This window comes from Aulonocara stuartgranti (genome assembly GCF_965226115.1).
Source record: "Aulonocara stuartgranti genome assembly, chromosome: 20".
In the NCBI taxonomy this organism is placed as follows: domain Eukaryota; kingdom Metazoa; phylum Chordata; class Actinopteri; order Cichliformes; family Cichlidae; genus Aulonocara; species Aulonocara stuartgranti.
The window spans coordinates 18,387,272-19,348,348 of record NC_138956.1 but is presented as its reverse complement, the minus strand read 5'-3'; the positions used below and the strand labels follow the sequence as shown (position 1 = coordinate 19,348,348).

Sequence of the window (961,077 nt, the reverse complement as noted above, 5' to 3'; positions counted from 1 at the left end):
CACCTGCGACGCATCGGACGTCATCAGTGAGCGCTTTTAGGGAGCAGAGTAACGGACGTCTGGTGTCGGAGTATTGTCGCTGTCACAAGTGGTAATGAGTCAGCACAGGCTGCATCTGTTGATTTTACGCTGTGGAGCTGTATGTTTTAAAGGATCCACGTTTCACCTGCTTCTCTTTGTCTTAGCCTGTTCCATCGCCTGCCCGCCTACCTAGGATTTTGTGTTGGCTATTGTGGATCCGCGACGGAGTGCTACGTACCATCAGGCGGCGATCACCGCAGCGGCTGTGGTTTGGGTGGTCAAGTAAGCTCTCCAACTCTCTCCGTCCACTTGTGTTTAACGTTCGGCTATCAACGGTACGCCATAAGCTGTGTTTTGTTCCCTGTTGTCAGGTAGCTCCGGTGCATCTGCTGCCTACCTGCATACTTCGGCTCCGTCTCATCTCCTCGGTGTTTATCTCCTGGCACATTTTTATCCATCACTGTATATAGCCCCTTCCCTTGTAAATATTCCCCCACTCGTGTATATATAAAGCTTGCATCACAAACTATTTTGCGTCCGTGTGTGTTTCTGCCACGTAATCCATCTGTGTAATCCAGCAGACCTAACAAACGCCACCCTATGGTGGTGGAGCAAGAGAGAGACTCTGCCCCTGCTGTCAGCACTGGCTGAAAGGTTTCTGTGTGTGCAGGCATCCTCCACCCCGTCTGAGAGGGTGTTCTCCACAGCTGGAGAGTCCAGAAAGATCACATAGCCTTCCTGACAAAGCAGATATGCTTATATTTCTGCAAAAGAATCTTTAATTCTCCATAGTTGATGAATTGCACAGTGCGCAGTTCCATTGGACTTGAGCTGATTGTATTTTTTGCTGGCTGGTATAGTTTTATTTTTGAGTGTTTAGCTCATATATACTTTTAAAAAGGAGAGTGTAAATGTTACTGGACATTCTTGTATAACAGCCACAGAATAATTTATGTTATACTTTGTTATTGCTACAGAAGAATAATTATTTTACTATTATTTTACATTTACAACTTTTTTTCTGGGGACCTCGTGGCACCCCATCGAGGAGCCATAGGCTGTGGACCTCTTAAGATCTCACTGTTGGGTTTGTAAGGTCATGTTACTCATAAATTTCTATCTTGTTCAAAGATAAGATATAAAACAAAATTCCAAGCTAATCGACCTGTGTGTTCTCCTTTTTTAAAAATAAGAATCGATAAAGAATCAAATTGTTAAACAGAATGGAAAATGGAATCGGAATCATGAAAATCTTATCAATTCCCATCCCTACTTGTGGCCATAGCTCAATGCAGCAGCTTCGGCAATGGAAGTGCTGAACATGGTCTATTTGGACTCAGTGTCCAAAGTCTCCCTCAGAATGCTGTTGAAGCTCTGCCGGAGGTGTGAGTTAAAGATCTTGTGGACCAGGGCCTTGCCAGGTGTTCTTAGTGCATCCTTAATATAATTAATAACTTACCACCAGGTGGTGATCAGTTGGGGGCAAGGAATGCTGTTTGTATAGTCACTCATTAAGACCATGTTGAACACTAATTAAACGCTAACTGTTAATTCTCTCCTCCCTGTCAGCATTGTAGTTGTAAGAGCAGTACCAAAGCTTTGGTTTCCTTCTCCTGCAGTACAGTGTCATTTCACTGAGACCCAACATTTTAGGACATATTTCTTGCATATTTCATTATGGCAGAATGCACAAGCACATACATTGTTGTTGCTATCATGGTGCTTTCTGTCTGGTTTGCCCTTTTGTATAACTACTCAATTTGCATTTAAATTTAGATTTTATTGAATAAAAAAAACAAAAAAACAAAAACATCATCATGCCATGCTTTCACTTTCAGAAACATTATTCATCAATAACTATAGAATGCCAGCATCACTTTTTGTTTTATTGCTTTATCTTGCTTGTTCTCTCATGACCTGGGTGGCCAAGACAGGGAAGAGGACACAGGAAAGAGGATGCAGACACCACACTGAGCCTCGTAGGCACAGTGAACACAAGATTTTATTTTGGCATGCGAGGGTGACACACAGGGATTAATTGTAAAACACTAAACATGAACTAAAGGTGAGAGGAAAGAAACCTAACCTCTGGAGTTGGTCAAACTGAAATACTTGCGCAATACTACAAACCTAAGAAACTGAGAATTAACTCATTCTATGGCAGGCAAGAAACTCAGAGTTATTAGATACAACACTAGTGAATTACTATGGGACACTATGAACAAAAACAGAAATATGAAGCACTAACTATACTAGAAGAATCTCAGCAATTCACTAAACAGTCACAAAACATGAAACAAGAGTCACACTACAAGTGCGGTAAGAGAGCCCACAGGAAAAAGTCTGTTTAGCTGGCTGGAGAGGCAGCCAGGGAACCCGACACTGGGTATTTTCCAGAACAGGCACCCTAAGTTGCAGGGCAGGTGGAGGATTACGGAGCTACGCTCACAAAGTCATTTTACAGGTGGAGGCGAGGCTTGGGGGAAGTAAGGTCTGTGTGATGCTAAACCAGTCCAGATTAACTAACTGTGGAAAACTGGACAGGGAGGCAGACAGGTGAGTAAATGCCGAAAACAGCGAGCAGACCAGCAGCTGCGTGTAGGGAAGGTAAATGACAGCGGGATCCATCCGTGAGGCTGATATGAATAGAAAGACAAGATTAGCTCAAAAACTACTATGACGATAAGTATTTAACTGTGGCTTTCAGTAACAAGGGTTAGCTGACGTTCCGGCAAGGAATGTTTGTGAGTCTTAAAAGTCTGTCTGCTGATTACTCACAGGTGGAGCAAAGACAGGAGGTGTGGCAACTCTGCCCAGTGGTGGACTCACTGGCACGGTGGAAAACCCAGCACTCACCTGGACTAGGACATGTTCAATGTGTACAACCTCTGTTATATTTATAGAAACCCTAATCGTGCATGGATATATGTGTAAAAAAAAGTGAATGAATTTCCATTAGCTGCTCATCACTGTGTTTGATGTGGAGTTCTGGGAAGAGAAGAACATGCTCCACTCTGAGCTTCTGCAAGGCGCCAAGAACTTTTTGAATTTTCTTCACCTCTGAAGACTAGTCAAGGGAGATGAGGACCCTGTTACCTTTGTAGGTGAGTTGCTGGGTTTTTGACAGATGCAGTATTAATTCCCTATTTAGCGTGAACTAGTAAGGACCCGAGACGAGTGGTGAAGTTCATTTTATTATGTCTTTCACAAGTGTTATTGTTGATTTCCCCTGGTAGCTTTGCCAGATCCTACGCCGCACTCCTCGTGACCGGTGGACTTCCTTATTGCAACTGACTCTGGTTTTCTCATCATCCTCGTTCTTCTCAATCTGAATGTGACCTTTAATACAATTTCTCACTCTATCCTCTTTGTATCCTGTAGACTTGTATCCATTGGCATTAGTCATAACCAGTGTTAGGACTAACGCATTATTAAGTAACGCGTTACAGTAACTACGTTATTATTGTGGTAACGAGCATGGTAACTAGTTATTATGCCAAAACCAGGAACGCGTTACTCGTTACTGGGATTTAAATAGGCTCATTATTCGTTACTTCGTGTGGTGGCTATCGCGGAGTTTCCACAGATTCAATAACATTAGCAAGTGGTGGAGGCCAGCAGGTGGATGAAGGAAAAGGGAGGCAGGAGGAGCAGAGACCCGAAGCGGCTGCCAGTCTGAGTATCAGGTGAACTGAACTTCAGGTAAGAAGTTATGACCTGCAGTCTGAGTCAGATATAAACAAAGTTTAGGTGGAGTTTATTATCGTTGTGCTGACTTTTTCGTACCGCGTACTAGCTAGCATGACGGAGTTTCTATACAGCTGGGTGGGTGCTATGTTACTGATGTTGAACTTTATTTTGTTCATATGGTTAATTATTAGATTTGCCAACTGTCCCGTAAAAAACAGAATCGTCTTGCATTCAGAGAAAATATTACGCGTTTCGTATTGAGGCGAAAAGGAACATTTTGTCCCGTACTTCAGCTACAATGAAAAAGAGACAAAGCTGGAGTTATTCTGTGTTTATGCTGCACAGCTGCCTCTTCTTCTCTCATCCTCTCCCCTCCCTCTCCTGTTTCTACTTCAATCATGAAACTGATCAGTGATCAGCTGATTGGCTTTTCTCTCTTGTTTATTAATCGCCCACTTTGTGCCAGAAAGAGGAAACCAGCGGATGTCGCGCTAACGTTTAAGCTTGATCAGCTGATGTTAGAATTTATTTAATATTACTTTCTAGTATCAGCTGATGTTTGTTGAACAGGTGATGGAGAAACAGGTTTACCTTTTAGGTGACATGAATGAGTTGAAGGGAAGTTATGAACTGTTTCTGAGAGACAAATAACACCAGGATCCTTTTCTAAGTAGCCAACAGCTTGTAACTGTGCAGGGGCGGGTCTAGCAAAGTTTTGTCAGGGGCCCAGGTGGGGCATTAACAGGGAGAGGGGGGCACAAAGAAATACTTTTCTTTCTTATTCTCATTTAAAATGTCTAGCTTTTAAAAAAATAATTATCTGAGTCTTACAACAAACAATTGATTGATTGATACATATATACCATCAGAACAGTGTACATCACTGTCACAACAGTGTTTGTTTTCATTCAAAGTCTGTATGATTTTTCCTATAATGGTGGGCCGGTCTCTAGTCAAATTCCCCGGGACGATTTTTTTTTTGTCCCAGTCCAGCCCTGTATGCAGTTCATCTGCAGTCTGGTGTTACCTACTGAAGGAAATTGCCGTCCCGGGTTCCCTCCGTGGCGTGAGCGATAAGCAGAGTTTTTCCCTTTCCTTATAAGATTCCTAATTATTCAAAGTAACACTCAGGTATGCCGTTCAGCGGGTTAGTTACAGCGCCGGGAGCAGTTAGGAGAACAAAGTGACACATAGACTGTTTCAGTTTGCTCTCCCACAATCAACTCAAGGTTTATTAAGTACACAACAGCTTATATAGAGGAAAAAGGTTCGTGTGTCAGCATGTTCTCAGTTCAAACCGGTACAGACCAAATAAGGAAACGTCTTCCTGCCTTGTGAGCAAAGAAGTATCCTTTGTGTAGTTTATCTCTTCAGTTACAATTTATGGTCATCCCAGCAAAATACACTCCTAGACATAGAATACAGAGTTCTTTCATTAGTGAATTCTGAAACAAACCACCTGGCTTTTTAACAAGCTCTTTTCTAAAAGATAAGGAAGGGAGGATGGGAGTAAGGAAGTGGTCTCGTCTCTGTGGTATTTTCGACCTTGGGGTACCAGCCTGTGATTCTTACACATCAATTCTTGGGTCACAGAGAAAGAGAAAAACAACTAGTAAATGGGCCTTATTGAGTAACTCTTTTCTGTATAATATCACTACAAAACAATATCCTGTAAATGCTACCATGGTATCAAAATATCACAACACCTACATCTTCCTATTCAGAAAGCAGAATTTCCGAGTTCTGAGTAGGGGAGACCGGGGATAGTTGTAACATTTTTGACATTTCTGTCTGTAAATTGGAGCTCGTTTAAGGTAGTGGATTCAAAATGTAATGCAAAAGTATTTACATGTCTCTGCTATTAAATAGTGCAGCTATTTTCTCTGCAGCACAATTACCCATTGCATGGTATGGCCTCAAACACAAAGAGTGAAATGTTACAATTAACCCCATAGTCTGGGTTAGTTGTAACATATCCTGGGGTGAAATGTAACACAATGAAATAAGGGTATACTGATAAAATATTAACATGTAATCTTTGTTTATTCAACACATGAATGCACTTACATCCATTTATGTAGCTATGTGTGTGTGTGACAGAATGCAGAAATCTAGCTTTTGAACACATTCCAACCCCCCAAAAAAGACAAATTATGGAATTTTCTGCAACTGAATATTTCATTAATTTTGGTTGGTCTTCCTAGAGTTTGGCCTCATTGGCTCAGTGGGCATTATAACCTACAACTCTTGCACCAATTTTGAACATAACAATGAAGCTGAAAAAATTTCGTTGTGCACCAGCATCGCAATTCCATTACTTTTTATCATGGCTTACCTTGGTGTGGTTTGCAAAGTGCTTCAGAAAGATGAGGAAATCTGTTTCTTGCATCCATCCTGATTTATTTCCACTACCAGTACTTCCTACTGGTCCATCTCTGACACAGTGGTCTGCATAATGTATGTGTGGGAACACAAACAGTGGAGGAATTGTGTTGCCAATGGCCTTAACCGCATATACAAATGCGACCAGTGAACCTCTCTCTGCTGATGTCGTTGCCCCAACTTGTTTAATATAAGTTAAAGTAATAGTGTGGTAAGTTGTAACATCTGCATTATTGTTACAACTAACCCAGACTGTTGCTGTTACAACTGACCCAGACTCCTACAGCCATGAACTAGCTAACATTACAGCCAACGGCTAAAACATTAGCACTAAAGACCTACACAGAATAGACATACAAATAACATAATTTAAGTTTGATGAGTTTAACTGCAAAGCAAATAATGCTATTAAACATTGAAATAAAGTTGAAAAACTTACTTTTTGGCATACAAATTACTTTTTTTCATGTTAAATTATCTGTGTTTGACAAAATGTGCTGATTTTTCACATGTGATAGCAGAACTGAGTTGGGCATGCACAGGATGAGTCACATCATGTGAAACTTAGCCCTGATTGGAGAAATTGGAAGCGTTACAACTGACCCGCGTTACAACTATCCCCGGTCTCCCCTACAATCGAAAGCACCACGACTGCAGTTTTTGTGTTGGATGTAAAAAGCAGTCTAGAATCATGTGGCGGTCAACGACAGTCCAGGCGTGGGATTTCTCTCGTGGAAATATGCACATTATTTTTTTCCTATTGGTAGGTGGCACAGTGCACTTGTGGCAATAAGCAAGCTAGAAGACTGGCAAAGTTATGGAAGCAAGAGAATTCTGAGTAAAACCAAAGTTACTTTCCCTAGGAAGTAGTTACTCTGAAAGTAACGAGTAACTTGAAGTAACTGAGTTACTTTTGATAGAAGTAACTAGTAATGTAACTAAGTTACTAATTTAAAGTAACTTACCCAACACTGGTCATAACCCCCTTGCCTAGTTCACCTCATGTCTCTCAAATCACACTTAGTTTGTTCAACTTAAATCTCACTCTTTAAATAATTTTTTTTTCTGTGCTCCAGGGTTCAGTACTTTTATTCATTATTTGCATGCTTTCTCTCGCGCTCCCTTAGGTCTTCCCACACCACTCACTTTATTGTCCCCCCTGCCCATCTCACCACTATGGGGAACAGAGCTTTCAGCCACTCTGCTCCCCGACTCTGGAATTCACTTCCTCCTGATATTAGGAATACAGCATCTCTTCCCTTATTTAATTAATTATTATAGCCTTAAGATTTTCTTTAGTGAGACAGCACCCTCACCCTGAGAGCCACCCCACCCTTACATGCAAATGCAGTGCTTAAATATGATTAATTTTACACATTGATGTTGATGGTATAATCTATAGCTGTATTATTAGTGTTGTTGTTTATTTAAATTAGGCCAATTGGAGATCTGGCAGGCCAAGTAAGCATTCCTTTTAAGCCAGTTATACTTTCTGGTCTACAAGTCTGCTAGAGCCCACTCAGGTCCGAGTGACATAAATAGAATCCCCAGCTGGTGAGTGTGAGGGTCTGTGCAGACATGTGCCTGCCTGCCTTTCTTATTGTCGTCTGTGGATAATTCACATTAAAATGCACTAACTACACATGTGCCGCAGGCGGTGGTTTTTAAAGAAATATAACAGGAATGACTATTTTGCTGTTGGGTCTCAAGCTGTCCATGTCTGCAGCAGAGTGTAATCAATGCTTTATACTTCTTTGAAGTTCAGTTGAAGTCTTCTGCCCATGGCACATGTAGCTGGTGGAAGGTAATGTAAAGTCTCTGCAGAAAAGTCACATGGTCAAAAAACCATTGCGGATGTCCACAATGACCTGTACAGTCTGTGTTGATGAAATTTAGATGACTTTCATCGCAGACCCCAGTAGACTCATGAACATGTGAACTAAATTTGAGGCTTTAGTGAATCGGCCCAAAACACAATAGTAGAGTATATATACTAAGATAAAAATGGGGAAAGGATACAGGAAAAACTTCCTCTCATGCTGTTCTATTTTACAAAAATGGAATCAATTTACTAAAATCATGTAATCATGAACTTATTAGACATTTAATCTCTAATAGAAAAAATGTTTTGTAATTGCATGATAAAAGTCAAAACTTACACAAATCCAATGTGTTTATGTGAAAAACAAATGTGTTATAGCAAGACAGAGAAATTCTCATCTTTGTCATAGAAAAAAAAATGACTGTATAGCGGCTATGAAATTGAATATCTTATATTTAAATATTTAAGTGAGCAATGCATTTTCTAATGAGAAACACCATTATCCTAATGCTAGTCCACTAAGTAATTCTCCTATCAGCTGACATAACTGATAGTCACCTTTACATGTAGGTGACCATCAATGATAGTAAATTAAAGCATTTGTTTTCTACTAACTACCAAAAAAAAAGTAGCTATCGCTCTTCAGATGAAATTTGAAGACTACATGAATACTGCAATATGAATCACTAACTCAAGGACATGGCTGTAGAAGTTCAACCCCCCACCCAAGCCGGACCAAGTATATTGTGCACAAGGCATACCGCTGTGTCAAACACACAACACTGTCACAATGAAAGTCCTTACAAAGCGTAATACATCCTTAAATCGCATAATTATTCTAGGAAACATTATGTACCTGGGCTCCAGCTCTCTGATCATGACAGTAAGGGGATTTCTACAATCAGCTTACTGAAGACAGATCATTGTGATTGGCTAATAATATATACATGTAAGTAGTGTGATTAAGCAGTATGAAACCGAATAATAAGCGTGAAATAAATTGCAGGATTCCTCTCCCCCTCCTTTGCACCTGGTGTTTGTTGGCCACTATTGTTTCCTCTGTCCAGTGTTTCATTTAGCTCAAAGATTTCATTTTCACTAACAGCAAAAGAAAGTGACATAATATCTTATTGTAACCAGGTTTTCCACACTTGTGCTGCTATCACCTTCCTCATATTCCATTTAGTGTAATTTCATGTTTTCTCTTAAGTCTGGTGTCTTTTATATGTTATCTCAGGGGTCTCCTAAATATATGATTACAGTGCTTTATAGCATCTTCTGTTGTTTCAGGCCTTGCTCTTGTTCCCTACCCCTTCATTCACAACACCCATGCCTAATCTTTTCACTCTGTTAGCACTTTCAAATTAAGCTTGGAGGAAATCAGGTGTCTTAATAATCTTGCTGCTCTAGACCCTCAATCAGCTTCATTTTGGAAAAAGACTTTAACACAACTAAGTCAACATATCTCAGCTGACAGCTACTCTATAAACATAGGTTTTCAAATGTGACAGAACACACACTCCAACTTGCTGCATAAAGTAAAAAAAAAGGTGCAGATAAATATAACATACTCCTTTATGTAATATATTAAATGCTGCTGCTACAACATAATTAGACAGCAGTGATCTTTTGTTAAGCATGCACTGGCATTTTTAATAACCCCATTTAGTCTTATGCATTCTTATTTTAAAACGTGGAATGTGTCACAGTCTGCGGGGGCAGACAGTTTGGAGTGTGTGTGGATGAGACATGTGCAGACACAGGCGAAGAGAGAATTAATTCCAACAAAAGGCGAGCCTTTATTTTGGCTGATATACGTGGAACATAAATCAAAGCAAAAAACAAACTAGACTGTGAAACTATGACTTAACAAAGAAAACTAAGCATCAGCTAAGATGACCATGAACTGACTATGATTTCTATGACGAGGGGAAGTTACACAGACGACGTGACAAGGAATGAATGGAAACACACAGACTAAATACACAGTGGTGATGAGGGGAAGGGAAACAAATAGCTGATACAAATTAACATGATGACACCACAGGAGAAAGTGAAACTAAAATAATAAACACAGAACTTTACCTTGGTCTGCAAATGAGCTATTCAATTAAGGGCCTCTGCGCAACAAAAATCATCCAAAAGGTACAGAACCAGCTCCTCAATGAACAGGTGAGACAAACAAATTTTACCATTGATGTGCTAAAATCAACAGAGGAGTGATCGGAGACAGACAATGCTTCTAGATGGGAATACTCTTCAAAAGATGTTTTAATTAACTGAGAAGGCTCATCTAGCACAGACTGAAAAGTCTTAGGCCAGGCAAAAAAGAAATGACAAAGGAATCAGATATGACTTACTTGTTGTCCATCGGAAACCACAGTAAAATACGGAGACTGTCCTCAGCATCCAGAAAAGAGAAGGATGCCACACTATGGACAAGTGGGTGAACAACCTGTCTGACAGACAACTCACACAAGCAGAGTAAAATATAATTGTAAAATGGTTGAACTTCTCTGTGACACCAAGACAAAACCCGCTAGTGGTAAAAACATTGAAACCACATCTCGTCTCTAGATGCAGAAAAAATATTTGATAGCGTTGATAGAGTAGCAACTTTACACAAATTTGATTTTGGAAACTTGTTCACAAGTTGGTTATTATATAATTATTATATAATTTCCCAACAGTCTCATAACAAATGACCAAACATGTTTCAGCGTCTCTCTCCAGAGGAGCACCAGGCAGGGATGCCCACTCTCCTCCTCACTGTATGCAGTTTTTATAAAACCACTAGCAACAGCAATTAGACAGGCTATGGTGAATAAGGCATAAAATGCAATAATGTAGATTATAAAATCAGTTTTTATGCAAATGATGTGTTACTTTTTCTCCAACACTCACAAACCATTCTCTCTGAGGTAATTACATTAATAAACTTGTTCTCAAGAGTTTCAGATTATTCAATAAACTGGCTAAAATCTACAGTTCTTGGGATTAATTGCTACTTTCGTAATTCCTTTGATTGTTGCTGATTGTTTTTCTTCGATTGTCCAGATTGCCACTGCAATCTGGAAATATTAAATACAGTGGAACCTCAACTTACGAAATTAAATCGTTCCCAAGGGTCTTTCGTAAGTCGAACATTTTCGTAAGTCGAAACACCCACTGCGCGTTTTGAGTGAGGCGATGCTGATTTATTTGAAATGTAGTTTTTTTTTTTTTACCTTCGGGGCCTTATAAGCCTATACTGATGGCATTACTGGTGGTAATGCCATCCAGAGTAAGAATCTAGTTAGATACCATATTTCTAAGATTTTCAGGGCCGAGTACAATAACCTCAGTTTGATCTGAATTAAGGAGCAGAAAGTTAGAGGCGATCCAGGTCTTTATGTCTTTAAGACATTCCTGTAGTTTAACTATTTGGTGTGTATTATCTGGCTTCATAGAGCTGGGTGACATCAGCACATTTGAGCTACTCACTCCCTCCTTTCCTGTGCTGAATCGTAGCACAAACGAATCACTCAGGACTCACTAACCCCCTCCCTCCTGGCTCACAGCTTCTTCCTCCTTCTTCTTCTTGGTTGGCAACAAATGTTCAATGAGTCACTCACTTTGGTGAGTGACTCATTAAAACTCGATTCAATAAGAAGAATTGAATTTACCATCACTAGTCCAAAGCCATTTTAAGAAGTGCAAAATCAACTTCCTTACCACCTGTGAAAGGTAATGCTGGTACAAGTTGGCAATTAGCAGTTCCATCAAGTTGTTGCCTGGCAAGGATCCACTGTCAGTAGGTAGAATCCCTGACTGTAAAGGTGGCTCCATGGGCCCACAGCCAGTTTGTCCAACTTTATACCACAGGTGGAAATGTATATTAGGAGGTGGCAAAGACTGACTGGGTGATGTGTATGGTCCTGGCTGAGATGATCCCTGAGGCTTCAGCTTTTCAGGAGGCTGTGATTATCTGCTGGGAATGTTAGAGCTGTCCACCTCTGTTGCAGGTGGACAAGGCTGAGTTGAGTAGGTGGTAGGAGAGGGATTTACACCTAGCTGCAGACCATATTGATGATCAGCTGAGGGAGAATCCATAACAGGACTAACATGCTGTGTCGGACAGCGATTGGAACATGCTGTAGGTATATCTATTATATATATCAGATATATATATATATATATATATATATATATATATATATATCAGATATATATATATATATCAGATATATATATATATATCAGATATATATATATATATCAGATATATATATATCAGATATCTATTCATATTAATGTACAGAATTCACCTGCTTGCTGCTACTACTGCACATTCACCCAGTGTATATACTATATGTGTATATATATATATATATATATATATATATATATATATATATATATATATATATATATATATATATATATATATATATATGTATATATAATGTTCTTCCTCTACACCCCCCCCACACACACACACACACAATTTTTGCACATGTCGAGGAGCATGTCAGGCTACATTTCACTGTGTGTTATGCTTGTATAACTATGCATGTGACAAATAATAAAGAACCTTGAACCTTGAACCTGGATCCTGGACTTTCTGACCGGAAGGCCTCAGTCAGTACGGATCGGGAACTGCACCTCCAGCACCACCACACTGAGCACTGGGGCCCCACAAGGCTGTGTGCTCAGTCCTCTGCTGTTCACACTGCTGACTCATGACTGTGTAGCAACACACAGTTCAAATCACATCATTAAATTCGCTGATGACACGACCGTGGTGGGTCTCATTAGCAAGAACGACGAGTCAGCGTACAGAGAGGAAGTGCAGAGACTAACGGACTGGTGTAAGGACAACAACCTGTCTCTGAATGTTGACAAGACAAAAGAGATGGTTGTTGACTTTAGGAGGACACGAGGCGACCACTCACCGCTGAGCATCAACGGCTCCTCTGTGGAGATCGTTGACAGCACCAAATTCCTGGGCGTACACCTGGAGAAGGACCTCGGCTGGTCCCTCAACACCAGCTCCCTGCACAAGAAAGCCCAACAGCGTCTCTTCTTTCTGAGAAGACTGAGAAAGGCCCGGCTTCCACCACCGATCCTGACCACCTTCTATAGAGGAACTATTGAGAGCATCCTGAGCGGCTGCATCACTGTCTGGTTTGGGAGCTGTGCCATATCAGACCGCAAGACCCTACAGCGGATAGTGGGAACAGCAGAGAAGATCATCGGGGTCTCTCTACCCTCTATTGAGGACATCTACACCACACGCTGCATTCGCAAAGCCACCAGCATTGTGGCTGATCGGACACACCCCTCTCACACACTCTTTACACTCCTGCCATCTGGAAAAAGGTACCGAAGCATTCGGGCACGCACATCCAGACTGTGCAACAGCTTTTTTCCACAAGCCATCTGTCTCCTCAGCAAAAAGGGACTGACTGATAAACACGCACACACACACATACACTAACATTATCACTCAGCTTAACTCAAATACCTCAAAACATTGAGACTGGACTGACTAACCAACACAAGCGCAAACACACTGACCTACACCACCAAACCATCGCACACACCAACCTGTAAATGCTCTTTTGCACAATATTATTACTAGATATATTATATATTATTATTTTTTTTGCACTAACTTGTCTTGTAGCACCTTGGTTCCTGGAGGAACGTTGTTTCGCCTCACTGTGTATTTTTAAACTGTATATGGTTGAAGTGACAATAAAGTTGAACTTGACTTGACTTGACTTGAACCCTTGAAAGGTATTAAAGGTAGTGCGCTGCAGCGGTTTGTATCATATATATCTAATACAATCCAATTTATTCATGTAAATGGATAGTCCTCTTTATACACTGAGGTTAATTATGGAGTTCCACAGGGTTCAGTGCTAGGATCAATTCTGTTTACATTATACATGCTTCCCTTAGGCAGTATCACCAGAAGACATAGTATACATTAACATGCTAACATGCTAACATGCTAGCATGTTAGCATGTTAGCAGAGCGATGCTACTGTGAACTGAGGAGCTGTTGTCTTGATGTGAGTTTTTTCTTCCAGTTCAGAGTAGAAATTTTTCTGTTAAGATACTGGATGTTGTTTCTCCACAATTTTAATTATAAGCTAGCTATATTTCTACTAATGAAATTAGTTTGCTAACAGCAACAGGGATGAGTCAGTGAGTCAGTCGGGCTTGTAAATCATGATTCACGAGTCAGTAAAGTGATTCTCGAGTACTGAACGATTCGTTCATGATTCGCACATCACTACTTTGGACCCCCTGCTTGGTAGTCATAATAATCTCATAGAGCAGTTCAAATATCAAATCCTTCTGGAGCAGTTAAAAATATGAAGTGCTTACGAAGTAGCTCAATCAATCAATCAATTAATCTCCTGCCATATACTGCAGCACTCCAGGCTCTCCAAGATAAATATAGTCAACCTCGCCAGCTCGTACAAAGTGAGCTAGGTTCTATTCTGAACTCTTTACAAATGTCCCCAAGTGGGGGACCCAGAAGCCTTTGACACTGTTGCTCTGTATGTGAAGGGTTTAGTAGGCATGCTTCACTGGAAGGTGAAAGTGGCTATGAACTACAATATGTGGTTCTCATGTTGATAAGCTACTGAGCATGCTCCCAACAAGCTATAGAGATGGATTTATTGAGCCATGCGATACTGAGAACTGGAACTGACAAAGTTTATACCCCGCCAGATTTCTCTGCCTGGCTCCAAGTGATATCACAGGCCAAATGCACATCCAGTAGAGGAGCTGACATGTTTCAAGACCAGACCAAACAAGTTCATACAGTGGGGCAAAAAAGTATTTAGTCAGCCACCGATTGTGCAAGTTCCCCCACTTAAAATGATGACAGAGGTCAGTAATTTGCACCAGAGGTACACTTCAACTGTGAGAGACAGAATGAAAAAAATCCATGAATTCACATGGTAGGATTTGTAAAGAATTTATTCGTAAATTAGGGTGGAAAATAAGTATTTGGTCACCTCAAACAAGGAAAATCTCTGGCTCTCACAGACCTGTAACGTCTTCTGTAAGAAGCTTTTCTGTCCCCCACTCGTTACCTGTATGAATGGCACCTGTTTGAACTCATCATCTGTATAAAAGACACCTGTCCACAGCCTCAAACAGTCAGACTCCAAACTCTGCCATGGCCAAGACCAAAGAGCTTTCGAAGGACACCAGGAAAAGTATTGTAGACCTGCACCAGACTGGAAGTAGTGAATCTACAATAGGCAAGCAGCTTGGTGTGAAAAAATCAACTGTGGGAGCAATCATCAGAAAATGGAAGACATACAAGACCACTGATAATCTCCCTCAATCTGGGGCTCCACGCAAGATCTCATCCCGTGGGGTCAAAATGATCATGAGAACGGTGAGCAAAGATCCCAGAACCACATGGGGGGACCTGGTGAATGACCTGCAGAGAGCTGGGACCAAAGTAACAAAGGTCACCATCAGTAACACACTACAACGGTAGGGAATCAAATCCCGCAGTGCCAGACGTGTTCCGCTGCTGAAGCCAGTGCATGTCCAGGCCCGTCTGAAGTTTGCCAGAGAGCACATGGATGATACAGCAGAGGATTGGGAGAATGTCATGTGGTCAGATGAAACCAAAGTAGAACTTTTTGGTATAAACTCAACTCGTCGTGTTTGGAGGAAGAAGAATACTGAGTTGCATCCCAAGAACACCATACCTACTGTGAAGCATGGGGGTGGAAACATCATGCTATGGGGCTGTTTTTCTGCCAAGGGGACAGGACGACTGATCCGTGTTAAGGACAGAATGAATGGGGCCATGTATCGTGAGATTTTGAGCCAAAACCTCCTTCCATCAGTGAGAACTTTGAAGATGAAACGAGGCTGGGTCTTCCAACATGACAATGATCCAAAACACACCGCCCGGGCAACAAAGGAGTGGCTCCGTAAGAAGCATTTGAAAGTCCTGGAGTGGCCTAGCCAGTCTCCAGACCTCAACCCCATAGAAAATCTGTGGCAGGAGTTGAAAGTCCGTGTTGCTCGGCGACAGCCCCAAAACATCACTGCTCTCGAGAAGATCTGCATGGAGGAATGGGCCAAAATACCAGCTACTGTGTGTGCAAACCTGGTAAAGACCTATTAAACGTTTGACCTCTGTTATTGCCAACAAAGGTTATGTTACAAAGTATTGAGTTGTATTTTTGTTATTGACCAAATACTTATTTTCCACCCTGATTTACGAATAAATTCTTTACAAATCCTACCATGTGGATTCATGGATTTTTTTTTCACATTCTGTCTCTCACAGTTGAAGTGTACCTCTGGTGCAAATTACTGACCTCTGTCATCATTTTAAGTGGGGGAACTTGCACAATCGGTGGCTGACTAAGTACTTTTTTGCCCCACTGTATAGGCAAGAAAAGCCAAAGACAACCTCCAACCTAGTGATATCACCCTATGGAGTGGCTCAACAACAGTTTTGACTTGGATCCAATCTGATTCATGCATCTACAAGGTCTTCGTTGGTACTCAAGTTGCCGTAATAGAAGATCATACTGAGGTGTCAAATTGGAGGCACCTTAGTCCATTGGTTTGGTTGACCCAGTTCAAAGAGGGTTTTGCCCTGATGCGGGGCAAAACCCTCTTTGAACTGGGTCAACCAAACCAATGGACTAAAGGCCCACCTTTCCTTTTAATGAACCCTGATACTTGGCCAACTCTCTATGAGAGTGAGGCCAAGAGAAAAATTAGGAGGTAAGTGGAAAAACACTTTATGGAACCACGAATACATGCAGTCCACATACAACAGTGCCAATTTCCAGTTTTGTCAAATGGTTGTTAAGGCTACCCATGAGATCCTTCATGGGACGGCCACTGATCACAACAACTATGCCATGACTACTGCTGATGCATTAGCTGCTGAACTGCATCACCTGAAACAGGCTCAAATTGATCGTTTCCCAGAGAAATTACAGGCCCTAGCTGCTTGTAAGGCAATTCATAAGCAGACTCTTGGGCTGATAAGAGTCGGGGGAAGGCTCCGAAGAGCAGAAGGTCTGGACTTGGATGCCATGCACCCCATAGTTCTTGAGCCACACCATCCGGTCACCAAACTGCTGATCAGAGAATATGACGATCGGCTCCTGCACCCTGGACTTAAATGAGTGTTTGGGGAGCGGCACCAGCACAGCTGTGGAGAGTGTCAGAGGTTCTAAGTAAACAAATAAATAATAAACGAATGCTAATAAAAATCTAATAAACTATGATAATCAAGTGGACCAGTAAAATAAAAGGTCCACTGGGGAAAATCAATCTGGACCTCAGATAATAATTCTGATTGTTAAACCGCTGGACAGGACAGGTTAAAAGAAAAAAAAAAGACCCAAACAAAACAGTTTCACCCAGTTACATTAACATTGTACATAAACATTGTATCACACACATTAAAGTTTTAATGCCTGTGGTGCTCTTTGTTTGGTCTCCTGCGGAAATGAAGAGAACTAATTTTGAACTGCTTAGCAAATTATAAAATTGAGAAAATGTACTTTGACTTTACAGAGTCTCCTCTAAAAAAACAAACCAAAAAAAACCAAAAACAAACAAACAAAAAAATCCTGACAAAATGGAGGAATAAATTGATTGGCTTCAAGAGAAGAAGGCAACTGGAAAACAGGGCCGGACTCGATGGCGGATTGAGCATCAACGGATCTTCTGTACCAACCAATTGATCACTTGCAAGAGAAAATGGGTCCAGACTAAAAATTAGGCACGATCTGCAGCTATGAAAATATAGTTCTACAATTTGGTTAAAAACTCTATCGTGAACAAAGGTTTGGTGGGTATCAGAAAATTCTTATAAGCTGATGTTTTATGAATTCTAAATCTTTTGACTGTAAAGGTTGAGTTTTTCTAGTTATAAAAGGAGAAATGAATAAATATATTGTGGCATGCAGAGGAATCTTTACAAAGAAGCTCACAGAGAGAGATGGAGCTTGTTATTCAACCCCAAGCTGGTAGGGGAAGCTCTTTACACATTGTGCACATTGTAGCACAAGCAAGTGTTTTACACTTGCTTGTGCTACAATGTGCCTCAAGGTTCAACAACAGCACAACAGAAGTCACTCATGGTACAGCACTCTCTCTACAAAACAACAACTGTCAGTGACTCTGCACCACAGCGTAAACACAACATTCAAGATAACAGTTAAAAGTAACGTAACCATAAACAAAACAAGAACATCTAAACAGCAGCATATGTCCCAAGGCATGATGGGAGAGAACTAGCTGTTCCCCCAACACGCCAGAAAATTTTATATTTTCATTAATTTCACCTCTGTATTTGTAAGAAAGTCCAATCTAAAGTGTTTTTGAGATATATGGGGGGGAGGGGGGGGGGGGGGTCTTTAGTTTTTTTTTATTTTCATCTCTGCTTTGGAATGTCCAAGCAACAATTTTTTAAGATATAGCGTTTTTAAAAAATGATTTGTGCCATGATTAAAGGCATAAAGTTGATTGTTGAGTATTTTAGGAAAAGTTTTTGGAAATTTAAGGTTAAAGTATGTTTTTTTATTTGAGAAGCGTTTGCTTCTCCACAGCCCTTTGTTGTCTGTGTTTTAGTTTGAAAACGGTTTGTTTTGTTTTTTAAAAAAGGTGTACAGCCTCATGTGAAACCTGCAGTGAAGTGACAGAGCACTGAGGAAAAGTGAAGAAGAGGAAAGAGGAAGAAGGTCTGTTCAGCAGAGTGCGACAACATGTGTGCAAAAGAGGGTTTTACAGATAAAAAGTTTTAAAATGGTGAATGGCCTGTATTTATATAGCGCTTTACTAGTCCCTAAGGACCCCAAAGCGCTTTACATATCCAGTCATCCACCCATTGGTGATGGCAAGCTACATTGTAGCCACAGCCACCCTGGGGCGCACTGACAGAGGCGAGGCTGCCGGACACTGGTGCCACCGGGCCCTCTGACCACCACCAGTAGACAACGGGTGAAGTGTCTTGCCCAAGGACACAACGACCGAGACTGTCCAAGCCGGGGCTCGAACCGGCAACCTTCCGATTACAAGGCAAACTCCCAACTCTTGAGCCACGATCGCCCCACGATCGATTTTAAAGATAAAAAGAGCAAATTAGTGCCAACCTATATGGAATGCCAGGAGTGCCGTTGTAGAGAGCCGCGGCCCATTCCTGAGCCTGGCCAGACAAGAGAGAGGTTAACATTGCAACTTTTGCACGGGCGGTGGCGTATTTAGTGGGTTGACATTCAAACAGCATGTCTAAGGTGGCGAGCAACCCATCAGGCCGGCCATCTACTCCGTTCCACTTATCTGGTAGTCCGATCCGGGGCTCCGCGCTCACCGGTGCTGGCTGACGTTGCAGCAAGGTGACGGAAGAGGAAAGTTGGAGGACAGTTTCAGTGAGAGACTCCATCTTTGTGCTCATCCGATTTACCACACCGCGAAGATATAATACTTCGGCTTTCAGCCGTTCGAATTCCGCTGGGTCTATATGGGGCTCAGACATCCTGTCACGATCGGGTGGAAAAACACTCACAGTTGCTGAATCAGGCGGCGACTGACGTCGGCGAGGTTTCGGAGCTCCTGACATGAAGAGAACGATGTCTGAGCGGCGAACAGGTGGGTGACGTCTCTCTTTTAAACCCGGCCCCGTGATCAGCTGATCACTGGCTGACACGATAACATCACAGAAAAAATCCAGAAGATTTTTAATTCTGTTTTTAAATGGTCAACATTACAGTGTGCTTAAAGAGTAAAATAGCTGCTCGGACTCCAAAAGTCCAGAAGAATCGTTAAAGAAAATTAGAGAACAGGAGTCAACCAGACGGCTTACTTAAGGTTGTAATGCAATGGGTAATGGCTGAATGTAAACCAATCAAGCAAATTTGATTTGATAACTTTCCCTTAAGGTGCTTATTCGATTTAGATGGATTCTATTAAAAGTAAATCTGTAGAAGTTATAGTTGATGGCAGTGACCCTCTTTTGTGTTGTGCACTGGTATTTTAGCAGGTGATGGACATCATTCCAGGCAAATGAGGACCACTACTGTTTCCCGCTCTCTGAGATCTTCATCTGCCATTCATCTTGCTGTTCCTTCTGCTCGTCTCACTACAATAGGGAAAAGAGCTTTCAGTCGCTCTGCTTCGTGTTTTGTGTGTGTGTTTGTGTGTTGTGTATACTAAGCTGCGACCTATCTGCTTATGCTTATGCGCCTATGTGTAATTTGATGATTGCAATGGGAATGGTCAAAAACAAGTATTGTTTATGGTACATAGACGCAGGCGCTTTATTGATGACTCTGTCATTTTTAAGTTTTCTTCTCTTTTTAATTTTAAACCTTCTTCTGATGATGTTGACATCCTTATTAATTCTTTTAATGAACACTGTCTTGCCATTCTTAATCAGGTTGCTCCTTTCAAAACTAGTCATTGCACTGTTAGTTCCTGCACACCATGGTTAAATAATCAAACCCGTGGTCTTCGACAGTGCAGAGCATCTCTGGAAGTCCAATGGGCTGGTTGTCCATCGGGAACACTTCAAAGAACTTCTTTACTTATATAATGAGTCAGTTAAAGAGGCCAGATCCTCTTACTTCAATAATCTCATAAATCGTCATAAAAATAACCCAAGAATTCTATTTGATACTATCAACAGTATTGTTTCTCCTTCAACTCAGCACGCTGTGTTACTTCCTGACGAAGATTGTAGCACTTTCCTCAATTACTTTGTAAATAAGGTGATGGACTTGAGATCCAAAATCTCCTCAAGTGCCTCCCCTTATGAAGATGCCCCTTGTTGTCCCAGGTCATTTACTTCTTTTTCTCCAATCACACTCAATAACTTAATTGCAGTAATAGGTAAAATGAAATCCTCATCATGCTCCTTAGATATATTACCTCCCTCTGTCCTGTCTGGGACTCTCACCAGCATTGGTCCCACACTACTATCCATCATCAACAATTCACTGAGGGAGGCAAGGCTGTGTTCCGTCCTATTTTAAACATGCTGAGGTAACCCCTCTGTTAAAAAAACAGAATCTCAATCCTACCTCCCCTAGTAGTTATTGTCCTTTTTCATGATTGCCATTTATAAGTAAATTACTAGAAAAAACTGTAGAAAATCAGTTCAGGTCCTTACTATGCTGATTGCAGATTTTCAGTCTGGCTTTCAAAAGCAGCACTCTACGGATACTGCTCTCTTAAGGGTCTATAATGATCTACTAATGGCATCTGATGCAGTAAATTGTTCCGTGATCATTTTGCTAGATCTTAGCGCAGCCATCGATACCGTTGACCACAAAATCCTACTCAACAGGCTGAAGGTTCTGGCTGGTATATCTGGCACCGCCTTAGACTGGTTTTCTTCCTACTCATCAGACAGGACCTTTTCTGTTAGGACTGATAGGTTCTCCTCTAACACTGCTGCCCTAACCTGTGGGGTTCCACAGGGTTCAGTATTGGGTCCATTATTATTTTCTTTTTATATGCTTCCTTTAGCTGGCATTATTCAGTCTTTTAGTGACCTGTCTTATCATTTCTATGCCGATGACATTCAGCTGTATATGTCCTAAGCCTCATCAGCCGGATAGGCTGTCCACCCTACTCCAGGCTTTAACTCAAATCTCTGATTGGCTTTCTAACAATTACCTTGTTTTAAACATGAACAAGACAGAGACCATGATCATAGCTCCTCCTGATCTATATTCTAAAATCAGTCAGGTTCTTGCCCCTTTCCGTTCTTCTGCTAAGCCAAATATTCGAAATCTTGGAGTAATATTTGACTCTTCTTTGGGCCTTGACTCACACGTAAAATCTCGTTCCTGTTTCTTTCATTTAAGGAATATTTCTAAACTGCAACATATGGTCTCCTCAGCTGAACTGGAAAAAATTGTCCATGCATTTGTGTCATCGCGTTTAGATTATTGTAATTCCCTGTCTACCAGCTTGGATAAATCATCTCTTTCTCACCTCCAAGCTATACAAAACGCAGAAGCCAAACTACTAACTCGCTCTAGCAAGCGAGCTCACATCACTCCTATTTTATGTTCTTTACATTGGCTCCCAATAGATTTTAGAATTCATTTTAAAATTATTGTTTTAACATACAGAGCACTAAATGGCCAAGCCCCAGATTATTTATCCAAGCTTCTCACAAAATACACTACTGCTTGCCGTCTCCGTTCACAAACTCAGAGTTTGTTGGTTGCTCCCAGAACACGTCTGAAGATGAAAGGGGACACAGCATTTCAGTCTGTGGCACCAAGTCTGTGGAACAGTCTACCTCTACAACTACGTTTGGTTGACTCTGTGGAATCCTTTAAAAAACAGTTAAAAACTTTACTGTTTAAACAAGCTTTCTGTTGACCAATGCTTTTTACATTTTTATGTTTTTAATTTACATTTAAACTCTATATTGTGTATATCGTGCATTTTGCTATTTATGGTACTGTTTATTTTAATCTCTGTGTGCAGCGCTTTGTGACTACCTGTCTATGAAAAGCGCTTAATAAATAAACTTTACTTACTTACTTACATGTACATCAAAGTCCTAGGCTTAACCCTAGGACCCTAAGACTCTTTCAATTTAGTCTCGTCTCCAAGTCGTGAATTTGAGTCCCTACTCAGCAACCACATAGCCCTTCCATGAAACCTTTTCAGGATGGTTTTCTTGTCATTATTTAGTGATTTTACAATCACTAAATAATGAGGCATGAGGCATGACTTGATAGTTGTTTGCATGCACAGATGATTGCTATGTTGTAAACTCTTTATCATTGTGTAGTGTTTGTCAGTGTCCTGGGTCTGAGCGACCCAGGACCCTGAGCAGTTATGGACTAGTATGCTTTATTATATGTATTTTGGTATTGCTGTCCCTCGTTCTCCCTGCTTGTAGATATATGTGTGTATGTAGGGTGTGGGTGTGGCCCTGGCAGGCAATTGGCCACACCTGAAGACCGTGACACACCTGCAGCTGATCAGGCCTCGTCATAGGAGCTACTTGAGAGTGTGGTGGAGCTCTCTCCGATGCTGGATCATTGCGTGGCTTCACGTTAGTCTCTCAACCAGCTAGTTTAAGTCTGCTGCATTATAGTGTGTCTGATAGCTGCCTTTCTCTTATGTTCCCAGGAGTAGCAAGGAGATGAGAGGACAGCGAGCACGGGGTGCTCATCACGGAGAAGCGGAGACAGGAACGCAAGCACTGGGAAGAGGACACGACACGGGGATTTACTGTTATTGTTCCACTCACTGTAAATAAACGCACTGCTTATACACAAAGTACTGCGCCTGGGTCCTCCTTCCCTACATCCCCACGGTTTGCCCTGCCAAACCGTGACAGTGTTTCTGTCTTATCATTAATTGGTTATTACTTTTAAACATATTTCAGGCTCTTAAGGTAGTATTTGCTTCACAAAATCTGGACATTTTTAGTACTAATATAATGTTTGTCCATTCTTTTTTTCAAACATCCCTCAGAGATTCGAGAGACCAATAAAATATAACATGAGATGCAGTGACCTCCTTTACCAGCGCAGTGATGCACCAATCACATTTCTTCCATTTCAAATATGATACCATTACCTTAGCTTCAGGTTATCTGTAGATATGAGCACAGATCAAAAACCTGCCTTGATCTAATAAACTAGCCCAACAGAGTGGGAACCTTTCCAAGGTGTACCCTGCCTCTAACCCTATGGTACCTGGGATAGGCTCCAACCCCTCCACCTCACCGCCCTGATAAGGATAAAGTGCAGAGGGATGAATGGAAATTGATAAGCTCTGTTCATCAGAGATGGAGAATAAATATTTTATGAGTAAGGTAAATAAGTCTTGAACATTGCTGTCTTAACTTCTATTTAAATATGCTCTGCATTGTTCTCTTAACTGAAAATTCTCTTCCAGCATGTTTTCCTTCTAAAACTGTAACGTCGGACCCAAGAAACATAAGCTGGAGCGAATATTACGACAGCAGAACTTTTATTTAATATTGTGGTTTTGTACTGGGACACAGACACTCCCGCTCTCTCTCACTGCTGTCACGTCCGCTCTCCCCCTCCGACTGTCACTGCCAACATATAAAGAGAGACAATCACTGACAGATCCCCAGCACACCTGTTCACCCCGCCCCTGCGTCGCCCCGGGAGCTCACTGCATCACCCCTCCTCTGCAACTAGCCAGAGACCACACCCACGCCACAAACTTATTTTTAATTTTCGTGTTAAACTGTTGTTCTGACATAGTTTTATTGTTAGAGCATACATAATCAGATTTCCAAAACACCTACACTAAAACATTCAGTTTGTGAGGGGATCTACAAGAATTAAATCTGACATGACCTTGTCCTTTTGATTTGTCTTGAGAATATATTAGCTCTACACTGATAAAAGCTATTTTGGAGAGAGGTATATATCATCTATGCAAATCATATGAAATTTACTCTATTATTGCACTCAGCCAAGGAATTATGAAGTAATGGGTTTATTATACCCTTTTCTGAAGAGTAACAACATTACATTAAAAAATGCAGTAAAATATACCCCCAAACCGTGAGTCTTATGTCCCTAATTGCACATGCGCCAGACCGCGCTTTTTGACTGAGCGGGACTGCAAGAAAATTCTGGGTCTTTTTTTCGGCTTCCATCGAACCCGATCGAACCACAGAAGTGAAGGTAAGCTATTTACATAGGGTGTGTAAGGAAGAGGACTCCCTTACTGCATTTATTTATATTGTATTGTCTGTATAGCACTTTAGAGCACACCTTTCACTTTATTAAAAGCACCTTATCAAGCACTTTATGTAGCATTGCACTTTAAGCATGGATTTGCACACAAGAAGTTTAAATATTTATTGACTATTTATTGGGAATTTTAAAATCAGTTGGTGGCCTTGTTTCAGATCCTGCACAGCTGCTCCTCATCAAGGAATGTGGTGGTTGTCTGTCAGGAGAGAAGAATGGTGATTGAGATTGTGATTAAGGTTTACCAATAAGGAAAACTAGTGATGTGACGTTCTGTATCGAGGCTTCGAAGCGTGTGTCGAGTAATGGAGGGGGCGTTTCCGCGAAGCGCGTATCGAGGCTTGCTTCATTTATGGGAGGAGCTGAAAATGATGACGTCCGAAGCCTCGCTGCCCGGTTGTACCACGTGACTGGTTCAGGAAGCGGTTCGAACTTTGCCGCAAATAATCATTTTCCATACTGCCAGCATAAATATACACAGTATACTGCATCACTACAATATAGATGTTTTACATACTCCTGTTGTTGTTGACATTTACAGGCTGTGTGCAAAAGGCCACACTCTTCAAATTCATGCCAACTAATATTTTTACGTCCAGTAGGTGTCCTACTAGAGCAAATGAAGCTTCAAGAAGCTTCGCGTTGGGGTGAACCAATTGGATGGAAAGCTTCAGTGCTTCATGAAGCTTCATCTGCCCATCACTAAGGAAAACTAATGCAAATGTGTGTGTGGAATCTAGGGAAAAGTGTTGCAAATAAGTGTTTGTAAGTTAATGATTACTCACCTTTCTTGCCTGTGTCCTCTTCAAGGTGTTTGGGCAAATGTTTCCCCGGGGGTCCAGACACCATTTAAAGGTTCCGGGAGAGACCATTGGTAAAGGGAGTGTGGTGAATCTTTTTGTGCTTGGGTTTCTGGGTTTTTATAATATTGGGTTTGGTGTAACATTAAAGTGTGAAGTATTTATTAATATGTAAATGTGAAAATGTATTTATGTATTTATTTATTCTTATTGATATATTGTATACTGTGGTGGAAGGTTGGGATTTAAGAATTTACCTGAGAGTGGAATAATGGTTAAGTCTGTGACAGCTGAACATATTTAAGGCTGCCAGTTGTCATTAGGGATTTTTTGTGCTGTGAAGAAGCTCGACAAGTTAATTGTTTTAAGGAGAGCCATATAGCAAATAAATACTTTGTTCCACTACACTTGCCTTGGTCTGTCTCACTGTGTTTCCAGCCGCTAAGGGCTGCCCTGTTACAAGTGGTGTCAGGAGTGTGTCACTCATGCCACAGTGAGAAGATGATGACAAGAGGTGGAAGAAAGCCAGGCCAAGAGGAGCAGCCTGATGAAGGAGTTGGAGCTTCATCTGAGCTAGAGGCCATGGCAGCAACAAGCCCTGAGAACAAATTGGAGGAGTTAACAGGGTTGGTGAAATCTCTTATGTGGTCTCAAGCAGCCAGAGACCAAAAGTGGGAGAAGGATTTGTCACGTCAGGAGCAAAGGTGGAAAGGCATGCAGCATCAATTTCAGCAAATCCAGCTACAAGTTAACGCTGTAACTGATAAGCCTGACCCACCAGAGGCGCCAGCGCCCCCTACAACATCTGAAGAACAAGAACTTGGATTCAATGGTGAAGACATTCCAGTGGCCAGTGGGTCCAGGTCTTTAATTGAACCAAAACTTTTTCCTCTGTCACCAGAAGATGACATTGAACATTTTCTGACTACGTTTGAAAGAATGGCAAACGTGTGTCGATGGCCCAGAGATGAGTGGGCTATTCGTCTGGTTCCCCTGTTGACAGGTAGAGCCCGCACAGCCTACATTCTTATGGATTTAACAGACTCTGAGAATTATGATAAGGTGAAAGAGGCAATTCTGGCAAAATATGAGATCACTGCTGACACCTACAGACGCCGCTTCAGATCTCTGAAAGTTGAGCCAGGTGAGACGCCACGTGAACTTTATGTAAGATTGAAAGACCTGTTTTCAAGATGGATTAAACCTGAAAAATCAACTGTAGAAGAAATATCTGAGCAGATAATTCTGGAGCAGTTTTTGAGAATGGTTAATCCAGAGCTGGAGATTTGGATACGTGAGCATGACCCGAAGACTGCAAAGGAAGCAGCTAGCCTCGCAGAGGTTTTCACTTCAGCCAGAAAAGGAAGCAAGAGCACCTACTTCAGCCGGGAGACCCACTACGCCCAACCAAGTAAGTCCACTGGGGGTGAACAGGGTTCTGGTCAAGTTCAGGCTAGAAATCTTTCTAGTTCTAGGCAGCTCCCTTCCCATAGACCTCACAATGTGAAGAAATCCTTTAAATCTTCAGTTCAGGATATTAAATGTTATCACTGTCATAACTTTGGCCATACACAACAATTTTGCCCTGCACTTAAGTCAAAACCATCTCTTTTATGTGCAGTTCCAAGACCAGCCACAGAGCCAGTAGGAAAGAAAGCTTGTACTGTCCCTGTTTTAATTAATGGGCGTAAAGAGGAAGCTTTGCTTGACTCTGGGTGCTTTCAGACTCTTGTACACTCTAGCATAATTTCAGGAGAAAAGCTAAGTGGGGTTGGGGCTACAATAAGTTGTGTGCATGGAGACGAACACAGGTACCCCACTGCTGAGGTTTACCTGACAGTAGGAGGTCAAACCTACTTGTTAGTGGTAGCTGTTGTTCCCAGTTTGCCATATTCAGTGATACTTGGTAATGACATCCCCACCCTTTTTGATCTAATACACCAGTCAGATTATGACCCTCAAGTGAGTGCTGAGAAAGACATTCAAGGCTTAGGTGATGAATCTGGAAGCTCACTTCCTCTAGATATGACAGTTGAACCATTTAAACCCTGTCATGTAGTCACAAGAGCACAAAGTGCAAAGGAAAGGATGCAAGAACTGCCCTTTTTTGAGGAGTCTCTCGAAACGGAGCCAGGGAAGATTAGGAAGTCTAGGGCTCAGAAAAGAAGAGAAAAGTTCAAAGGCTCAGAGGAAAAAGGTACAGCATTGTTCCCTAAGCCAAATAACCAACTTGAGTTTGATGTTCCCTCAGATTTAGGTGCACTCCAAAGAAGCGACCCTACTCTAAAACCCTGGTTTGAGAAGGTAACAGAGGTAGAGGGGGCTAGTCAAGGTCAGGTAAGCTGTCTTGCAGACACTGTTTACTTGATTAAAGGAGGCATCTTGTACCAGAGAAAGGGGAAGTGCGAAGCTGTGGCACTCCCACAACAGTTCAGAGACAAAGTTATGGATTTGGGTCATTCAATTCCATGGGCAGGTCATATGGCTTTTCACAAAACACTGAATAGGATCAGCAGCCGTTTTGTTTGGCCAGGGATGTATGTCCAGGTTTCTGAGTTTTGCCGTTCCTGTGAAAAATGTCAGTTGACCTCAGGCAAAGGAGTAGCGCGAGCCCAGTTGCAACCACTGCCAATTATTGAAACACCATTTGAGAGGCTAGGCATGGATATTGTGGGCCCTTTAGAGAGGAGCTCCACAGGTCATCGCTACATATTAGTCATATGTGACTATGCAACACGGTTTCCTGAGGCCTTCCCACTCAGATCAATTAAAGCTCGTCACATTGCTAATTGTCTTCTGCAGCTTTTCTCTAGGGTAGGCATACCAAGAGAAATTCTGACGGATTGTGGAACGAACTTTCTATCCAAGTTGTTGCAGCAGGTTTATAAGTTGTTAGGGATAAAGGGACTTAAGACCACCCCTTATCACCCCCAAACGGACGGGCTAGTGGAGAGATACAACCAGACTCTCAAAAGTATGCTGCGCAAGTTTGTCTCTGACACAGGTGCTGACTGGGATCAATGGCTGCCCTACCTTCTGTTCGCCTACCGGGAGGTCCCGCAGGTTTCCACTGGCTTCTCGCCTTTTGAACTTTTATACGGTCGCCAAGTGAGAGGCCCTCTGGATCTGCTTAAGGACTGCTGGGAGGAATCCAAAGCAGAGGGCGAAAACATCGCAGCCTACGTCATCACCATGAGAGAGAGGTTGGAGAAAATGGCATCATTGATGCAAGACAACATGAAAGCTGCACAAAAACATCAAAAGACTTGGTATGATCAGAAGGCCAGGGATAGGGTCTTCCTTCCAGGTCAGAAAGTACTGTTATTGCTTCCCACTAGCGATAACAAGTTGCTGACAAAATGGCATGGACCATACGAGATCATCAGACAAGTGAGTAAAGTCACTTATGAGCTGAATATGCCAGAAAGAGTTAAAAAATATCAGACATTTCACGTGAACTTGTTGAAGGCATTCCACAGCCGACAAGAGCCGGTCTATCAGTTACTGGTGCGTTTAGTTAAGGATGAGGAGGTGACTGAGAAGTTCTTTTCAACTAACATTCAAGTTTGTGCTTCAGTTGACCTTTCTCATTTGTCTCCTACTGAGCAGGCTGATATAAAACCACTCGTGGACCCACAGCTCTTTCGAGAGACACCAGGTTTCACATCACTGGTTCAGCATAAGATACGGGTGAAGGAGGATGCACCCGTTCGACAAAAGAGCTACAGAATTCCAGAACGGTTGGTGCCAGTGCTGCAGAAAGAAATAAAACTGATGTTGGACCTGGGAATCATTGAGGTGTCAAGTAGTGAGTGGTGCAGCCCGATTGTTTTGGTACCAAAGAAAGATGACACCCTGAGATTCTGTATTGATTTCAGATATTTGAATGCAGTATCCAAGTTTGATCCCTACCCAATGCCCAGGGTGGATGACCTGCTGGAGAGAGTTGGATCAGCAAGGTACATTACAACACTTGATCTGTGTAAAGGATACTGGCAAGTGGCTTTGGCGCCAGAAGCGAGAGAGCTGACAGCCTTCAAAACTCCTTTTGGTATGTACCAATTTAAAGTCATGCCATTTGGGCTTCAAGGTGCACCAGCGACATTCCAACGATTAATGGACCATGTACTGAGAGATGTGTCAGCATTCTCTGCAGCATATCTGGATGACGTGGTGGTGTACAGCCAGTCCTGGGAAGAGCATGTCATTCACCTACAGAAGGTGCTACACTCCATCAGAATGGCTGGACTGACTATCAATCCCAAGAAGTGCTCCATAGCCAAGAGAGAAGTGGAGTACTTGGGCTTTGTAGTTGGCTCTGGGAAGATAAAGCCGCAGGTTGGAAAGATTGAAGCAATTCAGTCCTTCCCAGTTCCGACAACAAAAAGGAAGGTGAGAGGTTTTCTGGGTCTAGTAGGCTGGTACCGGAAATTCATACCTTCTTTTGCAGAGCGATCCACTGTACTTAATAACCTCACAAAAGGCTCAGCCCCTAACAAAGTGCGTTGGACGGAAGACTGTGAGCAAGCATTCAGAGACCTCAAGGAAGCAGTTTGCACACATCCAGTTCTACACAGTCCAGACTTCAACAAGCCATTCATCTTGCAAACTGATGCTTCGGGAGTTGGCCTTGGTGCTGTCCTTCAGCAAGAGGTGGATGGTGAAAGAAGGCCTGTGGTGTTTCTGAGTCGGAAACTACTCGACAGGGAGAGGAGGTACTCGACGGTGGAGAAAGAGTGCTTGGCCATGAAATGGGCTATTGAGGCCTTGAGGTATTATCTTCTGGGACGTCACTTCACTCTGGAGACTGATCATCGTGCCCTCCAGTGGTTGAACCGCATGAGGGATGCGAATGCCCGCATTGCAGGATGGTACCTGTCTCTGCAGCCTTATGACTTTACGGTCCAGTATAGGCTGGGGAAGTCAAATGTGGTTGCTGATTGTTTATCTAGGATGACAGAGGACTGAAGCACTTCGTGCTTAAGAGAGGGAGGAGGAAATGTAAGGAAGAGGACTCCCTTACTGCATTTATTTATATTGTATTGTCTGTATAGCACTTTAGAGCACACCTTTCACTTTATTAAAAGCACCTTATCAAGCACTTTATGTAGCATTGCACTTTAAGCATGGATTTGCACACAAGAAGTTTAAATATTTATTGACTATTTATTGGGAATTTTAAAATCAGTTGGTGGCCTTGTTTCAGATCCTGCACAGCTGCTCCTCATCAAGGAATGTGGTGGTTGTCTGTCAGGAGAGAAGAATGGTGATTGAGATTGTGATTAAGGTTTACCAATAAGGAAAACTAATGCAAATGTGTGTGTGGAATCTAGGGAAAAGTGTTGCAAATAAGTGTTTGTAAGTTAATGATTACTCACCTTTCTTGCCTGTGTCCTCTTCAAGGTGTTTGGGCAAATGTTTCCCCGGGGGTCCAGACACCATTTAAAGGTTCCGGGAGAGACCATTGGTAAAGAGAGTGTGGTGAATCTTTTTGTGCTTGGGTTTCTGGGTTTTTATAATATTGGGTTTGGTGTAACATTAAAGTGTGAAGTATTTATTAATATGTAAATGTGAAAATGTATTTATGTATTTATTTATTCTTATTGATATATTGTATACTGTGGTGGAAGGTTGGGATTTAAGAATTTACCTGAGAGTGGAATAATGGTTAAGTCTGTGACAGCTGAACATATTTAAGGCTGCCAGTTGTCATTAGGGATTTTTTGTGCTGTGAAGAAGCTTGACAAGTTAATTGTTTTAAGGAGAGCCATATAGCAAATAAATACTTTGTTCCACTACACTTGCCTTCGTCTGTCTCACTGTGTTTCCAGCCGCTAAGGGCTGCCCTGTTACAGGGTGAATAATATATAATAGCGCATGCAAATGCTAATTTTTGAAGTGATGAGCTATTACACTTTACTTGTATTGCTTAGGTCTGTGTAATGCACCATTACTTGAAATGAAACTTTGAATCTGTTGCTCTCTGTTAACCGTCTAGACAACTGCCAGTAAGTTGCAATGAAATGTGTTCGTGGTGCGCTTTTTATCAGTCAGCATGCATGACCAGTCCCGGACTGGTAATCGGAACACTGAGGTCATGTCCAAATTCATGGGCTGAATCCTCCTGAGGACCCGGCCTTCGCGGGCTATGTGGGCCGGGTCCTCAGAAGGTCGGGTAGGCTGGATGTAAACCTACGTTTAACCTGAGTAGTGAAAGACAGCGGTGATCTGAAAATGATGTGCCGGGAGTTGTGCCGTTCTCGGTGGCTCTAGTGACCCTCGAGCTCTCGGCTAGCTATCGAGCTGTTGGGTAACAGACGTCTCCAAAAACGTTGAAGCACTTTTGCAAATATGTGATATTTTGATAAACCGAGCAGATATTTGAAGTTTACACACCCACATTCTCGCATGAAAATATGTTAAAAGTTTATTATATGACCCAGAAAGAATAATAAGAGTAATTTCAAAACTTAGTAGCGGCCGCCATTGCCGGAAACTGGAGTTTGGCTGAGCCGCGCTATGAATTCTGGGATATGGTGGGCCACGAGTGACACACCCAACCCATCCTTCAAATTCGGGGAAAAGGAGGACGCATTGGTCAGCCTTCGGCACGTTGCTGTGACGTAATCAGTCTACAAATGCGTCCCCGGGAGGATACAGCCCATGAATTTGGACACCCCCAATAATTACAATCACGGTCTTTGCAAACTACTTTCCTGCCTTGATGGAAAAGAAAATGGACATCAGACGATTTTTTATTTTTTATTTTTTTTGAGAAATGAGAGCGGCAATCCGTAAGTTGTGGTGGCTCTGCTTCTGGGTCAACACATAAAGCAGGTAAACAAACTTAAATCCGGTATGTCTTTGAGATTCTATGAACACTGGTAAATGGACTGATTCTTATGTAGCGCTTTTCTACTCTCCCGGAGTACTCAAAGCACTCTGTACAACATGCCTCATTGCCATCAAACACGACTGTTGGGCAGATTATTCCCAACAGTCGTGTTTTAAAACTCTTAAAAAACAGCTGTTGCATCCGTCTGCGTCTCCCCATTAATCTTCACTGTAGCTCATCATCCCGGAGAGCTCACTGAAAGCTTTCTCCCAGCTGTAACGGGCGGCTTTGTTTTAGCAGCACCAGAACTTTCTGAAAAAGCTCTGAAGCATGTTTTCTTGTATTTAAAAATGTGCGCGGCAGTAGTCGCTTGTTCTGTCATGCAGATACAGCTTTGCTCCCGTATCTGCTTCATAATCCGCTCAGCTGTTCGCACTGCGGGGAAACACTGGGACAAAGCAGCATCACGAACTCCAGCTATAGGGAGATTTTTCAGCAGCAAAACAAATAAAGCCAATGCAAAACGATCAGTAAAAAACAAAGACTGCTCTGAGAGTTTGAATTATTAACTGTATTTATTGATGTGTTGTTAAAGAGTATCTTACTCATCAGTAAGTAGGGGCAGGTCCCGCCTTCCTCACCACTGATTGGATAGAAAGTGTCTCCTACTTACTGATGATTAAGATACTCGCTCACGGGGACAAGTATGTCTGAGAGAGGGAGGGCGTCTCATGAGACCATCAGTGCTGCCAATGGTCTCTGACAGAAAGTAGCTGAAGTTCCCTAGGGTGTCACACCAAAATAAAAGCAGGGGGGGTAAAGCTCTCAGCCTGAAATGTTGTCCCAGTCCAGGCCTGTGCATGACTGTCTGACTGCTTGTTTTAAGTTTAAAAATTAGTCAATGCTAGCTTTTTCTAAAACATTGAATCTGGTCCCGTCATTAAAGAAATAATTCTGAGCACTTTGAGAAAACATGGCTGTACATTGGAAGACTCAGTGATTTCAGAACTGGTCAAAGACCTTTGCCGGCTAAGCCCTGTCTGTGCTGCTTTAAGAGTGGAAGGGTCTTTATGCAGTCAGTTCAGGAGAGAGCAATTTAGAAAGGAGCATCTCTCATTGACAGAACCTGTTGAGTACATACTTGATAGTACAGATAATAAAACATTTCAGTATATACCAATCCTCCCATTATTATCTCAACTTGTGGACAACAGAGACATTCAAAACACAATATTACAAAACAAAAGGCCATCTGATGTCTCTTTGGAATACAAATCATTTAATGATGGATCTTTACTAAGAGAAAACAGCTTTTTATGTGAAGACGAACTTAAACTCCCACTCATCCTTTATATAGATGACTTTGAGATATGCAACCCTCTGGGAACATCCCGCAAGAAGCATAAAGTCACAGCTGTGTATTGGGTATTGCCACATTGAGATCTACACTGACTTCCATTTACTTAACCATTTTATGCAAGGCAAATGATGTCAACCAGTTTGGCTATGCAAAAGTTTTGGACCCACTGCTCAAAGATTAGAAGTCCTTTGAAAATAATGGTATTTTTGTTTCAAGTCTGGGCAAAGTGGTCAAGGGCACTGTACTTGCTGTAGTCGCTGACAATCTTGGCGCTCACTCAATAGGCGGGTTTGTTGAAAGCTTTTCAGCTTCACATTTCTGTCGCTTTTGCATTGGCGAAAGGTCACAAACCCAGGAGCATGAAGTAGGAGAAGGACTGTTTCCTCTACGGACTAAGTCCAACTATGCCATCCATGTCAAAGCAGCACTGTCTGATCCTGCAGAAGCTCACCACTGTGGAGTTAAAAGACAGTGTCCAATCTCAGACAGACTCAGTCACTTTCATGCTACATCAGGTTATCCCCCAGATGCTTTGCATGATTTGCTTGAAGGGATTGTACCTGTTGAAATTTCACTCTGTCTTGATGTGTTAATCAGGAAGAAATACATATCTCTTGAGCAGCTCAACCATTCCATCCGTTGCTTTCCTTACAAATGGAGTGACAAAACAAACTGTCCGCAACCCATTGCCCCAAATTTCACAGCGCGAAAAAGTGTAGGAGGTAATGCATACATGGGGAAAAGAGACAAACAGAAAAGCTCAGCAGAAGAACGTGTAAACGAAGGGCCTATGGCAGCGGCATCGCCATCTCGACATGAAGTCAATACTAGGGCCAATATGGATGAAGGCTCGGGCTTGACCATGATACTGGAAGAATTACGGGACTTTCGAAGAGAGTTCCAAGAATTTAAATCCGACTTGGTCAGAGCCAATAACAGGATAACCGAAGCAGAAACCCGCATTGCAAAGCTGGAAGACCGGGTCCAAAACGCGGAACAGGTGATGCTAAAGATGTTAAAAATTATCAACGAGCAAGAAAACAAAATTGTGGATCAGGAAAGCCGGGCCCGGCGAAAGAATCTGAGGCTGTATAATGTCCCTGAAGGAGTGGAGGGGTCTTCGATGACAGTTTTTGTGGAAAAAGTATTGACGGAATGCCTCGACCTCCCCCAGGGCACAGAGCTTGGTATTGAGAGATCACACCGGGCCCCGGGAGCAGTGAGGAACCGAGAGGGAACCCCACGTTCGATATTGATTTGTTTTGCACGTTACAACACCAAGGAAGAAGTTTTGCGTAAAGCGTGGGCCAAGAGGACTGTTCTGTTGAACGGTCAGAAAATATATTTTGATCAGGATTATGCACCAGCTATTCTGCGAAAACGTAAAGGCTACGCTGAAGCTAAAAGAGCTCTGAAACAACAGAACATAAGGTTCCAGACTCCTTATCCTGCTAAATTAAGGGTCTTCTATCAAGAGGGAACCATGCTTTATGCGACGGCGGAGGAAGCAACCGCGGACATGCGGACAAGGGGATTTCAGATTGATAAAGTTGCCCAGAAGCAGACCTTAACGGAACAGCTGTCAAATTTGACGTGGGCGAAGATTGGAAAGTCGCAGCGGTGTGACTCGGAGGGACATAGAGAAAGTCCCAATAGTGAGCAGCTTCAGCTATCTAGAAGGTGCTCTCCCTCTACGACAGGAGACTAATGGAGATATACTGTGCGGCCGCAATGGGTGAGATAACAAATACTTTTCCCTTATTAGATGATTAAGATTGCAGAGAGACTGTGGAGAAATGCACCTTAAAGGAGCTAGCAGGGGCCCTTGCCCTCCAGTCAGGGGAGGTTTCCCCCTGTCTATGGGATATACGTGCCAGGGTCTGTTAGGACTGACCCCAACCTTGGAATCACATATTATTTTTGTTTTTTTTGTCTTGTTTTGTTTTTTCTTTGTCCGATTCTGGACGATTGTGGTTGTTTATTATTTGGGTTGTTAAAGGGAGTTTACCAGTTGATAAATTAATTAAGTCTGGATATTTTATTTCGGATAAATGACTACTAGAGGAATTAAGGTTATATCTTTTAATGTGAATGGGCTCACGAATCCCATTAAACGAAGTCGAATCTTGAATAAAATGAAGAAAGATCGAGCACAGATAGTATATTTACAAGAGACACACTTGAATAATAATGAACATGAAAAACTCAGGAGGATGGGTTTTACAAATATGTTCTCCTCAGCGTATGAATCAGGCCGCAGACGGGGCGTGGTAATCTTGATTTCCAGGGCACTGAACTTTGAAAAGTCATTTGAACTTAAAGATAAGGATGGGAGATTTATACTGGTACGGGGAACAGTTGATGGTAATCAGGTTACTCTAATGAATGTGTACGCCCCACCAGGAAGTGACCTAAGTTTTTTTAAGTACATTGTTAACATAATGGTGACAGAAACTCAAGGCCCTTTAATTTGCGGCGGTGATCTGAATATACGCCTACAACCGGACCTAGATAGCTCTAAAAGAAAGAAGCCGGGATCGAGTACATTATATAAAAGAATCTCAGCACTGTTCGATGAGGTGGGTTTAATTGATGTATGGAGAAATCGCTTTCCTACAAGGAGGGATTACTCTCATTTTTCAGCCCCACACTCACTTTACATGAGGATAGATTATTTTTTAATGTTTGGAAGAGATAGGGATAAAATCTTAACATGCGAGATGGGCTTGATAGATATAAGTGATCACGCACCGCTGTACCTAACGATTGATATGAATGTACACCCAAAAGTTTCAATTTGGAGATTGAATTCATCCCTGCTTAAAGATGTAGAATTTAGGAAAGTAATAAAGGCAGAGCTCAAAGATTACCTTGAAATTAATGATAATGGGGAGGTTTTACCCCCGATACTATGGGACGCATTAAAAGCTGTTATAAGGGGGAAGATTATAGCATTTGCCTCCTTCCAAAAAAAAGCAAGAGAGAAAAAAATGGAAGATTTACAAGCGATTCAAAAACAATTAGAAAGTGAGCACAAACATAAGCCTTTAGCGGGCACCTTGCAGAAACTAACAATGATTAGAAATGAAATAAATACGCAGAGTATACAGACGATAAAGAGAAAATTGTTATATTTGAAACAGAAACATTATGATGGAGGATCGCAATCAATGAAAATTTTAGCATGGAAACTTAAGAAGAAGATAGCGGAGAATACTGTAACTAAAATCAAACACCCAGAGACGGGGAATATAATGACTCATCCTTGCAAGATACAAAACGCCTTTGAGTCATTTTATAAAACATTATATGCGGGAGTCCCAGGGGGGGCTGAACAGGAAATGGACAACTTCCTGAACTCTTTATGCCTACCAAGCTTTAACGAGGAACAAAATAAAACGATGATAGCGGAGGTGACGGAAGCTGAACTTATGAATGCCATCAATAGGCTGAAATCAAATAAGTCACCAGGCTCCGATGGTTACACCGCGGAGTGGTATCGGGAATTCAAACAGGACTTGATCCCTACACTACTTACTACTTTTAACTGTGTGTTAAAAACAGCGCAAATTCCACCGAGTTGGAAGGAGGCAATTATTTCGGCTATTCCGAAAGAAGGGAAAGACAAAATGGAGTGTGGCTCATATAGACCTATTTCTGTCCTTAACATAGATTATAGATTGTTTACTTCGATAATGGCCAGGAGAATGGAAGAATTTTTACCTGACTTAATTAGCAATGATCAAACGGGGTTTATAAGACGACGACAGACCCAGGATAATATACGTAGAACTCTTCATGTAATACATCAGATACAGACATCTAAGAGTACAGCCATGCTTATGAGTATTGATGCAGAAAAAGCCTTTGATTCTGTAAATTGGGACTTTCTATATAAAGTCCTGGATAAATTCGGCTTACATAAGGGAATTGTTGATACGGTGAGGGCACTATACACTAACCCCACCGCAAGAATTAAAGTTAATGGTTCTCTCTCAAATAGCTTCGTTCTGCAGAGAGGAAATAAACAAGGCTGTGCTTGGTCCCCGCTCCTGTTTGCATTGTACTTAGAACCCTTGGCACAATCAATTAGACAAAATAAAGACATTAAGGGGATCACTATTGCAGGACAGGAACACAAGCTCGCTTGTTATGCGGACGACATATTGATCTATTTAGATCAGCCCACTAACTCCTTGCCTTCGCTGATGAATCTGTGTCAAAAATTTGGGAAACTCTCTGGATATAAAATTAATATGTCTAAAACTCAAATTCTCAGCTATAACTACAACCCCCCAGCTCACATGGTTGTTCAATATCCAATGAATTGGCAAGCACAATCATTGAAATATCTAGGAGTTGTTATTCCCAAGGATTTAACTAAACTATCTGAGGAGAATTTTGGTTCACTACAAAGGAGAATAGTGGGTGATATTAGGCGATGGAACATGATCCCCTTTCTTTCTTTACACTCACGAGTTGAATCTATTAAAATGAACATCTTGCCAAGAATATTATATTTATTCCAAACACTACCAATATCCATTGATCCAAGTCGTTTCAATGAATGGGATAAAATAATATCGCGGTTTATATGGGGGGGGAAGCGGCCGAGGGTTTGTTTTAAAACTTTACAATTACATAAGAAGGTGGGAGGATGGGGGTTGCCATCACTAAAAAATTATTATCGGGCTGCTCAGTTGAAAACGGTGGTTAATTGGTGTGATACAAGCTACCAAGCACACTGGAAGACTATAGAGGAGAATATGTTTTCCTCCCCAATACAAGCTGTCCTGATGGACTCGAATATTCGAAAATATACTGACAAGATTCATAACCCCTGGGTGTCGTGCACACTTAATATATGGAGAAAAGTCGTGAAAGAATTCAAACTTGAACAGGATTTGGCTTTATTCAAATGGTATGCATATGATTCTGATTTTGCCCCGAATAAATTGGACTCACGTTTTAAAAGCTGGCCTGCTAAAGGGTTATCTACATATGATAGTTTGATAAAGGATGGGAACCTTATTAGTTTTGACACGCTGAAACAGAGACACAATCTAGAAAAACAGGATTTTTTTCGATACTTGCAAATAAGACACTATATAAAGACAACAATCGGTCAGATGTCAAATACTAACGTGGAATTGGTAACTTTATTTAGACAGGCGTACAGTGGGGATGTTGACACAAGACTCATTTTTTTTTGGTACAATTTTTTTATGAATAAGCTTCCACACTCAACTGATTATGTGAAGATGTTATGGGAAAAGGAGGGAGGGATGTGTATTTCTAGGGAAGAATGGACTCAGATGTGGGAATGGCAATGGAGGAGTACTTCCTCCAAAAGCTGGAGGGAGTTCGGATGGAAAACTCTGATAAGGTTCTTTATCACTCCATGTCAAAAGGCTCACTATGATGGGAATCCTCCCGTGTGCTGGCGAAACTGTGGATACCAAGGAGCCCATCACACCCATATTATGTGGGACTGTCCTGTGCTACGGACTTACTGGAAAGACATTCATGGTATATTACAAGGCATTTTTAACTGTACATTCCCTCAGGATATGAAGACAATTTTTTTTGGCTGTATACTGCAGAACTGGTCCAAAAATGACATATGTCTGTTAAGAGCTTTATTGGTTGCAAGTAAGAAATGTATAACAAAGAAATGGTCCTCGCAAGACATACCGACTTTGTCATTATGGTGGGAAATTACGTTAGAGATATATAGGATGGAGGAAGTAACAGCTCATGTTAATGACAGGATGGCCTGGTTCCATCTGTGCTGGGATAAGTGGGTCCAATACGTTAATACCTATAAACCGAATTTTCTCTTTAAAGCTTGAAACCACCAATTTAGTTAATTGTTTACTCCCGACAGAGCTTTCTCCTTTTATTTTATATATATATAATTTTTTTTCCTTTTTTTTTTTCTTTCTCTTTCTTTCTATCTGTCTTTCTTCTCGTTTTGTTTCGTTTTTCTCTTGTAAACTGTGTTAATTAATGCCTGTAATCATCTTTATGAGGTAATATTGTAGAAATAAAGAATATAAAAAAAAAAGGAGGTAATGCATACGAAAACTGGTTTGTTGAGAATGATACCACTCATGATTGGTGACAAAGTACCAGAAGATGAGCCTGCTTGGGAGGTTTTGATGACCCTGAAAGATGTTGTTGAGCTTGTCATGGCTCCTCTCCACACAGATCACACAATAGGATACATGCAAAGTAAGATCTCAGAACACCGTTACAGATATTTAGAAGTGAGCCCAGAGGAGAAACTGAGACCAAAACATCACTTTCTCGAGCACTATCCTTTGCTTACAACTGTTTACGGGCCACTTGTACATTTCTGGACTATGCGATTTGAAGCCAAACATCGATTCTTTAAAAGGATTGTGAGGCAGATTGGGTGTTTTAGAAACATCCTCATGACAATGGCAAGAAAACACCAATTGATGATTGCGTATCATACCCACGATTACAACCACCAAAGGCCAGCACTGTCAGTGTTCCAGAAGACTCAAGTGGCAGTCGATGTTCTAAAAGACAGCATTAAGGAGTCCTTTGCAAGGAAGTTCCCCAGGGAAGACTTTGTGAACATAACAAATAAAGCAACCATTTTAGGCACAGACTATAATATTGGCATGATGCTGCCGTTTGGCTCAACAGGAGGTCTACCTGACTTTGCAGAAATCCATCAAATAATCATTGTGCACGGAACTCCTGTCTTTGTTCTGAAGTTGCTTAGAGGCTGGTACTGTGAACACCTGAGGAGTTTCAAAGTAGAGCCCACAGGAGAGACAGAAATCCTTAAACATTCTGAACTGAAAGAAACATACCCCATGGCTGCATACAATACAGCAGATGGCCGTATGGTGTCCCTTAAACACTTCACTTGCACATTATTTTATTATTATTTTTTTTGTGTCTGTTTGGATCTTTAGCCATCAGAATTGTTCTCTTAAGGCCAAGAAAGATGCCAAGCGGATTTATTTTACCAAGTGGATCATCATGGCCTTGCCATATTGGTCCATTTGATTGACCTTTATTATAATTATGAATTTATTTTATTTTCAGTTGCTACAAACGGGACAGACATGACTGGGGGGTAGGACAGGGAGAAAGAATGAAAGAAAGAGAGGGAGAGAAAGAAAACCAAAGGGGAGAAGAGACGGTGAGAAGGGGGGGGGGAGAAAGAAAAAAAAAAAAAAAAAAAAACAAAACAAAACACCTGGGTCACCTGTATGGAGAAAAAAAACAGAAGAGAAAGCAAACAACAAAGAGCAACATAATAAAAAAAAAACGGCACCATCACAATAAACTAGCTAGCAGTAGATATCAGTAGATACTAAATAATAAACGATATTGTGCAGCACGCAAGATAGACAGCGCACAATGTGCTTTGAGGCAGCAGCCAAGAAAGCTGTAGTCCACATCTGTGAATACCCGTGTGTACACCTGTGTGCATACCTGTGTGGATCAGCATAAGATAAGATAAGATAAGATAAGATAAGATAAGATAAGATAACCTTTATTATTCCCACACGTGAGAAATTTGTTTTGTCACAGCAGGAAGTGGACAGTGCAAAAGTTATGAGGCAAAAATTAGAATACAATAAGAATAAATACAGTACACAACTGTACAGAATAGAATAAAATAAAATACTATATACAGTAGAATAAAATAAAATAAATATACAATAAGATAAAAAATAGAATACAAATACAAATACTATATACAACTGAGTAAAAATACAACGATGACAGAAAGGATTATTGCATGCTTGCATTCCAGAGGTTTCTCCATGTAACGATCTGCTAGGGAGTGTGGGGAGCCACAGCCCCGTCCTTCAGGGTATGAAGCAGGTGTGGAGGAGATCAAAACTCCAGACATCCAGAGGCCCCCAGAACACAAGAGACCAAGGAAGACCAACAGAGGGGCAGCCGCGCCACTGTCCCAGTAAGAGCTGAGGAGAGTCCCAGATGAGGGCTCACTCAGCAGCCGCGGAGCAGAAGCCAGGGGGAGTTGCAGTGACGCGCCCGTGAGCTCCGCCGGCAGCCAGCTGTGCCTGAGTGACCGAGCCCCAGGCCGAGAGGCTGGGGGCACCCCACCTCCGAAGTGGCCCGAGCGAGCCCCAGGCTCCAGGCCCCGATAAGCGGCCGCCAAGGAGTGAGCCGGTGTGTACCCGGACGCCCACCCCCAGACACAAAGAACCACCAACGCACCGACACCTGAGGGAGTCCGCCACTGGCAGGGGAAGTGGTGGTGGGTGGAGATAGGCCTCCAAACCTTGGAGGGCTTGAGATGTCCCCAGAGAGGTGGCGTCTGATACCCAACCTGACATATAGACACAGACATACAGGCACACACAGACACAAACATCCATTCCCACCCTCATGCTCTCATATACACTTACTCCACACTCAACCAACGTGGAGACAGACATAAAGAGACGCTGTACACAGGATCACACTCCCCAAGCGTACTCTACGAACCGGGTCTAGGTACCCTTGCCCCTGGAGGGGGGGAACTGCACCCAGACCCAGGTGGTGTTACCCTTTTCCCTGCGGTGGGGAGAGGCAGACCGCCCCGACTCCGCAGCAGCAGGGAGGCCCCACACTCCAGACCGCAGTCGGACGGCCAACTCCTCCTAGCCCCCCCGCTCCAGCAGGCCGCAGAGAACGGGAGTGAGAGAAGACTCCAAACCTCCCTCCACCCGCTCATTGTAGTGTTGATGCATGTGTGTTCTAAGGTGCAATTAAAACCCAGGAGGGCATGGAGCTACCTGCCAGAGAGCAGCAGGTAAGCGCATAGTCCCTCCTGCTAGCCCTCAATGTCTACGTGTATTCAAAATTGAGAGGTGGGCAACGACGCCAGGGGTGAGGTGTACACCCTGATGGTAATTTGGACTCTGTGTATCGTGCCCACCCCCAAGATCCTATATGTATGTGTAATGAGAGTGTGAGTCACTTGCACATTAGAGTAAGTGTAATGGGTTGATTATTTCTGTTATATCAAATGTTTGTGCACTTATTGAAATTATTGAAAAAATATATTATTTTACCAACAACTATATGGCTAGGCGTCCTGTCTTATTTGTTTATTGTAATGTTTATTTAACAGGAACAATACATATAACATTGAAAAAGAAAATGGAAACATGTGATGCATACTTAACCCTCTATTCCAGGGGTGTCAAACTCAAATACACAGTGGGCCAAAATTCAAATCTGGAACAAAGTCGCGGCAGGGCCGTGCAGAGAGGTTTAAAGGGGCGGGCGCTCAAAGTTCAAAAGGGGCACATTGAACCAGGTTGAATAACAACAACACACATTCATCAAGAATCTAATATGGGAAGGGCAGGGCTGTGTTGATCTGAGACTGTAGACATTAAAAAGTCCATAGGAGAGATGGTAGCTGATTAAACAAGTGTCATGAGTAATAACAAAATGCAAAGATTGGTGACAGCGCTTGGAACCATAAGGCAACAAAAAACTGTGAGAAATAATTTAGGCTCTGCCTGTGAATCACTCTTTGCTTCTCTTCTTCCTTCCATCCCATCATTTCCAGTGTTGGGAAGGTTACTTTTAAAATGTATTCCATTACAGAATACAGAATACATGCCCCAAAATGTATTCTGTAACGTATTCCGTTACGTTACTCAATGACAGTAACGTATTTTGAATACTTTGGATTACTTAACATATTATCATGCTCTTTACAACAACGTGAATGTACTATTGCTGTGTGATTTATTACTATTACTGAAGGTCCGCGACTCCGAACCGTAGTAAAGGGACCTCTGACTAATACGGCGGGGTCCCTGTCGGCCCGTAGCCGAAAAATAGCTTTACTTTGTTGTGTGGGTCAACTTTGCTAGCAGAGACAGAGAGAGGCGTTGAAAGGCTGCTCCAACGGAGCTTATTGTTTTTGGAGGAAAACACGAACACGGTGTACAGTCGAGTCTTAATAGCTTACTTACAACTGGGCTCGTCAGGCTCTCTTCTTGGCTGAAGTGGTTATTATTATATTTACATGCTTCCAGCTCCCGTTTTTCCTCGATGACAACTCGTACCTTTCCACTCCCCTTTTTCTCCCTCCTCGCGCTCACAGACACATAACGTGTATGGCAGTGCATTCTCCCTGCAACACGGACTACACTGCCCATGATGCTACATTCTTTAGAGCTATGCTTGTAGCGTTCTGCCTGTTAGCTTAGCACAACAACAACAACAACGAAAAGGCGCTCTCTCACCCAGGAAACACACAGTCGGAGAGAGAGAGCGTCGCCCTGTAACCATGGCAACCGTAACGCTGCCGCCTGGAACAAAAGAACGTAGCTGTCAAACAAAACCCAAACAGTCCTGACCCGCGACAATATGAAACAGGAAAGTACCGCAGTGTAATCCATTTATTTCAACAAAGTAACTGTATTCTAAATACCACCTTTTTAAACGGTAACTGTAACGGAATACAGTTACTCATATTTTGTATTTTAAATACGTAACGGCGGTACATGTATTCCGTTACTCCCCAACACTGATCATTTCATATATCACTCTCCACTTGCTGTCCATCTGAGAACAAGGCACAACTTGCTATTGCAATAAACTATAATCTAATTATCCACACCTAACAACTCTTGCACTTAATCTATAATAAAATGATGACAGAAAAATGTTATAGCACTGCCTTTAGTAGCCTCACACAGCTCCTACTGTTTCCTCCTCATGTCCTTACCAGGCACGTCTGGACAATGTTATATCATGAGTAATAATTTAAAAAAATCTATATACATAAAACACACACATGCACGCACACACAGTGACATTTTAGACCTTCTTCAGAATACTGTATATACTATGGGCATCACGGTGCTGATCCAGAATCCTTACATATTTTTTACTAGAGCTACAATAATAAAGCAATGAGGAGGGGGAAGTAATAAATATGAAATAATGTCATTATGATGATTCCATTTGGGGCCAGAGTTTGACACCTATGCTCTATTCTATTGCCCTTATCTCCCTCTTCTTTAAATGACAATCAAAAATTATTTATTCAAAATTCTACTGAACTAAATCTCTGCTTTTATTTCTCTGGCAGAAGATAATGAAGAAAATATATGCATGTAAGCTTATCAACTATTAATAACCTGTCTCAATTTCTTTTCTTTCTCTGTCTCTACAGCTGAGGAAACACAAACCAAACAACAATGGCAGTCCAGTTAAGAGTCATTTTAGAAGAACACAGCATTCAAAAGTTGACACTTCCAATAGGAATTCCTAATACAGTGGAAGATCTTGTTTCCATAATTACTGAAACTTTCCAGTTGCTTGGGGAATTTGGACTGCTATACCAAGACAAAGACTTTGACAATCAGTTTTTCAGTGTCATCTCAACTGCTGACTTGTATGACAAGGCCACTGTTAAAGTGATCCTTAAAGAGCCAGTAATCACCCTTGACTTACAACCAGTATGTGAATCAGGATTATGGTCTACATTGAACTCTTCGACTTCAGTGAGCACTCATCCTGCAAGTACTACTGAAATGGACATCTGCCCCGCCAATCATGATGCACCCTCACAGGTGTCCGACTGCGCATCATCAAGTTCCAGTGACACCATCATTCTCCCTGATTCATGTCACCCTGCTGAATGGCCAGGGCCATTTCAAGTACCGGAGTTTTCCCGAGACATACAACTAATCCTCGCTGAGGCAAACAACTCATATCACAACACTGGAAGACCTTTCATGGATGCCAGTGTTAAATCAGCAATAATGCAAAGATAATTGCAGAAAAAATGAATAAAATGTTCTCTAGCCGAAGAGTTGAAGTGGTCAGCCTCTGCCCCTCTGTGGGTGAGTTAAAGGAAAGGTTGCCAGCATTATTCACTGAGGCTCAGGTGAGTATGTGCGATAACTATTCCTATCCACCAAAAATCAAATGTCAAACAAATGTCAACAAATTGAAATGTCTTTTTTTTTTTGTCCACTTACTTCTTAGCTCATCGAAGAGTTCAGACGCATCACCACAGTTTCTTTGGTGGAGACATTCATGCTGAAACTTGATGAGTACACATCAGGTCTTTTGCAGCTTATGCGTGCCAAAGGAGGAGCCGCTGGTTCCAAGATGAGACCTCTGCTGGACACTTTGAATGACATATGTTATTTGACTTTTTTCACAAATATGTAATTATGGAGGGCTGCAGTGGGTAGCAAGAAGGTCCTGGGTTCAAATCCCGGCCCAGGGTCTTTATGCATGGAGTTTGCATGTTCTCCCTGTGCATGTGTGGGTTCCCCCCGGGTACTCCAGCTTCCTCCCACAGTCAGAAAGCATGGCTGTTAGGTTAATTGGTCTCTCCAAATTGTCCTTAGGTTTGAGTGTGTGCGTGCATGGTTGTTTATTCTATGTTTCCTTGTCATTGACTGTCCAGGGTGTACCCAGCCTCTCACCTGTTGAAAGCTGGAGATAGGCATCAGCCATGTTTTTGTTTTTAAGTAATTCAGTCTTGTCACTAAATTGTATCTCCCTACAGGCACAGAGCATTTAGAAGGTAGCTAATGCTGCCTCATTAGCTACCTCGGGGAAAGACAAGATCTTTTTCATGACTGCCAGGTATGTCATATTCATAACAGTTTACTTATTAACTCAAGGGATCCTAATGTTCTTCTCTCCTGTCCTCTCCTATCCCCTGTTCTCCCCTTCTCCATTCATCTTCTGTCCACTCCCCTCTTTAGATCAACTGAAATGTATTGAAAAAGCATCTTAAATAAAATAAAACATGTGCATGGTTTTTGTTTCTTTCTTTTTAACACGTAGGAATGTGAGGATTACACAGACAATATGATGAAGGTGATCGTGATCCACAACATCATGGCTGAGGAGGATCCATCAGATGTGTCCATTGTGATTGAGGGAAACCAAGTGATGGAGGGATGTGGAAGCCCAACAAAGGCATGTGTACTGCTGATGGGACTGATATATGCCCTCAACCTCGAATATCCGAAGGAGCTTAAGAACACATTTGACACTTTTCAAAAACTGTTTTTGGAACTTGACGGGGCCAAACTACTGAAAAGGGTCCACGGCCTCAAAAATAAGCTTATGCAATGCACACACATTTCCCCTCTTGTTCCCAGAGGACATAGCTTGATGGAGCTGTAATTTTTCTTCTGACAGCAAGCACAGAAACTATTGAATGTTGGTGTTAGTGTTCTGTTCTATCTATCCATATGTTTGATAACGTACATGCACAGAAACAACCTTGTAGAGTTTCTGTATGTGCTTTTGGCTTTTAAAATGGACTAAGTGGCCTTTGAAAGTGTTGTCTGCATTAGCCGTTGTGTAGCACTTTATTCTGTATTTTTATGGAATACTGGCGACCTGTCCAGGGTGTACCCTGCCTCTCGCCCTATGACAGCTGGGATAGGCTCCAGCGCCCCCCGCGACCCTGAAAAAGGATAAGCGGAAGCGAATGGATGGATGGATGGATTTTATGGAATAAAAACATTGAGATGAGGAACCATTTGAATATCTTTTTTTGGGGGGTACATTTTACCTTATATGAATAGGTAATGTTTATCAACTGATAATAATTACATTTTATTACTAATTATCAGGTATTACCAACTAGCAAACAAGAGATAATTTTACCTAATTTCAATGAGTAAGTAGCTGTTGAATGTATACATAAATATGGGGTAAATTTTACCCAATTTAATTAAGTATTTCATAGCTTTTTATTGAAGTTATTTTATACACAATATATTAAACTAAATCTACCCCAAAAAAGTCAATGCAAATTGTTACCTCAGATTTATTGGGTAAATTCTATAGATGACTTCTTACAGTGTACCCAACCTGCCTTTAGGAAGGAAGGTAATTACACTGGGATTTAATGTACACCACAGTTTAGGATTACAAAAGCCTTGTATCAGAAATAGTGTGACCCCACCCCCCATTGTAGTTCCATCGTAGGTACCCGCCATGCTCAGTTGGGATGAGGATATAGCAGACTTGAAAAGTAAATGTAATTTTTAAATATCAAAAGACTTATGATAATTGCTTCCATTGAAGCAATGGACTGTGGGAGATTTCAAGAAACAGGATTACCAGGTTTCACAACTTATCTATACTCATGGCCCTGTTGACACACTGCAAAACTATATATTTCTGTTGCCAGTATAGTTCATTAAACTAATGTTTACTGATAATCTAGAAAGCTAAACAAATTCCAACATTGTGTGGGCTCACAATGTTGTCTATGGCATCCTTTGACAATTATTTGGTCTTAATTGATTTCTATATTCTATTTGGCTCAAAATACAAATAACATGCACTTTTTTGGGTGATGGTGGTTGGGTTGGGCGGTCATTTTATGTCTCTAATCTTTATGGTAGTTTCATGTCTATTAGACTAATAGACAATTCATTCATCAGTGTGTGAGCAAATGTACAAAGTCAATAGGGGATCAAATAATTATTTCCCCCACACAGAGGAAAATAAATTTAAAAATGTGTAGCTGTTTTAATATGTCCAAGATTCAAGAGCTTTATTGTCAATACAGTAGTATACACAATATACAGTGTACCGAAATGCTATTTCACCCTAAGCCCCCCATGGTGCATTTATAAATATATAAAGGATATATCTCCAAGAGATATAAAACTAGGAATTACAAATAAATAACATGCTAAGTTTCGGTAAAAATTAAGAGATAAAAAGGTACTAATTACTAACTATACAATTCTATACAATACTATAATGGTAACTATACAATTCTATGCAATACTATAATGGTAACTATCAGTGATGGGAAGGTTACTTTTAAAATGTATTCCATTACAGAATACAGAATACATGCCCCAAAATGTATTCTGTAACGTATTCCGTTACGTTACTCAATGAGAGTAACGTATTTTGAATACTTTGGATTACTTAATATATTATCATGCTTTTTACAACAACGTGAATGTACTATTGCCGTGTGATTTATTACTATTACTGAAGGTCCGCGACTCCGAACTGTAGTAAAGGGACCTCTGGCTAATACGGCGGGGTCCCTGTCGGCTCGTAGCCGAAAAATAGCTTTACTTTGTTGTGTGGGTCAACTTTTCTTGCGAGAGACAGAGAGAGGCGTTGAAAGACTGCTCCAACGGAGCTTATTGTTTTCGGAGGAAAACACGAACACAGTGTACAGTCGAGTCTTAATAGCTTACTTACAACTGGGCTTGTCAGGCACTCTTCTTGGCTGCAGTGGTTATTATTATATTTACAAATCAAATCAAATCAAATCACTTTTATTGTCACATCACATGTGCAGGTACATTGGTACAGCACATGTGAGTGAAATTCTTGTGTGCGAGCTTCACAAGCAACAGAGTTGTGCAAAATACAATAATGTAAACAAGCGAAATACAAGAATGGCTACATCTGAAACTAATAAATATATGTACAATATATAATAGTATATGCATTTCTGGATGTGTATACTAAATATTTTTCTACGTGTGTGTGTGTGTGTGTGTGTGTGTGTGTGTGTGTGTGTGTGTGTGTGTACACATATTTTACAAATTAAATAGAGTAAACAATGAATAGAATATATAAAATATATAAAATAAAATATACAGAGTGAGACATGTGCAAAACAGTGGCATTACTGTACAGTATGGAGTGCATAATGTTAAAGTTCCAGTAGTGAAGCTGAGGTGTCTATGAAGTGTTCAGCAGTCTGATGGCCTGATGGAAAAAGCTGTCTCTCAGTCTGCTGGTACGGGACCGGATGCTGCAGAACCTCCTTCCTGATGGAAGTAGTCTGAACAGTTTATGGCTGGGGTGACTGGAGTCCTTGATGATCCTCCCCGCTTTCCTCAGGCACCGCTTCCTGTAGATGTCTTGGAGGGAGGGAAGCTCACCTCCAATTATCTGTTCAGAGCACCGCACTACTCGCTGGAGAGCTTTGCAGTTGTAGGCAGTGCTGTTGCCATACCAGGTGGTGATGCATCCAGTGAGGATGCTCTCAATGGCACAGTGATAGAAGGTCCTGAGGATGCGGGGGCTCATGCCGAATCTTTTCAGTCTCCTGAGAAAGAAGAGGCGCTGCTGCGCCTTCTTCACTGTTTTGTTTGTGTGTACTGACCACGTAAGATCCTCAGCCAGGTGTACACCAAGGAACCGGAAGCTGCTCACTCTTTCCACAGCAGCGCCGTTGATGGTGATGGGGGTGTGTACTTCTCTGCACCTCCGGAAGTCCACTATCAACTCCTTTGTCTTTGCGACGTTGAGGGTGAGATGGTTGTCTTGACACCAGTGGGTCAGGGCGCTGACCTCCTCCCTGTAAGCTGTCTCATCACTGTTGGTGATAAGACCCACCACTGTAGTGTCGTCCGCAAACTTCACAATGATGTTGGAGTTGTTAGTAGCCGTGCAGTCGTAGGTGTAGAGTGAGTACAGGAGAGGGCTCAGTACACACCCCTGTGGAGCACCAGTGTTCAGTGTGACGGGGGATGAGGTGATGCTGCCCAGTCTGACCACTTGGCGTCTGTCAGACAGGAAGCTAAGGATCCAGCTGCAGAGGGAGCTGCTCAGTCCTAGATCCTGCAGTTTCCTGTCCAGCTTCGAGGGAACGATGGTATTGAATGTTGAGCTGTAATCTACAAACAGCATTCTCACATACGTGTCTCTCTTCTCCAGGTGTGACAGGGCAGTGTGTAGTGTCAGGGCTATGGCATCATCAGTGGACCTGTTGTGGCGGTATGCGAACTGTAGAGGGTCCAGTGAGTCGGGTAGTGCAGAGCAGATGAAGTCCCTGACCAGCTTCTCGAAGCATTTGCTTACGATGGGGGTCAGGGCTAAAGGTCGCCAGTCGTTCAATGAGGAGATGGTGGAGGATTTGGGTACAGGGACGATGGTGGCCATTTTGAAGCAGGCTGGGGCTACAGACAGAGAGAGGGAAAGGTTGAAGATGTGCGTGAACACTCCAGCCAGCCGCGCATGACTTGAGGACGCGGCCGGGAATCCCGTCCGGACCAGTAGCTTTGCGTGCGTTCACCTTCCTGAAGCACCTCCGCACATCCTCCTCAGACACAGTGTGCGCACTGACGTCATCCGCGGTACGCACACTGTCCGGTCTCATGGTGTTCGCTGTGTCGAATCTAGCGTAGAATACGTTTAGATCCTCACACAGAGAGGCCGTGGTCTGCGGTGTGCTGGTTTTCCCTCTAAAGTCTGTGATCGTGTTTAGTCCCTGCCACATACTCCGAGGGTTGTCAAACTGTTGCTCCACCCTGTCCCTATACTCACGTTTGGCTGCTTTGATCGTCTTCCGGAGTTGGTAATGTGCGTGTTTGTAGTCCGATGTGTTCGCGGAGGCAAAGGCGGGGCTCCGTGCCGCGCGAACATCTCCGTTAATCCAGGGTTTTTGATTTGGGAAGGATTTAACTGTTCTGGATGGGACGACATCTTCCACGCATTTCCTGATAAATCCGCAGACTGAGTCTGTGTATTCATCAATGTCCCTAGCAGCCACGTGAAACATTTCCCAGTCCGTGTGATCAAAACAGTCCTGCAGCGCAGACTTCAATTGGTCCGTCCAACAGTGCACCGCCCTCCGGGTTGGAGCTTCCTGTTTCAGCTTCTGCCTGTAGGCGGGCAGGAGCAGGATGGAGCGGTGATCTGATTGGCCGAATGGGGCGCGGGGGAGGGCTTTGTATGCATCCCGGAAAGAGGTGTAGCAGTGGTCGAGTAGCCGATTTCCACGAGTGTTAAAGTGGATGTGTTGGTGGAGTTTGGGTGAGACTTTCTTCAGGTTTCCCTTATTAAAGTCTCCGGCTGTGATAAACGCCGCCTCTGGGTGTGCGGTTTCCTCGCTGCTGATCGCGCTGTACAGTTCCCTGAGTGCTCGGTCAGTGTCGGCTTGTGGGGGAATGTAAACAGCCGTAATAATCACTGCTGTAAATTCCCTCGGTAGCCAGAATAGCCGGCACTTAATCATCAGGTACTCCAGGTCCGGTGAGCAGAAGGATTTGACCGGGTGCACGTTCGCATAATCACACCAGCTGTTGTTGATCATGAAACACACACCACCGCCTCTGCTTTTCCCAGTAAGATCCTGTGACCTGTCCGCGCGATGCACGGAGAACCCCGGTAGTTGTATTGCGGAGTCCGGTACCTTGTCCGATAGCCAGGTTTCTGTGAGGCAGATCACGCAGCAGTCCCGCATCTCTCGCTGGAATGAGATCCGTGCCCGAAGCTCGCACAGCTTGTTCTCCAGAGACTGCACATTAGCCAGTAATAAACTGGGTAACGGTGGTCTGTTAGTGCGCCGTCTCAGTCGAACCAGAACGCCAGATCTTCTCCCTCTGCCTCGGCGTTTGCGGCCTCCAGGGCCAGAGAACAAAGGCGTCTCAGGTGAGATGAATGGGGGGTCTGCAAACGGAGCGTCCGTGTTGCAAAACTTGAACTCTGGAAAGTTATAAGAAAGACCGTCTTTTATGTCCAGTAAGGTTTGTCGGTCGTACACAAGGAGACATGTGCTACTCGCGAAAAAATGAAGGAAAAGTAAAATTAAACACAGAAAAAAGCTGTTGCTTGGGGGAGCTCGCGACAAGGCTGCCATGCTCGGCGTCATCTTGAATCATAACATTACATGCTTCCAGCTCACGTTTTTCCTCGATGACAACTCGTACCTTTCCACTCCCCTTTTTCTCCCTCCTCGCTCACAGACCCATAACTTGTATGGCAGTCCATTCTCCCTGCAACACGGACTACACTGCCCATGATGCTACATTCTTTAGAGCTTTGCTTGTACCGTTCTGCCTGTTAGCTTAGCACAACAACAACAACAACGAAAAGGCGCTCTCTCTCCCAGGAAACACACAGTCGCAGAGAGAGAGAGCGTCGCCCTGTAACCATGGCAACCGTAACGCTGCCGCCTGGAACAAAAGAACGTAGCTGTCAAACAAAACCCAAACAGTCCTGACCCGCGACAAAATGAAACAGGGAAGTAATCCATTTATTTCAACAAAGTAACTGTATTCTGAATACCACCCTTTTAAACGGTAACTGTAACGGAATACAGTTACTCATATTTTGTATTTTAAATATGTAACGGCGGTACATGTATTCCGTTACTCCCCAACACTGGTAACTATACAATATTAACTGTACGATAAATAAAGATAAACAAAGACAGGACAGAGACAATACAAAGTGGAATGTGCAGTAGGTATTGAATACCAGTTTCAAGTTATAGTCAGGATATTATTGACGAGACATAACAAAGACATGTGCAAAATGCAAAATGTGCAAATATAATATAATTTAGGTGTGTGTTCAGAACTATGTGACGGAGTGTGCAAATAAGAATATTGCTCCAACGTCCAGTTTGTAGTGGATTTGTGGTAGTTTTTGTTGATTATTGTAAGGTGTTTGTAGAGGTGTAAATAGGCTGCGAATGGTCTGCATTTGTATAGCGCTTTACTTAGTCCCTAATGACAGTCAATCATTCACACACTGGTGATGGCAAGCTACATTGTAGCCACAACTGCACTGGGGCGCACTGACAGAGGTGAGGCTGCCGGACACTGGTGCCACCGGGCCCTCTGACCACCACCAGTAGGCAAACATCGGGTTAGTAGTAAAACATAATGATATTATTTCAATGAAGTAAGTAATTTGCCTTAGTTAAAAGTAGGCAAAAGGTTGAAAATGGATAGGATGATAGGATGTGGCTGGACATTGGGTGATTATACTTAGAACAAGGACTGGATAGGATAGACAGAAGGAGAGGAAGGGGTAGGCAAAAGAGCATAAAAGAGGGTGCCTGAACATTTGAGGTTGCTTTTCCCTCTAGTTGTTGCGATGAGCAGAAGACATCATCTGAAGATTCTGTCCTGAGGGTCCACAATTAGAAAATGCAGCAAGTAATGCCAGAGGAACCACTACTACACGGCAAACACGGTGAACCGACAAAGTGGTTTTATGATTTTTTTTTACTTGTGCAAGAGGATTTGTATTTGGAACATAGAGATGAGATATCACTGGCCAAGGCATGCCAATTTCTCTCTCTAATCTCTTCCCTTTCCAAAGATTAGAAAAAGAATCTGTGAAAATACCAAATGTACAGTGACAGGGTTAGACTGGCCATGAAGCAGCAACATTAGGGTGATCATATTTTGATTTCCAAAAAAGAGGACACTTGGCCCAGTCATGAAGAACTTTAATAATATAGTTTGCTTAATCATAATGTTTCAGGAGACTCTTTTAGACTCGAGTTCAGAATATTCTGAAGCTAGGTATGTAGAAGGATGCAGAGGTAACCATGAAGAAATCCTTGCTAATTCACTTTATTCTAAAGCAGTGAAGGACCTTATGGGTGAATGGATGGTCAAAATAATAACAACCACTCAGGATTCTACACCCCATTTTCTAACTTCACCTGCTGTCTGCAGCTCACCATCTTCACCAGTATAGCAATTCTGCTCACCAGCTGATTCTCCTTCGCTTGAGGGTGGATTGGCCACCCACTCGCCAGCTCCATCACCAGCCTGTCACCCACCACTGCAGCCTGCTTCTCATGCAAACAAATTTGGTTCTCGGCAGCAGAATCAGGGTCAACAGCCAATAACCTTCTATCATCTTAAATGTTCCTGAACATTTAAGGTCCTTGGACTTGGCTTTGGGGCTCATAGACTGTCTGTTGCTCAGCCTTCCAGTTTCAGACCAACTCTAGGGTGACCAACTGTCCTCTTTTTTTGCACTTGATGACTTGTAAAAACCTGCATGACCTTTTTTTTCCCAGCATTCATTAACCTCACAAGGAAGGCATCATCATGTTAAAGTTTCTTTAACTCACAGTCAGAATACAACCATGACCATTTTCAGAAAATTTGTTTTTTTTCCCTAAGCCTCTAAACACTGATCTATGAATCATTCAAGCATCATAAAATGACCTAATTCAAAGGATGAACCACTGCTGCTGTTAACAGACAACAGCAAAGTACCAGTTTTAAACTACATCTTTAGATACTAGCAACCTGTCACAAAAACACATAATTCTTTCACATTTCTTTAGTCCACAAAAACTGCCAGCGATGACATTGTTTGACACCTACAAAATGGTATTTTTGCACAGTGTATTGGAATCTGAGCATTTCATTCTTCTCTATTCCCTGTGGCACCATCTAGTGGTGAATGTGACCAGCAAAACTGGTGAAAAAGTGAGCTTGGGGTTTCATAAAACACTTTAAATGCATTGTTTATCTCTAATGGGTCTACTATGATATTTTCATTTGAAGTTTCAAGTTTTGTAATTGCCTTTTCAGATTCCCGCTGTTTTATACGCCAAGCCAGGAGTTTGCTGGGTTTTTCACCTTGGACAAAGAATTGTTGCTTTAATCTCAATAGATTTATAGCAGCTTTTTCGCTTGTAATTTCGTTATATTGCGTTCTCAATAACAATAATTATTTTACATTGTTCTCATTATTTTGGCCTGATTGAAAGCTGGTCTTTTATAACATTTTTATTTTTTCTTCCAGATATTTTATCTTTTGGTTTCTTTCTCTTGTTTTCTTACTAGAATAGCTTATGATATGCCCTATTAAGTATGCCTTGAAGGCTTCCCATCTCACATTTGCCAAAGTTTGATTTGAATTGTGCTCAAAGTATTCATTAATTTGCTTAAAAACTCAAGAAACTGTTTGTCCTGCATCCACTTCAGTTGAAACCTCCATTCAATTCAAGTTTTGATTAGTTTTGGCTCTATGAAAGTCAAAGTAACGGCTGCATGGTCAGATATTATTATTTCCTTATACTGGCAATCTTTTATATAATGAGCCAGCTCAGTTGATACCAAAAAGTAATCTATTCTGGAATACACTTTGTGTGTACCTGACCAGCAAGAATATTGTAATTTGGTTGGATTTTGATCTCGCCATATATCAGTTATATTTAACTCCTTCATAAATTGTTTGATCACCTTTTGTGTTCTATTATGAGTGTTATCCATGCCTGATGATTTATCCTTCTGTGAATTCAAAGCACAATTTAAGTCCCCAGCAATTATACATTTACCTTGTAAATCTGAAATTTTAAGAAATAAATTGCTATAAAAGTTTGGGTTAATAATAATGGATTGCATTTACATAGCGCTTTTCAAGACCCTCAAAGCGCTTTACAATTCCACTATTCATTCACTCTCACATTCACACACTGGTGGAAGCAAGCTACAGTTGCAGTCACAGCTGCCCTGGGGCAGACTGACAGAAGCGAGGCTGCCATATTGCGCCATCGGCCCCTCTGGCCAACACCAGTAGGCAGTAGGTGAAGTGTCTTGCCCAAGGACACAACAACCAAGACCGTCCAAGCCGGGGCTCGAACCGGCAACCTTCTGATTACAAGGCAAACTGCGAACTCTTGAGCCACGATCGCCCCATAATGGTGTTTGGGCCATAAATATTAATTAAATTTAGTCTGGTAGATAGTAAGTTACCTTGTAGTATTAATAAACGCCCATTAGAATCCTTAAGCACATGCTCAACATGAAAGGGTATAGATTTGTGAATCATTATCATAACGCCCCTGGAATTGGAGGAGTAAGGCGCTGAAAAGATTTGACCTGGCCATCTATGTTTCATTCTATTTGTCTCACTGCCTAGCATATGAGTTTCTTGTAGAAACACAATTTTGGCTTTTAATTTCTTAGTCCTACTAATGACTTGTTTTATTTTTGCTAACTTACGCAGACCTCTACAGTTCCAAGAAACAAAGTCAATCAAGACTTCTGCTATATATATTCACTTATGTTAAAGCTGTACTAGTAAATAAATACATATATTAAAAAAAACAAAAAAAAAACAAAAACAAAAAGCATTGGACCATGTTGAGAATTTACCGATTTGAGAGAACAACCCTTCCCACACCCCAGCCTGTGTAAGAACATACAGGCATCCCTTGACCCCAAAAATACTTCCGCCCTCTTCTTGGAACAGGTCCACCCTAAACCGAGGAACTATTCACCCGCGTTTCAGCAACAGTTGTTAGAGTAACTACAATTGAATAAAAGAATTGAATTAAAGAAAAGAATAATAATAACAATAATAACTAGAAAGCGAAAATTTCTGAAGAAATTTTAAGTGTGCCTATGCCGCCGCTAATCAGTGTAGTTTGCCATTCAAACGGCTACAGAGAGCAAAACTCAGCAGAGCAGCCATTCTCCACCATGAACTATGGTAAAACCAAACACCGCTCGCGCCTCACAGATGACAGCTTACAGTTTTGTGTAAAGATGAGGTGACTTCATACAGCCCCGATTTGCAGATGCTGTGCGCAGAGGTTCATAAGCAGACCCGACAATGTTTGCATGAACACGCTTTGAAGCATTACGTTATGGACCACTTTTCACAAATAGTTGCTGTACCCACACAGCCGGCTGTAGCTTTTAATCTCACAGCTCGACACATACAAAAAAACAGCCGAGAGAGCACAGACTTTACGCCTGAGAGGCGTGATTGCAGATGCCGCTGAGGTGGGTCCACCTCCCCTGCAGCGGCACTGCAGACCACGCCCTGCCACACACATCAAACGCGTAAAATAAATATTTATGCACTTTTGCATTCACTTTTTGTTTTTTGTTATTTTTACACAGTGTTCTGAATGATTAACAATGGTCTACAGCCAATCTTGTGTATTATTATACAAACTTTGGTTGTAAGATTCAGATAACTATTTAATAAAAGCTAAATATTTTATATGAGAGTAAGAAAGAAAAGTATATCTTTGTGTCCCCCTCTCCCTGTTAATGCCCTACCTGGCCCCCTGGCAAAAGCTGTGCTAGATCCGCCCCTGCACAGTTGCCAGCTGTCAGCTACACAAAAAAAGGAGCTTGGTGTTAGTTGTCTCTCAGAAACAGTTCATAACTTCCCTTCAACTCATTCATGTCACCTAAAAGGTAAACCTGTTTCTCCATCACCAATTCAGCTCTGATGATTCAGTAAGGACATCTCCTGGTTTCGACCAGCCCTTTTTTACAGCTGTGGCTCCAGCAAACATCAGCTGATACTAGAAATTAAAATCAAATGAATTCTAACAACAGCTGATCAAGCTTAAACTGCTGCTGTTGTTTAGCGCAATAAACACACGAGAGAAAAGCCGATCATTGATCAGTTTCACGATTGAAGTTGCAACAGGCGAGAGAATGACAGGGGAGGCTTAGTAACGACAGAATAAATCCAGCTTTGTGTCTTCTTCCATTCTACCTGAAGTACGGGACCAACTGTGTTCCTTTTCAGCTCAATTCAATTCAATCTTTATTGGCAGACTTCATGTCCATAAAAACAAGACAAGAAACACACACACAACTCCCCCCCCCCCCCACACACACACACACACACACACACACACACACACACACACACACACAACACAAGGTATAAACCATTAAATATATGTATATAAATAAGTATATAAAACATTAGTAAAAATATAAAACCATAATATACATAAAACACAATTACTTAAAATAAATCAATAAGTACACAAACACTTTAACCAGTGCTTTCTGAGACTGGATGAGTAACGGGAACCACTCACTGTCAGATCTGTAAGTGCTAAAATTATACTGTTACTCGAACCATCCAGTCGTTCTCTAAAATTGAACATTAACTTTCTTAAAAGTGCTTTAAAAGTCCAGACACCCACAGCTACAAACATCTGGCTGGCACTACCACTTCTAGGTATCCTGCAAAGGATTCTCATTGCATCATTATATGCAACATGCAGCTTCTGCATGCTACATTGTTTGTAAGATGATCACACGGGGGCAGTATATAGCGGTGTGCAATACGCTTTAAACAAAGCCACTTTAACTGGAAGTGAACAAAAGCTGAATTTGCGTGCAATAGTATTTGCCTGCACATAGAGCTTACATCGTTGTCTGTATATGTCATCATCATCATTCATTTGCTCAGTAATAAAGTGACCGAGGTATTTCACCTTTTTATGAACTTCAAGAGTTTTTTGTGCCAGTTTAAACAAAGTGAAATTTAGCTGTTTATCCTGCTTGGTTCTACATATCAAAACAGCACTTTTAGCAGCATTGTACTCAATGTCATATTGCACACCATATTCAACGCTAAGAAACGCGTAATATTTTCTCTGAATGCGGGACGATTCCGTTTGCACGGGGCGGTTGGCAACCCAATAATTAACCTTATGAATACAATAAAGTTTTCACCATCAGTAACACAGCACCCACCCAGCTGTATGACTTATTGTAACTGATGTAAAAAGTCAGCACAACGGAAATATACATAACGTCTTACCTGACATTCAGTTCACCGGACACTCGTACCGGCGGCGTGAGGGTGAGGGGGGTGAAACCAGACAGAGAACCGCTCTCGGTGTAAGCCAGGGCCAGTCGCTTGGCGGCCGCCTCGCGTCTCTCTTTTTCCCCATCTCCTTTCTGTCATTTTTTCCACATCGAACAGCATCTGGACAATCCACCACCTTTCACTGTTTTTACCGTTACTAAAATGAATAAATGAATCACCAGCCCACATAAATGAAAAATAAATCCAGCAGCCAACCCAAGAGTCATCAAGAAAGACTAGGGGGTGGAACGAGAGCGTGAGCCGGCCTGGGTGTCAGCCGGCCTGGGTGTCAGCCGGCCCGGCCTGGGTGTCACACAAGCCGCGCTAGCCAGCTAGCCGGCTAGCTGCCATCCGGCGCTAGCAGTAACATCGTGAGAGAACTAATATGGGACTTCTTGATAAAACGAGCAGATATTTGAAGTTTACACACCTACATCCTCGCCTGAAAATGGCTTAAAAGTTTATTTTGCGACCTAGAAACACTAATAAAACACATATAAAACGAAATGGTGGCCGCCATTGCTTCACTCGGTAGAGGCGTGCTATGCATTGTGGGATATTGAGTTTTAAGGCAAAGCATTGTGGGATGTGGAGTTTTAAGGCAAATTTGCACTAAAATGTAATTATTTACAAAACTATAAAAGTTATGAACACCAAAAGTCATAGCATAGTAGTCCAGACCCAGCCGCACAAAATGATATAACATATGTAACCCTTGTGTCAAAACTGTGCGGTACATGAGTGTGGGAAAATTTTCACTAAAATATTCATATTTAAAAAACTATAGAAGTAATAAACACCAAAAGTCATAGCACACCATTCCTGATCCAGCCGCACAAAATGATATAACATATGTGAACCTTGTCTCAAAACTGTGGGGCGAGTTACGCGCGGAAATTTCAGGCTGAAAAAGGAAAATAATAATAATAATAATAAGAATAATAAATCCGAGCAATAGTAATAAGTGTGCCTTTTGGCATAGGCACACTTAATAATAATAATAACTAGAAAGCGAAAATTTCAGAAGAAATTTTAAGTGTGCCTATGCCGCTGCCAATGAGTGTAGTTTGCCATTTATACGGCTACAAAAAAAAAATCCAAATAAGGGTAGACAGGCCGTACTACTGCTGGCATACCACTAGAGTGAGCCAACACACCACAAATTAAGTGAGTGAGCCAACACACCACAAATTAAGTTTCACTTTCGTTTCAAGTTAAGTTTCACTTTCCTTCCCATTCATTTCAATGGGCAAAAACTTGCATTAAAATATTCATTTTAAAAAACTATAGAAGTAATAAACACCAAAACTCATAGCACACCATTCCTGATGCAGCCGCACAAAATGATATAACATATCTGAAGCTTGTGTCAAAACTGTGGGATGAGTTACGCTGCAAAATTTCAGGCGGAAAAAGGAAAATAACTAGAACTAGAAAAATTTGCAATTCCTACGAAAATGCTGTGTGGATGCCTTAATGCTGAAGATGTCGGCTGAAAAAAGCTGAAAAAGTTGAATGAAGAAAAAAACAAACAAAAAAAAGTTGCCCTGAGCAGGATTCGAACCTGGCCCTCCTGAGCTAATGTCAGCTATTTAGCTTATTTAGCTCGCTGAGCCAAACTCATTCTCACAAAGAAGGAGTGGAGAGACTGACAATTGTGCTGAAATGAGCAGAAGAGGCAGAGAATTGTGCTGATAAGAGGTGAAAAGGCTAAAAACGTTGCAGAAAAGAGGTGAATCAGCAGAATTTCTGCTGAAAAGAGGTGAATCAGCAGAATTTCTGCTGAAAAGAGGTGAATGAGCAGAATTCTGCTGAAAAGAGCAGAAGCTGCTGAGAATTATGCTGATAAGAGTTGAAATGGTTGAAAATTTGTCAGAAAAGAGGTAAATCAGCAGAATTTCATCTCAAACTCATCTCATTGAGCCAAACTGGTTCTCATATAACTGAAAAAAGGTGAAAAAGCTGAAATTTCTTATTAAAAACAGCAGAAGAGGTTGAGAAAACACTGAACTTTCTAGTGAAAAAAGGCAGAACAACCTGGTTCTGCTCAATTTCAGTCCACCAATCAGAGGTAGTGCTTCTGTCTGCTTCATCAGGCTGTGTACTTGTATGTATTTCTGCCATGGAGCGTTAACAAGAATCTGAGGTCCATATTAGAAAAGCTGCCAAAATCATAAAACGTTGCCGAATTGTAATAAATTATCAATATGAATTACTGGTCTGTGATAGTGTATCAATTTGTAGTGAAAAAAACATGTGGGCCAAGGTGGAATTGAACCCATGAACTTTGGTCGGAAGATCTGTTTCATTTCATTGCCACTGGCAAAGAGAGCAAGCGGCTGGAAAAAAGGGTGATGAGCAGTCAGAATTAGATCGCGGTGAGAGGCGAAAAACGCCGTTTTTTGGAGTTACAAAACGTCGTGTAACTCAAAAACTAGGTGGGATAGAAGCATAATTCTTGCACTGGGTGAATCAGCGGACTTTGGTGAACTTTGACTGCGATTTACATAGTTCTTTGTAACTCCGTCATGGAGATATGACGAGAGAAGAAACGGCTTCATTTTCGGAGTTTGAAAACTGAGAGGAGGACAGATTTCCACCCCTCAAACAAACGTAATTTATGGCTCAACGGTAAGATGACTGCAAAAACTGCTTAGACCGTGAGTGTCAGCAGTGTCTGAAGATGAATTGGCACAAGCCTCGTGTCTTAACTTTGCTTCGTTAATTAGAGATGACGATTTGAAAATGCCTCTCATTTTAGAGTTCCAGCTGTGATTTTGAACAAAGTCCCCATTCACTTTCTATTGAGAGTTTTCAGACATTGTGTTATCTGAAAGCCAGCAAAAATACCTACGTTTTGATGTATAATTTGAGGAAGTTGAGTGGAAATTGAGCGAGTAGCAAGAAGTTGTTTGGACATGAAGAGAAAATTCGCAAAGTTTCACTGTCCACTCTGAGTTAATTGCATAGTAACCATAGCAACACATGTATTTTCTGAAAAATCACAAAGCTGCAACTGAGAACTTAAAGAGGCATTAAATGAAAACGGTAACAGATATGAAAAAGCTGAATCACACAGGAATAGCCCAATCATTTGAGAACGTTTTAAAGTTTGAATGGAGTTTCAAATCAAATCAAATCAAATCACTTTTATTGTCACATCACATGTGCAGGTACATTGGTACAGCACATGTGAGTGAAATTCTTGTGTGCGAGCTTCACAAGCAACAGAGTTGTGCAAAATACAATAATGTAAACAAGCGAAATACAAGAATGGCTACATCTGAAACTAATAAATATATGTACAATATATAATAGTATATGCATTTCTGGATGTGTATACTAAATATTTTTCTACGTGTGTGTGTGTGTGTGTGTGTGTGTGTGTACACATATTTTACAAATTAAATAGAGTAAACAATAAATAAAATATATAAAATAAAATATACAGAGTGAGACATGTGCAAAACAGTGGCATTACTGTACAGTATGGAGTGCATAATGTTAAAGTTCCAGTAGTGAAGCTGAGGTGTCTATGAAGTGTTCAGCAGTCTGATGGCCTGATGGAAAAAGCTGTCTCTCAGTCTGCTGGTTCGGGACCGGATGCTGCAGAACCTCCTTCCTGATGGAAGTAGTCTGAACAGTTTATGGCTGGGGTGACTGGAGTCCTTGATGATCCTCCCCGCTTTCCTCAGGCACCGCTTCCTGTAGATGTCTTGGAGGGAGGGAAGCTCACCTCCAATTATCCGTTCAGAGCACCGCACTACTCGCTGGAGAGCTTTGCAGTTGTAGGCAGTGCTGTTGCCATACCAGGTGGTGATGCATCCAGTGAGGATGCTCTCAATGGCACAGTGATAGAAGGTCCTGAGGATGCGGGGGCTCATGCTGAATCTTTTCAGTCTCCTGAGAAAGAAGAGGCGCTGCTGCGCCTTCTTCACTGTTTTGTTTGTGTGTACTGACCACGTAAGATCCTCAGCCAGATGTACGCCAAGGAACCGGAAGCTGCTCACTCTTTCCACAGCAGCGCCGTTGATGGTGATGGGGGTGTGTACTTCTCTGCACCTCCGGAAGTCCACTATCAACTCCTTTGTCTTTGCGACGTTGAGGGTGAGATGGTTGTCTTGACACCAGTGGGTCAGGGCGCTGACCTCCTCCCTGTAAGCTGTCTCATCACTGTTGGTGATAAGACCCACCACTGTAGTGTCGTCCGCAAACTTCACAATGATGTTGGAGTTGTTAGTAGCCGTGCAGTCGTAGGTGTAGAGTGAGTACAGGAGAGGGCTCAGTACACACCCCTGTGGAGCACCAGTGTTCAGTGTGACGGGGGATGAGGTGATGCTGCCCAGTCTGACCACTTGGCGTCTGTCAGACAGGAAGCTAAGGATCCAGCTGCAGAGGGAGCTGCTCAGTCCTAGATCCTGCAGTTTCCTGTCCAGCTTTGAGGGAACGATGGTATTGAATGCTGAGCTGTAATCTACAAACAGCATTCTCACATACGTGTCTCTCTTCTCCAGGTGTGACAGGGCAGTATGTAGTGTCAGGGCTATGGCATCATCAGTGGACCTGTTGTGGCGGTATGCGAACTGTAGAGGGTCCAGTGAGTCGGGTAGCGCAGAGCAGATGAAGTCCCTGACCAGCTTCTCGAAGCATTTGCTTACGATGGGGGTCAGGGCTAAAGGTCGCCAGTCGTTCAATGAGGAGATGGTGGAGGATTTGGGTACAGGGACGATGGTGGCCATTTTGAGGCAGGCTGGGACTACAGACAGAGAGAGGGAAAGGTTGAAGATGTGCGTGAACACTCCAGCCAGCTGAGCTGCGCATGACTTGAGGACGCGGCCGGGAATCCCGTCCGGACCAGTAGCTTTGCGTGCGTTCACCTTCCTGAAGAACCTCCGCACATCCTCCTCAGACACAGTGTGCGCACTGACGTCATCCGCGGTGCGCACACTGTCCGGTCTCATGGTGTTCGCTGTGTCGAATCTAGCGTAGAATACGTTTAGATCCTCACACAGAGAGGCCGTGGTCTGCGGTGTGCTGGTTTTCCCTCTAAAGTCTGTGATCGTGTTTAGTCCCTGCCACATACTCCGAGGGTTGTCAAACTGTTGCTCCACCCTGTCCCTGTACTCACGTTTGGCTGCTTTGATCGTCTTCAGGAGTTGGTAATGTGCGTGTTTGTAGTCCGATGTGTTCGCGGAGGCAAAGGCGGTGCTCCGTGCCGCGCGAACATCTCCGTTAATCCAGGGTTTTTGATTTGGGAAGGATTTAACTGTTCTGGATGGGACGACATCTTCCACGCATTTCCTGATAAATCCGCAGACTGAGTCTGTGTATTCATCAATGTCCCTAGCAGCCACGTGAAACATTTCCCAGTCCGCGTGATCAAAACAGTCCCGCAGCGCAGACTCCGATTGGTCCGTCCAACAGTGCACCGCCCTCCGGGTTGGAGCTTCCTGTTTCAGCTTCTGCCTGTAGGCGGGCAGGAGCAGGATGGAGCGGTGATCTGATTGGCCGAATGGGGCGCGGGGGAGGGCTTTGTACGCATCCCGGAAAGAGGTGTAGCAGTGGTCGAGTAGCCGATCTCCACGAGTGTTAAAATGGATGTGTTGGTGGAGTTTGGGTGAGACTTTCTTCAGGTTTCCCTTATTAAAGTCTCCGGCTGTGATAAACGCTGCCTCTGGGTGTGCGGTTTCCTCGCTGCTGATCGCGCTGTACAGTTCCCTGAGTGCTCGGTCAGTGTCGGCTTGTGGGGGAATGTAAACAGCCGTAATAATCACTACTGTAAATTCCCTCGGTAGCCAGAATGGCCGGCACTTAATCATCAGGTACTCCAGGTCCGGTGAGCAGAAGGATTTGACCGGGTGCACGTTCGCATAATCACACCAGCTGTTGTTGATCATGAAACACACACCACCGCCTCTGCTTTTCCCAGTAAGATCCTGTGACCTGTCCGCGCGATGCACGGAGAACCCCGGTAGTTGTATTGCGGAGTCCGGTACCTTGTCCGATAGCCAGGTTTCTGTGAGGCAGATCACACAGCAGTCCCGCATCTCTCGCTGGAATGAGATCCGTACCCGAAGCTCGCACAGCTTGTTCTCCAGAGACTGCACATTAGCCAGTAATAAACTGGGTAACGGTGGTCTGTTAGTGCGCCGTCTCAGTCGAACAAGAACGCCAGATCTTCTCCCTCTGCGTCGGCGTTTGCAGCCTCCAGGGCCAGAGAACAAAGGGGTCTCAGGTGAGATGAATGGGGGGTCTGCAAACGGAGCGTCCGTGTTGCAAAACTTGAACTCCGGAAAGTTATAAGAAAGACCGTCTTTTATGTCCAGTAAGGTTTGTCGGTTGTACACAAGGAGACATGTGCTACTCGCGAAAAAATGAAGGAAAAGTAAAATTAAACACAGAAAAAAGCTGTTGCTTGGGGGAGCTCGCGACGAGGCTGCCATACTCGGCGCCATCTTGTTTCTAGGTGAAAGTATGAGGAAGTAGTTAAGTTTCAAAGACAAGCAAGTTTTAGCAGAATTGTGGAAGTTTCCCATTCATTTCAATGGGACAAATTAAAGGAAAAAGTGTAATATTTTAAAAAGTATAATAGTAATAAGTACCAAAAGATATAGCAGTCAAAAGCAGAAATAGCAGAACAGTTTAGAGTTTGAACGGTGAAAATCGGCTGAAAACTGAGGGAGTAGTTAAGCGGCAAAGAAATGGAGCAACTAGAATAATAAAGGATAAAGAATAAAGAGAAACAGGATCTCAATAGAGATTGAAAATGTGACGTCACTCAGGGGTAAAACCGCAAAGAATTCTGGGAACTCGTGGCAAGAGGTACTAGCGCACGCAGGCTTTCAATTGAAATCAGTTATACAGCGATAAAAAGAAACACAAAAAATGGCAAGAAGCTGTTGTATTATTAACTGCAATAGCCGATCGCATGACAGCCACGGGAAGCCGACGGGTAAAGAGATCGGTTGTTATCGGATTACGTCGCTGAAGAGAAATTGTTCGAGCCATGTTTCCGAAGTAACAAAGAGGCGACGGGTGGCCTGGATTGCAGCCATTCAAAGACAAAATATAACGTCCCAGAACACTCCAGCTCACAGGTTAGTCTGCTCCAAGCATTTCCACAAAGATCAGTCTGCTGTTATAGTTAATGCGTCATTTTTCTTAACATAATTGGTGATATAGGTTACAAGCAAGTCTGGCGCTGAACAGAAATTGTCGTGCTATGCTCCTTTGTTTATTGTGCATGAATAGTGAATTGTCCTGACACAATATTGTGTTTCGCTTCTGTTATTACCATGGTACACTGACAAAAACATATACTTTTATTCACAGGATAAAACAGTTGTTTTGTATCACTAATTGCCCAGTGCGATTACAGCATACAATATTATTGTCACTGCTACATTTCTGTGATGCGTACCAGAAATTATTTCTACTACTAATTAATTACCATTGAGCTCAAAGGTCCTATCAATAAACGGTTAACGAATGTGTATTTATGAAGACGATTTGTGAGACTGGTAAACTTATGATACGTACGATGGTCTTTACTTTCTACACGGTGCATTTCAAGGTCCTGTACCCATCCGTCGGTAAACTGTACCTGGGCTTGTTGCAGTGACCTGAAGTTACTAAACTTCACAAGTGTATGCACTCACTCCAAGAACCGTATGATTATAAATATGAGCGTGGTGAAGTTGGGCAGCACGCTAACGTATTTTGTCCCTCTGTGTGCTCGTAAGGATCTAACACTTTCACTGGTTTGATTTTAAATTAATACTATGTTTTAGCACAAATACTATCATTTGGCAGAAATACTATCATTTGGCAGAAATACTATGATACAGCACAAATACTCTGGTTTAGCACAAATATTATAACATAGCAGAAATACAATTATATAGCAGAAGTGCTGTATTTAGAAAGAAAAATATAATATAGTAGAAATAGTATGATTTAGCAGAAATACTGTAATCAGCACATATACTGTAACATGACAGAAATTCCTCCACTTAGTAGTAATACTTTAACATAACACAAATGTTATGATTTGGCACAAAAATCATGATTTGTCAGAAATACTTTAGCAGAAATACTATGATTGAGCAGAAGTACTAAGATGTAGTAAAAGTACTTTGATTTAACAGAAATACAATTATGGAGGAGTAATACTTTAAAATGGGAGAAATATTGATACACACAGACATACACAGAGCCTAAAGGGAGTATTTGTGCCATGGAGTGTTAACAAGAATGTGAGGTCCATATTAGAAAAGCTGGTAAAATCATAAAAGTTTGCAGAATTGTAATAAATAATGAATATGAATTACTGGTCTGTGATAGTGTATTAATTTGTAGTGAAAAAAACATGTTGACCAAGGTGGAATCGAACCCACGACCTTTGGTTTGCAGACCCGTGTCATTACCGCAGTTGGTAATGACACGGGTCACTGGGAAAGAGAGCAGGCACCTTGAAAAACAGGGTGATGAGCAGTCAGAATTAGATCGCGGTGAGAGGCGAAAAATGCCGTTTTTTGGAGTTACAAAACGTTGTGTAACTTAAAAACTAGGTGGACTAGAAGCATAATTCTTGTACTGGGTGAATCAGCGGACTTTGGTGTACTTTGACCGTATTTTCATTGCTCTTTGTACAACCGTCGCTGAGATATGACGAGAGAAGAAACAGCAGACCTCAGATATGATTGGCTGGCTGGGAAGCCGTGCAGGCCCTGATATGTGCATTTGAATGTCTGAGTCCTCACAGCGGATTGGCTGCCTGGCAGAAATATATATAAATAGTATGATTAAGCATAAATACTACATTTAGCAGAAATACTATATTACGCACAAATCCTATAAAAAGCAGAAACAGTATATTAAGCACAAATCCTACAAAAAGCAGAAATACTATATTAAGCACAAATCCTACAAAAAGCAGAAATACTATATTAAGCACAAATCCTATAAAAAAGCAAAAATACTGTAATATGATTTGGTAGAAAAACTATAATTAATCAGAAATACTATATTTGGCAGAAATACTATATTACGCACAAATCCTATAAAAAGCAGAAACAGTATATTAAGCACAAATCCTACAAAAAGCAGAAATACTATGTTAAGCACAAATCCTATAAAAAAGCAAAAATACTGTAATATGATTTGGTAGAAAAACTATAATTAATCAGAAATACTATATTTGGCAGAAATACTATATTTAGCACAAATCTTATAAAATAGCAGAAATAGTATGATTTAGCACAATAGTAATAAGTTAAACAGAAAAATTGGAAAACCAAAATGAACAAATGCTGAACATGCTGAGGGTCCCTCAAATATACTTGTTAAATGAAAAAAATCAGCAAAAAATATATATAACAGCCACACAATCACAAATATGTACACATAAGGAAACACACATGCACAGAGAGACACACACACAAGATCCAATTCAGTCAACCAGTCTAAATATATTGAATTTGAATCTTACAATGAGATCATCCCATTAAAAGGCGCTCTTTCTCTCTCGCTCTCTCTCTCTCTGTCTCACACACACACACACACACACACACACACACACACACACACACACACACACACGGAGAGAGAAGTAAGTTTCTAGCTCAGTCAAGTAGCCTGAGAGCTGCTGAATTTGAATCCACCAATCAGAGAGGCTGTGTACTTTTTCCCGCCAAAACAGGTGCACGCAGCACAGAGAGACACAGGATTTTTGCAGTCTATTTCTCATAGTGACGACTCCCCTCAAACAAATGACCATAATTTCCTAACCGTAGGGGCTAGGCCGGTCATTCTTACACCGTTTTGTTCAGAAGAGATGGGGGAATCTTAAAGTGTTAACAATTTATCATTAAAATATGAATTATTAAAGATATTTGACTTCTAATGCACCATAACTGAGTAGAGCGAAGCAAAAACTGCCTTGACTTGCCCTAAAACAACGCTTTGTAACTCTAAATCTATTTGGAGTATCGATATCATTCTTTCACCGTAAGAGACAGCAGGCTTTGGTGAACAGTCATGGAAATTTTCAGGTCTCTGTGGAAATCCAACAAAAAGTTATGATGAGAGAAAAAAGTGGTTCATTTTCAGAGTTTGAAATCTGAAGAAATCTGAACGAAGGACGAATTTCCTACCTTCAAACAAGTCCAACTCATTTCAGAACGGTACTAGGTGAGAAAGAAATTCTTTGAATTGTGAGCGTCAGGAGTGTCTGAAGATATACTGGGACAAGCCTCATGTCTTAACTTTGCTTCGTTAAGGAGATATGACGATTCGAATATGCCTCTCATTACAGAAATCAAGCGGTGATTTTGAACAAACTCTCCATCGACTTTCTATGGAGAGTTTTGCGACTTTGTGTTGGTCTGAGGAGATTTGCCAAAATTCTATAAATTCCACAACAATGATAGTGACATTTCCTGAAAGCCAGCAAAAATACCTACCTTTTATTGTATAATTTGTGGAAGTTGAGTGAAAATTGAGCAAGTAGCAAACAGTTGTTCGGACATGAAGAGAAGACTGCAAAACCTTCAGTGGCACACTGGAAGCCAAGAGCATAGCAACCATAACAACGCATGTATTTTGTGAAAAATCACAATTTTGCAACTCAAAACTTTAAGAGGCATAAAAGTAAAACGGTAAAAGATTTGAAAAAGCTGATTTATACCTGAATAGCCCAATAATTTGAGAACATTTTAAAGTTTGAATGGTTGTTCTAGGTGAAAATATGAGGAAGTAGTTAAGTTTCAAAAACAAGCAAATTTTAGCAGAATTGCAGAAGTTTCCCATTCATTTCAAATTAAAGGAAAAAAGCTTAATATTTTAAAAAGTATAATAGTGAAAAATACCAAAAGACATAGCCGTCATTAGCAGAAATAGCAGAATAGTTTAAAATTTGAACGGTGAAAATAGCACAAAAATTGTGGAAGTAGATCCACGGCGAAAAGTGTACGGAAACATCAAGAAGGAACTCAATAGTGTGGATGCTTAAAGCGAAAATTTTAGAAGAAATTTTAAGTGTGCCTATGCCGCCGCTAATCAAAACCTTTCACTGTTTTTACCGTTACTAAAATGAATAAATGAATCACCAGCCCATATAAATGAAAAATAAGTCCAGCAGCCAACCAAGAGTCATCACGAAAGACTAGGGGGTGAAACGAGAGCGTGAGCCAGCCTGGGTGTCAGCCAAGCCGCGCTAGCCAGCTAGCTGCCATGCGGCGCTAGCAGTAACATCGTGAGAGAACTGTTGCTAATATGGGACTTCTTGATAAAACGAGCAGATATTTGAAGTTTACACACCTACATTCTCGCCTGAAAATAGGGGAGGCTGTCAAAAAGTTCAACATTAGTAACTTAGCGCGCACAGCTGTATAGAAACTCTGTCGTGCTAGCTAGCACGCAGTACGAGTTATTGTAACTGTCAGCACAACGAAAATAAACTACACCTAAACTCGGTTTATATCTGACCCAAATAGAGTGCAGTTCATAACTTCTTACCTGAAATTCAGTTCACCTCACGCTCCGACCGGCAGCCGCCTGCTTCTCCTGCCTTCGGTTTCCCTTATCCACAATTGAGCTCCGCGTTAGCCACCACCGGTCGATCGGCGGCCGCCTCGCATGTTTCTTTCCCCGCATACGAGGGGGAAGAGACATACACCGGTGGCTAGCTGCCCTCTGTTGTAGCTCTGCGTCAGCCACCACCTCACGCTCCTGCCTTCGGTTTCCTTTATCCACGATTGAGCTCCACGTTAGCCACCACTGGTCGATCGGCGGCCGCCTCACATGTTTCTTTCCCCACATACGAGGGGAAAGAGACATACACCGGTGGCTAGCTGCCCTCTGTTGTAGCTCCCCGTCAGCCACCACCTCACGCTCCTGCCTTTGGTTTCCCTTATCCACGATTGAGCTCCGCGTTAGCCACCACCAAACAACTCAGGTATTTTTCCCACATCGACCAGCATCTGGACAACCACCTTTCACTGTTTATACCGTTACTAAAATGAATAAATGAATTATCGGCCCATATGAACGAAAAATAAGTCCAGTGTGAAACAATCGCTTGGCGAGCGATCGGGTGGTGAAGCGAGTGTCAGCCGCTTAACTTTAAGACAAGGCCGGCTGCTTTTGAGCGAAGCGGCGCTAGCCACGCTAGCTAGCCGGCTAGCAGCAACATCGTGAGAAAACTGTTGCTAATATGGGATGTTTTGACAAAACGAGCAGATATTTGACGTTTACACACCTACATTCTCACCTGAAAATATCTTAAAAGTTTATTTTGTGACCTAGAAACACGAATAAGAGGAATATATTAAACGAAGTGGCAGCCGCCATTGTTTGACTCAGTAGAGGTGTGCTATGAATTGTGGGATATGGAGTTTTCCACCAAGCATACACCCTTGCGGTTACCGTAACTATTCAATGGTTCGCGCAACCTTAAAAGTTCCAATGGCTCCTGAAAGCAGCGACGCTGTGCGCACCGTTGATATTGTCGTCATTACGGTAATCCAAATACGGGTAAACAGGTTGTACTACTCCCGACATACCACTAGAGAGAGCCAGCACACCACAAATGAAGTTTGAAATCTGTTTCTAGGGGGCCAAAAGTTGAATCTTTCTCATGGGCCTAGAAATGGGCCAAAATTTGCACTAAAATCTAAATATTTAAAAAACTATAAAAGTTATAAACACCAAAAGTCATAGCATACTAGTCCAGACCCAGCCGCACAAAATGATATGTAACCCTTGTGTCAAAACTGTGCGGCACATAAGCGCGGGAAAATTTTCACTAAAATATTAATAATTAGTTACGTGGCGAAATTTCAGGCGGAAGATGGAGAATAATAATAATAAGAAGAAGAATAAATCCGAGAAACAGTAATAAGTGTGCCTTTTGGCATAGGCACACTTAACTAGAAAGCGAAAATTTCAGAAGTTGTTTTTCCCATAACCGCTAATCAGTGTAGTTTGCCATTCAAACGGCTACAGAGAGCAAAACTCAGCAGAGCAGCCATTCTCCACCATGAACTATGGTAAAACCAAACACCGCTCGTGCCTCACAGATGACAGCTTACAGTTTTGTGTAAAGGTGAGGTGACTTCGTACAGCCCCGATTTGCAGACGCTGTGCGCAGAGGTTCATAAGCAGACCCGACAATGTTTGCATGAACACGCTCTGAAGCATTACGTTATGGACCACTTTTCACACATAGTTGCTGTACCCACACAGCCGGCTGTAGCTTTTCATCTCACAGCCCGACACATACAAAAAAAAAAAAACAGCCGAGAGAGCACAGACTTTACGCCTGAGAGGCGTGATTGCAGATGCCGCTGAGGTGGGTCCACCTCCCCTGCAGCGGCACTGCAGACCACGCCCTGCCACACACATCAAACACGTAAAATAAATATTTATGCACTTTTGCATTCACTTTTTGTTTTTTGTTATTTTTACACAGTGTTCTGAATGATTAACAATGGTCTACAGCCAATCTTGTGTATTATTATACAAACTTTGGTTGTAAGATTCAGATAACTATTTAATAAAAGCTAAATATTCTATATGAGAATAAGAAAGAAAAGTATATCTTTGTGTCCCCCTCTCCCTGTTAATGCCCTGCCTGGCCCCCTGGCAAAAGCTGTGCTAGATCCGCCCCTGCACAGTTACCAGCTGTCAGCTACACAAAAAAAGGAGTTTGGTGTTAGTTGTCTCTCAGAAACAGTTCATAACTTCCCTTCAACTCATCCATGTCACCTAAAAGGTAAACCTGTTTCTCCACCACCAGTTCAGCTCTGATGATTCAGTAAGGACATCTCCTGGTTTCGACCAGCCCTTTTTTACAGCTGTGGCTCCAGCAAACATCAGCTGATACTAGAAATTAAAATCAAATGAATTCTAACAACAGCTGATCAAGCTTAAACTGCTGCTGTTGTTTAGCGCAATAAACAAACGAGAGAAAAGCCGATCATTGATCAGTTTCATGATTGAAGTTTCAACAAGGCAAGGCAAGGCAAGTTTATTTGTATAGCACAATTCAACAACAAGGTGATTCAAAGTGCTTTACAGAGACATTACAAACAAAAACAAATAAAAAGCATGATTTAAAATTGATCAAAACAAGCAAACAAACAAACTAATTAACAAACAAACAAAAGAGTATATAAAATCAAAACAGATAAAATCAGAACAATAGATAAAATCAGTAGTTAAATGTAAGTTTCGAAATTTAAGCTTAAAAGTGTGGATTTGGTGCTTTATTCAAATGCAGCTGAGAATAGGTGAGTCTTCAACCTGGATTTAAATAAACTGTTTCAGCTGAGTTTTTCAGCTGATCTGAGGCTTTCTGGGAGTTTGTTCCAGATATAAGGAGCATAAAAGCTGAATGCAGCTTCTCCGTGTCTGGTTCTGACTCTGGGAACTGATAAAAGACCAGATCCAGATGACCTGAGGGATCTGGAAGGTTCATACTGGGTCAGGAGGTCACTGATGTATTTTGGTCCTAAACCATTCAGAGCTTTATAGACCAGCATCAGAACTTTAAAGTCTATCCTCTGACGGACAGGCAGCCAGTGTAAAGACCTCAGAGCTGGACTGATGTGGTCCACTTTTTTGGTCTTAGTGAGGACTCGAGTAGCCGAGTTCTGATTGAGCTGTAGTTGTCTGACTGATTTTTTAGGTAGACCTGTAAAGATGCTGTTACAGTAATCAAGCCTACTAAAGATGAATGCATGGACTAGTTTTTCCAGGTCCTGTTGAGACATCAGATCTTTTATCCTTGAAATATTCTTGAGGTGATAGTAAGCTGACTTTGTTATTGTCTTAATGTTTTTTCTAAGTTTAGGTCTGCATCCATCACTACACCCAAATTTCTCGCCTGGTTTGTGGTTTTTAGGTGTATAGATTGAAGTTCTCTGGTGACCTGTGATTGTTTTTCTTTGGCGCCAAAGACTATTACCTCAGTTTTGTTTTTGTTTAGCTGGAGAAAATTGTGGCACAGCCAGTCATTAATTTCCTCAATGCATTTACCAAGAGCCTGTACAGGGCCTTGGTCTCCTGGTGACACTGTGATATATATTTGTGTGTCATCTGCATAGCTGTGGTAGTTTATTTTGTTGTTCTTTATAATCTGTGCCAGTGGGAGCATGTAAATGTTAAACAGAAGGGGTCCCAAGATGGAACCTTGGGGAACTCCACATGTGATACTTGTCTGCTCAGATGTGAAGTTACCTATTGATACAAAGTATTTCCTGTTTTCTAAGTATGTTTTGAACCAGTTTAGTACAGTTCCTGAAAGACCTGCCCAGTTCTCCAGTCATTTGAGTAATATGTTGTGGTCAACTGTATCAAATGCTGCACTGAGATCCAGTAAAACTAAGACTGACATTTTTCCACTGTCTGTATTCAGACATATGTCATTAAACACTTTGGTGAGAGCGGTTTCAGTGCTGTGGTTCTGTCTAAAACCTGACTGGAAGGCATCGTAGCAGTTATTCTGTTTTAAGAAGTAACTGAGCTGTTGAGAAACTGCTTTTTCAATGATCTTACTTAAAAATGGGAGATTTGAGATCGGCCTGTAGTTGTTCATTTGTGTCTTGTCAAGATTGTCCTTTTTCAGTATAGGTTTTATTACAGCAGTTTTTAGTGGTCCTGAAAACACGCCTAATATTAAAGAAAAGTTGACGATCTGTAACAGGTCTGACTCTAAAGTCTTTGAGACCTTTTTGAAAAAACTTGTTGGCAGGACATCTAAACAGCAGGAGGAGGAGTTCAGTTGACCTAAGATGTCCTCCAGGTCTTTGCTGTTAATAGGGTGAAACTGTTTCATGGTGTTTAAACAGTTTTTCGGTGGACACAGTACATATTCTGTCATGAACCGGCTGTGTGGAGGCAGATGAGGACCCAAACGCAAAACTCACGGAGGCAGGAACTGAACTCAAAATCATTGCTTTATTGCAGGTTTCACAAAGGAACAGAACTAAACTGGGAATACTAACAGAAAACCGTGGGAACACAGAAAGACACACAGGTTCGGGGAGAAGACATTGACGACGCGACACTGACCTGATGGAGACATGCACATAAATACACAGAGGGTTAACGAGGGAAGTGGGAGCACACGGGGAACACAACTGACACAGATAATCATAACGAGACAGGGCAGGAGTGAACACAACATGACGCATACTGACGAGAGACTGTCAAAGTAAAACAGGAAGTACACAGAGGTTCAGACAGGAGGAGAGAGAGCACGGGGAGAACACAGACATGACAGGCTGGGGGAAACATGGAATAAAACACAAGGAGAGACGAGGGCTCATAAATACACAGAGGGGCACACAGGAGGTAACCAAATAAGGAACATCTTAATTAAATAACCTAGGAACCAAGGCATAAATAGGGAACAAAATACAAAAACACACAAAAACTAAGAATACTGGGCCAACATGGCCCAGGACCATGACATATTCTGGATCTGCTGTTGATGTACCAATTGCTTGTCTAATTTTTTGGATTTTTTCTGTGAAGAATTTGGCAAAGTTATTGCAGGCCATGGTCGAATGAAGTTCAGCTGTCACTGACACAGGAGGGTTTGTTAGCCTGTCAACTGTAGAAAATAAGACCCGAGCATTATGGCTGTTTTTAGTGATGATGTCAGAGAAGTAGGACCTCCTTGCACTCCTCAGTTGTAAATTATAATTGTGAAGTTTCTCTTTATAGATGTCATAAGGAACCTGGAGGTTTGTTTTTCTCCATCTGCGCTCAGCTTTCCTACACTCTCTTTTTTCATTTTTCACTAGTGTGGAGTTTCTCCATGGAGACTTTTTCCTTCCAGAGATAACCTTCACCTTAATGGGAGCAATAGTGTCCATTACATTTAACATGTTAGCATTGAAGCTATTGACGAGCTCATTGACTGACCCTCTGGACAGGTCAGGTGTTAATGGGAAGACCTGGTTAAAAATTGTACTATTGTGTTCAGTTATGCACCGTTTTGTGATCACTGTTGTTGATATATTTATGTGGGCTGAGATTTTACTTTCAAAGAAAACACAGTAATGATCAGACACGCCCACATCAGACACAGTAACCTTTGAAATGCTCAGGCCCTTGGAGATCAGTAGGTCAAGAGTGTGTCCTCTATTATGTGTGGCCTCTGTTACATGCTGAGTCAGCCCAAAGTTGCCCAGAGTGTTACTCAGGTCTTTAGTCCCTTTGTCCTGAGGGTTGTCTACATGGATGTTAAAATCCCCAACAATAATTACACAGTCGAAATCAACACAGATCACAGACAGCAGTTCACTGAGGTCATTAAAAAAGTCTGTGCAGTATTTGGGAGGCCTGTAAACATTAAGAAACACAACTTTGGATGGGGCCTTCAGCTGTAAAGCCACATATTCAAAAGACTGAAAACGTCCAGGAGATAGCTGCTTACATTGAAATGATTCATTAAATAAGACAGCAACCCCTCCTCCTCTCCTGCTCACCCTGGCCTCACTGATAAAACTGTAGTTAGGAGGAGTTGTCTCGATGAGAACAGCTCCACTGTTACTTTGGTCCAACCAAGTTTCAGTTAAAAACATAAAATCAAGGCTGTGCTCAGTGATTAAATCATTAATTAAAAATGTTTTCCCAGCTAAAGATCTAACGTTTAATAAAGCCAACTTAAGTGTTTTAGAGGTATTACTTGTCCCCTCGTGTTTGGGAGCAGTCTGTGGCACACAAGGTATGTTTACTATGTTTAAAGATCTTTTAGAGTGCAGCTCTCTGTGTTTTGACCAGGCCACGTGTCTCCTGTCACCTAAAAGTACAGAAATTTTAAAACCTTCTAGTAAACAGGGTCCCAGCTTCTCCTGGGAAAAGTCACCACTGTCATAATCCTCGCAGCCCGGACCCTCCACACATCACACATCAGACTGCGGAGACAGGGCATGAAGGTGGTAAGGAGGAACTAAGGGGGGCGAGGCTGGGCAATGTGACTTCGATTGCTCTGTTGAGGGTGGGGCTCGATGGCGAACCTTTGGCTGCTCTGGTGGGGGGTTTATGGGGGACAAAAAGGGATTGGGACAAAAAGGGACAGGCGAGAGAATGACAGGGGAGGCTGTCAAAGTTCAACATCAGTAACTTAGCGCACACAGCTGTATAGAAACTCCGTTGTGCTAGCTAGCACGCAGTACGAGTTATTGTAACTGTCAGCACAACGAAAATAAACTACACCTAAACTCGGTTTATATCTGACCTAAATAGAGTGCAGTTCATAACTTCTTACCTGAAATTTTTGCTTTCAACTAGAAAGCAAAAATTTCAGAAGAAATTTTAAGTGTGCCTATGCCGCTGCCAATGAGTGTAGTTTGCCATTCAAACGGCTACAAAAAAAAAATCCAAATAAGGGTAGACAGGCCGTACTACTGCTGGCATACCACTAGAGTGAGCCAACACACCACAAGAAGAAGAAGAAGAAAGTGTGTACATTATTGTACTTTATTGAGCCCCGTGGGGAAATTGCTCTCTGCATTTAACCCATTCACTCAGTGAAGCAGTGGGCAGCCATTACAAAGCCATTACTCACAAATTAAGTGAGTGAGCCAACACACCACAAATTAAGTGAGTGAGCCAACACACCACAAATTAAGTTTCACTTTCCTTCCCATTCATTTCAATGGGCAAAAACTTGCATTTAAATATTCATATTTAAAAAACCATAGAAGTAATAAACACCAAAAGTCATAGCACACCATTCCTGATCCAGCCGCACAAAATGATATAACATATATGAAGCTTGTGTCAAAACTGTGGGATGGTGGTGGTCAGAGGGCCCGGTGGCGCCTGTGTCCGGCAGCCTCGCCTCTGTCAGTGCGCCCCAGGGCAGCTGTGGCTACAATGTAGCTTGCTATCGCCAGTGTGTGAATGTGTGTGTGAATGGGTGGATGACTGAATGTAGTGTAAAGCGCTTTGGGGTCCTATGGACTAGAAAAGCGCTATACAAATGCAGGCCATTTACCATTTACCATGAGTTGTCAAAGGAGCTTGCAAAGAAAAGCGTCTGGACTTCTTTAAGTTGCTTGAAGACGTTTCACCTCTCATCCGAGAAGCTTCTTCAGTTCTAAGGTCAAATGGTGGAGAGTCCCAGATATAAACCTAGTGGGAGTGACCCCCCACAGAGGGACTGTTACGACCCCCTCTGCTAGGCGTCAGGGAGGGAGTAACATACACGAGCCCCCCAACACAAAACTGAGTAAAGCAAAAGGTTTTAATTACAAACTTTAAACAGAAAACCGACAGGGCTGTGCAACAGACCACTGGGCAGACAATTATTACATAAAGAAAGAACAGTCACAAGTAAAAGTTAAAGGGTAACTAAGGCAGGCTGGCCGCACACAAAATAAAAGCTAAGGTTTTAACTAAGGCAAGCCAGCTTCACAAAATCCTACTCACAGCCCGCTAGCAGCTCAAAACTCTAATCAGGCTAAGTTTAAAGCATGCACCAAGGTTCGACAAAGTTCAGCAATATGAATAAGTTCAAAAAAGATCGACGAGGGAGGCACGAAGGGCAAACTGCATGTTCAGTCCTAAGCAGCAGCCACTGAGTGAAGGACCTCCAGCCTTTTGTAGCCACAGGTGGGTACGATCAGCCACTGATTGCCTCTTGGAGCATCATGGGATCCCGGGGCAGCCAATCGTCCGTGTGGTCTGGCACACTTCATTCTGCATAAGAGAGGGTTGGCACGGGTCTCCCAGTAACCAATCACACACAAGTCCTGGAACACATTGATTTACCTAGAGGAAGGCGGGGCCACCTGAGGCCGGAGGCCGTAACACCCCTCCCCTTAAAACACCAACTATGTCGGGCAGAAGCGGACGTTGCAGAGTGTGAACAACAACAAAGAACAAACACAGTAAAACATGTTTACAAGCGGGACAGACCATCAGCTAAAACATTTTCAGACCCCCTTTTATGGCGAATACTTAAGTTGTATTCCTGCAACAACAGAGCCCAGCGCATAAGGCGCTGGTTATGATTAAACATACGAGCAAGGAACACAAGTGGGTTGTGGTCGGTGTACACAACAAGAGGCAACATGCTGGACCCCAGGTACACGTGAAAGTGCTGAAGAGCCAACAACAAAGCCAGGGTCTCCTTTTCAATGGTGGAGTAGTTTAACTGATTTTTATTGAACTTGCGGGAAAAGTAACAAACGGGGTGGTTCAAACCCTGCAAGTCTTCTTGCAACAGCACTGCCCCAGCCCCGACAGCACTGGCATCAACCTCAAGTTTGAATGGTCGCGTCAAATCAGGTGCAGCTAACACAGGAGTATGGCAGAGGAGGGCTTTTGCACTCTCAAAAGCATCCTGACACTCACTTGACCAGCCAAACTCAACCTTTGGGCTGAGTAGGTCAGTCAATGGCTTGACTACAGAGGAGAAATTCTTACAAAAGTTTCTGTAGTAGCCCACCATCCCTAGAAACCTACGCAACTCATGCCTGGTGGTAGGTGTGGGAAACTCTTTAATCACTGCCACTTTGGCATCTATGGGCCGGACCTGTCCACGTCCCACCTCCCTGCCTAAGTACGTCACTGTAGCTTTGGCAAACTCACTCTTAGCTAAGTTGAGAGTTAGAGTAGCTTGAGCCAAACGGTGAAATACCTGCTGTAACATTTCCAAATGATCTTGCCATGTTTCAGTGTAAACTACTAGATCATCTAGGTAGGCACTGCAGTTGGACAGGCCACGGAGGACTTTATTTACTAGCCTCTGGAAGGTGGCAGGAGCGTTACACATGCCGAACGCCATGACTGTGTATTGTAGAAAATCATCAGGTGTAACAAAGGCAGAGATGTTAGAGGCACGTTCAGTTAAAGGGACCTGCCAGTAACCTTTAAGAAGATCTAACTTTGAGACATACTGAGCAGTCCCAATACTGTCCACACAATCCTCAACTCTTGGGAGAGGATGTGAGTCAGCCACAGTCACAGAGTTCACCTTCCGGAAGTCTGTAATAAAACGGGGCGAGCCATCTGGCTTAGATTCCACTATACAAGGCGAGCTCCAGGGGCTTTGACTGGGCTTCGCTAAGCCATGTTGCAGCAGATAGTCAGCCTCCTGTTTCATGAGCAAGCACTTATGGGGACTGGCTCGATAAGGATGCTGCTTAATAGGTTTAGCTCCCTGGACATCGATGTCATGCTCTAGCACCGTAGTGGAAGTTGGCACATCCCCGAATAAACAGGTGTGTTCCCTAATCAAGGCAATTATGTCTTCTTGCTGCTCTGAAAACAGATGCTCAAGCAAACTCGGCAATGCCTTTAGCATTTCAGAGTTAGGCAGACGGGGTCTAGAACAGGTGGGATAATGTAGTTTTAACCCATCAACCTCGTCCACCCCTCCTTCCTCTAGGTGGCTTGAGGCTACAATAGGAGCACAGAACCCAGCAGGCTCTGGCGTTGACCGAGGATGGTACAGTTTCAACATGTTTATGTGACAGACGCGTGTTTTGCGTCTGCGGTCGGGAGTGCAAATTACATAATCTGTCTCCCCTCTCTTTTCACAAACTTTAAAGGGGCCACTATACCTAGCAGACAAGGTTGAGCCTGGAACAGGCAAGAGCACAAGAACCTGGTCCCCCACCTGAAAGGTTCTTTTAACAGAAGCCTTATCCATAATGGCGTTTCATCTTTCCCTGTGAAGCGGCAAGGTGCTGTTTAGCCAGAGCGTTGGCTTGATTCAAACGCTCACGGAAGTGCTTTACATAACTGCTGACATTCACTTTGAAAACCCCATGTGGGCTCAAAAACGCCTCTTTCAGAGCTTTGAGGGGTCCCCGTGGCCTATGGCCAAATACCAGCTCAGAAGGACTAAAACCAAGTGACTCCTGAACGGCATCACGGGCAGCAAATAACACAAATGGAACACCCTCATCCCAGCTCTTTTCACTCTCCAGGCAGTATTTGCGTAGCATCGTCTTTAAGGTCTGGTGCCACCGCTCTAATGCACCCTGCGATTCAGGATGATACGCAGAGGACACGACATGCTTGACACCTAGAGTGCTAGCCACTTGGTTGAACAACTTAGACTGAAAGTTTGAGCCCTGGTCGGTCTGTATGACCTTTGGCAAGCCAAACACTGAAAAGAATGTTGTCAACGCCTTAATGACTGCTTTTGCTGTAACCTTATGTAACGGGACAGCCTCGGGGAAACGGGTAGCTGCACACATGATTGTGAGAAGGTATTGCTTTCCTGATTTTGTTCTAGGTAGTGGACCCACACAGTCTACTATGACATGGTCAAATGGCTGATCCACTACAGGAATGGGACACAACGGAGCCAGGGGTATGACCTGATTAGGTTTACCTGCAACCTGACATACATGGCAACTGTTGCAAAATTTAGAAACATCACGCTTCATACCAGGCCAAAAGAAATGTTTTAATAGTAGCTGGTATGTTTTCGTGATGCCCAAGTGTCCCGACCACTGGCTTTCATGAGAAAGGGCCAGGATCTTTTGCCGGTACACAGAGGGAACTACAATCTGCTTGACCTTACTCCAATCTGCACCTTCTGCACCTGGTGGAGACCACTGACGCATTAGAACATCATGTTCTACAAAATAGGCTTGTTGCTCTTTCTCGACTTGCTCAGCACTTACCGTACGTTTGAAACAGCTCTGTAGTGTTTCATCAGCTAATTGAGCTGCTGATAGCTGGTCTCTAGTCAAGGGCAGCAAAGAGACCTTAGGAAATGGATCAGGCTCCTCAGGTTTCACAGAGTCTGGGGGTGACAGAACATTGTTTCTGTTAGTGGGCACATCATTCTCCCCGGAAAATGTGGACATCAACACAGAATCAGAGAGGGCAATATCAGTATCTTTACGAGCTTGTGCTCGAGTAATTGCACAGGCTGGATACAGCCCAGGGGGCATAGAAACATCAGAGGCTTTCTGATTCAGGGGGTTGTCTAAAACCTCCAGACGAGGGAGCACTACCCCTCCTGTGATATCATTGCCCAACAGCATGGCCACACCCTCTATTGGCAAGGCCGGGCAAACAGCAACAGGGAAAAATCCTGTAGCAAGGTTTGATTTAATAAAAATTCTGTGAACTGGTCTGGGAGCGTAACCCATCTCTATCCCCCGTAGAACAGAATTAAAACCACATTCACTTTCAGCAGAAAATGGTAATACACTTGAGAGGATGACAGTTTGAGAACCTCCAGTGTCCCTTAAAATACGCACAGGTTTTAACTCAGATGGATTCTCTGTTAGCGATACTGAGCCATCAAAAATGAATGGTTTGAAACAGGGGTCTGGCACCCTACCACCACAACCATGGACCTCATGACGGGCCTCAGCTTTTACAAAACCCACCCCTTTGGGTTGCTGAGCATTTGATGTTTTGCGTTTTAAGGCTAAACAGTCAGCAATCACATGTCCAGTTTTATGACAGTAAAAACATTCACGGTTTTCCCTAGACCCAGACACTTTAGCTGTGTGGCGCTGTTGCACAGGGCTAACCCGTGGCTTCTCACTGTCAGTAAACGAGGCTTTATGAGTGAGTACAAACTCATCAGCAAGAACAGCAGCAGATGCGAGTGACGTCACTTTCTGTTCATTCAAATATAGCACAATACGCTCAGGAATGCACTTCTTAAAATCCTCTAACAAAACTAATTCGCGCAGAGCGTCATAGTCACTCGCTTTTGAAGCAACACACCACTTATCAAAGAGAACCCCCTTTTCTCTTGCAAACTCCACATAAGTTTGAGTTGGCAATTTCTTTTGCTGGCGAAACCTTTGCCTATAGGCCTCGGGAACTAGCTCATATGCCTGCAAGACAGCTGTTTTAACGCACGCGTAATCTAAACTGTCCTTTAAAGAAAGTGCAGCCACCACCTCTTGGGCTTTGCCGGACAGTTTGCACTGTAGCAAAAGAGGCCAAATCTCACTAGGCCACTGCAGCGCGCCAGCGATACGTTCAAATGCTGCAAAGTATGTATCAACCTCAGTTTCTCTAAAAGTGGGCACTAAAGAAATGCACTTATTAATTTTAAAAGCAGAAGCGGACGAGGAGGTGGGACCGGAATTGTCAGCAGAGACAGATGAGGCTTGAGACTGAGACTCCAGCTCAAGCTTTCGGAGCCTAACGGCTTTGTCTGCCTCTATTTCCAGCCTTCTTATTTCGAGCTGAACCCGCCTGTTCTGAGACTTCTCCTCAGCCTCCAATTGGAGACGTGCCAGCCGCACCTTCAGCCGAGCTCCGTCTCTGCCTTCTGAACTCCCAGAAGAGAGTGGGTCATAGCGAGGAAGCGTGCGCGGCGTTTTTCCCCGCTCATCCCCCTCACCATCCCCACTAGAACCATTTTGGCCCTCTTCAACTACGGCAGCTTGGCTTGGCACACCAGAGACCACAGGTGAAACAGGCACTTGAAGCACACCAGCTCCCACCAACTTGTCCACCACTAAGGCTTTTATATCACACTTACGGAGGGTTTTTGAAACCTGCAGCTGAAAGTGATCCACAATTTGCAGCAAATCATTTTTGCGACAGCTATTAATAACCTCAAGAGATGGGGCAGCTATAAAGTGCTGTAAACAAAACGCAGCCGACATAGTGCTTAATCTCTAGTGATAAAACAAACACCCCCCCCCCTTTTCTTCTTTTTTTTAATTTTTTAATTTTTTATTTTTTTAACCCCCACTCCCAGGAACAAAGACCCCCTATGAGGGATCCCGGACGAGCCCCCACTTATGTTACGACCCCCTCTGCTAGGCGTCAGGGAGGGAGTAACATACACGAGCCCCCCAACACAAAACTGAGTAAAGCAAAAGGTTTTAATTACAAACTTTAAACAGAAAACCGACAGGGCTGTGCAACAGACCACTGGGCAGACAATTATTACATAAAGAAAGAACAGTCACGAGTAAAAGTTAAAGGGTAACTAAGGCAGGCTGGCCGCACACAAAATAAAAGCTAGGGTTTTAACTAAGGCAAGCCAGCTTCACAAAATCCTACTCACAGCCCGCTAGCAGCTCAAAACTCTAATCAGGCTAAGTTTAAAGCATGCACCAAGGTTCGACAAAGTTCAGCAATATGAATAAGTTCAAAAAAGATCGACGAGGGAGGCACGAAGGGCAAACTGCATGTTCAGTCCTAAGCAGCAGCCACTGAGTGAAGGACCTCCAGCCTTTTGTAGCCACAGGTGGGTACGATCAGCCACTGATTGCCTCTTGGAGCATCATGGGATCCCGGGGCAGCCAATCGTCCGTGTGGTCTGGCACACTTGGCACGGGTCTGGGGCCGGAGGCCGGAGGCCGGAGGCCGTAACAGGGACAAAAGGACCCCCTGATGATCCTCTAATCGTCTGAGCCAAGGTGGGAAACTGGGCGTGGGTCCCAATCAGCCAGAGTTTCGGGTGTGTTCATTGTGAAACCTGGCCCCAACTTACCCTGGATCCAGATGAAACCATGGTGTCCTTTGATGTAGTCTCTCTCTTCACTTGCATACCCACCACGGAGGCCATGGAGACTGTCAGAAAACGACTACAAGAAGACAGCTCCTTGGAGGACAGGACCAACTTCACACCCGATCAGATTTGCACCCTGTTAGACCTCTGCCTCACCACTACATATTTCAAATACAACGAAGGCTTTTACAGACAAAAACATGGCTGTGCCATGGGCTCCCCCGTGTCACCTATTGTAGCCAACCTTTACATGGAGGAAGTGGAAAGGAAGGCCCTTGGCTCTTTCAAAGGAAGAGTACCTAGCCACTGGTACAGATATGTGGACGACACCTGGGTCAAAATCAAGACACAAGAAGTGGAATCCTTCACTGCGCACATTAACGCTGTGGATAAAAACATCAAGTTCACCAGGGAAGACACAAAGGACAACTGTCTGCCTTTCCTGGACTGCGCTGTGCACATTGAAGAGAACGGTAAACTCAACATCGAAGTTTACCGGAAGCCCACACACACGGACCAGTACCTCCTGTTCGACTCCCATCACCCTCTGGAACACAAACTTGGAGTAATTAGGACCCTACACCACCGGGCAGAACATGTTCCCTCTAAGCCTGAAGGGAACAAGAAGGAACACACACATGTAAAGGAAGCACTCAAAATGTGCGGCTATCCTAAATGGGCGTTCTTAAAGTCAGCAAAGAGGCACAGAAAAGAAGACCAGACACCAGCGAGGGAGGATAAGAAGGACAGACGCAACAACATTGTCATCCCCTATGTAGCCGGTGTATCAGAGAAACTCAGGAGAGTTTTCTCCAAGCATGACATCCCAGTGTATTTCAGACCCAGCAACACACTCAGACAGAAACTGGTTCACCCGAAAGACAAAACGCCAAAACACAAACTTAACAATGTGGTGTATGCTGTACAGTGCAGCGAGGAATGCTCAGACCTCTACATTGGAGAGACCAAACAGCCACTTCACAAGCGCATGGCACAACACAGAAGAGCCACCTCCACAGGACAAGACTCAGCAGTCCATCTGCGTCTTAAGGATAAAGGACACTCTTTCGAGGATGCCAATGTTCACATTTTGGACAGAGAGGACAGATGGTTTGAAAGAGGAGTGAAAGAAGCCATCTATGTCCACTGTGAGCGACCATCTTTGAACAGAGGCGGTGGTTTACGACACCAACTCTCTGCCATCTATAATCCAGTTTTGAGATCCCTTCCCAGACGCCTTAACGCCCACTCACATCCTGGGCCATCTGACCTCAGGAATTCGCATGATAAGGTGGGGCCAGGTTTCACAATGAACACACCCGAAACTCTGGCTGATTGGGACCCACGCCCAGTTTCCCACCTTGGCTCAGACGATTAGAGGATCATCAGGGGGTCCTTTTGTCCCTCTGTGGGGGGTCACTCCCACTAGGTTTATATCTGGGACTCTCCACCATTTGACCTTAGAACTGAAGAAGCTTCTCGGATGAGAGGTGAAACGTCTTCAAGCAACTTAAAGAAGTCCAGACGCTTTTCTTTGCAAGCTCCTTTGACTACGATGACCTGGATGACTGAGAACCTTCACAGACATGTGGGATGAGTTACACTCCAAAATTTCAGGCGGAAAAAGGAAAATAACTAGAAAAAATTGCATTTCCTGCGAAAATGCTGTGTGGATGCCTTAACGCTGAAATTGTCTGCTGAAAAGAGTTGAAAAAGTTGAAAGTTGAAAAAAAAAATGTTGCCCTGAGCAGGATTCGAACCTGGACCTTTTGGTTTCAAGGTAGCTACACATCTCACTGAGCCAAAGTCATGCTCACAAAGAAGAGGTGGAGATGCTGACAATTGCGCTGAAATGAGCAGAAGCGGCTTAGAATTGTGCTGATAAGAGGTGAAAAGGCTGAAAACTTTGCAGAAAAGAGGTGAATCAGCAGAATTTCTGCTGAAAGAGTTTTTTTTTTAAAAAGGCCGAAAAAACTGAAAATTTTGCTGAAAAGAGTTGAATGAGCAGAATTTCTGCTGAAAAAAGTTGAATGAGCAGAATTTCTGCTGAAAAGAGTTAAATTGGCAGAATTTCTGCTGAAAAGGGGTGAAAAAGCTGAAATTTGTGTTGAAAAGAGTTAAAAAGGTTTAACTGTTAACTGAAAAAATTGTTGCCATAAGCGGGATTTGAACCCGGGCCTCCCAGTCCGAGAACGGATGCTCATCTCACTGAGCTAAAACACAGGTCAACCCGGCAAGGAAAATCAGTGAGGCCACTGATAATATGGCAGAAATGGGCAAAAAAAATTGCAAAAAAAATTCAATATCTCAAAAAGTATAGAAGTTATGAGCACCAAAAGTCATAGCACGCATTAGCAGAAAGAGCAGAATTTTTTAAGATTTGAACAGTGAAAATAGCACAAAAACTGTGGGAGTAGTTAAGCGCCAAAAAGTGTATGGAAGCAACTAGAATAAAATAGTGGATTAAAGAATAAAGAGAAACAGGAACTCAATAGTGTGCCTGAGGCATCCACACAATAACTAGAAAGCAAAAATTTCAGAAGAAATTTTAAGTGTGCCTATGCCGCTGCCAATGAGTGTAGTTTGCCATTCATACGGCTACAAAAAAAAAATCCAAATAAGGGTAGACAGGCCGTACTACTGTTGGCATACCACTAGAGTGAGCCAACACACCACAAATTAAGTGAGTGAGCCAACACACCACAAATTAAGTTTCACTTTCCTTCAGATTCATTTCAATGGGCAAAAACTAGCATTAAAATATCCATCCATCCATCCATTCGCTTCCGCTTATCCTTTTCAGGGTCGCGGGGGGCGCTGGAGCCTATCCCAGCTGTCATAGGGCGAAAGGCGGGGTACACCCTGGACAGGTCGCCAGTCTGTCGCAGGGCATTAAAATATTCATATTTAAAAAACCAAAGAAGTAATAAACACCAAAAGTCATAGCACACAATTCCTGATCCAGCCGCACAAAATGATATAACATATGTGAAGCTTGTGTCAAAACTGTGGGATGAGTTACCCTCCAAAATTTCAGGCGGAAAAAGGAAGATAATAATAAAAATAGTAATAAGTGTGCCTTTTGGCATAGGCACACTTAATAAAAATAATAAATCCGAGAAATAGTAATAAGTGTGCCTTTTGGCATAGGCACACTTAATAATAACAAGAAGAAGACGAATAATAAATCCGAGAAATAGTAATAAGTGTGCCTTTTGGCATAGGCACACTTAATAAGAATAATAAATCCGAGAAATAGTAATAAATGTGCCTTTTGGCATAGGCACACTTAATAATAAATCCGAGAAATAGTAATAAGTGTGCCTTTTGGCATCGGCACACTTAATAATAATAATAATAATAATAATAATAATAATAATAGAAATAAATCCACCTTGTCAAATACTTACTCTGACACATTTGACACAATAAGTGAAATTACTAGTGAACCTTATTAAGAGAACAAAACAAACAATGTCTAACCCAGCATTGTATAACAACCCTTTGGCAATAAAACAAATTGTTCTGTCCAGTATGGTTCATGAATACAGTTAGAACAGAATTAGTAATCTACCATCATATACCTTATCAAACATCTTGTACTTGTTTGAGGCTCTTAATGTAGGCGTCCACGTCCGCTGATGTATCGAATACATGTGTACATTCCTCGTTGGTCAAAAGCAGCCTCGCTGGATAGATGATCCGATGTTTCGACAGTCCGAACTCTAGCAGCTTCTTCCACACACCATCGTACTGACGCTGCTGTCTATACGCCTCTGCAGGCAGGTCCGGCAGGAAGCTTATCTTGTTGTCCTTGTACGTCAGTTCTTTTGTCATCCTAGTGGCTTTCATGATGCGTTCACGGTCTCTGTAACTTAAGCACTTAATTCGAAAAGTTCTCGATCGGTTTGCAATAGAGCTTTGACTTGTGATTATCCGGTGCGCTCTCTCAAGGACAGGAGGGAGGATTTTCAAAATGTCCGCTAAAAACTACTCCATGAAAGTATGTGCATCTGTATCTTCTTCTTTTTCAGGGATGCCGAGGATTCAGATGTTATTACGCCAACTTCTTCCTTCCAAGTCCTCCACCTTTTTAGTCAGAAGGACTGTCTTTCAAGGCATTCCAAATAATTTTTTAGTAAGGTGATTTCATCCTCCGCATTGGAGATTCTTTTTTCAGCCTCACCCAAGGACACAACAACAGAGACTGTCCAAGCCGGGACTCGAACCGGCAACCTTCCGATTACAAGGCGAACTCCCAACTCTTAAGCCACAATAGCTCTGTCCTAGTACTGACACACCTCCCATTAATCACACAGCTGCTGGTGATGACCTCATAGGGCCGCTTCTAAACAATTTAACATGACTTTCTACTCCCTCCTGAATATAAAATAAGCAGCAGTCAGTTCTTACTGGGTTGTTGTTAGAGAAACAGTTAGTTCAGCCTGTCTCCCAATCTTGTTGTTGTGTCTGCCTGTCTTTGTGCCCAGATTTACTTGGGGATTTCACAACATGGGGTGGTGAGATGACTTTTGTGTTTATTTGAGAGATGATTGGATTCTCTTTGGATTTTGAGGAAGCCTTCAAGGAAATTGGATTGTTAATACTGTTAGATATGGTGGTCCTGACAGGCCAAACAGACTGCAACTTAAGAACACAACGGAAATAGGAAAAGCGACAATGGAAATAGGAAAAAGGAAAACAGAAATAGGAAGAACGAAAACAGAAATAGGAAAAAACACAAGGGAAGTGTTTCCTGGGGAGAGAATAACCCGACGGCCAGATGCAGGAACCCGAAATATGGTAGGCATGTTTTATCATGATTCATATAATACTGATGATGGATTTTTAGGCTAACAGTTAGGCTAACACACTTACCTCTCATCTTTTCTTTTGTCGAGCCCTGCGTCTCCTTGTCAACAATAAAATGACATTTAAAAGAAAAATCGTCTCTGTTATTGAATCCAAGCACAACACATAAACGTGCTCAGACATGCCATCACACATTCTGTTAACTTTGTCTAATATTAAAATTTGTTTTAACAAACAACTACAACTGAACAACTACACCGCACTGTTGTTCCTTATATTCTTACAGTGTCTTATTTCTTGGTCTTTATGTTATCCTTTATTGCCCCTCATTGGGGAAATTCAAATGTTCCAGCAGCAAAGTTCCAGGCAGATGGAGCATCTAGATTCACACTAAAGTAAAGAATATATTTCTATTCTATTCTATTCTATTCTATTCTCAGAAGTAGAAGTATAATTGTATTCCTAAATAGCAGCTAAATCTTTAGGTTTTTCAGTTTCTAATTTTAATACTTGTGTTACCCTTCTTTAAATATTCTCATTCGCATGCTTTTATAAATATAATATGATCTGAGCTGACAGAAAATTAAATTACAAAACCCATAGCTATGCAACCAATTGTTTTTTAAAAACGTGCACAAAGGTGAATAGCAACTTGCACCTATTGTTAGTTTGAAAATAATAATAATACGGTAAGTGACGAGTAAGGTAAGCGACCCATGTTGTAGGTGACGTCAGACGCCGGAGAATTGGCGGAAAAAAAGCAAATGGTAGCATAGAGTTTAAGAAAGGTTTTTCAAGCTTCAGTATTACCAAATATACTAATCAATTGTCATATAACTAACAACATCTGTTTTATCATCTCTAACACACTGGAGGACAACGGGGAGAGTTTAGACGCTCTCCAAGATTACATCGACCGCTGTTTTCAAGATTTAGTAATGAAGAAGGCTCAGAGTGCATCCTCCCCGGCCAAAATTGAGACACCATCATCGAAGAGATGTCGCCCGGCAGACTCCCCCGGTACAACATCGCCTGCCGGCAAAGACATCGCAGACATCCTGGAGTCAATCGACAAGCGATTGTCCAGTTTCGATGCGAGGCTGTCCCTGGTGGAGATTTTACACCGGGAATTTAAATCTCTGAGAGAATCCCTGGAATTCAGCCAGCAGCAGGTGGAAACGCTTGCCGCTGAAAATACCACGCTACAGGAGTCGGTCAAATCTCTCACCGATAACGTGACCCAGCTAAACATTGAAAATAAAAAAATAAAAGAGTCCGTTATCGATCTACAAGCCCGTAGCATGAGAGATAATCTTGTGTTTTCTGGTATTCCAGAATCTGCCGGAGAGGACGCGGAGGCAACGGTGAAAAGCTTCATCAAAATCCACCTGAAGCTGCCGGAGGACACCGTAAAGAACATAGACTTTGATAGAGTACATCGCTTGGGGGGCGTGAGGTCGCGGACCGGGAGACCACGGCCTATTGTGGCCAAATTCGGTCAATTCAAACAGAAGGAATAGGTGAAGAGTCGCGGCAGAGAGCTGAAAGGAACGGACTTCAGCGTGAACGACCAGTTCCCCAAAGAGATCCTGGAATGACGCAAGGTCCTGTTCCCAGTTTGACGTAGCTTCATCCAGAAAGGCTCCCGTGCTGTCATCGCCGTCTATGTGGACGGACAGCTCTACCGCGACCCTGGCACCACACCGTGGTTATATTGACTGCACTCCAGATAAGAACCCGCTACACTCTTTTCTTATTCATTCACACTTTCTCCTTGAACATGGGTTTAACCTAGTAATATCAATATGATGTCATAGCAGATATAGGGGCAGGGATAGCTCAGTAGGTAAAGTGGTCGCCCCATGATTGGAAGGTCGGCGGTTCGAATCCACTTAACGGCTACCCTGAGGTACCCCTGAGCAAGGTACCGTCCCTACACACTGCTCCCCGGGCGCCTGCTTAGTGGGCTGCCCACTGCTTCACTGAGTGAATGGGTCAAATGCAGAGAAAAAACAAGTAATTTCCCCATGGGGATCAATAAAGTATCCATTATTATTATTATTATTATATAACACCGTCACCCTCCGTCATTACTTTAATTGGAATGTTTCCGTTTCGTTTCTTTTTTTGTTGTTGTTGCTCACAGTTCATGTGGTTTCTTTCTTTCTCTTGTCTTTCACTACTGCGATCACCTACTTCCCCGCTCACCTACAAACAACACCCTCTATTTCTCCATATTTTCACACCATGATCACGCAAACACATCCGCTCAACGGCAGCACATTCACAACAGCCTCACAGCACGCACAGACTTGCAGGACACATAACACAAGCCACGCTTGTTCATATTAGTGAATATTCACACACATAGTCAGACTTATGGAGCCTCTCACCACACTTTTTTTCTCTCTCTCTCTTTCTATTTACAAACAAGGGATGTTTCCACATTATCTCCACCTGTCTAAACGAAACACCCAGCGTACATCATTAGACATACACACACAATTATGGGCATGCTGAGGTTTGTTACATGGAATGTAAATGGAGCTGGCACCAGAGGAAAGAGGTTAAAGATATTTAACCAGCTTAAAAAACTACAGGCAGATGTTGTTTTATTACAAGAAACTCACAGACCTGTCACAGGTTTAAACGAACTTAAAACACCTGAGTTTCCTAACGTGTTTGCAGCCTGTTATAATTCTAGACAACGGGGAGTAGCAATTTTAATACATAAAAATGTTAAGTTTACAGTACTCGATACAGTTATAGATCCAGAGGGTAGATTTCTAATTATTAAACTATCAATATTGAACAAAAAACTATGTATTGTAAGTATATATGGTCCAAATGTTGATGAACCCTCATTCTTCCACGGATTTTTTAGTGCACTCTCTGAACACCGCGATTGCACACTCATTCTTGGCGGTGACCTCAACCTTGGACTAAATGAAGAAATGGATAGGCTAAACACAACAGGAACTCAGCGCAACTGGCAATCCACAAATATAATCAAACAGTATATGAGCGACTTTGGCCTTCGCGATGCATGGCGCTCCCTTCACCCCAACAGTAAGGAATATACTTTTTTCTCGCATGTTCATCACTCTTACTCTCGTCTGGATTATTTTCTGGTCAGCAGCTCACTGCTGAGTGACATTTCAGACACTGAGATAATAATAATAATAATAATAATAATAATAATAATAATACATTTTATTTAAATAGCGCCTTTCAAAGCACCCAAGGACACTGTACAACAGATAAAAACTGGAAATATACACAATGATAAAAATAGAAGATAAAAGTTAAAACATACAGAAATTTAAGAATAGGCAATTTTAAACAGATGAGTTTTGAGGGTGGACTTAAAAAGAGAGAATGAACTAATATTTCTGAGGTCCGGGGATAGGGAATTCCAAAGTCGAGGGGCAGAGCAGCTAAAGGCCCTCCCTCCCATTGTGATCAGACGAGCAGAGGGAACAGAGAGAGAAAGAGAAGATGAAGATCTGAGGCAGCGGGATGGGAGCTTCATCTGTAATAAGTCAGAGAGGTACGGTGGAGAGAGAGAATGAATAGCCTTGAATGTATACAGAATTATTTTAAAATGGATGCGAAATTTGACCGGGAGCCAGTGAAGTTGCTTCAGGATTGGGGAGATGTGGTGGGTAGAAGAAGTCCTAGTAATAATACGGGCAGCAGAGTTCTGGACACGTTGGAGCTTGTTGATAGATTTTTGTGTAAGGCCAAATAATAATGAGTTGCAGTAGTCAATTCTAGAGATAACAAGATTATGGATGAGAATGGCAGTGGCGTGAGGTGTGAGGAAGGGGCGGAGGCGATTAATGTTACGGAGTTGGAAATATGCTGCACGTGTAATATTATTGATATGTGAGTTAAAAGATAATGTGCTATCGAGAATGACACCCAAGCTTTTCACAGAGGGAGAGATAGGGACCAGCGAGTTATTGATGGTGAGAGAGAAATTGTTAATTCTGGATGGCAGTCGTTTAGTGCCAACCAGAAGAAGTTCCGATTTATTGCTGTTGAGTTTAAGAAAGTTGGAGGAGAACCAAGAATTAAGTTCAGCTAGACAGAGGATGAGGGAGGGTGGAGGAAGAGTAGAGTCAGGTTTGGTAGAGAGATAGAGCTGGGTGTCATCGGCGTAGCAGTGGAACTGAATATTATATTTACGAAAAATATGTCCGAGTGGAAGAAGGTAGATGATGAAAAGAAGGGGCCCGAGGACAGATCCCTGGGGCACCCCAGTGGATAAAGGAGAAAGCTGAGAAGTGAAGGATTTTAATTGAATGAACTGAGTGCGGTCAGATAGGTATGATTTAAACCAGGCTAGTGGAGTGTGAGAGAGACCAATAGAAGCTAATCTGCTAAGGAGAATGGGATGAGAGATGGTGTCAAAAGCTGCACTCAGATCAAGAAGGATAAGGATGGAGAGGAGACCAGAATCAGCTGCTATAAGAAGGTCGTTTGTTATTTTTATAAGAGCAGTTTCAGTGCTATGTAGAGGACGAAAGCCAGACTGGAACTGTTCGTAAAGGTTATTATCAGTTAGGTGAAGATGGACTTGTGAAGCAACTATTTTTTCAAGGATTTTTGAGAGAAATGGTAGATTGGAGATAGGACCAAAATTATTAAAGTTGTTGGGATCTAGACCAGTTTTTTTCAGAATTGGGGTAATAGCAGCAACTTTGAAGGAAGCAGGAACAGTTCCAGTGGTGAGTGAAGAGTGAATAATAGCAGATATGAGGGGAAGGAGAGGGAGTAAGCAGGCTTTGACGAGGACAGTGGGGATAGGATCGAGCTGGCAGGTAGAAGGCTTTGATTTATGGATGAGATCAGCAATATCAGCTAAGGATGGAAGTTGAAAAACAGAGAGGAAGTGAGAAGGGGGAGAAGTTAGGACAGAGAAGCTACATTGAGCATTAGGGTCCAGGTCTAAGTGTATTTTATGAATTTTATCAATAAAGAATAGCATTAGAGCATCACAGAAGTTAGATGAATAGAGATGAGCAGGGAGAGAATCAGGTGGCCTGTTAAAAGAGTTGAATAGTGAGAAAAGGGTCTTGGTAGAGTTCTCACTTGAGCAGACAATAGCAGAGTAATAAGCAGATTTGGTTTGACTAATACATTCCTGGTAAAACAGAACGTGGTTATTAAACATATCCTTATGAATAGTAAGGCCAGTTTTCTTATAGAGACGTTCAAGCTGTCGGCCTTTAGCTTTCAGTAGCCGGAGTTCAGGGGTGTACCAGGGTGCAGAGCGAGAAAAAAGTACAGTTCTGGTTTTTTGTGGAGCCAGGGAATTTAGAATACTACTAAGGCTATGATTATAAAAAAGTACCAGGTCCTCTTGAATAGCTAAGTTGTTAGAAGACAAGCAGCTAGAAAAAGCAGAGGAAAGGATATCAAGATTTATATTCTTGATATTCCGGAAAGAAATAATACGGGGATTGTTAATTACAGAGAGGGTCATGTGAACATTAAAGGAGAGAAGTAGATGGTCCGAAATTAGCAGTTCGTCAGCTGTACAGATGGAGGGGGTAAGTCCAGAACAGCAGACTAGGTCCAAAGTGTGGCCCTTAATGTGGGTATAGATTCATCCTATAGCTGTCAGCGATCATGCTCCTGTATCTTTAACACTAATGCACAAGAATAATACTACGCCAAGTAAAAACTGGAGATTTAATACATCATTGCTTAAAGATGAAGACTTTATTAAATATTTTAAAAAGGAATGGACTTCATATTTAGACTTTAATGAAACTCCCGGAATATCTGCTTCTGTTCTATGGGAAGCAGGGAAAGCTGTGATGAGAGGTAAAATAATTTCTTTCTCATCACACAAAAAGAAAGAAGAAAACAAAAATATTCAGGAATTAGAAAAAACCATCAAATCACTAGAAGAAGCTTACGCGTGCGACCAAGATCAGGAAACATTGAACAAAATACGCAAGACAAAACTAGAATTAAATGAAACTATTAATTAAAAAACACAATTCCTTATACAAAGACTTCACTTGCAGAATTTTGAACACAGTAACAAATCAGGTCGATTTCTAGCTAACCAGTTAAAAATAAATAAAGAAAAAACAACTATATGTGCTGCTAAAGATTTATCGGGGAACAAAATATATGACCCTGGAAGAATAAACAACATTTTTAGGGATTTCTATGAAAGTTTATACTCACCACAAATAAACCCATCTAAAAATGAAATTGATCTGTTTCTTGACAACGTAACTCTTCCAAAATTACTAGACAGTCAAGCAATGGAACTGGATTCGCCACTGACGCCAAGTGAACTCCAGGAAGCCCTGATAAGTATGCCCAATAATAAGGCTCCAGGTCCAGACGGCTTCCCTGCAGAATTCTACAAAGAATTCTGGACAATTCTGGCACCAGTATTCCACGGAATGTTGCTGGAAATCGAGGAAAATGGCAGACTACCACCAAATATGAATTCTGCCAACATTAGTCTCCTGCTAAAACCAGGCAAAGACCCTTTATTTCCCTCAAGCTATCGTCCAATTTCTCTTTTAAATGTAGACCTTAAAATAATCTGCAAAGCTCTATCAAAGAGATTAGAGAAAATAACCCCCCTCTTAATTCATCCTGACCAAACTGGTTTCATAAAAGGTCGGCACTCCTCAACAAACACTCGTAGATTACTTAATTTAACAGACTACTCATACACTAAAAACATCGAAACCATAATATTATCTCTAGATGCAGAAAAAGCATTTGACAGAGTTAACTGGAAATTTTTATTCGCAACTTTACACAAATTTGGTTTTGGAAACTCTTTCATAAACTGGATAAGAATATTATGCAATTCCCCAACAGCTCGTATCAGAACAAATGACCAGACATCCTCCAGCTTCTGTCTCCTGAGGGGCACCAGACAGGGATGCCCACTCTCCCCTTCACTTTTTGCAATTTTTATCGAACCTCTAGCAGCAGCATTTAGACAGGCTACAACAATTAAGGGCATAAAATGTAAGAACATAGAACATAAAATCAGTCTCTATGCGGATGATGTGTTGCTTTTTCTGCAAAACACACAAACCAACCTCTCTGAGGTAATTACTCTAATAAACTGGTTTTCAAGAGTTTCAGATTATTCAATTAACTGGCCAAAATCTACAGTTCTCCCCATTAACTGCTCCTTCCATAATTCTTCCTCTGCCCCACTGCAATCCGGAAATATTAAATATTTAGGTATTAATGTTTCTCCTAAGCTCTCAGACTTAACTAAATTAAACCACATCCCACTTCTAAAGAAAGTAGAAGGCGATCTGACTAGATGGAAATCTTTACCCATATCACTCATGGGAAGGGTCGCCACTATAAAAATGATGATCTTGCCAAAAATAAATTACTTATTTTTGATGATCCCTAACAAACCATCACAAGATTGGTTCAGATCTCTGGATTCATATATTTCCAAATTCCTTTGGAAAGATAAACCCCCGCGTATCAGCTTAAAAACGCTACAAAGAACCAAGGATAGAGGAGGATTAGATCTGCCTAATTTTCACCAATACTTCTTAGCCAACAGGCTTCAGTTCATCTCAGAATGGTCAAAACATACCTTCTTAGATGAGCCTTGGCTAGATGTTGAACAGGCACTATGCAAGGATCTAGAGATTTCAGACCTACCATTTATTAGCTCAAACATCAAAAGATATGAATGCTTTAAAAGTATCAACATCAGCTTCTCTCTGACAGCATGGTGGGAGTTTCTAAAATTGACGGAGTCTTCATTAATCCCATGCAAACGTACACCTATCTGGAACAACCCTGACATATTACAAAACAATAATATGATTAATTTCCCAGAATGGAGTTGTAAAGGAATTAAATACTTAGAACATATATTAGAGGGAACAGAATTTATTCCATTTGACAGACTAGTTGCACAATATGGGATCAACAAGAAAAGATTTTTTAGAATATCAACAAATTAAATCCATAGTAAAAAGGAAATTTAACCTCAGTCAAGTTGAATTACAAACACCACCAAGTGCGGCACATTTCCTTACTCTTAAATCCCCCAAATTATTATCTAAAATATACAGAACACTTTCTAAATTAGATGAATCAATATCCCTTCCTATTGCAAAGTGGGAAGCAGATTTATCAGTCAGCTTAGACCAAAACTTCTGGTCTCAGGTATGCTTAAAAACCTTTAAATTGATTAAAAATCCCAGTCTGCAATTAATACAATACAAAATACTACATAGAGTGCACTATACAGGTCATCGGATGTTCAAGATGGGCTTTACATCTTCCAACAACTGCTCACACTGTCAAGGCAATACACCAGACAATTACATTCACGCTCTTTGGTTCTGTCCACCAGTGCAGAAGTTTTGGCGCGAGATATGTGAGGACTTATCAAAGTGTCTGAAATGTAACATTCCAACTTCCCCCTTAGTGTGTTTGTTGGGCAGCTTAGATAATGTCACTTCAGAAAAGAATATAGCCCATATGGTTTTCACTGCCCTATGCATAGCCAAGAAAACTGTCCCCATGAACTGGAAAAATAAAAACAATCTTAATTCTAACCAATATAGAAATTATCTATTAGATTGCATTAATCTTGATACAGCCTCTGCCACCACATCAGATCAATTGCTCTGGGCTCCTTTGATCAGCTCCATCACCTAGTGGGGGTGGGGGGTCATAGTTTGGTCCCGCCTTCACTGTTGTGATTGGTGTGGGGGTAGGGACAGGCTTAGGGCGTCGAGGGGTTCCCCGGAGGCATCTTCCTTGGGGGGCTCATCCCGGGGTAGCGGTCATGTCCGGTTGGGGGCTCTTTTGGCTCTCGGGTGACTGTTTCCTCGTGGCTGCGTGTAGCGGGGCTAGGGGAGGGTCTGTGCTGATGGACGTGGGTTACTGACCTGGTAGCCTGTCTGCCCCTGGGTGGGTCCGGGATGGGCGTGAGGTTCTGGGGGTGCTCCGTCTCTGGGCTGGGGCCCTGGCCGGGCCTCGGGGCCTTGGGTCCTGGTTTGTGTGTTGCCGGGGTTGTGGGCGGGTGGGTGCATGGGGGCCCATCCCTGGCGCTGGGTGCCGCCGGTGCATCGAGCCGCCTGGGGGACTCTTCAACTGGTGGGGGAGATTGTCACACCTTGCAGGAGCTTTCCTCTCCTCAGGAACTCTCTGCTGGAGGAGGAGATACAGGAGAGGTGGAGGAAGATCTCAGCCTGGGCGTCTATTGTCTCATGTAGTCTGGAAGCTGAGTGGATGGTGGGGTGGGTGCAGTTTTTTCTGTGGTGGGGTTGGGTGGACTGTCCCGGGCTCTGTGGGGCTGGGGGGCGCTGCTGCGCTGGGCCCCGGTCTGGATGGGCCTGGGCCCCCTTTCCCTGGCGGGTCGCGGAGTATGGGAGTGCCTACTGGGGTCAGCGGGGGAGCTGGCCCCAGGGAGGGGTCACCTGCCCCTCCCTTCTTCCCTCCCCATCTCCAGCTGCCTCCCTCTCCCCGCTCCACCACAACCACCCACACATGCAGGGCCTTGGAGTAGGGGTATGTCACCAGGGTGCAGAGGAGGTTCCCCCCCCCCCCCCCCTGTCCCCTTCTGGCTGCCTCTGCCTCAATTTTATCCCACAACTTAGACATTCACATTACTCACACTCTCATTACACATACATATAGGATCTTGGGGGTGGGCACGATACACGGAGTCCAAATTACCGTCAGGGTGTACACCTCACCCCTGGCGTCGTTGCCCACCTCTCAATTTTGAATACATGTAGACATTGAGGGGTAGCAGGAGGAACTATGCGCTTACCTGCTGCTCTCTGGCAGGTAGCTCCATGCCCTCCTGGGTTTTAATTGCACCTTAGAACACACATGCATCAACACTACAATGAGCGGGTGGAGGGAGGTTTGGAGTCTTCTCTCACCCTCGTTCTCTGCGGCCTGCTGGAGCGGGGGGGCTAGGAGGAGTTGGCCGTCCGACTGCGGTCCTCTGGGTGTGGGGCCTCCCTGCTGCTGCGGAGTCGGGGCGGTCTGCCTCTCCCCACCGCAGGGAAAAGGGTAACACCACCTGGGTCTGGGTGCAGTCCCCCCCTCCAGGGGCAAGGGTACCTAGACCCGGTTCGTAGAGTACGCTTGGGGAGTGTGATCATGTGTACAGCGTCTCTTTATGTCTGTCTCCACGTTGGTTGAGTGTGGAGTAAGTGTATATGAGAGCATGAGGGTGGGAATGGATGTTTGTGTCTGTGTGTGCCTGTATGTCTGTGTCTATATGTCAGGTTGGGTATCAGACGCCACCTCTCTGGGGACATCTCAGGCCCTCCAAGGTTTGGAGGCCTATCTCCACCCACCACCACTTCCCCTGCCAGTGGCGGACTCCCTCAGGTGTCGGTGCATTGGTGGTTCTTTGTGTCTGGGGGTGGGCGTCCGGGTACACACCGGCTCACTCCTTGGCGGCCGCTTATCGGGGCCTGGAGCCTGGGGCTCGCTCGGGCCACTTCGGAGGTGGGGTGCCCCCGGCCTCTCGGCCTGGGGCTCGGTCACTCAGGCACAGCTGGCTGCCGGCGGAGCTCACGGACACGTCACTGCAACTCCCCCTGGCTTCTGCTCCGCGGCTGCTGAGTGAGCCCTCATCTGGGACTCTCCTCAGCTCTTACTGGGACAGTGGCGCGGCTGCCCCTCTGTTGGTCTTCCTTGGTCTCTTGTGTTCTGGGGGCCTCTGGATGTCTGGAGTTTTGATCTCCTCCATACCTGCTTCATACCCTGGATGACGGGGCTGTGGCTCCCCACACTCCCTAGCAGATCGTTACATGGAGAAACCTTTGGAATGCAAGCATGCTGATCCACACAGGTATGCACACAGGTGTACACACGGGTATTCACAGACGCGGACTACAGCTTTCTTGGCTGCTGCCTCAAAGCACATTGTGCGCTGTCTATCTTGCGTGCTGCACAATATCGTTTATTATTTAGTATCTACTGATATCTACTGCTAGCTAGTTTATTGTGATGGTGCCGTTTTTTTTTATTATGTTACTCTTTGTTGTTTGCTTTCTCTTCTGTTTTTTTTCTCCATACAGGTGACCCAGGTGTTTGTTTTTTTTTTTCTTTCTTCCCCCCTTCTCACCGTCTCTTCTCCCCTTTGGTTTTCTTTCTCTCCCTCTCTTTCTTTCATTCTTTCTCCCTGTCCTATCCCCCAGTCATGTCTGTCCCGTTTGTAGCAACTGAAAATAAAATAAATTCATAATTATAATAAAGGTCAATCAAATGGACCAATATGGCAAGGCCATGATGATCCACTTGGTAAAATAAATCCGCTTGGCATCTTTCTTGGCCTTAAGACAACAATTCTGATGGCTAAAGATCCAAACGGGACACAAAAAAAATAAAAAATAAAAAATAATAATAATAATTAAAAAAACCAGACACATTACTGTAGAGACAAGCAAAATTTCAGGGCCTTAGTATGCTTTCCTGTTAGGCAATCACAAGCTTTTAGTGTAGATGCTTGTTTTAGTGCTATTAAATAATTTACTTGTGAGATTATTTTTTGCCCACTGCAGTGCAGACAGGCTTGGTTATAGGGCTCTGTGTGCCACGTGACCAAGTAGGAGGGAGTAGATAAGCCATATTAACTTGTTCAGTAACTACTTTTAAAGCAGTCCAGAAACTGCTAGCATTAGGCTGACTACAACATACTGCTATATCTGCTAATCACAATCTCTACCATGAGCAGCGTAGTCCAGAATCCCTATATCAGCCGAACACCAACATCTCGGGTAAGTATTGTTTTGGATACACTGATAATGAGAGGGAGAGAAAAAAACTTACGCTCCACAATGTTGCATTATGTAGCCTCTACAATAAAATACAATAGCCTCTACGTGTTCCATCATCATTACCATGAGGAGAGAGGCTTTTAAATTATTGAGTGACTGAGGATTTTCTGATGTAGGTCAGAGGTTTTTAAAAAATTGAGAGGGCAAAGATGATACTGTTTCTTTTATTTGTATGGTATGTATATTGTAAAGGTTGGATTGAGTTGTACTCAAGTATTGTACAGCTAAATTTTACTTTGTGTGGGTTCATGAAGTTAACAGTTGCAAGCTTGATACCCTCTCTTTGAGTAAAATTTGATTTCTAGAGCTTGGAAATATATCATGATAAAACACTCCTCATTTATGAGTTACATCTTTTTTGAATAGTGTCTTCTTTTGGCGTGGTCACTCTGGAGTCTCAGCAGCACAAGGAATATGCCGAACAGTTTGTTGTCAGCTTGTCTTTGTGTTTCTTGGTTTCACATTTACAAAACAACATGATTATCTTAGCTGCAATCCCAATTTTGGGAGTGGGGTGCTGTGTAAATATAAATAAAAATCTCAGAAACATAATTTTAATTAAAAAGGATAACTAGTTGAGGGGGGCAACTGGGAGCCCAGTGGTGGTTATGAAGTGCTGTGAGGGCCAGCAAGGAGGCCAGTCACAAAACCCTCCAGTGCTTTAGCTTGAAGTCAGCTTGAGTGGAGTGAAAGGATACCTGAAGAGACTTTGAAGAAGGAGTGAAACTGGACAGAAAATTGAAAGCAAGACGAATTGAAAGTAGAAACTGCACAGCAATATAAATGAAATATAATTGGGGAAAACTGTAGACAGTGTTTTTGATGGAACTAAAAGAAATGGGCTGAATGAAACAGGGTTTGGATACAGAAAAGCAAAAGCAAAAAGAGTGCTAACACCTAAATGGAAGAAAACAAGCTTACAGTAGGTTAAATTTTGTTCAGCGATGGATCACAAATGTCTATTTGTGCAGTGCCATTCCAGTGAAACCACAAATATATCTGCCTACAAAACATAGTAAATTTCCCCAGTCATTTATAATATGAGAATTTTTCTGGGAAAATGGCAGTTATTAGTGCCTTGAAACGCCTTTTGTTGTGATTTGGTGCTATATAAATAAAATAGAAATATAAATTTATTGACCTCAACAGTTAATACACACATTCTGAACTCCATATTTCAACACTTGAAACACTGCATGAAACTGACTGAGAAAAACTGGCTGACATAGGTTTTTCTTTCTTTCTTTTTTTTTTCAAATCCAACACACCTTTATCCCCACTCACCCATGAATTATTCAGTTTTAGCACTTGAATATTGAAAGCAGCATAGATTGAGTAGATACCAAGAAAAAAAAGCTGTGATTGTATTACAAACTTATATGCATGTGGGTGTGCTACAGTTTACTAAATGTATGATGATGTACTTAATACAAGGTTTTTGGACTCTTGTTTAATTTTTAAAAAAGTTGTCCTCTTACTTCTAGATGCCCAAACCTGGGACCAGTGGAGGGGTGGCACCTGGAGGTCGAGACAGTAATGGAATTTATCGAAGCGGTAGCATCAGCAGTGGAACTGGAGTGTCTGGCAAGATACTTTCCCTGTCATCAATGAGTGAGAGTGTGCACAGTGGCCTAAGCTGTTTGTTGTCAGAGCAAGCAATGGAGCAGGAAGAAAAGCAACAGCGCAGTCGCCATGTAGCAGATTATCAGCGCCTGAGAGAAGTTCGTGCAGCTGCTCAGCTCAAAAATCTCGAGGACTTCCTTAGGATGAACCACATTTCACTTAGGGACAGTGTGTCTTACACCACTGGCATGATTTACAGGTAAGATACACTTACAGATAATTTAGAAGAGATACTGTTAGTTTCTTATACTACCACTATAAAGGTAGACAATAAACTTATTATTGATCACCGGATTATTGTAAAGGTTGTTTAACATTATTCAATTATTGTAAACTGTTTTGGTGAGCAGGTATACTTTACATACAAGTACACATATGTTGTAATATTATTTGGCCTATTCTTGCTGTTGGTAAATTGATATACCTAATCAAGTTGAGAAAAATAAGAAAATAGGGACGCCAGATGTTATCTATATAAACAGAAGATAAATACCAATTCATTTCAATTCAGTTTTATTTATATAGTGCTAAATCACAACAACAGTTGCCTCAAGGCGCTTACATATGGAACTCCTTGTATGTTTATATAGCAACATGTATTCACATGTATGTATATTAAAGTTGTTAACCATCCATTGTCTAAAAAATAAGTGCACACTCAACACTCTTTGACCCGATGCTGTCCACTTCCCATTAGGGGATAAACCTTTTCTAATAAAAACTTTGTATACGAGAACATATAGTACCTGCATCATAGTAGAGGATTTCACAAGTTCCTTTCTAATATCATTACTATATATTTTTCATTATATGTTCCAAAATTTTCACTCACTAAAGTGTGTTTTGTGTATATGTTTTATATGCCAAACAAAGACTCACAACTTGGCTAGCCGCTTGAATAGGTATACCTGAGAAAGAGAAGGCAGGAGAATAAACCAGCTGTTCTCCACAGAACCATCCAAGGTGTACTTGGATGGCTCTCTTCCACAGCATGTCTTTTATCCTGTCTTCCTTCTCTCACCCCAACCGGTCACGGCAGATGGCTGCCTCTCCCTGAGCCTGGTTCTGTCGGAGGTTTCTTCTTGTTAAAAGGGAGTATTTCCTTCCCACTCTCGCCAATGTGCTTGCTGATAGGGGGTCATTTAATTGTTGTTTTTTTCTCTGCATGCATTATTGTAGGGCCTACCTCACCATAAAAGCGCCTTGAGGCAACTGTTGTTATGATTTGGTGCTGTACAATTAAAATTGAATTGAAATGAATTAAATAAGCTGACAACATGAGAACAGCACCACCAAGGCTGGATACTGAGCAATACTGGAACAGCATATGGGAGAAGGACCCAATCCATATTGGCAATGCTCAGTGGCTAGAGGACCTAAGAGCAGACAACAGCAACCTCCCCGAACAGGGTCCAGTAACCATCACAGTGGCAGATATCCAAGAGAGGGTCTCATAGCATGAGTTGGTCAGCACCAGGCCCCAACATGATTCATGCCTACTGGCTGAAGAAGCTGACTGCAATCCATGAGCATCTGGCAGGACAAATGAACCCACTGTTAGTCAATGAGAGACAGCGAGAATGGCTAACCAAAGGCTGGACAGTCCTGATCCTCAAGGATCCCCAGAGAGACTAGTCCCATCTAACTACCGGCCAATAACCTGCCTCAGTACCACATGGAAGCTCCTGTCAGGCATCATAGCAGCTAAGATTAACAGGCACATGGCCAAATACATGAGCGGAGCACAGAAAGGAATTTGTAGGAATACCAGTGAAGCAAACACCAGCTACACCTGAGACTACAAGAAGCCCTATGACTTGATGCCCCACACCTGAATCCTGGAATGCCTCAATCTGTACAAGATCAATAGAACCTTAAGAGCCTTAATCAGGAACTCGATGGGGATGTGGTATAGAACACTGGAGGCTAAGTTCAACCCAATATCACAAGATAGCATCAAGCGAGGGATCTACTAAGGAGATGCTCTGTTTCCACTGTTGTTCTACATAGGCCTGAACCCCCTCAGTGAGATCCTTTACAAAACAGGCTACAAATACCAAGTACGGAATGGACCTAAGGAGCTTGCAAAGAAAAGCGTCTGGACTTGTTTAAGTTGCTTGAAGACGTTTCACCTCTCATCCGAGAAGCTTCTTCAGTTCTAAGGTCAAATGGTGGAGAGTCCCAGATTTAAGCTCTGTGGGAGTAACCCACCAAGAGGGACAATGGACCCCCTAATGATCCTCTACCTAATCACATGAGCCAAGGTGTGAAAATGGGTGTAGGTCACAATCAGCCAAGGTTTCAGGTAAGCTCATTGTCAAACCTAGCCCCACCCTATCATGTGATTTCCTGAGGTCAGATGGCCCAGGATGTGAGTGGGCGTTAAGGCATCCTGGGCTAGGTTTCACAATGAGCTCACCTGGGACTCTCCACCATTTGACCCTAGAACTGAAGAAGCTTCCCAGATGAGAGGTGAAATGTCTTCAAGCAACTTAAAGAAGTCCAGACGCTTTTCTTTCCAAGCTCCTTAGACTACTATGACCTGGATGACTGAGAACCTTCACAGACATACGGAATGGACCAATTGTCAGCAAACTCCTGTACATGGATGACATCAAGCTGTATGCCAAGAGTAAATGAGACATTGATTCACTGATCCACACCACAAAGATCTACAGCAATGACACTGGAATGTCATTCGGACTGGAGAAGTGTAGTCAGATGGTAACGAGAGAGGGAAGGTAGTCAGAACTGAGGGGATCGAACTACTAGAAGCAACATTGCATACACTGAGGACAGTTACAAGTATCTGGGAATCACACAGGCAAATGGGAACCATTAGGAGGCCGCTAGGAAAGCTGCAGCCACCGAGTACCGGCACATACTTAGACAAGTCCTGAGGAGTAAGCTGAATGAAACGAAAGAGATCCGGGCTATCAACACCTACGCCCTGCCTGTGACCAGGTACCCTGTTGGGATAATAAGCTGGTGAGGAGATGGAAGCCACTGACATCAAGACAAGGAAGCTCCTGACCATGCATGGAGGGTTTCACCCCAAGTCCACCACCCTGAGACTGTACGCTAAGTGGAAGAAAGGAGACCAGGACTAGTCAGTGTCAGTACCACGGTCCAGACTGAGACAACAAACATCCATGAATCCACTAGGAAGATGGCAGCTGACCTCAGCAGCACAGAGGCGCTAATCATGGCAACACAAGATCCATTGAGAATGGGGTCTACAGCACCAGACAAGAGCCCAAGTGCAGGCTGTGTAAAGATGCCTCTGAGACAATCCAGCACATAATAGCATTGTGCCAGGTGCTAGCAAGTGTTACTGGCCCCACTATGGTGGGCGTCAGCCAGAATACAATCCTGTAAAACAAGAGAGAAAGTGAACACAGGAGACATGCTGTCATTTGCCTGGTCAGTCTTGCCAGAATTTATTCATACAACACAAGCATATGTTCTCCACTCTTTTTGTAACTCAATTTCACCAGAACTGCTCATTCCCTCAAATAGCTCGTTTTCCACCAGTGCATTTCAATATTAAGCCACACTACTGGCATAAAACAACAAAAGCTTGAAATGAATGAAACAAATGACAAATGCACCTCTTTCCCCTTAAAACTGATAAATAAAATAATTCACATCATCAACGTTGTGTCTTATCATAGAAAGGAAACTTTACCTTCAACATTACTGCACTTCTTGTCCTTGCCAGCATTTTTGTTAGCTGTAGCTCTTTTGCTTTATATGTATTTTTCAGGCTAGTTAGATTCTAACATTGAAACAGCAAGTTTCCACATGACTTCAGGCTGGCCCGGAACACTTTACAGACACGTTATACAAAACATTTGTCATGGACACAAAACTACAAGTTTATCAGGAACTGTAAACCCAGCCGGATTGGTGCGTCTTATTATTATATGGAGACGAGCGCAGTTGCAACAGCTTGCTAGCATTACCCAGGCATACAGCTTAGCTATTACATTCCACAGAGCTAAAGTAGTTTGCATAGCGAAAGTGACATATATCACATATCACACAGCCGTCCTATGTCATGAAAGAATAAGTATCACAGTGTCCAGCTGTGTATTTCTTTATGGTTTTGACCACATTACTGACCTGTAAAACAGGAGAGAAAGTGAACACAGGAGACACGCTGCTGTTGGCCTGGTCAGTCTAGCCAGAATGATAAGCTTATGGCAGCTATGCACCCGACTCAGTTCCCAATAGTGGTGTGTGGATCGATACTGAAATATCGATTCTTCCGATACCAGTAATTTATGTTCTAGAATCGATTCTCATATTAAAATATCAATATTTTAGTACTTTGGGGTAAATTTGTAGTTTATAATTAACAGGAGCCCAATGGAAAGAAACTATATCATTTGGATCGTCTAAATTGGAAGGAACTACTTCCTCTTACGCCTTTCATAGTCATACATATACAGCTGTATAAATGTGTTGCAGGCAGCCCCTGGCGTGCACACTCACAACAATGACTGAGCGTGAACGGAGTCCTGTGTGGACGTATTTTACCTCCACAAACAGTCAAAACGCAGTTTGCGATACATGTGGCAAGACAGTGAGGTGTTGTGGCAACACCACTAACCTTGTTAAACACCTCACAGTAAATCATATCACAGAATATGATGAGCGTATGTTGAGGCCAACTGAAGAGGAGGAGAGGGATAGGAGAGGGTGCTGCAATATTAAGCAATAAGAACAAGTAGTCTGATGTCCTGTAATCATTATGAAGCTATATTATTATTACAATTACATAATACAATTATATATGAAATACAATGAAACATTAAGTTTTTTGTACAAAGTATCTGTATCGGATCAGTATCGTTGATACCACCCTGAATTTTTCTTGGTATCGTATCGGAAAAGAAATCAGTGGTATCGCACATCGCTAGTTCCCAAAGCACACTGCTGCCCCCTACTGTCCAAAGTGTTATAGACTCTCCTGGCAACAGAGTACTTGCATGACATTGTGGACTTAAATTCCACCAATAAACCAGCAACATAAAACATGCATAATAATCTCCATATATCACACCACTTAACTCAAAATTGTGACCACATATTTGTGTGGATCACACAAGCAGGGCATACATTGAATGCCATGTATGGATTCCACGTATGACCACATCCTGGGAACATCTGTGCCGAGTATAGCCTGGAAGTCCCTAGATCAAAATGGGAGACACCGCCTAGGGTAGTCAAGAATGCATGAAATGGACAAACTGGTGATTGCTAACCAAACGGACATAGTAGTGGTGGACAAGCAGAGGAAAACATCCATAGTTAAAATAGAGTAGTGATACAGAATGACAGAAACTTCAGGAAGAAGGAACATGGGAAGCTGGAGAAGTACCAAGGACTCAGAAAAGAGCTTAAGAAGATGTGGGGGGTAAAGGAAACAGTTGTGCCAGTGGTAGTTATCGCACTCGTGCAGTGACCCCCAAGATAGACTAGTAACTCCAGTAGATCTCAGGGACAACATCTGAGATCTTTTTTCAAAAGTAGAACTGATCACGTCTAGTCCTCTCTCCATATTTACAATAATAATAGTCATCTTATTTCATGACAACCTTACCTTTATATAACCTTAGCTTTTATAACTACTGTACGTATGATTAGTTAAGCTAATGTTAGGTACTCAACTGCTGTTAGCTATTCTAGCATTAGTGGTGTAAGTTGATAGTATGTGGCATAAGTTAATGACTACCAGAGAAACTGTCCTAAATATAACTTAAGGAATAAAAACGTTTTTTTCTTACCTTGCATTCATACAACAGTATGTAGAATGTGGGTTTGATTCCAAATTTAGAGTTATAATCGATTGGTTTATACAAGCAGATGGTGCCCCACTTCTTTTTTGTCTTTATCCAGAGATAAAATAGAAAGTCCAGACTCCCAGAAGGCAGCAGTCTGCCATCTAGGTCTGGCTATCATCGATTTTATTATGGTGGAAGCAAAACAACAAACGTAAGAGGGAATTAATGAGGATGTTTATCAAATGTGAAGCACAGTTTTGATCTTCATTTGTTGCTGGTTCAGTGAATTTTGATTGGAGACTGACAAAATAGTGATGTGTCGGTCGCAAACAAAATGGCTCTTAGAGCCGGGTCTTTGACGTGAACGACGTGAGTCGGCTCCTTATCGTGAGCCGTGGGGTTTTTTTCTTATTCCTTCTCTCATCCTCTCTCGCACTTTTTTCCGCTTCACTCCACACGCGAGTCTTGTGTTTTGTGCTGGGAAGAGGGGGAGGGGCGGTAGTTACACTGGCAGTAGCACAGGAACAGAGCGGGAGGGAAAGAGAGAGAAAGAGAGCCAGGGACACCAACGTCACATTAGAAAGGTATAGTAATCATCCACAACTATTTTCAGTTGCAGATGATAAAGGATTCAGAAAGTTTATTCATGCAGGCTCATATGACAGAGAATATGCATGTTCTTTTTGTTTTCATATTTTAATTTATATTTAATTGTGTTGTGGTTTGCAGCATTTTGTGTTTTGTGTTTCACTTTAAATTTGTTTAAAAGGAAAAAGCTGAAAATGTAAATAGTTAAAAGTTGAAATGTGAATAGTTGGTTTTTGTATTATATGATTTATTTATTACATTTTATGTGGAGTGAATAAATAAAAGTATATTTACGGTGGCCCCTAGAGACAAAGCACTTACAAACACGTACGCACTTCGAAGCACGTACAAACTCAAAAACACGTAAAAACTCAGAAGCACATAAAAACTCAAAACACGTGCAAAACACAAAAGAAGTGCTCCAGGATGCTAGGCGCAGTGTTGAGCTTTTGTTACCTAGTGGCTACACAAGCCAGCAAGTACCAACGACCGGATTTGGTGTGTGGTAGTAACAGGTAAATGAACATTTTTTAAAAATTATTTGAATATATATGAGTGCTTGTGTATAAATACACAAACAATACACATATGCTTTCAATTGTGTAATTTAAGTCAGCGGTCCCCAACCTTTTTTGCGCCACGGACCGGTTTATGCCCGACAATATTTTCACGGACCGACCTTTAAGGTGTCGTGGATAAATACAACAAAATAAAACTAGTACCGGTACCGAAAAAAAGCCGACCCTCGTCAGTGTAACCCCAGCTCTGAAGTGTTTTCACAGCGATTTACCTTACTATCCCTTCGTGTCTCTGTGTACAGATTCCCTGGACCTACCCCTGTGTTACCCGAGTGAGTGGAGTGTGAAGAGGAATGGACGGAGTGTGTGTGTGTGTGTGTGTGTGTGTGTGTGTGTGTGTGTGTGTGTGTGAGACTATCGGCGTCTTTCCCGTTCGTGTGTGGACCCCCGGAGCCCGGCTTTCCCCTCACTTTTGTAAATAATCACCTGGTGTATCATAATAAAGACTCTTGTGCTTTCAAGACCTAGAGCCTGCGCGTGAGTCCGTTCAGTCCCGTTGTGACAATAACGCTGAAAACCGATAAAAACCCTGAAAACCATACATTTCACACCTGAGCCTCAACTCTCGCGGCCTGGTACCAAACGACTCACGGACCAGAACCGGTCCGAGGCCCGGGGGTTGGGGACTGCTCATTTAAGTGATCTAGGTAGCTCTGTTTTGGAAGTTCAGTTAATGCTAGAAATGTGTTTTGGAGTTTGTTAGTGTTTTGGAATTTGTACGTGCTTTGTCTCTAGGGGCCACCGCATATATATAAACATATATAAATAAAACCACTTTTTTTTTACATTAGTAATTACTTTTGTGCATAATTTTATATTATTGTTAATAATAAATTAATTAAAGCAACAAGACAACCTGAAGAGCCGGTTCTGAGCCGAAAGACCCGGCTCTTTTTAGTGAGCCGAGCCGAAAGAGCCGGTTCTCTAATAAGAGCCGGAAATCCCATCACTATGACCAAACATGCAGCATCAGAATCTGTGAGATGTCAGCTTTCAGACCTGATGGCAGGTCTGCGTACGTGCCATCAGGTGAATGATCCACGCTTTGTGTTTACATCTTTGTGCGAAATCCATTTACCTGCTCTCATTTGCTGTTTTAGCTGTTTGGTTGTTGCTGAAATAGTTTTGTGAGCTTTAACCTGAGATTGTTGGGTTTCTGGCAAAATATATTTATATTTAAAAATCGATTCAGGATTTAATTAATCAATATTGCGTTATTTAAGCTAAAATCGATTTGAATTGGAAAACTGATTTTCTAAACCCACCCCTACTGCCAATTACTGGCAGCCGGCTCTTTGCAGGCTGTTTCCAACTATGCTGATTAAAGAGAAACTACCACAGGTTTTTTATAGGTAATAATGCACACTTTTTAGGTTGCTTCAATAAATATTAGAGATGGCACGATACCACTTTTTTATGTCCGATACCGATATCATAAATTTGGATATCTGCCGATACCAATATGAATCCGATATAGTGTGTTTGAATCAACAAAACTGTTTTTTAAAATATCTTGCTGCATTTTGTATAAGTTCATACTCAAGTTTAAAACAACAACTACACTAAAGCTATTCTGTTATACCTGTATGCAAAAAAAAATATTTCATAGTTCAGCAATACTGATCAATCTAATAAACTTAAACCTACACCATCTTCCCTATTCTGGTATTTTAAAGAGTACTTAGCGTAAATATTAAGCAACCTAACTAATAGGGTTCCAACTCCCAGCAACAACAAAAATAAATAAATAAAAAATAGGGAACCACCCTCTACCTCATGATGCTTAATCGACGTAATCAACCTTAATTTGATGCAGTGTGGAAAAAAATGCACAGAAATAAATTATTTTTCAATATATTAAAATATTAAATAGATTCAACATCTTTCTTCAACAAAATTGCAGACTGCACAGATGGTACCTTCCCAAAGGAAAAAGTACTATAGCTTACTAGGGTATATATATTAGACTTAATAGTTACTATATACAGTAATGGACTTCTATTCATTTTGCATCAAATTAAAACTTTGGGTGTCAGATAATTATTTATTAAAAGCTAGACATTTTAAATGAGAATAAGAAAGAAAAGTATGTCTTTGTGCCTCCTTTTCCCTGTTAATGCCCTATCGGCCCCCCTGGCTAAACTGTGTATCCACAGATACACAGTTTAGATCCGCCCCTGCACAGTTACCAGCGTCAGCTACGTAGAAAAAGATCCTGGTGTAGAAAGTAATATTAAACAAATTCTAACAACAGCTTAAACGTGCTGCTGTTGTTTATCCGCTGGTTTCCTCTTTCTGGTGCAAAGTGGGCCAAAAACAAACAAGACAGACGGACTCGCAACAGAAAAGCCGATCAGCTGATCATTAAGCAATTTCATGATTGAAGTAGCAGCAAGAAGAGGCAGTCGCTCCATATATCGTTTGTTAAGCTTAACGCAGGAATACTTTACAAACATTCAGAGATGGACTTACACACTTGCTTTACTTCTCTTGGGATAACTTTGTCGGAGATGAAATGCCGGGTTGCTAGCGAAGCTCCACATGCTATCCAGACCACCGACAGGTCCCGCATGCCACAGCCGCTCTATCACGTGATGCATACTGCTCCGACGTGCTAACGTTCTGAGGCGAGTTACGGCGTGTTGCAAGTTTTGTGAGGAGCTTTCGTGATATTTAATGGATCGGATTACATTTTTTATTTTTCTCCGATATCCGATCCAGTAATTTAGGTCAGTATCGGACCAATACCGATACGTAATATCGGATCGGTCCATCTCTAATAAATATTAATATGTTATTAAATAGAAACCGTCAGTTTTGCATTTTGCAGCTCTGTTTTCCACTTATTACACAGAAACTACCAGGTAATTGAGTGGTAATAATTTAGAAACTACCAGATTATGACATTCTTGTGCATTGTGTGTGTGTGTGTGTGTGTGTGTGTGTGTGTGTGTGTGTGTGTGTGTGTGTGTGTACTATTGCCACTTTATTATTGAGCTGTAATAGGAAATGTTACCAAACTTTTTTTATATACATAAAATATACATTTTTTTTCTCATGCACTTGGTCAGTGATCACCACTCTCATGCTTTCAATAGAATAAGTTGCTCATTTAACATGAGTGAAACTGTGACAGAGCATATTGGCACAGCTCAGACAGTATCCAACTGGACAGCTTCATACCCTGTTCTAAGGTAACAGATGCTGTCTTTTCTGTATTCTCAGTATTTTTGCTTCTTTGGGAACTTTTAAAATAACACTTTAAAATAATGGAAATTCAACAGACATTTCCTGTAATTAAAAGAGTTCAAGAGATAGGAAGCTCAAGTTAGAAGCTTGAGATAGAAGTTCAAGCTCCTCTTGAGCTTCTATCACACACACACACACACACACACACACACACACACGCCCTCTTACAGCATCCATAAGTGACTGAGACTCTCTTCTAGACACCCACAGGCACAATGTACATTTCATATTTTTAATTTAAATAGTTCAGATTGTCTATTTTATTTAATTCATTTAATGTACATAATTCACCCACTTGCTGCACTCAATGCCACTTACTGCACATAGTGCCCCCCATGTATATATTCACTTAATGTATATAATGTTCTTCTCTCCCCTTTTGCACAGTCGAGGAGTGTGTCAGGATACATTTCACTGCATGTTGTACTTGTATAACTATGCATGTGACAAATAAAGAATCTTGAATCTATCTTGAATCTTGAGTTTCAAAGTGTTCATGTATGTATTTTGTTACAGTTTTTATGGTAAATAAATCTATTCCTACTGCTTATTATTTCTTCTTTGTTAACAGAAATCTTGGTAAATCAGGGCTCAGAGTATCCTGCCTTGGATTAGGTAAGTATGGTATATATGGAACATATACAAATTTAAGGTGTATTCTGTATTCAGTTTTCTTTAAAATGACAAAATACCCGGTATTCCCTTGATACTGTGTGATAAGTCATAAAAATGTGAATCATTTTAAAAGAAATGTTTTACCATGTTAATTATGACGGTTCAGTATGTCCATTTTCAATTTATAAACTATGGCTGTAGTGATGCTAGCACATTTTAGCAGCTCTGGTAACCTTATTGATGTGATAAATATGAACAGATATTCTTTCTCTGACTTTTTGGATCAACAACAAGTACTGTAGAAGTTTTGTCTCGTCTCTATCTTGTATCTACTTACTTTTAAGAAGTGTTGAGACATCCAGCAGTTGATGTCATTAGTGCAGCTTATTAATTTGTGGATGGATTTTTTATCATCAGAGGAAAGTGATAAGTAATACTGTGTAATGTAATGGACCGAGGACTGACACAACTGATTGAATTTTTCATTTGTGCAGAACTAAAATTGCGAATTGAAAAATAAAAACTGTTGAGCTGTTGAAATTATTTTTAAAACAGTGAAATACAGATGGGGATGGGGTTGAGTAAAGAGGTATAAGACTTGATGAATGACTGCTTCTTTAGGATTTACAGGTTAGAATGTGAGCATTGAGCCTGTGGCAGTAATTAGATCATTATGTGAGGGAGTGCTAGATAGATTACTATGAGAGGCTAAGATATTACACAAGACACCAATTCATCACACCTATTTGTTGAAAGAAATTCAGTTGGTATGTTTTTGGAGGCATTAAACAGTTTATCAGTGGATGAAGACAAAAAAATGGAATAGACTGGATTTTATTGATCAATTGGGAGATGTAGGATTGTCTGGCTGATTTGATTCCATTGTTGGAGAAGTAAAGTGCATTATTTCTTTTTTTTATTAATTTATGATGATGATGATGATGATGATTATTGCATCATTCTGTAGGATCTCCAGCAGTGTCTGTTTACCACGTTTACCTTTACATTGTTTCTCTAGGGTGCTTTTGATGAACCACATTCATTAATAGTTTTGACAGGGGCAATGTGGTCAATCATTTGATAAATGGTACTACAGAATGTGTCCATCATTTCATCACATAATTACAGTAGTGTACACTTTGAAAACTCACTGATGAATAAATTCAGCTTTGCTGTCATTGATATGATGCTTATTGACAAATCAATTTGTATTTGTTTTTGACAGATGAATAAAATATTTATGAAAAGAGAAAAATAGCTCACCAATTTCTTCCAGGAAGCCGTGTCTCAGTCTGGGAGGATGATATATAGTAAGCAGTAATACAGCAGGAGAAACTGACGTTATAGAATAAATCGACGAAATAGAATTATTAAATCTACATAACTAAATATTTAAAACTCAGATAATTTTCAAGTAGCAAAGTTTTACAATAAAAAAATTTGTTGTTATAAATCACATTGCCCCTCTTGTTTTTATGGATGCAATGTTCAAAAGTGTAATTGGTGGGTGATGCTTCAATCAGCTCTATATTTCCAGTGTCATGAAGCCAGGTTTCAGTAAGAAGCAGTCTGGTCCTGGGCCGGGACCACCTGATCATCTTGCATAACATGTGCAGGCTTAAGTCTGTCAACAGAGACACCCTCCTGCCAACCGCCAAAGTCCAAAAAGAAATGTTTTTCGCCCAGTTTAAGAACGCTGTGTGGCCCGTCATATGGTGGACACAGTCCTATGGGCATCATGCCTGACGAAAACGAAACGAGCAAAGTCCAACGACCTCGGAACAAAAGTGTCAGGCAGGCAGTGGTGCACAGGACCAGGAACAGGAAATGAGTGTCTTGGGGGGCGAAAAGGCAACATAGAGGTATCGAAACACGGGGGGGGGGGCTCTCATGTAGTGATGTTCGATTCGTGAACGAATCGTTCAATACTTGAGAATCACTTTACTGACTCGTGAATCATGATTCACAAGCCCAACTGACTCACTGACTCATCCCTGTTGCTGTTAGCAAACTAATTCCATTAGTAGAAATATATCTAGCTTATAATTAAAATTGTGGGGGAAAAACAACAGCCAGTTTCGTAACAAAAGCATTTCTGCTCTGAACTGGAAGAAAAAACCCTGAGTAGAAGCTCACATCAAGAAAATAGCTCCTCGGTTCAGAGTAGCATCGCGCTGCTAACATGCTAACAACACATTTGAGCTACTCACCCCCTCGCTTCCTGTGCTGAATCGTAAGCATAAGCGAATCACTCAGGACGCGCTCACCCCCTCCCTCCTGTGTTGAATCAAAGAGCGAGCGAACGAATCACTCACTCACTCACTCACTAACCCCCTCCCTCCTGTGCTGAATCAATGAGCGAACCAATCACTCAGGACTCACTAACCCCCTTCCTCATGTGCTGAATCAAAGAGCGAGCGAACGAATCACTCACTCACCCCCTCCCTCCTGTGCTGAATCATAGAGCGAGCGAACGAATCACTCACTCACCCCCTCCCTCCTGGCTCACAGCTTCTTATTCTTCTTGGTTGGCAAACAATGTTAAGGCGCATTACCGCCCCCTGGCTCACAGCGCAGTGGACATTTAGATGAGAAAATATATATTTGACACACTTAAGGAAAATACTAATAAAATACAAATAAACAAAATAAATGTTTATTAAGCAATTTTGATAGGAAGTTGCTTAATGTCAAAGGAGCTTGCAAAGAAAAGCGTCCAGACGCTTTCCTTTGCAAGCTCCTTTGACTACGATGACCTGGATGACTGAGAACCTTCACAGACGTAGAAGTTGCTTAATTTTAGAAATGTTTTTGCTCTTTTTTCTCTATAAAATAGTTTTGGTTTTTTTTTTAATCATTCATCTTAGCAGTGGGATTTACATGAAAAGCGAAACAAATTAAGTTTGAGTGAAAATGTAAAATTTTGGCACTCTCTGGTCAACTGACTCAGTGAATCAAATGACTCAAAAATCTGATTCACTTTGGTGAGTGACTCATTAATACTCGATTCAGTAAAAAGAATCAAATTTACCATCACTACTCTCAGGTAAGAATTTCCCGGGGACCCGGAGGGGCTGGCCGAGGGAGACCCCGAGGTCTTCTTTAACCGCACTACTCAATCCCAGTAAAACCCACGGAAGACGGTCGACCCAGTCGCCACCTGTTAAGGAAGCCCAGAGCACGGCCTTCCCGTTAGCTTGCGGGTGGTATGCTGTGGTGCGGTGGACCTTGACCCCCAGGCCATCAGCCATGGCAGACCAAAGCTCAGAAACAAACTGGGGGGCCCTGTCTGAGGTAATGTCAGCAGGGGGACCGAAACGCGAAACCCACGTTGACAAAAATGCTCTGGCCACTGTCACCGCTGTCGTGGACACAGGGGTACCGCCTCCGGCCACCTGGTCGTGCGGTCCACCACAGTCAAAAGGTGCGTGAAACCCTGTGACTGCAGCAAGGGACCAACCAGGTCCACATGAACGTGATCGAAACGCCTACCGGGGACACGGAATAGTTCGAGGGGTGCCTGCGTGTGCCGGTTGATTTTCGAGTGTTGGGATGGGATACAAGCTGCCGGCCATTATTTCACCATTTTGCGAAGGCCCGGCCAAACAAACCTGGCGCTGACCAGCTTGACTGAGGCCCGGACGCTGGGATGAGAGAGGGCGTGCACCGAGTCAAAAACACGACAACGCCATGAAAGGGGAACCACCGAGCGGGGGCGGCTGGTGGAGACATCGCAAAGCAGGTGTGGACCGCCGTCCCACACAGAGGTGTCCTCCAGCAAGAGGCCCGTTTTCGTTGACTGAAGGGCAAGGATGTCCGGGTCAGCACGTTGTTCAGCGGACATGGCAGCGTAGTCGATGCCGACATACACCAGAGAAACCAACACGCGTGGGAGACAGTCAGCGACTGGATTGGACTTACCAGTCACATGCTGAATGTTTGTGGTAAACTCTGAAATGGCCACCAACTGGCACTGCTGACATGCGCTCCATGGGTCAGAGACCTTGGACATGGCAAAAGTCAAAGGTTTGTGGTCAACGTACGCAGTAAAGTTGCGACCCTCGAGGAAAAAACAAAAATGTTGTGTTGCGAGGTGCAGGGCCAGCAACTCCCTGTCAAAAACACTGTACTTGCGTTCGGCATCCCGGAGCGTACGACTGAAAAAGGCCAGCGGTTGCCAGAGACCTGAAACCAGCTGCTCCAACAAGGCAACCCAAATGGGCAACATCAATATATCATCCAGGTAAACAAAAACGAACGGCAGCCCGCGCAAAACGGAGTCCATCAGCCGCTGAAAGGTCTGGGTGGCACCTTTCAGGCCAAATGGCATGCGCAAAACCTGGTGATACCCCCGCACCAAGTCAATTTAAGAAAAAAATCGAGGTTCCGGCGAGATTGGCCGAAAAATCCTGAATGTGGGGGATGGGGTAACGGTCATTCTCCGTGGCATTATTTCAACGCCGGAAATCTCCGCATGGCCGCCACCGAGCGACCGATTTGGGCACTATGTGAAGCGGAGAGGCCCATGCACTGTTCGAACGCTGTACAATGCCAAGGCGCTCCATGGCTGCAAACTCTTCCTGAGCGACGGACAGTTTCGCGGGGTTGAGCCGGCGCCTCAACCCTGTGCTTCGTTACCGTTAGGGTAAGACAGCGATGGAAACTCTAAAAGCAAACGCTGAAAAGCAACCCCGGAGGTCACTACATTAGCCCGAATGAGGGGCTCGGCGGCCCGAGTAAAACAGGGTAGCGAAGAAAACGAGAGAGCACAAACATACTGTGGATGCAGGGGCGGAGGACAGAAGAGGGAGACAGTGAGACGGTGGTGGCCTAAAGAGAGAAGGAGGTATAAGCTGTGTCTCCCATCTATTATATTGGGGAACGTTCTGTCACTAGCAAACAAGATAGATGAGCTAACAGTGCTAGCATGGAGTCAAAGGGAATATAAGGAGTGTAGCTTGATGTGCTTCACTTAATCAAGGACGCACCAGGATACTCCTGATGAAAACTTATCCTTGAAAGACTTCCACACTGATCAGACCAGGGGGTTTGTGATTCTTGTTAACAACAGAGAGTGTAACCTTGCTCATATAACAATCAAGGAGCGGATTTATTTTGTCTGCCTTTCTTTGCTGTCAAATAAATTAGTTTAAGGACTTTAAAAAGTCTGTGTTTTGTGTCTGCCTTTGGGCCCATCCTCACTTCGCTCATGACAGTACAACCTGGCCAGTCATGGACCCAGCAGATCCAATATTTGCAGCCATTAGGTCACACGGGGTGCTTTGTCGGGCTCACACAAGCAAGTGTTGCAGTATTTAGACAAACAATGCCAAGGAATCAGCGACACACAAGACAAGATGTGTTTGGTAGTTTGTGACATTCATCCTAGTGTAACTGCTTAGGCACCAAATCTTGAGTGCTAGCGCGGCCTGAGTCTTACTATATATTTTGACCTATTGCGGCGTGCCTTAATTTGTTCACGCCGTTTTTGAAGACAGTTCCACATAGTGACTATTAAATATCCATCAGGGCAGTTGCTGTGAGGCTGATTTTGCAACTATAAAATCAGCCACACATCAACTGTTCCCTGACTTTAAGACAGAGGCAGCTGAGACATGCTGGCCTGAATATGTGCTACTGGGGTTTTAAATAAAAGACCAATTTGTCTCTCATGATGAGCCTCCTTGGTTTGAAAAATTTGTTTCCCTCATGCTCTGTATTGACATTAATGATAGGTTTGTAGCTTAAACCTATTCAATATAATTTAATTACACAGCAAAGCAAGACACGAATAGGCAAAGTTCTTTATGTTTCTTGTGCACGGGAGAGAACTGGACAAACGCCGTTCCTTCGCTCGACCCCATTTGCTCTCGTCTGCTCCCCCGTAACACTGCTCTTTTATTGAGGTTACATGAATATACATAGGTTCATTAACATATGACGTCTACATACACACAAAGAGTACCTTGCCTGTGCGTTGTGTAAGTGTGTGTGTGTGTGTGTGTGTGTGTGTGTGGTCAGTGTATGACCCCATAAAGACTTCCCTAAATCTGCTGGTCTGGAAGTCCAGCAGTTCATCTAAACAAAAGGCACTTAGCCTAAAACAGATATAGATAGGTTTATCCTACCATAAAACAATAAGACAAGGTACGACCTCTTCCCATGCTCCCAGGATGTAGGTGTGAATGCCAGAACACTCTGGAATGCACACCAAGCCTTTGCAGACTATTAAGGATCACACATCCTATCACTACACAATCGATTATACACCTCTAAGCATATATGGAAACAAGATGGCGCCGAGTATGGCAGCCTCGTCGCGAGCTCCCCCAAGCAACAGCTGTTTTCTGTGTTTAATTTTACTTTTCCTTTATTTTTTCACGACTAGTACATGTCTCCTTGTGTACGACCAACAAACCTTACTGGACATAAAAGACGGACTTTCTTATAACTAACAAGTTTTGCAACACGGACGCTCCGTTTGCAGACCCCCCATTCATCTCACCTGAGACGCCTTTGTTCTCTGGCCCTGGAGGCCGCAAACGCCGACGCAGAGGGAGAAGATCTGGCGTTCTGGTTCGACTGAGACGGCGCACTAACAGACCACCAGACCAGTTTATTACTGGCTAATGTGCAGTCTCTGGAGAACAAGCTATGCGAGCTTCGGGCACGGATCTCATTCCAGCGAGAGATGCGGGACTGCTGCGTGATCTGCCTCACAGAAACCTGGCTATCGGACAAGGTACCGGACTCCGCAATACAACTACCGGGGTTCTCCGTGCATTGCGCGGACAGGTCACAGGATCTTACTGGGAAAAGCAGAGGCGGTGGTGTATGTTTCATGATCAACAACAGCTGGTGTGATTATGCGAACGTGCACCCGGTCAAATCCTTCTGCTCACCGGACCTGGAGTACCTGATGATTAAGTGCAGGCCATTCTGGCTACCGAGGGAATTTACAGCAGTGATTATTACGGCTGTTTACATTCCCCCACAAGCCGACACTGACCGAGCACTCAGGGAACTGTACAGCGCGATCAGCAGTGAGGAAACCGCACACCCAGAGGCAGCATTTATCGCAGCCGGCGACTTTAATAAGGGAAACCTGAAGAAAGTCTCACCCAAACTCCACCAACACATCCATTTTAACACTCGTGGAAATCGGCTACTCGACCACTGCTACACCTCTTTCGGACCCTCTTTGCCTGAGTGGCCGCCGTTGCCTTCCGCACGGCCGGCCCCGGACCCTCTTTGCCTGAGTGGCCGCCGTTGCCTTCCGCGCGGCCGGCCCCGGACCAGCGCTGTCGCCGTTGCCTTCCGCACGGTCGGCCTCCCGAACTGTGTCCACGACGCCGCCGTTGCCTTCCGCACGGTCGGCCCCCTGAACTGTTTGGACTCCTGTGCTGTCGGCCCCCGGGCCGGCCCCCTGAACTCTTCTGTTTTGGATTCCATTTTTCTTGGGCTGTGGTGTGTTTTGTTTCATTGGTTTTTTTGGGTTGGGACTCGTGTTTTGTTTTTCTTTTTGTCTTTTGGCCTTCTGGTGCTCCTGTTTTGTTTTGCCTCGATACGTGTGTTTGCTATACCATATATCAGTAAGAGCAGATATAACCTCTCTCCTAAGTTGTGTGTGCATGCCAGAGTGCTCTGGGAGGCACACAGAGTCTCCACAGACGGAGTCCACACCGAGACAGCACCGGTGGGCGGCCACGTGGTCCGCGGCCGAGACGAGACAGTTCAGGCGGGCGGCCACGTGGCCCGCGGCCGAGACGAGACAGTTCAAGCGGGCGGCCGAGTGGAAGGTGGTGGCGACCACTGAGCCGGTCCGGTGGGCGGCCGCAAGGAAGGCAGCGGCGGCCACTGAGCAGGTCCGGTGGGCGGCCGCGAGGAAAGCGGCGGCGGCCACTGAGCAGGTCCGGTGGGCGGCCGCGAGGAAGGCGGCGGCGGCCACTGAGCAGGTCCGGTGGGCGGCCGCGAGGAAGGCGGCGGCGGCCACTGAGCAGGTCCGGTGGGCGGCCGCGAGGAAGGCGGCGGCGGCCACTGAGCAGGTCCGGTGGGCGGCCGCGAGGAAGGCGGCGGCGGCCACTGAGCAGGTCCGGTGGGCGGCCGCGAGGAAGGCGGCGGCGGCCACTGAGCAGGTCCGGTGGGCGGCCGCGAGGAAGGCGGCGGCGGCCACTGAGCAGGTCCGGTGGGCGGCCGCGAGGAAGGCGGCGGCGGCCACTGAGCAGGTCCGGTGGGCGGCCGCGAGGAAAGCGGCGGCGGCCACTGAGCAGGTCCGGTGGGCAGCCGCGAGGAAAGCGGCGGCGGCCACTGAGCAGGTCCGGTGGGCGGCCGCAAGGAAGGCGGCGGCGGCCACTGAGCAGGTCCGGTGGGCGGCCGCGAGGAAGGCGGCCGCAATGACGACGTCCAGAACATGGCTGACGTGACGACGCGGCAGCCGCAGGACCAGGCGAAGCAGAAGCTGAGGCCGAGGCCTGACCAGGCGAAGCAGAAGCAGAGGCCGAGGCTGGACCAGGCGAAGCAGAAGCAGAGGCCGAGGCTGGACCAGGCGAAGCTGAGGCAGAGGCCGAACCAGGCGAAGCAGACGCTGAGTCTGAGGCCGGACTAGGCGAAACAGCCGCTGAGGCTGAGGCCGGACCAGGCGAAGCAGACGCTGAGGCCGAGGCCGGACCAGGCGAAGCAGACGCTGAGGCCGAGGCCGGACCAGGCGAAGCAGACGCTGAGGCCGAGGCCGGACCAGTCGAAGCAGAGGCCGAGGCCGGACCAGGCGAGGCAGCGACTGAGTCCGATGCCGGACCAGGCGGCGCGGAAGCCTCTGGCTGGAGACAGGCAGGGCCAGTAGGCGCGGAAGCCTCTGGCTGGAGACAGGTAGGGCCAGGCGGCGCGGAAGCCTCTGGCTGGAGACAGGCAGGGCCAGTAGGCGCGGAAGCCTCTGGCTGGAGACAGGCAGGGCCAGTAGGCGCGGAAGCCTCTGGCTGGAGACAGGCAGGGCCAGTAGGCGCGGAAGCCTCTGGCTGGAGACAGGCAGGGCCAGTAGGCGCGGAAGCCTCTGGCTGAGGAGCGGCCGGGCCAGCGGGTGCGGAAACCCCTGGCTGAGGAGCGGCCGGGCCAGCGGGTGCGGAAACCCCTGGCTGAGGAGCGGGAGAGCTCACAGCTGGCTCTGGGTGCTGTGGCTGCAGGTCTGGGAACTGAACAGGATGGTAGACGGGCGACTGGGAGACAGGAGGCGACTGGACTACAGACTGAGCAGGAGCAGACTGGACTGACTGGACTACAGACTGGACCGGAGCAGACTGGACTGACTGGACTACAGACTGGACCGGGGCAGACTGGACTGACTGGACTATAGACTGGACCGGGGCAGACTGGACTGACTGGACTACAGACTGGACCGGGGAAGACTGGACTGACTGGACTACAGACTGGACAGGGGCAGACTGGACTGACTGGACTACAGACTGGACAGGGGCAGACTGGACTGACTGGACTACGGACTGACTGGAGGGGACTGGAGGACAGGAGACGGAAGTACAGGGGGCTGGAGTGAAGGCTGAACAGCAGGTGAGGGAACTGACTGGAGTGGAGGCTGAACAGCAGGTGAGGGTACTGACTGGAGTGGAAGCTGAACAGCAGGTGAGGGAACTGACTGGAGTGGAAGCTGAACAGCAGGTGAGGGAACTGACTGGAGTGGAAGCTGAACAGCAGGTGAGGGATCTGACTGGAGTGGAAGCTGAACAGCAGGTGAGGGAACTGACTGGAGTGGAGATGCTAAGGGATGAACAGAGGTAGGCGAGGCTGACGACGGAGCTGAGGTTGGTGTGGCTAATGGCTGAGCTACAGACTGAGCTAGTGACGGAGATAAAATTACAGCTTGGGCTAGTAAGGCTGGTGCCTGGGCAGGGGACAGTTCAGCTAATCTAACTAGGGATAGTGCGAGGGTGTGAAAGGCTGGGTCAGGAGGTGGATGAAGTGGTGAGGTAGCAGGTGAACCGGTTAGCTCTTCCAAGCCTCTAGGGAGGTCTGGCTGGGTTCTGGCTGCCCTCAGCCTGGGCGCTGGGACAGGCACCCCCACCCGAGAAACAGAAGCAGGTGTGGAGGTAGACTGGGTCACAGCTGCCCTCGTCCTGGGAGCTGGCACAGGTTTGGGTGTAGGCTGACTGATAGGGGTGGAAATAATGACTGGGTGGGTGAATCTGCCAAGTTTCTCAGGGATTATGCTGGTCCTTCTGCCACCACTATTTACAGTCTTTGGGGGAGCAGAGCAGAACAAATCTTCCCAGTCCACAGAATCCTCCAGGAGGGAAACATCCCATGAATGAGAGATGGGTTTATGATTGGTTTTAAGTGGAGAGTCAAATGAGGGTGGAAAACAGTCACTGGAACTCACCACCGGGAATTGCTGGAAATAGTCCATTTTATGGCGGCGTGTGCGCCGCTTTCTCCGGGAGGAGGAAGCGGGCCGGGTACACGTCCGAGCCTCTGGCACGGGAACCTCTGTTGAGCCGAGGTGGGAGGCGGAGCCGCTGTGCCGTGGCGAGGTTGAAGGTCCGGTGAATGAGGCAGGTGACGTGTGAGCGAGGAGCGGACTCGCGAGAGAGGGAGCCGCCGAAGCGCGGCGCGAAACGCCCACTCTCCGCGGCAGATGCTCCGGTGCAGGTGAGGCAGCAGGTGGGAGAACGCGGTGTCTCCGAGGTCCGCCCAGAGCCAGGCGAGTACCCTCGAAGATGTGCTCTCGCTCCGTGAAGAGCCGCTGTTTCTCCTTGAGCTTTTCCGCACACAAGGAGAGCGCTACCTCCTGCCCCTCGTAGAGGTCCGAGTCCACTGGGTTCCAATCGTGTCTTCGTGGCACGGGTCGTGTCATTCTGTCAGGCGTTGTGTGGAGGCGAGGAAGAAGGAACCCAAACGCAGGACTGGCAGGTAGGTAAAGGTTTATTATAGGGAGTGGGTGAACAGAGGGTGAACGGACACTGACTGGCTGGACAACTGAACGGCTGACTGAAGTGAGGGAACACACGGGAAGGACAACGTAACATCAATGACACGACAGTAAACGGGTAGAAACAGAGTGCTTAAATACACAGACTGATGAGGATGATAATGAGAGGCCGGTGGGTACACAGCTGAACATAATCTGGCTAATGACACAGGAAAAGCAGGAAGTGAGCACATGGAAGTGGCAAAATAAACTGAACATTAACAAAACTGAAAACACTGGGTCACCGACCCAGGAACCCTGACAGGACCCTTTTAAATTTTAGTTGAACACCCCTGTCTGCTAGTTTGGTGTGGCATGTTTAATGTTTACTGACACCAAACAAAATTCTACAACAAATATTTGTATCTTAAGGAAGACCCATTGTATATATGAACAAACTGGGAGCCATTGGATCAAAATATAAAATATCAAAATTTTATTGTCTTAGGAGGACAAGTCATCTTCTTTTATACACTCTGTTTTTATGTAAAAATGTTTCAAAGTTGTAGTAATATTTACAGCCTAAACATGTTCCCCCAATCAGAATTTTGTCCAATGTTTAGAGCAAATAAAAGGTATTACATAATGTCTGCTAAAACATGTGTTTGCACACACACACACACAGAAATTTTGATATTTTATTTTTATGTTACTGGAACTTTGGAGGCCAGGTCTGCTACAACATGTGCCACACACACACACACACACACACACACACACACACACACACACACACACACACACACACACAAACAAAGAAAGTGTAAAGTTTTTATTCTTTTGCAGGAACTTGGGTTACCTTTGGAGGTCAGGTCACAGATGAGGTAAGAGACAACAAATACCTTTTACTTCCGCATGTAAATTCAATCTCATTGTGAAATGAATGGACCCCATGTAGCCTCAGGTGACAGTTTTGTTGTGCTCTATTTGCACAATACATCCTTTTTTTTCTTTATGTTGGGAGATCAGCTTTTCAGCTGCTTCTCCACTCAACTCTGTACTCAGCCACTCTCTCGAGCCTCTGCGTCACTGAAAATAGGGAGAGTCTACGGCGTTATTTTTGTGCCACTATTCTGAGCGCACATAAAAAAATTTTGCAGGTGTTGCATTTTGAGGAGAAATTTATTTTGAGCGAAGAAAAGCTAAATTTGAGTGAAAAAATTCATTGCTGTGTGCAAAAAATGTATTTCAGTGTTTGCTGTTATCCATACACACACACACACACACACACAATAGCAGCTCCTCTCGCTCAGTTTTTGCATTTGCGCTTGCTCGCATTGTGTTGCTTGCAGTCTCAACATTTCTGCCCATGCGCGTTCAACTTTGATTATTCTATTCTATTCTATTCTATTCTATATATTTGTATGGCTCCTCCACTTTAATCAGGTCCAACATCCCCCGTGGAGAAAATTCTGTGAAGGCCTGGGGCACCTCTTGCACTCCAAAACAACAGAGGGTCTAACCAGCAATCCCAATTGCATTCATCCTCATGAATGAAATTTCGAATTTTAAAGTCTTATCCAGCCGCTTCACCACCCTATCAGTCTGAGAGTGGTAGATGCTGGTCCGAATAGATTTAATGCCCAGTAATTCATACAGCTCTTCCAGTGTGCGAGACATGAACGACATGCCCTGGTCAGTCATTATCACAAGATTACCTGAAACAGCGCTTGCGCTACATTCATTGCAGAAATGGTGAGCAGCAGCACTGCTTCCAGGTATCCCCTTGCATAATCCATCAGAACTAATACAAAGCAATAGCCGTGTGCACTCCGGTAAAATAGCCTGATGAAAACCATTCCAATGCACCACCCCTCCACTGCAGCAGAGCCACAGACCAGACCCCTGCCACACTCATGTTTAAGATGGTGTTCCTATGATTCAGATGAATATGCAATTTCTGAGACAATCATGAAATGACAGCAAATAAGAATGATCTGGTACTAACTGTGACTTTGCAAAAATTATAGTTGTTGTCAACAAGCATGTGCTCCCTTAAGCATATTACTAAAAATCTAGATTTAAAATTATCCATCGCTTAAAGGAGAGGTTTAAGAAGTATGCATTTCCAGTTTGTCATTTTAATATTTTGTTTTGTGTCATAAAGAAGTATAATTGAGGAAGAACAGAATAAACAATGTCAGAGCCCCACAAAATGACTTCCAGTTGACCACTGTTATAATTTTCTCTGATAAAAACAATCAGAAACAGACTTCATGAGGGTGACCTGAGGGCCTGATGAAATGGCCCCTTGGCTCACTGGCCAGATTGTGGGACCCAATTGGCATTTCCCATAGAATACCAGAACTGGCAGGCCCTCCACTGGCACCCTGTGCTTTTCACAGATCAGTGAAAGCAAGTACCAGTACCAAGATCTAGCTGGACAAGCACAAGCACAAGAGCACTGTCAGAAGCCATAAGAAGGTTAAGGTCAAGGTCAAATTTATTTATAGAAGTAGACGACATAGGTCAATATAAACAACTTAAACAACAACTACAACTGTTAAAACCAAAATGTTTTGGTCAAAGCGTGTTAAAAGCCAGACCATGAGACTTCCGGTCTGTCGGGCCGAGTGATGGCTGTGTAGAGTAAACACTCCCAACTTTATTACTCTTTTCCCCAACTTATCTAACTTGAAACCTAAAAAACTTGGACTGTAAGTGCTGGATACCTTTTTCCAAAACAAAAATGCCCAGAAAACTCAAGAAAAAGAACATAAGTGAACGTAGAGAAGTGGGATAAGACGCCTCATCCCAAGCTAGTAGTAATATGGAAGAAGAGCAGCAACCTGATGCAAATGCTAATGTGAAAGACCTCCCCCCCTACTAGGGATATGATATTAAAAGAACTGCGTGCTTTCAGAAAAGACACAAATGAGTAGTTTAATGCCATAAGGGAGGATGTGAATGACATCGGCAAAAGACTTGATGAAGCAGATGGATGCATAGTGGAGAACTTGAATCTAGGTTTTGGAGGAGTTGCTAATGGAATTAGCGATATGAGACAAAGCTGATGGATCTAGAGTAATGTTCATTTCGCAAGAATCTCAGAATATACGTCGTGAAGGAAGGGGAAGGACACATTTCCATCGGAGACTTTTTTGGAAAAGACATTGGGTCTCTCTTCTCCCCCCGCGCTGGGGATTGAAAGAGCTCCCAGTACTGTTGCTGAGACAGTACTGGGACGGAACCCTGCCACGCTCATTTGTTGTGAAATTCGCAAGTTATCGTACCAAGGAGGATATTCTCAAGAAGGCTTGGCAGGCTAGGGTGCTTTATTTTCCAAGCCCCAGGATACATTTAGACAATGACTATGCTCCGGAGATACAATGAAGAAGAAGAGAATATGTGGCAACGAAGAAGGTGCTTTGGGACAATAACATCCGCTTTCAGTCCCCTTTCCCGGCCAGGCTGAGAGTGTACTACAGTGATGGAGCAGTGATGTACAACACGGCGCATGAAGAGACTACAAATATAATGAAGAGAGGATTATCGGTAGACGTGAAAGACAGGGCTACACTCTTGGACCAAATAAGACAGCAGACTTGGCAAACAAGTGCGAAGAAGAAACAGTGAAATATGATCCAAAAGCAGGGCTTCAAGGAGCGTCTTCAGGCATTTAGGCACCAGTGTGACTGTGGGTAATTAGGCTACTTGAGATGGAGCATCATATTGGAGGTAAATTTAGGACTATAGAGATTTAAGAGTAACTGAGATCACAGACTATATTGATAAAGATGTTTTAGTTATATATTTTGATAATTTCATAACATGAGCATATAAAAGTAGATTAAAGTTGGGTCACTCATATGCGTAGTGAGCTGGACTCTACAGACCATTGTGCTTTTGGCCTTTGGGCTAAAGAGGGCACTCTTCCACAAGTGGATAGAAGAGCTTTTCCCTCACCAATTACAACTAATATAATGTTTTTGTTCTTGGGAGTCAATGTGATTGTATGTTTTTGCCTTATAGTGTTCTTTTTCACACGTGTTGTTTGTTTGGGTTGTTTTTCTCCCCAGGAGTGTACTTTTCGATTTCTTGTTATTTACAGAGCTTAAAATCACATAATGTTGTAAAATACAGTCTCGTAAGCAAAGTAGTGTCATACAATGTAAATGTCTTGGGGAAACACATTAAAAGAAGCAAAATCATGTCAAAATTAAAAAGAGAAGGAAAAGAAGTTGGCATTTCACAGGAACCCTACCTATCACAGCTAGAGCATGAAAAACTTAGGAAATGGAAATTTAATTAGTATTCACCTTCTTGTCCTCGGGGCTCCAAAAGGGGTGTGGCAATTCTAATATCAAGCAGGAGGGGAGGTTTGTGCTAGTAAAGGGATACCTGGAGGGTACACTGATTACTTTTATTAATATATATGCTCCCCCAGGATCAGAGTTAAAATTCTTTAACCTCCTAAGACCTGAACTCTTTCACGGCATGCATTTTTAATTTCTCTTTGATATTTGGGCTGATTGGGACCCGATGAATGTAAAAACAAAGAATTACCAGATTTTTTTACCTGATTTTTGTTCCTAAGAAAAATGAGAACCACATACAGGGAGTGCAGAATTATCAGGCAAGTTGTATTTTTGAGGAATAATTTTATTATTGAACAACAACCATGTTCTCAATGAACCCAAAAAAACTCATTAATATCAAAGCTGAATGTTTTTGGCAGCCTGGGATCGAACCACCGACCTTCTGATTAGTGGCTGACCTGCTCTGCCACCTGAGCTACAGCCACCCATAAATCAGGTGAACAAGGTGGCCATGTCATTAGTTTTTCTTCTTTTATACCCTTTCTTGCCAGCCATGCTGTGGAATACTTGGACGCGTGTGATGGAGCATTGTCCTGCATGAAAATCATGTTTTTCTTGAAGGATGCAGACTTCTTCCTGTACCACTGCTTGAAGAAGGTGTCTTCCAGAAACTGGCAGTAGGACTGGGAGTTGAGCTTGACTCCATCCTCAACCCGAAAAGGCCCCACAAGCTCATCTTTGATGATACCAGCCCAAACCAGTACTCCACCTCCACCTTGCTGGCGTCTGAGTCGGACTGGAGCTCTCTGCCCTTTACCAATCCAGCCACGGGCCCATCCATCTGGCCCATCAAGACTCACTCTCATTTCATCAGTCCATAAAACCTTAGAAAAATCAGTCTTGAGATATTTCTTGGCCCAGTCTTGACGTTTCAGCTTGTGTGTCTTGTTCAGCGGTGGTCGTCTTTCAGCCTTTCTTACCTTGGCCATGTCTCTGAGTATTGCACACCTTGTGCTTTTGGGCACTCCAGTGATGTTGCAGCTCTGAAATATGGCCAAACTGGTGGCAAGTGCCATCTTGGTAGCTGCACGCTTGACTTTTCTCAGTTCATGGGCAGTTATTTTGGTTTTTCCACACGCTTCTTGCGACCCTGTTGACTATTTTGAATGAAACGCTTTGCAATTTTGAGACTGCTGCATCCCTCTGCAAGATATCTCACTATTTTTGACTTTTCTGAGCCTGTCAAGTTCTTCTTTTGACCCATTTTGCCAAAGGAAAGGACGTTGCCTAATAATTATGCACACCTGATATAGGGTGTTGATGTCATTAGACCACACCCCTTCTCATTACAGAGATGCACATCACCTAATATGCTTAATTGGTAGTAGGCTTTCGAGCCTATACAGCTTGGAGTAAGACAACATGCATGAAGAGGATGATGTGGACAAAATACTGATTTGCCTAATAATTCTGCAATCCCTGTATGAGGATATTCGTTGAAAATTTTGATAGAACAGTAGCAGTATAATGTCCTTGTAAGTGGGTATCAGGCCCTTGTAGAGCAAAATTAAATATTTTGGTCTAAATAACCCAAAATGTGATGTCCACATATGTGGACGCCAGGTCTTAGGAATTGAATTGATTGAACTGATTGTTGTTGTCACAATCAGTGGGCGCAGACCGTGTGGAGGGTGTTTGGAGGACCCAGTTGCGGCAAAACCTTTATTGAACTCAAAGTGAGCCTTTATTGGGGCCAGTAAACAGTAAAGCAAAAATAACCAAACATAAACTATGGCAATGACCTTAACAAAGAGCCTAAACTGGGAAACAGCTAAAGACTAAGACAAACTAAGACTCTAACTTGAACTGTACCTATGAGCTATGAACACGACATGAAAAAGCAAAGAACAGAATTCTGGACTGGCACATGAAAGACTATGAAAACATGACAGGAGCAGATTACTATGAACATGACCAGAACAGAGACTGAAAAACTATGAATCAGTACATATAGCTAGAGTGACAGGAATGGTAACAGACGACGCGACACAAACTGAATGAAACACAGGGACTAAATACCCACAGGGATGATCAGGAGAAGTGGAAAGGAAGAAGAACAGGTGACACATGAACCTAATGACAGGACAGGGGAAGTGAAACTAGATACAATGAACAAAGAACACCAGACTCTTTTAAAATAAACAGGAAACATGGAGACATAGACATGACACGAACTTGACAACAAGGACAGGTAGACACATGGACCAAGGAGACTTAGTATAGGGGAGATGACAAAAACAACTAAGAAACAAAGGTCTAAACTGCAACCTAGAAATTAACTAGATGAGCTAAACTGGAACACAAATGAATACAAAACATACATAAAAACTCAAACACAAGACATTTTAATTTTGGGAGGGGATTTCAATGTTCGACTCAATCTATCCTTAGAATCTTCAAACCTACATGACCCAGGACTAAACAAAATAACCAAAAATGTTAAATTAATTTTAAAGGATTTAGGGCTTATAGATGTTTGGAGAGATTTAAATCCCATAAAACAGGATTATACTTTTCTCTCTAACCTGCATTCATTCTATTCTAGATTGGACTATTTTTTTATGTTCAAAAAAGACCTTAACAGTGTGGATAACTGTAGTATAGGAGTGATGGATTTATCGGACCGTTTATAGCATCCTTCCATGCAATTGCGTTTGTCCCTAACCACCGGAAACCCTCACGTTAACTTTTATCGAGTGGAAAAAAGTTAGCGTTCATCCTTCAGCTGCACTGTGCTAATGTTATGCTAACATAGCTGTTTTGCTAGCGATCACATAGGACATCATTATATACCAGTTAGTCCAACTTCAGTAACCCTACAAAAGTCACTGCTGTTTAGTTTTCTGTCTTAATTTATTTTGGAAGTGATAGCGTTTTAATTTTTTCAGAAATCTCTCAGTCAGAACATGGCATATGATGTTTAGGTGGAAACTAGCGAGCTAACTTCCTGCTAACTTCTAACTCAGTTGAATTTAATATATTCTGTTTTCATGGATGCCTGGATGTTAAACTTAATTGTTACACCTGGTAAAGCAGCAACACTGATCATTTTATTAAAGATGAAAGAATTTAGACGGTTTTTAACTCTCAGTGATGCCGCAGTGTTCCTTTGACTTTGGGACCTGAAGCAGACATAGTTTTAGACCCAGCTTACTCCGCAAGGCTCCTGACTACGGCAGCCGTAGTGCTCCGGCAATCCATTAAGCGGTGCGCCTTCATAGCTTACCAAAGTCGTACTAAAACATTTTCTAAAACATTTTTTGACAGATTTCTGTCGAGGTCAGTAAGCACAACCAGAATTCATACACTGTTGATTTTTCAGGAAATTAAAGGATTTTAAGTGTGCCTTATAGTGTGTAAAATACGTTATACAGAAGAAAAGAATATATCGCGATATATATTGTTACCGCGCATGCTTCAAATTATACCGTGATATGGATTATAGGCCATATCACCCAGCCCTACTATGAGACAAGAGGGCAATCAGCAAAACTATTAGCCTATAAGTAAAAAAAAAAAAAACAATTAGAAAAGATAATTTACAAAATGAAAGAACCTCAAATGAACAGTATACTGTATAAATTGGAAGACATCCAGCTAGCTTTTCTAACATTCTACAAAGAACTATATGCACAATCTAGAGTAGATGATAAATGTATGATATCCTTCTTGGACTCACTCAACTTACCAAAGGTGACTGAAAATCAAAATGCAAACTTAATCAACAAAATATTCGAAATTGAAATTAAGAAGGCTATCTCAAACTCAAAAACAAATAAATCACCAGGACCGGATGGATTTCCAACATTACATATAATTGACTATGTAGTTAAACATAAAAATCAGAGGGTTCTTATTAGTTTAGATGCCAAAAAGGCTTTTGATCAGTTTAATTGGGAATTTTTATATACAGTTCTGGGGAAGTTCGGGTTTCTTCAGTCATGGTCATTCACGCATTATATAACTGCCCAAGGGCAAGAATTAAAGTTAATGGGGCACTTCAAAATCTTTTGATCTACAGCAGGGGTAGGCAACCTTTTTGATGATGAGTGCCATCTAAAATTTCCTCTGAAGTCAATGTGCCATATAATTGCATTAGCAATAAATTTAATAATGCTCTATATTAACAGTTACACACTATATAGAACAACTTTATAGAATTATATTTTTTCGCAGATGTTGGCAGCTATCAGCAAATAGTTATCAGCTATTTTGAAACAAAAAAAGACACTTTTTATCCAGTGTCCAGCGTTCAGACTACCTGATGACACTCATGTGAGAGAAAATCTGCTCACACAGACATGTAGAGCCAAATACTATCAATAAAGGCCTCTGCAATGTTCTGAAGACAGTTAAACTTGTCAGGTAGTGATGTCCAGCAGGAGAAAATGCAAGCTCCATGAACATGCACAGCTGTGGATTCCAGCTGCATCTGTAGTACTGCAAAATTTGACCCCCACAGAGTCGAGCTTTTCAGTTCAATCAGCTGCATTTCGATGTCCTCTGTGTCCAGGCGGTTAATGCGAGACAAACCCAGTTGTTCATTAAACCTTTCTGGTTTGATTAGAAATTAAAACATTGGCTTCATGTCACAAGTTAAATTTTCCGGATAGGCAATGAGAGGGTGAAGACGCGTATGCCAGCAGCTCCTGCACCTGATTTGATGAAATTGCGATAATCATCAAAGGAATACATTTTTCTCCTACAAAGTAATACAGGGGTTGTGAAGAGTTCATTCTTCTCCAAATGCCACCAAAAAAACCAAATCCAAAGCAAGCAGCAACCGAAACGGCCGACTTTGGCGTGGCCTCGGCTGAAAATGACAGTATTAAAACCGGCACACCAGCCATCTCCGCATTTGAGGAGTATACACAAGGTAACAACAAGTGCTGTCAACGATTGCTTCTTTGGACACCAAGATAACTCAAATGAAAGCAGACATTTGTGATACCCTACGCGGGGAAATTGCGGGCTGAGGGCTGAAAATGATGAGACCATCTCAGCTTTGAGAACCGTAATGGAAAACCATAATGTCCAGCTGAAAGATTTATCAGAATCGGCGACAAATACTTCGAACTCCGTGGTGAAATTAGAAGAAAAAGTCAAACAACTTTCTAACAAAGTGGAACAATTGTCTGAAAAATGCATTGACCTGGAAGGGCGTTCAAAGAGGAACAATATAAGGTTAGCCGGGGTACCTGAAGGCAGAGAAAATGGACAGCATGTTAGAGATTTTGTGGCAAAGCTGTTACGAGATCTATTGGACCTGGATGAAACTCCGCTGTTGGACCGAGCACACAGAGCCCTGCGAGCGACCCCAGAAGATGAAGCCCCGCCACGACACTTGATTGCAAGGATACATTACTACCACACCATGGAAGAAATACTACGAAAAGTTTCTACCAGAAAGAATCTGGGTAGGGCGGTGGGGGGGGCGAGGGTTGGGGCCCATATCTTGACTGCATAAGTATGGAAAGTAATAGAATTAAGCCGCCTTAATTTATTCAAATGCAAGACAATGGAAATGTAAAGAATGTGGATTTAACCTTTTGTACATGGAATGTGAAAGGTGTAAATGAGCCTATTAAGAGAGGCAAAGTGTTATCACACTTGAAACCTCTTAAAGCGGATATTATTTTTTTACAAGAAACTCATCTGAAAAATGCAGCTCACAATAAACTTATTGTGTAGATGGATGAAACAGGTGTATTATTCAACATTTTCTGCTAAAACTAGAGGGGTAGCTATATTAATTAAGAAAGATACCCCGTTCAAGCATACTTCCACCATAGCTGACAAGAATGGTAGATATGTATTAGTGACCGGGGAGCTGCACGCTACTCCGATTACCCTACTGAACATTAATGGGCCTAACCATGATGATCCAGAGTTCTACAGAAAGGTGTTCAGCTTAATTTCGGATATACCTAATGGTAATTTAATAATTGGAGGTGATTTCAACTTAGTGTTAGACCCATACTTAGATAAATCCCTCTCCAAAAGAACTACATCGTGTAAAGGTAGCAACTTTATCAAAACATACATGAACAATATGAATATCTGTGATGTGTGGAGAACTTTAAATCCATCAGGCAGAGAGTATTCCTTCCACTCTCCTGCACATAACAGTTATTCAAGGATTGACTATTTTTTGGTGGATGGAAAAATGCTCTCCCTAGTTCGTAATGTAACCTACCACAATATTATTATTTCTGATTAATTGCCCTGCCACCTGCTCCTTTGCACTTAGTGATCTCACTAAAGCATGCAGGACTTGGAGATTCGACCCACAACTACTGAGTGATTTAAAATTTCAACAGTATATAAGTTCTCAGACCTCTTTATTCTTTGATATAAACGATAATGCCGAGACCTCACCAGGCATATTATGGGAAACGTCTAAAGCTTATATTAGGGGGTCTGTGACAAAGTGGGTGAGAAGACCATTTGTCTATATTCTATATTCTTGTTTTGATTTAACCATATTTCACATGTAATCTGCAATAGGTAGTGATGGGACGTTCTGTATCGAGGCTTCGGAGCGTGTGTCGAGTAATGGAGGGGGCGTTTCCGCGAAGCGCGTATCGAGGCTTGCTTCATTTATGGGAGGAACTGAAAATGATGACGTCCGAAGCCTCGCTGCCCGGCTGTACCACGTGACTGGTTCATGAAGTGGTTCGAACTTTGCCGCGAGATATGACAGCGATATAAACCCCTCAGACTTCATTCAAAAATGTGGGTGTTTGATGGAGAGTTGCGGTTAGTGAGAGTTTGGAGACCGTTTGGAGGTTTATGAGAGTGAGGAAAGTCAGGAGAGAATGGAGCCAGCTAAGAAGAGGAGGATGTCCTCCCCTGTGTGGGAACATTTTGATCTTATTCCTCCCAACAAGGTATGTAAATTTCTACAGAAGATGTATTTTCATGATACTGATGGTGCAATACAATTTATGTTGAGCTGTCTTGACTTTTGTACAAGGTGAAGTGTTTGCTATGTGCCAGGGAGCTGGGATATGACAACAACAACACCTCATCCATGCTTAGGCACTACAGAGCTTTGCATGAGAATAAGGGGAACACCGATTGTGGAGCAAGACCAGGTGAGCCATCAAATGCAATGATAATATAGGATGCAGTAATGTTACTAAATGATATAACAATATTATACAACTGTTATAAGTTACGTGTGTGATATTTATATTTGTGCTTTATCTTTATTGTCTTTCCTCAGGAGAACAATCTCAAATAGATGAAGACCTGGTCAGCATGGTGATTGAGGACTCCCAGCTATTTAGCATTGTGGAGGACAAAGGATTCAAAAGATTTGTTAAATCATTAAATCCTAGCTATGTTCTCCCCACTAAAAAGGTCATAAAAGCAGTGAAAATTTAGTTTTTACAGAATAAAATGTGAACAGGCAGGACTGAGGCTCAAAGCCTCAGTGTGTAGCTGTCCATACCTCAACGTTACAAAAGCACAACTACTGTCCACACCCCAACCACACCTCACCTCACAGTAAATGATCATTTCCATTTCAAGCATTTCCAAATAATCATTTCCCATACTGCCACTATAAATATACACAGTATACTGCCATCACTACAATATACATGTTTTACACACTCCTTTTGTTGTTGACATTTACAGGCTGTGTGCAAAATGCCACACTCTTCAAATTCATGCCAGCTATTATTTTTACGTCCAGTAGGTGTCCTGCTAGAGCAAATGAAGCTTCATGAAGCTTCGCGTTGGGGTGAACCAATTGGATGAAAAGCTTCAGTGCTTCATGGGGCTTCATCTGCCCATCACTAGCAATAGGCAAACCTCTACTATCCCGGGTTTGTTTATGTTCTGCACTTTTACAGATTATATAATATAACATCTTGGTTTAAATCAATTCATACAAGTTTGTTAAGTTAACATGTTATTTATTTCAACTGTTAATTTGTATTGTTTAGAACTTACCTTACCTACCTGTCTTGCAGAAGCAAAAGGAGGAAATGTAGTTTTACTTCCTGCTTTATACCTTCTGGGTTCATCTGAGGTCACAGGAAGAGACCAAGTGCAGAAGGGGAAGAATTCTTGTAATTTAATAAAGTTGATTTTAGAGGGTTTATAAAGAAATAGATTTACTGTTGTGATATGTATTGATTACACCACAGAGTTTATGTTGCCAGTCAAGAGGAGTAGTAGAGGATTGAATATAATCATGTTCATCTTACCTACCTACTGAATGGAATAGTCCAGAGGAGAAATTGTTTGATTAAGTGGACTATTTAAGCAGACGAACTCAGGTGTTTCGAGAGAAAGGTTCAGGTCAGTGTAGCTGTGTGCAGTTTGACCTTAATTTCCGTTGATGTAAGTTCAGTTATGTTTATTTGAATTGAGTTAATTATAGAGTTGAGTTTCTTATTTGTTTCTTTGTAAAAATTGTTTGGGCCACAAAATGGTGAATAAATCACTTGCTACACTGGACAGTAGTGATGGGCAGATGAAGCTTCATGAAGCACTGAAGCTTTTCATCCAATTGGTTCACCCCAGCACAAAGCTTCTTGAAGCTTCATTTGCTCTAGTAGGACACCTACTGGACGTAAAAATATTAGTTGGCATGAATTTGAAGAGTGTGGCCTTTTGCACACAGCCTGTAAATGTCAACAACAAAAGGAGTGTGTAAAACATGTATATTGTAGTGATGGCAGTATACTGTGTATATTTATACTGGCAGTATGGAAAATGATTATTTGGAAATGCTTAAAATGGAAATGATCATTTACTGTGAGGTGAGGTGTGGTTGGGTGTGGACAGTGGTTGTGCTCTTTAACGTTGAGGTATGGACAGCTACACACTGAGGCCTCAGTCCTGCCCATATTTTATTCAGTAAAAACTAAATATTCACTGCTTTTATAACCTTTAGTGGGGAGAACATAGCTAGGATTTAATGATTTAACAAATCTTTTGAATCCTCTCCTCCACAATGCTAAATGGCTGGGAGTCCTCAATCACCATGCTAACCAGGTCTTCATCTATTTGAGATTGTTCTCCTGAGGAAAGACAATAAAGACAAAGCACAAATATAAATATCACACACGTAACTTATTACAGCTGTATAATATTGTTATATCATTTAGTAACATTACTGCATGCTATATTACCATGGCATTTGATGGCTCACCTGGTCTTGCTCCACAATCGGTGTCCCCCTTATTCTCATGCAAAGCTCTGTAGTGCCTAAGCATGGATGAGGTGTTGTTGTTATATCCCAGCTCCCTGGCACATAGCAAACACTTCACCTTGTACAAAAGTAAAGCCGCGTAACATAAATTGTATTGCACCATCAGTGTTATGAAAATACATCTTCTGTAGAAATTTACATACCTTGTTGGGAGGAATAAAATCAAAATGTTCCCACACAGGGGAGGACATCCTCCTCTTCTTAGCTGGCTCCATTCTCTCCTGACTTTCCTCACTCTCATAAACCTCCAAACTGTCTCCAAACTCTCACTAACCGCAACTCTCCATCAAACACACTCACATTTTGATTGAAGTCTGAGGGGTTTGTATCGCTGTCATAGCTCGCGGCAAAGTTTGAACCGCTTCATGAACCAGTCACGTGGTACAGCCGGGCAGCGAGGCTTCGGACGTCATCATTTTCAGCTCCTCCCATAAATGAAGCAAGCCTCGATACGCGCATCACGGAAACGCCCCCTCAATTACTCGACACACGCTTCGAAGCCTCGATACAGAACGTCACATCACTACTGGACAGCATCAGTCTCCTGCACTTCTTTGACTGCTTAAGTCGAGTCCTACCACAGGGTCCATAATATCATATCAAGCTTCACGGAATAAAAATAATAAACTAGAACAGTTAAAATTAGAAAAAATAATCCATGATTTGGATAACAATGCAAAGGCTCCCTCTTTAGATAAGTACAACACTATTTGTGCATTAAAATATAAACTAAACCAGATATTAACTAGCAATATTAATAGAGCGTTCATTTTTGTAAGACAGAAGTATTTTGAATTTGGGGATAAACCACACAAGTTGTTAGCTAGACAACTAAAGAAGTTAGAAAATGACAGAACGATTCACAAAATTAGATCACGTAATGGAAACCTGGTCACATCGCATAGAGATATTAATGATAACTTTAGACAGATTTATGAATCTCTTTTTACCTCTCATCCCACTGCAGGGCCTAAAGATATGCAGGATTTTTTAGATAAGTGTGATCTTCCTGTGTTAGATCAGGTGAATCGCAATATTTTGAATGCCAAGATTAGAACTGAAGAAATCACTAAATCTATTGGTTTATTAAAAAATGACAAGAGTCCAGGTCCAGATGGGTTAGGGAATGAATTCTACAAACACTTCAAGATTAAACTTGTTCCATATCTATCTAAACTGTACAACCATGCATACAAAGAGGGCACCCTAGCACCAACTTTGAATGAAGCAATTATTATAGTACTCCCAAAAAAGGTAAAGTCTTGGAGGAAGTGGGATCATACAGACCTATTTCTTTATTAAACTCAGATCAAAAAATCCTGGCTAAAATACTAGCGAGTAGACTTAATACGGTAATAGATAAACTGGTACATCCAGACCAAACAGGCTTCTGTCAGCGGTGTGTGTGGAGGCGTGGAAGAGATTACCCAAACGCTGGACTCACGGTGCAGAAATGAAGAGGATTTATTGGAGGGTGAAAGAATAAAGCAGGAACGATGGAGTAGCTGGCTGGCTGACTGACTAACTGAACATACTGGCGGAGAGACACATTACCATCAGACGTACATCAATGACACGACAGAGAACTGGTGAAACCGAGGAACTTAAATACACAGGTTGAACGATGACAATGATTGGAAGCAGGTGAGTACAGGGCTGAACATAATCTGACTAATGACACGGGAGACAAGCTGACACGGGGAAAAAACAGGAAGTGAGAACATTAAAGTGGCGAACTAAACTGAACATGAACAAACTGAAATGACTGGGTCAACGACCCAGGAACCCTGACAGTACCCCCCTACAAAGGCCGGCACCCGACGGCCAAAAGAAAAAAAACCAGAACAGGGCGGGCGGAGGGGGCCCAGGACGGAGGGACGGAGTCCACACAGAGACAGTTCAGGCGGGCGGCCACGCGGCCCGAGGCCAAAACGAGACAGTTCAGGTGGGCGGCCACGTGGAAGGCAGCAGCGACCACTGAGCCGGTCCGGTGGGCGGCTGCAGCGGCCGAGATGAGACAGTTCCGGTGGCCGGCCACGTGGTCTGTGGCCGAGATGAGAAAGTTCAGGGGGCCGACCGTGCGGAAGGCAACGGCGGCCACTCAGGCGAAGGCGGTCCGGGGCGGTCCGGTGGTCGACCACGCCGGTGACGAGGAGAAGGCGGCCGAGGAGCAGCTGCAGGAGGCGGCACGGGAGCCGGCGGAGGCTGAGGAGCAGCTGTAGGACCAGGTGAAGCAGAAGCCGAAGCCGAGTCTGAGGCCGGACCAGGCGAAGCAGAAGCCGAAGCCGAGTCTGAGGCCGGACCAGGCGAAGCAGAGGCCGAGGCTGGACCAGGCGAAGCAGAGGCCGAGGCCGGACCAAGCGAAGCAGAGGCCAAGGCTGGACCAGGCGAGGCAGAAGCAGAGGCCGAGGCCGGACCAGGCAAAGCAGAGGCCGAGGCCGGACCAAGCGAAGCAGAGGCCAAGGCTGGACCAGGCGAGGCAGAAGCAGAGGCCGGGCCAGGCGAGCAGAAGCAGAGGCCGGACCAGGCGAGGCAGAAGCAAAGGCCGGACCAGGCGAGGCAGAAGCAGAGGCCGGACCAGGCGAGGCACAGGCCAAAGCTGGACCAGGCGAAGCAGAAGCAGAGCTAGGTGACAGCGAGGCAGCCGCAGCGGGCTCCTCGGGCCCTCCAGCTGATGAGGCATGAGGCTGGTGCGGTTCTCCTGAACCCCCAGCTGACGAGGAAGGTTGCTGGACGGGCTCCTCGGGCCCTCCAGCTGACGAGGCATGAGGCCGGACGGGCTCCTCGGGCCCTCCAGCTGACGAGGCATGAGGCCGAACGGGCTCCTCGGGCCCTCCAGCTGACGAGGCATGAGGCCGGACGGGCTCCTCGGGCCCTCCAGCTGACGAGGCAGGTTGCCGGACGGGCTCCTCGGGCCCTCCAGCGAAAACGGTCTCAGAACCAGTGGGCACTGGAGCCCCTGGCACACACAGGACAGAACCAGCAGGCTCTGGGTGCTGTGGCTGCAGGTACGGGAACCGAACAGGATGGTGGACGGGCGACTGGACTACTGACTGGACAGGAGCAGACTGAGCTACAGGTGACTGGACAGGAGCAGACTGAGCTACAGGTGACTGGACAGGAGCAGACTGAGCTACAGATGAGTGAACTGACGGGGCAGGAGCAGACTGAGCTACAGGTGAGTGAACTGACGGGGCTGGAAGCTGAACAGCAGGTGAGTGAACTGACGGGGCTGGAAGCTGAACAGCAGGTGAGTGAACTGACGGGGCTGGAAGCTGAACAGCAGGTGAGTGAACTGATTAGGCTGGAAGCTGAACAGCAGGTGAGTGAACTGATTGGACTGAAAGCTGAACAGCAGGTGAGGGAACTGACTGAATTGAAAGCTGAACAGCAGGTGAGGGAACTGACTGAATTGAAAGCTGAACAGCAGGTGAGGGAACTGACTGGAGTGGAGATGCTAAAGGAGGAACAGAGGTAGGCGAGGCTGACGACGGAGCTGAGGTTGGTGTGGCTGATGGCTGAGCTAATGACGGAGATAAAATTACGGCTTGGGCTAGTAAGGCTGGTGCCTGGGCAGGGGACAGTTCAGCTAATCTAACGAGGGATAGTGCGAGGGCGTGAAAGGCTGGGTCAGGAGGTGGATGAAGTGGGTTCAGCTGGTCGCTGATCAGCTGTCTCCCCCTCTTTCTCTCTTCTCCTCTCTCTCGCCACGGCTGAACTCATTATGGGTTCACGCCCTTGGCCCACGCCCTCGGAGGAAGAAACACCTGCGCCTCATCAGTGTGGTATTTAAGACGGGAAGCAACGGCTGGTCTTCGCTGGATCGTTGTGAGAATCGCGTCAGTGAAAGTCGAGCGCCCCAGCAAGTATTTTCCCATGCAGTGTGTGTTTAGCATTTAACAAGCGTCTCTTTGTGTACAGATTCCCTGGACTGTTTACCTGGTGTGCGAGTGGATTCGTGTCTGGATTGTGTGGAGAGAAACGAGCGTGTTCCCCTGGATTTTCCCCGGACCCCTGCCCCCCTCACCTTTTGTACATAGGACTGCCCCGCACCCTTGTAAATAGCACTGCCCCGTATCTGTGTATATACACTCATTGGACATTGTTCTGTAATAAATTCTCTTGTGTACATCATCCCCGGAGTCCTACGCGTGAGTCCACCTTGTACGTCGTGACAGTCAGGCATCATATCGGCTAAGATGAACAGGCACATGGGTCAATACATGAGTGGGGCACGGAAAGGGATTGGCAAGAATACCAGAGGCGCAAAACACCAGCTACTGGTAGACAGACTGCAAGACCAGACTGACCAACCTGTGCACTGCCTGGATTGATTACAAAAAGGCCTATGACTCAATGCCCCACAGCTGGATACTGGAATGCCTAGAATTGTACAAGATCAACAGGACCCTAAGAGCCTTCATCAGGAACTCAATGGGGATGTGGCGTACAACACTAGAGGCCAACTCCAAGCCCATAGCACAAGTCACCATCAAGTGCGGGATCTACCAAGGAGATGCTCTGTCCCCACTGCTGTTCTGCATAGGCCTGAACCCCCTCAGTGAGATCATTAACAAGACTGGCTACGGATACCGACTACGGAATGGAGCAGTTGTCAGCCACCTCCTGTACATGGATGACCTTATGCTGTATGCCAAGAGTGAACGAGACATTGATTCACTGATCCACACTACCAGGCTATACAGCAATGACATTGGAATGTCGTTCGGACTGGAGAAGTGTAGTCGAATGGTAACAAAGAGAGGGAAGGTAGTCAGAACTGAGGGGATTGAACTACCAGAAGGCAACACTGGAGACATAGAGGACAGTTACAAGTACCTGGGGATCCCGCAGGCGAATGGGAACCATGAAGAGGCCGCTAGAAAGGCTGCAACCACCAAGTACCTGCAGAGGGTCAGGCAAGTCCTGAGGAGTCAGCTGAATGGTAAGAACAAGATCCGGGCCATCAACACCTACGCCCTGCCCGTGATCAGGTACCCTGCTGGGGTAATAGGCTGGCCAAAGGAGGAGATAGAAGCCACTGACATAAAGGCAAGAAAGCTCCTTACCATGCATGGAGGGTTTCACCCCAAGTCCAGCACCCTGAGGCTGTACGCTAAGCGGAAGGAAGGGGGGCCGGGCACTGGTGAGTGTCAGCACCACAGTCCAGGATGAGACAACAAACATCCAAGAATACATTGGGAAGATGGCCCCAACTGACCGAGTGCTCAGTGAATACCTCAGGCAGCAGAAACCCAAGAAAGAGGAGGGAGACGAGGAACCATCATGGAAGGACAGGCCCCTGCACGGTATGTACCACCGGCAGATAGAGGAGGTGGCTGATATCCAGAAATCCTACTAGTGGCTGGACAATCATTACCTTCTGGAATGTTTTAAGCCAGGCACCCACACCTCCACTCCGCTGCATCTCAGCCACTATCGCTCTGGCAGCAACGGCGCTAGAGCCAGAGCAGGGGAGAACAAACCATTTTGGGAGGGGGGTAGGGGTTATCTATACTTTTGTTGTTAAAATGTTCCATCTCAATTAAGTACTGTATGCTTTTTATATTTTTAGTAGTGTGTCCCACAAACAGCAAATATTGTCAAAAAAAGTAAGAAATCTTGGGTGGTTCTTTGATTCCCGACTATGTTTGCTACCCTACAATCCGTCCTGCTTCCTTGGAGAGGAGGTTCGTACACCACAGAATTCTTCAGGGCAATGAAGGATTAGGCTAAGTGCAGTGAGATTGTATCATATATATATCCTTGATCATAATTGATCAGTGGTCCATTGTGGTATCAATCAGACCACTGGTCTTTGATAATTATGATTGACATGGCAGCACTGAATGCACATGTGCTGTATCAAGCATGCACCGGGACAAAGGAAAGACGGGTGGACTTCCTGGTGGAGCTGGATTCATCATTGCTGGGAAGAAGGCAAGAAAAGAACAGTTGCTTCGGACACAACCCTCCACACCTAGCCCTGGAAAAAGAGCCATGTGTCAGGTCAAACACAAATGCAAGAACAATCATGCCACTGTGCGATGTATTCACTGCTACAGATACACATGTGGTAAATGCAGACTACAGATACCATGGCAGTGCCAGGATTGTGAGCGATTGCTGAAGATGTTGAAATGTACTCACTCACTTTTTATTATTATTTGTAAATATGTGTACAAATGGTTGGGGTTTTTTTGTACTGTTTTTATCAATAAATCTCAGCAACAAAGGAAATACACCCATGTCTGTTGATTTCTCCCTAAGATGGCAAACTGAAACACAAGTTTCCTTGTGGCTCAGGAAACTAACCACTCCAAGTTGGTGACTTTTGGGGATTTATTTTCCTGGATGATTGAGAATGCATCAAGACGAACACAAAAGGAAGTTCACCGCTTTTAGCAGCTCCCCCCCCCCCCTTCACACACCCCCACTCCCCTCCAGAATTCTCAGGTAACAACCTAATTTACATATGAATGACTAGCCAATTTAGCTTCCACTTGGCTGAACCAGCCATTTGGCTTGTTGGGTCTAAAGTCAGACCCCGCTGATCCCAGAACTTATTCCCGTGAAAGAAAAACAAGGCAAACGGCGATCGATCGTTTTACTCGCAAGGGAGGCCTTGTCGGTATCTCAGCTCATCACAAATGACGACGGCCCCCTCTCGCTCCCTTTTATTGACAACGTTCACACAATAAACAATAGTTTACAACACATACCTTCCCCACGTAACCCCCCTTGGTTACAAAAGACAAGGCACTGGGTGTGTGTGTGTGTGTGTGTGTGTGTGTGTGTGTGTGTGTGTGTGTGTGTGTGTGTGTGTGTGTGTGTGTGTGTGTGACCCTGCTGATCAAAGGGTCATATAACATATGACGCACAGCAGGAACATCCTTGGTCATAAAGAGGGTAGTCTCCCCCACACCCTAGATGGTTCACCCTAGATAACACAGTGAAGCCATACAAAGGGGAGGAAGTTTGCCAACATCAAACAAGGGTGTTCCTGTGATAAAAAAACACTACCACCCCCCTCCCAGAATCTTAAGGATCTGGGGAGGGGAGGACTAAAAGAATACTTTAAAACTATGTACAAATGATAAACATAAAAATGACAAACATTTAACATTTCAACTTAATATGGCTGGTGGCGGGTTTTAAAGGTAGAAGCCTGGGACTTCCAGTAAGGGGGGAAAAGGGGGCACAGAGTTGCTAGATTGCAAATCTCTCATCTGCTAAGCGCCGCAGCAAACATCGGCACCGAGTTGCCAGGTTCTCGGCTACTCATCCCTCCTCTGCTAAACTCCACAGCAAACGTTGGCACCAGGTCGTCAGGTTCTCAGCCACCTATCCCTCCTTCACAAAATTCTGCCGAAAACCTTGGCACCGAGTTGCCAGGTTTCCAGCCTCTCACGCCTCCTCGGCTAAACTCTGCAGCAAACCTGAGTTGCCAGGTTCCTTTATCCCTCATTCGCAAAAGCAGCAGCAGCTTTTCTACCATCAGGTTGGCAGTTCTCTGCATAGACAAAATAAATTGTAAGGTTCACATAATTGAGGAAGGAGAGTACAAACAACCAGGTCCAGAAGATCTTGGTCAAACAATTGATTTTAATGAATACACGCGTGGGAAGATGACTCTGTACGCAGACAGGAATTAATCTTCGACTTAATCAAAGCATACACAGATTTTTATAGCATCAGGGTTTGAATTAATGACGCCCCTTCATACGTCACAGACAGAATATATACATACGTCAAATCAAAACCCCAATGACTTTTAACACAGTTTAAAAGAACATTGTCTTCTATCTTCATGGCCGGTACTTCCTGTCACTGCCGGATGCTCTCTTGTCGTCTTGACACCTCAGCAGCAGTTCTGCGACAAACTGCTCTTTTTGCAACCCCAAGCAAAACATGATTAAACTTCCACCTATAAATGATTCTCTCTAACTGAGTGTGTGTGTGTGTGTGTCGTCCTCAAATGCTCTCTCATCTCACCCGTTGCACTTCTGACCTTTTACCAGACCAGAGGCTCATCCTTATGTGTAATAACCTAACTGAAACTACATGTACTATGTTGAATAAATGTTTTAATCAAGAACCTCTACTAAGAGCTTAATAAAAGAATATAAAAGTATAACAGACAATTTGAATAACCTAATAATTCAAATAGCCTCGTCTAACCTGCTCCTCAGAATAACTTAAACTCTGCTTTCACTTCTGCAAACTCTCTGCAACTTCCTGTCAACTCCTGCAACTTAGTCTTTCTGAAAGACACACACTGTTTAAACCTCCGAATGCAATATCAATACTGTAAATTATATTATTAATACAATGGTAATGATGATGATTATTTAACAATAGCAGTAAAATAATTTCCCTGCTCCACAAAATAAATAAGCAAAAAAGCACCAGGTTGCCAGGTTTTCCTTCATCCCTCATTTGCATGCAGCATCTAGCTTCCCTACTACTGAACTGCCAGTTTCTCTGCATCTATAATTGCAAGCAGCAGCAAACCCTTCTAGCACCATGGTGTCAGGTTCTTGCCATATCTGCCATGTGCAAATCATAGCGACAAGCTTCTTACCCCTGAGTTGCCAGTTCCTGTCCATTCATCATGGCTAAAGCAGCAGAGAATTCTTCTACGTGGTTCTTTCTATATCCATCATTCTTAATCGCAGCAGCAAACTTCTTCCACCACGTTGCCAGTTTCTCTGCATCCATTATTGCAAAGCAGTAGTAAAGCCCTCTGGCACCGGGATGCCAGCTTCTCTTCCTCTGTCCCTCCTTTACGAATGCAACATCAAGCTTGGCACCGAGATGCCTGGTTCTTCTTTATCCCTCATTCGCAAATACAGCAGCACACTTTCTAATATAGAGTTGCCAGTTTCTCTGCATTTATCACAGCAACGCAGCAGTGAATCCTTCTACCGCTGGGATGCCAGCTTCTCTGCATCTACCCCTCACATGCTAAGCAGCAGACGTTCCTTTCGGCCCCAAAATGGCAGGTTCCATGTCTCTATTCCCCATTTGCAATGCAGAAAAAGCTCTTTGCCCCGAGATGCCAGGTTCCATTCTTTAAGCAGCTTACCCTTCTGGTACTGGATTGGCAGCTTCTGCCATCAATCACTTGAGCAAAAAAAAAATCCTCTCTCCAGAATGCCAATTTCTCTGTTTCGTCCAGTCTTCCACAAGATGTAGCAGCAAACTGCTCCAGCACCGAGATGCCAGTTTCGCTGCCATCTTGCCTGACTTCGCAAAGCACTGGCGAACCTTCGTGGCACCGGGATGCCAGGTTCTGTCCTCTATCGCTCCTTTTAAGGCATCCAAACTTCGCCATGTGCATAATTCTTCATTGCGTCCCTTCACTTCTCATGTGCTTTCACTAGCATCATCAGGCATCCACCCTCGACACAATCATTCAAGACGGCTCTCTAAGTCGAAACGCGTCTAAACGGCTTATCATCTCCCACAAAGTCCAGTGGGCTCACACTATGCTCTTGAACAATTTTTGGGGGTTATTATTATAGAGATTATTTTCCTCTAATCAGTCTTTCAATTCATCAACTCTTCCCAAGCTGCTGCTGTCACTTCTGTTCATTCAGAAATCCGCTGGTCGTGGCAGATGGCTGCCCCTCCCTGAGCCTGGTTCTGCTGTAGGCTTCTTCCTGTTAAAAGGGAGGTTTTCCTTCCCACTGTCTCCAAAGTGCTTACTCATAGGGGGTCATATGATTGTTTCCTCAAGACATCATTGTAGGGTCTCGAGGCGTCTGTCACTGTGGCTTGGTGCTGTATAAATATGTCGAATCAAAAATCAAATTATTCCGCTGACATCTTCGATCTTCGTATTGCACTGTTATTACTGCTTTTAGGGGATGCCTTCTTAGGGGATCTGCCATGCCCGGGAACCGTCGCCAGTCCCCTTTGAGGCCTTCCCCAAACCGCAGCTCAATTCATGTCCAGGCATTCACCTTTACCTACTAAAACGCTGTCAAACCTAAAATGAGGACGTGGGCCCAGCTAGTGAATTGGAGATTACATATTGGAATTTCAGGAGCGGGACTACGCCTCCAAACACGCTCCTTCCTGTTGTTATCTATGTAGGTTCCCCCAGTTCTGCAAGCTGCTCATTCTTGTTTATGTGCCCCACCCTCCTTCCCTCCTTGTTCTCAATTCTTTAAGTTCTTCACTCCTATTTATTACATGGGGATCTGCAAGGCCTGGTAGCTGTTGCCAGTCCCCTTCGAGGCCTTCCCCCTATCGAAGCTCAATTCATTTCCAAGCATTCTCCTTTACCTACTAAAACGCTGTCAAACCTAAAATGAGGACATGGGCCAAGATAGTGAATTTACATATACAGGCCAGTGGACACTCTGATGAGGACATACACATCCTGGACAGGGAGGAACGCTGGTTTGAACGCGGAGTCAAGGAGGCCATTTACATGAAAAGGGAACGACCATCTCTGAATCGAGGAGGACTAAGGGTAAATCCTTCCCCATTTTACAATGCTGTGATTGCAACCATTCCCCAACTCTCTGTGAGTGGTACTCATAGCCATTGATCAGTGGGCCTTGATCAGTGGTTGTTGATCAATGGTCATGAGAATTTGCATAATTTTGATGAAGGTGACCTCCCAGCCCATTGTTCCTTCAGTGGGCTGGTTTCAGTCATTATGCAAATGTACTCTTTGTAAGACTGGGGAAACCTGCAGTCAGCTGAGACTGAAGAAGTCACTTGGATGAGTGACAAAATGTTTCTCCCACTGAGAACGCTACGTCCAGATGAACAGAATCAACTTTTGTTAGTTATGAATAATTTTCTTTTTTCTTCTGGTTAAAATTTCATTTAAAAAAATCATGAAGTCATTACTAGAAAAGTTTAAAAGAATGCTTGGCTAACCAGGCTCTGACTCTTTGACAGCTTGGCTACAGTGCTGTAAATAAACCAAGCGTTTTTCTTATTTTCTTCAATCAATGATGAATTGTTAGATGTTGTAGAGGTCCGTTGTTTTTTTTTTTGTTTTTTTTTTTTTAAATGACATCAGAAACAGCAGTATGCGACATTACGTGATGGCAGAGCTTCAGTTCATCCTTTGTCATTTTTTTTTTTTTTTTTTTTTTTTTTAATAAATAGGACAGGGGGAATGAATGAGAGAGAGAGGGGGAGAGAAAGAAAGAAAACCCAAGGGGAGAAGAGACGGTGAGAAGGGGGGGAAGAGAGACAAAAAAAAAAACTCCTGGGTCACCTGTATGGAGAAAAAACAAACAAACAAACAAACAAACAGAGGAGACAGCAAACAACAAAGAGCAACATAATAATAGAGAAAACAAAGCACCATCACAATAAACTAGCTAGTCATAGATATCAGTATTTACTAAGTAATAAACGATATTGTGCAGCACGCAAGATAGACAGCGCACAGTGTGCTTTGAGGCAGCAGCCAAGAAAGCTTTAGTACGCGTCTGTGAATACCCATGTGTGCATACCTGTGTGGATCAGCATGCTTGCATTCCAAAGGTTTCTCCATGTAATGATCTGCTAGGGAGTGTGGGGGGGCCACAGCCCCGTCCTCCAGGGTGTGAAGCGGGTATGGAGGAGATCAAAACTCCAGACATCCAGAGGCCCCCAGAACACAAGAGACCATGGAAGACCAACAGAGGGGCAGCCGCGCCACTGTTCCAGTAAGAGCTGAGGAGAGTCCCAGATGAGGGCTCACTCAGCAGTAGAGGTCCGTTGTTAATAAACCCTCAGACAGGATGGAATACTGGTGGTCATGAAAGGGAACAGATGATGGAAAAAAGGCATCAACAGACTTCAGCAGTTTTTCAGGGCTCTGAATATAATTCTTTTAAGTAGAAAAAGGTTCAACAATCTCACCAGTGGTACATCTTAACGTTAGCCACAGCTTATGTCAACCTTGTCAAATCCCCTTATCAAGCTTAAATCTTCCTTAAATAGACACAGACCATGCCACCAACAAAATTAAGAGATCCGCCTCAACACTCCACCTACAAATAAGCATATACAGTGAAATACTGCTGTCATTTTAATACACTACACATAAATCTGACTACAAAACTAATGGCAATTAAATAATATACAAACAAACTAAATAAAATCAAAGTAAACATTCAGTCCTCTCCCACCCTCAGCTCTCAAACCCTCAATGGTTTACCCCACTGAAGGTGGACAATTAGGGAATTCCCTTCAGATGAACATAATTAGCCTATGGACATGCAAACACTCCATGAATCTGGCCTTCAGGAAGTTGAGCTCAAAAGCGAGACTGGTTAGTGGACTTTAAAATAAAAGCTAACAAAACCAAAACAATATTTCTATCAGAGATTGTGAGACAATAATGACAAATAAAATTGTTTTTTTTAGTTTTCCAATTAAGGTGGACAAGGCTAAGAGTCAGGCTTTGAAATGAGCTAAAACTCTGTCTGGTTCTATGGTTGATTATTAATTTCGAGTACAAGATTATCACTACTCCTCATCCTCGTCCAAGAATTCTGACAGTTAATATGACTGTGGTGCTTATTCTTTTATTCTATCACTCTTCGTTACCCCCAGCTGGTTGAGTCAAATGCCTGCCCTTACCAGAGACTTGCTCCTTTCTGTTAAAAGGGAGTTTTTCCTTCTCATTGTCATCAAGTGCTTGCTTAAAAATCCAAAGTAGAAAAAACTTATATATTTTACTGTAACAACGACAAACGTTTAATGAATCATTTTCATAATTTGAAACGAAAATAGACAGCTGGGATATTCAGCATGATTGTTTTCTCATTGAAATCTGAAATGTTTTCTAATTATTCCTGTACTTGTTCTGAGCAGAGTATATGTACAAAAAGTGCATGACTGCAAGTCAGAAAGGCTGAGGAAAGTATGAAAAATATCTTAAATATCTTACTTTGGCTACAGTCAGGTGTATGCTTGGACAAAACTAGCAGCACTTAATATAAAACGCTCATATTACCACCTAGTCAGCTTCAGCAAGTTGCTGGGTCAAAACCTTTGCATTTAGCCATAGTTACGACTTGTGTCCGTAGTGGCATCGGGTGTTTTCTTATTTAAAGTTAAAGTAACTGTCAGAAAAACTGACTTGTAATTTAGGTCAAGATTTGCAGTGCAAATGTGAAATATCAACTGGCTGGAATCAAATTGTGGCTATGTATATGTGTTTTCTCACTCTGGTTAAATTTCTACGGTTTGAGATCTTCTCAAACACAGACCTGTGTTTTGTGTTCTCAGGCCATCTGATGTTGAGGATGAGTCGCAAGCACTTGTTGATGAAAATGCTGGTAGGGGTCTTGGTCACCCGCCACGTCTCGGACCCAAACAGAAGGACTGCTTTCACATTGCTGTTGAAGATGCAGATCTTGCTGTGCTGAGATAAGGCTTTGGAGTTCCGGATGGGTCGCAGGGTGTTGAATGCAAGCCTTGCTTTGTTGTTCCAGCTCCTAACGTCTTCATCTGCGTCGCTGTTGACTATGCTTCCTAGGTAGACAAAGCGGTTGGTTTCCACCAAGCCTTCTCCCTGTAGTTGCAGTGGATATTCTTGTCGGTTGTTCAACCGCATCACCATCGTTTTTCTGACATTGATCCTGAAGATCTTTTCTGCCTCTTCAGCGAGCCGGGTAAGCTTGTACTGTGCATGTTGCTGCTTATGGGACAGAAGATTGATGTTGTCTGCAAAATCCAGGTCCTCCAGCTGTTTGGTGAGGGTCCACTGGATACCGGTGTTGCTGCCCTCTGTGGGTTCTTCTCATGATCCAGTCCATGACAATCAGGTGTGGTTCTCTATTGTCTCTTTGTCCCCCAACGCCTCGAAACTGTTCCTGACTTCCCAGTTGAACTCTTTTGCTTTCTTGACGTCTTTCAAAAACTGTATGTTGAACTTATGGTGTGGTCTTCCAGAAGAGTCACAGATGGATCTCAGCTTGGTCTTCAGTGTTGCCACTAGCAGCTGATGGTGTGAGGCTGCATCTGCGCCACGCCTTACTCTGACGTCCAGCATACTTTGTCTCCACTTGCCGTCGATGGTGTAGTGGTCGATCTGGTTGTCAGTATTCCCATCTGGTGAAGTCCAAGTGGTCTTATGGATCTTCCTGTGTGGGTAGATGGTGCCACCTATGACTAGGTCATTGAAGCAACAGAAGTCTGTTAACAGCTCTCCGTTCTCGTTGCAGGTGCCTATGCCTTGTCTGCCCATGATGAGTTCTCTGTCTATGTTGTCGCCTCCCACCTTCGCATTCAATTCGCCCATGACAATCTTTATGTCTCTTCGTGGAGTCCGGTCAAAAAGGGATTGCAAGGAACTGTAAAAATCTTCTTTTTCTTCTGCTTGTGCTGCGTTAGTGGGTGAATAGCATTGAATGATGATGATCCTTCCTGCCCTTGGAGTTGAACCTGGCTATCATAAGTCTTGGTGAGATGGGTTCCCATGCCATCAGCACCCTCGTAGCCTCTGGTGCCAACAGTAGCACAACTCCTTGGGTGTGATTGTGGTCCGCGTTCTCGTGCCCGGAGTAGATTATGGTTTCCCCTGAAGACAGTCTGGTCTGGCCGCTTCCATTCCATCGGGTCTCACATAGTCCGAGAACCTTGATGCTGTATCTTCTCATCTCACTGGCCACCTGTGCTGACTTGCCACTTTCATACAGGGTTCTGATGTTCCAGGTCCCTATCCTGGTCTTGGCCGTAAGAAGACTTGTCGGCGAGCTGGCTTCCCGAAGGCTTTCACCGGCATGCGTCATGAGCCCCACTGAAGAGGAGTCTTCCCGTCCAGGCAGTTGTTGGGATGTATTTGTTGTTGTTGCAGTTTCTGTAGCATGGCTTATTTTTAAAATGTGGGGTTACTAGCCCCACGCCCAACCCTCCTCCTTTCTCATCCTGGACTTGGGACCAGGCAATGGCGGAGTTAAAAAACCACAACACAATTAAATATAAATTAAAATATGAAAACAAAAAGAAGATGCACATTCTCTGCCATATGCATGAATAAACTTTCTAAATCCTTTATCATCTGCAACTGAAAATAGTTGTGGATGATTACGACATTGTTGTCCCTGGCTCTCTTTCTCTCTCTCCCTCCTGCTCTGTTCCTGTGCTACTGCGAGTGTAACTACCGCCACTCCTCTCTCTTCCCAGCACAATGCACAAGGCTCGCATGCGGAGTGAAACGGAAAAAAGTGCGGGAGAGAGGGTGAGAGAAGGAAAAAAAAGAAAAAACACGGCTGGCGATTAGGAGCCGGCTCGCGTCGTTCACGTCAAAGACCCGGCTCTAAGAGCCGTTTCGTTCGCGACCAACACATCACTACAAGATACAGCCAGAGGTTGGCCATAAGATAGACTTCTTCTCTTCTGCTGCCCAAAAAACGGCTCTCGATCAAAACATAAACAGATCATCCATATTGAAAGGTAAAAGGAGCCGTCCTCAAAAAAGAAAAATCCCACCTGCTACTGTGGAGGAGTTGTCATTGCTATTGGATACTTTGCTGGAACACAGTAAAGCTGTGGGTTGTGGGAATGACCCATAATGTTTTATCTAGGGGTCTAGATTTATGGCTGAAGTGCACTGCCATGTAAATAATTTGCCTTTACTGAATATGTACTGACTGAGTACCACTGTTCAAAAGTTGAATAAAAAAACAAACTAATTTTTGCCTTTTTTATTTTTATTAAAACCACTTTATAGAACATCACATCAGTTACAATGTAGAATCCATGTCATTTATAGTTTACAAATGACAAAATGTTTACACAAAATCATGACAGCATATACATGATGTCACCCACTACTAACACTAATTAATTTACTGTATCTTTTGAAAAATTACCACTATTTATACAGCACAAGACTTAAGAATATTTAACAAGAGCAAGTTTAATTTTTCCCTTGTTTTACTACCACACTGTTCACCAAAACCCAGCAAACCTTCACCATCTTATCCAGAAGGGTCACCTCTTCACCCTCACATGAAATAAGTAATCTGATTGGCATGGTGGTATGTTTGAAGCAGGGATTTCGGAGTGCCCCTTGTGTAGTGCTGGAACCCAGTCACGATGTGTTTTATCCATTTCATAGGCTGGTTTTCTTGCAATAATGCCAAATAATTAGCAACTCTATAAATAGAACATAGTTCTGCAAAATTACTCATTAGGATGTTTGTTCTAATTTGCTATGACCTCAGAGTGCATCGAAAATAAAACAAATGGGCTATCCGGTCTTTAAGTGGTGGCGTGAGGAATCCTGCTTCTGGGCCTAAAGTAGTCTGCATTTAATATGGCTTTTGTGTTGTTAACATGTTTAATGTTTTGTATTTTATTCTATTTAATCTAAAAAAGCTCCTAAAAACAGTCAGTGATCACTGTTGGCCTCCCTTGGCTTTTATTACCGCTAATCATTATTTATATATGTGTGTGTGTTTGTGTGTGTGTGTGTGTGTGTGTGTGTATATATATATATATAACAGTTCTGTAACTGTAACTGCGGTCGTTGCTGTGCTTTTTTTGGAAGTCGAATTTCCCAGAGGAACCCACCCGAGGGATTAATAAAGTTCTATCTTATCTTATCTTATCTTATCATTTTAAAGCTCAGTTTTGAAAACCTTACGATGTAGCTACAGCCCAGCCCATGCAGCAGTATATGATTGACTAACCTATTCATCCTTGTGGATGAATTATCTCAGTTGTTCTCCTGGCTGAAGTTTGGTCGGTTTACAGCAGCGGTCCCCAACCCCTGGGCCTCGGACCAGTACCGGTCCGTGAATCATTTGGTACCGGGCCGCGAGAGTTGAGGCTCAGGTGTGAAATGTATAGTTTTCAGGGTTTTTATTGGTTTTCAGCATTATTTTGTTATCGTTTTTATCGTTTACTCTGTTTTCCTTGGTCTTTTCACATGTGTTATGAATAAATTTTCTTTTTTTCGGTACCGGTACTAGTTTTATTTTGTTGTATTTATCCGCGACACCTTAAAGGCCGGTCCGTGAAAATATTGTTGAGCATAAACCGGTCCGTGGCGCAAAAAAGGTTGGGGACCGCTGGTTTACAGCATTCTGCCATAAGATTACATTTGTTCCTGACCACCGAGAATCCTCACTTTAACTTTCATCAAGTGGAAAAAAGTTAGCATGTTTATATTATGCTCACACAGCTGTGTTGCTAGCGGTCACGTAGCACATCATTATATACCAGCTAGCCAAACTTCAGTAACCCTACAAACGTCACTGCTGTTTAGTTTTCTGTCTTCATTTATGTTGGAAGTGAGAGCAGAGGTGTACGTTTGAATTTGTTTCCAAAACTTCCTGCTAATTTCTAACTCCGTTAAATGTCATGAATTCTGTTTAGTTTTCATGGATGCCTGGATGATAAACTCAATTGTTACACCTGGTAGAGCAGAACGCTGATCATTTTATTACAAATGAAAGACTTTAGATCGTTTTTCAACTCTCAGTGATGCCACAGTGATCGTTAGATTTTTGGACCTGCAGCGGAATTTGAGCCCAAACACGGCTAGTGACGTCAGACTTAAAGACCGGATAAAGAGTGATATGAACATATGTAGAGCTTACCGGAATGAAAATTTCTGGAGCACACCAACAGATATTTGGAGATGGAAGAGAACTGGATATCAGCTCGTCTCACAGCTGCTATCCAGACTAGACGCCTTCTTTTGGTAACATCCGATACATGAGCGGCCTCATATTGCTTCCAGGTGGGGAAAGAATGAAAAGATAAACCTTTTTCAAGCTTATTCCCTTGCCGGTGTTGTGCGGTCTAACATTACAACCGACCGCACAGCAAGTACGAACCATAGCTGGTGTTATCCATGTCCTTTGGCTCCTCTTTCACTAGCGCTTTGTTTGGCCCAGAAACATGGCACCTCAACCAAAAATCCTGCCCATGCCCTCTTTCGTGACATACACAGGGGAATAATGTTTACAAGTGTCACAAGCAAAAGTAAGTGTACTGGAGAAAGTAAGAAAGTAGCGCCACTGGAGATTCAGTTCAGTGATTAAATTTGGAGATAATATTTGGAAGAACTGAACATGATTTATTGACATAGAAAAATTAATACTCAGGAAAGTGATGGTGAAGCAAAGAATAAATTAGCATCAAAAACCCAGGAAAGCAGGCAGATGAATGCATAGGTGTCCTTATTGAACCTATGCATAAACCTAATTTATACAGTGCCAAATCAGAACAGCAGTCACTGCAAGACCCTAAAATATTGTGAAGTTTGCGGACGACACTACAGTGGTGGGTCTTATCACCAACGGTGATGAGACGGCCTACAGGGAGGAGGTCAGCGCCCTGACCCACTGGTGTCAAGACAACCATCTCACACTCAACGTCGCAAAGACAAAGGAGTTGATAGTGGACTTCCGGAGGTGCAGAGAAGTACACACCCCCATCACCATCAACAGCGCTGCTGTGGAGAGAGTGAGCAGCTTCCGGTTCCTTGGGGTACATCTGGCTGAGGATCTTACGTGGTCAGTAAATGGCCTGTATTTATATAGCGCTTTACTAGTCCCTAAGGACCCCAAAGCGCTTTACATATCCAGTCATCCACCCATTCACACACACATTCACACACTGGTGATGGCAAGCTACATTGTAGCCACACCCACCCTGGGGCGCACTGACAGTACACATAAACAAAACAGTGAAGAAGGCGCAACAGCGCCTCTTCTTTCTCAGGAGACTGAAAAGATTTGGCATGAATCCCCGCATCCTCAGGACCTTCTATCACTGTGCCATTGAGAGCATCCTCACTGGATGCATCACCACCTGGTATGGCAACAGCACCGCCTACAACTGCAAAGCTCTCCAGCGAGTAGTGCGGTGCTCTGAACGGATAATTGGAGGTGAGCTTCCCTCCCTCCAAGACATCTACAGAATCAGAATCAGAATCAGAATGGGTTTATTGCCAGATGTTGAGGTTTACAACATTAGGAAATTGCTGCGGTGCTTCAGTGCAGACAATAAGAATTAAAGTGCTATGTAGAAAGAAAGATATGTGCATGAGATATACATGAGATATATACATGAGAATATGAATTATGAGTGCTACGTAGAAAGATATATACATGAGTGCAGGTGGTGATCAGTGCCAAACATATATACATGAGAATAAGAATTATGAGTGCTACGTAGAAAGATATATACATGAGTGCAGGTGGTGATCAGTGCCAGACATGAAATGATGCAGTGACACAGCGTAGGGTCATGTGTTAGTGGCGGGGACAGTCATGTGGTTATTGTTCATGTGTCCAACAGCAGAGGGGAAGAAACTGTTCTTGTGGCGAGAGGTTCTGTTGCGAATGGACCGGAGCCTCCTGCCTGAGGGGAGCAGGTCAAACAGACTGTGTCCAGGGTGAGAAGGGTCAGCTGAGATCCGGGCTGCACGCCGCAGTGTCCTGGAGGTGTACAGGTCCTGCAGAGATGGGAGTCTGCAGCCAATCACCTTCTCAGCAGAGCGCACAACACGCTGCAGTCTCTGTTTGTCCCTGATAGTGGCTCCAGCGTACCACACGGTGATGGAGGAGGTGAGGATGGACTCGATGATTGCAGTGTAGAATTGCATCATCGTCCATGTTGGCAGGTTGAATTTCTTCAGCTGCCTCAGGAAGTACATCCTCTGCTGGGCTTTCTTGATGACGGAGGTGATGGTGGGCTCCCACTTCAGGTCCTGGGTGATGGTGGTACCCAGGAAGCGGAATGAGTCCACAGAGGTGATGGGGGTGTCAGTCAGGATGATGGGGGGGAGTGGGGCTGTGTGCTTCCTGAAGTCCACAATAATCTCCACTGTCTTCTGGGCATTCAGCACCAGGTTGTTGTGGCTGCACCAAGACACCAGACGTTCAACCTCCCTCCTGTAGGCAGACTCATCCCCGTCAGAGATGAGCCCAATGACGGTGGTGTCATCTGCGAACTTGATTAGCTTGACAGACTGGTGGGTGGAGGTGCAGCAGTTGGTGTACAGGGAGAAGAGCAGAGGAGAAAGAACACAGCCCTGAGGGGAGCCGGTGCTGATGGTCCGGGAGTCCGAGACATTCTTCCCCAGCCTCACGTGCTGCTTCCTGTCCGTCAGGAAGTCAGTGATCCACCGGCAGATGGGATCAGGCACATTCATCTGGGAAAGCTTGCCTCGGAGATGGTCTGGAAGGATGGTGTTGAAGGCAGAGCTGAAGTCCACAAACAGGATCCTGGCGTAGGTTCCTGGGGAGTCCAGATGCTGCAGGATGAAGTGTAGGGCCATGTTGATGGCGTCGTCTACAGACCTGTTGGCTCTATATGCAAACTGCAGGGGGTCCAGGAGGGGGGCCGTGAGGGTCTTGAGATGGGAGAGAACTAGGCGCTCAAATGACTTCATGACCACAGATGTCAGAGCCACGGGTCTGTAGTCATTTAGTCCAGTGATCCTAGGTTTCTTGGGGACAGGGATTATGGTAGAGGACTTGAAGCAGGCAGGCACATGACATGCCTGCAGTGAGGAGTTGAAGATGCCAGAAAACACTGGGGCCAGCTCGTTTGCACAGTGTCTGAGGGTGGCAGGAGACACACCGTCTGGGCCGGGAGCTTTCCGAGCATTCAGACTCCTAAACTGCTTCCTCACATCTGCTTCATGAATATGAAGAGTTGTGGTCGGAGGAGGTGGTGTGAAATCCTCTTTTGTGTGGGGTGAGGGGGCGGGTGTTGCAGGTGAACAGTTTGAAGGTGGTGATGGCTCTATGGAGGGGGGAGAGGTGGGGGAATGAGTGTCCAAAGTGCCTCTATTGTTGGGGTCGTTGGAGGTGTGAAGGCTGCCTGATGGCTCGTCAAAACGACAGTAGAAGTCGTTAAGGGTGTTGGCTAAGAGCAAGTCATCAGTGGAGTGGGGGGTTTTAGGCTTGTAGTTTGTAATATTCCTAAAACCTTTCCACACAGAGGCCGAGTCATTCTCTGAGATCTGCTGCTGCATCTTCTAAGAGTGCTGATGTTTGGCAATGTCCACTTCCTTAGTGAACCTGTACTTGGCCTCTCTGTAGCAGTCCCTGTCTCCGCTTCTGAACGCCTTACTCTTTTCCAGCCACAGCTTTTTGAGTTTAGGGGTAAACCAGGGTTTGTCATTGTTATAACTCACCCTGGTGCGTGATGGCACAATGCTGTCCTCACAGAAGTGGATATAGGAGGTGACAGTGTCCGTAAACTCGTCCAAGCTGTTAGAAGCAGCCTTCATTGTGTCCCAGTCTGTGGTCTCCAAACACGTGCGAAGCTCCTCCACAGCCTCGTTGCTCCACAGTTTTTTGGTCCTCACGACAGGTTTGGAGAGCTTCAGCCTCTGTCTGTACGCGGGGATTAGGTGGATCATGACGTGATCAGAAAGTCCGAGTGAAGCGCGCGGCACCGCGCGATAGGCCCCGCTGATCGTACAGGAAGCGCTGCCTGAGGAAAGTGGGGAGGATCATCAAGGACTCCAGTCACCCCAGCCATAAACTGTTCAGACTACTTCCCTCAGGAAGGAGGTTCTGCAGCATCCGGTCCCGAACCAGCAGACTGAGAGACAGCTTCTTCCACCAGGCCATCAGACTGCTGAACACGTCATAGACACCTCACCTTCACTACTAGAACTTCAACATTATGCACTCCATACTGTACAGTAATGCCACTGTTTTGCACATGTCTCAACTCTGTATATTTTTTAGGGGTGCAACGATATTCGTATCGATATTGAACCGTTCGATACAGTGCTTTCGGTTCGGTATGCATATGTATCGAACAATACAAAATTTGTAATTTATTTTATCAACTTTCCTTCTGACGATGCTGTCTGTGTTGAGCGCTCAGTGAATCTGCGTTCGACTACTCCGCCTAGGCTCGACAGTGCAGCCTAGGCGGAGTAGTCGAACGCAGATTCACTGAGTGCTCAACACAGACAGCATAGTCAGAAGGAAGAGCGCAGGGCACCTCCCCCACTCTCATTCAGATCTGGCGTTTGGAATTATTTTGGTTTTCATGTGACGTATGACCCTGAAGGTAAGCGAGTCATGGACTAAAGTAAAACAGTATGTTGGATGTGCCATGCAATGCTCAATTACATGGGTGGGAACTAGTGTGTTAGCGCAGTTAGCTCGTTAACGTGTTGGCCGTCTAGCCCCATGCACGGGGCGATCGGCGGTAGCTCGTTAACGGAGATTTGCCGTGTTGTGGCGTTAAGGTCATTTCAACGAGATTAACCTGAAAGCACTAGTGGGAACACAACGAATATGACTGCACATTTACGCCGACATCATCCTAGTGCAAAGACAAGTGGAAGCAGACAAAAAAAAGCAAGCATGCTACTAACTTTAGCCGAGTCATTTAGACAGCCGTTAGCACATGATTCTCCTTATGCTGCTGAGAATATAGCCCAGAAGAAGTGGATAGTATAACTTTTATTTTGGAAAGAGACATTTCTCTGTAATAAACTCTCTTTTCCAAAGATGAGTGATTCCTCAATCAGATACAGGGCTCGCAATATCGCTAGCCCGACGTCCCGGGGCTAGCGATTTTTCCAGTCGGGGTACCAAAATCTATCTCTGCCCTGCCCGTCGGGCTATTGTAGGAAGGAAAAATATATGTCAATGCTTTTGCATTCTTTCGGAAATGTAGCTGGGTTATTATGTCATTGGCATCGGTGAGCCACTGTCAATATGTGACATATTGAAATCGCGTTTGAATTTGCGCTTGTTTTTTGCTTTCACTTTGCAATACCGCGAACTGTGTATAGAGAGCGACAGCACTGATCTGTGAGTGATGATAATTTGTGCACCAATTCCTCTGACATCGTCTTATTAATCTTTAGCTTACTATGCAAACATGACAAGTGAAATCTCCCGCAGCTTAAACATGTGAGAGGTTGATCGCGCAGAGAATCGCTGAGCTTATGTGAGTGCGTGTGTAAAAGCAGCAGGATATATATTTTAGTTCTGCTGAGCCAAATCAGGGTGAAGAAGTGACAGCCAAAGAAAAGCTTACCACAAAACGGAGAAGTTATGACAAATCAGACTATAAGGCAAAAAGAAAGTGCAGCTTTATGGTTTCATGGACAAAATAATTTCTGTGGCTGCAATATGACGAGCTAAATAACCAGGGCTGCACATAAGTGGTCCGCAGGTGCGCATTCGCTGTCAAAATAAAAAACACGCACAAGGGTTAGCGTTAAATTTAAAAACTGTACTTTTGAGTTAAAATATATATTTATAATTTTAATAAATGACAAATTAAAAAGGCATGAACATTTTTTTTGTATCGAAAAAATATCGAACCGTGACACCAAAGTATCGAACCGAACCGAACCGTGAATTTTGTGTATCGTTGCACCCCTAATATTTTTATATATTTTATTTTATTGTTTACTCTATTTAATTTGTAAAATATGTGTATACACACACACACACACGTAGAAAAAAATTTAGTATACACATCCAGAAATGCATATACTATTATATATTGTACATATATTTATTAGTTTCAGATTTAGCCATTCTTGTATTTTGCTTGTTTACGTTATTGTATTTTGCACAACTCTGTTGCTTGTGAAGCTCGCACACAAGAATTTTACTCACATGTACTGTACCAATGTACCTGCACATGTGATGTGACAATAAAAGTGATTTGATTTGATTTGAAATAATACAGAGAAAAATCCTAACAATCTGAGGAGACAAGAGAAAAGATACACTGTGGAAGAGAGACACAGATTAATAATAGCTAATGATTAAATTCAAATTAACAGTTGGTAAATAACGAAGAAATGCTCAGTCCATCCTGGTAACCCCGCAGCAGCCTAGGCCTACTGCAGCATAACTAAGGGAGGATTCAGGGTCACCCAATTCAGTGTCTGTCTCCCGAATCCAAAGTAGGAGTTGGCTGAGGAATAATTCTTTGGAGGATAAACTTGTGGTTAGCAGGAGCCTAGTAAACATAGCACAGAGAGAAGCTTTTTCTGAAGCATCCGAAAAACTGTTTTAGGAGGTACTTGAGGTTCTTTTGTTTTTCATAGAGAGGGTGTACTAGGAACCAAGAGAGATACTAATACCTCACAATAAGGCTGATAAATAGTACAGAAATTACAATAGACACACCAAAGCTGAACTGATTTTTAAATGAGTTAACTTTACAATCTGTTTTCAGATTGTTCTTCAATCTTCTGAAAAAGGCACTAATAGGTTTGCTACAGTTGCAAACTTGCAAAATATGGTGGTAGTAATCTAATACATTTTCGTTTATTATTATTTTTTCTTTCAAATAATGTAAGTCATCATTTTTAAGCAAGGGATTATGTAGTGTAAGCTAATATTTATCAAACGTTGACTAAGGTAAAAATGTTCCTAAATATAATTGTGCAGCAGCTGCTTATCTTTATAGTTATTATGTTTTTCTTCTGAAGGTGGCAGAAGAACTCATGACAATAGCATACGAGAATGGAATCAACTTGTTTGACACAGCTGAAGTCTATAACTCTGGAAAGTAAGTATTACTATATTTCAATTTGTTTGAATAAAAAGTGACTGGACAAATGTTTTGTTTATGCAAAGTTACATACATGCATCCAAGTAGTTGTATTGCATTGGATGCTGCCTAGTTATTTTAGAGATATGAGACAGAACAACTAACTTTGCAAGACAGTAACTGTAGGTTTGAACTACTGATCCATCAGTTCATTCATTTCCTTAAGGGTTAGGATTAATTCAAGGTCACAGGGGGACTGGAGCCTAGCTGGATGTCATAGGGCAAAAGAATAACTTTTTGGTGTATAACATTTATTAATTTAATTGAGTTTTTTTTAATAGCCACATTTTAAAAAATCTCTCTCTCTCTCTTTCATTAATTCTTTTCCAAGAGCTGAAGCTGTCTTGGGAAGTATCCTAAAAAAGAAAGGATGGAGGTAGAGTTCTTCTGGGCCTTGTTTGTGATTGCTTGCAATTTGTGATATTAAAAGTAGATTTACATTATTACTTTGAAATGTGTACCCATCTTTTGGGATTTTTTTTTGTTTTCAGATGATTGGATAGCACTCTATTACAGCTCAGTAATAATATGGTAGTAGTGGAATACCAAGGGGGCAATAATAAGGTAATAATTTGGAAATTTCCAAGTTACTACTACTACTCAGTTACCAGAAAAAGGAGTTGGTAATAGGGAGCTGGTAATAATCTCATTATTCAATAGTAAGTTAATTTTGGCTGATGTTTTAGCATAATATCATAGTTTTACCATTTGATAATTCTTTATATAATCCTAACTTGGGTTTCCAGCATTCAACTTTTCTTAAAAATAATAATAGATTAAATATAGTGTTCAATGTTCTGGCTTATTAAAAGGAAACATGTATGGAAATTTCTGTGTAATAAGCATGAATCAGGGCAGCAAAATACAAAGTTGCCTGTTTCCATTTATTATCTTGTCAGTCACTGATTAAACGGGTGAACAGGAAAAAAAAAAAAAAGTAAAATCCAAAAGCTAGTGGTAAAAATATCAATGCACCCATCCATCTTCATCCGCTTTATCCGAGGCTGGGTCGCGGGGGCAGCAGCCTAAGCAGAGAGGCCCAGACCTCCCTCTCCCCAGCCACCTCCTCCAGCTTATCTGGGGGAACACCCAGGCGCTCCCAGGCCAGCCGAGAGATATAATCTTTCCAGTGTGTCCTGGGACCTCCTCCAGCTTATCCAGGGGAACACCAAGGCGTTCCCAGGCCGAGAGATATAATCTCTCCAGCGTGTCCTGGGTCTGCCCCGGGGCCTCCTCCCAATGCACGTTATGCGATTATTGATTACAATATACATTTTATTTTACAATGTTCATTTATTATAAATAGTATTTCAAAAACCTTCAAGAATAATACATATGAATACATATGTAGATATATCTCAGAAGTAAACTGAATAAAAATTCTTGCAAGGGAGCAAAAGCACCAAATACAAGGTTTCATGCAAGTGCTCAAAGGGGGAAGGTACCAGTGAGCTTTTTATTACATTTTATCACTTCCACCCTCCTTTGCCTTAAAACTGTCACACAGTACCATTTTTCCTTCTATGGGCTTCTCACAAGAACAGTTATGAGTGTGTGTACTTTAACGAGCATATATTACCTTTTTTTTGCAACCTGGGCATTCTTCCAGGCACTAAGTGTACTGAGTGTGTCCTTGAAGGCACTCAGTACACTTGTGCCAAATAAAGGTTATTTCCTATTTCAATACTTTCTTTTTCTTTTTCACAGAGTTAAAAAACAGACAATCAATCAAAAGACACTACAGGCAACACTGCGCGTTATGATTCGGACTTGTTAACAGTTCCCTGTTCATATTTTCTTTCTAATACAGTTCAGTGTTATGTGAGTAACAGCTCACACAAATTTTGTCAAATCGCATGCCAAAACATTTGGGGGTTATATTTGACAGCAATTTCACCTTTGAAAAAAAATTTAGCTCAGTCGTACAGCGGTCCTTCTTCAAACTGAGGCTTTTATCTAAGGTGAGATCATTTTCATCTTTTAAAAACTTAGAACGGGCGATTCATGCTTTTATTATATCCCAGCTGGACTACTGTAACTCCTTATACTGTAGTCAGACCTGCCTGGCAAGGCTGCAGTTGGTCCAGAATGCTGCAGCTCGTCTTCTGACACGTACTAAAGGATGTGAACACATTTCCCCAGTGCTCGCCTCTCTTCATTGGCTCCCTGTCCGCTTCAGAATTAACTTTAAAAATTTATTGTTGACCTACAAAGCCCTGAATGGACATCCTCCTGTGTATTTGTCTGACGTCTTGCAGACTTATACCCCCTTTAGATCTCTTAGATCAAGTGATCTTTTGCTTTTAGCTGTATCAAGGTTGAGGCTGGTTCATAGAGGTGATCGAGCATTTGCAGTCGTAGCGCCTAAGCTGTGGAATAATTTACCCCTATACATCAGACAGGCTCCCACTGTCAATCTTTTTAAATCTTATCTTAAAACGCATTTTTATTTATTGGCTTTTAATACAGCATGAGAGTTATTTGTTATTTTATTAGGTATGTTGTATTGCTGTACAGTTTTTTTATTATGTATGTTGTATTCTTGTACAGCACTTTGGTCAACGCTCCTGTTGTAATTAAATGTGCTATATAAATAATTAAACCATTAACCATTAAACCATTAGTACATTGCATAATATATTTTTCCCATAAATATATAAATATAAAATATAATAAAATGGCCAAAGAAAATCAAATACTAAATACATGAAAATACTAAAACTGAAAACATGTGTGGTGTGGGGTGAAATTATTGTAAAGAATGTAAGGCTTTTATATCCTTTAACAAATCACTATGGGCTCCATTTCTGTCTTTACAGAAATGTTTACCCAGTCAGGAATTCCATTCAATAAAGTGTAACATCTCTCTCAGTAATTTCAAATTGATGTTAACTCTAAAATGGTATACCTCTCACTTAAAGATCCTCCAGGCTATCTGCTTCTGTTCTGAGTGAACAACCTCAAGAAAATGACTCGGATGTGTACATACCCATGTCTCATAATCAGCCACTGGTCTGTAAATGTTTTTTCCTTTACTGTTGAGATGTGCAGCAGAGATACTCTGCCACTGTGGAGTAGAGTCTTTCTGGTTTCTGAGCAGACCACCTGCGATCCATCAGCCACAGTTCAAAAGGAACAGCGTTGCCATTCAGATGTGATCAGATTATCAGCTTAGTGTGATAAACAGGTCGGCTATTTGTGCTCTTCCCTCATGTGCTAACTTCTTATTCTTTTGGCAAGTAGAGAGGTGAGTATTTCCATGGTCACCTGCCTACGCGCTTTCTGGTGGCTCCCATGAATCCTTTTTATACTCACCTGCCTGCTCGACGCCTTCTTGCTCCCTCGGACCTCTGTCAAACTCTTCTGTCTGCCCACTCTTCTTTGGCTTCTACAACCTACCTTGAACCAGTCACACTTTTGGCCATTCCCCAAGGCATCTCAATAATTTCCTACTTCAAGTAAGCCAAGACTCTGAGCTCTTTAGCATACTAGTTGGAGCTCAACACATTCTCATCACTTAACACTTTTATTGAGTTTATTGATACTAAGGTTTCTTCTCTTTCCTCCACAGATGAGACAGTCATGGCCTCCCCCATGGCAGCTCCATATGCGGACAGCAACATTGGTTACACCAGCTATCCATCTGGTGGCATTAGAAGCAATTTGTCATAAGAAGCAGAGCTGACCAATGGAAAACACACCCCTTGGTCACTTCAAGTACCTAGTACCTAGTTATGCCACTCACTCGCACAATATATTCCACAAACTTGTTAATGATGCTTTAAGGGATTTCCTGAATGTGTTCATGTCTTTAGATCAGGGGTGTCCAAACTTTTTTCACTGAGGGCCACATACATAAAAATATAGGAGGGCCTGGGCTGGGCCACTTACTAGAAATTAGATAATAATTAATAATTAAAAAGTTAGAAAAATCAATTAAAAGTGGTCAAATATGTTATATTGTTGGATATAATTAAAGAAAAAACTGCCTTCATCACAGCTTTCCATAAATGGATCTTTATTGATTTATTCAGAAAAAGCTTTGGTAGTTCATTCTCACAACAGCAGCCTCAGATTTCTTCTTAGACAGAATTTACAATACAGAGAAAAAACAATAACGAGTAAATTTCAAGCCTGTTATTTGAATTATTAGGCTTAGGCAACACACCTATTAACGTTCGTATCAGCATTAGCAGACTGAACTGGACTTAATAACAGGAGTGCATATAATTTTAGTAAATTACTCTGGTTAATATCAGCTGGGCTGGGTATGAAAATCGGGCGATCCACCTGCGGTGCTGATCCGATGCCACTCGTGCCAAAAATCCGGACAAATGTCACTTGATCAAGGAGCAAATCTGCATCGGATGAGATCAGCTGACTTTGCGTGTGCAATGTGTGCTCTGTGTGTTAACAAGAAAAACGCATATAAGAAAGTGGTGTGCAAAAGCAGGGTAGTGACTAGTGATGTGTCGGTCGCGAACAAAATGGCTCTTAGACACGGCTCTTTAAAGTGAACGACGGAGCCGTGTTGTTTTTTTTCTTTCTCTTAACCTCTCTCTTGCACTTTTTTTCCGCTTCACTCCGCACGCGAGCCTTGTGCTTTGCGCTGGGAAGAGGGGGGAGGGGCGGTAGTTGCACTCGCAGTAGCACAGAAACAGAGCCGGAGGGAAAGAGAGAGAAAGAGAGCCAGAGACAACAACAAGAGACAACATTGTCACATTAGAATAGTGATGGTAAATTTGATTATTTTTACTGAATTGAGTTTCAATGAGTCACTCACCAAAGTGAATCGTGTTTTTTGAATCATTTGAATCACTGAGTCAGTTGCCCAGAGAGTGCAAAAAATACATTTTCATTTAAACTTAATTTTTTTCTCTTTTCATGTATATCCTACTGCTAAGATGAGTGATTGAAAAAGAAAAACAACAATTTTTATAGAGCAAAAAAAATTTCTAAAGTGCACATTTATTTTATTTATTTTTATTTCATTTTATTTGTATTTTCCTCAAATGTATCAAATATATATTTTTATATATATTTAAATGTCCACTGAGCCAGGGGGCAGTAATGCGCCTTAACATTGGTTGCCAACCAAGAAGAAGAAGAAGCTGTGAGCCAGGAGGGAGGGCATGAGTGAGTCCTGAGTGAGTCCTGAGTGATTCGTTGCTACTGTCACTACCCGATCCGTACCGGAAACCCGATCAGTACCCCGCATGCGCAAATCTTACGTCACTTCCTCTCTTTGCCAACATTGCGACATTCAATATATTTGAATGATACGGTTAGCGCCCAGTTAGCTCCTAGCATTTCTCAACAGCTCTGCCTACTTTTCGACTGCCCGGGACATTTAAACAATGGATAATCCGTACACAAAGAAATTCATGCTTTTCTCCTCAACAGAGAGCGTCCCCCGATTGAGCAACAGCGCCGTAAAATAAGAAGAATGGCGCCTAATTACAGAGTTAATAATGCAGACTTTGTAATATCTCACGTGTAGATTCATCAACCAGATTAAGTGTTTACTGACAATTGACAGTGATAGCGCACATCATCATCACTATTCCAACAATCCTCTCCTCACAGACAAGCATAAACACACTCGACTATCGCTAAATCAGATTTAACACACGTTTGTAATGACGATAATTCAGTTTATAATAGGGTTTATTCGCTCAGTCAGCAGGTGGCGGTATCCTCATACACTGGGGAGTAAACTGCCATTAAACGAACAGAAGAAGAAGAAAACATCTGCACATGCGCGGTACAGATCGGGTAGACCCGATTTGTACGGTCAGACTTTACACATGCGCAGTAAGGATCGGAGAGTCCTGATCCGTAACTTTCTTTTTATTTTTCGTTTTTGTCTACATTGTACTGAAATGCTTCATTATTGCAAACATTTTAAGATATACTTGTTATTCATCTTAACAGATACTCTGACCCATAACTATCGTAAAACGCTACGACCGGAAGTAGAAACCTTTCGCGCATGCGGGGTACCGATCGGGTTTCCGGTACGGATCGGGTAGTGACAGCTACGATTCAGCACAGAAAGGGAGGGGGTGAGTAACTCAAATGTGCTGTTAGCATGTTAGCTGAATGATGCTACTGTGAACCGAGGAGCTTTTAGCTGTGTCCCAAAACGTAGGCTGCATCCTTCGGAGGACCCAGCCTTCGCGATCTACGATCTACGGGCTGGGTCCTTCGAAGACCGAGAAGGCCGGAAGTGCGAGGCTTTGAGATTGGATGGTCTAGCCTTCAGATTTGCATCACTGCTGTGTCGGTGGAGTTTCATAAACTCAGCCGTCTGCTCCTTGCCATCTAAAATACAACAGGACACTGCCGTAAATTCTCGACCATCTCACACTTCTGTTTAAACAGTTTTCTGTTTGATGTTTATTCAGCTGTGTGAAAATCCCGGAGGAACCCACCCGATGGATTAATACAGTTTTATTTAATCTAATAATCTAATAACTTTGATCTCAGCCAAACCGATTTGCTCCGGAATGAATAAAACCCCGAAAAAAGCCAAACAATTACATTTTTAAGTTATCCGAGTGACTTATGTATCATGCTTAACCTGAGTAGTAGCAGCGGGGTCTGAAAACAATGAAGCCGGGTGTCCGCTGCTCTCGCCGGCTCGAGTGACCATTGAACCCCTGGCTAGCTATTGAGCGGGTGGGTAACATATGTCTCCGAAAATGTTGGCGCAGTTTTGCAAATATGCCATGTCTTGATAAACCAAGCAGAGACTTGAAGTTTACACAGCTATTTTCTCGCCTGAAAATATATTGAAAGTTTATTTTGTGACCCAGAAAGATTGGTAAGAGTAATTTTAAAACTTAGAAGCGGCCACCATTGTTGGAAACTGAAATTGGCTGGGCCGCGCTATGAATTCTGGGATATGGTGGGTCACAAAGGACACACCTGACCCATCCTTCAAATTCGGGGAAATGAAGGACGCATTTGTCAGCCGCATTTGAAGGAGTCGACGAATTGGGACAGCCTTCGTTGCCTAATCGGCAGAGGTGTGGACTCGAGTCACATGACTTGGACTCGAGTCAGACTCGAGTCATTAATTTTATGACTTTAGACTTGACTTGAAAAAATGTTCTAAGACTTGTGACTTGACTTGGACTTTTACACCAATGACTTGGGACTTGAATTGGACTTGAACCGGTTTACTTGAAAAGACTTTATATTTTACCCCAAATATAAAATTTAACATGCATATTATATAGAGATTGAAAATGTGACGTCATTCACGGGTAGAACCGCAAAGGATTCTGGGAACTCGTGGCAAGCGGTACTAGCGCACGCAGGCTTTCAATTAAAATCAGTTATACAGCGATAAAAAGAAACACAAAAATGTCAAGAAGCTGTTGTATTATTAACTGCAATAGCCGGTCGCATGACAGCCACGGGAAGCCGACGGGTAAAGACATCGGTTGTTATCGGATTACGTCGTTGAAGAGAAATTGTTCAAGCCATGTTTCCGAAGTAACAAAGAGGCGACTGGATTGCAGCCATTCAAAGACCAAATATAACGTCCCAGAACACTCCAGCTCACAGGTTAGTCTGCTCCAAGCATTTCCACAAAGGTCAGTCTGCTGTTGTAGTTAATACGTCATTTTTCTTAACATAATTGGTGATATAGGTTACAAGCAAGTCTGGCGCTGAACAGAAATTGTCGCGCTATGCTCCTTTATTTATTGTGTTTATTGTGCATAAACAGTGAATTGTCCTGACACAATATTGCGTTTCGCTTCTGTTATTATGGTACATTGACAAAAACATATACTTTTGTTCACAGGATAAAACGGTTGTTTTGTATCACTAATTGTCCAGTACGATTACAGCATACAATATTATTGTCACTGCTACATTTCTGTGATGCTACCAGAAATTATTTCCACTGCTAATTAATTACCATTGAGCTCAAAGGTCCTATTAATAAACGGTTAACGAATGTGTATTTATGACGACGATTTGTGAGACTGGTAAACTTATGATACGTACGATGGTCTTTACTTTCTACACGGTGCATTTCAAGGTCCTGCACCCATCCGTCGGTAAACTGTACCTGGGCTTGTTGCAGTGACCGGAAGTTACTAAACTTCATGAGTGTATGCACTCACTCCAAGAAGCGTATAATTATAAATATGCATATAAATATGCTACGATGAGATAGCTGACTTCATCTAACTAGCAAATGTTTTCCAGGCTACGTTGGTGATGCAGTTTTTTTTTTTATGATATTTTTAAAAAAATATCATTTATTTATGTATGATATTTTTGTCATGCGATTTTAAAGCCAGTCCTACAACCGCATCCAAGAATAACATGCAGCTTATCTCAGAACTGTCGGTGAAAATTATTCTTGGAGCTAGGTTTAATTGAGCTGCATTTTAAAGAGGTGCAATTTCACAATTTGTGTATATTTTCTAAGTTCACTATTTTGTCATGTGTTGAGAAAAACACAGATTTAAAAATTACATGGTCTAATATTTACATTTAGCATATAACTGCAACATGCTTTTTTTCGGGGGTTTTTTAAAGACTCGAAAGGACTTGAAATTCAAAATTTCAGACTTGTGACTTTACTTGGACTTTTACACCAGTGACTTGAGACTCGACTCTGACTTGCCTGACATTACTTGAGACTTGACTTGAGACTTGAGGATAAAGACTTGAGACTTACTTGAGACTTGCAAAACAATGACTTGGTCCCACCTCTGCTAATGGGCCTTCAAATGTGGCCTCCAAAGGATGCAGCCGACGTTTTGGGACACAGCTATTGTCTTGATGTGAACTTTCTACTCAGGGTTTTTTCTTTCAGTTCAGAGCAGAAATGTTTTTGTTAAGAAACTGGCTGTTGTTCTTTTTCCCACAATTTTAATTTTAAGCTAGATATATTTCTACTAATGAAATTAGTTTGCTAACCGCAGGGGTGAGTCAGTGAGTCAGTTGGGCTTGTGAATCATGATTCACGAGTCAGTAAAGTGATTCTCGAGCATTGAACGATTTGTTCATGATTCTCACATCACTACATTAGAAAGGTATAGTAATTATCCACAACTATTTTCAGTTGTGGATGATAAAGGATTCAGAAAGTTTATTCATGCAGGCCTATATGACAGAGAATGTGCATCTTCTTTTTGTTTTTCACATTTTAATTTATATTTAATTGTGTTGTGGTTTGCAATGTTTTGTGTTGTTTCACTTTAAATTTGTTTAAAATTTAAATAGTTTAAAGTTGAAATGTAAATAGTTGTTTTTTGTATTATATGATTTATTTATTACATCTTATGTCAAGTAAATAAATAAGTTTATTTACGGTGGCCCCTAGAGACAAAACACGTACAAACTCCGAAGCACGTACAAACTCCAAAACACATACAAACTCAGAAGCACGTAAAAACTCCAAAACACGTAAAATCTCAGAAGCGCCTACAAACTCCAAAACACGTGCAAACTCCAAAGCGCGTAAAAACTCAGAAGCGCGTACAAACTCCAAAACACAAGAGAAGTGCTCCAGGATGCTAGGGGCAGTGTTGAGCTTTTGTTACCTAGTGGCTACACAAGCCAAGAAGTACCAACGACCAGATTTGGTATGTGGTAGTAACAGGTAAATTAACTTTTTTTATTTTATTTGAATATATATGAGTGCCTGTGTATAAATACACAAACAATACAATATGCTTTCAATCGTGTAATTTATATGATCTAGGTAGCTCTGTTTTGGAAGGTTAGTTAACACTAGTAATGTGTTTTGGAGTTTGTACGTGCTTTGTCTCTAGGGCCACCGTATATATTTATATGGAAACAGATAAATAAAACCATGTTTTTTTTACATTAGTAATTTCTTTTGTGCATTATTTTATATTGTTGTTGATAATAAATTAATTAAAGCAACAAAACAACCTGAAGAGCCGGTTGGAAGCTGAAAGAGCCGGCTGTTTTTAGTGAGCCGAGCCGAAAGAGCCGGTTCTCTAAAAAGAGCTGGAATTCCCATCTCTAGTAGTGACAGAATGGATGCACATTATTGATAATTGATGCATGTGTACCAGCACATTAACACACGGGTACTGTGGAAGATATATTTTCACTCATCTAAAGTGAGCACAAGCTTTATCAGACAGTTGCAGTTTAGTGTTGGCTGACAAGTTTTCAATGCATTAGTGATGGTAAATTTGATTCTTTTTACTGAATCGAGTGTTAATGAGTCACTCACCAAAGTGAATCGGGTTTTTTGAGTCATTTGATTCACTGAGTCAGTTGACCAGAGAGTGCAAAAATTTTACATTTTCACTCAAACTTAATTTGTTTCCCCTTTCATGTAAATCCCACTGCTAAGATGAATGATTCAAAAAAACAAAACAAAACAATTTTATAGAGAAAAAAGAGCAAAAACATTTCTAAAATTAAGCAACTTCCTATCAAAATTGCTTAATAAACATTTATTTTATTTATTTGCATTTTATTAGTATTTTCGTTAAGTGTGTCAAATATATTTTCTCATCTAAATGTCCACTGCGCTGTGAGCCAGGGGGCGGTAATGCGCCTTAACATTGGTGGCCAACCAAGAAGAAGAAGAAGCTGTGAGCCAGGAGGGAGGGGGTTAGTGAGTCCTGAGTGATTCGTTAGCTTGCTCTTTGATTCAGCACAGGAGGGAGGGGGTGAGTGAGTGAGTGATTCGTTCGCTCGCTCTTTGATTCAGCACAGGAGGGAGGGGGTTAGTGATTCCTGAGTGATTCTGTCGCTCGCTCTTTGATTCAGCACAGGCGGGAGGGGGTTAGTGAGTGACTGAGTGATTCGTTCGCTCTATGATTCAGCACAGTAGGGATGGGGTGAGCGAGTCCTGAGTGATTCACTTATGATTCAGCACAGGAAGCGAGGGGGTGAGTAGCTCAAATGTGTTGTTAGCATGTTAGCAGCGCGATGCTACTCTGAACCGAGGAGCTATTTTCTTGATTTGAGCTTCTACTCAGGGTTTTTTCTTCCAGTTCAGAGCAGAAATGCTTTTGTTACGAAACTGGCTGTTGTTTTCCCCCCACAATTTTAATTATAAGCTAGATATATTTCTACTAATGGAATTAGTTTGCTAACAGCAACAGGGATGAGTCAGTGAGTCAGTTGGGCTTGTGAATCATGATTCACGAGTCAGTAAAGTGATTCTCGAGTACTGAACGATTTGTTCACGAATCGAACATCACTACAATGCATCGCACAACTGTATTACTGGACATGCTGACGTTGTTGAGGTCCTGCACTTTTTCCGGGCACATTATGTCGGCGACTTTAAAGAAGCAGCGTTTTATGAGGTCTCCATCTGAAAAAGGCTTGCCATGTCTTGCGATGAGTTGGGTGACCTCATAGCTGGCTGTAGCCTTTTCCTGGACTTTCTGAGCACGAAAAAAAAATACTGTTGCTGACCCTGCAGGAGAGCTACCATTTGCTTTAATTTCTGCTCTCACTCAGCACCAGTGTAGTATGCATAGGCCTGATGTTTGGTTTCATAATGACGTCGTACATTATACTCTTTCATAACTACCACAGTTTCAGTGCAGATCAAACAGACACACGTCCCCTTGAATTCTTTAAAGAAATATTCACTCTCCCACCATGTCTTTAATTTTCTGCACTCACTTTCTACCTTTCGCTTCTTTGGTTCTGCCATGTTCAGTAACTTGGGGTAAATTTCTCGTGTGATTGTCCTTTTTGGTGGAGTAACTGCCTTCATCAACAGTAGCTCCCCCTGGTGTTAAAACTAAGAAGTGCAATACACTCAAGCAAAAGTTGAAGTGCAGGCCATACTCTATTCTATTTAGAAAATTTCTTACAGGCCAATTAAAAATAGACCGCGGGCCGCAGTTTAACCACAAGAGTTGCTTGTGGTTAAACTAGCAGTGGAAGAGTGGTGTCATTGGTTGGAAGGAGCCAAAATCTTATTAGTAGTAGGACAGATCTTAAAACCCCCTCTTATCTTAAGATTGCCAAACACTTAAAATCCTGTGAGGTTCAATGTTCATTGTTTTTCAGTTGTATCAAAGTCTCTTTTTCATAATACCCATGGCGTTGTTTTTGTGCCACTATTCTGCCAAAAATTTGTTTTGTACTGTTCAGTCTATACTGCTGCTCATTCCTGCCACTGTGCTATATCCCATTTGCCCCCCCCCCCCCCTCGCATTCCTATTTAAGATTTTCTTTATTTAATCACTAGTGTGTACATATATTTATATATACATATATATATCTAGTCTGTTAACTGTTAATCTTTTTTCTTTTACTATATTTTATTAATATTTTGCTCTTTACTATTTTTTCTACTGTACCATTCTGCTGAGTGACTGTCTTCTGCTCGTCAAATACATTTCATTACGATTTTGACCCTGTACTAAATTGCATATGACAAATAAAACTGAAAACATATATACTAACAAGACAGTGTACATCACTGTCACAATAGCATTTCTTTTCATTGAAAGGCTTTATGTTTTTCCTATAAAACCGGGTGGGCCGGTCTGTAGTCAAAATTAGAGATGGACCGATCCGATATTACGTATCGGTATCGGTCCGATACTGACCTAAATTACTGGATCGGATATCGGAGAAAAATAAAAAATGTAATCCGATCCATTAAATATCATGAAAGCACCTCACAAAACTTGCAACACGCCGTAACTCACCTCAGAACGTTAGCACGTCGGAGCAGTGTGCATCACGTGATAGAGCGGCTGTGGCATGCAGGACCTGTCGATGGTCTGGATAGCATGTGGAGCTTCGCTAGCAACCCGGCATTTCATCTCCGACAAAGTTATCCCCGAGAGAAGTAAAGCAAGTGTGTAAGTCCATCTCTGAATGTAAAGCATTCCTGCGTTAAGCTTAACAAGCGACTGCCTCTTCTTGCTGCTACTTCAATCATGAAACTGCTTATAATGATCAGGTGATCGGCTTTTCTGTCGCGAGTCCGTCTGTCTTGTTTGTTTTTGGCCCACTTTGCACCAGAAAGAGGAAACCAGCGGCTGAACAACAGCAGCACGTTTAAGCTTGATAAGCTGTTGTTAGAATGTATTTAATATTACTTTCTACTCGAGGATCTTTTTCTACGTAGCTGACGGCTGGTAACTGAGCAGGGGCGGATCTAGCAAAGTTTAGCCAGGGGGGCCGATAGGGCATTAACAGGGAAAAGGGGGCACAAAGACATACTTTTCTTTCTTATTCTCATTTAAAATGTCTAATAAATAAAAGCTTTTAATAAATAATTATCTGACACCCAAAGTTTTAATTTGATGTAAAATGAATAGAAGTCCATTACTGTATATAGTGACTATTAAGTCTAATATATATACCCTAGTAAGCTATAGCACTTTTTCCTTTGGGAAGGTACCATCTGTGCAGTCTGCAATTTTGTTGAAGAAAGATGTTGAATCTATTTAATATTTCTTGAAAAATAATTGATTTCTGTGCATTTTTTTTTCACACTGCATCAAATTAAGGTTGATTACGTCGATTAAGCATCATAAGGTGGAGCGTGAGGGGTGGTTCCCTATTTTTTATTTATTTATTTTTGTTGCTGGGAGTTGGAACCCTATTAGTTAGGTTGCTTAATATTTACGCTAAGTACTCTTTAAAATACCAGAATAGGGAGGATGGTGCAGGTTTAAGTTTATTAGATTGATCAGTATTGCTGAACTATGAAACTTTTTTTTTTGCATACAGGTATAACAGAATAGCTTTAGTGTAGTTGTTGTTTTAAACTTGAGTATGAACTTATACAAAATGCAGCAAGATATTAAAAAAAAAAAGATTTGTTGATTAAAAAACACTATATCGGATTCATATTGGTATCGGCAGATATCCAAATTTATGATATCGGTATCGGACATAAAAAAGTGGTATCGTGCCATCTCTAGTCAAAATACCCGGGCCGATTTTTTGTCCCAGTCCAGTCCTGTCAGCCGGTGATCGGCTGTGATCAGCTGATCACGAGGCCGGGGTTAAAAGAGAGACGCCACCCACCTGTTCGCCGCTCAGACATCAGTCTCTTCGTGTCAGGAGCTCCGAAACTCTGCCGACGGCAAGGCAGACGCCCTCTCCAGGCAGTTCGCCCAGGACGACTTCACGTCAGACCCTGGACCTATCCTACCGTCTCATTGTTTCGCTGCCCCCCTTCGGTGGCCCTTGGAGGACTCTATCCGGGATGCCCTGACCGCCGAACCGCCTCCGCCGGAGACCCCAGCTGGGAGGCTCTATGTGCCATCCCGGTGCCGTCAGGAGGCCTTGCTCTGGGCTCACTCCTCCCCGCTCTCTGGTCACCCAGGGCCCGACAGAACCCTCCAGCTCCTCCGTCGTGCCTTCTGGTGGCCCTCCATGACTCGGGACGTCCGTGACTTCGTTTCCGCCTGTGACACCTGTGCTCGGGCCAAGTCCTCCACCCAGCCGCCCGCTGGCGACCTTCACCCTCTCCCGGTGCCGAGACGTCCCTGGTCCCATGTCGGCCTTGACTTTGTTACCGGCCTCCCATCTGTGGACGGTCTTGACACCATCCTCACCTTTGTGGACCGGTTTTCTAAGGCGGTGCACCTGGTCGCCCTGGCCGGCCTCCCCTCCGCCAAACGGACGGCCGAGCTCCTCCTGGACCATGTCGTCCGGCTTCACGGATTCCCCAAGGACATAGTCTCCGATCGGGGGCCACAGTTCACCGCCAGGTTCTGGAAGGCCTTCTGCCGCCTGATTGGAGCGTCTCCCAGCCTCTCGTCCGGCTATCACCCTCAGACCAATGGGCAGGTTGAACGGACCAATCAACAGTTGGGGCGCTTCTTACGGTGCTTCGTCTCCGCCCAACCGTCGCTATGGCCTCGTTACCTGGTGTGGGCTGAGTTGTCTCATAACCGTCACATCTCTTCCGCCACCGGTCTCTCGCCCTTTGAGGTCTGTCATGGATTTCAACCTCCTATCTTCAGCCATCAGGAAGCGGAGGTCGACGTGCCGGCTGCTGAACGGATGGTCTGCCGCTGTCGCCAGGCCTGGATCAAGGCGCGGGCTGCCATTTCCCGGGCCAACGCTCTGTACACCCGGCAGCATCATCGCCGCCACCGCCCGGGTCACCCCTTCCGGCCGGGGGACCGCGTCTGGCTCTCCACAAAGCACCTACGGCTGCGCAGTGAGTCCAAGAAGCTCGCTCCCCGGTTCGTCGGCCCGTACGAAGTCACTGCCCGGCTCAACCCCGTGGCTTACCGTCTCCGGCTTCCCCCCGCCATGAAGGTCCATCCGGTTTTCCACGTCTCGCAGCTTAAGCGGCACGTCGCTTCCCCACTGGCGCCCCCCTCCCGGGCCCCGCCCCCGCCCAGGATCGTCGATGGGGGTCCTGTCTACACTGTCCGTCGGATCTTGGACTCCCGTCCCCGGGGCCGGGGGGTCCAGTATTTGGTGGACTGGGCTGGCTACGGCCCTGATGAGCGCTCCTGGGTGCCGTCCCGCTTCATCTTGGATCCTTCCCTCATCTCGGATTTCCGTCGCCGCCGTCCTGGCCCGTCGGGTGCCGGTCCTCGGGGGGGGGGGGGTCCTGTCAGCCGGTGATCGGCTGTGATCAGCTGATCACGGGGCCGGGGTTAAAAGAGAGACGCCACCCACCTGTTCGCCGCTCAGACATCAGTCTCTTCGTGTCAGGAGCTCCGAAACTCTGCCGATGTCAGTCTCCGCCTGATTCAGCAACCGTGAGTGACAATCCCTTTCAATCCTTTTTCTCTTCCCGGCTCCGCTCGCTCTCTGTCTGTAACGACAGTTCCGAAGCCACGCTTCGTGCACTGATCATTACTAGAATAACTGCGTGTCTGCTCCAAACCCACCGCTAGCCTTCGCCGCGCTTGGGTCTAGCCAGCACGCCACACGGGCACGCCGAATTACTGTGTGTGATCCGCCCGCCCGTGACAAGTCCTGGCTGACCAGGTGGCCAAGGCGTGGACTCCCAGCATAATGAATTAATTAAATACACCATTAAATAATTAATTAAATATGTCAATATTTAATTAACTAAATGTGCCATAAATATTAAATAATTATTTCCAATTTTAATTAATATTTGATGGTGTATTTAATTAATTTATTATGTCAGTCCTGGGGTTCCATAGTCTTTTGCTACTGGGGTTAAACATGATATATAAATCACTTAGATAACTTCTAAATGTTAATTTCAGTTAATTTCAGGTTTATTTCAGTGTTTGATATTCCTGAGTAAATGGGTTTGGCTGAGATTAAATTTTAACTTCATAACTGGACCGTTTTATTTAATACTGAAGTCTTACTTGGAGAGCTGTCAGTCTATTTTTAATTTCACCCGTCATATTATGAAAATGTTTCCTCCTGAATGTAAATATTATTTTATGTTAGATTTAACTCAGAGTCAGCTGTTTAAATGAGAACAGAACAGGGGATATGACGTGAAAATATCTTAAAATTTATTTTGTGATCCACTGCCTCGTTTGAGTTTTGGACGAAATGCAGTCTGGGATATTTGCCTGGCTGTGGCTACAGTAGCTAACAAGCTGATTGGAGACCAAAACAGCCAATCAGATTTTTTTGCATCCAAGTCTGTGATTGGTTGGCTTTTTGGCAACAATATAACGGTGTACAGAAAGAGTTGAACGCGCAGGGGCAGAAATGTTGAGAGCGCGATTGACACACTGCAAGCAGGTCCGCAGAGATCTGCGCAAGAGCAAATGCAAAAGATCTGAGTGAGAGGGGCTGCTATTGTGTGTGTATATGGATAATAGCAAATAGGGATGCAACGATACCAATTTTTTCAAACCGATACGATACCGATACTTGGATCTGAGTACTTGCCGATACAGAGTACAAAAACCAATACTTCTACCACACACACACACACACACACAAATGCAATGAATTGGAAGACAGGTTTTATTTTATTCTCTGCTGATAATAAATAATATCTTAATAAAAAATGACCACAAAAAATTTTCAAGTGAAAAATAAGCACTTCTGTTAAATTATTGCAGAGTCTCCACATTGTAATTTAACAAAATATCACTGAACTATTGGCACTGTCTCGAGCTTTCGGAATAATAAATAAACACTTCTGTTTGGAATAAAATAAATACAAATTAGGTTTGAGAATAAAATAAACTTTTCAATTGTTGCAGAGTGTCCATATTGTAAACAAACAAACAAAATAACGAAAGTATTTGGCATTAACGAACGAACTCCCCATCTGCCCGTGGATCATCAGTCCACTTTGCCGTTATACCAAGGACTGACATCGTGCGCACACTACTTGTCTTTACCTCTTTAGAAAGTTTTGGCACCATTATCTCCCTGATGTGTGGGTGGCTGGGAATTTCATATCGCGGCTCAAGTATGCTGAGAAGAATCCTATGTTTTCCACGACTGGCATTGGCTGGTCATCCAGAGCGATAAAATGAGTCAGAGCCTCTGTTATTTTAACTGCCCGTGGATTTTCTCTGGACATTTTTCATCGCTTTTCCAAAACCTGAGTTAAAGTTGGCTGTTCTGTCCACACTGCTGACATTTTGTTTAGCCTAGCTACAGCATCCTCCAGTTTCTCTTTTTTTATCTGGAGCAGCCAGTCTGACTCGTCTAACCCTGTGCCTGTTTAGCACGGGATGTCCCCCTAGTGGCCAATCTAAAAAACTACAACAAAAATGACAAGCCACCCTCTGATTACCGTATTTTCACGACCATAAGACGCACTGTACTAAAAGGCGCAGTCTCAGTTATGTGTGCCATTACTGTATTTAACACACACATAAGGCGCACTGGATCATAGGGCGCATACAAGTACCGTATGCGTATTTAAAAATAAAGCGGGAGCAAACCTGAGTTCGGTACCTTACTCACATTTTTATTACCAGTAATCGTCATCATCAACAACATACAAGCATACAAGTGTGCATATTTAAAAATAAAGCAGGAGCAAAACAAAGTTTGGTACTCACATTTTTATCATCAATCAAACCCATCGAAGTCCTCATCCTCTGTGTCTGAATTGAACAGCTGCGCTAAATCTCCATCAAACATGCCAGGTTCACTTTCTTCACTGTCAGAGTCACTTTCCGTGCCGTGCGGCTCCTCGGAAATGATGCCGGCTTTTGCGAAAGCTCGAACAACAGTGCCAGCAGACATGTTAGCCCAAGCATCTACAATCCATTGGCAAATTGTGGCGTAACTCGCCCTGCGCTGCCTTCCACTCTTGGTGAAACTGTGGTCTCCATCGGTCATCCATCGCTCCCAGGCCGCTCGCAGCCTTACTTTGAACGGGCGGTTCACACCGATGTCCAGCGGTTGGAGTTCCTTTGTCAGGCCTCCCGGAATGACAGCAAGCTCACAGTTCATTTGTTTCACTAGTTTTTTCACATCGGCTGTGAGATGGGCACGCATAGAGTCACAGATTAAGAGCGATGGTGATGCGTGGAAAAAACCACCTGGTCTCCTTACATACACCTCCCTCAGCCACTCTTTCATCATTTCCTCATCCATCCAGCCCTTTTCATTTGCCTTAATGATGATTCCTGCTGGAAACTTCTCTTTAGGCAAAGTCTTTCGCTTAAAAATCACCATAGGCGGCAGTTTCTGTCCATTAGCATGGCAGCCAAGCACAACAGTAAAAGAAGACTTTTCATACCCCGTTGTGCGTATCGCTACCGTGCTGGTCCCCTTCTTCTCCACAGTGTGACTCACCGGGATGTCAAAAGTGAGCGGGACCTCGTCCATGTTTGTGATGTGGCTGGGCTGGATGTTTTTGTCGCCGATGTGTTTGCTGCAGTAGGAGCGGAAGATGGCCAGCTTTTCATTATAATCCGCTGGAAGTTGCTGCGCTACCGTAGTCCTGGTCCGGATGGAAAAATGGCACCGTTTCATAAAATGAAAGCACCAAGACGGACCTCCTTGGAAATGTTCAATGTTCATCTCTTCAGCTAGTGAAACTGCATTTAGCCGAATGGTGACCGTCGAAACGCTTCTCCCACTCGTTCTTTGCTCAATGATCCACCGCTCGAGTCTTTCCTCCAACTCGGGCCACCTCGCCTTATGTCCGCGGAAACTCAGCTGCGTTTTCTTGACCTACCGGAGCTTGTTTTCTAGCTTCCTCCATTCCTCCAATCATCGATTCGTTAATCTTAAATTCTCTTGCCGCTGCTCGATTTCCATGTTCCTCCGCGTAGCTGATGGCCTTCAGTTTAAACTGTGCTTCGTAAGCGTGTCTCTTTGCCATTTTCAGGGTTGTTAAAACAACGATGTCCTGCATAATGCACATACCTGTTCTTTTATACAGGTATGTGCGATAAAGTCAACGCATACACTTCACCCTTTAGCGTTCTCATGGTGTTTTCTACTACGTCCTCATTACAACACACAGGGCGCACTGCGCTATAGGGCGCGCCGTACTTTTTGAAGAAAATCTAAGACTTTTAAGTGCGCCTTATGGTTGTGAAAATACGGTAATGAAATAAGTTAGTATCGGTTCATGATATCGGTTAACTTTTACGAGTATGAGTACACACACATTTTACAGTATCGGCCCCGATATCAGTATCGGTATCGGTGCATCCCTAATAGCAAACAGTGAAATACATTTTTGCACACAGCAATGAATTTTGTTCACCCAAATTTAGCTTTTCTTCACTCAAAATAAAATTCTCCTCAAGATGCAACACTTGTACTTGCAAAATTCTTTTGACGTGCGCTCAGAATAGTGGCATGAAAATATCGCTATAAATACTCACCTTAAAGCAGATCACTCTTAAGCTGTAGAGGAAATGGTGTCTCGCTAATTTTGAAGCTCATCATTTAACCTGAAAAAATTGTTTTCAGAAAAATAAATTTGATAAAAAATTATTCCTAACCATCTCATAGGTGTAAAATTATGTATAGCTACTTTTAATATCACTGATATTTATTTTGACTCTTTTTTCCAATTGATCTTTCTGTAATTGCTTCCTCAAACCATGAACATGTCTTTTAGACCCTTCCTACAAGACTGCTCAAAGAAGAACTACCATTATTAATGTGTCGATCTAAATATGACCAATCTATCTCTATTATTGGTCTCTTGTACCACAAGTGTTCGCAATACCACCACTACTTAGAAAGAACTTGACTATACTACTTTGTTACAGGGATTAGAGCACTTGGTAGGTAATAAAGGTACTGAGCTCCAGTGGTTTGAAACATATCTGTCTAGCAGACTCCATTTTGTTCATGTAATTTGGGAGTCCTCTTCATACACTAAGATTAATATAGGAATTCCACAGGGTACCATGCTAGAACCAACTATTTTTATATACATGCTTCCTTTAGGCAGTATAATTAGAAGGCAAATCATACATTTTGACTGTTATGCAGATGGTATTAAACCATGAAGCCAGATAACACACACCAGTTTGGTAAAGAAAAGTCTTAAAGACACAGAGAGCCCTTTTCTGTGGAACCAGCTTACAGTTTGGATTCGGGAAACACATTCTACTTTCAAGATCAGGCTTAAAACTTTTCTTTTTGTATGGTTAGGGCTGGATCAGGTGTCCCTGAAATTGTCTTAAAATACAATAGGCCCAGGCTGCTGGAGGTTTCCCATGATGCGCTGAGTTTCTTCTTCCATCACCTTTTTCACTGTGTGTTTATACACCACGATGCATTTAATTATTACCTATTCATCATCTCTGGCTCTCTTCTATAGTGTGTCTTTGTCCCTACCCCAACCAGTTGCCGCAGATGACACATACTGAAAAAAAAGTAAAATTTTGAAACAAGGACAATGTTAAAGAAAGCATGATTTGGACAACCTTTGATCAAATTTCATAGATATTGATGTATTTTTGTATGCACCATTATAATTGGTTTATAAAGTAAGATAATTAATCCTTATTTTTCCTTTTCTGCGTAAATTAATATAATTGAAACACATTGGAATATTCACTTAATTTCATTATTAATTAGTAATAATGTCATAAAATATTCTTAAAAACAGAAATGCACAGAAAATTTCATATAGAGAAAACTTGTTAAACCTTTATGGTCCTAATTAATTAATTAATTAATCAGTTAATTAAAAAAAAAACTTCAGGTTACCTACATATTAGTTGTAGTGACAACAGACTGACTAAAAGTCTGTACACAAAGTTAATGTTAAGAATTTCAGTTTTGTTTTGATTGGTTGGAGGATTTGTATAAAACTTATAAAAGTCACAATTAGTTAATTCCTAAGTATTCCTTATTCCTTCTTATTCTTCTGTTCCCACAATTCATTTTAAACGGGTGTAGCCTGGAAGTGTGAAATTCACTGAGGGGTGAATAACTGTAATCTGACTAGTCCACACCTGCAACCACCTCACCCAAACTGCTGGTGCTTAATTTTTAGGTGAATACTTTAAATAACATTAGCCACATTATATAAGTGTTATTTTACAGTCTAGCTAACCATAGCTACCAATACCAAATATATTTATGATGCTACATCTATAGCATTGTGCTGTGTGATCAAACTGCTTATTTCAGAGTGGCCTTTTGTTGTGGTTAGTCTAAGGCCCACCTGTGCAATATTCATTCTGTCTAATCAGCACCTTGACATGCCACACCTGTGAGGTCGGATGGACTAACACAGATCTAGACAGATTTGTGAACAATATTTGAGAGTAATGGGTCTTTTGTGTATGAAGAAAATGTTTCAGGTCTTTGAGTTCAGGTCTTGAAAAACAAAAGTGTTTAGTTTTTATATTTTTGTTCAGTGTACATACCCAGAATAAAGAAAGGTCATTCATTTCTTTTTGGGGCAAAAAAGTGGTCTGGTGATTAGCAGCATGGCAATGATTTCCAGGGTGTACCAATGACAGCTGGGACGATAAACCTCTCTTGTCCCACATAACCTTGAATTGCAGGGGAAAGAATATGTATGGCATATTTTTGCTTACTGGGCATTTAAAGTATGAATTCAATTAAGATTTTTTTTTAGATATAAAATATGCTGTGATAGAAGATCCCCTACACTCCAATGACAACACTTATGTATTTATATGTATAATTCCGTTCAGCTTTTCAAAGACAGTTTTAAGTAGACCTCTTTCTCATATATATAATAATATCAGCCATGATAAAATAAATCTGGTATTTTCTGGCTAGCTTTTGATTTCTTTATACATGTTTAAGATTTTTGCATTCAAACGGGTAGTTTAGGATTTTGTTAAACCCCTGTTTCAATTTCAATTAAAAAAAATTCCTTTAAGCAAAGCGGAACTTAAGGTAGGATTAACAGCATTTTCACATGTAATATTATCTCGATATGCTAAAACATCAGCCATTATTCTTATCTTATTTTTTATGACGTTATTACCATTTGAAGCCTGTCTAAAACAAACAAAAAACAAAATTTAAAAATTCAAATACACAGAAACACACAGAAAAACACAAGTTATTATATTGTTAGCATGGTATCAGGCTACTATTACTAATTGGTTTTGCTTCATGGGCATATCTTTAATCCACATCATTACCCTTGGTTTTGGCCCCCTTTTTTATCCAATTACATATATTTTAGTGTAATATTGCTCAGCTGTAACTATTATGCCACCATTGTAGTACTTGGAAATTAACTGGATACTACTCTGATATAATTAAGTTGTAATAACTTGCAAACATCCACATTATTACCTTCTTATTTCCACCTTGTTACCACTCCATTTTTACACAGCTGTATTAGAAAGTGCTACTGATCACGGTCCAGTGCACTCTGTTGCATTTGTTTTAGTTGCACTGGTATTTAGTGTTATCACTGGTACATATTCTTCCAAACACCTGGACAATAAACTCTCGTATACACAGGTCATCTGTGGGAACAAAGTAGAATGGGATTTGAAGGAGCAGGAAGGATAACCTAAACATAACCTAAACATATACTGTAGGTAACTGTATGAAAATGACTAGTGTTGAAGTGGTTTATTGAAAAATTAAAATATAGAACCTTACAGACAGGAAGACCGCTTATGAGACAGAACAAAAAAGGTGTCACGGTTCTGGGTCCGTTGGACCCAGTATTTTGAGTTTATTGTGTTTTGATTTAAGTTTGCATCAGGGATTGTGTTCTTGTTCTCTTGTCGTGTTATGGTAATGTTTATGTCTATTATTAGAGTTCCATGTTTCTGTTTATGTGGGTTTAGTTTCATATGTCATTTCAAGTCTGTCTCTGTCTAGTCTGTCTTAGTAAAGTGTGTTTTGTTTCCTGTTTTATTGTGAAGGTCTGCGTCTCATGTGAGTGTGTTCAGTTTTACCTTTGTCTCGTCTTGTTGATTATTCCCAGCTGTGTCCACCACCTGTGTGTAATTCCCCTGTGGTTCTCTGTGTATTTAAGTCATGTCTTCCGTCATTGTTGTTGCTGGTCCGTCTGTGTTTCCACCCTGCCTCATCTGTGTGTTTCCCTGCAGTCAACCATCATCTGTTTCCGCCCGCTCTCATTCAGGTTTGTGCTTTGTAGTTTTAGTTGTTTCCCAGTATAGTTTAGTTCTCCGTGTTGCCGTTTGCCTCTCCTTTTGTGTTCAATAAATCACCTTTTACACCTTCACGACTGCCTGCGTGTGGATCCTCCTTTTCCTCCTCCACACGGCTCCTCTCACTCGCGGTGACAGTACGGACCAGCCAGATATGGATCCAGCGGCAGTCACCCCACCCAGGGAGCTTCAGGAGGCCGTTATCCGCTCCGCCTCTAAGTTGGTTTACCGGCTGCTTGAGCATGAGGGAGGGGCGCCTCTTCACTCCGTGGAAGCCGATCTACAACACCTCCTTACCTGTTATCCCTGGCTACTGGACTCTTTGCATCCGCTCGTGCAGGATTACGTTCTCCACGAACTTCACCTCCATCCTCCAGCCGCTACCGCTTCCCAACCCAGCCGGGCGGTGAAGGTTTTGCCCGGCCCGCCGGAGGTTTTGCCCGGCCCGCCGGAGGTTTTGCCCGGGAGGAAGCGACGATCACGCCGCCGGCGCGTCACCCCACAGCCGGAGATTAGGACTCCTGAGTTGCCAGCTGTGGTGAGTGGAAAAGACACACTGTCTTTTTCGCCAGATCTTGTGACTGTTTATACCGGGGCTGGGTTTGTTGAGTTAGCTTCCCAGCCAGAAGCTCAGTTAGCTGCCCAGCCGTCACCTCCATCACATTCAGCCTCACTACCCATAGCCCAGTTACAGTCTCAGCCAGACTTAGTAGACACTATGTTACAATCCATAGCCCAGTCAATAGCTCAGTTGGTATTAGACTCATCAGCCTTATTATCAGCTCAGCCACCTATTCAGCCATCATCTTCACCAACTCCTCCTGCACAACAAGTTAAGTCCATTCAACCCGAAAAGAACTGTTTTTCATCTGTTCATTACAAGCAGGGAACACACTCCACCACAACATCTGCTGGTTCTCTTACGCTGGCCATGTCAGAGACAGTTGCTCCCTCTAGGGCCTCCCCAGAGGCTGGGTGTCAGTCACCAGCCAACTCTGAACCCCTAGAGGTCAAGACGCCAGTGCCAGCAGCCTCACCGGAGAACTCACCTGACCAGTCTCAGCTCTCAGCACCCCCTGAGAGTTCAAGTGAGTTCACCCGTCCGCCTCAGTCCTCTGCTGAGCGTATTGGGGAACACTTTCAGCCCTCTGAGGACTGCATCCCACTGTTGCTGCCTGAGTTTAGCCACTGTGCTGCTCAGTCCCAGCCAGTGTCCACACTGGCAGAGGTCTCTGTACCTGCTGCTTCAGTGTCTGTTCCAACTGGAGGGCCCGAGGAGCCCGTCCAGCCTCATGCCACGTCTGCTGGAGGGCCCGAGGAGCCCGTCCAGCCTCATGCCACGTCAGCTGGAGGGCCCGAGGAGCCCGTCCAGCCTCATGCCACGTCAGCTGGGGGTTCAGGAGAACCGCACCAGCCTCATGCCACGTCAGCTGGAGGGTCCGAGGGGCCCGTCCAGCCTCCCGTCTCCGCTGGAGGGTCCGAGGGGCCCATTCAGCTGCCTGCTGCTCCATCAGCATCTTCATCAGCCTCGTCTGGTCCGGCCTCCGTGCCTTCATCAGCCTCGTCTGGTCCGGCCTCCGTGCCTTCATCAGCCACGCCTGGTCCGGCCTCCGTGCCTTCATCAGCCACGCCTGGTCCGGCCTCCGTGCCTTCATCCACGCGTGGTCCTGCCTCCGTGCCTTCATCCACGCCTGGTCCTGCCTCGTCTGGTCCTGTGGTTGCCACGCCGCCGTCAGAGCCAGCTCGACCTGTTCCGCCTAGCCTCTGCCGGCCGTTTTCCAGGCCTATAAGGTGGCATCATGGCCTTCGGGGACGGCCTCCGGAAAAGGTTTGTCACCGCCGCTGGAATCGTGGCCGCCCTCCGGACTTTTGTTGCCACCCCCGCCTTCTGCGTGGACGACCTCCTACGCACCGCCACTGCCTTCCGCATTGCCGGCCTCCAGAACTGCATTCGCGCCGCCGTTGCCGTCCGCACGGTTGGCCCCCGGACCTGCTTCCTCGCCGCCGTTGCTGCACGCACGGTCGGCCTCCAGAACTGTTTGCCCGTCGCCGCCGTTGCCGTGTGCACGGTCGGCCTCCAGAACTGTTTGCCCGTCGCCGCCGTTGCCGTGTGCACGGTCGACCCCCGTGCTTTGCTGTGGACTCGTGAATAGTCTTGTTTTGTGTTGACCTGTTTTTGGGTTGTTCTGGTCTCTTGTGCTCCTTGTTTTTTGTTTCGGACCTTCCTTCCTGGACCCCCTCCGCCCGCCCTGGCTTGGTGCTTTGTGCTTTTTTTGTTCGGGGCTGTCGGGAGCCAGCCCTTGGAGGGGGGGTACTGTCACGGTTCTGGGTCCGTTGGACCCAGTATTTTGAGTTTATTGTGTTTTGATTTAAGTTTGCATCAGGGATTGTGTTCTTGTTCTCTTGTCGTGTTATGGTAATGTTTATGTCTATTATTAGAGTTCCATGTTTCTGTTTATGTGGGTTTAGTTTCATATGTCATTTCAAGTCTGTCTCTGTCTAGTCTGTCTTAGTAAAGTGTGTTTTGTTTCCTGTTTTATTGTGAAGGTCTGCGTCTCATGTGAGTGTGTTCAGTTTTACCTTTGTCTCGTCTTGTTGATTATTCCCAGCTGTGTCCACCACCTGTGTGTAATTCCCCTGTGGTTCTCTGTGTATTTAAGTCATGTCTTCCGTCATTGTTGTTGCTGGTCCGTCTGTGTTTCCACCCTGCCTCATCTGTGTGTTTCCCTGCAGTCAACCATCATCTGTTTCCGCCCGCTCTCATTCAGGTTTGTGCTTTGTAGTTTTAGTTGTTTCCCAGTATAGTTTAGTTCTCCGTGTTGCCGTTTGCCTCTCCTTTTGTGTTCAATAAATCACCTTTTACACCTTCACGACTGCCTGCGTGTGGATCCTCCTTTTCCTCCTCCACACGGCTCCTCTCACTCGCCGTGACAAAAGGTCTATGAGAGCCACTGAAGGCATAAAAAAATGAGAAAGTATAAAGTATTTTTTGCAAAATTTTCAAGTAGTTCATTATCATTAATAGGGATGGGTATCGTTTAGGTTTTATCCGATACCGGTGCCAAACCGGTACTTTTGAAACGGTGCCGGTGCTTAAACGGTGCTCAAACCGGTGCTTAAAGAATGGAGAACACAAAATTGGTCCAAAAACCTCTCATGTTCAGCTGTTTTTTTTTTTTTTTTTTTTTTTGTAAAAAGATAACAATGTTAGCCTTTTCTGCAGCTATGGGGCATATATGGTATTGCTCTTGGCTGGAAGCAGTGCTTAAACAATGGAAAAAACACAAACTTTGTCCAAAAACCTCTCATGTTTAACTGTTTTCCACTTTTTCTTTGGTCATTTTAGCCTTTTTGGGGGAGTATCTGCCCTCAAACAAGAAGACAGCCGCATGTAGCTATGATGATGTTTGCTAGTTCACCTTACATGCATTAATGTAATAACGTGGTTAGCCTACTAAACGTAAATTACACACGAACAACATTAAGCTACTCACGCAGAGAAGAACGGCTGCTGCTGCCATCAAATACGGTGCATTTCTCGGCTTTTAAAAAAAAATGCTATGCGTCGCCAGGTGTTTCATCAGATTCGAGGTGTTAGCTCCTTTGCACAGTATCACCTTAAAGGACTTGTTGCAGGCTGCTGTGTTTGCATCTTTTGCTGTGAAATACAGCCAGACTTTTGACTGCTTCGCCTTGGGCATTTTTAATCTGTTGCTCTGCTCTAAAAGAACACACGTACCTGGACCCGCCTACTATCCTCGGAAACGTAAAATGATTGGCTAGAATCTAAAGTGTATCACAGCTCAGGAAAAAAAAAAAGCACCGAAATGTGCGCTGCTTTTCGGTCTGGTTACTACCGTTTATGTCAGAACTGTTGCCATCATGGCACCGGATACCGGTACCCATCCCTAATCATTCATGAAAAAGACCACAATTGTGGTGCTGCCACACCAGCAGGTCCTTAGCAGGTCTTAAAATTAGGTAAATGTAACCTGAATGATAAATTAGTAAACATGACATATCATGCTATGTTATTATTATTATTATTATTATTATTATTTGTATTATTATTATTATTATTATTATTATATATGTAATAAATACATTGAATTGAAAACTACAGGCAAATGAAAAATGGGGTGTATTTAGTTTTGCACAGATTGTTTCTTCTTTTTGGCATTCACCCTTTCTAATTATGTAATTGGAAAGATGTGTTAGGTCCATTTGATCACATTTTTACATTTTTATGGTCTTAAAAAGCTTGAAAATAGAAGGCAACTGGACTTCTTTAAGTTTGTGGAGATGTTTCACCTTTCATGTTAGAAGCTTCTTCAGTTCTAAAAATAAAAGATGGAGAATCACAAGTATTTAACACCCGGTTTTGCTTGTCCCCTTTGGAGGCGGTCCAAGTAAGTAAAATTTCATTTATATAGTATCTTTTAAGACATACAAAGTGAATAACTTAGTTGGACTCAAGTCCAGGACTCGGGGAAGAAGCAGCAAGATGCAGAAAAAGCTTTGTGATACTTTACTGACTTCAACACAAACTGAGGAAAACAATAATTTCTTAAATATGTGCAAAAGGAAATTAAGAGTCACTTGGAACACAGAGTTTAACTGGGTGAGAGACCAGCAAGCATATGGGCAGGCTGGATCTAGGGAAGGAGAGGTTAGATCAGGCAGAGCAGGGAACTCAAGAAGAAAATGTTATCCCGAGTGAGATTGTGAGATGCCTTACTTGGATTCTGAGCGAGAGGGAACCAGGGACGTATTGAGAGGAGAAGCCTTGGTTGAGTCTCTAGAGATTGGAGGAGAAACAGAATTATCCACTTGGCATGGAATCATTCAATGAAAGTAAGACTAACAACTAGCCCATTTACCACTCTAAGAGAGCTGATAATCTGGTGAAGTGTGGATGGACGCACTGGTCCTCAAGTATGGCAGTTCATTGGAGATGAGTAGCAGGTGAACAGAAGAGGAGAGAAGGATGCCCCAGCTCCGCCCAGGTAAGGCAGGGATAGTCGCTGCCTCTTACCCACTGGAAACTTCAAAAGGTGAGAGACCATTGGCTGAGCAGGTCAGTGTGTTGTACGCTACTACTCTATCTACTCCGAGTAGCTGATCACTCTAAGAAGCCACATTCTGTGATGCCACAGCAAAGAGCTGCCTCCAGCTCTTGATTCAGGCGTTCAGTCTCTCAATTGTTCTGAGGATGACATCCTGAACTTAAGTGCACTTTATCTCCTACAGCAGAACAGAAAGCCTTTCACACCTGAGACAGAAACTGGGGACTCCTGTCTGAAACTATTTCTACAAGGAGACTGTGCAGTTTGAAAACATGGTCTATGAGCAGTTTAGCAGTGAGCATGGCACTCAAGTGCAACAAAAATGGGTCGACTTTGACGGATGTAATAGACCAGATGGAGGCTTAATGCTGCTCTTCCTTCTGGAGAAAAAGTAAAGGCTGACACATACTCCTTGGCCGCAGCCCTAGCATGGGCCTCAACCCGAATGACGACTACTTGAAGTGGCACCTGGGACCTGTAGTTAATTATCAAACCTCAAAATGAGGGAAACGAGATCCTCAAAGGAGCACATCTCATCCTGGGATTTTAGCTGGTCCTTCATGGAGTCATTGAGGAAATTCAAGAACGCTCCATGGAGTATGTCAGCGGGCCAACTGGAACTAGCCCCAAGTGTGCGGAACTTAAAGACATGCTCGTCGACACATTTGTTTCCCTGCCGAAGGGCCAGTAGGCGCCTTTGCACTGTGCCCCCACTGAGAGGGTGAGCAAAGGATTCCTTAAGCTTCTAAACAAACTCTTAGAATGAACATATAGAAATGGCTCACGACAGTAAATAAGCCTCTGCCCACATTAGACCCTTATCTTGTAAGTAGCCGACCTCAAAGGAATTACAAAGGCATCATCAGAAAAAGAGCGATGCGACGCACAAAGGCCAGCTAGCACTGGAGCAGGAAACTGACCTCCCCCAAGAAAGGCTTGTGAGAGAATGGGTTTCCATGGCTAAGCAGCTGCATCAAAAGTTCAAAGTGTTGAATGCAATGGTGTAAAGTACGTCACTGCTGGACTCTAGAGAAACCAAGACGTGGAGTGATGAATTACACTTCCCTGTCTGGCAATCCGATGGAATAGTCTGGGTTTCACAGTTGCCATAAGAAAAGCACTTATCTGATTGCACTGTGCCAAGGGTAAAGTTTGGTATAGAGAGGATTATGGTGTGGGGTTTTTTTTTTCAGGAATTGGTGTTGAACTCTTAAATGCTTTGGCATACCGAGACTTTTTGGATAATTTCATGCCCTCAACTTTGTGGAAACAATTTGGGGATGGCCATTCCTTTTCTGACATGACTGTGCACCGTAGCAAAAAGCGCGGTCTATAAAGCTTGGTGTAGAAGAACTTGACTAACCTGCACAGAGTCCTGATCTCAACCTGTTAGAACCAGATTGTGATGAATTAGAGCAAAGACTGAGAGTCAGGCCTTCTTGTCCAATGACAGTTTCAGATATCATAAATGTGCTTTCAGGAAGAATGGTCAAAACTTTCCGTAAATACAGTGTCAAGGCAGACACATATTTACTTCAGGCAAAATAGTGTATATTTGAGAGTGTGCAAATGAAGACCGAAGCCAAAAAGCTAAAGAAAGTCATTGAGTTTCCTATTTCAAACTTTCAAACTCATAATAAAGCATGAGGTGGATGCTTCAGAACTTTATGGTGGGGATATTCTTTCACCTTCTTTTCTCATTGCTTATCCTCACCTGAAAGGTGTCATGACTTTTCTGAGGTGAGGTGAGGTGAGGTGACGTGAGGTGAGGTGAGGTGAGGTGAGAAGGAGCAGCTCTTGTGGTGGCCAGCAGGCTGTCCCTATCCTATCACTCAGTGTCATCCAATTTATGTGTTGTTGCTGAGTAGACATGCTGCAAATCAATTTCCTATTGGGGACAATAAAGTCACCAATTAACCATAAGTTACCATGAGCTGCTGGTTAAAGAGAGTTAGAAGCACTGGTTAATGGGGGGTGAGCACCCTTTTAAGGTCTGGACCAACCACAAAAACCTGTCCGCCTACAATATGCTAAAAGTTTAAATTCAAGATGAGTGAAGTGGTCTCTATTTTTGGGTTAGTTTTGGGTTGAAAAGTGTAATAAAATGCCCTTAATGGAATGACAGAGGAGGGTGTGAGATGCGGGACGCTTGAAAGAAGAGGTCAATCAAACATCTCCAGTTTCTTCCTCTTGTTAGTTGGAAATTATTATTTTATGTCACGTCAATTAAATACTGAATTATCTGTGGAGTGAGAAATTGTGACTCAAGATCGACCGAGCTGCGTGAGCTGGCCCCAAATCTCGGGAGTCTGATCCATGATTCCACCTTGAGAACCGTTTGCCTAGTGTACCAAGAGCTGTCCAATTAAAGCCACACGTCTTCCCATACCTGGCTGCACCCACCTCGAAAAGTGTCAGGGTTCCTGGGTCGTTGACCCAGTGTTTTTGGTTTTGTCAGGTTCAGTTTATTTCTCACTCATTTATGTTGCCTGTGTGTTGTGTTCTAGTTATTTCCATGTATCATTAGTGAGATTATGTTCAGCTTTGTACTCACCGGTCTCTCATCATTACCATCAGCCTGTGTATTTAAGTCCTCAGTTACCTTCTGTTTGTTCTTGTGTCATTGTTGATGATGTTAATTCCGTGTGTTCAGTTCAGTCAGTCAGCTAGTCATTTCAGTCAGCCATCTTATGTTCTGCTCATCCCACTCACTATAATAAACTCCATCAACTCTCACCATGAGTCCTACATTTGGGTCCCTTCTTCTTTTCCTCTCATCGACACACAAAGCTATTAATTCCTAAATAAATTATGTATGATTGAAGGAAAGCTATTAAAACAGACAAAAGCACAAAGTAAGAACAAGGAAATAAGTAAGAAAAAAGTTGAACTAAAGAGAATGGTAAATGGCCTGTATTTGTATAGCGCTTTACTTAGTTCCTAAGGACCCCAAAGCGCTTTACACTACATTCAGTCATTCACACATTCACACACACATTCACACACTGGTGATGGCAAGCTATATTGTACCCACAGCTGCCCTGGGGCGCACTGACAGAGGCGAGGCTGCCGGACACTGGCCCCACCGGGCCCTCTGACCACCACCAGTGGGCAAACATGGGGTTAATATCTTGCCCAAGGATATTTGGCATGTAGACAGGAGGAGCCTGGGATCGAACCACCGACCTTCCGGTGACCCGCTCTACCACCTGAGCTAAAGCCACCCCAGTTTTGTTGAGAAAATCCCCAAATTTTGTTGAGAAAATCAACACACACCGAAGTACCAGGTCCTGGACACAGAGAACCACCAATCTGGAAGCAAACTAAGGCTTATCATCTGAGAACCCAGTCCTGCAATCCACACCTGGTCACACATTTGGACATAACGTTTTCAGTGGGAGAAACGTTTCGTAACTCATCTAAATGACTTTTTCATTCTCAGCTATCTCCAAGTTTCCCCAACCTTAGAAACACTTCCTTTGCACAATGACTGAAACTAGCACCACTGACAAATGCATATGCAAATTGTCATGACTACTGACCAATGACCACTGATCACTGGAGCACAAACTGGATATCATCAGGATGCTACAACACAGGGCAAACACCATCCCCACATTAACAGCGGCCAGGGAAGCAGAAAAACATCAAGAAGGCCCTGATTAAATGTGATTATCCCAGCTGGACATTTTTCAAAGCTGGGCACCTAAAGAAAGCTCCAGGTGATCCAGGAGAGAAGAAGGACGACTGCTATCTAAGCGAAAACCCTTAATGATCCTCATTTGATCTCAGTGAGTCACATGATAGGGTGGGTAAGTTTCACGATGGGTTCACCTGAAACCTTGCCTGATAGTGACCGACACCCGTTTTTAAACCAAGACTAATCATACTAGATCAGAGATTCTTCCACACTCTCCTCTGTCCCAGATAATTTTTCCTTTTCTCTTTCACAGATTTTTTTGTTCAGTTTCTGCAGTCAGTTTTGCCACGCTAGCCTCTCAGGAAACTATTTTTCATTTGTAAATACATTTTCTAAAGTTTCTCCCGTTGTGCTGAGTTTGAATTTAGCAGTGTTGTTTGAGTTGTTTTTTTAAAAACAGCTACTGAGTCCACAGTTCTTAATGCTTGGGGGAGAGAGTTCCACAGTCTAGGGGCCACAGTGGCAAAAGCTCTATCCCCCTTAGTCCTCCTCTTAGTATTTTTATAGCAAGTAAGCCCTGATCAGATGACCTCAAAGACCTGCTAGGGACATAGGGCTGTAGCAGATCAAAGATGTAGGCAGGTTCCAGTCCATGCACAGCTCTGTAGGTCAAGACCAGGATCTTAAAATCAACTCTAAATTTAACAGGAAGCCAGTGTAACTGAGATAATAACAGTGTCACATGTGAGTACTTGGAGGATTTTGTCAAAAGCCTAGCTACAGCATTTTGCACAACCTGCAGACGATCCAGAGAACCTTTGCTTAGACACATAAACAGCGAATTACAATAATCCAAGCGTGACTCCTCCCAGCAGAAGGGAACCTTGAGTGAAGTGAGACGGGTTAGTGGCAGAGCAAGCTTACTATAGTCACGAATGAAACGTCAGTAAAAATGTGCAAAACCCAAGAAACTTTGGAGCTGCTTACGGTTTAATGGGGCAGGCTAGTTAATGACAGCTTGAGCCTTAGCTGGGTCGGCCCTGAGATTACCTTTTTCGATGATGTAGCCCAAAAAGGAAACAATAGTTACAAGAAACTCACACATCTCTCCTTTCACGAATAGACGATTATCGAGGTGGCATTGCAAAACCAGTCTGACGTGACATTCATATTCGGGGACTGAACGTGAAAAGATGAGGATGTCATCAAGATAGACGAAGACAAAGTGATTTATGAAATCCCAGAGCACGTGGTTGACTAAGGCCTGAAACACAGCTGGGACATTGGTGAGGCCGAATGGCATGACAAGATACTCAAAATGGCCTAAATGTGTGTTGAAGGCTGTCTTCCACTCATCCCCCTCCCTTCTTCTAACCAAGTGGTAAGCATCCGCAGATCCAGCTTAGTAAAGATTGTGGCTCCCTGGAGAAGTTCATATACTGAGGTCAATAGCGGCAGCGGGTACTTTTTCTTTGATTGTTATGTGAGACCCCGATAGTCAATGCACAGTCATAGGCTTTTGTCTTTCTTAGTAACAAAAAAGAAACCCGCAGCAACAGGGGATGATGACAGGCGAATTAGACCTGCGGCGAGAGACTTGTTAATGTTTTCTTCCATGCTTTCTCGTTCTGGCTGTAAAAGACTGTATAATTGGCTGGTTGGGAGTGGTGCACCCAGGAGAAGTTTCAGAGTGATTACCAGAGAGGGTTAAGGATATTGGCTCCGTAATGTGGGTGATTGGTTTCTCTCAAAATGTAAAAGAACCCACCCACCACTTTAATCACATTCTAGATCTTGTTTTAACATATGGCATAGAAACTGAACATTTAACAGTGTTTCCTGAAAACCCTCTCCTGTCTGATCATTTCCTGATAACATTTTCATTTACAATAATTGATTGCACAGCGGTGGAGAGTAGACTTTATCACAGTAGATGTCTTTCTGAAAGCGCTGTAACTAAGTTTAAGAATATAATCCACCCACTGCTATCATCTTCAATGCCCTGTACCAACATAGAGCAGAGCAGCTATCTGAACGCTACCCCAACAGAGGTCGATTATCTTGTTAATAATTTCACCTCCTCACTACGTACGACTCTGGATACTGTGGCTCCTGTGAAAACTAAGGTCTCTAATCAGAAGTACCTGACTCCGTGGTATAATTCTCAAACACGTACCCTAAAGCAGATGACTCGTAATCTGGAGAGGAAATGGCGTGTCACAAATTTAGAGGATCATCATTTAGCCTGGAGAAATAGTTTGCTGCTTTATAAGAAAGCCCTCCGCAAAGCCAGAACATCTTACTATTCATCACTGATTGAAGAAAATAAGAACAACCCCAGGTTTCTCTTCAGCACTGTAGCCAGGCTGACAAAAAGTCAGAGCTCTTTTGAGCCAACAATCCCTTTAACGTTAACTAGTAATGACTTCATGAACTTCTTCACAAATAAAATTTTAATCATTAGAGAAAAAATTACCAGTAATCATCCCACAGATGTAATATTATCTACAGCTACTCTTAGTACCATTGATGTTAAGTTAGACTCTTTTTCTCTAATTGATCTTTCTGAGTTAACTTCAATAATTACTTCCTCCAAGCCATCAACGTGTCTTTTAGACCCCATTCCAAAAAACTGCTCAAAGAAGTCCTGCCATTAATTAATTCTTCGATCTTAAATATGATCAACCTATCTCTAATGATCGGCTATGTACCACGGGCCTTCAAGCTGGCTGTAGTTAAACCTTTACTCAAAAAGCCATCTCTAGACCCAGCAGTCTTAGCTAATTATAGGCCAATCTCCAACCTTCCTTTCATATCAAAAATCCTTGAAAGAGTAGTTGTCAAACAGCTAACAGATCATCTGCAGAGGAATGGTTTATTTGAAGAGTTTCAGTCAGGTTTCAGAGCTCATCACAGCACAGAAACAGCTTTAGTGAAGGTTACAAATGATCTTCTTATGGCCTCTGACAGTGGACTCATCTCTGTGCTTGTCCTGCTAGACCTTAGTGCAGCATTCGATACTGTCGACCATAATATCCTATTAGAGCGATTAGAACATGCTGTAGGTATTACAGGTACTGCACTGCAGTGGTTTGTATCATATCTATCTAATAGACTCCAGTTTGTTCATGTAAATGGAGAGTCCTCTTCACACACTGAGGTTAATTATGGAGTTCCACAGGGTTCAGTGCTAGGACCAATTCTGTTTACATTATACATGCTTCCCTTAGGCAGTATCATTAGAAGACATAGCATACATTTTCACTGCTATGCAGATGACACCCAGCTCTATCTGTCCATGAAGCCAGATAACACACACCAATTAGTTAAACTGCAGGAATGTCTTAAAGACATAAAGACCTGGATGGCCGCTAACTTTCTGCTTCTTAATTCAGATAAAACTGAGGTTATTGTACTCGGCCCTGAAAAGCCTAGAAATATGGTATCTAACCAGATTCTTACTCTGGATGGCATTACCTTGGCCTCCAGTAAGACTGTGAGGAACCTTGGAGTCATTTTTGACCAGGACATGTCCTTCAATGCACATATTAAACAAATATGTAAGACTGCGTTCTTCCATTTGCGCAACATCTCTAAAATTAGAAATATCCTGTCTCAGAGTGACGCTGAAAAACTAGTTCATGCATTTATTACTTCCAGGCTGGACTACTGTAATTCATTATTATCAGGATGTCCAAAAAACTCACTGAAAAGCCTTCAGCTAATCCAAAATGCTGCAGCAAGAGTACTGACAGGGACTAGAAAGAGAGAGCATATTTCTCCTGTTTTGGCTTCCCTTCATTGGCTTCCTGTTAAATCCAGAATTCAATTCAAAATCCTGCTCCTCACATACAAGGTCTTAAATAATCAGGCCCCATCTTATCTCAATGACCTTGTAGTACCATATCACCCTATTAGAGCACTTCGCTCTTGCTCTGCAGGCCTACTTGTTGTTCCTAGAGTATTTAAAAGTAGAATGGGAGGGAGAGCCTTCAGTTTTCAGGCCCCTCTTCTGTGGAACCAGCTTCCAGTTTGGATTCGGGAGACAGACACTATCTCTACTTTTAAGATTAGGCTTAAAACTTTCCTTTTTGCTAAAGCATATAGTTAGGGCTGGACCAGGTGACCCTGAATCCTCCCTTAGTTATGCTGCAATAGACATAGGCTGCCGGGGGATTCCCATGATGCATTGAGTTTTTCCTTTCCAGTCACCTTTCTCACTCACTATGTATTAACAGACCTCTCTGCATTGAATCATATCTGTTATTAACCTCTGTCTCTCTTCCACAGCATGTCTTTTATCCTGTCTTCCTTCTCTCACCCCAACCGGTCGCAGCAGATGGCCGCCCCTCCCTGAGCCTGGTTCTGCCGGAGGTTTCTTCCTGTTAAAAGGGAGTTTTTCCTTCCCACTGTTGCCAAAGTGCTTGCTCATAGGGGGTCATATGATTGTTGGGGTTTTTTCTCTGTATCTATGAAGCGCCTTGAGGCGACTTATGTTGTGATTTGGCGCTATATAAATAAAATTGAATTGAATTGAATTGAATTGAATTGAATTGAATTGAATTTCCGGGAGACGCTGACCACTGAGGGCGGTGAATTGGAGTGAGTAAGCAACCGAGGCGTCAATGAAATTTTGCTCTGCCACAGAATCAATTAGTGCATGGAGCTGGTAGGAAACCGAGTGAACAGTTAGCTTAGCCGCAAGCATTAAACGTGGAGGGGACCATAAATAGGAAACCTCGCCAACCCGTACTCTCCTCTCTACTGGCGGGTGCAATCTTTTGGCTGTGCTGGACAAGAGATGGCAATATGGACTCTGCGGCCGCAGTAGAAGCACTCATCGGCCCTCCACCAACGTTGTCGCTCCTCAGGAGATGATCTGGAACGCCCATTTTGCATGGGTTGCTCACCCTCGTCCTCAGAATTCCTGTCCCGTTTTCCCACGCCACTGCCTGCGTGTCATTTTCCCGCATCCTAGAGGCCTCTGGGAGTTGTAGTCTCTTGCTCCGCGACACGTGTTCATCCACCTTTACACACAAATTCATAATAGCAGAAAGAGTCACAGGCAATTCTCACAGTAGAAGCTCCCTTTTTAGCATAGGTTATTCAGTAGAGTACTTATCAACGCTGGCTGACCCCACCTGGTCTCCTCAGGCAAGGTCCAAAATTCAACCGAGTAGTCGGCCATGCTCCTTCCCAACACTGGAATTTAGAGTCCCATTTGTGTCAAAACATGACACAGAGCTCTTGTCTAAATCTCGATCATGGTCAGCTTTGCTCACTAATGCAATTGGTATATCGGTACGTTAGCATGGTGCTTTGTTACCAATAGGAGGCTTGTCTGCTATGATGATCAATAAATGAATGTTATTTATTTACTAATACCAGCTGTGTTTCTACACAAAGCAAAAATAATAACTGATCGCATAAAGCATTGAAAGCAGAACCAGCTGCATCTTGCCTCATAAGCTTTGTCTCCGATAACTTTACTGAGAAAGGCCCGAGGTTCATCTGCAATGTGCATATGTAAGCCACCAGAAAACAGTCTGAGATGAAAAGACAGATATCCCTTTGTTTTAATCTATGTCTATTTTTAGATTTGATGAGGTAAGCACTACTTGCCTTCCTTGTCAGAGCAGAACCCTGCAGGTAATGACCAAAATTCATTGAGGTCAGGTGACCTCAACAGGCCACCTTAGCTTACATGATGACTCACATGAACAATAGTTGGTCAGCAACCCTCAGGACCACCACCAAAGGGGACAATAGTTGTCAGTGAACAGGAGGGAGGACAAACACATAGGGATTTGCGTTCCTTTTATATGTATATATAATAAAAATAATTCCCCTCTTACCCCTTCAGATGGTCTATCCTCAAAGCTCGGGTCCTCTACCACAGGCCCGACGGCTTGAGGGTCCTGCACAGTATCTTAGCTGGATCCTAGGACTGCGCTCTTCTGGACAGAGATCTCCGATGTTGTTTGCCACACCTAGTGCTCCAATTACCATTGGGACCACTCTTACCTTCACCCTCAACATTTTCTCAAGCTCTTCTTTGAGCCCTTGGTATTTCTCTAGGTTCTCATGTTCCTTCTTCCTGATGCTGATGTTATTGGGAACTGCTACATCTATCACTACGGCCATCTTCTTCTGTTTGTCTACCGCCACTATGTCCGGTTGGTTAGCCATCACCATTTTGTCTCTCTGTGTCTACAAGCCCCACAGGATCTTAGCTCGGTCATTCTCCACCCCTCTTGGAGGTGTCTCCCATTTTGATCTCATGACTTCCAGGCCATATTTAGCACAGATGTTTCTGTATACTATGCCGGCCACTTGGTTGTGGAGTTCCATGTATGCCCTGCCAGCTAGCATCTTACACCCTGCTGTTATGTGCTGAATTGTCTGGGGCTTCTTTACACAGCCTGCACCTGGGGTTTTGCCTGGTGTGGTAGAGCCTCAGGGTGCTGGACTTGGGGTGAACCCTCCATGCATTGTCAGGAGCTTCCTTGTCTTGATGTCAGTGGCTTCTATCTCCTCCTTTGGCCAGCTTATTATTCCAGCAGGGTACCTGATCACGAGCAGGGCGTAGATGTTGATAGCCTCAGTCAGCTGAGACTGCAAGACCAGGTTGACCAATCTGTGCACTGCCTGTATTGATTACAAGAAGGCCTATGACTCAATGCCTCACACCTGGATACTGGAATGCCTAGACCTATACAAGACCAACAGGGCCCTAAGAGCCTTCATCAGGAAGTCAATGGGGATGTGGTGGAGAACATTAAGCCCATAGCACAAGTCACCATCAAGTGCGGGATCTTCCAAGGAGATGCTCTGTCCCCACTGCTGTTCTGCATAGGCCTGAACACCCTCAGTGAGATAATTGACAAGACTGTCTACGGATACCAACTACAGAATAAGACAAAATAAGATAAGATAAGATGTCTGAAGGTTCTCAGTCATCCAGGTCATCGTAGTCAAAGGAGCTTGCAAAGAAAAGCGTCTGGACTTCTTTAAGTTGCTTGAAGACGTTTTACCTCTCATCTGAGAAGCTTCTTCAGTTCAAAGGTCAAATGGTGGGGAGTCCCAGATTTAAACCTAGTGGGAGTATCCCCCCGCAGAGGGACAAAAGGACCCCCTGATGATGCTCTAATCGCCTGAGCCAAGGTGTGAAATTAGGTGTGGGTCCCAATCAGCCAGGGTTTTGGGTGTGCTCATTGTAAAACCTGGCCCCACCTTATCATGCAAATTCCTGAGGTCAGATGGCCCAGGATGTGAGTGGGTGTTAAGGCGTCTGGGGAGGGAACTCAAAACTGGATTATAGATGGCAGACAGTTGGTGTCGTAAACCACCGCCTCTGTTCAAAGATGGTCGCTCACAGTGGCATCCTCGAAAGAGTGACCTTTGTCCTTAAGATGCAGATGGACTGCTTCACAGACTTAACAATATCGTGTATGCTGTACAGTGCAGCGAGGAATGCCCAGACCTCTACATTGGAGAGACCAAACAGCCACTTCACAAGCACATGGCACAACATGGCTCAGGCGATTAGAGGATCATCAGGGGGTCCTTTTGTCCCTCTGCGGGGGGATACTCCCACTAGGTTTAAATCTGGGACTCTCCATCATTTGACCTTTGAACTGAAGAAGCTTCTCTGATGAGAGGTGAAACGTCTTCAAGCAGCTTAAAGAAGTCCAGACACTTTTCTTTGCAAGCTCCTTTGACTAAGATAAGATAACCTTTATTAGTCCCACACATGGGAAATTTGTTTTGTCACAGCAGAAAATGGACAGTGCAAAAGTTATATAGCAAAAATTAGAATACAATACAAATAATATACTGTACACAACTGTACAGAATAGAATAAAATACTATATACAGTAGAATAAAATATGCAATAGGATAAAAATAGAATACAAATGCTATATATAACTGAGTAAAAATACAACTTTGTCAGAAAAGAGTATTGCACTTAGTCTTATTGCACATGTGTGGATGTGTGTGTTTGATCAGCTGCAAAAGTCTTTGTTGTGGAGTCTGACAGCAGTGGGGAGGAAAGACCTGCAAAATCTCTCCGTCCCATATCGTGGGTGCCGCAGCCTGCCACTGAAGGAGCTGCTCAGTGCTGTCAGAGTCTCCTGCATGGGGTGGGATATGTTTTCCAACAGGAATGAAAACTTAGCCACCATTCTCCTGTCACTCACCACCTCCACTGGGTCCAGAGGGCATCCTAGAACAGAGCTGGCCCTGTGCATCAGCCTGTTCAGTCTCTTCCTGTCCCCGGCAGAGATGTTGCCGCTCCAGCAGACCATACCATAAAAGATGGCTGAGGCCACCACAGAGTCATAGAAGGTCTTCAGGAGTGGGCCCTTCACTCCAAAAGACCTGTGTCTCCGCAGCAGGTACAGCCTGCTCTGCCCTTTCCTGTAGAGGGCGTCTGAATTATGAGTCCAGTCCAGTTTGTTGATCAGATGAACACCAAGGTACCTGGAGCTGTCTACAGCCTCAATGTCCATACCTTGGATGTTCAGTGGTTGCAGTGGAGGATGCTTGTGCCTGCGGAAGTTTACCACCAGCTCCTTGGTTTTACTAGTGTTGATCTGGAGGTAGTTCAGCTGGCACCAGTCCACAAAATCCTGGTTCAGTCCTCTGTACTCCTTGTCGTCCCCATCAGTGATGAGGCCGACTATTGCAGAGTCATCAGAGAACTTCTGCAGGAAGCACTGGATGGAGTTGTGGGAGAAGTCTGCATTGTAGATGGTGAAGAGGAATGGGGCCAGAACCGTTCCCTGTGGGGCCCCCGTACTGCAGACAACCCCGTCTGACACACAGCCCTGAGTTATTACATACTGTGGTCGGTTGGTGAGGTAGTCCAAAATCCAGGTAGTATGGTGATGGTCCACTCCTGAGTTCTCCAGCTTGTCCTTCAGGACTGTGGGAAGAATGGTGTTGAATGGAGCAGTTGTCATCCAATTACATAAAATTTAGTATAACTAACTGTGACCACTGTTGCTATCACGATATTACTTGGATATTAACCGGTTATTATTTTGGTAATTGAGTGGCAATAATTTTATTACATACTTGTTTCTACCTTGTCACCCTTACCTAGAACTTTATTACTAAGCTGTATAAGAAAGTGCAACCAATAACGCTACTGAATTAGGGTAGACTGTGGGACTCCTGTGTCAGCTGTTGGTTACTGATAGGGCCAGCAGAATGCAGCTTTGACAATCATCTTTGCAAAAACACATATTCCATATTCCAGTCTACATGGTGACATGGTGATGTCATGAAAACTGTCAGACAGTGAGGTAAAAGCAATTTTCCATGCACAAAGAGTGCACAGTTGGGATAAGATGTTGTTGACTTTAACTGAGGACAAAACTGCATGGTACCGACTACAGAATGGAGCAGTTGTCAGCCACCTCCTGTACATGGATGACATCAAGCTGTATGCTAAGAGTAAACGAGACATCGATTCACTGAACCATACCACCAGGATATACAGCAATGATATCGGAATGTCATTCAAACTGGAGAAATGTAGTCGGATGATAACAAAGAGAGGGAAGGTAGTAAGAACTGAGGGGATCAAACTACCAGAAAGCAACATTGCAGACATTGGGGACAGCTACAAGTACCTGGGGGAAGAGGCGCTAGAAAAGCTGCAACCACCAAGTACCTGCAGAGGGCAAGGCAAGTCATGAGAAGTCAGCTGAATGGTAAGAACAAGATCTGGGCAATCGACAACTATGCCCTGCCCGTCAGGTACCCTGTTGGAATAATAAGCTGGCCAAAGGAGGAGATAGAAGCCACTGACATCAAGACAAGGAAGCCCCTGACCATGCATGGCAGGTTTCACCCCAAGTCCAGCACCCTGAGGCTGTACGCTAAGCGGAAGGAAGGAGGCCAGGAACTAGTGAGTGTCAGCACCATAGTCCAGGATGAGACAACAAACATCCACGAATACATCACGAAGAGCTTGTGCTCAGTGAATACCTCAGGCAGCAGAAACCCAAGAAAGGGGAGGAAGGCAAGGAACCATCATGGAAGGACAGACAACTGCACGGTCTGCACCACCGGCAGATAGTGGAGGTGGCTGATATCCAGAAATCCTACCAGTGGCCGGACAAAGCTAGACCGAAAGACAGCACGGAAGCACTAATCATGGCAGCACAGGAACAAGCACTAAGCACAAGATCCATTGAGGCTGGGGTCTATCACACCAGGCAAGACCCCAGGTGCAGGCTGTGTAAAGATGCTCCAGAGACAATCCAGCACATAACAGCAGGGTGTAAGATGCTAGCAGGCAAGGCATACATGGAACGCCATAACCAAGTGGCTGGCATAGAATACAGGAACATCTGTGCCAAGTATAACTTGGAAGTCATGAGATCAAAATGGGAGACGCCCCCACAGGGTGGAGAATGACCGAGCTAAGATCCTGTGGGACGTCCAGGACATGGACAAAATGGTGATGGCTAACCAACCGGACATAGTGGTGGTAGACAAACATAAGAAGACGGCTGTAGTGATAGATGTAGTGGTTCCCAATGACAGCAACATCAGAGAGAAGGAACACAAGAAGCTCGAGAAATAGTAAGGACTCAGAGAAGAGCTCGAGAAAATGTGGAGGGTGAAGGTAACAGTGGTTCCGTTGGTAATCGGAGCAATAGGTGCAGTGACTCCCAAACTAGACGAGTGGCTCCAGCAGATCCCAGGGACAACATTGGAGATCTCTATAGAGTGCAGTCCTAGGAACAGCTAAGGTACTGCGCAGGACCCTCAAGCTCCCAGAGGACCCAAGCTTGAAGGATAGACCGCCCGCAGAAGCGGGGATATATATACACCCTCCACATTATTTTTTTTTCAGTAATTATATTTGAGATGACTGGAATCCAGCAGTCTGATTTTTGTGTTTATTTGTCTTTTCTCAAGGCGCTCCAGTTTAGTTATCACCACCAAAATCTTCTGGGGTGGAAAGTAAGTATTCATTGTCTTTTCTAAAAGTATGCATGTTTTCTCTCTCAGGTTGCCCACTCATCTCACTTTCTATGATGATGATGATTAATTATAAGAGAATGGTGCTGACAGATAGATACAACTATCTAGACCTTGAAGGCAATTATCAGAATCAAAATCAAAATCCTTAATAATCCCTAAGGAAATGGTGTGGTTACAATTGCTCCAAGACAACAAGAACAGCAACAGACTGAAATAACTTAATTGATACAACATGTAACAAAGTTCCAAGTATGAGAAATAGCTCTAATATGTGCAAGTAGCTTGATTATAAATTTCCAGAATATTACAGCAACTACATATATATGATTGACATTTTAAGATAAGATAAGATAAGATAAGATAGGGTAAGATAAGATAAGATAAGATAAGATAAGATAATAAACAAGATAATCTTCTTGTTGAGAACCGGTTCCCACTGTTTCAATTCCTTGGAATTGTTTGCCAGTTTTGCAAACGATTCCCTTATCGATTCCAGTCGCCCCGAATGACGTCACCACATTGCGGAGTGTCATTTACCTGGCAGGAAACACGGCGCCTAAGCGGCTCAAACGCTCAAAAGTTTGGTTATACTTTACGACAGGGGTGTCAAACTCAAATACACAGTGGGCCAAAATTCAAAACTGGAACAAAGTCGCGGGCTAACATTAATATTTATTGAAATATATTTATTCCTCCAGATATAAGAATGAATCATATCTTATGGACTCAAACACGTTTTGCTGAAAAACTGAATATGGAACAAGCAAAGCTTAATACTAAACCTAAACAATATATATATTAGCTGTATAATACCAGTAGGCCAGCTCTGATAGTAATTTGGTATGGCTTCGCGGGCCAAATGTAAGTAGGCTGCGGGCCAAATTTGGCCCGCGGGCCAGAGTTTGACACCTATGCTTTACGAGAACGGATGACAACAGGGCAACTTGCAGTACTTGAAAAGTAGAGATTTCATTTAAGGGAGGAAACACTACGAATATGCAAAAGCATTTGCTCACAAAACACGCAATAACCTTAAATGAATGTCGTGTTTTTAATTCCGCTCTGGACTCGTGAATCTCAACCCAGCAGCAGCGGAAACGTTTGCACGTCCTCTCCCGTTAATGCGGCAGGTAAATAATCAACTAACAGTGCATATTATGTTAGCGCGATCTGCCTTATTACAAAACCTGCCATTACTGTGCGCTGCATTTAGGTGACCATGATGAGAGAGACAGACAGAGTCTGGCTGGCTCAGATGCTGGCAGTTCTCGCTGCAGTCTACCGGTAGCGTCTCCTTTCAGGCCAGGATAGACGAATGTCACCGAGCAGTGACTAAGTTTGTGGTCAAAGGCTTGCACCCATTTGCCACAGCAGATGCCCTGGACCTTGGATGTTCAGTGGTTGCAGTGGAGGATGTTTGTGCCTGTGGAAGTCTACCTCCAGCTCCTTGGTTTTACTAGTGTTGATCTGGAGGTAGTTCAGCTGGCACCAGTCCACAAAGCCTTGTGTCAGTTCTCTGTACTCCTTGTCGTCCCCATCAGTGATGAGGCTGACTATTGCAGAGTAATCAGAGAACTTCTGCAGGAAGCACTGGGTGGAGTTGTGGGAGAAGTCTGCAGTGTAGATGGTGAAGAGGAACGAGCCAGAACTGTTCCCTGTGGGGCCCCCGTGCTGCAGACGACCCTGTCCGACACACAGCCCTGAGTTCTCACATACTGTGGTCGGTCGGTGAGGGAGTCCAGAATCCATGTAGTGATGTGATTGTCCACTCCTGAGTAGGGATGGGTATCGTTTAGGTTTTATCCGATACCAGTACCAAACTTTTGAAATGGTGCTGGTGCTTAAACGGTGCTCGAACCGGTGCTTAAAGAATGGAAGACACAAACTTGTCCTAAAACCTCTCATATTTAGCTATTTTTTTGTAAACAGATAACAATGTTAGCCTTTTCTGCAGCTATAGGGGATTTATGGTATCACTCTTGGCTGGAAGCAGTGCTTAATCAATGGAAAAAAACACAAACTTTGTCCAAAAACCTCTCATGTTTAGCTGTTTTCCACTGTTTTCTTTGGTCATTTTAGCCTTTTTGGCCAGGGCGAAGGGAGTATCTGCCATCAAACAAGAAGATAGCCGCATGTAACTATGACGTGTTTGCTAGTTCACCTTACATGCATTAATGTAATAACGTGGTTAGCCTACTCAGCGTAAATTACACACGAACAACATTAAGTTACTCACGCAGAGAAGAACGGCTGCTGCTGCCATCATCATCCGTCATCAGTTCTGCTACACTGGCAGGGCTAGGGGCCAGGACTCTCCTCTTCGGGTTTTCGGGGGATGTTGCTAACTCCGGGTCAGATACCAGGCACCACACCCGCAGTAGACGTGCTCGGTGTGAGGTCTCGCAGCAAGCTATCAAATACAGTGCATTTCTCGGCTTTTAAAAAACGCTATGCGTCGCCAGGTGTTTCATCAGATTTGAGGTGTTCCCTCCTTTGCACAGTATCACCTTAAAGCACTTGTTGCAGGCTGCTGAGTTTGCATCTTTTACTGTGAAGTACAGCCAGACTTTGACCACTTCGCCTTGGGCATTTTTAATCTGTAGCTCTGCTCTAAAAGAAAGTACGTACCTGGGCCCGCCTACTACGCTTGCAAAGGTAAAATGATTGGCTAGAATCCAAAGTGTATGACATCACAGGAAAAAAAAAGCACCGAAATGTGCGTTGCTTTTCGGTCTGGTTACTACCGTTTATGTCAGAACCGGTGCCATCGTGGCACCGGATACCAGTACCCATCCCTACTCCTGAGTTCTCCAGCTTGTCCTTCAGGACCGTGGGAAGAATGGTGTTGAAGGCACTGGAGAAATCAAAGAACATGATTCTCACAGTGCTCCCAGCAATGTCCAGGTGAGAGAGGGAACGATGTAGGAGGTGGATGATGGCATCATCCGCTCCAATGCCAGGTTGGTAGGCAAACTGAAGTGGGTCCAGTGATGAGCTCACCAGGTGCCGAAGCTGAGCCAGGACCAGCTGCTCCAGGGTCTTCATCATTCGTTTTACTCTAAACTGTAAAACTTTATTTGTTATTTTCACAGTAAATGCAACTATTACACTGTGTACGGTGCATCAGATAAAATTGTAGCAGGAATGACTTCCTGTGTTGTTCAGTTGTGCATTTGCCTAATCTCAGTCTCTCACTGAACATGCTCCAATGACTGGCTAATAGTTATTGACTGGGTGGAAGGTATTGTCCAACATTGTCTTTATCTTGGACAACGTCTGCCTCTCCGACACCACACAGTAATGGAGGCTGGAGTCCAGTTCTATCTCCACAAGATTTGTAGCTAAACGGATCAGTTTATGGAGTCTGTTGATATCTGCAAACTTTAACCAGCTACCCCAGCATGCAACAGCATGGGAAAAAGGCAAATACTTTTCCAAGGCTATCTAATCTATCTGTAGTGTTGTTAAAAAGTACTATTTTAAATTTTGAATTTAATTTATTATGTTTTTTTTTCAGAGCAGAAATGGAGAGAGGATTATCTAGAAAACATATACTTGAAGGTAAGATTATTAGCTACAACTGTGAATTTGAAATCTTTTCCCCCAGTATGCAAACATTGATCGTTTGCATACTGGGGACCAGTGTTGGTCAAGTTACTTGAAAAAAGTAATCAGTAACTAATTACTGATTACTTCCCCAAAAAAGTAATCCCGTTACTTTACTCATTACTTATTTTCAAAAGTAATTAGTTACTTAGTTACTTTTTAAAAACACGATTTACAACCTGAATAGGTGATAAAGCAATAGATCTTTCAGCCCAATTCTACTTTTTCTACATAATCCATCATATAAAATGTAATCAAATGGAAAAGTCTCTTTTTTTAACTTGTTTTATCAGTTTTAATCTTTTAACTTTATGCATCAAGCAAAAATTTAATTATATGCAACATTCTCTGACTTGAATAAATTAGTTTGACATTTAAACCTATTTTCTACACATTCCAGCACATAAAATAAAATATTATTTTGTGTTTACACTCACTCTTTCAAATAGATGCAAGTAAAACACAGCAGAAAATGAATAAAGTCAAAGACTCAGCGGTCCTGTTGCTCTATTTTCACCTGTAAAGCAGGACTGCGGTAGGCGGAGGTTTACCCAGGTGCAGGTGTGCCACGGTCAGTTGAAGAATCCGCGAGTTTCTCTGTGAATTTGTGCTTGCTTGGACGTTTAGGGGGGTTTTTTTTGCTGTAAAAAGAAGTTTTCTTCCCACGCACGATGGACGCTAATGTTTTTGTCACTTTTTATGGAATCAAACTCAAAGTAAGGTCAGTACTTCCATGCTTTAAACGCTGCACGCTCATACTCTCTCCCACAATCGATATGTGATCCATTGTTGATCTGCACACAGGTGTTGTCACTGACGGCGCACTCGCTTACGTCACTGTCGTGAGACATTCTCGCAAAAAATCACGGTTTTAGTAACGCAGTAACGCAGCGTTCCTACGGGAAAGTAACGGTAATCTAATTACCATTTTTGCAATAGTAATCCCTTACTTTACTTGTTACTTGAAAAAAGTAATCAGATTACAGTAACGCGTTACAAGTAACGCGTTACTGCCCATCTCTGCTGGGGACATAGTTTTGTTTTCTTCTTTATCACCAATTACGTTTTTAGTGTGTTTTTCAAAGAAAAGCAATTCATAATTACGTGAGAATTAGATGCTTGAAAATGAGGGAAAACAATTTTCTAAGCATGGAAAATAAAAATATTGGTTTGTTGAATGTCTCCAGCACCAGACCTGGGTTTAATTGCATTTTAGAAAATAGCAGAAACTATTTTTAAACATATGTTTTAAATTTTTAAATAAATGATTTAGTTAGCATTTTAGCTGTGATTGTGTTAGATTATCCAGTTGTACATAACAGTGGGAATAGGTTTGTCTACAATTTTTGTACATAGACCCATAAATGCTTGTGAAATTGTTTTATTTAATCCACTGAAATCGAGCAGACAGTGTACACTTGATTTGTATCTTTACTGATTAATTTAAAATCTCTTGTCAAAACATGCCTTGACCTAAATATTAGAATAGTTTCTTAGCAGGATAGACTTAAAATGACGTCTGATGATTTGAAAAGATACGTAATGTCTGAAAGCTAGTATCAACTAGTCAGATGTTTCTGTCTGATGTCAGACTAGCAAAAATATATCTATACAATTAATACACCCATTGCATAAGCTTGTTCCACATTGTTGGCAATAACTTGTTCCTTGTAGGAATATATATATATATACAGTGGGGCAAAAAAGTATTTAGTCAGCCACCGATTGTTTAAGTTTCCCCACCTAAAATGAGGACAGAGGTCAGTAATTTGCACCAGAGGTACACTTCAACTGTGAGAGACAGAATGTGAAAAAAAAAATCCATGAATCCACATGGTAGGATTTGTAAAGAATTTATTCGTAAATTAGGGTGGAAAATAAGTATTTGGTCAATAACAAAAATACAACTCAATACTTTGTAACATAACCTTTGTTGGCAATAACAGAGGTCAAACGTTTACTATAGGTCTTTACCAGGTTTGCACACACAGTAGCTGGTATTTTGGCCCATTCCTCCATGCAGATCTTCTCGAGAGCAGTGATGTTTTGGGGCTGTCGCCGAGCAACACGGACTTTCAACTCCCGCCACAGATTTTCTATGGGGTTGAGGTCTGGAGACTGGCTAGGCCACTCCAGGACTTTCAAATGCTTCTTACGGAGCCACTCCTTTGTTGCCCAGGCGGTGTGTTTTGGATCATTGTCATGTTGGAAGACCCAGCCTCGTTTCATCTTGTCACGGTTTGCCGGGGCAAGCCGTGTGGAATATTTAACGGACCCAAGATGCAGACTGCTTAAGTGGAGGATGAGCTTTATTTACAATCGGATAAGAACAACAAAAGGGGTGGCGAGAAACAGAACGGTAAAAACTCTAAACTGGGAAAACTAAACTAAACACAAAACCAGAACACTAACGAGGGTACCTTGCGGGGAGAATGACCAGGAAGCTGGAGGAATAAACACAGAATGGCGGCGAGGAAAATAACGCAGACGAACCAGCAACTACCATGACAGAAGACACAACTTAAATACACCCAGAGAACACAGGGAGATTACACGCAGGTGGGGAACACAGCTGGGAGTGATTATCGTGACGAGACTAGGGAGGCAAACTGAAAACACTCACATAAGACGCAGACCTTCACAATAAAACAGGAAACACATACACGCAATGACATAACACACCAACTTAACACAGACTGGGGGACACAGAACATAGGAACATGAACAGAAGAATACAAACACCCAAGGTAACCAAAACCACAGAATACTAATAGACTAAACATAAACACGGAGTCGCAGACTCCGGACCATGACACATCTTCAAAGTTCTCACTGATGGAAGGAGGTTTTGGCTCAAAATCTCACGATACATGGCCCCATTCGTTCTGTCCTTAACACGGATCAGTCGTCCTGTCCCCTTGGCAGAAAAACAGCCCCATAGCATGATGTTTCCACCCCCATGCTTCACAGTAGGTATGGTGTTCTTGGGATGCAACTCAGTATTCTTCTTCCTCCAAACACGACGAGTTGAGTTTATACCAAAAAGTTCTACTTTGGTTTCATCTGACCACATGACATTCTCCCAATCCTCTGCTGTATCATCCATGTGCTCTCTGGCAAACTTCAGATGGGCCTGGACATGCACTGGCTTCAGCAGCGGAACACGTCTGGCACTGCGGGATTTGATTCCCTGCCGTTGTAGTGTGTTACTGATGGTGACCTTTGTTACTTTGGTCCCAGCTCTCTGCAGGTCATTCACCAGGTCCCCCCGTGTGGTTCTGGGATCTTTGCTCACCGTTCTCATGATCATTTTGACCCCACGGGATGAGATCTTGCGTGGAGCCCCAGATCGAGGGAGATTATCAGTGGTCTTGTATGTCTTCCATTTTCTGATGATTGCTCCCACAGTTGATTTTTTCACACCAAGCTGCTTGCCTATTGTAGATTCACTCTTCCCAGTCTGGTGCAGGTCTACAATACTTTTCCTGGTGTCCTTCGAAAGCTCTTTGGTCTTGGCCATGGCGGAGTTTGGAGTCTGACTGTTTGAGGCTGTGGACAGGTGTCTTTTATACAGATGATGAGTTCAAACAGGTGCCATTCATACAGGTAACGAGTGGGGGACAGAAAAGCTTACAGAAGACGTTACAGGTCTGTGAGAGCCAGAGATTTTCCTTGTTTGAGGTGACCAAATACTTATTTTCCACCCTAATTTACGAATAAATTCTTTACAAATCCTACCATGTGGATTCATGGATGTTTTTTTTCACATTCTGGTTCTCACAGTTGAAGTGTACCTCTGGTGCAAATTACTGACCTCTGTCATCATTTTAAGTGGGGGAACTTGCACAATCGGTGGCTGACTAAATACTTTTTTGCCCCACTGTAGCTGATGACAGTGACGGGGGGAGAAAACTGTTATGCGGGGGAAGAAACCGTTCCGGATCCGAGTGAAGGATCTAGAGCTGGTGCATGACTTCTGGCTCGCCGACATTCAAGACCAGTGCATCATTGGCCTGGATCTGCTGAGCCGCTGGGGGGCCTGCGTCAACACCGCAAAGCTGGCTATCAGTCTTGGCGGAGAGACTTTTGCTCTCCAACGCGGCCAAAAGCAGGGAGCGGGGACCAGACGAGACAGGCGTTGGGCAGCTGCCGCTCAGCAGATTTCGAATGCCGGTGGTCATCTCCACTCGCCTCAGCCTCTCAGCCTGACAAACCTCCTTCGACTGAGACCATCGAGGCTGTTGATGACCTTTGGCAGCGCAGCAGCGTAGGCCTCAACGTCGACCAGCGCCAGCGGTTGAGGTGCCTCCTGGACGAGAATGTGGACATCTTTGCCGCCAGTGACAAAGACTGCAGGCAGACGAGTCTGGTCCAGCACACCTTCGACACCGGCTCTGCTCAGCCCATCCGTCTGCGCCCACACCGGCTGCCCCTCTCGAAACGGCAGGTAGCGGAAGAGAAGATCCGTGAGATGGCTGCGGCTGGGGTGATCGAGCCATCCAATAGCCCATGGGCGGCACCCGTGGTTCTGGTGGGGAAGAAGGATGGCAGTCCGAGGTTCTGCGTGGACTTTTGCCGTCTCAATGCAGTCACCAAGAAGGACTCGTACCCGCTGCCGTGGATCGACGAGGCCCTAGATTACGTTACCGGCTCCAGTTGGTTCAGCTCCCTCGACCTACGCAGCGGTTACTGACAGGTGGAGCTAGCCCCCGACGCAAGGCCTAAGACTGCATTCACCATTGGATAGGGGCTGTGGCAGTTCAGGGTCATGCCATTTGGGCTCTGCAATGTGCCAGCGACGTTTGAGAGGCTGATGGAGAGGGTGCTCGTGGATATCCCTCGTAGCCGCTGCGTTGTGAGCCTGGATGACCTGTTGGTGCACGGTGGCGACTTCGACAGTGCACTGTCTCACCTGAGCGAGGTCTTGAGTGCCATCCGATGAGCTGGGCTGTGGCTCAACCCTGCGAAATGCCGCCTGTTGGTGAGAGAGACCACGTTCTTGGGCCATGTGATCAGCGCTCGAGGTGTCGCCACTGACCCCGCAAAAGTGGCTGCGGTCCAGGACTGGCCGACTCCCTCGAACGTCCAAGAACTGCGGAGCTTCCTGGGCCTAGCCTCCTACTACCGTCGGTTCATCAAAGGGTTCGCGACAATGGCCAGCCCCCTCCACCGCCTGGCTGACAAGGGACAGGTGTTTGGCTGGGGGGATGCCTGTGCTGCGGCTTTTGCACAGCTGAAGGAGGCCCTCACCAGAGCCCCAGTTCTGGCCTACCCCGACGCAACCTTTCATTGTGGACACTGATGTGGGGTCGGGGCGGTCGGGGTGGTCCTCTCCCAGCAAGACGAGGCTGGAGAACGGGTGGTGGCGTACTTCAGTTGTGACTTGGGGCGAGCCGAGAGGAACTACTGCATGACCCGGCGGGAGCTGCTGGCCGTAGTGCTAGCGGTGCGGCACTTCCAGCCATATCTGCACGGCTGTTGGTTCCTCCTGCGCACTGACCATGCATCTCTGACTTGGCTCCTGAACTTCAAACACCCAGAAGGGCAGGTGGCCCGCTGGCTGGAGGTCCTTCAGGGCTATGACTTCGAGATCCAGCATCGGCCAGGTCGACAGCATGGCAAGGCTGATGCCCTCTCCAGACGGCCCTGCATAGCCGTCGAGTGCCGCTACTGCCTGCGACAGGAAGAGCGGGACCAGGAGGTGCTGGGGGTGGCTACTGCTCAGGCCACAGCCGGCGGAGGGGGGTGGCTCCTGTACCGGAGATGGCGGGCCCCCGGTCAGGGCAGAGATCTCCTGCAGCTGTTGGTGCCTCGGTCGCTGCGGTCGCAGGTGCTTGAGCTAGTCCACGGCTCGGTGGGGGCAGGACACTATGGGAACGCCAAAACTCTCCGCCGCCTCAGGGGACGGTTCCACTGGCCTGGCTGTCGACGGGATGTGGAACTTCATGTGCACTGCTGTGACACCTGCACGGCACAGAAGGGCCGCTCCACTGCCCCCCTTCAGCAGTACCTGGTGGAGGCCCCAATGGAAAGAGTGGGAGTGGACGTCCTAGGGCCTTTCCCCGTCACAGAGTCAGGGAACCGGTATGTGTTGGTGGCTATGGACTATTTCACGAAGTGGCCAGAGGCCTACGCGGTGCCGGACCAGAGCGCAACGACGACGGCCGAGAAGCTGGTGGAGGAGATGTTCACCCGTTTTGGGGTCCCGGCTGAGCTCCACAGTGACCAGGGGCGTAACTTTGAATTGAAGGTCTTCGGGGAGATCTGCCGGCGACTGGGGGTGGAGAAAACAAGAACCACATCGCTCCACCCACAAAGCGATGGCTTGGTTGAGCGCTTCAGCCGCACGCTGGCCACCCAGCTCGCCATTCTCACCAGCCGCCACCAGCAAGATTGGGACCGACATCTGCCCCTGGTCCTTTGGTCGTATCGGACTGCGGTGCAGGAGTCCAGCCAGTGCACACCTGCCACTCTGATGTTTGGATGGGAGCTCCGGACGCCTGTGGATCTGGTGTTCGGGTCCCCTCCCGAGCCGGAGATTGATGGTGGGTCAGAGATGGACTACTACAGGAGGCTCAGGGAGCGGCTGCAGGTGGTTCATGACTACACCCGCCAGGCGCAGGCCAGCGCCGGAGTATGACAGAAAAGAGCCTACGGCACCAAGTGCCGAGGGGGGGTTTTCATGCATGGCGACAAGGTTTGGGTGTACTGCCCGGTTCGCAAGAGAGGATTGTCCCCCAAACTCTGCAGTCACTGGCAAGGGCCGGCAGAGGTTGTGGAGCGGCTAACAGACGTGGTGTACCGTATCCGCATGCTGGGCATGGCGCATGGTGGTGTTGCACCGGGACAGGCTCTCACCGTACTGACCGCTCGCTCCAACAGACGCCGGAGCAGGGGATGATGGTGGTACCGCATGTTCTGACCCAAGTGACTTTTCCCCCGCCGGTCGTGACCGTCCGGTGCACCAAAAGAAGGTACCTGGACATTTGCAGGACTTTGTGTGGGGTAATGGGGTCGTCGGGGATGACTGACCCCTTAGGTGGGGGCTATGTAGCGGGTCAGGGCTGTTCGGGGTTCTGTTTGTACAGTTATGTTTTGTTTATGTTGCCATAGTGACAGGTGACGCCCTCTCGCTGCGACGGTGTGTCCTTCCAGGGTCAGAGGGCGGCCTGTGTTGTTGTTGTTGTTGCCACGCTGAGCAGTTAGCTAGCGGCAGTGTTCTTCTGAAATTGTGAATAAACGGTTGTGCTCCCTGGCTAGCTCACGGGAAGCAAGACCAAACGATACCTCCGTCTCCTCCTTGTCTGAGCTCGCCATATATATATATATATATATATATATATATATATATATATATATATATATATATATATATGTACAGAAACATCTGTGCCGAGTATAACCTGGAAGTCCCGCGGTCAAAATGGGAGACGCCCCCACAGGGTGGTGGTGAATTACTGAGCTAAGATCCTGTGTGACTTCCAGTTACAGACGGACAAAATGGTGGTGGCTAACCAACCGGACATAGTGGTGGTAGACAAACATGAGAAGACGGCCGTAGTGATCAATGTACTGGTTCCGAATGACAGCAACATCAGGAAGAAGGAACACAAGAAGCTCGAGAAATACCAAGGGCTCAGAGAAGAGCTCGAGAAGATGTGGAGGATGAAGGTGGTCCCAGTGGTAATCAGAGCACTAGGTGCAGTGACTCCCAAGCTAGGCGAGTGGCTCCAGCAGATCCCGGGAAAAACAGCAGAGATCTCTGTCCAGAAGAGCGCAGTCCTGGGAACAGCTAAGATACTGCGCAGGACCCTCAAGCTCCCAGGCCTCTGGTAGAGGACCCGAGCTTGAAGGACTGACCACCCACAGGAGCGAGTGGGGATTTTTATTTTTTATATATATTAGTGGTGTCAAAATTAACACGTTAACGCAAATTAATCCGCCATCACGGTCAATGTGATTAAAATTTTAAATGCAATTAACACATCTGGAGTGCAGAATGACTCAAAATCCCTGAAAAGTCTCTGTCAACGCATTTCGGGGGGTTTATCCAAGTAGGGTTACCTTCGCACATGCACAAATGGGCAGTTGATCTTGTAGTGACAGGCAGCTGAACCAACAGACTCAATATGAAAGATGATAAATGCACATCGGCCCTCTTGAAAGGGAATTTGAGTATCAAAAAAATAACAAGATGGCACAGTCGACTGACGTAAAGTATTATGCACATTGTGCAAGAAGGAATTTTCTTTTCACCAAAGCACTTCCAGCGTACAATATCATATTGACACGAAGCATACGTTAGCCGGGGATGCTGCTAGGACTTTGGCTAATGCGTCAACCAGCTAGCGACAAACCTCTCCCGGGGACTCAGTAAGTGTACCTCAGAAATATTGACTGATACAATTGCCAAGTGGATTGCAACAAACTGCAGACCTATTAATATCATTGAGAACACGTGAAAAAAGTAATAGTACACCTTGTGTCAAAATTTGATTGATGACCCTAGCCTTGACCTTTTGACATTGCTGGAAGTACTCCAAAAATGACTAATCGAATCCAGATGTGACTAATTTGATCCATATGCGTGACGAATTGCATCCAGTGGGGGAGGTACTCCGCAAGTGACTAATTTGACGTGATGAACTGCATCCGGTGGGAAAAAAAAATTCTGTTTTGTCCAGAGAGGGAGGGGGTCGGTGGAGGGATGGTTGAGGAAAAGTTCAGGGACAATTCTGATCAGAGAGGGAGGGGGGTCATTCCAGGGGCATGAAAAGTCAGGGGGGTAACACAGCAGATTTCTGATGAGTCAGTGGAGATCAGAGCGCATGCTGCATAGAGAGACAGAATGGTCGCAGCAGTTAGTTTTTCACAGACAAGAGTTGAACTCATAGTTTGAATTCTGTTTAGTACATTGTTTAAATGATTCAGTCTCTATTATTAGCATCAATATTATGGCAAAGATCTTGATAACCATTTTCACCTACAAATGTAACCACTTTCTTGGTAAAGACTGAGGGCTATTTCTTTTTACAATAGCAGCTTTAGATGTATTTTACTTTCTTATATTAACCTTATTACAGATGCAATAAAATAAATACCTTTCAGATTATCAGACTAATAATGGATTAAATTTATATAGCGCCTCAAATTCATTCACTCTCACATCCACACACTGGTGGAGGCAAGCTACACCAGTGCTTGTAATGAAAAAAGAAGGACTTTCTATTGCTTGTAACCTACAGAGTACCATGCAAAGAATTTCATAGAGACCTCCCACTCATCTCCTTGTATGTGTAAAAATAACCCTTAGTTAAAAAAAGCACCGCGCCCATATTCAGAACTCGATCCTATTTAGCATCCCAAATAATTTTATTGAAGCTATTTTACCCCTCTGTGGTAAAGAGTTTTCTTTTTTTAAGAGTCACTTTTACGACAGGTTTATTATTTTTTAAGAGATTGAGAGAAGGAGAGAGAGAGAGAATCGATCAAATTTTTCTACAACACGTTATACCACTCCGGGTCTGGAAGGGTGATATAGCATGGACCAGTCGGATGACTACGTCAGATGGAAGCATGACCAGAAGCGTGGCAGGGACTTTCCCAGTAACCGGAAGCTTACCGGGACTTTCCCTTTGACCTTCATCCTGCTCCATTATCAACCATTAAATGTTTCCTAAATATTGCTGTAATGTAACAACAAAGTTAGTTTGTTAAGATCAGACATTCCTTACACATTCCCGCAGACTTGAGTTGTCACCAAATTAGCTTCTGTGGGACAAATAAGCTTCAGGGACTGACTTGTTTTTTAGAACTGAACTTTAGAGACCTTTGACACTTGGATGTTAGCTTTATTTTTACCCAAAGAGAAATTTGACCCTCCGAAACTAATATCAGATAAAAACAAAACAAACAAACAAAAAAAACCCCACAATGCTGTTTAGTTGTGGCAAACAGTAACCACTTACCTCAACTTTGACATTTTTTTTTCTCAGCCATTTATTCTGAAAAGAAATAAACATGTTACAAGGACAGATATGGACAGTTTCGAGACAATGCACATTGCAGAGTACATGAATGAGAAGTAGGAATTACTCCTCTCTATACTTACACTCCTTCCTAACAAATGCCAAGTCATCATCTCCATATTGTGTGTATGTGTGTGTGTGTATTTTTCCCACTTTTCGAGTTTCATTGGAGTGTACTCAAGTGCACAAGATGGAAAACAGTGTATTAGTTTTTTAAGCCATTCACCGAGTCCCCGGTCTAGCTACGTCAAGATGCCATTCATTTAAGAGACTAATTTTTTTAATTTAAATTGTGCTAAATCACTTTGTTCAACACAGCCCGGAGTAACATTAAAAATAAAACATATTAGAACTCATTTTTGTTGGACACAAGAACAACTCGAGCATCTTTTTTGGGAGCCGAACTAGGGCTTACAAGTTTGCCGTTCAAGGGTCCAGACACTCCCACAGCGCAGACTTTGCTATCCGCACAGAGCATTTCTGGTGTGGCTTATGCTGGGCTTACACTGTGCGATTTTTGAGCCGATTTTTGAGTCGTGCGACCGTTTTGGCGATCGGCCCGATTTTGGCCTTCATCGTGCGTCGTGCATCGTGTAGTATACGTGGGGTAACGAGACGCGATTAACACCTCACGACCAGCTCCCGATCATCAATCGCTTGGTCGGGAGGATTTCAAACCTGCTTGAAATCCTCGCGACCGTCGTGAGGGTGTCACCGCAGTTTGTCACACTGCGCACGCGCAAACACAAATGTCAGCGAAAAAGACGGCGCAGCACGGCAGTGCAGCGTGTGATCTGGACACAAGCGATGGAGGTACAACTTGTAGAACTTTGGAAAGCTCATCCGAGCCTTTTCGATGTGGCCTCACAAAATTATCACGACCACAACAACCGTGAAAATAGTTGGATCTACATTGCTGCTCAATCACAGCTGCCTGATCAATGTTTTTCATTAGCAATTTAGCAAAGTTGATGGTGGTGGTGTGCGTGTCTGTGTGAGTGAAAGACAGAGAGAGAGAGCGAGCGACAGAATTTCTGTTATAACCTTCATTTTATGGACGCACAGTGTGAGCACTCAGGTCGCATCAGAGCATCGGGTCGTATAGTGTGAGACCCTGCATCGTGACCTATGAACTTCTAACCCCTGCGAGTCAATCGTACAGTTTGAGCAGGAGCTGAATCGCGCGACTGAAAAAATCGCACAGTGTAAGCCCAGCATTAGGCCAAAGAGACATTACAGCGTGTTTCTCTGCATCTGACGATGCATGTCTGTTATAGCCTGCGCTTTAAAATGCCTCTTTGATTATTCAAACAGTGTTTTAAAATGTGACTCATTTGTTATCCAAAATATTTTATCTATGTTACTGATTTAAAATATACATATACATATCTCTCTCTCTCTCTCTCTCTCTCTCTCTATATATATATATATATATATATATATATATATATATATATATATATATATATATATATATTAGGGGTGCAACGATATTCGTATTGATATTGAACCGTTCAATACAGTGCTGGTGCGCATATCTATCGAACAATACAAATTTTTAAATTTATTTTATTAACTTTTCTTCTGACGATGCTGTCTGTGTTGAGAGCTCAGTGGATCTGCGTTCGACTACTCCACCTAGGCTGCACTGTCGAGCGCAGATCCACTGAGCACAGCGGAAGCTAGCAAGACAGAAGCTGAGCTCGTTGCAACATGGCAAATTTACCCTCCCCCACCCTCATTCAGATCTGGCCTTTGGAACTATTTTGGTCTTCATGTGAAGTATGACCCTGAAGGTAAGCACGTCATGTCGGATGTGCCACCCAATGCTCAATTACATGGGTGGGAACCAGTGGCGGTCCTAGCCTGTTTGGCGCCCTGGGCGAACACTCCCTCTGGCGCCCCCCCCCCCCCCCCCCCCCACACACACACACAAAAAGCATATTAAGGATTGTACATTAACATAAAACTCTTGTATACACACACACACACACACACACTAACACACACACTAACACACACACGAAGAGAGAGAGATTATGCATAGTATGCAAATGGCTATCAAACAGCCATCATAATTCGTCATACAATGAGAACAGGAAGAATCAACAATTGACAATGACTAATTGATATTAAAATCTGTAACATAATGGATTGTTTGGAGTTTAGTCTGTTACTGTTGCTATTTTTACCATTTTTTCTTGGAGCAACTGTAATCCACATAATTTCCTTAGGGATTAATAAAGTATTCTGATTCTGATTGTTTCAGGATGACCTGCCATTATCCAATGACACATCTGCTTCACTTTGTCTAGGGTGCATTTCTGAGATTTTACACAACCCAATGAATACATAATGGGCTTGGATTTACAACATTATAAATGAAATGTGCTCTATTTGGAAGCAGCAGGGCCCCTCCCCTTTCGATGGCTTGTGTGTGAGACTTTAAATCATCAAACTGTAAATTTTAAATTGTTATCGATCCCTTTACCCCGAGTCCTAAAGTGTATATTTATTTTCTTACTCTTCTTATTGTTTGTTTACTTGCACTGCTGTAACTGGAGCCTCGTCGTCTCGTCTCTCTATATACTGGACTGTATGTAGCGGAGATGACAATAAAGTTTACTTTGACTTTAGCAGCGAGCAGGCGCACTGAGGGCTCTCGCGCTCACTTTTCGTGTACAGAATTTTGAAAAAACATCGGTGCAAATTATAAGTCTCTATTATAATGTCTGGTGTTTTCGTGTTTGTTGGTTTGTTTTTATTTTGTTTTACTTTGTGAGTTGGTTATTAGATGCTGCTCCAGCCGGTCAGAAAATCCCCCGCCGCCCCGCCCTCTCTTCTCTGCGCCGCAAGCAGCAGGCGCACCTCGCAAACGGAGGGCGCCCTCCAGCAAATGGGCGATAGAAAACCGATCAGTGCATATGCCATTCCCAATATGCGCTGTCATGACGTCGGGGCAGTTGGCCGTCCAGCCCCATGCACGGGGCGATCCACGGTAGCTCGTTAACGGAGATTTGCCGTGTTGTGGCGTTAACGTCATTTCAGATTAACGCTGACAGCACTAGTGGGAACAAAATGAATATGACTGCACATTTACACCGACATCATCCTAGTGCAAAGACAAGTGGAAGCAGACAAAAACAACAAGCACGCATGCTACAAACTTTATCCGAGTCATTTAGACAGCCGTTAGCACATGATTCTTCTTATGGGGACCTGATATGTTTAATATGCTGCTGAGAGGATAGCCCAGAAGAAGCGTATAGTATAGCTTTTATTTTGGAAAGAGATATTTCTCTGTAATAAACTCTCTTTTCCAAACATGAGTGATTTCTCGATCAGATATATTTATTATTTTATCCCTTTGTTGTTTCAGCAACATTAAATTTTAAAACTGTACGTTTGAGTTAAAATATATATTTATAATTTTAATAAATGACAAATTAAAAAAGCATGAACATTTTCTTGTATTGAAAAAATATCGAACCGTGACACCAAAGTATCGAACCGAATCGTGAATTTTGTGTATCGTTGCACCCCTAATATATATATATATATAACAACACACCCAGAACGCCCCTGCGGGCGGTTTTATCCTTCAAGCTCGGGTCCTCTACCAGAGGCCTGGGAGCTTGAGGGTCCTGCGCAGTATCTTAGCTGTTCCCAGGACTGTGCTCTTCTGGACAGAGATCTCCGATGTTGTTCCCGGGATCTGCTGGAGCCACTCGCCTAGCTTGGGAGTCACCGCACCTAGTGCTCCGATTACCTTTGCAGGTGGCATCCAGATACATATATATATATATATATATATATATATATATATATAGCACTATATGTCACGTTTTTAGCTCAAACAGACTCTTGAGCATATTCATATAGCAAAATCCACAATTGGCATAACCAGTCTGCACCCTAACGCACATCTTTGAACTGTATGTTAATCAGTACATGAAGTGTACCTCTGAAAAGCGTCTTTATCCATCATTTGTCAATCTACTGATTTGTTTTTTAATGTGACACCTGCAGTTTTCACAAACTGCGGATGATGAAATCCTCTTTATTTTAGAAAATGTCTTTAAACTATCGCTGTTCCTACTTACTGAGTTCCCTAGCTACTTCTTTACTATGTTAATAAACTATTTGAACAAGACAGGTATCGTAGATTTAAAGACACATCTTAATTGAAGCAAACACAAAAAATCTGGAATGAAATTTATGTGACTGTTCATTTAAAATCCAACAGAGAGTGAAAATCCAAGAGCTGCTGCAATCCTCTGCATTAATGATCTCTCTGTTTCTCTCTTGCTGTGTGTGTGTGTGTGTGTGTGTGTGTGTGTGTGTGTGTGTGCGCGCTCATAGAGGGGAGGTCATGACAGGAGCTTCCTGAGTTGACTCGTATGAACCATAAAGTCAGTTTGGACTGAGGACTTCCCGAGCAGTTGTAAACATAGAAGTACATCAAGTCTTGACAAAATTATTTTTTATCTACTTCATGCACATTGCATGCACAACAATCCAAATCTCTGCATCACAATGAGTGCATTAAAATCATATTGCTTTATGGGGGCAATATCACAAATCTTTATTAATTACCGTAGTTTAATACTAGGGAACAAAAAAAGGAGGAAAGAAGTGTCACTTCAGCAATGCTACTGGGAGACAGAGGTCTTAACATGTCCTTATAACAAAAGACTTAAAACACAAAAAAACTCTAATATCAGTTACAGCTGGTAAGATTTATTTTAAAAACCAGACTTTCACAGTCTGCATCTTTTACAGGGTTTTTTCTGCTTTCATTCACTCCTAGTGTGATTAAAAAACAACAACCCACAGACACCCACAGACACAGAACCCACTAACTAAATAACTATTAGCTGCTTCCCCCCCCCCAAACAGTCAGCCAGTTGAATGAGAGAAATGCAATCCACTCAGGTCATCGTGAACGTTGAAGGAGATGTGCTCCATAGTCAAACTTAAACTTATATTTCTTTCACTTATATCCTATGTTCTATTTAAATCCGGCTTCCTTTTATGGTTTCATGGAAAATTAGTTAAACCATTGCTCAACTTATATCTGGATGACGGCAGATAATTCTGATGAAACTGACCTAACTAATTGTAAGCACTTTGCAGCTGAGTCGTGGGCTAGTGGACCATGAGGTGTCCAGCATGAGTACGCGTGCGGCCGGACATTCCATTTGGGACATCTGACAGACTTAGTAGTGTAACTCAGGGTGTGAGCAGCAACTCCTGTATAGTAGACATAAAAAAAGTAATGTGTAGTGGTTAGTGTTTCTTTTTTTTAAAACCGAGATTCCAGGGCTTGTATTCCTCATGCTTATATGGTTTTCTTTTATCCAAAAACAGGTTACTTTAGCAATCGTGTAACTGTGTTCTTGACCTTTTTTACTGGTCTGAGGAGTTGGTTCCTAATGCTGTCTGGTCCAGATATTTAGGATGGGACAAATGCCGAGTCTCTATATGGAATCAACAGGATATTTTCCATGTTATTTCTTAAATTCGTATAAAAGGGATTGGATGATGTCCGATAAAAGTAATGAACAATAAATGTAAATCTCTTTTTTAACCTTGCAGACTTCATTTACCCACTGCAGTGAAAGCGATAAAAAAAGATAATGGCTTTAAAGAGATTAAGAGATCCGGGCCATCAACACGTACGCCCTGCCCGTGATCAGGTACCCTGCTGGAGTAATAGGCTGGCAAAAGGAGGAGATAGAAGCCACTGACATAAAGACAAGAAAGCTTCTTAACATGCATGGAGGGTTTCACCCCAAGTCCAGCACCCAGAGGCTGTACGCTAAGCGGAAGGAAGGGGGCCGAGGACTGGTGAGTGTCAGCACCACAGTCCAGGATGAGACAAGGAACATCCAAGAATGCATTGGGAAGATGGCCCCAACTGATCGAGTGCTCAGTGAACACCTCAGGCAGCAGAAACCCAAGAAAGAGGAGGGAGACGAGGAACCATCATGGAAGGACAGGCCCCTGCACGGTATGTACCACCGGCAGATAGAGGAGGTGGCTGATATCCAGAAATCCTACCAGTGGCTGGACAAAGCTGGACTGAAAAACAGCACAGAGGCACTAATCATGGCAGCACAAGAACAAGCTCTGAGTACAAGATCCATCGAGGCTGGGGTCTATCACACCAGGCAAGACCCCAGGTGCAGGCTGTGTAAAGATGCCCCAGAGACAATCCAGCACATACAGTGGGGCAAAAAAGTATTTAGTCAGCCACCGATTGTGCAAGTTCCCCCACTTAAAATGATGACAGAGGTCAGTAATTTGCACCAGAGGTACACTTCAACTGTGAGAGACAGAATGTGAAAAAAAAATCCATGAATTCACATGGTAGGATTTGTAAAGAATTTATTCGTAAATTAGGGTGGAAAATAAGCATTTGGTCACCTCAAACAAGGAAAATCTCTGGCTCTCACAGACCTGTAACGTCCTCTGTAAGAAGCTTTTCTGTCCCCCACTCGTTACCTGTATGAATGGCACCTGTTTGAACTCATCATCTGTATAAAAGACACCTGTCCACAGCCTCAAACAGTCAGACTCCAAACTCTGCCATGGCCAAGACCAAAGAGCTTTCGAAGGACACCAGGAAAAGTATTGTAGACCTGCACCAGACTGGGAAGAGTGAATCTACAATAGGCAAGCAGCTTGGTGTGAAAAAATCAACTGTGGGAGCAATCATCGGAAAATGGAAGACATACAAGACCACTGATAATCTCCCTCGATCTGGGGCTCCACGCAAGATCTCATCCCGTGGGGTCAAAATGATCATGAGAACGGTGAGCAAAGATCCCAGAACCACACGGGGGGACCTGGTGAATGACCTGCAGAGAGCTGGGACCAAAGTAACAAAGGTCACCATCAGTAACACACTACAACGGCAGGGAATCAAATCCCGCAGTGCCAGACGTGTTCCGCTGCTGAAGCCAGTGCATGTCCAGGCCCATCTGAAGTTTGCCAGAGAGCACATGGATGATACAGCAGAGGATTGGGAGAATGTCATGTGGTCAGATGAAACCAAAGTAGAACTTTTTGGTATAAACTCAACTCGTCGTGTTTGGAGGAAGAAGAATACTGAGTTGCATCCCAAGAACACCATACCTACTGTGAAGCATGGGGGTGGAAACATCATGCTATGGGGCTGTTTTTCTGCCAAGGGGACAGGACGACTGATCCGTGTTAAGGACAGAATGAATGGGGCCATGTATCGTGAGATTTTGAGCCAAAACCTCCTTCCATCAGTGAGAACTTTGAAGATGAAACGAGGCTGGGTCTTCCAACATGACAATGATCCAAAACACACCGCCCGGGCAACAAAGGAGTGGCTCCGTAAGAAGCATTTGAAAGTCCTGGAGTGGCCTAGCCAGTCTCCAGACCTCAACCCCATAGAAAATCTGTGGCGGGAGTTGAAAGTCCGTGGTGCTCAGCGACAGCCCCAAAACATCACTGCTCTCGAGAAGATCTGCATGGAGGAATGGGCCAAAATACCAGCTACTGTGTGTGCAAACCTGGTAAAGACCTATAGTAAACGTTTGACCTCTGTCATTGCCAACAAAGGTTATGTTACAAAGTATTGAGTTGTATTTTTGTTATTGACCAAATACTTATTTTCCACCCTGATTTACGAATAAATTCTTTACAAATCCTACCATGTGGATTCATGGATTTTTTTTTCACATTCTGTCTCTCACAGTTGAAGTGTACCTCTGGTGCAAATTACTGACCTCTGTCATCATTTTAAGTGGGGGAACTTGCACAATCGGTGGCTGAATAATACTGTAACAGCAGGGTGCAAGATGCTAGCAGGCAAGGCATACATAGAACGCCATAACCAAGTGGCTGGCATAGTGTACAGGAACATCTGTGCCGAGTATAACCTGGAAGTCCCGAGGTCAAAATGGGAGATGCCCCCAAGGGTGGTGGAGAATGACCGAGCTAAGATCTTGTGGGGCTTCCAGATACAGACAGACAAAATGGTGGTGGCTAACCAACCGGACATAGTGGTGGTAGACAAAAAGAAGAAGACGGCCGTAGTGATCGATGTAGCGGTTCCAAATGACAGCAATATCAGGAAGAAGGAACACGAGAAGCTGGAGAAATACCAAGGGCTCAGAGAAGAGCTCGAGAGGATGTGGAGGGTGAAGGTAACGGTGGTCCCCGTGGTAATCGGAGCACTAGGTGCGGTGACTCCCAAGCTAGGCGAGTGGCTCCAACAGATCCCGGGAACAACAGCAGAGATCTCTGTCCAGAAGAGCGCAGTCCTGGGAACAGCTAAGATACTGCGCAGGACCCTGAAGCTCCTAGGCCTCTGGTAGAGGACCCGAGCTTGAAGGATAAACCGCCCGCATAATGCGTGCTGGGTGTATATATACACCCAGCATGGGGCTGGACGGCCAACTGCCCCGACGTCATGACAGCGCATATTGGGAATGGCATATGCACCGATCGGTTTTCTATCGCCCATTTGCTGGAGGGCGCCCTCCGTTTGCGAGGTGCGCCACACACACACACACACACACACACACACACACACACACACACACAGCAAGAGAGAAACAGAGAGATCATTAATGCAGAGGATTGCAGCAGCTCTTGGATTTTCACTCTCTGTTGGATTTTAAATGAACAGTCACATAAATTTCATTCCAGATTTTTTGTGTTTGCTTCAATTAAGATGTGTCTTTAAATCTACGATACCTGTCTTGTTCAAATAGTTTATTAACATAGTAAAGAAGTAGCTAGGGAACTCAGTAAGTAGGAACAGCGATAGTTTAAAGACATTTTCTAAAATAAAGAGGATTTCATCATCCGCAGTTTGTGAAAACTGCAGGTGTCACATTAAAAAACAAATCAGTAGATTGACAAATGATGGATAAAGACGCTTTTCAGAGGTACACTTCATGTACTGATTAACATACAGTTCAAAGATGTGCGTTAGGGTGCAGACTGGTTATGCCAATTGTGGATTTTGCTATATGAATATGCTCAAGAGTCTGTTTGAGCTAAAAACGTGACATATAGTGCTATATATATATATATAGGATGCCACCTGGATGCCACCTGCAAAGGTAATCGGAGCACTAGGTGCGGTGACTCCCAAGCTAGGCGAGTGGCTCCAGCAGATCCCGGGAACAACATCGGAGATCTCTGTCCAGAAGAGCACAGTCCTGGGAACAGCTAAGATACTGCGCAGGACCCTCAAGCTCCCAGGCCTCTGGTAGAGGACCCGAGCTTGAAGGATAAAACCGCCCGCAGGGGCGTTCTGGGTGTGTTGTTATATATATATATATATTAGGGGTGCAACGATACACAAAATTCACGATTCGGTTCGATACTTTGGTGTCACGGTTCGATATTTTTTCAATACAAGAAAATGTTCATGCTTTTTTAATTTGTCATTTATTAAAATTATAAATATATATTTTAACTCAAACGTACAGTTTTAAAATTTAATGTTGCTGAAACAACAAAGGGATAAAATAATAAATATATCTGATCGAGAAATCACTCATGTTTGGAAAAGAGAGTTTATTACAGAGAAATATCTCTTTCCAAAATAAAAGCTATACTATACGCTTCTTCTGGGCTATCCTCTCAGCAGCATATTAAACATATCAGGTCCCCATAAGAAGAATCATGTGCTAACGGCTGTCTAAATGACTCGGATAAAGTTTGTAGCATGCGTGCTTGTTGTTTTTGTCTGCTTCCACTTGTCTTTGCACTAGGATGATGTCGGTGTAAATGTGCAGTCATATTCATTTTGTTCCCACTAGTGCTGTCAGCGTTAATCTGAAATGACGTTAACGCCACAACACGGCAAATCTCCGTTAACGAGCTACCGTGGATCGCCCCGTGCATGGGGCTGGACGGCCAACTGCCCCGACGTCATGACAGCGCATATTGGGAATGGCATATGCACCGATCGGTTTTCTATCGCCCATTTGCTGGAGGGCGCCCTCCGTTTGCGAGGTGCGCCTGCTGCTTGCGGCGCAGAGAAGAGAGGGCGGGGCGGCGGGGGATTTTCTGACCGGCTGGAGCAGCATCTAATAACCAACTCACAAAGTAAAACAAAATAAAAACAAACCAACAAACACGAAAACACCAGACATTATAATACAGACTTATAATTTGCACCGATGTTTTTTCAAAATTCTGTACACGAAAAGTGAGCGCGAGAGCCCTCAGTGCGCCTGCTCGCTGCTAAAGTCAAAGTAAACTTTATTGTCATCTCCGCTACATACAGTCCAGTATATAGAGAGACGAGACGACGAGGCTCCAGTTACAGCAGTGCAAGTAAACAAACAATAAGAAGAGTAAGAAAATAAATATACACTTTAGGACTCGGGGTAAAGGGATCGATAACAATTTAAAATTTACAGTTTGATGATTTAAAGTCTCACACACAAGCCATCGAAAGGGGAGGGGCCCTGCTGCTTCCAAATAGAGCACATTTCATTTATAATGTTGTAAATCCAAGCCCATTATGTATTCATTGGGTTGTGTAAAATCTCAGAAATGCACCCTAGACAAAGTGAAGCAGATGTGTCATTGGATGATGGCAGGTCATCCTGAAACAATCAGAATCAGAATACTTTATTAATCCCTAAGGAAATTATGTGGATTACAGTTGCTATCAATTAGTCATTGTCAATTGTTGATTCTTCCTGTTCTCATTGTATGACGAAGTATGATGGCTGTTTGATAGCCGTTTGCATACTATGCATAATCTCTCTCTCTTCGTGTGTGTGTTAGTGTGTGTGTGTGTGTGTGTATACAAGAGTTTTATGTTAATGTACAATCCTTAATATGCTTTTTGTGTGTGTGTGTGTGTGTGTGGGGGGGGGGGGGGGGGGGGGGGGGGCGCCAGAGGGAGTGTTCGCCCAGGGCGCCAAACAGGCTAGGACCGCCACTGGTTCCCACCCATACGACCCGATGCTCTGATGCGACCTGAGTGCTCACACTGTGCGTCCATAAAATGAAGGTTATAACAGAAATTCTGTCGCTCGCTCTCTCTCTCTGTCTTTCACTCACACAGACACGCACACCACCACCATCAACTTTGCTAAATTGCTAATGAAAAACATTGATCAGGCAGCTGTGATTGAGCAGCAATGTAGATCCAACTATTTTCACGGTTGTTGTGGTCGTGATAATTTTGTGAGGCCACATCGAAAAGGCTCGGATGAGCTTTCCAAAGTTCTACAAGTTGTACCTCCATCGCTTGTGTCCAGATCACACGCTGCACTGCCGTGCTGCGCCGTCTTTTTCGCTGACATTTGTGTTTGCGCGTGCGCAGTGTGACAAACTGCGGTGACACCCTCACGACGGTCGCGAGGATTTCAAGCAGGTTTGAAATCCTCCCGACCAAGCGATTGATGATCGGGAGCTGGTCGTGAGGTGTTAATCGCGTCTCGTTACCCCACGTATACTACACGATGCACGACGCACGATGAAGGCCAAAATCGGGCCGATCGCCAAAACGGTCGCACGACTCAAAAATCGGCTCAAAAATCGCACAGTGTAAGCCCAGCATAAGCCACACCAGAAATGCTCTGTGCGGATAGCAAAGTCTGCGCTGTGGGAGTGTCTGGACCCTTGAACGGCAAACTTGTAAGCCCTAGTTCGGCTCCCAAAAAAGATGCTCGAGTTGTTCTTGTGTCCAACAAAAATGAGTTCTAATATGTTTTATTTTTAATGTTACTCTGGGCTGTGTTGAACAAAGTGATTTAGCACAATTTAAATTAAAAAAATTAGTCTCTTAAATGAATGGCATCTTGACGTAGCTAGACCGGGGACTCGGTGAATGGCTTAAAAAACTAATACACTGTTTTCCATCTTGTGCACTTGAGTACACTCCAATGAAACTCGAAAAGTGGGAAAAATACACACACACACATACACACAATATGGAGATGATGACTTGGCATTTGTTAGGAAGGAGTGTAAGTATAGAGAGGAGTAATTCCTACTTCTCATTCATGTACTCTGCAATGTGCATTGTCTCGAAACTGTCCATATCTGTCCTTGTAACATGTGTATTTCTTTTCAGAATAAATGGCTGAGAAAAAAAAAATGTCAAAGTTGAGGTAAGTGGTTACTGTTTGCCATAACTAAACAGCATTGTGGGATTTTTTTTGTTTGTTTGTTTTATTTTTATCTGATATTAGTTTCGGAGGGTCAAATTTCTCTTTGGGACCAAGTGTCAAACGTCTGTAAAGGTCAGCTCTAATAAACAAGTCAGTCCCTGAAGCTTATTTGTCCCACAGAAGCTAATTTGGTGACAACTCAAGTCTGCGGGAATGTGTAAGGAATGTCTGATCTTAACAAACTAACTTTGTTGTTACATTACAGCAATATTTAGGAAACATTTAATGGTTGATAATGGAGCAGGATGAAGGTCAAAGGGAAAGTCCCGGTAAGCTTCCGGTTACTGGGAAAGTCCCTGCCACGCTTCTGGTCATGCTTCCATCTGACGTAGTCATCCGACTGGTCCATGCTATATCACCCTTCCAGACCCGGAGTGGTATAACGTGTTGTAGAAAAATTTGATCGATTCTCTCTCTCTCTCCTTCTCTCAATCTCTTAAAAAATAATAAACCTGTCGTAAAAGTGACTCTTAAAAAAAGAAAACTCTTTACCACAGAGGGGTAAAATAGCTTCAATAAAATTATTTGGGATGCTAAATAGGATCGAGTTCTGAATATGGGCGCGGTGCTTTTTTTAACTAAGGGTTATTTTTACACATACAAGGAGATGAGTGGGAGGTCTCTATGAAATTCTTTGCACGGTACTCTGTAGGTTACAAGCAATAGAAAGTCCTTCTTTTTTCATTACAAGCACTGGTGTAGCTTGCCTCCACCAGTGTGTGGATGTGAGAGTGAATGAATTTGAGGCGCTATATAAAGTTAATCCATTATTAGTCAGATAATCTGAAAGGTATTTATTTTATTGCATCTGTAATAAGGTTAATATAAGAAAGTAAAATACATCTAAAGCTGCTATTGTAAAAAGAAATAGCCCTCAGTCTTTACCAAGAAAGTGGTTACATTTGTAGGTGAAAATGGTTATCAAGATCTTTGCCATAATATTGATGCTAATAATAGAGACTGAATCATTTAAACAATGTACTAAACAGAATTCAAACTATGAGTTCAACTCTTGTCTGTGAAAAACTAACTGCTGCGACCATTCTGTCTCTCTATGCAGCATGCGCTCTGATCTCCACTGACTCATCAGAAATCTGCTGTGTTACCCCCCTGACTTCTCATGCCCCTGGAATGACCCCCCTCCCTCTCTGATCAGAATTGTCCCTGAACTTTTCCTCAACCATCCCTCCACCGACCCCCTCCCTCTCTGGAAAAAACATAAATGTTTTTTTCTTGTCGGATTGAATTCGTCACATCAAATTAGTCACTTGCGGAGTACTTCCCCGACCGGATGCAGTTCATCACGCATACGGATCAAATTAGTCACACATCTGGATTCGATTAGTCACTTCCAGAGTACTTCCGATAAGGTCAAAAGGTCAAGGCTAGGGTCATCAATCAAATTTTGACACAAGGTGTACTGTTACTTTTTTCACGTGCTGTATATGGCTTTGGTTCCTCATTTGAAGGAATTGAAGTGCATCCCCAAGAATGACAAATAGATTGTGGATAAATGTTTACAGAGTTTTTTGTTAGCATGAATGTTCAAGATGTTCAATAAACATGCTAAGTGCGTATATTTTCCCTTTTTTCTCGAGTCTGTTTGTTCATGCAAAATGAAATGTGATTAATATAGAATAAAACTGAATGATATTTAATTGTGAATAATCAAAATTAATCCACAGTAACCCTGTGATGAATAAAATTAAACATTTTAATTGTTTGATAGCACTAATATACATGGTGGGCCATTTATATGGATACACCGTAATAACATGGGAATGGTTGGTGATATTAAAGTCCTGTTTGTGGCACATTAGTATATGTGAGGGGGCAGACTCTTCAAGATGGGTGGTGACCATGTTGGCCATTTAGAAGTCGGCCATCTTGGACACAACTTTTGTTTTTTCAATAGGAAGAGGGCCATGTGACACATCAAACTTATTGGTAATGTCTCAAGAAAAACAATAGTGTGCTTGGTTTCAACATAACTTTATTCTTTCATGAGTTATTTACAAGTTTCTGACTACTTATAAAATGTGTTCAATGTGCTGCCCATTGTGTTGGATTGTCAATGCAACCCTCTTCTCCCACTCTTCACACACCGATAGCAACACCGCAGGAGAAATGCCAGCACAGGCATCCAGTATCCGTAGTTTCAGGTGCTGTTATGACAAATGCAGATGGACACAGTGAGCAGAACGCACGGAGGCAGAGTTGCGGTGAAGAAAGTTTATTTACAGTGAAGGGGAGGCTTTACAAGGACAGAGAATGTACAACAGCATATGAATGGGGACGCGGAGCCAGGACGTGCAGGAGACGAAAACACACACAGGAAGTGCACTCGATCTAAAAGGAGAGGGACGTGAGAATTAGGAGGGTCTTGCCCGATAACCAAGAAAAGCTTAAAGGAGATTTTACAAAGAGTTGGAGAGCTTACTTGGTACTGGTTGTTGCCAAAACCTGATGGAAACAAACCAGACAAGGTGAAATCCTGGGGAGGAAACAAAACTCCTTACAGTCACCAGAAATAAACCAAAGGCTCCAGCAGGCAGGGGCAGAATTACAGACTCTCCAAAAAACGTCAATACTCCGACACTAGTTGTCAGCTGGTGATCAGCTGATCACGGGGTCGGGTTTAAAAGAGAGACACCACCCACCTGTTCGCCACTCAGACATCATTCTCTTCATGTCAGGAGCTCCGAAACTCTGCCGACGTCAGTCTCCGCCTGATTCAGCAACCGTGAATGTTTTTCCCTTCGATCCTCTTTTTCATCCCGGCTCCGCTCGCTGTCTGTCTGTAACGATAGTTCCGAAGCCACGCTTCGTGCACTGATCGTTACTAGAATAACTGCGTGTCTGTTCCAACCCACCGCTAACCTAGCCGCGTTTGGGTCTAGGCAGCACGCCACACGGGCACGCCGACCTACTGTGTGCAACTCGCCCCGTTGTGACAGGATGTCTGAGCCGACTATAGACCCAGCGGAATTCGAACGGCTGAAAGCCGAAGTGCTATATCTTCGCGGTGTGGTAGATCGGATGTGCACAAAAATGGAGTCCCTCACCGAAACTGTCCTCCAACTTTCCACTTCCGTCACCTCGCTGCAACGTCAGCCAGCGCCGGTGAGCGCGGAGCCCCGGATCGGACTGCCAGACAAGTGGAACGGAGTTGATGGCCGGCCTGATGGTTTGCTTGCCACTTTAGACATGCTGTTCGAGTGTCAGCCCACTAAATACACCACTGCCCGTGCAAAGGTACTGCTAACCTCTCTCTTGTCTGGCCAGGCTCAGGAATGGGCCGCGGCTCTCTACTACAACAAATCGGCAGCTTGCAATGACTATTCCCTGTTTGTGGAGGAATTAACTTCCACTTCGCTCCCCCGAGCAGCGAAGTGGAAGTGGAGTCACAGCTGCTTCATCTACGCCAAGGCAGTCGACCCGTCTGCCACTTTGCCTCTCAATTCCGTACCCTGGCCGCTAAGCTACAATGGGGAGATGCTTCTCTGCGCTCTATTTTTCTGGAGGGACTGGCTGATTACATCCGAGATGAGATGACCGGCCGTGAGCCCCCAAAAACCTTGGATGAGGCCGTGGACTTCGCCCTGAAGATCGACCAATGAGTCGCCACACCCCTCGGGCCTTCAAACCCTTCCAGCCTCAGAGGACCACGTCTTTGCGGCCACCTCCCCCCTCTGATGGAGCCACTGCTAGCCCAAGCAGTACATCCAGCGAGGAGCCCATGCAGCTGGGTGGACTCCCCAAAGAGGAGAAAGAGAGACGCTGGCGTGAGGGTCTCTGCGCCTACTGTGGATCAGCTCGACACCGTCGTCCCCAGTGCCCGCTACATCCGGGAAACGACGACGCCAGGTAGACTGCGGGGGAGTCCCACCTGGCCCTTCCCACTCCTCTGACCCCTCTCGTTTCCTGTTACCAGTAATATTTCACCTGACACACCAACAGTTCTCATCTGAAGCCCTCCTGGACACCGGAGCCGCTGAGAACTTCATCGATCAAAAACTAGCCATTCGACTTCGCATTCCGTTGACTTCCGTCGATCGATTTCTCCCGGTGACCTCAATAGATGGGCGACCACTCCAACCCTACCCGATCCAGTTCCAGACCCAGCCAATCCGCATGTCTATCGGGGATCATCAGGAGGAGATCCGGTTTCTAGTAGTCTCGGCCACTTCCTCTCCTCTCATCCTCGGATACCCCTGGTTCCGTCAACATGACCCCCACGTCTCCTGGTCTTCCTGCCAGATCCTGGACTGGGGTCCCCGGTGTCCACGCCGCTGCCTTCTCTTCCGGACTGAAAAGGACTCTAAGTCAGAAGAGGCGTCACCCCCGGAGCCCATTGATCTGGATAAGATCCCTCCGGCTTACCATGACCTATCTGAGGTCTTCAGTAAGAGGCGAGCCTCTACTCTCCCTCCACATCGTTCCTACGACATGGCCATCGAGCTCCTCCCGGGAGCGGTCCCCCCTCGTGGTCGTCTGTTCTCGCTGTCACCCGCAGAGGATAAAGCCATGGAGGAGTACGTTGCTGAGGCTCTCCAACAGGGCTTCATTCACCCTTCTACCTCCCCTGCAGCTGCGGGATTCTTCTCTGTCAAAAAGAAAGATGGCGGGCTCCGCCCCTGTATAGACTACCGGGGCTTGAATAAAATCACTGTCAAGAACCGCCATCCTCTCCCTCTGCTATCCACCGCACTCGATTCCCTCTCCCAGGCCTGCATCTTCACCAAACTAGACCTACGCAGCGCCTACAATTTGGTGCGGATTAGGGAAGGGGACGAATGGAAGACAGCCTTCATCACCCCTAACGGGCACTGGGAGTATCTGGTGATGCCCTTCGGCCTCTGCAACAGCCCTGCTGTCTTCCAACATCTGATCAACGATGTCTTGCGGGATATGCTAGGCCGGTGGGTGTTTGCTTATCTAGATGACATCTTGATCTACTCCCGCACCGAAGTGGACCATATTCGCCATGTGCGGGCCGTGCTGAGCAGGCAGCTCGAGTACCAGCTGTTCTGCAAACTGGAGAAGTGTGCTTTCCATCAGCGGTCCACCACCTTCCTGGGCTTCACCATCTCCTCCAATGGCCTGACCATGGACCCGCAAAAGGTCCAAGCCATGACCCAGTGGCCTCAGCCCTCCAGCCTTAAGCAGCTACAGAGCTTCCTGGGCTTTGCCAATTTCTATCGGTGCTTTATCCGCAATTTCAGCACCATTGTCGCCCCACTGACATCCCTCACCAAACCAGCTAACCTGCCCAAGCCCTTCTGCCTCTCCCCAGGTGCAAAACAGGCATTCCGAGACCTTATCCGCTGGTTCACTACGGCTCCCGTCCTGCTCCACCCTGATCCTGCCAGAGATTTTGTGGTGGAGGTGGATGCCTCCAATGTTGGCGCGGGCTGGGAGGCTCTATGTACCATCCCGGTGCCATCAGGAGGCCTTGCTCTGGGCTCACTCCTCCCCGCTCTCTGGTCACCCGGGGTCCGACAGGACCCTCCAGCTCCTCCGTCGTGCCTTCTGGTGGCCCTTCATGACTCGGGACGTCCGTGACTTCGTTTCCGCCTGCGACACCTGTGCTCGGGCCAAGTCCTCCACTCAGCCGCCCGCTGGCGACCTTCACCTTCTCCCTGTGCCGAGACGTCCCTGGTCCCATGTCGGCCTTGACTTTGTTACCGGCCTCCCATCCGTGGATGGTCTTGACACCATCCTCACCTTTGTGGACCGGTTTTCTAAGGCGGTGCACTTGGTCGCTCTGGCCGGCCTCCCTTCCGCCAAACGGACGGCCGAGCTCCTCCTGGACCATGTCGTCCGGCTTCACTTATTCCCCAAGGACATAGTCTCCGATCGGGGGCCCCAGTTCACCGCCAGGTTCTGGAAAGCCTTTTGCCGCCTGATTGGAGCATCTCCCAGCCTCTCGTCCGGTTATCACCCTCAGACCAATGGGCAGGTTGAACGGACCAATCAACAGTTGGGGCGCTTCTTAAGGTGCTTCGTCTCCGCCCAACCGTCGCTTTGGCCTCGTTACCTGGTGTGGGCTGAGCTGTCTCATAACCTTCACGTCTCTTCAGCCACCAGTCTCTCGCCCTTTGAGGTCTATCATGGTTTTCATCCTCTTATCTTCAGCCATCAGGAGGCGGGGGTTGACGTACCTGCTGCTGAACGGATGTTCCGCCACTGCCGTCAGGCCTGGATCAAGGCGCGGGCTGCCATTTCCCGGGCCAACGCTCTGTACACCCGGCAGCATCGTCGCCACCACCGCCCGGGTCATCCCTTCCGGCCGGGGGATCGCTTCTGGCTCTCCACAAGGCACCTGCGGCTGCGCACCGAGTCCAAGAAGCTCACTCCCAGGTTCGTCGGCCCGTACGAAGTCGCTGCCTGGCTCAACCCCGTGACTTACCGTCTCCGGCTTCCGCCCGCCATGAAGGTCCATCCGGTTTTCCACGTCTCGCAGCTTAAACAGCATGTCACTTCCTCGCTGGCGCCCCCCTCCCGGGCCCCGCCCCCGCCCAGGTTCGTCGATGGGGGTCCTGTCTACGCTGTCCGGCGGATCTTGGACTCCCGTCCCCGGGATCAGGGGGTCCAGTATTTGGTGGACTGGGCTGGCTATGGTCCTGATGAGCGCTCCTGGGTGCTGTCCCGCTTCATCTTGGATCCTTCCCTGATCTCGGATTTCCGTCGCCGCTGTCCTGGCCCGTCGGGTGCCAGTCCTCGGAGGGGGGGGGTTCCTGTCAGCCGGTGATCAGCTGATCACGGGGTCGGGTTTAAAAGAGAGACACCACCCACCTGTTCGCCGCTCAGACATCATTCTCTTCATGTCAGGAGCTCCGAAACTCTGCTGACGTCAGTCTCCGCCTGATTCAGCAACCGTGAGTGTTTTTCCCTTCAATCCTCTTTTTCATCCCGGCTCCGCTCGCTGTCTGTCTGTAACGACAGTTCCGAAGCCACGCTTCGTGCACTGATCGTTACTAGAATAACTGCGTGTCTGTTCCAACCCACTGCTAGCCTAACCGCGTTTGGGTCTAGCCAGCACGCCACACGGGCATGCCGACCTACTGTGTGCAACTCGCCCCGTTGTGACACTAGTCTTCTGTCAGGTAGCTCCTAAAGAACATTTCTGAAGAATGCATCTGATGAGTAACAGGTGTGCCAGGTTCAGTGACTCACTGCCCCGCCTACCTATACAAAGAGGGAGGCACCAAAAAACACACACAGACAAAAACACCACACAACCAGCTCCTAACAGGTGCTGCACATCTCATATCTTCACACCATAGACAATTGCCTTCAGATGACCCCAAAGATAAATGTCTAAGGGGGTCAGATCGGGAGACCTTGGAGGCCATTCAATTGGCCCACGACGACCAATCCACTTTCCAGGAAACTGTTCATCTAGGAATGCTCGGACCTGGCACCCATAATGTTGTGGTGCACCATCTTACTGGAAAAACTCAGGGAACGTGCCAGCAGGGCCGGCCTGTGGCATAGGCCGTATAGGCAAATGCTAAGGGCGCCGTCCATCAGGGGGCGCCACGCCAGTGCCACAAATGTTGAAAAAAAAAAATTGGTACTATTATTTCTAATTACAAAAAATAATCCCACGTTGATTAAAATGCAAAGTAAAGCTTATTTAATAGAAATATTATTTGTTACAACATTACGCCCCCCCCTCCCCGCACGGTGCGCCCCCTCCCTTCCCGTATCATGGTTCCTTTTGGACGTCACCACATCAAAAAATCAACACAAGATGTCAAAACGGCCAAACTGTCAGGTGCCCAGGGAAGAAAAAAGAGAAAAGAAGAGGAGGAGAAACGAGAAAAAGACAGAGGTAGGTAGCGTTAGCCTACATGAAATTATTTGTCTGAATGTGATAGTAACCTAAATTTTTAGCATTAAGCTAATGTTACATGATTCGCTAATTGCTAATCAATAAATAGCTAGTTAACTGTTTTAACGTCAGTTAATATTGTGGAGGGGGCTAAATTGTTATGGAAAATAATAATGTAACGTTAGGTAATTACAGCACTCCCACCTTTCCCACCATTCCTCATTTGTATTAATCTTTTAAGCAGGTGTTTTTTGTTTACATTGTTATTGCCTTCTGGTTAGCTAACGTTTACCCTGCAGGTAATAGTCACTTTTCCACCCCTGTATATATTATAGTTGTAAGCCTAGTTGTTAAAGTGCACATCATTAATGTTAATTAAGCAATATCACATGAGAGGGAATGCTGTTTTTTAATATGAGCACTGCTGTGATTCGGTCAAAGATAATCATAACATAACATTCTCATATGATATTATACTGTTACTTTGCATTCTGCTATTCAGCATTTCACTGTAATGATGACAATAAATTGAATCTAATCTAATTTGCATATCAGTTAACATCATACATATATCTCTTTGGTTTTTCATTTTATTCCTGGAATCCTATTTTATTCCTATGTTTTTATTATTAGACTTTAATACTCAGTGGTGTCACATACTCCTCTCTTCAGATGCACTGTTGAAGTTTCTAAATCCCACCCCTGGGCCATCTACCACATCTACCGCTGCTGCCTCCACTTCAGCAGCACAACCCACCAGTGATGCAGCAGCATCAAGCGGTGTTATTGTATTTCATATATTCATTTTTTATTTTTTGTATTCATTTATTTATTCATATTTTTTTTTATCTTGTTAATTATTCTGATTGTGAATTTGCTTTCTTTAAGTAAAAAAAAAAAGGTCAAAGACAAAGCTATTCGGTTTCTTGTGAGTACATACACTACACTGCCGATGTAGGGGGGCACCACCTAAAATCTTGCCTAGGGCGCCAGATTGGTTAGGGCCGGGCCTGCGTGCCAGCTTCAGTGCATAAAGAGGGAAACACATCATCATGTAGCAATTTCAATGGCCTTGACGTTTCCATTGATGAAGAATGGACCCACTATCATTGTACCCCATATACCACACCAAACCATCACTTTTGTTGTTCCAACAGTCTTGGAGGGATCCATCCAATGTGGGTTAGTGTCAGACCAATAGCGGTGGTTTTGTTTGTTAACTTCACCATTCACATAAACGTTTGCCTCATCACTCAACAAAATATTCTGTGTGAACTGAGGGTCCTGTTCCAATTTTTGTTTTGCCCATTCTGCAAATTCTGTGCGCCGATCTGGGTCATCCTCGTTGAGATGCTGCAGTAGCTGGAGTTTGTAAGTGTGCCATTTGTGAGTAGCTAATATCCGCCGAAGGGATGTTCGACTATTGCCACTCTCCAGTGACATGCGGCGAGTGCTACACTGTGGGCTCTCGCTAGGACAGCCACTGATGTTTCTTCATTAGTGACAGTTTTCTTGCGTCCATATTTTGGCAAATCCAACACTGAACCAGTTTCACGGAACTTAGCAAGCAGTTTGCTAACTGTAGCATGGAAGATGGGTGGTCTCGTAGGGTGTCTTGCATCAGTGTTGGGTGTAATGCGTTACTAAGTAACGCGTTACTGTAATTAAATTACTTTTTCACTGAAAAAGTAGAGTAACTAATTACTGTTCATTTTTAGGTATTTTAATTACAGTTTACTTACAATGTACTTGTGTTACATTGTAACATAATTAAACTTGCTGAATATCATTATTTAATTTCAATGATTTATCTTCTAAACGTAGAAGTAAACTCTGCCGCTTTAACATCGTTGTAGTGCAGGTGCACGTCATTTCGCGCCAGTTTGCTGCATAGTTGTATTCTAAAGCGGAAGATGTCGGACTCGGCTGAAGCGTGTGGCTGTTTTATGAAACTGACATATTCCTGTCTCTTCACTTTTCTGAAATGAGAGCATAGACGAACACTTCTGAGTGATCCTTGTTCATCATCCATGGATAACACCGCGGCAACTCCAGCTAAGCAGGCAAAACTTGATTTTACTTCAGCAGCACAGAAAGCGTCTGAAGGTGAGCTTGAAAAAGTTTGCAGGCTACATTGTGGAAGACATGCTACTGCTGCATACTGTAGAGTCTCCATCTTTAAAAAAATGTATAACTTACCCAACACTGCTTGCATTGAAATCTGCTGCAATGACCCAGTTACTGCGTTCACCAGATATCAACACAATTTCCATCCGCTCCTCACATTTTATCCTCTTCGACATGTCAATGGCTGTGAACAAAGAGAAACTTGTAAATATCTCATGGAAGAATAAAGTTATGTTGAAACCAAGCACACCATTGTTTTTCTGGTGACATTACCAATAAGTTTGATGTGTCACATGGCCCTCTTCCTATTGAAAAAAACAAAAGTTATGTCCAAGATGGCCGACTTCTAAATGGCCACCATGGTCACCACCCATCTTAAGAAGTTTTCCCCCTCACATATACTAATGTGCCACAAACAGGACTTTAATATCACCAACCATTCCCATGTTATTACGGTGTTTCCATATAAATGGCCTACCCTGTATATTATATATGAGTGTATACTTACCTATTAGTACAGTATATAGGTTTTGTATTTCACAGGAGAGAACCTGTGTTAAAAGCCTGAAGAAAACTATTCAAATTCTCTTTGAATTTAAGCATACATTCATTGTGTTTATTCTGCATTTACTTCATTATATTGCATGAATGTCTGTTACAAGCTTAAACATACAGTTAAAAAATGTCATTGCAACCAGGCTATTGATCGTGGCTCAAGAGTTGGCAGTTCGTCTTGTAATCGGAAGGTTGCCGGTTCGAGCCCTGGCTCCGACAGTCTCGGTTATTGTGTCCTTGGGCAAGACACTTCACCCTTTGCCTACTGGTGGTGGTCAGAGGGCCCGACAGCCTCGCCTCTGTCAGTGCACCCCAAGGCAGCTGTGGCTACAATGTAGCTTGCCATCACCAGTGTGTGAATGGGTGGATGACTGGATGTAGTGTAAAGCGCTTTGGGGTTCATAGGGACTAAGTAAAGCAATATACTAATACAGGCCATTTACCATTTATATACACAAACTTCTCTTTATAAAACAGGTCTGAAAGCATCACTTGACAGGCTTCAGCTGGAGTATGTAGACATCGTTTTTGCGAATCGACCAGATCCCAATACACCTATTGAAGGTATGTGGATACTAATCCTCCTACCCACTACAGGGCTAGTGTTATAGCCCTTATTTAAATAAACGTCATCATTGTTTGTCTGCTTGCCCATATAGCATTTTATACCATTCTTTTGATATTCACTTACAAAGGTCAGATATAGAGCGCATGCTTTGCATGTATGAGGTCCTGGGTTCAATCCCCAGCATCTCCAGTTTTATAGGGTCAAGGATAGCTCGGTAGGTAGAGTGGTGGCCCCATGATCAGAAGGTCAAGGGTTCAAATCCACTGACTGGCTACCTTGAGCAAGGTACCGTCCCTACACACTGCTCCCCGGGTGCCCAGTGGCTGCCAGTGCTTCACCCACGGGGATCAATGAAGTATACATTAAAAGAGACAAGGCAAAAATAGAAATTGGATAAATAATGTGTTGATAAAATAAATACATTCAAAATAATTTTCTAAGTAAATGAATAAATAAACTGTTATAAAATGTAAATAAAGTGCAAATGAATTATAGCCTTATAATCTGTGAGTGAATCTAAAAGATGCTTCAGCAGTACACCTTTTTTTCATTGGCAGAACCAGAAGTTACTCTTTATATTTGAGACAAATGAACAACAATAAACATTCACAACAGTCCATTTTTTGACAAGCTGTAACTGCTCTTTAATATTCACCTCCTAAAGAAACATTTGAGCCTGCCTCTGAGACACGATAAGTAGTGATGTGCGATACCACTGATTTCCTTTCCGATACCAAGTAATATTCAGGGTGGTATCGACAATACTGATCCGATACCGATACTTTGTACAAAAACTAATTTTATTTATTGTATCTCAAATTATAGCATCATAATGATTACAGGACATCAGATTACTTGTTCTTATCACTTAATAATGCAGAGTTCATCATATAGAAATAAAAAAACGGAAGTTGTGCGCATTTTGAACACCTTGCCTGCCTGCACCACTAAAGAACTCCGTGAGAGACGTCTGTCTCGCCCTAGCAGCACCTGTCCCTGTCCTCCTCTTCAGTTCGCCTCAACATACGCTCGTCATATTCTGTGATATGATTTACTGTGAGGTGTTTGACAAGGTTAGTGATGTTGCCACAACCATACATGCCAACCCTGCTGATTTTTCCAGGAGAATCCCGAATTTCAGTGTCCCCCCCCGAAAATCTCCCGGAGCCACCATTCTCCCAAATTTCTCCTGATTTTCCACCTGGACAACAAAGTTGAAAAACCATGTTGCAGAATTCATAGCGCGGCCCAGCCAATTCCAGTTTCCACCAATGGCGGCAGCTACTTAGTTTTAATATTACTCTTATTTCTCTTTCTGGGTCGCAAAAAAACTTTTAACATATTTTCAAGTGAGAATGTAGCTGTGTAAACTTCAAATATCTGAGGCGATCGACACATCGTTTTCAAACCCCCGTGGTCTTTCATTACTCGGGTTAAACATGATATATAAGTCACTAAACACTAAATTGTAAGTGTTGTTGCCATTGCACATTGCACTTTTTTCGATGGAATATCTAGGTTGTTTTATCAGGCTTATATTATATTATAGTATTTTTTTAATGAGTGTACGTGATGTGTTGGTTGTATGTTTGTTGTTTGTTTTGACATACTGCGAATCAATTTCCCATCAGGGACAATAAAGTTACCATTGACTATTGACCATTGACTTTGATAACTTCAAAATGTTATTGTTTGGCCTTTTCAGTGTTTTATTTGTTCGTGAGTAAATCGGTTTGGCTGCGTTATTAGATTAGATTCAATTAAATTAAACTTTATTAAATTACATTTAATACATTTAGGATGGTTCCTCCGAGGTTTTCACACAGCTGAATAAACGTCAAACAGAAAACTAATTAAACGTAAAAGTGTGAGATGGTCGAGAGTTTACGTCAGCGCCCTGTTATATTTTAGATAGCAAGGAGCAGACGGCAGAGTTTCACTCCACCGAGGGAGCTTGTGACGTACTACCCGGCTTTCTTTAGACCGCGAAGGCCGGGTCATCAGGTGGAAGCAGCCTCTGAATTTGGACACCCGCGCTGTTTCCAGGTCGGCCAATAATAACGGTGACATTTAACATATTTTACCCGATAAATAAACACTGTAAAATGTATTTTGAACGTCTCTCTAATTCTGAGGTCTCAAGGTTGGCAAGTAGGGCCACAACACCTCACTTTTTTGCCACATGTATTGCAAACTACGTCTCAGCTGTTTGTGGAGGTAAAATACGTCCGCACATGACTCCAATTACGCTCAGCCATTGTTGTGAGTGTGCACGCTAAGGGGCTGCGAGACTTTTATACAGCCGTATTTCGCACATGACTATGAAAGGCGGAAGAAGGAGTAGTTCCTTTGAATGTAGACAATCTGAATGTTATAGTTTCTTTCCACTGTGTTCCTGTTAATGATAAACTACAAATTTACCCTAAATTACTAAAATATCGATATTTTAATGTGAGAATCAATTCTAGAACATAAATGATTGGTATCAGAGGAATCAATATTTCAGGATCGATCCGCACATCACTAACGATCAGATCTAGTCTGGGTGAAGCTCAGAGTACCTTCTAGTGTTACTCTGAGTCTGCTCCGGGCTTTGATCTTGGTTGTGGCCACAATGAAAAATTTTGATTCACACAGATATGTAGTTGTGAATGGAAAAACAAGTTTTATGAGCTCTCAGTGTCAGACATAGGTACTTCTTTAAGACAGCAATCCAGAAGGAGCCCAGGTTTAGTTCGCCCCAATGGAACTTTAAAGTGCTGTCAGTGGGAACTTCCTGAAGCTGGAATTCCATAATTTTCAGTGGGATCCACAGAAAATTCATCCGTCACCTCATGCAACTCTGGTGACATCTTCTTTTTTGCTGCAAGGCTTTTACGAGGGGTGGGTTTTGATTATCGATTTATCGATTAAAATCAATTCTAGCTTGGATAACATGATATCGATTCATTAAAATCCTGAATCGTTTTTTTAATATAAATTTATTTTGCCCGAAACGCCAGAATCTCAGGTTAAACCTCACAAAATTTTAACAACCACCAAACAGCTAAAACAGTAAATGAGAGCAGACACGGATTCTGCACAAAGACGTTAACACAAAACGCGGACCTGCCGACGGATCAGAATCAGTGAGATGTCGCCTTTCTGTCCCGACGGCACGGACAGGGTCGGGGCTGAAAGCCAACAGCTCACTGATTCTGATGTTTCGGCGGGTCCGCGCTATGTGTTTACATCCTTTTGGCACTAGATTCTGAAGCTGCAGGTTTTATCTCTCTCCAAACAATATTGACTGAACCAGCAGCAAAAGAAGATCCAAACTACGCTTCACATAAATATCATCATCAATTCCCTTTTACTTTTGCTGTGTTGCTTTCACCACGATAAAAACCACACTTCTTGCAGAGCTCTCTCTCTCTCTCTCTCTCTCTCTCTCTCTCTGTACTTCAAGAACAGTTTCCCGTCTAAAATCTCTTTTTTCTGTATTATTCGCTTTCTTATTACGCACAAGTTGTTTACAGCGCTGTCGGCCGCTGTTTTTTTCCTTTCACTTACTTCCAAAAGAAAGCCTCATTTCTGCTGTTCAATAGGCTACTGAACAAATTCAAACTTTTTAAAATTATGCAAAATTGCAAAACGCTTAGCTGTGTCTCTAATAAAACCTCTGTGACTTTGATCTGCAGCACTTCAGCAGCATCAGGTAATGTTCATATGTTGACTAATGGTTTTTATTTCGTTTTTGATCTACTGCAGAATATTTTTAAGGTTATCTGCTATAAAATCCCAGGCCAGGAAAATTTCCTTCATGTTTTTCTGTGTTTTATCCTCAGTTACTTTGACACAAAGGCATCTGCTGTGATGCTTACACCTTTGATAAAGTCTTGCAAGTGTTAGCTTTCTTTTTATAGATATAAAAATATGGAAATGTACTGATGCGTGATTAGAATTATAATACTTCTGACTGTCTGAGGCAAAATTTCCCTGATTCAAATAGAATTGAATCGAATCGTGGATCAAATCAATTTGGGACCATATGAATCGGAATTGAATCCATTCTAGAAATCAGTGACGATACCCAGCCCTACTTTCACGGTGGAGAAAACAGTGGGTCCATTTAGCTTCTGGTGCAATATCAAGAATCTATTCAATTCAATTCAATTTTATTTATATAGTGCCAAATCACAACAAAGGTCGCCTCAAGACGCTTCATATTGTACAGTAGATACAGAGACAAACCCAACAATCATATGACCCCCTATGAGCAAGCACTTTGGTGACAGTGGGAAGGAAACACTCCCTTTTAACAGGAAGAAACCTCCGGCAGAACCAGGCTCAGGGAGGGGCGGCCATCTGCTGCGACCGGTTGGGGTGAGAGAAGGAAAACAGGATAAAAACATGCAGACATAGATTAATAACAGATATGATTCAATGCAGAGAGGTCTATTAATACATAGTGAGTGAGAAAGGTGACTGGAAAGGAAAAAGTCAATGCATCATGGGAATCCCCAGCAGCCTACGTCTATCACAGAATAACTAAGGGAGGATTCAGGGCCACCTGGTCCAGCCCTAACTATATGCTTTAGCAAAAAGGAAAGTTTTAAGCCTAATCTTAAAAGTAGAGATAGTGTCTGTCTCCCGAATCCAATCTGCCTTGTGATGCCATGATGCCTGCCAGTCATTGAAGCTGCACCATTACTGACAGCCCACCACAGTTCTGCCAGTCCAGGTCATTGTTAGAGAAGTAGTTGTCAATGCAGCGGAAACATTCCTGAGCCGTAGCTCGTGTTGGTAGCTCTCAAAAAAACAGCTCTCCCAGCGATAAGGAAGAAACTCCCAACAGCAATGCACCATTCGGAAAAATTGAGAAAAAAATTGAAAAATTGACTACTTTTTATTCTTTCCAGAAGCTAATGCTGTATGTCTAACGGTGTGTTCACACCGAACGCGATGGATGCGAACAAAACGCCCCAAACGCCCCTAATTTGACGCGTGCACATTCGCACCTCTATGCGTGTCCAAGAAAAATCCAATCGCGCCTCAAAATTGCATATTTTGACGCGTGTGAACCGGAAATGTGGGAGGGATGTGAGAGGAAGTTGTGCCAGACCGGTATGTTTGCTAGATGGCAGCTGTCGAGCTAGCGTTTGAAGAGAGAGTCTCCCTTCTCTATTTACTTTCCCTCGCCCAGTTTGAGGACCTGCTGTCCCGCGTTGGTCCAAGCATCGCCCGCCTAGACACCAACTACAGGCGCTCAATCCCACCTGCAGAGCGCCTGTCCGTCTGCCTGAGGTCAGTAAAAGTGTTTAATACGGTAGTCCTTTATTGATACCTGTGCTAATATGCTAAACTATCGTTTATAGACTGCTAACATGGATGTGCTATGCTATCAATGAATGCCGTCGGTGTTTACTGATAGCGAACTGTGGTACGGAGACGACTCAGAAGGTCTCATCAAGTGCTGATTTAATTCGATTTATGCTGTTATCAGTGTTTGCAATGATAGCATGGCTGTGGTGTCCTATCAATGTATGCACTCGGTGTTTGCTGATATCAAACTGTAGCATTAGGACCACTGAGTTAACCTTTGTAGTAATACTCACTCCTTTTTATTTAGACCTGGTTTAATTCTGGGATAGTTGAATATTTGTATATAATCCCTGCAGCTGTCAGACTCTATAACAGGGGTCACCAGCCTTTATTAAAACAGAGTTAGATAAAACTGAACAGTTTGGTTCATCTTTAGTTACATGGTTCTATCTTGATAAGCTATGTCTTATCACAGATTAATTTTTCAAAAATATTAATGATTTAAGCAAGGAAAGGGCTACATGTCAACATACAACTCTTTATTTCTATTAATGTCTTACTTCATTCCTACCTGATTGACATGTTTAGGAATTATGAGTGATTGGCACACTGTAGTTGTAAAAGTTGCTACCAATCAAATTATGATATGTTAAAGTTAAAACAAAACACAACTGTTTTAGATATTATCTAATAAACATTTTGTAATTATCCTTATAATTACAAAATGTTTTATGTAAGTTTTAAGTTTTGTGATTTAAATCTGACATCACAAAAGTATTTTGGAATTTGAATAATGTATTTTGTAACTGCAGTACACATAATACTAATTTTGAACAATTTTGTCCAGGTTCCTTGTCACCGGGGACTCCTTCAGGACCAAGCATTCAGTTACAGAGTCGGTGTGTCCACGGTGACCCAGATCACTCCCCAGGTAGCGGCGGCCATCTGGGACTGTCTAGTGGACGACTTCATGGCTGTGCCATCACCTGGAGACTGGCGGTCCATCACAGAGGGATTCCAGGAGCGCTGGAACTTCCCTGTGTGCTGTGCAGCTCTGGATGGGAAGCACGTCCAGACAAAGGCACCCCATATATCATATAGGAGACACACATTGATATACACTAAATATTTATTTCATTTCTTTTTTGTCGTGCGCAAATTTATGCACCTGCTTGATTTTGTTTAAACAATTATTGCACACTTTTTGTAAATCCAGTAAACTTCTTTTCACTTCTCAAATATCACTGTGTGTCTCCTGTATGATATATTTAACTGACATTTTTTATTGTAACAACCAACGATTTATACAGGAAAATAATGTCTATTAACAAGGTTGCCCAAACTTTTGCATCCCACTGTATTAGTATATTTTGTCATTAGTATAATATGAAATAAATTCTACATGTGTCAAGTCGTGTGCCAACATTTGCTGTGTAGTAGAACTGAGACATTAGTCATTATAAAAATTTATTTGAAATAATATTAGAATTCTCAAACAGAAAAACATTAAACATAAATATATAAAATATAAGTATTTACAGAGAGACAGGAATAAAAAGGACCCAGCTGCTCTCGAAAGCAGGAACAAGGCTGAGGAGGAAATGCTCCATTGGAGACTGGTGTGGCCTCTTCAGGGACTCCAGGATGGCCAGCTCCACCGCCGATGGACCGTCCTGGGACCCGTCCCCCTCTGTGGGCCTGTAAAACAGCACAAAACACAAAGAAATGAGAAGGCTGCTACTAGATTTTAATTTCAACATTGAAAAACAAAAACAGGATATAATCAGATTGGTTGTAGATATTTAGTAAAGGTGATCACAAGGGAATCCCACCGACTAAAAAGGTATCAGTGCTTGCTGTACATACCTGTGGTGCAGCAGCAGGAGCTCAGGGAGCCAGGAGAAGCAACTGCTCTGCTGCAGAATCAGTTGGCTCTATCAATACAGTATTAAATGTTAACAGGTTGAATACAATAATCATAGAGAAAGTGTATACAGTGGTCCCTCATTTATTGCAGCAGGGGTTCTCAGAATAACTAGCCCCTGGTCACGCACTTTATACACCGTTTTCCCCACACACATGAACATTGGTCACAGTTCTCACAATTGATTCTCAAAGTGCGAACCTCTGTAGATTGCAAAACGTAAAAGTATTTTTATGCCGCGGTTTGTCTTCATCTGCCTGCCACTTTCGTGCGCCTTTTTCCCTCGCCGTGCAGGTGTCTATTTCCGAATGAGGCTCATAGTTATGGGTATTTTTGTGCTGTTTTTTCTATTGGACGTGATAGTTATCAAAACCAAACATGATAAATTTGGCAAGCGCAGGAGACACGACACGGAGGAGATTTGTCAATCAGGCTGCAGAATGCAATGCTGTACGGTGCAAAAAAAGAAAAGAAAAAGAAAATCAGCGAAAAAGCGAAGCAGTGACGGATGAACAGGGGGACCACTGTGTGCTGTTTATTAATAAACAAAATATATTCCCAGAGGTGGGACCAAGTCATTGTTTTGCAAGTCTCAAGTAAGTCTCAAGTCTTTATCCTCAAGTCTCAAGTCAAGTCTCAAGTAATGTCAGGCAAGTCAGAGTCGAGTCTCAAGTCACTGGTGTAAAAGTCCGAGTAAAGTCACAAGTCTGAAATTTTGAATTTCAAGTCCTTTCGAATCTTAAAAAAAAAAAAAAAAAAAAAAAAAAAAAAAAACGAAAAAAAGCATGTTGCAGTTATATGCTAAATGTAAATATTAGACCATGTAATTTTTAAATCTGTGTTTTTCTCAACACATGACAAAATAGTGAACTTAGAAAATATACACAAATTGTGAAATTGCACCTCTTTAAAATGCAGCTCAATTAAACCTAGCTCCAAGAATAATTTTCACCGACAGTTCTGAGATAAGCTGCATGTTATTCTTGGATGCGGTTGTAGGACCGGCTTTAAAAGCGCATGACAAAAATATCATACACATTAAAAAAAACTGCATCACCAACGTAGCCTGGACAACATTTGTGTCAGGGCTCTGTGTGCGGGCAGGCAGAGATGAGGATCCAAATGCAGGACTCGGAAAATGGAATGTAACTCAAAAAACCTCAGCTTTATTGCTGGCAGGAAAACAAACATGAAGTGAGGACGGAACACTGAGACCAAGAACACACAGGCATAAACTGATGGTACCACGCGACACTGAGCATGGGAAAACACAGGGCTTATATACACAGGGTAGTGACGGGGAAATCGGCAACAGGAGGGAGACACAGCTGGGAGAGATCAGGGCTAACGAGACAGGGGGAACAAAGCTGCACATACTAACATCAGACAGGAACAAGAACCTTCAAAGTAAAACAGGAAACAAAACACACTTTACTAAGACACAGACTAGACAGAGACAGACTTGACACTGACCAAAGGCTACTAAATGATAATCATAATCACAACAGCATCAGATCATAAATCATAATATAGAAAAACACCAAGATAACTGAAACACCAAGTACCAGAGAAACATAAAGGAAAATCCATGATGCAAAAGTACCAAAACATAATGAACTCAAAATACTGGGTCCAACGGACCCAGAACCGTGACAGTACCCCCCCTCTAAGGGCTGACTCCCAACAGCCCCAAACAAAAAAAAAGCACAACAAAGCACCAGGCCAGGGCGGGCGGAGGGGGTCCAGGATGGAGGGACAGAGCCCAAGCAAAAAAACAAGGAGCACCAGAGTCCAAAAAACGCAGGAAAGCATATCAAAAACAAAACGAAACCAGAGCTCACCAAGAGTCTACAAAAAGTCCAGGGGGCCGACCGTGCACACGGCAACGGTGGCGACGTGCGAACAGTTCTGGAGGCAGACCATGCACACGGCGACGGCGGGCAAACTCTTCTGGAGGCCGACCGTGCGGACGGCAACGGCGGCGAGGAAGCAGTTCTGGGGGCCGACCGTGCGGACGGCAACGGCGGCGAGGAAGCAGTTCTGGGGGCCGACCGTGCGGACGGCAACGGCGGCGAGGAAGCAGTTCTGGGGGCCGACCGTGCGGACGGCAACAGCGGCGAGGAAGCAGTTCTGGGGGCCGACCGTGCGGACGGCAACGGCGGCGGGAATGCAAGCCTGGAGGCCGGCCACGCGGAAGGCAGTGGCGGAAACAGAAGTCCGGATGATGCCCAACAAGCGGCCTGGCAGATGACCGACAATGTGGAGGCGGTAGGAGGGGACCCGAAGGCTGCGTGGCCCCTGCAGCCCCAGGCGAAGCGGAGGTTGGATCAGATGAGGCAGAGGCTGGGCCAAACGAAGCTGGTGATGCGGGAGCTGGACCAGACGAGGATGAGGACGCGGGAGCTGGACCAGACGACGCTGAAGCGGATGCGGAGGCTGGACCCGGCGAAGCAAATAAAGCCGAAGCCGGACCCGGCGAAGCAAATGAAGCTGAGGCCGAAGCCGGACCCGGCGAAGCAAATGAAGCTGAGGCCGGAGCCGGACCAGGCGAAGATGAAGCCGGAGCCGGACCAGGCGAAGATGAAGCCGGAGCCGGCGTGGGTGATGCTGAAGCCGGAGCCGGACCAGGCGTGGGTGATGCTGAAGCCGGAGCCGGACCAGGCGTGGGTGATGCTGAAGCCGAAGCCGAGCCAGGCGACGGCATGGGTGGAGACACGGAGGCTGCAGCTGGCGTGGATGAAGACACGGAGGCTGCTGCAGCTGGCGTGGATGAAGACACGGAGGCTGCAGCTGGCGTGGATGAAGACACGGAGGCTGCAGCTAGCGGCGGCGTGGAAGCTGGAGACGGAGGCGCTGCAGCAGGCGCCGGCATGGATGAAACTGCTGCTGCAAGCGTGGATGAGGCTGCTGGTGGAGCAGCTGGTGGCTGGACGGGCTCCTCGGGCCCCCCAGCTGACGAGGAAGGAGGCTGGACGGGCTCCTCGGGCCCCCCAGCTGACGAGGAAGGAGGCTGGACGGGCTCCTCGGGCCCTCCAGCGAGAACAGTCTCAGGACCAGTGGGCACAGGGGCCCCTGGAACACACAGGACAAAACCAGCAGGCGCACGGGCCTCTGGCAGGGACAGAACAGGACCAGCAGGCGCACGGGCCTCTGGCAGGGACAGAACAGGACCAGCAGGCGCACGGGCCTCTGGCAAACACATAGCAGACTTCAGCCGCCCAGAGCATTGACTCTGCTCAGGCAGTGACAGCCGGGTGCAGTCCTCAGCTGGGTTCCTAGCCTCCAGGGGTCCAGAGTAGGCTGAGGGCTGAAACTCAGTCTCTGGGGAGGCCCTGGAGCGCGTCACAGTCTCTGAACTGGCCAGCTTTTTAGGAATGATTACATTATCATGAGGTTTGTTGCTCTGCTTAGAACAAACTGATGAAACACAGTTCCTTTTAGATTGATTTGACTGAGCTTGTTGTACCGGGGTAGCAAGTGACACAGGGTGCAGGGCTAGCGGCTGCTGAACAGGAGGCTGAACTGAGGGTGACTGAAACAATGGTTGGGATGACGACGGTGGTGGAATTGGAGACTGAGCTTGAGGCCGGGCGGCTAACTGAGCTTGAGGCCGGGCGGCTAACTGAGCTTGAGGCGAAAGTGGTGGTGGTGGAGTTGGTGACTGGGCTACAGGCGGCTTCCGAGCAGGTGACACTGGAGACTGAGCTACAGGTGGCTGCCGAGCAGGGGACACTGGAGACTGAGCTACAGGTGGCTGCCGAGCAGGGGACACTGGAGACTGAGCTACAGACGGCTGCTGAGCAGGGGACACTGGAGACTGAGCTACAGATGGCTGCTGAGCAGGGGACTGAGCTGAAAGCGGATGGGCAGCTGACTGAATAAACATAGCTCCAGAATAAACAGATCCAGACGGAACAGTCTTAACTCCTGGATCTGAAAAAACATCAGGCGCACAGTCTTCTGAACCAATGGGAAAATAGTCATTCTTAAAACGAAAACTTTTATTTTCCCGAACCGGAGAAACATGAGCTGTAGTGTTCATGTAGCTGGCGTTCGCAGCTTTGGGGGAAACAGTCTGTCTATCCCTTGACAAAAAAGGCGAATGAAGGGAGACTCTGTCACTCACCCTAGGCGGTTGTTTGAGCTGAATCCCAGGCTCCTGCTGGAGCTGTGAGTGCTGGCTGCGTGTTCGCTGCCTCCCTGTTGAAGAGGGAGCGGCGCTGGCGGAATGTGACGAGGGAGGACTCTGCTGTGGCTGCTCCTGCTGTGATGTGGAAATGCTGGGTGAGTCAGGTGGCACGATAATAATCCCTAACATCTTGTAAAAGGCTTGTGCAGGCGTGAGCTGATTGCTTGCAGGCTCGTAGTAATCCTCCCGGGACCGGCTGGAGCGTTTTCTGCGAGACCTGGGCGTCTGCGGGGAGGAAGCAGACGAGTGGGCCGAAGGGTAGGCTGCCAGCGAGGAACGGCAGCACGGAGGCCCTCCAAGCGCTAGCCGAGTCCCGTCAAAACGGGAGCTGCGCTTCCACGGTGAGTCCGCTGGATCCATTACTGGTCGCGTCGTTCTGTCAGGGCTCTGTGTGTGGGCAGGCAGAGATGAGGATCCAAATGCAGGACTCGGAAAATGGAATGTAACTCAAAAAACCTCAGCTTTATTGCTGGCAGGAAAACAAACATGAAGTGAGGACGGAACACTGAGACCAAGAACACACAGGCATAAACTGATGGTACCACGCGACACTGAGCATGGGAAAACACAGGGCTTATATACACAGGGTAGTAACGGGGAAATCGGCAACAGGAGGGAGACACAGCTGGGAGAGATCAGGGCTAACGAGACAGGGGGAACAAAGCTGCACATACTAACATCAGACAGGAACAAGAACCTTCAAAGTAAAACAGGAAACAAAACACACTTTACTAAGACACAGACTAGACAGAGACAGACTTGACACTGACCAAAGGCTACTAAATGATAATCATAATCACAACAGCATCAGATCATAAATCATAATATAGAAAAACACCAAGATAACTGAAACACCAAGTACCAGAGAAACATAAAGGAAAATCCATGATGCAAAAGTACCAAAACATAATGAACTCAAAATACTGGGTCCAACGGACCCAGAACCATGACAATATGCTAGTTAGATGAAGTCAGCTATCTCATCGTAGCATATTTATATGCATATTTATAATTATACGCTTCTTGGAGTGTGTGCATATACTCATGAAGTTTAGTAACTTCCGGTCACTGCAACAAGCCCAGGTACAGTTTACCGACGGATGGGTGCAGGACCTTGAAACGCACCGTGTAGAACGAAAGACCATCGTACCTATCATAAGTTTACCAGTCTCACAAATTGTCTTCATAAATACACATTCGTTAACAGTTTATTAATATAACCTTTGAGCTCAATGGTAATTAATTAGTAGTGGAAATGATTTCTGGTAGCATCACAGAAATGTAGCAGTGACAATAATATTGTATGCTGTAATCGTACTGGGCAATTGGTGATACAAAAAAACTGTTTTATCCTGTGAATAAAAGTATGTGTTTTTGTCAATGTACCATAATAACAGAAGCGAAACGCAATATTGTGTCAGGACAATTCACTATTTATGCACAATAAACAAAGGAGCATAGCGCTACAATTTCTGTTCAGCGTCAGACGTGCTTGTAACCTGTATCACCAATTATGTTATGAAAATGACGTATTAACTACAACAGAAGACTTGCCTTTGTGGAAATGCTTGGAGCAGACTAACCTGTGAGCTGGAGTGTTCTGGGACGTTATATTTGATCTTTGAATGGCTGCAATCCAGGCCATCCGTTACCTGTTTGTTACTTTGGAAACATGGCTCGAAAAATTTCTCTTCAACGACGTGATCCGATAACAACCGATCTCTTTACCTGTCGGCTTCCCGTGGCTGTCATGCGACCGGCTATTGCAGTTAATAATACAACAGCTTCTTGACATTTTTGTGTTTCTTTTTATCGCTGTGTGACTGATTTCAATTGAAAGCCTGCGTGCGCTAGTACCTCTTGCCACGAGTTCCCAGAATCCTTTGCGGTTTTACCCCTGAATGACGTCACATTTTCAATCTCTATATAATATGCATGTTAAATTTTATATTTGGGGTGAAATATCAAGTCTTTTCAAGTAAACCGGTTCAAGTCCAATTCAAGTCCCAGGTCATTGGTGTAAAAGTCCAAGTCAAGTCACAAGTCTTAGAACATTTTTTCAAGTCAAGTCTAAAGTCATAAAATTAATGACTCGAGTCTGACTCGAGTCCAAGTCATGTGACTCGAGTCCACACCTCTGTATATTCCTATATGACAACATGCATAAAAGCAGAACGGTATTTGTACGTCAGTGGGAAAATAGCGGTAGCTTGCCAGCTTTTGTGCGGCTTCCCCGGGTCAGCGAAAACTTTCAAAAGAGAAATGAATGAACTTACCAGGTTGCCCGATCTCTTTACATATCTTCCTCCAAGCTCGTCCTTTATATTCCTGTCTCGGTACAGAAAGCAGCTGGTGTCGTACGGCTCCGGGTTGTTTGCTACAGCGTTGATTAGCCTTCCCTCCATTGAAGAATGGGCACGGGCTTTGGCTGGATCTGCCCCTTTGACCTAGTAAGTAACAGCCACGTCACCAGGCTCCTGATTGGTTGTCGCGGCGCGATTTGACGCTGGAGTTCAGATTTTCCCAACTCCAGCAGTAGACGCGTAACGCGCGTATGCACAAAATGCAACACAAAAACTCACGCGCTTGGTTTTTTTCGCGAGTCAAACGCTCCAAACGCGCTAGACTGACGCGCTTTTCGGGCGTTTTCGCGACGCAAATCTGCTTCCGAATTTTCACGGGAGCCGCAATCGCGGGTCATCGCGCTTTTCCATTTACTTTACGTGTAAACCTGACGCTCTATTCGCCTCCATCGCATTCGGTAAGGTCATGTCCATGATATGGTGGCTCACAGTGTCGTCTGAGAGTGGGATGGTCAATAGGTTCTTTGTAGCAGCCTCTCCGATCATCTTACGACACATTTGTACAGCAGCAGGCAAAATCAGCTCCTCTGCTATAATGAAAGACTTTTTACTCTGTGCCACAAGTCTGGATTTGAGGTAGCTAGCTTTTAAAGCAGTGAGTGAGTGACACAACAGACCGTTTCTGTATCTGCAGTCCTTACAATATAAAGTGCCTTGAGGTGATTGTTGTTATGATTTGGCGCTAAATAAATGAAACTGAATTTAGTTGCATTTTCTTTTCTCTTGAAATATTCCACTGGCTTTCTTGAGAGCGTGGGATGTTTGGTTTTGAGATGCCATTTTAATTTTGAAGACTTCAGTGCTTTGTTGGATAGCATTAGTCTACACTCCACACATTGGGCTCATGGGTACGCCGCGTTTCCTCTCTTCACAAACCCATACTTCAGGAAGTCAGGGTTGTACTTGGGAAAAAGTTTTGACTTTTGGGAGGGGAAGTTGTCCCTTTTATCTTCATTTTTGCATTTTAAGAACTCCATATATTTTTCTAACTGCAACCAGCAGGCAGAGTGTCTTCTTCTGTTTGCTTATTGAGTCCAGAGATCTTCTGCAAAGGAAACAAAACACCTTTTCCTGCACCTCCCTAACTTATCCTATTTGGGACTCTTTAATCAAAAGCATGATCCTAATTATGTTCTTAACTTATTGACTTGTATTTATATATATTCTTCAGCGTTACTCATCACTTTAAAACTCTTAAACGTCCGGTTGCTCGCTCTATTTTCCCTTATCTGATCATCACATCCTGTACACAAACTGTCGCTGCTGCAAGTTCCTCTATTCTAATCTAAAGTCACCTTTTTAACAAGAAAATCATTATAAACGCCTATTCTACTAAAAGATCCAAAAGAAAACAACCACTTTAATCAATTAAGTTTAAGCATATAAGCAATTACTCCTGCATGCATTTCATCATAGCTAAATGCTGCCTAGAAACCACTCCTGTGTATTAACACTAACTTCATTTTAAAACCTCACATTTCCTATGTTATAACCTGTTTTTGGTATAGCCTTTTTATTTCATTTTGCTCATTTTAATGTAACAATACCTTCTAATTCTAGTTTATCAGACGTAACCAAAATATATGCTTTCCTTCCTCTTTGGTCCGTCTTTAAGTTCAGCTAAATGAATTTGAGGCCTTTTGCCTGGAATCAATACTGTCATGTGTGTTTCTGGACTCTGTGTCTGTAAGCGTGTGCAATCCTTCAATAACTCATATCATCCTCACAGTAGATTGGCTAATCATAGCGCTAGCCAAAGGCTCGTGACCCTCAAGAGACGAATTGAGCCACAACTCCTTTAAAGGCACAAAATGCAATATGTATAAAAAATCATTTCTACTTATAAGCTCTCCCCTTTATCCTAAAAATAAATCTATGTAATATCTGTATGTAAGCCTACATTATAACCACTACTTCTAGAAATCAAAAAAGAAATCAAACCTGTTCTACTCCTACAACCCTCACTAATTTTCCCCAAAGCATATCTTTTTGTCAACGTGTCCCACAATTTCCCTTTAAGATTTGTATACAGCTTTAAAAACACTGGCATTGTATCTACTAAACAGGATTCAGTTCACTTTAATCCTTTAACCTTAACATAAAAATAACAGTTTCAGTTTTACCATATCCAAATGATCAAAAACCCCAAAAAGTCCTAAAATGATCCTAAATTATTAAACAATTAAATTATTAAATTCCCCCTTTATTTCGACACAAAACTAAAAATACTCAGTTTTCCCCACTCATGATTCAATCTATGTCATAAAAATAAACTTAAAACAGAAGAGTTTATCAGTCATGTGTTTCTTCAATTAATGGTAACATGAGTTACATCAAAAAACATTTCCCCTTTAGCATTTGGCATTCTCCCAACAATATACTATAATCCCATAATCTAACCCCAGTCAATAAAACAGAAATTTTCTCTGGTAAAAGCAAATTGTTTGTCCACATTTATTCATCCCCACCTTCATCCAGTCACACATTCACTCACATGCATTCACACCATATTTTTTGCTAATAGTGGAGCCTCCCGCGCAAGTGATCAGATTCTCCACCCTCAGCAAAATGAGCTCATTTATGTGTTCTATTTTCCATAGGAAAATATTTCTTATGCTTTTGGACTGGATTGACTCGCTACAATCCTTTTAGACAGGGACTTACGACCTCATCAGGTCCCCACAGGTAGCTTTCTCCTCAGCCAGTTGTAATCTGGAAAGCCCACCTTATATTTGCTCTTCCCGAGAATTTGTCAGCGCTGTTATTCACTGTTGCAGGCCTGCTTAGAACAAAAATGAGAAAAAGAGAGCTGATTATTAGCTCATGAAAACACAAACAAAATCACCTGACAGGTTTTCTCTAAGTGCACTGTTACAAAAATAATAGGCCCCTCTTAGACATGTCCATGTTTACTAAAACTCCCTCTATTAAAAACAAAAACAACAACAACCCGAACCTCACTCACAGAATCAACCCATCACCACAACAACCTCAAAAACCTTAAACACACAAGTATTGTCACCACATAATTTCACCTCCTCAATACACCGAAAGTCTTGTTAAAACCACACAATTTGCACACAACAATCACCCCCTTTATGCACTTTAGCATACTTAGATTCAACATAAGACATAACCCCCTTACAACAACATATAATCACTAAACTATAAATTTCCTATCCAAATCTGCACTCCTCTTCTGTCTGCTATGCTTCCTCTCCTGAAAGCCTCAGTCACACACACAGGAAACTCCTTCGTCACCACTCACTCCAGCTAATTTGCATACTGAGTCATATCTCAAGAAGTTGCCGTAACAAAAGAAACATATGTTTAAACATTACCAACTTATTAAATTATTTTATTTCTTTCTACAGTGATCACTAGTGTTGATCACTCAGTACCAGGGCACTCCTAAGTCACTTTTTTAAAACTACTTTAATCACTTTTTCTTTTTCCATAACTCACTCCCTTTGTCATATAGCTTCTTTGAGTTATTCCTCAACTTCAAACTCAAATGTATTTTATTAAACATTCACACCATTCTATCACTCATACAAATAGCAAGCTGTTCTTCATTGCGTATGTTTGTGTTCTCAGCCAGGTTTAATCAATGTCTATGCATTAATCTCCACGAGCTTGTCCTTGTAAGGTTAATGCATTTTCTGCTTGTGTATGTGAATTTGCATATGTTGCTTTTGCAGTGTTTCAGACTCCTGCACAATTCGCCGCTTAAGCAGTCAGTTTTCTTTCCCAAATTTGCTAACCCAAATTTTAAGTTCCCACCTTATTAACAGCATTCCTGGTCCTCAGACACAAGTTAGGGCCCACTTGTCAGGTTTATGGAGACATGGCGCTGTGAACAATTCAACCAGAAACTTGCCTTGACATATCCAGTCATGTTGACCTATAACTTTCTTCCGACCGCTGCACGTGGAAAATTGATCCAGGTCTGTTTCGCCCCTGAAGAAACACAACTAAGACATTTTCATTATTATCATGAGTACTTAAACTACCCGTTTCCCCCTCTCTGGTCAGAAATACCAACTTATGTTATGTGTATAAGTGTAAGCAGGTCTTCATTGCTTTTCCTATGTATGTTAATGTTCAGTGAGTGTAAGCTGCTTTCTTCATTGCCTCTGTATGTTATAATCAGGTTTAATTCATGCATCTTTTCACTGATTTCTTAATTCAAAACTATCTCACTTCTGATTCTTTCCAGAAATAATTTCACATGTAACACTTTGTGTATGTGTGTTTTCTATTCATTGATGTAATTGTCAGTTGTTTTCACTCTTTATTTTACCTTCTTTTTGTTTACCTCTTTAGTTTTCTGGTGGACATCTCTAAACACCATCATGAGTTCAGGCTTCAATTTCAGTCCAATTATACCCTGTGTTCTCACAGTCGAACTCGTCCGGCTTCACCTCTCACTGGTCCCCGTCCTCTTCTCTCAGTGTCCTTTTGTTGTCTTGAATTCTCCAGCAAACACAGTCCGTTTCCTCTCTGTTTCTCTTCAGTATTTTCCTTTTGGATTAAGTTCCAGCCTGGCAAAATATCACAGTCCACCGTGCATGTTTCATCACGCGGTTTCTTCTTCTCTGTTGATCCTTTCAGTCGTCGCTTTCAAGATTACTCCAAGCATGGCAAATCTGACAATCAATGTCCAGTGCTTTCCACAGTTCATTATCCCACTGTCCAACTGCCCAGCCTGTAATTTACAGTGCATGTTTCCATCTCGTGGTTCCTTCCATGCTGCTGGTCCCGTCAGTTTGGTTTCAGTGTTAACAGTTGCACTGTCTTTTGGCTGCTTGTAAATTCTTATCAAGTCCACGATGTTCTGTTGGTCTTCATCAGGAAATTAACTGTCCTTTGAGCTTCTTCTCAGGATGGTGATGGGAAGGTCAAGCTATAAAATTTTAAGCCAAAATCTGGCCTGTTTTCTCCCAATTATGCTACTCTACTGGTTTTGGTTTTGGAATGAAGACACAGTTCCAAAAGCAAATACACTTGGTCGATGCTGAGAGTGGTCCTGTTGCTGAGGTTGGTGTCATCCTGTAATCCTCCAACGCTTCTGTGACTGGGATGCAAGTGAAGAGAGATGTAACGTCGTATGAGACCATGGTTTCATCTGCCTCCATAATGACATCTCTCACCTTCTCAACAAAATCCAGGGTGTTCTGGATGTGGTGTTCAGAGCTGCCCACCAGCGAGTTGAGGATCGAAGCCAGAAACTTTTCATTTACGTGAAAAGGGAAAGACCATCTCTGAATCGAGGAGGGGGCCTAAGGGTACATCTTTCGCCATCTTACAATGCTGTGATTGCAGCCATTCCCCAACTCTCTGTGGATGGTATGGCCATTGATCAGTGGTCTTTGATCAGTGGGTTTTGGTCAGTGGTTGTTGATCAATGGTCATGAGAATTTTCATAATTATGATTAAGGAACTGATCTCCCAGTCCATTGTTCCTTCAGTGGCCTCGTTTCAGTCATTATGCAAATTTACTGTTTATAAGATTTGGGGAAACCTGCAGTCAGCTGAGACTGAAGAAGTCACTTGGATGAGTGACGAAACGTTTCTCCCACGAAACGCTACGTCCAGATGAACAGAATCAACTTTTGGAGATATTATTATTATTATTATTATTATTATTATTATTATTATCATCATCATTTCTGACTATGGATTGATTGTTCTTGTGATAGGATACAGCTTTGTGATTTTATTGAATGTTGCTTTATACCTTGGGGCGTAGGTGGGTAGGAGAAATTTGAAAAATTGTTTTGCTCCACCTGGGTTTATCCAGTAGAATGATCTATTTTATACTTGGGCAGCTGTGGTTCCAGAGGTAGAGTGAATTGGATGGTTGTTGGCTCAGTACTCTACTTGTCTACATGTCAAAGTGTCCTTTCGCAAGATACTGAATCCTGAAAAATGCCTCCAGTATAATTTTCTATTTGATATGAATAAGTGCTGGATAAGTGAACAATCTAGCCTGGTATGTCAGTAGGTTGATGTAGCAGCTTACTAAATCCTAGGCCTTAATAAATATAGACAAGGACAAGCATAAATACTATTTCATCTTACCTGAGCTTTGTTTGCTCTGTTTTCTTCAAAAAGCAATCTTAAAGTTTGTTGTTGAAACTTTACATATTTTTGTTTTGGTAGAGACAGTAAGAGCAATGACCTATGTGATCAACCAAGGCATGTCCATGTACTGGGGTACATCACGATGGACCTCAATGGAGATCACGGTAAGTTTTAAACTTAGCTGTGAATCTATCCATAGTCTGAATTATGTGAATACTGTAGATTTATTGTTGTTTTCATGTGGCTAGTGTTGGTCTGAATTAGGACTAAATAGAACAAGTTCTTAGTGTTCATTTCATAAATACATGAAATAAATCATGAAATCAGTGCAGGTGGCAAAAGTATAGACACTGTTTACTGACATAGAACACCAGATACTTGTTAAAAATACTCAGGTAAAAGTAAAAGTACTTATTGAACCTATTGACTCAAATAAAAGTGAACGTACAGGCTCAGAAAAGCATTCAAAGAATGAAAGTAAAAAGCAGGACCTGTATTAATATAATGAAATAAATTAGTGCATGGTGATACAAAAACTGCTTTTGACCTCCAAACCTAAGTAGAGCTCTGAGGTTTATTGGTCTACCCTCTACATTGGTGGGGAGGAGGTAGAAAGGGTAGAAAGCTTTAAGTTCCTCAGAGTCCACATCTCGGCTGACCTTACCTGGTCCACAAACATTTCCACCAGGTAGGGAAAGCACAACAAAGGCTGTTACCCCAGAGACTGCTAGTAAACTTCTACCCCTCCACCATCGAGAGCCTGACTTACTGCTGCACTCTCTGGTTGAACTGCTGCACGGCGGAGGCACAAGAGGAAACTGCAGCGGGTGGTGAGGGCAGCAGGGCGGGCAACTCACTAAACCCCCCTCAAAGACATTTATACTGGCAGACTTCAACAAAAAGCCAGCATCATCATCAAGGACCCCTCGCACCCTGGAGACTCACTTTTCCCCCCCTTCCCTCTGGTAAACGCTACAGGTCCATCAAGACGAAGACAAACAGACTTAATAGAAGTTTTTACCCACAAGCTTTCAAACATGCCCTACCTCAACCCTGATTGGAGGATAACTGCACTGCCAACACCCATGGACCCTATTTATAAACTGTATTTCTATGTACACTTTAAGGAGGTAGGAATGTTGGTTGCATTAAACTGTATTTATTATAACACTATTTAATATAGTTGCAACAATGTGCAATATCAACCCCCCCCCCCCACACACACACACACACACACACACACACACTCAATATGCAATATCACTGATGTGTGTGTATATATATGCAAGCGTGTATGTGGAAATATAAAGTACGCATGCATATATGTATGTATATATTTATATATGTATGTATGCATGGATGTATCTGTATATATACAGGTGTATGTATAACTTGTACATATCTTTCTTGTGTAAATGTAAATTTGTTTGTGTTATTGTGTAAATACTTATGCTATTGTGTACTTAACACACACACACAGATGCCAAACTGCTTTCCATTGTTTTTGTAACAATGACAATAAAGAGCTATTCTATTCTATTCCGAACGCGCGGCAGTGATGGCGACAGAGCACGTCCGGAGGCCGGCCACACGGAAGGCAGATGTGGCGACAGAGCACGTCCGGAGGCCGGCCACACGGAAGGCTCCTTCAGGGGGCCGGCCTCGATGGCGATCACGTCCAGCTAGAGGCCAGGAAAGCGGCCGGTGAAGGCGAGGTGGTACAGGCCGAGCTGGATCAGACGGTGGTGTAGCAACCGTAGAGGCCCCTGGGACCCTCCAGCTGAGACAGACTGCTGAACGGGCCCCTGGACCCTCCAGCAAAGACAGACACAGGACCAGCAGGCACAGAGACCTCTAGCGAGGACGGATGAGAACTAGCAGGCGCAGAGACCCCTATCAAAGACAGATCAGAACCAGCAGGTGCGGGGACCTCTGGCTGACACAAAGGTAACTTGAGCTGCGCAGGGGCCTGGCTCAGCCCAGGCAGCGCTGACATGGTGCAGTTCTTAGGGGACTGCTTAACCTCCAGGAGGCCAGAATCAGCTGGGGACTGAGACCTAGCCTCTGGGGAGACCCTGGAGTGAATAACTGCACCTAAAGCAGCTAAGTTACGAGAAACACCCTGGTTGGGAATGAGATTATCTCCCTGAATAGAGATGATGGATTGTTAAGTGGCTGACAGAACCAAAGACTGAGCTACAGGTAGCGGGGACACTGGAGACTGAGCTACAGGTAGCGGGGACACTGGAGACTGAGCTACAGGTAGTGGGGACACTGGAGACTGAGCTACAGGTAGCGGGACACTGGAGACTGAGATAGTGGCAGCTGGGCAGGTGACTCGGGCAATGCTGACTTTTTAGTCTCTAGGGGTCCACAGGCAACTGAGGGAGGAAACTCAGCCTCTGGGGAGGCCCTGGAGAACATTTCAATTACTGCAACATTACCACTTAATGTCTTTGAATGAGTGTCAGTAGTCCAAGAAATGAAACATTCGGGTGCACACTGAACAGTCTCTTGAGGTGGCAGCTTGGAAAACAAAACAGTCTTAGTATCATCAGAGCTGGGGTTAATTGTCTCTGGGTTGAAAGCCACAGCTTTAGCACACTCTGGGATAGCTGATACGGGGTTAACAGACTCAGAGAGAGTTAATCCAGGCTCAGAAGAAGCAGAAGAAACACAGCCCTTTGTTTTCTCAGAAGTCTTAAAAATACCAACCTGGGAGAGGTCACATACTATGAAGGTAGATAAGCTACGCATATTAGCTCTCATCAACACACCCCGAACAACCCCAGAAGAAAAAGTCCCAAAGGTCAAACCAGTAATATTGTCCTCTTTAATCACCACAGTCGGCCGCTCTGATATCCCGAGGTCCGACTGTGGTCAGGGGCGTTGACGGCGTAAGCACCGTTTCCCTTTCAAAGGCTGGGCCGATGGGCCGGGCAGCGAAGCATTAGTTGCTGGGTGGGTGGTAGCAGCCGGGGGTGAAGGTGAAGCTTGATCAGAAGAAATTCGGTGCGAGCAGGTGAAGTGAGCCAGGGGAGACCAGAAACCAATCGCTGTAGCCGGTTAGCCACAGCTTAGCGAAATTCTTTCCCCTCATGCTCCAATAACAAATTAATTAATTTGTCCACAGAGCTAAACACCATATAACGCAGACAAACCAGCAACTAACAGAGGCAGACGCAAGGCTTAAATACACAGAAGGATACCAAGGGAATGAAACATAGAAGGAGGGCACAGTTGGGAGTAATTAGACATGACGGGACAGGGGAAACAAAAACTAAACACACTAACATCAGCCACGGACCTTCAAAGTAAAACAGGAACTCACACATGCAAAGACACAGACTTAGAAACACTGACTTTACACAGAGGAATACACATGCAGAAATGACTAAACACTAAACTGAAGAAGAACAGAACCAAAAACCAAAGAGCAAGAAAACCAGAACCAAAATACATCACAATAATAGAAAGCACAAAACGCTGGGTCAACAGACCCAGGATCATGATTATTCTGTTCTATTCTGTTCTATTCTATTCTATTCTTTGTGAATTTACACAGCTGAATTCAGCAAGATGTAAGCAGATGTTTCGTATCTATTTTCATTCTTTACACTGACAGTATAGTGTTAACACTATCTTTATACCGGACAGTATACAATTGGTATAAAGGTGGAATTCAGTCTAATCTAAGCATCATCAGTTATAATTCAAAGTATTAATTCATCTCTGTGTGGCTGGGTGTGGTTTGTGGCTCAGCTGCAGAGGATGGATGGAACAGTGGGTTCTGGGTGTGTTGGAAGGCTAACTCACACACTTGATATCGATCATACAATCATGTCCCCCCCTTTTGAGGATGTTGCTGGGACCGGAGAGGAGATCTGTGCATGGTGTGAACCCAGATGAGGACATCTGGAAAGCTTTTGCAGGGAATGCAAATAAAACAAACTGTGTGGGTCCCAACCCAAGCCGCCAGTAATATGGACCTGTGACAGATCCAGCCAGCTGAGGTCCTGGCCCATATGGTGGGTGAGCTGGCGGCCATGCAACAGGAGCAGGCAGTGGTGTTTTACCGCCAGTTGTAACAGTGGCAGGATCAGTCTGAACCCTGGATAAAGGTGTTAGAGAGTCTGATTGCTTGGGCTGGTTCCCTGCTGACACTGCCACCAGGAGGTCTTTCAGGTCATGGCAGAGCCATGCCATTGGAGGAGGAGTGGGCACTGAGGTTGCTCCCACTGAGGTCCAACGAAGCCCAGGCAGCGCCTCTCAGCTTGCCCTTGCCCTAGGTCTCACGGCAAAAGATTATCATTAGCGTTTCCGGGAGGGCTGGATGGAGCCAGAGGACTGGCTTTTCACCTGGCATAGGCAAACAACCGGCAGCAGTCGCAATTGGCCACGAACCTCCTTCGCTCTGCCGTTGCTCCACAGGTCCCAGGTAGTGGGACTGGTGTTCTGTGTCGCTGGCCCTCCAACACCTTCCCTCTTAATGATACACTGTATGTCTCTCTAAGGTGCTGAGGGGGTATACACCAGGCTATGGTGGATGCAGATCCTGGTCCAGCAAACCCTTGTTTGGCCCAGGGCATTGTTGGAAGAAAAATTAAGTTGTGCATGGGGATGTACACATATATCCCATAGTTCTGCTGCAAATAAAATACAAGGGCAAAATGCATAGTGTAAAGGCTATAGTTAGTACATGCCTGACTAACTATAACTATATGTTATATCTGGGGACAGTTTCGCCTAGGTTTAATAATTGCATGTTTACGACCTTTAGCAGCATGTAGTGTGTGCGCTGCACTGACTGTTGAGGTGACTTTGGAACTTTATTTTTTACAATAATTATAGATGTTTTAAGGCTGTAAAACCCCTCACTACACACTTTATACACTTTTCTCAGACAGGCATCAATAGTGAGGAACCACTGTAAGCTAAATTCGAATTTGAATTGCTCAGATTGAATCTCAATTGCTCAACTCAAATAAAATTGAAAAAATAAAATTGAACTCCATCCATCCATCCATTCGCTTCCGCTTATCCTTTTCAGGGTCGCGGGGGGCGCTGGAGCCTATCCCAGCTGTCATAGGGCGAAAGGCGGGGTACACCCTGGACAGGTCGCCAGTCTGTCGCAGGGCTAACACACAGGGACAGACAACCATTCACACTCACATTCACTCGCACATTCACACCTAGTGACAATTTGGATTAATCAATTAACCTATCCCCACAAGCTGCATGTCTTTGGACGGTGGGAGGAAGCCGGAGTACCCGGAGAGAACCCACGCAAACACGGGGAGAACATGCAAACTCCACACAGAAAGACCCCAGCCTGATGGTGTAATTGAACTCAGGACCTTCTTGCTGTGCGGCAACAGTGCTAACCACCGTGCCACCGTGCTGCCTTATAATATATAAAATTGAACTCAAATTCTAAAATTGAATTTGAATTAGCCTAATTTGAAATCCAATGTACTGGTTTGAAAATGATTGTCACTAAATGAAGAAATTTATTTAAAATTGTATTCCAGTACATTCTGGTACATGTATTCCGTTACTCCCCAACACTTCATGCATCTATAGTAACATTAAATGACCAGTGGGTTGCACAGTATGGAGTGACACAGCAGTATCCAGTGTAGTGGTTTATGTGCAAACATACCATTAACACTGACACAAATACAAGAAAACAGCCTTTGAGTAGCTGTCCACTATAGTGACTACTATGCATGAAAGGGTTAAAACACTCAAACTTCAATGAAAGAGGTGATCAACACTTTTATATGCTCAAGTGCATAGTGTGGAGGACCTCATAAGGCCTTAGGGCAATCAGATGTAAAATACAACATTTATGTGTGTTTTAAATTGTAAGTCCATCACATTTGACTCCTTCTGGGGGGTGGGGGGGCCCTTGGACCTTGGGCCTCTGGGCCTGGGGCTCGGTCCACTTTGGCATGGCTAGCTGCTGGCAGAGCCCACAGGCATGTCACTGCAGCTCCCTGTGGCTTCTGCATGGTGACTGCTGGCTGACCCCACACCTAAGGCTCCTTTCAGCTCTTTCCCTGAGGGTGGCACCGTTGCCCTTCTGATGGTCCTTCTTGGGCTTTTATGCTCTGGGAACCTCTGGATGTCTGGGCCTGGATCTCCTCCATGCCTGTTTCATGCGCCGGGGACATGGCTATGGCTTCCCACAGCAGATCATTACATGGAGAAACCTTTTGAATACAAGTGTTCACACAGGTGTCCTGTGGTCCTCACAGACACAAACTATATCTTCCTTGGCTGCTACCTCAAAGCACATTGTGTGCTTGTGTGGTCTTGCATGCTGCACAATACATTCAATATTTAGTATTTACTGTTGCTTACAATTATCTACGTACTTGCAATGTTGTTGTGTTTATTGTATTGCTCTTTTTTTGCTTTTTTTTTCTCTTTTTTCGTTTTTGCTTTTCTCTCAACAGGTGATCAGGGGATTTTTACCTTTTTTTTTTTAAATGTTTTCTCTCACTGTCTCTTTCTTTCTTTCTTTCTTTCTTTCTTTCTTTCTTTCTTTCTTTCTTGTCCCCCAGTCATATGTGTCCCATCTGCAAAAATTTAAAAATTAATTAATTAATTAATTTAAAAAATCGAGAAACAAGGTTGTGCCTACATTACATGCTTCCACTTAAATGGATTGGATTACTCAGTACTTACTGAAACAGGGTCAGTTTCTTGGTGAAAATCATGGACCAATAAAAATGTTTGGTGCTTTTTCCTCTATTATTTGTAGGAGGCATACTCCGTGGCACGACAGTTCAACATGATCCCTCCAATTTGTGAACAGGCAGAGTACCACATGTTCCAAAGAGAAAAGGTTGAAGTGCACCTTCCTGAACTCTTCCACAAGATAGGTAAGCAAGCCACCACTGATGTGTACAGCATCATGTCCCGAAAATTATGACTGTTCATTCTTAACTCTAGAACACTTAATGGAGTTTGTAATCCTATCAATATTACTTGCACATGGAGAAAAATTACCTGACCTTGGTGTTCTAAATTTAATTAGTATGTTAATGCATTTTCTAAGATATTCAATCAGCAACGCTAATATCTGATCCTTGTTTATCCAAATGTTCTCTATTACATCAAAACTATCTCCACTTGTGTTGAGCACGTGTGGAGGAATGTACCTATGTGAAGTGTCGGGAAGGTTACTTTTAAAATATATTCTATTACAGATTACAAAATACATGCCTCTAAATGTATTGTGTAGTGTATTCCGTAACTTTACTCAATGAGAATAATGTATTCTGAATACTTTGGATTACTTAATATATTATCAAGCTTTTTACAACTACATGGATCTACTATTGCTATGTGATTTATTACTATTACTGAGGGTTACTCACCATACCAATACCAACTAGATCTTTAAATCTTAATATCAAATGAGTAACAGTAGGGTGGACATTAGGTAAGGCTGCGATTTTTTGCAGTGATCTTGTATAGAAAATTATTCAGCACATACACTCAACAAAAATATAAACGCAACACCTTTGTTACTGCTCCCATTCCCCATGGGATGGACGTAGAGACCTAAAATTCATTCCAGATACACAATATAACCATCCCTCCCAAACAGTGGTCACAAATCAGTCCAAATGTGTGGTAGTGGGCACATCTGCTATATTGAGATAATCCCTCCCACCTCACAGGTGTGCCACATCAGGATGCTGATCTGACATCATGAGTAGTGCACAGGTGTACCTCAGACTGCCCACAACAAAAGGCCACCCTGGAATGTGCAGTTTTTTGTGCTATTGGGGGTCTGGGGACCCAGAACCGGTCAGTATCTGGTGTGACCACCATTTGCCTCATGCAGTGCAACACATCGTCGCATGGAGTCTATCAGATTGTCAATTGTAGCCTGTGGAATGTTGGTCCACTCCACTTCAATGGCTGTGCGAGGTTGTTGGATATTCGTGGGAACTGGTACACGCTGTCGTATACGCCGGTCAAGCACATCCCGAACATGCTCAATGAGTGACATGTCCGGTGAGTATGCTGGCCATGCAAGAACTGGGACATTCTCAGCTGCCATCTGCCCTGAACAATGTGAACCATGATTCATCCGTGAAGCGCACACCTCTCCAACGTGCCAGACGCCATCGAATGTGAGCATTTGCCCACACAAGTCTGTTACGGCGACGAGCTGGAGTCAGGTCAAGACCCCGATGAGGACGATGGGCATGCAGTTGAGCGTCCCTGAGACGGTTTCTGACAGTTTGTGCAGAAATTGTTTGGTTGTGCAAACCAATTGTTCCAGCAGCTGTCTGGGTGGCTGGTCTCAGACGATCTTGGAGGTGAACCTGCTGGATGTGGAGGTCCTGGGCTGGTGTGGTTACACGAGGTCTGCGGTTGTGAGGCGGTTGGATGTGCTGCCATATTCTCTGAAACGCCTGTGGAGACGGCTTATGGTTGAGAAATGAACATTCAATGCACGGGCGACAGATCTGGTTGACATTCCTGCTGTCAGCATGCCAATTGCATGCTCCCTCATTGCTTGTGGCATCTGTGGCATTTTGCTGTGAGACAAAACTGCACATTCCAGGGTGGCCTTTTGTTGTGGGCAGTCTGAGGTACACCTGTGCACTACTCATGATGTCAGATCAGCATCCTGATGTGGCACATCTGTGAGGTGGGATGGATTATCTCAATATAGCAGATGTGCCCACTACCACACATTTGGACTGATTTGTGACCACTGTTTGGGAGGGATGGTTATATTGTGTATCTGGAATGAATTTTAGGTCTCTACGTCCATCCCATGGGGAATGGGAGCAGTAACAAAGGTGTTGCGTTTATATTTTTGTTGAGTGTATATAAAACAGGTCTGTTGCTCCGAACCGTAGTAAAGGGACCTCTGGCTAATATGTTTGATTCCGTGTCGACCTTGTAGCCGAAAGATTACAAAAGCTCATTACAAAACAAAGACAGCTTCTTCGTTAGCACTTGTCTGGGACAACTTTGCTAGCGAGAGACAGAGAGAGGCATTGAAAGGTTGCTTATTGTTTCGGAGGAAAACACGAACACAGTGTACAGTCAAGTCTTTTTGGCTGCAGTGGTTGTTATTATATTTACATGCTTCCATCTCCCGTCTCTGCTCAGTGATAACTCGTACTTTTCAACTCTCCTATTTTTGCACATAACGGGTATAGGGCAATGCTTGGAACACTCTGCTCATATCACTTTCATATTAAATAACTTTTTGAATAATAATTTTAAACAATATTTCTTCATGTGGGCCACAAGTAGGGGTGACATGGACCGCGAAATTGACACACAGGCATTAGAGCCTCTTAATGCGTGTTTTGTTTGGGATTCCACCAGTGTGGAATTACCAAAAACAGAGAGAGCAAAGCCTAACATATGAAACAGGAAAAGACCGCCATGTAATCCATTTATTTCAACAAAGTTGATAGGTTTGTAGCTTGAACCTATTCGCTGGAACGTTGAGGACAATATAATTACACAGCAAAGCAAGACACGAGTAGGCAAAGTTCTTCATGTTACTCATGCATGAGGGAGACCACTCCTTTTATTGTGGTTACATGAATATGCATAGGGTCATTAACATATGACGTCTACATACACACAAAGAGTACTTTGCCTGTGTGTGTGTGTGTGTGTGTGTGTGTGTGTGTGTGTGTGTGTGTGTGTGTGTGTGTGTGTGTGTGGTGAGGTCAAGATGTGACCCTGTGAAGAGTCTAGCGGGTCCATCTGAACAAAAGGCTCTTATACTTAAACAGATATACGTGTGTTTGCTAAACCATATATCAGAAAGAGAAGATACGATCTCTCCTAGGAGGTGTGTGATCTATGCCAGAACACTCTAGAGAGGAGTGAACGCACTCCCCTCTTCATGCTACACAGAGTTGTTACAGACCTCCTAGGATGAGACATTATTTCAATCTACAAATGATTATACACCTCTAAGCATATATGGTTAAATATTTCTAAGCATAAATGACAATCAACAAGACAAAACCTAACATTCCCCCCTTTTTGACCTTTATGCTTGAAAAGCTCCCAGTTATGATCACCTCATGTCTGACAGTGTCAATGCAAACATTTTTATATTCAGCATATGTCAAATCACCCTAAATTACCGAAAAAGTACACAGTTTAATAAATGTATTAGCAGTTATCCCATTCCTCATTGATCTCATCCAATGGCAAACTACATCCTACGAGCAAACAAAGAAATTGTTAATTTAATAGTTAAAATAAAAAAGTAACATTTTCAAAAACATCTCAGCTTGGTGGTGCTTCCTCCGGGTGTGCAAATCACATGTCTCTCTGCAGAGTGGTTTGAGTTCTGCAGGGCGTCATGAATGTCTCTTCCAGTTGTTTCCATCAGTGTCCATAGGACCAGAGTCCAAATGTATGTAGAATAGACATTCAAACATACCAGTTGGTTTTGTTGTTTGTCAACATGGGTCTCAGCTATTTCCAATGCTGCAGACCTCATAGGAAACTGCTGTTATCACCACCATAGCTTCTGGTTCCTGTGCTTTTCACAGAATCATGATGTCATCCTTAGACTCCCTCTGCGTCGTCGATGGAGCTTGGCACGCTCCCCTCATCCCTCGAGTTTTCATGTCCCAACGCTGCTGAAGATTTAAGGCAGAGCACGTCGTACACCTTAATTGTCTTCCTCAGCGTCAATATTGAATCTTTCATTTTATTTAAATCTTGCTGTGGGAAGTCTCCTCTTGATCTCCTGGAAGCTCAGTAGCACAGCTCTCTGTGTGATGTCTGCTGTGCTGAAGATGATCTCTGATCCTCCTGAAGTCTCCCTCCTGGCCTCAGCTCCCATCTTGTGGACGATCCTCTCAGGCACTCCTTCTCGTCACGCATAGTCCTGATTTTGGGCCTGCTGGACCTGTCTCAAAACACTCAGCTTCTCTGCCTTCCTCCTGGTTCAGCTGATTCAGCCGTCACGCCTCGCACTTGGTTGCCCTAGAGTTGATCAGAGGCTGGAGGTTGAAGTGCGAGCTTACCCTACAGGGGCTCAATCAGCACTCCCCCCTCACCACTGAAACAACCAAGTGTGAGATTTCTCTATTGTGCTGTCTTGAGGGTGCTGGGGTTTCCTGGGACCTCGACCTCTTTGCAATGGCTCTGATAAATCCAGGAGGGTCTCTCCGCTATTTTACAGGCAGTTGAAATGGTCAGAAGCACTTGAATTGGCCTCTGGAACTCCCCCTTGGTACAGCCCTCATTCCAACGCAGTTTCATGGTCCTTGCTGTGGCTCCAAGGTCTGATTTCATGATGGGCCCCAACCAGCTTGACCTTTGACCTCAGCCACTGCCTGGGCTGTCAGCTATGCGCTTCTCACTGGGCCTCTGAAGATTTCTCAGGAGATTACTGCTGCACCTGTATTTCCTTGCTAGGAAGACAAACTATTTGGAGAGCATGTCAACAATCATCAAACCACATTCTTTAGTTCAGTGAACTTCACTTATAGGCCATCAAAGCCTCATCTGAACATGGATGCACCACTTGCATAGGTTTAATACCCGTAAATAAACGGCTAATCACACAAATCACTGCAACAATAATAAAAAACATTGTTTAATGTTAATTCTGGACCCCACCTCTTGATTCATGGACACTCCCACGAGTCAACTCATCAAACCTGGATCCCTATCTTAAAGAAAAAAGGTTAGCTAGATCATATCCCAGGCAACATCAGAGCATCTCCTCCCCAGGAGCAGCACCACCCTGGACCTATAATCCTGCAATGAAAATCTTAGTGTGTTTTGCATATTAAGTCTGCTTAACACCTGGCTCTCCCAGGAGCCTGCATACACACCATCATGGCCTGGAAAGCAAGATTTGGAAGTAAAATCAAACTTCACACTTATAAAAAATTGTATCATAAGAACAATAAGCATTCAGCACGGGCAAGACAAGTGTCATGTGCAGGTTTTCTCAAATCATTAAATCACTATTATTACCATAATTCGCCTCAAACATGGATCATCCCATGTGCTCAGTTAACATTAATGTAATCAGTGACTTCTCTTAAGCAAAGTCACTCAACTCAACAATCACTATGAGCTCAATAGCCCATCTTCAACTATACCATAAACACTGCATCCCTTATTCGGTTTTCTCATGTCACTTGTCCACTTCAGCTGAATCCTCCACATGCACTTTTAGAAAAACAAACATTAGCAACACACATGGATTATCCTGGTGGGCAGGCGTCGGCCATCCACATTCCAGAGGTGCCATAAAAACACCATAAAGTTAGCCATCCCTAGCCGTGGAAAGAATGTCATTCACATATAAACCCAGAAATCCTGTAGTAGGAAAAACATCAACTAATCCTCTTATAAATCACATGATCAAACACATGATTAACCATCTGCTGTAAAAAGAAATGTAAATGTTAGCGCTGCGCAGGTGTATACACTTTCTCACAGTAATCTCTGTGAGCAACACAAGGTAGTGAATGACACACACACATAGTAAATTCACAGACAGAGAAAATGGCATTTAAAAGGTTAAATCGTCATGCAACCTCGAATGTTGCTGTCATCTTTCTGCTCCTGTAACAAAAAACACATAAATTCATCCACCCTTTTGTCCTGTCTAGGTGGAGGTTAACCTTGAGTCGTGGTCAAGTCCTGTCAGCTTTTACCAGTCAGTCAGTTTGTTTTTTATTTCCATTCATTCATTCATTCATTCTTTCTTTGCTGATAGTGGAGCTTGTCGTCGCATTTAGTTTCCACTTCCAGCAAAATGACGTCATTTCAAAAGAAAAAGAAGAACTTTTAGATCGGATTACATCGCTGAATCCTTTTTGGACAGGAACTTGTCCCAATAAGTGGCTTTCTCCAGAGCCCATTTTAATGTGGAAAAACCCACCCGCAACGTCCCTCTTGACAGGTCATAAAGCACTTTCAATTCCCGACGTGCAGATCTTCTTAAAGAAAAGAAATAGACAAACAAAATCAGTGCCTGTTCAAAAATGAAAAATGAAAAATAACAGAGATTATCAAACCAAACTTTCAGTGCACTGTGAAAGTATCAAAATAAAAAGGCCTTGTTAAGTCATGACACAAACTCCTCATCAACTTCACAACAGGAGAAGAATCATCAGCTAAATTCACTCCAAACCAACCATCAGCTGCACAACACACAACATAACCCTAATGTCATATTAGCTATGAGTTTAATCACCAGGTATGTGCTCTTCACTCATTTAGGCCACAGATCTATTCACTTTTCCTTTTCCCTTCATCATAAAACATGTGACATGGTGTCATGCACTTCACAAAAAAAAAGTTTGTTCTGACGTATTCAGAGTTGTGTATCTAAATACAGGATTCACTCGCACATCAAAACAGGAAACTCAGTGTTTTAGAGTCTCCACTCAACACACAACAAACTCCAACACATCCCATTCATTCGTGCTAGAATTCAGTCACCTTTCATTAATCTAAAACCGATCAACTAATTTGCATATCAGCTATTAACCCACTAAGTTGACAGGACAACAGAAATGCATGTTCAAAATAGTATCACAAAAGACAATTTCCCTCATACAGTAAATTACTTGTGCTGCATCAATCAAGCAGGAAGCTTCTCCCAATTTACTATATTAACAACTAAATTTATTGTCAGATCACTGGTTGCTCAAACCAGAATCTTTTTTCCCACAAGTTTAAATTGTTGTCCTGCAACCTAGAGAGTCAATTTTTTGCATTGGATAAATTCAGTATTTAATAACAAGTGTCTGCTAAATTGACACTATTTTAACACTGATGAAAGATAACAAGCTAATTTTCATTGCATGTGTGTTTGTGTTATTAGGCAGGTCTAATGCATGTCTGTGGAGCTGCATCTCCAGCAGGGCATGTTCTTAAAGCTGCCTTTCCTACACATTTCTCTACTATTATTTGATCATTTCTTAACTAATGTGCTATGAGTCCACTGGTTTTTGCATCACACGAGGTGACTTGGACAAGATGATAAACAGACTCACACGCTTAAGATGTTGTCTAATCTTCATGAGTTATTTTGTGTTTGGAATTGTTAGTAGGGTTAATGCATGTTCTGCTTGTTTGTGTGATTTTGTATGTTTCTATTTTCGCAGTGTTTCAGACTCCTTCACAATTTTCCAACTTAACCAGTCAGTTTTGTTTTTCCCAGGTTTGCTAACCCAAATTTTGATTTCCCACATTTAATAACAAAATTTGTGTTCTCACCACTCTCACTCTATTGTCCTCTCCCACTTCAATAGTCCAATAGCCGGCAGTTCTCCTTCAGCTTTGTCCTGTGTTCCACTGTCTCTTCTTGCCATTTTACTCCACAGGTGGCAAATGTCAAACTCCAACTGTTCAGTTCTCCTCAAACGTTTTCTTCACATGCACAGTGAAGTTTCAGCTTGTTGTAAACACAGTGCCATTCATCCGATCAGTCAGGATGATGGGTTTGCTCTTCTTCTCTGATGCTGTTTGTCCACATTGCTGCTGCTTTGCTGGGACTCTGCTCAGGACTTGCTGCTGTCTCTTTATCATGTTATTGCTTTGGAGCTGCATTCCTTGTCTTCAGGGAGGAGTGAGAGCTTGCTTGCTTGAGAGGTTGAGAGACACATGGCGCTGTAAATAAGTCAGCCAGAAACTTGGCCTGCATGTTTCCAATGATGTTAAACTATAACTTTCTTCCGACTGCTGCATGTGGAAAATTGATTCAGGTCTGCTTTTCACCTGAAAGTGACAAACTAAGACATTTTTATTATTATCATCACTGCTTAATCAACACACATCTCTCTCTCTCTGTGTGTGTGTTTTTGTGAACAATCCTTTCTTAAAAGCAGAAAATGAAATTGTAGTTGTTTTTTAGCTGATCAACACAAAACCTTCTCCCTATGATTATTTTTCATCTACAATATAAATTCTTTCTCTTTTTCACTCTCTTTTTTTTCTTTACTATAGCTGGTGACCTGCAGAATCACCGCTCTTCACAATCAGAGGCAATTACTTTTACACAGCGCACAGAAACACTGTGATGTCAGACACATTCACACTCACTTTTTCATCTGCATAAATAAATCACATGGCTGATGATACCATGGTGATCCATAAATATGATCACCAGTTTATTTAATCATTTTTAACCCAACAAAACAAATAAACAAAAACATGATGCTGATGCTACACACACACGAGTCAAGGTGCAGGAAAACTGCTCATGGAAACGCTGCACACTCCAGTTATCACAGTTATCAGAGCTCTGTTTCCCTCTCTTTGAGTAGTTCTCAGACAGCTCTTGATCTGATAATGTGTAGCTTGCTCATCAGCTCAGAAGAAAAAAACCGCAATGCAACATCACACAGTAGTTGCATTCCCTGCCCACAGTGGCAAAGTCTTACACTTTCATATTAAATACAGCTTCTCCATCATGTACTTTTAGATGTTTCATACAGGGTTCAGCATATTAGTTGTTTTCACAGGTGTGCTCTATATCTCAACAATGGCTCATAATAAGACAACAGTCTTTCACACAGGTCAAGTGCCTCTATGCACTTCATTAGTTTAAATATTTGCCTATATCACTTCACCTCATATGTCATTGTACTGAATTTGAGCAACCACAAGCTTAATGTAGATTACTTTTAACAACTATCCACCTCAATTAAATCTATGGTCTGGCACACAGGCTGTTGTCGATCAGGGCAAGCTAAAGAATAAACATTTTGTGTCAGCAAGGGGGTGGGGGAAAGCCATTCACCACAGCACATCTCAAGTGCTGCTGATGTGGCAGGCCTTCTCCACACGCTCTCCAAGGCTGGTGTGTTTTCTGAAAACTTCTAACATTTGAATCTCTTCCATTTATAAGCCTGCGATTAACCGCACGGCTCAGGTCCACGTGAAACCCGCGTGAACGCGCTCGCGTGAACCCGCGCAGCTGTTGAGCCGCCGCTCTCTCACATTTTTATTTAAATACTTTGTGCTGCCAGGAGCAAAGTCCTGCACAAACGTCTGTCTCCCTCCGACTCACCCTTGGTTGCTTAGAAACCCATGATAACAACAACAGTCGGTGTCACAGACCACGTGTTCTGCTCCGCACACACTCACACAACAACAACAACAACAACGATGACAACAACGACAACAACACAAAATAGGCCTATTGTCCAGCACATTCTGGACCCCGCGGAACTTCTCAACTCCCCACAAAGCGGCGGAGAACCACCTCTCGCTCCACAAAGCAGCGAGGAACCTCTCACTCCACAAAGTAGCGAGGAACCTCTCAACGCCCCCCAAAGTGGCGGAGAACTCACCTCTCGCTGCACAAAGTAGCGAGGAACCTCTCAACGCCTCACACAGTGGCGGAGAACTCACCTCTCGCTGCACAAAGTAGCGAGGAACCTCTCAACGCCTCACACAGTGGCGGAGAACTCACCTCTCGCTGCACAAAGTAGCGAGGAACTCACTTATTGCTCCACAAAGTAGCGAACTTCTCAACGCCTCACACAGTGGCGGAGACTGCACAACCACACGGTTATAGAGTTGGGCTCTTCAAACTTACTTGGTGTTGCTTAGCGTGTAATATCAGCCTCGGATCCCGCCGATCGTCATTCATCGAGGAGAAAAGACAGACAGTTAATCCACAGGAACTTCCTGGCTGACGTCAGTCTTTCAGCGTGTCCCTCCTCCCCTCGGTGAATGCCAATTCCAGGGCTCCAGCTCTCGAAGGACCAATTAATGATAGGTTTGTAGCTTGAACCTATTCGCTGGAACGTTGAGGACAATATAATTACACAGCAAAGCAAGACACGAGTAGGCAAAGTTCTTCATGTTACTCATGCATGAGGGAGACCTGCCTGGAGCCAAGTGTCGTTCCACCACTTGACCTCCGTCAGACTCTCAGCCAGGTCCCCCATAGCACTCCTTTTATTGTGGTTACATGAATATGCATAGGGTCATTAACATATGACGTCTACATACACACAAAGAGTACTTTGCCTGTGTGTGTGTGTGTGTGTGTGTGTGTGTGTGTGTGGTGAGGTCAAGATGTGACCCTGTGAAGAGTCTAGCGGGTCCATCTGAACAAAAGGCTCTTATACTTAAACAGATATACGTGTGTTTGCTAAACCATATATCAGAAAGAGAAGATACGATCTCTCCTAGGAGGTGTGTGATCTATGCCAGAACACTCTAGAGAGGAGTGAACGCACTCCCCTCTTCATGCTACACAGAGTTGTTACAGACCTCCTAGGATGAGACATTCTTTCAATCTACAAATGATTATACACCTCTAAGCATATATGGTTAAATATTTCTAAGCATAAATGACAATCAACAATACAAAACCTAACAAAGTAACTGTAGAGGCTAAGCCTACGCTTGAAGCCACTGAGGTGGTCGCTAACAGGGGTGACGCGATGTCATTGGTATGCATGAATTAAGTAAACAGTCCAATAAATCCAGCAGTATGTATCTTGTCCTTTTTGGTCTTTATTCCGTATCAACTTAACATAACACCGCAACGGTCACAAACTGTTTGCCTTCTTACAATTAATGACACTCCTTTTTTCTTTTTTTTTTTTTTTGCCTGTCCCGTTTGGCTCTTTTGCCATCAGAATTGTTGTCTAAAGGCAAAGAAAGATGCCCAACGGATTTACTTTACCAAATTGACCATCCCAGCCTTGCCATAATGGTCCATTTGATTCACCTTTTATTGTTTATTTTATTTTCACTTGCTGAATACGGGACAGACTTGACTGGGGGAAAGAAGGGGAGAAAGAAAGAGGGAAAGAGAAACAGCTGAGAAGAGGGACGGGGGAGAAGGGCAAAAAACAAAAACCAACAGAATGGGCAGGGGAAAAAAAGAAACAGAAAATGCATATGTCGATCACCTGGATCACCTGTTGAAAAAGAAAAAAGAAAACAAGCAGAAGAGAACAAGAGTAATAGAATAAACAACATCACAATGATATATGGGAATATGACAGTAAATACTAAATATTAAACATTATTGTGCAGCACATAAGATCAACAGAACACAGTGTGCTTTGAGGTAGAAGCCAAAAAGGGTGTAGTTTGTGGGTGCGATCACCCGTGTGTACACCTGTGAGCATGGACGCGCTTGTTTTTTTAAAAGGCTCCTTCATGTAATGATCTGCTAGAGGGTGTGGGGGGGCCACAGCCCCGTCCTCAAGGGCATGAAGCAGGTATGGAGGAGATCAAAACTCCAGACATCCAGAGGCCCCCAGAACACAAGAGACCAAGGTAGACTAACAGAGGGGCAGCCGCGCCACTGTCCCAGAAAGAGCTGAGGAGAGTCCCAGATGAGGGCTCACTCAGCAGCCGCGGAGCAGAAGCCAAGGGGAGTTGCAGTGACGCGCCCGTGAGCTCTGCCGGCAGCCAGCTGTGCCTGAGTGACCGAGCCCCAGGCCGAGAGGCTGGGGCCACCCCACCTCCGAAGTGGCCCGAGCGAGCCCCAGGCTCCAGGCCCCGATAAGCGGCTGCCAAGGAGTGAGCCGGTGTGTACCTGGACGCCCATCCCCAGACACAAAGAACCACCAACGCACCGATGTCTGACGGAGTCCGCCACTGGCAGGGGAAGTGGTGGTGGGGGGAGATAGGCCTCCAAACCTTGGCGGGCCTGAGATGTCCCCAGAGAGGTGGCGTCTGATACCCAATCTGACATATACAGGGAGTGCAGAATTATTAGGCAAGTTGTATTTTTGAGGAATAATTTTATTATTGAACAACAACCATGTTCTCAGTGAACCCAAAAAGCTCATTAATATCAAAGCTGAATGTTTTTGGAAGTAGTTTTTAGTTTGTTTTTAGTGTTAGCTATTTTAAGGGGATATCTGTGTGTGCAGGTGACTATTACTGTGCATAATTATTAGGCAACTTAACAAAAATATACCCATTTGAATTATTTATTTTTTACCAGTGAAACCAATATAACATCTCCACATTCACAAATATACATTTCTGACATTCAAAAACAAAACAAAAACAAATCAGCGACCAATATAGCCACCTTTCTTTGCAAGGACACTCAAAAGCCTGCCATCCATGGATTCTGTCAGTGCTTTGATCTGTTCACCATCAACATTGCGTGCAGCAGCAACCACAGCCTCCCAGACACTGTTCAGAGAGGTGTACTGTTTTCCCTCCTTGTAAATCTCACATTTGATGATGGACCACAGGTTCTCAATGGGGTTCATATCAGGTGAACAAGGTGGCCATGTCATTAGTTTTTCTTCTTTCTTGCCAGGCACGCTGTGGAGTACTTGGACGCGAGTGATGGAGCATTGTCCTGCATGAAAATCATGTTTTTCTTGAAGGATGCAGACTTCTTCCTGTACCACTGCTTGAAGAAGGTGTCTTCCAGAAACTGGCAGTAGGACTGGGAGTTGAGCTTGACTCCATCCTCAACCCGAAAAGGCCCCACAAGCTCATCTTTGATGATACCAGCCCAAACCAGTACTCCACCTCCACCTTGCTGGCGTCTGAGTCGGACTGGAGCTCTCTGCCCTTTACCAATCCAGCCACAGGCCCATCCATCTGGCCCATCAAGACTCACTCTCATTTCATCAGTCCATAAAACCTTAGAAAAATCAGTCTTGAGATATTTCTTGGCTCAGTCTTGACGTTTCAGCTTGTGTGTCTTGTTCAGTGGTGGTCTGCTGCATCCCTCTGCAAGATATCTCACTATTTTTGACTTTTCTGAGCCTGTCAAGTCCTTCTTTTGAGCCGCAGAGAATGGGGGTGAGAGAAGACTTCAAACATCCCTCCACCCGCTCATTGTAGTGTTGATGCATGTGTGTTCTAAGGTGCATTTAAAACCCAGGAGGGCATGGAGCTACCTGCCAGAGAGCAGCAGGTATGCGCATAGTCCCTCCTGCTAGCCCTCAATGTCTACGTGTATTTAAAATTGAGAGGTGGGCAACGATGCCAGGGGTGAGGTGTACACCCTGATGGTAATTTGGATTCCGTGTATCGTGCCCACCCCCAAGATCCTATATGTATGTGTAATGAGAGTGTGAGTAATGTGAATGTCTAAGTTATGGGATAAAATTGAGGCAGAGGCAGCCAGAAGGGGACAGAGGGGGGAGTAGCCTCCTCTGCACCCTGGTGACATACCCCTACTCCAAGGCCCTGCATGTGTGGGTGGTTGTGGTGGAGCGGGAAGAGGGAAGAGGGAGGCAGCTGGAGATGGGGAGGGAAGGAAGGGAGGGGCAAGTGACCCCTCCCTGGGGCCAGCTCCCCCGCTGACCCCAGTAGGCACCCCCACACTCCGCGACCCGCCAGGGAAAGGGGGCCCAGGCCAATCCAGACCGGGGCCCAGTGCAGCAGCGCCTCCCGGCCCCACAGAGCCCGGGACAGTCCACCCAACCCCACCACAGAGAAAACTGCACCCACCCCACCATCCACTCATCTTCCAGACTACATAAGACAATAGACACCCAGGCTGAGATCTTCCTCCACCTCTCCTGTATCTCCCCCTCCTGCAGAGAGAGTTCCTGAAGAGAGGAAAGCTCCTGCATGATGTGACAATCTCCCCCACCAGTTGAAGAGCCCCCCAGGTGGCTCGACGCACCGGCGGCACCCTGCGCCAGGGCTGGGCCCCCATGCACCCACCCGCCCACAACCCCGGCAACACACCAACCAGGACCCAAGCCCCCGAGGCCTGGCCAGGGCCCCAGCCCAGAGACGGAGCACCCCCAGAACCTCACGCCCATCCCGGACCCACCCAGGGGCAGCCAGGCTACCAGGTCAGTAACCCACGTCCGTCAGCACAGACCCTCCCCTAGCCCCGCTGCACGCAGCCACGGGGAAACAGTCACCTGAGAGCCAACAGAGCCCCTAACCGGACATGACCGCTACCCCGGGTTTAGCCCCCCAAGGAAGATGCCTCCGGGGAACCCCCTGACCCCCTAATCCTGTCCCTACCCCCACACCAATCACAACAGTGAAGGCGGGACCAAACTATGACCCCCCACCCCCACTAGGTGATGAAACTGATCAAAGGAGCCCAGAGCAATTGATCTGATGTGGTGGCAGAGGCTGTATCAAGACTAATGTAATCTAATAGATAATTTCTATATTGGTTAGAATTAAGATTATTTTTATTTTTCCAGTTCATGAGGACTGTTTTCCTGGCTATGCATAGGGCAGTGAAAACCATATGGGCTATATTCTTTTCTGAAGTGACATTATCTAACTTGCCCAACAAACACACTAAGGGGGAAGTTGGAATGTTACATTTCAGACACTTTGATAAGTCTTCACATATCTCGCGCCAAAACTTCTGAAATAGTGGACAGAACCAAAGAGCGTGGATATAATTGTCCGGTGAATTGGTTTGGCAGTCTGAGCAGTTGTTGGTAGACGTAAAGCCCATCTTGAACATCCAATGACCTGGGGTCCGTTCTTCGTACCTCGCTAAGTAAGTTAGCTGGATTTGATTGTTGACAATTTCGCGTGATCTTGGATCGTTCGGTTCCCCGAAGCTCATCCGGGACTTGCTGTCATAGCAACAGATCCGTAAGCGTAAACCTGCTCGGGAGCAGGCTTACTTTATGTAAACAAGATTAGATCGCGGCCACTCAGGTATGTCCGCTTCATGTATACGAAATCAACAGCGATATTTTACCACTGTTTTTCCATAAATAAATATTATCAATGTAACTAAAGTTAATGCAGTACTTGATCCTTTTATTGATTCCATACAGATACATACAGGTCATTTCCTAAAAAAAGGGAAATGTACTATTAATCATTCTATTTCATGTATTTGATTATTTCAGATGTACTTCATATTTTAGAGTTGTAATTGTAAATTAATTCGTGTAATCAAGATGAGAGACCACGGCTATAAAAGCGAAGGTGGATTTGGGAAGTCTGTCGCAGCCATGTCCTGTCCGTATACGCGAGCCACCCATTGCGGAAGGTGCAAGATTGATAAGGAGAGTTTTCAGAATTCAGAGTATATTGCGGGATAGACAGGATCCTTTAACTCAGCGCGACAGTGTGCTCATAGAGAGATATCGATTTTCCCGTGAGGGTATTATTTACTTAACCAACTTGTTGACGAGGGGGTGCAGGACCACCACCTGTCTTTTTTTGCTCTGCCCTTTTCTTGGTTGCTGTTATAAACAAACAAACAGATTATTTCAGGGTCTCTTTTCAAGAGACTAAAAGCAATATAAGTGATAAATATTACCATTCTGTAGAATATTCTTATATTTCACTTTTACTTGTTCCCATGTTCTAGTGGGTCCTGTCTTGGCTCTAATGTGAAAGAGGATATAATGTAATATAATATAATATAATATAATATAATATAATATAATATAATATAATATAATATAATATAATATAGTGTAATATAATAAATTTACCCTACCGCCTACTGGTGATGGCCAGAGGGGCCGATGGCGCGATATGGCAGCCTGGCTTCTGTCAGTCTGCCCCACGGCAGCTGTGGCTACAACCGTAGCTTGCCTCCACCAGTGTGTGAATGTGAGAGTGAATGAATAGTGGCATTGTAAAGCGCTTTGGGTGCCTTGAAAAGCGCTATATAAATCCAATCCATTATTATTATTATTATTAAATTACTTACAAGTTTAATTTGTCAGCAACTTTCTGCCAGCCATCTCTCCTTGCTTTTGCAGCCTTTGCAGTGTTCCCTTGCGTTTTAATTAAACTCTGAAACTCCTGAAATCCCTCAATCACGAGTTCTTGCTCTGCTGCCGAAAAATACCGAGCGCGCTCCTTCGACATTTTCGCCAACCAATCAAAGGGTTGCCGATCAATGTTTCTACTATCGATGCGTAGCCCCTGTTAAGCCACCCAGTGATCTCACATTACTTCATCCAGCTATACTAATCGTCAACAACAGGTGTGTTCGGAGAACCGGAATAGCGAGCTCAAAGTTAGCGCGATGATTTGATCTTGGATGTGTCATTTGATCTTGGATGTAGTAAGCGAGGTACGAAGAACGGACCCCTGTATAGTGCACTCTATGTAATATTTTGTATTGAATTAATTGAAGACTGGGATTTCTAATTAGATGAAAGGTTTTTAAGCAAATCTGAGACCAGAAGTTTAGGTCTAAGTTAACTGATAAATCCGCTTCCCATTTTGCAATAGGAAGTGATATTGATTCATCTGTTTTAGAAAGCATTCTGTATATTTTGGATAGTAATTTGGGGGTTTTAAGAGTAAGAAATTGAACCACACTTGGTGGTGTTTGTAGTTCAACTTGACCCGGTTTAAATTTCTTTTTTACTATGGATTTAATTTGTTGGTATTCTAAAAATCTTTTCTTGTTGATCCCATATTGTGTAACTAGTCCGTCAAATGAAATAAATTCTGTTCCTTCTAGTATATGTTCTAAATATTTGATTCCTTTACCACTCCAATCTGAAAAGTTTATCATATTATTGTTTTGTAATATGTCAGGGTTGTTCCAGATAGGTGTATGTTTGCATGGGATTAATGAAGACGCCGTCAATTTTAGCAACTCCCACCATGCTGTCAGAGAAGAGCTGATGTTGATGCTTTTAAAGCATTCATGTCGTTGGATGTTTGAGCTGGAGGATGTCTGGTCATTTGTTCTGACACAAGCTGTTGGGGAATTATATAATATTTTTAACCAGTTTATGAAAGAGGATCCACAACCAAATTTCTGTAAAGTTGCAAATAGAAATTTCCAGTTAACTCTGTCAAATGCTTTTTCTGCGTCTAAAGAGAATATTGTAGTTTCTAGGTTTTTACTGTATGAGTAGTCTATCAAATTAAGTAATCTACGAGTATTTGTTGATGAGTGCCTAACTTTTATGAAACCAGTTTGGTCAGGATGAGTTAAGAGGGGGGTTAAAGGAGCTTGCAAAGAAAACGTCTGGACTTCTTTAAGTTACTTGAAGACGTTTCACCTCTCATCCGAGAAGCTTCTTCAGTTCTAAGGTCAAATGGTGGAGAGTCCCAGATATAAACCTAGTGGGAGTATCCCCCCACAGAGGGACAAAAGGATCCCCTGATGATCCTCTAATCGCATGAGCCAAGGTGTGAAACTGGGTGTGGGTCCCAATCAGCCAGAGTTTCGGGTGAGTTCATTGTGAAACCTGGCCCCACCTTATCATGCGAATTCCTGAGGTCAGATTGTGTCAGGATGTGAGTGGGCGTTAAGGCGTCTGGGAAGGGATCTCAAAACTGGATTATAGATGGCAGAGAGTTGGTGTCGTAAACCCCCGCCTCTGTTCAAAGATGGTCGCTCACAGTGGACATAGATGGCTTCTTTCACTCCTCTTTCAAACCATCTGTCCTCTCTGTCCAAAATGTGGACATTGGCATCCTCGAAAGAGTGTCCTTTATCCTTAAGATGCAGAAACTAGCGGATTATAGGAACCATCTCCGTTTCAACCTAAGATGTAGACAAAGCAGAGTTGTTCCTAAGAGCCTGCGCCTTGGATCCACTGTCAGGGGATACAGAGCAGACTTGATTCTACAGAGAGCACAAAATCACCTTTTAAGTGAAAGGATAAGACAGGTCCATTTCACCATAGATGCCCTCCAGATCAAGATCAGCCAGACCCTTCAGGAACTGGAAATCCTTCTACCCTCTCCAATCTTAGAAGAGGTTTACAAGTTTGTGGCCAAGGCTCAGCGGGCCCAACACTCTAAAGGAAAAGAAAGACAACGCAGAAAATTTCACACCTTGCTTTCAAAAACACACACTCCTCCTCCTGAACCTACACAACCCAGAGAAGAAAACACACCCGAAGTCAGTCAGGAGAAATGGGTTAAGAACTTTTCAGACAGGATTCTCACTGAACCTGAAAAGAGAGTATTAGCCAAAGGACTCAATTTTGCCATTTCTCCACAACAGTTGCCCATAGTGGACCTCATCACAGCCACAGAATCTGCCATACGGATTAATAAATTATCACAGACATTATCACAGACAGAAGCAGAGCAAATCAGGATGAAAGTCTCAATTAAAGAGTTTTATTAAAGTCTCAATTCATACTAACTAAAAGAGACGGACAAGCCGCTATCACCATTTAAGAAAACAAACAAAACTCAGGCGTTGGTCAATAAAGTAAAACGTAAGCCAAAAAGAAAGAGAGCACCTCACTAGCTGAAAACCACCAAAAACACAGCTCACTAGCTGAAAACCACCAAAAACACAGCTCACTAGCTGCAAACACAACACCCACTCAGCTCACAAGCTGTAACCACACTACTGGCACTCTGGCCCAGAGCTCACCTTTCCCTGGGCTTAAATACTTTTAATTACTGATGTGAGTCAGCTGTGTAACAGGGAAAGGTGGCACCTCAGGCAAAAGAGATGGTGGGACACGCCCACACAGGCACCTTCAGGAGGAGGCCCTGCTAGGGCCGTAACAACTGAGCGTGTTTCCATCTTCTCTTCAGATACATATCCTGAGGGTCAAATAGTCCGGGTGGTAAAGATGGTTTTCCTTTCATCAGGAGGATGTGATTTGGTGTAAGTGGCTCTAGGTCTTTTGGATGGGTCTCTCATTTAAAATTGCTTCAATTTCACATAGAACCATATTTAATCCATTGTCGTTCAACTGTTGTTGCTGAAGAACGGATCTCAGAATCTTTCTGATCATACGAATTATCCGTTCCCAAATTCCACCATGATGTGATGCTCCAGGCGGATTAAAACTCCATCCTATTCCAATGTGTCGCAAAGCATCTGCTATTTGGGTATGTTTCAGCAATTCAAGAGCCTCCCTTAACTCTCTGTCTGCTCCGACAAAGTTGGTTCCATTGTCCGATTGGATGTGAGCGACTTGACCTCTTCGACTCACAAAACGGCGCAAAGCATTAATGCAGGCATCTGTGCTTAGAGAGCTAGCCACTTCCAAGTGCACTGCTCGGCTGGCTAAACAGGTGAAAATGACTCCATAGCGTTTAGCTGTACCTCATCCTCTTTTCACTTCAATAGGTCCGAAGTAATCAACTCCGACATTGGTGAATGGTGGGTTATCTGGAAAAATTCTTTCCTTGGGTAAATCTGCCATCTTTTGCTCCAAGGCTTTTCCATGATATTTTCTGCAAAAATTACATTCTGCGATAACCTTCCTTACAGCTGAGTTGGCCTTTGTGATCCAGTATTTTCTCCTTAGTGTGGATAAGGTGTGGTTACGACCGCTATGACCAAGCTGTTGATGAATGTGCTTTAGGATGAGACTTGCTACATGTTGATCCTTTGCAAGAACAAAGGGATGCTTCATTTCTTCTGGTAAGGAGCCCTTTGTCAGTCGTCCCCCAACTCTTAAGAGGCCTTCATCGTCAAGATAAGGATCTAATCTATAAATTGAGCTGTGCCTGCTCACAGAACCTTTCCCACTTGACAACGTAGCAATCTCCTCTCCAAATCTTTGTTGCTGGCAAAATCTAATAATGGCAAGCTTCAGCTTCCAGAAGATCCTTTGAAGATAGTCTGTACAGTTGCATTTTCTTTACTTTCTCCTTTGTAGTACCCTTAAAAATTGGGTTATCTGAGTAAGGTTGCGGTCTTCTTTTCCTGTCTCTCATTGAACGAAGGATTGCCTTCAGTCTAAGGAAAAAAGCAACAGCAACCTTGAGCCTTCTCCAGTCTGAGAAGTACACCATCAATTGACATGTAGCATCAAGCAAGTCTTTTACTTGTGTAACATTTACCGTGGCCTCACCTTTGACTTCAGGGTCCTCTGGTTCTAAGGAGCATTCCATTAGATTGGTTGGCCAATCACTTTCTGGCTTCTGCAGAAAGCTTGGTCCTTCGATCCAGCAGCTGCTATGAACAACGTTCCCAGCCTTGAGCCCTCTTGTAGCATCATCTGCTGGATTTTCCTTTGAGCTTACATATCTCCATTGTGATTGTTTAGTTCCAGTTGTAATGAATGAGACTCTGTTTGCCACAAAGGTAAGGAATCGTTTATCCTCATTCATTATATATTTGAGTACAGATGTACTATCTGTCCAAAATACAGATTGCTCGAGTTTCATTCTCAACTGAGCCCTTAACATGAGATCCACTCGGACGGCAACTACAGCAGCTGTTAGTTCCAGACGTGGAATAGTGACAGGTTTTAGAGGTGTTACTCTTGCCTTGCCCATCAAGAATGCTACGTGGATGGATTTCCTATTGTCTTGCATGCGCAGATAAGACACAGTTCCATATCCAGATTCACCAGCATCTGAAAAATGGTGTAGCTGTGCATGTGAGAGAGGTCCAAACTCTCTTGGTTGTATACACCTTTTAACCTTGAAATGGGAAAGCATTTGCAAATCACTGAGCCAACTTTTCCACTTTTGCAACATGGTTTGGGGTATTGGTTCATCCCATCTCAGTTTCCTTTTGCAAAGCTCCTGCTGCATTCCTTTGGCAGGCAGCAGGACTGGTGCAAGAAATCCCATGGATCGCAAATAGAACTTAATATTGATAACATTCCACGCCTAGTACAGGATTTTTGAGGAACATCCATTTTGAAGTTGAATGTATCAGTTTCCACACACCACTGCAAGCCCAGAGCTCTTTCTACCGGAAGTTTGTCTCTGTCAAGATTTAATTCTTTCAAGTCTTTAGCCCTTTGATCCTCTAAGATACTTTGCAACAGGGTGCGATTGTTATTGACCCACTTGCCCCACAGTCAAATACAATTCTTATAGATCGTTTTCTGGGATGGTAAACTGCATGATGAGGAATGTACCACTTCTTTCCATTTTCGCAAGACAGCTGCTGTGAAGGTATTTGCTCTGCATATCCATTACTTATCATCTCGTCCATAAAATTTTTATATTCTTTATGCAACTGTTCATTGTTGAGAAGTTTTCGTTGTAGACTTTGCCATTTTTGTTTAACTATGGAGAAATTGTTTTGGCATCTTTATGTTATCCTTTTTAAAAGGTAACTTTAAACAGTAGTGTCCATTTTCCATTGTTGCAGATTTTTCCATGATCTTCATGAACTTAAGGTCCTCCCTTGACAAACCCTTTTCCTCTGTAACCCTTTCATTAAAGTCATAGTTATATTGACTTTTCAACATTTCCTCCAGCTTACAAACAGATATCCTATGTACAACTGTTGGTGGGTGCTCGCTGTCCAAGTTGCTTTTACCATCTTCCATGGGCCCATTTATGACCCAACCCAATGCTGTTCTTATAGCATATGGGCCATTTCCCTGGCTATGAATGACCTCCCATGGTTCCAATAACTTGGGAGCGTTGCATCCAATCAACAAGTCCACATTAGCCATTATGTGGGGAATTTGAACCTTTGACAGATGTGGCCATCTGATCAGATCTTCTTCCTTTACAAAGTAATCCTTGGTGACAGACATCCTTTCCTGTGTTGGGATTTCTGGAAGTTCATAGAAGGCATTGCTGCCTAAACCAGAAACTTCAAGACCAGTAAGTGAGTGGGCAGAGACGACCTTTTCTTGACCCATCGTTTGTAACAGGAAGTGAGTTCTTTTGCCCACAAGATTTAGCTTTTGCATGAGGTGCTCTGAACAGAAGCTAGCTGAACTGCCAGGATCTAAAAAAGCATATGTCTGTATGACATGACTACCTTTAACAGACTTTATTTGAACTGGCAGAATGGAAAGCAAACCGCTTTCTCTTCCGGCCCCTGTATGACCACAAGTTTTCATAGGAGTTACATTCTTTGAAGAGGAGGGCTCTCCATAGCATTCAGGGCTTACACCATTGTTATCAATATGGAGGACAGTGGGATGACCTTTACCACACATTCTACATATCAAACGCTTAGCACAGTCCTTGCTTATGTGCCCAGCACCTAAGCAACCAAAACACAGCCCTTTCTCCTTTAGAAAAAGCATTTTGTCTCTGTGCTTCTTCCGCTGAAACTGTTGACACTTCTCCAGTGTGTGTCGTTGAGTACAGCAGACACAAGATGGCTTTACTGTAAAGTCATGGCTTGTTGTAGTAATCAGCCTTTCTGTGCTGTAGGTTTTATTCATGTTCATGGGTGTGACTGTAGCAGCAAAGCTGTTCCCTTTAATTTGTTTGCTTGGTTGCGACTTCAGTCTGTTGTCAACCTTTGAGACAGGGATTGTTGACGTTACATTCTGAATGTCCCCAAATAAAGGATCCGAAAGAATTTTCACCTGCTTTTCAATAAATGCAACCAAATCTTGAAACCGAGCTCTATGTTTAGAGGTTTCCAATATATATATTGTGGGCGAGCGTGGCTCAAGAGTTGGGAGTTCTCCTTGTAATCGGAAGGTTGCCGGTTCGAGCCCCAGCTTGGACAGTCTCGGCCGTTGTGTCCTTGGGCAAGACACTTCACCCGTTGCCTACTGGTGGTGGTCAGAGGGCCCGGTGGCGCCAGTGTCCGGCAGCCTCGCCTCTGTCAGTGTGCCCCCAGGGTGGCTGTGGCTACAATGTACTGTAGCTTGCCATCACCAGTGTGTGAATGGGTGGATGACTGGATATGTAAAGCGCTTTGGGGTCCTTAGGGACAAGTAAAGCGCTATAAAAATACAGGCCATTTACCATATCATATGCAACGGCTCCCCATTTCTCTCTCATTTTATATGGCAACTTGCACAAAATGATTTTCATGTTCACTGGCATAGGGTTAGGGTCATAGGTTTTCATGACATTACAACTCCCACGTAAGAAAAGAGAATATGCTTGCAATGATTTCACATCTTCATTTTTAATTGCAGGCCAAGATAATGCCTTGTCAATGTAAGCAGTTGCAATTTTATATTCATTTCCGAAGTGTTCTTTGAGCAGTTGCTTTGCTTGTATATAGCCTTGTCCTGCAGCCATATGTTGACAACTGCGTACCAGCTCTCTCGGCTGTCCTGTTGTAAACTGCTCCAAATAATACAAGCAGTCCTTCTTATTGGCCTTTTCTTCCACTCCTTGTTCAAACGCATTAATGAAAGAGATGTACTGAAGAGGATCACATCGAATACAGGTATTTTCCTGGATGGTAATGACGATGAACGCTGATGGTGAACAAGGGTTGCAGTTATTTCATTTTGTCTTTGTAAAATGGTACAAATGTCCTCCGACCGTCTTTCTCCCGCTGTAGGAATTGACCTGGGCGATGGAGGATCCACATTCTGAAATTGCGTTTTGATGACCGTTTGAGCTTGTGGCTCACTTTCAATTTCCGTTCCTGACGGGATCATTGCAGATATGTTGCTTTCAGTCTGTACTATTTGCATTGCAGGTTTATCTTCATTGACTGGTGTACTAGGCTTGACTGCGGCTGAAGCAGCTGTTTTCCTGATTTCCCTTTCATAATATGAATTCATAGCATTGAATTCATATTATGAATTCAATACAAGTTCAAAGTATGTTAGATATACTTTGAACTTCAGCAGCTTGGAAAACAGCTAACTTTGCAGAAGAGGCAGAAAGCAACGCTTCAAGCTCAAGCTGTTCACGTTTCCTCCTTAGCTTAAGCTCTTGCTCCTCCAAAGCATGCTTCTCTTTTAGGACTGCCATACGAGCGAGTAATGCTGCCTTTTCTGCTTTTGCTTTGATTTTGGCAGAAGAAGTTGTGCTCACTTTACCACTAGATGACATATCACCCTTTAAATGTAAATGTTCGCAACCTGATAACCATTCTTTCACTTCATAAGTGAACTCATCATAATGCATTGTTTTTGCTTTAAACCATGTTTCATGCTTTTCTTTTTCATCATCTGGTAACAAACACATCAATGAACCATGAACTGTTTTTGCTTCATTACACAAACCAACAAAATCATTGAATGATGCTTGAACCATAGAAGTTTCATTTTTTTTCCATTGAGACCCTTATACTCTCTTTTAAATTATTAGCTTTATTTAATTTAGCTTTTCTATCACGTTGCAGTCTGTCTAGTCTCTCTGCAAGTGCCTTAGCAGTCAATTTCACCACTCGTTTTTCCTTTTCTGGATGTGTCCCAGCCTTGCTGGCGTTCCTACTTTGCACAGCTGATTCTGCAGCAGGCTCCGGGAGCCTGTCAGCAGCTTTATTTGTGTCCATAGTTCAAATGTTCCAAAACTCAAATATTTATCAAGTATTGAGGGTTGCGAAAGTTTGTTTATAAATCAGATTCATTATGTTTGACCACCAATGCATTGGAATTACGTCTTCTTAAATAAGTGTGCACACTTTTATAAATGGCCATTTATTAGTAGCGCTACTCATACCTTGCGTTGGGTGCCGTACTGATTCCGATGAAGAATTCTGAGTCCTCTCCAACATCCACGGAACAGTCGCCAAGCATTCCATGTCGTCAGCTGACAGACCAATAGTCCAGCTGTCCGCTCCTCGTGAACCCTCCACGGTAACTTTTTCCAAACACCATTCAGCTCTCCGTGGCGATCGATCACTCAGACTTTAATTGTCCTGTTTGCGCCGAGTCCCAAAAAAGTTGGCACAAACTTTTCCCCAAAGAAAAGCAAGTTTGTGACTCTAATGTAGAGGCTAAGCCTACGCTTGAAGCCACTGAGGTGGTCGTTAACGGGGGTGACACGATGTCACTGATATGCATGAATTAAGTAAACAGTCCAATAAATCCAGTAGTATGTATCTTGTCCTATTTGGTCTTTATTCCGTATCAAATTAACATAACAGCGCAACGGTCACAAACTGTTTGCCTTCTTACAATTAATGACATACATGACGCCGATTACGTGCATCTATCTTAAATACGTTTACATGATCAAAACAGAAAAAGGTGACATCTAGCGACCACATAAGGTATTAACACAAGAATGGCTCCTACAGTAACTGTATTCTGAATACTACCTTTTAAACGGTAACTGTAATGGAATACAGTTACTCATATTTTGTATTTTAAATACATAACACGGTATATGTATTCCATTTCTCCCCAACTCCCCAACACTGCCTACTGTTGTGAAATCAGTTACACCCAGGTTCTTTTATTCCTTGGGCATCCAGAGACGGCACCGGAACTCATTAATCATTTTCACAAAAACCTTTATTCATCTTCATTCATCTTCATTTAAGCATGCATCTTCTAGAAGGGAAGATGTGCAAGGCCTATGTCCCTCTGCAAATCTTCTACTCCTCTGTCTGTGAAACACAGTTTTGTAGAAGTGACCCCATCATAAAACCCCCATGGTGTGCTGCAAACTCTGTGTCTGTGTGTATGCACGAGCACGTGAGTGCCTGTGTGTGTGGGTGTGTGAGTGTAACAGTTTAAGCACTGTGTGTGTGTCTCTGCGTACGTGACTTCCTGGGGGTCATAAAAGTAATCTCACCCAAGCTACACCAAATTCCTCTATACAACATAGAAAACAGAGTTAACATATTACAAACACTGAGACCTCCACTCTGCATCCACTGGGCCATTGGCCTCTTGTCTTACATTTACAGATAAGGTGGAGAGTCTCCTGCAAACCTACTTCTAAGTTATAACAATTATGAGTTTTATTAAAGGTACAAGCATCAGCATCAACAACCCCCAACTGTAGCTTCCTGTCTCCTTTTATGGCAGTGCCAGTGTCCATAAATTCCTTTCTACGTACGTGTGTGTGTGTGTGTGTGTGTGTGTGTGTGTGTGTGTGTGTGTGTGTGTGTGTGTGTGTGTACACATATTTTACAAATTAAATAGAGTAAACAATATATAAAATATATAAAAATATACAGAGTTGAGACATGTGCAAAACAGTGGCATTACTGTACAGTATGGAGTGCATAATGTTGAAGTTCCAGTAGTGAAGCTGAGGTGTCTATGACGTGTTCAGCAGTCTGATGGCCTGGTGGAAGAAGCTGTCTCTCAGTCTGCTGGTTCGGGACCGGATGCTGCAGAACCTCCTTCCTGATGGAAGTAATCTGAACAGTTTATGGCTGGGGTGACTGGAGTCCTTAATGATCCTCCCCGCTTTCCTCAGGCACCGCTTCCTGTAGATGTCTTGGAGGGAGGGAAGCTCACCTCCAATTATCCGTTCAGAGCACCGCACTACTCGCTGGAGAGCTTTGCAGTTGTAGGCGGTGCTGTTGCCATACCAGGTGGTGATGCATCCAGTGAGGATGCTCTCAATGGCACAGTGATAGAAGGTCCTGAGGATGCGGGGGCTCATGCCGAATCTTTTCAGTCTCCTGAGAAAGAAGAGGCGCTGCTGCGCCTTCTTCACTGTTTTGTTTGTGTGTACTGACCACGTAAGATCCTCAGCCAGATGTACACCAAGGAACCGGAAGCTGCTCACTCTCTCCACAGCAGCGCCGTTGATGGTGATGGGGGTGTGTACTTCTCTGCACCTCCAGAAGTCCACTATCAACTCCTTTCTCTTTGCGACGTTGAGGGTGAGATGGTTGTCTTGACACCAGTGGGTCAGGGCGCTGACCTCCTCCCTGTAAGCCGTCTCATCACTGTTGGTGATAAGACCCACCACTGTAGTGTCGTCCGCAAACTTCACAATGATGTTGGAGTTGTTAGTGGCTGTGCAGTCGTAGGTGTAGAGTGAGTACAGGAGAGGGCTCAGTACACACCCCTGTGGAGCACCAGTGTTCAGTGTGATGGGGGATGAGGTGATGCTGCCCAGTCTGACCACTTGGCGTCTGTCAGACAGGAAGCTAAGGATCCAGCTGCAGAGGGAGCTGCTCAGTCCTAGATCCTGCAGTTTCCTGTCCAGCTTCGAGGGAACGATGGTATTGAATGCTGAGCTGTAATCTACAAACAGCATTCTCACATACGTGTCTCTCTTCTCCAGGTGTGACAGGGCAGTATGTAGTGTCAGGGCTATGGCATCATCAGTGGACCTGTTGTGGCGGTATGCGAACTGTAGAGGGTCCAGTGAGTCGGGTAGTGCAGAGCAGATGAAGTCCCTGACCAGCTTCTCGAAGCATTTGCTCACGATGGGGGTCAGGGCTACAGGTCGCCAGTCGTTCAATGAGGAGATGGTGGAGGATTTGGGTACAGGGACGATGGTGGCCATTTTGAAGCAGGCTGGGACTACAGACAGAGAGAGGGAAAGGTTGAAGATGTGTGTGAACACTCCAGCCAGCTGAGCCGCGCATGACTTGAGGACGCGGCCGGGAATCCCGTCCGGACCTGTAGCTTTGCGTGCGTTCACCTTCCTGAAGCACTTCCGCACATCCTCCTCAGACACAGTGTGCGCACTGACGTCATCCGCGGTGCGCACACTGTCCAGTCTCATGGTGTTCGCTGTGTCGAATCTAGCGTAGAATACGTTTAGATCCTCACACAGAGAGGCCGTGGTCTGCGGTGTGCTGGGTTTCCCTCTAAAGTCTGCGATCGTGTTTAGTCCCTGCCACATACTCCGAGGGTTGTCAAACTGTTGCTCCACCCTGTCCCTGTACTCATGTTTGGCTGCTTTGATCGTCTTCCGGAGTTGGTAATGTGCGTGTTTGTAGTCCGATGTGTTCGCGGAGGCAAAGGCGGTGCTCCGTGCCGCGCGAACATCTCCGTTAATCCAGGGTTTTTGATTTGGGAAGGATTTAACTGTTCTGGATGGGACGACATCTTCCACGCATTTCCTGATAAATCCGCAGACTGAGTCTGTGTACTCATCAATGTCCCTAGCAGCCACGTGAAACATTTCCCAGTCCGCGTGATCAAAACAGTCCCGCAGCGCAGACTCCGATTGGTCCGTCCAACAGTGCACCGCCCTCCGGGTTGGAGCTTCCTGTTTCAGCTTCTGCCTGTAGGCGGGCAGGAGCAGGATGGAGCGGTGATCTGATTGGCCGAATGGGGCGCGGGGGAGGGCTTTGTATGCATCCCGGAAAGAGGTGCAGCAGTGGTCAAGTAGCCGGTCTCCACGAGTGTTGAAGTGGATGTGTTGGTGGAGTTTCGGTGAGACTTTCTTCAGGTTTCCCTTATTAAAGTCCCCGGTCGTGATAAACGCTGCCTCTGGGTGTGCGGTTTCCTCGCTGCTGATCGCGCTGTACAGTTCCCTGAGTGCTCGGTCAGTGTCGGCTTGTGGGGGAATGTAAACAGCCATAATAATCACTGCTGTAAATTCCCTCGGTAGCCAGAATGGCCGGCACTTAATCATCAGGTACTCCAGGTCCGGTGAGCAGAAGGATTTGACCGGGTGCACGTTCGCATAATCACACCAGCTGTTGTTGATCATGAAACATACACCACCGCCTCTGCTTTTCCCAGTAAGATCCTGTGACCTGTCCGCGCGATGCACGGAGAACCCCGGTAGTTGTATTGTACCTTGTCCGATAGCCAGGTTTCTGTGAGGCAGATCACGCACCAGTCCCGCATCTCTTGCTGGAATGAGATCCGTGCCCGAAGCTCGCACAGCTTGTTCTCCAGAGACTGCACATTAGCCAGTAATAAACTAGATAACGGTGGTCTGTTAGTGCGCCGTCTCAGTCGAACCAGAACGCCAGATCTTCTCCCTCTGCGTCGGCGTTTGCGGCCTCCAGGGCCAGAGAACAAAAGCGTCTCAGGTGAGATGAATGAGGGTCTGCAAACGGAGCGTCCGTGTTGCAAAACTTGAACTCCGGAAAGTTATAAGAAAGACCGTCTTTTATGTCCAGTAAGGTTTGTCGGTCGTACACAAGGAGACGTGCTACTCGCGAAAAAATAAAGGAAAAGTAAAATTAAACACAGAAAAACAGCTGTTGCTTGGGGGAGCTCGCGGCGAGGCTGTCATACTCGGCGCCATCTTGTTTATGAACTTCTGATCTAAACAAATTTAACACATCATATTATAATAATTATTTTCTTGTACTCACACTACCTGTGGTTAGGGATGGGTATCGTTTAGGTTTTATCCGATACTGGTGCCAAACTGGTACTTTTGAAATGGTGCTGGTGCTTAAACGGTGCTCGAACCGGAGCTTAGAGAAATGCGAACACAAACTTTGTCCAAAAACCTCTTATGTTTTTATTTTTAGCAGTCTCTTTTTTTCTGCAAAATGATAACCAAGTTAGCCTTTTCTGTTGATACAACATACCTCCTTTGGTTGGAACCGGTGGCTAGGGCTAGGACTCTCCTATTTGGGTTCTTGGGGGATGTTGCTAACTCCAGGTTCGATAACAGGCACCACTCCCGCAATATATGTGCTTGGTGTGAGGTCTTGCAGCAAGCTATCAAATATGGTGCTCTTCTGGGGTTTTAAAAATACGCTATGCGTGTTTCATCAGATTCGAGGTGTTACCTCCTTTGCACAGTATCACCTTAGGCTGCTGAGTTTGCATCTTTTGCTGTGAAGTACAGCCAGACTTTTGACCACTTTGCCTTGAGCATTTTTAATCTGTAGCTCTGCTCTAAAAGAACGCACATACCTGGGCCTGCCTACTATCCCTGGAAAGGTAAAATGATTGGCTAGAATCGAAAATGTATGACATCTCAGGAAAAAAAAGCACCGAAATAAAGCACCAAAATGCACTGGGTGCCATAATGGCACCGGATATCGGTACCCATCCCGACCTGTGGTACTATGTGACTGTGTGCGTGGGTTGTGTAAAATGTAATTATTGACAAGAGTCAACAAGCACTGATAGTGTAATCTACAGCTGTGGCCAAACGTTTAGAGAATGAGAAGTCTTGGGGTTTTTTTTGTTTGTTAAAGTTTCTTTTTACAAACTTTGCTGTTTCAATAATAGTTGTATACCATATTATATCACTTCAAACAGAGGTGATCCAGTAATGCTGCACTAATGAATTAAACTATTCACTTTAGCTAACGTTATGTTGTGCAAGACATTAATAAACCTAAAATACAATGTTTTGGACATTCATTTGTATATTTCCCTACTGTAGGGGGCTCTGAGAGGGTACAATATGACAACTGTGGAATTCTATAAGAAACAGTCAATCATATTTGTTTGTCAAAGCTGAACCAAGGGCAAACTACGCCAAATTATAAGCATAAAAGTTACTGTACAACTATCATTTTTTAACATGACGCTTGTTCTTATACATGTGATACATTTATTACCAACCAGAGAGTTTATCTGCTGACTTTTGAAGTCTTAATCCAGCTCCAGCTCAAGATAATGTAGATTCCCATCAGTAACAGCTTCGTTCCACTGATAAAATGTAGTTCTATTAATCTGCGCTCAATTACCCTGGAAGCGGAACTGGATGCAAGTAACAAAAAAAAAGAATTTTGGAACTGAAATTCCAACTGAAACTGAATGGTGATAAATGAAACTGAAATTATTCAAGAGCTACATTTTTAAAGGACAAAATACAGTTTCAAAGCAAATTAATTAACTTCAAATTCAGTTTCTGATGGCACAAAGGTCTGCCCATAGTACTGGCCATGTTCCTGGCACTTCGGCACTTCCTGTCTCGATTGTGTGGTTGTCTAGACAGACAGCACAGTTGCCGCAGCCTATATCAACCAGCAGGAGGAGCTGGGCTCTCCTCCCCTCTGCAAACTGGCCGCCCAGCTGTGGCAGTGGGCTCACTGCCAATTCCTCTCCCTCTGGGCAGTTCATGTGCCAAGTTCCCTGAACATGGCAGCAGACATTATGTCCAGGGGCAGTCCATGCCCAGGGGAGTAAAGGGCAGAGGTTGACTTCTTTGCCTCCAGGAAATTGACACACTTGCCCTCTGTACTTCTCCCTGAAGTCCGACGACACCCCTCTAGGGTGAGGTGCCCTTGTGCATCCCTGGCCCCAGGCACTCCTTTACACCTTCCCCCCTTTCTTCCTCCTCCACTCGGTCCTCCGCCCTGGTTTTAAGTAATCCCACCCCTCCTGGATGGCATGCCCTGGGACCTCCTGCCCCAGGCCGGAGGGTCGCTCTTCCATCCTTTCCCCGCAAGGCTGCGGCTGATGGCCTGGCCCCTGAGGAGGAGAGGCTGCGCTCCTTACGACTTCCTGCCCCTGTTGTGAACACCATGCAGGAAACTTGTGCACCATCCACAAGGGCTTCCTACTGCTATCACTGGGGAGTGTTTGCTTCCTGGTGCGTGGTCCACAGGCTGGACCCCATGGTGTAACAGTTGATGCCATGGTGGTCCATGGACTGGACACCCAAATTGCCACAGTCAATACCATCCTGCAGTCCCAGCTAGAGGCAGGCAGAGCTGCTGTTATCCTTCATGGGTTAGTGGCTGTGATTAAGGCTGTTCACCTTGGTCGCTCAGTGCTCAGCAACTGAGCACTGAGCGACCAAGGTGAACAGCCAACTGCAAAATCAAAGCAGCGTCAGCGTTGCGCTAACGCTGCTTTGATTTCGCGTTTGCTAGGGGTGTCCAGGACCTAACAGCTCGGTTTCCCCTTGGGACCTGGAACTGGTCCTTAGTGCCCTCCAGTGCCCTCCATTTGAGCCCCTGGAAGATGCTAAGTTGAAGTGGCTATCGCTTAAGACCACCTTCTGGCCATAACTTCCACCAGAAGAATAAGTGAGCTCCATGCACTGTCGGCCACAGTGACTGCTTGATGGGAAGGGGGTGGTCCTCGGACCCAACCCTGCATTCTTGCCTTCTTGCCACAAGTCCTCTCGGACTTTTACTTTTCTCAGACGGTTGAGCAGCACTCAGCTCCCACTGAAGGGTTGGAATGAGAGGCAGCTCTGCGTCTGCAGGCTCTGTGACCTATCCGAGCTCTGGTTCTGTATGTTGCACGTACCCCGTCACTTTGGACAATGGACTAGTGGTCTAAGTCCCAGTTAATCCTGCAGGCTTATGCTTCAGTAGGAGCTCCTCTTCCCTCAGGTGTTCAGGCCCACTTGACCTGCAGGGTGGACTTCTTGGGCCATATGGAGGGGCGCTGCCCTCTTGGCCATTTGTACATTGATGACTTTGTCCTCGGCCACCACCTTTACGCAAATTTTCCGCTTGAACGTGGCAGCCTGCTCATCTCTTGAGAGCAGATGCTGGGTGCCCATTGGTGGTAGCCATCGTTCCCCGGTCAGCCTAGCATCTTGTGGGCTGACCTAGAGTGGCCGCTCAGTTGCAGTCCTTACGTCTTTTGGGACCAGTTCAGGCCAGTCTTGCGTCTGGCGAAGCCCTGACCGGGGTGGCATATGTATATGTACATTTGTAAATAGTTTGTAAATACATTCTGGGATTTGGTTGCACTGTCTTCTTGTGGGGTGTCTTACAGAGTTACCCCGTACATATGGAATATATAGCAAACTGGAGAGTCTCGATATGATAGAGAATGTAAGGTTACATTGTAACCTTTGTTCTCTGGGTCATACCCCATACATATGGAATATGTAATGGAGTGGAGAGATATTATCTCACTCAGAGAACCAAGGTTACAATGTAACCATATGTTAAGTGGCCTTCTGAACACCGATTCATAATCTGGAAATTAAAGAAATAATTTTTTAAAATATTCTGTATGTATTCCTTTTGGACATGCAGGCATTGGAGCTATGACATGGTGTCCACTGGCTTGTGGGATCATCTCAGGGAAATATAACAATGGAATCCCTCCTTATTCACGTGCTTCACTTAAGGTAATATCCCAATATTTAATATCCATCTGGTATTAAACAAAGGAACTGTAATGGTCCTGGGTTGTTTGACCCAGTTTTTTGTGTTTCATTGTATTTTGATATTCATTGTTTATGTTTTGGCTCATTGAGTCTTTTTTGAGTCTGTGTTCCGTCATGCTACCTGTTCCAAGGTTGCCTAGTTTCAGCTCTTTATTCATTTAGACTCCTTATGTCATCTTCCCTTGTGTTGAAGTTCCCCTTGTTGTTGTGTGTGTCTTACCTCTTATGTTATGCCTGCGTGGTTTATGTTGTCAAGTTCGGGTCACGTCTGTGTTCCGTCATGCTACCTGTTTTATGTTGAAAGTTGTTGGGTCTGTGTTTCCACAAGCCCCGCTAATTCTAGAAGAAAACAAGACAGTCGATCGATTATTTGCGCAAGGGAGGCCTCGTCTGTGTCCACCACGAAAATGACCCTCAGATCTGACCTCCTCCTGCTACCTTTTATTGAGAGACAGTTCACACAAAACACGTCAGAACAAAGCCACGCCCCCTTAGTTCTAAGACAAAGCATTGTATGTATATGTGTGAACTTCTGTAAGAATGTGTGTGTGTGTGTGTGTGTGTGTGTGTGTGTGTGTGTGTGTGTGTGTGTGTCAGACCTCCTGCTGACCAAAGGGTCGTAAACGCAGGAAGCTTACATCAAAAGAAGCAGATCTTCCAGATAGGATGTATCTGCAATAAAACATTACAGCCCCCCACCAGAACCTCAAGAATCTGGGGGGAAGGACAGTGGAATTTCTTTCATCAGAGCTGGCAAGCATAGAAATGACAACATTTAACAATTCACTCTAATAAAAGTCCTTGTGTTTCTTTGCTCATTGTATTTAGTCTTACTCTCCCCTGTGTTGTCATTGTTTCATTGTAGTCAGAGCTGTGCCCTCCTGTGTCTCCACTTTCCCTGATTACCTCATGCGTGCGTTTAGTCCTATATATATATATATATATATATATATATATATATACTAGGGGTGCAACGATATTCGTATCGATATTGAACCGTTCGATACAGTGCTTTCGGTTCGGTACGCATATGTATCGAACAATACAACATTTGTAATTTATTTTATCAACTTTCCTTCTGACGATGCTGTCTGTGTTGAGCGCTCAGTGAATCTGCGTTCGACTACTCCGCCTAGGCTGCACTGTCGAGCGCAGATCCACTGAGCGCTCAACACAGACAGCATAGTCAGAAGGAAGAGCGCAGGGCAAGCTAGCGAGACAGAAGTTAAGCTCCCCTTGCAACATGGACCTCCCCCACCCTCATTCAGATCTGGCGTTTGGAATTATTTTGGTTTTCATGTGACGTATGACCCTGAAAGTAAGCGAGTCATGGACTAAAGTAAAACAGTATGTTGGATGTGCCATGCAATGCTCAATTACATGGGTGGGAACTAGTGTGTTAGCGCAGTTAGCTCGTTAACGTGTTGGCCGTCTAGCCCCATGCACGGGGCGATCGGCGGTAGCTCGTTAACGGAGATTTGCCGTGTTGTGGCGTTAAGATCATTTCAACGAGATTAACCTGAAAGCACTAGTGGGAACACAACGAATATGACTGCACGTTTACGCCGACATCATCCTAGTGCAAAGACAAAAACAACAAGCATGCTACTGACTTTAGCCGAGTCATTTAGACAGCTGTTAGCACATGATTCTCCTTATGCTGCTGAGAATATAGCCCAGAAGAAGCGTATAATATAGCTTTTATTTTGGAAAGAGACATTTCTCTGTAATAAACTCTCTTTTCCAAAGATGAGTGATTCCTCAATCAGATACAGACAGGTCTTGCAATATCGCTAGCCCGACGTCCTGGGGCTAGCGATTTTTTTCAGCCGGGCTACCAAAATCTATCTCTTCCCTGCCCGTTGGGCTATTGTAGGAAGGAAAAATATATGTCAATGCTTTTGCATTCTTTCAGAAATGTAGCTGGGTAATTATGTCATTGGCATCGGTGAGCCACTGTCAATATGTGACATATTGAAATCGCGTTTGAATTTGCGCTTGTTTTTTTGCTTTCACTTTGCAATCGTGCGAACTGTGTATAGAGAGCGACAGCACTGATCTGTGAGTGATGATAATTTGTGCACCAATTCCTCTGACATCGTCTTATTAATCGTTAGCTTACTATGCAAACATGACAAGTGAAATCTCCCGCAGCAAGCTTAAACATGTGAGAGCTTGATCGCGCAGAGAATCGCTGAGCTTATGTGAGTGCGTGTGTAAAAGCAGCAGGATATATATTTTAGTTCTGCTGAGCCAAATAAGACAGGTCAGGGTGAAGAAGTGACAGCCAAAGAAAAGCTTACCACAAAACGGTGAAGTTATGACAAATCAGACTATAAGGCAAAAAGAAAGTGCAGCTTTATGGTTTCATGGACAAAATAATTTCTGTGGCTGCAATATGATGAGCTAAATAACCAGGGCTGCACATAAGTGGTCCGCAGGTGTGCATTTGCTGTCAAAATAAAAAACACGCACAAGGGTTAGGGTTAAATTTAAAAACTGTACTTTTGAGTTAAAATATATATTTATAATTTTAATAAATGACAAATTAAAAAGGCATGAACATTTTTTTGTATCGAAAAAATATCGAACCGTGACACCAAAGTATCGAACCGAACCGAACCGTGAATTTTGTGTATCGTTGCACCCCTAATATATATATATATATATATATATATATATATGTGTGTGTGTGTGTGTGTGTCTGTGTGTGTGTGTGTGTGTGTGTGTTAGAAGTCATTATTTTCCTGTATAAATCGTTGGTTGTTACGATAAAAAATGTCAGTTAAATATATCATATAGGAGACACACACAGTAATATTTGAGAAGTGGAATGAAGTTTATCGGATTTACAGAAAGTGTGCAATATATATATATATATATATATATATATATATATATATATATACACAGTGTATATATATATATATATATATATATATATATATATATATATATATATATATATATATAAATATAAACAGTGGGATGCAAAGTTACATATATATTAGGGGTGCAACGATACTCATATCGATATTGAACCGTTCGATACAGTGCTTTCGGTTCATTACGATCTGCGTTCGACTACTCTGCCTAGGCTGTACTGTCGAATGCAGATCCACTGAGCGCAGCGCAAACTAGCAAGACAGAAGCTAAGCTCGTTGCAACATGGCAACTACCTCAGTGCTACCCAAAATTGAACCTCCCCCACCCTCATTCAGATCTGGCGTTTGGAACTATCTTGGTTTTCATGTGAAGCGAGACCCTGATGGTAAGTGTGCCATGGACAAAAGTAAAACAGTATGTTGGATGTGCCACGCAATGCTCAATTTTTGGGAACTAGTGCAATAGCGCAGTTAGCTTGTTAACGTGTTGACGCCATCCAGCCCCAAGCACGGGGCAATCCGCGGTAACTTGTTAACGGAGATTTGCTGCGTTATGGCGTTAATGTCATTTTAACGAGATTAACGCTGACAACACTGGTGGGAACACAACAAATATGACTGCACATTTATGCCGACATCATCCTAGTGCAAAGACAAGTGGAAGCAGACAAAAACAACAAGCACGCATGCTACACACTTTACCCGAGTCATTTAGACAGCCGTTAGCACATGATTCTCCTTACCTGATACGTTTAATATGCTGCTGAGAGTATACCTCAGAAGAAGCGTATAGTATAGCTTTTATTTTGGAAAGAGCCATTTCTCTGTAATAAATTCTCTTTTCCAAAGATAAGTGATTTCTCGATTAGATAGATTTATTTTTATTTTGTTGTTTCAGCAACATTAAATTTAAAAACTGTACTTTTGAGTTAAAATATATATTTCTAATTTTAATAAATGATAAATTAAAAAGGCATGAACATTTGTTTTTGTATCGAAAAAATATCGAACCGTGACACCAAAGTATCGAACCGAATCGAACCGTGAATTTTGTGTATTGTTGCACCCCTAATATATATATATACACTCAACAAAAATATAAACGCAACACCTTTGTTACTGCTCCCATTCCCCATGGGATGGACGTAGAGACCTAAAATTCATTCCAGATACACAATATAACCATCCCTCCCAAACAGTGGTCACAAATCAGTCCAAATGTGTGGTAGTGGGCACATCTGCTATATTGAGATAATCCATCCCACCTCACAGGTGTGCCACATCAGGATGCTGATCTGACATCATGAGTAGTGCACAGGTGTACCTCAGACTGCCCACAACAAAAGGCCACCCTGGAATGTGCAGTTTTGTCTCACAGCAAAATGCCACAGATGCCACAAGCAATGAGGGAGCGTGCAATTGGCATGCTGACAGCATGAATGTCAACCAGATCTGTCGCCCGTGCATTGAATGTTCATTTCTCAACCATAAGCCGTCTCCACAGGCGTTTCAGAGAATATGGCAGCACATCCAACCGGCCTCACAACCGCAGACCTCGTGTAACCACACCAGCCCAGGACCTCCACATCCAGCAGGTTCACCTCCAAGATCGTCTGAGACCAGCCACCCAGACAGCTGCTGGAACAATTGGTTTGCACAACCAAACAATTTCTGCACAAACTGTGAGAAACCGTCTCAGGGACGCTCAACTGCATGCCCGTCGTCCTCATCGGGGTCTTGACCTGACTCCAGCTCGTCGCCGTAACAGACTTGTGTGGGCAAATGCTCACATTCGATGGCGTCTGGCACGTTGGAGAGGTGTGCGCTTCACGGATTAATCATGGTTCACATTGTTCAGGGCAGATGGCAGCTGAGAATGTCCCAGTTCTTGCATGGCCAGAATACTCACCGGACATGTCACCCATTGAGCATGTTCGGGATGTGCTTGACCGGCGTATACGACAGCGTGTACCAGTTCCCACGAATATCCAACAACCTTGCACAGCCATTGAAGTGGAGTGGACCAACATTCCACAGGCCACAATTGACAATCTGATAGACTCCATGCGACGATGTGTTGCACTGCATGAGGCAAATGGTGGTCACACCAGATACTGACCGGTTCTGGGTCCCCAGACCCCCAATAGCGCAAAAAACTGCACATTCCAGGGTGGCCTTTTGTTGTGGGCAGTCTGAGGTACACCTGTGCACTACTCATGATGTCAGATCAGCATCCTGATGTGGCACACCTGTGAGGTGGGAGGGATTATCTCAATATAGCAGATGTGCCCACTACCACACATTTGGACTGATTTGTGACCACTGTTTGGGAGGGATGGTTATATTGTGTATCTGGAATGAATTTTAGGTCTCTACGTCCATCCCATGGGGAATGGGAGCAGTAACAAAGGTGTTGCGTTTATATTTTTGTTGAGTGTATATATAAGATAAAAGTAAATCATAAAATTCAATTGTCTAGGAGTGTTAAGCTGGGAGGTGTATCCTGGACACAAGCAAGGTTGTAAGGTTGTATTTTTTCTGTTTTTTAAATTTCTATTACAAAAGGGCCATTATAGGTTTTCCAATTTAGTTTGTAATTGAGTATTTTTCTAAGACAGCTAAACTTTCTGACCCAGAGCGCAATTAGGGGTCAGGGTCCAGTGACGATCTTCCCATCTCTTGTTTTCGTCCGGCCTCTTGAGGAGAGACACCTTGGCCATTCACCATATCTGACACTGGCGATGAAGGTGGTATTGAACTGAGGAGACCGACAGTTCATTTTCCTGAATGGGGAACAGGCATGGTTAATACCCCAATAAGACTTCAAATGGGGACAAACTGGCAGCAGAGGAGGTCAAGGAGTTGTGGGTGTACTCAGCTCAAGCCAAATGCAAGCTTCAGGTTGACTGAGATTGGACCATGCAACGAAGAGCAGCCTCCTGCTCCTGGTTAGACCTCTCTGCCATTTTTATGTCTGTGAAATCCAGAAGAGATTCTAACCTTGGCTGTCACAGTCCTGGGTGATCCAGTGGTTTGAGTTTATTGTGTTTTTTTTGTCATTTTTGTACTTTGTTAAGTCTAGTTTGTTGTTTCTAAGGATCATTCCATATTACCTGGGTTGTTTTGATTAGGTTTAGTTGTTAGATTTCCCCTTGTGTCTTTACCCCCTGTGTCTCCCTCCGTGTGTCTGTGTTAATATTGTGGTATGAGTTCTTGTGCCATTTTTCCCGTCGTGTTTTATTCTGTTATGTTTATCTATGTTCCCCAGTTCCTTCTCTCTCTCCAGTCTGTGCCTCTATGTACTTCTTGTTTTACTTTGATAGTCTCCCACCAGCTTGCCCTTCCCTGTCTCATCTGTGTATTTTGTGCCTGCCGTGCCTTCCAGCTGATTCTTCTTTGCCCTGTATCCCTCTGTGTATTTATGTCAGCGTATCCCTCAGTCACGTGTCGTAATCTCCTCATACATGGCTGTGTGTTTCCCTATGTGTCTCTCCATGTGTTTAATTTATATTTTCCCAGTGTAGTTTTTCTAAAGTTTTCACTGTCAGCAATAAAGCTGCTTTTTAAGTTTACATTTTCGCCTCCGTGAAGTCTGCATTTAGGTCCTATTCTGCCTGCACACAGCTGTTTTGTGACATCCCAAACTCGAGAGGTGAACTGAGGTCCACACTCCGAGACAATGTCTGGTAATAGAGCCAAAAAACATGGTTCCTGAGGAACTGAGCCATTTCTGAAGCTTAAGGGAGTTGTGGAAGGTGACAGAGTGCATAGCCTTGGAGAACTGTCTATAGATGTTAGTATAGAGTTATTACCCACTGATAGAGCCAGTAATGAAATCAATGGTGATGTAGGACCACGGCTGTCCTGGGACCATCAATGGACACATGTGGCCAGCAGGCAGAGAGTGAGCTGATTTACTCTGGTCACAGATTTAAAAAGCCACAACTCTACAGCTGCCAATGAATCAGAGTGATTCATCTCATCCCAAGAGGACTTCTTGGGTGAAATCTCTAAGAGAATGGCAGTGCTTAGTTTTTTATTTTTAGCTTATTCTTCTCTTTGTAATTTCGGTAAACTAGTTAACAATCAGATTTTCTTACAGTCTGTTTAACTATCTGTAACAGGGTTATCAATGGCTAAAAGACAAGATCCTAAACGAGGAGGGGCACCGCCAGCAGGTGAAGCTAAAGGAGTTGCAGGCAGTTGCTGAAAGAATAGACTGCACTCTTCCCCAACTGGCTATTGGTAAATGAATAACATTACTATATGTATAATAATACACTGGCTTCCCTACATTAAATATTGTTGTATGTTATATTCTCTGCAAATGACTGTAGAAGTAAAAGAAAAAATATAATAAACATAATACAAAACACATTTGTCCTGTGAAAATACAATGCAGTTTTCTAGAAAACATTGTATTTAACTTGATTTGATATCATTGACATTAACATTTTCTCTCTGTGCTGTAAACCCCCACAGCCTGGTGCCTTAGAAATGAAAGGGTAAATTCTGTCCTGTTGGGAGCTTCCAGAACTGACCAACTGATGGAGAATATCAGAGCAATACAGGTATAAATATCTATCAGTTAGTACACAGAACTATAATTGTTCTCAACATAAAATAATACCAAACATGTTCCATTCAGTGTTTGGAGTGCTTTACATAATTTCTGAGTATCCTCTGTGGCAGTGCCCCTGGTGTATTCACTGCTGTTGATAAACAAATTATCGGCAAACCATCCATCATTGTGTGTGAGAGAGTTTGTGTGTAATGAAAGTGGTTAAAGTTCATAGATCAGAGACCTGTATCATTTGCGTCTGTTATGAGGACTAAGACTAGAAAGGTTCTATAATGAAAACACTATTGTCACCATTTATCATTTGATTACTGTTGTATGGTAAATGATAAATAGCCTGTATTTGTATAGCGCTTTACTTAGTCCTTAAGGACCCCAAAGCGCTTTACACTACATTCAGTCATTCACCCATTCACACACACATTCACACACTGGTGATGGCAAGCTACACTGTAGCCACAGCTGCCCTAGGGAGCACTGACAGAGACGAGACTGCTGGGCACTGGAGTAAGTGAATCACCCCTATTTCGACAAATAAACTTAGGGTTATGCCGGTGTCACGTCGGCCATGACGTGGGGCAGCAGAGGGTTACGAAATCTGAAGAAAGTTAAACAAGTCATGAACAGAATAAAATTTTTGCAGTCTAACATTGTGTTTCTTCAGGAAACACATCTGATGCATAATGAGGACTTGAAAATTAAGAGGAGGTGGAGAGGCAAGATCTGGTCTGCATCGTTTAACTCTCAAGCGAGAGGGGTGCATAAATCCATACCACTCCAGGGTTGAGTCAAACGATGATTTTAATGATCACACACGTGGGAGATGGACACCGTACGCAGACAGCATCAGATCTCAAAATGGTGGAGCATTGATCAAACTCTTATAGCCTCTAGTGGCCCCCACCTAATCATAAAAGCCTAAACATTCACATTCTTTCTCTCACACAGTGCCTAAGCTACGACCTTGGCTCCCTGTTTATCTGCTCCTGCTGAGATGGGGCAGAAAACTCCAGTATGTTCTGTTCTCTTCTAATCAGACAAATAAGGCGATGACTTTCTGCGAACAGTATTTCTTATAACTCAGCAGTATAATGCATCATAAAACAATATCATTCATTCACAATCAATCAGCAGTCTAATGTAATGCAAATCAGTTTAACAAATGCAATAGTTATCACCTTCTTCTAATTCAGGAGAATAATGCAAACTAAAATTACATAATAATTCACAATCTTTAATTAAGGGTCTAACATGGCATAAAATAATATTATAATCCCACACTATACAGCGCTTTATGAAGGAATTGAACTTAATAGCTATCTGGAGGGAAGAAAATCCGGACTTTCTAAAGTTCTCATGTTATTCTGGTGCACACAAGTCCTATTCAAGAATTTACTTATTTTTGATATCTGCAGAGTTGGGACTAAAATCAAGGAATGCTCCAATGAGGCTATTCTAATCTCAGATCATGCTCCCAATTCATTGGTATATCAGGACTTGTGAAAGATGCTAGGATTTGGCGTTGCAAACAAAAATGGTTGGCGGACCCTGGTTTTGTCTTGCTTTTGGATGAACAAATTAGCCTCTATTTTGAAATGAATAAAACAGAAACTTTTGCAAGCATAAGATGGGAGGCTTTTAAGGCTTTTATTAGGGGCCAAATAATTAGATCCAATCCAATCCAAAAGGCAAAAAAGTTAGAGACAAACATAAAGGAATTAGACAATGAATACTATCACACAAGGTCCCCTGAAATACAGCAAAATGTATTGCTGCTTTGGGCCTAATGGAATGAACTCTCTGCCTCAAAAGCTGTGGCCAGTCTGCTGCAACTTAAACAGTTCTTCTACAATCAGGGTGAAAAACCTGGGAAGGTTCTTGCATGACGTCTCAAGCAGCTCCAGAGTGAAAGGGCTATTATCTCACTGCAAAAATGAGCTAGGAGAAATTATTGTGGATCCGGCAGGAGCCTTCAGGAAATATTATGAAGATCTTTACAGTTCAGAAATATCTAATGACCACTCAGAACTAAAAAAGTTTTTAGATAAGATAAATATACCCAATATACCAGAAGACCTTAGGGCTATTTTGGAGAAAGATATCACTGTCGAGGAATTATCTGCTGCAATCGATAGTATTGAATCGGGGAAAAACCCCGGACACGATGGCCTCCCAATTGAAATTTATAAAAAGTTTAAATATAAACTGTTGACTTCCAATTTTAGAAATGTTAACAGAATCCTTTCAAAAGGGCACCTTACCACAGTCCTTGAAAGGAGCACTAGTTAGTCTGCTCCCAAAGGCTGGTAAACCACACAATAAATGTGAAAACTGGAGACCCATCAGTCTGCTTAATGCAGATTTAAAAATACTTTGTAAAATCTTAGCCAAGAGAATCGAAGAAATACTACCTAAAATAATTGGGAGGGATCAGAACGGATTCATTAGGGGCAGACAAGGATTCCACAATGTCCGAAGGATTCTGAACATTCTTTATGACCAAAAGGGGGGCTCTTGACACTGCTTTACTGTCACTTGACACTGAAAAGGCATTCGACAGAGTGGAATGGCCTTTATTTGTTTGAGACTCTGGCGCGCTTTGGTCTGGGAGAGGATTTTTGTTATTGGGTAAGATTACTTTATAAGGAATCATATGCACAGATCCTGACTAACAATAATATCTCAAAAACCATAAAAATAAATCGAGGGTGTAGACAAGGGGACCCTTTGTCCCCACCGTTGTTCATTATTGATTGATTGATTGATTGATTGATCATATATTATGGCAATTGAGCCTTTGGCTATTGCAGCGAGATGATAGTATGATATTATTTCTGGTATAACAATAGGACAGACAGAATATCGCTTAGCCTTGTATGCTGATGATTTAATTATTTTTCTTAAAAATTTTAACAAATCTATCCCGGTGTCACGGTTCTGGGTCAGTTTCGACCCAGTATTTTGAGTTTTGATTGATTAGTTTATTTTTGAATGTTTGTTGTGGTTTTGGGCGTTATGAGTATTATTATTAGAATTCTATGTTTCTGTTTATTCATGTTTAAGGATTTGTTCTCGGTTGTATCTCACGTTTAGTTTAGTTCAGGTTCCATGTGTCATTCTGTCTGTCTGTCTCAGTGTCAGGTCTGCGTCTTGGTGCAGTGTTCTCTTTTCCTGTTTTATTGGGAAGGTCTGCGTCTCATGTGAGTGTGTTCAGTTTTACCTGTGTCTCGTCTTGTTGATTATTCCCAGCTGTGTCCACCACCTGTGTGTAATTCCCCTGTGTTTCTCTGTGTGTATTTAAGTCGTGTCCTCTGTCATTGTAGTTGCTGGTCCGTCTGTGTATTCCACCCTGCTTCATCTGTGTGGAAACACCGCCAGGTGTTTCTGCTCACTTTCATTCATGTTCAGGTTCAGGTTCGTGTTCTGTAGTCAGTTTGTTCCCAGTCTAGTTTAGTCCTTGTTCGGTTCGCCTTTTGTCCATTTTTATTTTGTGTTTAATAAACCACCATCACACCTTTACAAGTGCCTGCGTTTGGATCCTCCTTTATTTTCCACGCGGCTCATCTCACTCGCCGTGACAGTACAGACCAGCCAGATATGGATCCAGCGGCATTCACCCCACCCACGGAGCTTCGGGACCTCATAACGAACTCTGCTTCAAAATTAATCAACCTGTGGCTAGAGCATGAGGGAGAAGCATTTCTCTACCTTCTGGAAGCCAGGCTACAACAGCTTATTTCCGATTATCCCTGGCTATTGGACTCACTGCACCCTCTGGTACAAAACTTCATTCTCCACGAACTCCACCTTCCCCCCCCCCCCCCCCCCGCCGCTACCGCTCGCCCGCTCGTTTCAGTGGAGCACGTGCCGTCCGAACTGCGTACCCGGCCCGTCGGAGCCGACTCCAAGGAGGAAGCGACATTCGCGGCACCGGCGCGGCACCCCACAGCCAGACTTCAGGATGTCAAAACAGCCGGCTGTGGTGGGTGAAACAGACACTCTTTCTGTTCCTTCTGACCCAGATACTAGGTCTATTTCTTCTGGAGCTATTTTTTGTGTCTCCTCTAAAAATAATAAGGATTTCTCTGTCTCACCCATGACCATTGCTCCTAAGACTGCCTTTGTTGAGCCGACTTTTCGTGTTAATTACTATATTCACGCTGTTGTTCCCATGCCCGGAGTAGCTGAGCCTAGCACTACGAACATAGGGAATTTAAGTGTCAGGGAAGCTTTCTTGTCTCCGTCAGTTCCTTCAGGGAAAGCAATAAACCTTTCTGAAACTGGTTTTTCTGGCCGTATTGTCCCATCCTCACTTTCACCCCAGTCAGCAGCCCAGCTGCCCTCAGTTCAGTCAGCAGCCCAGCTGCCCTCAGTTCAGTCAGCAGCCCAGCTGCCCTCAGTTCAGTCAGACACTCCACAATTTATTACGCCTCCACTACAACCGTCTCCGCTACTGGTAGGTCAGTCTGTAGCCGCTTCGCTGCCTATAGCTCTGTTGCCACCAGTTCAACTGTCTGCCCACTCATTTACCCAGCCACCATCCTCACCTTCTCATCCAAAGCAGGAAACACACTTCACCACAATATCTGCTGGTTCTCTTAAGCTGGCCATCTCAGAGACAGTTGCTCCCTCTAGGGCCTCCCCAGAGGCTGGGTGTCAGTCACCAGCCAACTCTGGACCCCTAGAGGTCAAGACGCCAGCACCAGCAGCTCACCAGGAGAACTCACCAGAACGGTCTCGGCTCTCAGCACCCCTGAGAGTTCAAGTGAATTCACCCGTCCGCCTCTGTCCTCTGCTGAGTGTATTGGGGAACACTTACAGCCCTCCGAGGACTGCATCCCACTGTTGCTGCCTGAGTCAAGCCACTGTGCTGCTCAGCCCCAGCCAGTGTCCACACTGCCAGAGGTCTCCGTACCTGCTGCTTCAGTGTCTGTCTCCACTGGAGGGCCCGAGGAGCCCGTCCAGTCTCAAGCCACATTAGCTGGGGGTTCAAGTGAACCCAGCCAGCGTCCTGCCTCATCGGCTGGAGGGCCTGAGGAGCCCGTCCAGCCTCAGGTCTCGTCGGCTGGGGGTTCGGGAGAACCCAGCCGGCCTCAAGTCTTGTTAGCTGGAGGTTCCGAGGAGCCCGTCCGGCCTCATGCCACGTCTGCTGGAGGGCCCGAGTCGCCCGTCCAGCTTCAAGCCACGTCTGCTTGAGGGCCTGAGCCGCCCGTCCAGCTTCAAGGCACGTCTGCTGGAGGGCCCAAGCCGCCCGTCCAGCCTCAAATGTCGTCTGCTGAAGGTCCCGAGTCGCCCGTCCAGCTTCAAGCCAAGTCAGCTGGTGGGTCCGAGGAGCCCATCCAGCATCACGCCTCGTCTGCTGGGGGTCCTGGAGGACCCAGCAAGCACATCCTCACATCTGCTGACGTTCCGGGGAAGTTTGTTCAGCCACCACCTGCTGAATCATCCCCTGTGACTTCTACACCGTTGCCTGCGTCCACATCACCTCCTGCAGTATCACCACTGTCTGGTTCCGCAGCCGTCCCGCTGCCGTCAGGTTCCGCAGCCGTCCCGCTGCCGCCTGGTCCAGCCTCTGTGCCTTCATCCACGCCTGGTCCAGCCTCCGTGCCTTCGTCTGGTCCTGCCTCGTCTGGTCATGCCTCCGTGCCTTCATCTGGTCCTGCCTCGTCTGGTCCTGCGGTTGCCACACCGCCGTCAGAGCCAGCTCGACCTGTTCCGCTTCGCCTCTGCCGGCCGTTTTCCAGGCCTCTAAGTTGGCATCATAGCCTTCGGGGACAGCCTCCGGAAAGAGTTCATCGCCGCCGCTGGCATTGCGGCCGACCTCCGGACCTGCTTAGTGGCCGCCACTGCCTTCCGAGTGGTCGGCGTCCTGATTGGTTTTGCCTGCGCCGCCGCCGTTGCTGTGTGCCCGGCCGGCCCCCAGAACTGTCTTGGTCCTTGTGTTGTTGACCCCCGGGTCAACCCCCTGAACTTTTCTTGGACTCTTGTTGAGCTCTAGTTTGGTTTTGTTTTTGATCTGTTTTCTTGTGTTCGTGGACTGTTTTCTTGTGTTTTTGGACTGGTTTTGGACTCTTGTGCCCCTTGGTTTTGGTTGGCTCTGCTAGAATTGATTAAGGAGTTTAAGGAATTTCTGGTTACAAGATCAATATGTCTAAAACATCCATTATGTTAATAAACCAATTAGATAGAGAAAACCCAACCTCTGTTGTTACTCAATTTAGGTTGTTAATAGCTTTACCTATTTGGGCATCCAAATTCTTCCTTTGCTTAAGGATATCATAGAAATTAACTATAATTCAGTTATGCAAGATGTCTCAAAATCTCTGGATAGATGGACTGCTCTACCAATGTCATTAATGGGGAAATTAAATATTCTCAAAATGAATATACTCCCTGAACTGCTGTACTTATTTCAAAACTTGCCTCTGCCACCACCAAGCAATTTATTTTCTCAACTGAGGACACTCTTCATCAAGTTTTTATGGAAGAACAGACGCCCCAGGTTGTGCCTATCTCTATTGTATCTGCCTTACGACATCAAGTTAAGACTCACCTCAATGAAGTTAATTCACTCTCAGTATTCAGCCCGATATGGGGGAATGATCATTTCCCCCCAGGACAGGGTGAAGGGGGATTTAAAATATGGGCCGAAAGGGGGTTACAAAAAATAGTAAATCTTTACAACCCAGATAATAAACACTTACTGTCCTTTGATGAAATGGTTTTCAAGCATGACATAGCCTGCAGCCAGTTCTTTAGCTATTTACAGCTGAGAGACTTTATTAGAACACAGCAAAACCAGTCCTTGTCCATTCCTGGCCTATCAACCCTTGAAAAAATGATGGTGAAAGATTGCCAGGGAAGGGGCTTGATTTCTAAAATCTATAATAAACTGGTGGCCGCCTCTACAAAAACGTCCGTAAAGAAGCTTGAATCCTGGAGAGAAGACTTACTCCCTTGAAGAGTGGGAGAGGGCTTGCGCCAGGGCACAATCACAAACAGTGAACACTTATTTAAATCTCTTGCAGTACAACTGGTTAATGACTCCAGTCAAACTTAATGCTTTCTACAGTACCATCCCGGATGTTTGTATAAAATGTGACGAGGAAAAGGGAACACTTCTCCATTGTTTGTGGCAGTGTGCTGAAATTAGGAAATTCTGGGAAGAAGTGAAACAATGCACTGAAGAAATTTTAGAAATAAAACTGCATTTAGAACCAAACGTTTTTTGCTGGGCATCAATCCATCTAACTGTAATACAACAAGGAAACATCGCTTATTTTTAGACATAGGGCTGCTGATGGCTAAGAGAGTGATTGCCATTACTTGGAAAGAGGTGGATAGACTGAGAAGAAGTAAATGGATTTCAGAGTTAACATCTACCCTGCCCTTAGAAAAGATCACCTACGCAATCAGGGGTAAGCAGCAATGCTTTGATAGCATCTGGGGCCCCTTCAAAAACTTCCTTGCTAATAAAAACTTGCCCCACTTGGTGGAAATTTTTGGGGACGATTCATAGGTGGCCCTCTGCAGTCCACTTGGGAATATGTTTATTGCTTGACATTGAACAACTACTTTCTAATTTACATTTGACATATACCTGTGAGGGTGCATAATTTGTGGGAGATGCACACAGTTGTTCCCCCATTTTCCCTTTTTTTGTCCTTGTTTGTTTGTTTTGCTTTTGTGTGTTGTTTTTGTTGTTTTGTCATTGCTGTTTTTTTCTCATCCTTTCCTATATGGTGTATATGTATAAAGGCAGTATGTCTATCTTGTAGTTTATGTAAGTTCAGCTACTTATTTTGTTACGCTTCATAGATGTGTACATTGCTATGTTCAAAATAAATAAAGACATTGTTGGAAAAAAAATGGTTGTGAAGATAGTGTCAGTGCCTTTGTCTATAGATTTCACATTTTTCTGTGCCTTCATGGGTTTTTGTCATCTATACTTGTTTCTTCCCAGCCCTAACAACACACATCACATAGCTCTGTGATGTGTGGTGAGCGCAACCTCTCAGGATTGCATTACAGCTAGATGGACCCTAAGTCAGGCTCAGGGAGGAAAAGCCATCTGCCATGAGCAGTTGGGGGTGATGTGTGGAAGAGAGAAAAAGATTAACAATAACTAATGATTATGGTTGTGTATGAACACATAGTGAATGAAAAAAGTAAGTGAAGAATATTCAGTGCATAATGGGAAGCCTAAGCATAAGGGAGAGTTCATGTGATCCAGCCCTAACTATATGCTTTATCAAAAAGGAAAGCTTTAAGCCTAATCTTAAAAATATCTTTTTTACCGCAATGTTAATTAGGAGGTTCAATGCAAAGAAACAACCATCAATTAGTTGTGGTCTATCTCAAATCAAATCAAATCAAATCAAATCACTTTTATTGTCACATCACATGTGCAGATACATTGGTACAGCACATGTGAGTGAAATTCTTGTGTGCGAGCTTCACAAGCAACAGAGTTGTGCAAAATACAATAATGTAAACAAGCAAAATACAAGAATGGCTACATCTGAAACTAATAAATATATGTACAATATATAATAGTATATGCATTTCTGGATGTGTATACTAAATATTTTTCTACGTGTGTGTGTGTGTGTGTGTGTGTGTGTGTGTGTGTACACATATTTTACAAATTAAATAGAGTAAACAATAAATAAAATATATAAAATAAAATATACAGAGTGAGACATGTGCAAAACAGTGGCGTTACTGTACAGTATCTCGGTTTATCTCTGAGGATGTTTTACCAGTCAGTGGTTGCTTGAGTACTTTTCTATGCTGTGGTGTGCTGGGGGAGCAGCACAGCAAAGAAGGACTCATCCAGGCTGGAGAAACTGATCAGGAAGGCTAGCTCTGTGGTCGGCATGAAGCTGGACACTCTGGTGACAGTGGCAGAGAAAAGGACACTAAAATAACTGCTGGACATTATGGACAATGCTGGGCATCCTCTGCACATGGCCATTAACAACCAGAAGAGTCTGTTCAGTGACAGGTTGCTTCTCCCCAAGACAAGAACTAACAGACTTAAAAACTCCTTTGTCCCACACGCCATCAAACTGTTTAACTCCTCTCTGGAGGAGGGAGGGGAAACAGGAGGACAAAGGAGGGGGGAACAACTAAGCTGTAGTGCCTCTTCACTTCACTGTGCAATACCTTTTGTGCAATACTTTTGTTAATAGTCAATGGTGCAATAGACCTCAATACTTGAAATGTGCAATTCACTTGTATTTTTATTTTTATTCCTATTTATTCTATTTATCGTATATTTTATTTATACTTGTCTCTGTATTTATGTGTGTGTGTGTGTGTGTGTGTGTGTGTGTGTGTGTGTGTGTGTGTGTGTGTGTGTGTGTGTGTGTGTGTGTATATATAATATTCTGTAACTCTGTAACTTCTGTCGGTGCTGTGCTTTTGGAAACTGAATTTCCCAGAGGAACCCACCCGAGGGATTAATAAAGTTTTATCTTATCTTATCTTATCTTATCTCTTATCTTATCTCTTATCTTATTTAATAACTTAAGTGATAACTTAAAGGAAGGCACACATTGCTAAAATCTGAAAGAGAAAACAAGGTTGGACTGTAAGTCACTAACTTCAGAATAAAGGTTTAAACTCAGAAGAACAAATCAAACTCACCTCAGCTGCCACCCAATGTGGCAGTGAAAATAGTGAGCTGACGCTGAGTGCAGTCCTTATATAATGTGTGCCATGTAAGTTCAATTAAGGAACAAACTCCTGAGCCAATCAGTGATGAGAAAGTAAAATAGGAAACAAGGTAAGTCTGGTGAGGTGAGGGAGATTGAGGAAAAGGGTAAATAGAATAAGAATCTTTACAACAACATTGTTTCTAAGGTTTTTAGGACCAAGTACAATAACCTCAGTTTTATTAGAAATTAGAAGCAGGAAATCAAAGGTAATCCAGATCTCCAGGTTTTTATATTTAGGGTCCGTGCCCTGATAGCGTCGCGGTTTCGGCAACGTCCGGTAAGCTTTTACTGGCCCTTGAAAATCCAAGGGAGAAGGTGTAAGTCTCATGCCATACCGTACCCATATCCACAGCAGGCATGTTAGAACCAGGCAGAACAGGAAGTCAACAAGTCAGATGCATAACTTTGGGAAAAGGATTGCCTCTAAGGGCTGGTCAGTCGGGCTGGGGTGCGAAGCGTGGCTTGAGGAGCAGTCGCTCCATCGTACTCCTCTCTCAGCTGCCGGAAGCACGGTGAATGGCCCACCTGACGGAGCTCCATCTGTGTGCGCCTCGCACATCACACAGTGTGGGTTTTTGCAGGGCAGTGTCTGCCACCTTGACTCTCCTGGAAAGGTGCATCACTCACTCACGCTTTTTGTCTGGAGTACCAGGGGCGTGCCAGGGCCAAAACAGCAGTTGTTGTACCTATATTCACAAGGAGTCTGTAGACAGGGCGCGTGGCAAAGTTTTTCGATCGTGTGGTGGAGGGCAAGTGCAAGAGGGCAGGCTACTGAGGGACTAGAGCAGGGCATGATGTGCACGAGGGAGAGAACTGTGACGAGCACCGCTCCTTCCGCTCGAACCCTAGTCGCTCTCCTCTGCTCCCTCGTAGCACTGCTCTTTATTTTGGTTACATGAATTTGCATAAGTTTATTAACATGACATCTTACATAGGCATACATGTGAACAAAGAGTACCTTGTCTGTCTGTCGTGTGTGTGTGTGTGTGTGTGTGTGTGTGTGTGTGTGTGTGTGTGTGTGTGTGTGTGTGTGTGTGTGTAGGGTCAAGATGTGACCCTGTGAACGACTGCCCAAAGCTGGTACCAGGAGTCCAGCGGTCCACCTAAACAAAAGGCACTTATACTTAAGCAGGTACAGAGTAGGTGTCCTCCTATACCATAAATCAGTAAGAGAAGATACGACGCTCTCATGACCTTAAGATGTGTGTGTATGCCAAAGTGCTCTGAGAGGCACACAGAGTCTTTGCAGACTGCTAAGGATTAGACAACCTATCAATATGCAATCGATTATAAAACTCTAAGCATATATGAGTATATATTTCTAAGCATAAATGGTAATCCACAATATAAACCTAACAAGAACTTTGACTCCCCCATTGTTATCGATCGAGCTCACTAAAACAGAAACTCCGTAGCGCCGGCATCCAATACAGCCTGTATTCCATCCATCCATCTTCATCCGCTTTATCCGAGGCCGGGTCGCGGGGGCAGCAGCCTAAGCAAAGAGGCCCAGACCTCCCTCTCCCCAGCCACCTCCTCCAGCTTATCCGGGGGAATGCCAAGGCGTGCCCAGGCCAGCCGAGAGATATAATCTCTCCAGCGTGTCCTGGGTCTGCCCCGGGGCCTCCTCCCGGTGGGACATGCCTGGAACACCTCACCCAGGAGGCGCCTAGGGGGCATCCTTGTCAGCTGGCTCCTTCCGATGTGGAGCAGCAGCTGCTCTACTCTGAGCCCCTCCCGGATGGCCGAACTTCTCACCCTATCTCTAAGGGAGAGGCCAGCCACCCTTCGGAGGAAGCTCATTTCTGCCGCTTGTATCCGCGATCTCATTCTTTCGGTCACTACCCACAGCTCGTGGCCATAGGTGAGGGTAGGGACGTAGATCGACCGGTAAATTGAGAGCTTCGCTTTTACACTCAGCTCCCTCTTCACCACGACGGACCGGTGCAGCGTCTGCATTACTGCAGCTGCAGCCCCAATCCGTCTGTCGATCTCCGGCTCCCTTCTCCCATCACTCGCGAACAAGACCCCGAGATACTTGAACTCCTCCACTTGGGGCAGGAACTCATCCCCGACCCGGAGTGGGCACTCCACCCTTTTCCGGCTGAGAACCATGGCCTCAGATTTGGAGGTGCTGATCCTCATTCCCGCTGCTTCACACTCGGCTGCGAACCGTTCGAGTGCGAGCTGGAGGCCCTCACCGAATGAAGCCAACAGAACCACATCATCCGCAAAAATCAGAGATGAGATTCTGAGGCCACAAAAGCGAAAGCCCTCCGCCACTTGGCTGCGCCTAGAAATCCTGTCCATAAAAATTATGAACAGAACCGGAGACAAAGGGCAGCCCTGGCGGAGCCCATCACCCACCGGGAACAAGTCTGACTTATTGCCGGCGATGCGAACCAAGCTCTTGCAACGGTTGTATAGGGATCGAATGGCCCGTAGCAATGGGCCAGACACCCCATACTCCCGCAACACCTCCCACAGGACACTCCGAGGGACACGGTCGAATGCCTTCTCCAAGTCCACAAAACACATGTAGACTGGTTGGGCAAACTCCCATGCACCCTCAAGTATCCTCGAGAGGATAAAGAGCTGGTCCAGTGTTCCGCGACCAGGACGAAAACCGCATTGTTCCTCCTGTATCCGAGGTTCGACTAGCGGAAGAACTCTCCTTTCCAGCACCCTGGCATAGACTTTCCCAGGGAGGCTGAGGAGTGTGATCCCCCTGTAGTTGGAACACACCCTCCAGTCCCCCTTCTTAAAGATGGGGACCACCACCCCGGTCTGCCAGTCCATAGGTACTGCCCCTGATCTCCACGCAACATTGCAGAGGCGTGTGAACCAGGACAGCCCTACAACGTCCAGAGCCTTCAGGAACTCGGGGCGGACCTCATCAACACCAGGGGCTCTGCCACCAAGGAGTTGTTTAACTGCCTCAGTGACCTCGCCCCCGGAAATTGGTGGGTCATTCCCCTCATCCCCAGACTCTGCTTCCTCCTCGGAAGACGTGTCAGTGGGATTAAGGAGGTCCTCAAAGTATTCCTTCCACCGCCTGACAATTTTCTCAGTCGACGTCAGCAGCGCTCCGCCAGCACTATACACAGTGCAGGTAGAGCACCGCTTTCCCCTCCTGAGACGCCTGACGGTTTGCCAGAATCTCTTCGAGGCAGTCCGAAAGTCTTTTTCCATGGCCTCTCCGAACTCCTCCCACACCCGAGTTTTTGCTTCAGCCACTGCCCGAGCCGCATTCCGCTTGGCCTGTCGATACCTGTCGGCTGCCTCCGGAGTCGCACAGGCTAACCAAGCCCAATAGGACTCCTTCTTCAGCCTGGTGGCTCCCTTCACCTCTGGTGTCCACCATTTGGTTCGGGGATTACCACCACGGCAGGCACCAACCACCTTGCGGCCGCAGCTCAATGCAGCAGCTTCGGCAATGGAGACGCTGAACATGGTCCATTCGGACTCAATGTCCCCAGTCTCCCTCGGAATGCTGTTGAAGCTCTGCCGGAGGTGTGCGTTGAAGATCTCGTGGACTGGGGCCTCTGCTAGATGTTCCCAGCACACCCTCACTACGCGTTTAGGTGCACCAGGTCTGTCCAGCGTCCTCCCCGGCCACCTGATCCAACTCACCACCAGGTGGTGATCAGTTGACAGCCTGTATTGTCCAGCCAAACTGGTGATCACAGCAAACGGTTCCAGGTACACGTTCACCGACGCACAAGCGACGCACAAGAGCCCATTTTTTATGAAAGGGGAGGAGGGCGGGGAGAGGAGAGAAAAGAAAAGAGAAAAAATCCCATGGGTTGCAAATCTTTATCCACAAGTTAAGTAATGGTTATTGATAAGTATAAAAACCCAGTAAATTTTGTCTCATGGAATTGTAAAGGGCTCAATGGTGCTGGTAAGCAGGGTAACATTCTAGTACAACTTAAAAACTGGGAACAGATATAGGGTACTTGCAGGAAACTCATTTGAGAAATCACCAGAAGTTGCGGGGCAGATGGATCAAGCAGGTGTTTCACTCTAACTTCACAGCTAAGAATAGAGGTGCAGCCATTATTATCAGAAAAGAGATCCCTTTTACAGCGCCAAAAGTGTTATCGGACCCTCGAGGACGTTATATCATAGTTACAGGGAAACTTTATAATAAGCAGGTTATACTAGCAAATATTTACGCCGCTAATGTTGATGATGCAGGCTTTATATAATCTTTTATATCCTCTTTACCTGATATGGTGGAGATTTTAAATTCATTTTGAATTTAAAACCAAAATGAGGCGTGGCCTGGCCGAGCAAAGTCTACGACAGCAGATCACTTGTAAACATTGGTGACAAGGTTGCACATTTAATCTTGGATATTTTAAACCCAAGCCGTCCTGGCCGCCAGACATACTACGCGGCATGAATAACGACAAAGGACGGGCCGCTCACCTGAGGCATAGAACAAAGAAGCAGACGGCAGCAGCTTAAACACCTGGTGCCATTTTGATGACCCTCTGGAGTGCCTTTCTGTGTGCTGTGATGCAGCTGGAGAACCACACACCAATGCAATATGTCAGCACACTTTCAATGGAGCAGCGGTAGATGGTCAGCAGCTCCTTCTTCAGGTCTATTTTTCTGAGGATTCTCAGAAAGTGGATAAGCTGTTGGGCCTTCTTTAAAACCACAGAGATGTTAGAGCTCCATTGGAGGTCTGTGTCTAGGTGCACACCCAGAAACTTGAAACTGGAGACCCTTTCCACACACTCCCCGTTGATGCTGACAGGCTGCAGCTCAGACTTCCTTCTTCTGAAGTCAACTACCAGTTCTTTTGTTTTGGGGATATTGAGGTCCAGGTTGTTATCTACACACCAATCTGACAGCTTCTGAACTTCAGCTCTGTACACCGTCTCATCTCCCCTAGAGATGAGCCCCACCACGGTGGTATCATCTGCAAACTTGATGACTGCATTGTCTGGGTGGGTACTAACACAGTCATGTGTGTACAGAGTGTACAGTAGGGGACTCAGTACACAGCCTTGTGGAGAGCCGGTGTTAAGGCTGAGGGCCGGCTGAGGAAAGATGAGGCCCCACTCTAACTCTTTGTACACAGTCTGAGAGGAAGTCTCTGATCCAGCGGCAGGTGGTAGAAGGAAGTCCGATTTCCAGCAGTTTAACTATTAGTCAACAAAGAGCAGCCTGGCGTAACGGCGAGAGATGGTGGTGTGGAGCAATGGCATCTTCAGTTGATCTGTTAGCTCTGTATGCGAACTGGAGCGGGTCGAGTGTGGGTGGCAGGCAGGACATGATCTGACGTCGGACCAGTTTCTCGAAGCAATTCATTATAACAGGTGTTAGAGCAACTGGTCGGTAGTCGTTGAGGCTGCTAATGTTGGCAGTGGGACAATTGTGGCTTACTTTAGGCACGGCGGGATGCAGGACTGGGACAGTGAAGTGTTGAAGATTTTAGTGAAGACCCCATCCAGCTGGTCTGCACACTCTTTTAGGACCCTTGCGGTTACCCCATCTGGTCCGGCGGCCTTCCTGGGGTTCACTGCCCTCAGTGTGCGCCTCACCTCATATTCCTGCACCATGAGGCTTGGGCTGCTGCTGCTGCTGTCCGATGTTTTTGCTGCTGCCGCCTCTGGTCCCTTCACCTCAACGCGTGCGAAGATGTGGTTCAGCTCCTCCTTATGCACCGCGTTACCCTCAGTCAGCGTGGTATTGCAAGGTTTGTAGTTGGTTAAGTGCTGAACTCCCTGCCATAACTGTTGTGAGTTGTTGCTGTAGTGGTCTTCGATTCTTTTCTTGTATACTGCCTTGGCTTCTCTGATGCCTCTTTTCAACTCAGATCTGGCTGCAGTGTAATGCATACCATCACCGGATCTAAAAGCGGTGTCACGTTGCCTCAGCAGGACCTGGACCTCTTTAGTCATCCAGGGTTTCTGGTTGGAATACACCCAGAGACGTTTGTCTACAGTGACAGAAGTTAATATATGAGAGCACTGATGTTGTGTGCTCTTCAAGGTCCTGATGTTCGAACACGCTCCAGTCGGTGTTTTCAAAACAGTCCTGCAGCTGATGTGATGCACCTTCTGGCCAGGTTTTCACAGTTTTTGTGACTGGTGGGCTCTTCTCCTAATGGGACTGTATGCAGGGATCAGCAGCACGGACATGTGGTCTGACAAATCTAGATGTGGTAGAGGGGTTGCTCTGTAGCCTTTTTGGATGTTGCTGTAGGCTTTATCCAGTGTGTGTTTCCCCTTCGTTGCACATTTAATATGCTGTTCAAATCTGGGGAATACTGACCTTAAATCAACATGGTTGAAGTCCCCAGCTATAATGTGCACTGCGTTTGGATGGGAATTCTGCTGATTGCTTATTGTCTTGTGCAGCTCCTCCATGGCCGAGTTAGCATTAGCATCGGGTTAGTGTCATGACGGTGGACCATGCGGCCTGCTAGCTCAATCCGGTTGTTCAGTCTGACGTCACTAGCCGTGTGTGGACCTAAACTCCGCTGCAGGTCCATATGTCAAACGATCACTATGGAATTACTGAGAGTTGAAAAACTGTCTAAAGTCTTTCATCTTTAATAAAATGATCAGCGTTCTGCTCTACCAGGTGTAACAATTGAGTTTAACATCCAGGCATCCATGAAAACGGAATTTATGACATTTAACGGAGTTAGAAGTTAGCAGGGAGTTAGCTCGCTAGCTTCTATCTAAATACAATATAGCATGTCCTGACTGCGGGGTTTTGGAAACAAATTAAAACGTACACCTCTGTTATCACTTCCAACATAAATGAAGACAGAAAACTAAACAGCAGTGACATTTGTAGGGTTACTGAAGTTTGGGTAGCTGGGTATATAATGATGTGCTACGTGACCGCTAGCGACACAGCTATGTTAGCATAATATAAACAAGCTAACTTTTTTCCACTCGATAAAAGTTAACGTGAGGGTTCTTGGTGGTCAGGAACAAATGTAATCGCATGGCAGGATGCTGTAAAAGGCCCAAACTTCAGCCAGGAGAACAACTGAGAAAATCCATCCACAATATGAGGTTAGTCATTCATATACTGCTGCATGGGCTGGGCTGTAGTTACATCCTAAGGTTTTAAAAACTGAGCTAAATGATTAGCGGTAATAAAAGCCGAGGGAGGTCAACAGTGATCACTGACTGTTTTAGGAGCTTTTTGAGATTAAATAGAAGAAAGTACATAACATTAAACATGTTAACAACACAAAAGCCATATTAAACGCAGACTACTTTAGGCCCGGAAGTAGGATTCGTCACGTCATCACTTAACAATCGGATAGCCGAGTCCGGAATTGATGGCTGCAGCCAAGTCTCTGTGATTAATATTATATATATAATGCTGCTGTCCCTTACACACTCGTTGAATGCAATTTGTAATCTCAGTTCGGCGATTTTGTTGGTAATGGACCTGACGTTGGAGAGGAAAATCCTCGGAAGCGGTAGCTTAAATGGCTGTTTCTTTAGCCGTGCTAGTGGGCCCGCCCTGCAACCGCGCTTTGGCCTCCTTTCTTTACGTTTCCTCTTTGTCTTGCTGCTGGGAAGAACCAACCATGGAGACCCTGGAGCTCTTATTATGTCCTCCGGAATGCTGTGAAAGTGGTGGTAGTCCGACGTAATGCTCCTTGCACAGCGTAATCCCAAACTCAGAAGGTCCTGACGACTGTAGATGGACTCTACTCAATGTATAATAATAAAAAATACACCCATCCACACAGATACATGTAGAAGAAGTAAAAAACAAAACACCGAACATGAGGAGCAGTGAGCCGCTACGTCTGTGTGCGCCGCCATCTTCTCCTCCTCCATCCCAGACACCAAAGATCTGCTCCAGTTTGCCTACTGACCCAACAGATCCACAGAGGACACCATCGCTCACGTCCGGCACACCACCCTCAGCCACGTGGACACGAAACAGGGTAACTATGTGAGAATGCTGTTTGTTGATTACATTTCAGCATTTAACACAATAGTGCCCAGCAGACTGTTCACAAAGCTGATGGATCTAGGACTCAACACCCGTCTGTGTGCATGGGTGTTGGACTTCCTCACTGGCAGATCTCAGGAGGTGAGGGTGGGTAGATGCGCCTCTAACAGCATCACCATCAACACAGGAGCACCACAGGGATGTCCTCTCGCCACTGCTCTACTCCCTCTACACTTCAGACTGCTGACAACACAGTGGTGTTGGGTGCCATCTCCAACAATGATGAGACGGCCTACATGGATGAAGTAAATAGTAAATGGCCTGTATTTGTATCGCGCTTTACATAGGACTCCAAAGTGCTTTACACGTTCAGTCATCCACCCATCCACACACACATTCACACACTAGTGATGGCATGCCAGATTTTTCTAGTGAAGAATCTGGCATCATGGTGCCATGATAACCATCTCCAGCTAAACGCTGGCAAGACCAAGGAGCTGGTGGTGGACTTCAGAAGGAGTCAGCACAGAGACTAGAAGCCCATTATCATCAATGGCGCTCCAGTGGAGAGGGTGCAGTCCTTCAAGTATCCGTCGGTGTCCACATCTCCTCAGACCTGACATGGTCTTCCCACATTCAGGTGCAGACCAAAAAGGCTAGGCAGCGCCTGTACCACCTACGACAACTGAGGAAGTTCAGGGTATCTCCAGAGATCCTCAGGACTTTCTATACAGGTGCTGTGGAGAGCATCCTCACACAGAACATCACGTCCTGGTTTGGGAGCAGCTGTGTTAAGGACTGTGGTGGGGCGTGGTCTGCGGGGCCGTGCGGACGCACCTGCACGGCATCCGCAATCACGCCCGCCGTGTTAAAACACGGGGACTCAGGGGTTGGTGGTGGTGTGGTGTGACGTGAATCAAATAAAGTTGGCTCTGAACGTCGCTCCGTGGTCCCGCCGTGCCTTATTCATGCCACATTGGTGCCGAAACCCAGGAGGCGGCATGGCGGGTACCTACCAGAGCCAGGAAAGGAAAGAGCTGGCCGAGAGGGTGGCCGAAATAGCGGCCACCCAGCGGAAGCAGGCGGCGGAGGTGCGTCGCCAACAGGAAGAACTGCGGAAGGAGAGCGAACGCCACCTGGGGAAGATGGCAGAGCTGGCAGCGCTGCTCTGGGCCTGGGCGCCACCCCCACAAGTGTGTCCCGAGGACAGTGAAGCGGTGGAGGAGCCGTGTGGGTCACCTCGGCAGCCGGAGGTGGTGGACGAGCCACGCGGGGGTCCGAGCCTGCCGGAGGAGGAGGAGCAGCCGGGTGAAGGGCTGCTCCTGCCGGGAGCGGTGGAGGAGCCGCTCCAATCGGAGGCCGAGGACGAGGCGGGCGAGGGTCTACACCTGCCGGAGGCAGAGGAGTCGCTCCACCCAGAGGTGGGCGAGGGGCTGTGCCTGCTGGGGGCGGAGGCGCAGTGCGCGGAGCCGCTCCAAACGGGAGTGGCGGAGGTGGTGGCGGAGCAGCTGTGCGGGGAGACGGAGGTCCCTGCTCCAGGGCAGCCTGTGCAGCCGGAGTTGGAGGCAGAGGAGCGGGACAGCCCCGCTAGGCCGGGGATCGGCGGGCTGGCTAGTCCAGCCTCGCTGCCACCAGTCGATTCTGCGCGCCTGACGTCTGCCCAGCCGCCTGTGTGCAGGAGCTCACGGCCATGCCTGTGGGGCCGTGTCCGCTTGCTACGCGGCCGACCTCCGGACCAGCTTCGCCGTTGCCGCTGGATGCGCGGGCGGCCACCAGAACGGACGCTTCCCCGTCGCTTGGTCAGGGGCTGGGGCGCCGATGTGTAGGGGCCGAGTCTCGCCCCAGTTCGCGGGGGGGGAGTAGGTTCGGCCAGATTGCTCCCCGGCCTCAATCGGGCGATGGGGGTATGTGGTGGGGCGTGGTCTGCGGGGCCGTGCGGACGCACCTGCACGGCATCCGCAATCACGCCCGCCGTGTTAAAACACGGGGACTCAGGGGTTGGTGGTGGTGTGGTGTGACGTGAATCAAATAAAGTTGGCTCTGAACGTCGCTCCGTGGTCCCGCCGTGCCTTATTCATGCCACAAGGACCAAAAAAGCTCTTCAGAGGGTGATCCGTACAGCAGAACGTTGCTACAGGATTGCTCTCCCCCCGCTTCAGGACACCTTACACCAGGAGATGCCAGACTAGAGCAGCGCAGATACTGAAGGACCCGTCCCATCCTGGCAACAAACTGTTTGAACTTCTGCAATCCGGTAGAAGGTTCCGCATTATCCAGGCAAGGACAGAGAGACTCAAGAGGAACTTCTATCCCCAAGCCATCTGGGCCCTAAACCCCCCCCCCCCCCCCCCCCCCCCCATCTCCTACACACAAACACACACACGCCCTCTCACATCATCCATAAGTGACTGAGACAGGACTCTATTCTAGACACTCTAAACCCACCAGCACAATGTGCATTTCAAACTCCTTTAATTTTAAATATGTTCATATTGTCTATTTTGTAAAATGTTCAGATCGTCTATTCTTATTTAATTCGCTTAATGTACAGAATTCCCCTGCTTGCTGCATACAATGCTACTTCACCTAATGTATATAATATATAATGCTGTTCCTCCCCCCTCCCCTTTTTTTTTTGCACAAGTCGGGGAGCGTGTCAGGTTAGATTTCACTGTGTGTTATATTTGTATAACTATGCACGACTAAAAGAACTTGAACTTGAGCAAAGATTGGCATCTAGGTCAAAATCAAAATCTGCGAAAGTCATTCAGGAGTTTATGAAGTCATATAAAGTGATTTAGAGCTTTTTCCCCTTTTTCCCCTTTTTCCCCCTCGACTTTTTCTTAATAGATAATAGATTTCTTGCACAGACCCAAAGTTGGGACTATAAGGCAAAAGTTTTATCTGACCATAGTCCAGTATTGCTACAATTAGCAATAGGAGATAGAGCTAATATACCAAAATAGCGATTTATAAATGTTTTGTTGTCAGATAATATTTTGGTAAATGAAATAAAGGATCAAATCAAACTATTTATTTCAATAAATGATATACCTGATGTTATATTTCCACTGTAGTGTGAATACACTATTAGAGCTTATGCCGAGTCAGACTGCACACACAATCGTTTGTTTACAAGTTGACTTCTTCTTTATTGGGATCACACAGGATGGTATGGCGCGGAGCGGATGTGTTTGACTCCATTAGCTTTCAGGAACACCCTGAATTCCTCAGAACAGAACTGCGGTCCGTTATCACTCACCAGGACGTGGGGAATGCCATGGCGACTAAAGAGACCCCGTAGCACTTGTATGGTTTTACCAGCTGTGGTGCTATCCATAATATGCACTTCAGGCCACTTGGAATGTGCATCTACCACCACCAGGTACATGTGACTTTCAAATGGACCCGCAAAATCCACATGGATCCGTTCCCACGGACAGGAAGGCCACAGCCAAGGGTGTAAAGGTGCTAACCCAGGCTCTTTTTGCATACGCTTACAAGAGTGGCAGGCTTTAGCTTGAAGCTCAATTTGAGAATCAATGCCAGGCCACCAAACATAGCTGCGAGCTAAGCTCTTCATCCTCACCATCCCTGGATGTGCAGTGTGGAGCTCTTTCAGGACATGAGAGCGCAGCTTAGGTGGCACAACCACCCTCACGCCCCACATAAGGCATCCCTGCTGTATTGTGAGTTTATGTCTGCGCATCAGATAGGGTGACAGCTCTTGATCTGTGTCCTTTGTTGCTGGAAAACGTCCAGTTATTACCATTTCCAGCACACGAGACAAAGTGACATCAGACAAAGTGTCACGTCTGATCTCGGCGACACTGACTGGTAATGTGTCCAGCTGAGATGCGTAGAATACCTCAACTGCTCCCTGTTTCTCTTTCTGTGCAAGGGGCAGAGGTAAACGTGACAGACCGTCAGCATTGGCGTGATGTGCCCCCTTCCGATACTGTAAGGTGTGTGTGCTGACAGAAGGAGCGCCCAACGCTGCATTCGCGCAGCTGCCATTGATGGTGTACCTTTTACTGGACTCAGAATTGAGGTCAGTGGGCGATGATCAGTGAGCAAGGTGAACTTGTTACCATGGAGATACTGGTGAAACACTCCAAAAACAATTGCCAACGCCTCCCTCTCGATCTGAGCATAGTTTCGTTCAGCTTTGCTGAGGGTTCGTGAAGCATAAGCAATTGGCCGTTCTTGGCCATCAGGCATGACATGTGAGAGCACGGCTCCAACGCCATATGGTGAAGCGTCACATGCCAAACGGAGAGGCAGTTCAGGATTGTAGTGGGTGAGTATTTTTGGTGAGGCCAGACGTTCTTTAGCTTTCTGGAAAGCTGACTCGCAGGCTGATGTCCACTGCCATTTCTTCTCTTTACTGAGTAGCTCATTCAGCGGCTTCAGGACTGTAGCTAAATCAGGTATGAAACGTCCATAATAGTTGAGCATTCCCAGAAAAGAACGTAACTGGCTGACATCAGCTGGTGCTGGAGCTTCCATAACGGCACGCACCTTTTCTGGTGATTTGTGTAACCCTGCCGCATCAATTATGTGGCCCAGGTATTCCACCGATTCTTGGAAAAACAGGCACTTCTCCTGTTTGAGGAGGCCATAGTCCTCCAGCCTGCCCAAAACTGCCTTAAGGGTTCTCAGGTGTGTCTGTTTATCTGGACCACTGACGAGGATGTCATCCAGATAACAATGGGTGTATGGTAGGCCGAGAAGCACTTGATCCATAGCCTTCTGAAACAATGCAGGTGAAGACGCCACTCCAAAAGGCAAGCGATTGAAACGGAACAGCCCTTTTTGTGTCGAAATAGTCAGCAGCTTCTTAGACTCCTCTTCTACCTCCATCTGTAGGTAGGCATTTGCTAAGTCTAGCTTACTGAAATGCTGACCTCCTGCTAGAGAAGCAAACAAGTCCTCAATGCGTGGAAGTGGGTACTTATCCACACAGAGCTGCGAATTAAGAGTGACCTTGAAATCACCACAGAGTCTCACTGAGCCATCCTTCTTGTTGACAGGGACCACGGGCGTAGCCCAATCACTATGCTCCACTGGTGTGATCACCCCAAGCTCAGTCAGGCGTTTCAGTTCTGCCTCCACCCGAGGGCGGAGAGCATAAGGCACGTTATGTGGTGGATAGAATTTGGGGACACTATCATGCCTAAGAGTCAATCTGGCTTTAATTCCTTTCATTGTGCCCAGCTCCTTAGAGAAAACGGCTGAGTGTTTCTTTAGCACAGCCTCCAGATTGTCATTTCCGCTTTGTTCTCTGGCATGGACCATCTTTAAGTCTTTCCAGTTCAGCTTAATCACTCTCAGCCACTCCCTACCAAACAGTGGTGGAGCATCCACCTTTACCACGTACAAGGGTAGAGTTGCGCGCTGCTTATTCAGTTCAACTTGCACCTTGATGACCCCTTCTGGTGCCAGCGGCTCCCCAGTGTACGTTTTCAGCATGATGTCAGTGGGTTGCAGCGGCAACTGACTCAGCATACTTTTATATTGTTCCCATGGAATCAAAGACACAGCAGCCCCTGTATCCAGCTCCATCTCCATTTTCTTCCCGTTAACTACAGGCATTAGGGAGATACGTGAATATTTCTCTTTTCGTGACAAAGAATACAGCTCCAATTCACTATCAGTGTCGGGTCTGGTTCCTTCACTTTCACTCTCCTCTGCAGCAACATGATGAATTCTCCTCTTTTTGTCCTTTGCTCTGTTTTTAACTGCATTGCCTTTCAGCTCAGGCTTCCCCTCTTTCTCTTTCCTGTTCCAATCTTGGCTGCTTCTGGCTCTACCTTTACACATGCGTTTCGTGTGGCCCTTCCTTCCACACTGGTGACAGTCACGGTCTTTGTACCAGCAGTCATCATCAGTATGATTAATTTTCCCGCAGCGGCGGCATTTATCACCTTTATGTGACAGCACCGCATTCACTTTAAGGGAACCACTCAACTGCTGCACTTCACGTGTTGCTGTCTCTGCCGACACAGCATAATCAACTGCTTTGCGAAACATCAGATCATTTTCAGTCAAAAGACGCTTCTGCACAGTTTCACACTTTAATCCACACACAAATCTGTCTCGTAGAGCATCTTCCAGATACGCACCAAACTCGCAATGTTCTGACAGTCTTTTCAGCACCGCCACATACTGTGCGACCGTTTCTTCTTCCCCCTGATTCCTCTTGTGAAACTGGAACCTTTCAGCTATTACCAGCGGTTTGGGAGCAAAATGAGCTTGCAAAACACCCACAATATTGTCATACTGCATTGTCCCAGGCTTGCTTGGCGCCACTAGATTACGCAGCAGACCGTACGTCTTGGGACCCATCACACTCAGCAGCACCGGGACCCGTTTCTCAGGCTGAATGTCATTAGCAAGGATGTAATGCTCAAAACGTTCAATATACATCGCCCATTGCTCACCAGCATCATCAAAGGGGTCCATCTGCCCAATCATTCCAGCCATGATGTATCCGCTGTCCACAGCCAACACTGTCGTTTCTGACTCGTCTGCGAAAAAGCAGCTAGTAGCTAGCTCTGATGCTAATTCACCACGCGATCGTCCGTTTTCCGTCCAAACTCGGCCACGCAGTCAGTTCATGCTCAGTAGACGGCCAAGTCTTCCAGACGTCACAACTCGTCGCCAATTTATGTTATATTTCCACTGTAGTGTGAATACACTATTAGAGCTTATGCCGAGTCAGACTACACACACAATAGTTTGTTTACAAGTTGACTTCTTCTTTATTGGGATCACACAGAAGTAACACACACACATAACTGGGCGTGGTGCCCCCTACTGGCGATGGCTTGCATAGCACACAATAATTCTTGGTTCATACATAACACCTGAAATTACGAGATCCACATCATGGGACACATTAAAAGCCTACTTGAGAGGCCAAAACATCTCACTGAGTTGTCATAGACACTAGCAATGAAAAGAAAGAGAGTCAAACATAACAATGGAACTTTTAGAAATAGATCAAGAATATGCCATCTCCAAACTTTATAAAAAAGGTCTCACTGCAGACAGAACTTAAATTGCTTTACACAAACGACACAACAAGATTACACTTTACCCTACCGCCTACTGGTGTTGGCCAGAGGGGCCGATGGCGCGATATGGCAGCCTCGCTTCTGTGTGTCTGCCCCAGGGCAGCTGTGGCTACAAGTGTACAAGTGTTGCCTCCACCAGTGTGTGAATGTGAGAGTGAATAGTGGAATTGTAAAGCGCTTTGGGTGCCTTGAAAAGCGCTATATAAATGCAATCCATTATTACTTACACAATTTTGTCATAAGCACTATGAACACGGAGAAAAAAACAGGTAGTTTACTAGCAAGGAAAATTAAAGAAGTTACAGTATCCAGATTGATCACAGAAATAAGAACTAGTACAGGGCAAATAACAACTGATCCAAAGATAATTAATGATATATTCCGAGAATATTACGCAGCACTTTACTCCTCAGACTCACAAAAAGATCCAGACATAATTGAAAGTTTTTTCGATTCTATCCAAGTTCCATCTATCAATATAGAACAGGGGTAGGCAACCTTTCTGATGAGGAGTGCCATTTAAAGTTTCCTCAGAAGTCAGTGTGCCATACGATTGCATTAGCAATAAATTTAATAACGCTCTATATTAACGGTTACACACTATATAGAACCACTTTATAGAATTATATTTGTTCGCAGATGTTGGCAGCTATCAGCAAATAATTATCAGCTATTTTGAAACAAAAAAAAGACACTTTTTATCCAAAACAAGAACTCTATAACAGCAAATGAACTGTACAACAGAAAATACAAATGCTATTTATGGTGTCCTCACAACAATGATAAGAAAAATAAACTGGGCCAATATGGCATGTTTGTTAATACACTCTGATCTCTGGTCTCCCACTCAGAGACATAGGTCTCCAAGTGTCCAGCATTCAGATGGCTACCTGAGGACATTCATGTGAGAGAAAATCTGCTCACACAGATATGTAGAGCCAAATACTGTCAATAAGGCCTCTGCAATGTACTTGTCAGGTAGTGATGTCCAGCAGTTGAAAATGCACGCTCCATGAACACGCACAGCTATGGATTCCAGCTGCTTCGATGTTATATGTATGATTTCTATACATTTTACGTCAGATAAAAACTTTGGTTGTAAGATTCAGATAATTATTTAATAAAAGCGAGACATTTTAAATGAGAATAAGAAAGTATTTCTTTGTGTCCCCTACCTGGCCCCCTGGCAAAACTTTGCTAGACCCGCCCCTGCATAGTTACCAGCTGTCAGCTACATAAAAAAAAAGGATCCTGGTGTTATTTGTCTCTCAAAAACAGTTCTTAACTTCCATTCAACTCATTCACTTAAAAGATAAACCTGTTTCTCCATCACCTGTTCAGCTCTGATGATTCAGTAAGGACATCTACTCGTTCCATCTTCATGTTTCCCTCTCACCAGATATACAAACCGATATCATGACCAGCAGCTTTTATAGCTGTAGCTCCAGCAAACATCAGCTAATACTAGAAAGTAATATTAAATACATTCTAACAACAGCTAATCAAGATTAAATGTGCTGCTGCTGTTTAGCGCGACATCCGCCGATTTCCCCTTACTGGCGCAAAGTGGGAGATAAACAAGCAAGAGAGAAAAGCTGATCAGCTGATCATTGATCCGTTTCATGATTGAAGAAGAAACAGGAGAGGGAGGGGGAGAGAATGAGAGAAGAAGAGGCAGCTGTGCAGCGTAACGACAGAATAACTCCAGTTTTGTGTCTTTTTCCATTCTAGCTGAAGTATGGGACAAACTGTCCCTTTTCACCTCAACACGAAACGCGTAATATTTTCTCTCAATGTGTAATATTTTCTCTCAATGCAGGACGATTCCATCTTTTTACGGGATGGTTGGCAACTCTACTAACTAACCTTATGAATTAAATAAAGTTCAACATCAGTAACATCAATGCACCCACCCAGCTGTATAGAAACTCCGTCATGTTAGCTAGTACGCAGTACGAGTTATTGTAACTGACTGTAAAAAGTCAGCACAACGAAAATAAACTACACCTAAACTTGGTTTATATCTGACCCAGATAGACTGCAGGTCATAACTTCTTACCTGAAGTTCAGTTCACCTGACGCTCGGACCGGCGGCTGCCTTGGGGCTCTCCTCCTGCCTCTCTCATCCACCTGTTGGCCTCCACCCCTTGCTAATTTTACTGAATCTGAGGAAGCACCACCATAGCCACCATAGTGGCTGTAGCTCAGGAGGTAGAGCAGGTCATCTACTGATCGGAAGGTTGGTGGTTTGATCCTTGGCTCCTCCAGTCTGCATGTCAAGTATTCTTGGGCAAGATACTAACCCCAAGTTGCTCTCCGATGCGTTCCTCGGAGAATGTAGTTAGAAAGCACTAAGTATAGATGAAGTGCTTGTGAGAATGGGTGTGATTGGGTGAATGTGGCATGTTGTATAGAGCGCTTTGAGTACTCCGAGAGAGTAGAAAAGCGCTATATAAGAATCAGTCCATTTACCAAACAACTGAGTTATTTTTACACACTGACCAGCATCTGGCCAATCCACCGCCTTTTATTGTTTATACCGTTACAAAGAAAGAAAGAAAAAGTCACTGGGCCACCCAACAAAGGCCCAGTATGTCGGATGGCCAGTCCAGCTATGGTCGTGCCATCAGTTAACCCTCCGCGTGCCAACTGTGGCACGCGTGCTTAGGGTTGCCGACCCCTGGTATAGACCAATAAGTCTATTGAATGTAGATAACAAAATATTGGCAAAAAGTTTGGCTATGTGATTGGAGATAGTTCTCCCAACAGTTGTGTCGCAGGACCAAACGGGATTTGTTAAAAATAGACAGTTATTTTTTAATATTAGAAGGCTGTTTAATGTTATATACACACATAATACTTACGATCAATCTGAAATACTACTCTCACTAGATGCGGAGAAGGCCTTTGACAGGGTCGAGTGGGATTTCCTCTGTCAAAGTTTGGCATAGGCCCTAATTATATCTCACTTGTTAAGCTGCTTTATACAAAGCCCCGGTTAACACAAATAATATAATTTCTAGTCCTTTCCTCCCTCCATCGCTCTATGAGACAAGGGTGCCTTCTGTCCCCATTGCTTATTTGCACTTGTTATAAAACCTCTTGCCATTCAATTATGCTTCCTATATAAAGGAATAAGGAGATTTGGTGTAGAACATAAGGTGTCTCTCTCTATGCAGACAATTTGTTGCTATATATCACGGAACCTACTAAATCATTGCCAAAAATTATGACAATTTTAGCAGAATTTGGAAAAATCTCTGGATAAAAAATCAACCTAAAAAAAAGCATATTGTTTCCTAATTGTTCTTCAGAAAAGTTAGATAGCACTACATTGACTTTGTTTCCTTTTACTACCTCAAATACTTATATCTTGGAGTAACGATAACCCGTGAATTCTCTGGCCTCTTCAAACATAATTTCATTCATTTGTACCATCAAACTGAGGAGAACTTTGAGAGACTGTCTAAATTGCCCATCTCGCTTGCTGGCCGAATAAATGTCATTAGGATCGACACTTTACCCAAAGTTTTATTTCTGTTTCAATGCATCCCAATATTGATCACAAAAACATTTTTTTAAGAAATTAGACCAATTAATTTCTCAGTTTACCTGGAACAGGAAGATGCACAGAATAAAAAAGACATTTCTCCAAAGACCCAATATTGTAGGAGGTATGGGGTTGCCCTGCTTTCAGCTCTATCATTGGGCCTGTAACATACATTGTTTTTTGGGTGGGAGAACATGGACCTGATTGGGAACGGATGGAAAGTATGACTTTTTCCCCTAATACTCTTAAATCGTTGGTTCATTCAAATTCAGATCTGGGTAAGCATAAATGTAAAAATCCGGTAGTGCCCAACTCACTAAAAATTTGGTCTCAGATTAGGAGGCATTTTCATTGGTGCCAATGTTCAATCTTTACTCCATTAATTCATAATCAAGGACACACATTGTTCTCAAGATCCACATTCCAGCTATGGACTTCCAAAGGGATAGACACAATTAAAGGATCTGTTTATTGATAATAATTTTCCTTCGTTTCAACACCTTCAGCAAAAATTCTCCATAGAAAACAGAGATTTTTTTCAAGTACTTACAAATATGTCACTTTATTAAAGAAACGTTTCCATCCTTTCCCAATGAACCACAAAGGCTCGCTTCAGATGACCTGTTCCTGGTGAACCCGCTAAAGACAGGAGCTATTTCCAAGATCTACAATCAATTTTCATAAATCGAAAACACAACTACATTGGAACATTTGAGGAATGCTTGGAGCGAGGAACTGGGTATTGATATCACTGAAGATCAATGGACTAAAGCACAAGAGCTGGTTCACTGCTGCAGACACTGTCATGAACCAAAGTTCCACGCACAAGCTGGACCCAGGCGCAGAACACACACACAGTGGTACGAGAGAACAAAAAATAAACTTTATTATAACTGAGGGTGTCCGAGGCTTGCATTGTTATGAATCACGGTTCGGTTCGGTTTGATACTTTGGTGTCATGGTTCGATATTTTTTCGATACAAAAAAATGTTCATGCCTTTTTAATTTGTCATTTATTAAAAATATAAATATATATATTTAACTCAAAAGTACAGTTTCTGATTGAGAAATCACTCATCTTTGGAAAAGAGAGTTTATTACAGAGAAATGGCTCTTTCCAAAATAAAAGCTCTACTATACCCTTCTTCTGGGCTATATTCTCAGCAGCATATTAAACATATCAGGTCCCCATGAGGAGAATCATGTGCTAACGGCTGTCTAAATGACTCAGGTAAAGTTTGTAGCATGCCTGCTTGTTGTTTTTGTCTGCTTCCACTTGTCTTTGCACTAGGATGATGTCGGCGTAAATGTGCAGTCCTATTCATTGTGTTCCCACTAGTGTTGTCAGCGTTAATCCTGTTAAAATGACATTAACGCCATAACGCTGCAAATCTCCGTTAATGAGTTACCGTCCCATGTGTGGGGCTGGACGGGGTCAACACATTAACGAGCTAACTGCGCTAACGCACTAGTTCCCACCAATGTAATTGAGCATTGCGTGGCACATCCGACATACTGTTTTACTTTTGTCCATGACGCGCTTACCATCAGGGTCATACTTCACATGAAAACTAAAATAGTTCCAAACACCAGATCTAAATGAGGGTGGGGGAGGTTGAATTTCGGCTAGTGTTGAGGCAGTTGCCATGTTGCAATGAGCTTAACTTCTGTCTCGCTAGCTTGCGCTGCGCTCAGTTGATCTGCGCTCGACAGTGCAGCCTAGGCGGAGTAGTCGAACGCAGATCCACTGAGCTGTCAACACAGACAGCATCGTCAGAAGAAAAGTTGATAAAATAAATTAAAAATTTTGTATTGTTCGATACATATGCGTACCGAACCGAAAGCACTGTATCGAACGGTTCAATACCGATACGAGTATTGTTGCACCCCTACTATGTCACGGTCCTGGGTCGTTGACCCAGCGTTTTCTGTTTAGTATGATGATTGTCTTCTGTTCTAGTTTATTCTGTTTTTGGTATTCTGTGTCCTCCCTGTGCCCTGTTTGTGTCCCTGAGTTCGTGTTGTGGATTTCATGTTTTACTTTGAAGGTCTGTGTCTGTTGTCACTGTGTTCGGCTTGTATCCTCCGGTTGTCTTGTGTATTAGGATCAGCTGTGCTTCCCACCTGTGTGTCATTACCTGGTCTCCTTGTGTGTGTGTATATATAGTGGGTGTCGGTCTGCGTTCCTTGTCGGCTCGTCTGCGTTTCATGGTGTTCTGTTCCTTAGTCTGCGTCTCTCTGCCCCTAACCCCGTTTCGTATGATCTCAGTCATTGCCTGTATTTTGGGTCCTTTTCCTCCAACACCACGCAGCTCGCCCCGGCAGCTGTGACAATAGACTAATAAGTAATCTGGGAGAGATGGCCTCCTCCTATATCTCCCATATCTGCTCTAAACTTGTACATATATTGTACTGTTCTGTTCTGTTCTGTGATTGTTTATGTAATGATACTTATGTTTTATGTATGTTTGATGTTAATAAGAAAACCAATAAAAAAGATTTTGGAAAAAAAACAACAACAAATGAACGTTACTAGGGGGTGGCTGTAGCTCAGGTGGCAGAGCGGATCAGCCACTAACCAGAAAGTCGGTGGTTCGATCCCAGGCTGCTCCAGTCTGCATGCCAAATATCCTTGGGCAAGATATTAATCCCATGTTGCTCTCCGATGCATCCATCGGAGTGTAAATGTGTACTAGATACTTAGCACTTAAGTCTGTGAAGGTTCTCGGTCATCGTAGTCAAAGGAGCTTGCAAAGAAAAGCGTCTGGACTTCTTTAAGTTACTTGAAGACGTTTCACCTCTCATCCGAGAAGCTTCTTCAGTTCTAAGGTCAAATGGTGGGGAGTCCCAGATTTAAACCTAGTGGGAGTATCCCCCCACAGAGGGACAAAAGGACCCCCTGATGATCCTCTAATCGCCTGAGCCAAGGTGTGAAACTGGGTGTGGGTCCCAATCAGCTAGAGTTTCGGGTGAGCTCATTGTGAAACCATGTGAATTCCTGAGGTCAGATTGTGTCAGGATGTGAGTGGGCGTTAAGGCGTCTGGGGAGGGAACTCAAAATTAGGACCCTACAACACCGGGCAGAACATTTTCCCTCTAAGCCTGAAGGAAAAAAGAAGGAACACACACATGTAAAGGAAACACTCAAAACGTGCGGCTATCCTAAATGGGCGTTCTTAAAGTCAGCAAAGAGGCACAGAAAAGAAGATCAGACACAAGCGAGTAGGGATGGGTACCGGTATCATGGCACCGGTTCTGACATAAACGGTAGTAACCAGACCGAAAAGCAGCGCACATTTCGGTGCTTTATTTCGGTGCTTTTTTTTCCTCAGATGTCACATACTTTGAATTCTAGCCAATCATTTTACGTTTCCGAGGATAGTAGGTGGGTCCAGGTACGTACGTTCTTTTAGAGCAGAGCTACAGATTAAAAATGCCCAAGGCGAAGCGGTCAAAACTCTGGCTGTACTTCACAGCAAAATATGCAAACGCCTGCAACAAGTGTTTTAAGGTGATACTGTGCAAAGGAGGTAACACCTAGAATCTGATGAAAAAGCCAAAAAATGCGCCGTATTTGATAGCTTGCTGCAAGACCACACCGAGCACATCTACTGCGGGTGTGGTGCCTGTTATCGGACCCGGAGTTAGCAACATCCCCCAAAAATCCGAAGAGTAGAGTCCTGGCCCCTAGCCCTGCCAGTGTAGCTGAAATGATGATGGATGATGATGGCAGCAGCAGCCGTTCTTCTCTGCGTGAGTAGCTTAATGTTGTTCGTGTGTAATTTACGTTGAGTAGGCTAACCACGGTATTAAATTAATGCATGTAAGGTGACCTAGCAAACACCGTCGTAGTTACATGCAGCTGTCTTCTTGTTTGATGGCAGATACTCCCTTCACCCTGGCCAAAAAGGCTAAAATGACCAAAGAAAAAGTGGAAAACAGTTAAACATGAGAGGTTTTTGGACAAAGTTTGTGTTTTTTCCATTGTTTAAGCACTGCTTCCAGCCAAGAGTGATACCATATATGCCCTATAGCTGCAGAAAAGGCTAACATTGTTATCTTTTTACAAAAAAAACAGCTGAACGTGAGAGGTTTTTCGACCAATTTTGTGTTCTCCATTCTTTAAGCACCGGTTTGAGCACCGTTTAAGCACCGGCACCGTTTCAAAAGTACCGGTTTTGCACCGGTATTGGATAAAACCTAAACGATACCCATCCCTACCAGCGAGGGAGGATAAGAAAGACAGACGCAACAACATTGTCATCCCCTATGTAGCCGGTGTATCAGAAAAACTCAGGAGAGTTTTCTCCAAGCATGACATCCTGGTGCATTTCAGACCCAGCAACACGCTCAGACAAAAACTGGTTCACCCGAAAGACAAAACGCCAAAACACAGACTTAACAATGATGTACAGTGCAGCGAGGAATGCCCAGACCTCTACATTGGAGAGACCAAACAGCCACTTCACAAGCGGATGGCACAACACAGAAGAACCACCTCCACAGGACAAGACTCAGCAGTCCATCTGCATCTTAACACTCTTTCGAGGATGCCAATGTTCACATTTTTGACAGAGAGGACAGATGGTTTGAAAGAGGAGTGAAAGAAGCCATCTGTGTCCACTGTGAGCGACCATCTTTGAACAGAGGCGGTGGTTTACGACTCCAACTGTCTGCCATCTATAATCCAGTTTTGAGTTCCCTCCCCAGACGCCTTAACGCCCACTCACATCCTGGGCCAGGTTTCACAATGAGCTCATCCGAAACTCTGTCTGATTGGGACCCACACCCAGTTTCACACCTTGGCTCAGGCGATTAGAGGACCATCAGGGGGTCCTTTTGTCCCTCTGTGGGGGGATACTCCCACTAGGTTTAAATCTGGGACTCCCCACCATTTGACCTTAGAACTGAAGAAGCTTCTCTGATGAGAGGTGAAACGTCTTCAAGTAACTTAAAGAAGTCCAGACGCTTTTCTTTGCAAGCTCCCTTGACCTTAGCACTTAAGCTTAGAAGTGCTTGTGTGAATGGGTGTGATTGGGTGAATGAATTAGCTGTATAAAGCGCTTTGAGTGCTCGGACAGAGTAGAAAAAGAGTAGAAAAGTAGAAAAGCGCTATGTCAGAACCAGTCCATTTACCATTTATTACAGCAAGTGAAAAACCTCAATACACACTAGTTCAGTGGCTAAGTGAAGGCAGTGATTATGACGTGGGGATATCTACACAAGTACACTTGGACTGATTAAAACAGTATATACAAAGGGTGGGGCTGATACACACACTGACAGCTGGAACTACTATGACTGGCACCTGGCGAAGAAGTAGGCAATGAAGGGCTTATAAAGTGAACTAGGAGTAGACTGTAACTATGAACAGACGCTGTAAACAGGAAGCCAAATCGCTGCCTTGGTTATGGCCTTTTTTTTCTCCCCTCTCTGGATGAGCAGTTTAAGGGTAAGGACTAGCAAAGGTGGCCCCCATCATTTATGGGGGCCACCTTTTTAAGCATACACCCGTAGCCGGGTTTCGATGGCACTGGGATGGCAAGGGGAGAGCGACAGGCTGCCACGGCAGCCTCCTCTTCCAGCCTACCTCCCTACCGGCCTTCCCTCCCACTCAGATTGACTGGCAAACGTGGCCTGTCATCGGAGGGCCGTCCCCAGTGCACTGGTGCCGGTGCCTTCGGCAGTCCATTCCAACGGTCCGCAGGCTTGCCTCTAGTGCCGATCAGGAGGTCCAGCACAACGGTTGGAGGGGGTGGTGATCCCCTCTGGGGCACCCCGGCCGCTTTGTTTACTCTAGAGCACAGGTGTCGAACTCCGGGCCTCGAAGGCCAGTGTCCTGCAGGTTTTAGATGTGTCCTTGATCCAACACAGCTGATTTAAATGGCTAAATTACTTCCAGTTCTCCAGAGGCCTGGTAATGTACTAATCATTTGATTCAGGTGTGTTAACCCAGGGTGAGATCTAAAACCTGCAGGACACCGGCCCTCGAGGCCTGGAGTTTGACACATCCTGCTCTAGATAACCTGGAGCAAATTGCTGGCCCTCCACTCATTTGAATTAGAGTGTTCAAATGAGACATTAATTTGAATGTCTGCCCTAGCAAGTGGTACTTTATGTGCCTTTAATGGTGACCACGGGTAACGGGGAATCAGGGTTCAATTCTGAAGAGGGAGCCTGAAAAACAGCTACCACATCCAAGGAAGGCAGCAGAGTGCAAATTACCCACTCCCGACTTGGGGATGTAGTGACGAAAAATAACAATACAGGACTTTTTCAAGGCCTGTAATTGGAATGAGTACACTTTAAATCCTTTAACAAGGATCCACTGGAGGGCAATCTGGTGCCAGTAGCCGCGGTAATTGCAGCTCTAATGGCGTATCTTAAAGTTTCTGCAGTTAAAAAGCTCGTAGTTGGATCTTGGGAATGAGCTGACGGTCTGCCACATCTGTCCCAGCCCCTGCCACCTCGGTGCTCTTGGTTGAGTGTCCCGTGGGGTCCGAATCGTTTACTCTGGAAAATTTAGAGTGTTCAAAGCAGGCCCGTTCAGCTGAATACCTCCGCTAGGAATAATGGAATAGGACACTATTCTATTTCTATTCTGTGGGTTTTCTCTCTGATCTGGGGTCATGATTAATGTAGCGCTGAATTAGCTCCATGGCTAACTTTAGCATTAGCGTGCAGTGGCACTTAAACTGCTATTATTGTTATCACTGTGAGCTCTCTTGGCAACTAGAAGGCTCTACACTGTACCATCATATATTCTCTGTTCAGACAGCAGTGGACAACTTTAACTGTGGTGTTGGTATTGTTCACATACACCAGCAGACCTCCTCTGTGCTTCTTACTCTTTGTTCCTGTCCTCTCTGAGCGTAGCGTGGCCGTCTAATTCAATCGCAGTGTCTGGGGTAAAAGAGTCCAGCCAAGTCTCTGTGATGATCATAACACAGTAATCCCAACGGTGTGAGGTGATCCGCAGTTGTTGTATAGTGACCGTGAATTGGTGAGGAAGAGAGTCAGAATAGTCAGTCTGTGTGAGTTAGCTCTTAGCTTAGTCCTCAGCCCCTGCTCTCTTCCCCCTCTTCTGTTTCCTGTGCCTCTGTCGCCTACGCCAGCGGTCCCCAACCTTTTTTGCCCGACAATAATTTCACGCCTTTAAGGTGTCGCGGATAAATACAACAAAATAAAAGTAGTACCTGTACCGAATAAAAGAAAATTTATTCATAACACACGTGAAAAGACCCAGGAAAACTGAGTAAACGATAAAAACGATAACAAAATAACGCTGAAAACCGATAAAACCCCTGAAAACTATACATTTCACACCTGAGCCTCAACTCTCGCGGCCCGGTACCAAATGACTCACGGACCGGTACCGGTCCGAGGCCCGGGGGTTGGGGATCGCTGGCCTACGCCACTTCAGCGGTGGTATAATGAAGATGGAGTCCGTGTTCCTCTGGATGTTAGGGGGCATTGAGTCCTGGTCTTTGTCAGCAAGGGTGAACAGTTTTCTGTGGTTTAGAACCACAAGCAGTTCAGCTTTACTGTACTGGATATGTGCTCCTGTATGTCAGAGGAAAAGTGAAATAAAAATTATATATTATAATGTTATATTAATATATACAAGTATGATTCTTCTTTTTTTTTTTTTTTTTTTTGCCTGTCCCGTTTGGTTCTTTTGCCATTAGAATTGTTGTCTAAAGGCAAAGAAAGATGCCCAACGGATTTACTTTACCAAATGGACCGTCCCAGCCTTGCCGTATTGGTCTACTTGATTCACCTTTGCTTTTATTGTTTATTTTATTTTCATTTGCTGAACACGGGACAGACTTGACTGGGGAAAAGAAAAGGGAGAAAGAAAGAGGGAAAGAAAAAGAGCGGGGAAGAGGGACAGTGATAAAGAGCAAAAACCAAAAACCAACCAAACAAACAAACAAAAAATACATATATCAATCACCTGGATCACCTGTTGAGAAGGAAAAAAGAGAAAACAAGCAAAGAAAAAGAGAGCAATACAATAAACAACATCATCGCGATGATCTATGTGAATATAACAGTAAATACTAAATATTAAATATTATTGTGCAGCACGTAAGATCGACAGCGCACAGTGTTCTTTGAGGTAGCAGCCAAAAAGGGTGTAGTTTGTTTGCAAGTATGATTCAAAAAGAATAATTAACAACACTTCTTGTAAGGCATTAAAATCAGTCAGTTCAATTCAATTCAGTTTTATCTATATAGCGCCAAATCACAACAACAGTTGCCTCAAGGCATTTTATATTGTACAGTAGATCGTATAATAGTAGATACAGAGAAAAACCCAACAATCATATGACCCCCTATGAGCAAGCACTTTGGTTCTGCTGGAGGTTTCTTCCTGTTAAAAGGGAGTTTTTCCTTCCCACTGTCGCCAGAGGGTAGCAAACATTAACAACACAACAGAGGGCAAAGGCAAGCAAGGGGCTTAAATACACAGTTGAGTAATCAGAAAATGGGAAACAGGAGGGAAACACACCTGGGAGAAATTAGGGCTAACAAGACAGAGGGAAGTAACACCGAATACACTGACATAAGTCATGGACCTTCAAAGTAAAACAGGAAACAAGAAACAATTTACAAAGACGCAGACTTGACACTGAGAGACAGACTGAAAGAATAATAATAATCAAAACAGCGCAACTAAAGAATCTGAACATAAATTATGACACCGAAAAATACCAAAATACAAGAAACTTAAAATGCTGAGTCAAAATGACCCAAAACCTTGACAAGACCCCAATTTAGACAATCGCAGGCTCCCTCCCCACTGGAGAGGTGACATTCAATGTCACAAAGTCAGTCTGGATAGCCCTTACCACCACCCGACACATAATAATGTCATGACTGGATATTATTAAAATGGGCTATGCAAACATGGCCAATAACTTTTCATTTTGATGATTCAGGATAATTTGGGCACAAAACAAATTTCATTGTTTAAAAACTTGCAGACTTCACTTTATACAGTGTAGACAATGTGGACTCTCTAAACTAAATTTGTGGGATATGATCTTTCAAGTGATGCAGACCCAAACTGTTGTTGTTTGTATTTACTTAAACAGCATGCCTGTAGAATTAGCTGGAGTCATCAGCAACAGCATAGAACAGTCGTAACACAAAGAAGACAGGAACAGATCAGTAAAGAAACAACTTTCCTGATTAATATAAATGACAATTACTAATATATTGGAAAACCAAAATACATATCACTCAGTTGATGTTTTTCTGTCCAACAGTTCCTTTTCTAGACTTGTAAGGATGCAATGTGGGGAGTGCTGGTCCCAAGCCTCAAAGACAGTAAGAAGCAAGCAGAGGGAGAAAAAACTCTAAAATTATTTAGAAGCTGATTTGATTCTTAATGGCTGTGCAACTGTTACAACTTATAACACAAAAGGTCAATGTAGACCTCATGCAACCAAATTAGACTAGCTTATATAGTACTTATTAATGTTTTTAAAAAGTCATTTAAAAACACCATCTACTACTGTGTCTAAATGTGTAGTGTTTGTTTTTCTTAAACAACCTAATTTAAATATAATCATTACATGCTTGTTAAAAGCTAACTTCAAATATATAAAGTTTCTAAGTACAATGACCAGATAAAACATATGGCAGTGTTTTTATGTAACCGCAAAATGTTTCTGACGACTCAACTGTGGAATTAAATTAATTCTTTAGAAGGACAAGCTAAATTATTTTCAACTATAAAGCCAACATAGACTTTAACCATTTAACAGGCCACTAATCTGGTTTATGGCTCTGGACTTTCACAACAAAACTTGTGTCTAAACACATTTTTTAACAAAACAAATACTATTGTTAATAATATTAATATTACTATCATTTACAATGTAATTAAAGAGAAATCTTCATTAAATATAAAAGCAGTTTACCTATGTTGCTGAAGAAAGGCTAGATTTGACATTAATAGATGCCACAGATGCACTGAAACTATCATAAAGCATTAAAAAAAAGCTACGATTAAAAGCATTAAAAAAGCTACCATTAAGCATTAAAGTTTTTTTTTAAAAAATACAGGGGTTAAGAATATACAGGTCATAAACGTTTATATGGATTAAAGAAGAGAAGCAAAAGAAGCAAAATTTGCAGCTTAGTTTTTCTTTCTTAAGACAACTCAAATAAACTGAGATAATTCGTGTTTTTTTTTAAATAAAAAACTCTTAACTTACTTAACAAATTAATAAAAACTGAGTTCAGTCTACTTAATATTTTTAATTAAACACAACATTGGATTTTACAGTGTACAAAGAAGGAATAGATCAACTAGGTATTAACTCCCTCATTTCCAAACACTCCAGACAGATGGCTGCCCCTTCCTGAGCCTAGTTCTGCCAGATGTTTATGTTTTGTCCCCTTAAAAGCAAGTGTTTCTTTCCTACTATTCCTAATTTCTTAGTTGCCGAGTGGTAGTGATTTGAGTGTTGGAGTTCTTGCTATTATTGTACTGTATTTATATCACAATACAAAATTTTACCACCTAATTTTGCCAAAGCTCTTTATTTAAAAAGCTAATAAAAAATAATAAAAGATTTTAAGTCATGGTAATGCTTTGTGTTTGTTTTACAGGTTCTTCCAAAGATGACCCTTTCCATCGTGTCTGAGATGGATTGCATCTTGGGAAACAAGCCATATAATAAATAGGAACTGAGGTCCTAGAAGTCCCTGAGATAAACTGAAAAGTTATACTCACATGTTGAAAGAGCTGGCAATAATATTAAAAAATAAATAAATCTGGAAACTGTTTTCAAAAAGATATAAGCAAGTAAAATGTTGTGCCAACTTAATCACTATTTGCACTTGTTTCCACTTAATAAAATGAACTTGAGCAGTATGGAATGCCTACTAAAATAGATACACTGTTTTGAACTAAGACACTAATACATGAAAAAAATCACCTGCAATGTAAGTTCGGGTTGATTCGTACTAAGGAACTGTTTTAAATGTCATCATCTAACTGAGCATGTAAAAAAAATTGCTTAATTTGCAAAATGGATTACATTTGTATCAAAAACATAAACTCCTTGCCTGAAAAGAAACTGAACACAATACATGTAATGACTGTTTATTGGCATGATTCCTTTGACTAGTTCCCACTCACATTTGAATTTCAATTTATTGATATTACTTGATATTACTTGATACTCATCTTAATGATATTAAGATGAGTGAGGTTTAATATGGGCCTGATGGATTTCTGACGCAATTCATAAATTGAGTTCACGCTAATTAAATATTACAGTTTTCTACTTATAGTAATTCATGTTTAATGTAGTTGTTAAGATTTTCTGTTTAATAAAACCTTTAACTTTACCAGCTTTTAAAGTCTCTTTTGTAATTACATTTAATTTGATTAATTATGAAACTTGAACTGAACCGAAATTTTACATGTGAGTTATCTTTTTTAGCCATCTTAATAGCTTGGGTGGCTGAGAGTTAGGATTAGAAAAGTAACACAATGATTCCCCCGCATGATCCACTGACAGCATACATGCCAACCCTCCCGATATTTCCGGGAGAATCCCAAATTTCAGTGTCCCTCCCAAAAATATCCCGGAGACACCATTCTCCCGAATTTCTCCTGATTTTCCACCTGAACAACAAAATTGAAAGACCATATGCCAGAATTCATAGCGCGGACCAGCCAATTCCAGTTTCCAACAATGGTGGCATCTAAGTTTTAATATTACACTTATTACTCTTTCTGAGTCGCAAAATAAACTTGTTTTCAGGCGAGAATGTAGCTATGTAAACTTCAAATATCTGAGCAGGGGAGAAGAGCAAAGTCCCGGCACATCGTTTTCAACCCCATACAGTCTTTCGCTACTCAGGTTTAACGTAATATATAAGTCACTCAGATAACTTAAAAATGTTATTGTTTGACTTTTTTCAATGTTTTATTTGTTCATGAGTACATTGGTTTCGCTGCAATTACAGTTATTAGATTAGACTTATTTATTAATCCCTCAGAAAATTAACTGATGAAAACAGCACAAAGTACCACATGTGCTGTCAGTGAAAGCTGCAGCTGTTTTATTGATAAAGTTAAAGACAAAAAGTCAAAAGGATTAATCACCCATGTAACTGTGTCACTATATGCCAGCATTAACAAGACCTGAGTATGGTGTTTCAGAGAGCTGCTGATGTCAGACCTGCAAAGCTTCCGTTTTAAACACTTGATGTACTCAGCTGCATGAAGAGCACATTTGATTTTCTCTGACACAATTAAATAAAACCTGATGAAAGTCAAAGGTCGTCACTTGTATGTCGAACTACAAACTTGTGATCTGGAATTCTTTCACAGTTTGATGATTCAGAGGTATTCATACCAGAGTAACCAGAGAGGATAATATATTTTTTAATATATAACTTTCTACAGGACTGAATATAATATCTTTATGTAACAGCCTCTGGGGAGTATCTGAGTATTTATAACATTACACAAACCAAAGGTCTCATCACAGTGTTCATGAAATGCTGGCTTTATCCATCTTCTGAGCTGGGCCTACGATGGAGCTCTAAAGATTTCTGTGTGAGGGAGCTGCTGGTGAAGATCAAGAGTCCTGCTTGATCAATGCGGTAAGCTTCAGTCTTCCTGGTGTTTCTTAAATGAAGCCTTCTAAATTATACCAGGTCCTGTGGTGCTGGCTGAGGCCATCTACATTACACCATGGCCTGTGCTGCTGCTTGAGGCGTTCTTCACAACATCAGGGGCTGGGTTTCTGTTGGTAGAGGTCATCTACAGCACAACAGGGCCTGTGCTGCTGGCTGAGGCCATCTACAAAACATCAGGGCCTGTGCTGCTAGCTAAGACCATCAACATTGCAACAGGGCCTGTGGTGCTTTCTTGGGCCATTTAAATCACAACAGGGCCTGAGCTTCTGTTGGTAGAAGCCATCTGCATCACACCAGGGCATGTGCTGTTGGCTGAGGCCATCTATACAACATCAGGGCCTGTGCTGCTGGTTGAGGCCATCTTAATTGCACCAGGAGCTGTGTTGATGACTGATGCCATAAACACCATAGCAGGGCCTGTGCTGATAGCCAAGGCCATCTAGAGCACACCAGGGTGTGTGATGCTGGCTGAGGCCATCTACATTACACCAGGGCCTGTGCTGCTATCTTAGGCCATCTAGAGCACACCAGGGCATGTGCTGCTCGCTGAGGCCATCTGCATTACACCAGGGCCTGTGCTGCTAGCTAAGACCATCAACATCACACCAGGGCCTTTGTTGCTAGGTAAGGCCATCTACATTACACTAGGGCCTGTGCTGCAGGCTGATGCCATCTACATTACACCAGGGCCTATGCTCATGGCTGAGGCCACATACATTACAGCAGGGCCGGTGATGCTAGCTAAGGCCATCAACATCATAGCAGGGCCTGTGCTGATAGCCAAGGCCATCTACATTACACCAGGGTGTGTGATGCTGGCTGAGGCCATCTACACAACATCAGGGCCTGTGATGCTTGCTTAGGTCATCTAGATTACATGAGGGCCTGTGCTGCTAGCGAAGACCATCAACATCACACCAGGGCCTGTGCTGCTCGCTGAGGCCATCTACACATCATCAGGGCCTGTGCTGCTTGCTTAGGCCATCTACATTGCATGAGGGCCTTTGATGCTAGCTAAGGCCATCAACATTGCAACAGGGACTGTGCTGCTTTCCTAGGCCCTTTACATCACACCAGGGCCTGATCTTCTGTTGGTAGAGGCAATCTGCAGCACACAATGGCATGTACTGCTGGCTGAGGCCATCGACACAACATTAGGTCCTGTGCTGAGGCCACCTACATTACATCAGGGCCTGGGCTGCTGTTGGTAGAGTGCAGCCTGTTTTGCTGCTTGATCTGCAAAATTATTTCCTTTTGTGACAATATAATTGTCTTTTTGATGTCCTGCACATGTGCAAAGTGCCAATTGTTTTGGCAAGGTGATCACTTCCAGCAAGATTTTTTTTTCTTCTCTATAGATGCAACATTACATTCTCACTTGAGGCATTTTTAGATAATTTCTAGTTTTTCAAAGAATTCACACATCTCACACATCTTACATATTTCAAACTTTGAAATTAGGGTTTTATATATATATTTTTTTTTTTTTTAAACTTTGAATTGCTCACAATTCTAAAACTGGGCATTTGTAAATCTGTCACGGAGGAGCAGGGAGGACTCGGCGCAGACTGAAATCTCAGAAAAACAGGTTTATTTACACACTCCAGGTGCACTATATACAGGTGAAGGAGAAGGGGGCCAGGGTTCCCAGGGGTGCAGAGCGGGGTCGGGAAAAGCGTCCAGAGTCTCCAAACCAAACACGAGAAATCTGCATACAGAGAACAAGGGTTAGCACGGAACTTTCACGGACAGAGCTCAAAACTGGCTGAGGCTAAAGTAGCTAAAGTATTACTGACGAGCGTTATTCAATAGTCCAGCGGCGAGGTGCTCTCAGTCACTGCCTTAAGTAGCGGGAGCAAACAAGGTGAGGAGCCACAGGTGATTGCCTACAGGTGGTGGAGGCCGGGAGCTCACAATGAGCTCCGCCCAGGCAGCGAGCAGAGAGAGAGGAGAGAGAGAAAAGACAAAACATAACATGTAGCCACACAGGGCCAGCCGAGCAGGCACGGGGACCATGACAGTACCCCCCCCCCCCCCCCCCCCCCCCCCCCTCAACGGGAGCCTCCCGGCGACCCACCAGGCTTACCCAGATACCGACGATGGAAGTCCCGGATCAACTCCTTGGCCAGGACAGCCGACCGGGGCACCCAGGATCGTTCCTCCGGCCCGTAGCCCTCCCAATCCACCAGGTACTGGAAACCCCGTCCCCGGCGCCGAGAGTCCATAATACGAGTGATGGCGTACACCTCCTGACCATCCACAAGCTGGGCGGGCGGAGGGGCCCTAAGAGGGGGGCACAGCGGGCTGGAGAGCACGGGCTTGACCTGAGAGACATGGAAGACGTTGTGTATGCGCATATTGCGCGGCAGCTTCAGGCGAACAGACACCGGGTTGACAACAGAGTCAATTTCAAAAGGCCCAAGGAAGGTGGGCGCCAGTTTCTTAGACTCAGCGCGAATAGGCACAAAGCGAGTGGACAGCCATACCTTCTGACCCGCGGCGTATGCAGGGGCAGGGGTCCAACGGCGATCAGCGAGGGCCTTGTTTCGCTCCTTAGTTCGGAGCAGGGCCGCTCTGGTAGTACGCCAGGCCCGACGGCACCTTCGGAGGTGGTGTTGCAGAGAGGGGACCGCATGCTCGCCTTCAAGAGCAGGAAACAGCGGCGGTTGGTACCCCAGAGAAGCCTCGAACGGCGACATTCCCGTGGCGGACGACGTGAGGCTGTTATGAGCGTACTCAATCCACGGTAACTGGTCGCTCCAGGTGCCTTGATTGTGGGAGACAACACAGCGAAGGGCAGCTTCCAGCTCCTGGTTGGCACGCTCCGTCTGTCCGTTGGTCTGAGGGTGAAAACCAGATGAAAGACTAACCTTTGCGCCCAGGGTCGTGCAGAACTCTTTCCAAACCCGCGAGGTGAACTGAGGGCCTCTGTCGGACACGATGTCGTCAGGGATGCCGTGCAGCCTAAACACATGTGCCGTGAGCAGTTGAGCAGTCTCCAGTGCGGTCGGGAGCTTTGTGAGGGCAACAAAATGTGCAGCCTTAGAAACACGGTCCACAATGGTTAGTATTACTGTGTTACCTGAAGAGGACGGCAGCCCCGTGACGAAGTCCAGGGCGATGTGGGACCAGGGCCGGCCAGGAGTGGGGAGAGGCTGGAGCAACCCGGACGGCGGTTGGTTGGGACGCTTGTTTTGAGCGCACGTGGGACAGGCGGTCACATAGTCTCTAGTGTCTTTTATCAGGGAGGGCCACCAGAAGTAACGTTGCAAGAAGGAGATCGTGCGATGAAGTCCAGGGTGGCAGGAAAAGCGGGCGGTGTGACCCCACTGGAGAACACGTGACCTGACGGACGTGGGAACATAAAGCCGCCCTGGTGGGCCCGTCCCTGGGTCGGGTTCGGTGACTTGCGCCTCGAGGATTTGGGATTCAATCGCCCAAGTGACTGCTCCGAACACGCAGGAGGAGGGGAGGATGGGCTCAGGGTCAGGGTCTTTCTCCGTAACGGTGAACAGCCGGGAAAGGGCGTCAGGTTTTACGTTTCGTGACCCGGGCCTGTAGGTGAGAGAAAAGTCAAACCGTGAGAAAAACAGAGCCCACCTGGCCTGCCGGGAGTTGAGACGCTTCGCTGACCGGATGTACTCCAGGTTTTTGTGGTCTGTCCATACAATAAAGGGATGCTCAGCACCCTCTAGCCAGTGCCTCCATTCCTCTAGTGAGAGTTTCACAGCCAGCAGCTCCCGGTCCCCGATGTCGTAATTCCGCTCCGCTGGTGTGAGGCGGCGAGAGAAGAAGGCACACGGGTGGAGTTTACCTTTAAAGCGCTGAGACAGGACTGCCCCAACCCCCGTCTCCGACGCATCCACCTCCACCACGAACTGTTGGTTGAGGTCAGGCTGTTGAAGGATAGGAGCGGTGGCAAACCTTTCCTTTAGGCAGGCGAACACCTCCTGGGCTGGCGGGTCCCACTGAAACGACACCTTCGGGGAAGTAAGTCTTGTGAGAGGCAATGCGATCTTACTATAATCTTTAATGAAGCGCCTGTAGAAATTGGCAAAGCCCAAAAAACGCTGGAGCTGCAGGCGATTTGGGGGCTTGGGCCAGTCTAGGACTGTTTGGACCTTTGCCGGGTCAGGCTTCAGATTACCTTGAGCGATGATGTACCCCAAGAACGCCACTGAGTCTACGTGGAAGTCACATTTCTCCGCCTTCACAAAGAGTCTGTTCTCCAACAGGCGCTGGAGAATCTGTCTCACATGGACTTCGTGCTCCTTCACAGTCTTTGAAAAAACAAGAATGTCATCAAGGTAGACAAAAGCACAGCGGTTAATAAAATCCCTGAGGACATCATTGACTAGCGCTTGGAAAACAGCAGGGGCGTTCGTCAGACCGAAGGGCATTACCAAATACTCAAAATGACCAAGATGTGTATTGAATGCCGTCTTCCACTCGTCTCCCTTTCGAATCCTCACTAGGTGGTAAGCGTTTCTCAGATCGAGTTTGGTGAACACTGTAGCCCCTTGAAGTAGTTCAAAGGCAGAGGAGAGAAGGGGCAGCGGGTATTTGTTTTTGATCGTGATTCTGTTGAGGCCACGATAGTCTATACACGGCCGGAGGGTTTTTTTCTTTCTTGCTGACAAAAAAACCCCCCGCACCCACAGGAGAAGAAGAGGACCGCATAATGCCCGCGGCCAGCGAGTCGGTGATGTATTTCTCCATTGTCTCTCTCTCAGGTTGGGTGAGACTATACAAGCGGCCAGAGGGAAGTGGCGCCCCCGGGAGGAGGTCAATGGCACAGTCGTAGGGCCTGTGGGGGGGAGCATTTTTGCTTTGTCCTTGCTGAATACTGCTGCCAGGTCGTGATAGACAAAGGGAACAGCAGACAAATCGCACTCCTCTGTGGGCTCAACTGTGGTTAGCCGAGTGACTGGGGGGGGTGGCAGTTTTAAGACAGTTCATGTGGCATTCCACACTCCACCCCGTAACACGCTCTTTCTTCCAGTCTATCTGGGGGTTATGTTGCACCAACCAGGGGTAACCTAACACAAGTGGTGCAAACGGTGTCTTGAACACGAAGAAGCTAATCCTTTCAGTATGGTTACCGGAGAGTGTGAGAGACAAGGGTTCAGTAATATGAGTGATGTCTGGCAAACGTTGGCCTGATAAAGCAGACACACGGAGCGGATTAGGCAAAGCTGTGGTAGCAACGTTCAGCTTTGTGGCTAGTGAGATATCAATGAAGCTCTGCTCAGCACCAGAGTCTATTAATGCAGAAAGAGGGTGAATCGCTGTCTGTATCATGAGCTTTGCGGGCAATGTTAAACGTGGATGGGAGTGTTTACCAGACAGGTCGCCCACCAGTACCCTCTCCATTACTGGTGGGCGCGCTCTTTTGCCAGAGCCAGGCAGGTGGAGATAAAGTGACCCTTACGGCCGCAATACAGGCACTCACCAGCAGAGAACCGACGCTGACGTTCCGCGGGTGAAAGGCGGGAGCGTCCTATCTGCATCGGCTGCTCTCCTTCCTCGCCCCCGCTGTACTCACGGGCTCCTCGTGACTTGGGGGAAGGGTCTCTTGTTGCCCGCGGCTCCCGCGGTGCGTGCCTCCGCACGCTCCGGCGCGCCTCCGCACGCTCCGGCGCGCACGCAGCCGATCATCCACCTGAATACACAGCGACATAACAGCCTCCAGAGATTGAGGGAGTTCACGCATCATTAATTCGTCCTTTAGGTCGTCGTTGATGTTGTTTAGTAACGTGGTCCTTAATGCCTCCTGCCCCCACTTTGTTTGCGCTGCCAGGGTCCAAAAATCAACAGAATAATCAGCCATGCTGCGCTTACCTTGTTTAAGGTTGAGTAAGCGGTGACCGGCGGCTTCTGTGCTGGAGCCCTTATCAAACACAGCCTTAAACTTGGAAAGGAAGTCAGCATACGTAATTACAGGGTTTGCTTGAAGTTGAGCCTGCGCCCAGGTCAAAGCACGGTCACGTAACAGCTGAACGAAATAGGCGATCTTGACCTCATCGCTAGAAAAGACATGTGGCAATTGGCGAAAATGCATAGCGCACTGCATCAAAAACTCCTCAGGAGCTCCCTCTGCAGGAGGGGGAGATACAGGAGAGGTGGAGGAAGATCTCAGCCTGGGTGTTTATTGTCTTATGTAGTCTGGAAGATGAGTGGATGGTGGGGTGGGTGCAGTTTTCTCTGTGGTGGGGTTGGGTGGACTGTCCCGGGCTCTGTGGGGCCGGGCGGCGCTGCTGCACTGGGCCCGGTCTGGATGGGCCTGGGCCCCCTTTCCCTGGCGGGTCGCGGAGTATGGGGGTGCCTACTGGGGTCAGCGGGGGAGCTGGCCCCAGGGAGGGGTCACTTGCCCCTCCCTCCCTTCCCTCCCCATCTCCAGCTGCCTCCCTCTTCCCGCTCCACCACAACCACCCACACATGCAGGGCCTTGGAGTAGGGGTATGTCACCAGGGTGCAGAGGAGGCTACCCCCCCCCCCCCCCCCCTGTCCCCTTCTGGCTGCCTCTGCCTCAATTTTATCCCACAACTTAGACATTCACATTACTCACACTCTCATTACACATACATATAGGATCTTGGGGGTGGGCACGATACACGGAGTCCAAAGTACCATCAGGGTGTACACCCCACCCCTGGCATCGTTGCCCACCTCTCAATTTTAAATACACGTAGACATTGAGGGCTAGCAGGAGGGACCATGCGCTTACCTGCTGCTCTCTGGCAGGTAGCTCCAAGCCCTCCTGGGTTTTAAATGCACCTTAGAACACACATGCATCAACATTACAATGAGCGGGTGGAGGGAGGTTTGGAGTCTTCTCTCACCCCCATTCTCTGCGACCTGCTGGAGCAGGGGGGCTAGGACTAGGAGGAGGAGTTGGCCGTCCGACTGCGGTCTGGAGTGTGGAGCCTTCCTGCTGCTGCGGAGTCGGGGCGGTCTGCCTCCCCCCACCGCAGGGAAAAGGGAAACACCACCTGGGTCTGGGTGCAGTTCCCCCCTCTAGGGGCGGGGGCACCTAGACCCGGTTTGTAGAGTACGCTTGGGGAGTGTGATCGTGTGTACAACGTCTCTTTATGTCTGTCTCCACGTTGGGTGAGTGTGGAGTAAGTGCATATGAGAGCATGAGGGTGGGAATGGATGTTTGTATCTGTGTGTGCCTGTATGTCTGTGTCTATATGTCAGGTTGGGTGTCAGGCGCCACCTCTCTGGGGACATCTCAGGCCCTCCAAGGTTTGGAGGCCTATCTCCCCCTACCACCACTTCCCCTGCCAGTGGCGGACCCCCTCAGACATCGGTGCGTTGGTGGTTCTTTGTGTCCGGGGATGGGCGTCCAGGTACACACCGGCTCACTCCTTGGCGGCCGCTTATCGGGGCCTGGAGCCTGGGGCTCGCTCGGGCCACTTCGGAGGTGGGGTGCCCCCGGCCTCTCGGCCTGGGGCTCGGTCACTCAGGCGCAGCTGGCTGCCGGCGGAGCTCACGGGCGCGTCACTGCAACTCCCCCTGGCTTCTGCTCCGCGGCTGCTGAGTGAGCCCTCATCTGGGACTCTCCTCAGCTCTTTCCGGGACAGTGGCGCAGCTGCCCCTCTGTTGGTCTTCCTTGGTCTCTTGTGTTCTGGGGGCCTCTGGATGTCTGGAGTTTTGATCTCCTCCACACCTGCTTCACGCCCTGGAGGACGGGGCTGTGGCCCCCCCACACCCTCTAGCAGATTATTACATGAAGGAACCTTTTAAAAAACAAAAAACAAGCGCGTCCATGCTCACAGGTGTACACACGGGTGATCACACCCACAAACTACACCCTTTTTGGCTCCTACCTCAAAGCACACTGTGTTCTGTTGATCTTATGTCCTGCACAATAATGTTTAACATTTAGTATTTACTGTCATATTCCCATATATCATTGTGATGTTGTTTATTCTATTACTCTTGTTCTCTTCTGCTTGCTTTCTTTTTTCTTTCTCAGCAGGTGATCCAGGTGATTGATATATGCATTTTTTTTCTCTGCCCGTTCTGTTGGTTTTTGTCTTTTGCCCTTCTCCCCCGTCCCTCTTCTCAGCTGTTTCTCTTTCCCTCTTTCTTTCTCCCCTTCTTTCCCCCAGTCAAGTCTGTCCCGTATTCAGTAAGTGAAAATAAAATAAACAATAAAAGGTGAATCAAATGGACCATTACGGCAAGGCTGGGATGGTCAATTTGGTAAAGTAAATCCGTTGGGCATCTTTCTTTGCCTTTAGACAACAATTCTGATGGCAAAAGAGCCAAACGGGACAGGCCAAAAAAAAAAAAAAACCCGCGCACTTCCCCAGCTCCCCCGTGAATGCCTCAGGTGTGGGCAACAGCTTATCCAAAGACACAGAGGAGAGAGGTGGTGCAGCAGCGCTTGCAGCAAAGCCTGATGTTACCTGAGGAGATGAGGCAGAGGCTGGGCGCTCCGGGGGGCTCGCCTCGGGGGGGCTCGCCTCTAGTGGTGTTCGTTGGGCGACGGCCAGAGCCAAGGCGGCCACCTCTCCACTGAGCCGGACTAACATCTGCTCGTGCCGGTGTAGTAGCTCCTCCAAGGTAATCGGAGCTGGGGCCGAGGAAGCAGAGTCCGCTGAGTCCATGGTTGGCTGGACTATTCTGTCACGGAGGAGCAGGGAGGACTCGGCGCAGACTGAAATCTCAGAAAAACAGGTTTATTTACACACTCCAGGTGCACTATATACAGGTGAAGGAGAAGGGGGCCAGGGTTCCCAGGGGTGCAGAGCGGGGTCGGGAAAAGCGTCCAGAGTCTCCAAACCAAACACGAGAAATCTGCATACAGAGAACAAGGGTTAGCACGGAACTTTCACGGACAGAGCTCAAAACTGGCTGAGGCTAAAGTAGAACTGACGAGCGTTATTCAATAGTCCAGCGGCGAGGTGCTCTCAGTCACTGCCTTAAGTAGCGGGAGCAAACAAGGTGAGGAGCCACAGGTGATTGCCTACAGGTGGTGGAGGCCGGGAGCTCACAATGAGCTCCGCCCAGGCAGCGAGCAGAGAGAGAGGAGAGAGAGAAAAGACAAAACATAACATGTAGCCACACAGGGCCAGCCGAGCAGGCACGGGGACCATGACAAAATCATATGCCTAATCACTATGTGTCACTGTGATCCATAAGTATGGTCACAAATTTGTTTCCAAATCAACAAAATAAAATAATCAAACAAAACAGAAAACATACATGAGTCAGGACCCAAAAAGAAAAATGCTGCTACTGAAACAGAGCAGACGTGTGAGGGAAAACTGAGCTCACAGACAGCTGCATGTGTTGGCTTTTATGCAGCTTCTGCTCTAAAAACAAATAAATAAAAAGTAAAAGAAAATGTGTAACATGCTCATCAACTTAGCGGTGTCCACATGGTAAATGGTAAATGGCCTGTATTTGTATAGCGCTTTTCTAGTCCCTAAGGACCCCAAAGCGCTTTACATATCCAGTCATCCACCCATTCACACACACATTCACACACTGGTGATGGCAAGCTATTTAATTCAGCTTCACAATCCTGTAACTTTAGCTGTTGTCAACAGGGTTTGGCTTATTAGTTGTTACTATAGATGTGCTCTATATCTCAGTAATATTTTATCCAGGGTAAATGACAGGTTTTCAAGCATGTCAAGTGCCTCTATGCACCTAATTAGTTTAGATATTTCCTTTATTTTCTTCATCTCCTATGTCATTATACTGAGTTTGAGCAAGCCTTAAGCTTGATGCAGACTACTTCATAACAATTGTCCATCTCACATCATAACTGACTAGGTTACTTCTTATTATTATCATCTTTTTCTTTCTATATAATAACATTAGTATATTACAATATTTTATTAGTGTATATCACTATACTACTACTGAGCCAATTTAATAGTTAGGATCATCTTACTCAGCAGACAGATAACTTAGAATTCATCCAATCTGTACAAATTTGCTTCTTCTCTGAACAGGTTTGTGTCTACTTTTTAGACTGGTCTTCTGTTTGCCTCATCTCAGATCCAACGTTCGGTCACTTTCATTCTCTCTGTTGCATGTCGAACCAAGCAATTTATTATTATATATTTTATATTTTATTTTGTGTCCATCAAGGGTTTCGGGTGATCTGCAGCTTCACCTTTAGAATCAGAATCAGAAACTTTATTGTCATTGTCACGAGAACAACGAAATGAAGAATGGTCCCCGATCATTGCATCATCCCTAGCAATATCAAAATATAAATAAAACAATAAAATTCAATAAATAATATAGATAGAATACTTAAAATACTAATAAGATGTAACAGTAAAACATTCACATGCAGTGGGGCAAAAAAGTATTTAGTCAGCCACCGATTGTGCAAGTTCCCCCACCTAAAATGATGACAGAGGTCAGTAATTTGCACCAGAGGTACACTTCAACTGTGAGAGACAGAATGTGAAAGAAAAATCCATGAATCCACATGGTAGGATTTGTAAAGAATTTATTCGTAAATTAGGGTGGAAAATAAGTATTTGGTCACCTCAAACATGGAAAATCTCTGGCTCTCACAGACCTGCTAGCGCTACACTACATTTGGGCTGAAAACAGAGCTTTGCTATTGCAATGGAGTCCCCTCCAAAATCATTTGGAAACTCACGTGCAGCAAGTCCACGTTAGCAAACCTTTACCGGGCAAAACCCTGCCTGTACTCTTTTCTTAGTAGCACTTGCGACATTAACTGACGTGTGAACATATATATGTAGACGGGCTTTACAAGAAAAATGACTTCTTCAGACGTTACAGGTCTGTTTGGCAACATTTAACTGCCATTTGTGTTCCTGCTGCAACATAGCTTCAGAGCAGGAGTATTTTTCTCACATTAACAACCATCTAAAATGTAACGAGACTGTGCATTGCATGTTTGAGGGTTGTTCTTTCAAAACAAATATCTATGGTACATTCAAGTCTCATCGAAATAGGAAACACAATCCTTATACCTTAAAGTTGGTCATCAATTCTCTCAAAAGAAGAGGGAACAGTAATGTGCATCCCAATCAAGTCAAGAAACCCAGGAGAGCGGAGGTGAATTTCTGCCCTGATTATCCAGCTGGAGAAACCCGAAAGAGTCAGGAAGAAGAAAGGTTGGTGCTGCTTTCAGAGTTCAAGAAGAAGAACAATGATGAAACCATCAAAGCAAAAATGGCCCAAACCTTTCCTCACCGGAGGCAAGAAATTCTTCAGGACATGCCCTTCGTAGCTGACTTTAAAAGCCGATGGCCAGCTCTTTTTTCTCCACGTGAGGTAACTGAATCAGTTGATCTGCAAATGCACTCCACATGCAATATTTTAAACCCATCACGCTAAACATTTGTTTATTTTACAGATAAATGCTGAATTCCAGCGCATCACTACGGTCCCGCTAACATCCACATTTATGGCACAGCTGGACAACAACACAACCAAACTGACCAAAGTCTTCAGAAACAAGGGAGGAACATCTGGATGCAAGATCACAGAAATCATGGCTGCAATTGATGAGGTTTGGAATTAATTTTTTTGAATGCTTCATTCCCTCTTTTAATACATATGATTTTGTTGTCTCCTTCTATTGTAAGGTAAAGTTTAATGTTGGTATTATGGGATTGTTTATTCTTTGTCCTTTTCATGATAGTGTTGTCACAGTAATAAAGTTTTAAGTTGATTTGGATACTTCATAAAAAAAATTGCCAGAATTAAAAGCTGTTTTTACAGGACCGTAGCGTTTCCAAAACGGGATTTGCCGCGGCTCCCTGGGGAGAATTTTGGCATTTATAGTAGAAAAGCTGAAGCTAGAATAAACTGCCATCAGTTGAAAGTCCGTGTTGCTCAGCGACAGCCCCAAAACATCACTGCTCTCGAGAAGATCTGCATGGAGGAATGGGCCAAAATACCAGCTACTGTGTGTGCAAACCTGGTAAAGACCTATAGTAAACGTTTGACCTCTGTTATTGCCAACAAAGGTTATGTTACAAAGTATTGAGTTGTATTTTTGTTGTTGACCAAATACTTATTTTCCACCCTGATTTACGAATAAATTCTCTACAAATCCTACCATGTGGATTCATGGATTTTTTTTTCACATTCTGTCTCTCACAGTTGAAGTGTACCTCTGTTGCAAATTACTGACCTCTGTCATCATTTTAGGTGGGGGAACTTGCACAATCGGTGGCTGACTAAATACTTTTTTGCCCCACTGTACATTCCCACACACATGCTTCAGGCCGTGCATAGATTAACACAAGAGTGGCGTGATGGACATTTTTTTGTAGTATTCAGATGTGTTATTGCAGTTGGATAACAGCTGTGTTTGAGTCTATTAGTCCTTGCTCTGATTGCCCTGTACCGTCTGCCTGAGGGCAACAGTTCGAACAGGGAGTGGCCAGGATGTGGCCAGGATGTGAGGTGTCTTTTATGATGTTTTGGGCCTTTTTAAAACAGTGGGCATTGTGTAGAACTTCCAGTGTGGGGAGAGGGCAGCCAGTGATCTTTTGGGTTAATGTTAATGATCCCTTGGAGTGCTTTCCTCTGAGCCCCTGTGCAGCTAGTGTACCAAATACATATGCAGTAAGTTAGAACACTCTCAATGGTGGCTCTGTAGAAGGACACCAGCAGTTTCTGTGTGATGTTATTCCTCCTGAGAATTCTCAGGAAGTACAGTCTCTGTTGGGCCTTTTTCAGCAGCTCGGAGGTGTTCACACTCCAGGAAAGGTTCTCCTCTATATTGACTCCCAGGAAGCGGAAGCTTGCCACCCTTTCTACACAGTCCCCATTTATGAATAGTGGTTGGATCTCTGCCTTTTTCCTTCTGAAATCTATTATGAGTTCTTTGGTTTTTGAAGTGTTGAGGAGGAGGTTATTGGCCTTACACCATGACGTCAGCTGCTCCACCTCGTCTCTGTACGTAGACTCGTCTCCCTTGGAAATGAGCCCCACCACTGTGGTGTCATCTGCAAATTTCACAAAGATGTTGCTGTGGTGGCGAGGAGTGCAGTCGTGTGTGTAGAGAGAGTAGAGCAGTGGACTGAGCACACAGCCCTGGGGTGAGCCAGTGCTGAGACTCAGGGCTGAGGATGTGTGATGGCCAACTCTGACTCTCTGTCTACGGCCCGAGAGGAAGCTGTTGATCCACATGCAGGTGCTGTATGGAAGCCCCAGGTCTTGTAGCTTGGCCACCAGTTTGTGTGGAAGGATGGTGTTAAAAGCTGAGCAGTAATCCACGAAGAGCATCCGCACATAGCTACCATGCTCTTCCAGGTGAGTTAATGCAGCATGGAGTGCTGTGGCTACAGCGTCTTCCGTGGACCGGTTTGCTCTGTAAGCAAACTGGTGTGGATCCAGGCTGCGGGGCAGGGCTGCTGTGATGTGTCTGCGGACCAGCTTCTCAAAGCATTTCATTACAACTGGGGTGAGTGCCACCGGTCTGTAGTCATTCAGGCCGGTGATGTGGGGCTTCTTAGGCAAGGGGACTATGGTGGAGGACTTCAGGCAGAGTGGGACAGTCGCCTGTGCGAGGGATTTGTTGAAGATCCTGGTGAAGATCCCAGCCAGCTGTTCTGCACAATCCCTCAATATTCGACCTGGCACACCATCAGGACCCGCCGCCTTCCTCGGGTTAACAGCCTGCAGCATGCGCCTCACCTCGTGCTCTTCCAGGGTGAGGGTGGTGCTGCTATGGGTGGCGTGTTCCTGCTGTGGCTCCAATACCTCCGGTACCCTGGTCTCAAAGCGGGCGAAGAAGATATTCAGCTCTTTTTATTTATTTTATACATTCTGGGCATGAACGTCTTGCCAACTATGTTTCATTGTTAATATAAGTTTACAGGTTGTTATCCTTCCTATTATTAGTTTCAATACATTAAAAATAAGTTCTAATGTAATTTTGTGTTTATTTATTTTATTTTTGTACTTCTTATATTTATATCTATTCATTGGGGTCTGTTTCCAACCTTTTTAAACTACTTTGATCTCTAGTTTTCACTTAATGGGTTTCTCCATCTATTTGCACTAATTTGTCCGGCGCCTGGACATTTTTTCTCTAGCCACTGCTTGTCAGCAGTGAGTTTTGTTGATTTATTACCCTTTTTTTTCTTTCTCTATTTTTTTTTTAATTAGCTCATAGATATATTTACGTTTACACACACACACACACACACCCGTGGTGCTTTCTCTGGCACGAGGAATGGGAGAGGCTATTAACACAGCCTTCTACTTTCAAGCTAATCTTGAAAGCGGTGTTAATTTTATGTGATGAAGCACAACCTTCTTCCCGTTCCACCAGTACTTGAGCAACCAACGGTAAACAATTTGGTGGAGTAGTTCAGCCTTCTTAATGTGCTGTAAAATCAACTTACTCCACCAACAAAACAGTAAAACAAAAGATCATACGCGTAATGAGTATTATTCTGGGCAACTCTGTGTCTTTCTACATTTATTTGCTCCGAGCCCTTTTTCAGGCGAGCCACGTAATACTTGCTCCAAGCCCTTTTTCAGGCGAGCCACGTAACCTTCTACCAGTCCTTTTTCAGACGAGAATGTTACTAACAGGTGAGCTACATAACCTCTACCAGTCCTTTTTCAGACGAGAATGTTACTAACCTGTCGTATTTTGACGTGAAACTATTTTATGTACAGACCACAGGTTGCCTCAGTCGTTTTTCGCAAAATGTGGGTGAGTGTTAAATATTCACCTGAGTTATTGTGTGGTTGTTTTGGTTTCCTCCCTCAACCCCCGAAGTCGTGGAGCTCTTATAAAAACGCTGGCCAGAACCCGAATTTCACGTCTCTGGACTTTTTTCCTCTGCCTGGAGAGGAGTTGTTGACAGCGTGGGCTTCTCACGACGTCAGGACTTGATGAAGGTTTCCTATTGGAGCATGAAAAAAAATATCAATGTCCCTCCGGCTCGAAGGACCAATTAAATGTTAGAGATTCTTTTATCAAGCACTCAGATGTAATGAAATAACACTCAGACACTTCAGCAGTTTAACGTGCACGGGTGAAACCTCAAAAGAGATTCACACCGTGGAGCAGCTTTCTGCCTTTATTTATACATGCAGGAAGCATACAAAAAAGGAAATATCATGGTTATCTTGTCAAGCAAGCAGGTGGGATTTCTCAAGAACTTTGTATTCTCTACAAGGTTGTTTCTTGCTCTTGGGTGGCGGTTTCCTGCTGCTGACAATTAATGTGAAGGCAAACAGTTTCCGTTACAGAGTAGAGAGCCAGCAATTGAAATATGCAGCTGGTTGAGTACAAGAATATGCAGCTGTTTGAGTACTAGACAGAAATATAAACACTCTTAGCTGATTATTATATGAATAATAAAACCTTTAAAAACAAAAATCCTCTGACAACAAGGGACAGTGCTTCCTGTGAGGCCATCTTAACGACACCAGGGCCTGTGCTGTTGGCTGAGGCCATCCACATTTCAAAAGGGCCAGTGGTGTTGGCTAAGGCAATTCACATTACACCAAGGTCTGAGGTGCTGACCAATACCATCCACATTTCACCAAGGCCAGTGTTGTTGGCTGATGCCATCCACAATACACAAGGGCTTGTGCTACTGACTGCGGCCAGCTAAATTTCACCAGGTCGTGTGTTGCTGTCTGAGGCCAACTACATTTCACCAGGGCCTGTGTTGCTGGCTGAGGCCAACTACAATACACAAGGGCCTCTGCTAGTTGCTGATGCATCCACATTCCACCACGGCCAGTGCTCCCTGTGAGGCCACACCAGGGCCTGTGCTACTGGCTGATTCCATTCACAATACACAAGTGGCTTTGCTACTTGCTTATGCCATTATCACCATACCAGGGCCTGTGGTGCTGGTTGAGGCCATCCACATTACACCAGGGCCTGTGATACTGGCTTATACCATCCACATTACACCAGGACCATTGCTTCCTGTGAGGCCAGCTAAATTTCACCAGGGCCTATGCTGTTGGCTGAGGCCATTTACATTTCACCAGAGCCTTCGTTGCTGGCTGATGCCATCCACATCACACTAGGGCCTGTGCTACTGACTGAGGCCAGCTAAATTTCACCAGGTCGTGTTGCTGTCTGAGGCCATCCACATTACACCAAGGTCTCTGGTGCTGGCCATTACCATCCACATTTCGCCAGGGCCTGTGCTGTTGGCTGAGGCTATCCACATTACACCAGGACCTGTGCTGCTGGCTGATACCATCCATATTTCACCAGGGCTTGTGTTGATAGCTGATGTGATCCACAATACACAAGGGCCTGTGCTACTTGCTGATACCATCCACACTACACCAGGGCCAGTGGTGTTGGCTGAGGACATTCACATTTCACCAGAGCCTGCGTTGCTGGCTGATGCCAACCACATTTCACCAGGGCTGGGGCCATACACATTACAACAGGGACAGTGCTTCCTGTGAGGCCATATTCACCCCACCAGGGCCTCTGCTGCTTATTGATGCCATCCACATTACACCTGGGCCTATGGTGCTGAGCGATATCATGCACATTTCACCAGGGGTTGTGTTGCTGGCTGATGCGATCCACAATACACAAGGGCCTGTGCTACTGGCTTATGCCATCCACATTACACCAGGGCAAGTGGTGTTGGCTGAGGGCATTCACATTACACCAGGGCCTGTGGTGCTGGCCAATACTAGAGATGGCACGATATCACTTTTTTATGTCCGATACCGATACCGATATCATAAATTTGGATATCTGCCGATACCGATATGAATCCGATATAGTATTTTTTTAATCAACAAAACTGTTTTTTTCAAATATCTTGCTGCATTTTGTATAAGTTCATACTCAAGTTTAAAACAACAACTACACTAAAGCTATTCTGTTATACCTGTATGCAAAAAAAAAATATTTCATAGTTCAGCAATACTGATCAATCTAATAAACTTAAACCTACACCATCCTCCCTATTTTGGTATTTTAAAGAGTACTTAGCGTAAATATTAAGCAACCTAACTAATAGGGTTCCAACTCCCAGCAACAACAAAAATAAATAAATTAAAAATAGGGAACCACCCTCACGCTCCACCTCATGATGCTTAATCGACGTAATCAACCTTAATTTGATGCAGTGTGAAAAAAAATGCACAGAAATCAATTATTTTTCAAGAAATATTAAATAGATTCAACATCTTTCTTTCTATGAAGTTGTACAAAAACGCTTTCTTTCGCCAAGACAGTGCATTTCTCACTGTTACATGCATTTGAATGGGGAACTCGACTGAAACAAAGTATAGGTTTTCATTATGTGAATAACTTGGAAATCTTAGCTCAAACAGCTGCAAAACCTGTTTTCCCAGCACGGAGACCTTGAGTTCTATAATATAAGGCCATAAACATGTTTGTCTGAGTCTTCTATCAAAAGTTACAGCTATTCATATGAAGTTGTACAAAAACGCTTTCTTTCGCCAAGACAGTGCGTTTCTCACTGTTACATGCATTTGAATGGGGAACTCGACCGAAACAAAGTATAGGTTTTCATTATGTGAATAACTTGGAAATCTTAGCTCAAACAGCTGCAAAACCTGTTTTCCCAGCACGGAGACCTTGAGTTCTATAATATAAGGCCATAAACATGTTTGTCTGAGTCTTCTATCAAAAGTTACAGCTATTTCTATGAAGTTGTACAAAAACGCTTTCTTTTGCCAAGACAGTGCGTTTCTCACTGTTACATGCATTTGAATGGGGAACTCGACCGAAACAAAGTATAGGTTTTCATTATGTGAATAATTTGGAAATCTTAGCTCAAACAGCTGCAAAACCTGTTTTCCCAGCACGGAGACCTTGAGTTCTATAATATAAGGCCATAAACATGTTTGTCTGAGTCTTCTATCAAAAGTTACAGCTATTTCTATGAAGTTGTACAAAAACGCTTTCTTTCGCCAAGACAGTGCGTTTCTCACTGTTACATGCATTTGAATGGGGAACTCGACCGAAACAAAGTATAGGTTTTCATTATGTGAATAACTTGGAAATCTTAGCTCAAACAGCTGCAAAACCTGTTTGCCCAGCACGGGAACCTTGAGTTCTATAAGATAAAGCCATAAACATGTGTATCCGAGGCTTCTATCAAAAGTTACAGCTATTCATATGAAGTTGTACAAAAACGCTTTCTTTCGCCAAGACAGTGCGTTTCTCACTGTTACATGCATTTGAATGGGGAACTCGACCGAAACAAAGTATAGGTTTTCATTATGTGAATAACTTGGAAATCTTAGCTCAAACAGCTGCAAAACCTGTTTTCCCAGCACGGAGACCTTGAGTTCTATAATATAAGGTCATAAACATGTTTGTCTGAGTCTTCTATCAAAAGTTACAGCTATTTCTATGAAGTTGTACAAAAACGCTTTCTTTCGCCAAGACAGTGCATTTCTCACTGTTACATGCATTTGAATGGGGAACTCGACTGAAACAAAGTATAGGTTTTCATTATGTGAATAACTTGGAAATCTTAGCTCAAATAGCTGCAAAACCTGTTTGCCCAGCACGGGAACCTTGAGTTCTATAAGATAAAGCCATAAACATGTGTATCCGAGGCTTCTATCAAAAGTTACAGCTATTCATATGAAGTTGTACAAAAACGCTTTCTTTCGCCAAGACAGTGCGTTTCTCACTGTTACATGCATTTGAATGGGGAACTCGACCGAAACAAAGTATAGGTTTTCATTATGTGAATAACTTGGAAATCTTAGCTCAAACAGCTGCAAAACCTGTTTGCCCAGCACGGTAACCTTGAGTTCTATAAGATAAAGCCATAAACATGTGTATCCGAGTCTTCTATCAAAAGTTACAGCTATTCATATGAAGTTGTACAAAAACGCTTTCTTTCACCAAGACAGTGCGTTTCTCACTGTTACATGCATTTGAATGGGGAACTCGACCGAAACAAAGTATAGGTTTTCATTATGTGAATAACTTGGAAATCTTAGCTCAAACAGCTGCAAAACCTGTTTTCCCAGCACGGAGACCTTGAGTTCTATAATATAAGGCCATAAACATGTTTGTCTGAGTCTTCTATCAAAAGTTACAGCTATTCATATGAAGTTGTACAAAAACGCTTTCTTTCGCCAAGACAGTGCGTTTCTCACTGTTACATGCATTTGAATGGGGAACTCGACCGAAACAAAGTATAGGTTTTCATTATGTGAATAACTTGGAAATCTTAGCTCAAACAGCTGCAAAACCTGTTTTCCCAGCACGGAGACCTTGAGTTCTATAATATAAGGCCATAAACATGTTTGTCTGAGTCTTCTATCAAAAGTTACAGCTATTTCTATGAAGTTGTACAAAAACGCTTTCTTTCGCCAAGACAGTGCGTTTCTCACTGTTACATGCATTTGAATGGGGAACTCGACCGAAACAAAGTATAGGTTATCATTATGTGAATAACTTGGAAATCTTAGCTCAAACAGCTGCAAAACCTGTTTTCCCAGCACGGGAACCTTGAGTTCTATAAGATAAAGCCATAAACATGTGTATCCGAGGCTTCTATCAAAAGTTACAGCTATTCATATGAAGTTGTACAAAAACGCTTTCTTTCGCCAAGACAGTGCGTTTCTCACTGTTACATGCATTTGAATGGGGAACTCGACCGAAACAAAGTATAGGTTTTCATTATGTGAATAACTTGGAAATCTTAGCTCAAACAGCTGCAAAACCTGTTTTCCCAGCACGGGGACCTTGAGTTCTATAAGATGAAGCCATAAACATGTTTGTCTGAGTCTTCTATCAAAAGTTACAGCGATTTATATGAAGTTGTTCAAAAATGCTTTCTTTCGCCAAGACAGTGCGTTTCTCACTGTTACATGGATTTGAATGGGGAACTAGACCGAATCAAAGTATAGGTTTTCATTATGTGAATAACTTGGAAATGTTAGCTCAAACAACTGCAAAACCTGTTTTCCCAGCACGGGGACCTTGAGGTCTATAAGATAAAGCCATAAACATGTTTGTCTGAGTCTTCTATCAAAAGTTACAGCTATTTATATGAAGTTGTACAAAAACGGTTTCTTTCACCAAGACAGTGCGTTTCTCACTGTTACATGCATTTAAATGGGGAACTCGCCTGAAAAAAAGTATAGGTTTTCATTATGTGAATAATTTGGAAATCTTAGCTCAAACAGCTGCAAAACCTGTTTTCCCAGCACGGGGACCTTGAGTTCTATAAGATGAAGCCATAAACATGTTTGTCTGAGTCTTCTATCAAAGGTTACAGCTATTTATATGAAGTTGTACAAAAACGCTTTCTTTCGCCAAGACAGTGCATTTCTGTCTATTACATGCATTTGAATAGAGTTCTCGCACGAAACAAAGTATAGGTTTTCATTATGTGAATAACTTGGAAATGTTAGCTCAAACAGCTGCAAAACCTGTTTTCCCAGCACGGGGACCTTGAGTTCTATAAGATAAAGCCATAAACATGTTTGTCTGAGTCTTCTATCAAAAGTTACAGCTATTTATATGAAGTTGTACGAAAATGCTTTCTTTCGCCAAGACAGTGCGTTTCTCACTGTTACATGCATTTGAATGGGGAACTCGCCTGAAACAAAGTATAGGTTTTCATTATGTGAATAATTTGGAAATGTTAGCTCAAACAGCTGCAAAACCTGTTTTCCCAGCACGGGGACCTTGAGTTCTATAAGATGAAGCCATAAACATGTTTGTCTGAGTCTTCTATCAAAAGTTACAGCTATTTATATGAAGTTGTACAAAAACGCTTTCTTTCGCCAAGACAGTGCGTTTCTCACTGTTACATGGATTTGAATGGGGAACTAGACCGAATCAAAGTATAGGTTTTCATTATGTGAATAACTTGGAAATCTTAGCTCAAACAGCTGCAAAACCTGTTTTCCCAGCACGGGGACCTTGAGTTCTATAAGATGAAGCCATAAACATGTTTGTCTGAGTCTTCTATCAAAAGTTACAGCGATTTATATGAAGTTGTTCAAAAACGCTTTCTTTCGCCAAGACAGTGCGTTTCTCACTGTTACATGCATTTGAATGGGGAACTAGACCGAATCAAAGTATAGGTTTTCATTATGTGAATAACTTGGAAATCTTAGCTCAAACAGCTGCAAAACCTGTTTTCCCAGCACGGGGACCTTGAGTTCTATAAGATGAAGCCAAAAACATGTTTGTCTGAGTCTTCTATCAAAAGTTACAGCTATTTATATGAAGTTGTACAAAAACGCTTTCTTTCGCCAAGACAGTGCGTTTCTCACTGTTACATGCATTTGAATGGGGAACTAGACCGAATCAAAGTATAGGTTTTCATTATGTGAATAATTTGGAAATCTTAGCTCAAACAGCTGCAAAACCTGTTTTCCCAGCACGGGGACCTTGAGTTCTATAAGATGAAGCCATAAACATGTTTGTCTGAGTCTTCTATCAAAAGTTACAGCGATTTATATGAAGTTGTTCAAAAACGCTTTCTTTCGCCAAGACAGTGCGTTTCTCACTGTTACATGCATTTGAATGGGGAACTCGCCTGAAACAAAGTATAGGTTTTCATTATGTGAATAACTTGGAAATGTTAGCTCAAACAGCTGCAAAACCTGTTTTCCCAGCACGGGGACCTTGAGTTCTATAAGATGAAGCCATAAACATGTTTGTCTGCGTCTTCTATCAAAAGTTACAGCGATTTATATGAAGTTGTTCAAAAACGCTTTCTTTCGCCAAGACAGTGCGTTTCTCACTGTTACATGCATTTGAATGGGGAACTAGACCGAATCAAAGTATAGGTTTTCATTATGTGAATAATTTGGAAATCTTAGCTCAAACAGCTGCAAAACCTGTTTTCCCAGCACGGGGACCTTGAGTTCTATAAGATGAAGCCATAAACATGTTTGTCTGAGTCTTCTATCAAAAGTTACAGCTATTTATATGAAGTTGTACAAAAACGCTTTCTTTCGCCAAGACAGTGCGTTTCTCACTGTTACATGGATTTGAATGGGGAACTAGACCGAATCAAAGTATAGGTTTTCATTATGTGAATAACTTGGAAATCTTAGCTCAAACAGCTGCAAAACCTGTGTTCCCAGCACGGGGACCTTGAGTTCTATAAGATGAAGCCATAAACATGTTTGTCTGAGTCTTCTATCAAAAGTTACAGCGATTTATATGAAGTTGTTCAAAAACGCTTTCTTTCGCCAAGACAGTGCGTTTCTCACTGTTACATGCATTTGAATGGGGAACTAGACCGAATCAAAGTATAGGTTTTCATTATGTGAATAACTTGGAAATCTTAGCTCAAACAGCTGCAAAACCTGTTTTCCCAGCACGGGGACCTTGAGTTCTATAAGATGAAGCCAAAAACATGTTTGTCTGAGTCTTCTATCAAAAGTTACAGCTATTTATATGAAGTTGTACAAAAACGCTTTCTTTCGCCAAGACAGTGCGTTTCTCACTGTTACATGCATTTGAATGGGGAACTAGACCGAATCAAAGTATAGGTTTTCATTATGTGAATAATTTGGAAATCTTAGCTCAAACAGCTGCAAAACCTGTTTTCCCAGCACGGGGACCTTGAGTTCTATAAGATGAAGCCATAAACATGTTTGTCTGAGTCTTCTATCAAAAGTTACAGCGATTTATATGAAGTTGTTCAAAAACGCTTTCTTTCGCCAAGACAGTGCGTTTCTCACTGTTACATGCATTTGAATGGGGAACTCGCCTGAAACAAAGTATAGGTTTTCATTATGTGAATAACTTGGAAATGTTAGCTCAAACAGCTGCAAAACCTGTTTTCCCAGCACGGGGACCTTGAGTTCTATAAGATGAAGCCATAAACATGTTTGTCTGCGTCTTCTATCAAAAGTTACAGCGATTTATATGAAGTTGTTCAAAAACGCTTTCTTTCGCCAAGACAGTGCGTTTCTCACTGTTACATGCATTTGAATGGGGAACTAGACCGAATCAAAGTATAGGTTTTCATTATGTGAATAATTTGGAAATCTTAGCTCAAACAGCTGCAAAACCTGTTTTCCCAGCACGGGGACCTTGAGTTCTATAAGATGAAGCCATAAACATGTTTGTCTGAGTCTTCTATCAAAAGTTACAGCTATTTATATGAAGTTGTACAAAAACGCTTTCTTTCGCCAAGACAGTGCGTTTCTCACTGTTACATGGATTTGAATGGGGAACTAGACCGAATCAAAGTATAGGTTTTCATTATGTGAATAACTTGGAAATCTTAGCTCAAACAGCTGCAAAACCTGTTTTCCCAGCACGGAGACCTTGAGTTCTATAATATAAGGCCATAAACATGTTTGTCTGAGTCTTCTATCAAAAGTTACAGCTATTTCTATGAAGTTGTACAAAAACGCTTTCTTTCGCCAAGACAGTGCGTTTCTCACTGTTACATGCATTTGAATGGGGAACTCGACCGAAACAAAGTATAGGTTATCATTATGTGAATAACTTGGAAATCTTAGCTCAAACAGCTGCAAAACCTGTTTTCCCAGCACGGGAACCTTGAGTTCTATAAGATAAAGCCATAAACATGTGTATCCGAGGCTTCTATCAAAAGTTACAGCTATTCATATGAAGTTGTACAAAAACGCTTTCTTTCGCCAAGACAGTGCGTTTCTCACTGTTACATGCATTTGAATGGGGAACTCGACCGAAACAAAGTATAGGTTTTCATTATGTGAATAACTTGGAAATCTTAGCTCAAACAGCTGCAAAACCTGTTTTCCCAGCACGGGGACCTTGAGTTCTATAAGATGAAGCCATAAACATGTTTGTCTGAGTCTTCTATCAAAAGTTACAGCGATTTATATGAAGTTGTTCAAAAATGCTTTCTTTCGCCAAGACAGTGCGTTTCTCACTGTTACATGGATTTGAATGGGGAACTAGACCGAATCAAAGTATAGGTTTTCATTATGTGAATAACTTGGAAATGTTAGCTCAAACAACTGCAAAACCTGTTTTCCCAGCACGGGGACCTTGAGGTCTATAAGATAAAGCCATAAACATGTTTGTCTGAGTCTTCTATCAAAAGTTACAGCTATTTATATGAAGTTGTACAAAAACGGTTTCTTTCACCAAGACAGTGCGTTTCTCACTGTTACATGCATTTAAATGGGGAACTCGCCTGAAAAAAAGTATAGGTTTTCATTATGTGAATAATTTGGAAATCTTAGCTCAAACAGCTGCAAAACCTGTTTTCCCAGCACGGGGACCTTGAGTTCTATAAGATGAAGCCATAAACATGTTTGTCTGAGTCTTCTATCAAAGGTTACAGCTATTTATATGAAGTTGTACAAAAACGCTTTCTTTCGCCAAGACAGTGCATTTCTGTCTATTACATGCATTTGAATAGAGTTCTCGCACGAAACAAAGTATAGGTTTTCATTATGTGAATAACTTGGAAATGTTAGCTCAAACAGCTGCAAAACCTGTTTTCCCAGCACGGGGACCTTGAGTTCTATAAGATAAAGCCATAAACATGTTTGTCTGAGTCTTCTATCAAAAGTTACAGCTATTTATATGAAGTTGTACGAAAATGCTTTCTTTCGCCAAGACAGTGCGTTTCTCACTGTTACATGCATTTGAATGGGGAACTCGCCTGAAACAAAGTATAGGTTTTCATTATGTGAATAATTTGGAAATGTTAGCTCAAACAGCTGCAAAACCTGTTTTCCCAGCACGGGGACCTTGAGTTCTATAAGATGAAGCCATAAACATGTTTGTCTGAGTCTTCTATCAAAAGTTACAGCTATTTATATGAAGTTGTACAAAAACGCTTTCTTTCGCCAAGACAGTGCGTTTCTCACTGTTACATGGATTTGAATGGGGAACTAGACCGAATCAAAGTATAGGTTTTCATTATGTGAATAACTTGGAAATCTTAGCTCAAACAGCTGCAAAACCTGTTTTCCCAGCACGGGGACCTTGAGTTCTATAAGATGAAGCCATAAACATGTTTGTCTGAGTCTTCTATCAAAAGTTACAGCGATTTATATGAAGTTGTTCAAAAACGCTTTCTTTCGCCAAGACAGTGCGTTTCTCACTGTTACATGCATTTGAATGGGGAACTAGACCGAATCAAAGTATAGGTTTTCATTATGTGAATAACTTGGAAATCTTAGCTCAAACAGCTGCAAAACCTGTTTTCCCAGCACGGGGACCTTGAGTTCTATAAGATGAAGCCAAAAACATGTTTGTCTGAGTCTTCTATCAAAAGTTACAGCTATTTATATGAAGTTGTACAAAAACGCTTTCTTTCGCCAAGACAGTGCGTTTCTCACTGTTACATGCATTTGAATGGGGAACTAGACCGAATCAAAGTATAGGTTTTCATTATGTGAATAATTTGGAAATCTTAGCTCAAACAGCTGCAAAACCTGTTTTCCCAGCACGGGGACCTTGAGTTCTATAAGATGAAGCCATAAACATGTTTGTCTGAGTCTTCTATCAAAAGTTACAGCGATTTATATGAAGTTGTTCAAAAACGCTTTCTTTCGCCAAGACAGTGCGTTTCTCACTGTTACATGCATTTGAATGGGGAACTCGCCTGAAACAAAGTATAGGTTTTCATTATGTGAATAACTTGGAAATGTTAGCTCAAACAGCTGCAAAACCTGTTTTCCCAGCACGGGGACCTTGAGTTCTATAAGATGAAGCCATAAACATGTTTGTCTGCGTCTTCTATCAAAAGTTACAGCGATTTATATGAAGTTGTTCAAAAACGCTTTCTTTCGCCAAGACAGTGCGTTTCTCACTGTTACATGCATTTGAATGGGGAACTAGACCGAATCAAAGTATAGGTTTTCATTATGTGAATAATTTGGAAATCTTAGCTCAAACAGCTGCAAAACCTGTTTTCCCAGCACGGGGACCTTGAGTTCTATAAGATGAAGCCATAAACATGTTTGTCTGAGTCTTCTATCAAAAGTTACAGCTATTTATATGAAGTTGTACAAAAACGCTTTCTTTCGCCAAGACAGTGCGTTTCTCACTGTTACATGGATTTGAATGGGGAACTAGACCGAATCAAAGTATAGGTTTTCATTATGTGAATAACTTGGAAATCTTAGCTCAAACAGCTGCAAAACCTGTGTTCCCAGCACGGGGACCTTGAGTTCTATAAGATGAAGCCATAAACATGTTTGTCTGAGTCTTCTATCAAAAGTTACAGCGATTTATATGAAGTTGTTCAAAAACGCTTTCTTTCGCCAAGACAGTGCGTTTCTCACTGTTACATGCATTTGAATGGGGAACTAGACCGAATCAAAGTATAGGTTTTCATTATGTGAATAACTTGGAAATCTTAGCTCAAACAGCTGCAAAACCTGTTTTCCCAGCACGGGGACCTTGAGTTCTATAAGATGAAGCCAAAAACATGTTTGTCTGAGTCTTCTATCAAAAGTTACAGCTATTTATATGAAGTTGTACAAAAACGCTTTCTTTCGCCAAGACAGTGCGTTTCTCACTGTTACATGCATTTGAATGGGGAACTAGACCGAATCAAAGTATAGGTTTTCATTATGTGAATAATTTGGAAATCTTAGCTCAAACAGCTGCAAAACCTGTTTTCCCAGCACGGGGACCTTGAGTTCTATAAGATGAAGCCATAAACATGTTTGTCTGAGTCTTCTATCAAAAGTTACAGCGATTTATATGAAGTTGTTCAAAAACGCTTTCTTTCGCCAAGACAGTGCGTTTCTCACTGTTACATGCATTTGAATGGGGAACTCGCCTGAAACAAAGTATAGGTTTTCATTATGTGAATAACTTGGAAATGTTAGCTCAAACAGCTGCAAAACCTGTTTTCCCAGCACGGGGACCTTGAGTTCTATAAGATGAAGCCATAAACATGTTTGTCTGCGTCTTCTATCAAAAGTTACAGCGATTTATATGAAGTTGTTCAAAAACGCTTTCTTTCGCCAAGACAGTGCGTTTCTCACTGTTACATGCATTTGAATGGGGAACTAGACCGAATCAAAGTATAGGTTTTCATTATGTGAATAATTTGGAAATCTTAGCTCAAACAGCTGCAAAACCTGTTTTCCCAGCACGGGGACCTTGAGTTCTATAAGATGAAGCCATAAACATGTTTGTCTGAGTCTTCTATCAAAAGTTACAGCTATTTATATGAAGTTGTACAAAAACGCTTTCTTTCGCCAAGACAGTGCGTTTCTCACTGTTACATGGATTTGAATGGGGAACTAGACCGAATCAAAGTATAGGTTTTCATTATGTGAATAACTTGGAAATCTTAGCTCAAACAGCTGCAAAACCTGTGTTCCCAGCACGGGGACCTTGAGTTCTATAAGATGAAGCCATAAACATGTTTGTCTGAGTCTTCTATCAAAAGTTACAGCGATTTATATGAAGTTGTTCAAAAACGCTTTCTTTCGCCAAGACAGTGCGTTTCTCACTGTTACATGCATTTGAATGGGGAACTAGACCGAATCAAAGTATAGGTTTTCATTATGTGAATAACTTGGAAATCTTAGCTCAAACAGCTGCAAAACCTGTTTTCCCAGCACGGGGACCTTGAGTTCTTTAAGATGAAGCCATAAACATGTTTGTCTGAGTCTTCTATCAAAAGTTACAGCTATTTATATGAAGTTGTACAAAAACGCTTTCTTTCGCCAAGACAGTGCATTTCTGTCTATTACATGCATTTGAATAGAGTTCTCGCACGAAACAAAGTATAGGTTTTCATTATGTGAATAACTTGAAAATCTTAGCTCAAACAGCTGCAAAACCTGTTTCCTCAACACGGGGATATTGAATTCTATAAGATAAAGCAATAAATACGCATATCTGAGTTTTCTATCAAATGGAAGAGCTGTCTTTATGAAGTTGTAAGCGCTTTATTTCGCCGAGACAGTTCGTTTCTGACTGTTACATGCATTTGAATGGAGTTCTCGCACGAAACAAAGTATAGGTTTGCATCTTGTGAATAACTTGAAAATCTTAGCTCAAACAGCTGCAAAACCTGTTTCCTCATCACAGGGTGTCTGAGCGCTCTATCAAAAGTTACAGTAACTTCATGAAGTTGTACAAAAAGGCTTTATTTCGCCAAGACAGTGCGTTTCTGACTATTACATGCATTTGAATGGGGAACTCGCCTGAGACAAAGTATAGGTTTTCATTATGTGAATAACTTGAAAGTCTTACTCACACAGCTGCAAAACCTGTTTGCCCAGCACGGGGATATTGAATTCTATAATTATCTTATAGAATTCAATGTATAAATATAAATGTGTATTTTTGAATCTTCTATCAAAAGTTACAGCTGTCTTCATGAAGACCATTAAAAACGCTTTATTTCACCACGTTAGTGCGTTTCTTTCTATTACATGCATTTGAATGGAGTTCTCGCCCAAAACAAAGTATAGGTTTTCATTATGTGAATAACTTGGAAATCTTAGCTCAAACAGCTGCAAAACCTGTTTTCCCAGCACGGGGACCTTGAGTTCTATAAGATAAAGCCATAAACATGTTTGTCTGAGTCTTCTATCAAAAGTTACACCTATTTATATGAAGTTGTACAAAAACGCTTTCTTTCGCCAAGACAGTGCGTTTCTCACTGTTACATGCATTTGAATGGGGAACTCGACCGAAACAAAGTATGGGTTTTCATTATGTGAATAACTTGAAAATCTTAGCTCAAACAGCTGCAAAACCTGTTTGCTCAACACGGGGATATCGAACTTTATAAGATAAAGCCATAAATATGTGTATATGCGTCTTCTATCAAAAGTTACAGCTGTCTTGAATGAAAGCATTATAGCAGCTTACCTCGATCATGTGGTAGAACAGACACATGGGCCACCTACGTGTCCTCCTACGGCAGGAGTAGTTGCCACAAACCTGCAAAACAAAAAGAAATGATCAGATGACATGAACAGATTTATACAGCCATAAGCAAGAGATTCTTCCTGCCTGTGGGCGTCAAACTGGACCCCCCCCCCCCCTCTCTCCTTACTGTAGCTATCAAAACTATCATAGTCTAAAACTATCATCTCATATCAAAACTATTATAATCACATTATCTGACTTTATCAGTTATAACAATGAGAAACGGTAAACAATTTGGCAAATAAATGACTTATAATTGTGCTTACCTGGTCCAGATGATCCACAGTCCCTTTGCATTTGTTATAATCCAGGATGATGTGGGGCTTTCTCTTCCCAGAGTCCTGGACTTGTAGCTCACGGTGCCTGGTGCTCAATAAGACAACCTTTTTTCTTTGCTTGGGGATGTAGGAAACCACAGCCTTGCCCCCCCTGTAGCGACCTGGACGGGAGAGACAATCATCGAATCTTACTGCCCGATTAATTTGCTCAAATCTTTTTTTTTTTGACATGGTAGCAGGAAACAGAAGAGCCCTGTCTCCCCATTTCACAGGCTTGTTGTCGTTTCATGTTGAGACCTGTACAGGCTAACCAGCATCACAAGCCCCATGTAAGCCTGCAACTCCTCATCTATGTCCTTCCAGTCTTTTACTGACCTGTTGCCCCTGCGGGTTGGTGAAATGCAGGATTAGCTGCATAATGTCCTCTGCAAAAAAAAGATGGAAAGTGCTCACAGGGCTGCTGATCCTATACGAATTGCATAATGGGTTGGTCCTGGGGTTAAAATGGGGGGAGGAAAAAATGGCAGGACCTCTTCGTGTGTGGGTTGCCACATGATTTCTCCATTTTTAGATCTCCACTGGCCATCCTCCAGTCTTGTCTCTTCCTCCTGCTCTTCTTCCTCCTTCTCCTTCTCCTTCTCCTCCTCCTCACATGAGCTGCAAAGCTCCTCGGTGCCTGGCAAAAATTCTTCTTCGCTGTCAGAAGTATCTCCACTGCTTGTGGAGAGTGCAAAACTGCAGCAACAGCCTCCTCTAAACTGAGTGCACGCTTCATTGTGTCTGTGCAGAAATGACCACTCAGACCAGGCTGCAAAGTATTCTCATAGACTTCAAAGGTGCACCTGAATAAACATGCTATACCATACATCCAATAAGAGAGAGGAGGCACACTCATGATCAAGAAAAAACATAAACGCACGCCTTTGATCTCTCTCCCCCCCCCCCCCCCCCCCCCCCCCCTCTGTCTTTCTCTCTCTCTCTTACACACGCACACATACATACACACACAATACCATTTTATGGTGGTTAGCTGTTTTATTGTCATGCATTTTACAAGGTAAGATAACCATGTCCTGCATTCAAAACCACTGAAAATGTCTATGGTGGTGCTGTGCCTAATATTGTGCTGGTGTATGCTGGGTAATGGCACAGCTAGCGACTGGGTGACTTTATTCACCCGCTTCGGCTGTTATCACTCCATACAATGGGCGTTATTAGCACAAATCAATCCCATAGATATGGACCAGCTCCTGCTAGATTGTTCAGAAGGTTGTTATCATCCATCCAGATGGAGGATCACTAACAGGAGCGTGGGAAGACTCCAGAATCCACTCTGGCTGCAATCCGGTGGATACAGCAGTGTTTACAGGTAATACCATTTAAACGGACAGCATTTATAGAATGACTATTAAAAATCAGCGAGTGTCAATAATGTTAATGTGGTTATGTTAGTAATACACCGAGTGCTAATATAACAGCTTTAAGATGCATTTGTAGATGTTATTACGTGTTTTACTGTCTTTATGGTGCTAGCTTAAAGTTACGGTGTAAACGTTAGCTTATATTGGAGTAAAGCTGTTACTGTTTAAATGATGTTAGCACAGAAATATTAGCTTCTGTCATGACTGACGAAGTTACTAGTTAATAAAGTTTCCAGTAAAGTGTTTAATCGCAGCCACAGACTGACAGCAAATATCTCGATTAGCTTCAGTGCATCTGTAATAAATATGTGCAAGTTTCAGTGCTTCGTTTAAACTGTATGATACTTATACTGACCCAGGGTCAGTGTAAAATACAATCCTAGCTGTGTGAACAAAGCCTGGCTCCTTTAATCCTGCATGAAAAACCTCAGGATGCAGGCTATTATTACGCTTTCCTGCTGGCACACCTGTCACACCTGAGAGTCAGCTAGAAACTTACAGTGACGTGGACATCATGCAAAGACTGCCAGACTCTGTAATACTGCAAATGATCAGTGACTCAAGTTAACACTAAACTTTAAACGGTGCCTCTGTGTCTCTGTGTGCTGAACATTTAGGATTGAGTCAGGCTGCATCTGTGTTAGTCCTCTGACAGACTGGTGACCTGTCCAGGTGTGCTCTACCTATGACTACTGGGACAGGCTCTAGCTCCTGTAATAGAAATTTTATGTTATTCTCATTTAAAGCATTTAAGTGCTTATGCATATGCTTAGTTGTGACACTGTTATAGACTGTTCAATGAAAGTTTCTAAAACTAGATGAACTTACTTCAGCAGTTTGAGAAAACAACTCCCTTTACAGGTGCTGATAACGTCAAGGGCACAAAACAGCATAACCATTGATCCGTTAGGTTTCATAGCGAGACACGTGAAGTGGCAGAGCTGACATGACTGAACTGTGATGTTTGATGTGTGTTTGCTCTCCTGTGCATAGTAATAAATAGCATGATCACAGCTCTTTCTGTGTTGCAGACTTTATTAAAAAAATTCCATGACATCTACTATAACTGAACCAACCTGGTGCTCTTCATTTATGGAGGCTGTTGAGTCTGAATGTTGGATGTTGTGTATCTCGTGTTCTCTGGGCTTTGTTGTCCTCAGTCTTTTTGCAGGATCAGAAAACAAAACCGGGAGGCGCGTAAATGTTTCTTCTCCATGATGTTTCTTCAAATGTTTCTTCTGGATGATGATATGACCGTGACACGGGATGCCACCTTTGGTCTTGTGACGAAGCAAAGCTCAGGAAGAAGTGTGATTAAATGGTACCCACATGTTGAGAAGGATGTACAGGGCACCTGCAGCCAAATCCAAGCTTCAGCTTAGTTGTAGTTGCAGAATGCTATAGGACTGAGACATCTAAGGCATCAAATGTTTGATTAAATGGATGAAAAAGAGAAGTTTTTTCCCTATAATTATCACTTCTTAAAATCTGTAGCAACTTCAAGTCTGTCAGCATGCTGAGCATGCTCAGAATGTGACAATATATTTTTGTTCAATATTTAATTTCTTTCAGTTGCAATTGTTAAATGAAAAAATATATATTCTTATAATTTAGCAAATGAATTTATCAAAAAAAAAACAACATATATCTGTATTAGTTTTAGTAAATTAATTTGACACCTGTATTGAAAATACCATATTGTATTCATACAGAATCAGTATGGTATCATTGTTTGTCTGTTCACTGATTGTTGAAGCTAAGAGCTACTTTGATCTGTTTAGATCTAAAGTATCCAAAGTTGAGTTCTAATGTTTCTTCACCCCTGTGTGTGTGATATGTGATTTCCTACATGCTGGCAGAGCAGAGCAGCAGTTTGTGCTCACAGATGGTGACGGTGTGGAGAGACGGTGGTATTTCCTCAGAAGAACCAGCAGAGTCACAAAGGACACCAGTCCATCTCACCACCTTGACTTGCTGACTGATGTTCGTCTGCACTGCACAGAGGAAATCAACTGACCGAGGTTTGTCCAGTGACGTGTTATGAAATGTATATTTGTTTTATGCTTACAGATATGTTTTTCTTGACAGGCTCTGCAGAGGTTAGACAAAGCAGAGAAAACATGTGCTTTACATTTTACTGTGATTTATTGAGATATTTGTTGCCTGATGTTCAGCAGGAATGGAGAAATAGAATCAAAGGGAGATGTTTTTCCTGTTTTTGTAATGATGTAAGTAAATCTTCAATATTATTTATTTGCTTGGTTATATTAGGAGCGTTTCTGAGTGAGGGAGAGAGGAGTCATCATCCAGGTAAAGTGACGTGGATCAGTGGATACACTTGTCTCCCCTTTAAAGGAGACGATCCAAGTCATCCTTAAATGTTAGCGCTTTCAAATACACAAACATTTTTAAAGGACAAAAATGAACATCCAACTTTGACTGTAATACAAAATAAATCTTTGCATGTGTGTTTTCAAACTCTCAGATGGGCAGTATATCAGTCTTGGACTGTCTAACCTGCCGGAGCAGCACTGAATGACCACCGCACGAGCATGTTCCTGCAACATTCAGCATCTGATCCTTCATCTGTGTGCTTCTGCTTTTGGTAAGTAGAGTTACCCAACTCCAGTAACTCTAAACACATGCCATCCATTTCTAACGGCCTGGTTACTTCCTGTCAGTTACTTTAGAAACCATGTGGTCACCTGACCTAACACTGTTTCTTCTTCTTCCCCTTAATGTTGAAGTGTCAAATGTCAAACAGCTGGAGAGGAAACTACACCAGTGTACTGGGATGTTTCAGCAACACGTGCCAGATGCTGTTCCTTCATGGTGACATCACCAGAGACAGTCCCGCCCACCTCAGGACCCATTGATTATGATGATCTGATCCATCAAACCCCCAGCAGGTGAACTTTATTCATGACATAACACCGCAACAATGTAAAAAATTAAACAGCAACAGTCTAAATGTAAAGTGCATTCTAAAGTCCTCTTCAATAAATTGTATGCAAAGAGTCATTCAGGTCACTACAGAACCCAGAGTCTTCATCATTAAATCTCTGGTTGCTTCATTTTTCTATCCTATATCAGATATTTTAAAGGTTATCTTAGGTAAAGTTCCATTCTCATGGTGAGGCAAAGTGCTTTATGTGTGTGTGTGCCCGTGTCATGAACGGCTATAAAAGGCCTATAATTAAAGAACAAAGCGGGGTTTGAGTTCGAGTTGCGGCAGACTGTCACTACTTGTAAATGGAATGCAGCCTTCCTACGGCGGACAGCTAATAACAGGAATCGGACGCGGTCCAGCCAAGTCCACAGCAACCACCATAGCAACCGCCTAGCATGACCTTAAAAACATATTCTGTCTTCATAACTATCAAAATCGTGAAATGATTTGCAAAGTGTGAAAGTGTTACAGCTGCAGAGAGCTATGGCGGTATCTATGGAAGCTGTTTACATAGCTAATAATATACGATGTAACCATGGAGACAGTCAGTCACTTGAGCTAGCGGTGCATGTTTACTACAGTGAATAAGGTGATTGAGTGCACAGCGTCCACACTCTGCAGGGGGTAAAGACATTACTTCAATATTATTTTATATTGATATATATTAGCCTTCTGTTGACCATCACCTCAGGTTCACCATTACAGTTTCAGATTACAGATGCACACTGTCTAAACACATTCAAAAACTCATGTCTCAGAAATAAGCACAGCTGTTCATGTTTGTCATTAGAGTTTTATTTGTAAGAAAATTATGAACTTCATATTGTGCATTAAATAAAAGAACATTTCACAACTCTGAGTCAACAGAAACAGGTAACAGAAATGTCTCTAATGTGTACAGTGTAGTGTAAGCATTAAAAGATCATAAAGGAAAAACTAACATTTATGTGAAACTAATTGTAATAAAAAATGAGCAGGTGCTTTATAGATTTAAAAGAAAGAATCTGAAAACAACACTTTTTTGGTCTAAGTGATCAAAGTAGAAAACAGAACTGATGTTCAAGAACAAACCGTAGCTGCACTAATATTACACATCTCAATCGTTGTACTGAACAGACATGTTGCTTTTAAAACCACATGCAGTGTGTGACCATGACTGTTCACTGAGACCATGAACGCCACTTCGCTGAAGCATTCTTCTTCTTCTTCTTCTTGCCATTAAATTGGAAGCAGAAGCAGCACGAGCTGATTTGATCTACTGAAAGGAAAAAGCAGAACATCTGAGTTGAAACCAGTCAGCTGAAATCATTAAGACAGGAACAAATTCAATGCAGTGTCTCACGTGGCTTAGCCTGTTACAACTGTTGATACAAGCTAAATACGGTTAACACACAGTGTCAGGGAGCTCCAGTGTGGGAACTAGTGGCTTTAGGTTTGTAGTCATTTAACTTTCATCCATTCATTCATTTAATTCAGGAGGAAGAAATGCCAGGTTGGTGCAGGCTGGTTACATGCATTTGGTCCCATGCTGTCTTTAATTAAATGACTTGGTTCATTTTATGGCTGGGCTGTATGTGGGGTTATATCATGTTATTTGGGCAGGAGTACCTGTCCCCTGTTAGACTTAGAAAGTTTCTCCATAAGTAGAGTTTCTAACTCTTCTAGCACATCTGTGGCTGACAGCTTTTTGGTGGCTCTTTTTACCCCACACTGGTTGTGAGTGTGTAAATAGCCCCACTAGTTATTTTGGGTTGCAGTTAACTAGGGAGGAAGGGCTGGGTATGCCATGATTAGGTGAATAACAATTATATGTGATACATAAATTTCACAATGCATGCATATATCTCTATCAATTAAACCTGGCCTGAGGGCTGCCATTTTTTACATTCAGTTATTTCTCTTAGAAATGTTGGAACTAAATAATGAATGTGTTACAGTTAAAGTGAAACACTGGTCAGTGTAAATGGCTCGTTGGGACACAGAAACCTTTAAATTAAACCTGATATCTAGTGTCAAACAATATCAAAGCTGTAAAAGATGTTTACATTCAGAATTTATAAAACTATGATTGTAAATAAATTCAAACAAGTGAGCTTTTCTCTTTGTGCTGAATATCAACACTGTGGTTTCTTAGACTGTAAGCTTTACTTTAGTGCAACCAGTTGCAGAAGCTGCCACTCCAAATGTCTTTTGATAACAAGAAAAAAATACCTTTTCAGTACACGGCCTGAAGTTCTTCTCCGACATCTTCTGAAGATTTTAAAATTATTCACATAATGAAAACCTATACTTTGTCTCGGGCGAGTTTCCCATTCAAATGCATGTAACAGTGAGAAACACACTGTCTTGGCGAAAGAAAGCTTTTTTGAACAACTTCATATAAATCGCTGTAACTTTTGATAGAAGACTCAGACAAACATGTTTATGGCTTTATCTTATAGAACTCAATATCCCCGTGCTGGGCAAACAGGTTTTGCAGCCGTTTGAACTAAGATTTTAAAATTATTCACATAATGAAAACCTATACTTTGTCTCGGGCGAGTTTCCCATTCAAATGCATGTAACAGTGTGAAACGCATTGTCTTGGCGAAATAAAGCGTTTTTGAACAACTTCATATAAATCGCTGTAACTTTTGATAGAAGACTCAGACAAACATGTTTATGGCTTTATCTTATAGAACTCAAGGTCCCCGTGCTGGGCAAACAGGTTTTGCAGCCGTTTCAGCTAAGATTTTAAAATTATTCACATAATGAAAACCTATACTTTGTCTCGGGCGAGTTTCCCATTCAAATGCATGTAACAGTGAGAAACACACTGTCTTGGCGAAAGAAAGCGTTTTCGTACAACTTCATATAAATCGCTGTAACTTTTGATAGAAGACTCAGAAACTCATGTTTATGGCTTTATCTTATAGAACTCAATATCCCCGTGCTGGGCAAACAGGTTTTGCAGCCGTTTGAGCTAAGATTTTAAAATTATTCACATAATGAAAACCTATACTTTGTCTCGGGCGAGTTTCCCATTCAAATGCATGTAACAGTGTGAAACGCATTGTCTTGGCGAAAGAAAGCGTTTTCGTACAACTTCATATAAATCGCTGTAACTTTTGATAGAAGACTCAGACAAACATGTTTATGGCTTTATCTTATAGAACTCAATATCCCCGTGCTGGGCAAACAGGTTTTGCAGCCGTTTGAGCTAAGGTTTTAAAATTATTCACATAATGAAAACCTATACTTTGTCTCGGGCGAGTTTCCCATTCAAATGAATGTATCAGTGAGAAACACACTGTCTTGGCGAAAGAAAGCATTTTCGTACAACTTCATATAAATCGCTGTAACTTTTGATAGAAGACTCAGACAAAAATGTTTATGGCTTTATCTTATAGAACTCAATATCCCCGTGCTGGGCAAACAGGTTTTGCAGCCGTTTGAGCTAAGATTTTAAAATTATTCACATAATGAAAACCTATACTTTGTCTCGGGCGAGTTTCCCATTCAAATGCATGTAACAGTGAGAAACACACTGTCTTGGCGAAAGAAAGCGTTTTCGTACAACTTCATATAAATCGCTGTAACTTTTGATAGAAGACTCAGAAACTCATGTTTATGGCTTTATCTTATAGAACTCAATATCCCCGTGCTGGGCAAACAGGTTTTGCAGCCGTTTGAGCTAAGATTTTAAAATTATTCACATAATGAAAACCTATACTTTGTCTCGGGCGAGTTTCCCATTCAAATGCATGTAACAGTGTGAAACGCATTGTCTTGGCGAAATAAAGCGTTTTTGAACAACTTCATATAAATCGCTGTAACTTTTGATAGAAGACTCAGACAAACATGTTTATGGCTTTATCTTATAGAACTCAATATCCCCGTGCTGGGCAAACAGGTTTTGCAGCCGTTTGAGCTAAGATTTTAAAATTATTCACATAATGAAAACCTATACTTTGTCTCGGGCGAGTTTCCCATTCAAATGAATGTATCAGTGAGAAACACACTGTCTTGGCGAAAGAAAGCATTTTCGTACAACTTCATATAAATCGCTGTAACTTTTGATAGAAGACTCAGACAAAAATGTTTATGGCTTTATCTTATAGAACTCAATATCCCCGTGCTGGGCAAACAGGTTTTGCAGCCGTTTGAGCTAAGATTTTAAAATTATTCACATAATGAAAACCTATACTTTGTCTCGGGCGAGTTTCCCATTCAAATGCATGTAACAGTGTGAAACGCATTGTCTTGGCGAAATAAAGCGTTTTTGAACAACTTCATATAAATCGCTGTAACTTTTGATAGAAGACTCAGACAAACATGTTTATGGCTTTATCTTATAGAACTCAATATCCCCGTGCTGGGCAAACAGGTTTTGCAGCCGTTTGAGCTAAGATTTTAAAATTATTCACATAATGAAAACCTATACTTTGTCTCGGGCGAGTTTCCCATTCAAATGCATGTAACAGTGTGAAACGCATTGTCTTGGCGAAATAAAGCGTTTTTGAACAACTTCATATAAATCGCTGTAACTTTTGATAGAAGACTCAGACAAACATGTTTATGGCTTTATCTTATAGAACTCAATATCCCCGTGCTGGGCAAACAGGTTTTGCAGCCGTTTGAGCTAAGATTTTAAAATTATTCACATAATGAAAACCTATACTTTGTCTCGGGCGAGTTTCCCATTCAAATGCATGTAACAGTGTGAAACGCATTGTCTTGGCGAAATAAAGCGTTTTTGAACAACTTCATATAAATCGCTGTAACTTTTGATAGAAGACTCAGACAAACATGTTTATGGCTTTATCTTATAGAACTCAATATGTCATGTTTCGGCCGTGTGGCAGGCAGGATGAGGACCCAAATTGCAAACTCACACACACGGGGGATAAACTCAAAATGCAGCTTTAATGCTGATAAGTGATAAACAATAACGATGATACAAAAAGCAATACAAAACTACACTAAACTGGGAAAAGCTAAAGTAACATATACTGGAAGACACGGGGAGAACCACACACGGCATGAGGGAGAACGCGACGCCGAACAGAGGAAGACGCAGACAGAAATACACAGAGGGTTAACGAGGAAAGTGGGAACACACGGGGAACACAGGTGACACAGATAACCATAACGAGACACTGACGGGAGACGGGCAGAGTCAAACAGGAAGTACAGAGGTTCAGACAGGAGGAGAGAGAGCACGGGGAAAAACACAGACATAACGGGCTGGGGAAACATGGAACAACCACAAAGGGAGACGAGGGCTCATAAATACAGAGAGGGCACACAGGGGGGAGAGAGAGCACGGGGAAAACTTAGACATAACGGGCAGGGGAAACATGGAATAAAACATAAGGAGAGACGAAGGCTCACAGATACACAGAGGGGCACACAGGGGGTGAGAGTCACAAAGGGAACGCACATAAGGAACACCACAACAGGGCAACTCAGAAAACATGGTCTAAATAAGGAACGAAATACAAAAATACATGGAAACTAAGAATACTGGGCCAACACGGCCCAGGACCATGACATCACCCCCCCCTTAAGGGCTGGCTCCCGACAGCCCAAACCCGAGAAACAAAAACAAAAACAGAAAACAACCCACCCAGGGCGGGAGGCGGGGGACCAGGACGGAGGGACCAGAACGGGAAACAAAACAAACAACAGAAAACACAGGAGCACATGACCATAAAATAAAATAAATAAAATAAAGTTCAGGGGGCCGACCCAGAGCCCACAGGCACAAGAGTTCACGGGTCACACGGTCGGGGGGCCGACCAGGCGGGTAGCACAGGTGGCAGAGCTGGTCCGGAGGCCGGCCGTGCGGAAGGCAGCGGCGGCGGCGAAGGAGACGACGGAGCAGTTCAGGGGGCCGGCCGCGCGGAAGGCAGCGGCGGCGGCGGAGGAGACGACGGAGCAGTTCAGGGGGCCGGCCGCGCGGAAGGCAGCGGCGGCGGCGGAGGAGACGACGGAGCAGTTCAGGGGGCCGGCCGCGCGGAAGGCAGCGGCGGCGGCTCTCCAGTGTCAGGCGTGCTGGCCATGGCCCGGTGGGCACAGGACCAGACGAAGCACAGGCTGAAGGCTCTGAGGCTGCTGCAGCTGACGAAGGCTCTGAGGCTGCTGCAGCTGACGAAGGCTCTGAGGCTGCTGCAGCTGACGAAGGCTCTGAGGCTGCTGCAGCTGACGAAGGCTCTGAGGCTGCTGCAGCTGACGAAGGCTCTGAGGCTGGGCCAGACGAAGGCTCTGAGGCTGGGCCAGACGAAGGCTCTGAGGCTGGGCCAGACGAAGGCTCTGAGGCTGGGCCAGACGAGGACGAAGGCTCTGAGGCTGGGCCAGACGAGGACGAAGGCTCTGAGGCTGGGCCAGACGAGGACGAAGACTCTGAGGCTGGGCCAGACGAGGACGAAGACTCTGAGGCTGGGCCAGACGAGGACGAAGACTCTGAGGCTGGGCCAGACGAGGACGAAGACTCTGAGGCTGCTGCTGCAGCTGACGAAGACTCTGAGGCTGCTGCTGCAGCTGACGAAGACTCTGAGGCTGCTGCTGCAGCTGACGAAGGCTCTGAGGCTGCTGCTGCAGCTGACGAAGGCTCTGAGGCTGCTGCTGCAGCTGACGAAGGCTCTGAGGCTGCTGCAGCTGACGAAGGCTCTGAGGCTGCTGCAGCTGACGAAGCACAGGCTGGACCAGGCGTAGCAGAAGGTGGCTGGATGGGCTCCTCGGGCCCTCCAGCTGATGTGGCATGAGGCTGGTGCGGTTCTCCCGAACCCCCAGCTGACGAGGAAGGTTGCTGAACGGGCCCCTCGGACCCTCCAGCGGAGACAGGAGGCTGAACGGGCCCCTCGGACCCTCCAGCGGAGACAGGAGGCTGAACGGGCCCCTCGGACCCTCCAGCGGAGACAGGAGGCTGAACGGGCCCCTCGGACCCTCCAGCGGAGACAGGAGGCTGAACGGGCCCCTCGGACCCTCCAGCTGACGAGGTAGATGGCGGCGTGGGAGCCGCGGAGTCCTGGATGAGCTCGTCCGAGCTCCCAGCAGGAGCCGATGCAGAGCCAGAGAGACCTGAGACCCCTGGCTGAATGTTGAGCTGACCAGCGGACCGTACTGCTATCGGGGACTGGGCTACAGGAGCTACTGGAGCCTGCGCTACAGGCGGCACTGGAGCTACTGGGGCCTGAACTGAAACAGGTGGCTCTGGAGCTACTGGGGCCTGAACTGAAACAGGCGGCACTGGAGCTACTGGGGCCTGAACTGAAACAGGCGGCACTGGAGCTACTGGGGCCTGAACTGAAACAGGCGGCACTGGAGCTACTGGAGACCCAGGTGACACTGGTGTACTGGGGTGAAGGCAGCGAGGACGCAGTCTCTCTCTTAAGGGAGGATCGAATGATTTGGCGATAAACCTAGACGGGAAAAGATGCCGATGCTGAAAATACCAGGCAGCGGGGGCTTCCAGGAGGGTAGCTGACTGAACTGAGCGTGGCTGCGAGGGAGCTAACTGAACTGAGCGTGGCTGCGAGGGAGCTAACTGAACTGAGCGTGGCTGCGAGGGAGCTAACTGAACTGAGCGTGGCTGCGAGGGAGCTAACTGAACTGAGCGTGGCTGCGAGGGTGCTAACTGAGCCGCTGGTAGCTGCACAGGCGATAAGCAGCTCGCTTTAACATCCGCCACACAAGACACAGCTCCTGAATGAACAGTCATAATGTCTGGAAAAGACACAGAGTCCTCACTCACCACAGCAGGTGAATTAGAAGTCCGAATGTCCGGCTGTGGGGTGGTACGACGGCGGCGTGAACGCCGTTTTCTCCGGGATGGTGGAGGAGCTGAGCCGGGCCGCGAATCCTCCAGCGGACCGGACTGAACGTCCTCCGACTCTTCCCACCGGAGAGGCAGTTCCGGGCGGATGCCCATGGTGGACACGAGGAAGTCCCGGATGCGGGGGTGTAGCGCGCCGAATAACCAGGGGAGTCCGGACACCATCCGCTGTAGACGGCTGGCTAAGATCTCCCGGTATCCTCCCCTTGGCAGCGTCAACCACTTCTGACAGTCATATACCACCGTGTGGATTAGATCCTCACGGAGCTCAGCGGAGGGGTTGTGAATCGCTGGGTCCATGTCGAGGTCGCGTTCTTCTGTCATGTTTCGGCCGTGTGGCAGGCAGGATGAGGACCCAAATTGCAAACTCACACACACGGGGGATAAACTCAAAATGCAGCTTTAATGCTGATAAGTGATAAACAATAACGATGATACAAAAAGCAATACAAAACTACACTAAACTGGGAAAAGCTAAAGTAACATATACTGGAAGACACGGGGAGAACCACACACGGCATGAGGGAGAACGCGACGCCGAACAGAGGAAGACGCAGACAGAAATACACAGAGGGTTAACGAGGAAAGTGGGAACACACGGGGAACACAGGTGACACAGATAACCATAACGAGACACTGACGGGAGACGGGCAGAGTCAAACAGGAAGTACAGAGGTTCAGACAGGAGGAGAGAGAGCACGGGGAAAAACACAGACATAACGGGCTGGGGAAACATGGAACAACCACAAAGGGAGACGAGGGCTCATAAATACAGAGAGGGCACACAGGGGGGAGAGAGAGCACGGGGAAAACTTAGACATAACGGGCAGGGGAAACATGGAATAAAACATAAGGAGAGACGAAGGCTCACAGATACACAGAGGGGCACACAGGGGGTGAGAGTCACAAAGGGAACGCACATAAGGAACACCACAACAGGGCAACTCAGAAAACATGGTCTAAATAAGGAACGAAATACAAAAATACATGGAAACTAAGAATACTGGGCCAACACGGCCCAGGACCATGACACAATATCCCCGTGCTGGGCAAACAGGTTTTGCAGCTGTTTGAGCTAAGATTTTAAAATTATTCACATAATGAAAACCTATACTTTGTCTCGGGCGAGTTTCCCATTCAAATGCATGTAACAGTGAGAAACACACTGTCTTGGCGAAAGAAAGCGTTTTTGTACAACTTCATATAAATCGCTGTAACTTTTGATAGAAGACTCAGACAAACATGTTTATGGCTTTATCTTATAGAACTCAATATCCCCGTGCTGGGCAAACAGGTTTTGCAGCTGTTTGAGCTAAGATTTTAAAATTATTCACATAATGAAAACCTATACTTTGTCTCGGGCGAGTTTCCCATTCAAATGCATGTAACAGTGAGAAACACACTGTCTTGGCGAAAGAAAGCATTTTCGTACAACTTCATATAAATCGCTGTAACTTTTGATAGAAGACTCAGAAACTCATGTTTATGGCTTTATCTTATAGAACTCAATATCCCTGTGCTGGGCAAACAGGTTTTGCAGCCGTTTGAGCTAAGATTTTAAAATTATTCACATAATGAAAACCTATACTTTGTCTCGGGCGAGTTTCCCATTCAAATGCATGTAACAGTGTGAAACGCATTGTCTTGGCGAAATAAAGCGTTTTTGAACAACTTCATATAAATCGCTGTAACTTTTGATAGAAGACTCAGACAAACATGTTTATGGCTTTATCTTATAGAACTCAATATCCCCGTGCTGGGCAAACAGGTTTTGCAGCTGTTTGAGCTAAGATTTTAAAATTATTCACATAATGAAAACCTATACTTTGTTTCAGGCGAGTTTCCCATTCAAATGCATGTAACAGTGAGAAACACACTGTCTTGGCGAAAGAAAGCATTTTCGTACAACTTCATATAAATCGCTGTAACTTTTGATAGAAGACTCAGAAACTCATGTTTATGGCTTTATCTTATAGAACTCAATATCCCTGTGCTGGGCAAACAGGTTTTGCAGCCGTTTGAGCTAAGATTTTAAAATTATTCACATAATGAAAACCTATACTTTGTCTCGGGCGAGTTTCCCATTCAAATGCATGTAACAGTGAGAAACGCATTGTCTTGGCGAAATAAAGCGTTTTTGAACAACTTCATATAAATCGCTGTAACTTTTGATAGAAGACTCAGAAACTCATGTTTATGGCTTTATCTTATAGAACTCAATATCCCCGTGCTGGGCAAACAGGTTTTGCAGCTGTTTGAGCTAAGATTTTAAAATTATTCACATAATGAAAACCTATACTTTGTTTCAGGCGAGTTTCCCATTCAAATGCATGTAACAGTGAGAAACACACTGTCTTGGCGAAAGAAAGCGTTTTTGTACAACTTCATATAAATCGCTGTAACCTTTGATAGAAGACTCAGACAAACATGTTTATGGCTTTATCTTATAGAACTCAATATCCCCGTGCTGGGCAAACAGGTTTTGCAGCCGTTTGAGCTAAGATTTTAAAATTATTCACATAATGAAAACCTATACTTTGTTTCAGGCGAGTTTCCCATTCAAATGCATGTAACAGTGAGAAACACACTGTCTTGGCGAAAGAAAGCATTTTCGTACAACTTCATATAAATCGCTGTAACTTTTGATAGAAGACTCAGACAAAAATGTTTATGGCTTTATCTTATAGAACTCAATATCCCTGTGCTGGGCAAACAGGTTTTGCAGCCGTTTGAGCTAAGATTTTAAAATTATTCACATAATGAAAACCTATACTTTGTCTCGGGCGAGTTTCCCATTCAAATGCATGTAACAGTGAGAAACACACTGTCTTGGCGAAAGAAAGCGTTTTCGTACAACTTCATATAAATCGCTGTAACTTTTGATAGAAGACTCAGAAACTCATGTTTATGGCTTTATCTTATAGAACTCAATATCCCCGTGCTGGGCAAACAGGTTTTGCAGCCGTTTGAGCTAAGATTTTAAAATTATTCACATAATGAAAACCTATACTTTGTCTCGGGCGAGTTTCCCATTCAAATGCATGTAACAGTGAGAAACACACTGTCTTGGCGAAAGAAAGCATTTTCGTACAACTTCATATAAATCGCTGTAACTTTTGATAGAAGACTCAGACAAAAATGTTTATGGCTTTATCTTATAGAACTCAATATCCCCGTGCTGGGCAAACAGGTTTTGCAGCCGTTTGAGCTAAGATTTTAAAATTATTCACATAATGAAAACCTATACTTTGTCTCGGGCGAGTTTCCCATTCAAATGCATGTAACAGTGAGAAACACACTGTCTTGGCGAAAGAAAGCATTTTCGTACAACTTCATATAAATCGCTGTAACTTTTGATAGAAGACTCAGACAAAAATGTTTATGGCTTTATCTTATAGAACTCAATATCCCCGTGCTGGGCAAACAGGTTTTGCAGCTGTTTGAGCTAAGATTTTAAAATTATTCACATAATGAAAACCTATACTTTGTTTCAGGCGAGTTTCCCATTCAAATGCATGTAACAGTGAGAAACACACTGTCTTGGCGAAAGAAAGCGTTTTTGTACAACTTCATATAAATCGCTGTAACTTTTGATAGAAGACTCAGACAACCATGTTTATGGCTTTATCTTATAGAACTCAATATCCCCGTGCTGGGCAAACAGGTTTTGCAGCCGTTTGAGCTAAGATTTTAAAATTATTCACATAATGAAAACCTATACTTTGTTTCAGGCGAGTTTCCCATTCAAATGCATGTAACAGTGAGAAACACACTGTCTTGGCGAAAGAAAGCATTTTCGTACAACTTCATATAAATCGCTGTAACTTTTGATAGAAGACTCAGACAAAAATGTTTATGGCTTTATCTTATAGAACTCAATATCCCCGTGCTGGGCAAACAGGTTTTGCAGCCGTTTGAGCTAAGATTTTAAAATTATTCACATAATGAAAACCTATACTTTGTCTCGGGCGAGTTTCCCATTCAAATGCATGTAACAGTGAGAAACACACTGTCTTGGCGAAAGAAAGCATTTTCGTACAACTTCATATAAATCGCTGTAACTTTTGATAGAAGACTCAGACAAAAATGTTTATGGCTTTATCTTATAGAACTCAATATCCCCGTGCTGGGCAAACAGGTTTTGCAGCCGTTTGAGCTAAGATTTTAAAATTATTCACATAATGAAAACCTATACTTTGTCTCGGGCGAGTTTCCCATTCAAATGCATGTAACAGTGAGAAACACACTGTCTTGGCGAAAGAAAGCGTTTTTGTACAACTTCATATAAATCGCTGTAACTTTTGATAGAAGACTCAGACAACCATGTTTATGGCTTTATCTTATAGAACTCAATATCCCCGTGCTGGGCAAACAGGTTTTGCAGCCGTTTGAGCTAAGATTTTAAAATTATTCACATAATGAAAACCTATACTTTGTTTCAGGCGAGTTTCCCATTCAAATGCATGTAACAGTGAGAAACACACTGTCTTGGCGAAAGAAAGCATTTTCGTACAACTTCATATAAATCGCTGTAACTTTTGATAGAAGACTCAGACAAAAATGTTTATGGCTTTATCTTATAGAACTCAATATCCCCGTGCTGGGCAAACAGGTTTTGCAGCTGTTTGAGCTAAGATTTTAAAATTATTCACATAATGAAAACCTATACTTTGTTTCAGGCGAGTTTCCCATTCAAATGCATGTAACAGTGAGAAACACACTGTCTTGGCGAAAGAAAGCGTTTTTGTACAACTTCATATAAATCGCTGTAACTTTTGATAGAAGACTCAGACAAAAATGTTTATGGCTTTATCTTATAGAACTCAATATCCCCGTGCTGGGCAAACAGGTTTTGCAGCTGTTTGAGCTAAGATTTTAAAATTATTCACATAATGAAAACCTATACTTTGTTTCAGGCGAGTTTCCCATTCAAATGCATGTAACAGTGAGAAACACACTGTCTTGGCGAAAGAAAGCGTTTTTGTACAACTTCATATAAATCGCTGTAACTTTTGATAGAAGACTCAGACAACCATGTTTATGGCTTTATCTTATAGAACTCAATATCCCCGTGCTGGGCAAACAGGTTTTGCAGCCGTTTGAGCTAAGATTTTAAAATTATTCACATAATGAAAACCTATACTTTGTCTCGGGCGAGTTTCCCATTCAAATGCATGTAACAGTGAGAAACACACTGTCTTGGCGAAAGAAAGCGTTTTCGTACAACTTCATATAAATCGCTGTAACTTTTGATAGAAGACTCAGAAACTCATGTTTATGGCTTTATCTTATAGAACTCAATATCCCTGTGCTGGGCAAACAGGTTTTGCAGCCGTTTGAGCTAAGATTTTAAAATTATTCACATAATGAAAACCTATACTTTGTTTCAGGCGAGTTTCCCATTCAAATGCATGTAACAGTGAGAAACACACTGTCTTGGCGAAAGAAAGCATTTTCGTACAACTTCATATAAATCGCTGTAACTTTTGATAGAAGACTCAGACAAAAATGTTTATGGCTTTATCTTATAGAACTCAATATCCCCGTGCTGGGCAAACAGGTTTTGCAGCTGTTTGAGCTAAGATTTTAAAATTATTCACATAATGAAAACCTATACTTTGTTTCAGGCGAGTTTCCCATTCAAATGCATGTAACAGTGAGAAACACACTGTCTTGGCGAAAGAAAGCGTTTTTGTACAACTTCATATAAATCGCTGTAACTTTTGATAGAAGACTCAGACAACCATGTTTATGGCTTTATCTTATAGAACTCAATATCCCCGTGCTGGGCAAACAGGTTTTGCAGCCGTTTGAGCTAAGATTTTAAAATTATTCACATAATGAAAACCTATACTTTGTTTCAGGCGAGTTTCCCATTCAAATGCATGTAACAGTGAGAAACACACTGTCTTGGCGAAAGAAAGCATTTTCGTACAACTTCATATAAATCGCTGTAACTTTTGATAGAAGACTCAGACAAAAATGTTTATGGCTTTATCTTATAGAACTCAATATCCCCGTGCTGGGCAAACAGGTTTTGCAGCCGTTTGAGCTAAGATTTTAAAATTATTCACATAATGAAAACCTATACTTTGTCTCGGGCGAGTTTCCCATTCAAATGCATGTAACAGTGAGAAACACACTGTCTTGGCGAAAGAAAGCGTTTTTGTACAACTTCATATAAATCGCTGTAACTTTTGATAGAAGACTCAGACAACCATGTTTATGGCTTTATCTTATAGAACTCAATATCCCCGTGCTGGGCAAACAGGTTTTGCAGCCGTTTGAGCTAAGATTTTAAAATTATTCACATAATGAAAACCTATACTTTGTCTCGGGCGAGTTTCCCATTCAAATGCATGTAACAGTGAGAAACACACTGTCTTGGCGAAAGAAAGCGTTTTCGTACAACTTCATATAAATCGCTGTAACTTTTGATAGAAGACTCAGAAACTCATGTTTATGGCTTTATCTTATAGAACTCAATATCCCTGTGCTGGGCAAACAGGTTTTGCAGCCGTTTGAGCTAAGATTTTAAAATTATTCACATAATGAAAACCTATACTTTGTTTCAGGCGAGTTTCCCATTCAAATGCATGTAACAGTGAGAAACACACTGTCTTGGCGAAAGAAAGCATTTTCGTACAACTTCATATAAATCGCTGTAACTTTTGATAGAAGACTCAGACAAAAATGTTTATGGCTTTATCTTATAGAACTCAATATCCCCGTGCTGGGCAAACAGGTTTTGCAGCCGTTTGAGCTAAGATTTTAAAATTATTCACATAATGAAAACCTATACTTTGTCTCGGGCGAGTTTCCCATTCAAATGCATGTAACAGTGAGAAACACACTGTCTTGGCGAAAGAAAGCGTTTTTGTACAACTTCATATAAATCGCTGTAACTTTTGATAGAAGACTCAGACAACCATGTTTATGGCTTTATCTTATAGAACTCAATATCCCCGTGCTGGGCAAACAGGTTTTGCAGCCGTTTGAGCTAAGATTTTAAAATTATTCACATAATGAAAACCTATACTTTGTTTCAGGCGAGTTTCCCATTCAAATGCATGTAACAGTGAGAAACACACTGTCTTGGCGAAAGAAAGCATTTTCGTACAACTTCATATAAATCGCTGTAACTTTTGATAGAAGACTCAGACAAAAATGTTTATGGCTTTATCTTATAGAACTCAATATCCCCGTGCTGGGCAAACAGGTTTTGCAGCTGTTTGAGCTAAGATTTTAAAATTATTCACATAATGAAAACCTATACTTTGTTTCAGGCGAGTTTCCCATTCAAATGCATGTAACAGTGAGAAACACACTGTCTTGGCGAAAGAAAGCGTTTTTGTACAACTTCATATAAATCGCTGTAACTTTTGATAGAAGACTCAGACAAAAATGTTTATGGCTTTATCTTATAGAACTCAATATCCCCGTGCTGGGCAAACAGGTTTTGCAGCTGTTTGAGCTAAGATTTTAAAATTATTCACATAATGAAAACCTATACTTTGTTTCAGGCGAGTTTCCCATTCAAATGCATGTAACAGTGAGAAACACACTGTCTTGGCGAAAGAAAGCGTTTTTGTACAACTTCATATAAATCGCTGTAACTTTTGATAGAAGACTCAGACAACCATGTTTATGGCTTTATCTTATAGAACTCAATATCCCCGTGCTGGGCAAACAGGTTTTGCAGCCGTTTGAGCTAAGATTTTAAAATTATTCACATAATGAAAACCTATACTTTGTCTCGGGCGAGTTTCCCATTCAAATGCATGTAACAGTGAGAAACACACTGTCTTGGCGAAAGAAAGCGTTTTCGTACAACTTCATATAAATCGCTGTAACTTTTGATAGAAGACTCAGAAACTCATGTTTATGGCTTTATCTTATAGAACTCAATATCCCTGTGCTGGGCAAACAGGTTTTGCAGCCGTTTGAGCTAAGATTTTAAAATTATTCACATAATGAAAACCTATACTTTGTTTCAGGCGAGTTTCCCATTCAAATGCATGTAACAGTGAGAAACACACTGTCTTGGCGAAAGAAAGCATTTTCGTACAACTTCATATAAATCGCTGTAACTTTTGATAGAAGACTCAGACAAAAATGTTTATGGCTTTATCTTATAGAACTCAATATCCCCGTGCTGGGCAAACAGGTTTTGCAGCTGTTTGAGCTAAGATTTTAAAATTATTCACATAATGAAAACCTATACTTTGTTTCAGGCGAGTTTCCCATTCAAATGCATGTAACAGTGAGAAACACACTGTCTTGGCGAAAGAAAGCGTTTTTGTACAACTTCATATAAATCGCTGTAACTTTTGATAGAAGACTCAGACAAAAATGTTTATGGCTTTATCTTATAGAACTCAATATCCCCGTGCTGGGCAAACAGGTTTTGCAGCTGTTTGAGCTAAGATTTTAAAATTATTCACATAATGAAAACCTATACTTTGTTTCAGGCGAGTTTCCCATTCAAATGCATGTAACAGTGAGAAACACACTGTCTTGGCGAAAGAAAGCGTTTTTGTACAACTTCATATAAATCGCTGTAACTTTTGATAGAAGACTCAGACAACCATGTTTATGGCTTTATCTTATAGAACTCAATATCCCCGTGCTGGGCAAACAGGTTTTGCAGCCGTTTGAGCTAAGATTTTAAAATTATTCACATAATGAAAACCTATACTTTGTCTCGGGCGAGTTTCCCATTCAAATGCATGTAACAGTGAGAAACACACTGTCTTGGCGAAAGAAAGCGTTTTCGTACAACTTCATATAAATCGCTGTAACTTTTGATAGAAGACTCAGAAACTCATGTTTATGGCTTTATCTTATAGAACTCAATATCCCTGTGCTGGGCAAACAGGTTTTGCAGCCGTTTGAGCTAAGATTTTAAAATTATTCACATAATGAAAACCTATACTTTGTCTCGGGCGAGTTTCCCATTCAAATGCATGTAACAGTGTGAAACGCATTGTCTTGGCGAAATAAAGCGTTTTTGAACAACTTCATATAAATCGCTGTAACTTTTGATAGAAGACTCAGACAAACATGTTTATGGCTTTATCTTATAGAACTCAATATCCCCGTGCTGGGCAAACAGGTTTTGCAGCTGTTTGAGCTAAGATTTTAAAATTATTCACATAATGAAAACCTATACTTTGTCTCGGGCGAGTTTCCCATTCAAATGCATGTAACAGTGAGAAACACACTGTCTTGGCGAAAGAAAGCATTTTTGTACAACTTCATATAAATCGCTGTAACTTTTGATAGAAGACTCAGACAAAAATGTTTATGGCTTTATCTTATAGAACTCAATATCCCCGTGCTGGGCAAACAGGTTTTGCAGCTGTTTGAGCTAAGATTTTAAAATTATTCACATAATGAAAACCTATACTTTGTTTCAGGCGAGTTTCCCATTCAAATGCATGTAACAGTGAGAAACACACTGTCTTGGCGAAAGAAAGCGTTTTTGTACAACTTCATATAAATCGCTGTAACCTTTGATAGAAGACTCAGACAAACATGTTTATGGCTTTATCTTATAGAACTCAATATCCCCGTGCTGGGCAAACAGGTTTTGCAGCCGTTTGAGCTAAGATTTTAAAATTATTCACATAATGAAAACCTATACTTTGTTTCAGGCGAGTTTCCCATTCAAATGCATGTAACAGTGAGAAACACACTGTCTTGGCGAAAGAAAGCATTTTCGTACAACTTCATATAAATCGCTGTAACTTTTGATAGAAGACTCAGACAAAAATGTTTATGGCTTTATCTTATAGAACTCAATATCCCCGTGCTGGGCAAACAGGTTTTGCAGCCGTTTGAGCTAAGATTTTAAAATTATTCACATAATGAAAACCTATACTTTGTCTCGGGCGAGTTTCCCATTCAAATGCATGTAACAGTGAGAAACACACTGTCTTGGCGAAAGAAAGCGTTTTCGTACAACTTCATATAAATCGCTGTAACTTTTGATAGAAGACTCAGAAACTCATGTTTATGGCTTTATCTTATAGAACTCAATATCCCCGTGCTGGGCAAACAGGTTTTGCAGCCGTTTGAGCTAAGATTTTAAAATTATTCACATAATGAAAACCTATACTTTGTCTCGGGCGAGTTTCCCATTCAAATGCATGTAACAGTGAGAAACACACTGTCTTGGCGAAAGAAAGCATTTTCGTACAACTTCATATAAATCGCTGTAACTTTTGATAGAAGACTCAGACAAAAATGTTTATGGCTTTATCTTATAGAACTCAATATCCCCGTGCTGGGCAAACAGGTTTTGCAGCCGTTTGAGCTAAGATTTTAAAATTATTCACATAATGAAAACCTATACTTTGTCTCGGGCGAGTTTCCCATTCAAATGCATGTAACAGTGAGAAACACACTGTCTTGGCGAAAGAAAGCATTTTCGTACAACTTCATATAAATCGCTGTAACTTTTGATAGAAGACTCAGACAAAAATGTTTATGGCTTTATCTTATAGAACTCAATATCCCCGTGCTGGGCAAACAGGTTTTGCAGCTGTTTGAGCTAAGATTTTAAAATTATTCACATAATGAAAACCTATACTTTGTTTCAGGCGAGTTTCCCATTCAAATGCATGTAACAGTGAGAAACACACTGTCTTGGCGAAAGAAAGCGTTTTTGTACAACTTCATATAAATCGCTGTAACTTTTGATAGAAGACTCAGACAACCATGTTTATGGCTTTATCTTATAGAACTCAATATCCCCGTGCTGGGCAAACAGGTTTTGCAGCCGTTTGAGCTAAGATTTTAAAATTATTCACATAATGAAAACCTATACTTTGTTTCAGGCGAGTTTCCCATTCAAATGCATGTAACAGTGAGAAACACACTGTCTTGGCGAAAGAAAGCATTTTCGTACAACTTCATATAAATCGCTGTAACTTTTGATAGAAGACTCAGACAAAAATGTTTATGGCTTTATCTTATAGAACGCAATATCCCCGTGCTGGGCAAACAGGTTTTGCAGCCGTTTGAGCTAAGATTTTAAAATTATTCACATAATGAAAACCTATACTTTGTCTCAGGCGAGTTTCCCATTCAAATGCATGTAACAGTGAGAAACACACTGTCTTGGCGAAAGAAAGCGTTTTCGTACAACTTCATATAAATCGCTGTAACTTTTGATAGAAGACTCAGAAACTCATGTTTATGGCTTTATCTTATAGAACTCAATATCCCTGTGCTGGGCAAACAGGTTTTGCAGCCGTTTGAGCTAAGATTTTAAAATTATTCACATAATGAAAACCTATACTTTGTCTCGGGCGAGTTTCCCATTCAAATGCATGTAACAGTGTGAAACGCATTGTCTTGGCGAAATAAAGCGTTTTTGAACAACTTCATATAAATCGCTGTAACTTTTGATAGAAGACTCAGACAAACATGTTTATGGCTTTATCTTATAGAACTCAATATCCCCGTGCTGGGCAAACAGGTTTTGCAGCTGTTTGAGCTAAGATTTTAAAATTATTCACATAATGAAAACCTATACTTTGTTTCAGGCGAGTTTCCCATTCAAATGCATGTAACAGTGAGAAACACACTGTCTTGGCGAAAGAAAGCATTTTCGTACAACTTCATATAAATCGCTGTAACTTTTGATAGAAGACTCAGACAAAAATGTTTATGGCTTTATCTTATAGAACTCAATATCCCCGTGCTGGGCAAACAGGTTTTGCAGCCGTTTGAGCTAAGATTTTAAAATTATTCACATAATGAAAACCTATACTTTGTCTCGGGCGAGTTTCCCATTCAAATGCATGTAACAGTGAGAAACACACTGTCTTGGCGAAAGAAAGCATTTTCGTACAACTTCATATAAATCGCTGTAACTTTTGATAGAAGACTCAGACAAAAATGTTTATGGCTTTATCTTATAGAACTCAATATCCCCGTGCTGGGCAAACAGGTTTTGCAGCTGTTTGAGCTAAGATTTTAAAATTATTCACATAATGAAAACCTATACTTTGTTTCAGGCGAGTTTCCCATTCAAATGCATGTAACAGTGAGAAACACACTGTCTTGGCGAAAGAAAGCGTTTTTGTACAACTTCATATAAATCGCTGTAACTTTTGATAGAAGACTCAGACAACCATGTTTATGGCTTTATCTTATAGAACTCAATATCCCCGTGCTGGGCAAACAGGTTTTGCAGCCGTTTGAGCTAAGATTTTAAAATTATTCACATAATGAAAACCTATACTTTGTTTCAGGCGAGTTTCCCATTCAAATGCATGTAACAGTGAGAAACACACTGTCTTGGCGAAAGAAAGCATTTTCGTACAACTTCATATAAATCGCTGTAACTTTTGATAGAAGACTCAGACAAAAATGTTTATGGCTTTATCTTATAGAACTCAATATCCCCGTGCTGGGCAAACAGGTTTTGCAGCTGTTTGAGCTAAGATTTTAAAATTATTCACATAATGAAAACCTATACTTTGTTTCAGGCGAGTTTCCCATTCAAATGCATGTAACAGTGAGAAACACACTGTCTTGGCGAAATAAAGCGTTTTTGTACAACTTCATATAAATCGCTGTAACTTTTGATAGAAGACTCAGACAACCATGTTTATGGCTTTATCTTATAGAACTCAATATCCCCGTGCTGGGCAAACAGGTTTTGCAGCCGTTTGAGCTAAGATTTTAAAATTATTCACATAATGAAAACCTATACTTTGTTTCAGGCGAGTTTCCCATTCAAATGCATGTAACAGTGAGAAACACACTGTCTTGGCGAAAGAAAGCATTTTCGTACAACTTCATATAAATCGCTGTAACTTTTGATAGAAGACTCAGACAAAAACGTTTATGGCTTTATCTTATAGAACGCAATATCCCCGTGCTGGGCAAACAGGTTTTGCAGCCGTTTGAGCTAAGATTTTAAAATTATTCACATAATGAAAACCTATACTTTGTCTCGGGCGAGTTTCCCATTCAAATGCATGTAACAGTGAGAAACACACTGTCTTGGCGAAAGAAAGCGTTTTCGTACAACTTCATATAAATCGCTGTAACTTTTGATAGAAGACTCAGAAACTCATGTTTATGGCTTTATCTTATAGAACTCAATATCCCTGTGCTGGGCAAACAGGTTTTGCAGCCGTTTGAGCTAAGATTTTAAAATTATTCACATAATGAAAACCTATACTTTGTCTCGGGCGAGTTTCCCATTCAAATGCATGTAACAGTGTGAAACGCATTGTCTTGGCGAAATAAAGCGTTTTTGAACAACTTCATATAAATCGCTGTAACTTTTGATAGAAGACTCAGACAAACATGTTTATGGCTTTATCTTATAGAACTCAATATCCCCGTGCTGGGCAAACAGGTTTTGCAGCTGTTTGAGCTAAGATTTTAAAATTATTCACATAATGAAAACCTATACTTTGTTTCAGGCGAGTTTCCCATTCAAATGCATGTAACAGTGAGAAACACACTGTCTTGGCGAAAGAAAGCGTTTTCGTACAACTTCATATAAATCGCTGTAACTTTTGATAGAAGACTCAGAAACTCATGTTTATGGCTTTATCTTATAGAACTCAATATCCCCGTGCTGGGCAAACAGGTTTTGCAGCCGTTTGAGCTAAGATTTTAAAATTATTCACATAATGAAAACCTATACTTTGTCTCGGGCGAGTTTCCCATTCAAATGCATGTAACAGTGAGAAACACACTGTCTTGGCGAAAGAAAGCATTTTTGTACAACTTCATATAAATCGCTGTAACTTTTGATAGAAGACTCAGACAAAAATGTTTATGGCTTTATCTTATAGAACTCAATATCCCCGTGCTGGGCAAACAGGTTTTGCAGCTGTTTGAGCTAAGATTTTAAAATTATTCACATAATGAAAACCTATACTTTGTTTCAGGCGAGTTTCCCATTCAAATGCATGTAACAGTGAGAAACACACTGTCTTGGCGAAAGAAAGCGTTTTTGTACAACTTCATATAAATCGCTGTAACCTTTGATAGAAGACTCAGACAAACATGTTTATGGCTTTATCTTATAGAACTCAATATCCCCGTGCTGGGCAAACAGGTTTTGCAGCCGTTTGAGCTAAGATTTTAAAATTATTCACATAATGAAAACCTATACTTTGTTTCAGGCGAGTTTCCCATTCAAATGCATGTAACAGTGAGAAACACACTGTCTTGGCGAAAGAAAGCATTTTCGTACAACTTCATATAAATCGCTGTAACTTTTGATAGAAGACTCAGACAAAAATGTTTATGGCTTTATCTTATAGAACTCAATATCCCCGTGCTGGGCAAACAGGTTTTGCAGCCGTTTGAGCTAAGATTTTAAAATTATTCACATAATGAAAACCTATACTTTGTCTCGGGCGAGTTTCCCATTCAAATGCATGTAACAGTGAGAAACACACTGTCTTGGCGAAAGAAAGCGTTTTCGTACAACTTCATATAAATCGCTGTAACTTTTGATAGAAGACTCAGAAACTCATGTTTATGGCTTTATCTTATAGAACTCAATATCCCCGTGCTGGGCAAACAGGTTTTGCAGCCGTTTGAGCTAAGATTTTAAAATTATTCACATAATGAAAACCTATACTTTGTCTCGGGCGAGTTTCCCATTCAAATGCATGTAACAGTGAGAAACACACTGTCTTGGCGAAAGAAAGCATTTTCGTACAACTTCATATAAATCGCTGTAACTTTTGATAGAAGACTCAGACAAAAATGTTTATGGCTTTATCTTATAGAACTCAATATCCCCGTGCTGGGCAAACAGGTTTTGCAGCCGTTTGAGCTAAGATTTTAAAATTATTCACATAATGAAAACCTATACTTTGTCTCGGGCGAGTTTCCCATTCAAATGCATGTAACAGTGAGAAACACACTGTCTTGGCGAAAGAAAGCATTTTCGTACAACTTCATATAAATCGCTGTAACTTTTGATAGAAGACTCAGACAAAAATGTTTATGGCTTTATCTTATAGAACTCAATATCCCCGTGCTGGGCAAACAGGTTTTGCAGCTGTTTGAGCTAAGATTTTAAAATTATTCACATAATGAAAACCTATACTTTGTTTCAGGCGAGTTTCCCATTCAAATGCATGTAACAGTGAGAAACACACTGTCTTGGCGAAAGAAAGCGTTTTTGTACAACTTCATATAAATCGCTGTAACTTTTGATAGAAGACTCAGACAACCATGTTTATGGCTTTATCTTATAGAACTCAATATCCCCGTGCTGGGCAAACAGGTTTTGCAGCCGTTTGAGCTAAGATTTTAAAATTATTCACATAATGAAAACCTATACTTTGTTTCAGGCGAGTTTCCCATTCAAATGCATGTAACAGTGAGAAACACACTGTCTTGGCGAAAGAAAGCATTTTCGTACAACTTCATATAAATCGCTGTAACTTTTGATAGAAGACTCAGACAAAAATGTTTATGGCTTTATCTTATAGAACTCAATATCCCCGTGCTGGGCAAACAGGTTTTGCAGCCGTTTGAGCTAAGATTTTAAAATTATTCACATAATGAAAACCTATACTTTGTCTCGGGCGAGTTTCCCATTCAAATGCATGTAACAGTGAGAAACACACTGTCTTGGCGAAAGAAAGCATTTTCGTACAACTTCATATAAATCGCTGTAACTTTTGATAGAAGACTCAGACAAAAATGTTTATGGCTTTATCTTATAGAACTCAATATCCCCGTGCTGGGCAAACAGGTTTTGCAGCCGTTTGAGCTAAGATTTTAAAATTATTCACATAATGAAAACCTATACTTTGTCTCGGGCGAGTTTCCCATTCAAATGCATGTAACAGTGAGAAACACACTGTCTTGGCGAAAGAAAGCATTTTCGTACAACTTCATATAAATCGCTGTAACTTTTGATAGAAGACTCAGACAAAAATGTTTATGGCTTTATCTTATAGAACTCAATATCCCCGTGCTGGGCAAACAGGTTTTGCAGCTGTTTGAGCTAAGATTTTAAAATTATTCACATAATGAAAACCTATACTTTGTTTCAGGCGAGTTTCCCATTCAAATGCATGTAACAGTGAGAAACACACTGTCTTGGCGAAAGAAAGCGTTTTTGTACAACTTCATATAAATCGCTGTAACTTTTGATAGAAGACTCAGACAAACATGTTTATGGCTTTATCTTATAGAACTCAATATCCCCGTGCTGGGCAAACAGGTTTTGCAGCCGTTTGAGCTAAGATTTTAAAATTATTCACATAATGAAAACCTATACTTTGTTTCAGGCGAGTTTCCCATTCAAATGCATGTAACAGTGAGAAACACACTGTCTTGGCGAAAGAAAGCATTTTCGTACAACTTCATATAAATCGCTGTAACTTTTGATAGAAGACTCAGACAAAAATGTTTATGGCTTTATCTTATAGAACTCAATATCCCCGTGCTGGGCAAACAGGTTTTGCAGCTGTTTGAGCTAAGATTTTAAAATTATTCACATAATGAAAACCTATACTTTGTTTCAGGCGAGTTTCCCATTCAAATGCATGTAACAGTGAGAAACACACTGTCTTGGCGAAAGAAAGCGTTTTTGTACAACTTCATATAAATCGCTGTAACTTTTGATAGAAGACTCAGACAAAAATGTTTATGGCTTTATCTTATAGAACTCAATATCCCCGTGCTGGGCAAACAGGTTTTGCAGCTGTTTGAGCTAAGATTTTAAAATTATTCACATAATGAAAACCTATACTTTGTTTCAGGCGAGTTTCCCATTCAAATGCATGTAACAGTGAGAAACACACTGTCTTGGCGAAAGAAAGCGTTTTTGTACAACTTCATATAAATCGCTGTAACTTTTGATAGAAGACTCAGACAACCATGTTTATGGCTTTATCTTATAGAACTCAATATCCCCGTGCTGGGCAAACAGGTTTTGCAGCCGTTTGAGCTAAGATTTTAAAATTATTCACATAATGAAAACCTATACTTTGTTTCAGGCGAGTTTCCCATTCAAATGCATGTAACAGTGAGAAACACACTGTCTTGGCGAAAGAAAGCATTTTCGTACAACTTCATATAAATCGCTGTAACTTTTGATAGAAGACTCAGACAAAAATGTTTATGGCTTTATCTTATAGAACTCAATATCCCCGTGCTGGGCAAACAGGTTTTGCAGCCGTTTGAGCTAAGATTTTAAAATTATTCACATAATGAAAACCTATACTTTGTCTCGGGCGAGTTTCCCATTCAAATGCATGTAACAGTGAGAAACACACTGTCTTGGCGAAAGAAAGCATTTTCGTACAACTTCATATAAATCGCTGTAACTTTTGATAGAAGACTCAGACAAAAATGTTTATGGCTTTATCTTATAGAACTCAATATCCCCGTGCTGGGCAAACAGGTTTTGCAGCTGTTTGAGCTAAGATTTTAAAATTATTCACATAATGAAAACCTATACTTTGTTTCGGTCGAGTTCCCCATTCAAATGCATGTAACAGTGAGAAACGCACTGTCTTGGCGAAAGAAAGCGTTTTTGTACAACTTCATATAAATAGCTGTAACTTTTGATAGAAGACTCGGATACACATGTTTATGGCTTTATCTTATAGAACTCAATATCCCTGTGCTGGGCAAACAGGTTTTGCAGCCGTTTGAGCTAAGATTTTAAAATTATTCACATAATGAAAACCTATACTTTGTCTCGGGCGAGTTTCCCATTCAAATGCATGTAACAGTGTGAAACGCATTGTCTTGGCGAAATAAAGCGTTTTTGAACAACTTCATATAAATCGCTGTAACTTTTGATAGAAGACTCAGACAAACATGTTTATGGCTTTATCTTATAGAACTCAATATCCCCGTGCTGGGCAAACAGGTTTTGCAGCTGTTTGAGCTAAGATTTTAAAATTATTCACATAATGAAAACCTATACTTTGTTTCAGGCGAGTTTCCCATTCAAATGCATGTAACAGTGAGAAACACACTGTCTTGGCGAAAGAAAGCATTTTCGTACAACTTCATATAAATCGCTGTAACTTTTGATAGAAGACTCAGACAAACATGTTTATGGCTTTATCTTATAGAACTCAATATCCCCGTGCTGGGCAAACAGGTTTTGCAGCTGTTTGAGCTAAGATTTTAAAATTATTCACATAATGAAAACCTATACTTTGTCTCGGGCGAGTTTCCCATTCAAATGCATGTAACAGTGAGAAACGCATTGTCTTGGCGAAATAAAGCGTTTTTGAACAACTTCATATAAATCGCTGTAACTTTTGATAGAAGACTCAGACAAACATGTTTATGGCTTTATCTTATAGAACTCAATATCCCCGTGCTGGGCAAACAGGTTTTGCAGCCGTTTGAGCTAAGATTTTAAAATTATTCACATAATGAAAACCTATACTTTGTCTCGGGCGAGTTTCCCATTCAAATGCATGTAACAGTGAGAAACACACTGTCTTGGCGAAAGAAAGCATTTTTGTACAACTTCATATAAATCGCTGTAACTTTTGATAGAAGACTCAGACAAAAATGTTTATGGCTTTATCTTATAGAACTCAATATCCCCGTGCTGGGCAAACAGGTTTTGCAGCTGTTTGAGCTAAGATTTTAAAATTATTCACATAATGAAAACCTATACTTTGTCTCGGGCGAGTTTCCCATTCAAATGCATGTAACAGTGTGAAACGCATTGTCTTGGCGAAATAAAGCGTTTTTGAACAACTTCATATAAATCGCTGTAACTTTTGATAGAAGACTCAGACAAACATGTTTATGGCTTTATCTTATAGAACTCAATATCCCCGTGCTGGGCAAACAGGTTTTGCAGCCGTTTGAGCTAAGATTTTAAAATTATTCACATAATGAAAACCTATACTTTGTCTCGGGCGAGTTTCCCATTCAAATGCATGTAACAGTGAGAAACACACTGTCTTGGCGAAAGAAAGCATTTTTGTACAACTTCATATAAATCGCTGTAACTTTTGATAGAAGACTCAGACAAAAATGTTTATGGCTTTATCTTATAGAACTCAATATCCCCGTGCTGGGCAAACAGGTTTTGCAGCTGTTTGAGCTAAGATTTTAAAATTATTCACATAATGAAAACCTATACTTTGTTTCAGGCGAGTTTCCCATTCAAATGCATGTAACAGTGAGAAACACACTGTCTTGGCGAAAGAAAGCATTTTTGTACAATTTCATATAAATCGCTGTAACTTTTGATAGAAGACTCAGACAAACATGTTTATGGCTTTATCTTATAGAACTCAATATTCCCGTGCTGGGCAAACAGGTTTTGCAGCCGTTTGAGCTAAGATTTTAAAATTATTCACATAATGAAAACCTATACTTTGTCTCGGGCGAGTTTCCCATTCAAATGCATGTAACAGTGAGAAACACACTGTCTTGGCGAAAGAAAGCGTTTTCGTACAACTTCATATAAATCGCTGTAACTTTTGATAGAAGACTCAGACAAACATGTTTATGGCTTTATCTTATAGAACTCAATATCCCCGTGCTGGGCAAACAGGTTTTGCAGCCGTTTGAGCTAAGATTTTAAAATTATTCACATAATGAAAACCTATACTTTGTCTCGGGCGAGTTTCCCATTCAAATGCATGTAACAGTGAGAAACACACTGTCTTGGCGAAAGAAAGCATTTTCGTACAACTTCATATAAATCGCTGTAACTTTTGATAGAAGACTCAGACAAAAATGTTTATGGCTTTATCTTATAGAACTCAATATCCCCGTGCTGGGCAAACAGGTTTTGCAGCTGTTTGAGCTAAGATTTTAAAATTATTCACATAATGAAAACCTATACTTTGTTTCAGGCGAGTTTCCCATTCAAATGCATGTAACAGTGAGAAACACACTGTCTTGGCGAAAGAAAGCGTTTTCGTACAACTTCATATAAATCGCTGTAACTTTTGATAGAAGACTCAGACAAACATGTTTATGGCTTTATCTTATAGAACTCAATATCCCCATGCTGGGCAAACAGGTTTTGCAGCTGTTTGAGCTAAGATTTTAAAATTATTCACATAATGAAAACCTATACTTTGTCTCGGGCGAGTTTCCCATTCAAATGCATGTAACAGTGAGAAACACACTGTCTTGGCGAAAGAAAGCATTTTCGTACAACTTCATATAAATCGCTGTAACTTTTGATAGAAGACTCAGACAAAAATGTTTATGGCTTTATCTTATAGAACTCAATATCCCCGTGCTGGGCAAACAGGTTTTGCAGCTGTTTGAGCTAAGATTTTAAAATTATTCACATAATGAAAACCTATACTTTGTTTCAGGCGAGTTTCCCATTCAAATGCATGTAACAGTGAGAAACACACTGTCTTGGCGAAAGAAAGCGTTTTCGTACAACTTCATATAAATCGCTGTAACTTTTGATAGAAGACTCAGACAAACATGTTTATGGCTTTATCTTATAGAACTCAATATCCCCATGCTGGGCAAACAGGTTTTGCAGCTGTTTGAGCTAAGATTTTAAAATTATTCACATAATGAAAACCTATACTTTGTCTCGGGCGAGTTTCCCATTCAAATGCATGTAACACTGAGAAACACACTGTCTTAGCGAAAGAAAGCGTTTTCGTACAACTTCATATAAATCGCTGTAACTTTTGATAGAAGACTCAGAAACTCATGTTTATGGCTTTATCTTATAGAACTCAATATCCCCGTGCTGGGCAAACAGGTTTTGCAGCCGTTTGAGCTAAGATTTTAAAATTATTCACATAATGAAAACCTATACTTTGTCTCGGGCGAGTTTCCCATTCAAATGCATGTAACAGTGAGAAACACACTGTCTTGGCGAAAGAAAGCATTTTTGTACAACTTCATATAAATCGCTGTAACTTTTGATAGAAGACTCAGACAAAAATGTTTATGGCTTTATCTTATAGAACTCAATATCCCCGTGCTGGGCAAACAGGTTTTGCAGCTGTTTGAGCTAAGATTTTAAAATTATTCACATAATGAAAACCTATACTTTGTTTCAGGCGAGTTTCCCATTCAAATGCATGTAACAGTGAGAAACACACTGTCTTGGCGAAAGAAAGCTTTTGTACAATTTCATATAAATCGCTGTAACTTTTGATAGAAGACTCAGACAAACATGTTTATGGCTTTATCTTATAGAACTCAATATTCCCGTGCTGGGCAAACAGGTTTTGCAGCCGTTTGAGCTAAGATTTTAAAATTATTCACATAATGAAAACCTATACTTTGTCTCGGGCGAGTTTCCCATTCAAATGCATGTAACAGTGAGAAACACACTGTCTTGGCGAAAGAAAGCGTTTTCGTACAACTTCATATAAATCGCTGTAACTTTTGATAGAAGACTCAGACAAACATGTTTATGGCTTTATCTTATAGAACTCAATATCCCCGTGCTGGGCAAACAGGTTTTGCAGCCGTTTGAGCTAAGATTTTAAAATTATTCACATAATGAAAACCTATACTTTGTCTCGGGCGAGTTTCCCATTCAAATGCATGTAACAGTGAGAAACACACTGTCTTGGCGAAAGAAAGCATTTTCGTACAACTTCATATAAATCGCTGTAACTTTTGATAGAAGACTCAGACAAAAATGTTTATGGCTTTATCTTATAGAACTCAATATCCCCGTGCTGGGCAAACAGGTTTTGCAGTTGTTTGAGCTAAGATTTTAAAATTATTCACATAATGAAAACCTATACTTTGTTTCAGGCGAGTTTCCCATTCAAATGCATGTAACAGTGAGAAACACACTGTCTTGGCGAAAGAAAGCGTTTTCGTACAACTTCATATAAATCGCTGTAACTTTTGATAGAAGACTCAGACAAACATGTTTATGGCTTTATCTTATAGAACTCAATATCCCCATGCTGGGCAAACAGGTTTTGCAGCTGTTTGAGCTAAGATTTTAAAATTATTCACATAATGAAAACCTATACTTTGTCTCGGGCGAGTTTCCCATTCAAATGCATGTAACACTGAGAAACACACTGTCTTAGCGAAAGAAAGCGTTTTCGTACAACTTCATATAAATCGCTGTAACTTTTGATAGAAGACTCAGAAACTCATGTTTATGGCTTTATCTTATAGAACTCAATATCCCCGTGCTGGGCAAACAGGTTTTGCAGCCGTTTGAGCTAAGATTTTAAAATTATTCACATAATGAAAACCTATACTTTGTCTCGGGCGAGTTTCCCATTCAAATGCATGTAACAGTGAGAAACACACTGTCTTGGCGAAAGAAAGCATTTTTGTACAACTTCATATAAATCGCTGTAACTTTTGATAGAAGACTCAGACAAAAATGTTTATGGCTTTATCTTATAGAACTCAATATCCCCGTGCTGGGCAAACAGGTTTTGCAGCTGTTTGAGCTAAGATTTTAAAATTATTCACATAATGAAAACCTATACTTTGTTTCAGGCGAGTTTCCCATTCAAATGCATGTAACAGTGAGAAACACACTGTCTTGGCGAAAGAAAGCATTTTTGTACAATTTCATATAAATCGCTGTAACTTTTGATAGAAGACTCAGACAAACATGTTTATGGCTTTATCTTATAGAACTCAATATCCCCGTGCTGGGCAAACAGGTTTTGCAGCCGTTTGAGCTAAGATTTTAAAATTATTCACATAATGAAAACCTATACTTTGTCTCGGGCGAGTTTCCCATTCAAATGCATGTAACAGTGAGAAACACACTGTCTTGGCGAAAGAAAGCATTTTCGTACAACTTCATATAAATCGCTGTAACTTTTGATAGAAGACTCAGACAAAAATGTTTATGGCTTTATCTTATAGAACTCAATATCCCCATGCTGGGCAAACAGGTTTTGCAGCTGTTTGAGCTAAGATTTTAAAATTATTCACATAATGAAAACCTATACTTTGTTTCAGGCGAGTTTCCCATTCAAATGCATGTAACAGTGAGAAACACACTGTCTTGGCGAAAGAAAGCGTTTTCGTACAACTTCATATAAATCGCTGTAACTTTTGATAGAAGACTCAGACAAACATGTTTATGGCTTTATCTTATAGAACTCAATATCCCCATGCTGGGCAAACAGGTTTTGCAGCTGTTTGAGCTAAGATTTTAAAATTATTCACATAATGAAAACCTATACTTTGTCTCGGGCGAGTTTCCCATTCAAATGCATGTAACACTGAGAAACACACTGTCTTAGCGAAAGAAAGCGTTTTCGTACAACTTCATATAAATCGCTGTAACTTTTGATAGAAGACTCAGAAACTCATGTTTATGGCTTTATCTTATAGAACTCAATATCCCCGTGCTGGGCAAACAGGTTTTGCAGCCGTTTGAGCTAAGATTTTAAAATTATTCACATAATGAAAACCTATACTTTGTCTCGGGCGAGTTTCCCATTCAAATGCATGTAACAGTGAGAAACACACTGTCTTGGCGAAAGAAAGCATTTTTGTACAACTTCATATAAATCGCTGTAACTTTTGATAGAAGACTCAGACAAAAATGTTTATGGCTTTATCTTATAGAACTCAATATCCCCGTGCTGGGCAAACAGGTTTTGCAGCTGTTTGAGCTAAGATTTTAAAATTATTCACATAATGAAAACCTATACTTTGTTTCAGGCGAGTTTCCCATTCAAATGCATGTAACAGTGAGAAACACACTGTCTTGGCGAAAGAAAGCATTTTTGTACAATTTCATATAAATCGCTGTAACTTTTGATAGAAGACTCAGACAAACATGTTTATGGCTTTATCTTATAGAACTCAATATCCCCGTGCTGGGCAAACAGGTTTTGCAGCCGTTTGAGCTAAGATTTTAAAATTATTCACATAATGAAAACCTATACTTTGTCTCGGGCGAGTTTCCCATTCAAATGCATGTAACAGTGAGAAACACACTGTCTTGGCGAAAGAAAGCATTTTCGTACAACTTCATATAAATCGCTGTAACTTTTGATAGAAGACTCAGACAAAAATGTTTATGGCTTTATCTTATAGAACTCAATATCCCCGTGCTGGGCAAACAGGTTTTGCAGCTGTTTGAGCTAAGATTTTAAAATTATTCACATAATGAAAACCTATACTTTGTTTCAGGCGAGTTTCCCATTCAAATGCATGTAACAGTGAGAAACACACTGTCTTGGCGAAAGAAAGCATTTTTGTACAATTTCATATAAATCGCTGTAACTTTTGATAGAAGACTCAGACAAACATGTTTATGGCTTTATCTTATAGAACTCAATATTCCCGTGCTGGGCAAACAGGTTTTGCAGCCGTTTGAGCTAAGATTTTAAAATTATTCACATAATGAAAACCTATACTTTGTCTCGGGCGAGTTTCCCATTCAAATGCATGTAACAGTGAGAAACACACTGTCTTGGCGAAAGAAAGCGTTTTCGTACAACTTCATATAAATCGCTGTAACTTTTGATAGAAGACTCAGACAAACATGTTTATGGCTTTATCTTATAGAACTCAATATCCCCGTGCTGGGCAAACAGGTTTTGCAGCCGTTTGAGCTAAGATTTTAAAATTATTCACATAATGAAAACCTATACTTTGTCTCGGGCGAGTTTCCCATTCAAATGCATGTAACAGTGAGAAACACACTGTCTTGGCGAAAGAAAGCATTTTCGTACAACTTCATATAAATCGCTGTAACTTTTGATAGAAGACTCAGACAAAAATGTTTATGGCTTTATCTTATAGAACTCAATATCCCCGTGCTGGGCAAACAGGTTTTGCAGTTGTTTGAGCTAAGATTTTAAAATTATTCACATAATGAAAACCTATACTTTGTCTCGGGCGAGTTTCCCATTCAAATGCATGTAACAGTGAGAAACACACTGTCTTGGCGAAAGAAAGCGTTTTTGTACAACTTCATATAAATCGCTGTAACTTTTGATAGAAGACTCAGACAAACATGTTTATGGCTTTATCTTATAGAACTCAATATCCCCGTGCTGGGCAAACAGGTTTTGCAGCCGTTTGAGCTAAGATTTTAAAATTATTCACATAATGAAAACCTATACTTTGTCTCGGGCGAGTTTCCCATTCAAATGCATGTAACAGTGAGAAACACACTGTCTTGGCGAAAGAAAGCGTTTTCGTACAACTTCATATAAATCGCTGTAACTTTTGATAGAAGACTCAGACAAAAATGTTTATGGCTTTATCTTATAGAACTCAATATCCCCGTGCTGGGCAAACAGGTTTTGCAGCTGTTTGAGCTAAGATTTTAAAATTATTCACATAATGAAAACCTATACTTTGTTTCAGGCGAGTTTCCCATTCAAATGCATGTAACAGTGAGAAACACACTGTCTTGGCGAAAGAAAGCGTTTTTGTACAACTTCATATAAATCGCTGTAACTTTTGATAGAAGACTCAGACAAACATGTTTATGGCTTTATCTTATAGAACTCAATATCCCCGTGCTGGGCAAACAGGTTTTGCAGCCGTTTGAGCTAAGATTTTAAAATTATTCACATAATGAAAACCTATACTTTGTCTCGGGCGAGTTTCCCATTCAAATGCATGTAACAGTGAGAAACACACTGTCTTGGCGAAAGAAAGCGTTTTCGTACAACTTCATATAAATCGCTGTAACTTTTGATAGAAGACTCAGAAACTCATGTTTATGGCTTTATCTTATAGAACTCAATATCCCCGTGCTGGGCAAACAGGTTTTGCAGCCGTTTGAGCTAAGATTTTAAAATTATTCACATAATGAAAACCTATACTTTGTCTCGGGCGAGTTTCCCATTCAAATGCATGTAACAGTGAGAAACACACTGTCTTGGCGAAAGAAAGCATTTTCGTACAACTTCATATAAATCGCTGTAACTTTTGATAGAAGACTCAGACAAAAATGTTTATGGCTTTATCTTATAGAACTCAATATCCCCGTGCTGGGCAAACAGGTTTTGCAGCTGTTTGAGCTAAGATTTTAAAATTATTCACATAATGAAAACCTATACTTTGTTTCAGGCGAGTTTCCCATTCAAATGCATGTAACAGTGAGAAACACACTGTCTTGGCGAAAGAAAGCGTTTTTGTACAACTTCATATAAATCGCTGTAACTTTTGATAGAAGACTCAGACAAAAATGTTTATGGCTTTATCTTATAGAACTCAATATCCCCGTGCTGGGCAAACAGGTTTTGCAGCTGTTTGAGCTAAGATTTTAAAATTATTCACATAATGAAAACCTATACTTTGTTTCAGGCGAGTTTCCCATTCAAATGCATGTAACAGTGAGAAACACACTGTCTTGGCGAAAGAAAGCGTTTTTGTACAACTTCATATAAATCGCTGTAACTTTTGATAGAAGACTCAGACAACCATGTTTATGGCTTTATCTTATAGAACTCAATATCCCCGTGCTGGGCAAACAGGTTTTGCAGCCGTTTGAGCTAAGATTTTAAAATTATTCACATAATGAAAACCTATACTTTGTTTCAGGCGAGTTTCCCATTCAAATGCATGTAACAGTGAGAAACACACTGTCTTGGCGAAAGAAAGCATTTTCGTACAACTTCATATAAATCGCTGTAACTTTTGATAGAAGACTCAGACAAAAATGTTTATGGCTTTATCTTATAGAACTCAATATCCCCGTGCTGGGCAAACAGGTTTTGCAGCCGTTTGAGCTAAGATTTTAAAATTATTCACATAATGAAAACCTATACTTTGTCTCGGGCGAGTTTCCCATTCAAATGCATGTAACAGTGAGAAACACACTGTCTTGGCGAAAGAAAGCGTTTTCGTACAACTTCATATAAATCGCTGTAACTTTTGATAGAAGACTCAGAAACTCATGTTTATGGCTTTATCTTATAGAACTCAATATCCCCGTGCTGGGCAAACAGGTTTTGCAGCCGTTTGAGCTAAGATTTTAAAATTATTCACATAATGAAAACCTATACTTTGTTTCAGGCGAGTTTCCCATTCAAATGCATGTAACAGTGAGAAACACATTGTCTTGGCGAAAGAAAGCATTTTCGTACAACTTCATATAAATCGCTGTAACTTTTGATAGAAGACTCAGACAAACATGTTTATGGCTTTATCTTATAGAACTCAATATCCCCGTGCTGGGCAAACAGGTTTTGCAGCCGTTTGAGCTAAGATTTTAAAATTATTCACATAATGAAAACCTATACTTTGTCTCGGGCGAGTTTCCCATTCAAATGCATGTAACAGTGAGAAACACACTGTCTTGGCGAAAGAAAGCATTTTCGTACAACTTCATATAAATCGCTGTAACTTTTGATAGAAGACTCAGACAAAAATGTTTATGGCTTTATCTTATAGAACTCAATATCCCCGTGCTGGGCAAACAGGTTTTGCAGCCGTTTGAGCTAAGATTTTAAAATTATTCACATAATGAAAACCTATACTTTGTCTCGGGCGAGTTTCCCATTCAAATGCATGTAACAGTGTGAAACGCATTGTCTTGGCGAAATAAAGCGTTTTTGAACAACTTCATATAAATCGCTGTAACTTTTGATAGAAGACTCAGACAAACATGTTTATGGCTTTATCTTATAGAACTCAATATCCCCGTGCTGGGCAAACAGGTTTTGCAGCTGTTTGAGCTAAGATTTTAAAATTATTCACATAATGAAAACCTATACTTTGTTTCAGGCGAGTTTCCCATTCAAATGCATGTAACAGTGAGAAACACACTGTCTTGGCGAAAGAAAGCATTTTCGTACAACTTCATAGAAATCGCTGTAACTTTTGATAGAAGACTCAGACAAACATGTTTATGGCTTTATCTTATAGAACTCAATATCCCCGTGCTGGGAAAACAGGTTTTGCAGCTGTTTGAGCTAAGATTTTAAAATTATTCACATAATGAAAACCTATACTTTGTCTCGGGCGAGTTTCCCATTCAAATGCATGTAACAGTGAGAAACACACTGTCTTGGCGAAAGAAAGCGTTTTTGTACAACTTCATATAAATCGCTGTAACTTTTGATAGAAGACTCAGACAAACAAGTTTATGGCTTTATCTTATAGAACTCAATATCCCCGTGCTGGGCAAACAGGTTTTGCAGCCGTTTGAGCTAAGATTTTAAAATTATTCACATAATGAAAACCTATACTTTGTCTCGGGCGAGTTTCCCATTCAAATGCATGTAACAGTGTGAAACGCATTGTCTTGGCGAAATAAAGCGTTTTTGAACAACTTCATATAAATCGCTGTAACTTTTGATAGAAGACTCAGACAAACATGTTTATGGCTTTATCTTATAGAACTCAATATCCCCGTGCTGGGCAAACAGGTTTTGCAGCCGTTTGAGCTAAGATTTTAAAATTATTCACATAATGAAAACCTATACTTTGTTTCAGGCGAGTTTCCCATTCAAATGCATGTAACAGTGAGAAACACACTGTCTTGGCGAAAGAAAGCATTTTCGTACAACTTCATATAAATCGCTGTAACTTTTGATAGAAGACTCAGACAAACATGTTTATGGCTTTATCTTATAGAACTCAATATCCCCGTGCTGGGCAAACAGGTTTTGCAGCCGTTTGAGCTAAGATTTTAAAATTATTCACATAATGAAAACCTATACTTTGTTTCAGGCGAGTTTCCCATTCAAATGCATGTAACAGTGAGAAACACACTGTCTTGGCGAAAGAAAGCGTTTTTGTACAACTTCATATAAATCGCTGTAACTTTTGATAGAAGACTCAGACAAACAAGTTTATGGCTTTATCTTATAGAACTCAATATCCCCGTGCTGGGCAAACAGGTTTTGCAGCCGTTTGAGCTAAGATTTTAAAATTATTCACATAATGAAAACCTATACTTTGTCTCGGGCGAGTTTCCCATTCAAATGCATGTAACAGTGTGAAACGCATTGTCTTGGCGAAATAAAGCGTTTTTGAACAACTTCATATAAATCGCTGTAACTTTTGATAGAAGACTCAGACAAACATTTTATGGCTTTATCTTATAGAACTCAATATCCCCGTGCTGGGCAAACAGGTTTTGCAGCTGTTTGAGCTAAGATTTTAAAATTATTCACATAATGAAAACCTATACTTTGTTTCAGGCGAGTTTCCCATTCAAATGCATGTAACAGTGAGAAACACACTGTCTTGGCGAAAGAAAGCGTTTTCGTACAACTTCATATAAATCGCTGTAACTTTTGATAGAAGACTCAGACAAACATGTTTATGGCTTTATCTTATAGAACTCAATATTCCCGTGCTGGGCAAACAGGTTTTGCAGCCGTTTGAGCTAAGATTTTAAAATTATTCACATAATGAAAACCTATACTTTGTCTCGGGCGAGTTTCCCATTCAAATGCATGTAACAGTGTGAAACGCATTGTCTTGGCGAAATAAAGCGTTTTTGAACAACTTCATATAAATCGCTGTAACTTTTGATAGAAGACTCAGACAAACATGTTTATGGCTTTATCTTATAGAACTCAATATCCCCGTGCTGGGCAAACAGGTTTTGCAGCCGTTTGAGCTAAGATTTTAAAATTATTCACATAATGAAAACCTATACTTTGTTTCAGGCGAGTTTCCCATTCAAATGCATGTAACAGTGAGAAACACACTGTCTTGGCGAAAGAAAGCGTTTTTGTACAACTTCATATAAATCGCTGTAACTTTTGATAGAAGACTCAGACAAACAAGTTTATGGCTTTATCTTATAGAACTCAATATCCCCGTGCTGGGCAAACAGGTTTTGCAGCCGTTTGAGCTAAGATTTTAAAATTATTCACATAATGAAAACCTATACTTTGTCTCGGGCGAGTTTCCCATTCAAATGCATGTAACAGTGTGAAACGCATTGTCTTGGCGAAATAAAGCGTTTTTGAACAACTTCATATAAATCGCTGTAACTTTTGATAGAAGACTCAGACAAACATGTTTATGGCTTTATCTTATAGAACTCAATATCCCCGTGCTGGGCAAACAGGTTTTGCAGCCGTTTGAGCTAAGATTTTAAAATTATTCACATAATGAAAACCTATACTTTGTTTCAGGCGAGTTTCCCATTCAAATGCATGTAACAGTGAGAAACACACTGTCTTGGCGAAAGAAAGCATTTTCGTACAACTTCATATAAATCGCTGTAACTTTTGATAGAAGACTCAGACAAACATGTTTATGGCTTTATCTTATAGAACTCAATATCCCCGTGCTGGGCAAACAGGTTTTGCAGCCGTTTGAGCTAAGATTTTAAAATTATTCACATAATGAAAACCTATACTTTGTTTCAGGCGAGTTTCCCATTCAAATGCATGTAACAGTGAGAAACACACTGTCTTGGCGAAAGAAAGCGTTTTTGTACAACTTCATATAAATCGCTGTAACTTTTGATAGAAGACTCAGACAAACAAGTTTATGGCTTTATCTTATAGAACTCAATATCCCCGTGCTGGGCAAACAGGTTTTGCAGCCGTTTGAGCTAAGATTTTAAAATTATTCACATAATGAAAACCTATACTTTGTCTCGGGCGAGTTTCCCATTCAAATGCATGTAACAGTGTGAAACGCATTGTCTTGGCGAAATAAAGCGTTTTTGAACAACTTCATATAAATCGCTGTAACTTTTGATAGAAGACTCAGACAAACATTTTATGGCTTTATCTTATAGAACTCAATATCCCCGTGCTGGGCAAACAGGTTTTGCAGCCGTTTGAGCTAAGATTTTAAAATTATTCACATAATGAAAACCTATACTTTGTTTCAGGCGAGTTTCCCATTCAAATGCATGTAACAGTGAGAAACACACTGTCTTGGCGAAAGAAAGCATTTTCGTACAACTTCATATAAATCGCTGTAACTTTTGATAGAAGACTCAGACAAACATGTTTATGGCTTTATCTTATAGAACTCAATATCCCCGTGCTGGGCAAACAGGTTTTGCAGCTGTTTGAGCTAAGATTTTAAAATTATTCACATAATGAAAACCTATACTTTGTTTCAGGCGAGTTTCCCATTCAAATGCATGTAACAGTGAGAAACACACTGTCTTGGCGAAAGAAAGCGTTTTTGTACAACTTCATATAAATCGCTGTAACTTTTGATAGAAGACTCAGACAAACAAGTTTATGGCTTTATCTTATAGAACTCAATATCCCCGTGCTGGGCAAACAGGTTTTGCAGCCGTTTGAGCTAAGATTTTAAAATTATTCACATAATGAAAACCTATACTTTGTCTCGGGCGAGTTTCCCATTCAAATGCATGTAACAGTGTGAAACGCATTGTCTTGGCGAAATAAAGCGTTTTTGAACAACTTCATATAAATCGCTGTAACTTTTGATAGAAGACTCAGACAAACATTTTATGGCTTTATCTTATAGAACTCAATATCCCCGTGCTGGGCAAACAGGTTTTGCAGCCGTTTGAGCTAAGATTTTAAAATTATTCACATAATGAAAACCTATACTTTGTTTCAGGCGAGTTTCCCATTCAAATGCATGTAACAGTGAGAAACACACTGTCTTGGCGAAAGAAAGCATTTTCGTACAACTTCATATAAATCGCTGTAACTTTTGATAGAAGACTCAGACAAACATGTTTATGGCTTTATCTTATAGAACTCAATATTCCCGTGCTGGGCAAACAGGTTTTGCAGCCGTTTGAGCTAAGATTTTAAAATTATTCACATAATGAAAACCTATACTTTGTCTCGGGCGAGTTTCCCATTCAAATGCATGTAACAGTGAGAAACGCATTGTCTTGGCGAAATAAAGCGTTTTTGAACAACTTCATATAAATCGCTGTAACTTTTGATAGAAGACTCAGACAAACATGTTTATGGCTTTATCTTATAGAACTCAATATCCCCGTGCTGGGCAAACAGGTTTTGCAGCCGTTTGAGCTAAGATTTTAAAATTATTCACATAATGAAAACCTATACTTTATCTCGGGCGAGTTTCCCATTCAAATGCATGTAACAGTGAGAAACACACTGTCTTGGCGAAAGAAAGCGTTTTCGTACAACTTCATATAAATCGCTGTAACTTTTGATAGAAGACTCAGAAACTCATGTTTATGGCTTTATCTTATAGAACTCAATATCCCCGTGCTGGGCAAACAGGTTTTGCAGCCGTTTGAGCTAAGATTTTAAAATTATTCACATAATGAAAACCTATACTTTGTTTCAGGCGAGTTTCCCATTCAAATGCATGTAACAGTGAGAAACACACTGTCTTGGCGAAAGAAAGCATTTTCGTACAACTTCATATAAATCGCTGTAACTTTTGATAGAAGACTCAGACAAACATGTTTATGGCTTTATCTTATAGAACTCAATATCCCCGTGCTGGGCAAACAGGTTTTGCAGCCGTTTGAGCTAAGATTTTAAAATTATTCACATAATGAAAACCTATACTTTGTTTCAGGCGAGTTTCCCATTCAAATGCATGTAACAGTGAGAAACACACTGTCTTGGCGAAAGAAAGCGTTTTTGAACAACTTCATATAAATCGCTGTAACTTTTGATAGAAGACTCAGACAAACATGTTTATGGCTTTATCTTATAGAACTCAATATCCCCGTGCTGGGCAAACAGGTTTTGCAGCTGTTTGAGCTAAGATTTTAAAATTATTCACATAATGAAAACCTATACTTTGTTTCAGGCGAGTTTCCCATTCAAATGCATGTAACAGTGAGAAACACACTGTCTTGGCGAAAGAAAGCGTTTTCGTACAACTTCATATAAATCGCTGTAACTTTTGATAGAAGACTCAGACAAACATGTTTATGGCTTTATCTTATAGAACTCAATATTCCCGTGCTGGGCAAACAGGTTTTGCAGCCGTTTGAGCTAAGATTTTAAAATTATTCACATAATGAAAACCTATACTTTGTCTCGGGCGAGTTTCCCATTCAAATGCATGTAACAGTGTGAAACGCATTGTCTTGGCGAAATAAAGCGTTTTTGAACAACTTCATATAAATCGCTGTAACTTTTGATAGAAGACTCAGACAAACATGTTTATGGCTTTATCTTATAGAACTCAATATCCCCGTGCTGGGCAAACAGGTTTTGCAGCCGTTTGAGCTAAGATTTTAAAATTATTCACATAATGAAAACCTATACTTTGTTTCAGGCGAGTTTCCCATTCAAATGCATGTAACAGTGAGAAACACACTGTCTTGGCGAAAGAAAGCGTTTTTGTACAACTTCATATAAATCGCTGTAACTTTTGATAGAAGACTCAGACAAACAAGTTTATGGCTTTATCTTATAGAACTCAATATCCCCGTGCTGGGCAAACAGGTTTTGCAGCCGTTTGAGCTAAGATTTTAAAATTATTCACATAATGAAAACCTATACTTTGTCTCGGGCGAGTTTCCCATTCAAATGCATGTAACAGTGTGAAACGCATTGTCTTGGCGAAATAAAGCGTTTTTGAACAACTTCATATAAATCGCTGTAACTTTTGATAGAAGACTCAGACAAACATGTTTATGGCTTTATCTTATAGAACTCAATATCCCCGTGCTGGGCAAACAGGTTTTGCAGCCGTTTGAGCTAAGATTTTAAAATTATTCACATAATGAAAACCTATACTTTGTTTCAGGCGAGTTTCCCATTCAAATGCATGTAACAGTGAGAAACACACTGTCTTGGCGAAAGAAAGCGTTTTTGTACAACTTCATATAAATCGCTGTAACTTTTGATAGAAGACTCAGACAAACAAGTTTATGGCTTTATCTTATAGAACTCAATATCCCCGTGCTGGGCAAACAGGTTTTGCAGCCGTTTGAGCTAAGATTTTAAAATTATTCACATAATGAAAACCTATACTTTGTCTCGGGCGAGTTTCCCATTCAAATGCATGTAACAGTGTGAAACGCATTGTCTTGGCGAAATAAAGCGTTTTTGAACAACTTCATATAAATCGCTGTAACTTTTGATAGAAGACTCAGACAAACATTTTATGGCTTTATCTTATAGAACTCAATATCCCCGTGCTGGGCAAACAGGTTTTGCAGCCGTTTGAGCTAAGATTTTAAAATTATTCACATAATGAAAACCTATACTTTGTTTCAGGCGAGTTTCCCATTCAAATGCATGTAACAGTGAGAAACACACTGTCTTGGCGAAAGAAAGCATTTTCGTACAACTTCATATAAATCGCTGTAACTTTTGATAGAAGACTCAGACAAACATGTTTATGGCTTTATCTTATAGAACTCAATATCCCCGTGCTGGGCAAACAGGTTTTGCAGCTGTTTGAGCTAAGATTTTAAAATTATTCACATAATGAAAACCTATACTTTGTTTCAGGCGAGTTTCCCATTCAAATGCATGTAACAGTGAGAAACACACTGTCTTGGCGAAAGAAAGCGTTTTTGTACAACTTCATATAAATCGCTGTAACTTTTGATAGAAGACTCAGACAAACAAGTTTATGGCTTTATCTTATAGAACTCAATATCCCCGTGCTGGGCAAACAGGTTTTGCAGCCGTTTGAGCTAAGATTTTAAAATTATTCACATAATGAAAACCTATACTTTGTCTCGGGCGAGTTTCCCATTCAAATGCATGTAACAGTGTGAAACGCATTGTCTTGGCGAAATAAAGCGTTTTTGAACAACTTCATATAAATCGCTGTAACTTTTGATAGAAGACTCAGACAAACATTTTATGGCTTTATCTTATAGAACTCAATATCCCCGTGCTGGGCAAACAGGTTTTGCAGCCGTTTGAGCTAAGATTTTAAAATTATTCACATAATGAAAACCTATACTTTGTTTCAGGCGAGTTTCCCATTCAAATGCATGTAACAGTGAGAAACACACTGTCTTGGCGAAAGAAAGCGTTTTCGTACAACTTCATATAAATAGCTGTAACTTTTGATAGAAGACTCAGACAAACATGTTTATGGCTTTATCTTATAGAACTCAATATTCCCGTGCTGGGCAAAAGGGTTTTGCAGCCGTTTGAGCTAAGATTTTAAAATTATTCACATAATGAAAACCTATACTTTGTCTCGGGCGAGTTTCCCATTCAAATGCATGTAACAGTGAGAAACACACTGTCTTGGCGAAAGAAAGCATTTTCGTACAACTTCATATAAATCGCTGTAACTTTTGATAGAAGACTCAGACAAAAATGTTTATGGCTTTATCTTATAGAACTCAATATCCCCGTGCTGGGCAAACAGGTTTTGCAGCTGTTTGAGCTAAGATTTTAAAATTATTCACATAATGAAAACCTATACTTTGTCTCGGGCGAGTTTCCCATTCAAATGCATGTAACAGTGAGAAACACACTGTCTTGGCGAAAGAAAGCGTTTTTGTACAACTTCATATAAATCGCTGTAACTTTTGATAGAAGACTCAGACAAACATGTTTATGGCTTTATCTTATAGAACTCAATATCCCCGTGCTGGGCAAACAGGTTTTGCAGCTGTTTGAGCTAAGATTTTAAAATTATTCACATAATGAAAACCTATACTTTGTTTCAGGCGAGTTTCCCATTCAAATGCATGTAACAGTGAGAAACACACTGTCTTGGCGAAAGAAAGCATTTTCGTACAACTTCATATAAATCGCTGTAACTTTTGATAGAAGACTCAGAAACATATGTTTATGGCTTTATCTTATAGAACTCAATATCCCCGTGCTGGGCAAACAGGTTTTGCAGCCGTTTGAGCTAAGATTTTAAAATTATTCACATAATGAAAACCTATACTTTGTCTCGGGCGAGTTTCCCATTCAAATGCATGTAACAGTGAGAAACACACTGTCTTGGCGAAAGAAAGCGTTTTCGTACAACTTCATATAAATCGCTGTAACTTTTGATAGAAGACTCAGAAACTCATGTTTATGGCTTTATCTTATAGAACTCAATATCCCCGTGCTGGGCAAACAGGTTTTGCAGCCGTTTGAGCTAAGATTTTAAAATTATTCACATAATGAAAACCTATACTTTGTCTCGGGCGAGTTTCCCATTCAAATGCATGTAACAGTGTGAAACGCATTGTCTTGGCGAAATAAAGCGTTTTTGAACAACTTCATATAAATCGCTGTAACTTTTGATAGAAGACTCAGACAAACATGTTTATGGCTTTATCTTATAGAACTCAATATCCCCGTGCTGGGCAAACAGGTTTTGCAGCCGTTTGAGCTAAGATTTTAAAATTATTCACATAATGAAAACCTATACTTTGTCTCGGGCGAGTTTCCCATTCAAATGCATGTAACAGTGAGAAACACACTGTCTTGGCGAAAGAAAGCGTTTTTGTACAACTTCATATAAATCGCTGTAACTTTTGATAGAAGACTCAGACAAACATGTTTATGGCTTTATCTTATAGAACTCAATATCCCCGTGCTGGGCAAACAGGTTTTGCAGCTGTTTGAGCTAAGATTTTAAAATTATTCACATAATGAAAACCTATACTTTGTTTCAGGCGAGTTTCCCATTCAAATGCATGTAACAGTGAGAAACACACTGTCTTGGCGAAAGAAAGCATTTTCGTACAACTTCATATAAATCGCTGTAACTTTTGATAGAAGACTCAGACAAAGATGTTTATGGCTTTATCTTATAGAACTCAATATCCCCGTGCTGGGCAAACAGGTTTTGCAGCCGTTTGAGGTAAGATTTTAAAATTATTCACATAATGAAAACCTATACTTTGTTTCAGGCGAGTTTCCCATTCAAATGCATGTAACAGTGAGAAACACACTGTCTTGGCGAAAGAAAGCATTTTCGTACAACTTCATATAAATCGCTGTAACTTTTGATAGAAGACTCAGACAAAAATGTTTATGGCTTTATCTTATAGAACTCAATATCCCCGTGCTGGGCAAACAGGTTTTGCAGCCGTTTGAGCTAAGATTTTAAAATTATTCACATAATGAAAACCTATACTTTGTCTCGGGCGAGTTTCCCATTCAAATGCATGTAACAGTGAGAAACACACTGTCTTGGCGAAAGAAAGCGTTTTCGTACAACTTCATATAAATCGCTGTAACTTTTGATAGAAGACTCAGAAACTCATGTTTATGGCTTTATCTTATAGAACTCAATATCCCCGTGCTGGGCAAACAGGTTTTGCAGCCGTTTGAGCTAAGATTTTAAAATTATTCACATAATGAAAACCTATACTTTGTTTCAGGCGAGTTTCCCATTCAAATGCATGTAACAGTGAGAAACACACTGTCTTGGCGAAAGAAAGCATTTTCGTACAACTTCATATAAATCGCTGTAACTTTTGATAGAAGACTCAGACAAACATGTTTATGGCTTTATCTTATAGAACTAAATATCCCCGTGCTGGGCAAACAGGTTTTGCAGCCGTTTGAGCTAAGATTTTAAAATTATTCACATAATGAAAACCTATACTTTGTCTCGGGCGAGTTTCCCATTCAAATGCATGTAACAGTGAGAAACACACTGTCTTGGCGAAAGAAAGCATTTTCGTACAACTTCATATAAATCGCTGTAACTTTTGATAGAAGACTCAGACAAAAATGTTTATGGCTTTATCTTATAGAACTCAATATCCCCGTGCTGGGCAAACAGGTTTTGCAGCTGTTTGAGCTAAGATTTTAAAATTATTCACATAATGAAAACCTATACTTTGTTTCAGGCGAGTTTCCCATTCAAATGCATGTAACAGTGAGAAACACACTGTCTTGGCGAAAGAAAGCGTTTTCGTACAACTTCATATAAATCGCTGTAACTTTTGATAGAAGACTCAGACAAACATGTTTATGGCTTTATCTTATAGAGCTCAATATTCCCGTGCTGGGCAAACAGGTTTTGCAGCCGTTTGAGCTAAGATTTTAAAATTATTCACATAATGAAAACCTATACTTTGTTTCAGGCGAGTTTCCCATTCAAATGCATGTAACAGTGAGAAACACACTGTCTTGGCGAAAGAAAGCATTTTCGTACAACTTCATATAAATCGCTGTAACTTTTGATAGAAGACTCAGACAAAAATGTTTATGGCTTTATCTTATAGAACTCAATATCCCCGTGCTGGGCAAACAGGTTTTGCAGCCGTTTGAGCTAAGATTTTAAAATTATTCACATAATGAAAACCTATACTTTGTCTCGGGCGAGTTTCCCATTCAAATGCATGTAACAGTGAGAAACACACTGTCTTGGCGAAAGAAAGCGTTTTCGTACAACTTCATATAAATCGCTGTAACTTTTGATAGAAGACTCAGAAACTCATGTTTATGGCTTTATCTTATAGAACTCAATATCCCCGTGCTGGGCAAACAGGTTTTGCAGCCGTTTGAGCTAAGATTTTAAAATTATTCACATAATGAAAACCTATACTTTGTTTCAGGCGAGTTTCCCATTCAAATGCATGTAACAGTGAGAAACACACTGTCTTGGCGAAAGAAAGCGTTTTCGTACAACTTCATATAAATCGCTGTAACTTTTGATAGAAGACTCAGACAAACATGTTTATGGCTTTATCTTATAGAACTCAATATCCCCGTGCTGGGCAAACAGGTTTTGCAGCCGTTTGAGCTAAGATTTTAAAATTATTCACATAATGAAAACCTATACTTTGTTTCAGGCGAGTTTCCCATTCAAATGCATGTAACAGTGAGAAACACACTGTCTTGGAGAAAGAAAGCATTTTCGTACAACTTCATATAAATCGCTGTAACTTTTGATAGAAGACTCAGACAAAAATGTTTATGGCTTTATCTTATAGAACTAAATATCCCCGTGCTGGGCAAACAGGTTTTGCAGCCGTTTGAGCTAAGATTTTAAAATTATTCACATAATGAAAACCTATACTTTGTCTCGGGCGAGTTTCCCATTCAAATGCATGTAACAGTGTGAAACGCATTGTCTTGGCGAAATAAAGCGTTTTTGAACAACTTCATATAAATCGCTGTAACTTTTGATAGAAGACTCAGACAAACATGTTTATGGCTTTATCTTATAGAACTCAATATCCCCGTGCTGGGCAAACAGGTTTTGCAGCCGTTTGAGCTAAGATTTTAAAATTATTCACATAATGAAAACCTATACTTTGTTTCAGGCGAGTTTCCCATTCAAATGCATGTAACAGTGAGAAACACACTGTCTTGGCGAAAGAAAGCATTTTCGTACAACTTCATATAAATCGCTGTAACTTTTGATAGAAGACTCAGACAAAAATGTTTATGGCTTTATCTTATAGAACTCAATATCCCCGTGCTGGGCAAACAGGTTTTGCAGCCGTTTGAGCTAAGATTTTAAAATTATTCACATAATGAAAACCTATACTTTGTTTCAGGCGAGTTTCCCATTCAAATGCATGTAACAGTGAGAAACACACTGTCTTGGCGAAAGAAAGCATTTTCGTACAACTTCATATAAATAGCTGTAACTTTTGATAGAAGACTCAGACAAAAATGTTTATGGCTTTATCTTATAGAACTCAATATCCCCGTGCTGGGCAAACAGGTTTTGCAGCTGTTTGAGCTAAGATTTTAAAATTATTCACATAATGAAAACCTATACTTTGTTTCAGGCGAGTTTCCCATTCAAATGCATGTAACAGTGAGAAACACACTGTCTTGGCGAAAGAAAGCGTTTTCGTACAACTTCATATAAATCGCTGTAACTTTTGATAGAAGACTCAGACAAACATGTTTATGGCTTTATCTTATAGAACTCAATATTCCCGTGCTGGGCAAACAGGTTTTGCAGCCGTTTGAGCTAAGATTTTAAAATTATTCACATAATGAAAACCTATACTTTGTCTCGGGCGAGTTTCCCATTCAAATGCATGTAACAGTGTGAAACGCATTGTCTTGGCGAAATAAAGCGTTTTTGAACAACTTCATATAAATCGCTGTAACTTTTGATAGAAGACTCAGACAAACATGTTTATGGCTTTATCTTATAGAACTCAATATCCCCGTGCTGGGCAAACAGGTTTTGCAGCCGTTTGAGCTAAGATTTTAAAATTATTCACATAATGAAAACCTATACTTTGTTTCAGGCGAGTTTCCCATTCAAATGCATGTAACAGTGAGAAACACACTGTCTTGGCGAAAGAAAGCATTTTCGTACAACTTCATATAAATCGCTGTAACTTTTGATAGAAGACTCAGACAAAAATGTTTATGGCTTTATCTTATAGAACTCAATATCCCCGTGCTGGGCAAACAGGTTTTGCAGCCGTTTGAGCTAAGATTTTAAAATTATTCACATAATGAAAACCTATACTTTGTCTCGGGCGAGTTTCCCATTCAAATGCATGTAACAGTGAGAAACACACTGTCTTGGCGAAAGAAAGCGTTTTCGTACAACTTCATATAAATCGCTGTAACTTTTGATAGAAGACTCAGAAACTCATGTTTATGGCTTTATCTTATAGAACTCAATATCCCCGTGCTGGGCAAACAGGTTTTGCAGCCGTTTGAGCTAAGATTTTAAAATTATTCACATAATGAAAACCTATACTTTGTCTCGGGCGAGTTTCCCATTCAAATGCATGTAACAGTGAGAAACACACTGTCTTGGCGAAAGAAAGCATTTTCGTACAACTTCATATAAATCGCTGTAACTTTTGATAGAAGACTCAGACAAAAATGTTTATGGCTTTATCTTATAGAACTAAATATCCCCGTGCTGGGCAAACAGGTTTTGCAGCCGTTTGAGCTAAGATTTTAAAATTATTCACATAATGAAAACCTATACTTTGTCTCGGGCGAGTTTCCCATTCAAATGCATGTAACAGTGTGAAACGCATTGTCTTGGCGAAATAAAGCGTTTTTGAACAACTTCATATAAATCGCTGTAACTTTTGATAGAAGACTCAGACAAACATGTTTATGGCTTTATCTTATAGAACTCAATATCCCCGTGCTGGGCAAACAGGTTTTGCAGCTGTTTGAGCTAAGATTTTAAAATTATTCACATAATGAAAACCTATACTTTGTTTCAGGCGAGTTTCCCATTCAAATGCATGTAACAGTGAGAAACACACTGTCTTGGCGAAAGAAAGCATTTTCGTACAACTTCATATAAATCGCTGTAACTTTTGATAGAAGACTCAGAAACATATGTTTATGGCTTTATCTTATAGAACTCAATATCCCCGTGCTGGGCAAACAGGTTTTGCAGCCGTTTGAGCTAAGATTTTAAAATTATTCACATAATGAAAACCTATACTTTGTTTCAGGCGAGTTTCCCATTCAAATGCATGTAACAGTGAGAAACACACTGTCTTGGCGAAAGAAAGCGTTTTTGTACAACTTCATATAAATCGCTGTAACTTTTGATAGAAGACTCAGACAAAGATGTTTATGGCTTTATCTTATAGAACTCAATATCCCCGTGCTGGGCAAACAGGTTTTGCAGCCGTTTGAGGTAAGATTTTAAAATTATTCACATAATGAAAACCTATACTTTGTTTCAGGCGAGTTTCCCATTCAAATGCATGTAACAGTGAGAAACACACTGTCTTGGCGAAAGAAAGCATTTTCGTACAACTTCATATAAATCGCTGTAACTTTTGATAGAAGACTCAGACAAAAATGTTTATGGCTTTATCTTATAGAACTCAATATCCCCGTGCTGGGCAAACAGGTTTTGCAGCCGTTTGAGCTAAGATTTTAAAATTATTCACATAATGAAAACCTATACTTTGTCTCGGGCGAGTTTCCCATTCAAATGCATGTAACAGTGAGAAACACACTGTCTTGGCGAAAGAAAGCGTTTTCGTACAACTTCATATAAATCGCTGTAACTTTTGATAGAAGACTCAGAAACTCATGTTTATGGCTTTATCTTATAGAACTCAATATCCCCGTGCTGGGCAAACAGGTTTTGCAGCCGTTTGAGCTAAGATTTTAAAATTATTCACATAATGAAAACCTATACTTTGTTTCAGGCGAGTTTCCCATTCAAATGCATGTAACAGTGAGAAACACACTGTCTTGGCGAAAGAAAGCGTTTTCGTACAACTTCATATAAATCGCTGTAACTTTTGATAGAAGACTCAGACAAACATGTTTATGGCTTTATCTTATAGAACTCAATATCCCCGTGCTGGGCAAACAGGTTTTGCAGCCGTTTGAGCTAAGATTTTAAAATTATTCACATAATGAAAACCTATACTTTGTTTCAGGCGAGTTTCCCATTCAAATGCATGTAACAGTGAGAAACACACTGTCTTGGAGAAAGAAAGCATTTTCGTACAACTTCATATAAATCGCTGTAACTTTTGATAGAAGACTCAGACAAAAATGTTTATGGCTTTATCTTATAGAACTAAATATCCCCGTGCTGGGCAAACAGGTTTTGCAGCCGTTTGAGCTAAGATTTTAAAATTATTCACATAATGAAAACCTATACTTTGTCTCGGGCGAGTTTCCCATTCAAATGCATGTAACAGTGTGAAACGCATTGTCTTGGCGAAATAAAGCGTTTTTGAACAACTTCATATAAATCGCTGTAACTTTTGATAGAAGACTCAGACAAACATGTTTATGGCTTTATCTTATAGAACTCAATATCCCCGTGCTGGGCAAACAGGTTTTGCAGCCGTTTGAGCTAAGATTTTAAAATTATTCACATAATGAAAACCTATACTTTGTTTCAGGCGAGTTTCCCATTCAAATGCATGTAACAGTGAGAAACACACTGTCTTGGCGAAAGAAAGCATTTTCGTACAACTTCATATAAATCGCTGTAACTTTTGATAGAAGACTCAGACAAAAATGTTTATGGCTTTATCTTATAGAACTCAATATCCCCGTGCTGGGCAAACAGGTTTTGCAGCCGTTTGAGCTAAGATTTTAAAATTATTCACATAATGAAAACCTATACTTTGTTTCAGGCGAGTTTCCCATTCAAATGCATGTAACAGTGAGAAACACACTGTCTTGGCGAAAGAAAGCATTTTCGTACAACTTCATATAAATAGCTGTAACTTTTGATAGAAGACTCAGACAAAAATGTTTATGGCTTTATCTTATAGAACTCAATATCCCCGTGCTGGGCAAACAGGTTTTGCAGCTGTTTGAGCTAAGATTTTAAAATTATTCACATAATGAAAACCTATACTTTGTTTCAGGCGAGTTTCCCATTCAAATGCATGTAACAGTGAGAAACACACTGTCTTGGCGAAAGAAAGCGTTTTCGTACAACTTCATATAAATCGCTGTAACTTTTGATAGAAGACTCAGACAAACATGTTTATGGCTTTATCTTATAGAACTCAATATTCCCGTGCTGGGCAAACAGGTTTTGCAGCCGTTTGAGCTAAGATTTTAAAATTATTCACATAATGAAAACCTATACTTTGTCTCGGGCGAGTTTCCCATTCAAATGCATGTAACAGTGTGAAACGCATTGTCTTGGCGAAATAAAGCGTTTTTGAACAACTTCATATAAATCGCTGTAACTTTTGATAGAAGACTCAGACAAACATGTTTATGGCTTTATCTTATAGAACTCAATATCCCCGTGCTGGGCAAACAGGTTTTGCAGCCGTTTGAGCTAAGATTTTAAAATTATTCACATAATGAAAACCTATACTTTGTTTCAGGCGAGTTTCCCATTCAAATGCATGTAACAGTGAGAAACACACTGTCTTGGCGAAAGAAAGCATTTTCGTACAACTTCATATAAATCGCTGTAACTTTTGATAGAAGACTCAGACAAAAATGTTTATGGCTTTATCTTATAGAACTCAATATCCCCGTGCTGGGCAAACAGGTTTTGCAGCCGTTTGAGCTAAGATTTTAAAATTATTCACATAATGAAAACCTATACTTTGTCTCGGGCGAGTTTCCCATTCAAATGCATGTAACAGTGAGAAACACACTGTCTTGGCGAAAGAAAGCGTTTTCGTACAACTTCATATAAATCGCTGTAACTTTTGATAGAAGACTCAGAAACTCATGTTTATGGCTTTATCTTATAGAACTCAATATCCCCGTGCTGGGCAAACAGGTTTTGCAGCCGTTTGAGCTAAGATTTTAAAATTATTCACATAATGAAAACCTATACTTTGTCTCGGGCGAGTTTCCCATTCAAATGCATGTAACAGTGAGAAACACACTGTCTTGGCGAAAGAAAGCATTTTCGTACAACTTCATATAAATCGCTGTAACTTTTGATAGAAGACTCAGACAAAAATGTTTATGGCTTTATCTTATAGAACTCAATATCCCCGTGCTGGGCAAACAGGTTTTGCAGCCGTTTGAGCTAAGATTTTAAAATTATTCACATAATGAAAACCTATACTTTGTCTCGGGCGAGTTTCCCATTCAAATGCATGTAACAGTGTGAAACGCATTGTCTTGGCGAAATAAAGCGTTTTTGAACAACTTCATATAAATCGCTGTAACTTTTGATAGAAGACTCAGACAAACATGTTTATGGCTTTATCTTATAGAACTCAATATCCCCGTGCTGGGCAAACAGGTTTTGCAGCCGTTTGAGCTAAGATTTTAAAATTATTCACATAATGAAAACCTATACTTTGTCTCGGGCGAGTTTCCCATTCAAATGCATGTAACAGTGAGAAACACACTGTCTTGGCGAAAGAAAGCGTTTTTGTACAACTTCATATAAATCGCTGTAACTTTTGATAGAAGACTCAGACAAACATGTTTATGGCTTTATCTTATAGAACTCAATATCCCCGTGCTGGGCAAACAGGTTTTGCAGCTGTTTGAGCTAAGATTTTAAAATTATTCACATAATGAAAACCTATACTTTGTTTCAGGCGAGTTTCCCATTCAAATGCATGTAACAGTGAGAAACACACTGTCTTGGCGAAAGAAAGCATTTTCGTACAACTTCATATAAATCGCTGTAACTTTTGATAGAAGACTCAGAAACATATGTTTATGGCTTTATCTTATAGAACTCAATATCCCCGTGCTGGGCAAACAGGTTTTGCAGCCGTTTGAGCTAAGATTTTAAAATTATTCACATAATGAAAACCTATACTTTGTTTCAGGCGAGTTTCCCATTCAAATGCATGTAACAGTGAGAAACACACTGTCTTGGCGAAAGAAAGCGTTTTTGTACAACTTCATATAAATCGCTGTAACTTTTGATAGAAGACTCAGACAAAGATGTTTATGGCTTTATCTTATAGAACTCAATATCCCCGTGCTGGGCAAACAGGTTTTGCAGCCGTTTGAGCTAAGATTTTAAAATTATTCACATAATGAAAACCTATACTTTGTTTCAGGCGAGTTTCCCATTCAAATGCATGTAACAGTGAGAAACACACTGTCTTGGCGAAAGAAAGCATTTTCGTACAACTTCATATAAATCGCTGTAACTTTTGATAGAAGACTCAGACAAAAATGTTTATGGCTTTATCTTATAGAACTCAATATCCCCGTGCTGGGCAAACAGGTTTTGCAGCTGTTTGAGCTAAGATTTCCAAGTTATACACATAATGAAAACCTATACTTTGTTTCAGTCGAGTTTCCCATTCAAATGCATGTAACAGTGAGAAACGCACTGTCTTGGCGAAATAAAGTTTTTTTTGAACAACTTCATATAAATCGCTGTAACTTTTGATAGAAGACTCAGACAAACATGTTTATGGCTTTATCTTATAGAACTCAATATCCCCGTGCTTGGGCAAACAGGTTTTGCAGCCGTTTGAGCTAAGATTTTAAAATTATTCACATAATGAAAACCTATACTTTGTTTCAGGCGAGTTTCCCATTCAAATGCATGTAACAGTGAGAAACGCATTGTCTTGGCGAAATAAAGCGTTTTTGAACAACTTCATATAAATCGCTGTAACTTTTGATAGAAGACTCAGACAAACATGTTTATGGCTTTATCTTATAGAACTCAATATCCCCGTGCTGGGCAAACAGGTTTTGCAGCCGTTTGAGCTAAGATTTTAAAATTATTCACATAATGAAAACCTATACTTTGTCTCAGGCGAGTTTCCCATTCAAATGCATGTAACAGTGAGAAACGCATTGTCTTGGCGAAATAAAGTTTTTTTTGAACAACTTCATATAAATCGCTGTAACTTTTGATAGAAGACTCAGACAAACATGTTTATGGCTTTATCTTATAGAACTCAATATCCCCGTGCTGGGCAAACAGAACAGGTTTTGCAGCCGTTTGAGCTAAGATTTTAAAATTATTCACATAATGAAAACCTATACTTTGTTTCAGGCGAGTTTCCCATTCAAATGCATGTAACAGTGAGAAACACACTGTCTTGGCGAAATAAAGCGTTTTTGAACAACTTCATATAAATCGCTGTAACTTTTGATAGAAGACTCAGACAAACATGTTTATGGCTTTATCTTATAGAACTCAATATCCCCGTGCTGGGCAAACAGGTTTTGCAGCCGTTTGAGCTAAGATTTTAAAATTATTCACATAATGAAAACCTATACGTTGTTTCAGGCGAGTTTCCCATTCAAATGCATGTAACAGTGAGAAACGCATTGTCTTGGCGAAATAAAGCGTTTTTGAACAACTTCATATAAATCGCTGTAACTTTTGATAGAAGACTCAGACAAACATGTTTATGGCTTTATCTTATAGAACTCAATATCCCCGTGCTGGGCAAACAGGTTTTGCAGCCGTTTGAGCTAAGATTTTAAAATTATTCACATAATGAAAACCTATACGTTGTTTCAGGCGAGTTTCCCATTCAAATGCATGTAACAGTGAGAAACGCACTGTCTTGGCGAAAGAAAGCGTTTTTGAACAACTTCATATAAATCGCTGTAACTTTTGATAGAAGACTCAGACAAACATGTTTATGGCTTTATCTTATAGAACTCAATATCCCCGTGCTTGGGCAAACAGGTTTTGCAGCCGTTTGAGCTAAGATTTTAAAATTATTCACATAATGAAAACCTATACTTTGTCTCGGGCGAGTTTCCCATTCAAATGCATGTAACAGTGAGAAACACACTGTCTTGGCGAAAGAAAGCATTTTCGTACAACTTCATATAAATCGCTGTAACTTTTGATAGAAGACTCAGACAAACATGTTTATGGCTTTATCTTATAGAACTCAATATCCCCGTGCTGGGCAAACAGGTTTTGCAGCCGTTTGAGCTAAGATTTTAAAATTATTCACATAATGAAAACCTATACTTTGTTTCAGGTGAGTTTCCCATTCAAATGCATGTAACAGTGAGAAACGCATTGTCTTGGGGAAATAAAGTTTTTTTTGAACAACTTCATATAAATCGCTGTAACTTTTGATAGAAGACTCAGACAAACATGTTTATGGCTTTATCTTATAGAACTCAATATCCCCGTGCTGGGCAAACAGGTTTTGCAGCCGTTTGAGCTAAGATTTTAAAATTATTCACATAATGAAAACCTATACTTTGTTTCAGGCGAGTTTCCCATTCAAATGCATGTAACAGTGAGAAACGCATTGTCTTGGCGAAATAAAGCGTTTTTGAACAACTTCATATAAATCGCTGTAACTTTTGATAGAAGACTCAGACAAACATGTTTATGGCTTTATCTTATAGAACTCAATATCCCCGTGCTTGGGCAAACAGGTTTTGCAGCCGTTTGAGCTAAGATTTTAAAATTATTCACATAATGAAAACCTATACTTTGTTTCAGGCGAGTTTCCCATTCAAATGCATGTAACAGTGAGAAACGCATTGTCTTGGCGAAAGAAAGCGTTTTTGTACAACTTCATATAAATAGCTGTAACTTTTGATAGAAGACTCAGACAAACATGTTTATGGCTTTATCTTATAGAACTCAATATCCCCGTGCTGGGCAAACAGGTTTTGCAGCCGTTTGAGCTAAGATTTTAAAATTATTCACATAATGAAAACCTATACTTTGTTTCAGGCGAGTTTCCCATTCAAATGCATGTAACAGTGAGAAACGCATTGTCTTGGCGAAATAAAGCGTTTTTGAACAACTTCATATAAATCGCTGTAACTTTTGATAGAAGACTCAGACAAACATGTTTATGGCTTTATCTTATAGAACTCAATATCCCCGTGCTTGGGCAAACAGGTTTTGCAGCCGTTTGAGCTAAGATTTTAAAATTATTCACATAATGAAAACCTATACTTTGTTTCAGGCGAGTTTCCCATTCAAATGCATGTAACAGTGAGAAACGCATTGTCTTGGCGAAATAAAGTTTTTTTTTAACAACTTCATATAAATCGCTGTAACTTTTGATAGAAGACTCAGACAAACATGTTTATGGCTTTATCTTATAGAACTCAATATCCCCGTGCTGGGCAAACAGGTTTTGCAGCCGTTTGAGCTAAGATTTTAAAATTATTCACATAATGAAAACCTATACTTTGTTTCAGGCGAGTTTCCCATTCAAATGCATGTAACAGTGAGAAACGCATTGTCTTGGCGAAATAAAGCGTTTTTGAACAACTTCATATAAATCGCTGTAACTTTTGATAGAAGACTCAGACAAACATGTTTATGGCTTTATCTTATAGAACTCAATATCCCCGTGCTTGGGCAAACAGGTTTTGCAGCCGTTTGAGCTAAGATTTTAAAATTATTCACATAATGAAAACCTATACTTTGTTTCAGGCGAGTTTCCCATTCAAATGCATGTAACAGTGAGAAACGCATTGTCTTGGCGAAATAAAGTTTTTTTTTAACAACTTCATATAAATCGCTGTAACTTTTGATAGAAGACTCAGACAAACATGTTTATGGCTTTATCTTATAGAACTCAATATCCCCGTGCTGGGCAAACAGGTTTTGCAGCCGTTTGAGCTAAGATTTTAAAATTATTCACATAATGAAAACCTATACTTTGTCTCAGGCGAGTTTCCCATTCAAATGCATGTAACAGTGAGAAACGCATTGTCTTGGCGAAATAAAGTTTTTTTTGAACAACTTCATATAAATCGCTGTAACTTTTGATAGAAGACTCAGACAAACATGTTTATGGCTTTATCTTATAGAACTCAATATCCCCGTGCTGGGCAAACAGAACAGGTTTTGCAGCCGTTTGAGCTAAGATTTTAAAATTATTCACATAATGAAAACCTATACTTTGTTTCAGGCGAGTTTCCCATTCAAATGCATGTAACAGTGAGAAACGCATTGTCTTGGCGAAATAAAGCGTTTTTGAACAACTTCATATAAATCGCTGTAACTTTTGATAGAAGACTCAGACAAAAATGTTTATGGCTTTATCTTATAGAACTCAATATCCCCGTGCTTGGGCAAACAGGTTTTGCAGCCGTTTGAGCTAAGATTTTAAAATTATTCACATAATGAAAACCTATACTTTGTTTCAGGCGAGTTTCCCATTCAAATGCATGTAACAGTGAGAAACGCATTGTCTTGGCGAAATAAAGTTTTTTTTTAACAACTTCATATAAATCGCTGTAACTTTTGATAGAAGACTCAGACAAACATGTTTATGGCTTTATCTTATAGAACTCAATATCCCCGTGCTGGGCAAACAGGTTTTGCAGCCGTTTGAGCTAAGATTTTAAAATTATTCACATAATGAAAACCTATACTTTGTCTCAGGCGAGTTTCCCATTCAAATGCATGTAACAGTGAGAAACGCATTGTCTTGGCGAAATAAAGTTTTTTTTGAACAACTTCATATAAATCGCTGTAACTTTTGATAGAAGACTCAGACAAACATGTTTATGGCTTTATCTTATAGAACTCAAGGTCCCCGTGCTGGGAAAACAGGTTTTGCAGCTGTTTGAGCTAAGATTTTAAAATTATTCACATAATGAAAACCTATACTTTGTCTCAGGCGAGTTTCCCATTCAAATGCATGTAACAGTGAGAAACGCATTGTCTTGGCGAAAGAAAGCGTTTTTGTACAACTTCATATAAATAGCTGTAACTTTTGATAGAAGACTCAGACAAACATGTTTATGGCTTTATCTTATAGAACTCAATATCCCCGTGCTGGGCAAACAGGTTTTGCAGCCGTTTGAGCTAAGATTTTAAAATTATTCACATAATGAAAACCTATACTTTGTTTCAGGCGAGTTTCCCATTCAAATGCATGTAACAGTGAGAAACGCATTGTCTTGGCGAAATAAAGCGTTTTTGAACAACTTCATATAAATCGCTGTAACTTTTGATAGAAGACTCAGACAAAAATGTTTATGGCTTTATCTTATAGAACTCAATATCCCCGTGCTTGGGCAAACAGGTTTTGCAGCCGTTTGAGCTAAGATTTTAAAATTATTCACATAATGAAAACCTATACTTTGTTTCAGGCGAGTTTCCCATTCAAATGCATGTAACAGTGAGAAACGCATTGTCTTGGCGAAATAAAGTTTTTTTTTAACAACTTCATATAAATCGCTGTAACTTTTGATAGAAGACTCAGACAAACATGTTTATGGCTTTATCTTATAGAACTCAATATCCCCGTGCTGGGCAAACAGGTTTTGCAGCCGTTTGAGCTAAGATTTTAAAATTATTCACATAATGAAAACCTATACTTTGTTTCAGGCGAGTTTCCCATTCAAATGCATGTAACAGTGAGAAACGCATTGTCTTGGCGAAATAAAGTTTTTTTTGAACAACTTCATATAAATCGCTGTAACTTTTGATAGAAGACTCAGACAAACATGTTTATGGCTTTATCTTATAGAACTCAATATCCCCGTGCTGGGCAAACAGAACAGGTTTTGCAGCCGTTTGAGCTAAGATTTTAAAATTATTCACATAATGAAAACCTATACTTTGTTTCAGGCGAGTTTCCCATTCAAATGCATGTAACAGTGAGAAACGCATTGTCTTGGCGAAATAAAGCGTTTTTGAACAACTTCATATAAATCGCTGTAACTTTTGATAGAAGACTCAGACAAAAATGTTTATGGCTTTATCTTATAGAACTCAATATCCCCGTGCTTGGGCAAACAGGTTTTGCAGCCGTTTGAGCTAAGATTTTAAAATTATTCACATAATGAAAACCTATACTTTGTTTCAGGCGAGTTTCCCATTCAAATGCATGTAACAGTGAGAAACGCATTGTCTTGGCGAAATAAAGTTTTTTTTTAACAACTTCATATAAATCGCTGTAACTTTTGATAGAAGACTCAGACAAACATGTTTATGGCTTTATCTTATAGAACTCAATATCCCCGTGCTGGGCAAACAGGTTTTGCAGCCGTTTGAGCTAAGATTTTAAAATTATTCACATAATGAAAACCTATACTTTGTCTCAGGCGAGTTTCCCATTCAAATGCATGTAACAGTGAGAAACGCATTGTCTTGGCGAAATAAAGTTTTTTTTGAACAACTTCATATAAATCGCTGTAACTTTTGATAGAAGACTCAGACAAACATGTTTATGGCTTTATCTTATAGAACTCAAGGTCCCCGTGCTGGGAAAACAGGTTTTGCAGCTGTTTGAGCTAAGATTTTAAAATTATTCACATAATGAAAACCTATACTTTGTTTCAGGCGAGTTTCCCATTCAAATGCATGTAACAGTGAGAAACGCATTGTCTTGGCGAAATAAAGTTTTTTTTGAACAACTTCATATAAATCGCTGTAACTTTTGATAGAAGACTCAGACAAACATGTTTATGGCTTTATCTTATAGAACTCAATATCCCCGTGCTGGGTAAACAGGTTTTGCAGCCGTTTGAGCTAAGATTTTAAAATTATTCACATAATGAAAACCTATACTTTGTTTCGGTCGAGTTTCCCATTCAAATGCATGTAACAGTGAGAAACGCATTGTCTTGGCGAAATAAAGTTTTTTTTTAACAACTTCATATAAATCGCTGTAACTTTTGATAGAAGACTCAGACAAACATGTTTATGGCTTTATCTTATAGAACTCAATATCCCCGTGCTGGGCAAACAGAACAGGTTTTGCAGCCGTTTGAGCTAAGATTTTAAAATTATTCACATAATGAAAACCTATACTTTGTCTCAGGCGAGTTTCCCATTCAAATGCATGTAACAGTGAGAAACGCATTGTCTTGGCGAAATAAAGTTTTTTTTGAACAACTTCATATAAATCGCTGTAACTTTTGATAGAAGACTCAGACAAACATGTTTATGGCTTTATCTTATAGAACTCAATATCCCCGTGCTGGGCAAACAGAACAGGTTTTGCAGCCGTTTGAGCTAAGATTTTAAAATTATTCACATAATGAAAACCTATACTTTGTTTCAGGCGAGTTTCCCATTCAAATGCATGTAACAGTGAGAAACGCATTGTCTTGGCGAAATAAAGTTTTTTTTGAACAACTTCATATAAATCGCTGTAACTTTTGATAGAAGACTCAGACAAACATGTTTATGGCTTTATCTTATAGAACTCAATATCCCCGTGCTGGGCAAACAGGTTTTGCAGCCGTTTGAGCTAAGATTTTAAAATTATTCACATAATGAAAACCTATACTTTGTTTCAGGCGAGTTTCCCATTCAAATGCATGTAACAGTGAGAAACGCATTGTCTTGGCGAAATAAAGTTTTTTTTGAACAACTTCATATAAATCGCTGTAACTTTTGATAGAAGACTCAGACAAACATGTTTATGGCTTTATCTTATAGAACTCAATATCCCCGTGCTGGGCAAACAGGTTTTGCAGCCGTTTGAGCTAAGATTTTAAAATTATTCACATAATGAAAACCTATACTTTGTTTCAGGCGAGTTTCCCATTCAAATGCATGTAACAGTGAGAAACGCATTGTCTTGGCGAAATAAAGTTTTTTTTGAACAACTTCATATAAATCGCTGTAACTTTTGATAGAAGACTCAGACAAACATGTTTATGGCTTTATCTTATAGAACTCAATATCCCCGTGCTGGGCAAACAGGTTTTGCAGCCGTTTGAGCTAAGATTTTAAAATTATTCACATAATGAAAACCTATACTTTGTCTCAGGCGAGTTTCCCATTCAAATGCATGTAACATTGAGAAACGCATTGTCTTGGCGAAATAAAGTTTTTTTTGAACAACTTCATATAAATCGCTGTAACTTTTGATAGAAGACTCAGACAAACATGTTTATGGCTTTATCTTATAGAACTCAATATCCCCGTGCTGGGCAAACAGAACAGGTTTTGCAGCCGTTTGAGCTAAGATTTTAAAATTATTCACATAATGAAAACCTATACTTTGTTTCAGGCGAGTTTCCCATTCAAATGCATGTAACAGTGAGAAACGCATTGTCTTGGCGAAATAAAGTTTTTTTTGAACAACTTCATATAAATCGCTGTAACTTTTGATAGAAGACTCAGACAAACATGTTTATGGCTTTATCTTATAGAACTCAATATCCCCGTGCTGGGCAAACAGGTTTTGCAGCTGTTTGAGCTAAGATTTCCAAGTTATACACATAATGAAAACCTATACTTTGTTTCAGTCGAGTTTCCCATTCAAATGCATGTAACAGTGAGAAACGCACTGTCTTGGCGAAATAAAGTTTTTTTGAACAACTTCATATAAATCGCTGTAACTTTTGATAGAAGACTCAGACAAACATGTTTATGGCTTTATCTTATAGAACTCAATATCCCCGTGCTTGGGCAAACAGGTTTTGCAGCCGTTTGAGCTAAGATTTTAAAATTATTCACATAATGAAAACCTATACTTTGTTTCAGGCGAGTTTCCCATTCAAATGCATGTAACAGTGAGAAACGCATTGTCTTGGCGAAATAAAGTTTTTTTTGAACAACTTCATATAAATCGCTGTAACTTTTGATAGAAGACTCAGACAAACATGTTTATGGCTTTATCTTATAGAACTCAATATCCCCGTGCTGGGCAAACAGGTTTTGCAGCCGTTTGAGCTAAGATTTTAAAATTATTCACATAATGAAAACCTATACTTTGTTTCAGGCGAGTTTCCCATTCAAATGCATGTAACAGTGAGAAACGCATTGTCTTGGCGAAATAAAGCGTTTTTGAACAACTTCATATAAATCGCTGTAACTTTTGATAGAAGACTCAGACAAACATGTTTATGGCTTTATCTTATAGAACTCAATATCCCCGTGCTGGGCAAACAGAACAGGTTTTGCAGCCGTTTGAGCTAAGATTTTAAAATTATTCACATAATGAAAACCTATACTTTGTTTCAGGCGAGTTTCCCATTCAAATGCATGTAACAGTGAGAAACGCATTGTCTTGGCGAAATAAAGCGTTTTTGAACAACTTCATATAAATCGCTGTAACTTTTGATAGAAGACTCAGACAAAAATGTTTATGGCTTTATCTTATAGAACTCAATATCCCCGTGCTTGGGCAAACAGGTTTTGCAGCCGTTTGAGCTAAGATTTTAAAATTATTCACATAATGAAAACCTATACTTTGTTTCAGGCGAGTTTCCCATTCAAATGCATGTAACAGTGAGAAACGCATTGTCTTGGCGAAATAAAGTTTTTTTTTAACAACTTCATATAAATCGCTGTAACTTTTGATAGAAGACTCAGACAAACATGTTTATGGCTTTATCTTATAGAACTCAATATCCCCGTGCTGGGCAAACAGGTTTTGCAGCCGTTTGAGCTAAGATTTTAAAATTATTCACATAATGAAAACCTATACTTTGTCTCAGGCGAGTTTCCCATTCAAATGCATGTAACAGTGAGAAACGCATTGTCTTGGCGAAATAAAGTTTTTTTTGAACAACTTCATATAAATCGCTGTAACTTTTGATAGAAGACTCAGACAAACATGTTTATGGCTTTATCTTATAGAACTCAAGGTCCCCGTGCTGGGAAAACAGGTTTTGCAGCTGTTTGAGCTAAGATTTTAAAATTATTCACATAATGAAAACCTATACTTTGTTTCAGGCGAGTTTCCCATTCAAATGCATGTAACAGTGAGAAACGCATTGTCTTGGCGAAATAAAGTTTTTTTTGAACAACTTCATATAAATCGCTGTAACTTTTGATAGAAGACTCAGACAAACATGTTTATGGCTTTATCTTATAGAACTCAATATCCCCGTGCTGGGTAAACAGGTTTTGCAGCCGTTTGAGCTAAGATTTTAAAATTATTCACATAATGAAAACCTATACTTTGTTTCGGTCGAGTTTCCCATTCAAATGCATGTAACAGTGAGAAACGCATTGTCTTGGCGAAATAAAGTTTTTTTTTAACAACTTCATATAAATCGCTGTAACTTTTGATAGAAGACTCAGACAAACATGTTTATGGCTTTATCTTATAGAACTCAATATCCCCGTGCTGGGCAAACAGAACAGGTTTTGCAGCCGTTTGAGCTAAGATTTTAAAATTATTCACATAATGAAAACCTATACTTTGTCTCAGGCGAGTTTCCCATTCAAATGCATGTAACAGTGAGAAACGCATTGTCTTGGCGAAATAAAGTTTTTTTTGAACAACTTCATATAAATCGCTGTAACTTTTGATAGAAGACTCAGACAAACATGTTTATGGCTTTATCTTATAGAACTCAATATCCCCGTGCTGGGCAAACAGAACAGGTTTTGCAGCCGTTTGAGCTAAGATTTTAAAATTATTCACATAATGAAAACCTATACTTTGTTTCAGGCGAGTTTCCCATTCAAATGCATGTAACAGTGAGAAACGCATTGTCTTGGCGAAATAAAGTTTTTTTTGAACAACTTCATATAAATCGCTGTAACTTTTGATAGAAGACTCAGACAAACATGTTTATGGCTTTATCTTATAGAACTCAATATCCCCGTGCTGGGCAAACAGGTTTTGCAGCCGTTTGAGCTAAGATTTTAAAATTATTCACATAATGAAAACCTATACTTTGTTTCAGGCGAGTTTCCCATTCAAATGCATGTAACAGTGAGAAACGCATTGTCTTGGCGAAATAAAGTTTTTTTTGAACAACTTCATATAAATCGCTGTAACTTTTGATAGAAGACTCAGACAAACATGTTTATGGCTTTATCTTATAGAACTCAATATCCCCGTGCTGGGCAAACAGGTTTTGCAGCCGTTTGAGCTAAGATTTTAAAATTATTCACATAATGAAAACCTATACTTTGTTTCAGGCGAGTTTCCCATTCAAATGCATGTAACAGTGAGAAACGCATTGTCTTGGCGAAATAAAGTTTTTTTTGAACAACTTCATATAAATCGCTGTAACTTTTGATAGAAGACTCAGACAAACATGTTTATGGCTTTATCTTATAGAACTCAATATCCCCGTGCTGGGCAAACAGGTTTTGCAGCCGTTTGAGCTAAGATTTTAAAATTATTCACATAATGAAAACCTATACTTTGTTTCAGGCGAGTTTCCCATTCAAATGCATGTAACAGTGAGAAACGCATTGTCTTGGCGAAATAAAGTTTTTTTTGAACAACTTCATATAAATCGCTGTAACTTTTGATAGAAGACTCAGACAAACATGTTTATGGCTTTATCTTATAGAACTCAATATCCCCGTGCTGGGCAAACAGGTTTTGCAGCTGTTTGAGCTAAGATTTCCAAGTTATACACATAATGAAAACCTATACTTTGTTTCAGTCGAGTTTCCCATTCAAATGCATGTAACAGTGAGAAACGCACTGTCTTGGCGAAATAAAGTTTTTTTGAACAACTTCATATAAATCGCTGTAACTTTTGATAGAAGACTCAGACAAACATGTTTATGGCTTTATCTTATAGAACTCAATATCCCCGTGCTTGGGCAAACAGGTTTTGCAGCCGTTTGAGCTAAGATTTTAAAATTATTCACATAATGAAAACCTATACTTTGTTTCAGGCGAGTTTCCCATTCAAATGCATGTAACAGTGAGAAACGCATTGTCTTGGCGAAATAAAGTTTTTTTTGAACAACTTCATATAAATCGCTGTAACTTTTGATAGAAGACTCAGACAAACATGTTTATGGCTTTATCTTATAGAACTCAATATCCCCGTGCTGGGCAAACAGGTTTTGCAGCCGTTTGAGCTAAGATTTTAAAATTATTCACATAATGAAAACCTATACTTTGTTTCAGGCGAGTTTCCCATTCAAATGCATGTAACAGTGAGAAACGCATTGTCTTGGCGAAATAAAGCGTTTTTGAACAACTTCATATAAATCGCTGTAACTTTTGATAGAAGACTCAGACAAACATGTTTATGGCTTTATCTTATAGAACTCAATATCCCCGTGCTGGGCAAACAGGTTTTGCAGCCGTTTGAGCTAAGATTTTAAAATTATTCACATAATGAAAACCTATACTTTGTCTCAGGCGAGTTTCCCATTCAAATGCATGTAACAGTGAGAAACGCATTGTCTTGGCGAAATAAAGTTTTTTTTGAACAACTTCATATAAATCGCTGTAACTTTTGATAGAAGACTCAGACAAACATGTTTATGGCTTTATCTTATAGAACTCAATATCCCCGTGCTGGGCAAACAGAACAGGTTTTGCAGCCGTTTGAGCTAAGATTTTAAAATTATTCACATAATGAAAACCTATACTTTGTTTCAGGCGAGTTTCCCATTCAAATGCATGTAACAGTGAGAAACGCATTGTCTTGGCGAAATAAAGCGTTTTTGAACAACTTCATATAAATCGCTGTAACTTTTGATAGAAGACTCAGACAAACATGTTTATGGCTTTATCTTATAGAACTCAATATCCCCGTGCTGGGAAAACAGGTTTTGCAGCCGTTTGAGCTAAGATTTTAAAATTATTCACATAATGAAAACCTATACTTTGTTTCAGGCGAGTTTCCCATTCAAATGCATGTAACAGTGAGAAACGCATTGTCTTGGCGAAATAAAGTTTTTTTTGAACAACTTCATATAAATCGCTGTAACTTTTGATAGAAGACTCAGACAAACATGTTTATGGCTTTATCTTATAGAACTCAATATCCCCGTGCTGGGCAAACAGGTTTTGCAGCCGTTTGAGCTAAGATTTTAAAATTATTCACATAATGAAAACCTATACTTTGTTTCAGGCGAGTTTCCCATTCAAATGCATGTAACAGTGAGAAACGCATTGTCTTGGCGAAAGAAAGCGTTTTTGTACAACTTCATATAAATAGCTGTAACTTTTGATAGAAGACTCAGACAAACATGTTTATGGCTTTATCTTATAGAACTCAATATCCCCGTGCTGGGCAAACAGGTTTTGCAGCCGTTTGAGCTAAGATTTTAAAATTATTCACATAATGAAAACCTATACTTTGTTTCAGGCGAGTTTCCCATTCAAATGCATGTAACAGTGAGAAACGCATTGTCTTGGCGAAATAAAGCGTTTTTGAACAACTTCATATAAATCGCTGTAACTTTTGATAGAAGACTCAGACAAACATGTTTATGGCTTTATCTTATAGAACTCAATATCCCCGTGCTTGGGCAAACAGGTTTTGCAGCCGTTTGAGCTAAGATTTTAAAATTATTCACATAATGAAAACCTATACTTTGTTTCAGGCGAGTTTCCCATTCAAATGCATGTAACAGTGAGAAACGCATTGTCTTGGCGAAATAAAGTTTTTTTTGAACAACTTCATATAAATCGCTGTAACTTTTGATAGAAGACTCAGACAAACATGTTTATGGCTTTATCTTATAGAACTCAATATCCCCGTGCTGGGCAAACAGGTTTTGCAGCCGTTTGAGCTAAGATTTTAAAATTATTCACATAATGAAAACCTATACTTTGTCTCAGGCGAGTTTCCCATTCAAATGCATGTAACAGTGAGAAACGCATTGTCTTGGCGAAATAAAGTTTTTTTTGAACAACTTCATATAAATCGCTGTAACTTTTGATAGAAGACTCAGACAAACATGTTTATGGCTTTATCTTATAGAACTCAATATCCCCGTGCTGGGCAAACAGAACAGGTTTTGCAGCCGTTTGAGCTAAGATTTTAAAATTATTCACATAATGAAAACCTATACTTTGTTTCAGGCGAGTTTCCCATTCAAATGCATGTAACAGTGAGAAACGCATTGTCTTGGCGAAATAAAGTTTTTTTTGAACAACTTCATATAAATCGCTGTAACTTTTGATAGAAGACTCAGACAAACATGTTTATGGCTTTATCTTATAGAACTCAATATCCCCGTGCTTGGGCAAACAGGTTTTGCAGCCGTTTGAGCTAAGATTTTAAAATTATTCACATAATGAAAACCTATACTTTGTTTCAGGCGAGTTTCCCATTCAAATGCATGTAACAGTGAGAAACGCATTGTCTTGGCGAAATAAAGTTTTTTTTGAACAACTTCATATAAATCGCTGTAACTTTTGATAGAAGACTCAGACAAACATGTTTATGGCTTTATCTTATAGAACTCAATATCCCCGTGCTGGGCAAACAGGTTTTGCAGCCGTTTGAGCTAAGATTTTAAAATTATTCACATAATGAAAACCTATACTTTGTTTCAGGCGAGTTTCCCATTCAAATGCATGTAACAGTGAGAAACGCATTGTCTTGGCGAAATAAAGTTTTTTTTGAACAACTTCATATAAATCGCTGTAACTTTTGATAGAAGACTCAGACAAACATGTTTATGGCTTTATCTTATAGAACTCAATATCCCCGTGCTGGGCAAACAGAACAGGTTTTGCAGCCGTTTGAGCTAAGATTTTAAAATTATTCACATAATGAAAACCTATACTTTGTTTCAGGCGAGTTTCCCATTCAAATGCATGTAACAGTGAGAAACGCATTGTCTTGGCGAAATAAAGTTTTTTTTGAACAACTTCATATAAATCGCTGTAACTTTTGATAGAAGACTCAGACAAACATGTTTATGGCTTTATCTTATAGAACTCAATATCCCCGTGCTGGGCAAACAGGTTTTGCAGCCGTTTGAGCTAAGATTTTAAAATTATTCACATAATGAAAACCTATACTTTGTTTCAGGCGAGTTTCCCATTCAAATGCATGTAACAGTGAGAAACGCATTGTCTTGGCGAAATAAAGTTTTTTTTGAACAACTTCATATAAATCGCTGTAACTTTTGATAGAAGACTCAGACAAACATGTTTATGGCTTTATCTTATAGAACTCAATATCCCCGTGCTGGGCAAACAGGTTTTGCAGCCGTTTGAGCTAAGATTTTAAAATTATTCACATAATGAAAACCTATACTTTGTTTCAGGCGAGTTTCCCATTCAAATGCATGTAACAGTGAGAAACGCATTGTCTTGGCGAAATAAAGTTTTTTTTGAACAACTTCATATAAATCGCTGTAACTTTTGATAGAAGACTCAGACAAACATGTTTATGGCTTTATCTTATAGAACTCAATATCCCCGTGCTGGGCAAACAGAACAGGTTTTGCAGCCGTTTGAGCTAAGATTTTAAAATTATTCACATAATGAAAACCTATACTTTGTTTCAGGCGAGTTTCCCATTCAAATGCATGTAACAGTGAGAAACGCATTGTCTTGGCGAAATAAAGTTTTTTTTGAACAACTTCATATAAATCGCTGTAACTTTTGATAGAAGACTCAGACAAACATGTTTATGGCTTTATCTTATAGAACTCAATATCCCCGTGCTGGGCAAACAGGTTTTGCAGCTGTTTGAGCTAAGATTTCCAAGTTATACACATAATGAAAACCTATACTTTGTTTCAGGCGAGTTTCCCATTCAAATGCATGTAACAGTGAGAAACGCACTGTCTTGGCGAAATAAAGTTTTTTTTGAACAACTTCATATAAATCGCTGTAACTTTTGATAGAAGACTCAGACAAACATGTTTATGGCTTTATCTTATAGAACTCAATATCCCCGTGCTTGGGCAAACAGGTTTTGCAGCCGTTTGAGCTAAGATTTTAAAATTATTCACATAATGAAAACCTATACTTTGTTTCAGGCGAGTTTCCCATTCAAATGCATGTAACAGTGAGAAACGCATTGTCTTGGCGAAATAAAGTTTTTTTTGAACAACTTCATATAAATCGCTGTAACTTTTGATAGAAGACTCAGACAAACATGTTTATGGCTTTATCTTATAGAACTCAATATCCCCGTGCTGGGCAAACAGGTTTTGCAGCCGTTTGAGCTAAGATTTTAAAATTATTCACATAATGAAAACCTATACTTTGTTTCAGGCGAGTTTCCCATTCAAATGCATGTAACAGTGAGAAACGCATTGTCTTGGCGAAATAAAGCGTTTTTGAACAACTTCATATAAATCGCTGTAACTTTTGATAGAAGACTCAGACAAACATGTTTATGGCTTTATCTTATAGAACTCAATATCCCCGTGCTGGGAAAACAGGTTTTGCAGCCGTTTGAGCTAAGATTTTAAAATTATTCACATAATGAAAACCTATACTTTGTTTCAGGCGAGTTTCCCATTCAAATGCATGTAACAGTGAGAAACGCATTGTCTTGGCGAAATAAAGTTTTTTTTGAACAACTTCATATAAATCGCTGTAACTTTTGATAGAAGACTCAGACAAACATGTTTATGGCTTTATCTTATAGAACTCAATATCCCCGTGCTGGGCAAACAGGTTTTGCAGCCGTTTGAGCTAAGATTTTAAAATTATTCACATAATGAAAACCTATACTTTGTTTCAGGCGAGTTTCCCATTCAAATGCATGTAACAGTGAGAAACGCATTGTCTTGGCGAAAGAAAGCGTTTTTGTACAACTTCATATAAATAGCTGTAACTTTTGATAGAAGACTCAGACAAACATGTTTATGGCTTTATCTTATAGAACTCAATATCCCCGTGCTTGGGCAAACAGGTTTTGCAGCCGTTTGAGCTAAGATTTTAAAATTATTCACATAATGAAAACCTATACTTTGTTTCAGGCGAGTTTCCCATTCAAATGCATGTAACAGTGAGAAACGCATTGTCTTGGCGAAATAAAGTTTTTTTTGAACAACTTCATATAAATCGCTGTAACTTTTGATAGAAGACTCAGACAAACATGTTTATGGCTTTATCTTATAGAACTCAATATCCCCGTGCTGGGCAAACAGGTTTTGCAGCCGTTTGAGCTAAGATTTTAAAATTATTCACATAATGAAAACCTATACTTTGTCTCAGGCGAGTTTCCCATTCAAATGCATGTAACAGTGAGAAACGCATTGTCTTGGCGAAATAAAGTTTTTTTTGAACAACTTCATATAAATCGCTGTAACTTTTGATAGAAGACTCAGACAAACATGTTTATGGCTTTATCTTATAGAACTCAATATCCCCGTGCTGGGCAAACAGAACAGGTTTTGCAGCCGTTTGAGCTAAGATTTTAAAATTATTCACATAATGAAAACCTATACTTTGTTTCAGGCGAGTTTCCCATTCAAATGCATGTAACAGTGAGAAACGCATTGTCTTGGCGAAATAAAGCGTTTTTGAACAACTTCATATAAATCGCTGTAACTTTTGATAGAAGACTCAGACAAACATGTTTATGGCTTTATCTTATAGAACTCAATATCCCCGTGCTTGGGCAAACAGGTTTTGCAGCCGTTTGAGCTAAGATTTTAAAATTATTCACATAATGAAAACCTATACTTTGTTTCAGGCGAGTTTCCCATTCAAATGCATGTAACAGTGAGAAACGCATTGTCTTGGCGAAATAAAGTTTTTTTTGAACAACTTCATATAAATCGCTGTAACTTTTGATAGAAGACTCAGACAAACATGTTTATGGCTTTATCTTATAGAACTCAATATCCCCGTGCTGGGCAAACAGAACAGGTTTTGCAGCCGTTTGAGCTAAGATTTTAAAATTATTCACATAATGAAAACCTATACTTTGTTTCAGGCGAGTTTCCCATTCAAATGCATGTAACAGTGAGAAACGCATTGTCTTGGCGAAATAAAGTTTTTTTTGAACAACTTCATATAAATCGCTGTAACTTTTGATAGAAGACTCAGACAAACATGTTTATGGCTTTATCTTATAGAACTCAAGGTCCCCGTGCTGGGAAAACAGGTTTTGCAGCTGTTTGAGCTAAGATTTTAAAATTATTCACATAATGAAAACCTATACTTTGTTTCAGGCGAGTTTCCCATTCAAATGCATGTAACAGTGAGAAACGCATTGTCTTGGCGAAATAAAGTTTTTTTTGAACAACTTCATATAAATCGCTGTAACTTTTGATAGAAGACTCAGACAAACATGTTTATGGCTTTATCTTATAGAACTCAATATCCCCGTGCTGGGTAAACAGGTTTTGCAGCCGTTTGAGCTAAGATTTTAAAATTATTCACATAATGAAAACCTATACTTTGTTTCGGTCGAGTTTCCCATTCAAATGCATGTAACAGTGAGAAACGCATTGTCTTGGCGAAAGAAAGCGTTTTTGTACAACTTCATATAAATAGCTGTAACTTTTGATAGAAGACTCAGACAAACATGTTTATGGCTTTATCTTATAGAACTCAATATCCCCGTGCTTGGGCAAACAGGTTTTGCAGCCGTTTGAGCTAAGATTTTAAAATTATTCACATAATGAAAACCTATACTTTGTTTCAGGCGAGTTTCCCATTCAAATGCATGTAACAGTGAGAAACGCATTGTCTTGGCGAAATAAAGCGTTTTTGAACAACTTCATATAAATCGCTGTAACTTTTGATAGAAGACTCAGACAAACATGTTTATGGCTTTATCTTATAGAACTCAATATCCCCGTGCTTGGGCAAAAAGGTTTTGCAGCCGTTTGAGCTAAGATTTTAAGATTATTCACATAATGAAAACCTATACTTTGTTTCAGGCGAGTTTCCCATTCAAATGCATGTAACAGTGAGAAACGCATTGTCTTCGCGAAATAAAGCGTTTTTGAACAACTTCATATAAATCGCTGTAACTTTTGATAGAAGACTCAGACAAACATGTTTATGGCTTTATCTTATAGAACTCAATATCCCCGTGCTGGGCAAACAGGTTTTGCAGCTGTTTGAGCTAAGATTTCCAAGTTATTCACATAATGAAAACCTATACTTTGTTTCAGTCGAGTTCCCCATTCAAATGCATGTAACAGTGAGAAACGCACTGTCTTGGCGAAATTAAGCGTTTTTGTACAACTTCATTTAAATAGCTGTAACTTTTGATAGAAGACTCAGACAAACATGTTTATGGCCTTATATTATAGAACTCAAGGTCCCCGTGCTGGGAAAACAGGTTTTGCAGCTGTTTGAGCTAAGATTTTAAAATTATTCACATAATGAAAACCTATACTTTGTTTCAGGCGAGTTTCCCATTCAAATGCATGTAACAGTGAGAAACGCATTGTCTTGGCGAAATAAAGTTTTTTTTTAACAACTTCATATAAATCGCTGTAACTTTTGATAGAAGACTCAGACAAACATGTTTATGGCTTTATCTTATAGAACTCAATATCCCCGTGCTGGGTAAACAGGTTTTGCAGCCGTTTGAGCTAAGATTTTAAAATTATTCACATAATGAAAACCTATACTTTGTTTCGGTCGAGTTTCCCATTCAAATGCATGTAACAGTGAGAAACGCATTGTCTTGGCGAAAGAAAGCGTTTTTGTACAACTTCATATAAATAGCTGTAACTTTTGATAGAAGACTCAGACAAACATGTTTATGGCTTTATCTTATAGAACTCAATATCCCCGTGCTTGGGCAAACAGGTTTTGCAGCCGTTTGAGCTAAGATTTTAAAATTATTCACATAATGAAAACCTATACTTTGTTTCAGGCGAGTTTCCCATTCAAATGCATGTAACAGTGAGAAACGCATTGTCTTGGCGAAATAAAGCGTTTTTGAACAACTTCATATAAATCGCTGTAACTTTTGATAGAAGACTCAGACAAACATGTTTATGGCTTTATCTTATAGAACTCAATATCCCCGTGCTTGGGCAAAAAGGTTTTGCAGCCGTTTGAGCTAAGATTTTAAAATTATTCACATAATGAAAACCTATACTTTGTTTCAGGCGAGTTTCCCATTCAAATGCATGTAACAGTGAGAAACGCATTGTCTTCGCGAAATAAAGCGTTTTTGAACAACTTCATATAAATCGCTGTAACTTTTGATAGAAGACTCAGACAAACATGTTTATGGCTTTATCTTATAGAACTCAATATCCCCGTGCTGGGCAAACAGGTTTTGCAGCTGTTTGAGCTAAGATTTCCAAGTTATTCACATAATGAAAACCTATACTTTGTTTCAGTCGAGTTCCCCATTCAAATGCATGTAACAGTGAGAAACGCACTGTCTTGGCGAAAGAAAGCGTTTTTGTACAACTTCATATGAATAGCTGTAACTTTTGATAGAAGCCTCGGATACACATGTTTATGGCTTTATCTTATAGAACTCAAGGTTCCCGTGCTGGGAAAACAGGTTTTGCAGCTGTTTGAGCTAAGATTTCCAAGTTATTCACATAATGAAAACCTATACTTTGTTTCAGTCGAGTTCCCCATTCAAATGCATGTAACAGTGAGAAACGCACTGTCTTGGCGAAAGAAAGCGTTTTTGTACAACTTCATAGAAATAGCTGTAACTTTTGATAGAAGACTCAGACAAACATGTTTATGGCCTTATATTATAGAACTCAAGGTCTCCGTGCTGGGAAAACAGGTTTTGCAGCTGTTTGAGCTAAGATTTCCAAGTTATTCACATAATGAAAACCTATACTTTGTTTCGGTCGAGTTCCCCATTCAAATGCATGTAACAGTGAGAAACGCACTGTCTTGGCGAAAGAAAGCGTTTTTGTACAACTTCATATGAATAGCTGTAACTTTTGATAGAAGACTCGGATACACATGTTTATGGCTTTATCTTATAGAACTCAATATCCCCGTGCTGGGCAAACAGAACAGGTTTTGCAGCCGTTTGAGCTAAGATTTTAAAATTATTCACATAATGAAAACCTATACTTTGTTTCAGGCGAGTTTCCCATTCAAATGCATGTAACAGTGAGAAACGCATTGTCTTGGCGAAATAAAGTTTTTTTTGAACAACTTCATATAAATCGCTGTAACTTTTGATAGAAGACTCAGACAAACATGTTTATGGCTTTATCTTATAGAACTCAATATCCCCGTGCTGGGCAAACAGGTTTTGCAGCTGTTTGAGCTAAGATTTCCAAGTTATACAAATAATGAAAACCTATACTTTGTTTCAGTCGAGTTTCCCATTCAAATGCATGTAACAGTGAGAAACGCACTGTCTTGGCGAAATAAAGTTTTTTTTGAACAACTTCATATAAATCGCTGTAACTTTTGATAGAAGACTCAGACAAACATGTTTATGGCTTTATCTTATAGAACTCAATATCCCCGTGCTTGGGCAAACAGGTTTTGCAGCCGTTTGAGCTAAGATTTTAAAATTATTCACATAATGAAAACCTATACTTTGTTTCAGGCGAGTTTCCCATTCAAATGCATGTAACAGTGAGAAACGCATTGTCTTGGCGAAATAAAGTTTTTTTTGAACAACTTCATATAAATCGCTGTAACTTTTGATAGAAGACTCAGACAAACATGTTTATGGCTTTATCTTATAGAACTCAATATCCCCGTGCTGGGCAAACAGGTTTTGCAGCCGTTTGAGCTAAGATTTTAAAATTATTCACATAATGAAAACCTATACTTTGTTTCAGGCGAGTTTCCCATTCAAATGCATGTAACAGTGAGAAACGCATTGTCTTGGCGAAATAAAGCGTTTTTGAACAACTTCATATAAATCGCTGTAACTTTTGATAGAAGACTCAGACAAACATGTTTATGGCTTTATCTTATAGAACTCAATATCCCCGTGCTGGGAAAACAGGTTTTGCAGCCGTTTGAGCTAAGATTTTAAAATTATTCACATAATGAAAACCTATACTTTGTCTCAGGCGAGTTTCCCATTCAAATGCATGTAACAGTGAGAAACGCATTGTCTTGGCGAAATAAAGTTTTTTTTGAACAACTTCATATAAATCGCTGTAACTTTTGATAGAAGACTCAGACAAACATGTTTATGGCTTTATCTTATAGAACTCAATATCCCCGTGCTGGGCAAACAGAACAGGTTTTGCAGCCGTTTGAGCTAAGATTTTAAAATTATTCACATAATGAAAACCTATACTTTGTTTCAGGCGAGTTTCCCATTCAAATGCATGTAACAGTGAGAAACGCATTGTCTTGGCGAAATAAAGCGTTTTTGAACAACTTCATATAAATCGCTGTAACTTTTGATAGAAGACTCAGACAAACATGTTTATGGCTTTATCTTATAGAACTCAATATCCCCGTGCTGGGAAAACAGGTTTTGCAGCCGTTTGAGCTAAGATTTTAAAATTATTCACATAATGAAAACCTATACTTTGTTTCAGGCGAGTTTCCCATTCAAATGCATGTAACAGTGAGAAACGCATTGTCTTGGCGAAATAAAGTTTTTTTTGAACAACTTCATATAAATCGCTGTAACTTTTGATAGAAGACTCAGACAAACATGTTTATGGCTTTATCTTATAGAACTCAATATCCCCGTGCTGGGCAAACAGGTTTTGCAGCCGTTTGAGCTAAGATTTTAAAATTATTCACATAATGAAAACCTATACTTTGTTTCAGGCGAGTTTCCCATTCAAATGCATGTAACAGTGAGAAACGCATTGTCTTGGCGAAAGAAAGCGTTTTTGTACAACTTCATATAAATAGCTGTAACTTTTGATAGAAGACTCAGACAAACATGTTTATGGCTTTATCTTATAGAACTCAATATCCCCGTGCTGGGCAAACAGGTTTTGCAGCCGTTTGAGCTAAGATTTTAAAATTATTCACATAATGAAAACCTATACTTTGTTTCAGGCGAGTTTCCCATTCAAATGCATGTAACAGTGAGAAACGCATTGTCTTGGCGAAATAAAGCGTTTTTGAACAACTTCATATAAATCGCTGTAACTTTTGATAGAAGACTCAGACAAACATGTTTATGGCTTTATCTTATAGAACTCAATATCCCCGTGCTTGGGCAAACAGGTTTTGCAGCCGTTTGAGCTAAGATTTTAAAATTATTCACATAATGAAAACCTATACTTTGTCTCAGGCGAGTTTCCCATTCAAATGCATGTAACAGTGAGAAACGCATTGTCTTGGCGAAATAAAGTTTTTTTTGAACAACTTCATATAAATCGCTGTAACTTTTGATAGAAGACTCAGACAAACATGTTTATGGCTTTATCTTATAGAACTCAATATCCCCGTGCTGGGCAAACAGAACAGGTTTTGCAGCCGTTTGAGCTAAGATTTTAAAATTATTCACATAATGAAAACCTATACTTTGTTTCAGGCGAGTTTCCCATTCAAATGCATGTAACAGTGAGAAACGCATTGTCTTGGCGAAATAAAGCGTTTTTGAACAACTTCATATAAATCGCTGTAACTTTTGATAGAAGACTCAGACAAACATGTTTATGGCTTTATCTTATAGAACTCAATATCCCCGTGCTTGGGCAAACAGGTTTTGCAGCCGTTTGAGCTAAGATTTTAAAATTATTCACATAATGAAAACCTATACTTTGTTTCAGGCGAGTTTCCCATTCAAATGCATGTAACAGTGAGAAACGCATTGTCTTGGCGAAATAAAGCGTTTTTGAACAACTTCATATAAATCGCTGTAACTTTTGATAGAAGACTCAGACAAACATGTTTATGGCTTTATCTTATAGAACTCAATATCCCCGTGCTGGGAAAACAGGTTTTGCAGCCGTTTGAGCTAAGATTTTAAAATTATTCACATAATGAAAACCTATACTTTGTTTCAGGCGAGTTTCCCATTCAAATGCATGTAACAGTGAGAAACGCATTGTCTTGGCGAAATAAAGTTTTTTTTGAACAACTTCATATAAATCGCTGTAACTTTTGATAGAAGACTCAGACAAACATGTTTATGGCTTTATCTTATAGAACTCAATATCCCCGTGCTGGGCAAACAGGTTTTGCAGCCGTTTGAGCTAAGATTTTAAAATTATTCACATAATGAAAACCTATACTTTGTCTCAGGCGAGTTTCCCATTCAAATGCATGTAACAGTGAGAAACGCATTGTCTTGGCGAAATAAAGTTTTTTTTGAACAACTTCATATAAATCGCTGTAACTTTTGATAGAAGACTCAGACAAACATGTTTATGGCTTTATCTTATAGAACTCAATATCCCCGTGCTGGGCAAACAGAACAGGTTTTGCAGCCGTTTGAGCTAAGATTTTAAAATTATTCACATAATGAAAACCTATACTTTGTTTCAGGCGAGTTTCCCATTCAAATGCATGTAACAGTGAGAAACGCATTGTCTTGGCGAAATAAAGCGTTTTTGAACAACTTCATATAAATCGCTGTAACTTTTGATAGAAGACTCAGACAAACATGTTTATGGCTTTATCTTATAGAACTCAATATCCCCGTACTTGGGCAAACAGGTTTTGCAGCCGTTTGAGCTAAGATTTTAAAATTATTCACATAATGAAAACCTATACTTTGTTTCAGGCGAGTTTCCCATTCAAATGCATGTAACAGTGAGAAACGCATTGTCTTGGCGAAATAAAGTTTTTTTTTAACAACTTCATATAAATCGCTGTAACTTTTGATAGAAGACTCAGACAAACATGTTTATGGCTTTATCTTATAGAACTCAATATCCCCGTGCTGGGCAAACAGAACAGGTTTTGCAGCCGTTTGAGCTAAGATTTTAAAATTATTCACATAATGAAAACCTATACTTTGTTTCAGGCGAGTTTCCCATTCAAATGCATGTAACAGTGAGAAACGCATTGTCTTGGCGAAATAAAGTTTTTTTTGAACAACTTCATATAAATCGCTGTAACTTTTGATAGAAGACTCAGACAAACATGTTTATGGCTTTATCTTATAGAACTCAATATCCCCGTGCTGGGCAAACAGGTTTTGCAGCTGTTTGAGCTAAGATTTCCAAGTTATTCACATAATGAAAACCTATACTTTGTTTCAGTCGAGTTCCCCATTCAAATGCATGTAACAGTGAGAAACGCACTGTCTTGGCGAAAGAAAGCGTTTTTGTACAACTTCATATGAATAGCTGTAACTTTTGATAGAAGCCTCGGATACACATGTTTATGGCTTTATCTTATAGAACTCAAGGTTCCCGTGCTGGGAAAACAGGTTTTGCAGCTGTTTGAGCTAAGATTTCCAAGTTATTCACATAATGAAAACCTATACTTTGTTTCAGTCGAGTTCCCCATTCAAATGCATGTAACAGTGAGAAACGCACTGTCTTGGCGAAATTAAGCGTTTTTGTACAACTTCATTTAAATAGCTGTAACTTTTGATAGAAGACTCAGACAAACATGTTTATGGCCTTATATTATAGAACTCAAGGTCCCCGTGCTGGGAAAACAGGTTTTGCAGCTGTTTGAGCTAAGATTTCCAAGTTATTCACATAATGAAAACCTATACTTTGTTTCAGTCGAGTTCCCCATTCAAATGCATGTAACAGTGAGAAACGCACTGTCTTGGCGAAAGAAAGCGTTTTTGTACAACTTCATAGAAATAGCTGTAACTTTTGATAGAAGACTCAGACAAACATGTTTATGGCCTTATATTATAGAACTCAAGGTCTCCGTGCTGGGAAAACAGGTTTTGCAGCTGTTTGAGCTAAGATTTCCAAGTTATTCACATAATGAAAACCTATACTTTGTTTCGGTCGAGTTCCCCATTCAAATGCATGTAACAGTGAGAAACGCACTGTCTTGGCGAAAGAAAGCGTTTTTGTACAACTTCATATGAATAGCTGTAACTTTTGATAGAAGACTCGGATACACATGTTTATGGCTTTATCTTATAGAACTCAATATCCCCGTGCTGGGAAAACAGAACAGGTTTTGCAGCCGTTTGAGCTAAGATTTTAAAATTATTCACATAATGAAAACCTATACTTTGTTTCAGGCGAGTTTCCCATTCAAATGCATGTAACAGTGAGAAACGCATTGTCTTGGCGAAATAAAGTTTTTTTTGAACAACTTCATATAAATCGCTGTAACTTTTGATAGAAGACTCAGACAAACATGTTTATGGCTTTATCTTATAGAACTCAATATCCCCGTGCTGGGCAAACAGGTTTTGCAGCTGTTTGAGCTAAGATTTCCAAGTTATACAAATAATGAAAACCTATACTTTGTTTCAGTCGAGTTTCCCATTCAAATGCATGTAACAGTGAGAAACGCACTGTCTTGGCGAAATAAAGTTTTTTTTGAACAACTTCATATAAATCGCTGTAACTTTTGATAGAAGACTCAGACAAACATGTTTATGGCTTTATCTTATAGAACTCAATATCCCCGTGCTTGGGCAAACAGGTTTTGCAGCCGTTTGAGCTAAGATTTTAAAATTATTCACATAATGAAAACCTATACTTTGTTTCAGGCGAGTTTCCCATTCAAATGCATGTAACAGTGAGAAACGCATTGTCTTGGCGAAATAAAGCGTTTTTGAACAACTTCATATAAATCGCTGTAACTTTTGATAGAAGACTCAGACAAACATGTTTATGGCTTTATCTTATAGAACTCAATATCCCCGTGCTGGGCAAACAGGTTTTGCAGCCGTTTGAGCTAAGATTTTAAAATTATTCACATAATGAAAACCTATACTTTGTCTCAGGCGAGTTTCCCATTCAAATGCATGTAACAGTGAGAAACGCATTGTCTTGGCGAAATAAAGTTTTTTTTGAACAACTTCATATAAATCGCTGTAACTTTTGATAGAAGACTCAGACAAACATGTTTATGGCTTTATCTTATAGAACTCAATATCCCCGTGCTGGGCAAACAGAACAGGTTTTGCAGCCGTTTGAGCTAAGATTTTAAAATTATTCACATAATGAAAACCTATACTTTGTTTCAGGCGAGTTTCCCATTCAAATGCATGTAACAGTGAGAAACGCATTGTCTTGGCGAAATAAAGCGTTTTTGAACAACTTCATATAAATCGCTGTAACTTTTGATAGAAGACTCAGACAAACATGTTTATGGCTTTATCTTATAGAACTCAATATCCCCGTGCTGGGAAAACAGGTTTTGCAGCCGTTTGAGCTAAGATTTTAAAATTATTCACATAATGAAAACCTATACTTTGTTTCAGGCGAGTTTCCCATTCAAATGCATGTAACAGTGAGAAACGCATTGTCTTGGCGAAATAAAGTTTTTTTTGAACAACTTCATATAAATCGCTGTAACTTTTGATAGAAGACTCAGACAAACATGTTTATGGCTTTATCTTATAGAACTCAATATCCCCGTGCTGGGCAAACAGGTTTTGCAGCCGTTTGAGCTAAGATTTTAAAATTATTCACATAATGAAAACCTATACTTTGTTTCAGGCGAGTTTCCCATTCAAATGCATGTAACAGTGAGAAACGCATTGTCTTGGCGAAAGAAAGCGTTTTTGTACAACTTCATATAAATAGCTGTAACTTTTGATAGAAGACTCAGACAAACATGTTTATGGCTTTATCTTATAGAACTCAATATCCCCGTGCTGGGCAAACAGGTTTTGCAGCCGTTTGAGCTAAGATTTTAAAATTATTCACATAATGAAAACCTATACTTTGTTTCAGGCGAGTTTCCCATTCAAATGCATGTAACAGTGAGAAACGCACTGTCTTGGCGAAATAAAGCGTTTTTGAACAACTTCATATAAATCGCTGTAACTTTTGATAGAAGACTCAGACAAACATGTTTATGGCTTTATCTTATAGAACTCAATATCCCCGTGCTTGGGCAAACAGGTTTTGCAGCCGTTTGAGCTAAGATTTTAAAATTATTCACATAATGAAAACCTATACTTTGTTTCAGGCGAGTTTCCCATTCAAATGCATGTAACAGTGAGAAACGCATTGTCTTGGCGAAATAAAGTTTTTTTTTAACAACTTCATATAAATCGCTGTAACTTTTGATAGAAGACTCAGACAAACATGTTTATGGCTTTATCTTATAGAACTCAATATCCCCGTGCTGGGCAAACAGGTTTTGCAGCCGTTTGAGCTAAGATTTTAAAATTATTCACATAATGAAAACCTATACTTTGTCTCAGGCGAGTTTCCCATTCAAATGCATGTAACAGTGAGAAACGCATTGTCTTGGCGAAATAAAGTTTTTTTTGAACAACTTCATATAAATCGCTGTAACTTTTGATAGAAGACTCAGACAAACATGTTTATGGCTTTATCTTATAGAACTCAATATCCCCGTGCTGGGCAAACAGAACAGGTTTTGCAGCCGTTTGAGCTAAGATTTTAAAATTATTCACATAATGAAAACCTATACTTTGTTTCAGGCGAGTTTCCCATTCAAATGCATGTAACAGTGAGAAACGCATTGTCTTGGCGAAATAAAGCGTTTTTGAACAACTTCATATAAATCGCTGTAACTTTTGATAGAAGACTCAGACAAACATGTTTATGGCTTTATCTTATAGAACTCAATATCCCCGTGCTTGGGCAAACAGGTTTTGCAGCCGTTTGAGCTAAGATTTTAAAATTATTCACATAATGAAAACCTATACTTTGTTTCAGGCGAGTTTCCCATTCAAATGCATGTAACAGTGAGAAACGCATTGTCTTGGCGAAATAAAGTTTTTTTTGAACAACTTCATATAAATCGCTGTAACTTTTGATAGAAGACTCAGACAAACATGTTTATGGCTTTATCTTATAGAACTCAATATCCCCGTGCTGGGCAAACAGAACAGGTTTTGCAGCCGTTTGAGCTAAGATTTTAAAATTATTCACATAATGAAAACCTATACTTTGTTTCAGGCGAGTTTCCCATTCAAATGCATGTAACAGTGAGAAACGCATTGTCTTGGCGAAATAAAGTTTTTTTTGAACAACTTCATATAAATCGCTGTAACTTTTGATAGAAGACTCAGACAAACATGTTTATGGCTTTATCTTATAGAACTCAAGGTCCCCGTGCTGGGAAAACAGGTTTTGCAGCTGTTTGAGCTAAGATTTCCAAATTATTCACATAATGAAAACCTATACTTTGTTTCAGGCGAGTTTCCCATTCAAATGCATGTAACAGTGAGAAACGCATTGTCTTGGCGAAATAAAGTTTTTTTTTAACAACTTCATATAAATCGCTGTAACTTTTGATAGAAGACTCAGACAAACATGTTTATGGCTTTATCTTATAGAACTCAATATCCCCGTGCTTGGGCAAAAAGGTTTTGCAGCCGTTTGAGCTAAGATTTTAAAATTATTCACATAATGAAAACCTATACTTTGTTTCAGGCGAGTTTCCCATTCAAATGCATGTAACAGTGAGAAACGCATTGTCTTCGCGAAATAAAGCGTTTTTGAACAACTTCATATAAATCGCTGTAACTTTTGATAGAAGACTCAGACAAACATGTTTATGGCTTTATCTTATAGAACTCAATATCCCCGTGCTGGGCAAACAGGTTTTGCAGCTGTTTGAGCTAAGATTTCCAAGTTATTCACATAATGAAAACCTATACTTTGTTTCAGTCGAGTTCCCCATTCAAATGCATGTAACAGTGAGAAACGCACTGTCTTGGCGAAATTAAGCGTTTTTGTACAACTTCATAGAAATAGCTGTAACTTTTGATAGAAGACTCAGACAAACATGTTTATGGCCTTATATTATAGAACTCAAGGTCCCCGTGCTGGGAAAACAGGTTTTGCAGCTGTTTGAGCTAAGATTTCCAAGTTATTCACATAATGAAAACCTATACTTTGTTTCAGTCGAGTTCCCCATTCAAATGCATGTAACAGTGAGAAACGCACTGTCTTGGCGAAAGAAAGCGTTTTTGTACAACTTCATAGAAATAGCTGTAACTTTTGATAGAAGACTCAGACAAACATGTTTATGGCCTTATATTATAGAACTCAAGGTCTCCGTGCTGGGAAAACAGGTTTTGCAGCTGTTTGAGCTAAGATTTCCAAGTTATTCACATAATGAAAACCTATACTTTGTTTCGGTCGAGTTCCCCATTCAAATGCATGTAACAGTGAGAAACGCACTGTCTTGGCGAAAGAAAGCGTTTTTGTACAACTTCATATGAATAGCTGTAACTTTTGATAGAAGACTCGGATACACATGTTTATGGCTTTATCTTATAGAACTCAAGGTTCCCGTGCTGGGAAAACAGGTTTTGCAGCTGTTTGAGCTAAGATTTCCAAGTTATTCACATAATGAAAACCTATACTTTGTTTCAGTCGAGTTCCCCATTCAAATGCATGTAACAGTGAGAAACGCACTGTCTTGGCGAAATAAAGCGTTTTTGAACAACTTCATATAAATCGCTGTAACTTTTGATAGAAGACTCAGACAAACATGTTTATGGCTTTATCTTATAGAACTCAATATCCCCGTGCTGGGCAAACAGAACAGGTTTTGCAGCCGTTTGAGCTAAGATTTTAAAATTATTCACATAATGAAAACCTATACTTTGTTTCAGGCGAGTTTCCCATTCAAATGCATGTAACAGTGAGAAACGCATTGTCTTGGCGAAATAAAGTTTTTTTTGAACAACTTCATATAAATCGCTGTAACTTTTGATAGAAGACTCAGACAAACATGTTTATGGCTTTATCTTATAGAACTCAATATCCCCGTGCTGGGCAAACAGGTTTTTGCAGCTGTTTGAGCTAAGATTTCCAAGTTATACACATAATGAAAACCTATACTTTGTTTCAGTCGAGTTTCCCATTCAAATGCATGTAACAGTGAGAAACGCACTGTCTTGGCGAAATAAAGTTTTTTTTGAACAACTTCATATAAATCGCTGTAACTTTTGATAGAAGACTCAGACAAACATGTTTATGGCTTTATCTTATAGAACTCAATATCCCCGTGCTTGGGCAAACAGGTTTTGCAGCCGTTTGAGCTAAGATTTTAAAATTATTCACATAATGAAAACCTATACTTTGTTTCAGGCGAGTTTCCCATTCAAATGCATGTAACAGTGAGAAACGCATTGTCTTGGCGAAATAAAGTTTTTTTTGAACAACTTCATATAAATCGCTGTAACTTTTGATAGAAGACTCAGACAAACATGTTTATGGCTTTATCTTATAGAACTCAATATCCCCGTGCTGGGCAAACAGGTTTTGCAGCCGTTTGAGCTAAGATTTTAAAATTATTCACATAATGAAAACCTATACTTTGTTTCAGGCGAGTTTCCCATTCAAATGCATGTAACAGTGAGAAACGCATTGTCTTGGCGAAATAAAGCGTTTTTGAACAACTTCATATAAATCGCTGTAACTTTTGATAGAAGACTCAGACAAACATGTTTATGGCTTTATCTTATAGAACTCAATATCCCCGTGCTTGGGCAAACAGGTTTTGCAGCCGTTTGAGCTAAGATTTTAAAATTATTCACATAATGAAAACCTATACTTTGTTTCAGGCGAGTTTCCCATTCAAATGCATGTAACAGTGAGAAACGCATTGTCTTGGCGAAATAAAGTTTTCTTTGAACAACTTCATATAAATCGCTGTAACTTTTGATAGAAGACTCAGACAAACATGTTTATGGCTTTATCTTATAGAACTCAATATCCCCGTGCTGGGCAAACAGGTTTTGCAGCCGTTTGAGCTAAGATTTTAAAATTATTCACATAATGAAAACCTATACTTTGTCTCAGGCGAGTTTCCCATTCAAATGCATGTAACAGTGAGAAACGCATTGTCTTGGCGAAATAAAGTTTTTTTTGAACAACTTCATATAAATCGCTGTAACTTTTGATAGAAGACTCAGACAAACATGTTTATGGCTTTATCTTATAGAACTCAATATCCCCGTGCTGGGCAAACAGGTTTTGCAGCCGTTTGAGCTAAGATTTTAAAATTATTCACATAATGAAAACCTATACTTTGTTTCAGGCGAGTTTCCCATTCAAATGCATGTAACAGTGAGAAACGCATTGTCTTGGCGAAAGAAAGCGTTTTTGTACAACTTCATATAAATAGCTGTAACTTTTGATAGAAGACTCAGACAAACATGTTTATGGCTTTATCTTATAGAACTCAATATCCCCGTGCTGGGCAAACAGGTTTTGCAGCCGTTTGAGCTAAGATTTTAAAATTATTCACATAATGAAAACCTATACTTTGTTTCAGGCGAGTTTCCCATTCAAATGCATGTAACAGTGAGAAACGCATTGTCTTGGCGAAATAAAGCGTTTTTGAACAACTTCATATAAATCGCTGTAACTTTTGATAGAAGACTCAGACAAACATGTTTATGGCTTTATCTTATAGAACTCAATATCCCCGTGCTTGGGCAAACAGGTTTTGCAGCCGTTTGAGCTAAGATTTTAAAATTATTCACATAATGAAAACCTATACTTTGTTTCAGGCGAGTTTCCCATTCAAATGCATGTAACAGTGAGAAACGCATTGTCTTGGCGAAATAAAGTTTTTTTTTAACAACTTCATATAAATCGCTGTAACTTTTGATAGAAGACTCAGACAAACATGTTTATGGCTTTATCTTATAGAACTCAATATCCCCGTGCTGGGCAAACAGGTTTTGCAGCCGTTTGAGCTAAGATTTTAAAATTATTCACATAATGAAAACCTATACTTTGTCTCAGGCGAGTTTCCCATTCAAATGCATGTAACAGTGAGAAACGCATTGTCTTGGCGAAATAAAGTTTTTTTTGAACAACTTCATATAAATCGCTGTAACTTTTGATAGAAGACTCAGACAAACATGTTTATGGCTTTATCTTATAGAACTCAATATCCCCGTGCTGGGCAAACAGGTTTTGCAGCTGTTTGAGCTAAGATTTCCAAGTTATACACATAATGAAAACCTATACTTTGTTTCAGTCGAGTTTCCCATTCAAATGCATGTAACAGTGAGAAACGCACTGTCTTGGCGAAATAAAGTTTTTTTTGAACAACTTCATATAAATCGCTGTAACTTTTGATAGAAGACTCAGACAAACATGTTTATGGCTTTATCTTATAGAACTCAATATCCCCGTGCTTGGGCAAACAGGTTTTGCAGCCGTTTGAGCTAAGATTTTAAAATTATTCACATAATGAAAACCTATACTTTGTTTCAGGCGAGTTTCCCATTCAAATGCATGTAACAGTGAGAAACGCATTGTCTTGGCGAAATAAAGTTTTTTTTGAACAACTTCATATAAATCGCTGTAACTTTTGATAGAAGACTCAGACAAACATGTTTATGGCTTTATCTTATAGAACTCAATATCCCCGTGCTGGGCAAACAGGTTTTGCAGCCGTTTGAGCTAAGATTTTAAAATTATTCACATAATGAAAACCTATACTTTGTTTCAGGCGAGTTTCCCATTCAAATGCATGTAACAGTGAGAAACGCATTGTCTTGGCGAAATAAAGCATTTTTGAACAACTTCATATAAATCGCTGTAACTTTTGATAGAAGACTCAGACAAACATGTTTATGGCTTTATCTTATAGAACTCAATATCCCCGTGCTGGGAAAACAGGTTTTGCAGCCGTTTGAGCTAAGATTTCCAAGTTATTCACATAATGAAAACCTATACTTTGTTTCAGTCGAGTTCCCCATTCAAATGCATGTAACAGTGAGAAATGCACTGTCTTGGCGAAAGAAAGCGTTTTTGAACAACTTCATATAAATCGCTGTAACTTTTGATAGAAGACTCAGACAAACATGTTTATGGCTTTATCTTATAGAACTCAATATCCCCGTGCTTGGGCAAACAGGTTTTGCAGCCGTTTGAGCTAAGATTTTAAAATTATTCACATAATGAAAACCTATACTTTGTTTCAGGCGAGTTTCCCATTCAAATGCATGTAACAGTGAGAAACGCATTGTCTTGGCGAAATAAAGTTTTCTTTGAACAACTTCATATAAATCGCTGTAACTTTTGATAGAAGACTCAGACAAACATGTTTATGGCTTTATCTTATAGAACTCAATATCCCCGTGCTGGGCAAACAGGTTTTGCAGCCGTTTGAGCTAAGATTTTAAAATTATTCACATAATGAAAACCTATACTTTGTTTCAGGCGAGTTTCCCATTCAAATGCATGTAACAGTGAGAAACGCATTGTCTTGGCGAAATAAAGTTTTTTTTGAACAACTTCATATAAATCGCTGTAACTTTTGATAGAAGACTCAGACAAACATGTTTATGGCTTTATCTTATAGAACTCAATATCCCCGTGCTGGGCAAACAGGTTTTGCAGCCGTTTGAGCTAAGATTTTAAAATTATTCACATAATGAAAACCTATACTTTGTTTCAGGCGAGTTTCCCATTCAAATGCATGTAACAGTGAGAAACGCATTGTCTTGGCGAAAGAAAGCGTTTTTGTACAACTTCATATAAATAGCTGTAACTTTTGATAGAAGACTCAGACAAACATGTTTATGGCTTTATCTTATAGAACTCAATATCCCCGTGCTGGGCAAACAGGTTTTGCAGCCGTTTGAGCTAAGATTTTAAAATTATTCACATAATGAAAACCTATACTTTGTTTCAGGCGAGTTTCCCATTCAAATGCATGTAACAGTGAGAAACGCATTGTCTTGGCGAAATAAAGCGTTTTTGAACAACTTCATATAAATCGCTGTAACTTTTGATAGAAGACTCAGACAAACATGTTTATGGCTTTATCTTATAGAACTCAATATCCCCGTGCTGGGTAAACAGGTTTTGCAGCCGTTTGAGCTAAGATTTTAAAATTATTCACATAATGAAAACCTATACTTTGTTTCAGGCGAGTTTCCCATTCAAATGCATGTAACAGTGAGAAACGCATTGTCTTGGCGAAATAAAGCGTTTTTGAACAACTTCATATAAATCGCTGTAACTTTTGATAGAAGACTCAGACAAACATGTTTATGGCTTTATCTTATAGAACTCAATATCCCCGTGCTGGGAAAACAGGTTTTGCAGCCGTTTGAGCTAAGATTTCCAAGTTATTCACATAATGAAAACCTATACTTTGTTTCAGTCGAGTTCCCCATTCAAATGCATGTAACAGTGAGAAACGCACTGTCTTGGCGAAAGAAAGCGTTTTTGTACAACTTCATATGAATAGCTGTAACTTTTGATAGAACCCTCGGATACACATGTTTATGGCTTTATCTTATAGAACTCAAGGTTCCCGTGCTGGGAAAACAGGTTTTGCAGCTGTTTGAGCTAAGATTTCCAAGTTATTCACATAATGAAAACCTATACTTTGTTTCAGTCGAGTTCCCCATTCAAATGCATGTAACAGTGAGAAACGCACTGTCTTGGCGAAAGAAAGCGTTTTTGTACAACTTCATAGAAATAGCTGTAACTTTTGATAGAAGACTCAGACAAACATGTTTATGGCCTTATATTATAGAACTCAAGGTCTCCGTGCTGGGAAAACAGGTTTTGCAGCTGTTTGAGCTAAGATTTCCAAGTTATTCACATAATGAAAACCTATACTTTGTTTCGGTCGAGTTCCCCATTCAAATGCATGTAACAGTGAGAAACGCACTGTCTTGGCGAAAGAAAGCGTTTTTTGTACAACTTCATATGAATAGCTGTAACTTTTGATAGAAGCCTCGGATACACATGTTTATGGCTTTATCTTATAGAACTCAAGGTTCCCGTGCTGGGAAAACAGGTTTTGCAGCTGTTTGAGCTAAGATTTCCAAGTTATTCACATAATGAAAACCTATACTTTGTTTCAGTCGAGTTCCCCATTCAAATGCATGTAACAGTGAGAAACGCACTGTCTTGGCGAAATTAAGCGTTTTTGTACAACTTCATAGAAATAGCTGTAACTTTTGATAGAAGACTCAGACAAACATGTTTATGGCCTTATATTATAGAACTCAAGGTCCCCGTGCTGGGAAAACAGGTTTTGCAGCTGTTTGAGCTAAGATTTCCAAGTTATTCACATAATGAAAACCTATACTTTGTTTCAGTCGAGTTCCCCATTCAAATGCATGTAACAGTGAGAAACGCACTGTCTTGGCGAAAGAAAGCGTTTTTGTACAACTTCATAGAAATAGCTGTAACTTTTGATAGAAGACTCAGACAAACATGTTTATGGCCTTATATTATAGAACTCAAGGTCTCCGTGCTGGGAAAACAGGTTTTGCAGCTGTTTGAGCTAAGATTTCCAAGTTATTCACATAATGAAAACCTATACTTTGTTTCGGTCGAGTTCCCCATTCAAATGCATGTAACAGTGAGAAACGCACTGTCTTGGCGAAAGAAAGCGTTTTTGTACAACTTCATATGAATAGCTGTAACTTTTGATAGAAACCTCGGATACACATGTTTATGGCTTTATCTTATAGAACTCAAGGTTCCTGTGCTGGGAAAACAGGTTTTGCAGCTGTTTGAGCTAAGATTTCCAAGTTATTCACATAATGAAAACCTATACTTTGTTTCAGTCGAGTTCCCCATTCAAATGCATGTAACAGTGAGAAACGCACTGTCTTGGCGAAAGAAAGCGTTTTTGTACAACTTCATAGAAATAGCTGTAACTTTTGATAGAAGACTCAGACAAACATGTTTATGGCCTTATATTATAGAACTCAAGGTCTCCGTGCTGGGAAAACAGGTTTTGCAGCTGTTTGAGCTAAGATTTCCAAGTTATTCACATAATGAAAACCTATACTTTGTTTCGGTCGAGTTCCCCATTCAAATGCATGTAACAGTGAGAAACGCACTGTCTTGGCGAAAGAAAGCGTTTTTGTACAACTTCATAGAAATAGCTGTAACTTTTGATAGAAGACTCAGACAAACATGTTTATGGCCTTATATTATAGAACTCAAGGTCTCCGTGCTGGGAAAACAGGTTTTGCAGCTGTTTGAGCTAAGATTTCCAAGTTATTCACATAATGAAAACCTATACTTTGTTTCGGTCGAGTTCCCCATTCAAATGCATGTAACAGTGAGAAACGCACTGTCTTGGCGAAAGAAAGCGTTTTTGTACAACTTCATATAAATAGCTGTAACTTTTGATAGAAGACTCAGACAAACATGTTTATGGCTTTATCTTATAGAACTCAATATCCCCGTGCTGGGCAAACAGAACAGGTTTTGCAGCCGTTTGAGCTAAGATTTTAAAATTATTCACATAATGAAAACCTATACTTTGTTTCAGGCGAGTTTCCCATTCAAATGCATGTAACAGTGAGAAACGCATTGTCTTGGCGAAATAAAGTTTTTTTTGAACAACTTCATATAAATCGCTGTAACTTTTGATAGAAGACTCAGACAAACATGTTTATGGCTTTATCTTATAGAACTCAAGGTCCCCGTGCTGGGAAAACAGGTTTTGCAGCTGTTTGAGCTAAGATTTTAAAATTATTCACATAATGAAAACCTATACTTTGTTTCAGGCGAGTTTCCCATTCAAATGCATGTAACAGTGAGAAACGCATTGTCTTGGCGAAATAAAGTTTTTTTTGAACAACTTCATATAAATCGCTGTAACTTTTGATAGAAGACTCAGACAAACATGTTTATGGCTTTATCTTATAGAACTCAATATCCCCGTGCTGGGAAAACAGGTTTTGCAGCAGTTTGAGCTAAGATTTTAAAATTATTCACATAATGAAAACCTATACTTTGTTTCAGGCGAGTTTCCCATTCAAATGCATGTAACAGTGAGAAACGCATTGTCTTGGCGAAATAAAGCATTTTTGAACAACTTCATATAAATCGCTGTAACTTTTGATAGAAGACTCAGACAAACATGTTTATGGCTTTATCTTATAGAACTCAATATCCCCGTGCTGGGAAAACAGGTTTTGCAGCCGTTTGAGCTAAGATTTCCAAGTTATTCACATAATGAAAACCTATACTTTGTTTCAGTCGAGTTCCCCATTCAAATGCATGTAACAGTGAGAAATGCACTGTCTTGGCGAAAGAAAGCGTTTTTGTACAACTTCATATGAATAGCTGTAACTTTTGATAGAAGCCTCGGATACACATGTTTATGGCTTTATCTTATAGAACTCAAGGTCCCCGTGCTGGGAAAACAGGTTTTGCAGCTGTTTGAGCTAAGATTTCCAAGTTATTCACATAATGAAAACCTATACTTTGTTTCAGTCGAGTTCCCCATTCAAATGCATGTAACAGTGAGAAACGCACTGTCTTGGCGAAAGAAAGCGTTTTTGTACAACTTCATATGAATAGCTGAAACTTTTGATAGAAGACTCGGATACACATGTTTATGGCTTTATCTTATAGAACTCAAGGTTCCCGTGCTGGGAAAACAGGTTTTGCAGCTGTTTGAGCTAAGATTTCCAAGTTATTCACATAATGAAAACCTATACTTTGTTTCAGTCGAGTTCCCCATTCAAATGCATGTAACAGTGAGAAACGCACTGTCTTGGCGAAATTAAGCGTTTTTGTACAACTTCATAGAAATAGCTGTAACTTTTGATAGAAGACTCAGACAAACATGTTTATGGCCTTATATTATAGAACTCAAGGTCCCCGTGCTGGGAAAACAGGTTTTGCAGCTGTTTGAGCTAAGATTTCCAAGTTATTCACATAATGAAAACCTATACTTTGTTTCAGTCGAGTTCCCCATTCAAATGCATGTAACAGTGAGAAACGCACTGTCTTGGCGAAAGAAAGCGTTTTTGTACAACTTCATAGAAATAGCTGTAACTTTTGATAGAAGACTCAGACAAACATGTTTATGGCCTTATATTATAGAACTCAAGGTCTCCGTGCTGGGAAAACAGGTTTTGCAGCTGTTTGAGCTAAGATTTCCAAGTTATTCACATAATGAAAACCTATACTTTGTTTCGGTCGAGTTCCCCATTCAAATGCATGTAACAGTGAGAAACGCACTGTCTTGGCGAAAGAAAGCGTTTTTGTACAACTTCATATGAATAGCTGTAACTTTTGATAGAAGACTCGGATACACATGTTTATGGCTTTATCTTATAGAACTCAAGGTCTCCGTGCTGGGAAAACAGGTTTTGCAGCTGTTTGAGCTAAGATTTCCAAGTTATTCACATAATGAAAACCTATACTTTGTTTCAGTCGAGTTCCCCATTCAAATGCATGTAACAGTGAGAAACGCACTGTCTTGGCGAAATTAAGCGTTTTTGTACAACTTCATAGAAATAGCTGTAACTTTTGATAGAAGACTCAGACAAACATGTTTATGGCCTTATATTATAGAACTCAAGGTCCCCGTGCTGGGAAAACAGGTTTTGCAGCTGTTTGAGCTAAGATTTCCAAGTTATTCACATAATGAAAACCTATACTTTGTTTCAGTCGAGTTCCCCATTCAAATGCATGTAACAGTGAGAAACGCACTGTCTTGGCGAAAGAAAGCGTTTTTGTACAACTTCATATGAATAGCTGTAACTTTTGATAGAAGCCTCGGATACACATGTTTATGGCTTTATCTTATAGAACTCAAGGTTCCTGTGCTGGGAAAACAGGTTTTGCAGCTGTTTGAGCTAAGATTTCCAAGTTATTCACATAATGAAAACCTATACTTTGTTTCAGTCGAGTTCCCCATTCAAATGCATGTAACAGTGAGAAACGCACTGTCTTGGCGAAAGAAAGCGTTTTTGTACAACTTCATAGAAATAGCTGTAACTTTTGATAGAAGACTCAGACAAACATGTTTATGGCCTTATATTATAGAACTCAAGGTCTCCGTGCTGGGAAAACAGGTTTTGCAGCTGTTTGAGCTAAGATTTCCAAGTTATTCACATAATGAAAACCTATACTTTGTTTCGGTCGAGTTCCCCATTCAAATGCATGTAACAGTGAGAAACGCACTGTCTTGGCGAAAGAAAGCGTTTTTGTACAACTTCATAGAAATAGCTGTAACTTTTGATAGAAGACTCAGACAAACATGTTTATGGCCTTATATTATAGAACTCAAGGTCTCCGTGCTGGGAAAACAGGTTTTGCAGCTGTTTGAGCTAAGATTTCCAAGTTATTCACATAATGAAAACCTATACTTTGTTTCGGTCGAGTTCCCCATTCAAATGCATGTAACAGTGAGAAACGCACTGTCTTGGCGAAAGAAAGCGTTTTTGTACAACTTCATATAAATAGCTGTAACTTTTGATAGAAGACTCAGACAAACATGTTTATGGCTTTATCTTATAGAACTCAATATCCCCGTGCTTGGGCAAACAGGTTTTGCAGCCGTTTGAGCTAAGATTTTAAAATTATTCACATAATGAAAACCTATACTTTGTTTCAGGCGAGTTTCCCATTCAAATGCATGTAACAGTGAGAAACGCATTGTCTTGGCGAAATAAAGCGTTTTTGAACAACTTCATATAAATCGCTGTAACTTTTGATAGAAGACTCTGACAAACATGTTTATGGCTTTATCTTATAGAACTCAATATCCCCGTGCTGGGCAAACAGGTTTTGCAGCTGTTTGAGCTAAGATTTCCAAGTTATTCACATAATGAAAACCTATACTTTGTTTCAGTCGAGTTCCCCATTCAAATGCATGTAACAGTGAGAAACGCACTGTCTTGGCGAAAGAAAGCGTTTTTGTACAACTTCATATGAATAGCTGTAACTTTTGATAGAAGCCTCGGATACACATGTTTATGGCTTTATCTTATAGAACTCAAGGTCTCCGTGCTGGGAAAACAGGTTTTGCAGCTGTTTGAGCTAAGATTTCCAAGTTATTCACATAATGAAAACCTATACTTTGTTTCAGTCGAGTTCCCCATTCAAATGCATGTAACAGTGAGAAACGCACTGTCTTGGCGAAATTAAGCGTTTTTGTACAACTTCATAGAAATAGCTGTAACTTTTGATAGAAGACTCAGACAAACATGTTTATGGCCTTATATTATAGAACTCAAGGTCCCCGTGCTGGGAAAACAGGTTTTGCAGCTGTTTGAGCTAAGATTTCCAAGTTATTCACATAATGAAAACCTATACTTTGTTTCAGTCGAGTTCCCCATTCAAATGCATGTAACAGTGAGAAACGCACTGTCTTGGCGAAAGAAAGCGTTTTTGTACAACTTCATATGAATAGCTGTAACTTTTGATAGAAGCCTCGGATACACATGTTTATGGCTTTATCTTATAGAACTCAAGGTTCCTGTGCTGGGAAAACAGGTTTTGCAGCTGTTTGAGCTAAGATTTCCAAGTTATTCACATAATGAAAACCTATACTTTGTTTCAGTCGAGTTCCCCATTCAAATGCATGTAACAGTGAGAAACGCACTGTCTTGGCGAAAGAAAGCGTTTTTGTACAACTTCATAGAAATAGCTGTAACTTTTGATAGAAGACTCAGACAAACATGTTTATGGCCTTATATTATAGAACTCAAGGTCTCCGTGCTGGGAAAACAGGTTTTGCAGCTGTTTGAGCTAAGATTTCCAAGTTATTCACATAATGAAAACCTATACTTTGTTTCGGTCGAGTTCCCCATTCAAATGCATGTAACAGTGAGAAACACACTGTCTTGGCGAAAGAAAGCGTTTTTGTACAACTTCATAGAAATAGCTGTAACTTTTGATAGAAGACTCAGACAAACATGTTTATGGCTTTATCTTATAGAACTCAATATCCCCGTGCTTGGGCAAACAGGTTTTGCAGCCGTTTGAGCTAAGATTTTAAAATTATTCACATAATGAAAACCTATACTTTGTTTCAGGCGAGTTTCCCATTCAAATGCATGTAACAGTGAGAAACGCATTGTCTTGGCGAAATAAAGCGTTTTTGAACAACTTCATATAAATCGCTGTAACTTTTGATAGAAGACTCAGACAAACATGTTTATGGCTTTATCTTATAGAACTCAATATCCCCGTGCTTGGGCAAACAGGTTTTGCAGCCGTTTGAGCTAAGATTTTAAAATTATTCACATAATGAAAACCTATACTTTGTTTCAGGCGAGTTTCCCATTCAAATGCATGTAACAGTGAGAAACGCATTGTCTTGGCGAAATAAAGCGTTTTTGAACAACTTCATATAAATCGCTGTAACTTTTGATAGAAGACTCAGACAAACATGTTTATGGCTTTATCTTATAGAACTCAATATCCCCGTGCTGGGCAAACAGGTTTTGCAGCTGTTTGAGCTAAGATTTCCAAGTTATTCACATAATGAAAACCTATACTTTGTTTCAGTCGAGTTCCCCATTCAAATGCATGTAACAGTGAGAAACGCACTGTCTTGGCGAAAGAAAGCGTTTTTGTACAACTTCATATGAATAGCTGTAACTTTTGATAGAAGCCTCGGATACACATGTTTATGGCTTTATCTTATAGAAGTCAAGGTTCCCGTGCTGGGAAAACAGGTTTTGCAGCTGTTTGAGCTAAGATTTCCAAGTTATTCACATAATGAAAACCTATACTTTGTTTCAGTCGAGTTCCCCATTCAAATGCATGTAACAGTGAGAAACGCACTGTCTTGGCGAAATTAAGCGTTTTTGTACAACTTCATAGAAATAGCTGTAACTTTTGATAGAAGACTCAGACAAACATGTTTATGGCCTTATATTATAGAACTCAAGGTCCCCGTGCTGGGAAAACAGGTTTTGCAGCTGTTTGAGCTAAGATTTCCAAGTTATTCACATAATGAAAACCTATACTTTGTTTCAGTCGAGTTCCCCATTCAAATGCATGTAACAGTGAGAAACGCACTGTCTTGGCGAAAGAAAGCGTTTTTGTACAACTTCATAGAAATAGCTGTAACTTTTGATAGAAGACTCAGACAAACATGTTTATGGCCTTATATTATAGAACTCAAGGTCTCCGTGCTGGGAAAACAGGTTTTGCAGCTGTTTGAGCTAAGATTTCCAAGTTATTCACATAATGAAAACCTATACTTTGTTTCAGTCGAGTTCCCCATTCAAATGCATGTAACAGTGAGAAACGCACTGTCTTGGCGAAAGAAAGCGTTTTTGTACAACTTCATAGAAATAGCTGTAACTTTTGATAGAAGACTCAGACAAACATGTTTATGGCCTTATATTATAGAACTCAAGGTCTCCGTGCTGGGAAAACAGGTTTTGCAGCTGTTTGAGCTAAGATTTCCAAGTTATTCACATAATGAAAACCTATACTTTGTTTCGGTTGAGTTCCCCATTCAAATGCATGTAACAGTGAGAAACGCACTGTCTTGGCGAAAGAAAGCGTTTTTGTACAACTTCATATGAATAGCTGTAACTTTTGATAGAAGACTCGGATACATATGTTTATGGCTTTATCTTATAGAACTCAAGGTCTCCGTGCTGGGAAAACAGGTTTTGCAGCTGTTTGAGCTAAGATTTCCAAGTTATTCACATAATGAAAACCTATACTTTGTTTCGGTCGAGTTCCCCATTCAAATGCATGTAACAGTGAGAAACGCACTGTCTTGGCGAAATTAAGCGTTTTTGTACAACTTCATAGAAATAGCTGTAACTTTTGATAGAAGACTCAGACAAACATGTTTATGGCCTTATATTATAGAACTCAAGGTCTCCGTGCTGGGAAAACAGGTTTTGCAGCTGTTTGAGCTAAGATTTCCAAGTTATTCACATAATGAAAACCTATACTTTGTTTCGGTCGAGTTCCCCATTCAAATGCATGTAACAGTGAGAAACGCACTGTCTTGGCGAAAGAAAGCGTTTTTGTACAACTTCATAGAAATAGCTGTAACTTTTGATAGAAGACTCAGACAAACATGTTTATGGCCTTATATTATAGAACTCAAGGTCTCCGTGTTGGGAAAACAGGTTTTGCAGCTGTTTGAGCTAAGATTTCCAAGTTATTCACATAATGAAAACCTATACTTTGTTTCGGTCGAGTTCCCCATTCAAATGCATGTAACAGTGAGAAACGCACTGTCTTGGCGAAAGAAAGCGTTTTTGTACAACTTCATAGAAATAGCTGTAACTTTTGATAGAAGACTCAGACAAACATGTTTATGGCCTTATATTATAGAACTCAAGGTCTCCGTGCTGGGAAAACAGGTTTTGCAGCTGTTTGAGCTAAGATTTCCAAGTTATTCACATAATGAAAACCTATACTTTGTTTCGGTCGAGTTCCCCATTCAAATGCATGTAACAGTGAGAAACGCACTGTCTTGGCGAAAGAAAGCGTTTTTGTACAACTTCATATAAATAGCTGTAACTTTTGATAGAAGACTCAGACAAACATGTTTATGGCTGTATCTTATAGAACTCAATATCCCCGTGCTGGGCAAACAGAACAGGTTTTGCAGCCGTTTGAGCTAAGATTTTAAAATTATTCACATAATGAAAACCTATACTTTGTTTCAGGCGAGTTTCCCATTCAAATGCATGTAACAGTGAGAAACGCATTGTCTTGGCGAAATAAAGTTTTTTTTGAACAACTTCATATAAATCGCTGTAACTTTTGATAGAAGACTCAGACAAACATGTTTATGGCTTTATCTTATAGAACTCAAGGTCCCCGTGCTGGGAAAACAGGTTTTGCAGCTGTTTGAGCTAAGATTTTAAAATTATTCACATAATGAAAACCTATACTTTGTTTCAGGCGAGTTTCCCATTCAAATGCATGTAACAGTGAGAAACGCATTGTCTTGGCGAAATAAAGTTTTTTTTTAACAACTCCATATAAATCGCTGTAACTTTTGATAGAAGACTCAGACAAACATGTTTATGGCTTTATCTTATAGAACTCAATATCCCCGTGCTGGGAAAACAGGTTTTGCAGCCGTTTGAGCTAAGATTTTAAAATTATTCACATAATGAAAACCTATACTTTGTTTCAGGCGAGTTTCCCATTCAAATGCATGTAACAGTGAGAAACGCATTGTCTTGGCGAAATAAAGCGTTTTTGAACAACTTCATATAAATCGCTGTAACTTTTGATAGAAGACTCAGACAAACATGTTTATGGCTTTATCTTATAGAACTCAATATCCCCGTGCTGGGAAAACAGGTTTTGCAGCCGTTTGAGCTAAGATTTCCAAGTTATTCACATAATGAAAACCTATACTTTGTTTCAGTTGAGTTCCCCATTCAAATGCATGTAACAGTGAGAAACGCACTGTCTTGGCGAAAGAAAGCGTTTTTGTACAACTTCATATGAATAGCTGTAACTTTTGATAGAAGCCTCGGATACACATGTTTATGGCTTTATCTTATAGAACTCAAGGTCCCCGTGCTGGGAAAACAGGTTTTGCAGCTGTTTGAGCTAAGATTTCCAAGTTATTCACATAATGAAAACCTATACTTTGTTTCAGTCGAGTTCCCCATTCAAATGCATGTAACAGTGAGAAACGCACTGTCTTGGCGAAAGAAAGCGTTTTTGTACAACTTCATATGAATAGCTGTAACTTTTGATAGAAGACTCGGATACACATGTTTATGGCTTTATCTTATAGAACTCAAGGTTCCCGTGCTGGGAAAACAGGTTTTGCAGCTGTTTGAGCTAAGATTTCCAAGTTATTCACATAATGAAAACCTATACTTTGTTTCAGTCGAGTTCCCCATTCAAATGCATGTAACAGTGAGAAACGCACTGTCTTGGCGAAAGAAAGCGTTTTTGAACAACTTCATATAAATCGCTGTAACTTTTGATAGAAGACTCAGACAAACATGTTTATGGCTTTATCTTATAGAACTCAATATCCCCGTGCTGGGCAAACAGGTTTTGCAGCTGTTTGAGCTAAGATTTCCAAGTTATTCACATAATGAAAACCTATACTTTGTTTCAGTCGAGTTCCCCATTCAAATGCATGTAACAGTGAGAAACGCACTGTCTTGGCGAAAGAAAGCGTTTTTGTACAACTTCATATGAATAGCTGTAACTTTTGATAGAAGCCTCGGATACACATGTTTATGGCTTTATCTTATAGAACTCAAGGTTCCCGTGCTGGGAAAACAGGTTTTGCAGCTGTTTGAGCTAAGATTTCCAAGTTATTCACATAATGAAAACCTATACTTTGTTTCAGTCGAGTTCCCCATTCAAATGCATGTAACAGTGAGAAACGCACTGTCTTGGCGAAATTAAGCGTTTTTGTACAACTTCATAGAAATAGCTGTAACTTTTGATAGAAGACTCAGACAAACATGTTTATGGCCTTATATTATAGAACTCAAGGTCCCCGTGCTGGGAAAACAGGTTTTGCAGCTGTTTGAGCTAAGATTTCCAAGTTATTCACATAATGAAAACCTATACTTTGTTTCAGTCGAGTTCCCCATTCAAATGCATGTAACAGTGAGAAACGCACTGTCTTGGCGAAAGAAAGCGTTTTTTGTACAACTTCATATGAATAGCTGTAACTTTTGATAGAAGCCTCGGATACACATGTTTATGGCTTTATCTTATAGAACTCAAGGTTCCCGTGCTGGGAAAACAGGTTTTGCAGCTGTTTGAGCTAAGATTTCCAAGTTATTCACATAATGAAAACCTATACTTTGTTTCAGTCGAGTTCCCCATTCAAATGCATGTAACAGTGAGAAACGCACTGTCTTGGCGAAAGAAAGCGTTTTTGTACAACTTCATAGAAATAGCTGTAACTTTTGATAGAAGACTCAGACAAACATGTTTATGGCCTTATATTATAGAACTCAAGGTCTCCGTGCTGGGAAAACAGGTTTTGCAGCTGTTTGAGCTAAGATTTCCAAGTTATTCACATAATGAAAACCTATACTTTGTTTCGGTCGAGTTCCCCATTCAAATGCATGTAACAGTGAGAAACGCACTGTCTTGGCGAAAGAAAGCGTTTTTGTACAACTTCATAGAAATAGCTGTAACTTTTGATAGAAGACTCAGACAAACATGTTTATGGCCTTATATTATAGAACTCAAGGTCTCCGTGCTGGGAAAACAGGTTTTGCAGCTGTTTGAGCTAAGATTTCCAAGTTATTCACATAATGAAAACCTATACTTTGTTTCGGTCGAGTTCCCCATTCAAATGCATGTAACAGTGAGAAACGCACTGTCTTGGCGAAAGAAAGCGTTTTTGTACAACTTCATATAAATAGCTGTAACTTTTGATAGAAGACTCAGACAAACATGTTTATGGCTTTATCTTATAGAACTCAATATCCCCGTGCTTGGGCAAACAGGTTTTGCAGCCGTTTGAGCTAAGATTTTAAAATTATTCACATAATGAAAACCTATACTTTGTTTCAGGCGAGTTTCCCATTCAAATGCATGTAACAGTGAGAAACGCATTGTCTTGGCGAAATAAAGCGTTTTTGAACAACTTCATATAAATCGCTGTAACTTTTGATAGAAGACTCAGACAAACATGTTTATGGCTTTATCTTATAGAACTCAAGGTTCCCGTGCTGGGAAAACAGGTTTTGCAGCTGTTTGAGCTAAGATTTCCAAGTTATTCACATAATGAAAACCTATACTTTGTTTCAGTCGAGTTCCCCATTCAAATGCATGTAACAGTGAGAAACGCACTGTCTTGGCGAAATTAAGCGTTTTTGTACAACTTCATAGAAATAGCTGTAACTTTTGATAGAAGACTCAGACAAACATGTTTATGGCCTTATATTATAGAACTCAAGGTCCCCGTGCTGGGAAAACAGGTTTTGCAGCTGTTTGAGCTAAGATTTCCAAGTTATTCACATAATGAAAACCTATACTTTGTTTCAGTCGAGTTCCCCATTCAAATGCATGTAACAGTGAGAAACGCACTGTCTTGGCGAAAGAAAGCGTTTTTGTACAACTTCATAGAAATAGCTGTAACTTTTGATAGAAGACTCAGACAAACATGTTTATGGCCTTATATTATAGAACTCAAGGTCTCCGTGCTGGGAAAACAGGTTTTGCAGCTGTTTGAGCTAAGATTTCCAAGTTATTCACATAATGAAAACCTATACTTTGTTTCAGTCGAGTTCCCCATTCAAATGCATGTAACAGTGAGAAACGCACTGTCTTGGCGAAAGAAAGCGTTTTTGTACAACTTCATAGAAATAGCTGTAACTTTTGATAGAAGACTCAGACAAACATGTTTATGGCCTTATATTATAGAACTCAAGGTCTCCGTGCTGGGAAAACAGGTTTTGCAGCTGTTTGAGCTAAGATTTCCAAGTTATTCACATAATGAAAACCTATACTTTGTTTCGGTCGAGTTCCCCATTCAAATGCATGTAACAGTGAGAAACGCACTGTCTTGGCGAAAGAAAGCGTTTTTGTACAACTTCATAGAAATAGCTGTAACTTTTGATAGAAGACTCAGACAAACATGTTTATGGCCTTATATTATAGAACTCAAGGTCTCCGTGTTGGGAAAACAGGTTTTGCAGCTGTTTGAGCTAAGATTTCCAAGTTATTCACATAATGAAAACCTATACTTTGTTTCGGTCGAGTTCCCCATTCAAATGCATGTAACAGTGAGAAACGCACTGTCTTGGCGAAAGAAAGCGTTTTTGTACAACTTCATATAAATAGCTGTAACTTTTGATAGAACACTCAGACAAACATGTTTATGGCTGTATCTTATAGAACTCAATATCCCCGTGCTGGGAAAACAGGTTTTGCAGCTGTTTGAGCTAAGATTTCCAAGTTATTCACATAATGAAAACCTATACTTTGTTTCGGTCGAGTTCCCCATTCAAATGCATGTAACAGTGAGAAACGCACTGTCTTGGCGAAAGAAAGCGTTTTTGTACAACTTCATATAAATAGCTGTAACTTTTGATAGAACACTCAGACAAACATGTTTATGGCTGTATCTTATAGAACTCAATATCCCCGTGCTGGGCAAACAGAACAGGTTTTGCAGCCGTTTGAGCTAAGATTTTAAAATTATTCACATAATGAAAACCTATACTTTGTTTCAGGCGAGTTTCCCATTCAAATGCATGTAACAGTGAGAAACGCATTGTCTTGGCGAAATAAAGTTTTTTTTGAACAACTTCATATAAATCGCTGTAACTTTTGATAGAAGACTCAGACAAACATGTTTATGGCTTTATCTTATAGAACTCAAGGTCCCCGTGCTGGGAAAACAGGTTTTGCAGCTGTTTGAGCTAAGATTTTAAAATTATTCACATAATGAAAACCTATACTTTGTTTCAGGCGAGTTTCCCATTCAAATGCATGTAACAGTGAGAAACGCATTGTCTTGGCGAAATAAAGTTTTTTTTTAACAACTTCATATAAATCGCTGTAACTTTTGATAGAAGACTCAGACAAACATGTTTATGGCTTTATCTTATAGAACTCAATATCCCCGTGCTGGGAAAACAGGTTTTGCAGCCGTTTGAGCTAAGATTTTAAAATTATTCACATAATGAAAACCTATACTTTGTTTCAGGCGAGTTTCCCATTCAAATGCATGTAACAGTGAGAAACGCATTGTCTTGGCGAAATAAAGCGTTTTTGAACAACTTCATATAAATCGCTGTAACTTTTGATAGAAGACTCAGACAAACATGTTTATGGCTTTATCTTATAGAACTCAATATCCCCGTGCTGGGAAAACAGGTTTTGCAGCCGTTTGAGCTAAGATTTCCAAGTTATTCACATAATGAAAACCTATACTTTGTTTCAGTTGAGTTCCCCATTCAAATGCATGTAACAGTGAGAAACGCACTGTCTTGGCGAAAGAAAGCGTTTTTGTACAACTTCATATGAATAGCTGTAACTTTTGATAGAAGCCTCGGATACACATGTTTATGGCTTTATCTTATAGAACTCAAGGTCCCCGTGCTGGGAAAACAGGTTTTGCAGCTGTTTGAGCTAAGATTTCCAAGTTATTCACATAATGAAAACCTATACTTTGTTTCAGTCGAGTTCCCCATTCAAATGCATGTAACAGTGAGAAACGCACTGTCTTGGCGAAAGAAAGCGTTTTTGTACAACTTCATATGAATAGCTGTAACTTTTGATAGAAGACTCGGATACACATGTTTATGGCTTTATCTTATAGAACTCAAGGTTCCCGTGCTGGGAAAACAGGTTTTGCAGCTGTTTGAGCTAAGATTTCCAAGTTATTCACATAATGAAAACCTATACTTTGTTTCAGTCGAGTTCCCCATTCAAATGCATGTAACAGTGAGAAACGCACTGTCTTGGCGAAAGAAAGCGTTTTTGAACAACTTCATATAAATCGCTGTAACTTTTGATAGAAGACTCAGACAAACATGTTTATGGCTTTATCTTATAGAACTCAATATCCCCGTGCTGGGCAAACAGGTTTTGCAGCTGTTTGAGCTAAGATTTCCAAGTTATTCACATAATGAAAACCTATACTTTGTTTCAGTCGAGTTCCCCATTCAAATGCATGTAACAGTGAGAAACGCACTGTCTTGGCGAAAGAAAGCGTTTTTGTACAACTTCATATGAATAGCTGTAACTTTTGATAGAAGCCTCGGATACACATGTTTATGGCTTTATCTTATAGAACTCAAGGTTCCCGTGCTGGGAAAACAGGTTTTGCAGCTGTTTGAGCTAAGATTTCCAAGTTATTCACATAATGAAAACCTATACTTTGTTTCAGTCGAGTTCCCCATTCAAATGCATGTAACAGTGAGAAACGCACTGTCTTGGCGAAATTAAGCGTTTTTGTACAACTTCATAGAAATAGCTGTAACTTTTGATAGAAGACTCAGACAAACATGTTTATGGCCTTATATTATAGAACTCAAGGTCCCCGTGCTGGGAAAACAGGTTTTGCAGCTGTTTGAGCTAAGATTTCCAAGTTATTCACATAATGAAAACCTATACTTTGTTTCAGTCGAGTTCCCCATTCAAATGCATGTAACAGTGAGAAACGCACTGTCTTGGCGAAAGAAAGCGTTTTTTGTACAACTTCATATGAATAGCTGTAACTTTTGATAGAAGCCTCGGATACACATGTTTATGGCTTTATCTTATAGAACTCAAGGTTCCCGTGCTGGGAAAACAGGTTTTGCAGCTGTTTGAGCTAAGATTTCCAAGTTATTCACATAATGAAAACCTATACTTTGTTTCAGTCGAGTTCCCCATTCAAATGCATGTAACAGTGAGAAACGCACTGTCTTGGCGAAATTAAGCGTTTTTGTACAACTTCATAGAAATAGCTGTAACTTTTGATAGAAGACTCAGACAAACATGTTTATGGCCTTATATTATAGAACTCAAGGTCCCCGTGCTGGGAAAACAGGTTTTGCAGCTGTTTGAGCTAAGATTTCCAAGTTATTCACATAATGAAAACCTATACTTTGTTTCAGTCGAGTTCCCCATTCAAATGCATGTAACAGTGAGAAACGCACTGTCTTGGCGAAAGAAAGCGTTTTTGTACAACTTCATAGAAATAGCTGTAACTTTTGATAGAAGACTCAGACAAACATGTTTATGGCCTTATATTATAGAACTCAAGGTCTCCGTGCTGGGAAAACAGGTTTTGCAGCTGTTTGAGCTAAGATTTCCAAGTTATTCACATAATGAAAACCTATACTTTGTTTCGGTCGAGTTCCCCATTCAAATGCATGTAACAGTGAGAAACGCACTGTCTTGGCGAAAGAAAGCGTTTTTGTACAACTTCATATGAATAGCTGTAACTTTTGATAGAAGACTCGGATACACATGTTTATGGCTTTATCTTATAGAACTCAAGGTCTCCGTGCTGGGAAAACAGGTTTTGCAGCTGTTTGAGCTAAGATTTCCAAGTTATTCACATAATGAAAACCTATACTTTGTTTCAGTCGAGTTCCCCATTCAAATGCATGTAACAGTGAGAAACGCACTGTCTTGGCGAAATTAAGCGTTTTTGTACAACTTCATAGAAATAGCTGTAACTTTTGATAGAAGACTCAGACAAACATGTTTATGGCCTTATATTATAGAACTCAAGGTCCCCGTGCTGGGAAAACAGGTTTTGCAGCTGTTTGAGCTAAGATTTCCAAGTTATTCACATAATGAAAACCTATACTTTGTTTCAGTCGAGTTCCCAATTCAAATGCATGTAACAGTGAGAAACGCACTGTCTTGGCGAAAGAAAGCGTTTTTGTACAACTTCATAGAAATAGCTGTAACTTTTGATAGAAGACTCAGACAAACATGTTTATGTCCTTATATTATAGAACTCAAGGTCTCCGTGCTGGGAAAACAGGTTTTGCAGCTGTTTGAGCTAAGATTTCCAAGTTATTCACATAATGAAAACCTATACTTTGTTTCGGTCGAGTTCCCCAGTCAAATGCATGTAACAGTGAGAAACGCACTGTCTTGGCGAAAGAAAGCGTTTTTGTACAACTTCATAGAAATAGCTGTAACTTTTGATAGAAGACTCAGACAAACATGTTTATGGCCTTATATTATAGAACTCAAGGTCTCCGTGCTGGGAAAACAGGTTTTGCAGCTGTTTGAGCTAAGATTTCCAAGTTATTCACATAATGAAAACCTATACTTTGTTTCGGTCGAGTTCCCCATTCAAATGCATGTAACAGTGAGAAACGCACTGTCTTGGCGAAAGAAAGCGTTTTTGTACAACTTCATATAAATAGCTGTAACTTTTGATAGAAGACTCAGACAAACATGTTTATGGCTTTATCTTATAGAACTCAATATCCCCGTGCTTGGGCAAACAGGTTTTGCAGCTGTTTGAGCTAAGATTTTAAAATTATTCACATAATGAAAACCTATACTTTGTTTCAGGCGAGTTTCCCATTCAAATGCATGTAACAGTGAGAAACGCATTGTCTTGGCGAAATAAAGTTTTTTTTGAACAACTTCATATAAATCGCTGTAACTTTTGATAGAAGACTCAGACAAACATGTTTATGGCTTTATCTTATAGAACTCAATATCCCCGTGCTGGGAAAACAGGTTTTGCAGCCGTTTGAGCTAAGATTTTAAAATTATTCACATAATGAAAACCTATACTTTGTTTCAGGCGAGTTTCCCATTCAAATGCATGTAACAGTGAGAAACGCATTGTCTTGGCGAAAGAAAGCGTTTTTGAACAACTTCATATAAATCGCTGTAACTTTTGATAGAAGACTCAGACAAACATGTTTATGGCTTTATCTTATAGAACTCAATATCCCCGTGCTGGGAAAACAGGTTTTGCAGCCGTTTGAGCTAAGATTTCCAAGTTATTCACATAATGAAAACCTATACTTTGTTTCAGTTGAGTTCCCCATTCAAATGCATGTAACAGTGAGAAACGCACTGTCTTGGCGAAAGAAAGCGTTTTTGTACAACTTCATATGAATAGCTGTAACTTTTGATAGAAGCCTCGGATACACATGTTTATGGCTTTATCTTATAGAACTCAAGGTCCCCGTGCTGGGAAAACAGGTTTTGCAGCTGTTTGAGCTAAGATTTCCAAGTTATTCACATAATGAAAACCTATACTTTGTTTCAGTCGAGTTCCCCATTCAAATGCATGTAACAGTGAGAAACGCACTGTCTTGGCGAAATTAAGCGTTTTTGTACAACTTCATAGAAATAGCTGTAACTTTTGATAGAAGACTCAGACAAACATGTTTATGGCCTTATATTATAGAACTCAAGGTCCCCGTGCTGGGAAAACAGGTTTTGCAGCTGTTTGAGCTAAGATTTCCAAGTTATTCACATAATGAAAACCTATACTTTGTTTCAGTCGAGTTCCCCATTCAAATGCATGTAACAGTGAGAAACGCACTGTCTTGGCGAAAGAAAGCGTTTTTTGTACAACTTCATATGAATAGCTGTAACTTTTGATAGAAGCCTCGGATACACATGTTTATGGCTTTATCTTATAGAACTCAAGGTTCCCGTGCTGGGAAAACAGGTTTTGCAGCTGTTTGAGCTAAGATTTCCAAGTTATTCACATAATGAAAACCTATACTTTGTTTCAGTCGAGTTCCCCATTCAAATGCATGTAACAGTGAGAAACGCACTGTCTTGGCGAAATTAAGCGTTTTTGTACAACTTCATAGAAATAGCTGTAACTTTTGATAGAAGACTCAGACAAACATGTTTATGGCCTTATATTATAGAACTCAAGGTCCCCGTGCTGGGAAAACAGGTTTTGCAGCTGTTTGAGCTAAGATTTCCAAGTTATTCACATAATGAAAACCTATACTTTGTTTCAGTCGAGTTCCCCATTCAAATGCATGTAACAGTGAGAAACGCACTGTCTTGGCGAAAGAAAGCGTTTTTGTACAACTTCATAGAAATAGCTGTAACTTTTGATAGAAGACTCAGACAAACATGTTTATGGCCTTATATTATAGAACTCAAGGTCTCCGTGCTGGGAAAACAGGTTTTGCAGCTGTTTGAGCTAAGATTTCCAAGTTATTCACATAATGAAAACCTATACTTTGTTTCGGTCGAGTTCCCCATTCAAATGCATGTAACAGTGAGAAACGCACTGTCTTGGCGAAAGAAAGCGTTTTTGTACAACTTCATATGAATAGCTGTAACTTTTGATAGAAGACTCGGATACACATGTTTATGGCTTTATCTTATAGAACTCAAGGTCTCCGTGCTGGGAAAACAGGTTTTGCAGCTGTTTGAGCTAAGATTTCCAAGTTATTCACATAATGAAAACCTATACTTTGTTTCAGTCGAGTTCCCCATTCAAATGCATGTAACAGTGAGAAACGCACTGTCTTGGCGAAATTAAGCGTTTTTGTACAACTTCATAGAAATAGCTGTAACTTTTGATAGAAGACTCAGACAAACATGTTTATGGCCTTATATTATAGAACTCAAGGTCCCCGTGCTGGGAAAACAGGTTTTGCAGCTGTTTGAGCTAAGATTTCCAAGTTATTCACATAATGAAAACCTATACTTTGTTTCGGTCGAGTTCCCCAGTCAAATGCATGTAACAGTGAGAAACGCACTGTCTTGGCGAAAGAAAGCGTTTTTGTACAACTTCATAGAAATAGCTGTAACTTTTGATAGAAGACTCAGACAAACATGTTTATGGCCTTATATTATAGAACTCAAGGTCTCCGTGCTGGGAAAACAGGTTTTGCAGCTGTTTGAGCTAAGATTTCCAAGTTATTCACATAATGAAAACCTATACTTTGTTTCGGTCGAGTTCCCCATTCAAATGCATGTAACAGTGAGAAACGCACTGTCTTGGCGAAAGAAAGCGTTTTTGTACAACTTCATAGAAATAGCTGTAACTTTTGATAGAAGACTCAGACAAACATGTTTATGGCTTTATCTTATAGAACTCAATATCCCCGTGCTTGGGCAAACAGGTTTTGCAGCCGTTTGAGCTAAGATTTTAAAATTATTCACATAATGAAAACCTATACTTTGTTTCAGGCGAGTTTCCCATTCAAATGCATGTAACAGTGAGAAACGCATTGTCTTGGCGAAATAAAGCGTTTTTGAACAACTTCATATAAATCGCTGTAACTTTTGATAGAAGACTCAGACAAACATGTTTATGGCTTTATCTTATAGAACTCAATATCCCCGTGCTTGGGCAAACAGGTTTTGCAGCCGTTTGAGATAAGATTTTAAAATTATTCACATAATGAAAACCTATACTTTGTTTCAGGCGAGTTTCCCATTCAAATGCATGTAACAGTGAGAAACGCATTGTCTTGGCGAAATAAAGCGTTTTTGAACAACTTCATATAAATCGCTGTAACTTTTGATAGAAGACTCAGACAAACATGTTTATGGCTTTATCTTATAGAACTCAATATCCCCGTGCTGGGCAAACAGGTTTTGCAGCTGTTTGAGCTAAGATTTCCAAGTTATTCACATAATGAAAACCTATACTTTGTTTCAGTCGAGTTCCCCATTCAAATGCATGTAACAGTGAGAAACGCACTGTCTTGGCGAAAGAAAGCGTTTTTGTACAACTTCATATGAATAGCTGTAACTTTTGATAGAAGCCTCGGATACACATGTTTATGGCTTTATCTTATAGAACTCAAGGTTCCCGTGCTGGGAAAACAGGTTTTGCAGCTGTTTGAGCTAAGATTTCCAAGTTATTCACATAATGAAAACCTATACTTTGTTTCAGTCGAGTTCCCCATTCAAATGCATGTAACAGTGAGAAACGCACTGTCTTGGCGAAATTAAGCGTTTTTGTACAACTTCATAGAAATAGCTGTAACTTTTGATAGAAGACTCAGACAAACATGTTTATGGCCTTATATTATAGAACTCAAGGTCCCCGTGCTGGGAAAACAGGTTTTGCAGCTGTTTGAGCTAAGATTTCCAAGTTATTCACATAATGAAAACCTATACTTTGTTTCAGTCGAGTTCCCCATTCAAATGCATGTAACAGTGAGAAACGCACTGTCTTGGCGAAAGAAAGCGTTTTTGTACAACTTCATAGAAATAGCTGTAACTTTTGATAGAAGACTCAGACAAACATGTTTATGGCCTTATATTATAGAACTCAAGGTCTCCGTGCTGGGAAAACAGGTTTTGCAGCTGTTTGAGCTAAGATTTCCAAGTTATTCACATAATGAAAACCTATACTTTGTTTCGGTCGAGTTCCCCATTCAAATGCATGTAACAGTGAGAAACGCACTGTCTTGGCGAAAGAAAGCGTTTTTGTACAACTTCATAGAAATAGCTGTAACTTTTGATAGAAGACTCAGACAAACATGTTTATGGCCTTATATTATAGAACTCAAGGTCTCCGTGCTGGGAAAACAGGTTTTGCAGCTGTTTGAGCTAAGATTTCCAAGTTATTCACATAATGAAAACCTATACTTTGTTTCGGTCGAGTTCCCCATTCAAATGCATGTAACAGTGAGAAACGCACTGTCTTGGCGAAAGAAAGCGTTTTTGTACAACTTCATATAAATAGCTGTAACTTTTGATAGAAGACTCAGACAAACATGTTTATGGCTTTATCTTATAGAACTCAATATCCCCGTGCTTGGGCAAACAGGTTTTGCAGCCGTTTGAGCTAAGATTTTAAAATTATTCACATAATGAAAACCTATACTTTGTTTCAGGCGAGTTTCCCATTCAAATGCATGTAACAGTGAGAAACGCATTGTCTTGGCGAAAGAAAGCGTTTTTGAACAACTTCATATAAATCGCTGTAACTTTTGATAGAAGACTCAGACAAACATGTTTATGGCTTTATCTTATAGAACTCAATATCCCCGTGCTGGGAAAACAGGTTTTGCAGCCGTTTGAGCTAAGATTTCCAAGTTATTCACATAATGAAAACCTATACTTTGTTTCAGTTGAGTTCCCCATTCAAATGCATGTAACAGTGAGAAACGCACTGTCTTGGCGAAAGAAAGCGTTTTTGTACAACTTCATATGAATAGCTGTAACTTTTGATAGAAGCCTCGGATACACATGTTTATGGCTTTATCTTATAGAACTCAAGGTCCCCGTGCTGGGAAAACAGGTTTTGCAGCTGTTTGAGCTAAGATTTCCAAGTTATTCACATAATGAAAACCTATACTTTGTTTCAGTCGAGTTCCCCATTCAAATGCATGTAACAGTGAGAAACGCACTGTCTTGGCGAAAGAAAGCGTTTTTGTACAACTTCATATGAATAGCTGTAACTTTTGATAGAAGACTCGGATACACATGTTTATGGCTTTATCTTATAGAACTCAAGGTTCCCGTGCTGGGAAAACAGGTTTTGCAGCTGTTTGAGCTAAGATTTCCAAGTTATTCACATAATGAAAACCTATACTTTGTTTCAGTCGAGTTCCCCATTCAAATGCATGTAACAGTGAGAAACGCACTGTCTTGGCGAAAGAAAGCGTTTTTGAACAACTTCATATAAATCGCTGTAACTTTTGATAGAAGACTCAGACAAACATGTTTATGGCTTTATCTTATAGAACTCAATATCCCCGTGCTGGGCAAACAGGTTTTGCAGCTGTTTGAGCTAAGATTTCCAAGTTATTCACATAATGAAAACCTATACTTTGTTTCAGTCGAGTTCCCCATTCAAATGCATGTAACAGTGAGAAACGCACTGTCTTGGCGAAAGAAAGCGTTTTTGTACAACTTCATATGAATAGCTGTAACTTTTGATAGAAGCCTCGGATACACATGTTTATGGCTTTATCTTATAGAACTCAAGGTTCCCGTGCTGGGAAAACAGGTTTTGCAGCTGTTTGAGCTAAGATTTCCAAGTTATTCACATAATGAAAACCTATACTTTGTTTCAGTCGAGTTCCCCATTCAAATGCATGTAACAGTGAGAAACGCACTGTCTTGGCGAAATTAAGCGTTTTTGTACAACTTCATAGAAATAGCTGTAACTTTTGATAGAAGACTCAGACAAACATGTTTATGGCCTTATATTATAGAACTCAAGGTCCCCGTGCTGGGAAAACAGGTTTTGCAGCTGTTTGAGCTAAGATTTCCAAGTTATTCACATAATGAAAACCTATACTTTGTTTCAGTCGAGTTCCCCATTCAAATGCATGTAACAGTGAGAAACGCACTGTCTTGGCGAAAGAAAGCGTTTTTTGTACAACTTCATATGAATAGCTGTAACTTTTGATAGAAGCCTCGGATACACATGTTTATGGCTTTATCTTATAGAACTCAAGGTTCCCGTGCTGGGAAAACAGGTTTTGCAGCTGTTTGAGCTAAGATTTCCAAGTTATTCACATAATGAAAACCTATACTTTGTTTCAGTCGAGTTCCCCATTCAAATGCATGTAACAGTGAGAAACGCACTGTCTTGGCGAAATTAAGCGTTTTTGTACAACTTCATAGAAATAGCTGTAACTTTTGATAGAAGACTCAGACAAACATGTTTATGGCCTTATATTATAGAACTCAAGGTCCCCGTGCTGGGAAAACAGGTTTTGCAGCTGTTTGAGCTAAGATTTCCAAGTTATTCACATAATGAAAACCTATACTTTGTTTCAGTCGAGTTCCCCATTCAAATGCATGTAACAGTGAGAAACGCACTGTCTTGGCGAAAGAAAGCGTTTTTGTACAACTTCATAGAAATAGCTGTAACTTTTGATAGAAGACTCAGACAAACATGTTTATGGCCTTATATTATAGAACTCAAGGTCTCCGTGCTGGGAAAACAGGTTTTGCAGCTGTTTGAGCTAAGATTTCCAAGTTATTCACATAATGAAAACCTATACTTTGTTTCGGTCGAGTTCCCCATTCAAATGCATGTAACAGTGAGAAACGCACTGTCTTGGCGAAAGAAAGCGTTTTTGTACAACTTCATATGAATAGCTGTAACTTTTGATAGAAGACTCGGATACACATGTTTATGGCTTTATCTTATAGAACTCAAGGTCTCCGTGCTGGGAAAACAGGTTTTGCAGCTGTTTGAGCTAAGATTTCCAAGTTATTCACATAATGAAAACCTATACTTTGTTTCAGTCGAGTTCCCCATTCAAATGCATGTAACAGTGAGAAACGCACTGTCTTGGCGAAATTAAGCGTTTTTGTACAACTTCATAGAAATAGCTGTAACTTTTGATAGAAGACTCAGACAAACATGTTTATGGCCTTATATTATAGAACTCAAGGTCCCCGTGCTGGGAAAACAGGTTTTGCAGCTGTTTGAGCTAAGATTTCCAAGTTATTCACATAATGAAAACCTATACTTTGTTTCGGTCGAGTTCCCCAGTCAAATGCATGTAACAGTGAGAAACGCACTGTCTTGGCGAAAGAAAGCGTTTTTGTACAACTTCATAGAAATAGCTGTAACTTTTGATAGAAGACTCAGACAAACATGTTTATGGCCTTATATTATAGAACTCAAGGTCTCCGTGCTGGGAAAACAGGTTTTGCAGCTGTTTGAGCTAAGATTTCCAAGTTATTCACATAATGAAAACCTATACTTTGTTTCGGTCGAGTTCCCCATTCAAATGCATGTAACAGTGAGAAACGCACTGTCTTGGCGAAAGAAAGCGTTTTTGTACAACTTCATATAAATAGCTGTAACTTTTGATAGAAGACTCAGACAAACATGTTTATGGCTTTATCTTATAGAACTCAATATCCCCGTGCTTGGGCAAACAGGTTTTGCAGCCGTTTGAGCTAAGATTTTAAAATTATTCACATAATGAAAACCTATACTTTGTTTCAGGCGAGTTTCCCATTCAAATGCATGTAACAGTGAGAAACGCATTGTCTTGGCGAAATAAAGCGTTTTTGAACAACTTCATATAAATCGCTGTAACTTTTGATAGAAGACTCAGACAAACATGTTTATGGCTTTATCTTATAGAACTCAATATCCCCGTGCTTGGGCAAACAGGTTTTGCAGCCGTTTGAGCTAAGATTTTAAAATTATTCACATAATGAAAACCTATACTTTGTTTCAGGCGAGTTTCCCATTCAAATGCATGTAACAGTGAGAAACGCATTGTCTTGGCGAAATAAAGCGTTTTTGAACAACTTCATATAAATCGCTGTAACTTTTGATAGAAGACTCAGACAAACATGTTTATGGCTTTATCTTATAGAACTCAATATCCCCGTGCTGGGCAAACAGGTTTTGCAGCTGTTTGAGCTAAGATTTCCAAGTTATTCACATAATGAAAACCTATACTTTGTTTCAGTCGAGTTCCCCATTCAAATGCATGTAACAGTGAGAAACGCACTGTCTTGGTGAAATAAAGCGTTTTTGTACAACTTCATATGAATAGCTGTAACTTTTGATAGAAGCCTCGGATACACATGTTTATGGCTTTATCTTATAGAACTCAAGGTTCCCGTGCTGGGAAAACAGGTTTTGCAGCTGTTTGAGCTAAGATTTCCAAGTTATTCACATAATGAAAACCTATACTTTGTTTCAGTCGAGTTCCCCATTCAAATGCATGTAACAGTGAGAAACGCACTGTCTTGGCGAAATTAAGCGTTTTTGTACAACTTCATAGAAATAGCTGTAACTTTTGATAGAAGACTCAGACAAACATGTTTATGGCCTTATATTATAGAACTCAAGGTCCCCGTGCTGGGAAAACAGGTTTTGCAGCTGTTTGAGCTAAGATTTCCAAGTTATTCACATAATGAAAACCTATACTTTGTTTCAGTCGAGTTCCCCATTCAAATGCATGTAACAGTGAGAAACGCACTGTCTTGGCGAAAGAAAGCGTTTTTGTACAACTTCATAGAAATAGCTGTAACTTTTGATAGAAGACTCAGACAAACATGTTTATGGCCTTATATTATAGAACTCAAGGTCTCCGTGCTGGGAAAACAGGTTTTGCAGCTGTTTGAGCTAAGATTTCCAAGTTATTCACATAATGAAAACCTATACTTTGTTTCGGTCGAGTTCCCCATTCAAATGCATGTAACAGTGAGAAACGCACTGTCTTGGCGAAAGAAAGCGTTTTTGTACAACTTCATAGAAATAGCTGTAACTTTTGATAGAAGACTCAGACAAACATGTTTATGGCCTTATATTATAGAACTCAAGGTCTCCGTGCTGGGAAAACAGGTTTTGCAGCTGTTTGAGCTAAGATTTCCAAGTTATTCACATAATGAAAACCTATACTTTGTTTCGGTCGAGTTCCCCATTCAAATGCATGTAACAGTGAGAAACGCACTGTCTTGGCGAAAGAAAGCGTTTTTGTACAACTTCATATAAATAGCTGTAACTTTTGATAGAAGACTCAGACAAACATGTTTATGGCTTTATCTTATAGAACTCAATATCCCCGTGCTTGGGCAAACAGGTTTTGCAGCCGTTTGAGCTAAGATTTTAAAATTATTCACATAATGAAAACCTATACTTTGTTTCAGGCGAGTTTCCCATTCAAATGCATGTAACAGTGAGAAACGCATTGTCTTGGCGAAATAAAGCGTTTTTGAACAACTTCATATAAATCGCTGTAACTTTTGATAGAAGACTCAGACAAACATGTTTATGGCTTTATCTTATAGAACTCAATATCCCCGTGCTTGGGCAAACAGGTTTTGCAGCCGTTTGAGCTAAGATTTTAAAATTATTCACATAATGAAAACCTATACTTTGTTTCAGGCGAGTTTCCCATTCAAATGCATGTAACAGTGAGAAACGCATTGTCTTGGCGAAATAAAGCGTTTTTGAACAACTTCATATAAATCGCTGTAACTTTTGATAGAAGACTCAGACAAACATGTTTATGGCTTTATCTTATAGAACTCAATATCCCCGTGCTGGGCAAACAGGTTTTGCAGCTGTTTGAGCTAAGATTTCCAAGTTATTCACATAATGAAAACCTATACTTTGTTTCAGTCGAGTTCCCCATTCAAATGCATGTAACAGTGAGAAACGCACTGTCTTGGCGAAAGAAAGCGTTTTTGTACAACTTCATATGAATAGCTGTAACTTTTGATAGAAGCCTCGGATACACATGTTTATGGCTTTATCTTATAGAACTCAAGGTTCCCGTGCTGGGAAAACAGGTTTTGCAGCTGTTTGAGCTAAGATTTCCAAGTTATTCACATAATGAAAACCTATACTTTGTTTCAGTCGAGTTCCCCATTCAAATGCATGTAACAGTGAGAAACGCACTGTCTTGGCGAAATTAAGCGTTTTTGTACAACTTCATAGAAATAGCTGTAACTTTTGATAGAAGACTCAGACAAACATGTTTATGGCCTTATATTATAGAACTCAAGGTCCCCGTGCTGGGAAAACAGGTTTTGCAGCTGTTTGAGCTAAGATTTCCAAGTTATTCACATAATGAAAACCTATACTTTGTTTCAGTCGAGTTCCCCATTCAAATGCATGTAACAGTGAGAAACGCACTGTCTTGGCGAAAGAAAGCGTTTTTGTACAACTTCATAGAAATAGCTGTAACTTTTGATAGAAGACTCAGACAAACATGTTTATGGCCTTATATTATAGAACTCAAGGTCTCCGTGCTGGGAAAACAGGTTTTGCAGCTGTTTGAGCTAAGATTTCCAAGTTATTCACATAATGAAAACCTATACTTTGTTTCGGTCGAGTTCCCCATTCAAATGCATGTAACAGTGAGAAACGCACTGTCTTGGCGAAATTAAGCGTTTTTGTACAACTTCATATGAATAGCTGTAACTTTTGATAGAAGACTCGGATACACATGTTTATGGCTTTATCTTATAGAACTCAAGGTTCCCGTGCTGGGAAAACAGGTTTTGCAGCTGTTTGAGCTAAGATTTCCAAGTTATTCACATAATGAAAACCTATACTTTGTTTCAGTCGAGTTCCCCATTCAAATGCATGTAACAGTGAGAAACGCACTGTCTTGGCGAAATTAAGCGTTTTTGTACAACTTCATAGAAATAGCTGTAACTTTTGATAGAAGACTCAGACAAACATGTTTATGGCCTTATATTATAGAACTCAAGGTCCCCGTGCTGGGAAAACAGGTTTTGCAGCTGTTTGAGCTAAGATTTCCAAGTTATTCACATAATGAAAACCTATACTTTGTTTCAGTCGAGTTCCCCATTCAAATGCATGTAACAGTGAGAAACGCACTGTCTTGGCGAAAGAAAGCGTTTTTGTACAACTTCATATGAATAGCTGTAACTTTTGATAGAAGCCTCGGATACACATGTTTATGGCTTTATCTTATAGAACTCAAGGTTCCCGTGCTGGGAAAACAGGTTTTGCAGCTGTTTGAGCTAAGATTTCCAAGTTATTCACATAATGAAAACCTATACTTTGTTTCAGTCGAGTTCCCCATTCAAATGCATGTAACAGTGAGAAACGCACTGTCTTGGCGAAATTAAGCGTTTTTGTACAACTTCATAGAAATAGCTGTAACTTTTGATAGAAGACTCAGACAAACATGTTTATGGCCTTATATTATAGAACTCAAGGTCCCCGTGCTGGGAAAACAGGTTTTGCAGCTGTTTGAGCTAAGATTTCCAAGTTATTCACATAATGAAAACCTATACTTTGTTTCAGTCGAGTTCCCCATTCAAATGCATGTAACAGTGAGAAACGCACTGTCTTGGCGAAAGAAAGCGTTTTTTGTACAACTTCATATGAATAGCTGTAACTTTTGATAGAAGCCTCGGATACACATGTTTATGGCTTTATCTTATAGAACTCAAGGTTCCCGTGCTGGGAAAACAGGTTTTGCAGCTGTTTGAGCTAAGATTTCCAAGTTATTCACATAATGAAAACCTATACTTTGTTTCAGTCGAGTTCCCCATTCAAATGCATGTAACAGTGAGAAACGCACTGTCTTGGCGAAAGAAAGCGTTTTTGTACAACTTCATAGAAATAGCTGTAACTTTTGATAGAAGACTCAGACAAACATGTTTATGGCCTTATATTATAGAACTCAAGGTCTCCGTGCTGGGAAAACAGGTTTTGCAGCTGTTTGAGCTAAGATTTCCAAGTTATTCACATAATGAAAACCTATACTTTGTTTCGGTCGAGTTCCCCATTCAAATGCATGTAACAGTGAGAAACGCACTGTCTTGGCGAAAGAAAGCGTTTTTGTACAACTTCATATGAATAGCTGTAACTTTTGATAGAAGACTCGGATACACATGTTTATGGCTTTATCTTATAGAACTCAAGGTTCCCGTGCTGGGAAAACAGGTTTTGCAGCTGTTTGAGCTAAGATTTCCAAGTTATTCACATAATGAAAACCTATACTTTGTTTCAGTCGAGTTCCCCATTCAAATGCATGTAACAGTGAGAAACGCACTGTCTTGGCGAAAGAAAGCGTTTTTGAACAACTTCATATAAATCGCTGTAACTTTTGATAGAAGACTCAGACAAACATGTTTATGGCTTTATCTTATAGAACTCAATATCCCCGTGCTGGGCAAACAGGTTTTGCAGCTGTTTGAGCTAAGATTTCCAAGTTATTCACATAATGAAAACCTATACTTTGTTTCAGTCGAGTTCCCCATTCAAATGCATGTAACAGTGAGAAACGCACTGTCTTGGCGAAAGAAAGCGTTTTTGTACAACTTCATAGAAATAGCTGTAACTTTTGATAGAAGCCTCGGATACACATGTTTATGGCTTTATCTTATAGAACTCAAGGTTCCCGTGCTGGGAAAACAGGTTTTGCAGCTGTTTGAGCTAAGATTTCCAAGTTATTCACATAATGAAAACCTATACTTTGTTTCAGTCGAGTTCCCCATTCAAATGCATGTAACAGTGAGAAACGCACTGTCTTGGCGAAATTAAGCGTTTTTGTACAACTTCATAGAAATAGCTGTAACTTTTGATAGAAGACTCAGACAAACATGTTTATGGCCTTATATTATAGAACTCAAGGTCCCCGTGCTGGGAAAACAGGTTTTGCAGCTGTTTGAGCTAAGATTTCCAAGTTATTCACATAATGAAAACCTATACTTTGTTTCAGTCGAGTTCCCCATTCAAATGCATGTAACAGTGAGAAACGCACTGTCTTGGCGAAAGAAAGCGTTTTTTGTACAACTTCATATGAATAGCTGTAACTTTTGATAGAAGCCTCGGATACACATGTTTATGGCTTTATCTTATAGAACTCAAGGTTCCCGTGCTGGGAAAACAGGTTTTGCAGCTGTTTGAGCTAAGATTTCCAAGTTATTCACATAATGAAAACCTATACTTTGTTTCAGTCGAGTTCCCCATTCAAATGCATGTAACAGTGAGAAACGCACTGTCTTGGCGAAAGAAAGCGTTTTTGTACAACTTCATAGAAATAGCTGTAACTTTTGATAGAAGACTCAGACAAACATGTTTATGGCCTTATATTATAGAACTCAAGGTCTCCGTGCTGGGAAAACAGGTTTTGCAGCTGTTTGAGCTAAGATTTCCAAGTTATTCACATAATGAAAACCTATACTTTGTTTCGGTCGAGTTCCCCATTCAAATGCATGTAACAGTGAGAAACGCACTGTCTTGGCGAAAGAAAGCGTTTTTGTACAACTTCATAGAAATAGCTGTAACTTTTGATAGAAGACTCAGACAAACATGTTTATGGCCTTATATTATAGAACTCAAGGTCTCCGTGCTGGGAAAACAGGTTTTGCAGCTGTTTGAGCTAAGATTTCCAAGTTATTCACATAATGAAAACCTATACTTTGTTTCGGTCGAGTTCCCCATTCAAATGCATGTAACAGTGAGAAACGCACTGTCTTGGCGAAAGAAAGCGTTTTTGTACAACTTCATATAAATAGCTGTAACTTTTGATAGAAGACTCAGACAAACATGTTTATGGCTTTATCTTATAGAACTCAATATCCCCGTGCTTGGGCAAACAGGTTTTGCAGCCGTTTGAGCTAAGATTTTAAAATTATTCACATAATGAAAACCTATACTTTGTTTCAGGCGAGTTTCCCATTCAAATGCATGTAACAGTGAGAAACGCATTGTCTTGGCGAAATAAAGCGTTTTTGAACAACTTCATATAAATCGCTGTAACTTTTGATAGAAGACTCAGACAAACATGTTTATGGCTTTATCTTATAGAACTCAATATCCCCGTGCTTGGGCAAACAGGTTTTGCAGCCGTTTGAGCTAAGATTTTAAAATTATTCACATAATGAAAACCTATACTTTGTTTCAGGCGAGTTTCCCATTCAAATGCATGTAACAGTGAGAAACGCATTGTCTTGGCGAAATAAAGCGTTTTTGAACAACTTCATATAAATCGCTGTAACTTTTGATAGAAGACTCAGACAAACATGTTTATGGCTTTATCTTATAGAACTCAATATCCCCGTGCTGGGCAAACAGGTTTTGCAGCTGTTTGAGCTAAGATTTCCAAGTTATTCACATAATGAAAACCTATACTTTGTTTCAGTCGAGTTCCCCATTCAAATGCATGTAACAGTGAGAAACGCACTGTCTTGGCGAAAGAAAGCGTTTTTGTACAACTTCATATGAATAGCTGTAACTTTTGATAGAAGCCTCGGATACACATGTTTATGGCTTTATCTTATAGAACTCAAGGTTCCCGTGCTGGGAAAACAGGTTTTGCAGCTGTTTGAGCTAAGATTTCCAAGTTATTCACATAATGAAAACCTATACTTTGTTTCAGTCGAGTTCCCCATTCAAATGCATGTAACAGTGAGAAACGCACTGTCTTGGCGAAAGAAAGCGTTTTTGTACAACTTCATAGAAATAGCTGTAACTTTTGATAGAAGACTCAGACAAACATGTTTATGGCCTTATATTATAGAACTCAAGGTCCCCGTGCTGGGAAAACAGGTTTTGCAGCTGTTTGAGCTAAGATTTCCAAGTTATTCACATAATGAAAACCTATACTTTGTTTCAGTCGAGTTCCCCATTCAAATGCATGTAACAGTGAGAAACGCACTGTCTTGGCGAAAGAAAGCGTTTTTGTACAACTTCATAGAAATAGCTGTAACTTTTGATAGAAGACTCAGACAAACATGTTTATGGCCTTATATTATAGAACTCAAGGTCTCCGTGCTGGGAAAACAGGTTTTGCAGCTGTTTGAGCTAAGATTTCCAAGTTATTCACATAATGAAAACCTATACTTTGTTTCGGTCGAGTTCCCCATTCAAATGCATGTAACAGTGAGAAACGCACTGTCTTGGCGAAAGAAAGCGTTTTTGTACAACTTCATATGAATAGCTGTAACTTTTGATAGAAGACTCGGATACATATGTTTATGGCTTTATCTTATAGAACTCAAGGTCTCCGTGCTGGGAAAACAGGTTTTGCAGCTGTTTGAGCTAAGATTTCCAAGTTATTCACATAATGAAAACCTATACTTTGTTTCAGTCGAGTTCCCCATTCAAATGCATGTAACAGTGAGAAACGCACTGTCTTGGCGAAATTAAGCGTTTTTGTACAACTTCATAGAAATAGCTGTAACTTTTGATAGAAGACTCAGACAAACATGTTTATGGCCTTATATTATAGAACTCAAGGTCCCCGTGCTGGGAAAACAGGTTTTGCAGCTGTTTGAGCTAAGATTTCCAAGTTATTCACATAATGAAAACCTATACTTTGTTTCAGTCGAGTTCCCCATTCAAATGCATGTAACAGTGAGAAACGCACTGTCTTGGCGAAAGAAAGCGTTTTTGTACAACTTCATATGAATAGCTGTAACTTTTGATAGAAACCTCGGATACACATGTTTATGGCTTTATCTTATAGAACTCAAGGTTCCTGTGCTGGGAAAACAGGTTTTGCAGCTGTTTGAGCTAAGATTTCCAAGTTATTCACATAATGAAAACCTATACTTTGTTTCAGTCGAGTTCCCCATTCAAATGCATGTAACAGTGAGAAACGCACTGTCTTGGCGAAAGAAAGCGTTTTTGTACAACTTCATAGAAATAGCTGTAACTTTTGATAGAAGACTCAGACAAACATGTTTATGGCCTTATATTATAGAACTCAAGGTCTCCGTGCTGGGAAAACAGGTTTTGCAGCTGTTTGAGCTAAGATTTTAAAGTTATTCACATAATGAAAACCTATACTTTGTTTCGGGCGAGTTCCCCATTCAAATGCATGTAACAGTGAGAAACGCACTGTGTTGGCGAAAGAAAGCGTTTTTGTACAACTTCATATAAATAGCTGTAACTTTTTGATAGAAGACTCGGACACACATGTTTATGGCTTTATCTTATAGAACTCAATGTCCCCGTGCTGGGAAAACGGGTTTTAAAGCTGTGTGAGCTAAGATTTTAAAGTTATTCACATAATGAAAACCTATACTTTGTTTCGGGCGAGTTCCCCATTCAAATGCATGTAACAGTGAGAAACGCACTGTGTTGGCGAAAGAAAGCGTTTTTGTACAACTTCATATAAATAGCTGTAACTTTTTGATAGAAGACTCGGACACACATGTTTATGGCTTTATCTTATAGAACTCAATGTCCCCGTGCTGGGAAAACGGGTTTTAAAGCTGTGTGAGCTAAGATTTTCAAGTTATTCACATAATGAAAACCTATACTTTGTTTCGGGCGAGTTCCCCATTCAAATGCATGTAACAGTGAGAAACGCACTGTCATGGCAAAAGAAAGCGTTTTTGTACAACTTCATATAAATAGCTGTAACTTTTGATAGAAGACTCGGACACACATGTTTATGGCTTTATCTTATAGACTTCAATATCCCCGTTTTGGGCAAACAGGTTTTAAAGCTGTGTGAGCTAAGATTGTCAAGTTATTCACATAATGAAAACCTATACTTTGTTTCGGGCGAGTTCCCCATTCAAATGCATGTAACAGTGAGAAACGCACTGTGTTGGCGAAAGAAAGCATTTTTGTACAACTTCATATAAATAGCTGTAACTTTTGATAGAAGACTCGGACACACATGCACTGTAAACCCCAACAGTCTACCTGACTTATAAAGTTTCTGGATATAACAATTGAAACTCCTCACATAGTTAAAACAACTTAAAACTTTTCTGTTCAGTTAACGATTCAAACAGTTATAATTGTACATGGCTTAGAAGTTAAGAGTAAATACTGCTTTCTTAATTATGATTTTTGAGTAAATGTTTTTTTTCCGAGCTCCGCATGTCATGACGTCATGACCTTTTCTCTCTAACCTGAACGACGTTGACAGAAAATTCTGTTCAATATGGCTGCCCTTCTCGAGCGACTGGAGAACACATTTGGAGAAACTTGTAAGTAAAACGGAACCTTCGTTATGTTTAGTTTTTTTCCGTAAAAAAGCAAGTATATTAATATGTTGCAGCCAATAACTTGTTTTCGAATGCGCTGTTGTGTTAAAAGCACAGACCCAGGTGGTGAATAGTTGTTCGCGCTCTTTTTCAAACATAGATTATGTCGTCAGTTTTACAGTTTTAACCGATTAAAACAGTTTTACGAAGAATCACACAAAGAAAGGGTCTTAGTGATATTTCAACGACCCCTTGCCAACGCAAGAAAGTTGGCGTTTTTACAACAGCAGCCTCATTGTTCGGCAGGTTTTTTTTTTTCTTCTCATTAGCATCATTCAAAAGTGACTTAGCTAGCAGTGGCAACTTCTATCTAAAACAATTGAAATATAGCAAGGTGTTGTATATTTAGTGTGCTAATAAGGTTTTCAATATTTTTATTTTTTCTTCCAAGGCTGAAGACCGAAGACCAAAAGACAGAAGAAAAAAAATTCAGACTGCAATTAATTTCAGGTGGAGACAGTAAACACAGGTGAGTTGAAAGATCTATTGAAGAGTCCTTTCTTCATGGCCATTAAACATTTTTAGGTTAAAAGACCTGTGTCATGAATCGCTGTGCGGCAGGCAGGAGTTGGACCCAAAATGCAGGACTCAGACTCAGGGGATGAACTCAAAATCACATCTTTAATTGCTGGTCACAGAAAACGAGCATACAAAACTAAACTGGGAAAATATAAACTCACACCTTGCAGAGAGGCACAGGAGGAAACACACAGCTTGAGGGACGACGCAGCACTGACTCAGAGAAACACAGGGTTTAAATACAAAGTGAAGTAACGAGGGGAATGAGACACAGAAGGAGAGCACAGCTGGGAGAAATCAGAACTGACGAGACAAGGGAGCAAAGTAGGATACACTCACATGAGACACAGACCTTCAAAGTAGAACAGGAATTAGCACAGATGCAAACTAGACTAGGGGAGACAGAGCAACTAAGAAACACAGAGGGCAGCTACCAAATACTCAGAACTAAACAGAATACAAGAACACCAAACTAAGACACTACACTAAAGAACAAGCTGGGACAACAAAGAGAACTAAGAACATAATACAAAAAACTCAGAGGCACAAGAAACTCAAAACACTGGGTCACTGACCCAGGACCGTGACAACCTGTTTTTTAAAAAAAAATCATGCCCTGGCTTTGTCACACCGAATCAAATAAATTCAAATTCAAATTCAAATTTTATTTGTCACGTACACAGTCATACACAGTACGATATGTAGTGAAATGCTTGGACAACTGCTCGTGACCTAAAGAAAACAAAAAAGGAAAAGGCTATGAATAAGATAGGAAATAAATATGAAAAATTAAAAAGGGTAAATTTAACTAGGAAGGAATAAAATATAAATTAAGGTTAAAAATGAAATAACTGTACAACACAAATTAGAATGAAGGGTAAATTTAACTGGGAGAATAAGATAAAATATATAAATTAAAGTTGAAAATAAAATAACTGTACAACAAAATACACAATATAGAACTATATAAGAATGTATGAAGAAATATAAATAAATATATACACAATAACAGCAGCATATACACAATAACAGCAGCGTGATTTAAGTAATGAAGTGAAACAATGTCCAGAATGTCCAGTGTGTGTAAGAACTGTATGTGTGGGTCAGTACTGTGTGGTGGTGTGATTGAGAGACCGTATCGCCTGCGGGAAGAAGCTCCTCCTCAGTCTCTCTGTGTTGGTCTTCAGGGAGCGGAATCGCTTTCCTGACCTCAACAGAGAGAACAGTCTGTTGTTGGGATGGCTGAGGTCCTTCACGATCTTCCTGGCCTTGGTCCAGCACCGCCTGCTGTAGATTGAGTGCAGGTCAGGGAGCTCGGAGCGGATGGTGCGCTCAGCTGACCGCACAACCCTCTGTAGAGCTCGTCTGTCCTGCACGGTGCTGTTCCCGAACCAGGTTAAGATGTTTCCCGTCAGGATGCTCTCTATGGTGCAGGAGTAAAAGTTCCTGAGCACCTTGGAGGGCAGTTGGAAGTCTCTCAAGCGTCTGAGGTGGTAGAGACGCTGACGGGCCTTTTTCACCACGGTGTTGATGTGACAGGACCATGACAGGTCCTGCGTGATGTGAACTCCGAGGTATTTGAAGCTGTCCATTCTCTCCACTGGGCACTCGTTGATGACAGGGGTCTGGTAGTTCCTCTCATGTTGAAAAGATCTATTTTCATGGCTCCCCCCATTACCATTTCCTTGTACTTCTTTCTACCAGTCTATTTTATTTTGTGACATTAACATCTTAAATGTACCCCTAATTATTAATAGCTGTGTTAGTATTTATAATGCTTTTTTTTTTTTTTATCATGTGCAGCTCTACCAAGGGTCAGTGGCACAGTTCACCTTTTGTGGTAAGTTATAACACTTCATATGTGGTCACATAAGTAAGTTGTTTCATCAGTTGTTCAGTTCTTATAAAATGTTGTATAATTGTACCAAATCACTGAGGATACATCCAATGTGTAAATCACAATCAACAATTTTACTGTGATATTCGCTCGTGTTTAGAGAATCTCCATTAGCTTTGTTACTGAGTTTCCATTTTTGTAGGGCCAAATTTGTATTAAAAATTAATATTTTCATATGATGTGAAATGACTCAATCATTTCAAATTTTTAGAAGAAACCATTCATTAAGTCCCTTAAGGTGAAGATTTCATATATTGATAATGATAAAATTAACACAAATTAAAAGTTTCACTGATAAACACACAATTTTTCCTTGCTTTGAACCCCATGTTCTATATAGATTACAGCTCTGATCTGGAGAACACTATTTTAAAATACTGTGTAGGGTTTTTGTCAAATGATTAAGAAACAGACTCTCTGTCACAAGAGACAGAAAGGTTGTATCTTAAAAGAAAAGTCTCCAAAATTTAGTAGAGTCTGATGTCATGCAGTTTCATAAACATGTATTCTCCCCAAAGAATGACACCTGAAAACTTTGCGTTAAATGAACTTTTCTTTTCCCTTTTTAGGAGGCACCTGATATCAACGTGAAACGCACTGCAGTACTTCGTGCCCTTCCTGTATACCTGTGGGAGGAGGACCCAAAATTCTTTTAGACATGTAATGTAAGTGTATTTTTGCATTACTTAAATTCTGCCAGTAAGATAAAATGCTATGGATTTCTTTAAATACAATTTAATACCCTAGCAGCTAACAAATTGTACAAACAAAATACCCTCTCTTTAGAAAACCCTCACACACAAACACACACAGGTCAGGAGCAGGGCACAGGCATATCACAGCACTATGGCTATGCTGCAGGTGGCCCAAAAGCCAGGCTGAAGTCAAGATTTAGTTTCTTTTTGAGATAAAGTCATGAAATAAAAAATTACTTTTTTTTTTTAGAAAAATAACAAAAATACAAATTATGTAATGCAAAAAGCTAACACGTTAATGTACATTTTTCAAAAAAAGTAGAGTACCCTAACTCGTTACAAAGTAACCTACTACACTGCTGAATGTTTTGCTAGATTACAGGTCATGCTTGTCACATTCTCTCAAACCAACCTTACTTATTTAATTGGGGCAATCATGGCTCAAGAGCTGGCAGTTTGTCTTGTAATCAGAAGGTTGCCGGTTCGAGCCCTGGCTCCGACAGTCTCGGTCGTTGTGTCCTTGGGCAAGACACTTCACCCGTTGCCTACTGGTGGTGGTCAGAGGGCCCGGTGGCACCAGTGTCCGGCAGCCTCGCCTCTGTCAGTGCGCCCCAGGGTGGCTGTGGCTGCAATGTAGCTGCCATCACCAGTGTGTGAATGTGTCTGGATGACTGAATGTGTAAAGCGCTATACAAATACAGGCCATTTACCATTGATACTGTGTCTATTCCAGGCGGACGCATTGGATGAGTCGACCCTCATTGACACTCCAGTTGCCCTTCTCACTGTGGTTACCGACTAGGGCTGGGTATCGTCACTGATTTCTAGAATCGATTCAATTCCGATTCACAAGGTCCCGAATCGATTCGATCCACGATTCGATTCGATTTAAATCTGGGAAATTTTGACAGTCAGAAATATTATAATTCAGATCAGTACATTTACATATTTTTGTATCAATAAAAAGGAAGCTGACACAAGCAAGACTTTATCACAGGTGTGAGCATCACAGCAGATGCCTTTGTGTCAAAGTAGCTGAAGATAAAACACAGAAATACATGAAGGTGAGTTTCCTGGCCTGGGATTTTATAAAAATATTCTGCAGTACATCAAAAACGAAAGAAAACCATTAATCAACATATGAACATTACCTCTGAAGTTACAGCGGTTTTATTAGAGACACGGCGTTTTGCATTTTGAATAATTTTAAAAAGTTTAAATTTGTTCAGTATTGAACAGCAGAAATTAGGTTTTCTTTTCGGAAGTAAGTAAAAGGGAAAAAAACAGCAGCCGACAGCGCTGTAAACAACAGTAGACTTGTGCGTAACAAGCAAGCGAATAATGCAGAAAACAGACAGACAGAGAGAGACAGAGAGAGGGAGGGAGAGAGAGAGGGAGAGAGAGAGAGAGAGAGAGCTGTGCATCGCGGTGGAAGCAAAACAGGAAAAGTCAGAGTGAATTCATGACGATGTTTATGTGAAGCGTAGTTTGGATCTTCTTTTGCTGCTGGTTCGGTCAATGTTGTTTGGAGAGACATCAAACTAACAGCTTTAGAATCGGCGCATAAAGGGCGTGAACACAAAGCGCGGACCGCCGACAGATCAGAATCAGCGAGCTGTCGGCTTTCAGCCCCGAGCGTGAGAAAGGCGACATCTCACTGATTCTGATCTGCGGGTTTTGTCTTTGTGCAGAATCCGTGTACCTGCTCTCATTTACTGTCTTAGCTGTTTGGTGGTTCTTGAAATTTTGTGAGATGTCACCAGAGATTCTGGCATTTCGGGCAAAATAAATTTATATTAAAAAATCGATTCAGGATTTTAATGAATCGATTTTACGTTATCCAAGCCAGAATCGATTTTAATCGATGAATCGATTATAAAAACCCACCCCTATTACCGACGGCGCTTCCCAGTCCAGTCCATTTTACTTCCTCAAGCATGGCTGTTGTGGTGAAAGGCGACTAGGTGATGCGTGATATTCCCAGATTTGCAGATGCATTTGCTTTATTGTTTGGCTTGATCTATGCTCTGCATTTAGACTACCCCAGGAAGCTGGTTCACACATTTGCCTTTGTCCAAAATATCTTCATGGGGCTTGATGACGGCAAACCCCTGAAACCCCTGCCTACATGTTCTTAAGGAATGTAAGGCAATGTTTGTTAGGACATGCATCTCTGTTACTGAGCACTTTGTTTGAAGCACTTTAAGTTTACTACAGGCTTTGGGTGGATTTAACTCCATCAGTTTACCTAATTTTCCTATACTTGACTGCCTTATCTGGTTATTTGGAAGCTGATCGTCTTTGTACCCATTTTTAAAAATTGTTTTTCATTTCTATTTTTTAAAAAAGTGATTAGTATTTGACTTTTTGTTTTGCATTTTTGTGTATTTTGAGAAAGATGCAATTAGGACTGATGTCGTCCTTTGTGATTTTATAAAAAGATAAATGTTCTACACAGAATTTATAATGCTCACTTTATGGTGCTGATGTCCATGTTAGTTGTTTTATAAAAACATTTTTTTTTCTTTTTAATGTATTCATTCATTTGTTGGTTTAATTAATTAATTAATTTATTTATTTATTTATTAATTTATTTATTATTATTTAAATATGAAAATATGATTTAAAAAGGAAAATGTCATGTTATATTTATTTTATTATTAATTTATGTTAAGACAATTTTTTTTGTGATGTTTTTAAATTTTCATGAAAAAATGTTAAATAAACAAAATGTAAAGTAACTGAATTTCTGTACTTTTTTTTTAGTAGTCTACACTCAAACATTGAAACATAAATATGTTTTAATTAATAATCAGATAATTTGAGTTTAGGTTGTAATATAATTGCATTGTGTTGCATCAAAATAATAAACTACAAGAAACACAAAAATATTGAAATTAAAGTATACAGTCTTTGAGTAAAGCTCAATTAATAAAATATAAAATATAATTTTCAACTTTTAGGTTAACAATAAATACAAATTTTGAGTACCCCATACTTAGAAGATGTGAGTTTGTGTACTTAAATCTTTTGAGGTAATCAGTTTCCACAAAAGTTTTAAGTTCAGTCAACTTGTTCGGGTTTACAGTGTGTTTATGGCTTCATCTCATAGACTTCAATATCCCCGTGCTGGGCAAACAGGGTTTGCAGCTGTTTGAGCTAAGATTTTCAAGTTATTCACATAATGAAAACCTATACATTGTTTCGGGCGAGTTCCCCATTCAAATGCATGTAACAGTGAGAAACGCACTGTCTTGGCGAAAGAAAGCGTTTTTGTACAACTTCATATAAATAGCTGTAACTTTTGATAGAAGACTCGGGCACACATGTTTATGGCTTTATCTTATAGACTTCAATATCCCCGTTCTGGGCAAACAGGTTTTGCAGCTGTTTGAGCTAAGATTTTCAAGTTATTCACATAATGAAAACCTATACTTTGTTTCGGGCGAGTTCCCCATTCAAATGCATGTAACGGGCAGAAACGCACTGTCTTGACGAAAGAAAGCGTTTTTGTACAACTTCATATAAATAGCTGTAACTTTTGATAGAAGACTCGGACAAACATGTTTATGGCTTTATCTTATAGAACTCAAGGTCCCCGTGCTGGGCAAACAGAACAGGTTTTGCAGCCGTTTGAGCTAAGATTTTAAAATTATTCACATAATGAAAACCTATACTTTGTCTCGGGCGAGTTTCCCATTCAAATGCATGTAACAGTGAGAAACGCATTGTCTTGGCGAAATAAAGCGTTTTTGAACAACTTCATATAAATAGCTGTAACTTTTGATAGAAGCCTCAGACACACATATTTATGGCTTTATCTTATAGACATCAATATCCCCGTGGTAGGCAAACAGGTTTTGCAGCTGTTTGAGCTAAGATTTCCAAGTTATTCACATAATGAAAACCTATACTTTGTTTCGGGCGAGTTCCCCATTCAAATGAATTGAAATAGCAAGAAACGCACTGTCTTGACGAAATACAGCCTTTTTGTACAACTTCATATAAGTAGCTGTAACTTTTGATAGACGACTCAGACTCACATATTTATGGCTTTATCTTATAGAATTCAATATCCCCGTGCTGGGCAAACAGGTTTTAAAGATGTTTGAGCTAAGATTTTCAAGTTATTCACATAATGAAAACCTAAACTTTTCTTCGGGCGAGGTCCCCTTTCAAATACATGTAACAGTGAGAAACGCACTGTCTTGGCGAAAGAAAGCATTTCTTTACAACTTCATATAAATAGATGCAACTTTTGATAGATGACGCAGAGTCACATATTTATGGCTTTATCTTAAAGACTTCAATATCGCCGTGCTGGGCAAACAGGTTTTGCAGCTGCTTGAGCTAAAATTTTCAAGTTATACACATAATGAAAACCTATACTTTGTTTCGGGCGAAACAGTATATATACGTGCATGGATCAGCCAGCAACAAAGGCCCTGGTGAAATGTAGTTTGCGTAAATCATGAAACAAAGGGCCTGGTGAAATGTGGACGGCATCAGCCAGTAGCACAGGCCCTTGTGTATTGTGGATCGCTTAAGCCAGCAAAACAAGCCCTGGTGTAATGTGGATGGCCTCATTCAGCACCACAGGCCCTGCTATGGTGTTGATGGCCTCACAGGAAGCACTGGCAGTCGTGCAATGTGGATGGCCTCAGCCAACAACACTGGCCCTGGTGAAATGTGGATGGTATTGGCCAGCACCACAGGCCCTGGTGTAATTTGGATGGCCTCATCCAGCACCACAGGCCCTGGTGTGGTGAAGATGGCCTCACAGGGAGCACTGGCCCTGGTGTAATGTGGACGGCCTCAGCTAAGAACAGTTGCCCTGGTGAAATGTGGATGGTATTGGCCAGCACCACAGGCCCTGGTGTAATGTGAATGGCCTCATCCAACAGTAAAGGCCCTGGTGTGGTGAAGATGGCCTCACAGGAAGCACTGTCCCTGGTGTAATATTTTTGGTTTCAGCCAACAGCAGTGGTGAAATGTGAAATGTGGATGATATATGGCCAGCACCACAGGCCCTGGTGTAATGTGGATGGCATCAACGAGTAGGACAGGCCCTGGTGAAATTTAGTTGGCCTCAGCCAGTAGCACAGGCCCTGGTGTAATGTGGATGGCATCAACGAGTAGGACAGGCCCTGGTAAAATGTGGATGGTATCAGCCAGCAGCACAGGCCCTGGTGTGGTGAATATGGCCTCACAGGGAGCACTGTCCCCGGTGTAATGTGGATGGCATCAGCCAGTATCACAGGCCCCTGTGTTTTGTGGATGTCATCAGGCAGAAACACAAGCCCTGGTGAAATGTGGATGGTTTCGGACAACACCACAGGCCCTGGTGTAATGTCGATGGCCTATGCCAGTAACACAGGCAGTGGTGTGGTGAAGATGGCCTCACAGGAAGCATTGTCCCTGGTATAATGTTTATGGCCTCAGCCAACAACAGTGGCCCTGGTGAATTGTGGACGGTATTGGCCAGCACCACAGGCCCTGGTGTAATGTGGATGGCATCAACGAGTAACACAGGCCCTGGTGTAATGTGGATGGCCTCAGCCAACAAAAGTGGCCCTGGTGAAATATGGATCGTATTGGTCAGCACCACACACCCTGGTTTAATGTGAATGGCCTTAGCCAGTAGCACAGGCCCTTGTGAATTGTGGATCACATCAGCCAGCAACGCAGGCCCTGGTGTGGTGAAGATGGCCTCACAGGGAGCACTGGCCCTGGTGTAATGTGGATGGCATCAGCCAGTAGCACAGGCCTTTGTATATTGTGGATGGGATCAGCCACCAACACAGGCCCTGGTGAAATGTAGTTGGCCTCAGCCATGACCACAGGCCCTGGTGAAATGCAATGTCCTCAGCCAGTATCACAGGCCCTGTTGTAATGTGGATGGCCTGATCTAACAACACTGTCTCTGGTGAAATATGGATGGTATTGGAAAGCACCACAGGCCCAGGTGTAATGTGAATGTCCTAAGCCAACACCACTGGCCCTGGTGTAATGTGGATGGCATCAGCCAGGAGCACAGGCCTTTGTGTATTGTGGATGGCATCAGCCAGTAGCACAGGCCCTAGTGTAATGTGTATGGCCTCAGCTAAGAACAGTGGCCCTGGTGAAATGCGGATGGTATTGGCCAGCACCACACACCCTGGTGTAATGTGAATGGCCATAGCCAACACCGCTTTATCTGGTGAAATGTGCATGAAATGGTTCAGCACCACAGGCCCAGGTGTAATGTGTATGTCCTCAGCCAACACCACTGGCCTTGGTGTAATGTGGATGGCATCAGCCAGGAGCACAGGCCCTTGTGTATTGTGGACGGCATCAGCCAGCACCACACACCCTGGTTTAATGTGAATGGCCTTAGCCAGTAGCACAGGCACTTGTGAATTGTGGATCACATCAGCCAGCAACGCAGTCCCAGGTGTGGTGAAGATGGCCTCACAGGGAGCACTGGCCCTGGTGTAATGTGGATGGCATCAGCCAGGAGCACAGGCCCTTGTGTATTGTGGATGGCATCAGCCAGTAGCACACGCCCTGGTGTAATGTGGATGGCATCAACAAGCAGCAGAGGCCCTGGTCGGGTGAAGATGGCCTCACAGGAAGTACCGTCCCTGGTGTTATGTGAATGGTAGAAGCCAACAACATTTGCCCTGGTGAAATGTGGATGGTATTGGCCAGCACCACAGGCCCTGGTATAATGTGGATGGCCTCAGCCAACAGTACAGGCCCTGTTGTGTTGAAGATGGTCTCACAGGAAGCACTGTCCGTGATGTAAAGTGTATGGCCTCAGCCAACAACAATGGTCCTGGTGAAATGTGGATGGTATTGGCCAGCACCACAGGTCCTGGTGTAATGTGAATGTCTTCAGCCAGTAGCACAGGCCTTTGTGTATTGTGGATCGCATCAGACAGCAACACAAACCGTGGTGAAATGTGGATGGTATTGGTCAGCACCACACACCCTGGTGTAATGTGAATAGCCTTAGCCAACACCACTGGCCCTGGTGAAATGTGCATGATATTGGTCATATCAGGTCATATTGGTGCTACAGGCCCAGGTGTAATGTGGATGGCATCGACGAGCAGCAGAGGCCCTGGTTGTGTGAAGATGGCCTCAAGGGAAGCACTGTCCCTGGTGTGAAGTGTATGGCCTCAGCCAACAACACTGGCCCTGGCAAAATGTGGATGGTATTGGCCAGCACCACAGGCCCTGGTGTAATGTGGATGGCATCAACGAGCAGAAGAGGCCCTAGTGTAATGTGGATGGCCTCATCCAGCACCACACGCCCTGGTGTGGTGATGATGGCCTCAGCCAAAAGCACAGGCCCTGGTGTTATGTGGATGGTAGAAGCCAACAACATTTGCCCTGGTGAAATGTGGATGGTATTGGCCAGCACCACAGGCCCTGATGTAATGTGGATGGCCTCAGCCAACAGTACAGGCCCTGGTGTGGTGATGATGGAATCACAGGAAGCACTGTCCCTGGTGTAATGTGGATGTCCTCATCCAACAGTACAGGCCCTGGTGTGGTGACGATGGCCTCCCAGGAAGCACTGTCCCTGGTGTAAAGTGGATGGCCTCAGCCAACAACACTGGGCCTGGTGAAATGTGGATGGTATTGGCCAGCACCTACCACCCTGGTGTAATGTGAATAGCCTTAGCCAAAACCACTGGCCATGGTGAATTGTGCATGGTATTGGCCAGCACCACAGGCCCTGGTGTAATGTGGATGGCATCAACGAGCAGCAGAGGCCCTGGTCGGGTGAAGATGGCCTCAAAGTAAACACTGTCCGTGGGGTAATGTGGATGGTAGAAGCCAACAACAGTGTCCCTGGTGAGATGTGGATGGCATTGGCCAGCACCACAGGCCCAGGTGTAATGTGGATGGCCTCACAGGAAGCACTGTCCCTGATGTAAAGTGTATGGCCTCAGCCAACAACAGTGGTCCTGATTAAATGTGGATGGTATTGGCCAGCACCACAGGCCCTGGTGTAATGTGAATATCTTCACCCAGTAGCACAGGCCCTTTTGTGTTGTGGATCGCATCAGCCAGCAACACAACCCCTGGTGAAATGTGGATGGTATCAACGAGTAACACAGGCCCTGGTGAAATGTGGATGGTATTGTTCAGCACCACAGGCCCTGGTGTGGTGATGAATGAATCAAAGGAAGCACTGGCAGTGGTGTAATGTGGATGGCCTCAGCCAACAACACTGGCCCTGGAGAAATGTGGATGGTATTGGCCAGCACCACAGGCCCTGGTGTAATGTGGATGGCCTCATCCAGCACCACAGGCCCTGGTGTGGTGAATATGGCCTCACAGGAAGCACTGGTAGTGGTGTAATATGGATGGCATCAGCCAGTATCACAGGCCCCTGTGTTTTGTGGATGTCATCAGGCAGAAACACAAGCCCTGGTGAAATGTATATGGTTTCGGACAACACCACAGGCCCGGGTTTTAATGTCGATGGCCTCTGCCAGTAACACAGGCAGTGGTGTGGTGATGAATAAATCAAAGGAAGCACTGGCAGTGGTGTAATGTGAATAGCCTTAGCCAAAACCACTGGCCCTGGTGAAATGTGGATGGTATTGGCCAGCACCACAGGCCCTGGTGTAATGTGGATGGCATCAACGAGCAGCAGAGGTCCTAGTGTAATGTGGATGGCCTCATCCAGCACCACACGCCCTGGTGTGGTGATGATGGCCTCAGCCAAAAGCACAGGCCCTGGTGTTATGTGGATGGTAGAAGCCAACAACATTTGCCCTGGTGAAATGTGGATGGTATTGGCCAGCACCAAAGGCCCTGGTGTAATGTGGATGGCCTCAGCCAACAGTACAGGCCCTGTTGTGTTGAAGATGGACTCACAGGAAGCACTGTCCGTGATGTAAAGTGTATGGCCTCTTCCAAACAACAATGGTCCTGGTGAAATGTGGATGGTATTGGCCAGCACCACAGGTCCTGGTGTAATGTGAATGTCTTCAGCCAGTAGCACAGGCCGTTGTGTATTGTGGATCGCATCAGACAGCAACACAAACTGTGGTGAAATGTGGATGGTATTGGTCAGAAACACACACCCTGGTGTAATGTGAATAGCCTTAGCAAACACCACTGGCCCTGGTGAAATGTGCATGATATTGGTCAGCACCACAGGCCCAGGTGTAATGTGGATGGCATCAGCAAGTAGCACAGGCTCTGATGTGGTGATGATGGACTCACAGGAAGAACTGTCCCTGGTGTAATGTGGATGTCCTCATCCAACAGTACAGGCCCTGGTGTGGTGAAGATGGCCTCACAGGAAGCACTGTCTCTGGTGTAAAGTGTATGGCTTCAGCCAACAACAGTGGCCCTGGTGAAATGTGGATGGTATTGGCCAGCACCACAGGCCCTAGTATATTGTGGATGGCCTCATCCAGCACCACACGCCCTGGTGTGGTGATGATGGCCTCACAGGAAGCACTGGTAGTGGTGTAATGTGGATGGCATCAGCCAGTATCACAGGCCCCTGTGTTTTGTGGATGTCATCAGGCAGAAACACAAGCCCTGGTGAAATGTGGATGGTTTCGGACAACACCACAGGCCCGGGTGTAATGTGGATGGCCTCTGCCAGTAACACAGGCAGCGGTGTGGTGAAGATGGCCTCACAGGAAGCACTGTCCATGATGTAAAGTGTATTGCCTCAGCCAACAACAGTGGTCCTGGTGAAATGTGGATGGTATTGGCCAGCACCACAGGCCCTGGTGTAATGTGGATGGCCTCAGCCAACAGTACAGGCCCTGGTGTGGTGAAGATGGCCTCACAGGAAGCACTGTCCCTGATGTAAAGTGTATGGCCTCAGCCAACAACAGTGGCCCTGGTGAAATGTGGATGGTACTGGCCAGCACCACAGGCCCTGGTGTAATGTGGATGGCCTCATCCAGCACCACACGCCCTGGTGTGGTGATGATGGCCTAAGCCAAAAGCACTGTCCCTGTTGTTATGTGTTAGGCCTCAGCCAACAACAGTGGCCCTGGTGAAATATGGATCGTATTGGTCAGCACCACACACCCTTGTTTAATGTGAATGGCCTTAGCCAGTAGCACAGGCCCTTGTGAAATGTGGATCACATCAGCCAGCAAAGCATGCCCTGGTGTGGTGAAGATGGCCTCACAGGGAGCACTGGCCCTGGTGTAATGTGGATGGCATCAGCCAGTAGCACAGGCCTTTGTATATTGTAGATGGGATCAGCCACCAACACAGGCCCTGGTGAAATGTAGTTGTCCTCAGCCATGACCACATTCCCTCGTGAAATGTAAATGTCCTCAGCCAGTATCACGGGCGTGTAATGTGGATGGCATCAATGAGAATCAGAGGCCGTGGTTGGGTGAAGATGGCTTCAAGGCAAACACTGTCCCTGGTGTTATGTTTATGGCCTCACCTAAGAACAGTGGCCCTGGTGAAATGTGGATGGTATTGGCCAGCACCACAGGCCCTGGTGTGGTGATGAATAAATCAAAGGAAGCACTGGCAGTGGTGTAATGTGAATAGCGTTAGCCAACACCACTGGCCCTGGTGATAAGTGGATGGCATTGGCCAGCACCAAAGGCCCTGGTGTAATGTTGATGGCCTCAGCCAACAGTACAGGCCCTGGTGTGTTGAAGATGGCCTCACAGGAAGCACTGTCCCTGGTGTAATGTGTTTGGCCTTAGCCAACAACAGTGGCCCTTGTGAAATGTGGATGATATATGGCCAGCACCACAGGCCCTGGTGTAATGTGGATGGCATCAGCGACTAGCACAGGCCCTGGTGAAATGTAGTTGGCTTCAGCCAGTAGCACAGGCCCTGGTGTAATGTGGATGGCATGACCCAGCAACTCAGGCCCTGGTAAAATGTGGACGGCATCAGCAAGTAGCACAGGCCCTGGTGTGGTGATGATGGCCTCAAAGGAAGAACTGTCCGTGATGTAATGTGTATGGCCTCAGCCAACAACAGTGGTCCTGTTGAAATGTGGATGGTATTGGCCAGCACCACAGGCCCTGGTGTAATGTGAATGTCTTCAACCAGTAGCACAGGCCTTTGTGCATTGTGGATCGCATCAGACAGCAGCACAAACCCTGGTGAAATGTGGATGGTATTGGTCAGCACCACACACCCTGGTGTAATGTGGATGTCCTCAGCCAACACCACTGGCCCTGGTGAAATGTAGTTGGCCTCAGCCAGTAGCACAGGCCCTGGTGTAATGTGGATGGCATGACCCAGCAACGCAGGCCCAGGTGTAATGTGGATGGCCTCATCCAGCACCACATACCCTGGTCTGGTGATGATGATCTCACAGGAAGCACTGGTAGTGGTGTAATGTGTATGGTCTCAGCCAACAACAGTGGCCCTGGTGAAATGTGGATGGTATTGGCCAGCACCACAGGCCCTGGTTTGGTGATGATGGAATCACAGGAAGCACTGTCCCTGGTGTAATGTGGATGTCCTCAGCCAACACCACTGGCCCTGGTGAATTGTGCATGATATTGGTCAGCACCACTCACCCTGGTGTAATGTGGATGTCCTCAGCCAACACCACTGGCCCTGGTGAAATGTAGTTGGCCTCAGCCAGTAGCACAGGCCCTGGTGTAATGTGGATGGCATGACCCAGCAACGCAGGCCCAGGTGTAATGTGGATGGCCTCAGCCAACAACAGTGGCCCTGGTGAAATGTGGATGGTATTGGCCAGCACCACAGGCCCTGGTGTAATGTGGATGTCCTCAGCCAACAACAGTGGCCCTGGTGAAATGTGGATGGTATTGGTCAGCACCACACACCCTGGTGTAATGTGGATGTCCTCAGCCAACACCACTGGCCCTGGTGAAATGTAGTTGGCCTCAGCCAGTAGCACAGGCCCTGGTGTAATGTGGATGGCATGACCCAGCAACGCAGGCCCAGGTGTAATGTGGATGGCCTCAGCCAACAACAGTGGCCCTGGTGAAATGTGGATGGTATTGGCCAGCACCACAGGCCCTGGTGTGGTGATGATGGAACCACAGGAAGCACTGTCCCTGGTGTAATGTGGATGGCCTCAGCCAACAACACTGGCCCTGGTGAAATGTCGATGGTATTGGTCAGCACCACATGCCCAGGTGTAATGTGAATAGCCTTAGCCAACACCACTGGCCCTGGTGAATTGTGCATGATATTGGTCAGCACCACAGGCCCAGGTGTAATGTGGATGGCATCAGCAAGTAGCACAGGCCCCGGTGTTGTGATGATGGCCTCACAGGAAGAACTGTCCCTGGTGTAATGTGGATGTCCTCATCCAACAGTACAGGCCCTGGTTTGGTGAAGATGGCCTCACAGGAAGCACTGTCGCTGGTATAAAGTGTATGGCCTCAGCCAACAACAGTGGCCCTGGTGTAATGTGGATGGCCTCAGCCAGCACCACAGGCCCTGGTGTAATGTGGATAGCCTCATCCAGCACCACAGGCCTTGGTGTGGTGATGATGGCCTCACAGAAAGCACTGGTAGTGGTGTAATGTGGATGGCCTCTGCCACTAACACAGGCAGTGGTGTGGTTAAGATGGCCTCACAGGAAGCACTGTCCATGGTGTAATGTGTATGGCCTCAGCCAACAACAGTGGCCCTGGTGAAATGTGGATGGTATTGGCCAGCACCACAGGCCCTGGTGTAATGTGGATGTCCTCAGCCAACACGACTGGCCCTGGTGAAATGTGCATGATATTGGTCAGCACCACAGGCCCTTGTGTATTGTGGATGGCATGACCCAGCATCGCAGGCCCAGGTGTAATGTGGATGGCCTCAGCCAACAACAGTGGCCCTGGTGAAATGTGGATGGTATTGGCCAGCACCACAGGCCCTGGTGTAATGTGGATGGCCTCATCCAGCACCACACGCCCTGGTGTGGTTATGATGGCCTCAGCCAAAAGCACTGTCCCTGGTGTTATGTGTATGGCCTCAGCCAACAACAGTGGCCCTGGTGAAATGTGGATGGTATTGGCCAGCACCACAGGCCCTGGTGTAATGTAGTTGGCCTCAGCCAGTAGCACAGGCCCTGGTGTAATGTGGATGGCATGACCCAGCAACGCAGGCCCAGGTGTAATGTGGATGGCCTCATCCAGCACCACATACCCTGGTCTGGTGATGATGATCTCACAGGAAGCACTGGTAGTGGTGTAATGTGTATGGCCTCAGCCAACAACAGTGGCCCTGGTGAAATGTGGATGGTATTGGCCAGCACCACAGGCCCTGGTTTGGTGATGATGGAATCACAGGAAGCACTGTCCCTGGTGTAATGTGGATGTCCTCAGCCAACACCACTGGCCCTGGTGAATTGTGCATGATATTGGTCAGCACCACGCACCCTGGTGAAATGTAGTTGGCCTCAGCCAGTAGCACGGGCCCTGGTGTAATGTGGATGGCATGACCCAGCAACGCAGGCCCAGGTGTAATGTGGATGGCCTCAGCCAACAACAGTGGCCCTGGTGAAATGTGGATGGTATTGGCCAGCACCACAGGCCCTGGTGTGGTGATGATGGAACCACAGGAAGCACTGTCCCTGGTGTAATGTGGATGGCCTCAGCCAACAACACTGGCCCTGGTGAAATGTCGATGGTATTGGTCAGCACCACATGCCCAGGTGTAATGTCAATAGCCTTAGCCAACACCACTGGCCCTGGTGAATTGTGCATGATATTGGTCAGCACCACAGGCCCAGGTGTAATGTGGATGGCATCAGCAAATAGCACAGGCCCTGGTGTGGTGATGATGGCCTCACAGGAAGAACTGTCCCTGGTGTAATGTGGATGTCCTCATCCAACAGTACAGGCCCTGGTTTGGTGAAGATGGCCTCACAGGAAGCACTGTCGCTGGTATAAAGTGTATGGCCTCAGCCAACAACAGTGGCCCTGGTGTAATGTGGATGGCCTCAGCCAGCACCACAGGCCCTGGTGTAATGTGGATAGCCTCATCCAGCACCACAGGCCTTGGTGTGGTGATGATGGCCTCACAGAAAGCACTGGTAGTGGTGTAATGTGGATGGCCTCTGCCACTAACACAGGCAGTGGTGTGGTTAAGATGGCCTCACAGGAAGCACTGTCCATGGTGTAATGTGTATGGCCTCAGCCAACAACAGTGGCCCTGGTGAAATGTGGATGGTATTGGCCAGCACCACAGGCCCTGGTGTAATGTGGATGTCCTCAGCCAACACGACTGGCCCTGGTGAAATGTGCATGATATTGGTCAGCACCACAGGCCCTTGTGTATTGTGGATGGCATGACCCAGCATCGCAGGCCCAGGTGTAATGTGGATGGCCTCAGCCAACAACAGTGGCCCTGGTGAAATGTGGATGGTATTGGCCAGCACCACAGGCCCTGGTGTAATGTGGATGGCAACTACGAGTAGCACTGTCCCTGGTGTAATGTGGATGGCCTCATCCAGCACCACACGCCCTGGTGTGGTTATGATGGCCTCAGCCAAAAGCACTGTCCCTGGTGTTATGTGTATGGCCTCAGCCAACAACAGTGGCCCTGGTGAAATGTGGATGGTATTGGCCAGCACCACAGGCCCTGGTGTAATGTGGATGTCCTCAGCCAACACGACTGGCCCTGGTGAAATGTGCATGATATTGGTCAGCACCACAGGCCCTTGTGTATTGTGGATGGCATCAACGAGCAGCAGAGGCCCTGGTTGGGTGAAGATGTCCTCAAGGGAAGCACTGTCCCTGGTGTAATGTGGATGGCCTCAGCTAAGAACAGTGGCCCTGGTGAGATGTGGATGGTATTGGCCAGCACCACAGGCCCTGGTGTAATGTGTATTGCCTCATCCATAAGCACACTCCCTGGTGTGGTGAAGATGGCCTCTGTCATGAGGCTGAACTGAGGGTGACACTGGAGACTGAATTGAGGGTGACTCTGGAGACTGAGCTGACAGTGATACTGGTTACTCTGGTGACTGAACTGACAGTGACACTGGTGACTCTGGAGACTGAGCTGAGAGTGGCTACGGGGTCTAAATACACTGGGAAGTAACGAGGAGAATGAGAGGATCCATTTGATGGTTGCGTCGTTCTGTCATGGTTGGCTGTGTGGCAGGCGGGCAAGCAGGAGTGGTGGATCCAAAATGCAGGACTCAGACACAGAAGTTCAACTTAAAGCGCAGCTTTATTGCTGGAAACCCTCTTACTAACTAAAGGCATCAAAAGACAAACAAAAACGCTGGTGGACTAAAACACTGAAGCAGAAGACACTGAACTGGAAACAAAACACTGAACTGGAACTGGAAACAAAACACTGGCAACACGGAGGCAAAACACACACAGCTTGTTGAGGGTACGACGCAACACCGACTCAGAGAAACACAGGGTCTAAATACACTGGGAAGTAACGAGGAGAATGAGACACAGAAGGAGAGCACAGCTGGGGGAAATTAGAACAGACGAGACAAGCAAAGCAGGACACATTCACATAAGTCACGGACCTTCAAAGTAAAACAGGAAGGATCACACAGAGACGCGAACTTGACACCGTGGAGACAGCAACTAAGAAACACAGAGACATAAACCATAAGGCAGAGGACTCTAAGAACCGATAGACACGGAGGGGAACTCAAACATGCAGACACAGACTTACAGAACAGAGGGGACACAGAGAAACGAGAAGGGCAAGGGATCGAAACTAGAAACTATAGAATAACTCACACCAAATACAAAAATCACAAAGAACTAAAACGCTGTGTCAGGAGAACCAGGACCCTAACAGGCTCACAGGAAGCACTGTCCCTGGTGTAATGTGTATGGCCTTGTGATGTAGCATAACTTAAGCAGCAAGGAAGGTGATAAGTAAATAGCATTAGCAGACAATTGAAGTTCTTTTTAAGCATACTTTATTGCTAGCATCTCCCTTTTACCATAAAACAATCAATCAGGCATGCAAAAATCCCACTGGCTTTATACAAGACTTTGCCCACACCTGACCTCGTTAGTCCCTACCATTGAACAAAATGGGTCAAACCAAATAATACAATTCTAAACAAAGAACAGGAATAAAGTCATGCATGAAACTGACAAACTCATTTACTCAACTAAATAGTTTGTAAAGTAAAACACTGCATACAATAAAACTCAAAAGGCTACTTTAAAGAAAACAAACAATACTATACAAAATGAAAAACCCCCCATTTGGTTACACCCAGTGATCCAATCATTGACCTCATGACCCTATATAAACAGAAAGTAGTGGGCGGCCCGTCCCATATAACGGGCACGTAAAGTCTGGACACTGTAACACAGGCCCATTACACAAACAGTTTTTCAAATCCATGAATGCAGCCTCACACTCTGGAATCCATTTAATTTTGTTGGGGCATGATTTACGAGTTAAATCACTAAGAATAGCTGATCTGGTAGAGAAATTAGGGATGAAACGACGATACCAGCCAGCTAAACCCAGGAAGGATCTCAAGTTTTTCTTTGTAGTTAGAGGAGGACAAGAGGCAAGGTTCTCGACCTTACTCACCTGAGGGCGGATGACCCCACCCCCAATGACGTAACCCAGGTACTCCACCTCGGTCTGTGCAATGTGGCACTTCCCAGGGTTGATGACTAGTCCAGCTGTTCTGATGCGTTGCAGGACATCAGCCAGATGTTTCACATGGTCCTCCCATGTCTCGCTGAACACCACAATGTCGTCAATATACGCTGCTGCATAGCCATCAGCTCCTTTCAGAACCAAGTCCACCAGCCTCTGGAATGTGGCTGGAGCTCCATGTAGTCCGAAAGGCATAGTTCTGAAACGATAAAGTCCGCTGGGAACCCTGAATGTAGTTAAATCCCTTGAGGACTCTGTTAGGGGGACTTGCCAATAACCTTTACAAAGGTCGAGTGTTGTGAGGTACTTGGCATTACCCAAGCACTCAATAAATTCATCCACTCTTGGCATAGGATATGCATCAAAAACAGAGACAGCATTAAGTTTTGAGAAGTCAACACAAAATCTCTGTCTTGCATCATTTTTCTTGGGGACGAGTACCACAGGGCTACACCACTCACCTCTAGATGGCTCTATAATCCCTGTTGCAAGCATTTCTTCCACCTCCTGTTTCAATGCTGGCATTAGCTTTGCTGGAACTCTGGAGGTGGTATCCCTGATGGGTGGTTGATTCGAACAACGCAGGTGTATGTCATGCTGAATAAGATGGGTGTAGCCTGGCTTTGTGCTGAAAAGCTCCTGTGGCATTATGGCCGCGAGCTCCTCCTGCTGTTCTGGTGATAGATGGCTCAAATCCGGAAATAGCTTTTCTTCAGCACTGGTGGGAAAGAATTGCTCTTGAGGCTCTTCTTCCTGCAGTACAACACGAGCTCACAACTGAAGTGATTGCTCTGGCTTCTCAATCCACTCCCTCAACATGTTGACATGAAACACCTGTTGCTTTTTCCGACGATTCGGCATGTTGAGCTCATAAGTGACAGGACCTGCTTTCCTGTTTATCACAAATGGCCCCTGCCATTTGGCTAAGAGACTGCTTTCAGTGGTTGGCAAAAGGAGCAACACTTTTTGTCCTTCTTTAAAGGTCCTCCTGCGAGCTGTCTTATCATAGTTCTGTTTTTGACGTCGCTGGGCACTTACTAGGTGACAATGAGCCAGTTCCTGAAACTGTTCAAGCTTGTCCCTCATTTTCAACACATAAGAGAGGGAAGAGCACTGTTTTTCAGGGCTAGCTTCCTCCCAAGCTTCCCGAAGTACATCCAGTGGACCTCTGACATTATGGCCGTACAAGAGCTGAAACGGAGAAAATCCAGTTGATGCTTGTGGTACCTCTCTATAGGCGAAAAGCAAAAATGGAAGCCATTGGTCCCAGTCTTTTCCCGATTCTCTTACGAACCTCCTCAGCATTGATTTCAGGGTTTTATTAAACCTCTCAACAAGTCCATCAGTTTGTGGATGATAAGGGCTCGTTTTGATTCCGGTAATTCCCAGAAGTTTGTAGACTTCTTTCAACAGGTTGGAAGTGAAGTTTGAGCCTTGGTCTGTCAAGATTTCTTTGGGAATACCCACCCTTGAAAACATCTGTATCAGACAATTAGCTATTTGGCGGGCTTTGACCCTTCTCAATGGGAAAGCTTCAGGATACCTTGTTGCATAGTCACAAATCACTAGAATGTACCTATGCCCTGAACCACTTCTCTCCAATGGGCCGACAATATCCATGGCAACACGAGAAAAGGGGACGTCTATTACAGGCATAGGAATGAGTGGGGCTCTGTCTCCTTTCCTACTTGGGGCTGTCAACTGACACTGTGGACATGATTTGCAAAACTGGGCAGTGTCTGAAAATTGCTGTGGCCAAAACTACCGAGTTACCATTCTGGAAAAGGTTTTAAGATGTCCTAAGTGGCCTGCCCAAGGAACTGAATGAGCCAACTGCAAGACTACAGGCCTTAAGCTTTTGGGAACAACCAACTGGTCACCAACTTTGCTACGACGATATAGTCGTTCATTCTTAACAATGAATACTTTCCGTACTCTGTCTGTAATCTGTGCTGATTCTTGGGTGCTCTTAGCAAACAGGGGTGCTAAAGAGGGGTCCTCCCTTTGGAGTTGGACAATATTGCTCGGGACAACGAGGAGCTCATCGATCTCTGGTTCAGGAAGTGACTCAGCAATTTCTGTCCCCCTCACTTTTTCCTGTCTTCTCTGCATTTTACTTTTCTTTATATGCGGCCTACTTGGTCTGTCAATATCTGGAATTTCACTGTCTGCATAGGGCAACTCACTCAAACCTGGCTCTGACTGAGAAGCTTTATTACCAGACCTAGTGACTACTAGCAGACCTTCACATGCAACATGCAGATTCTTCTCTTCTCTGTCCTTCTCTGTCTTTGCTAATAACTCCCCAAGAATTGGCATGTCCCGGCCCAACACAATCTGGTAGGGAAGTTTATCCATTACTCCAACTGTAAGTACGTACTCCTTTTCATTAACTTGCAGGCAAACATTGGCAATAGGATAATCAACATTATCACCATGAACACACCAGACTTTAACTTTACCACAAAATGTGGTGTCGCTAGGGAGGCAATCTTGCCTGACAAGTGTGCGGCTACTGCCTGAATCCAAGAGGGCAACACACGGTTTTCCCTCAATGAAAACACAGATGGTGTGCTCCTGATCACTGGAGGGTACTAGAGACTCTGTTTCTTCCTCTAGCAAGTCAAAACACTGTGGTGAAAGACACATGTAAGTCTTACTGACTTGCTGACCTGGGCAATCTGCCTTAAAGTGACCTGCTTGACCACAGGCATGACACACCAACGGGCCTCTCTGCTTTAATTCTCTAGCGCGGCTACTGCTAGTGATTGGGGAACTTTGTTTAGGGCTTTTAGCTTTGTACCCATTCCCACCCCCTGACCTACCCACAAAAACATTGGCTGAACTGGGTTTTCCTACCATGTACCCTTTTTGTGGGCGTCGGGCTGCAAGAAAAGCCTCTGCCATCTCTGCAGCTTCTTTTGAAGTGGTGGGGTTGCGCTCTTTCACCCAGGTCCTCAGCTCTGGGTTAAGAACTCTGAGAAACTGTTCCATCACTATGACATCTCCTATTTGGTCCTTTGTCTTCTCCTTTGGAAGCATCCACTTTTCATATAGGTCTTTAAGGCGGGTTCGCAGCTCTTTGGGTGTCTCATCGTCCTTCACCGTCATGTTGCGGAATCTGGTTCGGTAAGTCTCAGCACTTATTTCAAATTTTTCAAGAACGGCGGTTTTTACCTTATCATAGTCCATTGTTTCTTCAGTGTCCATAGCAACATATGCCGCACGTGCTTTACCACTAAGAAGTGGAGCCAGATGCAGTGCCCATTCTTCTTGTGGCCACTGACATCCTGTTGCAATCCTCTCAAAAGTGGTTAAATAATGTTCAATATCTTCATCCTCACCATAGGGCTGCATCTTCGGGCCTTTCCAAACGCTTACTCTGCCCAGATTGGATGAATGTGGTGCTGTGGAAGATTCAGGGGGGTTTCCTCGCTGTTGAACAGGTTGCTGCACCTTTTGCCGCACTGAGGAACTCAGAGGCACTCCGGAATCAGCTACTGCACCTTCCCACAGCATCTGATGCTCCCGGCGCTCCGACTGGACCTCCTGCTGCAGTTGGCTGAACTGGTGTTGCATTCTATGCCACCGTTCATCCTGGCGTTGTCTGTCCTGCTCCCATTTTGCCTCATGGTCAGCATGCTGTTGCATCAGGCCTTTTAATAAAGTTGAGAGCTCTGAGAGACTTTGTGCTTCCGTGCTGTGCTCACCCGTAGCTTCTGGCAGGTTGCCATCATCTTGGGCCTTCTCTGGGGGAAATTCTGTTGGCCCTTGAGGTTTCCTTGACTTGGCTGATTTCTGCATTGCTATAACCTATTGGCCTGGAGCCACTGCTGCCACCATTTGTGATGTAGCATAGCTTAAGCAGCAAGGAAGGTGATAAGTAAATAGCATTAGCAGACAATTGAAGTTCTTTTTAAGCATACTTTATTGCTAGCATCTCCCTTTTACCATAAAACAATCAATCAGGCATGCAAAAATCCCACTGGCTTTATACAAGACTTTGCCCACACCTGACCTCGTTAGTCCCTACCATTGAACAAAATAGGTCAAACCAAATAATACAATTCTAAACAAAGAACAGGAATAAAGTCATGCATGAAACTGACAAACTCATTTACGCAACTAAATAGTTTGTAAAGTAAAACACTGGATACAATATAACTCAAAAGGCTACTTTAAAGAAAACAAACAATACTATACAAAATGAAAAACCCTCCATTTGGTTACACCCAGTGATCCAATCATTGACCTCATGACCCTATATAAACAGGAAGTAGTGGGCGGCCCTTCCCATACACCTGTCTCACATATAGGACCTGCAAGCACAACATGGACACCATGGTAAGTATTAGTGATGGTGAGATGAAGCCTCATGATGAACTGAAGCTTTCCATCCAATTGGTCGACTCATGGTTCGAAGCATTGTGATGATTCATTTGCTCTACTGCGCCATCAAGTGGACAATTCAAGTGAAGCGGGCTCTTTGATTATAATGATGTGTAAACCTTATGTACATCTGGATAATGACACAAACTAGTGTTTGGTGCTTCACTTTTTAATAAACTAAAAGACAGAAATCAGATTATAGGATGTGTAGTGTTGTTTATTTATATTTTGGTGTTTATCATTTGTGATATTTATTACTGTGTGCATACTTTATTAGGAGAGACAAAATTAAAAAAAAAAAACATCTCTTCCTTGCTGGTTCCATCGAAGAAGAAATGCACAAGTAACTATGTAGCACGTACGTAATCCAATTCCACAACACGGTGTGATGGGGAATCAGCTGTTTTCCTGCCCATGTTATTTCGAATCTGGCGCGAACCGATGAACCAGTCCCTGAATCAGTCACGTGGTACGGACTGCCCGCGAGGCCTCGAACGTCACTGCATACGTAATCAAAGCAAGCCTCGATACGCGCTTCAGAAAAACGCCCCCGCGATTACCCGACGCACGATTCGAAGCTTCGACACACAGGACACATCACTAGTAAGTATAACCAAAGCAACATAAAGAAACATAATTTACTAGACATGTGCCTGTAAACAGAAGAGAATTCAGATGATCTGATGGTTAGTAGTGTTTGCTAGTGATGGGCAGATGAAGCCCCATGAAGCACTGAAGCTTTTCATCCAATTGGTTCACCCCAACGCGAAGCTTCATGAAGCTTCATGTGCTCTAGTAGGACACCTACTGGACGTAAAAATAATAGCTGGCATGAATTTGAAGAGTGTGGCATTTTGCACACAGCCTGTAAATGTCAACAACAAAAGGAGTGTGTAAAACATGTATATTGTAGTGATGGCAGTATACTGTGTATATTTATACTGGCAGTATGGGAAATGATTATTTGGAAATGCTTGAAATGGAAATGATCATTTACTGTGAGGTGAGGTGTGGTTGGGGTGTGGACAGTGGTTGTGCTTTTGTAACGTTGAGGTATGGACAGCTACACACTGAGGCTTTGAGCCTCAGTCCTGCCTGTTCACATTTTATTCTGTAAAAACTAAATTTTCACTGCTTTTATGACCTTTTTAGTGGGGAGAACATAGCTAGGATTTAATGATTTAACAAATCTTTTAAATCCTTTGTCCTCCACAGTGCTAAATGGCTGGGAGTCCTCAATCACCATGCTGACCAGGTCTTCATCTATTTGAGATTGAGGAAAGACAAAGCACAGATATAAATATCACACACGTAACTTATAACAGTTGTATAATATTGTTATATCATTTAGTAACATTACTGCATCCTATATTATCATTGCATTTGATGGCTCACCTGGTCTTGCTCCACAATCGGTGTTCCCCTTATTCTCATGCAAAGCTCTGTAGTGCCTAAGCATGGATGAGGTGTTGTTGTTATATCCCAGCTCCCTGGCACATAGCAAACACTTCACCTTGTACAAAAGTCAAGACAGCTCAACATAAATTGTATTGCACCATCAGTATTATGAAAATACATCTTCTGTAGAAATTTACATACCTTGTTGGGAGGAATAAGATCAAAATGTTCCCACACAGGGGAGGACATCCTCCTCTTCTTAGCTGGCTCCATTCTCTCCTGACTTTCTCTCCTCACTCTCATAAACCTCCAAACTGTCTCCAGACTCTCACTAACCGCAACTCTCCATCAAACACCCACGTTTTTGAATGAAGTCTGAGGGATTTATATCGCTGTCATATCTCGCGGCAAAGTTCGAACCACTTCATGAACCAGTCACGTGGTACAGCCGGGCAGCGAGGCTTCGGACGTCATCATTTTCAGCTCCTCCCATAAATGAAGCAAGCCTCGATACGCGCTTCGCGGAAACGCCCCCTCCATTACTCGACACACGCTCCGAAGCCTCGATACAGAACGTCACATCACTAGTGTTTGCTTTAAAACACATGCATGGATGTAAAGAATGTAACTACTGCTACCACAAACAAAACCCGGGATATTGTGTGTTAAGAGAAGTTACACCAGCAATGTCTAAATGAAAGCATTATGGCTGACTGTAAAATAACAGAACACAGAATAACAATATACGCAAGTGACAAATGGCAAATGAATTCTGTCCTAGCCACTTTGTCACAGGCCTGAGCTAAAAACAGTGGCCCTGGGGAAATGTGGATGGTATTGGCCAGCACCACAGGCCCTGGTGTGGTGATGATGGACTCACAGGAAGCACTGTCCCTGGTGTAATGTGGATGGCCCCAGCCAACAACACTGGCCCTGGTGAAATGTGGATGGTATTGGTCAGCACCACACACCCTGGTGTAATGTGAATAGCCTTAGCCAACACCACTGGCCCTGGTGAATTGTGGATGGCATCAGCAAATAGCACAGGCCCTGTTGTGGTGATGATGGCCGCACAAGAAGAACTGTCCCTGGTGTAATGTGGACGTCCTCATCCAACAGTACAGGCCCTGGTGTGGTGAAGATGGCCTCACAGGAAGCACTGTGCCTGGTGTAAAGTGTATGGCCTCAGCCAACAACAGTGGCCCTGGTGAAATGTGGATTATATTGGCCAGCACCACAGGCCCTGGTGTAATGTGGATGGCCTCAGTCAACACCACTGGCCCTGGTGTAATGGGGATGGCATCAGCCAGCAACACATTCCCTGGTGAAATGTGGATGGCCTCATCCAGCACCACAGGCCCTGGTTTGGTGATGATTGCCACACAGGAAGAACTGTACCTGGTGTAATGTGATTGGCCTCATCCAACAGTACAGGCCCTGGTGTGGTGAAGATGGCCTCACAGGAAGCACAGGCCTTGGTGTAATGTGAATGGCCTCAGACAGCAGCCAGGCCCTGGTGAAATGTAGATGGCCTGAGCCGGCAACATGCGCTCTGGTGAAAGGTAGTCTGCCTCAGCCACTAGCACAGGCCCTGTTGTGGTGAAGATGGCCTCACAGGAAAGCACAGGCCCTGGCGTAATGTGAATGTCCTCAGTCAACACCACTGGCCCTGGTGTAATGGGGATGGCATCAGCCAGTAGCACAGGCCCTTGTGTATTTTGGATCGCATCAGCCAGCAACACAAGCCCTGGTGAAATGTGGATGGTTTGGGCCTGCACCACAGGCCCTGGTTTAATGTGGATGGAATCAACGGGCCTGTGGTGCTGGCCAATACCATCCACATTACACCAGAGCCAGTGTTGTTGGATGAGGCCATTCACGTTACACAAGGGCCTGTGGTGCTAGCCAATACCATCCACATTACACATTACGCTGAGGCCATACACTTTACATCAGGGACAGTGCTTCCTGTAAGGCCATCATCAGCACACCAGGGCCTGTGGTGCTGGATGATGCCATCCACATTACACCAGGGCCTTTGGTGCTGGCCAATACCATCCACATTTCAACAGGTCCAGTGTTGTTGGCTCAGGCCATCCACATTACACCACTGCCAGTGCTTCCTGTGATGCCATCATCACCAAACCAGGGCCTGTGGTGCTTGCTGAGGCCATCCACATTACACCAGGGCCTGTGCTACTCGTTGATACCAACCACATCTCACCAGGGCTTGTTTTGCTGGCTGATGCGATCCACAATACACAAGAGCCTGTGCTTCTGGCTGAGGACATTCACATTACACCAGAGCCTGTGGTGCTGGCCAATACCATCCATATTTCACCAGGTCCACTGTTGTTGGCTTAGGCCATACACTTTACACCAGGGACACTGCTTCCTGTGAGGCGATCTTCACCACACCAGGGACTGTACTGTTGGATGAGGCCATCCACATTACACCAGGGCCTGTGCTACTCGATGATAACCTTCCACATTTCACCAGGGATTGTGTTGCCGGCTGATGCGTTCCAGAAAACACAAGGGCCTTTACTACTGGCTTCACCACAACAGGGCCTGTGCCACTGGCTGAGGCAGACTACATTTCACCAGAGCGCATGTTGCCGGCTGAGGCCATCTACATTTCACCAGGGCCTGGCTGCTGTCTGAGGCCATCCACATTACACCATGGCCTGTGCTTCCTTTGAGGCCATCTTCACCACACCAGGGCCTGTACTGTTGGATGAGGCCATCCACATTACACCAGGTACAGTTCTTCCTGTGTGGCAATCATCACCAAACCAGGGCCTGTGGTGCTGGATGAGGCCATCCACATTTCACCAGGGATTGTGTTGCTGGCTGATGCCTTCCACAAAACACAAGGGCCTTTACTACTGGCTGAGGATATTCACATTACACCAGGGCCTGTGGTGCTGGCCAATACCATCCACATTTCACCAGGGCCACCGTTGTTGGCTGAGGCCATACACATTACACAAGGGACAGTGCTTCCTGTGAGGCCATCGTCACCACACCAGGGCCTCTGCTGCTCGTTGATGCCATCCACATTACACCTGGGGCTGTGGTGCTGACCGATATCATGCACATTTCACCAGAGTGTGTGATGCTGACCAATACCATCCATATTTCACCTGCGACAGAGTTGTTAGATGAGGCCATCCACATTACAACAGGGCCTGTGCTACTGGCTGAGGACATTTACATTTCCCCAGGGCCTGTGGTCATGGCTGAGGCCAATTACATTTCATCAGGGCCTGTGGTCATGGCTGAGGACATTCACATTACACAAGGGCCTGTGGTGCTGGCCAATACCATCCACATTTCACCTGGGCCAGTGTTGGTAGATGAGGCCATCCACATTACAACAGGGCCTGTGGTGCTAGCCAATACCATCCACATTACACCAGGGACAATGGTGTTGGCTGAGGACATTCACATTACACCAGGGCCTGCGGTGCTGGCCAATACCATCCACATTTCACCAGGGCTAGTGTTGTTGGATGAGGCCATTCACATTACACCAGGGCCTGTGGTGCTGGCCAATGCCATCCACTTTACACCAGGGCCAGTGTTTTTGGATGAGGCCATCCAAATTACACCAGGGACAGTGCTTCCTGTGAGGCTATCATCACCACACCAGGGCCTTTGGTGCTGGCTGATACCATCCATATTACACAAGGGCCAGTGGTGTTGGCTGAGGACATTCACATTACTCAAGGGCCTGTGCTGCTGGCTGATGCCATCTACATTAAACCAGGGCCTGTGGTTCTGGCCAATACCACCAACATTTCACCAGGGCCAGTGTTGTTTGCTGAGGCCATCCACATTACACCAGGGACAGTGCTTCCTGTGAGGCCATCTTCACCACACCAGGGACTGTGCTGTTGGCTAAGGCCATCCACATTACACCAAGGTCTGTGGTGCTGGCCATTACCATCCACATTTCACCTGGGCCAGTGTTGGTAGATGAGGCCATCCACATTACAACAGGGCCTTTGCTACTGGCTGAGGCCATCCACATTATACCACGGCATGTGCTCCTTGTGAGGCTATCGTCAACATACCAGGGCCTGTATTGCTGGCTTAGGCCATCCACATTGCACCAGGGCTAGTGCTCCCTCTGAGGCCAACTTCACGACAGCAGGGCCTGCGCTGCTGTCTGAGGTCATCTACATTTCACAAGAGCCTGTTTCTGGCTGATGTGATCCACATTGGAAGGGAGACTCGGCTTCGCACCCTTCATTCACCCGTAGCTAGCCAGGCCCCTGTAACTGGTGCAGCCGAAGATAGCGTAGGCCCCGCTAGCTGTTCCCCGGCAGACCCCAAGCAGCTGGGGAAAGAGCGTGGCTGGGTGACGGTGAGGAGGAAGCATAGTCCTAAACAGTAGCCCCAGGTACACCACCAACCCGTTCATGTGTCTAACTGTTTTTCCCCACTCGGCGACACGCCCGCCGGGGGTCAAACTCTGGTAATTGGTGATTCTGTTCTCAGACATGTGAAGCTAGAGACACCGGCAACCATAGTCAATTGTTTTCCAGGGGCCAGAGCAGGCGACATTGAAGGAAATGCAAAACTGCTGGCTAAGGATAAACGTAAATTCAGTAAAATCATAATTCACGTCGGCAGTAATGACACCCGGTTACGCCAATCGGAGGTCACTAAAAGCAATATTGAATCGGTGTGCAACTTTGCCAAAACAATGTCAGATTCTGTAGTTTTCTCTGGTCCCCTCCCCAATCAGACCAGGAGTGACATGTTTAGCCGCATGTTCTCCTTAAATTGCTGGCTGTCTGAGTGGTGTCCCAGAAACTATGTGGAATTCATAGATAATTGGCAAACCTTCTGGAGGAAACCTGATCTTGTTAGGAGAGACGGCATCCATCCCACTTTGGATGGAGCAGCTCTCATTTCTAGAAATATGGACAGATTTATTAAACCCCCCAAAATATGACTATCCAGAGTTGGGACCAGGAAGCAGAGTTGCAGTCTCACACGCATCTCTGCAGCTTCTCTCCTCCTGCTACCCCCCCCCCCCCCCCCCCCCCCATCTCCTTACACAGAGTTTCTGTCTGATTTCTCAGACTTTTTATCTGATTTAGTGCTCAGCTCAGATAAAATAATTATTGTGGGTGATTTTAACATCCATGTAGATGCTAAAAATGACAGCCTCAACATGGCATTTAATCTGTTATTAGACTCAATTGGCTTTTCATAAAAAGGAAAAGAACCCACCCACCACTTTAATAATCACACTCTAGATCTTGTTTTAACATATGGCATAGAAACTGAACATTTAACAGTGTTTCCTGAAAACCCTCTCCTGTCTGATCATTTCCTGATAACATTTACATTTAAAATAATTGATTACACAACAGTGGAAAGTAGACTTTATCAAAGTAGATGTCTTTCTGAAAGTGCTGTAACTAAGTTTAAGAATATAATCCAACCACTGTTATCATCTTCAATGCCCTGTACCAACATAGAGCAGAGCAGCTATCTGAATACTACTCCAACAGAGGTCGATTATCTTGTTAATAATTTCACCTCCTCACTACATACAACTGTGGCTCAAGAGTTGGGAGTTCGCCTTGTAATCGGAAGGTTGCCGGTTCGAGCCCCGGCTTGGGCAGTCTTGGTCATCGTGTCCTTGGGCAAGACACTTCACCCGTTGCCTACTGGTGGTGGTCAGAGGGCCCGGTGGCGCCAGTGTCCGGCAGCCTCGCCTCTGTCAGTGCGCCCCAGGGTGGCTGTGGCTACAATGTAGCTGCCATCACCAGTGTGTGAATGTGTGCGTGAATGGGTGGATGACTGGATATGTAAAGTGCTTTGGGGTCCTTAGGGACTAGTAAAGCACTATATAAATACAGGCCATTTGCCATTTAACTCTGGATACTGTAGCTCCTGTGAAAACTAAGGTCTCAAATCAGAAGTACCTGACTCCGTGGTATAATTCTCAAACACATAGCCTAAAGCAGATGACTCGTAAGCTGGAGAGGAAATGGCGTGTCACAAATTTAGAGGATCATCATTTAGCCTCGAGAAATAGTGTGTTGCTTTATAAGAAAGTCCTCCGCAAAGCCAGAACATCTTACTATTCGTCACTGATTGAAGAAAATAAGTATAACCCCCGGTTTCTCTTCAGCACTGTAGCCAGGCTGACAAAAAGTCAGAGCTCTTTTGAGCCAACCATCCCTTTAACGTTAACTAGTAATGACTTCATGGACGTCTTCACAAATAAAATTTTTATCATTAGAGAAAAAATTACCAATAATCATCCCACAGATGTAATATTATCTACAGCTACTCTTAGTACCATTGATGTTATATTAGACTCTTTTTCTCCAATTGATCTTTCTGAGTTAACTTTAATAATTACTTCCTCCAAACCATCAACGTGTCTTTTAGACCCCATTCCTACAAAACTGCTCAAAGAAGTCCTTCCATTAATTAATTCTTCAATCTTAAATATGATCAACCTATCTCTAATAATCGGCTATGTACCACAGGCCATCAAGCTGGCTGTAGTTAAACCTTTACTCAAAAAGCATCTCTAGACCCAGCAGTCTTAGCTAATTATAGGCCAATCTCCAACCTTCCTTTCATATCAAAAACCTTGAAAGAGTAGCTGTCAAACAGCTAACAGATCATCTGCAGAGGAATGGCTTATTTGAAGAGTTTCAGTCAGGTTTCAGAGCTCATCACAGCACAGAAACAGCTTTAGTGAAGGTTACAAATGATCTTCTTATGGCCTCTGACAGTGGACTCAACTCTGTGCTTGTCCTGCTAGACCTTAGTGCAGCATTCGATACTGTCGACCATAATATCCTATTAGAGCGATTAGAACATGCTGTAGATATTACAGGTACTGCACTGCAGTGGTTTGTATCATATCTATCTAATAGACTCCAATTTGTACATGTAAATGGAGAGTCCTCTTCACACACTGAGGTTAATTATGGAGTTCCACAGGGTTCAGTGCTAGGACCAATTCTGTTTACACTATACATGCATCCCCTAGGCAGCATCATTAAAAGACATAGCATACAATTTCACTGCCATGCAGATGACACCCAGCTCTATCTGTCCATGAAGCCAGATAACACACACCAATTACTTAAACTGCAGGAATGTCTTAAAGACATAAAGACCTGGATGGCCGCTAACTTTCTGCTTCTTAATTCAGATAAAACTGAGGTTATTGTACTCGGCCCTGAAAAGCCTAGAAATATGGTATCTAACCAGATTCTTACTCTGGATGGCATTACCTTGGCCTCCAGTAACGCTGTGAGGAACCTTGGAGTCATTTTTGACCAGGATATGTCCTTCAACGCACGTATTAAACAAATATGTAAGACTGCGTTCTTCCATTTGCGCAACATCTCTAAAGTTAGAAATATCCTGTCTCAGAGTGACGCTGAAAAACTAGTTCATGTTTTTATTACTTCCAGGCTGGACTACTGCAATTCATTATTATCAGGATGTCCAAAAAACTTGCTGAAAAGCCTTCAGCTAATCCAAAATGCTGCAGCAACAGTCCTGACAGGGACTAGAAAGAGAGAGCATATTTCTCCTGTTTTGGCTTCCCTTCAAACCCAGAATTGAATTCAAAATCCTGCTCCTCACATACAAGGTCTTGAATAATCAGGCCCCATCTTATCTTAATGACCTTGTAGTACCATATCACCCCATTAGAGCACTTAGAGCACTGATCCTGAATCCTCCCGTAGTTATGCTGCGATAGACGTAGGCTGCCGGGGATTCCCATGATGCATTGAGTTTTTCCTTTCCAGTCACCTTTCTCACTCACTATGTATTAATACAGCGGTCCCCAACCCCCGGGCCTCGGTACCGGTCCGTGAGTCGTTTGGTACCGGGCCACGAGAGTTGAGAGTTGAGGCTCAGGTGTGAAATGTATGGTTTTCAGGATTTTTATCGTTTTTTTAGCGTTATTTTGTTATCGTTTTTATCGTTAACTCGGTTTTCCTGGGTCTTTTCACGTGTGTTATGAATAAATCTTCTTTTTTTACGGTACCGGTACTAGGCCGGTCCGTAAAAATATTGTCGGGCATGAACCGGTCCGTGGCGCTTAGGGACCGCTGTGTTAATAGACCTCTCTGCATTGAATCATATCTGTTATTAACCTCTGGCTCTCTTCCACAGCATGTCTTTTATCCTGTCTTCCTTCTCTCACCCCAACCGGTCGCAGCAGATGGCCCCGCCCCTCCCTGAGCCTGATTCTGCTGGAGGTTTCTTCCTGTTAAAAGGGAGTTTTTCCTTCCCACTGTCACCAAAGTGCTTGCTCATAGGGGGTCATATGATTGTTGGGTTTTTCTCTGTATCTATGAAGCCCCTTGAGGCGACTTTTGTTGTGATTTGGCACTATATAAATAAAATTGAATTGAATTGAATTACGGACTAAACCTGGGACATTTGTGGCCCCAGTGCATGTGCCCTATCTGCCTTGTTGGTGTCCTTGATTTTTAAAAGTAAAATGTCTTATTATGCTATAAATAAAGCCAGAGAGTGAAATCTGTGCTGATCCTAATACAAATACCTGAAGACAAAGTGCCTTGGTTGTTTTCGATTGTTCTTTTCATCAGACATAATAACTACTCAGATCTCCTGGACTTCTTTCTTTCTTTCTTTCTTTCTTTCTTTCTTTCTTTCTTTTCATTCCTGAAGACATGCACATCTTCAGGAACAAAGCTACAACCCAGATGACATTGTCAAAAGTGTCTTTAACTGAGCTTTGAGAAAAGGTGGACTGCTGAATGAAAGTAAGATTTGCATTTGGTTTGGAAATCAAACTCCTCGACCAATACTTAATATTCCTTTTCCATATTTTCTAACACACACACACACACACCAACAGATATTGTGTATATATAAATGGTGAATGCTCATATCGAACATGGGCCAAGTTTCAAATAATGAGGTCAGTATATGTACAAGTAATCCCTGCTCCAAGCACAGAAGTACCACCCACCTGCTATTCAAAACTTCTGAGGAGCAGCCAATAAGACAAAGGTTGGCTCAAAGAGAGGACAGCTAAACTGGCATATTTCAAATGGAAGATAAATTGAAGGACTGCACCAAGACTCAGTATAGGATAAATAACCATATTTTCAGCAATGAATCACACAAATTTGCTGTAGTGCACAAATTAAAGTATGGAGCTGGAAACAAAGATAATTAGCTCTCTTTAAGGGACTAAAACATCTCTAGATTGTATTTTGAATAGATCATGAGTGGTCCATTTTTTTTGTCATTTGCTATAATAAAATCCCCCTCATAATGTAGTGAAGAGTTGCCAAGGCCATCTATCTGCAGCCGTGGTTTTTAAGATGCGGTACTTTTTAAAATACACACAGTGGGACACTGCCATAGACTGGTGACCTGTACAGGGTGTACCTTGCTCAGTCTGTGACAGCTGCTCCAGCCCTTCATGACCCTGAATCAGATACACCATTAAAAAGGGGGTGGATGGATTGACAGGGGATCAGAGGTATGGTGGACTGTAACTAAATAATTAAATAGAAAAAAATTAACTGTAACAATAAATCTGTTAGGGTGCCTGGGTTTGTTGACCCAAAATTTTGAGTTTTACATTATTATTGAACTTTGATTTTGCCATTATTTATCATTTCTAGTCTTTTGGTTTCTTAGAGTTCTGTCTTCTGGTTTCTGTCTCTGTGTTACATAGTTGTTCTGTCTCCCCCTGTCTGCTGTATCCCCTCGTCAAGTCCGCGTTGTCTGTGTTATGTTTCCTGTTTTACTTTGAAAGTCCATGTCTCATGTTAATGTGTCTGGATTTGCTTCCCTTGTCTCGCTACCCTTATTTGTCCCAGCTGTGTTTCTCTGTTGTCTCCCATTCCCTGATGGCTCTCTCTGGGTATGTAAGCCCTGAGTTTTCTTTGGTCTTTGTTGCGATCTCCCTCATCCTATGCTGTGTGTTCTGTTTGGCTGCCTGTGTAAGTTTCTTTTGGTATTCTTGCTTTTGTTATATTTGTGTTTAGCGTTAAAGCTGTTTTGAGTTCACACTTTTACCTCCAAGTGTCTGCACATTGAGTCCACAGTTCCTGCCTGCACACAGCACATGACAAAATCATTGTGTAAAAACAAAACAAAATGCTGTCTTCTTTATTGACCATTTACTGTCAAACACATTTCAACTATAAGCTTTCATCAGTGCAAACCAAAGCCACATCCCCAGATATAGAACCATGGGAGGTTTAAACACTAATTAGTGTGAATGCTTGAAAAGTTAAATCAGAAGAGCAGGCTGTCTTTACACTGTCACCACGTCCATATAATAAACTCCACAGGCATGAAAAATGAGAATTCTGTAGACATGACATATGTGAGTGAAGTTGGCCCCCCCACCTTCTTCAAATCCAACAAAAGTGGTATCAAACGTTTGTGCTGGTTTGTGCTGCTATCATTTTAAAGATATTAATCAAAATTTCTAGAGGTCATCAGAGGTCAACCAGCCCCCCCACATTAATGGAATCAAACAAAACTGGTGTCAATCAACTGTGCTACGTTTGTGCTGGTTTGTGCTGCTAAAATTGTCATTTGTGCTGCCTCTGTTTTAAAGATATTAATGAAAATGTAAAGGTCAAAAGGTCAACCAGCCCCCCCACATTAATGGAATCGAACAAAATTGATGTCAAACATTTGTGCTACGTTTGTGCTGGTTTGTGCTGCAAAAATTTACGTTTGTGCCGCTATCATTTTAAAGATATTCAAGAAAATTTGTAGAGGTCATCAGAGGTCAACCAGCCCCCCCACATTAATGGAATCAAACAAAACTGGTGTCAATCAACTGTGCTACGTTTGTGCTGGTTTGTGCTGCCTCTGTTTTAAAGATATTAATGAAAATGTAAAGGTCAAAAGGTCAACCAGCCCCCCCACATTAATGGAATCAAACAAAACTGGTGTCAATCAACTGTGCTACGTTTGTGCTGGTTTGTGCTGCTAAAATTGTCGTTTGTGCTGCCTCTGTTTTAAAGATATTAATGAAAATGTAAAGGTCAAAAGGTCAACCAGCCCCCCCACATCACCCAAATCAAACAAAAGTTGATGTCACAGGTTTGTGCTGGTTTGTTCTGCAAAAATTGTCGTTTGTGCTGCTATCATTTTAAAGATATTCAAGAAAATTTGTAGAGGTCATCAGAGGTCAACCAGCCCCCCCACATTAATGGAATCAAACAAAACTGGTGTCAATCAACTGTGCTACGTTTGTGCTGGTTTGTGCTGCTAAAAATTTTGTTTGTGGTGCTATTATTTTAAAGATATTAATAAAATTCCATCCATCCATCCATTTGCTTATCCTTTTAAGGGTCGCAGGGGGTGCTGGAATCTATCCCAGCTGTCATAGGGCAAGAGGCAGGGTTGCCAGTCTGTCACAGGGCCAACACACAGGGACAGACAACCATTCGCACTCACATTCACACCTATGGGCAATTCGGATTAACCAATTAACCTATCACCACAAGCTGCATGTCTTTGGAGAGAGCCCGGAGAGAGCCCACGCAAACATGACGAGAGAACCTGCAAACTCCACACAGAAAGACCCTGGCGTGATGGTGGAATTGAACTCAGGACCTTCTTGCTGTACGGCAACAGTGCTAACCACCGTGCTGCCGTAATAATAACATTAAATAACATTTATGAAGAAATTAAAAGGGGCATGCCAGTAGGTGCGTATCAGTTTATAATTGCATAAGGTGTTTTGAGCCATTAAGCATGTGAGTGAAGTTGGCCCCACCACCTTCTTCAAATCCAACAAAAGTGGTATCAAACGTTTGTGCTGCTAAAATTATCATTTGTGCTGCCTCTGTTTTAAAGATATTAATGAAAATGTAATGGTCAAAAGGTCAACCAGCCCCCCCACATTAATGGAATCAAACAAAACTGGTGTCAATCAACTGTGCTACGTTTGTGCTGGTTTGTGCTGCCTCTGTTTTAAAGATATTAATGAAAATGTAAAGGTCAAAAGGTCAACCAGCCCCCCCACATTAATGGAATCAAACAAAACTGGTGTCAATCAACTGTGCTACGTTTGTGCTGGTTTGTGCTGCTAAAATTGTCATTTGTGCTGCCTCTGTTTTAAAGATATTAATGAAAATGTAAAGGTCAAAAGGTCAACCAGCCCCCCCACAGTAATGGAATCGAATAAAAGCCTTCAGTTTTCAGGCCCCTCTTCTGTGGAACCAGCTTCCAGTTTGGATTCAGGAGACGGACACTATCTCTACTTTCAAGATTAGGCTTAAAACTTTCCTTTTTGCTAAAGCATATAGTTAGGGCTGGACCAGGTGACCCTGAATCCTCCCTTAGTTATGCTGCAATAGACGTAGGCTGCCGGGGGATTCCCATGATGCATTGAGTTTTTCCTTTCCAGTCACCTTTCTCACTCACTATGTATTAACACACCTCTCTGCATTGAATTATATCTGTTATTAACCTCTGTCTCTCTTCCACAGCATGTCTTTTATCCTGTCTTCCTTCTCTCACCCCAACCGGTCGCAGCAGATGGCCGCCCCTCCCTGAGCCTGGTTCTGCCGGAGGTTTCTTCCTGTTAAAAGGGAGTTTTTCCTTCCCACTGTTGCCAAAGTGCTTGCTCATAGGGGGTCATATGATTGTTGGGTTTTTCTCTGTATCTATGAAGCACCTTGAGGCGACTTATGTTGTGATTTGGCGCTATATAAATAAAATTGAATTGAATTGAATGTTTCATTAGAGTGGATGTGACACACTTATTCAAAATGATTTGCCAGTGGGACTGTTTGAGAAAAAAGCCTCATCGGGTGAGGGATTTCTACGTGCGATCAATGGCACAACTTGTCAAGTCCCAATCCTTGGAAGAAGCAAAGGTCCTAATACGCAGCATTGCTATTGTGGCATTAAGTGAGACAGAAGGCTGTGACAGTTTTGGAAACCCCATTATGTCAGAAGTGTCCAAATCAAATCTGAAAAGAAAAATTGCAGATGAGACTATATATATATATAGGGTGGCTGTAGCTCAGGTGGCAGAGCAGGTCAGCCACTAATCAGAAGGTCGGTGGTTCGATCCCAGGCTGCCTCCTCGCTGCATGCCAAATATCCTTCGGCAAGATACTAACCCCGTGTTTGCCTACTGGTGGTGGTCAGAGGGCCCGGTGGCGCCAGTGTCCGGCAGCCTCGCCTCTGTCAGTGCGCCCCAGGGCAGCTGTGGCTACAATGTAGCTTGCCATCGCCAGTGTGTGAATGTGTGTGTGAATGGGTGAATGACTGAATGTAGTGTAAAGCGCTTTGGGGTCCTTAGGGACTAGAAAAGCGCTATACAAATGCAGGCCATTTACCATATATCTGTTTCTGATGACAAGGAAGAAGAAGACATTAGATTGGATCCATGCACAGAAATAAACACCGACTTAAGGCAGTGGGTGGCAGATATTTGTGAGGGGAGCAGGTGCCATGCTGAAGATCATGGTTATCGAGACAATATGCACTATCTACCTGAGCTCGTCCCACACCTAATTAGATTGGGAGGATACCTACCACTCTGGACTGGAGAAATGGTTCCCCTATTTCAGAGCGAAAAACTCACTGCAACTTCAGCTAATGTTGAAGCAGAGTTCAAGAACATTAAACATGGTCTGTTCAAGCATGAAAATCTCCCAATAAGGATAGATAAATTCATTGCACGTCATCTTGGTTTTATTGAAGGGAACATGCGGATCTGTTCTGCAAAACAAATACGAAAAGAAGCAGAGGTTGCCAGACAGGATGGTACAGTGAAGCGTCAGTATCCACACAAAGCCTTTGTGGAGCAGGAAGTGGATGATAACGCCTCTCAGGAGCCCAAAATTGACACAGACATAGACATACAGGAAGGGCACGAAGTACTGCAGTGCGTTTCATGTTGATATCAGGCGCCTCCTAAAAAGGGAAAAGAAAAGTTCATTTAACGCAAAGTTTTCAGGTGTCATTCTTTGGGAAGAATACATGTTTATGAAACTGCATGACATCAGACTCTACCAAATTTTGGAGACTTTTCTTTTAAGATACAACCTTTCTGTCTCTTGTGACAGAGAGTCTGTTTCTTAATCATTTGACAAAAACCCTACACAGTATTTTAAAATAGTGTTCTCCAGATCAGAGCTGTAATCTATATAGAACATGGGGTTTAAAGCAAGGAAAAATTGTGTGTTTATCAGTGAAACCTTTAATTTGTGTTCATTTTATCATTATCAATATATGAAATCTTCACCTTAAGGGACTTAATGAATGGTTTCTTCTAAAAATTAGAAATGATTGAGTCATTTCACATCATATGAAAATATTAATTTTTAATACAAATTTGCCCCTACAAAAATGGAAACTCAGTAACAAAGATAATGGAGATTCTCTAAACACGAGCAAATATCACAGTAAAATTGTTGATTGTGATTTACCCATTGGATGTATCCTCAGTGATTTGGTACAATTATACAACATTTTATAAGAACTGAACAACTGATGAAACTAATTATAGGCCAATCTCCAACCTTCCTTTCATATCAAAAATCCTTGAAAGAGTAGTTGTCAAACAGCTAACAGATCATCTGCAGAGGAATGGCTTATTTGAAGAGTTTCAGTCAGGTTTCAGAGTTCATCACGGCACAGAAACAGCTTTAGTGAAGGTTACAAATGATCTTCTTATGGCCTCTGACAGTGAACTCATCTCTGTGCTTGTCCTGCTAGACCTTAGTGCAGCATTCGATACTGTCGACCATAATATCCTATTAGAGCAATTAGAACATGCTGTAGGTATTACAGGTACTGCACTGCAGTGGTTTGTATCATATCTATCTAATAGACTCCAGTTTGTTCACGTAAATGGAGAGTCCTCTTCACACACTGAGGTTAATTATGGAGTTCCACAGGGTTCAGTGCTAGGACCAATTCTGTTTACATTATACATGCTTCCCTTAGGCAGCATCATTAGAAGACATAGCATACATTTTCACTGCTATGCAGATGACACCCAGCTCTGTCCATGAAGCCAGATAACACACACCAATTACTTAAACTGCAGGAATGTCTTAAAGACATAAAGACCTGGATGGCCGCTAACTTTCTGCTTCTTAATTCAGATAAAACTGAGGTTATTGTACTCGGCCCTGAAAAGCTTAGAAATATGGTATCTAACCAGATTCTTACTCTGGATGGCATTACCTTGGCCTCCAGTAACGCTGTGAGGAACCTTGGAGTCATTTTTGACCAGGATATCTCCTTCAATGCACATATTAAACAAATATGTAAGACTGCGTTCTTCCATTTGCGCAACATCTCTAAAATTAGAAATATCCTGTCTCAGAGTGACACTGAAAAACTAGTTCACGCATTTATTACTTCCAGGCTGGACTACTGTAATTCATTATTATCAGGATGTCCAAAAAACTCACTGAAAAGCCTTCAGCTAATCCAAAATGCTGCAGCAAGAGTACTGACAGGGACTAGAAAGAGAGAGCATATTTCTCCTGTTTTGGCTTCCCTTCATTGGCTTCCTGTTAAATCCAGAATTGAATTCAAAATCCTGCTCCTCACATACAAGGTCTTAAATAATCAGGCCCCATCTTATCTTAATGACCTTGTAGTACCATATCACCCCATTAGAGCACTTCGCTCTCGCTCTGCAGGCCTACTTGTTGTTCCTAGAGTATTTAAAAGTAGAATGGGAGGGAGAGCCTTCAGTTTTCAGGCCCCTCTTCTGTGGAACCAGCTTCTAGTTTGGATTCAGGGGACAGACACTATCTCTACTTTCAAGATTAGGCTTAAAACTTTCCTTTTTGCTAAAGCATATAGTTAGGGCTGGACCAGGTGACCCTGAATCCTCCCTTAGTTATGCTGCAATAGACATAGGCTGCCGGAGGATTCCCATGATGCATTGAGTTTTTCCTTTCCAGTCACCTTTCTCACTCACTATGTATTAACACACCTCTCTGCATTGAATTATATCTGTTATTAACCTCTGTCTCTCTTCCACAGCATGTCTTTTATCCTGTCTTCCTTCTCTCACCCCAACCGGTCGCAGCAGATGGCCGCCCCTCCCTGAGCCTGGTTCTGCCGGAGGTTTCTTCCTGTTAAAAGGGAGTTTTTCCTTCCCACTGTTGCCAAAATGCTTGCTCATAGGGGGTCATATGATTGTTGGGTTTTTCTCTGTATCTATGAAGCGCCTTGAGGCGACTTATGTTGTGATTTGGCGCTATATAAATAAAATTGAATTGAATTGGGTCCAACTCCTGCCTGCCGCACAGCGATTCATGACACGGGTCTTTTAACCTAAAAATGTTTTAATGGCCATGAAGAAAGGACTCTTCAATAGATCTTTCAACTCACCTGTGTTTACTGTCTCCACCTGAAATTAATTGCAGTCTGAATTTTTTTTTCTTCTGTCCTTTTACTCAAAAATCATAATTAAGAAAGCAGTATTTACTCTTAACTTCTAAGCCATGTACAATTATAACTGTTTGAATCGTTAACAGAACAAAAGTTTTAAGTTGTTTCAACTTTGAGGAATTTCAATTGTTATATCCACAAACTTTATATGTCAGGTAGACTGTTGGGCTTTACAGTGCAGTAAAACTTGGCAAAGGACAATACTGTGTCATGAACACCTGTGCCTTTGATGCCTTCTGTCAAAGTCTGTGCTGCGCTTACTGTGACAGTCGTACTGCTCAAAACATGTTGAATAGTTCAGAGGAGAACAAAGTATTCCAGCTTGTGAAATCCCTTGCTTCAAAGGGTGTCACTCAACATGCCTATTGAGGGCAGAGGTGCTGAGCTCAATATTCTGCCCTGTTCAGTTGAAGACTGGTGTTCATCGTGTTGATGCACAGTGCCATGTGTCCACAGTAATTCAAAAAACAATGACGGAAAATCCAAGTGTTCACGTCACAAGACAGTGTTCCTCCCAGTACTGCAAACTTTACACACCAAACACAAGGCAAATACCTTTTGTTTCCATTGATCTGTCAGTCCTCTCAGCTTCTGGCATAGCTCACCTTCAGTCTGCTGTTGAACAAGGGCTCAACCTTCCAGCATCGCCATGCCTAAGACCAATCGAAAGTCCTGATGCATCTCCAACAGCATTTAAAACAGATTCATCAGGAAAGCAACTTTGCACAGGGACTGTTTGTCACAGTTTCACCCTGAGAGAGCTTGTATGGATTGACACAGACCTTGGAAAATGCTCTACAGAAACTCTGGAGCACAGTTTTCACAGTCCAAAAAGGTTTTTGCTTACTGAATTCCCATCCACTCTGCTACTTCAAGGAGAGAAATTCACACTGAAAGCAGTCATTACATTTCAGGAGGGCCCAACACCAGAAACACTCGGGCATTATCTGACATTCTGTAACAGGACCCCGTACATCTGGGAGATGTATGATGACCTAAGAAAGGATATAACCATAGCATCTGAAAACACCAGCGTATGTCCGCACACTGTGCTCTACACAAAGGAATGATGGCAAGATCTCATGAAAGAAAGTCCTTTTCTAGTTTGTGAGTTAGATGATGGAAATAGCTGTTATTTTTCAGTTATTGTATTAGACTTGTGAGGCTCAGACAGTTCAATGTATTTACCTTTTCTAACAGGAAACATATATACTACATTGTTCTCGTAGTTTTGTATTTTGTTACCAGCAAATAAAGTTTTTTTCTCTAACCGAATGCATTAATTATTTTAAATGCTATATTTAACCTAGTTTTTAAATAAGTTATTGCAGTTTGATTACTAGGTTTAAGAGTGTGATCATAAGAAAAAAATATCCAATGCTGGTTAATATCTCTCAATTTCTTTACGGTAAAGAAAGTGGCTGGTTGAGCTTTAGAAACTTTTGGTAATATCTTTAAAATGAAAGCGTCACAAAGGACAATTTTAGCAGCACAAACCAGCACAAACGTAGCACAAACGTTTGACACCAGTTTTGTTTGATTCCATTACTGTGGGGGGGCTGGTTGACCTCTGATGACCTCTAGAAATTTTTATCAATATCTTTAAAATGAAAGCGGCACAAACGACAATTTTAGCAGCACAAACCAGCACAAACGTAGCACAAACATTTGACATCAATTTTGTTCGATTCCATTAATGTGGGGGGGCTGGTTGACCTTTTGACCTTTACATTTTCATTAATATCTTTAAAATGAAAGCGGCACAAACGACAATTTTAGCAGCACAAACGTAGCACAAACGTTTGATACCACTTTTGTTGGATTTGGGTAATGTGGGGGGGCTGGTTGACCTCTGATGACCTCTAGAAATTTTGATTAAAATCTTTAAAATGATAGTAACACAAATGAAAATTTTTGCAGCACAAACCAGCACAAACGTAGCACAAACGTTTGATACCACTTTTGTTGGATTTGAAGAAGGTGGGGGGGCCAACTTCACTCACATGACTTTTCTGTTCATTTTAAGCAGCAGAAGTGAGGCGCATGTCTGTGTGCATGTGTATGGAGCCATTGGGTGCAGTCACTATAGCAACCAGGCTCACACCTGCCTGCTTAACTAGCTCTGTCTCTCACTCTGCCAAGATTCATCTTAAACACTTCTCTTTCAACTGCTGCTGTGTCCTCAGTGTTTGCTCTACAGGTATGATTTTACCCTCAAAACGTTGCCATCGTTGTTCTCTTTCCAACACCTTGTCTTTCAAAGCTCAGACATTTAAAATTTTTAAACTGTGTGGATCAAGTGGAGGGATCACATTTTAGTCATTCAGTGACTCAAAGAATATGAACTTTTAATATTCATTCAGAGGTTTTCTGACTCTAAATTTTCTTTTCTCATTTCTAAGGTTTTTCTAATTTACAATTAAAACATTTTCAGCTTTTTTCCAACTTCTTCTTCTGTGTAAACGTCAGCTTTTAGCACTTCAGCACTTTTGTTTTCAGATTAAATTCTTTTTCTTTTTATCTCATTAAAACTTTTTAACTTAAAATTCAGCAATTAATTCATTTCAATGCATACATTCAGATTCAAGCATTCACACTGCAGTTTCTTCAGAAAATGCACTTTCTAGTTGACAACTAGAATACATACTTACATCATGTATGGACCAATGAAGAGGAAGCCATGAATCAAGCCAAAGTTAGAAACTTAAGAAAAAACTTTTTTTTTCCTTTTCTTTTTTTTTTTTACCAATGTTTGTAATTAGGGTGTAGATAGGTACACAAAGCTACATCATCTGGGGCTGGAAAAGAAAAGCAGCACTGAGGTGCTGAAAGATGCAGTTCCAATAGTGGCCACTTGAGGCTGGGAATCATGGGTGTCCCATGTTAAAATGTCCAACTTTAAACATGGATAGTTTCTGTCTATGATAACTGAACTCTTTCTCAGAACTAAACTGCTTCAGTTTTGCTGAGGCTTAAAGTTTGGGTGCATGTCCTCTTTGATGAACTCTTTGGCTTCCACTAATACACTGTGGCTGAACTGAACCTCTCAACTGTGTTTGTGCTCATGGTGCCTTTTGGAGTAGTTTTTTTTATGACAAATAGTCTGGCCTGCTAACTGCTACAAACCATCCACAAACCATCCACTTCAGTTTTGCTGAGTAAAATGCTAGTATTTTATTCATCTGTTTCTTTGCTTTAAAAGAGTCTTCACGTGACATCAGAGCTACTGGGACATGCACACATGAAAGTCAAAACAGTAGTGCAGTCCTTTGCTCTCCAGCCATCTTATGAACGTCTTTGAGTTTAGCCAAAATGCCGGATAGCTGCTGCCTTTTCGTGTTTCTTTACAGCGGCCAGAAGGGCGTAGAATATGGCACCAACATGTGAACACACCCCTCCTGACCCTGCCTTACAGGTCAAATCACACCAATCCCTGCATTTCCACAGTAACCTAGTCTGTCAATGGAGGCTCATTTAAACTGTAGGACTGATTCACTGTAAAATTCCAAGTCAACAAAATATAAGATTTACACGTGATCATTCATTTCAGCAAACAACAATTTCTTGTTCTTCACCTCTTTGATGACAACCATATTTACCCATCCAGATCGAAAACGCATGTAGATGTCCGTACTTTGAAAGCTTTGATCTTGGTACCAGTGTAAGGTGATCGAGCCATATAAGACGCCACCGAACTGGAGCTCTGGGAGAGACATTGATTTAATTTAAATGTAGATAAAGCTGCCAGCGAAAAGTATGGCTCACAAGTCCCAAAATCCATAGTTTCTCTGAATGCAGCTTGCTAACGTTAGCCCAGATTTGTGACTCCAAAAATCCAACATGGTGGCCATGTTGTTTTCTTTGCAGGTCCTGAAATCAGTGTGAGATGTCCATGTGGCTACAAACACATCATAGTCTATGAATGATAGAAAATAAAATCTAAACCATAGCAACATTACATTACACCTGTGATATCTTTAGCATTGAAGGTGTCTTTATTTGGTATTCAGTAAATGTATCTCCTCATCTTTGCTAATGCTACATTTTTTTTTAACTACCATTTGTTGTTACCATGGCAATGATTCCCTTCAATAAAGATTGTTGTTGTTGTTGTTGTTGGCATCATCCAGCACCACAGGCCCTGGTGTGCTGATGATGGCCTGACAGGAAGCACTGTCCCTGATGTAAAGTATATGGCCTCAGCCAACAACAGTGGCCCTGCTGAAATGTGGATGGTATCATCGAGTAGCACAGGCCCTGGTGTAATGTGGATGGAATCATCCAACAGTACAGTCCCTGGTGTGGTGAAGATCGCCTCACAGGAAGCACTGTCCCTGATGTAAATTGTATGGCCTCAGCCAACCACAATGGCCCTGGTGAAATGTGGATGGTATTGGCCAGCACAACAGGCCATGTTGTAATGTGAATGTCCTCACCAGTAGACCAGGCCCTTGTGTAATGTGGATCGCATCAGCCAGCAACACAAGCCCTGGTGAAATGTGGATGGTATCAACGAGTAGCACAGTCCCTGGTATAATGTGGATGGCCTCATCCAGCAACACCACAGGCCCTGGTGAAATGTGGTTGTTTTCGGCCAGCAAAAAAAGGCCTTTGGGTAATTTGGATGGCTAGCAGCACAGGCCCTGGTCTGGTGAAGATGGCCTCACAGGAATCACTGGCCCTGGTGTATTTTCGATGTCATCAGCAAGCAGCACAGACCCTGGTCTAGTGAAGATGGCCTCACAGAAATCACTGGCCCTGGTGTATTGTGGATGGCATCAGCCATCAACACAGGCCCTCGTGAAATATAGGTGGCCTCAGCCAGCAACACAGTCCCTGGTCTAATGTTAATGTCCTCAGCCAACACCATTGGCCCTGGTGTAATGTGGATGGTATCGGCCAGCACCACAGGCCCTGGTGTAATGTGAATGTCCTCAGCCGCTACTGGCTGAGGACATTCACATTACACCATGGCCTGTGCTTCCTGTGCTACGACAGGCCCTAGTGTAATGTGGATGGCCTCAACTAACAACTCTGTCGCTGGTGAAATATGGATGGTATTGGTCAGCACCACACATCCTGGTGAAATGTGCATGATATCGGTCAGCACCACAGGCCCAGGTGTAATGTGGATGGCATCAACGAGCAGCAGAGGCCCTGGTGTGGTGAAGATGGCCTCACAGGAAGCACTGTCCCTTGTGTAATGTGTATGGCCTCAGCCAACAACAGTGGCCCTGGTGAAATGTGGATTATATTGGCCAGCACCACAGGCCCTGGTCTAATGTGAATATCCTCAGCCAGTAGTAAAGGCCCTTGTGTTTTGTGGAACGCATCAGCCAGCAACACAATCCCTGGTGAAATGTGGATGGCCTAATCCAGCACCACAGCCCCTGGTTTGGTGATGATTGCCACACAGGAAGAACTGTACCTGGTGTAATGAGGATGGCCTCATCCAACAGTACAGGCCCTAGTGTTGTGAAGATGGCCTCACAGGAAGCACAGGCCATGGTGTAATGTGGATGGCCTCAGACAGCAGCCAGGCCCTGGTGAAATGTAGATGGCCACAGCCGGCAACATGCGCTCTGGTGAAATGTAGTCTGCCTCAGCCAGTAGCACAGGCCCTGTTGTGGTGAAGATGGCCTCACAGGAAGCACTGTCCCTGGTGTAATGTGTATTTCCTCAGGCAACAACACTGGCCCTGGTGAAATGTGGATGGTATTGGCCAACACCACAGGCCCTGGCGTAATGTGAATGTCCTCAGCCAACACCACTGGCCCTGGTGTAATGGGGATGGCATCAGCCAGTAGCACAGGCCCTTGTGTATTGTGGATCGCATCAGCCAGCAACACAAGCCCTCGTGAAATATAGGTGGCCTCAGACAGCAGCGTAGGCCCTGCTGTCGTGAAGTGGGCCTCAGAGGGAGCACTAGCTATGGTATAATGTGGATGGCCTCATTCAGTAGCACAGGCCCTGTTGTAATGTGGATGGCCTTATCTACCAACACTGTCCCAGGTGAAATGTGGATGGTAATGGCCAGCACCACAGACCTTGGTGTAATGTGGATGGCCTTAGCCAACACCACTGGCCCTGGTGAAATGTGGATGACATCGGCAAGGACCAATGGCCCTGATGTAATGTGGATGGTTTCAGCCAACAGCACAGTCCCTGGTGTGGTGAAGATGGCCTCACAGGAAGCACTGTCCCTGGTGTAATGTGGATGGCCTCAGCAAACAACACTGGCCCTGGTGAAATGTGGATGGTATTAGCCAGCACCACAGGCCTTGGTTTAATGTGAATGTCCTCAGCCAGTAGCACAGGCCCTTGTGTATTGTTGATCACATCAGCCAGCTACACAGGCTCTGGTGAAATGTAGATGACCTCAGACAGCAGCGCAGGCCATGTTGTCGTGAAGTTGGCCTCAGAGGGAGCACTAGCCCTGGTGCAATGTGGATGGTCTAAGCCAGCAATACAGGCCCTGGTGTGGTGACGATAGCCTCACAGGGAGCACATGCCGTGGTATAATGTGGATGGCCTCAGCCAGTAGCACAGGTCCTGTTGTAATGTGGATGGCCTCATCTACCAACACTGGCCTAGGTGAAATGTGGATGGTAATGGCCAGAACCACAGACCTTGGTGTAATGTGAATGGTGTTAAGGTTCAAAATATTGGGGATGGAGACAAGAGAAAAAACCACAATAACAACACTGGTCCGGCCGGGTTGAGTCAAACGATGATTTAATGATCACACACGTGGGAGATGGACACTGATGCAGACAGCCTCAAAATCTCAAAATGGTGGAGCATTGCTCAAACTTTTATAACCTCTGGTGCCTCCACCTTATCATAAAAAGCCTAAACATTCACATGCTCTCTCTCACACAGCGCCTAAGCTACGACCTTGGCTCCCTGTTTATCTGCTCCTGCTGAAATGGGGCAGAAAACTCCAGCACACTCTGTTCTCTTCTACTCAGACAAATTAGACAATAACCTTCTGCGAACAGTATTTCTTATAACTCAGCAATATAATGCATCATAAAACAATATCATTCATTCACAACAAGTCAGCAATTTAATGTAATGCAAATCAGTTTAACTAATGCAATAGTTATCAGCTTCTTCTAATTCAGGAGAATAATGCAAACTAAAACTACATAATAATTCACAATCTTTAATTAGGGGTATAACATGGCATAAAATAATATCATAATTTTACAATTCCCCCTGATGAGGTCATTAGAATAATGACCTCACAAACACCCTGTAGCCCAGTGTGGCCGGGTTCATCTCTTCTCACTCCTGAGGTCCTTTGTCCCCCTGAGGGGCAAACCATATGTAAGATGACCTCTGTGTTTGCGCAAGTCAGGTGCAAGACAAACTATTACTACAAGGATAGCAGGTCCAGATGACACTCCCCTGTTCTCCCACAGCTTTATTTGGTGTTCCCTTATACCATTCAGACGTAGACTAGAACCTCTGTCCGAAGAGCTCTTAACCTTTATTTTATTGCTGCAGCTACCAGTGTCGTCCAGTTGGGTGATCCTCTGCTCTTAATTCTTCAACCTTAGGGGTTAGACAACCCTTCAGTCGTAACACAGATCAGGGGATTATTCTGCTCCGATTTCAAACAACGATCTGTGTATTCTCCAGAAAAAGGAACAGGAAGGTGTCCCCTTTTTGCCCAAAAGCCTCTCGAACTTCGTTGGTCTGGTGTTCCCGGATTTCCGCCAACCCCTTCATGGTTATTGCTGTGTTTATGGGATCCATCCTTTTGTGGTGACTAGCTGGAGCCCAAACGCCATGACCCTTGGACCCAGTTGATGTCTCGGCAGTCACTGTGTCTGACTCTGCTACGGAGGATCCTCGCATCTCTGTGACCTCGTCTGGTGTCTGTTCCTTTCTCTGTAAGAGACAGAAAACCAAAACACCTCTCTTCCTAACCCTAATAATCTAATGTTATTATCTACTGACCTTCTAGTGATTCAGAATTGGTCTAAAACATTCAGAATGTCCCAGGGACTTATTCTAATCATATCTTATGTGTGTGTAAGCATGTTTGCATTTAGCCCTCCGCACTCAAGGCATTTCTTACACTTTATCAGTCCGGACAGTCACGCCGAACGAAGCTTCTGACCTTCAAAAGGCCGAGTGCCAACTCGTTATAAGCACATTTGCAAGGTGTGTCTGAAAATTATTGAAACCCCTCTTTTTAACAAAAGACAAAAAATTAACAAATCTTCTAAACGCTATTCAGTTCATTTCAATGAGTAATGATTAAACATGAAAGTGATAGTTTATGCTTTTTCACTGATTCTCTAAAAGGTCTGTCTTCTCGGACCGCTATTAGCTTAAGCTTTACCATTCCTAAATTATTAAAGACACAAATGAAGTTATAAAATGTTCAAATAATCCTGGTTTGATGTTAAAGCTCAACCTTCCCCCCCTTTTTTGACACATTCCAATGTGTCAAATCAACGGAGCTAGAACATTCAAAAAAAAGTTAGGCAGCTACAAAGTTTCCCAGACTCTTAAGGTGATCCGCGTGTAACGTTCGGACTCAGGTATTTAATATTTTAATAAATCTCGTATAATTAACTGCCACTATTTAAACTAACCTCAAAGACATAATTTAAGAAAAGATCACAAAGAATAACATGATATCAGTGTTTTGTAAGCGCGTGCGGCCTTCTATGCTCGAAGCCTTTCCCCTCAATAGATCAGTCAGACATTCGCGCTGACTGTAGCTTTTAACCCTTATTAACTTGAGCACAACTCTACAATGAGCAACAAGTTGCAATATGTATAAAAATGATCATGGTTACACCTGCAATGAAAAATTATATCATTATCCTAACACCTGTAAATGGAAGATTCATCAGAAGTTATAACAATCACAGGAACACAGATGTTAGTATAAGGTCAAAAGCTTCAATAAATGATCATCGATGCAATGCTTGTTGCATGATTCTCATACAATAATAATGCTGACATTGAAAATAACAGTATAACACCCCCTTTTGTCCCGTTTCACTTGACACCTAAACGTTTATAAATGCCTCTTTAATTCTTGATTTTATTTCCCCCTTTTCTCCCCTTACTGACCACAGCAGGGGGATCTTAGTTTTGAATCAGCCATGAATCCAGCTCACCTGATTCATCAGTGAGCTCCACCATCACTGGCGTCTGACAGGGTGGCGCTGCATACTCTTCCTTTAATATCACTATTTTCAACCTGTTAATGAGAGTGTTTAAACCTGAAGTCGACTACGTCCACAACAAGTCAATACAGCTGTAAATGTGGCCAATTATCAATCTATTACCAATCAATAACAACAGATAACTTCTATTTTATGCATGCTTTTAATCAACCACTCACCCAGAGGATCTCCAATCCCAGGAAATGCCTTCTCCTCCTTTAATGAGTCTGTCCTCCTTCCATGCCCTGGTAACTGGTCCATCCAGAGCCATATGATCTCAAATATACATACGACAAGCCAAACCACACCTTGGTCACACCAACCCCCTTTCCACCCCCAAGATGTCCAATGCCATCCTAGTATGGACTGTCAAACGTGGCTTTAACGCTGACTGTTCTGACAATCCATTTTATAACGTTCCTGGTCAGATTTGCCAATCTCTGCACCAGAGTTTTAAACGTTTCGCCATTTTCATTAGGTTTTATCTTTTATTTAGTTTCGACTCCAGATTTTCAATTTTTTGCCAGTTGTAATTAGTTTTTACCAATTCTTTGCTAGTTTAGTCTAGTTTTTATTTTCTGAAAATCCTTAGTTTCAATTTAGTTCTATTTGTGTTTTGCAAAAGTTAAGTGTAACAAAATCTCAGTTCCATCATATCAGTCATGCTCTTCTAATTATCCTTGGGTGTTGAGACTAATAACTATTAACTCTTGCCGCACCGAGTGTTCCTAATTTTGGTTGAAGTCAATTGATAACCTTTTGAAGGCGATTGTTTCACACCTTTATTTAGATGTCCCAGTCCTGTTATCTCGGGATACATCACGCTGCCTTATCTGGGGTTAGCTATTTTCTTGGGATGCGAGTTAAGTGGGTGAGCTCTTCAACGAGGGGGAGCGTGCTCCCCCTGATGAGGTCTTCTAGGTAAGCTAGGTTAACCTTCTTGTGTGAGCTTTTCAAGTGCACTTTTAAGGTTTGTGGGATTTTTGTTTTATAAATGTCCCTCAAGACCCCCTGATGACCCAGTAATTCATTTTTGCGCACTGTAGTACACATTTAGTTTTTTGCTTGTAGCTCTCATACTCTACTTGCCACTCCTCTAAGTCCTGATGTTTCTTAGAGAGGACAACAGTACCTTTAAAATTATGTCACATGTGTGGGGGTGTGGCCTTGCCAATTGTTTTTCCCACCTTTTCAAAATGGCTGGCGTGCCCACAAGCACATTTTATGGAAGAGAGAAAGGTAAGCTTGATATTTACATTTAAAATGTTTTGTTAAACTCAGATTTTTATTTTATTCAAAAAATAAACATCTGGTAAATAATTTCAGGGGTCTTTAAGAATTAGGCTCATTTACTTTCACAGGGAACATGACTAATTTATTAATGTGTGCTCTACACATTGGGACTTTATATTTATATTTATTTCACTTTTTCCTAATACCCAACTTTTGACAAAGGCGGAGAGAATTCTTAACACAATTATTAAGGGAGATTCAAACATAGATTTTTCAAAATATAAGAGGGTCAGGACCCACTAAAAGCCACAGAAAAGATTATCGAGATGCAGTGGCAGATGTAATAGAGAAAGACACAGGGCCACCTGAAATCTGTCGTCCTATCTGGTGCAAAACCAACATGTAGTAGAATCTGGAATTTTGATTTTGAGTTAAAAATAAAATATGGGTAAAATGCAGAAATCTTTTCCAGTAAAGTAAAAAAAATAAGTGTCGCAATTATAGTTGAATCCATAACACCTAATTGTTTCTACGAGATCACGTCGTTGCTGAGAGTTATCAGTGATCTCAATGTGTGAAAAGAACTCACAGTATCTGGGGTTTAAGCTCCTCTTGGCTGAGAAACCTGGGACAAACATGTGAACAAGACCTGAATAATACCAGTAATGAAGACTTCTCTCCAAAGATCAATAAAAGGAAGCCCCAATCTGATGAGAGTCTAGCAAAATATGGTTCACTCCACTTGCCTGAAATGGTTAGCAGTCCAAGGCATTTCAGTTGTAGAATGATTGGGTACAACAATGAAACAGATGTGAGATGAGGGAAGTGCCAAATGTTCCTTTGTGTCTCCAAATAAAATCAGTACTTCCTCAGATATCCTAAATAAATTGACTTTTGTGAAATAGACAGTTCAGTGCCATCACTTATTCCTAAACCAATAGTTTACAGCTAGTGAAGTGTCAGTGACTTCTGGGTTGGTCCCTGATCTTCATCTTATGAGATTGTTATTTTAATAACACTTGATTCATTTAAAAGAAAAAAAAGAAAAAAAAGAAAAAACGAAAATATTTTCTCCCTGTTTTTTCTTATTCTCTGGGTCTCAGGAGGACATTACGTCCCTCTCCACTACAAGACTCTTGTTATGTCTACAAAACAGTCATATTAAAATCATCCTCAATTCTATTCTGGCGCTGTCTCCCGACTTTTCCTGACCTGATTCTGCGCGTGAACGGAGCAGCAACACAGACGACTCGACTAACGTACTACCTTAATTTCACTATAGCAGGGCACGCACACATCAATGCAACCAAACACATTTTGCTATAAATCTAGTTAATTTTAGTTAGTTTTGTGAACATTCAGTACAGTTTTAGTTAGTATTTCTTTTTTTTTTTAATTTTATTACCGTTAACACAAATTTTTCCACTTCTACTTTTCGTTATTTCATTTGTTGTCTTTAATAATAATAATCTCCTCTGCACCCTTGAATAAACACCATTAACATGATCAACCTTTTGCTGCTTGTTATTTCACCATGTTATTGAATCAAATACTTCATGCTTATGTGGTTTACGACATTATATGTATCTAAATCTCCACTTTGTGTCTAAATGTTTGAAGAATTTTTGAGGGTCAAATTTTGAGAATTTGACCATAGAGAAAGTTATGGCGTTCTCACCCCCTTTGGGGATTACCTGTTTCCAGTTTTGATGATATTCCTCCCCGTTCTTTATTTTTGCAAGTACCCCTCTTCGGTGGCGAGAAACTGTTGGTGTGATCAAGCGGGTGCTGTAAAAACAAAAGCTCAGGACAGAACAGTCACCAGTCATGTACTTCATTCAAAATTAACAAATATCAAGCTTCATATTGATCCTCTGAGTGTAATGGTACATTTTAATTTGCACTTCTAAAAACAATATTTTCTTTATTTTACTCTTGTTCTTGTGCAGCACCACCCCTCAGCACATGCCCCTGTTATTTTATCTTACTTTTAAATTGTTGACTACTTCAAGAGAGCGCCCAAAAGACGGGGACCAGTGTTTATCATTACATATCTCCATTTTGAGTGTGGCTGTCTATCATTCCCCTCTTATTCATAGACCTCGGTGGAGGGTTTTTTGTTTGTTTTTTTGTTTTTTTCTAAAATTAATTGACTCTCTATAGTGACCCACTATGGTTAATAATAACATGCTCAGTCATGAGTGGGATCAAACCTTTTCTTCACTTTAGCATTTAATATTCCCAACAATATAATGTAATACCTTAATTAAAACACAGCTACTAAAACACAATTTCCTTAATGCAAACATCAGTAGCTCAAAATTAGCAACCAAAGGGTTCAGTCTGCAGTTCACACTGCTGTGAAGCTACAGCTCTTTAGTCTCTGTCATTCTTCTGTTCTTGCAGACAAAACAAAGCAAAACAAAACATCCACCCTTCTTTTACAGGCTGGGTGAATTGTCTGTGGACATTCAATAATCCTAAAGTCAGCACCGTTTTTGTCTCAGTATCAAGTCAGTTAAACTTTTAGTCGTCAGTCCATGACTTTTAGTCGTCAGTCATATGCATACATCCACACACATTCATACCAAAAGTTGCTGATAATGGAGTCTCACGCGCAGCCTATTCGAGGCTCCATCACCAGCAAGATGACGTCATCATTTTAAAGGAAACAGCTCCTTGTTTGTTTTTCCTTCTTTGGACTGGATTGACTTGCTGCAATCCTTTTAGGCTTCAGGATCAGTGTCCCATATAAGTCAATTTTCTCCCAAGCTCATTATAATCATGGAGAAAAAATACTTTGCGACTGTTTTCAATAAGAATATTTTATAGCGCTTTAAAGTTCAATCTCTCAGGCCTGGATTAAAGAGCTGATTTGTTAAATCAGGAACTCACAAAATACCAAAATATCACCACCGGTGGATCACACCTCTCAGATGTTCTTATCTCAGTGCACTGTAACAAAAGCAAAAACAAACGTAAACAATAAAACACTCATATAATAACAGATACTGGGGCCCATTGCAAACATGTCCAAAGTTCAAACCATCTTTCTCTCTTTTAGAGAAAGAGAACAATCCAAACCTCACTGATAGAATCAACCTAGTGTCAAACAAAACCCAAAGATCAACCAAAACTCCTTTTTGCACCAACAAAACATGTTGGATTTACTTGACTCAATAGTGGACACTAGTTACACACCAACTCTTTACCTTGGCAAAAACGTAAACAACTAAGTTGAATCAACACAACCTTTTCATAATCTCTTCGAAATAAAACTCACACCATTCATTCATCATTTTCGCTCTGTACCACTGCTCCTTGTTAGACTGTGTGAAGCACAGTAAACAATTCAGTGGAGGCTTTGAGCCATAAACAGACATCACGCACAGACATTGTTTTCATTATCAAAGTGCTTCAGACCATGTCCTCTAAATCTACACAAATGCCCTCTGCGTGGCATGAAATACATTTAAGCAATAGATAATCAATCAGTTCTTGCTGTTGTAACCAACTCCGTATTTGGATGTTTGTGTGCAGCATTTGTTAGTAAAGCATTCTTCATTGCATCAGCGTGTGTGTGTGTGGATCACTTCTCAGTTCATTGAATCAACATTTTAATTTGTGTGTGTGTGTGTGTCATTTCTCCCTCAATCAACGAGTGCATATGTTCATATGTATGTTTCTTTTCACTCTGAGTCGGTGCATGTAGATGTGTGTGTTTGTGTGGGTGTTTGTGTTCATCACTTTCCTGTTGTAGTGTTCTGGGTAAACCACGGCCTGAAGCGTGCCCTGGGTCCTGCCCTCCTCCTTTTCAGTCTGTTTGCATCCATTGGTGCTGCTGCTCAGAGTTCTGTCCATACTGGTTCTGGCCCCAATTGAGGCAGTCCTTTTCTCCAGTGTCCAGCATCTTCTCCTTATTTCGCTCCTCCTTAACTTGACCCTTTTGCTTCGGTCTTCCTTCAGGGTTTTGATACGCAGCTCAATTGTCTGGATGTCCGTTTGTTGCTTGCAGAAGTGCGACTGCTGTCCGTTTGTTTGCAGGTGGAACGGCTGACATCCAGAAGGTGTATAGGAGAGTCTGCAGCTTCCACCTCCCCAGTGGAAGACCTCAATCTTTGTTCTGTTAGTTTTACACAGGCCTCAAGGCTCTCTGGGATCCCTTCTTGCACTCTCAAGCCCACGGCTGAGGTCGTAGTCGTGGTCCCATTCCACGGGAATGGAGTCCATGGTTGTTTGGGTGTCTCGGCCCGAGCGTTCAGTCCAGAGCTGGGCAGCCCAGGACGCTGAGCGATCGGAGGACGGCAGAGGCGACAGGAAGCCATCCCCCTAACGTTCGCTCCATAGCAGACCGGACAAATCACACTGCTCATCTAGCTCCAGGATGCTCCGGCCTGATTTCAAGTCCGGTGTCTTGGACTCCAAGCCTGATGGGTTTGATTTTCAGCTAGCTCCTCCTGGGCCATGCTCAGTTTCTGCTCTGATGCCTCGAGGTCTTATTGAGGGCAGAAACCTCAGAGTCTTTTCCGTAGAAATCAGATTTAAGTCCATTGATGTTTTCCTTGCTTTGCTCCACGGCCTTTTGCGGCTCTGCTGTTCGGCTCTTCTCAGAGGTCAGCTCCTGGCCGAGCCCCGACACCTGTGCCTTCAGCTTATTTTCTCCTGGTGTTTTGTCCATTCTGAGGTGACCTCAGTTACTCCTCCTGTCCCTGGCACGCCCTTTTTGCTGCCCGATGGTCATTGTTGGTCCGTCACTGTCCTGCACAGTTTTAATGCAGAGTGGTTAAGGTCAGCATGGTTTTGCTCGGCCTCACTTTTCATCTGGGCTTGATGGGCGTCTCGTCACAGCTCTGTCAGCTGAAGCTGTCTTTTTCCATATGGCAAGAATGTAAAGAGTGTGTGAGAGGGGTGTGTCCAATCAGGCACAATGCTGGTGGCTTTGCGAGTGCCTCGTTTTCCAAATCCAGATGTTTCTTTGTCACGTACACAGCAACAGAGAGAACAGTCTGTTGTTGGGATGGCTGAGGTCTTTCACGATCTTCCTGGTCTTGGTCCAGCACCGCCTGCTGTAGATTGAGTGCAGGTCAGGGTGCTCGGAGCGGATGGTGCGCTCAGCTGATTGCACAACCCTCTGTAGTGCTTGTCTGTCCGGCATGGTGCTGTTCCCGAACCAGACAGTGATATAGCTGCTCAGGATGCTCTCAATAGTTCCTTTATATAAGGTGGTCAGAATCGGTGGTGGGAGCCGGGCCTTTCTCAATCTTCTCAGAAAGAAAAGACGCTGACAGAAATCTCCCCGTGTAGTGAAACGGGCCTTGGATTACCGCTCTCCGTCTCTGCTGCATGAGATCATTTTCCTGCAGCACTGTTGACATTCCCGGACGAGCCCCCAAGCTGTTAAGGTTCAAAATATTGGGGATGGAGACAAGAGAAAAACCCACAATAACAACACTGGTCCGGCCGGGTTGAGTCAAACGATGATTTAATGATCACACACGTGGGAGATGGACACTGATGCAGACAGCCTCAAAATCTCAAAATGGTGGAGCATTGCTCAAACTTTTATAACCTCTGGTGCCTCCACCTTATCATAAAAAGCCTAAACATTCACATGCTCTCTCTCACACAGCGCCTAAGCTACGACCTTGGCTCCCTGTTTATCTGCTCCTGCTGAAATGGGGCAGAAAACTCCAGCACACTCTGTTCTCTTCTACTCAGACAAATTAGACAATAACCTTCTGCGAACAGTATTTCTTATAACTCAGCAATATAATGCATCATAAAACAATATCATTCATTCACAACAAGTCAGCAATTTAATGTAATGCAAATCAGTTTAACTAATGCAATAGTTATCAGCTTCTTCTAATTCAGGAGAATAATGCAAACTAAAACTACATAATAATTCACAATCTTTAATTAGGGGTATAACATGGCATAAAATAATATCATAATTTTACAATGGCCTTAGCCAACACCACACACCCTGGTGAAATGTGGATGACATCGGCAAGGACCAATGGCTCTGATGTAATGTGGATGGTTTCAGCCAACAGCACAGTCCCTGGTGTGGTGAAGATGGCCTCACAGGAAGCACTGTCCCTGGTGTAATGTGGATGGCCTCAGCAAACAACACTGGCCCTGGTGAAATGTGGATGGCATTGGCCAACACCAAAGGCCCTGGCGTAATATGAATGTCCTCAGCCAACACCACTGGCCCTGGTGTAATGAGGATGGCATCAGCCAGTAGCACAGGCCCTTGTGTATTGTGGATCGCATCAGCCAGCAACACAAGCCCTGGTGAAATGTGGATGGTTTCGGCCTCCACCACAGGCCCTGGTTTAATGTGGATGGCATCAAAAAGTAGCACAGGTCCTTGTGTAATGTGGATCACATCAGCCAGCAACACAGGCTATGGTGAAATGTAGATGACCTCAGACAGCAGCGCAGGCCCTGCTGTCGTGAAGTTGGCCTCAGAGGGAGCACTAGCCCTGTTGTAATGTGGATGGCCTAAGCCAGCAATACAGGCCCTGGTGTGGTGACGATAGCCTCACAGGGAGCACATGCCGTGGTATAATGTGGATGGCCTCAGCCAGTAGCACAGGCCCTGTTGTAATGTGGATGGCCTCATCTACCAACACTGGCCCAGGTGAAATGTGGATGGTATTGGCGAGCACCACAGGCCCTGGTGTAATGTGAATGTCCTCAGCCATGACCACAGGCCCTGATGAAATGTAGTTGGCCTCAGCCATGACCACAAGCCCTGTTGAAATGTAAATGTCCTCAGCCAGTAGCACAGGCCCTGTTGTAATGTGGATGGCCTCATCTAACAACTCTTTCCCTGGTGAAATATGGATGGTATTGGTTAGCACCACACACCCTGGTGTAATGTGAATGGCCTTAGCCAACACCACTGGCCCTGGTGAAATGTGCATGATATCGGTCAGCACCAGAGGCCCAGGTGTAATGTGGACCGCATCAATGAGCAGCAGAGGCCCTGGTGGGGTGAAGATGGCCTCACAGCAATCACTGTCGCTGGTGTAATGCGGATGGTAGAAGCCGACATCACAGGGCGTGATGTAATGTGGATCGCCTCAGCCAGAAGCACAGGACCTTGTGTCGTGAAGATGGCCTCACAGGAAGCACTGTCCCTTGTGTAATGTGTATGGCCTCAGCCAACAACAGTGGCCCTGGTGAAATGTGGATTATATTGGCCAGCACCAGAGGCCCTGGTGTAATGTGAATATCCTCAGCCAGTAGTAAAGGCCCTTGCGTTTTCTGGAACGCATCAGCCGGCAACACAATCCCTGGTGAAATGTGGATGGCCTAATCCAGCACCACAGGCCCTGGTTTGGTGATGAGTGCCACACAGGAAGAACTGTACCTGGTGTAATGAGGATGGCCTCATCCAACAGTACAGGCCCTAGTGTTGTGAAGATGGCCTCACAGGAAGCACAGGCCATGGTGTAATGTGGATGGCCTCAGACAGCAGCCAGGCCCTGGTGAAATGTAGATGGCCACAGCCGGCAACATGCGCTCTGGTGAAATGTAGTCTGCCTCAGCCAGTAGCACAGGCCCTGTTGTGGTGAAGATGGCCTCACAGGAAGCACTGTCCCTGGTGTAATGTGTATTTCCTCAGGCAACAACACTGGCCCTGGTGAAATGTGGATGGTATTGGCCAACACAACAGGCCCTGGCGTAATGTGAATGTCCTCAGCCAACACCACTGGCCCTGGTGTAATGGGGATGGCATCAGCCAGTAGCACAGGCCTTTGTGTATTGTGGATCGCATCAGCCAGCAACACAAGCCCTTGTGAAATATAGGTGGCCTCAGACAGCAGCGCAGGCCCTGCTGTCGTGAAGTGGGCCTCAGAGGGAGCACTAGCTATGGTATAATGTGGATGGCCTCATTCAGTAGCACAGGCCCTGTTGTAATGTGGATGGCCTCATCTACGAACACTGTCCCAGGTGAAATGTGGATGGTAATGGCCAGCACCACAGACCTTGGTGTAATATGAATGGCTTCAGCCAGCAGCACATGCCCTCATGTGGTGAAGATGGCCTCACAGGAAGCACTCTCCCTGGTGTAATGTGGATGGCCTCAGCAAACAACACTGGCCTTGGTGAAATGTCGATGGTATTGGCCAGCACCACAGGCCCTTCTGTAATGTAGATGGCATCAGCCAGTAGCACATGCCCTTGAGTATTGTGAATGGCATCAGCCAGCAACACAGGCCCTTGGTGTAATGTGGAAGGCTAGCAGCACTGTCCCTGGTGTAATGTGTATTTCCTCAGCCAACAACACTGGCCCAGGTGAAATGTGGATGGTATTGGCCAACACCACAGGCCCTGGCGTAATGTGAATGTCCTCAGCCAACACCACTGGCCCTGGTGTAATTGGGATGGCATCAGCAAGTAGCACAGGCCCTTGTGTATTGTGGATCGCATCAGCCAGCAACACAGGCTCTGGTGAAATGTAGCACAGGCCCTGCTGTCGTGAAGTTGGCCTCAGAGGGCGCACTAGCCCTGGTGCAATTTGGATGGCCTAAGCCAGCAATACAGCCCCTGGTGTGGTGACGATAGCCTCACAGGGAACACATGTCGTGGTATAATGTGGATGGCCTCATCTACCAACACTGGCCCAGGTGAAATGTGGATGGTTTCGGCCAGCCACACAGGCCCTTGGGTAATGTGGAAGGCTAGCAGCACTGGCCCTTGTGTAATGTGGATGGTATCAGCCAGCACCACAAGCCCTGGTGTAATTTGAATGTCCTCAGCCAGAAGCACAGGCCCTTGTGTATTCGGGATCGCATCAGCCAGCAGCACAGGCCCTAGGGAAATTTGGATGGCTAGCAGCACAGGCCCTGGTCTGGTGACGATGGCCTCACAGGAATCACTGGCCCTGGTGCAATGCGGATGGCCTCATCCAACAATACTGGCCCTGGTGAAATGTGGATGGTATTGGCCAACACCACAGGCCGTTGTGTAATGTGGATGGCCTCAGCCAGTATCACAGGCCCTTCTGTGTTTTGGATGTCATCAGCCAGCAACACAAGCCCTGGTGAAATGTGGATGGTTTCGGACAGCACCAAAGGTCCTGGTGAAATGTGGATGGTATTGGACAGCACCAAAGGCCCTGGTGTAATGTGGATGGCCTCAGCCAAAAGTACAGGCCCTGATGTGGTGAAGATGGCCTCATAGGAAGCACTGTCCCTGATGTAAAGTGTATGGCCTCAGCCAACAACAGTGGCCCTGGTGAAATGTGGATGGTATTGGCCAGCACTACAGGCCATGTTTTAATGTTAATGTCCTCAGCCAGTAGCACAGGCCCTTGTGTACAGTGGATCGCATCAGCCAACAACACAAGCCCTGGAGAAATGTGGATGGCCTCATCCAGCAACACCACAGGCCCTGGTGAAATGTCGTTGTTTTCGGCCAGCAACACAGGCCCTTGGGTAATTAGGATTGCTAGCAGCACAGACCCTGGTCTGGTGACGATGGCCTCACGGGAATCACTGGCCCTGGTGTATTTTCGATGGCATCAGCTAGCAGCACAGACCCTGGTCTAGTGAAGATGGCCTCACAGAAATCACTGGCCCTGGTGTATTGTGGATGGCATCAGCCATCAACACAGGCCCTCGTGAAATATAGGTGGCCTCAGCCAGCAGCACAGGCCCTACTGCAATGTGAATGGCCTCAGCCAGCAACACAGTCCCTGGTGTAATGTTAATGTCCTCATCCAACCCCATGGCCCCGTTGCAATGTGGATGGCCTCAGCCAGCAGCACAGGACCTGGTGTAATGTGGATGGCATAATCTAACAACACTGGCCCTTGTGAAATATGGATGGTATTGTTAAGCACCACACACCCTGGTGTAATGTGGATGGCCTTAGCTTACAGCACTGGCCCTGGTGTAATGTCCATGATATCGGCCAGCATCACAGGCCCTAATGTGGATGGCATCAACGAGCATGAAAGGCCCTGGTGGGGTAAAGATGGCCTAACAGGAAGCACAGGCCCTGGTGTAATGTGGATGGTAGAAGCCGACATCACAGTCTCTGGTGTAAGGTGGATGGACTAAGCCAGCAACAGTGGCCCTGGTGAAATGTGGATGGTATTGTCCAGCACCAGAGGCCCCGGTGTAATTTGAATGGCTTCAGCCAGCAGCACAGGCCCTGGTGTGGTGAAGATGGCCTCACAGGAAGCACTCTCCCTGGTGTAATGTGGATGGCCTCAGCAAACAACACTGGCCTTAGTGAAATGTCGATGGTACTGGCCAGCACCACAGGCCCTTCTGTAATGTAGATGGTATCAGCCAGTAGCACATGCCCTTGAGTATTGTGAATGGCATCAGCCAGCAACACAGGCCATTGGGTAATGTGGAAGGCTAGCAGCACTGTCCCTGGTGTAATGTGTATTTCCTCAGCCAACAACACTGGCCCTCTTTAAATGTGGATGGTATTGGCCAACACCACAGGCCCTGGCGTAATGTGAATGTCCTTAGCCAACACCACTGGCCCTGGTGTAATTAGGATGGCATCAGCCAGTAGCACAGGCCCTTGTGTATTGTGGATGGCATCAGCCAGTAGCAGAGGCCCTGGTGTAATGTGGATGGCCTCATCCAACAATACTGGCCCTGGTGAAATGCGGATGGCCTCATCCAACAATACTGGCCCTGGTGAAATGTGGATGGTATTGGCCAACACCACAGGCCGTTGTGTAATGTGGATGGCCTCAGCCAGTATCACAGGCCCTTCTGTGTTTTGGATGACATCAGACAGCAACATAAACCGTGGTGAAATGTGGATGGTATTGGTCAGCACCACACACCCTGGTGTAATCAGAATCAGAATCAGAATCAGAATGGGTTTATTGCCAGATGTTGAGGTTTACAACATTAGGAAATTGCTGCGGTGCTTCAGTGCAGACAATAAGAATTAAAGTGCTATGTAGAAAGAAAGATATGTGCATGAGATATACATGAGATATATACATGAGAATAAGAATTATGAGTGCTACGTAGAAAGATATATACATGAGTGCAGGTGGTGATCAGTGCCAAACATGAAATGATGCAGTGACACAGCGTAGGGTCATGTGTTAGTGGCGGGGACAGTCATGTGGTTATTGTTCATGTGTCCAACAGCAGAGGGGAAGAAACTGTTCTTGTGGCGAGAGGTTCTGGTGCGAATGGACCGGAGCCTCCTGCCTGAGGGGAGCAGGTCAAACAGACTGTGTCCAGGGTGAGAAGGGTCAGCTGAGATCCGGGCTGCACGCCGCAGTGTCCTGGAGGTGTACAGGTCCTGCAGAGATGGGAGTCTGCAGCCAATCACCTTCTCAGCAGAGCGCACAACACGCTGCAGTCTCTGTTTGTCCCTGATAGTGGCTCCAGCGTACCACACGGTGATGGAGGAGGTGAGGATGGACTCGATGATTGCAGTGTAGAATTGCATCATCGTCCGTGTTGGCAGGTTGAATTTCTTCAGCTGCCTCAGGAAGTACATCCTCTGCTGGGCTTTCTTGATGACGGAGGTGATGGTGGGCTCCCACTTCAGGTCCTGGGTGATGGTGGTACCCAGGAAGCGGAATGAGTCCACAGAGGTGATGGGGGTGTCAGTCAGGATGATGGGGGGGAGTGGGGCTGTGTGCTTCCTGAAGTCCACAATAATCTCCACTGTCTTCTGGGCATTCAGCACCAGGTTGTTGTGGCTGCACCAAGACACCAGACGTTCAACCTCCCTCCTGTAGGCAGACTCGTCCCCGTCCGAGATGAGCCCAATGACGGTGGTGTCATCTGCGAACTTGATTAGCTTGACAGACTGGTGGGTGGAGGTGCAGCAGTTGGTGTACAGGGAGAAGAGCAGAGGAGAAAGAACACAGCCCTGAGGGGAGCCGGTGCTGATGGTCCGGGAGTCCGAGACATTCTTTCCCAGTGAATGTGAATGTGAATAGCCTTAGCAAACAGCACTGGCCCTGGTCCGAGACATTCTTTCCCAGTGAATGTGAATGTGAATAGCCTTAGCAAACAGCACTGGCCCTGGTGAAATGTGCATGATATTGGTCAGCACCACAGGCCCAGGTGTAATGTGGATGGCCTCATCCAACAGTACAGGCCCTGGTGTGGTGAAGATGGCCTCAAAGGAAGCACTGTCCCTGGTGTAATGTGGATGTCCTCATCCAACAGTACAGGCCCTGGTGTGGTGAAGATGGCCTCACAGGAAGCACTGTCACTGGTGTAAAGTGTATGGCCTCAGCCAACAACAGTGGCCCTGGTGAAAATGTGGATGGTATTGGCCAGCACCACAGGCCCTGGTGTAATGTGAATGTCTTCAGCCAGTAGCACAGGCCTTTGTGTATTGTGGATCACATCAGACAGCAACACAAACCGTGGTGAAATGTGGATGCTATTGGTCAGCACCACACACCCTGGTGTAATGTGAATAGCCTTAGCCAACACCACTGGCCCTGGTGAATTGTGCATGATGTTGATCAGCACCACAGGCCCAGGTGTAATGTGGATGGCATCAACGAGCAGCAGAGGCCCTGGTTGGGTGAAGATGGCCTCAAGGGAAGCACCACACACCCTGGTGTAATGTGGATGGCCTCAGCTAAGAACACTGGCCTTGGTGAAATGTGGATGGTATTGGCAAGCACCACAGGCCCTGGTGTAATGTGGATGTCCTCATCTAACAGTACAGGCCCTGGTGTGGTGAAGATGGCCTCACAGGAAGCAATATCCCTGGTGTAAAGTGTATGGCCTCAGCCAACAACAGTGGCCCTGGTGAAATGTGGATGGTATTGGTCAGCACCACAGGCCCTGGTGTGGTGATGATGGAATCACAGGAAGCACTGTCCCTGGTGTAATGTGGATGGCCTCAGCCAAAAACACTGGCCCGGTGAAATGTGGATGGTATTGGTCAGCACCACACACCCAGTTGTAATGTGAATAGCCTTAGCCAACAAAACTGGCCCTGGTGTAATGTGCATGATAATGTCCTCATCCAACCCCATCGCCCCGGTGCAATGTGGATGGCCTCAGCCAGCAGCACAGGACCTGGTGTAATGTGGATGGCATAATCTAACAACACTGGCCCTTGTGAAATATGGATGGTATTGGTAACCACCACATACCCTGGTGTAATGTGGATGGCCTTAGCCTACACCACTGGCCCTGGTGTAATGTGCATGATATCGGCCAGCATCACAGGCCCAGGTGTAATGTGGATGGCATCAACGAGCATCAGAGTCCCTGGTTGGGTGAAGATGGCCTCAAGGGAAGCACCACACACCCTGGTGTAATGTGGATGGCCTCAGATAAGAACAGTGGCCTTGGTGAAATGTGGATGGCATCAACGAGCATCAAAGGCCCTGGTGGGCTAAAGATGGCCTCACAGGAAGAACAGGCCCTGGTGTAATGTGGATGGTAGAAGCCGACATCACAGTCTCTGGTGTAATGTGGATGGCTTCAGCCAGCAGCACAGGCCCTTTTGTATTGTGGATCGCATCAGCCAGCAACACAAACCCTGGTGAAATGTGGATGGTATCAACGAGTAGCACAGGCCCTGGTGAAATGTGGATGGTATTGGCCAGCACAACAGGCCCTGGTGTGGTGAAGATGGCCTCACAGGAAGCACTGTCCCTGGTGTAATGTGTTTGGCCTCAGCAAACAACAGTGGCCCTTGTGAAATGTGGATGATATATGGCCAGCACCACAGGCCCTGGTGTAATATGGATGGCATCAACGAGTAACACAGGCCCTGGTGAAATGTAGTTGACCTCAGCCAGTAGCACAGTCCCTGGTGGAATGCGGATGGCATGACCCAGCAACGCAGGCCCTGGTAAAATGTGGATGGTATCAGCCAGCAGCACAGGCAATAATGTAATGTGGATGGCCTCATCTAACAACACTGTCCCTGGTGAAATATGGATGGTATTGGACAGCACCACACACCTGGTGTAATGTGAACGGCCATAGCCAACACCACTTGATCTGGTGAAATGTGCATGAAATGGTTCATCACCACATGCCCAGGTGTGATGTGAATGTCCTCAACCAACACCACTGGCCCTGGTGTAATGTGAATGGCATCAGCCAAAAGCACAGGCCCTGGTAAAATGTGGATGGTATCAGCCAGCAGCATAGGCCCTGGTGTGGTGAATATGGCCTCACAGGGAGCATTGGCCCTGGTGTAACGTGGATGGCCTCAGCCAACAAATCTGGCCATGGTGAAATGTGGATGGTATTGGTCAGCACCACACACCCTGGTGTAATGTGAATAGCCTTATCCGACACCACTGGACCTGGTGTGTTGATGATGGCCTCAATGGAAGCACTGGCAATGGTGTAATGTGGATGCTTTTGGACAGCACCACTTGCGCTGGTATAATGTGGATGGCATCAACGACTAGCACAGGTCCTGGTGAAATGTAGTTGGCCTCAGCCAGTAGCACAGGCCCTGTTGTTATGTGGATGGCATGAGCCAGCAATGCAGGCCATGGTGACATGTGGATGTCCTCATCTAACAACACTGTCCCTGGTGAAATATGGATGGTATTGGTCAGCACCACTGGCCCTGGTGTAATGTGAATGGCCTTAGCCAACACCACTGCCCCTGGTGTAATATGGATGGCATCAGCCAGTATCACATGCCCTTGTGTATTGTGGATGTCGTCAGCCAGCAACACAAGCCCTGGTGAAATGTAGTTGGCCTCACCCAGTAGCACAATCCCTGGTGTAATGTGGATGGCATGACCAAACAACGCAGGCCCTCGTGGAATGAGGATGGCCTCAGCCAGTAACAAAGGCCCTGGTGTGGTGAAGATGGCCTCACAGGAAGCACTGTCTCTGGTGTAATGTGGATGGCCTAAGCCAACAACACAGGCCCTGGTGTAATGTGGATGGCATCAGCCAGTAGTAAAGGCCTTTGTATATTGTGGATGGGATCAGCCACCAATACAGGCCCTGGTGACATGTAGTTGGCTTCAGCCATGACCATGACCATGACCACCTGGTGTAATGTAAATGTCCTAAGCCAAAAGCACAGTCCCTGGTTTGGTGAAGATGGCCTCACAGGAAGCACTGTCTCTGGTGTAATGTGAATGGCCTTAGCCAACACCACTGGCCCTGGGAAATGTGCATGATATCGGGCAGCACCACAGTCCCGCGTGTAATGTGGATGTCCTCAGCCCAGGGCAAAGGCCCGTGTGTGGTGAAGATCGCCTCACAGGAAGCACTCTCCCTGGTGTAAAATGTATGGCCTCAGCCAACAACAGTGGCCCTGGTGAAATGTGGATGGTATTGGCCAACACCACTGGCCCTGGTGTAATGTCGATTGCCTCAGCCAGTAGTACAGAAACCTTGTATATTGTGGATCGCATCAGAAAGCAACACAAGCCCTGGTGTGGTGATGATGGCATCACAGGAAGCACTGGCTGTGGTGTAATGTGGATGGCCTAAGCCAACAACACTGGCACTGGTGAAATGTGAATGGTATTGGCCAGCACCAAAGGCCCAGGTGTAATGTGAATGTCCTCAGCCAGAACCACTGGCCCTTTCGTAATGTATCCAAATTACGCCAGCAAATACATTACGCATCAACGAATAGCACAGGCCTTTGTATATTGTGGATGGGATCAGCCACCAATACAGGCCCTGGTGAAATGTACTTGGCCTCAGCCAAGAACACACACCCTTTTGTAATGTAAATGTCCTAAGCCAGTAGCACAGTCCCTGGTGTAATGTGAATGGCCTTAGCCAACACCACTGGACCTGGTGAAATGTGCATGATATCGGTCAGCACCACAGGCCCAAGTGTAATGTTGATGGCATCAACGAGCAGCAGAGGTCCTGGTCGGGTGAAGATGGCCTCACAGGAAGCACTGTCCTTGGTGTAATGTCGATGGTAGCAGCCTGCATCACAGGCAGTGATGTAATGTGGATAGCCTCAGCCAAAAGCACAGACCCTGGTGTGGTGAGGATGGCCTAACAGGAAGCACTGTCCCTGGTGTAAAGTGTATGGCCTAAGCCAACAACAGTGGCCCTGGTGAAATGTGGATGGCATCAGCCAACACCACTGGCCCTGGGACATGTGCATGATATCGGTCAGCACCACAGGCCCAGGTGTAATGTGGATGGCATCAGCCAGTGTCACATGCCCTTGTGCATTGTGGATGTCGTCAGCCAGCAACACAAGCCCTGGTGAAATGTAGTTGGCCTCACCCAGTAGCACAGGCCCTGGTGTAGAGTGGATGGCCTCAGCCAGCAAAAAAGGCCCTTGTGTGGTGAAGATCGCCTCACAGCAAACACTCTCCCTGGTGTAAAATGTATGGCCTCAGCCAACAACAGTGGCCCTGGTGAAATGTGGATTGTATTGGCCAGCACCACTGGCCCTGGTGTAATGTGGATGGCCTCAGCCAGTATTACAGAAACGTTGTATATTGTGGATCGCATCAGAAAGCAGCACAAGCCTTGGTGTGGTGATGATGGCCTAACAGGAAGCACTGTCTCTGGTGTAATGTGTATGGCATCAGCTAAGAACAGTGGCCCTGGTGAATTGTGCATGATATTGGTCAGCACCACAAGCCCAAGTGTAATGTGAATGGCATCAACAAGCAGCAGAGGCCCTGGTCGGGTGAAGATTGCCTCACAGGAAGCACTGTCCTTGGTGTAATGTGGATGGTAGCAGCCTGCATCACAGGCAGTGATGTAATGTGGATGGCCTCAGCCAAAAGCACAGACCCTGGTGTGGTGAAGATGGCCTCACAGGAAGCACTGTCCCTGGTGTAAAGTGTATGGCCTAAGCCAACAACAATGGCCCTGGTGAAATGTGGATGGTATCAGCCAATATAACAGGCCCTTGTGTTTTGTGGATGTCATCAGCCAGCAACACAAGCCCTTAGGAAATGTGGATGGTTTTGGACATTACCACAGGCCCGAGGGTAATGTGGATGGCATCAACAAGCAGCACAGACCCTGATGTAATGTGGATGGCATGAGCCAGCAACGCAGGTTCTGGTGAAATGAGGATGGTATCAGCCAGCAGCACAGGCTCTGGTGTGGTGAATATGGCCTCACAGGGAGCAATGTCCCTGGTGTAATGTCCATGGCCTCATCCAACATTACAGTCCCTGGTGTGGTGAAGATGGCCTCACAGGAAGCCATGTCCCTGGTGTAATGTGTATGGCCTCAGCCAACAACAGTGATCCTGGTGAAATATGGATGGTATTGGTCAGCACCACACACCCTGGTGTAATGTGAATGGCCTTAGCCAGTAGCACAGGTCCTTGGGTATTGTGGATCTCATCAGCCAGCAACGCAGGCACTGGTGAAATGAGGATGGCCTCAGCCAGCAAATCAGGCCCTGGTGTGGTGAGTATGGTCTCACAGGGAGCAGTGGCCCTGTTGCAATGTGGATGGCATCATCCAGTAGCACAGGCCTTTTTATATTGTGGATGGGATCAGCCACCAACACAGGCTCTTGTGAAATGTAGTTGACCTCAGCCATCACCACTGGCCCTGGTGAAATGTAAATGTCCTCACGCAGTAGGACAGGCCCTTATGTATTGTGGATGGCATCATTCAGGAGCACAGGCCCAGGTGTAATGTGCATGGCATCAACGAGCAGCAGAGGCCCTGGTCGGGTGAAGATGGCCTCAAAGGAAGCACTGTCCCTTGTGTAATGTGGATAGTAGAAGCCAACAACATTTGCCGTGGTGAAATGTGGATGGTATTGGCCAGCACCACAGGCCCTGTTGTAATGTCGATGGCATCGTCCAGCACCACACGCCCTGGTGTGGTGATGATGGCCTCAGCCTAAAGCATTGTCCCTGGTGTAAAATGAATGGCCTTAGCCAACACCACTGGCCCTGGTGAAATGTGCATGATATTGGTCAGCACCACACACCCTGGTTTAATGTCAATGGCCTTAGCCAGTAGCACAGGCCCTTGTGAATTGTGGATCACATCAGCCAGCAACGCAGGCCCTGGTGTGGTGAAGATGGCCTCACAGGGAGCACTGGCCCTGGTGTAATGTGGATGGCATCAGCCAGGAACACAGGCCCTTTGTGTATTGTGGATGGCATCAGCCACCAACACAGGCCCTGGTGAAATTTAGTTGGCCTCAGCCATGACCACAGGCCCTGGTGAAATGTAAATGTCCTCAGCCAGTATCACAGGCACTGTTGTAATGCGGATGGCCTGATCTAACAACACTGTCTCAGGTGAAATATGGATGGTATTGGTCAGCACCACACACCCTGGCTTTAATGTGAATGGCCATCGCCAAAACCACTTGATCTGGTGAAATGTGCATGATATCGTTCAGCACCAAAGGCCCAGGTGTAATGTGAATGTCCTCAGCCAACACCACTGGCCCTAGTGTAATGTGGATGGCATCAGCCAGTAGCACAGGCCCTTGTGTATTGTGGATGGCATCAGCCAGTAGCACAGGCCCTGGTGTAATGTGGATGGCATCAACAAGCAGCAGAGGCCTTGGTCGGGTGAAGATGGCCTCAAAGGAAGCACCGTCCCTGGTGTTATGTGGATGGTAGAAGCCAACAACAGTGTCCCTGGTGAAATGTGGATGGTATTGGCCAGCACCAAAGTCCCTGGAGTAATGTGGATGGCCTCAGCCAGCAGCAGAGGCCCTGGTGTGTTGAAGATGGCCTCACAGGAAGAACAGGCCATGGTGTAATGTGGATTGCCTCTGACAGCAGCACAGGACCGGGTGTAATGTGGATGGCCTCATCTAACAACACTGGCCCTGGTGAAATGTGGATGGTAATGGCCAGTACCAAAGACCCTGGTGTAATGTGGATGGCCTTAGCCAACACCACTGGCCCTAGTGTGGTTAAGATGGCCACACAGGAAGCACTGTCCCTGGTGTAATGTGGATGGTATTGGCCAGCACCACAGGCCCTGGTCTGGTGAAGATGGACTCACAGGAATCACTGGCCCTGGTGTAATGTGGATGGCATCAGCCAGCAATGCAGGCTCTGGTCAAATGTAGATGGCCTCAGACAGCAGCGCAGGCCCTGCTGTCGTGATGTTGGCCTCACAGGGAGCACTAGCCCTGTTGTAATGTGGATGGCCTCAGCCAGCAATACAGGCCCTGGTCTGGTAAAGTTGTCCTCAGGCAGAAACACAGTTACTTTTGTGGTGAAGATGGCCTCACAGGGAGCACTGACCCCGGTGTAATGTGGATGTAATCAGCCAGTAGCACAAGCCCTTGTGTATTGTGCGTGGCATCAGCCAGTAGCACAGGTCTTTGTGTATTGTGGATGGTATGAGCCACCAAAACAGAACCTGGTGAAATGTAGTTTGCCTCAGCCAGTAACACTGGCTCTGGTGAAATGTGGATGGTAATGGCCAGCACCACAAACCCTGGTGTAATGTGGATGGCCTTAGCCAACACCACTGGCCCTGGTGAAAGGTGGATGGTATCGGAAAGCACCAAAGGCCCTGCTGTAATGTGGAAAGCCTCAGCCAGCAACACATGCCCTGGTGAAATGTAGATAGCCTCAGCCAGCAACACAGGCCCTGTTGTAATGTGGATGGCCTCATCTAACAACACTGGCCCTGGAGTAATGTGGATGATAATGTCCAGTACCACAGAACCTGGTGTAATGTGGATGGCCTTAGCCAACAACATTGGCCCTGGTGAAATGTGGATGGTATCGGAAAGCACCAAAGGCCCTGCTGTAATGTGGAAAGCCTCAGCCAGCAACACATGCCCTGGTGAAATGTGGATGGTATCGGCAAGTACCACAGGCCCTCGTGAAATGTGGATGGTATTGGCCAGGACCACAGGCCCTGATGTAATGTGGATGGCATCAGCCAGCAGCAGAGGCCCTTGTGTATTGTGGATGGCAACAGCCAGCAACACACTCCCGTGAGTTTTGTGGATGGCAACAGCCAGCAACACACTGCCTTGTGTATTGAGGATGGGCTAAGCCAGCAACACAAGCCCTGGTGTAATGTGGATGGCATCATCAGCAATGCAGGCTCTGGTCAAATGTAGATGGCCTCAGGCAGCAGCGCAGGCCCTGCTGTCGTGATGTTGGCCTCACAGGGAGCACTAGCCCTGTTGTAATATGGATGGCCTCAGCCAGCAATACAGGCCCTGGTCTGGTAAAGTTGGCCTCAGGCAGAAACACAGTTACTTTTGTGGTGAAGATGGCCTCACAGGGAGCACTGACCCCGGTGTAATGTGGATGGAATCAGCCAGTAGCACAAGCTCTTGTGTATTGTGGATGGCATCAGCCAGTAGCACAGGTCTTTGTGTATTGTGGATGGTATGAGCCACCAACACAGAACCTGGTGAAATGTAGTTTGCCTCAGCCAGTAACACAAGCTCTGGTGAAATGTGGATGGTAATGGCCAGCACCACAGACCCTGGTGTAATGTGGATAGCCTGAGCCAGTAGCACAGGCCCTGTTGAAATGTAGTTGGCCTCAGCTAACAACACAGTCCCTGGTGAAATGTAGATGGCCTCAGCCATGAACATACGTCTTTGTGAAATGTAGTTGGCCTCAGCCAGCAACACAGGCCCTGGTGAGATGTGGATAGTATCGGCAAGTACCACAGGCCCTGATGTAATGTAGATGGCATCAGCCAGCAGCACAGGCCCTGGTGTGTTAAAGATGGCCTCACAGGAAGAACAGGCCGTGGTGTAATGTGGATTGCCTCTGACAGCAGCACAGGACCGGGTGTAATGTGGATGGCCTCATCTAACAACACTGGCCCTGGTGAAATGTGGATGGTAATGGCCAGTACCAAAGACCCTGGTGTAATGTGGATGGCCTTAGCCAACACCACTGGCCCTAGTGTGGTTAAGATGGCCACACAGGAAGCACTGTCCCTGGTGTAATGTGGATGGTATTGGCCAGCACCACAGGCCCTGGTCTGGTGAAGATGGACTCACAGGAATCACTGGCCCTGGTATAATTTGGATGGCATCAGCCATCAATGCAGGCTCTGGTCAAATGTAGATGGCCTCAGTCAGCAGCGGAGGCCCTGCTGTCGTGATGTTGGCCTAACAGGGTGCACTAGGCCTGTTGTAATGTGGATGACCTCAGCCAGCAATACATGCCCTGGTCTGGTAAAGTTGGCCTCAGATCAGAAACACCTGAGGTGTTTCTGACTTTTGTTATGAAGATTGCCTCACAGGGAGCACTGACCCCGGTGTAATGTGGATGGAATCAGTCAGTAGCACAGGTCTTTGTGTATTGTGGATGGTAGGAGCCACCAACACAGAACCTGGTGAAATGTAGTTTGCCTCAGCCAGTAACACTGGCTCTGGTGAAGTGTGGATGGTAATGGCCAGCACCACAAACCCTGGTGTAATGTGGAAGGCCTTAGCCAACACCACTGGCCCTGGTGAAATGTGGATGGTATCGGAAAGCACCAAAGGCCCTGCTGTAATGTGGAACGCCTCAGCCAGCAACACAGGCCCTGGTTAAATTTGGATTGCATCAACCAGCAACACAGGCCCTGGTGAGATGTGAATGGTATTGGCCAGCACCAAAGGCCCTGGTGAAATGTGGAGTGCCTTAGCTAACAGCACAGGCCCAAGTGTGGTTAACATGGCCTCACAGGAAGCACTGTCCCTGGTGTAATGTGGATGGTACTGGCCAGCACCAAAGGCCCTGGTGTATTGTGCATGTCCTCAGCGAACACCACTGGCCCTGGTGTATAATGGGGATGGCATCAGCAAGTAGCACAGGTCTTTGTGTATTGTGGATGGCATCAGCCACCAACACAGGACCTGGTGAAATGTAGTTGGCCTCAGCCTTGAACACAGGCCCTGGTGAAATGTAAATGGCCTCAGCCGGCAAGATACTCCCTGGTGAAATTTGGTTAGCCTCAGCCAGTAGCACAGGCCCTGTTGTAATGTGGATGGCCTCATCTAACAACACTGGCCCTGGAGAAATGTGGATGGTAATGTCCAGTACCACAGACCCTGGTGTAATGTGGATGGCCTTAGCCAACAACATTGGCCCTGGTGAAATGTGGATGGTATCGGCAAGTACCACAGGCCCTGATGTAATGTGGATGGCATCAGCCAGCAGCAGAGGCCCTTGTGTATTGTGGATGGCAACAGCCAGCAACACACTGCCTTGTGTATTGAGGATGGGCTAAGCCAGCAACACAGGCCCTGTGTTGCTGATGATGCCATGTGGATGATGCCATGTGGATGGCATCATCAGCAATGCAGGCTCTGGTCAAATGTAGATGGCCTCAGGCAGCAGCGCAGGCCCTGGTGAAACGAGGATGGCCTCAGCCAGCAACGCAGGCCCTGGTGTTGTAAGTATGGCTTCACAGGGAGCACTGGACCTGTTGTAATGTGGATGGCATGAGCCAGCAACGCAGGCCCTCGTGAAATGAGGATGGTATCACCCAGCAGCACACGTCCTTCTGTGTTGAATATGGCCTCACAATGAGCAGTGGCCGTGGTGCAATGTGCAAGTTGTTCAAAAACGCTTTATTTTGCCAAGACAGTGTGTTTCTCACTGTTACATGCATTTGAATGGGAAACTCGCCTGAAACAATGTATAGGTTTTCATTATGTGAATAATTTTAAAATCTTAGCTCAATCGGCTGCAAAACCTGTTTGCCCAGCACGGGGATATTGAGTTCTATAAGATAAAGCCATAAACATGTGTGTCTGAGTCTTCTATCAAAAGTTACAGCGATTTATATGAAGTTGTACGAAAACGCTTTCTTTCGCCAAGACAGTGTGTTTCTCACTGTTACATGCATTTGAATGGGAAACTCGCCTGAGACAAAGTATAGGTTTTCATTATGTGAATAATTTTAAAAGCTTAGCTCAAACAGCTGCCCAGCACGGGGACATTGAGTTCTATAAGATAAAGCCATAAACATGTTTGTCTGAGTCTTCTATCAAAAGTTACAGCGATTTATATGAAGATGTTCAAAAACGCTTTCTTTTGCCAAGACAATGCGTTTCTCACTGTTACATGCATTTGAATGGGAAACTTGCCCGAGACAAAGTATAGGTTTTCATTATGTGAATAATTTTAAAATCTTAGCTCAAACGGCTGCAAAACCTGTTTGCCCAGCACGGGGATATTGAAGTCTATAAGATAAAGCCATAAACATGTTTGTCTGAGTCTTCTATCAAAAGTTACAGCGATTTATATGAAGTTGTTCAAAAACGCTTTATTTCGCCAAGACAATGCGTTTCTCACTGTTACATGCATTTGAATGGGAAACTCGCCCGAGACAAAGTATAGGTTTTCATTATGTGAATAATTTTAAAATCTTAGCTCAAACGGCTGCAACGGGGATATTGAGTTCTATAAGATAAAGCCATAAACATGTTTGTCTGAGTATTCTATCAAAAGTTAAAGCGATTTATATGAAGTTGTTCAAAAACGCTTTATTTCGCCAAGACAGTGTGTTTCTCACTGTTACATGCATTTGAATGGGAAACTCGCCTGAAACAAAGTATAGGTTTTCATTATGTGAATAATTTTAAAATCTTAGCTCAATCGGCTGCAAAACCTGTTTGCCCAGCACGGGGATATTGAGTTATATAAGATAAAGCCATAAACATGTGTGTCTGAGTCTTCTATCAAAAGATACAGCGATTTATATGAAGTTGTTCAAAAACGCTTTATTTCGCCAAGACAATTAGTTTCTCACTGTTACATGCATTTGAATGGGAAACTCGCCCGAGACAAAGTATAGGTTTTCATTATGTGAATAATTTTAAAATCTTAGCTCAAACGGCTGCAACGGGGATATTGAGTTCTATAAGATAAAGCCATGAACATGTGTTTCTGAGTCTTCTATCAAAAGTTACAGCGATTTATATGAAGTTGTATGAAAATGCTTTCTTTCGCCAAGACAGTGTGTTTCTCACTGTTACATGCATTTGAATGGGAAACTCGCCTGAAACAAAGTATAGGTTTTCATTATGTGAATAATTTTAAAATCTTAGCTCAATCGGCTGCAAAACCTGTTTGCCGAGCACGGGGATATTGAGTTATATAAGATAAAGCCATAAAAATGTTTGTCTGAGTCTTCTATCAAAAGTTACAGCGATTTATATGAAGTTGTTCAAAAACGCTTTATTTCGCCAAGACAATGCGTTTCTCACTGTTACATGCATTTGAATGGGAAACTCGCCTGAGACAAAGTATAGGTTTTCATTATGTGAATAATTTTAAAATCTTAGCTCAATCGGCTGCAAAACCTGTTTGCCCAGCACGGGGATATTGAGTTATATAAGATAAAGCCATAAACATGTTTGTCTGAGTCTTCTATGAAAGGTTACAGCGATTTATATGAAGTTGTACGAAAATGCTTTCTTTCGCCAAGACAGTGTGTTTCTCACTGTTACATGCATTTGAATGGGAAACTCGCCCGAGACAAAGTATAGGTTTTCATTATGTGAATAATTTTAAAATCTTAGCTCAATCGGCTGCAAAACCTGTTTGCCCAGCACGGGGATATTGAGTTATATAAGATAAAGCCATAAAAATGTTTGTCTGAGTCTTCTATCAAAAGTTACAGCGATTTATATGAAGTTGTTCAAAAACGCTTTATTTCGCCAAGACAATGCGTTTCTCACTGTTACATGCATTTGAATGGGAAACTCGCCTGAGACAAAGTATAGGTTTTCATTATGTGAATATTTTAAAATCTTAGCTCAATCGGCTGCAAAACCTGTTTGCCCAGCACGGGGATATTGAGTTATATAAGATAAAGCCATAAACATGTTTGTCTGAGTCTTCTATCAAAGGTTACAGCGATTTATATGAAGTTGTACAAAAAATCCTTTATTTCGCCAAGACAGTGTGTTTCTCACTGTTACATGCATTTGAATTGGAAACTCGCCCAAGACAAAGTATAGGTTTTCATTATGTGAATAATTTTAAAATCTTAGCTCAATCGGCTGCAAAACCTGTTTGCCGAGCACGGGGATATTGAGTTATATAAGATAAAGCCATAAACATGTTTGTCTGAGTCTTCTATCAAAAGTTACAGCGATTTATATGAAGTTGTTCAAAAACGCTTTATTTCGCCAAGACAGTGTGTTTCTCACTGTTACATGCATTTGAATGGGAAACTCGCCTGAAACAAAGTATAGGTTTTCATTATGTGAATAATTTTAAAATCTTAGCTCAATCGGCTGCAAAACCTGTTTGCCGAGCAAGGGGATATTGAGTTATATAAGATAAAGCCATAAACATGTTTGTCTGAGTCTTCTATCAAAGGTTACAGCGATTTATATGAAGTTGTACAAAAAATCCTTTATTTCGCCAAGACAGTGTGTTTCTCACTGTTACATGCATTTGAATGGGAAACTCGCCTGAAACAAAGTATAGGTTTTAATTATGTGAATAATTTTAAAATCTTAGCTCAAACGGCTGCAAAACCTGTTTGCCCAGCACGGGGATATTGAGTTCTATAAGATAAAGCCATAAACATGTTTGTCTGAGTCTTCTATCAAAGGTTACAGCGATTTATATGAAGTTGTACGAAAATGCTTTATTTCGCCAAGAGAGTGTGTTTCTCACTGTTACATGCATTTGAATGGGAAACTCGCCTGAGACAAAGTATAGGTTTTCATTATGTGAATAATTTTAAAATCTTAGCTCAAACGGCTGCAAAACCTGTTTGCCCAGCATGGGGATATTGAGTTATATAAGATAAAGCCATAAACATGTTTGTCTGAGTCTTCTATCAAAGGTTACAGCGATTTATATGAAGTTGTACGAAAATGCTTTCTTTCGCCAAGACAGTGTGTTTCTCACTGTTACATGCATTTGAATGGGAAACTCGCCCGAGACAAAGTATAGGTTTTCATTATGTGAGTAATTGTAAAATCTTAGCTCAAACGGCTGCAACGGGGATATTGAGTTCTATAAGATAAAGCCATGAACATGTGTTTCTGAGTCTTCTATCAAAAGTTACAGCGATTTATATGAAGTTGTATGAAAATGCTTTCTTTCGCCAAGACAGTGTGTTTCTCACTGTTACATGCATTTGAATGGGAAACTCGCCTGAAACAAAGTATAGGTTTTCATTATGTGAATAATTTTAAAATCTTAGCTCAATCGGCTGCAAAACCTGTTTGCCCAGCACGGGGATATTGAGTTCTATAAGATAAAGCCATAAACATGTTTGTCTGAGTATTCTATCAAAGGTTACAGCGATTTATATGAAGTTGTACGAAAATGCTTTCTTTCGCCAAGAGAGTGTGTTTCTCACTGTTACATGCATTTGAATGGGAAACTCGCCCGAGACAAAGTATAGGTTTTCATTATGTGAATAATTTTAAAATCTTAGCTCAAACGGCTGCAAAACCTGTTTGCCCAGCACGGGGATATTGAGTTCTATAAGATAAAGCCATAAACATGTTTGTCTGAGTCTTCTATCAAAGGTTACAGCGATTTATATGAAGTTGTACGAAAATGCTTTCTTTCGCCAAGACAATTAGTTTCTCACTGTTACATGCATTTGAATGGGAAACTCGCCCGAGACAAAGTATAGGTTTTCATTATGTGAGTAATTTTAAAATCTTAGCTCAAACGGCTGCAACGGGGATATTGAGTTCTATAAGATAAAGCCATGAACATGTGTTTCTGAGTCTTCTATCAAAAGTTACAGCGATTTATATGAAGTTGTATGAAAATGCTTTCTTTCGCCAAGACAGTGTGTTTCTCACTGTTACATGCATTTGAATGGGAAACTCGCCTGAAACAAAGTATAGGTTTTCATTATGTGAATAATTTTAAAATCTTAGCTCAATCGGCTGCAAAACCTGTTTGCCCAGCACGGGGATATTGAGTTATATAAGATAAAGCCATAAACATGTTTGTCTGAGTCTTCTATCAAAGGTTACAGCGATTTATATGAAGTTGTACGAAAATGCTTTCTTTCGCCAAGACAGTGTGTTTCTCACTGTTACATGCATTTGAATGGGAAACTCGCCCGAGACAAAGTATAGGTTTTCATTATGTGAATAATTTTAAAATCTTAGCTCAATCGGCTGCAAAACCTGTTTGCCCAGCACGGGGATATTGAGTTATATAAGATAAAGCCATAAAAATGTTTGTCTGAGTCTTCTATCAAAAGTTACAGCGATTTATATGAAGTTGTTCAAAAACGCTTTATTTCGCCAAGACAATGCGTTTCTCACTGTTACATGCATTTGAATGGGAAACTCGCCTGAGACAAAGTATAGGTTTTCATTATGTGAATATTTTAAAATCTTAGCTCAATCGGCTGCAAAACCTGTTTGCCCAGCACGGGGATATTGAGTTATATAAGATAAAGCCATAAACATGTTTGTCTGAGTCTTCTATCAAAGGTTACAGCGATTTATATGAAGTTGTACAAAAAATCCTTTATTTCGCCAAGACAGTGTGTTTCTCACTGTTACATGCATTTGAATTGGAAACTCGCCCAAGACAAAGTATAGGTTTTCATTATGTGAATAATTTTAAAATCTTAGCTCAATCGGCTGCAAAACCTGTTTGCCGAGCACGGGGATATTGAGTTATATAAGATAAAGCCATAAACATGTTTGTCTGAGTCTTCTATCAAAAGTTACAGCGATTTATATGAAGTTGTTCAAAAACGCTTTATTTCGCCAAGACAGTGTGTTTCTCACTGTTACATGCATTTGAATGGGAAACTCGCCTGAAACAAAGTATAGGTTTTCATTATGTGAATAATTTTAAAATCTTAGCTCAATCGGCTGCAAAACCTGTTTGCCGAGCAAGGGGATATTGAGTTATATAAGATAAAGCCATAAACATGTTTGTCTGAGTCTTCTATCAAAGGTTACAGCGATTTATATGAAGTTGTACAAAAAATCCTTTATTTCGCCAAGACAGTGTGTTTCTCACTGTTACATGCATTTGAATGGGAAACTCGCCTGAAACAAAGTATAGGTTTTAATTATGTGAATAATTTTAAAATCTTAGCTCAAACGGCTGCAAAACCTGTTTGCCCAGCACGGGGATATTGAGTTCTATAAGATAAAGCCATAAACATGTTTGTCTGAGTCTTCTATCAAAGGTTACAGCGATTTATATGAAGTTGTACGAAAATGCTTTATTTCGCCAAGAGAGTGTGTTTCTCACTGTTACATGCATTTGAATGGGAAACTCGCCTGAGACAAAGTATAGGTTTTCATTATGTGAATAATTTTAAAATCTTAGCTCAAACGGCTGCAAAACCTGTTTGCCCAGCATGGGGATATTGAGTTATATAAGATAAAGCCATAAACATGTTTGTCTGAGTCTTCTATCAAAGGTTACAGCGATTTATATGAAGTTGTACGAAAATGCTTTCTTTCGCCAAGACAGTGTGTTTCTCACTGTTACATGCATTTGAATGGGAAACTCGCCCGAGACAAAGTATAGGTTTTCATTATGTGAGTAATTGTAAAATCTTAGCTCAAACGGCTGCAACGGGGATATTGAGTTCTATAAGATAAAGCCATGAACATGTGTTTCTGAGTCTTCTATCAAAAGTTACAGCGATTTATATGAAGTTGTATGAAAATGCTTTCTTTCGCCAAGACAGTGTGTTTCTCACTGTTACATGCATTTGAATGGGAAACTCGCCTGAAACAAAGTATAGGTTTTCATTATGTGAATAATTTTAAAATCTTAGCTCAATCGGCTGCAAAACCTGTTTGCCCAGCACGGGGATATTGAGTTCTATAAGATAAAGCCATAAACATGTTTGTCTGAGTCTTCTATCAAAGGTTACAGCGATTTATATGAAGTTGTACGAAAATGCTTTCTTTCGCCAAGACAATTAGTTTCTCACTGTTACATGCATTTGAATGGGAAACTCGCCCGAGACAAAGTATAGGTTTTCATTATGTGAGTAATTTTAAAATCTTAGCTCAAACGGCTGCAACGGGGATATTGAGTTCTATAAGATAAAGCCATGAACATGTGTCTCTGAGTCTTCTATCAAAAGTTACAGCGATTTATATGAAGTTGTATGAAAATGCTTTCTTTCGCCAAGACAGTGTGTTTCTCACTGTTACATGCATTTGAATGGGAAACTCGCCTGAAACAAAGTATAGGTTTTCATTATGTGAATAATTTTAAAATCTTAGCTCAATCGGCTGCAAAACCTGTTTGCCCAGCACGGGGATATTGAGTTCTATAAGATAAAGCCATAAACATGTTTGTCTGAGTCTTCTATCAAAAGTTACAGCGATTTATATGAAGTTGTACGAAAATGCTTTCTTTCGCCAAGAGAGTGTGTTTCTCACTGTTACATGCATTTGAATGGGAAACTCGCCCGAGACAAAGTATAGGTTTTCATTATGTGAATAATTTTAAAATCTTAGCTCAATCGGCTGCAAAACCTGTTTGCCCAGCACGGGGATATTGAGTTATATAAGATAAAGCCATAAAAATGTTTGTCTGAGTCTTGTATCAAAGGTTACAGCGATTTATATGAAGTTGTACGAAAACGCTTTCTTTCGCCAAGACAGTGTGTTTCTCACTGTTACATGCATTTGAATGGGAAACTCGCCCGAGACAAAGTATAGGTTTTCATTATGTGAATAATTTTAAAATCTTAGCTCAATCGGCTGCAAAACCTGTTTGCCCAGCAGGGGATATTGAGTTATATAAGATAAACATGTGTGTCTGAGTCTTCTATCAAAAGTTACAGCGATTTATATGAAGTTGTTCAAAAACGCTTTATTTCGCCAAGACAGTGTGTTTCTCACTGTTACATGCATTTGAATGGGAAACTCGCCTGAAACAAAGTATAGGTTTTCATTATGTGAATAATTTTAAAATCTTAGCTCAATCGGCTGCAAAACCTGTTTGCCCAGCACGGGGATATTGAGTTATATAAGATAAAGCCATAAACATGTTTGTCTGAGTCTTCTATCAAAGGTTACAGCGATTTATATGAAGTTGTACGAAAATGCTTTCTTTCGCCAAGACAGTGTGTTTCTCACTGTTACATGCATTTGAATGGGAAACTCGCCCGAGACAAAGTATAGGTTTTCATTATGTGAGTAATTTTAAAATCTTAGCTCAAATGGCTGCAACGGGGATATTGAGTTCTATAAGATAAAGCCATGAACATGTGTTTCTGAGTCTTCTATCAAAAGTTACAGCGATTTATATGAAGTTGTATGAAAATGCTTTCTTTCGCCAAGACAGTGTGTTTCTCACTGTTACATGCATTTGAATGGGAAACTCGCCTGAAACAAAGTATAGGTTTTCATTATGTGAATAATTTTAAAATCTTAGCTCAATCGGCTGCAAAACCTGTTTGCCCAGCACGGGGATATTGAGTTCTATAAGATAAAGCCATAAACATGTTTGTCTGAGTCTTCTATCAAAGGTTACAGCGATTTATATGAAGTTGTACGAAAATGCTTTCTTTCGCCAAGAGAGTGTGTTTCTCACTGTTACATGCATTTGAATGGGAAACTCGCCCGAGACAAAGTATAGGTTTTCATTTTGTGAATAATTTTAAAATCTTAGCTCAATCGGCTGCAAAACCTGTTTGCCCAGCACGGGGATATTGAGTTCTATAAGATAAACATGTGTGTCTGAGTCTTCTATCAAAAGTTACAGCGATTTATATGAAATTGTTCAAAAACGCTTTTTTTCGCCAAGACAGTGTGTTTCTCACTGTTACATGCATTTGAATGGGAAACTCGCCTGAAACAAAGTATAGGTTTTCATTATGTGAATAATTTTAAAATCTTAGCTCAATCGGCTGCAAAACCTGTTTGCCCAGCACGGGGATATTGAGTTATATAAGATAAATCCATAAACATGTTTGTCTGAGTCTTCTATCAAAGGTTACAGCGATTTATATGAAGTTGTACGAAAATGCTTTCTTTCGCCAAGACAGTGTGTTTCTCACTGTTACATGCATTTGAATGGGAAACTCGCCCGAGACAAAGTATAGGTTTTCATTATGTGAATAATTTTAAAATCTTAGCTCAATCGGCTGCAAAACCTGTTTGCCAAGCACGGGGATATTGAGTTATATAAGTTAAAGCCATAAAAATGTTTGTCTGAGTCTTCTATCAAAAGTTACAGCGATTTATATGAAGTTGTTCAAAAACGCTTTATTTCGCCAAGACAGTGTGTTTCTCACTGTTACATGCATTTGAATGGGAAACTCGCCCGAGACAAAGTATAGGTTTTCATTATGTGAATAATTTTAAAATCTTAGCTCAATCGGCTGCAAAACCTGTTTGCCCAGCACGGGGATATTGAGTTATATAAGATAAACATGTGTGTCTGAGTCTTCTATCAAAAGTTACAGCGATTTATATGAAATTGTTCAAAAACGCTTTTTTTCGCCAAGACAGTGTGTTTCTCACTGTTACATGCATTTGAATGGGAAACTCGCCTGAAACAAAGTATAGGTTTTCATTATGTGAATAATTTTAAAATCTTAGCTCAATCGGCTGCAAAACCTGTTTGCCGAGCAAGGGGATATTGAGTTATATAAGATAAAGCCATAAACATGTTTGTCTGAGTCTTCTATCAAAGGTTACAGCAATTTATATGAAGTTGTACAAAAAATCCTTTATTTCGCCAAGACAGTGTGTTTCTCACTGTTACATGCATTTGAATGGGAAACTCGCCCAAGACAAAGTATAGGTTTTCATTATGTGAATAATTTTAAAATCTTAGCTCAATCGGCTGCAAAACCTGTTTGCCCAGAACGGGGATATTGAGTTATATAAGATAAACATGTGTGTCTGAGTCTTCTATCAAAAGTTACAGCGATTTATATGAAATTGTTCAAAAACGCTTTATTTCGCCAAGACAGTGTGTTTCTCACTGTTACATGCATTTGAATTGGAAACTCGCCCAAGACAAAGTATAGGTTTTCATTATGTGAATAATTTTAAAATCTTAGCTCAATCGGCTGCAAAACCTGTTTGCCGAGCACGGGGATATTGAGTTATATAAGATAAAGCCATAAACATGTTTGTCTGAGTCTTCTATCAAAAGTTACAGCGATTTATATGAAGTTGTTCAAAAACGCTTTATTTCGCCAAGACAGTGTGTTTCTCACTGTTACATGCATTTGAATGGGAAACTCGCCTGAAACAAAGTATAGGTTTTCATTATGTGAATAATTTTAAAATCTTAGCTCAATCGGCTGCAAAACCTGTTTGCCGAGCAAGGGGATATTGAGTTATATAAGATAAAGCCATAAACATGTTTGTCTGAGTCTTCTATCAAAGGTTACAGCGATTTATATGAAGTTGTACAAAAAATCCTTTATTTCGCCAAGACAGTGTGTTTCTCACTGTTACATGCATTTGAATGGGAAACTCGCCTGAAACAAAGTATAGGTTTTAATTATGTGAATAATTTTAAAATCTTAGCTCAAACGGCTGCAAAACCTGTTTGCCCAGCACGGGGATATTGAGTTCTATAAGATAAAGCCATAAACATGTTTGTCTGAGTCTTCTATCAAAGGTTACAGCGATTTATATGAAGTTGTACGAAAATGCTTTATTTCGCCAAGAGAGTGTGTTTCTCACTGTTACATGCATTTGAATGGGAAACTCGCCTGAGACAAAGTATAGGTTTTCATTATGTGAATAATTTTAAAATCTTAGCTCAAACGGCTGCAAAACCTGTTTGCCCAGCATGGGGATATTGAGTTATATAAGATAAAGCCATAAACATGTTTGTCTGAGTCTTCTATCAAAGGTTACAGCGATTTATATGAAGTTGTACGAAAATGCTTTCTTTCGCCAAGACAGTGTGTTTCTCACTGTTACATGCATTTGAATGGGAAACTCGCCCGAGACAAAGTATAGGTTTTCATTATGTGAGTAATTGTAAAATCTTAGCTCAAACGGCTGCAACGGGGATATTGAGTTCTATAAGATAAAGCCATGAACATGTGTTTCTGAGTCTTCTATCAAAAGTTACAGCGATTTATATGAAGTTGTATGAAAATGCTTTCTTTCGCCAAGACAGTGTGTTTCTCACTGTTACATGCATTTGAATGGGAAACTCGCCTGAAACAAAGTATAGGTTTTCATTATGTGAATAATTTTAAAATCTTAGCTCAATCGGCTGCAAAACCTGTTTGCCCAGCACGGGGATATTGAGTTCTATAAGATAAAGCCATAAACATGTTTGTCTGAGTATTCTATCAAAGGTTACAGCGATTTATATGAAGTTGTACGAAAATGCTTTCTTTCGCCAAGAGAGTGTGTTTCTCACTGTTACATGCATTTGAATGGGAAACTCGCCCGAGACAAAGTATAGGTTTTCATTATGTGAATAATTTTAAAATCTTAGCTCAAACGGCTGCAAAACCTGTTTGCCCAGCACGGGGATATTGAGTTCTATAAGATAAAGCCATAAACATGTTTGTCTGAGTCTTCTATCAAAGGTTACAGCGATTTATATGAAGTTGTACGAAAATGCTTTCTTTCGCCAAGACAATTAGTTTCTCACTGTTACATGCATTTGAATGGGAAACTCGCCCGAGACAAAGTATAGGTTTTCATTATGTGAGTAATTTTAAAATCTTAGCTCAAACGGCTGCAACGGGGATATTGAGTTCTATAAGATAAAGCCATGAACATGTGTTTCTGAGTCTTCTATCAAAAGTTACAGCGATTTATATGAAGTTGTATGAAAATGCTTTCTTTCGCCAAGACAGTGTGTTTCTCACTGTTACATGCATTTGAATGGGAAACTCGCCTGAAACAAAGTATAGGTTTTCATTATGTGAATAATTTTAAAATCTTAGCTCAATCGGCTGCAAAACCTGTTTGCCCAGCACGGGGATATTGAGTTCTATAAGATAAAGCCATAAACATGTTTGTCTGAGTATTCTATCAAAGGTTACAGCGATTTATATGAAGTTGTACGAAAATGCTTTCTTTCGCCAAGAGAGTGTGTTTCTCACTGTTACATGCATTTGAATGGGAAACTCGCCCGAGACAAAGTATAGGTTTTCATTATGTGAATAATTTTAAAATCTTAGCTCAAACGGCTGCAAAACCTGTTTGCCCAGCACGGGGATATTGAGTTCTATAAGATAAAGCCATAAACATGTTTGTCTGAGTCTTCTATCAAAGGTTACAGCGATTTATATGAAGTTGTACGAAAATGCTTTCTTTCGCCAAGACAATTAGTTTCTCACTGTTACATGCATTTGAATGGGAAACTCGCCCGAGACAAAGTATAGGTTTTCATTATGTGAGTAATTTTAAAATCTTAGCTCAAACGGCTGCAACGGGGATATTGAGTTCTATAAGATAAAGCCATGAACATGTGTTTCTGAGTCTTCTATCAAAAGTTACAGCGATTTATATGAAGTTGTATGAAAATGCTTTCTTTCGCCAAGACAGTGTGTTTCTCACTGTTACATGCATTTGAATGGGAAACTCGCCTGAAACAAAGTATAGGTTTTCATTATGTGAATAATTTTAAAATCTTAGCTCAATCGGCTGCAAAACCTGTTTGCCCAGCACGGGGATATTGAGTTCTATAAGATAAAGCCATAAACATGTTTGTCTGAGTCTTCTATCAAAAGTTACAGCGATTTATATGAAGTTGTACGAAAATGCTTTCTTTCGCCAAGAGAGTGTGTTTCTCACTGTTACATGCATTTGAATGGGAAACTCGCCCGAGACAAAGTATAGGTTTTCATTATGTGAATAATTTTAAAATCTTAGCTCAATCGGCTGCAAAACCTGTTTGCCCAGCACGGGGATATTGAGTTATATAAGATAAAGCCATAAAAATGTTTGTCTGAGTCTTGTATCAAAGGTTACAGCGATTTATATGAAGTTGTACGAAAACGCTTTCTTTCGCCAAGACAGTGTGTTTCTCACTGTTACATGCATTTGAATGGGAAACTCGCCCGAGACAAAGTATAGGTTTTCATTATGTGAATAATTTTAAAATCTTAGCTCAATCGGCTGCAAAACCTGTTTGCCCAGCAGGGGATATTGAGTTATATAAGATAAACATGTGTGTCTGAGTCTTCTATCAAAAGTTACAGCGATTTATATGAAGTTGTTCAAAAACGCTTTATTTCGCCAAGACAGTGTGTTTCTCACTGTTACATGCATTTGAATGGGAAACTCGCCTGAAACAAAGTATAGGTTTTCATTATGTGAATAATTTTAAAATCTTAGCTCAATCGGCTGCAAAACCTGTTTGCCCAGCACGGGGATATTGAGTTATATAAGATAAAGCCATAAACATGTTTGTCTGAGTCTTCTATCAAAGGTTACAGCGATTTATATGAAGTTGTACGAAAATGCTTTCTTTCGCCAAGACAGTGTGTTTCTCACTGTTACATGCATTTGAATGGGAAACTCGCCCGAGACAAAGTATAGGTTTTCATTATGTGAGTAATTTTAAAATCTTAGCTCAAATGGCTGCAACGGGGATATTGAGTTCTATAAGATAAAGCCATGAACATGTGTTTCTGAGTCTTCTATCAAAAGTTACAGCGATTTATATGAAGTTGTATGAAAATGCTTTCTTTCGCCAAGACAGTGTGTTTCTCACTGTTACATGCATTTGAATGGGAAACTCGCCTGAAACAAAGTATAGGTTTTCATTATGTGAATAATTTTAAAATCTTAGCTCAATCGGCTGCAAAACCTGTTTGCCCAGCACGGGGATATTGAGTTCTATAAGATAAAGCCATAAACATGTTTGTCTGAGTCTTCTATCAAAGGTTACAGCGATTTATATGAAGTTGTACGAAAATGCTTTCTTTCGCCAAGAGAGTGTGTTTCTCACTGTTACATGCATTTGAATGGGAAACTCGCCCGAGACAAAGTATAGGTTTTCATTTTGTGAATAATTTTAAAATCTTAGCTCAATCGGCTGCAAAACCTGTTTGCCCAGCACGGGGATATTGAGTTCTATAAGATAAACATGTGTGTCTGAGTCTTCTATCAAAAGTTACAGCGATTTATATGAAATTGTTCAAAAACGCTTTTTTTCGCCAAGACAGTGTGTTTCTCACTGTTACATGCATTTGAATGGGAAACTCGCCTGAAACAAAGTATAGGTTTTCATTATGTGAATAATTTTAAAATCTTAGCTCAATCGGCTGCAAAACCTGTTTGCCCAGCACGGGGATATTGAGTTATATAAGATAAATCCATAAACATGTTTGTCTGAGTCTTCTATCAAAGGTTACAGCGATTTATATGAAGTTGTACGAAAATGCTTTCTTTCGCCAAGACAGTGTGTTTCTCACTGTTACATGCATTTGAATGGGAAACTCGCCCGAGACAAAGTATAGGTTTTCATTATGTGAATAATTTTAAAATCTTAGCTCAATCGGCTGCAAAACCTGTTTGCCAAGCACGGGGATATTGAGTTATATAAGTTAAAGCCATAAAAATGTTTGTCTGAGTCTTCTATCAAAAGTTACAGCGATTTATATGAAGTTGTTCAAAAACGCTTTATTTCGCCAAGACAGTGTGTTTCTCACTGTTACATGCATTTGAATGGGAAACTCGCCCGAGACAAAGTATAGGTTTTCATTATGTGAATAATTTTAAAATCTTAGCTCAATCGGCTGCAAAACCTGTTTGCCCAGCACGGGGATATTGAGTTATATAAGATAAACATGTGTGTCTGAGTCTTCTATCAAAAGTTACAGCGATTTATATGAAATTGTTCAAAAACGCTTTTTTTCGCCAAGACAGTGTGTTTCTCACTGTTACATGCATTTGAATGGGAAACTCGCCTGAAACAAAGTATAGGTTTTCATTATGTGAATAATTTTAAAATCTTAGCTCAATCGGCTGCAAAACCTGTTTGCCGAGCAAGGGGATATTGAGTTATATAAGATAAAGCCATAAACATGTTTGTCTGAGTCTTCTATCAAAGGTTACAGCAATTTATATGAAGTTGTACAAAAAATCCTTTATTTCGCCAAGACAGTGTGTTTCTCACTGTTACATGCATTTGAATGGGAAACTCGCCCAAGACAAAGTATAGGTTTTCATTATGTGAATAATTTTAAAATCTTAGCTCAATCGGCTGCAAAACCTGTTTGCCCAGAACGGGGATATTGAGTTATATAAGATAAACATGTGTGTCTGAGTCTTCTATCAAAAGTTACAGCGATTTATATGAAATTGTTCAAAAACGCTTTTTTTCGCCAAGACAGTGTGTTTCTCACTGTTACATGCATTTGAATGGGAAACTCGCCTGAAACAAAGTATAGGTTTTCATTATGTGAATAATTTTAAAATCTTAGCTCAATCGGCTGCAAAACCCGTTTGCCCAGCACGGGGATATTGAGTTATATAAGATAAAGCCATAAACAGGTTTGTCTGAGTCTTCTATCAAAGGTTACAGCGATTTATATGAAGTTGTTCAAAAACGCTTTATTTCGCCAAGACAGTGTGTTTCTCACTGTTACATGCATTTGAATGGGAAACTCGCCTGAAACAAAGTATAGGTTTTCATTATGTGAATAATTTTAAAATCTTAGCTCAAACGGCTGCAAAACCTGTTTGCCCAGCACGGGGATATTGAGTTATATAAGATAAAGCCATAAACATGTTTGTCTGAGTCTTCTATCAAAGGTTACAGCGATTTATATGAAGTTGTACGAAAATGCTTTCTTTCGCCAAGACAGTGTGTTTCTCACTGTTACATGCATTTGAATGGGAAACTCGCCTGAAACAAAGTATAGGTTTTCATTATGTGAATAATTTTAAAATCTTAGCTCAATCGGCTGCAAAACCTGTTTGCCCAGCACGGGGATATTGAGTTCTATAAGATAAAGCCATAAACATGTTTGTCTGAGTCTTCTATCAAAGGTTACAGCGATTTATATGAAGTTGTACGAAAATGCTTTCTTTCGCCAAGAGAGTGTGTTTCTCACTGTTACATGCATTTGAATGGGAAACTCGCCCGAGACAAAGTATAGGTTTTCATTATGTGAATAATTTTAAAATCTTAGCTCAATCGGCTGCAAAACCTGTTTGCCGAGCACGGGGATATTGAGTTATATAAGATAAAGCCATAAAAATGTTTGTCTGAGTCTTCTATCAAAACTTACAGCGATTTATATGAAGTTGTTCAAAAACGCTTTATTTCGCCAAGACAGTGTGTTTCTCACTGTTACATTCATTTGAATGGGAAACTCGCCTGAAACAAAGTATAGGTTTTCATTATGTGAATAATTTTAAAATCTTAGCTCAATCGGCTGCAAAACCTGTTTGCCGAGCACGGGGATATTGAGTTATATAAGATAAAGCCATAAACATGTTTGTCTGAGTCTTCTATCAAAAGTTACAGCGATTTATATGAAGTTGTTCAAAAACGCTTTATTTCGCCAAGACAATGCGTTTCTCACTGTTACATGCATTTGAATGGGAAACTCGCCTGAGACAAAGTATAGGTTTTCATTATGTGAATAATTTTAAAATCTTAGCTCAATCGGCTGCAAAACCTGTTTGCCCAGCACGGGGATATTGAGTTATATAAGATAAAGCCATTAACATGTTTGTCTGAGTCTTCTATCAAAAGTTACAGCGATTTATATGAAATTGTTCAAAAACGCTTTTTTTCGCCAAGACAGTGTGTTTCTCACTGTTACATGCATTTGAATGGGAAACTCGCCTGAAACAAAGTATAGGTTTTCATTATGTGAATAATTTTAAAATCTTAGCTCAATCGGCTGCAAAACCTGTTTTCCCAGCACGGGGATATTGAGTTCTATAAGATAAAGCCATAAACATGTTTGTCTGAGTCTTCTATCAAAGGTTACAGCGATTTATATGAAGTTGTTCAAAAACGCTTTCTTTCGCCAAGACAGTGTGTTTCTCACTGTTACATGCATTTGAATGGGAAACTCGCCCGAGACAAAGTATAGGTTTTCATTATGTGAATAATTTTAAAATCTTAGCTCAATCGGCTGCAAAACCTGTTTGCCCAGCACGGGGATATTGAGTTATATAAGATAAACATGTGTGTCTGAGTCTTCTATCAAAAGTTACAGCGATTTATATGAAATTGTTCAAAAACGCTTTTTTTCGCCAAGACAGTGTGTTTCTCACTGTTACATGCATTTGAATGGGAAACTCGCCCGAGACAAAGTATAGGTTTTCATTATGTGAATAATTTTAAAATCTTAGCTCAAACGGCTGCAACGGGGATATTGAGTTCTATAAGATAAAGCCATAAACATGTGTTTCTGAGTCTTCTATCAAAAGTTACAGCGATTTATATGAAGTTGTATGAAAATGCTTTCTTTCGCCAAGACAGTGTGTTTCTCACTGTTACATGCATTTGAATGGGAAACTCGCCTGAAACAAAGTATAGGTTTTCATTATGTGAATAATTTTAAAATCTTAGCTCAATCGGCTGCAAAACCTGTTTGCCGAGCACGGGGATATTGAGTTCTATAAGATAAAGCCATAAACATGTTTGTCTGAGTCTTCTATCAAAAGTTACAGCGATTTATATGAAGTTGTTCAAAAACGCTTTATTTCGCCAAGACAGTGTGTTTCTCACTGTTACATGCATTTGAATGGGAAACTCGCCCGAGACAAAGTATAGGTTTTCATTATGTGAATAATTTTAAAATCTTAGCTCAATCGGCTGCAAAACCTGTTTGCCGAGCACGGGGATATTGAGTTATATAAGATAAACATGTGTGTCTGAGTCTTCTATCAAAAGTTACAGCGATTTATATGAAGTTGTTCAAAAACGCTTTCTTTCGCCAAGAGAGTGTGTTTCTCACTGTTACATGCATTTGAATGGGAAACTCGCCCGAGACAAAGTATAGATTTTCATTATGTGAATAATTTTAAAATCTTAGCTCAATCGGCTGCAAAACCTGTTTGCCGAGCACGGGGATATTGAGTTATATAAGATAAAGCCATAAACATGTTTGTCTGAGTCTTGTATCAAAGGTTACAGCGATTTATATGAAGTTGTACGAAAATGCTTTCTTTCGCCAAGACAGTGTGTTTCTCACTGTTACATGCATTTGAATGGGAAACTCGCCCGAGACAAAGTATAGGTTTTCATTATGTGAATAATTTTAAAATCTTAGCTCAATCGGCTGCAAAACCTGTTTGCCGAGCACGGGGATATTGAGTTATATAAGATAAAGCCATAAACATGTTTGTCTGAGTCTTCTATCAAAAGTTACAGCGATTTATATGAAGTTGTTCAAAAACGCTTTATTTCGCCAAGACAATGCGTTTCTCACTGTTACATGCATTTGAATGGGAAACTCGCCCGTGACAAAGTATAGGTTTTCATTATGTGAATAATTTTAAAATCTTAGCTCAATCGGCTGCAAAACCTGTTTTCCCAGCACGGGGATATTGAGTTATATAAGATAAAGCCATAAACATGTTTGTCTGAGTCTTCTATCAAAGGTTACAGCGATTTATATGAAGTTGTACGAAAATGCTTTCTTTCGCCAAGACAGTGTGTTTCTCACTGTTACATGCATTTGAATGGGAAACTCGCCCGAGACAAAGTATAGGTTTTCATTATGTGAATAATTTTAAAATCTTAGCTCAATCGGCTGCAAAACCTGTTTGCCCAGCACGGGGATATTGAGTTATATAAGATAAACATGTGTGTCTGAGTCTTCTATCAAAAGTTACAGCGATTTATATGAAATTGTTCAAAAACGCTTTTTTTCGCCAAGACAGTGTGTTTCTCACTGTTACATGCATTTGAATGGGAAACTCGCCTGAAACAAAGTATAGGTTTTCATTATGTGAATAATTTTAAAATCTTAGCTCAATCGGCTGCAAAACTTGTTTGCCCAGCACGGGGATATTGAGTTATATAAGATAAAGCCATAAACATGTGTGTCTGAGTCTTCTATCAAAAGATACAGCGATTTATATGAAGTTGTTCAAAAACGCTTTATTTCGCCAAGACAATTAGTTTCTCACTGTTACATGCATTTGAATGGGAAACTCGCCCGAGACAAAGTATAGGTTTTCATTATGTGAATAATTTTAAAATCTTAGCTCAAACGGCTGCAACGGGGATATTGAGTTCTATAAGATAAAGCCATAAACATGTGTGTCTGAGTCTTCTATCAAAAGTTACAGCGATTTATATGAAGTTGTATGAAAATGCTTTCTTTCGCCAAGACAGTGTGTTTCTCACTGTTACATGCATTTGAATGGGAAACTCGCCCGAGACAAAGTATAGGTTTTCATTATGTGAATAATTTTAAAATCTTAGCTCAATCGGCTGCAAAACCTGTTTGCCCAGCACGGGGATATTGAGTTCTATAAGATAAAGCCATAAACATGTTTGTCTGAGTCTTCTATCAAAAGTTACAGCGATTTATATGAAGTTGTTCAAAAACGCTTTATTTCGCCAAGACAGTGTGTTTCTCACTGTTACATGCATTTGAATGGGAAACTCGCCCGAGACAAAGTATAGGTTTTCATTATGTGAATAATTTTAAAATCTTAGCTCAATCGGCTGCAAAACCTGTTTGCCGAGCACGGGGATATTGAGTTATATAAGATAAACATGTGTGTCTGAGTCTTCTATCAAAAGTTACAGCGATTTATATGAAGTTGTACGAAAATGCTTTCTTTCGCCAAGACAGTGTGTTTCTCACTGTTACATGCATTTGAATGGGAAACTCGCCCGAGACAAAGTATAGGTTTTCATTATGTGAATAATTTTAAAATCTTAGCTCAATCGGCTGCAAAACCTGTTTGCCGAGCACGGGGATATTGAGTTATATAAGATAAAGCCATAAACATGTTTGTCTGAGTCTTCTATCAAAAGTTACAGCGATTTATATGAAGTTGTTCAAAAACGCTTTATTTCGCCAAGACAATGCGTTTCTCACTGTTACATGCATTTGAATGGGAAACTCGCCCGTGACAAAGTATAGGTTTTCATTATGTGAATAATTTTAAAATCTTAGCTCAATCGGCTGCAAAACCTGTTTTCCCAGCACGGGGATATTGAGTTATATAAGATAAAGCCATAAACATGTTTGTCTGAGTCTTCTATCAAAGGTTACAGCGATTTATATGAAGTTGTACGAAAATGCTTTCTTTCGCCAAGACAGTGTGTTTCTCACTGTTACATGCATTTGAATGGGAAACTCGCCCGAGACAAAGTATAGGTTTTCATTATGTGAATAATTTTAAAATCTTAGCTCAATCGGCTGCAAAACCTGTTTGCCCAGCACGGGGATATTGAGTTATATAAGATAAACATGTGTGTCTGAGTCTTCTATCAAAAGTTACAGCGATTTATATGAAATTGTTCAAAAACGCTTTTTTTCGCCAAGACAGTGTGTTTCTCACTGTTACATGCATTTGAATGGGAAACTCGCCTGAAACAAAGTATAGGTTTTCATTATGTGAATAATTTTAAAATCTTAGCTCAATCGGCTGCAAAACTTGTTTGCCCAGCACGGGGATATTGAGTTATATAAGATAAAGCCATAAACATGTGTGTCTGAGTCTTCTATCAAAAGATACAGCGATTTATATGAAGTTGTTCAAAAACGCTTTATTTCGCCAAGACAATTAGTTTCTCACTGTTACATGCATTTGAATGGGAAACTCGCCCGAGACAAAGTATAGGTTTTCATTATGTGAATAATTTTAAAATCTTAGCTCAAACGGCTGCAACGGGGATATTGAGTTCTATAAGATAAAGCCATAAACATGTGTGTCTGAGTCTTCTATCAAAAGTTACAGCGATTTATATGAAGTTGTATGAAAATGCTTTCTTTCGCCAAGACAGTGTGTTTCTCACTGTTACATGCATTTGAATGGGAAACTCGCCCGAGACAAAGTATAGGTTTTCATTATGTGAATAATTTTAAAATCTTAGCTCAATCGGCTGCAAAACCTGTTTGCCCAGCACGGGGATATTGAGTTCTATAAGATAAAGCCATAAACATGTTTGTCTGAGTCTTCTATCAAAAGTTACAGCGATTTATATGAAGTTGTTCAAAAACGCTTTATTTCGCCAAGACAGTGTGTTTCTCACTGTTACATGCATTTGAATGGGAAACTCGCCCGAGACAAAGTATAGGTTTTCATTATGTGAATAATTTTAAAATCTTAGCTCAATCGGCTGCAAAACCTGTTTGCCGAGCACGGGGATATTGAGTTATATAAGATAAACATGTGTGTCTGAGTCTTCTATCAAAAGTTACAGCGATTTATATGAAGTTGTTCAAAAACGCTTTCTTTCGCCAAGAGAGTGTGTTTCTCACTGTTACATGCATTTGAATGGGAAACTCGCCCGAGACAAAGTATAGGTTTTCATTATGTGAATAATTTTAAAATCTTAGCTCAATCGGCTGCAAAACCTGTTTGCCCAGCACGGGGATATTGAGTTATATAAGATAAAGCCATAAACATGTTTGTCTGAGTCTTCTATCAAAGGTTACAGCGATTTATATGAAGTTGTACGAAAATGCTTTCTTTCGCCAAGACAGTGTGTTTCTCACTGTTACATGCATTTGAATGGGAAACTCGCCCGAGACAAAGTATAGGTTTTCATTATGTGAATAATTTTAAAATCTTAGCTCAATCGGCTGCAAAACCTGTTTGCCGAGCAAGGGGATATTGAGTTATATAAGATAAAGCCATAAACATGTTTGTCTGAGTCTTCTATCAAAAGTTACAGCGATTTATATGAAGTTGCTCAAAAACGCTTCATTTCGCCAAGACAATGCGTTTCTCACTGTTACATGCATTTGAATGGGAAACTCGCCCGAGACAAAGTATAGGTTTTCATTATGTGAATAATTTTAAAATCTTAGCTCAATCGGCTGCAAAACCTGTTTGCCCAGCACGGGGATATTGAGTTCTATAAGATAAAGCCATAAACATGTTTGTCTGAGTCTTCTATCAAAGGTTACAGCGATTTATATGAAGTTGTACGAAAATGCTTTCTTTCGCCAAGAGAGTGTGTTTCTCACTGTTACATGCATTTGAATGGGAAACTCGCCCGAGACAAAGTATAGGTTTTCATTATGTGAATAATTTTAAAATCTTAGCTCAATCGGCTGCAAAACCTGTTTGCCCAGCACGGGGATATTGAGTTATATAAGATAAAGCCATAAACATGTTTGTCTGAGTCTTCTATCAAAGGTTACAGCGATTTATATGAAGTTGTACGAAAATGCTTTCTTTCGCCAAGACAGTGTGTTTCTCACTGTTACATGCATTTGAATGGGAAACTCGCCCGAGACAAAGTATAGGTTTTCATTATGTGAATAATTTTAAAATCTTAGCTCAATCGGCTGCAAAACCTGTTTGCCCAGCACGGGGATATTGAGTTATATAAGATAAAGCCATAAACATGTTTGTCTGAGTCTTCTATCAAAGGTTACAGCGATTTATATGAAGTTGTACGAAAACGCTTTTTTTCGCCAAGACAGTGTGTTTCTCACTGTTACATGCATTTGAATGGGAAACTCGCCTGAAACAAAGTATAGGTTTTCATTATGTGAATAATTTTAAAATCTTAGCTCAATCGGCTGCAAAACTTGTTTGCCCAGCACGGGGATATTGAGTTATATAAGATAAAGCCATAAACATGTGTGTCTGAGTCTTCTATCAAAAGATACAGCGATTTATATGAAGTTGTTCAAAAACGCTTTATTTCGCCAAGACAATTAGTTTCTCACTGTTACATGCATTTGAATGGGAAACTCGCCCGAGACAAAGTATAGGTTTTCATTATGTGAATAATTTTAAAATCTTAGCTCAAACGGCTGCAACGGGGATATTGAGTTCTATAAGATAAAGCCATAAACATGTGTGTCTGAGTCTTCTATCAAAAGTTACAGCGATTTATATGAAGTTGTATGAAAATGCTTTCTTTCGCCAAGACAGTGTGTTTCTCACTGTTACATGCATTTGAATGGGAAACTCGCCTGAAACAAAGTATAGGTTTTCATTATGTGAATAATTTTAAAATCTTAGCTCAATCGGCTGCAAAACCTGTTTGCCGAGCACGGGGATATTGAGTTCTATAAGATAAAGCCATAAACATGTTTGTCTGAGTCTTCTATCAAAAGTTACAGCGATTTATATGAAGTTGTACGAAAATGCTTTATTTCGCCAAGACAGTGTGTTTCTCACTGTTACATGCATTTGAATGGGAAACTCGCCCGAGACAAAGTATAGGTTTTCATTATGTGAATAATTTTAAAATCTTAGCTCAATCGGCTGCAAAACCTGTTTGCCCAGCACGGGGATATTGAGTTATATAAGATAAACATGTGTGTCTGAGTCTTCTATCAAAAGTTACAGCGATTTATATGAAATTGTTCAAAAACGCTTTTTTTCGCCAAGACAGTGTGTTTCTCACTGTTACATGCATTTGAATGGGAAACTCGCCTGAAACAAAGTATAGGTTTTCATTATGTGAATAATTTTAAAATCTTAGCTCAAACGGCTGCAAAACCTGTTTGCCGAGCAAGGGGATATTGAGTTATATAAGATAAAGCCATAAACATGTTTGTCTGAGTCTTCTATCAAAAGTTACAGCGATTTATATGAAGTTGTTCAAAAACGCTTTATTTCGCCAAGACAATGCGTTTCTCACTGTTACATGCATTTGAATGGGAAACTCGCCTGAGACAAAGTATAGGTTTTCATTATGTGAATAATTTTAAAATCTTAGCTCAATCGGCTGCAAAACCTGTTTGCCCAGCACGGGGATATTGAGTTATATAAGATAAAGCCATAAACATGTTTGTCTGAGTCTTCTATCAAAAGTTACAGCGATTTATATGAAGTTGTTCAAAAACGCTTTCTTTCGCCAAGAGAGTGTGTTTCTCACTGTTACATGCATTTGAATGGGAAACTCGCCCGAGACAAAGTATAGGTTTTCATTATGTGAATAATTTTAAAATCTTAGCTCAATCGGCTGCAAAACCTGTTTGCCCAGCACGGGGATATTGAGTTATATAAGATAAAGCCATAAACATGTTTGTCTGAGTCTTCTATCAAAGGTTACAGCGATTTATATGAAGTTGTACGAAAATCCTTTCTTTCGCCAAGACAGTGTGTTTCTCACTGTTACATGCATTTGAATGGGAAACTCGCCCGAGACAAAGTATAGGTTTTCATTATGTGAATAATTTTAAAATCTTAGCTCAATCGGCTGCAAAACCTGTTTGCCGAGCAAGGGGATATTGAGTTATATAAGATAAAGCCATAAACATGTTTGTCTGAGTCTTCTATCAAAAGTTACAGCGATTTATATGAAGTTGTTCAAAAACGCTTTATTTCGCCAAGACAATGCGTTTCTCACTGTTCAAATGAATGGGAAACTCGCCTGAGACAAAGTATAGGTTTTCATTATGTGAATAATTTTAAAATCTTAGCTCAATCGGCTGCAAAACCTGTTTGCCCAGCACGGGGATATTGAGTTATATAAGATAAAGCCATAAACATGTTTGTCTGAGTCTTCTATCAAAAGTTACAGCGATTTATATGAAGTTGTTCAAAAACGCTTTATTTCGCCAAGACAATGCGTTTCTCACTGTTACATGCATTTGAATGGGAAACTCGCCTGAGACAAAGTATAGGTTTTCATTATGTGAATAATTTTAAAATCTTAGCTCAATCGACTGCAAAACCTGTTTGCCCAGCACGGGGATATTGAGTTATATAAGATAAACATGTGTGTCTGAGTCTTCTGTCAAAAGTTACAGCGATTTATATGAAATTGTTCAAAAACGCTTTCTTTCGCCAAGAGAGTGTGTTTCTCACTGTTACATGCATTTGAATGGGAAACTCGCCCGAGACAAAGTATAGGTTTTCATTATGTGAATAATTTTAAAATCCTAGCTCAATCGGCTGCAAAACCTGTTTGCCCAACACGGGGATATTGAGTTATATAAGATAAACATGTGTGTCTGAGTCTTCTGTCAAAAGTTACAGCGATTTATATGAAATTGTTCAAAAACGCTTTCTTTCGCCAAGAGAGTGTGTTTCTCACTGTTACATGCATTTGAATGGGAAACTCGCCCGAGACAAAGTATAGGTTTTCATTATGTGAATAATTTTAAAATCCTAGCTCAATCGGCTGCAAAACCTGTTTGCCCAGCACGGGGATATTGAGTTATATAAGATAAAGCCATAAACATGTTTGTCTGAGTCTTCTATCAAAGGTTACAGCGATTTATATGAAGTTGTACGAAAATCCTTTCTTTCGCCAAGACAGTGTGTTTCTCACTGTTACATGCATTTGAATGGGAAACTCGCCTGAGACAAAGTATAGGTTTTCATTATGTGAATAATTTTAAAATCTTAGCTCAATCGGCTGCAAAACCTGTTTGCCGAGCAAGGGGATATTGAGTTATATAAGATAAAGCCATAAACATGTTTGTCTGAGTCTTCTATCAAAAGTTACAGCGATTTATATGAAATTGTTCAAAAACGCTTTTTTTCGCCAAGACAGTGTGTTTCTCACTGTTACATGCATTTGAATGGGAAACTCGCCTGAAACAAAGTATAGGTTTTCATTATGTGAATAATTTTAAAATCTTAGCTCAATCGGCTGCAAAACCTGTTTGCCGAGCAAGGGGATATTGAGTTATATAAGATAAAGCCATAAACATGTTTGTCTGAGTCTTCTATCAAAAGTTACAGCGATTTATATGAAGTTGTTCAAAAACGCTTCATTTCGCCAAGACAGTGTGTTTCTCACTGTTACATGCATTTGAATGGGAAACTCGCCTGAAACAAAGTATAGGTTTTCATTATGTGAATAATTTTAAAATCTTAGCTCAAACGGCTGCAAAACCTGTTTGCCCAGCACGGGGATATTGAGTTCTATAAGATAAAGCCATAAACATTTTTGTCTGAGTCTTCTATCAAAGGTTACAGCGATTTATATGAAGTTGTACGAAAATGCTTTCTTTCGCCAAGACAATTAGTTTCTCACTGCTACATGCATTTGAATGGGAAACTCGCCCGAGACAAAGTATAGGTTTTCATTATGTGAGTAATTTTAAAATCTTAGCTCAAACGGCTGCAACGGGGATATTGAGTTCTATAAGATAAAGCCATGAACATGTGTTTCTGAGTCTTCTATCAAAAGTTACAGCGATTTATATGAAGTTGTATGAAAATGCTTTCTTTCGCCAAGACAGTGTGTTTCTCACTGTTACATGCATTTGAATGGGAAACTCGCCTGAAACAAAGTATAGGTTTTCATTATGTGAATAATTTTAAAATCTTAGCTCAATCGACTGCAAAACCTGTTTGCCCAGCACGGGGATATTGAGTTATATAAGATAAACATGTGTGTCTGAGTCTTCTATCAAAAGTTACAGCGATTTATATGAAGTTGTTCAAAAACGCTTTATTTCGCCAAGACAGTGTGTTTCTCACTGTTACATGCATTTGAATGGGAAACTCGCCCGAGACAAAGTATAGGTTTTCATTATGTGAATAATTTTAAAATCTTAGCTCAATCGGCTGCAAAACCTGTTTGCCGAGCACGGGGATATTGAGTTATATAAGATAAACATGTGTGTCTGAGTCTTCTATCAAAAGTTACAGCGATTTATATGAAGTTGTTCAAAAACGCTTTCTTTCGCCAAGAGAGTGTGTTTCTCACTGTTACATGCATTTGAATGGGAAACTCGCCCGAGACAAAGTATAGGTTTTCATTATGTGAATAATTTTAAAATCTTAGCTCAATCGGCTGCAAAACCTGTTTGCCGAGCACGGGGATATTGAGTTCTATAAGATAAAGCCATGAACATGTTTGTCTGAGTCTTCTATCAAAGGTTACAGCGATTTATATGAAGTTGTACAAAAAATCCTTTCTTTCGCCAAGAGAGTGTGTTTCTCACTGTTACATGCATTTGAATGGGAAACTCGCCCGAGACAAAGTATAGGTTTTCATTATGTGAATAATTTTAAAATTTTAGCTCAATCGGCTGCAAAACCTGTTTGCCGAGCACGGGGATATTGAGTTATATAAGATAAAGCCATAAACATGTTTGTCTGAGTCTTCTATCAAAAGTTACAGCGATTTATATGAAGTTGTTCAAAAACGCTTTATTTCGCCAAGACAATGCGTTTCTCACTGTTACATGCATTTGAATGGGAAACTCCCCTGAGACAAAGTATAGGTTTTCATTATGTGAATAATTTTAAAATCTTAGCTCAATCGGCTGCAAAACCTGTTTGCCCAGCACGGGAATATTGAGTTATATAAGATAAAGCCATAAACATGTGTTTCTGAGTCTTCTATCAAAAGTTACAGCGATTTATATGAAGTTGTACGAAAACGCTTTCTTTCGCCAAGACAGTGTGTTTCTCACTGTTACATGCATTTGAATGGGAAACTCGCCTGAAACAAAGTATAGGTTTTCATTATGTGAATAATTTTAAAATCTTAGCTCAAACGGCTGCAAAACCTGTTTGCCCAGCATGGGGATATTGAGTTATATAAGATAAAGCCATAAACATGTTTGTCTGAGTCTTCTATCAAAAGTTACAGCGATTTATATGAAGTTGTACGAAAATGCTTTATTTCGCCAAGACAGTGTGTTTCTCACTGTTACATGCATTTGAATGGGAAACTCGCCCGAGACAAAGTATAGGTTTTCATTATGTGAATAATTTTAAAATCTTAGCTCAATCGGCTGCAAAACCTGTTTGCCGAGCACGGGGATATTGAGTTATATAAGATAAAGCCATAAACATGTTTGTCTGAGTCTTCTATCAAAAGTTACAGCGATTTATATGAAGTTGTTCAAAAACGCTTTATTTCGCCAAGACAATGCGTTTCTCACTGTTACATGCATTTGAATGGGAAACTCGCCCGAGACAAAGTATAGGTTTTCATTATGTGAATAATTTTAAAATCTTAGCTCAATCGACTGCAAAACCTGTTTGCCCAGCAAGGGGATATTGAGTTATATAAGATAAACATGTGTGTCTGAGTCTTCTATCAAAAGTTACAGCGATTTATATGAAATTGTTCAAAAACGCTTTCTTTCGCCAAGAGAGTGTGTTTCTCACTGTTACATGCATTTGAATGGGAAACTCGCCCGAGACAAAGTATAGGTTTTCATTATGTGAATAATTTTAAAATCTTAGCTCAAACGGCTGCAAAACCTGTTTGCCCAGCATGGGGATATTGAGTTATATAAGATAAAGCCATAAACATGTTTGTCTGAGTCTTCTATCAAAAGTTACAGCGATTTATATGAAGTTGTACGAAAATGCTTTATTTCGCCAAGACAGTGTGTTTCTCACTGTTACATGCATTTGAATGGGAAACTCGCCCGAGACAAAGTATAGGTTTTCATTATGTGAATAATTTTAAAATCTTAGCTCAATCGGCTGCAAAACCTGTTTGCTGAGCACGGGGATATTGAGTTATATAAGATAAAGCCATAAACATGTGTTTCTGAGTCTTCTATCAAAAGTTACAGCGATTTATATGAAGTTGTACGAAAATGCTTTCTTTCGCCAAGACAGTGTGTTTCTCACTGTTACATGCATTTGAATGGGAAACTCGCCTGAAACAAAGTATAGGTTTTCATTATGTGAATAATTTTAAAATCTTAGCTCAATCGGCTGCAAAACCTGTTTGCCCAGCACGGGGATATTGAGTTATATAAGATAAACATGTGTTTCTGAGTCTTCTATCAAAAGTTACAGCGATTTATATGAAGTTGTTCAAAAACGCTTTATTTCGCCAAGACAGTGTGTTTCTCACTGTTACATGCATTTGAATGGGAAACTCGCCTGAAACAAAGTATAGGTTTTCATTATGTGAATAATTTTAAAATCTTAGCTCAATCGGCTGCAAAACCTGTTTGCCCAGCACGGGGATATTGAGTTCTATAAGATAAAGCCATAAACATGTTTGTCTGAGTCTTCTATCAAAGGTTACAGCGATTTATATGAAGTTGTACGAAAATGCTTTCTTTCGCCAAGACAGTGTGTTTCTCACTGTTACATGCATTTGAATGGGAAACTCGCCCGAGACAAAGTATAGGTTTTCATTATGTGAATAATTTTAAAATCTTAGCTCAAACAGCTGCAAAACCTGTTTGCCCAGCACGGGGATATTGAGTTCTATAAGATAAAGCCATAAACATTTTTGTCTGAGTCTTCTATCAAAAGTTACAGCGATTTATATGAAGTTGTTCAAAAACGCTTTATTTCGCCAAGACAATGCGTTTCACACTGTTACATGCATTTGAATGGGAAACTCGCCCGAGACAAAGTATAGGTTTTCATTATGTGAATAATTTTAAAATCCTAGCTCAAACGGCTGCAAAACCTGTTTGCCCAGCACGGGGATATTGAGTTCTATAAGATAAAGCCATAAACATGTTTGTCTGAGTCTTCTATCAAAAGTTACAGCGATTTATATGAAGTTGTTCAAAAACGCTTTATTTCGCCAAGACAATGCGTTTCTCACTGTTACATGCATTTGAATGGGAAACTCGCCCGAGACAAAGTATAGGTTTTCATTATGTGAATAATTTTAAAATCTTAGCTCAAACGGCTGCAAAACCTGTTTGCCCAGCACGGGGATATTGAGTTCTATAAGATAAAGCCATAAACATGTTTGTCTGAGTCTTCTATCAAAAGTTACAGCGATTTATATGAAGTTGTTCAAAAACGCTTTATTTCGCCAAGACAATGTGTTTCTCACTGTTACATGCATTTGAATGGGAAACTCGCCCGAGACAAAGTATAGGTTTTCATTATGTGAATAATTTTAAAATCTTAGCTCAAACGGCTGCAAAACCTGTTTGCCCAGCACGGGGATATTGAGTTCTATAAGATAAAGCCATAAACATGTTTGTCTGAGTCTTCTATCAAAAGTTACAGCGATTTATATGAAGTTGTACAAAAACGCTTTCTTTCGCCAAGACAGTGTGTTTCTCACTGTTACATGCATTTGAATGGGAAACTCGCCTGAAACAAAGTATAGGTTTTCATTATGTGAATAATTTTAAAATCTTAGCTCAAACAGCTGCAAAACCTGTTTGCCCAGCACGGGGATATTGAGTTCTATAAGATAAAGCCATGAACATGTTTGTCTGAGTCTTCTATCAAAGGTTACAGCGATTTATATGAAGTTGTACAAAAAATCCTTTCTTTCGCCAAGAGAGTGTGTTTCTCACTGTTACATGCATTTGAATGGGAAACTCGCCCGAGACAAAGTATAGGTTTTCATTATGTGAATAATTTTAAAATTTTAGCTCAATCGGCTGCAAAACCTGTTTGCCGAGCACGGGGATATTGAGTTATATAAGATAAAGCCATAAACATGTTTGTCTGAGTCTTCTATCAAAAGTTACAGCGATTTATATGAAGTTGTTCAAAAACGCTTTATTTCGCCAAGACAATGCGTTTCTCACTGTTACATGCATTTGAATGGGAAACTCCCCTGAGACAAAGTATAGGTTTTCATTATGTGAATAATTTTAAAATCTTAGCTCAATCGGCTGCAAAACCTGTTTGCCCAGCACGGGAATATTGAGTTGTATAAGATAAAGCCATAAACATGTGTTTCTGAGTCTTCTATCAAAAGTTACAGCGATTTATATGAAGTTGTACGAAAACGCTTTCTTTCGCCAAGACAGTGTGTTTCTCACTGTTACATGCATTTGAATGGGAAACTCGCCTGAAACAAAGTATAGGTTTTCATTATGTGAATAATTTTAAAATCTTAGCTCAAACGGCTGCAAAACCTGTTTGCCCAGCATGGGGATATTGAGTTATATAAGATAAAGCCATAAACATGTTTGTCTGAGTCTTCTATCAAAAGTTACAGCGATTTATATGAAGTTGTACGAAAATGCTTTATTTCGCCAAGACAGTGTGTTTCTCACTGTTACATGCATTTGAATGGGAAACTCGCCCGAGACAAAGTATAGGTTTTCATTATGTGAATAATTTTAAAATCTTAGCTCAATCGGCTGCAAAACCTGTTTGCCGAGCACGGGGATATTGAGTTATATAAGATAAAGCCATAAACATGTTTGTCTGAGTCTTCTATCAAAAGTTACAGCGATTTATATGAAGTTGTTCAAAAACGCTTTATTTCGCCAAGACAATGCGTTTCTCACTGTTACATGCATTTGAATGGGAAACTCGCCCGAGACAAAGTATAGGTTTTCATTATGTGAATAATTTTAAAATCTTAGCTCAATCGACTGCAAAACCTGTTTGCCCAGCACGGGGATATTGAGTTATATAAGATAAACATGTGTGTCTGAGTCTTCTATCAAAAGTTACAGCGATTTATATGAAATTGTTCAAAAACGCTTTCTTTCGCCAAGAGAGTGTGTTTCTCACTGTTACATGCATTTGAATGGGAAACTCGCCCGAGACAAAGTATAGGTTTTCATTATGTGAATAATTTTAAAATCTTAGCTCAAACGGCTGCAAAACCTGTTTGCCCAGCATGGGGATATTGAGTTATATAAGATAAAGCCATAAACATGTTTGTCTGAGTCTTCTATCAAAAGTTACAGCGATTTATATGAAGTTGTACGAAAATGCTTTATTTCGCCAAGACAGTGTGTTTCTCACTGTTACATGCATTTGAATGGGAAACTCGCCCGAGACAAAGTATAGGTTTTCATTATGTGAATAATTTTAAAATCTTAGCTCAATCGGCTGCAAAACCTGTTTGCTGAGCACGGGGATATTGAGTTATATAAGATAAAGCCATAAACATGTGTTTCTGAGTCTTCTATCAAAAGTTACAGCGATTTATATGAAGTTGTACGAAAATGCTTTCTTTCGCCAAGACAGTGTGTTTCTCACTGTTACATGCATTTGAATGGGAAACTCGCCTGAAACAAAGTATAGGTTTTCATTATGTGAATAATTTTAAAATCTTAGCTCAATCGGCTGCAAAACCTGTTTGCCCAGCACGGGGATATTGAGTTATATAAGATAAAGCCATAAAAATGTTTGTCTGAGTCTTGTATCAAAGGTTACAGCGATTTATATGAAGTTGTACGAAAATGCTTTCTTTCGCCAAGACAGTGTGTTTCTCACTGTTACATGCATTTGAATGGGAAACTCGCCCGAGACAAAGTATAGGTTTTCATTATGTGAATAATTTTAAAATCTTAGCTCAATCGGCTGCAAAACCTGTTTGCCCAGCACGGGGATATTGAGTTATATAAGATAAACATGTGTTTCTGAGTCTTCTATCAAAAGTTACAGCGATTTATATGAAGTTGTTCAAAAACGCTTTATTTCGCCAAGACAGTGTGTTTCTCACTGTTACATGCATTTGAATGGGAAACTCGCCTGAAACAAAGTATAGGTTTTCATTATGTGAATAATTTTAAAATCTTAGCTCAATCGGCTGCAAAACCTGTTTGCCCAGCACGGGGATATTGAGTTCTATAAGATAAAGCCATAAACATGTTTGTCTGAGTCTTCTATCAAAGGTTACAGCGATTTATATGAAGTTGTACGAAAATGCTTTCTTTCGCCAAGAGAGTGTGTTTCTCACTGTTACATGCATTTGAATGGGAAACTCGCCCGAGACAAAGTATAGGTTTTCATTATGTGAATAATTTTAAAATCTTAGCTCAAACAGCTGCAAAACCTGTTTGCCCAGCACGGGGATATTGAGTTCTATAAGATAAAGCCATAAACATTTTTGTCTGAGTCTTCTATCAAAAGTTACAGCGATTTATATGAAGTTGTACGAAAATGCTTTCTTTCGCCAAGACAGTGTGTTTCTCACTGTTACATGCATTTGAATGGGAAACTCGCCTGAAACAAAGTATAGGTTTTCATTATGTGAATAATTTTAAAATCTTAGCTCAATCGGCTGCAAAACCTGTTTGCCCAGCACGGGGATATTGAGTTATATAAGATAAAGCCATAAAAATGTTTGTCTGAGTCTTGTATCAAAGGTTACAGCGATTTATATGAAGTTGTACGAAAATGCTTTCTTTCGCCAAGACAGTGTGTTTCTCACTGTTACATGCATTTGAATGGGAAACTCGCCCGAGACAAAGTATAGGTTTTCATTATGTGAATAATTTTAAAATCTTAGCTCAATCGGCTGCAAAACCTGTTTGCCCAGCACGGGGATATTGAGTTATATAAGATAAACATGTGTTTCTGAGTCTTCTATCAAAAGTTACAGCGATTTATATGAAGTTGTTCAAAAACGCTTTATTTCGCCAAGACAGTGTGTTTCTCACTGTTACATGCATTTGAATGGGAAACTCGCCTGAAACAAAGTATAGGTTTTCATTATGTGAATAATTTTAAAATCTTAGCTCAATCGGCTGCAAAACCTGTTTGCCCAGCACGGGGATATTGAGTTCTATAAGATAAAGCCATAAACATGTGTGTCTGAGTCTTCTATCAAAGGTTACAGCGATTTATATGAAGTTGTACGAAAATGCTTTCTTTCGCCAAGAGAGTGTGTTTCTCACTGTTGCATGCATTTGAATGGGAAACTCGCCCGAGACAAAGTATAGGTTTTCATTATGTGAATAATTTTAAAATCTTAGCTCAATCGGCTGCAAAACCTGTTTGCCCAGCACGGGGATATTGAGTTATATAAGATAAAGCCATAAACATGTTTGTCTGAGTCTTCTATCAAAGGTTACAGCGATTTATATGAAGTTGTACGAAAATGCTTTCTTTCGCCAAGACAGTGTGTTTCTCACTGTTACATGCATTTGAATGGGAAACTCGCCCGAGACAAAGTATAGGTTTTCATTATGTGAATAATTTTAAAATCTTAGCTCAAACAGCTGCAAAACCTGTTTGCCCAGCACGGGGATATTGAGTTCTATAAGATAAAGCCATAAACATTTTTGTCTGAGTCTTCTATCAAAAGTTACAGCGATTTATATGAAGTTGTTCAAAAACGCTTTATTTCGCCAAGACAATGCGTTTCACACTGTTACATGCATTTGAATGGGAAACTCGCCCGAGACAAAGTATAGGTTTTCATTATGTGAATAATTTTAAAATCTTAGCTCAAACGGCTGCAAAACCTGTTTGCCCAGCACGGGGATATTGAGTTCTATAAGATAAAGCCATAAACATGTTTGTCTGAGTCTTCTATCAAAAGTTACAGCGATTTATATGAAGTTGTACAAAAACGCTTTCTTTCGCCAAGACAGTGTGTTTCTCACTGTTACATGCATTTGAATGGGAAACTCGCCTGAAACAAAGTATAGGTTTTCATTATGTGAATAATTTTAAAATCTTAGCTCAAACAGCTGCAAAACCTGTTTGCCCAGCACGGGGATATTGAGTTCTATAAGATAAAGCCATAAACATTTTTGTCTGAGTCTTCTATCAAAAGTTACAGCGATTTATATGAAGTTGTTCAAAAACGCTTTATTTCGCCAAGACAATGCGTTTCTCACTGTTACATGCATTTGAATGGGAAACTCGCCCGAGACAAAGTATAGGTTTTCATTATGTGAATAATTTTAAAATCTTAGCTCAAACGGCTGCAAAACCTGTTTGCCCAGCACGGGGATATTGAGTTCTATAAGATAAAGCCATAAACATGTTTGTCTGAGTCTTCTATCAAAAGTTACAGCGATTTATATGAAGTTGTACAAAAACGCTTTATTTCGCCAAGACAATGCGTTTCACACTGTTACATGCATTTGAATGGGAAACTCGCCCGAGACAAAGTATAGGTTTTCATTATGTGAATAATTTTAAAATCTTAGCTCAAACGGCTGCAAAACCTGTTTGCCCAGCACGGGGATATTGAGTTCTATAAGATAAAGCCATAAACATGTTTGTCTGAGTCTTCTATCAAAAGTTACAGCGATTTATATGAAGTTGTTCAAAAACGCTTTATTTCGCCAAGACAATGCGTTTCTCACTGTTACATGCATTTGAATGGGAAACTCGCCTGAAACAAAGTATAGGTTTTCATTATGTGAATAATTTTAAAATCTTAGCTCAAACAGCTGCAAAACCTGTTTGCCCAGCACGGGGATATTGAGTTCTATAAGATAAAGCCATAAACATGTTTGTCTGAGTCTTCTATCAAAGGTTACAGCGATTTATATGAAGTTGTACGAAAATGCTTTCTTTCGCCAAGACAGTGTGTTTCTCACTGTTACATGCATTTGAATGGGAAACTCGCCCGAGACAAAGTATAGGTTTTCATTATGTGAATAATTTTAAAATCTTAGCTCAAACAGCTGCAAAACCTGTTTGCCCAGCACGGGGATATTGAGTTCTATAAGATAAAGCCATAAACATTTTTGTCTGAGTCTTCTATCAAAAGTTACAGCGATTTATATGAAGTTGTACGAAAATGCTTTCTTTCGCCAAGACAGTGTGTTTCTCACTGTTACATGCATTTGAATGGGAAACTCGCCTGAAACAAAGTATAGGTTTTCATTATGTGAATAATTTTAAAATCTTAGCTCAATCGGCTGCAAAACCTGTTTGCCCAGCACGGGGATATTGAGTTATATAAGATAAAGCCATAAAAATGTTTGTCTGAGTCTTGTATCAAAGGTTACAGCGATTTATATGAAGTTGTACGAAAATGCTTTCTTTCGCCAAGACAGTGTGTTTCTCACTGTTACATGCATTTGAATGGGAAACTCGCCCGAGACAAAGTATAGGTTTTCATTATGTGAATAATTTTAAAATCTTAGCTCAATCGGCTGCAAAACCTGTTTGCCCAGCACGGGGATATTGAGTTATATAAGATAAACATGTGTTTCTGAGTCTTCTATCAAAAGTTACAGCGATTTATATGAAGTTGTTCAAAAACGCTTTATTTCGCCAAGACAGTGTGTTTCTCACTGTTACATGCATTTGAATGGGAAACTCGCCTGAAACAAAGTATAGGTTTTCATTATGTGAATAATTTTAAAATCTTAGCTCAATCGGCTGCAAAACCTGTTTGCCCAGCACGGGGATATTGAGTTCTATAAGATAAAGCCATAAACATGTGTGTCTGAGTCTTCTATCAAAGGTTACAGCGATTTATATGAAGTTGTACGAAAATGCTTTCTTTCGCCAAGAGAGTGTGTTTCTCACTGTTGCATGCATTTGAATGGGAAACTCGCCCGAGACAAAGTATAGGTTTTCATTATGTGAATAATTTTAAAATCTTAGCTCAAACAGCTGCAAAACCTGTTTGCCCAGCACGGGGATATTGAGTTCTATAAGATAAAGCCATAAACATTTTTGTCTGAGTCTTCTATCAAAAGTTACAGCGATTTATATGAAGTTGTTCAAAAACGCTTTATTTCGCCAAGACAATGCGTTTCACACTGTTACATGCATTTGAATGGGAAACTCGCCCGAGACAAAGTATAGGTTTTCATTATGTGAATAATTTTAAAATCCTAGCTCAAACGGCTGCAAAACCTGTTTGCCCAGCACGGGGATATTGAGTTCTATAAGATAAAGCCATAAACATGTTTGTCTGAGTCTTCTATCAAAAGTTACAGCGATTTATATGAAGTTGTTCAAAAACGCTTTATTTCGCCAAGACAATGCGTTTCTCACTGTTACATGCATTTGAATGGGAAACTCGCCCGAGACAAAGTATAGGTTTTCATTATGTGAATAATTTTAAAATCTTAGCTCAAACGGCTGCAAAACCTGTTTGCCCAGCACGGGGATATTGAGTTCTATAAGATAAAGCCATAAACATGTTTGTCTGAGTCTTCTATCAAAAGTTACAGCGATTTATATGAAGTTGTACAAAAACGCTTTCTTTCGCCAAGACAGTGTGTTTCTCACTGTTACATGCATTTGAATGGGAAACTCGCCTGAAACAAAGTATAGGTTTTCATTATGTGAATAATTTTAAAATCTTAGCTCAAACAGCTGCAAAACCTGTTTGCCCAGCACGGGGATATTGAGTTCTATAAGATAAAGCCATAAACATTTTTGTCTGAGTCTTCTATCAAAAGTTACAGCGATTTATATGAAGTTGTTCAAAAACGCTTTATTTCGCCAAGACAATGCGTTTCTCACTGTTACATGCATTTGAATGGGAAACTCGCCCGAGACAAAGTATAGGTTTTCATTATGTGAATAATTTTAAAATCTTAGCTCAAACGGCTGCAAAACCTGTTTGCCCAGCACGGGGATATTGAGTTCTATAAGATAAAGCCATAAACATGTTTGTCTGAGTCTTCTATCAAAAGTTACAGCGATTTATATGAAGTTGTACAAAAACGCTTTATTTCGCCAAGACAATGCGTTTCACACTGTTACATGCATTTGAATGGGAAACTCGCCCGAGACAAAGTATAGGTTTTCATTATGTGAATAATTTTAAAATCTTAGCTCAAACGGCTGCAAAACCTGTTTGCCCAGCACGGGGATATTGAGTTCTATAAGATAAAGCCATAAACATGTTTGTCTGAGTCTTCTATCAAAAGTTACAGCGATTTATATGAAGTTGTTCAAAAACGCTTTATTTCGCCAAGACAATGCGTTTCTCACTGTTACATGCATTTGAATGGGAAACTCGCCTGAAACAAAGTATAGGTTTTCATTATGTGAATAATTTTAAAATCTTAGCTCAAACAGCTGCAAAACCTGTTTGCCCAGCACGGGGATATTGAGTTCTATAAGATAAAGCCATAAACATGTTTGTCTGAGTCTTCTATCAAAAGTTACAGCGATTTATATGAAGTTGTACGAAAATGCTTTCTTTCGCCAAGACAGTGTGTTTCTCACTGTTACATGCATTTGAATGGGAAACTCGCCTGAAACAAAGTATAGGTTTTCATTATGTGAATAATTTTAAAATCTTAGCTCAAACAGCTGCAAAACCTGTTTGCCCAGCACGGGGATATTGAGTTCTATAAGATAAAGCCATAAACATGTTTGTCTGAGTCTTCTATCAAAAGTTACAGCGATTTATATGAAGTTGTTCAAAAACGCTTTATTTCGCCAAGACAATGCGTTTCTCACTGTTACATGCATTTGAATGGGAAACTCGCCTGAAACAAAGTATAGGTTTTCATTATGTGAATAATTTTAAAATCTTAGCTCAAACAGCTGCAAAACCTGTTTGCCCAGCACGGAGATATTGAGTTCTATAAGATAAAGCCATAAACATGTTTGTCTGAGTCTTCTATCAAAAGTTACAGCGATTTATATGAAGTTGTACGAAAACGCTTTCTTTCGCCAAGACAGTGTGTTTCTCACTGTTACATGCATTTGAATGGGAAACTCGCCTGAAACAAAGTATAGGTTTTCATTATGTGAATAATTTTAAAATCTTAGCTCAAACAGCTGCAAAACCTGTTTGCCCAGCACGGGGATATTGAGTTCTATAAGATAAAGCCATAAACATGTTTGTCTGAGTCTTCTATCAAAAGTTACAGCGATTTATATGAAGTTGTACGAAAACGCTTTATTTCGCCAAGACAGTGTGTTTCTCACTGTTACATGCATTTGAATGGGAAACTCGCCCGAGACAAAGTATAGGTTTTCATTATGTGAATAATTTTAAAATCTTAGCTCAAACAGCTGCAAAACCTGTTTGCCCAGCACGGGGATATTGAGTTCTATAAGATAAAGCCATAAACATGTTTGTCTGAGTCTTCTATCAAAAGTTACAGCGATTTATATGAAGTTGTACAAAAACGCTTTCTTTCGCCAAGACAGTGTGTTTCTCACTGTTACATGCATTTGAATGGGAAACTCGCCTGAAACAAAGTATAGGTTTTCATTATGTGAATAATTTTAAAATCTTAGCTCAAACAGCTGCAAAACCTGTTTGCCCAGCACGGGGATATTGAGTTCTATAAGATAAAGCCATAAACATGTTTGTCTGAGTCTTCTATCAAAAGTTACAGCGATTTATATGAAGTTGTACAAAAACGCTTTCTTTCGCCAAGACAGTGTGTTTCTCACTGTTACATGCATTTGAATGGGAAACTCGCCTGAAACAAAGTATAGGTTTTCATTATGTGAATAATTTTAAAATCTTAGCTCAAACAGCTGCAAAACCTGTTTGCCCAGCACGGGGATATTGAGTTCTATAAGATAAAGCCATAAACATGTTTGTCTGAGTCTTCTATCAAAAGTTACAGCGATTTATATGAAGTTGTTCAAAAACGCTTTATTTCGCCAAGACAATGCGTTTCTCACTGTTACATGCATTTGAATGGGAAACTCGCCTGAAACAAAGTATAGGTTTTCATTATGTGAATAATTTTAAAATCTTAGCTCAAACAGCTGCAAAACCTGTTTGCCCAGCACGGGGATATTGAGTTCTATAAGATAAAGCCATAAACATGTTTGTCTGAGTCTTCTATCAAAAGTTACAGCGATTTATATGAAGTTGTTCAAAAACGCTTTATTTCGCCAAGACAATGTGTTTCTCACTGTTACATGCATTTGAATGGGAAACTCGCCCGAGACAAAGTATAGGTTTTCATTATGTGAATAATTTTAAAATCTTAGCTCAAACGGCTGCAAAACCTGTTTGCCCAGCACGGGGATATTGAGTTCTATAAGATAAAGCCATAAACATGTTTGTCTGAGTCTTCTATCAAAAGTTACAGCGATTTATATGAAGTTGTACAAAAACGCTTTCTTTCGCCAAGACAGTGTGTTTCTCACTGTTACATGCATTTGAATGGGAAACTCGCCTGAAACAAAGTATAGGTTTTCATTATGTGAATAATTTTAAAATCTTAGCTCAAACAGCTGCAAAACCTGTTTGCCCAGCACGGGGATATTGAGTTCTATAAGATAAAGCCATAAACATTTTTGTCTGAGTCTTCTATCAAAAGTTACAGCGATTTATATGAAGTTGTTCAAAAACGCTTTATTTCGCCAAGACAATGCGTTTCTCACTGTTACATGCATTTGAATGGGAAACTCGCCCGAGACAAAGTATAGGTTTTCATTATGTGAATAATTTTAAAATCTTAGCTCAAACGGCTGCAAAACCTGTTTGCCCAGCACGGGGATATTGAGTTCTATAAGATAAAGCCATAAACATGTTTGTCTGAGTCTTCTATCAAAAGTTACAGCGATTTATATGAAGTTGTACAAAAACGCTTTATTTCGCCAAGACAATGCGTTTCACACTGTTACATGCATTTGAATGGGAAACTCGCCCGAGACAAAGTATAGGTTTTCATTATGTGAATAATTTTAAAATCTTAGCTCAAACGGCTGCAAAACCTGTTTGCCCAGCACGGGGATATTGAGTTCTATAAGATAAAGCCATAAACATGTTTGTCTGAGTCTTCTATCAAAAGTTACAGCGATTTATATGAAGTTGTTCAAAAACGCTTTATTTCGCCAAGACAATGCGTTTCACACTGTTACATGCATTTGAATGGGAAACTCGCCCGAGACAAAGTATAGGTTTTCATTATGTGAATAATTTTAAAATCCTAGCTCAAACGGCTGCAAAACCTGTTTGCCCAGCACGGGGATATTGAGTTCTATAAGATAAAGCCATAAACATGTTTGTCTGAGTCTTCTATCAAAAGTTACAGCGATTTATATGAAGTTGTACAAAAACGCTTTCTTTCGCCAAGACAGTGTGTTTCTCACTGTTACATGCATTTGAATGGGAAACTCGCCCGAGACAAAGTATAGGTTTTCATTATGTGAATAATTTTAAAATCTTAGCTCAAACGGCTGCAAAACCTGTTTGCCCAGCACGGGGATATTGAGTTCTATAAGATAAAGCCATAAACATGTTTGTCTGAGTCTTCTATCAAAAGTTACAGCGATTTATATGAAGTTGTTCAAAAACGCTTTATTTCGCCAAGACAATGCGTTTCTCACTGTTACATGCATTTGAATGGGAAACTCGCCTGAAACAAAGTATAGGTTTTCATTATGTGAATAATTTTAAAATCTTAGCTCAAACAGCTGCAAAACCTGTTTGCCCAGCACGGGGATATTGAGTTCTATAAGATAAAGCCATAAACATGTTTGTCTGAGTCTTCTATCAAAAGTTACAGCGATTTATATGAAGTTGTACGAAAATGCTTTCTTTCGCCAAGACAGTGTGTTTCTCACTGTTACATGCATTTGAATGGGAAACTCGCCTGAAACAAAGTATAGGTTTTCATTATGTGAATAATTTTAAAATCTTAGCTCAAACAGCTGCAAAACCTGTTTGCCCAGCACGGGGATATTGAGTTCTATAAGATAAAGCCATAAACATGTTTGTCTGAGTCTTCTATCAAAAGTTACAGCGATTTATATGAAGTTGTACGAAAACGCTTTATTTGGCCAAGACAGTGTGTTTCTCACTGTTACATGCATTTGAATGGGAAACTCGCCCGAGACAAAGTATAGGTTTTCATTATGTGAATAATTTTAAAATCTTAGCTCAAACGGCTGCAAAACCTGTTTGCCCAGCACGGGGATATTGAGTTCTATAAGATAAAGCCATAAACATGTTTGTCTGAGTCTTCTATCAAAAGTTACAGCGATTTATATGAAGTTGTACGAAAATGCTTTCTTTCGCCAAGACAGTGTGTTTCTCACTGTTACATGCATTTGAATGGGAAACTCGCCTGAAACAAAGTATAGGTTTTCATTATGTGAATAATTTTAAAATCTTAGCTCAAACAGCTGCAAAACCTGTTTGCCCAGCACGGGGATATTGAGTTCTATAAGATAAAGCCATAAACATGTTTGTCTGAGTCTTCTATCAAAAGTTACAGCGATTTATATGAAGTTGTACGAAAACGCTTTATTTCGCCAAGACAGTGTGTTTCTCACTGTTACATGCATTTGAATGGGAAACTCGCCCGAGACAAAGTATAGGTTTTCATTATGTGAATAATTTTAAAATCTTAGCTCAAACGGCTGCAAAACCTGTTTGCCCAGCACGGGGATATTGAGTTCTATAAGATAAAGCCATAAACATGTTTGTCTGAGTCTTCTATCAAAAGTTACAGCGATTTATATGAAGTTGTACGAAAATGCTTTCTTTCGCCAAGACAGTGTGTTTCTCACTGTTACATGCATTTGAATGGGAAACTCGCCTGAAACAAAGTATAGGTTTTCATTATGTGAATAATTTTAAAATCTTAGCTCAAACAGCTGCAAAACCTGTTTGCCCAGCACGGGGATATTGAGTTCTATAAGATAAAGCCATAAACATGTTTGTCTGAGTCTTCTATCAAAAGTTACAGCGATTTATATGAAGTTGTACGAAAATGCTTTCTTTCGCCAAGACAGTGTGTTTCTCACTGTTACATGCATTTGAATGGGAAACTCGCCTGAAACAAAGTATAGGTTTTCATTATGTGAATAATTTTAAAATCTTAGCTCAAACAGCTGCAAAACCTGTTTGCCCAGCACGGGGATATTGAGTTCTATAAGATAAAGCCATAAACATGTTTGTCTGAGTCTTCTATCAAAAGTTACAGCGATTTATATGAAGTTGTTCAAAAACGCTTTATTTCGCCAAGACAATGCGTTTCTCACTGTTACATGCATTTGAATGGGAAACTCGCCTGAAACAAAGTATAGGTTTTCATTATGTGAATAATTTTAAAATCTTAGCTCAAACAGCTGCAAAACCTGTTTGCCCAGCACGGGGATATTGAGTTCTATAAGATAAAGCCATAAACATGTTTGTCTGAGTCTTCTATCAAAAGTTACAGCGATTTATATGAAGTTGTACGAAAACGCTTTATTTCGCCAAGACAGTGTGTTTCTCACTGTTACATGCATTTGAATGGGAAACTCGCCCGAGACAAAGTATAGGTTTTCATTATGTGAATAATTTTAAAATCTTAGCTCAAACGGCTGCAAAACCTGTTTGCCCAGCACGGGGATATTGAGTTCTATAAGATAAAGCCATAAACATGTTTGTCTGAGTCTTCTATCAAAAGTTACAGCGATTTATATGAAGTTGTACGAAAATGCTTTCTTTCGCCAAGACAGTGTGTTTCTCACTGTTACATGCATTTGAATGGGAAACTCGCCTGAAACAAAGTATAGGTTTTCATTATGTGAATAATTTTAAAATCTTAGCTCAAACAGCTGCAAAACCTGTTTGCCCAGCACGGGGATATTGAGTTCTATAAGATAAAGCCATAAACATGTTTGTCTGAGTCTTCTATCAAAAGTTACAGCGATTTATATGAAGTTGTACGAAAACGCTTTATTTCGCCAAGACAGTGTGTTTCTCACTGTTACATGCATTTGAATGGGAAACTCGCCCGAGACAAAGTATAGGTTTTCATTATGTGAATAATTTTAAAATCTTAGCTCAAACGGCTGCAAAACCTGTTTGCCCAGCACGGGGATATTGAGTTCTATAAGATAAAGCCATAAACATGTTTGTCTGAGTCTTCTATCAAAAGTTACAGCGATTTATATGAAGTTGTTCAAAAACGCTTTATTTCGCCAAGACAATGCGTTTCTCACTGTTACATGCATTTGAATGGGAAACTCGCCTGAAACAAAGTATAGGTTTTCATTATGTGAATAATTTTAAAATCTTAGCTCAAACAGCTGCAAAACCTGTTTGCCCAGCACGGGGATATTGAGTTCTATAAGATAAAGCCATAAACATGTTTGTCTGAGTCTTCTATCAAAAGTTACAGCGATTTATATGAAGTTGTACGAAAACGCTTTATTTCGCCAAGACAGTGTGTTTCTCACTGTTACATGCATTTGAATGGGAAACTCGCCCGAGACAAAGTATAGGTTTTCATTATGTGAATAATTTTAAAATCTTAGCTCAAACGGCTGCAAAACCTGTTTGCCCAGCACGGGGATATTGAGTTCTATAAGATAAAGCCATAAACATGTTTGTCTGAGTCTTCTATCAAAAGTTACAGCGATTTATATGAAGTTGTACGAAAATGCTTTCTTTCGCCAAGACAGTGTGTTTCTCACTGTTACATGCATTTGAATGGGAAACTCGCCTGAAACAAAGTATAGGTTTTCATTATGTGAATAATTTTAAAATCTTAGCTCAAACAGCTGCAAAACCTGTTTGCCCAGCACGGGGATATTGAGTTCTATAAGATAAAGCCATAAACATGTTTGTCTGAGTCTTCTATCAAAAGTTACAGCGATTTATATGAAGTTGTACGAAAACGCTTTATTTCGCCAAGACAGTGTGTTTCTCACTGTTACATGCATTTGAATGGGAAACTCGCCCGAGACAAAGTATAGGTTTTCATTATGTGAATAATTTTAAAATCTTAGCTCAAACGGCTGCAAAACCTGTTTGCCCAGCACGGGGATATTGAGTTCTATAAGATAAAGCCATAAACATGTTTGTCTGAGTCTTCTATCAAAAGTTACAGCGATTTATATGAAGTTGTACGAAAATGCTTTCTTTCGCCAAGACAGTGTGTTTCTCACTGTTACATGCATTTGAATGGGAAACTCGCCTGAAACAAAGTATAGGTTTTCATTATGTGAATAATTTTAAAATCTTAGCTCAAACAGCTGCAAAACCTGTTTGCCCAGCACGGGGATATTGAGTTCTATAAGATAAAGCCATAAACATGTTTGTCTGAGTCTTCTATCAAAAGTTACAGCGATTTATATGAAGTTGTACGAAAATGCTTTCTTTCGCCAAGACAGTGTGTTTCTCACTGTTACATGCATTTGAATGGGAAACTCGCCTGAAACAAAGTATAGGTTTTCATTATGTGAATAATTTTAAAATCTTAGCTCAAACAGCTGCAAAACCTGTTTGCCCAGCACGGGGATATTGAGTTCTATAAGATAAAGCCATAAACATGTTTGTCTGAGTCTTCTATCAAAAGTTACAGCGATTTATATGAAGTTGTTCAAAAACGCTTTATTTCGCCAAGACAATGCGTTTCTCACTGTTACATGCATTTGAATGGGAAACTCGCCTGAAACAAAGTATAGGTTTTCATTATGTGAATAATTTTAAAATCTTAGCTCAAACAGCTGCAAAACCTGTTTGCCCAGCACGGGGATATTGAGTTCTATAAGATAAAGCCATAAACATGTTTGTCTGAGTCTTCTATCAAAAGTTACAGCGATTTATATGAAGTTGTACGAAAACGCTTTATTTCGCCAAGACAGTGTGTTTCTCACTGTTACATGCATTTGAATGGGAAACTCGCCCGAGACAAAGTATAGGTTTTCATTATGTGAATAATTTTAAAATCTTAGCTCAAACGGCTGCAAAACCTGTTTGCCCAGCACGGGGATATTGAGTTCTATAAGATAAAGCCATAAACATGTTTGTCTGAGTCTTCTATCAAAAGTTACAGCGATTTATATGAAGTTGTACGAAAATGCTTTCTTTCGCCAAGACAGTGTGTTTCTCACTGTTACATGCATTTGAATGGGAAACTCGCCTGAAACAAAGTATAGGTTTTCATTATGTGAATAATTTTAAAATCTTAGCTCAAACAGCTGCAAAACCTGTTTGCCCAGCACGGGGATATTGAGTTCTATAAGATAAAGCCATAAACATGTTTGTCTGAGTCTTCTATCAAAAGTTACAGCGATTTATATGAAGTTGTACGAAAACGCTTTATTTCGCCAAGACAGTGTGTTTCTCACTGTTACATGCATTTGAATGGGAAACTCGCCCGAGACAAAGTATAGGTTTTCATTATGTGAATAATTTTAAAATCTTAGCTCAAACGGCTGCAAAACCTGTTTGCCCAGCACGGGGATATTGAGTTCTATAAGATAAAGCCATAAACATGTTTGTCTGAGTCTTCTATCAAAAGTTACAGCGATTTATATGAAGTTGTACGAAAATGCTTTCTTTCGCCAAGACAGTGTGTTTCTCACTGTTACATGCATTTGAATGGGAAACTCGCCTGAAACAAAGTATAGGTTTTCATTATGTGAATAATTTTAAAATCTTAGCTCAAACAGCTGCAAAACCTGTTTGCCCAGCACGGGGATATTGAGTTCTATAAGATAAAGCCATAAACATGTTTGTCTGAGTCTTCTATCAAAAGTTACAGCGATTTATATGAAGTTGTACGAAAATGCTTTCTTTCGCCAAGACAGTGTGTTTCTCACTGTTACATGCATTTGAATGGGAAACTCGCCTGAAACAAAGTATAGGTTTTCATTATGTGAATAATTTTAAAATCTTAGCTCAAACAGCTGCAAAACCTGTTTGCCCAGCACGGGGATATTGAGTTCTATAAGATAAAGCCATAAACATGTTTGTCTGAGTCTTCTATCAAAAGTTACAGCGATTTATATGAAGTTGTTCAAAAACGCTTTATTTCGCCAAGACAATGCGTTTCTCACTGTTACATGCATTTGAATGGGAAACTCGCCTGAAACAAAGTATAGGTTTTCATTATGTGAATAATTTTAAAATCTTAGCTCAAACAGCTGCAAAACCTGTTTGCCCAGCACGGGGATATTGAGTTCTATAAGATAAAGCCATAAACATGTTTGTCTGAGTCTTCTATCAAAAGTTACAGCGATTTATATGAAGTTGTACGAAAACGCTTTATTTCGCCAAGACAGTGTGTTTCTCACTGTTACATGCATTTGAATGGGAAACTCGCCCGAGACAAAGTATAGGTTTTCATTATGTGAATAATTTTAAAATCTTAGCTCAAACGGCTGCAAAACCTGTTTGCCCAGCACGGGGATATTGAGTTCTATAAGATAAAGCCATAAACATGTTTGTCTGAGTCTTCTATCAAAAGTTACAGCGATTTATATGAAGTTGTACGAAAATGCTTTCTTTCGCCAAGACAGTGTGTTTCTCACTGTTACATGCATTTGAATGGGAAACTCGCCTGAAACAAAGTATAGGTTTTCATTATGTGAATAATTTTAAAATCTTAGCTCAAACAGCTGCAAAACCTGTTTGCCCAGCACGGGGATATTGAGTTCTATAAGATAAAGCCATAAACATGTTTGTCTGAGTCTTCTATCAAAAGTTACAGCGATTTATATGAAGTTGTACGAAAACGCTTTATTTCGCCAAGACAGTGTGTTTCTCACTGTTACATGCATTTGAATGGGAAACTCGCCCGAGACAAAGTATAGGTTTTCATTATGTGAATAATTTTAAAATCTTAGCTCAAACAGCTGCAAAACCTGTTTGCCCAGCACGGGGATATTGAGTTCTATAAGATAAAGCCATAAACATGTTTGTCTGAGTCTTCTATCAAAAGTTACAGCGATTTATATGAAGTTGTACAAAAACGCTTTCTTTCGCCAAGACAGTGTGTTTCTCACTGTTACATGCATTTGAATGGGAAACTCGCCTGAAACAAAGTATAGGTTTTCATTATGTGAATAATTTTAAAATCTTAGCTCAAACAGCTGCAAAACCTGTTTGCCCAGCACGGGGATATTGAGTTCTATAAGATAAAGCCATAAACATGTTTGTCTGAGTCTTCTATCAAAAGTTACAGCGATTTATATGAAGTTGTACAAAAACGCTTTCTTTCGCCAAGACAGTGTGTTTCTCACTGTTACATGCATTTGAATGGGAAACTCGCCTGAAACAAAGTATAGGTTTTCATTATGTGAATAATTTTAAAATCTTAGCTCAAACAGCTGCAAAACCTGTTTGCCCAGCACGGGGATATTGAGTTCTATAAGATAAAGCCATAAACATGTTTGTCTGAGTCTTCTATCAAAAGTTACAGCGATTTATATGAAGTTGTTCAAAAACGCTTTATTTCGCCAAGACAATGCGTTTCTCACTGTTACATGCATTTGAATGGGAAACTCGCCTGAAACAAAGTATAGGTTTTCATTATGTGAATAATTTTAAAATCTTAGCTCAAACAGCTGCAAAACCTGTTTGCCCAGCACGGGGATATTGAGTTCTATAAGATAAAGCCATAAACATGTTTGTCTGAGTCTTCTATCAAAAGTTACAGCGATTTATATGAAGTTGTACGAAAATGCTTTCTTTCGCCAAGACAGTGTGTTTCTCACTGTTACATGCATTTGAATGGGAAACTCGCCTGAAACAAAGTATAGGTTTTCATTATGTGAATAATTTTAAAATCTTAGCTCAAACAGCTGCAAAACCTGTTTGCCCAGCACGGGGATATTGAGTTCTATAAGATAAAGCCATAAACATGTTTGTCTGAGTCTTCTATCAAAAGTTACAGCGATTTATATGAAGTTGTACGAAAACGCTTTATTTGGCCAAGACAGTGTGTTTCTCACTGTTACATGCATTTGAATGGGAAACTCGCCCGAGACAAAGTATAGGTTTTCATTATGTGAATAATTTTAAAATCTTAGCTCAAACGGCTGCAAAACCTGTTTGCCCAGCACGGGGATATTGAGTTCTATAAGATAAAGCCATAAACATGTTTGTCTGAGTCTTCTATCAAAAGTTACAGCGATTTATATGAAGTTGTACGAAAATGCTTTCTTTCGCCAAGACAGTGTGTTTCTCACTGTTACATGCATTTGAATGGGAAACTCGCCTGAAACAAAGTATAGGTTTTCATTATGTGAATAATTTTAAAATCTTAGCTCAAACAGCTGCAAAACCTGTTTGCCCAGCACGGGGATATTGAGTTCTATAAGATAAAGCCATAAACATGTTTGTCTGAGTCTTCTATCAAAAGTTACAGCGATTTATATGAAGTTGTACAAAAACGCTTTCTTTCGCCAAGACAGTGTGTTTCTCACTGTTACATGCATTTGAATGGGAAACTCGCCTGAAACAAAGTATAGGTTTTCATTATGTGAATAATTTTAAAATCTTAGCTCAAACAGCTGCAAAACCTGTTTGCCCAGCACGGGGATATTGAGTTCTATAAGATAAAGCCATAAACATGTTTGTCTGAGTCTTCTATCAAAAGTTACAGCGATTTATATGAAGTTGTACAAAAACGCTTTCTTTCGCCAAGACAGTGTGTTTCTCACTGTTACATGCATTTGAATGGGAAACTCGCCTGAAACAAAGTATAGGTTTTCATTATGTGAATAATTTTAAAATCTTAGCTCAAACAGCTGCAAAACCTGTTTGCCCAGCACGGGGATATTGAGTTCTATAAGATAAAGCCATAAACATGTTTGTCTGAGTCTTCTATCAAAAGTTACAGCGATTTATATGAAGTTGTTCAAAAACGCTTTATTTCGCCAAGACAATGCGTTTCTCACTGTTACATGCATTTGAATGGGAAACTCGCCTGAAACAAAGTATAGGTTTTCATTATGTGAATAATTTTAAAATCTTAGCTCAAACAGCTGCAAAACCTGTTTGCCCAGCACGGGGATATTGAGTTCTATAAGATAAAGCCATAAACATGTTTGTCTGAGTCTTCTATCAAAAGTTACAGCGATTTATATGAAGTTGTACGAAAATGCTTTCTTTCGCCAAGACAGTGTGTTTCTCACTGTTACATGCATTTGAATGGGAAACTCGCCTGAAACAAAGTATAGGTTTTCATTATGTGAATAATTTTAAAATCTTAGCTCAAACAGCTGCAAAACCTGTTTGCCCAGCACGGGGATATTGAGTTCTATAAGATAAAGCCATAAACATGTTTGTCTGAGTCTTCTATCAAAAGTTACAGCGATTTATATGAAGTTGTACGAAAACGCTTTATTTGGCCAAGACAGTGTGTTTCTCACTGTTACATGCATTTGAATGGGAAACTCGCCCGAGACAAAGTATAGGTTTTCATTATGTGAATAATTTTAAAATCTTAGCTCAAACGGCTGCAAAACCTGTTTGCCCAGCACGGGGATATTGAGTTCTATAAGATAAAGCCATAAACATGTTTGTCTGAGTCTTCTATCAAAAGTTACAGCGATTTATATGAAGTTGTACGAAAATGCTTTCTTTCGCCAAGACAGTGTGTTTCTCACTGTTACATGCATTTGAATGGGAAACTCGCCTGAAACAAAGTATAGGTTTTCATTATGTGAATAATTTTAAAATCTTAGCTCAAACAGCTGCAAAACCTGTTTGCCCAGCACGGGGATATTGAGTTCTATAAGATAAAGCCATAAACATGTTTGTCTGAGTCTTCTATCAAAAGTTACAGCGATTTATATGAAGTTGTACAAAAACGCTTTATTTCGCCAAGACAGTGTGTTTCTCACTGTTACATGCATTTGAATGGGAAACTCGCCCGAGACAAAGTATAGGTTTTCATTATGTGAATAATTTTAAAATCTTAGCTCAAACGGCTGCAAAACCTGTTTGCCCAGCACGGGGATATTGAGTTCTATAAGATAAAGCCATAAACATGTTTGTCTGAGTCTTCTATCAAAAGTTACAGCGATTTATATGAAGTTGTTCAAAAACGCTTTATTTCGCCAAGACAATGCGTTTCTCACTGTTACATGCATTTGAATGGGAAACTCGCCTGAAACAAAGTATAGGTTTTCATTATGTGAATAATTTTAAAATCTTAGCTCAAACAGCTGCAAAACCTGTTTGCCCAGCACGGGGATATTGAGTTCTATAAGATAAAGCCATAAACATGTTTGTCTGAGTCTTCTATCAAAAGTTACAGCGATTTATATGAAGTTGTACGAAAACGCTTTATTTCGCCAAGACAGTGTGTTTCTCACTGTTACATGCATTTGAATGGGAAACTCGCCCGAGACAAAGTATAGGTTTTCATTATGTGAATAATTTTAAAATCTTAGCTCAAACGGCTGCAAAACCTGTTTGCCCAGCACGGGGATATTGAGTTCTATAAGATAAAGCCATAAACATGTTTGTCTGAGTCTTCTATCAAAAGTTACAGCGATTTATATGAAGTTGTACGAAAATGCTTTCTTTCGCCAAGACAGTGTGTTTCTCACTGTTACATGCATTTGAATGGGAAACTCGCCTGAAACAAAGTATAGGTTTTCATTATGTGAATAATTTTAAAATCTTAGCTCAAACAGCTGCAAAACCTGTTTGCCCAGCACGGGGATATTGAGTTCTATAAGATAAAGCCATAAACATGTTTGTCTGAGTCTTCTATCAAAAGTTACAGCGATTTATATGAAGTTGTACGAAAACGCTTTATTTCGCCAAGACAGTGTGTTTCTCACTGTTACATGCATTTGAATGGGAAACTCGCCCGAGACAAAGTATAGGTTTTCATTATGTGAATAATTTTAAAATCTTAGCTCAAACGGCTGCAAAACCTGTTTGCCCAGCACGGGGATATTGAGTTCTATAAGATAAAGCCATAAACATGTTTGTCTGAGTCTTCTATCAAAAGTTACAGCGATTTATATGAAGTTGTACGAAAATGCTTTCTTTCGCCAAGACAGTGTGTTTCTCACTGTTACATGCATTTGAATGGGAAACTCGCCTGAAACAAAGTATAGGTTTTCATTATGTGAATAATTTTAAAATCTTAGCTCAAACAGCTGCAAAACCTGTTTGCCCAGCACGGGGATATTGAGTTCTATAAGATAAAGCCATAAACATGTTTGTCTGAGTCTTCTATCAAAAGTTACAGCGATTTATATGAAGTTGTACGAAAATGCTTTCTTTCGCCAAGACAGTGTGTTTCTCACTGTTACATGCATTTGAATGGGAAACTCGCCTGAAACAAAGTATAGGTTTTCATTATGTGAATAATTTTAAAATCTTAGCTCAAACAGCTGCAAAACCTGTTTGCCCAGCACGGGGATATTGAGTTCTATAAGATAAAGCCATAAACATGTTTGTCTGAGTCTTCTATCAAAAGTTACAGCGATTTATATGAAGTTGTTCAAAAACGCTTTATTTCGCCAAGACAATGCGTTTCTCACTGTTACATGCATTTGAATGGGAAACTCGCCTGAAACAAAGTATAGGTTTTCATTATGTGAATAATTTTAAAATCTTAGCTCAAACAGCTGCAAAACCTGTTTGCCCAGCACGGGGATATTGAGTTCTATAAGATAAAGCCATAAACATGTTTGTCTGAGTCTTCTATCAAAAGTTACAGCGATTTATATGAAGTTGTACGAAAACGCTTTATTTCGCCAAGACAGTGTGTTTCTCACTGTTACATGCATTTGAATGGGAAACTCGCCCGAGACAAAGTATAGGTTTTCATTATGTGAATAATTTTAAAATCTTAGCTCAAACGGCTGCAAAACCTGTTTGCCCAGCACGGGGATATTGAGTTCTATAAGATAAAGCCATAAACATGTTTGTCTGAGTCTTCTATCAAAAGTTACAGCGATTTATATGAAGTTGTACGAAAATGCTTTCTTTCGCCAAGACAGTGTGTTTCTCACTGTTACATGCATTTGAATGGGAAACTCGCCTGAAACAAAGTATAGGTTTTCATTATGTGAATAATTTTAAAATCTTAGCTCAAACAGCTGCAAAACCTGTTTGCCCAGCACGGGGATATTGAGTTCTATAAGATAAAGCCATAAACATGTTTGTCTGAGTCTTCTATCAAAAGTTACAGCGATTTATATGAAGTTGTACGAAAACGCTTTATTTCGCCAAGACAGTGTGTTTCTCACTGTTACATGCATTTGAATGGGAAACTCGCCCGAGACAAAGTATAGGTTTTCATTATGTGAATAATTTTAAAATCTTAGCTCAAACAGCTGCAAAACCTGTTTGCCCAGCACGGGGATATTGAGTTCTATAAGATAAAGCCATAAACATGTTTGTCTGAGTCTTCTATCAAAAGTTACAGCGATTTATATGAAGTTGTACAAAAACGCTTTCTTTCGCCAAGACAGTGTGTTTCTCACTGTTACATGCATTTGAATGGGAAACTCGCCTGAAACAAAGTATAGGTTTTCATTATGTGAATAATTTTAAAATCTTAGCTCAAACAGCTGCAAAACCTGTTTGCCCAGCACGGGGATATTGAGTTCTATAAGATAAAGCCATAAACATGTTTGTCTGAGTCTTCTATCAAAAGTTACAGCGATTTATATGAAGTTGTACAAAAACGCTTTCTTTCGCCAAGACAGTGTGTTTCTCACTGTTACATGCATTTGAATGGGAAACTCGCCTGAAACAAAGTATAGGTTTTCATTATGTGAATAATTTTAAAATCTTAGCTCAAACAGCTGCAAAACCTGTTTGCCCAGCACGGGGATATTGAGTTCTATAAGATAAAGCCATAAACATGTTTGTCTGAGTCTTCTATCAAAAGTTACAGCGATTTATATGAAGTTGTTCAAAAACGCTTTATTTCGCCAAGACAATGCGTTTCTCACTGTTACATGCATTTGAATGGGAAACTCGCCTGAAACAAAGTATAGGTTTTCATTATGTGAATAATTTTAAAATCTTAGCTCAAACAGCTGCAAAACCTGTTTGCCCAGCACGGGGATATTGAGTTCTATAAGATAAAGCCATAAACATGTTTGTCTGAGTCTTCTATCAAAAGTTACAGCGATTTATATGAAGTTGTACGAAAACGCTTTATTTTGCCAAGACAGTGTGTTTCTCACTGTTACATGCATTTGAATGGGAAACTCGCCCGAGACAAAGTATAGGTTTTCATTATGTGAATAATTTTAAAATCTTAGCTCAAACGGCTGCAAAACCTGTTTGCCCAGCACGGGGATATTGAGTTCTATAAGATAAAGCCATAAACATGTTTGTCTGAGTCTTCTATCAAAAGTTACAGCGATTTATATGAAGTTGTACGAAAACGCTTTATTTCGCCAAGACAGTGTGTTTCTCACTGTTACATGCATTTGAATGGGAAACTCGCCCGAGACAAAGTATAGGTTTTCATTATGTGAATAATTTTAAAATCTTAGCTCAAACAGCTGCAAAACCTGTTTGCCCAGCACGGGGATATTGAGTTCTATAAGATAAAGCCATAAACATGTTTGTCTGAGTCTTCTATCAAAAGTTACAGCGATTTATATGAAGTTGTACGAAAACGCTTTATTTCGCCAAGACAGTGTGTTTCTCACTGTTACATGCATTTGAATGGGAAACTCGCCCGAGACAAAGTATAGGTTTTCATTATGTGAATAATTTTAAAATCTTAGCTCAAACAGCTGCAAAACCTGTTTGCCCAGCACGGGGATATTGAGGTCTATAAGATAAAGCCATAAACATGTTTGTCTGAGTCTTCTATCAAAAGTTACAGCGATTTATATGAAGTTGTACAAAAACGCTTTCTTTCGCCAAGACAGTGTGTTTCTCACTGTTACATGCATTTGAATGGGAAACTCGCCTGAAACAAAGTATAGGTTTTCATTATGTGAATAATTTTAAAATCTTAGCTCAAACAGCTGCAAAACCTGTTTGCCCAGCACGGGGATATTGAGTTCTATAAGATAAAGCCATAAACATGTTTGTCTGAGTCTTCTATCAAAAGTTACAGCGATTTATATGAAGTTGTTCAAAAACGCTTTATTTCGCCAAGACAATGCGTTTCTCACTGTTACATGCATTTGAATGGGAAACTCGCCCGAGACAAAGTATAGGTTTTCATTATGTGAATAATTTTAAAATCTTAGCTCAAACGGCTGCAAAACCTGTTTGCCCAGCACGGGGATATTGAGTTCTATAAGATAAAGCCATAAACATGTTTGTCTGAGTCTTCTATCAAAAGTTACAGCGATTTATATGAAGTTGTTCAAAAACGCTTTATTTCGCCAAGACAATGCGTTTCTCACTGTTACATGCATTTGAATGGGAAACTCGCCCGAGACAAAGTATAGGTTTTCATTATGTGAATAATTTTAAAATCTTAGCTCAAACGGCTGCAAAACCTGTTTGCCCAGCACGGGGATATTGAGTTCTATAAGATAAAGCCATAAACATGTTTGTCTGAGTCTTCTATCAAAAGTTACAGCGATTTATATGAAGTTGTACAAAAACGCTTTCTTTCGCCAAGACAGTGTGTTTCTCACTGTTACATGCATTTGAATGGGAAACTCGCCTGAAACAAAGTATAGGTTTTCATTATGTGAATAATTTTAAAATCTTAGCTCAAACAGCTGCAAAACCTGTTTGCCCAGCACGGGGATATTGAGTTCTATAAGATAAAGCCATAAACATGTTTGTCTGAGTCTTCTATCAAAAGTTACAGCGATTTATATGAAGTTGTTCAAAAACGCTTTATTTCGCCAAGACAATGCGTTTCTCACTGTTACATGCATTTGAATGGGAAACTCGCCCGAGACAAAGTATAGGTTTTCATTATGTGAATAATTTTAAAATCTTAGCTCAAACGGCTGCAAAACCTGTTTGCCCAGCACGGGGATATTGAGTTCTATAAGATAAAGCCATAAACATGTTTGTCTGAGTCTTCTATCAAAAGTTACAGCGATTTATATGAAGTTGTTCAAAAACGCTTTATTTCGCCAAGACAATGCGTTTCACACTGTTACATGCATTTGAATGGGAAACTCGCCCGAGACAAAGTATAGGTTTTCATTATGTGAATAATTTTAAAATCTTAGCTCAAACGGCTGCAAAACCTGTTTGCCCAGCACGGGGATATTGAGTTCTATAAGATAAAGCCATAAACATGTTTGTCTGAGTCTTCTATCAAAAGTTACAGCGATTTATATGAAGTTGTTCAAAAACGCTTTATTTCGCCAAGACAATGCGTTTCACACTGTTACATGCATTTGAATGGGAAACTCGCCCGAGACAAAGTATAGGTTTTCATTATGTGAATAATTTTAAAATCTTAGCTCAAACGGCTGCAAAACCTGTTTGCCCAGCACGGGGATATTGAGTTATATAAGATAAACATGTGTGTCTGAGTCTTCTATCAAAAGTTACAGCGATTTATATGAAGTTGTACGAAAATGCTTTCTTTCGCCAAGACAGTGTGTTTCTCACTGTTACATGCATTTGAATGGGAAACTCGCCTGAAACAAAGTATAGGTTTTCATTATGTGAATAATTTTAAAATCTTAGCTCAAACAGCTGCAAAACCTGTTTGCCCAGCACGGGGATATTGAGTTCTATAAGATAAAGCCATAAACATGTTTGTCTGAGTCTTCTATCAAAAGTTACAGCGATTTATATGAAGTTGTTCAAAAACGCTTTATTTCGCCAAGACAATGCGTTTCTCACTGTTACATGCATTTGAATGGGAAACTCGCCTGAAACAAAGTATAGGTTTTCATTATGTGAATAATTTTAAAATCTTAGCTCAAACGGCTGCAAAACCTGTTTGCCCAGCACGGGGATATTGAGTTATATAAGATAAACATGTGTGTCTGAGTCTTCTATCAAAAGTTACAGCGATTTATATGAAGTTGTACGAAAATGCTTTCTTTCGCCAAGACAGTGTGTTTCTCACTGTTACATGCATTTGAATGGGAAACTCGCCTGAAACAAAGTATAGGTTTTCATTATGTGAATAATTTTAAAATCTTAGCTCAAACAGCTGCAAAACCTGTTTGCCCAGCACGGGGATATTGAGTTCTATAAGATAAAGCCATAAACATGTTTGTCTGAGTCTTCTATCAAAAGTTACAGCGATTTATATGAAGTTGTTCAAAAACGCTTTATTTCGCCAAGACAATGCGTTTCACACTGTTACATGCATTTGAATGGGAAACTCGCCCGAGACAAAGTATAGGTTTTCATTATGTGAATAATTTTAAAATCTTAGCTCAAACGGCTGCAAAACCTGTTTGCCCAGCACGGGGATATTGAGTTCTATAAGATAAAGCCATAAACATGTTTGTCTGAGTCTTCTATCAAAAGTTACAGCGATTTATATGAAGTTGTTCAAAAACGCTTTATTTCGCCAAGACAATGCGTTTCACACTGTTACATGCATTTGAATGGGAAACTCGCCCGAGACAAAGTATAGGTTTTCATTATGTGAATAATTTTAAAATCTTAGCTCAAACGGCTGCAAAACCTGTTTGCCCAGCACGGGGATATTGAGTTATATAAGATAAACATGTGTGTCTGAGTCTTCTATCAAAAGTTACAGCGATTTATATGAAGTTGTACGAAAATGCTTTCTTTCGCCAAGACAGTGTGTTTCTCACTGTTACATGCATTTGAATGGGAAACTCGCCTGAAACAAAGTATAGGTTTTCATTATGTGAATAATTTTAAAATCTTAGCTCAAACAGCTGCAAAACCTGTTTGCCCAGCACGGGGATATTGAGTTCTATAAGATAAAGCCATAAACATGTTTGTCTGAGTCTTCTATCAAAAGTTACAGCGATTTATATGAAGTTGTTCAAAAACGCTTTATTTCGCCAAGACAATGCGTTTCTCACTGTTACATGCATTTGAATGGGAAACTCGCCTGAAACAAAGTATAGGTTTTCATTATGTGAATAATTTTAAAATCTTAGCTCAAACGGCTGCAAAACCTGTTTGCCCAGCACGGGGATATTGAGTTCTATAAGATAAAGCCATAAACATGTTTGTCTGAGTCTTCTATCAAAAGTTACAGCGATTTATATGAAGTTGTTCAAAAACGCTTTATTTCGCCAAGACAATGCGTTTCACACTGTTACATGCATTTGAATGGGAAACTCGCCTGAAACAAAGTATAGGTTTTCATTATGTGAATAATTTTAAAATCTTAGCTCAAACGGCTGCAAAACCTGTTTGCCCAGCACGGGGATATTGAGTTATATAAGATAAACATGTGTGTCTGAGTCTTCTATCAAAAGTTACAGCGATTTATATGAAGTTGTACGAAAATGCTTTCTTTCGCCAAGACAGTGTGTTTCTCACTGTTACATGCATTTGAATGGGAAACTCGCCTGAAACAAAGTATAGGTTTTCATTATGTGAATAATTTTAAAATCTTAGCTCAAACAGCTGCAAAACCTGTTTGCCCAGCACGGGGATATTGAGTTCTATAAGATAAAGCCATAAACATGTTTGTCTGAGTCTTCTATCAAAAGTTACAGCGATTTATATGAAGTTGTTCAAAAACGCTTTATTTCGCCAAGACAATGCGTTTCTCACTGTTACATGCATTTGAATGGGAAACTCGCCTGAAACAAAGTATAGGTTTTCATTATGTGAATAATTTTAAAATCTTAGCTCAAACGGCTGCAAAACCTGTTTGCCCAGCACGGGGATATTGAGTTCTATAAGATAAAGCCATAAACATGTTTGTCTGAGTCTTCTATCAAAAGTTACAGCGATTTATATGAAGTTGTTCAAAAACGCTTTATTTCGCCAAGACAATGCGTTTCACACTGTTACATGCATTTGAATGGGAAACTCGCCCGAGACAAAGTATAGGTTTTCATTATGTGAATAATTTTAAAATCTTAGCTCAAACGGCTGCAAAACCTGTTTGCCCAGCACGGGGATATTGAGTTATATAAGATAAACATGTGTGTCTGAGTCTTCTATCAAAAGTTACAGCGATTTATATGAAGTTGTACGAAAATGCTTTCTTTCGCCAAGACAGTGTGTTTCTCACTGTTACATGCATTTGAATGGGAAACTCGCCTGAAACAAAGTATAGGTTTTCATTATGTGAATAATTTTAAAATCTTAGCTCAAACAGCTACAAAACCTGTTTGCCCAGCACGGGGATATTGAGTTCTATAAGATAAAGCCATAAACATGTTTGTCTGAGTCTTCTATCAAAAGTTACAGCGATTTATATGAAGTTGTTCAAAAACGCTTTATTTCGCCAAGACAATGCGTTTCTCACTGTTACATGCATTTGAATGGGAAACTCGCCTGAAACAAAGTATAGGTTTTCATTATGTGAATAATTTTAAAATCTTAGCTCAAACGGCTGCAAAACCTGTTTGCCCAGCACGGGGATATTGAGTTCTATAAGATAAAGCCATAAACATGTTTGTCTGAGTCTTCTATCAAAAGTTACAGCGATTTATATGAAGTTGTTCAAAAACGCTTTATTTCGCCAAGACAATGCGTTTCACACTGTTACATGCATTTGAATGGGAAACTCGCCCGAGACAAAGTATAGGTTTTCATTATGTGAATAATTTTAAAATCTTAGCTCAAACGGCTGCAAAACCTGTTTGCCCAGCAAGGGAATATTGAGTTCTATAAGATAAAGCCATAAACATGTTTGTCTGAGTCTTCTATCAAAAGTTACAGCGATTTATATGAAGTTGTTCAAAAACGCTTTATTTCGCCAAGACAATGCGTTTCACACTGTTACATGCATTTGAATGGGAAACTCGCCCGAGACAAAGTATAGGTTTTCATTATGTGAATAATTTTAAAATCTTAGCTCAAACGGCTGCAAAACCTGTTTGCCCAGCACGGGAATATTGAGTTCTATAAGATAAAGCCATAAACATGTTTGTCTGAGTCTTCTATCAAAAGTTACAGCGATTTATATGAAGTTGTACGAAAATGCTTTCTTTCGCCAAGACAGTGTGTTTCTCACTGTTACATGCATTTGAATGGGAAACTCGCCTGAAACAAAGTATAGGTTTTCATTATGTGAATAATTTTAAAATCTTAGCTCAAACAGCTGCAAAACCTGTTTGCCCAGCACGGGGATATTGAGTTCTATAAGATAAAGCCATAAACATGTTTGTCTGAGTCTTCTATCAAAAGTTACAGCGATTTATATGAAGTTGTTCAAAAACGCTTTATTTCGCCAAGACAATGCGTTTCTCACTGTTACATGCATTTGAATGGGAAACTCGCCTGAAACAAAGTATAGGTTTTCATTATGTGAATAATTTTAAAATCTTAGCTCAAACGGCTGCAAAACCTGTTTGCCCAGCACGGGGATATTGAGTTCTATAAGATAAAGCCATAAACATGTTTGTCTGAGTCTTCTATCAAAAGTTACAGCGATTTATATGAAGTTGTTCAAAAACGCTTTATTTCGCCAAGACAATGCGTTTCACACTGTTACATGCATTTGAATGGGAAACTCGCCCGAGACAAAGTATAGGTTTTCATTATGTGAATAATTTTAAAATCTTAGCTCAAACGGCTGCAAAACCTGTTTGCCCAGCACGGGAATATTGAGTTCTATAAGATAAAGCCATAAACATGTTTGTCTGAGTCTTCTATCAAAAGTTACAGCGATTTATATGAAGTTGTACGAAAATGCTTTCTTTCGCCAAGACAGTGTGTTTCTCACTGTTACATGCATTTGAATGGGAAACTCGCCTGAAACAAAGTATAGGTTTTCATTATGTGAATAATTTTAAAATCTTAGCTCAAACAGCTGCAAAACCTGTTTGCCCAGCACGGGGATATTGAGTTCTATAAGATAAAGCCATAAACATGTTTGTCTGAGTCTTCTATCAAAAGTTACAGCGATTTATATGAAGTTGTACGAAAATGCTTTCTTTCGCCAAGACAGTGTGTTTCTCACTGTTACATGCATTTGAATGGGAAACTCGCCTGAAACAAAGTATAGGTTTTCATTATGTGAATAATTTTAAAATCTTAGCTCAAACGGCTGCAAAACCTGTTTGCCCAGCACGGGAATATTGAGTTCTATAAGATAAAGCCATAAACATGTTTGTCTGAGTCTTCTATCAAAAGTTACAGCGATTTATATGAAGTTGTACGAAAATGCTTTCTTTCGCCAAGACAGTGTGTTTCTCACTGTTACATGCATTTGAATGGGAAACTCGCCTGAAACAAAGTATAGGTTTTCATTATGTGAATAATTTTAAAATCTTAGCTCAAACAGCTGCAAAACCTGTTTGCCCAGCACGGGGATATTGAGTTCTATAAGATAAAGCCATAAACATGTTTGTCTGAGTCTTCTATCAAAAGTTACAGCGATTTATATGAAGTTGTTCAAAAACGCTTTATTTCGCCAAGACAATGCGTTTCTCACTGTTACATGCATTTGAATGGGAAACTCGCCTGAAACAAAGTATAGGTTTTCATTATGTGAATAATTTTAAAATCTTAGCTCAAACAGCTGCAAAACCTGTTTGCCCAGCACGGGGATATTGAGTTCTATAAGATAAAGCCATAAACATGTTTGTCTGAGTCTTCTATCAAAAGTTACAGCGATTTATATGAAGTTGTACGAAAATGCTTTCTTTCGCCAAGACAGTGTGTTTCTCACTGTTACATGCATTTGAATGGGAAACTCGCCTGAAACAAAGTATAGGTTTTCATTATGTGAATAATTTTAAAATCTTAGCTCAAACAGCTGCAAAACCTGTTTGCCCAGCACGGGGATATTGAGTTCTATAAGATAAAGCCATAAACATGTTTGTCTGAGTCTTCTATCAAAAGTTACAGCGATTTATATGAAGTTGTACGAAAATGCTTTCTTTCGCCAAGACAGTGTGTTTCTCACTGTTACATGCATTTGAATGGGAAACTCGCCTGAAACAAAGTATAGGTTTTCATTATGTGAATAATTTTAAAATCTTAGCTCAAACAGCTGCAAAACCTGTTTGCCCAGCACGGGGATATTGAGTTCTATAAGATAAAGCCATAAACATGTTTGTCTGAGTCTTCTATCAAAAGTTACAGCGATTTATATGAAGTTGTACGAAAACGCTTTATTTCGCCAAGACAGTGTGTTTCTCACTGTTACATGCATTTGAATGGGAAACTCGCCCGAGACAAAGTATAGGTTTTCATTATGTGAATAATTTTAAAATCTTAGCTCAAACGGCTGCAAAACCTGTTTGCCCAGCACGGGGATATTGAGTTCTATAAGATAAAGCCATAAACATGTTTGTCTGAGTCTTCTATCAAAAGTTACAGCGATTTATATGAAGGTGTACAAAAACGCTTTCTTTCGCCAAGACAGTGTGTTTCTCACTGTTACATGCATTTGAATGGGAAACTCGCCTGAAACAAAGTATAGGTTTTCATTATGTGAATAATTTTAAAATCTTAGCTCAAACAGCTGCAAAACCTGTTTGCCCAGCACGGGGATATTGAGTTCTATAAGATAAAGCCATAAACATGTTTGTCTGAGTCTTCTATCAAAAGTTACAGCGATTTATATGAAGTTGTTCAAAAACGCTTTATTTCGCCAAGACAATGCGTTTCTCACTGTTACATGCATTTGAATGGGAAACTCGCCCGAGACAAAGTATAGGTTTTCATTATGTGAATAATTTTAAAATCTTAGCTCAAACGGCTGCAAAACCTGTTTGCCCAGCACGGGGATATTGAGTTCTATAAGATAAAGCCATAAACATGTTTGTCTGAGTCTTCTATCAAAAGTTACAGCGATTTATATGAAGGTGTACAAAAACGCTTTCTTTCGCCAAGACAGTGTGTTTCTCACTGTTACATGCATTTGAATGGGAAACTCGCCTGAAACAAAGTATAGGTTTTCATTATGTGAATAATTTTAAAATCTTAGCTCAAACAGCTGCAAAACCTGTTTGCCCAGCACGGGGATATTGAGTTCTATAAGATAAAGCCATAAACATGTTTGTCTGAGTCTTCTATCAAAAGTTACAGCGATTTATATGAAGTTGTTCAAAAACGCTTTATTTCGCCAAGACAATGCGTTTCTCACTGTTACATGCATTTGAATGGGAAACTCGCCCGAGACAAAGTATAGGTTTTCATTATGTGAATAATTTTAAAATCTTAGCTCAAACAGCTGCAAAACCTGTTTGCCCAGCACGGGGATATTGAGTTCTATAAGATAAAGCCATAAACATGTTTGTCTGAGTCTTCTATCAAAAGTTACAGCGATTTATATGAAGTTGTTCAAAAACGCTTTATTTCGCCAAGACAATGCGTTTCTCACTGTTACATGCATTTGAATGGGAAACTCGCCCGAGACAAAGTATAGGTTTTCATTATGTGAATAATTTTAAAATCTTAGCTCAAACGGCTGCAAAACCTGTTTGCCCAGCACGGGGATATTGAGTTCTATAAGATAAAGCCATAAACATGTTTGTCTGAGTCTTCTATCAAAAGTTACAGCGATTTATATGAAGTTGTACAAAAACGCTTTCTTTCGCCAAGACAGTGTGTTTCTCACTGTTACATGCATTTGAATGGGAAACTCGCCTGAAACAAAGTATAGGTTTTCATTATGTGAATAATTTTAAAATCTTAGCTCAAACAGCTGCAAAACCTGTTTGCCCAGCACGGGGATATTGAGTTCTATAAGATAAAGCCATAAACATGTTTGTCTGAGTCTTCTATCAAAAGTTACAGCGATTTATATGAAGTTGTTCAAAAACGCTTTATTTCGCCAAGACAATGCGTTTCTCACTGTTACATGCATTTGAATGGGAAACTCGCCCGAGACAAAGTATAGGTTTTCATTATGTGAATAATTTTAAAATCTTAGCTCAAACGGCTGCAAAACCTGTTTGCCCAGCACGGGGATATTGAGTTCTATAAGATAAAGCCATAAACATGTTTGTCTGAGTCTTCTATCAAAAGTTACAGCGATTTATATGAAGGTGTACAAAAACGCTTTCTTTCGCCAAGACAGTGTGTTTCTCACTGTTACATGCATTTGAATGGGAAACTCGCCTGAAACAAAGTATAGGTTTTCATTATGTGAATAATTTTAAAATCTTAGCTCAAACAGCTGCAAAACCTGTTTGCCCAGCACGGGGATATTGAGTTCTATAAGATAAAGCCATAAACATGTTTGTCTGAGTCTTCTATCAAAAGTTACAGCGATTTATATGAAGTTGTTCAAAAACGCTTTATTTCGCCAAGACAATGCGTTTCTCACTGTTACATGCATTTGAATGGGAAACTCGCCCGAGACAAAGTATAGGTTTTCATTATGTGAATAATTTTAAAATCTTAGCTCAAACAGCTGCAAAACCTGTTTGCCCAGCACGGGGATATTGAGTTCTATAAGATAAAGCCATAAACATGTTTGTCTGAGTCTTCTATCAAAAGTTACAGCGATTTATATGAAGTTGTACGAAAATGCTTTCTTTCGCCAAGACAGTGTGTTTCTCACTGTTACATGCATTTGAATGGGAAACTCGCCCGAGACAAAGTATAGGTTTTCATTATGTGAATAATTTTAAAATCTTAGCTCAAACGGCTGCAAAACCTGTTTGCCCAGCACGGGGATATTGAGTTATATAAGATAAAGCCATAAACATGTTTGTCTGAGTCTTCTATCAAAAGTTACAGCGATTTATATGAAGTTGTTCAAAAACGCTTTATTTCGCCAAGACAATGCGTTTCTCACTGTTACATGCATTTGAATGGGAAACTCGCCCGAGACAAAGTATAGGTTTTCATTATGTGAATAATTTTAAAATCTTAGCTCAAACGGCTGCAAAACCTGTTTGCCCAGCACGGGGATATTGAGTTCTATAAGATAAAGCCATAAACATGTTTGTCTGAGTCTTCTATCAAAAGTTACAGCGATTTATATGAAGTTGTTCAAAAACGCTTTATTTCGCCAAGACAATGCGTTTCACACTGTTACATGCATTTGAATGGGAAACTCGCCCGAGACAAAGTATAGGTTTTCATTATGTGAATAATTTTAAAATCCTAGCTCAAACGGCTGCAAAACCTGTTTGCCCAGCACGGGGATATTGAGTTCTATAAGATAAAGCCATAAACATGTTTGTCTGAGTCTTCTATCAAAAGTTACAGCGATTTATATGAAGTTGTTCAAAAACGCTTTATTTCGCCAAGACAATGCGTTTCTCACTGTTACATGCATTTGAATGGGAAACTCGCCCGAGACAAAGTATAGGTTTTCATTATGTGAATAATTTTAAAATCTTAGCTCAAACAGCTGCAAAACCTGTTTGCCCAGCACGGGGATATTGAGTTCTATAAGATAAAGCCATAAACATGTTTGTCTGAGTCTTCTATCAAAAGTTACAGCGATTTATATGAAGTTGTACGAAAATGCTTTCTTTCGCCAAGACAGTGTGTTTCTCACTGTTACATGCATTTGAATGGGAAACTCGCCCGAGACAAAGTATAGGTTTTCATTATGTGAATAATTTTAAAATCTTAGCTCAAACGGCTGCAAAACCTGTTTGCCCAGCACGGGGATATTGAGTTATATAAGATAAAGCCATAAACATGTTTGTCTGAGTCTTCTATCAAAAGTTACAGTGATTTATATGAAGTTGTTCAAAAACGCTTTATTTCGCCAAGACAATGCGTTTCTCACTGTTACATGCATTTGAATGGGAAACTCGCCCGAGACAAAGTATAGGTTTTCATTATGTGAATAATTTTAAAATCTTAGCTCAAACGGCTGCAAAACCTGTTTGCCCAGCACGGGGATATTGAGTTCTATAAGATAAAGCCATAAACATGTTTGTCTGAGTCTTCTATCAAAAGTTACAGCGATTTATATGAAGGTGTACAAAAACGCTTTCTTTCGCCAAGACAGTGTGTTTCTCACTGTTACATGCATTTGAATGGGAAACTCGCCTGAAACAAAGTATAGGTTTTCATTATGTGAATAATTTTAAAATCTTAGCTCAAACAGCTGCAAAACCTGTTTGCCCAGCACGGGGATATTGAGTTCTATAAGATAAAGCCATAAACATGTTTGTCTGAGTCTTCTATCAAAAGTTACAGCGATTTATATGAAGTTGTTCAAAAACGCTTTATTTCGCCAAGACAATGCGTTTCTCACTGTTACATGCATTTGAATGGGAAACTCGCCCGAGACAAAGTATAGGTTTTCATTATGTGAATAATTTTAAAATCTTAGCTCAAACAGCTGCAAAACCTGTTTGCCCAGCACGGGGATATTGAGTTCTATAAGATAAAGCCATAAACATGTTTGTCTGAGTCTTCTATCAAAAGTTACAGCGATTTATATGAAGTTGTTCAAAAACGCTTTATTTCGCCAAGACAATGCGTTTCTCACTGTTACATGCATTTGAATGGGAAACTCGCCCGAGACAAAGTATAGGTTTTCATTATGTGAATAATTTTAAAATCTTAGCTCAAACAGCTGCAAAACCTGTTTGCCCAGCACGGGGATATTGAGTTCTATAAGATAAAGCCATAAACATGTTTGTCTGAGTCTTCTATCAAAAGTTACAGCGATTTATATGAAGTTGTACGAAAATGCTTTCTTTCGCCAAGACAGTGTGTTTCTCACTGTTACATGCATTTGAATGGGAAACTCGCCCGAGACAAAGTATAGGTTTTCATTATGTGAATAATTTTAAAATCTTAACTCAAACGGCTGCAAAACCTGTTTGCCCAGCACGGGGATATTGAGTTATATAAGATAAAGCCATAAACATGTTTGTCTGAGTCTTCTATCAAAAGTTACAGCGATTTATATGAAGTTGTTCAAAAACGCTTTATTTCGCCAAGACAATGTGTTTCTCACTGTTACATGCATTTGAATGGGAAACTCGCCCGAGACAAAGTATAGGTTTTCATTATGTGAATAATTTTAAAATCTTAGCTCAAACGGCTGCAAAACCTGTTTGCCCAGCACGGGGATATTGAGTTCTATAAGATAAAGCCATAAACATGTTTGTCTGAGTCTTCTATCAAAAGTTACAGCGATTTATATGAAGGTGTACAAAAACGCTTTCTTTCGCATAGACAGTGTGTTTCTCACTGTTACATGCATTTGAATGGGAAACTCGCCTGAAACAAAGTATAGGTTTTCATTATGTGAATAATTTTAAAATCTTAGCTCAAACAGCTGCAAAACCTGTTTGCCCAGCACGGGGATGTTGAGTTCTATAAGATAAAGCCATAAACATTTTTGTCTGAGTCTTCTATCAAAAGTTACAGCGATTTATATGAAGTTGTACGAAAATGCTTTCTTTCGCCAAGACAGTGTGTTTCTCACTGTTACATGCATTTGAATGGGAAACTCGCCCGAGACAAAGTATAGGTTTTCATTATGTGAATAATTTTAAAATCTTAGCTCAAACGGCTGCAAAACCTGTTTGCCCAGCACGGGGATATTGAGTTCTATAAGATAAAGCCATAAACATGTTTGTCTGAGTCTTCTATCAAAAGTTACAGCGATTTATATGAAGTTGTTCCAAAACGCTTTATTTCGCCAAGACAATGCGTTTCTCACTGTTACATGCATTTGAATGGGAGACTCGACCGAAACAAAGTATAGGTTTTCATTATGTGAATAATTTTAAAATCTTAGCTCAAACGGCTGCAAAACCTGTTTGCCCAGCACGGGGATATTGAGTTCTATAAGATAAAGCCATAAACATGTTTGTCTGAGTCTTCTATCAAAAGTTACAGCGATTTATATGAAGTTGTACAAAAACGCTTTCTTTCGCCAAGACAGTGTGTTTCTCACTGTTACATGCATTTGAATGGGAAACTCGCCTGAAACAAAGTATAGGTTTTCATTATGTGAATAATTTTAAAATCTTAGCTCAAACGGCTGCAAAACCTGTTTGCCCAGCACGGGGATATTGAGTTCTATAAGATAAAGCCATAAACATGTTTGTCTGAGTCTTCTATCAAAAGTTACAGTGATTTATATGAAGTTGTTCAAAAACGCTTTATTTCGCCAAGACAATGCGTTTCTCACTGTTACATGCATTTGAATGGGAAACTCGCCCGAGACAAAGTATAGGTTTTCATTATGTGAATAATTTTAAAATCTTAGCTCAAACGGCTGCAAAACCTGTTTGCCCAGCACGGGGATATTGAGTTCTATAAGATAAAGCCATAAACATGTTTGTCTGAGTCTTCTATCAAAAGTTACAGCGATTTATATGAAGGTGTACAAAAACGCTTTCTTTCGCCAAGACAGTGTGTTTCTCACTGTTACATGCATTTGAATGGGAAACTCGCCTGAAACAAAGTATAGGTTTTCATTATGTGAATAATTTTAAAATCTTAGCTCAAACAGCTGCAAAACCTGTTTGCCCAGCACGGGGATATTGAGTTCTATAAGATAAAGCCATAAACATGTTTGTCTGAGTCTTCTATCAAAAGTTACAGCGATTTATATGAAGTTGTTCAAAAACGCTTTATTTCGCCAAGACAATGCGTTTCTCACTGTTACATGCATTTGAATGGGAAACTCGCCCGAGACAAAGTATAGGTTTTCATTATGTGAATAATTTTAAAATCTTAGCTCAAACAGCTGCAAAACCTGTTTGCCCAGCACGGGGATATTGAGTTCTATAAGATAAAGCCATAAACATGTTTGTCTGAGTCTTCTATCAAAAGTTACAGCGATTTATATGAAGTTGTTCAAAAACGCTTTATTTCGCCAAGACAATGCGTTTCTCACTGTTACATGCATTTGAATGGGAAACTCGCCCGAGACAAAGTATAGGTTTTCATTATGTGAATAATTTTAAAATCTTAGCTCAAACAGCTGCAAAACCTGTTTGCCCAGCACGGGGATATTGAGTTCTATAAGATAAAGCCATAAACATGTTTGTCTGAGTCTTCTATCAAAAGTTACAGCGATTTATATGAAGTTGTACGAAAATGCTTTCTTTCGCCAAGACAGTGTGTTTCTCACTGTTACATGCATTTGAATGGGAAACTCGCCCGAGACAAAGTATAGGTTTTCATTATGTGAATAATTTTAAAATCTTAACTCAAACGGCTGCAAAACCTGTTTGCCCAGCACGGGGATATTGAGTTCTATAAGATAAAGCCATAAACATGTTTGTCTGAGTCTTCTATCAAAAGTTACAGCGATTTATATGAAGTTGTACAAAAACGCTTTCTTTCGCCAAGACAGTGTGTTTCTCACTGTTACATGCATTTGAATGGGAAACTCGCCTGAAACAAAGTATAGGTTTTCATTATGTGAATAATTTTAAAATCTTAGCTCAAACGGCTGCAAAACCTGTTTGCCCAGCACGGGGATATTGAGTTCTATAAGATAAAGCCATAAACATGTTTGTCTGAGTCTTCTATCAAAAGTTACAGCGATTTATATGAAGTTGTACAAAAACGCTTTCTTTCGCCAAGACAGTGTGTTTCTCACTGTTACATGCATTTGAATGGGAAACTCGCCTGAAACAAAGTATAGGTTTTCATTATGTGAATAATTTTAAAATCTTAGCTCAAACGGCTGCAAAACCTGTTCTTTTTTCCCAGCACGGGGACCTTGAGTTCTATAAGATAAAGCCATAAACATGTGTATCCGAGTCTTCTATCAAAAGTTACAGCGATTTATATGAAGTTGTACAAAAACGCTTTCTTTCGCCAAGACAGTGCGTTTCTCACTGTTACATGCATTTGAATGGGAAACTCGCCCGAGACAAAGTATAGGTTTTCATTATGTGAATAATTTTAAAATCTTAACTCAAACGGCTGCAAAACCTGTTTGCCCAGCACGGGGATATTGAGTTATATAAGATAAAGCCATAAACATGTTTGTCTGAGTCTTCTATCAAAAGTTACAGCGATTTATATGAAGTTGTTCAAAAACGCTTTATTTCGCCAAGACAATGTGTTTCTCACTGTTACATGCATTTGAATGGGAAACTCGCCCGAGACAAAGTATAGGTTTTCATTATGTGAATAATTTTAAAATCTTAGCTCAAACGGCTGCAAAACCTGTTTGCCCAGCACGGGGATATTGAGTTCTATAAGATAAAGCCATAAACATGTTTGTCTGAGTCTTCTATCAAAAGTTACAGCGATTTATATGAAGGTGTACAAAAACGCTTTCTTTCGCATAGACAGTGTGTTTCTCACTGTTACATGCATTTGAATGGGAAACTCGCCTGAAACAAAGTATAGGTTTTCATTATGTGAATAATTTTAAAATCTTAGCTCAAACAGCTGCAAAACCTGTTTGCCCAGCACGGGGATGTTGAGTTCTATAAGATAAAGCCATAAACATTTTTGTCTGAGTCTTCTATCAAAAGTTACAGCGATTTATATGAAGTTGTACGAAAATGCTTTCTTTCGCCAAGACAGTGTGTTTCTCACTGTTACATGCATTTGAATGGGAAACTCGCCCGAGACAAAGTATAGGTTTTCATTATGTGAATAATTTTAAAATCTTAGCTCAAACGGCTGCAAAACCTGTTTGCCCAGCACGGGGATATTGAGTTCTATAAGATAAAGCCATAAACATGTTTGTCTGAGTCTTCTATCAAAAGTTACAGCGATTTATATGAAGTTGTTCCAAAACGCTTTATTTCGCCAAGACAATGCGTTTCTCACTGTTACATGCATTTGAATGGGAGACTCGACCGAAACAAAGTATAGGTTTTCATTATGTGAATAATTTTAAAATCTTAGCTCAAACGGCTGCAAAACCTGTTTGCCCAGCACGGGGATATTGAGTTCTATAAGATAAAGCCATAAACATGTTTGTCTGAGTCTTCTATCAAAAGTTACAGCGATTTATATGAAGTTGTACAAAAACGCTTTCTTTCGCCAAGACAGTGTGTTTCTCACTGTTACATGCATTTGAATGGGAAACTCGCCTGAAACAAAGTATAGGTTTTCATTATGTGAATAATTTTAAAATCTTAGCTCAAACAGCTGCAAAACCTGTTTGCCCAGCACGGGGATATTGAGTTCTATAAGATAAAGCCATAAACATGTTTGTCTGAGTCTTCTATCAAAAGTTACAGCGATTTATATGAAGTTGTTCAAAAACGCTTTATTTCGCCAAGACAATGCGTTTCACACTGTTACATGCATTTGAATGGGAAACTCGCCCGAGACAAAGTATAGGCTTTCATTATGTGAATAATTTTAAAATCTTAGCTCAAACGGCTGCAAAACCTGTTTGCCCAGCACGGGGATATTGAGTTCTATAAGATAAAGCCATAAACATGTTTGTCTGAGTCTTCTATCAAAAGTTACAGCGATTTATATGAAGTTGTACAAAAACGCTTTCTTTCGCCAAGACAGTGTGTTTCTCACTGTTACATGCATTTGAATGGGAAACTCGCCTGAAACAAAGTATAGGTTTTCATTATGTGAATAATTTTAAAATCTTAGCTCAAACAGCTGCAAAACCTGTTTGCCCAGCACGGGGATATTGAGTTCTATAAGATAAAGCCATAAACATGTTTGTCTGAGTCTTCTATCAAAAGTTACAGCGATTTATATGAAGTTGTTCAAAAACGCTTTATTTCGCCAAGACAATGCGTTTCACACTGTTACATGCATTTGAATGGGAAACTCGCCCGAGACAAAGTATAGGTTTTCATTATGTGAATAATTTTAAAATCTTAGCTCAAACGGCTGCAAAACCTGTTTGCCCAGCACGGGGATATTGAGTTCTATAAGATAAAGCCATAAACATGTTTGTCTGAGTCTTCTATCAAAAGTTACAGCGATTTATATGAAGTTGTTCCAAAACGCTTTCTTTCGCCAAGACAATGCGTTTCTCACTGTTACATGCATTTGAATGGGAGACTCGACCGAAACAAAGTATAGGTTTTCATTATGTGAATAATTTTAAAATCTTAGCTCAAACGGCTGCAAAACCTGTTTGCCCAGCACGGGGATATTGAGTTCTATAAGATAAAGCCATAAACATGTTTGTCTGAGTCTTCTATCAAAAGTTACAGCGATTTATATGAAGTTGTTCAAAAACGCTTTATTTCGCCAAGACAATGCGTTTCTCACTGTTACATGCATTTGAATGGGAAACTCGCCCGAGACAAAGTATAGGTTTTCATTATGTGAATAATTTTAAAATCTTAGCTCAAACGGCTGCAAAACCTGTTTGCCCAGCACGGGGATATTGAGTTCTATAAGATAAAGCCATAAACATGTTTGTCTGAGTCTTCTATCAAAAGTTACAGCGATTTATATGAAGTTGTTCAAAAACGCTTTATTTCGCCAAGACAATGCGTTTCACACTGTTACATGCATTTGAATGGGAAACTCGCCCGAGACAAAGTATAGGTTTTCATTATGTGAATAATTTTAAAATCTTAGCTCAAACGGCTGCAAAACCTGTTTGCCCAGCACGGGAATATTGAGTTCTATAAGATAAAGCCATAAACATGTTTGTCTGAGTCTTCTATCAAAAGTTACAGCGATTTATATGAAGTTGTTCAAAAACGCTTTATTTCGCCAAGACAATGCGTTTCACACTGTTACATGCATTTGAATGGGAAACTCGCCTGAAACAAAGTATAGGTTTTCATTATGTGAATAATTTTAAAATCTTAGCTCAAACGGCTGCAAAACCTGTTTGCCCAGCACGGGGATATTGAGTTCTATAAGATAAAGCCATAAACATGTTTGTCTGAGTCTTCTATCAAAAGTTACAGCGATTTATATGAAGTTGTACAAAAACGCTTTCTTTCGCCAAGACAGTGTGTTTCTCACTGTTACATGCATTTGAATGGGAAACTCGCCTGAAACAAAGTATAGGTTTTCATTATGTGAATAATTTTAAAATCTTAGCTCAAACGGCTGCAAAACCTGTTCTTTTTTCCCAGCACGGGGACCTTGAGTTCTATAAGATAAAGCCATAAACATGTGTATCCGAGTCTTCTATCAAAAGTTACAGCGATTTATATGAAGTTGTACAAAAACGCTTTCTTTCGCCAAGACAGTGCGTTTCTCACTGTTACATGCATTTGAATGGGAAACTCGCCCGAGACAAAGTATAGGTTTTCATTATGTGAATAATTTTAAAATCTTAACTCAAACGGCTGCAAAACCTGTTTGCCCAGCACGGGGATATTGAGTTATATAAGATAAAGCCATAAACATGTTTGTCTGAGTCTTCTATCAAAAGTTACAGCGATTTATATGAAGTTGTTCAAAAACGCTTTATTTCGCCAAGACAATGTGTTTCTCACTGTTACATGCATTTGAATGGGAAACTCGCCCGAGACAAAGTATAGGTTTTCATTATGTGAATAATTTTAAAATCTTAGCTCAAACGGCTGCAAAACCTGTTTGCCCAGCACGGGGATATTGAGTTCTATAAGATAAAGCCATAAACATGTTTGTCTGAGTCTTCTATCAAAAGTTACAGCGATTTATATGAAGGTGTACAAAAACGCTTTCTTTCGCATAGACAGTGTGTTTCTCACTGTTACATGCATTTGAATGGGAAACTCGCCTGAAACAAAGTATAGGTTTTCATTATGTGAATAATTTTAAAATCTTAGCTCAAACAGCTGCAAAACCTGTTTGCCCAGCACGGGGATGTTGAGTTCTATAAGATAAAGCCATAAACATTTTTGTCTGAGTCTTCTATCAAAAGTTACAGCGATTTATATGAAGTTGTACGAAAATGCTTTCTTTCGCCAAGACAGTGTGTTTCTCACTGTTACATGCATTTGAATGGGAAACTCGCCCGAGACAAAGTATAGGTTTTCATTATGTGAATAATTTTAAAATCTTAGCTCAAACGGCTGCAAAACCTGTTTGCCCAGCACGGGGATATTGAGTTCTATAAGATAAAGCCATAAACATGTTTGTCTGAGTCTTCTATCAAAAGTTACAGCGATTTATATGAAGTTGTTCCAAAACGCTTTATTTCGCCAAGACAATGCGTTTCTCACTGTTACATGCATTTGAATGGGAGACTCGACCGAAACAAAGTATAGGTTTTCATTATGTGAATAATTTTAAAATCTTAGCTCAAACGGCTGCAAAACCTGTTTGCCCAGCACGGGGATATTGAGTTCTATAAGATAAAGCCATAAACATGTTTGTCTGAGTCTTCTATCAAAAGTTACAGCGATTTATATGAAGTTGTACAAAAACGCTTTCTTTCGCCAAGACAGTGTGTTTCTCACTGTTACATGCATTTGAATGGGAAACTCGCCTGAAACAAAGTATAGGTTTTCATTATGTGAATAATTTTAAAATCTTAGCTCAAACAGCTGCAAAACCTGTTTGCCCAGCACGGGGATATTGAGTTCTATAAGATAAAGCCATAAACATGTTTGTCTGAGTCTTCTATCAAAAGTTACAGCGATTTATATGAAGTTGTTCAAAAACGCTTTATTTCGCCAAGACAATGCGTTTCACACTGTTACATGCATTTGAATGGGAAACTCGCCCGAGACAAAGTATAGGCTTTCATTATGTGAATAATTTTAAAATCTTAGCTCAAACGGCTGCAAAACCTGTTTGCCCAGCACGGGGATATTGAGTTCTATAAGATAAAGCCATAAACATGTTTGTCTGAGTCTTCTATCAAAAGTTACAGCGATTTATATGAAGTTGTACAAAAACGCTTTCTTTCGCCAAGACAGTGTGTTTCTCACTGTTACATGCATTTGAATGGGAAACTCGCCTGAAACAAAGTATAGGTTTTCATTATGTGAATAATTTTAAAATCTTAGCTCAAACAGCTGCAAAACCTGTTTGCCCAGCACGGGGATATTGAGTTCTATAAGATAAAGCCATAAACATGTTTGTCTGAGTCTTCTATCAAAAGTTACAGCGATTTATATGAAGTTGTTCAAAAACGCTTTATTTCGCCAAGACAATGCGTTTCACACTGTTACATGCATTTGAATGGGAAACTCGCCCGAGACAAAGTATAGGTTTTCATTATGTGAATAATTTTAAAATCTTAGCTCAAACGGCTGCAAAACCTGTTTGCCCAGCACGGGGATATTGAGTTCTATAAGATAAAGCCATAAACATGTTTGTCTGAGTCTTCTATCAAAAGTTACAGCGATTTATATGAAGTTGTTCCAAAACGCTTTCTTTCGCCAAGACAATGCGTTTCTCACTGTTACATGCATTTGAATGGGAGACTCGACCGAAACAAAGTATAGGTTTTCATTATGTGAATAATTTTAAAATCTTAGCTCAAACGGCTGCAAAACCTGTTTGCCCAGCACGGGGATATTGAGTTCTATAAGATAAAGCCATAAACATGTTTGTCTGAGTCTTCTATCAAAAGTTACAGCGATTTATATGAAGTTGTTCAAAAACGCTTTATTTCGCCAAGACAATGCGTTTCTCACTGTTACATGCATTTGAATGGGAAACTCGCCCGAGACAAAGTATAGGTTTTCATTATGTGAATAATTTTAAAATCTTAGCTCAAACGGCTGCAAAACCTGTTTGCCCAGCACGGGGATATTGAGTTCTATAAGATAAAGCCATAAACATGTTTGTCTGAGTCTTCTATCAAAAGTTACAGCGATTTATATGAAGTTGTTCAAAAACGCTTTATTTCGCCAAGACAATGCGTTTCACACTGTTACATGCATTTGAATGGGAAACTCGCCCGAGACAAAGTATAGGTTTTCATTATGTGAATAATTTTAAAATCTTAGCTCAAACGGCTGCAAAACCTGTTTGCCCAGCACGGGAATATTGAGTTCTATAAGATAAAGCCATAAACATGTTTGTCTGAGTCTTCTATCAAAAGTTACAGCGATTTATATGAAGTTGTTCAAAAACGCTTTATTTCGCCAAGACAATGCGTTTCACACTGTTACATGCATTTGAATGGGAAACTCGCCTGAAACAAAGTATAGGTTTTCATTATGTGAATAATTTTAAAATCTTAGCTCAAACGGCTGCAAAACCTGTTTGCCCAGCACGGGGATATTGAGTTCTATAAGATAAAGCCATAAACATTTTTGTCTGAGTCTTCTATCAAAAGTTACAGCGATTTATATGAAGTTGTACGAAAATGCTTTCTTTCGCCAAGACAGTGTGTTTCTCACTGTTACATGCATTTGAATGGGAAACTCGCCCGAGACAAAGTATAGGTTTTCATTATGTGAATAATTTTAAAATCCTAGCTCAAACGGCTGCAAAACCTGTTTGCCCAGCACGGGGATATTGAGTTCTATAAGATAAAGCCATAAACATGTTTGTCTGAGTCTTCTATCAAAAGTTACAGCGATTTATATGAAGTTGTTCAAAAACGCTTTATTTCGCCAAGACAATGCGTTTCTCACTGTTACATGCATTTGAATGGGAAACTCGCCCGAGACAAAGTATAGGTTTTCATTATGTGAATAATTTTAAAATCTTAGCTCAAACGGCTGCAAAACCTGTTTGCCCAGCACGGGGATATTGAGTTCTATAAGATAAAGCCATAAACATGTTTGTCTGAGTCTTCTATCAAAAGTTACAGCGATTTATATGAAGTTGTTCAAAAACGCTTTATTTCGCCAAGACAATGCGTTTCACACTGTTACATGCATTTGAATGGGAAACTCGCCCGAGACAAAGTATAGGTTTTCATTATGTGAATAATTTTAAAATCTTAGCTCAAACGGCTGCAAAACCTGTTTGCCCAGCACGGGAATATTGAGTTCTATAAGATAAAGCCATAAACATGTTTGTCTGAGTCTTCTATCAAAAGTTACAGCGATTTATATGAAGTTGTTCAAAAACGCTTTATTTCGCCAAGACAATGCGTTTCACACTGTTACATGCATTTGAATGGGAAACTCGCCCGAGACAAAGTATAGGTTTTCATTATGTGAATAATTTTAAAATCTTAGCTCAAACGGCTGCAAAACCTGTTTGCCCAGCACGGGGATATTGAGTTCTATAAGATAAAGCCATAAACATGTTTGTCTGAGTCTTCTATCAAAAGTTACAGCGATTTATATGAAGGTGTACAAAAACGCTTTCTTTCGCCAAGACAGTGTGTTTCTCACTGTTACATGCATTTGAATGGGAAACTCGCCTGAAACAAAGTATAGGTTTTCATTATGTGAATAATTTTAAAATCTTAGCTCAAACGGCTGCAAAACCTGTTTGCCCAGCACGGGGATATTGAGTTCTATAAGATAAAGCCATAAACATTTTTGTCTGAGTCTTCTATCAAAAGTTACAGCGATTTATATGAAGTTGTACGAAAATGCTTTCTTTCGCCAAGACAGTGTGTTTCTCACTGTTACATGCATTTGAATGGGAAACTCGCCCGAGACAAAGTATAGGTTTTCATTATGTGAATAATTTTAAAATCCTAGCTCAAACGGCTGCAAAACCTGTTTGCCCAGCACGGGGATATTGAGTTCTATAAGATAAAGCCATAAACATGTTTGTCTGAGTCTTCTATCAAAAGTTACAGCGATTTATATGAAGTTGTACAAAAACGCTTTCTTTCGCCAAGACAGTGTGTTTCTCACTGTTACATGCATTTGAATGGGAAACTCGCCTGAAACAAAGTATAGGTTTTCATTATGTGAATAATTTTAAAATCTTAGCTCAAACGGCTGCAAAACCTGTTTGCCCAGCACGGGGATATTGAGTTCTATAAGATAAAGCCATAAACATGTTTGTCTGAGTCTTCTATCAAAAGTTACAGCGATTTATATGAAGTTGTACAAAAACGCTTTCTTTCGCCAAGACAGTGTGTTTCTCACTGTTACATGCATTTGAATGGGAAACTCGCCTGAAACAAAGTATAGGTTTTCATTATGTGAATAATTTTAAAATCTTAGCTCAAACGGCTGCAAAACCTGTTTGCCCAGCACGGGGATATTGAGTTCTATAAGATAAAGCCATAAACATGTTTGTCTGAGTCTTCTATCAAAAGTTACAGCGATTTATATGAAGTTGTTCAAAAACGCTTTATTTCGCCAAGACAATGCGTTTCTCACTGTTACATGCATTTGAATGGGAAACTCGCCCGAGACAAAGTATAGGTTTTCATTATGTGAATAATTTTAAAATCTTAGCTCAAACGGCTGCAAAACCTGTTTGCCCAGCACGGGGATATTGAGTTCTATAAGATAAAGCCATAAACATGTTTGTCTGAGTCTTCTATCAAAAGTTACAGCGATTTATATGAAGTTGTACAAAAACGCTTTCTTTCGCCAAGACAGTGTGTTTCTCACTGTTACATGCATTTGAATGGGAAACTCGCCTGAAACAAAGTATAGGTTTTCATTATGTGAATAATTTTAAAATCTTAGCTCAAACAGCTGCAAAACCTGTTTGCCCAGCACGGGGATATTGAGTTCTATAAGATAAAGCCATAAACATGTTTGTCTGAGTCTTCTATCAAAAGTTACAGCGATTTATATGAAGTTGTACGAAAATGCTTTCTTTCGCCAAGACAGTGTGTTTCTCACTGTTACATGCATTTGAATGGGAAACTCGCCTGAAACAAAGTATAGGTTTTCATTATGTGAATAATTTTAAAATCTTAGCTCAAACAGCTGCAAAACCTGTTTGCCCAGCACGGGGATATTGAGTTCTATAAGATAAAGCCATAAACATGTTTGTCTGAGTCTTCTATCAAAAGTTACAGCGATTTATATGAAGTTGTACGAAAATGCTTTCTTTCGCCAAGACAGTGTGTTTCTCACTGTTACATGCATTTGAATGGGAAACTCGCCCGAGACAAAGTATAGGTTTTCATTATGTGAATAATTTTAAAATCTTAGCTCAAACGGCTGCAAAACCTGTTTGCCCAGCACGGGGATATTGAGTTCTATAAGATAAAGCCATAAACATGTTTGTCTGAGTCTTCTATCAAAAGTTACAGCGATTTATATGAAGGTGTACAAAAACGCTTTCTTTCGCCAAGACAGTGTGTTTCTCACTGTTACATGCATTTGAATGGGAAACTCGCCTGAAACAAAGTATAGGTTTTCATTATGTGAATAATTTTAAAATCTTAGCTCAAACGGCTGCAAAACCTGTTTGCCCAGCACGGGGATATTGAGTTCTATAAGATAAAGCCATAAACATTTTTGTCTGAGTCTTCTATCAAAAGTTACAGCGATTTATATGAAGTTGTACGAAAATGCTTTCTTTCGCCAAGACAGTGTGTTTCTCACTGTTACATGCATTTGAATGGGAAACTCGCCCGAGACAAAGTATAGGTTTTCATTATGTGAATAATTTTAAAATCCTAGCTCAAACGGCTGCAAAACCTGTTTGCCCAGCACGGGGATATTGAGTTCTATAAGATAAAGCCATAAACATGTTTGTCTGAGTCTTCTATCAAAAGTTACAGCGATTTATATGAAGTTGTACAAAAACGCTTTCTTTCGCCAAGACAGTGTGTTTCTCACTGTTACATGCATTTGAATGGGAAACTCGCCTGAAACAAAGTATAGGTTTTCATTATGTGAATAATTTTAAAATCTTAGCTCAAACGGCTGCAAAACCTGTTTGCCCAGCACGGGGATATTGAGTTCTATAAGATAAAGCCATAAACATGTTTGTCTGAGTCTTCTATCAAAAGTTACAGCGATTTATATGAAGTTGTACAAAAACGCTTTCTTTCGCCAAGACAGTGTGTTTCTCACTGTTACATGCATTTGAATGGGAAACTCGCCTGAAACAAAGTATAGGTTTTCATTATGTGAATAATTTTAAAATCTTAGCTCAAACGGCTGCAAAACCTGTTTGCCCAGCACGGGGATATTGAGTTCTATAAGATAAAGCCATAAACATGTTTGTCTGAGTCTTCTATCAAAAGTTACAGCGATTTATATGAAGTTGTTCAAAAACGCTTTATTTCGCCAAGACAATGCGTTTCTCACTGTTACATGCATTTGAATGGGAAACTCGCCCGAGACAAAGTATAGGTTTTCATTATGTGAATAATTTTAAAATCTTAGCTCAAACGGCTGCAAAACCTGTTTGCCCAGCACGGGGATATTGAGTTCTATAAGATAAAGCCATAAACATGTTTGTCTGAGTCTTCTATCAAAAGTTACAGCGATTTATATGAAGTTGTACAAAAACGCTTTCTTTCGCCAAGACAGTGTGTTTCTCACTGTTACATGCATTTGAATGGGAAACTCGCCTGAAACAAAGTATAGGTTTTCATTATGTGAATAATTTTAAAATCTTAGCTCAAACAGCTGCAAAACCTGTTTGCCCAGCACGGGGATATTGAGTTCTATAAGATAAAGCCATAAACATGTTTGTCTGAGTCTTCTATCAAAAGTTACAGCGATTTATATGAAGTTGTACGAAAATGCTTTCTTTCGCCAAGACAGTGTGTTTCTCACTGTTACATGCATTTGAATGGGAAACTCGCCTGAAACAAAGTATAGGTTTTCATTATGTGAATAATTTTAAAATCTTAGCTCAAACAGCTGCAAAACCTGTTTGCCCAGCACGGGGATATTGAGTTCTATAAGATAAAGCCATAAACATTTTTGTCTGAGTCTTCTATCAAAAGTTACAGCGATTTATATGAAGTTGTTCAAAAACGCTTTATTTCGCCAAGACAATGCGTTTCTCACTGTTACATGCATTTGAATGGGAAACTCGCCCGAGACAAAGTATAGGTTTTCATTATGTGAATAATTTTAAAATCTTAGCTCAAACGGCTGCAAAACCTGTTTGCCCAGCACGGGGATATTGAGTTCTATAAGATAAAGCCATAAACATGTTTGTCTGAGTCTTCTATCAAAAGTTACAGCGATTTATATGAAGTTGTACAAAAACGCTTTCTTTCGCCAAGACAGTGTGTTTCTCACTGTTACATGCATTTGAATGGGAAACTCGCCTGAAACAAAGTATAGGTTTTCATTATGTGAATAATTTTAAAATCTTAGCTCAAACAGCTGCAAAACCTGTTTGCCCAGCACGGGGATATTGAGTTCTATAAGATAAAGCCATAAACATGTTTGTCTGAGTCTTCTATCAAAAGTTACAGCGATTTATATGAAGTTGTACGAAAATGCTTTCTTTCGCCAAGACAGTGTGTTTCTCACTGTTACATGCATTTGAATGGGAAACTCGCCTGAAACAAAGTATAGGTTTTCATTATGTGAATAATTTTAAAATCTTAGCTCAAACAGCTGCAAAACCTGTTTGCCCAGCACGGGGATATTGAGTTCTATAAGATAAAGCCATAAACATTTTTGTCTGAGTCTTCTATCAAAAGTTACAGCGATTTATATGAAGTTGTTCAAAAACGCTTTATTTCGCCAAGACAATGCGTTTCTCACTGTTACATGCATTTGAATGGGAAACTCGCCCGAGACAAAGTATAGGTTTTCATTATGTGAATAATTTTAAAATCTTAGCTCAAACGGCTGCAAAACCTGTTTGCCCAGCACGGGGATATTGAGTTCTATAAGATAAAGCCATAAACATGTTTGTCTGAGTCTTCTATCAAAAGTTACAGCGATTTATATGAAGTTGTACGAAAATGCTTTCTTTCGCCAAGACAGTGTGTTTCTCACTGTTACATGCATTTGAATGGGAAACTCGCCTGAAACAAAGTATAGGTTTTCATTATGTGAATAATTTTAAAATCTTAGCTCAAACGGCTGCAAAACCTGTTTGCCCAGCACGGGGATATTGAGTTCTATAAGATAAAGCCATAAACATGTTTGTCTGAGTCTTTTATCAAAAGTTACAGCGATTTATATGAAGGTGTACAAAAACGCTTTCTTTCGCCAAGACAGTGTGTTTCTCACTGTTACATGCATTTGAATGGGAAACTCGCCTGAAACAAAGTATAGGTTTTCATTATGTGAATAATTTTAAAATCTTAGCTCAAACGGCTGCAAAACCTGTTTGCCCAGCACGGGGATATTGAGTTCTATAAGATAAAGCCATAAACATTTTTGTCTGAGTCTTCTATCAAAAGTTACAGCGATTTATATGAAGTTGTACGAAAATGCTTTCTTTCGCCAAGACAGTGTGTTTCTCACTGTTACATGCATTTGAATGGGAAACTCGCCCGAGACAAAGTATAGGTTTTCATTATGTGAATAATTTTAAAATCCTAGCTCAAACGGCTGCAAAACCTGTTTGCCCAGCACGGGGATATTGAGTTCTATAAGATAAAGCCATAAACATGTTTGTCTGAGTCTTCTATCAAAAGTTACAGCGATTTATATGAAGTTGTACAAAAACGCTTTCTTTCGCCAAGACAGTGTGTTTCTCACTGTTACATGCATTTGAATGGGAAACTCGCCTGAAACAAAGTATAGGTTTTCATTATGTGAATAATTTTAAAATCTTAGCTCAAACAGCTGCAAAACCTGTTTGCCCAGCACGGGGATATTGAGTTCTATAAGATAAAGCCATAAACATGTTTGTCTGAGTCTTCTATCAAAAGTTACAGCGATTTATATGAAGTTGTTCAAAAACGCTTTATTTCGCCAAGACAATGCGTTTCACACTGTTACATGCATTTGAATGGGAAACTCGCCCGAGACAAAGTATAGGTTTTCATTATGTGAATAATTTTAAAATCCTAGCTCAAACGGCTGCAAAACCTGTTTGCCCAGCACGGGGATATTGAGTTCTATAAGATAAAGCCATAAACATGTTTGTCTGAGTCTTCTATCAAAAGTTACAGCGATTTATATGAAGTTGTACAAAAACGCTTTCTTTCGCCAAGACAGTGTGTTTCTCACTGTTACATGCATTTGAATGGGAAACTCGCCTGAAACAAAGTATAGGTTTTCATTATGTGAATAATTTTAAAATCTTAGCTCAAACAGCTGCAAAACCTGTTTGCCCAGCACGGGGATATTGAGTTCTATAAGATAAAGCCATAAACATTTTTGTCTGAGTCTTCTATCAAAAGTTACAGCGATTTATATGAAGTTGTTCAAAAACGCTTTATTTCGCCAAGACAATGCGTTTCACACTGTTACATGCATTTGAATGGGAAACTCGCCCGAGACAAAGTATAGGTTTTCATTATGTGAATAATTTTAAAATCTTAGCTCAAACGGCTGCAAAACCTGTTTGCCCAGCACGGGGATATTGAGTTCTATAAGATAAAGCCATAAACATGTTTGTCTGAGTCTTCTATCAAAAGTTACAGCGATTTATATGAAGTTGTTCAAAAACGCTTTATTTCGCCAAGACAATGCGTTTCTCACTGTTACATGCATTTGAATGGGAAACTCGCCTGAAACAAAGTATAGGTTTTCATTATGTGAATAATTTTAAAATCTTAGCTCAAACAGCTGCAAAACCTGTTTGCCCAGCACGGGGATATTGAGTTCTATAAGATAAAGCCATAAACATGTTTGTCTGAGTCTTCTATCAAAAGTTACAGCGATTTATATGAAGTTGTACAAAAACGCTTTCTTTCGCCAAGACAGTGTGTTTCTCACTGTTACATGCATTTGAATGGGAAACTCGCCTGAAACAAAGTATAGGTTTTCATTATGTGAATAATTTTAAAATCTTAGCTCAAACAGCTGCAAAACCTGTTTGCCCAGCACGGGGATATTGAGTTCTATAAGATAAAGCCATAAACATGTTTGTCTGAGTCTTCTATCAAAAGTTACAGCGATTTATATGAAGTTGTACGAAAATGCTTTCTTTCGCCAAGACAGTGTGTTTCTCACTGTTACATGCATTTGAATGGGAAACTCGCCTGAAACAAAGTATAGGTTTTCATTATGTGAATAATTTTAAAATCTTAGCTCAAACGGCTGCAAAACCTGTTTGCCCAGCACGGGGATATTGAGTTCTATAAGATAAAGCCATAAACATGTTTGTCTGAGTCTTCTATCAAAAGTTACAGCGATTTATATGAAGTTGTACAAAAACGCTTTCTTTCGCCAAGACAGTGTGTTTCTCACTGTTACATGCATTTGAATGGGAAACTCGCCTGAAACAAAGTATAGGTTTTCATTATGTGAATAATTTTAAAATCTTAGCTCAAACAGCTGCAAAACCTGTTTGCCCAGCACGGGGATATTGAGTTCTATAAGATAAAGCCATAAACATTTTTGTCTGAGTCTTCTATCAAAAGTTACAGCGATTTATATGAAGTTGTACGAAAATGCTTTCTTTCGCCAAGACAGTGTGTTTCTCACTGTTACATGCATTTGAATGGGAAACTCGCCCGAGACAAAGTATAGGTTTTCATTATGTGAATAATTTTAAAATCCTAGCTCAAACGGCTGCAAAACCTGTTTGCCCAGCACGGGGATATTGAGTTCTATAAGATAAAGCCATAAACATGTTTGTCTGAGTCTTCTATCAAAAGTTACAGCGATTTATATGAAGTTGTTCAAAAACGCTTTATTTCGCCAAGACAATGCGTTTCTCACTGTTACATGCATTTGAATGGGAAACTCGCCTGAAACAAAGTATAGGTTTTCATTATGTGAATAATTTTAAAATCTTAGCTCAAACGGCTGCAAAACCTGTTTGCCCAGCACGGGGATATTGAGTTCTATAAGATAAAGCCATAAACATGTTTGTCTGAGTCTTCTATCAAAAGTTACAGCGATTTATATGAAGTTGTTCAAAAACGCTTTATTTCGCCAAGACAATGCGTTTCTCACTGTTACATGCATTTGAATGGGAAACTCGCCTGAAACAAAGTATAGGTTTTCATTATGTGAATAATTTTAAAATCTTAGCTCAAACAGCTGCAAAACCTGTTTGCCCAGCACGGGGATATTGAGTTCTATAAGATAAAGCCATAAACATGTTTGTCTGAGTCTTCTATCAAAAGTTACAGCGATTTATATGAAGTTGTACAAAAACGCTTTCTTTCGCCAAGACAGTGTGTTTCTCACTGTTACATGCATTTGAATGGGAAACTCGCCTGAAACAAAGTATAGGTTTTCATTATGTGAATAATTTTAAAATCTTAGCTCAAACAGCTGCAAAACCTGTTTGCCCAGCACGGGGATATTGAGTTCTATAAGATAAAGCCATAAACATGTTTGTCTGAGTCTTCTATCAAAAGTTACAGCGATTTATATGAAGTTGTTCAAAAACGCTTTATTTCGCCAAGACAATGCGTTTCTCACTGTTACATGCATTTGAATGGGAAACTCGCCTGAAACAAAGTATAGGTTTTCATTATGTGAATAATTTTAAAATCTTAGCTCAAACAGCTGCAAAACCTGTTTGCCCAGCACGGGGATATTGAGTTCTATAAGATAAAGCCATAAACATGTTTGTCTGAGTCTTCTATCAAAAGTTACAGCGATTTATATGAAGTTGTTCAAAAACGCTTTATTTCGCCAAGACAATGCGTTTCTCACTGTTACATGCATTTGAATGGGAAACTCGCCCGAGACAAAGTATAGGTTTTCATTATGTGAATAATTTTAAAATCTTAGCTCAAACGGCTGCAAAACCTGTTTGCCCAGCACGGGAATATTGAGTTCTATAAGATAAAGCCATAAACATGTTTGTCTGAGTCTTCTATCAAAAGTTACAGCGATTTATATGAAGTTGTTCAAAAACGCTTTATTTCGCCAAGACAATGCGTTTCTCACTGTTACATGCATTTGAATGGGAAACTCGCCTGAAACAAAGTATAGGTTTTCATTATGTGAATAATTTTAAAATCTTAGCTCAAACAGCTGCAAAACCTGTTTGCCCAGCACGGGGATATTGAGTTCTATAAGATAAAGCCATAAACATGTTTGTCTGAGTCTTCTATCAAAAGTTACAGCGATTTATATGAAGTTGTACAAAAACGCTTTCTTTCGCCAAGACAGTGTGTTTCTCACTGTTACATGCATTTGAATGGGAAACTCGCCTGAAACAAAGTATAGGTTTTCATTATGTGAATAATTTTAAAATCTTAGCTCAAACAGCTGCAAAACCTGTTTGCCCAGCACGGGGATATTGAGTTCTATAAGATAAAGCCATAAACATGTTTGTCTGAGTCTTCTATCAAAAGTTACAGCGATTTATATGAAGTTGTACGAAAATGCTTTCTTTCGCCAAGACAGTGTGTTTCTCACTGTTACATGCATTTGAATGGGAAACTCGCCTGAAACAAAGTATAGGTTTTCATTATGTGAATAATTTTAAAATCTTAGCTCAAACGGCTGCAAAACCTGTTTGCCCAGCACGGGGATATTGAGTTCTATAAGATAAAGCCATAAACATGTTTGTCTGAGTCTTCTATCAAAAGTTACAGCGATTTATATGAAGGTGTACAAAAACGCTTTCTTTCGCCAAGACAGTGTGTTTCTCACTGTTACATGCATTTGAATGGGAAACTCGCCTGAAACAAAGTATAGGTTTTCATTATGTGAATAATTTTAAAATCTTAGCTCAAACAGCTGCAAAACCTGTTTGCCCAGCACGGGGATATTGAGTTCTATAAGATAAAGCCATAAACATTTTTGTCTGAGTCTTCTATCAAAAGTTACAGCGATTTATATGAAGTTGTACGAAAATGCTTTCTTTCGCCAAGACAGTGTGTTTCTCACTGTTACATGCATTTGAATGGGAAACTCGCCCGAGACAAAGTATAGGTTTTCATTATGTGAATAATTTTAAAATCCTAGCTCAAACGGCTGCAAAACCTGTTTGCCCAGCACGGGGATATTGAGTTCTATAAGATAAAGCCATAAACATGTTTGTCTGAGTCTTCTATCAAAAGTTACAGCGATTTATATGAAGTTGTTCAAAAACGCTTTATTTCGCCAAGACAATGCGTTTCTCACTGTTACATGCATTTGAATGGGAAACTCGCCTGAAACAAAGTATAGGTTTTCATTATGTGAATAATTTTAAAATCTTAGCTCAAACAGCTGCAAAACCTGTTTGCCCAGCACGGGGATATTGAGTTCTATAAGATAAAGCCATAAACATGTTTGTCTGAGTCTTCTATCAAAAGTTACAGCGATTTATATGAAGTTGTTCAAAAACGCTTTATTTCGCCAAGACAATGCGTTTCTCACTGTTACATGCATTTGAATGGGAAACTCGCCCGAGACAAAGTATAGGTTTTCATTATGTGAATAATTTTAAAATTTTAGCTCAAACGGCTGCAAAACCTGTTTGCCCAGCACGGGAATATTGAGTTCTATAAGATAAAGCCATAAACATGTTTGTCTGAGTCTTCTATCAAAAGTTACAGCGATTTATATGAAGTTGTACGAAAATGCTTTCTTTCGCCAAGACAGTGTGTTTCTCACTGTTACATGCATTTGAATGGGAAACTCGCCCGAAACAAAGTATAGGTTTTCATTATGTGAATAATTTTAAAATCTTAGCTCAAACGGCTGCAAAACCTGTTTGCCCAGCACGGGGATATTGAGTTCTATAAGATAAAGCCATAAACATGTTTGTCTGAGTCTTCTATCAAAAGTTACAGCGATTTATATGAAGTTGTTCAAAAACGCTTTATTTCGCCAAGACAATGCGTTTCACACTGTTACATGCATTTGAATGGGAAACTCGCCCGAGACAAAGTATAGGTTTTCATTATGTGAATAATTTTAAAATCCTAGCTCAAACGGCTGCAAAACCTGTTTGCCCAGCACGGGGATATTGAGTTCTATAAGATAAAGCCATAAACATGTTTGTCTGAGTCTTCTATCAAAAGTTACAGCGATTTATATGAAGTTGTTCAAAAACGCTTTATTTCGCCAAGACAATGCGTTTCTCACTGTTACATGCATTTGAATGGGAAACTCGCCCGAGACAAAGTATAGGTTTTCATTATGTGAATAATTTTAAAATCTTAGCTCAAACGGCTGCAAAACCTGTTTGCCCAGCACGGGGATATTGAGTTCTATAAGATAAAGCCATAAACATGTTTGTCTGAGTCTTCTATCAAAAGTTACAGCGATTTATATGAAGTTGTACAAAAACGCTTTCTTTCGCCAAGACAGTGTGTTTCTCACTGTTACATGCATTTGAATGGGAAACTCGCCTGAAACAAAGTATAGGTTTTCATTATGTGAATAATTTTAAAATCTTAGCTCAAACAGCTGCAAAACCTGTTTGCCCAGCACGGGGATATTGAGTTCTATAAGATAAAGCCATAAACATGTTTGTCTGAGTCTTCTATCAAAAGTTACAGCGATTTATATGAAGTTGTACGAAAATGCTTTCTTTCGCCAAGACAGTGTGTTTCTCACTGTTACATGCATTTGAATGGGAAACTCGCCTGAAACAAAGTATAGGTTTTCATTATGTGAATAATTTTAAAATCTTAGCTCAAACAGCTGCAAAACCTGTTTGCCCAGCACGGGGATATTGAGTTCTATAAGATAAAGCCATAAACATTTTTGTCTGAGTCTTCTATCAAAAGTTACAGCGATTTATATGAAGTTGTTCAAAAACGCTTTATTTCGCCAAGACAATGCGTTTCTCACTGTTACATGCATTTGAATGGGAAACTCGCCCGAGACAAAGTATAGGTTTTCATTATGTGAATAATTTTAAAATCTTAGCTCAAACGGCTGCAAAACCTGTTTGCCCAGCACGGGGATATTGAGTTCTATAAGATAAAGCCATAAACATTTTTGTCTGAGTCTTCTATCAAAAGTTACAGCGATTTATATGAAGTTGTACGAAAATGCTTTCTTTCGCCAAGACAGTGTGTTTCTCACTGTTACATGCATTTGAATGGGAAACTCGCCCGAGACAAAGTATAGGTTTTCATTATGTGAATAATTTTAAAATCCTAGCTCAAACGGCTGCAAAACCTGTTTGCCCAGCACGGGGATATTGAGTTCTATAAGATAAAGCCATAAACATGTTTGTCTGAGTCTTCTATCAAAAGTTACAGCGATTTATATGAAGTTGTACAAAAACGCTTTCTTTCGCCAAGACAGTGTGTTTCTCACTGTTACATGCATTTGAATGGGAAACTCGCCTGAAACAAAGTATAGGTTTTCATTATGTGAATAATTTTAAAATCTTAGCTCAAACAGCTGCAAAACCTGTTTGCCCAGCACGGGGATATTGAGTTCTATAAGATAAAGCCATAAACATTTTTGTCTGAGTCTTCTATCAAAAGTTACAGCGATTTATATGAAGTTGTTCAAAAACGCTTTATTTCGCCAAGACAATGCGTTTCACACTGTTACATGCATTTGAATGGGAAACTCGCCCGAGACAAAGTATAGGTTTTCATTATGTGAATAATTTTAAAATCCTAGCTCAAACGGCTGCAAAACCTGTTTGCCCAGCACGGGGATATTGAGTTCTATAAGATAAAGCCATAAACATGTTTGTCTGAGTCTTCTATCAAAAGTTACAGCGATTTATATGAAGTTGTTCAAAAACGCTTTATTTCGCCAAGACAATGCGTTTCTCACTGTTACATGCATTTGAATGGGAAACTCGCCTGAAACAAAGTATAGGTTTTCATTATGTGAATAATTTTAAAATCTTAGCTCAAACAGCTGCAAAACCTGTTTGCCCAGCACGGGGATATTGAGTTCTATAAGATAAAGCCATAAACATGTTTGTCTGAGTCTTCTATCAAAAGTTACAGCGATTTATATGAAGTTGTACAAAAACGCTTTCTTTCGCCAAGACAGTGTGTTTCTCACTGTTACATGCATTTGAATGGGAAACTCGCCTGAAACAAAGTATAGGTTTTCATTATGTGAATAATTTTAAAATCTTAGCTCAAACAGCTGCAAAACCTGTTTGCCCAGCACGGGGATATTGAGTTCTATAAGATAAAGCCATAAACATGTTTGTCTGAGTCTTCTATCAAAAGTTACAGCGATTTATATGAAGTTGTACGAAAATGCTTTCTTTCGCCAAGACAGTGTGTTTCTCACTGTTACATGCATTTGAATGGGAAACTCGCCTGAAACAAAGTATAGGTTTTCATTATGTGAATAATTTTAAAATCTTAGCTCAAACGGCTGCAAAGCCTGTTTGCCCAGCACGGGGATATTGAGTTCTATAAGATAAAGCCATAAACATGTTTGTCTGAGTCTTCTATCAAAAGTTACAGCGATTTATATGAAGGTGTACAAAAACGCTTTCTTTCGCCAAGACAGTGTGTTTCTCACTGTTACATGCATTTGAATGGGAAACTCGCCTGAAACAAAGTATAGGTTTTCATTATGTGAATAATTTTAAAATCTTAGCTCAAACAGCTGCAAAACCTGTTTGCCCAGCACGGGGATATTGAGTTCTATAAGATAAAGCCATAAACATTTTTGTCTGAGTCTTCTATCAAAAGTTACAGCGATTTATATGAAGTTGTACGAAAATGCTTTCTTTCGCCAAGACAGTGTGTTTCTCACTGTTACATGCATTTGAATGGGAAACTCGCCCGAGACAAAGTATAGGTTTTCATTATGTGAATAATTTTAAAATCCTAGCTCAAACGGCTGCAAAACCTGTTTGCCCAGCACGGGGATATTGAGTTCTATAAGATAAAGCCATAAACATGTTTGTCTGAGTCTTCTATCAAAAGTTACAGCGATTTATATGAAGTTGTTCAAAAACGCTTTATTTCGCCAAGACAATGCGTTTCACACTGTTACATGCATTTGAATGGGAAACTCGCCCGAGACAAAGTATAGGTTTTCATTATGTGAATAATTTTAAAATCTTAGCTCAAACGGCTGCAAAACCTGTTTGCCCAGCACGGGGATATTGAGTTCTATAAGATAAAGCCATAAACATGTTTGTCTGAGTCTTCTATCAAAAGTTACAGCGATTTATATGAAGTTGTTCAAAAACGCTTTATTTCGCCAAGACAATGCGTTTCTCACTGTTACATGCATTTGAATGGGAAACTCGCCCGAGACAAAGTATAGGTTTTCATTATGTGAATAATTTTAAAATCTTAGCTCAAACGGCTGCAAAACCTGTTTGCCCAGCACGGGGATATTGAGTTCTATAAGATAAAGCCATAAACATGTTTGTCTGAGTCTTCTATCAAAAGTTACAGCGATTTATATGAAGTTGTTCAAAAACGCTTTATTTCGCCAAGACAATGCGTTTCTCACTGTTACATGCATTTGAATGGGAAACTCGCCCGAGACAAAGTATAGGTTTTCATTATGTGAATAATTTTAAAATCTTAGCTCAAACGGCTGCAAAACCTGTTTGCCCAGCACGGGAATATTGAGTTCTATAAGATAAAGCCATAAACATGTTTGTCTGAGTCTTCTATCAAAAGTTACAGCGATTTATATGAAGTTGTTCAAAAACGCTTTATTTCGCCAAGACAATGCGTTTCACACTGTTACATGCATTTGAATGGGAAACTCGCCCGAGACAAAGTATAGGTTTTCATTATGTGAATAATTTTAAAATCCTAGCTCAAACGGCTGCAAAACCTGTTTGCCCAGCACGGGGATATTGAGTTCTATAAGATAAAGCCATAAACATGTTTGTCTGAGTCTTCTATCAAAAGTTACAGCGATTTATATGAAGTTGTTCAAAAACGCTTTATTTCGCCAAGACAATGCGTTTCTCACTGTTACATGCATTTGAATGGGAAACTCGCCCGAGACAAAGTATAGGTTTTCATTATGTGAATAATTTTAAAATCTTAGCTCAAACGGCTGCAAAACCTGTTTGCCCAGCACGGGGATATTGAGTTCTATAAGATAAAGCCATAAACATGTTTGTCTGAGTCTTCTATCAAAAGTTACAGCGATTTATATGAAGTTGTACAAAAACGCTTTCTTTCGCCAAGACAGTGTGTTTCTCACTGTTACATGCATTTGAATGGGAAACTCGCCTGAAACAAAGTATAGGTTTTCATTATGTGAATAATTTTAAAATCTTAGCTCAAACAGCTGCAAAACCTGTTTGCCCAGCACGGGGATATTGAGTTCTATAAGATAAAGCCATAAACATGTTTGTCTGAGTCTTCTATCAAAAGTTACAGCGATTTATATGAAGTTGTACGAAAATGCTTTCTTTCGCCAAGACAGTGTGTTTCTCACTGTTACATGCATTTGAATGGGAAACTCGCCTGAAACAAAGTATAGGTTTTCATTATGTGAATAATTTTAAAATCTTAGCTCAAACAGCTGCAAAACCTGTTTGCCCAGCACGGGGATATTGAGTTCTATAAGATAAAGCCATAAACATTTTTGTCTGAGTCTTCTATCAAAAGTTACAGCGATTTATATGAAGTTGTTCAAAAACGCTTTATTTCGCCAAGACAATGCGTTTCTCACTGTTACATGCATTTGAATGGGAAACTCGCCCGAGACAAAGTATAGGTTTTCATTATGTGAATAATTTTAAAATCTTAGCTCAAACGGCTGCAAAACCTGTTTGCCCAGCACGGGGATATTGAGTTCTATAAGATAAAGCCATAAACATGTTTGTCTGAGTCTTCTATCAAAAGTTACAGCGATTTATATGAAGGTGTACAAAAACGCTTTCTTTCGCCAAGACAGTGTGTTTCTCACTGTTACATGCATTTGAATGGGAAACTCGCCTGAAACAAAGTATAGGTTTTCATTATGTGAATAATTTTAAAATCTTAGCTCAAACAGCTGCAAAACCTGTTTGCCCAGCACGGGGATATTGAGTTCTATAAGATAAAGCCATAAACATTTTTGTCTGAGTCTTCTATCAAAAGTTACAGCGATTTATATGAAGTTGTACGAAAATGCTTTCTTTCGCCAAGACAGTGTGTTTCTCACTGTTACATGCATTTGAATGGGAAACTCGCCCGAGACAAAGTATAGGTTTTCATTATGTGAATAATTTTAAAATCCTAGCTCAAACGGCTGCAAAACCTGTTTGCCCAGCACGGGGATATTGAGTTCTATAAGATAAAGCCATAAACATGTTTGTCTGAGTCTTCTATCAAAAGTTACAGCGATTTATATGAAGTTGTTCAAAAACGCTTTATTTCGCCAAGACAATGCGTTTCTCACTGTTACATGCATTTGAATGGGAAACTCGCCTGAAACAAAGTATAGGTTTTCATTATGTGAATAATTTTAAAATCTTAGCTCAAACAGCTGCAAAACCTGTTTGCCCAGCACGGGGATATTGAGTTCTATAAGATAAAGCCATAAACATGTTTGTCTGAGTCTTCTATCAAAAGTTACAGCGATTTATATGAAGTTGTACAAAAACGCTTTCTTTCGCCAAGACAGTGTGTTTCTCACTGTTACATGCATTTGAATGGGAAACTCGCCTGAAACAAAGTATAGGTTTTCATTATGTGAATAATTTTAAAATCTTAGCTCAAACAGCTGCAAAACCTGTTTGCCCAGCACGGGGATATTGAGTTCTATAAGATAAAGCCATAAACATGTTTGTCTGAGTCTTCTATCAAAAGTTACAGCGATTTATATGAAGTTGTACGAAAATGCTTTCTTTCGCCAAGACAGTGTGTTTCTCACTGTTACATGCATTTGAATGGGAAACTCGCCTGAAACAAAGTATAGGTTTTCATTATGTGAATAATTTTAAAATCTTAGCTCAAACAGCTGCAAAACCTGTTTGCCCAGCACGGGGATATTGAGTTCTATAAGATAAAGCCATAAACATTTTTGTCTGAGTCTTCTATCAAAAGTTACAGCGATTTATATGAAGTTGTTCAAAAACGCTTTATTTCGCCAAGACAATGCGTTTCTCACTGTTACATGCATTTGAATGGGAAACTCGCCCGAGACAAAGTATAGGTTTTCATTATGTGAATAATTTTAAAATCTTAGCTCAAACGGCTGCAAAACCTGTTTGCCCAGCACGGGGATATTGAGTTCTATAAGATAAAGCCATAAACATGTTTGTCTGAGTCTTCTATCAAAAGTTACAGCGATTTATATGAAGTTGTACGAAAATGCTTTCTTTCGCCAAGACAGTGTGTTTCTCACTGTTACATGCATTTGAATGGGAAACTCGCCTGAAACAAAGTATAGGTTTTCATTATGTGAATAATTTTAAAATCTTAGCTCAAACGGCTGCAAAACCTGTTTGCCCAGCACGGGGATATTGAGTTCTATAAGATAAAGCCATAAACATGTTTGTCTGAGTCTTCTATCAAAAGTTACAGCGATTTATATGAAGGTGTACAAAAACGCTTTCTTTCGCCAAGACAGTGTGTTTCTCACTGTTACATGCATTTGAATGGGAAACTCGCCTGAAACAAAGTATAGGTTTTCATTATGTGAATAATTTTAAAATCTTAGCTCAAACAGCTGCAAAACCTGTTTGCCCAGCACGGGGATATTGAGTTCTATAAGATAAAGCCATAAACATTTTTGTCTGAGTCTTCTATCAAAAGTTACAGCGATTTATATGAAGTTGTACAAAAACGCTTTCTTTCGCCAAGACAGTGTGTTTCTCACTGTTACATGCATTTGAATGGGAAACTCGCCTGAAACAAAGTATAGGTTTTCATTATGTGAATAATTTTAAAATCTTAGCTCAAACAGCTGCAAAACCTGTTTGCCCAGCACGGGGATATTGAGTTCTATAAGATAAAGCCATAAACATTTTTGTCTGAGTCTTCTATCAAAAGTTACAGCGATTTATATGAAGTTGTTCAAAAACGCTTTATTTCGCCAAGACAATGCGTTTCACACTGTTACATGCATTTGAATGGGAAACTCGCCCGAGACAAAGTATAGGTTTTCATTATGTGAATAATTTTAAAATCTTAGCTCAAACGGCTGCAAAACCTGTTTGCCCAGCACGGGGATATTGAGTTCTATAAGATAAAGCCATAACCATGTTTGTCTGAGTCTTCTATCAAAAGTTACAGCGATTTATATGAAGTTGTACGAAAACGCTTTCTTTCGCCAAGACAGTGTGTTTCTCACTGTTACATGCATTTGAATGGGAAACACGCCCGAGACAAAGTATAGGTTTTCATTATGTGAATAATTTTAAAATCTTAGCTCAAACGGCTGCAAAACCTGTTTGCCCAGCACGGGGATATTGAGTTCTATAAGATAAAGCCATAAACATTTTTGTCTGAGTCTTCTATCAAAAGTTACAGCGATTTATATGAAGTTGTACGAAAATGCTTTCTTTCGCCAAGACAGTGTGTTTCTCACTGTTACATGCATTTGAATGGGAAACTCGCCTGAAACAAAGTATAGGTTTTCATTATGTGAATAATTTTAAAATCTTAGCTCAAACGGCTGCAAAACCTGTTCTGTTTGCCCAGCACGGGGATATTGAGTTCTATAAGATAAAGCCATAAACATGTTTGTCTGAGTCTTCTATCAAAAGTTACAGCGATTTATATGAAGTTGTTCAAAAACGCTTTATTTCGCCAAGACAGTGTGTTTCTCACTGCTACATGCATTTGAATGGGAAACTCGCCTGAAACAAAGTATAGGTTTTCACTATGTGAATAATTTTAAAATCTTAGCTCAAACGGCTGCAAAACCTGGTCTGTTTGCCCAGAACGGGGATATTGAGTTCTATAAGATAAATCCATAAACATGTTTGTCTGAGTCTTCTATCAAAAGTTACAGCGATTTATATGAAGTTGTACAAAAACGCTTTCTTTCGCCAAGACAGTGTGTTTCTCACTGTTACATGCATTTGAATGGGAAACTCGCCTGAAACAAAGTATAGGTTTTCATTATGTGAATAATTTTAAAATCTTAGCTCAAACAGCTGCAAAACCTGTTTGCCCAGCACGGGGATATTGAGTTCTATAAGATAAAGCCATAAACATTTTTGTCTGAGTCTTCTATCAAAAGTTACAGCGATTTATATGAAGTTGTTCAAAAACGCTTTATTTCGCCAAGACAATGCGTTTCTCACTGTTACATGCATTTGAATGGGAAACTCGCCTGAAACAAAGTATAGGTTTTCATTATGTGAATAATTTTAAAATCTTAGCTCAAACGGCTGCAAAACCTGTTTGCCCAGCACGGGAATATTGAGTTCTATAAGATAAAGCCATAAACATGAGTTTCTGAGTCTTCTATCAAAAGTTACAGCGATTTATATGAAGTTGTACGAAAACGCTTTCTTTCGCCAAGACAGTGTGTTTCTCACTGTTACATGCATTTGAATGGGAAACACGCCCGAGACAAAGTATAGGTTTTCATTATGTGAATAATTTTAAAATCTTAGCTCAAACGGCTGCAAAACCTGTTTGCCCAGCACGGGGATATTGAGTTCTATAAGATAAAGCCATTGTTAAGAGATTTTCTACATTATACACTATAACCAAATCTCTATAATACAATATAATCAAGTAGGCCTTATATTCTAACCAAGTGTGCCTTATTTTTAGTGTGTTCATATATTTTCACATAACCAAGCCTATTGTTGAAGAATCAGCTAACCAAGTTTATTGTTAAAGGAAAACTGATACATTCCTTACTTAAGTGTTTGAGATGTTTTGACAGCATGATATAATGATGCATTCTTTCCTATAATGTCTGTGATGTCAGATAAAGCATGATATACTTCTGTATTTTTAATCCCAGTGTGTGAAAGATCAGATAAGTTGATTTAATGCTTAACCTCTCGTCAACATCTGTTAAAAGAGGAAGTACTATGTAACCCATTTTTGCCTTATAAATAAAGCAGCGAGCCTGTGCTCGGTGTGTGTGTCTTCTCAGAGGCATTCACCCGTGCGCACGTTTTCTAATTACTCTCTGAGTCGGTCTGCAGTTGTCTCATTTCTCTTATTTGTGTCTTGAACAAATGTCTACCCCTGACAGCCATAAACATGTTTGTCTGAGTCTTCTATCAAAAGTTACAGCGATTTATATGAAGTTGTTCAAAAACGCTTTATTTCGCCAAGACAATGCGTTTCTCACTGTTACATGCATTTGAATGGGAAACTCGCCTGAAACAACATATAGGTTTTCATTATGTGAATAATTTTAAAATCTTAGCTCAAACGGCTGCAAAACCTGTTTGCCCAGCACGGGGATATTGAGTTCTATAAGATAAAGCCATAAACATGTTTGTCTGAGTCTTCTATCAAAAGTTACAGCGATTTATATGAAGTTGTTCAAAAACGCTTTATTTCGCCAAGACAATGCGTTTCTCACTGTTACATGCATTTGAATGGGAAACTCGCCTGAAACAAAGTATAGGTTTTCATTATGTGAATAATTTTAAAATCTTAGCTCAAACGGCTGCAAAACCTGTTTGCCCAGCACGGGGATATTGAGTTCTATAAGATAAAGCCATAAACATGTTTGTCTGAGTCTTCTATCAAAAGTTACAGCGATTTATATGAAGTTGTTCAAAAACGCTTTATTTCGCCAAGACAATGCGTTTCTCACTATTACATGCATTTGAATGGGAAACTCGCCTGAGACAAAGTATAGGTTTTCATTATGTGAATAATTTTAAAATCTTAGCTCAAACGGCTGCAAAACCTGTTCTGTTTGCCCAACACGGGGATATTGAGTTCTATAAGATAAAGCCATAAACATGTTTGTCTGAGTCTTCTATCAAAAGTTACAGCGATTTATATGAAGTTGTTCAAAAACGCTTTATTTCGCCAAGACAATGCGTTTCTCACTGTTACATGCATTTGAATGGGAAACTCGCCTGAAACAAAGTATAGGTTTTCATTATGTGAATAATTTTAAAATCTTAGCTCAAACGGCTGCAAAACCTGTTTGCCCAGCACGGGGATATTGAGTTCTATAAGATAAAGCCATAAACATGTTTGTCTGAGTCTTCTATCAAAAGTTACAGCGATTTATATGAAGTTGTTCAAAAACGCTTTATTTCGCCAAGACAATGCGTTTCTCACTGTTACATGCATTTGAATGGGAAACTCGCCTGAGACAAAGTATAGGTTTTCATTATGTGAATAATTTTAAAATCTTAGCTCAAACGGCTGCAAAACCTGTTCTGTTTGCCCAGCACGGGGATATTGAGTTCTATAAGATAAAGCCATAAACATGTTTGTCTGAGTCTTCTATCAAAAGTTACAGCGATTTATATGAAGTTGTTCAAAAACGCTTTATTTCGCCAAGACAATGCGTTTCTCACTGTTACATGCATTTGAATGGGAAACTCGCCTGAAACAAAGTATAGGTTTTCATTATGTGAATAATTTTAAAATCTTAGCTCAAACGGCTGCAAAACCTGTTCTGTTTGCCCAGCACGGGGATATTGAGTTCTATAAGATAAAGCCATAAACATGTTTGTCTGAGTCTTCTATCAAAAGTTACAGCGATTTATATGAAGTTGTTCAAAAACGCTTTATTTCGCCAAGACAATGCGTTTCTCACTGTTACATGCATTTGAATGGGAAACTCGCCTGAAACAACGTATAGGTTTTCATTATGTGAATAATTTTAAAATCTTAGCTCAAACGGCTGCAAAACCTGTTTGCCCAGCACGGGGATATTGAGTTCTATAAGATAAAGCCATAAACATGTTTGTCTGAGTCTTCTATCAAAAGTTACAGCGATTTATATGAAGTTGTTCAAAAATGCTTTATTTCGCCAAGACAATGCGTTTCTCACTGTTACATGCATTTGAATGGGAAACTCGCCTGAAACAAAGTATAGGTTTTCATTATGTGAATAATTTTAAAATCTTAGCTCAAACGGCTGCAAAACCTGTTCTGTTTGCCCAGCACGGGGATATTGAGTTCTATAAGATAAAGCCATAAACATGTTTGTCTGAGTCTTCTATCAAAAGTTACAGCGATTTATATGAAGTTGTTCAAAAACGCTTTATTTCGCCAAGACAATGCGTTTCTCACTGTTACATGCATTTGAATGGGAAACTCGCCTGAAACAAAGTATAGGTTTTCATTATGTGAATAATTTTAAAATCTTAGCTCAAACGGCTGCAAAACCTGTTCTGTTTGCCCAGTACGGGGATATTGAGTTCTATAAGATAAAGCCATAAACATGTTTGTCTGAGTCTTCTATCAAAAGTTACAGCGATTTATATGAAGTTGTTCAAAAACGCTTTATTTCGCCAAGACAATGCGTTTCTCACTGTTACATGCATTTGAATGGGAAACTCGCCCGAGACAAAGTATAGGTTTTCATTATGTGAATAATTTTAAAATCTTAGCTCAAACGGCTGCAAAACCTGTTTGCCCAGCACGGGGATATTGAGTTCTATAAGATAAAGCCATAAACATGTTTGTCTGAGTCTTCTATCAAAAGTTACAGCGATTTATATGAAGTTGTTCAAAAACGCTTTATTTCGCCAAGACAATGCGTTTCTCACTGTTACATGCATTTGAATGGGAAACTCGCCTGAGACAAAGTATAGGTTTTCATTATGTGAATAATTTTAAAATCTTAGCTCAAACGGCTGCAAAACCTGTTCTGTTTGCCCAGCACGGGGATATTGAGTTCTATAAGATAAAGCCATAAACATGTTTGTCTGAGTCTTCTATCAAAAGTTACAGCGATTTATATGAAGTTGTTCAAAAACGCTTTATTTCGCCAAGACAATGCGTTTCTCACTGTTACATGCATTTGAATGGGAAACTCGCCTGAAACAAAGTATAGGTTTTCATTATGTGAATAATTTTAAAATCTTAGCTCAAACGGCTGCAAAACCTGTTCTGTTTGCCCAGCACGGGGATATTGAGTTCTATAAGATAAAGCCATAAACATGTTTGTCTGAGTCTTCTATCAAAAGTTACAGCGATTTATATGAAGTTGTTCAAAAACGCTTTATTTCGCCAAGACAGTGGGTTTTAGAGTCTTCATCATTAAATCTCTGGTTGCTTCATTTTTCTATCCTATATCAGATATTTTAAAGGTTATCTTAGGTAAAGTTCCATTCTCATGGTGAGGCAAAGTGCTTTATGTGTGTGTGTGCCCGTGTCATGAACGGCTATAAAAGGCCTATAATTAAAGAACAAAGCGGGGTTTGAGTTCGAGTTGCGGCAGACTGTCACTACTTGTAAATGGAACGCAGCCTTCCTACGGCGGACAGCTAATAACAGGAATCGGACGCGGTCCAGCCAAGTCCACAGCAACCACCATAGCAACCGCCTAGCATGACCTTAAAAACATATTCTGTCTTCATAACTATCAAAATCGTGAAATGATTTGCAAAGTGTGAAAGTGTTACAGCTGCAGAGAGCTATGGCGGTATCTATGGAAGCTGTTTACATAGCTAATAATATACGATGTAACCATGGAGACAGTCAGTCACTTGAGCTAGCGGTGCATGTTTACTACAGTGAATAAGGTGATTGAGTGCACAGCGTCCACACTCTGCAGGGGGTAAAGACATTACTTCAATATTGTTTTATATTGATATATATTAGCCTTCTGTTGACCATCACCTCAGGTTCACCATTACAGTTTCAGATTACAGATGCACACTGTCTAAACACATTCAAAAACTCATGTCTCAGAAATAAGCACAGCTGTTCATGTTTGTCATTAGAGTTTTATTTGTAAGAAAATTATGAACTTCATATTGTGCATTAAATAAAAGAACATTTCACAACTCTGAGTCAACAGAAACAGGTAACAGAAATGTCTCTAATGTGTACAGTGTAGTGTAAGCATTAAAAGATCATAAAGGAAAAACTAACATTTATGTGAAACTAATTGTAATAAAAAATGAGCAGGTGCTTTATAGATTTAAAAGAAAGAATCTGAAAACAACACTTTTTTGGTCTAAGTGATCAAAGTAGAAAACAGAACTGATGTTCAAGAACAAACCGTAGCTGCACTAATATTACACATCTCGATCGTTGTACTGAACAGACATGTTGCTTTTAAAACCACATGCAGTGTGTGACCATGACTGTTCACTGAGACCATGAACGCCACTTCGCTGAAGCATTCTTCTTCTTCTTCTTGCCATTAAATTGGAAGCAGAAGCAGCACGAGCTGATTTGATCTACTGAAAGGAAAAAGCAGAACATCTGAGTTGAAACCAGTCAGCTGAAATCATTAAGACAGGAACAAATTCAATGCAGTGTCTCAAGTGGCTTAGCCTGTTACAACTGTTGATACAAGCTAAATACGGTTAACACACAGTGTCAGGGAGCTCCAGTGTGGGAACTAGTGGCTTTAGGTTTGTAGTCATTTAACTTTCATCCATTCATTCATTTAATTCAGGAGGAAGAAATGCCAGGTTGGTGCAGGCTGGTTACATGCATTTGGTCCCATGCTGTCTTTAATTAAATGACTTGGTTCATTTTATGGCTGGGCCGTATGTGGGGTTATATCATGTTATTTGGGCAGGAGTACCTGTCCCCTGTTAGACTTAGAAAGTTTCTCCATAAGTAGAGTTTCTAACTCTTCTAGCACATCTGTGGCTGACAGCTTTTTGGTGGCTCTTTTTACCCCACACTGGTTGTGAGTGTGTAAATAGCCCCACTAGTTATTTTGGGTTGCAGTTAACTAGGGAGGAAGGGGTGGGTATGCCATGATTAGGTGAATAACAATTATATGTGATACATAAATTTCACAATGCATGCATATATCTCTATCAATTAAACCTGGCCTGAGGGCTGCCATTTTTTACATTCAGTTATTTCTCTTAGAAATGTTGGAACTAAATAATGAATGTGTTACAGTTAAAGTGAAACACTGGTCAGTGTAAATGGCTCATTGGGACACAGAAACCTTTAAATTAAACCTGATATCTAGTGTCAAACAATATCAAAGCTGTAAAAGATGTTTACATTCAGAATTTATAAAACTATTATTGTAAATAAATTCAAACAAGTGAGCTTTTCTCTTTGTGCTGAATATCAACACTGTGGTTTCTTAGACTGTAAGCTGTACTTTAGTGCAACCAGTTGCAGAAGCTGCCACTCCAAATGTCTTTTGATAACAAGAAAAAAATACCTTTTCAGTACACGGCCTGAAGTTCTTCTCCGAAATCTTCTGCAATCGGCTTTGTCTGCTGGTTTGAAGACAATAAACCATAAAAAAGATGATTTAGTCACTTTGTCTGTGTCATGCAGCTCGAATGTGTCGTGTAACGATGTTGAATAGCCGTCGTTATCCCTCTGCTGCGTCAGTAGGATTGTACTGTACAGCATCTCATTGATATGTGAGGAATGCTAATGTAACACGATAACAGACTTACATCATTAAAATATAAAGTGCAGGAGATATTTAGATATTTTTTATATTTATATTACATTTTATAGCTGACGGATATTACTAAATAGATAGAATTTACTAAATAGCTGGATGAACATGAAAAATATGTCTATAATAACAAATGACCATGAGAGCCAGTAGAATTAATTCAGCTGGACACTCAAAAGACGTCCTTAAATGCTCTTTAAGTGGCAGAACAGATGAACAAACAGTTAATCGCTTACTTGAGATGAAATCTGCTCAGCTACTTTGAAAACAGCTTCTAACTGGTTCCTCCTTTAACAGGATGACTGCTCAGGGGTAAGGCCATCATGCAATCCAGCAACCTTTATGGTTCTGCTTTGATTCACCAGGAACTATTAGGGAAACCTTCCAGCGCCTCCTGTGAAAGACACAGGCATAAACACACAAACATTTATTAACATGTTCCACAGTGTTCCAGTTTGATTTTCTTATCCTGTGGACAACAACGTACATGGATGCAGGTTTATTGTTAACTTTTGTAAGGTTTATTTAATGAACATATCCAGCTGCAGCTCCACTGTGATCCTGAACTGGATAAGCACTTAAGAAAATGTGTCAATAAATGGACAAACATCAACTTACTATATTTATCCAAACAGACGGGACCAATAATGCTTCGCTGAGTTAGAGACTTTAACAGACTCTTCTATGTAAGAATGTCTCGTGCTGATATACCTGCAAACTTGACAACAAAGGTTTTTCAGACTACATGTAGCTGTCCTCTATGTCAGCTAACACATTTACATTTATGTCACACTTATTTCTGCTTTCCCATTTTATAATTATTACTTACATTTTGATTAGATACCTTGAGTTTGTAAATGATCAGATTACATAATTGGAATACAATGTATCCAATTCAGGGTTGCGGGAGGATGAAGCCTATCCCAGCTGATACAGGACAAAGACAGGCTGCCAGTTTATTGCAGGGCTAATACAACATGTGTAACAGAAAATCCACTTAAATGTTTGATATTTCTTATAATAATCATAATTATGACTATTATTTAAAGGTTTCTTCATAAATACATTTTGATTTTTTATAACCCCTAAAATATAAACCTGAGCTGTTTCAGATTCTGACCTCTGACCTCAGTGACCTGGCTGTGTCCTCACTGCAGCTCCCTCTTGGAAGTACGTCTGCTTCTTGTCTTCCCCCAGTGTTGACCGCCTGATATCAAGATATCACGTACTGTAACTGAGGAACAAAAAAGGACAAACACTTGCCTTCATTTAAAAGTACATTCATACAGAGATAATCTATGGAAACACACTAGTTCACAGTTTGGGAGGAACCAGTTCCTGTGAAACATTTCTGTATATGAACATCATGTGGAGAATGAATGAAATGAGTTCTTCAGGTGACTCAGCAGTCCCACACTGACAAATGAAATCTAGTTAAACTATTAAGCATATTTGCTCTTCTGAAATCTGTGTTAAACAACAACAAACATAAATTAGTAACAAAAACTACAGCTGAGTATAGGCTTTACAAACCACCAGCAGCCATAATGCTAAATTTTAATCTTCAAATGTTTCTGAGCTGTCTTCAACCTGCTTTTAGCACATTAAAGTCTCAATAAATAAAGTCAATGCAGACTCAATCCTAAATGTTCAGCACACAGAGACACAGAGGTACTGTTTAAAGTTTAGTGTTAACTTGAGTCACTGATCATTCACAGTATTACAGAGTCTGGCAGTCTTTGCATGATGTCCACGTCACTGTAAGTTTCTAGCTGACTCTCAGGTGTGCCAGCAGGAAAGAGTAATAATAACCTGCATCCTGAGGTTTGTCATGCAGGATTAAAGGAGCCAAGCTTTGTTCACACAGCTAGGATTGTATTTTACACTGACCCTGGGTCAGTATCAACTTCAAGAAGACAGCTGTAACTGTTGATAGAAGAATCACACACACATATTTATGGCTTTGCCTTATAGAATTCAGCATCTCAGTGCTCAGGAAATAGGTTTTGCAGCTGTTTGAGCTAAGATTTTCAAGTTATTCACAAATTAAAACCTATACTTTGTGTCGGGCAAGAACTAAATTCAAATGCATGTAACAGTGAGAAACGCGTTTCTCATCAACTTCATAGAGCTTGCTGTAACTTTTGATAGAAGACTCAGACAAACATATTCATGGCTTTATCTTATAGACTTCAATATCCCCCCAATGTGTGTGTGAGTCTTCTCTCAAAATTTACAGCTGTCTTTATGAAGTTTATGGAAAAACGCTTTATTTCACCACGTTAGTGCGTTTCTCGCTATTACATGCATTTGAATGGAGTTCTCGCCCGACACAAAGTATAGGTTTTCAATTTGTGAATAACTTGAAAATCTTAGCTCAAACAGCTGCAAAACCTATTTCCTCAGCACGGAGATGCTGAATTCTATAAGGCAAAGCCATAAATATGTGTGTGTGTGAGTCCTCTATCAAAAGTTACAGCTGTCTTCATGAAGTTGATACTGACCCAGGGTCAGTGTAAAATACAAGTTATTCACATAATGAAAACTTATACTTTGTTTCGTGCAAGAACTCCATTCAAATGCATGTAATAGTCAGAAACGCACTGTCTCGGCGAAATGAAGCCTTTTTGTACAACTTCATGAAGTTAGCTGTAACTTTTGATAAAAGGCTCAAAGCAGAGGGATAACGACGGCTATTCAACATCGTTACACGACACATTCGAGCTGCATGACGCAGACAAAGTGACTAAATCATCTTTTTTGTGGTTTATTGTCTTCAAACCAGCAGACAAAGCCGATTGCAGAAGATGTCGGAGAAGAACTTCAGGCCGTGTACTGAAAAGGTATTTTTTTCTTGTTATCAAAAGACATTTGGAGTGGCAGCTTCTGCAACTGGTTGCACTAAAGTACAGCTTACAGTCTAAGAAACCACAGTGTTGATATTCAGCACAAAGAGAAAAGCTCACTTGTTTGAATTTATTTACAATCATAGTTTTATAAATTCTGAATGTAAACATCTTTTACAGCTTTGATATTGTTTGACACTAGATATCAGGTTTAATTTAAAGGTTTCTGTGTCCCAATGAGCCATTTACACTGACCAGTGTTTCACTTTAACTGTAACACATTCATTATTTAGTTCCAACATTTCTAAGAGAAATAACTGAATGTAAAAAATGGCAGCCCTCAGGCCAGGTTTAATTGATAGAGATATATGCATGCATTGTGAAATTTATGTATCACATATAATTGTTATTCACCTAATCATGGCATACCCACCCCTTCCTCCCTAGTTAACTGCAACCCAAAATAACTAGTGGGGCTATTTACACACTCACAACCAGTGTGGGGTAAAAAGAGCCACCAAAAAGCTGTCAGCCACAGATGTGCTAGAAGAGTTAGAAACTCTACTTATGGAGAAACTTTCTAAGTCTAACAGGGGACAGGTACTCCTGCCCAAATAACATGATATAACCCCACATACGGCCCAGCCATAAAATGAACCAAGTCATTTAATTAAAGACAGCATGGGACCAAATGCATGTAACCAGCCTGCACCAACCTGGCATTTCTTCCTCCTGAATTAAATGAATGAATGGATGAAAGTTAAATGACTACAAACCTAAAGCCACTAGTTCCCACACTGGAGCTCCCTGACACTGTGTGTTAACCGTATTTAGCTTGTATCAACAGTTGTAACAGGCTAAGCCACTTGAGACACTGCATTGAATTTGTTCCTGTCTTAATGATTTCAGCTGACTGGTTTCAACTCAGATGTTCTGCTTTTTCCTTTCAGTAGATCAAATCAGCTCGTGCTGCTTCTGCTTCCAATTTAATGGCAAGAAGAAGAAGAAGAATGCTTCAGCGAAGTGGCGTTCATGGTCTCAGTGAACAGTCATGGTCACACACTGCATGTGGTTTTAAAAGCAACATGTCTGTTCAGTACAACGATCGAGATGTGTAATATTAGTGCAGCTACGGTTTGTTCTTGAACATCAGTTCTGTTTTCTACTTTGATCACTTAGACCAAAAAAGTGTTGTTTTCAGATTCTTTCTTTTAAATCTATAAAGCACCTGCTCATTTTTTATTACAATTAGTTTCACATAAATGTTAGTTTTTCCTTTATGATCTTTTAATGCTTACACTACACTGTACACATTAGAGACATTTCTGTTACCTGTTTCTGTTGACTCAGAGTTGTGAAATGTTCTTTTATTTAATGCACAATATGAAGTTCATAATTTTCTTACAAATAAAACTCTAATGACAAACATGAACAGCTGTGCTTATTTCTGAGACATGAGTTTTTGAATGTGTTTAGACAGTGTGCATCTGTAATCTGAAACTGTAATGGTGAACCTGAGGTGATGGTCAACAGAAGGCTAATATATATCAATATAAAACAATATTGAAGTAATGTCTTTACCCCCTGCAGAGTGTGGACGCTGTGCACTCAATCACCTTATTCACTGTAGTAAACATGCACCGCTAGCTCAAGTGACTGACTGTCTCCATGGTTACATCGTATATTATTAGCTATGTAAACAGCTTCCATAGATACCGCCATAGCTCTCTGCAGCTGTAACACTTTCACACTTTGCAAATCATTTCACGATTTTGATAGTTATGAAGACAGAATATGTTTTTAAGGTCATGCTAGGCGGTTGCTATGGTGGTTGCTGTGGACTTGGCTGGACCGCGTCCGATTCCTGTTATTAGCTGTCCGCCGTAGGAAGGCTGCGTTCCATTTACAAGTAGTGACAGTCTGCCGCAACTCGAACTCAAACCCCGCTTTGTTCTTTAATTATAGGCCTTTTATAGCCGTTCATGACACGGGCACACACACACATAAAGCACTTTGCCTCACCATGAGAATGGAACTTTACCTAAGCTAACCTTTAAAATATCTGATATAGGATAGAAAAAATGAAGCAACCAGAGATTTAATGATGAAGACTCTGGGTTCTGTAGTGACCTGAATGACTCTTTGCATACAATTTATTGAAGAGGACTTTAGAATGCACTTTACATTTAGACTGTTGCTGTTTAATTTTTTACATTGTTGCGGTGTTATGTCATGAATAAAGTTCACCTGCTGGGGGTTTGATGGATCAGATCATCATAATCAATGGGTCCTGAGGTGGGCGGGACTGTCTCTGGTGATGTCACCATGAAGGAACAGCATCTGGCACGTGTTGCTGAAACATCCCAGTACACTGGTGTAGTTTCCTCTCCAGCTGTTTGACATTTGACACTTCAACATTAAGGAGAAGAAGAAGAAACAGTGTTAGGTCAGGTGACCACATGGTTTCTAAAGTAACTGACAGGAAGTAACCAGGCCGTTAGAAATGGATGGCATGTGTTTAGAGTTACTGGAGTTGGGTAACTCTACTTACCAAAAGCAGAAGCACACAGATGAAGGATCAGATGCTGAATGTTGCAGGAACATGCTCGTGCGGTGGTCATTCAGTGCTGCTCCGGCAGGTTAGACAGTCCAAGACTGATATACTGCCCATCTGAGAGTTTGAAAACACACATGCAAAGATTTATTTTGTATTACAGTCAAAGTTGGATGTTCATTTTTGTCCTTTAAAAATGTTTGTGTATTTGAAAGCGCTAACATTTAAGGATGACTTGGATCGTCTCCTTTAAAGGGGAGACAAGTGTATCCACTGATCCACGTCACTTTACCTGGATGATGACTCCTCTCCCCCTCACTCAGAAACGCTCCTAATATAACCAAGCAAATAAATAATATTGAAAATTTACTTACATCATTACAAAAACAGGAAAAACATCTCCCTTTGATTCTATTTCTCCATTCCTGCTGAACATCAGGCAACAAATATCTCAATAAATCACAGTAAAATGTAAAGCACATGTTTTCTCTGCTTTGTCTAACCTCTGCAGAGCCTCTGTCAAGAAAAACATATCTGTAAGCATAAAACAAATATACATTTCATAACACGTCACTGGACAAACCTCGGTCAGTTGATTTCCTCTGTGCAGTGTAGACGAACATCAGTCAGCAAGTCAAGGTGGTGAGATGGACTGGTGTCCTTTGTGACTCTGCTGGTTCTTCTGAGGAAATACCACCGTCTCTCCACACCGTCACCATCTGTGAGCACAAACTGCTGCTCTGCTCTGCCAGCATGTAGGAAATCACATATCACACACACAGGGGTGAAGAAACATTAGAACTCAACTTTGGATACTTTAGATCTAAACAGATCAAAGTAGCTCTTAGCTTCAACAATCAGTGAACAGACAAACAATGATACCATACTGATTCTGTATGAATACAATATGGTATTTTCAATACAGGTGTCAAATTAATTTACTAAAACTAATACAGATATATGTATTTTTTTTTTATAAATTCGTTTGCTAAATTATAAGAATATATATTTTTTCATTTAACAATTGCAACTGAAAGAAATTAAATATTGAACAAAAATATATTGTCACATTCTGAGCATGCTCAGCATGCTGACAGACTTGAAGTTGCTACAGATTTTAAGAAGTGATAATTATAGGGAAAAAACTTCTCTTTTTCATCCGTTTAATCAAACATTTGATGCCTTAGATGTCTCAGTCCTATAGCATTCTGCAACTACAACTAAGCTGAAGCTTGGATTTGGCTGCAGGTGCCCTGTACATCCTTCTCAACATGTGGGTACCATTTAATCACACTTCTTCCTGAGCTTTGCTTCGTCACAAGACCAAAGGTGGCATCCCGTGTCACGGTCATATCATCATCCAGAAGAAACATTTGAAGAAACATCATGGAGAAGAAACATTTACGCGCCTCCCGGTTTTGTTTTCTGATCCTGCAAAAAGACTGAGGACAACAAAGCCCAGAGAACACGAGATACACAACATCCAACATTCAGACTCAACAGCCTCCATAAATGAAGAGCACCAGGTTGGTTCAGTTATAGTAGATGTCATGGAATTTTTTAAATAAAGTCTGCAACACAGAAAGAGCTGTGATCATGCTATTTATTACTGTGCACAGGAGAGCAAACACACATCAAACATCACAGTTCAGTCATGTCAGCTCTGCCACTTCACGTGTCTCGCTATGAAACCTAACGGATCAATGGTTATGCTGTTTTGTGCCCTTGACGTTATCAGCACCTGTAAAGGGAGTTGTTTTCTCAAACTGCTGAAGTAAGTTCATCTAGTTTTAGAAACCTTCATTGAACAGTCTATAACAGTGTCACAACTAAGCATATGCATAAGCACTTAAATGCTTTAAATGAGAATAACATAAAATTTCTATTACAGGAGCTAGAGCCTGTCCCAGTAGTCATAGGTAGAGCACACCTGGACAGGTCACCAGTCTGTCAGAGGACTAACACAGATGCAGCCTGACTCAATCCTAAATGTTCAGCACACAGAGACACAGAGGTACCGTTTAAAGTTTAGTGTTAACTTGAGTCACTGATCATTTGCAGTATTACAGAGTCTGGCAGTCTTTGCATGATGTCCACGTCACTGTAAGTTTCTAGCTGACTCTCAGGTGTGACAGGTGTGCCAGCAGGAAAGAGTAATAATAGCCTGCATCCTGAGGTTTTTCATGCAGGATTAAAGGAGCCAGGCTTTGTTCACACAGCTAGGATTGTATTTTACACTGACCCTGGGTCAGTATAAGTATCATACAGTTTAAACGAAGCACTGAAACTTGCACATATTTATTACAGATGCACTGAAGCTAATCGAGATATTTGCTGTCAGTCTGTGGCTGCGATTAAACACTTTACTGGAAACTTTATTAACTAGTAACTTCGTCAGTCATGACAGAAGCTAATATTTCTGTGCTAACATCGTTTAAACAGTAACAGCTTTACTCCAATATAAGCTAACGTTTACACCGTAACTTTAAGCTAGCACCATAAAGACGGTAAAACACGTAATAACATCTACAAATGCATCTTAAAGCTGTTATATTAGCACTCGGTGTATTACTAACATAACCACATTAACATTATTGACACTCGCTGGTCTGACTTTTAATAGTCATTCTATAAATGCTGTCCGTTTAAACGGTCTTACCTGTACACACTCCTGTATCCACCGGATTGCAGCCAGAGTGGATTCTGGAGTCTTCCCACGCTCCTGTTAGTGATCCTCCATCTGGATGGATGATAACAACCTTCTGAACAATCTAGCAGGAGATGGTCCATATCTAGGGGATATGGACTGACAACAGCCGAAGCGGGTGAATAAAGTCACCCAGTCGCTAGCTGTGCGATTACCCAGCATACACCAGCACAATATTAGGCACAGCACCACCATAGACATTTTCAGTGGTTTTGAATGCAGGACATGGTTATCTTACCTTGTAAAATGCATGACAATAAAACAGCTAACCACCATAAAATGGTATTGTGTATGTATGTATGTGCATGTGTGTGTGTGTGTGTGTGAGAGAGAGAGAGAGAGAGGGGGGGGGGGGGGAAGAGATCAAAGGCGTGCGCTTATGTTTTTTCTTGATCAAGAGTGTGCCTCCTCTCTCTTATTGGATGTATGGTATAGCATGTTTATTCAGGTGCACCTTTGAAGTCTATGAGAATACTTTGCAGCCTGGTCTGAGTGGTCATTTCTGCACAGACACAATGAAGCGTGCACTCAGTTTAGAGGAGGCTGTTGCTGCAGTTTTGCACTCTCCACAAGCAGTGGAGATACTTCTGACAGCGAAGAAGAATTTTTGCCAGGCACCGAGGAGCTTTGCAGCTCATGTGCGGAGGAGGAGAAGGAGAAGGAGGAAGAAGAGCAGGAGGAAGAGACAAGACTGGAGGATGGCCAGTGGAGATCTAAAAATGGAGAAATCATGTGGCAACCCACACACGAAGAGGTCCTGCCATTTTTTCCTCCCCCCATTTTAACCCCAGGACCAACCCATTATGCAATTCGTATAGGATCAGCAGCCCTGTGAGCACTTTCCATCTTTTTTTTTGCAGAGGACATTATGCAGCTAATCCTGCATTTCACCAACCTGCAGGGGCAACAGGTCAGTAAAAGACTGGAAGATGAGGAGTTGCAGGCTTACATGGGGCTTGTGATGCTGGCTGGCCTGTACAGGTCTCAACATGAAACGACAACAAGCCTGTGAAATGGGGAGACAGGGCTCTTCTGTTTCATGCTACCATGTCAAAAAAAAAAAAGATTTGAGCAAATTAATCGGGCAGTAAGATTCGATGATCGTCTCTCCCGTCCAGGTCGCTAGGGGGGGGGGGGGGGGGGGGGGCAAGGCTGTGGTTTCCTACATCCCCAAGCAAAGAAAAGGTTGTCTTATTGAGCACCAGGCACCGTGAGCTACAAGTCCAGGACTCTGGGAAGAGAAAGCCCCACATCATCCTGGATTATAACAAATGCAAAGGGACTGTGGATCATTTGGACCAGGTAAGCACAATTATAAGTAATTTATTTGCCAAATTGTTTACCGTTTCTCATTGTTATAACTGATAAAGTCAGATAATGTGATTATAATAGTTTTGATATGAGATGATAGTTTTAGACTATGATAGTTTTGATAGTTACAGTAAGGAGGGGGGGGGGGGGGGGGTCCAGTTTGACGCCCACAGGCAGGAAGAATCTCTTGCTTATGGCTGTATAAATCTGTTCATGTCACCTGATCATTTCTTTTTGTTTTGCAGGTTTGTGGCAACTACTCCTGCCGTAGAAGGACACGTAGGTGGCCCATGTGTCTGTTCTACCACATGATCGAGGTAAGCTGCTATAATGCTTTCATTCAAGACAGCTGTAACTTTTGATAGAAGACGCATATAAACATATTTATGGCTTTATCTTTTAAAGTTCGATATCCCCGTGTTGAGCAAACAGGTTTTGCAGCTGTTTGATCTAAGATTTTCAAGTTATTCACAAAATGAATACCTATACTTTGTTTCGTGCGACAACTCCATTCAAATGCATGTAATAGTCAGAAACGCACTGTCTTGGCGAAATAAAGCGTTTACAACTTCATGAAGACAGCTCTAACTTTTGATAGGAGACTCAGATATGCGTATTTATGGCTTTATCTGATCGAATTCAATATCCCCGTGTTGAGCAAACAGTTTTAAAGCTATGTGAGCTAAGATTTTCAAGTTATTCACAAGATGAAAACCTATACTTTGTTTCGTGCGAGAACTCCATTCAAATGCATGTAATAGTCAGAAACGCACGGTCTCGGCGAAATAAAGGGTTTACAACTTCATGAAGACAGCTGTAACTTTTGATAGGAAACTCAGATATACGTATTTATGGCTTTATCTTATAGAATTCAATATCCCCGTTGAGCAAACAGTTTTAAAGCTATGTGAGCTAAGATTTTTAAGTTATTCACAAAATAAAAAGCTATACTTTGTTTCGTGTGAGAACTCCATTTATGTTACGCCCCTAATCTAGGCGTGTAGGGACGCACATAAGGTTGGAGGAGAGAGATACAAATCCCCGCCCTGGTTCCCAAGCCAAACATCCAAACCAGTTGTGAGTAAAAAAAAGGTGATTTTATTTAAGGACAAGAAGCATAGCTCCAGGGTGAGCCCAAGCCAAAATAATAAACAAAACCAACTAAGACCCACCAGCAAAGACTAACTAAACCCTAGGAAAGAAAAAGAACAAACAAATGACAGAGCTATCCCTCGCTCCCTGACCAAGAAAACAGGAGAAAACGATTCCAAAAGAAAAGGCAGCTCACCCCTTCCGCTTCAGCCCACGAGTGCCTAAGCTCTCAGCTAATGCACTAGGAGCGGCTTTTACAATTCACCCTCACACAAATACACAAGATAAGCACAGGCTGGGAAAACCATGGTCAGGACCGCGACGGCTGTCAGGCTACTCGCTCGTTGCACACACTCTCTCCCTCTCTCCCCTCTGGAGCTGTCAGAGCGGCTTTTTGAACGTGGTCACCTGTTCCATGGTCCAATCAGCTGCTAACTACTCTTCATTAGGGGAGGGACCTGTAAAGTGTCTTAAACACAGTAAAGAGACACGTCTCGCATGTAATAGTCAGAAACGCACTATCTTTGCAAAATAAAGCCTTTTTGTACAACTTCATGAAGTTAGCTGTAACTTTTGATAGAAGATTCAGATTTACGTAGTTATGGCTTTATCTTATAATATTCAGTATCCCCGTGTTGAGCAAACAGGTTTGAGCTAAGATTTTCGAGTTATTCACATAATGAAAACCTATACTTTGTTTCGTGCGAGAACTGCATTCAAATGCATGTAATAGTCAGAAACGCACTGTCTCGGCGAAATAAAGTGTTTTTGTACAGCTTCATGAAGACAGCTGTAACTTTTGATAGAAGGCTCAGATTGATGTATTTATGGTTTTATCTTATAGAATTCAATATCCCCGTGCTGGGAAAACAGATTTTGCAGCTGTGTGAGCTAAGATTTCCAAGTTATACACATAATGAAAATCTATACTTTGTTTCGGTCGAGTTCCCCATTCAAATGCATGTAACAGTGAGAAACGCACTGTCTTGGCGAAAGAAAGCGTTTTTGTACAACTTCATATAAATAGCTGTAACTTTTGATAGAAGACTCGGATACACATGTTTATGGCTTTATCTTATAGAACTCAAGGTCCCCATGCTGGGCAAACAAAACAGGTTTTGCAGCTGTTTGAGCTAAGATTTTCAAGTTATACACATAATGAAAACCTATACTTTGTTTCGGTGAGTTCCCCATTCAAATGCATGTAACAGTGAGAAACGCACTGTCTTGGCAAAATAAAGCGTTTTTGTACAACTTCATATAAATAGCTGTAACTTTTGATAGAAGACTCGGATACACATGTTTATGGCTTTATCTTATAGAACTCAAGGTCCCCGTGCTGGGAAAAAAGAACAGGTTTTGCAGCCGTTTGAGCTAAGATTTTAAAATTATTCACATAATGAAAACCTATACTTTGTTTCGGGCGAGTTCCCCATTCAAATGCATGCAACAGTGAGAAACGCACTGTCTTGGCGAAATAAAGCGTTTTTGTACAACTTCATATAAATAGCTGTAACTTTTGATAGAAGACTCGGATACACATGTTTATGGCTTTATCTTATAGAACTCAAGGTCCCCGTGCTGGGAAAACAAAACAGGTTTTGCAGCTGTTTGAGCTAAGATTTTCAAGTTATACACATAATGAAAACCTATACTTTGTTTCGGTGAGTTCCCCATTCAAATACATGTAACAGTGAGAAACGCACTGTCTTGGCGAAAGAAAGCGTTTTTGTACAACTTCATATAAATAGCTGTAACTTTTGACAGAAGACTCGGATACACATGTTTATGGCTTTATCTTATAGAACTCAAGGTCCCCGTGCTGGGAAAAAAGAACAGGTTTTGCAGCTGTTTGAGCTAATATTTCCAAGTTATACACATAATGAAAACCTATACTTTGTTTCGGGCGAGTTCCCCATTCAAATGCATGCAACAGTGAGAAACGCACTGTCTTGGCGAAATAAAGCGTTTTTGAACAACTTCATATAAATAGCTGTAACTTTTGATAGAAGACTCAGACAAACATGTTTATGGCTTTATCTTATAGAACTCAAGGTCCCCGTGCTGGGAAAACAAAACAGGTTTTGCAGCTGTTTGAGCTAAGATTTTCAAGTTATACACATAATGAAAACCTATACTTTGTTTCGGTGAGTTCCCCATTCAAATGCATGTAACATTGAGAAACGCACTGTCTTGGCGAAAGAAAGCGTTTTTGTACAACTTCATATAAATAGCTGTAACTTTTGATAGAAGACTCGGATACACATGTTTATGGCTTTATCTTATAGAACTCAAGGTCCCCGTGCTGGGAAAAAAGAACAGGTTTTGCAGCTGTTTGAGCTAAGATTTCCAAGTTATACACATAATGAAAACCTATACTTTGTTTCGGGCGAGTTCCCCATTCAAATGCATGTAACAGTGAGAAACGCACTGTCTTGGTGAAATAAAGCGTTTTTGTACAACTTCATATAAATAGCTGTAACTTTTGATAGAAGACTCAGACAAACATGTTTATGGCTTTATCTTATAGAACTCAAGGTCCCCGTGCTGGGAAAACAGGTTTTGCAGCCGTTTGAGCTAAGATTTTAAAATTATTCACATAATGAAAACCTATACTTTGTTTCGGGCGAGTTCCCCATTCAAATGCATGCAACAGTGAGAAACGCACTGTCTTGGCGAAAGAAAGCGTTTTTGTACAACTTCATATAAATAGCTGTAACTTTTGATAGAAGACTAAGACAAACATGTTTATGGCTTTATCTTATAGAACTCAAGGTCCCCGTGCTGGCAAAATAGGTTTTGCAGCTGTTTGAGCTAAGATTTCCAAGTTATACACATAATGAAAACCTATACTTTGTTTCGGTCGAGTTCCCCATTCAAATGCATGTAACAGTGAGAAACGCACTGTCTTGGCGAAATAAAGCGTTTTTGTACAACTTCATATAAATCGCTGTAACTTTTGATAGAAGACTCAGACAAACATGTTTATGGCTTTATCTTATAGAACTCAAGGTCCCCGTGCTGGGAAAAAAGAACAGGTTTTGCAGCTGTTTGAGCTAATATTTCCAAGTTATACACATAATGAAAACCTATACTTTGTTTCGGGCGAGTTCCCCATTCAAATGCATGCAACAGTGAGAAACGCACTGTCTTGGCGAAAGAAAGCGTTTTTGTACAACTTCATATAAATAGCTGTAACTTTTGATAGAAGACGCAGACAAACATGTTTATGGCTTTATCTTATAGAACTTAAGGTCCCCGTGCTGGGAAAATAGGTTTTGCAGCTGTTTGAGCTAAGATTTCCAAGTTATACACATAATGAAAACCTATACTTTGTTTCGGGCGAGTTCCCCATTCAAATGCATGTAACAGTGAGAAACGCACTGTCTTGGCGAAATAAAGCGTTTTTGTACAACTTCATATAAATAGCTGTAACTTTTGATAGAAGACTCAGACAAACATGTTTATGGCTTTATCTTATAGAACTCAAGGTCCCCGTGCTGGGCAAACAGGATTTGCAGCTGTTGGAGCTAAGATTTTCAAGTTATACACATAATGAAAACCTATACTTTGTTTCGGTCGAGTTCCCCATTCAAATGCATGTAACAGTGAGAAACGCACTGTCTTGGCGAAAGAAAGCGTTTTTGTACAACTTCATATAAATAGCTGTAACTTTTGATAGAAGACTCAGACAAACATGTTTATGGCTTTATCTTATAGAACTTAAGGTCCCCGTGCTGGGAAAACAGGTTTTGCAGCTGTTTGAGCTAAGATTTCCAAGTTATACACATAATGAAAACCTATACTTTGTTTCGGGCGAGTTCCCCATTCAAATGCATGTAACAGTGAGCACTGTCTTGGCGAAATAAAGCTTTTTTGTTCAACGTCATATAAATCGCTGTAACTTTTGATAGAAGACTCAGACAAACATGTTTATGGCTTTATCTTATAGAACTCAAGGTCCCCGTGCTGGGAAAAAAGAACAGGTTTTGCAGCCGTTTGAGCTAAGATTTTAAAATTATTCACATAATGAAAACCTATACTTTGTTTCGGTCGAGTTCCCCATTCAAATGCATGTAACAGTGAGAAACGCACTGTCTTGGCGAAAGAAAGCGTTTTTGTACAACTTCATATAAATCGCTGTAACTTTTGATAGAAGACTCGGATACACATGTTTATGGCTTTATCTTATAGAACTCAAGGTCCCCGTGCTGGGAAAAAAGAACAGGTTTTGCAGCCGTTTGAGCTAAGATTTTAAAATTATTCACATAATGAAAACCTATACTTTGTTTCGGGCGAGTTCCCCATTCAAATGCATGCAACAGTGAGAAACGCACTGTCTTGGCGAAATAAAGCGTTTTTGTACAACTTCATATAAATAGCTGTAACTTTTGATAGAAGACTCGGATACACATGTTTATGGCTTTATCTTATAGAACTCAAGGTCCCCGTGCTGGGAAAACAAAACAGGTTTTGCAGCTGTTTGAGCTAAGATTTTCAAGTTATACACATAATGAAAACCTATACTTTGTTTCGGTGAGTTCCCCATTCAAATACATGTAACAGTGAGAAACGCACTGTCTTGGCGAAAGAAAGCGTTTTTGTACAACTTCATATAAATAGCTGTAACTTTTGACAGAAGACTCGGATACACATGTTTATGGCTTTATCTTATAGAACTCAAGGTCCCCGTGCTGGGAAAAAAGAACAGGTTTTGCAGCTGTTTGAGCTAATATTTCCAAGTTATACACATAATGAAAACCTATACTTTGTTTCGGGCGAGTTCCCCATTCAAATGCATGCAACAGTGAGAAACGCACTGTCTTGGCGAAATAAAGCGTTTTTGAACAACTTCATATAAATAGCTGTAACTTTTGATAGAAGACTCAGACAAACATGTTTATGGCTTTATCTTATAGAACTCAAGGTCCCCGTGCTGGGAAAACAAAACAGGTTTTGCAGCTGTTTGAGCTAAGATTTTCAAGTTATACACATAATGAAAACCTATACTTTGTTTCGGTGAGTTCCCCATTCAAATGCATGTAACATTGAGAAACGCACTGTCTTGGCGAAAGAAAGCGTTTTTGTACAACTTCATATAAATAGCTGTAACTTTTGATAGAAGACTCGGATACACATGTTTATGGCTTTATCTTATAGAACTCAAGGTCCCCGTGCTGGGAAAACAGGTTTTGCAGCTGTTTGAGCTAAGATTTTAAAATTATTCACATAATGAAAACCTATACTTTGTTTCGGGCGAGTTCCCCATTCAAATGCATGCAACAGTGAGAAACGCACTGTCTTGGCGAAAGAAAGCGTTTTTGTACAACTTCATATAAATAGCTGTAACTTTTGATAGAAGACTCGGATACACATGTTTATGGCTTTATCTTATAGAACTCAAGGTCCCCGTGCTGGGAAAACAGGATTTGCAGCTGTTTGAGCTAAGATTTTCAAGTTATACACATAATGAAAACCTATACTTTGTTTCGGTCGAGTTCCCCATTCAAATGCATGTAACAGTGAGAAACGCACTGTCTTGGCGAAAGAAAGCGTTTTTGTACAACTTCATATAAATAGCTGTAACTTTTGATAGAAGACTCAGACAAACATGTTTATGGCTTTATCTTATAGAACTCAAAGTCCCCGTGCTGGGAAAACAGGTTTTGCAGCTGTTTGAGCTAAGATTTCCAAGTTATACACATAATGAAAACCTATACTTTGTTTCGGTCGAGTTCCCCATTCAAATGCATGTAACAGTGAGAAACGCACTGTCTTGGCGAAATAAAGCGTTTTTGTACAACTTCATATAAATAGCTGTAACTTTTGATAGAAGACTCGGATACACATGTTTATGGCTTTATCTTATAGAACTCAAGGTCCCCGTGCTGGGAAAAAAGAACAGGTTTTGCAGCCGTTTGAGCTAAGATTTTAAAATTATTCACATAATGAAAACCTATACTTTGTTTCGGGCGAGTTCCCCATTCAAATGCATGCAACAGTGAGAAACGCACTGTCTTGGCGAAAGAAAGCGTTTTTGTACAACTTCATATAAATAGCTGTAACTTTTGATAGAAGACTGGGATACACATGTTTATGGCTTTATCTTATAGAACTTAAGGCCCCCGTGCTGGGAAAACAGGTTTTGCAGCTGTTTGAGCTAAGATTTCCAAGTTATACAGATAATGAAAACCTATACTTTGTTTCGGGCGAGTTCCCCATTCAAATGCATGTAACAGTGAGAAACGCACTGTCTTGGCGAAATAAAGCTTTTTTGTTCAACGTCATATAAATCGCTGTAACTTTTGATAGAAGACTCAGACAAACATGTTTATGGCTTTATCTTATAGAACTCAAGGTCCCCGTGCTGGGAAAACAGGTTTTGCAGCTGTTTGAGCTAAGATTTCCAAGTTATACACATAATGAAAACCTATACTTTGTTTCGGTCGAGTTCCCCATTCAAATGCATGTAACAGTGAGAAACGCACTGTCTTGGCGAAATAAAGCGTTTTTGTACAACTTCATATAAATAGCTGTAACTTTTGATAGAAGACTCGGATACACATGTTTATGGCTTTATCTTATAGAACTCAAGGTCCCCGTGCTGGGAAAAAAGAACAGGTTTTGCAGCCGTTTGAGCTAAGATTTTAAAATTATTCACATAATGAAAACCTATACTTTGTTTCGGGCGAGTTCCCCATTCAAATGCATGCAACAGTGAGAAACGCACTGTCTTGGCGAAAGAAAGCGTTTTTGTACAACTTCATATAAATAGCTGTAACTTTTGATAGAAGACTCGGATACACATGTTTATGGCTTTATCTTATAGAACTCAAGGTCCCCGTGCTGGGAAAAAAGAACAGGTTTTGCAGCCGTTTGAGCTAAGATTTCCAAGTTATACACATAATGAAAACCTATACTTTGTTTCGGGCGAGTTCCCCATTCAAATGCATGTAACAGTGAGAAACGCACTGTCTTGGCGAAATAAAGCGTTTTTGTACAACTTCATATAAATAGCTGTAACTTTTGATAGAAGACTCAGACAAACATGTTTATGGCTTTATCTTATAGAACTCAAGGTCCCCGTGCTGGGCAAACAGGATTTGCAGCTGTTGGAGCTAAGATTTTCAAGTTATACACATAATGAAAACCTATACTTTGTTTCGGTCGAGTTCCCCATTCAAATGCATGTAACAGTGAGAAACGCACTGTCTTGGCGAAAGAAAGCGTTTTTGTACAACTTCATATAAATAGCTGTAACTTTTGATAGAAGACTCAGACAAACATGTTTATGGCTTTATCTTATAGAACTCAAGGTCCCCGTGCTGGGAAAACAGGTTTTGCAGCTGTTTGAGCTAAGATTTCCAAGTTATACACATAATGAAAACCTATACTTTGTTTCGGGCGAGTTCCCCATTCAAATGCATGTAACAGTGAGCACTGTCTTGGCGAAATAAAGCTTTTTTGTTCAACGTCATATAAATCGCTGTAACTTTTGATAGAAGACTCAGACAAACATGTTTATGGCTTTATCTTATAGAACTCAAGGTCCCCGTGCTGGGAAAAAAGAACAGGTTTTGCAGCCGTTTGAGCTAAGATTTTAAAATTATTCACATAATGAAAACCTATACTTTGTTTCGGGCGAGTTCCCCATTCAAATGCATGCAACAGTGAGAAACGCACTGTCTTGGCGAAAGAAAGCGTTTTTGTACAACTTCATATAAATAGCTGTAACTTTTGATAGAAGACTCGGATACACATGTTTATGGCTTTATCTTATAGAACTCAAGGTCCCCGTGCTGAGAAAAAAGAACAGGTTTTGCAGCCGTTTGAGCTAAGATTTTAAAATTATTCACATAATGAAAACCTATACTTTGTTTCGGGCGAGTTCCCCATTCAAATGCATGCAACAGTGAGAAACGCACTGTCTTGGCGAAAGAAAGCGTTTTTGTACAACTTCATATAAATAGCTGTAACTTTTGATAGTAGACTCGGATACACATGTTTATGGCTTTATCTTATAGAACTCAAGGTCCCCGTGCTGGGAAAAAAGGTTTTGCAGCTGTTTGAGCTAAGATTTCCAAGTTATTCACATAATGAAAACCTATACTTTGTTTCGGGCGAGTTCCCCATTCAAATGCATGTAACAGTGAGAAACGCACTGTCTTGGCGAAATAAAGCTTTTTTGTTCAACGTCATATAAATCGCTGTAACTTTTGATAGAAGACTCAGACAAACATGTTTATGGCTTTATCTTATAGAAGTCAAGGTCCCCGTGCTGGGAAAACAGGTTTTGCAGCTGTTTGAGCTAAGATTTCCAAGGTATACACATAATGAAAACCTATACTTTGTTTCGGTCGAGTTCCCCATTCAAATGCATGTAACAGTGAGAAACGCACTGTCTTGGCGAAATAAAGCGTTTTTGTACAACTTCATATAAATAGCTGTAACTTTTGATAGAAGACTCAGACAAACATGTTTATGGCTTTATCTTATTAAACTCAAGGTCCCCGTGCTGGGAAAACAGGTTTTGCAGCTGTTTGAGCTAAGATTTCCAAGTTATACACATAATGAAAACCTATACTTTGTTTCGGTCGAGTTCCCCATTCAAATGCATGTAACAGTGAGAAACGCACTGTCTTGGCGAAATAAAGCGTTTTTGTACAACTTCATATAAATCGCTGTAACTTTTGATAGAAGACTCAGACAAACATGTTTATGGCTTTATCTTATAGAACTCAAGGTCCCCGTGCTGGGCAAACAGGATTTGCAGCTGTTGGAGCTAAGATTTTCAAGTTATACACATAATGAAAACCTATACTTTGTTTCGGTCGAGTTCCCCATTCAAATGCATGTAACAGTGAGAAACGCACTGTCTTGGCGAAAGAAAGCGTTTTTGTACAACTTCATATAAATAGCTGTAACTTTTGATAGAAGACTCAGACAAACATGTTTATGGCTTTATCTTATAGAACTTAAGGTCCCCGTGCTGGGAAAACAGGTTTTGCAGCTGTTTGAGCTAAGATTTCCAAGTTATACACATAATGAAAACCTATACTTTGTTTTGGGCGAGTTCCCCATTCAAATGCATGTAACAGTGAGAAACGCACTGTCTTGGCGAAATAAAGCTTTTTTGTTCAACATCATATAAATCGCTGTAACTTTTGATAGAAGACTCAGACAAACATGTTTATGGCTTTATCTTATAGAAGTAAAGGTCCCCGTGCTGGGAAAACAGGTTTTGCAGCTGTTTGAGCTAAGATTTCCAAGTTATACACATAATGAAAACCTATACTTTGTTTCGGTCGAGTTCCCCATTCAAATGCATGTAACAGTGAGAAACGCACTGTCTTGGCGAAATAAAGCGTTTTTGTACAACTTCATATAAATAGCTGTAACTTTTGATAGAAGACTCGGATACACATGTTTATGGCTTTATCTTATAGAACTCAAGGTCCCCGTGCTGGGTAAACAGGATTTGCAGCTGTTGGAGCTAAGATTTTCAAGTTATACACATAATGAAAACCTATACTTTGTTTCGGTCGAGTTCCCCATTCAAATGCATGTAACAGTGAGAAACACACTGTCTTGGCGAAAGAAAGCGTTTTTGTACAACTTCATATAAATAGCTGTAACTTTTGATAGAAGACTCAGACAAACATGTTTATGGCTTTATCTTATAGAACTCAAGGTCCCCGTGCTGGCAAAATAGGTTTTGCAGCTGTTTGAGCTAAGATTTCCAAGTTATACACATAATGAAAACCTATACTTTGTTTCGGTCGAGTTCCCCATTCAAATGCATGTAACAGTGAGAAACGCACTGTCTTGGCGAAATAAAGCGTTTTTGTACAACTTCATATAAATCGCTGTAACTTTTGATAGAAGACTCAGACAAACATGTTTATGGCTTTATCTTATAGAACTCAAGGTCCCCGTGCTGGGCAAACAGGATTTGCAGCTGTTGGAGCTAAGATTTTCAAGTTATACACATAATGAAAACCTATACTTTGTTTCGGTCGAGTTCCCCATTCAAATGCATGTAACAGTGAGAAACGCACTGTCTTGGCGAAATAAAGCGTTTTTGTACAACTTCATATAAATAGCTGTAACTTTTGATAGAAGACTCAGACAAACATGTTTATGGCTTTATCTTATAGAACTCAAGGTCCCCGTGCTGGGCAAACAGGATTTGCAGCTGTTGGAGCTAAGATTTTCAAGTTATACACATAATGAAAACCTATACTTTGTTTCGGTCGAGTTCCCCATTCAAATGCATGTAACAGTGAGAAACGCACTGTCTTGGCGAAAGAAAGCGTTTTTGTACAACTTCATATAAATAGCTGTAACTTTTGATAGAAGACTCAGACAAACATGTTTATGGCTTTATCTTATAGAACTTAAGGTCCCCGTGCTGGGAAAACAGGTTTTGCAGCTGTTTGAGCTAAGATTTCCAAGTTATACACATAATGAAAACCTATACTTTGTTTCGGGCGAGTTCCCCATTCAAATGCATGTAACAGTGAGCACTGTCTTGGCGAAATAAAGCTTTTTTGTTCAACGTCATATAAATCGCTGTAACTTTTGATAGAAGACTCAGACAAACATGTTTATGGCTTTATCTTATAGAACTCAAGGTCCCCGTGCTGGGAAAAAAGAACAGGTTTTGCAGCCGTTTGAGCTAAGATTTTAAAATTATTCACATAATGAAAACCTATACTTTGTTTCGGTCGAGTTCCCCATTCAAATGCATGTAACAGTGAGAAACGCACTGTCTTGGCGAAAGAAAGCGTTTTTGTACAACTTCATATAAATAGCTGTAACTTTTGATAGAAGACTCGGATACACATGTTTATGGCTTTATCTTATAGAACTCAAGGTCCCCGTGCTGGGAAAACAGGTTTTGCAGCTGTGTGAGCTAAGATTTCCAAGTTATACACATAATGAAAACCTATACTTTGTTTCGGGCGAGTTCCCCATTCAAATGCATGTAACAGTGAGAAACGCACTGTCTTGGCGAAAGAAAGCGTTTTTGTACAACTTCATATAAATAGCTGTAACTTTTGATAGAAGACTCAGACAAACATGTTTATGGCTTTATCTTATAGAACTCAAGGTCCCCGTGCTGGGAAAAAAGAACAGGTTTTGCAGCCGTTTGAGCTAAGATTTTAAAATTATTCACATAATGAAAACCTATACTTCGTTTCGGGCGAGTTCCCCATTCAAATGCATGCAACAGTGAGAAACGCACTGTCTTGGCAAAAGAAAGCGTTTTTGTACAACTTCATATAAATAGCTGTAACTTTTGATAGAAGACTCAGACAAACATGTTTATGGCTTTATCTTATAGAACTTAAGGTCCCCGTGCTGGGAAAACAGGTTTTGCAGCTGTTTGAGCTAAGATTTCCAAGTTATACACATAATGAAAACCTATACTTTGTTTCGGGCGAGTTCCCCATTCAAATGCATGTAACAGTGAGAAACGCACTGTCTTGGCGAAATAAAGCTTTTTTGTTCAACGTCATATAAATCGCTGTAACTTTTGATAGAAGACTCAGACAAACATGTTTATGGCTTTATCTTATAGAACTCAAGGTCCCCGTGCTGGGAAAAAAGAACAGGTTTTGCAGCCGTTTGAGCTAAGATTTTAAAATTATTCACATAATGAAAACCTATACTTTGTTTCGGTCGAGTTCCCCATTCAAATGCATGTAACAGTGAGAAACGCACTGTCTTGGCGAAAGAAAGCGTTTTTGTACAACTTCATATAAATAGCTGTAACTTTTGATAGAAGACTCGGATACACATGTTTATGGCTTTATCTTATAGAACTCAAGGTCCCTGTGCTGGGAAAACAGGATTTGCAGCTGTTTGAGCTAATATTTCCAAGTTATACACATAATGAAAACCTATACTTTGTTTCGGTCGAGTTCCCCATTCAAATGCATGCAACAGTGAGAAACGCACTGTCTTGGCGAAAGAAAGCGTTTTTGTACAACTTCATATAAATAGCTGTAACTTTTGATAGAAGACTCGGATACACATGTTTATGGCTTTATCTTATAGAACTCAAGGTCCCCGTGCTGGGAAAAAAGAACAGGTTTTGCAGCCGTTTGAGCTAAGATTTTAAAATTATTCACATAATGAAAACCTATACTTTGTTTCGGGCGAGTTCCCCATTCAAATGCATGCAACAGTGAGAAACGCACTGTCTTGGCGAAAGAAAGCGTTTTTGTACAACTTCATATAAATAGCTGTAACTTTTGATAGAAGACTCGGATACACATGTTTATGGCTTTATCTTATAGAACTCAAGGTCCCCGTGCTGGGCAAACAGGATTTGCAGCTGTTGGAGCTAAGATTTTCAAGTTATACACATAATGAAAACCTATACTTTGTTTCGGTCGAGTTCCCCATTCAAATGCATGTAACAGTGAGAAACGCACTGTCTTGGCGAAAGAAAGCGTTTTTGTACAACTTCATATAAATAGCTGTAACTTTTGATAGAAGACTCAGACAAACATGTTTATGGCTTTATCTTATAGAACTTAAGGTCCCCGTGCTGGGAAAACAGGTTTTGCAGCTGTTTGAGCTAAGATTTCCAAGTTATACACATAATGAAAACCTATACTTTGTTTTGGGCGAGTTCCCCATTCAAATGCATGTAACAGTGAGAAACGCACTGTCTTGGCGAAATAAAGCGTTTTTGTACAACTTCATATAAATAGCTGTAACTTTTGATAGAAGACTCGGATACACATGTTTATGGCTTTATCTTATAGAACTCAAGGTCCCCGTGCTGGGTAAACAGGATTTGCAGCTGTTTGAGCTAAGATTTCCAAGTTATACACATAATGAAAACCTATACTTTGTTTCGGTCGAGTTCCCCATTCAAATGCATGTAACAGTGAGAAACGCACTGTCTTGGCGAAATAAAGCGTTTTTGTACAACTTCATATAAATCGCTGTAACTTTTGATAGAAGACTCAGACAAACATGTTTATGGCTTTATCTTATAGAACTCAAGGTCCCCGTGCTGGGCAAACAGGATTTGCAGCTGTTGGAGCTAAGATTTTCAAGTTATACACATAATGAAAACCTATACTTTGTTTCGGTCGAGTTCCCCATTCAAATGCATGTAACAGTGAGAAACGCACTGTCTTGGCGAAATAAAGCGTTTTTGTACAACTTCATATAAATAGCTGTAACTTTTGATAGAAGACTCAGACAAACATGTTTATGGCTTTATCTTATAGAACTCAAGGTCCCTGTGCTGGGCAAACAGGATTTGCAGCTGTTGGAGCTAAGATTTTCAAGTTATACACATAATGAAAACCTATACTTTGTTTCGGTCGAGTTCCCCATTCAAATGCATGTAACAGTGAGAAACGCACTGTCTTGGCGAAAGAAAGCGTTTTTGTACAACTTCATATAAATAGCTGTAACTTTTGATAGAAGACTCAGACAAACATGTTTATGGCTTTATCTTATAGAACTTAAGGTCCCCGTGCTGGGAAAACAGGTTTTGCAGCTGTTTGAGCTAAGATTTCCAAGTTATACACATAATGAAAACCTATACTTTGTTTCGGGCGAGTTCCCCATTCAAATGCATGTAACAGTGAGCACTGTCTTGGCGAAATAAAGCTTTTTTGTTCAACGTCATATAAATCGCTGTAACTTTTGATAGAAGACTCAGACAAACATGTTTATGGCTTTATCTTATAGAACTCAAGGTCCCCGTGCTGGGAAAAAAGAACAGGTTTTGCAGCCGTTTGAGCTAAGATTTTAAAATTATTCACATAATGAAAACCTATACTTTGTTTCGGTCGAGTTCCCCATTCAAATGCATGTAACAGTGAGAAACGCACTGTCTTGGCGAAAGAAAGCGTTTTTGTACAACTTCATATAAATAGCTGTAACTTTTGATAGAAGACTCGGATACACATGTTTATGGCTTTATCTTATAGAACTCAAGGTCCCCGTGCTGGGAAAACAGGTTTTGCAGCTGTTTGAGCTAAGATTTCCAAGTTATACACATAATGAAAACCTATACTTTGTTTCGGGCGAGTTCCCCATTCAAATGCATGTAACAGTGAGAAACGCACTGTCTTGGCGAAAGAAAGCGTTTTTGTACAACTTCATATAAATAGCTGTAACTTTTGATAGAAGACTCAGACAAACATGTTTATGGCTTTATCTTATAGAACTCAAGGTCCCCGTGCTGGGAAAAAAGAACAGGTTTTGCAGCCGTTTGAGCTAAGATTTTAAAATTATTCACATAATGAAAACCTATACTTCGTTTCGGGCGAGTTCCCCATTCAAATGCATGCAACAGTGAGAAACGCACTGTCTTGGCAAAAGAAAGCGTTTTTGTACAACTTCATATAAATAGCTGTAACTTTTGATAGAAGACTCAGACAAACATGTTTATGGCTTTATCTTATAGAACTTAAGGTCCCCGTGCTGGGAAAACAGGTTTTGCAGCTGTTTGAGCTAAGATTTCCAAGTTATACACATAATGAAAACCTATACTTTGTTTCGGGCGAGTTCCCCATTCAAATGCATGTAACAGTGAGAAACGCACTGTCTTGGCGAAATAAAGCTTTTTTGTTCAACGTCATATAAATCGCTGTAACTTTTGATAGAAGACTCAGACAAACATGTTTATGGCTTTATCTTATAGAACTCAAGGTCCCCGTGCTGGGAAAAAAGAACAGGTTTTGCAGCCGTTTGAGCTAAGATTTTAAAATTATTCACATAATGAAAACCTATACTTTGTTTCGGTCGAGTTCCCCATTCAAATGCATGTAACAGTGAGAAACGCACTGTCTTGGCGAAAGAAAGCGTTTTTGTACAACTTCATATAAATAGCTGTAACTTTTGATAGAAGACTCGGATACACATGTTTATGGCTTTATCTTATAGAACTCAAGGTCCCTGTGCTGGGAAAACAGGATTTGCAGCTGTTTGAGCTAATATTTCCAAGTTATACACATAATGAAAACCTATACTTTGTTTCGGTCGAGTTCCCCATTCAAATGCATGCAACAGTGAGAAACGCACTGTCTTGGCGAAAGAAAGCGTTTTTGTACAACTTCATATAAATAGCTGTAACTTTTGATAGAAGACTCGGATACACATGTTTATGGCTTTATCTTATAGAACTCAAGGTCCCCGTGCTGGGAAAAAAGAACAGGTTTTGCAGCCGTTTGAGCTAAGATTTTAAAATTATTCACATAATGAAAACCTATACTTTGTTTCGGGCGAGTTCCCCATTCAAATGCATGCAACAGTGAGAAACGCACTGTCTTGGCGAAAGAAAGCGTTTTTGTACAACTTCATATAAATAGCTGTAACTTTTGATAGAAGACTCGGATACACATGTTTATGGCTTTATCTTATAGAACTCAAGGTCCCCGTGCTGGGCAAACAGGATTTGCAGCTGTTGGAGCTAAGATTTTCAAGTTATACACATAATGAAAACCTATACTTTGTTTCGGTCGAGTTCCCCATTCAAATGCATGTAACAGTGAGAAACGCACTGTCTTGGCGAAAGAAAGCGTTTTTGTACAACTTCATATAAATAGCTGTAACTTTTGATAGAAGACTCAGACAAACATGTTTATGGCTTTATCTTATAGAACTTAAGGTCCCCGTGCTGGGAAAACAGGTTTTGCAGCTGTTTGAGCTAAGATTTCCAAGTTATACACATAATGAAAACCTATACTTTGTTTTGGGCGAGTTCCCCATTCAAATGCATGTAACAGTGAGAAACGCACTGTCTTGGCGAAATAAAGCTTTTTTGTTCAACGTCATATAAATCGCTGTAACTTTTGATAGAAGACTCAGACAAACATGTTTATGGCTTTATCTTATAGAAGTAAAGGTCCCCGTGCTGGGAAAACAGGTTTTGCAGCTGTTTGAGCTAAGATTTCCAAGTTATACACATAATGAAAACCTATACTTTGTTTCGGTCGAGTTCCCCATTCAAATGCATGTAACAGTGAGAAACGCACTGTCTTGGCGAAATAAAGCGTTTTTGTACAACTTCATATAAATAGCTGTAACTTTTGATAGAAGACTCGGATACACATGTTTATGGCTTTATCTTATAGAACTCAAGGTCCCCGTGCTGGGAAAACAGGATTTGCAGCTGTTGGAGCTAAGATTTTCAAGTTATACACATAATGAAAACCTATACTTTGTTTCGGTCGAGTTCCCCATTCAAATGCATGTAACAGTGAGAAACGCACTGTCTTGGCGAAAGAAAGCGTTTTTGTACAACTTCATATAAATAGCTGTAACTTTTGATAGAAGACTCAGACAAACATGTTTATGGCTTTATCTTATAGAACTCAAGGTCCCCGTGCTGGCAAAATAGGTTTTGCAGCTGTTTGAGCTAAGATTTCCAAGTTATACACATAATGAAAACCTATACTTTGTTTCGGTCGAGTTCCCCATTCAAATGCATGTAACAGTGAGAAACGCACTGTCTTGGCGAAATAAAGCGTTTTTGTACAACTTCATATAAATCGCTGTAACTTTTGATAGAAGACTCAGACAAACATGTTTATGGCTTTATCTTATAGAACTCAAGGTCCCCGTGCTGGCAAAATAGGTTTTGCAGCTGTTTGAGCTAAGATTTCCAAGTTATACACATAATGAAAACCTATACTTTGTTTCGGTCGAGTTCCCCATTCAAATGCATGTAACAGTGAGAAACGCACTGTCTTGGCGAAATAAAGCGTTTTTGTACAACTTCATATAAATCGCTGTAACTTTTGATAGAAGACTCAGACAAACATGTTTATGGCTTTATCTTATAGAACTCAAGGTCCCCGTGCTGGCAAAATAGGTTTTGCAGCTGTTTGAGCTAAGATTTCCAAGTTATACACATAATGAAAACCTATACTTTGTTTCGGTCGAGTTCCCCATTCAAATGCATGTAACAGTGAGAAACGCACTGTCTTGGCGAAATAAAGCGTTTTTGTACAACTTCATATAAATCGCTGTAACTTTTGATAGAAGACTCAGACAAACATGTTTATGGCTTTATCTTATAGAACTCAAGGTCCCCGTGCTGGGCAAACAGGATTTGCAGCTGTTGGAGCTAAGATTTTCAAGTTATACACATAATGAAAACCTATACTTTGTTTCGGTCGAGTTCCCCATTCAAATGCATGTAACAGTGAGAAACGCACTGTCTTGGCGAAAGAAAGCGTTTTTGTACAACTTCATATAAATAGCTGTAACTTTTGATAGAAGACGCAGACAAACATGTTTATGGCTTTATCTTATAGAACTTAAGGTCCCCGTGCTGGGAAAATAGGTTTTGCAGCTGTTTGAGCTAAGATTTCCAAGTTATACACATAATGAAAACCTATACTTTGTTTCGGGCGAGTTCCCCATTCAAATGCATGTAACAGTGAGAAACGCACTGTCTTGGCGAAATAAAGCGTTTTTGTACAACTTCATATAAATAGCTGTAACTTTTGATAGAAGACTCGGATACACATGTTTATGGCTTTATCTTATAGAACTCAAGGTCCCCGTGCTGGGAAAACAGGTTTTGCAGCTGTTTGAGCTAAGATTTCCAAGTTATACACATAATGAAAACCTATACTTTGTTTCGGGCGAGTTCCCCATTCAAATGCATGTAACAGTGAGAAACGCACTGTCTTGGCGAAAGAAAGCGTTTTTGTACAACTTCATATAAATAGCTGTAACTTTTGATAGAAGACTCAGACAAACATGTTTATGGCTTTATCTTATAGAACTCAAGGTCCCCGTGCTGGGAAAAAAGAACAGGTTTTGCAGCCGTTTGAGCTAAGATTTTAAAATTATTCACATAATGAAAACCTATACTTCGTTTCGGGCGAGTTCCCCATTCAAATGCATGCAACAGTGAGAAACGCACTGTCTTGGCAAAAGAAAGCGTTTTTGTACAACTTCATATAAATAGCTGTAACCTTTGATAGAAGACTCAGACAAACATGTTTATGGCTTTATCTTATAGAACTTAAGGTCCCCGTGCTGGGAAAACAGGTTTTGCAGCTGTTTGAGCTAAGATTTCCAAGTTATACACATAATGAAAACCTATACTTTGTTTCGGTCGAGTTCCCCATTCAAATGCATGTAACAGTGAGAAACGCACTGTCTTGGCGAAATAAAGCTTTTTTGTTCAACGTCATATAAATCGCTGTAACTTTTGATAGAAGACTCAGACAAACATGTTTATGGCTTTATCTTATAGAACTCAAGGTCCCCGTGCTGGGAAAAAAGAACAGGTTTTGCAGCCGTTTGAGCTAAGATTTTAAAATTATTCACATAATGAAAACCTATACTTTGTTTCGGTCGAGTTCCCCATTCAAATGCATGTAACAGTGAGAAACGCACTGTCTTGGCGAAAGAAAGCGTTTTTGTACAACTTCATATAAATAGCTGTAACTTTTGATAGAAGACTCGGATACACATGTTTATGGCTTTATCTTATAGAACTCAAGGTCCCTGTGCTGGGAAAACAGGATTTGCAGCTGTTTGAGCTAATATTTCCAAGTTATACACATAATGAAAACCTATACTTTGTTTCGGTCGAGTTCCCCATTCAAATGCATGCAACAGTGAGAAACGCACTGTCTTGGCGAAAGAAAGCGTTTTTGTACAACTTCATATAAATAGCTGTAACTTTTGATAGAAGACTCGGATACACATGTTTATGGCTTTATCTTATAGAACTCAAGGTCCCCGTGCTGGGAAAAAAGAACAGGTTTTGCAGCCGTTTGAGCTAAGATTTTAAAATTATTCACATAATGAAAACCTATACTTTGTTTCGGGCGAGTTCCCCATTCAAATGCATGCAACAGTGAGAAACGCACTGTCTTGGCGAAAGAAAGCGTTTTTGTACAACTTCATATAAATAGCTGTAACTTTTGATAGAAGACTCGGATACACATGTTTATGGCTTTATCTTATAGAACTCAAGGTCCCCGTGCTGGGCAAACAGGATTTGCAGCTGTTGGAGCTAAGATTTTCAAGTTATACACATAATGAAAACCTATACTTTGTTTCGGTCGAGTTCCCCATTCAAATGCATGTAACAGTGAGAAACGCACTGTCTTGGCGAAAGAAAGCGTTTTTGTACAACTTCATATAAATAGCTGTAACTTTTGATAGAAGACTCAGACAAACATGTTTATGGCTTTATCTTATAGAACTTAAGGTCCCCGTGCTGGGAAAACAGGTTTTGCAGCTGTTTGAGCTAAGATTTCCAAGTTATACACATAATGAAAACCTATACTTTGTTTTGGGCGAGTTCCCCATTCAAATGCATGTAACAGTGAGAAACGCACTGTCTTGGCGAAATAAAGCTTTTTTGTTCAACGTCATATAAATCGCTGTAACTTTTGATAGAAGACTCAGACAAACATGTTTATGGCTTTATCTTATAGAAGTAAAGGTCCCCGTGCTGGGAAAACAGGTTTTGCAGCTGTTTGAGCTAAGATTTCCAAGTTATACACATAATGAAAACCTATACTTTGTTTCGGTCGAGTTCCCCATTCAAATGCATGTAACAGTGAGAAACGCACTGTCTTGGCGAAATAAAGCGTTTTTGTACAACTTCATATAAATAGCTGTAACTTTTGATAGAAGACTCGGATACACATGTTTATGGCTTTATCTTATAGAACTCAAGGTCCCCGTGCTGGGAAAACAGGATTTGCAGCTGTTGGAGCTAAGATTTTCAAGTTATACACATAATGAAAACCTATACTTTGTTTCGGTCGAGTTCCCCATTCAAATGCATGTAACAGTGAGAAACGCACTGTCTTGGCAAAAGAAAGCGTTTTTGTACAACTTCATATAAATAGCTGTAACTTTTGATAGAAGACTCAGACAAACATGTTTATGGCTTTATCTTATAGAACTCAAGGTCCCCGTGCTGGCAAAATAGGTTTTGCAGCTGTTTGAGCTAAGATTTCCAAGTTATACACATAATGAAAACCTATACTTTGTTTCGGTCGAGTTCCCCATTCAAATGCATGTAACAGTGAGAAACGCACTGTCTTGGCGAAATAAAGCGTTTTTGTACAACTTCATATAAATCGCTGTAACTTTTGATAGAAGACTCAGACAAACATGTTTATGGCTTTATCTTATAGAACTCAAGGTCCCCGTGCTGGCAAAATAGGTTTTGCAGCTGTTTGAGCTAAGATTTCCAAGTTATACACATAATGAAAACCTATACTTTGTTTCGGTCGAGTTCCCCATTCAAATGCATGTAACAGTGAGAAACGCACTGTCTTGGCGAAATAAAGCGTTTTTGTACAACTTCATATAAATCGCTGTAACTTTTGATAGAAGACTCAGACAAACATGTTTATGGCTTTATCTTATAGAACTCAAGGTCCCCGTGCTGGGCAAACAGGATTTGCAGCTGTTGGAGCTAAGATTTTCAAGTTATACACATAATGAAAACCTATACTTTGTTTCGGTCGAGTTCCCCATTCAAATGCATGTAACAGTGAGAAACGCACTGTCTTGGCGAAAGAAAGCGTTTTTGTACAACTTCATATAAATAGCTGTAACTTTTGATAGAAGACGCAGACAAACATGTTTATGGCTTTATCTTATAGAACTTAAGGTCCCCGTGCTGGGAAAATAGGTTTTGCAGCTGTTTGAGCTAAGATTTCCAAGTTATACACATAATGAAAACCTATACTTTGTTTCGGGCGAGTTCCCCATTCAAATGCATGTAACAGTGAGAAACGCACTGTCTTGGCGAAATAAAGCGTTTTTGTACAACTTCATATAAATAGCTGTAACTTTTGATAGAAGACTCAGACAAACATGTTTATGGCTTTATCTTATAGAACTTAAGGTCCCCGTGCTGGGAAAACAGGTTTTGCAGCTGTTTGAGCTAAGATTTCCAAGTTATACACATAATGAAAACCTATACTTTGTTTTGGGCGAGTTCCCCATTCAAATGCATGTAACAGTGAGAAACGCACTGTCTTGGCGAAATAAAGCTTTTTTGTTCAACGTCATATAAATCGCTGTAACTTTTGATAGAAGACTCAGACAAACATGTTTATGGCTTTATCTTATAGAAGTAAAGGTCCCCGTGCTGGGAAAACAGGTTTTGCAGCTGTTTGAGCTAAGATTTCCAAGTTATACACATAATGAAAACCTATACTTTGTTTCGGTCGAGTTCCCCATTCAAATGCATGTAACAGTGAGAAACGCACTGTCTTGGCGAAATAAAGCGTTTTTGTACAACTTCATATAAATAGCTGTAACTTTTGATAGAAGACTCGGATACACATGTTTATGGCTTTATCTTATAGAACTCAAGGTCCCCGTGCTGGGAAAACAGGATTTGCAGCTGTTGGAGCTAAGATTTTCAAGTTCTACACATAATGAAAACCTATACTTTGTTTCGGTCGAGTTCCCCATTCAAATGCATGTAACAGTGAGAAACGCACTGTCTTGGCGAAAGAAAGCGTTTTTGTACAACTTCATATAAATAGCTGTAACTTTTGATAGAAGACTCAGACAAACATGTTTATGGCTTTATCTTATAGAACTCAAGGTCCCCGTGCTGGCAAAATAGGTTTTGCAGCTGTTTGAGCTAAGATTTCCAAGTTATACACATAATGAAAACCTATACTTTGTTTCGGTCGAGTTCCCCATTCAAATGCATGTAACAGTGAGAAACGCACTGTCTTGGCGAAATAAAGCGTTTTTGTACAACTTCATATAAATCGCTGTAACTTTTGATAGAAGACTCAGACAAACATGTTTATGGCTTTATCTTATAGAACTCAAGGTCCCCGTGCTGGGCAAACAGGATTTGCAGCTGTTGGAGCTAAGATTTTCAAGTTATACACATAATGAAAACCTATACTTTGTTTCGGTCGAGTTCCCCATTCAAATGCATGTAACAGTGAGAAACGCACTGTCTTGGCGAAAGAAAGCGTTTTTGTACAACTTCATATAAATAGCTGTAACTTTTGATAGAAGACGCAGACAAACATGTTTATGGCTTTATCTTATAGAACTTAAGGTCCCCGTGCTGGGAAAATAGGTTTTGCAGCTGTTTGAGCTAAGATTTCCAAGTTATACACATAATGAAAACCTATACTTTGTTTCGGGCGAGTTCCCCATTCAAATGCATGTAACAGTGAGAAACGCACTGTCTTGGCGAAATAAAGCGTTTTTGTACAACTTCATATAAATAGCTGTAACTTTTGATAGAAGACTCAGACAAACATGTTTATGGCTTTATCTTATAGAACTCAAGGTCCCCGTGCTGGGCAAACAGGATTTGCAGCTGTTGGAGCTAAGATTTTCAAGTTATACACATAATGAAAACCTATACTTTGTTTCGGTCGAGTTCCCCATTCAAATGCATGTAACAGTGAGAAACGCACTGTCTTGGCGAAAGAAAGCGTTTTTGTACAACTTCATATAAATAGCTGTAACTTTTGATAGAAGACTCAGACAAACATGTTTATGGCTTTATCTTATAGAACTTAAGGTCCCCGTGCTGGGAAAACAGGTTTTGCAGCTGTTTGAGCTAAGATTTCCAAGTTATACACATAATGAAAACCTATACTTTGTTTCGGGCGAGTTCCCCATTCAAATGCATGTAACAGTGAGCACTGTCTTGGCGAAATAAAGCTTTTTTGTTCAACGTCATATAAATCGCTGTAACTTTTGATAGAAGACTCAGACAAACATGTTTATGGCTTTATCTTATAGAACTCAAGGTCCCCGTGCTGGGAAAAAAGAACAGGTTTTGCAGCCGTTTGAGCTAAGATTTTAAAATTATTCACATAATGAAAACCTATACTTTGTTTCGGTCGAGTTCCCCATTCAAATGCATGTAACAGTGAGAAACGCACTGTCTTGGCGAAAGAAAGCGTTTTTGTACAACTTCATATAAATAGCTGTAACTTTTGATAGAAGACTCGGATACACATCTTTATGGCTTTATCTTATAGAACTCAAGGTCCCCGTGCTGGGAAAACAGGTTTTGCAGCTGTTTGAGCTAAGATTTCCAAGTTATACACATAATGAAAACCTATACTTTGTTTCGGGCGAGTTCCCCATTCAAATGCATGTAACAGTGAGAAACGCACTGTCTTGGCGAAAGAAAGCGTTTTTGTACAACTTCATATAAATAGCTGTAACTTTTGATAGAAGACTCAGACAAACATGTTTATGGCTTTATCTTATAGAACTCAAGGTCCCCGTGCTGGGAAAAAAGAACAGGTTTTGCAGCCGTTTGAGCTAAGATTTTAAAATTATTCACATAATGAAAACCTATACTTCGTTTCGGGCGAGTTCCCCATTCAAATGCATGCAACAGTGAGAAACGCACTGTCTTGGCAAAAGAAAGCGTTTTTGTACAACTTCATATAAATAGCTGTAACTTTTGATAGAAGACTCAGACAAACATGTTTATGGCTTTATCTTATAGAACTTAAGGTCCCCGTGCTGGGAAAACAGGTTTTGCAGCTGTTTGAGCTAAGATTTCCAAGTTATACACATAATGAAAACCTATACTTTGTTTCGGGCGAGTTCCCCATTCAAATGCATGTAACAGTGAGAAACGCACTGTCTTGGCGAAATAAAGCTTTTTTGTTCAACGTCATATAAATCGCTGTAACTTTTGATAGAAGACTCAGACAAACATGTTTATGGCTTTATCTTATAGAACTCAAGGTCCCCGTGCTGGGAAAAAAGAACAGGTTTTGCAGCCGTTTGAGCTAAGATTTTAAAATTATTCACATAATGAAAACCTATACTTTGTTTCGGTCGAGTTCCCCATTCAAATGCATGTAACAGTGAGAAACGCACTGTCTTGGCGAAAGAAAGCGTTTTTGTACAACTTCATATAAATAGCTGTAACTTTTGATAGAAGACTCGGATACACATGTTTATGGCTTTATCTTATAGAACTCAAGGTCCCCGTGCTGGGAAAACAGGATTTGCAGCTGTTTGAGCTAATATTTCCAAGTTATACACATAATGAAAACCTATACTTTGTTTCGGTCGAGTTCCCCATTCAAATGCATGCAACAGTGAGAAACGCACTGTCTTGGCGAAAGAAAGCGTTTTTGTACAACTTCATATAAATAGCTGTAACTTTTGATAGAAGACTCGGATACACATGTTTATGGCTTTATCTTATAGAACTCAAGGTCCCCGTGCTGGGAAAAAAGAACAGGTTTTGCAGCCGTTTGAGCTAAGATTTTAAAATTATTCACATAATGAAAACCTATACTTTGTTTCGGTCGAGTTCCCCATTCAAATGCATGTAACAGTGAGAAACGCACTGTCTTGGCGAAAGAAAGCGTTTTTGTACAACTTCATATAAATAGCTGTAACTTTTGATAGAAGACTCGGATACACATGTTTATGGCTTTATCTTATAGAACTCAAGGTCCCCGTGCTGGGAAAACAGGTTTTGCAGCTGTTTGAGCTAAGATTTCCAAGTTATACACATAATGAAAACCTATACTTTGTTTCGGGCGAGTTCCCCATTCAAATGCATGTAACAGTGAGAAACGCACTGTCTTGGCGAAATAAAGCTTTTTTGTTCAACGTCATATAAATCGCTGTAACTTTTGATAGAAGACTCAGACAAACATGTTTATGGCTTTATCTTATAGAACTCAAGGTCCCCGTGCTGGGAAAAAAGAACAGGTTTTGCAGCCGTTTGAGCTAAGATTTTAAAATTATTCACATAATGAAAACCTATACTTTGTTTCGGTCGAGTTCCCCATTCAAATGCATGTAACAGTGAGAAACGCACTGTCTTGGCGAAAGAAAGCGTTTTTGTACAACTTCATATAAATAGCTGTAACTTTTGATAGAAGACTCGGATACACATCTTTATGGCTTTATCTTATAGAACTCAAGGTCCCCGTGCTGGGAAAACAGGTTTTGCAGCTGTTTGAGCTAAGATTTCCAAGTTATACACATAATGAAAACCTATACTTTGTTTCGGGCGAGTTCCCCATTCAAATGCATGTAACAGTGAGAAACGCACTGTCTTGGCGAAAGAAAGCGTTTTTGTACAACTTCATATAAATAGCTGTAACTTTTGATAGAAGACTCAGACAAACATGTTTATGGCTTTATCTTATAGAACTCAAGGTCCCCGTGCTGGCAAAATAGGTTTTGCAGCTGTTTGAGCTAAGATTTCCAAGTTATACACATAATGAAAACCTATACTTTGTTTCGGTCGAGTTCCCCATTCAAATGCATGTAACAGTGAGAAACGCACTGTCTTGGCGAAAGAAAGCGATTTTGAACAACTTCATATAAATAGCTGTAACTTTTGATAGAAGACTCAGACAAACATGTTTATGGCTTTATCTTATAGAACTCAAGGTCCCCGTGCTGGGAAAACAGGATTTGCAGCTGTTTGAGCTAAGATTTCCAAGTTATACACATAATGAAAACCTATACTTTGTTTCGGTCGAGTTCCCCATTCAAATGTATGTAACAGTGAGAAACGCACTGTCTTGGCGAAAGAAAGCGTTTTTGTACAACTTCATATAAATAGCTGTAACTTTTGATAGAAGACTCAGACAAACATGTTTATGGCTTTATCTTATAGAACTCAAGGTCCCCGTGCTGGGAAAACAGGATTTGCAGCTGTTGGAGCTAAGATTTTCAAGTTATACACATAATGAAAACCTATACTTTGTTTCGGGCGAGTTCCCCATTCAAATGCATGTAACAGTGAGAAACGCACTGTCTTGGCGAAATAAAGCGTTTTTGTACAACTTCATATAAATCGCTGTAACTTTTGATAGAAGACTCAGACAAACATGTTTATGGCTTTATCTTATAGAACTCAAGGTCCCCGTGCTGGGCAAACAGGATTTGCAGCTGTTTGAGCTAAGATTTCCAAGTTATACACATAATGAAAACCTATACTTTGTTTCGGTCGAGTTCCCCATTCAAATGCATGTAACAGTGAGAAACGCACTGTCTTGGCGAAATAAAGCGTTTTTGTACAACTTCATATAAATAGCTGTAACTTTTGATAGAAGACTCAGACAAACATGTTTATGGCTTTATCTTATAGAACTCAAGGTCCCCGTGCTGGGAAAACAGGATTTGCAGCTGTTGGAGCTAAGATTTTCAAGTTATACACATAATGAAAACCTATACTTTGTTTCGGGCGAGTTCCCCATTCAAATGCATGTAACAGTGAGAAACGCACTGTCTTGGCGAAATAAAGCGTTTTTGTACAACTTCATATAAATCGCTGTAACTTTTGATAGAAGACTCAGACAAACATGTTTATGGCTTTATCTTATAGAACTCAAGGTCCCCGTGCTGGGCAAACAGGATTTGCAGCTGTTTGAGCTAAGATTTCCAAGTTATACACATAATGAAAACCTATACTTTGTTTCGGTCGAGTTCCCCATTCAAATGCATGTAACAGTGAGAAACGCACTGTCTTGGCGAAATAAAGCGTTTTTGTACAACTTCATATAAATAGCTGTAACTTTTGATAGAAGACTCAGACAAACATGTTTATGGCTTTATCTTATAGAACTCAAGGTCCCCGTGCTGGGCAAACAGGATTTGCAGCTGTTGGAGCTAAGATTTTCAAGTTATACACATAATGAAAACCTATACTTTGTTTCGGTCGAGTTCCCCATTCAAATGCATGTAACAGTGAGAAACGCACTGTCTTGGCGAAAGAAAGCGTTTTTGTACAACTTCATATAAATAGCTGTAACTTTTGATAGAAGACTCAGACAAACATGTTTATGGCTTTATCTTATAGAACTTAAGGTCCCCGTGCTGGGAAAACAGGTTTTGCAGCTGTTTGAGCTAAGATTTCCAAGTTATACACATAATGAAAACCTATACTTTGTTTCGGGCGAGTTCCCCATTCAAATGCATGTAACAGTGAGCACTGTCTTGGCGAAATAAAGCTTTTTTGTTCAACGTCATATAAATCGCTGTAACTTTTGATAGAAGACTCAGACAAACATGTTTATGGCTTTATCTTATAGAACTCAAGGTCCCCGTGCTGGGAAAAAAGAACAGGTTTTGCAGCCGTTTGAGCTAAGATTTTAAAATTATTCACATAATGAAAACCTATACTTTGTTTCGGTCGAGTTCCCCATTCAAATGCATGTAACAGTGAGAAACGCACTGTCTTGGCGAAAGAAAGCGTTTTTGTACAACTTCATATAAATAGCTGTAACTTTTGATAGAAGACTCGGATACACATCTTTATGGCTTTATCTTATAGAACTCAAGGTCCCCGTGCTGGGAAAACAGGTTTTGCAGCTGTTTGAGCTAAGATTTCCAAGTTATACACATAATGAAAACCTATACTTTGTTTCGGGCGAGTTCCCCATTCAAATGCATGTAACAGTGAGAAACGCACTGTCTTGGCGAAAGAAAGCGTTTTTGTACAACTTCATATAAATAGCTGTAACTTTTGATAGAAGACTCAGACAAACATGTTTATGGCTTTATCTTATAGAACTCAAGGTCCCCGTGCTGGCAAAATAGGTTTTGCAGCTGTTTGAGCTAAGATTTCCAAGTTATACACATAATGAAAACCTATACTTTGTTTCGGTCGAGTTCCCCATTCAAATGCATGTAACAGTGAGAAACGCACTGTCTTGGCGAAAGAAAGCGATTTTGAACAACTTCATATAAATAGCTGTAACTTTTGATAGAAGACTCAGACAAACATGTTTATGGCTTTATCTTATAGAACTCAAGGTCCCCGTGCTGGGAAAACAGGATTTGCAGCTGTTTGAGCTAAGATTTCCAAGTTATACACATAATGAAAACCTATACTTTGTTTCGGTCGAGTTCCCCATTCAAATGTATGTAACAGTGAGAAACGCACTGTCTTGGCGAAAGAAAGCGTTTTTGTACAACTTCATATAAATAGCTGTAACTTTTGATAGAAGACTCAGACAAACATGTTTATGGCTTTATCTTATAGAACTCAAGGTCCCCGTGCTGGGAAAACAGGATTTGCAGCTGTTGGAGCTAAGATTTTCAAGTTATACACATAATGAAAACCTATACTTTGTTTCGGGCGAGTTCCCCATTCAAATGCATGTAACAGTGAGAAACGCACTGTCTTGGCGAAATAAAGCGTTTTTGTACAACTTCATATAAATCGCTGTAACTTTTGATAGAAGACTCAGACAAACATGTTTATGGCTTTATCTTATAGAACTCAAGGTCCCCGTGCTGGGCAAACAGGATTTGCAGCTGTTTGAGCTAAGATTTCCAAGTTATACACATAATGAAAACCTATACTTTGTTTCGGTCGAGTTCCCCATTCAAATGCATGTAACAGTGAGAAACGCACTGTCTTGGCGAAATAAAGCGTTTTTGTACAACTTCATATAAATAGCTGTAACTTTTGATAGAAGACTCAGACAAACATGTTTATGGCTTTATCTTATAGAACTCAAGGTCCCCGTGCTGGGAAAACAGGATTTGCAGCTGTTGGAGCTAAGATTTTCAAGTTATACACATAATGAAAACCTATACTTTGTTTCGGGCGAGTTCCCCATTCAAATGCATGTAACAGTGAGAAACGCACTGTCTTGGCGAAATAAAGCGTTTTTGTACAACTTCATATAAATCGCTGTAACTTTTGATAGAAGACTCAGACAAACATGTTTATGGCTTTATCTTATAGAACTCAAGGTCCCCGTGCTGGGCAAACAGGATTTGCAGCTGTTTGAGCTAAGATTTCCAAGTTATACACATAATGAAAACCTATACTTTGTTTCGGTCGAGTTCCCCATTCAAATGCATGTAACAGTGAGAAACGCACTGTCTTGGCGAAATAAAGCGTTTTTGTACAACTTCATATAAATCGCTGTAACTTTTGATAGAAGACTCAGACAAACATGTTTATGGCTTTATCTTATAGAACTCAAGGTCCCCGTGCTGGGCAAACAGGATTTGCAGCTGTTTGAGCTAAGATTTCCAAGTTATACACATAATGAAAACCTATACTTTGTTTCGGGCGAGTTCCCCATTCAAATGCATGTAACAGTGAGAAACGCACTGTCTTGGCGAAATAAAGCGTTTTTGTACAACTTCATATAAATAGCTGTAACTTTTGATAGAAGACTCAGACAAACATGTTTATGGCTTTATCTTATAGAACTCAAGGTCCCCGTGCTGGGCAAACAGGATTTGCAGCTGTTGGAGCTAAGATTTTCAAGTTATACACATAATGAAAACCTATACTTTGTTTCGGTCGAGTTCCCCATTCAAATGCATGTAACAGTGAGAAACGCACTGTCTTGGCGAAAGAAAGCGTTTTTGAACAACTTCATATAAATAGCTGTAACTTTTGATAGAAGACTCAGACAAACATGTTTATGGCTTTATCTTATAGAACTCAAGGTCCCCATGCTGGGAAAACAGGATTTGCAGCTGTTGGAGCTAAGATTTCCAAGTTATACACATAATGAAAACCTATACTTTGTTTCGGTCGAGTTCCCCATTCAAATGCATGTAACAGTGAGAAACGCACTGTCTTGGCGAAATTAAGCGTTTTTGTACAACTTCATATAAATCGCTGTAACTTTTGATAGAAGACTCAGACAAACATGTTTATGGCTTTATCTTATAGAACTCAAGGTCCCCGTGCTGGGCAAACAGGATTTGCAGCTGTTGGAGCTAAGATTTTCAAGTTATACACATAATGAAAACCTATACTTTGTTTCGGTCGAGTTCCCCATTCAAATGCATGTAACAGTGAGAAACGCACTGTCTTGGCGAAATAAAGCGTTTTTGTACAACTTCATATAAATAGCTGTAACTTTTGATAGAAGACTCAGACAAACATGTTTATGGCTTTATCTTATAGAACTCAAGGTCCCCGTGCTGGCAAAATAGGTTTTGCAGCTGTTTGAGCTAAGATTTCCAAGTTATACACATAATGAAAACCTATACTTTGTTTCGGTCGAGTTCCCCATTCAAATGCATGTAACAGTGAGAAACGCACTGTCTTGGCGAAAGAAAGCGATTTTGAACAACTTCATATAAATAGCTGTAACTTTTGATAGAAGACTCAGACAAACATGTTTATGGCTTTATCTTATAGAACTCAAGGTCCCCGTGCTGGCAAAATAGGTTTTGCAGCTGTTTGAGCTAAGATTTCCAAGTTATACACGTAATGAAAACCTATACTTTGTTTCGGTCGAGTTCCCCATTCAAATGCATGTAACAGTGAGAAACGCACTGTCTTGGCGAAAGAAAGCGTTTTTGTACAACTTCATATAAATAGCTGTAACTTTTGATAGAAGACTCAGACAAACATGTTTATGGCTTTATCTTATAGAACTCAAGGTCCCCGTGCTGGCAAAATAGGTTTTGCAGCTGTTGGAGCTAAGATTTTCAAGTTATACACGTAATGAAAACCTATACTTTGTTTCGGTCGAGTTCCCCATTCAAATGCATGTAACAGTGAGAAACGCACTGTCTTGGCGAAAGAAAGCGTTTTTTTTTAACAACTTCATATAAATAGCTGTAACTTTTGATAGAAGACTCAGACAAACATGTTTATGGCTTTATCTTATAGAACTCAAGGTCCCCGTGCTGGGAAAACAGGATTTGCAGCTGTTTGAGCTAAGATTTCCAAGTTATACACATAATGAAAACCTATACTTTGTTTCGGTCGAGTTCCCCATTCAAATGTATGTAACAGTGAGAAACGCACTGTCTTGGCGAAAGAAAGCGTTTTTGTACAACTTCATATAAATAGCTGTAACTTTTGATAGAAGACTCAGACAAACATGTTTATGGCTTTATCTTATAGAACTCAAGGTCCCCGTGCTGGGAAAACAGGATTTGCAGCTGTTGGAGCTAAGATTTTCAAGTTATACACATAATGAAAACCTATACTTTGTTTCGGGCGAGTTCCCCATTCAAATGCATGTAACAGTGAGAAACGCACTGTCTTGGCGAAATAAAGCGTTTTTGTACAACTTCATATAAATCGCTGTAACTTTTGATAGAAGACTCAGACAAACATGTTTATGGCTTTATCTTATAGAACTCAAGGTCCCCGTGCTGGGCAAAATAGGTTTTGCAGCTGTTGGAGCTAAGATTTCCAAGTTATACACATAATGAAAACCTATACTTTGTTTCGGTCGAGTTCCCCATTCAAATGCATGTAACAGTGAGAAACGCACTGTCTTGGCGAAAGAAAGCGTTTTTGTACAACAACATATAAATAGCTGTAACTTTTGATAGAAGACTCAGACAAACATGTTTATGGCTTTATCTTATAGAACTCAAGGTCCCCGTGCTGGGCAAACAGGATTTGCAGCTGTGTGGGCTAAGATTTCCAAGTTATACACATAATGAAAACCTATACTTTGTTTCGGTCGAGTTCCCCATTCAAATGCATGTAACAGTGAGAAACGCACTGTCTTGGCGAAATAAAGCGTTTTTGTACAACTTCATATAAATCGCTGTAACTTTTGATAGAAGACTCAGACAAACATGTTTATGGCTTTATCTTATAGAACTCAATATCCCCGTGCTGGGAAAACAGGATTTGCAGCTGTGTGGGATAAGATTTCCAAGTTATACACATAATGAAAACCTATACTTTGTTTCGGTCGAGTTCCCCATTCAAATGCATGTAACAGTGAGAAACGCACTGTCTTGGCGAAAGAAAGCGTTTTTGTACAACTTCATATAAATAGCTGTAACTTTTGATAGAAGACTCAGACAAACATGTTTATGGCTTTATCTTATAGAACTCAAGGTCCCCGTGCTGGGCAAACAGGATTTGCAGCTGTTGGAGCTAAGATTTTCAAGTTATACACATAATGAAAACCTATACTTTGTTTCGGTCGAGTTCCCCATTCAAATGCATGTAACAGTGAGAAACGCACTGTCTTGGCGAAAGAAAGCGTTTTTGTACAACTTCATATAAATCGCTGTAACTTTTGATAGAAGACTCAGACAAACATGTTTATGGCTTTATCTTATAGAACTCAAGGTCCCCGTCCTGGGCAAACAGGATTTGCAGCTGTTGGAGCTAAGATTTTCAAGTTATACACGTAATGAAAACCTATACTTTGTTTCGGTCGAGTTCCCCATTCAAATGCATGTAACAGTGAGAAACGCACTGTCTTGGCGAAAGAAAGCGTTTTTTTTTAACAACTTCATATAAATAGCTGTAACTTTTGATAGAAGACTCAGACAAACATGTTTATGGCTTTATCTTATAGAACTCAAGGTCCCCGTGCTGGGAAAACAGGATTTGCAGCTGTTTGAGCTAAGATTTCCAAGTTATACACATAATGAAAACCTATACTTTGTTTCGGTCGAGTTCCCCATTCAAATGTATGTAACAGTGAGAAACGCACTGTCTTGGCGAAAGAAAGCGTTTTTGTACAACTTCATATAAATAGCTGTAACTTTTGATAGAAGACTCAGACAAACATGTTTATGGCTTTATCTTATAGAACTCAAGGTCCCCGTGCTGGGAAAACAGGATTTGCAGCTGTTGGAGCTAAGATTTTCAAGTTATACACATAATGAAAACCTATACTTTGTTTCGGGCGAGTTCCCCATTCAAATGCATGTAACAGTGAGAAACGCACTGTCTTGGCGAAAGAAAGCGTTTTTGTACAACTTCATATAAATAGCTGTAACTTTTGATAGAAGACTCAGACAAACATGTTTATGGCTTTATCTTATAGAACTCAAGGTCCCCGTGCTGGGAAAACAGGATTTGCAGCTGTTGGAGCTAAAATTTTCAAGTTATACACATAATGAAAACCTATACTTTGTTTCGGTCGAGTTCCCCATTCAAATGCATGTAACAGTGAGAAACGCACTGTCTTGGCGAAATAAAGCGTTTTTGTACAACTTCATATAAATCGCTGTAACTTTTGATAGAAGACTCAGACAAACATGTTTATGGCTTTATCTTATAGAACTCAAGGTCCCCGTGCTGGGCAAACAGGATTTGCAGCTGTTTGAGCTAAGATTTTCAAGTTATACACATAATGAAAACCTATACTTTGTTTCGGTCGAGTTCCCCATTCAAATGCATGTAACAGTGAGAAACGCACTGTCTTGGCGAAATAAAGCGTTTTTGTACAACTTCATATAAATAGCTGTAACTTTTGATAGAAGACTCAGACAAACATGTTTATGGCTTTATCTTATAGAACTCAAGGTCCCCGTGCTGGCAAAATAGGTTTTGCAGCTGTTTGAGCTAAGATTTCCAAGTTATACACATAATGAAAACCTATACTTTGTTTCGGTCGAGTTCCCCATTCAAATGCATGTAACAGTGAGAAACGCACTGTCTTGGCGAAAGAAAGCGTTTTTGTACAACTTCATATAAATAGCTGTAACTTTTGATAGAAGACTCAGACAAACATGTTTATGGCTTTATCTTATAGAACTCAAGGTCCCCGTGCTGGGCAAACAGGATTTGCAGCTGTTGGAGCTAAGATTTTCAAGTTATACACATAATGAAAACCTATACTTTGTTTCGGTCGAGTTCCCCATTCAAATGCATGTAACAGTGAGAAACGCACTGTCTTGGCGAAATAAAGCGTTTTTGTACAACTTCATATAAATAGCTGTAACTTTTGATAGAAGACTCAGACAAACATGTTTATGGCTTTATCTTATAGAACTCAAGGTCCCCGTGCTGGCAAAATAGGTTTTGCAGCTGTTTGAGCTAAGATTTCCAAGTTATACACATAATGAAAACCTATACTTTGTTTCGGTCGAGTTCCCCATTCAAATGCATGTAACAGTGAGAAACGCACTGTCTTGGCGAAAGAAAGCGTTTTTGAACAACTTCATATAAATAGCTGTAACTTTTGATAGAAGACTCAGACAAACATGTTTATGGCTTTATCTTATAGAACTCAAGGTCCCCGTGCTGGGCAAACAGGATTTGCAGCTGTTGGAGCTAAGATTTTCAAGTTATACACATAATGAAAACCTATACTTTGTTTCGGTCGAGTTCCCCATTCAAATGCATGTAACAGTGAGAAACGCAATGTCTTGGCGAAAGAAAGCGTTTTTGAACAACTTCATATAAATAGCTGTAACTTTTGATAGAAGACTCAGACAAACATGTTTATGGCTTTATCTTATAGAACTCAAGGTCCCCATGCCGGGAAAACAGGATTTGCAGCTGTTGGAGCTAAGATTTTCAAGTTATACACATAATGAAAACCTATACTTTGTTTCGGTCGAGTTCCCCATTCAAATGCATGTAACAGTGAGAAACGCACTGTCTTGGCGAAAGAAAGCGTTTTTGAACAACTTCATATAAATAGCTGTAACTTTTGATAGAAGACTCAGACAAACATGTTTATGGCTTTATCTTATAGAACTCAAGGTCCCCGTGCTGGGAAAACAGGTTTTGCAGCTGTTTGAGCTAAGATTTCCAAGTTATACACATAATGAAAACCTATACTTTGTTTCGGTCGAGTTCCCCATTCAAATGCATGTAACAGTGAGAAACGCACTGTCTTGGCGAAATAAAGCGTTTTTGTACAACTTCATATAAATCGCTGTAACTTTTGATAGAAGACTCAGACAAACATGTTTATGGCTTTATCTTATAGAACTCAAGGTCCCCGTGCTGGGCAAACAGGATTTGCAGCTGTTGGAGCTAAGATTTTCAAGTTATACACATAATGAAAACCTATACTTTGTTTCGGTCGAGTTCCCCATTCAAATGCATGTAACAGTGAGAAACGCACTGTCTTGGCGAAAGAAAGCGTTTTTGAACAACTTCATATAAATAGCTGTAACTTTTGATAGAAGACTCAGACAAACATGTTTATGGCTTTATCTTATAGAACTCAAGGTCCCCGTGCTGGGAAAACAGGATTTGCAGCTGTTTGAGCTAAGATTTCCAAGTTATACACATAATGAAAACCTATACTTTGTTTCGGTCGAGTTCCCCATTCAAATGCATGTAACAGTGAGAAACGCACTGTCTTGGCGAAAGAAAGCGTTTTTGAACAACTTCATATAAATAGCTGTAACTTTTGATAGAAGACTCAGACAAACATGTTTATGGCTTTATCTTATAGAACTCAAGGTCCCCGTGCTGGGAAAACAGGATTTGCAGCTGTTTGAGCTAAGATTTCCAAGTTATACACATAATGAAAATCTATACTTTGTTTCGGTCGAGTTCCCCATTCAAATGCATGTAACAGTGAGAAACGCACTGTCTTGGCGAAATAAAGCGTTTTTGTACAACTTCATATAAATCGCTGTAACTTTTGATAGAAGACTCAGACAAACATGTTTATGGCTTTATCTTATAGAACTCAAGGTCCCCGTGCTGGGCAAACAGGATTTGCAGCTGTTGGAGCTAAGATTTTCAAGTTATACACATAATGAAAACCTATACTTTGTTTCGGTCGAGTTCCCCATTCAAATGCATGTAACAGTGAGAAACGCACTGTCTTGGCGAAAGAAAGCGTTTTTGAACAACTTCATATAAATAGCTGTAACTTTTGATAGAAGACTCAGACAAACATGTTTATGGCTTTATCTTATAGAACTCAAGGTCCCCGTGCTGGGAAAACAGGATTTGCAGCTGTTTGAGCTAAGATTTCCAAGTTATACACATAATGAAAACCTATACTTTGTTTCGGTCGAGTTCCCCATTCAAATGCATGTAACAGTGAGAAACGCACTGTCTTGGCGAAAGAAAGCGTTTTTGAACAACTTCATATAAATAGCTGTAACTTTTGATAGAAGACTCAGACAAACATGTTTATGGCTTTATCTTATAGAACTCAAGGTCCCCGTGCTGGGAAAACAGGATTTGCAGCTGTTTGAGCTAAGATTTCCAAGTTATACACATAATGAAAACCTATACTTTGTTTCGGTCGAGTTCCCCATTCAAATGCATGTAACAGTGAGAAACGCACTGTCTTGGCGAAAGAAAGCGTTTTTGAACAACTTCATATAAATAGCTGTAACTTTTGATAGAAGACTCAGACAAACATGTTTATGGCTTTATCTTATAGAACTCAAGGTCCCCGTGCTGGGAAAACAGGATTTGCAGCTGTTGGAGCTAAGATTTTCAAGTTATACACATAATGAAAACCTATACTTTGTTTCGGGCGAGTTCCCCATTCAAATGCATGTAACAGTGAGAAACGCACTGTCTTGGCGAAAGAAAGCGTTCTTTCGCCAAGACAGTGCGTTTCTCACTGTTACATGCATTTGAATGGGGAACTCGACCGAAACAAAGTATAGGTTTTCATTATGTGTATAACTTGGAAATCTTAGCCCACACAGCTGCAAATCCTGTTTTCCCAGCACGGGGATATTGAGTTCTATAAGATAAAGCCATAAACTTTTGATAGAAGACTCAGACAAACATGTTTATGGCTTTATCTTATAGAACTCAAGGTCCCCGTGCTGGCAAAATAGGTTTTGCAGCTGTTTGAGCTAAGATTTCCAAGTTATACACATAATGAAAACCTATACTTTGTTTCGGTCGAGTTCCCCATTCAAATGCATGTAACAGTGAGAAACGCACTGTCTTGGCGAAAGAAAGCGTTTTTGTACAACTTCATATAAATAGCTGTAACTTTTGATAGAAGACTCAGACAAACATGTTTATGGCTTTATCTTATAGAACTCAAGGTCCCCGTGCTGGGCAAACAGGATTTGCAGCTGTTGGAGCTAAGATTTTCAAGTTATACACATAATGAAAACCTATACTTTGTTTCGGTCGAGTTCCCCATTCAAATGCATGTAACAGTGAGAAACGCACTGTCTTGGCGAAATAAAGCGTTTTTGTACAACTTCATATAAATAGCTGTAACTTTTGATAGAAGACTCAGACAAACATGTTTATGGCTTTATCTTATAGAACTCAAGGTCCCCGTGCTGGCAAAATAGGTTTTGCAGCTGTTTGAGCTAAGATTTCCAAGTTATACACATAATGAAAACCTATACTTTGTTTCGGTCGAGTTCCCCATTCAAATGCATGTAACAGTGAGAAACGCACTGTCTTGGCGAAAGAAAGCGTTTTTGAACAACTTCATATAAATAGCTGTAACTTTTGATAGAAGACTCAGACAAACATGTTTATGGCTTTATCTTATAGAACTCAAGGTCCCCGTGCTGGGCAAACAGGATTTGCAGCTGTTGGAGCTAAGATTTTCAAGTTATACACATAATGAAAACCTATACTTTGTTTCGGTCGAGTTCCCCATTCAAATGCATGTAACAGTGAGAAACGCAATGTCTTGGCGAAAGAAAGCGTTTTTGAACAACTTCATATAAATAGCTGTAACTTTTGATAGAAGACTCAGACAAACATGTTTATGGCTTTATCTTATAGAACTCAAGGTCCCCATGCCGGGAAAACAGGATTTGCAGCTGTTGGAGCTAAGATTTCCTAGTTATACACATAATGAAAACCTATACTTTGTTTCGGTCGAGTTCCCCATTCAAATGCATGTAACAGTGAGAAACGCACTGTCTTGGCGAAATAAAGCGTTTTTGTACAACTTCATATAAATCGCTGTAACTTTTGATAGAAGACTCAGACAAACATGTTTATGGCTTTATCTTATAGAACTCAAGGTCCCCGTGCTGGGCAAACAGGATTTGCAGCTGTTGGAGCTAAGATTTTCAAGTTATACACATAATGAAAACCTATACTTTGTTTCGGTCGAGTTCCCCATTCAAATGCATGTAACAGTGAGAAACGCACTGTCTTGGCGAAAGAAAGCGTTTTTGAACAACTTCATATAAATAGCTGTAACTTTTGATAGAAGACTCAGACAAACATGTTTATGGCTTTATCTTATAGAACTCAAGGTCCCCGTGCTGGGAAAACAGGATTTGCAGCTGTTTGAGCTAAGATTTCCAAGTTATACACATAATGAAAACCTATACTTTGTTTCGGTCGAGTTCCCCATTCAAATGCATGTAACAGTGAGAAACGCACTGTCTTGGCGAAAGAAAGCGTTCTTTCGCCAAGACAGTGCGTTTCTCACTGTTACATGCATTTGAATGGGGAACTCGACCGAAACAAAGTATAGGTTTTCATTATGTGTATAACTTGGAAATCTTAGCCCACACAGCTGCAAATCCTGTTTTCCCAGCACGGGGATATTGAGTTCTATAAGATAAAGCCATAAACTTTTGATAGAAGACTCAGACAAACATGTTTATGGCTTTATCTTATAGAACTCAAGGTCCCCGTGCTGGCAAAATAGGTTTTGCAGCTGTTTGAGCTAAGATTTCCAAGTTATACACATAATGAAAACCTATACTTTGTTTCGGTCGAGTTCCCCATTCAAATGCATGTAACAGTGAGAAACGCACTGTCTTGGCGAAAGAAAGCGTTTTTGTACAACTTCATATAAATAGCTGTAACTTTTGATAGAAGACTCAGACAAACATGTTTATGGCTTTATCTTATAGAACTCAAGGTCCCCGTGCTGGGCAAACAGGATTTGCAGCTGTTGGAGCTAAGATTTTCAAGTTATACACATAATGAAAACCTATACTTTGTTTCGGTCGAGTTCCCCATTCAAATGCATGTAACAGTGAGAAACGCACTGTCTTGGCGAAATAAAGCGTTTTTGTACAACTTCATATAAATAGCTGTAACTTTTGATAGAAGACTCAGACAAACATGTTTATGGCTTTATCTTATAGAACTCAAGGTCCCCGTGCTGGCAAAATAGGTTTTGCAGCTGTTTGAGCTAAGATTTCCAAGTTATACACATAATGAAAACCTATACTTTGTTTCGGTCGAGTTCCCCATTCAAATGCATGTAACAGTGAGAAACGCACTGTCTTGGCGAAAGAAAGCGTTTTTGAACAACTTCATATAAATAGCTGTAACTTTTGATAGAAGACTCAGACAAACATGTTTATGGCTTTATCTTATAGAACTCAAGGTCCCCGTGCTGGGCAAACAGGATTTGCAGCTGTTGGAGCTAAGATTTTCAAGTTATACACATAATGAAAACCTATACTTTGTTTCGGTCGAGTTCCCCATTCAAATGCATGTAACAGTGAGAAACGCACTGTCTTGGCGAAATAAAGCGTTTTTGTACAACTTCATATAAATAGCTGTAACTTTTGATAGAAGACTCAGACAAACATGTTTATGGCTTTATCTTATAGAACTCAAGGTCCCCATGCCGGGAAAACAGGATTTGCAGCTGTTGGAGCTAAGATTTCCAAGTTATACACATAATGAAAACCTATACTTTGTTTCGGTCGAGTTCCCCATTCAAATGCATGTAACAGTGAGAAACGCACTGTCTTGGCGAAATAAAGCGTTTTTGTACAACTTCATATAAATCGCTGTAACTTTTGATAGAAGACTCAGACAAACATGTTTATGGCTTTATCTTATAGAACTCAAGGTCCCCGTGCTGGGCAAACAGGATTTGCAGCTGTTGGAGCTAAGATTTTCAAGTTATACACATAATGAAAACCTATACTTTGTTTCGGTCGAGTTCCCCATTCAAATGCATGTAACAGTGAGAAACGCACTGTCTTGGCGAAAGAAAGCGTTTTTGAACAACTTCATATAAATAGCTGTAACTTTTGATAGAAGACTCAGACAAACATGTTTATGGCTTTATCTTATAGAACTCAAGGTCCCCGTGCTGGGAAAACAGGATTTGCAGCTGTTTGAGCTAAGATTTCCAAGTTATACACATAATGAAAACCTATACTTTGTTTCGGTCGAGTTCCCCATTCAAATGCATGTAACAGTGAGAAACGCACTGTCTTGGCGAAAGAAAGCGTTTTTGAACAACTTCATATAAATAGCTGTAACTTTTGATAGAAGACTCAGACAAACATGTTTATGGCTTTATCTTATAGAACTCAAGGTCCCCGTGCTGGGAAAACAGGATTTGCAGCTGTTTGAGCTAAGATTTCCAAGTTATACACATAATGAAAACCTATACTTTGTTTCGGTCGAGTTCCCCATTCAAATGTATGTAACAGTGAGAAACGCACTGTCTTGGCGAAAGAAAGCGTTTTTGTACAACTTCATATAAATAGCTGTAACTTTTGATAGAAGACTCAGACAAACATGTTTATGGCTTTATCTTATAGAACTCAAGGTCCCCGTGCTGGGAAAACAGGATTTGCAGCTGTTGGAGCTAAAATTTTCAAGTTATACACATAATGAAAACCTATACTTTGTTTCGGTCGAGTTCCCCATTCAAATGCATGTAACAGTGAGAAACGCACTGTCTTGGCGAAATAAAGCGTTTTTGTACAACTTCATATAAATCGCTGTAACTTTTGATAGAAGACTCAGACAAACATGTTTATGGCTTTATCTTATAGAACTCAAGGTCCCCGTGCTGGGCAAACAGGATTTGCAGCTGTTTGAGCTAAGATTTTCAAGTTATACACATAATGAAAACCTATACTTTGTTTCGGTCGAGTTCCCCATTCAAATGCATGTAACAGTGAGAAACGCACTGTCTTGGCGAAATAAAGCGTTTTTGTACAACTTCATATAAATAGCTGTAACTTTTGATAGAAGACTCAGACAAACATGTTTATGGCTTTATCTTATAGAACTCAAGGTCCCCGTGCTGGCAAAATAGGTTTTGCAGCTGTTTGAGCTAAGATTTCCAAGTTATACACATAATGAAAACCTATACTTTGTTTCGGTCGAGTTCCCCATTCAAATGCATGTAACAGTGAGAAACGCACTGTCTTGGCGAAAGAAAGCGTTTTTGAACAACTTCATATAAATAGCTGTAACTTTTGATAGAAGACTCAGACAAACATGTTTATGGCTTTATCTTATAGAACTCAAGGTCCCCGTGCTGGGAAAACAGGATTTGCAGCTGTTTGAGCTAAGATTTCCAAGTTATACACATAATGAAAATCTATACTTTGTTTCGGTCGAGTTCCCCATTCAAATGCATGTAACAGTGAGAAACGCACTGTCTTGGCGAAATAAAGCGTTTTTGTACAACTTCATATAAATCGCTGTAACTTTTGATAGAAGACTCAGACAAACATGTTTATGGCTTTATCTTATAGAACTCAAGGTCCCCGTGCTGGGCAAACAGGATTTGCAGCTGTTGGAGCTAAGATTTTCAAGTTATACACATAATGAAAACCTATACTTTGTTTCGGTCGAGTTCCCCATTCAAATGCATGTAACAGTGAGAAACGCACTGTCTTGGCGAAAGAAAGCGTTTTTGAACAACTTCATATAAATAGCTGTAACTTTTGATAGAAGACTCAGACAAACATGTTTATGGCTTTATCTTATAGAACTCAAGGTCCCCGTGCTGGCAAAACAGGTTTTGCAGCTGTTTGAGCTAAGATTTCCAAGTTATACACATAATGAAAACCTATACTTTGTTTCGGTCGAGTTCCCCATTCAAATGCATGTAACAGTGAGAAACGCACTGTCTTGGCGAAATAAAGCGTTTTTGTACAACTTCATATAAATCGCTGTAACTTTTGATAGAAGACTCAGACAAACATGTTTATGGCTTTATCTTATAGAACTCAAGGTCCCCGTGCTGGGCAAACAGGATTTGCAGCTGTTGGAGCTAAGATTTTCAAGTTATACACATAATGAAAACCTATACTTTGTTTCGGTCGAGTTCCCCATTCAAATGCATGTAACAGTGAGAAACGCACTGTCTTGGCGAAAGAAAGCGTTTTTGAACAACTTCATATAAATAGCTGTAACTTTTGATAGAAGACTCAGACAAACATGTTTATGGCTTTATCTTATAGAACTCAAGGTCCCCGTGCTGGGAAAACAGGATTTGCAGCTGTTTGAGCTAAGATTTCCAAGTTATACACATAATGAAAACCTATACTTTGTTTCGGTCGAGTTCCCCATTCAAATGCATGTAACAGTGAGAAACGCACTGTCTTGGCGAAAGAAAGCGTTTTTGAACAACTTCATATAAATAGCTGTAACTTTTGATAGAAGACTCAGACAAACATGTTTATGGCTTTATCTTATAGAACTCAAGGTCCCCGTGCTGGGAAAACAGGATTTGCAGCTGTTTGAGCTAAGATTTCCAAGTTATACACATAATGAAAACCTATACTTTGTTTCGGTCGAGTTCCCCATTCAAATGCATGTAACAGTGAGAAACGCACTGTCTTGGCGAAAGAAAGCGTTTTTGAACAACTTCATATAAATAGCTGTAACTTTTGATAGAAGACTCAGACAAACATGTTTATGGCTTTATCTTATAGAACTCAAGGTCCCCGTGCTGGGAAAACAGGATTTGCAGCTGTTGGAGCTAAGATTTTCAAGTTATACACTTAATGAAAACCTATACTTTGTTTCGGGCGAGTTCCCCATTCAAATGCATGTAACAGTGAGAAACGCACTGTCTTGGCGAAATAAAGCGTTTTTGTACAACTTCATATAAAGAGCTGTAACTTTTGATAGAAGACTCAGACAAACATGTTTATGGCTTTATCTTATAGAACTCAATATCCCCGTGCTGGGAAAACAGGATTTGCAGCTGTGTGGGCTAAGATTTCCAAGTTATACACATAATGAAAACCTATACTTTGTTTCGGTCGAGTTCCCCATTCAAATGCATGTAACAGTGAGAAACGCACTGTCTTGGCGAAAGAAAGCGTTTTTGTACAACTTCATAGAAATAGCTGTAACTTTTGATAGAAGACTCAGACAAACATGTTTATGGCTTTATCTTATAGAACTCAAGGTCCCCGTGCTGGGAAAACAGGATTTGCAGCTGTTGGAGCTAAAATTTTCAAGTTATACACATAATGAAAACCTATACTTTGTTTCGGTCGAGTTCCCCATTCAAATGCATGTAACAGTGAGAAACGCACTGTCTTGGCGAAATAAAGCGTTTTTGTACAACTTCATATAAATCGCTGTAACTTTTGATAGAAGACTCAGACAAACATGTTTATGGCTTTATCTTATAGAACTCAAGGTCCCCGTGCTGGGCAAACAGGATTTGCAGCTGTTTGAGCTAAGATTTTCAAGTTATACACATAATGAAAACCTATACTTTGTTTCGGTCGAGTTCCCCATTCAAATGCATGTAACAGTGAGAAACGCACTGTCTTGGCGAAATAAAGCGTTTTTGTACAACTTCATATAAATAGCTGTAACTTTTGATAGAAGACTCAGACAAACATGTTTATGGCTTTATCTTATAGAACTCAAGGTCCCCGTGCTGGCAAAATAGGTTTTGCAGCTGTTTGAGCTAAGATTTCCAAGTTATACACATAATGAAAACCTATACTTTGTTTCGGTCGAGTTCCCCATTCAAATGCATGTAACAGTGAGAAACGCACTGTCTTGGCGAAAGAAAGCGTTTTTGAACAACTTCATATAAATAGCTGTAACTTTTGATAGAAGACTCAGACAAACATGTTTATGGCTTTATCTTATAGAACTCAAGGTCCCCGTGCTGGGCAAACAGGATTTGCAGCTGTTTGAGCTAAGATTTCCAAGTTATACACATAATGAAAATCTATACTTTGTTTCGGTCGAGTTCCCCATTCAAATGCATGTAACAGTGAGAAACGCACTGTCTTGGCGAAATAAAGCGTTTTTGTACAACTTCATATAAATCGCTGTAACTTTTGATAGAAGACTCAGACAAACATGTTTATGGCTTTATCTTATAGAACTCAAGGTCCCCGTGCTGGGCAAACAGGATTTGCAGCTGTTGGAGCTAAGATTTTCAAGTTATACACATAATGAAAACCTATACTTTGTTTCGGTCGAGTTCCCCATTCAAATGCATGTAACAGTGAGAAACGCACTGTCTTGGCGAAAGAAAGCGTTTTTGAACAACTTCATATAAATAGCTGTAACTTTTGATAGAAGACTCAGACAAACATGTTTATGGCTTTATCTTATAGAACTCAAGGTCCCCGTGCTGGGAAAACAGGATTTGCAGCTGTTTGAGCTAAGATTTCCAAGTTATACACATAATGAAAACCTATACTTTGTTTCGGTCGAGTTCCCCATTCAAATGCATGTAACAGTGAGAAACGCACTGTCTTGGCGAAAGAAAGCGTTTTTGAACAACTTCATATAAATAGCTGTAACTTTTGATAGAAGACTCAGACAAACATGTTTATGGCTTTATCTTATAGAACTCAAGGTCCCCGTGCTGGGAAAACAGGATTTGCAGCTGTTTGAGCTAAGATTTCCAAGTTATACACATAATGAAAACCTATACTTTGTTTCGGTCGAGTTCCCCATTCAAATGCATGTAACAGTGAGAAACGCACTGTCTTGGCGAAAGAAAGCGTTTTTGAACAACTTCATATAAATAGCTGTAACTTTTGATAGAAGACTCAGACAAACATGTTTATGGCTTTATCTTATAGAACTCAAGGTCCCCGTGCTGGGCAAACAGGATTTGCAGCTGTGTGGGCTAAGATTTCCAAGTTATACACATAATGAAAACCTATACTTTGTTTCGGTCGAGTTCCCCATTCAAATGCATGTAACAGTGAGAAACGCACTGTCTTGGCGAAATAAAGCGTTTTTGTACAACTTCATATAAATAGCTGTAACTTTTGATAGAAGACTCAGACAAACATGTTTATGGCTTTATCTTATAGAACTCAATATCCCCGTGCTGGGAAAACAGGATTTGCAGCTGTGTGGGCTAAGATTTCCAAGTTATACACATAATGAAAACCTATACTTTGTTTCGGTCGAGTTCCCCATTCAAATGCATGTAACAGTGAGAAACGCACTGTCTTGGCGAAAGAAAGCGTTTTTGTACAACTTCATAGAAATAGCTGTAACTTTTGATAGAAGACTCAGACAAACATGTTTATGGCTTTATCTTATAGAACTCAAGGTCCCCGTGCTGGGAAAACAGGATTTGCAGCTGTTTGAGCTAAGATTTCCAAGTTATACACATAATGAAAACCTATACTTTGTTTCGGTCGAGTTCCCCATTCAAATGCATGTAACAGTGAGAAACGCACTGTCTTGGCGAAAGAAAGCGTTTTTGTACAACTTCATATAAATAGCTGTAACTTTTGATAGAAGACTCAGACAAACATGTTTATGGCTTTATCTTATAGAACTCAAGGTCCCCGTGCTGGGCAAACAGGATTTGCAGCTGTTTGAGCTAAGATTTCCAAGTTATACACATAATGAAAACCTATACTTTGTTTCGGTCGAGTTCCCCATTCAAATGTATGTAACAGTGAGAAACGCACTGTCTTGGCGAAAGAAAGCGTTTTTGTACAACTTCATATAAATAGCTGTAACTTTTGATAGAAGACTCAGACAAACATGTTTATGGCTTTATCTTATAGAACTCAAGGTCCCCGTGCTGGGAAAACAGGATTTGCAGCTGTTGGAGCTAAAATTTTCAAGTTATACACATAATGAAAACCTATACTTTGTTTCGGTCGAGTTCCCCATTCAAATGCATGTAACAGTGAGAAACGCACTGTCTTGGCGAAATAAAGCGTTTTTGTACAACTTCATATAAATCGCTGTAACTTTTGATAGAAGACTCAGACAAACATGTTTATGGCTTTATCTTATAGAACTCAAGGTCCCCGTGCTGGGCAAACAGGATTTGCAGCTGTTGGAGCTAAGATTTTCAAGTTATACACATAATGAAAACCTATACTTTGTTTCGGTCGAGTTCCCCATTCAAATGCATGTAACAGTGAGAAACGCACTGTCTTGGCGAAATAAAGCGTTTTTGTACAACTTCATATAAATAGCTGTAACTTTTGATAGAAGACTCAGACAAACATGTTTATGGCTTTATCTTATAGAACTCAAGGTCCCCGTGCTGGCAAAATAGGTTTTGCAGCTGTTTGAGCTAAGATTTCCAAGTTATACACATAATGAAAACCTATACTTTGTTTCGGTCGAGTTCCCCATTCAAATGTATGTAACAGTGAGAAACGCACTGTCTTGGCGAAAGAAAGCGTTTTTGTACAACTTCATATAAATAGCTGTAACTTTTGATAGAAGACTCAGACAAACATGTTTATGGCTTTATCTTATAGAACTCAAGGTCCCCGTGCTGGGAAAACAGGATTTGCAGCTGTTGGAGCTAAAATTTTCAAGTTATACACATAATGAAAACCTATACTTTGTTTCGGTCGAGTTCCCCATTCAAATGCATGTAACAGTGAGAAACGCACTGTCTTGGCGAAATAAAGCGTTTTTGTACAACTTCATATAAATCGCTGTAACTTTTGATAGAAGACTCAGACAAACATGTTTATGGCTTTATCTTATAGAACTCAAGGTCCCCGTGCTGGGCAAACAGGATTTGCAGCTGTTTGAGCTAAGATTTTCAAGTTATACACATAATGAAAACCTATACTTTGTTTCGGTCGAGTTCCCCATTCAAATGCATGTAACAGTGAGAAACGCACTGTCTTGGCGAAATAAAGCGTTTTTGTACAACTTCATATAAATAGCTGTAACTTTTGATAGAAGACTCAGACAAACATGTTTATGGCTTTATCTTATAGAACTCAAGGTCCCCGTGCTGGCAAAATAGGTTTTGCAGCTGTTTGAGCTAAGATTTCCAAGTTATACACATAATGAAAACCTATACTTTGTTTCGGTCGAGTTCCCCATTCAAATGCATGTAACAGTGAGAAACGCACTGTCTTGGCGAAAGAAAGCGTTTTTGAACAACTTCATATAAATAGCTGTAACTTTTGATAGAAGACTCAGACAAACATGTTTATGGCTTTATCTTATAGAGCTCAAGGTCCCCGTGCTGGGAAAACAGGATTTGCAGCTGTTTGAGCTAAGATTTCCAAGTTATACACATAATGAAAATCTATACTTTGTTTCGGTCGAGTTCCCCATTCAAATGCATGTAACAGTGAGAAACGCACTGTCTTGGCGAAATAAAGCGTTTTTGTACAACTTCATATAAATCGCTGTAACTTTTGATAGAAGACTCAGACAAACATGTTTATGGCTTTATCTTATAGAACTCAAGGTCCCCGTGCTGGGCAAACAGGATTTGCAGCTGTTGGAGCTAAGATTTTCAAGTTATACACATAATGAAAACCTATACTTTGTTTCGGTCGAGTTCCCCATTCAAATGCATGTAACAGTGAGAAACGCACTGTCTTGGCGAAAGAAAGCGTTTTTGAACAACTTCATATAAATAGCTGTAACTTTTGATAGAAGACTCAGACAAACATGTTTATGGCTTTATCTTATAGAACTCAAGGTCCCCGTGCTGGGAAAACAGGATTTGCAGCTGTTTGAGCTAAGATTTCCAAGTTATACACATAATGAAAACCTATACTTTGTTTCGGTCGAGTTCCCCATTCAAATGCATGTAACAGTGAGAAACGCACTGTCTTGGCGAAAGAAAGCGTTTTTGAACAACTTCATATAAATAGCTGTAACTTTTGATAGAAGACTCAGACAAACATGTTTATGGCTTTATCTTATAGAACTCAAGGTCCCCGTGCTGGGAAAACAGGATTTGCAGCTGTTTGAGCTAAGATTTCCAAGTTATACACATAATGAAAACCTATACTTTGTTTCGGTCGAGTTCCCCATTCAAATGCATGTAACAGTGAGAAACGCACTGTCTTGGCGAAAGAAAGCGTTTTTGAACAACTTCATATAAATAGCTGTAACTTTTGATAGAAGACTCAGACAAACATGTTTATGGCTTTATCTTATAGAACTCAAGGTCCCCGTGCTGGGAAAATAGGTTTTGCAGCTGTTTGAGCTAAGATTTCCAAGTTATACACATAATGAAAACCTATACTTTGTTTCGGTCGAGTTCCCCATTCAAATGCATGTAACAGTGAGAAACGCACTGTCTTGGCGAAAGAAAGCGTTTTTGTACAACTTCATATAAATAGCTGTAACTTTTGATAGAAGACTCAGACAAACATGTTTATGGCTTTATCTTATAGAACTCAAGGTCCCCGTGCTGGGAAAACAGGATTTGCAGCTGTTTGAGCTAAGATTTCCAAGTTATACACATAATGAAAACCTATACTTTGTTTCGGTCGAGTTCCCCATTCAAATGCATGTAACAGTGAGAAACGCACTGTCTTGGCGAAAGAAAGCGTTTTTGAACAACTTCATATAAATAGCTGTAACTTTTGATAGAAGACTCAGACAAACATGTTTATGGCTTTATCTTATAGAACTCAAGGTCCCCGTGCTGGGAAAACAGGATTTGCAGCTGTTGGAGCTAAGATTTTCAAGTTATACACTTAATGAAAACCTATACTTTGTTTCGGGCGAGTTCCCCATTCAAATGCATGTAACAGTGAGAAACGCACTGTCTTGGCGAAATAAAGCGTTTTTGTACAACTTCATATAAAGAGCTGTAACTTTTGATAGAAGACTCAGACAAACATGTTTATGGCTTTATCTTATAGAACTCAATATCCCCGTGCTGGGAAAACAGGATTTGCAGCTGTGTGGGCTAAGATTTCCAAGTTATACACATAATGAAAACCTATACTTTGTTTCGGTCGAGTTCCCCATTCAAATGCATGTAACAGTGAGAAACGCACTGTCTTGGCGAAAGAAAGCGTTTTTGTACAACTTCATAGAAATAGCTGTAACTTTTGATAGAAGACTCAGACAAACATGTTTATGGCTTTATCTTATAGAACTCAAGGTCCCCGTGCTGGGAAAACAGGATTTGCAGCTGTTGGAGCTAAAATTTTCAAGTTATACACATAATGAAAACCTATACTTTGTTTCGGTCGAGTTCCCCATTCAAATGCATGTAACAGTGAGAAACGCACTGTCTTGGCGAAATAAAGCGTTTTTGTACAACTTCATATAAATCGCTGTAACTTTTGATAGAAGACTCAGACAAACATGTTTATGGCTTTATCTTATAGAACTCAAGGTCCCCGTGCTGGGCAAACAGGATTTGCAGCTGTTTGAGCTAAGATTTTCAAGTTATACACATAATGAAAACCTATACTTTGTTTCGGTCGAGTTCCCCATTCAAATGCATGTAACAGTGAGAAACGCACTGTCTTGGCGAAATAAAGCGTTTTTGTACAACTTCATATAAATAGCTGTAACTTTTGATAGAAGACTCAGACAAACATGTTTATGGCTTTATCTTATAGAACTCAAGGTCCCCGTGCTGGCAAAATAGGTTTTGCAGCTGTTTGAGCTAAGATTTCCAAGTTATACACATAATGAAAACCTATACTTTGTTTCGGTCGAGTTCCCCATTCAAATGCATGTAACAGTGAGAAACGCACTGTCTTGGCGAAAGAAAGCGTTTTTGAACAACTTCATATAAATAGCTGTAACTTTTGATAGAAGACTCAGACAAACATGTTTATGGCTTTATCTTATAGAACTCAAGGTCCCCGTGCTGGGCAAACAGGATTTGCAGCTGTTTGAGCTAAGATTTCCAAGTTATACACATAATGAAAATCTATACTTTGTTTCGGTCGAGTTCCCCATTCAAATGCATGTAACAGTGAGAAACGCACTGTCTTGGCGAAATAAAGCGTTTTTGTACAACTTCATATAAATCGCTGTAACTTTTGATAGAAGACTCAGACAAACATGTTTATGGCTTTATCTTATAGAACTCAAGGTCCCCGTGCTGGGCAAACAGGATTTGCAGCTGTTGGAGCTAAGATTTTCAAGTTATACACATAATGAAAACCTATACTTTGTTTCGGTCGAGTTCCCCATTCAAATGCATGTAACAGTGAGAAACGCACTGTCTTGGCGAAAGAAAGCGTTTTTGAACAACTTCATATAAATAGCTGTAACTTTTGATAGAAGACTCAGACAAACATGTTTATGGCTTTATCTTATAGAACTCAAGGTCCCCGTGCTGGGAAAACAGGATTTGCAGCTGTTTGAGCTAAGATTTCCAAGTTATACACATAATGAAAACCTATACTTTGTTTCGGTCGAGTTCCCCATTCAAATGCATGTAACAGTGAGAAACGCACTGTCTTGGCGAAAGAAAGCGTTTTTGAACAACTTCATATAAATAGCTGTAACTTTTGATAGAAGACTCAGACAAACATGTTTATGGCTTTATCTTATAGAACTCAAGGTCCCCGTGCTGGGAAAACAGGATTTGCAGCTGTTTGAGCTAAGATTTCCAAGTTATACACATAATGAAAACCTATACTTTGTTTCGGTCGAGTTCCCCATTCAAATGCATGTAACAGTGAGAAACGCACTGTCTTGGCGAAAGAAAGCGTTTTTGAACAACTTCATATAAATAGCTGTAACTTTTGATAGAAGACTCAGACAAACATGTTTATGGCTTTATCTTATAGAACTCAAGGTCCCCGTGCTGGGCAAACAGGATTTGCAGCTGTGTGGGCTAAGATTTCCAAGTTATACACATAATGAAAACCTATACTTTGTTTCGGTCGAGTTCCCCATTCAAATGCATGTAACAGTGAGAAACGCACTGTCTTGGCGAAATAAAGCGTTTTTGTACAACTTCATATAAATAGCTGTAACTTTTGATAGAAGACTCAGACAAACATGTTTATGGCTTTATCTTATAGAACTCAATATCCCCGTGCTGGGAAAACAGGATTTGCAGCTGTGTGGGCTAAGATTTCCAAGTTATACACATAATGAAAACCTATACTTTGTTTCGGTCGAGTTCCCCATTCAAATGCATGTAACAGTGAGAAACGCACTGTCTTGGCGAAAGAAAGCGTTTTTGTACAACTTCATAGAAATAGCTGTAACTTTTGATAGAAGACTCAGACAAACATGTTTATGGCTTTATCTTATAGAACTCAAGGTCCCCGTGCTGGGAAAACAGGATTTGCAGCTGTTTGAGCTAAGATTTCCAAGTTATACACATAATGAAAACCTATACTTTGTTTCGGTCGAGTTCCCCATTCAAATGCATGTAACAGTGAGAAACGCACTGTCTTGGCGAAAGAAAGCGTTTTTGTACAACTTCATATAAATAGCTGTAACTTTTGATAGAAGACTCAGACAAACATGTTTATGGCTTTATCTTATAGAACTCAAGGTCCCCGTGCTGGGCAAACAGGATTTGCAGCTGTTTGAGCTAAGATTTCCAAGTTATACACATAATGAAAACCTATACTTTGTTTCGGTCGAGTTCCCCATTCAAATGTATGTAACAGTGAGAAACGCACTGTCTTGGCGAAAGAAAGCGTTTTTGTACAACTTCATATAAATAGCTGTAACTTTTGATAGAAGACTCAGACAAACATGTTTATGGCTTTATCTTATAGAACTCAAGGTCCCCGTGCTGGGAAAACAGGATTTGCAGCTGTTGGAGCTAAAATTTTCAAGTTATACACATAATGAAAACCTATACTTTGTTTCGGTCGAGTTCCCCATTCAAATGCATGTAACAGTGAGAAACGCACTGTCTTGGCGAAATAAAGCGTTTTTGTACAACTTCATATAAATCGCTGTAACTTTTGATAGAAGACTCAGACAAACATGTTTATGGCTTTATCTTATAGAACTCAAGGTCCCCGTGCTGGGCAAACAGGATTTGCAGCTGTTGGAGCTAAGATTTTCAAGTTATACACATAATGAAAACCTATACTTTGTTTCGGTCGAGTTCCCCATTCAAATGCATGTAACAGTGAGAAACGCACTGTCTTGGCGAAATAAAGCGTTTTTGTACAACTTCATATAAATAGCTGTAACTTTTGATAGAAGACTCAGACAAACATGTTTATGGCTTTATCTTATAGAACTCAAGGTCCCCGTGCTGGCAAAATAGGTTTTGCAGCTGTTTGAGCTAAGATTTCCAAGTTATACACATAATGAAAACCTATACTTTGTTTCGGTCGAGTTCCCCATTCAAATGTATGTAACAGTGAGAAACGCACTGTCTTGGCGAAAGAAAGCGTTTTTGTACAACTTCATATAAATAGCTGTAACTTTTGATAGAAGACTCAGACAAACATGTTTATGGCTTTATCTTATAGAACTCAAGGTCCCCGTGCTGGGAAAACAGGATTTGCAGCTGTTGGAGCTAAAATTTTCAAGTTATACACATAATGAAAACCTATACTTTGTTTCGGTCGAGTTCCCCATTCAAATGCATGTAACAGTGAGAAACGCACTGTCTTGGCGAAATAAAGCGTTTTTGTACAACTTCATATAAATCGCTGTAACTTTTGATAGAAGACTCAGACAAACATGTTTATGGCTTTATCTTATAGAACTCAAGGTCCCCGTGCTGGGCAAACAGGATTTGCAGCTGTTTGAGCTAAGATTTTCAAGTTATACACATAATGAAAACCTATACTTTGTTTCGGTCGAGTTCCCCATTCAAATGCATGTAACAGTGAGAAACGCACTGTCTTGGCGAAATAAAGCGTTTTTGTACAACTTCATATAAATAGCTGTAACTTTTGATAGAAGACTCAGACAAACATGTTTATGGCTTTATCTTATAGAACTCAAGGTCCCCGTGCTGGCAAAATAGGTTTTGCAGCTGTTTGAGCTAAGATTTCCAAGTTATACACATAATGAAAACCTATACTTTGTTTCGGTCGAGTTCCCCATTCAAATGCATGTAACAGTGAGAAACGCACTGTCTTGGCGAAAGAAAGCGTTTTTGAACAACTTCATATAAATAGCTGTAACTTTTGATAGAAGACTCAGACAAACATGTTTATGGCTTTATCTTATAGAGCTCAAGGTCCCCGTGCTGGGAAAACAGGATTTGCAGCTGTTTGAGCTAAGATTTCCAAGTTATACACATAATGAAAATCTATACTTTGTTTCGGTCGAGTTCCCCATTCAAATGCATGTAACAGTGAGAAACGCACTGTCTTGGCGAAATAAAGCGTTTTTGTACAACTTCATATAAATCGCTGTAACTTTTGATAGAAGACTCAGACAAACATGTTTATGGCTTTATCTTATAGAACTCAAGGTCCCCGTGCTGGGCAAACAGGATTTGCAGCTGTTGGAGCTAAGATTTTCAAGTTATACACATAATGAAAACCTATACTTTGTTTCGGTCGAGTTCCCCATTCAAATGCATGTAACAGTGAGAAACGCACTGTCTTGGCGAAAGAAAGCGTTTTTGAACAACTTCATATAAATAGCTGTAACTTTTGATAGAAGACTCAGACAAACATGTTTATGGCTTTATCTTATAGAACTCAAGGTCCCCGTGCTGGGAAAACAGGATTTGCAGCTGTTTGAGCTAAGATTTCCAAGTTATACACATAATGAAAACCTATACTTTGTTTCGGTCGAGTTCCCCATTCAAATGCATGTAACAGTGAGAAACGCACTGTCTTGGCGAAAGAAAGCGTTTTTGAACAACTTCATATAAATAGCTGTAACTTTTGATAGAAGACTCAGACAAACATGTTTATGGCTTTATCTTATAGAACTCAAGGTCCCCGTGCTGGGAAAACAGGATTTGCAGCTGTTTGAGCTAAGATTTCCAAGTTATACACATAATGAAAACCTATACTTTGTTTCGGTCGAGTTCCCCATTCAAATGCATGTAACAGTGAGAAACGCACTGTCTTGGCGAAAGAAAGCGTTTTTGAACAACTTCATATAAATAGCTGTAACTTTTGATAGAAGACTCAGACAAACATGTTTATGGCTTTATCTTATAGAACTCAAGGTCCCCGTGCTGGGCAAACAGGATTTGCAGCTGTGTGGGCTAAGATTTCCAAGTTATACACATAATGAAAACCTATACTTTGTTTCGGTCGAGTTCCCCATTCAAATGCATGTAACAGTGAGAAACGCACTGTCTTGGCGAAATAAAGCGTTTTTGTACAACTTCATATAAATAGCTGTAACTTTTGATAGAAGACTCAGACAAACATGTTTATGGCTTTATCTTATAGAACTCAATATCCCCGTGCTGGGAAAACAGGATTTGCAGCTGTGTGGGCTAAGATTTCCAAGTTATACACATAATGAAAACCTATACTTTGTTTCGGTCGAGTTCCCCATTCAAATGTATGTAACAGTGAGAAACGCACTGTCTTGGCGAAAGAAAGCGTTTTTGTACAACTTCATATAAATAGCTGTAACTTTTGATAGAAGACTCAGACAAACATGTTTATGGCTTTATCTTATAGAACTCAAGGTCCCCGTGCTGGGAAAACAGGATTTGCAGCTGTTGGAGCTAAAATTTTCAAGTTATACACATAATGAAAACCTATACTTTGTTTCGGTCGAGTTCCCCATTCAAATGCATGTAACAGTGAGAAACGCACTGTCTTGGCGAAATAAAGCGTTTTTGTACAACTTCATATAAATCGCTGTAACTTTTGATAGAAGACTCAGACAAACATGTTTATGGCTTTATCTTATAGAACTCAAGGTCCCCGTGCTGGCAAAATAGGTTTTGCAGCTGTTTGAGCTAAGATTTCCAAGTTATACACATAATGAAAACCTATACTTTGTTTCGGTCGAGTTCCCCATTCAAATGTATGTAACAGTGAGAAACGCACTGTCTTGGCGAAAGAAAGCGTTTTTGTACAACTTCATATAAATAGCTGTAACTTTTGATAGAAGACTCAGACAAACATGTTTATGGCTTTATCTTATAGAACTCAAGGTCCCCGTGCTGGGAAAACAGGATTTGCAGCTGTTGGAGCTAAAATTTTCAAGTTATACACATAATGAAAACCTATACTTTGTTTCGGTCGAGTTCCCCATTCAAATGCATGTAACAGTGAGAAACGCACTGTCTTGGCGAAATAAAGCGTTTTTGTACAACTTCATATAAATCGCTGTAACTTTTGATAGAAGACTCAGACAAACATGTTTATGGCTTTATCTTATAGAACTCAAGGTCCCCGTGCTGGGCAAACAGGATTTGCAGCTGTTTGAGCTAAGATTTTCAAGTTATACACATAATGAAAACCTATACTTTGTTTCGGTCGAGTTCCCCATTCAAATGCATGTAACAGTGAGAAACGCACTGTCTTGGCGAAATAAAGCGTTTTTGTACAACTTCATATAAATAGCTGTAACTTTTGATAGAAGACTCAGACAAACATGTTTATGGCTTTATCTTATAGAACTCAAGGTCCCCGTGCTGGCAAAATAGGTTTTGCAGCTGTTTGAGCTAAGATTTCCAAGTTATACACATAATGAAAACCTATACTTTGTTTCGGTCGAGTTCCCCATTCAAATGCATGTAACAGTGAGAAACGCACTGTCTTGGCGAAAGAAAGCGTTTTTGAACAACTTCATATAAATAGCTGTAACTTTTGATAGAAGACTCAGACAAACATGTTTATGGCTTTATCTTATAGAGCTCAAGGTCCCCGTGCTGGGAAAACAGGATTTGCAGCTGTTTGAGCTAAGATTTCCAAGTTATACACATAATGAAAATCTATACTTTGTTTCGGTCGAGTTCCCCATTCAAATGCATGTAACAGTGAGAAACGCACTGTCTTGGCGAAATAAAGCGTTTTTGTACAACTTCATATAAATCGCTGTAACTTTTGATAGAAGACTCAGACAAACATGTTTATGGCTTTATCTTATAGAACTCAAGGTCCCCGTGCTGGGCAAACAGGATTTGCAGCTGTTGGAGCTAAGATTTTCAAGTTATACACATAATGAAAACCTATACTTTGTTTCGGTCGAGTTCCCCATTCAAATGCATGTAACAGTGAGAAACGCACTGTCTTGGCGAAAGAAAGCGTTTTTGAACAACTTCATATAAATAGCTGTAACTTTTGATAGAAGACTCAGACAAACATGTTTATGGCTTTATCTTATAGAACTCAAGGTCCCCGTGCTGGGAAAACAGGATTTGCAGCTGTTTGAGCTAAGATTTCCAAGTTATACACATAATGAAAACCTATACTTTGTTTCGGTCGAGTTCCCCATTCAAATGCATGTAACAGTGAGAAACGCACTGTCTTGGCGAAAGAAAGCGTTTTTGAACAACTTCATATAAATAGCTGTAACTTTTGATAGAAGACTCAGACAAACATGTTTATGGCTTTATCTTATAGAACTCAAGGTCCCCGTGCTGGGAAAACAGGATTTGCAGCTGTTTGAGCTAAGATTTCCAAGTTATACACATAATGAAAACCTATACTTTGTTTCGGTCGAGTTCCCCATTCAAATGCATGTAACAGTGAGAAACGCACTGTCTTGGCGAAAGAAAGCGTTTTTGAACAACTTCATATAAATAGCTGTAACTTTTGATAGAAGACTCAGACAAACATGTTTATGGCTTTATCTTATAGAACTCAAGGTCCCCGTGCTGGGAAAACAGGATTTGCAGCTGTTTGAGCTAAGATTTCCAAGTTATACACATAATGAAAACCTATACTTTGTTTCGGTCGAGTTCCCCATTCAAATGCATGTAACAGTGAGAAACGCACTGTCTTGGCGAAAGAAAGCGTTTTTGTACAACTTCATATAAATAGCTGTAACTTTTGATAGAAGACTCAGACAAACATGTTTATGGCTTTATCTTATAGAACTCAAGGTCCCCGTGCTGGGAAAACAGGATTTGCAGCTGTTTGAGCTAAGATTTCCAAGTTATACACATAATGAAAACCTATACTTTGTTTCGGTCGAGTTCCCCATTCAAATGCATGTAACAGTGAGAAACGCACTGTCTTGGCGAAAGAAAGCGTTTTTGTACAACTTCATATAAATAGCTGTAACTTTTGATAGAAGACTCAGACAAACATGTTTATGGCTTTATCTTATAGAACTCAAGGTCCCCGTGCTGGGAAAACAGGTTTTGCAGCTGTTTGAGCTAAGATTTTCAAGTTATACACATAATGAAAACCTATACTTTGTTTCGGTCGAGTTCCCCATTCAAATGCATGTAACAGTGAGAAACGCACTGTCTTGGCGAAAGAAAGCGTTTTTGAACAACTTCATATAAATAGCTGTAACTTTTGATAGAAGACTCAGACAAACATGTTTATGGCTTTATCTTATAGAACTCAAGGTCCCCGTGCTGGGAAAACAGGATTTGCAGCTGTTTGAGCTAAGATTTCCGAGTTATACACATAATGAAAACCTATACTTTGTTTCGGTCGAGTTCCCCATTCAAATGCATGTAACAGTGAGAAACGCACTGTCTTGGCGAAAGAAAGCGTTTTTGTACAACTTCATATAAATAGCTGTAACTTTTGATAGAAGACTCAGACAAACATGTTTATGGCTTTATCTTATAGAACTCAAGGTCCCCGTGCTCGGAAAACAGGATTTGCAGCTGTTTGAGCTAAGATTTCCAAGTTATACACATAATGAAAACCTATACTTTGTTTCGGTCGAGTTCCCCATTCAAATGCATGTAACAGTGAGAAACGCACTGTCTTGGCGAAAGAAAGCGTTTTTGAACAACTTCATATAAATAGCTGTAACTTTTGATAGAAGACTCAGACAAACATGTTTATGGCTTTATCTTATAGAACTCAAGGTCCCCGTGCTGGGAAAACAGGATTTGCAGCTGTTTGAGCTAAGATTTCCAAGTTATACACATAATGAAAACCTATACTTTGTTTCGGTCGAGTTCCCCATTCAAATGCATGTAACAGTGAGAAACGCACTGTCTTGGCGAAAGAAAGCGTTTTTGTACAACTTCATATAAATAGCTGTAACTTTTGATAGAAGACTCAGACAAACATGTTTATGGCTTTATCTTATAGAACTCAAGGTCCCCGTGCTGGGAAAACAGGTTTTGCAGCTGTTTGAGCTAAGATTTTCAAGTTATACACATAATGAAAACCTATACTTTGTTTCGGTCGAGTTCCCCATTCAAATGCATGTAACAGTGAGAAACGCACTGTCTTGGCGAAAGAAAGCGTTTTTGAACAACTTCATATAAATAGCTGTAACTTTTGATAGAAGACTCAGACAAACATGTTTATGGCTTTATCTTATAGAACTCAAGGTCCCCGTGCTGGGAAAACAGGATTTGCAGCTGTTTGAGCTAAGATTTCCAAGTTATACACATAATGAAAACCTATACTTTGTTTCGGTCGAGTTCCCCATTCAAATGCATGTAACAGTGAGAAACGCACTGTCTTGGCGAAAGAAAGCGTTTTTGTACAACTTCATATAAATAGCTGTAACTTTTGATAGAAGACTCAGACAAACATGTTTATGGCTTTATCTTATAGAACTCAAGGTCCCCGTGCTGGGAAAACAGGATTTGCAGCTGTTTGAGCTAAGATTTCCAAGTTATACACATAATGAAAACCTATACTTTGTTTCGGTCGAGTTCCCCATTCAAATGCATGTAACAGTGAGAAACGCACTGTCTTGGCGAAAGAAAGCGTTTTTGTACAACTTCATATAAATAGCTGTAACTTTTGATAGAAGACTCAGACAAACATGTTTATGGCTTTATCTTATAGAACTCAAGGTCCCCGTGCTGGGAAAACAGGATTTGCAGCTGTTTGAGCTAAGATTTTCAAGTTATACACATAATGAAAACCTATACTTTGTTTCGGTCGAGTTCCCCATTCAAATGCATGTAACAGTGAGAAACGCACTGTCTTGGCGAAAGAAAGCGTTTTTGAACAACTTCATATAAATAGCTGTAACTTTTGATAGAAGACTCAGACAAACATGTTTATGGCTTTATCTTATAGAACTCAAGGTCCCCGTGCTGGGAAAACAGGATTTGCAGCTGTTTGAGCTAAGATTTCCAAGTTATACACATAATGAAAACCTCTACTTTGTTTCGGTCGAGTTCTCCATTCAAATGCATGTAACAGTGAGAAACGCACTGTCTTGGCGAAAGAAAGCGTTTTTGAACAACTTCATATAAATAGCTGTAACTTTTGATAGAAGACTCAGACAAACATGTTTATGGCTTTATCTTATAGAACTCAAGGTCCCCGTGCTGGGAAAACAGGATTTGCAGCTGTTTGAGCTAAGATTTCCAAGTTATACACATAATGAAAACCTATACTTTGTTTCGGTCGAGTTCCCCATTCAAATGCATGTAACAGTGAGAAACGCACTGTCTTGGCGAAAGAAAGCGTTTTTGTACAACTTCATATAAATAGCTGTAACTTTTGATAGAAGACTCAGACAAACATGTTTATGGCTTTATCTTATAGAACTCAAGGTCCCCGTGCTGGGAAAACAGGATTTGCAGCTGTTTGAGCTAAGATTTCCAAGTTATACACATAATGAAAACCTATACTTTGTTTCGGTCGAGTTCCCCATTCAAATGCATGTAACAGTGAGAAACGCACTGTCTTGGCGAAAGAAAGCGTTTTTGAACAACTTCATATAAATAGCTGTAACTTTTGATAGAAGACTCAGACAAACATGTTTATGGCTTTATCTTATAGAACTCAAGGTCCCCGTGCTGGGAAAACAGGATTTGCAGCTGTTTGAGCTAAGATTTCCAAGTTATACACATAATGAAAACCTATACTTTGTTTCGGTCGAGTTCCCCATTCAAATGCATGTAACAGTGAGAAACGCACTGTCTTGGCGAAAGAAAGCGTTTTTGTACAACTTCATATAAATAGCTGTAACTTTTGATAGAAGACTCAGACAAACATGTTTATGGCTTTATCTTATAGAACTCAAGGTCCCCGTGCTGGGAAAACAGGTTTTGCAGCTGTTTGAGCTAAGATTTTCAAGTTATACACATAATGAAAACCTATACTTTGTTTCGGTCGAGTTCCCCATTCAAATGCATGTAACAGTGAGAAACGCACTGTCTTGGCGAAAGAAAGCGTTTTTGAACAACTTCATATAACTAGCTGTAACTTTTGATAGAAGACTCAGACAAACATGTTTATGGCTTTATCTTATAGAACTCAAGGTCCCCGTGCTGGGAAAACAGGATTTGCAGCTGTTTGAGCTAAGATTTCCAAGTTATACACATAATGAAAACCTATACTTTGTTTCGGTCGAGTTCCCCATTCAAATGCATGTAACAGTGAGAAACGCACTGTCTTGGCGAAAGAAAGCGTTTTTGTACAACTTCATATAAATAGCTGTAACTTTTGATAGAAGACTCAGACAAACATGTTTATGGCTTGATCTTATAGAACTCAAGGTCCCCGTGCTGGGAAAACAGAATTTGCAGGTGTTTGAGCTAAGATTTCCAAGTTATACACATAATGAAAACCTATACTTTGTTTCGGTGGAGTTCCCCATTCAAATGCATGTAACAGTGAGAAACGCACTGTCTTGGCGAAAGAAAGCGTTTTTGTACAACTTCATATAAATAGCTGTAACTTTTGATAGAAGACTCAGACAAACATGTTTATGGCTTTATCTTATAGAACTCAAGGTCCCCGTGCTGGCAAAATAGGTTTTGCAGCTGTTTGAGCTAAGATTTCCAAGTTATACACATAATGAAAACCTATACTTTGTTTCGGTCGAGTTCCCCATTCAAATGCATGTAACAGTGAGAAACGCACTGTCTTGGCGAAAGAAAGCGTTTTTGTACAACTTCATATAAATAGCTGTAACTTTTGATAGAAGACTCAGACAAACATGTTTATGGCTTTATCTTATAGAACTCAAGGTCCCCGTGCTGGCAAAATAGGTTTTGCAGCTGTTTGAGCTAAGATTTCCAAGTTATACACATAATGAAAACCTATACTTTGTTTCGGTCGAGTTCCCTATTCAAATGCATGTAACAGTGAGAAACGCACTGTCTTGGCGAAATAAAGCGTTTTTGAACAACTTCATATAAATAGCTGTAACTTTTGATAGAAGACTCAGACAAACATGTTTATGGCTTTATCTTATAGAACTCAAGGTCCCCGTGCTGGGAAAACAGGATTTGCAGCTGTTTGAGCTAAGATTTCCAAGTTATACACATAATGAAAACCTATACTTTGTTTCGGTCGAGTTCCCCATTCAAATGCATGTAACAGTGAGAAACGCACTGTCTTGGCGAAAGAAAGCGTTTTTGTACAACTTCATATAAATAGCTGTAACTTTTGATAGAAGACTCAGACAAACATGTTTATGGCTTTATCTTATAGAACTCAAGGTCCCCGTGCTGGCAAAATAGGTTTTGCAGCTGTTTGAGCTAAGATTTCCAAGTTATACACATAATGAAAACCTATACTTTGTTTCGGTCGAGTTCCCCATTCAAATGCATGTAACAGTGAGAAACGCACTGTCTTGGCGAAAGAAAGCGTTTTTGAACAACTTCATATAAATAGCTGTAACTTTTGATAGAAGACTCAGACAAACATGTTTATGGCTTTATCTTATAGAACTCAAGGTCCCCGTGCTGGGAAAACAGGATTTGCAGCTGTTTGAGCTAAGATTTCCAAGTTATACACATAATGAAAACCTATACTTTGTTTCGGTCGAGTTCCCCATTCAAATGCATGTAACAGTGAGAAACGCACTGTCTTGGCGAAAGAAAGCGTTTTTGTACAACTTCATATAAATAGCTGTAACTTTTGATAGAAGACTCAGACAAACATGTTTATGGCTTTATCTTATAGAACTCAAGGTCCCCGTGCTGGCAAAATAGGTTTTGCAGCTGTTTGAGCTAAGATTTCCAAGTTATACACATAATGAAAACCTATACTTTGTTTCGGTCGAGTTCCCCATTCAAATGCATGTAACAGTGAGAAACGCACTGTCTTGGCGAAAGAAAGCGTTTTTGTACAACTTCATATAAATAGCTGTAACTTTTGATAGAAGACTCAGACAAACATGTTTATGGCTTTATCTTATAGAACTCAAGGTCCCCGTGCTGGCAAAATAGGTTTTGCAGCTGTTTGAGCTAAGATTTCCAAGTTATACACATAATGAAAACCTATACTTTGTTTCGGTCGAGTTCCCCATTCAAATGCATGTAACAGTGAGAAACGCACTGTCTTGGCGAAAGAAAGCGTTTTTGTACAACTTCATATAAATAGCTGTAACTTTTGATAGAAGACTCAGACAAACATGTTTATGGCTTTATCTTATAGAACTCAAGGTCCCCGTGCTGGCAAAATAGGTTTTGCAGCTGTTTGAGCTAAGATTTCCAAGTTATACACATAATGAAAACCTATACTTTGTTTCGGTCGAGTTCCCCATTCAAATGCATGTAACAGTGAGAAACGCACTGTCTTGGCGAAAGAAAGCGTTTTTGTACAACTTCATATAAATAGCTGTAACTTTTGATAGAAGACTCAGACAAACATGTTTATGGCTTTATCTTATAGAACTCAAGGTCCCCGTGCTGGGAAAACAGGATTTGCAGCTGTTGGAGCTAAGATTTTCAAGTTATGCACATAATGAAAAGCCATAAACATGTTTGTCTGAGTCTTCTATCAAAAGTTACAGCTATTTATATGAAGTTGTACAAAAACGCTTTCTTTCGCCAAGACAGTGCGTTTCTCACTGTTACATGCATTTGAATGGGGAACTCGACGGAAACAAAGTATAGGTTTTCATTATGTGTATAACTTGAAAATCTTAGCTCCAACAGCTGCAAATCCTGTTTGCCCAGCACGGGGACCTTGAGTTCTATAAGATAAAGCCATAAACATGTTTGTCTGAGTCTTCTATCAAAAGTTACAGCTATTTATATGAAGTTGTACAAAAACGCTTTCTTTCGCCAAGACAGTGCGTTTCTCACTGTTACATGCATTTGAATGGGGAACTCGACCGAAACAAAGTATAGGTTTTCATTATGTGTATAACTTGGAAATCTTAGCTCAAACAGCTGCAAATCCTGTTTTCCCAGCACAGGGACCTTGAGTTCTATAAGATAAAGCCATAAACATGTTTGTCTGAGTCTTCTATCAAAAGTTACAGCTATTTATATGAAGTTGTACAAAAACGCTTTCTTTCGCCAAGACAGTGCGTTTCTCACTGTTACATGCATTTGAATGGGGAACTCGACCGAAACAAAGTATAGGTTTTCATTATGTGAATAATTTTAAAATCTTAGCTCCAACAGCTGCAAATCCTGTTTTCCTAGCACGGGGACCTTGAGTTCTATAAGATAAAGCCATAAACATGTTTGTCTGAGTCTTCTATCAAAAGTTACAGCTATTTATATGAAGTTGTACAAAAACGCTTTCTTTCGCCAAGACAGTGCGTTTCTCACTGTTACATGCATTTGAATGGGGAACTCGACCGAAACAAAGTATAGGTTTTCATTATGTGAATAATTTTAAAATCTTAGCTCCAACAGCTGCAAATCCTGTTTTCCCAGCACGGGGACCTTGAGTTCTATAAGATAAAGCCATAAACATGTTTGTCTGAGTCTTCTATCAAAAGTTACAGCTCTTTATATGAAGTTGTACAAAAACGCTTTCTTTCGCCAAGACAGTGCGTTTCTCACTGTTACATGCATTTGAATGGGGAACTCGACCGAAACAAAGTATAGGTTTTCATTATGTGAATAATTTTAAAATCTTAGCTCCAACAGCTGCAAATCCTGTTTTCCTAGCACGGGGACCTTGAGTTCTATAAGATAAAGCCATAAACATGTTTGTCTGAGGCTTCTATCAAAAGTTACAGCTATTTATATGAAGTTGTACAAAAACGCTTTCTTTCGCCAAGACAGTGCGTTTCTCACTGTTACATGCATTTGAATGGGAAACTCGACCGAAACAAAGTATAGGTTTTCATTATGTGTATAACTTGGAAATCTTAGCTCAAACAGCTGCAAATCCTGTTTTCCCAGCACGGGGACCTTGAGTTCTATAAGATAAAGCCATAAACATGTTTGTCTGAGTCTTCTATCAAAAGTTACAGCTATTTATATGAAGTTGTTCAAAAACGCTTTCTTTCGCCAAGACAGTGCGTTTCTCACTGTTACATGCATTTGAATGGGGAACTCGACCGAAACAAAGTATAGGTTTTCATTATGTGTATAACTTGGAAATCTTAGCTCAAACAGCTGCAAAACCTATTTTGCCAGCACGGGGACCTTGAGTTCTATAAGATAAAGCCATAAACATGTTTGTCTGAGTCTTCTATCAAAAGTTACAGCTATTTATATGAAGTTGTACAAAAACGCTTTCTTTCGCCAAGACAGTGCGTTTCTCACTGTTACATGCATTTGAATGGGGAACTCGACCGAAACAAAGTATAGGTTTTCATTATGTGTATAACTTGGAAATCTTAGCTCAAACAGCTGCAAATCCTGTTTTCCCAGCACGGGGACCTTGAGTTCTATAAGATAAAGCCATAAACATGTTTGTCTGAGTCTTCTATCAAAAGTTACAGCTATTTATATGAAGTTGTTCAAAAACGCTTTCTTTCGCCAAGACAGTGCGTTTCTCACTGTTACATGCATTTGAATGGAGAACTCGACCGAAACAAAGTATAGGTTTTCATTATGTGTATAACTTGGAAATCTTAGCTCAAACAGCTGCAAAACCTGTTTTCCCAGCACGGGGACCTTGAGTTCTATAAGATAAAGCCATAAACATGTTTGTCTGAGTCTTCTATCAAAAGTTACAGCTATTTATATGAAGTTGTACAAAAACGCTTTCTTTCGCCAAGACAGTGCGTTTCTCACTGTTACATGCATTTGAATGGGGAACTCGCCTGAAACAAAGTATAGGTTTTCATTATGTGTATAACTTGAAAATCTTAGCTCCAACAGCTGCAAATCCTGTTTTCCCAGCACGGGGACCTTGAGTTCTATAAGATAAAGCCATAAACATGTTTGTCTGAGTCTTCTATCAAAAGTTACAGCTATTTATATGAAGTTGTACAAAAACGCTTTCTTTCGCCAAGACAGTGCGTTTCTCACTGTTACATGCATTTGAATGGGGAACTCGACCGAAACAAAGTATAGGTTTTCATTATGTGAATAATTTTAAAATCTTAGCTCCAACAGCTGCAAATCCTGTTTTCCTAGCACGGGGACCTTGAGTTCTATAAGATAAAGCCATCAACATGTTTGTCTGAGTCTTCTATCAAACGTTACAGCTATTTATATGAAGTTGTACAAAAACGCTTTCTTTCGCCAAGACAGTGCGTTTCTCACTGTTACATGCATTTGAATGGGGAACTCGACCGAAACAAAGTATAGGTTTTCATTATGTGAATAATTTTAAAATCTTAGCTCAAACAGCTGCAAAACCTATTTTGCCAGCACGGGGACCTTGAGTTCTATAAGATAAAGCCATAAACATGTTTGTCTGAGTCTTCTATCAAAAGTTACAGCTATTTATATGAAGTTGTACAAAAACGCTTTCTTTCGCCAAGACAGTGCGTTTCTCACTGTTACATGCATTTGAATGGGAAACTCGACCGAAACAAAGTATAGGTTTTCATTATGTGTATAACTTGGAAATCTTAGCTCAAACAGCTGCAAATCCTGTTTTCCCAGCACGGGGACCTTGAGTTCTATAAGATAAAGCCATAAACATGTTTGTCTGAGTCTTCTATCAAAAGTTACAGCTATTTATATGAAGTTGTTCAAAAACGCTTTCTTTCGCCAAGACAGTGCGTTTCTCACTGTTACATGCATTTGAATGGGGAACTCGACCGAAACAAAGTATAGGTTTTCATTATGTGTATAACTTGGAAATCTTAGCTCAAACAGCTGCAAAACCTATTTTGCCAGCACGGGGACCTTGAGTTCTATAAGATAAAGCCATAAACATGTTTGTCTGAGTCTTCTATCAAAAGTTACAGCTATTTATATGAAGTTGTACAAAAACGCTTTCTTTCGCCAAGACAGTGCGTTTCTCACTGTTACATGCATTTGAATGGGGAACTCGACCGAAACAAAGTATAGGTTTTCATTATGTGTATAACTTGGAAATCTTAGCTCAAACAGCTGCAAATCCTGTTTTCCCAGCACGGGGACCTTGAGTTCTATAAGATAAAGCCATAAACATGTTTGTCTGAGTCTTCTATCAAAAGTTACAGCTATTTATATGAAGTTGTTCAAAAACGCTTTATTTCGCCAAGACAGTGCGTTTCTCACTGTTACATGCATTTGAATGGGGAACTCGACCGAAACAAAGTATAGGTTTTCATTATGTGTATAACTTGGAAATCTTAGCTCAAACAGCTGCAAAACCTATTTTGCCAGCACGGGGACCTTGAGTTCTATAAGATAAAGCCATAAACATGTTTGTCTGAGTCTTCTATCAAAAGTTACAGCTATTTATATGAAGTTGTACAAAAACGCTTTCTTTCGCCAAGACAGTGCGTTTCTCACTGTTACATGCATTTGAATGGGGAACTCGACCGAAACAAAGTATAGGTTTTCATTATGTGTATAACTTGGAAATCTTAGCTCAAACAGCTGCAAAACCTATTTTGCCAGCACGGGGACCTTGAGTTCTATAAGATAAAGCCATAAACATGTTTGTCTGAGTCTTCTATCAAAAGTTACAGCTATTTATATGAAGTTGTACAAAAACGCTTTCTTTCGCCAAGACAGTGCGTTTCTCACTGTTACATGCATTTGAATGGGGAACTCCACCGAAACAAAGTATAGGTTTTCATTATGTGTATAACTTGGAAATCTTAGCTCAAACAGCTGCAAAACCTATTTTGCCAGCACGGGGACCTTGAGTTCTATAAGATAAAGCCATAAACATGTTTGTCTGAGTCTTCTATCAAAAGTTACAGCTATTTATATGAAGTTGTACAAAAACGCTTTCTTTCGCCAAGACAGTGCGTTTCTCACTGTTACATGCATTTGAATGGGGAACTCGACCGAAACAAAGTATAGGTTTTCATTATGTGTATAACTTGGAAATCTTAGCTCAAACAGCTGCAAATCCTGTTTTCCCAGCACGGGGACCTTGAGTTCTATAAGATAAAGCCATAAACATGTTTGTCTGAGTCTTCTATCAAAAGTTACAGCTATTTATATGAAGTTGTACAAAAACGCTTTCTTTCGCCAAGACAGTGCGTTTCTCACTGTTACATGCATTTGAATGGGGAACTCGACCGAAACAAAGTATAGGTTTTCATTATGTGTATAACTTGGAAATCTTAGCTCAAACAGCTGCAAAACCTATTTTGCCAGCACGGGGACCTTGAGTTCTATAAGATCAAGCCATAAACATGTTTGTCTGAGTCTTCTATCAAAAGTTACAGCTATTTATATGAAGTTGTTCAAAAACGCTTTCTTTCGCCAAGACAGTGCGTTTCTCACTGTTACATGCATTTGAATGGGGAACTCGACCGAAACAAAGTATAGGTTTTCATTATGTGTATAACTTGAAAATCTTAGCTCCAACAGCTGCAAATCCTGTTTTCCCAGCACGGGGACCTTGAGTTCTATAAGATAAAGCCATAAACATGTTTGTCTGAGTCTTCTATCAAAAGTTACAGCTATTTATATGAAGTTGTACAAAAACGCTTTCTTTCGCCAAGACAGTGCGTTTCTCACTGTTACATGCATTTGAATGGGGAACTCGACCGAAACAAAGTATAGGTTTTCATTATGTGAATAATTTTAAAATCTTAGCTCCAACAGCTGCAAATCCTGTTTTCCTAGCACGGGGACCTTGAGTTCTATAAGATAAAGCCATCAACATGTTTGTCTGAGTCTTCTATCAAACGTTACAGCTATTTATATGAAGTTGTACAAAAACGCTTTCTTTCGCCAAGACAGTGCGTTTCTCACTGTTACATGCATTTGAATGGGGAACTCGACCGAAACAAAGTATAGGTTTTCATTATGTGAATAATTTTAAAATCTTAGCTCAAACAGCTGCAAAACCTATTTTGCCAGCACGGGGACCTTGAGTTCTATAAGATAAAGCCATAAACATGTTTGTCTGAGTCTTCTATCAAAAGTTACAGCTATTTATATGAAGTTGTACAAAAACGCTTTCTTTCGCCAAGACAGTGCGTTTCTCACTGTTACATGCATTTGAATGGGAAACTCGACCGAAACAAAGTATAGGTTTTCATTATGTGTATAACTTGGAAATCTTAGCTCAAACAGCTGCAAATCCTGTTTTCCCAGCACGGGGACCTTGAGTTCTATAAGATAAAGCCATAAACATGTTTGTCTGAGTCTTCTATCAAAAGTTACAGCTATTTATATGAAGTTGTTCAAAAACGCTTTCTTTCGCCAAGACAGTGCGTTTCTCACTGTTACATGCATTTGAATGGGGAACTCGACCGAAACAAAGTATAGGTTTTCATTATGTGTATAACTTGGAAATCTTAGCTCAAACAGCTGCAAAACCTATTTTGCCAGCACGGGGACCTTGAGTTCTATAAGATAAAGCCATAAACATGTTTGTCTGAGTCTTCTATCAAAAGTTACAGCTATTTATATGAAGTTGTACAAAAACGCTTTCTTTCGCCAAGACAGTGCGTTTCTCACTGTTACATGCATTTGAATGGGGAACTCGACCGAAACAAAGTATAGGTTTTCATTATGTGTATAACTTGGAAATCTTAGCTCAAACAGCTGCAAATCCTGTTTTCCCAGCACGGGGACCTTGAGTTCTATAAGATAAAGCCATAAACATGTTTGTCTGAGTCTTCTATCAAAAGTTACAGCTATTTATATGAAGTTGTTCAAAAACGCTTTATTTCGCCAAGACAGTGCGTTTCTCACTGTTACATGCATTTGAATGGGGAACTCGACCGAAACAAAGTATAGGTTTTCATTATGTGTATAACTTGGAAATCTTAGCTCAAACAGCTGCAAAACCTATTTTGCCAGCACGGGGACCTTGAGTTCTATAAGATAAAGCCATAAACATGTTTGTCTGAGTCTTCTATCAAAAGTTACAGCTATTTATATGAAGTTGTACAAAAACGCTTTCTTTCGCCAAGACAGTGCGTTTCTCACTGTTACATGCATTTGAATGGGGAACTCGACCGAAACAAAGTATAGGTTTTCATTATGTGTATAACTTGGAAATCTTAGCTCAAACAGCTGCAAAACCTATTTTGCCAGCACGGGGACCTTGAGTTCTATAAGATAAAGCCATAAACATGTTTGTCTGAGTCTTCTATCAAAAGTTACAGCTATTTATATGAAGTTGTACAAAAACGCTTTCTTTCGCCAAGACAGTGCGTTTCTCACTGTTACATGCATTTGAATGGGGAACTCCACCGAAACAAAGTATAGGTTTTCATTATGTGTATAACTTGGAAATCTTAGCTCAAACAGCTGCAAAACCTATTTTGCCAGCACGGGGACCTTGAGTTCTATAAGATAAAGCCATAAACATGTTTGTCTGAGTCTTCTATCAAAAGTTACAGCTATTTATATGAAGTTGTACAAAAACGCTTTCTTTCGCCAAGACAGTGCGTTTCTCACTGTTACATGCATTTGAATGGGGAACTCGACCGAAACAAAGTATAGGTTTTCATTATGTGTATAACTTGGAAATCTTAGCTCAAACAGCTGCAAATCCTGTTTTCCCAGCACGGGGACCTTGAGTTCTATAAGATAAAGCCATAAACATGTTTGTCTGAGTCTTCTATCAAAAGTTACAGCTATTTATATGAAGTTGTACAAAAACGCTTTCTTTCGCCAAGACAGTGCGTTTCTCACTGTTACATGCATTTGAATGGGGAACTCGACCGAAACAAAGTATAGGTTTTCATTATGTGTATAACTTGGAAATCTTAGCTCAAACAGCTGCAAAACCTATTTTGCCAGCACGGGGACCTTGAGTTCTATAAGATCAAGCCATAAACATGTTTGTCTGAGTCTTCTATCAAAAGTTACAGCTATTTATATGAAGTTGTTCAAAAACGCTTTCTTTCGCCAAGACAGTGCGTTTCTCACTGTTACATGCATTTGAATGGGGAACTCGACCGAAACAAAGTATAGGTTTTCATTATGTGTATAACTTGAAAATCTTAGCTCCAACAGCTGCAAATCCTGTTTGCCCAGGACGGGGACCTTGAGTTCTATAAGATAAAGCCATAAACATGTTTGTCTGAGTCTTCTATCAAAAGTTACAGCTATTTATATGAAGTTGTTCAAAAACGCTTTCTTTCGCCAAGACAGTGCGTTTCTCACTGTTACATGCATTTGAATGGGGAACTCGACCGAAACAAAGTATAGGTTTTCATTATGTGTATAACTTGAAAATCTTAGCTCAAACAGCTGCAAAACCTGTTTTCCCAGCACGGGGACCTTGAGTTCTATAAGATAAAGCCATAAACATGTTTGTCTGAGTCTTCTATCAAAAGTTACAGCTATTTATATGAAGTTGTACAAAAACGCTTTCTTTCGCCAAGACAGTGCGTTTCTCACTGTTACATGCATTTGAATGGGGAACTCGACCGAAACAAAGTATAGGTTTTCATTATGTGTATAACTTGGAAATCTTAGCTCAAACAGCTGCAAATCCTGTTTTCCCAGCACGGGGACCTTGAGTTCTATAAGATAAAGCCATAAACATGTTTGTCTGAGTCTTCTATCAAAAGTTACAGCTATTTATATGAAGTTGTTCAAAAACGCTTTCTTTCGCCAAGACAGTGCGTTTCTCACTGTTACATGCATTTGAATGGGGAACTCGACCGAAACAAAGTATAGGTTTTCATTATGTGAATAATTTTAAAATCTTAGCTCAAACAGCTGCAAAACCTATTTTGCCAGCACGGGGACCTTGAGTTCTATAAGATAAAGCCATAAACATGTTTGTCTGAGTCTTCTATCAAAAGTTACAGCTATTTATATGAAGTTGTACAAAAACGCTTTCTTTCGCCAAGACAGTGCGTTTCTCACTGTTACATGCATTTGAATGGGAAACTCGACCGAAACAAAGTATAGGTTTTCATTATGTGTATAACTTGGAAATCTTAGCTCAAACAGCTGCAAATCCTGTTTTCCCAGCACGGGGACCTTGAGTTCTATAAGATAAAGCCATAAACATGTTTGTCTGAGTCTTCTATCAAAAGTTACAGCTATTTATATGAAGTTGTTCAAAAACGCTTTCTTTCGCCAAGACAGTGCGTTTCTCACTGTTACATGCATTTGAATGGGGAACTCGACCGAAACAAAGTATAGGTTTTCATTATGTGTATAACTTGGAAATCTTAGCTCAAACAGCTGCAAAACCTATTTTGCCAGCACGGGGACCTTGAGTTCTATAAGATAAAGCCATAAACATGTTTGTCTGAGTCTTCTATCAAAAGTTACAGCTATTTATATGAAGTTGTACAAAAACGCTTTCTTTCGCCAAGACAGTGCGTTTCTCACTGTTACATGCATTTGAATGGGGAACTCGACCGAAACAAAGTATAGGTTTTCATTATGTGTATAACTTGGAAATCTTATCTCAAACAGCTGCAAATCCTGTTTTCCCAGCACGGGGACCTTGAGTTCTATAAGATAAAGCCATAAACATGTTTGTCTGAGTCTTCTATCAAAAGTTACAGCTATTTATATGAAGTTGTTCAAAAACGCTTTCTTTCGCCAAGACAGTGCGTTTCTCACTGTTACATGCATTTGAATGGAGAACTCGACCGAAACAAAGTATAGGTTTTCATTATGTGTATAACTTGGAAATCTTAGCTCAAACAGCTGCAAAACCTGTTTTCCCAGCACGGGGACCTTGAGTTCTATAAGATAAAGCCATAAACATGTTTGTCTGAGTCTTCTATCAAAAGTTACAGCTATTTATATGAAGTTGTACAAAAACGCTTTCTTTCGCCAAGACAGTGCGTTTCTCACTGTTACATGCATTTGAATGGGGAACTCGACCGAAACAAAGTATAGGTTTTCATTATGTGTATAACTTGGAAATCTTAGCTCAAACAGCTGCAAAACCTGTTTTCCCAGCACGGGGACCTTGAGTTCTATAAGATAAAGCCATAAACATGTTTGTCTGAGTCTTCTATCAAAAGTTACAGCTATTTATATGAAGTTGTACAAAAATGCTTTCTTTCGCCAAGACAGTGCGTTTCTCACTGTTACATGCATTTGAATGGGGAACTCGACCGAAACAAAGTATAGGTTTTCATTATGTGTATAACTTGAAAATCTTAGCTCCAAAAGCTGCAAATCCTGTTTTCCCAGCACGGGGACCTTGAGTTCTATAAGATAAAGCCATAAACATGTTTGTCTGAGTCTTCTATCAAAAGTTACAGCTATTTATATGAAGTTGTACAAAAACGCTTTCTTTCGCCAAGACAGTGCGTTTCTCACTGTTACATGCATTTGAATGGGGAACTCGACCGAAACAAAGTATAGGTTTTCATTATGTGTATAACTTGAAAATCTTAGCTCCAACAGCTGCAAATCCTGTTTTCCCAGCACGGGGACCTTGAGTTCTATAAGATAAAGCCATAAACATGTTTGTCTGAGTCTTCTATCAAAAGTTACAGCTATTTATATGAAGTTGTACAAAAACGCTTTCTTTCGCCAAGACAGTGCGTTTCTCACTGTTACATGCATTTGAATGGGGAACTCGACCGAAACAAAGTATAGGTTTTCATTATGTGTATAACTTGGAAATCTTAGCTCAAACAGCTGCAAATCCTGTTTTCCCAGCACGGGGACCTTGAGTTCTATAAGATAAAGCCATAAACATGTTTGTCTGAGTCTTCTATCAAAAGTTACAGCTATTTATATGAAGTTGTTCAAAAACGCTTTCTTTCGCCAAGACAGTGCGTTTCTCACTGTTACATGCATTTGAATGGGGAACTCGACCGAAACAAAGTATAGGTTTTCATTATGTGTATAACTTGGAAATCTTAGCTCAAACAGCTGCAAAACCTATTTTGCCAGCACGGGGACCTTGAGTTCTATAAGATAAAGCCATAAACATGTTTGTCTGAGTCTTCTATCAAAAGTTACAGCTATTTATATGAAGTTGTACAAAAACGCTTTCTTTCGCCAAGACAGTGCGTTTCTCACTGTTACATGCATTTGAATGGGGAACTCGACCGAAGCAAAGTATAGGTTTTCATTATGTGTATAACTTGGAAATCTTAGCTCAAACAGCTGCAAAACCTATTTTGCGAGCACGGGGACCTTGAGTTCTATAAGATAAAGCCATAAACATGTTTGTCTGAGTCTTCTATCAAAAGTTACAGCTATTTATATGAAGTTGTACAAAAACGCTTTATTTCGCCAAGACAGTGCGTTTCTCACTGTTACATGCATTTGAATGGGGAACTCGACCGAAACAAAGTATAGGTTTTCATTATGTGTATAACTTGGAAATCTTAGCTCCAACAGCTGCAAATCCTGTTTTCCCAGCACGGGGACCTTGAGTTCTATAAGATAAAGCCATAAACATGTTTGTCTGAGTCTTCTATCAAAAGTTACAGCTATTTATATGAAGTTGTACAAAAACGCTTTCTTTCGCCAAGACAGTGCGTTTCTCACTGTTACATGCATTTGAATGGGGAACTCGACCGAAGCAAAGTATAGGTTTTCATTATGTGTATAACTTGGAAATCTTAGCTCAAACAGCTGCAAAACCTATTTTGCGAGCACGGGGACCTTGAGTTCTATAAGATAAAGCCATAAACATGTTTGTCTGAGTCTTCTATCAAAAGTTACAGCTATTTATATGAAGTTGTACAAAAACGCTTTATTTCGCCAAGACAGTGCGTTTCTCACTGTTACATGCATTTGAATGGGGAACTCGACCGAAACAAAGTATAGGTTTTCATTATGTGTATAACTTGGAAATCTTAGCTCCAACAGCTGCAAATCCTGTTTTCCCAGCACGGGGACCTTGAGTTCTATAAGATAAAGCCATAAACATGTTTGTCTGAGTCTTCTATCAAAAGTTACAGCTATTTATATGAAGTTGTACAAAAACGCTTTCTTTCGCCAAGACAGTGCGTTTCTCACTGTTACATGCATTTGAATGGGGAACTCGACCGAAACAAAGTATAGGTTTTCATTATGTGAATAATTTTAAAATCTTAGCTCCAACAGCTGCAAATCCTGTTTTCCTAGCACGGGGACCTTGAGTTCTATAAGATAAAGCCATAAACATGTTTGTCTGAGTCTTCTATCAAAAGTTACAGCTATTTATATGAAGTTGTACAAAAACGCTTTCTTTCGCCAAGACAGTGCGTTTCTCACTGTTACATGCATTTGAATGGGGAACTCGACCGAAACAAAGTATAGGTTTTCATTATGTGTATAACTTGGAAATCTTAGCTCAAACAGCTGCAAATCCTGTTTTCCCAGCACGGGGACCTTGAGTTCTATAAGATAAAGCCATAAACATGTTTGTCTGAGTCTTCTATCAAAAGTTACAGCTATTTATATGAAGTTGTACAAAAACGCTTTCTTTCGCCAAGACAGTGCGTTTCTCACTGTTACATGCATTTGAATGGGGAACTCGACCGAAACAAAGTATAGGTTTTCATTATGTGTATAACTTGGAAATCTTAGCTCAAACAGCTGCAAATCCTGTTTTCCCAGCACGGGGACCTTGAGTTCTATAAGATAAAGCCATAAACATGTTTGTCTGAGTCTTCTATCAAAAGTTACAGCTATTTATATGAAGTTGTTCAAAAACGCTTTCTTTCGCCAAGACAGTGCGTTTCTCACTGTTACATGCATTTGAATGGAGAACTCGACCGAAACAAAGTATAGGTTTTCATTATGTGTATAACTTGGAAATCTTAGCTCAAACAGCTGCAAAACCTGTTTTCCCAGCACGGGGACCTTGAGTTCTATAAGATAAAGCCATAAACATGTTTGTCTGAGTCTTCTATCAAAAGTTACAGCTATTTATATGAAGTTGTACAAAAACGCTTTCTTTCGCCAAGACAGTGCGTTTCTCACTGTTACATGCATTTGAATGGGGAACTCGACCGAAACAAAGTATAGGTTTTCATTATGTGTATAACTTGGAAATCTTAGCTCAAACAGCTGCAAAACCTGTTTTCCCAGCACGGGGACCTTGAGTTCTATAAGATAAAGCCATAAACATGTTTGTCTGAGTCTTCTATCAAAAGTTACAGCTATTTATATGAAGTTGTACAAAAATGCTTTCTTTCGCCAAGACAGTGCGTTTCTCACTGTTACATGCATTTGAATGGGGAACTCGACCGAAACAAAGTATAGGTTTTCATTATGTGTATAACTTGAAAATCTTAGCTCCAAAAGCTGCAAATCCTGTTTTCCCAGCACGGGGACCTTGAGTTCTATAAGATAAAGCCATAAACATGTTTGTCTGAGTCTTCTATCAAAAGTTACAGCTATTTATATGAAGTTGTACAAAAACGCTTTCTTTCGCCAAGACAGTGCGTTTCTCACTGTTACATGCATTTGAATGGGGAACTCGACCGAAACAAAGTATAGGTTTTCATTATGTGTATAACTTGAAAATCTTAGCTCCAACAGCTGCAAATCCTGTTTTCCCAGCACGGGGACCTTGAGTTCTATAAGATAAAGCCATAAACATGTTTGTCTGAGTCTTCTATCAAAAGTTACAGCTATTTATATGAAGTTGTACAAAAACGCTTTCTTTCGCCAAGACAGTGCGTTTCTCACTGTTACATGCATTTGAATGGGGAACTCGACCGAAACAAAGTATAGGTTTTCATTATGTGTATAACTTGGAAATCTTAGCTCAAACAGCTGCAAATCCTGTTTTCCCAGCACGGGGACCTTGAGTTCTATAAGATAAAGCCATAAACATGTTTGTCTGAGTCTTCTATCAAAAGTTACAGCTATTTATATGAAGTTGTTCAAAAACGCTTTCTTTCGCCAAGACAGTGCGTTTCTCACTGTTACATGCATTTGAATGGGGAACTCGACCGAAACAAAGTATAGGTTTTCATTATGTGTATAACTTGGAAATCTTAGCTCAAACAGCTGCAAAACCTATTTTGCCAGCACGGGGACCTTGAGTTCTATAAGATAAAGCCATAAACATGTTTGTCTGAGTCTTCTATCAAAAGTTACAGCTATTTATATGAAGTTGTACAAAAACGCTTTCTTTCGCCAAGACAGTGCGTTTCTCACTGTTACATGCATTTGAATGGGGAACTCGACCGAAGCAAAGTATAGGTTTTCATTATGTGTATAACTTGGAAATCTTAGCTCAAACAGCTGCAAAACCTATTTTGCGAGCACGGGGACCTTGAGTTCTATAAGATAAAGCCATAAACATGTTTGTCTGAGTCTTCTATCAAAAGTTACAGCTATTTATATGAAGTTGTACAAAAACGCTTTATTTCGCCAAGACAGTGCGTTTCTCACTGTTACATGCATTTGAATGGGGAACTCGACCGAAACAAAGTATAGGTTTTCATTATGTGTATAACTTGGAAATCTTAGCTCCAACAGCTGCAAATCCTGTTTTCCCAGCACGGGGACCTTGAGTTCTATAAGATAAAGCCATAAACATGTTTGTCTGAGTCTTCTATCAAAAGTTACAGCTATTTATATGAAGTTGTACAAAAACGCTTTCTTTCGCCAAGACAGTGCGTTTCTCACTGTTACATGCATTTGAATGGGGAACTCGACCGAAGCAAAGTATAGGTTTTCATTATGTGTATAACTTGGAAATCTTAGCTCAAACAGCTGCAAAACCTATTTTGCGAGCACGGGGACCTTGAGTTCTATAAGATAAAGCCATAAACATGTTTGTCTGAGTCTTCTATCAAAAGTTACAGCTATTTATATGAAGTTGTACAAAAACGCTTTCTTTCGCCAAGACAGTGCGTTTCTCACTGTTACATGCATTTGAATGGGGAACTCGACCGAAACAAAGTATAGGTTTTCATTATGTGAATAATTTTAAAATCTTAGCTCCAACAGCTGCAAATCCTGTTTTCCTAGCACGGGGACCTTGAGTTCTATAAGATAAAGCCATAAACATGTTTGTCTGAGTCTTCTATCAAAAGTTACAGCTATTTATATGAAGTTGTACAAAAACGCTTTCTTTCGCCAAGACAGTGCGTTTCTCACTGTTACATGCATTTGAATGGGGAACTCGACCGAAACAAAGTATAGGTTTTCATTATGTGTATAACTTGGAAATCTTAGCTCAAACAGCTGCAAATCCTGTTTTCCCAGCACGGGGACCTTGAGTTCTATAAGATAAAGCCATAAACATGTTTGTCTGAGTCTTCTATCAAAAGTTACAGCTATTTATATGAAGTTGTACAAAAACGCTTTCTTTCGCCAAGACAGTGCGTTTCTCACTGTTACATGCATTTGAATGGGGAACTCGACCGAAACAAAGTATAGGTTTTCATTATGTGTATAACTTGAAAATCTTAGCTCCAACAGCTGCAAAACCTGTTTTCCCAGCACGGGGACCTTGAGTTCTATAAGATAAAGCCATAAACATGTTTGTCTGAGTCTTCTATCAAAAGTTACAGCTATTTATATGAAGTTGTACAAAAACGCTTTCTTTCGCCAAGACAGTGCGTTTCTCACTGTTACATGCATTTGAATGGGGAACTCGACCGAAACAAAGTATAGGTTTTCATTATGTGTATAACTTGGAAATCTTAGCTCAAACAGCTGCAAAACCTGTTTTCCCAGCACGGGGACCTTGAGTTCTATAAGATAAAGCCATAAACATGTTTGTCTGAGTCTTCTATCAAAAGTTACAGCTATTTATATGAAGTTGTACAAAAACGCTTTCTTTCGCCAAGACAGTGCGTTTCTCACTGTTACATGCATTTGAATGGGGAACTCGACCGAAACAAAGTATAGGTTTTCATTATGTGTATAACTTGGAAATCTTAGCTCAAACAGCTGCCAAACCTGTTTTCCCAGCACGGGGACCTTGAGTTCTATAAGATAAAGCCATAAACATGTTTGTCTGAGTCTTCTATCAAAAGTTACAGCTATTTATATGAAGTTGTACAAAAACGCTTTCTTTCGCCAAGACAGTGCGTTTCTCACTGTTACATGCATTTGAATGGGGAACTCGACCGAAACAAAGTATAGGTTTTCATTATGTGAATAATTTTAAAATCTTAGCTCCAACAGCTGCAAATCCTGTTTTCCCAGCACGGGGACCTTGAGTTCTATAAGATAAAGCCATAAACATGTTTGTCTGAGTCTTCTATCAAAAGTTACAGCTATTTATATGAAGTTGTACAAAAATGCTTTCTTTCGCCAAGACAGTGCGTTTCTCACTGTTACATGCATTTGAATGGGGAACTCGACCGAAACAAAGTATAGGTTTTCATTATGTGTATAACTTGAAAATCTTAGCTCCAAAAGCTGCAAATCCTGTTTTCCCAGCACGGGGACCTTGAGTTCTATAAGATAAAGCCATAAACATGTTTGTCTGAGTCTTCTATCAAAAGTTACAGCTATTTATATGAAGTTGTACAAAAACGCTTTCTTTCGCCAAGACAGTGCGTTTCTCACTGTTACATGCATTTGAATGGGGAACTCGACCGAAACAAAGTATAGGTTTTCATTATGTGTATAACTTGAAAATCTTAGCTCCAATAGCTGCAAATCCTGTTTTCCCAGCACGGGGACCTTGAGTTCTATAAGATAAAGCCATAAACATGTTTGTCTGAGTCTTCTATCAAAAGTTACAGCTATTTATATGAAGTTGTACAAAAACGCTTTCTTTCGCCAAGACAGTGCGTTTCTCACTGTTACATGCATTTGAATGGGGAACTCGACCGAAACAAAGTATAGGTTTTCATTATGTGAATAATTTTAAAATCTTAGCTCCAACAGCTGCAAATCCTGTTTTCCCAGCACGGGGACCTTGAGTTCTATAAGATAAAGCCATAAACATGTGTGTCTGAGTCTTCTATCAAAAGTTACAGCTATTTATATGAAGTTGTACAAAAATGCTTTCTTTCGCCAAGACAGTGCGTTTCTCACTGTTACATGCATTTGAATGGGGAACTCGACCGAAACAAAGTATAGGTTTTCATTATGTGTATAACTTGAAAATCTTAGCTCCAAAAGCTGCAAATCCTGTTTTCCCAGCACGGGGACCTTGAGTTCTATAAGATAAAGCCATAAACATGTTTGTCTGAGTCTTCTATCAAAAGTTACAGCTATTTATATGAAGTTGTACAAAAACGCTTTCTTTCGCCAAGACAGTGCGTTTCTCACTGTTACATGCATTTGAATGGGGAACTCGACCGAAACAAAGTATAGGTTTTCATTATGTGTATAACTTGAAAATCTTAGCTCCAATAGCTGCAAATCCTGTTTTCCCAGCACGGGGACCTTGAGTTCTATAAGATAAAGCCATAAACATGTTTGTCTGAGTCTTCTATCAAAAGTTACAGCTATTTATATGAAGTTGTACAAAAACGCTTTCTTTCGCCAAGACAGTGCGTTTCTCACTGTTACATGCATTTGAATGGGGAACTCGACCGAAACAAAGTATAGGTTTTCATTATGTGTATAACTTGAAAATCTTAGCTCCAACGGCTGCAAATCCTGTTTTCCCAGCACGGGGACCTTGAGTTCTATAAGATAAAGCCATAAACATGTTTGTCTGAGTCTTCTATCAAAAGTTACAGCTATTTATATGAAGTTGTACAAAAACGCTTTCTTTCGCCAAGACAGTGCGTTTCTCACTGTTACATGCATTTGAATGGGGAACTCGACCGAAACAAAGTATAGGTTTTCATTATGTGTATAACTTGAAAATCTTAGCTCCAACAGCTGCAAATCCTGTTTTCCCAGCACGGGGACCTTGAGTTCTATAAGATAAAGCCATAAACATGTTTGTCTGAGTCTTCTATCAAAAGTTACAGCTATTTATATGAAGTTGTACAAAAACGCTTTCTTTCGCCAAGACAGTGCGTTTCTCACTGTTACATGCATTTGAATGGGGAACTCGACCGAAACAAAGTATAGGTTTTCATTATGTGTATAACTTGAAAATCTTAGCCCCAACAGCTGCAAATCCTGTTTTCCCAGCACGGGGACCTTGAGTTCTATAAGATAAAGCCATAAACATGTTTGTCTGAGTCTTCTATCAAAAGTTACAGCTATTTATATGAAGTTGTTCAAAAACGCTTTCTTTCGCCAAGACAGTGCGTTTCTCACTGTTACATGCATTTGAATGGGGAACTCGACCGAAACAAAGTATAGGTTTTCATTATGTGTATAACTTGGAAATCTTAGCTCAAACAGCTGCAAAACCTATTTTGCCAGCACGGGGACCTTGAGTTCTATAAGATAAAGCCATAAACATGTTTGTCTGAGTCTTCTATCAAAAGTTACAGCTATTTATATGAAGTTGTACAAAAACGCTTTCTTTCGCCAAGACAGTGCGTTTCTCACTGTTACATGCATTTGAATGGGGAACTCGACCGAAACAAAGTATAGGTTTTCATTATGTGTATAACTTGGAAATCTTAGCTCAAACAGCTGCAAATCCTGTTTTCCCAGCACGGGGACCTTGAGTTCTATAAGATAAAGCCATAAACATGTTTGTCTGAGTCTTCTATCAAAAGTTACAGCTATTTATATGAAGTTGTTCAAAAACGCTTTCTTTCGCCAAGACAGTGCGTTTCTCACTGTTACATGCATTTGAATGGAGAACTCGACCGAAACAAAGTATAGGTTTTCATTATGTGTATAACTTGGAAATCTTAGCTCAAACAGCTGCAAAACCTGTTTTCCCAGCACGGGGACCTTGAGTTCTATAAGATAAAGCCATAAACATGTTTGTCTGAGTCTTCTATCAAAAGTTACAGCTATTTATATGAAGTTGTACAAAAACGCTTTCTTTCGCCAAGACAGTGCGTTTCTCACTGTTACATGCATTTGAATGGGGAACTCGACCGAAACAAAGTATAGGTTTTCATTATGTGTATAACTTGGAAATCTTAGCTCAAACAGCTGCAAAACCTGTTTTCCCAGCACGGGGACCTTGAGTTCTATAAGATAAAGCCATAAACATGTTTGTCTGAGTCTTCTATCAAAAGTTACAGCTATTTATATGAAGTTGTACAAAAATGCTTTCTTTCGCCAAGACAGTGCGTTTCTCACTGTTACATGCATTTGAATGGGGAACTCGACCGAAACAAAGTATAGGTTTTCATTATGTGTATAACTTGAAAATCTTAGCTCCAAAAGCTGCAAATCCTGTTTTCCCAGCACGGGGACCTTGAGTTCTATAAGATAAAGCCATAAACATGTTTGTCTGAGTCTTCTATCAAAAGTTACAGCTATTTATATGAAGTTGTACAAAAACGCTTTCTTTCGCCAAGACAGTGCGTTTCTCACTGTTACATGCATTTGAATGGGGAACTCGACCGAAACAAAGTATAGGTTTTCATTATGTGTATAACTTGAAAATCTTAGCTCCAACAGCTGCAAATCCTGTTTTCCCAGCACGGGGACCTTGAGTTCTATAAGATAAAGCCATAAACATGTTTGTCTGAGTCTTCTATCAAAAGTTACAGCTATTTATATGAAGTTGTACAAAAACGCTTTCTTTCGCCAAGACAGTGCGTTTCTCACTGTTACATGCATTTGAATGGGGAACTCGACCGAAACAAAGTATAGGTTTTCATTATGTGTATAACTTGGAAATCTTAGCTCAAACAGCTGCAAATCCTGTTTTCCCAGCACGGGGACCTTGAGTTCTATAAGATAAAGCCATAAACATGTTTGTCTGAGTCTTCTATCAAAAGTTACAGCTATTTATATGAAGTTGTTCAAAAACGCTTTCTTTCGCCAAGACAGTGCGTTTCTCACTGTTACATGCATTTGAATGGGGAACTCGACCGAAACAAAGTATAGGTTTTCATTATGTGTATAACTTGGAAATCTTAGCTCAAACAGCTGCAAAACCTATTTTGCCAGCACGGGGACCTTGAGTTCTATAAGATAAAGCCATAAACATGTTTGTCTGAGTCTTCTATCAAAAGTTACAGCTATTTATATGAAGTTGTACAAAAACGCTTTCTTTCGCCAAGACAGTGCGTTTCTCACTGTTACATGCATTTGAATGGGGAACTCGACCGAAGCAAAGTATAGGTTTTCATTATGTGTATAACTTGGAAATCTTAGCTCAAACAGCTGCAAAACCTATTTTGCGAGCACGGGGACCTTGAGTTCTATAAGATAAAGCCATAAACATGTTTGTCTGAGTCTTCTATCAAAAGTTACAGCTATTTATATGAAGTTGTACAAAAACGCTTTATTTCGCCAAGACAGTGCGTTTCTCACTGTTACATGCATTTGAATGGGGAACTCGACCGAAACAAAGTATAGGTTTTCATTATGTGTATAACTTGGAAATCTTAGCTCCAACAGCTGCAAATCCTGTTTTCCCAGCACGGGGACCTTGAGTTCTATAAGATAAAGCCATAAACATGTTTGTCTGAGTCTTCTATCAAAAGTTACAGCTATTTATATGAAGTTGTACAAAAACGCTTTCTTTCGCCAAGACAGTGCGTTTCTCACTGTTACATGCATTTGAATGGGGAACTCGACCGAAACAAAGTATAGGTTTTCATTATGTGTATAACTTGGAAATCTTAGCTCAAACAGCTGCAAATCCTGTTTTCCCAGCACGGGGACCTTGAGTTCTATAAGATAAAGCCATAAACATGTTTGTCTGAGTCTTCTATCAAAAGTTACAGCTATTTATATGAAGTTGTTCAAAAACGCTTTCTTTCGCCAAGACAGTGCGTTTCTCACTGTTACATGCATTTGAATGGGGAACTCGACCGAAACAAAGTATAGGTTTTCATTATGTGTATAACTTGAAAATCTTAGCTCCAACAGCTGCAAATCCTGTTTTCCCAGCACGGGGACCTTGAGTTCTATAAGATAAAGCCATAAACATGTTTGTCTGAGTCTTCTATCAAAAGTTACAGCTATTTATATGAAGTTGTACAAAAACGCTTTCTTTCGCCAAGACAGTGCGTTTCTCACTGTTACATGCATTTGAATGGGGAACTCGACCGAAACAAAGTATAGGTTTTCATTATGTGAATAATTTTAAAATCTTAGCTCCAACAGCTGCAAATCCTGTTTTCCCAGCACGGGGACCTTGAGTTCTATAAGATAAAGCCATAAACATGTGTGTCTGAGTCTTCTATCAAAAGTTACAGCTATTTATATGAAGTTGTACAAAAATGCTTTCTTTCGCCAAGACAGTGCGTTTCTCACTGTTACATGCATTTGAATGGGGAACTCGACCGAAACAAAGTATAGGTTTTCATTATGTGTATAACTTGAAAATCTTAGCTCCAATAGCTGCAAATCCTGTTTTCCCAGCACGGGGACCTTGAGTTCTATAAGATAAAGCCATAAACATGTTTGTCTGAGTCTTCTATCAAAAGTTACAGCTATTTATATGAAGTTGTACAAAAACGCTTTCTTTCGCCAAGACAGTGCGTTTCTCACTGTTACATGCATTTGAATGGGGAACTCGACCGAAACAAAGTATAGGTTTTCATTATGTGTATAACTTGAAAATCTTAGCTCCAACAGCTGCAAATCCTGTTTTCCCAGCACGGGGACCTTGAGTTCTATAAGATAAAGCCATAAACATGTTTGTCTGAGTCTTCTATCAAAAGTTACAGCTATTTATATGAAGTTGTACAAAAACGCTTTCTTTCGCCAAGACAGTGCGTTTCTCACTGTTACATGCATTTGAATGGGGAACTCGACCGAAACAAAGTATAGGTTTTCATTATGTGTATAACTTGAAAATCTTAGCTCCAACAGCTGCAAATCCTGTTTTCCCAGCACGGGGACCTTGAGTTCTATAAGATAAAGCCATAAACATGTTTGTCTGAGTCTTCTATCAAAAGTTACAGCTATTTATATGAAGTTGTACAAAAACGCTTTCTTTCGCCAAGACAGTGCGTTTCTCACTGTTACATGCATTTGAATGGGGAACTCGACCGAAACAAAGTATAGGTTTTCATTATGTGTATAACTTGGAAATCTTAGCTCAAACAGCTGCAAATCCTGTTTTCCCAGCACGGGGACCTTGAGTTCTATAAGATAAAGCCATAAACATGTTTGTCTGAGTCTTCTATCAAAAGTTACAGCTATTTATATGAAGTTGTTCAAAAACGCTTTCTTTCGCCAAGACAGTGCGTTTCTCACTGTTACATGCATTTGAATGGAGAACTCGACCGAAACAAAGTATAGGTTTTCATTATGTGTATAACTTGGAAATCTTAGCTCAAACAGCTGCAAAACCTGTTTTCCCAGCACGGGGACCTTGAGTTCTATAAGATAAAGCCATAAACATGTTTGTCTGAGTCTTCTATCAAAAGTTACAGCTATTTATATGAAGTTGTACAAAAACGCTTTCTTTCGCCAAGACAGTGCGTTTCTCACTGTTACATGCATTTGAATGGGGAACTCGACCGAAACAAAGTATAGGTTTTCATTATGTGTATAACTTGGAAATCTTAGCTCAAACAGCTGCAAAACCTGTTTTCCCAGCACGGGGACCTTGAGTTCTATAAGATAAAGCCATAAACATGTTTGTCTGAGTCTTCTATCAAAAGTTACAGCTATTTATATGAAGTTGTACAAAAATGCTTTCTTTCGCCAAGACAGTGCGTTTCTCACTGTTACATGCATTTGAATGGGGAACTCGACCGAAACAAAGTATAGGTTTTCATTATGTGTATAACTTGAAAATCTTAGCTCCAAAAGCTGCAAATCCTGTTTTCCCAGCACGGGGACCTTGAGTTCTATAAGATAAAGCCATAAACATGTTTGTCTGAGTCTTCTATCAAAAGTTACAGCTATTTATATGAAGTTGTACAAAAACGCTTTCTTTCGCCAAGACAGTGCGTTTCTCACTGTTACATGCATTTGAATGGGGAACTCGACCGAAACAAAGTATAGGTTTTCATTATGTGTATAACTTGAAAATCTTAGCTCCAATAGCTGCAAATCCTGTTTTCCCAGCACGGGGACCTTGAGTTCTATAAGATAAAGCCATAAACATGTTTGTCTGAGTCTTCTATCAAAAGTTACAGCTATTTATATGAAGTTGTACAAAAACGCTTTCTTTCGCCAAGACAGTGCGTTTCTCACTGTTACATGCATTTGAATGGGGAACTCGACCGAAACAAAGTATAGGTTTTCATTATGTGTATAACTTGAAAATCTTAGCTCCAACAGCTGCAAATCCTGTTTTCCCAGCACGGGGACCTTGAGTTCTATAAGATAAAGCCATAAACATGTTTGTCTGAGTCTTCTATCAAAAGTTACAGCTATTTATATGAAGTTGTACAAAAACGCTTTCTTTCGCCAAGACAGTGCGTTTCTCACTGTTACATGCATTTGAATGGGGAACTCGACCGAAACAAAGTATAGGTTTTCATTATGTGTATAACTTGGAAATCTTAGCTCAAACAGCTGCAAAACCTGTTTTCCCAGCACGGGGACCTTGAGTTCTATAAGATAAAGCCATAAACATGTTTGTCTGAGTCTTCTATCAAAAGTTACAGCTATTTATATGAAGTTGTACAAAAACGCTTTCTTTCGCCAAGACAGTGCGTTTCTCACTGTTACATGCATTTGAATGGGGAACTCGACCGAAACAAAGTATAGGTTTTCATTATGTGTATAACTTGGAAATCTTAGCTCAAACAGCTGCCAAACCTGTTTTCCCAGCACGGGGACCTTGAGTTCTATAAGATAAAGCCATAAACATGTTTGTCTGAGTCTTCTATCAAAAGTTACAGCTATTTATATGAAGTTGTACAAAAACGCTTTCTTTCGCCAAGACAGTGCGTTTCTCACTGTTACATGCATTTGAATGGGGAACTCGACCGAAACAAAGTATAGGTTTTCATTATGTGAATAATTTTAAAATCTTAGCTCCAACAGCTGCAAATCCTGTTTTCCCAGCACGGGGACCTTGAGTTCTATAAGATAAAGCCATAAACATGTTTGTCTGAGTCTTCTATCAAAAGTTACAGCTATTTATATGAAGTTGTACAAAAATGCTTTCTTTCGCCAAGACAGTGCGTTTCTCACTGTTACATGCATTTGAATGGGGAACTCGACCGAAACAAAGTATAGGTTTTCATTATGTGTATAACTTGAAAATCTTAGCTCCAAAAGCTGCAAATCCTGTTTTCCCAGCACGGGGACCTTGAGTTCTATAAGATAAAGCCATAAACATGTTTGTCTGAGTCTTCTATCAAAAGTTACAGCTATTTATATGAAGTTGTACAAAAACGCTTTCTTTCGCCAAGACAGTGCGTTTCTCACTGTTACATGCATTTGAATGGGGAACTCGACCGAAACAAAGTATAGGTTTTCATTATGTGTATAACTTGAAAATCTTAGCTCCAATAGCTGCAAATCCTGTTTTCCCAGCACGGGGACCTTGAGTTCTATAAGATAAAGCCATAAACATGTTTGTCTGAGTCTTCTATCAAAAGTTACAGCTATTTATATGAAGTTGTACAAAAACGCTTTCTTTCGCCAAGACAGTGCGTTTCTCACTGTTACATGCATTTGAATGGGGAACTCGACCGAAACAAAGTATAGGTTTTCATTATGTGAATAATTTTAAAATCTTAGCTCCAACAGCTGCAAATCCTGTTTTCCCAGCACGGGGACCTTGAGTTCTATAAGATAAAGCCATAAACATGTGTGTCTGAGTCTTCTATCAAAAGTTACAGCTATTTATATGAAGTTGTACAAAAATGCTTTCTTTCGCCAAGACAGTGCGTTTCTCACTGTTACATGCATTTGAATGGGGAACTCGACCGAAACAAAGTATAGGTTTTCATTATGTGTATAACTTGAAAATCTTAGCTCCAAAAGCTGCAAATCCTGTTTTCCCAGCACGGGGACCTTGAGTTCTATAAGATAAAGCCATAAACATGTTTGTCTGAGTCTTCTATCAAAAGTTACAGCTATTTATATGAAGTTGTACAAAAACGCTTTCTTTCGCCAAGACAGTGCGTTTCTCACTGTTACATGCATTTGAATGGGGAACTCGACCGAAACAAAGTATAGGTTTTCATTATGTGTATAACTTGAAAATCTTAGCTCCAATAGCTGCAAATCCTGTTTTCCCAGCACGGGGACCTTGAGTTCTATAAGATAAAGCCATAAACATGTTTGTCTGAGTCTTCTATCAAAAGTTACAGCTATTTATATGAAGTTGTACAAAAACGCTTTCTTTCGCCAAGACAGTGCGTTTCTCACTGTTACATGCATTTGAATGGGGAACTCGACCGAAACAAAGTATAGGTTTTCATTATGTGTATAACTTGAAAATCTTAGCTCCAACGGCTGCAAATCCTGTTTTCCCAGCACGGGGACCTTGAGTTCTATAAGATAAAGCCATAAACATGTTTGTCTGAGTCTTCTATCAAAAGTTACAGCTATTTATATGAAGTTGTACAAAAACGCTTTCTTTCGCCAAGACAGTGCGTTTCTCACTGTTACATGCATTTGAATGGGGAACTCGACCGAAACAAAGTATAGGTTTTCATTATGTGTATAACTTGAAAATCTTAGCTCCAACAGCTGCAAATCCTGTTTGCCCAGCACGGGGACCTTGAGTTCTATAAGATAAAGCCATAAACATGTTTGTCTGAGTCTTCTATCAAAAGTTACAGCTATTTATATGAAGTTGTACAAAAACGCTTTCTTTCGCCAAGACAGTGCGTTTCTCACTGTTACATGCATTTGAATGGGGAACTCGACCGAAACAAAGTATAGGTTTTCATTATGTGTATAACTTGAAAATCTTAGCCCCAACAGCTGCAAATCCTGTTTTCCCAGCACGGGGACCTTGAGTTCTATAAGATAAAGCCATAAACATGTTTGTCTGAGTCTTCTATCAAAAGTTACAGCTATTTATATGAAGTTGTACAAAAACGCTTTCTTTCGCCAAGACAGTGCGTTTCTTACTGTTACATGCATTTGAATGGGGAACTCGACCGAAACAAAGTATAGGTTTTCATTATGTGTATAACTTGAAAATCTTAGCTCCAACAGCTGCAAATCCTGTTTTCCCAGCACAGGGACCTTGAGTTCTATAAGATAAAGCCATAAACATGTTTGTCTGAGTCTTCTATCAAAAGTTACAGCTATTTATATGAAGTTGTACAAAAACGCTTTCTTTCGCCAAGACAGTGCGTTTCTCACTGTTACATGCATTTGAATGGGGAACTCGACCGAAACAAAGTATAGGTTTTCATTATGTGTATAACTTGAAAATCTTAGCTCCAACAGCTGCAAATCCTGTTTTCCCAGCACGGGGACCTTGAGTTCTATAAGATAAAGCCATAAACATGTTTGTCTGAGTCTTCTATCAAAAGTTACAGCTATTTATATGAAGTTGTACAAAAACGCTTTCTTTCGCCAAGACAGTGCGTTTCTCACTGTTACATGCATTTGAATGGGGAACTCGACCGAAACAAAGTATAGGTTTTCATTATGTGTATAACTTGAAAATCTTAGCTCCAACAGCTGCAAATCCTGTTTTCCCAGCACGGGGACCTTGAGTTCTATAAGATAAAGCCATAAACATGTTTGTCTGAGTCTTCTATCAAAAGTTACAGCTATTTATATGAAGTTGTACAAAAACGCTTTCTTTCGCCAAGACAGTGCGTTTCTCACTGTTACATGCATTTGAATGGGGAACTCGACCGAAACAAAGTATAGGTTTTCATTATGTGTATAACTTGAAAATCTTAGCTCAAACAGCTGCAAAACCTATTTTGCGAGCACGGGGACCTTGAGTTCTATAAGATAAAGCCATAAACATGTTTGTCTGAGTCTTCTATCAAAAGTTACAGCTATTTATATGAAGTTGTACAAAAACGCTTTCTTTCGCCAAGACAGTGCGTTTCTTACTGTTACATGCATTTGAATGGGGAACTCGACCGAAACAAAGTATAGGTTTTCATTATGTGTATAACTTGAAAATCTTAGCTCCAACAGCTGCAAATCCTGTTTTCCCAGCACAGGGACCTTGAGTTCTATAAGATAAAGCCATAAACATGTTTGTCTGAGTCTTCTATCAAAAGTTACAGCTATTTATATGAAGTTGTACAAAAACGCTTTCTTTCGCCAAGACAGTGCGTTTCTCACTGTTACATGCATTTGAATGGGGAACTCGACCGAAACAAAGTATAGGTTTTCATTATGTGTATAACTTGGAAATCTTAGCTCAAACAGCTGCAAAACCTGTTTTCCCAGCACGGGGACCTTGAGTTCTATAAGATAAAGCCATAAACATGTTTGTCTGAGTCTTCTATCAAAAGTTACAGCTATTTATATGAAGTTGTACAAAAACGCTTTCTTTCGCCAAGACAGTGCGTTTCTCACTGTTACATGCATTTGAATGGGGAACTCGACCGAAACAAAGTATAGGTTTTCATTATGTGTATAACTTGGAAATCTTAGCTCCAACAGCTGCAAAACCTATTTTGCCAGCACGGGGACCTTGAGTTCTATAAGATAAAGCCATAAACATGTTTGTCTGAGTCTTCTATCAAAAGTTACAGCTCTTTATATGAAGTTGTACAAAAACGCTTTCTTTCGCCAAGACAGTGCGTTTCTCACTGTTACATGCATTTGAATGGGGAACTCGACCGAAACAAAGTATAGGTTTTCATTATGTGAATAATTTTAAAATCTTAGCTCCAACAGCTGCAAATCCTGTTTTCCCAGCACAGGGACCTTGAGTTCTATAAGATAAAGCCATAAACATGTTTGTCTGAGTCTTCTATCAAAAGTTACAGCTATTTATATGAAGTTGTACAAAAACGCTTTCTTTCGCCAAGACAGTGCGTTTCTCACTGTTACATGCATTTGAATGGGGAACTCGACCGAAACAAAGTATAGGTTTTCATTATGTGTATAACTTGAAAATCTTAGCTCAAACAGCTGCAAAACCTATTTTGCGAGCACGGGGACCTTGAGTTCTATAAGATAAAGCCATAAACATGTTTGTCTGAGTCTTCTATCAAAAGTTACAGCTATTTATATGAAGTTGTACAAAAACGCTTTATTTCGCCAAGACAGTGCGTTTCTCACTGTTACATGCATTTGAATGGGGAACTCGACCGAAACAAAGTATAGGTTTTCATTATGTGTATAACTTGGAAATCTTAGCTCCAACAGCTGCAAATCCTGTTTTCCCAGCACGGGGACCTTGAGTTCTATAAGATAAAGCCATAAACATGTTTGTCTGAGTCTTCTATCAAAAGTTACAGCTATTTATATGAAGTTGTACAAAAACGCTTTCTTTCGCCAAGACAGTGCGTTTCTCACTGTTACATGCATTTGAATGGGGAACTCGACCGAAACAAAGTATAGGTTTTCATTATGTGTATAACTTGGAAATCTTAGCTCAAACAGCTGCAAATCCTGTTTTCCCAGCACGGGGACCTTGAGTTCTATAAGATAAAGCCATAAACATGTTTGTCTGAGTCTTCTATCAAAAGTTACAGCTATTTATATGAAGTTGTTCAAAAACGCTTTCTTTCGCCAAGACAGTGCGTTTCTCACTGTTACATGCATTTGAATGGGGAACTCGACCGAAACAAAGTATAGGTTTTCATTATGTGTATAACTTGAAAATCTTAGCTCCAACAGCTGCAAATCCTGTTTTCCCAGCACGGGGACCTTGAGTTCTATAAGATAAAGCCATAAACATGTTTGTCTGAGTCTTCTATCAAAAGTTACAGCTATTTATATGAAGTTGTACAAAAACGCTTTCTTTCGCCAAGACAGTGCGTTTCTCACTGTTACATGCATTTGAATGGGGAACTCGACCGAAACAAAGTATAGGTTTTCATTATGTGAATAATTTTAAAATCTTAGCTCCAACAGCTGCAAATCCTGTTTTCCCAGCACGGGGACCTTGAGTTCTATAAGATAAAGCCATAAACATGTGTGTCTGAGTCTTCTATCAAAAGTTACAGCTATTTATATGAAGTTGTACAAAAATGCTTTCTTTCGCCAAGACAGTGCGTTTCTCACTGTTACATGCATTTGAATGGGGAACTCGACCGAAACAAAGTATAGGTTTTCATTATGTGTATAACTTGAAAATCTTAGCTCCAATAGCTGCAAATCCTGTTTTCCCAGCACGGGGACCTTGAGTTCTATAAGATAAAGCCATAAACATGTTTGTCTGAGTCTTCTATCAAAAGTTACAGCTATTTATATGAAGTTGTACAAAAACGCTTTCTTTCGCCAAGACAGTGCGTTTCTCACTGTTACATGCATTTGAATGGGGAACTCGACCGAAACAAAGTATAGGTTTTCATTATGTGTATAACTTGAAAATCTTAGCTCCAACAGCTGCAAATCCTGTTTTCCCAGCACGGGGACCTTGAGTTCTATAAGATAAAGCCATAAACATGTTTGTCTGAGTCTTCTATCAAAAGTTACAGCTATTTATATGAAGTTGTACAAAAACGCTTTCTTTCGCCAAGACAGTGCGTTTCTCACTGTTACATGCATTTGAATGGGGAACTCGACCGAAACAAAGTATAGGTTTTCATTATGTGTATAACTTGAAAATCTTAGCTCCAACAGCTGCAAATCCTGTTTTCCCAGCACGGGGACCTTGAGTTCTATAAGATAAAGCCATAAACATGTTTGTCTGAGTCTTCTATCAAAAGTTACAGCTATTTATATGAAGTTGTACAAAAACGCTTTCTTTCGCCAAGACAGTGCGTTTCTCACTGTTACATGCATTTGAATGGGGAACTCGACCGAAACAAAGTATAGGTTTTCATTATGTGTATAACTTGGAAATCTTAGCTCAAACAGCTGCAAATCCTGTTTTCCCAGCACGGGGACCTTGAGTTCTATAAGATAAAGCCATAAACATGTTTGTCTGAGTCTTCTATCAAAAGTTACAGCTATTTATATGAAGTTGTTCAAAAACGCTTTCTTTCGCCAAGACAGTGCGTTTCTCACTGTTACATGCATTTGAATGGAGAACTCGACCGAAACAAAGTATAGGTTTTCATTATGTGTATAACTTGGAAATCTTAGCTCAAACAGCTGCAAAACCTGTTTTCCCAGCACGGGGACCTTGAGTTCTATAAGATAAAGCCATAAACATGTTTGTCTGAGTCTTCTATCAAAAGTTACAGCTATTTATATGAAGTTGTACAAAAACGCTTTCTTTCGCCAAGACAGTGCGTTTCTCACTGTTACATGCATTTGAATGGGGAACTCGACCGAAACAAAGTATAGGTTTTCATTATGTGTATAACTTGGAAATCTTAGCTCAAACAGCTGCAAAACCTGTTTTCCCAGCACGGGGACCTTGAGTTCTATAAGATAAAGCCATAAACATGTTTGTCTGAGTCTTCTATCAAAAGTTACAGCTATTTATATGAAGTTGTACAAAAATGCTTTCTTTCGCCAAGACAGTGCGTTTCTCACTGTTACATGCATTTGAATGGGGAACTCGACCGAAACAAAGTATAGGTTTTCATTATGTGTATAACTTGAAAATCTTAGCTCCAAAAGCTGCAAATCCTGTTTTCCCAGCACGGGGACCTTGAGTTCTATAAGATAAAGCCATAAACATGTTTGTCTGAGTCTTCTATCAAAAGTTACAGCTATTTATATGAAGTTGTACAAAAACGCTTTCTTTCGCCAAGACAGTGCGTTTCTCACTGTTACATGCATTTGAATGGGGAACTCGACCGAAACAAAGTATAGGTTTTCATTATGTGTATAACTTGAAAATCTTAGCTCCAATAGCTGCAAATCCTGTTTTCCCAGCACGGGGACCTTGAGTTCTATAAGATAAAGCCATAAACATGTTTGTCTGAGTCTTCTATCAAAAGTTACAGCTATTTATATGAAGTTGTACAAAAACGCTTTCTTTCGCCAAGACAGTGCGTTTCTCACTGTTACATGCATTTGAATGGGGAACTCGACCGAAACAAAGTATAGGTTTTCATTATGTGTATAACTTGAAAATCTTAGCTCCAACAGCTGCAAATCCTGTTTTCCCAGCACGGGGACCTTGAGTTCTATAAGATAAAGCCATAAACATGTTTGTCTGAGTCTTCTATCAAAAGTTACAGCTATTTATATGAAGTTGTACAAAAACGCTTTCTTTCGCCAAGACAGTGCGTTTCTCACTGTTACATGCATTTGAATGGGGAACTCGACCGAAACAAAGTATAGGTTTTCATTATGTGTATAACTTGGAAATCTTAGCTCAAACAGCTGCAAAACCTGTTTTCCCAGCACGGGGACCTTGAGTTCTATAAGATAAAGCCATAAACATGTTTGTCTGAGTCTTCTATCAAAAGTTACAGCTATTTATATGAAGTTGTACAAAAACGCTTTCTTTCGCCAAGACAGTGCGTTTCTCACTGTTACATGCATTTGAATGGGGAACTCGACCGAAACAAAGTATAGGTTTTCATTATGTGTATAACTTGGAAATCTTAGCTCAAACAGCTGCCAAACCTGTTTTCCCAGCACGGGGACCTTGAGTTCTATAAGATAAAGCCATAAACATGTTTGTCTGAGTCTTCTATCAAAAGTTACAGCTATTTATATGAAGTTGTACAAAAACGCTTTCTTTCGCCAAGACAGTGCGTTTCTCACTGTTACATGCATTTGAATGGGGAACTCGACCGAAACAAAGTATAGGTTTTCATTATGTGAATAATTTTAAAATCTTAGCTCCAACAGCTGCAAATCCTGTTTTCCCAGCACGGGGACCTTGAGTTCTATAAGATAAAGCCATAAACATGTTTGTCTGAGTCTTCTATCAAAAGTTACAGCTATTTATATGAAGTTGTACAAAAATGCTTTCTTTCGCCAAGACAGTGCGTTTCTCACTGTTACATGCATTTGAATGGGGAACTCGACCGAAACAAAGTATAGGTTTTCATTATGTGTATAACTTGAAAATCTTAGCTCCAAAAGCTGCAAATCCTGTTTTCCCAGCACGGGGACCTTGAGTTCTATAAGATAAAGCCATAAACATGTTTGTCTGAGTCTTCTATCAAAAGTTACAGCTATTTATATGAAGTTGTACAAAAACGCTTTCTTTCGCCAAGACAGTGCGTTTCTCACTGTTACATGCATTTGAATGGGGAACTCGACCGAAACAAAGTATAGGTTTTCATTATGTGTATAACTTGAAAATCTTAGCTCCAATAGCTGCAAATCCTGTTTTCCCAGCACGGGGACCTTGAGTTCTATAAGATAAAGCCATAAACATGTTTGTCTGAGTCTTCTATCAAAAGTTACAGCTATTTATATGAAGTTGTACAAAAACGCTTTCTTTCGCCAAGACAGTGCGTTTCTCACTGTTACATGCATTTGAATGGGGAACTCGACCGAAACAAAGTATAGGTTTTCATTATGTGAATAATTTTAAAATCTTAGCTCCAACAGCTGCAAATCCTGTTTTCCCAGCACGGGGACCTTGAGTTCTATAAGATAAAGCCATAAACATGTGTGTCTGAGTCTTCTATCAAAAGTTACAGCTATTTATATGAAGTTGTACAAAAATGCTTTCTTTCGCCAAGACAGTGCGTTTCTCACTGTTACATGCATTTGAATGGGGAACTCGACCGAAACAAAGTATAGGTTTTCATTATGTGTATAACTTGAAAATCTTAGCTCCAAAAGCTGCAAATCCTGTTTTCCCAGCACGGGGACCTTGAGTTCTATAAGATAAAGCCATAAACATGTTTGTCTGAGTCTTCTATCAAAAGTTACAGCTATTTATATGAAGTTGTACAAAAACGCTTTCTTTCGCCAAGACAGTGCGTTTCTCACTGTTACATGCATTTGAATGGGGAACTCGACCGAAACAAAGTATAGGTTTTCATTATGTGTATAACTTGAAAATCTTAGCTCCAATAGCTGCAAATCCTGTTTTCCCAGCACGGGGACCTTGAGTTCTATAAGATAAAGCCATAAACATGTTTGTCTGAGTCTTCTATCAAAAGTTACAGCTATTTATATGAAGTTGTACAAAAACGCTTTCTTTCGCCAAGACAGTGCGTTTCTCACTGTTACATGCATTTGAATGGGGAACTCGACCGAAACAAAGTATAGGTTTTCATTATGTGTATAACTTGAAAATCTTAGCTCCAACGGCTGCAAATCCTGTTTTCCCAGCACGGGGACCTTGAGTTCTATAAGATAAAGCCATAAACATGTTTGTCTGAGTCTTCTATCAAAAGTTACAGCTATTTATATGAAGTTGTACAAAAACGCTTTCTTTCGCCAAGACAGTGCGTTTCTCACTGTTACATGCATTTGAATGGGGAACTCGACCGAAACAAAGTATAGGTTTTCATTATGTGTATAACTTGAAAATCTTAGCTCCAACAGCTGCAAATCCTGTTTGCCCAGCACGGGGACCTTGAGTTCTATAAGATAAAGCCATAAACATGTTTGTCTGAGTCTTCTATCAAAAGTTACAGCTATTTATATGAAGTTGTACAAAAACGCTTTCTTTCGCCAAGACAGTGCGTTTCTCACTGTTACATGCATTTGAATGGGGAACTCGACCGAAACAAAGTATAGGTTTTCATTATGTGTATAACTTGAAAATCTTAGCCCCAACAGCTGCAAATCCTGTTTTCCCAGCACGGGGACCTTGAGTTCTATAAGATAAAGCCATAAACATGTTTGTCTGAGTCTTCTATCAAAAGTTACAGCTATTTATATGAAGTTGTACAAAAACGCTTTCTTTCGCCAAGACAGTGCGTTTCTTACTGTTACATGCATTTGAATGGGGAACTCGACCGAAACAAAGTATAGGTTTTCATTATGTGTATAACTTGAAAATCTTAGCTCCAACAGCTGCAAATCCTGTTTTCCCAGCACAGGGACCTTGAGTTCTATAAGATAAAGCCATAAACATGTTTGTCTGAGTCTTCTATCAAAAGTTACAGCTATTTATATGAAGTTGTACAAAAACGCTTTCTTTCGCCAAGACAGTGCGTTTCTCACTGTTACATGCATTTGAATGGGGAACTCGACCGAAACAAAGTATAGGTTTTCATTATGTGTATAACTTGAAAATCTTAGCTCCAACAGCTGCAAATCCTGTTTTCCCAGCACGGGGACCTTGAGTTCTATAAGATAAAGCCATAAACATGTTTGTCTGAGTCTTCTATCAAAAGTTACAGCTATTTATATGAAGTTGTACAAAAACGCTTTCTTTCGCCAAGACAGTGCGTTTCTCACTGTTACATGCATTTGAATGGGGAACTCGACCGAAACAAAGTATAGGTTTTCATTATGTGTATAACTTGAAAATCTTAGCTCCAACAGCTGCAAATCCTGTTTTCCCAGCACGGGGACCTTGAGTTCTATAAGATAAAGCCATAAACATGTTTGTCTGAGTCTTCTATCAAAAGTTACAGCTATTTATATGAAGTTGTACAAAAACGCTTTCTTTCGCCAAGACAGTGCGTTTCTCACTGTTACATGCATTTGAATGGGGAACTCGACCGAAACAAAGTATAGGTTTTCATTATGTGTATAACTTGAAAATCTTAGCTCCAACAGCTGCAAATCCTGTTTTCCCAGCACGGGGACCTTGAGTTCTATAAGATAAAGCCATAAACATGTTTGTCTGAGTCTTCTATCAAAAGTTACAGCTATTTATATGAAGTTGTACAAAAACGCTTTCTTTCGCCAAGACAGTGCGTTTCTTACTGTTACATGCATTTGAATGGGGAACTCGACCGAAACAAAGTATAGGTTTTCATTATGTGTATAACTTGAAAATCTTAGCTCCAACAGCTGCAAATCCTGTTTTCCCAGCACAGGGACCTTGAGTTCTATAAGATAAAGCCATAAACATGTTTGTCTGAGTCTTCTATCAAAAGTTACAGCTATTTATATGAAGTTGTACAAAAACGCTTTCTTTCGCCAAGACAGTGCGTTTCTCACTGTTACATGCATTTGAATGGGGAACTCGACCGAAACAAAGTATAGGTTTTCATTATGTGTATAACTTGGAAATCTTAGCTCAAACAGCTGCAAAACCTGTTTTCCCAGCACGGGGACCTTGAGTTCTATAAGATAAAGCCATAAACATGTTTGTCTGAGTCTTCTATCAAAAGTTACAGCTATTTATATGAAGTTGTACAAAAACGCTTTCTTTCGCCAAGACAGTGCGTTTCTCACTGTTACATGCATTTGAATGGGGAACTCGACCGAAACAAAGTATAGGTTTTCATTATGTGTATAACTTGGAAATCTTAGCTCCAACAGCTGCAAAACCTATTTTGCCAGCACGGGGACCTTGAGTTCTATAAGATAAAGCCATAAACATGTTTGTCTGAGTCTTCTATCAAAAGTTACAGCTCTTTATATGAAGTTGTACAAAAACGCTTTCTTTCGCCAAGACAGTGCGTTTCTCACTGTTACATGCATTTGAATGGGGAACTCGACCGAAACAAAGTATAGGTTTTCATTATGTGAATAATTTTAAAATCTTAGCTCCAACAGCTGCAAATCCTGTTTTCCCAGCACAGGGACCTTGAGTTCTATAAGATAAAGCCATAAACATGTTTGTCTGAGTCTTCTATCAAAAGTTACAGCTATTTATATGAAGTTGTACAAAAACGCTTTCTTTCGCCAAGACAGTGCGTTTCTCACTGTTACATGCATTTGAATGGGGAACTCGACCGAAACAAAGTATAGGTTTTCATTATGTGTATAACTTGAAAATCTTAGCTCCAACAGCTGCAAATCCTGTTTTCCCAGCACGGGGACCTTGAGTTCTATAAGATAAAGCCATAAACATGTTTGTCTGAGTCTTCTATCAAAAGTTACAGCTATTTATATGAAGTTGTACAAAAACGCTTTCTTTCGCCAAGACAGTGCGTTTCTCACTGTTACATGCATTTGAATGGGGAACTCGACCGAAACAAAGTATAGGTTTTCATTATGTGTATAACTTGGAAATCTTAGCTCAAACAGCTGCAAAACCTGTTTTCCCAGCACGGGGACCTTGAGTTCTATAAGATAAAGCCATAAACATGTTTGTCTGAGTCTTCTATCAAAAGTTACAGCTATTTATATGAAGTTGTACAAAAACGCTTTCTTTCGCCAAGACAGTGCGTTTCTCACTGTTACATGCATTTGAATGGGGAACTCGACCGAAACAAAGTATAGGTTTTCATTATGTGTATAACTTGGAAATCTTAGCTCAAACAGCTGCAAATCCTGTTTTCCCAGCACGGGGACCTTGAGTTCTATAAGATAAAGCCATAAACATGTTTGTCTGAGTCTTCTATCAAAAGTTACAGCTATTTATATGAAGTTGTACAAAAACGCTTTCTTTCGCCAAGACAGTGCGTTTCTCACTGTTACATGCATTTGAATGGGGAACTCGACCGAAACAAAGTATAGGTTTTCATTATGTGTATAACTTGGAAATCTTAGCTCCAACAGCTGCAAATCCTGTTTTCCCAGCACGGGGACCTTGAGTTCTATAAGATAAAGCCATAAACATGTTTGTCTGAGTCTTCTATCAAAAGTTACAGCTATTTATATGAAGTTGTACAAAAACGCTTTCTTTCGCCAAGACAGTGCGTTTCTCACTGTTACATGCATTTGAATGGGGAACTCGACCGAAACAAAGTATAGGTTTTCATTATGTGTATAACTTGAAAATCTTAGCTCCAACAGCTGCAAATCCTGTTTTCCCAGCACGGGGACCTTGAGTTCTATAAGATAAAGCCATAAACATGTTTGTCTGAGTCTTCTATCAAAAGTTACAGCTATTTATATGAAGTTGTACAAAAACGCTTTCTTTCGCCAAGACAGTGCGTTTCTCACTGTTACATGCATTTGAATGGGGAACTCGACCGAAACAAAGTATAGGTTTTCATTATGTGTATAACTTGAAAATCTTAGCTCCAACAGCTGCAAATCCTGTTTTCCCAGCACGGGGACCTTGAGTTCTATAAGATAAAGCCATAAACATGTTTGTCTGAGTCTTCTATCAAAAGTTACAGCTATTTATATGAAGTTGTACAAAAACGCTTTCTTTCGCCAAGACAGTGCGTTTCTCACTGTTACATGCATTTGAATGGGGAACTCGACCGAAACAAAGTATAGGTTTTCATTATGTGTATAACTTGAAAATCTTAGCTCCAACAGCTGCAAATCCTGTTTTCCCAGCACGGGGACCTTGAGTTCTATAAGATAAAGCCATAAACATGTTTGTCTGAGTCTTCTATCAAAAGTTACAGCTATTTATATGAAGTTGTACAAAAACGCTTTCTTTCGCCAAGACAGTGCGTTTCTCACTGTTACATGCATTTGAATGGGGAACTCGACCGAAACAAAGTATAGGTTTTCATTATGTGTATAACTTGGAAATCTTAGCTCAAACAGCTGCAAAACCTGTTTTGCCAGCACGGGGACCTTGAGTTCTATAAGATAAAGCCATAAACATGTTTGTCTGAGTCTTCTATCAAAAGTTACAGCTATTTATATGAAGTTGTACAAAAACGCTTTCTTTCGCCAAGACAGTGCGTTTCTCACTGTTACATGCATTTGAATGGGGAACTCGACCGAAACAAAGTATAGGTTTTCATTATGTGTATAACTTGAAAATCTTAGCTCCAACAGCTGCAAATCCTGTTTTCCCAGCACAGGGACCTTGAGTTCTATAAGATAAAGCCATAAACATGTTTGTCTGAGTCTTCTATCAAAAGTTACAGCTATTTATATGAAGTTGTACAAAAACGCTTTCTTTCGCCAAGACAGTGCGTTTCTCACTGTTACATGCATTTGAATGGGGAACTCGACCGAAACAAAGTATAGGTTTTCATTATGTGTATAACTTGAAAATCTTAGCTCCAACAGCTGCAAAACCTGTTTTGCCAGCACGGGGACCTTGAGTTCTATAAGATAAAGCCATAAACATGTTTGTCTGAGTCTTCTATCAAAAGTTACAGCTATTTATATGAAGTTGTACAAAAACGCTTTCTTTCGCCAAGACAGTGCGTTTCTCACTGTTACATGCATTTGAATGGGGAACTCGACCGAAACAAAGTATAGGTTTTCATTATGTGTATAACTTGGAAATCTTAGCTCAAACGGCTGCAAATCCTGTTTTCCCAGCACGGGGACCTTGAGTTCTATAAGATAAAGCCATAAACATGTTTGTCTGAGTCTTCTATCAAAAGTTACAGCTATTTATATGAAGTTGTACAAAAACGCTTTCTTTCGCCAAGACAGTGCGTTTCTCACTGTTACATGCATTTGAATGGGGAACTCGACCGAAACAAAGTATAGGTTTTCATTATGTGTATAACTTGAAAATCTTAGCTCCAACAGCTGCAAATCCTGTTTTCCCAGCACGGGGACCTTGAGTTCTATAAGATAAAGCCATAAACATGTTTGTCTGAGTCTTCTATCAAAAGTTACAGCTATTTATATGAAGTTGTACAAAAACGCTTTCTTTCGCCAAGACAGTGCGTTTCTCACTGTTACATGCATTTGAATGGGGAACTCGACCGAAACAAAGTATAGGTTTTCATTATGTGTATAACTTGAAAATCTTAGCTCCAACAGCTGCAAATCCTGTTTTCCCAGCACGGGGACCTTGAGTTCTATAAGATAAAGCCATAAACATGTTTGTCTGAGTCTTCTATCAAAAGTTACAGCTATTTATATGAAGTTGTACAAAAACGCTTTCTTTCGCCAAGACAGTGCGTTTCTCACTGTTACATGCATTTGAATGGGGAACTCGACCGAAACAAAGTATAGGTTTTCATTATGTGTATAACTTGGAAATCTTAGCTCAAACAGCTGCAAAACCTGTTTTGCCAGCACGGGGACCTTGAGTTCTATAAGATAAAGCCATAAACATGTTTGTCTGAGTCTTCTATCAAAAGTTACAGCTATTTATATGAAGTTGTACAAAAACGCTTTCTTTCGCCAAGACAGTGCGTTTCTCACTGTTACATGCATTTGAATGGGGAACTCGACCGAAACAAAGTATAGGTTTTCATTATGTGTATAACTTGAAAATCTTAGCTCCAACAGCTGCAAATCCTGTTTTCCCAGCACAGGGACCTTGAGTTCTATAAGATAAAGCCATAAACATGTTTGTCTGAGTCTTCTATCAAAAGTTACAGCTATTTATATGAAGTTGTACAAAAACGCTTTCTTTCGCCAAGACAGTGCGTTTCTCACTGTTACATGCATTTGAATGGGGAACTCGACCGAAACAAAGTATAGGTTTTCATTATGTGTATAACTTGGAAATCTTAGCTCAAACGGCTGCAAATCCTGTTTTCCCAGCACGGGGACCTTGAGTTCTATAAGATAAAGCCATAAACATGTTTGTCTGAGTCTTCTATCAAAAGTTACAGCTATTTATATGAAGTTGTACAAAAACGCTTTCTTTCGCCAAGACAGTGCGTTTCTCACTGTTACATGCATTTGAATGGGGAACTCGACCGAAACAAAGTATAGGTTTTCATTATGTGTATAACTTGAAAATCTTAGCTCCAACAGCTGCAAATCCTGTTTTCCCAGCACGGGGACCTTGAGTTCTATAAGATAAAGCCATAAACATGTTTGTCTGAATTTTCTATCAAAAGTTACAGCTATTTATATGAAGTTGTACAAAAACGCTTTCTTTCGCCAAGACAGTGCGTTTCTCACTGTTACATGCATTTGAATGGGGAACTCGACCGAAACAAAGTATAGGTTTTCATTATGTGTATAACTTGAAAATCTTAGCTCCAACAGCTGCAAATCCTGTTTTCCCAGCACGGGGACCTTGAGTTCTATAAGATAAAGCCATAAACATGTTTGTCTGAGTCTTCTATCAAAAGTTACAGCTATTTATATGAAGTTGTACAAAAACGCTTTCTTTCGCCAAGACAGTGCGTTTCTCACTGTTACATGCATTTGAATGGGGAACTCGACCGAAACAAAGTATAGGTTTTCATTATGTGTATAACTTGAAAATCTTAGCTCCAACAGCTGCAAATCCTGTTTTCCCAGCACGGGGACCTTGAGTTCTATAAGATAAAGCCATAAACATGTTTGTCTGAGTCTTCTATCAAAAGTTACAGCTATTTATATGAAGTTGTACAAAAACGCTTTCTTTCGCCAAGACAGTGCGTTTCTCACTGTTACATGCATTTGAATGGGGAACTCGACCGAAACAAAGTATAGGTTTTCATTATGTGTATAACTTGGAAATCTTAGCTCCAACAGCTGCAAATCCTGTTTTCCCAGCACGGGGACCTTGAGTTCTATAAGATAAAGCCATAAACATGTTTGTCTGAGTCTTCTATCAAAAGTTACAGCTATTTATATGAAGTTGTACAAAAACGCTTTCTTTCGCCAAGACAGTGCGTTTCTCACTGTTACATGCATTTGAATGGGGCACTCGACCGAAACAAAGTATAGGTTTTCATTATGTGTATAACTTGAAAATCTTAGCTCCAACAGCTGCAAATCCTGTTTTCCCAGCACGGGGACCGTGAGTTCTATAAGATAAAGCCATAAACATGTTTGTCTGAGTCTTCTATCAAAAGTTACAGCTATTTATATGAAGTTGTACAAAAACGCTTTCTTTCGCCAAGACAGTGCGTTTCTCACTGTTACATGCATTTGAATGGGGAACTCGACCGAAACAAAGTATAGGTTTTCATTATGTGTATAACTTGGAAATCTTAGCTCAAACAGCTGCAAAACCTGTTTTCCCAGCACGGGGACCTTGAGTTCTATAAGATAAAGCCATAAACATGTTTGTCTGAGTCTTCTATCAAAAGTTACAGCTATTTATATGAAGTTGTACAAAAACGCTTTCTTTCGCCAAGACAGTGCGTTTCTCACTGTTACATGCATTTGAATGGGGAACTCGACCGAAACAAAGTATAGGTTTTCATTATGTGTATAACTTGGAAATCTTAGCTCCAACAGCTGCAAATCCTGTTTTCCCAGCACGGGGACCTTGAGTTCTATAAGATAAAGCCATAAACATGTTTGTCTGAGTCTTCTATCAAAAGTTACAGCTATTTATATGAAGTTGTACAAAAACGCTTTCTTTCGCCAAGACTGCGTTTCTCACTGTTACATGCATTTGAATGGGAACTCGACCGAAACAAAGTATAGGTTTTCATTATGTGTATAACTTGAAAATCTTAGCTCCAACAGCTGCAAATCCTGTTTTCCCAGCACGGGGACCTTGAGTTCTATAAGATAAAGCCATAAACATGTTTGTCTGAGTCTTCTATCAAAAGTTACAGCTATTTATATGAAGTTGTACAAAAACGCTTTCTTTCGCCAAGACTGCGTTTCTCACTGTTACATGCATTTGAATGGGAACTCGACCGAAACAAAGTATAGGTTTTCATTATGTGTATAACTTGAAAATCTTAGCTCCAACAGCTGCAAATCCTGTTTTCCCAGCACGGGGACCTTGAGTTCTATAAGATAAAGCCATAAACATGTTTGTCTGAGTCTTCTATCAAAAGTTACAGCTATTTATATGAAGTTGTACAAAAACGCTTTCTTTCGCCAAGACAGTGCGTTTCTCACTGTTACATGCATTTGAATGGGGAACTCGACCGAAACAAAGTATAGGTTTTCATTATGTGTATAACTTGGAAATCTTAGCTCAAACAGCTGCAAAACCTGTTTTCCCAGCACGGGGACCTTGAGTTCTATAAGATAAAGCCATAAACATGTTTGTCTGAGTCTTCTATCAAAAGTTACAGCTATTTATATGAAGTTGTACAAAAACGCTTTCTTTCGCCAAGACAGTGCGTTTCTCACTGTTACATGCATTTGAATGGGGAACTCGACCGAAACAAAGTATAGGTTTTCATTATGTGTATAACTTGGAAATCTTAGCTCAAACAGCTGCAAATCCTGTTTTCCCAGCACGGGGACCTTGAGTTCTATAAGATAAAGCCATAAACATGTTTGTCTGAGTCTTCTATCAAAAGTTACAGCTATTTATATGAAGTTGTACAAAAACGCTTTCTTTCGCCAAGACAGTGCGTTTCTCACTGTTACATGCATTTGAATGGGGAACTCGACCGAAACAAAGTATAGGTTTTCATTATGTGTATAACTTGGAAATCTTAGCTCCAACAGCTGCAAATCCTGTTTTCCCAGCACGGGGACCTTGAGTTCTATAAGATAAAGCCATAAACATGTTTGTCTGAGTCTTCTATCAAAAGTTACAGCTATTTATATGAAGTTGTACAAAAACGCTTTCTTTCGCCAAAACAGTGCGTTTCTCACTGTTACATGCATTTGAATGGGGAACTCGACCGAAACAAAGTATAGGTTTTCATTATGTGTATAACTTGAAAATCTTAGCTCCAACAGCTGCAAATCCTGTTTTCCCAGCACGGGGACCTTGAGTTCTATAAGATAAAGCCATAAACATGTTTGTCTGAGTCTTCTATCAAAAGTTACAGCTATTTATATGAAGTTGTACAAAAACGCTTTCTTTCGCCAAGACAGTGCGTTTCTCACTGTTACATGCATTTGAATGGGGAACTCGACCGAAACAAAGTATAGGTTTTCATTATGTGTATAACTTGAAAATCTTAGCTCCAACAGCTGCAAATCCTGTTTTCCCAGCACGGGGACCTTGAGTTCTATAAGATAAAGCCATAAACATGTTTGTCTGAGTCTTCTATCAAAAGTTACAGCTATTTATATGAAGTTGTACAAAAACGCTTTCTTTCGCCAAGACAGTGCGTTTCTCACTGTTACATGCATTTGAATGGGGAACTCGACCGAAACAAAGTATAGGTTTTCATTATGTGTATAACTTGGAAATCTTAGCTCCAACAGCTGCAAATCCTGTTTTCCCAGCACGGGGACCTTGAGTTCTATAAGATAAAGCCATAAACATGTTTGTCTGAGTCTTCTATCAAAAGTTACAGCTATTTATATGAAGTTGTACAAAAACGCTTTCTTTCGCCAAGACAGTGCGTTTCTCACTGTTACATGCATTTGAATGGGGAACTCGACCGAAACAAAGTATAGGTTTTCATTATGTGTATAACTTGGAAATCTTAGCTCAAACAGCTGCAAAACCTGTTTTGCCAGCACGGGGACCTTGAGTTCTATAAGATAAAGCCATAAACATGTTTGTCTGAGTCTTCTATCAAAAGTTACAGCTATTTATATGAAGTTGTACAAAAACGCTTTCTTTCGCCAAGACAGTGCGTTTCTCACTGTTACATGCATTTGAATGGGGAACTCGACCGAAACAAAGTATAGGTTTTCATTATGTGTATAACTTGAAAATCTTAGCTCCAACAGCTGCAAATCCTGTTTTCCCAGCACAGGGACCTTGAGTTCTATAAGATAAAGCCATAAACATGTTTGTCTGAGTCTTCTATCAAAAGTTACAGCTATTTATATGAAGTTGTACAAAAACGCTTTCTTTCGCCAAGACAGTGCGTTTCTCACTGTTACATGCATTTGAATGGGGAACTCGACCGAAACAAAGTATAGGTTTTCATTATGTGTATAACTTGGAAATCTTAGCTCAAACGGCTGCAAATCCTGTTTTCCCAGCACGGGGACCTTGAGTTCTATAAGATAAAGCCATAAACATGTTTGTCTGAGTCTTCTATCAAAAGTTACAGCTATTTATATGAAGTTGTACAAAAACGCTTTCTTTCGCCAAGACAGTGCGTTTCTCACTGTTACATGCATTTGAATGGGGAACTCGACCGAAACAAAGTATAGGTTTTCATTATGTGTATAACTTGAAAATCTTAGCTCCAACAGCTGCAAATCCTGTTTTCCCAGCACGGGGACCTTGAGTTCTATAAGATAAAGCCATAAACATGTTTGTCTGAATCTTCTATCAAAAGTTACAGCTATTTATATGAAGTTGTACAAAAACGCTTTCTTTCGCCAAGACAGTGCGTTTCTCACTGTTACATGCATTTGAATGGGGAACTCGACCGAAACAAAGTATAGGTTTTCATTATGTGTATAACTTGAAAATCTTAGCTCCAACAGCTGCAAATCCTGTTTTCCCAGCACGGGGACCTTGAGTTCTATAAGATAAAGCCATAAACATGTTTGTCTGAGTCTTCTATCAAAAGTTACAGCTATTTATATGAAGTTGTACAAAAACGCTTTCTTTCGCCAAGACAGTGCGTTTCTCACTGTTACATGCATTTGAATGGGGAACTCGACCGAAACAAAGTATAGGTTTTCATTATGTGTATAACTTGAAAATCTTAGCTCCAACAGCTGCAAAACCTGTTTTCCCAGCACGGGGACCTTGAGTTCTATAAGATAAAGCCATAAACATGTTTGTCTGAGTCTTCTATCAAAAGTTACAGCTATTTATATGAAGTTGTACAAAAACGCTTTCTTTCGCCAAGACAGTGCGTTTCTCACTGTTACATGCATTTGAATGGGGAACTCGACCGAAACAAAGTATAGGTTTTCATTATGTGTATAACTTGGAAATCTTAGCTCAAACAGCTGCAAAACCTGTTTTGCCAGCACGGGGACCTTGAGTTCTATAAGATAAAGCCATAAACATGTTTGTCTGAGTCTTCTATCAAAAGTTACAGCTATTTATATGAAGTTGTACAAAAACGCTTTCTTTCGCCAAGACAGTGCGTTTCTCACTGTTACATGCATTTGAATGGGGAACTCGACCGAAACAAAGTATAGGTTTTCATTATGTGTATAACTTGAAAATCTTAGCTCCAACAGCTGCAAATCCTGTTTTCCCAGCACAGGGACCTTGAGTTCTATAAGATAAAGCCATAAACATGTTTGTCTGAGTCGTCTATCAAAAGTTACAGCTATTTATATGAAGTTGTACAAAAACGCTTTCTTTCGCCAAGACAGTGCGTTTCTCACTGTTACATGCATTTGAATGGGGAACTCGACCGAAACAAAGTATAGGTTTTCATTATGTGTATAACTTGGAAATCTTAGCTCAAACGGCTGCAAATCCTGTTTTCCCAGCACGGGGACCTTGAGTTCTATAAGATAAAGCCATAAACATGTTTGTCTGAGTCTTCTATCAAAAGTTACAGCTATTTATATGAAGTTGTACAAAAACGCTTTCTTTCGCCAAGACAGTGCGTTTCTCACTGTTACATGCATTTGAATGGGGAACTCGACCGAAACAAAGTATAGGTTTTCATTATGTGTATAACTTGAAAATCTTAGCTCCAACAGCTGCAAATCCTGTTTTCCCAGCACAGGGACCTTGAGTTCTATAAGATAAAGCCATAAACATGTTTGTCTGAGTCGTCTATCAAAAGTTACAGCTATTTATATGAAGTTGTACAAAAACGCTTTCTTTCGCCAAGACAGTGCGTTTCTCACTGTTACATGCATTTGAATGGGGAACTCGACCGAAACAAAGTATAGGTTTTCATTATGTGTATAACTTGGAAATCTTAGCTCAAACGGCTGCAAATCCTGTTTTCCCAGCACGGGGACCTTGAGTTCTATAAGATAAAGCCATAAACATGTTTGTCTGAGTCTTCTATCAAAAGTTACAGCTATTTATATGAAGTTGTACAAAAACGCTTTCTTTCGCCAAGACAGTGCGTTTCTCACTGTTACATGCATTTGAATGGGGAACTCGACCGAAACAAAGTATAGGTTTTCATTATGTGTATAACTTGAAAATCTTAGCTCCAACAGCTGCAAATCCTGTTTTCCCAGCACGGGGACCTTGAGTTCTATAAGATAAAGCCATAAACATGTTTGTCTGAGTCTTCTATCAAAAGTTACAGCTATTTATATGAAGTTGTACAAAAACGCTTTCTTTCGCCAAGACAGTGCGTTTCTCACTGTTACATGCATTTGAATGGGGCACTCGACTGAAACAAAGTATAGGTTTTCATTATGTGTATAACTTGAAAATCTTAGCTCCAACAGCTGCAAATCCTGTTTTCCCAGCACGGGGACCTTGAGTTCTATAAGATAAAGCCATAAACATGTTTGTCTGAGTCTTCTATCAAAAGTTACAGCTATTTATATGAAGTTGTACAAAAACGCTTTCTTTCGCCAAGACAGTGCGTTTCTCACTGTTACATGCATTTGAATGGGGAACTCGACCGAAACAAAGTATAGGTTTTCATTATGTGTATAACTTGGAAATCTTAGCTCAAACAGCTGCAAAACCTGTTTTCCCAGCACGGGGACCTTGAGTTCTATAAGATAAAGCCATAAACATGTTTGTCTGAGTCTTCTATCAAAAGTTACAGCTATTTATATGAAGTTGTACAAAAACGCTTTCTTTCGCCAAGACAGTGCGTTTCTCACTGTTACATGCATTTGAATGGGGAACTCGACCGAAACAAAGTATAGGTTTTCATTATGTGTATAACTTGGAAATCTTAGCTCAAACAGCTGCAAAACCTGTTTTGCCAGCACGGGGACCTTGAGTTCTATAAGATAAAGCCATAAACATGTTTGTCTGAGTCTTCTATCAAAAGTTACAGCTATTTATATGAAGTTGTACAAAAACGCTTTCTTTCGCCAAGACAGTGCGTTTCTCACTGTTACATGCATTTGAATGGGGAACTCGACCGAAACAAAGTATAGGTTTTCATTATGTGTATAACTTGAAAATCTTAGCTCCAACAGCTGCAAATCCTGTTTTCCCAGCACAGGGACCTTGAGTTCTATAAGATAAAGCCATAAACATGTTTGTCTGAGTCGTCTATCAAAAGTTACAGCTATTTATATGAAGTTGTACAAAAACGCTTTCTTTCGCCAAGACAGTGCGTTTCTCACTGTTACATGCATTTGAATGGGGAACTCGACCGAAACAAAGTATAGGTTTTCATTATGTGTATAACTTGGAAATCTTAGCTCAAACGGCTGCAAATCCTGTTTTCCCAGCACGGGGACCTTGAGTTCTATAAGATAAAGCCATAAACATGTTTGTCTGAGTCTTCTATCAAAAGTTACAGCTATTTATATGAAGTTGTACAAAAACGCTTTCTTTCGCCAAGACAGTGCGTTTCTCACTGTTACATGCATTTGAATGGGGAACTCGACCGAAACAAAGTATAGGTTTTCATTATGTGTATAACTTGGAAATCTTAGCTCAAACGGCTGCAAATCCTGTTTTCCCAGCACGGGGACCTTGAGTTCTATAAGATAAAGCCATAAACATGTTTGTCTGAGTCTTCTATCAAAAGTTACAGCTATTTATATGAAGTTGTACAAAAACGCTTTCTTTCGCCAAGACAGTGCGTTTCTCACTGTTACATGCATTTGAATGGGGCACTCGACCGAAACAAAGTATAGGTTTTCATTATGTGTATAACTTGAAAATCTTAGCTCCAACAGCTGCAAATCCTGTTTTCCCAGCACGGGGACCGTGAGTTCTATAAGATAAAGCCATAAACATGTTTGTCTGAGTCTTCTATCAAAAGTTACAGCTATTTATATGAAGTTGTACAAAAACGCTTTCTTTCGCCAAGACAGTGCGTTTCTCACTGTTACATGCATTTGAATGGGGAACTCGACCGAAACAAAGTATAGGTTTTCATTATGTGTATAACTTGGAAATCTTAGCTCAAACAGCTGCAAAACCTGTTTTCCCAGCACGGGGACCTTGAGTTCTATAAGATAAAGCCATAAACATGTTTGTCTGAGTCTTCTATCAAAAGTTACAGCTATTTATATGAAGTTGTACAAAAACGCTTTCTTTCGCCAAGACAGTGCGTTTCTCACTGTTACATGCATTTGAATGGGGAACTCGACCGAAACAAAGTATAGGTTTTCATTATGTGTATAACTTGGAAATCTTAGCTCCAACAGCTGCAAATCCTGTTTTCCCAGCACGGGGACCTTGAGTTCTATAAGATAAAGCCATAAACATGTTTGTCTGAGTCTTCTATCAAAAGTTACAGCTATTTATATGAAGTTGTACAAAAACGCTTTCTTTCGCCAAGACTGCGTTTCTCACTGTTACATGCATTTGAATGGGAACTCGACCGAAACAAAGTATAGGTTTTCATTATGTGTATAACTTGAAAATCTTAGCTCCAACAGCTGCAAATCCTGTTTTCCCAGCACGGGGACCTTGAGTTCTATAAGATAAAGCCATAAACATGTTTGTCTGAGTCTTCTATCAAAAGTTACAGCTCTTTATATGAAGTTGTACAAAAACGCTTTCTTTCGCCAAGACAGTGCGTTTCTCACTGTTACATGCATTTGAATGGGGCACTCGACCGAAACAAAGTATAGGTTTTCATTATGTGTATAACTTGAAAATCTTAGCTCCAACAGCTGCAAATCCTGTTTTCCCAGCACGGGGACCTTGAGTTCTATAAGATAAAGCCATAAACATGTTTGTCTGAGTCTTCTATCAAAAGTTACAGCTATTTATATGAAGTTGTACAAAAACGCTTTCTTTCGCCAAGACAGTGCGTTTCTCACTGTTACATGCATTTGAATGGGGAACTCGACCGAAACAAAGTATAGGTTTTCATTATGTGTATAACTTGGAAATCTTAGCTCAAACAGCTGCAAAACCTGTTTTCCCAGCACGGGGACCTTGAGTTCTATAAGATAAAGCCATAAACATGTTTGTCTGAGTCTTCTATCAAAAGTTACAGCTATTTATATGAAGTTGTACAAAAACGCTTTCTTTCGCCAAGACAGTGCGTTTCTCACTGTTACATGCATTTGAATGGGGAACTCGACCGAAACAAAGTATAGGTTTTCATTATGTGTATAACTTGGAAATCTTAGCTCAAACAGCTGCAAATCCTGTTTTCCCAGCACGGGGACCTTGAGTTCTATAAGATAAAGCCATAAACATGTTTGTCTGAGTCTTCTATCAAAAGTTACAGCTATTTATATGAAGTTGTACAAAAACGCTTTCTTTCGCCAAGACAGTGCGTTTCTCACTGTTACATGCATTTGAATGGGGAACTCGACCGAAACAAAGTATAGGTTTTCATTATGTGTATAACTTGGAAATCTTAGCTCCAACAGCTGCAAATCCTGTTTTCCCAGCACGGGGACCTTGAGTTCTATAAGATAAAGCCATAAACATGTTTGTCTGAGTCTTCTATCAAAAGTTACAGCTATTTATATGAAGTTGTACAAAAACGCTTTCTTTCGCCAAAACAGTGCGTTTCTCACTGTTACATGCATTTGAATGGGGAACTCGACCGAAACAAAGTATAGGTTTTCATTATGTGTATAACTTGAAAATCTTAGCTCCAACAGCTGCAAATCCTGTTTTCCCAGCACGGGGACCTTGAGTTCTATAAGATAAAGCCATAAACATGTTTGTCTGAGTCTTCTATCAAAAGTTACAGCTATTTATATGAAGTTGTACAAAAACGCTTTCTTTCGCCAAGACAGTGCGTTTCTCACTGTTACATGCATTTGAATGGGGAACTCGACCGAAACAAAGTATAGGTTTTCATTATGTGTATAACTTGAAAATCTTAGCTCCAACAGCTGCAAATCCTGTTTTCCCAGCACGGGGACCTTGAGTTCTATAAGATAAAGCCATAAACATGTTTGTCTGAGTCTTCTATCAAAAGTTACAGCTATTTATATGAAGTTGTACAAAAACGCTTTCTTTCGCCAAGACAGTGCGTTTCTCACTGTTACATGCATTTGAATGGGGAACTCGACCGAAACAAAGTATAGGTTTTCATTATGTGTATAACTTGGAAATCTTAGCTCCAACAGCTGCAAATCCTGTTTTCCCAGCACGGGGACCTTGAGTTCTATAAGATAAAGCCATAAACATGTTTGTCTGAGTCTTCTATCAAAAGTTACAGCTATTTATATGAAGTTGTACAAAAACGCTTTCTTTCGCCAAGACAGTGCGTTTCTCACTGTTACATGCATTTGAATGGGGAACTCGACCGAAACAAAGTATAGGTTTTCATTATGTGTATAACTTGGAAATCTTAGCTCAAACAGCTGCAAAACCTGTTTTGCCAGCACGGGGACCTTGAGTTCTATAAGATAAAGCCATAAACATGTTTGTCTGAGTCTTCTATCAAAAGTTACAGCTATTTATATGAAGTTGTACAAAAACGCTTTCTTTCGCCAAGACAGTGCGTTTCTCACTGTTACATGCATTTGAATGGGGAACTCGACCGAAACAAAGTATAGGTTTTCATTATGTGTATAACTTGAAAATCTTAGCTCCAACAGCTGCAAATCCTGTTTTCCCAGCACAGGGACCTTGAGTTCTATAAGATAAAGCCATAAACATGTTTGTCTGAGTCTTCTATCAAAAGTTACAGCTATTTATATGAAGTTGTACAAAAACGCTTTCTTTCGCCAAGACAGTGCGTTTCTCACTGTTACATGCATTTGAATGGGGAACTCGACCGAAACAAAGTATAGGTTTTCATTATGTGTATAACTTGGAAATCTTAGCTCAAACGGCTGCAAATCCTGTTTTCCCAGCACGGGGACCTTGAGTTCTATAAGATAAAGCCATAAACATGTTTGTCTGAGTCTTCTATCAAAAGTTACAGCTATTTATATGAAGTTGTACAAAAACGCTTTCTTTCGCCAAGACAGTGCGTTTCTCACTGTTACATGCATTTGAATGGGGAACTCGACCGAAACAAAGTATAGGTTTTCATTATGTGTATAACTTGAAAATCTTAGCTCCAACAGCTGCAAATCCTGTTTTCCCAGCACGGGGACCTTGAGTTCTATAAGATAAAGCCATAAACATGTTTGTCTGAATCTTCTATCAAAAGTTACAGCTATTTATATGAAGTTGTACAAAAACGCTTTCTTTCGCCAAGACAGTGCGTTTCTCACTGTTACATGCATTTGAATGGGGAACTCGACCGAAACAAAGTATAGGTTTTCATTATGTGTATAACTTGAAAATCTTAGCTCCAACAGCTGCAAATCCTGTTTTCCCAGCACGGGGACCTTGAGTTCTATAAGATAAAGCCATAAACATGTTTGTCTGAGTCTTCTATCAAAAGTTACAGCTATTTATATGAAGTTGTACAAAAACGCTTTCTTTCGCCAAGACAGTGCGTTTCTCACTGTTACATGCATTTGAATGGGGAACTCGACCGAAACAAAGTATAGGTTTTCATTATGTGTATAACTTGAAAATCTTAGCTCCAACAGCTGCAAAACCTGTTTTCCCAGCACGGGGACCTTGAGTTCTATAAGATAAAGCCATAAACATGTTTGTCTGAGTCTTCTATCAAAAGTTACAGCTATTTATATGAAGTTGTACAAAAACGCTTTCTTTCGCCAAGACAGTGCGTTTCTCACTGTTACATGCATTTGAATGGGGAACTCGACCGAAACAAAGTATAGGTTTTCATTATGTGTATAACTTGGAAATCTTAGCTCAAACAGCTGCAAAACCTGTTTTGCCAGCACGGGGACCTTGAGTTCTATAAGATAAAGCCATAAACATGTTTGTCTGAGTCTTCTATCAAAAGTTACAGCTATTTATATGAAGTTGTACAAAAACGCTTTCTTTCGCCAAGACAGTGCGTTTCTCACTGTTACATGCATTTGAATGGGGAACTCGACCGAAACAAAGTATAGGTTTTCATTATGTGTATAACTTGAAAATCTTAGCTCCAACAGCTGCAAATCCTGTTTTCCCAGCACAGGGACCTTGAGTTCTATAAGATAAAGCCATAAACATGTTTGTCTGAGTCGTCTATCAAAAGTTACAGCTATTTATATGAAGTTGTACAAAAACGCTTTCTTTCGCCAAGACAGTGCGTTTCTCACTGTTACATGCATTTGAATGGGGAACTCGACCGAAACAAAGTATAGGTTTTCATTATGTGTATAACTTGGAAATCTTAGCTCAAACGGCTGCAAATCCTGTTTTCCCAGCACGGGGACCTTGAGTTCTATAAGATAAAGCCATAAACATGTTTGTCTGAGTCTTCTATCAAAAGTTACAGCTATTTATATGAAGTTGTACAAAAACGCTTTCTTTCGCCAAGACAGTGCGTTTCTCACTGTTACATGCATTTGAATGGGGAACTCGACCGAAACAAAGTATAGGTTTTCATTATGTGTATAACTTGGAAATCTTAGCTCCAACAGCTGCAAATCCTGTTTTCCCAGCACAGGGACCTTGAGTTCTATAAGATAAAGCCATAAACATGTTTGTCTGAGTCGTCTATCAAAAGTTACAGCTATTTATATGAAGTTGTACAAAAACGCTTTCTTTCGCCAAGACAGTGCGTTTCTCACTGTTACATGCATTTGAATGGGGAACTCGACCGAAACAAAGTATAGGTTTTCATTATGTGTATAACTTGGAAATCTTAGCTCAAACGGCTGCAAATCCTGTTTTCCCAGCACGGGGACCTTGAGTTCTATAAGATAAAGCCATAAACATGTTTGTCTGAGTCTTCTATCAAAAGTTACAGCTATTTATATGAAGTTGTACAAAAACGCTTTCTTTCGCCAAGACAGTGCGTTTCTCACTGTTACATGCATTTGAATGGGGAACTCGACCGAAACAAAGTATAGGTTTTCATTATGTGTATAACTTGAAAATCTTAGCTCCAACAGCTGCAAATCCTGTTTTCCCAGCACGGGGACCTTGAGTTCTATAAGATAAAGCCATAAACATGTTTGTCTGAGTCTTCTATCAAAAGTTACAGCTATTTATATGAAGTTGTACAAAAACGCTTTCTTTCGCCAAGACAGTGCGTTTCTCACTGTTACATGCATTTGAATGGGGCACTCGACTGAAACAAAGTATAGGTTTTCATTATGTGTATAACTTGAAAATCTTAGCTCCAACAGCTGCAAATCCTGTTTTCCCAGCACGGGGACCTTGAGTTCTATAAGATAAAGCCATAAACATGTTTGTCTGAGTCTTCTATCAAAAGTTACAGCTATTTATATGAAGTTGTACAAAAACGCTTTCTTTCGCCAAGACAGTGCGTTTCTCACTGTTACATGCATTTGAATGGGGAACTCGACCGAAACAAAGTATAGGTTTTCATTATGTGTATAACTTGAAAATCTTAGCTCCAACAGCTGCAAATCCTGTTTTCCCAGCACGGGGACCTTGAGTTCTATAAGATAAAGCCATAAACATGTTTGTCTGAATTTTCTATCAAAAGTTACAGCTATTTATATGAAGTTGTACAAAAACGCTTTCTTTCGCCAAGACAGTGTGTTTCTCACTGTTACATGCATTTGAATGGGGAACTCGACCGAAACAAAGTATAGGTTTTCATTATGTGTATAACTTGGAAATCTTAGCTCAAACAGCTGCAAAACCTGTTTTGCCAGCACGGGGACCTTGAGTTCTATAAGATAAAGCCATAAACATGTTTGTCTGAGTCTTCTATCAAAAGTTACAGCTATTTATATGAAGTTGTACAAAAACGCTTTCTTTCGCCAAGACAGTGCGTTTCTCACTGTTACATGCATTTGAATGGGGAACTCGACCGAAACAAAGTATAGGTTTTCATTATGTGTATAACTTGGAAATCTTAGCTCAAACAGCTGCAAAACCTGTTTTGCCAGCACGGGGACCTTGAGTTCTATAAGATAAAGCCATAAACATGTTTGTCTGAGTCTTCTATCAAAAGTTACAGCTATTTATATGAAGTTGTACAAAAACGCTTTCTTTCGCCAAGACAGTGCGTTTCTCACTGTTACATGCATTTGAATGGGGAACTCGACCGAAACAAAGTATAGGTTTTCATTATGTGTATAACTTGGAAATCTTAGCTCAAACGGCTGCAAATCCTGTTTTCCCAGCACGGGGACCTTGAGTTCTATAAGATAAAGCCATAAACATGTTTGTCTGAGTCTTCTATCAAAAGTTACAGCTATTTATATGAAGTTGTACAAAAACGCTTTCTTTCGCCAAGACAGTGCGTTTCTCACTGTTACATGCATTTGAATGGGGAACTCGACCGAAACAAAGTATAGGTTTTCATTATGTGTATAACTTGGAAATCTTAGCTCCAACAGCTGCAAATCCTGTTTTCCCAGCACGGGGACCTTGAGTTCTATAAGATAAAGCCATAAACATGTTTGTCTGAGTCTTCTATCAAAAGTTACAGCTATTTATATGAAGTTGTACAAAAACGCTTTCTTTCGCCAAGACAGTGCGTTTCTCACTGTTACATGCATTTGAATGGGGAACTCGACCGAAACAAAGTATAGGTTTTCATTATGTGTATAACTTGGAAATCTTAGCTCAAACAGCTGCAAAACCTGTTTTGCCAGCACGGGGACCTTGAGTTCTATAAGATAAAGCCATAAACATGTTTGTCTGAGTCTTCTATCAAAAGTTACAGCTATTTATATGAAGTTGTACAAAAACGCTTTCTTTCGCCAAGACAGTGCGTTTCTCACTGTTACATGCATTTGAATGGGGAACTCGACCGAAACAAAGTATAGGTTTTCATTATGTGTATAACTTGAAAATCTTAGCTCCAACAGCTGCAAATCCTGTTTTCCCAGCACAGGGACCTTGAGTTCTATAAGATAAAGCCATAAACATGTTTGTCTGAGTCTTCTATCAAAAGTTACAGCTATTTATATGAAGTTGTACAAAAACGCTTTCTTTCGCCAAGACAGTGCGTTTCTCACTGTTACATGCATTTGAATGGGGAACTCGACCGAAACAAAGTATAGGTTTTCATTATGTGTATAACTTGGAAATCTTAGCTCAAACGGCTGCAAATCCTGTTTTCCCAGCACGGGGACCTTGAGTTCTATAAGATAAAGCCATAAACATGTTTGTCTGAGTCTTCTATCAAAAGTTACAGCTATTTATATGAAGTTGTACAAAAACGCTTTCTTTCGCCAAGACAGTGCGTTTCTCACTGTTACATGCATTTGAATGGGGAACTCGACCGAAACAAAGTATAGGTTTTCATTATGTGTATAACTTGAAAATCTTAGCTCCAACAGCTGCAAATCCTGTTTTCCCAGCACGGGGACCTTGAGTTCTATAAGATAAAGCCATAAACATGTTTGTCTGAATCTTCTATCAAAAGTTACAGCTATTTATATGAAGTTGTACAAAAACGCTTTCTTTCGCCAAGACAGTGCGTTTCTCACTGTTACATGCATTTGAATGGGGAACTCGACCGAAACAAAGTATAGGTTTTCATTATGTGTATAACTTGAAAATCTTAGCTCCAACAGCTGCAAATCCTGTTTTCCCAGCACGGGGACCTTGAGTTCTATAAGATAAAGCCATAAACATGTTTGTCTGAGTCTTCTATCAAAAGTTACAGCTATTTATATGAAGTTGTACAAAAACGCTTTCTTTCGCCAAGACAGTGCGTTTCTCACTGTTACATGCATTTGAATGGGGAACTCGACCGAAACAAAGTATAGGTTTTCATTATGTGTATAACTTGAAAATCTTAGCTCCAACAGCTGCAAAACCTGTTTTCCCAGCACGGGGACCTTGAGTTCTATAAGATAAAGCCATAAACATGTTTGTCTGAGTCTTCTATCAAAAGTTACAGCTATTTATATGAAGTTGTACAAAAACGCTTTCTTTCGCCAAGACAGTGCGTTTCTCACTGTTACATGCATTTGAATGGGGAACTCGACCGAAACAAAGTATAGGTTTTCATTATGTGTATAACTTGGAAATCTTAGCTCAAACAGCTGCAAAACCTGTTTTGCCAGCACGGGGACCTTGAGTTCTATAAGATAAAGCCATAAACATGTTTGTCTGAGTCTTCTATCAAAAGTTACAGCTATTTATATGAAGTTGTACAAAAACGCTTTCTTTCGCCAAGACAGTGCGTTTCTCACTGTTACATGCATTTGAATGGGGAACTCGACCGAAACAAAGTATAGGTTTTCATTATGTGTATAACTTGAAAATCTTAGCTCCAACAGCTGCAAATCCTGTTTTCCCAGCACAGGGACCTTGAGTTCTATAAGATAAAGCCATAAACATGTTTGTCTGAGTCGTCTATCAAAAGTTACAGCTATTTATATGAAGTTGTACAAAAACGCTTTCTTTCGCCAAGACAGTGCGTTTCTCACTGTTACATGCATTTGAATGGGGAACTCGACCGAAACAAAGTATAGGTTTTCATTATGTGTATAACTTGGAAATCTTAGCTCAAACGGCTGCAAATCCTGTTTTCCCAGCACGGGGACCTTGAGTTCTATAAGATAAAGCCATAAACATGTTTGTCTGAGTCTTCTATCAAAAGTTACAGCTATTTATATGAAGTTGTACAAAAACGCTTTCTTTCGCCAAGACAGTGCGTTTCTCACTGTTACATGCATTTGAATGGGGAACTCGACCGAAACAAAGTATAGGTTTTCATTATGTGTATAACTTGAAAATCTTAGCTCCAACAGCTGCAAATCCTGTTTTCCCAGCACAGGGACCTTGAGTTCTATAAGATAAAGCCATAAACATGTTTGTCTGAGTCGTCTATCAAAAGTTACAGCTATTTATATGAAGTTGTACAAAAACGCTTTCTTTCGCCAAGACAGTGCGTTTCTCACTGTTACATGCATTTGAATGGGGAACTCGACCGAAACAAAGTATAGGTTTTCATTATGTGTATAACTTGGAAATCTTAGCTCAAACGGCTGCAAATCCTGTTTTCCCAGCACGGGGACCTTGAGTTCTATAAGATAAAGCCATAAACATGTTTGTCTGAGTCTTCTATCAAAAGTTACAGCTATTTATATGAAGTTGTACAAAAACGCTTTCTTTCGCCAAGACAGTGCGTTTCTCACTGTTACATGCATTTGAATGGGGAACTCGACCGAAACAAAGTATAGGTTTTCATTATGTGTATAACTTGAAAATCTTAGCTCCAACAGCTGCAAATCCTGTTTTCCCAGCACGGGGACCTTGAGTTCTATAAGATAAAGCCATAAACATGTTTGTCTGAGTCTTCTATCAAAAGTTACAGCTATTTATATGAAGTTGTACAAAAACGCTTTCTTTCGCCAAGACAGTGCGTTTCTCACTGTTACATGCATTTGAATGGGGCACTCGACTGAAACAAAGTATAGGTTTTCATTATGTGTATAACTTGAAAATCTTAGCTCCAACAGCTGCAAATCCTGTTTTCCCAGCACGGGGACCTTGAGTTCTATAAGATAAAGCCATAAACATGTTTGTCTGAGTCTTCTATCAAAAGTTACAGCTATTTATATGAAGTTGTACAAAAACGCTTTCTTTCGCCAAGACAGTGCGTTTCTCACTGTTACATGCATTTGAATGGGGAACTCGACCGAAACAAAGTATAGGTTTTCATTATGTGTATAACTTGGAAATCTTAGCTCAAACAGCTGCAAAACCTGTTTTCCCAGCACGGGGACCTTGAGTTCTATAAGATAAAGCCATAAACATGTTTGTCTGAGTCTTCTATCAAAAGTTACAGCTATTTATATGAAGTTGTACAAAAACGCTTTCTTTCGCCAAGACAGTGCGTTTCTCACTGTTACATGCATTTGAATGGGGAACTCGACCGAAACAAAGTATAGGTTTTCATTATGTGTATAACTTGGAAATCTTAGCTCAAACAGCTGCAAAACCTGTTTTGCCAGCACGGGGACCTTGAGTTCTATAAGATAAAGCCATAAACATGTTTGTCTGAGTCTTCTATCAAAAGTTACAGCTATTTATATGAAGTTGTACAAAAACGCTTTCTTTCGCCAAGACAGTGCGTTTCTCACTGTTACATGCATTTGAATGGGGAACTCGACCGAAACAAAGTATAGGTTTTCATTATGTGTATAACTTGAAAATCTTAGCTCCAACAGCTGCAAATCCTGTTTTCCCAGCACAGGGACCTTGAGTTCTATAAGATAAAGCCATAAACATGTTTGTCTGAGTCGTCTATCAAAAGTTACAGCTATTTATATGAAGTTGTACAAAAACGCTTTCTTTCGCCAAGACAGTGCGTTTCTCACTGTTACATGCATTTGAATGGGGAACTCGACCGAAACAAAGTATAGGTTTTCATTATGTGTATAACTTGGAAATCTTAGCTCAAACGGCTGCAAATCCTGTTTTCCCAGCACGGGGACCTTGAGTTCTATAAGATAAAGCCATAAACATGTTTGTCTGAGTCTTCTATCAAAAGTTACAGCTATTTATATGAAGTTGTACAAAAACGCTTTCTTTCGCCAAGACAGTGCGTTTCTCACTGTTACATGCATTTGAATGGGGAACTCGACCGAAACAAAGTATAGGTTTTCATTATGTGTATAACTTGGAAATCTTAGCTCAAACGGCTGCAAATCCTGTTTTCCCAGCACGGGGACCTTGAGTTCTATAAGATAAAGCCATAAACATGTTTGTCTGAGTCTTCTATCAAAAGTTACAGCTATTTATATGAAGTTGTACAAAAACGCTTTCTTTCGCCAAGACAGTGCGTTTCTCACTGTTACATGCATTTGAATGGGGCACTCGACCGAAACAAAGTATAGGTTTTCATTATGTGTATAACTTGAAAATCTTAGCTCCAACAGCTGCAAATCCTGTTTTCCCAGCACGGGGACCGTGAGTTCTATAAGATAAAGCCATAAACATGTTTGTCTGAGTCTTCTATCAAAAGTTACAGCTATTTATATGAAGTTGTACAAAAACGCTTTCTTTCGCCAAGACAGTGCGTTTCTCACTGTTACATGCATTTGAATGGGGAACTCGACCGAAACAAAGTATAGGTTTTCATTATGTGTATAACTTGGAAATCTTAGCTCAAACAGCTGCAAAACCTGTTTTCCCAGCACGGGGACCTTGAGTTCTATAAGATAAAGCCATAAACATGTTTGTCTGAGTCTTCTATCAAAAGTTACAGCTATTTATATGAAGTTGTACAAAAACGCTTTCTTTCGCCAAGACAGTGCGTTTCTCACTGTTACATGCATTTGAATGGGGAACTCGACCGAAACAAAGTATAGGTTTTCATTATGTGTATAACTTGGAAATCTTAGCTCCAACAGCTGCAAATCCTGTTTTCCCAGCACGGGGACCTTGAGTTCTATAAGATAAAGCCATAAACATGTTTGTCTGAGTCTTCTATCAAAAGTTACAGCTATTTATATGAAGTTGTACAAAAACGCTTTCTTTCGCCAAGACTGCGTTTCTCACTGTTACATGCATTTGAATGGGAACTCGACCGAAACAAAGTATAGGTTTTCATTATGTGTATAACTTGAAAATCTTAGCTCCAACAGCTGCAAATCCTGTTTTCCCAGCACGGGGACCTTGAGTTCTATAAGATAAAGCCATAAACATGTTTGTCTGAGTCTTCTATCAAAAGTTACAGCTCTTTATATGAAGTTGTACAAAAACGCTTTCTTTCGCCAAGACAGTGCGTTTCTCACTGTTACATGCATTTGAATGGGGCACTCGACCGAAACAAAGTATAGGTTTTCATTATGTGTATAACTTGAAAATCTTAGCTCCAACAGCTGCAAATCCTGTTTTCCCAGCACGGGGACCTTGAGTTCTATAAGATAAAGCCATAAACATGTTTGTCTGAGTCTTCTATCAAAAGTTACAGCTATTTATATGAAGTTGTACAAAAACGCTTTCTTTCGCCAAGACAGTGCGTTTCTCACTGTTACATGCATTTGAATGGGGAACTCGACCGAAACAAAGTATAGGTTTTCATTATGTGTATAACTTGGAAATCTTAGCTCAAACAGCTGCAAAACCTGTTTTCCCAGCACGGGGACCTTGAGTTCTATAAGATAAAGCCATAAACATGTTTGTCTGAGTCTTCTATCAAAAGTTACAGCTATTTATATGAAGTTGTACAAAAACGCTTTCTTTCGCCAAGACAGTGCGTTTCTCACTGTTACATGCATTTGAATGGGGAACTCGACCGAAACAAAGTATAGGTTTTCATTATGTGTATAACTTGGAAATCTTAGCTCAAACAGCTGCAAATCCTGTTTTCCCAGCACGGGGACCTTGAGTTCTATAAGATAAAGCCATAAACATGTTTGTCTGAGTCTTCTATCAAAAGTTACAGCTATTTATATGAAGTTGTACAAAAACGCTTTCTTTCGCCAAGACAGTGCGTTTCTCACTGTTACATGCATTTGAATGGGGAACTCGACCGAAACAAAGTATAGGTTTTCATTATGTGTATAACTTGGAAATCTTAGCTCCAACAGCTGCAAATCCTGTTTTCCCAGCACGGGGACCTTGAGTTCTATAAGATAAAGCCATAAACATGTTTGTCTGAGTCTTCTATCAAAAGTTACAGCTATTTATATGAAGTTGTACAAAAACGCTTTCTTTCGCCAAAACAGTGCGTTTCTCACTGTTACATGCATTTGAATGGGGAACTCGACCGAAACAAAGTATAGGTTTTCATTATGTGTATAACTTGAAAATCTTAGCTCCAACAGCTGCAAATCCTGTTTTCCCAGCACGGGGACCTTGAGTTCTATAAGATAAAGCCATAAACATGTTTGTCTGAGTCTTCTATCAAAAGTTACAGCTATTTATATGAAGTTGTACAAAAACGCTTTCTTTCGCCAAGACAGTGCGTTTCTCACTGTTACATGCATTTGAATGGGGAACTCGACCGAAACAAAGTATAGGTTTTCATTATGTGTATAACTTGAAAATCTTAGCTCCAACAGCTGCAAATCCTGTTTTCCCAGCACGGGGACCTTGAGTTCTATAAGATAAAGCCATAAACATGTTTGTCTGAGTCTTCTATCAAAAGTTACAGCTATTTATATGAAGTTGTACAAAAACGCTTTCTTTCGCCAAGACAGTGCGTTTCTCACTGTTACATGCATTTGAATGGGGAACTCGACCGAAACAAAGTATAGGTTTTCATTATGTGTATAACTTGGAAATCTTAGCTCCAACAGCTGCAAATCCTGTTTTCCCAGCACGGGGACCTTGAGTTCTATAAGATAAAGCCATAAACATGTTTGTCTGAGTCTTCTATCAAAAGTTACAGCTATTTATATGAAGTTGTACAAAAACGCTTTCTTTCGCCAAGACAGTGCGTTTCTCACTGTTACATGCATTTGAATGGGGAACTCGACCGAAACAAAGTATAGGTTTTCATTATGTGTATAACTTGGAAATCTTAGCTCAAACAGCTGCAAAACCTGTTTTGCCAGCACGGGGACCTTGAGTTCTATAAGATAAAGCCATAAACATGTTTGTCTGAGTCTTCTATCAAAAGTTACAGCTATTTATATGAAGTTGTACAAAAACGCTTTCTTTCGCCAAGACAGTGCGTTTCTCACTGTTACATGCATTTGAATGGGGAACTCGACCGAAACAAAGTATAGGTTTTCATTATGTGTATAACTTGAAAATCTTAGCTCCAACAGCTGCAAATCCTGTTTTCCCAGCACAGGGACCTTGAGTTCTATAAGATAAAGCCATAAACATGTTTGTCTGAGTCTTCTATCAAAAGTTACAGCTATTTATATGAAGTTGTACAAAAACGCTTTCTTTCGCCAAGACAGTGCGTTTCTCACTGTTACATGCATTTGAATGGGGAACTCGACCGAAACAAAGTATAGGTTTTCATTATGTGTATAACTTGGAAATCTTAGCTCAAACGGCTGCAAATCCTGTTTTCCCAGCACGGGGACCTTGAGTTCTATAAGATAAAGCCATAAACATGTTTGTCTGAGTCTTCTATCAAAAGTTACAGCTATTTATATGAAGTTGTACAAAAACGCTTTCTTTCGCCAAGACAGTGCGTTTCTCACTGTTACATGCATTTGAATGGGGAACTCGACCGAAACAAAGTATAGGTTTTCATTATGTGTATAACTTGAAAATCTTAGCTCCAACAGCTGCAAATCCTGTTTTCCCAGCACGGGGACCTTGAGTTCTATAAGATAAAGCCATAAACATGTTTGTCTGAATCTTCTATCAAAAGTTACAGCTATTTATATGAAGTTGTACAAAAACGCTTTCTTTCGCCAAGACAGTGCGTTTCTCACTGTTACATGCATTTGAATGGGGAACTCGACCGAAACAAAGTATAGGTTTTCATTATGTGTATAACTTGAAAATCTTAGCTCCAACAGCTGCAAATCCTGTTTTCCCAGCACGGGGACCTTGAGTTCTATAAGATAAAGCCATAAACATGTTTGTCTGAGTCTTCTATCAAAAGTTACAGCTATTTATATGAAGTTGTACAAAAACGCTTTCTTTCGCCAAGACAGTGCGTTTCTCACTGTTACATGCATTTGAATGGGGAACTCGACCGAAACAAAGTATAGGTTTTCATTATGTGTATAACTTGAAAATCTTAGCTCCAACAGCTGCAAAACCTGTTTTCCCAGCACGGGGACCTTGAGTTCTATAAGATAAAGCCATAAACATGTTTGTCTGAGTCTTCTATCAAAAGTTACAGCTATTTATATGAAGTTGTACAAAAACGCTTTCTTTCGCCAAGACAGTGCGTTTCTCACTGTTACATGCATTTGAATGGGGAACTCGACCGAAACAAAGTATAGGTTTTCATTATGTGTATAACTTGGAAATCTTAGCTCAAACAGCTGCAAAACCTGTTTTGCCAGCACGGGGACCTTGAGTTCTATAAGATAAAGCCATAAACATGTTTGTCTGAGTCTTCTATCAAAAGTTACAGCTATTTATATGAAGTTGTACAAAAACGCTTTCTTTCGCCAAGACAGTGCGTTTCTCACTGTTACATGCATTTGAATGGGGAACTCGACCGAAACAAAGTATAGGTTTTCATTATGTGTATAACTTGAAAATCTTAGCTCCAACAGCTGCAAATCCTGTTTTCCCAGCACAGGGACCTTGAGTTCTATAAGATAAAGCCATAAACATGTTTGTCTGAGTCGTCTATCAAAAGTTACAGCTATTTATATGAAGTTGTACAAAAACGCTTTCTTTCGCCAAGACAGTGCGTTTCTCACTGTTACATGCATTTGAATGGGGAACTCGACCGAAACAAAGTATAGGTTTTCATTATGTGTATAACTTGGAAATCTTAGCTCAAACGGCTGCAAATCCTGTTTTCCCAGCACGGGGACCTTGAGTTCTATAAGATAAAGCCATAAACATGTTTGTCTGAGTCTTCTATCAAAAGTTACAGCTATTTATATGAAGTTGTACAAAAACGCTTTCTTTCGCCAAGACAGTGCGTTTCTCACTGTTACATGCATTTGAATGGGGAACTCGACCGAAACAAAGTATAGGTTTTCATTATGTGTATAACTTGGAAATCTTAGCTCCAACAGCTGCAAATCCTGTTTTCCCAGCACAGGGACCTTGAGTTCTATAAGATAAAGCCATAAACATGTTTGTCTGAGTCGTCTATCAAAAGTTACAGCTATTTATATGAAGTTGTACAAAAACGCTTTCTTTCGCCAAGACAGTGCGTTTCTCACTGTTACATGCATTTGAATGGGGAACTCGACCGAAACAAAGTATAGGTTTTCATTATGTGTATAACTTGGAAATCTTAGCTCAAACGGCTGCAAATCCTGTTTTCCCAGCACGGGGACCTTGAGTTCTATAAGATAAAGCCATAAACATGTTTGTCTGAGTCTTCTATCAAAAGTTACAGCTATTTATATGAAGTTGTACAAAAACGCTTTCTTTCGCCAAGACAGTGCGTTTCTCACTGTTACATGCATTTGAATGGGGAACTCGACCGAAACAAAGTATAGGTTTTCATTATGTGTATAACTTGAAAATCTTAGCTCCAACAGCTGCAAATCCTGTTTTCCCAGCACGGGGACCTTGAGTTCTATAAGATAAAGCCATAAACATGTTTGTCTGAGTCTTCTATCAAAAGTTACAGCTATTTATATGAAGTTGTACAAAAACGCTTTCTTTCGCCAAGACAGTGCGTTTCTCACTGTTACATGCATTTGAATGGGGCACTCGACTGAAACAAAGTATAGGTTTTCATTATGTGTATAACTTGAAAATCTTAGCTCCAACAGCTGCAAATCCTGTTTTCCCAGCACGGGGACCTTGAGTTCTATAAGATAAAGCCATAAACATGTTTGTCTGAGTCTTCTATCAAAAGTTACAGCTATTTATATGAAGTTGTACAAAAACGCTTTCTTTCGCCAAGACAGTGCGTTTCTCACTGTTACATGCATTTGAATGGGGAACTCGACCGAAACAAAGTATAGGTTTTCATTATGTGTATAACTTGGAAATCTTAGCTCAAACAGCTGCAAAACCTGTTTTCCCAGCACGGGGACCTTGAGTTCTATAAGATAAAGCCATAAACATGTTTGTCTGAGTCTTCTATCAAAAGTTACAGCTATTTATATGAAGTTGTACAAAAACGCTTTCTTTCGCCAAGACAGTGCGTTTCTCACTGTTACATGCATTTGAATGGGGAACTCGACCGAAACAAAGTATAGGTTTTCATTATGTGTATAACTTGGAAATCTTAGCTCAAACAGCTGCAAAACCTGTTTTGCCAGCACGGGGACCTTGAGTTCTATAAGATAAAGCCATAAACATGTTTGTCTGAGTCTTCTATCAAAAGTTACAGCTATTTATATGAAGTTGTACAAAAACGCTTTCTTTCGCCAAGACAGTGCGTTTCTCACTGTTACATGCATTTGAATGGGGAACTCGACCGAAACAAAGTATAGGTTTTCATTATGTGTATAACTTGAAAATCTTAGCTCCAACAGCTGCAAATCCTGTTTTCCCAGCACAGGGACCTTGAGTTCTATAAGATAAAGCCATAAACATGTTTGTCTGAGTCGTCTATCAAAAGTTACAGCTATTTATATGAAGTTGTACAAAAACGCTTTCTTTCGCCAAGACAGTGCGTTTCTCACTGTTACATGCATTTGAATGGGGAACTCGACCGAAACAAAGTATAGGTTTTCATTATGTGTATAACTTGGAAATCTTAGCTCAAACGGCTGCAAATCCTGTTTTCCCAGCACGGGGACCTTGAGTTCTATAAGATAAAGCCATAAACATGTTTGTCTGAGTCTTCTATCAAAAGTTACAGCTATTTATATGAAGTTGTACAAAAACGCTTTCTTTCGCCAAGACAGTGCGTTTCTCACTGTTACATGCATTTGAATGGGGAACTCGACCGAAACAAAGTATAGGTTTTCATTATGTGTATAACTTGGAAATCTTAGCTCAAACGGCTGCAAATCCTGTTTTCCCAGCACGGGGACCTTGAGTTCTATAAGATAAAGCCATAAACATGTTTGTCTGAGTCTTCTATCAAAAGTTACAGCTATTTATATGAAGTTGTACAAAAACGCTTTCTTTCGCCAAGACAGTGCGTTTCTCACTGTTACATGCATTTGAATGGGGAACTCGACCGAAACAAAGTATAGGTTTTCATTATGTGTATAACTTGAAAATCTTAGCTCCAACAGCTGCAAATCCTGTTTTCCCAGCACGGGGACCTTGAGTTCTATAAGATAAAGCCATAAACATGTTTGTCTGAATCTTCTATCAAAAGTTACAGCTATTTATATGAAGTTGTACAAAAACGCTTTCTTTCGCCAAGACAGTGCGTTTCTCACTGTTACATGCATTTGAATGGGGAACTCGACCGAAACAAAGTATAGGTTTTCATTATGTGTATAACTTGAAAATCTTAGCTCCAACAGCTGCAAATCCTGTTTTCCCAGCACGGGGACCTTGAGTTCTATAAGATAAAGCCATAAACATGTTTGTCTGAATTTTCTATCAAAAGTTACAGCTATTTATATGAAGTTGTACAAAAACGCTTTCTTTCGCCAAGACAGTGTGTTTCTCACTGTTACATGCATTTGAATGGGGAACTCGACCGAAACAAAGTATAGGTTTTCATTATGTGTATAACTTGGAAATCTTAGCTCAAACAGCTGCAAAACCTGTTTTGCCAGCACGGGGACCTTGAGTTCTATAAGATAAAGCCATAAACATGTTTGTCTGAGTCTTCTATCAAAAGTTACAGCTATTTATATGAAGTTGTACAAAAACGCTTTCTTTCGCCAAGACAGTGCGTTTCTCACTGTTACATGCATTTGAATGGGGAACTCGACCGAAACAAAGTATAGGTTTTCATTATGTGTATAACTTGGAAATCTTAGCTCAAACAGCTGCAAAACCTGTTTTGCCAGCACGGGGACCTTGAGTTCTATAAGATAAAGCCATAAACATGTTTGTCTGAGTCTTCTATCAAAAGTTACAGCTATTTATATGAAGTTGTACAAAAACGCTTTCTTTCGCCAAGACAGTGCGTTTCTCACTGTTACATGCATTTGAATGGGGAACTCGACCGAAACAAAGTATAGGTTTTCATTATGTGTATAACTTGGAAATCTTAGCTCAAACGGCTGCAAATCCTGTTTTCCCAGCACGGGGACCTTGAGTTCTATAAGATAAAGCCATAAACATGTTTGTCTGAGTCTTCTATCAAAAGTTACAGCTATTTATATGAAGTTGTACAAAAACGCTTTCTTTCGCCAAGACAGTGCGTTTCTCACTGTTACATGCATTTGAATGGGGAACTCGACCGAAACAAAGTATAGGTTTTCATTATGTGTATAACTTGAAAATCTTAGCTCCAACAGCTGCAAATCCTGTTTTCCCAGCACGGGGACCTTGAGTTCTATAAGATAAAGCCATAAACATGTTTGTCTGAATCTTCTATCAAAAGTTACAGCTATTTATATGAAGTTGTACAAAAACGCTTTCTTTCGCCAAGACAGTGCGTTTCTCACTGTTACATGCATTTGAATGGGGAACTCGACCGAAACAAAGTATAGGTTTTCATTATGTGTATAACTTGAAAATCTTAGCTCCAACAGCTGCAAATCCTGTTTTCCCAGCACGGGGACCTTGAGTTCTATAAGATAAAGCCATAAACATGTTTGTCTGAGTCTTCTATCAAAAGTTACAGCTATTTATATGAAGTTGTACAAAAACGCTTTCTTTCGCCAAGACAGTGCGTTTCTCACTGTTACATGCATTTGAATGGGGAACTCGACCGAAACAAAGTATAGGTTTTCATTATGTGTATAACTTGAAAATCTTAGCTCCAACAGCTGCAAATCCTGTTTTCCCAGCACGGGGACCTTGAGTTCTATAAGATAAAGCCATAAACATGTTTGTCTGAATCTTCTATCAAAAGTTACAGCTATTTATATGAAGTTGTACAAAAACGCTTTCTTTCGCCAAGACAGTGCGTTTCTCACTGTTACATGCATTTGAATGGGGAACTCGACCGAAACAAAGTATAGGTTTTCATTATGTGTATAACTTGAAAATCTTAGCTCCAACAGCTGCAAATCCTGTTTTCCCAGCACCGGGACCTTGAGTTCTATAAGATAAAGCCATAAACATGTTTGTCTGAGTCTTCTATCAAAAGTTACAGCTATTTATATGAAGTTGTACAAAAACGCTTTCTTTCGCCAAGACAGTGCGTTTCTCACTGTTACATGCATTTGAATGGGGAACTCGACCGAAACAAAGTATAGGTTTTCATTATGTGTATAACTTGAAAATCTTAGCTCCAACAGCTGCAAATCCTGTTTTCCCAGCACGGGGACCTTGAGTTCTATAAGATAAAGCCATAAACATGTTTGTCTGAGTCTTCTATCAAAAGTTACAGCTATTTATATGAAGTTGTACAAAAACGCTTTCTTTCGCCAAGACAGTGCGTTTCTCACTGTTACATGCATTTGAATGGGGAACTCGACCGAAACAAAGTATAGGTTTTCATTATGTGTATAACTTGAAAATCTTAGCTCCAACAGCTGCAAATCCTGTTTTCCCAGCACGGGGACCTTGAGTTCTATAAGATAAAGCCATAAACATGTTTGTCTGAATCTTCTATCAAAAGTTACAGCTATTTATATGAAGTTGTACAAAAACGCTTTCTTTCGCCAAGACAGTGCGTTTCTCACTGTTACATGCATTTGAATGGGGAACTCGACCGAAACAAAGTATAGGTTTTCATTATGTGTATAACTTGAAAATCTTAGCTCCAACAGCTGCAAATCCTGTTTTCCCAGCACCGGGACCTTGAGTTCTATAAGATAAAGCCATAAACATGTTTGTCTGAGTCTTCTATCAAAAGTTACAGCTATTTATATGAAGTTGTACAAAAACGCTTTCTTTCGCCAAGACAGTGCGTTTCTCACTGTTACATGCATTTGAATGGGGAACTCGACCGAAACAAAGTATAGGTTTTCATTATGTGTATAACTTGAAAATCTTAGCTCCAACAGCTGCAAATCCTGTTTTCCCAGCACGGGGACCTTGAGTTCTATAAGATAAAGCCATAAACATGTTTGTCTGAGTCTTCTATCAAAAGTTACAGCTATTTATATGAAGTTGTACAAAAACGCTTTCTTTCGCCAAGACAGTGCGTTTCTCACTGTTACATGCATTTGAATGGGGAACTCGACCGAAACAAAGTATAGGTTTTCATTATGTGTATAACTTGAAAATCTTAGCTCCAACAGCTGCAAATCCTGTTTTCCCAGCACGGGGACCTTGAGTTCTATAAGATAAAGCCATAAACATGTTTGTCTGAGTCTTCTATCAAAAGTTACAGCTATTTATATGAAGTTGTACAAAAACGCTTTCTTTCGCCAAGACAGTGCGTTTCTCACTGTTACATGCATTTGAATGGGGAACTCGACCGAAACAAAGTATAGGTTTTCATTATGTGTATAACTTGAAAATCTTAGCTCCAACAGCTGCAAATCCTGTTTTCCCAGCACGGGGACCTTGAGTTCTATAAGATAAAGCCATAAACATGTTTGTCTGAATCTTCTATCAAAAGTTACAGCTATTTATATGAAGTTGTACAAAAACGCTTTCTTTCGCCAAGACAGTGCGTTTCTCACTGTTACATGCATTTGAATGGGGAACTCGACCGAAACAAAGTATAGGTTTTCATTATGTGTATAACTTGAAAATCTTAGCTCCAACAGCTGCAAATCCTGTTTTCCCAGCACGGGGACCTTGAGTTCTATAAGATAAAGCCATAAACATGTTTGTCTGAGTCTTCTATCAAAAGTTACAGCTATTTATATGAAGTTGTACAAAAACGCTTTCTTTCGCCAAGACAGTGCGTTTCTCACTGTTACATGCATTTGAATGGGGAACTCGACCGAAACAAAGTATAGGTTTTCATTATGTGTATAACTTGAAAATCTTAGCTCCAACAGCTGCAAATCCTGTTTTCCCAGCACGGGGACCTTGAGTTCTATAAGATAAAGCCATAAACATGTTTGTCTGAATCTTCTATCAAAAGTTACAGCTATTTATATGAAGTTGTACAAAAACGCTTTCTTTCGCCAAGACAGTGCGTTTCTCACTGTTACATGCATTTGAATGGGGAACTCGACCGAAACAAAGTATAGGTTTTCATTATGTGTATAACTTGAAAATCTTAGCTCCAACAGCTGCAAATCCTGTTTTCCCAGCACGGGGACCTTGAGTTCTATAAGATAAAGCCATAAACATGTTTGTCTGAGTCTTCTATCAAAAGTTACAGCGATTTATATGAAGTTGTACAAAAACGCTTTCTTTCGCCAAGACAGTGCGTTTCTCACTGTTACATGCATTTGAATGGGGAACTCGACCGAAACAAAGTATAGGTTTTCATTATGTGTATAACTTGAAAATCTTAGCTCCAACAGCTGCAAATCCTGTTTTCCCAGCACGGGGACCTTGAGTTCTATAAGATAAAGCCATAAACATGTTTGTCTGAGTCTTCTATCAAAAGTTACAGCTATTTATATGAAGTTGTACAAAAACGCTTTCTTTCGCCAAGACAGTGCGTTTCTCACTGTTACATGCATTTGAATGGGGAACTCGACCGAAACAAAGTATAGGTTTTCATTATGTGTATAACTTGAAAATCTTAGCTCCAACAGCTGCAAATCCTGTTTTCCCAGCACGGGGACCTTGAGTTCTATAAGATAAAGCCATAAACATGTTTGTCTGAGTCTTCTATCAAAAGTTACAGCTATTTATATGAAGTTGTACAAAAACGCTTTCTTTCGCCAAGACAGTGCGTTTCTCACTGTTACATGCATTTGAATGGGGAACTCGACCGAAACAAAGTATAGGTTTTCATTATGTGTATAACTTGAAAATCTTAGCTCCAACAGCTGCAAATCCTGTTTTCCCAGCACGGGGACCTTGAGTTCTATAAGATAAAGCCATAAACATGTTTGTCTGAATCTTCTATCAAAAGTTACAGCTATTTATATGAAGTTGTACAAAAACGCTTTCTTTCGCCAAGACAGTGCGTTTCTCACTGTTACATGCATTTGAATGGGGAACTCGACCGAAACAAAGTATAGGTTTTCATTATGTGTATAACTTGAAAATCTTAGCTCCAACAGCTGCAAATCCTGTTTTCCCAGCACGGGGACCTTGAGTTCTATAAGATAAAGCCATAAACATGTTTGTCTGAGTCTTCTATCAAAAGTTACAGCTATTTATATGAAGTTGTACAAAAACGCTTTCTTTCGCCAAGACAGTGCGTTTCTCACTGTTACATGCATTTGAATGGGGAACTCGACCGAAACAAAGTATAGGTTTTCATTATGTGTATAACTTGAAAATCTTAGCTCCAACAGCTGCAAATCCTGTTTTCCCAGCACGGGGACCTTGAGTTCTATAAGATAAAGCCATAAACATGTTTGTCTGAGTCTTCTATCAAAAGTTACAGCTATTTATATGAAGTTGTACAAAAACGCTTTCTTTCGCCAAGACAGTGCGTTTCTCACTGTTACATGCATTTGAATGGGGAACTCGACCGAAACAAAGTATAGGTTTTCATTATGTGTATAACTTGGAAATCTTAGCTCCAACAGCTGCAAATCCTGTTTTCCCAGCACGGGGACCTTGAGTTCTATAAGATAAAGCCATAAACATGTTTGTCTGAGTCTTCTATCAAAAGTTACAGCTATTTATATGAAGTTGTACAAAAACGCTTTCTTTCGCCAAGACAGTGCGTTTCTCACTGTTACATGCATTTGAATGGGGCACTCGACCGAAACAAAGTATAGGTTTTCATTATGTGTATAACTTGAAAATCTTAGCTCCAACAGCTGCAAATCCTGTTTTCCCAGCACGGGGACCTTGAGTTCTATAAGATAAAGCCATAAACATGTTTGTCTGAGTCTTCTATCAAAAGTTACAGCTATTTATATGAAGTTGTACAAAAACGCTTTCTTTCGCCAAGACAGTGCGTTTCTCACTGTTACATGCATTTGAATGGGGAACTCGACCGAAACAAAGTATAGGTTTTCATTATGTGTATAACTTGGAAATCTTAGCTCAAACAGCTGCAAAACCTGTTTTCCCAGCACGGGGACCTTGAGTTCTATAAGATAAAGCCATAAACATGTTTGTCTGAGTCTTCTATCAAAAGTTACAGCTATTTATATGAAGTTGTACAAAAACGCTTTCTTTCGCCAAGACAGTGCGTTTCTCACTGTTACATGCATTTGAATGGGGAACTCGACCGAAACAAAGTATAGGTTTTCATTATGTGTATAACTTGGAAATCTTAGCTCAAACAGCTGCAAAACCTGTTTTGCCAGCACGGGGACCTTGAGTTCTATAAGATAAAGCCATAAACATGTTTGTCTGAGTCTTCTATCAAAAGTTACAGCTATTTATATGAAGTTGTACAAAAACGCTTTCTTTCGCCAAGACAGTGCGTTTCTCACTGTTACATGCATTTGAATGGGGAACTCGACCGAAACAAAGTATAGGTTTTCATTATGTGTATAACTTGAAAATCTTAGCTCCAACAGCTGCAAATCCTGTTTTCCCAGCACAGGGACCTTGAGTTCTATAAGATAAAGCCATAAACATGTTTGTCTGAGTCTTCTATCAAAAGTTACAGCTATTTATATGAAGTTGTACAAAAACGCTTTCTTTCGCCAAGACAGTGCGTTTCTCACTGTTACATGCATTTGAATGGGGAACTCGACCGAAACAAAGTATAGGTTTTCATTATGTGTATAACTTGGAAATCTTAGCTCAAACGGCTGCAAATCCTGTTTTCCCAGCACGGGGACCTTGAGTTCTATAAGATAAAGCCATAAACATGTTTGTCTGAGTCTTCTATCAAAAGTTACAGCTATTTATATGAAGTTGTACAAAAACGCTTTCTTTCGCCAAGACAGTGCGTTTCTCACTGTTACATGCATTTGAATGGGGAACTCGACCGAAACAAAGTATAGGTTTTCATTATGTGTATAACTTGAAAATCTTAGCTCCAACAGCTGCAAATCCTGTTTTCCCAGCACGGGGACCTTGAGTTCTATAAGATAAAGCCATAAACATGTTTGTCTGAATCTTCTATCAAAAGTTACAGCTATTTATATGAAGTTGTACAAAAACGCTTTCTTTCGCCAAGACAGTGCGTTTCTCACTGTTACATGCATTTGAATGGGGAACTCGACCGAAACAAAGTATAGGTTTTCATTATGTGTATAACTTGAAAATCTTAGCTCCAACAGCTGCAAATCCTGTTTTCCCAGCACGGGGACCTTGAGTTCTATAAGATAAAGCCATAAACATGTTTGTCTGAGTCTTCTATCAAAAGTTACAGCTATTTATATGAAGTTGTACAAAAACGCTTTCTTTCGCCAAGACAGTGCGTTTCTCACTGTTACATGCATTTGAATGGGGAACTCGACCAAAACAAAGTATAGGTTTTCATTATGTGTATAACTTGAAAATCTTAGCTCCAACAGCTGCAAATCCTGTTTTCCCAGCACGGGGACCTTGAGTTCTATAAGATAAAGCCATAAACATGTTTGTCTGAATCTTCTATCAAAAGTTACAGCTATTTATATGAAGTTGTACAAAAACGCTTTCTTTCGCCAAGACAGTGCGTTTCTCACTGTTACATGCATTTGAATGGGGAACTCGACCGAAACAAAGTATAGGTTTTCATTATGTGTATAACTTGGAAATCTTAGCTCAAACAGCTGCAAAACCTGTTTTGCCAGCACGGGGACCTTGAGTTCTATAAGATAAAGCCATAAACATGTTTGTCTGAGTCTTCTATCAAAAGTTACAGCTATTTATATGAAGTTGTACAAAAACGCTTTCTTTCGCCAAGACAATGCGTTTCTCACTGTTACATGCATTTAAATGGGGAACTCGACCGAAACAAAGTATAGGTTTTCATTATGTGTATAACTTGAAAATCTTAGCTCCAACAGCTGCAAATCCTGTTTTCCCAGCACAGGGACCTTGAGTTCTATAAGATAAAGCCATAAACATGTTTGTCTGAGTCTTCTATCAAAAGTTACAGCTATTTATATGAAGTTGTACAAAAACGCTTTCTTTCGCCAAGACAGTGCGTTTCTCACTGTTACATGCATTTGAATGGGGAACTCGACCGAAACAAAGTATAGGTTTTCATTATGTGTATAACTTGGAAATCTTAGCTCAAACGGCTGCAAATCCTGTTTTCCCAGCACGGGGACCTTGAGTTCTATAAGATAAAGCCATAAACATGTTTGTCTGAGTCTTCTATCAAAAGTTACAGCTATTTATATGAAGTTGTACAAAAACGCTTTCTTTCGCCAAGACAGTGCGTTTCTCACTGTTACATGCATTTGAATGGGGAACTCGACCGAAACAAAGTATAGGTTTTCATTATGTGTATAACTTGAAAATCTTAGCTCCAACAGCTGCAAATCCTGTTTTCCCAGCACGGGGACCTTGAGTTCTATAAGATAAAGCCATAAACATGTTTGTCTGAATCTTCTATCAAAAGTTACAGCTATTTATATGAAGTTGTACAAAAACGCTTTCTTTCGCCAAGACAGTGCGTTTCTCACTGTTACATGCATTTGAATGGGGAACTCGACCGAAACAAAGTATAGGTTTTCATTATGTGTATAACTTGGAAATCTTAGCTCCAACAGCTGCAAATCCTGTTTTGCCAGCACGGGGACCTTGAGTTCTATAAGATAAAGCCATAAACATGTTTGTCTGAGTCTTCTATCAAAAGTTACAGCTATTTATATGAAGTTGTACAAAAACGCTTTCTTTCGCCAAGACAGTGCGTTTCTCACTGTTACATGCATTTGAATGGGGAACTCGACCGAAACAAAGTATAGGTTTTCATTATGTGTATAACTTGAAAATCTTAGCTCCAACAGCTGCAAATCCTGTTTTCCCAGCACGGGGACCTTGAGTTCTATAAGATAAAGCCATAAACATGTTTGTCTGAATCTTCTATCAAAAGTTACAGCTATTTATATGAAGTTGTACAAAAACGCTTTCTTTCGCCAAGACAGTGCGTTTCTCACTGTTACATGCATTTGAATGGGGAACTCGACCGAAACAAAGTATAGGTTTTCATTATGTGTATAACTTGGAAATCTTAGCTCCAACAGCTGCAAATCCTGGTTTGCCAGCACGGGGACCTTGAGTTCTATAAGATAAAGCCATAAACATGTTTGTCTGAGTCTTCTATCAAAAGTTACAGCTATTTATATGAAGTTGTACAAAAACGCTTTCTTTCGCCAAGACAGTGCGTTTCTCACTGTTACATGCATTTGAATGGGGAACTCGACCGAAACAAAGTATAGGTTTTCATTATGTGTATAACTTGAAAATCTTAGCTCCAACAGCTGCAAATCCTGTTTTCCCAGCACGGGGACCTTGAGTTCTATAAGATAAAGCCATAAACATGTTTGTCTGAATCTTCTATCAAAAGTTACAGCTATTTATATGAAGTTGTACAAAAACGCTTTCTTTCGCCAAGACAGTGCGTTTCTCACTGTTACATGCATTTGAATGGGGAACTCGACCGAAACAAAGTATAGGTTTTCATTATGTGTATAACTTGGAAATCTTAGCTCCAACAGCTGCAAATCCTGTTTTGCCAGCACGGGGACCTTGAGTTCTATAAGATAAAGCCATAAACATGTTTGTCTGAGTCTTCTATCAAAAGTTACAGCTATTTATATGAAGTTGTACAAAAACGCTTTCTTTCGCCAAGACAGTGCGTTTCTCACTGTTACATGCATTTGAATGGGGAACTCGACCGAAACAAAGTATAGGTTTTCATTATGTGTATAACTTGAAAATCTTAGCTCCAACAGCTGCAAATCCTGTTTTCCCAGCACGGGGACCTTGAGTTCTATAAGATAAAGCCATAAACATGTTTGTCTGAGTCTTCTATCAAAAGTTACAGCTATTTATATGAAGTTGTACAAAAACGCTTTCTTTCGCCAAGACAGTGCGTTTCTCACTGTTACATGCATTTGAATGGGGAACTCGACCGAAACAAAGTATAGGTTTTCATTATGTGTATAACTTGGAAATCTTAGCTCCAACAGCTGCAAATCCTGTTTTCCCAGCACGGGGACCTTGAGTTCTATAAGATAAAGCCATAAACATGTTTGTCTGAGTCTTCTATCAAAAGTTACAGCTATTTATATGAAGTTGTACAAAAACGCTTTCTTTCGCCAAGACAGTGCGTTTCTCACTGTTACATGCATTTGAATGGGGCACTCGACCGAAACAAAGTATAGGTTTTCATTATGTGTATAACTTGAAAATCTTAGCTCCAACAGCTGCAAATCCTGTTTTCCCAGCACGGGGACCTTGAGTTCTATAAGATAAAGCCATAAACATGTTTGTCTGAGTCTTCTATCAAAAGTTACAGCTATTTATATGAAGTTGTACAAAAACGCTTTCTTTCGCCAAGACAGTGCGTTTCTCACTGTTACATGCATTTGAATGGGGAACTCGACCGAAACAAAGTATAGGTTTTCATTATGTGTATAACTTGGAAATCTTAGCTCCAACAGCTGCAAATCCTGTTTTCCCAGCACGGGGACCTTGAGTTCTATAAGATAAAGCCATAAACATGTTTGTCTGAGTCTTCTATCAAAAGTTACAGCTATTTATATGAAGTTGTACGAAAACGCTTTCTTTCGCCAAGACAGTGCGTTTCTCACTGTTACATGCATTTGAATGGGGAACTCGACCGAAACAAAGTATAGGTTTTCATTATGTGTATAACTTGAAAATCTTAGCTCCAACAGCTGCAAATCCTGTTTTCCCAGCACGGGGACCTTGAGTTCTATAAGATAAAGCCATAAACATGTTTGTCTGAATCTTCTATCAAAAGTTACAGCTATTTATATGAAGTTGTACAAAAACGCTTTCTTTCGCCAAGACAGTGCGTTTCTCACTGTTACATGCATTTGAATGGGGAACTCGACCGAAACAAAGTATAGGTTTTCATTATGTGTATAACTTGGAAATCTTAGCTCCAACAGCTGCAAATCCTGTTTTCCCAGCACGGGGACCTTGAGTTCTATAAGATAAAGCCATAAACATGTTTGTCTGAGTCTTCTATCAAAAGTTACAGCTATTTATATGAAGTTGTACAAAAACGCTTTCTTTCGCCAAGACAGTGCGTTTCTCACTGTTACATGCATTTGAATGGGGCACTCGACCGAAACAAAGTATAGGTTTTCATTATGTGTATAACTTGAAAATCTTAGCTCCAACAGCTGCAAATCCTGTTTTCCCAGCACGGGGACCTTGAGTTCTATAAGATAAAGCCATAAACATGTTTGTCTGAGTCTTCTATCAAAAGTTACAGCTATTTATATGAAGTTGTACAAAAACGCTTTCTTTCGCCAAGACAGTGCGTTTCTCACTGTTACATGCATTTGAATGGGGAACTCGACCGAAACAAAGTATAGGTTTTCATTATGTGTATAACTTGGAAATCTTAGCTCAAACAGCTGCAAAACCTGTTTTCCCAGCACGGGGACCTTGAGTTCTATAAGATAAAGCCATAAACATGTTTGTCTGAGTCTTCTATCAAAAGTTACAGCTATTTATATGAAGTTGTACAAAAACGCTTTCTTTCGCCAAGACAGTGCGTTTCTCACTGTTACATGCATTTGAATGGGGAACTCGACCGAAACAAAGTATAGGTTTTCATTATGTGTATAACTTGGAAATCTTAGCTCCAACAGCTGCAAATCCTGTTTTCCCAGCACGGGGACCTTGAGTTCTATAAGATAAAGCCATAAACATGTTTGTCTGAGTCTTCTATCAAAAGTTACAGCTATTTATATGAAGTTGTACGAAAACGCTTTCTTTCGCCAAGACAGTGCGTTTCTCACTGTTACATGCATTTGAATGGGGAACTCGACCGAAACAAAGTATAGGTTTTCATTATGTGTATAACTTGGAAATCTTAGCTCCAACAGCTGCAAATCCTGTTTTCCCAGCACGGGGACCTTGAGTTCTATAAGATAAAGCCATAAACATGTTTGTCTGAGTCTTCTATCAAAAGTTACAGCTATTTATATGAAGTTGTACAAAAACGCTTTCTTTCGCCAAGACAGTGCGTTTCTCACTGTTACATGCATTTGAATGGGGAACTCGACCGAAACAAAGTATAGGTTTTCATTATGTGTATAACTTGGAAATCTTAGCTCAAACAGCTGCAAAACCTGTTTTCCCAGCACGGGGACCTTGAGTTCTATAAGATAAAGCCATAAACATGTTTGTCTGAGTCTTCTATCAAAAGTTACAGCTATTTATATGAAGTTGTACAAAAACGCTTTCTTTCGCCAAGACAGTGCGTTTCTCACTGTTACATGCATTTGAATGGGGCACTCGACCGAAACAAAGTATAGGTTTTCATTATGTGTATAACTTGAAAATCTTAGCTCCAACAGCTGCAAATCCTGTTTTCCCAGCACGGGGACCTTGAGTTCTATAAGATAAAGCCATAAACATGTTTGTCTGAGTCTTCTATCAAAAGTTACAGCTATTTATATGAAGTTGTACAAAAACGCTTTCTTTCGCCAAGACAGTGCGTTTCTCACTGTTACATGCATTTGAATGGGGAACTCGACCGAAACAAAGTATAGGTTTTCATTATGTGTATAACTTGGAAATCTTAGCTCAAACAGCTGCAAAACCTGTTTTCCCAGCACGGGGACCTTGAGTTCTATAAGATAAAGCCATAAACATGTTTGTCTGAGTCTTCTATCAAAAGTTACAGCTATTTATATGAAGTTGTACAAAAACGCTTTCTTTCGCCAAGACAGTGCGTTTCTCACTGTTACATGCATTTGAATGGGGAACTCGACCGAAACAAAGTATAGGTTTTCATTATGTGTATAACTTGGAAATCTTAGCTCAAACAGCTGCAAAACCTGTTTTGCCAGCACGGGGACCTTGAGTTCTATAAGATAAAGCCATAAACATGTTTGTCTGAGTCTTCTATCAAAAGTTACAGCTATTTATATGAAGTTGTACAAAAACGCTTTCTTTCGCCAAGACAGTGCGTTTCTCACTGTTACATGCATTTGAATGGGGAACTCGACCGAAACAAAGTATAGGTTTTCATTATGTGTATAACTTGAAAATCTTAGCTCCAACAGCTGCAAATCCTGTTTTCCCAGCACAGGGACCTTGAGTTCTATAAGATAAAGCCATAAACATGTTTGTCTGAGTCTTCTATCAAAAGTTACAGCTATTTATATGAAGTTGTACAAAAACGCTTTCTTTCGCCAAGACAGTGCGTTTCTCACTGTTACATGCATTTGAATGGGGAACTCGACCGAAACAAAGTATAGGTTTTCATTATGTGTATAACTTGGAAATCTTAGCTCAAACGGCTGCAAATCCTGTTTTCCCAGCACGGGGACCTTGAGTTCTATAAGATAAAGCCATAAACATGTTTGTCTGAGTCTTCTATCAAAAGTTACAGCTATTTATATGAAGTTGTACAAAAACGCTTTCTTTCGCCAAGACAGTGCGTTTCTCACTGTTACATGCATTTGAATGGGGAACTCGACCGAAACAAAGTATAGGTTTTCATTATGTGTATAACTTGAAAATCTTAGCTCCAACAGCTGCAAATCCTGTTTTCCCAGCACGGGGACCTTGAGTTCTATAAGATAAAGCCATAAACATGTTTGTCTGAATCTTCTATCAAAAGTTACAGCTATTTATATGAAGTTGTACAAAAACGCTTTCTTTCGCCAAGACAGTGCGTTTCTCACTGTTACATGCATTTGAATGGGGAACTCGACCGAAACAAAGTATAGGTTTTCATTATGTGTATAACTTGAAAATCTTAGCTCCAACAGCTGCAAATCCTGTTTTCCCAGCACGGGGACCTTGAGTTCTATAAGATAAAGCCATAAACATGTTTGTCTGAGTCTTCTATCAAAAGTTACAGCTATTTATATGAAGTTGTACAAAAACGCTTTCTTTCGCCAAGACAGTGCGTTTCTCACTGTTACATGCATTTGAATGGGGAACTCGACCAAAACAAAGTATAGGTTTTCATTATGTGTATAACTTGAAAATCTTAGCTCCAACAGCTGCAAATCCTGTTTTCCCAGCACGGGGACCTTGAGTTCTATAAGATAAAGCCATAAACATGTTTGTCTGAATCTTCTATCAAAAGTTACAGCTATTTATATGAAGTTGTACAAAAACGCTTTCTTTCGCCAAGACAGTGCGTTTCTCACTGTTACATGCATTTGAATGGGGAACTCGACCGAAACAAAGTATAGGTTTTCATTATGTGTATAACTTGGAAATCTTAGCTCAAACAGCTGCAAAACCTGTTTTGCCAGCACGGGGACCTTGAGTTCTATAAGATAAAGCCATAAACATGTTTGTCTGAGTCTTCTATCAAAAGTTACAGCTATTTATATGAAGTTGTACAAAAACGCTTTCTTTCGCCAAGACAGTGCGTTTCTCACTGTTACATGCATTTGAATGGGGAACTCGACCGAAACAAAGTATAGGTTTTCATTATGTGTATAACTTGGAAATCTTAGCTCAAACAGCTGCAAAACCTGTTTTGCCAGCACGGGGACCTTGAGTTCTATAAGATAAAGCCATAAACATGTTTGTCTGAGTCTTCTATCAAAAGTTACAGCTATTTATATGAAGTTGTACAAAAACGCTTTCTTTCGCCAAGACAGTGCGTTTCTCACTGTTACATGCATTTAAATGGGGAACTCGACCGAAACAAAGTATAGGTTTTCATTATGTGTATAACTTGAAAATCTTAGCTCCAACAGCTGCAAATCCTGTTTTCCCAGCACAGGGACCTTGAGTTCTATAAGATAAAGCCATAAACATGTTTGTCTGAGTCTTCTATCAAAAGTTACAGCTATTTATATGAAGTTGTACAAAAACGCTTTCTTTCGCCAAGACAGTGCGTTTCTCACTGTTACATGCATTTGAATGGGGAACTCGACCGAAACAAAGTATAGGTTTTCATTATGTGTATAACTTGGAAATCTTAGCTCAAACGGCTGCAAATCCTGTTTTCCCAGCACGGGGACCTTGAGTTCTATAAGATAAAGCCATAAACATGTTTGTCTGAGTCTTCTATCAAAAGTTACAGCTATTTATATGAAGTTGTACAAAAACGCTTTCTTTCGCCAAGACAGTGCGTTTCTCACTGTTACATGCATTTGAATGGGGAACTCGACCGAAACAAAGTATAGGTTTTCATTATGTGTATAACTTGAAAATCTTAGCTCCAACAGCTGCAAATCCTGTTTTCCCAGCACGGGGACCTTGAGTTCTATAAGATAAAGCCATAAACATGTTTGTCTGAATCTTCTATCAAAAGTTACAGCTATTTATATGAAGTTGTACAAAAACGCTTTCTTTCGCCAAGACAGTGCGTTTCTCACTGTTACATGCATTTGAATGGGGAACTCGACCGAAACAAAGTATAGGTTTTCATTATGTGTATAACTTGGAAATCTTAGCTCCAACAGCTGCAAATCCTGTTTTCCCAGCACGGGGACCTTGAGTTCTATAAGATAAAGCCATAAACATGTTTGTCTGAGTCTTCTATCAAAAGTTACAGCTATTTATATGAAGTTGTACAAAAACGCTTTCTTTCGCCAAGACAGTGCGTTTCTCACTGTTACATGCATTTGAATGGGGAACTCGACCGAAACAAAGTATAGGTTTTCATTATGTGTATAACTTGAAAATCTTAGCTCCAACAGCTGCAAATCCTGTTTTCCCAGCACGGGGACCTTGAGTTCTATAAGATAAAGCCATAAACATGTTTGTCTGAGTCTTCTATCAAAAGTTACAGCTATTTATATGAAGTTGTACAAAAACGCTTTCTTTCGCCAAGACAGTGCGTTTCTCACTGTTACATGCATTTGAATGGGGAACTCGACCGAAACAAAGTATAGGTTTTCATTATGTGTATAACTTGGAAATCTTAGCTCCAACAGCTGCAAATCCTGTTTTCCCAGCACGGGGACCTTGAGTTCTATAAGATAAAGCCATAAACATGTTTGTCTGAGTCTTCTATCAAAAGTTACAGCTATTTATATGAAGTTGTACAAAAACGCTTTCTTTCGCCAAGACAGTGCGTTTCTCACTGTTACATGCATTTGAATGGGGCACTCGACCGAAACAAAGTATAGGTTTTCATTATGTGTATAACTTGAAAATCTTAGCTCCAACAGCTGCAAATCCTGTTTTCCCAGCACGGGGACCTTGAGTTCTATAAGATAAAGCCATAAACATGTTTGTCTGAGTCTTCTATCAAAAGTTACAGCTATTTATATGAAGTTGTACAAAAACGCTTTCTTTCGCCAAGACAGTGCGTTTCTCACTGTTACATGCATTTGAATGGGGAACTCGACCGAAACAAAGTATAGGTTTTCATTATGTGTATAACTTGGAAATCTTAGCTCCAACAGCTGCAAATCCTGTTTTCCCAGCACGGGGACCTTGAGTTCTATAAGATAAAGCCATAAACATGTTTGTCTGAGTCTTCTATCAAAAGTTACAGCTATTTATATGAAGTTGTACGAAAACGCTTTCTTTCGCCAAGACAGTGCGTTTCTCACTGTTACATGCATTTGAATGGGGAACTCGACCGAAACAAAGTATAGGTTTTCATTATGTGTATAACTTGAAAATCTTAGCTCCAACAGCTGCAAATCCTGTTTTCCCAGCACGGGGACCTTGAGTTCTATAAGATAAAGCCATAAACATGTTTGTCTGAATCTTCTATCAAAAGTTACAGCTATTTATATGAAGTTGTACAAAAACGCTTTCTTTCGCCAAGACAGTGCGTTTCTCACTGTTACATGCATTTGAATGGGGAACTCGACCGAAACAAAGTATAGGTTTTCATTATGTGTATAACTTGGAAATCTTAGCTCCAACAGCTGCAAATCCTGTTTTCCCAGCACGGGGACCTTGAGTTCTATAAGATAAAGCCATAAACATGTTTGTCTGAGTCTTCTATCAAAAGTTACAGCTATTTATATGAAGTTGTACAAAAACGCTTTCTTTCGCCAAGACAGTGCGTTTCTCACTGTTACATGCATTTGAATGGGGCACTCGACCGAAACAAAGTATAGGTTTTCATTATGTGTATAACTTGAAAATCTTAGCTCCAACAGCTGCAAATCCTGTTTTCCCAGCACGGGGACCTTGAGTTCTATAAGATAAAGCCATAAACATGTTTGTCTGAGTCTTCTATCAAAAGTTACAGCTATTTATATGAAGTTGTACAAAAACGCTTTCTTTCGCCAAGACAGTGCGTTTCTCACTGTTACATGCATTTGAATGGGGAACTCGACCGAAACAAAGTATAGGTTTTCATTATGTGTATAACTTGGAAATCTTAGCTCAAACAGCTGCAAAACCTGTTTTCCCAGCACGGGGACCTTGAGTTCTATAAGATAAAGCCATAAACATGTTTGTCTGAGTCTTCTATCAAAAGTTACAGCTATTTATATGAAGTTGTACAAAAACGCTTTCTTTCGCCAAGACAGTGCGTTTCTCACTGTTACATGCATTTGAATGGGGAACTCGACCGAAACAAAGTATAGGTTTTCATTATGTGTATAACTTGGAAATCTTAGCTCCAACAGCTGCAAATCCTGTTTTCCCAGCACGGGGACCTTGAGTTCTATAAGATAAAGCCATAAACATGTTTGTCTGAGTCTTCTATCAAAAGTTACAGCTATTTATATGAAGTTGTACGAAAACGCTTTCTTTCGCCAAGACAGTGCGTTTCTCACTGTTACATGCATTTGAATGGGGAACTCGACCGAAACAAAGTATAGGTTTTCATTATGTGTATAACTTGAAAATCTTAGCTCCAACAGCTGCAAATCCTGTTTTCCCAGCACGGGGACCTTGAGTTCTATAAGATAAAGCCATAAACATGTTTGTCTGAGTCTTCTATCAAAAGTTACAGCTATTTATATGAAGTTGTACAAAAACGCTTTCTTTCGCCAAGACAGTGCGTTTCTCACTGTTACATGCATTTGAATGGGGAACTCGACCGAAACAAAGTATAGGTTTTCATTATGTGTATAACTTGGAAATCTTAGCTCCAACAGCTGCAAATCCTGTTTTCCCAGCACGGGGACCTTGAGTTCTATAAGATAAAGCCATAAACATGTTTGTCTGAGTCTTCTATCAAAAGTTACAGCTATTTATATGAAGTTGTACAAAAACGCTTTCTTTCGCCAAGACAGTGCGTTTCTCACTGTTACATGCATTTGAATGGGGAACTCGACCGAAACAAAGTATAGGTTTTCATTATGTGTATAACTTGGAAATCTTAGCTCAAACAGCTGCAAAACCTGTTTTCCCAGCACGGGGACCTTGAGTTCTATAAGATAAAGCCATAAACATGTTTGTCTGAGTCTTCTATCAAAAGTTACAGCTATTTATATGAAGTTGTACAAAAACGCTTTCTTTCGCCAAGACAGTGCGTTTCTCACTGTTACATGCATTTGAATGGGGAACTCGACCGAAACAAAGTATAGGTTTTCATTATGTGTATAACTTGGAAATCTTAGCTCAAACAGCTGCAAATCCTGTTTTCCCAGCACGGGGACCTTGAGTTCTATAAGATAAAGCCATAAACATGTTTGTCTGAGTCTTCTATCAAAAGTTACAGCTATTTATATGAAGTTGTACAAAAACGCTTTCTTTCGCCAAGACAGTGCGTTTCTCACTGTTACATGCATTTGAATGGGGAACTCGACCGAAACAAAGTATAGGTTTTCATTATGTGTATAACTTGGAAATCTTAGCTCCAACAGCTGCAAATCCTGTTTTCCCAGCACGGGGACCTTGAGTTCTATAAGATAAAGCCATAAACATGTTTGTCTGAGTCTTCTATCAAAAGTTACAGCTATTTATATGAAGTTGTACAAAAACGCTTTCTTTCGCCAAAACAGTGCGTTTCTCACTGTTACATGCATTTGAATGGGGAACTCGACCGAAACAAAGTATAGGTTTTCATTATGTGTATAACTTGAAAATCTTAGCTCCAACAGCTGCAAATCCTGTTTTCCCAGCACGGGGACCTTGAGTTCTATAAGATAAAGCCATAAACATGTTTGTCTGAGTCTTCTATCAAAAGTTACAGCTATTTATATGAAGTTGTACAAAAACGCTTTCTTTCGCCAAGACAGTGCGTTTCTCACTGTTACATGCATTTGAATGGGGAACTCGACCGAAACAAAGTATAGGTTTTCATTATGTGTATAACTTGAAAATCTTAGCTCCAACAGCTGCAAATCCTGTTTTCCCAGCACGGGGACCTTGAGTTCTATAAGATAAAGCCATAAACATGTTTGTCTGAGTCTTCTATCAAAAGTTACAGCTATTTATATGAAGTTGTACAAAAACGCTTTCTTTCGCCAAGACAGTGCGTTTCTCACTGTTACATGCATTTGAATGGGGAACTCGACCGAAACAAAGTATAGGTTTTCATTATGTGTATAACTTGAAAATCTTAGCTCCAACAGCTGCAAATCCTGTTTTCCCAGCACGGGGACCTTGAGTTCTATAAGATAAAGCCATAAACATGTTTGTCTGAGTCTTCTATCAAAAGTTACAGCTATTTATATGAAGTTGTACAAAAACGCTTTCTTTCGCCAAGACAGTGCGTTTCTCACTGTTACATGCATTTGAATGGGGAACTCGACCGAAACAAAGTATAGGTTTTCATTATGTGTATAACTTGGAAATCTTAGCTCCAACAGCTGCAAATCCTGTTTTCCCAGCACGGGGACCTTGAGTTCTATAAGATAAAGCCATAAACATGTTTGTCTGAGTCTTCTATCAAAAGTTACAGCTATTTATATGAAGTTGTACAAAAACGCTTTCTTTCGCCAAGACAGTGCGTTTCTCACTGTTACATGCATTTGAATGGGGAACTCGACCGAAACAAAGTATAGGTTTTCATTATGTGTATAACTTGGAAATCTTAGCTCAAACAGCTGCAAATCCTGTTTTCCCAGCACGGGGACCTTGAGTTCTATAAGATAAAGCCATAAACATGTTTGTCTGAGTCTTCTATCAAAAGTTACAGCTATTTATATGAAGTTGTACAAAAACGCTTTCTTTCGCCAAGACAGTGCGTTTCTCACTGTTACATGCATTTGAATGGGGAACTCGACCGAAACAAAGTATAGGTTTTCATTATGTGTATAACTTGGAAATCTTAGCTCCAACAGCTGCAAATCCTGTTTTCCCAGCACGGGGACCTTGAGTTCTATAAGATAAAGCCATAAACATGTTTGTCTGAGTCTTCTATCAAAAGTTACAGCTATTTATATGAAGTTGTACAAAAACGCTTTCTTTCGCCAAAACAGTGCGTTTCTCACTGTTACATGCATTTGAATGGGGAACTCGACCGAAACAAAGTATAGGTTTTCATTATGTGTATAACTTGAAAATCTTAGCTCCAACAGCTGCAAATCCTGTTTTCCCAGCACGGGGACCTTGAGTTCTATAAGATAAAGCCATAAACATGTTTGTCTGAGTCTTCTATCAAAAGTTACAGCTATTTATATGAAGTTGTACAAAAACGCTTTCTTTCGCCAAGACAGTGCGTTTCTCACTGTTACATGCATTTGAATGGGGAACTCGACCGAAACAAAGTATAGGTTTTCATTATGTGTATAACTTGAAAATCTTAGCTCCAACAGCTGCAAATCCTGTTTTCCCAGCACGGGGACCTTGAGTTCTATAAGATAAAGCCATAAACATGTTTGTCTGAGTCTTCTATCAAAAGTTACAGCTATTTATATGAAGTTGTACAAAAACGCTTTCTTTCGCCAAGACAGTGCGTTTCTCACTGTTACATGCATTTGAATGGGGAACTCGACCGAAACAAAGTATAGGTTTTCATTATGTGTATAACTTGGAAATCTTAGCTCCAACAGCTGCAAATCCTGTTTTCCCAGCACGGGGACCTTGAGTTCTATAAGATAAAGCCATAAACATGTTTGTCTGAGTCTTCTATCAAAAGTTACAGCTATTTATATGAAGTTGTACAAAAACGCTTTCTTTCGCCAAGACAGTGCGTTTCTCACTGTTACATGCATTTGAATGGGGAACTCGACCGAAACAAAGTATAGGTTTTCATTATGTGTATAACTTGGAAATCTTAGCTCAAACAGCTGCAAAACCTGTTTTGCCAGCACGGGGACCTTGAGTTCTATAAGATAAAGCCATAAACATGTTTGTCTGAGTCTTCTATCAAAAGTTACAGCTATTTATATGAAGTTGTACAAAAACGCTTTCTTTCGCCAAGACAGTGCGTTTCTCACTGTTACATGCATTTGAATGGGGAACTCGACCGAAACAAAGTATAGGTTTTCATTATGTGTATAACTTGGAAATCTTAGCTCCAACAGCTGCAAATCCTGTTTTCCCAGCACGGGGACCTTGAGTTCTATAAGATAAAGCCATAAACATGTTTGTCTGAGTCTTCTATCAAAAGTTACAGCTATTTATATGAAGTTGTACAAAAACGCTTTCTTTCGCCAAGACAGTGCGTTTCTCACTGTTACATGCATTTGAATGGGGAACTCGACCGAAACAAAGTATAGGTTTTCATTATGTGTATAACTTGGAAATCTTAGCTCAAACAGCTGCAAAACCTGTTTTCCCAGCACGGGGACCTTGAGTTCTATAAGATAAAGCCATAAACATGTTTGTCTGAGTCTTCTATCAAAAGTTACAGCTATTTATATGAAGTTGTACAAAAACGCTTTCTTTCGCCAAGACAGTGCGTTTCTCACTGTTACATGCATTTGAATGGGGAACTCGACCGAAACAAAGTATAGGTTTTCATTATGTGTATAACTTGGAAATCTTAGCTCAAACAGCTGCAAATCCTGTTTTCCCAGCACGGGGACCTTGAGTTCTATAAGATAAAGCCATAAACATGTTTGTCTGAGTCTTCTATCAAAAGTTACAGCTATTTATATGAAGTTGTACAAAAACGCTTTCTTTCGCCAAGACAGTGCGTTTCTCACTGTTACATGCATTTGAATGGGGAACTCGACCGAAACAAAGTATAGGTTTTCATTATGTGTATAACTTGGAAATCTTAGCTCCAACAGCTGCAAATCCTGTTTTCCCAGCACGGGGACCTTGAGTTCTATAAGATAAAGCCATAAACATGTTTGTCTGAGTCTTCTATCAAAAGTTACAGCTATTTATATGAAGTTGTACAAAAACGCTTTCTTTCGCCAAAACAGTGCGTTTCTCACTGTTACATGCATTTGAATGGGGAACTCGACCGAAACAAAGTATAGGTTTTCATTATGTGTATAACTTGAAAATCTTAGCTCCAACAGCTGCAAATCCTGTTTTCCCAGCACGGGGACCTTGAGTTCTATAAGATAAAGCCATAAACATGTTTGTCTGAGTCTTCTATCAAAAGTTACAGCTATTTATATGAAGTTGTACAAAAACGCTTTCTTTCGCCAAGACAGTGCGTTTCTCACTGTTACATGCATTTGAATGGGGAACTCGACCGAAACAAAGTATAGGTTTTCATTATGTGTATAACTTGAAAATCTTAGCTCCAACAGCTGCAAATCCTGTTTTCCCAGCACGGGGACCTTGAGTTCTATAAGATAAAGCCATAAACATGTTTGTCTGAGTCTTCTATCAAAAGTTACAGCTATTTATATGAAGTTGTACAAAAACGCTTTCTTTCGCCAAGACAGTGCGTTTCTCACTGTTACATGCATTTGAATGGGGAACTCGACCGAAACAAAGTATAGGTTTTCATTATGTGTATAACTTGAAAATCTTAGCTCCAACAGCTGCAAATCCTGTTTTCCCAGCACGGGGACCTTGAGTTCTATAAGATAAAGCCATAAACATGTTTGTCTGAGTCTTCTATCAAAAGTTACAGCTATTTATATGAAGTTGTACAAAAACGCTTTCTTTCGCCAAGACAGTGCGTTTCTCACTGTTACATGCATTTGAATGGGGAACTCGACCGAAACAAAGTATAGGTTTTCATTATGTGTATAACTTGGAAATCTTAGCTCCAACAGCTGCAAATCCTGTTTTCCCAGCACGGGGACCTTGAGTTCTATAAGATAAAGCCATAAACATGTTTGTCTGAGTCTTCTATCAAAAGTTACAGCTATTTATATGAAGTTGTACAAAAACGCTTTCTTTCGCCAAGACAGTGCGTTTCTCACTGTTACATGCATTTGAATGGGGAACTCGACCGAAACAAAGTATAGGTTTTCATTATGTGTATAACTTGGAAATCTTAGCTCAAACAGCTGCAAATCCTGTTTTCCCAGCACGGGGACCTTGAGTTCTATAAGATAAAGCCATAAACATGTTTGTCTGAGTCTTCTATCAAAAGTTACAGCTATTTATATGAAGTTGTACAAAAACGCTTTCTTTCGCCAAGACAGTGCGTTTCTCACTGTTACATGCATTTGAATGGGGAACTCGACCGAAACAAAGTATAGGTTTTCATTATGTGTATAACTTGGAAATCTTAGCTCCAACAGCTGCAAATCCTGTTTTCCCAGCACGGGGACCTTGAGTTCTATAAGATAAAGCCATAAACATGTTTGTCTGAGTCTTCTATCAAAAGTTACAGCTATTTATATGAAGTTGTACAAAAACGCTTTCTTTCGCCAAAACAGTGCGTTTCTCACTGTTACATGCATTTGAATGGGGAACTCGACCGAAACAAAGTATAGGTTTTCATTATGTGTATAACTTGAAAATCTTAGCTCCAACAGCTGCAAATCCTGTTTTCCCAGCACGGGGACCTTGAGTTCTATAAGATAAAGCCATAAACATGTTTGTCTGAGTCTTCTATCAAAAGTTACAGCTATTTATATGAAGTTGTACAAAAACGCTTTCTTTCGCCAAGACAGTGCGTTTCTCACTGTTACATGCATTTGAATGGGGAACTCGACCGAAACAAAGTATAGGTTTTCATTATGTGTATAACTTGAAAATCTTAGCTCCAACAGCTGCAAATCCTGTTTTCCCAGCACGGGGACCTTGAGTTCTATAAGATAAAGCCATAAACATGTTTGTCTGAGTCTTCTATCAAAAGTTACAGCTATTTATATGAAGTTGTACAAAAACGCTTTCTTTCGCCAAGACAGTGCGTTTCTCACTGTTACATGCATTTGAATGGGGAACTCGACCGAAACAAAGTATAGGTTTTCATTATGTGTATAACTTGGAAATCTTAGCTCCAACAACTGCAAATCCTGTTTTCCCAGCACGGGGACCTTGAGTTCTATAAGATAAAGCCATAAACATGTTTGTCTGAGTCTTCTATCAAAAGTTACAGCTATTTATATGAAGTTGTACAAAAACGCTTTCTTTCGCCAAGACAGTGCGTTTCTCACTGTTACATGCATTTGAATGGGGAACTCGACCGAAACAAAGTATAGGTTTTCATTATGTGTATAACTTGGAAATCTTAGCTCAAACAGCTGCAAAACCTGTTTTGCCAGCACGGGGACCTTGAGTTCTATAAGATAAAGCCATAAACATGTTTGTCTGAGTCTTCTATCAAAAGTTACAGCTATTTATATGAAGTTGTACAAAAACGCTTTCTTTCGCCAAGACAGTGCGTTTCTCACTGTTACATGCATTTGAATGGGGAACTCGACCGAAACAAAGTATAGGTTTTCATTATGTGTATAACTTGGAAATCTTAGCTCCAACAGCTGCAAATCCTGTTTTCCCAGCACGGGGACCTTGAGTTCTATAAGATAAAGCCATAAACATGTTTGTCTGAGTCTTCTATCAAAAGTTACAGCTATTTATATGAAGTTGTACAAAAACGCTTTCTTTCGCCAAGACAGTGCGTTTCTCACTGTTACATGCATTTGAATGGGGAACTCGACCGAAACAAAGTATAGGTTTTCATTATGTGTATAACTTGGAAATCTTAGCTCCAACAGCTGCAAATCCTGTTTTCCCAGCACGGGGACCTTGAGTTCTATAAGATAAAGCCATAAACATGTTTGTCTGAGTCTTCTATCAAAAGTTACAGCTATTTATATGAAGTTGTACAAAAACGCTTTCTTTCGCCAAGACAGTGCGTTTCTCACTGTTACATGCATTTGAATGGGGAACTCGACCGAAACAAAGTATAGGTTTTCATTATGTGTATAACTTGGAAATCTTAGCTCCAACAGCTGCAAATCCTGTTTTCCCAGCACGGGGACCTTGAGTTCTATAAGATAAAGCCATAAACATGTTTGTCTGAGTCTTCTATCAAAAGTTACAGCTATTTATATGAAGTTGTACAAAAACGCTTTCTTTCGCCAAGACAGTGCGTTTCTCACTGTTACATGCATTTGAATGGGGAACTCGACCGAAACAAAGTATAGGTTTTCATTATGTGTATAACTTGGAAATCTTAGCTCAAACAGCTGCAAAACCTGTTTTGCCAGCACGGGGACCTTGAGTTCTATAAGATAAAGCCATAAACATGTTTGTCTGAGTCTTCTATCAAAAGTTACAGCTATTTATATGAAGTTGTACAAAAACGCTTTCTTTCGCCAAGACAGTGCGTTTCTCACTGTTACATGCATTTGAATGGGGAACTCGACCGAAACAAAGTATAGGTTTTCATTATGTGTATAACTTGAAAATCTTAGCTCCAACAGCTGCAAATCCTGTTTTCCCAGCACAGGGACCTTGAGTTCTATAAGATAAAGCCATAAACATGTTTGTCTGAGTCTTCTATCAAAAGTTACAGCTATTTATATGAAGTTGTACAAAAACGCTTTCTTTCGCCAAGACAGTGCGTTTCTCACTGTTACATGCATTTGAATGGGGAACTCGACCGAAACAAAGTATAGGTTTTCATTATGTGTATAACTTGGAAATCTTAGCTCAAACGGCTGCAAATCCTGTTTTCCCAGCACGGGGACCTTGAGTTCTATAAGATAAAGCCATAAACATGTTTGTCTGAGTCTTCTATCAAAAGTTACAGCTATTTATATGAAGTTGTACAAAAACGCTTTCTTTCGCCAAGACAGTGCGTTTCTCACTGTTACATGCATTTGAATGGGGAACTCGACCGAAACAAAGTATAGGTTTTCATTATGTGTATAACTTGAAAATCTTAGCTCCAACAGCTGCAAATCCTGTTTTCCCAGCACGGGGACCTTGAGTTCTATAAGATAAAGCCATAAACATGTTTGTCTGAATCTTCTATCAAAAGTTACAGCTATTTATATGAAGTTGTACAAAAACGCTTTCTTTCGCCAAGACAGTGCGTTTCTCACTGTTACATGCATTTGAATGGGGAACTCGACCGAAACAAAGTATAGGTTTTCATTATGTGTATAACTTGAAAATCTTAGCTCCAACAGCTGCAAATCCTGTTTTCCCAGCACGGGGACCTTGAGTTCTATAAGATAAAGCCATAAACATGTTTGTCTGAGTCTTCTATCAAAAGTTACAGCTATTTATATGAAGTTGTACAAAAACGCTTTCTTTCGCCAAGACAGTGCGTTTCTCACTGTTACATGCATTTGAATGGGGAACTCGACCGAAACAAAGTATAGGTTTTCATTATGTGTATAACTTGAAAATCTTAGCTCCAACAGCTGCAAATCCTGTTTTCCCAGCACGGGGACCTTGAGTTCTATAAGATAAAGCCATAAACATGTTTGTCTGAGTCTTCTATCAAAAGTTACAGCTATTTATATGAAGTTGTACAAAAACGCTTTCTTTCGCCAAGACAGTGCGTTTCTCACTGTTACATGCATTTGAATGGGGAACTCGACCGAAACAAAGTATAGGTTTTCATTATGTGTATAACTTGGAAATCTTAGCTCCAACAGCTGCAAATCCTGTTTTCCCAGCACGGGGACCTTGAGTTCTATAAGATAAAGCCATAAACATGTTTGTCTGAGTCTTCTATCAAAAGTTACAGCTATTTATATGAAGTTGTACAAAAACGCTTTCTTTCGCCAAGACAGTGCGTTTCTCACTGTTACATGCATTTGAATGGGGCACTCGACCGAAACAAAGTATAGGTTTTCATTATGTGTATAACTTGAAAATCTTAGCTCCAACAGCTGCAAATCCTGTTTTCCCAGCACGGGGACCTTGAGTTCTATAAGATAAAGCCATAAACATGTTTGTCTGAGTCTTCTATCAAAAGTTACAGCTATTTATATGAAGTTGTACAAAAACGCTTTCTTTCGCCAAGACAGTGCGTTTCTCACTGTTACATGCATTTGAATGGGGAACTCGACCGAAACAAAGTATAGGTTTTCATTATGTGTATAACTTGGAAATCTTAGCTCAAACAGCTGCAAAACCTGTTTTCCCAGCACGGGGACCTTGAGTTCTATAAGATAAAGCCATAAACATGTTTGTCTGAGTCTTCTATCAAAAGTTACAGCTATTTATATGAAGTTGTACAAAAACGCTTTCTTTCGCCAAGACAGTGCGTTTCTCACTGTTACATGCATTTGAATGGGGAACTCGACCGAAACAAAGTATAGGTTTTCATTATGTGTATAACTTGAAAATCTTAGCTCCAACAGCTGCAAATCCTGTTTTCCCAGCACGGGGACCTTGAGTTCTATAAGATAAAGCCATAAACATGTTTGTCTGAGTCTTCTATCAAAAGTTACAGCTCTTTATATGAAGTTGTACAAAAACGCTTTCTTTCGCCAAGACAGTGCGTTTCTCACTGTTACATGCATTTGAATGGGGAACTCGACCGAAACAAAGTATAGGTTTTCATTATGTGTATAACTTGGAAATCTTAGCTCAAACAGCTGCAAAACCTGTTTTCCCAGCACGGGGACCTTGAGTTCTATAAGATAAAGCCATAAACATGTTTGTCTGAGTCTTCTATCAAAAGTTACAGCTCTTTATATGAAGTTGTACAAAAACGCTTTCTTTCGCCAAGACAGTGCGTTTCTCACTGTTACATGCATTTGAATGGGGAACTCGACCGAAACAAAGTATAGGTTTTCATTATGTGTATAACTTGAAAATCTTAGCTCCAACAGCTGCAAATCCTGTTTTCCCAGCACGGGGACCTTGAGTTCTATAAGATAAAGCCATAAACATGTTTGTCTGAGTCTTCTATCAAAAGTTACAGCTATTTATATGAAGTTGTACAAAAACGCTTTCTTTCGCCAAGACAGTGCGTTTCTCACTGTTACATGCATTTGAATGGGGAACTCGACCGAAACAAAGTATAGGTTTTCATTATGTGTATAACTTGGAAATCTTAGCTCCAACAGCTGCAAATCCTGTTTTCCCAGCACGGGGACCTTGAGTTCTATAAGATAAAGCCATAAACATGTTTGTCTGAGTCTTCTATCAAAAGTTACAGCTATTTATATGAAGTTGTACAAAAACGCTTTCTTTCGCCAAGACAGTGCGTTTCTCACTGTTACATGCATTTGAATGGGGAACTCGACCGAAACAAAGTATAGGTTTTCATTATGTGTATAACTTGGAAATCTTAGCTCAAACAGCTGCAAAACCTGTTTTCCCAGCACGGGGACCTTGAGTTCTATAAGATAAAGCCATAAACATGTTTGTCTGAGTCTTCTATCAAAAGTTACAGCTATTTATATGAAGTTGTACAAAAACGCTTTCTTTCGCCAAGACAGTGCGTTTCTCACTGTTACATGCATTTGAATGGGGAACTCGACCGAAACAAAGTATAGGTTTTCATTATGTGTATAACTTGGAAATCTTAGCTCCAACAGCTGCAAATCCTGTTTTCCCAGCACGGGGACCTTGAGTTCTATAAGATAAAGCCATAAACATGTTTGTCTGAGTCTTCTATCAAAAGTTACAGCTATTTATATGAAGTTGTACAAAAACGCTTTCTTTCGCCAAGACTGCGTTTCTCACTGTTACATGCATTTGAATGGGGAACTCGACCGAAACAAAGTATAGGTTTTCATTATGTGTATAACTTGAAAATCTTAGCTCCAACAGCTGCAAATCCTGTTTTCCCAGCACGGGGACCTTGAGTTCTATAAGATAAAGCCATAAACATGTTTGTCTGAGTCTTCTATCAAAAGTTACAGCTATTTATATGAAGTTGTACGAAAACGCTTTCTTTCGCCAAGACAGTGCGTTTCTCACTGTTACATGCATTTGAATGGGGAACTCGACCGAAACAAAGTATAGGTTTTCATTATGTGTATAACTTGAAAATCTTAGCTCCAACAGCTGCAAATCCTGTTTTCCCAGCACGGGGACCTTGAGTTCTATAAGATAAAGCCATAAACATGTTTGTCTGAGTCTTCTATCAAAAGTTACAGCTATTTATATGAAGTTGTACAAAAACGCTTTCTTTCGCCAAGACAGTGCGTTTCTCACTGTTACATGCATTTGAATGGGGAACTCGACCGAAACAAAGTATAGGTTTTCATTATGTGTATAACTTGGAAATCTTAGCTCCAACAGCTGCAAATCCTGTTTTCCCAGCACGGGGACCTTGAGTTCTATAAGATAAAGCCATAAACATGTTTGTCTGAGTCTTCTATCAAAAGTTACAGCTATTTATATGAAGTTGTACAAAAACGCTTTCTTTCGCCAAGACAGTGCGTTTCTCACTGTTACATGCATTTGAATGGGGAACTCGACCGAAACAAAGTATAGGTTTTCATTATGTGTATAACTTGGAAATCTTAGCTCAAACAGCTGCAAAACCTGTTTTCCCAGCACGGGGACCTTGAGTTCTATAAGATAAAGCCATAAACATGTTTGTCTGAGTCTTCTATCAAAAGTTACAGCTATTTATATGAAGTTGTACAAAAACGCTTTCTTTCGCCAAGACAGTGCGTTTCTCACTGTTACATGCATTTGAATGGGGAACTCGACCGAAACAAAGTATAGGTTTTCATTATGTGTATAACTTGGAAATCTTAGCTCAAACAGCTGCAAATCCTGTTTTCCCAGCACGGGGACCTTGAGTTCTATAAGATAAAGCCATAAACATGTTTGTCTGAGTCTTCTATCAAAAGTTACAGCTATTTATATGAAGTTGTACAAAAACGCTTTCTTTCGCCAAGACAGTGCGTTTCTCACTGTTACATGCATTTGAATGGGGAACTCGACCGAAACAAAGTATAGGTTTTCATTATGTGTATAACTTGGAAATCTTAGCTCCAACAGCTGCAAATCCTGTTTTCCCAGCACGGGGACCTTGAGTTCTATAAGATAAAGCCATAAACATGTTTGTCTGAGTCTTCTATCAAAAGTTACAGCTATTTATATGAAGTTGTACAAAAACGCTTTCTTTCGCCAAAACAGTGCGTTTCTCACTGTTACATGCATTTGAATGGGGAACTCGACCGAAACAAAGTATAGGTTTTCATTATGTGTATAACTTGAAAATCTTAGCTCCAACAGCTGCAAATCCTGTTTTCCCAGCACGGGGACCTTGAGTTCTATAAGATAAAGCCATAAACATGTTTGTCTGAGTCTTCTATCAAAAGTTACAGCTATTTATATGAAGTTGTACAAAAACGCTTTCTTTCGCCAAGACAGTGCGTTTCTCACTGTTACATGCATTTGAATGGGGAACTCGACCGAAACAAAGTATAGGTTTTCATTATGTGTATAACTTGAAAATCTTAGCTCCAACAGCTGCAAATCCTGTTTTCCCAGCACGGGGACCTTGAGTTCTATAAGATAAAGCCATAAACATGTTTGTCTGAGTCTTCTATCAAAAGTTACAGCTATTTATATGAAGTTGTACAAAAACGCTTTCTTTCGCCAAGACAGTGCGTTTCTCACTGTTACATGCATTTGAATGGGGAACTCGACCGAAACAAAGTATAGGTTTTCATTATGTGTATAACTTGGAAATCTTAGCTCCAACAGCTGCAAATCCTGTTTTCCCAGCACGGGGACCTTGAGTTCTATAAGATAAAGCCATAAACATGTTTGTCTGAGTCTTCTATCAAAAGTTACAGCTATTTATATGAAGTTGTACAAAAACGCTTTCTTTCGCCAAGACAGTGCGTTTCTCACTGTTACATGCATTTGAATGGGGAACTCGACCGAAACAAAGTATAGGTTTTCATTATGTGTATAACTTGGAAATCTTAGCTCAAACAGCTGCAAATCCTGTTTTCCCAGCACGGGGACCTTGAGTTCTATAAGATAAAGCCATAAACATGTTTGTCTGAGTCTTCTATCAAAAGTTACAGCTATTTATATGAAGTTGTACAAAAACGCTTTCTTTCGCCAAGACAGTGCGTTTCTCACTGTTACATGCATTTGAATGGGGAACTCGACCGAAACAAAGTATAGGTTTTCATTATGTGTATAACTTGGAAATCTTAGCTCCAACAGCTGCAAATCCTGTTTTCCCAGCACGGGGACCTTGAGTTCTATAAGATAAAGCCATAAACATGTTTGTCTGAGTCTTCTATCAAAAGTTACAGCTATTTATATGAAGTTGTACAAAAACGCTTTCTTTCGCCAAAACAGTGCGTTTCTCACTGTTACATGCATTTGAATGGGGAACTCGACCGAAACAAAGTATAGGTTTTCATTATGTGTATAACTTGAAAATCTTAGCTCCAACAGCTGCAAATCCTGTTTTCCCAGCACGGGGACCTTGAGTTCTATAAGATAAAGCCATAAACATGTTTGTCTGAGTCTTCTATCAAAAGTTACAGCTATTTATATGAAGTTGTACAAAAACGCTTTCTTTCGCCAAGACAGTGCGTTTCTCACTGTTACATGCATTTGAATGGGGAACTCGACCGAAACAAAGTATAGGTTTTCATTATGTGTATAACTTGAAAATCTTAGCTCCAACAGCTGCAAATCCTGTTTTCCCAGCACGGGGACCTTGAGTTCTATAAGATAAAGCCATAAACATGTTTGTCTGAGTCTTCTATCAAAAGTTACAGCTATTTATATGAAGTTGTACAAAAACGCTTTCTTTCGCCAAGACAGTGCGTTTCTCACTGTTACATGCATTTGAATGGGGAACTCGACCGAAACAAAGTATAGGTTTTCATTATGTGTATAACTTGGAAATCTTAGCTCCAACAGCTGCAAATCCTGTTTTCCCAGCACGGGGACCTTGAGTTCTATAAGATAAAGCCATAAACATGTTTGTCTGAGTCTTCTATCAAAAGTTACAGCTATTTATATGAAGTTGTACAAAAACGCTTTCTTTCGCCAAGACAGTGCGTTTCTCACTGTTACATGCATTTGAATGGGGAACTCGACCGAAACAAAGTATAGGTTTTCATTATGTGTATAACTTGGAAATCTTAGCTCAAACAGCTGCAAAACCTGTTTTGCCAGCACGGGGACCTTGAGTTCTATAAGATAAAGCCATAAACATGTTTGTCTGAGTCTTCTATCAAAAGTTACAGCTATTTATATGAAGTTGTACAAAAACGCTTTCTTTCGCCAAGACAGTGCGTTTCTCACTGTTACATGCATTTGAATGGGGAACTCGACCGAAACAAAGTATAGGTTTTCATTATGTGTATAACTTGGAAATCTTAGCTCCAACAGCTGCAAATCCTGTTTTCCCAGCACGGGGACCTTGAGTTCTATAAGATAAAGCCATAAACATGTTTGTCTGAGTCTTCTATCAAAAGTTACAGCTATTTATATGAAGTTGTACAAAAACGCTTTCTTTCGCCAAGACAGTGCGTTTCTCACTGTTACATGCATTTGAATGGGGAACTCGACCGAAACAAAGTATAGGTTTTCATTATGTGTATAACTTGGAAATCTTAGCTCCAACAGCTGCAAATCCTGTTTTCCCAGCACGGGGACCTTGAGTTCTATAAGATAAAGCCATAAACATGTTTGTCTGAGTCTTCTATCAAAAGTTACAGCTATTTATATGAAGTTGTACAAAAACGCTTTCTTTCGCCAAGACAGTGCGTTTCTCACTGTTACATGCATTTGAATGGGGAACTCGACCGAAACAAAGTATAGGTTTTCATTATGTGTATAACTTGGAAATCTTAGCTCCAACAGCTGCAAATCCTGTTTTCCCAGCACGGGGACCTTGAGTTCTATAAGATAAAGCCATAAACATGTTTGTCTGAGTCTTCTATCAAAAGTTACAGCTATTTATATGAAGTTGTACAAAAACGCTTTCTTTCGCCAAGACAGTGCGTTTCTCACTGTTACATGCATTTGAATGGGGAACTCGACCGAAACAAAGTATAGGTTTTCATTATGTGTATAACTTGGAAATCTTAGCTCAAACAGCTGCAAAACCTGTTTTGCCAGCACGGGGACCTTGAGTTCTATAAGATAAAGCCATAAACATGTTTGTCTGAGTCTTCTATCAAAAGTTACAGCTATTTATATGAAGTTGTACAAAAACGCTTTCTTTCGCCAAGACAGTGCGTTTCTCACTGTTACATGCATTTGAATGGGGAACTCGACCGAAACAAAGTATAGGTTTTCATTATGTGTATAACTTGAAAATCTTAGCTCCAACAGCTGCAAATCCTGTTTTCCCAGCACAGGGACCTTGAGTTCTATAAGATAAAGCCATAAACATGTTTGTCTGAGTCTTCTATCAAAAGTTACAGCTATTTATATGAAGTTGTACAAAAACGCTTTCTTTCGCCAAGACAGTGCGTTTCTCACTGTTACATGCATTTGAATGGGGAACTCGACCGAAACAAAGTATAGGTTTTCATTATGTGTATAACTTGGAAATCTTAGCTCAAACGGCTGCAAATCCTGTTTTCCCAGCACGGGGACCTTGAGTTCTATAAGATAAAGCCATAAACATGTTTGTCTGAGTCTTCTATCAAAAGTTACAGCTATTTATATGAAGTTGTACAAAAACGCTTTCTTTCGCCAAGACAGTGCGTTTCTCACTGTTACATGCATTTGAATGGGGAACTCGACCGAAACAAAGTATAGGTTTTCATTATGTGTATAACTTGAAAATCTTAGCTCCAACAGCTGCAAATCCTGTTTTCCCAGCACGGGGACCTTGAGTTCTATAAGATAAAGCCATAAACATGTTTGTCTGAATCTTCTATCAAAAGTTACAGCTATTTATATGAAGTTGTACAAAAACGCTTTCTTTCGCCAAGACAGTGCGTTTCTCACTGTTACATGCATTTGAATGGGGAACTCGACCGAAACAAAGTATAGGTTTTCATTATGTGTATAACTTGAAAATCTTAGCTCCAACAGCTGCAAATCCTGTTTTCCCAGCACGGGGACCTTGAGTTCTATAAGATAAAGCCATAAACATGTTTGTCTGAGTCTTCTATCAAAAGTTACAGCTATTTATATGAAGTTGTACAAAAACGCTTTCTTTCGCCAAGACAGTGCGTTTCTCACTGTTACATGCATTTGAATGGGGAACTCGACCGAAACAAAGTATAGGTTTTCATTATGTGTATAACTTGAAAATCTTAGCTCCAACAGCTGCAAATCCTGTTTTCCCAGCACGGGGACCTTGAGTTCTATAAGATAAAGCCATAAACATGTTTGTCTGAGTCTTCTATCAAAAGTTACAGCTATTTATATGAAGTTGTACAAAAACGCTTTCTTTCGCCAAGACAGTGCGTTTCTCACTGTTACATGCATTTGAATGGGGAACTCGACCGAAACAAAGTATAGGTTTTCATTATGTGTATAACTTGGAAATCTTAGCTCCAACAGCTGCAAATCCTGTTTTCCCAGCACGGGGACCTTGAGTTCTATAAGATAAAGCCATAAACATGTTTGTCTGAGTCTTCTATCAAAAGTTACAGCTATTTATATGAAGTTGTACAAAAACGCTTTCTTTCGCCAAGACAGTGCGTTTCTCACTGTTACATGCATTTGAATGGGGCACTCGACCGAAACAAAGTATAGGTTTTCATTATGTGTATAACTTGAAAATCTTAGCTCCAACAGCTGCAAATCCTGTTTTCCCAGCACGGGGACCTTGAGTTCTATAAGATAAAGCCATAAACATGTTTGTCTGAGTCTTCTATCAAAAGTTACAGCTATTTATATGAAGTTGTACAAAAACGCTTTCTTTCGCCAAGACAGTGCGTTTCTCACTGTTACATGCATTTGAATGGGGAACTCGACCGAAACAAAGTATAGGTTTTCATTATGTGTATAACTTGGAAATCTTAGCTCAAACAGCTGCAAAACCTGTTTTCCCAGCACTGGGACCTTGAGTTCTATAAGATAAAGCCATAAACATGTTTGTCTGAGTCTTCTATCAAAAGTTACAGCTATTTATATGAAGTTGTACAAAAACGCTTTCTTTCGCCAAGACAGTGCGTTTCTCACTGTTACATGCATTTGAATGGGGAACTCGACCGAAACAAAGTATAGGTTTTCATTATGTGTATAACTTGAAAATCTTAGCTCCAACAGCTGCAAATCCTGTTTTCCCAGCACGGGGACCTTGAGTTCTATAAGATAAAGCCATAAACATGTTTGTCTGAGTCTTCTATCAAAAGTTACAGCTCTTTATATGAAGTTGTACAAAAACGCTTTCTTTCGCCAAGACAGTGCGTTTCTCACTGTTACATGCATTTGAATGGGGAACTCGACCGAAACAAAGTATAGGTTTTCATTATGTGTATAACTTGGAAATCTTAGCTCAAACAGCTGCAAAACCTGTTTTCCCAGCACGGGGACCTTGAGTTCTATAAGATAAAGCCATAAACATGTTTGTCTGAGTCTTCTATCAAAAGTTACAGCTCTTTATATGAAGTTGTACAAAAACGCTTTCTTTCGCCAAGACAGTGCGTTTCTCACTGTTACATGCATTTGAATGGGGAACTCGACCGAAACAAAGTATAGGTTTTCATTATGTGTATAACTTGAAAATCTTAGCTCCAACAGCTGCAAATCCTGTTTTCCCAGCACGGGGACCTTGAGTTCTATAAGATAAAGCCATAAACATGTTTGTCTGAGTCTTCTATCAAAAGTTACAGCTATTTATATGAAGTTGTACAAAAACGCTTTCTTTCGCCAAGACAGTGCGTTTCTCACTGTTACATGCATTTGAATGGGGAACTCGACCGAAACAAAGTATAGGTTTTCATTATGTGTATAACTTGGAAATCTTAGCTCCAACAGCTGCAAATCCTGTTTTCCCAGCACGGGGACCTTGAGTTCTATAAGATAAAGCCATAAACATGTTTGTCTGAGTCTTCTATCAAAAGTTACAGCTATTTATATGAAGTTGTACAAAAACGCTTTCTTTCGCCAAGACAGTGCGTTTCTCACTGTTACATGCATTTGAATGGGGAACTCGACCGAAACAAAGTATAGGTTTTCATTATGTGTATAACTTGGAAATCTTAGCTCAAACAGCTGCAAAACCTGTTTTCCCAGCACGGGGACCTTGAGTTCTATAAGATAAAGCCATAAACATGTTTGTCTGAGTCTTCTATCAAAAGTTACAGCTATTTATATGAAGTTGTACAAAAACGCTTTCTTTCGCCAAGACAGTGCGTTTCTCACTGTTACATGCATTTGAATGGGGAACTCGACCGAAACAAAGTATAGGTTTTCATTATGTGTATAACTTGGAAATCTTAGCTCCAACAGCTGCAAATCCTGTTTTCCCAGCACGGGGACCTTGAGTTCTATAAGATAAAGCCATAAACATGTTTGTCTGAGTCTTCTATCAAAAGTTACAGCTATTTATATGAAGTTGTACAAAAACGCTTTCTTTCGCCAAGACTGCGTTTCTCACTGTTACATGCATTTGAATGGGGAACTCGACCGAAACAAAGTATAGGTTTTCATTATGTGTATAACTTGAAAATCTTAGCTCCAACAGCTGCAAATCCTGTTTTCCCAGCACGGGGACCTTGAGTTCTATAAGATAAAGCCATAAACATGTTTGTCTGAGTCTTCTATCAAAAGTTACAGCTATTTATATGAAGTTGTACAAAAACGCTTTCTTTCGCCAAGACAGTGCGTTTCTCACTGTTACATGCATTTGAATGGGGAACTCGACCGAAACAAAGTATAGGTTTTCATTATGTGTATAACTTGAAAATCTTAGCTCCAACAGCTGCAAATCCTGTTTTCCCAGCACGGGGACCTTGAGTTCTATAAGATAAAGCCATAAACATGTTTGTCTGAATCTTCTATCAAAAGTTACAGCTATTTATATGAAGTTGTACAAAAACGCTTTCTTTCGCCAAGACAGTGCGTTTCTCACTGTTACATGCATTTGAATGGGGAACTCGACCGAAACAAAGTATAGGTTTTCATTATGTGTATAACTTGGAAATCTTAGCTCAAACAGCTGCAAAACCTGTTTTCCCAACACGGGGACCTTGAGTTCTATAAGATAAAGCCATAAACATGTTTGTCTGAGTCTTCTATCAAAAGTTACAGCTATTTATATGAAGTTGTACAAAAACGCTTTCTTTCGCCAAGACAGTGCGTTTCTCACTGTTACATGCATTTGAATGGGGAACTCGACCGAAACAAAGTATAGGTTTTCATTATGTGTATAACTTGAAAATCTTAGCTCCAACAGCTGCAAAACCTGTTTTCCCAGCACGGGGACCTTGAGTTCTATAAGATAAAGCCATAAACATGTTTGTCTGAGTCTTCTATCAAAAGTTACAGCTATTTATATGAAGTTGTACAAAAACGCTTTCTTTCGCCAAGACAGTGCGTTTCTCACTGTTACATGCATTTGAATGGGGAACTCGACCGAAACAAAGTATAGGTTTTCATTATGTGTATAACTTGAAAATCTTAGCTCCAACAGCTGCAAATCCTGTTTTCCCAGCACGGGGACCTTGAGTTCTATAAGATAAAGCCATAAACATGTTTGTCTGAATCTTCTATCAAAAGTTACAGCTATTTATATGAAGTTGTACAAAAACGCTTTCTTTCGCCAAGACAGTGCGTTTCTTACTGTTACATGCATTTGAATGGGGAACTCGACCGAAACAAAGTATAGGTTTTCATTATGTGTATAACTTGAAAATCTTAGCTCCAACAGCTGCAAATCCTGTTTTCCCAGCACAGGGACCTTGAGTTCTATAAGATAAAGCCATAAACATGTTTGTCTGAGTCTTCTATCAAAAGTTACAGCTATTTATATGAAGTTGTACAAAAACGCTTTCTTTCGCCAAGACAGTGCGTTTCTCACTGTTACATGCATTTGAATGGGGAACTCGACCGAAACAAAGTATAGGTTTTCATTATGTGTATAACTTGAAAATCTTAGCTCCAACAGCTGCAAATCCTGTTTTCCCAGCACGGGGACCTTGAGTTCTATAAGATAAAGCCATAAACATGTTTGTCTGAATCTTCTATCAAAAGTTACAGCTATTTATATGAAGTTGTACAAAAACGCTTTCTTTCGCCAAGACAGTGCGTTTCTCACTGTTACATGCATTTGAATGGGGAACTCGACCGAAACAAAGTATAGGTTTTCATTATGTGTATAACTTGGAAATCTTAGCTCAAACAGCTGCAAAACCTGTTTTCCCAACACGGGGACCTTGAGTTCTATAAGATAAAGCCATAAACATGTTTGTCTGAGTCTTCTATCAAAAGTTACATCTATTTATATGAAGTTGTACAAAAACGCTTTCTTTCGCCAAGACAGTGCGTTTCTCACTGTTACATGCATTTGAATGGGGAACTCGACCGAAACAAAGTATAGGTTTTCATTATGTGTATAACTTGAAAATCTTAGCTCCAACAGCTGCAAATCCTGTTTTCCCAGCACGGGGACCTTGAGTTCTATAAGATAAAGCCATAAACATGTTTGTCTGAATCTTCTATCAAAAGTTACAGCTATTTATATGAAGTTGTACAAAAACGCTTTCTTTCGCCAAGACAGTGCGTTTCTTACTGTTACATGCATTTGAATGGGGAACTCGACCGAAACAAAGTATAGGTTTTCATTATGTGTATAACTTGAAAATCTTAGCTCCAACAGCTGCAAATCCTGTTTTCCCAGCACAGGGACCTTGAGTTCTATAAGATAAAGCCATAAACATGTTTGTCTGAGTCTTCTATCAAAAGTTACAGCTATTTATATGAAGTTGTACAAAAACGCTTTCTTTCGCCAAGACAGTGCGTTTCTCACTGTTACATGCATTTGAATGGGGAACTCGACCGAAACAAAGTATAGGTTTTCATTATGTGTAGAACTTGAAAATCTTAGCTCCAACAGCTGCAAATCCTGTTTTCCCAGCACGGGGACCTTGAGTTCTATAAGATAAAGCCATAAACATGTTTGTCTGAGTCTTCTATCAAAAGTTACAGCTATTTATATGAAGTTGTACAAAAACGCTTTCTTTCGCCAAGACAGTGCGTTTCTCACTGTTACATGCATTTGAATGGGGAACTCGACCGAAACAAAGTATAGGTTTTCATTATGTGTATAACTTGAAAATCTTAGCTCCAACAGCTGCAAAACCTGTTTTCCCAGCACGGGGACCTTGAGTTCTATAAGATAAAGCCATAAACATGTTTGTCTGAGTCTTCTATCAAAAGTTACAGCTATTTATATGAAGTTGTACAAAAACGCTTTCTTTCGCCAAGACAGTGCGTTTCTCACTGTTACATGCATTTGAATGGGGAACTCGACCGAAACAAAGTATAGGTTTTCATTATGTGTATAACTTGAAAATCTTAGCTCCAACAGCTGCAAATCCTGTTTTCCCAGCACGGGGACCTTGAGTTCTATAAGATAAAGCCATAAACATGTTTGTCTGAATCTTCTATCAAAAGTTACAGCTATTTATATGAAGTTGTACAAAAACGCTTTCTTTCGCCAAGACAGTGCGTTTCTCACTGTTACATGCATTTGAATGGGGAACTCGACCGAAACAAAGTATAGGTTTTCATTATGTGTATAACTTGAAAATCTTAGCTCCAACAGCTGCAAATCCTGTTTTCCCAGCACGGGGACCTTGAGTTCTATAAGATAAAGCCATAAACATGTTTGTCTGAATCTTCTATCAAAAGTTACAGCTATTTATATGAAGTTGTACAAAAACGCTTTCTTTCGCCAAGACAGTGCGTTTCTCACTGTTACATGCATTTGAATGGGGAACTCGACCGAAACAAAGTATAGGTTTTCATTATGTGTATAACTTGGAAATCTTAGCTCCAACAGCTGCAAATCCTGTTTTCCCAGCACGGGGACCTTGAGTTCTATAAGATAAAGCCATAAACATGTTTGTCTGAGTCTTCTATCAAAAGTTACAGCTATTTATATGAAGTTGTACAAAAACGCTTTCTTTCGCCAAGACAGTGCGTTTCTCACTGTTACATGCATTTGAATGGGGAACTCGACTGAAACAAAGTATAGGTTTTCATTATGTGTATAACTTGGAAATCTTAGCTCAAACAGCTGCAAAACCTGTTTTCCCAGCACGGGGACCTTGAGTTCTATAAGATAAAGCCATAAACATGTTTGTCTGAGTCTTCTATCAAAAGTTACAGCTATTTATATGAAGTTGTACAAAAACGCTTTCTTTCGCCAAGACAGTGCGTTTCTCACTGTTACATGCATTTGAATGGGGAACTCGACCGAAACAAAGTATAGGTTTTCATTATGTGTATAACTTGAAAATCTTAGCTCCAACAGCTGCAAAACCTGTTTTCCCAGCACGGGGACCTTGAGTTCTATAAGATAAAGCCATAAACATGTTTGTCTGAGTCTTCTATCAAAAGTTACAGCTATTTATATGAAGTTGTACAAAAACGCTTTCTTTCGCCAAGACTGCGTTTCTCACTGTTACATGCATTTGAATGGGGAACTCGACCGAAACAAAGTATAGGTTTTCATTATGTGTATAACTTGAAAATCTTAGCTCCAACAGCTGCAAATCCTGTTTTCCCAGCACGGGGACCTTGAGTTCTATAAGATAAAGCCATAAACATGTTTGTCTGAGTCTTCTATCAAAAGTTACAGCTATTTATATGAAGTTGTACAAAAACGCTTTCTTTCGCCAAGACAGTGCGTTTCTCACTGTTACATGCATTTGAATGGGGAACTCGACCGAAACAAAGTATAGGTTTTCATTATGTGTATAACTTGAAAATCTTAGCTCCAACAGCTGCAAATCCTGTTTTCCCAGCACGGGGACCTTGAGTTCTATAAGATAAAGCCATAAACATGTTTGTCTGAGTCTTCTATCAAAAGTTACAGCTATTTATATGAAGTTGTACAAAAACGCTTTCTTTCGCCAAGACAGTGCGTTTCTCACTGTTACATGCATTTGAATGGGGAACTCGACCGAAACAAAGTATAGGTTTTCATTATGTGTATAACTTGAAAATCTTAGCTCCAACAGCTGCAAAACCTGTTTTCCCAGCACGGGGACCTTGAGTTCTATAAGATAAAGCCATAAACATGTTTGTCTGAGTCTTCTATCAAAAGTTACAGCTATTTATATGAAGTTGTACAAAAACGCTTTCTTTCGCCAAGACAGTGCGTTTCTCACTGTTACATGCATTTGAATGGGGAACTCGACCGAAACAAAGTATAGGTTTTCATTATGTGAATAACTTGAAAATCTTAGCTCCAACAGCTGCAAAACCTGTTTTCCCAGCACGGGGACCTTGAGTTCTATAAGATAAAGCCATAAACATGTTTGTCTGAGTCTTCTATCAAAAGTTACAGCTATTTATATGAAGTTGTACAAAAACGCTTTCTTTCGCCAAGACAGTGCGTTTCTCACTGTTACATGCATTTGAATGGGGAACTCGACCGAAACAAAGTATAGGTTTTCATTATGTGTATAACTTGAAAATCTTAGCTCCAACAGCTGCAAATCCTGTTTTCCCAGCACGGGGACCTTGAGTTCTATAAGATAAAGCCATAAACATGTTTGTCTGAGTCTTCTATCAAAAGTTACAGCTATTTATATGAAGTTGTACAAAAACGCTTTCTTTCGCCAAGACAGTGCGTTTCTCACTGTTACATGCATTTGAATGGGGAACTCGACCGAAACAAAGTATAGGTTTTCATTATGTGTATAACTTGAAAATCTTAGCTCCAACAGCTGCAAATCCTGTTTTCCCAGCACAGGGACCTTGAGTTCTATAAGATAAAGCCATAAACATGTTTGTCTGAGTCTTCTATCAAAAGTTACAGCTATTTATATGAAGTTGTACAAAAACGCTTTCTTTCGCCAAGACAGTGCGTTTCTCACTGTTACATGCATTTGAATGGGGAACTCGACCGAAACAAAGTATAGGTTTTCATTATGTGTATAACTTGAAAATCTTAGCTCCAACAGCTGCAAATCCTGTTTTCCCAGCACGGGGACCTTGAGTTCTATAAGATAAAGCCATAAACATGTTTGTCTGAGTCTTCTATCAAAAGTTACAGCTATTTATATGAAGTTGTACAAAAACGCTTTCTTTCGCCAAGACAGTGCGTTTCTCACTGTTACATGCATTTGAATGGGGAACTCGACCGAAACAAAGTATAGGTTTTCATTATGTGTATAACTTGAAAATCTTAGCTCCAACAGCTGCAAATCCTGTTTTCCCAGCACGGGGACCTTGAGTTCTATAAGATAAAGCCATAAACATGTTTGTCTGAATCTTCTATCAAAAGTTACAGCTATTTATATGAAGTTGTACAAAAACGCTTTCTTTCGCCAAGACAGTGCGTTTCTCACTGTTACATGCATTTGAATGGGGAACTCGACCGAAACAAAGTATAGGTTTTCATTATGTGTATAACTTGGAAATCTTAGCTCAAACAGCTGCAAAACCTGTTTTCCCAACACGGGGACCTTGAGTTCTATAAGATAAAGCCATAAACATGTTTGTCTGAGTCTTCTATCAAAAGTTACAGCTATTTATATGAAGTTGTACAAAAACGCTTTCTTTCGCCAAGACAGTGCGTTTCTCACTGTTACATGCATTTGAATGGGGAACTCGACCGAAACAAAGTATAGGTTTTCATTATGTGTATAACTTGAAAATCTTAGCTCCAACAGCTGCAAATCCTGTTTTCCCAGCACGGGGACCTTGAGTTCTATAAGATAAAGCCATAAACATGTTTGTCTGAATCTTCTATCAAAAGTTACAGCTATTTATATGAAGTTGTACAAAAACGCTTTCTTTCGCCAAGACAGTGCGTTTCTTACTGTTACATGCATTTGAATGGGGAACTCGACCGAAACAAAGTATAGGTTTTCATTATGTGTATAACTTGAAAATCTTAGCTCCAACAGCTGCAAATCCTGTTTTCCCAGCACAGGGACCTTGAGTTCTATAAGATAAAGCCATAAACATGTTTGTCTGAGTCTTCTATCAAAAGTTACAGCTATTTATATGAAGTTGTACAAAAACGCTTTCTTTCGCCAAGACAGTGCGTTTCTCACTGTTACATGCATTTGAATGGGGAACTCGACCGAAACAAAGTATAGGTTTTCATTATGTGTAGAACTTGAAAATCTTAGCTCCAACAGCTGCAAATCCTGTTTTCCCAGCACGGGGACCTTGAGTTCTATAAGATAAAGCCATAAACATGTTTGTCTGAGTCTTCTATCAAAAGTTACAGCTATTTATATGAAGTTGTACAAAAACGCTTTCTTTCGCCAAGACAGTGCGTTTCTCACTGTTACATGCATTTGAATGGGGAACTCGACCGAAACAAAGTATAGGTTTTCATTATGTGTATAACTTGAAAATCTTAGCTCCAACAGCTGCAAAACCTGTTTTCCCAGCACGGGGACCTTGAGTTCTATAAGATAAAGCCATAAACATGTTTGTCTGAGTCTTCTATCAAAAGTTACAGCTATTTATATGAAGTTGTACAAAAACGCTTTCTTTCGCCAAGACAGTGCGTTTCTCACTGTTACATGCATTTGAATGGGGAACTCGACCGAAACAAAGTATAGGTTTTCATTATGTGTATAACTTGAAAATCTTAGCTCCAACAGCTGCAAATCCTGTTTTCCCAGCACGGGGACCTTGAGTTCTATAAGATAAAGCCATAAACATGTTTGTCTGAATCTTCTATCAAAAGTTACAGCTATTTATATGAAGTTGTACAAAAACGCTTTCTTTCGCCAAGACAGTGCGTTTCTCACTGTTACATGCATTTGAATGGGGAACTCGACCGAAACAAAGTATAGGTTTTCATTATGTGTATAACTTGAAAATCTTAGCTCCAACAGCTGCAAATCCTGTTTTCCCAGCACGGGGACCTTGAGTTCTATAAGATAAAGCCATAAACATGTTTGTCTGAATCTTCTATCAAAAGTTACAGCTATTTATATGAAGTTGTACAAAAACGCTTTCTTTCGCCAAGACAGTGCGTTTCTCACTGTTACATGCATTTGAATGGGGAACTCGACCGAAACAAAGTATAGGTTTTCATTATGTGTATAACTTGGAAATCTTAGCTCCAACAGCTGCAAATCCTGTTTTCCCAGCACGGGGACCTTGAGTTCTATAAGATAAAGCCATAAACATGTTTGTCTGAGTCTTCTATCAAAAGTTACAGCTATTTATATGAAGTTGTACAAAAACGCTTTCTTTCGCCAAGACAGTGCGTTTCTCACTGTTACATGCATTTGAATGGGGAACTCGACTGAAACAAAGTATAGGTTTTCATTATGTGTATAACTTGGAAATCTTAGCTCAAACAGCTGCAAAACCTGTTTTCCCAGCACGGGGACCTTGAGTTCTATAAGATAAAGCCATAAACATGTTTGTCTGAGTCTTCTATCAAAAGTTACAGCTATTTATATGAAGTTGTACAAAAACGCTTTCTTTCGCCAAGACAGTGCGTTTCTCACTGTTACATGCATTTGAATGGGGAACTCGACCGAAACAAAGTATAGGTTTTCATTATGTGTATAACTTGAAAATCTTAGCTCCAACAGCTGCAAAACCTGTTTTCCCAGCACGGGGACCTTGAGTTCTATAAGATAAAGCCATAAACATGTTTGTCTGAGTCTTCTATCAAAAGTTACAGCTATTTATATGAAGTTGTACAAAAACGCTTTCTTTCGCCAAGACTGCGTTTCTCACTGTTACATGCATTTGAATGGGGAACTCGACCGAAACAAAGTATAGGTTTTCATTATGTGTATAACTTGAAAATCTTAGCTCCAACAGCTGCAAATCCTGTTTTCCCAGCACGGGGACCTTGAGTTCTATAAGATAAAGCCATAAACATGTTTGTCTGAGTCTTCTATCAAAAGTTACAGCTATTTATATGAAGTTGTACAAAAACGCTTTCTTTCGCCAAGACAGTGCGTTTCTCACTGTTACATGCATTTGAATGGGGAACTCGACCGAAACAAAGTATAGGTTTTCATTATGTGTATAACTTGAAAATCTTAGCTCCAACAGCTGCAAATCCTGTTTTCCCAGCACGGGGACCTTGAGTTCTATAAGATAAAGCCATAAACATGTTTGTCTGAGTCTTCTATCAAAAGTTACAGCTATTTATATGAAGTTGTACAAAAACGCTTTCTTTCGCCAAGACAGTGCATTTCTCACTGTTACATGCATTTGAATGGGGAACTCGACCGAAACAAAGTATAGGTTTTCATTATGTGTATAACTTGAAAATCTTAGCTCCAACAGCTGCAAATCCTGTTTTCCCAGCACGGGGACCTTGAGTTCTATAAGATAAAGCCATAAACATGTTTGTCTGAGTCTTCTATCAAAAGTTACAGCTATTTATATGAAGTTGTACAAAAACGCTTTCTTTCGCCAAGACAGTGCGTTTCTCACTGTTACATGCATTTGAATGGGGAACTCGACCGAAACAAAGTATAGGTTTTCATTATGTGTATAACTTGAAAATCTTAGCTCCAACAGCTGCAAAACCTGTTTTCCCAGCACGGGGACCTTGAGTTCTATAAGATAAAGCCATAAACATGTTTGTCTGAGTCTTCTATCAAAAGTTACAGCTATTTATATGAAGTTGTACAAAAACGCTTTCTTTCGCCAAGACAGTGCGTTTCTCACTGTTACATGCATTTGAATGGGGAACTCGACCGAAACAAAGTATAGGTTTTCATTATGTGTATAACTTGAAAATCTTAGCTCCAACAGCTGCAAATCCTGTTTTCCCAGCACGGGGACCTTGAGTTCTATAAGATAAAGCCATAAACATGTTTGTCTGAGTCTTCTATCAAAAGTTACAGCTATTTATATGAAGTTGTACAAAAACGCTTTCTTTCGCCAAGACAGTGCGTTTCTCACTGTTACATGCATTTGAATGGGGAACTCGACCGAAACAAAGTATAGGTTTTCATTATGTGTATAACTTGAAAATCTTAGCTCCAACAGCTGCAAATCCTGTTTTCCCAGCACAGGGACCTTGAGTTCTATAAGATAAAGCCATAAACATGTTTGTCTGAGTCTTCTATCAAAAGTTACAGCTATTTATATGAAGTTGTACAAAAACGCTTTCTTTCGCCAAGACAGTGCGTTTCTCACTGTTACATGCATTTGAATGGGGAACTCGACCGAAACAAAGTATAGGTTTTCATTATGTGTATAACTTGAAAATCTTAGCTCCAACAGCTGCAAATCCTGTTTTCCCAGCACGGGGACCTTGAGTTCTATAAGATAAAGCCATAAACATGTTTGTCTGAGTCTTCTATCAAAAGTTACAGCTATTTATATGAAGTTGTACAAAAACGCTTTCTTTCGCCAAGACAGTGCGTTTCTCACTGTTACATGCATTTGAATGGGGAACTCGACCGAAACAAAGTATAGGTTTTCATTATGTGTATAACTTGAAAATCTTAGCTCCAACAGCTGCAAAACCTGTTTTCCCAGCACGGGGACCTTGAGTTCTATAAGATAAAGCCATAAACATGTTTGTCTGAGTCTTCTATCAAAAGTTACAGCTATTTATATGAAGTTGTACAAAAACGCTTTCTTTCGCCAAGACAGTGCGTTTCTCACTGTTACATGCATTTGAATGGGGAACTCGACCGAAACAAAGTATAGGTTTTCATTATGTGTATAACTTGAAAATCTTAGCTCCAACAGCTGCAAATCCTGTTTTCCCAGCACGGGGACCTTGAGTTCTATAAGATAAAGCCATAAACATGTTTGTCTGAATCTTCTATCAAAAGTTACAGCTATTTATATGAAGTTGTACAAAAACGCTTTCTTTCGCCAAGACAGTGCGTTTCTTACTGTTACATGCATTTGAATGGGGAACTCGACCGAAACAAAGTATAGGTTTTCATTATGTGTATAACTTGAAAATCTTAGCTCCAACAGCTGCAAATCCTGTTTTCCCAGCACAGGGACCTTGAGTTCTATAAGATAAAGCCATAAACATGTTTGTCTGAGTCTTCTATCAAAAGTTACAGCTATTTATATGAAGTTGTACAAAAACGCTTTCTTTCGCCAAGACAGTGCGTTTCTCACTGTTACATGCATTTGAATGGGGAACTCGACCGAAACAAAGTATAGGTTTTCATTATGTGTATAACTTGAAAATCTTAGCTCCAACAGCTGCAAATCCTGTTTTCCCAGCACGGGGACCTTGAGTTCTATAAGATAAAGCCATAAACATGTTTGTCTGAGTCTTCTATCAAAAGTTACAGCTATTTATATGAAGTTGTACAAAAACGCTTTCTTTCGCCAAGACAGTGCGTTTCTTACTGTTACATGCATTTGAATGGGGAACTCGACCGAAACAAAGTATAGGTTTTCATTATGTGTATAACTTGAAAATCTTAGCTCCAACAGCTGCAAATCCTGTTTTCCCAGCACAGGGACCTTGAGTTCTATAAGATAAAGCCATAAACATGTTTGTCTGAGTCTTCTATCAAAAGTTACAGCTATTTATATGAAGTTGTACAAAAACGCTTTCTTTCGCCAAGACAGTGCGTTTCTCACTGTTACATGCATTTGAATGGGGAACTCGACCGAAACAAAGTATAGGTTTTCATTATGTGTATAACTTGAAAATCTTAGCTCCAACAGCTGCAAATCCTGTTTTCCCAGCACGGGGACCTTGAGTTCTATAAGATAAAGCCATAAACATGTTTGTCTGAGTCTTCTATCAAAAGTTACAGCTATTTATATGAAGTTGTACAAAAACGCTTTCTTTCGCCAAGACAGTGCGTTTCTCACTGTTACATGCATTTGAATGGGGAACTCGACCGAAACAAAGTATAGGTTTTCATTATGTGTATAACTTGGAAATCTTAGCTCAAACAGCTGCAAAACCTGTTTTCCCAGCACGGGGACCTTGAGTTCTATAAGATAAAGCCATAAACATGTTTGTCTGAGTCTTCTATCAAAAGTTACAGCTCTTTATATGAAGTTGTACAAAAACGCTTTCTTTCGCCAAGACAGTGCGTTTCTCACTGTTACATGCATTTGAATGGGGAACTCGACCGAAACAAAGTATAGGTTTTCATTATGTGTATAACTTGAAAATCTTAGCTCCAACAGCTGCAAAACCTGTTTTCCCAGCACGGGGACCTTGAGTTCTATAAGATAAAGCCATAAACATGTTTGTCTGAGTCTTCTATCAAAAGTTACAGCTATTTATATGAAGTTGTACAAAAACGCTTTCTTTCGCCAAGACAGTGCGTTTCTCACTGTTACATGCATTTGAATGGGGAACTCGACCGAAACAAAGTATAGGTTTTCATTATGTGTATAACTTGGAAATCTTAGCTCAAACAGCTGCAAAACCTGTTTTCCCAGCACGGGGACCTTGAGTTCTATAAGATAAAGCCATAAACATGTTTGTCTGAGTCTTCTATCAAAAGTTACAGCTATTTATATGAAGTTGTACAAAAACGCTTTCTTTCGCCAAGACAGTGCGTTTCTCACTGTTACATGCATTTGAATGGGGAACTCGACCGAAACAAAGTATAGGTTTTCATTATGTGTATAACTTGAAAATCTTAGCTCCAACAGCTGCAAATCCTGTTTTCCCAGCACGGGGACCTTGAGTTCTATAAGATAAAGCCATAAACATGTTTGTCTGAATCTTCTATCAAAAGTTACAGCTATTTATATGAAGTTGTACAAAAACGCTTTCTTTCGCCAAGACAGTGCGTTTCTTACTGTTACATGCATTTGAATGGGGAACTCGACCGAAACAAAGTATAGGTTTTCATTATGTGTATAACTTGAAAATCTTAGCTCCAACAGCTGCAAATCCTGTTTTCCCAGCACAGGGACCTTGAGTTCTATAAGATAAAGCCATAAACATGTTTGTCTGAGTCTTCTATCAAAAGTTACAGCTATTTATATGAAGTTGTACAAAAACGCTTTCTTTCGCCAAGACAGTGCGTTTCTCACTGTTACATGCATTTGAATGGGGAACTCGACCGAAACAAAGTATAGGTTTTCATTATGTGTATAACTTGAAAATCTTAGCTCCAACAGCTGCAAATCCTGTTTTCCCAGCACGGGGACCTTGAGTTCTATAAGATAAAGCCATAAACATGTTTGTCTGAGTCTTCTATCAAAAGTTACAGCTATTTATATGAAGTTGTACAAAAACGCTTTCTTTCGCCAAGACAGTGCGTTTCTCACTGTTACATGCATTTGAATGGGGAACTCGACCGAAACAAAGTATAGGTTTTCATTATGTGTATAACTTGGAAATCTTAGCTCAAACAGCTGCAAAACCTGTTTTCCCAGCACGGGGACCTTGAGTTCTATAAGATAAAGCCATAAACATGTTTGTCTGAGTCTTCTATCAAAAGTTACAGCTATTTATATGAAGTTGTACAAAAACGCTTTCTTTCGCCAAGACAGTGCGTTTCTTACTGTTACATGCATTTGAATGGGGAACTCGACCGAAACAAAGTATAGGTTTTCATTATGTGTATAACTTGAAAATCTTAGCTCCAACAGCTGCAAATCCTGTTTTCCCAGCACGGGGACCTTGAGTTCTATAAGATAAAGCCATAAACATGTTTGTCTGAGTCTTCTATCAAAAGTTACAGCTATTTATATGAAGTTGTACAAAAACGCTTTCTTTCGCCAAGACAGTGCGTTTCTCACTGTTACATGCATTTGAATGGGGAACTCGACCGAAACAAAGTATAGGTTTTCATTATGTGTATAACTTGGAAATCTTAGCTCAAACAGCTGCAAATCCTGTTTTCCCAGCACGGGGACCTTGAGTTCTATAAGATAAAGCCATAAACATGTTTGTCTGAGTCTTCTATCAAAAGTTACAGCTCTTTATATGAAGTTGTACAAAAACGCTTTCTTTCGCCAAGACAGTGCGTTTCTCACTGTTACATGCATTTGAATGGGGAACTCGACCGAAACAAAGTATAGGTTTTCATTATGTGTATAACTTGAAAATCTTAGCTCCAACAGCTGCAAAACCTGTTTTCCCAGCACGGGGACCTTGAGTTCTATAAGATAAAGCCATAAACATGTTTGTCTGAGTCTTCTATCAAAAGTTACAGCTATTTATATGAAGTTGTACAAAAACGCTTTCTTTCGCCAAGACAGTGCGTTTCTCACTGTTACATGCATTTGAATGGGGAACTCGACCGAAACAAAGTATAGGTTTTCATTATGTGTATAACTTGGAGCTCAAACAGCTGCAAAACCTGTTTTCCCAGCACGGGGACCTTGAGTTCTATAAGATAAAGCCATAAACATGTTTGTCTGAGTCTTCTATCAAAAGTTACAGCTATTTATATGAAGTTGTACAAAAACGCTTTCTTTCGCCAAGACAGTGCGTTTCTCACTGTTACATGCATTTGAATGGGGAACTCGACTGAAACAAAGTATAGGTTTTCATTATGTGTATAACTTGGAAATCTTAGCTCAAACAGCTGCAAAACCTGTTTTCCCAGCACGGGGACCTTGAGTTCTATAAGATAAAGCCATAAACATGTGTATCCGAGTCTACTATCAAAAGTTACAGCTATTTATATGAAGTTGTACAAAAACGCTTTCTTTCGCCAAGACAGTGCGTTTCTCACTGTTACATGCATTTGAATGGGGAACTCGACCGAAACAAAGTATAGGTTTTCATTATGTGTATAACTTGAAAATCTTAGCTCCAACAGCTGCAAAACCTGTTTTCCCAGCACGGGGACCTTGAGTTCTATAAGATAAAGCCATAAACATGTTTGTCTGAGTCTTCTATCAAAAGTTACAGCTATTTATATGAAGTTGTACAAAAACGCTTTCTTTCGCCAAGACAGTGCGTTTCTCACTGTTACATGCATTTGAATGGGGAACTCGACCGAAACAAAGTATAGGTTTTCATTATGTGTATAACTTGAAAATCTTAGCTCCAACAGCTGCAAATCCTGTTTTCCCAGCACGGGGACCTTGAGTTCTATAAGATAAAGCCATAAACATGTTTGTCTGAGTCTTCTATCAAAAGTTACAGCTATTTATATGAAGTTGTACAAAAACGCTTTCTTTCGCCAAGACAGTGCGTTTCTCACTGTTACATGCATTTGAATGGGGAACTCGACCGAAACAAAGTATAGGTTTTCATTATGTGTATAACTTGGAAATCTTAGCTCAAACAGCTGCAAAACCTGTTTTCCCAGCACGGGGACCTTGAGTTCTATAAGATAAAGCCATAAACATGTTTGTCTGAGTCTTCTATCAAAAGTTACAGCTATTTATATGAAGTTGTACAAAAACGCTTTATTTCGCCAAGACAGTGCGTTTCTTACTGTTACATGCATTTGAATGGGGAACTCGACCGAAACAAAGTATAGGTTTTCATTATGTGTATAACTTGAAAATCTTAGCTCCAACAGCTGCAAATCCTGTTTTCCCAGCACAGGGACCTTGAGTTCTATAAGATAAAGCCATAAACATGTTTGTCTGAGTCTTCTATCAAAAGTTACAGCTATTTATATGAAGTTGTACAAAAACGCTTTCTTTCGCCAAGACAGTGCGTTTCTCACTGTTACATGCATTTGAATGGGGAACTCGACCGAAACAAAGTATAGGTTTTCATTATGTGTATAACTTGAAAATCTTAGCTCCAACAGCTGCAAATCCTGTTTTCCCAGCACGGGGACCTTGAGTTCTATAAGATAAAGCCATAAACATGTTTGTCTGAGTCTTCTATCAAAAGTTACAGCTATTTATATGAAGTTGTACAAAAACGCTTTCTTTCGCCAAGACAGTGCGTTTCTCACTGTTACATGCATTTGAATGGGGAACTCGACCGAAACAAAGTATAGGTTTTCATTATGTGTATAACTTGGAAATCTTAGCTCAAACAGCTGCAAAACCTGTTTTCCCAGCACGGGGACCTTGAGTTCTATAAGATAAAGCCATAAACATGTTTGTCTGAGTCTTCTATCAAAAGTTACAGCTATTTATATGAAGTTGTACAAAAACGCTTTCTTTCGCCAAGACAGTGCGTTTCTCACTGTTACATGCATTTGAATGGGGAACTCGACTGAAACAAAGTATAGGTTTTCATTATGTGTATAACTTGAAAATCTTAGCTCCAACAGCTGCAAAACCTGTTTTCCCAGCACGGGGACCTTGAGTTCTATAAGATAAAGCCATAAACATGTTTGTCTGAGTCTTCTATCAAAAGTTACAGCTATTTATATGAAGTTGTACAAAAACGCTTTCTTTCGCCAAGACTGCGTTTCTCACTGTTACATGCATTTGAATGGGGCACTCGACCGAAACAAAGTATAGGTTTTCATTATGTGTATAACTTGAAAATCTTAGCTCCAACAGCTGCAAATCCTGTTTTCCCAGCACGGGGACCTTGAGTTCTATAAGATAAAGCCATAAACATGTTTGTCTGAGTCTTCTATCAAAAGTTACAGCTATTTATATGAAGTTGTACAAAAACGCTTTCTTTCGCCAAGACAGTGCGTTTCTCACTGTTACATGCATTTGAATGGGGAACTCGACCGAAACAAAGTATAGGTTTTCATTATGTGTATAACTTGGAAATCTTAGCTCAAACAGCTGCAAAACCTGTTTTCCCAGCACGGGGACCTTGAGTTCTATAAGATAAAGCCATAAACATGTTTGTCTGAGTCTTCTATCAAAAGTTACAGCTATTTATATGAAGTTGTACAAAAACGCTTTCTTTCGCCAAGACAGTGCGTTTCTCACTGTTACATGCATTTGAATGGGGAACTCGACCGAAACAAAGTATAGGTTTTCATTATGTGTATAACTTGAAAATCTTAGCTCCAACAGCTGCAAATCCTGTTTTCCCAGCACGGGGACCTTGAGTTCTATAAGATAAAGCCATAAACATGTTTGTCTGAGTCTTCTATCAAAAGTTACAGCTATTTATATGAAGTTGTACAAAAACGCTTTCTTTCGCCAAGACAGTGCGTTTCTCACTGTTACATGCATTTGAATGGGGAACTCGACCGAAACAAAGTATAGGTTTTCATTATGTGTATAACTTGAAAATCTTAGCTCCAACAGCTGCAAAACCTGTTTTCCCAGCACGGGGACCTTGAGTTCTATAAGATAAAGCCATAAACATGTTTGTCTGAGTCTTCTATCAAAAGTTACAGCTATTTATATGAAGTTGTACAAAAACGCTTTCTTTCGCCAAGACAGTGCGTTTCTCACTGTTACATGCATTTGAATGGGGAACTCGACCGAAACAAAGTATAGGTTTTCATTATGTGTATAACTTGAAAATCTTAGCTCCAACAGCTGCAAATCCTGTTTTCCCAGCACGGGGACCTTGAGTTCTATAAGATAAAGCCATAAACATGTTTGTCTGAGTCTTCTATCAAAAGTTACAGCTATTTATATGAAGTTGTACAAAAACGCTTTCTTTCGCCAAGACAGTGCGTTTCTCACTGTTACATGCATTTGAATGGGGAACTCGACCGAAACAAAGTATAGGTTTTCATTATGTGTATAACTTGGAAATCTTAGCTCAAACAGCTGCAAAACCTGTTTTCCCAGCACGGGGACCTTGAGTTCTATAAGATAAAGCCATAAACATGTTTGTCTGAGTCTTCTATCAAAAGTTACAGCTATTTATATGAAGTTGTACAAAAACGCTTTCTTTCGCCAAGACAGTGCGTTTCTCACTGTTACATGCATTTGAATGGGGAACTCGACTGAAACAAAGTATAGGTTTTCATTATGTGTATAACTTGGAAATCTTAGCTCAAACAGCTGCAAAACCTGTTTTCCCAGCACGGGGACCTTGAGTTCTATAAGATAAAGCCATAAACATGTTTGTCTGAGTCTTCTATCAAAAGTTACAGCTATTTATATGAAGTTGTACAAAAACGCTTTCTTTCGCCAAGACAGTGCGTTTCTCACTGTTACATGCATTTGAATGGGGAACTCGACCGAAACAAAGTATAGGTTTTCATTATGTGTATAACTTGAAAATCTTAGCTCCAACAGCTGCAAAACCTGTTTTCCCAGCACGGGGACCTTGAGTTCTATAAGATAAAGCCATAAACATGTTTGTCTGAGTCTTCTATCAAAAGTTACAGCTATTTATATGAAGTTGTACAAAAACGCTTTCTTTCGCCAAGACTGCGTTTCTCACTGTTACATGCATTTGAATGGGGCACTCGACCGAAACAAAGTATAGGTTTTCATTATGTGTATAACTTGAAAATCTTAGCTCCAACAGCTGCAAATCCTGTTTTCCCAGCACGGGGACCTTGAGTTCTATAAGATAAAGCCATAAACATGTTTGTCTGAGTCTTCTATCAAATGTTACAGCTATTTATATGAAGTTGTACAAAAACGCTTTCTTTCGCCAAGACTGCGTTTCTCACTGTTACATGCATTTGAATGGGGAACTCGACCGAAACAAAGTATAGGTTTTCATTATGTGTATAACTTGAAAATCTTAGCTCCAACAGCTGCAAATCCTGTTTTCCCAGCACGGGGACCTTGAGTTCTATAAGATAAAGCCATAAACATGTTTGTCTGAGTCTTCTATCAAAAGTTACAGCTATTTATATGAAGTTGTACAAAAACGCTTTCTTTCGCCAAGACAGTGCGTTTCTCACTGTTACATGCATTTGAATGGGGAACTCGACCGAAACAAAGTATAGGTTTTCATTATGTGTATAACTTGGAAATCTTAGCTCAAACAGCTGCAAAACCTGTTTTCCCAGCACGGGGACCTTGAGTTCTATAAGATAAAGCCATAAACATGTTTGTCTGAGTCTTCTATCAAAAGTTACAGCTATTTATATGAAGTTGTACAAAAACGCTTTCTTTCGCCAAGACAGTGCGTTTCTCACTGTTACATGCATTTGAATGGGGAACTCGACTGAAACAAAGTATAGGTTTTCATTATGTGTATAACTTGGAAATCTTAGCTCAAACAGCTGCAAAACCTGTTTTCCCAGCACGGGGACCTTGAGTTCTATAAGATAAAGCCATAAACATGTTTGTCTGAGTCTTCTATCAAAAGTTACAGCTATTTATATGAAGTTGTACAAAAACGCTTTCTTTCGCCAAGACAGTGCGTTTCTCACTGTTACATGCATTTGAATGGGGAACTCGACCGAAACAAAGTATAGGTTTTCATTATGTGTATAACTTGAAAATCTTAGCTCCAACAGCTGCAAAACCTGTTTTCCCAGCACGGGGACCTTGAGTTCTATAAGATAAAGCCATAAACATGTTTGTCTGAGTCTTCTATCAAAAGTTACAGCTATTTATATGAAGTTGTACAAAAACGCTTTCTTTCGCCAAGACTGCGTTTCTCACTGTTACATGCATTTGAATGGGGAACTCGACCGAAACAAAGTATAGGTTTTCATTATGTGTATAACTTGGAAATCTTAGCTCCAACAGCTGCAAATCCTGTTTTCCCAGCACGGGGACCTTGAGTTCTATAAGATAAAGCCATAAACATGTTTGTCTGAGTCTTCTATCAAAAGTTACAGCTATTTATATGAAGTTGTACAAAAACGCTTTCTTTCGCCAAGACTGCGTTTCTCACTGTTACATGCATTTGAATGGGGAACTCGACCGAAACAAAGTATAGGTTTTCATTATGTGTATAACTTGAAAATCTTAGCTCCAACAGCTGCAAATCCTGTTTTCCCAGCACGGGGACCTTGAGTTCTATAAGATAAAGCCATAAACATGTTTGTCTGAGTCTTCTATCAAATGTTACAGCTATTTATATGAAGTTGTACAAAAACGCTTTCTTTCGCCAAGACTGCGTTTCTCACTGTTACATGCATTTGAATGGGGAACTCGACCGAAACAAAGTATAGGTTTTCATTATGTGTATAACTTGAAAATCTTAGCTCCAACAGCTGCAAATCCTGTTTTCCCAGCACGGGGACCTTGAGTTCTATAAGATAAAGCCATAAACATGTTTGTCTGAGTCTTCTATCAAAAGTTACAGCTATTTATATGAAGTTGTACAAAAACGCTTTCTTTCGCCAAGACAGTGCGTTTCTCACTGTTACATGCATTTGAATGGGGAACTCGACCGAAACAAAGTATAGGTTTTCATTATGTGTATAACTTGAAAATCTTAGCTCCAACAGCTGCAAATCCTGTTTTCCCAGCACGGGGACCTTGAGTTCTATAAGATAAAGCCATAAACATGTTTGTCTGAGTCTTCTATCAAAAGTTACAGCTATTTATATGAAGTTGTACAAAAACGCTTTCTTTCGCCAAGACAGTGCGTTTCTCACTGTTACATGCATTTGAATGGGGAACTCGACCGAAACAAAGTATAGGTTTTCATTATGTGTATAACTTGAAAATCTTAGCTCCAACAGCTGCAAATCCTGTTTTCCCAGCACGGGGACCTTGAGTTCTATAAGATAAAGCCATAAACATGTTTGTCTGAGTCTTCTATCAAAAGTTACAGCTATTTATATGAAGTTGTACAAAAACGCTTTCTTTCGCCAAGACAGTGCGTTTCTTACTGTTACATGCATTTGAATGGGGAACTCGACCGAAACAAAGTATAGGTTTTCATTATGTGTATAACTTGAAAATCTTAGCTCCAACAGCTGCAAATCCTGTTTTCCCAGCACGGGGACCTTGAGTTCTATAAGATAAAGCCATAAACATGTTTGTCTGAGTCTTCTATCAAATGTTACAGCTATTTATATGAAGTTGTACAAAAACGCTTTCTTTCGCCAAGACTGCGTTTCTCACTGTTACATGCATTTGAATGGGGAACTCGACCGAAACAAAGTATAGGTTTTCATTATGTGTATAACTTGAAAATCTTAGCTCCAACAGCTGCAAATCCTGTTTTCCCAGCACGGGGACCTTGAGTTCTATAAGATAAAGCCATAAACATGTTTGTCTGAGTCTTCTATCAAAAGTTACAGCTATTTATATGAAGTTGTACAAAAACGCTTTCTTTCGCCAAGACAGTGCGTTTCTCACTGTTACATGCATTTGAATGGGGAACTCGACCGAAACAAAGTATAGGTTTTCATTATGTGTATAACTTGGAAATCTTAGCTCAAACAGCTGCAAAACCTGTTTTCCCAGCACGGGGACCTTGAGTTCTATAAGATAAAGCCATAAACATGTTTGTCTGAGTCTTCTATCAAAAGTTACAGCTATTTATATGAAGTTGTACAAAAACGCTTTCTTTCGCCAAGACAGTGCGTTTCTCACTGTTACATGCATTTGAATGGGGAACTCGACCGAAACAAAGTATAGGTTTTCATTATGTGTATAACTTGGAAATCTTAGCTCCAACAGCTGCAAATCCTGTTTTCCCAGCACGGGGACCTTGAGTTCTATAAGATAAAGCCATAAACATGTTTGTCTGAGTCTTCTATCAAAAGTTACAGCTATTTATATGAAGTTGTACAAAAACGCTTTCTTTCGCCAAGACTGCGTTTCTCACTGTTACATGCATTTGAATGGGGAACTCGACCGAAACAAAGTATAGGTTTTCATTATGTGTATAACTTGAAAATCTTAGCTCCAACAGCTGCAAATCCTGTTTTCCCAGCACGGGGACCTTGAGTTCTATAAGATAAAGCCATAAACATGTTTGTCTGAGTCTTCTATCAAAAGTTACAGCTATTTATATGAAGTTGTACAAAAACGCTTTCTTTCGCCAAGACAGTGCGTTTCTCACTGTTACATGCATTTGAATGGGGAACTCGACCGAAACAAAGTATAGGTTTTCATTATGTGTATAACTTGAAAATCTTAGCTCCAACAGCTGCAAATCCTGTTTTCCCAGCACGGGGACCTTGAGTTCTATAAGATAAAGCCATAAACATGTTTGTCTGAATCTTCTATCAAAAGTTACAGCTATTTATATGAAGTTGTACAAAAACGCTTTCTTTCGCCAAGACAGTGCGTTTCTCACTGTTACATGCATTTGAATGGGGAACTCGACCGAAACAAAGTATAGGTTTTCATTATGTGTATAACTTGGAAATCTTAGCTCAAACAGCTGCAAAACCTGTTTTCCCAACACGGGGACCTTGAGTTCTATAAGATAAAGCCATAAACATGTTTGTCTGAGTCTTCTATCAAAAGTTACAGCTATTTATATGAAGTTGTACAAAAACGCTTTCTTTCGCCAAGACAGTGCGTTTCTCACTGTTACATGCATTTGAATGGGGAACTCGACCGAAACAAAGTATAGGTTTTCATTATGTGTATAACTTGAAAATCTTAGCTCCAACAGCTGCAAAACCTGTTTTCCCAGCACGGGGACCTTGAGTTCTATAAGATAAAGCCATAAACATGTTTGTCTGAGTCTTCTATCAAAAGTTACAGCTATTTATATGAAGTTGTACAAAAACGCTTTCTTTCGCCAAGACTGCGTTTCTCACTGTTACATGCATTTGAATGGGGAACTCGACCGAAACAAAGTATAGGTTTTCATTATGTGTATAACTTGAAAATCTTAGCTCCAACAGCTGCAAATCCTGTTTTCCCAGCACGGGGACCTTGAGTTCTATAAGATAAAGCCATAAACATGTTTGTCTGAGTCTTCTATCAAAAGTTACAGCTATTTATATGAAGTTGTACAAAAACGCTTTCTTTCGCCAAGACAGTGCGTTTCTCACTGTTACATGCATTTGAATGGGGAACTCGACCGAAACAAAGTATAGGTTTTCATTATGTGTATAACTTGAAAATCTTAGCTCCAACAGCTGCAAATCCTGTTTTCCCAGCACGGGGACCTTGAGTTCTATAAGATAAAGCCATAAACATGTTTGTCTGAATCTTCTATCAAAAGTTACAGCTATTTATATGAAGTTGTACAAAAACGCTTTCTTTCGCCAAGACAGTGCGTTTCTCACTGTTACATGCATTTGAATGGGGAACTCGACCGAAACAAAGTATAGGTTTTCATTATGTGTATAACTTGGAAATCTTAGCTCAAACAGCTGCAAAACCTGTTTTCCCAACACGGGGACCTTGAGTTCTATAAGATAAAGCCATAAACATGTTTGTCTGAGTCTTCTATCAAAAGTTACAGCTATTTATATGAAGTTGTACAAAAACGCTTTCTTTCGCCAAGACAGTGCGTTTCTCACTGTTACATGCATTTGAATGGGGAACTCGACCGAAACAAAGTATAGGTTTTCATTATGTGTATAACTTGAAAATCTTAGCTCCAACAGCTGCAAAACCTGTTTTCCCAGCACGGGGACCTTGAGTTCTATAAGATAAAGCCATAAACATGTTTGTCTGAGTCTTCTATCAAAAGTTACAGCTATTTATATGAAGTTGTACAAAAACGCTTTCTTTCGCCAAGACAGTGCGTTTCTCACTGTTACATGCATTTGAATGGGGAACTCGACCGAAACAAAGTATAGGTTTTCATTATGTGTATAACTTGAAAATCTTAGCTCCAACAGCTGCAAATCCTGTTTTCCCAGCACGGGGACCTTGAGTTCTATAAGATAAAGCCATAAACATGTTTGTCTGAATCTTCTATCAAAAGTTACAGCTATTTATATGAAGTTGTACAAAAACGCTTTCTTTCGCCAAGACAGTGCGTTTCTTACTGTTACATGCATTTGAATGGGGAACTCGACCGAAACAAAGTATAGGTTTTCATTATGTGTATAACTTGAAAATCTTAGCTCCAACAGCTGCAAATCCTGTTTTCCCAGCACAGGGACCTTGAGTTCTATAAGATAAAGCCATAAACATGTTTGTCTGAGTCTTCTATCAAAAGTTACAGCTCTTTATATGAAGTTGTACAAAAACGCTTTCTTTCGCCAAGACAGTGCGTTTCTCACTGTTACATGCATTTGAATGGGGAACTCGACCGAAACAAAGTATAGGTTTTCATTATGTGTATAACTTGGAAATCTTAGCTCCAACAGCTGCAAATCCTGTTTTCCCAGCACGGGGACCTTGAGTTCTATAAGATAAAGCCATAAACATGTTTGTCTGAGTCTTCTATCAAAAGTTACAGCTATTTATATGAAGTTGTACAAAAACGCTTTCTTTCGCCAAGACAGTGTGTTTCTCACTGTTACATGCATTTGAATGGGGAACTCGACTGAAACAAAGTATAGGTTTTCATTATGTGTATAACTTGGAAATCTTAGCTCAAACAGCTGCAAAACCTGTTTTCCCAGCACGGGGACCTTGAGTTCTATAAGATAAAGCCATAAACATGTTTGTCTGAGTCTTCTATCAAAAGTTACAGCTATTTATATGAAGTTGTACAAAAACGCTTTCTTTCGCCAAGACAGTGCGTTTCTCACTGTTACATGCATTTGAATGGGGAACTCGACCGAAACAAAGTATAGGTTTTCATTATGTGTATAACTTGAAAATCTTAGCTCCAACAGCTGCAAATCCTGTTTTCCCAGCACGGGGACCTTGAGTTCTATAAGATAAAGCCATAAACATGTTTGTCTGAGTCTTCTATCAAAAGTTACAGCTATTTATATGAAGTTGTACAAAAACGCTTTCTTTCGCCAAGACAGTGCGTTTCTCACTGTTACATGCATTTGAATGGGGAACTCGACCGAAACAAAGTATAGGTTTTCATTATGTGTATAACTTGGAAATCTTAGCTCAAACAGCTGCAAAACCTGTTTTCCCAGCACGGGGACCTTGAGTTCTATAAGATAAAGCCATAAACATGTTTGTCTGAGTCTTCTATCAAAAGTTACAGCTATTTATATGAAGTTGTACAAAAACGCTTTCTTTCGCCAAGACAGTGCGTTTCTCACTGTTACATGCATTTGAATGGGGAACTCGACCGAAACAAAGTATAGGTTTTCATTATGTGTATAACTTGGAAATCTTAGCTCCAACAGCTGCAAATCCTGTTTTCCCAGCACGGGGACCTTGAGTTCTATAAGATAAAGCCATAAACATGTTTGTCTGAGTCTTCTATCAAAAGTTACAGCTATTTATATGAAGTTGTACAAAAACGCTTTCTTTCGCCAAGACTGCGTTTCTCACTGTTACATGCATTTGAATGGGGAACTCGACCGAAACAAAGTATAGGTTTTCATTATGTGTATAACTTGAAAATCTTAGCTCCAACAGCTGCAAATCCTGTTTTCCCAGCACGGGGACCTTGAGTTCTATAAGATAAAGCCATAAACATGTTTGTCTGAGTCTTCTATCAAAAGTTACAGCTATTTATATGAAGTTGTACAAAAACGCTTTCTTTCGCCAAGACAGTGCGTTTCTCACTGTTACATGCATTTGAATGGGGAACTCGACCGAAACAAAGTATAGGTTTTCATTATGTGTATAACTTGAAAATCTTAGCTCCAACAGCTGCAAATCCTGTTTTCCCAGCACGGGGACCTTGAGTTCTATAAGATAAAGCCATAAACATGTTTGTCTGAATCTTCTATCAAAAGTTACAGCTATTTATATGAAGTTGTACAAAAACGCTTTCTTTCGCCAAGACAGTGCGTTTCTCACTGTTACATGCATTTGAATGGGGAACTCGACCGAAACAAAGTATAGGTTTTCATTATGTGTATAACTTGGAAATCTTAGCTCAAACAGCTGCAAAACCTGTTTTCCCAACACGGGGACCTTGAGTTCTATAAGATAAAGCCATAAACATGTTTGTCTGAGTCTTCTATCAAAAGTTACAGCTATTTATATGAAGTTGTACAAAAACGCTTTCTTTCGCCAAGACAGTGCGTTTCTCACTGTTACATGCATTTGAATGGGGAACTCGACCGAAACAAAGTATAGGTTTTCATTATGTGTATAACTTGGAAATCTTAGCTCAAACAGCTGCAAAACCTGTTTTCCCAGCACGGGGACCTTGAGTTCTATAAGATAAAGCCATAAACATGTTTGTCTGAGTCTTCTATCAAAAGTTACAGCTATTTATATGAAGTTGTACAAAAACGCTTTCTTTCGCCAAGACTGCGTTTCTCACTGTTACATGCATTTGAATGGGGCACTCGACCGAAACAAAGTATAGGTTTTCATTATGTGTATAACTTGAAAATCTTAGCTCCAACAGCTGCAAATCCTGTTTTCCCAGCATGGGGACCTTGAGTTCTATAAGATAAAGCCATAAACATGTTTGTCTGAGTCTTCTATCAAATGTTACAGCTATTTATATGAAGTTGTACAAAAACGCTTTCTTTCGCCAAGACTGCGTTTCTCACTGTTACATGCATTTGAATGGGGAACTGACCGAAACAAAGTATAGGTTTTCATTATGTGTATAACTTGAAAATCTTAGCTCCAACAGCTGCAAATCCTGTTTTCCCAGCACGGGGACCTTGAGTTCTATAAGATAAAGCCATAAACATGTTTGTCTGAGTCTTCTATCAAAAGTTACAGCTATTTATATGAAGTTGTACAAAAACGCTTTCTTTCGCCAAGACAGTGCGTTTCTCACTGTTACATGCATTTGAATGGGGAACTCGACCGAAACAAAGTATAGGTTTTCATTATGTGTATAACTTGGAAATCTTAGCTCAAACAGCTGCAAAACCTGTTTTCCCAGCACGGGGACCTTGAGTTCTATAAGATAAAGCCATAAACATGTTTGTCTGAGTCTTCTATCAAAAGTTACAGCTATTTATATGAAGTTGTACAAAAACGCTTTCTTTCGCCAAGACAGTGCGTTTCTCACTGTTACATGCATTTGAATGGGGAACTCGACCGAAACAAAGTATAGGTTTTCATTATGTGTATAACTTGGAAATCTTAGCTCCAACAGCTGCAAATCCTGTTTTCCCAGCACGGGGACCTTGAGTTCTATAAGATAAAGCCATAAACATGTTTGTCTGAGTCTTCTATCAAAAGTTACAGCTATTTATATGAAGTTGTACAAAAACGCTTTCTTTCGCCAAGACTGCGTTTCTCACTGTTACATGCATTTGAATGGGGAACTCGACCGAAACAAAGTATAGGTTTTCATTATGTGTATAACTTGAAAATCTTAGCTCCAACAGCTGCAAATCCTGTTTTCCCAGCACGGGGACCTTGAGTTCTATAAGATAAAGCCATAAACATGTTTGTCTGAGTCTTCTATCAAATGTTACAGCTATTTATATGAAGTTGTACAAAAACGCTTTCTTTCGCCAAGACTGCGTTTCTCACTGTTACATGCATTTGAATGGGGAACTCGACCGAAACAAAGTATAGGTTTTCATTATGTGTATAACTTGAAAATCTTAGCTCCAACAGCTGCAAATCCTGTTTTCCCAGCACGGGGACCTTGAGTTCTATAAGATAAAGCCATAAACATGTTTGTCTGAGTCTTCTATCAAAAGTTACAGCTATTTATATGAAGTTGTACAAAAACGCTTTCTTTCGCCAAGACAGTGCGTTTCTCACTGTTACATGCATTTGAATGGGGAACTCGACCGAAACAAAGTATAGGTTTTCATTATGTGTATAACTTGAAAATCTTAGCTCCAACAGCTGCAAATCCTGTTTTCCCAGCACGGGGACCTTGAGTTCTATAAGATAAAGCCATAAACATGTTTGTCTGAGTCTTCTATCAAAAGTTACAGCTATTTATATGAAGTTGTACAAAAACGCTTTCTTTCGCCAAGACAGTGCGTTTCTCACTGTTACATGCATTTGAATGGGGAACTCGACCGAAACAAAGTATAGGTTTTCATTATGTGTATAACTTGAAAATCTTAGCTCCAACAGCTGCAAATCCTGTTTTCCCAGCACGGGGACCTTGAGTTCTATAAGATAAAGCCATAAACATGTTTGTCTGAGTCTTCTATCAAAAGTTACAGCTATTTATATGAAGTTGTACAAAAACGCTTTCTTTCGCCAAGACAGTGCGTTTCTTACTGTTACATGCATTTGAATGGGGAACTCGACCGAAACAAAGTATAGGTTTTCATTATGTGTATAACTTGAAAATCTTAGCTCCAACAGCTGCAAATCCTGTTTTCCCAGCACGGGGACCTTGAGTTCTATAAGATAAAGCCATAAACATGTTTGTCTGAGTCTTCTATCAAATGTTACAGCTATTTATATGAAGTTGTACAAAAACGCTTTCTTTCGCCAAGACTGCGTTTCTCACTGTTACATGCATTTGAATGGGGAACTCGACCGAAACAAAGTATAGGTTTTCATTATGTGTATAACTTGAAAATCTTAGCTCCAACAGCTGCAAATCCTGTTTTCCCAGCACGGGGACCTTGAGTTCTATAAGATAAAGCCATAAACATGTTTGTCTGAGTCTTCTATCAAAAGTTACAGCTATTTATATGAAGTTGTACAAAAACGCTTTCTTTCGCCAAGACAGTGCGTTTCTCACTGTTACATGCATTTGAATGGGGAACTCGACCGAAACAAAGTATAGGTTTTCATTATGTGTATAACTTGGAAATCTTAGCTCAAACAGCTGCAAAACCTGTTTTCCCAGCACGGGGACCTTGAGTTCTATAAGATAAAGCCATAAACATGTTTGTCTGAGTCTTCTATCAAAAGTTACAGCTATTTATATGAAGTTGTACAAAAACGCTTTCTTTCGCCAAGACAGTGCGTTTCTCACTGTTACATGCATTTGAATGGGGAACTCGACCGAAACAAAGTATAGGTTTTCATTATGTGTATAACTTGGAAATCTTAGCTCCAACAGCTGCAAATCCTGTTTTCCCAGCACGGGGACCTTGAGTTCTATAAGATAAAGCCATAAACATGTTTGTCTGAGTCTTCTATCAAAAGTTACAGCTATTTATATGAAGTTGTACAAAAACGCTTTCTTTCGCCAAGACTGCGTTTCTCACTGTTACATGCATTTGAATGGGGAACTCGACCGAAACAAAGTATAGGTTTTCATTATGTGTATAACTTGAAAATCTTAGCTCCAACAGCTGCAAATCCTGTTTTCCTAGCACGGGGACCTTGAGTTCTATAAGATAAAGCCATAAACATGTTTGTCTGAGTCTTCTATCAAAAGTTACAGCTATTTATATGAAGTTGTACAAAAACGCTTTCTTTCGCCAAGACAGTGCGTTTCTCACTGTTACATGCATTTGAATGGGGAACTCGACCGAAACAAAGTATAGGTTTTCATTATGTGTATAACTTGAAAATCTTAGCTCCAACAGCTGCAAATCCTGTTTTCCCAGCACGGGGACCTTGAGTTCTATAAGATAAAGCCATAAACATGTTTGTCTGAATCTTCTATCAAAAGTTACAGCTATTTATATGAAGTTGTACAAAAACGCTTTCTTTCGCCAAGACAGTGCGTTTCTCACTGTTACATGCATTTGAATGGGGAACTCGACCGAAACAAAGTATAGGTTTTCATTATGTGTATAACTTGGAAATCTTAGCTCAAACAGCTGCAAAACCTGTTTTCCCAACACGGGGACCTTGAGTTCTATAAGATAAAGCCATAAACATGTTTGTCTGAGTCTTCTATCAAAAGTTACAGCTATTTATATGAAGTTGTACAAAAACGCTTTCTTTCGCCAAGACAGTGCGTTTCTCACTGTTACATGCATTTGAATGGGGAACTCGACCGAAACAAAGTATAGGTTTTCATTATGTGTATAACTTGAAAATCTTAGCTCCAACAGCTGCAAAACCTGTTTTCCCAGCACGGGGACCTTGAGTTCTATAAGATAAAGCCATAAACATGTTTGTCTGAGTCTTCTATCAAAAGTTACAGCTATTTATATGAAGTTGTACAAAAACGCTTTCTTTCGCCAAGACAGTGCGTTTCTCACTGTTACATGCATTTGAATGGGGAACTCGACCGAAACAAAGTATAGGTTTTCATTATGTGTATAACTTGAAAATCTTAGCTCCAACAGCTGCAAATCCTGTTTTCCCAGCACGGGGACCTTGAGTTCTATAAGATAAAGCCATAAACATGTTTGTCTGAATCTTCTATCAAAAGTTACAGCTATTTATATGAAGTTGTACAAAAACGCTTTCTTTCGCCAAGACAGTGCGTTTCTTACTGTTACATGCATTTGAATGGGGAACTCGACCGAAACAAAGTATAGGTTTTCATTATGTGTATAACTTGAAAATCTTAGCTCCAACAGCTGCAAATCCTGTTTTCCCAGCACAGGGACCTTGAGTTCTATAAGATAAAGCCATAAACATGTTTGTCTGAGTCTTCTATCAAAAGTTACAGCTCTTTATATGAAGTTGTACAAAAACGCTTTCTTTCGCCAAGACAGTGCGTTTCTCACTGTTACATGCATTTGAATGGGGAACTCGACCGAAACAAAGTATAGGTTTTCATTATGTGTATAACTTGGAAATCTTAGCTCCAACAGCTGCAAATCCTGTTTTCCCAGCACGGGGACCTTGAGTTCTATAAGATAAAGCCATAAACATGTTTGTCTGAGTCTTCTATCAAAAGTTACAGCTATTTATATGAAGTTGTACAAAAACGCTTTCTTTCGCCAAGACAGTGTGTTTCTCACTGTTACATGCATTTGAATGGGGAACTCGACTGAAACAAAGTATAGGTTTTCATTATGTGTATAACTTGGAAATCTTAGCTCAAACAGCTGCAAAACCTGTTTTCCCAGCACGGGGACCTTGAGTTCTATAAGATAAAGCCATAAACATGTTTGTCTGAGTCTTCTATCAAAAGTTACAGCTATTTATATGAAGTTGTACAAAAACGCTTTCTTTCGCCAAGACAGTGCGTTTCTCACTGTTACATGCATTTGAATGGGGAACTCGACCGAAACAAAGTATAGGTTTTCATTATGTGTATAACTTGAAAATCTTAGCTCCAACAGCTGCAAATCCTGTTTTCCCAGCACGGGGACCTTGAGTTCTATAAGATAAAGCCATAAACATGTTTGTCTGAGTCTTCTATCAAAAGTTACAGCTATTTATATGAAGTTGTACAAAAACGCTTTCTTTCGCCAAGACAGTGCGTTTCTCACTGTTACATGCATTTGAATGGGGAACTCGACCGAAACAAAGTATAGGTTTTCATTATGTGTATAACTTGAAAATCTTAGCTCCAACAGCTGCAAATCCTGTTTTCCCAGCACGGGGACCTTGAGTTCTATAAGATAAAGCCATAAACATGTTTGTCTGAGTCTTCTATCAAAAGTTACAGCTATTTATATGAAGTTGTACAAAAACGCTTTCTTTCGCCAAGACAGTGCGTTTCTCACTGTTACATGCATTTGAATGGGGAACTCGACCGAAACAAAGTATAGGTTTTCATTATGTGTATAACTTGGAAATCTTAGCTCAAACAGCTGCAAAACCTGTTTTCCCAGCACGGGGACCTTGAGTTCTATAAGATAAAGCCATAAACATGTTTGTCTGAGTCTTCTATCAAAAGTTACAGCTATTTATATGAAGTTGTACAAAAACGCTTTCTTTCGCCAAGACAGTGCGTTTCTCACTGTTACATGCATTTGAATGGGGAACTCGACCGAAACAAAGTATAGGTTTTCATTATGTGTATAACTTGAAAATCTTAGCTCCAACAGCTGCAAAACCTGTTTTCCCAGCACGGGGACCTTGAGTTCTATAAGATAAAGCCATAAACATGTTTGTCTGAGTCTTCTATCAAAAGTTATACAGCTATTTATATGAAGTTGTACAAAAACGCTTTCTTTCGCCAAGACAGTGCGTTTCTCACTGTTACATGCATTTGAATGGGGAACTCGACCGAAACAAAGTATAGGTTTTCATTATGTGTATAACTTGGAAATCTTAGCTCAAACAGCTGCAAAACCTGTTTTCCCAGCACGGGGACCTTGAGTTCTATAAGATAAAGCCATAAACATGTTTGTCTGAGTCTTCTATCAAAAGTTACAGCTATTTATATGAAGTTGTACAAAAACGCTTTCTTTCGCCAAGACAGTGCGTTTCTCACTGTTACATGCATTTGAATGGGGAACTCGACCGAAACAAAGTATAGGTTTTCATTATGTGTATAACTTGGAAATCTTAGCTCCAACAGCTGCAAATCCTGTTTTCCCAGCACGGGGACCTTGAGTTCTATAAGATAAAGCCATAAACATGTTTGTCTGAGTCTTCTATCAAAAGTTACAGCTATTTATATGAAGTTGTACAAAAACGCTTTCTTTCGCCAAGACTGCGTTTCTCACTGTTACATGCATTTGAATGGGGAACTCGACCGAAACAAAGTATAGGTTTTCATTATGTGTATAACTTGAAAATCTTAGCTCCAACAGCTGCAAATCCTGTTTTCCCAGCACGGGGACCTTGAGTTCTATAAGATAAAGCCATAAACATGTTTGTCTGAGTCTTCTATCAAAAGTTACAGCTATTTATATGAAGTTGTACAAAAACGCTTTCTTTCGCCAAGACAGTGCGTTTCTCACTGTTACATGCATTTGAATGGGGAACTCGACCGAAACAAAGTATAGGTTTTCATTATGTGTATAACTTGAAAATCTTAGCTCCAACAGCTGCAAATCCTGTTTTCCCAGCACGGGGACCTTGAGTTCTATAAGATAAAGCCATAAACATGTTTGTCTGAATCTTCTATCAAAAGTTACAGCTATTTATATGAAGTTGTACAAAAACGCTTTCTTTCGCCAAGACAGTGCGTTTCTCACTGTTACATGCATTTGAATGGGGAACTCGACCGAAACAAAGTATAGGTTTTCATTATGTGTATAACTTGGAAATCTTAGCTCAAACAGCTGCAAAACCTGTTTTCCCAACACGGGGACCTTGAGTTCTATAAGATAAAGCCATAAACATGTTTGTCTGAGTCTTCTATCAAAAGTTACAGCTATTTATATGAAGTTGTACAAAAACGCTTTCTTTCGCCAAGACAGTGCGTTTCTCACTGTTACATGCATTTGAATGGGGAACTCGACCGAAACAAAGTATAGGTTTTCATTATGTGTATAACTTGAAAATCTTAGCTCCAACAGCTGCAAAACCTGTTTTCCCAGCACGGGGACCTTGAGTTCTATAAGATAAAGCCATAAACATGTTTGTCTGAGTCTTCTATCAAAAGTTACAGCTATTTATATGAAGTTGTACAAAAACGCTTTCTTTCGCCAAGACAGTGCGTTTCTCACTGTTACATGCATTTGAATGGGGAACTCGACCGAAACAAAGTATAGGTTTTCATTATGTGTATAACTTGAAAATCTTAGCTCCAACAGCTGCAAATCCTGTTTTCCCAGCACGGGGACCTTGAGTTCTATAAGATAAAGCCATAAACATGTTTGTCTGAATCTTCTATCAAAAGTTACAGCTATTTATATGAAGTTGTACAAAAACGCTTTCTTTCGCCAAGACAGTGCGTTTCTTACTGTTACATGCATTTGAATGGGGAACTCGACCGAAACAAAGTATAGGTTTTCATTATGTGTATAACTTGAAAATCTTAGCTCCAACAGCTGCAAATCCTGTTTTCCCAGCACGGGGACCTTGAGTTCTATAAGATAAAGCCATAAACATGTTTGTCTGAGTCTTCTATCAAAAGTTACAGCTCTTTATATGAAGTTGTACAAAAACGCTTTCTTTCGCCAAGACAGTGCGTTTCTCACTGTTACATGCATTTGAATGGGGAACTCGACCGAAACAAAGTATAGGTTTTCATTATGTGTATAACTTGGAAATCTTAGCTCCAACAGCTGCAAATCCTGTTTTCCCAGCACGGGGACCTTGAGTTCTATAAGATAAAGCCATAAACATGTTTGTCTGAGTCTTCTATCAAAAGTTACAGCTATTTATATGAAGTTGTACAAAAACGCTTTCTTTCGCCAAGACAGTGTGTTTCTCACTGTTACATGCATTTGAATGGGGAACTCGACTGAAACAAAGTATAGGTTTTCATTATGTGTATAACTTGGAAATCTTAGCTCAAACAGCTGCAAAACCTGTTTTCCCAGCACGGGGACCTTGAGTTCTATAAGATAAAGCCATAAACATGTTTGTCTGAGTCTTCTATCAAAAGTTACAGCTATTTATATGAAGTTGTACAAAAACGCTTTCTTTCGCCAAGACAGTGCGTTTCTCACTGTTACATGCATTTGAATGGGGAACTCGACCGAAACAAAGTATAGGTTTTCATTATGTGTATAACTTGAAAATCTTAGCTCCAACAGCTGCAAATCCTGTTTTCCCAGCACGGGGACCTTGAGTTCTATAAGATAAAGCCATAAACATGTTTGTCTGAGTCTTCTATCAAATGTTACAGCTATTTATATGAAGTTGTACAAAAACGCTTTCTTTCGCCAAGACTGCGTTTCTCACTGTTACATGCATTTGAATGGGGAACTCGACCGAAACAAAGTATAGGTTTTCATTATGTGTATAACTTGAAAATCTTAGCTCCAACAGCTGCAAATCCTGTTTTCCCAGCACGGGGACCTTGAGTTCTATAAGATAAAGCCATAAACATGTTTGTCTGAGTCTTCTATCAAAAGTTACAGCTATTTATATGAAGTTGTACAAAAACGCTTTCTTTCGCCAAGACAGTGCGTTTCTCACTGTTACATGCATTTGAATGGGGAACTCGACCGAAACAAAGTATAGGTTTTCATTATGTGTATAACTTGAAAATCTTAGCTCCAACAGCTGCAAATCCTGTTTTCCCAGCACGGGGACCTTGAGTTCTATAAGATAAAGCCATAAACATGTGTATCCGAGTCTTCTATCAAAAGTTACAGCTATTTATATGAAGTTGTACAAAAACGCTTTCTTTCGCCAAGACAGTGCGTTTCTCACTGTTACATGCATTTGAATGGGGAACTCGACCGAAACAAAGTATAGGTTTTCATTATGTGTATAACTTGGAAATCTTAGCTCAAACAGCTGCAAAACCTGTTTTCCCAGCACGGGGACCTTGAGTTCTATAAGATAAAGCCATAAACATGTGTATCCGAGTCTTCTATCAAAAGTTACAGCTATTTATATGAAGTTGTACAAAAACGCTTTCTTTCGCCAAGACAGTGCGTTTCTCACTGTTACATGCATTTGAATGGGGAACTCACCGAAACAAAGTATAGGTTTTCATTATGTGTATAACTTGAAAATCTTAGCTCAAACAGCTGCAAAACCTGTTTTGTTTTCCCAGCACGGGGACCTTGAGTTCTATAAGATAAAGCCATAAACATGTGTATCCGAGTCTTCTATCAAAAGGTACAGCTATTTATATGAAGTTGTACAAAAACGCTTTCTTTTGCCAAGACAGTGCGTTTCTCACTGTTACATGCATTTGAATGGGGAACTCGACCGAAACAAAGTATAGATTTTCATTATGTGTATAACTTGGAAATCTTAGCTCACACAGCTGCAAAATCTGTTTTCCCAGCACGGGGATATTGAATTCTATAAGATAAAACCATAAATACATCAATCTGAGCCTTCTATCAAAAGTTACAGCTGTCTTCATGAAGCTGTACAAAAACACTTTATTTCGCCGAGACAGTGCGTTTCTGACTATTACATGCATTTGAATGCAGTTCTCGCACGAAACAAAGTATAGGTTTTCATTATGTGAATAACTCGAAAATCTTAGCTCAAACCTGTTTGCTCAACACGGGGATACTGAATATTATAAGATAAAGCCATAACTACGTAAATCTGAATCTTCTATCAAAAGTTACAGCTAACTTCATGAAGTTGTACAAAAAGGCTTTATTTTGCAAAGATAGTGCGTTTCTGACTATTACATGCGAGACGTGTCTCTTTACTGTGTTTAAGACACTTTACAGGTCCCTCCCCTAATGAAGAGTAGTGAGCAGCTGATTGGACCATGGAACAGGTGACCACGTTCAAAAAGCCGCTCTGACAGCTCCAGAGGGGAGAGAGGGAGAGAGTGTGTGCAACGAGCGAGTAGCCTGACAGCCGTGGCGGTCCTGACCATGGTTTTCCCAGCCTGTGCTTATCTTGTGTATTTGTGTGAGGGTGAATTGTAAAAGCCGCTCCTAGTGCATTAGCTGAGAGCTTAGGCACTCGTGGGCTGAAGCGGAAGGGGTGAGCTGCCTTTTCTTTTGGAATCGTTTTCTCCTGTTTTCTTGGTCAGGGAGCGAGGGATAGCTCTGTCATTTGTTTGTTCTTTTTCTTTCCTAGGGTTTAGTTAGTCTTTGCTGGTGGGTCTTAGTTGGTTTTGTTTATTATTTTGGCCTGGGCTCACCCTGGAGCTATGCTTCTTGTCCTTAAATAAAATCACCTTTTTTTTACTCACAACTGGTTTGGATGTTTGGCTTGGGAACCAGGGCGGGGATTTGTATCTCTCTCCTCCAACCTTATGTGCGTCCCTACACGCCTAGATTAGGGGCGTAACATAAATGGAGTTCTCACACGAAACAAAGTATAGCTTTTTATTTTGTGAATAACTTAAAAATCTTAGCTCACATAGCTTTAAAACTGTTTGCTCAACGGGGATATTGAATTCTATAAGATAAAGCCATAAATACGTATATCTGAGTTTCCTATCAAAAGTTACAGCTGTCTTCATGAAGTTGTAAACCCTTTATTTCGCCGAGACAGTGCGTTTCTGACTTTTACATGCATTTGAATGGAGTTCTCGCACGAAACAAAGTATAGGCTTTCATTTTTTCAATAACTGGAAGCTCTTGGCTCAAACAGCTGCAAAACCTGTTTCCCCAGCACGGAGATGCTGAATTGTATAAGGCAAAGCCATATTGATGTGTGTCTGAGCCTTCTATCAAAAGTTACAGGTAACTTCAAGCTGTACAAAAACACTTTATTTCGCCGAGACCGTGCGTTTCTGACTATTACATGCATTTGAATGGAGTTCTCGCACGAAACAAAGTATAGGTTTTCATCTTGTGAATAACTTGAAAATCTTAGCTCACATAGCTTTAAAAGTGTTTGCTCAACACGGGGATATTGAATTCGATCAGATAAAGCCATAAATACGCATATCTGAGTCTCCTATCAAAAGTTAGAGCTGTCTTCATGAAGTTGTAAACGCTTTATTTCGCCAAGACAGTGCGTTTCTGACTATTACATGCATTTGAATGGAGTTGTCGCACGAAACAAAGTATAGGTATTCATTTTGTGAATAACTTGAAAATCTTAGATCAAACAGCTGCAAAACCTGTTTGCTCAACACGGGGATATCGAACTTTATAAGATAAAGCCATAAATATGTTTATATGCGTCTTCTATCAAAAGTTACAGCTGTCTTGAATGAAAGCATTATAGCAGCTTACCTCGATCATGTGGTAGAACAGACACATGGGCCACCTACGTGTCCTTCTACGGCAGGAGTAGTTGCCACAAACCTGCAAAACAAAAAGAAATGATCAGGTGACATGAACAGATTTATACAGCCATAAGCAAGAGATTCTTTCTGCCTGTGGGCGTCAAACTGGACCCCCCTCCTTACTGTAACTATCAAAACTATCATAGTCTAAAACTATCATCTCATATCAAAACTATTATAATCACATTATCTGACTTTATCAGTTATAACAATGAGAAACGGTAAACAATTTGGCAAATAAATTACTTATAATTGTGCTTACCTGGTCCAAATGATCCACAGTCCCTTTGCATTTGTTATAATCCAGGATGATGTGGGGCTTTCTCTTCCCAGAGTCCTGGACTTGTAGCTCACGGTGCCTGGTGCTCAATAAGACAACCTTTTTTCTTTGCTTGGGGATGTAGGAAACCACAGCCTTGCCCCCCCCCCCTAGCGACCTGGACGGGAGAGACGATCATCGAATCTTACTGCCCGATTAATTTGCTCAAATCATTTTTTTTTTGACATGGTAGCATGAAACAGAAGAGCCCTGTCTCCCCATTTCACAGGCTTGTTGTCGTTTCATGTTGAGACCTGTACAGGCCAGCCAGCATCACAAGCCCCATGTAAGCCTGCAACTCCTCATCTATGTCCTTCCAGTCTTTTACTGACCTGTTGCCCCTGCAGGTTGGTGAAATGCAGGATTAGCTGCATAATGTCCTCTGCAAAAAAAAGATGGAAAGTGCTCACAGGGCTGCTGATCCTATACGAATTGCATAATGGGTTGGTCCTGGGGTTAAAATGGGGGGAGGAAAAAATGGCAGGACCTCTTCGTGTGTGGGTTGCCACATGATTTCTCCATTTTTAGATCTCCACTGGCCATCCTCCAGTCTTGTCTCTTCCTCCTGCTCTTCTTCCTCCTTCTCCTCCTCCGCACATGAGCTGCAAAGCTCCTCGGTGCCTGGCAAAAATTCTTCTTCGCTGTCAGAAGTATCTCCACTGCTTGTGGAGAGTGCAAAACTGCAGCAACAGCCTCCTCTAAACTGAGTGCACGCTTCATTGTGTCTGTGCAGAAATGACCACTCAGACCAGGCTGCAAAGTATTCTCATAGACTTCAAAGGTGCACCTGAATAAACATGCTATACCATACATCCAATAAGAGAGAGGAGGCACACTCTTGATCAAGAAAAAACATAAGCGCACGCCTTTGATCTCTCCCCCCCCCCCCCCCCCTCTCTCTCTCTCTCTCACACACACACACACACATGCACATACATACATACACAATACCATTTTATGGTGGTTAGCTGTTTTATTGTCATGCATTTTACAAGGTAAGATAACCATGTCCTGCATTCAAAACCACTGAAAATGTCTATGGTGGTGCTGTGCCTAATATTGTGCTGGTGTATGCTGGGTAATCGCACAGCTAGCGACTGGGTGACTTTATTCACCCGCTTCGGCTGTTGTCAGTCCATATCCCCTAGATATGGACCATCTCCTGCTAGATTGTTCAGAAGGTTGTTATCATCCATCCAGATGGAGGATCACTAACAGGAGCGTGGGAAGACTCCAGAATCCACTCTGGCTGCAATCCGGTGGATACAGGAGTGTGTACAGGTAAGACCGTTTAAACGGACAGCATTTATAGAATGACTATTAAAAGTCAGACCAGCGAGTGTCAATAATGTTAATGTGGTTATGTTAGTAATACACCGAGTGCTAATATAACAGCTTTAAGATGCATTTGTAGATGTTATTACGTGTTTTACCGTCTTTATGGTGCTAGCTTAAAGTTACGGTGTAAACGTTAGCTTATATTGGAGTAAAGCTGTTACTGTTTAAACGATGTTAGCACAGAAATATTAGCTTCTGTCATGACTGACGAAGTTACTAGTTAATAAAGTTTCCAGTAAAGTGTTTAATCGCAGCCACAGACTGACAGCAAATATCTCGATTAGCTTCAGTGCATCTGTAATAAATATGTGCAAGTTTCAGTGCTTCGTTTAAACTGTATGATACTTATACTGACCCAGGGTCAGTGTAAAATACAATCCTAGCTGTGTGAACAAAGCCTGGCTCCTTTAATCCTGCATGAAAAACCTCAGGATGCAGGCTATTATTACTCTTTCCTGCTGGCACACCTGTCACACCTGAGAGTCAGCTAGAAACTTACAGTGACGTGGACATCATGCAAAGACTGCCAGACTCTGTAATACTGCAAATGATCAGTGACTCAAGTTAACACTAAACTTTAAACGGTACCTCTGTGTCTCTGTGTGCTGAACATTTAGGATTGAGTCAGGCTGCATCTGTGTTAGTCCTCTGACAGACTGGTGACCTGTCCAGGTGTGCTCTACCTATGACTACTGGGACAGGCTCTAGCTCCTGTAATAGAAATTTTATGTTATTCTCATTTAAAGCATTTAAGTGCTTATGCATATGCTTAGTTGTGACACTGTTATAGACTGTTCAATGAAGGTTTCTAAAACTAGATGAACTTACTTCAGCAGTTTGAGAAAACAACTCCCTTTACAGGTGCTGATAACGTCAAGGGCACAAAACAGCATAACCATTGATCCGTTAGGTTTCATAGCGAGACACGTGAAGTGGCAGAGCTGACATGACTGAACTGTGATGTTTGATGTGTGTTTGCTCTCCTGTGCACAGTAATAAATAGCATGATCACAGCTCTTTCTGTGTTGCAGACTTTATTTAAAAAATTCCATGACATCTACTATAACTGAACCAACCTGGTGCTCTTCATTTATGGAGGCTGTTGAGTCTGAATGTTGGATGTTGTGTATCTCGTGTTCTCTGGGCTTTGTTGTCCTCAGTCTTTTTGCAGGATCAGAAAACAAAACCGGGAGGCGCGTAAATGTTTCTTCTCCATGATGTTTCTTCAAATGTTTCTTCTGGATGATGATATGACCGTGACACGGGATGCCACCTTTGGTCTTGTGACGAAGCAAAGCTCAGGAAGAAGTGTGATTAAATGGTACCCACATGTTGAGAAGGATGTACAGGGCACCTGCAGCCAAATCCAAGCTTCAGCTTAGTTGTAGTTGCAGAATGCTATAGGACTGAGACATCTAAGGCATCAAATGTTTGATTAAACGGATGAAAAAGAGAAGTTTTTTCCCTATAATTATCACTTCTTAAAATCTGTAGCAACTTCAAGTCTGTCAGCATGCTGAGCATGCTCAGAATGTGACAATATATTTTTGTTCAATATTTAATTTCTTTCAGTTGCAATTGTTAAATGAAAAAATATATATTCTTATAATTTAGCAAACGAATTTATAAAAAAAAAATACATATATCTGTATTAGTTTTAGTAAATTAATTTGACACCTGTATTGAAAATACCATATTGTATTCATACAGAATCAGTATGGTATCATTGTTTGTCTGTTCACTGATTGTTGAAGCTAAGAGCTACTTTGATCTGTTTAGATCTAAAGTATCCAAAGTTGAGTTCTAATGTTTCTTCACCCCTGTGTGTGTGATATGTGATTTCCTACATGCTGGCAGAGCAGAGCAGCAGTTTGTGCTCACAGATGGTGACGGTGTGGAGAGACGGTGGTATTTCCTCAGAAGAACCAGCAGAGTCACAAAGGACACCAGTCCATCTCACCACCTTGACTTGCTGACTGATGTTCGTCTACACTGCACAGAGGAAATCAACTGACCGAGGTTTGTCCAGTGACGTGTTATGAAATGTATATTTGTTTTATGCTTACAGATATGTTTTTCTTGACAGAGGCTCTGCAGAGGTTAGACAAAGCAGAGAAAACATGTGCTTTACATTTTACTGTGATTTATTGAGATATTTGTTGCCTGATGTTCAGCAGGAATGGAGAAATAGAATCAAAGGGAGATGTTTTTCCTGTTTTTGTAATGATGTAAGTAAATTTTCAATATTATTTATTTGCTTGGTTATATTAGGAGCGTTTCTGAGTGAGGGGGAGAGGAGTCATCATCCAGGTAAAGTGACGTGGATCAGTGGATACACTTGTCTCCCCTTTAAAGGAGACGATCCAAGTCATCCTTAAATGTTAGCGCTTTCAAATACACAAACATTTTTAAAGGACAAAAATGAACATCCAACTTTGACTGTAATACAAAATAAATCTTTGCATGTGTGTTTTCAAACTCTCAGATGGGCAGTATATCAGTCTTGGACTGTCTAACCTGCCGGAGCAGCACTGAATGACCACCGCACGAGCATGTTCCTGCAACATTCAGCATCTGATCCTTCATCTGTGTGCTTCTGCTTTTGGTAAGTAGAGTTACCCAACTCCAGTAACTCTAAACACATGCCATCCATTTCTAACGGCCTGGTTACTTCCTGTCAGTTACTTTAGAAACCATGTGGTCACCTGACCTAACACTGTTTCTTCTTCTTCTCCTTAATGTTGAAGTGTCAAATGTCAAACAGCTGGAGAGGAAACTACACCAGTGTACTGGGATGTTTCAGCAACACGTGCCAGATGCTGTTCCTTCATGGTGACATCACCAGAGACAGTCCCGCCCACCTCAGGACCCATTGATTATGATGATCTGATCCATCAAACCCCCAGCAGGTGAACTTTATTCATGACATAACACCGCAACAATGTAAAAAATTAAACAGCAACAGTCTAAATGTAAAGTGCATTCTAAAGTCCTCTTCAATAAATTGTATGCAAAGAGTCATTCAGGTCACTACAGAACCCAGAGTCTTCATCATTAAATCTCTGGTTGCTTCATTTTTTCTATCCTATATCAGATATTTTAAAGGTTAGCTTAGGTAAAGTTCCATTCTCATGGTGAGGCAAAGTGCTTTATGTGTGTGTGTGCCCGTGTCATGAACGGCTATAAAAGGCCTATAATTAAAGAACAAAGCGGGGTTTGAGTTCGAGTTGCGGCAGACTGTCACTACTTGTAAATGGAACGCAGCCTTCCTACGGCGGACAGCTAATAACAGGAATCGGACGCGGTCCAGCCAAGTCCACAGCAACCACCATAGCAACCGCCTAGCATGACCTTAAAAACATATTCTGTCTTCATAACTATCAAAATCGTGAAATGATTTGCAAAGTGTGAAAGTGTTACAGCTGCAGAGAGCTATGGCGGTATCTATGGAAGCTGTTTACATAGCTAATAATATACGATGTAACCATGGAGACAGTCAGTCACTTGAGCTAGCGGTGCATGTTTACTACAGTGAATAAGGTGATTGAGTGCACAGCGTCCACACTCTGCAGGGGGTAAAGACATTACTTCAATATTGTTTTATATTGATATATATTAGCCTTCTGTTGACCATCACCTCAGGTTCACCATTACAGTTTCAGATTACAGATGCACACTGTCTAAACACATTCAAAAACTCATGTCTCAGAAATAAGCACAGCTGTTCATGTTTGTCATTAGAGTTTTATTTGTAAGAAAATTATGAACTTCATATTGTGCATTAAATAAAAGAACATTTCACAACTCTGAGTCAACAGAAACAGGTAACAGAAATGTCTCTAATGTGTACAGTGTAGTGTAAGCATTAAAAGATCATAAAGGAAAAACTAACATTTATGTGAAACTAATTGTAATAAAAAATGAGCAGGTGCTTTATAGATTTAAAAGAAAGAATCTGAAAACAACACTTTTTTGGTCTAAGTGATCAAAGTAGAAAACAGAACTGATGTTCAAGAACAAACCGTAGCTGCACTAATATTACACATCTCGATCGTTGTACTGAACAGACATGTTGCTTTTAAAACCACATGCAGTGTGTGACCATGACTGTTCACTGAGACCATGAACGCCACTTCGCTGAAGCATTCTTCTTCTTCTTCTTGCCATTAAATTGGAAGCAGAAGCAACACGAGCTGATTTGATCTACTGAAAGGAAAAAGCAGAACATCTGAGTTGAAACCAGTCAGCTGAAATCATTAAGACAGGAACAAATTCAATGCAGTGTCTCAAGTGGCTTAGCCTGTTACAACTGTTGATACAAGCTAAATACAGTTAACACACAGTGTCAGGGAGCTCCAGTGTGGGAACTAGTGGCTTTAGGTTTGTAGTCATTTAACTTTCATCCATTCATTCGTTTAATTCAGGAGGAAGAAATGCCAGGTTGGTGCAGGCTGGTTACATGCATTTGGTCCCATGCTGTCTTTAATTAAATGACTTGGTTCATTTTATGGCTGGGCTGTATGTGGGGTTATATCATGTTATTTGGGCAGGAGTACCTGTCCCCTGTTAGACTTAGAAAGTTTCTCCATAAGTAGAGTTTCTAACTCTTCTAGCACATCTGTGGCTGACAGCTTTTTGGTGGCTCTTTTTACCCCACACTGGTTGTGAGTGTGTAAATAGCCCCACTAGTTATTTTGGGTTGCAGTTAACTAGGGAGGAAGGGGTGGGTATGCCATGATTAGGTGAATAACAATTATATGTGATACATAAATTTCACAATGCATGCATATATCTCTATCAATTAAACCTGGCCTGAGGGCTGCCATTTTTTACATTCAGTTATTTCTCTTAGAAATGTTGGAACTAAATAATGAATGTGTTACAGTTAAAGTGAAACACTGGTCAGTGTAAATGGCTCATTGGGACACAGAAACCTTTAAATTAAACCTGATATCTAGTGTCAAACAATATCAAAGCTGTAAAAGATGTTTACATTCAGAATTTATAAAACTATGATTGTAAATAAATTCAAACAAGTGAGCTTTTCTCTTTGTGCTGAATATCAACACTGTGGTTTCTTAGACTGTAAGCTGTACTTTAGTGCAACCAGTTGCAGAAGCTGCCACTCCAAATGTCTTTTGATAACAAGAAAAAAATACCTTTTCAGTACACGGCCTGAAGTTCTTCTCCGACATCTTCTGCAATCGGCTTTGTCTGCTGGTTTGAAGACAATAAACCACAAAAAAGATGATTTAGTCACTTTGTCTGCGTCATGCAGCTCGAATGTGTCGTGTAACGATGTTGAATAGCCGTCGTTATCCCTCTGCTTTGAGCCTTTTATCAAAAGTTACAGCTAACTTCATGAAGTTGTACAAAAAGGCTTCATTTCGCCGAGACAGTGCGTTTCTGACTATTACATGCATTTGAATGGAGTTCTTGCACGAAACAAAGTATAAGTTTTCATTATGTGAATAACTTGTATTTTACACTGACCCTGGGTCAGTATCAACTTCATGAAGACAGCTGTAACTTTTGATAGAGGACTCACACACACACATATTTATGGCTTTGCCTTATAGAATTCAGCATCTCCGTGCTGAGGAAATAGGTTTTGCAGCTGTTTGAGCTAAGATTTTCAAGTTATTCACAAATTGAAAACCTATACTTTGTGTCGGGCGAGAACTCCATTCAAATGCATGTAATAGCGAGAAACGCACTAACGTGGTGAAATAAAGCGTTTTTCCATAAACTTCATAAAGACAGCTGTAAATTTTGAGAGAAGACTCACACACACATTGGGGGGATATTGAAGTCTATAAGATAAAGCCATGAATATGTTTGTCTGAGTCTTCTATCAAAAGTTACAGCAAGCTCTATGAAGTTGATGAGAAACGCGTTTCTCACTGTTACATGCATTTGAATTTAGTTCTTGCCCGACACAAAGTATAGGTTTTAATTTGTGAATAACTTGAAAATCTTAGCTCAAACAGCTGCAAAACCTATTTCCTGAGCACTGAGATGCTGAATTCTATAAGGCAAAGCCATAAATATGTGTGTGTGATTCTTCTATCAACAGTTACAGCTGTCTTCTTGAAGTTGATACTGACCCAGGGTCAGTGTAAAATACAATCCTAGCTGTGTGAACAAAGCTTGGCTCCTTTAATCCTGCATGACAAACCTCAGGATGCAGGTTATTATTACTCTTTCCTGCTGGCACACCTGAGAGTCAGCTAGAAACTTACAGTGACGTGGACATCATGCAAAGACTGCCAGACTCTGTAATACTGTGAATGATCAGTGACTCAAGTTAACACTAAACTTTAAACAGTACCTCTGTGTCTCTGTGTGCTGAACATTTAGGATTGAGTCTGCATTGACTTTATTTATTGAGACTTTAATGTGCTAAAAGCAGGTTGAAGACAGCTCAGAAACATTTGAAGATTAAAATTTAGCATTATGGCTGCTGGTGGTTTGTAAAGCCTATACTCAGCTGTAGTTTTTGTTACTAATTTATGTTTGTTGTTGTTTAACACAGATTTCAGAAGAGCAAATATGCTTAATAGTTTAACTAGATTTCATTTGTCAGTGTGGGACTGCTGAGTCACCTGAAGAACTCATTTCATTCATTCTCCACATGATGTTCATATACAGAAATGTTTCACAGGAACTGGTTCCTCCCAAACTGTGAACTAGTGTGTTTCCATAGATTATCTCTGTATGAATGTACTTTTAAATGAAGGCAAGTGTTTGTCCTTTTTTGTTCCTCAGTTACAGTACGTGATATCTTGATATCAGGCGGTCAACACTGGGGGAAGACAAGAAGCAGACGTACTTCCAAGAGGGAGCTGCAGTGAGGACACAGCCAGGTCACTGAGGTCAGAGGTCAGAATCTGAAACAGCTCAGGTTTATATTTTAGGGGTTATAAAAAATCAAAATGTATTTATGAAGAAACCTTTAAATAATAGTCATAATTATGATTATTATAAGAAATATCAAACATTTAAGTGGATTTTCTGTTACACATGTTGTATTAGCCCTGCAATAAACTGGCAGCCTGTCTTTGTCCTGTATCAGCTGGGATAGGCTTCATCCTCCCGCAACCCTGAATTGGATACATTGTATTCCAATTATGTAATCTGATCATTTACAAACTCAAGGTATCTAATCAAAATGTAAGTAATAATTATAAAATGGGAAAGCAGAAATAAGTGTGACATAAATGTAAATGTGTTAGCTGACATAGAGGACAGCTACATGTAGTCTGAAAAACCTTTGTTGTCAAGTTTGCAGGTATATCAGCACGAGACATTCTTACATAGAAGAGTCTGTTAAAGTCTCTAACTCAGCGAAGCATTATTGGTCCCGTCTGTTTGGATAAATATAGTAAGTTGATGTTTGTCCATTTATTGACACATTTTCTTAAGTGCTTATCCAGTTCAGGATCACAGTGGAGCTGCAGCTGGATATGTTCATTAAATAAACCTTACAAAAGTTAACAATAAACCTGCATCCATGTACGTTGTTGTCCACAGGATAAGAAAATCAAACTGGAACACTGTGGAACATGTTAATAAATGTTTGTGTGTTTATGCCTGTGTCTTTCACAGGAGGCGCTGGAAGGTTTCCCTAATAGTTCCTGGTGAATCAAAGCAGAACCATAAAGGTTGCTGGATTGCATGATGGCCTTACCCCTGAGCAGTCATCCTGTTAAAGGAGGAACCAGTTAGAAGCTGTTTTCAAAGTAGCTGAGCAGATTTCATCTCAAGTAAGCGATTAACTGTTTGTTCATCTGTTCTGCCACTTAAAGAGCATTTAAGGACGTCTTTTGAGTGTCCAGCTGAATTAATTCTACTGGCTCTCATGGTCATTTGTTATTATAGACATATTTTTCATGTTCATCCAGCTATTTAGTAAATTCTATCTATTTAGTAATATCCGTCAGCTATAAAATGTAATATAAATATAAAAAATATCTAAATATCTCCTGCACTTTATATTTTAATGATGTAAGTCTGTTATCGTGTTACATTAGCATTCCTCACATATCAATGAGATGCTGTACAGTACAATCCTACTGACGCAGCAGAGGGATAACGACGGCTATTCAACATCGTTACACGACACATTCGAGCTGCATGACACAGACAAAGTGACTAAATCATCTTTTTTATGGTTTATTGTCTTCAAACCAGCAGACAAAGCCGATTGCAGAAGATTTCGGAGAAGAACTTCAGGCCGTGTACTGAAAAGGTATTTTTTTCTTGTTATCAAAAGACATTTGGAGTGGCAGCTTCTGCAACTGGTTGCACTAAAGTACAGCTTACAGTCTAAGAAACCACAGTGTTGATATTCAGCACAAAGAGAAAAGCTCACTTGTTTGAATTTATTTACAATCATAGTTTTATAAATTCTGAATGTAAACATCTTTTACAGCTTTGATATTGTTTGACACTAGATATCAGGTTTAATTTAAAGGTTTCTGTGTCCCAATGAGCCATTTACACTGACCAGTGTTTCACTTTAACTGTAACACATTCATTATTTAGTTCCAACATTTCTAAGAGAAATAACTGAATGTAAAAAATGGCAGCCCTCAGGCCAGGTTTAATTGATAGAGATATATGCATGCATTGTGAAATTTATGTATCACATATAATTGTTATTCACCTAATCATGGCATACCCACCCCTTCCTCCCTAGTTAACTGCAACCCAAAATAACAACCCGTTCTCACTCCCAAAGCGTAACATTTTACGCTAGGTGACAAATCGTCACCATATTACGTTTTCGGCTACCCACCACGTTCCTAAATGACGACCTCGGAAAAAGAGGAAATATGAGAACCGTCTGGACTGAACCTACACATGTTCGCTCTTTTTCTTCAAATCGCTTAGAAACACGCTATTTAACATCATTAAAGTCCTGGTTAAGGTCAGGAATAAGGTTATGGTCAGGGCTAGGGATAAGGTTAGGTTTAGGGCTGGAATACAGGGCTGGAACGTCTACTACCGCGGGAGCGTCATTACACTGGATTCCAGCCATAACCCGCCGCGTACCATAAGAATGCCGAAGGTCTCCTTTCGCGTTCCTCAGGAACGCCGCGGGACGTGACAAAACGTCGACATGTTACGCCTCGGGAGTGAGAACGCTCTGAAAATAACTAGTGGGGCTATTTACACACTCACAACCAGTGTGGGGTAAAAAGAGCCACCAAAAAGCTGTCAGCCACAGATGTGCTAGAAGAGTTAGAAACTCTACTTATGGAGAAACTTTCTAAGTCTAACAGGGGACAGGTACTCCTGCCCAAATAACATGATATAACCCCACATACAGCCCAGCCATAAAATGAACCAAGTCATTTAATTAAAGACAGCATGGGACCAAATGCATGTAACCAGCCTGCACCAACCTGGCATTTCTTCCTCCTGAATTAAATGAATGAATGGATGAAAGTTAAATGACTACAAACCTAAAGCCACTAGTTCCCACACTGGAGCTCCCTGACACTGTGTGTTAACCGTATTTAGCTTGTATCAACAGTTGTAACAGGCTAAGCCACTTGAGACACTGCATTGAATTTGTTCCTGTCTTAATGATTTCAGCTGACTGGTTTCAACTCAGATGTTCTACTTTTTCCTTTCAGTAGATCAAATCAGCTCGTGCTGCTTCTGCTTCCAATTTAATGGCAAGAAGAAGAAGAAGAATGCTTCAGCGAAGTGGCGTTCATGGTCTCAGTGAACAGTCATGGTCACACACTGCATGTGGTTTTAAAAGCAACATGTCTGTTCAGTACAACGATCGAGATGTGTAATATTAGTGCAGCTACGGTTTGTTCTTGAACATCAGTTCTGTTTTCTACTTTGATCACTTAGACCAAAAAAGTGTTGTTTTCAGATTCTTTCTTTTAAATCTATAAAGCACCTGCTCATTTTTTATTACAATTAGTTTCACATAAATGTTAGTTTTTCCTTTATGATCTTTTAATGCTTACACTACACTGTACACATTAGAGACATTTCTGTTACCTGTTTCTGTTGACTCAGAGTTGTGAAATGTTCTTTTATTTAATGCACAATATGAAGTTCATAATTTTCTTACAAATAAAACTCTAATGACAAACATGAACAGCTGTGCTTATTTCTGAGACATGAGTTTTTGAATGTGTTTAGACAGTGTGCATCTGTAATCTGAAACTGTAATGGTGAACCTGAGGTGATGGTCAACAGAAGGCTAATATATATCAATATAAAACAATATTGAAGTAATGTCTTTACCCCCTGCAGAGTGTGGACGCTGTGCACTCAATCACCTTATTCACTGTAGTAAACATGCACCGCTAGCTCAAGTGACTGACTGTCTCCATGGTTACATCGTATATTATTAGCTATGTAAACAGCTTCCATAGATACCGCCATAGCTCTCTGCAGCTGTAACACTTTCACACTTTGCAAATCATTTCACGATTTTGATAGTTATGAAGACAGAATATGTTTTTAAGGTCATGCTAGGCGGTTGCTATGGTGGTTGCTGTGGACTTGGCTGGACCGCGTCCGATTCCTGTTATTAGCTGTCCGCCGTAGGAAGGCTGCGTTCCATTTACAAGTAGTGACAGTCTGCCGCAACTCGAACTCAAACCCCGCTTTGTTCTTTAATTATAGGCCTTTTATAGCCGTTCATGACACGGGCACACACACACATAAAGCACTTTGCCTCACCATGACAATGGAACTTTACCTAAGATAACCTTTAAAATATCTGATATAGGATAGAAAAATGAAGCAACCAGAGATTTAATGATGAAGACTCTAAAACCCACTGTCTTGACGAAATAAAGCGTTTTTGAACAACTTCATATAAATCGCTGTAACTTTTGATAGAAGACTCAGACAAACATGTTTATGGCTTTATCTTATAGAACTCAATATCCCCGTGCTGGGCAAACAGGTTTTGCAGCCGTTTGAGCTAAGATTTTAAAATTATTCACATAATGAAAACCTATACTTTGTTTCAGGCGAGTTTCCCATTCAAATGCATGTAACAGTGAGAAACGCATTGTCTTGGCGAAATAAAGCGTTTTTGAACAACTTCATATAAATCGCTGTAACTTTTGATAGAAGACTCAGACAAACATGTTTATGGCTTTATCTTATAGAACTCAATATCCCCGTGCTGGGCAAACAGGTTTTGCAGCCGTTTGAGCTAAGATTTTAAAATTATTCACATAATGAAAACCTATACTTTGTTTCAGGCGAGTTTCCCATTCAAATGCATGTAACAGTGAGAAACGCATTGTCTTGGCGAAATAAAGCGTTTTTGAACAACTTCATATAAATCGCTGTAACTTTTGATAGAAGACTCAGACAAACATGTTTATGGCTTTATCTTATAGAACTCAATATCCCCGTGCTGGGCAAACAGGTTTTGCAGCCGTTTGAGCTAAGATTTTAAAATTATTCACATAATGAAAACCTATACTTTGTTTCAGGCGAGTTTCCCATTCAAATGCATGTAACAGTGAGAAACGCATTGTCTTGGCGAAATAAAGCGTTTTTGAACAACTTCATATAAATCGCTGTAACTTTTGATAGAAGACTCAGACAAACATGTTTATGGCTTTATCTTATAGAACTCAATATCCCTGTGCTGGGCAAACAGGTTTTGCAGCCGTTTGAGCTAAGATTTTAAAATTATTCACATAATGAAAACCTATACTTTGTTTCAGGCGAGTTTCCCATTCAAATGCATGTAACAGTGAGAAACGCATTGTCTTGGCGAAATAAAGCGTTTTTGAACAACTTCATATAAATCGCTGTAACTTTTGATAGAAGACTCAGACAAACATGTTTATGGCTTTATCTTATAGAACTCAATATCCCCGTGCTGGGCAAACAGGTTTTGCAGCCGTTTGAGCTAAGATTTTAAAATTATTCACATAATGAAAACCTATACTTTGTTTCAGGCGAGTTTCCCATTCAAATGCATGTAACAGTGAGAAACGCATTGTCTTGGCGAAATAAAGCGTTTTTGAACAACTTCATATAAATCGCTGTAACTTTTGATAGAAGACTCAGACAAACATGTTTATGGCTTTATCTTATAGAACTCAATATCCCCGTGCTGGGCAAACAGGTTTTGCAGCCGTTTGAGCTAAGATTTTAAAATTATTCACATAATGAAAACCTATACTTTGTTTCAGGCGAGTTTCCCATTCAAATGCATGTAACAGTGAGAAACGCATTGTCTTGGCGAAATAAAGCGTTTTTGAACAACTTCATATAAATCGCTGTAACTTTTGATAGAAGACTCAGACAAACATGTTTATGGCTTTATCTTATAGAACTCAATATCCCTGTGCTGGGCAAACAGGTTTTGCAGCCGTTTGAGCTAAGATTTTAAAATTATTCACATAATGAAAACCTATACTTTGTTTCAGGCGAGTTTCCCATTCAAATGCATGTAACAGTGAGAAACGCATTGTCTTGGCGAAATAAAGCGTTTTTGAACAACTTCATATAAATCGCTGTAACTTTTGATAGAAGACTCAGACAAACATGTTTATGGCTTTATCTTATAGAACTCAATATCCCCGTGCTGGGCAAACAGGTTTTGCAGCCGTTTGAGCTAAGATTTTAAAATTATTCACATAATGAAAACCTATACTTTGTTTCAGGCGAGTTTCCCATTCAAATGCATGTAACAGTGAGAAACACACTGTCTTGGCGAAATAAAGCGTTTTTCAACCACTTCATATAAATCGCTGTAACTTTTGATAGAAGACTCAGACAAACATGTTTATGGCTTTATCTTATAGAACTCAATATCCCCGTGCTGGGCAAACAGGTTTTGCAGCCGTTTGAGCTAAGATTTTAAAATTATTCACATAATGAAAACCTATACTTTGTTTCAGGCGAGTTTCCCATTCAAATGCATGTAACAGTGAGAAACACACTGTCTTGGCGAAATAAAGCGTTTTTCAACCACTTCATATAAATCGCTGTAACTTTTGATAGAAGACTCAGACAAACATGTTTATGGCTTTATCTTATAGAACTCAATATCCCCGTGCTGGGCAAACAGGTTTTGCAGCCGTTTGAGCTAAGATTTTAAAATTATTCACATAATGAAAACCTATACGTTGTTTCAGGCGAGTTTCCCATTCAAATGCATGTAACAGTGAGAAACACACTGTCTTGGCGAAATAAAGCGTTTTTCAACCACTTCATATAAATCGCTGTAACTTTTGATAGAAGACTCAGACAAACATGTTTATGGCTTTATCTTATAGAACTCAATATCCCCGTGCTGGGCAAACAGGTTTTGCAGCCGTTTGAGCTAAGATTTTAAAATTATTCACATAATGAAAACCTATACTTTGTTTCAGGCGAGTTTCCCATTCAAATGCATGTAACAGTGAGAAACGCATTGTCTTGGCGAAATAAAGCGTTTTTGAACAACTTCATATAAATCGCTGTAACTTTTGATAGAAGACTCAGACAAACATGTTTATGGCTTTATCTTATAGAACTCAATATCCCCGTGCTGGGCAAACAGGTTTTGCAGCCGTTTGAGCTAAGATTTTAAAATTATTCACATAATGAAAACCTATACTTTGTTTCAGGCGAGTTTCCCATTCAAATGCATGTAACAGTGAGAAACACACTGTCTTGGCGAAATAAAGCGTTTTTCAACCACTTCATATAAATCGCTGTAACTTTTGATAGAAGACTCAGACAAACATGTTTATGGCTTTATCTTATAGAACTCAATATCCCCGTGCTGGGCAAACAGGTTTTGCAGCCGTTTGAGCTAAGATTTTAAAATTATTCACATAATGAAAACCTATACTTTGTTTCAGGCGAGTTTCCCATTCAAATGCATGTAACAGTGAGAAACGCATTGTCTTGGCGAAATAAAGCGTTTTTGAACAACTTCATATAAATCGCTGTAACTTTTGATAGAAGACTCAGACAAACATGTTTATGGCTTTATCTTATAGAACTCAATATCCCCGTGCTGGGCAAACAGGTTTTGCAGCCGTTTGAGCTAAGATTTTAAAATTATTCACATAATGAAAACCTATACTTTGTTTCAGGCGAGTTTCCCATTCAAATGCATGTAACAGTGAGAAACGCATTGTCTTGGCGAAATAAAGCGTTTTTGAACAACTTCATATAAATCGCTGTAACTTTTGATAGAAGACTCAGACAAACATGTTTATGGCTTTATCTTATAGAACTCAATATCCCCGTGCTGGGCAAACAGGTTTTGCAGCCGTTTGAGCTAAGATTTTAAAATTATTCACATAATGAAAACCTATACTTTGTTTCAGGCGAGTTTCCCATTCAAATGCATGTAACAGTGAGAAACGCATTGTCTTGGCGAAATAAAGCGTTTTTGAACAACTTCATATAAATCGCTGTAACTTTTGATAGAAGACTCAGACAAACATGTTTATGGCTTTATCTTATAGAACTCAATATCCCCGTGCTGGGCAAACAGGTTTTGCAGCCGTTTGAGCTAAGATTTTAAAATTATTCACATAATGAAAACCTATACTTTGTTTCAGGCGAGTTTCCCATTCAAATGCATGTAACAGTGAGAAACGCATTGTCTTGGCGAAATAAAGCGTTTTTGAACAACTTCATATAAATCGCTGTAACTTTTGATAGAAGACTCAGACAAACATGTTTATGGCTTTATCTTATAGAACTCAATATCCCCGTGCTGGGCAAACAGGTTTTGCAGCCGTTTGAGCTAAGATTTTAAAATTATTCACATAATGAAAACCTATACTTTGTTTCAGGCGAGTTTCCCATTCAAATGCATGTAACAGTGAGAAACGCATTGTCTTGGCGAAATAAAGCGTTTTTGAACAACTTCATATAAATCGCTGTAACTTTTGATAGAAGACTCAGACAAACATGTTTATGGCTTTATCTTATAGAACTCAATATCCCCGTGCTGGGCAAACAGGTTTTGCAGCCGTTTGAGCTAAGATTTTAAAATTATTCACATAATGAAAACCTATACTTTGTTTCAGGCGAGTTTCCCATTCAAATGCATGTAACAGTGAGAAACGCATTGTCTTGGCGAAATAAAGCGTTTTTGAACAACTTCATATAAATCGCTGTAACTTTTGATAGAAGACTCAGACAAACATGTTTATGGCTTTATCTTATAGAACTCAATATCCCTGTGCTGGGCAAACAGGTTTTGCAGCCGTTTGAGCTAAGATTTTAAAATTATTCACATAATGAAAACCTATACTTTGTTTCAGGCGAGTTTCCCATTCAAATGCATGTAACAGTGAGAAACGCATTGTCTTGGCGAAATAAAGCGTTTTTGAACAACTTCATATAAATCGCTGTAACTTTTGATAGAAGACTCAGACAAACATGTTTATGGCTTTATCTTATAGAACTCAATATCCCCGTGCTGGGCAAACAGGTTTTGCAGCCGTTTGAGCTAAGATTTTAAAATTATTCACATAATGAAAACCTATACTTTGTTTCAGGCGAGTTTCCCATTCAAATGCATGTAACAGTGAGAAACACACTGTCTTGGCGAAATAAAGCGTTTTTCAACCACTTCATATAAATCGCTGTAACTTTTGATAGAAGACTCAGACAAACATGTTTATGGCTTTATCTTATAGAACTCAATATCCCCGTGCTGGGCAAACAGGTTTTGCAGCCGTTTGAGCTAAGATTTTAAAATTATTCACATAATGAAAACCTATACTTTGTTTCAGGCGAGTTTCCCATTCAAATGCATGTAACAGTGAGAAACACACTGTCTTGGCGAAATAAAGCGTTTTTCAACCACTTCATATAAATCGCTGTAACTTTTGATAGAAGACTCAGACAAACATGTTTATGGCTTTATCTTATAGAACTCAATATCCCCGTGCTGGGCAAACAGGTTTTGCAGCCGTTTGAGCTAAGATTTTAAAATTATTCACATAATGAAAACCTATACGTTGTTTCAGGCGAGTTTCCCATTCAAATGCATGTAACAGTGAGAAACACACTGTCTTGGCGAAATAAAGCGTTTTTGAACAACTTCATATAAATCGCTGTAACTTTTGATAGAAGACTCAGACAAACATGTTTATGGCTTTATCTTATAGAACTCAATATCCCTGTGCTGGGCAAACAGGTTTTGCAGCCGTTTGAGCTAAGATTTTAAAATTATTCACATAATGAAAACCTATACTTTGTTTCAGGCGAGTTTCCCATTCAAATGCATGTAACAGTGAGAAACGCATTGTCTTGGCGAAATAAAGCGTTTTTGAACAACTTCATATAAATCGCTGTAACTTTTGATAGAAGACTCAGACAAACATGTTTATGGCTTTATCTTATAGAACTCAATATCCCCGTGCTGGGCAAACAGGTTTTGCAGCCGTTTGAGCTAAGATTTTAAAATTATTCACATAATGAAAACCTATACTTTGTTTCAGGCGAGTTTCCCATTCAAATGCATGTAACAGTGAGAAACACACTGTCTTGGCGAAATAAAGCGTTTTTCAACCACTTCATATAAATCGCTGTAACTTTTGATAGAAGACTCAGACAAACATGTTTATGGCTTTATCTTATAGAACTCAATATCCCCGTGCTGGGCAAACAGGTTTTGCAGCCGTTTGAGCTAAGATTTTAAAATTATTCACATAATGAAAACCTATACTTTGTTTCAGGCGAGTTTCCCATTCAAATGCATGTAACAGTGAGAAACACACTGTCTTGGCGAAATAAAGCGTTTTTCAACCACTTCATATAAATCGCTGTAACTTTTGATAGAAGACTCAGACAAACATGTTTATGGCTTTATCTTATAGAACTCAATATCCCCGTGCTGGGCAAACAGGTTTTGCAGCCGTTTGAGCTAAGATTTTAAAATTATTCACATAATGAAAACCTATACGTTGTTTCAGGCGAGTTTCCCATTCAAATGCATGTAACAGTGAGAAACACACTGTCTTGGCGAAATAAAGCGTTTTTCAACCACTTCATATAAATCGCTGTAACTTTTGATAGAAGACTCAGACAAACATGTTTATGGCTTTATCTTATAGAACTCAATATCCCCGTGCTGGGCAAACAGGTTTTGCAGCCGTTTGAGCTAAGATTTTAAAATTATTCACATAATGAAAACCTATACTTTGTTTCAGGCGAGTTTCCCATTCAAATGCATGTAACAGTGAGAAACGCATTGTCTTGGCGAAATAAAGCGTTTTTGAACAACTTCATATAAATCGCTGTAACTTTTGATAGAAGACTCAGACAAACATGTTTATGGCTTTATCTTATAGAACTCAATATCCCCGTGCTGGGCAAACAGGTTTTGCAGCCGTTTGAGCTAAGATTTTAAAATTATTCACATAATGAAAACCTATACTTTGTTTCAGGCGAGTTTCCCATTCAAATGCATGTAACAGTGAGAAACACACTGTCTTGGCGAAATAAAGCGTTTTTGAACAACTTCATATAAATCGCTGTAACTTTTGATAGAAGACTCAGACAAACATGTTTATGGCTTTATCTTATAGAACTCAATATCCCTGTGCTGGGCAAACAGGTTTTGCAGCCGTTTGAGCTAAGATTTTAAAATTATTCACATAATGAAAACCTATACTTTGTTTCAGGCGAGTTTCCCATTCAAATGCATGTAACAGTGAGAAACGCATTGTCTTGGCGAAATAAAGCGTTTTTGAACAACTTCATATAAATCGCTGTAACTTTTGATAGAAGACTCAGACAAACATGTTTATGGCTTTATCTTATAGAACTCAATATCCCCGTGCTGGGCAAACAGGTTTTGCAGCCGTTTGAGCTAAGATTTTAAAATTATTCACATAATGAAAACCTATACTTTGTTTCAGGCGAGTTTCCCATTCAAATGCATGTAACAGTGAGAAACACACTGTCTTGGCGAAATAAAGCGTTTTTCAACCACTTCATATAAATCGCTGTAACTTTTGATAGAAGACTCAGACAAACATGTTTATGGCTTTATCTTATAGAACTCAATATCCCCGTGCTGGGCAAACAGGTTTTGCAGCCGTTTGAGCTAAGATTTTAAAATTATTCACATAATGAAAACCTATACTTTGTTTCAGGCGAGTTTCCCATTCAAATGCATGTAACAGTGAGAAACACACTGTCTTGGCGAAATAAAGCGTTTTTCAACCACTTCATATAAATCGCTGTAACTTTTGATAGAAGACTCAGACAAACATGTTTATGGCTTTATCTTATAGAACTCAATATCCCCGTGCTGGGCAAACAGGTTTTGCAGCCGTTTGAGCTAAGATTTTAAAATTATTCACATAATGAAAACCTATACGTTGTTTCAGGCGAGTTTCCCATTCAAATGCATGTAACAGTGAGAAACACACTGTCTTGGCGAAATAAAGCGTTTTTCAACCACTTCATATAAATCGCTGTAACTTTTGATAGAAGACTCAGACAAACATGTTTATGGCTTTATCTTATAGAACTCAATATCCCCGTGCTGGGCAAACAGGTTTTGCAGCCGTTTGAGCTAAGATTTTAAAATTATTCACATAATGAAAACCTATACTTTGTTTCAGGCGAGTTTCCCATTCAAATGCATGTAACAGTGAGAAACGCATTGTCTTGGCGAAATAAAGCGTTTTTGAACAACTTCATATAAATCGCTGTAACTTTTGATAGAAGACTCAGACAAACATGTTTATGGCTTTATCTTATAGAACTCAATATCCCCGTGCTGGGCAAACAGGTTTTGCAGCCGTTTGAGCTAAGATTTTAAAATTATTCACATAATGAAAACCTATACTTTGTTTCAGGCGAGTTTCCCATTCAAATGCATGTAACAGTGAGAAACACACTGTCTTGGCGAAATAAAGCGTTTTTCAACCACTTCATATAAATCGCTGTAACTTTTGATAGAAGACTCAGACAAACATGTTTATGGCTTTATCTTATAGAACTCAATATCCCCGTGCTGGGCAAACAGGTTTTGCAGCCGTTTGAGCTAAGATTTTAAAATTATTCACATAATGAAAACCTATACTTTGTTTCAGGCGAGTTTCCCATTCAAATGCATGTAACAGTGAGAAACGCATTGTCTTGGCGAAATAAAGCGTTTTTGAACAACTTCATATAAATCGCTGTAACTTTTGATAGAAGACTCAGACAAACATGTTTATGGCTTTATCTTATAGAACTCAATATCCCCGTGCTGGGCAAACAGGTTTTGCAGCCGTTTGAGCTAAGATTTTAAAATTATTCACATAATGAAAACCTATACTTTGTTTCAGGCGAGTTTCCCATTCAAATGCATGTAACAGTGAGAAACGCATTGTCTTGGCGAAATAAAGCGTTTTTGAACAACTTCATATAAATCGCTGTAACTTTTGATAGAAGACTCAGACAAACATGTTTATGGCTTTATCTTATAGAACTCAATATCCCCGTGCTGGGCAAACAGGTTTTGCAGCCGTTTGAGCTAAGATTTTAAAATTATTCACATAATGAAAACCTATACTTTGTTTCAGGCGAGTTTCCCATTCAAATGCATGTAACAGTGAGAAACGCATTGTCTTGGCGAAATAAAGCGTTTTTGAACAACTTCATATAAATCGCTGTAACTTTTGATAGAAGACTCAGACAAACATGTTTATGGCTTTATCTTATAGAACTCAATATCCCCGTGCTGGGCAAACAGGTTTTGCAGCCGTTTGAGCTAAGATTTTAAAATTATTCACATAATGAAAACCTATACTTTGTTTCAGGCGAGTTTCCCATTCAAATGCATGTAACAGTGAGAAACGCATTGTCTTGGCGAAATAAAGCGTTTTTGAACAACTTCATATAAATCGCTGTAACTTTTGATAGAAGACTCAGACAAACATGTTTATGGCTTTATCTTATAGAACTCAATATCCCCGTGCTGGGCAAACAGGTTTTGCAGCCGTTTGAGCTAAGATTTTAAAATTATTCACATAATGAAAACCTATACTTTGTTTCAGGCGAGTTTCCCATTCAAATGCATGTAACAGTGAGAAACGCATTGTCTTGGCGAAATAAAGCGTTTTTGAACAACTTCATATAAATCGCTGTAACTTTTGATAGAAGACTCAGACAAACATGTTTATGGCTTTATCTTATAGAACTCAATATCCCCGTGCTGGGCAAACAGGTTTTGCAGCCGTTTGAGCTAAGATTTTAAAATTATTCACATAATGAAAACCTATACTTTGTTTCAGGCGAGTTTCCCATTCAAATGCATGTAACAGTGAGAAACGCATTGTCTTGGCGAAATAAAGCGTTTTTGAACAACTTCATATAAATCGCTGTAACTTTTGATAGAAGACTCAGACAAACATGTTTATGGCTTTATCTTATAGAACTCAATATCCCCGTGCTGGGCAAACAGGTTTTGCAGCCGTTTGAGCTAAGATTTTAAAATTATTCACATAATGAAAACCTATACTTTGTTTCAGGCGAGTTTCCCATTCAAATGCATGTAACAGTGAGAAACGCATTGTCTTGGCGAAATAAAGCGTTTTTGAACAACTTCATATAAATCGCTGTAACTTTTGATAGAAGACTCAGACAAACATGTTTATGGCTTTATCTTATAGAACTCAATATCCCCGTGCTGGGCAAACAGGTTTTGCAGCCGTTTGAGCTAAGATTTTAAAATTATTCACATAATGAAAACCTATACTTTGTTTCAGGCGAGTTTCCCATTCAAATGCATGTAACAGTGAGAAACGCATTGTCTTGGCGAAATAAAGCGTTTTTGAACAACTTCATATAAATCGCTGTAACTTTTGATAGAAGACTCAGACAAACATGTTTATGGCTTTATCTTATAGAACTCAATATCCCCGTGCTGGGCAAACAGGTTTTGCAGCCGTTTGAGCTAAGATTTTAAAATTATTCACATAATGAAAATCTATACTTTGTTTCAGGCGAGTTTCCCATTCAAATGCATGTAACAGTGAGAAACACACTGTCTTGGCGAAATAAAGCGTTTTTCAACCACTTCATATAAATCGCTGTAACTTTTGATAGAAGACTCAGACAAACATGTTTATGGCTTTATCTTATAGAACTCAATATCCCCGTGCTGGGCAAACAGGTTTTGCAGCCGTTTGAGCTAAGATTTTAAAATTATTCACATAATGAAAACCTATACTTTGTTTCAGGCGAGTTTCCCATTCAAATGCATGTAACAGTGAGAAACGCATTGTCTTGGCGAAATAAAGCGTTTTTGAACAACTTCATATAAATCGCTGTAACTTTTGATAGAAGACTCAGACAAACATGTTTATGGCTTTATCTTATAGAACTCAATATCCCTGTGCTGGGCAAACAGGTTTTGCAGCCGTTTGAGCTAAGATTTTAAAATTATTCACATAATGAAAACCTATACTTTGTTTCAGGCGAGTTTCCCATTCAAATGCATGTAACAGTGAGAAACGCATTGTCTTGGCGAAATAAAGCGTTTTTGAACAACTTCATATAAATCGCTGTAACTTTTGATAGAAGACTCAGACAAACATGTTTATGGCTTTATCTTATAGAACTCAATATCCCCGTGCTGGGCAAACAGGTTTTGCAGCCGTTTGAGCTAAGATTTTAAAATTATTCACATAATGAAAACCTATACTTTGTTTCAGGCGAGTTTCCCATTCAAATGCATGTAACAGTGAGAAACGCATTGTCTTGGCGAAATAAAGCGTTTTTGAACAACTTCATATAAATCGCTGTAACTTTTGATAGAAGACTCAGACAAACATGTTTATGGCTTTATCTTATAGAACTCAATATCCCCGTGCTGGGCAAACAGGTTTTGCAGCCGTTTGAGCTAAGATTTTAAAATTATTCACATAATGAAAACCTATACTTTGTTTCAGGCGAGTTTCCCATTCAAATGCATGTAACAGTGAGAAACGCATTGTCTTGGCGAAATAAAGCGTTTTTGAACAACTTCATATAAATCGCTGTAACTTTTGATAGAAGACTCAGACAAACATGTTTATGGCTTTATCTTATAGAACTCAATATCCCCGTGCTGGGCAAACAGGTTTTGCAGCCGTTTGAGCTAAGATTTTAAAATTATTCACATAATGAAAATCTATACTTTGTTTCAGGCGAGTTTCCCATTCAAATGCATGTAACAGTGAGAAACACACTGTCTTGGCGAAATAAAGCGTTTTTCAACCACTTCATATAAATCGCTGTAACTTTTGATAGAAGACTCAGACAAACATGTTTATGGCTTTATCTTATAGAACTCAATATCCCCGTGCTGGGCAAACAGGTTTTGCAGCCGTTTGAGCTAAGATTTTAAAATTATTCACATAATGAAAACCTATACTTTGTTTCAGGCGAGTTTCCCATTCAAATGCATGTAACAGTGAGAAACGCATTGTCTTGGCGAAATAAAGCGTTTTTGAACAACTTCATATAAATCGCTGTAACTTTTGATAGAAGACTCAGACAAACATGTTTATGGCTTTATCTTATAGAACTCAATATCCCTGTGCTGGGCAAACAGGTTTTGCAGCCGTTTGAGCTAAGATTTTAAAATTATTCACATAATGAAAACCTATACTTTGTTTCAGGCGAGTTTCCCATTCAAATGCATGTAACAGTGAGAAACGCATTGTCTTGGCGAAATAAAGCGTTTTTGAACAACTTCATATAAATCGCTGTAACTTTTGATAGAAGACTCAGACAAACATGTTTATGGCTTTATCTTATAGAACTCAATATCCCCGTGCTGGGCAAACAGGTTTTGCAGCCGTTTGAGCTAAGATTTTAAAATTATTCACATAATGAAAACCTATACTTTGTTTCAGGCGAGTTTCCCATTCAAATGCATGTAACAGTGAGAAACGCATTGTCTTGGCGAAATAAAGCGTTTTTGAACAACTTCATATAAATCGCTGTAACTTTTGATAGAAGACTCAGACAAACATGTTTATGGCTTTATCTTATAGAACTCAATATCCCCGTGCTGGGCAAACAGGTTTTGCAGCCGTTTGAGCTAAGATTTTAAAATTATTCACATAATGAAAACCTATACTTTGTTTCAGGCGAGTTTCCCATTCAAATGCATGTAACAGTGAGAAACGCATTGTCTTGGCGAAATAAAGCGTTTTTGAACAACTTCATATAAATCGCTGTAACTTTTGATAGAAGACTCAGACAAACATGTTTATGGCTTTATCTTATAGAACTCAATATCCCCGTGCTGGGCAAACAGGTTTTGCAGCCGTTTGAGCTAAGATTTTAAAATTATTCACATAATGAAAACCTATACTTTGTTTCAGGCGAGTTTCCCATTCAAATGCATGTAACAGTGAGAAACGCATTGTCTTGGCGAAATAAAGCGTTTTTGAACAACTTCATATAAATCGCTGTAACTTTTGATAGAAGACTCAGACAAACATGTTTATGGCTTTATCTTATAGAACTCAATATCCCCGTGCTGGGCAAACAGGTTTTGCAGCCGTTTGAGCTAAGATTTTAAAATTATTCACATAATGAAAACCTATACTTTGTTTCAGGCGAGTTTCCCATTCAAATGCATGTAACAGTGAGAAACGCATTGTCTTGGCGAAATAAAGCGTTTTTGAACAACTTCATATAAATCGCTGTAACTTTTGATAGAAGACTCAGACAAACATGTTTATGGCTTTATCTTATAGAACTCAATATCCCCGTGCTGGGCAAACAGGTTTTGCAGCCGTTTGAGCTAAGATTTTAAAATTATTCACATAATGAAAACCTATACTTTGTTTCAGGCGAGTTTCCCATTCAAATGCATGTAACAGTGAGAAACACACTGTCTTGGCGAAATAAAGCGTTTTTCAACCACTTCATATAAATCGCTGTAACTTTTGATAGAAGACTCAGACAAACATGTTTATGGCTTTATCTTATAGAACTCAATATCCCCGTGCTGGGCAAACAGGTTTTGCAGCCGTTTGAGCTAAGATTTTAAAATTATTCACATAATGAAAACCTATACTTTGTTTCAGGCGAGTTTCCCATTCAAATGCATGTAACAGTGAGAAACGCATTGTCTTGGCGAAATAAAGCGTTTTTGAACAACTTCATATAAATCGCTGTAACTTTTGATAGAAGACTCAGACAAACATGTTTATGGCTTTATCTTATAGAACTCAATATCCCCGTGCTGGGCAAACAGGTTTTGCAGCCGTTTGAGCTAAGATTTTAAAATTATTCACATAATGAAAACCTATACTTTGTTTCAGGCGAGTTTCCCATTCAAATGCATGTAACAGTGAGAAACGCATTGTCTTGGCGAAATAAAGCGTTTTTGAACAACTTCATATAAATCGCTGTAACTTTTGATAGAAGACTCAGACAAACATGTTTATGGCTTTATCTTATAGAACTCAATATCCCCGTGCTGGGCAAACAGGTTTTGCAGCCGTTTGAGCTAAGATTTTAAAATTATTCACATAATGAAAACCTATACTTTGTTTCAGGCGAGTTTCCCATTCAAATGCATGTAACAGTGAGAAACGCATTGTCTTGGCGAAATAAAGCGTTTTTGAACAACTTCATATAAATCGCTGTAACTTTTGATAGAAGACTCAGACAAACATGTTTATGGCTTTATCTTATAGAACTCAATATCCCCGTGCTGGGCAAACAGGTTTTGCAGCCGTTTGAGCTAAGATTTTAAAATTATTCACATAATGAAAACCTATACTTTGTTTCAGGCGAGTTTCCCATTCAAATGCATGTAACAGTGAGAAACGCATTGTCTTGGCGAAATAAAGCGTTTTTGAACAACTTCATATAAATCGCTGTAACTTTTGATAGAAGACTCAGACAAACATGTTTATGGCTTTATCTTATAGAACTCAATATCCCCGTGCTGGGCAAACAGGTTTTGCAACCGTTTGAGCTAAGATTTTAAAATTATTCACATAATGAAAATCTATACTTTGTTTCAGGCGAGTTTCCCATTCAAATGCATGTAACAGTGAGAAACACACTGTCTTGGCGAAATAAAGCGTTTTTCAACCACTTCATATAAATCGCTGTAACTTTTGATAGAAGACTCAGACAAACATGTTTATGGCTTTATCTTATAGAACTCAATATCCCCGTGCTGGGCAAACAGGTTTTGCAGCCGTTTGAGCTAAGATTTTAAAATTATTCACATAATGAAAACCTATACTTTGTTTCAGGCGAGTTTCCCATTCAAATGCATGTAACAGTGAGAAACACACTGTCTTGGCGAAATAAAGCGTTTTTCAACCACTTCATATAAATCGCTGTAACTTTTGATAGAAGACTCAGACAAACATGTTTATGGCTTTATCTTATAGAACTCAATATCCCCGTGCTGGGCAAACAGGTTTTGCAGCCGTTTGAGCTAAGATTTTAAAATTATTCACATAATGAAAACCTATACTTTGTTTCAGGCGAGTTTCCCATTCAAATGCATGTAACAGTGAGAAACGCATTGTCTTGGCGAAATAAAGCGTTTTTGAACAACTTCATATAAATCGCTGTAACTTTTGATAGAAGACTCAGACAAACATGTTTATGGCTTTATCTTATAGAACTCAATATCCCCGTGCTGGGCAAACAGGTTTTGCAGCCGTTTGAGCTAAGATTTTAAAATTATTCACATAATGAAAACCTATACTTTGTTTCAGGCGAGTTTCCCATTCAAATGCATGTAACAGTGAGAAACGCATTGTCTTGGCGAAATAAAGCGTTTTTGAACAACTTCATATAAATCGCTGTAACTTTTGATAGAAGACTCAGACAAACATGTTTATGGCTTTATCTTATAGAACTCAATATCCCCGTGCTGGGCAAACAGGTTTTGCAGCCGTTTGAGCTAAGATTTTAAAATTATTCACATAATGAAAACCTATACTTTGTTTCAGGCGAGTTTCCCATTCAAATGCATGTAACAGTGAGAAACGCATTGTCTTGGCGAAATAAAGCGTTTTTCAACCACTTCATATAAATCGCTGTAACTTTTGATAGAAGACTCAGACAAACATGTTTATGGCTTTATCTTATAGAACTCAATATCCCCGTGCTGGGCAAACAGGTTTTGCAGCCGTTTGAGCTAAGATTTTAAAATTATTCACATAATGAAAACCTATACTTTGTTTCAGGCGAGTTTCCCATTCAAATGCATGTAACAGTGAGAAACGCATTGTCTTGGCGAAATAAAGCGTTTTTGAACAACTTCATATAAATCGCTGTAACTTTTGATAGAAGACTCAGACAAACATGTTTATGGCTTTATCTTATAGAACTCAATATCCCCGTGCTGGGCAAACAGGTTTTGCAGCCGTTTGAGCTAAGATTTTAAAATTATTCACATAATGAAAACCTATACTTTGTTTCAGGCGAGTTTCCCATTCAAATGCATGTAACAGTGAGAAACACACTGTCTTGGCGAAATAAAGCGTTTTTCAACAACTTCATATAAATCGCTGTAACTTTTGATAGAAGACTCAGACAAACATGTTTATGGCTTTATCTTATAGAACTCAATATCCCCGTGCTGGGCAAACAGGTTTTGCAGCCGTTTGAGCTAAGATTTTAAAATTATTCACATAATGAAAACCTATACTTTGTTTCAGGCGAGTTTCCCATTCAAATGCATGTAACAGTGAGAAACGCATTGTCTTGGCGAAATAAAGCGTTTTTGAACAACTTCATATAAATCGCTGTAACTTTTGATAGAAGACTCAGACAAACATGTTTATGGCTTTATCTTATAGAACTCAATATCCCCGTGCTGGGCAAACAGGTTTTGCAACCGTTTGAGCTAAGATTTTAAAATTATTCACATAATGAAAATCTATACTTTGTTTCAGGCGAGTTTCCCATTCAAATGCATGTAACAGTGAGAAACACACTGTCTTGGCGAAATAAAGCGTTTTTCAACCACTTCATATAAATCGCTGTAACTTTTGATAGAAGACTCAGACAAACATGTTTATGGCTTTATCTTATAGAACTCAATATCCCCGTGCTGGGCAAACAGGTTTTGCAGCCGTTTGAGCTAAGATTTTAAAATTATTCACATAATGAAAACCTATACTTTGTTTCAGGCGAGTTTCCCATTCAAATGCATGTAACAGTGAGAAACACACTGTCTTGGCGAAATAAAGCGTTTTTGAACAACTTCATATAAATCGCTGTAACTTTTGATAGAAGACTCAGACAAACATGTTTATGGCTTTATCTTATAGAACTCAATATCCCCGTGCTGGGCAAACAGGTTTTGCAGCCGTTTGAGCTAAGATTTTAAAATTATTCACATAATGAAAACCTATACTTTGTTTCAGGCGAGTTTCCCATTCAAATGCATGTAACAGTGAGAAACGCATTGTCTTGGCGAAATAAAGCGTTTTTGAACAACTTCATATAAATCGCTGTAACTTTTGATAGAAGACTCAGACAAACATGTTTATGGCTTTATCTTATAGAACTCAATATCCCCGTGCTGGGCAAACAGGTTTTGCAGCCGTTTGAGCTAAGATTTTAAAATTATTCACATAATGAAAACCTATACTTTGTTTCAGGCGAGTTTCCCATTCAAATGCATGTAACAGTGAGAAACGCATTGTCTTGGCGAAATAAAGCGTTTTTGAACAACTTCATATAAATCGCTGTAACTTTTGATAGAAGACTCAGACAAACATGTTTATGGCTTTATCTTATAGAACTCAATATCCCCGTGCTGGGCAAACAGGTTTTGCAGCCGTTTGAGCTAAGATTTTAAAATTATTCACATAATGAAAACCTATACTTTGTTTCAGGCGAGTTTCCCATTCAAATGCATGTAACAGTGAGAAACGCATTGTCTTGGCGAAATAAAGCGTTTTTGAACAACTTCATATAAATCGCTGTAACTTTTGATAGAAGACTCAGACAAACATGTTTATGGCTTTATCTTATAGAACTCAATATCCCCGTGCTGGGCAAACAGGTTTTGCAGCCGTTTGAGCTAAGATTTTAAAATTATTCACATAATGAAAACCTATACTTTGTTTCAGGCGAGTTTCCCATTCAAATGCATGTAACAGTGAGAAACGCATTGTCTTGGCGAAATAAAGCGTTTTTCAACAACTTCATATAAATCGCTGTAACTTTTGATAGAAGACTCAGACAAACATGTTTATGGCTTTATCTTATAGAACTCAATATCCCCGTGCTGGGCAAACAGGTTTTGCAGCCGTTTGAGCTAAGATTTTAAAATTATTCACATAATGAAAACCTATACTTTGTTTCAGGCGAGTTTCCCATTCAAATGCATGTAACAGTGAGAAACGCATTGTCTTGGCGAAATAAAGCGTTTTTGAACAACTTCATATAAATCGCTGTAACTTTTGATAGAAGACTCAGACAAACATGTTTATGGCTTTATCTTATAGAACTCAATATCCCCGTGCTGGGCAAACAGGTTTTGCAGCCGTTTGAGCTAAGATTTTAAAATTATTCACATAATGAAAACCTATACTTTGTTTCAGGCGAGTTTCCCATTCAAATGCATGTAACAGTGAGAAACGCATTGTCTTGGCGAAATAAAGCGTTTTTGAACAACTTCATATAAATCGCTGTAACTTTTGATAGAAGACTCAGACAAACATGTTTATGGCTTTATCTTATAGAACTCAATATCCCCGTGCTGGGCAAACAGGTTTTGCAGCCGTTTGAGCTAAGATTTTAAAATTATTCACATAATGAAAACCTATACTTTGTTTCAGGCGAGTTTCCCATTCAAATGCATGTAACAGTGAGAAACGCATTGTCTTGGCGAAATAAAGCGTTTTTGAACAACTTCATATAAATCGCTGTAACTTTTGATAGAAGACTCAGACAAACATGTTTATGGCTTTATCTTATAGAACTCAATATCCCCGTGCTGGGCAAACAGGTTTTGCAACCGTTTGAGCTAAGATTTTAAAATTATTCACATAATGAAAATCTATACTTTGTTTCAGGCGAGTTTCCCATTCAAATGCATGTAACAGTGAGAAACACACTGTCTTGGCGAAATAAAGCGTTTTTCAACCACTTCATATAAATCGCTGTAACTTTTGATAGAAGACTCAGACAAACATGTTTATGGCTTTATCTTATAGAACTCAATATCCCCGTGCTGGGCAAACAGGTTTTGCAGCCGTTTGAGCTAAGATTTTAAAATTATTCACATAATGAAAACCTATACTTTGTTTCAGGCGAGTTTCCCATTCAAATGCATGTAACAGTGAGAAACACACTGTCTTGGCGAAATAAAGCGTTTTTGAACAACTTCATATAAATCGCTGTAACTTTTGATAGAAGACTCAGACAAACATGTTTATGGCTTTATCTTATAGAACTCAATATCCCCGTGCTGGGCAAACAGGTTTTGCAGCCGTTTGAGCTAAGATTTTAAAATTATTCACATAATGAAAACCTATACTTTGTTTCAGGCGAGTTTCCCATTCAAATGCATGTAACAGTGAGAAACGCATTGTCTTGGCGAAATAAAGCGTTTTTGAACAACTTCATATAAATCGCTGTAACTTTTGATAGAAGACTCAGACAAACATGTTTATGGCTTTATCTTATAGAACTCAATATCCCCGTGCTGGGCAAACAGGTTTTGCAGCCGTTTGAGCTAAGATTTTAAAATTATTCACATAATGAAAACCTATACTTTGTTTCAGGCGAGTTTCCCATTCAAATGCATGTAACAGTGAGAAACGCATTGTCTTGGCGAAATAAAGCGTTTTTGAACAACTTCATATAAATCGCTGTAACTTTTGATAGAAGACTCAGACAAACATGTTTATGGCTTTATCTTATAGAACTCAATATCCCCGTGCTGGGCAAACAGGTTTTGCAGCCGTTTGAGCTAAGATTTTAAAATTATTCACATAATGAAAACCTATACTTTGTTTCAGGCGAGTTTCCCATTCAAATGCATGTAACAGTGAGAAACGCATTGTCTTGGCGAAATAAAGCGTTTTTGAACAACTTCATATAAATCGCTGTAACTTTTGATAGAAGACTCAGACAAACATGTTTATGGCTTTATCTTATAGAACTCAATATCCCCGTGCTGGGCAAACAGGTTTTGCAGCCGTTTGAGCTAAGATTTTAAAATTATTCACATAATGAAAACCTATACTTTGTTTCAGGCGAGTTTCCCATTCAAATGCATGTAACAGTGAGAAACGCATTGTCTTGGCGAAATAAAGCGTTTTTGAACAACTTCATATAAATCGCTGTAACTTTTGATAGAAGACTCAGACAAACATGTTTATGGCTTTATCTTATAGAACTCAATATCCCCGTGCTGGGCAAACAGGTTTTGCAGCCGTTTGAGCTAAGATTTTAAAATTATTCACATAATGAAAACCTATACTTTGTTTCAGGCGAGTTTCCCATTCAAATGCATGTAACAGTGAGAAACGCATTGTCTTGGCGAAATAAAGCGTTTTTGAACAACTTCATATAAATCGCTGTAACTTTTGATAGAAGACTCAGACAAACATGTTTATGGCTTTATCTTATAGAACTCAATATCCCCGTGCTGGGCAAACAGGTTTTGCAGCCGTTTGAGCTAAGATTTTAAAATTATTCACATAATGAAAACCTATACTTTGTTTCAGGCGAGTTTCCCATTCAAATGCATGTAACAGTGAGAAACGCATTGTCTTGGCGAAATAAAGCGTTTTTGAACAACTTCATATAAATCGCTGTAACTTTTGATAGAAGACTCAGACAAACATGTTTATGGCTTTATCTTATAGAACTCAATATCCCCGTGCTGGGCAAACAGGTTTTGCAGCCGTTTGAGCTAAGATTTTAAAATTATTCACATAATGAAAACCTATACTTTGTTTCAGGCGAGTTTCCCATTCAAATGCATGTAACAGTGAGAAACGCATTGTCTTGGCGAAATAAAGCGTTTTTGAACAACTTCATATAAATCGCTGTAACTTTTGATAGAAGACTCAGACAAACATGTTTATGGCTTTATCTTATAGAACTCAATATCCCCGTGCTGGGCAAACAGGTTTTGCAACCGTTTGAGCTAAGATTTTAAAATTATTCACATAATGAAAATCTATACTTTGTTTCAGGCGAGTTTCCCATTCAAATGCATGTAACAGTGAGAAACACACTGTCTTGGCGAAATAAAGCGTTTTTCAACCACTTCATATAAATCGCTGTAACTTTTGATAGAAGACTCAGACAAACATGTTTATGGCTTTATCTTATAGAACTCAATATCCCCGTGCTGGGCAAACAGGTTTTGCAGCCGTTTGAGCTAAGATTTTAAAATTATTCACATAATGAAAACCTATACTTTGTTTCAGGCGAGTTTCCCATTCAAATGCATGTAACAGTGAGAAACACACTGTCTTGGCGAAATAAAGCGTTTTTCAACCACTTCATATAAATCGCTGTAACTTTTGATAGAAGACTCAGACAAACATGTTTATGGCTTTATCTTATAGAACTCAATATCCCCGTGCTGGGCAAACAGGTTTTGCAGCCGTTTGAGCTAAGATTTTAAAATTATTCACATAATGAAAACCTATACTTTGTTTCAGGCGAGTTTCCCATTCAAATGCATGTAACAGTGAGAAACGCATTGTCTTGGCGAAATAAAGCGTTTTTGAACAACTTCATATAAATCGCTGTAACTTTTGATAGAAGACTCAGACAAACATGTTTATGGCTTTATCTTATAGAACTCAATATCCCCGTGCTGGGCAAACAGGTTTTGCAGCCGTTTGAGCTAAGATTTTAAAATTATTCACATAATGAAAACCTATACTTTGTTTCAGGCGAGTTTCCCATTCAAATGCATGTAACAGTGAGAAACGCATTGTCTTGGCGAAATAAAGCGTTTTTGAACAACTTCATATAAATCGCTGTAACTTTTGATAGAAGACTCAGACAAACATGTTTATGGCTTTATCTTATAGAACTCAATATCCCCGTGCTGGGCAAACAGGTTTTGCAGCCGTTTGAGCTAAGATTTTAAAATTATTCACATAATGAAAACCTATACTTTGTTTCAGGCGAGTTTCCCATTCAAATGCATGTAACAGTGAGAAACGCATTGTCTTGGCGAAATAAAGCGTTTTTGAACAACTTCATATAAATCGCTGTAACTTTTGATAGAAGACTCAGACAAACATGTTTATGGCTTTATCTTATAGAACTCAATATCCCCGTGCTGGGCAAACAGGTTTTGCAGCCGTTTGAGCTAAGATTTTAAAATTATTCACATAATGAAAACCTATACTTTGTTTCAGGCGAGTTTCCCATTCAAATGCATGTAACAGTGAGAAACGCATTGTCTTGGCGAAATAAAGCGTTTTTGAACAACTTCATATAAATCGCTGTAACTTTTGATAGAAGACTCAGACAAACATGTTTATGGCTTTATCTTATAGAACTCAATATCCCCGTGCTGGGCAAACAGGTTTTGCAGCCGTTTGAGCTAAGATTTTAAAATTATTCACATAATGAAAACCTATACTTTGTTTCAGGCGAGTTTCCCATTCAAATGCATGTAACAGTGAGAAACGCATTGTCTTGGCGAAATAAAGCGTTTTTGAACAACTTCATATAAATCGCTGTAACTTTTGATAGAAGACTCAGACAAACATGTTTATGGCTTTATCTTATAGAACTCAATATCCCCGTGCTGGGCAAACAGGTTTTGCAACCGTTTGAGCTAAGATTTTAAAATTATTCACATAATGAAAATCTATACTTTGTTTCAGGCGAGTTTCCCATTCAAATGCATGTAACAGTGAGAAACACACTGTCTTGGCGAAATAAAGCGTTTTTCAACCACTTCATATAAATCGCTGTAACTTTTGATAGAAGACTCAGACAAACATGTTTATGGCTTTATCTTATAGAACTCAATATCCCCGTGCTGGGCAAACAGGTTTTGCAGCCGTTTGAGCTAAGATTTTAAAATTATTCACATAATGAAAACCTATACTTTGTTTCAGGCGAGTTTCCCATTCAAATGCATGTAACAGTGAGAAACACACTGTCTTGGCGAAATAAAGCGTTTTTCAACCACTTCATATAAATCGCTGTAACTTTTGATAGAAGACTCAGACAAACATGTTTATGGCTTTATCTTATAGAACTCAATATCCCCGTGCTGGGCAAACAGGTTTTGCAGCCGTTTGAGCTAAGATTTTAAAATTATTCACATAATGAAAACCTATACTTTGTTTCAGGCGAGTTTCCCATTCAAATGCATGTAACAGTGAGAAACGCATTGTCTTGGCGAAATAAAGCGTTTTTGAACAACTTCATATAAATCGCTGTAACTTTTGATAGAAGACTCAGACAAACATGTTTATGGCTTTATCTTATAGAACTCAATATCCCCGTGCTGGGCAAACAGGTTTTGCAGCCGTTTGAGCTAAGATTTTAAAATTATTCACATAATGAAAACCTATACTTTGTTTCAGGCGAGTTTCCCATTCAAATGCATGTAACAGTGAGAAACGCATTGTCTTGGCGAAATAAAGCGTTTTTGAACAACTTCATATAAATCGCTGTAACTTTTGATAGAAGACTCAGACAAACATGTTTATGGCTTTATCTTATAGAACTCAATATCCCCGTGCTGGGCAAACAGGTTTTGCAGCCGTTTGAGCTAAGATTTTAAAATTATTCACATAATGAAAACCTATACTTTGTTTCAGGCGAGTTTCCCATTCAAATGCATGTAACAGTGAGAAACGCATTGTCTTGGCGAAATAAAGCGTTTTTGAACAACTTCATATAAATCGCTGTAACTTTTGATAGAAGACTCAGACAAACATGTTTATGGCTTTATCTTATAGAACTCAATATCCCCGTGCTGGGCAAACAGGTTTTGCAGCCGTTTGAGCTAAGATTTTAAAATTATTCACATAATGAAAACCTATACTTTGTTTCAGGCGAGTTTCCCATTCAAATGCATGTAACAGTGAGAAACGCATTGTCTTGGCGAAATAAAGCGTTTTTGAACAACTTCATATAAATCGCTGTAACTTTTGATAGAAGACTCAGACAAACATGTTTATGGCTTTATCTTATAGAACTCAATATCCCCGTGCTGGGCAAACAGGTTTTGCAGCCGTTTGAGCTAAGATTTTAAAATTATTCACATAATGAAAACCTATACTTTGTTTCAGGCGAGTTTCCCATTCAAATGCATGTAACAGTGAGAAACGCATTGTCTTGGCGAAATAAAGCGTTTTTGAACAACTTCATATAAATCGCTGTAACTTTTGATAGAAGACTCAGACAAACATGTTTATGGCTTTATCTTATAGAACTCAATATCCCCGTGCTGGGCAAACAGGTTTTGCAGCCGTTTGAGCTAAGATTTTAAAATTATTCACATAATGAAAACCTATACTTTGTTTCAGGCGAGTTTCCCATTCAAATGCATGTAACAGTGAGAAACGCATTGTCTTGGCGAAATAAAGCGTTTTTGAACAACTTCATATAAATCGCTGTAACTTTTGATAGAAGACTCAGACAAACATGTTTATGGCTTTATCTTATAGAACTCAATATCCCCGTGCTGGGCAAACAGGTTTTGCAGCCGTTTGAGCTAAGATTTTAAAATTATTCACATAATGAAAACCTATACTTTGTTTCAGGCGAGTTTCCCATTCAAATGCATGTAACAGTGAGAAACGCATTGTCTTGGCGAAATAAAGCGTTTTTGAACAACTTCATATAAATCGCTGTAACTTTTGATAGAAGACTCAGACAAACATGTTTATGGCTTTATCTTATAGAACTCAATATCCCCGTGCTGGGCAAACAGGTTTTGCAGCCGTTTGAGCTAAGATTTTAAAATTATTCACATAATGAAAACCTATACTTTGTTTCAGGCGAGTTTCCCATTCAAATGCATGTAACAGTGAGAAACGCATTGTCTTGGCGAAATAAAGCGTTTTTGAACAACTTCATATAAATCGCTGTAACTTTTGATAGAAGACTCAGACAAACATGTTTATGGCTTTATCTTATAGAACTCAATATCCCCGTGCTGGGCAAACAGGTTTTGCAGCCGTTTGAGCTAAGATTTTAAAATTATTCACATAATGAAAACCTATACTTTGTTTCAGGCGAGTTTCCCATTCAAATGCATGTAACAGTGAGAAACGCATTGTCTTGGCGAAATAAAGCGTTTTTGAACAACTTCATATAAATCGCTGTAACTTTTGATAGAAGACTCAGACAAACATGTTTATGGCTTTATCTTATAGAACTCAATATCCCCGTGCTGGGCAAACAGGTTTTGCAGCCGTTTGAGCTAAGATTTTAAAATTATTCACATAATGAAAACCTATACTTTGTTTCAGGCGAGTTTCCCATTCAAATGCATGTAACAGTGAGAAACGCATTGTCTTGGCGAAATAAAGCGTTTTTGAACAACTTCATATAAATCGCTGTAACTTTTGATAGAAGACTCAGACAAACATGTTTATGGCTTTATCTTATAGAACTCAATATCCCCGTGCTGGGCAAACAGGTTTTGCAGCCGTTTGAGCTAAGATTTTAAAATTATTCACATAATGAAAACCTATACTTTGTTTCAGGCGAGTTTCCCATTCAAATGCATGTAACAGTGAGAAACGCATTGTCTTGGCGAAATAAAGCGTTTTTGAACAACTTCATATAAATCGCTGTAACTTTTGATAGAAGACTCAGACAAACATGTTTATGGCTTTATCTTATAGAACTCAATATCCCCGTGCTGGGCAAACAGGTTTTGCAGCCGTTTGAGCTAAGATTTTAAAATTATTCACATAATGAAAACCTATACTTTGTTTCAGGCGAGTTTCCCATTCAAATGCATGTAACAGTGAGAAACGCATTGTCTTGGCGAAATAAAGCGTTTTTGAACAACTTCATATAAATCGCTGTAACTTTTGATAGAAGACTCAGACAAACATGTTTATGGCTTTATCTTATAGAACTCAATATCCCCGTGCTGGGCAAACAGGTTTTGCAACCGTTTGAGCTAAGATTTTAAAATTATTCACATAATGAAAATCTATACTTTGTTTCAGGCGAGTTTCCCATTCAAATGCATGTAACAGTGAGAAACACACTGTCTTGGCGAAATAAAGCGTTTTTCAACCACTTCATATAAATCGCTGTAACTTTTGATAGAAGACTCAGACAAACATGTTTATGGCTTTATCTTATAGAACTCAATATCCCCGTGCTGGGCAAACAGGTTTTGCAGCCGTTTGAGCTAAGATTTTAAAATTATTCACATAATGAAAACATATACTTTGTTTCAGGCGAGTTTCCCATTCAAATGCATGTAACAGTGAGAAACACACTGTCTTGGCGAAATAAAGCGTTTTTCAACCACTTCATATAAATCGCTGTAACTTTTGATAGAAGACTCAGACAAACATGTTTATGGCTTTATCTTATAGAACTCAATATCCCCGTGCTGGGCAAACAGGTTTTGCAGCCGTTTGAGCTAAGATTTTAAAATTATTCACATAATGAAAACCTATACTTTGTTTCAGGCGAGTTTCCCATTCAAATGCATGTAACAGTGAGAAACGCATTGTCTTGGCGAAATAAAGCGTTTTTGAACAACTTCATATAAATCGCTGTAACTTTTGATAGAAGACTCAGACAAACATGTTTATGGCTTTATCTTATAGAACTCAATATCCCCGTGCTGGGCAAACAGGTTTTGCAGCCGTTTGAGCTAAGATTTTAAAATTATTCACATAATGAAAACCTATACTTTGTTTCAGGCGAGTTTCCCATTCAAATGCATGTAACAGTGAGAAACGCATTGTCTTGGCGAAATAAAGCGTTTTTGAACAACTTCATATAAATCGCTGTAACTTTTGATAGAAGACTCAGACAAACATGTTTATGGCTTTATCTTATAGAACTCAATATCCCCGTGCTGGGCAAACAGGTTTTGCAGCCGTTTGAGCTAAGATTTTAAAATTATTCACATAATGAAAACCTATACTTTGTTTCAGGCGAGTTTCCCATTCAAATGCATGTAACAGTGAGAAACGCATTGTCTTGGCGAAATAAAGCGTTTTTGAACAACTTCATATAAATCGCTGTAACTTTTGATAGAAGACTCAGACAAACATGTTTATGGCTTTATCTTATAGAACTCAATATCCCCGTGCTGGGCAAACAGGTTTTGCAGCCGTTTGAGCTAAGATTTTAAAATTATTCACATAATGAAAACCTATACTTTGTTTCAGGCGAGTTTCCCATTCAAATGCATGTAACAGTGAGAAACGCATTGTCTTGGCGAAATAAAGCGTTTTTGAACAACTTCATATAAATCGCTGTAACTTTTGATAGAAGACTCAGACAAACATGTTTATGGCTTTATCTTATAGAACTCAATATCCCCGTGCTGGGCAAACAGGTTTTGCAGCCGTTTGAGCTAAGATTTTAAAATTATTCACATAATGAAAACCTATACTTTGTTTCAGGCGAGTTTCCCATTCAAATGCATGTAACAGTGAGAAACGCATTGTCTTGGCGAAATAAAGCGTTTTTGAACAACTTCATATAAATCGCTGTAACTTTTGATAGAAGACTCAGACAAACATGTTTATGGCTTTATCTTATAGAACTCAATATCCCCGTGCTGGGCAAACAGGTTTTGCAACCGTTTGAGCTAAGATTTTAAAATTATTCACATAATGAAAATCTATACTTTGTTTCAGGCGAGTTTCCCATTCAAATGCATGTAACAGTGAGAAACACACTGTCTTGGCGAAATAAAGCGTTTTTCAACCACTTCATATAAATCGCTGTAACTTTTGATAGAAGACTCAGACAAACATGTTTATGGCTTTATCTTATAGAACTCAATATCCCCGTGCTGGGCAAACAGGTTTTGCAGCCGTTTGAGCTAAGATTTTAAAATTATTCACATAATGAAAATCTATACTTTGTTTCAGGCGAGTTTCCCATTCAAATGCATGTAACAGTGAGAAACACACTGTCTTGGCGAAATAAAGCGTTTTTCAACCACTTCATATAAATCGCTGTAACTTTTGATAGAAGACTCAGACAAACATGTTTATGGCTTTATCTTATAGAACTCAATATCCCCGTGCTGGGCAAACAGGTTTTGCAGCCGTTTGAGCTAAGATTTTAAAATTATTCACATAATGAAAACCTATACTTTGTTTCAGGCGAGTTTCCCATTCAAATGCATGTAACAGTGAGAAACACACTGTCTTGGCGAAATAAAGCGTTTTTCAACCACTTCATATAAATCGCTGTAACTTTTGATAGAAGACTCAGACAAACATGTTTATGGCTTTATCTTATAGAACTCAATATCCCCGTGCTGGGCAAACAGGTTTTGCAGCCGTTTGAGCCAAGATTTTAAAATTATTCACATAATGAAAACCTATACTTTGTTTCAGGCGAGTTTCCCATTCAAATGCATGTAACAGTGAGAAACGCATTGTCTTGGCGAAATAAAGCGTTTTTGAACAACTTCATATAAATCGCTGTAACTTTTGATAGAAGACTCAGACAAACATGTTTATGGCTTTATCTTATAGAACTCAATATCCCCGTGCTGGGCAAACAGGTTTTGCAGCCGTTTGAGCTAAGATTTTAAAATTATTCACATAATGAAAACCTATACTTTGTTTCAGGCGAGTTTCCCATTCAAATGCATGTAACAGTGAGAAACGCATTGTCTTGGCGAAATAAAGCGTTTTTGAACAACTTCATATAAATCGCTGTAACTTTTGATAGAAGACTCAGACAAACATGTTTATGGCTTTATCTTATAGAACTCAATATCCCCGTGCTGGGCAAACAGGTTTTGCAGCCGTTTGAGCTAAGATTTTAAAATTATTCACATAATGAAAACCTATACTTTGTTTCAGGCGAGTTTCCCATTCAAATGCATGTAACAGTGAGAAACGCATTGTCTTGGCGAAATAAAGCGTTTTTGAACAACTTCATATAAATCGCTGTAACTTTTGATAGAAGACTCAGACAAACATGTTTATGGCTTTATCTTATAGAACTCAATATCCCCGTGCTGGGCAAACAGGTTTTGCAGCCGTTTGAGCTAAGATTTTAAAATTATTCACATAATGAAAACCTATACTTTGTTTCAGGCGAGTTTCCCATTCAAATGCATGTAACAGTGAGAAACGCATTGTCTTGGCGAAATAAAGCGTTTTTGAACAACTTCATATAAATCGCTGTAACTTTTGATAGAAGACTCAGACAAACATGTTTATGGCTTTATCTTATAGAACTCAATATCCCCGTGCTGGGCAAACAGGTTTTGCAACCGTTTGAGCTAAGATTTTAAAATTATTCACATAATGAAAATCTATACTTTGTTTCAGGCGAGTTTCCCATTCAAATGCATGTAACAGTGAGAAACGCATTGTCTTGGCGAAATAAAGCGTTTTTGAACAACTTCATATAAATCGCTGTAACTTTTGATAGAAGACTCAGACAAACATGTTTATGGCTTTATCTTATAGAACTCAATATCCCCGTGCTGGGCAAACAGGTTTTGCAGCCGTTTGAGCTAAGATTTTAAAATTATTCACATAATGAAAACCTATACTTTGTTTCAGGCGAGTTTCCCATTCAAATGCATGTAACAGTGAGAAACGCATTGTCTTGGCGAAATAAAGCGTTTTTGAACAACTTCATATAAATCGCTGTAACTTTTGATAGAAGACTCAGACAAACATGTTTATGGCTTTATCTTATAGAACTCAATATCCCCGTGCTGGGCAAACAGGTTTTGCAGCCGTTTGAGCTAAGATTTTAAAATTATTCACATAATGAAAACCTATACTTTGTTTCAGGCGAGTTTCCCATTCAAATGCATGTAACAGTGAGAAACGCATTGTCTTGGCGAAATAAAGCGTTTTTGAACAACTTCATATAAATCGCTGTAACTTTTGATAGAAGACTCAGACAAACATGTTTATGGCTTTATCTTATAGAACTCAATATCCCCGTGCTGGGCAAACAGGTTTTGCAACCGTTTGAGCTAAGATTTTAAAATTATTCACATAATGAAAATCTATACTTTGTTTCAGGCGAGTTTCCCATTCAAATGCATGTAACAGTGAGAAACGCATTGTCTTGGCGAAATAAAGCGTTTTTGAACAACTTCATATAAATCGCTGTAACTTTTGATAGAAGACTCAGACAAACATGTTTATGGCTTTATCTTATAGAACTCAATATCCCCGTGCTGGGCAAACAGGTTTTGCAGCCGTTTGAGCTAAGATTTTAAAATTATTCACATAATGAAAACCTATACTTTGTTTCAGGCGAGTTTCCCATTCAAATGCATGTAACAGTGAGAAACCCATTGTCTTGGCGAAATAAAGCGTTTTTGAACAACTTCATATAAATCGCTGTAACTTTTGATAGAAGACTCAGACAAACATGTTTATGGCTTTATCTTATAGAACTCAATATCCCCGTGCTGGGCAAACAGGTTTTGCAACCGTTTGAGCTAAGATTTTAAAATTATTCACATAATGAAAATCTATACTTTGTTTCAGGCGAGTTTCCCATTCAAATGCATGTAACAGTGAGAAACACACTGTCTTGGCGAAATAAAGCGTTTTTCAACCACTTCATATAAATCGCTGTAACTTTTGATAGAAGACTCAGACAAACATGTTTATGGCTTTATCTTATAGAACTCAATATCCCCGTGCTGGGCAAACAGGTTTTGCAGCCGTTTGAGCTAAGATTTTAAAATTATTCACATAATGAAAACCTATACTTTGTTTCAGGCGAGTTTCCCATTCAAATGCATGTAACAGTGAGAAACGCATTGTCTTGGCGAAATAAAGCGTTTTTGAACAACTTCATATAAATCGCTGTAACTTTTGATAGAAGACTCAGACAAACATGTTTATGGCTTTATCTTATAGAACTCAATATCCCCGTGCTGGGCAAACAGGTTTTGCAACCGTTTGAGCTAAGATTTTAAAATTATTCACATAATGAAAATCTATACTTTGTTTCAGGCGAGTTTCCCATTCAAATGCATGTAACAGTGAGAAACACACTGTCTTGGCGAAATAAAGCGTTTTTCAACCACTTCATATAAATCGCTGTAACTTTTGATAGAAGACTCAGACAAACATGTTTATGGCTTTATCTTATAGAACTCAATATCCCCGTGCTGGGCAAACAGGTTTTGCAGCCGTTTGAGCTAAGATTTTAAAATTATTCACATAATGAAAACCTATACTTTGTTTCAGGCGAGTTTCCCATTCAAATGCATGTAACAGTGAGAAACGCATTGTCTTGGCGAAATAAAGCGTTTTTGAACAACTTCATATAAATCGCTGTAACTTTTGATAGAAGACTCAGACAAACATGTTTATGGCTTTATCTTATAGAACTCAATATCCCCGTGCTGGGCAAACAGGTTTTGCAGCCGTTTGAGCTAAGATTTTAAAATTATTCACATAATGAAAACCTATACTTTGTTTCAGGCGAGTTTCCCATTCAAATGCATGTAACAGTGAGAAACGCATTGTCTTGGCGAAATAAAGCGTTTTTGAACAACTTCATATAAATCGCTGTAACTTTTGATAGAAGACTCAGACAAACATGTTTATGGCTTTATCTTATAGAACTCAATATCCCCGTGCTGGGCAAACAGGTTTTGCAGCCGTTTGAGCTAAGATTTTAAAATTATTCACATAATGAAAACCTATACTTTGTTTCAGGCGAGTTTCCCATTCAAATGCATGTAACAGTGAGAAACGCATTGTCTTGGCGAAATAAAGCGTTTTTGAACAACTTCATATAAATCGCTGTAACTTTTGATAGAAGACTCAGACAAACATGTTTATGGCTTTATCTTATAGAACTCAATATCCCCGTGCTGGGCAAACAGGTTTTGCAGCCGTTTGAGCTAAGATTTTAAAATTATTCACATAATGAAAATCTATACTTTGTTTCAGGCGAGTTTCCCATTCAAATGCATGTAACAGTGAGAAACACACTGTCTTGGCGAAATAAAGCGTTTTTCAACCACTTCATATAAATCGCTGTAACTTTTGATAGAAGACTCAGACAAACATGTTTATGGCTTTATCTTATAGAACTCAATATCCCCGTGCTGGGCAAACAGGTTTTGCAACCGTTTGAGCTAAGATTTTAAAATTATTCACATAATGAAAATCTATACTTTGTTTCAGGCGAGTTTCCCATTCAAATGCATGTAACAGTGAGAAACACACTGTCTTGGCGAAATAAAGCGTTTTTCAACCACTTCATATAAATCGCTGTAACTTTTGATAGAAGACTCAGACAAACATGTTTATGGCTTTATCTTATAGAACTCAATATCCCCGTGCTGGGCAAACAGGTTTTGCAGCCGTTTGAGCTAAGATTTTAAAATTATTCACATAATGAAAACCTATACTTTGTTTCAGGCGAGTTTCCCATTCAAATGCATGTAACAGTGAGAAACGCATTGTCTTGGCGAAATAAAGCGTTTTTGAACAACTTCATATAAATCGCTGTAACTTTTGATAGAAGACTCAGACAAACATGTTTATGGCTTTATCTTATAGAACTCAATATCCCCGTGCTGGGCAAACAGGTTTTGCAGCCGTTTGAGCTAAGATTTTAAAATTATTCACATAATGAAAACCTATACTTTGTTTCAGGCGAGTTTCCCATTCAAATGCATGTAACAGTGAGAAACGCATTGTCTTGGCGAAATAAAGCGTTTTTGAACAACTTCATATAAATCGCTGTAACTTTTGATAGAAGACTCAGACAAACATGTTTATGGCTTTATCTTATAGAACTCAATATCCCCGTGCTGGGCAAACAGGTTTTGCAGCCGTTTGAGCTAAGATTTTAAAATTATTCACATAATGAAAACCTATACTTTGTTTCAGGCGAGTTTCCCATTCAAATGCATGTAACAGTGAGAAACGCATTGTCTTGGCGAAATAAAGCGTTTTTGAACAACTTCATATAAATCGCTGTAACTTTTGATAGAAGACTCAGACAAACATGTTTATGGCTTTATCTTATAGAACTCAATATCCCCGTGCTGGGCAAACAGGTTTTGCAGCCGTTTGAGCTAAGATTTTAAAATTATTCACATAATGAAAATCTATACTTTGTTTCAGGCGAGTTTCCCATTCAAATGCATGTAACAGTGAGAAACACACTGTCTTGGCGAAATAAAGCGTTTTTCAACCACTTCATATAAATCGCTGTAACTTTTGATAGAAGACTCAGACAAACATGTTTATGGCTTTATCTTATAGAACTCAATATCCCCGTGCTGGGCAAACAGGTTTTGCAGCCGTTTGAGCTAAGATTTTAAAATTATTCACATAATGAAAACCTATACTTTGTTTCAGGCGAGTTTCCCATTCAAATGCATGTAACAGTGAGAAACGCATTGTCTTGGCGAAATAAAGCGTTTTTGAACAACTTCATATAAATCGCTGTAACTTTTGATAGAAGACTCAGACAAACATGTTTATGGCTTTATCTTATAGAACTCAATATCCCCGTGCTGGGCAAACAGGTTTTGCAGCCGTTTGAGCTAAGATTTTAAAATTATTCACATAATGAAAACCTATACTTTGTTTCAGGCGAGTTTCCCATTCAAATGCATGTAACAGTGAGAAACGCATTGTCTTGGCGAAATAAAGCGTTTTTGAACAACTTCATATAAATCGCTGTAACTTTTGATAGAAGACTCAGACAAACATGTTTATGGCGTTATCTTATAGAACTCAATATCCCCGTGCTGGGCAAACAGGTTTTGCAGCCGTTTGAGCTAAGATTTTAAAATTATTCACATAATGAAAATCTATACTTTGTTTCAGGCGAGTTCCCCATTCAAATGCATGTAACAGTGAGAAACACACTGTCTTGGCGAAATAAAGCGTTTTTCAACCACTTCATATAAATCGCTGTAACTTTTGATAGAAGACTCAGACAAACATGTTTATGGCTTTATCTTATAGAACTCAATATCCCCGTGCTGGGCAAACAGGTTTTGCAGCCGTTTGAGCTAAGATTTTAAAATTATTCACATAATGAAAACCTATACTTTGTTTCAGGCGAGTTTCCCATTCAAATGCATGTAACAGTGAGAAACGCATTGTCTTGGCGAAATAAAGCGTTTTTGAACAACTTCATATAAATCGCTGTAACTTTTGATAGAAGACTCAGACAAACATGTTTATGGCTTTATCTTATAGAACTCAATATCCCCGTGCTGGGCAAACAGGTTTTGCAGCCGTTTGAGCTAAGATTTTAAAATTATTCACATAATGAAAACCTATACTTTGTTTCAGGCGAGTTTCCCATTCAAATGCATGTAACAGTGAGAAACGCATTGTCTTGGCGAAATAAAGCGTTTTTGAACAACTTCATATAAATCGCTGTAACTTTTGATAGAAGACTCAGACAAACATGTTTATGGCTTTATCTTATAGAACTCAATATCCCCGTGCTGGGCAAACAGGTTTTGCAGCCGTTTGAGCTAAGATTTTAAAATTATTCACATAATGAAAATCTATACTTTGTTTCAGGCGAGTTTCCCATTCAAATGCATGTAACAGTGAGAAACACACTGTCTTGGCGAAATAAAGCGTTTTTCAACCACTTCATATAAATCGCTGTAACTTTTGATAGAAGACTCAGACAAACATGTTTATGGCTTTATCTTATAGAACTCAATATCCCCGTGCTGGGCAAACAGGTTTTGCAGCCGTTTGAGCTAAGATTTTAAAATTATTCACATAATGAAAACCTATACTTTGTTTCAGGCGAGTTTCCCATTCAAATGCATGTAACAGTGAGAAACGCATTGTCTTGGCGAAATAAAGCGTTTTTGAACAACTTCATATAAATCGCTGTAACATTTGATAGAAGACTCAGACAAACATGTTTATGGCTTTATCTTATAGAACTCAATATCCCCGTGCTGGGCAAACAGGTTTTGCAGCCGTTTGAGCTAAGATTTTAAAATTATTCACATAATGAAAACCTATACTTTGTTTCAGGCGAGTTTCCCATTCAAATGCATGTAACAGTGAGAAACGCATTGTCTTGGCGAAATAAAGCGTTTTTGAACAACTTCATATAAATCGCTGTAACTTTTGATAGAAGACTCAGACAAACATGTTTATGGCTTTATCTTATAGAACTCAATATCCCCGTGCTGGGCAAACAGGTTTTGCAGCCGTTTGAGCTAAGATTTTAAAATTATTCACATAATGAAAACCTATACTTTGTTTCAGGCGAGTTTCCCATTCAAATGCATGTAACAGTGAGAAACGCATTGTCTTGGCGAAATAAAGCGTTTTTGAACAACTTCATATAAATCGCTGTAACTTTTGATAGAAGACTCAGACAAACATGTTTATGGCTTTATCTTATAGAACTCAATATCCCCGTGCTGGGCAAACAGGTTTTGCAGCCGTTTGAGCTAAGATTTTAAAATTATTCACATAATGAAAACCTATACTTTGTTTCAGGCGAGTTTCCCATTCAAATGCATGTAACAGTGAGAAACGCATTGTCTTGGCGAAATAAAGCGTTTTTGAACAACTTCATATAAATCGCTGTAACTTTTGATAGAAGACTCAGACAAACATGTTTATGGCTTTATCTTATAGAACTCAATATCCCCGTGCTGGGCAAACAGGTTTTGCAGCCGTTTGAGCTAAGATTTTAAAATTATTCACATAATGAAAACCTATACTTTGTTTCAGGCGAGTTTCCCATTCAAATGCATGTAACAGTGAGAAACGCATTGTCTTGGCGAAATAAAGCGTTTTTGAACAACTTCATATAAATCGCTGTAACTTTTGATAGAAGACTCAGACAAACATGTTTATGGCTTTATCTTATAGAACTCAATATCCCCGTGCTGGGCAAACAGAACAGGTTTTGCAGCCGTTTGAGCTAAGATTTTAAAATTATTCACATAATGAAAACCTATACTTTGTTTCAGGCGAGTTTCCCATTCAAATGCATGTAACAGTGAGAAACACACTGTCTTGGCGAAATAAAGCGTTTTTCAACCACTTCATATAAATCGCTGTAACTTTTGATAGAAGACTCAGACAAACATGTTTATGGCTTTATCTTATAGAACTCAATATCCCCGTGCTGGGCAAACAGAACAGGTTTTGCAGCCGTTTGAGCTAAGATTTTAAAATTATTCACATAATGAAAACCTATACTTTGTTTCAGGCGAGTTTCCCATTCAAATGCATGTAACAGTGAGAAACGCATTGTCTTGGCGAAATAAAGCGTTTTTGAACAACTTCATATAAATCGCTGTAACTTTTGATAGAAGACTCAGACAAACATGTTTATGGCTTTATCTTATAGAACTCAATATCCCCGTGCTGGGCAAACAGGTTTTGCAGCCGTTTGAGCTAAGATTTTAAAATTATTCACATAATGAAAACCTATACTTTGTTTCAGGCGAGTTTCCCATTCAAATGCATGTAACAGTGAGAAACGCATTGTCTTGGCGAAATAAAGCGTTTTTGAACAACTTCATATAAATCGCTGTAACTTTTGATAGAAGACTCAGACAAACATGTTTATGGCTTTATCTTATAGAACTCAATATCCCCGTGCTGGGCAAACAGGATTTGCAGCCGTTTGAGCTAAGATTTTAAAATTATTCACATAATGAAAACCTATACTTTGTTTCAGGCGAGTTTCCCATTCAAATGCATGTAACAGTGAGAAACGCATTGTCTTGGCGAAATAAAGCGTTTTTGAACAACTTCATATAAATCGCTGTAACTTTTGATAGAAGACTCAGACAAACATGTTTATGGCTTTATCTTATAGAACTCAATATCCCCGTGCTGGGCAAACAGGTTTTGCAGCCGTTTGAGCTAAGATTTTAAAATTATTCACATAATGAAAATCTATACTTTGTTTCAGGCGAGTTTCCCATTCAAATGCATGTAACAGTGAGAAACACACTGTCTTGGCGAAATAAAGCGTTTTTGAACAACTTCATATAAATCGCTGTAACTTTTGATAGAAGACTCAGACAAACATGTTTATGGCTTTATCTTATAGAACTCAATATCCCCGTGCTGGGCAAACAGGTTTTGCAGCCGTTTGAGCTAAGATTTTAAAATTATTCACATAATGAAAATCTATACTTTGTTTCAGGCGAGTTTCCCATTCAAATGCATGTAACAGTGAGAAACACACTGTCTTGGCGAAATAAAGCGTTTTTGAACAACTTCATATAAATCGCTGTAACTTTTGATAGAAGACTCAGACAAACATGTTTATGGCTTTATCTTATAGAACTCAATATCCCCGTGCTGGGCAAACAGGTTTTGCAGCCGTTTGAGCTAAGATTTTAAAATTATTCACATAATGAAAACCTATACTTTGTTTCAGGCGAGTTTCCCATTCAAATGCATGTAACAGTGAGAAACGCATTGTCTTGGCGAAATAAAGCGTTTTTGAACAACTTCATATAAATCGCTGTAACTTTTGATAGAAGACTCAGACAAACATGTTTATGGCTTTATCTTATAGAACTCAATATCCCCGTGCTGGGCAAACAGGTTTTGCAGCCGTTTGAGCTAAGATTTTAAAATTATTCACATAATGAAAACCTATACTTTGTTTCAGGCGAGTTTCCCATTCAAATGCATGTAACAGTGAGAAACGCATTGTCTTGGCGAAATAAAGCGTTTTTGAACAACTTCATATAAATCGCTGTAACTTTTGATAGAAGACTCAGACAAACATGTTTATGGCTTTATCTTATAGAACTCAATATCCCCGTGCTGGGCAAACAGGTTTTGCAGCCGTTTGAGCTAAGATTTTAAAATTATTCACATAATGAAAACCTATACTTTGTTTCAGGCGAGTTTCCCATTCAAATGCATGTAACAGTGAGAAACGCATTGTCTTGGCGAAATAAAGCGTTTTTGAACAACTTCATATAAATCGCTGTAACTTTTGATAGAAGACTCAGACAAACATGTTTATGGCTTTATCTTATAGAACTCAATATCCCCGTGCTGGGCAAACAGGTTTTGCAGCCGTTTGAGCTAAGATTTTAAAATTATTCACATAATGAAAACCTATACTTTGTTTCAGGCGAGTTTCCCATTCAAATGCATGTAACAGTGAGAAACGCATTGTCTTGGCGAAATAAAGCGTTTTTGAACAACTTCATATAAATCGCTGTAACTTTTGATAGAAGACTCAGACAAACATGTTTATGGCTTTATCTTATAGAACTCAATATCCCCGTGCTGGGCAAACAGGTTTTGCAGCCGTTTGAGCTAAGATTTTAAAATTATTCACATAATGAAAACCTATACTTTGTTTCAGGCGAGTTTCCCATTCAAATGCATGTAACAGTGAGAAACGCATTGTCTTGGCGAAATAAAGCGTTTTTGAACAACTTCATATAAATCGCTGTAACTTTTGATAGAAGACTCAGACAAACATGTTTATGGCTTTATCTTATAGAACTCAATATCCCCGTGCTGGGCAAACAGGTTTTGCAGCCGTTTGAGCTAAGATTTTAAAATTATTCACATAATGAAAACCTATACTTTGTTTCAGGCGAGTTTCCCATTCAAATGCATGTAACAGTGAGAAACGCATTGTCTTGGCGAAATAAAGCGTTTTTGAACAACTTCATATAAATCGCTGTAACTTTTGATAGAAGACTCAGACAAACATGTTTATGGCTTTATCTTATAGAACTCAATATCCCCGTGCTGGGCAAACAGGTTTTGCAGCCGTTTGAGCTAAGATTTTAAAATTATTCACATAATGAAAACCTATACTTTGTTTCAGGCGAGTTTCCCATTCAAATGCATGTAACAGTGAGAAACGCATTGTCTTGGCGAAATAAAGCGTTTTTGAACAACTTCATATAAATCGCTGTAACTTTTGATAGAAGACTCAGACAAACATGTTTATGGCTTTATCTTATAGAACTCAATATCCCCGTGCTGGGCAAACAGGTTTTGCAGCCGTTTGAGCTAAGATTTTAAAATTATTCACATAATGAAAACCTATACTTTGTTTCAGGCGAGTTTCCCATTCAAATGCATGTAACAGTGAGAAACGCATTGTCTTGGCGAAATAAAGCGTTTTTGAACAACTTCATATAAATCGCTGTAACTTTTGATAGAAGACTCAGACAAACATGTTTATGGCTTTATCTTATAGAACTCAATATCCCCGTGCTGGGCAAACAGGTTTTGCAGCCGTTTGAGCTAAGATTTTAAAATTATTCACATAATGAAAACCTATACTTTGTTTCAGGCGAGTTTCCCATTCAAATGCATGTAACAGTGAGAAACGCATTGTCTTGGCGAAATAAAGCGTTTTTGAACAACTTCATATAAATCGCTGTAACTTTTGATAGAAGACTCAGACAAACATGTTTATGGCTTTATCTTATAGAACTCAATATCCCCGTGCTGGGCAAACAGGTTTTGCAGCCGTTTGAGCTAAGATTGTAAAATTATTCACATAATGAAAATCTATACTTTGTTTCAGGCGAGTTTCCCATTCAAATGCATGTAACAGTGAGAAACACACTGTCTTGGCGAAATAAAGCGTTTTTCAACCACTTCATATAAATCGCTGTAACTTTTGATAGAAGACTCAGACAAACATGTTTATGGCTTTATCTTATAGAACTCAATATCCCCGTGCTGGGCAAACAGAACAGGTTTTGCAGCCGTTTGAGCTAAGATTTTAAAATTATTCACATAATGAAAACCTATACTTTGTTTCAGGCGAGTTTCCCATTCAAATGCATGTAACAGTGAGAAACGCATTGTCTTGGCGAAATAAAGCGTTTTTGAACAACTTCATATAAATCGCTGTAACTTTTGATAGAAGACTCAGACAAACATGTTTATGGCTTTATCTTATAGAACTCAATATCCCCGTGCTGGGCAAACAGGTTTTGCAGCCGTTTGAGCTAAGATTTTAAAATTATTCACATAATGAAAACCTATACTTTGTTTCAGGCGAGTTTCCCATTCAAATGCATGTAACAGTGAGAAACGCATTGTCTTGGCGAAATAAAGCGTTTTTGAACAACTTCATATAAATCGCTGTAACTTTTGATAGAAGACTCAGACAAACATGTTTATGGCTTTATCTTATAGAACTCAATATCCCCGTGCTGGGCAAACAGGTTTTGCAGCCGTTTGAGCTAAGATTTTAAAATTATTCACATAATGAAAACCTATACTTTGTTTCAGGCGAGTTTCCCATTCAAATGCATGTAACAGTGAGAAACGCATTGTCTTGGCGAAATAAAGCGTTTTTGAACAACTTCATATAAATCGCTGTAACTTTTGATAGAAGACTCAGACAAACATGTTTATGGCTTTATCTTATAGAACTCAATATCCCCGTGCTGGGCAAACAGGTTTTGCAGCCGTTTGAGCTAAGATTTTAAAATTATTCACATAATGAAAATCTATACTTTGTTTCAGGCGAGTTTCCCATTCAAATGCATGTAACAGTGAGAAACACACTGTCTTGGCGAAATAAAGCGTTTTTGAACAACTTCATATAAATCGCTGTAACTTTTGATAGAAGACTCAGACAAACATGTTTATGGCTTTATCTTATAGAACTCAATATCCCCGTGCTGGGCAAACAGGTTTTGCAGCCGTTTGAGCTAAGATTTTAAAATTATTCACATAATGAAAACCTATACTTTGTTTCAGGCGAGTTTCCCATTCAAATGCATGTAACAGTGAGAAACGCATTGTCTTGGCGAAATAAAGCGTTTTTGAACAACTTCATATAAATCGCTGTAACTTTTGATAGAAGACTCAGACAAACATGTTTATGGCTTTATCTTATAGAACTCAATATCCCCGTGCTGGGCAAACAGGTTTTGCAGCCGTTTGAGCTAAGATTTTAAAATTATTCACATAATGAAAACCTATACTTTGTTTCAGGCGAGTTTCCCATTCAAATGCATGTAACAGTGAGAAACACACTGTCTTGGCGAAATAAAGCGTTTTTCAACCACTTCATATAAATCGCTGTAACTTTTGATAGAAGACTCAGACAAACATGTTTATGGCTTTATCTTATAGAACTCAATATCCCCGTGCTGGGCAAACAGAACAGGTTTTGCAGCCGTTTGAGCTAAGATTTTAAAATTATTCACATAATGAAAACCTATACTTTGTTTCAGGCGAGTTTCCCATTCAAATGCATGTAACAGTGAGAAACGCATTGTCTTGGCGAAATAAAGCGTTTTTGAACAACTTCATATAAATCGCTGTAACTTTTGATAGAAGACTCAGACAAACATGTTTATGGCTTTATCTTATAGAACTCAATATCCCCGTGCTGGGCAAACAGGTTTTGCAGCCGTTTGAGCTAAGATTTTAAAATTATTCACATAATGAAAACCTATACTTTGTTTCAGGCGAGTTTCCCATTCAAATGCATGTAACAGTGAGAAACGCATTGTCTTGGCGAAATAAAGCGTTTTTGAACAACTTCATATAAATCGCTGTAACTTTTGATAGAAGACTCAGACAAACATGTTTATGGCTTTATCTTATAGAACTCAATATCCCCGTGCTGGGCAAACAGGTTTTGCAGCCGTTTGAGCTAAGATTTTAAAATTATTCACATAATGAAAACCTATACTTTGTTTCAGGCGAGTTTCCCATTCAAATGCATGTAACAGTGAGAAACGCATTGTCTTGGCGAAATAAAGCGTTTTTGAACAACTTCATATAAATCGCTGTAACTTTTGATAGAAGACTCAGACAAACATGTTTATGGCTTTATCTTATAGAACTCAATATCCCCGTGCTGGGCAAACAGGTTTTGCAGCCGTTTGAGCTAAGATTTTAAAATTATTCACATAATGAAAATCTATACTTTGTTTCAGGCGAGTTTCCCATTCAAATGCATGTAACAGTGAGAAACACACTGTCTTGGCGAAATAAAGCGTTTTTGAACAACTTCATATAAATCGCTGTAACTTTTGATAGAAGACTCAGACAAACATGTTTATGGCTTTATCTTATAGAACTCAATATCCCCGTGCTGGGCAAACAGGTTTTGCAGCCGTTTGAGCTAAGATTTTAAAATTATTCACATAATGAAAACCTATACTTTGTTTCAGGCGAGTTTCCCATTCAAATGCATGTAACAGTGAGAAACGCATTGTCTTGGCGAAATAAAGCGTTTTTGAACAACTTCATATAAATCGCTGTAACTTTTGATAGAAGACTCAGACAAACATGTTTATGGCTTTATCTTATAGAACTCAATATCCCCGTGCTGGGCAAACAGGTTTTGCAGCCGTTTGAGCTAAGATTTTAAAATTATTCACATAATGAAAACCTATACTTTGTTTCAGGCGAGTTTCCCATTCAAATGCATGTAACAGTGAGAAACGCATTGTCTTGGCGAAATAAAGCGTTTTTGAACAACTTCATATAAATCGCTGTAACTTTTGATAGAAGACTCAGACAAACATGTTTATGGCTTTATCTTATAGAACTCAATATCCCCGTGCTGGGCAAACAGGTTTTGCAGCCGTTTGAGCTAAGATTTTAAAATTATTCACATAATGAAAACCTATACTTTGTTTCAGGCGAGTTTCCCATTCAAATGCATGTAACAGTGAGAAACACACTGTCTTGGCGAAATAAAGCGTTTTTCAACCACTTCATATAAATCGCTGTAACTTTTGATAGAAGACTCAGACAAACATGTTTATGGCTTTATCTTATAGAACTCAATATCCCCGTGCTGGGCAAACAGGTTTTGCAGCCGTTTGAGCTAAGATTTTAAAATTATTCACATAATGAAAACCTATACTTTGTTTCAGGCGAGTTTCCCATTCAAATGCATGTAACAGTGAGAAACACACTGTCTTGGCGAAATAAAGCGTTTTTCAACCACTTCATATAAATCGCTGTAACTTTTGATAGAAGACTCAGACAAACATGTTTATGGCTTTATCTTATAGAACTCAATATCCCCGTGCTGGGCAAACAGGTTTTGCAGCCGTTTGAGCTAAGATTTTAAAATTATTCACATAATGAAAACCTATACTTTGTTTCAGGCGAGTTTCCCATTCAAATGCATGTAACAGTGAGAAACGCATTGTCTTGGCGAAATAAAGCGTTTTTGAACAACTTCATATAAATCGCTGTAACTTTTGATAGAAGACTCAGACAAACATGTTTATGGCTTTATCTTATAGAACTCAATATCCCCGTGCTGGGCAAACAGGTTTTGCAGCCGTTTGAGCTAAGATTTTAAAATTATTCACATAATGAAAATCTATACTTTGTTTCAGGCGAGTTTCCCATTCAAATGCATGTAACAGTGAGAAACACACTGTCTTGGCGAAATAAAGCGTTTTTCAACCACTTCATATAAATCGCTGTAACTTTTGATAGAAGACTCAGACAAACATGTTTATGGCTTTATCTTATAGAACTCAATATCCCCGTGCTGGGCAAACAGGTTTTGCAGCCGTTTGAGCTAAGATTTTAAAATTATTCACATAATGAAAACCTATACTTTGTTTCAGGCGAGTTTCCCATTCAAATGCATGTAACAGTGAGAAACGCATTGTCTTGGCGAAATAAAGCGTTTTTGAACAACTTCATATAAATCGCTGTAACATTTGATAGAAGACTCAGACAAACATGTTTATGGCTTTATCTTATAGAACTCAATATCCCCGTGCTGGGCAAACAGGTTTTGCAGCCGTTTGAGCTAAGATTTTAAAATTATTCACATAATGAAAACCTATACTTTGTTTCAGGCGAGTTTCCCATTCAAATGCATGTAACAGTGAGAAACGCATTGTCTTGGCGAAATAAAGCGTTTTTGAACAACTTCATATAAATCGCTGTAACTTTTGATAGAAGACTCAGACAAACATGTTTATGGCTTTATCTTATAGAACTCAATATCCCCGTGCTGGGCAAACAGGTTTTGCAGCCGTTTGAGCTAAGATTTTAAAATTATTCACATAATGAAAACCTATACTTTGTTTCAGGCGAGTTTCCCATTCAAATGCATGTAACAGTGAGAAACGCATTGTCTTGGCGAAATAAAGCGTTTTTGAACAACTTCATATAAATCGCTGTAACTTTTGATAGAAGACTCAGACAAACATGTTTATGGCTTTATCTTATAGAACTCAATATCCCCGTGCTGGGCAAACAGGTTTTGCAGCCGTTTGAGCTAAGATTTTAAAATTATTCACATAATGAAAATCTATACTTTGTTTCAGGCGAGTTTCCCATTCAAATGCATGTAACAGTGAGAAACACACTGTCTTGGCGAAATAAAGCGTTTTTCAACCACTTCATATAAATCGCTGTAACTTTTGATAGAAGACTCAGACAAACATGTTTATGGCTTTATCTTATAGAACTCAATATCCCCGTGCTGGGCAAACAGGTTTTGCAGCCGTTTGAGCTAAGATTTTAAAATTATTCACATAATGAAAACCTATACTTTGTTTCAGGCGAGTTTCCCATTCAAATGCATGTAACAGTGAGAAACGCATTGTCTTGGCGAAATAAAGCGTTTTTGAACAACTTCATATAAATCGCTGTAACTTTTGATAGAAGACTCAGACAAACATGTTTATGGCTTTATCTTATAGAACTCAATATCCCCGTGCTGGGCAAACAGGTTTTGCAGCCGTTTGAGCTAAGATTTTAAAATTATTCACATAATGAAAATCTATACTTTGTTTCAGGCGAGTTTCCCATTCAAATGCATGTAACAGTGAGAAACACACTGTCTTGGCGAAATAAAGCGTTTTTCAACCACTTCATATAAATCGCTGTAACTTTTGATAGAAGACTCAGACAAACATGTTTATGGCTTTATCTTATAGAACTCAATATCCCCGTGCTGGGCAAACAGGTTTTGCAGCCGTTTGAGCTAAGATTTTAAAATTATTCACATAATGAAAACCTATACTTTGTTTCAGGCGAGTTTCCCATTCAAATGCATGTAACAGTGAGAAACACACTGTCTTGGCGAAATAAAGCGTTTTTCAACCACTTCATATAAATCGCTGTAACTTTTGATAGAAGACTCAGACAAACATGTTTATGGCTTTATCTTATAGAACTCAATATCCCCGTGCTGGGCAAACAGGTTTTGCAGCCGTTTGAGCTAAGATTTTAAAATTATTCACATAATGAAAACCTATACTTTGTTTCAGGCGAGTTTCCCATTCAAATGCATGTAACAGTGAGAAACGCATTGTCTTGGCGAAATAAAGCGTTTTTGAACAACTTCATATAAATCGCTGTAACTTTTGATAGAAGACTCAGACAAACATGTTTATGGCTTTATCTTATAGAACTCAATATCCCCGTGCTGGGCAAACAGGTTTTGCAGCCGTTTGAGCTAAGATTTTAAAATTATTCACATAATGAAAACCTATACTTTGTTTCAGGCGAGTTTCCCATTCAAATGCATGTAACAGTGAGAAACACACTGTCTTGGCGAAATAAAGCGTTTTTCAACCACTTCATATAAATCGCTGTAACTTTTGATAGAAGACTCAGACAAACATGTTTATGGCTTTATCTTATAGAACTCAATATCCCCGTGCTGGGCAAACAGGTTTTGCAGCCGTTTGAGCTAAGATTTTAAAATTATTCACATAATGAAAACCTATACTTTGTTTCAGGCGAGTTTCCCATTCAAATGCATGTAACAGTGAGAAACGCATTGTCTTGGCGAAATAAAGCGTTTTTGAACAACTTCATATAAATCGCTGTAACTTTTGATAGAAGACTCAGACAAACATGTTTATGGCTTTATCTTATAGAACTCAATATCCCCGTGCTGGGCAAACAGGTTTTGCAGCCGTTTGAGCTAAGATTTTAAAATTATTCACATAATGAAAACCTATACTTTGTTTCAGGCGAGTTTCCCATTCAAATGCATGTAACAGTGAGAAACGCATTGTCTTGGCGAAATAAAGCGTTTTTGAACAACTTCATATAAATCGCTGTAACTTTTGATAGAAGACTCAGACAAACATGTTTATGGCTTTATCTTATAGAACTCAATATCCCCGTGCTGGGCAAACAGGTTTTGCAGCCGTTTGAGCTAAGATTGTAAAATTATTCACATAATGAAAATCTATACTTTGTTTCAGGCGAGTTTCCCATTCAAATGCATGTAACAGTGAGAAACACACTGTCTTGGCGAAATAAAGCGTTTTTCAACCACTTCATATAAATCGCTGTAACTTTTGATAGAAGACTCAGACAAACATGTTTATGGCTTTATCTTATAGAACTCAATATCCCCGTGCTGGGCAAACAGAACAGGTTTTGCAGCCGTTTGAGCTAAGATTTTAAAATTATTCACATAATGAAAACCTATACTTTGTTTCAGGCGAGTTTCCCATTCAAATGCATGTAACAGTGAGAAACGCATTGTCTTGGCGAAATAAAGCGTTTTTGAACAACTTCATATAAATCGCTGTAACTTTTGATAGAAGACTCAGACAAACATGTTTATGGCTTTATCTTATAGAACTCAATATCCCCGTGCTGGGCAAACAGGTTTTGCAGCCGTTTGAGCTAAGATTTTAAAATTATTCACATAATGAAAACCTATACTTTGTTTCAGGCGAGTTTCCCATTCAAATGCATGTAACAGTGAGAAACGCATTGTCTTGGCGAAATAAAGCGTTTTTGAACAACTTCATATAAATCGCTGTAACTTTTGATAGAAGACTCAGACAAACATGTTTATGGCTTTATCTTATAGAACTCAATATCCCCGTGCTGGGCAAACAGGTTTTGCAGCCGTTTGAGCTAAGATTTTAAAATTATTCACATAATGAAAACCTATACTTTGTTTCAGGCGAGTTTCCCATTCAAATGCATGTAACAGTGAGAAACGCATTGTCTTGGCGAAATAAAGCGTTTTTGAACAACTTCATATAAATCGCTGTAACTTTTGATAGAAGACTCAGACAAACATGTTTATGGCTTTATCTTATAGAACTCAATATCCCCGTGCTGGGCAAACAGGTTTTGCAGCCGTTTGAGCTAAGATTTTAAAATTATTCACATAATGAAAATCTATACTTTGTTTCAGGCGAGTTTCCCATTCAAATGCATGTAACAGTGAGAAACACACTGTCTTGGCGAAATAAAGCGTTTTTGAACAACTTCATATAAATCGCTGTAACTTTTGATAGAAGACTCAGACAAACATGTTTATGGCTTTATCTTATAGAACTCAATATCCCCGTGCTGGGCAAACAGGTTTTGCAGCCGTTTGAGCTAAGATTTTAAAATTATTCACATAATGAAAACCTATACTTTGTTTCAGGCGAGTTTCCCATTCAAATGCATGTAACAGTGAGAAACGCATTGTCTTGGCGAAATAAAGCGTTTTTGAACAACTTCATATAAATCGCTGTAACTTTTGATAGAAGACTCAGACAAACATGTTTATGGCTTTATCTTATAGAACTCAATATCCCCGTGCTGGGCAAACAGGTTTTGCAGCCGTTTGAGCTAAGATTTTAAAATTATTCACATAATGAAAACCTATACTTTGTTTCAGGCGAGTTTCCCATTCAAATGCATGTAACAGTGAGAAACGCATTGTCTTGGCGAAATAAAGCGTTTTTGAACAACTTCATATAAATCGCTGTAACTTTTGATAGAAGACTCAGACAAACATGTTTATGGCTTTATCTTATAGAACTCAATATCCCCGTGCTGGGCAAACAGGTTTTGCAGCCGTTTGAGCTAAGATTTTAAAATTATTCACATAATGAAAACCTATACTTTGTTTCAGGCGAGTTTCCCATTCAAATGCATGTAACAGTGAGAAACACACTGTCTTGGCGAAATAAAGCGTTTTTCAACCACTTCATATAAATCGCTGTAACTTTTGATAGAAGACTCAGACAAACATGTTTATGGCTTTATCTTATAGAACTCAATATCCCCGTGCTGGGCAAACAGGTTTTGCAGCCGTTTGAGCTAAGATTTTAAAATTATTCACATAATGAAAACCTATACTTTGTTTCAGGCGAGTTTCCCATTCAAATGCATGTAACAGTGAGAAACACACTGTCTTGGCGAAATAAAGCGTTTTTCAACCACTTCATATAAATCGCTGTAACTTTTGATAGAAGACTCAGACAAACATGTTTATGGCTTTATCTTATAGAACTCAATATCCCCGTGCTGGGCAAACAGGTTTTGCAGCCGTTTGAGCTAAGATTTTAAAATTATTCACATAATGAAAACCTATACTTTGTTTCAGGCGAGTTTCCCATTCAAATGCATGTAACAGTGAGAAACGCATTGTCTTGGCGAAATAAAGCGTTTTTGAACAACTTCATATAAATCGCTGTAACTTTTGATAGAAGACTCAGACAAACATGTTTATGGCTTTATCTTATAGAACTCAATATCCCCGTGCTGGGCAAACAGGTTTTGCAGCCGTTTGAGCTAAGATTTTAAAATTATTCACATAATGAAAATCTATACTTTGTTTCAGGCGAGTTTCCCATTCAAATGCATGTAACAGTGAGAAACACACTGTCTTGGCGAAATAAAGCGTTTTTCAACCACTTCATATAAATCGCTGTAACTTTTGATAGAAGACTCAGACAAACATGTTTATGGCTTTATCTTATAGAACTCAATATCCCCGTGCTGGGCAAACAGGTTTTGCAGCCGTTTGAGCTAAGATTTTAAAATTATTCACATAATGAAAACCTATACTTTGTTTCAGGCGAGTTTCCCATTCAAATGCATGTAACAGTGAGAAACGCATTGTCTTGGCGAAATAAAGCGTTTTTGAACAACTTCATATAAATCGCTGTAACATTTGATAGAAGACTCAGACAAACATGTTTATGGCTTTATCTTATAGAACTCAATATCCCCGTGCTGGGCAAACAGGTTTTGCAGCCGTTTGAGCTAAGATTTTAAAATTATTCACATAATGAAAACCTATACTTTGTTTCAGGCGAGTTTCCCATTCAAATGCATGTAACAGTGAGAAACGCATTGTCTTGGCGAAATAAAGCGTTTTTGAACAACTTCATATAAATCGCTGTAACTTTTGATAGAAGACTCAGACAAACATGTTTATGGCTTTATCTTATAGAACTCAATATCCCCGTGCTGGGCAAACAGGTTTTGCAGCCGTTTGAGCTAAGATTTTAAAATTATTCACATAATGAAAACCTATACTTTGTTTCAGGCGAGTTTCCCATTCAAATGCATGTAACAGTGAGAAACGCATTGTCTTGGCGAAATAAAGCGTTTTTGAACAACTTCATATAAATCGCTGTAACTTTTGATAGAAGACTCAGACAAACATGTTTATGGCTTTATCTTATAGAACTCAATATCCCCGTGCTGGGCAAACAGGTTTTGCAGCCGTTTGAGCTAAGATTTTAAAATTATTCACATAATGAAAATCTATACTTTGTTTCAGGCGAGTTTCCCATTCAAATGCATGTAACAGTGAGAAACACACTGTCTTGGCGAAATAAAGCGTTTTTCAACCACTTCATATAAATCGCTGTAACTTTTGATAGAAGACTCAGACAAACATGTTTATGGCTTTATCTTATAGAACTCAATATCCCCGTGCTGGGCAAACAGGTTTTGCAGCCGTTTGAGCTAAGATTTTAAAATTATTCACATAATGAAAACCTATACTTTGTTTCAGGCGAGTTTCCCATTCAAATGCATGTAACAGTGAGAAACGCATTGTCTTGGCGAAATAAAGCGTTTTTGAACAACTTCATATAAATCGCTGTAACTTTTGATAGAAGACTCAGACAAACATGTTTATGGCTTTATCTTATAGAACTCAATATCCCCGTGCTGGGCAAACAGGTTTTGCAGCCGTTTGAGCTAAGATTTTAAAATTATTCACATAATGAAAATCTATACTTTGTTTCAGGCGAGTTTCCCATTCAAATGCATGTAACAGTGAGAAACACACTGTCTTGGCGAAATAAAGCGTTTTTCAACCACTTCATATAAATCGCTGTAACTTTTGATAGAAGACTCAGACAAACATGTTTATGGCTTTATCTTATAGAACTCAATATCCCCGTGCTGGGCAAACAGGTTTTGCAGCCGTTTGAGCTAAGATTTTAAAATTATTCACATAATGAAAACCTATACTTTGTTTCAGGCGAGTTTCCCATTCAAATGCATGTAACAGTGAGAAACACACTGTCTTGGCGAAATAAAGCGTTTTTCAACCACTTCATATAAATCGCTGTAACTTTTGATAGAAGACTCAGACAAACATGTTTATGGCTTTATCTTATAGAACTCAATATCCCCGTGCTGGGCAAACAGGTTTTGCAGCCGTTTGAGCTAAGATTTTAAAATTATTCACATAATGAAAACCTATACTTTGTTTCAGGCGAGTTTCCCATTCAAATGCATGTAACAGTGAGAAACGCATTGTCTTGGCGAAATAAAGCGTTTTTGAACAACTTCATATAAATCGCTGTAACTTTTGATAGAAGACTCAGACAAACATGTTTATGGCTTTATCTTATAGAACTCAATATCCCCGTGCTGGGCAAACAGGTTTTGCAGCCGTTTGAGCTAAGATTTTAAAATTATTCACATAATGAAAACCTATACTTTGTTTCAGGCGAGTTTCCCATTCAAATGCATGTAACAGTGAGAAACACACTGTCTTGGCGAAATAAAGCGTTTTTCAACCACTTCATATAAATCGCTGTAACTTTTGATAGAAGACTCAGACAAACATGTTTATGGCTTTATCTTATAGAACTCAATATCCCCGTGCTGGGCAAACAGGTTTTGCAGCCGTTTGAGCTAAGATTTTAAAATTATTCACATAATGAAAACCTATACTTTGTTTCAGGCGAGTTTCCCATTCAAATGCATGTAACAGTGAGAAACACACTGTCTTGGCGAAATAAAGCGTTTTTCAACCACTTCATATAAATCGCTGTAACTTTTGATAGAAGACTCAGACAAACATGTTTATGGCTTTATCTTATAGAACTCAATATCCCCGTGCTGGGCAAACAGGTTTTGCAGCCGTTTGAGCTAAGATTTTAAAATTATTCACATAATGAAAATCTATACTTTGTTTCAGGCGAGTTTCCCATTCAAATGCATGTAACAGTGAGAAACACACTGTCTTGGCGAAATAAAGCGTTTTTCAACCACTTCATATAAATCGCTGTAACTTTTGATAGAAGACTCAGACAAACATGTTTATGGCTTTATCTTATAGAACTCAATATCCCCGTGCTGGGCAAACAGGTTTTGCAGCCGTTTGAGCTAAGATTTTAAAATTATTCACATAATGAAAACCTATACTTTGTTTCAGGCGAGTTTCCCATTCAAATGCATGTAACAGTGAGAAACGCATTGTCTTGGCGAAATAAAGCGTTTTTGAACAACTTCATATAAATCGCTGTAACATTTGATAGAAGACTCAGACAAACATGTTTATGGCTTTATCTTATAGAACTCAATATCCCCGTGCTGGGCAAACAGGTTTTGCAGCCGTTTGAGCTAAGATTTTAAAATTATTCACATAATGAAAACCTATACTTTGTTTCAGGCGAGTTTCCCATTCAAATGCATGTAACAGTGAGAAACGCATTGTCTTGGCGAAATAAAGCGTTTTTGAACAACTTCATATAAATCGCTGTAACTTTTGATAGAAGACTCAGACAAACATGTTTATGGCTTTATCTTATAGAACTCAATATCCCCGTGCTGGGCAAACAGGTTTTGCAGCCGTTTGAGCTAAGATTTTAAAATTATTCACATAATGAAAATCTATACTTTGTTTCAGGCGAGTTTCCCATTCAAATGCATGTAACAGTGAGAAACACACTGTCTTGGCGAAATAAAGCGTTTTTCAACCACTTCATATAAATCGCTGTAACTTTTGATAGAAGACTCAGACAAACATGTTTATGGCTTTATCTTATAGAACTCAATATCCCCGTGCTGGGCAAACAGGTTTTGCAGCCGTTTGAGCTAAGATTTTAAAATTATTCACATAATGAAAACCTATACTTTGTTTCAGGCGAGTTTCCCATTCAAATGCATGTAACAGTGAGAAACGCATTGTCTTGGCGAAATAAAGCGTTTTTGAACAACTTCATATAAATCGCTGTAACATTTGATAGAAGACTCAGACAAACATGTTTATGGCTTTATCTTATAGAACTCAATATCCCCGTGCTGGGCAAACAGGTTTTGCAGCCGTTTGAGCTAAGATTTTAAAATTATTCACATAATGAAAACCTATACTTTGTTTCAGGCGAGTTTCCCATTCAAATGCATGTAACAGTGAGAAACGCATTGTCTTGGCGAAATAAAGCGTTTTTGAACAACTTCATATAAATCGCTGTAACTTTTGATAGAAGACTCAGACAAACATGTTTATGGCTTTATCTTATAGAACTCAATATCCCCGTGCTGGGCAAACAGGTTTTGCAGCCGTTTGAGCAAAGATTTTAAAATTATTCACATAATGAAAACCTATACTTTGTTTCAGGCGAGTTTCCCATTCAAATGCATGTAACAGTGAGAAACACACTGTCTTGGCGAAATAAAGCGTTTTTCAACCACTTCATATAAATCGCTGTAACTTTTGATAGAAGACTCAGACAAACATGTTTATGGCTTTATCTTATAGAACTCAATATCCCCGTGCTGGGCAAACAGGTTTTGCAGCCGTTTGAGCTAAGATTTTAAAATTATTCACATAATGAAAACCTATACTTTGTTTCAGGCGAGTTTCCCATTCAAATGCATGTAACAGTGAGAAACGCATTGTCTTGGCGAAATAAAGCGTTTTTGAACAACTTCATATAAATCGCTGTAACTTTTGATAGAAGACTCAGACAAACATGTTTATGGCTTTATCTTATAGAACTCAATATCCCCGTGCTGGGCAAACAGGTTTTGCAGCCGTTTGAGCTAAGATTTTAAAATTATTCACATAATGAAAACCTATACTTTGTTTCAGGCGAGTTTCCCATTCAAATGCATGTAACAGTGAGAAACGCATTGTCTTGGCGAAATAAAGCGTTTTTGAACAACTTCATATAAATCGCTGTAACTTTTGATAGAAGACTCAGACAAACATGTTTATGGCTTTATCTTATAGAACTCAATATCCCCGTGCTGGGCAAACAGGTTTTGCAGCCGTTTGAGCAAAGATTTTAAAATTATTCACATAATGAAAACCTATACTTTGTTTCAGGCGAGTTTCCCATTCAAATGCATGTAACAGTGAGAAACGCATTGTCTTGGCGAAATAAAGCGTTTTTGAACAACTTCATATAAATCGCTGTAACTTTTGATAGAAGACTCAGACAAACATGTTTATGGCTTTATCTTATAGAACTCAATATCCCCGTGCTGGGCAAACAGGTTTTGCAGCCGTTTGAGCTAAGATTTTAAAATTATTCACATAATGAAAACCTATACTTTGTTTCAGGCGAGTTTCCCATTCAAATGCATGTAACAGTGAGAAACACACTGTCTTGGCGAAATAAAGCGTTTTTCAACCACTTCATATAAATCGCTGTAACTTTTGATAGAAGACTCAGACAAACATGTTTATGGCTTTATCTTATAGAACTCAATATCCCCGTGCTGGGCAAACAGGTTTTGCAGCCGTTTGAGCTAAGATTTTAAAATTATTCACATAATGAAAATCTATACTTTGTTTCAGGCGAGTTTCCCATTCAAATGCATGTAACAGTGAGAAACACACTGTCTTGGCGAAATAAAGCGTTTTTCAACCACTTCATATAAATCGCTGTAACTTTTGATAGAAGACTCAGACAAACATGTTTATGGCTTTATCTTATAGAACTCAATATCCCCGTGCTGGGCAAACAGGTTTTGCAGCCGTTTGAGCTAAGATTTTAAAATTATTCACATAATGAAAACCTATACTTTGTTTCAGGCGAGTTTCCCATTCAAATGCATGTAACAGTGAGAAACGCATTGTCTTGGCGAAATAAAGCGTTTTTGAACAACTTCATATAAATCGCTGTAACTTTTGATAGAAGACTCAGACAAACATGTTTATGGCTTTATCTTATAGAACTCAATATCCCCGTGCTGGGCAAACAGGTTTTGCAGCCGTTTGAGCTAAGATTTTAAAATTATTCACATAATGAAAACCTATACTTTGTTTCAGGCGAGTTTCCCATTCAAATGCATGTAACAGTGAGAAACGCATTGTCTTGGCGAAATAAAGCGTTTTTGAACAACTTCATATAAATCGCTGTAACTTTTGATAGAAGACTCAGACAAACATGTTTATGGCTTTATCTTATAGAACTCAATATCCCCGTGCTGGGCAAACAGGTTTTGCAGCCGTTTGAGCTAAGATTTTAAAATTATTCACATAATGAAAACCTATACTTTGTTTCAGGCGAGTTTCCCATTCAAATGCATGTAACAGTGAGAAACACACTGTCTTGGCGAAATAAAGCGTTTTTCAACCACTTCATATAAATCGCTGTAACTTTTGATAGAAGACTCAGACAAACATGTTTATGGCTTTATCTTATAGAACTCAATATCCCCGTGCTGGGCAAACAGGTTTTGCAGCCGTTTGAGCTAAGATTTTAAAATTATTCACATAATGAAAACCTATACTTTGTTTCAGGCGAGTTTCCCATTCAAATGCATGTAACAGTGAGAAACGCATTGTCTTGGCGAAATAAAGCGTTTTTGAACAACTTCATATAAATCGCTGTAACTTTTGATAGAAGACTCAGACAAACATGTTTATGGCTTTATCTTATAGAACTCAATATCCCCGTGCTGGGCAAACAGGTTTTGCAGCCGTTTGAGCTAAGATTTTAAAATTATTCACATAATGAAAATCTATACTTTGTTTCAGGCGAGTTTCCCATTCAAATGCATGTAACAGTGAGAAACACACTGTCTTGGCGAAATAAAGCGTTTTTCAACCACTTCATATAAATCGCTGTAACTTTTGATAGAAGACTCAGACAAACATGTTTATGGCTTTATCTTATAGAACTCAATATCCCCGTGCTGGGCAAACAGGTTTTGCAGCCGTTTGAGCTAAGATTTTAAAATTATTCACATAATGAAAATCTATACTTTGTTTCAGGCGAGTTTCCCATTCAAATGCATGTAACAGTGAGAAACACACTGTCTTGGCGAAATAAAGCGTTTTTCAACCACTTCATATAAATCGCTGTAACTTTTGATAGAAGACTCAGACAAACATGTTTATGGCTTTATCTTATAGAACTCAATATCCCCGTGCTGGGCAAACAGGTTTTGCAGCCGTTTGAGCTAAGATTTTAAAATTATTCACATAATGAAAACCTATACTTTGTTTCAGGCGAGTTTCCCATTCAAATGCATGTAACAGTGAGAAACGCATTGTCTTGGCGAAATAAAGCGTTTTTGAACAACTTCATATAAATCGCTGTAACTTTTGATAGAAGACTCAGACAAACATGTTTATGGCTTTATCTTATAGAACTCAATATCCCCGTGCTGGGCAAACAGGTTTTGCAGCCGTTTGAGCTAAGATTTTAAAATTATTCACATAATGAAAACCTATACTTTGTTTCAGGCGAGTTTCCCATTCAAATGCATGTAACAGTGAGAAACGCATTGTCTTGGCGAAATAAAGCGTTTTTGAACAACTTCATATAAATCGCTGTAACTTTTGATAGAAGACTCAGACAAACATGTTTATGGCTTTATCTTATAGAACTCAATATCCCCGTGCTGGGCAAACAGGTTTTGCAGCCGTTTGAGCTAAGATTTTAAAATTATTCACATAATGAAAACCTATACTTTGTTTCAGGCGAGTTTCCCATTCAAATGCATGTAACAGTGAGAAACGCATTGTCTTGGCGAAATAAAGCGTTTTTGAACAACTTCATATAAATCGCTGTAACTTTTGATAGAAGACTCAGACAAACATGTTTATGGCTTTATCTTATAGAACTCAATATCCCTGTGCTGGGCAAACAGGTTTTGCAGCCGTTTGAGCTAAGATTTTAAAATTATTCACATAATGAAAATCTATACTTTGTTTCAGGCGAGTTTCCCATTCAAATGCATGTAACAGTGAGAAACACACTGTCTTGGCGAAATAAAGCGTTTTTCAACCACTTCATATAAATCGCTGTAACTTTTGATAGAAGACTCAGACAAACATGTTTATGGCTTTATCTTATAGAACTCAATATCCCCGTGCTGGGCAAACAGGTTTTGCAGCCGTTTGAGCTAAGATTTTAAAATTATTCACATAATGAAAACCTATACTTTGTTTCAGGCGAGTTTCCCATTCAAATGCATGTAACAGTGAGAAACGCATTGTC

At 40.6% G+C, this 961,077-nt stretch overlaps 2 protein-coding genes and 4 long non-coding RNA genes across 33 annotated transcripts; 2 read left to right on the top strand and 4 right to left on the bottom strand.

Moving 5' to 3' along the window:
- Window positions 1-100,962: 100,962 nt before the first annotated feature.
- On the top strand, window positions 100,963-349,229 carry LOC309696401 (voltage-gated potassium channel subunit beta-2-like). 2 transcript variants are annotated; one of them, XM_082517618.1, is made up of 16 exons: window positions 100,963-101,113; window positions 102,658-102,995; window positions 113,572-113,615; window positions 125,374-125,411; window positions 162,551-162,630; window positions 163,004-163,048; window positions 205,833-205,877; window positions 209,416-209,459; window positions 241,547-241,663; window positions 242,717-242,803; window positions 262,753-262,838; window positions 269,444-269,564; window positions 302,021-302,115; window positions 309,164-309,284; window positions 309,522-309,610; window positions 348,543-349,229. In XM_082517618.1, exons 1-16 carry the CDS (start codon window positions 101,063-101,065, stop codon window positions 348,615-348,617), a joined length of 1,476 nt encoding a protein of 491 aa, XP_082373744.1. In that variant the 5' UTR covers window positions 100,963-101,062; the 3' UTR covers window positions 348,618-349,229. The 2 variants fall into 2 exon arrangements, with proteins under 2 accessions (XP_082373744.1, XP_082373745.1); XM_082517619.1 differs by lacking the exon at window positions 241,547-241,663.
- LOC309696408 (uncharacterized protein) lies at window positions 307,915-904,628 on the top strand. 17 transcript variants are annotated; one of them, XR_014273464.1, is made up of 15 exons: window positions 380,866-382,448; window positions 382,987-383,148; window positions 383,399-383,507; window positions 383,613-383,732; window positions 383,875-384,036; window positions 894,399-894,479; window positions 895,697-895,857; window positions 896,394-896,555; window positions 896,808-896,916; window positions 897,022-897,141; window positions 897,284-897,445; window positions 901,305-901,418; window positions 902,145-902,302; window positions 902,730-902,787; window positions 904,181-904,628. XR_014273464.1 is itself a non-coding variant. In XM_082517635.1 (10 exons), exons 5-9 carry the CDS (start codon window positions 383,680-383,682, stop codon window positions 509,194-509,196), a joined length of 417 nt encoding a protein of 138 aa, XP_082373761.1. In that variant the 5' UTR covers window positions 380,694-380,763; window positions 380,995-382,448; window positions 382,987-383,148; window positions 383,399-383,507; window positions 383,613-383,679; the 3' UTR covers window positions 509,197-509,205; window positions 509,969-511,761. The 17 variants fall into 17 exon arrangements, 6 of the variants coding, with proteins under 6 accessions (XP_082373763.1, XP_082373761.1, XP_082373764.1 ...); XR_014273465.1 differs by adding an exon at window positions 901,821-901,920 and having other exon boundaries at window positions 380,869-382,448; window positions 894,399-895,857; window positions 904,181-904,625; XR_014273466.1 differs by having other exon boundaries at window positions 380,870-382,448; window positions 894,399-895,857; window positions 902,733-902,787; window positions 904,184-904,624.
- On the bottom strand, window positions 352,163-352,614 carry LOC309696413. The gene is made up of 2 exons (XR_014273480.1): window positions 352,385-352,614; window positions 352,163-352,296 (listed from the first exon to the last, which is right to left on the bottom strand). It is a non-coding gene; the product is annotated as an uncharacterized lncRNA (long non-coding RNA).
- Window positions 359,263-362,702, bottom strand: LOC309696410. Its single transcript, XR_014273476.1, has 2 exons — window positions 359,476-362,702; window positions 359,263-359,396 (listed from the first exon to the last, which is right to left on the bottom strand). It is a non-coding gene; the product is annotated as an uncharacterized lncRNA (long non-coding RNA).
- Window positions 554,759-558,743, bottom strand: LOC309696818. Its single transcript, XR_014273667.1, has 2 exons — window positions 556,420-558,743; window positions 554,759-556,352 (listed from the first exon to the last, which is right to left on the bottom strand). It is a non-coding gene; the product is annotated as an uncharacterized lncRNA (long non-coding RNA).
- Window positions 680,107-690,190, bottom strand: LOC309697625. 11 transcript variants are annotated; one of them, XR_014273873.1, is made up of 10 exons: window positions 688,443-690,190; window positions 687,745-687,906; window positions 687,384-687,492; window positions 687,159-687,278; window positions 686,855-687,016; window positions 682,882-682,995; window positions 682,380-682,479; window positions 681,998-682,155; window positions 681,513-681,570; window positions 680,107-680,559 (listed from the first exon to the last, which is right to left on the bottom strand). It is a non-coding gene; the product is annotated as an uncharacterized lncRNA (long non-coding RNA). The 11 variants fall into 11 exon arrangements; XR_014273882.1 differs by lacking the exon at window positions 682,380-682,479 and having other exon boundaries at window positions 680,113-680,559; window positions 688,443-688,603; window positions 689,821-690,190; XR_014273883.1 differs by lacking the exon at window positions 682,380-682,479 and having other exon boundaries at window positions 680,121-680,559; window positions 688,443-689,901; window positions 690,107-690,190.
- Window positions 904,629-961,077: the final 56,449 nt, after the last annotated feature.

Coding starts and splice junctions, on each gene's coding strand:
- LOC309696408 (XM_082517639.1), top strand. CDS start 383,680: ATGTTCCTGCAACATTCAGCATCTGATCCTTCATCTGTGTGCTTCTGC. Junction 506,594..508,446: donor GGTGGAGACAGTAAACACAG/GTGAGTTGAAAG, acceptor TATCATGTGCAG/CTCTACCAAGGGTCAGTGGC. Junction 508,484..509,109: donor GGCACAGTTCACCTTTTGTG/GTAAGTTATAAC, acceptor TTCCCTTTTTAG/GAGGCACCTGATATCAACGT.
- LOC309696401 (XM_082517618.1), top strand. CDS start 101,063: ATGAGCAGCGTAGTCCAGAATCCCTATATCAGCCGAACACCAACATCT. Junction 101,114..102,657: donor GCCGAACACCAACATCTCGG/GTAAGTATTGTT, acceptor TCTTACTTCTAG/ATGCCCAAACCTGGGACCAG. Junction 302,116..309,163: donor ATTCACGTGCTTCACTTAAG/GTAATATCCCAA, acceptor TATCTGTAACAG/GGTTATCAATGGCTAAAAGA.